General features: G+C 34.0%; 10 protein-coding genes and 6 long non-coding RNA genes across 46 annotated transcripts in view; 6 read left to right on the plus strand and 10 right to left on the minus strand.

Moving 5' to 3' along the window:
* Positions 1 to 1,313: 1,313 nt before the first annotated feature.
* Positions 1,314 to 6,286, minus strand: LOC128559522 (adhesion G protein-coupled receptor E5-like). The gene is made up of 2 exons (XM_053551422.1): positions 5,957 to 6,286; positions 1,314 to 5,611 (listed from the first exon to the last, which is right to left on the minus strand). The coding sequence occupies exons 1-2, from the start codon at positions 6,137 to 6,139 to the stop codon at positions 3,941 to 3,943; spliced, it is 1,854 nt and encodes a 617-aa protein (XP_053407397.1). The 5' UTR covers positions 6,140 to 6,286; the 3' UTR covers positions 1,314 to 3,940.
* Positions 6,287 to 14,200: 7,914 nt separating this feature from the next.
* On the minus strand, positions 14,201 to 36,531 carry LOC123547160 (zinc finger protein 583-like). Its single transcript, XM_045334056.2, has 5 exons — positions 36,409 to 36,531; positions 31,975 to 32,082; positions 28,562 to 28,696; positions 25,648 to 26,956; positions 14,201 to 14,694 (listed from the first exon to the last, which is right to left on the minus strand). Exons 2-5 carry the CDS (start codon positions 32,069 to 32,071, stop codon positions 14,394 to 14,396), a joined length of 1,842 nt encoding a protein of 613 aa, XP_045189991.2. The 5' UTR covers positions 32,072 to 32,082; positions 36,409 to 36,531; the 3' UTR covers positions 14,201 to 14,393.
* A 764-nt stretch (positions 36,532 to 37,295) lies between these two features.
* Positions 37,296 to 38,267, minus strand: LOC128559693 (uncharacterized). Its single transcript, XR_008372540.1, has 2 exons — positions 37,705 to 38,267; positions 37,296 to 37,428 (listed from the first exon to the last, which is right to left on the minus strand). It is a non-coding gene; the product is annotated as an uncharacterized LOC128559693 (long non-coding RNA).
* A 10,167-nt stretch (positions 38,268 to 48,434) lies between these two features.
* Positions 48,435 to 76,329, plus strand: LOC123547159 (histone acetyltransferase KAT7-like). The gene is made up of 12 exons (XM_053550569.1): positions 48,435 to 48,597; positions 52,571 to 52,655; positions 53,665 to 54,279; positions 55,928 to 56,010; positions 56,658 to 56,744; positions 57,602 to 57,808; positions 59,411 to 59,608; positions 60,250 to 60,339; positions 61,375 to 61,515; positions 62,331 to 62,424; positions 66,212 to 66,318; positions 72,410 to 76,329. Exons 1-12 carry the CDS (start codon positions 48,583 to 48,585, stop codon positions 72,533 to 72,535), a joined length of 1,848 nt encoding a protein of 615 aa, XP_053406544.1. The 5' UTR covers positions 48,435 to 48,582; the 3' UTR covers positions 72,536 to 76,329.
* Positions 76,330 to 78,302: 1,973 nt separating this feature from the next.
* LOC123547158 (cholinesterase 1-like) lies at positions 78,303 to 81,312 on the minus strand. The gene is made up of 2 exons (XM_045334054.2): positions 79,695 to 81,312; positions 78,303 to 78,824 (listed from the first exon to the last, which is right to left on the minus strand). The coding sequence occupies exons 1-2, from the start codon at positions 81,260 to 81,262 to the stop codon at positions 78,632 to 78,634; spliced, it is 1,761 nt and encodes a 586-aa protein (XP_045189989.2). The 5' UTR covers positions 81,263 to 81,312; the 3' UTR covers positions 78,303 to 78,631.
* A 14,517-nt stretch (positions 81,313 to 95,829) lies between these two features.
* On the plus strand, positions 95,830 to 97,930 carry LOC128559523 (uncharacterized). The gene is made up of 2 exons (XR_008372431.1): positions 95,830 to 96,274; positions 97,224 to 97,930. It is a non-coding gene; the product is annotated as an uncharacterized LOC128559523 (long non-coding RNA).
* Positions 97,931 to 104,559: 6,629 nt separating this feature from the next.
* Positions 104,560 to 106,771, plus strand: LOC128559524 (uncharacterized). The gene is made up of 3 exons (XR_008372432.1): positions 104,560 to 104,640; positions 104,741 to 104,797; positions 106,091 to 106,771. It is a non-coding gene; the product is annotated as an uncharacterized LOC128559524 (long non-coding RNA).
* A 6,126-nt stretch (positions 106,772 to 112,897) lies between these two features.
* Positions 112,898 to 115,325, plus strand: LOC128559525 (uncharacterized). Its single transcript, XR_008372433.1, has 2 exons — positions 112,898 to 113,608; positions 114,613 to 115,325. It is a non-coding gene; the product is annotated as an uncharacterized LOC128559525 (long non-coding RNA).
* Positions 115,326 to 283,863: 168,538 nt separating this feature from the next.
* On the minus strand, positions 283,864 to 832,835 carry LOC123547155 (Kv channel-interacting protein 4-like). 20 transcript variants are annotated; one of them, XM_053551424.1, is made up of 9 exons: positions 832,805 to 832,835; positions 660,848 to 660,955; positions 455,576 to 455,599; positions 297,596 to 297,720; positions 294,941 to 295,010; positions 294,054 to 294,124; positions 287,886 to 288,098; positions 287,436 to 287,498; positions 283,864 to 287,083 (listed from the first exon to the last, which is right to left on the minus strand). In XM_053551424.1, exons 1-9 carry the CDS (start codon positions 832,818 to 832,820, stop codon positions 287,036 to 287,038), a joined length of 738 nt encoding a protein of 245 aa, XP_053407399.1. In that variant the 5' UTR covers positions 832,821 to 832,835; the 3' UTR covers positions 283,864 to 287,035. The 20 variants fall into 20 exon arrangements, with proteins under 20 accessions (XP_053407399.1, XP_053407404.1, XP_053407405.1 ...); XM_053551429.1 differs by lacking the exon at positions 832,805 to 832,835 and adding an exon at positions 732,115 to 732,133; XM_053551430.1 differs by lacking the exon at positions 832,805 to 832,835 and adding an exon at positions 715,814 to 715,832.
* LOC123561092 (uncharacterized) lies at positions 771,364 to 775,669 on the plus strand. Its single transcript, XR_008372434.1, has 3 exons — positions 771,364 to 771,497; positions 774,983 to 775,158; positions 775,565 to 775,669. It is a non-coding gene; the product is annotated as an uncharacterized LOC123561092 (long non-coding RNA).
* A 154,745-nt stretch (positions 832,836 to 987,580) lies between the features above and the next one.
* On the minus strand, positions 987,581 to 1,029,544 carry LOC123547151 (prominin-1-A-like). Of its 11 annotated transcripts, none has more exons than XM_045334023.2 (28): positions 1,029,371 to 1,029,540; positions 1,028,996 to 1,029,174; positions 1,023,002 to 1,023,347; positions 1,020,884 to 1,020,942; positions 1,012,640 to 1,012,848; positions 1,011,635 to 1,011,755; positions 1,011,026 to 1,011,092; positions 1,009,510 to 1,009,605; positions 1,008,500 to 1,008,699; positions 1,006,938 to 1,007,012; positions 1,006,110 to 1,006,173; positions 1,005,553 to 1,005,629; positions 1,004,457 to 1,004,548; positions 1,003,832 to 1,003,984; positions 1,002,453 to 1,002,579; positions 1,001,400 to 1,001,506; positions 1,000,970 to 1,001,054; positions 1,000,312 to 1,000,449; positions 999,709 to 999,801; positions 998,975 to 999,049; positions 998,592 to 998,645; positions 997,983 to 998,063; positions 997,523 to 997,591; positions 996,975 to 997,067; positions 996,498 to 996,691; positions 994,444 to 994,482; positions 992,921 to 992,959; positions 987,581 to 989,729 (listed from the first exon to the last, which is right to left on the minus strand). In XM_045334023.2, the coding sequence occupies exons 3-28, from the start codon at positions 1,023,288 to 1,023,290 to the stop codon at positions 988,928 to 988,930; spliced, it is 3,498 nt and encodes a 1,165-aa protein (XP_045189958.2). In that variant the 5' UTR covers positions 1,023,291 to 1,023,347; positions 1,028,996 to 1,029,174; positions 1,029,371 to 1,029,540; the 3' UTR covers positions 987,581 to 988,927. The 11 variants fall into 11 exon arrangements, 10 of the variants coding, with proteins under 10 accessions (XP_045189958.2, XP_045189956.2, XP_045189964.2 ...); XM_045334031.2 differs by lacking the exon at positions 1,028,996 to 1,029,174 and adding an exon at positions 990,947 to 990,979 and having other exon boundaries at positions 989,645 to 989,729; positions 1,029,371 to 1,029,544; XM_045334021.2 differs by lacking the exon at positions 1,028,996 to 1,029,174.
* A 10,339-nt stretch (positions 1,029,545 to 1,039,883) lies between these two features.
* Positions 1,039,884 to 1,088,318, minus strand: LOC123547154 (prominin-1-like). 2 transcript variants are annotated; one of them, XM_053551444.1, is made up of 28 exons: positions 1,087,878 to 1,088,318; positions 1,077,324 to 1,077,670; positions 1,075,185 to 1,075,243; positions 1,070,691 to 1,070,894; positions 1,069,688 to 1,069,808; positions 1,067,661 to 1,067,727; positions 1,066,549 to 1,066,644; positions 1,064,487 to 1,064,686; positions 1,062,874 to 1,062,948; positions 1,062,047 to 1,062,110; positions 1,061,484 to 1,061,560; positions 1,060,516 to 1,060,607; positions 1,058,153 to 1,058,305; positions 1,056,855 to 1,056,981; positions 1,056,183 to 1,056,289; positions 1,055,730 to 1,055,814; positions 1,055,365 to 1,055,502; positions 1,054,482 to 1,054,571; positions 1,053,784 to 1,053,858; positions 1,052,292 to 1,052,345; positions 1,051,472 to 1,051,552; positions 1,051,025 to 1,051,093; positions 1,050,252 to 1,050,344; positions 1,049,779 to 1,049,969; positions 1,047,824 to 1,047,862; positions 1,045,415 to 1,045,453; positions 1,043,370 to 1,043,402; positions 1,042,005 to 1,042,141 (listed from the first exon to the last, which is right to left on the minus strand). In XM_053551444.1, coding segments are annotated over exons 3-27 (2,376 nt in total). In that variant the 5' UTR covers positions 1,075,223 to 1,075,243; positions 1,077,324 to 1,077,670; positions 1,087,878 to 1,088,318; the 3' UTR covers positions 1,042,005 to 1,042,141; positions 1,043,370 to 1,043,401. The 2 variants fall into 2 exon arrangements, with proteins under 2 accessions (XP_053407418.1, XP_053407419.1); XM_053551443.1 differs by lacking the exon at positions 1,043,370 to 1,043,402 and having other exon boundaries at positions 1,039,884 to 1,042,141.
* A 21,189-nt stretch (positions 1,088,319 to 1,109,507) lies between these two features.
* On the plus strand, positions 1,109,508 to 1,112,952 carry LOC123547997 (uncharacterized). Its single transcript, XR_008372541.1, has 3 exons — positions 1,109,508 to 1,110,929; positions 1,111,533 to 1,111,593; positions 1,112,155 to 1,112,952. It is a non-coding gene; the product is annotated as an uncharacterized LOC123547997 (long non-coding RNA).
* An 11,017-nt stretch (positions 1,112,953 to 1,123,969) lies between these two features.
* LOC128559694 (uncharacterized) lies at positions 1,123,970 to 1,125,128 on the minus strand. The gene is made up of 2 exons (XM_053552048.1): positions 1,124,739 to 1,125,128; positions 1,123,970 to 1,124,269 (listed from the first exon to the last, which is right to left on the minus strand). The coding sequence occupies exons 1-2, from the start codon at positions 1,125,090 to 1,125,092 to the stop codon at positions 1,124,084 to 1,124,086; spliced, it is 540 nt and encodes a 179-aa protein (XP_053408023.1). The 5' UTR covers positions 1,125,093 to 1,125,128; the 3' UTR covers positions 1,123,970 to 1,124,083.
* Positions 1,125,129 to 1,133,382: 8,254 nt separating this feature from the next.
* LOC128559695 (uncharacterized) lies at positions 1,133,383 to 1,135,359 on the minus strand. Its single transcript, XM_053552049.1, has 2 exons — positions 1,134,992 to 1,135,359; positions 1,133,383 to 1,133,653 (listed from the first exon to the last, which is right to left on the minus strand). The coding sequence occupies exons 1-2, from the start codon at positions 1,135,325 to 1,135,327 to the stop codon at positions 1,133,453 to 1,133,455; spliced, it is 537 nt and encodes a 178-aa protein (XP_053408024.1). The 5' UTR covers positions 1,135,328 to 1,135,359; the 3' UTR covers positions 1,133,383 to 1,133,452.
* A 10,231-nt stretch (positions 1,135,360 to 1,145,590) lies between these two features.
* The window catches only part of LOC123547150 (uncharacterized), an 8,103-nt gene continuing 260 nt past the window's right edge, over positions 1,145,591 to 1,153,433 (minus strand). Inside the window, exon 2 of the mRNA XM_045334020.2 lies at positions 1,145,591 to 1,148,209. Within this exon, the coding sequence (XP_045189955.2) occupies positions 1,145,993 to 1,148,200 (2,208 nt within the window). The 5' untranslated portion in view covers positions 1,148,201 to 1,148,209 and the 3' untranslated portion in view covers positions 1,145,591 to 1,145,992. The remainder of the gene's footprint in view (positions 1,148,210 to 1,153,433) is intronic.

Raw genomic sequence — 1,153,433 nt, forward strand, 5'->3', positions numbered from 1 at the left:
AATATTATCTCGATAGCTACCTAGCTATCTTGAGGCAGAAATATGCCACCATATTGAAATTTTGATATTTAGGTAAATACATATGAAAATAGAATGGAGAAAACCTGGTTAATTTAAGCAACTGTGTCATCAGCATAAACAAATAAAATAAATACTACATTACAACAACTAAAATATTTTGCAAATGATAACAAATACTTATGAATGGTGAGTTATGTGCATGATGAATGATACAAAAGAAAGGGCATAAAAGTCGTCAGAAATATTTATGATTTATTTCAGAGGCAACAAAGAAGCTCTAAAAATGAAATACTGATAGTTTTAGACTTAAAACAAGTGTGATATATTTGTGACGTAACGCATTTTTCACGTTGTCTACATAATCTAGGGCTGTCATCGATAGAAACGATATCGATGTATCAACTGTATTTTTTGGTCGATCGATTATCGATTCCCATTTTCAAAAATCGGTATTTTACAGAGAGAAAAAACAACTGTCTAGATAAACACTCAGACCCTCTAAAACAACTTTTTCTGCCTGCAAAAATGTGCCGAAAGTAACGGAAGTTGTCAAAAAAGGTCATGTCTAAACTTGTACCGTAGCAGTCTTTTCCCACTAGCCGGCACTACCTATATGGGTAGAAGTAAAAAGGGCTCAACTTCAGAATCTATTTGCAAAAAGTTACGTTGTCCTGTCTTGAAAGGTCGCTTCGTTGTTTGTGCATGTAAAAACATAGAGTATATATACTGTTTCTACGTCAATCTTGGCTTTTTACTTGTTCGCGTATAGCTGATCACTCAGTAAAAGGTACAGAATTTATCTAGTGTCCGTAACAATAGCAATCAAAGATGGCCGAAGAGGAAGCCGTCGCCGGCTTAAATAGTGGAAAAACAGTCAAAAGACGGAATGAAAAGCTTTGTTTGGGTTCGTAGAAACACAGGTTGTTGCTTAAACATGCCTTTCAGTACAACAAACAAACAGTCAAACACTACAAATTTGAGGCCCATTGAAAACTTGGGCAGAAGTTAAAAAAGAAAACAAAAAAAAAAAAAAACACGCGGTGCCAGTACCTAATCCGAATGTAAACTTGTGCAAGGTAAAAATTAAGACAGGGTATGAAACAGGCTAAAAATAAATAAAAACATTGTAAATAAATAAATTAATTAATTTAATAAATAAATAAATATCTGTGGAAGAGAAGTGCAGAATTTTAGCTGTTTGAACCCCAACTCCAGTGCCTGAAATTATAGTTTACTAGGTTGTAAAGTAGGATAAATGCAAAAGAGGAGTGAAGGCACAATGCAGATCTATAAAAGATTTCATTAATTTTCATTTATTTTATTTATTTCATAGATACAAATACAACACAATCAAACAGTAATATAAAAAGTAGGCAAAAAAAAAAAGACATAACATTAACGAGAAGGTATATAGCATGCCCATAAACAAAGAGATTGTTAATCTAACTTAATAATCGATATATCGATGTATCGTCGATATTTGTCTTCCGATATATCGGTATCGTCGATATGCAAAAGACCCAATCAATGACAGCCCTAACATAATCCGAAGTGACTGTTCTGTGCCCGAGACCGAGAGACCCGGGATTATGCAGATGCTAGAACAGGGAACACCCGATATGAAATTTGAACGTCACTATGGAAAAATATTGACGCTTCAGTTTCCATTGAAACTTAAGGTAGTTATGCACGTTTGATAAACCGGAAGTGATGACGTAATGTCCTTTATCTGGAAAAAGTAGAATAAAGCCTGGATTCGGAGTACGGATTGAAAATCATTTTATGAATTAATGTCAACCCGTGAGTATTTTTTTACAATGGCACTATTACTATATTTCTAAAGTTAAAATATTATATTAAAACATCTGACACGCTATATAATTCAAAATAATGTCTTAAAATTAGCTTGAAATGTGCGGTTCATTTGAATCATTGTTAAATATCTCAATAAGCACACGAACCTATACATTTTATTTCACCACAATATAGACAATATGTTTATCTACGACTGTGGGAAGTTTCATTAAAATCTACATTGTAAAAAAAATGTTGTTACGAAAGTAGTGATTTTCCCATACGATGACTCCCATTTGGTAAATTGAATGAGGTCCAAATTTTTCAAATCAGTCTAGCAAAAAATAAATTAAGCACACGACCCTATCTTTTTTATTTGACGTAGATCTATATTCTGAAGTTTTGAAAAGGGTTTAATCAAATTCTACATTGTAGAAAAAATTTCGATCCGTACGTGCAAAACTACCGTAACGGAGTTATTAAATGAGTATGTAATAAAAATTATGTATTGTTTTTCTATTATTGCTGTTATTGTTTATTGTCTATCAACCCCATATTTCAAATATCCTTATACATTTCCAATACATTCATTCATCTGTCATTTTCATTTTCATATTGATTAACCACGGTGACGGGCCTCAATAGGGCCTATTTGAGGTTATAACACACTAAATAGTTGTTGTTCTTTATTCTATATAAAATTGACCTATTTCCAATGGCCGCAGCACACATCAGGACCCATTTTAAATGTCTGTAACCTACATTTTCTTGAAGAATATTGTCAGTGCTAAATAAAAATCAAAAGAAAAGTGGGGGTCATGTTTGATGCAAGAAAAATAATTTCAGTCAAACACACAAACTGCAAAATCAGCTAAAAAATGAGACCCCAAATTATACTGGTAGTGTATGATCTAAGTTTCCATGAACAATTTTGTCATGTTGTTATTTCATTATGAAAATGCTACCTACATGTCAAGCAAAGATCTGTCATGTGATTTTAGCCAAAAAATGCAAAGAAAATAAGGAAAATAGCTCTACAGAGCAAAAAACCTGAGGACTATTTGTATCCGCCATTATGCGACTACCATTTTTTTTCGCGCCATTTTTCTATTTAGTGTCTGTATGCCTTGACTATCCCACACTCCAATGTCACGCATGCGCACTTCAGTAAAAAGAGAATAATTGTGGTTCGCGTCATTTTCTTCTTCTTGTCTTGCGACAATTTATTAGTGTATTTTGAGTGCCTTTACAGGCAGAAGACCTTTTTCCGCGGGACATGTAACCTTCTATATTTGGCTCCATGCACGCGCCATGAAAAAGAGCTCCGCTATTTCATTTACTTATTTACACAAAAGACATGCACGAATTGATATAATATATAGCAGAACCATGTTTTGATATATGATACGACTCGGTTAAGCGCCGCGGGTATAATTCACTTAGGCTACGTCATCGTGAAATTCTACAGACGTATAAAGTATTCGTGTTGTTTCGATATGTTAAAACATGGTTTTTATGTATATTATTTCTTAAATACAATACAATAACAGCACAATACAATACAGTGCGATGTAATACAATACAATTTATACAATAATTTGATTTTATAAAACCGTTTAAAATGTTTATACTAAAATGCTTATAACAATATTGACACTCAATATATGGAAAAAAGAAGTTTACATGTATTTTCTTATAAACAATGTTTGAGTAGTAATCTCAGGGATATTTTACATAAAAATCTGGAACAGCTAGACTAAGCAAATAAATGTTTACCAGTATGTCTTAGGAGCTTTTGTATTTAAAGGCTATACTTCTGCATTAACCGATCATTCCATTAAAGCTATTAAATAATCGTGGACTACAAACATTATTATTCAAGAACATCAGCTAAATATTTTCAAAACATTCCCGTTCGCAAATTGTCTCTTGTCAGGCTAACGCAAAAGATGATTGACAAACATTACTCATTTAATATACAGTAAGCCGGACAAAAGTCATTGCACATAACGTTATAATTGTCACTTAACACCTCACATAATCAAACGATTCAGAAAGAGTCTCTACCCAAAATGAAATCCTTAATAATATTCTGTTCGCACTATTTCGGTTGAAAGCATACCCATTACGATTTGTCCGACATTTTGATGGAAGTTTTGGATGTCGGACGCCTACTCTCTGAAGACGTAACGGTCAGTCCTAAAACCTGACATCTAAACAGGTCATAGACTCGCTTGTTTATTACAAACGCAAGCATGATGAACAGTCCTTGACTAGCGTTTAAAACAATAAACATGTAGGACAACGCTGCAGAACTTGTCCACATGTATAGAAACCCAAAAACCCAGGTCGCGCCAGTGATGGTCGATAATTTAGCGAACACAATTATGTCATTGCGCTCATTTTGAACATTCTTTTGAACCGAAGGTGACCGCTTGATTTTAATGATAACAAATGTAAACATAAAGAGATTAGAAAGTACGACAAAAGCTGCAGGAATACCAAACGTATATATAATCATCTGCTGCGAAGAAATGTAGCAAGTTTCAGTACCATAACCAAAATCACCGCTCATGAAGTATGATACGCCGATATTTATAGAAACAGATATGGCGGCCATTGACTGCGCGTAAACATGATATATTACCAATCTTTTTGTGCCCGATGATTGAGACATAACCTTTGTTCTGGCAAGAACGCGGAACATATGAAAAGTGCAAATATTCATCCAAAACAATGCTACTAACCAGGCCAAATGAATCAATATACCAAAGAGAAGACATTCAGTTGAATTCCGTTTGAAATCACTGAAGCTCCCAGTTAAGTATAAAGTCTGAGCGAGCAATAAGGTAAATACCAATGACATGTTGTTTTTGCCCGGTATTGTCCCTCTAAGTTTTGAAAAGAAGCAATATACGAAAAAGGTAAAAGAAAGAGCTAAAATAGATACAGCTGAACATGCAATAGATATTATAGATTCTACTGAGAGAGACGTATCCCTTTCTTCTTGTGGTATCTGGGTCAAGTAATGTTTGTACTTGTCTGCACATACCATTATGTGATCCTCGTCAATGAAATAATATTCATTACTTTTAAGGACATAGTTTCCAACTTGAAAAGTAATACCGTTCTCGCCTTCCTTCCAAGGTACGTCAGATGCATGTACCTCTATTTTTGGACAGGTTGTGATCTCTATAATATTATAATCTTGTTTTCTAAATGCACAAGTGCCTTCATAGTTGTTAGCTATAAGATTTGGCAATAGTACGAAGTCATAGCCGTCCAAAGAAGTCTCTGAATCGTTGTTTTTATCATTTGACTGCGACAGAAAAGATACTGCATCAAATTTTTCAGGATGGTCGTCCTTGACTTGAAACTTAAATATGACAGGATCGTTCCTGTTATTCATCCTGAACGTTTGGTTTGAGTCATGAAGGTGCATTAGTTTTGCTAAGATTTGATTTGGATCGTGACGTTTGGATATATAAAACCACACTCTTGCATCGAAATAAAGTAAATTTGAATTTTCAACAAAAGAAAGATCAGTTTCACTTAAAGACACATTAGGTTTGTATATGATCTGCATGCCGCATAATTCACTTCCATCCAGAAACTCTTCCATGTGCGCAATCACGTGATCTGCGACGATATGCGCATCTTTAACTGACAAAGGATTGACTGGTTTTAAGCGAAGAAATGCAGTATAAGTGATCTTTTCCAGGTTTGTAAACAAATCGACACACGTTCCAGACTTGAGTACAGTAATTGCTGAACACACCATATTTTTGCATGAATCCTGAAAAAAAAAACACGAAAGAATACAAGAGTTCATAACTGTACGAAATTATACACAAAAAAAAAAATGCAAAACAAATGCATGAACGAAAACAAATAGTACCTGCCTTATTTAATATTTCTGACGTTGAAAACACAATACAAATAAGCGGTTAATACAGATAAATTATCCAGCAGAACGAATTGATTTTTTTTCAGAAACGTATGCAAAATTTGTATTTTTGGAAAATTTAAACCCACAAATTTAATATGCTTTATCGGAAGATAAATAAATTTTCAATAAATATCTGGACTGAACATGAAAGCTAAATACTACATGCAATAATAAAAAATATTTGCGACTTACCAATATCTTGTCATATAGCTGATCTTCTAAGCATTTATCAATATCTCTATTACTACTTCTAATATCAAGAACAGCATCCACTTTATCAAGCTTCAGCAATCCAGAAAATGCAAAAGTGTGTGCTACATGTATTCTGCTTCCAAGTGGACAGGTTAAGGATCTTGGTAAAACTCCATTACACATACTGCAGAAAATGTTTTGAAAAACCTGCTCGTCAATAGAGATAACTGATCTGTACGTAGAACATGCAGTTTCTTCGAATGTGCCAGTTACACTACAGCCGGACACTGATGTGAAACAATAATTTAGTTTATGCTCCGTCGAGAACTCAATATCAGCCCGCCCGCTTAGCTCAGTAGGTAAGAGCGTTGGTCTACGGATCTCGGGGTCGCGAGTTCGATCCTCGGGCGGGGCGTATGTTCTCCGTGACTATTTGATAAACGACATTGTGTCTGAAATCATTAGTCCTCCACCTCTGATTCATGTGGGGAAGTTGGCAGTTACTTGCGGAGAACAGGTTTGTACTGGTACAGAATCCAGGAATACTGGTTAAGTTAACTGCCCGCCGTTACATGACTGAAATACTGTTGAAAAACGGCGTTAAACCCAAAACAGAGAGAGAGAGAACTCAATATCGCATTTCCCCTCAACAAGAACAGCGTTTAAGATGTCTGTATCAGTAGTAATGTAAGATGCTACCTCGCACATTAGTTCTGCATCTAATCTTTCAAAGTTGTACATAGATACACCATTACAAACCGCGCAATACTTATTTCTGTACAATTCATTGGTCTCTCTACTAATGATGGGTACCGTCTCCACTAATTCTGACATATCATCGGCGTTATATGACCGTGTGCAGTTTATGTGAAGTTCCGTCTCTGTACCAATAGGACAAGTGGCGTAACCGTATGCGCTTGTTTTGCCAGTGTTAAAGGACTTTGACAGATACAGATAAATGCAGTCCTTCTGTACTTTTTGTTCTTCAAGAAATTTTGGTAATTCACGGGTAACGGAAGTTTCACTGAATCCATTGGCATGACGGAATAATATATCAGGGCAGCAATTTTTGTCATTGACACATGTCGGAAAATTGCAGCTACAAGGCTTGCAACAAGCCATCCAGGAATTCGGGAAGTTAAATGAAAATCCACATAACTTGTTGAAAGGGCAGTACTTCAACTGATTTCTGATTACATCACGCTGATAACCAGGTTGGAATGTAGACAAAAACTCCAAAGTATCATTCCGAAATAAATACAGTTCAACACCGTCTGGTGCTAAGTTTTCCAACGCATCTTGGTAAGCATTGGTTTGGTAATCGTCGTCATTGTCATTACCCATCGGTGTTGAAACAGTGTATTCTCCTGTAGAATTGTAATCCACGTAGGTGCTATTGACAAAATCTGAGGCCAATGGCGTAGAAATACTGTATTCTTCTGTAATAGTAGGGTCTGTTTGACTATTATGAATTTCATCTGCATTGTTACAGCTTTGAAAAATGATGCAAATAGCTAAAATAAGATTTTTGATCCTTACCATTTTTCGTTTAGTTCAGATAGTCATTCATTCACATATTCGCATACAATTTCCTTATTTTCCTTTACAACATATTATCCTACGAATAGGCAGTGTTTCGGGCGGAATATAAGTAGAACAAGTAAATTACGAATTATTCATATACACAAATACTGCGCAAAAATAATTCTGATAAATGTTACTTTTGCATGCCTAAATGTCATTCTACTGTCTCTAATTGAATAAACTAAAAGCGATTAATTTTTCATGACATTTGATATTTCTGCCATAATATCATATAACCCTCATGAAGCTTGGTGTAAATATGGATTTTATCCAGTGCTAATGTCCAAAATAAAACCAAAGTTAGAGTATTTCCTCCGGAAACACGGACTTATGTCTATACAGATGGAACAGCCAGATGCGCCATCAAAGATGGAGGAGTAGGATTTTTCATTCTTTACCCATCTGGCAAGAGAGAAACACTACATGCAGCCACAGGAAAACAATGCAGCAATTACAAGGCGGAGACTGAAGCACTCGTGAAGGCCGTCTCAATGATTGAAGACTCACCAACCTGTCCGGGCGGTGAGGAAGATCAGACTACGGAGCATATACTCCAGAAATGTAAAAGACATGACCAGGAGCGAGCTGCGACTTGGCCGATAGATACCAGCATATACTCCAGAAATGTAAAAGACATGACCAGGAGCGAGCTGCAACTTGGCCGATAGATACCCCAATCCACCAGAAACTGTATGGAGGCATTCAATATTTACATTTGCATGAAAGCAACATATATAACCAAACAGTTTAACTTTACAATTAATCACAAAGCATCTTTTACTCGTTCAATGAAAACCGCTGTCATAAAAAAAAACAAGAGGGCCAAGATGGCCCTAGGTCGCTCAGCTAAGAAACACACCATAAAAGTGTAAAACATGTTTGACCTAGTGATTTCATGGAAACAAATATTCTGACCAATTTTCATTAAGATTGGACCAAAAAATTGGTCTCTTGCGATAAAACAAGCATTTTCTTAGATATGACCTAGTTTTTGACCCTAGATGACCCATGTTCAAATTCGACCTAGATTTTATCAAGGCAATCATTCTGACCAAAATTCATGAAGATCAATTGAAAAATACAGCCTCTATCACATACACAAGTTTTTTCTTTGATTTGATCAAGTGACCTAGTTTTTGACCTCATATTCAAATTCGACCTAGATTTCATTAAGGCAATCATCCTGACAAAATTTCATAAAAATCAATTGAAAAAAACAGTCTCTATCGCATACACAAGATTTTTCTTAAATTTGACCTAGTGACCTAGTTTTTGACCTCAGAGAACCCATATTCAAACTCGACCTAGATTTCATCAAGGCAATCACTCTGGCCAAATTTCATGAAGATCAATTGAAAAATACATCCTCTATTACAAACACAATGTTTTTTCTTCAATTTGACCTAGTGACCTAGTTTTTGACCCCAGATAACCCATTTTCAAACTCGGCCTAGATTTTATCAAGATAATCATTCTGGCTAAATTTCATGAAGATCAGTTGAAAAATACAGCCTCTATTGCATACACAAGGTTTTTCTTTGATTTGACCTAGTGACCTAGTTTTTGACCCCAGATGACCCATTTTCGAACTTGGCCTAAATTTCATCAAGGTAATCATTCTGACCAAAATTCATGAAGATCAATTGAAAAATACAGCCTCTATCGTATACACAAGGTTTTTCCCTGATTTGACCTAGTGACCTAGTTCTTGACCCCAGATAACCCATTTTCGAACTCGGCCTAGATTTTATCAAGGTTGTCATTCTGACCAAAATTTATGAAGATCAATTGAAAAATACCGCCTCTATCGCATACACAAAGTTTTTCTTTGATTTGACCTAGTGACCTAGTTTTTGACCCGAGATGATCCATTTTCAAACTCGGCCTAGATTTCATCAAGGTAATCATTCTGACCAAAATTCATGAAGATCAATTGAAAAATCGGCCTCTATCCCATACACAAGGTTTTTCTTTGATTTGATCTAGTGACCTAGTTTTTGACCCGAGATGACCCATTTCCGAACTCGGCCTAGATTTCATCAAGGTTATTATTCAGACCAATACTCATGAAGAATAATTGAAAAATACAGCCTCTATCGCATACACAAGGTTTTTCTTTGATTTTATCTAGTGACCTAGTTTTTGACCCCAGATGACCCATTTTCGAACTCGGCCTAGATGTTATCAAGGTTATCATTCTGACCAATATTCATGAAGATTAATTGAAAAATACCGCCTCTATCGCATACAAAAGGTTTTTCTTTGATTTGACCTAGTGACCTAGTTTTTGACCCGAGATAACCCATTTTCGAACTCAGCCTAGATTTCATCAAGGCAATTATTCTGACCAATACTCATGAAGAATAATTGAAAAATACAGCCTCTATCGCATACACAAGGTTTTTCTTTGATTTTATCTAGTGACCTAGTTTTTGACCCCAGATGACCCATTTTCGAACTCGGCCTAGATGTTATCAAGGTTATCATTCTGACCAAAATTCATGAAGATTATTTGAAAAATACAGCCTCTATTGCATACACAAGGTTCTTCTTTGATTTGACCTAGTGACCTAGTTTTTGATCTCAGATGACCCATTTTCGAACTCGGCCTAGATTTCATCAGGGTAATCATTCTGACCAAAATTCATGAAGATTAATTGAAAAATACAGCCTCTATCGCATACACAAGGTTTTTCTTTGATTTGATCTAGTGACCTAGTTTTTGACCCCAGATGACCCATTTTCAAACTCGGCCTAGATTTCATCAAGGTAATCATTCTGATCAAATTTCATGAAGATCAGTTGAAAAATACAGCCTCTATCGCATACACAAGCTAAATGTTGACGGACAGACGACAGACAGACAGACGCCGGACATCGAGTGATAGAAAAACTCACCTGAGCATTGCTCAGGTTGGTTAAAAATACAGCCACTATTGCATACACAAGGTTTTTCTTTGATTTGACCTAGTTACCTAGTTTTTGACCTCAGATGACCCATATTCAAAGTCGACTAGATTTCATCAAGGCAATCATTCTGACCAAATTTCATGAAGACCTGTTGAAAAATACTGCCTCTATCGCATACACAAGGTTTTTCTTTGATTTGATCTAGTGACCTACTTTTTGATCCCAAATGACCCATATTCAAACTCGAACCTAGATTTCATCAAGGCAATCATTCTGACTAAATTTCATGAAGATCAATTGAAAAATACAGCCTCTATCGCATACAAGGTTTTTCTTTGATTTGACCTAGTGACCTAGTTTTTGAACTCACATGACCGATATTCAAACTCGATCTAGATTTCATCAAGGCAATCATTCTGATACAATTTCATGAAAATCAATTAAAAAAGACAGCCTCTATCGCATACACAAGATAAATGTTGACAGACAGACAGACGACGGACATCGAGCTATCACAATAACTCACCTGAGCATTGCTTGGTCTTCTTTTGGTATGTTGAAAAACCCTACTGAGTTTGATGCCAGTAGGTAAAAAGGTCAAGGTCAAAGCAGACTGAAAGGCAACGAGAGGGTCATTGACTCTAAAGCGCTCACCTGTGTACAAGGCTTCAAGTGTGCTTGTATAAGTACAGAGTTAGGTTTCTTATAAAGGGAAAAGTGACCACATAAAAATACTGTGAAAACTTGCTTTCAATTCTTCTTTTAACAAAAAATATATGAAACTGTTATGTTATGTATATAAGGGAGTGTTAAGTTGATATTCAACAAGAGCTGTCACAGGAGACAGAAAACAATATATGATTTAACTGTTGATCACAGGTAATCAAACTTCAACACACAAAAATGGAAGAACCAAACCTTGATAGAAATCCAAAAGCTTTTCCAGACTTTTAGTTTAATACTTAAATGAAAATAACTGGTGTTTAAATGTAGACTCTGACTAAATAATCTGAAAAGCATCATTCAATAGATATAAACGTTAACCTTTAGCCTACTGGCGGCAAGTGATTCTGCCTTTGCGACCAGTGCAGACCAAGATCGGCCTCCACGGATCATGGTCTGCACTGTTCCCTATTCAGTCAGTAAAAATTCTGTGAACACCCCTTGGAGTAATAAACGGTAATGCCCGAATTGAATGATGGACCAGTCCATTTTAGAAATTTAGCAGGCTAAGGGTTAACATACAACAACTAAAGCTTATATACTATGACATAAACAGATCAGTAAAATGATCCTTTTACCAAAGCTGGGGCAAAAGCTCTGATAATTAATGCTTATTTCATTATTAAACAGTCACATTTAAGCAACATTTTATTACACCTTTTCAGTTTACATATATTATGTAAGAGATTTATTTAAGGAACAAAAACCTACATATGGCCTATAATATGGTGAAATAAAATGTATAGGTACATGTGCTTTTTTGAGATATTTTCTTGTGATTAAAGAGATCTGCACATTTCAAGCTGATTTTAAGACATTATTTGGAATTATTTAACGTGTAAGATGTTCAGATATCATATTTTAACTTTTGACCATTGTAGGGATTGTTTGTGACCGAGACCGAAGGTCGAGGCCACAAACATATCCAAAGGGCTTTTGCAGACGTTAAAACACAAAACAAACGTGTATTGTAGATATTCTTACATAAAAAAACACGTTACACGTTTTCATATGTGATGACTTGACGATTCCGGTATATTTTTTATTTACCATTCTCTGTTGTTCTTGGAAACGGTAAACATGTTTTAAATATCCGTATCCAGGGCCCAGAAACAAACAACACTATCAAAAGCACATCCTAAAGGTTTTTAAACGATTTTTTTTTATCTCTCGTTATTACAAACATAAAATTACCAATAATTATTCATATCATTCACAATTTGGTGCACTCGAGCATAATTTCAAGAATAATAACTTTACATTCGAGTTATATTGAGTACGGACACAGTTGGAGTACGGATGAGTACAAACGTAGTGTCAAGCTTCAAAGCTGTTTATATAAATTATTCGCGAAATTAGATAAAAAACATACAGACTGATACTTACCAAAATTATAAATATGATTCCTAAAAACAAAGAATCGCACAGGTTACATGCGATTCTTACATTCACGGCTGTCTACAAAATCTGAATCGACGCCGAATTCTAAAAGGGGAGTAAACAAGGGAAGAAACGAGTACGAACATTGTTGGGGGCAGCGCATTTGACGTTAGTTACCGATACAGCAAAACATTCTATGGTTTAGATTGCATCTTTTATGCTTTAAAAAGAGGTTTTTATGAAAGAAACCAGACGCAGATACCAGATGTCAATCTGCGCAGAAATACATTTACGTCCCTGGGAAAGCATTTCAAAAATAACAAGAGCTGTCCGTAAGACAGCCCAGCTCGACTATTCGAAATATTGTCACAGAAGCAGGAAATTATTACCCAAAATGTTAAATATCAAAAGAGTTTTAAGTTCGAAAGGGGACATAATTTGACCAAAATACATATCAGAGTTATGGGACTTGATGTTATCAACTAGTTTTATAACCCCGAAGAAACATTGTTAAGTTTCAATTCAATATCTGCATTAGTTTTGGGGATAGTAACTTGCATGTTAAACTTTAACCAGAATTTTCTAAGTCCGAAAGGGGGCATAATTTGCTCAAAATACATGTTAAGAGTTATGGAACTTGACCCAGTGAGGTTGGTAATTGACCTTGAAAAAGAATAAATAAGTTTCAAAGCTATATGCCTTTTGGTAATAGCTGTATGTACTTGCACGCAAAACTATAACCAGGATTTTCTAAGTCCAAAAGGGGGCATAATTTGCCCAAAATACATGTCAGAGTTATGGGACTTGGTGCTATCAACTAGTTTTATAACCCCAAAGACACATGTGAAGTTTCAATTTAATATCTGTAGTAGTTTTGGAGATAGTTACTTGCATGTAAAACTTTAACCAGAATTTTCTAAGTCCAAAAGGGGGTATAATTTGCCCAAAATACGTGTCAGAGTTATGGGACTTGACCCAGTGAGGTAGGTAATTGACCTAGAAAAAGAAAAAATAAGTTTCAAATCTATATGCCTTTTAGTAATAGCTGTATGTACTTGCACGCAAAACTTAACCAGAATTTTCTAAGTCCAAAAGGGGGTATAATTTGGCCAAAATACATGTCAGAGTTATGGGGCTTGACCCAGTGAGGTAGTTAATTGATCTAGAAAAAGAAAAATTAAGTTTCAAATCTATATGCCTTTTAGTAATAGCTGTATGTACTTGCACGCAAAACTTTAACCAGAATTTTCTAAGTCCAAAAGGGGGCATAATTTGGCCAAAATGAAGGTCAGAGTTATGGGACTTGGTGCTATCAACTAGTTTTATAATCCCGAAGACACATGTGAGGTTTCAATTCAATATCTGCATTAGTTTTGGAGATAGTAACTTGCATGTAAAACTTTAACCAAAATTTTCTAAGTCCAAAAGGGGGCATAATTTGCTCAAAATACATGTCAGAGTTATGGGACTTGACCCAGACTTGACCGACGCCGACGCCAGGGTGAGTAGAATAGCTAGACTATTCTTTGAATAGTCGAGCTAAAAATCGGGTATTAACAGCACATGAATTGCCTTGTTTGCACACGATTTTTCTCCCGTTAATACATGGGCGGATCTAGTGAAAAAAAAGTCATTTTTATGCAAGAATAATTCATAAAATGATTTTAATTTTCATAACCAAATCCAGGTTTTATTATATGTTATCCAGAAAAATGACATTACACCATTACATCCGCTTTATCAAAGAACTACCTTAAAAGTTTATTAATTAATGACAAAGTTGTTTCATTAGAAGATTGGTCTTTGTCGTAGTTTAACAACCCAGGGACCAGCTTCCTAATCAATCCGATTCCAATAAAACACCAATTTCAGGAGCAATGTCATTCAACTCCGCTCCTTGTTCCATTTGTTCAACTACGAGTTTAGGTCTTCTATGTTTCTGTTTATGTATAGCTAACTGGTTTCCAGTGAAACTGCTGTAGTCACAATCTTGGCAGTGGTGAGCACGAATTCCATTGTGTATGTTCATGTGATCTTTCAGCTTGCCTTCAAAATAAAACCCTTTATTGCAGACTTTACAGAAGAACCTTTTCAGTTTCGAGTGGAACATCTTCTTGTGGGACGATAGCTGGTGGGTATACCTGAAAGTTTAATTCAGTAAGTTATCAACTGTTGCTAGTTCCGGTAGTTAATTGCATTTGGTTTGTTTCATTTTTGTTTGGTTTAACATCACAAAGACATAATAATAGGTCAAAATAAATTAAGCTTTTGACGGCAGAGGACAAGACCAGGATGTGCTCCTCCAGTCATGAACAGACATCTAGTTTCAACCTCTGACTTTCTTCAAGCCAGCTGAATTGCTTACCCTCATGATGAAATTTAACACACCGAGAAAGGCATGCAAGCAAGAGCTGTCAAAGGAGACAGCGCGCTCCACTATTTCGATGCTGGATAGTGAAATTTGGCACATATGAGGAAGCTGGAGCTGTCATTGGAGTGTTTAATGACTCCAATGTGGAAGAAGATATCGAACAATAGCTTGAGCCTGTGTCAAAAGTATAACGTAATATGACAGATAAAGATAAACCATATCAAAACATTTTAGTATAATTCTAAGCAAAAAGGGGGCAAAATTCATAAAATATTGGAGCAAGAGTGATGCACCTTGTGTCATATGATGTAACTGTGTCATATGATGTGGGTGATGATGTGGAACAACTACAAGTTTGAATAAAATCCATTCGGTAATAACTCAGATTACAGTGAAAATGCATCAAAATTAACCTTAAATTCTAAGTAAAAGGGGGGCATAATTCAGGAAACGTTGGTGCCAGAGTTATGGACCTTGTGTTATATGATGTGGTAGGTAATGTGTAACAACTACTTTCAGTTTGAATCAAATCCATTAAGTAATAACTGAGACAGAGTGAAAGTGAATCAAAACCTATTACCCTGCTTTAACCTTAAATTCTAAGTAAAAAGGGGAGATAATTCATGAATATTGGCGCAAGTTATAAATGGCCCTTGTGTCATATGATGCGAGTGATAAAGTTGAACAACTATTTTACGACTGACTCAAATCAATCCATTTCGTAATAACTGAGATAGAGTGAAAGAGCATCAAAACTTAAACCTGAAACTCTAAGTAAAATGGGGAACTCATGAAATATTGGTACCAGAGTTATGGACCTTGTGTCATATGATGTGGTAGTTAATGTGGAACAACAACTTTCAGTTTGAATCAAATCCATTAAGTAACTAGAGATGCTTTTGAGAAAAGCGCATGTCTCCCACAACTGCCCCTATGAAAAATGTCTAGTTTCTCTAGATGGTTTAGACGAGTGGATCCAATTAGATGGTCTGGATGAGTGGATCCAATCAGTAATTTAAGGGCCATAATTCAAAAGTGCCTGGGCGGATTTGGCTAGTTATCGAACTTGGCTAAGGTCTTATGGCCAAACACATTTTGTTCAAGTTTGGTGAAGATCGGATGAGAAATGTTCGACTTAGAGAGCGGACAAGAGTAAAAAGGCGGATTTTTTGGTAATTCATGGGCCGTAACTTCAAAATGCCTGGACCGATTTGGCTAGCTAACGAACTTGGCCGAGGTCTCATGGTCAAGGACATTTTGTTTAAGTTTGATGAAGATTTGATTAGAAACATTCGAATTAGAGTGCAGACAAGAGTAAAAAGGTCGATTTTTGGTAATTCAAGGGCCATAACTCCAAGACGCCTGGACCGATTTGGCTAGTTATAGAACTTTGCCGAGGTTTTATGGTCAAACACATTTTATTTAAGTTTGGTGAAAATCGGATGAGAATTGTTCGACTTAGAGTGCGGACAAGCTTTGTGACAGACAGACACACACAGCCTGGCGTAAATCAATGTCTCCCACACCACTGCGTGGTGGGAGACATAATAACTGAGACAGAGCGCAATGATTCAAAACTTTAACCTGAAATTCAGTTATTCTAAATAAAAAGGGGGAATATTTCATGAAGTATTGGTGTGGGTGTTATGGCCCTTGTGCCATATGATGTGGGTGATGATGAGAAATAAATATTTCAAGTTTGAAACAAGTCCATCAAGTAATTACAGAGATAAAGAGAAAGTGCATCAAACCTTTCATCAAGGTGCGAACGAGGAAGGACGCCGACGCAGGGTCGAGTAGGACAGCTCATCATACTTCATAAAGTTGAGCTAAAAACTGCTCCATGTATGTCAGCGTTATAATCCGGTCAAACTGAAAAATCAGTATGCATGCACTAACACACATTAACAATTCTGAGGACTATGTCTAGCTCCTCACAAGCTGGCTTGACAAAAAGAAAATCAACTATCTAGCTAGTTAAGAGATCAGCAAAATGCAATTTAATTGGATCCAGTGGGTGTTTAAAAAATACTGCAAAAACTTGCTTTCATTTCTTCTTCTACCATCAAAAATGTATGAAACTTTTTATTATGTAATGTATTTAAGGGAGTGTTAAGTTCATATTCAGGAATCATTTTCACTTTAGGCTAATAATTAATACTAGTAGACCTTGTAGCATCATCTGGCCCAATTTCCATGATTTTGTCTCTTTTCCTAGTTCGTGTTTGCTAAAACATTATTTGTCACAAGAGTGATGCACCTTTTTTCCAAGCATAGGCTTATTTTTTACATCAGTTATGTCCACCATAAAGTTTAATGTGAAGTCACCAGAATGTTGAGTAGGCATATTGCCTTGTCCAAATTCCACTGCCTGATAACTGTTGTTGAAGAGAGATCAATGATAACATTTTGTGACTGAATCGCAAATTGCAGGAAAAGACAACTGCTTTGCTGCAAAAGGCTGAAAGGCAATTCCTAAAGGAAATAGTATTTTTTCTGCCGTACAGGATATCAAAACAAGAGGACCATGATGGTCCTGAATCGCTCACCTGTCCCCACATGACCCAGTTTTGAACCGAGCATGACATCGTTTTTTTCTATTATTTGACATACTGACCTAGTTTCTTTAGCTCATGTGACCCAGTTTTGAACTTGATATCATCAAGATAAAAATTCTGACCAATTTTCATGAAGTTCCATTGAAAAATATTGCCTCCAGAGAGGTCACAAGGTATTTCTATTATTTGACCTAATGACCTAGTTTTTGAAGGCACGTGACCCAGTTTTGAACTAGAACTACATATCATCAAGGTGAATATTCAGACCAATTTTCATGAAGATCCATTGAAAAATATGGCCTCTAGAGAGGTCAAAAAGTTTTTCTATTTTTAGACCTACTGACCTAGTTTTTGACCGCAGTTTACCCAGTTTCAAACTTGACCTAGACATCATCAAGATAAACATTCAGACCAATTTTCATACAGATCCCGTGAAAAATATGGCCTCTAGAGAGGTCACAAGGTGTTTTTATTATTTGACCTACTGACCTAGTTTTTGACAGGACGTGACCCAGTTTCGAATCTGACCTAGATATCATCAAGGTAAACATTCTGACTAATTTTCTTGAAGATCCATTGAAAAGTATGGCCTCTAGAGTGGTCACAAGGTTTTTCTATTTTTAGACCTACTGACCTAGTTTTTGACCGCAGTTGATCCAGTTTCGAACTTAAACTAGATATCATCAAGATGAACATTCAGACCAACTTTCATAAAGATCCCATGAAAAATATGGCCTCTAAAGAGGTCACAAGGTTTTTTTTATTTGACCTACTGACCTAGTTTTTGATGGCACGTGACCCAGTTTCGAAGCTGACCTAGATATCATCAAGGTGAACATTCTGACTAACTTTCATGAAGATCCATTGAAAAGTATGGCCTCTAGAGAGGTCACAAGGTTTTTCTATCTTTAGACCTACTGACCTAGTTTTTGAAGACACGTGACCCAGTTTCGTTCTTGACCTAGATATCATCAAGATGAACATTCTGGCCGACTTTCATAAAGATCCCATGAAAAATGTGACCTCTTGAGTGGTCACAAGCAAAAGTTTACGGATGGACGGATGACGGACGCTGCGCGATCACAAAAGCTCACCTTGTCACTTTGTGACATGTCAGCTAACAAGAGCACCGCCTTGCATATCCGACTTTTTGAAAAAAAAAGAATTATTGTCATCACTTGATTGTCGTCAGCGTCGGCGTTGCCTGGTAAAGTTTTTTGTTTAGGTCAGCTTTTCTCCTAAACTATCAAAGCTATTGCTTTAAAACTTGCAACACTTGTTCACAATCAATAGCTAACCCTTTACAGCAAATAAACATAACTCCATCCTGCTTTCTGCAAGAATTATGGCCCCTTTTAGACTTTGAAAATTAGACTTCTTGGTTCAGTTTTATATTTAGGTCAACTTTTCCTCTAAACTATTAAATCTATTGCTTTAAAACTTGCAACAATTGTTCATCATCAAAAGCTGACTCTTTACAGCAAGAAATATAACTCCATCCTGCTTTTTGCAAGAATTATGGCCCCTTTTGGACTTAGAAAATATCAGATTTCTTGTTTAAGTTTTGCATTTAGGTCAACTTTTCTCAAGTTAACGGTCAAAGCTATTGATTTAAACCTTAGAGCAGTTATTCGCCATTAACAGTTGACTTTAAACAGCACGTACCGTACTTCTACATTGCTTTTTTGCAAGAATTATGGCCCCTTTTGGACATAGAAAATCAGGGTTATGACAATAGATCTATTATTCAGAGACAAAAATATTAGACGAGTATTTGCACCCACAAGATGGTGCTCTTATATGTAAGGAAGTGTCAAGTTGATATTCAAGAATCATTTTCACTTTAGACCAATAATTAATACTAGTGGCCTTTGTAACATCATCTGGCCCAATTTCCATGATTTTGTCTCTTTTCCTATTTCGTGTTTGCTAAACATTACTTGTCACTTTTTTTCCAAGAATGGGCTAATTTTTTACATCAGTTATGTCCACCATAAAATTAAATATGAAGTCACCAGAATGTTGAGTAGGCATATTGCCTTGTCCAAATTCCACTGCCTGATAACTGGTGTTGAAGAGAGATCAATGATAACATTTTGTGACTGAATCGCAAATTGCAGGAAAAGACTTTGCTGCAAAAGACTGAAGGGCAATTCCTAAAGAAAATAGTGTTTTTTCTGTCGTACAGGATATTAAACAGTCAGGGCAGTTTCGCCAACAGCTTGCATAGTCATTAATGGCCAGTCACATTTTGAAAATCAAGGACCTCATTCACAGTTCAGTGTCTAATTTTGTCGATACTACAGATAATGAGATATAATATATAATTGTAAATTTACAATATTAATTTTGTTAGTAGAAAATACGTTTTAGCTTTTGTTTCATTATGATGGCATTATAATGACATTTTGTAGCTTTAGTGACTGGGAAGGGTAAATAAATGATGTAAATATTCTGTAATTTGAAAGGTCCTAAGATATCAAGTTTTTTAATTTCCCCTAAACAGGGCCAGTGTTTCAGATAAAAAGATTTTAGAGAACACTTCTACATATTTTTAACACCACTTAATACATGATGCAAAGGAAGGCATATATACTGAGAACACTACTTTATTACATGTTTGACGTCGGGGGAGTGAAATAAAGCCAATAAATAACAAGAGCTGTCACAGGATACAGCGCACTCTACTATTTTTCGATGCTGGATAGTGAAACTGGGCACATCTGAGGAAATTGAAGCTGTCACTGGAGTGTTCAATGATTCCAATGGTGAAAGAAGATATTGCACAATAGCTCGAGTCTGTCAAAAATATTAAGTAATAAGAGAGGTAAAGATAAAGTGTATCAAAAAACTATAAAGGTATAATTCTAAGCAAAAAGGGGGCATAATTCAAACAATATTGGTGCAAGAGTAATGAACCTTAAATCATATGATGTCGGTGATGATTTGGAACAACTACTTCAAGTTTGAATCAAAGGCATTTCTAAATAACTGAGATGCAGTGAAAATTAATCAAAATTAACCTTAAATTAAGTAAAAGGGGACATAATTCATGACAAATTGGTGCCAGAGTTATGCACCTTGTATCATATGAGGTGGGTGATAAGGTGAACAAAGCAGTCTGAAAGACAGCTAAATCCCCCACCACTGCTATGGATAGTGAAAGGGTAAAACCTTTGATTTTAGCTGTGACCTTGACCTTGAACTGACATGGCTGACTCATGAATTCTGCACAACATCTTGATGAGGTGATCATTTGACCAAAGTTTCATGAAAATCCTTCAAGGGGTTTAGGAGATACAGAGCTGAAACCTTTGACCTTCAGTTGTAACCTTGACCTTGAGTTGACATGGCTGACTCAGGAGTTCTTGATGAGGTGATCATTTGACCCAAGTTTGATGAAAATCCTTCAAGGGGTTAAGGAGATACAGAGTGGACACCAAATGGAAGGCTCAAACCTTCGACCCTTAGTTGTGACCTTGACCTTGAGCTGGCATGGTTGACTCATAATTTCTGCACATCGTTCTGATGAGGTTATCATTTGACTTAAGTTTTATAAAATTCCTTCAAGGGGTTTAGGAGATATAGAGCGGACACAAAATGGAAGGCTCAAACCTTTGACCTTCAGTTGTGACCTTGACCATGAGCCGACATGGCTGACTCATAAGTTCTGCACATCGCCTTGACGAGGTGATCGTTTGACCCAAGTTTGATGAAAATCCTTCAAAGAGTTTAGGAGATATAGAGCAGACACAAAATGGAAGGTTCAAACCTTTGACCCTAAGTTGTGACCTTGACCCTGAGCCGGCATGACTGACTCATGGGTTCTGCACATCGTCTTGATGAGGTGATTATTTGACCCAAGTTTTATAAAATTCCTTCAAGGGATTTAAGAGATATAGAGCGGACACCAAATGGAAGGTTCAAAACTTTGTCCTTGAGTTGTGACCTTGACCTTGAGCCGACATGGCTGACTCATGGGTTCTGCACATCGTCTTGATGAGGTGATCATTTGACCCAAGTTTTATAAAATTCCTTCAAGGGGTTTAGGAGATATAGAGCGGACACAAAATGGCAGGCTCAAACCTTTGACCTTGAGTTGTGACCTTGACCTTGAACCGACAAGGCTGACTCATGAGTTCTGCACATCATCTTGATGAGGTGATCATTTGACCCAAGTTTCATGAAAATCCTTCAAGAGGTTTAGGAGATATGGACCGGACACAATTTTGTTACGGACGGAAGGACAGACGGAAGGAAGGACGGATGGAAGGACGGACGCAGACCATTCCTATAATCCCTCTGCCACGGTGGGGGATTAAAAAACTATAATATTAAGTTTGAATCAAATCCATTTAGTAATTATACGAGATAAAGTGAAAGTGTATCAAAACATTAATCTGAAATTCTAAGTAAAAAGGGGGTTTATTCATGAAAAATTTGTGCCAGAGTTATGGCTCTTGTGCCATACGATGTGAGTGATAATGCTGAACACCTAATTTAAGTTTAAATCAAATCCAATTAAAAATAAAGTGCACCAAAACTTTAACCTGAAAATCTAAGTAAAAGAGGGGATAATTCATATATTGGTAATAGAGTTATGGACCTTGTGTCATATGATGTGAGAGATGATGTGGAACAACTACTTTCAGTTTGAATCTAATCCATTCAGAAATCACAGAGATATAGTAAAAGTGCATCAAAACTTTAACCTGAAATTCTAAGTAAAAAGGGGGGCTAATTCAGGAATATTGGTGTGAGAGTTATGGCCCTTGTACAATATGATGTGGGTGATGTTGAGGAATAACTCTTTTAAGTTTAAAGCAAATCCATCAAGAACCGTATTTTCCCCAAGTGTTGGGACAGCATAAAACAACTATCGTTTTCACTGTCCCAAGACTTATTTCCTGAAAAATAATTTTGGAAAGTGTCCCAAAAATATGGACACAATAATCGTCGTTGGTTAACATTCCCCACCCACCCGTGTTGAAAGCGAAAAAAAACATTAACAATTATCGGTAATTATTCTGTTGATAAACTAAGTAATTGGCCTTGTTTTCTTCATCAATTAACACCCCCTCAAAGAGCTAAAAGTAGTGTGTCGGTATCATGACATTTGATGTGGAGATCAAAGCGGTATAGTTTCCCCGAGGTTTTCATGGCATTACGTCATGTTTTCGTGCCGTGTGGCACATCACTGTTTGATCGTACCGCCTCGGTTCTTAAAAGGGCTGAGAAGTAGATCTAGTGTTGTAAAAATCAATAAAAAAAAAGCTTCTTTTTAATTTGTTAAAGCGAATGTGCAATATCCCATATAAAGTGACAGGTAAACGTGTCAAACTATAATAGCGGATATCCTACCTCTGTGACCTATTTGCCCTTAAGGAAACTGCAATGTAAGGTAATGTTTACGGAGATAAGAAGAAAAAAGAGAATGTGTAAAACAAGAGCTGTCACAGGAGACAGCGCGCTCGACTATTTCGATGCTGGATAGTGAAACTGGGCACATCTGAGGAAACTAGAGCTGTCACTGGAGTGTTTAATAACTCCAATTGTGGATGAAGATATTGCACAATAGCCTGAGTCTATGTCAAAAACATCAACTTAAAGTAATAAGAGAGGTAAAGATAAAATGTATCAAAACACTATATAAGTATATCCTAAGCAAAAAGGGGCATAATTCATTAAATATTGGTGCCAGAGTTATGCAGCTTGTGTCATATAGTGTGGGTGATGATGTTGAACAACTATTTTAAGTTTGAATCAAATCCATTCAGTAATAACACAGACATCAAAACCTTCACCTGAAGTTCTAAGTAAAAAGGGGGAATAATTAATGAAAAATTGGTGCCAGAGTTATGCACCTTGCGTCATATGGTGTGGGTGATGATGTTGAACAACTATTTTAAGTTTGAATCAAATCCATTCTGTAATAACAGAGACAGAGTGAAAGTGCATCAAAACTTTAACCTAAACTTCTAAGTAAAAAGGGAAATAATTCTTGAAAAATTGGTGCCAGCGTTATGCACCTTGTGTCATATGATAAGGGTAATGATGTTGAACAATTGTTTAAGTCTGAATCAGATCCATTCAGTAATAACAGAGATAGAGTGAAAGTGCATAAAACTTTAACCTGAAATTCTAAGTAAAAAGGGGAATAATTCATGAAAAATTGTGCCAGAGTTATGCATCTTGTGTCATATGATGTGGGTGATGATGCTGAACAACTATATTAAGTTTGAATCAAATCCATTCAGTAATAACAGAGATAGAGTGAAAGTGCATAAAACTTTAACCTGAAATTCTAAGTAAAAAGGGGAATAATTCATGAAAAATTGTGCCAGAGTTATGCATCTTGTGTCATACGATGTGGGTGATGATGCTGAACAACTATTTTAAGTCTGAATCAAATCCATTCAGTAATAACAGAGGTAGAGTGAAAGTGCACCAAAACTTTAACCTGAAATTCTAAGTAAAAAGGGGGAATAATTCATGAAAAAATGGTGCCAGAGTTATGCACCTTGTGTCATATGATGTGGGTGATGATGTTGAACAACTATTTTAAGTTTGAATCAAATCCATTCAGTAATAACAGAGATAGAGTGAAAGTGCATCAAAACTTTAACCTGAAAATCTAAGTGAAAAGGGGGGATAATTCATGAAATATTGGTGCCAGAGTTATGGCCCTTATGTCAGATGATGTGGATGATGATGAGGAATAAGTATTTCAAGTTTGAATCAAATCCATTAAGTAACTAGAGATGCTTTTGAGAAAAGCGCATGTCTCCCACAACTGCCCCTATGAAAAATGTTAGTTTCTCTAGATGTTTTAGACGAGTGGATCCAATTAGATTTGGCTAGTTATCAAACTTGGGTAAGGTCTTATGGCCAAACACATTTTGTTCAAGTTTGGTGAAGATCGGATGAGAAATGTTCGACTTAGAGAGTGGACAAGAGTAAACAGACGGATTTTTTCAGTAATTCAAGGGCCGTAACTCTAAAATGCCTGGACCGATTTGGCTAGTTATAGAACTTGGCCGAGGTCTCATGGTCAAACACATTTTGTTTAAGTTTGGTGAAGATCGGATGAGAAATGTTCCACTTAGAGTGCGGACAAGAGAAAAAAGGCCAATTTTTCAATAATTCAAGGGCCGTAACTCCAAAATGCCAGGACCGATTTAGCTAGTTATCGAACTTGGCCGAGGTCTCATGGTCAAACACATTTTGTTCAAGTTTGGTGAAGGTCGGATGAGAAATGTTTGATTAAGAGTGCGGACATGAGTAAAAAGGCCAATTTTTCGATAATTCAAGGGCCGTAACTCCAAAATGCCTGGACCGATTTGGCTAGTTATCGAACTTGGCCGAGGTCTCATGGTCAAACACATTTTGTTTAAGTTTGGTGAAGATTGGATGAGAAATATTCAAATTAAGAGTGAAGACAAGAGTAAAAAGACCGATTTTTGGTAATTCAAGGGCCATAACTGAAAGACGCCTGGACCAATTTGGCTAGTTATCGAACTTGGCCGAGGTCTTATGGTCAAACACATTTTGTTCAAGTTTGGTGAAAATCGGATGAGAAATGTTCGAATTAGTGTGCGGACAAGCTTTGAGACAGACACACAGACAGACTGGAGTAAATCAATATGTCTCCCACACCACTGTGTGGTGGGAGACATAATTACAGAGATAAGTTGAAAAAAGAGAAAGTGCACCAAAACTTTAACCAAGGTGGGGACGCAGAAAGATGCGGACGCCGACGCTGGGGCGAGTAGGATAGCTCTCCTTATACTTCGTATAGTCGAGCTAAAAACTTTAACCAAGATAGGCACGCGGAAAGGCGTCAATAAAGTAATAAAGCTTTGACGTTGACAAAGTTTATAGTATTGGAGACGTTGGTCAAATTGACTTGTTTATAACAGTTAAAGAAAGTAGAATTTTCTATGTTTCCACAGGAAAAGTTAACATGTGACAAAAAGAATATTACATTTTGTGACTTTCCACATTGAATTTACTAAACTCTTTGAATGAAATCGATATTAAATTTTGCCAAAAAAAAACAAACATATAGAGCCTCACATTTTATTATTTTATTAAACTTGTTTAATAAATTCAATATGAAAAGACACTCACTGACATGTAATATCCTCTATGTAAGTCATACTTACTTGTAGTATTTACCACAAACATCACACTGGTATGGACGTTCATCAGAATGGGTTCTCATATGACTCTTTACACAGCGTTCTGTTTTGAACTTCTTTCCACATATCTCACAAATGCAGTTTCGAACTTTCATATGCGTCACTTTTTTATGAAATTCTAAATAGCTTACATCACTAAAGTATTTATTGCATATATTACAGTGGGGCTTTTTACCTTCCACTTGATGTCTATGTTTTCTCAGATGAATGTACAGATTGTTATACATGAAGAAAGCTTTGCCACAAAAATCACAAACAAAACTCCTTTCAGAGTCGTGAAAATGCATATGTATGTTCAATTCGTTCTGTTCATAGAAACGCTTTTTACAAATTTTGCAACGGAAACGTTCCACATTTAGTTCATGCTTATAAAATACATGCTTTCTAATAGTATTTCTCGTTAATACTTTGTCACAATATTTACACTGACAGTTACATCTACCATCCACGAAATGTGCAAGATATTTCCGCTTGTATGAGTACATTGTCTTACAAACCTCACATTTATATGAACCTAAACCTGCATTTTCATCCTTTTTCTGTTTCCTCCTAACTGGACCCTGACAAACACCATTTTCGAAATGACTGATGTAATTACGTTTGAACTTGTATGTTTTTTTACAACTTTCACAGAAGTAAGATCCTCTCCCACTTTTTCCATCTAAATTTTTCTTCTTTATTTGACACCTTTTCCTTTTTGGCAGCCGGCCAATTCTGTCACCATAATGATAATCTGGATCTGTTTCTTCTTTTTTACCCTCATCTTCTGATTCATTTGCTTCAGCATCACTTGGAACGTACTCATCATCATCATCACCATCATTGTCACCCCCTAAGTTACATGTATCTTCATCATCAGACTCATTGTCTTTGTAATTGGGAACTTCACCAGACTTATCAACTCTTTTCCTGTCATATTCCATCATATTGGCCAAATCAAGTTTCATTTTAACTTCTTCTTTACCTTCAAACGTAACATTCTTCTCCTTAAATTCTAATTCTTTTACATTTTTATCCCCCGTATTACAGTCTAATGTATTACTAAGTTTTACGACAGGGACAGCTAATTTTAATTGTTTTCCACTGCAGTTAATTTTTGGCCTTCCTCTTTTCCTAATATTGAAAATTCCATCCTCGTCTTTAGTATGGATTCTTTCAAGCTTAACTGTACAGTCCTTGAAACCTAGTTTATCTTGTTCTGAGCCTGAATGTGTTGCATGACTGACCACTGATAGTTCATTCTCTGGTCCTATGGTGTTGAGTGGGTTCAACTCTTAAACAGAAGAAAATAATAAATTTCAGAATCCATAAAATAATGTCCAGCTTTGTTCAGGAAACTACTGGAAATACACATATACTGCACATAAATATTTTTTTTAAACAAGGGGGCCATGAAGGCCCTGTATCGCTCACCTGACCTATTGACCTAAAGATCATCAAGATTAACATTCTGACCAAGTTTCATCAAGATATGTTCATAAATGTGGCCTCTACAGTGTTAACTAGCTTTTCTTTTGATTTGACCCCATGACCTAGTTTTTGACCCAACATGACCCAGATTCGAACTTGACCTAAAGATCATCAAGTTTAACATTCTGACTAAGTTTCATGAAGATACAGTCGTAAATGTGGCCTCTAGAGTGTTAACAAGCTTTTCCTTTGATTTAACCTAGTGACCTAGTTTTTGAACCAAGCTGACCCAGATTTAAACTTGACCTAAAGAGCATCAAGATAAACATTCTGACCAAGTTTCATTAAAATATGGTCATAAATGTGGCCTCTACAGTGTTAACTAGCTTTTCCTTTGATTTGACCAGGTAACCTAGCTTTTAATCCTACATGACCCAGATTCAAACTGGACCTTAAGATCATCAATATTAACATTCTGACCAAGTTTCATGAAGATATAGTCTTAAATGCGGCCTCTACAGTGTTAACAAGCTTTTCCTTTGATTTGACCTGTTGACCCAGTTTTTGACCCCAGGTGACCCAATATCGAACTCGTCCAAGATTTTATTAAGGGTAACATTCTGACTAAGTTTCATGAAGATTGGGCCAAAAATGTGACCTCTAGAGTGTTAACAAGCTTTTCCTTTGATTTGACCTGGTGACCTAGTTTTTGACCGCAGATGACCCAATATCGAACTCGTCCAAGACTTTATGGCGGGTAACATTCTGACCAAGTTTCATTAAGATTGGGTCAAAATTGTGACCTCTAGAGTGTTAACAAGCTTTTCCTTTGATTTGACCTGGTGACCTAGTTTTTGATCCCAGATGACCCAATATCGAACTCGACCAAGATTTTATGGAGGGTAAGATTCTGACCAAGTTTCATTAAGATTGGGCCAAAAATGTGACCTCTAGAGTGTTAACAGTCAAATTGTTGACGACGGACAGACGGACGACGGACGCCGGTGATCACTAAAGCTCACCTTTGAGCACTTCGTGCTCAGGTGAGCTAAAAATGTTATATAATGGGCTTGATAAATGAAGACAAAATTTAAAACGTGTACTTTTCCAAGCATCTTACACACAAATCTTTTGAAGCAGATGAAACATCCATTGGATACCCTAACTGTAAGTATAACAGTACCATGAAATATCAGACTGATGCATATATGAGAGTACTCCTCTTTGACTGAACATTACTTCAACATCCCACTGCAGTGACATAGACAAAAATAAACACTGAGGCAGAATGTGTACCATGATGAGTACAGTGCGTATTTCTGTAAAAATTTTTGCTTTCCTTTTTTAATTGTTTCTAACAAAAACATCAAGACAGTTGCCTCTTTGTGCTTCACATAGCTATACCACTGAAATTGCACCTTATGCAGAGTTATCAATCTTCAATAAAGATCAAACATATTTTTAATACCAATCAGTCTTCCATGCCGAGTTGTATATATGTTGCAATCTTTGAAGTCAGAGATTGTGCGAATCTTTGAAGAACTGTCACCCAAACAATCATACTCAACAACAATCTTCTTTGGAGCATTCCGATGGGCTGAATCTGTAAAACGAGAAATGTGATTTTCAATGTAATTAAACAATCTTGGTAGAGGATCACACTAGGACCAAATAATCTAAAATTGGGCCAGCAGTTTCACACATTTCTTTAATTTCTTTTTTAGGGACCAAATCCCCTAACAACCATGTTTTTTGATGAATCAGTATAATTTGAACAATCTTGGTAGCAGGTCACACAGGGACCATTAAATTTGTGTAAAAATATTCTAAAATTGGGACAGCAGTTTCACAAAAGAAGATTTTTAAAGTTTCCACTATATACATATAGGGAAAAGAGATCACAGCCCCTGGTGGCCACGTTTTTTAACGAATCAGTATAATTTGAATATTCTTGGTAGAGGGTCACACAAGGACCATTTGTGTGAAATTATTTTAAAATCGGGCCAGCAGTTTCAGACAAGATTTTTTTCAATTTCCACTATATACATATAGGGAAAAGTGACCGCGCCTCATGGGGGCCATGTTTTTTTGACACGGTATAATTTGAAAAATCTTGGTAGAGGGTGACATAAGGAATGTTTGTGTGAAATTATCTAAAAATTGGACCATCAGTCTAGGAGATCTCGTTCGAAGATTTTTCTATTTTTAGCTCTGGTGACCCCTATGTGCAACCAGGCAGAACCGTTTGAAAAAATTTGGTAGTCTACCGTAGACGACCATCCAAGGAACATCCATGCCAAGTTTCATCAAAATTCATTCAGTGGTTTTGGAGGAGATGTCTTTTAAACACAGTTGTTGATGACAGACAGACGGACGCACGCACGGCGGACACAGCATGATCACAATAGCTCACCATGAGCATTGTTCATGTGAGCTAAAAAAAAAACATGGCTTGTAATGCTTTTTAAGTAATGAACAGAATCATGTCAATGTTCTAAACTGGTTTTAAAAACAAGAGGACCATGATGGTCCTGAATCGCTCACCTCTTCCCACATGACCCAGTTTTGAGTATGACATCGTTTTTTCTATTATTTGACATAGTGACCTAGTTTTTGAGCTCATGTGACCCAGTTTTGAACTTGACCTAGATATTATCAAGATAAAAATTTCTGACCAATTTTCATGAAGATCCATTGAAAAATATGGTCTCTAGAGAGGTCACAAGGTTTTTCTATTATTTGACCTATTGACCTAGTTTTTGAAGGTACGTGACCCTGTTTTGAACTTGACCTAGATATCATCAAGATGAGCATTCTCACTAATTTTCATGAAGATCTCATGAAAAATATGGCCTCTAGAGATGTCACAAGGTTTTTCTATTTTTATACCTACTGGCCTAGTTTTTGACCGCATGTGACCCAGTTTCGAAACTGACCTAGATATCATCAATGGGAACATTCAGATCAATTTTCATGAAGATCCATTGAAAAATATGGCCTCTAGAGAGGTCAAAAGATTTTAATAATTTTAGACCTACTGACCTAGTTTTTGACCGCAGTTGACCCAGTTTCAAACTTGACCTAGACATCATCAAGATGAACATTCAGACCAACTTTCATACAGATCCCATGAAAAGTATGGCCTCTAGAGAGGTCACAAGGTTTTTTTATTATTTGACCTACTGACCTAGATTTTTATGGCACGTGGCTCAGTCTCGAACTTGACCTAGATATCATCAAGGTGAACATTCTGACCAATTTTCATGAAGATCCATTCAAGGGTATTGGCTCTAGAGAGGTCACAACGTTTTTTCATTATTTGACCTACTGACCTACTTTTTGAAGGCACGTGACCTAGATATCATCAAGATGAACATTCTGATCATTTTTTATGGAGATCCATTCACAAGTATGGCCTCTAGAGAGGTCACAAGGTTTTTTTATTTTTAGACCTACTGACCTAGTTTTTGACTGCACATGACCCTGTTTCTAACTTGACCTAGATATCATCAAGATGAACATTCAGACCAACTTTCAAACAGATCCCATGAAAAATATGGCCTTTAGAGGGGTCACAAGGTTTTTCTATTATTTGACCTACTGACCTAGTTTTTGACGGCACGTGACCCATTTTCGAAACTGACCTAGATATCAACAAAATGAACATTCAGACCAATTTTCATACAGATCCCATGAAAAATATGGCCTCTAGAGAGGTCACAAGGTTTTTCTATTATTTGACCTACTGACCTAGTTTTTGATGGCACGTGACCCATTTTCTAACTTGACCTAGATATCAACAAGATGAACATTCAGACCAACTATCATACAGATCCCATGAAAAATATGGCCTCTAGAGAGGTCACAAGGTTTTTCTATTATTTGACCTACTGACCTAGTTTTTGAGGGCACGTGACCCATTTTCGAACATGACCTAGATATCATCAAGCTGAACATTCTGACTAATTTTCATGAAGATATCATGAAATATATGGCCTCTAGAGAGGTCACAACGCTTTTCTGTTTTTAGACCTACTGACCTAGTTTTTGACCGCACGTGACAAAGTTTCGAACTTGACCTAGATATCATCAAGATGAACATTCAGACAACTTTTATACAGATCCCATGAAAAATATGGATTTAGAGAGGTCACAAAGTTTTTCTATTATTTGACCTACTGACCTAGTTTTTGATGACACGTGACCCAGTTTCGAACTTGACCTAGATATCATCATGGTGAAAGTTCTGACCAATTTTCATGAAGATCTTATGAAATATATGGCCTCTAGAGAGGTCACAAAGTTTTTCTATTTTTAGACCTACTGACCTAGTTTTTGACCGCAGGTGACCCAGTTTCGAACTTGACCTAGATATCATCAAGGTGAACATTCTGACCAATTTTCATGAAGATCTTGTGAAATATATGGCCTCTAGAGAGGTCACAAGGTTTTTCTATTTTTAGACCTACTGACCTAGTTTTTGATGGCACGTGACCCAGTTTCAAACCTGACCTAGATATCATCAAGATGAACATTCTGACCAACATTCATAATCATCCCACAAAAAATGTGACCTCTAGAGTGGTCACAAGCAAAAGTTTACTGATGGACGACGGACGCTGCGTGATCATAAAAGCTCACCTGGTCATTATGTGACAGGTGAGCTAAAAATTTAATATCTAATATTAACCCTTACACTGCTAAATTTCTAAAATGGACTGGTCCATCATTCAATTTGGGCAACACCATTTATTATCTGAGGGGTTTTAAATGAAAATTTACTGACTGGATAGCGAACAGAGCAGTATATACTATTTTTATAGCAACCTCTGTGGAAATGAAGATTTTTTTTAGCCTACTGTTACTGTCTCAATATTTTACCTGATTTACAAAACAGCCATTGTTTCTCAGCAAACAACAGCTCAATGGCATGCTGCTGTTCTTTGGTCACATACAGCAGCAATAGGTAGACATCCATTTTAAGCAAGACTGAAAATATAAAATAAGAAATTAAAATTTTCAAACAATAGAGCCATGATGGCCCTAGATAGCTCACCTGATTTACACTGCTTATTAATAAACAGTTTTTGGTAGACAGTTTGCGAAAAAAAATGTCTGTGAATAATTTTTGATTTTATTTTTATTCTCAGACCGCATCTGGATTAAGAAACGGCAGACCACATCAACATTTTCCGGCCATGTCCGTTGGACCGACAACTTTCCAGAAATCTGCCAATAACTCTACATGACTGTGTAATGTGATTTATCCTCCATTATTTCGGTTCTTCGAAGTTTTGACTGTTAAGATTGCCTGTCACAAATATAAAACTAGAATGTGTCTGTAGGACACAGGGTGTGCCCCCCACTGGTACATTTGTCACAAATAAGGGGCAATAATTCAAATGTTTACAGTCTTAATGGGGTATAGCCTCAACAAACATTTTATGAAAAGGATTCATTATAATTCTAGGCCCTATACTTTTTGAGCTATGAGCATCACAAACAAAAAATCCACTATTTTGGCTATTTCAAGGGCCAAAACTCTGTAATAAGAGCTAAGATTGGAGAAAAAGTGCATTTTTTTACTATTTCAGGGGCCATAACTTTAAAATAGGAGGTGCAGCCTGCCAAAAAATTAGAGGTGTGCAAGTTTATATCATGGTAAAGACTTATGCAAGTTTTCAACCACTTATATTAAATACTTTTTGAGCTAGGTGCATCACAAGGTGAAAATGTACATTTTTGACTATTTCAGGGGCCATAACTCTAAAAATATAGGGGCAGACCCAAATGAAAAAATAGGAGATGCGCAAGTTCATTTCATGATTAAGACTCATGCAAGGTTTCATGAATCTATATCAAATACTGTTTGAGCTAGGCATGTCACAAGGTGAAAATGTGCATTTTTGACTATTTCAGGGGCCATAACTCTGAAAATAGGGGGCAGACTCAAATGAAAAATAGGAGGTGCGCAAGTTCATATTATGATTAAGACTGATGCAAGGTTTCATGAATCTATATCAAATACTGTTTGAGCTAGGCATGTCACAAGGTGAAAATGTGCATTTTTGATTATTTCAGGGGCCATAACTCTGAAAATAGGGGGCGGAGCCAGATGAAAAATAGGAGGTGCGCAAGTACATATCATGATTACGACTCAAACAAGGTTTCATGAATCTATATCAAATACTTTTTGAGCTAGGCATGTCACAAGGTAAAAATGTGCATTTTTGACTATTTCTGGGGCCATAACTCTGAAAATAGGGGGCGGAGCCAGATGAAAGATAGGAGGTGCGCAAGTTCATATTATGATTAAGACTCATGCAAGGTTTCATGAATCTATATCAAATACTGTTTGAGCTAGGCATGTCACAAGGTAAAAATGTGCATTTTTGACTATTTCTGGGGCCATAACTCTGAAAATAGGGGGCCGAGCCAGACGAAAAATAGGAGGTGCGCAAGTTCATATCATGATAAAGACTCATGCAAGGTTTCATCAATTTATATCAAATACTTTTCGAGCTAGGCGCGTCACGAACTTCAGACGGACGGACAAGACCAAATCTATATGCCCCCACCACTCATTGGGGGGGCACAACAATCTGACCGTGCTCATTGTTGCAGGGGCAAAAAAAATTGATTGACTATTTGGTATTTTTTTCCTCCGAAAACATTATCACCGGCGCTATAACAAGTTATGCAAGCACCTTAACAAAGTTCTGTTTAAGTTACATCCATGCGAAATCTGGCACCACAGTGATTCACTGATAGGCAGTGACAGCACGGACCAGATAGACGGAACCAGACCTCCGACCAAATCATGAACACGACTTTGCCAGTAGCATTGCAGATGCCTTCCATAATCTGTTTTATTACATTTAAGACTAATAAATGTCCTTTTAAGGACAATAAAAGTCCTTCTAAGGACTACAACATACACCAAGAAGAACCTCTCATACTGCCATTCTGTTGTATGCAAACATTTTTCATATAGGACCTTTCATATACCAAAGATACATCTATTTATTAATGTCTCAGACATACACTTATAATAAAATTTCGTAATAAAAAATGAGTAACAAATAGAAAACATTATAATGCACAATGCATAGTTCGGTGCTCATCTAATAATAGAGCAAGATGACAACGACACAGTCATCTGCTTTTATTCGTTTCATCATTACTGATTTTTGCAAACTTCTGTTTTATCTGCTGAAAGGCAGTAAATTTCTAGAGAAGATTAAAAATACACTTTGGTATGTATTCAAACAAATTTCTGTTTGCAGATAGGTATAATTGAGTAAATTAAAACTGCTTAATTACCAAGTGTGCCTTTTAGATAAAAATGCCTATAAATTTATGTTGTAGGATTAGATCCTAGGAATTTCACTGCATATATAACCGATTATTTTGACTTTAATACACTGAATAGATAAAGTAGTTGTCTGTCTGTTTGTCTATTTGTCTCTATAAACTTGGAAATTAAATAAAGGTTAACAGTTTACCTTTGTTTCAATATCAGTATGATTTAACCAAAGAGAAATAATACATTGAAATGGTATAACACACATAAGTACCATCAAAATATTAAATGTTTCTCAGGTGTGTCGAAAAAGGGGCATAATTTTGAAAAAGAATGCAAAGCAGAGTTATAGGACCTGCTTAGTGCATGTCAGCTCATGACAGTGAACAAGTGTGTGAAGTTCCAATCCAATCCCATTTGTGGATACTGAGATACCAGCTTACATACAAAAACTTAACCAAAAACTTCTAAGTAAAAAAAGGGGCATAATTTTGAAATAAAAATGCAAAGTAGAGTTATGGGACCTGCTAAATGCATGTCAGATAATGACAGTGAACAAGTGTATGAAGTTCCAATCCATTCCCTTTAGTCTAGGTAGCCGGAACTGGTTTTGGCTACCTTAGCCACTGCCAAAAAGATTTCCTAAGTTGTGTTTTAAAGTCATAATTGTCCTCAGAAACTAAGTCAAAGTAATATTGGATATATAATAGATATTTCTGAGGGTTCGAAATGTCTTAGGGTTGAAATGTGTTTGGGGTCGAAATGTCCAAGAAAATTCAATTTTGGGGTCGAAGTGTCTTGGGGTTGCAGGGTTGTTTTTTCGGCCTTCATTTGGCTATATTCCCAATGCCAAAAGTATGTTTTTTCCCCAAAATGAGTGCAAAAAATCCCAATCTACATCCTGAAAAGAATTTCATCAAAATTGGACAATCATTGACCAAATTATGGACAATTTTGTAATGGAAGTATGTTAAAGAGGTTGTACAAGTGTGAAACAAGTGTATGAGAAAGTGCTTAAACACATTCTTTACTATATCCTATGGGACTAAATATTTCCCAATTTGGAACATTTACGCGTCAAAATTCCCAATTTTGGGGGTATACTGTAGGCTATGTCAAAATAGCTAGAAAAATGGGCAGAGGCTATCCGCACGACGGTTGTGCCGATAATTTTCCTTATCCGCACGACTGTCGTGCCGATTATTTTCGTTATTTGCACGATGATCATGACTGAAAGTTATGTCAATTATTTTCGTTACTGATACAACTGAAAATACTGTATACATATGTGAAATTTAGTTTATCTTTTCTGAAGTTTTCCGTTTATTCCTTGGAGATTTTTTTTGAACAACTCTTTAACAAAAAGTTGCAAAACTGCACTTTTATGCTTCAAACATGGTCAGTGATGTTAGAAATCAACTTGCTGATGTCTCTTAAAAATAATTTTAAAAAATCGGACGTACCTACCCTATTTTTTTTAGCATGCTACCGGGAACAATTTTTTAAAGACTTATCAGAGCTCCATAAAGTACAATTTTTGCATGCACCTGCCATCATTATGTTGAATCACTTGCACACCATTTATTTAATTAAAAACATAATATGAAAAGTAAAATAACGGCATAAAGGTATGCGAACTAATTGTTATTAATTATGCAAGAAAATGTGTTCTTCGCATTCTTTTGACTTATTTGCAATTGATGAATTAATCATGATGCTATAACAGCTAGTATTTTTAGCTAAGATATACCTTACGCCAAAAATAGAAACGCTCCTGAATTTGAAACACCCATCGTGCGGATAGGAATACTAATCGGCACGACCGTCGTGCGAATAAGAAAAATAATCGGCACGACGGTCGTGCCGATAGACACTTCCAGAAAAATGTCTTCGGTCGAAATGCCTAGCATTCGCTCAAAGTATGATAACGGACAAATGTTATTCTATTTTCATTCAATTCATGAATGATGTACTCTCCATCTTAAAATATCTTTACATATCATAAATATTACCAGAAAGCTATAAGCTCATCACGATTCAGCGGTTTTGCACAAAATTATACAAAGAAAACCACTGCAAATGGTGTAAATAAACAAAGGGGAGTAACTTGGACAATGATCCGGTACTTTCCGTACAAAATAATAGCAACGTGTTTTTATATTGTTCTAGTTCCGCAACAAATACAGCTGACATAGAATATTAGACCTCCTAAAAACATAGATCTATACATAGAGCTCTGAATTCGGCTATCCCTACCGGGCCTCAGTCAAACGGCAGCATATGTGTATGCGATCAGCTGTTTAGACGGCAGAAACTATGAGTACTAAAAACATAGATTGTCTAGACAAATTCATCCGCGTATCTCATAGGCTAAAGGTCAGTAGACCCGGAGTCTTCGAGTCACTTGTTGTAGAATAGTTTTATTACTTTCGTAGAATAAATCTGACTTATAATATGACACTATATACATAAATGTGTATCTATCTGTACGCAATTCCATGCCCAATAAAAAGAAATCGGGTAGAATAAAAATACAGGAAATGTGTAACTAGTGATCAAAAGATAAAAACAGGGGTGAAAAGTAAGGATATGGCGAAGCAAGTTCGATGTTGTTACAACAACATTGAACTGCTTAGGGATAGGTAGGAAATAGACTATACTATAGTCCTAGGGGTAACCCAGTAGGCATTTGACGTCGGTTAGACGTCGTATAGACGTCGGACCCCGACGTCGGATTAACGTTGGATTTTGGTTGGATTTGCAAACCGTTTAGACGTCGGATCCTGACGTTGGCTAGACGTCGCAATCCGACCATTTTCCAACATAAATCTAACCACATTTCAACCAAAATCTGACCAAATTTTCAACGTAATTTGCAATCAAACAAGTAATCAACACATGTATTTTATCATCTTTATTTCATATTATGGCGACGTAAGTCTAATACAATAAGTCCAAAAAGTAATGCAGTAATTGAAACTTTCAAGTTTCGTCATTTTTGTATGATTCTTCAACTCCGCCAACATTTCCACCTGAAATGTATAAAATTTGACAGTTTCATTATTTAACATATACAAATATACTAGTGCTATTACTAAGAGCATAATTAATACGTGCCAAACAAATATGTAATATTTTAAATTCTATGAAAAAAAAAAAATTCTATAATTAACTTCGTAAAATGTATTTAAATGAAATTGCTTTTTAAAGTAACAAACAAAAATAAGTCATTTTTTTAAAAAAAAATACGGAATATAAATCAGTATAACTTTTAAAATAAGTATAGTTTTTAAAAATCTGTTACTCACGTTGCGGATCCTTCCCTTTGTGTAAAGTATTTATAAACTTGCTCTATCTTATCCCAGTAAATATCAAATTACAGGAAGACTGTGTAAACCGATGCAGGTTTATCTCGCGAATGTGTGACTAATAGACAACATGTGTAGAAGAGAAGATCTATGTGAATTTAGAATAATTTATACATGTGTACTGAATGCATTTTTATCTTGAACAGTTTAAAGTTCGTGAAAAAATCCGTCTCTGAAAATAGACAATCTCATGCGATATTGTAACATAATTAATATAATGTTTGTTGTGAGAATGAACTATTATTAATAAGGGCATGTCCAGGCCTTTATGAAAACCAGTAAGTATCTTTAAACTATACTAGCAAAATTATACCAGTTAGTTTTATAACTAAAAACATTTATCAGACTTTCTATCCAACCTAATTCCAACGTCTTCTAGACGTCTAAGTCTGGCGTCTATTAGACGTCGTGGATATGACGTTGGTTAGACGTTGGATTCAGGTCGCCGACGTCGCGACCAAAATCCAACGTCTAACCAACGTCTGTACGACGTCAGGTGTTTACTGGGAAATGAGTACATGTATTTTATCTTTTGTAATAGACAGCTAGTGGTGGTAATGAGTAACTTGTTGGACAATGGGTGATAATGGCGTTATAAATATCTTTGATAGGAGGATGAGATGATCTTCAGTGAGAATTGCAACCACTGCGGGTGATTTGAAATTCTATACAAAATAGAAAGTCAGGAATCTATGCGCCCTAGTTCTAACCTACTGCACCATTTTAGACTGTACATGTATTGCATTCCAATAACACTGGAATTGCGGCCAAACTCGGACATATCCTAACGCGCTCTCCGTTTTTGAACCACTTCTGTTTGGTCTATTTGAGTTTGTGTGTACCGAGACCAGGCTTAAATTCATGCAGAGCTATATTCCAGTTTTGGTCCTATGAAAGCCTGATTATGCAATGGACATAAGGGGTTTTGAGTCGACCTTTATATTCTTGCAAAAATTCCAAACCTGTCATGAGAATTTCAAAAACGAACTGAGAAGAATATTCCAAAAGTAATAGACAGTGACATAACCATTGTTACAGACAGAGAGAAGGGAATCATAAATGCATTTAAAACACGACTGAAAAACTCTGCAGTTCTCGTATGTTGGAATCATATTTTAAATGATGTAAAATTTGGGTAACAAAGCATGGGGGACAGTCAGATGACAAAAAAGTGTACGATAATCATATTAAAGCTTTATTGCAGTGTGAAAGCCAATTATTATTTGAACAAGACTTAGTTCTAAACGAAACGACAGCTTTGGAGCGTAGCCTTTTTTAAATTATTTTAACACAAATTTAAGAAAATATATAATCAACCACGCAGCAAGATGGATTTTAGAAGAAAGAGACATTTACAACCCTTATTCCGTTATCACAAACAACGTTAGTGAGCGTTTAAACGCAAAATTAAAGAGACTTATAGAATACAATGAAAGGGCTCTAGGTGAAAATGTATTATACCTTTATTACTCTCAGGGAAATGAATTGAGTGATTTGACGCGGGCGTTCTGTGGAGAAAGTGAATGAACATTAAAAAATAATTCTAAATATGCCACTCTAGATCCTGAAACCGTCAAGGTACCAAGAAAAAAAAACGTATGCCATCTAGACAAACTTGTTAAATTAATAAAAGGAGAAGTTCTGACTTTGAACAGATATGAGCAAATAAAAAACCCGGAAAAAACAAAAATAACAGACCCGATAAAAAGTCAATATGCGCTTGCAGAACACGTCATCGAAGAAGATGGGATTGTTTTTATTCCAAAAATGTCAGCATTCATGTTTAAAGATGCCAGGAATAAGAAGTATCCGGTTTCTCTTTTTCCCAGCGAAAAGTGCTATCGTCCCGCAACTAGTCGGTGCTATCACATAATTCCGGCCATGAAAATCATGGAAATGAAAATACCAGAAGAGAAAAAGTATTTAATTTAGCACAGCTCCGAAGAAACTGCCGTCCTAAAACAATGAGAAAGTGTGGTACAAAAAAAGGACGCAAAGGGGATAACGACATATCTATCACTGCAGCTCCTGACTCAGTATTTAAAACTGAAAATTCTCAAATATGCGTAACTCCAAAGTCCATTGACATTGAGTCAACACTATTTTCAGCGACATCAACACCAAGGTTTATCTTAAAGAGCACAGCGACTCCAAAATCAGAAAATAAAAGAAAGTTACAATTTGAAAATGATTTCAGCAATAAAATACTTAGTACCAAAACTTGAACCCTTATGTTTCATAGATGAACATGACAGTTTAATAGATTTAAATATCAGTAGAGATGACAACGCGGTAACTGTAGGAATGTGGAAAAGTGACTTAGGTCTAAGTATGGATGAAAAAAAATGCATATTATATTATAAAAAAAACTGAACTCTTATCACATGGAAGCTGTAAACAAACTGTTACGAAAACAAGTTGGAAACAAAATAGCATGATTACAATTAACTGAGCTTGTCCCCACTTCTAGTGATGTAGAAGAAAGATGGCATTACAACAAATCTATGGTACCTACTCCATCACCAACATTCCAGATACACCATACACATAAAGACCACAAGGTAAAATTTATTTGATAGTCTAGGAAATGATAGAGAAAGCGACAGAATAATACCCGATGGATTAAAAATTCAACTTTCAAAAATATACAGCAAAGACTTTAATAGTATAAACATTATAGTGTCCCGTGTCATAAAACAAACCAACAATACTGACTGTGGTCTTTCTGCTATATTCATTTTTGTAGAAGATAGAAATCTAGTTAATTATGATATTTCTACTTTTCCGTGTACTTTCTCTCATTTTTGTTTACATGTAAACCAAAAGTACATCCTATTTCATGCAACCAAAAAATGAAGATATTAAAAAATTTGAGAAGGTGTCTTACTGTTAGACACTTGATTTGTTAATAGGGAAGAATGCAGAATGATACAGATGTACATAAAAGTTACATATACTTAAAAGATAATAATAAAACGTTTCAAACTGGGCATATTTTCATGTTACTTTTACCAAGTCTGATTTTTAACATTTTTATGAATAGATGCCTACACCATTTTCACAGGAAACTGAACAAAAGACACAACAACAAAACAAAGACGATATACTACAACAGTAAAAACAAATACCGCTGATTGTGTCAATTTATAATATAAATAGACAAGTAAGGACAAAAAACATACAAAAAAAAACATGTAAAAAGGAGACAAAATCAGTAAGAGTCTGCTGCAAGGCTCATTAACAAGATAAAAAAAAAGAGCCTTCAACAAAGTGACAGCAAATAGCAGACTAAATACTGGAGAAAACATTTCAGTGCTGGGAAAAGAAGACCTCTAAATATGTAGTTAATCTTCAGTTACAAGTAAAGAAACATATTCACTCCATTTTCTCTGAAATTATTTAATTTGTTCTCTTTTTGGCATTAAACATCCCTGTCTTCAATAAAATTTCTACTTGGGTTTTTAACATTAATATATTTGGAAATATATTGCTCATTTTACATTTAAAAACTGTATATTTAACCACTAAAATTAGATTTGTTGTAGCTTTACTGAATTTGTCATTTCCCAAGATAACATCCACTATACACCAGTTTGTACTTATATTAGCACATTTGTCTCTGAGCCATCCTTTTACATCATCCCAAAAAGCAGCAGTAATTTGACAATCCCATAGCAAATGTATTATATTTTCACTTTGTATCTTACAAAAACTGCACAAGCTATTTATTTAATGCCAATTTTTTTCTAACAAAATGTTTGTACCTAGTATTCTACGATTTATTCTGTATTGGAACTACTGTGTGACAATAAATTGAAATCTATATATAGATTCATTTAGGTTTAGTTCGTGACACCATTTCCTATTGGAACATTAAAAATTATTAGATTTTAACAAACAACCTTTTCGTGTACTATTGACAATTTTGACTGACAAAGGTTGTATCACGGTGGCGATACCTTGGGTATGCAGGGGTGCAAATTTTTTTTTCATGATAACTTTGTTAATACGTAACCAATTTAAACGAAATAAGGACGAGTGCCCGCTCATAAGAAAACTACAGCCTCGATGGTTAGGCTTGGGCACACGAATTTCGTATTTTTTTTTAAAAGTGCAAACAGTTGGATTTGTTTCATCACAATGCGCCGTTGCACTTTTCACACAAGATATGAAACCCTGATGACCAAGCCCTACAACTGAGGCTGTAGTTTTCGTATGGGCGGGCACTCGTCTTTATTTAATTAAAATTGGTTAAGTATTAATAAAGTTACCATGGAAAAAGGTTAAATATTGCACCCCTGCTTACCCAAGGTATCGCCACCGTGTGTATAGGACTGTCTTCTTTTTTGCATCATCATGAATTCTCTAACTACGTGTACTACGAAAACTTCTCATGGATTCTACAATATTTTGATATTGTTGAAAATTTGTATTTATGTTATGCATGTTAATAAAGTCATTAAAACACAAGAAATTTTCATTTCTGTCTAAGAAATCATTAACTCAGATAACTCCATTTCTTACAAATCTTGGAAAAACAATACATTAAACATATTGTTGTGTCAGACAGTTAGGTAAGGAGCAGAATTCACTCCGTGAGTTTGGACATTGCATGCTTAATTGTATGAAACCCATGAACATGTTTGTTACAGTATCTATTTTATTTAAAAAAAATCATTTCCAAATTTTGTCAAATCTTCTAGGAAAGGATATGTATCTTTTACTAGATTAAGATATTTAATATTGTAATTCAGGTATCTTCTAAAATAGAGAAAAGTGAAAACTTCACAGGTCGCTCAACACGACAAAAATGAAAAAGTTGCAGGCTCGGTTGGATTGAGCCTGTTCATGGACGTTAGTGGAAATGCATGCTACCGTCCACGCCCTCAAGCCAAGGGTTGAGCAGAACTCAACATTAACACATGCTAAAAGTACAAAAAAAAAAAACAATTTAGAGACATCCGCAGATGTATTCAAACGGCAGTGAACATGGAACCTTCAATGATACACGTGTTGAGGCGTGTAATTCCATGAAGAGCGGCGTTTTCCTAAGATAAAGTAAAGGGTTTGCCCCGAACGAGAAAACAATGGGCAGAAATAAACAAACTGGAATTTAGGAAGGGGATCTGAGGTTATGGAGCCTGCGTTTCACAGGAACTGTCAAAAGACAAAATTAAAAAGCAGGCACCATATCCGAGGGGTGATTAAACAATACCCAAGGCTATGAAAGCGGGAGTATTGGAACCACCCAGGCCGAAATGGTCATGTTGAGAATATAAACAGTACCAATAACACGACATAAAAGTCCTGCTGAACGATCTGAGAAGATCGAAATATAACAGCACTGATTGAATGTACGGGGAGACTTTTTACGGCCGCCACACGGCATAAAAGCCATGTTATCATTAAAGCTGACATGAAAACCTCCAGATTTACCATTCGGTGTCCTCCATAATCATAAGGTTGAGTTATAGTATTGCGTTTCATTTTTTCCGGGCCCGAAGACTACAAAACTTGAAGAAAATATTTTGTCTTAACAACTTCAGCACTGGGGTTTGGTAGACTCGTAATAAGTTGGTTTATTTTTGGTAGTGCTAAAGTCTTAATCACCACATTTTTGCCAGTTGGGGTGACTTTTCTTTTTGACCATTGAATAAATAGTTTTTTAATTTCTTCAATTTTCAACAAATAGTTAGCTCCAATGATATTATTCAGATTAATAGTGAAAGTAACACCAAGTAACTTGAAGGATTCGGACTCCCACTGTAAATTGAGTTCAGGGCAAGTGCTTATGTTGCTATTTTTCATTGAACAAATTCATATTGCTTTGGGTTTTTTTTTCAATATTAATTTTCAAACCTGAAAGTTTAGCATAAACATTTAAAGTTTGCATGGTATTTTTCAAAGACTTCAGTTCCATCTAACATTTTAGTTGTGTCATCAACATATTGGGATAGTAAACATTCAATGTTGTTTAATCTGATTCCTTTACTTTTTTCATTCTACTTAATTAAAATTGCCAATATCTCAGCACAAAATATGAAAATATTAAGGGAAACAGTTCTAGGACAAGGGGTAGCTGGAGAATCAATTTTGATTTGGAACTTTCAGGCTTGTTGTCTTGTCAGCGTGATGTCCCATTCAGAATCAGATAATGTGAATTAATGGCACTGACCAATTTGATAAGCTTTGAATCTGTTCTAATGTTGGTTTGAGAATTTTGGAACATGTCTAATGATTGTAAAACTTTAGTCAATGTTAATTTTTTTGTCTCACAACAAGAATAAATGTGAGAACTCAATAGTAGTTTTATTCTGATATGTGTTTTATTAAAAATCTTTATTGAAACGGTTTTACAAAATGAAGTTAAGAATAAACAGTGTAATCATTTTATATTATAACGTGTGATAAAATATAATTTACATTGTAATTGGCAATGTTTTATAATACTATAATATGAATGCAACTTGGAATCACAAGACCTAAAGCTTGAAATTTATAATTCAGGGGTGTAGTTAGGCTAAAATGGAATTGTAGGCCACTGTCCAAGGAGGGTATGGCATGCGCTTCCACAGAAAATGTTCACATTATAGATGCAAAATGTGCTTATTGGTTTATATCTGGACCTTTATGTTTTTCATTCGTCAAAATGAAGTGTAGACCCGGGATAGCTATTATACAATTTAGAATGCACACCAGTATCAAAGGCGTAGCTGAAGCGTAATGGAAGTAGAAGTCACTGTTCTAAGGGTGATAGGGGGATGTCTCCCCAGAAAAAATACATTCTAGATAAACATGATGCGTTTTAGTGAAATTCATATTCAATTTATATTTTAACATTATGTACAATAAGTAAATATTTAAAGGTCTTTCGAATTTACTTACAGAATTTTACTTTTTGTTGATTCTACCTGACAATAATTCATAATACCTATGCTCTTAAGTCAATGATTACGATCTTAAGTCAGAATGCCTGAGAGACCTTCAGTCAGATTGTCTGACCTTTATTCAGAATAACTGTGACTAATAATTTAAGAATGTCTATACCCTTAAGTCAAAATGACTGCGATCACAAGTCAGAATAACCGTGACCTTTATTCAGAATATCTTTGAGTCAAGTTCAGAATGCCTTTGCCCTTAAGTTAAAATGACTGTGATCACAAGTCAGAATAACTGTGACCTTTATTCAGAATGCCCTTGAATCAAATTCAGAATGTCTTTGCCCTTAAGTCAAAATGACTGCGATCACAAGTCAGAATAACCGTGACCTTTATTCATAATGTCTTTGAATCAAGTTCAGAATACCTATGCCCTTAAGTCAAAATGACTGCGATCACAAGTCAGAATAACCGTAACCTTTATTCAAAATGTCTTTGAATCAAGTTCAGAATGCCTATGCCCTTAAGTTAAAATGACTGCGATCACAAGTCAGAATAACTGAGACCTTTATTCAGAAAGTCTTTGAATCAAATTCAGAATGTATTTGCTCTTAAGTCAAAATGACTGCGATTACAAGTCAGAATAACTGTGACCTTTATTCAGAATGTCTTTGAATCAAGTTAAGAATGCTAATGCCCTTAAGTCAAAATGACTGCAATCACAAGTTAGAATAACTGTGACCTTTATTCAGAATGTCTTTGAATCAAATTCAGAATGTCTTTGCCCTTAAGTCAAAATGACTGCGATCACAAGTCAGAATAACTGTGACCTTTATTCATAATGTCTTTGAATCAAGTTCAGAATGCCTATGCCCTTAAGTCAAAATGACTGTGATCACAAGTAAGAATAACCGTGACCTTTATTCAAAATGTCTTTGAATCAAGTTCAGAATGTCTATGCCCTTAAGTTAAAATGACTGCGATCACAAGTAAGAATAACTGAGACCTTTATTCAGAATGTCTTTGAATCAAATTCAGAATGTCTTTGCTCTTAAGTCAAAATGACTGCGATTACAAGTCAGAAAAACTGTGACCTTTATTCAGAATGTCTTTGAATCAAGTTCAGAATGCCTATGCCCTTAAGTCAAAATGACTGCGATCACAAGTTAGAATAACTGTGACCTTTATTCAGAATGTCTTTAAATCAAGTTTAGAATGCCTATGCCCTTGAGTCAAAATGACTGCGATCACAAGTCAGAATAACTGTGACCTTTATTCAGAATGTCTTTGAATCAATTTCAGAATGCCTAGGTATGCCCTTAAGTCAAAATGACTGCGATTACAAGTCAGAAAAACTGTGACCTTTATTCAGAATGTCCTTGAATCAAGTTCAGAATGCCTATGCCCTTAAGTCAAAATGATTGCGATCACAAGTCAGAAATCTGTCCTTTATTCTGAATGTCTTTGAATCAAATTCAGAATGTCTATGCCCTTAAGTCAAAATGACTGCGATCACAAGTCAGAATAACTATGACCTTTATTCAGAATGTCTTTGAATCAAATTTAGAATGCCTATGCCCTTAAGTCAAAATGACTGCGATCACATGTCAGAATAACTGTGACCTTTATTCAGAATGTCTTTGAATCAAATTCAGATGTCTATGCCCTTAAGTCAAAATGACTGCGATCACAAGTTAGAATAACCGTGACCTTTATTCAGACTGCTTTGAATCAAGTTCAGAATGCCTATGCCCTTTAGTCAAAATGACTGCGATCACAAGTCAGAATAACTGTGACCTTTATTCAGAATGACTTTGAATCAAGTAACTACAATGATAGTGACATTAATTCAGAATTAATCCAGAATGACTATAACAGTTTTTCAGAAAAACCTACCTTAACTCAGAATGACTTTCATGGATGACTGATAAAAATGAGAGTTATTTTCACTGCAAAGAAAAACTCTTATGTGAAGTTTGGTAAATAAAAGTATGTCGACCATACAATGACGAAGTGTGTAGCAGTTGTCCGTCTGAAGATGAGAAGACAGTGCAAACTGCTTTCAGTGCAAGGAATAACTGTCAGCTAAGTGTAGTAAATGATATTTACTTCCACAAACATGTAAATTCAAAGGAATAATTCAAGAAATCAGACACTGAACTTGTTGAAAAAGAGCCCTGTGATTTTCATTTATTATAAAAACAAATCAATGCTTTTGCTTTTACATTGTGAACATAGTTGAGATGCGACACACATTTTTGATAGCAAAAATGTATCTCACTGCATTTTATACATTAATAAAATTATGCAACATTGAAACATTGAGACTAGAAATTGAAAGCTAAGCCATCAAAACTGTGGACTTAAAAGAGTTTGTGCTGTTGCCATATACATGTGTAGTTTTTTGTTTTACACATTCCTTCTTATCATTTCACACATTGTCCAGATTTGACCACTGTCGTAATCTATATCCCCATTGCTGAGTGTTAATGTCCATTTTATTGACTTGGGGGTTAATATTAATTACATGCATCATCTTAGCAATATCTAGGAGAAATTCCCTCTCTACCCTTGGCCTATAACTGACATGGAAAGGGGATCTCCCTGACGGCAACCACGTTGGACCCTGAACCAAACTGATAGATGCCCATTAAAGGTTACACTTGATAGAATGCCATTATAAAATAATATAATCCATTTTATAAAGTTTTCTCCAAAATCTAAGGACTTTGTGCATAAATTTCCATGAAATTGAGTCAAAGACCGTTGAGAAATCAATTAACAATAGCATTCCTGGTAACTGGTGTTCTTCTGTATATTGCATAACATCATATACTAGTACTACGCTTATGTTATCTCCTATATACCTTCCTGATAAAAGGCCATTTAGATCTTCACTTATGAGTTTACTTAATACCGTTTTCAAACGTAGAGCAATGCTGTTTGAAGCAATTTTATAGGATACCTTTAGTAAGGAAATAGGCCGCCAGTCTTTTATAAATCGTTTATCCTTATCACCTTCGGGTATGCAAGTTGTGACCCCTTGTTTGAGAGGAACAGACAATTCTCCAGTATCCAGAGATTGATTAATAGACCTTACCAGAAAATGACCTATATCTTTCCAGATTTTTTTTTTAAAAAATTGAAGTATAGTTCCTATTTTCTAAATTACAGAAATATTAAATTGGCTTCATTTTGCTATTGATCTTTTCTTCTAAATACTACACTCCCTCATAATAATGAAGATTATGTGTAGGCGCTGGTGAATTTAAAATAACTAAAAATATAATGTTTGTACATACGGAAATTATAGTACAAGAGCTAAAAGTTTTGTTTTTTTTCTTTTACAAAATTAGAATAAAATGGCTGTGCACAGTGACGATTGTCTTAAACGTGCCAATTGTGGCTGCTTCATGAGCTGTAATAGGCAACATGTTCCACTGGCTAACAGTCCTTGGATAGAATGAAAATTTATAGGAGTGCTTGGATGTTCCAATGTGCCTGAATGTGTATATGCTACCATACCTTGTTCTTAAGCCTGTATGGACTCTTATAAAGACCCCTTGCATTTTCTTTGATCTTTTAAAAGTCAGTCAACTCGGCTTGTTTTGCCACCAATAAATTTTAATCAATGTTGTGTTGCTTCTCTAATTGGCTTATTTCACTTAATAGAATTTCCTGTTTTCTATTCTCCTGTTTCTTTTTGATAATAAACTTTGTAACTACCAGCAGCTTTGTAGCAGCTCATGAAACGGGCACCGGGATATAGCGCGTCCAAATTTAACAATGGCCGAAAGAGGGCGCTTGAAACAGGAAAGCGGAAGTAACCTTTTAAACCGGTCAAAATAATCGATTTTGCGCCTTAACCTTAATTTACCAAATTCTGAATCGTTGATTCATAATCTGTTAATCGATATAATCCAGTGTGTTTCATTTCACCATGGTGAAAAGAAAGGTAACATATTTGAAATAGTATAGAAGATTCCGAGGAGAAACTGAAAATTCCCCCCACCCGCCATGACTGTTTTCCGATTTCTGAAATATTTTGTGAATATTTGTTTCGTTTCTGTTGTTTATGCTATAGTTGGAGAGAAAAATATGTGTAGTTTATGGTTTTGTCAATTTCTCCTGCTTCGTGAGTCTGATACAATCAGAACATAACCCAAAATAAGATAATGATGGGAAGTGGCTATTCGTGCGGATATCCCGAGTGACTGAGTCCCGTACAAACAGTGAAATAGCCATGAGGGGTTTGACATTATCGGAAGATAGATATATAGCCCGCAGGTGGAGTGACTATTCGTACGGCAGTTTTGTATTACATTGTACTGAAGTCATGCAACTGATATATTTTCAAACCGATTTCTTTACTTTCTTTATTTTTTAGCTTCCATATTTTGTTAAGACGTTCAGCCATTTTGTTGTCGCAGTTACAGTATTTGCATGAAGTTTTGCCTGATAATGTTAAATGTATAAGACTCATCCTCCATAACAATCTATGTTACATGTAGGCCTAAATTCAATTATTTCATTCAGAAATGCTTACGCTTTTTGTTATTTGTATAAAATCACATGACAATATTTTGATGTATGTGTATATGTAAGTGTTACATGCACAGATTTCAAATTCCACGCAATGAAAATGTCTCCTGAGGGTGAAATCGTGCACAGAAAGATAAAAAAGACATCATTTTCCTTAATCAATTTTCCTTAATATCTCCATCTTATAGTTATACCTTTGTTGTGGTCACCAATTAAAATTTATTATATTTATTTAATTCCGATGCAAGTTGACAGTTTACTTTCTGTTTTGATTCATTTTTGAAACCCGGATGCATGACGTAGTGGACTTGTACTAAAACTCGATAATTCGGTATCAGTAATGCGCTTTTGATGTCATATGTTCATCTGCAACAAAATGGCGCAGCCAAAAAATTCTTACATGTTTGGAACTGCGGTTGGAAATGTCTTAAGATGTTAACTTAAGTCTGAAACACTTGAAATGACCTCTCTTTCATCGAAGTCTCGTCAGTGATGTCAAACACTTCTTATTACACATTATAATATAAACAGCAAATAATATAATACTTAGAAAATTGTTTATTATTTTTATTTGAGCAGTTAAACTTTGTCATCCCCATTTTTCATGTTTCCCCCCCAATTTTGTTTGATAGGAGGTGAAAACACCCCTGGTCAAAAAATGTAGTGGGAACACTGGGTGATGATGACAATGAAACATGCTACCAAAGGCAACATGTTTGACACCTTGACTATTAACATCGTCATATATTGAAATAAGAGTGTACGTGAGTTTGTGGTTGCTCATAGTCATATTCAGCATGTCGTTTTTCCCTTTCTGAATGAAGACATCTATGTAGCAGCTGATGCAATCTTCTGCAATGATATGTAATCACATTGGTCATCATATTTTTTCTCTAAACTTGTTTTGGTTGTGTAACTTTTTTATTTTTTTTAAATATTGTAGATTTTTGTCATTTTGACAGCTCTTCTTTTACTTTAATTTTGCAAATTTTGCATTGTTTTTAAATGTACATTGTTCATAACACTTTCGACTCCTGGAGTACCTGGAAAAATATGTTAGACACACAATGACAATAATCATGAAAATAAGGACAAAATACTTTCGGAAATAAACTTGATGTATCCTACAAAATAGAACGTGACCAGTCAAAGTACATGTGATAAAGGACAAATTTGTTGTTAAATACAGAATGACATGCCCTGAAAGTTTTTTCTACCTGTTATGAATAGTTTGTTATATTCTTTATGATAAATCAAGGCATATGTGGCATAAAAAGCTACAAGAAAAATTCACCCGAGGGGAGGTTTCAAAAGACTTTACAAGAACCTTAAATACTTCTGTTTCGATTCACCAATACATAAAGCCACGAAAAAAAACGGAAGTAAATTTTAAGTTATCTTCACATTATAGTATCCTCCCATCAAATACCATAATTATGCAGTATTAATAATGATTATCTGACCTCTAGACGGCCCAATATGGGTTGTCTAGGAGTCCGGTTACTAGACCCCTAGCCAGTAGCCACTGCCATAAAATTACTTGCTGCCAAATCGATGTATGAACAACATTCTATTGACAGGTACACAGTTTAAAAAAGCAGTATTTCCTGACATATTTCGATTTTTATCAAGTTAACATACAGTGACTGCTTATCTGATGCTCTGTATAACTTTTACACAAATTTATCTTTAGTCAGTGTATAGAAACTGTCATTCTCATCTACCAGAGGTTTGTCAAAATCCTGAGATTAACCTCTGGTTTATTTCTTTCGTTTATTTGGTGAGCATGCGTACTAGTAATTTCTACTGGTTCCAGCCAATTAATGCAGCGATTTTTTTCCTTCTTTATAAAGGTCCCCTAAAAGGACCTTTTCCCAATTGAAAAATGCAATCTTTTTTCCCAGTTATCATCCAAAAATTCTCCAAATGACCAAATTAAGTTTGCATTTTGATGATTGCAGAAGGAAAACTTAGTTACATTGACATTCATCATAATTTAACCATTTAAACAGTTTATTTGATGCTATTTACATGGAATTAAAGGAAGAAGCATTCTAAATAATGTTATTAATTAACTATATGCCGAATTTGAATCTTCAAACAACATCTACATTGTAAAAATAGTACTTGCTAACAATGAATAAAGATCATACTGCATGATACTGATGGATAAAAATTTATTCCTTTAAACGGATGTTCAGAAATTTACCTGAAAATAATAATGTTTCTGGTAATAAGGCTGTCGGAAAGGACACAGTCATGCTTTTCATGGCCGGTTTTGATTGGTTTGTGAAGATTTGTCGTAAAATGTGGCTAATTAGCTGAAACATTTTACCCATAATGTAACCAAAATAAATATAGGCGAAAGGTGCCAGAGGTTCAACCAGGGAACCATGGTGGACCTCTGGTATGCGAGAATGAGGTCCTGTAGGCTAGGCACCTAGGCAGTTCAAAGACATGCAGCATGTTGGGCTGTGTCCAACTTTGACTGCACTTCCAGTATTGATGACATGCTATACAGTATGTTAAGGAAACTGTTAAATCTCCTGCGTATAGACGCCTGACTTGTCTTATGTATAAAATCTCAGATGATCTGGTTACAGTCCCCATGGAAGATTATCTCATCCCCTGTACAAGGCTGTCCTGCATAATCATCCAGTGTTTTACAGGTTAATCTCTGCAACCACTGACTTATTATAATTATTCTTTTTTTTTTCCAAGGCAGAGGTGTAAAATTCCACTCGCCCACTCACATTGGCGAGCTAAAGTTTTGTTAGGACGAGTGAAACTTTCTATATACTCGACCGACTGGGCGAGTGCTTTTTCTAAATTTCATCTAAATATGCTCTGAATTATCTGGCGAAAACTGATAATATTATATATGAAAATAATGAAGTCGGTAAACACTTAAAATTCAGTTGTGCAATGAGCATGATTAACAGATGTATGCAAGTTTGCAGGGACAGACACTAACCATTTTGGGCCACTGGTCCAAAGAGCAGTTTCCGCTAAATTTTTAAATGAAACAGTTACTGGTTCTCCAAATATTTTACTGGTCCTTGTTGCTTTTCACTGGCCTCGGACCAGCGGACCAGTGTTACTGTCGAGCCCTGGTTTTTCGGTTAAGATAAGACTGTGATTGATTCACTTTATAAGACACGCAAGCCAGTCTGGAAATGAAGATATTTTATCAGCGGTGGTGTTATTATATTCACCATTTTATATTTCGTAGTAGTAATGTGTCACATTTGATATTAGTAGAGACCCAGCAGATCAGCTGACGAAAAGAGGCATTTTCTCTTAAAAAAGGGTATACTTATTATTGTAAAAATTGCTACAATGTGTGAATGGGTTTTGATTACAAATGAAACGTTTTCTAATTTTAGCGTGGTGGAAACAATAGTTCAGCTGAAGAAAGTGATGGGTCTGAAGAAGAGAGTACGCCCATGAGAGTGACCCGTAGATCTTCAGGTATTGTTTATAGAAATAATCATTTGTTGCAGTTAGATACTCTTGACAAAAATGAACCATTGTAATTTGTTAGGTGTTTATTATGGAGTGGAAATGAATTTCAGGTTGCGGCCAAATTGTTTAGGTGGTTTACTTGAAACTTTTACCACTCACCGCTACATGTAGGTTCAAGCCCTTGATTGGTTTACAGATATGGTGTGGATCTACCTATGTGCCAGTCAGTTGTCTGAAATATTACCAGAAGGGGTATCAGGGGTCTTCCTCAGCCGTTAAAAGTAGAAAAGTCACTGTAATACTATGACTCAAAATGTGTCAGTGAAACCAGAAGCCCAACAGAACAGTCAAATTTCAAATGATGTTATGATAATATTTAAAAAATTGTATTCATGAGTCTTTCATTAGCTGTGTTATATAGTGACACAGCAAGACGTGTCTGTCAATGTAATCTTATTTAGCAATATTTCTTTGGTTGTTACAGTGACTGTAGCAGAAGCATTATAACTGCCAGTATAGATATATTTCTAGTCATACTTTCATATTCTAAAAGAGAAGGGGAATGGGTTATTGTTAAAATGAGATTATTTTTATGCTTGGTACCAACATGAAATTTATAGGTTTATTGGTGTGTCCTTAAATTAAATTTAAATTAAGTTTAGCCTTTCTGCGTAATACTGTTTTGTCATTAGTGCATTTTTTTTGTTAACATGTTTAAATTACTTATTAGAGCAGCTTTCAATACATCACCCTTTAGCCTGCTGGTGGCATGTTATTCTGCCTTTGTGACCAATGCAGACCAAGATCAGCCTGCACATCCCAGCAGGCTGATCATGGGCTGCACTGTTCCCTATTCAGTCAGTAAATTTTCACTGACTTCCATTTGCATAATAAATGGTACTGCCTAAATTGAATAAAAGAGCTGTTCATTTTAAAAATTTGGCAGGTAAAGGTTTATAATATGAAAACTAAAATCTGAAATGAATCTATCTAATTCAAAATCATAAATTTTCAGTAAATCCAGTAAATCCTCCACCAAGCCACAGTGCAGGAACACCAAAAGCAAAGAAGAGACGATTGTCTGGCGGTTCTTCAGTTGCCGATACAGCAGAGCCAACTCCAGATGCACACTTGGAATCAGATTCCGAGTCTGAATCATCAGTAGTAACTCCACGCACAACACGTTCAAAGGCTAAAGAGTCTCCGGTAACAGAGTCCAAACCGAAAGAAAAAAACAGCGGAATCTCAGTGGCAAAAAATAAGAACAAAGAAAATGCAGAAGAATCAGAAAAGACTGAAAAATCTTCTAAAGGGAAAGGTTTGTCAAAAGACAAAGACACAAATTCCGAAAGTGGGGAAACGGGTGATGAAAATAAAGTTAAAATAAGCAAAGACACAAACTCAGAAAGTGGTGATGCCATTGAAAAAGTTAAAGGGAAAACAAATAAGTCTAAACCTGGAAAAACTGGTAAAGCTGGGAAAGGGAAAATTAAGACCAAGTCAGTTCCTGCCAAGGGAGACAATATAGATGATTCCTTGATGGCAGAGTGGGCGGAAAAGCGTCCAACACCGTCCATGGACTATAATGAAACAAATGCCAAATGTCCATTACCAGGATGTGATTCAAAAGGTAAAAATTGCATACCACATGTACATTTATTTACTGTTAGTAAATACTTTAGTTAGTAGCTAATGCTGTTAGTATTGATAGTTCTTTCTGAAATACCGTAAGCAAAATTAAGGTTCAGGTTCATCGTTGATAGTTTTCTGGTACTACTTTAGTATAGAAAACATGTCTTACTGTATCTCTGAGCTCGCCCTCTTAGCTAAATATAGAGAGAGCACCGATCTGTGGATCGCAGGGTCGTGAGTTTGATCCCCTGGCGGGGCATATGTTCTCCATGATGATTTGATAAAAGACATTGTGTCTGAAATCATTCGTCCTCCACCTCTGATTGATTCATGTGGGGAGGTAACACATTGGCAGTTACTTGCGGAGAACAGGTTTGTTCTGGTACAGAATCCAGGAACACTGGTTAGGTAAACTGCCTGCCATTACATGACTGAAATATTGTTAAAAAAACAGTGTTAAGCCCAAAACAAACAAACAAATACTTATCTCCTTAAATGTAAAAAATGTGCTACTGCAAGTTCATGACTTTGCCTAATACAGAATGAAAATCAGATTTTCCATGATAGATTAGCCAAATCCTATATACATGTCAATAATGTTGGAAGAAGAAAATCAAATTACAGAGACTGCTAGCAAGTTCACAATTCATTCTGCATTTATGTTTGTAAACAGGACAGAAATATGCACATAAATACTTCAGGTAATTTATAATTATATAATAAGGAAGTTTTTCATGTCTTTAGTCTTCCTGTACATTGACTTGTCTGATATTTTCTCTTCAAGTTCAATAGAAGGAAAGAAAATTTCCTTATACATGCATTTGAATAAATGATTTTTTCCCCAGTTTAAAATTGGTACGGTTTAGAGAAATGTGGTTAAGTTAAGGTACATAATTATATCTAGGCAACATTGTAATTTGTAGTTGTTTTTTCATTAATTTAAAATGGTAACTAAAACATATTGGACACTTTATACATGGAAGTAAGTGTCTATAAGTAAGCAAAGACAGGTTCGTCATTTGGCACTGCTAAGTTCATAATCCTGATTTGAGTTAGAAGTTTGGAGTTTTAGCCTGCAAATATAGTCTGACATATTTTGTATCATTCTTTTTCTTTCACAAAATTGTCAGTGAATTTGATTATATATATACATGTAGGAACTCAGTGAATGACGATCTAGATTAACCTTTAGCACGCTAGATAAATTGTCGTCTGCTGGAAATTTCGTCTGCTAAAATTGTAAAGTTCATTCAATTTGCTCCAAAATTGGAAGAAATATTGTAAGAGTAGCAAACAGCTTGGAACCTGGTCAGACGCCGATTTAATCGGCGTCTGATCTGGTTCCAAGCTGTTTGCAAAGGCTGTTAAATTCGCCTGCAGCAGGCTAAGGGTTAATGATGCATTCTTATATGGTGTTTTTTTCTTGACAAAGTAACCAACCACTTCCCAGTCTGGAGTCTGGAATTTCAGATATAATGCCCAAAAGAGCATTTAGGCTCTTTCTTGACCCTGAAAGCCGAGTGTAACTGTATTGGTGTTGCTTAAAACTCAGCACACAGAAAACAGGAAGAAATCTGCACATTTCAAAATGGAACAATGTATTTGAACAGTCCTTCAAATTAGGATATGCTTGTTTGCTGTTGTAGGTCACCTAACGGGAAAACATGAGTCACATCGGACACTGTCAGCATGTCCACTGTACCACAACACAACAGCACAGGAATGTAAGGTAAACAGACATTGTGTTTCACTAATTTCCATAAAGGTATTGGACCGGTAATGAATATTGGTTATTTCCATGCGATTGCATGTTCTCCGTATGGGATTTCGGCATTCTCCGTCTGGTTGCTCATACAAACTACGGTACATTAGCAGCCAGGAAAATGCCGAAGTAGTATCGGGATATTATGTAATATAACATATATTGCCGATTGTCATTATGGATCCATTACCTTAAACCAGCTTGCAAATATTTGCCTTTTTTCATGAGAAAGTCTTTTATATTTTTATAAATACATGTAGCATTTCTGCATTTAAATCATTAGTTTCATCACACTTGGGCAAAATAGATTAAGCATGCTGATATTACCTCATTTTCCTATATTTTCATTTGAGAAAGGTCTGCTATTGGGATCTCTGCTAAATTTAAAGGTAAAAAAGATGCTTACTTACATTTTCTAGTTCACTTTCATTTTGATTGTTTCCATTTCCATTTTTCCATGCTTACAAGGTGTGATATATATTGGTATTATAGCTGGACAGTTTTTATTTAATAATCAAATTTTTGGGTCTTTGGCAAATGTATAAGTTTGTCTCGAATATCTTCTTTGATAGAACAATGAGCATTATAATTTATAATCTGTGTATTCCTTACAGGATCGTTATGATGAAAGACAGAAGACAGCCGACGAGCGACAGATTTTCATTAATTCACTCACAGATAGAAAAGGTCTACGAAAACAGGTAATGAGTTTATCAGAATCCTTACTGTGTGACTAGTTCTATCAGCCGGTGGAATTAGCTGTCTGTATAGAGACAGAAAGATATTAGTCTGTCTAAAAAAGAGACTTTTCCGCATTTCCAATGAAGTCTTTTTCTGCAAATGAGAAGTGAACTGTTAAACGCGTTTTCTGGATGAAATTATTTGTACTGATAACATTTTTCCATTATTGCTGAAATACATTTGTGTACTACTGTGTACACATGTTAAGCCAGATTTGCTTCAGCAGTTTTTATTAAGCCGGAAGAAATAGTTACCTTGAAAAAGGTACTGTAAGTTATCAGGGCTTATCTTCCTTAATTTGGGAAGATGTCCTAACCTTTAATTGTGGAAAATTTAAAGTCCTCCTTTCTGCGAATTTGAGAATTTTGAAAAAAAAATGTATTTTGATAGTTAAATTGTTACATTTCACAAGAAATTATTTCAGTAATCATTTATTTGAGCACATGACCTTGTGTTTCGAATACTTAAACGGTTACTGAAAATATGAACGGCCCTCAACACTTCCATTAGCAGTTTACTGAATTTCTTAAAATTCCACTAACATCAGCTCATTCAGCTGTATTAACCCTTTTTTGCTGGACATGACTGATTCTGCCGTTGCGACCAGTGCAGATCATGATCAGCCTGCACATCCGTGCAGTCTCATAATGACCTGCACTGTTCGCCATTCAGTCAGTATCATTTTGGTATGCACCCCTTTTAACAGTTAATGGTACTGTCCAAATTGAAAGATGGACAAGTTCATTATATAAATTTAGCATGTTCATTATAAATTTAGCATGGTAAGGGTTAAACTTTGCGCCTTTTCTGTCCACAGCATGCCAATGATGAACAAAAAGCAAAATTAGAAATTATACAGAAAAACAGGAAGAATGTGCCTGAGCTTACTGACGAGATAAAGAAGGCACATAAAGAACATTTGGACAAGTATGAGAAGTCACGGCAGCCATTGTTGAATGGTCTGGCTTCAGAACATGATCTGAAACTGTTCTATGATGCGCAGGCAAGAGCATGTGAACAAAGGGTGAGTTAAAAGCCCAATGACCATCTGAGTATTAACCAAAACACATACGTTTTTATCAAGGTCCAACAATGTATTTTTGCCGCGGCGGGGATCGCCGCGTGAGCGTTAGGGCAGAGGTTTCTCAGTCTGTCGTGGATGGTTGCACAGGGTTATACATGTGCGATTTGCAAGATTTTGAATAAACCATTTAAAATCATACAAATTATAAGAATCATTGTTGATTTTCTTAGAAAATGATTAATCTTTTCCATATTTAAAAGGTGAAATGAAAAGGTCTGACGCAATACTACACAAGTATGAGTTTTACATTTTACAGCATATATATGTCTGAAAATAGACTCCAAGGAGATGGGTTTACATAAGCTTTCTGTGAAAGGTGGTTTTCAAATCCTTAGAAATACAATTGTGATTATATGTGATTGTTTGTTTAAATGCACATGTTGATGAAAATTGAAATAAATACTGTTTAACGGTCAGGGGTGTAACTGATATAAGTTATGTAACCTATTTCAGTTACTTTTTCAAGCATTTTATAACCTGTATTAGTTATAAAATATAGATAACCCAGGTAAGTTATTAAAAAAAAAGCCTTTCTGCTGTTCTCTCAAAGTGACCTTTAAAATGTAATTAGTAGCAAACTGTGGTTAACCAAATTCTTTATCATCCTTGCGTAAAAAAATTTACTGCATAGCTGGAAAGATAAAAGGCCAAGGATTCAGGAAATGATTGCATTAGTCACATTCAAAATGAGGAATTGACACAGGAGGGCTTTGTAATATTTTATGATAACTGAAACAAGTTACGAAAGTAAACGCAATAACTCAAATGGGTTATAAACTGTGATAATTTGAAACAGTTACACCCCTGACTGTTTAAGCTAAAAGTGCAATGTAAGGTTGGATAAGAGTCGCATATAAAATTTTTGGAATTATAAATATTTCTTTGAATTTCAAGATTTTACGGTGTGACCGATTCTGTAATGATTCAATGAGAATGCATCTGAAAAAAGGATCAAAACTTAATTTACATCAAATTCATAAGAATAGGAATTACCAAGAATGAATAAGATCTTGCAGAATAGTGTAATTAGAGGTAGTAAAATGTAAATTATATGCTAACAGAAAATCTTTAACCTTTAGCCTGCTGGCGGCAAGTGATTCTGTCTTTGAAACCAGTGCAGACCAAGATCAGCCTGCACATCCGTTCAGTCTAATCATGGTCTGCACAGTTCGCTATTCAGTCAGTAAATTTTCAGAAAACACCCCTTCAACTGATAAATAGTACTGCCCAAATTGAAAGATGGACCAGTCCATTTTAGAAATTCAGCAGGCTAAAGGTTAAATGTAAATTATCAATATTTCAGATTACAGCCTTCTTTATTATACGCTTTAGTCTGGGAAGAAATTTATAGCTATATTCACTGTATTTTGACACTTATACATGAAATAGAAAACAAGATAGAAAAAAAATGCCTACTTACCAACTTTGTTTCTTTTTTGTCTCTCTCTCTCTTAGTCAAGTAACAGTAAACACAGGTTTTTTAACAGCATAATATAATCTGCATGCAACTTGTTAAGAAGATGATGTTGTTCAATGTTTTAGGAACATGAGATGAGTGTACACTACCAGAGATTTGATAACCAGGAATATCGTATTAAAAAACTGGAGATAGGACAGTACGAGATGTCCACATGGTATTCCAGTCCATATCCTGACGAGTATGCAAGGTTACCCAAGATCTACCTGTGTGAATTTTGTTTGAAATACATGAAAACAGCAACTATACTAAGACGACATGTGGTACGAACATTATATGAGTTGGCCATGGGAAAACCAACATAGTGGGTTTGCGACCAGCATGGATCCAGACCAGCCTGCGCATCCGCGCAGTCTGGTCAGGATCCATGCTGTTCGCTTTTAAAGCCTATTGGAATTGGAGAAACTGTTAGCGAACAGCATGGATCCTGACCAGACTGCGCGGATGCCCAGGCTGGTCTGGATCCATGCTGGTCGCAAACCCACTATGTTGGTTTTCTCATGGCATGGCTCATATTATTCAAAAACATTACGCTTTTAAGGTCATTGCAGAGTGGTTCTGTTATTGACTGGCTGTTGATAGAAATGTTGAGAGTTTTAGATGCATACATGTATGTTTATGCTTACATGTAAAAATGGTGTCTACATCTAGCAGTATACTTTTAAGCATCTACATTATCGACTTGCTACCTACTCATCAATTCACATGTTGGCGGTTCGGTTTTGTATGTTAAATAATTTTTTAATAAGACTGAATTTTCTGAAAATTGAAATTGAAAATTCTGACACAGAATCAAATTCTTTATACATGTACAAGAAAAATATGAACTATTATATTTGAATGTTAAGAGATAATTGGTTGATTGCATCATATTGAATGTTAAGAGATAATTGGTTGATTGCAGGCTAAATGTGTCTGGAGACATCCACCAGGGGATGAGATTTACAGAAAACATAACATCTCCATGTTTGAAGTAGATGGAAAGAAAAATAAGGTAAAATATCATATTTAAATTTGCTGGCAGTAACTTGGAGTTTTTGATTATCTCTATAATGAGACAAAGGTAGATGGAAAGTCTAGATAAACAAAAGAGAAAATGACAGGCAGTTGACAAATGAGCCGCGTCATTAGAAAACCAACATAGTGCTTTTGCAACCAGCATGGATCCAGACCAGCCTGCGCAGTCTGGTCAGGATCCATGCTGTTCGCTTTCAAAGCCTATTGCAATTAGAAAAACTGTTAGCGAACAGCATGGATCCTGACCAGACTGCGCGGATGCGCAAGCTGGTCTGGATCCATGCTGGTCTCAAATGCACTATGTTGGTTTTCAAATACATTGATGTAGTTATAATACCGGCTAAGTTGGAATGTGAACTAATGAAATATGTAAGGAAATCCTTTGGAAGAGTAGAAGCTTAAGTGGAACTCTGGTACACTGGTATTGAACCATCCTCTTTATCCCAAACGACCAGAAAATATAACAACACTTATAACTAATACACAAGGTTTCTAAAAGGAATAAGTATTCTCTAGCATCTAAGGGAGTGGTCAATGTTGTTGACACCGAATCACTTGCCTTTCACCACTGTGGGTTTGAAACCCCTGGTGGGATGTAGAATTCCTTAAGTGAGGAGCTTTTCAAGCTGGAAAATGGTTTTGCATTGTTCCGTCCATAACTGAAGTTAATCAGTCTGGCTGGTAGTTTTACTTGGGTGTCATCTGTAACTGGAAGTAATTATGCTGGGGGATGGCTTGAGCTAGGTGTTTCCCATAACTGAAAGTAAACAGTCTGGTTGTGGTTTTATCTAGGTGCCCATTTGTGACCGAAAGGGCAATGGGGGTCATCCTTCATCATTAAAACTGGAAAATTATCTAATGACCTTAATTTTGTCATTTACAAAACAAATGGACTTAATGTAAAGTATTTAATCTTGCTGTCTTGCAAAAGTAGGGTTAGGTTATTTTAGTCATTAAATAATAAAAATTAGATCAAGAACAGATATCTGTTATCCGGTGTTTCTTATTTCAGGTATATTGTCAGAACCTGTGCTTGCTGGCCAAGCTGTTCCTGGATCATAAGACACTGTATTTTGATGTGGAGCCATTCCTTTTCTATGTAATGACTGAAAATGATACACATGGTTGTCATATACTTGGTTACTTCTCTAAGGTAAGTCAAATGAATATCGTATATTACATGAATGTCTTTTTCATATTGAATTTATTAAATGAGTTGGATTAAATATTAAAATCCGAGGCTCTGCCGAGCATTTTGTCAATTATATTCAACAAGTTTAATAAATTCAGTGTGGAAAGATGTAAATGTAATATTGGTTTTTTCACTTGTAAGATTTTACTGCTGAAACATCAAAAATTCTTCTTTCTTTAGTTGATATAGAGCAAGTCAATTCAACCAACGTCTTCTATACTTAGAACAATGTCAAGGTCAAAACTTTATTACACTTCTGTAATACCAAATTATGTAATGGTTTTAATTCACTTACATAACATCAAACATGTGATAAATGATTATTGTAGCATAGACGACTTTTATTTTGTAACTATTGACATTCGGTTAAGGGGCTTGAATGGTTATGGTTGCTGAATTCAGATATTTTGCTCCTGACCACATGTTTTTGAATAGGCATGTGTGATATAGAATTGCCAGGAAACTTTCTGGCTGACTTGCAAAATATTGTTGGTACATTGTTGAGACTGAAAAAGCTGGGAAAAGAACAGACTTGTTGGAATTATCTGGCGTAACATGTTGTTTTAACGGAAAGGATGAAAACCAAGCACGTTAGAGCACACCTTTTAGTGTTGAAAATTAATGCATACCATGTTTATTGAGCTGCAAGTTAAAAATAGGCACATTTTAAGAGGATAATGGATTTAATGATTATTGGGAATAACTAATTTATTACTCTTATATCATACATTCTGTACTTCATGTTACATTATCACCATAAATTGATTATTTTACAGGAGAAGAATTCTTTTTTGAACTACAACGTGTCCTGTATCCTGACGTTACCTCAGTACATGAGGAAAGGCTTTGGAAAAATGTTAATAGATTTTAGTAAGTGTTTTTTGACATAATTGTTGATATATATCTGTTTTCCTACCCAAACAATGATAAGATTGCATCATTCTGTAGGAGTTCTTGCCTTGATGTAAATATTATTGTAATGCTGCAGTACTTGCATTTTGTTATTCTATAATGAGACAACAGGTAGATGGTAAGCTATAGATAAACAATAAAGACAATGACATGCAAGTTGACAAATGAGCGCGTCATAGAAAACCAACATAGTGCTTTGTGACCAGCATGGATCCAGACCAGCCTGCGCATCACGGTCGCAGATCCATGCTGTTCGCATTCAAAGCCTATTGCAATTAGAAAACTTAGCGAACAGCATGGATCTGACACTGCGCGGATGCGCAAGCTGGTCTGGATCCATGCTGGTTCAAATGCACTATGTTGGTTTTCATACATGATGTAGTTCATAATACGCTAATTGAAATGTGAACTATGAATATGTAAGAAATCCTTTGGAAGAGACAAGGTGAATGAACTCTGTACACTGGTATTGAACCATCCTTTTCAACGACCAAAAATATAACAACATTATAACTATACACAAGTTTAAAGATAAGTATTCTCTAGCATAAGAGTGGTCAAGTGTGACACCGATCACTGCCTTCCCACTGGTTGAAACCCCTTGTGGGATGAGAATTCCTTAATGGAGCTTTCAAGTGGAAATGGTTTTGCATTGTTCCGTCCATAATGAAGTTAATCAGTCTGGCTGTAGTTTTAACTTGGGTGTCATCTGTAACTGAAGTATTAGCTGGGGAGGCTTGAGCTAGGTTTTCCAAACTGAAAGTAACAGTCATGGTTGTGGTTTATCTAGGTGCCCTTTTGACCGTAAGGCAATGGTCACCTTCTCATTAAAATCGCCTTTTTTTGTAAATTTGGGAGGTACCAGGTCCTTTGGAGGGGAATTTCGTCGCGAAACATTGTTTGAGAATATATTGCTGAAAAGTTGTAAAACAGGACGAAACAAAACTAATTTCATTTTTTTTGCATGGGGAATTTTGGCCATGTGGAAAAAAGTATACCTTTTAGCATGGGGAATGGGGCGAAATTCGGCCTAAAATACGCATAAAAAGGCCTAACTGGAAAATTATCTAATACCTTAATTGTGTATTTACAAACAAGGACTCTATGGTAAGTATTTAATTTACTTCTTGCAAAGTGGTTAGGTTATTTTAGTCATTAAATAAACAAATAGATCAAGACGACTCTGTTGACCGGTGTTTCTTATTTCAGGTTATGGAATGTTCCCGGAGTACCTGAGTCTTGCTGGCCAAGTTTCCTGGATCATAAGTCACTGTATTTTATGTGGACCATTCCTTTACTATGTAATAACTGAAAAGATACACATGGTTTTCCATATACTTGTTACTTCTCTAAGTAATCATGATATGTATTACATGAAGTCTTTCATGATGAATTTATTAAAATTAGATAAAATAGTAATCTCTGGCTCGTCCGAGTATTGTTTGTAGTCACTGTCACAGTTATGAATTCAGTGTGAAGATGTTGTAATTGATTTTCGTCCACTTGAGTTTTCCTGCTGACGTCACACATTTCTTTTCTCTTTAGCTGATAAAGGCAGTTCATTAACAACTTTCTATACTTTAGAACAAATGTCAAGTCAAACTTTATACACTTTGTAATCACCAATAAGTAATGGTTTTATCTTAACTGCACATCCATATGGTTTAAGATTATTGTAGCATAACGACTTTATTTTGTAACTATTGACATCGGTTAGGCTTGATGTTATGGTTTGAATTAGATATTTTGCTCCTGACACATGTTGAAAGCATGTGTATACCATGAATTGCCAGGTACCTTTCTGGCTGGACTGCAAAGATTGTACTATTTTGAGATGGCACAAAAACATGGGCAAAAATACATTGACCTGTTGAAATACATTATTGAATTGTTTTAATCGAAACTGAGAAAACTATGCACGTTAGAGACATCATTCTTATGTTGAACCGCAACCTTAATGCATACCAGTTTATGAGCTCAAGTAAAATAGGGCAAAATTAAGAGTATTTTGACGATTTTGCAATAGCTTATTTATTATTTGATTCTAATCCAAACTTGACACAACATAATATTTTTTTCACGAGAAGACTTGTTCCTTTTTGAACTCAAATTCCTATCTGGTTACCAGTCATGAGGCCAAAGGTCGAAAAATTGCTAATTTTTGGTTTTGCATGCCTATAGAGATATTACATGGTTTTATTTAACAAACAATCAAAATTACATTCATCGAGGATCTTATCTTAGTCTGCAAATCATATCATGTAGGCTTGCCAGGTTATTTTAGGTTTGTACATAACCCATAATTGTAAATCAACATGTCAGGGATTATGCCGCAAGGTACTATAGGAACTGAATTGAAATTTCCTAATGTGACCAATAGTGGTTTGACAGACAATCGGATCAGAAAGCTTGATCCGCGCAGTTTGGTCAGATCCATGCTGTTCGTTTCAAACTATTGATATTGAGAAACTGAATGAAAGCATGGATCCTGAAGACTGCGATGCCTGGCTGTCAGATCATGTGGTTGCAACCACTATGTTGGTTTCCTCATGCACGCAAATGATGTTTTTTTTCTAAATTGTCACCATACTCCTTAAACGAATTTAACGAGTAACTGCATTGATATTTGTTTCTTTTGTTAGGTTATTTTATTATTAGCCGTAGAGAACAATAGATCCCGAGACCCTCTGTCTACTGGGTTGCAGTTACAGAAGTTATGAGGATGGTTCTCCTAATGTACGTGCAGAAATTCATCCGGTCCAGGTTGTATGCAAAGTAATGTCTTTTCAGATGCTTTAGCTAAGTAATTACATAAGGAACATAGTATTTACCAGTTCCTTTGACTTGCAATACTTTTTACTGAAGTCGCTGATACTTCTTCATTGCACAATGACATCAGATATCACGTGTCGTCATAGGCTGTCTTTTTGCTTTTGTTTGGTTTAACGTCGCACCAACACAATCATAGGTCATATGGCGACTTTCCAGCTTTGACGGTGAAGGAAGAACCCAGGTGTCCCTCCTGCATTATTTCATCATGGGCGGGCACCTGGGTACAACCACTGACCTTCTGTAAGACAGCTGGATGGCTTCCCCACATGAAGAATTCAGTGCCCCAAGTGCGGCTCCACATTAGTGAGGAGCAAGTGATTTTAAGTTAGCGACCTTAACCACTCGGCAAAGGAGGCCCGTATCTTCTGTCAGATTGTCATAGAACACATTCTTCAGGCTTTATGACCTCTTGATTTGGAGCCCTTTGCTCTCCCTACTGAGTTTAGTACAACTTGGGATGGCTTAAAAGGTAAAAATAGAGGACATATCTTAACTGTATAGACTAGGTGAGGTTTTCTGAATATGGAAATTGCCAGAAAACTGTTGATTAAATTCTACCTTTATGATCTGTTCTGACGTTAAATGATAAGTGTACTTTAAAACATGCATCAGTTCACAATCTGTCGCAGATAGTCACACAGTCATGTACTGTACTGGAAAGAATTTTAATTTTGAGCCTTATTTCAAATTTATTTGGAACAGACCCATTATGAACAAGCTTTCATGCTGTGGAGGCTCCCATGTCAAGTTGACTGTTTCTTGTTTGTATTTAAAAAGCTTATCAGATGCAGACGTTTAACAGGGTCCAGACCTATCTATTTACATGTGTGAGAAAGGAATATATAGGACAATTTCTTTTATTAATCAAACTATTGATACAACTTAATAATCTTTGATGGAATAACTGTTTCAGATGTGAGCCAGGAAACAGCAATCAATGCGAATGATATTGTAAGCACTTTACAGGCCCTCGGTATGCTGAAATATTGGAAAGGAAAACATCTTGTGCTGAAGAGACAGGTAAATAAATATGTTTATATATTCTGGTTTTACAAATGCTTATAAATGCATAAGTTCACATCTGTGAAAACTTTAAACTGCCGTTGATTCTCGTCAATACAAAATGAAACTTCGATGTTCCAGTTTCAGTTGATTCCAGTTGCACTAAGGGTAAGGTAGAGATAATTATAACTCGACTATTGAAATAATTGTGTTTTTAAGCTCGACTATTTGAAGAATAGTCTAGGTATTCTACGCACCCTGGCGTCAGTGTCGATGTCTGTGTCACACCTTGATTAAAGTTTCGTGTGGAAGTACATATGGCTATCATTTAAAGGCATTTACCTTTGAAACTTATTTTTTCTTTTTCTAGGTCAATTACCAACCTCACTGGGTCAAGTCCCATAACTCTGACATGCATTTTGGTCAAATTATGCCCCCTTTTGGACTTAGAAAATCCTGGTTGAAGAGAAAATCCTGATTAAAGTTTTACATGCAAGTTACTATCTCCAAAACTAATGCAGATATTGAATTGAAACTTCACATGTGTCTTCGGGGTTATGAAACTAGGTGATAGCATCAAGTCCCATAACTCTGATAGCATTTTGGTCAAATTATGCCCCCTTTTGTACTTAGAAAATCCTGGTTAAAGTTTTGCGTACAAGTACATATGGCTATCATTTAATAGCATATAGCTTTGAATCTTATTTTTTTCTTTTTCTGGGTCAATTACCAACCTCACTGCGTCAAGTCCCATAATTCTGACATGTATTTTGGCCAAATTATGCTCATTTTTGGACAGTTTTGTGTGCAAGTTACTAGTATCTCCAATACAAATGCAGATATTGAATTGAAACTTCACATGTGTCTTTTGGGTTATAAAACTAAATGATAACATCAAGACCCATAACTCTGACATGCATTTTGGCCAAATTATGCCCCCATTTGGACTTAGAAAATCCTGGTTAAAGTTTTTGCATGCAAGTACATATAGCTATTACTTAAAGGCATATAGATTTGAAACTCATTTTTTTTTTTTAATCATTACCAGTCTGACAGGGTCAAGTCATGAACCATCATTTGGCCAAATTATTGTCCTTGAACTAAAAACTTCGGTTGTTCTGTGCATGCAGTACCTCATTCCAAACATGCAGATTACTCGATCGTAAACTTTATAGATATTTAGCATTTAGAGGTACATTCTGCTTCTTACATGGATCTTAATAGTCGAACGCTGTCGTACAGAAGCTGTTATTTAGAATATTGAGTTACATTTTAACACGGACACTGGCCTGCAAGATGAACAAGTTGATCTAGTTAAGTATACAACATAAAAATAAAAAAAAAACCTGCTTGGACCTCTATGTAGTGAGCCTTGGATTTTTAAAATCACTGATGCTGAATACAATATGTCAATTATTCACCATTGAGCAGTACATTCTATGAGACATTCATCTTAACATTTTGACGCACATCAGAAAACCGTTACTAAAAAGAAAACCTTCAGCTACTTTAAAGCGTAAGTTTTCATTTTCAGTATTTAGCTTCATTTGAAAATAAATCTAGCTATGTCTCACCTTATTATTGCCTCGGTCATAGTTAGCGTAAGTAGGGTACAACATGCCTTGCAAACTATAGTAGTCTAAAAGTTGTAGAAACTGGTAGTGTCACCTAGTTGAGAGGTCCAGGTATATTTCACCGTCAGTGAAATATTTGGTCTGCACTTGCACCCATGTATATCTGGTCAAGTAGAAATGATACACTTACATGCCACAAAAAGTCAGACTCGTGGTAACTGAAGAACTTAAAAAAACTATGTTCTGACTCTTAAGGGCATGTGCTTTCATGAAAGGGATCTTGTAAACGTTCGGTGCGCTGATAACATGTTCATCTTGCATAGATATTAGGTAAGTTCGAACGAAGTAATTGCTGGTTTGGCATGCGAACGAAATAAATGCGAGTAAAGTAGTTGTAAATATAGACTAATCTGCACTATTTATACTCCTCTGCTCGAAGTTCTGCATAATACAATGATGACTATGAATCTTTTCATCAACATACATAGTCAGTAAGAACTATGTGCTACCTATGGTTCATGCGAGTAATAACTCAAAATTTCGGCTGCTTACCATGCGGCCATGCACTCAACTACATTCGCTTATAAAATCATTTTGATCAAATTATTACGAAAACAAACTAGGGCCTTGCTTTTTAGTTTATCAGGCTATAACTGATCAGTTTTTATAATTAATCGCTAATAATCGTTATTGTCATCCGATTACGTTTTCAATTTCAAGATGGCGCGACTTCTGCATCGGGCTGAATGTGCTTCGTATACAAATCAGACATCGGCTCGATTTAATAATTTGGTATCATATCAAAGTTAAACGTTATTATATTTTAAATGATTCGTAGGAATAAAAACTTGTAGAAAAATGATATAAATATTTTGATCTGTCAATTTTCATGGTGGTCTGCGAATCGCAATCTTAATATTCTAGTATTTAAACAGGCTAATTAGCGCATCGAAAAATGTGCGATAATCAATCTACATTTAAATAGATACAACCTTTAATAATTATCGTTAATGACGTTCATCATACTTCCGTAAAAGCTAGTGATTGCTTCACGTCGATGCTAAAAATCAACAAATTTTCACTACTTCCGAATAACTATCATAAACAGTAATGATAGCATTAAATCTGGTCATTCTTATGTCATTCAACGTATGCAACGTAGTCGACCGTGTCACAGGCTAATAGAGTAACAAATACACGGAACTCAAGGCCCGATATGGCTTTCCAGGACTGGTTTGAAAGGCATTGTCAAATAATACAGTTCATAGATAAGGGCACGTGGCGCAAGGCGGTTGAAGCACTGGGGCACTTCAACGGCAGGGCTGGCATGTAAAAAGGTCTGAGGTAACACTTAAAAAAATGGGGTTTGATTTAGTGGGTAGAGATAGGCATATTATATTGCTTGCAATGAGTACTTATAAGCGAATGGTAGACGTGTCTACCTTGTGAGAGGTCGGGGTCATTATGTTAAGGCTGAGTTTTCAGTCTGTCACATAAGTTATTTGTTTAGGTCCATTGTTCCTCAAAAATAAGAATAACTTTGAGCCTTCTAAGGCATATATTTTGAGACACACATGTAAAACCAAAGATAAGCCACCCACATTCCCCTTAGATAAAATTGCAATTTTGCAGAATATTGGTGTCATCTACTTACTGACTGAAATATTCAGTTATTGAAAAATGACATTCCAATATCTTTTCTCAAGGTCTGAGATGACCATATTGAGAAGTGTCCAAGGTCCAACCATATGAAATGATTGTCCGAAGCCATCTGAAGTGACCCAATAAGTCAAGTCAAAACGGGTCACATGACATAAAACCAGCATAGTGACGCATAGTGTGATTTTACAAAAACGTGTCATGACGACAATACTTGGGATGTCTGAATAAGTTGTGGATGGCAATGTTGACTATCAGAACAATACTTGAAATCCCAGTGCAGTAATTTTAAACAGTGTTAACAGGAGTCATTAGCACTCTGCTCCAATTCCGCTATGATAAACTCAGGCAATTACATATGCTCAGATATGTTACTCCTTTATGACATAAAACAATTCTTTGTTATTGGACACGAGATGCAAGAATTATTTTTAAACACAATATGCAAACTTTGATATTAATTTAACTGTTTTTTTTTATGAATTAATCAGAGTTCAAAAAAACAGTTATTACTCTTTGTACATATTTTCTGATATAGGCGACCACTTTTTTATTCAGAATGTTTTATGCTTTTTTTCTCTCATTTCAATGGAGAGTGTGAAGATATTTCAGAACGATATCAAGGATACGAACACTTTGTTTGAATTTTCGTAAATCTGACTTAAGTTCACAATTGGAATTACGACAAGATTAACTTTTGAATGAAATATTAATAACTTTGAACGTTGTTACGATTCAGCAAGTTAGCAAAAGTAGAAATCAATTGTACATGATATGCATTTTATTATGACCTTTTTTTATTTTAATCATGATAAGGTCTTGATTCGTGAATGTTGAAATATTTTTGAAGATCAATGATGTCTCTGTTACACCTGTCCATGCTTTAAACTGGTCAACATACTGTCAAGTACTGCTAGAATTCTAATTTTCAGCTCAAATGACATTAATCAACATCAGATCCGTTTGGTTAATTTCCTTATATCCTTCAAAAAGTGTAGAATAGTATTGACTCTTCGTTCCAGTGTCAAATTGTGAACAGATACGTTAAAAGTACATATTCTTGATAAACTATTTACAGCTTTTAATTTCATTGCATCATACCATTCATCCAGTATGAGGTCACAGTAGGATCTGGAGCATACCCTAGAGATTGTTGCTGAATTTGACGATTTGATAGAATCATGATTTAGATATATTTCCGCAATCCATTAATTTTACAAGTGTGAAGATTGACAACGTTTTGTTTCCTTAATTGCAGATGCTGCTAAAGCTCTCCCTCGCCATTTATACCTGGAGGTAATAACTTCCATCTAGGATTTTTCTTTATGCCGCCTAAAAAAGAATTTACGTTAGAAAGTGGCCCTTTGGGTAAATAATTGCCCATTCAATATTTGACAGCAAATTTTTGACCGATGAACAGGCTTATGAAATTTCAACACCTTTCACCCTCTCTAACAGTGATAGGAAAGATCAGAAAAATATCAAAATTTTTCACTGATTTGGCCCCGTTTTACTTAATCTTTTTATACTTATTTTTACCTAGTATCATATTTTACTAAAGTGTTGACATATGCTTTAACTTTTACTTTTTAGTATAATAGTCTCTATCTGTAGGAAATAACTCTGCCGTCTATTTGGCTGAATTATTGTCCTTTTGGACTTTGAAATTGCCTCATAAAATTGCCATTTAGTGCAAGACTTATCGAAATCAAAGTAATACAGGAACATTGTTTGTCTAATCTATTTATTTCTTTAGTCTGAATATCCGTGGAAATATTTTGACCCCATTCTTCAATCAATTCTTCGAATAGTCGAGCGCGCTGTCATCAGACAGCTCTTGTTAAGAATATTGAGTTACATTTTAACACCAGACACTTGAGGCTGCAAGATGAACAGAATGTTTTTGTATTCTGTAGTTTAGAGTAATACAAACATAAGAAATAAAAAAAAAACCTGCCTTGGACCTTCTATTGTTGAGTGAGCTTGGATTTTTAAACCACTGATGCTCGAACTAGCAAAATTTCAATTTATTATCCATCTGAAGCAGTATCATTCTTATTGATGACTTTCATCTTAACATTTTGAGCACACCAGAATAACCTTTACTAGACAAGACCAGTTCAGCTAATTATGAAAGCGTAAAGTTTTCATTTTCATGTATTTGTAGCTTGCCCGATTTTGAAAAAAAATCTCTTGAGCTATTGTCATCACTTTATCTATTGCCTCGGTATTAATCTAGCTGGGTAGAGTGTAAGGGTACAATTACATTGCCTTGCTATATGAGCTAGCTGTTGTAGCAACATGGTAGAGTGTCCACCTTAGGTATGAGAGGTCCCAGGGATGATTCCCGGTCAGGGTTGAAATATTTTCAGTCTGCCGCATTGGCACCCAATGTAAATAACTTGCAAGTAGATATGAATAAACACCTTACAATGTCCCACAGAAGTTCAGACTCGTGGAACTTGAAGAAGAACTCTTAAAAAAATGGAGGGGGTGTATTTAGTGGGGTAGAGTATAAGGATGCACTTATATTGCCTTGCTATATGAGGTAGCTTTTATAGCGACATGGTAGAGTGTCTACCTTAGGCGTGAGAGATCCGGGTTTCGATTACTGTTAAGTGCTTGAAGTATTTTCAGTCTGTCGCATTGGTTTTTTGTTTAGGTCCATTTTTCCTCAAAAACTAAGAGCTATATCTTTGAAGCTTATCAAGTGTGTAAATTGACACAACTGTAAAACCCACAAGAATAAGCCCCGCCCCACCATTCCCCCTTAGATAAAATTGATTTTGCAGAATTATTTTGGTCTGTGATATCTACTTAGCTGACTGAAATTTAGTTTATTGAAAAATGACATTCCTATATCTTTTCTCTACAAGGATCTGATTGACGATTATCTGGAGAAGGTGTCCAAGCGTCCAGCCGATATGAAGATGATTGATCCGAGCCATCTGAAGTGGACCCCACATAACAAACGAACGTCACAGAATACAACGCAAGCATAGTGACGCCGGCAGTGATGTTGGTGATTTGTTACAAACATCGTTCAAGACGGACAATATCTTGCGGATTGTCTTGAATAAGTTGTGGATGTGCAATGTTGACTACACTCGAACAAAATACTTTGAAATCCAGTGCAGTAATTTTAAACAGTGTTTAAACAGGAGATCATATAAGGCAGCTCTGCCTCCAATTCGCTACGGATAAAATGGAGGCTAATTACATATAGCTTCATGAATGCTTATCCTATAATGACGTTAAATACAAGATTCTTCTGTTATTGGACACGAGTATGCTAGAATTTGTTTTAACACAGATATACAAACTTTGATTATTACATTTTTAACTGTTTTTTTTTTTATGAATTACAATCTAAGTTTACACACAAAAAAACATGTTGATTATATTTGTACATATTTCTTCATGATATATGGCTGACCACTATTTTTATTCATGTAATGTTTTATGCTTTTTTTTTCTTCATTTCAATGGAGATGTTGGTGGAAGAAATTTCAGAAAGAATTATAAGGATACAAACAGACTTTTTTTGAATTTTCTTGTTAAATCTGACTTAAGAGTTCACAATGGAATATACCGAACAAGAATTAACTTTTGAATGAAATATTAATACTTTGAACGTTTGAAGATGTCAGCAAGGTTAGCCATAAAAGTAGAAAGTTCATTTGTACATGTATATCGCATTTTTATTGACTATTTTTATATATTTTTCATCAGATAAGGTCTTGTATTCTGTGATAGTGTTGAAATATTTTTATAGAAGGATCAAATTGATGTCTCTGTCTACACCTGTCCCTCTGGCTTTAAACATGGTCAAACATTACTGTCAAAAGTAGCTGCTAGAAGTTCTAATTTCTTCAGCTCTCAAATCTGAATTATCAACAGTCAGAATCACAATTTGGTTAATATTTTCTTATATCACAGTTCCACACAAGTGTAGAATTTAGCTAACTTGAACTCTTCTTTCAGCTGTCAAATGGCTGAACAGTATACAGTAAAAGTACATATTCATTGATAAACTATTTACAGTCAGTTTTAATTTCATTTTGCATCATAGCCAGTTCATTCAGTATGGAGGTCACAGGTTATGGATTCTGGAGCTGGTCCCCTTAGGAGGAATGTGTTCTATTTGACGATTTGATAGAAGACATGATATTCAGATATCATTCATCCGCAATCCCTGATTTATGTGGTGATGTTGGCACATACAGGTTCTTTTCCTTATATTGCAGATGCTGCTAAATGGCGTCTTCCCCTCGCTGATTTTTATCCCTTGTGGGTAAAATTCCACTTGCTAGGCATTTTTCCTTTTCCGCTAAAAAAAAGTAAAATTTTCGTAGAAAGTGGCCCTTTTGGGGGAAAAACATGCCCAATTCACATATTTGACAGCAAATTTTTGACCGTTGGTAACGGTTTATGGAAGTAGGTTTATCAACCTCACATCTTCTAAAAGTGAAGAAAATGATCAGAAAAATATGCAAAAATTGTTTCACTTATTTGGACAAAAATCAAGCGTAAGATTTACATATATTCTTTTCATACTTGCAGTTTTATAATACTGATATATCATCATGTACATAAACTGGTAGTTGCATTTTTCATTTTAATGTTTTTGTACATAACGGTATAATTTATCATCTTGTTATATGAATTGAACTGTAACAGGTACATGTATATAACATGTGTTCTGTATATGAAAGATTAAGATCTATATGATATTGTTAAGCTTGTCTGATTGGCTCAGATGGTAGAGTGCAAGACCATATATTGAGAGGTTGGAGTGGCTGGTTCCCTGGCAAAGTGAATACCCACAATGATTTGGATGAAATTATATCTTGTTATATGTCTTCATCCTCCAGTACATGATGTGAAGTTGCCAATTGTTTGGATAGAACTGACATGGAATCCAGGAACCTATGATAAAGCTTCCAGATTGCCATTACTCAGCTAAAATATGGTTGAAATGTGTCATTAACCCTTAGCCTGCTGGCGGCAAGTTATTCAGCCTTTGCAACCAGTGCAGACCAAGATCAGCCTGCACATCCGTGCAGTCTGATCATGGTCTGCACTGTTTGCTATTCAGTAAGTTTTCATTGAACACTCCTTCAAATAATAAATGGTACTGTCCAAATTAAATGATGGACCAGTCCATTTTAGGAATTGAGCAGGGTAAGGGTTAAATACAGAAGGGAGCCCAGCAGTTATTGATCACCAGAAATTCTCCCTTGACCATGTTTTTAAAACAACATGAAGACATGTCTGTATTATTTCCCTTGCATTGTAATGAAGATATGAGATAACTGGATTTGAACAAAGTTGTGTATTTAAGTTTTTTAAATTTTCATACTTGCACTTAATACTTCCACTTGCCTGTACTTAAATTATTACTTTCTATGCATATCCTTAAGTTAAGACATTACCTTGCCTGAACTTAAGTTATAACTTTCAATGATTGTACTTAAGTTAATTCATTTCATTGCCTGTACGTCAGCTGTATTTCCCTGCCTGTACTTAGTTAGCAGATTTAATGCCAATACTAAGTCAAAGGTAATTATATTTCCATACCTGTACTTAAGTTACTACTTTTCTACAGTTTTATAATATTGATTAATGTTTTGTTTTGTCAGTTTAGATATTTGGATGAACACAGTTGAAATAGGGCAATGAATATATATTTATTCAGAATTTTCATATTGATAGAGTTTTTTTCTAATAACTAAAACTTCCTTATTTCATAAGTTTCTGTACTATATTTCTAAAGGTTGAAGCTATAAATGATTTATTGCTTTTCATGTTAAATCTTTTATATCAAGTGTCATGTTTGAATTACTTTGACACTCGGTTTACTAGGAAATTTTGGTATTAAAAGAAAAAAGTTAACTTGGTTATTCACATAGAAGTTATAGTAAAACTTCCAAACCCATGTTGTGGTTTTATGTTCTAACTTGATTTTTTGCTTAAATGAGCCTCGGATACCATATTGCAGTTGTATTTATTGTTTTTCGCTTGCTTCCTTTATCAAGATAATATATATATATATATATATATTTAGGCTCCTAAGTTGTTTAATGTGGGTTCAGAGAACAATCTGCACTTACCATTGGTCAATTCCAAAATTGTGCTTAGAAACAACCAGTCAAATGCTTAAAATTTAGCCTGCTGGCGACAAGTGATTCTGCATTTGCAAACAGTGCAGACCAAGGTAAGCCTGCACATCCGTGCAGCCTGATCATGGTCTGCACTGTTTGCCATTCACTTAGTATCCTTTTTGGTCAGCACCCCTTTTAACAGTTAATGGTACTGTCCAGATTGAAAGATGGACAAGTTCATTATAGAAATTTAGCAGGGTAAGGGTTAAGTTTCAAAACTGGACTCTGATTGGCTGTTTCTGAGAATCAATGGCAAGTTTGCATTCTGAGACTTGTCTCTAACCTAGGAACCAGACCCAGATTTATATCAAGAGTAACATATTACTGAGATATTGACATGGATGATAAAAATACACAGTTGACCTTAAAAGGGTATGAAATACATGTCATTGTTCATGTTCGTTGAAGTACGAATGCTTTGAGAGCAGGCTGTAAACCAGTTCCTATATTCCTGTACTCGAGCTTCACACAGTTTAGGACTTGAGAGTTGGTAAGCATCATGTATTGATACAAAATTATGTGTCATTATTGTTGAAGATATGCATTTGTTGTCTTAAATCATGAAACATTTGTAAATCAGTATCATTTGTGTTACATTTTCATGTTAAAGAAATAAAAACTATCTCTCAGAATGTTATGCTTTTTAGCTTGTCTGAGGTTTGAAAAAAATCTGCGAGGTATTGTCATCACTTGATTGTCGACGTCAGCATTGGTTAAATTTCTTGTTCCAGTCCACCTTTTCTCAAAAACTACCGTTGTAGGAGCTACAGCTTTGAAACTTTGTACGCTTGTTTATCATCATTAGGTTACTATGTAGGCCCATAACCATAACTCAATATGCATTTTGTCAGAATTATGGCCCTTTTTGTACTTAGAAAATTTGAGTTTCTTGGTTGAATTTTTTGTTTAGGTCCACTTTTACCCCAAAACTATAAGAGCTACAGCTTTGAAACTTTGCACACATGTTTATCATCATTAGATGAGAAAGTAGACCAAGAACCGTAAGTCTGACCTGCATTTTATCAGAATTATGGCCCTTTTTGTACTGAAACTATAACTCTATGTTGTCCAGCATTTGCAGACGAGCGATGGCACCCGCAGGCGGTGCTCTTGTTTTCTTTTTATTTCACTCCGCTCTGATGAAGAGGGGAATTTATTGTAAAGCTCATGGATGTCCATCACTCAGTAGACAGTTTGGTAGCCTATCAAATACTAGAGAACGCTTTTGCCTATGATGATGAATCTTGCTTTTTGGCAGAATATACCCCCTATTGTTTGGGAGGTCAGTGTGACTGAAAATTGTTTCTGGTCAATATCACGAGAATGCATAGGCCTACAGTACGTAAACTGAATAGGACGATTGCCTGTAGTCACATGATGAACACTATTGCATTTGGGTCAGCCGTAACTTTAGAGACTAAATAATTTGTTTTGCTCTTGCACCATTATTTTATGAAAATATTGACCCCTTTGCACTCGAAATTTCAGGTAATATTTGATGCACGTTCACTATATCTTTGATATTACTGTCCAGCTGGCCTACGGAAGGTCAGTGGTTCTACCCAGATACCGGCTTGTGATGAAATCATGCACGGAGGGGCACCTTGGGTCTTCCACCACCATCAAAGCTGGAAAGTCGCCATGTGACCTATAATTGTGACGTTAAACCCAAACAAAAAAAAAATAATAAAATAAAACGGTTCTTCCACATCATTGTCATCATATGACACAAGGTCCATAACTCTGACACACATATTTAGTAAATAATGTCTCCTTTTTACTTAGAATTTTAGTTTAATTTTGATGCTTTTTCACCATAATTATTTCTGTTGTTTCTAAATGGATTTGATTCAAATTTAAAATGGTTGTTCCACATCTTCTGACACTAGGTGCATAAATCAGGCATCAATATTTTATGAATAATGTCCACTTATTACTTAGAATTTCAGGTGAAATTGTGATGCACATTAATTTACTCTATCTCAATTAGTACTAAACTGATTTGATCCAAACTTGAAAAAGATATTTGGTCAAACATTCTGACAAGGTTTCTTGAAGATCGGATGGACAATATGGCTTCTACAGTGCTAACAAGGTTGATTCAAGTACCTTGTTTTTGATCAGAATGATGGTCAAATTTCAAATTTAACGAAGAACTTTCCGACCAGGCTTTAGACAGAAAATGTGAATTGAGATAATTTTTTACCGTAGATAAACCGTACAGTTTGAGATACGATCGAAATTTTATTAAGAAACATCCTGACTAAGTTTCATCAAGATCATTTACAAATTAGGCCTCTAGTGTATTTAACAAGGTTTTCCTAATATGTCACCTAAGGGGCCTCCTCGGCCGAGGAGTGGAGGTCGCTGACTTCAAATCACCTGCCCTTCACCTATGTGGGTGTGAGCCTCGCTCGGGTTCCAGCTGGTTTTGTGGAAGGTTGGTGGTTCCACTCGGGTGCCTGCCCGTGATGAAATAATACCCGGAAGGACAAAATTGTTGCCTCTAGAATGTTAGACAACTGCGATCACAATAGCTCACTTTGAACACTACAGCTCATCGTGAACACTTTGTTCTCAGGTGAGGTAAAATTTGAACCCTTGTACCACGCATATAGCCGAGCTAAAAAGAATTCGCATTGTCTCGCGTTATTGGCTGGATTTTACAAATTAATTCACTTTGTCAGGGACTTAATCTTCCACCAATGCAAGCAGCAGACACTTAACTTTAATGCCTTTATTCTACTCGTTTGATTAATTATAAATGAGATAGAAAGTATAGCTGAGAATCAAACATAAAAATGAAAAAAAAAAAAAAAAAAAAAAAAAAAAAAAAGCGCGCAGTTTAGAAGAGTGCGCTACAGACTTTTGAAGATTGAGATAACGATGTGCAGTAACATATCAACAGCAAAGAATATGTACGTATACATGAGGTCAATGTTTAGACGCTTTTTGCATGGCTGGGAGAACAGTGTTCCAGAAATGGTCCGCACGTGACGCCAGCCTTGTTTTCATTGACTGTGGGTTCATGTTAAATGAAATGTCAAGGTAATTCTGATGTTTTACGTCGTACGGCTGCCATTCAACATCATAAAGTGACTTCACATTCATTGGTTTGTTTGGATTTCTGAAAAACAAGTAGAACTATAGTTAATACAAAATAGTTAAAAAGGCATTTCTATATTCATCCCCGAATAAGGCAATCATTATTGACATCATTTCGTAATACATATACGGCGTTCTTTCGCTTCAAAGATCATCAGCTCTTCGCCCGCTGTTCCGAGGTTTCAAAGGACCCCCGTGGCGGAGTGCTTGAAGTCACTGACCTCAAACCACTTGCCCCTCACCGTTGCAGGTTGAAAACCTCGCAAGGGGCGTAGAATTATTTCCTATGAGCCATCCAACTGGGTTACGGAAGGTCGATGGTTAATCCCAGGTGCCCGCTAGTGCCGGGGGATCATCCTTTTCCATCTAAAGCTGGAGGTTGGCCATTTGATCAAAACTGTATCGACGTTAAGTCTAGCCCAACAAAAACAAAACAAATCGGAGCTTTCGTGTGAGGAAGGTATCCTGAGGTCAGTAATTCTACATTGATATCTACAAATAAGATGCTCATACTAGATGTCGAAATATGATGAATACATGTGATCTTTTATCCTATCTAGTGTATCATAAGGAGCTGATAAGCAGGCTGAGAATCAACTGATTCAATGAAACACTGAGAGAAAAAAAACTATCAATATTTCAGAAAAATTATAATTTAGTGTTTTGCGTATGCGCAGAATGACCTTTATAGAGAGATCTCGCTGTACAATTCAATCGATTCACTGTTTTCTTACAAAAGTGCTATTGGCATTAAAGAAATTCAGTAAGACTTCAAATACGTTGAACATTTGAATTTCAGGTGTACGGATTAGAAATTGTTTTGAATGGTTGCTTTCGACTGCCAAAAATTTTCAGCGTCCACTTTTTTAGTCCGACGAAAAAATAGACTTACCCAGACTTAGCGAAGTTCGACCACATGGTCATTAACGCTTTCGACAGTTTTATTTGATCCGATGACGGCTTCGGTGCCTTCGCAGGATTCGGGTAAAATAAGTCAGTATATAGATCATTGAAGCCAAACAGGAAGAATATGTCGTCTGCATGATTAGAATTCCCCGCCAAATCTAAAGATGGCGGCAATGGTAAAAGTCTCGTAGGTGGCGCTGCGTGAAATCTATACACATACGTATTAGACATGTCATTTGCATGGGAGTTGGCAGTAAGAACTGTAGGAGCATAATAACTGCAGTCAGTGGCCATTGTAACCAGACGCTCGAGCCTTACAGTGTCGTCATCCGGATGGTCCCAGTCTGTGTATTCCTGGATAATTGCATCCCGCACTAAATTCGTAGCTGTCTCCTTAAGAATCAACTCCGCGAGTCTTGGCATGAACACATACTTAAACTGAGCTTGTGAAACTCTATAATCTTTAGGAGACGTTATATTAAACTGAGACATCCAGAAAGGCAAAAACAATGCCCCATCATAATTATTCATACCTATTAATAGACCGATGTTATGATAGGAGGAAAATGCGGGTGAACTTTTCGACGCCTCCCTCAAAATGTTCTGTGTCTCGCTCACTACAAAGTCATTGTCATATACAGGAACCCAGTTTGGATGCACTTCATCATAGTTTTTGGGCATGAACACTTGTACGGCTTTCTTGATCTCATCGCTAGATTTATGTCTCATACATGAGACGACTGTTGAATGATTAGGGCCACTGCAGCCAACGGAAGCTGCAAACTCTATTGACTTTTTATAGACAGTGTTACCGTGAGAAACAGACGGACCCGCTGCTGTTCCACTTTCGGATATAGCTCGTTGGAAGACATCACGATTTCCGGGATACAACGTCTGAAACACGACACTAGCTCCGCCGGCAGATTCTCCAAATATTGTTATATTCTCGACGTCACCGCCAAAAGACGCTATGTTGCCTTTAACCCACTGGAAAGCTAAGTGTTGGTCCCACATTCCATAGTTTCCGAGCGCTTCATTGTCCTTTGTGGTAAAGAATCCAAGCGGTCCAAGGCGATAATTTATGGTCACCACAACAACATCGCTAAATGCGCTAAGCACTTCCGCTTTGAATCTGTTAGCAGACCCAGCGTAAAATCCGCCACCATGAATCCATATCATCACCGGTTTCGGGAGCACACCCGCCCCATGCCTAGTTGGAACAAATACATTCAGAAACAGACAATCTTCAGACTGGGGCACACTTTTATCCAAAGCATCCTGCGGGCAAATTGGTCCGTAGGCGGATGCTTTGAATGGCGTAGGAAAATTTAGTTTTGGTACGGGTTTACGAAACCGGAAATTACCGATTGGCGGCTCGGCGTATGGAATACCTAGAAACGTTTTCACTTGGTATTGCATCCCATCGAATGTGGCACTAGAAAGTTGGCCATGTATTTCCCCATATTGTGTATGAACGATTTGTAATCCATCCGGTACAAGAAATGTACTTGCAAACTGCACAAATAAGAGCAGAACGACACTCACAGATATCATTTTTAGAATGACGGCTCGAAAGAAGGCAAAATATGGGAAAACTACAATATGGTACGGACCGTGGCATTTCAAAATATAGGCGGAAAGATAACAAAATAAGTCCAAATTTCTTCAAAAGTGTAGCTGACATTTGCTTTACTGATAAGTGTAGAAAAGTATGATACACACAAACCTAATGTCTAGACATCCTGCTTCTTAAAGTACACTGCACAGTGAATTAGAATATGGAAGGCCTTACGTCGTTATATTGTATAATTCTTTTTCTTGTTTATCCTTTTGCATTCGTTTTGTAAAATTATATGCTGTGTTTGTTGTTTTTATTCATATTGTTTAATTTTGTTCGTTAATTTTATTGTATCTTTTTATATTCATGAGCTTAGTTAAACAACCAGTGTGCAAAAACGATAACAACATTATGATTTTTAACACAATTTATGTATAATTTGACAACACGTTAAGTTTAGTTTGAAAAAGAAAACGAGTTATACAATATAGCAAACGTTTTGCCTGCCATATTAGGAGGATGACCGTATTTTTAAGAGATGAAAAAGGACACAGAAAATGCCTGCTTGTATTGAAACACACTGATAAGACTTTTAACACAATATTTATTCGTGACTTGTCAAGCGTTATAGGATAAAGTCAGCGCCAGTAATTTTAGTTTCTTTTAAGCGTCGGCTGATTTAAAGTTATTCATGGCGTTATACATGTAACAAGTTGATTTTCTATCACCGTCTCCTAGATTATGATATATAAGTAAACAGATTATCACAACTATTTGAAAATACTAATGTTGTTCGTAATTCAAAGCATTCCGGAACATAGATACTGTAAAATCATTTTTATTCGCGTACTAGGACGAATTTTCGCGTATTTCGCGCTAGGACCGATGCGCGAATTCAAGACCGCGCTATTATTATTTCTTTTTATTGTATTTTTCCCTTTCTTTTGCAAATGCGCGAATTTAAGCCCGGGTGAAACAGTCCTTCTTCATGTTTGCGCGAAATTTCATGCCAGCGAATTTAAATGATTTCACAGTATGCAGCTTCCCAAAAGGAGTTCCCGTGTCACTCTGACGAAACGAACGGGATGTGCTCTGCGCAAGAATATGTCACAAAAATAATATGTCATAAAATGAATAAGACCTTTACAATATCAATATATACATACCTAATAGATTTTGAAAATTTTTTTTCACTTTATTTCGAAAATCTGAGAATGTTTGACTGTAAAGCCCATAAGCGTTTATTGGAAACGATAGTAAATTAAAACTTGACGCCAAGTAGTCTTATTATACAGTTTAGCTACAAGGGAATTGAAATAAGAAGTTTTTAATATTTTGAACATGGCTCCAAGACACTTAAATTTAAATGTTATTATCAGAAACAAGACTAGTTAATAGACGTTTTTTTTTTTTTGTGGCACTTCCAAAAAACACAGAAATCAAATTAAACGGTCTTTCATCAATCTTCTCCAGTTGGACGTCCCTTTATATACGCACCTCAGTAAAATCGTGTATAGGTTTCAATTAACGTTATGAAAAGATCCTTCGGAAGGACAGAAATAATAAAAAAATAATAGCAGACTCGATGTCTCTTCATGAAAAGTAAATGAAATAAGCAGCATCATGGAATTGTTATATTGTACGAGGAAACCACGTTTGAGCCGTGCCATGAGAAAACCAACATAGTGGCTTTGCGACCAGCATGGATCCAGACCAACCTGCGCATCCGCGCAGTCTGGTCAGGATCCATGCTGTTCGCTTTCAAAGCCTATTGTAATTAGAGAAACCGTTAGCGAACAGCATGGATCCTGACCAGACTGCGCGGTCTGGATCCATGCTGGTCGCAAAGCCACTATGTTGGTTTTCCCATGGCACGACTCATTTAATTCCGTGTTTGATGAATATGTAATATCATTTCTTTGGCTTCTTCCTTATACAATAGTGTTAAAGTTCTTATCATAGGGTTGATAAGATGCCTTGATCAGCGATTTCATTGCACGTGTTTAAGGAAGTTGTTGTAAAATGATCTTGTTTTTCATGTACACTCTACAGAATCACAGACAAACCGATATTACTAAATTTACTAATACTTCCATGAAATTGTTTACGTTACCGTACATTTTCGGTGAACTCTCTTTCAAAATGTCACTTTTGGACTGATTTCCGTGACTCTTATCAGAAGGTGTAATCTGAACGTAGCAAAAATCTGGAGTTTGAAACTGTTTTCAACATAGTACATTCAACAAAGTGTATGAACCGCTTTAATGACAAAGAGGTATACAGGCGACCAAGCAGGATTTATATACAAGTAAGAAAAAGATGATGAGCCGTATGTGTGCGTTTTTTTACCTGATTCAAAAGGAGAATGACAAACATTTACGAAGGCTACCGAACATTTGGTTAGACTTCAGTGAAAACAGACACCAACTAAGTTATCCTTTAGCCTGCTTAATTTCTAAAATGGACTGGTCTATCATTCAGTTTGGGTAATACCATTTATTATTCGAAGGGGTGTTTAACGTCACTGAAAATTTACTGACTGGATAGCGAACAGTGCAGACTATGATCAGACTGCATGGACGTGCATGCTGATCTTGGTCTGCACTGGTCGCAAAGGTAGGATCACTTGCCATCAGCAGGCTAAAGGTTATTTTCTTGCTGGAAAACAAAAATTATCATATGACGAATTAGACTAGCCACTACGCTGATAATAAAGACTTTGTCACAAATTTCATGTTTTTTTTTTTCATTTTTCTTTTATTCTATGTAATAGTGATAAATACCAGTCTGTTTTCAGATTTTCTCAGAGAACTGATTGCATTATAATCATTGGACCCAGTATATAGTCTGGCTGTATTCACAACAGTAAAAGTTGAAATAAAAACTTACATCATAATTTAGGAGCTACTCTCAAGATGAATAACTGACTAGAATAAAAGGAAAACAAAGAACAACCGTAAAAATACTAGCAAGTGAAAACATAGTCTGTCAGACTATATTCTGTTGACACTGACGAGCAATAACGTTTCAAGGATTTTACCATTACTTAATGAAAATGGTAATGAATATTTATTTCACGAATTGTGTTCCTACCATTAAAGAACGTCCAGCAAATATATCAGTAGGCTATTCTGTTACATAGAGTATTGTAGGTCACATAGTTTCATTATTATCACATTTGAGCCGCACCATGAGAAAACCAACATAGTGCGTTTGCGACCAGCATGGATCCAGACCAGCCTGCGCATCCGCGCAGTCTGGTCAGGATCCATGCTGTTCGCTTTCAAAGCCTATTGCAATTGGAGAAACTGTTAGCGAACAGCATGGATCCTGTCCAGACTGCGCGGATGCGCAGGTTGGTCTGGATCCATGCCGGTCGCAAATGCACTATGTTGTATTACTCATGGCGCGGCTCATTTATATTTACTAGTGAGACATACTTTAACGTTGTCTTCAAATATCTGTAAGTGCATTTTCCCAGCGAGGAAAATATATTGAATGGCTACGGGTCGTCAAATGACAAAATCAATATCTGGGAAGGCAATCTCGGAAAACAAAAACATGATATCTTTTGTTACGGAGAAATAACTGAAAATCGTCACATTCTCAGAAGACGGAAATATATGGAATTTGGCAAGAGTCGCATCTAAATTATGTTTTATCTCAGAATTCTTTTTTGATAATGTATTATAATTATCTAGTATGGTATCTTTCGACCGCTGCAGACGATAGAATGTAGCTGTACGCCGCCAGGCAGAATAACACAAACTGTCAACATTTGCACTTTACTATTACTCCATGAAACAGCGAATGGGACATATCTTAAGCCCCGTAGATCTCGCCGATAAGCCCAGTTTGCGCAAGGTACAGAACGTTCCTTTTAGTGAAAGCTTATAGCTGGTGGTAGGGTGACTTCGTCCAAGAAAGTCCACTATTTCTAGGGGCAATCCAGATCCAATTTTTAACAAGGCATGTTATATACCGAAATGTTCGTAAAAGTTTGTAGATTCTGAAAGTGCCAGCATAGATTGGCATAAATGGTGGCGAGCTGAGAAATCCAAGATGGCATCCAAGATGGCCGCCATAAAATGAAAAATGTGCTTTTTGTAAAAAATAAGGTTTTCTTCATTCACTTTTGATGAAATAAACTGCTGTCATGCATTGTTTTGTAGAATTATTGCAACACACCTGTCATGAATTGTAAAACATTTAAATTGTAAATTTAAAGGTAAAATTATGTCAAAAGATAAAATTCCAGCTAAAAATACAAATTTTACCCATTCAAGATCACTAATTTGTAGTTTTGAAAATTAGAACTTATAAATCCTTTTGAAAGAATTCAAAGAATGGCACAGAAAAGATACAAAGAAAAGCAATTATTTATGTTTTACAGTAAAAGTACTCATATTAACTTTATATGCGCATTACAAGCAGGTAAGCAGAACAGTACTTGAAGGAGTTGATACATACTGATACATGTGTCTATTTTTCATCACTTGCTAGTACTCCTCAAGTTATGCTGGTATGAAAAACAAATGTTGTGATCAGTTTCTAGTTATATTTTATGTTTTGTATTCCCCCAAGGATAGGTATTTTTATCCATTATGAGGTCAGAACAACCGAATAGCTACATATTTGGTTCATTTACGGTAATTGTTTTATAAGTCTGTATATTAGTACATTTATTTATATTTGTTTCCATGGACACGGATAATGTCGTATTATCCATAGACAGGTTTTCAATGCTTTTCAATTATTATGCGCATATTACCTCAATACAAAAATAGAGTATATTTTTGCATAACTTGAACTATATGCACTTTGATAGAACATTATAAAACGTTTTTAAAACGTTTCGACGAAGTCACTGAAATAATTAAAAGTCTTATAAATTAGTTTTACAGGAGCTGAAAAAAATAACCATCGTCATATTTTCCAAAAAAAATTATATAATCATATTCGGTTTTAAATGTCAAAACTGAAAACAAACTGACACTATTACCCTGCTTAAACGTAAGAAAAATGCCATATATAAACTATTTCTTCAAACCCCTTGTTTAATAGTTGACCGATAACCTATCCCAAAATGGGATATGGTAGGTTGGCAAAAATGTTTATGAAAAACGAAAAAGTAGGTTGACAAAAATGTCACCCCTTTTTCGTTAGGGAAAGAGGCGTCGATCCTGTTATGTGGTCGCACGGTCGCATTTTTTTTGCGACGGTGTACCTTTTTTGTGTGGTGAGAAATGTTCTGTGGGAAGGACTCTAAGTGTACTGGGGTTACAATTTCTCAGTGATCACTGCTAATGATCAGTGTGGAGGGATCACAGGTCTGAGTAATTTTCACAGAACATTGATCATCACAGAACATTGATAATCTAGTAGTGTTCACGGCACTGTGAGTACTACTTACTGGGTAGTGTTCTCGGTACTGTACTGTCAGTATTGCTCACTGGGTAGTGTTCACGGCACCGTGAGTACTGCTCACTGAGTACTGTTCACGGCACTGTGAGTACTGCTCACTGAGTAGTGTTCACATTACCGTGAGTACTGCTCACTGAGTAGTAGTCACGGTACAGCGAGTACTGCTCAATGAGTAGTGTTCACATTACCGTGAGTACTGCTCACTGAGTAGTATTCAGGGTACTTTGAGTACTGCTCACTGAGTAGTGTTAACGGCACTGTGAGTACTGCTCACTGAGTAGTGTTCACATTACCGTGACTACTGCTCACTGAGCAGTATTCACGGCACCGTGAGTACTGCTCTCTGAGTAATGTTTAAGGCACTGTGAGCACTGCTCACTGAGTAGTGTTCACATTACCGTGAGTACTGCTCACTAAGTAGTGTTCACATTACCGTGAGTACTGCTCACTGAGGTGAGTACTGAAAATATTGACGTTTTAAGGTTAGTTGAATTTTAACGGAGTTTATAAATGAATATGTAATAAATAAATAATATTGGTTTTCATTTCTTGCGTTTTCCCGTCATCACACATTTGGCGTCGTGGTTTTAAAATAATGCCATGTGATATTTTTGACAATGACACCGTTTCAAGAAGTAGTTATTCTCTGTTTGATGGTGAATATCGATGAAGTGTTAAGTGAAATACCTGCAATAAATGGCATACTACGATAAAGGAAACATGGAAATATCATTTCATTCATTTTTTTACTAGATCTAATATCATTATGGAAAGACATTTAAGATCTCCAGTATTAGTTATCAGGTATACAATTTATATGAAACTTATATAAAAACTCTCTCATGTGTCTCCCTAACTCTTAATGAATGCCTTTAAGCAAGACCAATGAGTTATTGACTTTACAAACGCAACAACAGAATGTCGCCGCCATAAAATGAATAATGTGCTTTTTGTAAAAAATAAGGTTTTCTTCATTCACTTTTGATGAAATAAACTGCTGTCATGCATTGTTTTGTAGAATTATTGCAACACACCTGTCATGAATTGTAAAACATTTAAATTGTAAATTTAAAGGTAAAATTATGTCAAAAGATAAAATTCCAGCTAAAAATACAAATTTTACCCATTCAAGATCACTAATTTGTAGTTTTGAAAATTAGAACTTATAAATCCTTTTGAAAGAATTCAAAGAATGGCACAGAAAAGATACAAAGAAAAGCAATTATTTATGTTTTACAGTAAAAGTACTCATATTAACTTTATATGCGCATTACAAGCAGGTAAGCAGAACAGTACTTGAAGGAGTTGATACATACTGATACATGTGTCTATTTTTCATCACTTGCTAGTACTCCTCAAGTTATGCTGGTATGAAAAACAAATGTTGTGATCAGTTTCTAGTTATATTTTATGTTTTGTATTCCCCCAAGGATAGGTATTTTTATCCATTATGAGCAGAACAACCGAATAGCTACATATTTGGTTCATTTACGGTAATTGTTTTATAAGTCTGTATATTAGTACATTTATTTATATTTGTTTCCATGGACACGGATAATGTCGTATTATCCATAGACAGGTTTTCAATGCTTTTCAATTATTATGCGCATATTACCTCAATACAAAAATAGAGTATATTTTTGCATAACTTGAAATATATGCACTTTGATAGAACATTATAAAACGTTTTTAAAACGTTTCGACGAAGTCACTGAAATAATTAAAAGTCTTATAAATTAGTTTTACAGGAGCTGAAAAAAATAACCATCGTCATATTTTCCAAAAAAAATTATATAATCATATTCGGTTTTAAATGTCAAAACTGAAAACAAACTGACACTATTACCCTGCTTAAACGTAAGAAAAATGCCATATATAAACTATTTCTTCAAACCCCTTGTTTAATAGTTGACCGATAACCTATCTCAAAATGGGATATGGTAGGTTGACAAAAATGTTAATGAAAAAACGAAAAAGTAGGTTGACAAAATGTCGCCTCTTTTACGTTAGGGAAAGAGGCGTCGATCCTGTTATGTGGCCGCAAGGTCGAATTTTTTTTGCGACGGTGTACCTTTTTTGTGTGGTGAGAAATGTTCTGTGGGAAGTACTCTAAGTGTGCTGGGGTTACAATTTCTCAGTGATCACTGCTAATGATCAGTGTGGAGGGATCACAGGTCTGAGTAATTTTCACAGAACATTGATCATCACAGAACATTGATAATCTAGTAGTGTTCACGGCACTGTGAGTACTACTTACTGGGTAGTGTTCTCGGTACTGTACTGTCAGTATTGCTCACTGGGTAGTGTTCACGGCACCATGAGTACTGCTCACTGAGTACTGTTCACGGCACTGTGAGTACTGCTCACTGAGTAGTGTTCACATTACCGTGAGTACTGCTCACTGAGTAGTAGTCACGGTACAGCGAGTACTGCTCAATGAGTAGTGTTCACATTACCGTGAGTACTGCTCACTGAGTAGTATTCAGGGTACTTTGAGTACTGCTCACTGAGTAGTGTTCACGGCACTGTGAGTACTGCTCACTGAGTAGTGTTCACATTACCGTGAGTACTGCTCACTGAGCAGTATTCACGGCACCGTGAGTACTGCTCTCTGAGTAATGTTTAAGGCACTGTGAGCACTGCTCACTGAGTAGTGTTCACATTACCGTGAGTACTGCTCACTAAGTAATGTTCACATTACCGTGAGTACTGCTCACTGAGGCGAGTACTGAAAATATTGACGTTTTAGGTTCAGTTGAATTTTAACGGAGTTTATAAATGAGTATGTATATAAAAAGTAATATTGGTTTTCATTTCTTGCGTTTTCACGTCATCACACATTTGGCGTCGTGGTTTTAAAATAATGCCATGTGATATTTTTGACAATGACACCGTTTCAAGAAGTAGTTATTCTCTGTTTGATGGTGAATATCGATGAAGTGTTAAGTGAAATACCTGCAATAAATGGCATACTACGATAAAGGAAACATGGAAATATCATTTCATTCATTTTTTTACTAGATCTAATATCATTATGAAAAGACATTTAAGATCTCCAGTATTAGTTATCAGGTATACAATTGATATGAAACTTATATAAAACTCTCTCATGTGTCTCCCTAACTCTTAATGAATGCCTTTAAGCAAGACCAATGAGTTATTGACTTTACAAACGCAACAACAGAATGTCGAACGAGTTATTGACTGTACACATGCAATAAAAAGTGGTGCATACCGACAAAACAACCACCAGATGTAATGAGGCATTATCAGAATGACACTGCAATTACGTGAAAAACGATGTCTCCTTTCAAGAATAGCTTTTTGCTTTAATAGCAGTTCGAAAATATATATGATGAATTTGAATTTAGCACATATAAATATGCTTTTTATTAGGAATTAACACTATAGAATTAAACAAACACACGTGACACCTATCAAAGTTTAACCAAATTAACGTACAAGGTTACAACACACAAAATAACTGTTCTTTATTATTCTATATAAAATTGGCATATTTCCGGTGGCTGTAGCACACATAAGAACCCATTTTAAATGTCCTTGAAGAATATTGTCAACTGGTGCTGAATAAAAAGAAAAGTGGGGGTCATGTTACTAAAAACTTAATTTACACTATCTTAAATATGTCGGTAATAGGAGAGGGGATGTCGATATTAAGACAAATTGAAAATTTCAAAGAACTTGACTGCATTTGTTATAATAGTTCTCACTGGTCAATGTGCAAAGATATTGAAGTTGCACAATCAATTTTTTAACCAATGAAATACGGTTTTATTAAATGATAAATTTCAATTGCAAACTCCACAATGTTCGTTCGTGCTAAAGGTGTTGATAATAGGGCAGTTTACTCTAATAAAAAGGTTATTAGATTTGCATCGAGAAGTATGCACTCGTTCTTTCGCGGAATAATATTGCGCTCCAAAAGTCGCGTAATATTTCCGCTGCAGAACTCGTGCATATTTCGCGATACAAATCTTATACCGTTAACCTATAATTCTCAAACAGCAAGCGCTGATTTTGTTGTTCATTTTAAACGCGTCTCAGAATCTATCCGCCGGCAAAAACATTTTCCTTACATACTTTGTAGGATATATATGCCAACAATCTTGATCTGTACAATTTACCAATTAATGTAAATGGCTGTAATGACAAGCGGCTATTAACGTTCTATCACGTATTCTCTTACGCCATTCAACATGATTCGGTCGTTCATGTCACTGGTACGAGCGGATGGCTTTCCGTTACAGGTCCACTGCTTTAGAGCAATTTTGAGCGGTGTTCATTTTATTAATAAAAATATGCAAATATATGCAAGCTTCCCAGAAGAAATTGTATGACAAAACGTTAATATGGCCATTTCTTACTGTCTAAATGTAGTATGTCAACAAAGATACCGACACATATATGCATGTAACTATGTGTACAATTTTATAAATAGAAACTTGCCTTATAGAAAAGATAGCCTAACTAAATATATACACACTTTGGTATGCGTTTACTTTATGCTGGTATTCTCGACATATTTTCATGATGCTTTCACTGAATATCTCAACCACCTCCAACTGTTTACATTGACCTAAAATCAAAGTGCTGGAATGCTGAACGCATCAGTTTACGGAATCCTGTTAGTGCCATGTGAAATGTCGTCCGTCGCCCCTCAAAGGCGATGCACGACATTGCGAAACGACATCGCGACAATGCGATACGACGCAAGACAATGCGATACGACGCGCGACAATGCGATATGACACACGACAATGCGATACGACGCGCGACAATGCGATATGGCATTCGTCAAAATGTCGCGATGTCGCTTCGCAATGTCGTGCGTCGAGTTACTAGTAATCATTTTCTGATACCTGTCCTGAGCTCTGATGGCATGATATGGACTTGTAAGTAGCTTAAATGTAAAGCCAAGTCATCTACAAACATATTCATATATATATATATATATATATATATATATATATATATATATATATATATATATATATATATATATATATATATATATATATATAGTATAGGTAGGTACCTGGGGTGCTGAGACTCGAACAAGGGTCAAAATCTAACATAGTGTCATTATCAACTGAAATTCAGTATAAATTACAATAATAATAATAAAAAAAATAGGACAGGTATCAGGAAATGATCAAACTTGTTAAATGCGGTAGGGTGCTGGCCAAGACTAAGCGGGTCCGACCCGGGGAGCCGTGAAAATTGCTCCAATGGTGTCAGTGAAGGTAGTGCTTGGGTTTTCAGGACTGTCTTGACTGCTCTGACAAGTTCATATTTTGAGAATATTACCGGAATTTGACCTATGACCTTGACCCCTAGCCGACCGGGTTCAAACCTGACGCGGCCTCTTTTCTCTAGGTACTGACTTGCCCTTTGCAACAAGGTATCATTTATTAAAATCAGACATCAGGTTATGAAGATATGGCTCCTCAGACAAGGACCACCCCTCTATTTAATATATGAAGAAGTATGCATATTTTCACGAAAAATGATACATTTTGAGACGGTCCGACGACGAAACCGTCGGCGGTAAAATTATACAAGTTACATATCCGTTTAGACAATGTTTAAATTTAATTTATAACAGTTATTTCATTAAAATATCTTGTGTTTGGAATATTCTACAATTATTTGAAGTTAATGAAAAACACGGACATTTTCCGTACGGAAAAGTACGGAAATACAGCTTTTATCTTTAATAACGTACAGACGGACGAACAAATGTTGTCACTTTTGTCACAAACATTCAGATTTTGTCATTTTCTTTCAAAACAAGTTTTTATTTGCAGTTATATACCCAAAATAAATATTTTATAAGCACTTTTTCCTTATTTTACTGCTAATATTTTAAGCCAAAAATGGCAAAGTTTAGCAAATGTTCCCGACGGCGTGCCCGTCGGGGAAGAACATTGTTTTAAATATTCGATTAGGCAATACTACCTATTAAAAGAAATTTCACTTTGATACCTTACTTTTATCGCTTTTAGTGATAAAATGAAATTGATGAATTGTTCGAAAAAATGCGACCAAGATTAACCGGTATTTATTCAAGTGAACACCGGTCGACGCACGACAATGCGATACGACATCGCGACAATGTCGTTTGAGAATGTCGTTTGTCGTATCGCATTGTCGTGCGTCATATCGCATTATCGCGATGTCGTATCGCACTGTCGTGTGTCGTATCGCGATGTCGTGCGTCGTGCTACTGGCGCATAGGCGACACACGACAATGCGACGCGACATCGCGACATATCGTGCCAAAATTGCCAACTCGACGCACGACATTGCAAGCGACATGGCGACATTTTGACGAATGTCATATCGCATTGTCGCGCGTCGTGTCGCATTGTCGCGCGTCGTATCGCATTGTCGCACGTCGTATTGCATTGTCGCGATATCGTATTGCAATGTCGTGCGTCGCATTTGAGGGGCGACGGACGACATTTCACATGGCACTAACAGGATTCCGTATCAGATAGTACAATTTACTGACTCAAACTTGACATAAAATTTTACAAAATCTTTGACAGGGTGATAAGAGTCAGTGCATACTTTCAGGCGTACAGTTTTCATTTGTAGCTAGAATGCCATTATTTTGGATAGAAAGGAAGAACTATCCTACCTAACATCAGAACGTACATGCCTGCCACGTATATACGAAACCTGTGGATGAAATGTTAAATAAACGTATAATCTTGAAAAATCTTTAGTAATAAATTTCAAGAAGCTGTTCATAAAACATGTTTACACACTGTATCCTTTTGTCTATATTTGATGTAACGTTATAATTCACACAGTTATTGTGTTGTACTGGTATAAAACTTTTCTCACCGTTTCGTGGCATCATGTGATATTTCAAATATGTATCGTATAATGAAAAATAACATTTTCAAGTTGAGATTTCGTCAGAAAGAGATTCCATATAACAGAAGGTATTATACTAATTATGTTATAATAATAATAAAAACATAGCGTAGTTGTTGATATATTTCGACGGCATCTAGAACCAAATATTACACAAAATCTTGATTGGACAATCTTTTAGAATGCTGTTTAAGGTCTTCTGAAATATAATACATATAATTTAGTTACCTATAAGGCCATTGAAAAAAACTGTAAACACCAATAAAAAGCAATTATGAAGAAAAAACATATTTATCTCACTGTGAATTGGTTATCAGATACTGTAATATCGTATGACTTGTACCGGGTGTCAAACCTTGGCAATACGCGTAGGATTTAACTAGGTGTAATTATTTGATTTCTTTAATATTTTATTTTCTACAACACTGGGACCATGGAATAATTGATAATTTCATACATTTAAGTACAATTATAAGATATATCTACGATATCTGAAAATAACGAAATGATTATTATGAGTGACAAATTACGTCTGCAGTCATACACAAATTGTCCAATTCAAGCTTTTAGCCTTGAAAATGTCTCTTTGCTGATTGATCAACCAACACTTTATCAATTTTTGACATTGTATTTTAATTTTATTATAGAAATTTGACTCTTTAAACCGTTAGCATATGAATGTAACATTCCACATGGTCATGAATATTACAAAATAAGCAATCAAATAGTAGGATAATGACAGTACCTAAATTGTTATAAAACTACAAGGACAATTATTGGTGGATTTCAATGCACGTTAAATCAACAAATTATATAAACCAGTTTGCTAATACACAATGCAGTATAAAATGCGCGTTGTACTTTCAAAAGAATGCGTTGCCCTTGTCGCCGTATGCAATGTACACGTCACCCCTGATAACATGTCCTGTGTTAACTTTTACAACAAGGGTCGTGCCATTGTTTCTGAAATACAATGTACTTACCATTAACAAAGGTACGGCGCACAAATGTACGGGAAATACATGACGTGGATTATACACATTTCATTTTTACATTATCTATTACAGTAATGTGTATGTTTCTCGTTGTGTTAACATTTTTTTCATACCAGAGTTTCGTCTGTTATTCCCTCAGAAAATACAAATTAAAATAAAGAATATATCGCGCCTGTCATAAAATAATAGTCTATAGCTACATTTCCCCAGATAGGAAAATACTCTAAACTTACACAGGTTACCAATAACACATTTGATATTTATGATAAATGAAATATTATTTGACAAGTAAACCTTATAAATAGGCCAACACTAGGTAAGAGAAAAAGCCACACAATAATACGGCAATACCAAAATAAAAGCTCACTTGTCTAGGTTGACCTTCTCGTATCTGCAACCTCGCGATCGGTTGGTCATCTCTTATTATTGGTGTTATTGGGCGGGCGCTCTTTAACCGTTAGAGGGGGCCTTGTACCATGTGGTCGGCCATTCATCTGGTCCATGGATTGACTGTGTCTTATATAAACAGGGTTGTTCAATTTATCGGCCATACGATTATTAGTGATCAGTCGAAAGTTGCATTTGTTATATGTACGTGTAGGTCCGTACATATTTTTATAATTTGTGGATCACTTTGCTACAAACCTCTAACACATGGGTTATGTTGAAGCAGACATGTAAATCCCCCCTGTTTTCTTACGTTTTCAGTCTGCTGGTTAGCTCAGTCAATCGCTTGGATGGATTATATTATTATTGTAGCATAGTTTGCTATAACCATTCCCTCACACCGGTCCGTTTGTTCATATATTACATTGAAACAATTTTTTCATTTTTCAATATTTTAATATTTTTGTGCGTTTGTTTGCTGAAGACTTTATTGACTTACATCAGATTTTATTGTGATCTTGGTGTTATGTTTCATTTCGCATTTACTTAATCTAGGAAGAATATTTTTGTTTATATATCATCTCATGTCATAGAGATCTCCGAGAGCATCTTTGCCTCGTTTCTCATTAGTGCGAAGTACTAGAACCTACAATTTCCTATTAGGTCTGGTATGTTCTGCGCTTATTTTCATAGTTTTCTGCACCTTCGCGCTGCTATGTTGCTTCCAGGCATTTTAGCTGGAGCTTTGTCTTTCACATTTTCTCATCATTTTCATATATACCATGCTATATATTTACAATATGCCATAATTTTCATTTGAAAATTTACAATAAAGTCACGGCCTTATCCCATATAATTTTGTTTTGTTTTTGCTATATTACTTGGTACATTCACCTTTGTCTTAGAACTGATGAACTCCCTTATGCAGTCAGACCCGTACTGTAGACAGCCTCCAAAAAATATAACCTGCTTACTATGGTCACACGTCACCTGTCTTGAGAAAATATATGTTTTCACAAATACCGGCATTTTTCAGTCCCCAAGGGAGGTTCTGCAGCCGGGTTTGACTGTATATATATATAAATACCCTAGCACCCACCCATAAATTAAACGTATCAACGTTACATTGTTTATCAATTGTTAATCTGTAGACACTTATAAAAGACTTACTGCAGCATAACAGGCAATTAAAAGGCAAATTATATAACGCTGTGAATAGAGTTTGACAATATTTAAGCATTGATTTTCAGTACTGTGGTTTTATTGGATCGGTTTGGAGAATTAAACTAGGTACAAGTAAGCGTATTTTAAAGTTACTTTCCATATAATATTGTTTTTTATTTAATTTTTCATGAGATATTTCTTATGGAATGTATCTACTTGTATTCCGTTTTAGTTTCTGCTAGAAGTCACAAATTAAGTTCGGCTTTGACAGGAAATAAGTAAGTGACTTAAATTTTAATATTTGAAAATGTTTGTCTTGTTTAGTTATATCAGGTATCAAAATTATTAATGTAGGAATAAACTTTCCTTTTGGTTTTTATGAATTCGCAGTAGATTTTATTTTTGGAATGTATTCTATAAAGCACTTTTAAACGTTATCTGAATTAATTTGATTTCAAGCTTAAGAATACATTCATGATATTTTACGTTGGCAATTTTTACAAAAGTTGACATGATGCAAGATATTATTATTGTGAGTTAAGAAATAATATTCAAAGCATGCATAATACCGCATAATTGCTTTGAGTAGCAAGATTTCGTGTCTTCCAGCCTAGCAGTGTCACTATATTTCGTCATAAAAGTCAGGTCAATCCACATCCAACAGAAACAGTACTTTTTACAGAATATTACAACACATTATAAACATCACAGTTTTAACCACTGAATCATGCGGGCAGATACTTGCAGAGAACAATTTATTCAAGTAATATTAGTTAAGTAAACTGATAGCCATTATAATAAATGTGCTGGAAAACATGGTGTTTGACTTGTATCTACCTAATAAGCAAAATTAATTGAACATTATCCTATCTTTCACTGCCGTCCCTTTTAGTTTTACGGGCATCATATGTCTATGAAATATTTCTCTGTTGCTTCGCCATAGTCAATATTATTATGTTCCGTTAGTGTACAAGTAAAGCCATGGCAATGCTTGTTTATTTCTTTCATTTTGTTTATAGTGTATTGGATCTGTTTTGATCCTATCACTTAACTATGCGTTCAATTCCTGTCTTCATTTCAGATTTGGTGCGGTCGAGAATTATGGCTGTTCAAATACGCCTTGCGTATATTGTCATCCTACTTACCATTTTGAATCTCACGCTGTGCCTACCTTTTAGTCATGTTGGTCCTCGCGGTTCTCCTATTGGTCTTCAAAGTAACTTGGTTTCCTCAAAGGAAGAAATGTTTCTTACACGTGTGCGCAGGCATCTACACAAAGATGCAAGCCAGCAGATGAATGTGGTTCTGCAGACGACAGAATAATGAAGAACATATTTCAACGAAGGCTAACAAGACATTCTAGATAACTAACAAGTAGACATGTAAAGAGTTTAGCTGCAACCCTGAAGAAATATTAAACATTGACAAATATACATTCATAAAGTGTATTGAGAGCGATCGTGAACACTGACAAATATACATTCAATAAATACATTGAACGTGATCGTGGTATGTGTTTTAACAAATATAGTAGTATGTATCGTCATTTCAAAATAATCATGACTGTTCTCTGTACATTCAAAAAGTTCTATTTAACTGTTTTAAACAAAGATTAACAACTAAACTATTTTAAACTTTTGCAGTAGTTTACCTGTCAATATTATCATACTTTTTGTAATTTGACATTCCACTTCTTCAGTTTGGAACAGGCTTTTGTCTTAAACTAACTGTATATACATGCTATAACAGTTTAGCCATATAATTCTGTTGAATAAAGTTAGCAAGAAGTGTTTATTTGTTTTAAAACATGGGCTATAAGTCAAACAAACACAGTTTAGGTATCCGAAAAACGACAAGAAATCACAAAATGGTATCAAAATAACATATGTTGTGCATGTTCTTTTAAATTTGATGTAGGCTATAAATTATGAGGGTTTTATTGGTAATACCACAAAATTTTAGCATGTCAAAATTTCAATCCATATACTTAGAGCCTCAGAGTAGAAAAATGAATAGAAATGCAAAGCAAAACGTAGGCAAAATCGAAATTTAGTGTTGTTTCAAAACTTACTATTCGTATTTTGAAACAATGAAATAAACGGGATTCACAAAAACTTAACAAATCATCACTTCTGTTCCAGTTTAAATTTTGGTGCCACAGACAATAATGAGTACTCACTCAAATTGCCACTTTATTATCCATCTCGAATCTACCATTGTGCAGACCCGCTAAGGGTCAACAAGATCATATTTCTTCTCTGGTCGTCAAGCTTACTTGGTTCCTGCTGTAAAACTGAGATGCCTTCTTCACACAGGATATTAATGTCGTAGAGCAGGCGGCAAAGTAGTGAAGAATGTGCTACTTTGAAGGTTATAATAAATCATATATAACTAAGAACGTGGATTATGAGAATTTTAGAAATATTCAACATCGTTTTATAAATCACGAATAAGAAAGCAGATAAAGTACTGTAGAGAATAGAATATCATTTGTTTTAATTATTATAGTATTATTTTGTATATCATCTAAAGACTACAAAATTTCATAAAACACCAAAGGCTGCGGAACACAACTTTACCATTTTAAATTGTCTTTGAGACGATGTTTGCTGTGTGTGATGGAGATCATTGTCAATGCAAACAAATCAGCCAAACAACAGTCATAACTGTTTTCTACATGATCGATCTTCAGAAACGAATCCATTAGATTTTGTGTTGGTAGGCCTTCAAAAGTTTCTTTCTAATCATCAAGAAGACATCAAAGAAACAAAATGTATTGCCTGTGCTGGGACATTCAAAGGAAGCGTATCAATTGAACAGTAACGAAATGAAAATGCCTTATAAATAGATTAGGATATTGTCATTCCATTGTTTAAAAACAAAAGAACCGCCACTTAAGGAACAAAAAAGTTTGACGTTCCTGTAAAATTGATCCCTGAATATGATTGAAGCGCTCGACCACTAAGGCTCAAGAATGTAAAAGGGGGATATGTGGTATTCGATCGGGGGAGGAGTAGCGATGTGGATTGTTGCAATCCTCGAAAATAAAGTGATTTTGTGTGTGTTGTTGTTGTTATAGTGGAAGCATTTTTTAAAAATGATTATTGAGTTATGCTCTTGACAAAAATATGAATGAGAGAAATGACCATCCTCTGACATTGACCTTTAACCTACTGACCTGGTTTATGCGCATTGCACGTCGTCTCATCACCACCTACCTATACGCCAAGATTGAAGTCAATACATTGAATGGTTATTAAATCATGCTCCGGAGACGTTATAGGAATGACAAATTTGAATTCTGAGCTGGTCTTTGACCTACAGACCTGATCTATACAATTTACATGTATCGCTACCTACCTATATGTCAAATTTAAAGTCAATACATTGAATTGTTATTAAGTTCTGTTTCGGACACGAAACATAATGGACAATTCGACGCATGCGCCATCACGTAATACGTCAGTTTTTGTATAAAAAGGAAACCTAGAGATGTGTACACTAATGTACTACTCTATGCTATTGCTTAATTTGTAACTTATTTTGCAACTTACTTTGAAATAAATATTATAGCCGAGATTTAGATATTTCTAAACTGACATTAACAAGAAACACACATCTATTCCTAGAACAGATTCTCAATAGTATTAATCACCTACTGTAGGAATGATGAACCCATGAGATAAGAAACAGACCAAAACTCGACATAGAATCTAAAATCCGGGAATTATATCCTCAACGGACACGCTATCATTGCTCTTATATCATTTGTTGATGCTGCCACACACAAAGGCTTCATGTAATTCGTTAGAACTTCATGGTAATAAACAATTTCATAGACTGCTCCTGTCCGTCCAAGCAAACCAAAGTTTGATAGTTTTGTAAAGTGGGTGGGAGGAGGGGCGGGAATACAGGAATACAAGATACCACTTTCTTTCCGTTGCAGAGTTAATCACTGTATAAATTAATGGCTCAGTTTGCAATGTAGATCAGTTCTATACTTTGCGGTGGATGTTATGTCTCCTAGATTTTACACTCTCAGTCTGATAGATTGTTGTGTCCCGGTAATCCACTGTCAACTCCGTAATGACTGCTAAGTGATGTTAAATACACATGACGCCCCAGTAATACACAGTAAGTTGCTTTATCACTAACCTGTTTCATGAAAAATTCTAAAAATAAAATGTTCGTAGAAAGAATCGGTGCAAGAAACATGGAGGTTTGTTTGTTTACACAAATACTCACAGTCGGGGAAGCTGTACGCAGAAAAAATGCCAAAATGTGAACTCCGTTACAGTCAGCTCCGTTACGAAGTATTTCGTTGACAAATTCGTAACGGAGTTGACTTTTTAAACGTTTTATTTCATTTTTCCTTTGTAGTATTCTTTTAGCAATATGTTTTCATATTTTACTTCATACACACAATTAATACAATGTCCGTAACTGGAAAACTGTGAGTAGAAAACATTTCGATGTTCAGAATTTATTAATAATTAACGCGCCAGACAAAAATCTTTATGCTGCCGGATTCCATCATGACACATCGAATAAATAAATGTAAATATAAAGCTTTTGAGGTTTTTGTTTTCGAATAAGATGTATTAAATATGGGTATTACATTCCCAATCGGATCCCGTATTGAATATAACTGCAATAGGTAGTTGTTCAACATACATTTGCCAAAATGCATTCAATGATCTGAAGAAAAGTGTGTTAAGGACCCGTTTACAACTTTGAGTTCTGTTTGCGATAACTGGCCGTTCTTGCTCTTTCCTTAGCCACTGTTTGTTGTTTTTTTCCACCTATTAGGTTCGCAATAATATACCCGTGTCTCGTCTCCTGTGAGAAGTTCGTCAAACCTCCTTTCAACTGCAATTTTATAGATTTGTACAAGTTTCTTGCAACATTGCACACATTGGGCTTTCCGCATTTTTTGTCAAATGAAGGGGTAACCAACTTGCACACACTTTCGATAATTCAAAGTGTTTGGTCAGAATGTCATGAACGCTTCCCGATGAAATGCTCACTGATGAAACTATTTGGCAAACTGTATTTCTTGAGTCTTGCTACAGTAGCAATATTATGAGAGGATGCTGACGGTTTAGAACGCCCTACCCAAGGTAGATCTTGGACTCCGGATTCTCCCTTATCAAATACCCTTACCCGCCTGTATGAAGTGTCTTTGGAAGAGTTTTAAGTTCAACGCATCTTTATGTAGGACATAATTTTCTTTATAACTGGAGCCTAAAGCAACACCAGTGTGTACGAGTCTGGTGTAATAAAACGGTGACAAAACAAATTGTGTTGAAATTTTTAATGTACTTGACTATTGAAATCTCCTAGAAGTCAATAAAAATCATGTTTGTATGTATAAAAGATTCTAGGGAACCGCGTTAGTCTCAAAATTTTCTGAATTCCCATCGTATCTTAAGTAAGGCAGAAATTTAACTCCTAGACAATGTTGGTTTAATATTTATTTATTCAATATTTAGATTATAAAAGATAAAATGTAAGGGTAGATTTCCCGGAAGCACAGAGCACCCCAAACAGAGACATAGAGCCATGCATCGCAAAGTAGGCCCACAACAAAAGAAGCTATAACGGGAAAATATTGTAGACGGGTTGCTTCAAAAATCCAACAACATGTACATCATAAATATATACAAAATACAGAAAAATGGGGGTGGGGTGTTAAGGGGTAGATAAAAGAGTCGGATGTTGGGATATAACCATTCATTTTGGAATAACTGTCTCTGAATTCACATTGTCTTGTTGATGACAATGGATCATTTGTTGTAATCTTTCTGGATCAGGTTAATCGCTATGACTATGAAAGGTATCTAGACTGTTAACATACTAAATCAGCTGCAACAATACTAAACAAAATGTCAATACGTTAAGTGGTTAAAAAGTGAAGCAGCGTGTCTGATGTTATGAAAACAATATTCTACAATCATTTCTGTTTATCTGGCAGTCCTATGATAAAATTCTCTATGATACTAAATGCATATATATTGCATCAGCACTGTTTGTAAACACAGACCGTGAAAAACGCTTAAATAGCAGAAGCATTGATACTATAGTTGCTGTATGTAGAGAAATTGAAAACTATAAAATTGTCGCCAATTTAAATCCTATGTAACAGAAATGCGATAATCAATTATTAATGGAAAACATGCATTACCATGTCATTATAGAGAGAACAACACGTTACAGACTTAAAAATCCTCAGTAAAACCTTTATTACAATTTAATTGTTCCTCAATGAGTAAACCTTAACAGTCGATGCCTAAAAGAATTGTAATTATGTTTTGGCGGAATAATAGGGTTATCATAACAGTAGCCCGACCTTCGGCTCGAGTGGATTTTTGCCAGATCGGATCTCACGAGAACTTACCTAGTAAATGTAATACACGTTACGTTTAAGAGCACAGGACAAAATATTGCACCGTAAATAAAGACTTACCTGGCAAAAAATGATATCTTTAATTGTGTGCAGTGATATTTCTATCGATAAGATGTTTTTAGTGGTGTTTGTCTTTATTACCTCTTGACTTGCTATAATGACTACTGTATTGTATATATACGTAACTTTGACCATATTTGTTTTAAAAAATACTTTGAAATTCTTTAACCAGTAGTGAATACTGTTGAAACTTGATGTATCGAACTCGCTTATCCCAATGTTCCGGCTATCTCGAAGACATTTTCAGGTACCATCCCAAAAACCCAAAAATATCATCTTATGCCGAATTTCGGTTATGTCGAAGTATAACACTTGATCCCTTGGAATTCGAGTCATCGAGTTTCAGCAGTACTAAGAACAAATCTAATATGACTGAATACATTGTCTAATCTACAATTTTGCCAGACGACCGTTCAGTTGGGGCAATTCGCTAAATTTTCACAATCCTTTTCAATCTATGAAAACATAACCTCAAAATAAGAAAATTTCACTGTTTTTCTATTTATGTTGTACCAAAAGTGTGCGATCATGGCGAATCGTTTCAAATAATGTTCATGAAAACTTTCCACGTACACTCTCTTAGTTTATAAACAGATAAAACCAGTTTTACTCTCTTCTAAGTGGTGTCATCTTAGTCTGACATAGCCGTTGTTATGTATAGATCAATTAAAAAGGCAGTATGCTGTTCGTCTAAAGAGGAACTAAGTTCTTATTGACATGCCTTCATAAGGCCTAAAAAGTATTTGTTTTGGGTATCCCGACCTACCCTAAAAATTTACCGCGACCTTAAATGTTTTTATGGCGTTGGAAAAAATCGATATTTTCGCTATTTGTTATACTGTTCGCTTTGTGTTGCTCTTTCTTCTTTGTAAAAAAATATAAAAGCACCTTTCTACCTACCCTTTTATTGGGTGGGGTGGGGGGAGTGGCATGTTACGTGGTACGAAATTGCCATGAGAAAGTAAACGTATAACGGATTTGAAAGAAGTCCAAGGGCATAAAAATTACAACAGCAAATTTTACGTCATTAAACATGCACGTTTGCATATACAGGTAATTTATTGTGTTTCCGAAACTATGCAATCGTCGAATACGTCATATACGCGGACGAAAAACAAAAATATCCTAGGCTTGCCTCGGAGAATTATGTTTTGGTCTGCGCGAAAAGAACAGCAAGATGACACTTTCGAAGCAAACATTGTACCATATCAAATGCATATTTGACAAAGATCGAATGATTTAGCCATTTGATACTTCAGCCATTACAATTTGCCTAACTGAGTGCCCTGGCCGACATTGAAACTTTGTAACTGTTAGACATTAGCCTAAAACTGGAGCATGTCATGCCCTACTTTGTGCACGTTATGTATGTACGTTACTCTTTTAAAACGTCCTAAATTTAAGGCGGGTATGATAATATTACAAACACACTTTTTTATAAACCCAGTTAATACCACCAGAAGTGTCACGTTGAGGAAAGCATGCAGTTAATGGCGTGGCCTTGATGGTTTTGTATGTGCTTTTGTCATACAAGGTATGAAACTACATATTATTATAATAATCGATACATATCACTTAGTGTTTTAGTTGGGTATTTTTGTAAAAAAGACACTCGCCCCGTTACCCACTTCCCCCTCCCCCACCATAACCCACTAACAAAATGTAGGGGAAATATCGGATATAAACATCGCCGCTGGATGTTGCAACGAAACAGAAATATCAATAAAATGTGTGTATAACCTGAGGGAGGTATGTCATTCTGATAATTACTACACACAGTTGCAGCAATTATTTCATTAAAATGTATTTTGTCCGGTCTAACTAAACATGCATGACCTGCGCACCTATTTCTCAACGTTACATTGTATATCAATTGTTAATCTGTAGACACTTATAAAAGACTTACTGGAGCATAACATGCAATTGAAAGGCAAGTTATACAACGCTGTGAATAGAATTTGACAATATTTTAGCATTTAATTTCAGTACTGTGGTTTTATTGGATCGGTTTGGAGGATAAGACTAGATACAAGTAAGCGTATTTTAAAGTTACTTTCCATATAAGCTTGATTTTTATTTAATTTTCCTTGACATATTTCTTATGAAATGTATCTACTTGTATTCATTTTTAGTTTCTGCTAGAAGTCTGTTAGAAGTCACAAATTAAGTTCGGCTTTGACAGGAAATAAGTAAGTCACTTAATTTTTAATAAGTATGTGAAAATGTTTGTCTTGTTTAGTTATATCTACATTTTTATATCAGAATTATTAATGTAGGAATGAAGTTTCCTTTTGCTTCTTATGAATTCACAGTAGATTTTGTTTTTGAAATGTATTCCATAAAACACTTTTAAACGTTATCTGAATTAATTAAGAAAGGAAATGTATCTTTTCGGTGTTCATGCGAAATGAACGACAGAATAGGATTGACAAATCGCTAGCGCGATTCATGTTTAATTTATCGATCCTATTCTGTCGTTCATTTCGCATGAACATCGAAAAATACATTTCATTTCTTATATTTACATTATATTTCCTTTCCATTTGTAAACTAGATTATATTACAAATTCAACACATTTTGTGGAATTTAACATTAAAATCAGCTTTCCGGCAATTCTGTTCACCAGACGACGGAACAACCGCGACGACATCTAAAGAACGTTCTCCCTGACTATACGCGGACGTCGTCAAAACAGCGACCCGTTATCACTAAGCAGCGTTGACGTAACTTTCGCGCCTTTCATTTTGCTGTTCATACGAAATGAACGTCAATTTTTTCAATGGAGAAGAATAGGGCGAATGTAAATATTTTGATTTTTAACTTAAGAATATATTCATGATATTTTACGTTGGCAATTTTTATAAGTGGATAGAAGTATATTTTTCAAAATTGTCAAAAGTTGACATGATGCAATATACATTTGTATTATTATTGTGAGTTAAGAAATAATTTTCAAGCATGCATAATACCGCATAATTGCTTTGAGTAGCAAAATGTCGTGTCTTCCAGTCTAGCTGTTTCACTATATTTCGTCGTAAAAGTCAGGTCAATCCACATCCAACAGAAACAGTACTTTTTACAGAAAATTACAACACATTATAAACATCACAGTTTTAACCTCTGAATCATGCGGGCAGATACTTACAGAGAACAATTTATTCAAGTAATATTAGTTAAGTAAACTGATAGCCATTATAATAACTGTGCTGGAAAACATGGTGTTTGACTTGTATCTACCTAATAAGCAAAATAAATTGAACATTATCCTATCCTTCACTGTCGTCCTCTTTAGTTTAACCGTCATCATATGTCTATGAAATATTTCTCTGTTGCTTCGCAATAGTCAATATTACTATGTTCCGTTAGTGTACGAGTAAAGCCATGACAATGCTGGTTCACTTCTTTCATTTTGTTTACAATGTATTAAATCTGTTCCGATCCTATCACTTAACTATGCATTCAATGCCTGTCTCCATTTCAGATTTGGTGCGGTCGGGAATTATGGCTGTTCAAATACGCCTTACTTATATTGTCATCCTACTTACCATTTTGAATCTCACGCTGTGCTTTCCTCATCCTATTCCTCATGGTCCTCGAAGTAACTTGGTTTCCTCAAAGGAAGAAATGTTTCTTACACGTTTGCACAGGCATCTACACAAAGATACAAGCCAGCAGATGAATGTGGTTCTGCAGACGGTAGAATAATGAAGAACATCTTTCAACGAAGGCTGAGAAGATCTAGATAACTAACAAGTTGACATGTAAAGAGTTTAGCTGCAACCCTGAAGAAATATTAAACACTGACAAATATACATTCATAAAGTGTATTGAGAGCGATCGTGAACACTAACAAATATACATTCAATAAATACATTGAACGTGATCGTGGTATGTGTTTTAACAAATATAGTAGTATGTATCGTCATTACAAAATAATCATGACTGTTCTCTGTAAAAAAGTTCTAATTAACTGTTTTAAACAAAGATTAACAACTAAAGTATTATAAACATCTGCATAGTTTACCTGTAAATATTATCATACTTTTTGTAGTTTGACATTCCACTTCTTCAGTCTGGAACAGGTTTTTGTCTTAAACTAACTGTATATACATGCTATAACAGTTTAGCCATATAATTCTGCTGAATAAAGTTAGCAAGAAGTGTTTATTTGTTTTAAAACATGGGCTATAAGCCAAACAAACACAGTTTAGGTATCCGAAAAACGACAAGAACCATAAAATGGTATCAAAATAACAAATATTATAGCCGAGATTTAAATATTTCTAAACTGACATTAACAAGAAACACACATCTATTCCTAGAACAGATTCTCAATAGTATTAATCACATAATGATGAACCCATCAGATAAAACATCAAACCCAAACTCTACATAGAATCTAAAATCCGGGAATTGTATCTTCAAGGGCCACGCTATCATTGCTCTAATGTCATTTGTTGATATTGCCACACACAAAGGCTTCATGTAATTCGTTAGAACTTAATGGTAATAAATAGATCCATAGACTACTCCTGTCCGTTCAAGCAAACCAAAGTTTGATAGTTTTGTAAAGTGTGTGTGTGTGAAGTGGGGGTGGGTGGGGGGATACAGGAATACAGGATACCGCTTTCCTTTCGTTGCAAAGTTAATCACAGTATAAACTGGTGTGTCCCGGTAATCCACTGTCGAGTCCGTTATGACTGCTAAATGATTGAAAATACACATTACGCCCCATTAATACACAGTAATTTGCTTTTATACTAACCTGTTTCATGAAAAATTCTAAAAATAAAATGTTCGTAAAAGGAATCGGTGCAAGAAACATTGAGGTTTGTTTGTTTACACAAATATTCACAGTCGGAGAAGCTGTACGCAGATAATATGCCAAAAAGTGAACTCCGTTACAATCAGCTCCGTTACGAGGTATTCCGATGACAAATTCGTAACGGAGTTGACTTATTAGACGTCTTATGTCATTTTTCCTTTGTAGTCTTCTTTAAGCAAATATGTTTTCATATTTTACTTCATACACACAATTAATACAATGTCCGTAACTGGAAAACTGTGAGTAGAAAACATTTCGATGTTCAGAATTTATTAATAATTAATGCGCCAGACTAAAATCTGTGTGCTGCCGGATACCATCATGCCATATCGAATAAATAAATGTAAATATAAAGCTTTTGAGGTTTTTGTTTCCGAATAAGATGTATTAAATATGGGTATTACATTCCTAATCGGATCTCTTATTGAATATAACTAGTTGTTCAACATACATTTGCCAAAATGCATTCAGTGATCTGAAGAAAATTGTGTAAAGGACCCGTTTACAACTTTGAGTTCCGTTTGCGATAACTGGCCGTTCTTGCTCTTTCCTTAGCCACTGTTTGTTGTTTTTCCACATATGTTTGCAATAATATACCGATGTCTCATCTCCTGTGAGCCTGTTAGATGTTCGTCAAATCTCCTTTCCAACTGCAGTTTTATAGATTTTTATAAGTTTCTTTCAACATTGCACACATTGGGCTTTCCGCCTTTTGTCAAATGAAGTGGTACCCCACTTGCACACACTTTCGATAATTCAAAGTGTTTGGTCAGAATGATATGAACGCTTCCCGATGAAATGCTCACTGATGAAACTATTTGGCAAACTGTATTTCTTGAGTCTTGCTACAGTAGCAATATTATGAGAGGAGGCTGACGGTTTAGAACGCCCTACACCAAGGTAGATCTTGGACTCTGGATTCTCCCTTATCAAATACCCTTACCCGCCTGTATGAAGTGTCTTTGGAAGAGTTTTAAATTCAACGCATCTTTATGTAGGAAATAATTTTCTTTATAACTGGAGCCTAAAGCAACACCAGTGTGTACACATTCCATGGAATGGGCATAATTGCAACATTTACACCAAAGGGCAACAAAAGACGAGTTGTGCCCAGGATACAAGTAACAAATGAAGAGCTTGTCAAAATTGGGAAAATCAATATAAAATATTATAAACAAAATGACAATGTCCTTGAAAATGTCATATTTGAGAAGCTGTTGGATATAGATTGTGAGGATCCTATACCTGGAAACTTCGAGTTTCTTGTTAAAATTACACGCCCACTAAGTCCAATGACACCAAGCTGGTCTGGAATCATGCAAACTGTTCAGAAGGGTGAACATCCAGGAGCGTCCAAAGTCCAGTTCCTTCCCATGATAGACATGAACCCAATGGATATGTCCTGCATATATTCCACCTTGACATACGTTGCACAGCAAGCCCGTTTGATGAACATTGACCCTGTCATAACATTTGACCAACCACTGTATTGGAAGGCCATGACTATCATAACAAACGAACCAGATTCTAGTGAGCTGAAGAGAGCTGTAATCAGACTTGGTGCCTTTCATATGGAAATGAGTTTCTTGGGATGTATAGGGAAGATTATGGAAAATAGCGGTCTTTCAGAACTACTAAGCACTGTATATGCTCCAAACACTGTTTGCCATATGCTAAGCGGAAAGGCGGTTCAGAGGGCAATTAGAGGTCATTTCTTGGCCAGTGATGCACTTGACCAGCTCATTATGGAGAAGACATTTCATGAGTTAATGGAAACGCAGTATATAGATGAGAATAACAATCATGCTGAAACAGGGAGAAGCAATGATGAAGCCTACTCACCTGAACAGAGAAAATTAGTCACAATTTTTGAAAGTGTACTCGAGCAGAAAATTGATGAACGGCTACTAGTAACTGAAGACAATGTAAATCGAAAAGAAATGGTTGACAAAGTTGAAAGTACTAAGCATACATTGAAAAGTTCTAGAACTGCAAAATTATGGCTACAATACTTAGAAATGATCAACCTACTGAAACAGTTTATCGCAGCTGAAAGGATTAGGAATTGGCGATGTCACCTCAAGAGTTTGAAAAACATGCTTCCTTTTTTTGCAGCTGCAGGACATAATCTGTACACGAAATCAAGCTACATGTACCTTCAGCAAATGAACTGTCTTCATATAACACATCCTGAAGTTTGCCAAGCATTTGAAAAGGGATTGCATGTGGTCCGAAGGTCAAACAGAATGTGCGGTGGTCTTTCTACCGATCTGGTTATTGAACAAGTACTTATGCGCAGTGTCGAGTCTGTAGGTGGACTGACAAGAGGCAGAGGATTGTCAGAGTTACAACGAACGCAGTGGATTTTGTCTATGCCAGCCTGTGCAGAAATAAATTTTGCAATGCAAGAATATACTAACAAGAAATACAATACAAGTGATCAGCACAAGGATATTGCAAAATCTCGAATCGACAGGGATGAGAAAGATCGGCAAGTGTTTTTAGAGTTTCTCCGGGAGCGAAACCCATTTTCAGATGAAGCAAACCTGAGAAATATTGAAACGGGAAGTTTAGCAGACGCAAATGTAAACGTGGACTCGGCAAGAAATGTAGGGGAGAAAATACTGAAGAACATGGAAGGGAAAAAGGTTCTTGAACATTCGTTTAAACGTAACGATCAAGCTGTCCAAAACAAATATCGAAGTTGGTGGAGAAGAGTTCCATGTAGACCCTCAGCTACTGTTCCAAAGAATTATGGCAGTTGCGGACAACTATACTGATGATCCTGAGGAGATATTTAAGCAAGAATTGTCAGCAAATCCATCAGCACTTTTTGACAATTCAGGATTAATGAGAGAAGCACAGAAGCCTCAAATCGCTAACACTATATGGGACTTGGGACAATGTGATGCAACATATATACCACCCTTGACCGTGTGTCATATTGTTTTGGATGGTGGATCTCTACTTCAACGAATCCCTTGGGATTATGGTACCTCATTTGGAGCAGTATGTAGTAATTATTGTAGATTTGTCGAAACAAACTATAAAAATGCACATATTGTATTTGACGGGTATGAAAATGGGCCTTCTACAAAAGACACAACACACGTACGAAGGACGAAAGGCAGAATAGGAGCAAAAATCTCTTGATAGTGAAAACAGCAGTGGAATTATCAGACGAAAAACCGACGGTGGTTATTGGTGAAGAAACAGACCTTTTAGTTTTACTGTGTCATCACGCGGAAGAAGGCAGGGAAAAGATATTTTTTAAGTCTGACTCTGGTTCAAAGAAAAAGAAAATTTGGGATATTTCTAAGACAAAGAATGTACTAACTGAAGGCATATGCAGTGTTTTACCTGTTGTCCACGCATTCTGCGGTTGTGACACTACATCGAGGATATACGGAATAGGAAAAGGAATTGCTCTAAAAAAGCCATGGTCGACACAGATTTCCATGCAAATGCAAAGATATTTCTGAAAGAGTCCACTCACGAAGAGTTCGAAAGAGCAGGAGAGCAAATGATGTGTACGTTGTTCAATGGCAGGAAAATTGAAGGTTTAGATAGGCTAAGATACAGAAAGTTTTTTTCAGCGTGTCAGTACAGGCACAACAGTTGTACAAGTACAGAGTTTACCACCAACTTCTCAATTGGCCAAATATCACAGCTACAGGGTGTACCTACAAGTTCGGACATGGCTTGAAAGAATACTACAACCACGGGAATGGGGCTGGTATGAAAAAGATGGCAGGCTTACCCCACTGAAATGTGATTTACCTGCTGCGCCAGAGAGACTGAAAATCATAAGATGCAACTGCAAACAAAATTGCGACTCTCGAAGATGCACTTGCCGTAAGCATGGTCTGTCTTGTTCTACTGCCTGTGGGGAATGCAATGGAATCGGTTGTAGCAATGTTCAATCAGTAGAAGATGAACTAGAAAATTAGATTATGTGCATGAAGGGATACTGAAGCTTAATGATAATATTTGCTTGCCCCTCAGTCTCAAATGTTTCTTTGTTGATACTGGTCAACATGAAAAGTACTTGTCAGTATAACATTCTCTGCAAATGTATCTACTAAGCCTGTTGTATACTTCATTACATTTGAAGGCAGGTTATTTTGTATCATAGTTATTTAAAAACGTAGTATTAGAAATGAGTTATAATTATTACCATATAATTTATATTACTATGTTTCAGTTGGTCAGTACATGCTTGTTGCTTTTTAAAATACTCTGCTAATCAAAGTATTTTGTCATATTACTATAGATTATTAACAAACGATTATGTTGTAGTCACACGGAATGTATATTCACCGATGTATATAAGTTTCTTAGATCTCACAATTTATTATACAGTGATATTGTACATATAATGGGAATAACAGTAGAAATTTGATAACAGTGCAAACATATTATTGTTACTACAGCCGAACATGTTCTGTAAAAACCACAAATAGGAAGAACAAAAACTTACCTTTGTTGACTGGTGGTCTCTATTAACAGGTGAAATATCCATTAATAATGGTCTCATGGTAATAAAAACTGGTGCCGTTTGGCATTGCATCAGTGTTTTTGTTAAGGTGGTCTTATCTACAGGAGGTCTTCAACATAGGTTTGACTGTATATGGATTCTAGATATTACATGATATGTACCTATGTATTAAAGTGGGTGGGGTACAGATCAGGACTTCAATCACATACTATTATGAATTTAGCATGTATTGTATGTATCAGTTTTGCAAACAATATGTATTTTGACATAACTGTTTTATTGTTTTACTATTTATATTCAAGATAGATATCTCTAATAGGGCTGAAGTGTATGTTTAATTAAATTTGATGAAGTCATTGTAAATATGAACACATATATGAATAAATCTATTATTGCACTACATGTGTTTGAAAAAAAACATATTGTTAAAATACTTATACCAGAAAATTGTAATACATGTAATGTGCAGCATTTTATTTATATTCATTTTTCCAGTAAGTAATTGCTTGTTACTTATAAACAAAAGTTCTGCTTTATAATGTGCCATCTCGATATTTACTGAGGTTGTTAGTTTAAGTGATACTTTACACAGATAAATATATTTATAAGATCTCATAATTCTTTGTAAAATAAAATTGTATATAATAATGCTATATACACATCATTGTTACTAAATGGAAACTACCTGTTAATTCATATGATTATCTTTATAATGTAGTGGGTGGGGTACAGCTCGGGTCTTTATACACATAAAATGTGATTATTTACATGTTTAGTATGTATTCGAAGCATGTTTAGTATGTACTCGAAGCAATAAATATCTGTTTTAATAAAACTGTTTTATTTTTTCTATCAGTATTCAAGATGTCCATGTTTTAGAGTTGAAACAAATAATACAATCTATCTTCTTGACTTCCGTGAAGAAAAAAATCGAGGGACTTGCAGAAAAATAGTAGGGTATAAAAGACATATATTTTTTCATGATTGGACACAAATATTTCTGAGGACTTTTGTAAATTGTTAGTGCAGATATTATAGTGTATGAAAATTAAAATAATTATTGTGAAGGAATTTGTTTGAGGCTACCCATCTATTTAGGCTATAATGCCTTGACTAAAAACCTTTATTACAATTTAATTGTTCCTCAGTGGGACAAGAAATGCCTTTATGAATATGTTAAAGCAAACAGTAATGATATTGTAGTATGAGTAAACCTTAACAGTCGATGGCTAAAGAATTTGAATTAGCTCGATCTTCGGCTCGTTTGGATTTTTGCCAGATCGGATCTCACGAGAAATAACCTAGTAAATGTAAAATACACGTTACGTTTAAGAGCACAGGACAAAATACTGCACTGTAAATAAACACTTACCTAGCAAAAAATTATATCTTTAATTGTGTGCATTGATTTTTCCATTGGTAATATGTTTTAGTGGTGTTTGTCTTTATTACCTCTTGACTTGCAATAAGGACTACTGTATTGTCTATATACGTATCAACGTTACATTGTATATCAATTGTTATACTGTAGACAATTATAAAAGACTAACTGCAGCATAACATGCAATTAAAAGGCAAAATATATAACGCTGTGAATAGAATTTGACAATATTTAAGCATTGATTTTCAGTACTGCAGTTTTATTGGATCGGTTTGGAGGATTAGACTAGGAACAAGTAAACGTATATTAAAGTTACTTTCCATATAATATTGTTTTTTATTTATTTTTTCATGAGATATTTCTTATGGAATGTATCTACTTGTATTTCGTTTTAGTTTCTGCTAGAAGTCACAAATTAAGTTCGGCTTTGACAGGAAATAAGTAAGTGACTTAAATTTTAATACATGTATGTGAAAATGTTTGGTTGTTTAGTTATATCTATATTTTTATATTAAAATTATTAATGTAGGAATAAACTTTCCTTCTGGTTTTTATGAATTCGCAGTAGATTTTATTTTTGAAATGTATTCTATAAAGCACTTTTAAAGGTTATCTGAATTAATTTTATTTTAAGCTTAAGAATATATTCATGATATTTTACGTTGGCATTTTTTATAAGTGGATAGAAGTATATATTTTTCAAAATTGTCAAAAGTTGACATGATGCAAGATATTATTATTGTGAGTTAAGACATAATATTCAAAGCATGCATAATACCGCGTAATTGCTTTGAGTAGCAAGATTTCGTGTCTTCCAGCCTAGCAGTGTCACTATATTTTGTCATAAAAGTCATAAAAGTCAGGTCAATCAACATACAACAGAAACAGTACTTTTTACGGAATATTACAACACATTATAAACATCACAGTTTTAACCTCTGAATCATGCGGGCAGATACTTGCAGAGAACAATTTATTCAAGTAATATTAGTTAAGTAAACTGATAGCCATTATAATAAATGTGCTGGAAAACATGGTGTTTGACTTGTATCTACCTAATAAGCAAAATTAATTGAACATTATCCTATCTTTCACTGCAGTCCCCTTTAGTTTTACGGTCATCATATGTCTATGAAATATTTCTCTGTTGCTTCGCCATAGTCAATATCATTATGTTCCGTTAGTGTACAAGTAAAGCCATGGCAATGCTTGTTTATTTCTTTCATTTTGTTTAGAGTGTATTGGATCTGTTTTGATCCCATCACTTAACTATGCGTTCAATTCCTGTCTTCATTTCAGATTTGGTGCGGTCGAGAATTATGGCTGTTCAAATACGCCTTGCGTATATTGTCATCCTACTTACCATTTTGAATCTCACGCTGTGCCTACCTCTTGGTCCTGTTGGTCCTCGCGGTCCTCCTATTGGTCTTCAAAGTAACTTGGTTTCCTCAAAGGAAGAAATGTTTCTTACACGTGTGCGCAGGCATCTACACAAAGATGCAATTCAGCAGATGAATGTGGTTCTGCAGACGACAGAATAATGAAGAACATATTTCAACGAAGGCTAACAAGACATTCTAGACAACTAACAAGTTGACATGTAAAGATTTTAGCTGCAACCCTGAAGAAATATTAAACACTGACAAATATACATTCATAAAGTGTATTGAGAGCGATCGTGAACACTAACAAATATACATTCAATAAATACATTGAACGTGATCGATCGTGGTATGTGTTTTAACAAATATAGTAGTTTGTATCGTCATTTCAAAATAATCATGACTGTTCTCTGTACATTCAAAAAGTTCTATTTAACTGTTTTAAACAAAGATTAACAACTAAACTATTTTAAACTTTGGCAGTAGTTTACCTGTCAATATTATCATACTTTTTGTAATTTGACATTCCATTTCTCAAGTTTGGAACAGGCTTTTGTCTTAAACTAACTGTATATACATGCTACAACAGTTTACCCATATAATTCTGTTGAATAAAGTTAGCAAGAAGTGTTTATTTGTTTTAAAACATGGGCTATTAGTCAAACAAACACAGTTTAGGTATCCGAAAAACGACAAGAAACCACAAAATGGTATCAAAATAACATATGTTGTGCATGTTCTTTTAAATTTGATATAGGCTATGAATTATGAGGGTTTTATTGGCAATACGACAAAATTTTAGCATGTCAAAATTTCAATCCATATTCTTAGAGCCTCAGAGTAGAAAAAATGAATAGAAATACAAAGCAAAACGTAGGCAAAATCGAAATTTAGTGTTGTTTCAAAACTAACTATTCATATTTTGAAACAATGAAATAAACGCGATTCACAAAAACTTAACAAATCATCACTTCTGTTCCAGTTTAAATTTTGGTGCCACAGATAATAATGAGTACTCACTCAATTTGCCACCCTGTTAACCATCTCGAATCTTCCATTGTGCAGACCCGCTAAGGGTCAACAAGATCATATTTCTCCTCTGGTCGTCAAGCTTACTTGGTTCCTGCTGTAAAATTGAGATGCCTTGTTCGGTATCTAATGAAAGAGCTCAGGATATTAACGGCAAAGTAGTGAAGAATGTGCTACTTTGAAGGTTATAATACATCATTTATAACTAAGAACGTGGATTATGAGAATTTTAGAAATATTCAACATCGTTTTATAAATCACGAATAAGAAAGCAGATAAAGTACTGTAGAGAATAGAATATCATTTGTTTTAATTATCATAGTATTATTTTGTATCACCTATTGACTAAAAATTTTATAAAACACCAAAGGCTGCGGAACACTACTTTACCATTTCAAATTGTCGTTGAGACGATGTTTGCTGTGTGTGTGTGTGTGTGTGTGTGTGTGTGTGTGTGTGATGGAGATCATTGTCAATGCAAACAAATCAGCCAAACATCAGTCATAATTGTTTTCTACATGATCGATCTTTAGAAACGAATCCACTAAATTTTGTGTTGGTACGCCTTCAAAAGTTTCTTTCTAATCATCAAGCAGACATCAAAGAAACAAAATGTATTGCTTGTTTTGTGCTGGGACATTCAAAGGAAGCGTAGCAATTGAACAGTAACAAAATGAAAAGGCATTATAAATAGATTAGGACATTGTCATTCCATTGTTTGAAAACAAAACCATCTCGAATCTACCATTGTGCAGACCCGTTAAGGGTCAACAAGGTCATATTTCTCCTCTGGTCGTCAAGCTTACTTGGTTCCTGCTGTAAAACTGAGATGCCTTCTTCGGTATCTAATGACCTACAGACCTGATCCATACAATCTACATGTACACATTGCTTTATCGCTTCCTACCTATATGTCAAGTTTAAAGTCAATACATTGAATTGTTATTAAGTACTGCTTCGGATACGAAACATAATGAACAATTGGACGCATGCACCATCACGTAATACGTCAGTTTTTGTATAAAAAGGAAATCTGGCGATATGTACACTAAGGTACTACTCTATGCTATTGCCTAATTTGTAACATACTTTGCAATAAATATTATAGCCGAGATTTAAATATTTCTAAACTGACATTAACAAGAAACACACATCTATTCCTAGAACAGATTCTCAATAATATTAATCACCTAATGATGAACCCATGAGATAAAACAACAAACCCAAACTCGACATAGAACCTAAAATCCGGGAACGATATCCTCAAGGGACACGTTATCGTTGCTCTAATGTCATTTGTTGATATTGCCACACACAAAGGCTTCATGTAATTCGTTAGAACTTAATGGTAATAAATAGTTTCATAGACTACTCCTGTCCGTCCAAGCTAACCAAAGTTTGATAGTTTTGTAAAGTGTGTGTGTGTGTGTGTTTGTGTGTGTGTGTGTGTGTGTGTGTGTGTGTGTGGGACGGGGGGGGGGGGGGGGGGGGGGGGGGGGAGGGGGTATAAATTAATGGCTCAGTTTGCGATGTAGATTAATTCTATATTTTGCGGTGGATGTTATGTCCCCACTATTTTACACTCACAGTCTGATAGATTGGTGTGTCCCGGAAATCCACTGTCAAGACCGTTACGACTGCTAAATGATTGAAAATACACATTATGCCCAATTAATACACAGTAAGTTTTTCACTAACCTAATAAAATGTTCATAAAAGGAATCGGTGCAAGAAACATGGAGGTTTCTTTGTTTACACAAATACTCGTAGTCGGGGAAGCTGTACGCAGATAATATGCCAAAAAGTAAACTCCGTTAGAGGCAGCTCCGTTACGAGGTATTTCGTCGACAAATTCGTAACGGAGTTGACTTTTTAGACGTCTTATGTCATTTTTCCTTTGTAGTCTTCCTTAAGCAAATATGTTTTCATATTTTATTTCATACACACAATTAATACAAGTCCGTAACTGGAAAACTGGGAGTAGAAAACATTTCGATGTTCCAAATTAATAAATAATTAATGCGCCAGACTAAAAACTGTGTGCTGCCGGATTCCATCATGCCACATCGAATAAATAAATGTAAATATAAAGCTTTTGAGGTTTTTGTTTTCGAATAAAATATATTAAATATGGGTATTACATTTCCAGTCGGATCCCTTATTGAATATAACTTTTTGTCCAGTACTCAATAGGTAGTTGTTCAACATACATTTGACAAAATGCATTCAATGACCTGAAGAAAATTGTGTTAAGAACCCGTTTACAACTTTGAGTTCTGTTTGCGATAACTGGTCGTTCTTGCTCTTTCCTTAGCCACTGTTTGTTGTTTTTCCACCTAGTAGGTTCGTAATAGAATACCCATGTCTCATCCCCTGTGAGAAGTTCGTCAAACCTCCTTTCAGTTGCAATTTTATAGACTTTTAGAAGTTTCTTGCAACATTGCACACATTGGGCTTTCTGCTTTTTTTGTCAGATGAAGGGGTACGCCACTTGCACACACTTTCGATAAATCAGTGTTTGGTCAGAATTTCATGAATGCTTCCCGATGAAATGCTCACTGATGAAACTATTTGGCAAACTGTATTTCTTGAGTCTTCTGCTACAATGACTGCTACAGTAGCAATGTTATGAGAGGATGCTGACCTTTTAGAGCGCCCTTCCCAAGGTAGATCTTGGGCTACGGAATCTTCCTTATCAAATACCCTTACCCGTCTGTATGAAGTGTCTTTGGAAGAGTTTAAATTCTTGCAGGCTCTGATTGGCTGGTATATTCGGAGGACAACGCATCTTTATGTTGGACATAATTTCCTTCAAACACAGAGCCTAAAATAACAACAGTGTATACGAGTCTGGTGTACAATGTAATAAAACGGTGACAAAACTAATTGTGTTGAAATTGTTAATGTACATGGCTATTGAAACCTCCTAGAAATCTATAAAAATCATATTTGCATATGTAAAAGATTCTACGGAATCGCGTTAGTCTAAAAGATTTCTGAATTCCCTTTGTATCTTAAGGAAGGCAGAAATTTAACTCCTATAGACAATGTTGGTTTAATTCTTATTTATTCAATATTTATATCATAAAAGATAAAAGGTAAGGGTAGATTTCCCGGAAGCACAGAGCACCCAAAACACAGCTATGGAGCCATGCATCGCAAAGTAGGCCCGCAACAACAGAAGCTGTAACGGAAAAAATATATTGTAGACGGGTTGCTTCAAAAATCCAACAACAAGTACATCGTAAATATATACAAAATAAAGAAAAATGGGAGTGGGGTCGTAAGGGGTAGATAAAACCATTCATTTTGAATGTCTCTGACTTGACATTGTCCTGTTGATGACAATGGATCACTGGTTGTAATCTTTCTGGATCAGGTCAATCGCTATGACTATGAAAGGTATCTATTATTAATGTAAAAGTCTGTTAAATTGTCTGTTCTATTGATATAATATGTTGGGTACTCCAAACATATAAGTTATCAATTTGTATATCTCTTTTTGTTTTTCAAATTTATTTACCCAATTTGTTGATACATGAACACAATTTACCAATATTTGTTTTAGTGTACCATCAATTAAAATCCAATGTAACTCATACTGAATGAATAACAATAAACAAAACCAAAATGTACATAAATTAGCAAGCATACAGCAAACAACATCTTAACACCCTGAAAATAAAACACACCAAAATTCACTTTAAAAGCCAATTTTTCCATCATTTAAAATGCAACATAACGAATACTGAATAAAACACAATCTAAAAACGGAAATTTTAAAATAGATTTGTATAGACCAGCACGTTAACGTTTTGACTAAACACAAAAATTCTCTTAGACTCTAACAATCCAACTGTAAACAACTGAACTACACAAAATATAGATTCGATTACAAGTTCAAAACCTATTTCTCTAAACCAACTTTGTAAAGTTACATACAATATACCACGAAAAACACGTGGAAGACGTCTGCATTATCATTCTATTGTCAAATTTATATCAATACAACACAAATACTGTCATCCTACAAAACCATGCATTATTATTATGCGCGAAAACCTCTCAACATTTATTTATCTTCTATACATATATAGTAAGTATACATTAAAAAGCTATCATTTTTTGTCGCAATGCTAGCGAGCTAATATTTCACGTTTCTTAACATAATGTCACTTTTACTTATAAACATCTCTTGCCTATTTCAAGCAAGAGTCTCGCAAAATTAGCCCGAATTTAAAATAGAGCAATTCACCAAAAACATAAAACATAAAATAAAATGTACTTTGAACTGATAATGTTCTATCCAATATAAACCAATATTTACTCATCAAAAGTACGTTAATATCTCCAATTGCAGTCTTGCAATTTCTTTTCGTGCAAGAACTGCAGTGTTTGGAACTTTGTTTCGATCGGAATAACTAGCATCTTGCCTTTACATGTATTATTACGATTTTTAAATTAAAAAGTTATCAATATTGAACGTCTACGTAGCTTTAGTCAAACGAAAATTTCTAGATTTAAATACACAATTGTAAGTAAGTAAAGGGACCACACGCGGTGCGTTACAATATAAGGGAGTGAACTCATAGCACCATCTCATCATGCTTGCTGGAGTAATTATCCATTTTGTACCCATATATCCGCTATAACATGTGGTTTTTTAAACACCTCTAGGATCTATTTACAGTATATAAATAGCCCAATAAACCATAGGTACCGACACTTTATCTGAGACAACGTATCACATATTCGCATCTGTAAAGATCAAAATCTTTAGTTATTTGACTTATTTCCCATATTAAGCAGTTAATTTTGAACGGAGATGACCAAATAATGAATCGGATATTAAACATGGACTCTCTATTGTACATATGCAACTTTACACGTCCTTCACTACTTAGTTTAAATTTTGTAATTTATTCACGTTCCATTCTCTCCTCGTCGGAGGGGTGGATCCGCCCTATTGCAGCAAAATACTTTAATCCAAGACTGGCGGCTAAACTACGGATATTAACCACATATCAGCCTCCTTAAACATGGAAAGTCACGACACAAATAAAAAGCGCCATCCAGTCACACCTTTCTTATAAATCACTTACGTATACATGCACAACCTGTTACAGTCAGAATTTTCATTCGAACATACATATCTTCTCAACTTTTGCCTCTACTCCTTCTAATCTCTGGAAACATACACCCACATCCTGGACCCAACAGTACAATTTCATCCGACAACTCATCATTATCAGCATATAGTGAAATATTGCAAAGTGTACTTTCTGTTATTCATCTAAATATTCAGTCTCCGGCCTAAAATTGACATTCTCGAAATAGAAGCACAGCCTTATGATATTCTTATCTTCACAGAATTCTGGCTATCTCCTGCAATATCGAATGATGATCTTCTCATACCTAATTTTCAAACAACGTTTCGCTGTGATCTTAATGCTCGCACAGGTGGAGACGTCACTATCTATATTTGAGATGGCCTTCTCGCCTTCTCGCCTTCTCGCCAAACATCGTGATGACCTTTCTGTTGCTGGATTAGAGGCTCTCTGGCTTGAAATAAATTTCAGACATCGTGTCATCCTTGTAGGTGTCTATCGTACTCCAGATTCAAATAATCAACAATGGCTTCTTCTGGAACAGTCCATAGACCAAACTTTAAACCAACCTTGTGATAATATCCTAGTTGCTGGTAACTTTAACATCAATATCCTAAACACTAAGACAAACAATATATCAAATAGCATTTCCTCTTACCAGGCAGAACAACTAATATCATCACCAACCCATTTTACAAAAAACGCATCCTCTCTTATTCATCTCATTTTTGTTAAAAATAAAAATCACGTACTAACAAGTTTTGTTGCCGATCCATTCATTCCTGACATGGCTCGATTCCACTGCCCTATTGTCGCTGTTCTTAAACTAGACAAGCCTATAAACACTACATTCAAAAGAAAAGTATGGTTGTACGACAATGGTAACTATGATCAATACAATACAATACTGCACAATACTAACTGGGACACAATAACAATTACCTTAACAAAGCCACTCGGGACATCATACACGCAATTTTAACTGCAGCACAACAATCAATTCCAAATAAAACAGTCACAATAACGCCAATAGACATTCCTTGGCTAAATGATACAATAAGAAAGGCTATTATAATTATTATTATACCAGATTTATATAGCGCCCTTTTCATGATAAACACGTTCAAAGGCGCTTTACATATAGCAAACGCAGCCCCACAGGGCGCGAAATTCATCCTCTTCTAGTACAGACACAGAGCGATCTGACCAGAGGGACAGAGTGAGATAAAGCCCCCAGAACAGACAGAGAGAACAGAGAGAGATACAGGCCTGTCCGGCCAACTTAGCCTAGCTCTTTGAGAATAGACAGTCTGGTTCTTTAACGTGCCCGGTGTATAGCACCGATACACGCGAAGCCATCTTTCCTTGGAAGAACCAGTACAGGCCTCTTAGTCAGGTGGGAGGCACTCAAGAGCATCTCAGAAATTTCCAGTTCCTGGACCGGGATTCGAACCCCGGACTTCTGAATTGGCAGTCAGGCATGTTACCACTAGACCACCTAAGAAGCGCAAGAAGTTACATAAAACAGCAAAGCGACTTAACACTGAACAAGCTTGGACAAACTTAAAAACAATACGCAGCGAGGTTACAAAACAAATACGAATAGCAAAACAAAACTACCAAAATAAACCCATTGAACAAGTAAACTCAAACACAGTAACAGCGAAACTCTGGTTCAAAACTGCTAAAAAACTTACAAACAAAACAACAGCTCAGACAATTCCAACACTACAAGACCAAAATACACAAGCATCTACAGACCAAGAAAAGACAGAACTTCCTAACCGTTTCTTTTGCTCACAATCCACCACAGATGACACTAACGAAACTTTGGCACCATGCCCATCCTCTACTACAGCTACCCTATCAAATATTCTTATAACACCAACAGACGTCTCTGAAGCTATATCCCTCATTGATCCATCTAAATCATGTGGTCCTGATCTCATCAGCCCTAAACGTCTTCGAGAAGGTAAAGCAAAACTTTCTGAACCTCTTTCACAGTTCTTCAACAAGTTATTGACGCATGCATTCTTCCCTTCGTCCTGGAAACTAGTAAATGTTACTCCAGTTTAAAAAAAAACAGACCCCTCTAAACCTTCGAACCATCGACCAATCTCCCTTCTTAGCTGTATAGGCAAACTTATGGAACGGTGTATTCGCAAATATCTTTACAACTATCTCACTCAAAACAATCTCCTTACTTCTCTTCAGTCAGGCTCTATCAAAGGTGACTCTACAGTGAACCAACTGGTCTATCTTCACAACGAAATCTGCAATGCCCTCGATCACGGCAAGGAAGTTCGAGGCTTTTTTTGTGACGTTTCGAAGGCCTTCGACAGGGTGTGGCATCGCGGACTTTTTTATAAGCTATCTTCTCTAGGTATCAAGGACTTACTTCTGAACTGGCTATCCTCATACCTTTCCTCGCGTAAGCAGCGAGTTGTGTACGCAAATGCATCCTCTTGTAGGGCCTTTGTTATTCCTAACTTACATTAACGACATTGGTTCAAATATCGGTTCTAAAATTCGTCTTTTTGCAGATGATACCAGTCTTTATATCATCGCAGATGATCCAGCTTTAGCTAGTACCACTTTGAACTCTGATCTTGAAACCATCCACTCTTGGTCCAAAGCATGGCTTGTTACATTCAATCCATCAAAAACAGAATCCACGATCTTTTCAAGAAAACTCTCCAAACCGAATCATCCCCAAATATGTATGAACAATATACCAATCACTGAAGTGACTGAACACAAATATCTTGGTTTCACCTTCTCCTCGGATCTAAAATGGTCCTCACATATATCTATAACTTTGAAAAAAGCTTGGCAACGAATTGGAATAATGAGATATCTTAAATTTCTACTGAATCGACATAGTATCGAACGAATATACTTTCCATTTATTCGTGCAATCGTGTCAGAAATAAGGAATTATTGAACTCACAGCCAAAAGATAAGAAATTTTTAACTTTATGTGCATAGTGCATGGATTTTCTGTATGAATTAATTTGAAACCGGATTAAATTAATTTGTGCAAGATGGATGGATCTCAGTGGTATTCCAACCACCACATGGCTCCAACTGTACAATGCACAGAGCTAGAGGAAATCCAACAGGATGATACTGAGGCTATTATGAGTTCACATCATATGCTTTGCTAGACTGGGATCATAAACCTCAGGACTAAGGGCGGAGAAAGAAAGGCAATTGGGGTCAGTAAGACACCTACACAAAAAACCTTTTCTCACATTCTATCTGAAGTCGTGGAGAAAAACATTGGAATAATAAAAGTTGCTGCTGCATTTTCTGACAAAGGAAATACGAGTGGTATTTTAAATGAAAAAATGGAACCGTTTCGGTTTAATGTGAGAATTGACACTTGATCACGAAATTGTCAGCTAAGGAGATAGTGACAATGTATTTGACAGAGTGCTCAATGCAATGGCAAGCTGGAGGAACACACAGGAGATACGGGATATGGTCACAACTCCTCAGGCCAGCTAACTGGTCATAATACCTCAGGCAAGGGGGAAAGGAATGGTAAATTGGGCGTCAGGGAAGACACCGCCAATGAAAAACGTCACAGCTGTCCGAACTGTGGGAAAAACATGGAATAACTCAGTTCTGCCCTGCAAAAGGGAAACAGTGTTTTAAATGTAAAAAATGGAACCGTTTCGGATTAATGTGTAGATCTAATGATCACGAAATCTGTGAGGACAGCGCAGATAGTGAAAATGTATTTGTTGATAGTGTTGAATCCAAAGTGACAAATGGGCAGGTATTTGAAGAGATAGAGATTGGTCCTACTAAACGGTGTGTGAAATTCAAAATTGATACCGGTAGTCGGGTAAATATCTTACCATTTACTGTATTTCAGAGTCTAGACATCAAGTCAGTCCTTGAAAAGTCATACACAAGGTTATCCGCATACAATGGGATTGAGCTGGAGTTAAGGGGATGTTTAACACTGCTGTGCGTACACCCAGGGTTAGGGCATAAGGGGAATGTTCTTTTCCATGTAGTAGATACTATGTCACCTCCATTGTTTAGGCTCCAGTCCAGCATCGACTTTGGTCTAATAGAGCTTATTATTCAGTAGAATCCAAGACCCATCAAGTACCTCTCACAAAAAAAGTTAGTACTGGAAGAGCATTCAGAGGTTTTCCAGGGTATAGGACTCTTCCCTGGAGAATGCACTATCCATATTGACCACTCCGTAACACCAGTAGTCCACCCACCCCGTAAAGTCCTCGTAGCATGACAAGATAGAATCAAACAGGAGTTGGACAGAATGGAAAGTTTAGGTGTTGTTGCCAAGGTTAACCAACCTAAAGACTGGGTAAGCTCCATGGTTGTGGCAGAGAAACGCCAGGGACATATAAGAATATGCCTTGACCCGACGGACCTGAACAAAGCCATCCTCCGTCCTCATTATCCTACGAGAACCCTAGATGACATTCTGCCGCAACTAGCAGGGGCCAAATATTTTTCAAAGCTCAGGTTATTGGGCATTAAAACTCACTGAGCAATCATCCCTTCTTACTACTTTCAATACTATGTTTGGCAGATATCGTTACCTAAGACTTCCATTCGGGTTGCGCTCTTTTGGGGATGAATTCATTCGTAAAATTGATGAATGCTACCAAGGGTTAAGTTGGGTAGTGGCCATAGTGGACGACATTCTGGTGTATGGGAAAACGAGAGAAGAACATGACAGAAACCTTAAGCTAGTTTTGCAGAGATCTGTAGAAAAAGGTGTTAGGTTCAATGAAGATAAGCTGGAAGTAGGGGTTACCCAGGTCGACTATTTTGGCCATTTAATAACTTCAGAGGGGCACAAACCTGACCCATCCAAGGAAATGCAACCCCCACGCAACAGGGCGGAAATTGAAACTATCCTAGATCAGGTCAACTACCTGTCACGGTTTGCACCAAATTTATCTGAAGTCATAGCCCCAATAAGACAGCTACTGTCTAAAGATGTTGAATTCTGTTGGGAAAAGCCCCAAATGGATGCGTTTCAATTGATTAAAGATATAATCACAGAACCAGGTCAGGTCTTAGCTTATTACGATCATAGCAAAACACATATGCATCTAAGTCTCTCACCCCTGCCGAAATGAATTATGCACAAATAGAGAAGGAAATGTTTGCAATTTAATTTGGGTGTAGGCGCTTCCACCATTTCACTTATGGTCGGAAGGTTGATGTGCAAACTGATCATTTGCCATTGATTTCAATTTTTAAGAAACTCTTGTTTGCGGCCCCAGCTCGCTTCCAGCGCATGCTCCTTCAGTTACAGAGGTATGACATTGTGCTTAAACATTTTCCTAGCAAGGAAGTTCCTGTTGCAGATACCTTAAGTAGGAAGTCTCTTGAGGGCACATACCCAGAACTGTCAGAGGGTATGGACTTGCAGGTGAACATGGTAATTTCAAGTTTACCAGTCTCTGATAGAAAAATGCAAGAAATAAAGTCCTTAACTAATCAAGACAGCCAGTTGACCCTATTGAGTTCTGTTATGCTTCAGGGTTGGCCAAAAGCCAAAAAATCGTTGCCCACCACAAATTCAGGCTTATTGAACTACAGAGATGAGTTAGCTGTAGTTGATGGCTTAATCATGAAGGGCAATAAGATTATCATGCCCAAAGTAATGAGGTCAAAGATGTTAGAGTTAGTACACTCAGGTCATATAGGGGTAGAAAAATGTCGTAGGAGGGCAGCTGATGTGATGTTTTGGCCAGGTATTTCTGCAGACATAACAAACATGGTACTTAATTGTAGCATCTGTCTGCAGCATAGGAATTCAAATCCTAGAGAGCCTTTGATCCCTACAGAAGTGTCTGATTACCCGTGGCAGATCATAGGTACAGATCTATTCACCTGGGAAAATAAAAGCTATTTGATTGTAGTTGATTAATACAGCAGGTATTTTGAGGTCAAAGAGATCCCAGACATGAAAAGCCATAAAATCATTAACAGAATGAAAGCTATAATGGCCAGATGGGGAGTAAGTGAAAAGGTTATATCTGACAATGTTTTAGCTCACAGGAGTTTGCAGATTTTGCAAGGAAATGGGACTTTTAAGCATGGCACCTGTAGCCCATACCATAATCAGTCAAACGGTCTAGCTGAAAAATATGTCTCTATTTGCAAGAAAATTCTGACAAAAGCTAAGGCAAGTAAAGGGGATCCACTAATAGGAATTTTAGAGTAAAGAACAACCCCTCTAGAATCAGGTCTCTCCCCTGCTCAATTGCTTATGGGAAGACAATTAAGGTCTGTACTACCTACCTCAAGAGATAATCTCACTCCCAAAATTCTCTCTCCAAATCTGGTCAAGGAAAAAATTAAAATTAGCAAAGGGAAGGGGAAATCTTACTATGACAGGCAGACTAAATCCCTAGAGCCTCTTAGTATACAGGTCAAACAGCTCGGATACAACAGCTGAATAAAACTTGGCAACCAGCAGTTGTAACTGAAAAGCACAATGACAGGTCTTATTCAGTTTGCACTCCAGATGGTGCTATTTATAGACGCAATAGAAGGGATCTGCTCAAAACTAATGAACCCAGTCCGGAAACAGGTGCTCTAGATTCTGAAATACAAACACCCTCTTATACAGAGGAAACACCTTTGATGCCTGAAATCAAAGAGGCAAGTGTTTCACAGGTCCCTGCTAATACCTCTCAAAGTATGGATTCAAACAGATATGTTACCAGATCCGGAAGAACAGTGATACCAAGGATAATTGAATCAATGTAATAGAACACTCTGTCAGAAATTGATAGCCAGGTGATAATGACTATGAAGAACTTAATGATCTTTAATTTACTACCAAAGTTCATGGTCAGTGGTAACTACAGGATAAGGGTCATTTGAGAAAGGAAATAAGGACTATTTAATCTTGGAGAAAATTTGTTTCTAACTGCATGGTCATTACAGATCAATGGACCTATCAGCCTGAATAGCTGTATAATGGATCTTATTGATAGAAGTGTGTCACAAAATTTTGCATTATTTGTTATGAATAATTATATATGTATATGTTGTTTACTAAAAGAGGAGAGATGTAATAGTATGTATATAGTAACCTGATCCAGCAAGCCTGGAAGAGTTGTGTGCCCTTCACCTATATAATGTAATGCATGTTTTATCTGGGTCTCACTTGAGTTTAGCAAGGAACTACTACACATGAAATATAGTTAAATCACAATCGTTGTCGTTATTACTCCATCATAGTAACGTAACAGTGATGAACATATATCATATCAACATATTTCCCTATTCACTGACGTACAACGATTTATCATCACATCAAATAGATTCAATACATGAGCTGCGACACCCCACACTTCCCCTCTCCAATCCCCAAACGACGACGAGAGACAATAGCATAAACATGCTCGTTAATTCTTTCACTCCTCAGTCCAAAAGAAAAAACAATCAAAAAGCTTCGTATTATACATTTACTTGTTTACATTCATATTCCGATGCAAACAACACGACACACATACTTATACAGCCTAGTTATTATTCTTCATTTAACTTCTGTTCTTCTTATGGAGCGGAATTCATATAAGTTTTAAGTAGCTTGTTTTCCAATCCATTCGATTAATATTTTCTTTGTTTGTTTGTACTATTTTGATTGATGTATGTTTTTTTATCAAACTTTGTTAACTTAAATGTACTACTATTTTACTCGTGTTTGTAAATATAATTGTGGAAATAAATACAGTTTAAACCAAAGGTATCTAGACTGTTAACATACTAAACCAGTTTCAACAATACTAAACAAAATGTCAATATGTCAAGTGGTTTAAAAGTGAAGCAGCGTGCCTGATGCATTCATTTCTATGTTTATCTGGCAGTCCTATGATAAAATTCTCTATGATACTAAGTGCATATGTATTGCATCAGCACTGTTTGTAAACGCAGACCGCGAAAAAGCTTAAATAGCAGAAGCATTAATACTGGAACTGCTGTATGTAGAGAAAATGAAAACTATAAAATTGTCGCCAGTTTAAATCCTATGTAACAGGAATGGGATAATCAATTATTGATGGAAAACATGCATTACCATGTCATTATAGTGAGACCAATTTATTACAGACTTAAAAATCCTCAGTAAACCTTTATTACAATATGATTGTTCCTCAGTGGGACAAGAAATGCCTTCAGGAATATGTTCAAGCAAACAGGAATGATATTGTAGAATGAGTAAACATTAACTATCGGTGCCTAAAAGAATTTTGATTATGTATTGGCGGAATAGGTAAATATTATAGAAAGAGAATTCACATGCAGGTTTTCCTTCAAGGTTAAGTAAGTATCACAGCTGCCTGATCAACTCACTAAACCGCCTTTAAGTGTTGTTAAAAACCTCTTCTCACTCGCTGGGTCAAATCATGACCCTTTGTATGCACAGGGCTTTAGAAGCGAATGACACACGGCCGGTGTGACAACCCAATTTTCCCCCAGTCAGTTTTTTCCCTCTTACTTTTTTGTGCGCAAAAAATGAGAAAAAAATACTAGCCGGTTGTTTTTTTTTTCTCCCACCCCTCCAGCTTGTGTTTCCCCTTACTTTTTTTGAACACAGAAAAGGGAGAAAAATTAACCAGTTGGTTTTATCCCCCCCCCACCAGCCCCACTTCCTAGTTGTCCGCCCCCCCCCCCCTAGTTAAAGGGAAAAAAAGTATTTGGTTCGTTTCCCCCCCCCCCCCCCCCCCGCTTATTCCCTGCACATACCCTTTCCAGTTAAAGGGGAAAAGCTAACCAGTAGGTTTTTTTCTCCCCACTCTGGTTATTTAACCCACTTCCCACATCCCCAGTGCAAAAATGAAGAAAACAACTAACCAGTTGTTTTTTTGCCCTCCCCCCCCATGGTTATTTTTTCCCCTTGATTAGTTTTAAGCCCTTACTTTTTGTTCACCAAAAAGAAAATATGTTAGCTGTTACAGTAGCAATCTCATCAGTTATACTGAAAAACAAAAGTGCTGAACAAAGGGCAACATGTTAGAACTAAAACTTTAGTGTAGAAAGAACCAACTAATCATTCAGGTATGTAGGTGTATACATGGTAGGAGGGAAAGAACCAACCTTTAACAAGCTACTGCTCTGACATGCAGATACATCCATACTAGGGGAGGGGGGAAGAACCAACTAGTCAGTTTCTTTTCTCTTCACCATGTTTTATTCAGGCATGCAGACACATACAGGGTACACTAGGGAGTGAGGAGGGGGAGTGGGAGTGGGAGTGGGGGAAAGAACCAACCAGTCAGTTTCTTCCCCCTTTCACTGTGTGTTATTCAGAAATGCAGATACATACTAAGATACTAGGGGGAAAGAACCAACAAGTCAGTTTCGTCCCCTTCGCCATGTATTATTCAGACAATGCAGATACGTACATACCAGGAGGGAAAGATTTAGAAGCAACTAGTCAGTTTCATCCCCATTCACTGTGTATTATTCAGACATGCAGATACATACATACTAGGGAGAAAGAACCAACTAGTCAGTTCTTCCCCTTTCACATTCTATTATCATTCAGGTATGTAGATATATACATACTAGGGGTGAATGAACAAATAGTCAGTGTCTTCCCGCTTCATGGTCTATTAAATTCAGACAAGCAGATACATACATAACTAAAAGAGTTGAGGAAGAACCAACTAGTCAGTTTCTTCTCTCTTATTTTTGTACAAAATCTAAGGTGGAAACAACTAACCAGGGGGCAGAAAAAAAACAACTGTTTTTTTCCTTTATTTACAAAAGTTATGGCGGAAAAAGCTAACCAAGGGGGAGATAAACAGGCTGGTTTGTTTTTTCTCCCTTTTTGTGGAAAGAAAACTAGAATGTGTCTGTAGGACACAGGGTGTGCCCCCCACGGGAACATTTTTCACAAATAAGGGGCAATAATTCAAATGTCTGCAATCTTAAGGGGATATAGCCTTAACAAACAATTTATATAAAGGATTCATTATTTTAGGTCATATACTTTTTGAGCAATGAGCATCACAATCAAAAACTCCACTATTTTGATTATTTCAAGGGCCGTAACTCTGTAATTAGCGCTAAAATCTCAAGAAGAATGCCAAGTGTGCAAGTTAACATCATGATAAAGACTCATGCAAGATTTTATGACTTTACATAAAAAACTTCTTCAGCTAGACAAGTCTTTAGGTGAACATTTGCATTTTTGACTACCGGTATTTCAGGGGCCACAACTTTGGAAATAGGGGGTGAGGCCAGACATAAAAATAGGAGGTGCGCAAGTTTATATCATGAGAAAGACTATTGCAAGTTTTCATCAATTTATATCAAGTACTTTTTGAACTAGGTGCGTCACAAGTTGAAAATGTGCATTTTTGACTATTTCAAGGGCCATAATTCTAGAAATAGGGGGCGGAGACAGACGAAAAATTAAAGATGCACAAGTTCATATCATGTTAAAAATTCATGCAAGGTTTCATTAATTTAAATGAAATGCTTTTTGAGCTAGGCGTGTCACAAAGTGAAAATGTGCCTTTTTTTGCCATTTCAGGGGCCATAACTCTGGAGATAGGGGCAGAGCCAGACGAAATATAGGATTTGCACAAGTTCCTATCATGATTAAGACTCATGCAATGTTTCATCAATTATATCAAATACTGTTTGAGCTAGGCGCGTCACAAACTTTTTACGAACGGACGGACGGACGCACGGAAGGATGGACGGACGGACGCACGGACAAGACCAAATCTAGTTTCATGAGGCTGAGAAAAAAATGTGGTCAGTTGCAGAATGAAATGCTCATACTTCGTAAATAACGGATTATATTTTACTTAACTTTGATTTTAGCGTATATGTCAGCACAGTCCCTGTGACATTGGCCTGTATTTTATTATTAGAAATAAGTATAATTGAAAAGCTTTATTGAAATTTTTGAGATTTTCCGAAAAAATATATAACTGAAATACAAATATAAAAAAGACTGCTTTAATATGTTTAGTAAAATCCACTTAACAAACCAGCAACGACTCACTTCTTTACCTTATTTATTTAGTTCAAGATGTTTTGGGATCATTAGTTTAAGAAAGAAAGTGTTTTTCATTAGATAACGTTCATGGTTAACAATTTGATTTATAGTATAAATTGCGCTATGTTTTTGCGCCAACCAATCTGTAAGAGCTGTCGGGATGCTCCTAAAATATAAAGCTACTGCATGTATGTGAAGCGTGATGAACTTAGAGAAATGAATTGGAATTAGACATTGAATAGTTGGATTAATTTTCCGCGGAAATGTCCAGCTGGGAGTATATTGGCTTCAAGGTGTTTAAACGAAAATTTTATTTATACAAAATTAATGGTGTTTTCTGTAAAATGTGTAGAAATGCTATCTACGTTGTTACATTTAATATTGAATAACATAAGCAGTACTGTTAATCGTGCTGCTTAATTTAGTTTATACAAATCTATTTTAGCTCGATTGTGACGAAAGCTTTAGACAGATACCTTAACCGCTAGACCGCCGCTACTCTTATCATGCTCCTCCTCGGTTATCATGCTCGTTAAATATAAATCTAAATAAAATATACATATTTTATAGTTTATATTTTTTAAGCGCGCGCGTGTAGTTGCTGCTTAGTCAATTTAAATTAAATGTTTAGAAACAAATAAGTCGAATTATTATTTGATAGAGTTTCTGATAGAATACTTTTCACAGTAGCTACACTGAGCTTCTCATAACATAATCATAAGCCTACAGGTTTTAAGACCATTTGAGGTGAGCGTAAATTAGAACTAGCAAGATCGGGGCCATTGTTTATAATTGATCTTCGTGTATAAAGAAACAAATGCTGTTGAAAACAGCGTTTAAATGTTTTTTATTTTGTTGGGAACCAACAAAATTTAGGTCATGTGATGCATTTTTAGCTTTTTATGGTGGAGAAATACCTTCACAAGCAAAATCAGAATTAACATCTGTTAGGGGCAAGTGGTCTAAAGTCAGCGACTTGGCCAACTCGGCCATATACGCCCCTGATACAATAATATAATTCTATACGTTTATAAATGACGAGCATACGTACAACTTTGGTGCTTTTAAAGAGTGAAACTTTGGTGCTTTTAAAGAGTGAATACAAATATTAGCACAGCCCTGCTCAAATCAACGGATAGATTGTTCAGGTGACAACATATATATGTCACTAATGTTCCTTAAGTTTACCACATTCCGCATATGTGGGTCGTTCAAAACGTACGTAGACTTATAGCATACTATTGAATAGAAACATCTTAATTTGTATCATTTTGGAGGATAATGTATCTGCTATAAGCGTATGAAATCTGAAATTGCTACCATTCATTTATTTGTTTCATGGCCATTTGTTAAACTGAAGGCCCGTATGCACGGCGGCCCTTGGCATTGATACCTTCATGTCGTTACCCTTTGTTTGATACTCAGGTACCTGTAAACAGGTATGTATTGGTGTATTCAGCCTAATTAAGTGATTTCTAGTTTGGCTAACGTTTTCTCACATTTCTAGATGTTTTTGTGACGTCATTTTATGTGGGACCACAGAAGAGTACGCAAGATAATACGTTGTTTATTTCAGCTAGAGAATGACCATTTGATGTTAAATATTAAAGATATTTCAGTTTCATATTATAAAATATTATGATGCTTCTTGCAGGAATGTATGCAGTTTTATTTGCCGCTATTGATGATTTTACATTTAAGACGTCAAAACGTCGACTGAACCGCTAGATCGTCACTATGGCTATTAATTTAATTAAATAACATCTAATTTTGTAGTGTGTGATGTCATACTGTCCACATAAGTATTGCTGCTAGCAGACATGTTACTGGTTTTAATGGTACCAATTAACATTAAATTGCACATGGCGGGAACAAAAGTTGTAATGCCAGTCTAGGTATTTATTGAACACACCTCGTATTACATGCTACATTTTCTATGACGTATTTATTCTTCTGACGAATATAAATGTACATGACGATGGAGGGCCAGATCCAAATAAAATAAAATCCAAATAATTATCCAAACATTAATGGTTGTCAAAAATGGCATGTTTAAAGGTGGTTAATCAGATTTTGGCTAGCTGATGGGTTTGATTAAAACTTAACAATCTGATCATGTTCTTCTTTCTTAATACATGTCAGATTTTCACTGGAAGTATTTTCAAAATTTGATTTTCCTATCCTGGTTGCCCAACCAAAATCTAGCGTTATTTAAGCGTAAGTATGAATTTAATAAACCTATTTTGCCTATGGGATAATATGAATATGAGCACTATTGTAATAAAGTTGTCAAAGATTTGATTGAAAAATACATGTATTGCCAAAATTAATTAGAAATGCAAGTTTATAAAATTACCATTACCTCCCTTTGTATATCTCGGTTGCGCAACGGAGATAAATTGAAAATAGATGAATTTCGAAGCTTCACGTTGTTTGAAAACTTGCCTTTTGTTTCAGGTAGTTGAAATATTCCAATATTTATCAAATGCAAATGTAAAGCTAGGAATTACATTGAAATCAAAAGAATTAGACCACTTTTTAAATACTTTATATTAAAGGGAGGTAATTACAAAATTTCAAAAAAAGTGAAAAAATATATGTTTCCAATTTGGATCTGACTCTATGTAATGAGTCTTTTTGTTTATTAAATAAATCTCTAACAGAATATATGAAAACTGAAAAATGTTATAAAGTGTTGCCCAAATATAATTGACCACCTTCAAATGTGTTAAATCATTATTCGTCATGCACGTATAAATAACACGTAATATATACAAACCTAATACCGAAAAATAAAAGATGAATAAAAGTCTTAAGTTACTTTTTTGACCTGACTATTTGCGCCGAAAAAGCTAAATTCAAACCAGTCCTGAATAATAAACAACTGCATGCGTAAATTATCATCAGCTTCAAATTGCAAATACTCAACGACACTATAAACTTGTTGCGGACAACTGCACACAGTAATTTCAATGTCTGAATTGCTATGCACTTTTACTCTTTGATACTCAGCGACACTACAAAGTGTCGCGGACAACACTTGTACACAGTAATTTTATCAATGTCTCAATTGCTATGCACTTTTACTCTTTGGTCAGCAAGTCCTTCATCATGACAATATTTCAGTCTCAAAGCAGTTTGATAATGAATAATGATTACATATAACAAGTGCACTTCTGTTGTCTGAAGTGGTGTGAGAAAATAATATCGACCGTATTGCAACGAATTTAACTGAAAATGTAAACCTGTCTATCACTTTTCCGATATCATATTAAGCAGGCAAAAATTTTCACTTAGTCGAGCATTTCTTGATCTAAGAAATTGCTCCCTTTGTAACAAGACTTTTTGTTGGTTCGTTAAAAATGAAAATAGACCGGATGTATTGCGACTGCCGATGCCGCCATGGCAAGAATGGATGACAAACGGTCTACCACGAGTCATTGAAAAGCTGTGTTGCAAAGGAGAGATTTAGAAGGATAAAAATAAGACTCCTATCTAATCTTTTTGAGGTAACTTGTATACAGACACCAGATGACACCAGGTGCTAGGGGGCGTGGGCAGTGTTGCATTTTCCATTACTGCTCATGAACAGACTCAATCAAACCGAGTCTGCAATTTTCACTGTTTGCATTGTTTTCGGTGCTTCCGAGGGATCTACTTTCCAGATTTTATTAACTATTTGCTACTTTACCACTTTCATTCTTTTACTTATTCACAAGTTTAGTCACGTGATATATATGACGGTCAAGTTTATCATCAAAATTACTCTTATCTAAACAGATGATTGATTCCGTCTCGTCCGCAGCAGGACATGCGTCCCGAGAGAAATGTCAGGTGCATTTCTAAATACCAATCTGAAGCAAATGTCTTTTTGTCTGCCCCCCAGATTTATAAGCACACCAAGGTTATGAACTTTAACCCTTATCCTGCTAGATTTCTATAGTAATCTTGTCCATCTTTCAATTTGAACCTTACTATTAACTGTTAAAAGGGATGCTAACTAAAAAGATATTGACTGAATGGCGAACAGTGCAGATCATGATCAGACTGCACGGATGCGCAGGCTGATCATTATCTACACTGGTCGCAAAGGCAGAATCAATCGTGTCCAGCATGATAACAATTAAGTACGTGCAGAAATTCTTATTGTCCAGTTGGGAAAGATACCTTCTTCTGGATTTGAGTGGAACTAAAATGGTTTTGAGTGGAACTAAAATACATTGTACCATATCTATTATCGCTTATTCCCTTATGCATTGTTAGAATGTAATCTTTAAAAAAACTGGTTTTGAAATACATATATTACACAATTTAATATAAACATATTCAATGCAATTGGTAAGAATATATTCCTTAAAGTTATTTTGTGTCATGTTACTTCGAACAAATTGCATTTTATTAAATGCAACAATTATCAATCATAAAACATTATCTTTTGTGCAGCATTCACAGTGTACTTCTCATTCACAAACATATCACACTTTTGCCAGACAGTAGATGTCATGCGACGCCATGTAAGTGTTTATGATTTTCCCTGCCTGTGGCATTGTCATATGGATAGTTTTAGACAATAGAAGTTAACTTCATCTAAATTATAGTATTTTTAGACTCTATGGACAAAACACAACAACAACACATGGTCTGAAGCCACTCCCCACACTGTCCAATTCTCGGTTCTGCAATTTGTTGTGCTTTATTTAACAACATAAGCACAGTTTATGAAAAATTGAGGTATTTAAGTATTTTTGTTCGTCAATGCTGATAGACAACGTTCAAACAGAGACAGTTCTCATATGTGGATATTTTTCTGTAAGGGTAAATGACAAATCAAAGTCTGTAATTAGCGTCGTATTCAGACATTCGTATAATCAAAGAACATTTTTATTTTTAGCACGTTGATGGATTAAAACATACGTCTCCAACAAGGAAAGGCTGGTTATATTTCTCTACAAATTTTAGACGTTTTACTTTGAGTCTTATATCTGCTTTCCTCAAACAGACAGGCATCTAGGGTCGTGTCCTCATTGAAAGAAGAAGCAATGAAAATAAACCCTAGAATACCACAGAAAAGTAAAACATACAGATAACGGGGAACACAACGAAAAAAAGGAACACAGTAGTGCTCCGCATTGGAACTGACAGCGACAATAGCACCTCTGGGGAGTTTAAACCGGGAGCACATGTAAGTCTAGAAGAATTGTGACACCGTAATGCATGCTGCAGTGCTTTTGTATGCAGAGCATACTTCTGCAAGGGGGAAACCTTTATCCCGTTTGGCTAGGGATACCAGTTCACTGAATTTGCTTGTTTATTCATAATGTAGAGTCTGTTCACGAAAAGATGTTGAAATGTACATAAAGTCTCAAGCCCCTATCACCGGATTTAACGGATGACTATTCTGAAATAACTTAAAATTGGCTAAATGATCCCAATGGACCATGATAAGTATTTCATGATGATGATTCTTACTGATGTGTAAACAAAATGCCATATTGAATTTGGAACCCGTTTTGAATACTGATATCCATATTCAATATGATATATTTTTGTAAAGACACTAACCTAAAAATATTTCAAATGTTATTCTGAACTATTGCTACCTGATAGCAATTTTCTTTGACGGTGAATGTGCTGAATTACATGTATGACTCTGTAGTAAAATATTATTTAGACTGCTTTTTGTTATTTCAGAATAATAAATTAAAAAATAAATGCATTTATGTATCTTTTACACGGTAAGTGTGGCTTGAGTCTTCATGCACCTCTAATGATTACAAAACATTGACTGCATTCCTTATGATCAAATTTGTCATTTGACGACCTAGCGTCTGTTAAATGTATTCTCCTGATTACTGATATTTTACGACAATGGAAAGCTGTATTTCATTAATCATTATATTTGTATTAATTATGGGATCAAAAATATTTTAAAATTCTCTAGCGACTTCCCTTGTTGTTCCATAAAATGTGTTGTACATTTGTTAATGATAGGTATACTTTATTTTTTTATTCACCAGTGTCCACAGACGGCATCCTAACAGCGATAACTTGTCACTTGCGAATACACATTTCCTGATTTTATTTCCCGTTTGAGACAGTTATTGCGCTATCTGATTGATTCGCCATTCCTGTAATAGACAATTGTTTTAGTTTTGCTTTCTTTTCAGCAACTGTTACAGCAGAGTAAGTTTGTAAGATTTTGTAAAATAGAGAGAGTCCGTCGAAAATATTTTTTTGGGGGGCGGGTTATTTAGTTTACGAAGAGAAGCTTTGCTTGAGTCAAAATTTCTCGGAGGGGTAAATACAGATTTTTTTGAAACAATCGTACTTGTAGTAAATATCTTAGTTAGGTAAATAGATACAGAAACGCAAAGTTGCAATTTAACGTATTGTAATATATTTTTGTTTACAAGAATTAAGGTTTTGTCCTCAAAAATGAATTGCACTTTACTTCTGATAACATTTATAAGTGTCAAATATTTTACAGGTATGACTTAACCCTTTTGATCGTGAAATGCACACCATGATTAAAACAGCTGATTTTTGAGTAAAGTTAAACAAAGGACCAAACATTCTGCTCTTTTAATTAATTTTGACAACAGTGCTCTAGGCTTAAACGAAAAGTTTCGTAAATTAGATAGTAAACAAACCTCTTGTCATTTTATTATCATTTGTTTTCTGTTACTGTGTCATATAATCATCATTTAATCGATTGTGTTCTGAACAAGCATTTCAATGCAATGATTTTGATGAATTATGTAAACATTCTACTTCATATTTATCCTTTTTATCCAGACATATCAATAAATAAAACTAAGTTTTCAAACAGTTTTAGGCGAAAATAGTTTTTGTATCAGTGTTTAGAGACCATTTGACTTAATTTTTGTCCTTCGGTATCGGACTGACAATTTGTTAGAGGTCGATTAGTCGTCCCCGTTGCCTCTGGAAATGGTTTTAACGTTCTCCAAACGCACATCAAATAACTGTTTAATGCGAAACGTAAGGGAGAAATACACATAAAAACTGCTCACTCTTTCAACAAACATGTAATTCATGCACTCAATAAAACGTTATTCTCTCATTTCGGTACTCTTCTGCTCAAAATTTTGTATCGCTTCGAGAAGCTTGTCTACAAAATGTTTCAAAGACGTATGATTTCGCCTTTGTGCATATTTTCTCTTTTTATTGCTGTAAGCGTATGATGTGCCAAAATACAAAACACTGCGAATGTCATATTCGTTGAAAATGTTCTTGTTAAATGTAAATCTGAAATCTTATTTAAACGTGTAAATTTACATGTGGCTGGTAACTCAATTAAATTCGTTGGATAAACTTTCACAGGAAATATAAAAAGAGAAATCATCTAATGCAAGATATTTGATATCAGACAACAAGTCAATGACTCACTCACGACATAAATTCAGGAAATAATACATCAACAAGGGATCCACTAACTCACAAATGGCACACAAATGCCTTTAATGATCAAATTTGTATTAAATTATAATGGTGATGATTGTTTATGCGTGTAGTTCATGTACTGCAAATGTTGTATTCGTGTTTTTGCGTTATCAAGCATTTTAGTACAGTCATATTAATCCGTTTGTATTACATGTTGTAATAAGTAAATATTGTATCTATTTATTTTATTTTGTTGGGTTTAACGTCGCACCGACACAATTATAGGTCATATGGCGACTTTCCAGCTTTGATGGTTGGGGAAGATCCCAGGTTCCCCTTCGTTTATTTATTAGCATAAGAGTAAAAGGGAAGCTAGCAAAAGTTGCCTGCTAGCAAGCAGTTAGATTAAAGAGACTATTGACATCTAGAGACTGGGATTATATGCAGATGATGTCTGAGTGCACGTAGCTACGAAAGTTTTTATAATTGCTCTGTGTATTTAGGTACTGTAAATACAATTGCAGGAATGCTGCGATACTATTCAAATGTTACCTCTGTCTTGCTTCTTCTATGTTTTCAACAAGAAAGAAGCACAGTAAAAGCCAGACAATAAAGTGTTATATTTAGAATGGGTTGCCAAGCAATACTTTTGAGGCAGTTTTACTTTTTCAATTACATTCGTTATTACATCTATTAGACGAACGAACATTTCTTACACCACTTCAGACAACAGAATGGCACTTGACAAACGTAAACTTTCAAAGACAAAAAATTCAGAAACCAATTTATGAGACGAGTGTAATATTATTGAATAATAAATTTACGTTCTTTCATAGCAGTAGACTTGTTGACCAAACCGTGAAAATGCATACCAATTGAGATATTGACAAATTGCTATAGATTGTATATTGCCTGTTTGTGACACTATCATAACAGAAACAATATTCAAATCCTTATAATCAAAGCTGTTATATTTCAATGTCTTCAGAGCGTTCAGCACAAGATTTATGTTGTGTAAGTGTCTTGCTTGAAGAAATGCATTTGTCAATACCAAACTGAAGCAAATGTCTCAGAATTATAAGCACACCAAGGGTATGAACTTCAACACTTATCCTGCTAGATTTCTATATTGAACTTGTCGATCTTTCAATTTGAACCTAACCATTAACTGTTAAAGGGGTGCTAACCAAAAAGATATTGACTGAATGGCGAACAGTGCAGATCATGATCAAAATGCACGGATGTGCAGGCTGATCATGATCTACACTGGTCGCAAAGGCAGTATCAATCGTGTCCAGCATGATAACAATTAAGTACGTGCAGAAATTCTTATTGCCAGGCTGGGAATGATACCTTCTTCTGGATTAGAGTGAAACTAAATATACATTGTACCATATCTATTATCGCTTATTCTCCTCATGCCTTGTTAAAATGTCATCTTTTAATAAAACTGGTTTTGAAATACATATATTACACAATTTAACATAAACATTGGTAAGAGCATATTCCTTAAAGTTATTTTGTGTCTGGGATTATATGGCAGATGATGTCTAAGTGCACGTAGCTACGAAAGTTTTTATAATTGCTCTTTGTATTTTCGTACTGTAAATAAAATTGCAGGAATGCTGCGATACTATTCAAATGTTACCTCTGTCTTGCTTATTCCATGTTTTCAGCAAGAAAGAAGCACAGTAAAAGCCAGACAATAAAGTATTACATTAAGAATGGGTTGCCAAGCATTGCCAAGCAATATTTTTGAGGCGGTTTTACTTTTTCAATAACATTCGTTACTACATCTATTAGACGAACGAACATTTCTTACACCACTTCAGACAACAGAATGGCACTTGACAAACATAAACTTTCAAAGACAAATGATTCAGAAACTAATTTATAAGACGAGTGTAATATTATTGAATAATAAATATTTATGTTCTTTCATAGCAGTAGACTTGTTGGCCAAACCGTGAAAATGCATAACAATTGAGATATTGACAAATTGCTATAGATTGTATATTGCCTGTCTGTGACACTATCATAACAGAAACAATATTCAAGTCCTTATTATCAAAGCTGTTATATTTCAATGTCTTCAGAGCGTTCAGCACAACATGTCTTGCTTGAAGAAATGCATTTGTCAATACCAAACTGAAGCAAATGTCTCAGAATTATAAGCACACCAAGGGTATGAACTTTAACACTTATGCTGCTAGATTTCTATAGTGAACTTGTCCATCTTTCAATTTGAAACTTCAAATCTTTCAATTTGAAAAGGGATGCTAACCAAAAAGATATTGACTGAATGGCGAACAGTGCAGATCATGATCAGAATGCACGGATGTGCAGGCTGATCATGATCTGCACTGGACGCAAAGGCAGTATCAATCGTGTCCAGCATGATAACAATTAAGTACGTGCAGAAATTCTTATTGCCAGGTTGGAAATGATACCTTCTTGTGGATTTGAGTGAAACTAAAATACATTGTACCATATCTATTATCGATTATTCTCCTCATGCATTGTTAAAATGTCATCTTTTAATAAAATTGGTTTTATTACACTGGTCGCGAAGGCAGTATCAATCGTGTCCAGCATGATAACGATTAAGTACGTGCAGAAATTCTTATTGCAAGGCTGGGAATGATACCTTCTTCTGGATTAGAGTGAAACTAAGTATACATTGTACTCATGCATTGTTAAAATGTCATCTTTTAATGAAACTGGTTTTGAAATACATAATTTATATTAAACATAAACATATTCAATGCATTTGGTAAGAGCGTATTCCTTAAAGTTTTTTTGTGTCATGTTACTTCGAACTAATTTCATTTGATTAAATGCAACAATTATCAATCATTAAACATTATCTTTTGTGCAGCATTCGCAATGTACTTCTCATTCACAAACATATCTCACTTTTATCAGACAGTAGATGTCATGTGACGCCACGTAAGTGTTTATGATTTCCCTGCCTGTGACATTGGCATATGGATTATTTTAGACAATAGAAGTTAACTTCATCTGAATTATAGTATTTTTAGACTCTATGGACAAAACACAACAACAACACATTGTATGAAGCCACTCCCCACACTGTCCAAATCTCAGTTCTGCCATTTGTTGTGCTTTATTTAACAACATAAGTACAGTTTATGAAAAATTGAGGTCTTTAAGTGTTTTTGTTCATCAGTGCTGATAGACAACTATCAAACAGAGACAGTTCTCATATGTGGATATTTTTCTGTTAGCTAAATGACAAATCAACGTGTGTAATTAGCGTCTTATTCAGGCATTCGTGTAATCAAAGAACATTTTTATTTTTAGCACGAATATAGATTAAAACATACATTTCCAACGAGGAAAGGCTGGTTATATTTCTCTACAAATTTTGAATTTTTTACTTTGAGTCTTATATCTGCTTTTCCCAAACAGATCTAGGACCGTGTCCTCATTGAAAGAAGAATCAATGAAAATAAACCCTAGAATACCACAGAAAAGTAAAACATACAGTAAACGGGGAACACAACGAAAAAAGAAAGGGACACAGTAGGGCATTGCATTGGTACGGACAGCGAAAATAGCATCTCTGTGGAGTTTAAACCGTGAGCACATGTAAGCCTAGAAGAATTGTGACGCAATAATGCATGCTGCAGTGCTTTTTGTATGCAGAGCATACTTCTGCAAGGGTGAAATCTTTATCCCGTTTGGTTGGGGAAACCTGTTCACTGAATTTGCTTGTTTATTCGTCATGGAAAGTCTGTTCACGAGAAAGGATGAAATGTACATAAAGTCTCAAGCCCCTAGCACCGGATTTAACGGATAATTAAAAATGGGCTAAATGATCCAAAAGGACCATGATAAGCGTTGTATGATGATGATTCTTACTGATGTTTTGTCAAAATGTCATATTGAATGTGGAACCCGTTTTTAATAGTGATATCCATCTTCAACGTATTTTTGTAAAAAAAATTAACCTAAAAATATTTCAAATGTTATTCTGAACAGGAATTTTCTTTGACGATGAATGTGCTGAATTACATGTACATGTATGCTTTTTGTTATTTCAGAATAATGCATTTATGACAGTATCTTTGACACGGTAAGTGTGGTTTGAGTCTTCATGCACCTCTAATGATAACAAAACATTGATTGCATCCTTATGATCAAATTTGTCATTTCACGACCTTGTGTCTGTTAAATGTATTTTCCTAATTACTGATATTTTACGACAATGGAAAGCTGTATTTCATCAATCATTACATTTGTATAAATTATGGAATCAAAAATATTTTAAAATTCTCTAGCCACTTCCCTTGTAGTTCCATAAAATGTGTTGTACATTTGTTTATGATAGGTATACTTTAAAACAAAACATAAAATCTGATGTTGCCATTCAGTTTTTCATTTCATTATTCACCAGTGTCCGCATAGGGCATCCTAGCAGTGATATCTTGTCCCTTGCGATTACACATTCCTTGATTTTATATCCCGTTTCAGACATTTATTGTGCTATCTGATTGATTCATCATTCCAGTAATAGATAACTGTTTTAGTTTTGCTTTCTTCCCGGCAACAGAAGATTAAGTTTTTAAGATCTGTGTAAAATAAAGAAATAGTCCGTTGAAAATATTTTTATAACGGCGGTTTATTTAGCTTATGAAGAAAAAGAAGCTTGCTTGAGTCAAAATTTCTCCGAGGGGCAAATATATATATTTTTTCAAACAATCGTACTTGTAGTAAATATCTTAGTTTACTCAATAGGTACCGAAACACAAAGTTGCACACCATAATTAAAACATCTGAATTTTTGTGTAAAGTTAAACAAAGAACCAAACGTTTTGATACTTTAATTAATTTTGACAACAGTGCTCTAGACTTAAACAAAAAATTTGGTAAATTAGATAATAAACAAACTCCTTGTCATTTTATCATCATTTGTTTTCTGTTACGGTGTCAATTAATCAACATTTAATCGATTGTGGTCAGAACAAGCCTTTCAGTGCACTTATTACGATGACTTATGTAAACATTCTACTTCCTATTTCTCCTTTTTATCCAGACATATCAATAAATAAAACTAATTTATCAAACAGTTTCAGGCAAAAATATTTTATAGCATTGCTTGGAGACCATTTGACTTAACTTTTGTCGCTGTGTATCGTACTGTTAATTTGTCAGTGGCCGATAAGCAGTCTGGAAATGTTTTAAACGTTCCCCGAACGCCCATCAAATAATTGTTTAATGCTAAACGTAAGGGAGCAATACACATAAACACTGCTCACTCTGTCAACAAACATGTAACTCGTGTACTCCATAAAAACGTTATTCTCTCATTTCTGACCAGCTTAATATTTTGCATCGCTCCGAGTAGCTTGTCTACAAAATGGTTCGTATAGTTTCGCGTATGTGCATATTTGCCTTTTTCATTGCAGTAAGCGTATGATGTGCCAAAATTCAGAACAATTTGAATTTCTTACAATTAAGACATATATGTTGAAACTGTTCTTGTAAAATTAAAATCTGAAATCTTATTTATACGTGTAAATTTACACGCGGCCGGTAACGATTAAATCCGTCGGACAAAATTGATATAAATAAGACATTGCTACCTCTCTGTTTAGCAGAATATCAGAGGAGCTATAGCGTTAGTAGCTACGTTTCAATAATAGTGCACCCATGCAAATATTGCAAAGTTCTTTGTCATATTCCCAATGATTTAGGAGAAACTGTTTCAACTATTTTAACAAAATGATTGAAACTGGTGATGCAATGATCAAATGTTCAAATGAAACATGCATCAATATTGGCCATGCATGGTATTATGTGAAAGGCATTTGATTAGAGTGAGGCAAAAGTGCCTAATATTCAAACAAAAATGGAATTGATGGTAATTTCAATGAATTCAAATTATAAGTGTTTGTACGATCTTCTTTCTCTTATATGAAATATTTTTCAGCTGGTGTTCCTCACGGCACTATATTTGGGCCTTGTTTCTTTTTCATCTATGTGAATTTGCTGATGGCTGCTCTTTAGCTGTTGCATCTTAGGACATAAATTTCATACAAAATATTGTGAATCTGATCTTATAAATTAGAATAGTTACTGGTTCTTCGACAAAGACCCGATAAATTTAACTCCAATGAAACTAAAGTAGTATTTTACTTAAAGGTCAGAACGCAAACCGTAGTTGGCATGTAATAAGGTCTGTATCGACCTTGTTGAAAGTCACAAAAATTTAGATTTAGAGTTACATTTAGATTAAATGGAAATATGGCATGATTAACATCATCTCATATTGGGTCTATGCAAGCATTAAAGTTTAAATTAAATCGCATTTCTCTAAATCAGTTAAACATTTTATATATGAGATCGTTGCAGGGATACACATCTTTTGTATGGTACGGGTGCGCCGAATCTGAGAAACAATCTCTAGAAAAAACTGCAGTGCAAAGCTGCGCGAGTCATGACGATACTAAACCGGTTAGTCTCAATTGAACAATTAATGACAGTAATAGGATGGGGTTCACTAAAAGGCAGGCGTACTATTCAAAAAGTAACTTCCCCATACAACATTGTACAAAGTAATACAAAAAAGTCGCCGGATTATTAAGCAGATGACTTGTTATATAATTTCAAATTTCAATTTCTTAACTACAATATGACATCCCACCTCTCTTTCTCTCTGTCTCTGTCTCACTCTCTCCTCCTCCTCCTCTTCATCCTTCATTGCTAATACTACAACTTCTCATATTTACAAAATTTTGTTTTCCGTTTTTACTTTGGTAACATTTAAGTATCGTTTACTTATGTTGCAAAAAAAAAAAAACCCCGTGACCCTACCCGTTTTCTTGTTTATTGTGTGTACACTTGCAACTGATGTTAAATAATATTCTTGAATGTAACAAAACTGTAAAAGTAATTTGTTTGTAGGATTTATTCATATTAATTTGCCGAATAAGTTATAGTAAATGTTTTAAATATAGTTTGTTTTCAGAGCAATATTTTGCTAGTTTTATGCCAGTGTTAAAAGAACTGACTGCCAGAACCTGCTCACGTCAGATGTTTCTATTTCAGATCGTTAGTTTATAAAGGTGATTATAAGAACCCGTTCGCGTCAAAATGTTTCCGTTTCAGAGCGTATGTTCATGACAGTTTTAGAAGTGCTGATTGCCAGAATCCGTTCACGTCAGATGTATTTGTTTCAGAACGTATGTTCATGACAGTTTTAAAAGTGCTGACTGCCAGAATCCGTTCACGTCAGATGTATCTGTTTCAGAAAGTATTTTCATGAAATGTTTTAAAAGGTGATTGCTAGAACCCGTTCACGTCAGATGTATCTGTTTCAGAGCGTATGTCCAGCATTGCAGTTTTACAAAAGGTGATTGCCAGAACCCGTTCAAATAAGATGTATCTGTTTCGGAGCGTATGTCCAGCATTGCAGTTTTACAAAAGGTGATTGCCAGAACCCGTTCAAATAAGATGTATCTGTTTCAGAGCGTATGTCCAGCATTGCAGTTTTACAAAAGGAGATTGCCACAGCCAGTTCAAGTCAGATGTATCTGTTTCAGAGCGTATATTCAGCATGGCAGTTTTACAAAAAGTGATTGCTAGAACCCATTCACGTCAGATGTAGCTGTGACATGATAAGTCACGTCGGTTTTGTTACAAAATCTACATTACAGACTGTTGTTACAGAAATGCATTTTATCAACTTGTTTTCACATATTTCTATATCACAAAACATACCAAGTGATCAGGACTGCGTTCCTAGATATTTCTTTTCCTCCTCGAAAAGGCCGTACTAGATATTTAATGACAATGAAAAGTAACATTTCATCAATCACTGTACTTTAAGCATAGCGGAAACGCATTTACTAGAATGGTGTTTGTATCTGAAAGACCTATTTTGTAATAACAATTTCAATGCATTTAGTTCTACGTTCCTTAAAGCAGCATGCCTCCAGATTTGGCTAAAAATAATCTTTCTTTCAAATTGAAGTTTGATCATATTATGCACATTAGAATATGAATTTTTGTTTCTAACATATTTTAAAAGTTCCAGATCAAGAAAAAAAGATAAACGCGTCGGGAATCGAACCCCGGACCGCCGCGGCAATAAAGACATTTTCCCGTCGTCGTAACCAATAGCGCTATAGCTGAAGTAGTGAATAATGACTTCAAAATATAGATATTTTTAATCGAGACAGTTTACCTGGAGTAAAAGCGTGACAAACGCTTTTCAAGTTTCATAGTAAAATGTAATAAAAACAGCAAATTCTCAAGTGTTTCCGTAAGTTTGTCAGTAATTAAGTTTTAAAGCATTCTTAAGAAATATAGCATTATTGTTATCGAACGATCTGGAGGCATGCTGCTTTAATGATAGAAATGCTATCAACGAAATAATAAATAATAAAAAAAACTTGTCAGTACCATCATTAATGACGAGATACCTGCAGCGCTTATATTCCGACAACGATAACGTATTTCTCATTTAAGTCTAACAAATTGGTTAGTAAATGTATTGTGGCTTTTTATAAAAACCGTACAAGCACGCATGTCATCGTCGTTTTCCTTCTTCCGTATATATTTTGTTGACTGCCTTATTTGGGAAAAAGAACTTCTATGAAATGTGCGGTTTAGAAAAACATGGCGGCCACAAGTAATTCTTTTGTCAGAAAGTGTACAAATTAAGAATTAATACAAATTCACCTGACTGTGCAGACAGTACAAGAGCTACATTATACAGCATAACGTTTTTACAATATACAAGGTACAATGAACTCATTGGTCAAGGATCCTATTCGGTGTATATGTCCATCTGGCATATATTCTTTTATAACAAGTAAATATTGTAGGTCACTATATCATCATATTTCGGTCACATGAGAAACTTCTATAATTTTTTAGTCAAATCTAACATTGCAATTTTAGATAGGATTTGCTGAGGTAGTCAACATAAATGTAACTAAACAAACAAACTTTGAAACAGACTGTATCATGGCTATTTATGTCTGCTGTCAATATGACAATTTCCAGCTGAATACAGTTTTTGCTTAGGGTTATAAATACCAACGGTAGTTGACTGAAAACCTTCCTTTATTAGGTTTTATGGTTTTATAAGAGTACAAGGAAAAGCTATCAAAAGTCGCCTGCTAGCAAGCAGTTAGATTAAAGAGACTATTGGCAAGTAGACACTGGGATTATATTGTAAATGATGTCTAGGAGCACGTAGCTACTAAAGTTTTAATAAGTGCTCTGTGTATTTAGGTACTGTAAATAAAAGTGCAGGAATGCTGCAATACTATTCAAATGTTACCTCTTTCTTGTTTCTTCTATGTTTTCAGCAAGAAAGAAACACAGTAAAAATCAGACAATAAAGTATTACATTTAGAATGGGTTTCCAAGCAGTACTTTGAAGCAGTTCTACTTTTTCAATTACATTCGTTACAACATCCATTAGGCGACCGAGCCTTTCTTACACCACTTCAGACAACAGAAGGACACTAGAAAAACGTAAACATTCCAAATACAAACGATTCGGAAACTAATTTACGTTCTTTCATAGCAGTAGACTTGTTGACCAAACCGTGAAAATGCATAGCAACTGAGATATTGACAAGTTGATCTAGATAGTATATTGCCTGTCTGCAACGCAGTCATTACAAAAGCAATAATTACGTCTTTACCTACTCTCATTTTCTAGCTGGTGATACCTTTTAATATGAGCCATGCCATGAGAAAACCAACATAGTGGGTTTGCGGCCAGCATGGATCCAGACCAGCCTGCGCATCCGCGCAGTCTGGTCAGGCTCCATGCTGTTCGCTTTTAAAGCCTATTGGAATTGGAGAAACTGCTAGCGAACAGCATGGATCCTGACCAGACTGCGCGGATGCGCAGGCTGGTCTGGATCCTTGCTGGTCGCAAACCCATTATGTTGGTTTTCTCATGGCACGGCTCATATAACGTTTCATTATAATCAAAAACTAAAAATACAAGACTATCTTGAATATGCGAGCTGCTCATTTCGCGAGTGTTAGCGGGTCCAAGAAAATACGGTCCAATATGTGTCAAAACAATACCGCGTTCTTTTGTTCCTCTTGATTGATATTTTGAAAATAACATCATGCCTGCTTATCTAGATAACTTGCTTTACTTACTTTCATGGATGTCGTGGTGTCTTTAATTTTATTTTGTCAATGCCGTTACTCTGTCGTTATTCAATCTTCACATTTGTTGTAGATATATTGCCAGATAATTGATAAAGCATGTACCCCTCAAATCATTACCACTGTTAGAATGGACAATTTAGAGCTAATCATGAGTAATAATTTAAGTAATATTACAGAATTCTTACATGTTATTCATGTTCAGATCTTGTTGTCATATAATTATTCTGCAAAAGATTAATGATGACTTCTAAGAAATTTTGACATCAGTTAGGTTAAGAACGTGTAGAACTTATAATGCTTAATCACGATGATTATAGTGGCACAATTCGTCTGTTACTTGAATAAGTCAACGCACTTGTGATTTTTTTTTACGAAATTTTACATTATATGAGCCGCGCCATGAGAAAACCAACATAGTGGCTTTGCGACCAGCATGGATCCTGACCAGCCTGCGCATCTGCGCAGTCTGGTCAGGATCCATGCTGTTCGCTTTCAAAGCCTATTGCAATTAGAGAAACCGTTAGCGAATAGCATGGATCCTGACCAGACTGCGCGGATGCGCAGGTTGGTCTGGATCCATGCCGGTCGCAAAGCCATTATGTTGGTTTTTTCATGGCACGGCTCATATGTTATTTTCAATACGGTTGCTTATGATTTGTTTCTTCTTATACAAGAACAGTTGGTGAGATTTAGCAACTCTGATAAATTCAATTGCTGGCATTCAGTAAAATGTGACAGGCTTTTATTGATAATATATATGTAGAAAGAAGGGATTTTGACCCGACTTCAGGACCCAGACGTTTAGCTTGCAATCAAAGCCAGGGTGAACCCATATGACCAGGCATTTACCTTAATACGAAATAGCAATACCAAGCCCCAACCAAGGGTCTTTACTGTTACGGATGTCAATATTTTTCGGGTAAATTCCATCCGTGCTTGTATATTTCTTTACACGCATGGCGTTCTCCTGCGACTTATAATTGGTAGATTTGAAAGGTGTCATGTTGTAGTTTGGCATATGTACTTTCCAACGACACTAACCCCTTTGAAATGTGCCTTTCAGCCGATGAACAGCGGTACATTAAATACAGAGCCAAAAACGGACATTTCTTGTACTTAATTATATACATATCTAGGTAGAAAGTAGGGATTTTGACTCAGTCAACAAAACCTCCGTTAATACTGCATTATTTTGCTTCTCTAAACGACGTCTAGTTAACTGACGTCTTGTTTCATTTGTATATATGTATCTACAATATATTTGGCATTTCTAAATCTGTTTAGTTTAGGTAGTGGACCTGTAATGACAATTGCCATTTTCCGTCCGATTACGTATAATCCGTGTGTGAGTTCGGCATTTTCCGGGTATCACCGAATCTATTGCTTAGAACGAGCTAAGTTGATGTCCGGAAAAGTCCGAAGAGAGAGGCGAGAATACGAAATCACTCGGAAATTGCCGAATGTCATTACGGGTTCACTTCCTTAACAAATTGAGAGCAGAGTGAAAAGGGGTCTTCAAAATTAATCACCACAGAGCACTTTATTTTCAAAACAAATGTTTCACTAAATGAATACACCTTTTATGGAAAGTATACTTTGTTAATAAAGTAAAATAAGTTCCGTTAAAAAATCAAAAAGTGTAAATTTTCTTTTGTTTTATTAGTTCACTTTGCCGTATGCCCATTCCGTAAAACATAAAACATGAATAAATATAATAAATACAGTTCTAAGGAAAGTTCCAAAACCGGCAATGTCGCATTTTGTTAAAGGTTTTCTGAATTTCTATTCTACAATTAATGCTTCTTTTTCGAGCGCCAAAACCTTGGTGAAATCTACAAGTTAATTAAATAACAAATATATTCTGCATTTAGCATTTGAAACTGCAGTAATTATTCCATTGCGACAAAAACTATTCTTTATTAAGCTTAATTACTAAATGGTTATATTAAATAAGAACTTATTTTCGACATACTGCATGAATTATTAAGCTGCTGTCTGCATGTTGGAACAATGTGGGGTTCTGGTTAAAACGTTTATACTTTCTAAATTGTTTTGCTATATTTACGTTGTTTAGAAAAGGAAAGCAAAACGTTCGTAAATGGCCTGAAAGACGTAAATAGAAACAAATAGAAAATGCCTGAGGTAATATGTTTTCAAATACCGGGCAAAGTAGATAAAATAAAAAGTACAAAGTACAAGATGAGATCGACACAATATTTTATGCAACCCATCCAGGCACATTTCATATCAGCTTTATGACGTCACCGAGATTATAGTACAGTCTGTTTGTCGAGTGACTACTATGAAGTCTTTTGGAAGTTCTTACCTGTAATGTTTTTGTCTTTATTTTGAGAAGATCTATGCCATATATCAATAAAAATGTGCAATTGAGTTTACCTTCTTTACGATATGTTCACCGACTGTCAAATTTTGATCGATTAGCGTGCTGGAGTGGAAACATTGACTCAAAATTGAATAAGATTTAATGAAATCATAAACACAAAGGAACCAAAAGGTGGCAAAGACATGTATAATTCTTTAAATGTAAAAATCATGCGTTTATATCATGATTATGATTAGGTGCGAATTAGACAATGTAAAACTGCTGCTTTGTTATGACATGATAAGTAAGTAAGCTCTTCATATCGTTGCCGATGCATTTCCGGCAAGAAAAATAAATGCTACAGTACTATGTTGTAATCACTATAAGAGAATGAAATCTGAAGCAGTAATAAATACTTGTCAAACAACACATTTGCAATAATAATGTAGGGATAACATACGTCTTTACGTGTTACAATATATGCGGACTCCCGAGGGATTTGTTGGTGAGCAAGCACGGCAGGGCGTTGGTCCAACTTTTCACTAGGGATTCTGCTGATGTTACATGAAACAAACATGCGTTAATGCTATTGTAGCGCTATTGTAGCGTACAAGACGTAAAAAGCTAACATTTACACTGCTTAATTTCTAAAATGGAATGGTCTATCATTCAATTTGGGCATCATCACTTATTATTCAAAGGGGTGTTCAGCCATGATCAGCCTGCACGGACGATCTTGGTCTGCACTGGTCGCATAGGCAGAATTACTTGCCGCCGGCAGACTAAAGGTTACATATTGAGCATTCTGTCAACCAACATCATTAAATGTTGATTAATGTGCGCGAGAATGCCAGCGTTGTTTGATCACATTAACGGTATTTCCTTTTGAATTTGAATTATAGGTTTCAGGGACGTAATACGTTTATGCTAGGGCGTATGAGGGGGTTGCACATTTCATTATCAATCGCAATCAAACCGATGTTGCTTGGTTGCGTTATTTGTAAAATATCTTTTCGCTAGGGAATGCGCATATGTAAAAGGTGTTTTAAAAGCACGTGAACGCGAAAACATCTTTGTTAATACACGTTTACTCTCCTGTTGAAACACCTTAACAACAGTTTTATGCTAAAATACTGTATTAGAATGTTGAAAAACGAACCATGTTAACCATCAATAAACTAGAACTGTTTATCAAGACATTGTCAGTGACCACGTTTTAATAAGACGAAATAATTGCTTCAAGTATGAACATGTTTAACCAAACTGCTTACAATTATGACCGACAACACTCCTTAACTCAATATTCTTCAGGACAGTCGAAAGAGATACAGTAGAAACAGAAAACAAAGACGATCTATTTTTTGTCAATCTAACTAAGTAGATTTGGGAGTCATGTCATTGAGATAAAAGAATATAAAGAAAATAAAGGCTATATTGATCACGTTTTACGCCCTCGGGAAAGACGACCCATAGCTTAAATAAGACATATCTCGTAAATCACTACACACTTTATAGGACTTCCATAAAACTACTTCAGGTTATCTCATTATAAACTCCTTTCATAAAATTAGTTGTTACTTTATTAGCTAAACCTTAAAGTTTTATTTATGAACAGGCTCAATGAAACTAGACCTGAAACTCTTTCATTTTTGTCGTGTTGGAAATCTAAATAGAAATATATTGAATAAATACAAATGCAAATACTTGAAAAAAGCCCCTACTTTTTCACTGGATCCGACCTTGCTTAAACGGAATTAACAAGGCAATTCACGTTCTGTTAATGTTTGATTTTTATTTTTAAAATGCTGTGTCAGGGCCGGATATGTATTCTTGCGTCACTGTTTACTCTGTTAGGAAGTGAGCGTTAGGAAACAGTCCGTCAATAACAGTGAATGTATTGAATCGCATGTTAATATGTGAATTGTAATTTTAGGAATTATACTAATGATTTGTGGAAATGTATATCTGTATGTTTTTATTTGATATCTCACAGAATTTACAGTTCTTATTTAAAATAATTTGTATGTATAATAATTATTATTCTAGAAATTGTGTTCCCGTTTACTGAAATCTTAACGATAATCAGAAGTGTGTTTATCTCATGTTTTCTAATAACAAAAAACAAAAAAAAATCGTTTAAACCTTGAATACATGCTTTTGGTAGTATAATTGATTTATGTGCCCCGGTTATGGATATTTAAAACATGTTGACAACAGAATGGTAACAAAATGTTGTACCGGAATCGTAAAGCAACAATTTATAAAAACAATACATTTAGCCTCCTGGTCATGTCTTTTATATAAGAATAGCGACAATACACGTTTGTTTTGTTATTTACGTCTGCAGAAACCCTTGGGATATCCTACAAGGATTATCAAATCCAACGGGCTTCTGCAGATGTCAATACACGATAAAACGTGTATTATCCCTATACTAATATATCATACACTAAGGATACTCATTTTGAATAGTCGTCATATGTTAAAATAGCAAGTGTATTTCAACTTGTAAACTCAGTTTGACCATTAAGAAAATCAGAAAATGATATTCTGAGCTGAAACGTTAATTCTGATATACATTCAAAATTTATATAAAATTCAGGTACAATACATCATTTATGTGCTCAAACTGGAAATCGTCTTATATATTTAACATATTTTTTATGAAAATCATATGAAGCCCAGCGAAATATCAAATGTTTGCTGATTGACAAACATGGTACTAGTATAATGTAGATAAAGGTATCATATGACTTTGTTTATTCTAGATATCATACACTTATTGGCAGGCAGGCGACATCAGGAGTTTTATTTTCAAATTGTTGACATTTCAGTTTAGTAAACATGTTGTTGAATATAAAGGGTCGTACAACACAAATGTTGGAACGGCGATTTATACAATGAATTGTGTAGTAATTGATTTCAGCTGAAATGGAATATATCTCACCGAAAAATGAGACAAATCCTATATTTTTATGAGCACGTTACGTTAGTGAAAATTTGATTTTTTTAAACTTTGAGCTAATGAATATTCCATATTGACGAAAAATAAACAAAATCGTTTATTTTTTTATTTTTATCTATGCTGAAATACCCATTTTGTTCCATATATTCATCTCAGCGCGGGAAAGAGGTATGCGTAAACGAAAATGTCTTTTATTATTGGCAGTACACTGTTGTAAAATTCTCGTCAAGTAACGTTGTTTGAGCCAAAATACTACAAAGAACAAAGCGCGAATACAATTTCCATCCTGTTTACACGAAAAATGAGAAAATAATACATTATGTACATGAAAATTTGAAAAGCTTTAGCACTAGCAATGAGTGATACAAATGTATGCAGTGAGTTATATGGGTTGTACTCAGCATTTCATTAAAAAGCATAAAATTGTGTTTTGACACAATTATTCCTCGAACTTACTATACCATTTTGATAATTTCTAAATATAAAAGTATCAGTCAGATGATTTGCTGCTTCAGTATTTTCTTCTCTTGATCAGTCTAAGATTCTCTTGAGAGTCACGAGAGACATGCAGACAGAAATTTTTTTTATATCTCCTACACTGTAGAAATAACATTATGTTACAGTGTCTGCAATAATCGGTAACAATATCGTCGATGTATTAAATCACTAGAAGAAAAGTCGTCTGCAAGCTAACGGAACTGTAATGGTACATATATTACACAACTTAAATGTTAATATTTGCGGACCAGCAACTAGGTAACGAATGAAGAGGTGATTACCTGAAATACACAAGACATATTAGCAATTGCTGTCGCTTTTATTTTTAGATTTGGATTTTCCAGACTGTTCCATTTATTAAATAAGGGTTTGAAAGATATTTGACTTATTTAAAACTATCAATATATTTCAAATACTGAGCAGATTGAAATTGCATTGATAGCTCAGTTGGTAGAACTGAAGCTAGCGATTTGACTTTTGCGATTAGGAGGCTATGGGTTCGAATCCCACACAGGGTGAATTGTTTTATGATTGAGTTTGTTTTATTTATATTTTTCATGTTTTTTTTTATTTCATTTTATTTCATTATTTCAATTTCATTTTTATTTTAATTCATACAATTTCAATACATTCAATACATTTCAAACACACGCGCCCAATGGAGCATCCTCACACACGCTGGCGGCGTCGATTTCCTCTGAATAAGTGTCATCAGCTAGTTGAATGACCAAATTGTCAAGAGCTATGTCAACCATGTTGAATAATTCACAATCAAAAAGGTATTTGAAAAACCTATGTTATATGCGAAAATAGCAAAATGATACAAGTAATGCAATTCAAAAACATCTTTAACATTATTATAATTTTAAATTTATGTTACCAAAATATAAAATGAAATAAAAATATAAAATTAAAAAAAATATTGATCTCCGTTGGAATTGGAACTCACAAAAGTTAGATTCTAGAGCCGTCACGCTTACCACTGCACCACGGCGTTTAATTGTCGAAGAGGCAGTCATTTAATAAATATTTATTATAAAAATAAGTTATAAAAAGGTAGGGTACCCCTTTACTGAAGTGGTTTATTCCAGTAACCTTTCAAATCTATTAATAAAAGCGACAGGTCACTCCTAAATGTTAGTACAGTCTAATTATTACTAACTTTGTTCCATTTAGCAATTTGACAATATCTATTACTCTATGAATGTCAGTTATCACAAATTAGCGCGAATTAAATGGGATATTTAATGCATAGATATTAGATATGTTTTATTTACAAGCATAAACTACTATAGACCTCCAAGGCTAGGATACCAGCTTGTACAAGGCAAGAAGTCTGTCGTTGTATTTCGTAGATTTCTTCTTATGTCTAAATCACGGTCAGCAAGTTGGCTTCTGATTTCTTGTATGCCAAAATATTTCTTATAGGAGGAATCCATTTGTTTTTATTAAACATCTTTTTTATATGTATTTATTTTTAACTTTTCATCACATGGTTATTACCGTAGCAAATGATATAGCTGTTGTTACTTGTTTAATTCCGGAACCTTATTTACTGATCTATGCCTTTTTTAACAACTTGTAAAATTGTCTTCTTTTGCATAGGCACAAGACCACAGTTATTTGCCCTTGGTCGACCACAATAAGGAAGTGGTTACGCGGAAAATAGTTCCACTGTTTGATGGTGAATATTGGTGAATTTTTGAGTGAAAGACCTGCAGTAAATGGCATAATTTAACAGAGGAGATATGAAATAGTAGGTACATGTACAATTTGACAGAATGAGAATGTCAGAATATGCATAACATGACTTTTTGATAGGGCCTGTTTTGCCTGTTTGCGGCTATCTAGAGAGTATTCTTCATACGAATGTGATTTGGTTCAAAATGGTGGAAAAAAAGAGCCGGTCAACCCCATGTTTATTTTTTCTCTTGAATAGTTCTGTTGAGTTCAGGTAATTTTAGGGGGGTTGGAATGCATGCAAAATTGCAATAGTGTCCAGCGCCTACATAGAACATATAGTAAAAATAACTGTGGTCTTAGGCTGCAACCGTTATCAAAAAGTTTGAAATGAGTGTATATTTCTAGTCTTTAACGATGACGATATTGCAAAACTATTGAGTGAGCAAGCTATGCTGATTTCATTCGGACCCAATAATTTGTTGATCTGCAAGTCACTTCATTAGTAATTCAGACATCATACGTTGTAGAGTATGTCCTTGTTCACCTCAATAAAATATGATCAGATATAATATTAAGACTGTTCTTTAAATGCTCCGATATGTGCAAAGATATCTTTCTAACCATGCAGCCTGCAAAATATACCTAATACACCGAATACAACTAATTCATATGCATCTTTAATTTCGTTGAGTGCCGTGTTTATGTATTTCCAGTTTTGAACTAATTTACATAATTTTAGGTGGACACTATATCCCAGATCAAGCTTCTGTTATACAATAACCATATTTTATCACAAACAGTTTCTTGTACAAAGTAGGAACTATATTGATAGAAAGAATCCGTTATTGGAGAGGTCTATCAATACCTCTCCATAGTGTTGGCTTTCAAACTAGGAGAATTCAGACTAATCTACTAATTTTACGGCGTTAGATTTCACTTTCTAGCGCAAATTACGGTGAGCCAGTTTAATATGGTACAATGCGCTTGCGCACAAGTAAGTTTTAAAATCCTCTAAGACGAAATTAACTGTTCGTTTAAAATAAAGAAATATGGTGTAATACTTTTGTTGTAAATGTTGGAAACGGTTCAGTTATTAACAAAACAAATATAGTGATATATATTAACTATTTTTGTTCACAGTATTCAAAGATGTGCATATGAATTGAATCACATTAAAATGTATTTCGTTCAATTAAATGAACTTATTGTTTAACTGGCGGGTTCGTTTGCCCCATTCGGAAGATCTACCGGAATAAGAAGAGTTCTTCGGAGCTTCTGTGTATTCCACCCGATAGTCGGAGATGTTAATCACGTGATCAAAACAAGGTGGCAATTCGACATATATACCTTACAAACTGAGTTATAAACTAGAACAAATAAAGTGTTTGGAATTTCTTTTTCAAATAGCACATTAACAATAAAAATCTCTGAAAAAATACATTTAAAAAAAGAACGATATATTTTTTCACTTTCGGCAGACGTCTGTTCGATTGGGATTTTCTTCTATTCTTTTCTAAAGCTTCCCGGAAGCTATTGTCTTAGGCCCAAACGAACGGGGCAGTTGACAAACAAGCCTGTCAGGTGAGGTTCTCGCATAAATGGTAAGATGCCTATTTGGCAGCTTTCACCAGGGCCAAGTTCAGTGTACATTTGTTGCAGTGGTAGCTTTTGAACATTTTTAAATGAAATTCAGTATTAACTAGGCAATGCTTGGGCCCCTAATAGGTCACAGTGACCTGCAGCAGGGAAACTCGTCTATAGCACAACCTATCATATAACCAGAGACAACTATGTGTCTGATATAACTTTAAAAGGAGCAACACTGGACCTCTCATAGGTTTCTTTTTTAAAAGAAGCCTACTTGTAATGTTAATAGGTATTAATAATCTGACAGCATGGGAGTATAAATTACATATTTATTTCTTGATATCACCACAGTTCGACTGATATAGGATAATGATTAGAAGATTATCAGCACATGGGAAAATTAAAAGAAATAAATATCATTTAACCCTTTCAATGTTCAAGTAATCACGTTGCATTTGCAGGTAAACAATTATTTGCACGTCAATAGCTTATAAAGTATATTAATGAAATAGATTTAGTATTGTTTGCAATCAGTACACAGGTCTTCCTGCAGAATCTGAAAAAAAAACCCGACAACACGGCTACAATTATGTTAGAAAAAGTTCTGAATAACTATGATTCGCTGGAGAATGAAGGCTAAATTCATTTATTTCTTCTAGGCTGAATGTCGTTTCTTCAAGCAGAGTAAAGCTACATGTATTAACACAATGTCTAATACCAATTTAGTTCTCTAACTCAATCAAAGCTGGATCACAAAAAGGCTTTAATTTTCTAAGAATATCACATTCAAAAGACATGATAAATCTTGTTTCAGCAAATTTAAAGTCGCATTTAATACTTGCAGAAGTCACAGTGCTTGAAAAAAATTCTCTGACACAGTTAGTGTATCAAACAAACTACATGTAATTACATCATTGAATTAAATTATTATGAGAAGGAAACACGGATTGTCATCTTAAACTGTCTCATGATATAAATAAGTCAAGTGTAGACGATACAGAAAAAATAAAACTTGGCTGAAACATATTCCATTACATATTGCTTATATATTTCAAGTTTACCTGTTTCCATATGGGGTGCTGTATGGGTGGCTGTGTTATTTGAATGTGGGTGTTCAAGTTGGACTTCTGTCCATGCTCTATTGTTTATATACTAACACATTGCAGTTTACTATTATACAACCCGCCCGCTTAGCTCAGTAGGTAAGAGCGTTGGTCTACGGATCTCGGGGTCGCGAGTTCGATCCTCGGGCGGGGCGTATGTTCTCCGTGACAATTTGATAGACGACATTGTGTCTGATATCATTAGTCCTCCACCTCTGATTCATGTGGGGAAGTCGGCAGTTACTTGCGGAGAACAGGTTTGTACTGGTACAGAATCCAGGAACACTAGTTAGGTTAACTGCCCGCCGTTACATGACTGAAATACTGTTGAGAAAACGGCGTTAAACCTAAATCAAATCAAAATCAAAAGTTTACTATTATAACGGACTTAGTCACTAATATGTTTGAAAAATGGAAAAAGCAATACTTATTCGACAAACAGATGTACTGCACGATCAATATGGGACACAAACATGCCAAAAGGAATTTTTTTTTAAAGATTACAATTTCCGTATCAGTTTGAAATCATGACATTACTTAAAGTGATTTTCTGTAACATTTTTCTATTCCCTTTGCAGATATCAGCTACCATTCAACCTGTCCTACTTTAAACAGCAAAAATCATTGGGTATCGTTTAAAGCGGTACTTCATAGCTGCGTTGATATTCCGTTTTTAAAAATATGAAATATCATACACTAGCCAAGTTGTTTATTACGTAAGTCTTGAAATTTGGTTAATCAGTCAAATAATTTCAAAATAACACAAAAATACCCGGGTATCAATAACTGCGCTTATACAACTAGATTTTATACAAATTAGTTTTGCTTCGGTTTATTAATCGGGCTCAGCTACAACAAAATGTGCAGAAGAGAGAAAAAGCCACTGGCATAAATGAATAATATTAAGGTTTGATCAGTCTTGTAACGATACACCTAATAGTAGTTTGATATACTTTCATATAACACTATTTTGCATATTTACCTGTGCGTGTGTAAACTCTTTGGTTTTTGATGTGCTGAAAAGTCTCAGTTTCGTTAATATTTACACATTTTCAATAACATACCAGCAAGTGCATGCATCATAAACATTTGATTGCTTCATGATTATAATTTAAATTAAACTATAAAGTATTGCTTTAAATATGCTGCAATTGTCATTTCAATTACTGTGCGTGTAACAGAAAACCATGTGGCGAATATATCCGATTAAAATTTCATTTTCCCATCCACTAGACCTTTAAGTATATCTAACGTACATTTTCATTAGGTTCAGCCGTGCAATTATTCGTCACAATATTAAATTTGTGCCCCATCCTTTAGATTGGCAGAATGGGAATGTGTGTCTGTTGTAACTTTAGTCTGTATACTGTCGTATAATGCAATCTGACGTTACAATTACCAGTAAGATATCTCATGTGCTACCAAATTGGTATTTTACTTTGAAGTGATGAATATATGTGTGCTGCACATTTAGACCTTTGAAACTATTATAAGAAGAAACAACATTGAATCACATTAACAACAAACGCGAAAATCTATCCTCACTTGAGCCAATGAGACAAGTCATAATCTATTAAGAATACTTAAGGTTTCGATAAACTGTAGTATAAGATTTTAATAAAGAGGGCTTACTGTAGAGGTTCTGATGGCTGAGAAGTTTAAAGTCGGTGACTTCAAATCACTTGTCCGTTACTGCTCTGGGCTCGAGATTTCGCTTGGTATGTAGAGTTCTTTCATGTAAGGCAGCTGGATTACGGTGGGTTGATGGTTTTATACAGATATCCACCCATGATGACAATGCCTGGAGGGCACCTAGGTAATTCAACCATCATAAAAAAACTGGAAATCACCATATCAGCTATAATTGTGTCGGTGTGACAATTAAACCCGACCTAAAAGCAATTACTAACTAGTTATCCAACATTGCATCTGTCTGAGTTCCTTTGTTTTTTCATGACTGACCATTGCGTCCTTCGCCGTATATGTTTTTGCAAGAGGACAATAGCTGCTCTACATTGACAAGCATATCGACGGAAGTAGTGCAGTTGCACTGTATCAATTTGTTTAAGACCAAGACAAAACAGCAGAGGTACAATTAATTGAACAAATTTACAATTTCTGTCAAACACAGCGTACTAAATGTAGATTAAGCTTGTTATTACTCATGGAGTCATACAAAAAAAAAAAGAATGGACAAGATGGAGTAGTTGACCGCACCATATGATTTCTTCCATATGCGTAGTTTATTAGATAATGTAATCCTGAGTTGTAAAGACAGAAAAATACACAACTAGAACTCGTTACCTCTCGAAAACGGCTCGTTAATCCTTATTTTGATTCCAGACGATATAAAGTTTTTATTGTGCATTGGGTGAATGAACAGTTTATTCACATTGTAAGAATAGAGCGACAGTAAATAACGCGGATTAATCGAAGCGTCTTATACGAGAAAAGAAAGTGCATTCAAGTTCATACGCTGTATTTGCGTGACATTTTCTTTCAAGCTGACACGAAAATAATTCAATGTCTTGGTGCAAAAAAGGTGCATATGACAATTTTTCACAAAATTACGTTTTTGTATACAGTCTGGACGCTTGTTATACAAATGTAAGAGCAAATTCAAGCGTTTACAGATCCATGATGAAATGCTGAAATTATTTTGTCAATTTTGTTGTGAAAACTTTAATTGTTGAGCAAGTAGCGGGAGTTATCCTCCTGTAAGTGTGACAGGAAAGGCCGTACCGGCGACAGTAACCATCAAAACAAATCAACACCCTTTACAATATTTACAAATTTATTTACATAAGATGATTATTAACAATGCATAGATGATATGAAAAAAAAACTGATTATAAGAAAGAAAAAAAATCAAAGTTCAGTATCTCCGGATACAAAAGATTTTACAGTTCCATTCTAAAGTGACGTGTCACAGTTCTTTAATTTAATTGCGAACTTTAAGTAGCACAAACAAGATCAAAACGTATCTTGAAATAAAGTCCTTTTAAACCGTGAATACGTTGATTCCGTATTGGCTCCCTATGGTGGTAGGTGATTGCATCCCTGAGCTGACTTCAGAGGATAACAAAAATCAGCGTCTTTGCGGTTTACGGCACATCCATGGGACGAAAGCTCTGCGCTGGGAATATCACATCCAGGCGAGTGAAGACAAGTGAACCTCGGGCATTGTACTTCCGGGTTATGACATCACCAGGAAAATCGTCTGGCGGAAGAAGGTAAAATATATAACATATGGTAAGCACCATAGCAAAACAAATAAGTCAGGGTATAAAACTGCTCCTTTGGGTACACCATACCTCCGTAGACTCCCATAAATGATACGTGCTACTTATACAAAACATATGTGCTACTAAGTTCATACGTCACGTGATTAAAATACGTCACTAATTACTTCCATTATTACAAAACTTACTTACTTAAAAGACTAAAGTCAAAGTATGAAAAGATATGAAAAGCTTATGATGAAAAAATATTATAGATACGGACATGATAAACTGCAGCTATTATTTACAACTACAAATTAACAAAATTCAATATAAATCAAACGTTATATCATAGTTGGTATCGATATAATATCTAATGCCATACACTACAACGGACATTAATTAGATGTGCTATAGACTGGCACACAATTACAAATTACAATAATATATTACATACATGGTACTAGACTTGACATATAGATTTATACATAACAGTACAATGCAGAAATGGCGTTCCATAATTAACAAAATGTTTGACATAAGTTTTTGAAACAGTGCTTTACAATTATCACGATACAAATTTCAGTATAAATCTAACATCTTATATAAACGAAACGTTTAGACTCCTCTTTCTAAATAATTTACAAAAGTCTGAAAAATTTAATAAATTATCCTGACATACCGAAACTAGCCAAAATCTTGTGCCGAAAAGTAAATGTTACAGAATTCTGTAGAATGAACAAAAATTTACCAGATAAAAATCGTAATGCAAAAATCATACAAAAATCTAACAAATAAATTTCTTACCTCGATCGAGCATAAATTTCTAGCAAGAAAAATTAATCAGACATAGATTCGTCTATAATGTCGGAAGGTGGTGTGCGCAAGGCATGTCTAGTCCGGTCTATTTAAAGGGTAATGTCCCGCCAAATACTAAATTTCATGGGATTCACGGCCTATGCGTAAACTCTTGACTATTTGTATATAGCCGAGAAATCTGACTACTTTGGCGCGGATTGAAATTGACAATTTGAGGCCCATTATGGTGGTTTTGGGGATAAAAACATGAATTACTGAAGTTTATAAAATATCAACTTTCTTGTTACTGAACCGAATTTAATGAAATTTACATGGAAATTTAAGTTATGAAATACAGAAAAACATTAGAGGTATTTTATACGTAAAATCAGACATTTACCTCAATAACTCAAAAATTTGCAAAAAGATGATGCAATACCTGCATTTACACTACAGATAAAATAAGGCCCGTATGTCAATTTGTGACACACGTCCCCCCTTAAAAAGAAAATTTATAATTTTCTTAAATGAAAACAAAATGACATACAGAAAATAACAAACACACAAAAAAAAACACTGTCTCTATCTGTACACCATATAATATAGCAACCTGTCTACACTCTACTCAAATAATCTGCGCCTACATTTTCTCTACCAGGAATTGCTCTTATCCAGATCCTATATGGCTGTAATGCCAATGCCCATCTCATCAGCCTGGAGTTGCTAAGTTTCGCTTTATTCAAATAAGTGAGCGGCTGATGATCTGTTTCTAATACAAAGTCTTTACCGAACAAATACCGGTGAAACTTAGCTACTGCCCATACTATCGCTAAACACTCCTTCTCTATCACTGAGTACTTTTGCTCCCTAGGTAGCAATTTCCTACTAGCATACGCTACAGGTAATTTCTCTCCATCACTTTCCTGAAGTAATACTGAGCCTAAACCTACATCTGAAGCATCTACTCTCAATATAAAAGTCTGATCTAAATCTGGCAACTTCAAATAGGCGGACCCATTAAGCTAGCCTTCAAAGTCTGGAAAGCCCTTTCTTGACTTTCACCCCACTCTACAAGATTTGGCTGACCCTTTTTCGTCAAATCTTTGAGGGGAATTGCAATGGCGCCGAAATTTGAGATAAACTTAAAAAATATCAATAAAAATACACAAACAAAATAAATATATGTCAATATATTTGAGAAATTGTCTAACATATCTACTACTTCCTGTTTACATGCTACTGGTAACTCTGGATTTACCTCCACATCTTTGTACGTTTCTGTACCCTGCTTTATAGGACACAAAACTATATCCTCTTCTACTCTACTCGAAAACTCATTACTACTTTCATTCGGATTTAATCTGTCATAATCTCTCTGATCCTCCTCTACAATAGCTGCTCCAACCTTACTTAATATACCCTTATCTGGTATAGACTTACTTCTGTGTGACGTAAACTGCGATCCACAATCGGTAAGCATTTCCTCTGGCACTCCTAATCTACTATACATATCTACTAATGCCTCTGCTACTCTCTCAGTTTCAATACTAGGTAGTGCTATGGCTTCCGGATATCTAGTAGCATAATCTACCATAGTCAATATGTATCTGTTTTTCCTATCAGTCATAGGTTCGATCGGACCAACGATATCGACGGCAACTCTCTTAAACGGAGTATCAATCAAAGGCATTTTTTCCTAACGGAACTTTACTTACTCTACCCTTAGCTATAGTACGTTGACAAATACTACATAACTGACAGTACCTCCTAACCTCTGCCATTACTCCTGGCCAGTAAAATTCGCCTAATACCTTATCACTAGTTTTCCTTACACCTAAATGGCCTGACAGTAACGAATCATGTGCAACTTTCATCACAGTTTCTCTAAGACATTTAGGTACAATCAACTGTCTACTTTTGTCTAAATTCTGGGCGGTATACTCTCTATATAACAATCTATTCCTAATCTCAAACCTAACTGAACCTCCTTTACCTCTACACTGCCTAATCGTACCTTCCTCAGCCTTCTTCCTACACACATCTAAAGTGCTATCTTTCTGTTGCTTTTCTAAGAATTCCTCTCTAGATACATCTAAAATCTTAGACGGCACTTTAAGCTTTACTTGCTTCTTAACTTTGGCTTGCGCCCTAGTTTCTACTGCTGACGCTAAGCTACTAAACTGAGGTTCTACAGCTCCCTCTACATTACCAATTATAACATCATTGGTAGGATTATCTACCACCAACGCCTCTACTGTACCCTTGAAATACGGACAATCAATATATATTCTAGCTACATCTAGCCTACGTGTTTTCTCTAAAAACTGACTTGCTTCTACTAAGTCCCGTTTCACTATCACACATGTACAACCTGTATCTCGCATAGCGATTACATCCCTACCATTACAAGTACCGGGTTTTGTAGGACATGTACTTACACTAAGCATACCTAACTCCTCTACATCACTTAGTTCTATAATACTATTTCCACCCTCTGACCTACTTGACTTACTCCTATCTCTATCTCTGTTTCTTCCTCTACCTCTACTCCTAGATCGGTCACGGCCTCTACCTCTATTTCTATTTTCCTTACTATTTCTATTCTCCCCTTTACTAATTTCCTGTTCCTGCTCTACTTCTAACTCTGCTGCTGCATTAGCACTATTACCGCCGTATTTTCCACTCCTACAGTAATATGAGCTATGCCCTATTCGACCACACTTATTAAACTTCAGTACACCAAAGGGTTGATAACCTCTACCTCTATTAGCAACATTGCCACTACCTCTATTCTTAGTGCCTACATTACGACTACTAGGATACTGTCTCTGAGGTATTTCATATGATTTATGGCTTCAGTCCTTATTGGTTCGATTCACGACATACTTGGGACCTCCACAAGTCTTTGCAAACAAATCTGCATCTTCTGCTACATCCTTAGCTTTAACTAACCTCTTACTACTCAAATTCTGGTATAGTTCTCTATTGCATACATCTAAAAATTGGTCCCTAAGTATAAAATCTAATAATCCTTCGTACGTTTTCTCTACCTTACTCAATCTAAGCCAACCATCTAAATATCTACTTATTCTGGCTAGAAACATCACAAAGGTCTCATTATCACGAGGCCTTTCTGTTCTAAACTTTTTCTTATAGCCATCGTCAGTGAGTTCAAACTGACGTAGCAAAGCGGCTTTCAATTTATCATAATCCTTCCTATCTTCCAACGGAAGCCTATCAAAAACCTCTCTTGCCGTACCCTTTAGAAGGAACGGTAAGTTAAGTGACCATATCTCTTTATCCCAATCCTGCGCAGCAGCGTACGTTTCGTACACATTCAAGTACGCATCCATGGAATCAATTTTCTCATCAAAGGGAGACATCTTAACCTTTACCTTTTTCTTACTCATCTTTTCTAAGTCTGTCTTAAACTTATGCTCTGTTTCTAATTTCCTACTTTCTGCTTCCTCCTTCTCTGTTTCTAACTTCCTAGCTAACATTAACTTCTCCTTTTCCATTTCTAACTTATCTAGTTCTAACTTACGTTCTAACTCTAACTTTTCCTTATCAGCCTCTTAGCTACTACGTCGTTCATATTCTATCTTTTCCTTCTGCAACCTAACTTCTAACTCTAATCTTTCCCTATCTGCTTCTAATCTATTCTTTTCTGCTTCTACTCTTAATCTCTCTGCTTCTAAACTACTTTGTTTTTCATATTCTATCTTTTCTTTCTGCAATCTAGCTTCTAACTCTAACCTTTCCTTCTCTGCTTCTACTCGTAATTTCTCTGCTTCTAATCTATCTTTCTCTGCTTCTAATCTACTATGTCTTTCCTCACGTTCCCTAGCCTGCTCTTCCTTAACAAAATTACGTAACTCCTCTCCTTCATAACCTAACTCCTGACCTACCTTCGTTAACTCTACTACACTAGTCATGTTTAAATGAGTACACTATGTTAACACTATATAACACTACAGTACAACAGCTACTATAACAACCTGAGACACTAGTTAAACAATCGTGAGGGAATACTAGACTACACTAGTTTACACTAAAGCTCTACAGTTACCACTGAAGCCAAAAAAAAATACTGTACTCTACATATATACTACACAAAACGTCCTCACTAAAATGATAATACACAATGTTGCGCAACAGTACTATGTGTCAATCAAGGTTGCATAGGCAACAATCAACAATGTATAGTGACAGTAGGCTGGAACAATATCCTAGCCTTATCAAATATCAATTAACTGTAACTAGTGTTAACACTTTAGTGTAACAAATAAAACAAATATAAATCAAAGTGTTTTATCCTAAGATAAAGTATAGGTATAACACAACTGTGTAGCACTAAAACACAAACGTAGGTTAAAAGTATTTGCAAGTAAGCAAGCTTGCTAACACACACAAATTAAAAAAAAATACTGTATCTGGTATGTATACAGTACACTAATACAAAATAGGATCACTGGGAGAAGTAGGGCGACGCACAATTAAGAGTGAGTAGGATAACTCTCCTTGTCAAGGGCGGTCACTCTCAGCACAGATATATGGTGGCTTAATCATAGAGTGACACAAAATAAACCCAAAAGAAAAATAAAAGGAACGAACTCACCCCAGAATCCAAATGTCGTTTGCAACTGTCTGTCAGTCTGTGACCACAAAAGCTGGTTAGCTGAAGCTATGGATCTGTCTTGTCTTGTCTGAGGTAAGACGTCACTCTGAAAAATGAATAAAATTGTTATATGTGTACCAATAGAACAAAACAAGAGGAATCTTTACAAATTATTGCTGCAGTTAAATGGGTGTTAATAATGTTCGAATAGCTACTGTGTCTGGTCGACCAATCCCACTTCTGACAGCATTGTGACAGGAAAGGCCGTACCGGCGACAGTAACCATCAAAACAAATCAACACCCTTTACAATATTTACAAATTTATTTACATAAGATGATTATTAACAATGCATAGATGATATGAAAAAAAAAACTGCTTATAAGAAAGAAAAAAAAATCAAAGTTCAGTATCTCCGAACACAAAAGATCTTACAGTTCCATTCTAAAGTGATGTGTCACAGTTCTTTAATTTAATTGCGAACTTTAAGTAGCACAACAATATCAAAACGTATCTTGAAATCAAGTCCCTTTAAAACCGTGAATACGTTGATTCCGTATTGGCTCCCTATGGTGGTAGGTGATTGCATCCCTGAGCTGACTTCAGAGGTTAACAAAATCAGCGTCTTTGCGGTTACGGCACAACCATGGGACGAAAGCTCTGCGCTGGGAATATCACATCCAGGCGAGTGAAGACAAGTGAACCTCGGGCATTGTACTTCCGGGTTATGACATCACCAGGAAAATCGTCTGTCGGAAGAAGGTAAAATATATAACATATGGTAAGCACCATAGCAAAACAAATAAGTCAGGGCATAAAACTGCTCCTTTGGGTACACCATACCTCCGTAGGTCCCATAAATAATACGAGCTACTTATACAAAACATATGTGCTACTAAGTTCATACGTCACGTGATTAAAATACGTCACTAATTACTTCCATTATTACAAAACTTACTTACTTAAAAGACTAAAGTCAAAGTATGAAAAGATTTGAAAAGCTTATGATGAAAAAATATTATAGATACGGACATGATAAACTGCAGCTATTATTTACAACTACAAATTAACAAAATTCAATATAAATCAAACGTTATATCATAGTTGGTATCGATATAATATCTAATGCCATACACTACAACGGACATTAATTAGATGTGCTATAGACTGGCACACAATTACAAATTACACTAATATATTACATACATGGTACTAGACTTGCCATATAGATTTATACATAACAATACAATGCAGTAATGGCGTTCCATAATTAACAAGATTTTGAAACAGTGCTTTACAATTATCACGATACAAATTTCAGTATAAAATCTAACATCTTATAAAAACGAAACGTTTAGACTCCTCTTTCTAAATAATTTACAAAAGTCTGAAAAATTTAATAAATTATCCTGACATACCGAAACTAGCCAAAATCATGTGCCGAAAAGTAAATGTTACAGAATTCTGTAGAATGAACAAAAATTTACCATAAAAATCGTAATGCAAAAATCATACAAAAATCTAAAAAATAAATTTCTTACCTCGATCGAGCATAAATTTCTAGCAAGAAAAATTAATCAGACATAGATTCGTCTATAATGTCGGAAGGTGGTGTGCGCAAGGCATATCTAGCGGGTAAGATATGGAACAAAAAATGGCAAAGATGTTCCCGTTTGTGAAGAAAGCACCAAATTTTGCATGAAATTACTTTAAGGTATCCCAAATCCTACAAGAGGAGGAGACACGCTATATCTGCCCCGGAACCTCCTTTTAAATCAGTTTAAAAAAGGGAGGTAAAAATGTCTTGAAAAAATATTTTTTTCCTTTAAATTGAAATTTATCTATAAAGTAATGTTTCATATGATCTAAACATGGATAGCATATCACTAGCATAGACAAACAACCATTTGGTATTGACAAATATACAAAGTTTACTACAAAATACTCTTATTTTTCAAGATATATACTAAAAAGGGAGGTAATCAGATTTTACAGTATGTTTAATTTCAAAACTGCGTGTGAAAAGATGTTTCTTATGAAGAAAGCATGAAAGTTTGTATTTAAGTATTATAAAGTATACTGGATCAGAAATGGACTACATATACGATTTGTTGGCTTGAATAGACCAAAACATGAGGCCCCAAAGGGGAACTACCTTTTATTTATTTCAATTAAATATATCTAGAACAATTTCAAAAATGTTAATTCATTACCTTAACCAATTATAACCCTTGAAACAAAATTTATTCAATTAGAATTTATACGCATTCAATATACATGACTCAGGAAATATAGTACGAGGTCCTTCAAGGGAAAATTTAAAAAAAATATCACATTTTAAGGGCAAGTTATTGTTTCATTCGTTAAAATATCATATAACTGAACTTAACATAAGTAAAGAAACAGAATTCATGGATCTTTTATATAAAATATCAAAAAAGTAAAAAAAAAAATCATCACATGTGCTAACCTATATATCTGGATTTATTAGGGCAATAGATTTATACAAAAAAGAGAGGCCTTTCAATGGACCATTTTTTTATGTTACAGAACAGTATATGAAATATCATGTTTTCAAATCAAATGACTCATCCAAAAACCCATGAAATAAAAGAAACTTATATTTACACCCATTCAATAGATATCTAAGAATTGTAATAAGTTTTCCAGTACCTTTCTAATACATTTGTTTGACAAATTTATATTTACATGAATGTGTTATTGCACTGGCATTTGATTGGTTTTATGAAGTGTACGTAGTAATGAAAGTCAAGTCATTACTGGTCAATCCATATTCAACAGAATTAAGCAATGCAACGGTCTCAAATAACGTATACAGAAACTAGATAGAAAATTGGCGCGAAAAAATAATCATGGTAGTCGCAAAATGGCGCATTCAAAAAGTCCTCCTACATTGCCCTGTAGAGCTTTTTTCCTTCCTTTTTTACATTTTTTTTTTGCTGAAATCACATAATAGATCTATCATTGACATAATAGGAAGCATTTTTGCAATAGTATGATAGCATAACAGATTAATTATGGAAATGTAGGTCATACAATTTGGGGTATCATTTTTAGTTGATATTGTAGTTATTTTATTTGACTGAAGTACATGAGCCCCAATTTTCTTTTGATGTTTTTTTTTCAACACTGACAATATTCCTTAAGAAAATGTAAAAATGTAAGCTATAAACATTTAAAACGGGTCCTGCTCTGTGCTGTAGCCATTTGAAATTTGTCAATTTTATCTCGAATAAAGAAGGCCGGCTATTTAGTATGTTCATACTTAAATGTCTCTCCCCAAACATGGTTTCGTATATAAATATTAGAAATGTGAACATCAGGTAATTCAGATGTGTTCATGCTGTCTATTTCCTTTTGGAACTTAAATGGTATCTGGCACCATTTACTGACTTACAGCTTGATATCTTTGTTTATAACATGACCATGTATTGTTCCAAAAGTTTGAAGTCACAACATGTGGTGCACTAACTGGTATGCGTGCGACATGGTACACATTTGTTTGCCGCAGATGCATAAAAACAAAACCACAAGGGGATAATCTTACGAGCAACCAACACTGATACACACTGGTATTTTCTATAGTAAAACATTTTGCTAGTTGTAAGCAGTAGCTATATTTGGCTGTTCCAAATACTTCTAGTACATGCTGACTAATTCCGTAGCAAGCAGTCTTTTTGGCATAAAAACAAGGACAAAAATCCAACAGGAAAAGACACATCCAAGAACACAGACTTACAGCTAACATTCTTTATAATGCATTATCTTGTTGTGATACTGTCTCAATACGTTTGCAAGGCATAGGATATCTTTACTTATGGTTATGCCGTTTTAAGGTTTCGATGGAGGACTTGAGAAACAAAAATCAAACAACACCAAATCATAGAAAGAAAGAGTTGTTTGACATGAAAATTGAACAGCATGTAAAACATGTATATTACTTTACGAAACAAGTGTCAGTATACTGATATAAACATTGAATTCCGGAAAAGGGCTGCCTAAAGGGGCTCCACTTCCGGACAGTTAAACGCCTTTAAAAACTATAGCATACATTGACATTGCTAATCCTGTCAACTGGAAATGGTCAAGAGAACTGGTACTTGGCTTTGATTATGCAATAATGCTTCATAAATAGCTGCTATAAGTTGGAGGAAACTCACCAATGTAACTACAAGAATACATACAAAGTCAGATATAAATGTATGAAGCCAAACCTGTGTACTTCGACATTTTGAAGACATGTGTGCTAGAGAGTGAAATACTGGCAAATTACAGTTTTAGTTAAATATTGAAGGGGTTGTTACGCATAAAATTAAAAGTTGTTTGTTTAGGGTAATCTGATTGTAACTTTTTTTAAACTTTTGTAAGTTTATCAGATACATGATATTATTATATGGGCCAATTTGGAACCTAAGACAGAAAATACACTATTTTGTTATTTATTAAAAGGCTTGATATGCAAGATAACTGTAGCTCAGTATATTTTTAAGGAGTCATTGTTTATAAACTAATCGATTAATCTTTACCTTAAAAAAATAAAACTAAACCCTATTTGGTATGACTTTCTTTATTTCTGTATCATATTTTTATATGTAACTATTTGCGTTCTTGGGGTGTCTGCAGGAAATCACTGCTCTGTTGAGTGGTTCAGTGAGAGAGACCGTCTAGTAGTAGAGGTGTTGTCAGATCAATAGGAAGGTCGTTGGTTCAAACTGTACAAAGGTTAATCTATCATACAATAACAGTGCTTTTTTTAAGAATGCGGAATCTACACTGATTCTAAAACTTGAAATCTTAATCAAATTCAAATAAATTAGTATCATTGAATATAGTATAAATTAGCAATAATAAAGTACAACAATACATTTAGCTCACATACCATTTTCTTTTGTTGTAAAGAAAGCATAAGGATGATCGTATGCTTTAGCTTGAAGTCATTAATTGTCTTGAAAAACATAGAAATTATGTTTTGTATAATACGTTTTACATGAATTTACATTAGTTATTGAATTTACAAGAAAAACACAAAATAACCCCTTCTTTAGCTACATTTTTGAATGCTTAATAATGATATTCATAGGGAAATCGAACTATCGGTACTCCATGTAAAGTATAAGTACTGTAAAGTTGATTACATGAATTACAGTATATACCTATATGTGAACTTGTTTTATAAAATACCCTTAATGAACCTCAAAATGTAAAGAATGTTTAAATAATATTTTGTATTATTAAATACTAAAATTTGTTTACCTGAGTGATATAATATTCACACTTAAAAATAAAGTCATCCTGTAAATGAAATTTTTAAACAATTTTCCCCCTTTTAGGGCCTAATCTATGTCATTTGTCAGTGTCCTATATATCAAATGTGTATAAAATGTAACTAAATAAATATTATGTCAATAATAGTTACTTATCTAGGTTATAAATTAACCTTTTGGACATTGCTTACAAAAAATATATGATTAAAATAAATAGAATATAGGTCCCTTTTTGGGGCCTCATTTTAAGCTAATTGAGGTTAGAGAACAGCGTGTCTCCTCCTTTTTTTGGATTCAGCATACTTCAAAATAGTTACATACAAAGTTTGGTGCTTTCTTCACAAAAGGAAACATCCTTTTCCTATAATCTACTCACTAATCTAGTCCGGTCTATTTAAAGGGTAATGTTCCGCCAAATACTAAATTTCATGGGATTCACGGCCTATGCGTAAACTCTTGACTATTTGTATTTCCACGGGATTCACGATATAGCCGGGAAATCTGACTACTTTGGCGTGGATTGAAATTGACAATTTGAGGCCCATTATAGTGGTTTTGGGGATAAAAACATGAATTACTGAAGTTTATAAAATATCAACTTTCTTGTTACTGAACCGAATTTAATGAAATTTACATGGAAATTTAAGTTATGAAATACAGAAAAACATTAGAGGTCTTTTATGCATGAAATCTGACATTTACCTCAATAACTCAAAAATTTACAAAAAGATGATGCAATACCTGCATTTACACTACAGATAAAATAAGGCCCGTATGTCAATTTGTGACAGTAAGTATCAACCTTTTTGATCTCAAAGAAGAAATTAATTGTATTGAATGATACGATAATTGTGTCAATTATGCAGGGGATTTTTGCTCTTTAATTTGTTTTGTTGGCCAAAGAGTTATAAAAATAAATAAATCGTCAACTTGAAAGGCATATAGAGCAAATCTCGCCAAAATCTCGCGGCTGCAAACGAGATCTCGTTGCCGGAAGTTCTCCACGCGCCATTTTGTATGCGAAGGAATAACACTGTCAATTATCACCGTATGACCACGCTATTTTTGATAGAAAGAAACGTGTATTTTGTGCTTAAGACTATTTCATATTAAACAAATGTTGTTTTAGAAGCTAACATGTATTTTACATGTAGTTTTAAAGGTACAAATTGCAACTCCATGCTCGCTTCACTAAGATAACGCCGAATCACGCTCGGACGCGAGATCACGCGAAACTACAGCCAGTTGCCATTCTGTGTATTTTATACTTCTTTGTGTAGGCCTATTAATCGACTTTATTGAACATAGAAAATTATGACAGTTTGCAATCATTCTTCAAAACATCATAGAAATTGATTCCTTTTGGTCTTTTGTTGAAATCATTTGATAATTTATTTCATTGTATTAATGATTTCATTCATGTTTGTTCATTTTAATAATGTTGTTTAATATTTATTTATTGAAAAACAAAATTATTGAACACAGTATTTGTCTTTCCTTTATAGAAAGCTGGCTTGATGAGCACATCCTACAGTTGAGAAAATATGGTAAAAACTTTGTCTGAAATAACATAACAGTATGGATTCTGATCAGCCTATTCAGCCTAAGATTTAGGCCTCTTTAGTCCAGATGAGCCTGTCCGTCATACTCTGTATACAATGTATATATGTATATAATGACCAAAAAACAAATTCAGTCAGTAATATTCAGTATGTATCTAGACAACTAATTACAATCTACATGTACATAATTGACCCAAAACATGGATTAAGATCAAACTCCACATCCAAATCAAACATACATGTATAAATGAGGGATTTTAAGTATGACACTACATGGTTATATCTAGAAACATCATTATGACCTCATAGTACAATGGTTGTTGACCGGTCAGTAACACGAAATCTCAAATTCACTATTAATGCCAGACCACTATTTAGGCCACTTTTGGTCAGACCGCTAGGTGCCCTTAATAGAGATAATCTACTGTATTTGGATTCAGCATGTTGAACACACATTCTCCAAAGAAAAAATAATTTATTACATAATTTCTTATTAGCAAATATGTCTATCTGAATCTTATCAAATTTGTTGAAAGGTCAATCTGCACTTGGTCTTGTTTTGCATTATAATCTGACTTATCTCTACAAGTCTATCTGCACTTCGTCTTACTGATAATGCTAATGATAATGATAATGCTAATGGTAGACTTACCAGTTAACTGTTTAATAATTACAGGAATGTAAGTTCCAGCGGAATAGGAAACATACAGTACTGTAGTTTACTTATTTAATATAAATAGACTTAAGACCAAAATATAAGCTTATATTTTAGTAATCTGTTAATATAATCTGACTGAGTAAGTAAAAGTAACAGTATCATATTTTGCCTTTCACAAAGCGCATGAAGTTTTTTTTCAACTCTTACTCTGATAGAAAGCTTGTCAGTTGAGCATTAGATATATTATCTTATATACTTTTGCAATGCTGAAGTACTCCCCAATCGTCATATTCTCATTCATATGAATATTACAATGGTGTTTTAATAAAATCTGTAAAAAAGATCCCTTGGAAGCATAGACTGCAGCCAAAAAAGAATAATAGCAGACTCGGTTTGATTGAGTCTGTTCATGAGAGGTAATAAAATGTGCAACACCTCTCACGTCCCCTAGCACCGGTTTAGGCAGAACTCTATGACACATCTATTAAATGGACTTCATGATCCTAAAGAGCAGAAAATATAACAACACTGAATCCAAGTACATTTGCATTTGTTTTATAGTGTGCATAAGACACGTGATCAAGAAGAAGGTAAAATTGATATACTGTTTTCCGAATGACATAAATATTGAGTATATTATTCAAAAAATGGCATTAAGGAGGAAATATATGTAAAATATTACGACCTTTTCAAAATAAAAGCTCAATATTTCTATGCGACAAAATTCACGATCATTGCTCTTTTGGAGAAAAAAATATCAATAATATAACTTCATTAAGAAACAACGCACGCGGTTTTAAGCTTGTGTTAACTTTATACCTTATATCATTCGCCTGGATTAAGGTATATCATAAAAATGTACAGTACTCCTAGTCATACGTGCACATCTAGCATCAAGGTCTAAGGACATCTATCATATTTTTAAGAAGTGAAAGTATAGCAAGTGCAACAGACAAAATAACAATACTTTTTATAACTGCGCACTTTCCAATAATTCCAGCCAGACATTTTCAGTCATATTTCAATCCCCAACGGAATCACCGCAGGCACAAAGACAAATCAACAGAAACATCACCGTTATTGCCAGAATAATAACAATAATTTAGTTTTTCCTGCGGAATTATTTGTGCTACAGTCGACAATGTATATCAAGTCTTAAATGCTGGCCATCTGTTTCAGCTTCAGTGTTGTCAATTTCATATTACAATCAACAATACTGTTTTATGCTATGTTACAAAAAGTCAGACCATCATTTATATTCCGTCGGTCAATTTTAGTTTCCAGTCACTTTCAGTTAATAGAGTTTCATTTATTTCTTCAGGGGTGCGGAAGTGGTTTGTCCTGTGTTGTTAGCATGACCAGTGTATGGCCTTTGACTAACACAAATATATGCATTAAGTGCTTAAAAGTTTATGTCGTATATATCTCAAACAGAATTTGACATTTATTTTATGATTATAAATTGTACGTTGTAACTTGATTTAAATCATTGTCTTAGTATTTGAATACATTTATGTAAAAATACCGTATTGTATGCCGAATATAATCACCAGTTACACCGATAAAAATGTCACGGCAATATAGACAATATGTATTTGAAGATTTCGAACACTATCGTATCATTCACCCACATCTCACAACATGAATGCCACTGAATTGTGATGACATATTTAGATACTCAACATGTAGAGGCAAACATCATTTCTTGCTGACAGCATCACTGGAACTCATAGAAGAAACAGGAAATCAGGTAGCTTTTCCATGCATGTACAAATAACAGTTCACGTACATGAACGCATTTGAATATCGAGAGAATCATAAATACATGAATCTTCATTCCATTCTTATATCTCAAATAAGACGTTTTATGTTAACAGTGACAACAAATGACAATAAGACAGACATAGTTAATGGTATTGAACTAGATATTCGTGACAAAATTATAGATACATCATTAGCAGTAAGTTCAATAACGTGAGGAGATGTTTTTTGTTTCTCCCAGTGATAGAAGATCCTTTACATAGTGCATACCAGATTTAAAATTAGCAGTTTAGTGACAGCAGTAATAGACAGCATGATATATAGAGGATATTTGTTTGTTTCGGTTTCAAGTAGAGATATCTATCACCAATTGAACAGCAGATGAAATATGTTTACGACCTAAATTGTAAAATATCGGATGGTCATGAGTGAAAAATATTTCGATCATATATGTAATGAAATCAATCTTAAAATTATTTCTTGTACTTTCTTTGCTTTTACTATATTTTACTTGTGTCGTAGTTATGTACATGTAAAACTAAATTGATATTTACACCGTGATATTACCAATTTATACCACTGTTCAATTCTAATCATCTGCTAAAAGGAGATATTTGTATGATGGACTACGCAATCCTTCACCAAACAAACATTTGCTCTTCCAACTTTGGGGTGCTTTTGGTGTTCAAAATTTGTATTCAGTGAATCAGAAGCTAAGACTTCTCTCTAATCAAATAAAAACAAGCTTATTGAAGTACATGACAAAGCAGATGTAATAAAATTAACGTTTTTACTGGTATCATCCGGCTAACCAAACCCTATATCTTGGGGGGTTGGAAAAGGAAAATTTGACCTCATTCGCACAGTAGTGGGTCAAGCTCACCTGGATGCAAGCATATATCTTTCGCCACAATAAAAATTAAATACTGTGGACACATAATGAGTAAAATGAAACAAATAAGAAAAATGTCGCAGATACACAATGCCGCATTCTAGTTTAGTTTAAACATTTTTATTCACAAGAGTACATAAGAGTACAACAACAACAATAACAAGTTAACATGATATTTAGGAAAGGATGAGAATGAAAGACATGTCTTATAAAACTATTTTCCTTGCCACATTTTAAAAGCCTTAGGCACATAAAAAGGAATATGCATGCGATACTTTTGGGAAGGTAGTTTTGCAACAGACATTTCAAAAGGAGCAGTGGACGAAACGATATGATGTATATTTATTGCTTTAGCGGAAACATCAGTAGTAGTTTTCAATATAACTTGTGAACGACAATGTTTTGGTTGTTTTTACATTCTGCATTAAAGAAGTGCATTATTGTCTTAACATAAACCTAGGGACAGTAAGATTGGGACATTAAAACAATCGTATGACGTTAAAATTAACATACATAATACATTACTGTATATTTGGATGAACATAAACGTATGAGAGAATACGTTATAGGTACAAAAAATATAATATAATTTAGAAATATTTTGAAATATATTGCCGAAAGGAAGGAAGCTTTATAGCATATTTAACTTAATTAAATAGAAATCTATTCATGGCTTTATATATTAAAAAAAATACGTGTAGCCAAATCTAATAATTCTTCTATGAAAACTGTATTGCTGTGTTTACGAGGATCCTGCAAAAAGTTCTGTCACTAAAAGGCTTCCGTAGTTTTATCTCAGGTATTTTTTAAAACGCTTCATGGCACTTGAATGGCGTGTCCAATAGCTAACTATATCCGTTTATTTCGTGCAAACTGCTTTTCAAATAACCGAGTTATTTCAAATTGAAATACATGCAGTCATATACACTGACCAATTTACTTGTCACATTGTAAAATGGACAAAAAGACTGAAATTCGTAGCTATATTAAAAGCCATATTAGGCTTGATATAGATTCAAAGCAGATATTTGATAAATTGTGTGGTGTATGTGGACTTCAGGCCATTACAATGCGCACAGGTTTTAGGTGGGTTCAAGCTTTTAAAGCTGGGAAATTATCTGTCGAAGATGATACCCGTTCTGGTAGGCCTAAAACCTATGTTACCAAGGCAAACATCGCTGCTGTAAACGCTGTGGTCGAACAGGATGCGCGATTGTCGGTGAAAGATATAGCCAGTTCTGGCATATCAGAAGGCAGTGTGCAAACAATTCTGAAAAAGCATTTGGACCTGAGAAAGGTTTGCGCTAGGTGGTTACCTCATTTGCTCACTGAAACAACGAATTAAAAGTGCTGTGATAGTCGGGTTATTTCTAACTTGCTAACAGGTGAAGAAACCTTCGTGCACATGTTTGAGCCACAGAGAATGGCTGATAATAAGCAATGGAAGCGAAAATAAAATATCAAAAACGCCCCTGTATAGCCAAGAGAATCATAAGTTCGAAAAAGATGTTGTACGCAACTTTCTTCAATTCTAGTCTGCCAGTCATTTCAAGTGCCTTGTCCAGCTAGTCATACAGTCACTGGATGATTCAACAAGAACTCTGTACTGAAGAAAGTGAAAACATTTTACAATAAGAAGCGTGCAAGCAAAGGATGGTCAGGAGTTCATCTTATACACGACAACGCCTCCTCTCACAAGTGCGAGGTTGTTAAGCCCTTTTCATTGGCTTCTGAAAAGGCGAAAATTGTAAACCATCCGCCTTATTCACCTAACCTGAGTCCCTGTGACTTTTTTATGTCCAAGGCTTAAGAAAATGCTTTCTGGAAAGAAAGTCCAGAAGTTCTCTTGGCAGCGCCATTTATAAGTGTCTCAAACAGATACTAAAAGAAGACTATCTGCTTTTCACGATCGGGTAAAAAGGTTACAAAAAATGTGTTTCGGTAAAGGGGGAATACTTTAAAGGTTTGTAATAAAAATAATGTTGATAAAACGTAGCACTTAAGAAATCCAAACCCTGTGACAGAACTTTTTGCAGGACCCTCGTATGTAAGAAAACATTCTAACTAATAATTGAAATGCTAGGGAATGTAAGCTTAACTCAACTTTCTCTTACAGAGAAAGGTATTTTTACAAGGAATGCATTTGATGTCTAATACAATTTATTTCTTCAAGTCCATCAAAGCATACAGACTTCAATTCCCAATGAGTATCATCACAGTCCTGACTGATTTGGTCGGCGCTCAATAAATGTCACAATTGATACATCTAGTAACCGCGTAGCACCAAACACAGTTATTAGTTTATCAAACGAATGAGAGCATCATAAAATGGAAAACATATGCAAGACACGGCTATGTTTTGTGTTATGTAGCGTCGGTATTTGTTTGCCACGTTCATTTTAATACATCGTTAACATTCGCAAAAACAGGTTTTCATATAGCTAAAATAAAAATAAAGAAGAACTTAGTTCTCTTACCCGAATTGCCGATATATTCTACAAAAGTATATAAATATTTGCCATTTTAATGAATGAATATTGCTCCATCCATGTAGACGCAAAGTGTAATTGAAACTTGGTATCTCGAATAACAAGTTTCCAATACTAACCGGACTTCGACTAAAATGAAGACTGGCGAAGTTGTTCTTGTCTTTGTATATGTGCATTCACAAAAACATAGAATTTAAATAACAGAATTTGGAATTCCCTTCGATATAACCAGGTGGCAGTATGTCGAATTTACTTAAGCGAATTCAAGATATATGACCTTTTAAAATTGTGAGGGAAATTCGAAATTTTCTTGACGTAACGAAGATATCAAGCGAGTTCGAGATACCGAGTTTCAGCCGTATTATATCACAATAACAAACCTAGATATATTACAAAAATGAATATTTGTAAATCAAGATAAGCTACTAATTTAGTCGGATGCAAATTGATAATTCCAAAATCAAATTTTACTAGAAAATTGTTATTTAATGTTTGATGTTTGTTTTGTTTATATATACATGTACTAACATATTAGCTTTCAATCAGTTTCAGACATAGTAATGTCACACGTGAATGTGCGATCATGGCTATGTAAAATGCAGAAGGTCGAATCCAAATTTTAAACGTCACTGTCTTATCGAATCAGTTTGAAATCATGACATTATTTAAAGTGATTTGCTGTGATTTTCCTCTGTTTCCTTTGTCAGTAAGGTCCATTTAGTCATGCATCATCCTGTACTTAGCGTTTACACTAACTTATTTATTCTTACTGGTCTGGTTGAATACAGCTGGTGATTTAACAACGGGCTGGACTATGGTATCGTTGATTTTTCATCCGCGATGCCCTTGAATAGAACTATTAATACCAAAGTAATATCCTTTACGCTACTTTTGTTTATATTCGGTTCTTCCAAGTGTCCGATACTTAGTCTTCGAGGTAACCGAAGTTCGACCTAATTAGTAATAGTAATTGTATTATCCATACTTTAGGGCTGATCATCTGATGCTGTCCCAAATTGACTAATTATTGCAATTCAACGAACAATCACACTGATGCGTACTTTGCTTCATTTCTTGACCAATAGTCAAGTTTTTGAGTAAACCAACTTGTACAGATTCATCTAAAAAGCAGGAACTGAATCCGACTAACTTCATGAACAATAAAGATGGTTCTACATTTATCCCAGGGTAATAAGGTCGTATATTTCTGTGCGTAATGTTTTATAGTAAATTACAGTTCTAAAGAAACCACAGGACGTCAGGACAGACATTTTTTATTCCTGATCTCGAATCTTTTTTTAGAAAACTTAATTTGAACTTGATGATTAGCGTCACTTATCATTACTACACAAATGACTAAGTTCAAGATAAAGGCTACAACTATGCATAAATGATTTCCTTTCCAGAAGAAGGTTAATATCTACAGTTATATATCAGTTAGCTACGTGCCTGCAGTATGTTACTAAATTACAAGCTTATCTTTGTACAAAAAATACTAGTATGCGGCCCGTTGTCGATTCAATTTCGTGAAATAGTTACTTTAACATATTTTAAACCTTTAGAGAGTTCTTTCAAATATAATTTTATTATATGAAGATTTGCTTAATTTTATAAGAAATATTTATTGACGCTCATCGATTACAACATGTCAGACCGCTGGTCCCCTTTACATGTTTAATCAGCATGAAAATAGTATATTGGATCATGTTTCCGATACAAAATTACTATATTTTTCACGAATTAATTTAAGGTGAATCCTGCAAAAAAATTCTACAAATTTAGACATCAGTCTCCACATCTCATTCATGCGAGATTACGAGTTTGAAAAAAGAGCCTGTTCTATCCGCATAATGCTGAGCATATTATGAGAGAAACTGGTACCAATTTTCATATCCTTGGTACGCGACCAGGGATCGAATCCGCGACCTTCCGCACCGGAGGCGGACGCTCTACCATTAAACAAACTAACTTCACCGAAAGGCGAATCGTGTGTCATGATAGCTCAGTGGTACAGCGTTCACCCCCGGATCGAGAGCTTCGGAGTTTGAGCCCCATCGGGAAAGAGAGAGAGAGACAGACAGACAGACAGAGAGACAGAGAGACAGTGCGACAAAGAGACAGAGACAGAGAGGTCACAGTTAGGCAGAATAGCTGGTCCAGCGAAGATACTTTATTTCTGAAAGATAGATCTTCAGATGACGATAAAGCATTGCAGCTGGTCCGACGCAGAGAATTTATTCTTGAGAGAGTGTCTTCATATTACAATTAAGCACTGCTGCTGGTCCAATGCAAAGAATTTATTCCTTGGCAGGAACCTTTTAATCAAGTCTCTTTTCTTCACAAGCGATATTTCGGAATTTATCGTAGAATTTCATATAAAATTCCTATCGCAATATCGCCCAGCCGCGGCGGGCCGAACTTAATATGATGGGATATGCTAACGTTCCCCGAAATTCAACATACATGTTGTTCTATTACAGAGTGTTTGATTTGTTCATTATTAAATAGATGGTGCCCACTGTACATATATTTTGAATGCTTATGTTGGGTTCGTCTTGGCATAGATTATAGTTATACAATTAGTGAATCAAGTTTTATGAATTTCTGAAACAAAGGGCCATATAGTTTTAGACCAATAACTGTCAGTTACACAGATTGTAAGTATTCCTCAGGAAAAAGAACTTTATCGGACAGTGTCTAAGTTAAGCTTTCTAAACATGTCCTGTTTCCAAATGCAATTTAGTTGCATGTCATATTTGTAGATTTGGCGCTTTCCAGTCTATGTAGTTTCTAATAAAATAAATTGAATGGAATAACAGATCAACTGCATATCTGTATGATTTGTTAACAACAAATCTAAAAAAGACCAGAAATCCAACAAAATGTTATCAAGCGTTTTCTTATTGTAACATTTCGGATGTCTGCAGGCTAGTAATTACAAATAGGAAGGAAACGTTTGGGCATATACTACAGTTGTTACTGCGCGAACATTTGCACAGATACCAGTCCTTTACTTTTAGATTCTCATTAAGGTTAAACAGACAGCTGAATATTTTTCGGACGTTGTCGGATTAGTTTTCTTTTGTATGTTGGGTTAAACGTCACATATACACAATAGGTCATATGGTGACTTTCCATCTTTTAATGGTTTAGGAAGATCCCAGGTGTTCCTCTTAGCATTATTTTATCACGAGCGGGCACCTTGGTAGAACCATCGACCTCCCGTATGCCACATAGATGACTTCCTCACATGAAGAATTCTACGACTCACGTGAGGCTCGAACCCACATCGATGAGGGGTAATTGATTTGAAGTCAGTAACCTTAAACACTTGGCGACGAAGGCCCCGCGTTTACTAGTGGTGAAAATATTTTTGTCAGTAAAAAGCTATCTGAAGGAACAAAAGGCTATTGCTATGAAAAAGAGCTGCCTATTTACAATTAAGAAGGCGGAGTGTACAGAGAATGCAGTTTTGATAGTGTAGGCTTGAATGAATACCTTTCAGACATTTTTTTTGAATTAGGATCCGTGTTCAAGCATTCCATAAGGAAAATGTTGTAATGGCGATTTCGTTTCTGAACCAAACATCCCGGGATGAAACAAAGCAATTAATGAATGAATGAGTTGGGTTTTACGGCGAATCGACACAAAAAGGTCATATATCGCCGAGAAAAAAAAAATGGATTACGTTAATTGCAAAGCATATATAAAACTATTAAAGTAAAAGCGTATATACATATATAGTGTAAAAATTCAAATGCAAACATTAAAAAAGTGGTGAATAAAAATCAAATAAGGTTCAGATTTTATGATATATACCTATTTGTTTCAAAAACTGCAAAATTTTGTCGGCTGAAATTTGCTCGAACAGCTCTTTAAGCGATTCAACATTATAGTATGAATTGCGTTGTGAATCGAAGTCTATACAGTCTATTAAAATATGTTTAATAGTAAGCGGTATTTGACATGGTATACATTCAGGTTGATCTTCATTGTTCAGCAGATACGAATGAGTCGACCGAGTATGACCTATTCGACAACGAGAAAGAACAACTTCCTCCCTGCGAACAGATCTATTGCCTTGGTGCCATTCACCTAAAGTAGGTTTAATTTCACGAAGTTTATTGAACGAAGCATTGTTTCATAAGGACTGCCATTTAGTTAAAATGTATCTGTTGATATTTGATCTAAAATCAGTATATGGTAATTTCAATTTAGATTGATTTAATGAAAGTGATTTCTTTGCTGCAGTATCAGCATCTTCATTTCCATAAATACCAACATGACTAGGAATCCAACAGAATATGATGGATTTTTTAAAAGATAGTTCATGAACCCTGAGAAGAATGTTTTAATGAGATGATTTTCTGTATTACGGTTGTGTATTGATTGTAATACAGAAAGTGAGTCGGAAAAGATGATAAACTTTTCTTCATTATATTCTGAAATAAAATTAAGGGCCAAATCAATAGCTTTTGCTTCTGCTGAAAAAATAGTAGCGTTATTTGGCAAACGTAACCTTGATTGATGTAGATGGCTAACGGCGGCACATCCAACCTTTGAATCATCTTTTGAACCATCTGTATAAATTGGAAAATGATCTTTGTAAGTCGACTTGATTTCGTTATATTTAGACTTGAATATTTCTGGGTTTGTTTCAGACTTTTTCAAGAAGGTTTTCATATCAAAAAGAACTGTTGGAGAATTTAGAGTCCATGGTGGTGTATTCAGAACTAAATTTTCTTTTACATCATCAAATTCAAAATCAGTTTCCGTCATAGAATTATTAATGCGAAATCCAAAAGGTTTAATTTGTTTAGGTTTTCTGTCATACGAATCGTGGTACTTGGGTTTAAATATGATTTTATGAGCAGGATTAGATTTGTTGGCAGCTACCCTCAGAGCATATTGCAATGACAGTTTTTCACGTCTCTTGTAAAGGGAGGGTTCGTTTGCTTCAACATACAAGCTTTCAACAGGCGATGTTCTAAATGCGCCAAGAGCAAAACGAAGACCTTGATTATGGATAGTATCCAACATTTGTAAATACGATTTTCTGGCCGAACCATATACAACACAACCGTAATCTAGCTTGGACCTAATCAAAGCTCTATAAAGTCTTAACAAAACCTTGCGATCTGCTCCCCAATCAGTATTTGAAATTACCTTTAAAAGATTCAACTATTTCAAACATTTGGCTTTCAGATATTTTATGTGTGGTATAAAAGAAAGCTTTTTATCAAAAATAACACCAAGAAATTTTGCTTCGTCAACAACGGGTATTTTTGTACCATTTAGAAAAAGCTCAGGGTCACAATGTGCAAGTGTAAATTAAAGCTGCGGTATCTGGTAATAATGAACCTAAATCGGAGAACAATGTAAATATCGCAACAAAAGCATGGATGCCCAGGATATTTATTATTTATGATAGAAGCTACTTATACAGATAAACAGAAAGAAAATTGTTCACTGAGAAAAATATTACGAAAATGTGCATCATTATCATAAGGTCTGTATGACCCCATAGTGGGCACATGAGTCTGAAAAGAAACAAAGAAAAAAAACCTTTACTTACACAGTTTAAATGTTCATTACCAAGTTAGTAAAGAAAATCTCATAAGGTACACTGGTCTATAAACGCGTAACATTTTACGTGAAGTATACTTTTGCAAAATTTGCCAGGTGGGCGGGGCCTATAGAAAAACCTCATCTGTCAGATGATCGGAACTGTCAACATAAAAACATTGAATTTATTTCTAAAAACACAAATTTTGGAAGTGATATTTTGAGAATAGTGAAAACATGTAAAAATGTAACAATATGTAAGTTTTTATCATTTACTTACCGTTTTAATTTCCATTTCTCTTCAAAATTACCAGAATGACATTTGTACGGCGTTTGTAAACAAAAGCGTGCGCGTGGGAAACCGGAAGGGGCGTGTTTTCCAGGAAAACTAAAACATAACCGGGGCCGGCCGAATAAAATATACTAGTAACTAGTTTGCTTCCGTCCATGTTTGCCATATTGGATACCAATTTTATTTATCAAGCACGGATACTGTCCCGCCATAAAATCGGGCTTTATCTTATGATTTTTTAAATGAATTTTTAAAATTGACTAATTATATATTCAAACACAGAAAGTATAAATATTTCTATACACGAAAAGTGTCTTCGGTGGTCTGGACCACAGGCACCAGATAAGAAAAAATGCCATTGTGCACGTTATACCCTAGGGAAATTTGTTCGTGTTTCTCGAAGACATGAATTAAGCGGAGTGTCTATGTGATAAGTAATACTGAAAAATTGTGGCTGGAAGACAAATTACCAGTTGTGCAGCATGCAAAGTACACATTTGCCGATCTGCATGTTTAAGGTGAGAAATGCGCCATTAAAATGTCCTCGTATATTTTTCCGTTGCATATCATGTTTCTCATATTGTATAAAGAGGTAGAGTAAAACATGGACGATGACAGTGTTCTGGACTGCATTTATTTTAAAATCAAGTTTTGATAATTCTATTTTTGATATTTTATCAAGGAATGTTTCGTTAACGAAGACTCTAGTCGGTCTGAATACGTGAACTTATACTGATATGGAAAATTTTCATGAAAATTACTGTGCTTATTCTAATCGTTGATAGTGGGCCACTTCTAACAGAAGACTAAAATTAAAAAACCACACACATTTAATAGCATATACAATAAGTAAATAAATCTATGTATGGTTATAACGCGTAACCGTTTACGTGAAGTTATTAATTTAATCGGGGCCATAAACCTTCTTCAGATGATCGAACGTCACTTAATAAGCATCGATTTGATTTCAAAACATTGAATGATTTTTTGAATAGTGAAATGTAAAATGTCGCTGATGTAAATTTTATGATTGGACCGTTTAATTTCTTTTCTTAATACCGATGAATTTGGTCCTTTAAAGCGTTAAAACGACAGGCTTTTTCGATGAAACACTAAAACATAACCGGCGAATAATTGTTAATAACTGTTTGTTGTCCATTTTGCATAAGGACCATTTTATTTAGTGCAAACATTGTCATAAAATCGCTTTATTTATGTTTTTTAAATGAATAGTAAATTAGACGCCATTTAATCAATCTAGAACGAAATAAATAACTCTATACAAATGTACTTCTGTCTGACCACACCGATAAGAAAAATGAACATTTTCACCTTTCCGGGACTTTTCGTGTTTTAACATGGGGATTTTTGATAAGTTCCAAAAATGTTGGGAAATGTTTGTGCAGATGCAGTTATTTTTTTTTTAAGTGAAAACGTTAATGTCCTGTATATTGTTTACCTCATATTTTTCTCATTGTAAAAAAGGTAGAGTTACAAACATGGACAGACATTTGTGCTGCTTTGAAATTTAACAATCAAGTTTCTGATAAATCAAATATGATATTATATCAAGTACCGGACCCCCTCTGGAAAATCTTTAAAAAAGGAAAGAAGACAAGAAGGAAAGAAAATGTTTTTCTAGAAAAGAGCGGATCTATTAGGACTGCATGTAAAGTATATGCGGCTCTGCTACATACGACCCCGACATAATTCGTATTATTTATCTTAAAGAAACTAAGAATTTTACCTCCAATAAAGCTTGATTTTATTATTTTCCCAAATTTAACAGGTAAGTCCATAAAACTGTCCCAGAATGCAAAAAATGCAAAAAAAAGCTAAATTTCAAAATTTCCAGGGCGGGAGGGGGGGGGGGGGGGCAGGGGATCGGACCCCCTCTGAGAAAATTGGCTGTGTCCGTGCATGGTCACTATACCTGTCCAGTACTGGACATTATGGTAAACGCTTCTTTCCTGCATAAATGACAATTTCGCAACTTCTGTCCGGTTTGTACAAATTTCTGGCCGCGATAAACCATTTGACTTGTTATTCTATTGAATAGTGACTTTTCCGTCACGGTAATGGTTTGAACGTTCCCTTGATAATAAACAGTACTATATTTGATCAAAGAGATAAATGACAGAACGGTTAAAATGTCATTGCTATCTCTTGAGATATTTGGTGTACTACTGTCATCTAACTTTAATGCTCTTTCTTCAAGGGAAATAGCATTTTTTCCCGAGTGAAGGTATTAGCTAAAGAGGCAAGGTCGATTTTCTCCGTCACTTTCCCTTGTGCATGACATACTGTCAGTTTATATAAATTGCCCCTGCGTAAAGATACTGCGTTTCCGGGCTGTAAATGTTTTAAGTGAAAAGATTTGAATAATGGAAATATCTTTTTTTCCATATCATTACTTACAGTTTTGCCTTTAAATGTTGAAGAAATTGAATATTTGTAGTTGATGATAAAATTGTAACAGGGAATTATCTGAAGTCAGAATATGGTTTTTTAAATAAGAAAACGGGTGTTTTCATAATTATATGATTTTTTCTGTGGCGTAATGTATATATTTCATCTACGCTTGTCATAAAAAGGAAAATATACCGATCACTGTATTTGTTTCCATTTTCCTGCGAGACATTCTCACACAGTATATTCTTATTTGTTTTCCATCAACAAGGTACATGATGAGTCATGTCTGCATGACTCACTTCCAGAGACATACTGAGACATCCACGGATGACTCATTTGAAACGACTACTATGTAGATGAGACATCTATGAATGACTCACATTCAGAGTTGATCCATCCACGGATGGCTCACCTCAGTTTATTGTAATTTAACTGGGTCATCCACGGATGACACTTCCACATCCAACGATATGTAGCTGAGCCATCCACGGATGACTCACTTTCAAGGTTGACATTCACAGAAAACTCATTCTACGCAACAAAAACCTGTATCCCTTTGTTGAATGGTGACCTATCTCAGCTTTAAGACATTTGAACGCCACCAATTGATCCCTCCTTATTCTTATAATATATTGTATGGAAATGTTTGTAATGTTACACCAATTTTAAGATCTTATATAAAATCGTTCAAATCCTTTGGCGCAAATGTAGGACATCCAACACTGACTTCTCGCTTTGACAGCTAAATTGAGTCAAGTTGGTCTAAATCTCAGTCAGGAGTTCTGCCTATTATGACTATTAGAGACCATTAAAGGGGGTTTCACGATTTTCTCACGCTAAAATGCATGTACCATCAAGTTAAAATTGCGCAATGTGGCGTGTGCATATTTAATTTTCAATTTAGCCTCAAAACAAAATTAAAATAATACATAGAGGATATTACAAGAGTGTCTTTTCATATTGAGTTTATTAAATGAGTTGAATAAAATAATAAAATGCGAGGCTCTGCCAAGCATTTTATCAATTCTATTCAACGAGTTTAATAAATGCAATGTGGAAAGGCACTTATGTAATACTAGTATTCTTTTTATTCTATGTAAGCTTTTCCAGATGAAACATCAAAATTTCTTCTATCTTTACCTATTATAGACCAAGTAAATTCACCCAACGTCTCCAGTAAATAAACGACGTCAACGTCAATGCTTTATTACACTAGTGTATTATCAAACTTATGTATTACATAAATATATTATTCTATTTATCAGACTAGGAAGCGGGTTCTTATTAAAAGAAATTTTCTAAGTAAATATATATGTGATATACTGTAACTCTTTTTGAATATTTTTCTTTAAAATTTCCTGTTTCCATCGCATCCTAAAGCTGGAATACCTTCAGTTTTATAAAACACTTGCATTGATATTTTTCTGTGAATAAATTTAAATCAAAACATGCAATTATAAAGTTTATTTGAATTTTAATACACAATCAAATCACAACCATAATATTGAAATGGACCTTTGTAAACTTCGAATATGTAAAGTGGCACGAGAATATATAAAAAAAAACAAGTATAAACATCAAGTCTGCAATGTTACTTCTTGAATGTATCCAATTCAGAAATAATTAATGCAACACCGAAATTATAGCTCATGTGAAAAACTTTTTTCATACTTTTTTCTCCGTATTATTATTGTACCTAATTCCGTGCGGAGACATTTCTCACTGGAAAACATTAAGTGTTCAGTCTCAAATGTGTGAAAAGAATGACGTTAGTAATGAAGTCCAACGATGACAATCCAAAAACCTGCACTGTCCTTCTGAATAGAATATTCATTTCCCAGTTATATGTTCGTTCAGATCCATTAAAATTTCAGAGCAAATATACTATGAGTGGTCGAAGAAATAAATGTCTGGACGAGTGTTGTATCTACTTTAGCATGTATACTTTGAAGCAAGAAAAATACATTCCAAACATCATAGAAACATAGTTACATACATAGCGTTCAACAGCAAAAACATGCAAGTAGTAAAATGTAAAAATAATACTTCTGAAAATAATCAACGACTCTATATCTAAATATATGAGCCATGCCATGGGAAAACCAACATAGTGGCTTTGCGACCAGCATGGATCCAGACCAACCTGCGCATCCGCGCAGTCTGGTCAGGATCCATGCTGTTCGCTAACAGTTTCTCTAATAGCAATAGGCTTTGAAGCGAACAGCATGGATCCTTACCAGACTGCGCGGATGCTGGTCGCAAAGCCACTATGTTGGTTTTCACATGGCGCGGCTCATATTATGCAATGTGATTTGCATTATTATACGAATTTAATACATTTACAAATATAAGCGGTATAACAGTATTTTGAATAGTACTTATCAAAAAAGGCTTACAACGTTTTATATTATCGAGCTTACATGTACATACATCAAAAATTCAAAGACGCCTAATGTATGTCATTAACCAAATAGCAGGTTCAGACAAAACAAGTTGCGTGACAAACATTGTGCCTGGCATATCTTTAACCATTACTGACAAAACACATGTCTCCGGGAAGTACCATACACAACTGTTTACAACTTACTATTTCTAGATAGTAAATTGTCTGGGAGAGACATATTTGCATTACAACAAAAAGACAAAATTAGCTAATGATCCTGTGAAAAACTATAGATACACAATCATAATGAAAAAGAATATTGTATAGCTGTGTCTGTGATTCAATTTCCGGATCAAAGGAATGAAACAAATCGCGTCAACGTCAACTCTAATTTTTCTTTTGTTACATGACTCTAAAGGCACATCAACGTAAATAAACGCTATAGTACGTGTGTTGAAACACCCACTTCCAGCAAGCCTAGCCATACGTGATGTTGAGATGCAGCACATAACGCGGTTTTCATGACGTTGTAGTTCTTCTGCCGGTTTCTAAAAATGCAAAAGTATATTGAAGTAATATTAATAAAATGCAAATTATCCAAACTGACCAACGCGTAAAAACGAAATTTTTGTGTCGCTTTGGTGCGAAATATAAAACAGGAAGATACATAAAGCGACAGAACGAAATATAATATTCCTTTGCGTTTCGTCTTGTCGCACAAGCCAATGCTCCAACACGCGTCACGGAAAAATATGATGCTTAAAATGTTTCTTTCAGGCGCACTGATGAAGGTTTTTTTCGCGTTGAAGAAATTCAAGAAGTTTCGTATTGGCGCGCACAACGGCGGCACAACTGTGCTGCATAAATTGCGCGCACGCCGAAGCGACATAACGATATGTCCTAAATAAGTCACCATAAATGGGGGATGCATATGTGACTCAGTTCTTAAAAAACATTACTGTTGAAGCAAAACAAACTCTTTTTTTCCGCCAACATGTTGCGCTGAAATGTATAGGAATATGAAACTTCAACTCAGTGCACTCAAAACTGACATCACATTTATTTCACAACAGAAATGTTTGTTTCGAAGATAATATATGGGTATTTCGAAGCACATCTGTTGTTACTACCCTATTATCCTGTTTTACTCGCAAAGAGAAGATAAAAAGAAATCATTAATTTTATCTATCGAGATATATCTACCATTACAAACACATTTACAACACAATAAAGTATACAGCATGATTGTGCTAAAATGACAAAATACAGAGTGTTAAGGGACAACGCACATTTTATACTTTAATACGCGACATCATGTTAAACGTAAATGTTTACATTTGCATATTCTTTCAAATCAGTATATAGTTGCGAAAGACTGAGAAAAGAAATAGACTGCCGGAGGACTAAATGCATTATTAAGATTGCCTCATGTGAGGTCCACATATACAGCGTTATTTGACTCGCGTGTGTTTATCGCTTTCGAAGAATAAAAACAGCATATTGGCCAATATCGTCGGCCGGAAGTAGATTATCACTAGGTTCAAGAAGTTAATTTGTACCTTATAAAATGAAACATCTCACACTGAAAGTAGTTCAAAACAAGAGACGCACCACATCATGTAAACTGTAGACATCCTGTAGTAATACATAAAATAAATGCGAACACACATTTTATACTAAAAGTGCAAAATGCCCACACTATAATATCTACTATTATGACATTAAAACACACCGACTGATACTTACCAAAATCATTAATACAATTCCTAAAAACAAATAATAATCCCACAAGTTACATGCGATTCTTAAACATTCGCGGTTATCTACAAAAACTGAATCGACAGGGGAGTAAACAAGGGAAGAAGCGAGTACGAACATTGTAGGGGCAGTGCATTTGGCGTTGGTAACTGATACAACAAAACATTCTCTTTTAAACTACAAGAAGAGGTTATTATGAAAGAAACAAGACGAAGATACCAGATGTCAATCTGCACAGAAATACATATACGTCCCTGGGAAAGCATTTAAAAAAATGTATTAACAGCATGTGAATTGCCTTGTTTGCATACGATTTTTCTCCCATTAATTAATTGTTATCACGGAAAGAAATGGTGTTCTTCATGAAAATTTAAAAAAAGTGCACTACCCGCCTGAGCCTGAGATTAAGCGTTGTATCTTCACACCTTACAATTAACTATAATATCTATATTTCTTGTCAATAGGTCTTATTATAGGTACTTTAAAAATCCTAAGAATTACAAATGAATAGTATTAGTAGTTCTGAATATTTTCAAAGTGTAGTATTTAAAACATATGTTTTTACAATACTTTACTGAAAAAATACTGACTGGCGTATAGATAATTTGTGTTCTCTCAAGTGCCCTTATCCCATCTGCTAATATAAGAAAATGTGGAATTCTGACCTCTTTTTTCAAAGTTTAACTGACTGATCATTACCTTACCATTTTCCTAATTCAAAGTATTTAGTACTGTGGTTATTCAGAAAGAATGTTTTTCTCATGAAATTACAGGAACGTGAAGTCATTTGTCTTCTCCACTAAATCATGTGGGGAAATTGACATTTTATGCAAAGAACATGTCAGCTTTTGGAACAAAATCTGAATCAATCAGTTTGTGTAGTTTTTACTAGTAAATTACTGTGTTTTGAGTGTGTTTTGAAATTTTCCTAGCGATAACTTTTTAAGAGATTAAACCTCCTTTAAATATATAAACGTGGTAAACTATCAATACTATTTTATGTTTAATCAAAGCAGAAACGAAGAAAAATCATCCTCATTTGTTTTAATAATATTGTAGTAATATATGATAATATAGACTACCACAGAGATGTGTTACAACTATGTTTCACAGAAATTTCTTTGTGAAATCACAAAGTTAGTCTGTGCAGCATAGTGTAATTTTGTGTTACAGCCATACTGAACTAACTACACAAAATGTGATATTCGGCAACAATTCAAGTAAGGAACATTTTGCGCTGAACCTTCGTTTATAATTGTTTTAGAACGATGTAGATACCTATATATTTAGTGTAGCAAATCAAATTTTATTTAATACATATGTACCTAATCCCAAATGTTTTAATTTATAGCGCCTTGGAAGGACATATGGTAAAGGTCATAAATACGCAGAAGTTACGTTTGAAATATTATACAAGTGTCAACAAATGTGGTTTTGAAGTCTTTAATGTCGGCGTCTTGATTTAGTTTGGTTATTGTGAAAAGTGTTCTGTTACCTTACATAATACGTGCGTCTTTTGCGACATTTACGTAACTTCACACAATTGACGTATGGGCTGTTCCACGGCAAAACCTGTATTAGTGACAAAAAATCAGAATTAAGATAACAAAATATTCATGAAAAATATTATTTTACCTTTGAAATTCTAAACTTTGAAGAAATTATCTTCACTATTTCAAAACTTACAATGCTTTATACTTCCCCTCCAGATTCGATGCGTCCGATTACATTTTGTACTATTATAAGCGATGGAAATAAAGTTCACGTTAATTCACATTGAATGATATTTTCTCGAAAGAAATTCTCATCAAAATACCCTATAGCAATACCCTTTCAAAGCATCGAACGCAACAAAATATATTAATCTATACAATTTGCAGATTCTTATTTAGCCTGTAAATGAACAGTAATGAAAATGTGCTTCAGCGGACTTCTATTACACAGTATAATTAGATTGACTTGTACGATCATAATTGAAAACGCTGTGTCTAATGTACACATGTCATAAAACGGAAATGATATAAATAATTTGATTTTCTACTTTATCCTCCGAGGCATTAACTTTTAAATGTTCATAATATCGATATCCGGAGAAAACCATCTCGTCGTTCTGGAACTATTTATAAGGAAGATAGTCCATACGTGTACATTTCAATATACATGTCTTACATCGATGTTGTACTGTGTTCTAGTAATAGTTTACATTTTCACCTAAAATTATGTCTTCGTATGAGGCTGCCTTTGTTGTCAAAGACTGGTGAAATCCTTGCAGATGCATAAAACCCGTTTTACAAAGACAATGCATAATTCTACCGACTTGCTATCTTACCAATGAATTATTGATGTCTCTACTGATGCTCACTAAACATAATATGAGCCGCGCCATGGGAAAACCAACATAGTGGGTTTACGACCAGCATGGATCCAGACCAGCCTGCGCATCCGCGCAGTCTGGTCAGGCTCCATGCTGTTCGCTTTTAAAGCCTATTGGAATTGGAGAAACTGTTAGCGAACAGCATGGATCCTGACCAGACTGCGCGGATGCGCAGGCTGGTCTGGATCCATGCTGGTCGCACACCCACTACGTTGGTTTTCCCATGGCGCGGCTCATATAACTTACATGTAACATTGCATTGCAAGCTGATAGTTCTACAACGACAGAGCTCCATTTCCCCCGAAAAAGTAAAATATTGTTGTACAAACTTATTTGTTATTCTAACTTAATAATTGTTACATTTCCCGCTATGTATTGCAGTTGATTTAGTAAGACATAAAGGAATGCTGATGGCAAGTTTATGCTTGCGGTCTCTGATATTGAAAACCAGATGCAAACGTAATAAATTCATGCACTTTGCAGTGACTTTGAAATAAGAAGGCATGTGTTTTATGTTATAATCACTGCTGTAAAACTGCGATTTGTAGTGTGAATGATAAGTTTTTATTTATATTTCATACGCCTGTCATGCTAGCGTACCCGACATAAGTCGAATATGTCTTTAATAAACTAAATGTGAAAATTTTAAATCATAGTCTACATAATCTACTGACGTTGAACTATTATATTTTTGTACCTGCACAAGGATTTGTATTGACTTTTATAAGTAAATGTTTGCAGGACTACACACAATACATGCGTATTGTATGTAATGTAAATATGTCGTATGTAACAGTAACAAACGTTTTCCAAATGCGAAGTAGGACCACAAAGACGATTCATCTTGTATGAAGTGAGCAAAATTACGATACCATCTGAACCGCTATAATCGGGAGGCTTCAACTGCCGACTGGTTAAGGTCACAAAGTCGCTTGCCTCTCTTTTATCTAAGGAAACCATTCAGCTGGTGTACGTAAGGGTTTGTGGTTTTTCCTAGGTGCATCCATGCATGAGACAAGATTCGGATGTTAGCACCGAATAAGCACCATATGATTATGAACAGTGTCAGTGTAACGTTTACCCCAATTCAGTTAAACAAACCGACTTCTCAGATGAGATTTATCTCTATTGTACGACGCGAACTATTGATTTTCAGAAAAGTAAAGCCATTCTTGTTAGGACAGCAGCGTCAAATTGCATGGTATATTTAAATAGCATGCTACTCTAAATGGTGATTGAAATGCAAAGGTATATTCGTCTGAAAATAATGGAATCTCCCCTCGGTAATGTAATAACAAAATGCACGACACGACATCAGACTCTGAAATAATATCTTATTTTGTAGATAACACAAATATAGTGACAGAATATACTTGTTGATTTATAAGACTTCGAAAAAATGTTCATCTTTAAGAGAATTGTTACGTACATTTATATAGCCAATCACGATTTCATTTTAGAGAGAATACTAACATTCAATAATAAATGTAATGAGATACCAGGAACAGTTTTCAAAACTATAAAATCAATAAAATTAACGATAAACAAAAACGTTTTTCCATTAGTTTGTAACTGCACGATAATTACAAAGTTATGTTGTGGAGCAGTTGTTCCCAAGACTAAATTTGTTTCGTAAGTAAAATTGTTAAATTGCTTTTAAGACAATTGAAACGTCTCTATTGTCAACAAAGTTAAATATTAACTATTGATTCTGTTTTAACTGTAGCAGGACAGATCCACTCATTCACCAATTATGTCTCTTCGTGAAATGAAAATATCACGTAACGTCGTTTCCTGAAAATGTTAAATTAATTTTATCAATATACATCTAGAAAATCAAAATTTATTAATTTACCAAACGATGAAGTACATTTTCTTTTAGTTGCACACTGATTCTGTCAAGATTAGAAAACAATTCACCAGACTGTCTATACTTTTATGAAACATTATTATAATGGATATGGAAAGTTAGATTAAGCTTGGAGTGAAAATAAGTATTCATTTAGAACCGTATATGTAGAGTGATGTTGCAGTCACCGATATTCCAGAGTCAGAAACAGCTGAAAAGAGTAGAAACAGATCAAAAATGAAAACTACAAACGCCAACAAAGTCCATGAGTCTCCAACCGAGATACGTCCATCATAAAACAACAACCGCTCCTGAGGGAATTGAACTTTTACAATATCAATTGTGAAATCGGTTAAATGATACAATAACTTTTTTCAGTATATCAAGTTAAATGTATGCAATCCATTATTCTGTTTTTTCTAACGTTTTTAATAATCTCCCTTTTTCTCGGAAGATATATCATAAAGATCTGAAGGATATTAACTCACTGGCAAACTGCATACTAGGATAATGGATTTTAAAGGGAAGACCACAACCACTTTTAAATTTACACCTTGTCTTATCCTACTTATCATAACGATTACTCCAGAAATGTTAACGGGGCTTCTTTTTATGCATTTATTGTTTGTTATCATGTTTTTCTGGAACAATACTGAAACTTATACGCCGTTTTTCATTCAATCGCATTCTTTGTGTCACTGGAGGTTCCATGTACATCGTCTTAGGAACACATCTGCGAATGTTTCGAAAATGCTTTTTCTTTACATGCGCAAATGTTGACTTCTGCTCTGCCTGAGGCTGGTAGCGTGGAAAAAAGCATGTATTTCTCCTTCCGTGAACTGACTAAAACCGCCCCTTGGATATGATATCAGCTTTTTTATTATGTCTTTTGGCAGTTTATGTGATATGCAGGCGGCTCCATAACCTCAGATGCCTTCTCTAAATTCCAATTCTTCCCATGTTTTTCTCATTTAAGATAAGGTCACTATTTTAACAGGTGTATGATTGAAGATTTCATCTACATCGTCGTAGCAATACATGTTAAGATGTTTCTAACTTGTTTTTGGTACATGTAATGTGTGCCAATGTCGAGTTCTGCTTAACTTTGAACGAGAGGGCGTGAAGGTATCAGACCCAAGGAATTAGACCCAAATTCAAGACCTAGGAGCTTAGCTTGCAATTAATGCTAGGGTAAAGTATTTTACCTAATTCACGAAATAGCAATACTAAGCTCCAACCGAGGGCCCTACCCCTTTCAGGTGTCAAATTTCATTCGTGCATGTATATTTCTTTACGCGCATGCATAAAGTATATTTATGAAATAGATTTTGTATTGTTTGCAATTAGTACACACGTCTTCCTGCAGAATCTGAAAAAAAACCGACAACACGGCTACAATTATGTTAGAAAAAGTTCTGAATAACTATGACTCGCTGGAGAATGAAGGCTAAATTCATTTATTTCTTCTAGGATGAATGTCGTTTTTTCAAGCAGAGTAAAGCTATTAATACAATGTCTAATACAATTTTAGTTCTCTAACTCAATCAAAGCTGCTTCACGAAAAGGCTTTAATTTTCTAAGAATATCACATTCAAAAGACATGATATTTTTTTTGAGCAAATTTAAAGTCGCAGTAATACTCACAGAAGTCGCAGTGCTTGGACGTTTTTCTGTGACACAGTTAGTGTATCAAACAAACTAATTACATCAGTGAATGAAATTATTATGACAAGAAAACATGGATTGTCATCTAAGACTGTCTAATGATATATTTGCTAAATAGGTCAGGTGTCAACGATACAGAAAAAAATAAAACTTGGCTGAAACATATTCCATTACATATTGCTTACATATTTCCAGTTTACCTGTTTCCATACGGGATGTTGTATGGGTGGGTATGTGACTTTTCAAGTTGGACTTTTGAGCTTGCTCTATTGTTTATATACTAACACATTGCAGTTTTCTCTAACGGACTCCTTACTCGTATGTTTGAAAACTGGGAAAGCAATACTTATTCGACAAACAGATGAAATGTACAATCATAGCAATATGGGACACGAACATGCCAAAAAGGAATGTAAAACATATTTCAATTTCCGTATCAGTTTGAAATCATGACATTACTTAAAGTGATTTTCTGTAATATTTTTCTATTCCCTTTAGAGATATCACACATTTAGCTACCATTCAACCTGACCTACTATAAACAGCAAATACCATTGGGTATCGTTATAAGCGGTACCTCATAGCTGCGTTGATATTCCGTTTTTTAAAATATTATATACCATACACCTGCCAAGTTATATATTACGCAAGTCTTAAAATTGGTTTTAAATCAATCGAATAATTGCAAACTAATACAAAAATCAATACCTGTGCTTATACAACTAGATTTTATGCAAATAAGTTTTGCTTTGGTTTATAAATCGGGCTCAGCTACAACAAAATGTGCAGAAGAGAGGAAAAGCAACTAACATAAATGAAAAATATTGAGGTTTAATCAGTCTTATACCGATGCATCTACTAGTGGTTTTGATATACTTTCATATAACCCTATTTTGTATATTTACATGGGCGTGTGTAAACTGTTTGGTTATGGATATGCTAAAACGTCTCAGTTTCGTTAATATTTACACGTTTTCAACAATATAAAATGCTTCTGGTTCAACATATTTGCAGCAAGTGCATGTTTCATAAACATTCGATTGCTGCATGATTATAATTGAATTAAACTATAAAGAGTTGCTTTAAATATGCTGCAATTATCATTGCAATTACTGTGCGTGTAACTGAAAGCCACGTGGCGAATATGTCTGATAGGAATTTCGTTTTTCCATCCACTAGATTAAGAATAAGAATACTTAACGTACATTTTCATTAGGTTTAGCCTTGCAATTATTCCTCACAATATGAAATTTGCGAACCATCCTTAGATTAGCAAAATGGGAATGTGTGTCAGTTGTAACTTTAGACTGTCGTATAATGTAAACTGACGATACAATTACCAGTAAGAAATCTCATGTGCTACCAAATTGGTATTTTACTTTGAAGTAATTAATATAATTATATGTGTTGCACATGTAGTCCTTTGAAATTATTATAAGAAGGAGCACCATTGAATAATATTAACAAGAAACGTGAAAATCTATCCTCACTTTAGCTAATGAGACAAGTCATAATTAGTTAAGAAGACTTAAGCTGTATGAGATTTTTATAATGAGGCCTACTTGCAAATGAAGCATATGGGGAACCATGTAGCTGGCTTACGAAGGGTCGATGATTTTATACAGATATCCACCACTGATGACAATGCCTTGAGGGCACCTAGGTAGGTCACCCATCATAAAATACTGGAATTCACCACATCAGCTATAGCTATAATTGTGTCGATGTGACAATTAAACCCGACCTAGCTATCCAACATTGCATCTGTCGGAGTTACTTTGCTTTTTGCATAGCTAGTCATTGCGTCCTTGGTCGTATAAAATGAAGGCAATAGCTGGTCTACATTGACAAGCATATCGACGGAAGAAGTGCAGTTGCACTGTATCAAAATTGTATAAGACCAAGAAAACAACAACACCACCAACAGATCAACAATTAATTGAACAAACTTCTAGCCGCAGCTCGCCCTCTGTGTTAGTTCTGTCAAACACAGCATACTAAATGTGGTTTAAGCTTGTAATTACTCATGGTGTCACAAAAGAAACAATGGAGAAGATGTCTTTGTTGACCACACCATATGACTTCTTTCACAAGCGTAGTTTTTTAGATGTTTGTAATCCTGAGTTGTGAAGACAGGAAAATACACAACTAGAACTCGTTATCTCTCGAAAACAGCTTGTTAATCATTATTTTGATTCCAGACGATATAAAGTTTTTACTGTGCATTGGGGGAATGAACATTTTATTCACATTGTAAGAAATGAACGACAATAAATAGCACGGATTAATCGAAGCGTCTTATACGAGAAAAGAAAGTGCATTCAAGTTCATGCGCTGTATTCACGTGACACATTCTTTCAAGCTGAGACGAAACTAATTCGATGGCTTGGCACAAAAAAAAATGTCCATTCGACAATTTTTTACAAAATTACGTTTTTACATATTTGGATTCAGCATGAAGAGACTGACACACAGTCTCCAAAAGAAAATTGTGAAACAGATCTCAATAATCTATTACATAATTTCTTATTAGCAAATATGTCTGTCTGAATCTTATCAAATTTGTTCATAGGTCTATCTGCACTTGGTCTTTTTCGCATTATAATCTGACATATCTTTACAAGTCTATCTGCACTTGGTCTTGTTTTGCATTATAATCTGACTTGTATCTAAATGTCTATCTACACTTAGACCTGTCCTAGACTAAAGACCAAAAAATAAATTTATATATTATTAACCTGTAAATATAACCTGACTGAGTAAGTTAAAGTAACAGTATCATATTTTGCCTTTCATAAAGCATATGAAGTGTTTTGTTCAACTCTTACTCTGATAGAAAGCTTGTCAGCTGTTAGCATTATATGTTACCTTCTTATCAGATTTAATTTCTCAAATACAAGCCTGCAAGCAGATTAGATTAAATTGCAGGTGAAAAATGTTCATTTCAGACATAATGCTTATTATATGCTCTACAGGAGCATGCATGCTTTAATATTTTCTATATTGTAAGGCTGAGTTATAACTAGTACCTCCAAGTTTGACTGTGCAAAATGGCATCAGATAAGTTAAGAATTGATTTATTGTTCTTTTAATACATATTCTGAACGCTGACAAAACAAATAGAAATATACTTTTACAACAGTTATCAATATGACTTTTGAAAAAATTACGGGTTTCCTTTATTTTCTTAACCTTTGGCCCGCTGGCAGCAAGTGATTCTGCCTTTTGGACCAGGGCAGACCAAGATCAGCCTGCACGTCTTAGCAGGCTGATGATAGTATGCACCGTTCGCTATCAAGTCAATAAACTTTTAGTGAACATCTCACTGAATAATTGTTGGTACTGCCCAAATTGAATGATGGACCATTCCATTTTAGAAATTTAGCAGGCTAGTTAAGAAAAACAAAACAAAGAAAATGCTTACAATAGACCATTTTGATAATAATTTAATATATATTAAACTTTTATTATATTTATAACTTATATTTATTATTTATGAATACTGTTTACTGGCAACTATACTTTTCATGGACTATAGATCTTTCTTTTTTTTTGTTATAAAAATAGAAAACCACAAATTTAAACGTTTCAGTATTGAACTTATTAGTGCAAAAAGACGATAACGTCATAAAAGATATGCCAATTGGCGCATAAACGGACTCCGATGATCTCACAATCTCATAAATGAAATGAAATAAAGATAAAATTATTCATAAATTTTATCTCCATTATTTTGCTAACCTTCGAAACAAAGTCCCACGAAATTTACAGCTAATTATCAAATTTCAAGATTTTTTACGTTTTCCAATAGTTCATACAATCGTGATCAAACATGCATTTTATTGTCGTAAACTTTGATATAATGGAGTAAACAGCCAAAACGCTACAAAAGTCATGAACAATAGATGGAAATAATAGTTATATGCAATAATTTTGCAATGTAGAAGTACTCGGCACTCATCATATTTTCATTCATTGACAAATGAATATTACACAGGTGTTTCAAAATACATTTACATTTGTTTTACATTATGCATAAGACACGTGATCAAGAAGAAGGTAAAATTGATAAAATGTTTTCCAATTGACATAAATATTGAATATATTATTCCAACATTGCATCAAGGAGGAATTTTTTCAAAATAAAAACTCAATATTTCTATGTGACAAAAAGTCTCGATTGCTATTTGGGGAAAAAAGGACCAATTTAACATCATTAAGAAACAATGCACACATTTTTAAGCTTGTGTTTATAACTTATCTCATTCGTCTGGATTAAGGTATATGTAAATCATAAAAATGTACCGTAACAGTACTCCTAGTCATACATGCACATCTAGCATCAAGTTCTAAGGACATCTATCATATCTTTAAGAAGTGAAAGTATAGTGCAACAGACAAAATAACATTATATGTTACAATAATTCCAACCAGACATTTTCAGTCATACTTCAATCCCGATCGGAATCACCGCAGACACAAAGACAAATCAACAGATACATCAACGTTATTGCCAGAATAATAACAATAATTTAGTTTTTCCTGCGGAATTATTTGTGCTACAGTTGACAATGCATATTAAGTCTTAAATGCTGGCCATCTGTTTCTGCTTCAGTGTTTTCAATTTCATATTACAATCAACAATCATTAATACAGTGTATCAGACAATGTTTTTCAATATCATGATAAATCAGTCGTATGCATCGGTTTATTCTATGTTACACAAAATCAGACCATCATTTATATTGTGTCTGTCAATTTTTGTTTCAAGTCACTTTCAGTTAATACAGTTTCATTTATTTCTCCAGGGGTGCGGACGTGTTTTGTCCTATGGTGTTTTTATGTGAAAGAAATGATTTTTGCAGTTAACATTGGCAATATCTGTTTACTCTTTGACATACCAAAGTATACATTTTTATTGGAAAATGCGTTTATTATTTACGAATTTTCAAACGATAACGCCCAGTTGGTGGTCATATAAATTTTCCTCTGACATGTTAATCTTTGATTGTTAATAAAATAATTATTGAAGGTACTGTGCCAGTTCAAACTGATGACTAACTGGTAACCATGCATGAAAATGCGATTTCTGTATACAACAAACACCTTTTGGGAGAGCTATAAATCTGATCTGGTACATACCAATATGCTTCAATTGAAAATTTATGTACACTACTTCAAGCCATATATTTGTTGTTTTATATTCTATGCACGGCATTTTTGTTGTATGACTGCTCTAACTAAATGAACGTTATATATATAAGCAATACAGTTTTATGCAATATATATCTAAAAAGTTGTAAAGTAAAAGAAAAACTTTACATTGTTACATGCTAAAGTTCAAAGAAATAAGTTCTTTGGTCATATTTTAATTTTCTCTCAAATGTTAAATGAATTTCACTTTGTGCCTCCAAAATATTTCCGAGAGGAGGCACTTAAATTTATGTATACTTAAAGGAATTAAATTCAGAATGTGAAGTTGTACGCCTATGATTTCTTTTGAAATTTTAGTCAGCATGACCAGTTTTATGGTCCTTGACTAACACAGAAATATGCATTAAGGACCTAAAAGTTTGTGTTGTTTACATCTCAAACAGTAGTTGACAGGGAGCCATGAAACGTTATAGAAATGATGTTCAGTAGGTGAGGTTGTATACCTGGGGTTTCATTTGAAAATTATTCCCCACCCCTTACTCTCCTGTCCCAACGCTTTCCTCTCCAAGACAAATTGTTAATTAAAAACTGTTTACTCTTTTAATGCCTTTTATCGTGTGTCCCTTTCCAGCGTGTTGTTGTATCCATACCACATGGCTTTATGACTCACACATAAACACTAGGTAACATGACTGTTTCCTTAGTCTTTCATTGTCAATAAGTAGCATAAGACCTTACAGTTAAAGAAAGGGGCACCAGTAGTGTATGAATACATATCTAGTTGTTTTTGCATGATTCTCAAACTTAAATAAGACAAGAACAAGAATAAAACCTCCTTTGGAAGCATAAAATGCAACTAAGCAAAATAATCGTAGACTCGCTTCGAATGAGTCTGTTCATAAGAGATAATGAAATGTGCATCACCCCTCACGCCCTCTAGCACCAGCGTAAGCGGTCTTTTATTACATAGATATTGAGTGAACTCCGTGATCCAAAAGAACCAGACAATATAACAACACTGAATCGAAGTGCGGGGAGACTTTTTACGGCCGCTACACAGCACTTAAAGATTGTTGTTGTGATAGTTAATAAAATCTATAAGAAGATCCTTTGCAAGCATGCATCATTTCGTAAGCATTGTTGCCAAACCTCCCCAAACCCTACATGTCATGCTTTTCATATTATGCATGCGTATAACTCGTACCGTGGCTATTAAGCTTGTCTGTAGTCTATAAAAGGTTTGTGTTTTTACTCAGACGCCACTATTTTACCGTAAATAACAATTATTCTCTAAATAAGCTACGTTACAAAGCTACAAATTACTAAGATGTTGCAATTACTGTTATTAATTCAGGGTACATATTCCTTGTTAGATCGGAATTACTGTGAAATCATTTTCGCGTAGGACGAATTTTCGGGTATTTCGCGCTAGGACCGATGCGCGAATTTAAGACCGCCCTGTTATTATTTTTTATTATATTTTTCATTGCTAAAATTGAAAATGCGCGAATTAAAGCCCGCGCGAAACTGTCCTTCCTCACGTTTGCGCGAAATTTCATGCCAGCTAATTTAAATGATTTCACAGTATACTATAGCTTAAGGATGTTTACCGAAGAATATTTTTTCTAACTATGAATTATTTTAAAATAATATGAATTTATAATTATGTTATATAAGTTCTTGAAAAAAAAAAAAAAAACGTTTTTCATCACGGAATTTAGTTTTATTTTCAAATTAGATTCTTCAATATTGTTCGACCACTTGACTAAAAGGCAATTACTTTCAATGTTTCATTTTAAAAACTACCACACTCCCCTCTCCGACATTTAAATATGGTTTTCGCATTGTGACTCGTTCAAATATATCTCCATAAAGTACATAACTATCAATTATTGTTATGTTAAAGTAACTAAATATCAAATTGTATAATTATATGAAATATGTACAGACAACGTAAATGAGTCATATACATAACAAGGAAAATATGTTATCTTTTGAGTAGGATGCATATGCCGTTTCAAAGACGCTTCAAATGCTTGCTCTGTAGATAAAATCAAATATATTCAACTTTCCATTAAAATTGTTTAGCTCACATTGAGACGTAACAGAGTTAATACAATACCACTACAATTCCAACATTCATGTATCTAAACATCCACACTTTCATTCCCGTTTACACACTAAAACTTAAAATTTGTTCAAATGTTACAGATTTTCTGAGAGATAAAATGTTGAAATTGCAAAAGAATTTGCAACTAAAGTTTCTTCATCGTTTTGAATTCTTAGTTTATCAAAATGTCGTTGATAGCAATATTTTTTTGCAGTTTATATCTTTGTCCGTGGAAAATGTTAGGCTTTAAAATGATTCATTTATTATAATAAATAAACTGAAAGAAAACATTCCAACCATTTAACTAAACGAACTTCAGTTAGTTTTCTTAATCTGCTATTTACCATTCTGACATTCAGTAACTATGTAAATGACATTTTCCTTGTTATGTATATGACTCATTTAGGTTGTCTGTACAAATTATGATTAATACTGACATTAGTTAGTTTTGGTTTGAAACCGATTCCCCTAGCCGCGTAGACGTCATGTTTGTTTTGCAATTAATTGCTGTTTCAATATTAGTTAAGAAAGAAAGTATATTTAACTGATTGCATGCTTAATAGACAAGTTTCTACTAATACCGGTATATGAGTACGAATAATGGGTCATCTTTTCAAGTCTGTGTGTTGTATATCATGTTTATCGACAGGACAAAGGACATGGGACGCTAGTAAATCCATGATTTATACTATCATTCTGTGTGAAGCCTTATTTTGAAAAGAAAAACTTAGTTCACAATTAAGTGAATAAGTGAAAGTTGATATCATATCCAAAATTACTAAGGACTACAATACCAAGGGGGTGTTGACCTACATAATTTATGTAGTAAAGTTTCTACGCATAAACCTGCTGCCAGCCTTCACAGTTCTACGTAAACTGGACAACATGTAATTACATTTATTTTATGATTATAAATTGTACATTGTAACTTGATTTAAATCATTGTCTAGTATTTGAATACATTTATATAAAAATGCTGTATTGTATGCCCAATATAATCAACAGCTACATGGATAAAATGTCATTATCGTATCATTCACCCCATCTCAACATGAATGTCACTGAATTGTGATGATATATGTAGATACTCAACATGTAGAGGCAAACATCACATCACTGGAACTCGTAGAAAAAACAGTACATCAGGTATCTTTCCCATGCATGTACAAATAACAGTTCACGTACATGAACGCATTTGAATATCGAGAGAATCATAAATACATGAATCTTCATTCCATTCTTATATCTCAAATAAGACTTTTTACATTAATAGTGGCAACAAATGACAAGAAGACAGACACAGTTAATGGTATTGAGCTAGATATTCGTGACAAAATTATAGATACACCATTAGCAGTAAGTTCAATAACGTGAGGAGATATGTTTTGTTTTTCCCAGTGTTAGATTGAAGATCCTTTACATAGTGCATACCAGATTTAGTAATTTAGTTTGTAAATCTACAGACAGCAGTAATAGACAACATGATGTATAGAGGATATTTGTTTGTGTCGGTTTCAGGTATACGTATCTAACACCAATTGAACTGCAGATGAAATACGTTTACGACCCAAACTGTAAAATATCGGATGGTCATGAGTGAAAAATATATCCATCATACGTGTATTAAAATCAATCTTAAGATTATTTCTTGTACTTTCTTTGCTTTTTCTATATTTTACTTGTGTCGTAGGTATGTACATGTAAAACAAAATTGATATTTACACCGTGATATTACTAAATTTATACCACTGTGCAATTATAATCATCTGCTAAAAGGAGATACTTGTAAGATGGACTACGCAATCCTTCACCAAACAAACGTTTGCTCTTCGAACTTTGGGGTGCTTTTAATGTTCATAATTTTATGTAGTGAATCACAACTAAGACTTCATTTTAATCAAAGAAAAACAAGCATATTGAAGTATATGACAAAGCAGAATGTGATAAAATTAAAAAAACAATACCGATATCATACAGCGAACCAAACTGAAACCCTGTATAAGGAAATTCTATCTCATTCGGACAGAAGTGGGTAAAGCACACCCGGTTGCAAACATGTATCTTTAGTCACAATAAAAATACAATTCTGTGTACACGTAATGAGTAAAATTAAACAAATAAGTAAACAATCGCAGATACATAATGCCGCATTCTCGTTTAGTTGAAACATTTTTATTTACAAGAGTACACAAGAATACAGTTGCAACAACAAGATATTAAGGAAAAGATGAGAATGAAAGACGAGTCATATAGAATTCATTTCCTTGCCACATTCTTAAAGCCTTAGGCACATAAAACTATCTTTTCGCCTCTTTCGTGGTAATTTTGGTATGCCCAAGCAATATAAATAGCAAGATTAGTATTTCATTTTGATCATCCCATGACTTCAGTGTTGTTATTATCTTTGGTCCTTTGGGACAATGGTGTTGGGTTGAACTACAATATAACCATGATAACATTGCGCGTTATACTGACCAATATTGAACATTTCATTACCTCTGATCAGAGACTAAAATCGAGTCTGCTACATGTATTACATTACTGGTTGCTTTACTTTATTCACTATCATCACTGCACTGTTGTATATATGAAAGAAAACATTCTAAGTAACTATTAAAATGCTATGGAGTGTAAGCTTAACTCAATTTTCTCTTACAGAAATGGGGTATTTTGACAAGAAATTAATTCAATGTCTAATCCAATTTATTTCTTCACGTCCATCAAAGCATACATACTTAAATTCCAAATGAGTATCATCAAACACCTGACTGATTTGGTCGGCGCTAAATAAATGTCACAATTGATACATCTAGGAGCCGCATATCACTAGAACACATTTGTTAGGTTATCAAACGAATGCGGGCATCATTAAAAGATGTTTGTGTTATGTAGCATCGGTATTTGTTCCCCATGTTTATTTTAATACATTGTAATCATTCGCAAAAAAAATGCTTTCCATATGGCTAGATAGAAAGTAAAGAAGCATTTTGTTCTCTTACTCGAATTGCCGATGAATTCTGTAAATCCTTGCCATTTTAATAAATGAATATTGCTCCGTTCATGTAGACGCAAAGTGTAATTGAAACTCGGTAGCTCGAATTCCAAGTTTCAAATACTAACCGGAATTCGACAAAAATGAAGCTTGACGCATGCATATGTGCATTCAGAAAAGCATAGAATTTAAATGACAGAATTTGGAATTCCTTCCGATATAACCGGGTTACCGTATGTTGAATTTATCAAGTGAGTTCGAGATACCGAGTTTCAGCCGTTTTCTATCATAACATCAAACCTAGATATATTACAAAAATGCATATTTGTAAACCAAGATAAGCTGCTAATTTACTCTGATGCAAATTGATAATTCCAAAATCAATTTTTTCGAGAACTTAATTTTTCAAGTTTGTTTTGTTTATATGTACTATCATATTAATTTCTACTATAAAGCTTTGAATCAGTTTCAAACATAACAATGTGCAATCATGGTTATGTAAAATGCAAAAAGGTCGAATCCAAATTTTAAACGTCATTGTCTTATCGAATCAGGTTGAAATCATGACATTATTTAAAGTGATTTGCTGTGATTTCATTCTCTTTCCGTTGTCAGTAAGGTCAATTTAGTCATGCATCATCCTGTACTTAGCGTTTACCTTAACTTATTTATTTAATCTGGTGATTTAACAAACGGGCTTTTCTTGAATCGAACTATTAATATCAAAGTTATATCATTTAAGCTACTTTTGTTTATATTCAGTACTTCGAGTAATTGTATTATCCTAACTTTAGGGCTGAACATCTGATGCTGTCCCAAATTCACTAATTATTGCAATGCAAGGACTAATTACATTGATGCGCACTTTGTTTAATTTCTTGACCAAAAGTCAAGTTTTTGAGTAAACCAAATTTTACCATAAACCTCACCTCTAAGTACAGATTTATCTAAAAAGCAGGAAATGAATCCGACTAACTTCATGAATAATAAAGATGGTTCTACATTTATCCCAGGGTAATAAGGTCGTATATTTCTGTGCGTAATGTTTTATAGTTGTAAAGAAACCACAGGACGTCAGGACAGACCTTTTGTATTCCTGGTCTCAAATCATTTTTTTTTTGGAAAAACTTAATTTGAACTTGATGATTAACGTCATTTATCATTACTACAAAAATGACTAAGTTCAAGATAAAGGCTACAACTATGCATAAATGATTTCCTTCACACTACGAAGGTTAATATCTATAGTTATATATCAGTTAGCTACGTGCCTGCAGTATGTTACTAAATTACAAGCTTATCTTTGTACAAAAAACTAGTATGCGGCCCGTTGTCGGTTCAATTTCGTGAAATAGTTACTTTAACATGTTTTAAACATTTAGAGAGTTCTTTCAAATATAATTTTGTTATATGAGGATTTGCTTAATTTTATCAGAAATCTTTATTGACGCTCATCGATAACAACATGTCAGACGGTCGCTCCCCTTTACATGTATAATCAGCACAAAACTAGTATATTGGATCCTACAACAAATTCTACAAATTTAGACGTCAGTTTCCACATCTCGTTCATGCGAGATTACGAGTTTGAGAAAAGAGCCTGTTCTATCCGCATAATGCTGAGCATATTAAGGGAGAAACTAGTACCATTTTTCATATCCTTGGTACGCGACCGGGGATCGAATCCGCACCGGAGGCGGACGCTCTACCATTAGACAAACTTACTTCATTGAAAGTGGAATCGTGTGCTATGATAGCTCAGTGGTAGAGCGTTCGCCTCCGGATCGAGAAATTCGAGTTTGAGTCCCACCGGGGGAGAGCGAGAGAGAGAGAGAGACAGAGAGACAGAGCGACAGTGAGACAAAGACACAGAGACAGAGAGGTCACAGTTAGGCAGAGTAGCTGGTCCAGCGAAGATACTTTATTTCTGAAAGATAGATCTTCAGATGACGATAAGGCATTGCAGCTGCGCCGACGCAGAGGATTTATTCTTGGGAGAGTGTCTTCATATTACAATTAAGCACTGCTGCTGGTCCAATGCAAAGCATTTATTCCTTGGCGGGAACCTTTTAATCAGGTCTCTTTTCTCCACAACCGATATTTACGGACTTTATCGTAAAATTTCATATCACATTCCTATCGCAATATCGCCCATCGCCGGCCGAGGCGGACCGAACTTAACATGATGGGGTATGCTAACGTTCCCCTAAATTCAATGTACATGCTGTTCTATTACAGAGTATTTGATTTGTTCATTATTAAATAGGTGGTGCCCACTGTACCTATATTTGAATGCTTATGTTGCGTTATAGTTATACAACTAGTGAATCAAGTTTTATGAATTTCTGAAACAAAGGGCCGTATAGTATTAGACCAATAACTGTCAGTTACACAAATTGTAAGTATTCTTCAGGAAAAAGTACTTTATCGGACAGTCTCTAAGTTAAGCTTTCTAAACATGGCCTGTTTCCAAATGCAGTTTAGTTGCATGTCATATTTGTAGAGTTGGCGCTTTCCAGTCTATGTAGTTTCTCATAAAATAAATTGAATGGAATAACAGATCAACTGCATATCTGTATGATTTATTACAAAAAATCTGAAAAAGGCCAGAAATCCAACAAAATGTTATCAAGCGTTTTCTTATTGTAACATTTCGGATGTCCGCAGGCTAGTAATTACAAATAGGAAGGAAACGTTTGGGCATATACTACAGTTGTTACTGCGCGAACATTTGCACAGGTACCAGTCCTTTACTTTTAGATTCTCATTAAGGTTAAACAAAAAGCTGAATATTTTTCGGACGTTATCGGACGCGTTTTCTTTTGTATGTTGGGTTAAACGTCACACATACACAATAGGTCATATGGTGACTTTCCATCTTTTAATGATTTAGGAAGATCCCAGGTGTTCCTCTTAGCATTATTTCATTACGAGCGGGCACCTCGGTAGAACCATCGACCTCCCGTATGCCACAAAGATGACTTCCTCACGAGAAGAATTCTACGACTCACGTGAGGCTCGAACCCACATCGGTGAGGGGTAATTGATTTGAAGTCAGTGACCTTAAACACTTGGCCACGGAGGCCCCGCGTTTACTAGTGGTGAAAATATTTTTTCAGTAAAAAGCTATCTGAAGCAACAAAAGGCTATTGCAATGAAAAAGAGCTATCTATTTACAATGAAGATGATAGAGTGTAACGAAAATACAGTTTTATTAGTGTAGGCATGAATAAATACAATTCAGACGTTTCTTTTTAAATTTGGATCTGTGTTTTCGCATTCCATAAGGAACGTGTGGTAATGACGATATATTTTCTGAACCAAACACCCCGGGATGAAACAAAGGAAGGGGAAAGTAGAGCTACGGTATCTGATAATAATGAACCTGAATCGGAGAACAATGTTAATATCGTAACAAAAGCATGGGTGCCCAGGATATTTATGATTTCATTATGCTGTATATGATATAAGCTACTTATACAGTGAAACAGAAAGAAAATTGTTCACTGAGAAAAATATTACAAAAATGTGCAAGTTTTATTTAATTTGTAGTATACGTGAATTGTTTTCTTCGAAAACAAAATTATAAAACAAACATGAAATGTGAATTTTGGAATTCATATAATGATTTGTATCAATTATTAATTTTATATACTGAAGTAAACAGTCACGTATGAAAATCTGATCAATTTGCCATGAAATATACTAGTAAGTAGTTTGCTTCCGTCCATGTTTGCCATATTGAATACCAATTTTATTTATCAAGCACGGATACTGTCCCGCCAAAAATCGGGGTTTATCTTATGATTTTTTAAATGAATTTTTAAGATTAACGTATTTATATATTCAAACACAGAAAGTATAAATATTTCTATACACGAAAAGTGTCTTCGATGGTCGGGACCATTGGTACCAGATAAGAAAAAAATGCCATTGTGCACGTTATACCTTAGGGAAATTTATTCGAGTTTCCCGAAGACATGAATTAAGCGGAATGTCTATGTGATAAGTAATATTGAGAAATTGTGGCTGGTGCACAATGGAAGACAAATTAGCAGTTGTTCATCATGTATAGTACACATTTGCCAGTCTGCATGTTTAAGGTGAGAAATGCGCCATTAAAATATGCGCTCGTATATTTTCCCGTTGCGGATCATGTTTCTCATAGTATATAAAGAGGTAGAGTGAAACATGGATGATGACATTTTCTTTCTTTTCGGTTCTGGACTGCATTTGTTTTAAAATCAAGTTTTGATAATTCTGTTTTTGATATTTTATCAAGGAATGTTTCGTTAGCAAGGACTCTAGTCGGTCTGAATCATTGATCATTGGGATTTTGGACGAAAATAGGTTATTGCTATCGTATAAGTGCGCTCCTTTATACAGAAAACTAATATTTAAAACACCACCAATTGAATATCAGATAAAATAAAGCAATAAGTATATCGTATTGAGTTTAAAGTAACTGCAACCTTTACAGAGTTTTTTTTTTAATTTAATCTACACATAAATTTCTTAGCAGCACGACTTTATTACAGCCACGTTCACTTCCAACATCATTATTTTCTTGAATAGTGACTTTTTCCGTCACGGTAACTGTTTAAACGTTTGGAAATGGTTTGAATGTTCCCTTGATAATAAACAGTGCCATATTTGATCAAATAGATAAATGACAGGACGGTTTAAATGTCATTGTTATCTCATGAGATATTTGGTGTACTACTGTCATCTAACTTTAATGCTATTTCTTCAAGAGAAATAGCAGTTTCTCCTGAATGAAAGTATTAGCTAAATGGGCAAGGTCGATCTTAAGGGGCAAGGTCGATTTCCTCCCTCACTTTCCTTGTGAACGACATACTGTCAGTTTATATAAATTACCCCTGCGTAAAGATACAGCGTTTCAGGGCTGTGAATGTTTTAAGTGACTTTTTCGCCGTCGTTCTTATCATTTTCATGCACCCTGTATCACATACAGTCACAAATGCAAATGATATAGCAAGATAAGCCATTGTCCTGATGAAGTAGATAATAGATGTTCAACGTTAAGTGTATTACTCCATTATGTTAAGTGCAGAATGCCTTTTGTCCTTCGAGACATCATACACATGAAAACCAGTCAACTCTATAAATGTTAAATGAAGTTTACAGAGACTTGTGTTATTATATAAATAGTCTCAGAATAAAGAACAAAACGTGATTTTGTTTTTGTCGTATATGGATGAGGCGTATGTCTCATAATTGTTAATTAATGAATGTTATTTCTCCATTTTTGTTTGCAGAAACAGAAATATATAAACACTTTTGTTTTTCAATTTTTTACTACTACCGACACCCTCGGCTATTATGAAATTGGACGCTGATTTATTTTGACTTTAACGTCCTTATTAATTAAAGAGAATATTGGAAGCATTGTGCGTACCAAATACAACCAGAGCAAAGCTCTGCAAAATAGGTCATCCGCATATTTAAACTGATACAGGAAGGTAGAGCAGTTGGAGTGCTTTATGTACCCATCACCAAGACATGTTTTTATAAGGAAATCAATAAAAATAAAGAGAAACACGAACACTTAAGAGACATTTTACGCGTGATTGACATGCGTACCTCACACACTTTCTTGACTTGGTGAATGATACCGTGTACAAAATAATTGTACTGAGCTATGCTCTTACGTTAGTGATCAAGTAAGCAGCTGTACACAAATTAACATGCAAACGAGGTCATAAGGAGTATTATTATAACAGCTAATCGTTAATAGCTCAAAGAGTGTTCAACTAGACAAGATGTAAGACAAAAACCAACTTCCTTCGTCCGGGATGGATGTATATAAAAAAATAAAAAGTGGAAACTCCACAGGTCGCTCAACACGACAAAAATAAAAATGTTGCAGAATCGATTTGATTGGAAAAAAAAACAAGGATAAATATCAAACAGGGAATGAGCCTGTTCATGGACTCATGTGCACACTCATATCGCTCCATCACATAGTAGGTGATAACCCGAGACAGTAGGTTAGAAACATCTGATGTGCTTTTCGATTCTCTCTTGATAAACTTTTAACTGTTTTGAAAAATAGAACGTATTTGATTAAAAATGATCGTATGTTGATTTTCCGTATTTGATATATTACATGAGCTTACAAAACCAAAACGATCTTGTCTTGTATGTTAGTTTTTTAAAGGCTCATAATGCCTTTGTTTAAAATGTGGCTGCCACTATTTCCGATATGAACATAAAATGTATTAATTTCGTGTAATGCTATTTTCCTTAGTTTTTTCTTTAATATTTGTCAAACGTTTTGAATATTGATTAACAAAGTAGAAAGTTTTATTGAATCTATTGTTTTTTATTATCCTCCTTTATGACTAACTGTAAAAGTGCATGTGCTGTTTCAAAGTAGCGCTTTCCTAACAATATAATTATGCATAAAATCTATTTGAATAGCTGTTTCATCTGTTTTTACCATGATAATATTTAAATCCTTATGGAACTTTGAGTGTAAGTGTTTACAACGTAGCAAAGGCCTTCATTTGTTTACGAATAATTTAGTATGATGACTTATATACGTTTGGTTTTCTTTTTATTTCTATCTAAATAACAAACTAAGGTCTAGGCTTGTCTTCACACATTATCCAAACATGAACAGAAATATTAGTTACTGCCATTGCAAGACCTTACATTCCTTTAAAGCGATTTAAGAACAAAATTATCATGGTATTTTGGAACGATGAGTTTTTTCTTAACATTTTTCCATTTAATATGGTGTATATAAACAGGAGAAGAAACAAGTATTTACTAAAATTCAAATTAGACTTTACAAGTTTTTCAGTGTCAAATGATAGCTAAGTGCACCAATTTACTAAAAATGTTGATGCTTTTTTCTCTCTCCCTGAAAAACCAGAAATATTTGATATTTAAAAAATGACTATCTAAAATATCTGAAGTAAAATGGACAACTGGTGTTCTGACAGATTTCCATTCGTTTGGAACCTTCTATATCAAAAGTCTCCACAGGTGAACAAATTCAATAGAGTATAGTATTAGTTTAGTATGATTTCAATACTTTGAAAAAAAACTATATTGAACTTTTTTTTGTCTTTTTGTGAATTCAAAATCCAAGTCCAGCCAAGAGTTTAAAACGTTTAAAATAAATTTCGGTGAAAGAGAATCACATAATATCTTACCAAAACTCAGTAGTTAACCTGAAAGAAGTTATTAAAGATTTTATAATGTAAGCAAACCCGTACAACATTTTATCAATATCAATATATTACAATTCACGAATACACTCAATACAGGTAATAATTGTTACAATGGTCTTTATATAAAGCTAAACGAGATGCCACCACAGACAATCATTTTTCAAGTTGTGTAAATAGTTTCAGTTGTAATTTGGTGTGAATTTTTCAAGTTATTAGTTTAATAGTTTGAAACAATAAATAAGACATCTTACAATTTATTTAAGGTTGTAGGTTCGTAGTGTAAATCTGCTATTTACGTATTCTCCGTATGATTCTTTTCAGCATTTTCGGCTTTTAGGGAAAGCAATGATGCGTTTAGCTAAAGTTACGTCCTAAGAATACTGATGAAAAGAATTGATGAATTTAACAGCATTCTACATTATGTGATACTATTTTTAATTGTTTTTTTTTTGTAATTTCTCATTGTTGGATATTCGTTTCACATTTCGTATCAAAATTATGTGTAAACCAAAACAGTTTACTTAAATATTTGCAGTAATGATTCTTAAAATAAAAGAAGTGGAAAACCACATGACATAAATTAAAATGTTGTAGGTTTGGTTTGTTTGAGTCTGTTTATAAATTCATATGTAATGCTCTTTCTTGATGACGTTAATTCGACATTTTATAAAATGTTGGATTTTTGAACATAAATACTTATATTTACTGTCCTCTAGTGAAAAAGATTAAGGGAGGTTAGTTTTTATTTAAGAAAACAAAGCTTCATTAACTACAAATATTTGAATTTGCATTCCTTTTCGCTTATTTTGGGATCTCTTTTCGGTATTTGAAATGCTTATGCCTACTTGTGCATTAACATGTGATAGGAACAAACATATATTGATAGACTGCTGCACATACAAACTGAAAGTCAGTTATTAATAAGTAAAATGAATAAAATGCTGTTGAGAAAGAGTATGAGGAAAAATTAGGACATAATATTTGGACTACTTGTGTAGACCTGCGTAAATTTATATTTGATTTGCAGATTGATTCGCCATCACATAACCTAGTCCTCCCTAGGTTTTGTGCTTACTCGCATAGGGCATCAGGAACTCATTTTCTATAAAAAGATACATTTTGTCTTTGTGCGATGTTTCATGGAAGAATGATTGTTTCATTTGTGCTTTTTCTTTTGCAGAATACATCGATATATTTTAGTGACCTTTGTCATGAGACAATACATCGAGCTTCGGAAGACACTAACACACACATGTGTATTATCCCAGCATTAAATCATATTAGGTGTGTCAAACTTTAAGCTATCGAACAGTTTCCATATTCCTTTAATTGCAATGGTTCTGTTAATATTCATAATTTGTTTTACCATTTTTACCAATATGAAATGTAATAAAAGTTTCTTCATAAACCTTTACACAAAAAGTGGTCAAACAGTTTTATATTAAAGAAGCGACGAATGTCATTATAAATACCTAGGAATGCGATATATGTATGCCATGACAATGTAACAAACAGTATATTCACAGTCAAAGACAGCTTTTCAAATGTGCGCTAAAAATATTAATGAACAATGTGTAGAGACTTACCCTAAGCCCTCTTTAAACAAGGGAAACAATCTGTTTATAGAGTGAAATTAATGAGTGAACACGTTTGTCAATCTTAATCCTGTCCATGTTATATCATTGCAATGGAAAAGTAAGCTATGTATGTTACCTGCTATACTGGATAACACAGACATGCATCTAACAATCCTAAAAATGTCTTCGTTGATTTTCTCATATTTCTAGATATTTTCCCGATACTTTGACGTATATATATATATATATATTGGTAGCAGGGATTGTTCTCTTCTCAGCAATAGCTTTCATAACCTATTTTACTTTGTGAAATTTTGTGGGTTTTAACTTTTAAAAAATCGTCTGTTTGTTGACAAATTTCGCCGCAAAAATGTCATACTTTCCCTAGGGCATTAAATGATTTGATCTTTACATAATTTTCTATACAAAGTGCTGACCGTTACAGTAACTATGCATAATTTTTACATGCTTAGAGGTTAAAAGTGCATGATTTGCAAGAGCTACTTTATACACAGTCACCTAAACCTACAGTAAAGTTTTAGCGGATTTGTCTTCATTTTTTTCTCCAAATATTTTAACCAGGGTCATTTTTTCAGCTCAAATAACTCTTTTTCAGAAAATCATATTTCAAATATTTTGTGACTTTAGTGAGGAAACTGTATGGCACATACTAAGAAATATTCCATAAATCAGTTCAATATCTATACCGTGTGTTGACTGCACTCGTAAAGAAAAAGTTATATATTGATTTTGAAGAACAATAAAAATCATTTGACACATTTTTGAGACAGCGTTTTTTTCAACCGATGTATACAATGTATAGTCCTCTTAAGGATAGGTATTAGCAAATGTTATAGGAGTACGTGCATCATTTTGTACATGTACCTTTGGCTTACCAAACATTGATGATCAATTTACTGTGTAATAAGAAAAAGAAGGAAAAAAGAAAAAAAAGACAATAAAATGTTTTATTTTATGCTCATACTTTTGTAACACTTCCACCTAGACATTATCGGTCATATTTAGATCCTCACGGGAATCATCGTAGGTACCAATACAAATAATCAAATACATCATCGTTAAACAAACAATTTCTTCCTAGTATTACCCAATAGCAATTTGTCTCTTAGAGTCGACAAGAAAATAAACTGTAAGCTATCTGTTGAATAGTTCATATAAAAATAGTGAAGTCAATTTAAATTTTAGTTAGTTTAATCCAATGTGGCAGATAGTTTTCTTAAAATAACTTTCGAAAGCATTTGTCGACATGAGTTTACATTAGTTTAATGAAAACTTCTGGAGACCTATCACAGTTTTTCAGGACTTAATTTATATTCCGTCAGTCGACTATAGTTCCTAGTCACTTTCAATCTTTACATGTCAGTTCTTGTTTATACAAAATTTATTTGGTTAGTATGCAGTTGCACAATACTAATGATATACTAGGCTACATACACATGTAACAGAGTTACAAATACAAGATTTGGTCCAAAGGTAACGTCACCGGACTCAAAAAAGGTAATTCCTACCCAAGTACCTTAATTTATCTGCAATAGTTTTCGAAAGTATCATAAAAAATTGTTGCTTACTTTTCGGGATATCAACATGCACAGAAAGCGTTGTATCGAAAATCTGCGTACATTACTGACGTTATTGACGTTATTCGATAAACAATAACCAGCCTTAGCAAGTTAAATACTGTTTAAGAAAGAAACGCTATTTCCGCGTGCGGCGAGTGTCTTCAGGGTGAACTTGTATATTTAAAACGAAACAACCATTGAAAATAATATTTATTCATGTAATCATAACTGAATAATATCTTGATCTAATTTCTACAATAATACAACGATGAATAAATACGCAATACGGACGAACTGACATAACATCTGGATCCAAACTCGTAATAGGGGAGACCGAATCTATATATACATGTAAAAGATGATTGTTCTGTATATGATGGGCCACTTGTTCGTTTTTCGTTGTTCGTTTGTATATTTGTTCTCGTACAGTGTGAACGATAAATCTTTAAAAGTTCTAATACTTTAAGCGACAGACTATCTGATATAAAATTTTCCTCATTTTTGTTAATACAGTTCAAGAATTGTTCAGAATGGCATTGCCCAAAAGTCTCTCTTCCGGTAGGTAAGATTTTGACAATTATTTGAATGTATCTTCAGACTGGTTATTTCACTTTAACATGAATTCTTGTAGTTGCTCCATAATGACACTCCGCAATTTTCAAGTGATTACATACTCTCGTCAGGAAATTCGGCATTCTTCCGATGTATAGATAGCCTAACGTTCACATCTCAATATGGCCTAAATGGCATACGTAATTTGACGATTGGCGACATGGGGTATCCATTTTAATGTTACATGTATCATTTGTTCATTATATATGTTCAAAACCGTTTAAGAGCGACATCGGTCATTTTTTCTGCTAAAGTAGCAATGATACAGGCATCAATAAAATATTCAGCTTTCTTTAATGTAAAACAGTAGTTTAATATAATAAAAGTCAACATATAATAATAATTCAACAGAACTTGTCTTGCATGAAACTTTTTACAAGTATGACTCTAAAAAGGTCAAGACACTTTCTATTTTTCTCGGTTATCTTCAGTTTGAATGTATTATCGGTTACTTAATATATAAATTACGTACAAACTACAGGATTTAGCGAGTTTTTAGTTTACCGTCCCCAGACTGCCTACCAGACTGTTTGATGGTTGTGGGTTATTTTGGTCTGTAAAAGGAACTATCATGAGTAGCAGGACATAGGTCAATGTATCTTATGATATATTCTTTTGGCATGCAGGATGTAAACTTGAAATATGGTTGATTATTTTCGATTCTAAATGTCAAAGTCTCTTTTAATATTATATTTCTTAGTGATGAAATATTATTCCGTAACACGTGTTCAAAACAATTGCCTTCTGTGCTATCAAATTATTATATATTTGCAACCAAATTAAAAATTACAAATTAAAAATTAAGATGTCCTTCACTGTTTTCAGAACAAAAAGGAAGTAGAATTTGATTTAGCTTTACACTGCATAATAGAAAACAACACAATTCCAGGATTTCACGAAGTAATGTTTCAAAGAAATAACAAGTACATACACATTATAGGAATAATTTACATGCTGCAAAACATATTCCATTGCTTAACATCTGTGCTTAATTCTTAAGGTCGTTTGTAGCTAACGTTTTTCAGTATCTTTGCCCTCAAAAAAAGAAACACTGAAATAAAAAAATCCAGACAAAATACTACCACTCCCCGTAGCTTTTAAATGTCATTAAATGGATTTTTTCTTGATTATATACATAAATCAATTAGATGCGCTGTACATATTATGATTAATACAGACTTTAGTCATTACATTTAAACCATTAGCCTTGCGATTTTAACACCATTAATGCCTTGCAGCTAATTGCTTATTGTCTACCACTTAAGCAAGAACTTGTGTTTAACAAGATTCATAAATTATTAACTAATGTCTACATACTAACGATGCGTGAGCACGAGATAATAAGGTCATAAATTTAAGTTTGTGCGTTATCCATCAGTGGGACAGAAAACGTGGAACGTTATCACAACCGTCTTTTATTCACCATTTTGTGTCGATTTGCTGTAAAACCCAACTCACTCATTTTACGCTGTCAAATCAACCGTGTTTTATACATAATCCAATAGGACGCATAATTTTGTGAAAATGAAAGTTTGGTGTACGATACTAACGGAAAGATAATTAAGTAAATTGATGTATTTCTAATTATATATACTAGTAGTAATATCTAAGAATACTAATCACTTAAATGGCATAGCCTCTAAGGTGTTGATAATAATATGTATATGTATTGATTTGTTTGTTACCTAAGAGGTGATCAGATATAACTGGACAATATTCATTCATACGAGTTTTATCCATATTAAATTGCAAGACGATCAGACGTTAAAATTTAGTATTAGCTGATGTACTAGTATGTACACATGAAAGCAGAATGTGATACTAAGAGGAACATAAATTATATTACTCAAAACATCACTAGAAGAAAACGAATAAGCAGCAAAATTACAGATTTATATACACATTGCTAATATCATGTTTAATATGATAAAGGGAAGAATTATCCTATCAGCTTCACTTGTATTTTATTCAAGGTATAACCCCTTCGAATCGCAAATAGAGAATACAATTGATGCAATGTGATTCTTTCACTAATCACATTTTAGGACGCAATTCACGCCTGGTGTATATATTACTCCGTTTTTCTCAACCCGCCCGCTTAGCTCAATAGGAAGAGCGCAGATCTACGGATCGTGGGGTCGCGAGTTCGATCCCAGGGCAGGGCATATATTCTCCGTGACGATTTGATAAAAGACAGTGTGTCTGAAACCATTGTTCCTCCATCTCTGATTCATGTAGGGAAGTCGAACAGGTTTGTACAGGTACATAATCTATGACCGCTGTTTAGGTTAACTGCCCGCCGTTACATAACTGAAATACTGTTGAACAACGGTGTTAAACACAAAACAAAGAAACAAATATACGATTTTTAATTCATAAGAACAAAATGCATGCATCAAGTTATATTCTCATCTTAAAATGAAAGAAAAAACATATGTCTTCTGTACGATACCTGAGGATTTTGTCATATATTTTCTTTTGTCTCTTAAGTAAGCACTGGATTTTGTGAAGAAAAATGTCAAGTCAAGTAAAATGGGACGAAAGAACAACCAGCCATCCATACAACATAACTGTTGCATACCATGAAACCTGGCGTCGGATTTTAAGCTTAACAGATATCGTTCATAAATTAAAAGAAAATTTAGCTTCATTAAAAATCGAACGTTATCAGAGCGACACATTATAATTTCAAACAACACATACCTGACAAAAATTTATCATGGAGAAGTACATAATAAATGTATGCATAATTATGTATGCATAAAAGTATGTTTAGTAAGACACACACTACAAAAGTGAAATACACAAAATGACACAAAATAGATTGATATAGGGCCGTCCGCCTGATATGCCTATCAAACCGCGAGCATTTTTTGCCTATTGAAAATTCTAAATGTCAAAACAATCCATTGTTTAGAAAAGTAGACATTACCCATGTCTACATGTTTTAAAGTATCGACAGTTAATACAGAATAGATTGTATAACTATTTACCTTGCATTTCACATTGAATTTATCGCAGACCAAAAATCTTGATATAACCCCAAAATTATTTACACAGTGTTTACGCATGAATTACTTGAAAATAAGTAAAATATCAGAAATCCTACGTGACGAGTTTCTGTTGATTTTATTATTAAAAATATTGCTTCAAATTTACACAATCTTTTTGGCTAAAATGTCACAATTTTGGCGTTTTTAAAACTGTTTAGTAAAAAAACATAATCAATAAAAGTTTTCTTTTGTGTAGGGTGGGTGTGGGAGTAGAGGAAGGGTCAGCCACAGACGATAAGAGAACAGATATAAGACGGATCGTATGAAAGCAAGTCGATAATAAATACACTAAGAATGGTAAATTACCTCAAACTTGGGAGTTAATAGAGATCATTGAATGCTAATCCTACACTAGCCCTAAATGAAACTTGATAGATGGAGCATCGCAAAACAACTGTAAGCTAAGCTGTGACATCATAAGTACACAATCAAATTTAAAATAGTTTCTGGTTTTGAACAGTGTGGTTGATCATTTTCTTAAAATAACTTTCTCTTAGGTACTTTAATCAACTTAGAAGGTAACATGAAACTTTTAGTAGTATTTCAGGACTTCAGTTCCTAATCACTTTCCATTCTTAAACTTTACACTTCTGTTCTTATGCAACTGCTCAATACAGAAGAACAGTTTTGCGAGTAATAAGTTCATTGGACATGACACACGCTGTTTACTCAGAACATGTATAACCTATATGCAATATATTTGGTGTTCTAATGCTTAATATCCCGCCTAATTATTCTTAACTGCAATGATTGTTGAAATAGGCTTCAATAATTCTAAGATTCTAAGCAATTATTTGTCATTTATTTTGCAAATGCTTAAATAAGTTTGGTTAAACTAAAATGTTGTCCCCGTCATATTCCAATTTTGAACTTGTACAGTCAATTACTTTTATCTAGATATAGTTTAGACTGTGTTTTCTCGATTACATGACATTGATAGTTTCAATGTACTACAAAGGTTACTGGACAGTATATCAAATATCAATTGTATTATAACATTCCATTACCAGCAGCATGGTAGAAGCAAGTTATGTCTGTCACTGGAATACAGGTTTTGGATGTAGGTTTGAATGATAATTGTCTTTTTATTTTTAAGTTTGCGTTTCAATTTTAAGTTTACATTTGAGGTCAAGCCTATCACAATTTGAGCCGCGCCATGAGAAAACCAGCATAGTGGGTTTGCGACCAGCATGGATCCAGACCAGCCTGCGCATCCGCGCAGTCTGGTCAGGCTCCATGCTGTTCGCTTTTAAAGCCTATTGGAATTGAAGAAACTGTTAGCGAACAGCATGGATCCTGACCAGACTGCGCGGATGCGCAGGCTGGTCTGGATCCATGCTGGTCGCACACCCACTATGTTGGTTTTCTCATGGCAAGGCTCATTTATAATTAACGAAACATTCTCTGTAGTCTGTTGAGACAATACGATTGGGTTTCTGTAAAAACTACATTGTTTATAAAACAGATTAAAGACCAAATAACAAGAAAGCGATGTTCTCGGGGTAAAAGAATCTTGAGGCTAAGACAGAACTTTGAAATAAAATAAAATATTGCCATGGTTACAATATTTATATTATTTATATCTCACGTTTCAGATAAAGAATAAGTTACTAATATATTCAAAGAAGTTAATTATCTGCAAATCTCTTGATGATAACATATTTACACCTGATATTAATCAGATCTGATAACACGCATTCAAGTTATATTAACACTTCAATGGTATATTGTTTTTGGCAATTATGTTTTGTCCCTAAAATATAGTTAGTTTGAAATATGCTCAAAAATATTTCAACGGAATACCAACATTATCCCCATCTAAATAATTTACGTTTCTTTTCAAACGATTATAAAAGAGAATAGGGAGCTTTCCATTTTGCCTTTATAACTTTCATATGGCACTAACGCTCCCAACTGTTATTAACTCCCGAGAAATGTTTACGTGGACCTTTCCTAATTTTGTACATTAATCATTTAGATCCGATACGCTCTTGATTATTTATACAAACTCTAGTTATTTTATACAGGTCTGTATTCAAACCGATTAACCTATGTTTGGTTGTTTCGCAGTTATTTACTTATTGTCTACCAAGTGAGCAAGAAGAATCTTTAGCCGGAGGCATAAATACTAAGCAAGTATCTACATGCTCAAGATGCATGGATTCGTATTTTTCTGATATGTATGTTTAATATCAGGCTGTGAAGAAAATGGTAGCCAATCCAACACTAATACTATGAAATGTTCATTTTGTCATTATAACAATTATTGTATTTGTATAATCTTATCCTTATAAACATTTCAGAGCAAATATACTATGAGTGGCCGACGAAATAAATTTCTGGACGAGGGTTGTATCTACTTTAGCATGTATAATTTGAAGCATGAAAATTACATTCCAAACATCGAAGGAACATGGTTACATACATAGCATACTATAGCGAAAACTGGCAAGTAGTAAAATGGCAGATAAAAGATAAAATTTATATATATATATATATACTTGACAATGGAAAGACTTGGCACAAGATGGAAGTCTACAAATTAAATAAATAAAATGACTTCACATGCCTTTCCAACAGTATTTAATTACAAAAATACAAACTAGTTTTGCCTATCGGCTCATCAGTGTACATTTGTATTTAATATGTTTCATATATTAAAGAACAGCACGTATATGTGTCAACAGAATCTGAATCTTTATAAGAAGTGTTAAATAAACTTAGAGACCATGTGCTAATTAACGCTGCAATAGAAGCATCTATTGATTCCGCTGTCATTATGTTTTAAAACTACAGTAAAAGAACGATCAAACCAGTTGTGAAATTAATACTTCTGAAATTAATTAACGACTCTTGAAGATATCTAAATATATTATGGAATGTGATATGCATTATTATACAAATTTGCTACATTTACATTTATAAGTGGTGTAACAGTATCGTGAATAGTAATAATCAAAAAAAGGCTTGCAACGTTTTATATTATCGAGTATACATGTATGTACATCAATAATTCAAATACGCCTAATGTATGTCATTAACCAAATAGCAGGTTCAGACAAAACAAGTTGCCTGACAAACATTTTGACTGGCATATCTTTAACCGTTACTGACAATTCACATGTCTCCGGGAAGTACCATACACAACTGTTTACAACTTACTATTTCTAGATAGTAAATTGTCTGGGAGAGACATATTTGCATTACAACAAAAGACAAAATTAGCTAATGGTCCTGTGAAAAACTATAGATACACAATCATAATGAAAAACAAATATTATGTTAGCTGTGTCTGTGATTCAATTTCCGGATCAAAGGAGTCAAACAAATCGCGTCAACGTCAACTCTGATTTTTCTTTTGTTACATGACTGTAAAGGCACATCGACGGAAATAAAAACTGTAATATGTGTATTGAAACACCCACTTCCAGCAAGCCTAACCACACGTGACTGCACATAACGCGGTTTTCTGCCGGTTTCTAAAAACGCAAAAGTATATTGAAGTAATATTAATAAAATTCAAATTTTCCAAACTGACAGCAACACGTCAAAACGAATTTTTGTGTCACTTTGGTGCGAAATATAAAACAGGAAGATACATAAAACGCGACAGAACGAAATATAATATTCCTTTGCGTTGGCGTGCACGCCATTAACAAAGAGTTCATGTTGTCAAGCTGGAGCGCGCACCTACGCGAGACAACGTGAATTAGTTTCGTCTTGGCGCACATGCCAACGCGCCAACACGCGACTATATATGGGCATTTTGAAGCACATCTGTTGTTATTCCCCTATTGCCCTGTTTCCGCCTCAAAGAGAAAATAAGACGAAACCATTTCATTTATACACCTCTATATTCTAATGGTGCAAGGATGCTTTGGAATTACGTTTGCCATGACAACACAAATAACAATAACATTTATTTGTAAAAGATGGTAGAATTTGATTTGTCCTCTTTATTAGATAACTGAATTACAATATACTTCTATTACACAGTATAATTGATTTGACTAGTACAATCATGATTGCAAAAGGTGTGTCTAATGTTCACATGTCATTAAACAGAAATGATATCAATAATTTTATTTTCTACTTTATCCTCTGAGGTATTAACTTTTAAATGTTCATTCATGTATCTCCAGAGAAAACTATCTCGTCGTTCTGGAACTATTCATAAGGAGGATAGTCTATACGTGTTCATTTCAATATACATGTCTTACATCAATGATGTACTGTATTCTTGTAATATTTTACATTTTCACCTAATACAAGTCTTCGTATAAGGCTGTCTCTTTGTTGTCAAAGACAGATACATAAAACCCGTGTTACAAGGACAATGCATAATTCTACCGAGACACATTTACACAGACTTCCTATCATTCCAATGAATTATTGATGTCTCTACTAATGCTCACTAAACATAATGCAACTTACGTGTAACATTGCATTGCAAGCTGATATTTCTACTACGACAGAGCTCAATTTTCCCCCAAAAAGTAAAATATTGTTGTACAAACTTATTTGTTATTCTAACGTAATAATTGCCACAATTCCCGCCAGGTACTGCAGTTGATTTAGTAAGACATAAAAGAATGCTGATGGCAAATTTATGCTTGCAGTCTCTGATATTGAAAACCAGATGCAAACTTAAAAATGCCATGCACTTTGCGGTGACTTCGATATAAGAAAGCATTTGTTTTATTGTCACTGCTGTAAAACGGGGATCTGTAGTTGAGAAATTGATGTGTTTATTTTTTATTTCATATGCCTGTTATCCTAGCGTATCCGGCATGAGGCGAATATGTCTTTAGTAAATTAAATATGAAAGGTCAGATCAAAGAAAAAATCTCAGAAGTCTACTGCTGTTGAACTTTTATATATTTTTGTACTTGCACAAGGATTTTTATTGACATTTATAAATAAATGTTTACAAGACTACACTCAATACATGCGTTTGGTATCCAATATGTAACAGTAATCATCTTATATTAAGTGAGCAGATTACGATACTATCTGAACCGTTTTAATCGAGATATTGGTTAAAGTCACTTGCCTCTCTTTTATCTAAGGAAACCATTCAGCTGGTGTACGTAAATGTCTGTGGTTTTACCTAGGTACATCCGTGCATGAAACAAGATTCGGGGGTTAGCACCTGGGCACTACCATATGATTATGAATAGTGTCAGTGTAACGTTAAATCCATTAAAACAAACTAACTTCTCAGATGAGACTTAAGTCGGTGCTAGGGGTTGTGAGAGGTGTTGCACATTTCATTACCTATCATGAACAGACTCAATCAAACTGAGTCTGCTATTATTCTTCTTGTTACATTCTTTGCTTCCAAAGGACGTTTTTACAGAAATCTGATTCTATTATCTCTATTGCACAACGCGAACTACTGATTTTCAGAAAAGTAAAGCCATTCTTGTTAGGGAAGCAGCGTCAAATTCCACGGTATATTTAAATAGCACGCTACCCCAAATGGTGATTAAAATGCAAAGGTACATTCGTCTGAAAATAATGGAATCTCCCCTCGTTAATATAATAACAAAATGCTCTTTGTGACACGACATCAGACTCTGAAATAATATCTTATTTCGTAGATAACATAAATATAGCGACAGAATACAATCTCTTTTACACTGACAGCTTGTTGATTTACAAAACTTTGTCGAAAAATGTTCATCTTTAAGAGAATTGTTACGTACAATTATATAGCCAATCACAATTTCATTTCAGAGAGAATACTAACATTCAATAATAAATGTAATGAGTTACCAGCAACAGATTTCAAAACTATAAAATTAACGATAAACAAAAATGTAACTGCCGGCATTTTGTACCTCTGCAAACTATTTCTTATTAAAAGATAATTGCAAAGTAATGCTGTGGAGCAATTGTTCCCAAGACTAAATTTGCTGCGTAAGTAAAATTAAACTGCTTTTAAGACAGTCGAATTGTCTCTACTGTCAACAAAGTTAAATATTAACTATTGATTGACTTTTAACAAGAGCAGGGCAGATCCACTCGTTCACCAATTACGTTTCTTTTTGAAATGAAAATATCACGTAACGTAATTTCCTGAAATTCTAAAATACTTTTTACCAGTAAGCATCAAGAAAATCAACATCACCGAAAGATGAAGGACATTTTCTTTTAGTTGCACACTGATTCTGCAAAGATTAGAAAACATATCACCACACCGTATATACTTTTATGAAACATTAATAGATATGGAAAGTTAGATTAAGCTTGGGATGGAAATAAGCATTTATAGGACCGTATATGAAGAGTGATGATGCAGTCACCGATATTCCACAGTCACTACCAGTTAAGAAGGGTAGAAACAGATTAAAAATGAAGACTTAAAACGCCAACAAAGTCCATGAGTCTTCAACCGAGATAAGTCCATCTAAAAACAACAACCACTCCTGTAACTTTTTAGGGGATTTTGAACAGAATGCGGTAACTTTCATAATATCATTATTGTGAAATCGGTTATAAGATACAATAATTTTTGTCAGTATATCAAAGTAACCAATGTATCATGTCAGGCAATTACGATACATTTTGTGCTTGTAATTCTACAGTGTAACTTGCAACAGATCCACTTAATTTCGAGATGCATTTGCCAAGACTTAACTTAAGATACGTTAAACTCAAAATACCTCGTTTATTTACAGTTTGAAATTTCTCGAGTATTTTCAAACATATACCATTCACAATTATAATAAATTTGAATCTGACATGCGAAAGAATTGGCCATGAAATAATCTTTAAAAAAGTAAAAAGAATTTGAAAATGCTGAGGGTATTTATTCAACCTGCAAACTAACATCGATAACGTTATGGGAAAGTTAAATGTACGCAAACTTTTACTCTATTTTGCTAACTTTTTTTAATTATCTACCCATTTCTGGAATATATATCATAAAGATCTGAAGGAAATTAACTCACTGACAGACTGCATACTAGGATAGGGACATTAAAGGGAAGAACACAACTACTTTTAAATTTACATCTTATCTTATTATACTTATCAAAGAGTACTCCAGAAATTTTAAAGGAGCTTCTTTTTATGAATTCATTGTTTGTTATGATGTTTGTCTCGAACATAACTGAAACTTATACGCCAGTTTTCATTTAATTGCACTCTGTGTGTCGTACATTCTCGTAGACAAACATCTACGAAGGTCTTGAAAATGCATTTTTTACATGTGCAAATGTTGACTTCGGTTCAGCCTGAGGCTGGTGGCGAGGAAGGAAGCATGCATTTCCCCTTCCATGGAATAATTAAAATCACCTCTTGTATATGATGCCTGCTTTTTTGATGCTGTCCTTTGACGGTTTATGCAGGCTCCATAACCTCAGATTTCTTCTCTAAATTCCAGTATGTTTAGTTCTTTCCGTTCGTTGTTTTCTCATTTAGGACGAGCACATTATTTTTCTTGGGGGTCACATGCCGTGCTCATTGAATTATATATGGAAGTATCAGCGAAGGTTTCATGTTCACCCTAGTAAGAACACATATGCAGGTTTTTCTAAATTGTTTTTGGTACATGTAACATGTACCATTGTCGAGTTCTGCTTTACTATGGCCGATAGGGCGAGTACGATAGCATGTATGTCCACAAATATGCTCAATAAAACCGAACCTGCAACATTTTTATTTTTCTCTTGTTTTGACATGTGGAGTTTCCGCTTATTCTATTTTATATTCCAAGAATTAAGTTAAATGTTTGCACAATGAGGGAGATACAATGTTACGCAGTAAAGGAACTGCAAGTATCTCTTTACAATAGTATCTGGCCCATCTTGATGCATGTTGGTAATGAAATGTCTTGTACGGGCCATATTTATGCACAACGACATAAGAAAATTAATTGCGTTTTAAGTAACATGTTTCTCCGAGTACTGATGTTCTAGTTTACTGCTGAATAAGTGATTTAAATAAAGTTGTGAGTATTTATAAAGTATAACAGTACTCAGAGCAACAAAACGATAGCAGGAAACAGAACTCGCTTGATGTGTCTTTACTAATACAATTTTATACTGACCGTATGCAGTTTTGCCCTACATCTGGACAGTTACTCTGAAAAGCATTAAATAGGTTTCTAACTGCTATGTTATGATGACAATATATCGTTCAACATTTTCCTTTATCTAATGCAATTCAAAACACATCTTAATATATTCCATACTGAGCGCTAACCTCCATTATTAATTTCTATTTACTTAGATTTGGTCTAATTCGGTCTGCAAAATTTGCAATATCATGTTTTTTATTCCCACTAATAATCATCTAAAAGGTCTTATGTGCATATCTCGATAATCTGGAATAGAAAATGAGTGGACTATTTCCATTTTAACAAACAATAATCCTGGACGATAGATATTTACATATATGCATTTTCTACACAAAAAAGTATTTAAAGTTATAATGCGAAACCTTTGAGGTTCAGTAAATCGTTACCACAAGGCTATGTTACCTATGTTAGCACAGTCAGACACATTTGCATTGAGGTCACAATGTAACAGTTACAATATTACATTTCACCATGATAGTACAGATCATCTCACGCGGAAAACACATGCATAGCGAGAAATTCCTCCGAGTACTGTTTTATTCTGACTCGGAGTACCGATAATTATAGTTTTATTACTTATGCGGAATTTCGTCGAGTCACTCAGAGAAATTCCTTGACGGAACTCCAGGTCGAAATTATACAGGTAACACTATAATGATTTCCGGTATTTTATACTCCGAGTCTGTAATAAACAACTAATCGGTCATTTCGAGTGACGCGAGATGATTTCTTGAAACTCCGAGGAAGTATTCCCTTACCTTGATGGATTTTTATATAATTAGCTTGCTCATTTTACTGTTTAAAATTTGTGAATTTTGATATTGAAATAGTTTCTGACCATACAAATTAGATAAAGCAGCATATTTATGTAAAATGGATTTAATTATTAAATCAATACATATAAATTAAATCAACTTTCAAGAAAAGTGATTTGTTAAATTTTGATACTGAAATAATTTCTGACTTTTTAAATTAAAATTAGAAATAAAGTTATGTCAATTGCACTAAATTAAGCATGATTTATAATTTGATAAAATAACAACAGCTAAAAAGATCATTGTTTAGTATGGTACTGAAATATTTTCTGACTATACCATTTAAATAAGAAATAAATTATGTAAAATGGACTAAATTTAAGAATTATATAATTTAAACTAAACAAACTTTCAAATAACTGGCGTTAAAGGATAGTGAGTTGTTAAATATCATCAGTGCAAATTAAATTCAGAAACAGATTTATGTACATTGAACTAAATTCAGAAAGATAAGCTTGAAGATAATGGCCGTTAAAAAATAGTGATTTTTTTACTGAAAATTATAGAAGAAATGATTAATTTTCATTATGAAAATGTTCTTTCATAATTGCATATGGAAGGAATCATAAAAAGTGAAAATAATTGCTGCCTTATCCACTCAAAAAGTCATAAAATGTCATAAATGTAACATAGAAAGATACTAAAGGATTACAATTATTCATTGATTACTTTTGTTTTCGCGTATCACTACGTAAAATATAATCATCTTGCTCCATGTAATCTGAAATCTGTCCTCGAAGGTACTCGAAGACCCAGTTAAATTTGTATAGGTAATTATTTGTTCGTCTCGGAGTCACTCGAAGTAATTCCGTCAAGTGACTCGGGAACAAAAGAAACCGATACAGGTGTGTATTCCGCTAATTGGATTTCATCTCGAGTCACTCCGATGATTTCCTTCGAGTGACTTCGCATAAATCCTCGGAGTCAGACAGCGAAATTCATTGACGGAAACTTCCCGACTCAAAGAAACTTCGAGTCGGAGCTTTGGACGTGGCCATCCTCCGAGGATCGAGAAGAATGGGTTTTCCGCGTGAGCTGATCTGTATATTGTGAATATCATCGAATCACAGGGAAAGCATGTCATTGATCGAGGCCGCGATCATATTGAATAGGACAAGTATTTGCACGCTGGGGAAAATATTTCATGATGGACCTGTCAATTCTTTACTTATGGGTGAAACAGGTCTCATAAGCGTAAATACGACTAGCTTCTACTGATTATAAAAACATACCGTACGATTTGTTGTGAATTAACTATTGTTGTACTTTTAGTAGTTCAACCGCCACCCTTGTTTAAGAGCAACATTTAAAAAACACGTTTTGTTTTCATCCTCAAGTAATAAGTAAGTAGATTCGCCCAGTTTAATCAATCTAGACGCATAATCTAACTATACGAGCGTCTATTTCACCCGATTTACATTCGGAACATTTTCACGCGTTTCGGGCTTTATCGTATGTTTAACATGGGACTTTTGAACCGTCCAAAGATGTTGGAAATGTTTGTCTCATTGTTTATTCTTTTTAATAAAACTGTTACTGCTTTCATTGTTTACCACTTTTTTTCAACCCTTGCCCGAAAAAACAGTAATGAGTTTGTACACTGTTCAGACAACTGTGCTCTGTTGAAATTTAACCAAACACAAGTTTACCTGCATAAACAGAAAGCATGATATGTCGCCATGCGCGGGTCAAGAGGGGGGGGGGGGGGTACCAGGGGTCCGGACCCCCGCTGGAAAATCTTTAAAAAAGGAAAGAAGACAAGAAGGAAAGTAAATGTTTTTCGAAAAAGGCAACATTAGGACTGCATGTAAAGTATATGCGGCTGCTGCTACATACGACCCCGACATAATTCATATTATTTATCTAAAAGAAACTAAGAATTTTACCTTCAAGAAAGCTTGATTTTATCATCTTCCCAAATTTAACAAGTTAGTCCATAAAACTGTCCCAGAATGCAAAAAATGAAGTGCTAAATTTCAAAATGTCCAGGGTGGTGGGGGGGGGGCAGGGGATCGGCCCCCCTCTGGGAAAATTGGCTGTGTCCGTGCATGGTCACTATACCTGTCCAGTACTGGACATTACGGTAAACGCTTCTTTCCTGCACAAATGACAATTTTGCAACTTCTGTCCGGTTTGTACAAATTTCTGGCCGCGATAAACCATTTGACTTGTTACAAACTTGAATCCAACGCCTTTCCTACTGATATTAAGTGTTTTAAATGTTACGTCTTTCTGTAGTTGTTTTCGTTTTAATGCGGGGATCAACGTGTATTTCTATTTTTGCTATATTATACATGTAGCGAGTTTTCAGTAAATAGCAATGAAAAGTTCTGTTTCAGTTACAAAATGAAATGATACTGCACAAACATTATTACAGTCTTTAAATATACATGGTAACTACGGCTTCCCTAATTTGTGTTGGAATTGAAAATTTACAAACTATTCTAGTCTGTTTGAATGCCTGGCAATATTTCTGCTCTAGAGATTTGCATTGCTTTTCCATTTTGCAGTAAGATACATTCATTTATCATTTAACAAAATAAAAAAAAACTACATCGTTCGTTTCCTGAATTTTACAATGACATTTTCCAGGTACTAATAAAAACCTGTTTTCCACAAGTAACTGCTATCTTATCCGCATGAATCCGAAGTGGAGGACAAAATGACTGCAGACAAAGTGTCTCTTATCAAATCGTCACGTAGAACATACACCTCGCCCGAGGATTGACTCCAGTGATCCGTAGATCTGCAATCGCCCTATTGAGCTATGAGAGTGAGCTTCCTGTTTGTGACATTATATTCTCATTTATTAAGGAAACAAAAGGACTCATTACATAGAGTTAGATCCCTTAAAGAGATTAGCGTTTTATTACTGTTTATGAAATTTAATAAATACCGGTTTTTAATGTGGAGCATTTAAAAAAGGGAAACTATTTTTGGTTTCAATACAATTTCAAGTTTTACATTTGAATCTGAAAGAAGACATTTTGTGCGTGTAGCTACCAAATTTATTATTCTCCAATCTATTTCGGTAACGCAACCAAGATAGGCAAAAATGGGGGTAATAATACATTTACACACCTGCATTTCTAAGAACTTCGGCTAAACACAATAATTGTCAATGCCAATCTTTGACATATCATTGTATAATATAATAGTTGTTATATTCAAAAAAAATTTAGGCAAAGTATGTTTATCAAATTATACAAATGCAAAAACAACTCTGTCTAGGTTTGGCAACCAGGATAGGAAAATCAAGTTGTTGAATTCCTCCGTTAGAAATCAAACACATTTTAAGCAGTCGGTTAAGGCAAATCAGTTGTTAAAAGTTTCCAACAATTCTATTACGTGACCAAAATATAATTAATTATTTCTAAAGTTAAATCAGTTTTAACTAAGGTAATTTTCGTCATTGTAATTAAAAGAGTTTAATTTCAAAAGGGTGGGAACAAATTACCTTGCATTTCCATTCAATAAACATCTGGCTTAGTACTGAAGACAGCAAGAAGCCTCTCAACGTATTTCAGGAATTCATTTGTTTTCAGTAAGATAATTTCCATTCCTAATTACTTTCTCTTTTTTTTCAAGTTACACAGTTAAAACTAGGCTTTTCTTGGATTTAAGACCGTCGTATTAAATTAAATTTCATTCATCGTGTCAGACGGAAGAATTAAACTTTAAAAGAACGAAACTGTGATTAATTAGAAACAGACCCTTCAAATATTTTTTCAGATGATTACTCAAGGCGAGCTCTTTCTTGTAAAATCACTGCCGGCTCGGTTTGATCGAGCCTGTTCATGGACGGTAGTGGAAATGCAAGCTACCGTCCATGCCCTCTAGCCCTGGGTTGAGCAGAATTCAACATTTACACATGTTAGAAGTACCAGACTATAATTTAGAGACATCCACAGATGTATTCATACGGCGGTGCACATGTAACCTTTAATAATGCACAGAATGCAATTCTATGAACAGCGGAGTATGGTCCCCATTTAAAATAATGGCTTTGCCCTAAACGAGAAAACAATGAGCAGAACAAAACAAACTGGAATTTAGAGAGGGGATCTGAGGTTATGGAGTCTACATATCACTGAAACTGCCAAAAGACAAAATGAAAAAACAGGCACCATATCCAAAGGGTGATTAAACAATACCCAAAGATATTTAAGAGGCAGTATTGGAACCACCCAAGCCGAAATATAAACGTCGCGCTGAACGATCTGACGAGATCGAACCATCAAAACCTGTTCTGGACCATCAAAAATGTACAGCAACAATTTGTGAGAAGAAACATGTTCGAGGCAAACATAACAAAAAGGCACTAACCCCATTTTCTCATACAGGAAATGTCTTTTTACACCGATAGTGACGCTGTTTATGCATGGTCTTATTGGAATTTATCTATCAAGCTCGCAAAAGGATTTCCTCGCCATCAATATTGCAACAATTATACAAAAATATTCTAGGAAATAAGAAAAGATTCAAAGCAAGCGATTGATGGCCTAACACAAATTTCTCCTTATATGTTTTTGTTCATTTTAAATGCAAGGTGTAACTGCAGTTTTTCATTTAGCTCCATTAAAGTTTCAAAAGCAGACTTCAGTTTTTCTCAACAATCATCACACACCGGACAGATCATGGCATCGTTAAATGAATTCCATAGAAACAATTGCGCCTGAAACTATCGACTTCAAAGTATCAACGGACCAGTTTGAATTCATTAAAAAGCTTCTCTCTCCAAACTGTCATTAAAATGCACTCAATTATAGTTTTCATCCTCTTTCAAAACGAAAATATCACGTAGCGTCTTTCCCTGACTTTTGAATGACATTTCTATTAAATTAAATTTGAAACTTTAAAGGCATGCGAATGAGAACACTCCAAAAACAAGAGAAGGGTTTTCATAGTGGTGTAATCAATCAAATACAGTAAAGTACACCAAGAAGAGCTTAAAGTATTTATCCATTAACTAATAATTTATACATGTACTAATTATGTTAAATTATGAATATATCGTACATAAATAATAGAAAAAAAGAGGGATAAATACACTGAGACCGCATCTATAGAGACTACAGATGAACATAACACTGTATGATATAATGTAATGTTACAAAAGTATGACAACGTTAACGTAAATGATAATTAAAAAATGTTATCAACTTTCTGTAAAATCAGTCAGTCAGATAAATACATCCGAAAGTAATCACTGAAACACCCAAGGTGCTGTGAATGTGTGAGATCACAGCATTAGATAGGAAATAGTATTACTAAAATAGTTGACGTTATTTTCCAAATGTTTCCATGTTGCATCTTGTTTATGCTTTCGAGATGCATTTGCCAAGACGTAATATTTGTAACAGAAGAAGCCCGAATGTCACACATTTCATAAAGTAGTTAAATGAAAGATCGCACACATGCGGTTGAGTTTGGAAAACAAAACTTTTAATTAATTATTATAAATTACATTCAGTTATAGGCATACAGACACTAAATAGGAAAAGGGCGTGAAAAAATGGCGGATTCAAATAATCCCAAGTTTTTTGCTCTGTAGAGCTATTTTCTTTATTTTCTTTGCAATTGTTTTCAAATTGCTGAAATCACATGACAGATCTATGCTTGACATGTAGGTAGCTTTTTGTTTAAGAAATAATAACATGACAGAATTTGTCATGCAAACACCATCACTACAATCTGGGGTCTTATTTTCTTAGCTGATTTTGCAGTTTGTGTGTTTTGACTGAACATATTGTTCTTGCATCGAAATGACCCACATTTTTCTTTTGATTTTTCTTCAGCACTGACAATATTCTTCAAGAAAAAGTAACTGTTACAGACATTTAAAATGGGTCCTAATGTGTGTTGCAGCCATTGGAAATATGTCAATTTTATATAGAATAAAGATGAACAGCTATTTAGTGTGTCTTAACCTATAAGATGAGTAATGTCTGAATGCTAACTATTTATTTGAAGTTTGCCTTACCAAAATGTTAATTCAAGGGTTGGTCAGAAACATTAAATAGATTAAAAACAACAACGTGTTGATAGACATATTCTTAACAGCGACCAACCAGCATAACAAACAGCTGGTGAAATTTCCAAATCATAGTGATAGATAGAAAAAAGAAAATGCTTTGTGTAGCTTTGGTTCATAACTTCTGCAGATAATAATGTGAAATTGGACACAATGTCTAATAATAAGTTTTTTGTTACACATTACTTAGAAAAAAATAATAAAATTATTAGAGATCATTTATCTCGCAAGCGTTACAGGTTATGATGACAGGAAAGTATATTTGACCACTAAACTGACACAGAACGTATTTTATTTTCATTAGATATCGGTTTTGAATTAATGTAAGAACGATACTTCCATATACATATGTTATGTTGCGCATGATCAGCTTTCATTTCCAATGACACAGAGCCTAAAAATTCATGGGGGTGGGGGGCGGGTGTGAGTGTGTGTTTGTGTGTGTGTGTGTGGGGGGGGGGGTGCATCTGTAGACGTCTAAACCGTTTGCACATCCAACCAAAATTAAATGTTTAATCGACGTTGGGATCCAACATCTATATAACATCTAACCGACGTCAAGTGCTGTATAGAACATTGATAGAGCCAAGTGTATACGAGTTATGGCTTACTCCAGTCCGTCATAAGATGAGTTTTATGGATATAACTTGATTCCGTATTGTTATGTTTTCTGGTCCTTTGGGATCACGGAGTCCATTCAATATATGTGTATTAGAGTTCCGCTTAAGCCGGTGCTGGAGGTGGGGGGGGGGGGGGGGGGGGGGGCGTGAGAGGTTTTGCATATTTCATTACCTCTCATGAACAGACTCAGTCAAACCAAGTCTGCTATTATACCGCTTGGTTGCATTCTATGCTTCCAAAGGATCTTTTTACAGATGTTATTAAATCTAAATTGGTTTTCTGGAAGCCATCTCAAACTTACCTTAATAGATAATTTAATCAATATCAATGTGTATGAATTCCTGAATATTTCTATAAAAGCGTCTAATTCGGGTAATAATAAGGGGAGTGGTGAGTCAGTGGTTAGAGTGTCGGCCGCTTAGCCCGTGGGTCTAGCATACGAACCCCACTTGGGTGTGTTTTTAAGTATGAACATGCAGCTAAACCAAACCGACAATAATTTGTGCGATTACGTATCAACTTAAAACAAAACGATGCAATCACTATCAAAAATAATCAATTTTATCGCTTGTACGACACGTTGTTTAATGAAAGCATTCTATGGTATTTTCTGTCTAATAATTATACAATATAACAAAAATCGTGCTAAACATCAACGTGCGCTGTAATTTGTTTGTATTTTGCCATGTGTAATTTTTCAAAGGAAAAGTAGAATCCTTTGGAGCATGAGACTTTATGATACAATGAGAGCCACGTACAGTAAATTGAGCTATTTTAAAACAGCTTATAGCGGGAAAATTAGTTACCGAAATATGTCTTAGAGCAGAAAAGCAATAAAACTGAAATATACTTTTGAAGACTGTATTTCCTAAGAACTTCATTGTGGAAAAACGCACACACAGAGAACTTGATCTTGTACGGGCATTGCTCGCATAAAAATCTTTCTTTAAGAAGAAAATGTCGAACGGTGTCTGAATAATATATGATTTCTACCAAACGACAAGCGTTGAGCTGTTGAGTGCTCAACACTTACTTTATTGTCATTCATTTTATTTATGATTCATCTTTACGGACACAGTTTCTTTCGGGATTTTGTTATACTTTATAACAGAATAAAACATGACCTCTTTTCATTATATGAAAGAGTTACATTTTGTGCAATCAAAAATAAAGTTGTATCAGTCCCAGACGTTTTTTATCATTGGGATCGTCAGCACTCTAGACTATTACTAAGCAAGAATTAAAACTATATTTGATCCAAACTACATCATAGTATGTATGCTAAGATGTAATTAACATGTTTGTACGTTCAAACAATACAGTGTAACATATTTAAAATAGTAAAGACCTAATAAATCTATAGTTAAACACAGCTTCCTGGTAAAATATCAATATTCATATGACAAACTTGTTTTACATTGTAAGTAAAGTTCTAACACCTTGCTGTTTTGAATGAAGTTATGCCGGTCTTGCATGTAATTATCAATCAATCTTTGTTTAAATATATTAGGGAATGTTTTATAATCTATCTTATCTCGTATAAAACAGTCAGAAAATTCATACGTGTCTAACAATCTTTTGACATGAATAGTCCAAATTCTGTCCTGATCAAATTTAATCCAATCCAAATATTTCACACAGACTCGATACTGAATTTAGTATATCAAAATATATCAAAACCCTCTCTTTAAAGATAAATATTTAAGTCCACAATGTTACTGTAAATTCTATTAACACTCTATTGTTTTATAACTAGGAAAGGCTTTACAGTAAAAACAATGAGCAATCAATATGAAAAAAATAATAAAGGTGAGCATAATGGGAAATGACATGTACATAACAACTGGATATATCAAACATACCGATAAATGACATTGTATATTTACGACTCGTATGCCACTAAGCTGTGCGTGTGTGTGTTCAGGTTTAACGTCTCTTTCAACAATTTTACAGTCTGCCTTTAGCAGCGAGCACAATCTTGTAATTTTTAGTGCTGCCATACTGAAATATCACACCGGAGACACGTGATACCCCACCCAGTCACACCATACTGATCACTAAGCTAAGTGTAAGACTTTGGTATAAAATGACATAGTATTCATCGAAAGTGCCTGTGAATAAAATAGTTTTAAATTGTTAAAAAAGAAGTTCTAACTTGTTGAACTACTTTATTGTAAACTTAAATAATTATATATTCATATAAAGTCAAACCAAATATATACCACTAAAGATATGAAAAAGGCCATGATTTATAACGTATTTTGGGCTAATGATTGTATTTTGTTTTATTTTTTTGAGTCAATAAAACTTCTTATGCTGAGGAAATTTTTGAAATGGAAATTACAAAATCTGTCAGGTCAAGCCCTTTTTTTTAGTTTTGTCAGTATAAAAACTGCGTCTTATTTGGAACAGAAGACCCAGTGGTACTGTATTTACGACTAACACATATATTTACTTCATTGAAAACATTATAACAAACCAAAAACTCATTGAAAACCAATGTTGTGTCACAATGTCTACCGCCGACAGCTTAAGCATTCAGCACTGGAGCCTTATCAAGTTCTCTATTAGTTCATGATAATTTTTGTTGATTAAGATTTCTACAACTGAATATCACGCAGACTTTTGCTTGCATCCTGTTATGAGAAAACAATGTTGCGCAATGCAGTTGATCAATATTGCCCCCTACGGATACTGCACACATTATTCTAAATTGTTTAATATGGTGGAATGTCTGATTGAAAGGACAATTTTTTGTTTTGGTTAGAGCTGTACTGATCAATCAAACAAATTATTCAAACTAATCAGATTGTCTGCAAGAGGTTCTTTATATCGTGATTTTATAATTGAAGAATGTCAGGATCTGTAAGTGTTATTTGTTAGCAGCAGATATCTTTCAGAGGCAACAATTTACATAATGGCTTCATAAATCTAAACCCACTTGCAATTAGAGTTGCGTTGTAAATTAAGTGTGTCTTGATATGTCACGCAATGGTCGCGTACAGGTGGACATATTTAACTGAATTTATTTTTATATAGTTCAATGCGTACACAAGAAAAACTTGGTGAACTATTTGACTTCTATGTGTGAAATCGGCCTTTAATGTATAAGGTAGAAGTTTATTCATGCAGTCAACACTTTTTTTACTGACAGTAGGCATTGATGCTACGTTATTATATAACTAGATCATACATGAGAAAGATAACTCGACCGGACACGATTTTCGGAGAGGACAAATAGACATTCAAACGGTTGGAAAGGGGGTCCAATATAAAGTGTCCTTTGATCATTACATGGGCATAAAATGTGTTTAGGATTATAAAAGAATAAAAGGTTAAGGTAGATTTCTCGGAAGCACAGAGCACCCCAAACACAGCCAAAGCAATGCAATTAAAACTGACCGAAATGAAAATTCCAGAATCTCATTATTATATAATTGATTTAGATCTATGATATTAAAAATCCTAATGTTCTGTTCTCTTTCAGAAGCTTATGGTCATTTCCAATTATCTCATTGAAACAATCTTGTATAAAATAGCTCACTAATCGCGAAGTCCTAACTCAATTTCATACATATGGAAATGTCCTTTTTACACTGAAAATGTAGCTATTAACACAAAGCCTAATTCTGATTATCCTCTCTAACTTCATCAAAACGTAAGAACATCAATTTCCTTCGGCTATTACCGTAAACCAGACTAATTTGTATGGTGGGAAATTAATGACGTAAAATCTCTTAATTACAAACCTTGCGGAAATGTAGCGTTTTTTCCATTTTACATTATCACTCTGTTATTGAATTTAACAAGAATATCAAGTGGATGAATACATTTTTCTACTTTGATCAAAACTAGGTGTGTAAGCTGTTGATAATGCAGTACTTTGTCACGAAAAAAAAATCATCTCCGCCAATGATATTTGTTACCATCCTATTTTGCATTCTGTCAGTAAGATATAATAAATCAGTTTATCCTCGTTCAAAATGCAAATATCACGGCGTGTGTTAATGAAAGCATTTCCATTAATATTTAAGAACTTAACTGCGAATGCATCACTAAAACACCATTAAAGACGCCACACAAGAAGAATCGAGCTAATCGAACAAACTACATCGAGTCTTCATTGTCTTTTCCATTAACTATGTTTTACAACGAGTTATGGCTTGCTCCTGTCCATCATAAGGGGAGTTTTATGGATATCAAACGTAACGTTAAAAACAAGTAAATTTGGTTTGTTTTCAGTTTAAATTTGTTTTCTGAAAGTCACTCTAAAACTAACCTTTTAAAACTTTCTTCCTTTCAAATTCACATATATGATAGGAAAATTTGTGTTAAAAAATGAACAAATAAAAACAATGGGTCACCAGGCTTGTTTTTGTTAAAAATTGTTTTGAACATACTCACTGGTGCTGAAATTCCTAGCCTTCTTTTTAACATTTTCATAATTTTCTGCTTTTTCTATAAATACCAACAAAACATGAATCAAGGCAGCACATTAGGGTATATTCTTTTTACCGATTTTATCATATACTTATTTTATATCATAGTCATATTTGTAATACTATATCATTACAATGACTGGTACAAATGAAAACAAATCTTGTTTCATATTCACTTTTGTGAACTTTCTTCAATGAAAAATACTCATAGTAAAGAATATATTTTTAAATTGCGAAAAAAATGTTTCATAGATTTTTTTCCTCTTTTCCTTGTTTATAGATAATTGTATTGTGAACATAAAAATGGCAAAAATGTATGGGTCACCAGGCTAAATTGTATTTTAAGACCACTTGAATACAACACCTGTTCGGACGAAAAAATTGGCCTGAACCTGATCAAATTGATTATCTCTGCTAGAAGTTTAAAAATTCTGAATCCTTTCTGTAATTGGATGCTAAATGATCTGAAAGTAGATATTGTCTTATCAATACAAAGTTAATTGTCTAACATTATAGGAACAATACAGTCTTTGTACTAAAATGTGCTGTCAAAACACGGCCACAAATTGCAAGTTGCATGATACTGTCAGACATGATTCATGTCAAAACAATATAAACCAGTATCAACATTTGATTACTGATAAAACTTATTGAAAAATGTTATTTTATACAATATTCTTCATATCTAAGATTGTCTGTCACATGTTTCAACAAATGTTGACTTCACTTCAATTTTCCATACAGAGTATCGACTGCGCAGAAAGATGCGCATAAAAAACTATAGGAATTCCCTTTAACTGATAATTTACTAAAGGAAGGAAGTTTACGGTGATTTTTATATCTATACCTCTGCTGCAGCCATAATTACTACCTCACTATTTCCTATTATTGCACTACTGTATCGTTCTGGCAACACAGAAAAAGAGAAAATGATAGTTAAAAGTACGCTTGCAGCCTAAATTACGTCCCATCAACACACTTTTATTATGATTCCTATGAGAATACCAGCGGGCACATAAACAAAACAACAACTCATAATATTGATACTTGATGTATCCTTTAAGTAATTTTTACCCGGTAGCATTACGCTATCATAAGGAAGAAGAGAAAAATTATATTTTATGGTATGGCTGCTGTACAAGTGTATTCCAGTTGGAGTATATTCCAATTTTGGTTGAAAAGATATGGCATTTCCATGACAACCATATTAAGAGTTTCTTTCTCAAGACAACCAGAGTATTTTTGTCGTATTTCAGGCATCAATTATATATCCAGTAATTATAGTCTTAATCATTTTAAATTCTACATCTGTCTTTAAAATTCTGGATTTAATGCTGCCATTTAATCCTATTGTTTCAAGCGAACATTGTAGTATAATTGTATTACAAAGCAAAAATAATAATTATGATAGAAATGTTATGTTTTTAAGCCTCAATGGCTTATATATTGTTATTATTATAAATAATTTATAGAATGCATGAAGCTGCACGATTAAACTTTAATTTAATATTCAATAATATAAGTCATTGAACTGGATACTAACGTTATCAAATATTTGCAAATAAAATAGATTAAATATCACAAGCAGATATTTGCTGCCATTCACAGTATTAGGAGCAGTGATGGTTCATTTGAAAATTTCACAGGAACGTGTAGATACCAGAAAAATCATAAATAAGGCAAAGATAAGCAATGGCAAAGTAGGGGTGTGGGATTGGAGATGGGAGTAGAGTGAATGTATAATATAAACAATTGCTTTCCATTCGAATTCTATGTCATTTCAGCTTGCCAATTCAGCCGTTTTTAATATATAACAGTAAAACTTTAATGTCGGATACTACAATCAAAAGCCAAAATGGCCCATATTGCTCGCTATGTGAGATCTGTGCCGTATCATCAATAAATAGTGTGTTTAGATTTTGTTTGCATAAAACTAGACGTGAACAACGATAGTGAGAAAAGTTTAAGAAATGAGCTATATCAAAATGGATAGATGATCATCCCCATTAAGTGTGTTCCCCGACACCCTAGGTAGTAGTGAACAGTGTCTCATAACCGTGTGCCTTTTTCACAAACCTAAGGTGGATGACCATTCCCGTTTCTGAGGAGCAAAGAAATTCTTTTTAAGCATTTATTTTATACAACAAATACTCATCAGGGGAAAGCTTCAGTTCCATAATCACCATACATCACTTCAATATATATGCCTATACAATTAAATACAGCTGCTTAATTTACTCAGAAAACACGCCCTAGTCACAACACGAAGCTGTCCCCAGCCGCGTATTAAGTTTCATTAATAAATAATGTTAACTTTCAATGAAAAGGTAATGAAAATATATTACATTTGCGTATCTGATCATTTCCAGCAGACCGAAATCGAACGAAATGATATTATCATCTGACTAAACAAAGCTATTAGCAAACGATTTAATAATGTAAAGTTTTCGATGTTTGCGGATATCGTCTTGTGATGAATTGTGAAATTGCATGCCAGCCGAAGTACGTCGTGTAGATTTCACTGATCAAATGATTTATTCTCCATGAATAGATTGTACCCTAATTATAATGATCAGAAATTGCAGTGCATTGGCGGAATGAAATAACTACTAATCCCCAATGATAACGTGATTCCCGCCGAAACGCGAGGGCGAATCCATTTTATGAAACCTGATAAAAAAATCATAATACTTGCACATTTATACTAGACAAGTAAATATTAGTATTTGTTTCATTTCAACTACATACTTAGTACACTGCAACATAGTTCAGTTTGGTAAAATACAGGTAACAATTGGATATAAGCAAATCGTTTTGTGATTTCGAATCCACATGCGGATTTTTTCATATTATTTTTGTGCATGCATTTAATTTGATATGATGCTAATCCTCTCATCTGCCATATTGGCTTTAGATATGTCTCTGTCGCGTTGTCACAGTGCACATGAAGGAATCTAAATTTTTTGTGCGAAAGTGAAATAAAAATTAAATGTCGATGCTGAGTTTTGAACCCACACGTCAAAAGATCTGTTTAACATGGACAGTATGCTTTACCTCTGAGCTAATTTGTAATTGGTACTAAAACTAGAAATATTTAGATTTTAACATGTTAGAAAAATGTTGAATTCCCTATGTTCCATTTTAGTCTATTTATAGTCATGTTTGTAAATATCAAGTTATCGTTGGGGCATAGTATCCGTCACATTTTTAGACACACTGCATATCTAGCGTTAGTTAGCCAATAAGCTTTTGTCTTTGACTGTGTGGTTTAAACGTTTGATCTTAATACATAGTGTGTCTGTTTGACATTACTGTGTTTTGAAATTTATTAATTTGTATTTACGATTATGTATATACTTAATTCAGATCACTCGGTGTGCACTTGTATATGTTAACACATCAACAATACCTAGTGTTGAACTACAACCAAAATATTCTATATCTTATTATTGTAATCTTACGACAAAAAAACAATTGATTTCCAGTTGAACAGTAAAGTTGACAATCAAAACTGTTTCGTTACAGCATTTATAAATGCTTCAGCATTTCTAATATCAATGAAAAAATACTTCATCTGTTTACTTTGCTATACTGCTTTTGCAGTAGATGAGTAAATTCAAGTTAATATATCAATGTGTATGAATTCCTGAACATTTCTATAAAAGTCTCTTATTCAAGTAATCACAAGGGGAGTTGTGAGTCAGTGGTTAAAGTGTCGGCCGATTAGCACGTGGATCTAGCATACGAATCCCACTTCGGTGGGTCTTTAAATATGAAAATGAGAAATAGGTTAGGTAGATAAATCAAACCGATGATAATTTGAGCAATAATTTATATATAGCAACTTTAAACATAACAATGCAATTTACACTACCAGAAATAGCACGTATTTTAATGAAAGCATTCTATGGTATTTTCTGGCTAATAATTATACAATATAACAAAAATCGTGCTAAACATCAACATGCGCTGTAATTTGTTTGTATTTTGCCATGTGTAATTTTTCAAAGGAAAAGTAGAATCCTCTGGAGCACGCGACTGTGATACAATGAGATCCATGAACAGTAAATAGAGCTATTTTAAAACAGCTTACAGCAAGAAAATTAGTTACCGAAATAAGTCTTAGAGCAGAAAAGAAATAAAACTGAATTATACTTTAGAAGACTGTATTTCCTAAGAACTTCATTGTGGAAAAACGCACAAACAGAAAACTTGATCTTGTACGGAAATTGCTCACATAGAAATCTTTCTTTGAGAAGACTATGTCGAACGGTTTTTGAATAATAGATGATTTCTACCAAACGACATGCGTTGAACTGTTGAGTGCTCAACACTACTTTTATTGTCGTTTGTTTTATTTATGATTCATCTTTACGGACACACTTTCTTTCGGGACTTTGTTATACTTTATAACAAACTAAAACATGACCTCTTTTCATTGTATAAAAGATGTACATTTTGTGCAATCAGAAATAAAGTTGTACCAGTCCCAGACGTTTTCTTTTTATCATTGTGATCATAAGCACTCTAGATTATTACTGAGCAAAACATTAAAACTATGTTTGACCCAAACTACTTCATAGTATGTATGTTCAGATGTAATTAACATGTTTGTACGTTCAAACAATACAGTGTAACATATTTAAAATAGTAAAGACCTAATGAATCTATAGTTAAACACTGAAAGTAGATATGTGTACTACCACTAACAACAGAAGAATAATTTTTAACAAAGGGCTGTTATACATGACATTTAATTGCAAAATATATCTCTATAAACACAGTTAACATATGTTGTGAAGTTTCATTTATTAGAAGAGGATATTCTTCATTTAAACTCATTATATCAAAATATAATATTTTAGTGAAAAATGTGCATTGGTATTGCGTCTGATGGAGGCAATTGCTTTTTCTTAAAACACTAAAGGTTACAGAAAAACAAACCAGTCAGCAACTATTATCAATATCTGAATTTATTTTCAAAAGCAACAATTCAAATAACTTAAAAATATTAACTGGCCGTAAAGTCCAATTCTTTTATGCAAGAGTAGTCCAAATACTAAATCCTATCCTGGTCAAATTCAAATCCAATCAGTATTTTCTCCACATAGAATGGAAAGAGCGAACAAAATAGTTCTAACTTGTTGAAAAGGGAGGTCTAACTTGTTGAAAAGGGAGTTTTGACTTGTTGAAAAGAGAGGTCTAACTTGTTGAAAAGAGAGATTTAACATGTTGGAAAGGGAGTTCTAACTTTTTTATTTATTTTTTACATATACAATGCAATACACAATATTCTAAATTTCAGTATTGTAACTTGTTGAAAAGAGAGTTCTAACTTGTTGAACTATTTTACTGAGAATTGATTTAGTTCTGTATCCATATAGAGCCAAACCAGAAATATATCTCTAAACATATGAAAAAGTGCGTGATTTATTAGGTGATTTGAGCTTAGAATATGTATTTATTTAAAACATCTCTCAGCCAGTAAAATTTCTTATATTTAGGAAATTGTTATAATGAAAATTAAAAAGATTGTCACGAGTAAAATATCCAGTCATATGTTTTATTTCAGTTCTGTCAGTTTTGATCATACGTCTTCTGTGGAACAGGACCTAAATGGTACGGTATTTTCAGCTAACACATATCTCTATTTCATTGAAAACTTTATAACAAAACAAACACATTGCAAACCTAATGTGGTGTCACAATCTCTACCGCTGACAGCTTCATCATTCAGCTCTGGAGACTTAACAAGTTCTCTATCAGTTAATAATAATTTTTGTTGATTAAGATCTCTACAACAGAATATCACGCAGATTCTTGCATCGTGTTATTGGAAGAGATATTGTTGCGCAATTGATCAATATTACCCACTACGGAAACTGCACACATTATTCTAAATTGTTTAATAAGGTGGAATTTGATTGAAAAGACAATGGTTTGTTTTGGTTAGAGCTATAATAATCAATCAAACAAATTATTCAAACTAATCAGATTGTCTGCAAGAGGTTCTTTTTATCGTGATTTTATAATTGAGAAATGTCAGGATCAGTCTGAAATGGTTTTCAATTGTTATATCTTAGCAGGGGATATCTTTCAGAGACAACAATTTGCATAATGGCTTCATAAAATTAATATCACTTGCAATTAGAATTGTTTTGCAAATTCAGTGTGTCGTGATTCTTCACGCGATAGTCGCGTTCAAATGTAAATATTTAAATTAACTTTTTAATATTTTTCAATGCGCATACAAGTTACAGATAGGGAAAGGAAAACAGGGTGAAATATTTGACTTTAAGGTAACCGTACAAGATATAAGTTTATTGATGCAGAGAACACTTTTTCTACTGACTGTAGTCATTTGTGCTACGTTAGTATATAATTAGATCATACCTGAGAAAGATATCTCGACCGGACACGATTTTCCGAACGGACACACAGACACTCAAACAGTTGGAAATGGGAAACAATATAAAATCTACAGTAGATTTCCCGGAAGCACAGAACACTCAAAACACAGACAAAGAGCAATGAATCGCAATTAAAACTGACCGAAATGAAATTCCAGAATCTCATTAATTGATTTTAGGTCTATATTAAAATTCTAATGTTCTGTTTTCATTCACCACATTTCTTTAAGAAGCTTATGAAGATCTCCAGCTGTCTCACTGAAAGAATTTGGTATAAAACTAACTCACTAATCGCGAAGTCCTAGCGCAATTTCATACATATGAAAATGTCCCTTTTACACTTAAAATGTAGCTATTAACGCAAAGCCTAATTCTAGTTTCCACTCTAACTTTATCAAAACGTAAGAACAATTTTCTTCGTCTATTAAGCACAAACCAGACCAATTTGTATGGCGTGAAATTAATGACGTAAAATCTATCAATTACAAATCTTGTGGAAATATAGCGTTTCTCCATTTTAAATTATCACCATGTTATTGAATTTTACAAGAATATCAAGTGGACGACTACATTTTTCCGCTTTTATCAAAACTAGGTGTGTAATCTATTAATAATGCAATACCTTGTCACGAAAAAAAATCATCTCCGCAAATGATATTTGTTACCTTCCTATTTTGTATTCTGTCAGTTTTATCCTCGTTCAAAATGCAAATATCACGGCGTGTCTTTTCCTGAACTTATTAATGAAAGCATTTCCATTAATATTTAATATCTTAAATCGAATGCATCACCAAAACGCCATTAAAGACGCCGCACAAGAAGAATCGAGCTAACCGTACAAACTACATCGAGTCTGTAATCATGTCTTTTCCATTAACTGTGTTTTACATTGAGTTTTTCCAGTTATGCTACTACTATGATGATATTCATCTATATTTTTGAAACTATGCTGAAAAAGAGATTGACTGAATAAGTTTGAAGATGAAGTTGTCAAAACACATTTATTCAGGAAGGGCCTGAATTGTCCACCTGAAGACTTGTAGTATAGCTGTATATTACCTGTATTATAAGAATGATTTTCATGAAGTTTTTGTGGGTGAAAAAAGTAGGTCACTAGGTCGTGGTGGGTCTTTTAAGACATTAAACACATTGTCTTGGCCTAATACTGTAGAATCTGGTAAATAAGCGTATACGCTTATAATAATTTTAGTGACACTTTTGTGCGCCAATTTTTGGTATGCACTTATACTTAAGCCCAAAACTATGCGCTTATAGACAAGCCGTTTGCCGTGTTATACTCCTCGCATGTATTGTATTGACTCCAACATCTTTTGTAAAAGTCAACAATTTCTAATTTCTTTTCCCTAAACTGAAACTGAAACCTAGAATAAATTTGCGTTTACGAGGTGTTTTATCCATAATTGTTCACAGATTTATACAAGTATGACAAACTGTAATGACAACGCCTTTAGTCGCGTGCAAGTGGAAATATTTTAATTAATTTATTTTAATATATTTCAATGCGTACACAAGTACGAAATATTTGAATTCTATATGTGACATCGACCTTTAGGTAGACATTAGGGGTTTATTCATGCAGACAACACTTTTTCTACTGACAGTATTGTTCTATTTTATTGAACTGTCAAATGCATATTGATTACATGGTCGGTGCACAGAATATTTTAATCTTCGGTTGATTTTCGGTACATTCCGTACAGTGTACGGAAAGCAACCAGCAATTAAAATGGTTTATATTTAAAGCGTGTATACGCAAGTCACGATAGCTCAGTGGTCAGTGTCAATAGTTTGAAACCTGTCGGTCGTAAGATCGAAAAACCGTTCAGTGTCTCTGTTTTTTTTTTTTCTGAAATGTTTTCCTCTTTTGTAGGTTGTCTGAAAAGGTAATCATAAACGTCCATTACTATTTGTTTGGTCTTGGACCCAAGATTTCCTAGATAACTTTTCTCAGACATTTCGACATGCCCAATAATCGAATTGCAATGACCGGGCGGCAATGCTTTGGTCATTACGAAACACTTTTTATCGTGAAGCCCGTGAATTTCAGTTTTCACGAGTCCATTTGTAATTTAAAACATATTAATCAATAAACAATAATTAAAAATAAAAAATAAAATGTTCTTGCTCATGGGCTTGAACTAGCGATTTCCCGCATACAAGCCAAGTGCTATAACCACTGAGCCACCGATACGAACGACAAGTACATGTTTCACTTACAATATTAATAATGATATTTAGACACTTAACCAAAATATCTTTCCGTATAACATACGGATAGCACTGAAGTTGGGCTGAATGATATAATATCGAATGCACAGAGCGTATAATATATGCACATTTGACAGGTTAAAAAATAGCACAATAGTCAGTAAGATCTCGACTGGACAGAATTTTCCGAATGGACACACGAAGGGGAAACAATATAAAGTCTCCATTCATCATTACATGGGCACAAAAGGTGTTTAGGATTATAAAAAATAAAAGGTTACGGTAAATTCTCCGGAAGCACAGAACACCCCAAACACAGTCAAAAGAGCACAAATAGCGCATTTCATGGATACGCAAGAATTCTCGAAATCGTTTATACCCGTCTGAACGTACATAAAAAACATTTAATCCTTTAATAACTGCAAAACGCCGTTTCAAAATGGATCATCGCATACTATAATACAAAAATTGCGATTGTTTCCAGTCTCAGACATACTGTTACTAGAATGTTTCCTAGGAAATGAACGAAGAGAATAAGCATTCCCGGTTCCGAAGCAGAATCTTAAAATAAAATCATTGTTAGAAACGTATAACTAATGCGATGTTAGTTAAGCATTTAAAACAATGTACAATGAAAGGCTACTAATTAATCGTTTGTTTTTTTAACAATCTTTTACGACAAAATCAATGTGACACGATAGTTTCTTATACAACAAAAATCAATACTTCTCAGATAAGCATGACACGATATTCAACTTCAAAATATAGAAAAATATTTTTATTAAGACTTTGGTGGCATATTTCTGCCGATGATATTGCAGATTTACCAGAAAATGTGTGCATTTTTCTAAAATCATTTCAGCAATAAATAATAGTTTCTAGATATTTTTATTTATTTCCTGAAAATGTTTTACCGGAAAATTTCACACTTAATACTTGTCGCAATATAATGTAAATAGTTTGTTACAGATTATGTTATTTTTATTTCCAACACACATTGGGCTAGAGATAACTTTTCAGAAAAGTTCGAAATATCAAGATTATATCTAAATGTATCGAGATAGCTATCTAATAAATGACAGACAAAAGGTATAGAGATGATAATATAAATACTCGTAATAATATTTCCAGGAAGTCCTTGACTTTTGAGATAATCCTTTCAGAAAAAAATCGCTATATCAAGATAAATTTTGAAGTATCGTGATAGCATCCTAGCTAACTCTTGGCTGAAATATGCCACCATATAGGACCATCCTTAGGAGAGGCAAAACGTGATTTTTAATGGCAGGTGGTCTTTATTCTCAGACTAAAATACGCTGTAAATATTAGAATAGGAAACCAATAGCTGTCCTTATAGACAAGTGGTCTCTGTTCAGAGATGGTCGTTTGCACAGGTTCCAGTGTAGTTGTATTTGAATTGACAGCTTGTCAATACATTTACTTTTACCACACTGAAAAGCGAAAATAAAAAATGAGGGACAGTATCTAATTATTTGCAAATGTTTGAACAAGTGTAAAACCAATGCAAATTCTAATATTATTATATCTTTTCCAGCTGCTTTAAAATCATTTGGAGCAAATCAGTGGAAAATAAACCCATAAAACAGTAAAGAATATAATTTACGTTTTGGTTTTAACATCTGAATTTTCAACGGAAGTATGCGTGGGAACATACAATCACCATAAATGCAAAAGAATACTACTGGAAAATTTGAGTAGAAATTTAATAGTTAAATGTCTCCCATAAAATCTTTTAGATCGAAACGCCACTGAAACATTTTCTCAAAGTTGTTTTTGAGCGTAGGTGTAGGTTGTTAAGGACGTTATAATAATTTTCAGACAGTTCTGTGGTATATTTTTAGCTTATTTAAAGTCGCCAACAGAAGACACAGCAGGACAAAGAAGACGATCCAAATACAGAAGTTCTAGTGTGCAGTTTGAAATTGTGTTGTCAGAGTTTTCGAGTTCTGCAAAATTAATCCTTTTAAACAAACGTGTTTTCTTATATCCGCCGTAATGTGGAAAGGCTTATTTTTTAATTTTTAAAAGTTATTTTAGTTGTAACAATAGTTTTTGTTATGAGCAGCATTGATCAATAAATTAAGTTAAAAACTTTGCTGTCTTGTCTGTGTAAGGCGGACAAACAATGATATGCAATAATCCTCGCATTTTGTTGACAAAATATGCAAATGAAAATCATTTCAAACATAGTTACTGTAGCAATTTATTATAATCGCCAGTTTAGAAGATTGGAAGCAGAAAGGTAAAAGTGAGTGTAACATTGAAATAAAGATAGAAATATGTTGCATGCATATGCACATTCATGTATTCGTAGAATTTTAAAAACAAGGTAACTTTGATACATGTTGAAAACAAAAGAAGCTGACCCAAGTTTCGACGATTTGTTTGGTTTTCTTCCATTTCGCTTGCATGAAGTAAGTTTGTAACCATTTCATGGTCTCTCCATTGTTACAGAATTAAACATGCGAACAAATTTCATCTGTTACAGAGGGCAGACATAATGGCAGTTTTTAACACACATGAAAACCACGCCATGGATAACAAAGTGGATCCCCGCTCTACGAAAGGAAGAGATATTACACGTTGGTTCCGTGCATATTTTGACTGATGGGACGTTGTTTTTTTCCTGCTGTAACTTTTATTACATTAATGTTTCATGTCATGTAAATATACTTTTTTTCTAAATCTTAATGTATCAGTTCTGCCATCCTTACTCAACAATAGTTCTGTGTAGACATGTATATTTAGGAGTATCTGTTTGCTGTTAATGTTTGAGTTTTTTCGAAATTAAAAGAATAGGATTCCGTTTCATTATTATGTACGACACTTGTTTCGGTTTATATCATGCAGAACATAATATACTTAACAGCTCCCTGGAGTATGTTAAAGCGTTTCATGTCATAGAAATTGTACACATTGAAACGAGTTGTTTTGTAACGCAATACGTAACTCACGCTGTTTAAATCATTTGTATATTGGGGTTATATGTCATTATGACGTTGTTGCTAGAGACTCTGATAAAATATGCATTCGTCAACAATGGAAAGGAACACAGCAGATTTTATCCGCACGTATAGCATATTCAACTACGCAGAATTCATTGAAATATAATAATGTACATGTAAAGCTGACGGAATAAAAGAAATGTAAGTATCTTATTTTTCATCTTAAACCACATTTTGTAACAGAAATATGTCTCACAAATACACGATATGTTCCACGTCATCTACTTAGAGCACAGCGTATGTTTTTGCCTGTTTTATGCAGCAAGTTGAAATCCTCATTTCGAGGAATCCGTTTGCTGGGTTATAGTTTGAAAATTCCTCAAGTCTGACACGTGGTGGCATAAGTCGAAGTTATATAATGGAGAGGGTTCGGGAAATATGTGATGCACGTGTGTGTGTTTTTAGATTTTCGAAAACAATGACAACTATAACAACGTTTCGTTAAAATGATTTTATGTATGTTCTAGAATAAAAGAGAAAATACTTCTATCACACATTATTTAAAAGAAGTCAGTCATATGATTGCAACAGAAATCCTTCTCCTTTTAACAGCATGGATTTCTTAGAATTCATCATCAAAATTCTAATTTCATGCTGTTGCTTCTATCGTTGAATTATTGCACGTGTCGGAGGTAGATTATCAACATTAAAACGCATATTTAATAATAATAGTATACGCATGCGACGTTTTTATATATTAATAAAGCCAATATACACTTAGAAATTCCGCGTTCTTTTATTTATTTTTCTTCTGCAGTGTCTGAACTCTTTCAACTTTAAATGCTAAGTAAACGTTTTTGCTCTGATTCTACGTCAGTTTTAAAAGGCATTCATTTATTGAAAAAGAAATTAGTCGGCCGCTTATATCCGTCTCTTTATTCAAGAGTGACAACTATGTAAATTTCATTAAAGGGATATAATAATAAAACCAACAATGTCGTGTCAAAATGCCTCCGTTGCTAGCTTAATCAAACAATTTTTCAGTCTTTACATGTTTTATATCAGCTGCTAATAACTTTTATTGATTATGAGCTATATATTTCAATATAACGCAGGTTCTGGCATCTGTTATTGGAGAGAATTGTATGCTCACTGTTTTGCCAAAACCAAAAGAATAATTCACACGTTAATCTAAATAGTGAACATGCTGAATAAATAACATTCCTACCTTTGAAATGCTCCATACAGACGAATAGAAATTAATTCATTAAATAGTTATTAGAAAGTATGAAAGAGTTGGTATGTCCCTTTAGAAACTAATATATTATCACATTTTGTTTTCAAACAGATCAAAAGTTCTCTGCTACCACTATGAAAATATTTCTTTTACATTTCATATGGATATGTGCAATACATGTATGTTTGCATACACTGCTATATATCTATCATAAATTCCACTGAAAAAAACAATCTTTACAAAACATTAGCAGAAACAATCAACTCTGAAGGAATTCACGTTGTACTTTTTAACGTTTAATGCGTTCAGGAGATATCGTACATGTTTTCATGTTTAATTGATGTTTACTTAGATGCCTTAATATGTAAAATTATCAATCAAAATAAGTCACAACTGTAGATTTAGTATTAATTCTTCTGAGGACCTCTTTCTTAATAATTACTGTTATTGTCAGATTTCATAAGTTAACCTTCAAATAAAATTCAGAGTCGAGTGATGATCTAAGGGCAACAGTTGCAGTAAATGTTGTTTTAACAACACCTACATATTCAAGAAGCGAACTATGCGCAATGTTCATGTGCTCTGATTTTAAACAGATATTTTTCTGTTATTTTATGTATTTCGCCTACATATCGAGGGCTCAGAGCGAAACTAGTCTATCTGCTTCTATTTCTATATACACTTACGCTAGTTTCGCTCTGAGCCCTCGATATACAACGAACTGTTACGTATACTTTAACTGATACTTTTACAACGGCACAGCTAAATGGGTATGTCAAACTACATTTAACGCTTGAGACAGTAATTAAACAGTTTTAATTCATACAACTTATGCTCTCGCATAATTAGATGTTATATGAAACAGTCCTGTGTCCTAATATTCATATAGCCCTTTTTATTATCAACATTTTTCGAGATAAGTGATACCGATGATGATTTTCTACTATCAAAACTGTAACACTAGGTAACTAGAACAAGGTAACATGTGCATCCTTACATTAATTTCTCATTAAGCAAAATGTCCTTTTCATGGACAGCTTAGCTATTAATGAAAGGTCTAATACCAGTTTATGTCTTAACTCCGTCAAAGCTTTAAACAGAGACTCGTAATGTCCGTAAATATCACAATCCGGACAGATTACAACAGCGAGAATACTGAAAGAGTTCTGCTAATAATGAAGGTATAAGCATCAGTATAATAATCAAGATTTTTTTTCTGAGTAATGTGATATGCATGCATCAACTATTTTCTATTTCACCTTAAACGATATTTCCAAAGAATATTTCCAATTAAGTACATAATATTCTATAGAATGTGTACAGAATGAATACATTGAATATAGCGTAAGTGTTTGATAACGTGTTTTTTTTTTAGTTCTGTCAGACTTAATAATGCGTCTTATTTGGAACATAAAACGCAGTGGTATTGTATTTCCGACTTACACATATATTTACTTCATTGAAGCAAAAACACCTTGGAAACCAATCTTGTGTCACAATGCCTACCGCTGACAGCTTAATCATTCAGCTCTGGGGCCTTTACAAGTTCTCTATTAGTTCATAATAATTTTTGTTGATTAAGATCTCTACAACTGAATATCTCGCAGACTCTTGCATCATGTTATTGGAAGAGAAATTGTTGCGCAATTGATCAGTATTTCCAAAATCACTACCGATGTTGCACACATTATTCTAAATTGTTTAATAGGGTGGAATTTCTGATTAAAAGGACAATGGTTTGTTTTGATTAGAGCTATATTGATCAATCAAATAAATTGTTCAAACTAATCAGATTGTCTGCAAAAGGCTCTTTATATTGTGATTTTATAATTGAGGAATATCTTTATATCTTAGCAGGGGATATCTTTCAGAGACAACAATTTACATAATGGCTTCATAAATTTAAAACCACTTGCAATTACAGTTGCATTGCAGATTCTGTGTGTCTTGATATTTCACGCGATAGTCGCGTACAAGTGGAAATATCTAAATTAATTTATTTTTAAATTAATATATTCCAATGCGTATACAAAATACAGATAGGGAAAGAAAAACAGGGTGAAACATTTGAATTCTGTATGTGGCATCGGCCTTCATGTAGAAGATAGAAGTTTATTCATGCAGTCAACACTTTTTCCACTGATACTAGTCATTTGTAGTCATTTGTGCTAGATCATACATGAGAAAGATCTCGACCGGACACGATTTTCCGAATGGACACACAGACACTCAAATAGTTACGAAGGGGAAACAATATAAAATCTCCATTGATCATTACATGGGCACAAAATGTGTTTAGGATTATAAAAGAATAAAAGGTTAAGGTAGATTTTCCGGAAGCACAGAGCACCCCAAACACAGCCAAAGAGCAATGCATCGCAATTAAAACTGACCGAAATGAAAATTCCAGAATCTCATTAATTGATTTTAGATCTATATTAAAAACTCCTAATGTTCTGTTCTCAGTCATCACATTTCTTTAAGAAGCTTATGGTGACTTTCCACCATCTATTTGAAAGAATTTGATATATTAAATGGTATACAAATAGCTCACTAAAAGTCCTAACTCAAGTTCATACATATGGAAATGTCATTTTTACACTGAAAATGTAGCTATTAACGCAAAGCCTTATTCCAATTTTCCTCTCTAACTTCATCAAAACGTAAGAACATTAATTTTCTTCGGCTATTAGCGCAAACCAGATGAATTTGTATGGCGTGAAATTAATGACGTAAAATCTCTTAATTACAAACCTTGAGGAAAAATTGCTTTTCTCCATTTTTAATTATCACTATATTTTACAAGAATATCAAGTGGACGAATACATTTTTCTACTTTGATCAAAACTAGTTGTGTAATCTGTTGATACTGCAATACCTTGTCACGAAAAAAAATCATATCCGCAAATGATATTTATTACCTTCCTCGTTTCTATTCTGTCAGGAAGATACATTAAATCGGCATTTTATCCTCGTTCAAAATGCAAATATCACGGCGTGTCGTTTCCTTAACTTTTACATGAAAGCATTTCCATTAGTATTTAAGATCGTAAATGCGAATGCATCACTAAAACGCCATTAAAGACATCGCACTAGAAGAATCAAGCAAATCGAACAAACTACATCGAGTCTTTAAATGTCTTTTTTCATTAACAATGCTTTACTTTTAGTTTTTCCACTTATCTACTATATACATTAAAGAAATGAAAATTGGAATGGTGATGATATAAATACATGACTGTAACAGGTGAAAATCCTATGAATAGTGATACTTTATTTGTGTATTTTTGTGTGAATGATATGACCCCTGTTTACATCCTTGGCATGGCGGAAATAAACATTACATACTGTTTTTTTTTCAATACGCACCAATTGTTGTAAATATTGTCAAAATGTGTATCAAAATATTCTAAACGCACTAAATGGCTCAGTTTCCTAAAATAAATCACTTCGGGATCATCGATTTCAACTCATTTAGATTTGAGGAATGAATTCTGCTTAAGCCGGTGCTAGGGGGCGTGGGCAGTGTTGCATTTTCCATTACTGCTCATGAACTCAATAAAACCGAGTCTGCAATTTTCACTGTTTGCTTTGTTCTCGGTGCTTCCGAGGGATCTACTTTCCAGATTTTATTTACTTCACAACAGCGGGTGTTAAGTGCTGTGTGGCGGCCGTAAAAAGTCACCCCGACTTCATCTCAGTGTTGTTATATTTTCTGGTCCTTCGGGATCATCGATTTCAACTCATTTAGATTTGAGGATTGAATTCTGCTTAAGCCGGTGCTAGGGGGCGTGGGCAGTGTTTCATTTTCCATTACTGCTCATGAACAGACTCAATAAAACCGAGTCTGCAATTTTCACTGTTTGCTTTGTTCTCGGTGCTTCCGAGGGATCTACTTTCAAGATTTTATTTGGGTTTGCTTGCAATACTGACTAATCAGAATGGGCTAAACATAACATTTACGATTAGCTTATTTTCGGTATGTTCCCTGTACTTTTTTGAATGGCGGTTTTTGACCTAATTATAAGAAATTCTTATAAGTATTATTTCTTATGCTTTCATGAAAATCACATATTATTGTATTTTATCTGTAGTTATTAGAGGTGTAGTACTGTAGTGTACCCATTTGATGAAATATATTGAAGGTTCAGACTATACGTTTATAATTTTAATTGTTATATATGCTAAAGATCTGACGCATACTTTGTTTACCTAATATATTTATTTTGTCATACACTTCAGTCTATGACCAGTTTTTTTGTGAAGAAAGGCGGCACAGACTACGTTTTCAACTGTAAGTATTGCCGCCTGAAACTTTGTTACAGCCAGACATTATCTACCATACTTAGATTCCTATGGGAATTACAGTATTCACAAAAACAAAACAACAATCTGTTATAGGTTGATTAAAACCATTTCGTTTACACGTTTCCATTTTACCGGTAAACGTGACCTTCTAAAAACTAGGATGATACACGTCAGAATCTAAAAATGCCAACTTTCATTGCAGATAAAAAGGCTTAAGTATTTAAAAAGTATTTGTTACTAGTATATATGTAATACATATTTAGGAAATTAATTCATATCTTCAATTATTATTATATATTTATTTCTAAAACGATTTCTTTAAACTTAAGATATTGAGATAACGTTTCAGAAACGTTCGAAATATCGATATTATTTCGAAAAGTATCGAGATAGATATCTAGCTAATAAATGGCACTTGTGGGCACTTACACAGGAGGTATAGAGATGATAATGTAAATTATCGCAATAATATTTCCAGGAAATCTTTGACTTTTGAGATAATCTTTTCAGAAAACTTCGCTTTTTCACGATAACTTGTTAAGCATCGTGATAGCTACCTAGCTATCTTGTGGCAGAAATATGCCACCATATAAGGTCACCCTTAGGGGAGGCAAAATTTGTTCTTTATTGGTAGATGGTCGTTATTCACAGAGGCTAAAATGCATTGTAAATGTTAAAACAAGAAACAAATAGCTGTAATTAGAGACGGGTGATCTCTGTTAGCACAGGTTCCAATTTAGTTGTATATGATTCGATAGCTTGTCCATACATTCACTTTACCACACTGAGAGCGAAAATAAGATATGGGGGTGGGGGTAGTATCTAATTATTTGCAAATTTGTAAAACCAATGCAAACTTATCTCATATCATTATATCTTCTCCAGTTTCTTTAAAATTACTGGGAGCAAATCAGTGGAAAACAAACAAATAAAACATATTATTTTATGTCTTGGTTTTGACATTTCAACGGAAGTATACGTGGGAGCATACAATGTTATTAATGCAAAAGAATACTACTGGAAAATTCGAATGGAAATTTAATATTTAGATGACTCCCATAAAATCTTTAGGATAGAAATGCCAAACGAAACATTTTCTCGAATTGGTTTTTCCCCGTAGGTATATGTTGTTAAGGACGTTAATACTTCTGTGTCTATAATATATTTTAGCTTATTAACAGTCACCATCGGAAGATAGTGCAAGAAAAAGAAGATGTTCCAATTACAGAAGCTTTAGTGTTCAGTTTGCAATTCTGTTCTCAGGGCTTTCGAGTGCAAGTCCTTTTAAATAAATGTGTTTTCTAATATCAGCCGTAAAGTGGAAAGGCTTACTTTTTAATTTCTAAAAGTTTTTTTTAATTGTAACAATAGATTATGTTATGAACAGCACTGATCAACAAATTAAGTTTGTAGTTGTTTTTATGTCTTTGCAAGGCGGACTTACAATGATATGCAATAATTCGCATTTTGTTGACAAAATATTCAAATGAAAACCGTTTGGAATATAGTTGCAATTTATCTTAATTGCAATTTCTGAGATGAGATAAATTCATTTGAGTCACAACCTACGGCAAACGTCTTAGGCAGAGATTCAACACGTTTTGAGTATGCCAAAATATACAGAGACTGAGTAGCAAGGGAAGTAATAATCAATGGCAAAATGAAGAGGTACCAAACACGCATAGATTTTAAAAGAGCTATACCATTTTTACACCTAATTTCTTTCAATACAGATTCTTATCCAAGTGGTATATTGCATTTGCTCTATCAAAACTCCTAAATAAAAAAAATGTACGATGTATATAAACCTAAACTTCTTGAAAGTAGTTTTATCTAAAAGGATGTTGAACTTCGTCAGCTGATAGAAAAGTAGACAAAATTGTTACAGACAAGTACAAGTTTGTGACCGAACCTGCTTGAACTATAAGCTTTCAGCAATAATACTTCAGCTAGATTGAACTGGGAATAAAATCGTCCTTAAAACGTGGACAGTAAAAAGTAATTCAGTAGATAATCCTTCACAAGCTTGTAAGGGCCCTCCAAACAGGCTCGATTGAAAACGTAAGTAACAAAACCGTCATGGAACTGCCTGAGATAGTCATAACCTTCTGTACCTCCAACAGTTTTGCCAGTTTAGAAGATGGAAGCTGAAAGCTGAAAGTGAGTGTAACATTGATATAAAGATATAAATTTGTTGCATGCATTTCGTTGTATATTCAAAATACCCCTGATTACTATTAAAAACAAAAGAAGGTGACCTAAGTTTCGACATTTTATTTGGTTTGCATTTATTTCGCTTTGTAAACATTTCATGGTTTCTCCATTGTTATAGAATTAAACATGCGAACAAATTACATCTATTACAGAGGGCAGACACAGAGGCAGTTTGTAACACACATGAAAACGACGCCATGGATAACAAAGTGAATCTACGAAAGGAAGACATTACACGTTGGTTCCGTGCATATTTTAACTGAAGGGACGTTGCTTTTTTCTGCTGTAACTTTTATTACATTAATGTTTCATGTCATGTAAATATATTTTTTCTAAATCTTTATTGTATCAGTTCTGCCACCTTTGCTCAACAATAGTTCTGTGTAGACATGTATATTTAGGAGTATATGTTTGCTGTTAATGTTTGAGTTATTTCGAAATTAAAGTAAATAGAATAGGATTCCGTTCATTATTATATATGACACTTGATTTGGTTAATATCGTGCAGAACATAATACTTAACAGCTCCCTAGAGTATGTTAAAGCGTTTCATGTCACATTGTAACGAGTTGTTTTATAACGCAATAGGTAACCCACGCTGTTTAAATCATTCGTATATTGGAGTTATATGTCATTATGACGTTGTTGCTAGCGACTCTGATAAAACATGCATTCGTCAACAATACAGATTAACACAACAGATTTTATCTGCATGTGTAGCATATTCAGTTACGCAATATTCATTAAATACAGATTTATAGAAAAATGAATATATTTATGCAAGTACGGGACGGTACGGGTTTTAATATCATTCAATTGCGGAGCACGAAAAGCTTACGCGCAAATTATCAAGAACTTCAAAATTGTCAATAGAAGAGGTTCTAGCACGTACAGTTCCGATGTCTTACTACAATTTGATGTCCAACGCAATGTAATGTTATGCTGCAGACATCGCCGTAGTGTACAACTCGGGACAATCGTATTTGTATGGTTTTAATTTTCTTTATTCGTACTCGGTCATTTTCGACCCAGTAATATAGTTTACTTGGCGCTAGAGATGTCTTTGCTGTTCATGAGAGATTCTCATAGAGCTCATTTTGTGGGGTATATTTATAAACTGCAAAGATATGATATATTTAATATTGATTCGGCAATTGACGTGAAGTTCTATGGAATTAGTGGCGGTTGTTTAACAAACTCGAACCATGCCCTGTTCTTTTCTGCATGTTAGAGGGTGTAACACAACACATGAGTAAGCTGTTGATGAATAAATGATACACTCACTTTCTTCGGATGGGGTTATTGCTAATAACTTAATAAATGAAATCCATTTATTATGTTTTTGCAAAAGGTGGCATAAAGGTTAGATCCCCACCTTTGATGATGCATATCAACTGTTAATTTTTGTCTTTTCTTGATAAAATTAGTCACCTATCACATATTATGTATGATGCTGTAACAGAACCATTTATTGTTAATTGTGTTTTCAAATTCGTCATTTAGATATTAAATGACAGATTTCAATCAAAGATACGTGTTGGTTTTTGATTTGATTTATTACATCATCAAACAGAGCTCATAAAGTGAGTGTAAGATATATACCTTGGTTATATGGAGCTAATGCTACGGAGCTTGCATAAATACAGATTTATAGAAAAATAAATATATTTATGCAAGTACGGGACGGTACGGGTTTTAATATTATTCAATTGCGGAGCACGAAAAGCTTACGCGCAAATTATCAAGAACTTCAAACCCTCCCTCCCATCCCTAGTATGCTTAGTATACCAATAGTTGTAGATAGTTCAACATGTGCCAGTCATTTTTGTTGTCTTCATAGATATGTCATTACAGTTTCATTGTAAAAATGATGTTCAACATATGCTAGTCATTGTTATAATAGATACTTCTCATACTTATTAATTGTTAGAATGACATTCAACATACATTTATAAATGCTGTATTGATACTTCACATGTAAATATATATATATATATATATATATATATATATATATATATATATATATATATATATATATATATATATATATATATGTTGATATCATTACTTTTAACTATAAGGCTGACATTCATCGTACTATTATTATAATGCTAGTCATTGTGCCATTACTTCTTGACTATAAGACTGACATTCAACATAATATTATACTGATCATTGTTAATTAATGAATATGTATTTCAGTATTTTCCTAGATGTAAGACTATCATTCATTGCTTATTGGCATAAAGGTTAGATCCCCACCTTTGATGATGCATATCAACTGTTAATTTTTGTCTTTTCTTGATAAAATTAGTCACCTATCACATATTATGTATGATGCTGTAACAGAACCATTTATTGTTAATTGTGTTTTCAAATTCGTCATTTAGATATTAAATGACAGATTTCAATCAAAGATACGTGTTGGTTTTTGATTTGATTTACTACATCATCAAACAGAGCTCATAAAGTGAGTGTAAGATATATACCTTGGTTATATGGAGCTAATGCTACGGAGCTTGCATAAAATATAATAATGTTTATGTAAGGCTGACGGAAAAAGGAAATGTAAGTAACTTATTTTTATAGAGCTGAGCGTATGTTTTTGCCTATTTCATGCAGCAAGTAGAAAATACTCATTTCGATGAATCCGTTCGCTTGGTTGTAGCTTGAAAATTCCTCAAGTCAGGATCAAGAAGCATGGCACGTGGTGGCATAAGTCGAAGTTATACAACGGAGAGGGTTGGTGAAATTTAGAAATCGGTGCATTTTACGTCACGGAAAATAAACAAGACTGCCAGTGATTTTGTGATTTGCGTGTGTGTCTCTAAAGTTTTGAAAACAATGACAACTATTACAACTATGGGAGTTCATGTGGGTTTCACCGTTGTCCGAAAATGCTTGAAGAAAACATAAAAACTTTGTACAGAGAGCTGTTATACAAATCGTTTCTGTTAAAATGATTTTTATGTATTTTCTAGAATAAAAGAGAAAATACTTCTATCACACATTATTTTAAAGAAGTCACATGATTGCAACAACAATTAAAACCATGGATTTCTTAGAACCCATCATCAAAATTCTATTTTTATGCTGTTGCTTCTGTCGTTAAATTATTGCACGTGTCGGAGGTAGATTTATGCCCCACGTATGTCAAAATGCTTTCTTTCGGCCGAAATATGCCTAGGAATATTTTTTCCCGGATACAGTTTACATCATTATAGGGGCCCTTGGACATTACTTGCAGGCTTATTTTGAGGACATGCTTCCTGCTAGCACATGTAAATTGATGCAGTGGTAAATTTAACCGCCTCGGTAGCCTAGTGGTAGAGCGTCCGCTTCGAGGGCGGGAGGTCGTGGGTTCGATCCCCGGCCGCGTCATACCAAAGACGTAAAAAAATGGTACTAGTAGCTTCCTCACTTGGCGCTCAGCATTAAGAGGGTAGTGCTAGGACCGGTCAGCCCGGTTTCAGTATAATGTGACTGGGTGGTGTATCATGTCACGTGTCTACGGCGTGATATTCCAGTGAGGCAGCACTATAAAATTGGGCATTGTGCTCACTGCTACAAGTAGACACCGTCGTTTATATGACTGAAAAAATTGTTGAAAAAGACGTTAAACTTGAACACACATACACACACACACACAAACACAGAGTGGTAAATTTAAAAATGTTTTAAAATTCCACGTTCTTTTATTGTTTTCTTCTGCAGTGTCTGAACTCGTTCAAATGTAAATGCTAAGTAAACGTTTTTGCTCTAGTTTTGCGTCAGTTTTGAAAGGCCTTCATCTATTGACAAAGAAATTAATCTGCCGGATATTTCCGGCTCTTTATCTTAGAGTGACAACTATGTAGATTTCATTAAAGGGAAATAATAACAAAACCGAAATCAATGTCGTGTCAAAATGCCTCCCGTTGTTAGCTTAATCAAACATTGTGTCAGTCGTTACATGTTTTTTATCAGCTCCTAATAACGTTTATTGATTATGAGCCATATTTTAATTTAACGCAGGTTCTGGCATCCTGTTATTGGACAGAAGTGTGTGCTCACTGTTTTGCCCAAACCAAAAGAATACTTCACACGTTATTCTAAATAGTGAAAATGCAGACTAAATAACATTACTACCTTTGAAATGCTCAATTAGACGAATAGGAATTAATTCATTAAATAATTATTAAAAAGTATGAAAGAGTTGGTTTGTCCCTTTAGACGCTAATATATTCTCAAACATTTTTTCTAAACAGATCAAAAGTTCTTCCGCTACAACTTTGAAAATATTGCTTTTACATTTCATACGGATATGTGCAAAACATGTATGTTTGCATACACTGCTATATATCTATCATAGATTCCACTGAAAAAAAAATGTCTTGTTTCTAATATGTATACAAAAACATAAGCAGAAACAATCAACTCTGAAGGAATTCACATTGAACTATTTAACGTAAACGAATGCTTTCTGGAGATATCATACATTCACATGCATGTTTTCATGTTTAATTGATGTTTAATTAGATGCCTTGAAATGTAAAATTATAAATCAAAATAAGTCACAACTGTAGATTTAGTATTAATTGTTCTGAAAATCTCTTTCTTAATACTAATTTACTACTAATCATTATTGTCAGATTTCATAAAACAACCTTCAAATATAATTCAGAGTCGAGTGTTCTAAGGGCAACAGTTGCATTACATGTTGTTTTAACAACACCTACATATTCAAGAAGCGCACAATGCGCAATGTTCATGTGTTCTGAATTTAAACTGATATTTTTCTGTTATTTTATGTATTTCGACTACATATCGAGGGCTCAGAGCGAAACTAGTCTATCTGCTTCTATTTCTATATACACTTACGCTAGTTTCGCTCTGAGCCCTCGATATACAAGGAACTGTTACGTATATTTAAACTGATACTTTTACAACGGCACAGCTAAACGGGTATTTCAAACTATTTAACATTAAACGCTTGAGACAGTAATCAAAAAGTTTTTATTCATACAAGTTATGTTGTCGCATAACTAAATATCATACGAAACAGGTCTGGGTCCATATATTCATTATAGCCCTTTTTCATTATAAACTTTTTTCGAGATACGAGATACCGATAGTGATTTTCTACTATCAAAACTGTAACAATTATTAAACAATCTACTGGTACGTATTAAGAACACGGTAACACCGTACTTTAATTTCTCATTAAGTAAAATGTACTTTTCATGGACAGCTTATCTGTTAATAAAAGGTCTAATACCAGTTTATGTATGTAATTCCATCAAAGCTTCAAATAGAGACTCGAAATGTCCATCAATATCACAATCCTGACAAATTACTACGGTGTGAAATTAATGCTAAAAGAGATCTGATAATGATGAAGGTATAAACATCAGTATAATTATCAAGAACATCTTTTCAGAGTTAGCGAAAGAGCTTATGTGTTTGGGTTTAGAGTTAACGAAGCCGAAAGATGTGATATGCATATATTAAGTATATTTTCTGTTTAACCTTAAACAATATTTCCAGAATACTTAATTAAGTTCATTTATTCTAAAGAATGTTTACAGGATGAATACAACGAATATAGAGTAAAGTGTTTAATTACGTGTTAAGTAGTATCAAAACAAAAAGGAGATGAAATGTGGACCAGAAAAAAATGCACTGCACCAGTAGACTTTGTTCGTTTGTTTATTTTGTTTTGTTGGTTTTAGAATAACACCGATACAAGGTTAGATAGCATCTTACCAGCTTTTGGTAACGGAGGAAGACCAATGTGTCCTCGTAATGTGCGAGCATCTGGGAAGAACCACCGAGCTTCCATAACCCAGCTTGATGGTTTCCCGACATGCAGAATTCTACATTACAAGTTAGGTTTCGAAATCATAAGTCTAATCGGAAGAAGACAAAACCATATATATTTCAACTAGTGCGCAGAATGCTTGATGTCGAGGTAGGCTCGAAATAACGTCGTTAGATAATTCCAGTGTGCATCTTGTTAATAAAAAGTTTCTAAAGGCGTGATATTTGTAATAAACGAGTATGAAACTCGAAACAACTCGTTGTAGTAACATTATGTTTACGAAAAACTACTCGTTTCATAAAATCCAGCTTATTCATGGAAGGTTTCAAACAGGCGAATTAATTTGGTAGACATCATAAAAGATTAAATGAATGGTCAAGGAAAAGGGAAACCCGTCCAATTCTAGCAAACGCTAGGTCAAAAACCATTTCTGTCTATACATTAATACCGCTAAATGTAGCCAATTTAAAAACTTTTCGATTCCAATGCGAATAAAATGATAAGAGTTTGATATCAAATATTTAGAAGAGTGAACCAAAATGATCGAACATGCATAGCACATATTAAATATTGTATGTGTGTATTTTTTTGCAAATGAAGCCGGTAGATCAAGTATGGATGTAAACGAAAGTAATCTAAATGTTTTAACACTACCTTGTACGAGTAGAATGGCCAAAATGATTCATGTATATTAAAGATTGATATGCAAATGAATGGCTTTATTTCATATAGTATGATGCTACCTGGGCAAGTGCTGCCAGAATTGAAACTTTCCCAAGGGCGTCAAGAACACTGCCCTCAAAAAAGCAAGCTATGTATACGTCGGTACGTGCAGACTGATAATGACATAAATTGAAGGGCTATGTATGTTTAATCCTTTTATTATCCTGTTTGGAATAACATCTATTTACACTATCCTGTAATTTTGGAACTGTGTACGCGCCATTAACTGGTTTAAGCTCCTACGTGGTGTTCAAGACGGTGCCCTACTGTCTTTGGTTTTGCTGCCTAATTATTATACATTGACTTTGTGTTATGTGTGTATGTTTATCGTTCCTTGGATCGTTGTCGTTGTTGGTATACCAAAGCGAGAACAATTATAATAATGTTTTGGATTTTCAGAGAAGAGTAGGGCAGTGATGTATTATGCTGCAATTCTGCCATGTCATTCGTGTTTTGCAATGAAAATGAGTTATATATAACTTTAATATACCGTATTTTAAGACTTTGAAAATGACCCCAAACAATTCCATACGAATTGCAAATGCCTACTCTTAAACGGTTGGGAATGTTATTTAGATTCCGCCAGGCGCTCTTAAACGGTTGGGAATGTTATTTAGATGCCGCCAGGCGCTCTTAAACGGTTGGGAATGTTATTTAGATGCCGCCAGGCGTAGGCTAGGATAATGCAGTCTCATAACTGTTACAGCATTTGTAACCTTAACCCTTAACCTGCTATATTTCTATAATGGACTGGTCCATCTTTCAATTTGGACAGTACCACTTATTACTCAAAGGGGTTTTCACTGAAAATTTACTGACTGAATAGCGAACAGTGCAGACCATGATCAGACTGCAAGGATGTGCAGGCTGATCTTGGTCTGCACTGGTCGCAAAGGCAGAATCAACTGCCGCCAGCAGGCTAAGGGTTAAGCAGATAAACCGAATGACACTTTCCCGGTCTGCATTCCAAAAAGAAAGGTACAAATTTATACATTATAGCCTCAATTATCACTACAAAAGATAGAAAACTAGATTCATGCATCAATAAATAATTTCCTTAGCATGACCCTTTGCCAGAAATGTTAAAATCAGTTCAATGCTACATAGCAATGCCGTAGTAGTCCAAGCTTAACAAACTGTCAAGCAACATGGCCATTTTATTGGTCCATATTAAAATGATGCTGTTAAACAAGAGACATATGATGGCAATAGCGTAAATTACCTAACAATCGGGCGAACGGTTTCAGACGGGGAGATTTTTTAAACTTTTCTGTAAAGCCGTAAAGTGAAAAAAAGCATCGTCCCTGGAAGCCAAAAATAGCGTCGGCCATAATTTTTGTTAATGAAATAGAATGGTTTGAAGGTTTTAGCTGAGGATCACTTAATGAACACTGAGAAACTACTTTGAAATTGGGAGAGACGTTTAGAGAAGACTAGTCCTGGTCCCTGTTTGTAACGAAACAAAATGATTTGAAGGTATCTGGTAGAGGGTCACATCAGAAACGCTACTGCGAAATTATTTTAAAATGGGTCAGCAGTCTCAGAAAAGATTTCAAAGTTTTCAATTAAAGCAAACAGGCAAAACTAGCCCTGCCCCCTTACGGTAATGTTGTTTTAATAAAACAGAATTATCTAAAGGAAATGGGTAGAGGGTCGCTAAAAACACTATAATTATGAAAACATTTTACAATCTGGTGTGCATTTAAAGAGAGTTTTTCATATTGGTATATAAGGAAAACTAGCCTTGGCCCTGGCGGCCATGTTTTCTTACCAAAAAAGAATAATTTTAACAGTTTTTTTTAAAATTACCCAAGGAATATCTCTGTGAAATGATTTCTAAATCGGGCCTGTAGTGTCTCAGAAGAAACATTTAAAGTGTTTCCTCTTGGTTACAATGGCAACCAAAACTCTGCAAAGATAAATCTGAAACGGAACCACCCAAGTAACATTCTTGTGAATGGGGGGGGGGGGGGGGGGGGGGTAGGAGGATATGTTGTTTAAAGAAATTGTGGACCACGGACGAGCTAATAGGACGGTCAAGGTGGCATTAAATCGATCATCTAGGTGAACATTTTATTTTGAGGGTAACACACGGAAAATATACGTTAAACTATTTTGAAATTGGGCCAGTATTGAGTGAGTGAGTTGGGTTTTACGGCGAATCGACATAAAATGGTCATATATCGCCGGGACCGGTGTTATTTTTAAAGTCTCCATTACATGAATATAGGAAAAACTGTATACATACACGAAACAATGACTAACCCTCTTTGCCATGTTTGAGACAGACTGGAATAATTGAACAAACTTGGTATAGGGTCATTGTAAAAAACATTTCTCTGATATTTTTCAAAGTAAATTTTGTAAATTTTGCTTTTTGAAAAAAGAAGGGTTTGCAAACTCGGACTAGGCTTTTCCATGTGGTTTTGTGGAACACTTTGAAAGTCTGCAGAAAAGTGCAAAAACATTTCTCGGATAATCTCTACAATGTTACCGGTTTGAGCTCAGGTGAGCAATGTATTGTGGTTATGGCCATTTTGTTTACATAGGTATTTTATTTTTATGATTTTTAATGACATATATCTAAAGTTATGTGCCTTTAAACTGTAAAGAATGCAGATGTTCATAAAGCAGGCAGCCATCTTGGAATTCGGTTATCGATGAAATTTAAATTGTCTGGAAACATCCACAATTAATTTGATAAAAGTGAATGGACAAAGTTGAAAGTTTCATATTTTTGTTGTGGTTTATTTAATTATCAAGGTATTTGTGTTGATAATCGGCTGATTTATCACATTGAAGTGTTTATATGTACAGGAATTAAGTAACTCGTGGGTAAACACCAATGCATCTGAAAGAGGGTACTTGGAAAATTAGGTGACAGACCACAAAAAGACCATGTCTTTTTATTCCAACAGGATCATTAAAACTTTATGATTACAAATCTAATTTGCTAAATTCATGCGAGTTGTAATGAACGGGACGTCATGCCGTATTTAGACGTCAAAACTGACGTAATAATGTCCCCTCAAAGGTGTCAGAATAATTTTATATTTAATATATTGATAATGTAACACATAAGCACAGATAGTGCTTGACTCCCTTTTCATGTTGTCATTGCTATAATTATTGTTGAATTGCTGTAGTTAATAGAATTTGGGTCATTTGTCGCTGATTTGGGTTCATTATATAGATAGCTGGATCCCAGCATCACACAATATGTCATATACAAAAATTAAAGGGAACCAGATATTTGATAGAGCAGGTACTTGTTGTAAGACACAATGTATAAATTTGGACCAATCAGAAACAAGTTCTAAAAATAGCACGTCTGCTGGGGTATAACTAGGTAGATGAATGATAGAGAGCTCATTCGGTATCCAGCGGTTGAAAAAGACACATCGAGGATTCAACTAATAATTTATCCCAGTACCTTGATAAGGAGACTATTGCAGTAACCCTGTCAGGGCGGATAAATTATTAAAAAGAAGACTTTGGAAGTTTATAGACTAACGAAGAGTTGCAGAATTTCAATAAGGTTTCGAGCTATAGGGCCAGCGCATAGGAGTTTTACCTTAAGGGTAGTTGAATGCTATAGACGATAGCATATATAGGCTGAGCATCAGGAAGCTGAGACAGAGACCCAGAGATTGGTAATCTACTGAGATAGTAGAAAAGTTCCAGCTTATAGACGGTTCAGCATTATTGGCGAAGTACAGCCAAGGCATCGGGGATAATACCTATATGGTAGTTGAATGCTATATATGATAGCATATAGGCGCTGAGCATCCAGGAATCAGGGCATTCATATAGAGTTGAGAGGACAGAGGCCGAGCATCTATGCGATAGGACTCGTATGTTGTTGATTCAAAGACATTGTCTGACGGGAACTTCAACAAGAAGACCAGTCAAGTATAGAGTCTCCAGCCTATAGGAGTTTGAGCTAATTGAAAATTGTTAGTTTGAAACATTTAGTGATTTGCCTGATCTCTGAAATTGTCTAGCTCATAATTAAAATCATTTACGAATCATTGGTACACGAATCATTTAGGCAAGGTAGCCAGAGGAAAATTCTATATCTGAGATATTTGGTCTCACCAGCTTTACGTTTTAACAAAGGACATTCTACATCGTTTGTCAGCTAGTCTAAGACATAGTCACCTTAGTGACTGGACCCAAACCATTGTTCAAGATACTAAAGGCGTAGGCACTTCCCTGGGTCATATAACCAGTATCCTGACAATTTGGGGGCTCGTCCGGGATCTATATCCAAGGAGGTACAGAGACTAGTGGTTTTAACGTTCTGTTGGTGTTCCAGAAGGCGCTGTGACTGAAGGTAGTCTGGGTCACATATAGTTGAATTTTAGAGTTAGTTCCAGCCTAAAGCTTAAAGATGAACTACGATAAATGGGTTGAGATGGGTGAACGTATGGGTCTCTCAGGTTCAGAGCTCATAGAGTTTGTGGATAGGAAAGAGGAGGAGTACACGAAACGCGAGGAACGTATGCTTAGACGAGATGAAGAAAGGCGACGTCATGATGATGAACAACGTAGGTTTGAGGCTCAAGAAGCTAAGGAAAAACGACTTTTTGAGCTTGAACAGGCCGAGAAGTTACGGCATTATGAGGAACAACAGGCAGAAAAGAAAAGATTGTTTGAGATGGAACGTTTAGAGAAAGAACGGATTGTGAAAGAGCATGAGTTGGAAATACTACGGATAAAGGCTGATGCCGGAGCTTTGGGATCTGATAAAAGCACAGAGCACCTGAGTAGTAAGACACTACGACCGAGACTCCCAAAGTTCGAGGAAAGTAAGGATGATATGGATGCATACCTCGAGCGATTTGAGCGGTTTGCAAAAAGCCAGGGATGGAAAGAAGAGACATGGGCTGTGAGCCTCAGTTCATTACTTACAGGAAAAGGTCTGGACGTATACACAAGCATGCCTCCAGACCAAGCCAATGACTATACGGCATTGAAGAAAGCAGTTCTGAAGCGTTATCAGTTAACAGAAGAAGGTTTTAGATTGAAGTTCAGGGAATGTAAGCCAGAGCGTGGTGAAACTGTTTTCCAGTTTATGGCAAGGCTGGACAGGTATTTCAGTCGATGGACAGAAATGGCAGAAGTTGACAATACGTTTGAAATGCTGAAAGACCTTATGATCAGAGAACAGTTCATCCAAACATGTTCCACAGACCTTGCTTTGTTTTTAAAGGAAAGAGTTGCAAAATCGAGAGCTGAGATCACGCAGTTAGCAGAACAGTACATTGAAGCGCATGGTGGTACTATAACCTCGAACAGGGTTTTGAAAAATAATTCCTCATCCAATAGGCCACCACAACGTATAAGTATGACACCTTCATCTCAGCCCCAACAAAGAGAAAGGCCAGCTTTTAAAAAGCCTGTATGTTTTATATGCAACAAGGAAGGTCATATAGCTAGAGAATGCAGAGACCCATCCAAGAGAAAAATAAGTGGTGCTGCTTTAGCTAGTAGGGGATCCTATGAGGAAAGACAGAGAAATAGGCATGGCATGCAAGATTCTACACCCACAGACTGGAGAAAGGAAGGCCAAGCGCAGAAAGACAGACAGTCGGATGACAGAAAAGTTGCAGCCTCAGTTATAGCAATATCATTAGATGACGAACGGTTAAAAGACTGCATAGAAGATGGACGACTTATGTTAGCACATGGAAAATCTATTTCGGTCATAGCAAGCACCTGTACCATTGATTCAACAAACGGTGAAAGGAACTTGATATTGAAGAAAGGATATATAGATGATAAAGAAGTTCAGGTGTTGAGAGATACAGGGTGTGAGCTGGCGGCTGTCAGGAAAGATTTTGTATCAGAGAATCAAATGTTAGATAAGAAGTATCTTATGGTTGCAATTGATGGGCGTACAAGGATAGTTCCTTCAGCAAGGATACAGGTTGATACACCATATTTTACAGGAGAAGTTGAAGCCATGGTTTTAACAACTTTGATCTGCGACTTAGTTATAGGAAATATAAAAGGGGCTTCTGATAGACCAGACATTAACTGGAGTAATAGGGACGGAAAACAGTCTCCGTCAAAAGAAAATATTGTTGCAGCTGTGGTAACGAGAGCACAGGCTGAGAAAGAAAAACAGCCAATAAAACCTTTGAAGGTCACAGAACCTAAACAGGATGAACTTGATGTCGAGCAATTAAAAAAAGCTCAGAAGGAGGACAATACCTTAGGAAAGCTGTGGACGTATGCTTCTGATAAAAAGAAAATGAAGACAAAGAGTGGGTTTACATTTATGTACGAAGTTAAGAAGGATGTATTGTATAGAACCTTCGAAGAAAAGAGAGGCTGTATTATCAAAGAGATAAAGCAGATTGTAGTTCCAACTCAATGCAGAAAAAGGGTTATGTCTTTAGCTCATGAATCAATAGTTGGAGGACACCTATCAATAAGAAAGACAGTTGATAGGATACAAACAAGTTTTTACTGGCCTGGGTTAACTAGTGATGTCACAAGGTTTTGTAGGTCGTGTGATATATGTCAGAAAATGATCCCAAAAGGAAAAGTTAGAAAGGTTCCATTGGGAGATATGCCAATAATGGAGACACCATTTCATCGGGTGGCTGTGGATTTAATAGGACTTATTGCTCCTATTTCAGAGAAAGGAAATCGGTATATTCTTACCGTGGTCGACTATGCCACAAGATATCCTGAGGCAGTTGCATTACCTAGGATAGAGACAGAACGGGTGGCTGAAGCTTTGCTAGATATATTTTCCAGAGTAGGATTTCCATCCGAAATCTTGAGTAACAGAGGAAGTCAGTTTACCTCACAGCTGATGGAAAAAGTATGTAGGCTGATCAGCCTGAAACAAATGTTCACAACTCCGTATAACCAAAAGTGCAATGGTTTTTGTGAGCGTATGAATGGTATTTTAAAGAGTATGTTGAAAAAGATGTGTCAAGAAAAACCAAAAGACTGGGATAGATATTTGTCAGCCGTATTGTTTGCATATCGAGAGGTTCCACAGGCAAGTACAGGATTCTCACCATTTGAACTTCTCTATGGCAGGACAGTCAGAGGACCTATGCAAATACTTATAGAACTTTGGACTGAAGCTGAAACACCAGAAACGAGAAACACATATGAGTATGTATTAGACTTACGGAATAGGCTGGAGGAAACATGTAAGGTAGCTAGAGAAAGTTTTCATGCAGCACAAGAAACGTACAAACACCATTATGACAAGAGTGCCAGAAACAGAAATTTGAAGATCGGTGATAAAGTTCTATTACTTTTACCAACTCATCACAATAAGCTGATGCTCCAGTGGAAAGGACCTTATGAAGTAGTAGATGTAGCCAATAAAATGGATTATAAAGTAAAGGTCGGTGACAAAATAGGACTTTACCATATCAATTTACTCAGAAAGTACAAAGAAAGACAAGATATTTTTGCAGGAAGTGTCGCCGTGATCGAGGCCGATGTTAGCACAGAGACTGGGGTAGTTGATGACGAAAATTTGCTCGACCTTGTCAGAATAGGAGGGTCAGAAACATATGAAAATGTACAAATTAATCCTCATTTGTCTAAAAGCCAAATTACTGAAATTAAGTCGCTTATAAAACAATATCAAGACATTTTCACAGAAAGTCCTGGAACGACGAATCTTGTAGAACATAAGGTCGAACTCACAACCACAGAACCTGTTAGAGTCAAACAATACCCCATACCATATGCGAAACGTAATGAGGTTAACCAAGAGGTTCAACACATGTTAAACGCTGGAATCATTGAACCTGCTACCTCTGCATACAACTCTCCAATCGTTATGGTGAAAAAGAAAGATAATACAAACAGATTTTGTATTGATTTTAGGCGGTTGAATTCTATAACGAAATTTGATACGGAGCCTATGGGAAACGATGAAGATATTCGGTCAAAACTTCATGGGGATAAATTCCTGACAAAATTAGACCTCAGCAAAGGTTACTGGCAGATTCCTGTCGAGGAGCAATCCAGGCACTTGACAGCCTTCACAACATCTGAGGGAAGTTTCCAGTTCCGAAAAATGCCATTTGGTATGATAAATTCTGGTGCTACATTTAATAAAATGATGCGAAAATTATTGACAGGATGCAAACATGCTGACAATTATGTGGACGATATTTTAGGTCACACCATAACGTGGGACACACATGTCTCAGTGTTACAAAATATTTTTAAGAGGGTTAGAGACATTAAAACCATCAAAGTGTCTCATAGGATATGATAATGTTTCATTCACTGGGCATAAGGTCGGAAATGATCAGCTGGAGATGGAAGATGATAAATTAGAGCGTATAAAGAATGCAGAAGAACCTAAGACTAAGAGACAAGTGCGGAGTTTCCTTGACCTAACTGGTTTTTATAGAAAATTTATAGCATCATACTCCGAAGTTGCAGCACCACTGACCGACTTAATCAAGAAAGGGAAACCTAATACTGTAGTATGGGAAGAACAACATGCCAAAGCTTTTTATACTTTGAAAACCTTGCTTACACAAGCACCTATTTTACGGTTACCAGACTTTTCACGACCTTTTATATTACAGTGTGATGCTTCAGATACTGGGGTTGGAGCAGCACTTCTTCAGAGGTATGAAGATGGACAATTTCCCATAGCATATGCCAGTAAAAAATTGCTCCAAAGAGAGAGGAACTATTCGGTAATTGAAAGGGAATGTTTGTCAATAGTTTTTGGTGTTAAGAAATTTCAGAAGTATTTGTACGGCAGTGAGTTCATCCTACAGACTGATCATGCCCCATTGAGTTACATACAGAAATGTAAAGTAGAAAGCTCAAGAATTATGAGATGGGCATTGTTTTTGCAGTGTTACAGATTCAAATAGAATCTATCAAAGGAACAGAAAAGTATGTGCTGATTATTTAAGCAGACAATAATGGGTTATATACGTTAGGTGTAACAGATCTTTAAAAAAAATCAATCAAGAAATAGTAAAAAGAAAAAGAGATTTGTTTACAAATTATTCTTCATGTTTATGAAAAACTGAAAGTATTTTCTTGAGAAGGGGGCTATTTGTCAGAATAATTTGTATATTTAATATATTGATAACGTAACACATAAGCACAGATAGTGCTTGACTCCCTTTTCATGTTGTCATTGCTATAATTATTGTTGAATAGCTGAAGTTAATAGAATTTGGGGTCATTTGTCGCTGATTTGGGTTCATTATATAGATAGCTGGATCCAAGCATCACACAATATGTCATATACAAAAATTAAAGGGAACCAGATATTTGATAGAGCAGGTACTTGTTGTAAGACACAATGTATAAATTTGGACCAATCAGAAACAAGTTCTAAAAATAGCACGTCTGCTGGGGTATAAATAGGTAGATGAATGATAGAGAGCTCATTCGGTATCCAGCGGTTGAAAAAGACACATCAAGGATTCAACTAATAATTTATCCCAGTACCTTGATAAGGAGACTATTGCAGTAACCCTGTCAGGGCGGATAAATTATTAAAAAGAAGACTTTGGAAGTTTATAGACTAACGAAGAGTTGCAGAATTTCAATAAGGTTTCGAGCTATAGGGCCAGCGCATAGGAGTTTTACCTTAAGGGTAGTTGAATGCTTTAGACGATAGCATATATAGGCTGAGCATCAGGAAGCTGAGACAGAGACCCAGAGATTGGTAATCTACTGAGATAGTAGAAGAGTTCCAGCTTATAGACGGTTCAGCATTATTGGCGAAGTACAGCCAAGACATCGGGGATAATACCTATATGGTAGTTGAATGCTATATATGATAGCATATAGGCGCTGAGCATCCAGGAATCAGGGCAATCATATAGAGTTGAGAGGACAGAGGCCGAGCATCTATGCGATAGGACTCGTATGTTGTTGATTCAAAGACATTGTCTGACGGGAACTTCAACAAAAAGACCAGTCAAGTATAGAGTCTCCAGCCTATAGGAGTTTGAGCTAATTGAAAATTGTTAGTTTGAAACATTTAGTGATTTGCCTGATCCCTGAAATTGTCTAGCTCATAATTAAAATCATTTACGAATCATTGGTACACGAATCATTTAGGCAAGGTAGCCAGAGGAAAATTCTATATCTGAGATATTTGGTCTCACCAGCTTTACGTTTTAACAAAGGACATTCTACATCGTTTGTCAGCTAGTCTAAGACATAGTCACCTTAGTGATTGGACCCAAACCATTGTTCAAGATACTAAAGGCGTATCCTGACAACAGGTCCCCGCGTCATTTCATTGTAACGAAACGACACTTAAACGCGAAGATATATCCGGATTATAAATAGTTTGATATTTCGTTACAAAACTGTAGAAGTATATAACGTATTACTATTCGCTTCAGCGGATAAGGATGTGAAACAAATCAAAACATCTCAAAGAATTATTTAACTTTTCCAGGATGGACGTTGTGGCGTCAAAAAAAAATTTACGTGTGACATTGCCCTATGCCCATGACTTTGCACGGGTAAAACAGGAATTTTCTGGAAGGAAACATTGACGAGACATGGAATTAATAGGAAATGTGTTTGTTTTAGTTTTTAAGATTGAACTGTTTTTCTGTTATTTTAATTTTCTCGAAATGTTGCGATATTTCATGTGCATTTCTCTTTTAATAAAGATACCAAATTTTCCAAGACTGCATTCCTAGATATCGATTTTGTCATTTGACGACCCGTTGCTATTTAATGTATTTCCATCGCTGGGGAAATACAGATATTGTATGGCAGCAGACTATTATGTGTCACCCCTGATTATATTTCATATATAAAAATTATGCATACTACAATGCTCTATTTGTTGAATGTCATTAACGACAGAAAACACGTACAATGTAATTAACACCTATTGATTTTACCATAACGTAATGACGTTTTAGCTCGTCAGGACAAACATATCTTTCTAGACATAACTGATACCATTGATAATGTATTTTAATAGTTCTAAAGTCTTTTCTATTCATGTCGCTTCACAGTTAAGCAGTTGTTTGCTTTAAATGCTTCCAATTAAGGGGTGATTATTTAAATAACTTAATACCATTCTATGATATGTTTTTTTTTTGTAGTTGAAACGTCATCTTTCTCTCAAATAGTGTGATCACTCTTTAGTATCTATTGATAAACTATGTGAATGTATGAAATTGTAAAAAGCATGTATGTGTCCGTATGAAATAATCATGTTTTGTAAAACTGTGTTTTGTAAAACTGCGACTGTCATTTTATGTTGTAAAGATTTGTATGCTTCAGCCAAAATAAAACGTTTACTCTGTTCGGTTCTGTTCTGCTTTGTCTTGTTCGGTTCTGTCTCTTTGAAGGTACCACTGTTGGCCAGAAGCTTGTCTACGATCTATTTTACATAGCGGTCTCCGAGCGGTGCTGAAGCCGACTAACACGAGCACTTAGAGTAGGAAAAAGACGTTTTACTGATTTGTAAGACATAAATATGTCCTCAAAACTAAATATGCCCTCAAGATATATCATTCAATATCATTTAACGCAGCAATCAGTTAGGTCGTTAAAATGCGAAACCTTTGTTGTGCTCTTGGTGTTGCAGAATAGACCAACTCAGTTTTTAAAACAACTAATGTGTGTTGTTAATGTTTTTGAGACATTTGGTGTTCCGACTGTAACAATATGTAAATGGTTCCTACTTATACATTATTTTTACCTTCTGAGCGAATTTTCTGAATATAATTATGCTATCTTTAAATGTTTCCTTGAACAAACGAAACTCCCGGCATGGCATAGAAATTTAACCGGCTGAAATTCCACGTGATACATTGAATATTCATATTGGCATTCAAGTGGATTTGTCATCATCTGTAGAAAATGACGTTTTTTTTTACATTGAACTATGTAATTGTCGAGGTTGTCTAGCCATTTCCGCATTTCTGTGAGAAAGAGGTTTTCGATTTATAATTTTATATCACAGGGGTAGTCCTTTTTAATTTTAATAATCTTTTCTGTAACAACGTTTCGGCCCCCGAGAGTCACAGAGAAGATAATAACATTAAAATATTAAGTAAACAAGCGCTGTCAGAAGAAACAGTGCGCTCCACTCTCTCGATGCTGGCTATTCAAATTGGGCAAATCTGAGGAAACAAGAGCTATCAATGGAGCAATTAATGCCCCAGATGTGAATGTTGATGTTGAGCAAGAGAGTCAACTAGCAGTAATCTCAGAGAGAGTGAAAGTGTATATAAATAACTAAAATCCCTAAGTATAAAAGGGACTTAATTAATGTAAACTCTGTCGGTGTGATACCCGCCTGCTTAGCTCAGTAGGTAGAGCGTTGGTCTACGGATCGCGGGGTCGCGAGTTCGATCCTCGGGCGGGGCATATGTTCTCCGTGACTATTCGATAAATGACATTGTGTCTGAAATCATTAGTCCTCCACCACTGATACATGTGGGGAAGTTGGCAGTTACTTGCGAAGAACAGGTTTGTACTGGTACAGAATCCAGGAAGACTGGTTAGATTAACTGCCCGCCGATATATGACTGAAATACTGTTGAAAAACGGCGTTAAACCCAAATCAAACAATCAAAAAAAAAACTGTCGGTGTGATGTCCCGTATGATGTCGTTGATGATGTGGAACAATTATTAGTATAATTCATGAAACATAGCAGATGGAGCTATGGACACTTTGTCATATATTATGGGTGATGATATGGAACAGATGTTTTAACTTTGAATCAAATCCATTCAGAATCCACAGAGATGAAGTGACAGTACGGCAAAATTGAATGAAAAATTTAAGTAAAAAGAGAGTATAATTTTACTAAATATTGGTATTAGAGTTATGGTCTTCGTACCATATGATGTGGTGTGGTGATGAGGACAAAGTCTGAAGTCAATCCATCAAGTTATAGCAGAGAAAAAATGAAATTACATCAAAACTTTGAGAAAGGTATGGACACGGACGCGGACGCCGACGTATCGAGTAGGATAGCTCCTCATACACATTTTATAGAGTCGAGCTAGATGAAAGTTATCCTTTTTAGATCGGAGCAACACCGTTATTTAAGCAAGATTTAGTACTAGTTTTTTAAGTCATTTAACATGTCGAAGTCGAAATGATGATATCAAATGACAAAACGGTTGATTATGCGACATAAATACCATGATAATATCAAATAACGACTGAGCGGTTATCAATTTTAGATTAAGACTCTTTGATCGGTTTGAGTTCATTTGAAACAAGAGATCACAGAGTGATCTTGGTGCCCACCAATGTGCCATTTTTGCGTGTTCCAAATTTCAAGACTTATTGACTAGCTCAAGGTCAAATTTTCATTTCCGTACAAAACACTGTGCATGTGGTCCAAATTCGAATACTGTAGCTTGAGAAATGTGAAAGTAGGTCACTAGGTCAATTTCAAGGACGAAGTTCTTTGTACACAAAACTATGTTGTGCATCAAGTTTGAAGGCTGTAGTTTGAGAAATCTGAAAGGTCACTAGGTCAGTCTTAAGGCCAAAGTTTATTTCGGTACACAAAACTATGCAAGTGGTCCAAATTTGAAGGCTGTAGCTTGAGAAATGTGAAAGTAGGTTACTAGGTCAAAATCAAGGTCCAATTTCACTTCAGAACACGAATCTATGCATGTGGTCCAAATTTGAAGCCTGTACCTTCAAAAATTTGAAAGTAGGTCACTAGGTCAATGTCAAGGTCAAGGTTTGTTGCGGTACACAATCCTATGCATCTGGTCTAAATTTGAAGCCTGTAGCTACAGAAATGTGAAAGTAGGTCACTAGGTCAATCTTAAGGTCAAAGTTCATTTCGGTACACAAAACTATGCAAGTGGTCCAAATTTGAAGGCTGTAGCTTGAGAAATGTGAAAGTAAGGCACAAAGTCAAAATCAAGGTCAAATTTTATCTCGGAACACAGAACTATGCTTGTGGTCCAAATTTGAAGCCTGTACCTTCAAAAATGTGAAAGTAGGTCACTAGGTCAATGTAAAGGTCAAAGTTTGTTTCGGTACACAAAACTATGCATGTGGTCCAAATTTGAAGGCTGTAGCTCGAGAAATGTGAAAGTAGATCACTAGGTCAAACTCATGGTCAAATTTCATTTCGGAACACAAAACTATGCATGTGGTCCAAATTTGACGCCTGTACCTTCAAAAATGTGAAAGAAGGTCACTAGGTCAATGTCAATGTCAAAGTTTTTTTTCAGTGCACAAAACTATGCATGTGGTCCAAATTTGAAGGCTGTAGCTACAGAAATGTGAAAGTTGGTCACTAGGTCAAAATCAAGGTCAACTCATGTTAAGGTTCATCTTGCCACTCAAAAATATACATGTGGTCCAAATTTGAATGTTGTAGTTATTGACAAGAAGATTTTAAAAGCTTTTCCCTATATAAGTCTATATGAACCATGTGACCCACGGGGCGGGGCCATATTTGACCCTAGGGGGATAATTTGAACAAACTTGGAAACAGGAAATGAAATAAAACCAGAAAATAGGAAATGAAATAAAACCAGAAAAAAGACAATTAGGAAAATGTAACAATTTATTATCTGTTCCAATAACATTTATACAAAACACATACACTTTTTTAACAGAAACAAGAATTTTTATAATCATAAGCCTGCAGCATTGTTTAAAGTAACAAGGATTTACAAACTGCAGTCATAAATTATCGTTAGTAAACTGACAAATACATTTTTAAAACTCATTATTTGCAATATATTTGCTCAGGTTTAGTAAGTTAGATGATTTTAAAGAGACATCAAACGTAAATCATTAAAGATAATACGTGTATGATATATTCAAATATTTAAGTGGAACATACAGTATTTCAAACCATTTTCATTTAAACAGAGATTTGTTAAATACTACAAATTGCGTAAACAATACGAAAATTGGACTACAATGCGAAACCATTTAAATGTTATATCTATGACACTACATGAAAAGCCTGTACTAGTGACAAGATATGAGCCGTGCCATGAGAAAACCAACATAGTGGGTGTGCGACCAGCATGGATCCAGACCAGCCTGCGCATCCGCGCAGTCTGGTCAGGATCCATGCTGTTCGCTAACAGTTTCTCCCATTCCAATAGGCTTTAAAAGCGAACAGCATGGAGCCTGACCAGACTGCGCGGATGCGCAGGCTGGTCTGAATCCATGCTGGTCGCAAACCCACTATGTTGGTTTTCTCATGGCACGGCTCATATAATGTTTGCGAAATACTGCAAAATCATTGTTTTCTCTTGACTGTGCAAAATACTAGAAATTAGTTAAAGTTTTTTTTTTCAGTTTATTGTAATTCAGTTATTTACGACAGTTCAAATTCTATCAAATTTTACGGTCAGAAAAATGTTATTTGTGTTGCCATCCAAAATTCAAAAACACCCATGTGAAGACTAGAGAATTTCTAATATAAAAGGCACGTGATGTAACCAAAAAGACACTGTCAAGTCTTTCAGTATTTTTTTTTCAAAGTGTCACTCAGTATTCTAATGTATAATGTCATAGGCAATGTCAATAGCGATATACATAATTTGTCGAAATATACACGTCATATATGACGACGTCATACTGCTTTCACGACGTTGTAGACGTCACGTCTTTTTAACGAATCTTGTGACTTATCTAAAAGAACTCTTGTAACTCTTGAAATGCAGACAATAATTTCTTCAAATGTTCAGATTAGCAGAATTGCAATTTTTGATGTTCTTTTTTTATCTCATTCTATCACTTATACAGGCTTTGCCAAGGAATGTCCATATCTGTTTTTTAGTTATTAGGTCATGTCCAAATACATTTACTGCAAAATAATACTGTGTGCAAGTTAATGTAGGCTTTTGATCCAATATTTACGTTATATTATAACAATTGAATTAACAATTATGTATCAAGCGAGAATATTCAAACTCTATGCAGATCAACATAGTGTTTTTGCAATAAAAAATCCACGCGATATCAGTTTGACTTTAACTTTAAAAATAGCATTCAGTCCGTGCCATTTTTTTACTGGAAACATTCAAACATAAGTGGCTAAATCTTATTGGTCATAAAGTAGATGAGAACAGATACACCATCTTCGTTATGTGAATCACGCATCGGTAAAATATCAAACAAATGAGCCGTGCCATGAGTAAACAAACATAGTGGCTTTGCAACAAGCATGGATCCAGACCAGCCTGCGCATCCGCGCAGTCTGGTCATCATCCACGCTGGTCGCAAAGCCGCTATGTTGGTTTTCCCATGGTGCGGTTCAAATCATATTTCATTATATATAGAAGTGGTAAACCAGAACTATTTACAATATATGACATGGTAGGACGTGCGTTACTTTGGGAATCATAAACTAATTACAACCGAGCTAATTTTTTGTTGGGTTTAACGTCGCACTGACACAATATTATATGTCATATGGCTGATGGTGGATGAAGACCCTAGATGCCTCTCCGTGCATTATTTCATCAAGGACGGGCACCTGGGTAGAACCACCGACCTTTCGTAAGCCAGCTGGATGGTCTCCTCACATGAAGAATTCAACACCCCGAGAAAGGCTCGAACCCACATCGGTAAGAGGAAAGTGATTTGAAATCGGCGACTTTAACCATTCTGCTACGGATGCCCCTACAACCGAGCTATACTGCACTATACCAAAAAAGTGAATAATAATATTACTGTATTTCAATAAATCTTTTTTCTAATATGAATGAATAAACTTCAAACTTTCTACAAGTATTTCTCTTTGATTAGAAAATTAAAAGTATATAAAACAGAACGGCAAAGTAGTATCTGAGTTTAAAGTTTAACAAACAATGGATTAATATTTACGCTTAGTTCTCATTCGCTTAGATTCCCAAAGAACGAGTACATGTAAAATATAAATAATATATAATTCTGAAAGTGGCATGTTCAAGATGTAAAACATGTATAATATTTACAGTATGGTATGCAATATGAGAAAGAAATAATGCGATATAAACAACACTGTTCATATGAAAGTTATTCGTTTCAAAATGTAGCATATTGAGACAGCTGTTAGCGCACTTAGCAAATATAATCCAGTGGACAATTCTAAATGACAAACTTGTTTTACTTGATAACTTTTTAAAACATTCAATATTTTTATTAACACACACTGTGGTGCAAATCTTATAAAACGATAATAAACTCCAAAAGCTAAGGCATCTGAGGCCTTATTACCTTTTTAAACATCGTTTATAAAAATGAACATGTTATTCTGAAGAACGCATATTACAGTAGCAGTTCGCAGAGTCTATAATACTTAATTTACCCGTGTTCAACTGTAATGGTAAGTGTCACTAGAGTGGCAGTGTGTATATCTATTTTGCCTTTCTGATAATGTGCATAACCTAACCAAACTATTTCAACGATCATCCATAAACTTTTAGTACTGAATGTGCGAAGTATTTCCAGCAGAATAATAAATTTCTACCTAAATTAGGCAGCATTAAAGAGAAAAAAAGTTCATTAGTGCATTAATTACTTCACACTTTGTCCCTTGAATTTCCTCGTGTATAAAACTGTCCATCTCACTGCTTGGTGCAAGTAGTACAAATAGCTAGGTTTAATATACAGATCATTGAGGTCCTTGGTAGACAGCGTGGAAGTAGATATCAACATGTGGAAATTTCTCGAATGTGGGTGAAGTGTGTAGTAGAACGATGATAATGGACAAAATGCTAGAGCACAGTATCGAATAATGTCATTCCTCGAACTATGTTCTCGTCCTGAAATAAAACGAACGATGTTTTCTTTTTACCTTGGTAGTAACTTCATATTTTTAAATGCTTTAAGCAATATGTTCTTCTAAGCCTGAAGTAACCAAACTATGCAGTCATACAACACTATTGTTACTTTAAAGTTATCTTATAAATTTAAAACACTTGTTAACTGTATAGCAAATTACATATAGTTGTATTGCAAATAACATATAATTGTACCGCAAATTACATAGTGTTGTATCGCAAATTACATAGAGTTGTATCGCAAATTACATAGAAAACAGCTGAAACGATCAATCAGTCAATCATGACTTATGCGCACATTACGAATTATACGAATTGAGAAACAGTAACCTACCATCCGACAAGAATCCATAAATTCTTCAAATGATATCACACCGTCTTTGTTTAGGTCCATTTTCTGCAATACAATTCATTAAAATATGTTAACATGTTTAATGTAGTTTATTACAAATACCATTACTCCCTTAGTAATATAGTTCATAGGAATCAGTTGCTATCCGTGAAAAGTGATCTTAGTTTTATTGATTGGATAGAAATGATCATCTGAAATCTGTAATTTTAGGTCTAAAAAAGATTTTAACCATTTAAATATTGAAGGAAAACAGATTTATCTCTAATTCTATGCCAGATGTTACTATATGAAGACATTTTCCGTGTCTGTGTGTATAATTTTAGATAACCGTGCCTATGTTTAATACATCAAGTTATGACAGTAAATGAACACACTTGACAACTGTTAATGATTTTAGATTGAAACAAAATCGAAATTCAAATATTAGTTTACCGAAAACACTTTATCTACATGTTCACGCGCGCTATATTCTTCAACAACAGGTAGGGTAAATCTGCCCATCATTTCATATATGGCTCCCACTATATCTGTCATCTCATCTTTGGTTATGATTCCATCTCCATTTATGTCATATAGATTAAAAGCCCACTGTAACCGCTCTGGTAGACTTCCACGTGCAAGAACTGATAATCCCATTACGAATTCCTGTAATAAATACATTTAAATTGAAAATTTGAAATGGGTCCATTTAACCTTTACCCTGCTAAATTTCTAGAATGGACTGTTCCAGCATTCAATTTGGGCAATACCATCTATTATTCTAAGGGGATTTCACTAAAAATTCAGTGACGGAATATCGAACAGTGCAGACCATGATCAGCTGGTCATGGTCTGCACTCGTCGCAGAGACAAACTCACTTGCTGCCAGCAAGCTAAAGGTTAAACATGTACGTATTTAGTGTGGTATCCGATTCACAAAAAAAAACAAAACATTTTGATGCCTGGTGACCCCATGATTTTGGTAGCATTTAAACCAGCTTTGTCTGCTGAACAAGAATTAGTAAATACGCTGACCATAATAATACTACAGTCATGTTTTTTTTCTACTGCGAAATGATAAATCTTAAACTGTAATACGAAAGACCCGTGGTGACATTTCAACTTCATTATTTCACGATTTCTGCTTCATTATTTCACAATTTCCACTTCATGAATTCACGAATTCACGATTTCTGCTTCTTGATTTCACGATTTCCACTTCATGAATTCACAATTTCACGATTTCCACTTCATGAATTCACGATTTCACGATTTCACGAAAAAACTTCACGATTTCTTGATTTCACGATTTCATGATTTCACGATTTCTGCTTCCTGAATTCAATTCACATTTCCACCTCACGAATTCACGATTTCACTTCATGAATCCGATTTCACATTCAATCATGAATTCACGATTTCACGATTTCAAACTTCAGAATTCACGATTTCACTTCCGAATTCACGATTTCACAATTTCACTTCAGAATTCACGATTTCACGATTTCCTCTTCATGAATTGACGAATTCACGATTTCACGAAAATTCACGATTTCTATTTCACGATTTCCATCTGATTCCGATTCTGCGTCTGAATTCAGATTCTCTCCGATTCAATTCACGATTTCCACTTCATGAATCACGATTTCCACTTCACGAATTCCGATTTCACAATTTCCACTTCATGAATTCACGATTTCACGATTTCCACCTCACAAATTCACGATTTCCACTTCATGAATTCACGATTTCACAATTTCCACTTCATGAATTCACGATTTCACGATTTCCACTTCACGAATTCACGATTTCCACTTCACGAATTCACGATTTCACAATTTCCACTTCATGAATTCACGATTTCACGATTTCCACTTCACGAATTCACGATTTCCACTTTATGAATTCACGATTTCACAATTTCCACTTCATGAATTCACGAATTCACGATCTCACTCGATTTCACATTTCACTTCGAATCACGATTTCACAATTTCAACTTCATGAATTCACGATTTCATCATTGTGAATCGTGAATTCGGAGGATTCCTGAATTCATGAAGTGTGAATCGTGAAATCGAGAATTCGTGAAGTGGAAATCGTGAATTCATGAAGTGGAAATCGTGAATTCAGGAAGCAGAAATCGTGAATTCATGAAGTGGAAATCGTGAATTCATGAAGTGGAAATCGTGATTTCAGGAAGCAGAAATCGTGAATTCATGAAGTGGAATTCGTGAAATCAAGAAATCTTGAAATCAAGAAATCGTGAAGTTCTTTCGTGAAATCGTGAATTCATGAAGTGGAAATCATGAATTCATGAAGTGGAAATCGTGAAATCAGGAAGCAGAAATCGTGAATTCGTGAATTCATTAAGTGGAAATCGTGAAATCAGGAAGCAGAAATCGTGAAATAATGAAGTTGAAATGTCACCACGGGTCTTTCGTACTGTAATAACGGAATTTCTGTTGAAGTATCGTTGTAAACTATTAAGTAAAAACATAAAAATTCTTTAACATTTATTTGTCATGTAATTTATATTTTCTTTTTCATAAGACAATATACTTTGAAATGATACCAAACCAGGCATCAATGTTTGGTATATTTTAATAGCACTCTTATATAGAACTTGCTTATTTGCGGACCGGATACCTTAAGAATTATGTAAATTTTGCAAAGCTAACTCGTAATCATCATATGTTTTTCCTCAGATTTAAGCTATTTAAAGGAAATTTTAACAATGATCGAAGCAAAGGAATACTTGCTGGACCGTTCTTTCTACATATTTAGAATATTGCTTTATACATAATTTAAAAAAGCAAGGTCGATATAAAATCTGAGAAAAGTATAAAACCTGGCAACACAAAATGTTCTACAGATCTCAACGACTAGTAATGATTATGTAATTCTTAAATGGTTTCTGTCAGTTCTATTCAAAAGGATACACAATGTAATAAAATGCAAACAGTTGTTTTATTCAGCAACGTACATTAACTGATAAAACGTTGTTTTTTTCATCGTCAAGAGATTTAAACAAGTTTCAATTAATGAAAAAATATTCAACATCTAAACGGTTTACACTTTCCCGTGTTTTTAGGACATGGTGGAGGTAAGGGTGAGGCTGGGTGCACACCATAAACCGGTTTAAGCTCCCCAGTTGTGTTTTGGCTACTGACCGTTCCAAGGCGGTGCCCCACTGTGTTCCATTATTTGTTCGTTTTGTTCTCGTGTGAGTGTGTGTACTGGTAGTGTGCGGGTCTGCGTGATGTGAGTTTCGTTTTTGGAACATGGCATTTCCTGTTTGATATTATTCCTTGTTTTTGTAATGAAAAATAAACGGCCAAAGTAAATACCCAGATATAGACAATGTTACAAAATTATTCTGGAACACACTTTCCTATTCATAACATAACACGCATTGTGTATATTATATCCGTTTGACTTCTTAAATATAAACTAGAGCACTGCAATGCGGAGCAATATACGCCCGAAGGTATGACCCTAAAATCCTTAAGCAGGTCCGGAGTCACAGAGCGGACACAAAACAAAGTCATATGACCTTTGACCTCTAAAATGTGACATTGACCTTGAAGCGAGCCATCCAAAACATGCGCTCTGCCCGTCCTCTCGATGTGGTGAACATTTTTGTCAAATTTCTTCGAAATCATTCAAGGGGTTCAAGAGTTAAAGAGCGGACAGATATGACCTAAATGTGACCTTGAAGTGAGCCATTCGAAACATGCGTTCTGCATGTGTCTTGATGTGGTGAACATTTGTGCTAAGTTTCTTTAAAAGCCTTCAAGCAGTTCAAGAGTTACAGAGCGGACACGAAACAAAAGTCATATGGTCTTTGAATCTAAGTGTGACCTTCACCACGAAGCGAGCGATCCAAAACATGCGAAGTACACGTGGTGAACATTTGTGTTAAGTTTCTTCGAAATCATTCAAGGGGTTCAAGAGTTACAGAGCGGACAGATATGACCTAAATGTGACCTTGAAGTGAGCCATTCGAAACATGCGTTCTGCATGTGTCTTGATGTGGTGAACATTTGTGCTAAGTTTCTTTAAAAGCCTTCAAGCAGTTCAAGAGTTACAGAGCGGACACGAAACAAAAGTCATATGGTCTTTGAATCTAAGTGTGACCTTCACCACGAAGCGAGCGATCCAAAACATGCGAAGTACACGTGGTGAACATTTGTGTTAAGTTTCTTCGAAATCCTTCAAGGGGTTCAAGAGTTACAGAGCGGACACGAAATTGCTAACGGACGGGCGGACAGACAGACATACGGACGGACGGATGGACAGACGGACACCGGCGTCTTAACATAGTACTTCGTTTCGGGCGTATAAGAAGCGCAACAATCAAAAGTAACTGCGTACTGATTTTCAAATGCAAACATTATACCAAGGAGGAAATCGACATTTACAAGTATTCATCATTGATTTCTTCGTTGTAACGTTATTAGATACACATGTAATTAGGATTCCATCAGGCGTAAAATCACAGCATAATGTCTTTCACGTGAAATAATTCATTTACTTCTGACAGTCATTTCATTAGCTGAATATCACGGGAGGTGACCTAGTTTCAGTTTCAATGAGACCCAGTCTTAAGGCAGTTAACGTGATTTAATCTGAGTCCAATTTATCTAACATACTGTTTATCGATCTGTTAAGAAAATTACATTTTAATTTGTATAAATTTTGTTGAACATTTCCGTTCAATTTACATTTTAGAATAATTGATGTTTTTAAGTTATCGTTGAAGGTAGATATTAACCCTTAGCATACTGGACACGATTGATCCTGTCTTTGCGACCAGTGTAGATCTTGATCAGCCTGCACATCCGTGCAGTCTGACCAAGATCTGCACTGTTCGCCATTCAGTCAGTATCGTTTTGATAAGCATCCCTTTTAACAGTCAATGATACAGTCTAAATTGAAAAGCTCATTGTAGAAATTTAGCAGAGTGTGGAATAAGTACAACTAATTGAAACACTGCTGTTCACTACCCTAAACTACTAAAGGGAATACAATGCTGAAATATACAGATAATTACAGAAACAAGAGGATCATATTGATCCTATACCGCTCACAAGAGTTTCACTACTCAATTAATAGAACAAGAAAAAATAATGCCAAAATATTTTGAAAATTATCTGCAGAATCAGGGGATATTTTTCGAGGTTTTCCAAAGAGACATGTAGGAGAAGCTAGACCCATCCCGGCGGAAACGTTTTTTTTCTCTACAAATAAGTCTTGACACCTTTAATAGAAGGTAACACTGTATATTTTAGAAATTATTTCAAAACTGGGTTAAAATTGATTTTCTATTTTAGCAATGGCGGCCATGTTTTTATTAAGAATCAAAATAGTTTGAACACTCTTAGTAAAGGGTTACAAAAGAAGCATCTTGTTTTGTAATCGAATCAGCGGTATTGTTTCCATTACATGCATTTAAAGCCGCCCTCTCTGACAGCATTGCTTTAGACTGTTATCACCCAACGGTCATTCGTGGGAAATTATTTTGAAATCAAGTAGGGAGCAGATACACATCTGTACATTATGATGATATGAGCCGTGCCATGAGAAAACCAACATAGTGGCTTTGCGACCAGCATGGATCCAGACCAGCCTGCGCATCCGCGCAGTCTGGTCAGGATCCATGCTGTTCGCTAACGGTTTCTCTAATTACAATAGGCTTTGAAAGCGAACAGCATGGATCCTGACCAGACTGCGCGGATGCGCAGGCTGGTCTGGGTCCATGCTGGTCGCAAACCCACTATGTTGGTTTTCTCATGGTACGGCTCATATACATACTGTACAGTGGCCACATATTCTGGTGGCCATTTGTGTTTACAAATAAGAATTTAATAGAGGGTTACCCATGATCATACATGAGTATACATCAGGCATGCAGTTTCTAACTAAAATATTTTTTTTTTAAAAAGTGTCCACTATAAAGGGGGAAATGAGAATGCTCTCTGGTGTCAATTATTTGACAAACAAGAAAAAAAAACTGAACAAAGGTAAAGGGTCATCATAGGGCCATTTGTGTGAGATTACGTGCACGTGATAGTTCTGACAGAAAGATGTTTAAACATTAAACTATTTACATCAGGAAAAATAACCACGCGTCTTGCGGCCACGTTTTTTGACGAATCGGAATTAGTTGAACAATTTAAGTAGAATGTCACACAAGTATTATTGTGTGAAATTCCTTCAAAATAGAGACAGCAATTGCTAACAAGAAGACTGTTGCCTTTGTAAACATCAAGGGAAAAGGGGACCACGACACCTTGCGATTATGCATGTCGACGAATCGGAATGATCTGAACAGATTTTGAACGATCACCAACTGTATATGTGTATGAAATATTATTAAAATAGGATGAGGCGTATTTAGAAGAATTTCTGCTTTTAGCTCTGGCTGCGCTGACGAGTAACCAAGCAAGACCATTTGAATATTTTGACAGAGGGCCACTAGGTTAAGTTTCATTAGTTTTCAAAGAGATGCCATGACGGAAAGACGACGGACGAATGGACGGACAGTGGGTGATCACATCAGCTCACCTTGAGCATGATATTCTCTAATGAGCTAAATATATAAATATATATATATACCTCGAAACTGATGGAGCCGTTCCGATCGTGGTCAAATGTCATAAATACATAGTGAGCATAAGTGCTGGAATCTGTAACAGAACATTAGGTAAAGATCTTTGACATAATACAGTTCATGTGCGAGTTTCATTTTAATCTAAGAACTTTGACATAAAATAGTTCATGTACGAGATTTATTTTCATCTAAGAACTTTGATATAAAATAGTTCATGTACGAGATTTATTTTCATCTAAGAACTTTGACATGATATAGTTCATGTACGAGTTTTATTTTAATGTAAGAACTTTGACATGATATAGTTCATGTACGAGTTTTATTTTAATCTAAGAACTTTGACATGATATAGTTCATGTACGAGTTTTATTTTCATCTAATAACTTTGATATAAAAAAGTTCATGTACGAGATTTATTTTCATCTAAGAACTTTGACATGATATAGTTCATGTACGAGTTTTATTTTCATCTAATAACTTTGACATAATATAGTTCATGTGCGCGATTTATTTTAATCTAAGCATAATATAGTTCATGTTATTTTAATCTAAGAACTTTGACATAACATAGTTCATGTACGAGTTTTATTTTCATCTAATAACTTTGACATAACATAGTTCATGTACGAGTTTTTATTTTAATCTAACAAAAGCATGCAATTCCAGAATCTGTATTTTAAACATCTATAATCACTAATCACTACATTTTCATACATATTTATCTTAAAGAAATAATAACCCACGAGTGCGATCCTATAGTCAACATATCAATGAAATTGCATTTTTTTAAGTGTCTGAAATTTAAAGCATAATGCTTACTTATTCCCCAACGCAATATAAAAAAGATGATATAGTATGCTAAGAGATCCAATAATTTAATAGAACTACTTACCACCCTGTGGGAAAAATTGAGCGTAGATTTCTTTAAAAGTCTCTTCGTTTACAATACCCGTCGGGCATTCCTAAAAATGAAAAATCAAATTTAGTTCCTGTTTGAAACTAGGTTATGTACCCTCAGCTGACACTGATGCCCCTTTTTCCTGCCGCTGTGTGCATATTTTTGACCAAGTCAAGAGCCATAACTCTGGTTTGGCTGTGTTAAACCCGAATTAAAACACCAGATGCTCAACTTCAAATGCTGAATAACAATCCTGTTGGTAAAATACTGTTTGAGATATGCACATCACGAATGGACGACGCACGGACAAGGACAAGTATAACTGCCCCCAAAACACCATGAACATTTTGGGAACACAAAAAAATCTAAGTAAAATGAGAAAAATGGTCATAAATCGACATTGTGTTTTGAAAGTACATGAAACGTACAATTCAATACGTTTGTTGTATGAAATGACATTGTCATTATTAAAACGTTTTGATTATTTTGTTAACATTACACAAGTAAACAAAATTTGGATAGTACTACTGCCTATGCCAAGTACTTTTTAACTAAGATATATCGAATAACTAAAGTAGATCAAACGGCTACTTCTAAGAAAAAGTAAAATTCATTTGTTGCTTGTATATAACATATGAGTATTTACATGAAATAACTGTCTACTCTAGTTATCGTTGATATATGACCCTTTTACGCGGAATCGCTTTAAAATCAAACTGATTCATTTTGAACCTATACAATTCATATTTTGTAGCAGTATTAACTTGATTTTTCTTTGTCTGTGACCTGCTTAGTATCAACTTCGATTCGAAAATGGAATAATGTATATCTATGCGCATTTAAAACAACTATTTATCTCATCAAATATCTATGGGTTCACATTTCAAACATTTAAACTATGTGTTGATTTTTATGATCGGTGCGTTCATGAATTTTTTTGTAACTGTCAAGACTTTTCCGTGTGTTTGCTTATATTTAAAACTACCAGATCTTGTCTTAGACTGAATTAACATTTAGCCCGCTGGCGGCAAGTGATATTGCCTTTGCGACCAGTGCAGAACAAGATCAGCCTGCACATCCGTGAGACTGGTCATGGTCTGCACCGGTCGCTATTCAGTAAGTAAATTTTCAGTAAATGTCCAAATTGAATGATGGACCAGTCCATTTTAGAAATTTAGCAGGATAAGGGTTAAGCAACATGCAAAAAAAAACACATTAATCAAACGAAACTGACTTTCAGACCAGTATTCCATTTGAATGTATTTGTCGAAATGTTACCATTATACTTGTACAGAAGCAAAGGGTCAGGTGCAAATACTATTTCACTTAAGATTTTACTTCTATAATTAGATTTCTGCGAGGTAAACGTGTCAGCCTGACAGCACAGAAAAGAAAATAACGTATTAACTTCTGAAACTCGCTGCTGCCAGACACTTTGATTCCTATGGGGATAGAAGTATTCACAAAAGTTAAACAACAGTCTGCGAATTCTCCTAGTACAGATAATATAATAAGTGGGTACTTTTCTTTTGCACTTTAATAATTTTACTGGTAAAAAAGTCTAAATAGTTTATTAGAATTAGAAATGACAGATATACCTCTTGTTTGTACTAAATTTTGAGCAACTAAATGAATTACGTTTGATAAAAGTCAATCCGATTGCCGTCAAAACAGATTTTAGTTAGAAAATGGACCAAAGCTTTATACATCATATGAACTGATCCATCTTCGTACAGCATTGCATATCATCCAACATGATTTTATATAGAAAACATCTTGCAACATCGGACTGACTGAGCATAAATGAATTACAAGAGACTACCCGATTCCAAAGCAAAAACAAAAAACCTTCAAACTAGTACGATTTTAGCTTTGTATTGTTTATAAACGCACATAAGACACTCATTAAAGGTTATCAATTTTGTTAATTGTGCTACACATTAGCATATTCCTTTGATCATGTCATACTATGATAAACTTTAAAGTTTAAAAAAAAACAGCTTATAATGACTTACAAAGTCTTTTTGTACTAAATAAAATTTATTCAAAATATGGATAGGAAAGACATAAACTGATACAGACACAGGCGGTTAAAAATCTTAATAGTGGCAAATACATGAACAAAAATAAAAAAAAAACAAAAAAACACTGAATATTTCTCTAATACCAATATATCTTTTCGTGCTGCCGTTAGATTTGGAATAAATCAGCAGAAACACTGACATAAAACAGACGAAGAAGGTAATATTTATTTCAGTTTTGACAACTGAACATTAAACAAATGTCTGCGTGGGAGCATAAGAACAACGTCAATGCAAAATAATATTATTGGGAAGTAAGAGTAGGAATTTAATGACCACCCTGGGAATATTTCGGGCAGACCTTAAATCACTCCCACAAAATCTCAACGATAGAAATTCCTCTAAAGGGAGGCACATGTAAATGTGTTCTACGTATTAAGAAATATAACTCTACTTCCCGGCATTATGCTATTATTCGAGAATGTTTCGAAATTGTAACATGACTTTGGTTTTTTTCATTGATAAATCCATTTCCAAAATGAAACAAAATCACGTGTCAATCGAAAATTCACAGGAAAAGTAATACTATTGAAACAAAACATAATTTTACAAAAAAATGTATATATACCTGTTTGAATCCCCTGTACATGATCTGTAATTCTTTCCTGGTAAACTTGGTGTTTTTACATAGAATATCTAGACCCTCTGGTTTATACCGGACCACCTGCATCTCCAAATCATCGATATCATGATCTGAAAAGATTAAGATAATCCACTTAACAATGATGAATCAATAAATAAGTTTATTAATTAATATATTATAATCAATCATATTAAAATTGTAACCCAAACTGTCACCGTATCTTCATTAAATATGAAACTGTTAAGATATTCAGATTTCGGTCTCAGCTGAGTTTGAGTATTAAATCAGCAAGTCCCGGGATTCGAGATTAAGTTCCAGCTGAGACTGACCATCAATAATATTAATGTAACATGCAATTTAGACATAAATGACAAAGGAAGTTTTATCATCATTTGTTGGGTTTAACGTCGCACCGACACATCAATCAAACTCAGTCAAGATGTTTAGAGGACATAAGACCAGTTCGAACAAACCATGCCGGCTGTGACCATTAGTAAAATAGTTTAAGATAACTACATACAGCATATAATGTCACTTGTATATTATTTATCTAGAGTAGTAAAATAATACATTTTTTAATCATGAAAATGTAAAATTAGTTTCCGAATGATGGTCTGAGTACTGAAAAAGTAGATTCTATTATAAACAGGTAAAACTAGTATTCTATAAGTAGAGCATATAATGTACAAGGAGGCTTTCAATACAATGTCTCATCGATGTTAATTCAGTAAGTTTTCTTTATAATAAGGAATTTAAAGTTTCCGAATTGCTACATGGTGCAATAATGACACTGTGCGATGTTTATTAGATATAAAACGCATCACTGAATCATCCTGGATCGTTGCGGATATCACCATTCATCGTTAGTCACAATATTATATTGGCATGATGAAAATAACTTGTGAACATGTTCACTTTAATTAATACGGATGAAAAGTATATATTGTGTTTATATATTTAATAAACAACGAACATTATATTTGTTCTCGAAAGTGACACCCGTCAATTAATACATTCATGACGGCATTTTGCATGTTTGTGATTTGTACAACCAGAGTTAAAATCATGATGTAGTACATAACGCTTGATAGATGGATAAACAAGAGCCATGTCAGACATGGCTAATCCCCCCACCGGGCAGCTGTATTTGCGAATGGAATGTTAATTTTGTGGTTGTTTAGTAATCATTGTAAGTCTTTTGTTTTTTAAAGTCCACAAAAAAACTCCTTACTAGGTAGAGATACCTTATATATAATAAAATTAATAAAATACACCTAAAACTGGAGAGTAACATCTATGCTGTACCACAGAAAAGTGGTCTTGTTTTTTCCCTAGGGTCAATTATAAAAATGTTACAATATAAGTTATTTATAGTAACAACTAAGGGAAGTTAATCTTTAAAAAAAAAAAAAAAAAAAAAAAAAAAAAAATTGCAAGTCCACACAAAAATCTTTATCAGGAAGAGACTGGTCAAAATACACCTCAAAATTGGATTTAGCATGTTTGTTGTACTACAGAAAAGTGGTCTCGATTTTTCCCTACGACTAGTAATGAAAAAGTTACAATAAAAGCTTTTAAAGTAACAACAAAGGGAAGTAATTCTAAAGAAGGGAACTGCGCATGACACTTCGTCTCATGATGGTGTATAATTGTGCCAAGTTACATCAAAATCCCTCTATGCATGAAGAAGAAATGCTTCGGACAAAGTCATTCTTGTATCTGACCTTTGGCCTCTAAGTGTGACCTTGACCTTAGGCCTAGTGACCTGGATCTTGCGCATGACACTCCGTCTCGTGGTGGTGAACATTTGTGCCAAGTTATATCAAAATCCCTCAATGCATGAAGAAGAAATGCTCCGGACAAGGTTTTAATTCTTGTATCCTTTGACCTCTAAGTGTGACCTTGACCTTAGACCTAGGGACCTGGTTCCTGCGTATGACACTCCGCCTTGTGGTGGTAAACATTTGTGCCAAGATATATCAAAATCCCTCCATGCATGAAGAAGATATGCTCCGGACAAATTTTTTTAAGAAAATATGATAAAGGGGAATAACTCAAAAAATAGGCAAGGTAGAGTTATTGTTCTTGCACACTGCACTTCCTCCCAATGTGTTCTATCAGTGTATGAAGTTTGAAGAAAATCCCTCCAGTACTTTTGGGGTTATGCTCCGGACAAAATGTTTTAAGAAAATATGATAAAGGGGAATAACTCAAAAAATAGGCAAGGTAGAGTTATTGTTCTTGCACACTGCACTTCCTCCCAATGTGTTCTATCAGTGTATGAAGTTTGAAGAAAATCCCTCCAGTACTTTTGGAGTTATGCTCCGGACAAAATTTTTTAAGAAAATAAAATAAAGGGGAATAACTCAAAAAATAGGCAAGGTAGAGTTATTGTTCTTGCACACTGCACTTCCTCCCAATGTGTTCTATCAGTGTATGAAGTTTGAAGAAAATCCCTCAAGTACTTTTGGAGTTATGGTCCGGACAAAGATCGTTGCGGACGCACGGACGGACGGACGGACGGACGGAGAGCATTTCTAATATCCCCTTCACCTTTGGTGGGGGGGATAAATATATAGACCTTTACGCAATTTGCTCTAAACTTCAACTTGACCTTTGTTTTTGGGTGAAGGTCTCATAAATTAGCACCATTTCATATAGATAATGATATGCATTCCCTATCTAAATCGGCTACAGCTAAAACAAATGTCATTTATTCATTTTGTTTATGCCAGGAAAATATATTGTTTCATTCACACGATTCTGACGTGTTTGCAAGGACAGAATTTCTCTAAACATCATGTGAGAAATGCTTACAACATTGCAGGATACGAAGCGGTGTCTTCTAAAATTAGCTTCAATTAAAACACTGTTGGTATAGTCCACAAGAAAAACAATACTTTTAATCGGAAAACGTTCACTGGAGGACTCTTTGTGGCAACACAAACATAAATCTTGGAATTTTAATGGAAATTCTTCCCATTAAAATCTGTTTTGAACGACGAGGACTAATTGTTTCTAAATAATAGATGACTTCTACAAGCACGAGAACATGTTGAACATAAAAATTATTTTGATGTCATACACCTACAGCCTGAATCGTATATTTCAGGACGTATGCTAATATTACATTATTCTTAGAAACTAAAACGGTTCTAATACGACAATTTAATGATTTAAAATGTATTGGTTGGTTCATATGCAGGAAAACTATATAGTTACACTGGGCTGCATGTTGGGCCCCTGCTACTACAACTAAATTTAGAAAGTCTTTCTGATGATCCTTTCTATCGGGGTTTCTTGTAGTCTTTAAACATCGAGCGTTTTAGTCTGGAAATATTGCGTGTTTTGTATATTGCGCTAAAGTATAAAACCTCCAAATGACTTAGCAATTTTCTGGTGTCTCTCGCTTGGGCAACTAGCGATTACTGTAAATAAACTGAGGCGACTTTAGTTATTTAAGGCACCAGTTTTAAATAAATCTGCGACTGTTACACTATAGGTATAACAGTATATACCAGTGTTGTTATCAGTTGAAGGAACAATAACAAATAAGTTATTATGTCGTCCTTTGTCAATATTAATCATGCATAGGCATGCATGTCTGAGTACGCAGCCTGTTCAAATTCATTCAATTAATTGCAAGTCAAACAAAACAGAACTAAAGTCAAAAGAATACTTTTCCATTGCATGAGGCACTTTACCAACGACTGTCGCATACGAATATATAATACTTAATAGGTCCCTGGTGGATGTTACAGTGTTTCATGCTCACTGTAACGTTCGCTGTGTTAATCATTAACAACTGCAACGCTATTCTGTGTAAATTATTAACAAAACCGTACGGATTGTATAACGGAGCCCAATGTTGTTGTTAGAGACTGTCTTAATGAGGAAGCCGTTGTAACTGAAGAACCTTTTTTTCCGATGGAAATATTCAGCTCTAATTGAACGCCGCTAAACCTTAATCGGTCTGTATATCCCCCGCTCGTAATCCTAGGCTGACAAGTATGTTTATTTCATTAAAGGGAAATAATAACAAAGGAACAGACCTTTGAAATCAATGTTGTGCCATAATAATGACTCCGGGTGTCAGCTTAATCAAACAACCTTCAAAGCTTAATAATTTTTCTACGAGTTTTCAATAACATCTATTGATTACTAATTTTCATTTTGATACTGCGCAGATTATTGCATCCAGGAAAGAAATGTTTGCACAATTTATCAATTGCGTCAAAACTCTTTGGGAAGTTCACATATTAATCTAAATTGTTCAATAACGTGACAATGCTGATTAAAATGACAATGGCTACAATAAACTCAATACAGATCAATCAAACACTGTTCATGAACTAATGCGAATGTCTGTAAAAGGTAACATGCATCCTGAAACACTATTTTGAGGAAAATGTAAGCTGAGTTTTAGAGAATTCGCAAGCGTTATTTCATTAAAAGTGAACTGTTAAAGTGTATCCAGTGTTTATTCTAATGTTTTGATATTTACTACTTGCTATTTGTATTGGTTTGTTTATTTACAGCAAGATATATTATCAATTGCACTTATGCCAGATCTGCGTTTGGCAATGGCGGGAACCATTAACTATTGCCCAATGTATTCTCGTATACGATAATATGCTTTTAGTCACGATACATGTATATCTTGTAAATATAAAAAAAGGAAATCAGTCTGAAAAAGTTTCAAATCTAAGGTAAGTACCTTTGATATCAGTTTTCTGTTTAATATACAGCACTATACAGAAATCTGAAATATCCTTCTATCGTATTACGAATAAATGATCGGCTAATAGGTGGTATTGAAACTGCCCTTAATCACGAACGTAAAGCATAACTGACACGGCAATGTTCCTTAATTGAACCGAAGGCGCTTTTCATTTCTGAGAAAAGCTTTGTTTTATATTTAATTCTTATGAGGAAACTCCACAGGTCGCTCAACACGGCAAAAAAAATGAAAATGTTGCAGTCGGTTTGATTGAGCCTGTTCATGGGCGGTAGTGGAAATACATGATACCGTCCAGACCCTCTACAGAAACTACATGTCTAAGCTTAACTGAAACTAAAACGCTAATTGCAAAAATACCTTTTCTGTTCGTACGTGTCATGTGTGCTATAAAAATCGAATTGTTCTTAATCTTCAGCTCATTTTTATCTGGAAACTAATGATCATTTTCTACTATCGAACATTTTCTAATATCTTATGAAAAAAAGTGTTAAGTAACTAGAACACGCTCACGCGTGGGCGTGGGGGCTTTATTCAATTTTCTCTTTTAAGTGAAACGTCATTCTTTAACAAGAGATTAAAGCTATTAATGCAAGGTCTAATACCAATTTATTCCTGTAACTTCATCAAACTCCAATTATCCACGACTATCATTGCAAATCTGACAGGTCAGGAATGCGTGAAATAAATGCTGTAAATAATACTTAATTACAAACTGCGAAAATGTAGCGCTTCGCCTCCTGGCGCCATTGGTATGTCAACAAAAGCAGCAATGCATGGAAGCAGAACTGTTACTAATGATTCGATTGTATACCCTAGACCTACAAACCGTTTTAAATACCTTGTATATGAATATATAATAAAGATACATATTAGTTTCAGATCAAATGTGTTTGTTTGTTTGTTTTGGGTTTAACGCCGTTTTTCAACAGTATTTCAAATATGTAACGGCGGGCATTTAATCTAACCAGAGTTCCTGGATTCTGCACCAGTACAAACCTGTTCTCCGCAAGTAACTGCCAACTCCCCTACATGGATCAGAGGTAGAGGACGAATGATTTCAGACACAACGTCTTTTATCAAATCGTCAAGGAGAACATATGGCCCGCCCGTTCAGATCAAATTAAGCTTTTAATATGTGGATTACTTCGGACCAGCTTTTACATTTCTTATTTCTCCTGTCAATCAGATTCATAATATTATCGTTTTATCCAATTTCAATATAAACTAACACAGATTATGGTTTCATCATGTTTTCAATAGGCCCCTAATAGCTTTTCCCTTAATATGAGGAATAAGAAAGAACAGTCTCTCGAAGATGCACGAGAATAATCGACCAAATCTAGCAAAGTACATTAGCCACGCACAAAAGTACATTTCCGTTTGGCTACACACTAAGAACGACAAAGGTAGGAAAACGCATAATTATTTTGAATATATAATGTAGAGAGAGTGTTCAATCACCTGTATAAATACCCATATGAACCAGAAAATAACCACTGAACCAGTAATAACCACATAATGAGCTGTCAAAGCCAATATCAACAGATTCCATTGACAACACGGGTGAGAAAACAGTTGAATTAAAACAGAGATAGAAACCAAAAAGGAAAAGTCAAAATGCAACAACGTCTAGTTAAGTAAAAACAAACACAAAAGAAACATTGTGGACAGTTTTGGCGAATATGTAGCCTCGTTAAATAAAGTCTTTATTATTATTATTATTATTATTATTATTATTATTACAGTCTGTGGCAAATCACCCCGGTGGGTTTAGCCAGTCAGATCACAGTGTAAATCACTGTCACACACGTAATGAAAACAAAGGGCACGGTATATTAACAGTAGAAATTCTGGTGTATTTGACATTGTTTTGCACATTTACGTACATTTAGGGATCAACCTAACATGCCAGAAGAACTCCACTGTTAGTCCTAATGGGCTGATTATGAAGGTAATCCAAAAATGCACATCATTCGTAAATCTCCTTTTAAAACATATTAAAGTACTAAGTAAAGACACATTTTAGGTTTAGCTGCCTTCTGTTTTGTGTTTTGCCCCAGTTTTCTCAACATAAATATCAAATCCAACAGATTTATTGAAAGGTTTACCTTGGAGGACAGAAAAAAATACAATAAATCACTAGAACTAATGAAAACAACTGTCGGAGAACATGAAACAGTATCCAAGTCTTGCACATTCAAACATCTTAAGACATTTCGTCCCAATTTGAACAATTGTGTCCGCTTAGTCTACCTATATGGGTAAGATTCTTTTCAGCCCAATGTCGAGCTCTAGATTTGTTTGTTCCCAAATACACTGCAAATATGAACAAACTTAAAACCAACACAACATGTTTTACCCTTTCAACATGTTCAAAGAACAAGTAAACTGTTCATTAATAAAACAGAAATTGTATTTTCTTGGGAGTCTGTGTAAATCAGATGCTACGTCCATACATTAAAGTGTTCATAGTATTCATTCATTATAAATTATAGTGTAAAAATGAGTGAGATCAGTGGCTATGGATTTCCATTTAATATTAATCCGCAAGTTACCAGAAACTGCACCAAATATGATACCTCTCTTTTAGCTTCTGATACATTTCCACTGCAATAAACACTAATAAAAACTATAACAGCCTAGTCATTTGTGTATATTTGATATCTTGACATATCGAATCCTCGTATTGTTGGCCAGCTGCATTTCACGTAGGAACAAAACAAAACTACTTACAAAAGGCAAAATTGATTACTGTGTAGTTATTGTGTTACCGTGAACATTATGTATTGTAATTTGATGCAGCATCAGAAGCGACATATAATGTTTCTTCGCATCATGTTTGCTTTATTGTCCCACATTTATCAATTTAATTATTCACATTATGACTTTTGTATGCTTGTTCATTGAATCATTTGAACATAAAAGTTCGACGTATTAATCACGTATCAATGGAAATGAAAAGAATTACAAAAAATGAATTTACAGCATTTAATTATGTTAAGGAAAAAAATTAGACATCAATTCAATATGCTATTGCAAACTGATTGTAACGTTCCATTGTCCCATGTTTCTTCGGTTTTTCTATGATATATATATCTATGGGTTTTCTTGTTTTCGAACTTAGTTGTTTGGGTAAATAGAAGAAAATGACAAAATCAAAGATGCAAATGAAAAATCATCACCAAAGGATCAGAATATTTTGTAGCTCTATTTCATTTTGTGATTTTTTTTGGGGCATCCGAGTGTATATATATATATATATATATATATATTAACGACAAGTAATTTGTTTGTTTTGGGTTTAATACCGTTTTTGTTCAACCGTATTTCAGTTATGTATCGGTGGGCAGTTAACCTAACCAGTGTTCCTGGATTCTGTACCAGCACAAACCTGTTCCTCGCAAGTAACTGCCAACTTCCCCACATGATCCAGAGGTTGAGGATGAATGATTTCAGACACAATGTTTTTTACCAAATCGTCAAAGAGAACATACGCCCTAACCACAGGTAAGTTGGCGTGTAAAGCATTTAAAGCTGGTCATATGACCTTATATTAAACTAACCGTAAACAAAACAAAACACACACACAAAAACTATAGCCGTAATCTTTCTCCTATCATTACAAGACGATTCTAGAAAACATAAAACTCCAAGAAAAAATAGAAAACACTGAATCCGTAACAGTCCGTTAATGATAAGATTTGGTTTTGTAAATAAAGACAGTGTAATTTACGCCCAGACTGGATATGTGGACCTAATTCAAAGGAAACTTTTCAAATATTAATTTTTTTACTGTTTCGGTCAGAAAAGGTTTTGACTATTGACCGACAAACCATTCAAAATGTGCTTTATTTCGGGACATCAGAAATAAATTTTCACAGTAATATTTTTAAAAAGTTTACTTATTAGCCCAATAAACTTGCGTTGAATATAGACCGATCAATTATAGCACAAACTATGGACCGGTGATTTAAATAGAGAGTCATGTAAAAAAAAGTGGTTATGTGATACTCTATGAAAAGATAAATATTCTTGTAAATTTTGTTTGCCAAACAAAAGTTGATTAAATAAATATGAAGAGTTCAGAAACAACAAAACAACTGTTACCGACACAATAATACAAAACCATCATGACACAAATTAGTATTATTTCACTACTGCCCTACATATGCTATTTTATCACATTAACATGCATGAAATATGTCTGAAATATAACAGTATTATGTAAATGAATACATACCATTATCGTGAACTTTGTCAACAATAGCGCCCATATTTATTAAATAATTGTCATGTTTATTATTATTGTTACACCATATCTAACATTTATAATTTCCAAACGCACGTGTATTGGGTATATGTATTTCGAAACAGTGGCTTTGAAGGCTCCTACTATGAGGCAAATGAAAGCGATCAATGAGGTATAAATTGAATTTTATTCTTTAACTCGATTTAAGTGGTTGTTAATCAAACAGTTCATGCCGCTATAGTGCATGGCACATGAATCAAACTCTCCATAAATTATTCATTCAAATCCAATGGCAATCTCTCCCTTTTTACACGCAATGTCCAAGGAAAAAAGTGAACACCATCAATCATTCAAATTCATATCATGTAGTCAAGAACCACTCTGAATTATAGTCCTGATTTGCCTACAGATCAATACAATCAAACGGTAATAATCACTGTATAATCCCAGATCGATGATGATTTCCTTCTTTCATGTTTGCCGGTAATAATTCTAGTATGGTAATGTTTAGATTTAAGCGTTTGTCACCCAGAGTCGTATGAATCGATCGGGAGCGACAAGGCAGAGCTTATTGGAGAATAGCAAAATTACCGCCTTCCTCTCTCTTTCTCTATCCCCCATTGCTCTCCTTTTTACTCATAAAACATCTGTTGTTATTTTATCGTTTTTGTTATATTTACCTTCTCTACGGCTTAACTACCATAAGCTTCACTGATTTCTAGACACATTCCCTTGCATTAGAGGATTAACGGGTAGTCTTTGCGTAGTGTTTCCGGTTCAACAGTAGTGGCAGCAGTAACTGTACCGGAGTTTCGCAGATGGGAGATGGGAGAACGATCTCTAGTTGAACCAAACAGAACATCTAAGGATGATGTTAAGTTTGTACAAGGTAACTATGTTAACTCACATAATAGACAGAAACCTTTCTGGTAAAATTCTGTTAAAGTTATCATGTATAATGGAAATAAAGTCCGTATTAGAAACTTTTGAAAGAACAATTAGACGAACCTAAATGTTAAAACAGATGTAAAAGAATAATAAAATACAATTTGTATGAAAGCTCATTTATAAACGCGATGCAATACATCAATCCGTTCTTGCTGCTGTTAGAAAAATATGTTGCGCGGTGCGGTATCTCGGTGGATATAAAAGCGAAACCGGAAACAAACTTTGCAATTGTTACTAAATCGTTTCATACTGAAACAAGCTTGTGAGAACTAAAGTATATTCAACATTGTTTTAGTAACAAATTAGACACATGTTTTTTTTTTGTAGATTTAGTTGAGTTTGATAGGTCTTAAGTTACACTCAGTAACAGTAAAGGATGTGTGTAAACGTTTAAATATGTTCTAGAGTAATATACAAGCTCAGTAAAACACCCAGTTCGTGTAAAATACAGGATAACTTCGTATCAGAGCACAGGGATACCATTTCACCTTTAGCCTGCTGGCGGCAACTGATTCTGCCTTAAAGTTTGCGACCAGCGCAGACCAGGCTGATCATGATATGTACTGTTCGCTATTCAGTCAATAACTTTTTGGTATGCACCACTTCTAACAGTTAATGGTACTGTCCAAATTGAAAGATGGACAAGTTCATTATAGAAATTTAGCAGGGTAAAGGTTCAGTTAACAGCTAATGCTGCAAAATACGTTATTTTTTTTTCTTGAAACGCATAAATTATATATTATCTTTGAACAAGTCGCTTCTAGAGAAAGAAGGACTAAGAATTTCATATAAAGTGTTATTTGTTTGCCTGTCAAAATAAAAGATGAAACACGCTTGGCTAACAACTCATTGTCTGACATCTACATTATCTCAAACGGTTTGTTTTTCTCCAAAACAAAACCAGGAAAATATTGATGGTCGATAAAGCTCTGTCAAGAAAGAGGATTGTTATCCTACGGAGTATCTAAGAAAGAAATAACGATTAGCAATTATTACTTGTAGCTGTCATTTCCAAGTGTAAGGTCTCAATATTAGTTGCCTGCACTAATGCGTTCTGTCAACAGTATTTTGTTGATGCAGAAAAAAAAAGATTTTGTTTATCTTGTTACATCTTGAATGTTAACTATTGAACATACGTAACTTGTTTTTAGTTATTTATAGTTTCGCATGCCCTATATACATTTGGCCTTTCATTTTTTTATCCCTGTGTCGTTTCTCCGAGTTCCGTCACGTGTCCCCTTCGGTTCTCCAGTCATGTTTGTACCATGTCTCGTCATTTTCTATCTTCTTCCCTGTCATATCTTATCCTTTTTCATATCATCTACTTCAGTGCTGTTTCCCATATGTTTCATGCCCTTCCTGTTCAGTCCTTTTCAGTTACTTTAGCATGTCAGATTTGTCAGATCTCTTCTGCACCTGGCATGTCCTAACCTATGTTTTGTCTGGTTCGGTGCACTGTTTAGTCATATTCTATCCTTTGTCTCGCCATGTTCTGTGTTCTTCCAGTTATCCTTTTTGAAATACCCTGATCAATTATTTTTCCAATAAGTGACCATTTTCTTATCGTAGAGATAAAGCAGAGAGAAAATAATAAATGAGAAAAAGGTAAAAATGTCACCTCAGGGTCATCGTTAAAATCTGTACAATTAGATTCTCAGGCAATTGACAATGTTTTTTGTTTTCATTGTTGACATCATGTTTCCAAGCCCTTTATACTCGTATGGGAATAAATAGAAAATATAAACGAATTTCACGAACGCAAAATCCCTCATAATCAAATCTTATTCACGGAAGAAGATTCTATCTAGGCAATTAAGGATTTCTTCCGGGCAACTTCAGAAAAAAAAGAAAATAATTTTGATTCATGTTTCCATAGTGTTTTGCTTTTCCTTGTTATTTTGTTAATCTTTCTGTGCAGATCTTGACAAATGCCAAAACGGCGCTATTTAGAGGTAATTATAGCACTGAATATTGACGTCTAACATCATTATGTATCTGATTAAACAGTCATATAGCAAGTATCAAACTGTTTTGCGAATGGTTTATGATTCAATATGTAGACGATATATACAAACTGAAGCAAAAACTTCATGTAAGATTTCAGATATTACAACGAGATTGAAATAACATAAGCTAAACGGGCTTGATAAACAATAAGCTGGTAAAGTACGGGATGCTCCAGCAATCCTGAAGCCAATGAACCAGTATGACGGGAGAAAGTTTGATTACACATAATAAACAAGTTATTTCTAAATAGAATAGTGTGCAATTTTATGTGAATGGAAGAGTGTGCATAACGTTTTAACGAAGTGTATATTAAGAAGACCATCAAAGCAATACAAAGCATAATAGAAGAGCTATTTGTTATTATTATGAAATAGTTTGAGGTCTTTTATCTTACCGTAAATATTCAGCTACAGAAGGAATAGATGAAATTAGAAATAAAATTTTAAATTGTCTGTTGTTCAGGCCAAAACTTGAAAAAATGTAAAAAAAAATGTACGTGAATATTACAAAATTTCATTTGCGTAAGAAATTATACACCAAAATATTTGTCAGTTTTTCACGTCCATTGCAATGTGACCATTTGTGTTTCCTTTCAGAAGAAACTATCCTTGATTACATAATCATACATCCTTGTTAATTCTATCATTTGTAAGGTAACTGCAATATATCTTCCTGTTAAAATGAATGTAAAAAAAGATTCAGTTATTTCAAAATGTAATCTATGAGCAAAGAGTTAACTTAAGCAAAGACATTCAGCAATGCTAAGAAGGTTTCTATTTAACGTTTTTCTGTAGAAATAATTAGTAATTATTCACCTAATTGCCACTTCATTCCCTGAAAATACGTTGTGTTTACAGACATTATATTTTTTCCTTCATGAGACTGGTGAGGTCTAAACTATACTGATTGCATGCCTAAGGCCTGTTTCTTCCTGCTGATAATAGGAGGTTTAATCACTAGAACATAAAAACAAGCTAGATATCGGTTTAAGGAAATGTAACAAGGACAATTCAGAATTCATACCCTCATCTGTTTATTAAGATAATCACAGGTAAATCAGTCTATCATTTAACTACCTGATCAGAGCGTAGTTTGGTGAACGCATTTCTCTTTAAAAAAATATTTAGCTCATTTTTAAATGATTCAAATACTAATCAATCTGTCTGTGTGAAGATACTTTTGAGGTTTGGAATCATAATAATATCTTTAAGAGCACAATAAACAACTTTTTAGATGTAATTTACAAAGAAATCTCCATATTCATTTCGACCATCATTTCAAGCAATGACAAGCACCTCGATATATAACTTCTGCATGAAAGTCAGGAGTTCGAATTAAGGCAAGACTCATAGTACTAGTGGTATGGTGAATGCATTGAAAAGTATGACACATGTTGACAATATTTGCATGAAACTGAATATAAACACTCATTGAAATCATATGTTAGAAAGAGTGTTAAAATTTACAACGTTCCTTGCATTTTTTAAAACAAATCTAAAACATATTTAATTTGCTTCTTCATTGTTACATCCTAAATAATAGAATCGTTTTATTTTTAGGTGTGTTAAAAGCATGATAACTGTTTCGATCCGGCAGCAGGAGGAACATGCTTGTTTTCTTGTATGTGGTGATTTTATTTACAAGAGCGAATGACAATTTCCTTTTGAAAGGAGAACATAAACATAAAACAGCTACAGAAGGCCCATAATGAGAGTTGAGTTGACGTTTAACACTATTGTATGACCTAATTCCATCCCATGTGTATAAAATGTCTCCGTTAATCAGTAATTCCGTCCTACAGCGAACTTCACTGTCATCCAATTTGTGAAAGATGCTCATGAACTCGTTGCATTAAAACTATTGGCATGTTCTAATCTCTGGCCTGGCCATGGCCTGGCCAGATGAGCCCATTTATTTTACTAGGCCGGACTAGGCCAGCCCGACCAGATCTGATTTTGAGGAAAAAAAATAACATATACATATCCATATTTCATTCCCCGAAAAACTATGTACCTGTACTAAAATATAAACTGAATATAAACCACTCATACTTCAGACATTTCAGGGTAAATGATAGCATTTGTCCACTCTACAGATAAATGGCAATTACTTAACCCATCTGCTGTCAGTGAATCCCTCTGGAATCGGTCAATATTGGTATAAATATTAAGAATCAGACTTACTCCCAAAAGTGAAATTCTAGATCTGACAGACATTTTTGAATAAGACAGGTCTAAATGCCACACTAGTGCAGACACTGAATTCAGTTTCTTTAAAACATTAAATTTTGAACATTGGAACTATAGCCTCTTTTGGCCTGCCTTGGCATAGAAGGGTCGAAAATTTCGCTCATCGGGCCAGGCCAGGCCAGGCTAGTCCAGGCCAGAGATTAGCACGTGCCAAAGCTACTCACTCAATGGAGTACATTGTCGAATTGTTGGGACAAAAATACATCCGTTGCACTTTGATGAAAAAAGTGTCTTTCATATTTTATTGACAGACAAAGTAAAGACAATCGACCCCTTAAGCTATAGAAAAGGAGAAATGAAATGAACGAAACAGGGCCTCATACATCACATCGTTTACTCTACTTCTCGCAAAATCAACCTGGTTGGTAAAGCAAATGACATACTTTTTGCAAACACTGATTAATTTCCTGTTGATTGTTTCGCTTTGCCTCTGTGCCCCGATCTTACAAGAGCTTGAGATCAGGGATAATGAACAATTTTAGATTTGAAAGAAAGGGAATATCGGAATTTCAGATGATAAGAAGTAGATGACTGGGTTTTTATAATGCTGGAGTATATTACAAAACCTGTTGTGCCGGCCAACCCACGTCCCCTTCCCCCGCTGCTTATAGTCTCATATATCCTTTACGTGAAGCCTTAAGATTTGTACTGTAAAAATATATTGATTCGTGTCCGTATTACTAGTAGTATAAAAGTGATGTCGTTCATAACATCCTATGGAAAATAAAAAATAAAATACCTGATGCCTGTCCATAGGAAGCTCGTGCTCAAACTTCCGTCACTGCATGTGTACTTTGGACTTAGTAAGGGGGCATAACTCCGGCCTGGCTGTGTGATATCCCAATTAAAACACTAGGTGCAAAGCTTCACATGGTGAATAACAATCATGTGAGGTTTGGTGACTCTGAGTGAAATATTTTTTGAGATGCACATGACAAAAAAAATCGAAAGAACGGACGGACAGACGGACGGACAAAAGCTCTAGTATGAAATATTTCTACAAGGAAAATGTCTGTTTCGTTTTATGTAAACACGTAGACTAGCCACTAGACTGATAATAACTATATTTCTTTATTTTTCCCTTTTTTGACGAATTCAATTTCATAGAGACAAAAGCCAGTCTATTTTAGAGATTTTGACACAAGACTGATGTTGAAATTAGCCACTAGACTGATAATAACTATATTTCTTTATTTTTCCCTTTTTTGACAAATTCAATTTCATAGAGACAAAAGCCAGTCTATTTTAGAGATTTTCACCCAGGACTGATGTTGAAATTATCAGTCTAGTACAATCCGAAATGCTCTCAGAGAGATGATTGGCACCTGTGGCTATTAGATTACCCGTGGATAATTTGGTACATCGTGCTAGTGGTCAAGTGTTACACTGCTGATCATAAATCTGTTTACCTAACTGATTTTTAATGGAGATAACTGAAGAACCATTCTCATCTAGAATAAACCATTCTGCTACTTTTGAAATCTTGCAAATGTATTTATTAACAATAACATGTTTATATTATTTAAAGGATTATTCTAATCATTAAAATTCTGAAACTGAAGAATGGATTTTAAAAGTTTCTTACAGCATGTCATTGTCAAAAGCACATTTTAAAAGATATGTTGAGTTCAAGTTTATTCAAACGATAAAGAAACTGCTTGGTATATTATGTGGCAAAGAGGAAGATTATGATTGCTACCATATAAAACTTTTCAAAGGTGTTAATGAAACCGAGACTTGTTGTCCCACTGGAAAGCCAGCAGATATAGACAAAATTATAAGAAAGCTGTACCAAAATTAAAAGAAACAAATGTCAGCAAAAATGATTTCTATTCAGTGACCAAGCACCGTACTGCAGTCACTGCAGCACCAAACAAAAAAAGAAGTTTTATTTTCTTAACAAAGACTGATAAATAACAAAACTATTGAAGGCCGATGCATATATGGAAGGCTGGTGCCCCATTCTTATTGCCAGATATCTAATTTGATAGCTAAATACAATATTCTTGCTCTCATAATAAATGCGAAAATTTCAAATATCTGATGTCTATAATGCTGAAAGATAATTCTAACTGTCCTTTGATTTTATGAAATAAAGATCTGCATTATGTCTTATGAGTCTGATCTGAAAAATGTTCTACCATGTCGTGCCAACATCGGACAATGCATGTTAGTATTCAGCTTTGTATGGAGGGCCTGTGCGCCATGCTAATTGCCGAATGTCAGTTTTAATGCTAAATACCAATAACTTTATGCTAAATTCATATTATTTAATGCTAAATGTTATTTTTTATTTAATTATTTGTCATGTAGCATTTGGAAATTAGCATGTCGCACTGTCCTTCCACAGTATTGTTTTGCTATCGCATTTGACAATTATGACTCAATGTTTAAGATTTAGCATATGGCATTAAATATTTTGCATTTGGCATGTGACATTTTTCAAATGAAAGGGCGGAGTTATAATGTTAACTTCCTAATGCTATATTTTTTTATGCGAAATATCAAATGCTTACTTGTACTTAGAGTATTAAACATTTTTGACGTTAAAATGAAGTATTTGGTAAACTGTACAAGCCTTCCATGAATAAAACTATACTATTGTCAACTAAAAACACAAAAAAAAACATTTTGAAACCAAATGTCTCTATTTAACATTATATTTTTCACAAATCAATTAATTTTATTTTAAACATTTGGCTCTGCTAATCTTTACGAAAGAGGATCAAGTATGGGGTTTTCTTGATTTGTAAAGCATTAGATAACTAACTGGAGTTAACTGAAGAATATAGTATGCTAAATGCGAAATTTGCACAAATAAGAAACATACAAGAATTATAAGCTTAAATGTATTTCTAACTTTGAGACTTTTCTATCGCCTGCAGAAATACCAATTTTGATGTAAAAATATGCTTTCATGTATTTACATACACATTTTTAAAGCTAAAAATCTTTCAGAAAAGCCATAGACCTTTTAACTAACAGAATACAGGACAACAAGAAATGAAAGCATTCTGTCCGAATATTCTCAGAGCAAGATTGCAGATTTATATGCCCGGTGTACTTGTGTTTCACTGTCCTTCAAATACAACACTTCAATATGCATTATTCAGCCCCTGAACCCTGATATTCATTAATGCACCACAGTGACTATATTATTGAATTTGTGCATTCTGTCTATTAACGTTCAAGGTTTTAACACAAATATCGCAAAAGCTAACTTTTCCCGCTACCAGTTCGGGGGAAAAACACATCTGTTCTACTCCTTTATTGTCCAATTATAGTTTAATTCCTTATGTCCATTTAATGACAAGCCATAGGAAGTGTATCTTTCAGATTTTCAAATCTAACTGCAAGTACCAATACAGAGAAATGAAAATTCATTTCTGATAAAATTTCAACTCAGCTGACCCCTGCCTTAAAATGTAAACCTTAAGCTACCAGATGGTCTCAATGAATTGCATAAACATATGGCAGTAAACCACTGATCTCTATCAGTTAGGCTGTGGTCAGTTCTTGACACTGATTGATAACAAACCTAAAAAGAGGTTTGTGAATTTTCGGATTGTACTAGACTATGATATTGGACATAGGATATAGACTGGCTCAGTTCACTACATTCGATCATAAAAATGTAAAAAGGTATATCATACTCTAGGAGCTAGTCTAGTAAACACGATATCCAGCGAGTGATATCTCTCATTTTATTTCAGAGATCTGCAGACGCAAATGTAGTTGCATGTTTGTTCAAGATAGTCCGTTATTTGGAAAAAAATCTGTGCATGGCAAATTTCATATACAAGGTATACCATTAATCTAAATGTCACATGACTGGTTCTGTTACATTTTTAGTCATTAATGTTTCTTAATGTATGGTCGTGAGATATTATACTCAGTCATGTAAGCAAAAGAGTTATTGGTTTCCTGATTTAACATTTGTCTCTGATACACAATGACAGGATTTGGTTTTCAATGAGTTGTAATTATTCCTCTTAAATACAGACTTATTTATAGAAAAGGAACGGTCGTTAACAATGTAAGTACAGATCAAGTTACTTCTCGTGAACCAATATCTATTGGATCTCTTGTTTCTTGAAAATTTCTCTCTGTTTCATCAACGAAGTACAGCGCGAGACAAACCATTCTTAGACTAGTTCATGGTTCATTCAGCTGCCAAAATTAACGAAGGTGTTGCAGCAAAAAGGCATTACTCTGTTAATACAAAAATACTAGTATTTCTAAAAAAAAGCAATACAGAAAGCTGTAAACCATCTTCTTATTTATTACGTACTCATTTTTGGCAAAATATTTACTTTGATCGTGCCGCATTTAAAAGCAAATGAACATAACGGCAAAGGAGAAATACAATCTTTTCAACGATTTTGGTACAGAACTAATCAATAAGCTCTCGTATTACGCACCATCAACTGCTTGCCAATAGCACAACAGGAAACTGAAAATTACAGACATTGAAATTATTAGCTCAAACCGTATCGTACAATTACATAATTTGTAAAGAACAATACAACGTAACATAAATGCTTATTAAACATTAACGTTTTCGCATTTTCGCATTTTCGCATAACTCTTTAGTTCTCGCTAATTTCTCTTATGTTTCCGTTATTGACATTTACTTATCAATTTGTATGCGTGTTACTCAAAATGTTTGGTAACTTCCTTTGATGTAAGCGCAGCATGGATAAATATTTTTGTTCAGAAAATTGATAATCAATTTGTCTATTAGTAGACTACAGTCATATCAACAGTCCGATCAGCACAAATAGCGACGTTCCAACAGTAATTGAGATGGCAGATCTTATTCGCCAACCCAGACATTATTTGAGGATAAGGGATGACACCAGAAATATAAACTATGACTTTTCCGAACAATCTGGATTGTGAGCCTTGCCAGACTCACACCAACAACGGTGAGAAGAAAATGCAAGACTCCGTTAATAAAAGCACCATTATTTACTCACATGTAGCTAGAATAACTTATAGTTAGTGCGTTAGTGATTTAGTGTAGTGTTCAAAACTGATACAATACAAGTTCCATTAAAATGTCACCAACAGATACATTTGTTTTGTTTTGACAGCTTGAATAAATTATTTGTACTTTCTTAGAATGTTATGGAATTATTTTAGAAATGTTACTAATTGTAATATAAAATTATCGACTAGCGACCATTCTACTTACTGAGTTTAATCCTGTGGGCATAAACCGGGTAAAAAGAACTACTACATCGTGTTCTCCCTTTTCACCATCACAGCTTAACTTCAATTTGAGTGGGCACAAGATCTCATGTTAAAATCTACTCAATAACGCATTTTTCAATACAGAAGAAGGCGTTTGAATTAGATTTCATTATTCAGCTTTATCCGATCTGATTTAGATTCTGAAGTATAGTCACTCTCTCATTTCAGCTCCACTTATCGTCTCATATGCACTTCAGCCTAAAGGCTTGTGGTGTCGTAGATAAATTAATTTGTGTCCATACTTCTAAATACGCAGTGTCGTTGCCATTCTCCCGTGGGAAATATAAACCGAAGTACCGCTTGTCCATTGGGACAATGTACAATATAATGTTTTGTCTACACAAGCCAATATGATTCTCGGAAAGTGAGTTTCCCAGTTCTAGAGATCGTCTGTTTGATTCATCTATTTTATAATTAGATTTATTTTATGCACATGCCGAAGGCCTGGTCTTCGATACTTGAAACTTCAAATAAGGGAAAAATGTATAGTTGCTTTAAAGATAGCATATCCTTTGAGGAATATTTTACTTTACTTCCGAATTCCCTTAGACTCCCAGTTATGCATTTCCGTACAGGCAACCATAGATTCCCAATAGAAACAGGCCGGTGGAGCCAGTCATTTATTCCACACGAGGAGCGTAAATGTGTTCTGTGCCCTTTAAATGACTTGGGAGACGAAGTTCATTACTTATTTGTATGCCCATTCTTTAAAGAAAAGCAAACTAAACTTATCCCTAGAAAAAATTCTATACAAGACCTAATATCCCGAAATTCAAGGAACTGCTTGCCACTAGAAATCCGAAACAGCTGACGAATCTTGCAAAATACGTTCTGTTTATCACGAATGCCTTTAGCCGTCCACAAGTTTAAATTTATCGTGACAGTATTCATTTAATATTTATGCCCGTTTTATAGTTACAGTATTTATCTATGTCTAATCATAAGTTTAAATTTATAATTACAGTATTCAACTATGTCCGCTCACAGATTTTTCTTTGTTTCAGTATTTATCTATGATGTCCTTCTTATTACAGTATTCATCTTGGTCTGTTCATAAGTTTGAATATAATAGTTACAGTATTGATCTATGTCCGTTCACAACTTTATGTTTTTCTTCGTTTCAGTATTCGTCTATGTTCGTTTTATACTGACAGTATTCATCTAGGTCCGTTCACAAGTTTAGATTTACAGTTATAGTATTAATCTATGCCCGTTCACAATTTTAAATTTAAAGTTACAGTACAACTTTAATGTTTTTAATCTCAGAATTCATCTTTGTTCGGTTTATAGATACAGTACTGATCTATGTCCGTTCACGTGTTTTAATTTATAGCTTCAGTATTCAAGTATGCCCGTTTACAAGTTTAATTCTATATTTACAGACTATTCATCTACGCCTTTTCACAACTTTAATTTTTTAGTTTTAGTATTCATCTATGCCCGTCTTATAGTTACAGTATTCATCAACGTCCGTTCACAATTTTAAAATTTAAAGTTACAGTATTCACCTAAGTCCATTTTAAAGGTACTGTAACAGTACTCGTCTATGTCCGTCCATAAGTTTAAATTTATAGTTACAGTATCTATCTATGTATAATCCATTGTTATATTTTTTGTGTAGTTGTTAATGTTGTTTTTATTAAGGAAAACAAATTAAACAAACATAAATGGCTGTGACAATCGGCGATTACTGCCCCTGCCCTTGTATACAAACTACTAGCATTCTTATCGTACGTTTCATGCAATATAAGAAATTTAGATAAAACAAAAGAAAAAGATTAACCATTTTCCCCACAAACATAAAATGTATATATCACCAATACCAATACCCGTTTGTGAATTATTTGTATATATGTTTTGCGCACATGTTATTGCAAAATGTTAATTTGTAATCTGTGCTTCTTCAATAAAGTTATGTTCTGTTCTGTTCTATTCTGTTCTATGAGTAAATGCCACCTGGCTGGTCCTGTCACATTTCCCATCTTAAGAATATTACAGTATTTATAAAGGTTATGATAGAATACAACGAAGTGAAACAAGACGTCGTATCCTCATGTTCAGTTAAAACCTAATGTGTTTAAGAAAGAAATGGACATTATTCACACAAAAGCATACGTAAACGACACAATCCTGTACATACAAGGGCATGTATGTTTGGTTATAAATAAAATATGAACTGTCTAATTCATGACAGTTTTAGTGGAATAGATGAATATAAGGTTATGTGGACGACGACAGGAGTCATTTGTTATACTACATTTCTTGTGCGCAGAGAAATCAACCAAAGCAAATATGAAAATAACAAATTACACAGCGGTTAGATTTTGTTTGATTTTGTTCGTGATCCGGCATCGCTAGCTGTCTCAAATTCTTCTCGTATTTTCTCATATTTATCAGTATTACGAGATCTGAGGTCAGCAGATTGTCTCCAAGTATTGATCAACGCTTGTCGGTAATTGACAACAACATTGCCTTGGCAACACATGGATTAAGTAAACCTCAGAGCCTCTTTTTATAATATGTTTAATGCTAGCATTACCATACAAGATGAGAATATGAACGATAACCTTGAGGCATTCAATTAAGCCGGGAAATTTTATCATATGGAGGCTCTGTCAACATAGGCAAGAAAATGTGGAATTGCTTTTTGATAAGTAACACATAATTATGATTTTCATTTAGTATTAAGTAAACATAAAAAAGTTAAATATATGAATATTGTCAGCAATAATTTAAAATACTGAAATTAACAAGTTAAAACGATGACAACTGGGTGCATTTTAGCGTTAAGATATTGCCAAAGTGCCTAATAAACGAAGTTGATATCAAAATATAATAATTATAGTACAATTTGTTTTTTTATTTAGAACAAACAAATGTGAAATGTAATAAACTAGTATAAACAATGAGATGAGCAATAAAACTGGGATTGCCAAACAAGAAGAAAAAAGCGCAAAAGATGCATAACTGCTATGTTATATTGGTAAAAATACTGTTTAAATGACTGTTTAAATGACTCTTATTTTTTGAACCAGGGTACAAAAAATAAAGATTGTCACACAAAAAGCGCTGTTCAGTATATTAAACGAATTCAAATTATGGTTTAACAGTTTCATTTCATTATACGCCACATGACAGCATGCAATTTTTTCAGTCGCGTATATCAATTGCAAGTTATTTGATAAAGCGTATTTAGGTCTTGCAGAAAAACATATCTTAAACATTATCTTAAATTAGCATTACATCCTCGAGCATCAAACTGCTATTGCATAAACTTCCAGTCAAACTTAATGTAAAAAGATCCGATCATTTCAAACAACTTTAAAAAACACTAAAATTATCATATTGTGCCTTAATATTTTCCCAGTAAAAATGACGAGGCCTTCTCAACAATTACCTGTCGTAAGCCCATTTTCTCCTTGTTATAAGAGGTTTAGTGACTCGAACAGAACCACAGCGTTAGATCTAATTTAATCAAATCTATCATAAGATCTTCTAAAAGAAAAAAAAACACAACCTAGCAAAGGAATAACAGACCCAATTTGATTAACCTTTAGTCTGCTGGCGGGAAGTGATTCTGCCTTTGCGACCAGTGCAGACAAAGATCAGTCTGCACATCCGTGTAGGCTGATCATGGTCTGCACTGTTCGCTGTTCAGTCAGTAAATTTTCAGTGAAACCCCCTTTGAATAATAAATGGTATTGCCCAAATTGGTTGACTGACCAGTCCATTTTAGAAATTTAGCAGACCCAGTTTGACTAAGACTGTTCAAGCCAGCCTCACCCCAAGACAATTTGAATACTGAAAACTTTTACTGAGCGGTTACAATATAAGTAACTTTTTCAATGTCTATGTATTGTTGGTTTCTACACGATTGTATAAAATGTCAAGCAGGAGGCTTCAGTTCTCTTTTGTGCTGCATAGTCTGACCAGGAGACTATAAAATGGAAAAACCACTCGAAGCGCCAACATTTTGTAACTTTTTAATCTACCCTCGTCTGTGTTAGACACAAAAGGCTGATCACTGCAATGGGGATAATAAGAACAGAGTTACCTCTGGTTATCTCCACAGGGGGCGCTGGTGAAATAAAGGGTAAACATTATCCCGCCTGACCTTAGATTTACTATAGAATGTAGTAGAGATTCTGCATAATAAACACTAATTAATTTGTAATTTCCTAGGTATTTGACCTTAAACACTAATTAATTTGCAATTTCCTTGGTATTTGACCCAGAACAAAATAAAAATTTTTAAAATAGTCAAATAAGTACTTAAATACATTGATTTAAAGGATTTTTGAGTAGTTCATAGATGAAACGAATAAAAAAAATTTGATTATGGTTCAGTATTGTTGTGTACCACTATGTAAGGGTTATGGAGGAATTCATTTTCCAAAAGAACAACATTTAAAGGATTTATGGAGAGTAGCAGTAAAAATAGCAGATCCTGGGAATAAGACAAAACTGTGGCAACCCAGTAAACACGATAATGTTTCAAAATATTAAGATCTTGAACTTGCCAAAAACAAAACTTAATCAAGGATTACATTCGTGTACTTCAACATAGCTAATTTCGGTAGATGTATTTTTGGTAAACTTGCATAACTATTATTGTTTTGTGCAGAAATACCAAGAAATATGAACTATTGATGCTGGACTGTTATATATTTATTTCAATTACAAACAATTATTTATCAAATGCATAATAGCATTTCATAGACTGAACATCATATTGTACTGCAAATGTCTACATTAATCATCATCAATGTTATTTCACAAATGTTCAGCTATATATTTCCACAGATACATTTTGTAGAACAGTTCTAGCTTTGGTAAAATGGTGTGTTTACAGTACTCATGATCTAGTTCAACTTTTTGTACAAACATATCCTTGAATGTATACACAACGAAAAAGCAATATATATATACATCTTTCACTGTATCTGATAATAGTAGTTTGAAGTTTTCTTTAGCTCCATTTTTTCGTCCCTATAATCCAAGTATGGAAAAAAATTTCAAGGTTGGATAATTGCCTCTTTCCCAGCATATGGACATTTCACCTCAACTATTGTTTGTTCATTGATGACTCCGTCGGGTGTTGCAGCCAGATATGGACTTTCTCTACATGTGAATAAACCGCAGTTGTTGACACTATATTCCGTATGCTTTTCAAATTTCTTAATTGCTGTTTTTTTTTCATATTGCTTCCCAATTTAAGGAAGTGGATCCTATGGTCTGCTTGCAGTTGATGAAACCCTTCAGTGGACCAATTTGAATCCTGAGGTTCTGGTAGGAGAATAGGTTCATTCTGAAGTCTTGATTTCTGTCATATGCTTCAAGTCTGAAAGTTAGAAAAAGAAAGACACCATACATTCCTCAAACAAGATATAGTGCTAGCATAAATCATTAACCTGTAAAATGTTAACCAAAGGCTACTCCCAGTATTATTGCTTTATATAAGCAACACTAGATCTAAATCTACAAATAATGAGATGCAATAAAGATAGCACCAATAAAACTTGCAATGCACACCATGGCCTACATGTATTTAATATAAGACATAATAATTTGCCTCTGTGTACTGGTTTCTCAAGGTTTAAATGGATTAATACTATTTGTCTGAGAATTATTTAATTATAACAACATAAAAATATACCTTGTTAACAAATCTTCCTTTCTGCCTTTGATTGATGCCCTTCTTTTTATTAATTCTCTCTGTAATTGTATAACTTTCCATCCAAAATATTTTGATTTCCTCTAAGAATCCATTTGAGATAAGAATCTGGGTCAGCATTGTTTACCCCTTATTTTACTAGCGCCACCTAGCGAGTAGCTGGCTTATTATCCCCATTCATTTGTTCTTTACAACCTCGTAATGTATAAACGTGAAATATCGTTATCCGATGCTAGTAAAACAACGAAATTGCTGCTTATTGGGTTAAAATTTGACTTAGATAAAGTATAAACGGTATAAATGGCTGGGTTCAGTTTTCAAAGATATGTAATTACACGCTTTTCATGCAGATATATGTATAGGCATAGACAATTAATGATGTTTACAATAAAATCCTAGACTGAACTATTTCTTGAGAGCTAATCTTCACTCTTTCTTTCGGGAAATAAAGCAAGCTGTTTATTTTGCTGCCAAAATGTATTAACAAAAAGCAGAAACATTCTATGTAAATAAATAAATACCCATTAAGCTGTTCGCTTTTTGCTGGTTAGGAAAACACATATAAAGTACTCAAATTATTTTACAGTAAAAGTTTTTTGCTTTTTAAATCAAATAAACATTAATACGAGGGTTATTAGACAAAAAAAAGAAATCTATTATCTCTTAACTGGTTAAATACACTTTTCCGTTCAAAGCCAAACATTAAACTCTCGTATTCCTTACCGTTAGGTAATTGTCATTAATATTATTCATACGTGTGGAAAGAGACAATTATAGATATTTGTTTTCAAACATTGGAGAGTATGTATTGATCAGTAAAGTACTTCACATGATACTGTTAGCCAAATAAATTCTCTCAACAAAGCACAAAATGCAACAAAAGGCACCATATATATAACGAAAACTACTGTTCGCAAAAATATATAATAGAAAAAGAGGTCCTAAAGAAACCATATATTCAATATCACTGTCATTTTGCAGGAGGCAGAGCGACAAGCGGTCCAACCAAAACAGAACAAAATACAAGCACACCAAAGTCGTCTTACTCCCAGTTTAGCTCTAGGAGTAAAACACCTGTCCCGTCTGATGCTTCAAAGAAAGTGTGTATTTTCCCACTGCGAAGGGGTTGAACACTTTACCTTAACCATACTGGACACGACTGATTCTGCCTTTGCAGTCTGATCGTGACCTGCACTGTTTGCCATTCAGTCAGTATCTTTCTGGTAAGCATCCCTTTTAACAGTTAATGATACTGTCCAAACTGAAAGATGGACGAGTTCATTATAGAAATTTAGCAGGGTAATGGTTTAAAACAAAACTGGAATTACTACATTAACTACGCGATATAATCTGCTGATTTTTTATTTAGTAAAATATTTCTGTTATAGTTCATTTGAACAAACGTAGTTTCAAGGGTGGAAGCAGTTTAAAGATTTTGTTTGTTGTACTTGTAGCGTTAAATTGTTACAAAATTCATTAGAAAATACAAATAAGATTCTAGAACTTTCCCTGAAAAATGTGAAACAAGCACAGACACATTTGTTATATTTTGACATCTTGAATCATAAAAAATAGTACCCATTTAGAATTCTGTGAAATGAACTTGGAAACACTACTTGAAAGATAATAACATTACCGATATATTGACAAGTATTTTTTTGTGTACGTAGTAATTTTATTTATACAAGAGAATGGCAAGTTTTCCGCCCAAGACGAACATAAAAAACAACAGGACGGTCTATAACGAGACCAGGGTTGATCTTTAACATTACTTTACGATCTAATTTCATCCCATGGGAATAAAACATCTCAATATATCAGTAATTCTGTCCGACATCTAACTTCACTGTCATCCAAATTCTGAGAAATGCTCATGAACTAGTAACATTAAAGCTACATTTCCTTAATTCAATATCTTCCAGGCAGATTTACAAGTCATATAGTCGAAAAGTGGGCGACAATAAGAAACTGCTTTTACAGGGAAAGTAAGGCTTTTGTACTTCAAGTTTGATCTTGAAATTGGACGTTGCATTCTCTGTATGCCGTTTTGATTATGGTAACAGTTGACGCTAGTTTTATGAGAGAAAAAAATCCATTGGTTAGGAAGATACAGGGTGGACACATTTTTAAACTATGTGACATGTGATACCTAAGTGTGTTACCTTGGCCTTAATAACCTTGGTTGTAAGACACTGCATGTTGTCTAGATGTGGTCAACAATTCATGCTAATTTTATACAAAAGGCTTTCTAGTGTTTTAGAAAATATGGATTGGAAATGAAGTTAAGCTTTATGACCTTTCTCCTCTAAGTGTGACCTTGACTTTGGACTTTGTGACCAGGGTGAGTCGTCTAGATGATGGTAACAATTGACGCTAATTTATGAAGCTATTTACAGTGATTAAGACGATATGGTACAGGCACGCATTAAAGTTGATTCAGCTTTGAACTTAGTGTGACCTTGACATTTGAGCTTTAGCGCCATAGAAAATGCCGGAAACTACAGTCCGGTATACGTTTCTGTTTTAAATCAGCTGTAACGTCCCTTTCGATCTGCAAATATATTAACAGACAAATTTGATATAAATACAAAAACATATATAATTTTTTCTGATTACTAACACACAGCTTGTAGTTCTTAATATTATCTGGATCCATTTGTCCTAGAAAATGTTTTACTCTTTTGGGGAAATACTAAGCAAGGATAAAATCAGTATATCGAACGGTTTTATTTGATTAATCTATTTCAAATTTGAACACAGGAGGAAACGTTTTCCAATAATGTATTAGGGTTGTTTTCAATTGCGTTTTGCACTTTTATCAGACCTAAATAACGTTCAAATCAATATTACTTTTTAAATCAAATGTACTTTAAATGTACTACACATTACTTTATATCTATGATAACAGATTAAAAGTAGAAAACTTCTCGTAAAGATAAACAGTTTTGCTTATTTAAATATCTCTTTCATCCGTCATAAACTTCTAAAATTTATTACTTCTCTGGTAAGACTATGTGTGCTCCATGGCTCATCTTACAAGTGCTTGTGGTCAGATATAGAGATTTTTTTTTTGGATTTGAAACGGGACACCACACAAGGGATTTTACCGGAATTATTAGATTTCTTTCTCAATTTCAGCCTAATACGAAAGCTGTGCTAAATCGTAACAGCGTCATAAATACCTCTGCCTCAAGTCTTTCAATATCGCTGATAAATTCATTAGTGCCAATATGTCTACGAAATAAGTCCCGTTGTCATTGTCCCGTGGGAAATAAAAACAAACACAGTCTCTCTCAAGAGAAATTTCTACTATGGAATAAAGTTATGTTTCCACTCAAGCTTGTGATTTTCCTAAGCAAAGACAATTCTCAGAAAGCGCCTTTTCATCATTTGCAAGATTAGGAAGTACATGTATATGGTTCTCTGTTGGTTTTGAGTTTCTTCCTACTTAACCGGGTTCTTTGTATACCTGGAGCAATAAGAGGTCTTCAATTTTCATCTGAACACTTTTCAAACATTTTTGTAATGTTCAATGATCTGTTTTTCATTGCAAGAAATAGTTGATTGGCTACAATAATGAATCATGAATCTGCAAGTCTTAGGCCAACACGGAAAATGTGTTTTATTAGTTTTTAAGGCCGGTTTCTTCCATTTGTCATAAAAGTTTATCTTAAAACATTGTAGGGTTTTTATAGTTCACGATTCCACACTCAGACTTCAGTCTCCCGTAGTGCGAGTTATGCCCCAGTAATTAGTTCTTTAACATGCCCTGGAAACAATATTGCGGCTGTGTTAGTAAATAAGTGTTTAAGACATGGAAGACGTGACTTGTACATCCATATCCAGTTCAAAGAGAGAGAGAGAGTTTTGTATAATTCGGGACCTTGTCTTGTGATAGAATAACAACACTTTTATCTTAATCTACCCATTGATCATGTCTACAACTAAACGCTTGTGTATAAGTACGATATTTGACATAAGTAGGCTCCAGAAATAACTGTTCGGACGTGTAAATATCTGTCAATGACAGTAAATCTATAGTTAAGATAAATGAATTGTCTCAAACACGTTAAACAGAATGTTGCGAGGTCATGTGACGACAACAAAAGTCGTTTGCTATTACAACACTTGTACGCAAAAGCAATCAACCAAAGCAAATATGAAAACAGCAAATCACACGGCGGTTAGATTTCGTGATTTTGGCATTGCTTGCTGTCTCAAATTCTTCTCGTATTTTCTCGTATTTATCATTATTACGAGATCTGAGGTCAGCAGATTGTCTCCGAGTATTGATCAACGCTGGTCGGTAACTGACGACAACATTGCCTTGGCAACACATGGATTAATAAATCTCGAGGCGTCTTTCTCTAATGTACTTATGCTAGCATTACCGCATAAGATGAGGATATCAGCGCTAACCTTGAGACATTCAATTTGCCGTAAGAGATATTATGTTTCTGTGGATATTTCAGCAGGAAAACACATCTCTGTCTGTCGGAATCGGGTTGTAAATCGTAGATAAGAAAATTGGGTATTGTCTATAATGGTGCAATAATATCGTTTTCACAGATAATACAAACAAGAAAAAATAGCGTAAAAATGTGGTTGGTACTACCTTCTATCACTTGGAAATCTCGACACGATGGTAATATTTATAATATATAAATATTTGTTGTTTTTTTTTTTCGCAGCTGTATTGCGTTAAAGTGCCTTTGATTAGAATCTTTAAACAAACATAATTAAGACAAACTTACATGACTTAAAAAGAAATACACCTTGCAAAATGTAGTAGAAAAATGAGCAATACTCATTGAGATGGCCACGGCAAAAAAACCGGCTTATCTACCAGAACGTGGATAATTTGATAATCATCTGACGTTTCCGATACAGAAATAAAAAGAAAGAAAAGGAATTGAAATTAACTTAAAACACAATATTTACGAGAAAACTGGTAGTTAATTTCAACTTCTTAAAGGCTTCTTTCTAATTTCAACTCTTCCAAGAAAAGTATAACAAGATCTAGTTTTGGCTGACAGTAATCAGTATGTTTTCAACTTGCATGCTAATGTGTACAAATTTCATACTTGCTGCTTTGAATATTGGGCGAAAAGCTCAAAGGGAGAGTAATATGGTACAGAATTTCACGTAATGTTGAAACTAGTTATTTCCCTTGAATAAATGCAGACTCAGTTTGATGATAAAAAATGTTTATAGCCAATACACGTGCAACAGCTGTCATTGATGATTTGTATGATACAACATAAATACACTAATATCATGGCCTATTTATTATGTCTTTTTTCTTGTAGACCTGTTTCTTTTTATATACTTATTATTTATATTAAATAGATGAATACGAAATAAACCATAAAACACAGCATTAGCAATAAAATGTTTTGCATAAATAAATTGATAAGAGTACATAAACATGTGTAACGTTTTAGTGCCACACAAATCCCGTCGGTGAAAAGCTAGCTCATCACCAAAGGTGATTTGTTGCACATATATACTGTCATTATACTCCAATGACAATTGACAGGTTTACAAATTTGCATATTAGTGGAATTACTTCCCTTTATGCTTTCAGTAATCGTTACATTACTTTCCCCTCCGAGAAATCTCGTCCCGAGATTTGGCCTAGGAAATACATGGGTAAGGCAACTCCAGTCCGGCAGTTGACTTCATCCCACCGCTGCCACCATTTGTAACGTTTCAGTGCCACACAAATCCCGTCAGTGAAAAGCTAGCTCATCACCAAAGGTGATTTAATGTGCATATATACTGTCATTTTACTCCAATGACAATTGACAGGTTTTACAAATTTGCATATTAATGCAATTACTTCCCTTTATGCATTCAGTAATCGTTACATTACTTTCCCCTCCGAGAAATCTCGTCCCGAGATTTGGCCTAGGAAATTCGTGGGTAAGGCAACTCCAGTCCGGCAGTTGACTTCATCCCACCGCTGCCACCATTTGTAACGTTTCAGTGCCACACAAATCCCGTCGGTGAAAAGCTAGCTCATCACCAAAGGTGATTTGTTGCACATATATACTGTCATTATACTCCAATGACAATTGACAGGTTTACAAATTTGCATATTAGTGGAATTACTTCCCTTTATGCTTTCAGTAATCGTTACACATGTTGCATCGTAACATAGTTTACACATTTTATAAAAAGCTAGGCTTGCGGGGAATACTTTTATTTACAATGTCCCGTGACTTTGGAACATGGTGGGGGTATAAGAGTGAGGTTGGGTGCGCACCATAAACCGGTGTAAGCTCCCCAGTGGTGCTTTTTGCCACTGACCGTTCCAAGGCGGTGCCTCACTGTGTTTCTTTATTTGTTTGTTTTGTCCTCGTGTGTTTGCTTTGTATGTGAGTGTGTGTGTTAAAAATGTGCACATCTGCGTGCTGTGGGTTTCAATTTGGGGAGGCTGCGTTTTTGGAACGTGGCATTCCCTGTTTGATATTTATCCTTGTGTTTTACTTTTAGCTTGTTTAATATAAATAAATATGACAATTTAGAGCACAAAGAAGAGTTGATAACTAACAAAAATATTAAAAGACATTTGAAAAGATTAGCGCAATAAGTTCCAGAGTATTCCTAATAGGAACTAGAGCTCGAGGGGTTACAAAACAAAGTGTGCATTGCAGTCTCAGAAAGCAGCCTTACCATTGGTCAATTCAAAGATCATATGTAGATGCTGTAGGTTTGAGAGTATTCTCCCAAATCATTTGACTACCCTTTGACCATTTGACCTAAAAGTATGTATCAGGACTCGCCAAGTGAACACCGAAATATCGTAACTGAATAATTACAAAAATGTCGTTGTAAGTCCTGAGCATGTTTAATATATTTCTAATTGTGTACATAGTGTCATTTAGAAAGATACCGTACATGAATATTAATAATTCAAACAGACTTTTTTGCATTTCTATTTTATCATTACCACCGCCTATGTTGTTATATTATTGAATTATTGGTCATCTTTTAACAGCTTATTTACAACATAAAATACTCTTGAGCCGCTCTCGAATTTTCTTCCGGATATTATAAACAAGTCTGTCTAAATCCTAATGTGAACTTAAGGACGTATGCTAGAATTTGATGCGAAAATTTTCCCAATAACAGAATTTCTTCAAACTTTGGATATTGAAGGACAATCATCTAAAAAACAAAAAAAATGCAATAAAAATCATAGGTCACCGGTATCAAAAAAGAGTTATCTGCTCTTGAAAACGGCATTTCCCCCAAAAATGACGTTTTCAAGGGCAGATAACTCTTTTTCGAATCCGGTGACCTATGATTTTTTATTGCATTTTTTTTTTTGTTTCTTAGATGATTGTCCTTCAATATCAAAAGTTTAAAGAAATTCTGTTATTGGGAAAATTTTCGCCCATCTCATATACAGGGAATTCTAGCATACGTCTTTAACCATTCGTGAAAGCATTCAGTCTCCTTATCTGGCTCATTAGACATTGTAGTTTATGTATCATAATTTCGTTGTGGTAGCATCTGTGTAGATTAAATTAGATTGTGTTTCTCAATCTCTACTTAACAAACGTCTAGACGGACTTAATATGAAATTATGGAGTCAAAAATAAATAAATGAATATTGATGAGACAGGTAGTTACAGATTACAGACGATTACATTTCAGTCAAATACGCTTGTTTGAAGTCGTAACAGTTCAACTGATTTCAAGATTTCGGGTCGACGTTTACGTCATTTGCTTGGGATATTTACGAATTTGTGTGGCTCACTTTACGCTTGTTTTGCCACCAAGTTTTCATTTTGAATATTAAACAAATCTCCTATAATAGATCAAATGATAGAACTTCTCAAAAATACACTAAACTATTAAAGATAGAGAATCCTCTAGTAATTATGTAATACATCTAGTTTATAACAACTAAATTACATTATGTATGATACAGACATTAAAAATGTGATACATTAAAAACATAGAAGTGACATATTTTAAAAGCTGCATTTAAAAATGACAACTTTTCTAAACATAATTATTTCTTCTCTAACGTACCAGTGTCATTGCGAGTTTGTAAATAAAAACTATAAAAAAAACTCTATTTATTCTTCAAAGAGATGTACTCAAACGGATGCTATTTTCTGTGTCATAGCAAAAAATACATGTCATTACTAACGAGAAGTACGTGCACATTTTACTGATTTCCATTCGAATAAGATACGTGTATTAAAGTACAGAAATATCATACTGAAATAAAATAAAATAAAATACATTTCAGCCGTACCATGAGAAAACGAACATAGTGCGTTTGCGACCGGGCATGGATCCAGACCTAGCGCTTGGGCGCATCTGTCGTCTTCAAGGCCATGCATTGCCTTGCGAACATATATTCTGAGAGACCGTGCGGATGCGTAGGCTGGTCTGGATCCATGCTGGTCGCAAAGGCACTATGTTGGTTTTCTCATGGCGCGGCTCATTTCCTCGGGTAGTCTCTGAATAACAGTTGCAATATATCAAGAACTTTATCCTTTAAAATAATATTATCATAATCCGGTTAAAATTACAGTTAGAAGTACTTTAGGTTGGAAAAATACCAAAGCACTTGTTTGCTTTATTGTAATTATTTTGTACTTCATAAACATCATTATATTTGTGTTTAAAAGCTTCTTTAAGTAGACCCCTGATGTTAAAATCACATTTTATTGAAAACTTCGAATCGTTATAATTTACCAAAACGTCAGAGCTACGATCTACGATCTTTTTTCAGTCTGAAGATGATTTTGTGAAGTTATTTGCAGGAAGATAAACAAGAGTCTATTATTAAGCATCATATAATGCTAAGATAGCGCAGACATGCACTTCTAAACCAAAACCCATCACAGCCATGGCGGTAGTCTTTGTTCATATCTTGTGTTTTGTTCATAGGAGATAACTCCTGAGGCCATTCAAAATTTGTGTAATTATGTCCCTTTTCTTCTTAAAACACTGGATAATCGTAAAAGTTTTTTAAAAAAAAGAAAAGATTATACAGTCGGTAGCCAGACTACCATGATGGCAACATCAATTTTGACATTGATATCTAGCTGAATTTTGATCTTTAAAAAATAAAACATTATTCACTATATTCAATTCTATTTCCAGATTGGGTTCGGGGTCAAGGTAACAAAACGTCTGGCCATGGATAGGCGAAGAGAGATTGAGAAGATGTATTACTTTTTCCCATTTCAATTACTTTTATCTAAGATTTATAACTGACTTGAGAAGGGTTAGATTTATTTACGATAGACTGAAAGATAAAGAAACAAGACAAAGAATCTATGCAAGACCCCTGTCTGTTTATTATACAGTTGTCAAGAACAAATGAGAAAACACGAATAAGGCACATAAATAAAGCAATTTCGTTTCATAAACATTGACTTCACAGACGTCTCTTATATAAATAAATGCATTCTAAACATCAAAATGATCGACATAAAACAAGCAAATATCATGATTTATGCTGCAATGATTTATGCTGCAAGCAATATTGCTTCAAACAAAGCCTAGTGCTTGTAAATAACATCCGTGTTTCGAGCTAAAGAAAACCATCTGGTATATATATTAAACGTTTTTGTAAGAAATTAGATTTTTAATGCATTACGTCATTGAAATAATCTATTGCAAGACAAATTAATAAACTATAATTGCAACATCAAAGACAACCATTGAACATAAACTGCTATAGTGCAAATACACCGGAAAATGTTACAAACAAATTTATAGTAATATCAAGAAAGTGATGTGTTTTTCTTTTGTCTTTTCCATGAATGTCATTATTTGTCACGCCATGAATTTAGAATTCCTACATCAGACAACTTCAAAGAGAAATGTGTCCGATAGATCTGCTTAAAGCTCCGTATGTTGCTAGAAAAAGGACTCCCGGGTAAAAAATATCAAAATTTATATAAAATGGTTTAGATAAAAAAATCACAATACAGCCTGTTACAGATCTTGAAGCTACCCAATGTGGTTTGACGTTCTTTGCGTTATGCAGCGGGCTGTGCATAGAGCGGGCCACATGGAACACACGCCTATCACTTAGGACAGACGGTCACCACGTAAATTTAATCGCCAAAGACAGGTTGCCACCAGAGCAGGTTATTTGTGTACGCTAAATAGCCGTTGTGTGCACTGAATTTGTTCCTAGTACAGTCTGTATCATTATCAAAGTGCTTTTTTATGTCATCAAAACGCCAAGTCGGATTATTTTACAGAAATACATTTTGTCTGGGAAACCCGAGAATTCCTAGTAGACATAAATCTTACAGTCCGTGTCAGACATAAAATGTTAGAATTTTATGCATTTTGTTCCAGACATGAATCAATCTTGTAACAAACATTGATGGAAGCAAATGGTTTATTGAGAAGCGAATACTACGGAATGTGCTTGAAAACGTGTCTGGATATATATGCATAGAGAGACAAGATAGAAAAGACAGAAATTAACGTCTTCCATATTCGGAGAACGTTAAAGTCTTGTTTTATATTTTGTACTTTGGTGTCAGCGAAAAGTTAAATTACTTAAGGTGACGAACTCGTATAATTTGGTGAACACTGACGCCCATATGCTGATATTGACCCAACGTTTTAAGCCCGAAGGTTCAGTTTCGGGGTATTACGTAAAGTAGCTTTTCAGGAGCGTTTTATAAAATTCCACACTATAGAACGACAAAAGGTCTATTTCAAGACCGGATAAACTAAACAAATATTCGATAGTATGCAGTTTTAGATATATAGTAAACAAAATGCTTTTTTACTTAAGAGCTATAAACTTTGTGCCTACATGTACACATTAGTGTACGCATGCGTATAAATATACTCTTAACCCTTATCATGCTGGACACGGTTGATTTTGCCTTTGCGACCAGTGCAGATCATGATCAGCCGGCATATCCGTTCAGTCTGATCAAGATCTGCACTGTTCGCCAATCAGTCAATATCTTTTTGATGTGCCCCCACCCTTTTAACAGTTAATGGTACTGTCCAAACTGAAGAATGGACAAGTTCATTATAGAAATTTAGCTGGGTAAGGGTTAATGAAGTGTAATTTTGATAACTTATACCAGTAATGATGTAGAGATTTACTCTCAAACAAAATATTTAATCTAATTATTAGCCCATACAAATAAAAAGTTAAGTTACAGAATATTTCCTTGACTTTATGACTTTACATCATTCTAGAATCTAGTGTTCTGTAGTAGCAAAATAGTTTTATTTATTGACTACGTCAAAGCATTATTTATTGAACTACATCACCACTGGATTAAAGGTAGTTAGATTCAATCTGACTTTGGTCAAGTAATTACTAGTACAAACCATCTGATCATTTAAACTCATTTACGGTCAATGTGTGCTTATCCCTACCACTATTGATACATTAACATTCTCCTCAAGTGACAAGCAACATCAAGTGGGGGATAAAAACATATAAGACATTGCCTTCAGACCTAAAATTTATGAAACGCGTCTTTTCTTATTACAATTCGAAATATTAACAACTGACACAAACATGAAACATGATTTAAAGCTTTGCGCCACTAAACTTACTTCTCAGCAATAATCCATGAATTATTTTCCAGGAAATTTAATTTGATTTTCTAAATGATTAACGATGAAGGGAACTTCAATGTGTTTATACCGATTTTACGGTTATTTTCACAACTTGAAGGAGAGTAATGCAATCTAATTAACAAATGGCAAATCAATTTTCATGTAAAGTGCATTCACACTTCAAAGGCAGACCTGCAATTTATGGAAAACTTGCAACAGCTTGGAAGTATCTGATAAAAGAATAAAACATTTGTGTCGAGTTTTAGCGTTGAAGCTAAAGTAATGGAAATGTAATATGTTGCCAAGTTTGTGTCATGTCATACGGTTTCTGTTTGCTGAAACAGCTGAGGAGGACACACAGTTAGTTTTCACAAGGAACAGACTGTCCAAATCTACTCCAAACCTTTAGCCCAAGTCGTGTTGGACGGCTTTTGTTTTGAATTTGCCAATTTTAACCACTCGGCAATGTACCACTGATCTATACATAGCACAAAAATTAAGACTAGCTCCTAGACTATGATATATCATTTTTTTTTACATTTTTATGATTAAATGTAGTGAACTGAGCCAGTCTATATTCTATGTCCAATATCATATAATTTCAACATCAGTCCTCTGTGAAAATCTCTAAAATAGACTGGCTTTTGTCTCTATGAAATTAAATTCACCAAAAGAGGAAAAATGTAGAAATACATGTATATTATTTTCAGTCTAGTGGCTAGTCTACACAAAAATGTTAGCAGGTAGAAAGGCAACTACGTTAAATAATGTCAATTAGTTCGTTTCTTTCAGCTGTCCTTAAATATAAGTACAGTTCGTTCATTCAGAAAGGTGCTAATGAGGCCGAAAGGGGACATACATACCAGCTGATTTGCATATTCCTAACACTATTTTGGTGTGTTGTAACAGGAATATGGTTATATTGGATTTTGTGTTCTCCGCAAGTAGCTGCCCAATTCTCCACATGAATCAGACGTGGAGGACAAAAGATTTAAGACACAAAATCTTTTATAAAATCGACACGGAGAAGGGACCAAACTCACGACCCTGCGATTCATAGATCTGCGCTCTTCCTATTGAGCTAAGCGGGTGGGCTCTGGGTGCAATGGATAAGTAAGAATGTCTGTAGAACGTTTAATATTTGAGTCGCGCCATAAGAAAACCAACATAGTGGCTTTGCGACCAGCATGGATCCAGACCAGCCTGCGCATCCGCGCAGTCTGGTCAGGATCCATGCTGTTCGCTTTCAAAGCCTATAGCAATTAGAGAAACCGTCAGTGAACAGCATGGATCCTGACAAGACTGCGCGGATGCGCAGGCTGGACTGGATCCATGCTGCTCGCAAAGCCACTATGTTGGTTTTCCCATGGCACGGCTCATTTATAAATATGGATCGAATATCCATATAAAGCGACATTCAGCGTTTCCGCGTTTTGATAAGTCTCTGTAGACAGAATTGTAAGATTCCACATGATCCGACTTTGTGACATTTTGCAGAGTATTATCAAGGGATTTTGTATTGAAGGTTCATGTGCAATACAGGCTTGACACAAGAATTAATTACTAATAGATGAAATGAATGCATGCAGTCTAGTAAATTTAAATGAATTGCAGCTCTTGAGGGGGGAATTCAAAAGTTTAAATGAAAGTAGTATTAATCTATCATGCATATTTCGGATGTTTTATTTGTGAGTTCTAAAAGCAAATTATCACAAAGTGTAGCCGGGATCCTAGTTTATTAAACTGAAATAAGAGGCATGCCGAATTAAACTGGTATCTCTACTGGTTGTTTTAGACCACAACATTGAAATTAAACTGTAACATTTTCGGAAAGGCTGTAACAGTGTAACATGTGTCAGATGGCAGAGATGTAACAGACGGTGTTGCAATACTGTCATGCATTTTGAAATAGAACATCAAACAAAAATCCTGTTTGTAATATTTACGTTTCGCCTTTTAGTTCCAGTCCTCTGATACAGTTAGAATAGGCACGAATGCTGTAACACACGTTCTTTACACCTTATCTCCTAAGCCAATCAAAAATATACGACAATTTGTAGTGTAATGCTCAGGTGTTTTGTATTTTATTTCGGGTATTTCTTTCAGAAGTTTAAGATTTTAAAAATTGTAGAAGATGAAAACTGTACATTTCATAAATTTACAAGTCAGACAAGATTTGACAATCTTCAGTAGCTTAAGACTTGTTGAACTTGTAGGTATCCTTAAGTGATCGGAAAATTAGATAATGTGTCTGCTGTGTTTTCCTGTATAATCCTTTATAAACTCAACACACTCTGTGATCAGGGGAGAGGCTGCCCAAGTTGCGGGCTAAGGGACTTGTTCCCGCTCTCATGAGCTGAAACTTAATAAGCATTGTTAAGAGCTAGGCTGAAGTACATTTATAATTAAGAACATCTGTTTATAGAGTTGTTAACATAACTGTTTTATAAGTCTCATTGAACTTTGAATATATCTGTGAAATTAGACTGAACATTCATAAGTAACTGTGCATTGCTGTCGTAGAAAATAAATGTTAGAACTGTCGTAATGTGTTGTGTTCAAGACAAGCTTCAGGTACACAGACCCAGTGCTACGTTACAATATCATATTTAATGGAAGACGCTACTTGAAACAACAAACACTACATGTACTCCCAATAAAATCGATCACATTCGCGTGTTTCAAACTGTAAACTGTATTTTCTTCTTGTACAAAGGTGTTGAACAATTCTTATTGAAGAGACTGGTTTGCCTCGTGGGAAATACTTGTTTTATTCTATCATGCAACAAAGAAACAGTTGTAAACCAGTCAGTCGAAAACTGGAGTGAAGTGTTTTTGTTCTAAAATACAAATTATGACTAACAACAAAAAAAATCGGTATTTTTCGTTTTCTGTAATGCCTATATATATCATTGTAATAATGAAAGAAATTATTTTGGTTTACCAGTTAATATAGTTAAAGTTCCTGTAATTATAATATAACACACCCTTACTTAATTTAATTTTAAAAGGTGCCTTTTCGGCCGCATAAAATACTTTCGTACAAAGCATTTTGAAAGCGACGTACCACTTTCCCGAAAAGAACATTTTATTGTTTAACAAGTTTTAGACACAATAATGCAGATATCTTTTCTGCCCACACCTGTCAAGTCTGAAAAGTCTGCAATTCTCATACAATAACAGAATGTATGGGCTTTTTACTTCTGGCATTTGGTTTATTTGTGGTAATTCATATTTTTTTATATCTCCTTAATGGTCATAATTGTTTTATATTCGTGCTTAGATGATATACTCAAGATGCCAAGGCCACATATAGGATAATAAATGGTTTACAACATTTACTCCTGAAATGCTCGAGACCACGCGAGGACTTGGAACTTCCTTTATAGACCGCATGAGGTGTCTGAAAACGTTGAAAATGTATTTTTGTTACCGAAACATTAAATTCATATCCACTTGATACAAGAGGTAGTTTTGTCAGTCTGGTGTTATAAGACAATATTCCAACATATACGTATGGCTATTGAGAAGGTCTAAATGGCTCGTCATTCTCACCTTTAATACAACATCATTTTATTCCTGTATTTTGTTACCTAACTGACGGTTACAAAAACGATTTCCATGCTCTTTTTTTTAAAGAAAATATATATACTGGGATACATTTTGTATGGAAATGGAATTCTCCCAATATATAAAGAAACTAAACGTCTCCAGAACCAGGAATCAATATAATGTTGCCTAGAATGTTACTGAAAATATATGTTTGATCTCGGCTCAGTATTTGAATCAAAAGTTTACTTCGCTGAACGTAATTGATACGAAAAGTGATTTAGTCCGCCTGGCGTGTCTGAAATGGTTGCCAAGACAAATTCCAACAAATACGTTTGATTAATAGGCAATCTGATTACGCATGTTTTAACTGGCTCTTTGTTTTTCCTTTTAATCAAAATAGTTGGAAAACTAGCCAAACTTAACATTGCATGAAACTGCGTATTTCAATGTTTGCTACGCGGAAGCATCTACCACCAAAAATACGAAAGGTGCACTCCGTGTCCGATAGTTAAACACAGAAGATTATTTACTTATCATTTTTCTTTGTAAATAATATATCTGTAAGTATCTCTTTGTAAACACTTTATCAACAAAGGTTAACAGGCTCCGCTGGTATTCTAAGCCCAGTGTAAGACTTTAAGACTTAATTTACAAACACACTTACAAACGAAGCGACTTAATGAAGCCTACATTGTTAGAGCATGATAATAATGTAATTGAGCCGCGTCATGGGAAAACCAACATAGTGGCTTTGCGACCAGCATGGATCCAGACCAGCTTGCGCATCCGCGCAGTCTGGTCAGGATCCATGTTGTTCGCTTTCAAAGCCTATAGTAATTAGAGAAACTGTTAGCGAACAGCATGGATCCTGACCAGACTGCGCGGATGCGCAGGCTGGTCTGGATCCATGCTGGTCGCAAACCCACTATGTTGGTTTTCTCATGGCGCGGCTCAATCATGTTGTGAATAGATATCTCATAATACCGCACAAAGTAGAGATCTTGAACATACCAGTATAATTACTGATCTCATTAACTGTTTATATATTAATAAACGGTATGCAAGAAAGTCATTATATAAAATTGATATTTCAGAAGTGCAAGCGACAAATAAACAACCGATATGCCTTATACAAATTGTATCCTGCGGTAATGCCAGTAGAAATTATGAATTATCGAGCTTATATGGAATTCCTCTAGACACGTTTCTGTAAAATCGCAAATAGAAGGATTAATCTCTCTTCATCATGATAAATCTATCATCCGTCGTCGGCACAAAGCTTGGATGATGGACAATTTGCTTTGAAGTAAGAATTCTATTTCAGGAAAATATAAAATGAATGCAACAAACCACGGGTACAAAGTTAACTTAACTTGGTGTATATACGGCAATCTTATGCATGGTCAATGATGCTATCACTTCATATTGCTCAGCTTAAAGTCAACAACTGTTTGATAACTAAAATCGGTGGTATATAGTGAACATTCCATAGAATGATTTTTGTAGACAAAAATAACCGCGAATATCAAAATATGAAAAAGGTAAAACGTATGATTCAGAAAATGATTTTACCTTTATGTTCATATACAATACCAAATACCTATAAATCGATTATATATCATAATGGTGCAATCACTGGATATTGGAATATAGCATTATGAGATAAAGTCAAATTATCGTGTTCCATCTATACTTGCTATTATGTATTCTACTTTGATAAAATTATATACATACACTCTTTTAGCCAACACTGTAAATATTATACTGGTACCGCAATGGGTGTTGCAGTTTCTACCAAATTTTCTATATTTAGAACTTCCACATATTGTAAACCATTTAATTTCTTCGCAGAATATCAAATTTACGTTTGATAATTGATTCTAGCGCAGTGTTTAATGAGCGGAATACAGTAACTGTTGTAATAAGTATTACACACGTGCGTGTTCCAGTAAATCAGTAATTAAACAGTCTATTTTGCAACATGGACAAATTGATCGGTTCGTTAGTACTTATCCACCTGTACTTCTTTATTTAGTAACTGTTGTTCCCGCCTTTTCAATATTTATATTCACAAAAGTACAGAAAGTCGTTATTCAGCATTTATTTCGCTCTTAAATCGTCTCGACTCAAAAATATGGTACAGGAATAATGTCAACGATCGATCGCTGTATCTTGTCTTCCCAAATAAAAACTTGAGTCTTATTACAGAAATAGCTCCCAAGATACATGCACAGTCGTAAAGCTCAACAACTATTACATATCGTTTGTGTCCGCTTTCCTTCAGGTCAAAAATTAACCGCCAAAATAACCGCTCCAACAGAAATATATTCTCAGAAATTGCTGTGTATGAACATTACTCAACATCCAACAGGTTTGCCGACACGAATCTTCGGACTAATGTAACACAAGGACTTGAGCATTTCTAAATAACATATGTACTTGTTGTTACTTGTAGCTTTTAAGTCAAGCCGGCACAAAAAAGTTAAAGGATATGGGGACCACCAGAAGAGCACTTATGTCCATCAAGGCATTCACAGGCATTTAAGGGCACCTGTTAGAACTGCCTACAATTCTCAAGCCGGCTCGATGGCTTTCTTAAGCAGGGCTTGGTACCAACATTGGTAAGAATTAACTTATTTGAAGTCTGGAACCTAAACAATTTTGTCCGTAAGACCCTTAATATATGTTATAACGTGCTAACTTCAAAACAGGAAGTAATAAAAAGATGTTCTCTCCAAGCAGAGATACCACTTCATTATACCAAGAACTATTTTGTACTTGTCTCAATTAGGATGTCCTTTCGCGGCTAATTATTGTCTGGGAAAGAAATGTCAAAGGCTAAAATAAATATAAACGAGTGACAGGTTTAGATGAATGCCAGTGGCTATAATTGACGGGTGTTAAAAGACGGTTGCCCGTAACTGGCAGGAGCTAGACCTAGTCTGTGTTTAGACCCTGTTTTGTTCATAGGAGATAACTCCTGAGGCTGTACAAATTTTGTATCATTATGTCCCTTTTATTCTCAAAACAGAGCCAAGACGGATATATATAAAGGAATCATTTTTAAAAAAAGTAAAAGATTATCTAGTCGGTAGCCAGACTAGAGCTAGACCCAGGAATAACCAATTTGCACTACATTTTGTACTACCATCAAATACTGCTTTAAAGGTCATATCTATATATGAAAGTTATTCTGAGAAACAGATTTAAATCATGTTGTGGTTTATTTGCATTTGAACTATTGCGTAATAATATTTACTGATAAAAAAAATTCTATAGTTTAAACAACAAATAATTTGAAATTCTAGCACCCTTGCCACCTATCGTGTGGAAATTGCATTTCTTTAACTGTGTCGCCTTTTATTTGGTGACATTAAACATGTTAAATATCTTTTTTGCTAATTATTTCGCATATAATGGATATCAAATAACACGCGTAACATCGTATAAAAATAAAGACATTTTGTGCATCATTTTTCCCCCTGAATTTCATTTGGGCAATTACTTGTATGTTCCTCTAAATTAGGATTTCTCTAAATGGAGTAACAAAATTAATGTCTCAGATAACGGTTTCCGGCGAAGTTGTTATTCAGACACCAAGAAAATTACGACGGAGAAAAGTTTGGAAATACAGCTTAAGAATTTTGTGACAAAAAAGTGAGGACTTACGTGTCTCCTTTGTCAGTAGCAGGTGCTTCCGTAAAGGCGGGAAAAGGCGGTATAAGATCATTCGAAACATCCAGCTTCTCGTGCACGAGGAATATGACAACAAGAATTCGTTTGACTCTATTCCAGTGTAAAGTAAATATATGGTAAATTATTTTTTTAAATCAAAACAGAGCACTTCAAATATGATAAAACTATATCCTTTAACATAAGCAGACGGTGAACTCTTTTCAAACTACCAGGACGGGCGCCAGTTTTTTCGAGAAAAGAAAACTCCAGTCTGATGATACTGCATTTTACCATCTTAAGTACTTTTTTCCTAATCCAATACGGATATATCGGAATCTTTTAAATAATTCCGTTCGAATGCACTTTATCACGTTCTACAACTATACCACAATCGGAAATATCAAAATATATTCATTCACAAAAAAAAAGAAAGCGTCATAAGGCAAGATGTTAGTTTCTTGTATAAATTAATTCCTCATCAGCCTTTACCGCATAAACAAAAACATAAAAACGTTAATTATCCATAGACACCTGTAAGTCAACAGCTGTATGCAGCCGGATGTATCTTTACATGAATGATTAATCACGTGGAAATCAATAACAATGCCGCGAGTTCATAGAATGTATACTAACAGGCATGTTATAGAATTAACCTTATGATCTTAAGCAACAGATTATTCCTTTATTATCCACAGCTCAACTGATTTTGCTAACTGCATCAATTCTTTCTACTGCGAATAACACTTTATCCAGCGATAACGAGTCTTGAAGAATCATACAGCAGAAAAAAAATGTTATTTCGCGTCTCAAGCAGCGAGTTGTATGCAATTCAAATGTTAGAATATTTCATGTTCAATATTAAACGATAGCAGATCGGTGGCATCACATCCAGTTAATCGATCGTTTAGTTACACTGGTCTGGCGGCCGTCTACTAATTCGATAAACAACGATTGGATAGACGTGAATCCATATTGTACTTGCAAATGTATAAACAAAATTATTCTTCTTTAGCAAATTAGCTTAATCTATACTGTACGTCGAGATTTCTTGGGCACGTGACTGTTCTGTCACTGTGTCTAAACATACATGGAAATTTTTACTCGATGATGTTTTTTGAGTTAGGACAATTTTATTATAAAAGAGATTCTGACACATATTAAATATCAACTTAGCATGTTTCTATTTATGTTTTCCGACAGTTTAAAGACACCGATATATTGTTTTAAGTGTCTTAAATGTTTAATATCCAGATGTCCAATCTGGAGTTATATCCCTTTATTTACGCACATTTTCCCCATTACTACATGAATAGAATTAGTTTAAGAAGTACAACTTTTTTGGCGCAAAACATTTTTTTCCTTCGAGTACCAATAAACACATACAAAATAGTGTAGCTATATGTTCAGTCAATAAATAAATATATAGGATGGAACAGTTACAAAACAAATAGCATGTATGCAAATTATGTTACCGAGTAATGTAGGGCCTTAGATATAAAAACAAGAGCTGTCTCCATAGGATGACACATGCCCCCGATGGCACTTTGAATGAATATATAGTTATGGCCGATGTTAGAGTTTAGGACCTTTGACCTATGGAACTGGGTCTTGCGCGCGACACGTTGTCTTACTGTGTCACACATTCATGCGTAGTTATTTGAAAATCCATGCATGAATGACAAAGATATGGACCGGACACACCCATCAATGCACTATCATGAAAAATGACCTTTAACGTCTAAGTGTGACCTTGACCTTTGAGCTACGGACCTGGGTCTTGCGTGCGACACGTCGTCTTACTGTGGTACACACATTCATGCCAAGTTATTTGAAAATCCATCCATGGATGACAAAGATATGGACCGGACACGCCCATCAATGCACTATCTTTTAACGTCTAAGTGTGACCTTGACCTTTGAGCTACGGAACTGGGTCTTGCGCGCGACACGTCGTCTTACTGTGGTACACATTCATGCCAAGTTATTTGAAAATCCATCCATCGATGACAAAGATATGGACCGGACACGCCCATCAATGCACTATCCTTTAATGTCTAAGTGTGACCTTGACCTTTGAGCTACGGACCTGGGTCTTGCGCGCGACACGTCGTCTTACTGTGGTACACATTCATGCCAAGTTATTTGAAAATCCATCCATCGATGACAAAGATATGGATCGGACACGCCCATCAATGCACTATCCTTTAATGTCTCAGTGTGACCTTGACCTTTGAGCTACGGACCTGGGTCTTGCGCACGACACGTCGTGTTACTGTGGTACACATTCATGCCAAGTTATTTAAAAATCCATCCATCGATGACAAAGATATGGACCGGACACGAAAATTGCGGACAGACTGACAGACCGACAGACGGACAGACGGTTCAAAAACTATATGCCTCCCTTCGCGGGCATAAAAATACAATATAAAATTTTATGAACATATGTAGTTTTTACATTATTCTAGAGACACTTAAATTTACTACTTTTGAAATATTCTACCAACGTTCGGATTTATAAAGCATTGACATTTAACTCACGCCAAATAACATCAAATATGACATATTCCTTCTTCCTTTTATGTTTTATATAGAAGTTCTTTGACATAAGTTTCTGTATTGAATATATATATATATATATTAATCAATATAAATAATTTCACGCGGCGTCAGCGTCTATTTAAGATTCTTATTTCTGACCACTAACGAAGTCACGTTACATTTGCATATTATCAATACAGCGAAATATAATGTTATAAACAAGTTAATAAGGGCGGTTAATTGAACTATTCCCAGTCGTATTCTTGCGCGCATACAAACTAGGTCAATCAAAGCGAGCAATTGTTCTGAGAACCAACGGCATGATTGACAAGAACACTACAGAGAAATCATATCTTCAGTGGCGGAATGTGATTTCTGAAAAAGTTTTCCCACTTTATGACATGTTATTGATTGTGTAACTAACTACCCAGCTGGCGTAATAGTACACCGAAGGCAGCAGTAAAAGCGTGTCCACTGACCTTAAAATGTTTCATTAGCTTATTAAACAACTTATCAAAACCATTGAAAAAAAAGCATTAATACTTTTATTACTGTTTTCTAAATATAAAATGGTCTATCGTCTAATATACCACTGTTAACAGTTAGAATGCGAAAAAATGTGTAATTATTAGGACTTTCATCTAAACTGTGAACTGTAGTTTATTAGAAAATAAACCACAAGAAAGGTTATGTTCACTTTAACATGCTTATAAACCTATGTGCGTGATAATGAACAAAACTTTGACGCGCGTCAAAGGCGTTATGAAACATTAAGTCAACTTTTATTTTTCAAAGACTGCACATGCTATATTAACCTTTAGCCTGCTGGCGGCAAGTGATTCTACCTTTGCGACCAGTGCAGACCAAGATCAGCCTGCACATCTGTGCAGGCTGATCATGGTCTGCACTGTTCGCTGTTCAGTCAGTAAATTGTCAGTGAACACCCCTTGAATAATAAGTGCCCAGATTAAATGATGGATCAGTCTATTTTAGAAATTTAGCAGGCTAAAGGCTAAAACCGAATTTCTTCCATGATACATTACATATCATAATTGCTGTACCTTACCTTGAAAAATAAAATCAAGATACTGTGATATTATTTCGCCTCATATCGAACAAGATAAAAATGAATAAAATCGTCCTCTGAAACATTACAAATATTGCGTGTTACACATCAGCCTAATGCTATATAAGAACATATACTTTATTCGATTTGTACAGAGTACATCATCAGTATATTAACAAATTATGTTTCAGCTTATATAGTAATCACGTGGTACATTACATCTATACGCTATAAGATACATACAGATGTATATATGTACATTAATGCTAGCCTCGTGCATTAAGCACCATAAAATGTCAATGGAAAAATAATCAAAAACCAATAATTATATCATTTATTATTCATTAAGCTCGATTTATTACGTCATGTCTAAACAAGAGACGTTGCAGCCAACACAGTGTCTGCATAGAGCAACAAAACTTCTATAAATGTTCACGAAATATTCGTGCAAATTGTTATTTTTTTACTTTTTGGGCATACAGAAAGAGTAATTACAAACATGTAATAGAATTTCATCATTAACTGTGTCTGTTTAATTGTAGCAAAGACATCATCAGTGCTTAAAACTATTTACGAAATAAATTGGGAATACTGAAACATATAGCAAATGCTACTTCAATTCATTTGTTGTTATATAAAATGCGCATGTGCAGCTGCACAGTGTTCCCTGTATTCTGTACCACTGTGATTAACCGTCAAAATGAAACCATCCTCGAATTAAAACCTTTAATGTATACGATTATGTATGGCATGTCAAACGTTGCTAAATTATATATGTATGTTATTATTATTGTATGTTTGTAACTGTTATTCAATGTCGTGTCATTCATATTCTAAAATTTGCTACTGTTATTGTATATGTCGTTATTCTTATTGTATGTTCGATATTCTTATAGTAAAAGTCATTATTGTTATTCTATGTTTCGTTATTGTTATTGTATCTTTGATATTGTTATTCAATGTCGTGTCATTCATATTCTAAGTCTTACCATTGTTATTGTATATGTCGTTATTCTTATTGTATGTTCGATATTCTTATGGTAAAAGTCATTATTGTTATTCTATATTTCGTTATTCTTATTGTATCTTTGATATTGTTATTCAATGTCGTGTCATTCATATTCAAAGTGTTACCACTGTTATTCTATATGTCGTTATTCTTATTGTATGTTCGATATTCTTATTGTAAAAGACGCTATTGTTGTTGTATATTCATCATTGTTTTTGTAAGCTTGATATTCTTATTGTATGTGCGATTTCCTGCGATATAAATAGCACAGCGACGCTATACAAATACAATCACATAACATAGAATAAGAATGACACGTTTGAAAATAACTATGGCATGTCAAACGTTGCTAAATTATATATGTATGTTATTATTATTGTATGTTTGTTATTGTTATTCAATGTCTTGTCATTCATATTCTAAAAGTCATTATTGTTATTCTATATTTCGTTATTGTTATTGTATCTTTGATATTGTTATTCAATGTCGTGTCATTCATATTCTAAGTCTTACCATTGTTATTGTATATGTCGTTATTCTTATTGTATGTTCGATATTCTTATGGTAAAAGTCATTATTGTTATTCTATATTTAGTTATTCTTATTGTATCTTTGATATTGTTATTCAATGTCTTGTCATTCATATTCTAAGTGTTACCATTGTTATTGTATATGTCGTTATTCTTATTGTATGCTCGATATTCTTATGGTAAAAGTCATCATTGTTGTTCAATATCTGACGATTCTATTAACAAAACGTGTCATTCTTATTCTGTGTTATGTGATTGTATTTGTATAGCGTCGCTGTGCTATTTATATCGCGGGAAATCGCACATACAATAAGAATATCAAGCTTACAAAAACAATAATGAATATACAACAACAATAACGTCTTTTACAATAAGAATATCGAACATACAATAAGAATAACGACATATAGAATAACAATGATAAGACTTAGAATATGAATGACACGACATTGAATAACAATATCAAAGATACAATAACAATAACGAAATATAGTATAACAATTATGACTTTTACCATAAGAATATCGAACATACAATAAGAATAACGACATATACAATAACAATGGTAAGGCTTAGAATATGAATGACACGATATTGAATAACAATATCAAAGATACAATAGCAATAGCGAAACATAGAATAACAATAATGACTTTTACCATAAGAATATCGAACATACCATAAGATAACGACATATACAGTAACAATAGCAAATTTTAGAATATGAATGACACGACACTGAATAACAATAACAAACATACAATAATAATAACATACATATATAATTTAGCAACGTTTGACATGCCATATACGACAGCATAAAAGGAGCGTCTGAACTTTCTAAAAGCGTAAGAATGACCTTGACGTAAGAAATGAATTGTCATGATACTTACTGGGTTGTCTTGTAGTGTCTAGGTTACATGTTTACTCACTCAAGAGGATGACCGCTTTAATTACTGATATAATTTGTTACATATATTTCTCTTAACATATATGTGACGTCATCAGTAAGGAAGCTGGCTCACAGAATATTGGTGGTGATACTCGAGTGTCCGCTTCTGCCTAAAATAATGCACGAAGCGACACCTAGGGTCTTTCTCTACCATTAAAAGCTGGAAAAGTCGCCATATGAACTGCGTTGTGACAGTTTGATTCTAAAGCCAAAACAAGCAAAAAAAAAAAAATAAATAAAATAATTAAAAAAAGAAACAACGAGACCAAACGCAGAAAATAGCCTAAAATACATTTTACAGACTTTATAAATGTCTGTCCTCAAACTCACTGAATACATCCTTATTTATAGCTACATACCAATTAAAGTACTCCCTGAACTTCGGAAGAAAATATACATACATCTGAAGGAGTTCCCCTTCAATGTATCTATTACTATAATTACATTTACAAAAACGGCTTCTAATTAAAGTTCTAAAGCCTGATTGCATGCACAAGCTGCTCTGCACATCCGGCCTTCAAAATAATTCGATACATTTGCCTCTACAATTTATCGAGAGAAAAATGCACCTTATTTTGGTCTGCATGCAATTTTGCTAGATCAAATCAATGTAACAGGCGATGCTGCTAAGAAATAATTCAATCGGTAATTTATTGTGATACAGGAAATGAAATGTACCTGTGAATTATATGTGGCAATATCATAATGAAAAGTAATTCTTTCATGGGAACGAGATTACTCTGTTCAAAACGCGAAAGAAGACAAAGATGTGCATTATTTCTGACATGAACATATTTTAATATGTAAGCACCTTCGTATTTCAATAAAACACTAATTTATAAATGGTATACATTTTAAAACGTTTTCCAACTTAGTGACGTACTTACGTTGCGCGGCGAAATATACTAAAACAGGTTTGTCCGCGTTGTTGCTAAGCCGGTCACGAAACCTTTAATTTTTTCTTAACTTCATCATATACTGGACGAAAACAGGACTGGTTTATTACTGGCCCGGCAACTCGGGATAGCGTTTGCTTTAAAGGCTACACAAATTACAGGCAGCGGCAGGAGAACTGATATTTATGTTCTTGCAGATATAAACCAAAATATGGAAATGCATGATAACGATGGTCTAGGTCTTTTCACAATCAGTCTTGTGTGGCGCCCATATAACCTGTACTGTGTTGGTGTGCCGTAAAACCCAGAAAGCAGAAGACAAATATTCTAACAAGAGCATGGAACTATATTTTTTACATGTAATATAACTTCCCATTCGGTGTTAGTAGTCCTCTATGGGGAACTATACATTGGATTCATGTCAATATGACTAACATATATTGTAATAGTATGTAAGTAACATCATATTTTGCTGTTTGGTATTACTCGTTCCCGCGGCATCCCGCCATACAGTGTCCAAGAATACCACAATCTATGACTGCAACATGTGTACGTAGGAACAACGAAGTATTTGGCAGATACATCAAAGTATAGGTAATATACACAATCATCTTGGTCAGAATATTCATGTCGGTATCAACAGGTTTGTGAAAGATGGCTGCTTTTATGTAACAGCCTATTTTCTTAACCTGAGGCATTGGTAAGAGATCATTTCCAAGCTATACCTCCATAAATCAAAGATGGAGTCTTCTAATAAATTTGACTGATTTACGAGTGTCACAAAGACAACTTCGAGATACACTATACCAATTATATAAAAATCTAATGCATTAGAAGCAATAAAAAAGAACACACGCCTAGAATCTGGTATAAACATTCTAGCTATAAAGGAAAGTATATATAATAGAAAGCCTGAAGAAATAAAAAAAAGGAGAAATAATTGTTCCAAACAATCGGAACGCCAATGTATCAGTTTTGACGTCATGAACAACCCTGACTCTACAACGGTATTGATATTTAGAGTCAAATGAACTAAAAATGTAAAACATATATGAGCCGCGCCATGAGAAAACCAACATAGTGGCTTTGCGACCAGCATGGATCCAGACCAGCCTGCGCATCCCATGCTGTTCGCTTTCAAAGCCTATTGTAATTAGAGAAATTGTTAGCGAACAGCATGGATCCTGACCAGACTGCGCGTATGCGCAGGCTGGTCTGGATCCATGCTGGTCGCAAAGCCACTATGTTGGTTTTCCCATGGCACGGCTCATATGATCTTTACTTCGTTACAAGTTAATTAATCGTCATATTTACCTTTGTGATTTTCAAGTAGGAAATGGATAAAAACAGATTGTTTACTACGTGCGAGTACCAGCGTCTACACAAGGAAGCAATTACACATAAGGGCAAAAATCAATAGACAATTATACTAAGTGTCTTGAATAAAATCAAATTTGTATGCAGAGGAATTTGTTTGCTAGCTTACTGCATAAATAGAATCGTTTTCATCTGATGCTGTACTAACTAGTCTGAATATATTGCAAAGCCAGTAGTCGACAAATTACACAATTTGGCGTATTCTTCGCGCAAATACCTCGTTAAATATTTCAAAAACAGTACACATAAATACAATAAAAGTGTCGCTGAAGCTTGACTGAATTATAACAATTTTCAGTGATGCAATAAGCTCAAAGCTATGACACCATATTTTAGCTATGGTGCTTATGAAAATGAATGCTGATGTACATTAATTCCAATGAAACTGCTACTCACTCACGGACCTAGCATGCGATCTCGTCAATTAATGGCAACGAAACTAAGACCAAATACACACCAGACCAAAACAACAGCAGCAAAATAACCCAAATATCGTTGAATAGTGTTCTTTGATTTAAAGCTTGATTACTATCAAAATGAATGTACCTGTCACATTTGAATACAAAAGGCATAGTTTACAGCACGTGCACTATATCATACTGAACAGAAAACCTGGATGTTATTCAGGTAATATTACATTCCCCACCCACTTCTCTATCATAAAATAAACGAACGTTTAATTGGGAATTAGCTTATCATATTGTCAGCTTAAGCAAAAATTCATCATGTGTGTAAATGTGTAAACCAATGAAACAAAGAATTTTTACCTGAACATCAAAAGGTTTTTTTGTTGATGTTTTTTTTTTAATCCAGAAACACGCGCACAGTCCGTTTGCTACCAGTAACACAAATGAGAGCAGTACTAACGGCAGTTTTCTACTCAGGAAAATTATGTCATTAATTATGAAGAGAAACACGGAGAACCTATTTTGCCATTTAGTACTGCTAATTGAATTTGCCTACGCGAGACCAAAAACTGCACCCCAGAGCCGAACGTATATCCTTGGAGATGGTGTAATTTGTTTTATTCCTTTATCAGGACCGGTTTTTATTCCTATTTTATATCTTATAAATGACATGTAAGTTAATAATTGATTTATCACCAAATACAAATGTACTATAATGGACTGTAAATTGACATTTCTCCTTGGTAAGCTTCCAGATTTAATCATGATAAAAGCACTAACTTTCTCAGTAGCTATTAAGGTAAACTCTGCATGTCTGATAAACCGGAAGTAATGGCGTTACATTATTTGTCCGAAAATAACATGAAATAAAAACCTGGACCCGTCATATGGAATCGGAAACAAGTCTACGAAATATTGGCAAGTCATATGTGAATTCGTGATGTCCTGTAAATAATAAAGGTTAAGACAAATTCTACATCGAATTTGTTCCGAATGTGCTGATCATTCCAAAAATACTATATCAGTTTTATACATTTGAACTGGAACATAACCATGCACGGAGCAGAGAATATTGCTTGTTGATATAAGTTTTGACTGAAATGCATAAATACGAAAATTCAGAAATAAAAGAGGATCTACAGACTTTATACCGGGCCAATTTATAAACTGCCTTAAATTTTCAAATGAGATTGTAATATTTCGTATATTCAACAGTATAGTCAACCGAAATATATTTGATAACTCTAGGATTCTGCTTATGGTAGGAACTAAAACGTTCACAAAAAAATATGGAACACTTGTCATAAAATAACTCATTTGAAAAATGTGTGCTAAAGGACTTGATCTCGACAATATTGAAAGTACCATTTTTATGAAAACGGTATTCTGTCAAAAAAGGAAAAGCAGACACAAAACGGGCAACACAGGGGCGAATTGTGTTGTTTTCTATATCTCAAATAGAAATACGAGTGATTCCTGATAAATCTTATGTTGTGGTTAGCGGGGTCATTTTATGTACGATATAAAACGAACAAGAATATAATTACTTAATTAAATAATTTCGTAGATCTTTGTCTCATATTACTACGAATGCCATGGTCACTTTTGTTTTGTCACACAAGCAACACCTAATGTAATTGTAATAATGTCAGTTGTTTTCTTTATTTATGAATATCGTCACAAATCAAGTTGTTTTCGTTGACCGATATATAGTATAAAACTGTGTCATTAGTTCGGTATTTCGATCCTTTCATTACTCTTACAACAGTTATTCAGTCTACTATACCTTTAACACTATAATATGGGTGAAGAACAAACAATTTCCGGGGAAAATATTATATTTGTGGACACTGATGACTTTACACTTTCCTAAAAGCTTCGTTCAATAAAACGAGATCATAACCGTGGTTGTGGAACATAAACGCATGTTTACAGTACGCTATTCTCAATTCCTTTGATCTTTACGCTATTATGAAGGTGTAAATTCCTGCAATATCTGTAAGACAAGGTGGTTATGTTTATCGACATTCTGCATGCTGTATGACATATAGATGATGGATACCTATGTGTCGGACTAATTTACTTTGCGTTCCAATGTACAGAGGTGAAGGTCAAAGAATATTGGCTAATCGGTATACGATAAAGTTATAGACATAACAGGTGATTTGTACATCGATAATGATAAAAACAACAACAATAACATTAAAATATTACTTTTACTTTTACAACCGGTACTATTGATAATTAAAAAAATAATAATGAAAATAATAGTAAGAATAAAAGGTTCTTTCAATTCTTTTTTAAAAACCTGACAATAATGATATTAATAATAGTAGCCATGATGATAATAACAATAATGATACTAATATTATGAATATATAATTGCCATTATTGTAGTCGATATTATTATCATTAATAATAGCAGTAGTAGTATCATTATTATTACCATCATAATTATTATTATTATCATTAGTAGTACTACTACTGCTAGTAGTAGTAGTGGTAGTAATAGTATTATCATTATTATTCGTAGTAGTAGTAGTAGCAACAGTAGTAGTGTTAGTAGTTGTAGTAGTAGTGGTAGTAGTAGCCGTAGTAGTAGTAGCAACAGTAGTAATGTAATATTAGAGTAGTAGTAGTAGCAGCAGTATCAGCAGTAGTAGTAGTTGTAGTCGTAGTGATATTAGAGTAGTTAGCAGCAGCAGTACATCAGTAGTAGTAGTTAGTAGTGTAGTTGATATTAGTAGTAGTAGCAGCAGTAGCATCAGCAGTAGTAGTAGTAGTCGTAGTGATATTAGAGTAGTAGCAGCAGCAGTATCAGCAGTTAGTGTAGTAGTAGTAGTAGTAGTAGTAGTAGCAGCAGTAGCATCAGCAGTAGTAGTAGTAGTGATATTAGTAGTAGTAGCAGCAGTAGCATCAGCAGTAGTAGTAGTAGTCGTAGTGATATTAGGAGTAGTAGCAGCAGCAGTATCAGCAGTAGTAGTAGTTGTAGTAGTAGTAGTAGTGATATTAGTAGTAGTAGCAGCAGTAGCATCAGCAGTAGTAGTAGTAGTAGTAGTAGTAGTAGTGATATTAGTAGTAGTAGCAGCAGTAGCATCAGCAGCAGTAGTAGTAGTAGTAGTAGTGATATTAGTAGTAGTAGCAGCAGTAGCATCAGCAGTAGTAGTAGTAGTAGTAGTAGTGATATTAGTAGTAGCAGCAGCAGCAGCATCAGCAGTAGTAGTAGTAGTGATATTAGTAGTAGTAGCAGCAGTAGCATCAGCAGCAGTAGTAGTAGTAGTAGTAGTAGTAGTAGTGTAGTATTAGTAGTAGCAGCAGCAGCAGCATCAGCAGTAGTAGTAGTAGTGATATTAGTAGTAGTAGCAGCAGTAGCATCAGCAGCAGTAGTAGTAGTAGTAGTAGTAGTAGTAGTGATATTAGTAGTAGCAGCAGCAGCAGCATCAGCAGTAGTAGTAGTTGTAGTAGTAGTAGTAGTAGTAGTAGTGATATTAGTAGTAGTAGCAGCAGTAGCATCAGCAGTAGTAGTAGTAGTAGTAGTAGTGATATTAGTAGTAGTAGCAGCAGCAGCAGCAGCAGCATCAGCAGCAGTAGTAGTAGTAGTAGTAGTAGTAGTGATATTAGTAGTAGTAGCAGCAGCAGCAGCAGCAGCATCAGCAGTAGTAGTAGTAGTAGTAGTGATATTAGTAGTAGTAGCAGCAAAAGCATCAGCAGTAGCAGTAGTAGTGATATTAGTAGTAGTAGCAGCAGCAGCAGCAGTAGCATCAGCAGTAGTAGTAGTAGTAGTAGAAGTGATATTAGTAGTAGTAGCAGCAGCAGCAGCAGCAGCATCAGCAGTAGTAGTAGTAGTAGTAGTAGTAGTGATATTAGTAGTAGCAGCAGCAGCAGCAGCAGCAGCATCAGCAGTAGTAGTAGTAGTAGTGATATTAGTAGTAGTAGCAGCAGTAGCATCAGCAGTAGCAGTAGTAGTGATATTAGTAGTAGCAGCAGCAGCAGCATCAGCAGTAGTAGTAGTAGTAGTAGTGATATTAGTAGTAGTAGCAGCAGTAGCATTAGCAGTAGTAGTAGTAGTGATATTAGTAGTAGCAGCAGCAGCAGCATCAGCAGTAGTAGTAGTAGTAGTAGTAGTGATATTAGTAGTAGCAGCAGCAGCAGCATCAGCAGTAGTAGTAGTAGTAGTAGTAGTAGTGATATTAGTAGTAGTAGCAGCAGTAGCATCAGCAGCAGTAGTAGTAGTAGTAGTAGTGATATTAGTAGTAGCAGCAGCAGCAGCATCAGCAGTAGTAGTAGTAGTAGTAGTAGTGATATTAGTAGTAGCAGCAGCAGCAGCATCAGCAGTAGTAGTAGTAGTAGTAGTAGTGATATTAGTAGTAGCAGCAGCAGCAGCATCAGCAGTAGTAGTAGTAGTAGTAGTAGTAGTAGTGATATTAGTAGTAGCAGCAGCAGCAGCATCAGCAGTAGTAGTAGTAGTAGTAGTAGTAGTAGTGATATTAGTAGTAGTAGCAGCAGCAGCATCAGCAGTAGTAGTAGTAGTAGTAGTAGTGATATTAGAAGTAGCATCAGCAGCAGTAGTAGTAGTAGTAGTAGTGATAGTGATATTAGAAGCAGCATCAGCAGTAGTAGTAGTAGTAGTAGTAGTAGTAGTAGTAGTAGTGATATTAGTAGTAGTAGCAGCAGCAGCATCAGCAGTAGTAGTAGTAGTAGTGATATTAGTAGTAGTAGCAGCAGCAGTAGTAGTAGTAGTAGTAGTGATATTAGTAGTAGTAGCAGCAGTAGCATCAGCAGTAGTAGTAGTAGTAGTAGTAGTGATATTATAGAAGAGCTAGCAGCATCAGCAGTAGTAGTAGTAGTAGTAGTATAGTTAGTAGTAGTAGCAGCAGAGCAGCAGTAGTAGTAGTAGTAGTAGTGATATTAGTAGTAGTAGCAGCAGCAGCATCAGCAGTAGTAGTAGTAGTAGTGATATTAGTAGTAGTAGCAGCAGCAGTAGTAGTAGTAGTAGTAGTAGTGATATTAGTAGTAGTAGCAGCAGTAGCATCAGCAGTAGTAGTAGTAGTAGTGATATTAGTAGTAGTAGCAGCAGCAGCATCAGCAGTAGTAGTAGTAGTAGTAGTAGTAGTAGTAGTGATATTAGTAGTAGTAGCAGCAGCAGCATCAGCAGTAGTAGTAGTAGTAGTAGTAGTGATATTAGAAGTAGCATCAGCAGCAGTAGTAGTAGTAGTAGTAGTAGTGATATTAGAAGCAGCATCAGCAGTAGTAGTAGTAGTAGTAGTAGTAGTGATATTAGTAGTAGTAGCAGCAGCAGCATCAGCAGTAGTAGTAGTAGTAGTAGTAGTAGTGATATTAGTAGTAGCATCAGCAGCAGTAGTAGTAGTAGTAGTAGTGATATTAGTAGTAGCAGCAGCAGCAGCATCAGCAGTAGTAGTAGTAGTAGTAGTAGTAGTAGTGATATTAGTAGTAGTGTTAGTAATATTGATAATGTAGGAGGTAGAAGAATGCGTAGTAGCAGTAGTAGTAGTAGACGAAGTAGTAGTGTTAGTAGTAGTATTAATAGTAGTGTTAGTGATGATAATAATGTAGCAGGTAGTAGAAGTAGTAGTAGTTATTATAGTAGAATTAGTAGTAGTAGTAATAGTAGTAATATTACCGCTAGAATTAGTACTACTGTTAGAAGTAGTACTTATGTTAGTAGTAGTAGTAGTAGTATAAATAGAAGTGTCAGTAGTGTTAATAGTGTTTGTAGTAGTAGTAGTCATGGTAGAAGTAGTGTTAGTTGTAGAAGTATTAGTTGAATTAGTAGTCGTAGTAGTAGTAGAAGTAGTAGAAGTAGTGGCTGTAGTGGTAGGAGTGGAAATATAACATTTATAAAATTTCATCAACTGTACTTATAAAAAAAGGAATTACACGAATAAAAAGAATTAAATAAGACTTTTATTATATGCTCTTATTATACTTTTTTTCAAAATTCTCAGAAAAGATAACAAAAAATCATTTCAAGTCGAAATCACCCACTTACAGACAGCTACTGAAATATTCATACCGCTATAATTCTATTATCCTATCAAGCAACTGTTATGACAAACTCTGGAGAGCAAAAATCCAGTTTTGCCATTTACAGATAATAAATTATTTAGTGCGATTACACTCATTCTAATTTTACAGTGGGTTGAGGGCATTAAAATTTGTTCACGACATATACATTCTTCACGACACCTCTAGCTTTTCGCTATTCTGCCATTTATTATGCTAGGAACTTCAAGGCAATCAGTTAGCATTAATATAGGAGAATATAAATTAAGTAATAATGCAATAATATAATCTTCAAAAAGATATTTTATTTTCTGATAAAACCATTTTCACGTTTACCATCAGCATACTTAATTCAAAATTGAACATAAAAAGCACTCCACTCAAAGAAACGCATTTATACTTTGTGTAAAATGTTAAGCTGCTGTAAATAAATGTCACAGATCGTACACGAATAAAACGTCAAAAATTCGAGTACTAGTATATACAGAGGCATTTCTGGTCATTCTAGTACCCTCATCTTTTATATACGACTACAAAATATGAATCATCTCAATATATGTATAAACAATACGTCATAATCGGCACGACGCGGTCAATCGATTTGCGTATGAATATTTAAAGTTGTTGTTACAATGAATAACAAATAAGAGACCAGACAGAAGGCAATGATTGTATCTTTTGATATAATGTTATTATACAGTTATAGGGCATAACTTATAGCAAGAAGTATCAACCTAGGTATTGATGTTTATACTACATTGTAAATATTTCAACACTTCTTGTTAGGAGTATATTTATTGTTTTCTTGTTTTTTAACAGTTATATTTGGTTGAGTACTTAACTGAAACCGCACAATAATACGGGGGTGGGTGGGGGCGTATATCTAAAACAAAATGTGGACAGTCTGGTGCCTCTTCTCTTTGAAGTCCAATATGTAACGCGCAGACAGTCACTGGAATGACAAACCATGGCTGCAAAAGGCAGACAGCCTGTTAAGACATGGGAATAAGAATAAAATGAAATTCGGAAAGTTGTTATTTGGCTGCTTCAGACATATAAATCATTTCGCTGAAATACTTAACAGTTTAATTACATACATAGTAATCCTTATTGTTTACAGTTTTACAAGAGGCATGTTACTTTGGCAATGGGCTAATGGTTAAAAGTCAAGTGCGTTATCAAGTTGGCACCAAGACCCACAGTATTGATCTCCTGATCATCAAAGTCTTGTTGTACTGACAGACACTGAATTATTACGTATTCCCATCAAATTTCCTTCCAGAATAGATAATATAATATGCAATATAGACTGATATGTTTATTGCATGTGCAGATCATACAGTATCCACTTTAACCGAGTTCTATAATGGACTGGTCCATCTTCAAATTCGGGCAGTACCATTTATTATTCAAAGGGGTGTTCACTGAAAACTTACTGATTGAATAGCGAACAGTGCAGACCATGATCAGCCTGCACGGTCGCAAAGACAGAATCACTTGCCGAAAGCAGGCTAAAGTTAAGATCTGCAATAGAACTGGTAATACTTCAGGATATAATAAAATGAAGAAAAGGAGCATGGAAAACTATTTCATGTATCATTCTAAAATTATGTTAAAAAACCGGTTTTGTATCTTTCACATTGACAACTATTGTTTGTGTGACTTATATATATATATTTTAGTATGCTTTCATTTATTTAAGATACGACGTTTTCACAAAGCCGATGGGACTTTTCATGATTTACAGCTTAACATTTAGTGCGTACTTGTATTTTAACAAGTTGTGAATCGCCCATAAGGAAAGTCTGGAATAGACAACGAGTTTTACGTGTGAACCGACATGAGAAGACAGTAACAGTCACAGTTATAAATAAAAATAAAATCATAGTCATACATTATCATGATCGTAGAATTATCGTAACCAGACAGATAATATAAATACATAGCATACTTTAGGAAGGTAAAGGTAATTCCTTCCGCGCAGATCAATATCACTTGGGACTTTTTTTTTAAGGAGGCTGCCGGTCATAAGAGTCCGGTTCTTTTCAACAATGAATAACATAGCCTCATATGTTAGAATGAAAATAAATAAGGCACTATTGTGGCTTATCGGCTGTTTTACAACCGTTCATCCATCAGATGCTTAAATATTTAACCACTCGTGGTAATGCATTCGCGCATCAAAATTCTGAACCGTATATAAACATTGCGAAGATTATTTGACAATTATATAGTTTTAAATGCTGAATGGCGATATTCCCGATGATCACTAACTTACAGAAAGCTGCTGAAATATTCATAACTCAAATCTATAATTCTATTACGCAACTGTTATATGAAGCTATTGGGAACATAAATCCAATTTAGCCGTTTACAGATAATACATAATAAATAAACATACTGCTCTTATGCTCGATTGCAAACATGAGACTTTTATGATGTATGAATGATATAATACATATACATTTCAATGTAATGATAATACGTTTTGTATAATATATTTACACGTCCGTGCTTCGAGTTTGTTTCGAATGCTAATAACATTAAAAATACACATACTTAGCATATGGCTATTATTACAATATTTTAACGTTTTTGATCAACATGATCAATTCCACGTTTTGGCAAAAGAATGCATTCCACATCAATGTGCCTTTTGGAAAGCCAGACTAAATAATTGTTACAAAAATGTAAACGAATTGCTTTTAGCTACTACTAAGGAAACTTTCATTGTTTATATTCTAGTTGTGCCATCTGATTGTCATCACCGAGGATACACCAATAAAAAATCAGAATCCGAGCAAACAACGCCTATTCCAAGGTCAATCTAGGGCTCTCATTCATTCTAGAAGACAAGAAAATATTGAACCCTATCCCGAAACTCAAAAAAAAAAAAAAGGAAACAACAACAACAAAAATAATACATGTTAACCGTACTTTTGACGGCACTATTCTTTGGAACGAGGGGAATGGTTTGTCGCGGTCAACACATTTGCAAATAAATATTAACTGACCAAACGGAAAGCAAAGATTGTGCATCATTACACGTAATATAATTTGATTAAACTTGTATCATCAACCACTTACCTAGTAGATAATTAAGTTTTTCTTGTTATGACTACATTTATTGCTTTCTTGACGAGAATAATTATATTTTGGCTAACTAAAACGTCAGACGCTGCATGCCAAGGCTGATGTCGATGTAAAGAAAATGTAAAACAGCTCGCTGCTTCCTCTTGTGAAGTCCAAAATGTATTAAACAGCCAGTCAAGGGAACTATAACGCGACAGGCGAGTAGCTGTGTAAGACAGATGAAAATAAGAACGAAATGTAAATCAGACGTTAACCAACTGGCCGCTTCAGGCAAATGCTTAACCTTTAGCCTGCTAATTTTCTATAATGGACTGGTCCATCATTCAATTTGGTCAGTACCATTTATCATTTGAAGGGGTGTTTACTGAAAATTTACTGACTGAATAGCGAACAGTGCAGACCATGATCAGACTGCACGGATGTGCAGGCTGATCTTGGTCTGCACTGGTCGCAGCGGCAAAACTACTTGCCGCCAGTAGGCTAAAGGTTAATACAGGTGCCCACAGGTTTATATGATAAATCGTTTTCGTTATAATACTTTACATTTTAATCACGTACGTACTTAGCCTTACTGATTACAATTTTGTTAATTTTTTTTCAGTTTATTTTTATGTCATTTCCTTTGATATCCGCGCTTGGAAACTGCAAAGAACAGTAATAATACATAATTCATTATTATCTAACACTCCCTGCTATTTATGAAACAAACTATGTAATTTTGACATACTGATTAGCATTCAATATTTTAACTTTTTTTGTGTGCAGACAGGTACAAAGTACTTAACTATGAACTAGCTGCTGAGGAAAATGGAAAACATCAGCGTTAATGGTCTGCAATCATGCTGTTTAATAGTCTACACGTTGTAAGCAAACTCATTATACGCAGATAGTTTGTCATAATTTTACTTGTTCGTATTTGTGGTCAATATACGATCCTCGTTCTCGCCAATCTAGAGGACAAAAAATCATATTCACCTTCTAAATATAGACATAAACAATACGTCATAATCGTATATACGTGACAAAACTCAGCAACACAAAGCGGGAGATTGGCGCGGTCAATCGATGGCGTATGAATTCTTATAAGTCGAGGGCTGAGCGCGAAACTATTGTATCTTGTTCTTTATTTATATACAGTTACAATAGTTTCGCGCTCAGCCCGTGATTAGTGTTTTATAATGAATAACAAAATATGAGACTTTGGGAAGTATGACATATTACATAATAAGATACTGACTTTTCTCGTTTAAAATACGATAGGTGAAGTAATATAATTCATGATATTGCTTATGATAAGGACAACGTTAATTAATTGTTTGTGTGAAGTCATAAATTTGGCTGAGTACGAGAATCAGATTAACAATTTGAGCCGCGCCAATAGAAAACCAACATAGTGCGTTTGCGACCAGCATGGATCCGAACCAGCCTGCGCATTCGCGCAGTCTGGTCAAGATCCATGCTGTTCGCTTTCAAAAGCTATTGCAACTAGAGAAACCGTTAGCGAACAGCATGGATCCTGACCAGACTTCGCGGATTTCCAGGCTGGTCTGGATCCATGCTGGTCGCAAACGCACTATGTTGGCTTTCTCTTGGCGCGGCTCATTTATATAATACAGCATTCCACCTCTTCTATTTGATCCACCTCATCATGAACAGTGTTTTGTTCATTTTGCTACCTTCAGGAATGAACAAAAGTGTAAAGGTCTACGAGAGGGATATCGGGATTTGATTAATTTTAAAAAATACATTTTAGAATGTCAAATGTATGGCAAAGAAAAATGTATCTTTTCCATTGTAAGAATTTGGTTAATATATTAAAATATAGGAATTTGCTTTTAGAAATTTTAAACCTTATTTGAAGGGAATTTTGCTTTTATGCTAGGTATAAATATCTTGAAACATTTAGAAATAAATCTAAGCTTTAGATTGAAAAAAAAAAATGGTGTCCAAAATGGCCGAAATTTTTAACGGAAAATAAACCGCCAAAGTTGATTTTTGATGTTAAATTCAAAAATATTTAATTTTCAGATGTATTATGTCAATAGCATTGTCTTACAGTTAACGAGAAATCAAGATAAAACCTCTGTTACGGAAAGAAGTCAATGAAATAAAAAAAATTGGAAAACTTTTTTTTGGTGTGATAACAGTCTCGTTTGCTTTTAACCCTTACCCTGCTAAATTTCATTTTAGTTAAGTTGGTCTGCAGTTCGCAGTTCGCAGTTCGCGTTTCGAATTGCGAACTGCAAACTGGTCTGCAGTTCGCAGTTCGCAGTTCGCGATTCGAATTGCGAACTGCAAACTGGTCTGCAGTTCGCGATTCGAATTGCGAACTGTAAACTGGTCTGCACTTTACGATTCAAATGTCAACGTGCAGTCTGATCAACAATGTCCTGCACATTGCAGACAAGAATGCATTTCACAGTTGGTCTGCAGTTCTCGTTTCGAATTGCGAACTGCAAACTGGTCAAACAGATGTGCAGGCTGATCTAGGTCTGCATTGGTCGCAAAGGCAAAATCATTTGCCACCAGCGGGCTAAGGGTTAAACTGTAAGTATTTCATTGATTGTGTATTTATAATTTGGAAGAGTTGGCTATTTATAAAGTCAATAAAACATCTAAAAGCAAATTTGTTTCCGTGTCTAAGACTAAGGTTTATGACTTTTGATTTTTTAAGATATTACTAATATTATAAATTAAAGCGAAAATCTGAAGAAAAAAAGCAGTAAAAGCGATATATATTAAACACAAGGAAAAAACAGATTGCAAATAATAAACTGCGATTATGTTTTAATGGCTGATGGAAATTCCGAAGTTGTCTTAATTTTCTCTAACCGCTTAGCTCAATAGGGAGAGCGCAGATATAGGGAGAGCGAGGTCGTGCGTTCGAGCCCAGGGCGAGGCGTATGTTCTCCGTGACGATTTGATAAAAACATTGTGTCTGATATCATTCGTCCTCCGCCTCTGATTCATGTGGGATAGTTGGCAGTTACTTGCGGAGAACAGGTTTGTACTGGTACAGAATCCAGGAACACCAGTTAGGTTAACTGCCCGCCGTTACATAACTGAAATACTGTTGAAAAACGGTATTAAACAAAAAAATAATAATAATAATAAAAAAAAAAAAAAAAAAAAAAAAAACACACACACACAAACAAACAAACAAAACCTATCTTCACATCTTTATTATTAACACCATTAATCGTATTTAGAAAGGGCAATTGTCAATTAAGGGAAGTAGGAAAGTGGACGTATGATGGAACTGACATAGAAACTGTGGACTCATTTAATTATTTAGGATTCGTTTTAAGCAGTAATGGTTCATTAAGACGCGGCATTAACGCGCTGTCTAGCAAGGCCATAAAAACAATTCACTATTAACACTCATGAAAGACATCAATACGCCGATAAATATTAAATTTAACTTGTTCGATGCATATGTCGCATCCAACCTCTGCTACAGTTCTGAGGTAATGGGCTTCTCGTCGGCCGAAGTGGTGGAACGTGTGCACCGTAAATTCATTAAACGAACCCTGAACGTCAGGACAGCTAAAAGCAATCATGGCATATATGGAGAATCCGGAAGGCACCCACTGATTATTTACAGAAAATGTAAGATTATAAAATACTGGTTCAAACTTGTTAACACTGATCAAAATGACTATATTATGTCACACATGTATCAATTGTTACTAAAAGGCGTCGAAAATGGAACTATAAACTGGCTTTATAAAGTTAAAACGTTGTTAAATGAAAGTGGTTTCGGAGAAGTATGGATGTACCCCAACTCAGTTAACGTTAAACACTTCATGGTTACATTTAAAAACAGGATTAAAGACATGTATATTGCCGAATGGCGACACAGCTTAAACAATAGCCCTTCACTGATGCTGTTCAAAGAATTGAAAGACTCATTTCAATTATCTGAGTACCTATTATTAGTTGAAAACTGTAAATACAGGCATATTTTAACAAAGCTGCGTTAGTCATCTCACTGTTTGGAAATAGAAAAAGGCAGATATAGGAATATAAATAGAAATGAACGTCTATGCACATTATGTAACAAACAATCAATTGAAGATGAATTCCATTTTACTTTGGAGTGCCCAGTCTGTAGTGATTTTCGTGTACAATTGATACCATTTAGATATAGGAACAGACCTAGCATGTTTAAATTCATTGAACTATTAACATCCAAGAATAGAGTGATACTTTATAGACTAGCTTTATTTTTGCTGAAATCGTTTGATAAACCGTAAGACATTGTTAAATGCTGCAGTTCCTTGACAAATTTATATCAAGTCGATCATGATGTATTATGTGTTAATCTCATCTATCATTCTCTCTATGACATAGCAGATGGTGTATATCCCCGCGCTTGTGATTATTATTAATATAAATGTACTCTTATAATGTCATGTACTCTTTGTACCATGTGTCTTATTTGTACAATCGATATGCTATATGCAAAAAGATTTATTCAATAAACTATGTTATGTTATGTTATATTAACAACTTGAACTATAATTTAGAAAAGTACATTTGGATGTGTATTCTCTTCTTATTTTCAATACTGATTTCTTGTAAAAGTCTAACACTGCAGTGTCAATCAATTGTACTAGACTACGATCCTACAAGAATCAATAGCCTTAAGATTAATTCAAGGGATGTCAGGCTGTTTTTTGTTTTATCATTTTACGTTGACATAGTTACCACCCTTGAGAAAGACGAAACGCGGTAACGTATGTATCTGAGTCTCTGCTCTATTCGTAACTCATGTCATTTTTTTTATTTGAATAGGGAGTAAATGTAAAGTGTAAAGATTAGGGAAACTGCAGCAATGTTGTTGTGAAAGCCTTTTACGTTGGGCAAATAAACATCCTCTAATTTAATTATAACCTCATTAGGTAATACATTTAATACATAATCGATACCATTTTACAAAACTGACTGTAAAATTATTTGTAAATCTTTTCCGATGTTGAATAACAGTTGTACTCTCTATCGTGATCAATAATCAGAGGCATTGTTGCATGTTCCAATGTTTCACGAAAACTTCGTGCAAGATCACCTAATCGAAATTTGTTTAGTATGTCAAGGCTAAGATTAGAAAACTGGCATACACACAGTCTGCACTAGGAAATGCTGATAAGATACGATTTTGAAAGTTTTCATAGCTTGCTATATTAGTAGAAGAACCATGACAAAAGTGAATACAGACTTGTCGAAATTGCCATTGGGTATTGTGGGTGTTGGGGTCTCAAAACTTTTTTTGTGTGACTGCATAGTCGTCTTATTAGACACATATATGTTATTGGGCAGTATAAAACTGAGCCGATACAAGATGTATAACTTGGGTTTCTTAAACAGAAACAGAAAAATCTGCAATTTATATTTTCTACTTCTATAGTCCTATCTTTTTAATTTCCAAACTGAAATTGTTTTGCTTGCGTTGTTAATTGAATGTATTTACCTTGTATTCACAATCAATGTAATTAGAAAATTACTTAGAAAAATCTAGCAACATCGATCTTTTGAAAAGTTAGAATGTCTCGTATTACTCTATATAAAATTGTAGTGTTTTGCATGTAATGGCTCATAATCTAAGATCTGATCTTGTCCCAAGACAAGACTACTGCAATTTTCCTTAAACTCTGCCATTTAGAGTTTGATTTTCCTATCTCCCGCTGAGAGGAAATATGTCTGTAGGATGGCAGTAATAGGTTCAATTCATCCTATCTAGAAAATATTAATTGACCTGTGGAACTCTTTTCTAGTTATAATGGGAAATTTTCTGCACGGTATATCTTTGGATGTTGTGAAGATATCGATCGTAATCAAGTACAGCTACAAAGTACATTTTTTAAAGGTTTTGTTTTGTCAGAGAATAATATATCAATAAATTTTCCAAAGTGATTTGTAGAGATACAACGGATGTTTTGGTATCATCTCTAAAAGATTGCGGATGAATATGCTAAGCCAGCCAATAATTTGTGCAAAGCGAAAACAGAATTTACTGCATTATCAGTCATTCGAACAAAGAACTTGGATCGTTCATCCAATCAATTTCACCAAAAAATTGCTTAGAAAAGGAAAGAGGAAACTATATGCCCAGATAAATTATTACTGTCTGGCTTACGGAAAAAAATATGGTCAGCACTACACGAGTATTGACCAAAATTAAAAATATTCAATTAATTTCTTTGTCGCAGTTTCAAGAAATACGATTGAAGTGCAACTTCCTAATGCTCATAAATATCACACAACCTCACTTGGGTTTCGAGATCTACAATAAGAAGTGCATAAAACAATAATTAAGCAATAAGACCATGCAAAGGTGACTTTTATACGGCGCACATACCTCATCAAACAGGTATACGTACCCCGAGAACCGACAAGAAGAAAGGATTATGAGGTGTAGACACAATAATTAGATATACAAAAGACACCTGCCGGCAATCTATTTCATAGAAATTGACCGTTTGACTTGGCAACCAAGCATTTGATAGGTCGATACTATTGCAATATTGAAATACAATTATGCTGACGCTCATCTTTTTATGGTATCTGACTCGAACAGATCGGAACTGGACAAGACATAAGAAAGTAATCAAACTACATGTATTTTACAATGTTACTAGAAGTTACAATGTAGACGAAAAAAGAATTCAATACACTTGTTTAATAGACTCGTTGTTTTATTAAGTCTTGTTTTAACAACGCCGTTATTTTAACCCTTTCACTTCAATTTAACCACACCTTTATTTCAACAACACCTTTTTTAAAACATTCCTAGCTATCTGATACTCAAATGAACATTACTCAACTGTGGTTTATTCCGTAAAAATAGTAACAAAGCTATTGCTATCAATGGAATATGATGACAAGTCTAAAAATATTCAACACTACACATGTATTATGCTATTTTTTTCTACTGTGACATAACACAACTACTGCAAATGCATTTATTACAAACAGGTCTCTTTAATTTATTTTTGAAATCCGGACTTTAAAATAACAATCATTGTTATTCAAACCCTCATATCTCGATAGTTTTTGTTTCTTATGAATGGTAATATCTCGCCTGTTTGGCATTTCTTTCGTCTAAGGACTAAGCAAAACGATATTCCGTCCTAGCTAAAGCAGAATATCTACATTTTGCTCTGGGGAATATGTATAATATTTAAAACATAACTGTTCTTTCACATATTTCGTTATATAGTACAATTCACTAGTCTGGATATTCCAAATGATGATTAATACAAAAATGGAGTCAAACTTGATACTTTACATCTGCTCCCCATATTAACAGCGAACAATCATTTATAGGAAATTTGCATGGAATGTTTGAAATTACATGCGATAAGAAAACTAACTACCATAGTAGTTACTATCTGCGTTGAATATCTGACTCCCTGGAATATAGAACTTATTTAATCATCATTTAATTATACAATACAAACGGAATATTATATCAGTCACATGATCTAAGTGATTTTATTATTAAAGCTGTTAGCAGGCGAGACGGAGGACCAAGTTCAACATACGGACTTGAGAAAAAAAAGAAATGAGCCGCACCATGAGAAAACCAACATAGTGCATTTGCGACCAGCATGGATCCAGACCAGTCTGGTCAGGATCCATGCTGTTCATCGACAGTTTCTCTAATTGCAATAGGCTTTTAAAGCGAACAGCGCGGATGCGCAGGCTGGTCTGGATACATGCTGGTCGCAAATGCACTAAGTTGGTTTTCTCATGACGCGGCTCAAATATTCCCTCTCTCTAAAGCAGTAAAAAGCTTATTGCATGAAATCACCCATTATTCTAGTTAGAAAATGCGTAGATTAATTTTGTACACTTATATATATAACATGTTTAGAGATACGTGACAACATTTTTCTCTTTCAAATTATTGAAAAACAAAATCTCCTAAAAAATCCACATAGATACTGCTAGGGACAACATCATTTAACATATACTCTTTTTGCGCATGAACACCATGTAGCATACATTCTACGAAATAGAGACATAAATATTATCCAATCCTTAAACATTTCAAAGAATACTCTCTATTGAATTATTAAATTATCAAATTATGCTTTACTAAATCATAGAAACTTAACGAAGTTTACTGAAATAACACTACATGCATGCGTTATAATAAAACAAATTGGTTGAAGAATTTGGCAAGGATCTTTAAATGCATGCTCGGCAGGATATCAAAGATATTCCAAATTTTCTGGATCATTGTTTAATACTTGGTTCAACGTGTACCAAGTACAAGTGCCCTTCAAAATTAAAAAAAAAAAAAGTTTCCGTCATAAAATTGAGACAAAAATTATATATAGCCAAAAAAAGCGGTAAAAGAGTCTCGTTGAAGAACTGAAAATGTGACACAATTGCCACCATGTCAATTAATAGCCCTGCTTCAGGTTTTTCATTTCTATCTTTTCTGGTTTACTGGCACAGGCATGCATGGGAATAGATATAAAACTACCAAACAGACTCATGCGATTCATATCAGCACAGATTTCAACGCCGTCGAAATATAATAATTTGGTCAGAAGATTCAATGATTTGGCAAATTTTCAGAAAATTTACAAAACTCCATAAATCAAAAAGCCAGCACTGAAAATCTAGGGAAGGTTCATGTAAGCACATGTAATAAAGTATTATGATCTCAAATGTTAGAAACAAAGCTATCAGACACAGTAGACAACATTAGTTATGCCATGTAAGATTCACATTATCATTAGAGACAATACCAACATCAATCATTAATAGTATATGAGCCATGCCATGATAAAACCAACATAGTGGGTTTGTGACCAGCATGGATCCAGACCAGCCTGCGCATCCGCGCAGTCTGATCAGGATCCATGCTGTTCGCTTTTAAAGCCTATTAGAATTGGAGAAACTGTAAGCGACCAGCATGGATCCTGACCAGACTGCGCGGATGCGCAGGCTGGTCTGGATCCATGCTGGTCGCAAACCCACTATGTTGGTTTTCTCATGGCACGGCTCATATGTTTCTTTTTACAGACTTTCGAAAAGCATATCGATTTTTACTCTGAAAAAGGAAACATTATTTTTTCAACAGTAGCATGTAAACATTGCATCTATTCCAGTCACGATCGCTGTCTAAGTAGATCCAAAGTAATTTTCAGTAAGATGTGTAATCTGGAAAAGGCCGTTTTAGTATCTATACATTGTGACAGGCATGCATTTAGGACTATATAACTAATAATGTTCTTCTATATTTACATAGTTTGATGTATATTTATTAGCTATGTTGCTTGTACAATGAGATTTAACCACATCTGCTGGCAATTTTACTGATATTAAAATCAACAAAAGTATGTACTTAGTGGTTTTAAAGAGTTTCTCGAGGACTGCAGGGAAAGACTGTCAGTAAATGAATTTATTACCACAATATGTATATAACATATTTGAAAAAAAAAACGTTTCAAACAAATATCAAAAATATAACATTAAAAAAAGATAAAGTCAACCTTACCGACGACGTCAAAAACGTATCTGTCCACCGCTTTCGAAATCCAGCCTTTTAAAACCATATAGAATCTTTCCATATCTTACAAACTGTTATCGGGACACTTTTAAAAGAAAATCCCCACATAGATTATACATTTATGCGATATACTGAAAACTCCTATTCCGACATATGGAATCATTTTATCCATAACAAATGACAACGTAGTCAAGGTAACCACAATTTGTCTTTTCTTCTGAATCAATCCGTTAAAGTTTCCCATCATTTTCACAATCCAAAGGTAATTTATATGCTATCTACGTGTTCAACAATAGATATTTCTGAGTAACAACAGATACAATTCACCTTTGACTGCAAATCAAGAGACGTAATTAGGCTAATAATTCATATAACAATAACTTAATTAAAAAATATGCTTAATTTAACAAAATAGGCTGATTTAAAATAAATTCCAGTTCTTTTTCGATACCTGCTAAGCGAAGTCAGCAACAAGTTGTACGGAAGATAGTCCTGTTGTATTTCCCCCATATTAGCGTTTATTTATAAACTTTTTAAACTGTTTAACAAGACAAACATTTGTTTAAGAGACAGTTAAATCCAAGCTCTTATGAATAAATCCTATCAATGTGTTTTAAAATCAAAATCGCTTTTATTAGTAACAATTAGTTTATTTCATGCTAGATATGCGAAATCAAAGAACAAAAATGACTTATTTATGAACGGAACTTCAATTAATACCAGTTGAATGCTTTTAACCAGAAAATAACAACATATTGATTGAAATCAACGTAATGCAAGCTTTTAAATGCTTGGAAATATAACTAGGATGCTTTATTCCAGACATCATGGAATCGATTAAAATGCATCATGACTGAAAATGCATTTTATCGGAAGTCATAAAAATGTGTAATTGTTAATAATGCAAACTGAGCTGTTAGAGAAATAAATGCGGGGTGTTATAAGATGTTTTTTTATTATTTTAATTTTGTAAGCTAAGTGAAACATAATTCAAAGTGTTTTTTTTTTGTTTTTTTGTATGACTGTCGTTTCTCAGTTTTTGCTAATTTCGGTTATTTTGTGTAGTCAAACAAGTTTCACTACTTGCTGTAACAGTCACGTCATGCCCCCTCCCCTCTCTGCCCCTGTAAAATTTCAGCTTTTAAAACACACTGAGCATTATCATGACTCACTCATTAAATATGTTTTGTTACAAAGTCAACATGATTTGAAAAATATCATTTACTTTCACTGCAATTAAATACATTACCGTATCAACTGTTTTACATATAGAAAAAAATACCCAAGAGTCGTATGTGAAACAGAATTGATAATTGAGCCGCGCCATGGGAAAACCAACATAGTGGCTTTGCGACCAGCATGGATCCAGACCAGCCTGCGCTACCGCGCAGTCTGGTCAGGATCCATGCTGTTCGCTAACAGTTTCTGTATTTGCAATAGGTTTTGGTCGCAAAGCCACTATGTTGGTGTTCTCATGGCGCGGCTCATATGTGTATTAGCTTTAAAATACTGTAACATATGTAGTAAGGTTGAAATAACAAAATGGAATTGTAAATGGATAGGCCTAGATAGGGACTCTTGGCGATAACAGTCACGGTGTAACTTCGCAAGCTTCATATACGATATTTTGAAGTGCGAATACGAAATCAGTTCTTTTTATTATACTTCAAATGTCTGCTTATTATACATGCTCTCTTTATAATAATGTTAGAAATTAACTATGTGAAAGCAATTGTGTCTTAAGGTATACAAACAGGTAGTTCACATAATTTTCTTTGAAATAAGTCTTCATTCAAATGATTACATGTCAACGAGGAGACAAATTTGTCAGTTACGTACAGTCTACGAAAAATGACATTTAGCTGTTAAATAAGAACATGGAAACAGGTCAAATAGGTCGTGATATGTATTTTTCGTTTAAGGCAATGGCTAAAATATGCTGAATGATGACGCTTGTAATATTATAGCCTGTCATGTATATATACAAAGGAACTCGATGTAGCAAAATCAATGTTCTTTAAAAATTCTCTTTGAAATCGTAAAGTGAATGTATGCCAGATAAGTTAATGTTACACATTAGTTTTGATCCAATTAAAATACAAATAGTGACAAAAAGTATAAGAACAAAATGTCTTTAAGAAAGGTTCCCATGATTATCGATGCATTCTTTAAAATATTGACAGAAATTGACTCCATTTGTGTCATCTAAATTGACCCAGAAGCTTCGTAGCAACAGCGTATGCAACATTGCTGAAAGGGCATCAGTTACGTTATAATATTCCGTTCTATTTGAAGTTTTCATATTAATATAAAATACACGGATGTGTTTATAAGTGTGTTGATGCTTAAGATAAAATATCATATTTTTAATTAGAGGATTTTAAATACAAAAATATACAAGAAGCAATACACTGTCAAAATGTGTAATACAGTACCTGAATAATTGTTATATAAACCTTAATATTGATAGTTTGCAGATTAATAAACTAGCCTCACCTACGGCATGAAAAACGTATCTGTCCAAAGCTTTTAATATCCAGCCTTTTAAAATCACATAAAACCTGTCCATTTCTTAAAACAATAATAGTATCACGACGCAGAAAATCTCTAATCACACACTACCTTTATACAATATATTGACAACCCTAACTCCGACATATGGAATTTTTTTTATCTATATCAAATTACAACCAAATCGTGGTAATATCTCACAATATTTATTTTCTTGTAAAACAATCTATTAAATCTCCCCATTATTTTCATAATCCTATGCCAATTATAAGAAAACAATTATTAAGGAGTTCAGCAGTGGAGTACTAGTATATTTTTTCTACGTAACAGCCAATAAAATGGAACCATATCTGCAAATAACGGATTAAGAGTTTATAAATAAGAACAATTGTGTTTATATCATCAAAATAGACTGACGTCAAATACTTTTTCTGCTAAAGCGTCTGCTTCAGCAGGGTATCTGTCACGGGACTTTTATAACAGATTGTACTAAGTACTGCATCATTGAATTTAGAAATGTTTACCAAAGAAATATGTGTCTTTGCTAAAATCCAAATCGTCAATAAACGATTCAAATTACAATCCTAGTTCTTTGAAATAACTTGATTGTTTAAGTTTATAAAGCTTTTATTTCATCCTCGTCATTATCAGAATTCATTATTTATTAAATGCATCTCTGTTTGACAATGGCATGCTTTTAACCGGGAAATAACGTCATATTAATTGAAATCCGCAATTACGCAAATGATGTGTTGCTGTAATGGCCGTCCATAAAAGGGTTATGATGCGTAAATCTACACAAAATGCATTTAAACCCTAAGTTCGGAAAAGCTGAGTAACTGTAAATACTGGCAGGGGAGTGATAACGGAACTTTATGTTGAATGTTAAATAATCTATTAAAAAGAAAGTCTTTATTTTTAAAGAATGAGCGTTCTTGTTTGTGAAACATAGAAAAGAAATGTATCTAGAGTTGCTGAATAGCTACATGCGTAACTGAGTTGCATGAAGATATCATAGTACCGTTGAAACGTTTCCATAGACTACAGAATATATAAATCTTTAGCATTTAAAAATATACCGGTCAACATCATCAATACCGTGGATATTAAATTGTATGACATCACTCAATATTACGTTGTTGTATTCCATTTCATAATTTATATATCAACGTGAACATAAATAAAACATGCAGCATACACAATTTACATTGTATTAGAAATCTACAAATATGTTCGCTTCAGATTATCACAGTTCTAAACAAACCAAAAATACACAACATCAGGTGTGCATAACATGAGCAATCAGCTTTGTGGCTGGAAATTAATGAATGTATTATTGTCTATAATAACATTTGACCTGCAAAAGAATAAAGAGGAACCTGTTGCAGTATATTGTGATTTTATTCAGTACTTGACAGTACAATTAGTTGACTGGTTAACGAAAACACGAGTTTGATAGATAATCTTGCTGAGAAAAACGTGATTTAAAAATGCAATTACTAATTCCTTAAAAGGTTGGAGGAGGGTTTTTTTGTCGCATAGTAGAGAGTCTCTGTATATAGCCAAAATAAGCGGCATTTTTCACCTACCACTAAAATGATGTGTTATGAAATTCATGTAACCTTGACCAAAACATAAAATAGACCGAATATCTGCGAAGAAATAAATGTGACTAATGCAAGATGGAAGATAAATTACCAGTTCTTCAAATGTCAAATAAGCTTTTGCATATCATGAAACATTATACTTAATATGAATATTGCGTTCCTTCTTGAAACGTCGTAACTGCCGACAGTGCATTTTTTTTGCAGAACACGGGGTATTGAATTCAAAATGCAAGATCAGTCAACTCTTTTTGAAAAGAAAAACGTATGTTTATACATAACTGCATTTATCTTGCTAGTCTTCTTTGTGTTTGATAAATATTAACTCCGCTTGATTGCAATCGACTTAATAGTTAGTAGAACGTAGACATCTGCCTAACACAGTATCTTTAATAATACCGAGATTGACGTAACAAAAAGAAATTATCTAATTTCAAGACACACAAAGCGATGTCTCTTCCTTTGATGCTCAGTCGTATCTTGCAGAGATTAACTGTCTAATAATTATTCTGCAGTAGTATCTCCACATGAGGACAGTGTGCATCGTCCGTCATACTTCCGACATTTTGCTGTACTTCAGACAGTCAGATGTTTGTCAAACAACCTTTTGCTGCCTGTTCTCCTACTATCTTCGCCAATCAGACCTGTATAGACGTTCTAGGTTGTTAAAGCAGCATAGATTCAAAATGATTTTTTTTTTTTGTTCTTAAAAAGTTTGAATAACTATATGTGCAAAACATCGAGTTTTTTTTTCTTGGATATTTTTATCATGTAAACCAAAGTGCTCATTGTAAGCTTTTATGGTCGTTCGATATCTGCCGTTCGTCCCCGTGTCCGTCCGTCGTCCACAAACACTTTATCCAACATCTCCTAACGGCTAAGGCAATTTTAAGCAAATCCCATATAACGTTTTTTTTTTGTTGGTCCATATTCAAATGATCATATTTAAGGTTCTTTTTTCTTTCCTGTGTACGGGTGTGTCACGTGATGTAAGCGGTAATGGTCGTCTTTTAAAAAACTGATAGAGAAAATTGATAATTTGGATATTTTAGTGTTAATATAAGTTATTATCAGTGAAAAAGAAGTCGGAATAATAAGCATTATGTTAGTGCACTTATTAATATGACTAAAAAGACAAATAAGAAACGAAAAGAAAGGAATAGTAGTGATGGCGAAGCGAACAATAGCAAAATACCTAAACAAAGAGGCCCGTCTGTGGAGCAGGAGGTATGCGTTTCTGTAAGTGAGATTTTAGGGAAAACTAACACAGTGTTATATGGGGAAGACAGTGTAAGTCATTTACAAGAGGGTGATTGTGCTAGTGCTAGTGCTAGTGCTAGTACTTGTGCGGACATAAGTGTATTCGAGGACTCTGGGAATAATCCTACTCCACACAACACCAACAAAATGGAGGAAAGTAATAAAGAGCCTACTAACGCTGACATTGTCAAAATTCTTGAAAACATTAATAATAAATTAGGAGCTGTTGAGCAAAAACTTGATGGACTTGATAAGTTAGAGAAACGGATGGATACGTTTGAAAAAGATATGAGGAGCCTGTGGGTCGCGATAGACGAGAGGGGCAAGCGGGTGGACGAGCGTGTGGCCAAGGTGGAAGACAAGGTGGACGGGATGGATATCGGGGCGGGGCTGATGGCTAACCGGATTTCGGATCTTGAAAAGGAGAGGGACTCTTTAAGGGACGATGTTGTTTATTTGAAGTCGCAATCAATGCGCAACAATCTTGTATTTACAGGGATACCGGAAGACGGGGGCCATGAGTCATTCGAGGTAACGGAGAGAAAACTACGGGACCACCTTCATACGGTGATGAAGGTTGCTAAGGAAACCGCTCAAGGTATCCGGTTTGAGCGGGTCCATCGCTCCCCGAGCGCGCCGACTCCGGGAAAGACCAGATCTATTGTGGCCAAGTTCACTTATTTTCAGGATAGGGAGCTTGTGCGTAGGCAGTATAAGGAACTTATAAATACTAAGTATAATGTATTTGAACAGTTTCCCCCGGAAGTGGTTGCAAAACGACGGAGGCTACTTCCGAAGATGAAAGAAGCACGGAGGCAAGACAAGAAGGCGTGGATTGCGTATGATACGCTCTACATCGATGGTGTGGCCGTGAAGGAATAGGGACACGTTGAGGGTGAGCTATCTGTGCTTTCTTGGAATGTACAGGGACTTTCTGCTCATAAACAGCAGTGTGCCAATTTTGTAAATATTATTTCATCCCATGATATTTGTTTTCTCTTTGAAACCTGGTCTTGTTCTAAAAGTAATATCAACCTAAATGGTTACATTTCACATAATATGTATAGAAAGTTTCAGCATAGAAATGCCCGTAGAAATAGTGGTGGTGTTTTAATTTGTTATAAAGAACATTTAAAAGATGGTATAACAATTGTTAAAAATGATTTTGACACCATTATTTGGCTTAAGTTAGACAAAAATTTCTTTCATATTGAAAATGATATATACCTGTGTGGTGCTTATATTTGGGGTGAGGATTCCCCCGCATACAATACCTTCAATGTTGATCTATTTGATTTGTTGGAAACTGATATATCTACTTTTGAAGAACTTGGGAAAGTACTTGTTTTTGGTGATTTAAATAGTCGTGTTGGCAATAAGCGCGATTTTATAATGCATGATAATTTTAATTCTTTAACTGATGATGCAGATTATGAGCCAGATATTTCCTCTGTCAGGGCCTCAGTAGACACTAGATTAAATAATCATGGTATTAAATTACTAGATATTTGTAAATCTGCATGTTTACGTATTGTGAATGGTCGAGTAGGTAATACTGATAAATACACTTATTTTTCCCATAACGGATCATCGGTTATTGACTACCTATTAGCGCATGAGCGCAGTTTTTCATTGTTAAAATATTTTACAATCGGGTCATTTAATGAGTGGAGTGATCACGCTCCGTTACATTTTTCATTATATTGTAATAATAAAACACCTGACCCGTATAGTTATTCTGAAGTCAAATATAAATGGGATAATAATTTTAAAGCCCAATTTAGGGCTGGAATTATATCTATGTTACCACATTTTAATACTATTGTAAATGATATTGATTGTACTAATAAAGAATCCGTTAACGAGGTTGTAAATTCTTTTACAAATATTGTACGCAATGTAGCGGACCCTTTATTCTCTAAACATTGTACTTTTAAAGATGTACCCATATTTGACAATGATTCTTGTATAAAAAATGCTGAGTGGTTTGATGCAGATTGTGCTAATGCTCGAACTCATTATTTAGATGCCTTGAATTTATATAATGTTTGCAAAAATGACAATAGTCGTACTGAGTTATGCCATAAGAAAAAAGTGTATAAGGATTTAGTACGCAAAAAGAAAAATCAACGTTATAGAATTAAAATGCAGGAAATTGAAAATCTTAGAAAGCAGAAACCAAAAGATTTCTGGAAATATTTTAAATCAAAAACAAAAACTGTAAAAAATGATATTTCACTAGATGAGTTTAAACTGTTTTTTGAAAATATTAGTAACAATATTGTTGACTGTACCAATGATGAGGCTGAATCATTTTGTGATAATAACGACTTTAGTCAGCCTAATACTGTATATCCTGAATTAGATAATCCGATTAGTATCGATGAGGTGAGACATGCTATTAAGTCATTAAAGCGTGGCAAAACAATTGGAAATGATTGTATGTTGAATGAATATTTTATTGAATGTGCAGATATTTTAACTTCACATATTTGTGATGTATTTAATTGTATTTTGAACTCTGGATATTACCCTGATAAATGGACAGAAGGCATTATTGTACCTCTGCATAAAAAAGGCTGTGCGAATGATGTTAACAATTATAGGGGGATTACTTTAGTTAGCTGTTTTTCAAAATTGTTCACGACTATATTAAATAGACGCATCGAGCTTATATGTGAGAGTAATAATATTATTTCGGACGCCCAATTCGGATTTAGAAAGGGTCGTTCAACAGTTGACGCTATATTTTTATTGATGTCATTGGTTCAAAAACATATAAACGAAAATAAAAGATTGTATGTTGTGTACGTCGATATGATGAAATGTTTTGATACTATTTATAGAAATGCGCTATATTTAAAGTTGTATAAATCTGGTATTCAAGGTAAAATATTAAGTATTATTAAAGATATGTACCAAAATGTCAAATCATGTGTGAAACAATGTTCATCATACTCTGATTATTTCCGATATGCTATTGGCCTACGTCAAGGGGAGGTAATGTCCCCGATATTGTTTTCTCTATTTGTCGAAGACCTAGAACTGTATTTACAAGATAGCTTAAATTCCGGTTTAAATATAGATGATATAATTTTTATAATGATGTTATTTGCCGATGATATGGCCATCATAGGAAAGTCACCTGCAGAAGTACAAAATCATTTGGACCTGCTTTATTCTTACTGCAATACTTGGGGACTTAAAGTTAACACAGAAAAAACTAAAATCATGGTTTTTCGTAAGCGAGGGCGTTTGTTGCCTAATGAAAAGTGGACCTATGATGGACAGCATATCGAGGTTGTAGATGATTTTAATTATTTGGGCACAGTGTTTAATTACACTGGTAATTATGCACTAAACCAAGAATATTTAGTCGGTAGAGCACTTAAAGCTTTAAATACATTGTTAAATAAGTGTAAAGATTACGATCTTAAACCACACATTATGTGCCAATTATTTGATGCCTTTGTAGGTTCTATATTATGTTACTCATGTGAAGTATGGGGCTATACAAAATCAAAAGAAATAGAACGAATACATCTGAAATTTTGCAAACGGTTATTACAAGTTAAAATTAACACGTGCTCAGCTTTTGTATATGGGGAACTCGGTAGATATCCTTTATATATTAATAGATATGTACGGATAATAAAGTACTGGTTAAAATTATCAAGAACAAATAATATATTGTTAAAAGTTGCGTATATGCAAGCACTTGAAGATAGTAATAAAGGATATTGTAATTGGGTTACTAATGTTAGAAAACTTTTAACTGATTATGGATTTGCAGATATCTTTAACGATGCACAAAATGTAAACATTAATGTATTTGTGCAAGTATTTAAATGTAGAGTTATAGATACATTTAAACAGGAATGGTTTGCATCCTTAAGCAATAGTACTGTTCTTGATATGTATAAAATATTTAAAAACGAATTTCAGTACGAAAACTATTTGAACATGTTACCAAAGAAGAATCGTATATATTTTTGTAAGCTGCGTATGTCTGCCCATCCTTTAAGGATCCAAACAGGCAGATATGCAAGAAACAATACCCCACGTAATGAACGTTACTGTATATTTTGTAACCAACTTGATATTGAAGACGAGTATCATTTTGTTTGTATATGCCCATGTTATACTCTTATTAGACAAAAATACATTAAGCGTTATTACTATATTCACCCATCTGTGTTCAAATACCATCAACTTTTAAACTCTGATAATAAGTTTGAATTGATAAAGCTGTGTAATTATGTCAAGGAAGCATTATGTATTCGTAATGCTATTTTAAATAATTCTGCTTAATATGTTCATCCTCTGTTACCATATCATATACTTCTAGCTTCATATTATTATCATAAGTATGTACATGTTCAATCCATATTTCCTCTATCATATTACTAAATGTTTCATTTGTATGTTACACTATTACCATGTATATACACGTGACATGTTAAAAATGTTTAAAGATGTGTTTAGACGATGTACTTATGTATAAGTCTTAATAAAAGTCTGTTCTGTTCTGTTCTGTTCTTCAAATCTCGGTCACGTATGCAGAATTCTGGCTACCACTGCAAACAAAAGGAGCGCTTTATCGCATTTTTTTTATCATGCGTAAAATAGCTCATTTAAGAATTTCTAGAATTTGTATTATTTACGGTTTCTCAAGAAATGAATAATGAATCTGAGGCATTTACTAAATTTCGGGATGAATTATAAGGATGACTCACATACCTGTTGCTAATGTAAGCTGATTGTTGAGCAAAGCTGCATGGAATATGTACGATAGATGTTTCTCACAGACTCATTCTTTTGTTTGATTATTCTAACAGGAAGATAATATTAATAGTCTGATAACGGATATTTACATTAGGGTATTTTCAGGGTATTGCAACAATGAACAAAATATAACAAAACATAGTCTGCGTTTTATTTATGTTTCACTTCATATGCAAAGTCCGGGCGACTTATTGAAAACTTAAAAACGTTTGTGTAACAGCTCTTTGTCGTAGGAAATACCTACTAAATTCGTACATGAAAACACTTTCGCACGCAGTTTTGTGACACAGGCCGCTAAGGTGTTACTATATACCACCGATTTATATGGGCAGATACAGTAGAGCTATTATAAAAAATCAGTATTTTGATCTGCAATGTTGTATTCGGCTAGAGTGGATTTTGTCTGGCCAGGATCCAACAAGGCGCTTGGCAAGAGTGTGATCCAACGAGCCAAAAGAATCATTGCACATCTTGGTACTGTTTTAATGACCCTTTTAATATATACATATACCTATTTCAGTCTAAATTGACTATAACTGAGATAAATAAGACTGAAATCTCGTTTGAAACGGTGAAAGTTTGGTTGACGCATGGAACGTTGAGAAGCAATTATTACGTCATTTCCGGTTGAATATATTTCTGTATCCAATGGGAGTAGAATACAGTGTTTTAATCCGTTAGTGAAATACATACTGTATTTGCGACTGAAAAATCGTAGGTATGCAATAAATATAAAGGCAATGTTATTATGACTTGAATAATGTCATTCCCGAAATTATCAAAAAAGTTCTGTAAATCTTAACTTTAATGATAATAGTTTGGCTATAGCTGTGTTACTTACTTAATTGTTCCCCTAGACAAAAATCAGGGCATTGGAGTGCTGCAAACAATATATACACTGAACAACTTGTCTTGTCAGGAAGCAACAGTACTGTTGTAATGCATCAATTTACTTAGTTTTCATATAAATAGGAAATATATGAGAGCGCGTAAAGTGTGTGGAGACTCATATGAGCCGTGCCATGGGAAAACCAACATAGTGGGTGTGCGACCAGCATGGATCCAGACCAGCCTGCGCATCCACGCAGTCTGGTCAGGCTCCATGCTGTTCGCTTTTAAAGCCTATTGGAATTGGAGAAACTGTTAGCGAACAGCATGGATCCTGACCAGACTGCGCGGATGCGCAGGCTGGTCTGGATCCATGCTGGTCGCAAAGCCACTATGTTGGTTTTCTCATGGCGCGGCTCATATACCGATAAGACTGATGATGGTTTGTAGTTTCCATTTAAATACGAATTACATGAGCACGTGGCTCCTGACCATATCTGTTGTTTTCATCTTAATATGAAATCATGAGCGCGTGTAGTGTGTAGATGCTAAAGTTTAAACATGAATCGCGATTTGAGGAATTGTCACTGGGTATAAATTACATTTTTGAAATAATAGTATGTGTACATACTTTAATCACATGCCTACATGAAAATAGCAGAATAGCTGTTCCTTCAATGAGCTACGGATATTGAAAACTGCATCATTATGACCTCTTATAACATATAAATTGCGAACTTTACGAAAACATATCATGCTTTCTTTACGGAGAACAATTGATAAACAATAATTGTCATTGTTTGAATTATTAAATGTGTTTGTTGAACGCTTATGCCAACCCTCATAGTGTACTTGAATACAAAAATGATCATTTGAAGGAACAAAGTTCACTATAACACTTATAATTTAATCTTACCTATATCAAACACGTCTCTTCCCATTATCCTTGAAATCCAATCTTTTAGAACAATGATCATTTTATTCATGCCTTTATACTATCGTACCGGCGACTGTATCTCGACTTTGTTATATTCTTGATTCTTTTTTGGCATTTCTGCTGTCTAAAGACTTTAACTTCAAACAAAATATTGTTATTTATACTACCTAAGGCATATTATTTACATTTTGAACGAATCATTCAGTACTTTTTACACATTTCATTATAATTATATCCACGGTAACAAACTGTGAAACTTCCTAATGCTGACTGATACAAAACTGAAGCCAAATTTTATAATTTGCAATGGCTCCCATGTTAAACAACGAATCGCAATTGAAAGATGCACTTAGAGCTAATGGCTTAGAATGTTTTAAACTGTTTATGATAACGGAATAGTCCTAAAACGTAATTATCTGTATTGGATATATGTCGGCCCATGAAAATAAACTGCCGCAAACATAAATCTGATTTAAGCAACATTTAATTACATATACTAAATGACGACTGATTATTATGATTGTACTGTAAAGAATTAGGTCATGCAGGCTCGACATTCATTAAGAATAAATAATAGTGTGGGTAATACATTTAATATTACACACCTACCAACAGAACAACAACGAGGTCCGTTATATAATTAATTCGTTTCTGATGTAGTTGAACTACTTCTAGATACCCTTCGTATTTCGGTAAGATAGGATATATAGCTTCGACATGCGTGTGATACATGTATATTGTTTGGACATTAGTAACCTAGTGATTCTTTTTCATTTTCAAATAAGTAAAAAAAAGAAAATAAAGGAATTTTAGACATCATTTTCAGGAAACAATGGACCTATCAATATTAAACATACATAGACATAATGAATTAAATATTAATAAATAATGATTGATAAATGATAAAAATTCTCGAAGGTACGAATTCATTCCATACGAGATACGTGTTTGATTTTTGTTTGTTTTAAATTATCAATAGTCAACACCTGCGAAGTGCAAATGCACTCTTCTCAGAAAATTACGACTCATGACAATAGAGGTTTGCTGGAACATTAATTTTTTTTTTCCATTCTCGTTCATAAAACTTTCAATATTTCATACAATAAGTAAATTAATAATTGTCCTACACTCTGAATAAGCAATGTGTCTTATTTTGACGAGAATAGATGGTAAGGGACAAATGTATACAAATGAAATATCATATGAAGATTGTGAATCAATATGGTCTTATTTCTAATACACGTGCACCTACAAAGACCCGCTAACTATAACCCATGTGGACGGCTATTTATCATAACTTTCGTATTTAAGAGCTAATATCTGTTACAACATAATTCAAATGTAGAAATAGGGTAATATCAGACACCGAATATAGAATTATACCAATTTAGTTTCTAATAATCATTTTTACCAATACTAACAAGAACCATTAGTAATATATTATTCTCACAGAGACAAGTAAGCTAACAGGTTTTTAAAGGTATATTGATTTTACTAGGAAAAGGAAATAACTCCTAGCAGTAGCAAGATAGATAAAAACACCAAATCTGTCAAATACATGTTCAATGAAATCAAAGCTTGTAAGCAGTTTACTTTAAGAAAAAAAACTTGATACAGAAAAAGCGTTATGTCAGTAGATACTTAAACAAGTTGTTTTATCCCTATGTCATATTAAACAGAGTGTCGAAAGTGTTTTTTTACACCCAAACCATATCTTTTTATCATATATGTAAATAGTGTGGTGTGTTTCAATTCAACGATATGTAATTCAAGAAATATTGAGGCTGACAAACGACTATCAAGGAAGAGGATCTTGCAGAGACACAGGTTATTATCGAATCCTTCTTGATTTGTGTGGTCAACATCACATCTGCTTCTCCCATATTTAACACACGAGACATATTATCGAGATGCATATGCAAATTTACGAATACGTAGGTCAGACGATATCACGTGATTTGAGTTCTGGAGTAAGAAAAGGCTTAATAATCATTCTGACTTTTGCTTAATACATTTATTGTCTTAATATATACCTAACATAGAAAACAAATTATTTTAGAATTATGCCAACATTTTACAGACTTACCTATAACGTCAAACACATATCTATCTACTACTCTGGAAATCCATTGCTTCAGAATCACATAGAACCTTTCCATTTCTTAAAAAAAACCTGTCCATCAGAACACTAAACACAAAGTATCCATTTACATTATACCTTTATGCGATATATTGACAACACTTATTCCGGCATACGGAATCATTTTATCCACAACAAATGACAACGTAGCCAAGGTAACCACAATTTGTCTTTTCTTCTGAAATAATCCATTAAAGCTTCCCATTATTTTCATAATCCAAGGCAAATTATATGATATCTAGCAGCTCAGCAGTAGGGGTATTTTTCTTCCAGTAACAGCAACATAACTGAACTATTTTCACTAATCATTTAATGTTACAGTAGTGTTTTTAAGCAAATTTATATAAATTAAATAAGGATTATGTTTAATTAAGCAAAATTGACTGGTTCGATATTTGCTTTTGCAGTGTACCTGACATGCGAAATCAACAACAGGTTATACTTTGCACTGACGTGCTTCCTCATATAAACGGATTATTACAAAATCGTTTAACCAGACAATCATTTGCTAGAGAGTTTGTTTTAGGTGTGGTAAAATACAAAACGTAAACTGAAAGCTCTTACAAATAAACGCATCGGATTATTTTTCGGTTAATTAGTGTGAAAATCCTCGTTTTCCTTTTCAATTTCAGTAATAATTATGTACCAACATGATTTGAAATAGGGAATAACATGATCGCATGATGATTGAAATCCTTAACTCAATTAATGAACGCTTTTTAACTACTTGGAAATAACATTCTCAAGAAAGTGATGAAGCGTTATGCTAGGCAATATGAAATCGACTAAATGCATGGTTGAAAATATATTATATTTGAATTTAAGAAAACTTGCACAATGGTATAAACTGACACGTGGGAATAATTACAAAGAAATCAAATTGGAACGTTATAGTTTAAGATGAATTCTAATTTGTGAGAGAAGTAAAAAACAATAACACAATGTAGTGATGTTGTGTAGATAGCCGTGGTGTAACCGATGGCTTTTGTCAAAGCTTCCTCTATGATATTTCGGATGATATATTACTCTATCAACCAGAACATATAGCAGAAATGAACAGCATGGCAAACGTTATGGATAAACATTCAACGTCTGTCATTAAAGCACTGTAGATTTAAACAAGCATCAACAGGCAATCAAAACGTGTGCGATCACTTCAGTGTTTGAACGGATTTTGATGTCGCTGCAAATAAAAAACAACATCAAAGGGATTTTAAAACGATCGGTATATTTTCAGTTCCACAAAGTACATTCAGATTCCATAAAATTTCAATCAAACGACTAATCTATGGAAACACGAGTCAGTAAATCAGTGTTTAAACATAATGTTACCAAGGAAACCTGAGCTAAGGCAGCAATTCCAATACAAAATTAGTCGTATGTCGCATGTAATCTCGCCCTATAAATAGTTAAAATTGGTGTGACCTTTTCACCTGCCATTAAAATGGCATGGCATGAAATAGAAATGCAGAGATTTACTGACACAGAACACTTAAGTCTTATATTGAAACAATTATTCTCACCATTGCAGGAATTAAATGGAAATGAAGACGCAGCACTTTTGGAATTTTATGTTTAAGGAAGCAAAAACTTTAAGTTAATAGCATACCAATATGCTAGCTGGTCTGTATAGAAATCAATAAATTCTGAAACCTGGATCGCATTAACAGTTACTTGACTTACAATTTTGTTTAAGTACTATTAAAGGATGAAACAGGTATCCAGAGGATATTGAACTGTGAGCTGATTTTACCAAAATTGGCACTGATATTAGGAGATGTAGCCACAAAATACCGAATGCCAAAAAGGGAGAAAACAATAAAAACTAAGATAACCACGTTCATATTCCAATTTCAATTTAGCATGTCTCGAAAATTTATACAGTTGTGATTTCTAATGTCTTAAAATGTCGTATTCAAAAGCTACGTGTGCACCTAAGCGCGCCGGTCTATTTCTATATTTGTAAAGTCAAGAGTGTTGAAGACACAAGAAACTGACACCCGCCGTTAGACTATTTCATAGAAATATTCCACCCTGCTAAGAAAACAAAGCATTTGATATGTAAATGATACTGCACTGCACAGAAAAATAAATACAATAATCCTGACGCAGCATCTTTTATAATATCGGAAAAACAATACCGAAGAAAGAACGTAATTAATTTCAACGAAGTATTTTGCAATTCAACCTGGCGGCACCAATATAGGGCGGTACTGATTCAATTTGGCAACTGCTGTCTTGTAATGAATTTTAGTAGTTTCCACCCGGAAAACGGTATTCAGTCCCATGAATATAGATCCATTACGAAAAAAACATTCTGGGTCTAATTGTTTCATTTGGTGATTCCCCAGAGGAAAACAATTACGAACCGTCGAGTAGCAGCGAAGTTAGAAATATTGCAGCAAGTGCCCATTAACTGGGCATATGTTTAACCACAATACTACAGTATTGCATGAATTTACTTACGTATGGAATGGATCACAGTTTGTATTTCAGTCATCTAGATATGAAATAAATGGTCGTGCTTACTGAACATTTAACATACGAGTATACGAATCATAACGAGTAGGTTATACATTTGTGATATGAATTGCGTTATGCTCAAGTGTGCATACATTAACACGTGTGGTGTGCAATTCCTCTCTATAAAATCCGGATTTCTTCCTCTAACTGACTAATATATTCAAAAGTAATCAAAAACCTCATCATTTTAACCGGAAATATTCTTTTTTGTAATATTTTTTGGCGTATTACGCATTTAGCAATATCAGCAAGAATTTTACAATATACATAGATTATATAGCAATGTTTATGGAACAAATACTGTAAATTTCAAAAAATCATAATCCTGTTTTCTTAATGTAAAAAATAAATGATGGTAAACAAGTGTCATTGTTTAGATTATGTCCTGTGTCTATTATTCGAATACTGACCTACCTTTGTCTAGACCTAAATGTACTGTTCGTTACAGAAAACACTACAAAACTGAAATTCCTTGTTTTCCTTTTCAATTTCAGTAATATATATGTCTACTTAGCCTCAATTATGTACCAACATGATTTGAAATAGGAAATAACATGATCGCATTGATTGAAATACTTAAATTTACGTAATGTATGCTTTTAACTACTTGGAAATAACAATCAAAAAAGTGATGATGCGTTATTGTAGACAATATGAAATCAAGGCATGGTTGAAAATATATTTTATCTGGTTTTAAGAAAAGGTATAATACCGACACGTGGTTTTATGAAAACTTGCGCAATGGTATATACCGGCACGTGGGAATTATTATAAAGAAATCAAATTGGAATGTTATTGTTTAAGATGAATTCAAATTTGTGAGAGAAGTAAAAACAATAAAAAAGAGGATTCTGTACGGCTTAAAATACGCTGTATAACTGTTGTATCCTAATGCTCGCAAATTTGCATTCATTTTCTTCAGCTGAAAAAAAATTGTTATAACATATATTGAAATCATGTGACATTGACAAAATAAATTGTATTAACTTCACTGGAACATTAGTTGTAACACAAAGTAGTAAGGCTGCAACATAAGAAAGTGTAACTTGCAGAAATTGTTTATGTAGATAGCTATGATGGTGTAACCGGCTTCCTATATGATATTTCGGAAGCGTATTGATAATACATTACTCTATCAACCATAACATATAGCAGAAATGAACCGCATGGCAAACATTATAGATAAACATTCAACGTCTGTCGTCTGTCATTAAATTAAAAGGACTGTTGATTTAAATATGCATCAACAGGCAATCAAAACGTGTGCGATCATTTCAGTGTTTGAAATTTGATGTCGCTGCAAATAAACAACAACATCAGAGGGATGTTATTATTTAATTTAATAAAATAAATAACAACATCAGAGGGATGTTAAAACAATCAGTATATTTTTAGTTCTATAAAGTACATTCAGATTCCATAAAATTTCAATCAAACGACAAATCTACGGAAGCACGAGTCAGTAAATCAGTGTTTATACTTATTGTTACCAAGGAAACCTGAGCTAAGGCCGCAATTCCGATATGTCAAATGCTAGTTTCGCTCTTACTCTTTATAGTTAAAATTGGTGACATTTTCACCTGTCATTAAAATGGCGTGCCATGAAATAGAAGTGCAGAGATTTACTAGCACAGAACACTTAAGTCTTATTTTGAAACAATTATTCTCATCATTGCAGGAATTTAAATGGCAATAAAGACGCAGCACTTTTGGAATTTTATGTTTAAGGAAGCAAAAATTTTAAGGTCATAGCATACAAATCTGTTGATTAGCCTGTGCAGAATTAATAATCGCATTAACAAATCCTTAACTTACAATTTTGTTAACCCTTAGCCTGCTGTCGGCAAGTGATTCTGCCTTTCCAGTCTGATCATGGTCTGCACTGTTCGCTATCTAGTCAGTAAATTTTCAGTGCACACCCCTTCGAATATTAAATGGTATTGCCCAAATTGAATGATGGACCAGTCCTTTTCAGAAATATAGCAGGAAAAAGGTTAAATTAGAGGTTATACACGACAGAGCCGGGCCGGGAGGTGATAACCGGCCCACAAAATGAATAATGGCCCGAGGGCCATTATGAATTCCGGGTCGATAATAATCAGTGCGTGAAAGCAATAACCTACTGAAAACACATTCATTTTTGTTACTTTATATAGTAGCATATGTATTAAGTACTATTAAAGGATGAAACATATATCCAAAGGATAGTCATAAAACTGTCATTTGATTTTACCAAAATTGGCACGGACAATTAGGAGATGTAGCCGCTAAATACCGAATGCGAAAAAGGAAGAAAACGATACAAACTAAAAGTATCCACGTTCATATTCCAATTTCAATTTAGCATGTCTCGAAAATTGATAAAGTTGTGATTTCTAAGGTCTTCAAATACCGCACTCAGAAGAGAATGTTTTCTAAAGACTTTGTAAAAGACTGAAAGACACGATAAAAACCATATTCTTGTCCAAAATATCAATAGCTACGTGAACACCTCAGCGCGCCGGTCTATTTCGTTAATTTTTGTACAGTACAGAAACAAAAATACAATATTCCTGACGCAGCATCTTTTATAATATCGGAATGAAACAAAGAAATGTAATAAATTTCAACGAAGTATTTTGCAATTCAACCTGGCGGCTGCCATGTAGGGCGGTACAAATTCAGTTTGGCAACTGCTGCCTTGTAATGAATTTTAGCAGTTTCCACCCGGAAAACGTTATTCAATCCCATGAATATAGATCCATTACGAAAATAACATTCTGTGTCTTATTGTTTCATTTGGTGATTCCCCAGGAAAACAATAATGAGGCGTCGAGTAGCAACGCAGTTAGAAATATTGCAGCAAGTACCCATTAACTGGGCATATGGCTAACCACAATGCATAATACAGATGCAAATACATTTATATAGCGCAAAAAGTACAAAAATATTCTTTTGCGCTTTACAATAACCTTAAAATGTATAACTTAATTTCATTTTGTTTTTAAATAATTAATTTAAGATAAATTAATTACAAATATTAAATACAATTTATTTACATTATTTGCATATCATTAGATGGTCATAATCAAAAAAGGCTTTGTCATAATATTATAACAATTACAAATTATACTACAGTATTGCATCAATTTACTTACTTATGGAATGGATCGCAGATTGTATTCAGTCGTCTGTATATTAAATAAATGGTCGTGCTTACTGAACATTTAGCATACGAGAATATGAATCATTTTAACCGGAAATATTATTTTCTGTTAAAAATGTGTGCGTATTACGCATTTAGCAATATCGGGAAGAATTTTACAACATACATAAATTATAGCAATGTTTGTTATGAAGTAAAAGTCAATTATGTACTAACATGATCTGAAATAGGAAATAACATGATCGCATTGATTGAAATCAGTTTAGCAGGGTAAGGGATAAATTACTATTAAAGGACGAAACAGATATCCAGAGGATATTCATAACTGTCATTTGATTTTACCAAAATTGGCACGGACAATTAGGAGATGTAGCCGCAAAATACCGAATGCGAAAAAAGGAAAAACCAATAAAAGCTAAAGATATCCACGTTCACTATCTAATTTCAATTTAGCATGTCTCGAAAATTTATAAAGTTGTGATTTTTAAGGTCTTCAAATACTGCATTCAGAAGATTATGTTTACTGAAGAATTTGTAAAAGACTGAAAGATGCGATAAAAATCCACATTCTTGTCCAAAATATCAATAGCTAAGTGTGCACCTAAGCGCACCGGTCTATTTTGTTTATTTTTATAAAGTCGTGCCGAGTGTGGAGGACGAAAATAAAAGCGGACACCTGCCGTCAGACTATTTCAAAGAAATATTCCTCTCTGCTTAGAAAACAAAGCATTTGCTATGTAAATGATATTGCATTGAACAATAACAAAAATACAATAATCCTGACGCAGCATCTTTTATAATATCGGAATTAAACAATAACGAAGAAAGAACGTAATTAATTTCAAGCAAGTATTTTGCGGCTCAACCTGAGGGCACCCATGTAGGGCGGTACAGATTCAATTTGGCAATTGCTATCTTGTAATGAATTTTAGCAGTTTCCACCCGGAAAAAGTTATTCCATTGAATAATACTATTCCCATGAATATAGATTCATTATGAACGTAGCGTTCTGGGTCTATTTGTTTCATTTTGTTATTCCCCAGGACAACAATAACGAAGTGTCGAGTAGTAACGCAGTTTGAAATATTGCAGCAAGTATCCATTAACTCATTCTCATCCATCAGATGTTCGTCAAAATCCCGAGACGGGGAACCACGGTAGACCTCTGGTATGCGAGAATGCCATTAACTGAGCAATATCTCTAACCACAATGCAACAGTTCTGCGATCTTGCATCAATTTACTTACTTATGGTTTGGATCACAGTTTGTATTTCAGTCGTCTAGACATGAAATAAATGGGCATGCTTAAAGTGTTTCAAAGACTGAATATTTGACATAATCATGATTTGAGTAAATGAATTGCGTTACGTTCAAGTGTGCGTACATTAACAGGTGCGGTGTGCAATTCGTAATAAAATGTAAACTGACAGATAAAAGTCTGGTATAATATCTGGTATAATATAATATATTCAAAAGTAATTGAAAACATCATTAAAACTCTCAATTTTCTCTAAAAAAAAGAGGCGCGGATTAAGCTTTCAGCCATTTCCAGAAGCATTTTACAACATATATATCATTAAATTAGAGCAATGTTCGTGGAAAATATATATGAATGCTTTCTTAATGTAGAAAATAAATGTCGGTAAACATGTATCATTATTTAGATTATGACCTGTGTCTGTTAATTGATTACTGACCCCCACTCTGTCTAGACCTACATGTACTGTTCGTTATAGATGATATTTCTTACATGTATCAAACACATCTCTTCCCATTGTCTTTGAAATCCAGCCTTTTAAAGCAATAATCAGTTTATTCATAATTAAATTGTTTTTGCAACGTATTGTCACCTTAACTGCGTAGTATTTTGTCGATATAATGCTTAGTTTAAGGCATATTGTTTGTACATATATTATAAAGCTAAGTCAACGCATATTTTTTTTGTCGATATAAAGCTTATAGCTTTATTTAAAGCTAGCGCATATGATTTTTCGATATAAAGCTAAGCTAACGCATATTATATATACTTTTGCAGAGGAAAATAAGTCTCAGTAAGGACATCGTTACATCAATTTTGAATTAGTAAATCCGCGGATACGACAGTGCAAAGCTTAATTTTAATTGGCACTAAAACGAAGCTCCGTTATTAACACTTAATATATTGCAGTTACAGAAAATCGCTGCCTATATAATGCTTTTATGCGTTTTATGACATGCGTTAATATTCTGTCCATATCCATTATCAACCGAACTATACGGTTGCCATTTTTTTTCTTCTTCTTAAATTTCCCATTATAGCGTCCAATTACTTTCGTAACACGAGACAAATTATATGACATTCAGGAACAGAACTGTCTGAGTAACAGCAATAAAATTGAAATATTTCTGCAAATCAATAAAAGAAGAGTCATTACGCAAATTTATATATTAATACCTAGAGCTATACCTAGAGCTATCACTAAAGACTAGAAATACCCCCAGACGCAGCCTTGATACAGGGAAAGTGAAATGTTGTGATCATTACGTTCGTGTGACCGTGACCTTGTACACAGGGAAGATACGAAGCCAGCAAAAATATTAACTTTTTGATCTTTGACCTCTAAGTGTGTATTTGACTTTGGAATTTATGACCTTGGCTGCACACGGCGCATTTCTTCAACAGCCTTGTCGTAAATGCTATCACCACAGTCGTGGTATACAATTATTATACATTTTTCAATCCCTGTATTAATTTTGCTGACAGCAAAAGTAACGTAGCTGAATGTGTTTGACGTTCCCCACTTCCTTGATTGTAAAATTTATTTGCATATTGCAACTGTAAAAAGTGCAACTTTACCAGCTGCTGATGTAAATATATGGCCAGTGTAACAACTGCCACTGTCACACGCTTTGCACTGTGACGTCATTCAATTTCGTAGGCATGAAATTTTGTGTTTTGTTTTCTTTCACGTCGGCTGTTCAATTCAAGTTATCGCTGATCTTAGTAAACCCCAAATGAAAATACTGTATGCATGCACGTACAACATCAGGTAAGCAAAACATGTGCAATCAGGAAAATTAGTTTTTAAAATTAATTTAGTATTCTCTGTGAGCAGCTTGAATAACGACATCAGAGAGAAATGACGCAATAAACTGCTATTTTTTTTAATTCCCGAAAGTACAATCAGCTTCAATAAAACTTCAATCTAACCACTAATCAACGGAAACATGAGTCAATAAATGAGTGTTTATAAGTAATTGTTGCCATGGAAACATTAGATAAGGATGCAATACCGATATAAAATATAACTATTATGTGACGAGCTGGTCTCTATGTACATGTATAGTGCAAGTTAACGAACTTTCACCAGTCATCAAAATATGAAATCGGGAAATATACGTTCAGGCATTATTGGGTTTTGAGAATACTTACTGACTATTTCTAACATAATTGAGCCGCACCATGAGAAAACCAACATAGTGCATTTGCGACCTGCATGGATCCAGACCAGCCTGCGCATCCGTGCAGTCTGGTCAGGATCCATATTGTTCGCTAACGGTTTCTCTAATTGCGATAGGGTTTGAAAGCGAACAGTATGGATCCTGACTAGACTGCGCGGACGCTCAGGCTGTTCTGGATCCATGCTGGTCGCAAATGCACTATGTTGGTTTTCTCATGGTGCGGCTCATATTATTTCCTCCTTTGCAGGAATTAATTGGTAATTATGACGTAGCACTTTTGCCATTTCATACGTAATGAGGAAGCCACTTTTGATCACAGCATACCAATTTGCTCGCTATTCTATAGAAATTAATACATTTGTACAGAGTAGTCTTCAGCGTAAACATTACAGACTATTTTTCAATTTTGTTCTTATTGGAAAACTATACCAGCGCGCAACAGTTGCCTTGAACTCTTTGATGAAACAGATATCTTATTTTTACCAAACTCAGCAACAGAAATCCCAACAGAAAGCCAGTAAACATCTATAATATAGAAACAGTAAAAATAATTCAAAATTGAAAATGTTCAAGATCTTTCTGAAATTTCATCTTTTGGTTATGCATGATGCCGCGCCGTCACAAACATGTTTGTCCTGGGTTCTCCGCATGTCGTATTCGAAAAGTGTGTTGCTATGGACTAACATATACCTAATATCATTTTATACAACAGAACCAAACTATGTTTATGCATGTCTGCATTTGCGTGTTTTAAAAAGTATTAGCCCTTGCTCAGTGTTAGACATACTAATAAATAGATAAGTTGACACCTATCGTCTGAGTGTTACATAGAGATACTCCACTTTGCTTGGTACCAAGCATTTAATATGTCAATATTATTCTATATCAATTTTATTTATCCAATCGTGAACGTTCATTTGCAACACGTGACCGTAAAATATATTACCTTACTGGACGCACGTGCGTACAAAAAACCTGTATTTTTTCCGTACTTGGACGGTTAAAAATAGCCCCATGTTAAACATACGATAAAGCCCAAAACGTGTGAACATGTTCCGAATGTAAATCGGGTGAAGTAGGCGCTCTATGTACAGAGTTTGATTATGCGTCTTGAAATCAGAAAAGGCAGAAATACATATTCAGCGAATCATTTTTAATTTATACTAAAATAAGATAGACATAGAATAAAAAGGTTATTTAACATTGAACTGTACACAATACGAGATATATTTGGACTCGTACCCAACTGGGAAAACCATATTGGACGAGCCGCTATGGTTTTCTTAGCGGCTCGTCCAATATGGTTTTCTCAGCTTGGTACTCGTCCAAATATATCTACGTATTGTACAGAACAATGTTAAATAACCTGATAATATTTCACCGAACAGAAATACAATAATCCTCACACAGCATCTTTTTTAATGACATTAGGACTGAACAGTTAATATCTTATTTCAACAAAATTTTTGAAACGCAACGTAGAACAATACAGACAGTTGTTGTGTATATTATGACATAACTATTATAACTATGGTGTTAATTTGTAGGCACAGCCGAATAATATGGTTGAATATTTTTCATTATGCAGCATGATCTTTAATAGCTTCCACTGTGAAAACTATGTTCCATATAGATATGGCCGTAATTGTCTTTTATGGAAAATAATTGAGGTTTAATATAATATTGATTCCTCTTGGAAAATGAGTTATGATTTTGATTATTTATTCCCATGGTTATAAAGATGTTCAATAAATCATTAACAGAGAAAATATGCTGAGTCTAATTGTATCACTTTGCTATTCCCTAAGAGAAAAAAGCATGAAAATTTAAGGCAAGTGGCAAGCAAAACATCTGCAGTAATCCATTATTCCATTAACCGAAAAGCAACAGTTTTGTAGTAACGCATCATTTTACTAATGACATGTATTTTATTTCAGTATGACATTGTAATACAGGAGACATGAACCTCGGTTTTCGTAATTTCTGTTTCATGCTTTCGCAAAACATACACAAATATTCCACTGAACGAATATAAATTGTACATGGGCATACTTAACGCAAATTATCACATGTTTGACGTCGCGGGAGTGTAATAAAGCCATTAAATAAAAATGATAATACACTAGTGTAATAAAGCTTTGACGTCGACGTCATTTACAGTATAGGAGACGTTGGTCAAATTGACTTGTTTATATAGTAAAAGAAAGTAGATTTGTTGACGTTTCGACAGGAAAGGATAACATGTGATAAAAAGAATATTACATTTGTGACTTTCCAGATTGAATTTATTAAACTCGTTGAATAAAATTGATAAAATGCTCGACAGAGCCTCGCATTTTATCATTTTATTCAACTCGTTTAATAAATTCAGTATGAAAAGGCACTCATGTAGTATCCTCTATTTATTTCATACACCTTTAAAGTTTCCAAATGCAAATAAAACTCTCATTTAGTTGCCGCTACCGTTATACAGTACATAAACAAAGATAAACTTTTCACAGAAAATCAATTTACAATTCTAATAAATCATATCGTGCTTTATTTATTGTCATCATCATCATAACATTCGTTGTTCATTGTAATCAAATCGTGCTTTATTTTTTGTGCTTTATTTAATTTCATCACAGCATGCATTATCTATTTCCACCAGTTCTTGATAGTACCAGTTTACATTCTATATTCTTACCTACATTAAACACGTTTCTTCCAGTTATCTTTGAAATCCAGCTTTTAAAAACAACAATAATTTTATTCATGCCTGTTAAACGGCTGTCACTCAACTGTGTTCTTTTATAAAACATTCATATTATATAGAGCATAATTACAATTTCAAAACATTCAATATATCCACGGTAACGAATAGGCAGAAACTGCACTGTCTAGATATTCCGAATGTTGATTGATATAGTTAATAGTTTCTGTTAACTAGTTTACATCGGCTTCCGTGTTAACAGCGTGTAATGATTGAATGGTGCACGTGCAGCAAATACCAAAATTCAAAACTTGAAAATCTGACGGATTTCTACATATAGTTAACCCTTACCCTGCTAAATTTCTATAACGAACTTGTCCATCTTTCAATTTGAACAGTACCATTAACTGTTATAAGGGGTTTTTTTTTTCAAAAAGAAACTTAAAATTAGCAAGTATATTGCATTAACTGTACTATGCTTTAGGTCTAAACAGTTCACACTGCATACATGTATAGCTTAACACAAAATAAATGTGCTCTATCACTACAGAACTGGAAGTGTTTAATAATCGGCTTTTACTACGTCATATTTAATAATGAATGTAGCTGTACATGCACAATAAATTTGTTTATGCAGTTATTTTGAATTATACATTGGATGAAAATTTTCAACATTAATTTTGAAGAAAACATCTAACAATTAAAAAATTGTGAAAGATAGGCAGAGGATATCTTTAAATTGTTAATGAGGAATTATTGTATATGTGTTGAATATCATAGCGACCTTGAGAATTAATAGCATTTTATAACACGGTTGAAATGGAACACTAAACCAACTGTGTTAAGTGTATGGTCATAGCATGCGAGAAGGAAGATTGATGTTAAAATAACGAACAAAAGGCATTATCATATTTTAGAGAAATATCCATAGGCCATCAGAGATTTATTTTGAGTTATAACCTAATTCATTTTCAAAGTAGCTTTACCGACAATCGTCCAGGATACTGATTTTAGACGCTGACATAGAAATTTTCGTGAAGAATTTTCATGCAAACATTTTAGTTTATTAGCTAGCTAAGGACAGATTTACGGTAAAACAAAACAATGGGCTGCTTGGATGATGTTAGTTATTGAGTCAGTTCATTCAATCACATAGTTAATAGTTAAATAGAGAACTTCAGTAGTAAACATCAAATATCTAACTCGCAAATGTAATAGCGATTTATATAAAATCTAAAAACAAAATTATACGAGGCAAATAAAAAGAAAAGAAAATTTATTTCAGTTTAGTTTCACGTAGTCCTTCTAAACAGTTCCAACAGCAAAACAACTAGTATATGTTTCTTCTCGACGAGACAGCTTCTTAAAGCATATTGATTTTTGCATTAACATCTAGCAGTAACAAGATAGTTCGAAAAAATACAATGATGCTACAGTTGGAGCCTGCAAGCAGATCTCCTTCAAGAAAAACTAGGATACTGAGAAAGCAATATAAATATTTAAATACAATATTGGAAATGCACTTAGGCCATTAGCTTATATTTCCACTACTTATACACAAGTGCGTAGTATTTTAGCTCGCAATTCAGGAAATACAGAGGTTCCTAAGTGAGCATCTAGGTTAAAGGAATTACTGATGCTTTTGAGGATCTGACAGAGATACTGGTGGTTATCGAACTCAAGGTTTTCTGCTTGAGTGAGACCTATCTATGCGTGTGGACCTTAACTTAATGCATTTACTTTTACCATTTATATAACAGTATTGAAATAATTATCAAAGAATGCCAAAATTTTACTGATGGATAATAAGCAACCCTCACCTACGATGTCAAACACGTATCTGTCTACAACTTTTGAAATCCAGTCTTTTAAAACAACATAGAACCTGTCCATATCTTCGAAACCGTTTACTTGAACATTTAAGCACATAAAATCTCCAACTACAGTATACTTGCATTAGCTTTATCGGCAGCTCTTATTCCGACATACGGAATTATTTTATCCACATCAAATGATAATGTATCCAAAGTAACCACAATTTGTATTTTCTTCTGAAACAATCCATTATTTATAATCCAAGGCAACAGAACTCAGCAACAGAGGTTTTGGAGCTGCAGCTGGTAAAAACTAAAATATGTTCGCAAATCAAATTGATCTGTTTAGTAAATAGCGAAACAGAGTGATTTTAAATCCCAGATCTGTTTCAACATCTGATTCAATAACGTTTATATTAGCCGTCGGAAGTAAACAACGTGTCGTTACTGCCGCATATTAGCAGATATAATAAACTTATTTCATGTCATATTACAAATTTGTTCTTATTTGATGGTAAAATCCAAACTCTCATGCATACAAGAGAACACTGATCTTTGGCAAGAAAAGATTTGCTTTAATTAAAAATTTTGTTCTTAATTTTCAGTAGCCTTTGTTAAATTCTGACCATGCAAAATCACAAACAATATTGTCGTATTTATGTTGTACACTTCAATTTATATGATTTTCATGCCTTTAAACAGGAAATGACATTATATTGATTGTTATACTGAACGCATGCTGTTAAATTCCTGGACCTTCTAGAAAACTTTATGACGCGTAATTCCAGACAATATGAAATCAATAAATAGCCATGGTGAAAATTGAAAATGCATTTTATCTGATGTTACGAGAACTAATGGCAGGGGAGTATGTGGAATGTTAAGTGATTTTAAATAAATTATAAAATTTAAGAGTGAGTGATTTGATAAGTAAGAGGTTTCGAAAAAAAAAAACGGACAAAATATTAAAAAATTGCTTCATATGTCTACCGTTACGCAATTGATTTACATGAACATATTGTTTAACCAAGAATCCTATTCTTAATAAAAAAACAATGGTTTATGAAATAGATATAGTCTTTTTTACTTATATCGTGGCATCGTCATTCTGTTACGATCGATAGAATTAACAATAGTTGAGTTAACTGTTTCTGATAAGGACAACAGTAAAATACGCAGAATATACAATGAGCAGAGTCAGTCTTCAAGTTGACAAATTTTATCTAAAGAGGACATCTAAAGGTATAAAAAAGAACGAGCGAGAAATGCCGACTATATGTACAATTAGGTTTCAAAGTATTACCAATTACTCTCATTTAAATCCAGCCAGTGGTTTTTAATGGTTTCATATATTATATTTGTAGAACGCAGTAACTAGATCTGTATATCGTTTAAATGTAGACTATAGATATTTCCCTTATAAAAATATTAAAAGTTAATCGTATGCATTTTTGGTAAAGTCAAAATAAACCATTAATATCCTTTGATGTAAATTCAAAATCAAATTGTGAAAAAGAGCCATAGTCACGCTTATAATTGTAAAGAACGTACAATCTGTTGAAACTGTCATAAATTTTTAAATTTAAATTTGAAATAAATTTGCTTAAAGCAGGAGAACTGTTATACTGCATCTTTAAAATTTCTAACTAACAACTCGAAAACTTATAATCTGTCATGTAGATATGCAATGTAATGTATCAAAGTCAATGTTACATTGGTGCCGATTTCCCCTAATACTGAGCAAGCGAACATAGTGTTTCGCATAAATATTTCTTCATTTCTTGATCAAAGTGAACATTTGTTAGGAAGGAAGCGCGCGGCAAAATGTTCAGTGTCATTTAAATATTTTCTCTTTAAAACTATGTTTCGGCACGTACATCCAAATGTCCGTAAGTCTGCGCATGCAACTTGCATATGAAAATGAGGGTAGTTAGCTTAATGTTTAAAATCGTTCCATCTAGAACACATTACCGCTGTAACAATGATTTTTTTTTTTACTTACAAATTGATAATAAAGTAAAATGGACCTGTTGATTCAGAAGATAACTTTGACTGTGTTCAATTCAAGAAAGTATGATAAGTTTCAATAAACGTAATGAAACGACTTATCAACGGTAAATTAGTGTTTACAACAACTGTTACCAAGGATACACGAAGGATGTAAACTGTAAATCCAATACTCATATATAATCAACATTGACTACCTTTCGACTCTTCATTAAAATGGCGTGTCATGAATTACACTTGCGCAAATATTAGGTTTTAAAAACTACAAACTATCTTATATCGCATAGAAAATGTTGCGGGAATGAAAAGGCTATTTTAAGCTCCCTCAATATATCTTTCAGGTTTGGCTGTTCAGTAAAAAATATTTAGATATACTTAGAGCTACTAGCTCTGTGGTAGTCTACTTTCAGACTAAATTTTATTTTTTTTGTTGTATTTCACTAATAAAAAAAAAATAAAAGAAAAATAATGGAAAAAAATAATAATAAAATAAAAATGATAAAAGCGAGACCGCACATGAGAATCAAATAAAAAGATGGTTATTGTCTGAATTTCTCTGAAGCAAAATGAAATAGATAGAAGAAAAAGAAATTATTCAATATGTTTTACGAATTTACGGAAAAGGCAAGTAAAGTTATCCTAAAAATCATTGTTCCCATGGTTACTAAATTCTTACGAACGAATACCATGTTAAGTGTTTGATATTCTGCTCATAAATGAACTTTGATATTCCATTTAGGTCGTAAAGAAAATGCGTTATCACGAAAACACGGGACTCGTGACATTTATGTTTTAAGATTTCATGCAAAATAAAATTATCAACTACACAGACTAGAAGAAAGGTCCTTAATGTCCATATCTTCTGTATTTTTCAATATAATATACCGTCATAGGGTTATATACTTCAAATCTGGCAAGAAATACGAGATATTAGCAGTTTAAACATTAAAGTAAATGCAGGAAGTAAATGCACTGAATCTAGTCTTCCGACAAGTGTACTACATCCTTAACATCGTTTTAAGTACACCTGTAGCTCAGTGGATAGCTTAGCAACAGAGTTGGTATTTTGTTGCCCCGGGTTCGATTCTCGGGTCATATCAAGCTCATAGCTAAAATTTATTACTATATTATGGCCACCGGCCACGGTACGAATAATCTATACAGAATGTACAGTCAAACATTAAACAGTTTAGCATCAATTTTAAACGGCAGCTTAAATTAAACAAATTAAACATTTACGTTTCTCAGATGCATATTAAATGTGCATTGCCATATTTCTAATCACGTATTCATCTCTACTAGCCTTAGTTGTTTAGAATTTGGTCAATGTTGGATTATTGACATACTTCTGTAGTAGATAATTACATTTTAATTCAACATAATATGGACAAACATTTAGCAAGTTTACATGAAAGACAAAAAATTCTATCTATATTCCTGTAACGACCTCTTCCATTTCAAGAATATGAGCAGATGCTCTAAAACATACATATAAGCGCTTCTAAACTTTCGCTGTCGCTTTTCAATCAAACGTTGTTTTTTTCTCGCTGAATAGCTGTTTTAATGAATTTAACGTCGTTTCACTGTAGTATTTCATGTATATACTATACTTTTGGAAGATTTATATGTTATTGCCAAATTGTATAAATGTATAAATATATATGTAAGGTTCCTTTTTTTTGCATAACAGAATATTAAAAATATAGAAGTTCATTAAGATCTACATAATTCTAAATAATTTCTGAGTCTGAAGTCGAGGCGGCTACCACCAATGCTACCAATTTCAACGTTATGTCTTTTTCTTTTTTTGCGAAATGTGGCTCGATTCGCATTTCAAACTACGTTTGCTACCAATCGCATAATTATAATCATTCGACGTAATCTCATTTTTAGTTATATTATAAAAAAAAAATCGAAAATATAGTTTTTTTTATAGTTAAAATCTTACTATTACAGAAATTTGATTCTGATTTTAATTTCTGATTTTATTTCCCAATCATAGCTATATATCTATACCAAACGTCATGTTATTAAAGACTTTCAAATTTCTGTCAGGAATTAGCGGGTAGCTTTAAGACCTGACATATGGAGGTAAAACGTACTACTTTTACTCACCGATATCAAATACATATTTATCCACTATTTGACAGAACCAACGCCTTAGATACACAATCACTTGATTCATAGCTTGTGACAGTGTATCTGTTTGTCACAATTTTACATCAGACCTCAGTACCAGTCTATTAATTTAAGCCAATATTATGAATATACTTGTATTTCTGATATTTATCCACCTAATAGTATGAAAACCAGCGTCTCCGTAAAGCAATTATTTTGTAGTGTTTTCAATGTGTTCAGATTTCACACTGTTACCTTGGTTAAGCTGGTCATGTGACGCAAATGTTTATTTTCTTGGTAACAAGTTAGCATTTTAAATGGCATACCAAGTAAATAAATTTTAAGGCGTCTTTTGTACATAGCTTTATGCTGATATATTTGGAATGCAAATAGTCATAAATATGACGCATAAAAAGAAGACCTGAGTATAGTCTTTTTCTAGTAATACTGCAATGGTTTAAAGTAAGAAGACAATCAGAAATTCCTTCTTTTGCAAGAATGAGACAGATTTTCGAACAAAAAATGTAGGGAAAATGCCTGAATTGTTAATTTTCATAAATTATTTATTTTGATGTCCGTCCACCATAGCTCTCGGAATCAGTCAGTAAATATCCGAAATGACAGCTGTTAGGTTATCATAAAATTCCGCATGGATACGGCTATCAAGAGAGCATAGTATTTGTTGTGTTTAACGTTGCACCGTCACAATTATTGGTCATATTGCGACTTTCTAGTTTTTATGGTGGAGGAAGACCCCAGATGCATCTACGTGCATTATTTCATCACGAGCAGGCACCTGGGCAGAACCACTGACCTTCCGATAGCCAGCTGGATGGCTTCCTCACATGAAGAATTCAGTGCCCCGAGTGAAGCTCGAACCCACATCAGTGAGGGGCAAGTGATTTTAAGTAAGCAACCTTAACCAATCGTCCACGGAGGCCCCTAGAGCGTAGTGTTTCAAGCCAAATTTGAGTGTACATACCGTAACTGAGAGCCAACAGTTTTCTCCCTTCTATTCTGTTGTTGTAATTGTAAAGGTTGACGCGCCTATTGATTAGGTCATAAAAATTACGAAATTCTGGAGAAGAAGTTGGCGATCCTGATCCTTTGACTTTATCATAATTATGTGGACTGCACTACCCATTAATACATTTACATTGACTATATAAATAAAATGGAGATACATATCTTTTTTTAAGAATTGGCGTCCGTTAACATTATACTTAACAGGTAAAAGCATCAAGAAAGGATTTTCCTCTCTTCATTGGTAAAGTAAACATAGTTTTACATCATGAACCTCAGAAACAATTTAGAATTTGTAAATTTTGCATGTCAGCAAAATCTGACAGCAAGATATTCAATATAGATTAATAACAACCTGCAAGCTAGTCAGTTTTAACGTGGAATGAATAAGAAGGCTTATTAAGACGATATTGAATTTCAAAACGTTAAGTCTGAAATAACAGTCATTTATTGCTCGCTTTTGACATTATAAAAGCTGGGTTATTCTAAGCAGACATAACATGATAATGTCAGATGTCGCATGAAAGTCATATGAGCCGCGCCATGAGAAAACCAACATAGTGGGTTTGCGACCAGCATGGATCCAGACCAGCCTGCGCATCCGCGCAGTCTGGTCAGGATCCATGCTGTTCGCTTTCAAAGCCTATAGTAATTAGAGAAACTGTTAGCGAACAGCATGGATCCTGATGCGCAGGCTGGTCTGGATCCATGCTGGTCGCAAACCCACTATGTTGGTTTTCTCATGGCACGGCTCATATGTGGGCACACAGGTCTGTTTAGATTGAAGTAACAAGGTTCTTTGAGTTCAATTAATTCACTTTTTTTTCTGAAACTAGAACTAAAGCCAGATCAAAAGCCATTGTTGAGCCATAAATTTCACAGAAATGAATTCTTCAAAGAAAATCATACTAATACACCATACATTTGCGAAATTTATGTTCTACACCATTACCCCTAGTGAAGCAAAAGCATCTACTTTTCAAAACAAAAATGCTATTAACGAACGTCACACGTACATACAGAACGATGAGAAATATAACAAAATATAACATCATACTTAAATCATTACACAACACCACAGAACGGAACACTCGGGGCGTTGAAATATTCATGTGAGGAAGCCATCCAGCTTGCTTACGGGAGGTCGGTGGTTCTATCCAGCTGCCGCTCGTGATGAAATAATGCACGGAGGGGCATCTGTGTTCCTCCTCCACCATCAAAGCTGGAACGTCGCCATGTGACCTATAATTGTGTTGGTGCGAAGTTAAACCCAACAAATACAAAAACAGAACGGAACAGAACGAAACGAAACAGAACAGATCCGAAAAAAATAGAATAGAGTAGAAATGATGTCTATTTCTGATACTTGCAACATTGCAAACTTTTTACTTTCTTATCATCCCTTCATGCATTGTAGTACGCATGCTTCTCCAGAATATGTATAGTTTTTTTTTAATCGCGTGGCATTTCAGAAACTAAAAAGGAAGGCATTGTCCTCCTAAATGAAATGCGGTTGTATATTATCAGAGAGTCGATATTTGTAAAGGGTAGGGTAGGGGAGGGGCAGTTATAGTGAAAAACCCACATTTTTTCTAGCGTACTGTTCTACCGTGGTGCAGAACTTAAGTGAAGAATTCATGTTTGTAAAGTTTACGATTCAACAAGTCTTAGTCGAAATAAAAAAGCAAATCATATTTGCAAATCAGCAGTCATGGACGTTTGGCAAAACAAATTATACATATATCGAGGGCTCAGCTGCTTCTATTTCTATATACACTTAGACTAGTTTCGCTCACAGCCCTCGATATGGTAAACAAAAAAACGTACAAAACTATTGCAATAACACCCCAGCAATTTTCTTCTTTTAGGGCGTCTTTATAGTTTTATATTTAATATATTTAAATATAGAATTTCACACAACTTTGATATGTCCCTCTATATATATACAAACTCGGTAATCCATGTTAATTACATGATATTGTCCGAACAAATATTGAAGAAAGAATAGAAAACAAAAGCAACAACAAAACAAACATTTTGTAAATCTTTACCTTTGGTGTATATTTTCATTCTTTTTCAACTTAGTAATTCCTTTTCAAGGACCGTTTTGCAATTCAAATCCGGAAATTCTTACTATGAAACGTTTAAAATGCAAACATTTGCACTGCATGTATAATTTGTCTAAGAAAACTCTCAGAAATAGAAATTTCGATCAGTGTAACCTAATTGAGACCATGTGACTTGATTGTAAATCTTCAAATTCAATAGTGGTTAAATTTTCCAGGAGAACTCTGCACTAATGCAGAAGTTTTAAAGACAAAAACGTATAAAAACAAACAATCCAAAATACATGACCTAATACTTTTTAATGTAATAAAAACTGAAATATCATAGAATTAATTTTATGTATGATACAACATATGCCTACACTATGGTCCGTGTATAATTTAACACTTATAAAATCACATATTCTGTCTGACACTTTCTCTGATTATACCTCATTCTGTAAATAGAATTTTACACCAGTCGGAAGCATTCCAATTTTGGTAGCTGTAATTTCAACTGTATTACAATAATACTCGCAGCCAAACACTTTTTAATTGTTTGACGATAATAAGTATGAAGATTAGTTTTCCGTTTTAAGGCATTATTGACTTAAGCTCTTGGTCGAAAGAAGAAAGAAAATCTTGGTTTCACGACAGCGGCAGCATCTTACAAAAAGTTGCTTTTCGCTCAATTTAGTGAGAATTTAAATATATGCAATGCCAGTCTTTCATACAAATATTTTACCTTTACATAATACTGCAGAAAATTCTAATCAACTGTGTTTGATTCGAGTAAATATAAAGATTAACTGTGTATGTAGAACTTTTCGGCTACATAAATAAATGACTGGTACTTACAGGGCTTTGTTATAAAAAGTTCCGATGTTTTAGTGGTAATACACACTTTAACTGTACTCAGCTATCCAATTATATATGCAATATTTTAAACACTCTTGTTAATTTTATATAAACTATAGATAGTAACAGTTCTTTTTTTTTTCAAATGTGGAATAAATCTAGGCCTTGTCTAGCTTATATAAATTTATATATATATATTTATAATCAGTATATAATCCGCCTGCAAGAAAACCAGCTGTATTACATACTCTTTTTAATTAAACGTCTAATATTAAAACATTTACAGTACTGTAATGCTGAAACTTATAAAAATGCCTGTATAACATATGTATGATAATATACAGAAATATTGTTTTCATTGCGAAAACAAAGCCGGAGTTCTTTTCAAAGAACACCCGCCATTTACCTTATTCCATATTTTTGACCTTTCCACTCAAAAAAAACCTTTCCTATTTTTTCGATATCTTTGTTTTACATTTTGAATTCATGAAATGAAAAAAAAAAACACAACTAAATGCTATTAACTTGAATAAAAAAATCTAAATTGTGCGTTTCTATCTTTGCCTTGCAAAAAAAATAGTACAAGGAGTCTTAGACTACCAAACCATTATTAGCTTTCACATGTTCTTAAGTCAAAAGTAACAAATAAAATACTGCAATATATACAGGCTTACGTAGATCGTTTGCCGTAAGGAATGTTTTACATTTGTTTGGCGAAATCTTCTTATATCTAAAACAAACCTTGTATTTTCAGATGCTAAGGACCCGAAGCGTAGTCAATATCGTTATCTGCGATATTGCTCTAACTGTAAAATATTAGTTCAACATTTAATGTATTACTTTTCTAATTAAAGCCCTTACGACAACAACCGAACAAAATGAAATATATCTCTTGCAAGGATTTAATAGGGTAATTCGTCATCCAGAGATTCCTTCCAGTTTATAAAACATGTCCGATAACATCAACTGGTTTTGATAAATGGAAATAAGTCATATCAATTGTTTAAAGAATCAATACAACTGTAATTAGCAGATGCAAATAATACCTCTACAAACATCAAACAAAAGTTCATTTCCAGTGGAAGAAAGGTTATATTGAAAAATCTATCAAGTCGAGTGCTTCAAACCACGCAATCGGCTTACGACACAGCTGAGCTAATAGCATCTGAAGTATGGCTTGTTTCTGATAAATAGTTCTATTCCACTGAGATACAAACACTCAATACAATACCAGTGACAGAACATCTGTTACATTCGAGAATGATTTAATGAATTGTTGTATATAAAATTGATATATAAACGTTAATTGACGACCAAAATGAATTTCTTTAAATCAACGTTAGGACAAGTATGTGTTGTTTTTTTTTAAAATAAAATAAATAAATAACAAAATAAAAAAAGCAGTAGGTAGATGCATTGGTCTGATTGAGTGGTGCTATTCATAATGTGAATTTCTTTATTGCTTAACAACATTATTTTAATGATCCGGTGGCAAATTTAGAGGAGCATTACATTTCTGACAATTGTTTAAATTTGTATGATATATCTAATATACAAATAATATACATAAGGAGATCCCTTATATAATACATGTACATTGTAACAAATAAATACATTTGTGTATATACAAAAAGCTTAGAATTTCAAGACCAAATTCATTTTTTGCCATAGAACAACAGAAATATATTTTAAAAATGCCATTACCGTACTTTATCCCTATTATAATACCAATAAGAAGTTTAAGCATCCGCGCACATTTCACTTGAAACATTATCTTATTATCTTATTGCTTTCATTGCTGTCTTAACAACTCAAGCTGGCCTTCTTTACTGTCTTCTCGGATGATATACCATAAAATGTTTTCTTTCAAGCAATGCAGTTTACATTCCACCTATGCTTAAACTAAATCAGGCAACGACGCAAGAAGTCTGCAGGAGGCAAACGCCTTTCGGGGTTGTATAGAGCACGCAAGACTATCAACTTTATTTTTATTTTTTAATATGCATTTTACGCGATGTCGAAATAAACAATAGCTGTAAGAAATGAGCCATCTTAAATGCATGCTCAATAAATCTCTTTTTGTTATATAGACTCAGTTCATTGTTGTCAAAGATTCTCCTTTATTTCCAAGCAAGTTTGTAAAAGAAATTCCCATCTATATCCATCAAAACAGTGGCAATGACTTTTGCAAAACATGTATACGTACAAAAATTAATGAAAACCATTTGTATTGTATTTCGTAAAAATTTGAAATAAACATTTATAAGCTAATGGTATTTCCAAACAAGTATACCATATGGTAGAAAAACTTAATTACATGCGCATGGTTTTCAAGATGAGAATATCCTAACGATCTCTTGAATTCTATATTTAGTCTGCATGCAATTATCAGGCAGATCTAAATGCGTAATTTAGAGAAGTCTATGAAAAATTCAAGCTGCCTGTCTACTGTTTACAGAACACAATACTTAATCGATTAGTTTTCTCCTTAACCCTCTTGTCTTGATGTTTTCAAGTTTAGTATGTGCTTAAGATATTAGACTTTTTTCTATCTAGATTATAGGTTGTGCAAACGTTTCTGTCTTTCTCTGCTGTCATAAAACTTTGCTAATGGAATGACACGGGAAACACTTCGAGTTTACAATACTGTAAATGCATTCAGACCCCTTGTTTCCATTAACCTTAATTCATGTTATGGACCCTTCTTATTTGTTTTATTTTATGACAATCGGCAAAATGGATATTAACCAAGTACATTTCTGGCATTCTCAAGTTTGCACGCAAAGTCATATGCGTGTTGAGCTACATTTACGTTCCGAGAATGCCAAATGCTTAGGAGCAAGAAGCAGGAACACATAATGCCGAGTGTTAATACGGGTTCACTACCCTAATTCATACTTTTCACATCATTATTCTTTGAATCCTATATTTGTATAAACTTCATGTAAACCCATATAAAAATGTGTCTGCTATTAAGATTAATTAATGTCTTTATTTATATTTTGATAATAAAAATAGTACTGTAACAATAACAGTTTTTATTTCCCATGTTCATTGTGCAGATAGATAAAAGCTACAGTTAGCCTACAGAGAATCTGAAAATCAGCCAATACCTCGTTCCTAGCATGCAGACAATAACACAGCCAATAAAGTAACGTGACGAATAGTTTATGTGAAAACATGTGAGATATTTATTACTTTTACATGCAACCGGTTTCTATTATCGAGCCAAAGCAGACTAGCCATTCTTTTTTAAAAGCTAGTATGACATACGAGAAAGAATACCTGCTTTGACCGTAAAGATATTTTGATCAATATTAGTCTGGAAACCTAATTTGGAACAGTTCATCATCACGCAAACCGTTATTCATCCTGTCGGTTTACATTATGTACAGTACATATGGCGTATGACCTTTTCTTTTTACCAATACGTTATCTTTTTTTAAGCATGCACCACCCATTAACATACAAGGAAGAAAAGACCGACTCTCTGCTATTGCCGTGAAACTTAATCCTAATAACCAATATGAAAGAGTTTTAACAGCGACGCATTAATAATTATTCGGCACTGACCAGCATTAAAAAAGAATAAAAAACGAGTATTAATGGCACGTGAATATCCTTGTTAATATACAATTATCCTCCCGGTAATGCATAGGCGAATTCAATGAATAAAGTGGTTTAATGCAAGAATACTTGTAAATAAATATTTTACATAACAGAAAATGACAGTTTTTTTCTCGTTATCTCTTTTATCTCAAGTTCCTTTTAAGTCTGCATGCAGCACTCTGAGATTTCTAACTGCCCCATAAAATGCAAGACACCAGTCTGTTGTTTACAAAACAAATGCATATATCGATTGATGGCGTTCTTATTCAACTTGATGTGGATACTGTTTACAGTTTGCACTTACAGTCAAAGTTGTTTTGCTTCTCAAACTGGCTGTTGCTACTGCTGATGGTGCAAAGTCAACTGCCCGCATTGAAACTTCTAGCATATAACTCAGGATTATGAGAATACTAGTCAAGATAAAGTTATGGTTCTTTAACCATATTAAAGCCGACGAATATAACAAAAAATGATATGTCATATGAATATGATACACATTTATCGGCGCAGCCATATAAGGCTCGTTTTCTTGACCAACCATGACCTATACACAAGTTGGCAAATCAGATTGCTTGATAAGAAATGAAAGGTATTTTTTTGTATACGAAAGATTAATTGAGCCGTGCCATGGGAAAACCAACATAGTGGGTATGCGACCAGCATGGATCCAGACCAGCCTGCGCATCCGCGCAGTCTGGTCAGGATCCATGCTGTTCGCTAATAGTTTCTCCAATTCCAATAGGCTTTACAAGCGAACAGCATGGAGCCTGACCAGACTGCGCGGATGCGCAGGCTGGTCTGGATCCATGCTGGTCACATACCCACTATGTTGGTTTCCTCATGGCACGGCTCAATTAAACATTCTAGATAATTAGGTAAGTGTTCAATTTCTTTTACTCTGTGTCTTGTGCAACACTGAGTGAGATGACAAACATTCATCTTTAATGACACTGTTTACGGGTTTTACAGATCTGTGCCGGTCAGTTTATTTAGCAAGTACAGTACACTTTTATGTCTACATAAGTCTAATAAGTATGTCTAATAAATACAACAAAAATCCCGTTAAGATACGTATTTTCAACAAATTTCAGAAAGAGTCGTGTACGGTCATACAACATGCTGTATTAACAAGTGTGATTTTCAGGCGCAATTAATTTAAGTCTACCAAATGGAGAAAGACTGTGTCAAAAATCTTTGTTTGTAATAAACAATATCCATTTTCATAAACAATTTTTGTCTCGTTTGATGATTTAGCTATAGAAAGGAACCACTTCAAATGATTTAAATCACAAATACAGTATTCTAGCAACAGCTCTTAATATAAAGATATGACCAAAGGAAAGTAGGTAACCCATGTTTGGTTTATTTGTAGAAGAATTTTCTTTTTACATTCATTCCTTTCATAGTATGAGACCTTCAAATTCAAGTTTTTTCTTTAAGATCAAACACTTACTAAATTTATCTATAATCTATTTTCCAATTATATCGCGTCGACCATCTTTTTTTATTATATTTCTTATTTGACATATACGACATTCTGAGTATTGTCAATCTAGTAACTTAATCTGCAATAAATCTCACAAAATTTTCCTTAAAATGTCTAATAATACAAAACAGAACAGAATTGATTCAGGACTTAAATCAAATGTTTCTTATCCATTCAACATTCAGCAAGACTTATTTCGTTTGTGTTCTTTATATGAATTAAGTCCTCTTCACACTTTCGACACTTCTGGACAGCATCATTTTTTAAATTTTTAAAAATTAAACATAAATTTTACTTATTTTTGTATTCATTTATCTAACATATGCCATGAATTATACACTTTAGTATCGCTGGAATAACCGATCAATGACCATATTCACAGTACAACAAATGTATGAAATAATGATATGAAAAAACTGGAGTCATATTGTGTTTAAAATACAAAATACGTTTGGCCCGTTTGCTCTAGCTAGACAGAAATGAAGTGGTTTTGTAGCTTTCAAACGGCGTGCTTGGAAGTAAGAAATTATATAATTATGATTTAAAGTACAACTTAAGAAGCTCAGAGGCGCCTTGATATTCAGTTTCGATGAAAAAGTAGATCGATGTTGTGTTATATATATGGTATTTGTAAAACATTTTTTTTAAAATCGTCGTGATAACGAAAAATAGTCCAAAAAGAGAACGACCGAAGACAAAATAAGAAAGGTTCACTTTGGGGGACTGTTTGTGATGTTAAAAGCAATTTGTGAGATCAAAAGTTACGTAATTTGCTTACTGTCATTTCGAGATATTTACTTTAAATGGTACCCGTTACACTTAAAATCTTTTAACCTCGTGACATGTACGCATTAGCATCATAATAAGACTTCAGGTATTGTCTGATATTACATGAGACCAGTCTGTTGACGAGACAATAATCGCAGCCTCAGCCATGTTATTACATAGTAGAAGAAAGCAATACAGTGTGTTACTACCTTATAATTTTTCTGTAGGTCTTTTCTTATATAACATTTAGAGATACGTACAAAATCAATTTTCCTTAGCAGGTCATACATCCACTATTTTGTTAAGCTTTAAAACTGCAAAAAGACCTATCGTTCGACCTAACATATACCTATTGTACCTAATTCACGAGGCAGGACAATATTGAAATTATCATATAGACAGTGCTAGAATACCTTAATTTAAAGGTATGGTATTTATAATGAAATTTATACATATCAAATAGACATAATACATACGCTACGTCTTTAAAAGTCACAAGAGTACATACAAACCTGAAAAAAGCAGAATTTCAATGCAGTAGATATCTTCGAATTTAGAAGCATTTTCTAGAGAATTTTGTCACAGCTACGTTACTTAGAACATTACTACAAGGTTAAAATGATCTAGAGCTGAAGAGCAATCAGATTACACTTATCTCATTACACTTTTATTATCTGACAGACGTACTATACTAATAAGAGCTTGATTTATTTTAATATCTATCATTGAATTTCAAATTATTCAGATTATGCTTTCAAACTGGCATTTTCTAATTTAATCCGAACCTACCGGGCTATAAGCTGTGCCAGACGGTACTTTCTAACACGTACTGAATCTCATGTTGCCTGCACACATTGCCCTCATTTCCGGATGTTGTAAAAGTGTTTGCCGTCATTGTGACATTGAATATTATTTTAAATAATTAGTATACATTGTCATTTATTGAAAAATACGATTTAGTCGTGTCATTTAAAACAGCTTTATTCAAAAGTAAACTAATACAAATACTTGACCAGTTTGTAAATATGGTGGTTTAGATGTACGAACAACTTTAACAGCTTCATAACGTATAATATGGCATGGCGTCTGGTACATTTAGAGGCGTAACATAATCCAGGATTTGTTAAGACTTACGCTGGTATTAGCGTTCAATGGAAATGAAATTATCAGCTGTATTGTAACAGTATGGTCGGTCTTGTTTCAGCTTAATGCTGATGAATGGATGTTTAGATATAGGTCATCCGAGACAAGACGAGGTTTACGTTAAGCTCAAAACTGCTTCGCTTTACCAGGATTCTCGTCTTTGATAACGGTTACGCAGATAAAGGTCACATTTCAAAAATGTTATTAATTGTTCTTATTCTTAAAAGTAGTCAGAAGATAAGCATCGTTGGACAACTAGGTACAACCATCGGCCTTTCTCAAGTCAACTAGACATCTTTCTAACATGAACGAATCCAGTAGGTGTACACTACACATGATTGGAGATTTAACATTTCTGAAGATAAAGATCAATTAAAGCAATCAAGGACAAAAGCCCAACAAGAAAAGCCACATTCAAAGAACGCAGCCGTCCATATAGCAGTCTACTTCGAAAAAATGGGTATGTGTAACTGTATACATGTGCATGGTGCACACTGATTGAGCCGATACCCCGTTTTAAAGTTATGAGCAGCTTTATTTATTTCTGTCTCCGCATTCAACATACGGAGCATAAAAGTACACAATGCCATTTTAGTGCAACTGTCACAAAAAGTCTTGTTCGTGTTATGATGTAATAAAAAGAAGTAAGAAATAAGCAATACGCTCTGTCTCAACCTCGCAATTATTCCGCGCAATGTCCTTTTTATTATCAAACTAAGGGATACAATTATTTCAGACATATTTTTCTCTAGCATGTCATATATTTTTCTGCTTTAAAGTACGACCCTTTGGGGTTCAATGAATATAAATGATTTTAAGTACAAACAATGTACTAGATAAAAGACGTCTGAGCAAACCACAGTAAAGAAATATAGCTCTTTAGGTAATATTATGTTATATGAGCCATGCCATGAGAAAACCAACATAGTGCATTTGCGACCAGCATGGATCCAGACCAGTCTGCACATCCGAGCAGTCTGGTCAGGATCCATGCTGTTCGCTAACGGTTTCTCTAATTGCAATAGGCTTTGAAAGAGAACAGCATAGATTCTGACCAGACTGCGCGGACGCGCAGGCTGGTCTGGAACCATGCTGGTCGCAAGTGCATGTTGGTTTTCTCATGGCGCGGCTCATTTTATTTTTTTTAAATTAATTTGGGATGTTTACCCTTTACTTCCATTTTATGACCGAATATCTCCCCCACCCCATAATGGCAGGCGTCACGACGGCATCAAACACGAAGATCGTCAAAATAATAAAAATACTAACGTCTGTCATTACTACGCTAGGTGAGCTTTTCTAGTTGTAAGACAGGCAGGTATTTGTTTCTATTAGCGGATTTAATTGTCAAGTTGCGTGTCATATTTCATTTGTATAATTATGGCCATTTTTCTTTAAAATCTGTTTTTTTTTCTGATGTAGTTGTTAATTTCTGGTATAGATTTTCCTCCTATTACCTTATATCAAATAAAAGTAACATCTTCACTGTAAAATATTGACGTAGAATATATTAAACACATCATCACTTTCCTCTCATTTGTGCAAGGGATATCAATGCTTTGAAGTACCTAATTATATCTTCATCTGAGGCAAGAGTTGTCATTCTTTGCGAACACAGATCAAAATAAAATCTCAAAATTTCAGTTATTGACATAAAACAAAACTTTCATCAAATTCCCATTTGTCAAATATTTTCTTTTCTTATTTGAAGGTTTCTGGACTTTTATTTAATGTGTTTCCACCATTCAAATTTTGGGTTTTTATCTCTATTTTTTGACTTAATATACACAGAGCATTTTAGAATTCCTTGTATAAAACTTCTGTTATGATACAGTTCTGGTTCAATATATGGAAATAATTATAGAAAAAGTTATTGTACATTTCCGTAGAATAGTAGTTTAGCAGTATTTCTGTGTAATAAGTACTAAAATAGATTGTTTCCCTTTTGTATGAACTTTGTTGGAGATTACGCTATGCCATTCAATTTAGTTCGATTGCAGAGTTCATTATATTTAAGAATTTTCAAGTATAACCAATAAAAAAGGCAACACTCTATAACAATATTTCTGCCTTAAATTAGATTTACAACGTAGCCAAAACACGTTTCAACTCTTAACGTATAGGCTGAGCAATAAATACCATATACACGAGAAACACGCTAACCCTACTGGAATAAAAGCGACATTTGTCCATACTTTGTAAAGACTTTGCTGCTAAATTTTTTGTGCTGGCCCTTTTTTTAAATCTTGACACCCCAACGTCCACTTTCCTGCTCTAATGAGAGAAGAAGACCAGTTATTAAAGACCCATAATTACAGGCTTGGATGAGCATCTAGATAGAAGATCACAACCGCTTAACTGTTTAATTATGGCTGTTAATATTATATAATTTGATCATACACGCAATAAATTCCCGCTTTTATTACACACTTGATAATCTGCTGTTGCCTTACGTGTGGTGTACAGAAAGAGTATATACAAAGGAAAGAACAAGTGGCATGGTGATTTCTAAGTCAATGATAATTCTACAACTCTCTTTTATCATTTCTATACTAAAAATATAGGTCAGTTTTCTCTAGCAAAACAGACATGAAGGAAGTCTTTTGTCTGGCTAGGAAACGACATTCCTGGGTTAAATAAATATAATAATGATTTAAAGTACCAACGCAATAGCACTGTGGCGCCAGAACCTTCTGTTTTCAAAGAAACATAGATCAATTGTTACAGTAGATTAACATAATAAAGACATTTTCTCGCACTTTTCTTTTATAATCGAATCATTCCATATTTCCCTTAAAAGGCGGACAAGAAGAAAAGAGTGTGGCTATCGGATACATTACATAAGAACTGTTGGCGATTCGAATCTGCAAAAACTGGTTTGAGGCATCTATTTTACTTGCGCCTTTTGATGTTAAAACACGTACTTTCTAAAAATGTTTATGTCGGAAAAAAAGATACAATTTATGTTTTACAACATTTGTAAAAGCGTGTTCACAATTGTTTGCAGTTGATACATTTATTTCAATATAAGAGCATTCTAAATCTAGTCATTGGCGTATTACGTGCTCATCCCCGCTGCGGTCCGTGCCATTACACCCCCTCTCTAGTTAGAAAGCATTTGGCGCTTTAATAACTTTGAACGATAAGAATAATTGGTCTTTTCCATGTATCAAAAACTCGAAAACAGCCATATGACATTAACTGTGATTTAAGGAAATTGCAACAACAACAAAAACAAACAAAACAATAAACAAACAGCATCGACAGATCATTCGATATAACATTAAATATATTTTACTAAACTAAACGAAATAACAGACAAGCACAAAAATATATTATTTGCTTCAAAAGAAATAAATGAATTCTTGATAATGACTTCGTCCTCTATAAAAGCAAACACGTACGCTTAACTCGAACAGGTCAGTAATTTGATCGAATAGATATCATTCGATTTAGAGCAAATGTCCATTTGCTCTTGTTTAAGCTTCTCTGAAATCGTCATTGCAGGCAAACAAAAAAGAAACAAAAAAGCAATAAACGATGAACTTTGGACGCTATGATAAAAATTAGGCATTTGCTTTTATATCAGTATCAAGGTCAAAGGTCAAGGTCAATGTCACATGCTGGAACCATCATACCTTATACTAATGCCTATCAATCATATGCGATCTGCCAAAAGAGGCAAGTGGTGGAGATGTCTTTGTGCAGCATTTGCACATGTCAAAAATATAAGGTTATTCAACTATACATCCTTTCAAGAAATTGTGCATCAGTATATGACATTATATAAATACCATATGGCAACGTGTGTGACATTGATATTGTCAACCCGAGGGCAGAATGTCACCCGAGGCGAAAGCCGAGTGGTGACATTCTGTTCGAGGGTTGACAATATCAATGCCACACACGCTGCCATATGATATTTATTTTATTATACCGAACAAAATTAAGACATAAAAAATAATAAAAGTTTTTGAATCATTTAATTCAACAGTTTTCATTTTGCGCTAATCGTTGTTACACATTAAAGTGACGTCATACTAACTTGTGTACAAGGAGGCAATCATAATGGCTAAAAACTGAAGCAGTTATTTGCCCTTATATGACATTCAAAATATCAGCGCGGTCACATGACCTGACAGTCACTTTCGCTTGGTCACGTGTCGAAAAGGTTGAAAATGTTTCTGATAGTCAAAATATCTCTTTTTCGGGTAATGGGATTTTACCATTGTAGACAAAAGTGAGGTATAATAATATATAAATATCATATGGCAACGTGTGTGACATTGATATTGTCAACCCGAGGGCAGAATGTCACCCGAGACGAAAGCCGAGTGGTGACATTCTGTTTCGAGGGTTGACAATATCAATGTCACACACGCTGCCATATGATATTTATTTTATTATACCGAACAAAATTAAGTACATAAAAAAGTAAAAAAAAAAGTTTTTAATTCATTTAATTCAACTGTTTTAATTTTTGTCTGAATCGTCTGTTTACACATTAAACAGTGACGACACTTCTATATGTGTACAAGGGAGGCAATCATTTCATGATTTGGCTGAAAACATTGAAGCAGTTATTTGCCCTTATATGACATTCAAAATATCAGCGCGGTCACATGACCTGACAGTCACTTTCGCTCGGTCACGTGGCAAAAAGTTTGAAAATGTGTTTGATAGTCATAATATCTCTTTTATGGGTAATGGGATTTTATCATTGTAGACAAAAGTGAGGTATAATAAGTTAAACTATCTGATTGACAATTCTGCAAACCGAATAGGTCATTAAATTGTCTGTATCATCCCAGTGTTCTCTCGTTAATCACATGATTTGTTACAGCCAATTATTCCTTTGATCATTCACTTCCGCATTTATAGGGATAATTCAACTACGCCCCATTGTGCAGACAATGGAAATGATAATTAAATTAAAAAACGTAAGCATGAAGGAATCTGAAGATAAATAACTTATCCAGTAGGAGTTACAAGCATTTAAACAAACTTAGTATGAGCGAGTAAGAAAGGCAACAAAATGGGTGTGTGTGTGTGGGGGGGGGGGGGGGGGGGGGGGGCGTTAAAAGCGTTAAAATTTCATCAAAATTCACTAATTTGTGTAATGCTAAATGTTCATGTGCAAGAAAGATTACAGTTCTTTAGAGCATAAATCATTATTATAGTAAATAAGATCGCTGTTTATTCCATTGATGTTCATATTACTACTAGGTAATAACTGTCTGGAATTGAAGATAAGGCATGTTATTATTACATCTTAACACTTCTATTATCTTGTAGCAACGTGCTCTGGAAATAAATGTTTCACTTGATTTAATACCTATTCTTCACTGCGTAAAAGACATGATTAGATATACTTAGTATAGAGGTACAGGTATGATGCCGTAGAAAAGTTGTTGTATTATTCAACAAAAAATGGAAAAAAAGGATTCATATTTAAGAAACAAAGCAAAATTGACCAATAAGCCACATATTCTCCTAATGAAGCCTTTCTGTACCTCTGGTCAAAATAACAGTTGTACTATGAAATAATGACCTGCTAATTCTTCGGAACCTTAACCTGGCTTTGATACTTTTCATGATGAATTGAGAAGCAATTGTACCAGCAGAAACTGTATACTGTAACAGCCAAATATTACATTATAATTACATATATTTGAAATGATGCTAGTTACATAAAGCCATTTTCATAGTGGTTTAAACAAATAACACACAAGCAGTAATATGACACTGGAATTCGAATACATGTTTAATGAATGGAAAAAAAAACAAGGTCTTTATATCCAAATGATTGATCACAATGAAAATTAAAACAGATCATATTTTCTTTCGTTAAGAATAATAATCATTAGACAGATCTGCAGTAAGGTACAGTCATGCCTAGTTGCAAGCTACAAAGCTTAAATAAAATAGTTTTGTAGTAATAAAGTAACTAAACTAAATTGTTTGAAATAAACTATCCAATGTTATGAGTAACATGCTAATCTAAAACATATTGTTAAATCAAATCCATGTGTAAATACTTGCCGCAAACCTTATCATTAAATTAATGTTGCCCACGTAATTATATAAGGTCATAACCACTGTTCATAACATGAATTTGCAACAGCACTTCGCGCTTAGATACCCTCGGATAAACACTACTGAGAAAAATATCAAGTTTGTTATATGAGCCGTGCCATGAGAAAACCAACATAGTGGGTTTGCGACCAGCATGGATCCAGACCAGCCTGCGCATCCGCGCAGTCTGGTCAGGATCCATGCTGTTCGCTTTCAAAGCCTATTGGAATTGGAGAAACTGTTAGCGAACATAATGGATCCTGACCAGACTGCGCGGATGCTGGTCTGGATCCATGCTGGTCGCAAACCCACTATGTTGGTTTTCTCATGGCACGGCTCAATTATATGCATTAGATTCGGGCATTATTATGTAAGACTTGTGAAGAAACGAGGTATTGTTCGCTACGTCATATCGTCTCCAGAGAATAAATTTTGCTATTAATACCAATGTACTTTATGCATCCACTACACTCACTTCAAAGAATTACGAAAATTCAATCAGTACGTCATTAGTCGGGAACAAAAAATGCTGTAGGTCTATTTACAGCATTTTGTGTTTTACCGTCTAGACATTGAATTACCCTTGTCATGAAAAGTAATTTAGAAGCAAGTAAAACAGCAAGGATGTCAAGACATATTTTCATTATTTGCACGTTATGGGATTTATTATTATCTGACTGTCACTAAGTCTTTCAAATGTGTTTAACGTTTGTTTGATCACCTATCACCATACTGACTTATTACATTAGCTCATGTGATACGGAAGCTCAAGAAAAATATAGAACGAATGATGCTATCTCAAATACATAATGCTGAGAAGTAAGTGATGTCAATAGATGTATTACTAAATTATATGCGTTTTAACCCTTAAACTGGGCACGATTGATTCTGGCTTTGCGACCAGTACAGATCATGATCAACCTACACATCCGTGCAGCCTGATCATGACCTACACTGTTTGTCATTCAGTCAGTATATTTTTGGTATGCACCCCTTTTAACAATTAAATTAATGGTACTGTTCAAACTGAAAGATGGACAAGTTCATTATAGAAATTTAGCAGGGTACGGGTTATAAGTGAAAACATACGATGCAACTACAAGATTCAGTTTTGCTGGGCCTATCCTTTATCCTTCTTTTGAATCCTGTATAGTGCATGCATATTTTCACTTCAAATCAAGCATTTGTGCATTACAGTGATAGATGACGTCAAAGTTTTTACAACAATGTACAATTATATCTGTTTGCTGTCCTTATCAGAAGTTCAAGAACTGTCGTCTTTTGTCATTTCGTCTTATAGATTGGGCATGAATCGGCGACGTTCGCTACTTGGGATACATCTGTAAACACTTAATAAGGCTCAATATGTTCTCCTGTTTTCTCTTAGTTTGTTTGTACAATAGCGACATTATCATAAATTCGGATTGGACAATAGTTTCAACCATCTGTCTTAGACGACAACACATTTTCAAGTCTTGTTGACAATGCTAATGCTGTTGCAACATCCTCTGGGTCTGATAATAACGGCATATGTTCAGTAACATCAAGTCCTAGCTCTGAAATTGTGTTTATTCAAAACGTCTTTAACAGTTCTTCTATCATAATTTATCATGAAATCGTGATAGAGATTCATATGGTGACCATTTGTGTCAACGGAAAAAAAAAACATATAACTACAAATAAACACTGCTCGATCGGATGTCGATGCCTCGAGTAACCTGATTTGCTTCAGCCTAGCCGTTTTATTTTTATATTTGAATCACACGAAATCTTTAATAACTTTAGCATTTTGCTCAATTCATTGCGAACTTCAGCGAACGGTGTTTTCCTATAGAAATAACTGTGGAGGTATATTTTCATACCTGCAGGTATGCTGTACGAAGTATAGCTGCGTGTATAATTTTACATTATGCACGTTTTGAGTTTTATTAAATGCAGTTCCACAATGCATTTTATTGAACATCATAAAAAGGGCAGTAGCCCGCCCGCTTAGCTCAGTAGGTAAGAGCGTTGGTCTACGGATCGCGGGGTCGTGAGTTCGATCCTCGGGCGGGGCGTATGTTTCCGTGACTATTTGATAAACGACATTGTGTTGAAATCATTAGTCCTCCACCTCTGATTCATGTGGGGAAGTTGGCAGTTACTTGCGGAGAACAGGTTTGTACTGGTACAGAATCCAGGAACACTGGTTAGGTTAACTGCCCGCCGTTACATGACTGAAATACTGTTGAAAAACGGCGTTAAACCCAAAACAAACAAACAAACAAATAAAAAGGGCAGTGGCGTACGATATGCAATTCACAATGTACACAATGTTGGAACATTACATTAACATGAGCTACATGAAAATAGACGGTGTGGTTGTAACTGTAATATGGAATTCTTAAACATAATATAAATCAAGCCTCTAACATGATGTTGAAAATTAAACATATGTTAAGTGTTTCAGAAATAGAAACAAAAGCATTGTTTCTTCAAGTACTGGACGTCAACTAACATATGATTTGTGCTACGTTAATAGACAGAAATGTCAAAAGGTGTCTTCAGAAAGTGCCTACGTCTATTCCATTGATATGTTCCCGACGACTGATTAAAACGATACTGTTCTGACATTAAAGTGTTGAAAAATGTAGGAAAAGTAAACTTAAGCGGAAAGGGCGGGACAGTTTGTTGTTTTATCAACACTGAGACAAGAGCAGTGTGTATCATAAGACAATCCTGATGAAATTAACAGACAACGTACGGGATGTATAAACAATAACGGGTTTTTTGGTATGCTGTTGCGAACTGGGTAACCTGTTCTGCATGTAAACGATAAGATTATTATTTCAGCTTGCCAGTAAATATTCCATTGCGTCTGTCTAGCGACTATACAATCCTTTTTTTTGAATTCTTTAAAACATTATGTTTACTTAATAATTTCTTTTCAGGAAAATTCTGTCTTAGCTTTGATTTTGTTTTGAGACGAAAAGAGACATAGTTGCACAAAGTGACATTGTTGCATACAATTTGCATAGCATTAGGATATATTTCTTACCAACAAATCATTGGGTCTGAATAACAGACAAGGGTTTTGCCACACATGTTTAAGTTAATACACAAATATAAAGTAGCTGTCCTTTTCAGACTTTATATGCTATAAAATAATCTATAGAATAATTAAATGCAAGAATCCGTGACAAAGCCAAGTAACTAGAGCAACACTGATGTGTATCGAAGACGGTTGTAACTATAGGTAGTTTATTCATTGGTAATGAAATATCAAAACTTGTCAGCTTGTTGTTTAGCCATGTCACACAAAACCTTCTGGGGTTGACTATTTATTCGTCTCTAAAATTGATTCCAACTGTCTTTATTTCCGTTAAACATCATTATTTCTAGAATCACGCTGAGACACAAAGCTAGAGCTAAATCCACATTTTTAGGAAAGTAAAGTAAACAAGAAAGTGACGACCTGTAAAATGTTCAATTAAATGGCTATGTTCTTATATATCTAAAAGCGTCTCAGACTTTTACGTCGTCTTTAAAAACAGTTTACATTTACTGTAAATGAATGATTTTAACTATTAATATTAATAGGAAATTATACAAAAGGTTTCTTTTACAAAAAGACAAAAAAATCATGACTTAATTGCTTTTTGGAGAAGATCACAAATTACTTACCAAATCGATGGACATACTAAGTTTCTGTTCTATTTCTATTTGAACTGTAAACGTCATTATTGTACATGGTAATAATGTAGAAGTCTAAGGCTTTATGTCTAGGGAGAACAGAAAATAGGTATATAGATTTAAATTCCATACTTCCTTTCTCCAAATATCTCCTAAAACGGATCTTTTTAAAAGTATTATGTCATGTTAAAGATTTCCTTAGATGCATTATTTGCAATGGTAAACGCTCATTAGCTTCTAAAATTTATTTAAATGTATTCAAATTAAAACAGAAAACATCTTAGGATTAGCTGTAATAGTGGAACTGAGGATGTTTAAAATACTGACTGCAAATGGCAATGATGTACACAATTATCCTGTAGTCAGTAGTAACAAACAACCATGTTTGCACCAACTTTATGTCAAATTGCATGTGGTCACTGAATATCAATTAAAGGAATAAGTGTGAGACTGGATATTAATCATCCATTTTCAACTCAATCGTATTATAAAGTAAAATATGTATCCATCAGTTATATGAGCTGTGCCCGATAATATACCAATATCAATCGTCTAGTTTTTTACGTTTTAGCCTGCTAAAGAGCCAAGGATAAACTTAAACTTAGCATGTGAGTTAGAATTCTATATAATCATTACATAAGCTGCGTCCCAATCAACTTGATCATCCAAATCATCCTGATTATGAGTTATTATAAAATTTATCAAATGCTTTTAAATTCGATTTACATTTCCGATTATTATTCGTTTTACATTATTATAATAAATCATTTGAATAAAAATTTAAAGTTTTCTACAATTATCAGTGCCATCAATACACATTTAGTCTATGCACTTACCTCTAGAATAAAAACATAAAAGTAGCCTTTTTATTACGCAACATTTTAAGCATCGCGCCTGGATCCTTTCTAAAAAGGATAGTTCAATCATCCCAAGATCCTCTGTCTCCTCGTAACTCGGAATCCCGTCATACATATTTGAAAATTAAACTATTAAAAGAACAGTAGATACTACAGAACGTTTCATGATGTGGTATTATTGCTGACTCTGTGCAATAGATTAGGATCAGCTGTTCTGATAAATTATTCAGTCATCTTTGCACATTTTAAGCTAGTAACGTCTTCATGACATCTTCATTATCACCTTCGTGATCCGAGTTATTAAGCGGCAGTGACTCTTGATTTAAATGCAAAGAAAACAAAAGTATTAGAACAAATAACCTTCTTATTTTGTTTTATTTTGACTCCATTTACGCAACTCGGTTCCATTACCCTTCAAACATAAACGAATTTGATGCGCGATTGTTCTAAATCAGTCAGTGTTTTCAACCTGCTTCACATAAAAATACATAGATGCTGAGTACATTCATTGTTAAAACAAATCATTTTTATGTTCACGGTTATCGATATGGATTCTGGTAACTTGCTCTATCATCTAAACTTATATTAAACTGAAATATGTCATATTCTGTGTATCAGCCAATGTATAATATACATATATGAATATTCGCCGACTACTTTTCGTATATAGCACTTAGCACACTTTTTTCCAGCAACATTTCAAGCGAAATCCTATTGTGGACGTTAAGCTTGAATACCACTGACAAATGAACGCACCGCTCTTTCAGTATAAAATGACTAAACGCTTCAAATTAAAACGATTCCCAATAACTTTTTCTAGAAGAAAAAACAATTGGTGAAACAATTATTTCCTTTCACTATTTTAAAATCATTTAATCTCACATAAAAACAATTTTCCCGTTATATCTACTGAGATCTAAATTATGTTAATTTAAGAAAGACATTGTTTAACTGAAAGGCAATTATACGAGGCATTAGCCTGTCGAGCTATTTCCTTGGCAATGTGTATCATCTAGTGAAAAGAGGTCACTAATTGATACCTAGTTGCACAGTACTTCAGTACTAAAAATTGCCCTCAATTATCGTCCAAACGCAATGTTGTTAATGGTTTTAACAGTGCTAGTTTAGTTTGTCTTAACCTTTAGCCTGCTTTTCTAAAATGGACTGGTCTATCATTCAATTTGGACAATACCATTTATTATTTGAAGGGGTGTTCACTGAAAATCTCCTGACTGAATAGCGAACAGTGCAGACCATGATGGACGTGCAGGCTGATCTTCGTCTGCACTGGCCGAAAAGGCAATATCTCTTGCCGCCAGCAGGCTAAAGGTTGATGGACCCGTTAAATAAGGCATTGGGTAAGCGCGTATGTTTATATCGTTTGTACCGTGGTCCGTCCTGATGTCTTGGTCTTTTACTCTCCATTAAATCATCACGCTACTTACTAGATATTGATGACATGGTCCAGATAATAGACTTCAAACGCTTCATTAAGCAAATGTTCGTTATGGGGTCAACTACATAAGAACATCAGTAAAACAACCACTTGGAAGAAACATCGATATATTAAATGTATCTGTTTTTCCACTGGTGACTTTAAAGAATAACTGGTATTTCGCTGACGATTCTACCATTAAATCTACTTTTTGAGCCTTAACGCAAGTAAACATTGCACAAGACTAAGAATCTCAATCATACAAAAAGCAATGCTGTGGTCCAGTGCGAGTTTTAATGCCAGTCTTGCATGTTTTGTTTACATAAACTGCAACAAACTGTTCCCCATATCCCTCGTGAAAAGATATACACTGTAACAGACCGGACCGGAACAGGTATTTAAAAATCTAGTACGGCTTTATGTGACATTGAACCGCACAATTATGCAGTAACTTCTACTCCAATAACATGTCTGTCAATAACGGCAGTTAATTTGTATCATTCTTATAATCCATGCTGACAATGAATAGACTTATAGCCTTTTTTCTTCGCTGAACAAGACAATTACTGCTTAGTATGTGGCTTCTTTACTCATTTTTGTCTTCCGCATAGTGATATTCCTGGTTTGCCTGTGGAGGACGACACTAGGATTTCCAAAAACAAGAAAAATATTAAGCCTGTATCCTCTTCCAACTAGGTAATTTGAGCAACCTGCTTCGTCTCCGCCTACCCTCCTCCTCCTCGGAACATCCATAATTCGATTTACGAAAATCAACACCAATGTTACTTTTTACACTGTTAGAATATTTCTGTGCATTATTATCGGGGGACCATTATGCCCTATAAATATCATTATCATGTTCGCAAGGCCCTATACACAAACATAAATATCATTCAGGTCAGTGCGTTCTAAATTAGTCACGTTATCCGTACTGTAAATATAGTTATCACCAGAAAATTGCGTTTTCTCAACCAGTTCCAAAACAATTGTTTTTTCCCGGGTACAGATATTGATTTACTTGAATCAAAAAGCCGCAATCGGATATTCTTGCCTTTTAGATAGGCAATGAATTCCGATTAGAGACACTTTAATCTGAATTTATCTTAAACTGTCCAGCCACGTGTTATTTCTTATTTATAATCCAGTTGCGTATCTATTACTTACATGTATCACAAAGCTAATATAATTTTATGATGAAAATTGTCGTCCAAGAAAATCAGTGTCAGGAAATATTCATCATAAAACTCTTTAAACAATATTTTGTCTGTATGTTTGAATTATAGTTGTTATAAAATATAGAAATTTCGAATGTATTCCGTTAAGCTTACAAGCCAAAACGTTTCCGTATAAATATCATACTGCATGCCCGAATCTAACACAACTAACTCCACAATGCTTAAGCAACCCGACATGATGGATTGGTCATTTCCAAACTCTATTACGGGTATTTTTATGGAGGTTTAACATATTGAGCATCGCGTGTAATAATTAACCAGTACCTTGTGACCTAACGTAACACAACTGTAATTTAAATATCCTAGGATGATACACAATTCTCCTCGATGAACAACATAATTACCTTCATGGTGTCACTATCACTGTTGCCTAAATCTAAGTCATTTGATTTTTTTTAAAAGAATATGTTCTCAGGTATATCTCTGAAATATTTCTAGTTACCTCTGAAATATTTCTAGCAGGTAACAGGAACATATTTATCGATGACAGTCGTACGTATGTTTTAAAAAGCTTTTAATATGGATACAGTTAAGATAGTAGAGTTTTTTTGTTTTGTCAGTTTGTTGTGGGTTTAGCGCCGTGTTCCAACAGTATTTCAGTTATGTAATGGCGGGCAGTTAATCTAACCAGTGTTCCTGGATTCTGAACCAGTACAAACCTGTTCTCTGCAAGTAACTACCAACTTGCCCACATGAATCAGAGGTGGAGAACGAATGATTTCATGCACAATGTCTTTTATCAAATCGTCACGAAAAACAAACACCTCATAAGAATATTTCCTGACAATAAGTATAAGGTTAATATGTTGCATTGCAATTGGGGTAGAGTGAGGTATATCGTTGTTATATTCCAGAACTATCTTTAGACATACCTCAATGTATGACACATTAATCTTGATTTAAAAATTGCTTACATATTGCGGTAATTTAAAACGAAATCATCTCAGCAATGTTTTACGACAAAACACTAAATATATTGCGATTACAAATGTACAACACCGAACTTAATTATTCCAAAGAAACAAATATTGACAAAATCGTTATGGCATGTCAACATTCCGGAAGACAGATATATTGACAAAATCGCTATGACATGTCAAGTATTTCCCGAGATAACTGTTTAACAGTATTTGAAACAAGGACATCTTGTTTGACTTTCAAACGTCTGTAAAGACACGCAAACAAAAACAAAAGTTAATGTAATGACAAGCTCTAACAATTTCGCAGGGAAAACTGAAGGCTTGTTTAATGCAAAACTTCTCCACGTGAATGATCATCCCCTTCTTAAACGTGCCAATAGCTAGGTAAGAGGCTGTTTCACTTTTAAACATATTGAATCATTGCCACAGTTCACATTTACACCAACCGCAGAGTATAATGCCAAAGAATTTGTGATAGGTATGGTAGAATAATTATATACTTTCAATACATATCACTATCTATAATGATTCTTAAGCCAGATACGACAAATACAATTTAAGTGCAGTTCCGAGAGGTAATGATAGTGCAGTTCCGAGAGGTAATGATACACAATAACATGTACAGGTTTGTTAAACATTTTATGTAAAAGTTTTGAAGCATACACAAAGTGCTCTTTATACCTACCTTACAAAATATTAGTGTTTGCATATGACAAAGATTACAACGAGTTAGAACATTTGTAGACCAACTACTTTAAAGAGCTGGTACATATACAGCTTAGACACATTTTTGGGAGAACAAAAACAGTCCAGTGCTAGTATATTCACGGAAGTTCCAATGACAAAAATAATCTATGAAATAAAATGACATCAAGACCACACCTTCTTAAAAACGTATTTCACAAGTACTCCAGGAGGTGGACTCGATAAAAGGGGGCAACAGCCGCATTTCTTCATATAGCAATTAAGGTGAGCTCGATAACCATTGGACGAAGCATACGTAAACAGAAGAAACCTTAAAAGTATTATAAAACACGTTTAATGATGCAGCCAAGCGTTTATCATCTTTTATATATTTCAATTTATTACTGCTTATGATTTTGATTGAAAAATGTTAAAAAAAAACAATTTATGAATAAGACATACATGTACTAGTCAGTAATTATTAAATACGTGTGTTTATATCTCAGGCGATCCTACATCATGTTAGATTACAGCATTAAACCTCTTAACCTTTCTTTTCTTTTCGACAAACATTTGAAGATTCTATGAAGGTGGAATGTAGCTTAAACAAATGTAACTGAATAAATAATTCTGAATAAACGTTTATAGATATTGGTTAATATATTAATTACATTTTAATTTTGAATTAGAAATTAACTGCTTTTATTACAATTACATGCACAATATTTATTTAAGTAGTTCACGCACCTCTTGAACAAAACGATAACATTATCCGTTCTATAAAGGAATATTTTAAGCAACGCGATTGTATCTTCCCTAACACGGACATTTCAGCGACCTGCCTTCCCTCCTTCCCGGAACTCGAAATCGCATTACACATGACTTGATGAGCTGAAACCTAACACCTAACTAGGTTTTAATAAAGTCAGCTTATTCTGTACAGTTATTTTGGATCAGCAGTTCTTGTCAGTTATATAGCAAGTTTTTAACGGCGTTTGCTAATAATTTGTACAAATGGCTCTTTATTGTCACCTTTGTGTACTGTATCAAACATTAGCCTATCCAGCCATATCATAAAGTGCAAAATAGTCACTAATGATAACTCATTGTCGCAGTCGTAAAGGCAGAGGAAGTGGCCGAGAATATTATCGTTCAATCTCATTGCTGTTATAGACTTTAATATCTTCAGTTTGGTCTGCAATTCCTTAATCACATAATATACTAACTAATTAAATCGTTATGCAAGTGCATTCGACACTATAGAGATATTAGTATATAAGGTTTGTTTCATCGACCCCATGTCATATATCTTCAAGATGAAAAACATCAATTACTAGAGAATGATAAAGGTCTATAAATTCCTAGTTAAATATGGATCACAACAGGATCGATTGCAATCAGGTCAGGACATAACTCTTTATAGTATTACGCATATCAAAGCGTAATGTATAAGCTGTGACGCTAAATAAGCATTTTTGAACCAACCCTTTAATATAGTCACAAGTATGTAGGATATTCAGTACAAAAAAGGAACAATTTACCTGGTTAAATGAATAACTGCATCTATAAATAACACATTTTCGTACAATATCAATCAATGATAATTTTACATGGTCTTTTAACAGGTGGACATAGTCAAAATAGAACGGGTCTGCAATTCATTTTTCACCAAACAGTGGAAATTAAGACAGGCTTTTCTTTGTATTAGTAACGCCAAAATCTTTAGACATAAATACTGTCAATAGAAGTAATTTGTACCAGGAGAGTTCAAACATGTAAGCAAAGATGACTAACAATGATCTGATGAAAGTACAACAACTTAGTCATAAATAATTGGGGTATCAAGTAAAAAGGTTGATGTATACATAAACGATTTCTTTGAAACGTAATCGGTAAAGAAGTCGGTGTCTTTCAGGAAAACCGAAAATAGTCATTTGCTTTACATTTCATTTCTCTTTCATTGAAACAAGTATGTACAAAGGCTTTTACATGCTAAAGAGTTTGCAAGATAATTGTAGGCATTTCCTAGGAGGATGCTCGGTAGGTTTTCACAATTGTTTCTAAGTAGAAGAAAAACTGTAATGACACGCTCCAAAGTTTTTACAGAAAAATCTTGAATACTGAAAATGGTCTTGAAATACAAAATCATCAGGAAGTTGTATGTATCAATAAGTTACAGGCGATGCCTCCTTACATTCATTCAGATGTAATCAAGTAGACATCTATTGATCACCCAGATATCAAGCTATGGATAATGAAAACAGGGAATAATGCATGTATAATGTATATCCTGAATTAGACCTACATATATATCCTTCATTCACATGTAATCAAGTAGACATCTATTGATCACCCGGATATCAAGCCAATGGGTAATGAAAACAGGGAATAATGCATGTATAATGTATATCCTGAATTAGACCTACAAATATATCCTTCATTCACATGTAATCAAGTAGACATCTATTGATCACCCGGATATCAAGCCAATGAATAATGAAAACAGGGAATAATGCATGTATAATGTATATCCTGAATTAGACCTATATATATATCCTTCATTCAGATGTAATCAAGTAGACATCTATTGATCACCCGGATATCAAGCCAATGGGTAATGAAAACAGGGAATAATGCATGTATAATGTATATCCTGAATACGTCCTACATATATATCATTCATTCACATGTAATCAAGTAGGCATCTATTGATCACCCGGAATATCAAGCCAATGGGTAATGAAAACAGGGAATAATGCATGTATAATGTATTTCCTGAATTAGACCTACATATATATCCTTCATTCACATGTAATCAAGTAGACATCTATATCTAATATCAAGCCAATGTGTAATGAAAACATGGAATAATGCATGTATAATGTATTTCCTGAATTAGACCTACATACATTGTATCTATCCTTCACTAATTGCAATGGCTGTATACTGAATTAAGGAGACAAATTAGATATATATTCTTGTGAACATATGGATAACTGATACGGCAGACACGTTAAACATATATTAGAAAAAGGGTAAAAATTGTATGTTACGAACAGAAAATTGTGGAACTGTTTAAAATTATGGTAAAGCTTTTAAAACGATTTATATCAAGTTGGAAGCTGAAGTGCTTAAGATATTTTGGTGTAAAAAATACTGTTGTAATTTTATACAGAATTTAAATGTTGTCTTATTTTTCCCCTTAGAGTATTTCATAGCCGAGAATCTCTGCTACTTTCTGCAGAATGCTGGGGTCAGCTAGAGTCAATGTGTATTTCAACATGTAGCTCAATAAATCTCTAGCGTCTAGGCTACCTAGCTGACAGGGCTAATACTATAATTTATGAGTTAGCATTCCATATTTGGGTGATAGCTTTCAATATTTTGTAGCTGGTAAAAAATGGAAAGGGGTTGTTTTCTTGTTTTCGGGTGTGTGTGTGTGGGGGGGGGGGGGTGCAGATTAGAGAGTGTTTGTTTTTTTAGGGGCCTTGCTAATGCCGCTGACTTCAAATCACTTGCCCCTCATCGATGTGGGTTCGAGCCTCATTCGGGGCGTTGAATTCTTCATGTGAGGAAGCCATCCAGCTGGCTTACGGAAGGTCGGTGGTTCTACCCAGGTGCCCGCTCGTGATGAAATAATGCACGGAGGGGCACCCGGGGTCTTCCTCCACCATCAAAGCTGGAAAGTCGCCATATGACATATAATTGTGTCGGTGCGACGTTAAACCCAACAAGATGGAGAGTTTTTGAGGTGAAGAAGTCACAAATATGTGAGAGATAGAGAACTTATCGTTTTGAAACAGCTGCTGTACATATTCGTTATAAAATGACTAGTGTAGATTAAAACTATAAACGGAGTTGAACTGTGTGTGTTGTGTATATATATATACAGAAATTTACTTACAATACCACACACGAGACAGAATTTCTCTTGCTTTGCAGGTATATTGTCATAATATTACGAACAGTTTAACAAATACACACTGACACAGTTGTATGAATTTCTGTCCGTTCCAGTAAGTTAAACTTGTGTGTCTAGAAATCAACCCGAGGCTATAGTATAAACTTTATAATGGCAATATCTTTTTAATAGATATCACTAGTATTTGGAATCATTTATTCGAACAAAATACAAGACACTGATTTTACCACCGGTTAGCTATAATTGAGGGGGAAAGTGACATAATCACATAAAATTATAATTGCTTCAAGAGCTATATCTCATGAAAAAGACAAATCGAAATGTTTGTTTATCAGTGAAACAAGAAATAATCTGATAAATTCAGTGTGACTAACGGAGGTCCAAACAGCTAAATATTTAGAGAATAATTCGATATTTTAACAATATTAAACAACGCCAACGATTGGTCGTTTCATAGCTGTATTAAAATATTTTACATCTAAAATAATACATAACAAAAGGAAAGAGGTCGCTCGAATATTCGCTGATGATATACCAGTACGTTGACGTTCACTCAACAAAATAAAATATTCAGTCGTCGATTAATCAGATCCCTACATATTACTTTGATTATCATTCTCATAACGACTTTCTTATTCAGTGCACTTGAACCACCATACAATCCTGTCATTAAGCATCGCGCCTGTATCTCCTCTATCAAACACATTTTAACCAAAGGTCCGTCTTTCCCGTAAGGTTTCGGAAATTTGCCATACAAGATTCAATACGTCCACTCGACTTTTTTTATTATTTTGCTGCTACATTGTGGCTTAGCGCAGCAATTTCAGATTATCCGTTTTACTAACCTTTACCCTGCTAAATTTCTAAAATGAACTGGTCCATCGTTCAATTTGGGCAATACCATTTATTATTAAAAGGGGTGTTCACTGAAAATTTACTGACTGAATAGCGAACAGTTCAGACCATGATCAGCCTGCACGGATCTTGGTCTGTACTGGTCGCAAAGGCAGAATAACTCGCCGCTAGCTGGCTAAAGTTTAAATATTTAAGTATTTAGAAGTTTTTGCATAAAAACGCTAGTTCACAGAACTTCTACACTTTTGCCGTTATGTCCTGTGTTACTGAGCGAGTATACGGCAAAACCAGACTTAAACGTTGCTTCTTTTGAAAACTGTTTAAAAATCAGTAGAACCTATCAGCGTCATTCAATTCAGGATGAATAACGTTGCCTATTGCAAATATTTACTGTTTATATTAATCAGACAGACGCTCATACGTGTCATCTGTTTTCAAAAATATAGTTGCTATCACAATGCATACTATGTAGACCTTTTTGTCAAACAAATTGCAAAACAATTCAATATTCTTAATTAACCATATTGATTTCTCTACATTAAGATGCCGCACTGGGACATCTTTTTTCTTTCAGTTAGTTGATTCTGGTCTGTTGCACTATAATTTGAATTTAGAGCAAACTGTCCAGCCACTTATCATTTCAGTTTTATCAATCAACCAGTGCACCTTTGAATTTATTCTCGGATACACACTTCACAATCAACGATAAAGTAACTTAGTCAAAGTAAGGAATAGCTTAACAACAAGTTCTCAAGGTTGCTATGCCGAGTACAGTAAATAAGGACTCGTGTAATACTCAGTCTGGTAATCAAAGTTAATCCCAGCTATATTTTCCATGAGAAGAATAATCCCAACGGGCTGAATCTGTCAGTAGATATTCACTCTTTTTTTCTCTTCAGTATTTCTTGTTTACTTTTATTAGATATTACCTCTTGAGACTTATAATTCCGGCTGTTAACCCTTACACTACTAAAATTCTTTAACGAACGTGTCCATTTTCAGTACCATTAACTGTTAAAAGGGGTGCTTACCAAATGATACTGACTAAACGGCACGGATGTGCAAGCTGAGCATGATCTACACCGGTCGCAAAGGCTCTAGCATGATAAGGGCTAACTTCAAAAGGATATGCGTCTTAATTTAACGCAAATGCTAGGAGGTATCTGCCTGTGCTAACACGAAATGTATAAATACGGCAGAACAATCACTACTTATACAGTATTGTCGAGATATTGGCCTTAAATAATCGTCAAATGTCGCCGATGTTTATGACTGAATTAAAGCCAGTTGCGTCCTAAGAGTCGTTAATCACTAAGATATATCTGCAAAGGCACACAGTACAATGAAAATTTATTATAGTTCTGTCATCGATCTTCTGTTCACGAAGTGCGATACATGGTATTGTTAATGGCACTTATATGCTTCATTAAACACTGACTGCTATGGAAAGCGTTGAAACAGACTATAGTATGGAAGCCCTGGAGGGACAATTGATTTCCGTACTTCCCACTTCTGACTTCAAACTTTTGCACTTCTCACTTCCAACTTCTTGACTTCCTACTTCCTATTTCTAACTTCCACTCTTTCGACTTCTGACTTCCGCACTTCTGACTTCCAACTTCCCGACTTTCGACTTCCGACTTCTTGACTTCTTACTTCCGCGCTTCTAACTTTCGCACTTTTGACTTCTAACTTCCGCACTTCTGACTTCCAACTTCCTAATTTCTTACTTCCGTCTTCCAACTTCCACACTTCTTACTTCCGACTTCCATAAAAGGAGAGTTGGAAGTCAGAAGTGCGGAAGTTGGAAGTCGGAAGTCAGGAAGATAAAAGTCAGAAGTGTGGAAGTTAGAAGTCAGAAGTGTGGAAGTTAGAAGAGGGAAGTAAAAAGTCAAGAAGTCGGAAGTAAGAAGTGTGGAAGTTGGAAATCAGAAGTCGAAAGTCACGAAGTTAGAAGTTAGAAGGGTGGAAGTTAGAAGTCAGAAGTGCGGAAGTTAGAAGAGGGAAGTAAGAAGTCAACAAGAGCTGTCTCCGTAGGATGACACATGCCCCCGATGGCACTTTGAATGAATAGGTATGGCCGATGTTAGAGTTTAGGACCTTTGACCTACGGAGCTGGGTCTTGCGCGCGACACATCGTCTTACTGTGTCACACATTCATGCATAGTTATTTTAAAATCCATGCATGAATGACAAAGATATGGACCGGACATGCCCATCAATGCACTATCATGAAAAATGATCTTTAACGTCTAAGTGTGACCTTGACCTTTGCGTTACGGACCTGGGTCTTGCGTGTGACACGTCGCCTTATTGTGGTACACATTCATGCCAAGTTATTTGAAAATCCATCCACCGATGACAAAGATATGGACCGGACATGCCCATCAATGCACTATCCTTTAACGTCTAAGTGTGACCTTGACCTTTGAGCTACGGACCTGGGTCTTTGCGCACTGCACGTCGTCTTACTGTGGTACACATTCATGCCAAGTTATTTGAAAATCCATCTATCGATGACAAAGATATGGACCGGACATGCCCATCAATGCACTATCCTTTAACGTCTAAGTGTGACCTTGACCTTTGAGCTACGGACCTGGGTCTTTGCGCACTGCACGTCGGCTTACTGTGGTACACATTCATGCCAAGTTATTTGAAAATCCATCCATCGATGACAAAGATATGGACCGGACACGCCCATCAAAGCACTATCCTTTAACGTCTAAGTGTGACCTTGACCTTTGAGCTACGGACCTGGGTCTTGCGCACTGCACGTCGTCTTACTGTGGTATACATTCATGCCAAGTTATTTGAAAATCCATCCATCGATGACAAAGATATGGACCGGACACGAAAATTGCGGACAGACTGACAGAGCGACAGACGGTTCAAAAACTATATGCCTCCCTTCGGGGGCATAAAAAGTCGGAAGTAAGAAGTGTGGAAGTTGGAAATCAGAAGTCGAAAGTCAGGAAGTTGGAAGTTAGAAGTGCTGAAGACAGAAGTCAGAAGTGCGGAAGTTAGAAGAAGGAAGTAAAAAGTCAAGAAGTCGGAAGTTAGAAGTCAAAAGTGCGGAATTTAGAAGTAGGAAGTAGGAAGTCAAGAAGTTGGAAGTGAGAAGTGCAAAAGTTAGAAGTCAGAAGTGGGAAGTACGGCAATCAATTGTCCCTCCAGGGCTTCCATAGTATAGAGATGTTTGTACTGAAAAAGGAGGATATTAAACATATATAGAATCATTTAAGTGTTTTGTTTACTAAACGACCGCAATTTAAACACCATGACACGGATGGCGACGACAATCTTATTCACAAAGGGAGGGTACGTTCAATTCTATTGATAGTTAAGTTGTTTTAAAGAAATCAAAATATATTTTGAATAGATGTTAATGGACTTAAATAATTACAATGTCAGAATTTATACGTATGCTAAAAGTAACACCACTAGCTGATAACTGAGAAGAATAGTGAGCAAGATTTATCAAGAAAAAAGCACTTTTTTTACCTTTTATGTAATATCATATACATTTATATTTCTATATGTTTTATAAACCTGTAGTGATACAAACATGTTATTGTTGAATACACTGTGAAACAAAAAGCACTAGGCTCAATAATGTTTTATTTACAAGGCTGAAACACATAACACAGCTTGTAGTAAAGGTAGTTATCAGCACATGTACAATTCGGATTTACGTGACAGATAAGGTAGCAAATCACTTAGACTTTTCTCTGAATTACTTAAAATTAAACCCAAAACCACACTTTTGCAGGCCTGAATCATCAGAATGAATAAATACTTGTCCCATGATTGTATGTTTATGACTATGAGCAAATTAGAGCTTTTCTAGATACAGAAGGTTTTAAATTGCCGTCATATCTACTTAATGTTGATGGGGTTATACAAACAAACAAAGTGAAAACATTTTAAACGTCTTGATTATTATGTTAAATAAATCAAACTCTAGCTGTGGATGCACTTTTTTAAAAAGAAATGATAAAAAATTAAACTATAGTACCAGTTTTTGTAAAGTCACATTTGTTCTTTTAGCAACTGTGTACAGTGATACAAAAAGGCAAATGCTTAAAATTAAGACTGAACCACGCTTAGAGCTCTTTAGCATTATATAGCATTGAGCGATATACCTGCTTGTGATACAAAATGTATCATCGTAATCAATTATATTGATGTATGTTGCATACTATTTCGATCACTTAAAACGAAGTTATGAGGTTAGCCGTCTCTTGCATAATATAATAAGAACTTGGCGACAGTACAGAAATATTGACACAATTCGTCTTAAATTGAAGAAACATGAAAATGTAAAAGTATCTAAAGATAATACAAGCTTCAGGCACAAATATGTTACAGAAAATTGAAATTTGTATGTTTGTTACTTCATAATTTGATGTGGATAATCTTTAAAACTCGTATATCACTGCTAGTATAATTGACATACATCTTGTCGTCCCTACTTACCTCTTGTAGTAAAACACAATATTATCCATTCTATATGTTAGAGTTTAAGCATCGCGCTTGTATCCTCTCTAAGAAGGCCAATTCAACCATTTGCTCCTCCTTCTTCCCATCGTCAAAAGAACTACCGTTATACATGATTTGATTGACGAAAGATAAACACTCGAATAACTTTAAATAATATTCAGTAAGGACATTCGGCATAAGATATAACATCTATTTTTTACATTTGTAATGGGTGTTGCACCAAGTGTACACACGACTGTTTATTACCACCTTAAAAAGTTCATGATCATCGTTGTTGAGCGTCAATGTCATTTGAGATCAGCATATCATTTGAAGATCCTACGAGCTATTATCAACGAACGAAATAAGTTTTCCGGAAAACCATTTCTATAACAATTATCATGCTCCATAAACGTCATTCAATTTTAATATCAATTACGTTGTCCGTATTGTAAACACAACTACTGGCAGAAATGTCACGATAAAACACTCTTTTCTTTATGTTCCTCATACCGCTTTTCATTAAAATGCATAGATGGTGAGTAGATTTTCCGGTTTATAAAAAGTCAGAAAGAAAAGATAGAACCAAACAAAAAAACATTTATTAGAACGGGGTTTCCTCTAGAAAAAACCTTTGATATTATTGATTTTCTTGAGAGGGAACGAATTTCCATATCAAAGTCTGGTAACAAGTCAGTTTCTATTGATGAACAGCCATATCTCTAAATTAGCACCGAATTTGCACTTTGTTAACAAGATGAATAACAGCTAGTTCATGATAGCATTTACTTTAAAATCCAATCAAAATTAAAGAATTACACAATGCTTCATGATTGTAGCAACAGTAAGTACAAAATTTGCCAAAGACTATTCCCAATAATGTTTGTTCAAGTGGTTTAGAAAAATGATCAAAATTGCTTGACTCGCTGAACTTCTTTTGTTTCCTTCTCTATATTTTCGACGGATGGTGAAGATTTGAAGAAATATGAAATAGCATATCCCAAGGAACTTTGAAGTTCGATTAACAATGACCTGAAGGTTGGGAAGATGTTCTTTAAACATCTGTGAACGACGGACGGACAACGTGCCTCAAAAGATCCTAAAAGCTCGCCATGAAATTTTGCCCAGAAAACAGTCTCTTTTACCCTATACAAGACATTCAAAAGAAATGATATAATTATGTCTTTATTTAAAAAAGGCAAGGCAAATAGTACACATTATTGTCAAACAATTACTTGTGGTTTTGAGAGTTGACGGTCTTCATGTTTGAATGACGCTGAGAATCATGCAAATTTGAAACAGAAGTGTCATGTCTGGCCAACAAAAAATCTAAATACTTTAATTTATCACAATGACTCGATTTTGGTTTTCATGAAATTATCAAATGTATGAAAAGTATCCAGAAATGATTTTTCAGATGCTGGTCGAAGCAATACATACACAACTGTAAGACGTCTTTAATTATCTGAAGTAACCCGACCAATTTCACATAAAAAATGTCTGATAGATTATTCCGATATCATTCCCTGGGGGTTATTCTTTTTTACATGTTGTGATAACAAGGAATGCGACAAACAAGAGGGCCAAGATGGCCCTAGGTCGCTCACCTGAGAAACACACCATAACATTGTAAACATTCTTGACCTAGTGATTTTATGGAAACAAATATTCTGACCAATTTTCATTAAGATTGGACCACAAATGTGGTCTCTTAAGTGTGTACAAGTATTTTTCTTCAATTTGACCTAGTGAGCTAGTTTTTGAGCCAAGATGACCTCGATCGAAATTGAACTAAATTTGATCAAGGCAATCATGTCCTAGCGACCTAGTTTTTTAACCCAGATGACCCATATTCAAAGTTAACCTTCATTTCATCAAGGCTATCATTCTGACTAAATTTCATGAAGATCAATTGAAAAATACAGTCTCTATCGCATACACAAGTTTTTTCTTTGATTTGACCTAATGGCCTAGGTTTTGGCTACAGATAACCCATATTTGAACTGGACCTACATTTTATCAACGCAATCATTCTGACTAAATTTTTTGAACATCCGATGTAAAATGCAGCCCCTCTTGTATACATAAGGTTTTTCTTTGATTTGACCTAGTGACCTAGCTTCTTACCCCAGATGACCCATTTTCAAACTTGGCCTAGATTTTATCATGGTAATTATTCTGACAAAATTTTATGAAGATCAATTGAAAAATTCAGCCCCTACCGCATACACAAGGGTTTTCTTTGATTTGACCTAGTGACCTAGTTTTTTACCCCAGATGACCCATTTTTGAACTTGGCCTAGATTTTATCAAGGTAATCATTCTGACCAAAATTCATGAAGATCAGTTGAAAAAAAGCAGTCTGTATCGCATACATAAGGGGTTTCTTTGATTTGACCCAGTGACCTATTTTTTGAGCCCATATAACCCATTTTTTAACTTGGTCTAGATTTCACCAAGATAATTATTCTGACAAAATTTCATGAAGATCAGTTGAAAAATACAGCCTCTATCGCATACACAAGCTAAATGTTGACAGACGACAGACGACGGACGCCGGACATCGATCGATCACAATAACTCACCTGAGCATCGCTCATGTGAGCTAAAAAGGAAAATAAGTAATATCTAAGATAAAATGGAAGATTACCGACGTTCAGCAAAATTTTGAAGAAAGTCATGGTGTATACTCTTTGTCAAAAGATGCCCGGAATCCATGTGTCAGAACACAAGCGTTTGATCGATCGTTGTCCCGTTAATGGAACGGTCTTAAATTAAACTAAACAATGCCATTATGTAGAAAGATCAATTGATCATTTATCTACCAGTTCCATGACGTTAATTTTGTTCAATATTTACCGTTAATTCTTTTCTTCTCTTTAAATATCTCGAGCATACTTCATCTTTTATTGATATCTCCGAGATATTAATATACTGTTCCGGGTTTTAATGGTACAATGTAATTGACAATGCATTTCCTGCAATAAATGCAATGCTATATTCGTCATTCAATCTATGATGTCATAAACATTGCCCGTATTGTCAACATAACTACTTGAGTTTTACTTGATATAAGTCTTCCTAATTTTCTAGGCGTGCATGACATAAAATTGCATAGATGCTGAGTCTGAAACAATGGCCGGGATCATTCACCAAACTTAATTATCACGGGTATCTATATTGATTTTCTTATATTAAAAGACGCCTTGGGACATCCTTGACATTTCATGTGGTAACAAACTCTGATAGTTTCCAAGTCTATAACAAACTGTCCAGGAACTTGTCATTTCCTGTTTATCAACGGTCGTCTCAATGAATTATCACCAATTTACACTTCATTGACAACACCTAGTTCCTGTTAGTATCTCCTTTAAAGCCTCAATACACATCTAAAATGTTTGGCTATGATGTCAGATGAAAGCAAATTAATTGCATAATCAAATAACGGTCTAAATTAAAACCATTCCTATCAAGTTGTCCCAGGATAATTATCCTGATAAATTGAATCGCTGGTGAATCGCTGGAAAACATTATTTGTTTTCATTTCCATGTATAAAAGCACTTCTCAAGATTCAGATTTCGTTTTCCTTAGACAGGCTGCCGCTCAATTGAACAGCATTCGTACGGGACATTAGCCTATCGAGCGATTCCATAAGACAACAAGAGCAAAGCAATTAATAACAAATAATAACTAAATGTTCTAATCATTAAACAGAAAAAATGCCTGCTACTATCGCCCAAGTTCGTTCTGATAATGAGTTTAATAATGGCTGAAATGTCTTAGATAGTGACTGATCGCTTAAGACTAATCGATTATCTTTGCAAAGGTACCGTATACTATACTCAGATGATGTTTGTCACCGATGACTTATCTCCTACTGTTCATACTAAATACGCCTGTAACAAGATAATTGTGACATGGTATAATTGATAAGCGGCAAATGCTTCTGAAAACTTGGATCAATTGCAATTAGAAGGTTCCGGGCACGTTCGTCAAACTTAAACATGACTCCAATCCGTCAAGATCAGACATGGAGTTTTTAGTGTACTAAGTGCCTGAAACTCGTTGTAAGCCTGTTTCTCTTACCTAATCTGATGTCCATTATAAAGTTTCTTTTCAATGTTAGCGGGGTTGTATTTATTCATTTATTATCCAAAGTTGGTCAACAAAAGGACACTCTTAATTACGCATACTACCCTCAAACAGGGATATTTTTGTCAAACCCTGGTTACTAATATTATCAGTTAAACCTGGAAAAATAAAACACAAGTTCTACTCTCCGAAAAGTACTAGTATGCTTTTTACATAATAAAATTTCTAAGATATTAGATATACCGTTGACTGAGTAAAATGCAAAATGTAATTCTATACTAAGTAAGCGTTTCGTGGAGAACTATGTAATCACATTTCAACACATATGTAAACTACGACAGAACAATGCAGTGCATACTTTATGAGAATAATTTCGCAATGTTTGCGTGACTGACTGATGAAAGAACTTTCAATTATAAAAACACTGAAAATACTGCCGCCATATCTGGGCAAAAGAGATGAAAGTGATTCTATATAACATTATAGAAGGAATAAAATCCAACCAGAACTAGACTTTTCAAAGAATACGACCTCAGGTCGTTAAATATACGGAATAAACTTAATGTTCACTTTAATGCATTTCATCGACGTCTATTACCAGCTGCCGTAAAATGGCAAAAAGAAAGTCTGATTAAATCAGTCAAATGGAGATGCAGAACACCTGGGATCTTCCTCCGCCATTAAAAGCTTAAAGTTCACCAAATGATCTGAATTGTGTCTTTGAAAGTAATATGCCGGGATAATATGCTTAGGTGGCGATCAAGAGGGATACACAGAAAAAAGGCAAACAAATAAACAAAAAGATACTTATAATTTTCCTTGAATATTGCATCTGATAAAAGTGAACGCACGTGTTAATATTATTGTTATTCAAAACTGAATTGGCATCAAATGTACAGAAAATTATGCAGAAGGAGAAATATCCCATTTATCTTCACATTTCGTGACCATAGTTTTGCTGAACACAGACTAGTAATACTATTGATTCCTAAAAACGGTATTCAAATTAGCCAGATATCTTGTACATATTTATGTTTTGTTGGTATAATTTGTATTATCTGATACATATTTGGTACGTGCATTGATGAATATTTTATCAGATTATCGCTTTGTCTTTCAGAAGTCAGGGTAAGACAAAATATATTGACGTTACAACATATTGTTTCCCATGTTAACCGATTCCAGACTGGGACAGTTATAGTAACTTCCTGAAGTTGGAGTCTGAAAATTTAACTTGTACGAAGCACTAAGTGAACACAGAGTGTAAATGATCAGATGTTAAAGTTTCGTACAAATCCATTACTTTTCAAAACAAATCAGATTAACCACTTCAAGCTAACTTGTCCTATTTACATATTGGAAATATTAAATAAAAATTCTGCCGAGGAGCCGGGCATCATTAAGTAATATTATGTACATGTAGATTCTTACAGAATGCTAACAGGATCCTAAATGTGTCATCATAATGCGAGTCTAGTTATGATCTGGAACCAACAACCGCCTGAATATTAGCACGGCACAGGTATATCCTTTAATACAGGGTGAATTTTATAATGCTTTACGTAAGAAACGTAAGGAATTTCTTAATAATACGTCCTGTTAACTGATATTCATTGAAAACGAATCCTAACCTTTTGAGCATAAGTTATCGATTGGTGTGACGGGCGGTGTCAAAATAACGCCAGGCAAAGTAATTTCAGCTGAATGCTTAAGAATTTTAGTCGATCTTTTTGTTAAAAGTTCCTGAAGTAACGCGAAGATCCGCAATAAATGCAATTTTCAGTTGTATTGATGACCCTCCTTCTTTATCAAGAATAAATTTGTGCTCTTTTTTTTTCATTTCCGTTTAAAAAGATTCTTCGGTTTGTACATACTCACAGATTTTGCTGATATGGTGCAATTATGATTTATCAGGCAAATCGAAAGGCAGCACGGGATTTCTGAACGGTGAATGATTAATCCAGTTTATATGGTGGCTGATTTCTGCCATTTCGCGTTTTCGCCCCGCGACCCCGCCAAGCGAAATCACGAGAATTAACAAGTTAAAATGGCGGGGACGTGGGGCGAAAACTCTCTATTTAGCGGGGGCGCGGAGCGAATACACGATAATTAGCGGGGTCGCGAGGCGAGAGTTAGTAACTGGTATGTCGGGGGGCGTGGCGAAAACACGATAATTAGCGCTGCTTAAACGCCGAGTTTCGCACCGCACCCCCGACATTCCAGTTCCTAAATCTCGCCCCTCGACACCGCTAATTATCGTGTTTTCGCTTCGCGCCCCTCCTAAATAGCGAGTTTTCGCCCCGCGACCCCACCGAGCCAAAACACGAAAATAAACAAGATAAAATGGCGGGGCGCCAGGCGAAAACTCGCTATTTAGCGGGGGCGCGAAGCGAAAACACGATAATTAGCGGGGGACGCGGGGCGAGATTTAGTAACTGGAAGTCGTGGCGCGGTGCGAAAACTCGACGTTTAAGCAGCGCTAATTATCGTGTTTTCGTCTCGCGCCCCCGACATACCAGTTACTAAATCTCGCCCCGCGACCCCGCTAAACAGCGAGTTTTCGCTCCGCGCGCACGCTAAATAGCGAGTTTTCGCCCCGCGCCCCCGCCAGTTTAACTTGTTAATTCTCGTGTTTTCGCTCGGCGGGGTCGCGGGGCGAAAACGCGAAATGGCAGAAATCAGCCACCATAAGTTTACCTGATTGGCGTTACTCAGACAAAGCAGCTCGGAAAGTCAACTTGAGCTCAGCATACACATACACTGTTATGGTTCTGGGTTTAAACCAAGGTTTTCGTAGATCTGCTTCTAACAATGAATCTGAGCTTTAAAAGGTGACCAATTGTGTGCTCTGTATAAATATTAAAAATACAACTTGTGTTAACTACTGTCAACTACATAAATTATGCCATTTAAATATCGTTCAGTGACACTTTTAACTACTCCTAATTATATATATTATATATTTTCGCCGTTAGAATAAACGGTGTCAACTTATATCTACAAATACCAGCTAATTAAGTCCACCTTCTGCTCATCTTACAAAAATAAAAGTAAAACCTAAAAACTAACGGGAAAGTCAACTCAAGTTTAAAAACTGATTAAAGTTTAAACCCTGTTTTAGCAACGAGTAAGCGTCCTTTAGTTCTAAGTTTTGTATATCAATATTTCATACAATTAATTAAACAGTGAATTTATTTAAATAATTTTACAAATCATATACAAAGCTCACAATTTTATTGAAACGCCTGTGTTATAGGTAATATCACTTCTAGCACGCTGGCAGCCGTTTAACAGAAAGCTTTAATTACCCGGAGCAAACTATGTTTGCTGTATACCCCAGTAAACACAGTTCAGACAGATTAATACCGGTAAATTACACTGTTTCCGTGTGGCAAAATAAAAACATGAAAAAAAAACAAAAACAAAAAACGAAACACTTGTTCTCGATATTGTACGAAATATCATATTGCAGAAGAGTTATCCTTAACTTCTTAATACACCATTCTCATGATGTGAAGGCTATGTGTTATTAAAGAAAAGAGGTAATGGCGAAATATGCAGCTGAAAAAAAGCTTTGAAGTTCGTTATTACATAGGCTACAGGTTTAGATTATGAACAAATTGATGGCATACTGTATATAAAGGTTACTTTATTGGTGTGAGTGCACAGGTAGTGTTTATTTTTACAAAGCTACTTGGTGATACAAAAATGAAATTATCATTCCAAATTTATCTTTCAAAGTAGCTAGGTTGTCTTTTTCCAAAATAAGCATGTTTGGCAAATCAGTTTAATACCACAGTCATATATGCCATTCGAGGTATTAATACTGCAATTTATATTCTAATTATGACATAAAGGATAACCCAAGTGAACTGGACAGGATCGAAAATATAATGAATGCATAATATAAGAAGAGGATATTTACAAAACATACATTTTTGATGGGAGTCGTTGTCTAGAAATAGCTTGCTTTTGATTCGATAGTTAATGTACGTTTTCATTTGTATTAATTAGCGGTATTTTCTTTTTTGTTTTGTTTTAGATATATCTTGGGCGACTCTACCATTGACAAAACATAACATTTTACTTTGAACTACATATTTCAAATATTTTAAACAAATTGTCTGCGTAAAGTTATTAGTGTCAAATTGTCTGCAAGAAATAGCCTGCAGGAAATTATGTTTTATAATAGTCTATTCTAGTAAAATAAAAGATATGAAAATATATATCATCTCTTGTTATGTTTTGGATAAACTGAAGAATCGAAAGTTTAAAAGTCATTAGGGTAATAAAATCATCTTGTCAGTCTATGTACCTCTTTGTCCAAAATTAGTTTGAAACCCTTTCTACTGTATAAATAACTGAGAGTTAACATCTTCGTTGATAATCTGATTTTGAGTATTGCTTCTATAACACACATAAGCCAATGTCATAAATTATGCAACAAAGCAATAACGTTTAAATATCTTCGGTTTCTTTTAAGATCATTGTCACCGTTTTGTGCAGTCCAGCCTCTTATGCCAACAGGTTTCACCTAGGAAGACCACAGACTCTTCAGAAGTAACGGCGTTTTTCCACTACGCCTACTGCATACCTTCATATAGACCTTCTTGGAACATGCCCTTTGTATTTGTAAAGTTTCCAGCTGTTTAACCTTGCATTTTCGTTACTTCGTTCCCAAAATGTTAAAATTTAAACGCTTTACAGTTCTGAAAGAAATTTCCAGTGATGCTACATCTTTCTGCATGTAGGTGGGTTAAATTTTGAGACCATACGAGCGACGAACTTAGTATCCGCAGGTGGTCCCGATGTAGGACATTTTCGCACTGCAGGTCGTTTCGGGAACTTTCGCAGGTGGTCCCGATGTAGGACATTTTCGCACTGCAGGTCGTTTTCGGGAACTTTCATGCATTCCACAAACGCTACCATTTATTGTGCTGTAACCAAATTTCCTAAATAATGTTCCATAAAGCCCAAAGGAATAATATATCAAAACCCTAATCAAGACGTCCTCGACTTTGTCATTTATTTTCGCGCGTAAATTTTGATTTTTTTCCGAAACAAAATAAATATATCAATAAGATATTGTAATGAAAAAACACAGTGCTATGCAAAATTTTCAAAATCAGCATGCGTCTCACAGACATTTATATTTTATACTGGTCATACGTTGAACACCTCAAATACAGCATACCTGGCTTCTTACCCTTACCTTTAAAGTTTCTTTAATGGATCTTTAATAGATCAAGTTCATTAAGCGATTTTGTATTAGCTAAATATATCTCACCCTGGTCACAGCAGAAACAATAACAGCAATACCACAAATATTAGTGATCACTGCATTAAAAAATAAAACATTATTGTGAAAACAGACGTCTTAAAAACAGTTCTATTTCTGTTAAGAAAAATTCTCACATGACTTAAGAACAAAACTGTATAACTTATGAAAAGACAATAGCACTTGAATGTAATAACTATCTCAAGTAATTTCTTAGGTAAAATGGAAAGTTTGCCTAATGCAAACGTAAATACGAACACACTACATGCTATGAGGATACATTTCATTGTCGAATTATACAATTACTGTAGTAAACGAGCATGAAGCAAGCGGACTAGAGCTAAATCTGGTAGAACAATCAAAACATGTATCCGAATGGAATTTAAAGCTATATATCTATCAGTAGTGCGAGTGCTGAGAAATAAACACTGTATAACAAATTACACAATACAGGTACGCTAGACATTATACGTGGGGCTGGAAAATAAATCTAAAGAGCAAACATGCAGTGCTACCTCTAATTAAAAGTTAATTATTACTTATTTGCTATATATAGTCTAACGTCATTATAATTATCTTTCAGTTTACTAAATTACAACAAACGTAAGATTAAAAAAATGTTACAGACACAATAATTCATAACGATTCTACAAAAACCTGTATGATGTCGTACAGATGCATTGTACCATTAATACCTACTTCAAGTATAATTCTTATATGAGTTTTGTATCCTATTATGTGATTTGTTTGTTTATGTATATTTTTTTTCTAAAAGTGACAGCACTTTTGCATAATGTAACATGTTTTTTTGTAGTCTAACTAAGTGTTATTGCTCATAAATTTATACAGAATAAAATGTTATCTTAACGATCAATATCTTTGCTGTGCAATCTTTTAAAACTAGCATAATTATCAATGAATATATTTTTTTTTGCCAAAAAATATATTACGTAACTTTTCAGGTATGATTCAGGAAATTATGAAATTTCCTTTATAAATACGGTTATGTTCTGACGATATTTCGATTAAAATGACAGCCAATTTATTGTGTTCGATTCGAATTCTTTTTATTTTACAAGTGATTGTGATTTTGATAAAACAATGGTTACATAATAATAATTTGTTTGTAAGTTTCGTAATCTTTATATGAGCCGCGCCATGAGAAAACCAACGTAGTGGGTGTGCGACCAGCATGGATCCAGACCAGCCTGCGCATCCGCGCAGTCTGGTCAGGCTCCATGCTGTTCGCTTTTAAAGCCTATTGGAATTGGGAAACTGTTAGCGAACAGCATGGAGCCTGACCAGACTGCGCGGATGCGCGGGCTGGTCTGGACCCATGCTGGTCGCAAAGCCACTATGTTGGTTTTCTCATGGCTCGGCTCATATACATTTCCTGTAATCGTAGATGTTACCCCATGTACTTACCCCTTGAAGTAAAACACAATATAATCCATTCTATAAGGGAAAATTTTAAGCATCGCGCTTGTATCCTCTCTAACAAGGACATTTCAACCACTTGTCTCTCCTCCTCCCCCTCCTCGTCGGAACTTGGAATTTCATCATACATGATTTGATAAACGAACAATAATCACCGACATAACTTTGAACAATATCAGCGTGCACCTAATTATATTACAGTAAGTTTGGATCAGCCTTTCTATTCCAGCGGGCAACGTCAGGTGGAGTATTCAGGACCGATTTCAAATTTATAAACGAGATGACTTTTCCAGAAAACCAGTTCAACAAAATTAGTACACTCTATTAACGACAACCAGTTTTAATTAACATTTTAATTGTACGTGCTTAAACACACATTTTCCAATCCGCTTGATATCAAAATGCGTGCACGGCGAGCAGACAAGTCTGAAATAACGTTTAAATAAGTCAGGATCAGGCGACAAACTCAATTACCACGGGTACCCGTATTGATTTTCCTCAATAAAAAGACGCATTGGGACATTCTTGACATTGTAGAGGTGACGATTCAGATATAATCCAAGTTTATAGTAAACTGTCCAGCCACATGTCATTTCTTATTTAATCAACATCCGCATCCATGAATTATCACAGAATTTACACTGAGGATACCACATTAATCACACCTAATTTCTGTTAGCATTTGCTTTAAAACCAATATTCAAGGAAACCAGTAGTCAATGATTCAAGATTTAAGCAACAGTTGTTAGCACAGACTCTTTCAACACAAATTCCCAATAATATTACTATCCTAATGGGTTGAATCGGTAGAGTTGTTCTTCTATTCATTGTTTCTGGTTTTCTTGTATTTCACGAAATTCCTCATCGGATTTATATTTATTTTTTCTTACTTAGAATGTCGCTCAGTTGGAGGCAATAGCCTGCCGGGCATATTCCTCGGTAAAGCTTAACACTCACAAATAATGGGCAAATGTCCAAGGCAAAAAAGAAAGGCCGGAATAATCTTTCAATGCGGCTATTGTTATGTATACGTTGCAAGTTGAATCTTTAAAATATTCCTTTGATCACTATGACATATGCAATAAATGATTTGTTATATAATTACATTTTGTACTATTTATATAGATCATGTTTTTGTCTCTAATCTACTTGCTCACGGTCTATAAACCACTTTCTGGTTGCAAAGCTTCGGTTCAAAACCGGTCTTAAATTGAGCTGACTTTCCCGTAACCAGATTTTTGTATCTAACTTCACTCTCCTGTTTAATTTTTACAATTACGTAAGGCGTACTTACAATACCATTTATCCGGTTAAATGGAATACCATTTATCCGTTTAAGTTTAGAGCCAGGGAAGAAACAGGTAGGTATAGAATAGTAATTCAGCATTCAATATGGCGTTTGAACTATACAAACAGGTTTTTTTTTTTCGATAATTAGCTTGAATTGTTAGAGGCGTGATGGACGTCAAAAAAGTCTGATTAATAGAAAATATTGCTATAACCGGAATTTATTTATTCTTGATGCCAGTATTTTTCCAGTCGCACGTATGTCTAAGGTATGACGAAAAAGCATCGTTTTTAAAATACTTACATTCGCCCTACTCTTTTCAGTTGAAAAGTATTACGTTCATTTTGAATCAACAGCAAAAGGAAAGTTACAGCGCTGCTTAGTGATAACGGGCCGCTGTTTTGACAAAGTCCACGTATAGTCAGGGAGAACGCTCCTTAGATAACGTCGCAGTTGTTCCATCTGGTGAACAGAATGGCCGGGAAGCAGATTTTAATGTTAAATACAATAAACTGTATGCAATTAATAATACAACATAGTTTAAAAATGGAAAGCTAATATAATGTAATGAAAGAAATGATTTTTTTTCGGAGTTCATGAAATATTTCATTTCTTAATTAAGTTAGTACACTCCTAAATTCCAAAAATGAATGAGTATTTGAAAGTTTAATGCTTAATGCTATGTTGTGCGTCTAAAGATACGGCAGAATTTAATACGATTAATATGCTAATGTTAGTTCGAGGCATTCGTCAGAATTGCACTCTTCTTTCGCGAGGACATATTTTTTAAACACGAAGCTACATACTTAATATTGCATGGCTCCATGACTTGATAATTAAATGCTATTTCCATAGGTTCAGCTTAAAAATGTCCATTATCTGCCGCATCATTAGGAACTGTCTGCATCGTAAACACAAGGCTATTCTAAGGCGAAAATAGAATTTATCTTTTGGTATCTAATCAAATACCGGGCGGGCAAAGTAGTTCCATTTATAAGATTACTTCTGTATGTAAGAAATTAAGACGAATAAAAGAAAGACAATATGTGGGCTTAACCTAGTATCATACAAAACATTTAAAAAGGTATTATGCTCTTCCAACAACACTTCTCATTAAATGCGTCTTTCACCTTCATCAACGCCGCCCCCGCTCCCCCACCCCCCATCTTTTGTATAAAAAAGTAATTCTGCGGTTGTAGTATAGATTTTATTCAAAAAGTTCTCCCGTTTATTACAGAACATGAACATTTTAAATTCTAACAATGTGGGTATAATTGTTTCTTTACGACTTGTCTTTTAAACAGTCGTTCAAAATATGCTGCGATTCGAAAGACCACTGTTCACAGTGATAGCTCGGTTGCATTTAACGGTCAATAGTATGCTTCCGGGTTCAATCCAGGTTTACATATGGTCAAACAATTACTCAGGGCAAGTTTCAGAAAGTGGCAATACGTAACACACATAAACCACAAAAGTAACACATATATGTGTTAGGCGGTAAATGTTTAAGCAAGCAATAATGCATTTATCCAATATTTCAACGGAACTCAAAACCGTTAGATAAATGCAGGCCTTTCTTTGCCTTACAATTTGCTGGTAGTCTGATTACCTTATTTAGGCTGCCTTTTTGCATTAAGGAGGTAGGTTACCTTAATATTTGTATGTACGCATGCTCAACCGGAAGCTAACGTGACGTTTTACAACGACGTTTACGACAAACAAAATGTGTTTGTATATCCATTCTTCTGGAAAAAAATCATGAACCTGCCTCTGATCTGATGCTTAATGGTTTAAAAATGCAGAAATGGTGAATAAATTCAAAACATTGTTTTAACATTGTCATTAACGTCATGACGTTACGTGTCAGTTACTGCGCAAAAATAATAGGTTTTATTTTGAAAGTACGTAATTCTGTGCATTTTCTTTATGTAAACAGCCATTATTTGCTGAAATATTTTTTTATGAGTATTTCGCTCTGAATAATGATCAATATGTTGCTTCTTTTATGTAGTTATATTGAAATGTTATAATAATAATAATAATAATAACTTTATTTAAAGAGGATAACATATTTGGCTATAGCCAGTCTAAAATATGGTCCTCTAACATTATAATGTAAAAATTCATCCTAATATATACAGTGAAGTGAAAGACATGAATATAAATAATGTATTATGAACAATTTAATTCTTAGTGGCATAAACAGTATGTAGTACAATAAACAGAGATTAAAATAAGATAAAATTATATACAAGTGATCAATTTATTAATGTATTGCGGTGTCATATTATTAAGTGATTTATAAGTTAACAGACATGTGATTGACAGCCACCCCAAGTCCCCGAACATGTCCGCCGAGGGTGTCATAATGTCAGCTTTAAGGATTATCCCAGCAGCACGTTTTTGAAGTTTGGACAATCTGTCTATGTTGTAGGCAGAAGTACCACCCCAAACGACACAACCATAATCAAATAGAGGAAGAATGTATGAATTATAATATACAGTTAAAGATTCTTTTGGAACATATTTAGAGAGTAATTTGAGTAATGTTATCTTACGTGAAACATTGATGCACAGTTGATATATCTGTTTATTCTATGTTAATTTGTTATCAAATGAATATAGATTCCTATATGAGGTAATATTTTATCATCATATGAAATATCAATTTGTGGTGTTATTATGGTTTTTTTTGTACAGTAAACTCATGACCACCATATTGTTTTCACTGCATCATTTATTGAATTCATATGCACTATTTTGTAAGTTTGTTGCGATAACTTTATTATGGGTGTGTATCGTTGTGTCATCAGCAAACATATCTGTATAACAATTATTCATAACAAGAGGACCATGATGGTCCTGAATCGCTCACCTCTTCCACATGACCCGGTTGATAAACATTCAGACCAACTTTCATACAGATCCCATGAAAAATATGGCCTCTAGAGAGGTCACAACATTTTTTCATTATTTGACCTACTGACCTACTTTTTGAAGGCACGTGACCCACTTTCGAACTTGACCTAGATATCATCAAGATGAACATTCTGACCAACTTTTATGAAGATCCATTCACAAATATGGCCTCTAGAGATGTCACAAGGTTTTCCTATTTTTAGACCTACTGACCTAGTTTTTGACCGCACATGTCCCTGTTTCGAACTTGACCTAGATATCATCAAGATGAACATTCAGACCAACTTTCATACAGATCCCATGAAAAATTTGGCCTTTAGAGAGGTCACAAGGTTTTTCTATTATTTGACCTACTGACCTAGTTTTTGAAGGCACGTGACCCAGTTTCAAACTTGACCTAGATATCATCAAGGTAAACGTTCTGACCAATTTTCATGAAGATCTTGTAAAATTTATGACCTCTAGAGAGGTCACAAGGTTTTTCTATTTTTAGAACTGCTGACCTAGTTTTTGACGGCACGTAACCCAGTTTCGAACTTGACCTAGATATCATCAAGGTGAACGTTCTGACCAATTTTTGAAGCTTTGTGGAAATAATGGCATCTAGGAGGTCACGTTGTGTCTCATATTTTAACACTTATCATAATGTTATTTATAGCAACGTGAAGTTAATTACCAGATTTCATAGATAAACATTTGACAACTTATGAGTGATCTATTCACAGCAATTTAGACACCGAGGACACACGTAATAAATTTGTATTGTGACATTTCGTATAATTAAGCAATCGAACATATTGAAACACTGCGTTCATCTAAATAAGATTTGAAAAGAAGCAATGAATTATGACTTATAATAATAATAATTAAATTTTTCAATTAAAATTTCATGATCAACCAGATCGAACGCCTTTCTTAAATCAAAGAATATAGCACCAATTATCTCTCCGTCATTTATGTTTGTGAGCCAATTATCTATGAGTTTAACTAGCGCAGTTTGACAGGAATGGTTTTGTCTGAAGCCTGAGTGCGATGTCTGTATCAAGTTATATTTGTTGAGATAAGCAAATAAGTGTTTAGTGACATGTCTTTCAAATATCTTTGAAATAGTAGACAGTATAGAAATAGGTCTGTAATTATTTGGATCAGATGTATTACCAGCCTTATGAACAGGAAATACTTTAGCTGTCTTGACAGGCATTTCGGGAATTCATTGTTGAGTATTGCTACATTGATTAGATCCGTTATGGTCGGAGCTATGACGTTTGATGCTAATTTAAGTACTTTTTGACTGAGACCATCAATACCTGTTGCTTTCTTCGAATCTAGATCATTGATAAGTTTCCTTTACAAGTGGTATCTGAAATTTATACATTCGGGGGAACTTTATCTTCTACAAATTGAGAGAGTTTTTCAAAATTTCGGTTATCAGAATGAGTTTTTTCTCTTAAGTTTGAACTCATATTAGTAAAGAAATTGTTAAAAGTGTTGATAATACTTTCTAGGTGTTCATTCTTGCACCCATCAATATCAATACTTTGTGGAACAGAATTTTGACTGCCTTTTCCATTGATATCATTTATATGAATGTAAGAAAATGGATGATGGTAACTGATGTTATTGGGAATATAGCTGGGTGAAAGGTTGTTTATTACGGCCATTTTCAAATAAAAATTGGGCAGTTTGATTTGTAATACCTATTGTCCAGTTTCCGTTGTTACTTATATACTAAAACTAAGCTCTAAAATTGTTCAAATTTCAGTAGAAAAATGTGGTTTCTTGAATTAAATTGATGTTACCATGGAAACGAAGCCCGTAACCTATATATCTAAATGTAAAATTCAAAAGCGTTGACACTGGTCTATTTAAGGAACACAGCTTCGGCTTTTTATTTGCATTTCAACAATATCCATGAGAATAATAGCAGCATGCAGAACGATTTTTCCTTAAAAGATGTCAGACGAGGGGTACTGCTGTAAGTATTTTAAGCTGTGAAATTTGTTTAAATAAATGCAAATAACACGAAAGTATTACTTACGTTAAAAATAAGATGTTTTAAAGCAACATTAACAAGAAAGATAATCTTATTTAATATTTTTATAAGAAATTACGATAAAAAGCAAGATATAAGCTATTTTAAACATCTCTGTTGCAATGGTTACTTTAAAATTTAAGAAAAATAGGGTGCCATGTACAGTGCTTGGTATTTTGCTAATTATATTACCGAAATATTCCATGTTGGTCATTAACAGAATGGCACTGAAGCCGTCGAAAACCCCCTTTTCATACATAGTTGTTTAAAGATGAGACAAAATGCGTTACCGTGGAAACACGAGCTCCGCGACATATACATTTTAAGCTTATATTAGACAGCTAACGCGCATACTAGTAAAATTATCAATTATGCAGACATCTACGGATAGCAATGAAACCAAAATGCACTGAAAAGTGTTAAATATCCGTATTTTCCTTCTTCTTTCAATATAAAATACCTTTGGAGGGTCATGTACTTCAAAACCTGGATAAAACTTATACTTGAAGGGACAGAGATAAAGAATTGGGATTGTAGCAGTTAAAACATTAAATTACACAAAATACAAAAAATTGCCGCGGCGGTTCAACTAATTTGAATTTATCCTGGTAACAAGGTAACCTACATCCTTAATTTCACATGTCCAACAGTTTGGATGAAAAGTACCTACATATCTGCAGTACCTACAAAACACGTTTACGTCTCCAAAGCAGTATTCTGTTACAAAGACAAACTTGACTCTCACTTTGAAATTATAACTCCAGTATTTCTTTAATTCTAAAACGTCAGACATTAGCCCTGGAATTAGTTTTACCCACAGACGTCCAAGTAATAAAACTTATTTGAAACCTTACTAAAGAAATGAAGTTTGTGCTTTTATCGTTCATTGTACGGAGTGATATTTACTGTTTCGAGATATCATAATCCAATAATTGGCAAAGTTACAAGGGGAGTTAATACAACACTGGATTTGACATCATGAAAGTTTTGATCGTTTCCCTTGCCAAGCAACGTCCTAATGACTAGGAACGCAGTTATCTTATAGTATTGTTTTCAGCCGCGGATATCATGTATGTTTTTGCTGTCGTTCTCTCGTAAGGGGTTATAAAGACTGATCAGCTATATTTCTACTTCCTTCAAAGATATTGCTTAAAACCATTGTAACTATTCAAACTCGCTGACATGACATTTAGTGGTTTTGCAAAAAAAAAAAAACCCGGCTTTTGCATGGGATTTGGAAGTCATGGATATCTAATTAACGGGAATTATATTTGTTCGCTGGGATGTAATTTCCTGAAATGACGCAACCAGGAAATTTACAAAAATGAGTCCTCCGAGAAAATTAATGATTTCAAGTATTTTGTTAAAGGATATACAGTCTTGAGCGTATCGGCTTTACTGTGTAACATTGATTTAAGTATAGAGATGCAAATGTGTATGCTAATTACCGACCAAAGCATATTTGATGTTTAAGACTTCGACCAAATGCATAAACAAGTGATACATGATACGAAATTCTGACATATTCATGTCAGAGAATAATGCACGCTACCGCATTGCATTAACTTTTTAATAAAGTGTAATTGGTGATTTTTAAAGCATCGCTTGCGGTTGGAAAATCGTTTGGAATTGTGAGTTATTGATTGTGGGTCTGTATTCATCTCATGGCCTACGTGTTAAGTCACTTTGAACGTTATACTCAGATTTAAAGTCTCGAATTTAAAACTCAAAACTGCCGTTACAACGTTTGCAGTATTTTGTATTGCTGAAACTTTCTACAGCTTTCTGTTGTAGCATATGCCATACTCATTAAAATACAAGTCATACAAGATTTATATAGTAGATGGACCTTGCCAATAACAAAGTTTCAATTTCAAAGTCTAAGTCAATATTTTAGAGTTGATAAAAACTCTCAACTCTTCAGAAACAACGTATTTGAACACATACAACAAAACATGCTTTAGAGAACCGATCAAATACTTACACGCAAATAACTATGTTCACCGATACAGTATAACAATGTAAAAGCTTTTCACGAGTAAACAGTCGTCTCCCCGACCGTCAATTTAAGGTCATTACACATTTGTTGTAGATGAAACTAGTCTGACATTCTGTTTATCAATATTTTTTTATGTGTATCGCTTTTTTTAACTATTCGAGAAATATAGTATTCATATGACACAATCATCACATAATAGTTATATATTCCTTATTATTTAAGGTCTAAATATAACAAAACTGGAGCAGCTTCTCACTAAATAAATATCTCTAAAACAAAACAGTAAGTCTTTCATTCACTGTTTGTTCTACATACATTGTAGGTCATACAGTGAATGGGAATGGAATCGGCATTGGTGTCTGTCTTAACACACGGCAAGCCCTACTTTCAGAGAAAATGAAGATACAGTGACGGTGGGGTAAATATACTTGGACTTATTAAACATACGTAATACTAGCTTAAGACCACACCATGCTGATCGTGAATTCTTAGGTTCTATGTATAGGACCTGTTAAGTCAATATGTGACTTAGTTCTTAGTAGTTTGCCACCAGTATGGCCAAAATATATACAAGATACAGAAAATATCTTCTTTTCTTCGATTAGCCTCCTTAGTTTTAAGAACACGACTGGAGAAAAAAGCAAAATTCTGATCGGCTTGGTATGGCCTTATTTTAATAAACATTGACTTACCCATCGTATCTGTCTGAGCCTTACCTGAAAATAGAGACAAACATTATTATTATTATATTAATAAAACAGTATATTAAGAGACAACTAGTTTCACTGGTATTAACACGTAAAGCTCAATCCACCAGTATTCAAAAATGCAAAGTTGGACACAGAAATTCATAAATCTATAACTATTTCAACTGAGCCACGATGAGAAAATCTGGGCAAATATGGAAAAAAAGACCAGTGCGAGAAAACATGGACCAGTACGGGGTTCAAGCACGTTGACTGGTCAAACGGAGGGACACACAGAGTTGAATAATGAACTGATCATTAAACATGTGATTTCATTTTGGCCTTGGGCAACTGCGACCTACCTAGTAAAAATAACAAGGCCAGTATGACATCGTTAATAACATTATTATATAGAATTTGTAAAAATATTTCAATATATCACTAAGTTGCCAATACATCCGTGGTTTTAAAGCCCCACTTGGGAAGTAGAATTGTTTTCAATATCTTAGGTCGATAGTTCTATATGAATGAAAAGGGTCGCAGATATAAGTCTTGTTACATCATCAGAAACTTGAAGCAACAATATTCCATCTGAAGTGTGTTTGTTTGACGTATTACCGAACAAACATAAAAAATAAATAAGATTATTAAGGGAAACAATAAAACCTGAATGATTTCTCCAAAAGAACGTTAAAATAAATAAAAAGTTTATCAAGGGAAACAATCCAAACATGAAAGATTTTAAGACCATCTACTGTATTAACTCCCTTCGTAATTCGTGCGCGAGTATCCAATTATTGACACGACTACATTTTGTGTATATCGATAAAATTTTCTTTTATATATATATATATATATATGTTCCCAAGTGTGATATCTTAAAACAATAAAACATCACTTCGTATATTAAGATTAATGAAACGAGCACTGGATATAAAATACACATTCTTCATTTCTGTTCAAATCGAAGTTCTTTGCGCTGAGTGTGACTTTGGAAGGGCGAGCATAGTCGGTGTTATTGTTTTTGTTGAAACTTGTGGCGATGTTTAATTTTTGACAAAAATTTAATTATGTGGTTCCAGTGATGAAAATTACTAATTATTACATTTTAAATTATAAATGTTTTTTTTTTTTTTATTTTTGTAAGTCGCCGGTCCATATTTTGTGCTATTGACCAGATGCTTTAAGTTAAAGTCAAATTTTGAGTAAAAAAACTTGAAATTTATTTTTGATGTCGTATTATAATAAACTTATTTGACTGCTTGCCGGCTAATAGTCAAAGCTATTACCCCCAGTCATTCAGAAAAGGAGAGCAAAGTTTAAGCTTTTGATCGACAAACCATTCAATAATATATTATGTGTATATAACATTTGAATTGAATTCAAAGTTCCAGTTGCCACGCTGGTGGAAGACGCAAGCTGTAAAATGGGGTTAATTACGAAATATAGTGCTAACACACTTGTAGTTAAATAAACCTTCCTAGAAAATTAATTGTTGGTTAAACGTCACAACGACACACTCATAGGTCACATGTCCACTTCATAGCTTTTCGTGGTAGAGGAAAACCTAAGGTGCCCCTCTGAACATTATTTCAAGCACATGTGTACACTCAGGTTCACTTGTACCTGAGTGAACCCATTGACCTTCCACAAGCCTGCTGGGTGGCTTCCTCTTATGAAAGAATTCTATATCTCAAGCAAAACTGTGAGGGGTAACTGATTCGAAGAGGCCCCAATCAACCATTTGGTGAACATGGACGAGACCTTAAAGTGGAACTATTTTTTCCTTGGATAACCTAGAACGGAAAATGATCATCAATCATTTTTGTAGATGGAGTGGAAAGGGAAATTTGATCTAAAAAAAAATCAAACACGTAACTTTTAGGTCACAACAAATTAGTAAAGGAATATAAATACTTGATATAAAGTTTTTACTTTTTTTCACGACTTATTGATTTATTGTACAAAAGTCAAAATTTCAAAGTGACTTCTTGCTGTAAGAAGTGAATTTACCTCTGAAACAGAAGGGGGCAGAGTTGGACATCTTTAAAAATACTGAGTTACATGTGGTAAAAGTTCTCTATTTTGCCTTTACTCTTAAGATTACATATTGTGGAAGAAATGTAGGTAGGTTTTACTTCTGCCCCAAGGTTATTTTTGAATGAAGTGAACAGGACTCCACCTTAATTTTTCAATGTTGGAGTTAGAATTCTGTCTCAAATCCTTTTACTTGAAGCACACTAGAAAAAAATGATATTCACAGTTTTATTTTGTGTTTTATAATTGTTTACCAATAGTTTGACGTTTCTTTTATCAAAATTAATGGTATAATGAATTCTCTGCAAACGTTTTGGACAGTGGCCATCATTTTGAAATTTGTCTTTACTTGAGCTTCAGAAAATATCATTAATTATACAAAATTTATATAAAATGGCACGGTAAAAAAGTTGTTTAAATTTTGCATACAAGTCTCTCACTGGATACAGTATATCGCTGCAAAATTGTTTTGAACATTTGAAATATTCACAATTACGTTGGCCATAACTTAAACGCGAGATTATAATTTAATATCTTGAACTTCGTTCCATATAACAAACGGGGTATTTTTCATTAGTGTTGCAAGATTAAATTGACCGTACTAGAAATGGGCAAAAACCTCCCGTGGGAAATTCTGAAATTGTTACTTGCAGAATTATTATGCTACATACAGTCAAGCGCGAACATTGTGAAATACACATCAAAGAGTAACGATTTTGTTAAACATTAATGAAAATCTTAATCGAAGCAGCGGATACTCCCGAAAATGCTAATGCGATACGTCATCAATTTACAATATTTAGGAAGAGAACTCAATGTGAATTAAATAATACAAGTTATTCCTCTACTTGTTAAGTAGGATAGCTTCCGTGTATTAATATGTTAGTACCAACATTAACAGAACACTCTTGTCTAAAACATTTGGAAAGCTGAATTAATGAAAATATTTTTTGTTAAATATGACGAAACAAAAAGTATGCTTTACACCTATGTAGAAGATGGCAAAATGCTCGAAAAAAAATGCATTTACTTTCCCTTGAAAGAAACCGACTGTATGAATGTTTATTTTTCAAATTTTATGTACAAAAATCCCTCATGCCTCCTGTTTATTCGTAAGATTTGCCGTGTTCTAAGACGTTCATTTTGCAGGAGAATCAAACTAAATCTAGAGACTGTTTGAAACATCGCATATCTCTATTGATCCAACTCAAGAAGTAATGATATAATAAGAAAAACAAATGTGTTTAAAGTAGCAGAATTGTTTGGTACCGTTGCTAACAATATTTAAATTGTTCATTACTGCTAGCATATGGTTACTTTTTAGATAAGGTATTCCCATGGACGAGTATTTTTTTGTCTAGAAATCGATGTTTTAATGAAAGTGTGGCGTTTTTCGGCGTTTAACCAATTTCTCTGGCATGCTCATATATTTTAGTTGTACAGATCGTTTAAAACTCCCTGTTATCTGTAATGGATAGTGCTAAATTACGAAGGAAGGCAGGAATATCTCATCAGATATTCTATAATGACAGGTTTGGTAATACACTTTCATCTCTTAACAATAAATTTCCATCCTGAGGGTTTCTTAATCAATAAACGATCCATATTACCGCTTGTTATGTTTTCTGTGCCGGAATTAAATTGATGTTTTGTTTTAGCCAAAAACACTAGCACCAGTTGGGCTAAGAAATCGACTTGAAGTGTCTTGTTAAGAATAATGTATCGTCCGCACACCCGGAGTCTTATACAAGTTTTATGCATGTATATATCTGGAGATTTATGACAGTTAACATTTGTAAAACGTTTTTCAATCAATACCAAAAAGTAATGGAAAATACATCATTTCACCTAATTTATCAAAAGCGGCAGAAAAGCATAGGACGACAGGTAATATCGAGAACGAAAATGTGTGACTTCTCCGCCATATTGATATTTACAATTCAAATATCTGACTAGATATGTTCCCGTATGACAATGTGCCCCACTTTCTGCAACTGTCTGATCATATGTTAATCTGAGGTGCAAGGTGGAGTACGGGTATAGATACTACAAAATATAATCAAGAAACACAAAATAAAAGAAACTGAAATAGTAAAAACAATCTTTCTTAATTATTTCTTCATGGGGAGGTATTAGAAGGGGTTAAATTCAAACTATAACCCAAAGTGCACAACTTCATATGCTGACCAACATTCACATGTTTCACGTCGAACACTATTACAGATACATGTGATACGAACTTAAATGCCCTTAATGCATTCTTTTGATTAAGCCAAGAGCCATAACTATGATCATGTGGATTGAAATCCAAAACAACACCCCAGCTGCACAAATTCACAATCATGCTTAATATTATTCCTGTTTGGATTATAGGTCAAATACGTTTTGGAATTTTTATGGCCTATATGAATATCTTTTATAAACTTTTGGACCAAAAATATGATCTGGCAGAGTAAAATCCGAAACAGAACATCAGGTAAACACCATATGCTATATAACAATCCCCAAATATTTCATGACTATGTCAAATACTTTTTGGAATATGTGCTCTTTAAATATATTTCGGACCCTAACCTGTTCTGGCTGGGTAAAATTCCAAATAAAAACCCATGTGCACCTTTTAGGCCTTTTTATGCATAGTTGGACATAACTCCAGTCCAACTGAGCAAAATTCCAAACAAAACCCCAAGTGCACAAATGCACATGGTAATGGTTTCACGACTAAATACTTTCTAATATATGCACGATATAAATTCGGACGAAAGACAAGACATCCGGACGGACGGACAAGGGCTAATCTACGTCAGTAATAATTTATTCTAAAGTTACATAGCCTAACTACATAACGTTCTAAACCGTTGCGACTGTACTAAACAGCATACAGTTCTATGACATATTCCGAATCCTCCTAAGTGATATAGAAACAATTTGGTATTTCGTTGGATATCTGATCCTTTTAAAATGTCCATGTCACAAGCTGTCATCTGCTAGAAATACTGGTCATACATCGCTATTGTCAGACTTTCTTATTGGAACCAATTTTGCAACATTGCCCATCAGCAGGTGACCCATATAATGAACAACTTTTTCCGAAATTACGAGGAATAAAGAACTGATCAATATGGTGCTAATCAAACTATCGTGCGTCTATTTCCGTTGAATGACCTACATGAACAGAACATCGTAAACAATGATATTTTTTTCGCAAATTTTTTAATGAAAACGTGTTAAATCTTGTTTTACAGGCTGTTCCAAGATTACCTACATTTTATTTTTATCCTAACAAATTTGACCTGCCACACTGCATTATCTGACCGTTATATATTATCTGGGTTTTAAACAAAAGAACGTACCTTAATAGATGTTCTCTCGGCACTAAAACAAACTTTTATGGCCAACGTTAAGCAAACAATTAACCTTCCATTAATGATAACACAGAATGCATTTATTCCTGATAAACGCTAAGCTATAAAAGAAAGTATTCATAGAAAGAAAGCAAAGTGTAGGACCTTGCCAATAACAACTATCATAAATATTATATAAAAGACGCGAATTAATGTATTAGATAGCGCGGAGTTTAAATATTTTCATTTTATATTATGTGGGTGCCAGATTTAATAGCTATTAAATTAAGTGTACTTTCATCTCGTTTTGAAGACGAACCTTGTGATCAGTTCTTTCGTTCAGTTTTTATATATACAGTCGAACAACGTTCACTCGACCTTGGATAATTTGAACGCCACCCTTCGCTCGACCTCATTGTCAGGTACTGGTGAAATCCTAAAATAATGTAAAATTTTCGATGGCTCGAACTACCGATAACTCAAACACATTTTGGCTGTCCTGTCGAGTTCGAGAGAATGAAGTTCGACTTTAATGTAATTCCGCGTACGCCAGTGCCACTGCAATGAGAGGTGTTGCACTTATCAGTATTACTACCTCCCATGAACAGATTCAGTCAAACCGAGTCTGCTATTATTTTGCTCGGCTGCGTTCTTAGTTGCTTCCAAATAATCATATTTCGCCCGTCTCGATAGGATTTTTGTTAAGAAACAATGAAAAAGACCGACGCTTCCGAATCCCATGGAGGTTTTGTTTACCATGCTTTCTGGGTGAGCAATAGCAAATGTATTTGTAAGCCGATAACCAGCTATTGCAATATATAAACCCAAAGAGATTTATTTTTCATTTTTATGTGACTGGTCTGGTATACCAGTATATTTACTTCACAGATCTTTCAGTCTCGACTATGTTGAACATTTGCATAATAAACGGACCGCTGGCTAGCTTTAACAAAACCTAACCTGGTCTCAGATTTTATAACATCACCTCCGCATTGAGATAGTTAAGGTTTTCTCGCACTATTTTATGTTAACCGGCGCCCAGATGCCGCCTCGTTGCTAATAAAAGAGTTCAGTACAAAACGGTGAAATTTTCGGATAAGCCGATAGGCCAGACAAATATGTTTTTTTTTTCTGAAGAGTACGGGTCAAATATACCCCTTATAGTGCCTGTCAGGAAAATCTTGTTGTTTATGCAAAAATGTTCACTGTAAAAATGAACCAAAGTACTGATAGTACAGATAGGGTGACGACAGAAGACTGTGCGGGAAAGATGTTTGCAACATTTGAAACATTATGGGTTTTCCGTATCAAACTGAGGCGAGCATAGGGTAATGTTGAGAAAAATGTTCTTAATACACTTATGTGAGGATATGTAAGAATATTACATGTTATGGATGTTGAAAAATAGCACGTTAGGTTTGCTTCGTTGCGGATAGAAAAACAGCAAGAAATTCTCACTTTAGTTTGTACTTTTTGCCCAGATTTCAGAGAAATTGATAATTATGATCAGTGGCAATGCCTCACCTAACTTTGACCTAAGAAACAACTGCATGGCTATCCTATCTGCAGAAATAAGACTGACCAGATACATGATTTTATAATTTATTTATTCACTAGTTGATAAATTCCAACAATGATACACATTTGCTTTCCAGTCTGTTGAGTACAGAATGCATGAAATATATATAAATTTAAATAGTTTTTGATTTTTTTTATTCCTTATGAACACAGCACTGTTTTTAAAAGTAATCTTAACATCATAAATTTATCTTAAGGCAGCATAAAGTTACTGGAATTATAGCTGTAAAAAATATAAGAAAAGGTTTAAAGGATAAAAACTTTGAGTGCATGGTATAAAGTTTTAAGGTACATCCAACTTCATTTGCACGAACTCTGGACGATCGAGTAGCCTGCTTCGCTTGAACTCCGCCTTTGGTCCTTATAAAATCCCTATCTTCAAATGGTTTACAATTAATGTGATTGTTTTGAATAAGCATAAAACTGTATTTTATATATGCAGTACGTCATGTTTCTCCAGTAAGTCTTACCTAGACTAGCCACTGGACTGATAATAAAGATTTTTGTATTTTTTCTTCTATTTTATGTGATAGTGACAAATGCAAAAGTCTATTTTAGAGATTTTCGCAGAGAACTTGTTGTAATATTATCGATATTGGACATAGGATATAGACTGGTTACTTTGACAATCTTAAAAATAAAAATTTAAAAGATATTTCATAGTCTAGGAGCTAGTCTAAGTATTACCTTATTATATTTGAAATTTAGTTGGTTCGAACTACCTATGGCTCGAATAAATATCCATGGGCCGAGCAAGTTGGAGCACTTGAACAAAGTTGGACTGTACTATATTTCGCTGAACAATTATTAAATTATAAATAAATATTTATTGGTACATCTCAATATCAAAACCTTCAAAACAGCAACATCTAAATTAAAGATGCATGTTTTTTTCTTTAAAATCAGGTAAACTATACGTAAATGATGTGAATCGTAAGCATCTTTCATTCTAAATTTTAACAGAAGTCGCTCATCTGACTTTGACTGTTGACCTTGAATATAATTATGTATGACACGCTAGATCATGAATGGTTACATTTGTGTTAAGTATAAACTAGTGGCCCCTAAAAGGGACCAAGAGCCACCATTTGGACAAATTTGGGAGAAGATCCTACCAACTTTACAATAATGCCACAGACCAAGTTTGATGAAGGTCCTTAAAGGGGTTCACGAGAAGAATTTCTTTCAAGGTACATGTATTTCTAATTTTAACTCTAGTGGCCGCTGAAAGGGGCCAACATCCCTATTTTGAACATACTTTAGAGAGGACATACAGAGCAAGTTTGATGGAGATCCATCAAGCAGTTCAAGAGAAAATGGAGTTTAAAGGTAATTCTATACTTAGCTCTAGCGGCCCCTAAAATGGGATGAGTGCCACCATTTGAATTACTTTTGCAGAAGGCCTTATAATAATGCTTCAAACCAAGCTTGATGTAGATCCATCAGGCAAATTTTGAGAAGAAGTTGTTTAAAAGTATTTCTATTTTTAGCTCAAGTGACATGTACAAGGGGCCGAGCTCCCAAATTTGTACAAGTTATGATTGTGCTACAGAACAGGCTTGATGAAGATCAATGAAGAGGTTCATGAGAAGAAATTGTATAAAGATCTTCCTATTTTTATCCATAACTGCCCCTAAAAGCAGCCAAGTAGACCCATTTGAATTCTCTTGAAAAAGGAACTTGCAAAAGTGCTATAGACCATGTTTAGTGTAATTCTGGCCTAGTTTCAAAGAAGATGTTTATGAAACTTCTGGACGATAGACTACAGGTCATGAACGCGGGACCATCCACCTATACTAATAACTCCACCTGACCCTCGGTTCGGATGAGCTAAGAAATGATTTAAACCCTTGCCCTGCTAAATTTCTATAATGAACTTTTCCGTCTTTCAATTTGGACAGTACCATTAACTGTTAAAAGGGGTGCTTACCAAAAAGATACTGACTGATTAGCGAACAGTGCAGATCTTGATCAGGCTCTACGGAAACACATAAGAATTAGTTGTTTTTACTGATTTTTCAATTCAAAATTGAAAAGCGTTTGAAATGGGGAATCTTAGGTAAACTGTCTTAAGTATAAAACTTTATATTAGTATTTAATGACCGTTATGTATTTATTCCAGTCCGTAGTGTATTGGTCAAGACTGCAAGAAAATATTCATTGCCCGGGTTCGATACCAGACTCGAGCTTGTCTTTTTTCTTTTCTTGATTTGGCATTTTAAGTTAGTTAAGAAACAAAAACTCTTGTTCTAATGTTCATAATATCACCAAACTTCAATTTTAAAGATTGATCATTTTTAGCTAAATTCTGAAGGTCAATGCCTTTAATACAGTTTTAATAAATGAACCAGAAACACTGTTAAAATTAGAATGGCTTTCTCAAAGAGACTGGGCTCCAGAATTTGGGCTAAAAATGATTTTTGTTTAAATCTGAAGGTTTTTTCAAATTATGAACATTGTAACATGAATGTTTATTTCTATTTTTAAAAATTCCACATGATGCTGTATGCATGATCTTGATCATGCAGTTTAATTAGGAAATAGAATTTGGAAATTCATGTAAATAGTATTCTTTATATTTTCAGATGATACTGAATATCAAACTCGGTGCTTTGTTAGAAAATATAAAATGCATAAGATATATAATAATTTTACTTGAAGTTTTCATTTGCCACAGTTTTGAAAATATAAACAACCACTTCTTTTTGAAATAAATTTGCACTATGTTGAATTAAAAACAACAACTTCTTTTTGTAATAGATTCAAGCTGTAACAATACATGTACAGATCAAAGTGATCCAGATACAAATACATCACAAAATATCACTATTGCGATGACCTGTGGCCCCATAACTCTACAGGGGCCAGGAATTTTACTGCTATGATGATAAGGTTAATTGTTTCACAAGTAAGCAGGAGCCCTAGTAGTTTCTACTAGGAAAACTAGGCAAAAAGAACATACTGACTTGGGAATCGCAAAAAGTCAATAATTAATATCTAACACGAAAAAGCAGGATCGATCCAAGAACGCAGACCCTTCAAACTTCAAGCCCATAGCAGTGTAGACGAAATCAAATATGTAGACAACGAGGACTAAATAAATAATAGCAGAAATACAGTCGCAATTGCAAATCGCAGATCTGATGGGAAAAAAGGTAAATAATATCATGTAAAGTCAATGGGATTGTTGTTTCAACTATACTTTGAAGTAAGTTTTTGTTTTGATAATACAGTTAAAACAAAACATCAGGTGTATGTTACAGTCTAGCTCCGGAATAAAAACGGCTATGTAAATGATAAGGTAACGATTATGTGTGGGACAAATTTAATTACCAATATCTAACGTAGACAAGTATATGCTTGATGTACATATGACTTGCTTTTAAAAAGCTGTGCAGTGCTTTAGCGGTAGTAAGTAGGTAAACATAATTCCGTTCCATGATGCTAAAGGAACAGAAACAGTTACAACACTGAGCCCAACAAAGTATAGAAAGCAAATATCCAACGAGAAAAGTTACCTTTCAAAAATGCTTTCTCTCCTAACTGCAACCCACAGTAGTACATGCATGGGCGTGCACACGCACGCATGCACGCACAAATGAACGCACGCACGCATAGAATACATAGACAATGTAACCAAAAAGAGCATAACACTATAGAAGTTATACAGGCATTAAAACAGGATACATGTACTACGTTGGTATTTATAAATGTCATCTTTGGTCAATAAATAATAATTCGTGTGGGTGATTATTTTGTCAGGAACCGTTAGCTATACGTTTTATGACCCACGTCAAGCAAACAATTAACCTCCCATTAAAGATAACACGGAATGTTTTTGTTCCCGATAATTGTTAAGCTATAAAAGAGACAACTTCATGGAAACTTCCCACAAAAAGTAGAAAATGTAGTGTAGGACATTGATAGTAACGCTTACGATATATAAACGGCGAGAGGTTATGTACTATATTGCATGGAATAACATGTACTAATTATATGGGCACAATGTAATTTCCATCAGGTTAAATTGAGGATATCTTTATCTCATAATTTAGGCTGGCCTTGGGATAATAGATTCCATGCATATTATCTGTATAATAAGTTCCGCATGATCTAGCGTTAGGTCTCTTGAGTTTTGTTTCTCATGTCATTAACCTTAAGCCTGCTGGCGGCAAGTGATTTTGCCTTTCCGACCAGTGCAGACCAAGATCAGCCTGCACATCCATGGTCTGCACTGTTCGCTATTCAGTCAGTAAATTTTCAGTGAACATCCCTTTGAATGATAAGCGGTACTGCCCAAATGGAATGATGGACCAGTCCATTTTAGAAATTTAGCAGGGTAATGGTTAAAGTATTTTTCATAAACAAACCGAGTAGATTTTCAATTTGCTTGTTTGCGTTGTTATATAAACTTTTCATAGAGACATTCAAAGTTTCCCCGCAGCTCTTATGTCAATGAACGCTCAAATGAAGTATTGTTGTTTGGTAAAAGCTCCTATGTGATTAGCGATGTGGAAAAAACATTTTGCTACAATTTGACTGAAGCATAACACGGTATAACAATAACGGAGCATAAAATGATATACAGAAAACATACTATCAACCGCGATGTTGTATACACCACTCCAAAGTTCTTTCGAGATGATGTTAAAATCAATTATACTTTTAAATAAAATGGAAGTTAAACATGGAAACCGTATGAAAAATGTTCATCTCGTGCAGCATTTCAATAATATCAAATGCAGCCTACACCTAGTCTGACATACATACTATTTGTTTAAATGATATTTTTCATGTTGCTCTCTCCTTAACAATGTTAATATATTTAAATTGTGTCAGTACAATAAAGCGAGATATCTGGACAAACTGATAGGTCATTCAAATATATTTTGATGATGGGTACGAGTCGAAATATATTCCGCTTAAGGTGATGATGTTGGTGATGGGCGGTATTCTATCCTTAAGTTACCATTCCTCTTGAAATATATGAATCGAACTACTTTCTTTAGTGGTTCAAATGGAGTGGAAGCATTCCTTCGTGTGAATAAGAACATAACATCAAATTTATTACTGTTTTGAGGTTCTTTATATTGCATTACCCGTCAGATCTAGTCTGATTTTATGTAATACTGTAAAGTTGTAGTTTTCAATAGCTGACAGGCGATATTTACGTCGTGTAAAAGCGACTCTGAGGTGTAAATGACAAAACAACTTATATTGTCACTTTTGTAGATATTATGAAATGGCGCGTGACGACTAAGGCATATTTATTCGCTTTCTAGGTCTATGTATCCCGATAAACCCAAAAGAAGGAAAGCACGCTCTCACATTGATAAATCTGTAAATCGATAGCAAATCTGGAATATTTTGGTTTTGTTTTAAGGAATAAGACGTTAACTTTTAGCTAAACTCGTACCTCTATATGTATACATTTCTTGCCTTAACCAGAAGAAAAGTTGAACCATAAAGAATCAAATCAATCTGGAGTATGGCCAATGGTTTCAGTACGACTGCGTTTTATTCTTCAAAGATGTCTTCGTATACATTTAATCAACTAACACAAGAGAAGGTTTGAAATGTCTTGTGGAGGCCGTATAAAGCCTCCCTGTACTTAGACTCAGCGTTGTTGTATTGTTTGGTTCTTTCAGGCCATTTATGTATCTCTATTGTATTATTCTGTTATGCTAGTACCAGGCGTCTTGAAGGGGCTTGCCCATTTCACTACCTCTCATGAACAGACTTTGCGGTTGCGTTTCAACGAATCCGCATAGTGATTTCATTAACGAATCAGCATGGACATCCAAAACAATCGTAAAAATTGCTGTAAAAATATGTGCGATGTTAACATTGTTACTGTTTCTACATCGACTTGATTTGGGCACAAACTTTACTTAAAACTCTCAAAGTACTTTTTAGTTCATTGCATGGTGGTTTCCCAGTCTTTCATTTAAATTTTGTCTACATGCTTTGTTGAAAATCAATACTTGGAAAGGCTATTTTCCCTTGTCTTCTTAAATAATGCATTATTCTTTATACCAGAAATCACATTTACTATTTCAGCGTCTGAAAAGTGAACATAATTTTTAAAAAAACTGTGATGCTTACTGGTTTTCATTTCTTTCGATGGTTAAATTTTCGTAAAAATGAAGTAAAGACGTCTATTTCATTATAGCCTTGTTGTTAAACTAGTCCTATCCACTAGATTGTTTTTCATCCGTAAACACGCTAAATTTACTAAATCATGCTCACATTGCTAAGAATTCACGAGAAATTTGTGAAAATATATTGCAATCGTTCGACAAATCATTGAGCGTCTTCGACGCCGGGTATCGCTTCGGCTAAATGACAATTGTTTAAGTCATAAAATACTCAGATTCAAAACGACTGAGAAGCACACAAGCAAATATCTTATAACAGTAAATGAATACCTTGAAAATTAGGTTGATCCCAAAGTAGGTATGTGAGAGTTATATTATAATTAATCGGAGAACGAATCTAATAAGTTTAAAGAAAATGAAACTGTCATAAAATATTTACCTACTTTTCTCGAGGTCAAACAATTTTTTTAACAACTCTAAAGACTCCATAGTTATTTTCCGTAGCATATGGAACCTTATTTTTAAAAAACAATACTAACCAACCACTCGAAAGAAACAATTCTTGTATGGTGATTTACAAAAGAGCGTCAGCTGCTTGTCTTGAAAACGGAATTAATTATGTATCTATATTTAGCTCATCCTGACGACAAAGTTTCACGGCTTGCAAAACTCGAGTATTAATTTCCAATAGTTTTAAGTCAACTCTGTCGAAAGTTTGACAAAATCTCCACGCAATTGTGTGAGATTTCAGTGAAAAGGTTTCAAAAATATAAGAAGAAATGTAAATTTTGGGATTTTTTTTCCAAGTGAAAAGGGCAGATAAGTTTGTTTAAACAAAAGTCAGAGTTATGGGACCTGGTATATGAACTTGTCCTATGATCCTGCAAATATAGTGTATGCTTCAGTATGGGACCTGGTATATGAACTTGTCCTATGATCCTGCAAATATAGTGTATGCTTCAACTACATACTTATACTAGTTCACTAGAAGGGACGGGACGGAGGCACAAAAGTGATTACTATATAGTCCCCATCCCTTCCTCCCCAAGTTTGGTTGTGTAAAAAAAAGCGCAACGTGTATCGAGCGCCGGGGAAACATTTCTATTTTAGTACATTTAAACTTTACTGCTAATGACAAACTCCCGTAAATCTTTGAATACTCTTACTATACTAAATTAAAAATATGAATGTACTATAATCACATGGCTGCGACATGAGTTATTGCCGTTTTTATAAGAAATATATTACTAACTAGAAGGTGTTTTTGTCACAAAAACATATGTCTCCCCCCCTATGTATACCTTTAGCTCTGGCGGCCATTTTGTGCAGCGAAGCGGAATGTGTCGGCAATATGCACAACTAGGCTTGGTACAGATCACTCCTGTGAAGTTTCGGCGAAAGCTGTCCAGCAGTTTGACCTGTGAAAGTCGGACAATATTTTTCTATTTTTAGCTCTGGTGGCCATTTTGTGCAGCGAAGCGGAACGTGCTAGCATATGCACAACTAGGCTTGGTACTGATCACTCCTGTGAAGTTTCGCCGAAATCCAGTCAGCAGTTTGACCTGTGAAAGCCGAACAATATTTTTCTATTTTTAGCTATGGTGGCCATTTTGTGCAGCAAAGCGGAGCATGCCGGCGATATGCACAAATAGGCTTGGTACTGATCACTCCTGTGAAGTTTCGTCGAAATCCAGCCAGCAGTTTGACCTGTGAAAGCCGGACAAGATTTTTCTACCTTTAGCTCTGGCGGCCATTTTGTGCAGCAAAGCGGAACATGCCGGTGGTATGCTTAACTAGGCTTGGTACTGATCACTCCTGTGAAGTTTCGTTGAAATCCAGCCAGCAGTTTGACCTACGAAAGCCGGACAAGATTTTTCTGTTTTTAGCTCTGGCGGCCATTTTGTGCAGCGAAGCGGAACGTGCCGATGATATTCATAACTACGCTTGGTACTGATCACTCCTGTGAAGTTTCGCCGAAATCCAGCCAGCAGTTTGATCTGTGAAAACCGGACAATATTTTTCTATTTTTAGCTCTGGCGGCCATTTTGTGAAGCGAAGCAGAACGTGCCGGCGACATGCACAACTAGGATTGGTACTGATCACTCCTGGGAAGTTTCGTCGAATTTTGACCTGTGAAAGCCGGACAAGCTTAATGCGGACGGACAGACGGACGAACGACAAAGGCAAAAACAATGTCTCCCCCAGGTATATGGGGGACATAACTTAATAACTGTCAGTGCAAGGAGGGTTTGTTAGTATGCATGTCCTCATTATATGCATTAAGTGTATATGTAATATATATGATACGGCTGAAAATCTAACGTTATCAAAAAATCTAAGTAAGCCTTGAACGTATAGCTTTAAAATCTTATGAAATAAATTCCATTTCCATCGCCTTGAATGTTTGTTAAGCCTCTGGTTCAAAATCAGGACATTATTCAGCCTTTCGCAGAGACATGGTTTTAATTATGACAACTGCTAAAATTGGTTAAGGGTTTAATATTTCAAAGTTGAGTAATGAAAAAAAAAAAAAAAAAAAAAAACGAGAAAAACCCTGTCTTTGCGTCTGGCATTTGACTGCGGAGATCACATTTTAACATTACTACTTAAGTTGTGTCTCTGTTTGACTATTACATAATAATAAAAATTAAAAAAAAAGTGTTTAACCGTGCAGTTCCAGATATTGATGTCAAAATTATGTACTAAGAGATTCAAGTTTCCAGCCTATTACAAATCATATTACAATTTTAACAACTAACAGGTTTTGGCAGTTTCTGTGATATGCAGGTCCCACACCTTCAGATTACCTCTCTATATTCCAGTTTGTGTAGTTCTGCGAATTGTTTTCTCGTTTAGGGTAAGCCAATTATTTTAACTGGGGACCATGTGCAGCTCTTCATGGAACTTCACTCCATGAACAGCTCCGTATGAAAACATCTGCGGATGATACTTACAACATGTGCAAATGCTCAGTTCTGCTCAACCCGGAGCAAGGGGACGTGGACGGTAGCATGTATTTCCACTATTATCCACGAACAGGTTCGCTTGCGTTAAGAGGGATTAAGGTAAATTTCTACACTATGTTCAATTTTCACTATTATATTTTATCGTTTGATGGTAACTTATATGCAGAAATTCCTCATCAAAATTAATGTATTAAACTTGTTTACAGAGAATTTAGAAATTTATGCATTGCACTGTTTCTTCCATATCATAAACTGTCATTTTTTGTTTTGTTTTGAAAATTCAAAATTGTAAACGCAAAAATAATTGAAAAATAAGAGGGCATAGTGTTTGGTGTTTGAGCACTTGTAACAAAACAATTGATAAGCTGCCTCTCATAAAGATTTCTTTTGGGCTCAATAGGAGAACATCGTATAAATTTGTGTAACGGTGCAGTAAAAGTGGTACTGAGGGAATGCAAAAATCGTTCCAAAAACGCCTTAAAACACCACCCACGTTTATTGTGTCCAGCCCTCATAATCATCTTAAAATTCAATTAACCAACAAAAATCAGATAGAGCGAAGTTCAGAACTTCGAAACTTTTTAACCATTTTCAGAATTTTGGCGCAACGTTAAAAATGCCATCCTTATAAGCTTCATGCTGTAGAAATAAACAGACGTAGGACGCGTTACTGGAAGCTGTATAGAAATGTGTGTGTTGGGATATGAAAAACAATCTTTATAAGCTTCATAAACAGACATAGAAAACAAAGAAAAATATCAAACAGGGAATGCCACGCACCAAAAACGTAGCCTCCTCAAAACGAAACCCCCAGCACGCAGACGGTCGCGTTACAGGAGGCTGTACAGAAATTTGTGTGTTGGGATATGAAAAACAATCTTTATAAGCTTCATAAACAGACATCGGTCGCGTTACAGGAGGCTGTACAGAAATTTGTGTGTTGGGATATGAAAAACAATCTTTATAAGCTTCATAAACAGACATAGGTCGCGTTACAGGAGGCTGTACAGAAATGTGTGTGTTGGGATATGAAAAACAATCTTTATAAGCTTCATAAACAGACAGACATAGGTCGCGTTACAGGAGGCTGTACAGAAATGTGTGTGTTGGGATATGAAAAACAATCTTTATAAGCTTCATAAACAGACATAGGTCGCGTTACAGGAGGCTGTACAGAAATGTGTGTGTTGGGATATGAAAAACAATCTTTATAAGCTTCATAAACAGACAGACATAGGTCGCGTTACAGGAGGCTGTACAGAAACTTGTGTGTTGGGATAGGAAAAACAATCTTTATAAGCTTCATCAACAGACATAGGTCGCGTTACAGGAGGCTGTACAGAAATGTGTGTGTTGGGATATGAAAAACAATCTTTATAAGCTTCATAAACAGACATAGGTCGCGTTACAGGAGGCTGTACAGAAATGTGTGTGTTGGGATATGAAAAACAATCTTTATAAGCTTCATAAACAGACATAGGTCGCGTTACAGGGGGCTGTACAGAAATGTGTGTGTTGGGATATGAAAAACAATCTTTATAAGCTTCATAAACAGACATAGGTCGCGTTACAGGAGGCTATACAGAAATTTGTGCCATGGGATATGAAAAAAAAAACTTCATTACTTGTGTTGAGGCTATGCTCGACTTAGATAGAACCTAGGTTTAGGCGTAGGAGGTTGTTACATAACTGAAGATCGTTAAGCGTGATTTAGTTTGCTGCTGTATTTATAGCTTGAGCTAGTTCTCGTTTAGGAGCAAGACTAAGACTCAAATTCCGTACAAAGAAACCGTAGTTACTTCTTAATTCTATACATGTATCAAAAGGATTTTTGGACAATTTTAGACAATTTTAGACAAAATGCGGAAAGCCTGTTTCGAGAATAATTGGATTAACTAAGGCAAATATAGCCGTGCATCTAAAATACATTGTGCTATCTAAAAGTAAGAAAGTCAAATTTAGAATTCTTAAAGAGTAAGTTCATAGCCTATACATGAACTACAGTAAATGGGAATCATTTAGAGATGGCTTAAGAAGCAACTAAATACCCCAAAAGACTTAAACCAGACCTTAAGCATAGGTGGAGAACTTAAACCAAACAACTGTACGGTTAATTCGCCGATGAACACGTCTGGTAGATACTTTGTAGTAATATTCGTTTCATCAAATATTATGTTTGCATACTTAACCAGAACTATGCAGTACATCCACTCCGGTAAGTTTCAAATTAATCCAAGACAAACCAAAAATGAGACTGATCACCTCAACTTAAGTTATTTAAAGAATGTGGCAAATCGAATAAATATCAGGACAACAAACATGAATTTTTAAGTGTAACGGAAAGTCTTGACTGTTGTCCAGATCTAAAAGTAATTTAACAGATATAGAAATATATATCGCATTTAAACTTGAAACATTTGCACATGCAGCATACTTCTAGATAAAAATTTAATATGAACTGCTTAAGACGCTATTATCATAGTTATATTTATATCGTCTCCACATTGAATGCTACTTAACCATGTGCATTTGTGCACTCAATAACATTTTTTTTGCAACACAGTGAGAAGTGATGCCTTCTTTCATTGTCATTGAAACATCACTTCAGATGGCTTTTGGTCATTTCCTCTCTGGTATCCGATCTTAGTCTAAATAATGCCAGGAGTGCCAAATAGGTCTTACAACTTAGGTGAAATGATAATAAGCTAATGGAAAAATGAAACGGATAGTACAACATCAAAATAGAATGGACTTACTTCTCCCAGCTTCAAACAATTTTTTGAACACTTCAAAAGATTCCATATATATTTCGTTAACAAATTAATTCACGAACACGAATGCGTATATTTATTCACAGATTGGTTAAACAATACACCACTTTACAGCGACGACTTTATTAAAGCCATGCGAAGTATTTTATGTTGGACAAATCCCGTAATCATATTGCCTTTGTTTTCTCAATAGCTTTCCAACGATTTGCTCTATATTGCACTACCGGCTATAAAAAAGACAATAGTTACCAATAATCTGTGCTGAGAGATATACTGGCTCCACTGGTTACTTAGCTCGGATTTGTTACATAACTGTGCTAAAGAATATCACCAGAAATGCTTTCAGAGCCTTTCAGACTTTAAGAATATTTCCCTTAATTGATCTTTAAAAGTAATATCAGCTAAGCTAGACCAATTGTAAAGTGGAAATTTTGACGAGAAACAACAAAAAAGATTCTTCTTCTTGCTTTTCATAACAGTGTACATGTACCGCTGTCTGGCTTTTTTGTTTTTAGACTGCTATTAAAACAACCTTTTAATATCAATTATTGTGACAACTATGTGCATTTGTCACTACATCAAAAATATGACACTGATTCCTTTACAGCTGATTATGACTTTTGCAGCTGAGGCGTCGTTTTACAATCGACCAGCAAAATAAATATTTCGTATATTAGTAAAATTTTACGTCATATAATTATCTTCGTTGGGGTGCCCTTAAGGATAAGAAATATAACGTTGAGAAAGCGTTATACGTTACTTCTCATGACATTCTAACGACTTATAATCCATATTATATATAATTACTTTTCAACCAATATATTTCAGGTCGGCATATAACTTATATTACAGCTTCTATTAAAAAACTACCGACACCTCATTCCCGATTTTTTAACGCATCGAGAGTACGACAGGGTAAAGAAACCAAATTTCCTATCAATGTTAAGCAACAAAAAAAAAAAAAAAGAATGGAATTACTGACACCAACTCCTTAAGTCTTTGATATGACGATATATTGTAGCAACGCCACGATTCTACGCTCAAATCGGGCGCTCAGACACTAGCCGACAACGGTGGTATTGAAAATGGTAGGTAGTCTAATCCTTTATAAATTTTAATTCACAGTTTAACTCCTTGATTTCTATGCCCCAAAAAAAACAAAGGCGACCTCAAAAGCACATATACCCTAAACGCAAATAACTGTATCGAATTTAAGTGCATGATAAGAATTTCATGCTGAGTAACTTTGTCGATTGCTTTATGTTGAAAACGATTGCAATTTTTCGTATGTATATATACTCTTACCATCGGACTGAAACCTGAGCAAGTTACTCTACTGTATTTTCCTTTTTAGAGTTTAATGAGTACTACCGTGGATTCGAACGACGTGTAATTGTAGTTAACACTTCTAAGGGATGCATTATTGACTGATTGACTGAAAAAAAAATAAGCCATTCTAATCTTAACAAGAAATATCTTTAACAAGAAATATCTTTAAAAATGATGGTCGGCGAATTGTAATAAGGAAAGAAGTTTATGAATTTTTCATCTAACATTCATCTTTCATCTAACATTTTTCAGATTGCAAAACTAAACACCGCACTTTAACAATTTAAATGGTTCTCTTTTAATTTTTCGCAAAGGTTTCGTAGGGTTGCAATTTTGTTTCGTTTATCCTTAGACGAATAATTACAGCAGTAGTTTGATGAAGATTCATGAAGAGAGGTCATTAATCGTGTTTATATTTTTAGCTAAATTGGTCCCTATCCCCATTTGTAACAAAATAGCAGGATACCTTACGATATTGTTACACATCGAGTTTGATAAAAATCCATTACATTTTAGTGGTTAATGCGAAGAAAGGCATATCTACTTTTAGCTATAGTGGTCCCTAATAGGGCCCAAGTTCCTATATAAATAAATTTGGAAGAGGACCTTATAATGATGCTCCAGACCAAGTATGACAAAGATCCACCAAGCTGTTCATGAGACGCTGTATAAAGGCATTTCTAGTTTTAGCTCTAGCAGCACCTAAAAGGGGTTAAATGTCCCAGCTGAACAAAGTTGGCTGCGGGCCTAAACAATTCATGAATCTTTGGACAATGACGTCACACCTATAAAAAAGTGAAGGTCAAGCAAAACATACAATTGTAATTATTTCAATATTTCTGTTTCATAAGCAAAGTTTGACCGTAGTCATATCACATAGATAAACTGTATGCAGCGTACCTTCATTTCAGAGTAATGAGATTCAGTCATTATATAGCATATATATAATAAAACAGATTTCAACTGAGTTCAATATTTGCATACCATACTAAAGAAAAATATTCATATTATAATAAATCAGTTAAATAATTTATAACAAATATATCAAAGCAAACAAGTACTCATTTTAATATGCAATCTGAATAGGTCACAAAAGCAAGAATTCTTTTCATATACAGACGACAATTTTATCAAGGAAAATCTTTTAAAAAGCACTTCTCTACATAAAAGACTCTTATCACACCCTTATTCATGTGATACGCAGACCGTATTCAGCTCTTTCTTTAATTTGATATTATATGTTGTTATTTGAACAGGTTTTTATCATATTTATTAAACTTACTTATCATTTTGAGATATATCAATATTCTTGCTAAATATACTGAGCCAAAGTTAGCTTTAAAACTGTGGACAGCGTCGTTTAGGATAAACGCTTTGTCTACATTTCACTCAGCGTAGCACAATCAACAGAGTGAAAGAAATTGACACTCTCGTCCAATCAGGCAGAGTGTTGCATAAATCTTTCATTTTGATAAATTATCTATAATGCGTTATCAAGTAGTTTGATTTGCAAACTGAAGTCACGTGGCATAGGTTTCGAAAACGAATTTAGACGGCGTCGCCGAAAAATGATGGTTGGCGAATTGTAATAAGGAAAGAAGTAAATGAATTTTTCATCTAACATTAATCTTTCATCTAGCATTTTTCAAACTGCAAAACTAAACACCGCACTTTAACAATTTAAATGGTTCTCTTTTAATTTTTCGCAAAGGTTTGGTAGGGTTGCAATTTTGTTTTGTTTATCCTTAGACGAATAATTACAGCAGTAGTTTGATGAAGATTCATGAAGCGGTTCATGAGAAAAGATCATTAAACGTGTTTATATTTTTAGATAAATTGGTCCCTATCCCCATTTGTAACGAAATAGCAGGATACCTTACGATATTGTTACACATCGAGTTTGATAAAAATCCATTACATTTTAGTGGTTAATGCGAAGAAAGGCATATCTACTTTTAGCTATAGTGGTCCCTAATAGGGCCCAAGTTCCTGTATAAATAAATTTGGAAGAGGACCTTATAATGATGCTCCAGACCAAGTATGACAAAGACCCACCAAGCTGTTCATAAGACGCTGTATAAAGGCATTTCTAGTTTTAGCTCTAGCAGCCCCTAAAAGGGGTCAAATGTCCCAGCTGAACAAAGTTGGCTGCGGGCCAAATAAAGATGCTACAAATCAAGTTGATTAGAATACATGAGAAAAAATCAATTAAAGCATTTTTTTATTTATTTATTTCTAAAATAGGCCAACTGATCCCGCTTTAACAAATGCATAATCGCTATTCATGAATCTTTGGACAATGACGTCACACCTATAAAAGAGTGAAGGTCAAGCAAAACGTACAAATGTTATTATTTTAATATTTCTGTTTCATAAGCAAAGTTTAACCGTAGTCATATCAGATAGATAAACTGTATGCAGCGTACCTTCATTTCAGTGTAATGAGATTCGTCATTATATAGCATATATATAATAAAACAGATTTCAACCGAGTTCAATATTTGCATACCATACTAAAGAAAAATATTCATGTATAATAAATCAGTTAAAAAATTTATAACAAATATATCAAAGCAAACATGTACTCATTTTAATATGCAATCTGAATAAGTCACAAAAGCAAGAATTCTTTTCATATACAGACGAAAATTGTAACAAGGAAACTCTTTTAAAAAGCACTTCTCTACATAAAAGACTCTTATCACACCCTTATTCATGTGATACGCAGACCGTATTCAGCTCTTTCTTTAATTTGATATATGTTGGTATTTGAACAGGTTTTTATCATATTTATTAAACTTACTTATCATTTTGAGATATATCAATATTCTTGCTAAATATACTGAGCCAAAGTTAGCTTTAAAACTGTGAACAGCGTCGTTTAGGATAAACGCTTTGTCTACATTTCACTCAGCGTAGCACAATCAACAAAGTGAAAGAAATTGACACTCTCGTCCAATCAGGCAGAGTGTTGCATAAATCTTCCATTTTGATAAATTATCTATAATGCGTTATCAAGTAGTTTGATTTGCAAACTGAAGTCACGTGGCATAGGTAACGAATTCGTTCTTAGACGGCGTTCGATGAAAAACAAAAAGTCAAGTTTAATACGTGTGCAAATTATTCTAAGAGAACATTTGTTACTGGTTACAGAAATACGGCGAAAATGTTAACTTAAAATAGATGTATGAGAAATGACTTGATGGTGTTATTCCAGAAAGGTAGGCGAAGTACTGACCTTCTGTGACATTCAAGCGAAAGGTAAGTGTGGCAACTTATAGAATGACCTTCGACTACATCATTTGGTATTATATAATTCAGTTTGACAATTTCGAAAAAAAAGCCCATTAAATGTATTTAGCAAATGATATCGAAAATCTAATTACAGTGTTTTGTTCTGAAATTTTAGTTTCCCTCTGAAAGACATCTGCCTGCTGTTACAATAAATAAGCAATAAAAAACCACTGTACAAAGACAAACTTTTAATATATGACTACTGCTAGTATAAGTTTAAGATTTGATATTTCAGGATCTATTTAAAAAAAATTCTATATAGCCTGTCTTTAGAATTGGCATATATCTGCATAAATAGCCTATTTTCATCAATTTTCTAGTCGCATTAACCATTGCCGTAATTATCTACTAATCGTGTTCATCGATATTATCAGATGTTTGTAGTAATTTACAAGTCATCTATTCAAATGTTTCGGTTTAAATTGTCGCCTTGAAACCGAGTTAAGAGACAGAATACCGGAAAGAATTATGTGTATATTATTGTTGGTATCACGTGTTTGACATCCTAAGAGTATACAAGCGCCATATTATATTGCTATCATTACAACAGTGTAGTAACATTTGGACGCTGGCATCCGTTAAATATATAGAAGAAAAAAATCGAACTGACTTTGTCTGTAACCGGTAACGTAAGAAAGCATTTAGGTATTTAAGCAGTAAAAGCTAATATGCGATAAAAGGTATCTCACAATGTCTTTCCACATTGTATCTATTAAATTTGAAAATCACAATTTTGGTAACATTTTGGCAAATAGATCTTTTTTCTACTAAGTAGATTTTAATGAAATTTATCACAGTCGTAAATAAGCATACGGCCTATAATATGGTGAAACAAAATGTGTTGGTCCGTGTGCTCGTTTTCGAGATATTTGCCAATGATTAAAGAGATCCAAGCATTTCGAGCTGATTATAAGATTTTTTTTTGAATTATTTAACATGTTAGATGTTTTAATATCATATTTTAAGTTTAGGAAGGAAGTACCGTTTACTCACCTGTTGCCATTAATTCATAAAATGATTTTCATTACCGTGTCCCGAATCCAGGCTTTATTCTACTTTTTCCGGATAAATGACGTTACGTCATTACTTCCTGTTTATCAAATGTGGAGAACTACCTTAATGAATGTTCAGATCTGTACAGTGTAAGTGCACTAGTGATGATAAAAAAACGTTGTTTTATGTAATAAAAGAAAATTTGATAAAAAAAAAAGAATAATCGAGGAAAAACACATTTCATTATCATTTTGTGTGAAAACGTAATATTCTTTTACGTGACTCTCTATCACAAAGCTGACATTATTTGTAAGTTAAACAATATCATTCCGATATTTTCCCTGTACGCCTTACGGTTCTTTTTCTCTCTAAATAACAATTTGATTTACTATTACGCAGGTCTGCATGCTTGATAAATCGGACATACTTGCGTTACGTCATTTTTTCCGTTAAATGTAGAAAAAACTGTAGAAAAAATATGGTAATGATAAAATATAAATCAGTGATTTTAGCCATTATGCGAATTCATTTAAAATACAACAATGTAATATCATAATTGCAAAGATATAGATTTCCTTATTCGTATTTAGAACCAACATTCTTCTTCAGTAAGTAAGTAACGTGTTTTTCATAACATATGGTACTGACCCTGCATGAATGAACTCTTCTGTACGATAAATTGATTAAACCAACATCCATGTAGACAATATTTTTTTCGACATCTCATACCCCGTTGTAGGTCCAAACCTAACTTTATTGTGTAAAATCTGTTCCATCAAAATTGCAAAGATATAAATCTCTTAATTTGTATTTAGAACAAGCGTTCTCCTGCAGTAAGTAACTTCCACCTCATGACATGTGATCAACGAATTCCTCTATAAGATCAACATTTCTACCACGCTTTTTGCCTCTCAATTTTCAGCGCATCGGTAAGTCGGTTTAGTAGAAACCTAAATTATCATCAACTAATTCGTCAATTTGTCATTATTTTATTTCTTAAATGATCTCATTGAGCTTGTTTCAGCTTTAAACTAAGACAAAGGGTATTGACCAAAATAATTTATTCAATACAGGAAATTAGGTACTATTTCTTTCATATTACATTAGATTAAGATGGCATGTGTGCTAAAATTTTACGTTTATATATTAGCACTTTGTTCCCTTGTATTTTGGTATTCGTCTGATTTTCAATTTACATAAAAGCACTGCAAAACACCTTCGCGATTTAAACAAAAACATAATTTTTTACAGCTTTATAGAGTGCATGACTAGAGAGACATATATTATGCAAGATTTAGATACAGGGCTAATAGGAACAGAAGACGATATGCGTGCTAAACTATAAAATCGATGTAGTTCCTTCCTAAAAATACAAATTGTTACAGTGGAGAAAGCGACACGGAGGTGCCCTTAACTTTTTTAAAAAAAGGCGTTTTGTATTTTCGGAATAAATGAATTTGAATCATAAATATATTCATACAAACAAGAATGTTAAACTCAATGCAAATGTTGAAAATGGGTAATAAACTTGTCAGCTATTCAATTTGCTTAGTATTGCTTCTATTGTAATGCCTATTTTGCCAGCATAGTTGAAGATTTTCACGTTGTTTCTACATAATTCTATTACTTTTTAGTAAAGTCAAAGTAAAATCACCTGATGCGTGCGAAGTCAGATATTTTTTTTTTGTGCTCGGCTGCTATTCTTTGAAAATGCACTCCTTGAAAATGCTATATTTACATCCGCATTATTGCATTGCTCATTCGAGAAAGTTGGTTCAAAACACGTTTAATCCGAGAAATACACCATGTCTATTGTGTGATCTTAGTACTTCTAACTTCTCCATATGAGTCCAACACGTCGCCTTATTTCCACGATGCCGTGACTAGCTTTTTGATAGTTTTGGCTAAAGACGTTTAAAGGTTTGAGTGTCAATGACTTTACACTACTTACAACCTCGTTGATCTAAAATTCAACCTGGAAGCCGCCATATGACCTATCATGTGTCGGTGCGACGTTAAATCCAACACACACACAAAACAAAATTCAACCTTTTTATGTTAAATCCACGAGGCCACAAATTCACAATAAAGACAAATCTTATGACGATAAGATCTCAGTTTTGCCAAAAATTGACTTTACGTCGTTGTGGAAATAAATCGACGAATTGCAAACACGGTCATGTTCAAACGAACGTAGACAACAATTAACAACATAAAAATATGCTGAACTTACTTTTACCAGCTCAGAATTATTTCTTCAACACTTCAAAATATTCCCCATTTCCTTCACAAAAATCACATATAGGGAAGTATATATTATATGTTTATACATTTGCCATAAGTGTAAATATTACAGCAGTAATTGCTGTATGAAAATCCTTGCATAAAGCCCGTTTTGCATGGGATTTCTCAACAGTTTTCCGAGGATGTGCTTCATTGCTCTTTACTACAAAAGATATGTGGTGAAAGATATTATGACTCCATTAGTTACATAGCTGGGATATGTAACATTATTGTGCTAAGAACCGTTAACAGAAACACTGGGAAAACGCTTCAGCGAATTGAACCGCACTAAAACCACACTAGAAAGCGTCTACTATTTAAACATAAAATCGTCTTAAAAAGTTTTGGATTTAATGAGGAAATCACTGGAGGCTTCCAGCGTCAGTTATGTTTGTGCGGTCTTATGTATTATCGCTTTGTTCTTGCATAGGCAAGGTTCATTCATGCAAAGCAAACAAGCCTACTTCATAAAAGCAGTCTTCATGTGCGATGTGATACCCGTGTCATTCGCCATTGTTTTCTTGTCCTTTGGACCATTTTGAAAATCTATGGTAAAAGTTCTACTGATGCCTATGCTAGGGGATGCGATAGGAGCAAACCGAATCTATTATTGAATTGTTTGGTTGCGTTCTATGATTCGAAAGATGCATGTGCTTTGTTCCACGTTACTTCTTATTATTATGTCTTTATTAATAAGAAATAGGATAGGAAACAGTTGAAAGCATGAAAAGAAAGGGAACGCTACCCATGCATATGGTAATCAAAATGATTTTGGAAATATATAGTTTTTCAGTGTTTTCAAGAACTGAAAAAAAGAATCTGTTACTTCGGCACAAATCAATCTGTTACTTCGGGACAAATCAGTCTTATTGATACGATTATGGTAACGAAAAGGTATTGCAGGGCATCTCTTGTTTCATTTTTCTACGAAAAGCAATTTTCTCTTTTGTCGCTCAGTCAAACGCCCGGCGGCAATATGATCAATTGTTTTAATTGGTTTAGACTTCAGAAAACAAATCTGAAAAAGGCAAGTGTGTCAGAATGGAAAGGTTACAAACAATATTTGGAATGATGATATGAACGGTGAGCAAAGATAAAGCTGACTTTTATGGAAATAGTTTATATGGAACGACAAATTGTATACCATAGCTCAGTACTGAAGAAAAACAGCAAACATTACACATAAATGAGGCCGCGCAAGGGGAAACAAAATAAAAGGAATAATGTTCCCTCCTGTTTAGGAAACAGGTACATCATTTTACTGAGATATAAGATCCAAAACATTCAGGAATTGCTTAATCAGAATCAAAATATGGGTCAAGAAAAGATGAATTTGTAAAATTGTGACGAATGTTTTCCTTTAGGAATGTGTAAATATTCAATACATTTCATGACGGCTTAACATTACCAATGCGTTGCAAAGTATTTATAAGTTTGTTTGTTTAAAAGAGTTAACAGAAGTTTTATAACATACTAGTGCTTGTTTGTTTTCAAAAATTGACCTGCGCTAGTCGCAAAGACAGAATCAGTCATGTCCAGCATGATCAGGGTTAAACAAAGTATTGATTCTTTATGACTGAAGTTCGAATAACTTTCGGTGAAAGCTTTACTGTGACATTTCACAAATTAATGGCGATTAGTAGTGACAGAATGTAGTCCGTCAGTACCTGGTGTGTAAAGGCTAACAAATTAGTATAAACCAAAGAGTGGGTGATATGTAAAGTCAACATCTACACTGCACACCCATGTGAGCAAAATAACGGTGTAGTAGCAGGTTAAAATACATTTCAGTTTATACAGAAAATTTAGTTATGAAGTGTATAGTTTGGTATAAGCCAATCAATTTAATTGTGTTAAGACCATAGCAATTTGAATATCAGCCGAAAAATCCATTTTCTTCAGGGTTTTCTTCAGGATCAGCCTTTTTTATTACAAAAATTCAAACTGCCGCTAGTGTTATCTTTATAACTGTATTGACGGTAGCAAAGTATACCAGCGATTTCCTCAGTAACAACTAAATGGATTGAGAATATGTCTACTGACATCATTTATTTAAAACTAAGAGAAATTTATTTTTTTTTTTCTAGACGGATGCATAGGAAAATACACATTGAAGCGTTTTCAATCATCTTACTTTCCACATGCAGTTTGATCAATAACGTAAAATCTAATGACATTAGAAATAACTTATTCACAGTTTGCTTTTAGACGATCTGAAAATCTCTAAATGGCAAATACAATTACTTATTGATTTCAGCTCTGTATCAAAATATTTCAAATTGGTCTGCACTTAGAAATGTTCAATTATCTTTAACCTCCACGAGGGTTTCATACCAGTTCAATTTAGATGCCAGACAGACTGGAAATGACATCTTAGTTGTAAATTCACTGTTTTATAGCAAAACTTCACACTTCATCACATCTGAAATTATGATATATTCAAAGTGATGCTGAATTAATTACTTAAGTTTGCATGAGTACAATGTCCGATGCATATCTGAATCTTGTGGTAGTACATCAGTTCTGTAGCTAATCTGGCTAATGTTGAGCGTCTCGATATTCATGATAACAGGTTTGAAATGTCCTTAGAGATGTTTTTTAAGCTTTTACGGATCTCTGAGCTGAAACCAGTCCTGTATTGAAACCTTGCCAGAAATTGGAGCCTCCGTGGCCAACTGGTTACGGTCAATGGCTTCGAATCACTTGCCCCTCACCGAAGTGGGCTCGAGCATCTCTCGAGGCGTTGAATTCTTCATGTGAGGAAGCTATCCAGCTGGCTTACGGAAGATGCCCGCCCATCATTAAATAATGCACGAAGGGGTACCTGGTTTCTTCCTCCATCATCAAAGCTGGAAAGTCGCCATATGACCAATAATTGTGCCGGTGCAACGTGTAACCCAACAAAAACGAAACAAAGAGATCGTGCCAGAAGTCTGTCACGCTATAATTTCATCAAATGAAATACCATGTACTCACCTTTTACTTTAAAATATTTCTAATCCATTTTTCTTTTGATCTGGCATAAAATAAATCATGCAACGTAATCTGAACAAAAGATAAACACAAAAGTCTCCAATGAGTACTGCTGTCTGCAATATTTTGACCACCATTGCAGTTGTGATCTGATCAGGGTACTCTTTATTTTGAAAACAAACTGGCGGTAAAGAACCGTTATTTATTGACATTTTCTGTGAATGTGCAATGAAATTAAACGGTAGTGATACAGTCATGCGTTAGTTAATTAGTCCTAAGTATTATTGTTAAATCCATTTGATAAATGAAGTTAATATGTTTTAATAGTCTTTGAAATCAACCGCATGTCTTTCTGTTTGACGGAGATTCTCATAAGCGTTTACCATATATAAAATGAATAATTGAATACTTTCAACAGCCGATGTTATCTTATGCCACAACTACGTCTGATCTGTGAGCCACGGTTTTAGGTTGATTTTTGCATCGCTGGTCACAATTAATGAACTTTTTATTACAATGTTTACATTAATCAAATTCCAATACAAGAATCATATAATTAACTAGCTTGTCATTTTCAATTTGACTGAACTTTATCAAGGCACTTTAGACAGACTATGAGATATATAATTTTTATATATAAAACGTAACTTTAATTAGGGAGTTGTGCTTAAATTATTCAAATGTATTGTCAGCTGGTTACCTGTAGGGGTTCGGCGACTAGCTCATTTTGTTTTGGGTAGGACGACTGTTTTTGATTTTCTCACTGATTAGACTCAAAAACACGACGGAACAAGACACACACACACTAAAGTTGTATTTGCTGCATTTATGATACACGAATATTTGCGTTAACGTTATGGCGGTAACTGTAGGTAACTGTTATAATAATGCTAATTTATATTCATTTTCAGCGACAAATCGTGTTATCATCTGCATGAACACGCAACAAAACAATAACATGTAGCTTTTCAGGGAAAAGTAATCAGAACTAAGTGTATTCTTACTGTTTCTTTAATGATCTATTAAAAATTACATTCGTAGTAGATTACATTTAGCTCGACCCCGTATCGACATCAAAGCATCGGCAAAAGCAAACTAACATGTGACAATACCAGATCGCATCTATTGTATACCGTTCGTGTTATTTCCTGCTTTCTAGGTAAGTATAGCCATATTTCAGAAATATATGTACAATGTCCAAGAGCATTTTGACTAATAAGTATACCTTTAAGGTAGTTCTGCACGTTTGGATCGATTTTTTTTCTACAATGTAGAATTTGATAAAACTCTGATTTTTCAAAACTTCAGATTATACCTAGAAAATTCAGCAAATAAAAAAGATAGGGTCGTGTGGTTGATTTTTTGCTAGACTGATTTGAAAAATTTGAACCTCACGCAATATTTCTTAATGGGAGTCTATGGGAAAATCATTACTTTCATAACATTTTCGCGATTATAAATTTTTCTACAATGTAGATTTTGATGAAACTTCTCATAGTTGTAAATAAACACATGGCCTATAATTTGGTGAAATAAAATGTAGAGGTCCGTGTGCTTAATTTTGAGATATTAGAACATGATTAAAGTGAACCGGACATTTCACGCTATTTTAAGACATTATTTCAAACATTCTAACGTGTTATATGTTTTAATATCATATTTTGACTTTAGAAATATAGCAGCAGTGCCATTGTAATAAATTTACTCACATCTTTCAATTAATTCATAAAATGATTTTCATTTCCGTACGCCGAATCCTGGCTTTATTCTACGTTTTCCGGATAAACCGGAAGTGATGGCGTAACGTCATTTATCCGGAAAACGTGGAATAAAGCCTGGATTCGGCGTACGGAAATGAAAATCATTTAATTAATCAATAGCAGCCTATGAGTAAATTTATTACAATGGCACTGTTAATGTCTTTCTAAAGTTAAAATTTGATATTAAAACATCTGACACGTTAAAAATTCAAAATAATATCTTAACATTAGCGTGAAAAGTGTGGTTCACTTTAATCATCGTCAGATATCTCAAAATTAAGCACACGGACCTATACATTTTATTTCACCACATTATAGGCCATATGTTTATAATCGCGAAAATGTTATGAAAGTAATGATTTTCCCATAGACTCCCATTAAGAAATATTGCGTGAGGTTCAAATTTTTCAAATCAGTCTAGCAAAAAATCAACCACACGACCCTATCTTTTTTATTTGCTGAATTTTCTAGGTATAATCTGAAGTTTTGAAAAATCAGAGTTTTATCAAATTCTACATTGTAGAAAAAAAAATCGATCCAAACGTGCAGAACTACCTTAACTACAAAAAAAAAAAAGAACGTGAAGAAGAATGCAAGAAAGTATTATATTATCCACTCATAACGCCATTGAATTAGAGACCGGTCAATGAACCATGTAAAAAGTAATTCACATAACTCCTGTTGTTATTATGTACATACTACAAACATATTACACGCGTATTTGCGAAACACATGTTGGTACTCCTGGATGTTGTATTCAATATTGTATTGTTAGAGGTTCTTACACAGCTTACAAAGGAAAAGTCCGCGAATATACAATGTATCACTGTGCGACTTTATTTTCTAAGCATGCTGTCCTCTGCAAATAGGAAACTTTTCCTTGGAGCTCGGCAATAATATAGAATAGATAATAAATTCTATGTTTGTATCAAGTCCTCTAAAACCAACGCTCACTTCACCAGCGTGCCACATTCCATAATGATGACGACTATGTAAGATTGCAGTTAAAATGTTTTTATAAGCTAACCACCGTTGTAAAAACGTATTTAGTCATTATTTTAATCTCTTCATTGAATGGTTTTAAGTTTCTTTACATAACTAGTTCCTATTCGACTAATGACAAGTTTCAAAACGTTGTTTTCATTTTTACTAATCATGCAGATTAAAGTGTACATACTAAACCGTTCCTTGTCCACCCGCTTAGCTCAGTAGAGGGAGCAAAAGTATATGGATCGCGGGAGTCTGAACCCCGGTGAGTCTTACGTTATCCATGACAATTTTATAAATTCATCCTCTACCTCTGATTCATGTGGAGAATTTGGCAGTAACATGCGGACAACAGGTTTGTACTGGTACAGGATCTAGGAACACTGGTTAGGTTATCTTCCCGCCGTTACATAACTGAAATACTGTTGAAAAACTGTGTTAAACACCAAAACAAAAAAATAAAGCTTTAAGTAAGAAAAGTGTGAAGTTTATTTTATAACATTTCAGGGATATATATTTTTTTCAATGGAAGCTGCATATACAAACTTTACCGTTATCCCTCCAAAACATAATTCAAAGACATAAATAAAAACAAGAGGGCCATGATGGCCCTATATCGCTCACCTGTTATCATTGCACTTGAGGACAAGAAGGTCCTCAGAAAAATTATCTAAGTCCAAAGGACAGTAACAACAAAGGGAAGAAATTTAACCAAAAAGAAAAAAAAAATTCTTACAAGGTACAGATATGTCAAAATACACCTACAAATTGGGGGTACCATCCATGTTGTACCACAGAAAAGTGGTCTCGGTTTTTCCCTACGGCCAATAATAAAAAAGTTACTAAATATAAGCTATTTATAGTAACGTAAAAGGGAAGTAATTAAGAAAAAAAATTATTGTAAGTGAAGAAAAGAAGGATCTGCCAAATAAATCTATTGACATAAATGAAATTTCAGATCAGTATCTTCATTAGTTACAGAGATATACCCATTTTAATTTGAAATAAAGGGAGGTAATTTGACATAAAATAAGTTCATAGTTATCTACCCTGATTGTCTCAGTCCAACTAATAACAATAATAAAATTTCAAATAAGTCCTATAAGTACTTACCGATATAAATCCATTTTGATTACAATCAGGGGAGGTAATCAGATATAAAATAACTCTGAACCTATGCTTGGATCTGATTTGTCATGGAATCCAAGAATTATTGTTGTTGAAGTTATTTTGGAAGTTTGTATCAAATAAAACCATAAATGAAGTCTCTATATGGCTGCAAAAGCAAAAATAGCCAATTTTGGACCTTAAAGGGGCCATAACTCTGGAACCCATGAAGAAATCTGGCCAGTTCAAGAAAGGAACCAAGATCTTGTGGTGATACAAGTTGTGTGCAAGTTTGGTTAAAATCGAATCATAAATGAAGCTGCTATTGTGCAGACAAGGTCAAAATAGCTAATTTTGGCCCTTTCAGGGGCCATAACTCTGGAACCCATTATGGAATCTCGCCAGTTCAAGAAAGGAACCAAGATCTTATGGTGATACAAGTTGTGTGCCAGTTTGGTAAAAATCAAATGATAAATAAAGCTGCTACTGTGCAGACAAGGTCAAAATAGCTAATATTGGCCCTTTCAGGGGCCATAACTCTGGAACCCATAATGGAATCTCGCCAGTTCAAGAAAGGAACCAAGATCTTATGGTGATACAAGTTGTATGCCAGTTTGGTTAAAATCAAATCATAAATGAAGCTGCTATTGTGCAGACAAGGTCAAAATAACTAATTTTGGCCCTTTCAGGAGCCATAACTCTGGAACCCATAATGGAATCTCGCCAGTTCAAGAAAGGAACCAAGATCTTATGGTGATACAAGTTGTGTGCCAGTTTGGTAAAAATCAAATCATAAATAAAGCTGCTACTGTGCAGACAAGGTCAAAATAGCTAATTTTGGCCCTTTCAGGGGCCATAACTCTGGAACCCATAATGGAGTCTGGCCAGTTCAATAAAGGAACCGAGATCTTATGGTGATACAAGTTGTATACAAGTTTGGTAAAAATCAAATCATAAATAAAGTTGCTATTGTGCAGACAAGGTAAAAATAGCTAATTTTGGCCCTTTCAGGGGCCATAACTCTGGAACCCATAATGGGATCTGGCCAGTTCAAGAAAGGAACCGAGATCTTATGGTGATACAAGTTGTGTGCAAGTTTGGTTAAAATAAAATCATAAATGAAACCTCTATCGTGCAGACAAGAAATTGTGGACGGACGACGGACGACGGACGAAGGGCGATCACAAAAGCTCACCCAGTCACTATGTGACAGGTGAGCTAAAACAAAAAACAATTTGAGATACATTCAAAGAGATACTAGATGATAATTTATAAAATACTTGACAGGATGGTCCGTTTTTACTCTGACAATTCACATATTTTTACTATCTTTATATCAATTTTCTTACGCAATTTGATGTTGCAGAAAAAGAAGTACATTTGCAAGAAGTTGAATGCTTTTCAGCAAACACTTTGCAGAGAATATATCTGCGGATTTAAGCATTGATATATAAAAACTCGCTTATGGCTGTTCTGGTCTATGGTTGGTCGTAATAATGGTGACTATGAAATCAAAATATGTTAAAGATTCCAATGTTTTATAATCTTACAGGAAAAATAAAACACTCAATAATTTTCAGGCTTAGGATTCAATAGTATATTTGTATATTTATTGCCAACGGAAAACACAATGTTTTAAGGAAATTGCATCGGTAGGCAAATGGTTGTCAATCTGGTTATTAACCCTTATCATGCTGGACTGAGTCTGTCTTTGCGACCAGTGTAGATCATGATCTGCACTGTTCGCTATTCGGTAAGTATCTTTTTGTAAGCATCCTTTTAAACAGTTAATGGTACTGTCAAAATGGAACGATGGACAAGTTCATTATAGAAATTTAGCAGGGTATGGGTTAACAGTTTCTACTGTCTGGTTTGTTTTATATTGGCATTTTCTTTTCTAGAAACAGTTGTGACGACAGAATGAAAGCTTTGCAAATTCTGCCAACCGCGGATCACCATAACTTAAAAAAACGAAATTGATTAAAACATTTTCCACTCGACTCGTATTTATTCACTTGAAACTAAACAAAGTTTTTTTAACGTATGCGACGGGAGATAAAAAATGAAGCGTTTTCAATTATCCAACATTTCGCATGCAGTTTGATCAATAGCGTAAAGTCTAATGATAATTGAAATAACTTATTCACAGTTTGCTTTTAGACGATCTGAAAATCTCTAAATGGCAAGTACAATTACTTATTGATTTAAGCCCTAATCAAAATATTCCAGTTGTTCTGCACTTAGAATTGTCCAATTATCTTTCACCTCTGTGGAAATTGATACCAGTTCAGTGTGCTAGCCAGGCAGAGGGAAAATAAAATCAGTTAATTCTATGTTTAATAGCAAAACACTTTTTGAACGTTTTAAACGGACTCAAGGCTTTCAACTCAACTCTCTTTGCAAATGATATGTATATCAACTCTGTATTTGAAAATACGAAAATAAATAATGTTTGAACTTGACGTTGAATAAATTTGCAACCACGAATTTCTGACAGTTTCTTATGTATACACCACAAACATGAAAGCTTTTCAAGCTCACACACGTTTGTTTCATTTTTAGAACATCTATAAATAATTTATTGAGTTACTGTCAAAAACCGACAGTCAGATAACTCTAAAGTAGGAGACCTGTCCCAATTTGTATTCCAGACATTGTACATTTCATTGATTTTTCTGGATCACTTACTTTATATGTATGACACCTTTAATATTATTATATAAGAGCTCGTTACAAAATTTATTAAATTCCTACACAACAAGTACATGGTTACACTGGCCGTTCTATTGTCTTTGATGTCGTTTAGTGTGAGATACATGTATAAATGTGATGTATGTTATCGCAAAACTACTTTAAGTTGTGTACTGTGGGTGTTCTTGTTTAGGAGTAACAGTAAGGCAGTTAGTCCACTTGGTACGACAATGATCTTCGTTTTGTAACTGAGAAGACACTCAAACAAATCAAATTAAAACCACACAAATAACCGGTTTATACTTTCCACATGTATAACATACGTAAATATTTGCCTTAACTTCCAGCTGCTAACAAAGCTTCAGCCAAGGATTAAACACCTGTCAAATTAATATCTCCCGATCTTGATTTATAATCACATGATGTATTCAGAAATTATGTTTCATAACTTTGAATATATTGTTGTATGCATAGAACAAACTTAGCAAATACTGAGCTGTTGAGATTTTAATGATATAACACTCGTGATTTCCTGTCAAATCATATCATTTATTTCATATATGGGCAACAGAAAAATATGTTGCCTTATACAAATAACCATACACTTGTGCTCCATAAAAGATGCAATGAAAAAAGTGTTCTTACCAATTAAAAATATTTTGTTTAGAAACATATTTGCAGAACAGATACTAATCTTGGATGTAAGGTTCAATTTGTGTTGTTAGATGTTAATATATAGAATTGCACGAAAATACAAATTCAGCGCCTTGAAATAACACAGACGAGCTATTCGCCGATCAATCAGAAAAAGTAACGCAACTGATATTGTATCTAGGTTTCCGAAACTGGAGTCATTAGATGACATTAACCTTTAGCCTGCTGGCGGCAGGTGACCAGTGTAGACCAAGATCAGCCTGCACATCCATGCAGGCGGATCATGGTCTGCACTGTTCGCTATTTAGTCAGTAAATTTTCAATGAACACCCCTTCGAATAATAAGTGGTAATGCCCAAACTGAATGATAGACCAGTCCATTGTAGGAATTTAGCAGGGTAAATGCTAAGCTGAGCCTGATAACCCAAAATAGCATTCTTCAGTCTGGTAAACACATACAATCCCATACTGTATCGACTTTAATGATGCATACGTGACAACCTCTTGGGCATTTGCAGGAAGAGAAACCACTGTTCAACAAATATGATTCAATTATTATATCAGAGAATGTATCTAATAATATTTTGAAATGAGGCTAATTCATTTTCTGTGTTAAATTATTATGAAGATGAAACCGATGAAGTATAGCAAAACGGTGTTGCAATAATTAATTTATTTTTAATAATATTAAGGACAGTTTTGATGGACATAAAACTATGATGTGTAAACTTTAATCATGATTATTTTAAGAATCAAATCAATTTCAGCGAAAATAATTCAGACCCAAATAAAGTTGGTATTTTGCAAATCAACCACAAACGTCAAAGCTCTCTAATCGGAGGTCGTTACAAAATTTATTAAATTCCTACACAGGTCGTTCTATTGTCTTTCATATCATTTAATGTGAGATACATGTTTAAATGTAATATATATGCTAGTCCACATGGTAGAACAATGATCTTCATTTTCTAACTGAGCAAACACCCACACAAATCAAGTTAAAACCTCACAAAGAACCGGTATATACTTTCCACATGTATAACATACGTAAATATTTGTGTTAACTTTCAGCTGCTTACAAAGCTTCAGCCATTGATTAAGTACCTGTCAAATTGATAATTCCACACCTTGATTTATAATCATGTTATTTATTTAGAAACTACATTTCATAACTTTGAACATATCGTTGTATTCTTAAAACAAACTTAGCAAATACTGAGCTCGTGATTTCCTGTCAAATCATTTCATTTTTATTTCATATATGGGCAACAGAAACAGATGTTGCCTTATTCAAATAACCACACACTTTTGCTCCATTAAAGATGCAGTGTAAACATGTTGTACAATTTAAAAATATTTTGTTAAGAAACATATATATAACGCAGGACAGCTTTGCATCAATTTAAATATAAATATATACCTATATCTTTACAAGATTTCCTTGTTTTTATTGTCATCCTTGCAAACATATTCATTTATTCTGCTACATTAGATACGTGATCATATTATCGCTGTAGTCAAGTTTTTGCCAATCCTTAAAGTATGTAATTTATTAATTCGCCAGTTTACTTTAATAATGACAAGAAATCAAGCAATTACTCCCTTGATACTGTTATAATACAAAAGAAATATCATCAGCTGACAGGTGTACAATGAGGCATCCTTTCATAATATGTTTTTTTCATAGAATGTATCTAATAATATTTTGACATGAGGATAATTCATTGTCTACCTGTGTTACATTATTATATGATGATGAAACCGATAAAGTATAGCAACACGGTGTTGCAATAATTAATTTATTTTCAATAATGTTAATGACACTTTTGATGGACATTTAACTATGATGTGTGAACTTTAATCATACATGTAGTTATTTTAAGAATCAAATCAATTTCAGCGAAAATAATTCAGACACAAATATAGTTTGTATTTTGAAAATCATCCACAACAGTCACAGCTCTCTAGTCGGAGGTAGAAATGGTAATGATTGTTCTTTTATTTTGCAATCTATAAATAAATTATTGAATACTGTCAACAGCTGTTGTAATCAGTACTGATCGCGTCATATGTCAGAAAGTTCAAAAGCGGAAGACTTTCATCTGCTTTATGTGCCAGACAATAGGAAGTATTTTCATTGATTTTTGGAGCACAGTTCATAGGCACTGAACGTTTTGTGATATTTGTCATAGCTCTTAAGACAATTTATTAAATTCCAATACGCCAATCATATAGTTACACACTTTGCTCTATATAAGTAGAATGGACGTTTTTGAGACCCATTTAGCGCAAAATATAAATGTGGAAAAATGCTTTCACAAAACGTAACGTTAACGTGGAATGACGGGATGGTAGTTATCTGAATTTTATTAAGTTTGATAACCATATTGATTTTCTTATTGGGATGACACCGAACAAAAAATGACATTTAAGGCAGAAATGAAAATCTCCTGCATTTACTGCGATGATTAGAGGAAGGAATATTATGTTTATGTTTGTTTGTTTTGGGTTTAACGCCGTTTTTCAACAGTATTTCAGTCATGTAACGGCGGGCAGTTAACCTAACCAGTGTTCCTGGATTCTGTACCAGTACAAACCTGGTCTCCGCAAGTAACTGCCAACTTCCCAACATGAATCAGAGGTGCAGGACTAATGATTTCAGACAAAATGTCGTTTATCAAATAGTCACGGAGAACATACGCCCCGCCCGAGGATCGAACTCACGACCCTGCGATCCGTATACCAACGCTCTTACCTACTGAGATAAGCGGCCTATATTTATGTTAACATTTTGCCATTATTTATATGAAGTCTGCTTCGACTGAGCTTTGTTCGAGAATCTTGTACTTGTTCAATTCATAAGTTAACCAAGTTCATGATTTATTGTTTGAATTAATGTATAATTCACAAACGACTTGATGCACGCGTTAAAAATCTGAACACACAAACATAGATAAGTCCATCACAGACAGTAAGTGATATAAAATTAATGATATGTATTAAGACATTACGTTTTACTTACTTTCCATTCATCAAAGTTGTATTAATAATCTTCATCTTTCAACATTTTTGACAAAAATTTATCCATTACCCTGTCGTCTGTTTCGCATTTTTTCCTCGAAATAGGAGCTTACACAAAATAAGTATACAATGAAAAAAATGAACTGTTATTATCTGAGTGTGGTATTTATATATTCTGTGAAATATTCCATCGAAGGCAAAAATATTGTCTGTGTCGCAGTCGTTAAGTAATCGGCAAATACAATAATACAGACGTTTGCCATAATTGCGGTAAACAGTTAATGATCCATTGCGATTCACTTTTCCCAATGTGAGTGTCGCTAACATTATTTTTTGATACCATTATGATAAAATAAATAATTCATTGCAATGCTACATTAACACCGTATACAGGAAACAACCACCATCAATTGTGTCTCATTATGTCGATATGAATTTCTGATTATAATAACAGTGAAATTTCCTTTCTTCCTCAAAACAAACATCTTTAGTAAAAACGTCAAATTAAACAAATGTATTTACTATTGCTTTGTGCTACAATTCTTGTGACATTGCATTTACTCATTATACAGAAGTTAAAAGTAGCATACAACATCGCAATATCAGTTAGAAATGACGGTTTCAGCGAGACCACGACAGTTCTGCATAAAAATAAAACAAATCATTTTCAACGCAAGACGTAATTACTGCATAATTTTCAGGAATTTCGGAAAAAGCATGTTGTTCTTCTAACATGACACTTGTAGATTTTGCAGGTATACAAGAATCTGCGAAAGCTTTACAATTGTTGGTGAAACACTGCATAAGAGACGAGCCATTCACCATATGCTTAGTAACATATATATGAGCCGTGCCATGAGAAAATCAACATAGTAGGTTTGCGACCAGCATGGATCCAGACCAGCCTGCGCATCCGCGCAGTCTGGTCAGGCTCCATGCTGTTCGCTTTTAAAGCCTATTGGAATTGGAGAAACTGTTAGCGAACAGCATGGAGCCTGACCAGACTGCGCGGATGCGCAGGCTGGTCTGGATCCATGCTGGTCGCAAAGCCACTATGTTGGTTTTCTCATGGCACGGCTCATATTACATTACTGTTATATATAACTTTCTGTTATGACAACGTACAATTTACAATCATAATACAAGAAAGCATGCTGCGCACGTGTGTGGTTACTCTTAAAACTGTATTTTTTAAGGTCCCTACGCTGACACATGTAGCAAACAAAAAGTATCATAAAAAGCAGTGTGCAACTCCAAGTGTAACTGAAAACTTTTCAGTGATAGAAAATGATACAAGTCAGATAACAAAAATTCAACGTTTATGTATCAAGGAGTCTAAAAACAAGATTTTCCTTTCTACAGTGCCAAGATCATGAAGATTGTGTAAGATTGCGTTGAGCCAGATAACCAAAAAGAACGCCTCGTAATCTGATAAACACAGAGATTCTAACATTATGTCAGAGTTAATGAAACTCTGCAAGATGAAGAAATAGAAATTTTAATACTGAAGTCAAATTCATTTGTCAAGTGTACAACTTGTTCAAAACGTTAATTAAATTTCACAATTAACTGAAGAGTGAGCTAGAAACTAAACAGTTTTAAAGTTGTTTTTTACGTATGCGACGGAAAATACAAAGTGAAGCGTTTTCAATTATCCAAAATTTCGCATATTGTTTGATTAATATCGTAAAGTCTAACGATATTAGAAATAACTAATTCACTGTGGTTTTAGACGATCTGAAAATCTCTAAATGGCAAGACTTAGTACGATTACTTTTTGATTTCAGCCCTAATCAAAATATTTCAGTTGGTTCTGCACTTAAAACTGTCAAATTATCTTTCACCTCTTTGGGAATTGATACCAGTTTAGTGTGTTACCTAGGCAGAGGGAAAATAACGGAAAATAACATGCAAGTAGTAAAATCAGTTAATTCAATGTTTAATAGCGAAACACTTTTTGAACATTTATTGCACACTGAACGTCATGCAACGTTTACAGAGCGAGTTTTTAAACGAGCTCAAGGCTTTCAACTCATTCCTCATTGCAAATGATATGTATAGCAACACTGTATTTGCAAATACGAAAATAAATAAATAATGTTTGAACTTGATGTTAAATAAATTTGCAGCCAAGAATTGGTGACAGTTTCTTATGTATACATCACAAATATGAAAGCTTTCCAAGCTCACACACATTTGTTTTATTTTTAGAATATCTATACAGTAAATAATTTATTGAGTTACTGTCAACAACCGACAGTCAGATTATTCCAAAGTAGGAGACCTGTCCCATTTTGTATTCCTGACATTATATATTTCATTGATTTTTCTGGATCTCTTTGCTTTATATGTATGACACCTTTAATATTATTATATAAGAGCTCGTTACAAGATTTATTAAATTCCTACACAGGTCGTTCTATTGTTGTTGTATTTTCTAGTCGTTCGGGATCATTGATTTCAACTCATTTAGATTTGAAGATTGAATACTGCTTAAGCCGGTGCTAGGGGCGTGGGCGTGTTGCTTTTTCCATTACTGCCCATGAACAGACTCAATCAAACCGAGTCTGCAATTTTCACTATTTGCCTTGTTCTCGGTGCTTCCGAGAGATCTACTTTCCAGATTTTATTTCATATCATTTAATGTGAGATACATGTTTAAATGTAATATATATGCTATCGCAAAACTACTTTTAGCAGTGTAGGAGTAACAGTGTTACAGTGGCAGCTAGTCCACCTGGTAGGACAATGATCTTCATTTTCTAACTGAGCAAACACCCACCCGCTAACAAAGCTTCAGCCATTGATTAAGTACCTGTCAAACTGATAATTCCATATCTTGATTTATAATCACGTGATTTATTTAGAAACTACGTTTATAACTTTGAACATATCGTTGTATGCTTAAAACAAACTTAGCAAATACTGAGCTCGTGATTTCCTGTCAAATCATTACATTTTTATTTCATATATGGGCAACAGAAACAGATGTTGCCTTATTCAAATAACCACACACTTTTGCTCCATTAAAGATGCAGTGCAAACATGTTGTACAACTTAAAAATATTTTGTTAAGAAACATATTTAACGCATGACAGCTTTGCATAAATTTAAATATGAATATAACCTATATCTTTATACAAGATTTCCTTGTTTTTACTGTCATCCTTGCAAACATATTCATTTATTCTGCTACATTAGATACGTGATCATATTATCGCTGTAGTAAAGTTTTTGCCAATCCTTAAAGTATGTAATTTATGCATTCACCAGTTTACTTTTAAATTAATAATGACAAGAAATCGAGCAATTACTCCTTTGATACTGTTATAATACAAAAGAAATACCATCAGCTGACAGGTGTACAATGAGGCATCCTTTCATAATATGTTTTTTTCATAGAATGTATCTAATAATATTTTGACATGAGGATAATTCACCTGTGTAACATTAAGATATGATGAAACCGATAAAGTATAGCAACACGGTGTTGCAATAACTATTTATTTGTAGTTATTTTAAGAATCAAATCAATGTCAGCGAAAATAATTCAGACCCAAATATAGTTGGTATTTTGAAAATCATCAACAACAGTCAAAGCTCTCTAATCGGAGGTAGAAATGGTAACGATTGTTCTTTCATTTTACAATCTATAAATAAAGAATACTGTCAACAGCCGTTGTAATCAGTACTAATCACGTCATATGTCAGAAAGTTCTAAAGCGGATGACTTTCATTTGCTTTATGTGCCAGACAATAGGAAGTATTTGCATTGATTTTTGGACACTGAACGTTTTGTTATATTTGTCATAGCTCTTTAGACAATTTATTAAATTCCAATACGCCAGTCATATAGTTACACATTTTGCTCTATATTAGTAGAATGGACGTTTTTGAGACCCAATTAGTGTACAATATAAATATGGACAAAAAATGCTTTCACAAAACGTAACGTTCAAACATTATGTTCATTTTAATGTTAAAGAATGACGGGGTGGTGGATATCTTATTAAGTTAGACAACCATATTGATTTTCTTATCGAGAAGACACCAAAGCAAAAATGATATTTCGGGCAGAAAAAATAAAGATCTCTTGCATTTACTGCGACGATTAGAGGAATATATGTTTATATTAACATTTTGTCATTATTTATATCAAGTCTGCTTCAATTGAGCTTTCTTCGAAAATCTTTTACTTGTTAAATTCATAACTAAGTTCATGATTTATTGTTTGAATTAGTACATAATTTCTCAAACGACATGATGCACGTGTTTAAAATGTGAACACACAAACATAAATAATTCCATCGCAGATAGTAAGTAATATAAAAATAATAATATATATTAAGACAAAAGTTTTACATAATTTCCATTCATCAAAGTTGTATTAAATGTCTTCATCTTTCCATATTTTTGACATTATTTATTCCTTACTCAGCCGTCTGTTTCGCATTTTGTCCTTGAAATATTTTTATCTGGAAAGCAGCTTACACAAAATAAGTATACAATGAAAAACAAAAATGAACTGTTATTATCTGAATGTGGTATTTATATATTCTGTGAAATATTCCATTGAAGGCAAATATGTTTTCTGTGTCGCCGTTGTTAAGGAATCAGCAAATACAACTATACAAACGTTTGCCTTAATTGCTGTAACAGTTAATGATCCATTGCGATTCACTTTTCCCCAGGTGAGTATCGTAAACATTATTTTTGTGATACTCTTATGATGTTATAATACCAGCAGCTGACAGTTGAACGCTGTGTTTTCAAAATTCATAAGCAAATAAATAATTCATTGCAAAGCTACATTAACACCGTATAAAGGAAACAACCATCATCAATTGTGTCTCACTATGTCGATGTAAATTTCTGATTGTAATAACAATTAAAATTCTTTTACTTATCACACTTCTTTCTCAAAACAAACTTATATTGTCCTGACTCTTTAGTAACAAGAGTTCTCTCCATAGGATGACACATGCCCCCGATGGCACTTTGAAGGAACAGTTATGGCCGATGTTAGAGTTTAGGACCTTTGACCTACGGACCTGGGTCTTGCGCGCGACACGTCGTCTTACTGTGGTACACATTCATGCCCAATAATTTTAAAATCCATGCATGAATGACAAAGATATGGACCGGACATGCCCATCAATGCACTATCATGAAATATGACCTTTAACGTCTAAGTGTGACCTTGACCTTTGAGTTACGGACCTGGGTCTTGCGTGCGACACGTCATCTTACTGTAGTACACATTCATGCCAAGTTATTTGAAAATCCATCCATGGATGACAAAGATATGGACCGGACACGAATGCACATCATGAAAAATGACCTTTAACGTCTAAGTGTGACCTTGACCTTTGAGCTACGGACCCGAGTCTTTCGCGCGACACGTCGTCTTACTGTGGTACACATTCATGCCAAGTTATTTGAAAATCCATCCATCGATGACAAAGATGTGGACCGGACACGAATGCACATCATGAAAAAATGACCTTTAACGTCTAAGTGTGACCTTGACCTTTGAGCTACGGACCTGGGTCTTTCGCGCGACACGTCGTCTTACTGTGGTACACATTCATGCCAAGTTATTTGAAAATCCATCCATCGATGACAAAGATATGGACCGGACACGAAAATTGCGACACACCGGCAGACTGACAGACCGACAGACCGACAGACGGTCAGACGGTTCAAAAACTATATGCCTCCCTTCGGGGGCATAAAAACGTCAAAATTAAACAAATGTATTTATTAAAGAACAACTAAGTTGCCAAGTTATTTGAAAATCCATCCATCGATGACAAAGATATGGACCGGACACGAAAATTGCGGACACACCGGCAGACTGACAGACCGACAGACCGACAGACGGACAGACGGTTCAAAAACTATATGCCTCCCTTCGGGGGCATAAAAACGTCAAATTAAACAAATGTATTTATTAAAGAACAACTACTATTCTTTTGTGCTACAATATATTATTGTGACATTGCATTAACTCATTATATATAGAAGTTAAAAGTAGCATACACCATCACAATATCAGTTAGAAATGACGGCTTCAGCGAGACCATGATAATGCTGCACGAGAATGAAACAAATTATTTTCTACGCACGTCGTAATTATTGCATAATTTTCAGGCATTTCGGAATAAGCATGTTGTTCTTCAAACCTGACAATGGTAGATTTTTCAGGTATACAAGAATCTGCGTAGAGTTAAAATTGTAGGGGAGACACTACGTAAGAGACATGCTTAGTAATATAATTATATTACATTACTGTTATATATAACTTTCTATTACGACAACGTACATATTACAATCATATACAATCAAGTGTGTTGAGTACGTTGTAAATGCACTGTGTGATGTTACTCTCAACGCAGTACTGTTCGAGGGTATGTAATAAACACAAAGTATTTTACAAAGCAGTGTGCAACTCCTGTAGCTGAAAACTGTTCAGTGATAGAAAATTACACAGGTCAGATAACAGACACTCAATGTTTATGTATCAAGGAGTCTAAAAACAAGAATGTCTTTTCTACAGTGCCAAGATCATGAAGATTGTGTAAGATTGCGTTGAGGCAGATAATCAAAAATACCGCCTTGTAATCTGATAAACACAGAGAATCTAACATTATGTCAGATTTAATGAAACTCTGCAAGACAGAATGTAGAAATAGAAATTTTAGTACTGAAGTCAAATTCATTTGTCAATTGTACAATTTGTTCAAAGCGTTCATTTAATTTCACAATTAATTGAAGAGTGAGCTAGAAGGGGATGGTAAAATATACCTGTGGTGACCGGTCCGGCAATATCTATACAGGTATTGGCAACACGATCTGATTTTAAGGTGGCATGAAGCTCAAGAGTGAAACAGAAAGTTTCAAGCTTACTGATTATCATGAGATGACACTAAATAAACAGAGTACTTTTGATATCTGATCACTACCATAAAATAGTACGGACGTTTAATATTTAAAAAAGATGTAAAAACTTTACACAGTCTGAAGAAAAATATACGAAGAAAAAAACGTCAGAGTCACAAACAAATACCAGTTATTTTGCGAAACTTAGGGGTCTCGAACCAGCGAAGGTAGCATTGGTGTAAATGAATTGAAGTAGTTACATCACGACAAATATAGTTTGCAGTTAGGGTTTTATTGATTTTTCCACTTTCAAAGTGTTTTCTTATAAGTAATAAGTATTCCATGGACGATCATTGTGCCGTAGACAGGTTTAAAATCTGAGGCATTTGTGAATTAAAATGGTACGTAGCCTTTAGACAATTATACAATAATGTTTGATGAGAAAAATAAGAAGGCACTGGATTGAATGAATATAAAATAAGAAGGTACTGGATTGAAAGATTATAAAAGGGTTGCGAATGAAAATATAATAACATAATTACTCACACCACACCATAAACCGCAATCTGACTACGTCATCCGGTAAAGGACGAGGAAGAAGAATATTAACGTACTAGTATGCCGGTAGTGACTAAACTTTTATAGTTGAAAATATTGGCTGATTGCGATTTTATCTTGGCAAACATAACGTACCAAAGATTTTAGTAGATTTGCTTGCCCACCGAACAGCTGTTGAAGAGAATGTATTTCTTGCATATCGAACAGGAATTTCTGGTTTTTTCACTGGTGCTAGAAAAAACTCGTCTTACACACAGGGGGTAAGAAAGTACGCAGAGGATTAAGTTATTTGTCGAGCTGTAAATAATGTAATTAAATAATTAACAAATGCGTCAACGGATATGCTGTTCTACTACAAGGAAAAGGGTTTCAAAGGCATCTGTTTAACGTTATTTAATTTAATTGATATTTAAAATACTGTAAGAGAAAGAATCCGTCACTGGTTGTATGTACAGATTGTAAAATCAGGCTCTTTGACGAACTCGGCAGAGCCTCGTCACTACCCTCGAGCCGGATATTCTGATCTGCACCTACTACCAGTGTACGATTTTCAAATGTGACCCGAAGTTAACCTGCTAATGAGATAATGAGAGTTCACCGTAGTTAACGTATAGTATTAATTAGTATTAATTAGTTAGTTATTTATAATTGACTAATAGCATAAACGCTTTATTTCATTTTACTGACAAGTAAACGATGTTGATTCTCCATATACATTAATTTAAACAGTTTTACTTTCGTCCTGTTGTGTGACATACTAATTTTAAGATATACTTTAGCTCTTGCACTTGCTAGCAAAATCTGCTCTCGTAATGATTTAAAGACATGTGTATCAAATGGTCATTTTTCTGAGTCTTAAATGTACGTTGTCAAATAGAGACAGTAACAGCGGACGATGGTTTTTCACAGACATAATAAGGTAAGTACGTGTTACTTTGTGTTGAAATAATAAATAAACTGGTTTTGTTATTTTCTTTCATATATTTTACAAATTAAACTTGATATTATCTCTTACTTAACTGTCTGTAATTCGTCTAAATCATCGCATAATTTGTACTACTTCATGACTATTTAAAAAGTAACAAAATTCATTTTCTGCAGGAAAAAAAATATCATGAAAATAAGAGAGTCATCTATACCAAGCCACTGCGCAACTGCGCGAGGTGAAGGTCAAGGTCAAATAACTAAATTAAGATTTGACAACCGAAGAAAAATTTATGTATGATGGCCATAAGCATGTGTGGATTTTCTCATTGACATTACTCACCAGACGTATATATCTATATTATTTAACTTTTCATTTTTTTCATATTTCATATCTCCAACTGATTTTGGTACTTAATTCTTAACGTTGCACATTGTGTTACATGTTTTCGCGATATTGTAAACTTCGTTCGATAAAACTGAAAACTATCTTCCTTAATTGTCTTTCTACTACCAATGTAAACACTAACCGTAGAGAAGAATCATTCGTATATTAATGTAATATAGTACAGCCTTTTAATTTGATATTCCTATAAACAAAGTGGCTCAGTGAGTTTTGGACAGTGTTTATTTTATAAATACACATTCATAAAAAATTTCTGTGTGATAAAGTCTATAAGATGATCATTCCGAAGTATAGAACACATCCAAAGAAAACATGGCAGACACGGTTTGATTTAGACTAGCTCCAGTACTATGATATATCTTTTTACATTTTTATAATTGAATATAGTGAACTGAGCCAGTCTATATCCTATGTCCAATATCATATGATGATTTTAATATCATTCCTCTGTGAAAATCTCTAAAATATACTGGCTTTTCTCTCTATGAAATGGAATAAGATAAAATGGGGGGAGGGGTTGAGGGCGGTGGGGGGATGTAGAAATATGTTTATAAGTCTAGTGGCTAATCTAGGTTTGATTCAGTCTGTTCGTGAGAGGTAACGAAATGTGCAATATACAAACATTTTCAATGTACTCCACGATCACGAGTGACTGTTGATGTGATAGTTAATAACATCGTTTAAAAGATACTTTCATAGCATAGAAGGCAACCGATAAAATAATAGCAGAGTATGTTAATGAGTGGTATAAACAATAACAACAACAAGAAATTGTTATGCAAGGAAACATTCTGGATTCATAAGTTACAAACACTAAATCCAGAGGGACTTAATTCAGAAACATTGTAAATGTGTAATGAATTTTGCATGATTATGATTGTGTATGTTTAGTACTATTACGTTTTTTCCTATTTATAGTTTTTATATATAATGCTATAGGAAATTCAGTGTTCTTATATCCGTATCGTACTAAACTTGTTATCTGTTATTTACATGTGACATGTATTAAGTATACATTCAATTAATTTAGGTATACTTAAAAACACTATACGTTTTTCCGCCATTCAACGTAACGTTAACTTCATGACGTCACTTCCGTTGTTTTATTGTGTATTTATCCTGATAAAGGCGTACAGTTCGTTTTCGTAAACATCATGTTTGTAAATATAAAAGATTGCGTTTTGTAACCTTAACCCAGGGTTCCATATTTTAATGTGTCTTGTATAAGAAAAACGTGAGCTCAAGCTAAAACAAAACATAATCAAATAGTAGAAAGGTCATTTTGCAAGTAGAGAAAATTTGGTTTGAAAACGTGTAAACACGTATGACCTAGTAACCGAACTGTAAGCGCCGAAACGTTGATAAAAGATAAATATTCACGTGTTGTTGAATTTTACCATCGTATAATGAATGGTATAGACATTTGCAAAGCCTCTTTCTCCCCCTAGTACCAGATTATGAAGTATTTTATTATACAGAAACCTTAAATGGACTTTACTCCTGATCCAAAAATAATCCCTAATAATCAGAAATTATAGCAGGTCATCAAACAATGTAATCAAATAGAAGAAATTTACCAATACTACAAAAACACGCACAATTATCATAAGTAATGATTCAAAATTTGATTGATACTGTAATGTACACCTTTAAGCATGTCCTTCTGAATGAATACAAATACATGATAAAATTCTTAGACACGCCATTTTGCATTATATATATATTATAACAGTGAGCACAATTACAGTAAATAAACCTATTATATTATGTCAACTTTCATGTTTTCTTAGCTTTTTAATTCTGCAAACTGTGTTTCAGGAAAGGTTAACAGTTTCACTACATACTTGTCTGAAATGACGATCCTTGGGAAATGAAACAGTGGTCCTTACTGACAAGTGGTCTCAACAGAGGCAGAATGATACTATCAATGGATTAATTGGAAGAGAAAGGATTGCCTAGTAAAGTATGCAGATTTTATAGAGTGGCATTATTTTGGAGGTGGTCTTTAGCACAGATTCAACTGTACTACACTCCAAGTTCATTTAGTTTATTTGAAATTTTTGTCTCATTTCTATATTGTATGACGCTCAACCATTTTCATCCACCTTAACCATAATTTGCTTAAGTTAAATACAAAAGAAATATAGTAAAAGTCTTACCAATCCTAGGTGCTGACTATTTTAATAAAATCCAAAAGAAAACACCACAAGTATCCGAAATAAGGTTACACTTTAGCACAATACAGACTAATCACATCTGCGAAACAGTATAAGAAACACACACAGGACATATATGAAATATACACAATAACATATGAAGACAGTTCTTAGATCATTCTATCGCATCACTCGAACAATTATATAACAAGTGGCAGCAGATATTTTTGGCACTAGGTTGATGATATATCGCGGGCAAATGCAATTATTCGTAACGGATTATTATTCTAATGCTAACAACGTGGATGAATAAGTGCCTTAGTTAATTACAGCCATACCTGCTCGCTATTGCTCGTATTTATCATGATTACCATCTGAATTTTTATGATCAAGTACGTAAAAATTGTTTTTTTATCTCAAAAAAAAAAGGTAGGTACGAATGTATGTCAAGTTCATTTTGCAATAGCGTGACATGTATTTACGTCTTTCTTTTACGAGACAGTTTATTGTTGTGTGAAATTAAACAGTAAGCAAAAGGAATTAGTAACCACGATACATGGAAAATGTTTACATTAATTGTTATTTTACTGAAGAAGAATATATTTCCTAATTAGATTCCATTCAGTTTCCATTACACTTTTTGCTCTATGTTGTACGACGAAAGTACTTGTATGCACGGATAACAGAAATATCTTAAATGCTGGACCCCTTAAATTGCACTAAACTATCAAAATCTAATATTACGATATTTCTAGCATTTGGAATGCTTTCAATTACTTTCAAACAAATGCAAAACGCTCAAGATCAGACAAAATGTAATGAATTTACGGTCATGTTAATTCATTCCCATGGCTGTATCTCCGAGTATTGATCCATTAATAGCGTAAATAGCTAAGACCGAAAAATAACAGTTTAACAGTACCATGTGATGCTTGAACAACAGTTACGTAATTTAATCCATTTCTTTTCTTTTTCCCAAATTAAAGTGTTTTCTAAGAACAGTTCTCTCAGCATGAGATGTTTCTGAAAACCACGTTTTCCGTTTCATGAGTGCACAATCAATAGACGTATTTTTTACTTGTATGACTGCAGTATTGTCTAAATTATTCGGCTGCGAGACAAATATAACCCTGCGGTATCGTCATATATTATTTAGTGTTCGCCTGATAGTTTGTTCTGTTTTATCCGTCCTTAATAAGTATTTCAGTTATTTTGGGTGTTCAGAACTTTCCGTGATCAGTCCTTACTTGTTTAACGCAAAAGGAAAGACAAAGTCGCGACATAAGTGGTTTGTAAAAGACGAAAGACATGATGTCTTCTGTAAGATAATTATGGATCTCATTCGCTCCCTTCGCGTAGAAAACTTACGCCGTTTTATAGTCTTCTGTCTCCGCCATAGAGCAAATCGAACAATCAGTAGGTATCTGATTAATAAAATACTTCCTTAGGTCTTTTATAGAATAAAAATATGACTCTAATATATTAATTTGGCGAAAAGATTGGTTTAACCAATGTTGTCACTGATCTTTCGGTAAAAGTAACGCCGGTGTGAGAAAAATTAAAAATTTCAAGCCTTAGTTACCTTCTCAACATTTCTTTTAAAATGCCTCTACCTATTTTCGCTACGAAAGTGAATACAACTACATATCATAGCATGAAATCACAGCGATCTTCTTAGTCGCCGAATTTTCTGTAGTCTAAAGAGTATGTCGAATAAGGAACGAAAGGCTATAATATTATATAATGCAGTATATAGCGATACTGAAAACGGGCAACAGGTCATTGAAAAAAAATTGAAACACATAGTAATTTATGTCATCCCAAATTGACGAAACAATGAATAAACGACATCAAATGGTATTTTTTAGAATATATACGGGGAATACCAAGTTGGACATACATGATTATTTTATACAGACGGACGAATGGACAGATGGAGAAATTGGGCTGGAGAATCATAGCGAATACACAGACTGCTGAGAAATTACGACATGAAAACATTACTGCGTTTCTTTCTAAAAAGCCAAGTTCTGATTAGTGATATTGTTATATATCATCACAAGCAGACGTAGATTTCAGTTCCAGCGTTTCTGTATTTGTCATGAGACATAACTAATTTGTCTGAACACAAAACTTACCTCCCAAATGTTATATCGTTAATGTCTTGCAGCCGCGACAACAACTAGAATACATACAATTTTATCAAATGCATGTTGGGATGCGACCATCCAGCAACAGTGACCAACAAGATTTCTATGACTTGTCATTTAAATGTTTGTACTTTTCTTCGGTCTATGTAACCTAGTTCAGACGCGCAGTAAACTTGTCTACCAGTGATTCTATTGTATGTGCCTACACATGACCGTTGCCCAATTAAAATTTGTGAAAAATTAAGAAAACTGCCTTGTATTTTTCGAACGCGGTTTCGGCATTTGCCGGTTGGTTCAAAGAATGATTTTCTGTTATGGCCGAAGAACGCCGAAATCACAATACGGTGGTACGTAATCACACGGAAATTGTCGATTGTCATTACGGGTCAATTCTCTTAATTGTTTGCTTGTTTGGTTGCTTATATACTACTATTTGTCGCATGTTTATACTACGTAACTCCTGCATTATATTGGCTATACATAACACAGCTGTTTTATACATTAAAAGCATTCTCAATTAAAAAATGACACTGATTTGGATGCGTTTCCTCCTGATTAAATCAACTTCAAGTGTGGCCTGGAAAAAATCAAATGGTCTCATTTTAAGTTTAAACAAAATCGTATTGATGGTTTAGAAACAATAGGAATGCAGTAAAACATGGCAGATCAAAACCAAGAAATTATTTCATTATATTGAAATAAATGTGAAGTTTTAATCTATAGTTCTGAACTTGATTTTATTTTTTACAGACAGAAGGGTCGGTAGTTACAACCAGGTACCTAAACGTGTCTAAAAACCCAAACTTCGAAAGTATTCGAGTTCCTCCTCTGTTTATTATATTTTAAGTCACAGTATAACAATTATAGCTGCTGTGGGGAGTAAACGGGCAACGCATTAAAAAATTGTATATCTAACCGTCAATCTTGCGGCTATGAGCTCGACACCTTCACCAACAACAGCAAGCTTAACTCATCATATTTGTGACGAGCTGCCAAAAAGCATTATGCATTTTCTCCCATTTTCATCTTTCCTGTGGTTTTGGTAGTCTTAAATGTTCTGCCAGCGTGATCAATAGCAGTTTTTCTATTTACGGAACATAAACTCTAATTTGTCTGTCAGACAAATTCTAACAATACTCTATTTAGGTGACGTACGCATTATTTACACGGAGGTGTTTGCTTTACGTGTGTTTTCTTATTGATCAGAAAGTAGTTACTGTGTATTTGCAGAAATAGCAAAAATGATAAGTAGATGGAGAGTTAAATGGTTTTTTTTTTATATTATGTAATAATGGAATGCTGGTCTATTCACGTAGCCCGTCATTAGCGCGTCTGACTACTAAACAGGAGACCATGAGTTCGATCCCCAGTCGGGCCAGTCCTGATATGACCTTCGGGGTGAAATGAACGTTTACTTACTAATATATTATGTTGATATGCTAAAATCATCAGGAATACACTTCTTTTAGACGGACACATATTATGGCGTTTACGTTATAATATTGAAATGCCAACCCTAACTTCGTTGAAAAAAAATTGAGCATTAATTTATTTATATATAAAGGGTATCTTGTATTTAAACGCCGTCAGATTCGTGAATTCTGTGTAATTTCTACACGCCTTCCTATCTGTTTAGTTTAAGTTAACGACAAGTTTTTCGTATTTATTTTACTGGCATATTAAAAAAATTTCGGACACAGGTGATTCAACATTAAAATCAAGTAGGCAGAACCTGTATTTCATACCAAATAGTGAATAAATAGCTAACGCCAGGAAATAAATTGTATGCCGATTTAAAGATTTTAATTTAAAATCCAACACAAAAATGTATTCCAAAAAAAGCTTTTTCTGGTTTACCGAAAACAATTGAAAAAGGAAGCAGCACAAAAAAAGGATCAGGATGCTTTCCTAATTGGTACTGTGGGCTTTCTTTAAGCTTGAATTTTTACAAATATATATTTGATGTGTAACAAAAATATAGCGAACACTGCATTCATAAGAAAGAAAAGGGAGTGTTAATCTAACTCAACTATCTAAGAAAACACATTATTATTCGCGAAAATCTCTTATTTAAATAAACATAGCATTAAAATATTTTAGATATTAGTATGAAAACGTGATACTAAGTGGCTAGTTGTTTTTTTTTTTTTTCTTATCTTTAATCTTTAGCATGCTGGCGGCAAGTAATTTTGTCTTTGCGACCAGTGCAGACCAAGATCAGCCTGCACGTCCGTGCATGGTCTGCACTGTTCGCTATTCTGTCAGTAAAATTTCAGTGAACACCCCTTTGAATAATAAGTGGTTCTGCTCAAATTGAATAATGGACCAGTTCATTTTAGAAGTTTTGCGGGTTAAAGGTTAAAATCTAATGTAAATGACCTCTTTCGCTGTAATCATTTTTATGAAATAAAAAAAGAAATTAATTAGTATCATGCCTCGTTCTGAAACCACTACTGTTTCATCCACCAAATCCGTAACAAGGTTTTTCGTGAATATTCGGCCATAGTTTGAACTGATCCAGAAAGTATCCAAGTGGATCTTGAAACTCCATGAAGTTTACAATTTAATGTATCTCTAATTACCTTCGAGTTTTATAGTCCAATGTATAATATGAATAGTTGTGTCTGATAATCAAAAAGAAATCAAGAAAAATCTTGCTACGGAAAAGCTGGAAGAAACAGTAGTTTAAGCCTTAAAACAAAATTATTGTGGTCGTTAAACCAAGACTTACTTTTTTTTCAAATATAAAAGATTAAGCGTTGTTGATTCGTACTGAACAGAATTATAGTCGACGTAATCATGTAATTTGTTTTCCTGTATAGATTTACATCTTTCATCTTCCTTGTTTAAGGATTATTCTACATTACTGTGCTAAAATTATTATACGCCTTTCATGCATTTTCGGCAAAACACGAGATTTATGTCACTACTGAAGTAATGTTTACTTTTTGTAAAAATATTCATCAAATACCCCCCCCCCCCCCCACCTCCCCCCACACACACTAAACTACCTGCAATGTGTAAAAACAGCCATCGATTCGGCTCTTAAAATGAATATGTTACTTCTTGAAATCAGTCAGGCTACCCGAGAACTAGCCTACATTCTCCATTTCTTTAATAAAATGTAAAACTTAACTGACAATAATTCACAGACTTCAGGAAAATTTACACTGTTCAATATATTTTATAAGATAAAAGATATCGATTACCCGCGCAATAAAGTTTCATTTAAAAGCGAATTCTAAAGTATCATAAATAATTACAAATGAAACATCTGAAGAAAAATATGAACGTACTTGCCGAGCCTGTTGATGTGGATGACTGTAACCGTCGCCGGGAGGATCCTCTCCTTAAATGCAGCTTCTTATCGCGCACGCTCCACAAGCCTCGGACACGCCCCAACAGTTGACCCACTGTAAATGGTTGCATCGTAAAATATTTAAGGACTTAATATCGTTAGCAAAAATTTATGGAGTGGAATAGGCTTTGCCATAATTTTAAACGCAATACTCATTAGTTATTGATTCTGTGATCGATTTAATTAGAAACGTAGAATGGAAGAGAACTTGCATTTGGTTTTGATAAGCCATGCGAAAAGAGCTCTTAAGAGACTTTTAAAGAGATTTGCTCTACTGTGCGATTACTAGTTTAGTTTTAAATTGTTTCTATAGCAAATGGTGTGATACAAAATTTCTGTTTAATATCCTGTCATACTGTTTTAATGTGTATACAATGAGCAAACAAATAATTTCTGGGTACTACAATTTACATTTGACAGTTCATGGTTTACATGGTACATTTTGCCGTGACTACTCAAATCAAAATTCTGTATTTGAGCCGTGCCCTGAGAAAACCAACGTAGTGGGTTTGCGACCAGCATGGATCCAGACCAGTCTGCGCATCCGCGCCGTCTGGTCAGGATCCATGCTGTTCGCTTTTAAAGTCTACTGCAATTAGAGAAACCGTTAGCGAACAGCATGGATCCTGACCAGACTGCGCGGATGCGCAGGCTGGTCTGGATCCATGCTGGTCGCAAAGCCACTATGTTGGTTTTCCCATGGCACGGCTCATTTATATTTTAGATGGACTTTCATATAAGATGCGATTGCTGTTTGCACGTGTCTTTGTATACGCTAGGGGAACAAGGGAAGTAAAACTCACAGGCAGCACGCGTTTTCTTGTCAAAGTATTTTCCCTTGGCATATGCCAACAATGTGATATACGTGCCATGAAGTTTCTCCAGAATGGTGCGCTACTTACTTATATGTCTAAAGTCCCTTACATGTAATTTGTACAGCGAAAGTATCTAGAAGGATCCTATACGAGTGCATACGTTCGTTCTTTGTGAAAGCGCAGTTTAGCTGAAAGTTATAATTTGATCATTTCTGCGTAATTATATAATGTATAAAAATTACCTAGACTAGCTCCTAGACTATGATGTATCTTTTTTACATTTTTATGATTAAATGTAGTGAACTGAGCCAGTCTATATTCTATGTCCAATATCATGATAATTTCAACATCATTCCTCTGAGAAAAGCTCTAAAGTAGACTGGCTTTTGTCTCTATGAAATTAAATTCGTCAAAAAAGGAAAAATGTAGAAATATATTATTATCAGTCTAGTGGCTAGTCTAAAAAATTACCGTAAGTGGACATGATTTCGCTGTATGCATCCAGGAGCAACGTGAATATCCTAGTGTTTTTTCACGTATGTATATGGTGAAGAAATATCCTGATCCAGGTTTGCGAAATTATAAATGTCTACAAATCTAGTGGTATATTCAGTAAGAAGGAACATATTCACAACACTGAGTAACTGTAATGTTATTATTTATCATAAAGCTATAAGAACGGTAATTATGGTAATTTTATCAGAAACATAATACACCATGGATGCTCTAATTATAGTGTTTACGGTAATAGATGGGAAGAAAGCGTGTGCCTCTAATGAAATCAAGTGATTCATTTCTTTTTATAGTACTCGTGCAATATTTCCATTTTTTTTTTAGAAATATAGAGTTTTGCTTCAGACAATCCATAACTTAAATTTCTTATGAATATAGCTGATATTTCCGGAAAACAACCATGTTTAACAAACAGTGAACGAGATGAAACTCTATAAAATTTGGCCAGTAAATTCTTGCGATTACAACCATAAAAATGCAAAGATGTTCCATTTTCCAGATACATGTAAACAAATCTTTTATTACGATTGAGAATCCCTTTATTTTCCTACTACGAGGTAACAGGATCAAAATTAATGATTGTCAGAGGAAACCATACATTAAGGATGACTACAGTGTTCGTTTCAACATTTTTATTTTGTAAACTCAACATTCAAACGGCCAGCCATCCGTCATTTTTTCAATGGAGTTTACAAGTCCCAATGTCCAGCAGTATTTTTGGCGTACCGGTGGAGTTACGATCGAAACCAGTGGCAGGCGAACAGAACCGCATTTATTTTAACTATATCGTAATTTCAGACATTTAATGTCGCTCAAGTGTTATTCGCAAATAACTTTTAGCTTTCACAGGAGACATTAAATCTCAATTTTAAGACGGATAAGGAAGAGTGGTAATACATACTTTTATAAATTAAAAAAAAAAATCAGTAATTTCATAGTAAGGAAAGATGAAAGTGGTTACAATTTTATAACAATTCAATATTCATTTGACGTCATTCAGCTAACAAATCGAGATTTTTGTTATGTTTATGAATTATTATTTGAGTATTCTTTATTGGGCTGTTGGTTTACAGTTGTACAATATTTTTCATTAATAAGTATATGATTGCATCCAGCTGCTTTAGTCTGACTTGAAGACTTTCATATCGTAGACTTGGTTAAATTGAAGACAGAACAGAACAGAACAGAACAGAACAGAACGAATCTTTTACTTTTTTACACTTGAGCTTATGCTCCTCATCCTTAAACAAATAAATATATATATATCAAGGTCACACATATACATATGTATATATATCAAACATAAATACAATACAGACAATTGATTAAACGAGAGTGACATTATGATAATCAAAGAAAATATCAGTTGTGTGTATATCAAAGTACACAAACAATTATGAAAGCTAAAACTTTATATATATATATCAAAAGATAGATAGATAGACTCGCGGTTGTGATTCATACATACAGGAGTCTGAATATATTTTGAACCGTAATGGATATAATTTAAAGAACTTCACAATATGTTACTTCTTATTTTTAAAGCACAGTTTATAAAACATGAGAGTTCAGCTTTATAGTGTTAATTTACTATTGATGTGCTCCATTAAATCATTCAGCTATAACAAGATGCTGTTCATCGATTTTCTGGGGAAAATTCTCCAGACATTATGTTAAGATCGCTCCAGGTGCCGGATTAAAAACTCTGTTTAAGGCTTATTATTTTAATTAGCATATACATTGTACGAACAAACACTTCGCTTAATTAACAGAAAATAATTAGAAATGATAAGTGACTTTTGTAGATCACGCAATATATTGCTGAAAGCTACACTGAATAAATTATGAATTTCAGTATGAATGGCAGTTTTATAACCATAGCACGTTATTTGTTCTTTCCCAAGACATTTGACTGCAATATCTGTATCTAGTTTTGCATAATCAATTTCATGGTTGGTGTCTTAAATATACATGTGTACGAGACTCGAAATTAGATGGAATTTATGGAAGATATCTTCTTTATCGGTCAGGATAAAACGTTTCTTTCAAAATTGTTTCTACTTAAGTTTAACTTAGAACTTATAAAACTTAAGTTTAAAATAAGAAGATAATAAAAATACGTTTTTTATTGGTTTTGATGCAGTCTAAGTAAATCGCATGTTTAGAGGTGATGTGTCTAATTGAAAAATGTATGATGAGCCGCGCCATGAGAAAACCAACATAGTGCGTTTGCGACCAGCATGGATCCGCCTGCGCATCCGCGCAGTCTGGTCAGGATCCATGCTGTTCGCTAACAGTTTCTCTAATTGCAAAAGGTGCGCAGGCTGGTCTGGATCCATGCTGGTCGCAAATGCACTATGTTGGTTTTCTCGTGGTGCGGCTCATATTATTTTCTGTTTAAAAGGTAATAATGTACAGTGAAACGTGTTCTTAAGTCCACCTTTGCACAAAGCACAGATACAAGCGGTATTCAGCTGGATTCCTGATATAAACCTTTGCAAATTTATTTGACCTATAACTAAATACCACCAACACTACATTTTATAATCAAATAATAATAATAATAATAATAATAATAATTATTATTATTATTATTGTTGTTGTTGTTATATATATAATTACATTTTAGGTCTCCCAATCGTGTTTGACCGTACAAATGTACAATGACTATCGATTGATATTGTGTCATCAGGACAATATACGTCCATGACATCATTGTATATAAAGTAAGTTACTGACATCACTAGAAATATTTCATTTTATTATAAAAATCTCAATTAATTGTACTTTCCTCTGTCTAAACACTGTAACATGATAAGTGATAAAAAGTCATATTTATTCGGGGGCAGAACAAAAAAACTAATACTGACCTACAGCAGTGACGTCATACTGTTGTGACGTCATTACGTTGTGACATTAAAAATGTGACGCCCTATATAACGTTAGACTATAACATATAACATCGTATAGACGTCACTAAATAGGCAATAATTGTATATCTATAGTCTACAATGCTTTCTAAATATATCAGAAATGGTGGATGATTTACATATTTTAAGATCAAATACAAAGCCTCGTAAAATGGTGGCAAATCTGTTTCTTTTTTATGTAATAATTTCCCGAAAGTTAAGGTCGAGGATAAAAAAGTGCAGCTGAACTTTCGTAGTACAAAACTATTGCCCGCTGATGATGTAGTATAAAACCGAGGTCCAATAGGTAAAGCCACGTTCCACGAAAGCAACCAACCATTAACTATTGGGTTTGTTTGTGACCTCAATCGAAATATCTGGGGTTAATGATTGGGGCCGGGGTTCAGGATGGGGCGAGGCCTTATCAGACTTTGTTCATATAGCTACACAAATTAAACCAAAAGAAGAACTTACTGTACCTTAAGTTGTAAAAGCAAAACTTGTTTACTTCTGCACATTTTACACTACTTGATATGCACAATGGCGCAACTTTATAGACCATACAACTTATTTATCGCATAGTGCGGCAATTTTCCTTTGATCTTTGCAGCATGTTATACATAGTAACACACATTATTACTACAAAACTGTGCTGATATCTTACAAAACTGTTGCGATATATATCAACACGGAAATCTCTATGGAGTTTCATAAGAAAAAAAGTGTTCCGATATATATCAGCACAGTAAAACTGTTCCGATATATATCGGAACACTTTTTCTCTATTGAGGTCCTATCAAGGGAGTATAATTTTTTCCTTTCAAAGAAAAGATGATTTTAGCTCCAATTTACAGTTCACAGAGAAAGAATTGTCACAAACACCTACATTTATAAAGTAAAAGAATAAATAAACTAGAATATTTCAAAAACTTGATAGTTATTGCCAAATTCAGAAATACATGAAATATATGAAATTCTGAGATTTCTCAAATGTTTCTTTTTCTTTGATTTTTTTACAAACAAAACAACAAGTTTTCCAATATGTCTGGCCAATGAAATACAAAGATTTAAAACCAATGCAGAAATTTGTTGGGTACTTTTATCTGGGGAACATATTTTCTAAAACAGAAGTTTTAGTGTTTCAGTCAGCGAGGCGCAGAAAGGGAATCAAAATAGTAAAAATAATAATAAACAAATTTAAATGAAAATAATATATAAATTTTAATGATAAACTATGCGATAAAACAGTTATAATATGTAGTGCTCGTGTGTTACCAGGCTATATCAGAGCTAGGGGTACATCTCGTTATTTTTCTCTTCACATATCTGTCTCGGCCTACCAGCCTCGACGATATGTGCAGAGAAAAATACCCTCGATGTACCCCTAGCTCTGATATATCCTGATAACACACTCTCACACATACTATAACTATTACATATGTGTCGGTCTGTGTTACTGAACTGAGACAAATTCTCACTATCGTGCAAAACTAACATCAATTAAGTCCCACGTCATGCCCACAATATACATTACTATATATTGATCAGACATCAAATAAGAATTTTTCCCAAAGGAAAGATTGTGTTTTTATGGATTGTAACTGTTAATAGTTCTGGGCAACTTACATAGATATATATTACCCAATCCCTGGCGCAAGGAACGTATTTTGTATTTTTATAGTCTTAGTTGAGCAAACTTTTTACACTTAATTTACAAACTGTTGGTGTAGATGATTTTTATGACGGGACGCAATTAATTAGTAAAAATTAATACTTATTTGCTCTTTCAATTGTTGGTATTATGGAAATGCACAAGACATAAAAAATATGTAACTATTATGCAACGGTCTTTAAATGTGGTGGTCTTTTGGAGACGCTATAACGCCCTTCGATGGCACATGGTATGAATAACATCTATGTTATACAATGAAACAAACCAGAGAACACTTTTGGCGGCATCAACGTTTTGACGGTCAGGAAAAAATAGAAATAAATTTAAAACATAAAAGCATAAACAGTCGGGGAAATAACGAATCGAATACGGGACAATAATCCTGCGTCAGCCTGTTTGTATATCTGTATACACTCAATTGCTTTGAGACATATAACACTTTATATGTGTGTCGGCTGATATACTAGAAAAAAAAATCAACAAACTTCTAAAGATCTGATCACATCATCAATATATGAATAATATTTCTATTGCTTCCTACAAGCGAATAATAGTTACAATAATTACTTGAAATGGGATTTCATTTCAAACTTATTCTTGAACTAATGTGTGGTTATAATTCATTTTGTTTCAAACATTTGTACAAGAAAGACAGAAAAAAAAACATAAAGCAATTTGTCTGTTATGACGTAGACACATAAAACAGTCAATACAAATACTAAATGAATTAAGAAATTGTGTACCAGGTGTTTCTTTCAACTCTAAAAATAGAAGCGTTTGCCGTCAAATGAATTACAGAGCATATAAAGCTCTGTAATATTGCTGGTACTCGTACAACATTTTGTTTTCATTTATATAGTACCACTTTTCATATAATCCATAACTTACCGTTATTGTAAATAAAGATTTTATTCGTGAAGTAAAACGACATTTTGTAGGCAAGGATATCTTACCGTCGAATGTGCAGAGCAAGACGTTCCTACTTAAAAATTGTTGTTTTTTTTTTTTGGCTATTTAGATGTGGAATTTTAAGCGATCAGCCACATTAATACAACGATGTTAATTGATCAGATTTGAAATAAATAACTACATGTAAATATCGCTTCAGTTTCTACTTTTGGGAACATGTTAGCTCTGTATTTTAATGAGGATATGCCATTATATATTTCAGTTTATTAGCAGAGAATTAAGTCAATATAATATATTGCTGAAATCTACATATAGACAATAATGAGTTTCGGAATGTGTCATAGTTTTAAACTGGATAGCGCGTTATGACTTACTTCTCAAACCATTTGTGTTTCATTTTACACAATTAAAGCACGTTTTGAGTCTTAGATATATGAGACTCGAAATTAGTATGAAGGAGGCAACTTAATGCTTCAAGGTCTGATAAAGTATGTATTAAACATTTAAAAACTGTGGTCACAACTAAATCATTGTTGAACAAGTAACAGAGCAAATTAATAGAACAGCATTTACATAATGACTCCCTTAGAACAGCGCCAAAAGAATAAGTTTGAACTCCTCACATATATAATAACGATCACTTGTCGAAAAAGTCCTATCATACCGGATCATCAATGCATTCTATGATCATACACGAAGCTTTTTGTGAAATAATCAGCTGTTTTCTCCCATATCTTACGTGTACCCGTTTGAGGCTTCTACAAATGACTGAAAAAAAATTTCAAATTGAAAAAAATGCACGGAGAAACGAATATTTGCCCTTTCTGTAAATATGAGCTGTCAATCATTGTATGAAGTCAGAAATGTTCCATCAGGGAATCGGGAAAACATAATCTCTTTGAGTTATTCAGTTTTCCCACTATCATATAAGAACGTCACTTATTCCTGTAGGCCCGCTTTTGTCAAAAAGGACCATTTTCATTACACATTATTCCTCTGGCTGCAGAGATTATATATGTTAAGAGTACTTTTGATATTTTCTGTTTTGCAGTGAAATAGATCAGTGAACAGTAACTTGACGCGCTATAACAATTACTGCATCTGACAAATACAAGAAGACACAAATGAGCCGTGCCATGAGAAAATCAACATAGTGGGTTTGCGACCAGCATGGATCCAGACCAGCCTGCGCATCCGCGCAGTCTGGTCAGGATCCATGCTGTTCGCTAATGGTTTCTCTAATTGCAGTAGGCTTTAAAAGCGAACAGCATGGATACTGACCAGACTGCGCGGATGCGCAGGCTGGTCTGGATCCATGCTGGTCGCACACCCACTATGTTGGTTTTCTCATGGCGCGGCTCAAATCGATTCAGACAGAAAAATGGTGATATTGCTACAGATGCTTTTTTAAAATAGGTTGTTACAAATGCATTTTAATAAACAGATGTGTAACAGTTATAGTATGTGTGAGAGTGTGTTACCAGGATATATCAGAGCTAGGGGTACATCGAGGGTATATTTCTCTGCACATATCGTCGAGGCCTGTAGGCCGAGACAGATAGGTGCAGAGAAAAATACCGAGATGTACCCCTAGCTCTGATATATCCTGGTAACACATGAGCATTACATATTATAACTGTTTTATCGCATAGTTTATCATTAAAATTTATACATTATTTTCATTTAAATTTGTTTATTATTATTTTTAGTCTTTTGATTCCCTTTCTGCGCCTCGCTGACTGAAACACTAAAAATTTCTGCATTGGTTTTAAATCTTTGCATTTCATTGGCCAAACATATTGTAAAACTTGTTGTTTTGTTTACCACATATTCTTCCCATGGGAAAGTTATTTTCCCATAGGAAAGTGAATTTCCCATGGGAAAAGACCGCATTCCTATGGGAAAATAGCATTTTCCACGGGAAAGTTTAGTTTTTAATGTTGATTGCTGCTTTGTTGGGGGCATAAAATCAGATTTAAAAGTATGGCGCGCATGAGAATTTGAAGTACTTTACTTTTGCGAAAGAAGTTTTAAGATAGCGTGTACAGAAGTACTTGCTGTTTTTGCCACATATTGGCGTGGCAAATTAAAATTGGCGGCCATTTTGTAAAAAAAAAACCCAAAGAAAAAGAAACATTTGAGAAATCTCAGAATTTCATATATTTCATGTATTTCTGATTTTGGCAATAACTATCAAGTTTTTGAAATATTCTAGTTTATTTATTCTTTTACTTTATAAATGTAGGTGTTTGTGACAATTCTTTCTCTGTGAATAGTAAATTAAAGCTAAAATCATCTTTTCTTTGAAAGGAAAAAAAATATACTCCCTTGATAGGACCTCAATAGAGAAAAAGTGTTGCGATATATATCGGAAGAGTTTTACTGTGCTGATATATATCGCAACAGTTTTTTTTTATGAAACTCTATAGCGATTTCTGTGCTGATATATATCGTAACAGTTTTGTAAAATACCAGCACAGATTTTGTAGTATTAATGTGTGTTGCCATGTTTAACATACTGCAAAGATCAAAGGAAAACTACCGCACTATGCGATAACAACAAATATTTCAGTTAATTAACAAAAATTAAAGTCAATATCACGTATCACGCAGTATATTGCTGAAAACGAAACTGAATAATGAAGATGGATAGTACGTTTTTGTTCATTCCCAAGGCATTTTAGCGCAACGTCTGTAACTTTTTTTTACATAATCAATTACACACTTCGTGTCTGAGAATTAGATGGAATGTACTAAAACGAAATTTTACACAATGATCCCAATTATTCGTATATCATTTTGAATTTGAAAATGACTTTACATTGACAGTTATGGCAAGGTAAATGTTACCTTTCAACAGACTGATCAGATAGTATCTAGCTGAACAAATAACGTAACTAATGAACAGATCATTCAGCAATTTGTTCCATTGATTTAAATAACTCAACTACATAAAGTGAATAAAACTGTAATAATTGCTGGCTGAAACTATCCGACAATTATACCCGAAATCAAGGTCCATTGACGCATTCAACGATCATATATACAAGGCATCGCGGGATAAAAGTTGCAACGAATACATGTGAAAGATGCATCTTTAGGTAATTGAAAGCATTTCAAAAAGAAACCAAATAGTTATGGATAAAGGAAAGTTCGGCCTTTCTGTAAAAATGAATAATATGCCTCTGTATGAAATCTGAAGCGAGAACTCTCCCTCTGATGAGTCTGAAAGCAAATTCCGAATCTGTATTGATTTTGTGCTTCATTGTTTAATAAAGGAAAATTATATTAAATTTCAACTGCGATTTGACAGTCATATTACAGTTTTGTTTTATATATATATATAAAACTGTGCATGTAATAATGTCAAGGCATATTTTTTTTATATAAAATGGCGTTATAAAATAACGTAACAACATTTTTGTTTAGAATAAGGAAAAAAGGAGCATTATTTAGAGAGCCTGTAGAGAACACTACAATTAAAATTCTCCCAACGACAACATGAATTTATACAGTTGACAACAATACATATTGCAAATCTCCTCTGTTTTTCTACATAGGATAGAAAGTCATATGACATTGTTGTTGAACATTTCAGTTTAGGGTTTTACTGATTTGTGTCATTCTAAAATCTTTACCTGACAGTCAAATACATTATCATTAAAAGTAGTAAAATAATATTATGGATGATTTTTTGTACACAAGATGTTGCTATATTACATGCTTAGAACAATGTTTTGCTTTATTTTCATATAAAAAAAACAACAACAAATAAAAACACACACACACACACACACACAAATCAAAACAACAAGAAAATTCGCATTTAGAACTGAATTAAAGCTGGAACTAAATAATTCAAAGTATTGTAAACAATACCAGTTTCCCCAACTTCCTATATGATAAATCCTTTTTTTTCTTCCATTTCTTGGACAAAAGTTACAACAGTCCCTGGACTGTTAGTTTAATTTGATGACAGTATATCACAAACTACCAATTTATTTTTTTACTTTGGTTTGATGGTGTTTCTTTTCAAAAAAGAATTTCAGTTAAATGCGGTTATCATATAAGCCTACTTTAGCTCCTACATTCATTTTAACTTGGGATAATATTCATCAATAACTTGTATTATTTTACATTATTTTAAAATGTTAAATTTTCATTTTGCACTGTTCTTGCTTAATGAGCACAAAACTGAGACTTCATTCTGTAGCAACATTTTGTACAGAAAGCTACTCTTGTTAATTTGATCCTTCTTTGGAATATCAATATTACATTACTTGAAATCAACAAGAAGCATGGAAAACATCAGTTCATATCATTGACAAGTAACTCCATTTATCTTTCCCTACGAAATAGACAAACCATTTTCTCACTATCGGTTTACTGTATTCCGTGTTTGACGGACATCAACTGAAGCTGCAGTTGTCCGTTCACGTCAAATTTCCAGCACACGGTGCTATATTAATCAGACATCAATTTTTTTTTGTCCCTGAGGAAAAACAGTATTACACTGGTTTCTCAGATGCATTTGTCCAAGATCTTAGACAAAGTATTACATGAAAAATTTTGCTTTACACACCCGTATGTTGGACAATTTTGATACAACATTAATTCATATTCATCGAAAATCTAAAAGACAAATAATTTATAATATTTGAGTGATTTTACATAATCAACTTTTAAAAGTTAGCTAAAACGGACAAGTCTCGTCATAGGTAATGTTGAAATGCAAAATTAAAACTGTGATTGCAACTTCAAATGTGGCAAATGTACAGCGTGACAAAAAAGAAAAAAGAAAAAATAAACCGTTAAGATACGTTTTGTACAGTATGAGAACAAATGGCAGATAATAACGTATGCAGTGAAAATATTACATTATCAACAGAAAATTTGTGATCACAAAATATAATTTTGCCAAAGCATTTTTTCTTCAGTTTCGCCTGACAAGATAATGAGAGCCGAAACAGTCCAATAAACAATAGACGCAAATTTCCAGAAATCTTATAAGAAATAGTACTAGAACCGAGGAACAATTCGTAACGTCACTCAGACGCTCGCAATAAAGCTAGAAACGTGCCGAATTTCATAGGTCTATTCACATCATTACACAAAGTGTTTGGTAATGTTTTGATAAGCAAGTTTACATTATATATAAGATGCTTGAACTGAATGTATGTGTAATGTGGCTTTCTGCAGTAAGAACTGTATGACTGATGTAATAAAAACATGATAACGGTACGAACTTAATCTAATGTTTCAACCAAGACCTTACTATCCTTCATTTATAGCGTAATATTTTTGTTTCCTACTTTTTAAAAGTTCTTCACTGTATCATGACAAAAATACTATTACTTGTACGTTCTCTTTGTTCAATCTGTTTCAGTTCAGATAGTTTGTTTTGATTAATATCAGTATATTATCTTTCTTCCTGACTGAAAAGTTTCAGCCTGAAAATATAATAAATTTGGATCAGTATGTGTCATATTATCCCGACTTCTGTACACTAAGTATTACTGGGCAGTGAAAACTTCTCGTTCTCGTTTTGCTACATTTCGTGCAAGAGTGCCATCAGTTAATTCAGCAGTGGTCCTTTCATGTCATATTCCCGGCATACGCCACTATATTGATCAAACATCAGAAACAAATTGCTTCCAATCGGAGAAACGAATTTTTCCTAATTATAGTTAACCAACACGTCCTACTTTATAGTATGTCCAAAATGTGGGACATCCAACATTACACATTAGTAAACGTACATGAACTTAAGTTTTTTCCCAAAAAATATATATCTCATTCTATATTACAGGTGTGCTTGCATGTGCAGACATTGTGACTGGTCATTTTGTTCAAATATGAAGTTTGGATGAAACTAAAAAGAACTAGTGGAAAAACGAAAAATATGGTCACCTGATGGGATCAAATTCGTTACATCTGCCAAATGTTATTTTAACAATGGCCCTTATCGCTGGCGCGAGCATGCCACATGTGTCATCTCTTCTGCTTCCACAGAGACAGTAGTTCCGTTTGAAAATCAGTGCTGAAACGGAAAACAACTTCACACTTCCTTTGCAAGTAAAGAGTGAATATTGTAAAAAGACGTTTTAACTTAAATAGCAAAGATCCATGACAGGAATAAATACAACAAGCAAAATATTTTCCTATATGATTGAGTTTTTTTCTTCTTAGACCCGGACAAAGCTAATGTATTCCATATTCTATTTGTTAGAACAAGCATCCCAAATATCCTTATTACGTGCGAATGGAAGCTTGACATATTATGGTAGTACCAGTTACACAAACTAAATACATTTTTCTACTTTGTTTCTTTAGATATTTGTGGGTGTATGGTAGACATATAACCAAACAAACCTTTCCCATCTGTTACATTTATCGAAACGAAAATATAGTGTTGATTTCTATATTTCCTAAAGACGGTATAAGACGATATCTTAATCTAATAATTCCACCAACATGTTTTTACGAGCAGCTTTAAATCAAACAAGCACTGACGCACGTATCGCTTCTTTGTAAAATTAATCAAGACAAAAACAGCAAACAGGTCTTACTGAGTTTGTTCAAACTCATTTACTTTCATTTCATTAATTATCATCCTGTAATATATTGAGTTATAAAAACATTAAACAATGAATAATAAATTGCGATGCAGCTATATTAACACCAGGTGCATACAGCAATAAAAGCAATGGTTGGCAATTGTATAACCATAAATGACAGTGTGTCTGGCACTCTAAATTAGATTTATAAATCAATAAAAGTTCTCTATTATTCGAAGAAACGTAAATGTCGCAGACTAAATAAAACATGTCGAGCCGTTGTTTCATCCCTTCTCATCGCCATCACCTAGTGAGCTTATCTGCAAAAAGATCCAAGGTGTCTTTAGCAGACATGAGCACCTGTGTAAAGCCATTGATATTTTGCATGTTTTCATTACGTTTGGAGCATACTGTTTTGAGTAAATGATTCAAAATCAGATACATCAAATCATTGACCATTAAGCTATTATTATTATTATTATTATTATTATTATACCAGATTTATATAGTGCCCTTTTCGTGATAAACACGTTCAAAGGCGCTTTACATATAGCAAACGCAGCCACACAGGGCGCGAAATTCATCCTCTACACAGACACAGAGCGATCTGACCAGATGGACAGAGTGAGATAAAGCCCCCAGAACAGATAGAGAGAAATCCTTTTTAGATACAGACTTGTCCGGCTAACTTAGCCTAGCTCTTTGCGAATAGACAGTCTGGTTCTTAACGTGCCCGGTGTATAGCACCGATACCCGCGGAGCCGTCTTTCCTGGGAAGAACCAGTACAGGCCTCTAAGTATTTGAAAGCTAACAAATACCATTCGGGTTCTCTGCCTAATGTAAAATTATCTACAGCCATATGCATCTATAAAACAGAATCAAGATTGGAAAAGCTTAACTATGTATATTAAGCTTACCTATGTATATTAACCTTTAGCCTGATGGCGGCTAGTGATTCAGTCCAGACCAAGATCAGCCTGCACGTCCGTGCAGGCTGATGATGGTCTACACTGTTCGTCATTTAGTCAGTAAATTTTCAGTGAACACCCTTCGAAAAATAAATGGTAATGACAAAATTGAATGATGGACCAGTCCATTATAGAAATTTATCAGGGTGAGGGTTAGGTAACATTATTGTTTTTGAAAAATAAATTATTCAATTACCCTTAATGGTATATACTGTACATGTAAAATGTACTGTATTTGATGAACAGTATATGAGGACTAAGTTTATTGACTAACAATACTTATTCAGATAATTCATATTAATATTTTCTTTTATAAGAAACTACATCTTTGATTCAAACTGGTTGCTACATCTAGTACGTAGTGGAGTGTTCAGCGAGCATTTCTTTGAAAACTCTGCATGCTGATTTATGTTGTCACCTTAGTAACATTTTACTTTTTGCAAAATGGTGATTATCATATTACAGGAAGAGCTATGACTGATATTCCTTTCAGATAATTTAATCATCTTCATAAAATAATAAAAAAAATTAAACTAAATGCATTTAACTAAGTGACTATTTTCGCGTTCCATACTATTTATAAAACTAATAAAAAATGTGATACAAATGCATTAATGTGACTTTTTCGCGTTCCATTACTTTTTTCTCGCAATACAATGCCTTGATCAAAATTATGGATAGTGTTATATAATATGAATATATGTTAAATTTTGTCAATAAGTCTGTTTTATAACTCGTTTCAAATCTTGAAATATCTAAATAGAACAATTTCTTTAACCATTACTTTTTAAATGATACCAAAAGTGATCCTGAGAAAAGCAAATTAAAAGTATTCCATCATATATATGACTGTGTTTGTTTTAAGGTCGCACACAGGAAAATATTATTCCTTATATATTCTATATAAAACTGACATTTTTTTAAAGAGCTAACAAACGTAGCTAGACCCATTTCAGAGAACAAATCCTTACCTCATTTTAACGAGTTATGATAAAACTGATATAAAATGAAGAGAAAAGTAGGGGTCATGTATCTTCTAAGAGAGATTTCTCTTGTCGCATTTGCTTGCTGTAAAATCACATCAAAATCACACTGCTGTGACCTGGAAGTACTACTCATACTAAAATTGAGTTTCACTTCACCAAATACAACCTCCTCTCCCATTTTTTCTACCAAAATGTCAAAATACATCCACAATGACATTTAAACAGAAACCAGCTTTAATTTAGACCTCTGTGACCATGCCGAGTGAAACAGTAGTGTCCAAAAACCTGTCCGCCATTACGCGACTAGACCAGATGGCTCCCACGCTGGTTCCTTTACTATAGTTAGGCCTTAATAGATCTTACGAAAAATGCCTGCCAGGTCAGAAAACCGCTTGTTAAGCGTAATCTCACTTAACAAGATGTAATGCCGAAATAGTTGTTTTGGATGAAAAACATACAAAATTACACAAGTAATCCGTACATTACGTATATTACGTATACCATGCATATACGGGACAAGTCCGTAGCTATATATATATATATATAAAACAGTTCCGTATATTCCCCGTATGTGACAAAAGTACGGGATCCGTATACTGAGTATATCATACGTATACAGAAAAAATCCGAAGCCCGTATATTAGAAAATACAGGTCCGTATATCCCCCGTATATTAGATGCAAACGCAGTCCGTATATGACAAAAATAAGGGATCCGTATACTACGTATATCATGCGTATACAGTTCCGTATTCCCGTTCCGTATATTCCAGATATACAGGAAATACGGTTCCCGTATACATCAGAAATACTCATCCGTATATGTGTCGTATATATCCGTATACGGGATATAGACCAAGGCTGTATTTTAGGATATACGGGTTCCGCTTACTACGTATTTCCCGAATATACAGGCTCGTATACTTGTTCCGTATATTCTAAAATATGGTAAGTATACGGGGAAAAAGTCATAGAACCTTCGAATACATGAAAATAAAATATTTATGTTAAAGCAGGACACGAATAAACACAATTTCTATGGAAATGTTTTGAAAACTCGTATATTTCAAATATACGGGAAATATACATATATGTATATTCGACGTAATTACTATACGGGATCCCGTATATGTTTGAAAAATATACGGACTTCCTGTATACTATATGTTCCGAATACGGAATCGTATACTAGGTCCGTTTATTTGTTATCCCGTATTTCGCAGTGAAACTTTCCTCTTTCACATAATACATCGTCCGAAATAATATACTTCTTTTATTACTCCATTGTATATTTCTACGTCAAAAATTAATGAAACAAAAAGTTATAATCAAATAGAAAATGTATTTTTTCTGTCTGTTCTGAGGCTCTGTAAAGGTTTTTTTTTAAGGTTTTACTAATTTTAGAAAAGATCTGTAGATCGTAGTTCTGTTTTCCTTTGAAATAGACATTTTAATACCAAAATGATCTATCTAAGATATTTCACTTACGCAACAGCAATTCATAGACCAGCTGAATTCCTGTTAATCAAGTGCGGTATAATAAATAATCAAATGGGCGATTTCAAGAAATAGCAGCATCTATGATAATATACAGGAATATTTTTTTCAGTAAACACAGATTATTAGAAGTCTGAAAATAACCAATATTCCTGCAGAAAATAGTTTGCAGATTTCACAAAACAGTATTCTTATTAATGCGCTCCTGTATGTCTTCATTTCGCACAAGGCAGACATTAATCAAGCTGCATGGGTTTTTCAGGTGAAATTACCGATAAATGCTATTATATTGATCGAACACGTGAAATAAATGAAACCTTGCAGAGATACATATGTTTCTTAAGTGGAATACAAATGTTAAATGCAATGTTAAGTTATATTTTAGGGCATACCTGTGGCTCCATATGTGTTGATATGTATTATTCCTGAACAAGATTCTGCCACCTTTTGTCTGCAAGTATATGCTAAAATATGGAGTGTAAAATGTGTTGAAACGAAATGTGGTTTCCACCTTTCTGTTTAGTCCACTTTTTCTGTCATAAAGTTTTTACCTGATCACCCTTTGGATATACGACAATTCAATATGCTAAAATTCCTAACTTTAATTTTTGGTTGCGGGGTTATCCCGCTACCAAAGTTACAAGTGTATTTCTGACAATCATATAGCATCTTTATTTGATTCCAAATCACATCCAAAGGATGTTCATGTTCTACACAAAATAGTCCCATTCATGAACAATGCGGATGAATTATCAATGATCAAGTAGTTCTTAATATTCAACCTGTATCCTTTCACACTGGCCACGTAGATTATACAAGATTTATCAATGATATGGTATTCCAGCCCATGGTTACATCATTTCCAGCTGGCAATTTAGATAACTTCGTGTTAAGTCAGGCAGAGTTCATCTTAGATATGAGGCACATTTGTATTTGTTTCTCATACAAGTATTGGCATTTAAATAGACAAGAGGACCATGATGGTCCTGAATCGCTCACCTCTTCCCACATGACCCAGTTTTGAGTATGACGTCGTTTTTTCTATTATTTGACATAGTGACCTAGTTTTTGAGCTCATGTGACCCAGTTTTGAACTTGACCTAGATATTATCAAGATAAAAATTCTGACCAATTTTCATGAAGATCAATTGAAAAATATGGTCTCTAGAGAGGTCACAAAGTTTTTCTATTATTTGACCTATGGACCTAGTTTTCGAAGGTACGTGACCCTGTTTTGAACTTTACCTAGATATCATCAAGGTGAACATTCTCACTAATTTTCATGAAGATCTCATGAAAAATATGGCCTCTAGAGAGGTCACAAGGTTTTTTTCATTTTTTTATCTACTGACCTAGTTTTTGGCCGCACGTGACCCAGTTTCGAAACTGATCTAGATATCATCAGGGTGAACATTCAGATTAATTTTCATGAAGATCCATTGAAAGATATGGCCTCCAGAGAAGTCAAAAGATTTTAATTATTTTAGACCTACTGACCTAGTTTTTGACCGCAGTTGACCCAGTTTCAAACTTGACCTAGACATCATCAAGATGAACATTCAGACCAATTTTCATAAAGATCCCATGAAAAGTTTGGCCTCTAGAGAGGTCACAAGGTTTTTTATTATTTGACCTACTGACCTAGTTTTTTAAGGCACGTGACCCAGTTTCAAACTTGACCTAGATATCATCAAGGTGAACATTCTGACCAATTTTCATGAAGATCCATTCAAGAGTATGGCCTCTAGAGAGGTCACAAGGTTTTTCTATTTTAAGACCTACTGACCTAGTTTTTGATTGCAGTTGACCCAGTTTCAAATTTGACCTATATATCATTAAGATAAATATTCAGACCAATATTCATACAGATCCCATGAAAAATATGGCCTCTAATGTGGTCACAACGTTTTTTCATTATTTGACCTACTGACCTACTTTTTGAAGGCACGTTACCCACTTTCAAACTTGATCTAGATATCATTAAGATGAACATTCAGACCAACTTTCATACAGATCCCATGAAAAATATGGCCTCTAGAGAGGTCACAAGGTTTTTCTATTATTTGACCTATTGACCTAGTTTTTGATGGCACGTGACCAACTTTCGAACTTGACCTAGATATCATCAAGGTGAACATTCTGACCAATTTTCATAAGATCTCATGAAATATATGGCCTCTAGAGAGGTCACAAGGTTTTTCTATTTTTAGACCTACTGACCTAGTTTTTGACCGCACGTGACCCAGTTTCAAACTTGACCTAGATATCATCAAGATGAACATTCAGACCAACTTTCATACAGATCCCATGAAAAATATGGCCTCTAGAGAGGTCACAAGGTTTTTCTATTTTTAGACCTACTGACCTAGTTTTTGAAGACACGTAACCCAGTTTCGAACTTGACCTAGATATCATCAAGGTAAACATTCTGACCAATTTTCATGAAGATCTTAGGAAATATATGGCCTCTAGAGAGGTCACAAGTTTTTTCTATTTTTAGACCTCCTGACCTAGTTTTTGAAGACACGTGACCCAGTTTCAAACCTGACCTAGATATCATGAAGATGAATATTCTGACCAACTTTCATAAAGATCCCATGAAAAATGTGACCTCTAGAGTGGTCACAAGCAAAAGTTTACGGACGCACGCACGCACGGACGGACGACGGACACACAGCGCGATCACAAAAGCTCACCTTGTCACTTTGTGACAGGTGAGCAAAAAATAAATCTACCTAAACCCGCAACCACCAGACGTCTCAATGCTTTGATTTATTAAGGCAATCATATCAAATTATTAAAACAAGTAATTTTAAAAAACAGAATATATATATTTAAGTGTCCAGAGTGTAGCTTTTTTACGATTAACAATCAATCTTTTATCACATTACTATTTTTTAAGTTAGTCATGCATGTCTGAAGCACCGGAAATGATGGCTGAACGACATTTATATATACACTTTAAACTAAATCCGAGATTCGGCATACGGAAATGTAAATCAGCCGAAGAAAAAAATGTAAACGTTTGAATTAATTGATAAAACCGGTAACATTTCTTTTTTAAAATTAAGTATATGACTGAAACTTCTTAGGCGTAGAAAAACAATAAGTGTATGAAATCAACGGGTCTCTTAAGTCATTGGCATTCATCATTTAAATCAAATAAAGACAATATGCCAGTTTACAACTCGAGAAAATTTCATTAAAACCATTGTCTAATGTTTCCTATACTCGAAGACGTCCCTAAAATTATAATTTCCCCATAAACTCCAATTATCTTTTTCTTCAAATCAGTCTAGCAAAAAAGTGAAAAGCAACATTATCTTTTTTATATGCCGCATTTTCTAAGTATATTCAGAAGTTTAAAATAAACAATATTTAATCATGTTCTATGTTGTAGAAATTGTTCCGAACGTGCAGAACTAAATTAAAAACGGAACTATTATCACCATCATCATCATCAACTGAGTCATTTGACCAAAATATTCTTTCGATGTACCTTCATTGGAAGAGAGAAAACGATACTCATTAGTTAATTGATTGATACAACCTCCACTTAAGCTCAGCTCGTCCGGAATCTATTCCGGTAAAAACGCTATAACACAGATTTATATTGTATTGTACCGTTTTTATTGTCAGGACTTCCTGTTTCCGCGACAAACATCAGCCAATCAACCTTTCAGAGCAATACATTAAATATGTACTTCATGATAACAAATCTCTTTAATGGCTCGATTCAACCTTTCTGTTTTACTAAAATACCAGTAAGTAATTCTAAGAAGCTTCCGGCTCCTGATATTTCATTCCATTTATATTAAAGACAAAATTTATTTTGATCCGTAGTATTTGTGCCGAAAATATCCCATCTCTGTTAATATGTATGTTGAATAACAAAGAATCATGAACGGAGTTGTACATCCTGAAACCGTTTCCCTATCAATGCAGACGAATATTCCCTTTATTTTCCGCCGAACCATAAAATCATTCTTCATATAAAGCAGCTGAAACTTACATGCATTAATTCATGAGGGTTTGAAGACATGTTTGCGTCACGTTCATGATTTTATGCTGTCATAAACGCGAGTTGTTCAGCTGTATATATTGGTACATTATTATTGGCATTTTTACAATATAGGAGAATCAGTTAAATATGATGAATAATGGTTACATTTGTGGTTATCCGAATGTCCGAACAGACATCCAGTATCTTTGGTACGAAGTTGTTTGTCTAATGCATATTAGTAATCACTTAATGGTTTCCAATTGTAGCTGTTCTTATAGATGAAGTTGTTCTTGTAAATAAATGTAAACCAAAAATAGCAAATATATAGAAAGCTAATGTATTTACTATGCACGGGTATAGTCGTCATAAACGAAAACATCGTTGAATATAAATCATGTCCGACAATTTTATTTGAGCCGCGCCATGAGAAAACTAACATAGTGGCTTTGCGACCATCATGGATCCAGACCAGCCTGCGCATCCGCGCAGTCTGGTCAGGATCCATGCTGTTCGCTAACAGTTTCTCTAATTGCAATAGGCTCTGAAAGCGAACAGCATGGATCCTGACCAGACTGCGCGGATGCGCAGGCTGGTCTGGATCCATACTGGTCGCAAAGCCACTATGTTGGTTTTTTCATGGCGCGACTCATTTCATTAAACAAAGCCATTCGGCAAATTATCCGTTAATTCTATGGGCAAAAATATTAATAAAAGTTATGGAAATACTGGGATTTAGGAATGTATAAAGTGCATAATCTGCATTTGTAGTCCTCTATATGTAACTCAGGTGGTAACAATAAGAGAATCTTAATAGTTTTCTGTCAATTTACTGTAATTAAATTAACACAAGATGCTTTCAGAGGAGAACGGTTGACGTCAAAAGCGTACACGAATCAATTACATAATCTGTTATACAATTGTCATTCGTACGAGTATATTATATTGTGTTGCTTTGAACAGCAGAGCGTTTTATATTACTCCGACGCCCCATTCTATGGCATATATCAGCCAGCGAACACATTATATTGCTGCTTTTTCTGATTTCTAGCTAGCCCCAAATATAACAAAATACATAGGCGTGTTGGAATAGAATATTACTTTTCAAATTGTACCGAAAGCAATTTTGGAAACGTTTAAGAATTTTCCCGGATTGAAGTGTGATTTCACTATTACCGCAAAGGAATTAACAAAAAGACAATACACATTGCTCTTTCAAAATTAGGAGAAAACGCCCCTATAACCACGTGACCGGAACGAAATTGTTTAAACAAAATTCAGTGTTTCTTACAATGCAAGTAAAGTATATTTTTTCTTTGTTTTACTTTCAGAAGAAATTTTTTTACCAACAATTTTTGTTAAAGTGTAAGCCTCTGAATAACTTTAGCTGACACGGATTATGTGATGAAATTGCTCTTAAAATTCTACCGATGTGACCCTTTATATATTTTCAAATTTGCAACATCTGTTTTTATTTTATAAGATAAATTAATTAAATTCCTGCCCACGTATACAAGACGTATGATGATTTACATTGCGGTGTTCAGAAATTGCATCCTCTTTAAATGCATGACACACGTTCAAAATTCTATTATTCAAATTTAGTAATGTTTCCCAAACTAATGAATATTTATCACCGAGAAAAGTAGGTAACAAACAATCTAACAAGTCCTAATTTCCCTTCAAGTTGTCAGTCTCAATTAACAGCTGCAATTATGAGTATTTCAGACCATAGGTGAAGAAAAGAACATGAAGCTCGGGATATAATTAAGACTCATACATACACAATGGCGTTCTGTAGGAAAGACGTCATTGAACAATTACTAGACTTATATCAAGAAAGAAAAGACCTATACAAAATATTCTAAATAATACGAATAAAAGAGAGGAGAATTTGAGCCAAAACATATGTGGAAGAAATGCTAATTGTCTTGACACTTTAACCTCTAGTGCATCAATTACCAAACTTGCATCTAAGAAAAATGACTGAGCTTCTTACATGTAAAATCTTTAAAAATAGAATTTTCTTCGTGTTTCATTGGCTTAACATGGATTATTAAATACATAAACATAAAGAGGTGTTTCAAAGAACGGAAAAGTCAATATAAAAGCGTGTCCAAATTTTGTTTAAGTATTCTTAAAATACCGTGTAAATGTCTTCGTTTCAGTGCATTCGCATTTTGATACATTCTAAGATTAAATCATTTGATAAATTAATCCCATACATGAATATTTCTTCAGTGATATAATTATAACAGTTGGAGCAGATGTAGATCAACTTCAGTTCTGATCCACTGTTTAATTGAGTTTATTCAGGTTTTATCAATGAAACTAAATTTAAATTAAAATCTCCTTATTTTGTCAAGTAATAAATCGCCATGTTCAATGAAAACGCATGAATAGCCCCGACGTTTCAGATCTAATGGTAAAACTGTCTATTCAATATATACGTTTTCGCATTGAAATCATAAAGAAAAGGAGTAAATTGACGTCACACACTTTTTGATGTCGCAAACTTACTCTTTTTTAACAAGGAACTTTTACTGAGGAAGATATATACTAGTAATGGGACATCTGTTTTCCATAATAAGTTCTAACTTTACACGGGGTTTTACGGGAACATGCTGAATTTAAACGTAAATTGTAAAATTCACATTTCTCACTTCTCATTTTTTAATTTCTATATGTTTCATAGTGTATAATGATTTGTTGATTTGTGGGCCCCTGTAAAAATTATTTAGCACATGCTGACTGTTTCCAAGAACAACAGAATTGTAATAAAAGTTGTACCGGAATCGTAAATTCATCACATATGAAAGCAATACCTTAAGTCTTCGTGTAATGTTTTTAAGCAAAAATAGCGACAATACACGTTTGTCTTGCGTATTAACATCTGCATAAGTCCTTGGGATATGTTTATAACCTCGACATCGGTCTCGGTCACAAACATTCCCGCGGGCTTCTGCAGAAGTCAATACACAACAACGTGTATGATACCTTTATTGAATAGTCGGATATTCCATTCAAAGTCCCAAACATTTTAACGGGAAGAGAGAAAACTATATTTATTATTTAATTGATTGATGTCGCCGCCTCTTGTAATAATATCTTCCGGAAACGCTGCCAATAAAACTGGGATACATTGATTTATAAAGTGTTGACGTTATAACGTCATAGCTTTTTTATTGTTAGGACTTCCTGTTTAAGCAAAAATATCAGCCAGTGAAACATTCAAAGCAAATGATTAAAGTTACTGTGTGTTTTGAGTCAACAAATCTGGTTGTATTAAATCGCATTTACAATGTACCGTATATAGATTTTCTACGAAAGCCCGGTGTCGACTTCACGTTCAACTGTTCTCATGTCTTATTAGACACTAATCTATGAAACATAGAACCTATAAAATGAGAAAATTTAATGTAAAATTCACATTTCTCAATTCACACTTCCTAATTTGTGTATAAGAACGGGAATGGAGAACTGTGGAATGTGAAATTCACATTTTTCACTTCTCATTTCATAGTTTTCTATATGTTTCATGAAATTCACATTTCTTACTTCAGACCTCTCAATTTTTGTATGATCGAAAACTGGAAATGAGAACTGTGAAATGTAAAATTCACATTTGTCACTTTACACTTACCAACTTTTATATCGAAGACGAGACGTGTGAAGCGAGAAATGTGAAATTAACATTTCACACCTCTGATTTCATAGTTTCTATATGTTTCATAGCATGTTATAAGAAATGAGAAATATGAAATTGGAATAGTGAAACATGAAGTTACCACCGGGCTTTAGTAATTTTCCCTCGGTTACAATAATGAAGTTCTGAAAAGTTTTCGGTTTTCGTTTACACAAGAAAGTGGGGAAGATAGCCAATGACTATAGTGATATTCATTATAATTGCAGAAAATGCAGCAAGCTTTGAGTATTTAATGGATAACTGAGAATCATAGAATCAAATATTTAACCGTGATAGCATTTCTATAAGTCGTTTTGCAGTTAAATGAAATGGCTAATAACTATTATGAGACAAAATATAGTTTCTGTTATTAGAAAACATATATTATGGGTTTTTTGGTTTTCAGAAATAACAAAATCTATTTCAAATTCCCAGTTAACTAAGGCAAATCAAATTTTACCATTATTTAAAAAAAAATGTAATTTGTGTTGTTATGGCAACCGAAGTACCAAAGCACCTATGCACTATGAGAATATAGAAGTATACAGATAATAGACTCGTGATGAACCAGAAATAGACGGTTAAGTTGTTTTTATCAACCTGTTTCTAAATTTTCAAATGTATGATGATACGCTTAAACTGTCGGGTAAATGACATACAATTCATGGCGACGTCATACTGCTTTCATAACGTTCTTAACGTTACGTCTTTAAATGCTTTTGGTGACTTACTTAAAAGCAATGTAAGTCAGGCAGTAGAGAAGATATTATTTTATCTTCAAATTGTCAGATTTGAAAGGTAAAAACTGTTCTTCATGAATTTTCTGTTATATATTAACTCAGGTTCTGTCATAAAACGGCTCATTTATAAAATATAATTTGTCCAAAACAGAGTGGTTAAATTCCATATATTTATTGGCAAGACGTTGTGATTAAACATGTCAGAGTCTGTAAACTTTTGTCCAGCAAGTATATTCTTGAACAATGAATGAGCAGATGCACTTTAATCAAAAGATAACAGAATTTCCTGTTCAAGATGTTTTTAGAACATACTCCGTATTTCTTCCCCCACCCTATACAAAGGTTTCGAGCGAAACGATTTTAAACTATAAATGCAGTAAAGATGAACCACAACCAAATATGTATGTATGTTATATGCGACAGATACAGAATATACTCAGTTCCAAAAGAAAGTGTGCACTTTTTAAGTTTAAATATTTCAAAAAATCCCCCGACGTTTTTGTTTCATTTTTTCTTACACTAACTCTCAGGTATAACTCAAAATCTAAAATGCACACCAATTTGTTTGCCAACTGATTTAAATTTTGGTACCAAACATTATAAGTTTTCATGAAAATAACCGAGAAAAAATAACAGAAAACTAATGTACACTTTCTTTTGGAACTGAGTGTATACACACACACTATATTTGGTTAATTCAACATGAGATGTATGTGTTTAATATATTAATATGTGTCGCGCCATGAGATTTTTGGCCCGAATGCGGCGTTACGTCATTCGAGAAAAACCCGATTAAAGTTTCGTCACAAGATGAGTGGAGTTCAACACGTTTTCGCGTCAATTAATGCATTTTATCAATTAACACTATATTATTGGGACGATAAATGAATGAAGAGACAAACGTCATATATCAAGCAGGTATTTAACAGTTCCGTGTTTTGACATTTCGTTTCATTATCAAATAATTGACAATTTATCGCCCTTTGTATCAACACGCCATTTGTAAACATGAAAGGTCGTGTGAAAGGAAATTTTTAAACAGTAATTTGACGATTGATTTAAAAGGGATAATGAATATCATTGAGCGATTTACTGTTAAGTAGTAATATTTACACAATATGTAGAGTTTTAAAATATTAATTAAATCCAGATTGACCGTTTTGTCCTTCAAAAATATCCCGGAATTGTCATCTGGGCTTTAATTCTAGCTAAAAATATTCAGTTCAGAGATGTTTATTTGCTGTTACGGATCTCTGATGGTAATGGGAAATAATCAGAAAATTACAACAGCGTCAGTTAAATTATTTCAGCCAGAACACCCGCAGTTTTTCAAAAAAGGAAATCACCCCCTCCCGGAAACATTTTACCCCCCTTCTCCATTCCACAACTTGGTTACCTCAAATCACCCCCCTTCCCATCAACTTCCTCCAAATACCTCCCTTCTCTTTCCCACCCATTGTCATATGAAATACACCCTTCCTCAGCTTGAGAACTGCTTCCACACTACATTTATAAACTAAATACACCCCCTCTCCCCCCTCCTCCGTTCCTTTTAACTGTAAATTACCCCCCCCCCCTCCTATATCCTCCAAATAAGGGGGGGGGGGGCGGGCATTCAGGAAGCTTACTTTTTTCCACAACAGTTTTCACTCTTATTTCTGATCAGTGTGTCAGTATGAAAGACCAGTATGTCAAAAGTCACAGCCTTATCCATATTTATGTAGTGACTTACAGGAACAGTTGTCAGTTTAAATAAATTATTTCTTATTCATGTCAAACTCACTTCAATTAAAAAAGTATAAAGAATAGCTGTTTGTTTTTATTTTGTATAAAACAGATGCTCAATAGCTTTTCATGTAAGTTTGCATTCAGTTCACTTGGCTATGATTGTTGGATTCCTCACCACTACATAATGTTCTTTACAAGTTACAAACAACTTCTACACATTAAATGAATATTTTTTAAACTTTAAAGACATTTTGTAAAGAAAGTCATGCTTTTGATTGAAACATATTACACTCATAGTCTAAATCTTTGTGTTCTGTGTCCTGATGTAACTAGCTAGGCCATCTTTATCTCACATTTCAGCTTTTTTTTAAAGTATTTTTTAATTTTACAGATCAATTATTGATGAACTACTGAGAAACATCTGGCATATTGCTATGACCTTAAACAAAAAAAGGAATTCTCAAAGCATGCCTACATACCACATGTTGGAAGAGTTTGTGGATTTGTAATTTTCTGCATTTTTGCAGTTTTTCTATTGTAAGAAAGATAAATACATCTTAAGAATATATACAAAAAATAAATTCCTCTTAAAATAAGTACAAGTAGATTTATCTAAGTTAAATAAATCTTAAAATATCATACACATAAATGACCTGATTGTATTAATAGCATTTTGAAAGAAATCATTACTAGTCTAATAGATTCATTCAACAAACATATCTAGCATAAAAAGAGGAGAGTGGGTAAATATGCATAATGATTGAATATCATCATACATGTATTTTCCTAAGAAACTGTTGCAGTATTTGAGTATTCATTTAGTTAGACTGAACGAATTAATTCTTTTAAGTGTATGTCTACTAGTATGTCAGAAGATTAGCTAGTTTTTTGTATTCTTGAAAATTATGAGATTGATAGATGGATGGGTACTTAGTAGTCATGCTTTTATGTAGATTACACAAAAGATACTTTTATTTTTAAAAAATGCTTCACAGTATTCTATTCTGTAACTTTCTACTTAAAGGTATTAATACTAATGTATTTTTGATTTGCAGAATGGCTGAAGGAAGAAAGAATTTCCAGCCAGAAAAATAAAATTCTTTATGAATTTGTGAATGGAAATGAAACCCAAGGAACTTATATATTTGCTTACCATCCAGTTGAAAGTATGCCAATGGAATAAAGTGCAACTGTCAAAGAAGTGCACAAAATAAGGTCATGTTTTCTGCAAAAGTTCACCAAGCTGATTCAAACTACAAATGGGAGTCAAGAAAAAAGTAAAACTAACTGAACTGCCACAGTTCAACTGTGAGAAATGTTTGGTAAAAGTATGTTTTGTTGTCAGAACAGCAGTGAAGTGGTTAGAGTAAAACTGTCTTCATTGTTTAAGCAATACAGATTTTTTTTAAAAAAAACATACTCCATGCATAATATATCTTGAGTGCTCTTCTTTAGCTCACCTGTCACAAAGTGACAAGGTGAGCTTTTGTGATCGCGCGGTGTCCGTCGTCCGTCCGTGCGTCCGTCCGTGCGTCCGTCCGTAAACTTTTGCTTGTGACCACTCTAGAGGTCACATTTTTCACGGGATCTTTATGAAAGCTGGTCAGAATGTTTATCTTGATGATATCTAGGTCAAGTTCGAAACTGGGTCACGTGCCGTCAAAAACTAGGTCAGTAGGTCTAAAAATAGAAAAACCTTGTGACCTCTCTAGAGGCCATAAATTTCAAAGATCTTCATGAAACTTGGTCAGAATGTTCATCTCGATGATATCTAGGTCAAGTTCGAAACTGGGTCATGTGCCATCAAAAACTAGGTCAGTAGGTCTAAAAATAGAAAAACCTTGTGACCTCTCTAGAGGCCATATATTTCAAAAGATCTTCATGAAAATTGGTCAGAACGGTCACCTTGATGATATCTAGGTTAAGTTTGAAACTGGGTCACGTGCCATCAAAAACTAGGTCAGTAGGTCAAATAATAGAAAAACCTTGTGACCTCTTTAGAGGCCATATTTTTCATGGGATCTGTATGAAAGTTAGTCAGAATGTTCATCTTGATAATATCTAGGTCAAGTTCGAAACTGGGTCATGTGCAATCAAAAACTAGGTCAGTAGGTCTAAAAATAGAAAAACCTTGTGACCTCTCTAGAGGCCATATATTTCATGAGATCTTCATGAAAATTGGTCAGAATGTTCACCTTGATGATATCTAGGTCAAGTTCGAAACTGGGTCACGTGCGGTCAAAAACAGGTCAGTAGGTCAAATAATAGAAAACCCTTGTGACCTCTCTAAAGGCCATATTTTTCATGGGATCTGTATGAAAATTGGTCTGAATGTTCATCTTGATGATATATAGGTCAAGTTTGAAAGTGGGTCACGTGCCATCAAAACTAGGTCAGTAGGTCAAATAATAGAAAAACCTTGTGACCTCTCTAAAGGCCATATTTTTCATGGGATCTGTATGAAAATTGGTCTGAATGTTCATCTTGATGATATCTAGGTCAAGTTCGAAACAGGGTCATGAACGGTCAAAAACTAGGTCATTAGGTCTAAAAATAGAAAAACCCTGTGACCTCTCTAGAGACCATACTTGTGAATGGGTCTCCATAAGAATTGGTCAGAATGTTCACCTTGATGATATCTAGGTCAAGTTTGAAACTGGGTCACGTGCCTTAAAAAACTAGGTCAGTAGGTCAAATAATAAGAAAACCTTGTGACCTCTCTAGAGGCCATACTTTTCATGGGATCTGTATGAAAGTTGGTCTGAATGTTCATCTTGATGATATCTAGGTCAAGTTTGAAACTTGGTCAACTGCGGTCAAAAACTAGGTCAGTAGGTCTAAAATTATTAAAATCTTTTGACCTCTCTAGAGACCACATATTTCAATGGATCTTCATGAAAATTGGTCAGAATTTTTATCTTGATAATATCTAGGTCAAGTTCAAAACTGGGTCACATGAGCTCAAAAACTAGGTCACTATGTCAAATAATAGAAAAACACGATGTCATACTCAAAATTGTGTCATGTGGGAAGAGGTGAGCGATTCAGGACCATCATGGTCCTCTTGTTTATTTAAATAATCATACAGTTTCAAGAAATTTGACAATAAATGCTATCTTTAATTTTATAAGAAAAAAGTGCATTGTTGCCATGGTATTAAACATTAATCTGACTATAAATTATTGTAAAACATCTTTCATGTTTATATGTTCTATTTGTTAAAAAAAATAATGTAAGGTCATATTCTTTTCTAAGTAGTAACTGCATCAACAAAACATTAAGTTATCTTTGAATCTGCCTTAAACTAGCAAGAGTTGTGTCGTGTGTATCAGAAAATTATGTATATCCAAAACAGTGTCACATCAATTTACATGAAATGAGGTTTTCTTACTTTTGAATATGAAATTAGGCAGCTTTCAATGTATATATTATTTTGAAAAACACTTTAACATATTCAATTATTTCAAGAACTTGATAGAAATGGTACTTTTGGTAAGAAAATACATCATGGTTGCTATGGTAACGAGTCACTGATCAGTGTGACATCTGTACAACTACTTTAAGCAAAATCAGTTTTAATATTTCTAATAATTATATCTTTTTGCCTGATTTTCTGTCTAACAGTTACAAAGAAATATGTCAATGTGTCAAGTGTTCTAACAACAAGGTTAATTTGTCATAGTTTTGTCATGTTATCTAACCCGTAATCCAGTAAATCTATTTTTGTACAAAAGAAAGCCATATTAAGATTTTTGCAAAAAAACTGTTATCTTCAAACTCTGTCTGTACACTGAAAAATGTTGACGGTATATTAACTTCACTTTCTTGATGTAAATTTTGGCTGGATTTATCAAGGAACTATTCAAATTGGATTTAACAACTGTGTTGCCATGGAAACGATTTTAAGGGGAAAATAATATGTGCTTATATAAAAAAAATGAAACAGAAAGAAATAAATTTAATTAACTGTATGTTATGTTTGATATTTCATTATGTATTTTTTTTCATACTATTTTAAGAAGGAGTCTGAATAAAGATATTCTGCCTCTATTTTGATACAGTTAGACGAAAATATGGTGTCCGAAAGGCGGTAATTTCTCCATAACAACGGCTGATTTCTGTTGTCTAATAGCAGATTTTTACTTGGAACATGACAATCTGTCAGATTACCTGAAAACCCCATTTTCGACCAAAATCGCATTTGGGCCAAAAATCTCATGGCCTGACACATATACGTATTTAAGAAGTAGACAAACATAAATATTATCATTGAATATAAGAAAATTTAAAAGAAAAACAATTTAAAGACTTTGAGATGCAACGCTGTTATCCGGTACTGCAAATAATGTGGATAAATTTCTACTCCATTATACTGAAATAACAGTGATAGGATTAGGTTCACTCAACGATTTTCTTCTTCATGTATCAACATTTAGGTCCCGCGAGAACATGTAAAGAGGGCTTAAAGTAATTGTCTTCAGGATACTAGACATAATACAATCCATAAAATTTTATTACCGCGAGCATAAACGACCTCGCAAAATAATAACAGACTCGGCAAGATCGAGACATGTTTGCATTCTATTGAAGATTACATGTGGTTAGTTTCTTTTCTTTCTCAAAACAAAGAATAAAAAGAACAATTAAAAACACTAAAAACTAAATCATTATGCATTAACTATGATTTGGGAAAAGGCTCTTTATTCAAGTATAGATTTTCCGATTCCATCTTGTCTGTTTACACTTAAATTGTTTGTTGACTTAACTGTCTAACAAACACAGATCCTTAAGTTTATACTACAGTAATAAATGTTATGCCCTTTGCAACACATACAGAATAAACTTCTGGATGTCGATATAGAAGGCTGACAGCTCTATGACGTTTATATTACTTAATTTAGAGCAATCTAACTGTAAAATGGACAGTTTGATTTGTACTATCAAGTAACTTAGAGCTAAGTTAATGATAAATAAATACTGTTAATTTAGATTCTATGACACAAATTTTTTTTATGCACTTAGGACGAAGGTGTCCGTGTATAATCTCTAGTTCTTTAAGGCAATGATACTGAACTGCATTTGCGTAAATAGCATAGTAACATTTTTCAATAATAAAAGTCCTTTAAATGTATAATGTTTTGTAACAGTCTACACCAGCAATACATAATGAGCAAACCATTTAACTCTTGGAATAATGTCAATTGAAGACTTATTTGAAAACGATAAAATTCGCAATTCTCTTAACTTTTCCAGTAAGCACGTGTCTTATATTCTTAATTAGATTCTAGTTAGATCGATTCGGAATTCGTGATATTTACGAAACTGGTATTTAGCTGTAAGACTTCCAGCTTTAATACTTTCGTTCTCTGTAATTACATCGGATCTACATTATCTCAATAATGTCTTAAGTTCTTAACATTTTGCAAAATCCGTGAGCATCATATGACTTCATTTTTTTTTTGAAGATCAAAATAAACAAGCAACTGCTTAAGATAGTTTTAAAATATCTTTTAGTATATTAATTTCACTCGGAGGAATAATCATTAATAATTGTTTTGTAAAACAGATCCGTAACGCTTCTGTATTAAGAACAAATAGTTTTATTTCATATAGTAAGCGCCTTAAACAAAAAATAGTGTTACATGGAAATTTGGAATTTCTGTCGTTGATTAAGCACTGCTAATCTCTTTGAATAGGGGCAAATTTGGTTTTATCCACAAAGTCGGTCCTTTGACACAGTATATAAGTGTATAAATTATTACCTTTTTTTTTGTAATAACATACTGAATTTAGACATGCATTTAGGCCAGTCAAAATGTTTGGTTTTGAATCACCTTAAATAAATAAAAAATTTGAAACCTTAGGCTGTTGATAGGAGGAGCCAAATTGCGAATGCATAACAAACGGTAAAATATCTGTATTCTACAATGTCTAGACTATTGAAACGCCAGGTGTTTAATCTATTGAATGATTATAAAAGAATCAGACATTTTGTAATGTGTCTACGTTTAAGATTTTATTTGAAATTTAAGTGTTTCATACATTTAGAGATGTATAAATTGACTTTATTTGTCAAATATTCACCCCTGGACATCACTGAACATAATGAGATGTTAGGGCGTTCAAAGCCTTTAATTGGTTAGAATTTGAAAGCCATTTTCCAGCTCTGTGAAGTAATTGAAACAATTTTAGAACAAGATGGAAGAAGAATGCACGTGCGTCTCAGTCACAGTCTGCAGATGGATTTCCCGTGCCCCTTAATTGGCTGATTTGTACGCCATAAAGTTTATGACTTCAAATTGTACTTATGAAGCCTATATTAGCCAAACGTAAAATGTTTATAGAAATGTAGAATGCACCGACAGTACAAACATCGTTTTCAGGCGCTAAAGTATTAAGAAAGACGGGTCACCATATCAAACATTTCTATATTTAGGCAGAAGCAGCATTGTTACAACCACATTTGTAATAAATACTTTAGATACTGGAGATCGTGGTCATATTGTTATTGTAATGAATTCACAACATGGTTCAATCGAAAATTTGAAAGACTTAGTTCACTTTACTTATAGACACAATTTTTTGACTGGTCTCATTGCAATATTTAATTGTGCTATTATAATTGTACTGGAATTGATGATAAACAGTTTTGTTGAAAACATTCATTCAAATCATTTACCTTGTCTAATTGTTGTTATTTATCGCTGTTAGAAACTGTTAGACACGTGAAGCTTATTTCGAAATATTAATAAGTTAACACAGTTGTACCTGTTTGTATGAAATTGCTGAAATCTGATAGTGAAATATGCAAAATATACACATGTTTATAGTAATCTGACAGCGAATTTAACACTTTATTTGTGAAAGTAAAACTACAATTAAAAGCGGATAAAATTTTGTTTATCAATTACATGAAAATGAAAGCAGTAGATCAAAACAGCTTTCACTCAACAGCTTTTCACTCGTGGCTACGCAATTGACATCCTGAAAATGAATATCGCGTATTGTCTTAGACAGTGAACGATGATTCAATTTTGACAAGAAGTAAACTTAACAATAACAAACAAAATCCTTTGCACACTTTATTTGATTTACGAATTTACACGAATTTAATCAAGCACAAAACATATTACAATGTTTATAGCCAATACGCTAATATTATATTATAAAGTGACATAAAATGAGGTCAGATATTCCTTGCAAAGTGAAAAATACGTTCATATGAACAGACAAAAGCGAAACGCATTATTAAATCTCGTCTGTAATCGATTCCGGCATTTATTTATGTCAGTGTAGGCCGTACCTTTATAGCATTTTTATTACCCTGACTTCCTGCTTTTGCAATTTATCTCGCGCTAATATACCATTCAGAGCAGTTCATTAAACTTGTATTTGTGACTGAATATAACAAATCAATCAGTTCTACGGTTCGTCAAATGTTACATAATCTTGTAGCTTGAGTTATATGGAAAATGTTGCAAGTTTTTATTGTAACCTTATATTCTGAGGAAATGTTCAGTTTCAATAACCTGAACACATCAGCAAAGATGACAATATCTAAAATGATATTTTTGCTAACACATGAACACAGGAAATGCAACAACGTGCTCTGAATATTTTTTTGGGCAACTGAGAATCATGGACGAATTTATGTAACTGGAACCTTGTCAAGCTTAACATAACATTCACTGCATCTACTTTTTTCCTTTTTTAAAAACACGCTTGTGTTACGATGATTAAAATAAATTGGAAACGTGTTCATTTAAGAGCGAACATATCTATACGCATTTAGCATCATGCATGTTCTGCAATAGTTCACTGTTTTCGGCCCGCCTCGGTGGGAATTTTATATGAAAATCTACGATAAAGTTGTGGAGAAAAGAAACTTGATTAAAATGTTCCCGCCAAGGACTAAATTCTTTGCATTGGACCATCAGTAGTCTGTGTTCAGACCTAATGTTTTGTTCAAAGGAGAGAACTCTTGAGACTATTCAAATTTTGTGTAATTATGTCCCTTTTCTTCTCAAAATAATCAGAGCCAGGACTGATGAAGTTGGAATTATTTACAGATTTTTTTTCTAAAAAAAAAAAGGATTATCTAGTCGGTAGCCAGACTAGACCAGCAGCCGTGCTTTATTGTTTTATGAAGACACTCTCTCAAGAATAAATTCTCTGCGTATGACCAGCTGTAATGCTTTATCGTCATCTGAAGATCTATCTTTCAGGAATAAAGCCTCTTCGCTGGACCAGCTACTCGGACTAACTATGACCTTTCTGTCTCTTTATCTTTGTCTCTCTGTCTCTCTCTCCGGTGGGGCTCACACCCCGGTGCTCTCCATCCGGAGGCGAACGTTCTACCACTGAGCTATCATGGCCCACGATTCCACTTTCAGTTAAGTAATTTTGTCTGATGGTAGAGTGTCCGCCCCCGGTGCGGAAGGTCGCGGATTCCATCCCCGGTCGCGTACCAAGGATGTGAAAAATAGAACCAGTTGCTTCCTTAATATGCTCAGCTATAGCTTTAAATTAAGTACCATTTGAGGAAGATCCCCATTTTTGTTTTGGTCGTTGGCTCACAGGTCAAATACACATGGATCTTTATTTACTCTCTGTTAAGTTTCTTTATATTAGATCTTAGTACGCCTCATCCTCATCCTGCACTCCCTCCCCCATCTCCTCCACACACCTCAAAATTAATTGCTATTTTAATGTGCATTTTACTGCCCTGTCCGATTCTGCTTGCAAATGGGCGTATTATGCCCCATTAGATGAAGCTCTTGTTAAAAAGAGTGACAATTACTATTAAAAAGATAAATATTTTCTTTAAGCACAAATTAATAAAAATATGGAAAAAAACCTAGACTTTTGCTGTAAAGAACTATACTATATATCATCCAGTCGAGATAATTTCTTGCTTCTATTATACAAACTTTTGAGCAAGACAGATATCAATTATTCTGCAGTCAATTCCCAGTAAACGCTATTATATTGATCAAACACAAGAAACAAATTAGCTGTCAACGGTAACACCTATGTTTCCGAAACTGGACACAGATGTTAAACCTAGAAGCTATATAGTAAAAGACACTATTTCACCAAATCATAAACACCTTATATATTCTTCTGACATATTTTAAGAAGGCCATTTAGAAATACAGACCGCAACCAAGCAAAATAATATCTGATTCTAATGAGCTTGTTCATGTGAAGTAATGAAATGCGCCACACCCATCATGTACACATGCCCCATTATTCCGTTCTCTTTTCCAGAACAGTATATGAAAAAAATGCGGCGGGTATAATGACATTGACAAATATTTGAAAATGAAATGATCAGTAGATAATACATGATATTTAACCTATACTTTAAGTGTTTCCTTTTGCTTTCTTTTGCGTATATTTTTCTTGTCAGTTTCGACGTGTTTCTTAGAGAATTTTTGTATTAAAACAATGAAAAAAGACCAAAGCTTTCGAAATCCACAATAATTTTTGTTGGTTTCGCTTTCTGTGCAATACGCAACTGGCACACTGAGAACATCTAGCCATACATTGCCAGTCGCAACTGGCCCAAAGACTCTTTCGAAATGAAAGTTGTTTGTCATGGATGGTATGCCGCGATATATGTACAAAACTCTGTTTTTCGACATAGAGTATATTATTAAATAGAAGGCATTGAAAGTCTAAATCTAAATCAGACTAGACCTGTGAAAAATATAGGAAAAGCGCTTGTTGAAGAAGACTATCTAAATCTAAGCCAAGATTAAAAATGGGTAAAATCGTTACTATAAAAACACCATTTGAAAGACAGGTTGGTATTTATTACTTGACAGAACAAACGGTTACTGTATATTGTATTGTATTTTGTGTTAAATAATTTTCGCGCACATTTTTTTTTATAGAAGTTAAACAACCTATATGTCACTGGTTCTTTGAGGAAATAATCTTGGATTCATTTTCATTTCTTAGCATTATATTTTTTTTATTATACTTAATCAAGGCCTTCTAAAGGTTTAATTGATCACGGTTCAGAATTTACATGCTCAGGAATTGAACCACGAGGGCATTTGCCCGAGAGATAAAATATCGTTCCAGCTGAACGATTAGACGGCAAACCACAAAAAATCTTGATTGCTTTCATTCTTCTTTCATGTTCATTTATATATTTTGATAAAACTATGATGGGATTCAGTTATTCGAGTAGTAATGAACCGGACGTCATGCAGCAATTTGACGTCATAATTGACACATGAGGCTCTCCAGTCCGCACCTCAATCGTTGTTTATCGCACAATACACAACGTTTGTCCTTCTTCTTGGTTTACATGGCAATCAAAACGAACCGTGTTAGTATAAATTTAAGTCACCAGGAATACTTAAAGATAACGTTATTGAACTGATATGAATGATGCTGTTTTTTGGCTGAAGAGTTCACTGTAAACGAGAAAAAAATGTATTTATCTAATTACATCATTTCTTCTAGGATTGTTAATTAAATTTCCCTTAGATCGATGGGAACTTCTGGATATCTACAAAACCTAATATTGTACTGTTAGAATACTGGCGTATTTTTTCATGATGTTTACCACATTCATTGGCCATCTTTCTAGCGTCTGTTTTCTGGAGCCGTTTACTATCTCAGATCCTTTCAAATATTTATTGCATTTGAAAATAGTCTGAAACGACATAAGAAACGACACATGACGTACGCTCATGGAAAATAAATCGTGTTAGTTTATACATTAAGTTAGATATAAATAAAATGAGTCTCTATAGATGTTGATTAAGATTATATTAATGCAATCGTAGTCGTTCCATATAACTGGCCCTTCTTACAAACATGTTAAGCCTTTAAATGGACTTTGACTACAATTTACAACAAATAACATATAACATTATCTAAATATGGTTTTTTTTTTTTTATAAAAAGATCATGTGGAAGTGTAGAAGTAAAAGCAGACTAAATTTGACTGGGTATGATCTTGAGGGGTAACGAAACTTTGACATTAATCACCATAAGCTCTTAATGAAATGTTTATAATGTGATAAAAATGGAAAAGTCGCATATTCCATAATAAGTGCCAGATATATCCATAAGAAAGTGTAAAGGCGAAACTTATTTTTATGTTGATTGGTGTCACCTTCTCTTCACCTTCCTCGTCCGGAATCGATTTGGTAAAAATATCGAAGATTGATTTATACTGACATTGTGTATACATTGTAACTTTATAATGTTTTTGTCAATGTTTCCTGTTTCTGTTAAATACACCAGTAAATGAACCATTCTGATCAATGACTGAAACTTAATGTGTGCCTTTTGTAAAACAAATCTGTTTTATGGCACGTTACAAATGTATTATATTATTGTAGCTTGAATTACCTGCATAGAAACTACATGTACCATACTGATCAGATAATAACAGTGATGGTTTTCGCGTTCTTATTTTTAAGTCCAAGTACATGAAAAGACACAACTAAAATGATATGTTTTTAACAATAATAGCCGCCGGTTTCTTTTTGCCACGCCGGTATTTGGCAAATTCAGCCCATATTTATACGCGCTTTACAAAAATGAAAAGTGTCTTAAATTGTTACATTAACTTACCTATTTCAAAGTTAGTATGTTATGATTAAATATAATTACCAGTTTTTTGTAAGAAAGTAAGAGAAAATTGCATTTGCCATGGCATAATTGCAAAATTGCCATGGCAGAACCTTGCCATTGCAAAATTGCCATGGCAAGATTTGGCCATGGCAATTTTGCAATGGCAACTTTTTGCCATGGCAAAATAAAAAAAAACCGAGATACTAATATGAAACATCATATTTTTACCTAAACATTCGTTTAGAAATAGTTAAAATCCATTTTAAAGAAAAATGAAAAAAAAGTTGCCATGGCAATTTTGCCATGGCAAAATGACGATTTTTCTTGCCAAGGCAAAATTATTTTGCCATGGCAATGCATTTTGCCATGGCAAAAGACCGCTTTGCCATGGCAAAATCAGTTTTGCCATGGCAAATGCAATTTTCTCTTACTTTCTTACAAAAAACTGGTAATTATATTTAATCAAAACATACTAACTTTGAAATAGGTAAGTTAATGTAAAAATTTAAGACACTTTTCATTTTTGTAAAGCGCGTATAAATATGGGCTGAATTTGCCAAATACCGGCGTGGCAAGAAACCGGCGGCTATTCAATGTACTACTAGAGACGCCACAGTATATACTTTGACAACCCCTTTTTTAACTGGGGACCATATGCCGCTTTTCATGGAATTACACGCTAGTGCATCATTGAAGGTTCCTTGTGCACCGCCGTATGAACACATCTGCGAATGTCTCTAAATTGTTTTTTTGTACTTGTAGCATGTGTAAATGTTGAGTTCTGCTTAACCCGTGGCTAGAGGGCGTGGGCGGTAGCATGCATTTCCGCTACCGTCCACGAACAAACTCAATCAAACCGAGCCTGCAACATTTTCGTTTTTGTCGTGTTGAGTGACCTGTGGAATTTCCACTTGTTTATTTTACTAAGAGAACAATTGAGAGTAAATGACGGAATTATGAAACTAAAACCAAAATGCCACAATGTTTATCTACTTTCTTACTCGTGACACTCAAACGTCTGTTACCGTAATTCTGTTAATGATTGTATCAACTACAGGATAAAAACGTAAACGTGAACAGGTTGTATTTATGATGTATGTTGTGAACATGAATTCATTGACACTTTTAAACATTTGATTGAGAGTTACAATACGGGTAAATCGGTTACATGTGGCAAGCTAGTGTATATTTGACCTTCCAAATCACTGGACACACACAAAGCCCTTTGGTGAAAAAATATGTGTTCTATCAGTATATCTTTTTAGTAGCCACTACAGTACATTGTCTCTGAAATAGTTTCCTGATGTAAACGATAACCTGTCATGAACTGGAAATGCCGTGCAGTAACAATAATAGAGTATTTAAGTGTTCGAACAGATTGCTCAAAAACACAAAATTATGTCTAACACGATTATATCATAAAATAAAATGGTTTACACAATTATCCAATAACTTTATGGAAAAGAATAGTACCAGGTGATATAGCAATAGCGTTTTTTTTGGCAATGTAAAAATTCACGCATTGGCCAAAAACGCAATGAAAGCAATGCAAGTTAAATGGTTTTCTGTCTGTAACGCAAGTACTAAAATAATATGATATTAGAAGGAGATTGATAGACGTAAAACATCAAAATAAATGTATAGTGATAATTCTCACGGGGAATGTTTCATAGCATGAAACCTTTTTACAGAAAGATGTAAGTAAGAGTTTTCTTCTAAAGCGATACCGTGACTAGAAAAGAGTTTACAGGAAATATACAAATAGACAAACTGGGGAAGTATGACTAGAAAAAATTAGCAAGTTTATGTGTATAAACAGTACTATGCATTAGGTTTAAAATAGTACACACTGTATACAAGTATAGATAAACACAGGAAATATACAATAGACGAACTGGGGAAGTATGACTAGAAAAAATTAACAAGTTTATGTGTATAAACAGTACTATGCATTAGGTTTAAAATAGTACACACTGTATACAAGTATAGATAAACACAGGAAATATACAAATAGACGAACTGGGGAAGTATGACTAGAAAAAATTAACAAGTTTATGTGTATAAACAGTACTATGCATTATGTTTAAAATAGTACACACATTTCATATAAGTATAGATAAACACAGGAAATATACAAGTAGACGAACTGGGGAAGTATGACTAGAAAAAATTAACAAGTTTATGTGTATAAACAGTACCATGCATTAGGTTTAAAATAGTACACACTGTATACATGTATAGATAAACACAGTATGAATGTGTAATACCACTAAAATACTGGGTTTTTTTTAACAATCATCTGTTACTGCATGACATTTGATTATGGATTTAGTTTTATATGCAAGCTTGATTTATATATTTAGTAAAGTTAGATACATTTAATGAGGATTTTATACATTTGAAATAAATACCTTAAGATGAAATATTTTAGTGAAAGATTGGCCATTGGATATTTTTAATTATAACAACATATAATTATTTATGTATATTGTATACTGTTTCTCAAACTTCAGCAAGAGTTTAAACATTTTTCTGCAAGATTATCTATAATTTTGAAAATGTGTTATTTTATCATTAATGGACTTCGTCTCTGTTAAACAATGTAATTATGCTCCTCTAATATTACAATATACAAGTAATTTGAAAAATGAAAAAAAAGAGCAAAAAACGCATTCATATGAAGCAATGGCATTTAAAATAAAAAGATACTGAGCAAGGAGTCAGAGCCAATTAACATTTCATTATAATTGTTTAACAGGGTACAGTAGAAAATGCGCGTCTTTTAGTTGTTCCTTCTGTCTAATATCTTGACGCAAGATGACTGAGAAAAAAAAAGAAACGATTTATAGCAACATACACCGACTTGCGTTAGTTTAAACATATTCCATTCCAGTATTATAAATATTTGATTTTGACTTAAAGACACCAAAAATGATAATTTTAATAATGCTAATTATTTCGTTGATTCTCTAAAAAATCAACGGTTACTGCGTGAAAAAAAAAATCAACAGGTAAAGTGCCTTTAACTTTAACTATATTAAAGTTATGTTTTAAAACGTTACAACGATATGCAAGCACGGTCATGTAAGGACAGTTTAAGATTAATTTTTTTGAAAGTTTACAGATCCTCCTGCTCTTGTAAGCTCAGACGTATCCTGTAACATATCTCTCTGTTTAACTGTACCGCTTATCTTTATATTCTGATAAACGGCTATATCAACTCAAATCCAATTACTCAGTCAATATTGATCTCAGTATCTTACTTAACACGCTAGGTATAATTAAGGTTGAATTGCAAAAGTGATGTTAACGTGATTCCATATGAAACTCTAAAGCCACTTGTAGGAAAAGTAAGAGGAATCTGGACTAACAGTATTATTTTCTAAATCTAATTCCGGCCGATGGATGGGTCTTCCTATCTATAAAATGTAAGAAAATGACTAGCTGAAAAGATAGACCGGACTGTATATTGCTTGAAACTGTCTGATTTAGTTAATCAGAATCTGGTTTTGCATCTAAGTGAAAAGGTCGGCCGTCTACTATTATAGTATGTACCAAATACAAAATTAATGTTCCTTGATTTTAACTAACATTGACAGGCATTACAAGGTCAATACTACAAACGCAACAGGAAAGAAAACATGACGAACTTAAATTTGATACAATAAACCACATTTCAGGCACAACTGCATTATCTATAATAAGTAAGAAACTAAGACATGTACATTGCCTTTATATCAAGATAATTTTAACGGCCAATTCTGCCATAATTATGTTTCAATTTTAGCTAGCTGAATAGACGAACACATGCTACTTATATAAAACGCATGTGCCTACCTTCAGTAGTTCTTTGAGTTTAGAGAGGAAATATCATTCCTAAATGCTACAGCTTAAAATGTCGTAAATGTCGATTTCAACAGGCGTTTCAACTACTGAATGGTGAACAGATCGCGTACTATTAACGTTTTCAAATAATATGCGTATATGCGCGTTCTATGGCGAAACGCCCCGGTATAACGGCCCTTAAAAGCATAATTAAAACAAGTTTAAGAGACTATGTCATAGCATCTGAATAATCCTACTAGATACAAGTATAGTAAAAAGAACCAGTCTGAGAAAACCTTTCACCGTTTAGTTGGTACGTGCATGGTATTATTTATTCAAGTGTGTTTGAGACACGATGTTTTGTCTGAAAAGAAATCATGATAACATAACGTTCATAGCGTGTCACCATTCCAATTAAAACTTAATTAATAATTATCTTATTTACAAATTAAACATCTGCGTCTGTTTATGTTAAACAACAATTGTATGCACTACAGATGATAAGATAAATTCTAGTTTTACAATGTTCGGTTAACATTATTGTACTGTACTGTACTGATACTGATTGCACTGATGTCTTATGTTTCTAGTATTCAGTAGGATTCATTGAACTGTTCTCAATATGCTTTTGTTTTACTGTCTCAGTGTTAATAAATGATAAAACCGATGAATGAATGGCAAAAGAAAAACAAGAGCTGTCTCCATAGGATGACACATGCCCCCGATGGCACTTTGAATGAACAGTTATGGCCGATGTTAGAGTTTAGAACCTTTGACCTACGGACCTGGGTCTTGCGCGCGACACATCGTCTTACTGTGGTACACATTCATGCCCAATAATTTTAAAATCCATGCATGAATGACAAAGATATGGACCGGACACGCCCATCAATGCACTATCATGAAATATGACATTTAACGTCTAAGTGTGACCTTGACCTTTGAGCTACGGACCTGGGTCTTGCGCCCGACACGTCGTCTTACTGTGGTACACATTCATGCCAAGTCATTTGAAAATCCATCCATGGATGACAAAAATATGGACCGGACACGAATGCACTATCATGAAATATGACCTTTAACGTCTAAGTGTGACCTCGACCTTTGAGCTACGGACCTGGGTCTTGCGCGCGAAACGTCGTCTTACTGTGTGCAATCATGCAAGTTATTTGAAAAGTCATCCATGGAACAAAGATATGGACCGGACCGAAGTACTATCATGAAAATGACTTTAGTCAGGACCTTGACTTGAGCAGGATGTCTTGCGCGCGACACTGTTACTGGTCAATCATGCAGTATTGAAAATCTAGGATACAAATATGACGACATGAAATTGCGGACAGCTGACAGCCGACAGCTGACAGACGTTCAAACTATATGCCTCCCTTCGGGGGAATAAACAAAGGAACATACATCGAGATGTCACAACAACTTGTCAATTTACGACCTTTATAAAAGAACGTCTAAAGTCTGAAACTTAAGAGACAAAGAAAAAAAGACAGGAACATATTAAAGTGTTTATAGCACATAAAATTATGTACCTATGAAAGTTTGCAAATTCCCGCTACAATATGCACTTGGTTTGACTTAACCCTATTCATGGACGTTAGTGTAAATGCATTCTACCGTCGATGTCCTCTAGGAAATCGACTTTAGCAAATGTATAAGTACCAAAACAATTTAAACACATTCGCAGACGTGTACATACGGCAATGTACACGAAACTTTCAGTAATATACAGAGTGCAATATAATTATATTCCATGAAAAATAGAGTATGGTCCACAGTTAAAATAGTGGACTAGGCATAAACGAGAAGAAAAACAACGGGCAAAAGGAATCTGAGGTTATGGAACCTGCATCTCACGGAAACTGTCAAAAGACAAAATTAAAAAGCAAGCAGAATATCTAAGGGGAGGTTTAACAATGGCCAATACTACGAAAGTGGCGAGCCGAAATGCAGTCAATGTCTTAATTCTGATGATTACAGACGCACAAGCTACCTGGTATGAATGGAAACAGAAACACACCACAAAAGATGCAGAAGAGATAAGCTCAAATGATATTGTCAGAAAATAATCTTTAGAAAATAATTCTGTTCACATTTTAAGTTAATATAAGCATCTAATTCCCATCTGGTAAATGAAATGATAGCGAGCCTGTTATGAACCACTATAAAATTGGTAATAAATAGCGGAAAGAGGCTGAGACTGCAAGATTGGTTGGCACAAAAGCAAACAATTGTAAAATATCGAGATTATAATTAATGTACTGTGCCAGAAAATTCTTAAAGGCATAATAAAGGTAGTTTAAGTATCCAATGAGAAGAACTGGACGCAATTTTGATAAAAGCATTTTATATCAAAAAAGCAAAGTCTAAAACAAAAGATGTTCAGCATAGCATAATTTATCGTTTAAAAATTGCCTACTGTTTTAAGGCGGGTGCTCTTTAACATTAGAGACGATGATATTTCTGACCTGAAAGAAACCCTTGCATACATTTTGTGTAGCATCAGCGTATCTTAAAAACTATCCAAATCAAATGTTGTATTTTACCCATTAATATTTATAGTTTTGTGAACACGTATTTGGATTGTATAACAAGTTCGTATTTAATGACGTGTAAGTATCCACTTTCTATAATATTTCTGGTTCCGGATTTCGACACCAAAATAAAATATTTTCACATACGCACACCCGTGCACAGACATGTTTGAAATCTTTATCTCTATTTAGGAAGTTTTGTGTTATATATATCTAAGGCACATAAATTAAACAACAAATTACGGGAAACATGAAAATGTGTCTACAATATTCTGGAAATCAAAAAGCCTTACTTCCGAATTTAAGTTGAGCTAAAGTAGCCTGCAGTAGTACGTTTTAAGAATCCGCATGTGAAGGCATTAAAAGCACTGTATTTTTTACTAGTACAGAGTAAATTGATGGAATTCATTCATTTAGACAAGAAAGCATACGTGTTTAATCATTAATTGTTCTGTATATAAATACATTTTTACAATACATGGTCAGTATATGGCAAACACGATAGTAACGTATGTGACACAGCTAAATATATGGACTTCTTTATAGCACTGGCAAGTGAGAAAAAACTTCACGGTAGCTTTTTTCCATGTAAGTTTTTGCCTGATTGTGTACATATTTTATAGGAAGTGTGAAACTTTACCTGAAATAGGGACTGTTTCGTTATTTCAATTTTTCAAATCTTAAATGAACCCATTAAATTTTTTTTAGCTGAAACTTTTTTTTCAATCAAATAACTAGCATCTATGTTAAATACAGGATAGATAATATACCGGCAAACGTCTGAAAAGTTTACATTAATAATACAAATGGCAGGTGCGCTACTTACCTATTTAATAACTAACAGGCTGAAAACAAGTAATATACATATACGTTAACGCCAGATTACAAAGCGTCAACACCTAAAATAAATCACTTTTTTTGCATAAGATTTCTTATTGGCCATATTTTGTAGCTAGTAATTGTCATTTATGTTCATGATCAGGAATGCTTTCTAAAATTTATAAACTGAATTAATTGTCGTGCGGTTATTTAGAATGAGGCAAAAACCGAGGGCTCAGAAAAGTTATGTTAATGTTGCAAGTTCTCTTTCATTCACATTAAATGATCATAAACAATATAGCAAAAAAATGACGACATAACTTTACAAAGAGAATTCACATGAATTTCATTATATTAATTAATCTAAGGTCGCTGCATCCTGTTGTAAGGAAAATAAAAAAGCGTTGCAAGGGAATGTAGGTATTTTGTAATTAAGACTGGAAAGTGTCTGAAGGATTTGCATTTCATAAAAGGGTTTCCATCCGATTCCTTCAACTCCCTTTGTAACATTTCATTCAATAGTCTATCTGGCTTAACCGTCATTTAGCTCTCTTTCATGAAAAAAAGCATTAAAGGATAAGAGTTGTATGTTGCTAAAGACAATTATACTGAAATTGGAATAGCGACTTTAAATAAACAATAGCTTCTAAAACCATTTACTTAATGGACTTAATGTCATAGACATTTCTGTGTTGCAGGTCATCCAAAAGTCACTAAGTAATCATATAAATTTTAACAGTATTACAGAGAAAATAACGGAAGTATTAGTAAATATAAAGGTAAGGGGATAGTGTACCAGTGTGTAAAATCTACAAAGTAATAAATAAATACTCATTTTTTATGTACGCAGATTACTGAGAAAGCCTATATTTAAAACAATATTTTCCCCTTTATACTATTTGACGGAATTTAATTATCCAGCTTAAATATTAACAATAGTTCACCCACTATTTAACAACCAAAATATCTCCATTATTTCATCCAGTTACATCGGGCTACATCTTATACAGGTTAGTTATCACATGCTGATCTATTAATATAGGAAGAAAAACATCACATATCCAGTTATTATCTGGCAAGTGGCAAAATTGCGTGTTATCCAGATAATCTAGGACAAACTGCCTGTTAGTGCCCACTTCTACCATCCGCATATTCACATAAATAAGTGGTCATTGTGAAAATTTTCATGATATCCAGTTAATATTCGTACCCAAATTGGCGATTAACGGTTAGACTTTTCGTCCCCTATGCTGAATGAATGAGTGTATATCCACGTCGTCCCCAATGTTTGTGCAACTGATAGATATGATTTATAACATTCAGAAGGAATGATAAATTTGCATATTTATTATGCCCCTTTATGTATTTTCATTCATTCCACATCTGACTAAGTGACAAAAATCAAGGTACCTAGTTAACGTAAGTGAATTTGTGGATGGCAGTAATGGGCATCAACAGGCAGTTTCGTCCTGTTAAGATACGTATGTGGATAACACGCAGTTTTGTCACTTGCCAGATAATAACTGAATTAGTGACATTTTTACGGAAAATTTCGGGATAAATAAGTGGATATGTGGTTGGCAGAAATATGCCACCATACATTAATCTAAAAGGTTTATTTGCTCACTTAAAACGTAAAACATTTTCTAAACCTGACAACTGTATAAAAACACAGAAAAACAAGTCAAAACAGCTGACACTTACCCTTTTAACGATCTATTGGAATTCAAATCTTATTCAAGGAAAAATATGGATCGTTTATTTCAATGACTTTTTGTCGCTGTCTTTGAGATTAAAATAAACTTGATTTGATTGTCTGGGTTTTCTCTTCAGAAAGGAGGACCTGCACTTTATCACAGACGATCGTATATTGATCAGTTTTATTAACTCGTTTTTGCGTTTTAAACGGGAGCAGATAGATAATGTATTCAAGGAATGGTTACAAGAAAATGTTAAGATCATGAGGACAAAAAGATTTTCTAAACTTGTTTACTATTTCTAAATTACATGAATTTTAATCAGGCTGATGAATAAAAATATAACGCCGTAAAATGAAGAACAGTATTAGTTTACAATAATTAATAGTCCTGTGCAGGAATTACTTCAAGTGTAATTGAAGTATAAATATATACAATCGGCAGTTCGAATATGTTTATCTAAAACCTGTTCCTAATTGAATATCTCATAACTGAAGATGAAATAATGATCAACTTATATCCTCGGCACATAGGTTAAAATGAAAATATTTTTTCAAGGTGGCTGAGATGCATCAGGAGTATATCTAATTAACTAGCAAAGAAAGCAAAACATTTCCATGATTGTTTCGACGAAACTGAAAGTATGGAATAGCCCTACGTAATTTAAATTTAGATAGCGACTCCCGATTGCCTACCCTGAACCGAAATACTTAAAACAACAACAACAAAATCGGCCGTTTTTTCCGCTATTTTTTTCTCAGTCTAATTATCATTATCAATTGAGTTGAAATCTCATCTGATTTTTTCTCAAGATTCCTGCACTGGCACAATTTAGTCTCTTGGTGCTGAAAGTCATTTTCATTGCTCCGAGATCGGTCAAATTTATATTGCTATAACTTCCCTGGGAGCAAATACTGACTCAAACCATGTTGTTTCTATAGAAGAGCAAAGTTTTCATTACATTTTAAAAAAATGTGGACATTACATCACAAGAATAAGTCTTTAGAAAACACTTATCAGATCATATGAGACGTGTTGTGCATTGTTTTAAATGTTCTCACTTGTATGTTTCCTAGTATTACATTAACAGAATAAAAACATTTAAAATTTCATGAAGATCACCTGAAAAATACAGCCTCTATCGCATACACATTGTTTTTTCTTTGATTAAAATCTAGTGACCTAGCTTTTGACCCAAGATAATCCATATCCAAACTTGACCTAGATTTCTTCATGGCAATCATTCTGACCATAATTCATGAAGATCAGTTGAAAAATACAGCCTTTATCGCATACACAAGGTTTTTCTTTGATTTGACCTAGTGACCTAGTTTTTGAACCAAGATGACCCATTTTCGAACTTGACCTAGATTTCATCAAAGTAATTATTCTGACCAAAAGTCCTGAAGATCAATTGAAAAATACTCTATGCCTCTATCGCATATACAAATTAAATGTTGGCGGACGATAGACACCAGACGACAGACAGACGACGGACGCCGGACATCGAGCGATCAGAAAAACTCACCTAAGCTCAGGTGAGCTAAAAAGGGCCATCATACTAGTAGTCACTTTTCCTTATGTACATAACGGGAGAAAGATCTTGGAGAGGTATAAGATTTTACTCCTTGGTTTCTTTAACGTGCCCGGTGTGTAGGGCCGATACATGCGAAACCGTTTTTCCAGGGAAGAACCAGAACTGACCCCCGGTTATAATTAGGTGAGAAACACTCAAGAGTATCTCAGAAATGTCCAGTTCGAACACCAGACCTCTGGACTGACAGTCAGGTGTGTCCCCACTAGACCACCGGGCTACACAAATGTTCTTGGATTCCCTTTAACCTGTAACAAGCTAGTTCAAATCATTTCTTTATATATCTTCGAGTCACAAGCTGCTGGCTAGATTTGGATATAATTATGTTTTTTTTGGTTTACTCTGTACAGAGAATATTCAAACTATCCCATTTGTAAAAACACATGTCAACAAATGCTATATTAGAAATAAATTTACGCAATACATCTTCAACTTGTCCGATATTTGAAAACTGTCACAGAAATGTTCCTTCATTGAACTGTTACCATTTATGTTCAAATTTAATATTCCAACTGAAATCTTCAAAAGGCATCTCCTAATTTACTGATTTCAGACTGAATTCAATTTTACTTAATATAATATCAATGAAACATCTGTGTCAGCTAACTTTTAAGAAAAGTTTCATATATTTCGGATAATATAAATAAATATCATTTGTTTAGCATTTTTAAAGATTTTTAAGCATTGATTTAGTATTGATTAATAAATGGTAATGCTTGGTTCAAATGTGGGTAAAGACAACCAGCTAAAAACACAGCACCTGTTACAGTGAATTTGAGATCTAACGACAACTTGTTATATGGATACGATAAAAGAAATTCACTTTATACATGCATGTGCCGAAACACGGAAATGAAAATGAAACACAACGCAAGCGATTTCGACCCGTATTTTCTTAGAAGAAATATTTTGAAATATCTCTCTTAACGTTTTCAGTGAATGTAAATATTTTGATTCCATCTGGTTAATAACATGATAAAGAACGATCTTAAAATGCGTAATAAAGAAATAAGAGATGGAGATCGCAAGTTGAGTTGGCATGAAAACAGATAGAAACTAATTGAGATCACAATCAATGTGATGTGCCAGACAAGGCTTTTATAAACATAAAGTAATTGTTTTAAGTATCCAATTAGAAGACTAGATGCAATATTGATACAGTAGTAAACATGATAGCTAAACACTCCCAAACCTACACTGCAAAATCAGGCTCAGTTTGCTACGATTTATGATTAAGGTATAAAAAGATACTCCCCTCCATATAAAGCTATAAAATGGCTGATGAAGAAGAGCAACAACCAGGAAATGACTGCTCAGTCGGAGGAATCCTCATTATAGCTTAGGACAGCAAATCAACTTCGGGTAACCTTCATTAAATCTGCATTGATTTTACATCATTAGCGAAGGGAAGGTTCCGATATCCTTTTCACTGTCTACGGTTATGTTAATTATACAGAAATTTCCCCTGTATTTGGTATAACAAAATTAGCCTTAAGGAAACAATTACGGTAAATCAAAAGTTCTGTGGATAAACAGAAATATGAGCTCTTACTTAAACGACCGTGTTTCTACCAATATATTGCTCTGTTTTCGTTCTCTTCGGTGGTCTGGTACAGAACCAATACAGTTGTAATTATGGATAGTTTACACTTACAAAACTAAACATTAGAACAAGGAAGGATATCAAACAGGGTAAGCCACGTTCTAAAAACGCAGCCTCCCCAAACGCGCACACGATCAACACACACACACACGCACTCACACAAATACAAGGACAAAACAAACAAATAAAGGGACACAGTTGGGCACCTCTGGGGAGCTTAAACCGGTTAACAATACTGAAAACGGTGCTTGGTTAACATTGAGGTAGGCGGTTTTGGAACGTGGCAACGTGACTTCTTTCCCTGTTGGATATTTATACTTGCTTTTTGTTTTCTTTTTAGGGGTGGTGGGGGTGTCTATCGCAGTTATAAAAATCGAAGCACAGCAATATTAATATTTTGCATAGCCTACTATTGACAAAAAAACGCGACGAAGTCAAGTAAGAGTCTTCAAACAGAAGTACGCGTATATCAAAAGATGTTGGCTTATAAAACGCCGAGAACTATAGAGATAAAAATACTTCAAAACGTACAGATAAATCTGATATGAAGAGACCAGTGTAGTTTGTAGACAGCGTGGCAGTTTTCAAAATTAATGCAGATTTCATTTACTTTATTACCATCAACACAATATATCAATAAAAGGTTTTGTTGAATTGTGTTTATGCATAAAATTACAATTTTGAAAGATACTCAACAGTTGTCTTAATATTTTTAATTGAAAAATTGTACATGTGCAGAAAAAGACGTATTTGATCACGTCCAACTATCCGGAAAAGGAAGGACTCAGACTAGTAGTTAACATGTATGTTATTATATTTAAATTCTCTTTAAGTGCTTTGATTCCCGCCCTCGCGGGATATTTTACTTTCTTTGTCTTAAACTCTTCATAGACTATGATTGTTCATAATATATATACATACTGAATTGTTTAGAAGAAGCAGGAAATAATATCTACAGAAAGGAGATAATTCAACAGTTGAAAGTTATATAAAAGGTCATTAGATGTGAATAAAGACCACACAGAAAAATCAGCAGTTCCTAGTAGGAAATCTACATCCAATAACACAGAAAAAATAATGATGCAGAACACAGTCAAGCTATGACAGATTAGTTCGAAGCCAAACATTTGAAACGAAAACTTGAACGCAAATGGAGAAAAACAAATCTGACAGTGGATCATGGGATATACAGAAATCACTGTGCTTCTGTGAATAAACTGCTGAAACAAACACGTGTAAATTTCTAATCTGAAAAGATAGAGTCCTGCGGACGAGATCAGAAAAAAACTTTATTCAAAGTGACAAAGAATCTTCTTGGCAGAGTCGAGGAGGCCGTGCTGCCAACATCTTCCTCTTCCAAAGAACTAGCGCAAACTTTCAGCGATTTCTTCATCGATAAAATTGACGGAATAAGAAATAAAATTAGGTCAGAAACAGAATTACAAACCGGTGTTACCACCGAGGAAATTTCGAACACGCAAATGGATAAACTTGATGAATTCACTCCAGTCTCACAGGATGAAGTGAAAAAAGTTATTTCAAAATCTGCAAGTAAATCGTGTGAGCTAGATCCACTTCCAACATGGCTTTTGAAAGAATGCTTAGAAGAACTGCTACAATTTCTCACTAAAATAATCAATTATTCTTTGGAGAAAGCATATGTACCGAAAGACTTCAAAAGTTCGTTGATCAGACCACTCATCAAAAAGTCAGATCTAGATGCAAATGTTCTGAAGAACTACAGACCTGTATCTAATTTACCGTACGTGTCTAAAATACTTGAAAAGGTAGTCGATGCTCGTTTGGAAAGCCACTTGTCATTGAACAGTCTCCACGAAGAACACGAGTCTGCATACAGAAAATTTCACTCCACTGAGACTGCATTACTGAAGGTTCAAAATGACATTCTCAACTCCCTTGACCAAAATGATGTAACAATGTTAGTGATGCTTGACCTTTCAGCTGCTTTCGATACCATCGGCCACAAGACACTCTTGCACCGCCTTAACGACCACTTTAGTATCGCAGGGAAACCACTTGAATGGATAACTTCATATCTGAGCGACCGCTACCAAACAGTGACCATAGATAGTGAATTGTCAAAACCGGTGCAAATGACATACAGTGTCCAACAGGGGTCCGTTCTCGGTCCAAAATGTTTCACAATGTACACTAAACCAGTTGGTACAATATGCAAGAAACATGGACTAAATCATCATTTTTACACCGACGATGGGCAGCTTTATTTATCTTTCAAACCAACAAATCCGGTTTCTCAAAAGGATGCTTTACGCAGTGTTGAAAGCTGTCTCGTAGAAATCGTATCTTGGATGAACAGCAACATGTTGAAAATCAATGCCGATAAAACTGAAGTCATTCTATTTACCTCTCAAAGAAACGAAAAACATATTGAATCGGTTACTGTGAAAATTGAAGAGACCATTAAACCATCTAAATGTGTAAAGAATCTTGGTGCTTTTCTACACTCCAAAATGAGCATGAAAAAACATATAAACTCAGTTTGTAGATCGGGGTACGGACAGCTACGTTAAATAGGCCACATCAGGAAATATCTAAATACAGATGCTACAAAATCTCTAGTAAATTCACTCGTCACTTCACGCCTTGATTATTGCAATGCGCTCTTGTATGGTGTTCCGAAGGTCTTGCTAAATAGACTTCAAAGTCTTCAGAACACTGCAGCTCGAATTATAACGAGAATATCGCGTTATGATCACATTACGCCGGTATTAAAAGAACTGCATTGGATACCAGTTACTCATAGAGTGGACTTTACGATTCTAGTTCACACATACAAAGCATTGCATGACCAATCACCGATCTATATTAAAGACTTGCTGGAAATCTATCAGCCAGCAAGAAATTTGAGATCCAAGAACAACTCAAAACAACTAGTTGTTCCAAAAAGCAAAACTGTGAGGTACGGTGATCGTAGTTTGTCATCAGCTGCACCAAAGTTAAGGAATGCTCTTCCGGCTACCATTAGAGAGTCTAAAAGCTTGGATGCTTTCAAACGATCATTGAAAACACACTTTTTCTTCAAGATCTATTGAAACTCACTTTGCACTGGAAAACAAGCTTTGCAATGGAAATTATTTCCTATTGTTAATTGTTCTTTAAAATATCTAGGACAATTAAAATGTAGAGTAAAACCTGATACAGGCTAAATACCTTTTTTGTTGATATATTTTTTTTGTGTTGTATTGTATGTCCATATCATTCTGTGATATGTAGTTTGTACAGCGCTTTTGAACGTTTATTTTATAGATGAAAAGAGCGCTATAAAAATCTGGTAAATAATAATAATAATAAAATGCTAAAAAATACTTATATTTTATGCCATAAGAAGACCCCGGCATACGTATTTTCGTAGGGATTGTATATCGGAATAACCCATTATAATATATTGGTATAGCCTTACATAATTTGTTAATAACAGTTTAAGTGCAATGGGAGATATCATCGTAAAATGAAATGTTTTTGATTTGGTTCCTATCAATGTAATTTACATCACTTCAGAGAAATAAAATCTTTCTGCGACGTGTAATTTTCATATGTTTATTTTATGTTCATTTATTTGTTGGAAGAGAAAAAGTAGCAGCAAGTGTTATCAATACATTATGCAAAACTGAGAAATATGCGTATTGTACTGAACTCTAACATATTCAATCGTTTAGTGTTCCCGTTGATCTGTGGTTTCGTTTGGAAGTATTATGACAACATTAAACCTTCCTGAGAATATCAGGCAGTTGTGACAAAAACCACTGTAGATTAGATTCAGAAGTATAAAACTGTGTAAAATTAATTTTGCAGTGGTTAATACTTCTCTAATTCATGAAGACCAGATGCACTTCTCTGTACACTTCTCGTTAATTTGAGGTTAGTAATATAAAATCATTTAGCATTTGGACAGCCTTGCAAATGCATGTGAACGATGATATGTAAGAGTTCGTTGAAAATGGTGAGAATATAAACGCATTTCACTTCCCAGAGGTTTTACTCCTTTATGCAGTATTTTATTATATTCAAATCATTCACCTATATATTGACAATCGCTGTGTACATGTAGCATTATATAAATATTTTACATGTTGCTCAATATTCAGGTAAAAAAAGCTTTGTTCATTCTATGATTTTATGATGCCTATGTCATGGTAATGACAGCCATGGTCATGGACAGCCAATTCATGGTCAGGTTGTAAAAATCTATCTAAACGTTAAACACAGATTCCCAATGTGTTTAATTCTGATTGTTTAGTTTGTGACTGAATACAAACGTCTTTGGTTTCCTTCACTTCCATCACTGCTATTGTAAATGGATTTGATAGTAATTCGCTGTTTGTTCTAACAATTACGTATACTGAGAAAGAATTCAGAAATATTTGAAGAACATGAGTAAAATCATTTACCTGCTTACAGTTATTATCTATTCTGTTTTGTCTTGCGATATCTTTAATGAAAATTTCGCTTTTATTGCGATATGCAATTTAGACAATAAAGATTGTTAATGTAAGCTGTCTTATTTTGCTAGGGTAAGTTATTTTATTTGAGAAATAATTTAGAATAACAAAATTTACTGCCCGTTGTTTCTTGTTATTGCGTGATATCAGCCTTTAAGAGGCTTATCAAAATAACAGATTCAAGATATTTAAAATAATTTATTGACCCAATACTTCTACACATTTTCTTTTAAGATTCAATGATCATAAGTATTTTCTAAAACTAGACACGTGTATCATAGCCTTATATCGAAAGAATGTAATATCATGCGTGATAAAAGTGACATTTTATATGAATATCATTTTAAAGTCATTTGTCATGTTTCTAGGCATGCTAGGGCAAGCTATTAATTATACAACATGCATATGAAGACCGACAGCAATGTTTATGATACTATGAATATTCTTGCAGGATTGTAATTATTTTGTCAAACGCTCAGTTAAAACGGCATATTGGTGGATCGTGTTAATGGAAATATCTGATCATTTTTTGACTGACGGCTTCACTTTTCCCAGTTAATTGATATCCTACTAGAAGTAGGTCACAGAAACACATTTAATGCCCCATTTTGGTAAACCCGTTTATTCCTTTACATACATAAACATTCATATACCCCCACATTCGTAATCTAGTTTCATAATAAACAATACAACAAGGCGTAATAGCTCATGTATATCAAAACAAATTAGTAATACGTACAATTTTCAGTTACATATAATTATATAGATAATATGAACATACAAGTGAATTTGATTTAATATGAATATGGCTCGATGAAAGAAGAACGGAAAACAGCAATATGTAAGGGCTGAAAATACGGAATTGTTTCGTTTTTCTTAAAGAAATGTAGTACAATTCGTTGTATATCTAAAGTGCAAATTTAAGGAATGGCTTCAAGTCACTTAAAACAACCATTGGATTAATGCTTTCAAAGAGCTATATCTCGTTTTGCAGGTAAATACGCAAATATATACTGTAAGGATTATTTTAAGATTAATGAGTGATTGAAATGAAAAGGTTCCATGTTTGGTAATCACCATGAGAACATTTTAACATGAGAACAGTTGCGTTTTGCAACGTAAAAATCAACTTAACCGAAGATCATTTAGAAAAACTCATCAATTTATTAATCTTTAAACGGTGTAACGACAGAAAAAAGATACTCGACATTCTTTTCCAACTACGACAACAACCGAATCTCTAAGACAAAGCCAATCTGAATACGAGCTTCATAAGCGGTAATCATGCTTCGTTTTACTTTAATACCCTTATTTATTACGCATAGTTCATAAATAAAATTTAATGCATTTCAGAAAAAATCTTGTTAAAAACGCAAAGATCGGGAGTCCTAAAAATCCTTTGGTGTATTAATTTGTAATAATAAAATGAGTTTAATGCTTCTAATATCCACCGAGGTTGATTAATTCATTCTATTTAAAGTAAAATATTTGATTAAAATGTTATTTTAAGAACTAGAAATCAGGATCTTGAGTAAACCCAATTTAAGATGATAGCAGTCTCCTGTTAACACATAGATGCAGAGATATCCATTTAATTATTCTATCATAATTTTATTATGAGTGATATGTTCTTTTCCCAGCTACAAGAGAAAGCATCACTTGTCTATTTCTTTTATTAATAAGTCATCAAAGATCATTTGTAGAAAATAAGGTAACAAAGGCAAAACTTAGACACAGTTAATACGTGATAATCTGGTTAAAAATTTTGTACCATTTAATTACACGAGAAGCACATAATGTTGTTTTTTTCGAAAGCTAATTTAATGTATGTTTAGACTCTAGGATATAAGCAATTATCAAAAATTAAAAAAAAACTTACTTTTTCCAAGATAAATATTATTCATTAATTTTACTTTTTGTTGTGGGCCTACTTTGCAAATGCGTGGCTCTGTGGCTGTGTTTGTGGTGCTCTGTGCTTCCGAAAAATCTACCCTTATCTTTTATCTTTTGTCATCTATGTATATCTCAAACAAAATCATAATGAACTGCCAAAATATTTGTTGATTAACATTAACTAAGAGTATATTTCGGAGCCATTTTATTGCTCTGTTTTAGTTTTGCATGGCACCGGAACAACCTGAATTATGGAAACATAAATTTACTTTAACAAACCAATACATACACATTTTAAGTGCAAACAAAATTTTGTCAAATAAATGTAGATATACAAATACTCATAATAAACACGGAGAGAGTCAAGATTTCTTGATATGTAAACATGAAAATAGCCAAAAACGATTGTATTAGTTCATAACGCTACAGTTATTAAAGTGAAGACGGCATTTAGTTTTCTTACTCCACGATATATAATTTAACAAAAAAGTAAATGTGGAATGTTCCTACGAATAAAATTAAATTGGAATCACTGTTGTCTAAAGTACATGTTTACAGATACATTCCATTTAGTTCTGTATACACCATACGATATAATTTTAACAAAAATAGCCGTACTCATACATTAATCATCAATGTGGACATCCTACGTAAGCTAGCAGAATGCCTTCCCAAAACATGATATAAACCAAGTTACGCATCCCTTGTACGTCAAGTATAAGATCATTAATTGTGAATGAAGACAGCAATTACCGGTCAAAAGTCTTCATATTCCTTAAATTTATGCAAAATGACTCAAGCTCTGACATATCAGTTCATAGTCTATGAATTGATTTATATAATGACCTTTCAAGCTCCAACCCAAATCTATCGAAAATGTATCAGCGCATACTTTTGGTTAATACTGTTACAGAGAAATATCTCATCCATTTCGTCAGTAACTTCGTATACAAAAATGTTAGTTGAATTGTGGAAACATTGTCGTGAAATTAACGGTTAGGTATAGGTAAAGCATCTCGATCTTCATTGCTGTTCAAAGTTCACTTAGTTTAATCCTTTGGCTCCCGTCGGCCGCGTTATAGCGATTGTACAGTGTCCTGATTTATACTTCAATGATAATCAAAGCCGGCCAATAACAATGAAGTTTCAGAATATTTATTAGCTGTTAGATTACTTGCGTCCGACACATTTTCTAAACGTACAGTTATACTGAATATATATCTAAATTCCAGATGTTATACACTGTATGTACTGTAAAAGACGTACAAGAGTCTTATATAGATTTAATGTTTAGCCTGCCACTATACTTTACACCAACCCACTATAAAGATTAGAAGAAGCGCCGGTCGTTGTACTGAGAAATAACTGGTCATGGATTTATTACTGATGGCCAGACAAACGAATGCCTGGGAGAACGAGATTATATGTCGACTGAATTTCAAGAGCTGGAATGAAATGATAAAATGAAAAATAGTTTGCATAACATGACGATGAAATAAATCAAGAAATAAAAAATTGTGCAGTCGGTGGAAATGTCTACAACACTATTTGTCGCAACTACAGCGTATGGAAATATTAGCTAGTTTATTTAGAATTATTGACACAAACATCATCATTGGTAAATGAATTCGATCTATGTTTTTATAGTGTTATGGTGTCGTATAAAGTATTTGGAGACCCTATTAAGACAACTTATCATGTAAAATATTCAAACAGGATTTCGATCGTTTTGCCACGAGCTTGGTTTACGAGAATATTTTCCCCAGTCCAGTCACAAAGTCTATACTATATTTAGAACGCGCAATGGTTGGTCTTAATGGAAATTTCTGAACATTATTCAGTAAAACAAGACTGAAAGCAGCACTTAAAGTCCAAATACATAGTCTTATAAAACTATAGACAGTTACTATAGGATAAATGAGTCATTTTTTAATTAGTGCGCCAGCCACGCAGCAAGTCGTCTTTACTTCGCAGTTAATGAGTTTAAAAAACAAAGCAATCAAATTAACTAAATGTCTCAAGGCGAGCTGATTAATTATCTAAATAAATACCAAGTATAACTTTATGCAAACTAAACAGATCAAACATCTGCTGCCAATAATTTACCACTGGTAACTTGGGGAAACTGCGTTTCGTAAAACGTTGCCTAAAGCAGACAATTATCCATAGCCTAGGTGCACAAGATAAAAGCAATACAAGAATACCGAGGAACCATATTACTGAGGTCTTAAGCGACCTTGAAATAAAAACTTGCAGAACAAATCGTGATTATTAATTTAAATTCAATATCAGCCAAATCCATTTATCTAATGCATTAAAGTGCCATCACTCTTTATCTGTTGTGCATCATTCGAGGACACTGATTAATTATATTAAATTATTTAACAGTATCTCAGAGAAAACGAAAGTAATTTCAATGATGTTTAGGAAAAAGCTTCCTGGTCTGATGACGTTCGAGAAAATTAAAATCGATGGTTTAATGATCTAAAACAGAATACATACTCACTGCATGTTTATCAAAATCGAAGAGATAGGTTTGAACAATGTTTCTCTAATTTTTATCTAATCATCCAGCATCATGCAAATTGTGGTAATTACACACACGGCCAACTCTTTTATTTCATACACACCATGATACCATTTATATACTTTTATTTATAACTAACATCTTACTGTAATCGTCTAAGGTAGATTCCTGTTCTAATCTATCAAATTGAATGCAAGATGACAGCTATGAGAAGGAACCATCCAGACGTAATAGGAAAAAAAATATGCAACAGTGTACGTGCAATACATAATACGCATTTGTGCCAACATGTATTATGTTGAGGAAGCCATGGATTTTGTTCAACTGCCCTTGATAGACTGATTGAAAATCGGTTCAGATATACTAAATACAAAATATAAGGTTTTGATCACATGTATTTTGAAAAACACTGTTAATGAAACAGAGCCTTTTAAAATACTCAGAGGAGGGAGTTTCAAATAAGCTTTCAGCTTCCTACTCAATCCTGTATGCCTTTTTGATATATGTACATGTTGTAAATGAATTGTGATTACTAAAATACTGTTTAAACCAAATACTCATATGGAATGTTAGATAATAGATCCATACGCAAATAGAGTTTATTAATCTGTGACGTTACAAGTTTGCAAAATACCTGTATGTGTTTGACGAAAGAACATCCACACATCTACTTTCAGGTTACCCTGGGTGAGTCAGATAATCAACAAATGAGCCGCGCCATGAGAAAACCAGCAAAGTGCGTTTGCGACCAGCATGGATCCAGACTAACAGTGAACGTTGCCGAATGTTTTACAGTTCTCATTCTAACATACTATGACTTTGATGCGCAGTAAATTTAATTTTTCTAGTATTTGAATTTGATATGTTATTTCCTTCGAATATTTCTATGGAATCTCTTTTGCAAAGTGAATGATATCGCTGATTTTGAGTCACTTGCCCCTCATCACTGCGGTTTCAAAAACTCATTTGAAATGTTGAATTCTACATGCGGGAAAGCCATCCAAATAGCTAACGGATGATTGGTGGATTTACCCACTTTGAAACAATGCCGGGAGGGAACCTGGGTTCTTCTTCCATCACCTTAAGCTCGAAAAGTTTGCGAAATATTCTAAATTCTATCCATGTGAGCCTGAACCCTATAAAACCAACAAACTGAGTATTTCTAACATCAAATGAAGTTCTCTAGCTACAATGTATTTTTCACGGTTTATTTGACAATTATTGATTTGTATCTTTTGCGATTTATGGCATCTCCTTGAATAAATAATTTGAATTAGCATTTGCACCAGTTGCCGTGGCATATCATTAGGTACACATATGAAAAAAAATCGGACTTTTCTCTGGGAACATTTGTCAGCCATTTGTCAGCCATGGCTACCATCGAACACATATCTTTTTAAATACATCAGCAGTATTAAGTTACAGCCTTGTTACTTATACATATTACAGTTTTATTGTTAGATAAATAATTCAATTAACAGAGTAAAGTACAGAAGAAACGACAATAACTAAACAAAGACGAAGAAGTCACATATAGAAAATGTTACTGTTTGTAAGCTGTCTGCACATTTCTCACTTATATCAGGTCAAAATAATCTCATAGACTATAAGGATCAATTTGGAACTAAATATCCCTCAGACTTGTACCGTTACATGATTTGGCTGAAGATACCGCGGTTCTTACATGTGACAACATTTGTTGAATATTTGTGTGTTAGCAATCTAATATATTTTCTCAAAGAGACTTTATGAAAAAAAAATAAATGAATTATCAACAAACGAAGACGGAATAGCAAGTAAGTAGAAAGGGCTTGATTACTCAAATTCGTTGCATAAACGCTTTATATTTCTGTTTGTGTGTAAATTTAACAGTGTCATAGTCCATGAATACATTTTCCTTCTTGTAAGTGAATCCAATTCAATATTTCTTAAAACATCAAACGGCCGATGCTTTTAGGTAAATTTCAATAAAATCTACATTGTCATTTAGCATTTGTATGAATTTCACAGATAAAATTGCACAATAAAACCAGTTCACAGCTGAAGATTGAAAAGCCAGTTTTGGAGTAAGTTGTTAAAGTGTAACGAAGCATAACTTCTATCATTTCTGCGAAGCATTTTGTATTTCATGTAAAAATGTTGTTAGTACATATGCATTTGCCTGCTTTTCAATAAAACATATGAACATACATTTTACATGGTACTGCAGAGATGAAATATTATAAAGAATTGCATTTAACGAGAAATCAAAATAATTCACATATATCTAGTAATCAGACTTGTTGATTTTATACGTACAGTCATTACAATATATTATTAATTGAGAGAAGTTAATGATTTCTAATGTTTTTTGTAATATACTGTGTTGAATTGTACAACAGAATTATTATACGGTAGCCATTGGATGTTAATAACGACCACATTCTATCAAATTCTATAAAACAGTGTCCGGTTCGCTACTGGTAAATGTTCAGGTTTAAACATGCCAGTAGAGTTGAACGTGTAAAATTGTTTGCTATATTTTGGATTTTGACAACTCATGTGCTTACTTGTATAATGAAATGAATTTTTTTCACGTACCCGTACCTGCAGAACATATCTTTTATTAAAAAAGAACGTACATGTACACCGGAGGCTTTCAGATTTATATATCTAACATGCCTCACATCTGTGTACGGAAAGGCTATCATACCGAGGCTGCTTTTATTTGCCTTTGCATCCAAAGATTCTTCTTACAAATTCTATTGGTTATCAAACTGAGAAGAAATAATAAGACTGACAGCTGCATAAACCCCTGTCAAACTAAAGGCAAAGAATTATCATTTCATTCCAATTTGATCGTTCGTTTTCCACATCTTAAAATCGATGTATACCCAGTGCATTGCCAGAATATTACTTTGTTTGGAAAACGTATATTCAAAACCTCATTCGGAATGCGTGAATTAGCAAGTGTTCTATTTTCTGTTGTCACGTTACAACTTAATATTTCTATGCACATATCGACAACGGCACATGGTAGTTTTTGCACTTACCTTATTATCGCAGAAAACAGATCTATGACTGATCTATTCATTATGATCTCTTGACTGTTTAAATGCAGATTCTATTATTTGCTATAATTTGCGTACGCGTTATTGGGCATATTTCTCTAAATAAAATAATACTATTTTGGTGTCAAACATGGTGGGTGGAGAAGGGGAGGGAATTAAATAAGTTATTATAACATCTTTGATACACTAATATATGAAAATCTACCCCATAGTAAAAACGCACTGATTATTTGTGAAGATCAACTGATGTCTTTGAAACAAGAACTATCTGTTTACTAGGTAGTATTTGTTTATCCAGCACAAAAGAATACTGTCCAATCATATAAACTTCTATGTTTTCGTCTGAAGTGGGATATAAATTCGTTGATTTCCACTTATCCTGACAAAAGAGTGCCAGTTTTGCTTGTTCGTTTGGATTTAATATCGTGTATTGGCACAACTATCAAATCTATGAAAATGAGTCCCCCATGACTATTTATCATTTTATCGTTTACACTTCACAAGCCACTGTTACGCTGATATTATTACCTCCAGAGTGTTATTCATATATACTCCAAGCAATATTTTTATCCTATCATTTTAACTAGAAGCATAATGCATTTAAGGTATATACTGGAAAGATCAAGCAAAGTATAGCTAGATATGATTTGTAGTAATTAAAGATGATATCCTAATGCATTAATAAGGCATAATGAAATTCATGTTTGACTGAACAAATATCAATTATACTTTAGCAAATAAACCTTAACAGGAACATATCGAACATCAGTCACTTTAACAATGCAATCACGACATACACTGTTATTCACTTTACGATCTCGGTCCATTTCAAAAATGCCACCAGTTTTGTAAACTAACGAATTTGATTATTGGCAAAAGGGCATTGTTACCAAGAACACATTTCAATTGATGTCTTACATTTCAGTAAACTCAATCTGACAGTTGAAGAAAACGACACAAAGACTAACAGACGGACATAGAGGTGGGAACACTGTATCCCTTGAACTGGAGCGGGATCCAGAAATGAAAATTATTAGGACGAAACTTGTAATGATTTATCAGCCCAATGAATAAACTGGACATTCATTTTACTGTTAAACGCTTCATATTATTCGACAGTAACTGTCCCCATTACATAACATACAAAATTGTTATTTACTGATTTTTAAACATCGGGAAAGTTCCTCCAACCATTATTTGTCCGAGATGGCAGCACAGTTGATTTGATTATCCTGGTTTTCTATTTTTGGATGAAGAAGTAAGTAAAACATAACTAAATGGTCATGTGTCCGAACAATTGGATTAACTTGTTTCTTCTCATTTTTATAAACTTAATTTAAAGGAAACTCCGTTACAGTAAACAAATTAACCAGCCAGACGGAATAATATACAGGAAAGACGTTCTTCTGCGTAAAACTGGGAATGTAAAGATGTCATTGAATTCTATCTACTTCGCGCACATTCTAATTCAGCTCAACTGAGCCTATAGACTCGGGTATGAATAACAGTTCTGTTGTTTCTGTTTCAATGATATGAAGGTGGCCCAGTGGTCTAATGGTAACACGCTTGGCTGTATAAAGATAATAAAGTACCGGACAACCTATAGTTTATTTATTCGGGCAAGCAATTTATGAAGCATGTCATGTTAAGCGTTCGGAACAGAGAACTACGTACATTTGATAAACCGGTGACAAGTATGTCGAGTTGCATCTTCATATGTCTGGGATTATCGCTTTTCACCTGCTTTTATATTCGTGTAGTTACAAATATCAGTAACAATTGTTCAAAAGTAGCTGTGTGTAAACATTTAAAATGCACAAACTATTAAAAAGTCATACGAATCTGAACAAAAATCAAACCCATGAAGACACTACTGTAACAAAACAGATTTTTAGCTTATACTAATCCATTTAAGCTCGAGTGTGCTTAAAGCATATTAGAACCATCCTTGAGTCTGCTTCATGGAAAAGCTAGTACTGGTGTCATATGAGAAGTCATGGTCGTGAGCAAATTGGGGTCGAACCTACGACCTCCGGATTGAGATTTTAATGAGGTACAATTCATTCTTATTTTAAGTCGTTCTAACTTCCAAACATCAGTTGTTTTTAAATGACCTTTAAACCATTTCTAGCAGTTACTAACGATGGCAACTATCCCATGAGACATATCAAGACTATTTTTAAATACATCTTACATTGCCTTTCAGAATGGATACTAGTTCGATTCTATGACATGTACACATATTTGTTTATACTAATTCATACATGCCTTCGAATTCAATAGTCAGAACTGATTATGACGATTCTTCCACCACCCTCCCCTCCCTCATGCCCCGCTTATTCCATCCTGTCAATCGACAAAATATCTCATCTACAAATTTGCAATGCCTCTTAGTGCGGATACATTTCTTTTCGAACTATCTTTATATGTTTCATTTTCTCTTCTGCGGACTGTATCACTTTGGAAAAATTATCAATGAAATTGCTCAATTTTTTCTAGTGTATGAATTTTTATTAGGAAAATTAGAAAATTCCGAAAATATTGCCAAAATGTATGACGTGCGATATCAATGAAGATACCAATTTGTAAGAGACGTGTCGGTATTTGGTTGATTAATTCTTTTTTTAAAGTTATTTTCTTGAATGTTTTCTTGGAAGTAAATGCATTCTCCGCTCGCATTTGAGTGGATGTTCGAATTATTGCAGCCGTTTTAAAATCCTAGAAAGTGACGAAATAATCTTCATATTGGGGCAATATTTACTGTGAATATTTAAAGGAAAACATTTCTACATATTCACAAAAAAATGTCTGTTTTGACAATACTTAATTCACAAGAGTGATACATATCTTACACAACTGTTAAATTATCCATAACGAGCTTTTGATTTTGCCACGAGAATTACTGAAAAAATCCTGGGCGTGTATGACTCAAACAAATGACATGTTGTACAGAATGCTTTTAAAGGCAGCATCGGTTATATAATTTTGACGTAAAACTTTGTTGTAATACAACCTATATATTATGTGAAGCCTGGAAAGACGTGTTCATGATTAAGTCAATATATCATGTAAATATTCTTGTAGTATTTCGATTATTCTGTCAAGCGCTTGATTGATATTCACCGCAGTCAAAATGTCTAGCCTCTATTTATAAATGCTGATATTTGATCTAGATGGAATATACTTTTTATGAATATGTTAAAATGATTCAAAGACTATCAGCTAAGATATTCCTTATTTTTTCCTTAAAGATGGAAAAAGGAAGTGTACATACAGTTAATTTAGAAAAAATTATCTGAGGGTGGTAATTAATCCAAAATAATAATTTTGTTATGGCATATTTATTTGAATGTGTGCATGTGTATACCGTAACTAGATAATTGTTCCTGTACAGCTGTAGTTCTTCAGCTGAGATATTCTTATTTTTTCCTTAAGATGGAAAAAGGAAGTGTACATACAGTTAATTTAGAAAAAATTATCTGAGGGTGGTAATTAATCCAAAATAATAATTTTGTTATGGCATATTTATTTGAATGTGTGCATGTGTTATCTACCGTTAACTAGATAATTTGTTTCCTCGTTACACGCTGTAGTTCTTCTTCTTCAGTTGCATACGTTTTGTCACTAGGTTTGGAAATATTTCACGTCACGCATGTATTTAGAATGATAATAAGCAGTGTGCAAAGAATGTTGTGTAGCAGATTTAAAAGCAAATTCTCCAATTTACATTGTATTGTTGTTTTTTAAAAACAAAGCAAAACAATTATATTTACTAAATGCGTGCCCGTGTAGAAATTGAATGTGCCAATAAACTATTAAAAAGTTTAAGTAGTGATTATACGTAAATATCTAAATATTTCTCCCTTGACATCGCTTTTTCGGACAGAAGAGACGGTACTGTGTATAATATCGTAATTCTGGAAGCATTTTCAGAACATGTTACCAATTCTAATACAAAAAAAGATGTTGGAATTGTTGTTTTTATGATATTGGAAAATAAATGTCTTCTCGACTGAAAGATCACGAACATCACAGGCTTTATGCAATTCCATTTGAGATGAGTGATAAACATTTTGGACTTCATGGGCACTGAATATAAAATACAACAAATTGGCATTGATTTCAGTGAAAGATCTAAATATCTTTTATGGAGAGAATACCAAATGCTTTATTTCACAAACTACACAGCCACGAATAAAATACGACATTGTGTTCAGGAGTGAAATGTATTTTGATCTTACATCTACAACAAACACATTTTCTTTATATTGTATATCCTTTCATGAATTTCAACCTAATTGAAGACATTCTATTGTATAGGTTCGTATCAAAGAAAGCTTATTCATTTATTCTTGTGCAAAATATATTTTGATAATTCACTGTCAACATTTTATAAACGATTGTATCAATTTCTCATAGCTAACACGATTTCATGACGTGGGGCCTCCGTGATAGAATGGTTAAAGTCGCTGACTTCGAATCTCTTGCCGTTTGAAACATCGCTAGGGGTGTAAAAATCTTCATGTGAGAAATAAAATCTGGAAAGTAGATCCCTCGGAAGCACCGAAAATAATGCAAACAGTGAAAATTGCAGACTCGGTTTGATTGAGTCTGTTCATGAGCAGTAATGGAAAATGCAACACTGCCCACGCCCCCTAGCACCGGCTTAAGCAGTATTAGTCACCAAGCTTGCTTACAGGAGGTCGATAGTTCTACCTAGGTGCCCGCCCATGCCCGAAATGGGCCTCAAAAATATACTATTTATATTTAAGACGAACAAGAACAAATGTTAACTACAATTTGCGTGCAGCGGGACGCCATTTTCAGAATAGAAAATGATGAAAACATTTATCGTGGAGGATTTCGATTATTATGTCAAGCGCTTGATTTATATTCTCCTCAGATGTAAAGTCTGACATCTTTTTTTGTTTGCACGTACTATGATAATCTAAATGGAAATTTAGGAATATTCTTCAACAATAATATCACTCTCGGTTGCACAATTAACTACTGAATGCTTAGTCAAAGTAATAAACATGCAAGTTTGGGAGTTATTTCAAGTGAGAGGTTTTGACGTGATATTTCAGTGAAAAACACTTGGTCATACCGATCTGTTCCGATACAAGAAACACTGCATTTACATTCTGATACAGAATTGTATGTGCATATATAACAGATAACAAAGCAAGTTCTCTTTCATTCACTATGTTTTACGCAATGTAATATCATTTATTAAATATATACATATAGACCAGTAATGAATAATTTGACTTAAACGCTAATCGCTAGAAGCTGCAATGTCTGATATCAATTCCTTCTATAACCGATAACCTGAATGATTCAGGTACATGGATATAAGTGTTTACAATGTTTTAGTGATATACACTTTGGTAAAAAATGTTAACGCTTGTCGAGAAATGCATTTATAATCAAGAAGATGTTATCTACCATCGTTCTTTATCTGAACCTCCCTTACCAAGGAATTAATTAATTTAATTAAATTGCAAAAAATCATTAACAGTATTTCAGACAAAATAAATGCGCGCCTTGTGATAAACGTGCTTTCCTGCTTAGAAAATTTCTTTGTGGCCTTATGATGTATTGGAAAATTACAATCGATGGTGCAACAGTGTATGAAAATCTACAACAGAATAGATACTCACTAGATTTGTATAAAGATGGCTGAGACAACTTGTATTTGAAATGATATTTCCCTATGTCTAGTTGATATTTATTTATCCAACACACATGATCACAATAACTGACCAACTATTACACATAGGACATAACTCCACTATATCTGTATGCTCTGCTCCACACTTTATATCCTCATATCTGTAACTAAAAACCATATTCCTTCATTCTTAGGTATGGTTCCTATAAAATGTGTTGTCGATCTGTTAATATTGGAAGAAATCGGTGCATCAAAGCTCAGTTCAATAAAGTACTACTAAGTATAGACTGGGTACAATATTGTATATACTTCTATCGAAAAATCACGTTTACTTTATATTCGAATATTCTTTGAAAAAAGCGCCGATACTGAAAATGCCAAAAAATGTGCACAGGAAGGAAAACATCATTTGGATTTTTTTTCATTGCATATACCGTTTATGAGGATAACATACGCCAACATGAAGAATAACTTCCGCCACTGTAATAGACTAATCAGTCATATAAAATCCAAAATCCTACATCAACATGTGTAAAATAACTTCCGCCACTGTAATAGACTAATCAGTCATATAAAATCCAAAATCCTACATCAACATGTGTAAAATAACTTCCGCCACTGTAATAGACTAATCAGTCACATAAAATTTAAAATCCTGCATCAACATGTGTAAAATAACTTCCGCTTATGTATTGGACTAGCTCAAATCCTTCACAAACATGCAGAATAACCACCGCTATTACATTAGACAAATCAGTTATATGAAAACTCAAAATTTACTCAAGCATGTAGAATAATTTCCTCTGCTGCAATAGACTATTAAATCTTATATGTATAAAAACTAAAATCCTTCATACGAACATTTGGAACAATTTTTACTGCTGTATTGGATCGGTCACATAAACAGTCAAATCTTACATAAACATGTAGAAAAACGTCCATTACTGTATTACAGTAATCTGCCATATAAAAATTCAAATGATATATGAATATGACGAATAACGTCCGTCAATGTATTAGAGTAAACAGTCATTTAAAATCCAAAACCCTACATCAACAGGCAGAATAAGTTATCAATTGTATTACACTACTAAGTCGTGTAAAAACTCAAATCGTACATTATAGTCGAAAACTGGTTGAAGAGTAAAATCAACAAGAAAACTTTCTTTTCTGGGCTTTATCCCTAAGACATTGAATCTACATGTTTTCGACTGCAGTGTAAAAAAAATCTTCTTAAAAAGCTGAGTGTTTACATGACTGAGTAGTGTAATACGGTTGAGAAATTAATATACCTGCTGATGCAGGGTTTTGGATTTTAATTGACAGTTTAATCTAATACTGTGACGGACATAATTCGTTATGATTATATATGAGCCGTGCCATGGGAAAACCAATATAGTGGGTGTGCGACCAGTATGGATCCAGACCAGCCTGCGCATCCGCGCAGTCTGGTCAGGATCCATGCTGTTCGCTTTTAAAGCCTATTGGAATTGGAGAAACTGTTAGTGAACAGCATGGATCCTGACCAGAATGCGCGGATGCGCAGGCTGGTCTGGATCCATGCTGGTCGCATACCCACTATGTTGGTTTTCCCATGGCACGGCTCATATGTACTATTACATTTGAATTTTTATATGACATATTATTCAAATACAGTAACGGAAGATTTTCTACATTCCTGAGACCTCGAATCTGCTTGTGTTCAACTGCATTTTTTGAGAGAAAAAAACTTCTTAAAATTTAAAGCTTTCTCTATGTATCATCCCATGGCATGTCAAAATTGCACGGTTACATTGGCTTATCCTGAAATCATCTTTTAAAATTGTGTTGCCCGTTAAAATGTCGGCGTTGAGTGATACTTTATAGTTTTGGATGGAAATATATCATTATTTACATCCCTGGAGATGAATAAACCACCTTTAATGACAAACAATAACGTATCATAATACGCATATACCATAATCAGAAAAAATACTCCCACCTGCGTGCCCTATAGTCTTATACAGTGATGAATTTGATGTCTTAAATTCCGTGTGATTTTACTTCGAGGTAACAAAACATGATTAAAGCGAGTTGTCGTAGCACCATATAAGTGTACATGTTCACACGACTCATTTACATACGCTTTGTACAATGTCATATTCGTTTTACCAAAAAGACAAAATGAATACTGTTTTTTTCAATTTTGGAAAGATAAAGTAGATCATTTAATAAACAGTTACCTAGATGGTAATATCTCTAATAACCATGATTAACCTTTTCTTTCTGTTCTGAAACATTACTTTGATAGGATAAATCTAGTCTGAGAAATGTGTCTTTTAACATGCATACCGGACGAAGTAACAGACGAAAATGACAGTCAATCGGTTCATTCTGGGAAATATCTGGATTTTCATGTTCGCAAAATACTTTCAAAGGAACATTTTATGGTTACGCTGATATTTTATATTCAGATAGTATAGTATAAGCATATACGTATATTTCTACGTTTCAATAAAAAAACTTTGCAGCTTGTTTAAACTACTTAGGCCATTGGTTAATGCAAAGGTAAAGGTATTGTATGTCAGACGTAGAAAACAAACTGACCGTATTAAGTCCAATGTAGCTCTGCCTCTCAATGGTTTAATGATAGCAGCAAGAAATGATTAAGAACCCAATATTTTATCAATTTTGCACTAACTTGTAACTGCAGTTTATGAAATGCTACAAACCATAATTTGAAGAATATTTATAAACTAGTAAATTTACAACTTGCAAAGCAAATGTTAAGGAAGTACCGAATCAAAAAAAAAAAAAAAAAAAAGGAACACTGAAATTATTTTTCGACCCAGCGTTATGATAGGAGCTTCTGTATCACATATTTTCATCGCATAATGTATAAGTTGTTTTCCTTTGTTGATACTTTTGAAACTATAACTGTGAGTTGAAACTCCTGCATCTAAATGATTAAAGCGAAACCATTTCTGGGACATTACCATTTGTAACAACACACAAACACACACACTTCATTACTAATTTTCTGGGATAAAGTTTTGTAACAAAATAATTTAATGTGTTAGAAGTGATAGATGTTGTTTCCTGTCTAAATTGTTTCGACAGTCAGACACAAATTACACTTATTTGACATTCAATACCGAAGTAGCTGTTACAAGAAGTACCAAAAACGAACCCGCGAGAAATATAACGAATGTCTTGAATTATGTAAACTAGACGAAATTCAATGTTTTTAAATTTGTAAAATGTCAATGACTGGCTTAGCATTATATATTGAAAATGATTTCTAAAATTGTATGCAGCCCTAGCTAGCTTATTTATAGATATTAACTTACTATTCGTGTGTAATAGCACATTGTTTTAATTTCTGTTGAAATTCCAAAAGGTCTGACCGATTACAGAATGTCAAGTAGTCTTCCTGACCCATGCCGTTCAGTCACCACCACGTAAATTGACATATCATAAAAATAAAATAGTAGGTGTCTGAAGCCTGCATACAGTTATTATCTAAATATTTTGGTTAATTCAACATTCATTTGCATCAGCTGATCAGAACTGTAACTTAAATAGAGTGTTGCAAATTTCGTTGCCTTCTATAACTAGACGCAGTCAAACGGAACCTGCTATTATTTTGCATGCTTGCTTTCAAAATGTTCTCCTTTCAGATTTTTATAACTGGCATGCCTAGGTCTTTAAGTGCTGTGTGGCAATGGTAAAAAGGCTCCCTTACGTTGACTTTCTGTTCTTATGTTATCTGGTCATTTTGAGATCAGGGATTCCATTCAGTACTTGTGTAATAGAGTTTCGATACTAAGAGGTATTTGGCTTAGAGCACAGAACTGTACCTATAATGGACAGATTATATCAAATCGAGAATGTTATTGTTTTGTCTGGTTGTGTTATATGTTTCCAAAGTTATATGAGCCGCGCCATGAGGAAACCAACATGTGCATTTGCGACCAGCATGGATCCAGACCAGCCTGCGCATCCGCGCAGTCTGGCCAGGATCCATGCTGTTCGCTTTCAAAGTCTATTGCAATTAGAAAAACTGTTAGCGAACAGCGTGGATCCTGACCAGACTGCGCGGATGCACAGGCTGGTCTGGATCCATGCTGGTCGCAAACGCACTATGTTGGTTTTCTCATGGCGCGGCTCATATATTGTATTCACTTAATTCGTACCAATACTTTTATATATTTGCTGTTCTTATTCACGTTAACTGTTTATCGGTTAACCTGCAGATATGCTTAGCGCACTTGTCACTAAAATATTGTAATACTTATTAATTTTAAAGGTAGAAAATCCGATTTAATGTAACAACACATCTAAATATAAAAAAACTAAAAAGTAAAGCTGCTTTTTCAAATTATTGCTATGCAGTAACATTCGTTTGTTAAAACAACTGCTTTTTATGTGTAGAACAAATTCATACTGTGGCTATGTACACATTTCTAGAATGTGTACTACATTTAATATGACATGCAATAGTGTTTATATACAAAAACATGTTTAGTTCTTGTATATGTAAGTGCACTGTAGAAATTATTGAAACTTCATGTTTTAACATGTGAAATCTAGACGTAAGTTCCGTTTAAAAGAGTTGCTTATACAATCGTTTGAAAGAAAGTTCAAGAAAAATACACGATCCACGTGCGTATTATATAATATATTAATTTAAAAATAACATTTTATATGGCAAGCATTATATATTCTCTAAGAATGAAGTATAACAAAAAATTGGCACAAGGCATATGTGCCAAGCAGAAGCTATTTTGTTTCTTGTAGGCGCTCCATTATTATGTTAAGCTCTTGATTTATTTACTTGTAGGCCGTTAAGTCGAGAATCTATTAATAAACGCATGCTGTGTTACCTAAATGGAAATTTCTGACGATTGTTCACTTACAATAAGACTGACAGCTGCACTATTCCCTCTTGAATTCTAATCAAGTTCAGAAATTAAGACTTGAGGAGTTATTTAAAATGAATTGTTGGAAGATGGTGATGCATTAAAAATACTTATGACTTATATTTGCAGTTTTGTATTCGTGCTATAACTGGACAGACATTAATGTGGCCATAGCTGTTTTTTTCCATGACATGAAACCCTTTTGTTGAATTCTAAGACAGCAAGTTATGTCTATTTGACAAAATAAACCCACGAAGACCGAGGAAGTTATGGTAAATAGCAAGTTCTCTTCCATTAACACTATATATGTGTAAATGCATTTAATTAAGCTGCGTGTGTGCATACAATAACGAATAATTCAATTAATGAGCAAGTTAATAAAAAAATGATTGAACGCTATTTGATAAAGCATTTCAATTTGTCGCCATTACATCCATTTTACGGAAGGAGAACAATAAGCTATTGTTATTAGACAGTATTCACAAAAAACCTAGTTGACAATGTTGGTATCTTACTGATCAGACGGTTTATGATAAAAATAATACATTCTACCTTAATTTACGTAATATATCAAAGTGTCGTCACTTCTTATCTGTATTACACTAACACAGAAAGCAAAGTAACAGTAAATGAGCCGCGCCATGAGAAAACCAACATAGTGGGTTTGCGACCAGCATGGATCCAGACCAGCCTGCGCATCCGCGCAGTATGGTCAGGATCCATGCTGTTCGCTTTCAAAGTCTATTGCCATTAGAGAAACTGTTAGCGAATAGCATAGGTCCTGACCAGACTGCGCGGATGCGCAGGCTGGTCTGGATCCATGCTGGTCGCAAAGCCACTATGTTGATTTTCTCATGGCACGGCTCAAATGAAAAATGCAGTTCTTGTGATGAATGCACTTTCCTGCTTAGAAAATTGCTTTTCTGGCCTAGATCTATGATGAATTGGATGGTTATAATCGATTTGCGAAACAGTGTGTTGAACAATCTATAGCATAATAAATACTTACTAGATATGTATGAAGAAATGATGATAAATCTTGTATTTAAAACAATATGTTCCCTTTTATAGTCGATATTTATATATATATCCAGCATAAATGTTCACAATGATTTAATTAATATTATACAACTGATAAAACTCCATTATTTCATATACACACTTTATAATAATTTACATCCAATTATTTGAACTGCATAGTACTGCCTTTAGCAAAAGTATGTTCCCTTTCTGGTATGTTGATCTGCTAATATTAGAAAACATTGTTGCAAACAGAATGTAACATTAAAACTCAATACGAAATCTTGTTTCATACCGTACTGTATAGTTCAGTACACCGCTCGTACTTCTATCGACTTTTATTTGTAGGACACAAGAGAATAATTTCCTTCAAATGCAATGCTATCGGCGTTGGATTTCGTTCAATTAGTATAATAAATATACTAGGTATAACATTTTACACTCTGTTTACATTTACTTTATAAAACGTCGATACTTAAATATACTAAATCTAATGGAAGTTTATTTAATATATCAATATAAAATATGGCTGCTGGAAGCTGTTTGTAAAGTTTCGCTATGATCTTGCTAGACAACACTTATAATACACGTTATTTTTATATATCTTCGTATATTTTGCTTTATATGCATATTAAAAGCATAATTTATGGTATCTATTGTTTCTTAAAAGTTACAGTTACTTTAAGCAATGAAGAATTCTGAAATATTGTATGCATTTCAAATTTAATAAGATCTATAACATTTGTGCAAAGATTTAAAGTGAATATATAGTACAAGGAAATGCATCCTGCTTCATTAAGAAAGTTTAACATTCAATTTGTTCACTTGTTCCAAGTGGTATCAGTATTATGAAACGGACAGATGTAGCGAAAGACTTAAAGGGCAATGAAAGCCTGAAAGTAAGTTCATTTTATGTGAAAGCTGACTACCAGTCGTATTTAGAAAACGAAAATAAACGTTATCTTCTTAAAGGAATTTACAATTTAACGTACTAGGTGGGTGTTTCTGGCTGTAATAAGTGTGGATATAAGGATTAAATGCTATTTTTATGAATATAGACGAGAATAGACCATATAAGGACTTCTTGTCAATCAGCTAAAATTAGCTAGACAAAGTGCGATTCGTGTATTAGAAGGAAGTTTCAATATGGTTTATACACGTCTAAACGCACAAATCTCGTTGTTAATTTTGAATCAAACCGTCATTTAATTTACCTCACACATTCAATAATTTATGTCACAAATAAAATCTATAAGAATATTCGTTAGAACGTAGAATACAACTACCTTTTTGTAGAATCGGTTTGACAGTCTTTAAATATGTTCTCGCTGTTAATTTTGAATCAAACAGTCATTTAATTTACCTCCCACATTCAATAATTTATGTCACAAATAAAATCTATAAGTATATTCGTTAGAACGTAGAATACAACTACCTTTTTGTAGAATCGGTTTGACAGTCTTTAAATATGTTCTCGCTGTTAATTTTGAATCAAACAGTCATTTAATTTACCTCCCACATTCAATAATTTATGTCACAAATAAAATCTATAAGTATATTCGTTAGAACGTAGAATACAACTACCTTTTTGTAGAATCGGTTTGACAGAGTCTTTAAATATGTTCTCGCTGTTAATTTAGAATCAAACCGTCATTTAATTTACCTCCCACATTCAATAATTTATGTCACAAATAAAATCTATAAGAATATTCGTTAGAACGTAGAATACAACTAACTTTTGTAGAATCGGTTTGACAGAGTCTTTAAATATGTTCTCGCTGTTAATTTAGAATCAAACCGTCATTTAATTTACCTCCACATCAATAATTTATGTCACAATAAAATCTATAAGAATATCGTTAGACGTAGAATACCAACACCTTTTGTAGAACCGGTTTGACAGGTCCTTTAAATAGTTTCTCGCTGTAATTTAGAATCAAACCGCATTAATGTACCTCCCGCATTCAATAATTTTATGTCACAAATAAAATCTATAGTATATTCGTTAGAACGTAGAATACAACTACCTTTTTGTAGAATCGGTTTGACAGATCTTTAAATATGTTTCCGCTGTAATTTTGAATCAAACCGTCATTTAATTTACTCCACATTCAATAATTTATGTCACAATAAAATCTATAAGTAATATTCGTATAGAACGTAGAATACAACTAACTATTTGAGAATCGTTTGACAGAGTCTTTAAATATGTTCTCGCTGTTAATTTTGAATCAAACCGTCATTTAATTTACCTCCAATCAAAATTTATGTCACAATAAAATCTATAAGAATATTCGTATGAACTTTAGATACACAACTACTTTGTAGAATCGGTTTGACAGAGTCTTTAAATAGTTCTCGCTGTTAATTTTGAATCAAACCGTCATTTAATTTACCTCACATTCAATAATTTATGTCACAAATAAATCTATAAGAATATTCGTTAGAACGTAGAATACTACTAACTTTTGTAAATCGGTTTTTGACAAGTCTTTAATATTTTCGCTGTTAATTTGAATCAAACCGTCATTAATTTACGTCCCACATTCAATAATTTATGTCACAAATAAAATCTAAAGAATATTCGTTAGAACGTAGAATCAACTACCTTTTTGTAGAATCGGTTGTACAGAGTTCTTTAAATATGTTTCGCTGTTAATTTAGAATCAAACCGTCATTAATTTACCTCACACATTCAATAATTTATGTCACAAATAAAATCTATAGAATATTCGTTAGAACGTAGAATACAACTAACTTTTGTAGAATCGGTTTAACAGAGTCTTTAATATGTTTCTCGCTGTTAATATTAAGATAAACGTCATTTAATTTACCCACATTCCAATAATTTATGTCACAAATAAAATACTAAGAATATTCGTTAGAATTAGAAAACAACTAATTTTGTAGAATCGGTTGACAGAGTCTTAAATATGTTCTCGCTGTTAATTTAGAATCAAACCGTCATTTAATTTACCTCCCACATTCAATAATTTATGTCACAAATAAAATCTATAAGTATATTCGTTAGAACGTAGAATACAACTAACTTTTGTAGAATCGGTTTAACAGAGTCTTTAAATATTAGGTTATGAAATATGCAACACCAACACGTTCTTCTGTACCGACGTAAGCGAAACTCTACACTGACTTCACTCAACTAATTCAAATGGGTGATATTCTATTGCTTTTGATGCTTGACTGTCCACGCTCGATTTCAACGTATATGTTTCCTGAACACACATATCATTATCATTATTATCATAATACCAGATTTATAAAGCGCCCTTTTCATGATCAATTTCACGTTCAAAGGCGCTTTACATAGTTCAAATGCAGCCACACAGGGCGCATAATTCATCCTCTACTAGTACAGACACAGAGCGATCTGACCAGAGGGACAGAGTGAGACAAAGCCCCAACGACAGGGAGATCAGAAATCAGATACAGTCTTGTCCGGCTAACATAGCCTAGCTCGTTGCGAATAGACAGCCTGGTTCTTTAACGTGCCCAGTGTATAGCACTGATACACGCAAGGATTGCCTGGGTTCCTGACCAGTACACCTCTAGTTGGGTGGGAAACACTGAAAAGGTTTCTGAAAATTCCCGAGTAGCCGCCGGGGATCCCCCGACCTCAGGATTGGAAGGCCAGTGTGCACACCACTGCGCTATCCGTCCACCCATACATATAGTAATTTTAATCAGTTGATATTTTCAAAGGTATGATAAACAGAATATAGAGTGGCAGAATCAAGGCAAGACAAAGACTACTTAATAACCTTAATGTTCGTTTCCCCATAAGATGATAGATTATGGCTCTTCCCATAAGATGATAGGTTAAGGCTCTTCCCATATGATGATAGGTTATGACTCTTAACGAGGTTAAGTGGAATAGGTCTAGATACTTTATTTGTGCCTTCTCGGTATTTAGCAAAATAGTCTACAGAAAAATAATCACAGAAGATTGTGAGTGTAAGCGCATAAATTGTACGCTATCGTTTACAGAGAAGGTAATGCTATTGGACTGCCGTAAAACGTCTTACTTGCACTCTGCCTCATGTAGTTCTGGGACGTCTGTGTATGAAAAGAATTGGAACCATTGCCTTACCCTTGCATGATCGTAAGAGGCGACTAGTAGGGTGTTAACACTTGGTTTTGCAGAAACTCTGTGATTCCAGCAGGTGTGCAAATTTTGATTCCATACCTCATGTTTTTATTTCGATGTAAATGAGACGTGGAAGCAAAATTTGTAGTCCTGTTTGGCGCCATATAACCTATACCGTGTTGGTGCGCCGTAAAACCCAAATAAATAAATAAATAATACTTGCACTCTGTTTTGTTATGAATCTGTATAACACCAATGCTAGGCCTCAGTCAAATTTCACGCCAAAAAAAATTACGTAATTGCTTAGCTAAGTATGTCATTTCATATGCTTGTTTATGCCCTTTATGCGGCTTTAGTGTTGACTTTTTCATCTATATCAGAACTGCATATGACTATTATATAGATCAAAACACAGCAATTCTAAATTTTACAGAAAAAAAGTATAGAAATAAGAAAAATATATTTAAGCAAAATGACTGAAATAAGTACTGCAGACAAATACTACTAACCATAGTGTAACATTGTTATAGAAAAGAAAATCCACATTAAATAACAATAACGTTAGCAATACCATGATTTTAAAATAACAGCCTTAACTAAGTAATTACTTAAGTTTTTTTTCGTGAAATTGGGGCCAAAAAGCTACTTTGTTTGGACTTCTGCGACTTCCATTTACACATAAAGTAAGGAATTCTGATGCTTGCAAATGTCATTAAGCTTATCCAAGACGCGTTAGAATGAAACACTTCAGCACTGGAGTGAAATTAAATCCACTGGGAATAACATAACATATTTAACGATATGTAGTGTAATAGAAGGTTAAAGTGTGGTTCAGTAATTTGTTTAAAGAAGAGAAAATACAATAAACGCAGTTTTGCCTTAAGTATGGCAGAACTAGCTGACACTAAACATTCCAAACATTTCCAGTTGATCAGTATTAATTTTTCAATTGGAAGTTTTAGGACCTTCTGAAACTTTCAGGTGGTAATAATTAATTATGTTATTTAAACAGAGCTAAATAGTTATAACAAACAATAACACAGTGGTGTTTATTGTTTCCCAATGCAGACTTACCAATTTTCTTACGTAAATAAGATAAAGGTGTCGTTATTATTTGAGACTAAAATATAATTATTCAAGGAAATGAGGGGAATTATTTTATAACTGGCGTACACACGTACATACGTTCAAACGTGCCTAGTCGAAAAACATTGTCTCCTAGGAATTGGGCAATATGGAAATGAAGAACTTTCCGGATGAAAAATATTAAAGAAAATAGAAGTGATCTATCAGCTGGTTAACATTTCCCCATTAGAGGATTGGTAAACAATATTAGGCCCAGCTAATGTTTGTTCAGCCGTCACTGGCTCGATTGTAACTATCAGGGAAACGAAGACTTAAATCTGTGTTGCTCATGTACTCTATATACGTATATTCGTTACTCCGAAAAAGCAATACTTCAGATGATTGTGACAGTCCTTGTTTTCTATATAGGACAGCAAACCGTTTTAACTATATTACTTTGGGAGCAATATAAATGAAGACTGAGTAGAATTACCTTGTTTTCTTAATCATTACACATGAAAGAAGACAATTTTATTATCAAAAGATGGGAGGTATCGAGATGTTTCGTGTTCAATTTCCAGTTAAAGAACGTTTAATAAGATGTCCTTAAGACACTAGGTACATTTTATGCATCCTCGCATGGCATACTTATGTTTTTTGACAACATAGAAAGTGATGTCAGACGATCTTCAGCCTTTCCAAGAAGTACTGAGGCTCAACTTCAAAAGAACGTCTTCATTTTATTGATCTTCACCCAGCGATCACGCGGAGAGTGCAATATTTTGAAAAGAATGTGTGTGCTTTTTCATCTTTATTCCAATAGGGAGTTAATTTTGGTCCTTTCTTACGATTTAAAAGCACGACAAGCTAGCTTTTCATCTATGAAAATGTTTTGCATGCGTTATACATTGAAGGTGCAGAGCCCAGAGTTGGCAATATCTTTAAAAGGGTACATGGATATTGTTTGAGCCTCGTCAAATTGTTCTTAAAGAGTTGCTGACATTTCAGTTATAATTTTAAAAAGAATGTTGATTTTACGGAAGCGTAAAAGGGCCATCACTCGCTATTACATTTTGGTACGTAAAGGATATAAAATCGCAATTATGACATGCATTTATTCCTTTCTTACAAACATAGTGATAAAATAAAAAAAAAGTGTGATAAAAAACTCTTGTCATCAGTTTAACAATTTATTGCAAATCGTCTGGCTGATAACGTCAACCGCAAAATCTATCAGAGCATGGAATACAACCGAGCAAAATACAACAGACTCAGTTTAATCAAGTCTGGTCATGAAAAGATATGGAAAGTGCAACACCCTCATGTTCACGTTCCCTGGAACCAGCTAAAGCGGAATTCTATTACTCTGATATTGAATGGTCCCAATCACTCAGAAAATATAACAACACATCGATGTTCATCAGTTTTCTTTCCACCCCGTCAAACGATATATTATCAGGAACAGGATTTCAATACACTGAAACACGTATTTCGTGTAAACATATTTATCATCAAAACAAATTTGGTTTATTTCAAATACTCCTCTGTAAAAATGCTTCGCGTTCTGTCAGCGTGCAAATTTGAATTGAAAGAATATTGATGTAATATGGACTCATCTGCATGTGGTTTTAGGTTTCAAATGAAAACAAAAAATGAAATATTAGAACTTCCTGCCAGTTGTATGTTTACATGCGACAGTTTGAGTTACGATACATTATCGCAATTCAACGTTTGTTTCAATTCCATGATCAAAAAATAAAGAAACTTTGAGAAGGATAGGTGGCTTTCAAACAAATGAAGCGAATTCATGACACATACTGCTTTTCCTATAATTATTTCTAGCTGTTGCGTTTTCCTGTGTATTATAATGAAAATAAGTCTGATTCATAGTCAACAAACATCTGCATCATAAATAGTTATACAGAAAACACCAAATAGCTTTCTGAATAAGTGTTTGCTTTATGTTAAAAGTGCAACACAATTTTCTCCTGCATAATATTATCATTTAATACGATTGTTATCTATTTACGTTTGCATTATCAGAGACAGGGAAGAACTGTGTTTGAAAGTACATAACAAGAACCACACATACGTGTTATTTCGGTAGCATATGATACTAATGTAGTAAACTCATGATGCCTTTCGGCAATTTCCGTGTGATTACGATTTCACATAAGGCAATTCGGTATTCTTCGGACGTAACTATAGCTCAATGCCCACGTGGCTTTCCGTAGTAAACGGAAAATGCCGAGAAAGCTTATGGAGAATACGTAATTTGCAGATTGCCTCTACAGGTCCGCGACATTAACCCTAACCCTGTTAAATACGTATAATGAACTTGTCCATCTTTCAATTTGGACAGTACCATTCATTGTTAAAAGGGGTGCTTACCAAAAAGATACTGTCTGAATGGCGAACAGTGCAGATCATGATCAGACTGCAGTGATGTGCAGGCTGATCATGATCTACACTGGTCGCAAAAGCAGAATCAATCGTGTCCAGATGATAAGGGTTAAACAAATTTTAAGACGGAGTGTAACACAATTTAATGTAAAACCTATCTGTGGCAGTCGTGATTATTTTTAGGACAGATATGCTTCATCTTGCAGCATTTCGATTATTACGTCAAGCGCTTGATATATATTCTCTTCAGCTTTAAAGTCTGAGGTCTATTTTGAGACACACATAGGAAATAATCTAAATAGAAACTTCTGAATTTTCTTCAGGAATAATAAAACTGACAGCTGCACTATTCCCGATTGAATTCCTAACAGATCACAACAACGTCATAAACTTGGAAGGCAATTATCTGAAGTTTACGAAGATTATTAAACCATTTATATCTAGCATTTTTTCTTCTGTGACAGTATGTCTGTAGTTATACCATGGAATCGAATACAGTGCTTGCATTCTAAGACGAATTGTTGCTGGAACGAATGTATTAATAAAATAAAGAGATCGTGTTTACGTAGCAAGCTCTCTTTCATTCACAAGTGCAGGTGAAATACATAACAATTAATGTAACAAAATGTGCACATTTATAAAGAATAGTTTAACACAATGTTCAAACAGATATTCTAACACGATCCGCAGCAGTTGCTATATAAACATATAGCGCAATCGCCTATACATGAATCTACGATAAAATATAGCTCTTCCATTCCACCCTACGATTGTAACACGACCGTGAGATTCTACTCTGCTTCTGTTATATACCGACTAAATACTCGACTTTTTCAGTGCTATGTAGTAGTTATAAAAAATAATCAAATTTTCTGAAACAAACAATTTCTAACTGATGAATTTATTTGTTTATATTTTTACCGTAAGAAAATGTTTCAGCCCGGAAAGTTTCAACTTCAACACCAGTGCATCTATGTCTGGTCGTGTGTTTACAATTTCTGCGTTGTAGGCACCACAAATGTCAACTAGATTCTACTTTGACAGTGAATAAATTATAATTCATGTTCCAGTCTTCCAGACTCAAGTGTTAACGTGTTTATACAAACTCCAACGCAGTGATCTCCCGTGCCGCAATGTTCTGGCGTGTATGTTTCAGTGCCATCATGTAGGTGACGTGCACTATTTTTAAAAACTGCATATATAAACCTTGAATGAAGTATTTACTTCAGATTTCTATATCCGACCTTAGATGTTATTGAAAATAACATTTTTACAGCAGTAACTACTTAATACTTTAATTAAAATTTGCTGAATATCGGAAAATTCCGTTTTTATGTAACGCTTCCCATTCGTGGGGAGGTTTTTATAATAGCATATGGATATGGTCAGCCGAATGCCATATCGAATGTCATATCGAGCGAAAATGTAGTGCAGTAAAATGCGAAGAATTTGCGTGGTTAGAATCGAAATAATAAATATGTTCCAATAATTTTATCGGTTAATAAAATATGGGATACACACTCGTGATTTGATTATTACGCATCCGAACTCCTGCCCATATTTTATTAACTGATAAAATATAGGCACATATTTATTATTTCTTAATCAAAGGTTTCGCAACCATCTGTGTACAGTGTATGACTCCCGCTTTTACGTAAAGTAGAGACGGTGCAGTAGATATAGTTTATTTCTTGCACAAAGTCAAAGTTCGAAATGGCAAACGCTCTGGATTTTTTAATTTTATTTTGTGAAAAGATGCCTATTTCAGAAAATACATGTTTTATGACATATGTGTTTTCCTGCATAGATAATTGCTTTCTGGCCTAATGTATTGGTGTATTTGATAAAAACAGTCAAATCTGCTATCTACAACAGAATAAATTCCTACTGGATTTGTAAGAGGACTGGTAAAAATATTCTCAATAATTTACCCACTATTACACATCTCAGGCAACTCCATTACTTCGTATCACAATTATATCCCATTAAACGCAACTAAAAGGGTAGTGCTTTTATCTTAGCTATGTTATCCTCAGGTTATTTATCGTATGGTGATCTCTTAGTTTAATGACTTCAAGAAATTGTTGCGAAGAGAATTTAACATTAAAATCGATACGAATCTCGTTTCATAAAGTACTGTATATTAAATCATATTTCTGTAGGAACAGTCTATATCTTTTATCAAGTTAAAACATCAGTATCGGAAGTCGTGCAATTAAAGACTGTTTACAATAACTCTGTAAATTAATTAAAAATGTGAGTTACTTGAATACACTCCAATAGAACTACGTTCCGACGTAAGTCATGTCTCAACGATATCATGTGACATATCTCAACGATATCGTTGCGGTGTCGCTCCGTATGACCTTGTTGATTCATTTAATATTATGTGCAAGTTTGTGAAAATCCATTATGTGATGGGTGAATGCGAAACCCATGCAACTGTTGTAAAATAGTTATTTTGCTCTTATACATTATAGAAGACTTGTTTCATAAAAGCCACTTGTAAAATATTTGATTTTACGAATGATTAATCATTTCCTTGAAGTTTCAATTATAAACAGGTGCGCGTGGCACTTGCTTGAGTTCAAGGTTGTGTTTCCATGCAATGAATATAATTATTGTTAATTTTACAAGGAAAACATGAACAAACGAACAATATTTGTAGACCGACGGGCAAATTACATTCTCACACTATAAAGGCGCAAAATTTTTGTGTTTTGTTTTGAGTGAACGCTGCATATTATATACAGTTACTATCTGGAGGTTATGTAGACAAACTAAAATCTATTTGATTATTTCTGTTTTGCATTTCAAAACATGGAACATTTCTGAATACGACGGGAGCGCTGTAGCATAGGTGATCGTATACTGAACAATTTTATTTGCTTGATAGTATGCTCTCTTGTATTGACAATCGGCGATTTCGGTGCGATTTCACATTTTCATCCATCATTTCGGCCTTTTTTGCCACAAATGTAACTCATGAAAGCAAAATTTTCCCTATCAAACGGAGAATGTCGAAATCACGTACCGTTACGGAGGAAATTTAAACGAACCACCAGTCCACTATATTGACTGTATTAAGCTAAGGCTTGATCCTACCTCAAAATATTAAAAACAAATTTAAAACATATAGAAGCCGAATATATATAAAATCTACATTTGGCAGCTAATACCATCATAGAAACACTTGTATGAGTTCGATTGATATGTCATTCTCTTGATTTATTTTCTCGTCTATCGTAAAATCAAGCATTATTTTATAAACGCATGTTGAATGATCTAAATGTAAATTTCTAAAGATTCTTCAACAATAATAAAAACAGACAACTCCATTCCCTGTTGAGTCATAAATATGCAAGACTTGGGGGAATTATTTCAAGGGAATATTTTGAACAATGTTATTCATCCAAAAATATTTACGACATATTTTGCGCATCAATTTGGTATTCATGCTAAATTGCGAATTGCGACGACTATAAATCTATATACCAGTTCTGTGATGCAAGCTACCGTCCGCGATTTTATACCCTAGTATTAGTAAAATCATATTGCCTTTATTTAAAGTTTACAACATACAGTATATGCATCATAATGATCATAAGACTTATTTACAAACCTAAAACAGTTTTTACTCCATCCGCTTTTATAGAAGTAAATGTACTGAAATTATTGTACAAATTTAGGAATGACTGGCGATTTGCAGTAAGGAAAAGTTTGAAGTGTCCTAATTCATTTTATATGTTAGTATTCATAGCGATAACCTACGTTTGTTAAAATAATTCAGGACAATAATTGAAATTAATGAATCATATTGAAGTACGGCTAGTTTTGCGATAACTTGTTTTGGATTCTAAAACACTTGATGGCGTGTGCATTAACAAAGGGAAATAATCAATTACATAAAAACATTTTACAGTATTTCAGAGAAAATAAATTCCTGTTTTGTGATAAATGTGCTTTTCTGCTTAGAAAATTGCGTTCTGGCTTAATGATGTACTGAAAATTTACAACTGTGTACAAATTTACAATTGACAGATAAATTCTCGCTGGATATGTGTAAGATATCGGTAACAAAAGTTTTCCTTTTATAGTCAAAACGTAATACAATTATCATTTAGCCGTAATATTCTCAATACTTCACCCACAGCAATAACTTCATTATTTTGTACACACCAAAAATAAGATTTCATAACCTAGTATTAGTAAAATCATACTACTTTTATTTAAAGTGTACACCATACAGGGTATGCACCATAAGCCGACCTGTATAGTAGACGAAATTGTTGCAAAGATAATTCAGTAAGAACGTTTGGTTCACACCGCATTGTATTGTGCAATTCATCACACGTATTTACATTTACTTTGTAGGAAATGACAACATTTTTCCTTTCAACAGCTTGTATTGACTTTTAGAACATATGTGTTATATATCAGATAGATAATACACAAGATATGAAATATAATAGTTAGATTGTATTTTCTCTGCAAAATGCCAGTTATGAACATAAAATAAAATCTGAAAATTAGAAGACTAGAAAGTTATATTATTAAGAAGTAAAAGGTAATGTAGAGTCTCTGAAAGCATTGAGATTCCCTATATCTTCTATATAAAACTGACTTTTTTCAAAGAGCTAGCAAACATAGCTAGACCCATTTCAGAGAACAAATCCTTTCCTCATTTTAAAGAGTTATGATAAAACTGATATAAAATGAAGAGAAAAGTAGGGGTCATGTATCGTCTAAGAGAGATTTCTCTGGTCACATTACTGTAAACTGACATCAAAATCACACTTCTGTGACCCGGAAGTACTACTCATACTAAAATTGAGCGTGACTTCACCGAATACAACCTGCTCTCCCACGTTTCCTACCAAAATGTCAACAATACATCCACAGTGAAATTTAAACAAAAACTAGCCTCAATTTAGACCTCTGTTAAGCGAAAAATTACTATTCAAATACTTGACAGCCATTACGCGACTAGACCAGATGGCTCACACGCTGGTTCCTTTTAGTTTAGTTAGGCCGGGAGATAACACGAAAACAAAAGCTATACGCGTGCGTTATAAAGAAACTCTAGTATAAAACCCATTCGAAAGAAAATGTATAATATAATTACGTACTGCTGACCAGTCATTTTGCTTTAATCATTTCTATACTTATGTATAACGCGTTAACGCGCTGTTTAAAATCAATAAATATATAGCTTTGAGTAGACGCAAAGCGATACGGGTCTTAACCTGTCAGGTGTATTGGAAAAACGTTACCGCTTGTCAAAATACTGCATTCCGATTGGCTGATGGTAGTGATGTGTTATATACTGGAGTTCTACAGGTAATATCATTCGATTAGAGGATCTAGTAAAGCGCACATCACGGTTTATGCTGTATGAACGATTAAATTAGGTGCTTGTATTTCATTTTCGTATCGGGTTTATTAAAGACATTTTGCTTTAATCATTTCTATAATTATGTATGAAGCGTTAACGGCGCTCTTTAAAATCAATATATATAGCGTGGAGTAGACGTAAAGCGATACGGGTCTTAACCTGTCAGGTGTATTGGGAAAATGTTACCGCTTGTCAAAATACTGCATTCCGATTGGCTGTTGGTAGTGAAACGATATTTCTATTCAACCATCTAAAGATTTGATTCATTAGGCGAATTTATCCGGACAGATAAGTTGTATGAACGATTAAATTAGGTATTTCTGTTTCTTTTTCGTATCGGGTAAATTCATGACATTTTGCTATAATCATTTCTATAATTATGTATAAAGCGTTAACGGCGCTGTTTAAAATCAATATATGTGTAGCGTGGAGTAGACGTAAAGCGATACGTGTCTCAACCTGTCAGGTGTATTGGAAAAACGTTACCGCTTGTCAAAATAATGCATTCCGATCGGCTGTTGGTAGTGAAACGATATTTCTATTCATCCATTGATTCATTAGGCGAATTTATCCGGACTGGTAAGTTGTATGAATAATTTAGTTAATTATTTCTATTGTATTTCGTATCGGGTTTATTAAAGAAACTGTAATCATTATATTAATGCGCTCATAAATCGCGCTATGTAAAATTATCGTATTTGTACGTTATAGTACGGATTTAAGCCTGTCAAAATAGTTTATTCTCTGATCAGTATTCAGACTTACCGTTGTCATTTGCAGAAGAGAACGCCTGATCCCCGCAAAATTCGTCTGCGCCGGTGAAAGTGTTAACGGTAAAGTTTTCCATGTCACCCGTATGAATTCCAATGGATGACGGCTGTGCACTCTCTTATATACGATTCGCTTTCTGAATTCGCGATGTCATTCGTTAATAATATTGAGCGTCGATTGGTTAAAATTTCGACGTTTTCATTGGTCAAAACGACTTTATTGGAGACGTTTTATTGGTTCGTTTCCCTGACTTCTGATTGGCTATTTTATGTTTAGAAACGAAGGTATTAATCTGTATTCTAAAAGTGTTGGTTCATTTTAGCGTGGGATATCGACGGGTTTACATCCGTTGAGTGCGTAATAGTTGTCTTTTAATTTCATTTTATAAATAGGTATTCTCGTATAGTTTTAATGACTGGTCAGCAGTACGTAATTATATTATACATTTTCTTTCGAATGGGTTTTATACTAGAGTTTCTTTATAACGCACGCGTATAGCTTTTGTTTTCGTGTTATCTCCCGGCCTAACTAAACTAAAAGGAACCAGCGTGTGAGCCATCTGGTCTAGTCGCGTAATGGCTGTCAAGTATTTGAATAGTAATTTTTCACTTAAAAGAGGTCTAAATTGAGGCTAGTTTTTGTTTAAATTTCACTGTGGATGTATTGTTGACATTTTGGTAGGAAACGTGGGAGAGCAGGTTGTATTCGGTGAAGTCACGCTCAATTTTAGTATGAGTAGTACTTCCGGGTCACAGAAGTGTGATTTTGATGTCAGTTTACAGTAATGTGACCAGAGAAATCTCTCTTAGACGATACATGACCCCTACCTTTCTCTTCATTTTATATCAGTTTTATCATAACTCTTTAAAATGAGGAAAGGATTTGTTCTCTGAAATGGGTCTAGCTATGTTTGCTAGCTCTTTGAAAAAAGTCAGTTTTATATAGAAGATATAGGGAAAACTATTTAGGCTATTGTGACCTGTAGGGCTGACCCTCGATATGCGCGAACACGCCCTAGATAAGTATACAAGACATTCCTAAACATTTTCATAAATACGTCATTAGAATTCAAAATGGCCGCCGCACACGCGCACTTATTATGAATTCTTATATGCAAATGAGTTACTAATTATAGTAACTAGGTCATCCAAGATGGCGCCCGTTTGTTTGCCCCCAAAGTGGCCCCTATACTACTTATATTTATTAAGCTAAATTGAGTCGTTTATGTAGGCTGCAGGACCAAAGACGTCATTTATTAAGGTTTTAAGTTTAAAGGTGAAGGTCGTATGATGTTTAAGGTCATCTATATTTAGGTCAGTATAGTAGGTCTTGTCACAAGGACTGAAGATTGTGTGTATGAACTAATCAGGCCATTCCTGTGGGCTGTAGCCAAAAGGGTTTAATCGGACGGACGGGCAGTTCAATCGCTATATGCCCGTGGGTGGGAGGGGAATAAAAAGGTAATGAAATTCATGTACTGCATCATATTAAAGAAAGTAATTCTGAAGAAATAACTCCAACATATTTGTTGTGTCTATAGTACATGTGCGTTTATTATGTTGAATATCTACACAAAGTTATTTAATACCCATGCATAGATGACAAAGCTACAATCCATAAAAGAAACGTGTCAATGTGTCTACATGAAGAAGAAAAAGCAAAACAAAACATTTAAACAAAACCTTCAAAATTTTGTCTTTCTGCGATGTTATTACGTATACAAGTAAAAGTCCGTGACCTCACAGTATACGTGGAACTCATACCCGAGGCATACGTTCCTGACCCCGCAGTATTCCTGACACTTATTCCCGAGGCGTACGTCCGTGAACTCTGAGTGTACGTGACACTCGTGTACACAAGGCGCACGTCCCCGTCCTCAGGGTGTATGTGGCGCTCATACCCGAGGCATACCTCCATAACGAGTATTCCTGATTTATTCGTGAAGTAGATACTACGCAGTGTTCCGTATCGGACAATTATCACAGTCAGTGTTTTTGGCAAAGACGTAGAAATGGGATAAGAAATTGGTCCCAAATTTTCACAAATTTCAAAAGTTAACGAAAACATGACAACTATCTCGCCTTTGGTGTACACATTATCGCCATTTTTAAAGGGATATGTTGCCTTAGATATTTTTTCACTTTTCAATAATTACGTTCACCGTATCTATATTAAATAATTTGAGACTAAGGGCTTCAATTAAAACGAAGTTTGAAATTGAAACTTTCAAGTCTGTTCTTTTTTTTGTAAATACTATAGCAAACATATCAATACCTGACGTTATATAACTGTAACTTACGTTTTCATTTTGTATCAAATCAGACATAAACCTAATAAAATTAAATTATTTTTGATGCAGGCATTTTTCTCTGAAAATTTGGGACTATTTTCCTATGTTATTTCCATTAACCAATTTCAAACCGAACAAGCTTCAATATCGTTTTGAATTGCCTTTAATATTTAATCCATACTTTGTTATAAGGTGATGAATTAAACATATTTAAAGAAACAACACAGTCGTTGAAAATACCAGTGCTTATGGGTTTTCTGTTTTATATCTTGTCATTTAAGCGCAAGAATAATGAAAAAAAAATTCCTTCATTTTCCTAAATTATAGTTCCCGACCTATTTTCTTAACAATTTTGTATTATATGCATATATGTAAAAATCAAAATGCCTACCTTATATTGACATTTTTATAACAAATCCCTAAGAGGAATCCGAACGTCGTTTCACTTGTTCGAGCAAACTAAACTAAGATGAAACCTAGTCTTACGCTATATAATCACATTGTTTTTTATAAGTCCATCACATGAAGGATAATTACAATGTTGATCATAAAAATGCCATACTCCTAAAACACTAAGAAGGGAAGGAATAGTAAAAACACAATATAATTATCCTACTGCTTGTTGCTAATTAAGAGTAATTACGAAAGAAAAAAAGACTCTCAATCCACGGGTCAAGAGTTCGACCACCAGCGAGGAAAATGTTCAACGCACGTGTTATGTGTATCAACAGAACTGTGTGTTTAAAATGGTACACAGACTGGTATATATTTATAGCTTAACACAGATAGTATTAATGTCCACTACCGCTGGAACAGGCAGTATTTTTTATAACAAACAACTGCGGCTGCATGATATCTAAATTGTCAATGTACATACGCGGTTATTTATACATTTAGTAAAGTTAAATACCATAGATGGGGAATGTCTACCTTTAAAGGTAATATTTGAATATATCTGGTGGCGGTTGTCAAGACTTCCATGTTGTTCCAAATTCTTGACATGTGGCGGTTAGGTCAGCCTCCACCAGTATATCTTAACGCTGTGTAATAAAAAGTTTGTTTGTTTCAAGTATACTGTATTAGGCCTTGTTCCCAGGGCCCCGACATTTGCATTTTAACCATATACTTTATATCATATGTATTTGTATATTGACATTTATGTGAAGCTGTGACCAATCTCTGCCAAACATTAATCAAAACGAAATTAGATATTAATTGCTATAGTACTTTGTTAATAGTAAAAATAATGTAATCATACAACTGTCTTGAGTTGATCTTTTATAGTATTATTATTGCTCTGTGCTAAGCTATCTTCAGTAAATAAAATTGGCATTAAATAGCTTTTATACATTTAATTAATGTGAGGATATTGCCAATATGTGTATTCTCGCACTTTGCATTAAGTTCCGTTACATGTTTGAGGCTTTAGCGATTATACAATTTTCCTTAATTTAAAAGTAATCAGCTTCATCAAAAATGGCTTCTGCAGCTGTAAGAGACCAGTGTATTACATGTCTTCTAGTGAAAATATGAAATATAATCGTATAATATCGTATTATACATCTGGTAAATTCAAAACAAAAACTATTAAATAAACAATTGTGAATGTACGCATAATCGAGTATTATTTGTTTAAATACATTGGAAATTGGAGAGAAATATGTGCATCCTTCACAAGATCGATCAAAATTAAGTGGTGAAAGTAATAAATTCGATGCTCCATCTATGAACAAATTACTGTATAAAACTGAAATTAATATCCTCTATTTCATCATTAATCTTTCTGGACGAAGCACTCTACCGCTGCGATTTAGATCAACGTTTAATTAATAGCCAACTTGTTATGAATGAAAATATCTTAAGGACATATATTGACCTGAATTATAATAATGAACATTGATTTTGTCGTGCGCATTTTCTTTAACCAATAAGTAATATAGAATGTGCGACGCGTGTAACAACCACATTTGTAATAAAAACCAGATTTGTAATAATTATAACAATTCTCGTTTTTATTACAAAGTGGTTGCAAAGGTTCAACCACATTTGTAATAACCAGATTTGTAATAAAAATCGCAAACTTTTTTTTCGGGAGATGTGTTTTCCCACGTGATATTCAAGCTTAGGCATGCGTTATTTAGCACGTGCAGGTCGAATTAAACTGTCCTTGGTCATTTAAGACTCCAAATGTTTTACCCGAAATCCTTGTTCATGGACATATTTTACTTTAGAAAATTATTACATTTCTCGTTTTTATTACAAAAGTGGTTGCAAAGGTTCAACCACATTTGTAATAACCAGATTTGTAATAAAATCGCAAACACTTTTTTTCGGGAGATGTGTTTTCCCACGTGATATTCAAGCTTAGGCATGCGTTATTAAGCACGTGCAGGTCGAATTAAACTGTCCTGGGTCATTTAAGACTCCAAATGTTTTACCCGAAATCCTTGTTCATGGACATATTTTACACTAGAAAATTATTACATTTCTCGTTTTTATTACAAAAGTGGTTGCAAAGATTCAACCACATTTGTAATAACCAGATTTGTAATTAAATCGCAAAAACTTTTTTTCGGGAGATGTGTTTTCCCACGTGATATTCAAGCTTAGACATGCGTTATTAGGCACGTGCAGGTCGAATTAGACTGTCCTGGGTCATTTAAGACTCCAAATGTTTTACCCGAAATCCTTGTTCATGGATATATTTTACTTTAGCAAATTATTACATTTCTCGTTTTTATTACAAAAGTGGTTGCAAAGGTTCAACCACATTTGTAATAACCAGAATTGTAATAAAATACGCACACTTTTTTTTTTCGGGAGATGTGTTTTCCCACGTGATATTCAAGCTTAGGCATGTGTTATTAGGCACGTGTAGGTCGAATTAAACTGTCCTGGGTCATTCAAGACTCCAATTGTTTTACCCGAAATCCTTGTTCATTGATATTTTACTTTAAAAAGTTATTACATTTCTCGTTTTTATTATAAAAGTGGTTGCAAAGGTTCAACCACATTTGTAATAACCAGATTTGTAATAAAAATCGCAAACACTTTTTTTCGGGAGATGTGTATTTCCACGTGATATTCAAGCTTATGCATGTGTTATTAAGCACGTGCAGGTCGAATTAGACTGTCCCGGGTCAATTAAGACTCCAAATGTTTTACCTGAAATCCTTGTTCATGGACATATTTTACTTTAAAAAAATATTACATTTCTCGCTTTTATTACAAAAGTGATTGCAAAGGTTCAATCACACTTGTAATAACCAGATTAGTAATAAAAATCGCAAACACTTTTTTTCGGGAGATGTGTTTTCCCACTTGATTTTCAAGCTTAGGCATGCTTAGGAATTAAACTGTCATGGGTCATTTAAGACTCCAAATGTTTTACCCGAAATCCTTGTTCATGGACATATTTTACTTTAGAAAATTATTACATTTCTCGTTTTTATTACAAAAGTGGTTGCAAAGGTTCAACCACATTTGTAATAACCAGATTTGTAATAAAAATCGCAAATTGTTTTTTTGCGAGATGTGTTTTCGCACGTGATATTCAAGCTAATGCATGTGTTATTAAGCACGTGCAGGTCGAATTAAACTGTCCTGGTTCATTTAAGACTCCAAATATTTTACCTGAAATCCTTGTTCATGGACATATTGTACTTTATAAAAGTATTACATTTCTCGTCGGTTACTAACATAAAGAGACTGTTGTACTGATTTTAATATCATTGACATTTTTATCATCATTATAAACATTATCATAATAATAATAGTAATAATAATAATCCTCATCATCTTGGGCTGGTCCGTTCTAGGATCAATGGTAAGATTAATTGTCCTAAACTGTATTACCTAAATACTGTTGAAAGCAGGTTCTCTGAATCCAACAAACAAATATAATATTCATCAAAACCATTATACAGATTGCCAAAATTCGAGACGTTTGCAGTAATAGGTGTAATATGACCACTACAGATTGACAATAAATGGTGGTTATTTGTACCAAAGTATTTGGAAATCTGACTAAAGCGAGTTATGATTCGGGCACAAACATTATATATTACACAAAATAACAAAACAAATCTAAGTTCAAAGCTGTGACCTTGATCTTGGGAGATAGCAACAAGGATCATGATCGCAACACACCTTCTATCCATGCTGGTTATTTGTTCCAAATAATTTGAAATTTCTAACTATGCATTGGCAAGTTATACACAAATCACACAAACTCCGCTGTTTCACGGCGATATTATAATAAAAGAAGGCCTGTTAACTCATAGGCGGGCTCAATGAGGTGAGGATAATTAGAAAATAAGGTGTATATTCTTAGAATCTCATAGACATTAGTTCGCAGCACAAGATCGGGCCCTCCTAGACTTAAGGTTGACAAGTTGTACATAATTTGTACCATGACATAGCAACGTCCTGTCTGTCAACCAACTTGAAACAGCTCTGGATGACGAAAGATAGCTACAAATGTATGTCGCCACCGGGTTTGAACCAGTGACCTGAACTTGTAGATAAACATTTCAGCTAGTCGAGGTAACAGTAGAAGTAGCTGAAGTTGTAATCATATTAAAGTGGAGTTTGTGTGTTCGTGCAGTTATATATACATGTATAAGTTTTTGTCCTTGGTATAACTTGCCAATGCATAGTTAGAAATTTCAAATTATTTGGAACAAATAACCAGCATGGATAGAAGGTGTGTTGCGATCATGATCCTTGTTGCTATCTCCAAGATCAAGGTCACAGCTTTGAACTTAGATTTGTTTTGTTATTTTGTGTAATATATAATGTTTGTGCCCGAATCATAACTCGCTTTAGTCAGATTTCCAAATACTTTGGTACAAATAACCACCATTTATTGTCAATCTGTAGTGGTCATATTACACCTATTACTGCAAACGTCTCGAATTTTGGCAATCTGTATAATGGTTTTGATGAATATTATATTTGTTTGTTGGATTCAGAGAGCCTGCTTTCAACAGTATTTAGGTAATACAGTTTAGGGCAATTAATCTTACCACTGATCCTAGAACGGACCAGCCAAAGATGATGAGGGTTATTATTATTACTATTATTATTATGATAATGTTTATAATGATGATAAGAATGTCAATGATATTAAAATCAGTACAACAGTATCTTTATGTTAGTAACCGACGAGAAATGTAATACTTTTATCAAGTATAATATGTCCATGAACAAGGATTTCAGGTAAAACATTTAGAGTCTTAAATGACCCAGGACAGTTCAATTTGACCTGCACGTGCTTAATAACGCATGCATTAGCTTAAATATCACGTGGGAAAACACATCTCTAAAAAAAAAACAATTTGCGATTTTTATTACAAATCTGGTTATTACAAATGTGGTTGAACCTTTGCAACCACTTTTGTAATAAAAACGAGCAATGTAATAATTTTCTAAAGTAAAATATGTCAATGTTCGGGTAAAACATTTGGAGTCTTAAATGACCCATGACAGTTTAATTCGACCTACACGTGCTTAATAACGCATGCCTAAGCTTGAATATCACGTGGGAAAACACATCTCCCGAAAAAAAGTGTTTGCGATTTTTATTACAAATCTGGTTATTACAAATGTGGTTGAACCTTTGCAACCACTTTTGTAATAAAAACGAGCAATGTAATAATTTTTTAAAGTAAAATATGTCCATGAACAAGGATTTCGGGTAAAACATTTGGAGTCTTAAATGACCCAAGACAGTCTAATTCGACCTGCACGTGCTTAATAACGCATGCCTAAGCTTGAATATCACGTGGGAAAACACATCTACCGAAAAAAGTGTTTGCGATTTTTATTATAAATCTGGTTGTTACAAATGTGGTTGAACCTTTGCAACCACTTTTGTAATAAAAACGAGAAATGTAATAATTTTTTAAAGTTAAATATGTCCATGAACAAGGATTTCAGGTAAAACATTTGGAGTCTTAAATGATCCGAGACAGTCTAATTCGACCTGCACGTGCTTAATAACGCATGCCTAAGCTTGAATATCACGTGGGAAAACACATCTACCGAAAAAAGTGTTTGCGATTTTTATTATAAATCTGGTTATTACAAATGTGGTTGAACCTTTGCAACCACTTTTGTAAGAAAAACGAGAAATGTAATAACTTTTTAAAGTCAAATATATCCATGAACAAGGATTTCGGGTAAAACAATTGGAGTCTTAAATGACCCAGGACAGTTTTATTCGATCTGCACGTGCTTAATAACGCATGCCTAAGCTTGAATATCACGTGGGAAAACATATCTCCCGTAAAAAAGTGTATGCGATTTTTATTACAAATGTGGTTATTACAAATGTGGTTGAACCTTTGCAACCACTTTTGTAATAAAAACGAGAAATGTAATAACTTTTTAAAGTAAAATATATCCATGAACAATGATTTCGGGTAAAACAATTGGAGTCTAAAACGACCCAGGACAGTTTAATTCGACCTGCACGTGCCTAATAACGCTCTCCTAAGGTTGAATATCACGTGGGAAAACACATCTTCCGAAAAAGAAAGTTTGCGTTTTTTATTACAATTCTGGTTATTACAAATGTGGTTGAACCTTTGCAACCACTTTTGTAATAAAAACGAGAAATGTAATAATTTTATAAAGTAAAATATGTCCATGAACAAGGATTTCGGGTAAAATATTTGGAATCTTAAATGACCCAGGACAGTCTAATTCGACCTGCACGTGCTTAATAACACATGCCTAAGCTTGAATATCACATGGGAAAACACATCTCCCGAAAAAAAGTGTTTGCGATTTTTATTACAAATCTGGTTATTAAAAATGTGGTTGAACCTTTGCAACCACTTTTGTAATAAAAACGAGAAATGTAATAACTTTTTAAAGTAAAATATATCCATGAAAAAGGATTTCGGATGACACATTTGGAGACTTAAATGACCTAGGACAGTTTTATTCGACCTGCACGTGCTTAATAACGCATGCCTAAGCTTGAATATCACGTGGGAAAACACATCTCCCGAAAAAAATGTGTTTGCCATTTTTATTACAAATGTGGTTGAACCTTTGTAACCACTTTTGTAATAAAAACGAGAAATGTAATAATTTTTTAAAGTAAAATATGTCCATGAACAAGGATTTTGGGAAAAACATTTGGAGTCTTAAATGGCGCATGACGGTATAATTCGACCTGCACGTGCTTAATAACGCTTGCCTAAGCTTGAATATCACGTGGGGAAACACATCTCCCGAAAAAAGTGTTTGTGATTTTTATTACAAATCTGGTTATTACAAATGTGGTTGAACCTTTGCAACCACTTTTGTAATAAAAACGAGAAATGTAATGATTTTCTAAAGTATAATATATCCATGAACAAGGATTTCAGATAAAACATTCAGAGTCTTAAATGACCCAGAACAGTTCAATTCGACCTGCACGTGCTTAATAACGCATGCCTAAGCTTGAATATCACGTGGGTAAACACATCTCCCGAAAAAAAAAGTGTTTGCCATTTTTATTACAAATGTGGTTATTACAAATGTGGTTGAACCTTTGCAACCACGGTTGTAATAAAAACGAGAAATGTAATAATTTTTTAAAGTAAAATATGTCCATGAACAAGGATTTTGAGAAAAACATTTGGAGTCTTAAATGGCCCATGACAGTATAGTTCGACCTGCACGTGCTTAATAACGCATGCCTAAGCTTGAATATCACGTGGGGAAACATATCTCCCGAAAAAAAAGTTTGCGATTTTTTTTTACAAATCTGGTTATTACAAATATGGTTGAACATTTGCAACCACTTTTGTAATAAAAACGAGAATTGTTATAATTATTACAAATCTGGTTTTTATTACAAATGTGGTTGTAACAGACGCGTCACATATTTGAGGGATCTGAATTTAAAGTTAATTTCAAGCAACATGTATAGTATGAAACCAAATTTTTGAAAATCAATGTATATAAAAACAAAAAACGGTTTTCTTTAAGAGAAGAATAAATGCAAGATGAACATACATTCACTCTCTTAATGTATCCATATTCTTTTATTTTTCGCCACATTCATGCGCATAACAGAATACAATATGTTTTAAGTTCTGAGAAACAACTTGAGAGTAATACTGCTATTTTTTGTTATAAATGTTGGGATGAACAAAACATCAACAGTTCCATTGTTATAACACCAGGAAGCTAGATTATCATCCTTTCTACCATCAACAGCTAGACTTTTATTAGATGATGTAACAACTACACTACTCTTATCTTTCTTCAATCTTCCCGTACAGACGCCTAGAACCTTGTTCGTAAAATAATAAAAGAATACTGATATAGTTAAACATGACATTCATATTCCTTCACTTAGAATAACTAGCACGACAAAACAATTGTTTATCTTGATCGATGAAGAGTAGTGCCATCATAGCTTGTAATGCGCACACCTGTGAGTGTTTTAGTTGCAATGTCATAATATAATAATCCTGACTTTGATGGCACTACGTCATTCTTTACCGTTTATTTAACTGTTTGCTGTTATATATTTTGCCTTTAACCGGGTGAAAGAAGCGAGTAGCAAGCACGTATGTATAATCTTTCCTTCATGGAGGAAACACACAGAGCAATTAAAACCTGATCAGACTTTGAAGGTGACAAGAATTCTTCAGAAGTGACGACCAAAACGAAATAAAAGAAATAAAATTTGACCTAAAACAGATTTAATATGAAATAATTGTAAATAATCGCTATTACTATATTAAGGAAATTATATGACAAACTGTGTTTATATAAATTTATTATTTACATGTAATATATATTACTAAATATCTCTAACAGTGTCTGTAGCAGAACAAATAATCTCTGAGTACATTTTATCTCAAATATTATTGGAAAAGATGTTCAACACAAGCCTTGTTTTTGCTTTTTGTTGGATTTGAAGTCACTTCGATTCAGTTTATGTTGTATGACGATTTTCCAGTTTTATTGGTGGAAGACCTCATGTGCCCCTACGTACATTACTTCATCACAGGCGGACACCTGGGTAGAACCACCAACAGTCCGTAAGCCAGCTTACAGGATAGCTTCCTCACATGAAAATTTAAACGCTCCTAGTGAGGTTCGAACCCATATCGGTGAGGGACAAGTTGTTCGAAGTCAGTGATCTAAATTATTCGGCCACGGAAGCCTCTTCTGTTGCAATAAACACTGTTCTTGCACATATTGACCTGTAACGTATTTCTATCAAACTACAAATTTAAATAAGCAGCTTATTACAGACAAAACATAAAGACTACAAGTCCATCATCAAGTGCATTTCCCTGTTACACGAACATAAAACGTCTTAACTAATTTTCAGAATACCTTTTAACACAAGCAAGAGCATAAAAATACGTAGGCCTCCAATTATCGATGTGTGCTTCTAGTAATCAATAAGGTAATACATTTCCGACTTGCAATGCCTGGTATGTTCATGTGAAATTTTCTTGGCACTGAATGATTATCTGCACGCAAATGAATGATTTACATGAAGCAAAAATTTATTAATTAATACATGTATGAGACTTAAAAGGAACAGCATAAACCGTCTGAATCAGTCTAAAAGGCATATAAACTAGTAAGGACATACACTTATATCAAATTATAAAGATGAAAAGAAATATTTATCAGATGTTTTTCGCTTTCAGACAAATATGTTTCCATATGAAGTATGATCAATAACTTCTCTTATCTAAAAAGACCCCCCTCGTTCTCTGTGAGCGACATTGGTAATATCATCGGAGAAAAGTAAATTAAGTATATGTATACACCATTTCTGTGCATTACATCACAATGACAGAAATTACTGTATAAAAATAATTCATTGGTTACTGGTCATGCGAGTAACTTTACTATATTGTGATTATTTTCACTATACTAACATGTTATTCAAATAAAAGTGGAGCCAAGCCCAGAGACTTCAGTAAAGTAACATAATTACGGGATCAGTATTTATAGTACTGGTATGTGTATTTCTTCAATTTTATTCATCACTTTTATAAAAGAGATATATTTTAACGATCATGTACTGGAAATTGAAACATTACTCCGGGAATCTTACTTCTTACTTAAGAAAAGATTATTTTATCAGTTGAGAATAATTTGTACATTTCACAATAAAACTGTAAAAATACTGTTTGATAAATAGTAATCGTAGGCTGTAAGACAGGTCATGTATTAAAACATTTTTGAAGACCTTAGACAAGAAAAGGAAATGCAACTTTTCAAAATAATTCTATTGTAATAGTAATCATGAACAGTTATAAAAAATCAATCGATTAAAAAAAAATGTTGCTTTTAAATATCATTTCATTCCAGAACCGACTAATAGTATGTCATGTCGAATCTCTCAGTTACGTCATACTTTTTTTTTGAAAAAAAAAAACAACTATAAGGACCTGGTGATGTTACTCGGTAACTTATAAATGTTCACTGTAACGCAATATCAACACAAGAAACGACAGTGAAAGTGGAAACTAAAACAGTTTAAAACCAGATAGACTAGAGTACCTTATGAACGCCAGTTTGTATTGCGATATTTAGTGACTCTATTTTAGAAATACAACGGTAGTACATAGAGTAACAGCTTGAAATTAAATTTACCCTAATGCATGTCTTTTTGCCCTTGTGTTAAAACTGATGTCTTTTCCCTTGTATTTTTCTTTAAGCGTATAGTACCTGGTGACATGGATCGAAATGCCTTCGACTTATAGTTACTTATCAATCTCCCATATAAATGGTTGGGTACGGTTGTTTGTTTTAGTAGAAACAATATAAACACTACTTTCCGTTCTTAGCACGTAGTGACCGGTATATATGAATATGACAAATGTTGCTTAATTATAAACATCAGGAGCAATCTGATGTTTTACCTTTCACTAGTAAATAAGCAAGTTCTCTTCATTCTTCATTGGAAAGATTTATCTGAGCAATTCAAATTAAATAATGCTGTACGTAAATACCAAATTAAACTTATGTCTTAATCGGATTTATATAACACTACATATAACTAAAGGATAATTAAAATAAATCTAAAAAATATTCTGTTGCATGCGTAAATGTAATAAACAGTCAAAATCAAACCAAACTAACATTCGTTTGATAACACTTTTCAATGACAAAGTTGTATGATTTAAAAACTGTTTGAGGACAGCGTGTTCCAACACAAGGGTTCACGTTTTATTTACTGTTCTAGAAATAAGTTAATTTCTAGTTTGGTCAAGATAATTTCATTAAAAAATAAAATTGTCATAATGACGTATAAGACATTTCATATTGATAATGGCGCAACAATATGTCTAACCCTACAACACAATAAATACTCACTGTTTATTTATGAAGACCGACCTGTTACTTGTATTAATTAATTTCCCTCTGTACAGGTAGCACCATCCAGAACAACTGTACATAAACTATAACTCACAGACATTCACAACAATTATACACTAAGGAATATCTTTATATCCTATTATTTGTAATTGGAAACATATTGCCTTTATCTAAGGCATGTACCGAGCAGGTTATCTATCTACTCTTTGTTTACTGATATTAGTAAGTGCGACATATTTAGCAATGTAAGCAATAATGAGCCGTGCCATGAGAAAACCAACATAGTGGGTTTGCGACCAGCATGGATCCAGACCAGCCTGCGCACCCGCTCTCTGGTCAGGATCCATGCTGTTCGCTAACGGTTTCTCTAATTGCAGTAGACTTTTAAAGCGAACAGCATGGAGCCTGACCAGACTGCGCGGAGCAGGCTGGTCTGGATCCATGCTGGTCGCAAATCCACTATGCTGGTTTTCTCATGGCACGGCTCAAATAGTTTTTGCCTCGAACAAGAAGCGTAATACAGTATATCACATGTGTTTCAATAGACTTTACTTTTACATGACAAGTACAATGCCCCGAAGGGACCTTTTAAAATCTCCGAACATTTGAACTGTAGACTGTAACGCTGTATTTACAATTACTCTACGAACAATTCAATACCGACATGTAACAAAAACTGTTTCAAATAGACAAATAGAAAGTTTAGATAATATGTCAATATCGTGTAATGTTTTCAAAGTTTCATTTATATGCTGAATAAAAGCTGATCCGATCATTTGTTATAAAAGTATTCAGTTATTTAGATGTTGTTACGCTTGTTCATCGTTGGTTTCCACTGTTTCACTTTCAGTTTGCCATGCTTTTGATTTCAAATTTCAATAAAAAACGTCAACTTTTGTCTTTAAAATTTCAAACGTTTTTTAATAAATTTATATATGCATTAGCAACAATGCTCACTTTCAGTAAATCGATTGCGATTTTATTTCTTCACAAGGCAAAAATAAACATGCTCCTCAGATTTTAAATGATATTTCAAAAATAAAAATGCAATTTTATAGTTCAAGAAGTGCCGCGAGTGTATAATTATGTTAGTTCTGCTGTTTCCGATTTTAACATATGTTGATATCAGTTATAAAATTGTGTTAATTGCATTTCTTTCTTCGATTAAAGCATAGGTAAACCGTCATAAGCTTCGGCTCGTAATTAGTTGTTATTCGAAATCGAGGAAAAGGACGTCTCACACCTGTTTTTAGCTCACCTGTCACATAGTGACAAGGTGAGCTTTTGTGACCACCCTTCGTCCGTCGTCCGTCGTCAGTCCGTGCGTCCGTGCGTGCGTCCGTCCGTGCGTCAACAATTTCTTCTGCACGATAGTGGTTTCATTTATGATTTTATTTTAACCAAACTTGCACACAACTTGTATCACCATAAGATCACGGTTCCTTTCTTGAACTGGCCAGATCCCATTATGGGTTCCAGAGTTATGGCCCCTGAAAGGGCCAAAATTAGCTATGATTTGATTTTTACCAAATTGGCACACAACTTTATCACCATAAGATCTTGGTTCCTTTCTTGAACTGGCCAGATTCCATTATGGGTTCCAGAGTTATGGCCCCTGAAAGGGCCAGAATTAGCTATTTTGACCTTGTCTGCACAATAGCAGCTTCATTTATGATTTGAATTTAATCAAACTTGCACAAAACTTCTGTCACCATAAGATCTCGGTTCCTTTCTTGAACCGGCCAGATTCCTTAATGAGTTCCAGAGTTATGGCCCCTGAAAGGGCCAAGATTAGCTATTTTGACCTTGTCTGAACAATAGCAGCTTCTTTTATGATTTGATTTTAACCAAACTTGCACACAACTTGTATCACGACAAGATATTGCTTCCTTTCTTCAACTGGCCAGATTCCTTCAGGGTTCCAGAGTTATGGCCTCTTAAAGGTCCAAAATCGGCTATTTTGGCTTTTGCAGCCATATAGAGACTTCATTTATGGTTTTATTTGATACAAACTTCCAAAATATCTTCAACAACAATAAATCTTGGATTCCATGACAAATCAGGTCCTTGTCTGCACAATAACAGCTTCATTTATGATATGATTTTAACCAAACTTGCACACAACTTGTATCACTACAAGATCTTGCTTCCTTTCTTCAACTGGCCAGATTCCGTCTTATGTTCCGGAGTTATGGCCCCTTAAAGGTCCAAAATCGGCTATTTTGGCTTTTGCAGCCATATAGAGACTTCATTTATGGTTTTATTTGAAACAAACTTCCAAAATATCTTCAGCAACAATAAATCTTCGATTCCATAACAAATCAGATCCAATCATATGTTCCAGAGTTATTTTATATCTGATTATCTCCCCTGATTGTAATCAAAATGGATTTATAACAGTAAGTACTTACAGGACTTATTTGAAATTTCATTATTGTTATTAGTTGGACTGAGCCAATCAGGGTAGATAACTATGGACTGATTTTATGTCAAATTGCCTCCCTTTATTTCAAATTTAAATTGTTATATCTCCATAACTTATGAAGATACTGATATGAAATTTCATTTATGTCAACAGATTTATTTGGCAGATCCTTCTTTTGTCCACTTACAATATTTGTTTTTTTAATTACTTCCTTTTACCTTACTATAAATAGCTTTTTTTAGTAACTTTTTTATTATTGGCCGTAGGGAAAATACGAGACTAGTTTTCTGTGGTACAACATGGATGGTACCTCCAGTTTTTAGGTGTATTTTAACATATCTATACCTTGTAAGATTTTTTTTTTCTTTTTGGTTAAATTCCTTCCCTTTGTTGTTCCTGTCCTTTGGACTTAGATATTTTTTCTGAGGACCTTCTTGTCCTCAAGTGCAATGATAACAGGTAAGCGATATAAGGCCATCATGGCCCTCTTGTATCAGTAAGTACTTATAGGACTTATTTGAAATTTCATTATTGTTATTAGTTGGACTGAGACAATCAGGGTAGATAACTAACTATGGACTGATTTATGTCAAATCACCTCCCTTTATTTCAAATTAAAATGGGTATATCTCCGTAACTAATGAAGATTCTGATCTGAAATTTCATTTATGTTAACAGATTTATTTGGCAGATCCTTCTTGTGTTCACTTACAATATTTTTTTTATTATTATTACTTCCCTTTTACGTTACTATAAATAGCTTATTTTTAGTAACTTTTTAATTATTGGCCGTAGGGAAAAACCAAGACCACTTTTCTGTGGTACAACTTGGATGGTACCTCCAATTTTTAGGTGTATTTTGACATATCTATACCTTGTAAGATTTTTTTTCTTTTTGGCTAAATTTCTTCCATGTTGTTCCGGTCCTTTGGACTTAGATATTTTTTCTGAGGGCCTTCTTGTCCTCAAGAGCAATGATAACAGGTGAGCGATATAGGGCCATATGGCCCTCTTGTTCATTCAAGATGTTCATATCCCGGTCATCCAAGTATCTGACAACAATGGGATCATCCTGACGTAGAAAAACATACAAACAGATAAAAGGAGAAAACAAACAATAAAAAATGAAATAGGACAATTGTCTGTTAATCTCATTAAATACAGCTAATGTTTATTGTCATATTTCTTATAGATGTTGTAATCTTGAGACAAAATGTTACAGAAATCTTTATATCAATAAAGATGCAAGATATTGTTTGTACTTCTTAATGGGGTTTGCTACCAGATAAATAACAACACTGAATCTATCGAAACACGCGATAAGAACCATTTTTGTCTGATTTTTAAAAGCTGAGAATATTTCTGCATTGCTTTATGACATATTCAAAACTGGAAATAGATGGAGCGATAGTGTATAAATTTACGACAGAATAAATACTATATAATTATGATATTCAATAAATTGAATCAGAAACAACATTTCCTATTAAAATGTGATATATCAATCCAGCGCTATTGAATACTGTAAGTGTACTTATATTAGCGCGGTTAAATTTTAGCGCAAACGCCTTAAATTGAATAATTTCGACTTATTAGCGCGTACTTGTATTAGCGCAACATCAGCAGCGCTAAAATAGCCAATTGGCGGTATCTGAAACACCAACTTCCGATGGTATACGGAATGGCCCGAACATGACCGTTGTATCAAGCAGTTCTGCTCGGGACTATATATACACGTTTCGTCTTTAAAAATATATTACTTAATAACGTTTGTATACGCATTAAGTCATTTTTTAATAAAATGCAATATATATATAATGCATGTTAATCTCTTTTCTTTTTCTCTCTTCTCTTACTGTGTAAAAATCTCGTATTAAATAAATGTTATTATCTCCATTTTATTTTCTTTACACTTTATTTGACGCGATCAATATCTTACGGTATTTTGCCTTTCAGGCAAATATCTAAAATCATTTAAATGCATGTAAAACTTTGTGCTTTGTAGAATGGGTGAGTGAGATGTATACTTGAACACCTTCTCAGTATATTGTCTGCAATGTAATGTACCAACTGTTACACATCCTACAAAATCACCTATCTATATCTAATATCCTATTTTTGTAGCTAGCTGAAAGCATATTGTATACATCCACAATCTCTACCGACAGATCTATCAGTACAAAAAGCTGTGGCAAAATATTTAGATTCAAACAGGTTAAAGGTCACATGTTTCATATCAAAATGGGTTTCAATAGACTTTCCCGTCATAAGACACATCCGAGTTTAATAAGCAGCAATTAGTCCGTTTGAACATTAAAATCATAAACATAATATTAAATATGCATAAGAATGAATAAAAAATATCAATATGTGTTGGTGATAAAACAGACTACTACCTGTTAGAAAATACTAATTTTAGAATCTCTTGCTATAAGCTAAAGATATATTACAAACACCAGACCAACTTCATTTTTAAGAGTATCTGAATAATCTTGGAAAAATCCTTTACTCAGGCTTGTCTTCTTCGACAGATGTGCACAGTAACACCTGTATTTAGGCTCTTACACGTAATGACCTCTGATATAACCTTGAGATATTTTATATGCACTGTGATGACACTAGATATATCGTCGCCTGACTGGAGCATTGCTCTATCTACTATTTTTTTAACATTTTGAGAAAATCAATCACAATATTTGATATCAGCTTATTTCCATCAGTGTGAAAACGTTAAAACAATATCTATATATTACTGATATATTGTAGACTGTCCATGTACGACCTTTAAAACCTTTTATTTTATATTTCTTGTAATTCAGGTTTTAGTCTGGAGATTGAGAACATTTGTAAACAAATACAAAACTGTAAGAAGTGTAATTCTCTGTCGAAAAACATATTATGACAAAGCTGCATCTTTTTCAATTTCTTTACAAAACCTTACCAATCGCATGATGCAGTTTAGGTGAATGATTAAACGATATTATGTCTTCAGTTTTTGTTACATTTTCTGGACGTTTGGGATAATGAAGTACATTCATTTTAATTATGATAATATTCTGCTTAAGCCGGTGCTAGGGGTCGTGAGGGGTGTTGTACATTTCATTACCTCTTATGAACATATTCAATCAATCCGAGTCTGCTATAATGTTGCTTGGTTACATTCTACGCTTACAAAGAATCTTTTCACATATTGTACTATTCATTTATTTTACTCTTTACATGTTCTATGTCCTGGAGATAAAGCAATAAAATTGTTATCGACCGACAGTTTCAAATAGTGGACACTGGGTAAATCATTATGTGAAATCGTCTCCAATTACGTCACAAGTTATGTTTGTTTGCTGCTGACGATATTTAGACGCAAATGCACATTTCATTACCTCTCGTGCACATTTTATTACCTGTCGTGCACATCTCATTACCTCTCGTGATTATGCACAATCAAACCGAATCAGCTATCATTTTGCTTTGTTGCATTCTATGCTTCGAATGGGTGTTTTTTTATATTTTATCTGAGACTATCGCAACAGCATTTTAAGTGCCTTGCTGTGGCTGTACTTGGACTCAGTGGTAATATATTTTTTGGTCCTTTGGGATCATGGAGTACATTGAATTTTACTATGACAGAACTCCGCTCCAGCCGGAGCTAGAGGGTGGAGAGAGGTGTACAGTTGCAAGTTTCATTACTTCTCGGGAAAAGAATCAATTAAACCAAATCTGCAATTATTTTGCTCCGTTGCATTCTATGCTTCCAAAGGATCTTCTTATAGATTTTATTATAATACTTGATATTTTACCCTTCCGCATTTAATAGATAAATGAGTGCTCCTAAATATTCACCAGACTGGCACCTCACGTCTGAATCTGATTCTTATTGGAAATAAAGATATATGTAAATTGAAAGATGGCCTTCGTGGACAAGTGATAGATGTCGCTGACTCCGAATCACTCGGCTCTCGCCGATGTGGATTGGAAACATGCATCGCTTGGGATGTAAAATTCTGTGAGGAAGCCATCCAGCTGGCTTATGGAAGGTCGGTGGTTCTAACCAGATGCCCACGTGTGATGAAACAATGCCCGGCAGGACACCTCGGGTCACCAACAAAAGCTAGAAATGCGCCAAACTTTTCGGGGAGAGGTTAAACACTTAAATGTTTAAAAAAATGTCAACGTAGCTGGAAAAATTGACAAATGTTTACACAAAGAAAATGGAATTACCAATCACACATAAAACACATTATTATATTCAGTTTGAAGGTTTTACTTTCTTTGTTTAATATTTAACGTATATTCACTTGCAAATATTTCAGAGAGACAACCGACGAAAACAGTGTTCATTTGCCAGCGGATCAAATATCACATATTATGAATATCTGAAATGATCGCCATATGTGTCAAAGGTTTAATATATTCAAATTAATCTTTAATAGAACGTCATTAAGCGTCCCTATCAATTCATATGATTAAATTTCAAGATGCCTTCTTTAACAATCAAGGGACTTAAGAAGAGAAAGACATAAATTTTAACCTTAATAAAGCTCCTCCAACAGATGCGTTTTCGAATGCACTATTATATGATTAATATACACACATATTTAACTGTTTACCAACAGGCAGATGTAATGAATATGTGGTTATTATATATTCATTGCATCAAACACTGGACGATTCTTTATAAAAAGGCGCATGATATTGTAGGTTTATGGTAAACGGTTTGTGATGATATATCTGCAAATATTGGCGTTAATTGAAATGTATGTATACATTGAAATTCAGAATTTACACTCAAAGCATAATTTCGTACCTGCTTGAAACTGTGAATTTGCCAAATCCCTCCTTTTATTCCAATAGACTAGTCTTTAATTATTTTTTAAACTGTTACTGATGTCCTTTATTACGTTCACCCATTTCGAATGCCTTTGTATGATAAAAAAAGCTGCGACACAAGGATTTGGAAGTAATTAATCAGCCAAAGGAATTGTCTCGCCTACTTGCACATGACATTTTACTTTCCCCATTGGAACATAGGTAAACCATCATAAACAACTTCTAGTAATTAGTTTCAACTCTTAATTGATCGAGAAAGAAAGAATACCATCTGGTGTTCACCTAAAATGCTAATATCCCTGTCAATCAGGTTAGTGACACAACTATGTTTGGTTTAACGCCGTTTTTCGGCAGTATTTCGGTTGTGTAACGGCGGGCAGTTAACCTAATTAGTGTTTTTGGATTTTGTACCAGTACAAACCTGTTCTCCGCAAGGAACTGCCAATTTCCCCAACTCGTCCGGGATCCGAGAACTGCGCTCTCCCTACTGAGCTAAGCGGACAGGCTGACAACTACGAAAGCATACTAATATGGTATAAAAGCCAAACAAATGAAATAAAAAAAAAATAAAGAAAAAGTTGATTAAGCGCCAACACAAGTGAAATAGCTCTCATCATGTGCAGCCATGTTCATGTTTATTGTAGTATTAATTCTTAAGACACAAAAACTTCGTCACGTTTGGTGGAAAAGTATCAGTGGAGAGGGAAAATGGTGTAAGCAACTTTAAATGTGTGTTTGCCTCAGGATAAGACATATAACTTTATAGAAATACCACAAATATGAGCAGTAGGCTTATTTAGGGATTCTTTTTTCTGTTTTTAGGGAGCTTTCCTACAATAACTAAAGAATGTTCGAGTATAAAAATCAACACGATGTAATGATCATTTTAAGCTTACAGTTCAGCTCAAAACTTATTGTGCTCGCATTACATCTAACACTTTCACAAAATTGTATCTAATTTTAACAAAAGGGACAGATGCCTCGACTATGTTATTTTTCTTCAAATATTTATTTTTTGGAGGAAAATAAACATTTAACATTGCTTAAATCGAGGAGAACTTTAAATTTAGTTGCGGATATTTAGGCAATAAATAGCAGTATATTTTCAAACTTTGAACAATGAGAAACAGTGAGCAAAAGTGGTGTATCAGGTTAAATAGCAGTTATCTTCCGTTCTCAATTAATTGCTTTTATATGCATTTAACCGGTATATTCAATAATCAAATTTATCAAAAGTGTAAAGTATGTAGACAATCACTTGGTACTAACTGAAAAATAGTCTGAATCTACATTTGTGACATCTCCCTCTACATTAATATCTTTTACTACAGGAAGAACAGACGGTTTAGTCATTGACAGATCCCCAAGGAGGTAGGATCGTGTCATTTGAAACTTTATGATTTTATTTACGCAAATGTGTTTGTATAATAATCGATAGATTTTGAAAACATCTCTCAAATGTTTTTTATTTATATTTGTACGAAACACTTTAATATTTTACCATTACAGTTGTACATAGTTTATAGAAACTAATACAACACATACGTAACAAAAATTCAGTAAATTATCAAGTTTTATTTCGGACCTTAGAACGTTGGGCCTCCGTGGCCGAGTGGTTAAGGTCACTAACTTTAAATCACTTGCCTCTCATCGATATGGGTGTGAGCTTAACTCGGGGCGTTGAATTCTTCATGTGAGGTAGCAATCCAGCTGGCTTACGGAAGGTCGGCGGTTCTACCCAGGTGCCCGCTCGTGATGAAATAATGCACGGAAGTGCACCTGGGGTCATCCTCCATCATCAAAGCTCGAAAGTCGCCATATGACCAATAACTGTGTCGGCGCGACGTTAAATCCAACAAAAACAAAACAAAAAAGGGATTAGAACGTATTAGAAAATTAAAATTCTTAAAAGAAACTACAGCAAAAAATATATTCTAAGTGTTTAGTCTGTAATACTGGAGCTATAAGTAATATTGTATCCACAAAATCGAAAATATTGTTTCAAACATGCTTTATTACACGGTCTTGTATCTGTGGATACAAAGGTATAAGTTATAGCTCCAGTATTACAGAATAAACTTACACTATATCAACCAGATTTTACACAGACGGTATACCTCCACTGTTTCAAGTTATTGTAATTTTTAGCCGAAGGCTTATTGCGTTTATTCTGGGAATCTTCTGCAGATCTTCTTATATCAAAAAACATGAAGCAATCACAGCTAAAAGATAATGTCTTGCTGGTTAGAAGCGTATTGCAATTTACGGCATATATTTAAATCAATGAACAACAAATATTTCTCGTAAAGGTTAGGAGCTTCTACGATACCATGTTTTTTATGTATCGTTAGAAAATATGTGTATTTTGTAATTCTTTGTTTAGATTTACGCTGAAGAATAGATTATGATGATGTTACAAAAATGTTCAAAAATAGATAATTAAGTAGTAACGCAACAGTCTCGTGCTATTTCCAGAGGCTGCTGCAAGGTTTTTTTCCAGACTACTGCGGATAATGATTATGACTTAAAACACTTCAGTTGTTTACATCTGTTCTGTTTCACCTTTTATGCATTTTGAAAGGAAGAAATAAGGTATTTCGTTTCCACATGTTTCTTCCTATCTGTCACAGATGAAATGTATCATTTAGTTTTCATTACAAAACAATATGCAATGTCGCGTTACATTTGCATCAATCTAATGTAAATACTTTCGCAAGACAATTGATTACGCTTAGTATAGTTCTAAGGCATTTAAACTCTTTCAATCATAAATCAATCAATTGTGAAAACTGGCAGAAGTAAAGTTTTCATACCAATAACATTTGTATAACAAAACTTTCGTTTTTACTACAAGAGTTTGCTTAATAATAAACGACACTTATACAAACAGAAAGTTTTATTAATTTTCTGTATTGTCAAGTCAGCTGGACCGCGAAAAGGCTCGGCAATTTCCGGCGACTGCGTTTTCTTCGTTCGCTATTTAGCATCATTCGTTATAAACGGAAAATTTCCTTCCCATAACAAACAAAGAATACAAACATGGCATACGGAAAATACGTCATCAAACGGAAAAATGTTGAATTGAGCCGCGCCATGAGAAAACCAACATAGTGGATTTGCGACCAGCATGGATCCAGACCAGCCTGCGCATCCGCGCAGTCTGGTCAGGATCCATGCTATTCGCTAACAGTTTGTCCAGTTCCTATAGGCTTTAAAAGCGATCAGCATGGATCCATGCTTGTTGCAAACCCACTTTGTTGGTTTTCCTATGGCACGGCTCAATTTGATTACAGCTTCACTACCTTAAGCAACATCCTTTGCACTGTAATGTCATAAACAAATCTGTACCTTAAGAAGTTTTTATGAGTAATACATGTATATTCCTCGCACAATCTAAGTCACATAGTTTAATTCTCCGATATTTTAAAGGAAAGAAATCGGATTTCTTCAAATTTTAAAATTTATTTCAAAGACAGTTGTAGCATTTTCTGGACTCAGAAATATTTTCTCAAGGTCATCAATTCCATTGTTTATTGGGCTACTGAATTAAAATTAATACAACGCTAGTAACAATTCTAATACCACTCAGGTTTTGCCCCCGTTAACTTTACTAACGCGTTTAAGCACGTGGTTATAACATCACTCACAGAATCAAAATAATTCCAATGCTTATCAACATTTTTCTGAAATGCAAAGAAAATTGTTTCCATGAAAATGTAAACCGATGGAGAAATAGGGTGTCAAAAGCTACAACAGTTTTGTTTTAACTATTCATTATTTATTTATTATCATCATTATAATATCGATGATCAATTTAATTTCAAGTGCAAATGTGAATGTTTTATAAGTACGTGAATCAGATGCAAGTTCTCTTATTCCTCATTACCACTGAAATCAATTTAAGTTTGGAAATGAATAAGCCAACCTATGTGTAAATGAATAAGGCGACAAAAACGCTGAACATAATTCAAACATCATTTAAGTCCGTCTTCTTAAACACAGACCAGTATGGAAGCCCTCGAGGGACAATTGATTTCCGTACTTCCCACTTCTCACTTCTAACTTTTGCACTTCTCACTTCCAACTTCTTGACTTCCTACTTCTTACTTCTAACTTCCACACTTCTGACTTCTAACTTCCGCACTTCTGACTTCCAACTTCCTGACTTTCGACTTCTGATTTCCAACTTCCACACTTCTTACTTCCGACTTCTTCACTTCTTACTTCCTTCTTCTAACTTCCTGACTTCCGACTTCCAACTTCCGCACTTCTGACTTCCAACTTCCTGACTTCTTACTTCCGACTTCCAACTTCCACACTTCTTACTTCCGACTTCCAAAGACGGAAAGTTGGAAGTCAGAAGTGCGGAAGTTGGAAGTCGGAAGTCAGGAAATTAGAAGTCAGAAGTGTAGAAGTTAGAAGTCAGAAGTGCGGAAGTTAGAAGAGGGAAGTAAGAAGTCGGAAGTAAGAAGTGTGGAAGCTGGAAATCAGAAGTCGAAAGTCAGGAAGTTAGAAGTAAGAAGTGTGGAAGTCGGAAGTAAGAAGTCAGGAAGTTGGAAGTCGGAAGTGAGGAAGTTGGAAGTCGGAAGAAAGAAGTCAGGAAGTTGGAAGTCAGAAGTGCGGAAGTTGGAAATCGGAAGTCAGGAAGTTAGAAGAAGGAAGTAAGAAGTCAAGAAGTCGGAAGTAAGAAGTGTGGAAGTTGGAAATTAGAAGTCGAAAGTCAGGAAGTTGGAAGTCAGAAGTGCGGAAGTTAGAAGTCAGAAGTGTGCAAGTTAGAAGTAGGAAGTAGGAAGTCAAGAAGCAGGAAGTGAGAAGTGCAAAAGTTAGAAGTGAGAAGTGGGAAGTACGGAAATCAATTGTCCCTCCAGGGCTTCCATAGACCAGAGAGTACAACAGACACATTGTTTTGCTGGAATTACAACATTTTCTCCAATATATTATCTATTATAGATAACACAAGTACTCCAAATTATCCCCATGATATCGTTTAAAATCACGTTACGACAATATCACCGTGTCCAACGTATACGTCGTATTTACGGCGAGTACGCTGCATACATGGTATATTGTACGCTCCATTACCGGCATTTCCTGTTGATTTTGTCAACATCCCGTATAGTGAGGTAAGAAAAACTACTTATTTTCATTAAAGTTCAATGTGTTCAAAGAAGCGATATACAATGTATTCAGTGCGAGCTGCAGATCATTCAAGCTCCCCATGGTAATGTGATTTTGGTCAGTAATTCTCTAGTTTCTTCAAACATTCGAGTAAACTGACGTGTGAAGTCGGTTTTGAACTCGGATGTTCACTTTCAGGTTCATTTTCTGTCTTAAAGTCATTCTGTTGACTTTTCATTGGTTTAACGCGAGAATAGTATCACAAGCTACAATTTGAAATATATATCATGGCGTAAATTCATGTTTAAAGGGAGCATTATGCCAAAATTAGCGATGTACGCCCTATAAAACGGCGCGTCTACAGAAGTACGCCACATAAAAAGGCCGTTATCTTTATCTAAAATGCAACAGTTACTGTCATTATTGTAAGGAATTTCCGGGGAGGATAACTAAACCCCACCTCTGCGTACTATGATAAATTCCTAGCAAAAAATCCCTTTAAAATATTAATTTTAATGCCGAATGTTAACAAATAAACTTGACTAAAGACATGAAATAACTGTGTTTGTAGAGTTACATTCACTATTAGATATCACGTATAATAATATTCAGTCAGTTGTCCATAAGCATTTACCTGGCACTCACTAATCTTCGCCAATATTTTCGGGCGTTTACGTTAGCTTACGAAAAAATCGTATCCTGAAAATAATTACATATGTAGAAAACACATTACACGACGGCGTAGTGGTTACGCAATGTTATTGGCATTGATTTTATTCTTATATTATTTCACGTGCATGTAACATATTTTACGAATTTTAATTGTTTTCATTTGTAGATTTGAGCCGCAACATCAGAAAACAAACATGCAGTGGCTTTGCGACATACAGACAGCCTGCGCATGCGCGCATTCTGGTCAGGATCCATGCTATTCGCTTATGGTTTCTCTAATTGCAATAGGCTTTGAAAGCGAGCAGCATGGATTCTGACCAGACTGCGCGGATATGCAAGCTGGTCTGGATCCATGCTGAAAGCCAATATGTTGGTTTTCTCATAGCGAGGCTCATTTTTACTTTCTGGATTCACTTACAACAGGAAATATGTCTTTCTTTCTTCTTAGATACTTTAAAAGAAAAATCGACAATTTCGTCCACGGTTATCTTGGAAACAAGTGTTTTTCATTCAGGAAATGAACAAGAAATGATGATTATTAGTTTGATCAGATAAGTAGGGGAGAACGCTGTTGAATGTGCCACGGGTTGGTTGTGCCACACGTGACTTATAATATTTATTGAAGAGCTTAGACGTCATTTGCAAATATCTTAAAAACGCCATTTTTTCAAATACTCTTCTTGGAAACACAAGCATTGTAAACAAAAGGACAACGAACCTGTGTTTGAAATACCAATTTGGACCGCTATAAGTAATTTTTGACGTATTACACATTTGTGTTCTGACAGTTCGTTATCATGTATATATATCGACATAAGATATATTATGAAATTCAGCATTTCCCTAAGGTTAAATGCCATGTACTTTCATACTGCTATACCATACTGAAAGGTAAGGGTGTACCCCACACAGTGTACCTCGCATACTGTCACAACCTACCCCAGACGCGGGGCATGTTGTGAAGTTACAGGCCATGTTCACACTAGCAGTATTCGTTTTGTCCGCACTCTACCTAAAATACGACATTATGTTACTTGTGAAATACATTTTCAGTTTTTAATTCGTTTTAGGTTCCGACACCGAAGATTACTTTACGAAAATTTATGGAATGTTCATGATTCCCAAGTAAAAACTTTAACGGGCAATTCTATACCGGACTGTTTATACAAAACAAGCATGTTTATTTTATCTTTCGAATAATTAATATTACTGTTATTACATTATGTAATTCCAAAACCGTTTATAATTGTTAAAAAGTGTAAATAAAATGAAAGAATAAATGCGAGTGAAGACATACGTAATCAGTTGCTATAAATATAACGGCCTTTTTATGTGGCGTACTTCTGTAGACGCGCCGTTATATGGGGCGTACATCGCTAATTTTGGCATAATGCTCCCCTAAAACATGAATTTACGCCATGATATATATTTTTATTTGTAACTTGTTATACTATTCTCGCGTTAAACAGATGAAAAATCAACAGAATGATTTTAAGAGACAGAAAATGAACCTGAAAGTGAACATCCGAGTTCGAAACCGACTTCACACGTCAGTTTACTCGAATGTTTGAAGAAACTAGAGAATTACTGACCAAAATCACATTACCATGGGGAGCTTGAATGATCTGCAGCTCGCACTGAACATATCGCTTCTTTGAACACGTTGAATTTCGATGAAAATGAGTAGTTTTTCTTACCGCACCACATAGGATGTTGACAAAATCAACAGGAAATGCCGGTAAATTAATGGAGCGTACAATATACCATGTATGTAGCGTACTCGCCGTAAATGCAACGTATACGTTGGACACGCTGGATATTGTTAGGAGTATTTGCAAATAAACTTATAAATTTCAATGTCTACATGGTAATATAATTTTATTTTATGAATGCAAATATTACTGAGACAAATAAAAGTAAAATTTAAGATTTATTTGATAATGTTTCTTTTTATTTGCTTCCCAAAGCATAGTTAGAATAAAATTATTTTCTATTTTGACAAACACAATTGTAGGGACCATGATTCTTTGATGCTGCACCAGTGTATGGAAATCTATATTGCAATAAATACTTACTTTTTAATCAATAACTTGAATTTGTTTAAAAGTAATTTCCTTTTTTTTTGTATTATTTATGTATCCGGCACATACGACTAGACATACAATATACTGCACACACTAATACCCTACTATATTGTATAATTATACAACAATGAATATTTTTGTATCTTATTATTTATAATTCAGAGCCTATTGCCTTGTACCGAGCAGGTTGTTTATCACCACCTGTAGGTCTATTAATATTAGAAGAAGCATCGTAAATCAGCGGGACTTTTATTGTCCCAACAAGAAGCAAGTCTTTTACAATAGACTTTCGCATGTCAAGTGTTTTTACAATGCCATGCCATGACAGGACCTTTAGAAAAATATTAATATAAACTACAACGCTTTATTTACATTTACTCTACAATAACGAAAATGTATCAAAGGCGTATAGAACGTTTTGTTAATAATAGATCTAGTATGTCTATTGAACCAGTTAAAACATTGTAAAGCTTATTCGCATACTTAATTTTTGAATTATTTAGAAGTTATTGATTTCATACTTTCACTTTTAAATAATAACTGTGTAACTATATGTTGTTTGTTTCGACTTCGTCTGGCATTTTATTACAAGCCTCCATTATATGCACTGTGTGCATATGTTTGTTTTTATTAGTAACTAAAATAGTATAATATCGATAAGAATTTCTACATATTCATTACTGGTTTTCTACTGCATCAAGTATAGTTCAATACCTACTAATATATTACGATATTCCCATTGTCCACCTTTTTTTCTATAACCGTATAAAAACATGTTAAAAGTTATTTATGAATTATGTCTACAAGCCGATTAATGTACTTTCGAGTTCAACTTAAATTACGATATAAAAAGGAGTGAATCGAGAAAATCCACGGAATAATCTATTTGTAGAAACCGTCTGTCCCATTTGTATATCAGAATCACAAGTGACAGAGACTTTTCCCATTAGAACATAGGTAAACCCACATCTACTTCGACTAATGAATGGTTTCTTTTTGTTACAGAGAAAGCGAAGACTCACATGTGTTGTTCGTTTACGATGATGAAGATTTATAGTGTACATAATGCTTAGAATTGTATAGTTCACCTAAGACAATCCCATAACTGACAATGATGAAGACATATTGACACGAATAAAACAGACTAACAAGTAAGGGCAGATAAATACAGTTCAGATTTCTTTCGATAAAACGATGAATCACCCATGACCTGTTTATGTCGTCATAATCTCGAGAGTGATTGCATTTCACTAGACATTGTGTTTTTCTTTTTCTGAAAAGAAATGGAACATTTTAGTATACAGGGGTGTGTCACTTTTTCCAAGACAGCTTCATTTCTAACTTGTTAAACAAAAATTAACAGAAGCATTTTTGGTTGCGGGATTTATCCCGCTACCAAAGTTAAGTGTATTTCTGACAATCATGTAGTATCTTTATTTGATTCCAAATCACATCCAAAGGAAGGATGTTCATGTGCTATACAAAGTAGTCCCATTCATGGACAATGCGGATGAATCATCAATCATCAAGTAGTTCTTATTCATCCTCTATCCATTCACACTGGCCATTTAGATTATATGACATATGTCAATGATTAGGTATTCCAGCCCCTGGTTATATCTCTGACTTCCAGCTGTTCATGTAAGGTCAGGCAGAGTTTATCTTAGATATGAGGCACATTAGTATTTGTTTCTTATACATGTATATTTATAGATTTGCATTTTAAATGAAAATAATTCTAGCAAAACCCGCAACCACCAGACATCTCAAGGCTTTGATTGTGTATTGTAAAGCAAGCTGTTACTCTTAACATACATAATTTTGTACTTTATGTCATAAAAAATGAAGAAAAATATAAACATAAAACACACTTTATTCAGGAAAAAAATATATTGATATTCACGTGCCTTTCCAATTCATAAAAACATCTTTGGCAACAGCTTAGCTTGATTAATGTACAACTTTACTTTGTATGTACAGTAACGTCATACTAGCCTTAAAAGATTATTTGCACCGAACTCAATGAACCGTTATTTTTTCAAATACACACCGCGTCACTTGGAGTTAAAAATTAGCGTTGTTACATTTTTACTTGAAGTAACTTTTTATGCGTTTGATATTTGCATTAATATTACCACATGTTTTGTGAGATTTAGATATAATTGATGTACGTTTTAAAGAAGGTAAGTTTTATAAATTGTGATATTTTGATAAAGTTGTCTTTACATTTAAAGTTCTTAAATCATGTATTTCAATTTTACAAAATTACTCGTACAGAACAAGAAAACAACATGTTTAAAAATGCATATACAGTCTTGATTTGCTGAAAATATATAACACTTATCCATAGTTTCCTTAAAGTTTATTCCTGTCAAACTCTCATAGTTATCGCTGTGAATTATGATTTTCCTCCTTTTCTTTTTGTTGCCGCAAATTTCTGTTTTGAACTCATTTCCGTCTATGCACGTGTCAATGCCAGAAGTGTATTTAAAACGTTTTTTGTGTGTGTCATTTTCATCCTATGATCGCATAATAACTCGTACCGCTTGATATCGTCTGTTAAATGGGGCCTCCGTGGCCGAGTGGTTAAGGTCGCTGACTTCAAATCACTTGCCCCTCACCAATATGGGTTTGAGCCTCGTACGGGGTGTTAAATTCTTTATGTGATGAAGCCATCCAACTGGCTTACGGTAGGTTGGTGGTTTTACCCAGGTGCCCGCTCGTAATGAAATAATACACGGAGTGGCCCCGTGGCCTTCCGCTACCAGCAAAAGGTGGAAAGTGACCACATGACCTATAATTGTCTCGGTGAGACAAACCCAACAAAACGTAAATAAACTTCTGTTACATCTCTCACCGTGTTTTTCTGTTGTCGCAAACCCATTAACGTTTTCTCTGAGCCGCATTCTACGCAAGCGTTTATAAAGAATGTTACAATTTCAAAGAAAATTAAATGATATTTAATACGGAATAAAATAGTATATAACTTATGACCATTCAACAATACACACTGTCTTTTATTCCCAACATAACCTCGAAATTGCCGTTAGCCTCAAGAAGTAACGCGATGGCAATGTACACTGCAATTGCCGTTTAAAGGAATAAATGCAGAAATTGGACACGTTAGAGAAAAGACAAAGTCGATTTTTTTGGACTGCAACAGATTTACAAAATGCAAACGTGTGAAAGTAAATGGTGATTCACTGTATGCTATATACAATTTTCTAAACTTGTTACTAAAATGGGTTTCCATTTCACTGAATATGCATAATGGAAAATTGTGACGAATGATACAATTCATCCTCCAATTTTCAGAACTGTTTGCGACTGGCGAGTCGCGGAGGTAAGAAGGACAAAGGATGAGAAAAAGGGGCATGAAAAAGGAGAACATCTAATGAGAAGAATTGAATGGAAGTAACACAACCAATATTCAAAATAATATACATAAAATTAAATAAAACGACGTAGAAAAATCAAGATGATAATAAGGGCACCACATAGGAATGGTCATTAACCCATATAAAGGAAAGGTCTCACATTTAACCATTTAACAACTAGTTAGACAAGACAGTGTAAATAAACAACTCCGAGAAAAAACTCTTTCATTATTGAGACAATACCAGAATTTACTACATAAAGTAAAACATATGACACGTGAATTAGGCTAAGTCTCGTTCAGTTTAAAATATTAGCCTAATGGATCGTTAATGTGGAAATCTCCCTTTATACAGCTATAAATGATCTCCTCCCGTAAGTCCTTCCCGCGATCACTTACTCGAAAAACAATTAGAAATGAGCCATTTCCTGGTAGGAAGTGTGGACATAAAATAGAAGAACGACAATCATGAGACCATAATGTTGCAACACATAGTCAAGCTCTAATAGATAATGTTACGTTATAAAGCAGTGCAGGACGGAATGTGTAACGTTCACATCAATACCTTTCAAGCTCCTTTAATTAATTAATCTGTTGACATATCTAATTTATAAATGTAGGTCTAAAATAAGGTATGCCTTTCAAGCTAAGTATAACATTTTAAGAAGTAATTATGTCTTAGTAGAAGCATAAATCATTATACAATTTTGCAAAAAGGGTGGAGACAAGACACAGTGTTAGGTAACATGAATTTCAATTCCGGGCAAATCTTAAAAAAACATGTTCAACAACTGTTCCTTACCTGATATAATAATTGTACAGCAAATGTAGAACGAAAGGAAATAGGCAGAGTACAGAGATCCAACACTGATTACTTATTTCGTGATACATTTATGTGATATATATGTGCTATAGCAGCAAGTGAGGAGGTGATTACCGTGATTGGTTTACATGCACACCAAACTCATCTAATCGTACAGAGGTACTGATACCTTTGTGAGTTTCTTTAATAATGATGTGCCTTGTAACTGCACTTCGTTCCTAATACGTTAACGTTATGGCTATGAAATGCATCAATTATGGGACATTTTTTAATATTTAATTTAGTTCTTTGTAATGTAATGAGAGTTATGACTTAAGTAAAAATCAAAATCAAGTCTCCTTGTATTAAAGGAAGTTTCTAAAATTAACGATTGAATTTCTTATAAAACGTTTAAGTAGCAAGTTCTCTTCCATGTATATTTAAATGATTTTATACATTAAACAAATAGTTTAAAAACTCTAAATTGGTACTGAAAAAAAACTTCGCTTGCAGTTGATATGATTTTCAATGTAATAGTTTTTACAACAGCCATATCCAATTTGTAAATTTTAGGGTGTAGAGAACACTTGGCAGAGCTAAATTATTCAAAATTAAATAAACTGTGTTTCAATGAAAACAAATGTTTTCTCTTGCACAATTAAAGAGTTAACTTCTAGTTAATATGAGGTATTAGAAAATGCAAATTGATATAGCAATAGTGTGTAAAAAGCGACAAGGGAATAAATACTCACTATTTATATAGATCTTTCAATATCTTCTGTCTGAAACAATATTCCTTTTCTAGCGATAGCTTTTATTTATCCAGTACAATTTATATACACTCTTATTCACCCACTGTTACACATCCGATATAACTCCATTGTTGCAAAAATACCGAGCTATATTTCATATCCTATTATTTGTAACTGAAAGCATACTGTATTAATCTAATATATCTTTATGCTATTCATCTCTAGAACATCTACGAAGACAATAAGAAACTGTGGCAAAATATCTAGCATCAAACGCTGTAGGAAATAACTTGACTGTTCATATCAACACGTACTATAATCGACTTTTGCCTTATAGGACAAATCCATGCTAGTAGCACTTCGACTGTTAAATAATGACCTACATTACGCAGCCAGTTTTCATTAAGAATGATTTATATTTGCAGGCAAATAGAGTTAAAAGCGATTTGCTTTTTCTATAGTAAATGATGTACAAAACATCACTTAGACTATCAATAACAGTTAACTCAAAACTGCCTACTGCAAAATGCACTGACAACATGTTTTTTTTCCCGATAAATCAGATTTACTGAAAATTATGTATATCTTTGTGAGGTAAAGATTTCCGTTAGCGTTTCCATTAATCGTTTTTATCAATTACATATTTCAGGGTACTCTCTCGAACAAGCAAGAGTATTAAAACTTGCAGCATTCTAAACGGCGATGTGTGCCTAAGAAGTTAATATGGAAAACATTTAAAACTAGACCACTGCATTAACTCATTATTGGATACATTTGTGCCAAGCAATACTAAAATCCCTTCAAGAAGGACCGGACAGAAAAACAACAACACTATTTCCTTTGACCTCTGAGTGTGACATTGACCATTGAACTAGGGATCTGGGTATTGCGCAAACTCATTGTCTGATCGTGGTAAACGTTTGTAAAAAGTAAAAAAAAAATACTACAGTACTGATGTTTGACCTCCAAGTGTAAAATTGACCTTTACGTTAGATTTCTAGGTGTTGCGCATGACACATTGTCTGATTGTGGGAAACATTTCAACCAAGTAATATTAAAATCCCTTCACTGATGGTTGAGTTACAGACTTGACAGGAAAAAGCCCTGTTGATCTTTGACCTCCAAATGTGACTTTGATCTTTGAGCTAGGGACACAGATTTTGCTCATGACAAATTGCCTTGTTATAGGACATATTTGTGCAAAGTAATATTAAAATTTCTTGATGGATGACAAAGTAACAGACCGAGCACGAGTTCGGAAATAACGAACGGACTGATAGACGGATACTGCAATTACTATATGCCGCTCCCGAGTGGGGGCATAAAAACGTATTTTATAGTTAAAGTTTTCAAATACAGATAATTGATAGAATGTTGAAATAAAATGAATAGTATGCTTACTTTTACAAGAAAACAGGTACAGTAAATGTTGGTCTCAAGATGTTAAATTGTTGAACTCCCTTCGAAATCAATAGCGAAGCTTGCATTAGTAATGATAGATCAATTCAGACACACGAACGATCACGCAGAAAAGAACGAATAAATAAAGTCACAGCTCAGTATAGTTCTATGAAAACAAAATTATCTTACATGCATTGACTGAATTTATGAAGACATACGCCTAACGTTCGTTCATTGTATTTACTTTCTGCAATAACATCAAGACGAAAATAAACCATATTATGGTTTTCTAATACAAAACAGCACATTTATAAAGACAACGGTAACATTGTTACATAGACGCCATATTCCATGAAAATAAAAGTAAAGATGTATGTGTTCTCGTTTGAATTTAATTACTAGGCAAACTGAAACAGTTAAACGTAGTATATTATATTCAAGGGAATTATCACAGGAAGGAACTATAGAACAGGAACGCGTGTGTGTGGAAATGTTACGTCAATAGATAAATCGAAGCCTTATTTCCACAATGCCTTAACCAACTTTTTGGCAGTTTTGGGAAACGACGTTTGAAGATTTGAGTGTCAGTTTAGCCCGTTTGTGTTCGTTCTACAAGGCCACAAATTCACCATCATAGAGACATGCTTAATGACACTAAAATCTCAATTTTGCCAAAAATGGACTTACAACATTGTGGAAATAAGGCGACAGGGAAGAGAATTGTATATGTATTCATTCATTAGCTTGGCACTTGATTATTTGAAAACAGAATTATAAAAGCATGCTATTAGACTTGTATAATTTGTATATAATAACATGTGTAGGATTCGTTATCAATTTTTTAAACCAGATTTCTATCTATAGGTTTTCCTTAAATTATTTTTATGTCTTAACCTTTCAATGCCATGAGGCAAAGGTCTTTTCCAGACAGTATACAAATGTATTAACTTTACTAAAGTAACAGGAACATTAGGTTGATTTCATTATCTTTGAATTATACTTACAGTTGTCCCGTTTATAAAGACAACTGATACCCTGTTACGTAGGTGTTGTAATACAGAACAAGAAAATGAGTGTACATGTATATGAGTGTACATGTGTTATCCGTTAGACGTGATTACAATGCACAAAGGACATTTAAACTTAACATATTGTTTTCAAGAGAAACATTCCAAGAATGAAATATAATAAAGAGATGACATGAAAAGAAAATAATACATCGTCTTTTTTGCTTTACTTTAAATTTAATAAAAAAGATAATTATAACAGTACCTAGATCTGAAATGTTTTTATTCAGCTACAGTGGATTCTACGAGGAACGCATTCCTACTTGTAGTGTTTATCGTTAGATAAATAAAACAGAAACGTGTTTGAAACGATGAACATATTGACGCATGTAATGATGAAACGCCATCATTACGTCATTTCTGACGTGATATTTGACGTCACAAATAAAGTAAGTAGTCTCACTTAATATTTTTCTTAACCATGCTCAACCATTTATATTTCAGAAGTATTAGGCAAATACAGAATGAATAGCAATAGAAAGGAGACATACACTGTCTTCATTGTCTGCGCACATGGATCCTGAATGTAATTATACAGATATGTACGTGTTATGATAACAGATGAGATGGTGATTGCTGAAATAAACATACTCTCGACGTTGCATGACCACCAATTAGATACGAGAGTGGGAATAAAATAGCTGCCGATATATCTTAAAAATATTTCATTACATGAAGTGATGTTACTGTTTTAAGTTGATTCCTTTCTTTTTTATTACCATAATGTTCGACGGTATTTCATATAAGGTTATTGGGTAAAACAATTGTTTGAATGGAAAACATACTGTTATTTTAGTAACGTCATGAACCATGAAAATACGTGACAATATGAACTTTGAATAATTAAATATGATTACTGTATCTATAAGAAGACGCAGCGGAAGTACAAAACACAATTAATCAATATATTTACAGCAGACTCGGATTAATTGAGTGTGTTAATGAGAGATAATGAGCAGTGTAACACACATGACACCGCCTAGAGTCGACATAAATAGAGCTCTAATTAAGAAATGAATTCTTTTTCGGAGTTAATGCGAAATGAACGACAGAATAAGATCGGCAAATCCATGAATCGCGCTAGCGATGCATTTTTAATTTGCCGATTCTTTTATGTCGTTCATTTAGAATGAACTAAAAAATAATTCATTTCTAATATTTACATTATATTTTCTCTCCATTTGTAAGCAAGATTATATCATAAATTGCTCACATTTTGTCGCATAAAACATTAAAGTCAGCTTCCCGTTCACCAGACGGAACAACTTCGACGTCATTTAAGGAACATTCTACCTGGCAATAATGACAATAATAACAAATATGATCTCAAAGAACCATCAGAGATTAAAACATAGAGTCAAATAATTTGAATGTGTTAAAGTAAGTAACTAAAAGGCACATCGGTATATTGTAAATATGGAGACATATAGCCCTTTTCATTGTTTGAAATTATTCACGACTTGGTCGCGATTCTCGATAATTATAACAACTTCCTGAAATACATTCCTGTCAACCATAAGATCTAGCATGTAATCATATCATACAATGTTTCTACATGGGCTATACTGGTGGTTGTTTAATTCTGATAGTACTTGCACCCAAAATAAGCATTAAAGATATGTTAACACGTGAACAGTCTCATACACAACAAAACACAAAACTATATTTGATTTAACAATTAGCAGGATACAAAACAAGCGTTGCTGTATGCAACTGAGAGCAGATCATTTGTTCTCGCGTCAATTTCCCTTGCATTACAGAATGTTTTATATAGCTTTTATTAACTATCACAACAGCAATTTTTAAGTTTCCCCGTACCTGGATTCAGTGTTATTATTTTTTCTGGTCCTTTGGGATCATGGAATCCATTCAATATTTATGTAATAGAGTTCCGCTTAAACCGGTGCTAGAGAGCGCGAGGGGTGTTGCACTTTCCACTGCCTCTCATGAACAGACTTAATGCAATTAAGTCTACTATTATTTTGCTTGGTTGCAATCTATGCTTCCAAAAGATCGTCATATACTAGATTTTTCTAAGACTCTACGATTGATATTTATATAAAACATGAGCATAAGAGAAAAGCAGAGAGCATATAAAGGGAGCAGCAAGTGCTCTTCAATATTATGCAACATACAAATGCAATTTAATTACAGTTTTGTTTTCTTGTAAATTCCCCCTTGCATTTAGTGTAATGGAGATGTCCTAAATAATACTGTACTGAATTTTATATAAAACGGATAGATTAAGATTATGTATAAGATACTGACGCTACTAGAGAGGGTTTCCCGCTGAGATGGAAGAATTTGGGCCCAACTCGTTTGTTATTTTGTATCTCGTTTCTCTGTGTAGTAATAACATGTATATAGCAAGAAATGATGAAACCATTTACATTAATGTTAGTGTCAATTTTAATCATTTTCCGAAAACTTCTTTTTAATTAAATAGCTTTTTTTCAATGCAGCCATATTCAGAGCCTTAAAGTATATCTTAAATTGTAAAGGATTGTGGCGAACTACATTTTATGGGAAATATTCTTGCTGTCTTCCTTAGGGAATTTTTACCGTGACTTATGACGTATTTAAAATCAAAATCGATAGAGCAACAGAGTCAGAATAAATACTCAGTATATTTGTATGAAGCTCTGTCAATAAAATGTATCTGAAACAATGCTTCCTTTCTATCGGTAGCGTTTAATTACCCAGCATTAGTGAATATTACACACTGTAATTCACCCAACTATTACACATCCCATATAACTCCATTGTTGTAAACTTATAGGACTACATTTCGTAACTGCGAGTATATTGTTTTTACATCCTAGAAGACATTGCAATACAAGAAGAATCAGTGGCAAAATACATAACACCTAACAGAAAATTACTTGCTAATACACACAAGAAGTGTCTCAATAGTTTTCCGTCGCAGGACAAATCGACTTTTTCTTTAAGGTTTAGCAACATACCACCATACCAAATAAATATTTGGTAAACGAACAACGTCTTACCAACAACCTACTAACAGCCTACTTGTCATATGCCTGTTTTACATTAATGTCCCTTGCCAAAGGATACTTAAAATATTTTCGGAAAGTTGATACACGCTTCCCCCCCCCCCCCCCCCCCCCCCCCCCCCCCCCCAAACCCACCGCACACACACTTTAAGTCAGAATGTCATTTGTAAAGAAATAAACAGTACAACTGATGATAATCGAAACGAAGAAATGGTTTTAAAGGCGTTGGAACTTCGAAAGGATTGGCCCTTTAAGTTGTCTTTTTCCGGAATTCAATGAATATATCAGTAAATTTACATCCGTCTGTTAGAGTAATATACCGTTTAATTTCCACTAAAAGTAATTCATTCTATAATTTGATATTGCTTTTACCTTTTTAAAACGTGCACCTGCCCGTTCAAATGACTTGTGAGGACTTGTAGAAAAAAACTCTCAGCTTCTTTCCGATGTTATACCTGGCCAGAAATGTTTTAAAATGCTTTGCTTACGGTGATACTACAAATACTTGATATAAATACTTTGTGCTTATGGTGAAAATAAACGAATGAGAAGCACGCACATACAAATTGATCAATGACGTTTTCTGGTGTTAAACTGTATAAGTTTACCTAACTAACAATGTTAGAAACGAAGGCGCATTTTTAAACAAATATCGTATTGTACCTCGTCAGCAAGGTATTTTATTCATTTGTAAACTTATTTAAGCAAGATCAAGAATTTTGAAAAATATGCAACGAACAACGTTTATTTCATTATTGACTAATTTTTTGAAAAACTATAAACTCATGTGGGATCTTTTTTATTATCGCTCTAAGATTACTTTGCAGTATTATGGCCGTGATGTTCATAGACAGATACATGCTGATTCACACATTTCTTCCTGAAAGTGTTCAATTATTTACACTTCGTTGCGTTTATGTTTCGCTGTATAGGCATAATGAAAGACGCAATGCCCTTTTGTTTCTGAAAAGTCACTTACATCAGATAACTACTGCATTGAAGCATGAAAATATTCATTTGTATTGTTGTTGCAAAATAACTATTTAATGTCATGTCATGTGTCCAAAGTTATTTATAATCTTACAGAAATATGTTCAATGTTCTCACGAAGGTATGCAGTCAAAAAAATTGTCATTTCTAAGATGATTTGACATCTAGTGATATAGGTGCAATCGAAGCAGACAAATTCAGGCTGATGGCATTAAAAAACTTCGTAATATTTCCATTTTGTACCGTATTTCGCTTTAATATATAGACGGTTGCAGGTTTACGCTACTAACTAAGAAGTACAATCAATTTGTGCTAGAGAATACTTATTGCAAATCAAAGCTTTTAGTTTGCATTTCCGGCTTAAAGGTTGGTACTATTATTGACATCTGAATTTAGAACACCTATAAATACACACCCTTTCTATCCCAAATGTGTACCTTATTGGCAAGTTTCACAGATAATAATTAACTTTTATTTTTAGTTGTTAGCTTTTAATAATAATAACAAATGTACTTTCTGGACAGTACGTATTTATACAATTTGTTAAATGTGTAGAAGTGCTCTTTAGTACATTTAGTATCAACGTGACTACAATTTTTATTCAAACTAACAAATGAAAAACATATTTGACACGTATTCCAATGCATTATACTTGAGTAAACTTCAACAGAAAGTATGGAATCAGCACGGGAAGTTATATTCACAATAATTTATTTGTCAATAAATATTAGGCCGATGTAACTGGTCAAATAAGATTTTTCTCAAGACGTTTGAAAAGGCTAACGTTATTATCAATGACCTTTCTGTCACATGCCAGTATTTTATCATACATGCAAATATCATTTGCCTAGATAAGACATAAAATGCAGTAATTTTATGAGTACGACTTTATGAAGTTTCCTTTCTGAATTATTCAATCAATCTTTTTTTTCGTAATCAATCTTTTCGTCTGTCTAGGGAATTTCCGGTATAGTTTATTTTTGTTTTGTTTTCCGGTTTTGTAGAAATACGACAGTTGAAAGAAATCAATTATTTAGACAGTTTTTTTTTTGGTCAGGTTTAAAAAAATAACGGTCACAAAATTATTCATCTCTTATGCAAGTAATGTAACCAAGGTTGAATAATCGCCCTCTTCGTGCCAGCTTGGTAGTTTCCTGACATGGATAATGCTATATTCTGATGTCCAAGACAGCTTCATAACTTCATAACTCGCCCGTGGATGCCGTTGTAATATTATAACAAGAGCACCGCCTTGCGGGTGCTGACGCTCATCTGATTTTTTTTGTAGAATAGAAATATTGTCCTACCCATGATTTTCTAAGTCTAAAAAGGGCCATCATTCTTGCAAAAAGCAGGATAGAGTTATGTTTCTTGATGTACAGTGTCCACTTATGATTGTGAAAAACTGTTGCAAGTTTTAAAGCAATAGCTTTGATAGTTTATGAGAAAAGTTGCCTTAAACATAATACTCAACCAAGAAAATGATTTTCTAAGTCCAAAAGGGGAAATAATTATTGCAAAAAGCAGGATGGAGTTATGTTGCTTGCTATACAGGGTCAGCTTATGATGGTGAACAAGTGTTGCAAGTTTCAAAGCAATAGCTTTGATAGTTTAAGAGAAAAAGTTGACCTAAACATAAAACTTAACCAAGAAATCTGATATTTTCTAAGTCCAAAAGGGGCCATAAATCTTGCAAAAAGCAGGATGGAGTTATGTCTCTTGCTGGACAAGGTCAGCTTATGATGGTGAACAAGTGTTGCAAGTTTTAAAGCAATAGCTTTGATAGTTTAGGATAAAAGCTGACCTAAACATAAAACTTAACCAAGAAAACTGATTTTCTAAGTCCAAAAGGGGCAATAATTCTTGCAAAATGCAAGATGGAGTTATGTTTCTTGATGTACAGGGTCTGCTTATGATGGTGAACAAGTATTCCAAGTTTCAAAGCAATAGCTTTGATAGTTTAGGAGAAAAGTTGACCTGAACATAAAACTTAACCAAGAAATCTGATATTTTCTAAGTACAAAAGGGGCCATAAATCTTGCAAAAAGCAAGATGCAGTTATGTTTCTTGCTATACAGGGTCAGCTTATGATAGTGAACAAGTCTTCCAAGTTTCAAAGCAATAGCTTTGATAGTTAAGGAGAAAAGCTGACCTAAACATAAAACTTAACCAGGCAACGCCGACGCAGACGCCGACGCCGACGCCGACACCGACGCCGACGCCGACAACCGCTCAAGTGATGACAATAACTCATCATTTTTTTTCAAAAAATCAGATGAGCTAAAAACTACTTGTGTATACATAGTAAGGGTGGATATACCTCACCTATCCAAAACTAGAAAAGATAAAAATGGTAACAATTGGTCTTCATCTTTAATATTGTTTAAACAAGTCCACTTGTCATAAACCATTTAATTAGAAAAACAGACCAGCTGGCGATTTAGATCAGTACATTTTCAACTTGTTAGAATTGGTTTGAATTTTTGCTTTAAGTAAAATCCTTAGAACAAGAAACAAAAGCAGACCGATGGTAAATTCTGAGACTCCAATATATCCAAGAATCTTTTTTGTCGAACACTGGATTAAATGACGTTAACTTTGAAATACTAAATCTATCTTCCGTTTGCAAAATGTGAAAATGCCTGCTAAACAGCTTCCCCGTAATTCCCCAGTTGTATTAAATATTTTGATGGGATCTAGGATCCATTAAAGCTTTCAGTGCGTAACTTGTAAAAATGTCTTGAGAAAATGATGAATAAAAACCTAGACACGATTTTCTGATCGGCAGGTTGTTTACCTTTACCATTATTGTTATGGGATAACGATGAATATAACTGATTACAGTAAAGCATTACATTTGTTGAGTAGGCGGACCTTAAAGTCCAGTACTCTCGTCACAAATGCTCCATTAGGGGAGGAAAAATGACTATGTGCGTTTCGATCCCTCACTGTTTCTTCAACGTTTTGTTGATTTTAATGCCGCTGATATCAATTACATCAGATACCTGTATTATAAATGTAGCTCGAAGTATCTGTCACCAAGTGAATGCTTGAAGCAACATTTTCATGAAAGGTGCAGTCATGGATCTGGTGTTCACGAGTCTTAATCGATTAAAGATATCCAAAGGATGTGCAGGCTGGTCTGGATCCATGCTGGTCACAAAGCCACTACGTTGGTTTTCTCATGGCGCGGTTAAAATTATGTTTGCATATGGAGCAACTTTTGTAATTAAATATCATGTTGTAACTGTTGATTGTTAAAAAGACAGCAATTTATTTATATAAATATTGAAAAAAAGGTTTCAGAGTGATATATAATCTTTAATATTGCTTATGTTTTGGCGTCGTTTACATTGTGTTTATCAAGTTTCAAACATGATATAAAAGTGAAAGTAAGATATACAATACAACAACAAGCAAGTTGTATTTGTGCATGTTTCCTTTTCATTTTCATACAAAAACTTTTATTGTTTTCGTTATGAGTAGTTGTTGTTTTATTATTATCATCACGTTACAACTTCATTTTGTCTTATTTTTTATTTCCTCCGTTACAAAGAGAGGAATCATTCAGTAAGAGCGCTAAAAGTACAGTATGTATAAAAAACGAAAGGACTTTTTTACAATTAATATATCAAACGTGATACTAACAGAAGTAACGTCATTTTTACATGATCATAATGGGACTGTTTATAATATGCCTGCCACAGTTTCAGTTACGAACATACAATTTATAAATTTCTTGTTCAATCCAATTTCTATAATAATTGTTCTTCTTATAAATTGATTACATTGATATGAAACTTTAATTAACATAGCAAAGAACATTATGCGCGTACCAAACAAGCTGTGAATAATTTCTTTTTCAATTACTATCATGCTGAAATATCTAGAAAGTAAAATATTCAAAATATGCACGAAATTTATATGACTACCAGGGTTGCGTTCCATAGAGAGCCTTAAGTCTTGAAACAGTATTAAGTGCAAACCAATTCCATCCTAACTTTGGTCCTAGGTCCTAGGACTTCGGACTAACTTAAGACTCTCCATGAAACGCGGACCTGAAGTACAATATAGTAAATATGTGAGATTATTAGTTATAATGATTATATTTCTGGCACAAAGTCGTAACAACAGCTTTGAATTTCTGTTATGTAAGAAGCAAGGAAACAAATACTTGTCTGCCTTGTCAGTACCGTAGAAAGGAAAAAATGTATTACCATCGATCTCTAATTGCTCAAGGCAGATATACACTGAACAGATGAAGAAGACAGAACAACTTGATAAGCAAATGAACCTCTGTCGCAGGCACACATTATCTATCAAATTAAAAAGCTTAATTTGGCTTGATAAAACCTAAATTGTATACGCTTTTACTAGCCTGTTTTCTTGGAGTTGCTTTTATTAGATTATTTACTTACCTCCAGCAATCAATCTTTTGATCTCTCAAGGGACTATGTGTGGTTTTATATCTCTTGGCTTTTAACATAGTAAGTTCCGAGAAAGAAAGGAGACATTTTTTTTGCAATACAGGAAAATACGTACATCATGCCCAAATTACTCTGGAATAAACAAATACTTAGTCCAATGTTACTATATGCTACTTGATTAATCTACACATTTGAATTTACACAGAATGTCAATAATCTACACAATAACACTGAAAAGTAATGCAATGCAAATTAAAATAACAAATCCCATAACAACATACAGAGGGAAGAACCACATGGAATTCAACGCATAGCAATGAGATAAAAATGGTAATCAAGGACACGTTCAATGATGATGATGAAAAAGAACCGTGATAGTGCATTTACCGCAAGAAGCATAACTTGGATGTGCGCTGAACATGTGACAAATTGACCGCATGGAGTTGGATGACAATAGATAACGCAAAGACATTTATTTCCAAAGTTTTTGTTAACAAGCCAGTTTCGTGACAGATAGATCACATAGACAAAAGAATGGAGAAACAATCATTGGTGTATCCATTAACTAGTCTAAACAATCTTAAAGATGAAGACCAATTGTTACTATTTTGTGTTTCTCGAACCGTGCCAGACGATGTCGTTAAGATACAAAAAAAAATATGTTTTGTACACAAAAGCATAATCGCAACGTCAGTGTTTTCCTGGGCTTCGACAATCGCATTAAATAATTGTATCCATGTTCAAATTCCTCTACAAAATCGTAATAAAAATTGGTATAAGACACGTACAAGCAGATTGGAACTGCCTTTCCTCTTTGCCAGAGATTAGTGAATACTGAAATATGTCATGGTAGTGGAATCCAGATGGTTTCGTTTTACACTACTTCATAATAATTTTCAACGCCGTTTGTATAAACATGCATTGTATTGATCTGGAATGTCTATCGAAAACTACCAACATGCAATATAAAAATAAACATGGAGACCTTTGACAACCTCATGAATCAAAAAAAAAAAAAAAAAAAAAAAAAAAAAAAAAAAAAAAAAAATACATGATTGCCAGATTCTCATGCGTTTTATTAGTTTCATTTGCCTGATAAATATTTCATTAACAGCTGTTGAAGCAATGATCATGCCAACATAGTTCGAAATGAACACGTAATAAACAAAGAGGAGACATTGCGTACGTGTAAAATATACTTTTAACAATAAATGAACCGCACCGTGAGAAAACCAACGTAGTGCATTTTCGACCAGCATGGATCCAGACCAGCCTGCGCATCCGAGCAGTCTGATCAGGATCCATGCTGTTCGCTCATGGTTTCTTCCCAACAATAGAGCATGTATTTGATTCATGTGTATTGCCTAAATATAGACTAACATTACGATACTCGATTTCTTCAGGTAATATTGTATGTTGAGTGATTTGATAAAATATTTCGCGGATGAGGTAATAATATTAACTAATAAAAACACATCTAAAGTATAATTTGGTATTGTATATCTGCTCGTACTAGTAAGGTTGAGAAAGACGTACCATTTTTCATAACATGCACGCTGACATATGAAGAAAGTATTATATTTCACGACATTTTTGTATTGCATAAACTTGCCATATAGTATGAGCAGTTACTATGTTACTAGTATAAGCGAGTGCTAGTTACAAAGCTGGCATGATTTCTGGCAAAATATTTCTTTATCACCTATAAGCGTGTTTACAGCTTTGAGATTCTCGTTCTGAAGATTTCCTATTTATATCCATTTATACTGGTGAAACCAACTTGATTAGCAAATTTACCTAGTACGTCGGGGACACATATTGGATTAGCTGTCTTCATTAGCCTGAACCGGTACGCGAAACGAATCTGTTTTTGACGTAATCGATTATGTAGTTATTTGAATGATATTAGTGAAACATTGATATATGTTTGCATTAAATTTTTACGAAGTTGCGCTTTTTGCAGTTATGTACTTAGAGATGACAAACGAAATAAGATATAGATTGCCAAGATAAAAGCTATTAATTAAAATATTCTAAATTGCGTTCAAAATGATGTTTAGTTCCCTAGAAATCTGCACAGGTGCAATCAACTTAAAATTATAGCACGAAATGTCAAATTTTATGTTTTAAGTCAGATCTAGGTGATAACGCAAAACATTCAATACTCAATTTAATTGTGATGAAATATTTTCATTTATTTCGTAGTTGAATCAGAAGAAAAAATGGTTTCAATTTTAAGCTAAACAATATGATATAACTGCTTCAAACCGTGTCTGTTCTGTTTAAGTTTCTTGCATCGTGCCAGATGATGACTTAAAGACTGTATTTTATGTAAGCCAGTAGCGGAAATATGGAAGCACTATTTCATGGCGCATGTTTTGGCACTAAATATTGTAGTATTTCCGATTTATAAATTATTTCTGTAGGAGATAAGACCCATACAAAAATTCCTTTGAGAAGACTGAAATAGCAATATCGTCATGAAAAACATGTGTAGGGTGTTTGTAATTCCATTGTCAGTAATTATGTAATATTTACATACATTATGCAGTATCAAGATAGAGCATGTTCGAAGGTGTCGCTTTACGTGATCATGTATTTGATCCTTACTTTTTGGCCTAGATTTTACATTTTCAACACGAAAGATACAAAGTTCAACTGAGAATATATTTTCATGCAATTGTTAGTATAGAACAGAACAGATAATTGCTGACAAGCAATTCAATTTGTTAACAGAACGTCGTACAAATGTTTTATTCAGTTTGTTAATAGAACGTCGTACAAATGTTTTATTCAGTCTGTTAACAGAACGTCGTACAAATGTTTTGTTCAGTCTGTTAATAGAACGTCGTACAAATGTTTTATTCAGTTTGTTAACAGAACGTCGTACAAATGTTTCATTCAGTCTGTTAACAGAACGTCGTACAAATGTTATATTTCGCATTAAGCTGTTCAAGAGCTGTCACATAACAAAGTTTTTGTTTCATTAACCTAATGACATTGAATGAACGGCTTGCAAAAATAAAGTGTTTTAACCATATTATCTCTACCATAGTATCTATTGACAAGCAATCTTTGTCGAATGTTAGTTTACGTTCAACGAACGTGCCGAATTGCGTTGCTGACATGTTATCATTAAGCATTATCAAATATAAAGATTAATTATATTTAATTGTTAGAACATTGGTCAAAGTATTTATGATACTTCTATTATATTGATCATGTGAAATGAAACTGAAGAAATGTTTGCTCTCCAATACTCTTGATGGACGTATTGGTTTTGTGATGTATCTGCAATCAGAAACAGATTATTTGAACATATAACCAACTGAAATCATATTCCATCTTTTTTGTTTGATGCATGGTCCATGCAAACATACTGCCTGTACAAAATCTGATATACATTTGTCTTATAAAATTGAAAATAGCGTAATTAATAGGCAAAATGATTGGACAAACATTTCCCATTACTATTATACAAAATTACTCCTCGTCTTATTTCAATATGAATAAATTCCCTCCTGCTAATCAAACAAGACGTACAAAACACATTCGGTTTAGAAAGTGTTGAACAAAACCGCTTTCACACAGCATTAGAACTTGAATTGTTAATGAATGGAATTCTGTCCACATCTGAATATCATGATGGGGACTTTCCACTTGGAGGGGAATTAATCGCCTTAATATTTGCAAGGAATGGGTTATGTAATTTCCATAAAATCAACGAGAGGAGTTTCGTCCTCTTCGTTAGATACTAGAAAGGTTCCTTATGAGGACGTGTTATTATGGTTACTAAGTGTGAAATCATGTTTGAAATTAATAAAAAAAATATATATAATATTAATGACGCTAGATGCAAAATATAAAATTTAAACAGAATGTCTTGTTTATTAATAACATAATCTAAAGATACATGACTGGATGCTCAAAATACAATTCCTTTTTCATTCCAAAGCATTCCGTTTGTAAAGTTATTCAGAGTTAACTCAAGCTAAAACGACTACAAAATGACTGTACACTAAATTTCATTATTAATCATGGTATGCAGAAGAACGTCAAGACAGTCTTTTTTTTATATCAACCAGGATGTTTCTTCGTTTATTAACATGCTCTGTAAATGCATACGAAAATAGCTTAATGAAATTACAACAGGCAATTGCGCAGCAACAATCCTCATAACATAATTTCCGCATAGCTGATCATCAAATTTATTATTTAAACAGATAGATCTGAACTTAGAAATTTTAAATAGTTAGAAGAATAGTATAAACTCTTTGCACTTCCTGATAATTGACGACTGGGGAGCATTAAAGATCTTAAACTAGCACCGACTTCGAAAATCAATAGTAAGTTTACAGGTCTAAGAAAAAGCAGCTATTACATGTAGTTATTGTTGGATGAGACATAATTTCATAATGTCAAGGCAACGGTTGAATATCAGGACAAATGCATATTCACAGCGGCATCATTTTAAAGACAAAACATCTAGACTAGTATTACATCAGTTTCACAATTTTATGGTTATGTTACTTTCTTGCTAATAGCAAATCGAGGAATATATGGATGTGACAAAACTGAAGTAGGTATTGTTTGTAATGTTAACACTGACATGGTGTAAAACTATCTACTCATAATTATCATAACTGTTTTATAAATTCAGAAGTCATTTTTTCTTTTAAGGAGAGTATTTATGATGAAACTAGAATAAAAGATAAAAATCTTCACATTGAAAATACCATATTCCAATAACGCTTAAAGCAAATCAAGCAGCATTATTTCTATATTGTTGTGAGCATTATACATATGTACACAGATACCTGAAATAAGTAAAGCAAACATACAATATAAACCAATCAAACGGTCAACACCTTGAAATTGTCAGTTTCATAAACACCACTTGGGATGAAAATGTAGAAAAAGTGCGGAGAAGCTGAGCATAAGAGAGTGTATTCCTATCCGCACAGTCCCGCAGGTTGTTAAAACATCCATGAGACACAAATGAATATGTAACATATCACTTATTGTGCCTAAAACTGCAAAATTTTAGAATCACGCGTGTAGTTTATAACTTTATAATTATGACGTGACAATGTGCTCTTGAAGCGTATCTAATCCCTAGAGAAATGATAAGGGACTATTACCGAGATAGCATAGTACTTTCCGCTTGGCAGGCAGGAGTAATGTACACTGTGTCATATCTTTACACATTAATATGTGACTTGTCTGAAATAATTACCTTAAACCAAATCAGATATAACACATAGAAGGTATGGTTAGACTTCTCGGAAGCACAGAGCACCCCAAACAAAGCAAGAGAGCCATGCATCGCAAAGTAGGCCTGCAACAAAAAGAAAGTGTAGCGGACAAATATAGCAGATACAAATCATTTTTAATTCCATTGATAGAACGGTAACTAAATGCTTCTTCTCTCAGCTCCAGTTGCGTGCTAAATGTGTTATTCACTTTAATTTTCAGCCTGCTGGCGGCAAGTAATTCTGCCTTTGCGACCACTGCAGACCAAGATCAGCTTGCATATCCGTGCAGGCTGATCATGATCTGCACTGTTCGCTCTTTAGTAAGTAAATTTTCAGTAAACACTCCTTTGAACAATAATAATTACTGCCAAAATTGAATGATAGACCAGTAGCACGGTAAATGTGAAGGATAACAACATAAATATTAAATCCATGCAAATAAACTGACACTAGTGCACAACGTGTTATGTATGTAGTACCCTGAACTCCCGAAAATAAGCCGGTTTTGAAAATAAGCAAGTCTCGAAAATAAGCCACCATTTCACTACAGGCAAAAATGGCTCGTAAATTAGCCGCACTCAAAAATAAGCCGTACAATTTCTTTTGTATCAGTAATAGTAACAATGACTTTGTCAGAACACCATATCAAAGATATAAGATAGCAAAAGTTACCAACGTATACATAGCAGATTTATTTCCAAATGTAATAGCAATAAAAATACTTTGGAATAAAAAAGAACTTAAAACAATGCAAGTTGTGCTGATTTTTAAAACCCTGAACGGATTGAAACTTTAAAAGCAATAAAATTCCTGTCTCAAACACTTTTTTGTCACGACAGTTCTATGAATTATATCCTATCGTTTTCAAGGTTGTTTACATGTAATGTTGTTTTACAAAGACTGTTCGCCCTCAAAAGATGTGTTTATAATATTTCGACCGTAACTGATAATGGTTCGCACAGATTAAGCGTTCAGTTTATTGTTGTTGTTTTTTTTTTTGGGGGGGGGGGGGGGGGGGGGGGGGGGGGGGCGTTGACGCCGTTTTTCAACAGTATTTCAGTCATGTAAAGGCAGGCAGTTAACCTAACCAGTGTTCCTGGATTCTGTACCAGTACAAACCTGTTCTCCGCAAGTAACTGCCAACTTCCCCACCCACATGAATCAGAGGTGGAGGACTAATGATTTCAGACACAATGTCGTTTATCAAATAGTCACGGAGAACATACGCCCCGCCCGAGGATCAAACTCACGACCCCGCGATCCGTAGACCGACGCTCTACCTACTGAGCTAAGCGGGCTGATTCAGTTTATTGGAAGTAAAGTTTAACAGCATTTAAACAACGACAGAACTTTCGGTCTAAAATTCTCTCTAAAGCCTCCATTGTTTAAATAATTACTACATTTGACCTGAGAGTTCATGTGCAATCTGTGTAACAATAAATAGTAACATCATTAAGTCACGTTAAATGTTTAAAAAGAATATAAAAGGATTTTTGTTCTGATTTCGGAATAAACGCACGATGTAACTAAGATGATTTTGACCACAGCATGTTTTCCAAGTCCATAAAAATGGTAAGGCCGAAAGTGAAAATATTATATTCTTCTTGTATTACTTTGAATGAAACAAGTATCCAGATCATGGTGCTCTATAGCATAGCTGACGTCCAATTAACATTCTTTGACTTAGTACGGTCGTATCGAGTAATATGTATTCCGTGTTATCGGCGTGAAGCATTTTTAATATCTCAATACTTCGAACAGGGCAGTAAAATCAATATGAACATTCTGTTTTCATGGGAATTTCGTTCAATGTTGTTTATATGTCCATACGAATGTCCCAAACTGTGTACAGAGTTTTTTGCTGAATATGTCTGTTTGTTTACGTGCAAAATCAGCTAGTCTATAATTCCCGTCACACTGATATTCCTTAGGGCTTCTTCATGTTTAATGCCTTCTGCGTATACTTGAGCACAATTTACCGATAAAATACAAGCGTGTTAGGATTCGGCCGTTATCGTTAGATACATCTTTACAAAACAGACGGATCAAAAAATGCTTTTCCATATGGTGACCTTGTTTTATTGACTTTGGGAGTCCTCAATACTAAGCAAACACTAGTACAATAATTTTGACTTTGTAGTTGTGTAGTATTCAGTGCAATATGATTTATTAAAAGTAAGAAAGTGGTGAATTTTATAGAATTGCGGATAATTTCTTCAAATATCGTTACCAAAGAAGTCTAGTCACTTTAAAATTCATTCAATCAATCATGTCCTTCAACATATTCTTGCAGCGAACTATCCAAAAAAAAAAATCTGCCTAATTGCTATTTTGAAAATATTGTAAAGAATTGTGTTTCCGAATTATGTTTTAAAAGTGTTAGGGTTAAATAAATGGATGCTCATACATACGGAATTCCGTTAGGGCCATCGCCTTTGAATGTATTGATCTGAAACGCGATACTCGATAGTACGATGATGAAAACGCGAAATCACGAAACCACGATAACGAAAACGCGACAGCACGATGATGATAACGCGATACTACGATAACGAAAACGCGATAATACGATAGTACGATGATGATAATGCGATACACTATCGCGTTTTCATCATCGTACTGTCGCGTTTTCACCATCGTACTATCGTATTATCGCATTTTCGTTATTGTAGTATCGTGATTTCGCAATATCATTATCGTACTATCGCGTTATCACCATCGTACTGTCGCGTTATCATCATCGTACTGTCGCATTATCGTCATCGTACTGTCGCGTTATCACCATCGTACTGTCGCGTTATCACCATAGTACTATCGCGTTATCATCATCGTACTATCGCCTTCCGGTGCCCATGCGCACAGAAGAATTTCCTTTCCAGTGTTCGGGTTTCTATTTATCTTGTTATTTAAGCTCTGTTGAAATTAAAAATGATTTCTATTGCTTGCTAATGGGTTGTAAAAAGTTTTTTCAGCTAAAACCAAATATGTACTTAGGCAAAAACTCTGCAGGTCAATCGATTTGAGTTTTCTATATAGTATATGATAACAAGAAAAAAAAGAATGTTATATTGTACCATGATCAGGGCGTTTTTTGTTTGTTTTTATTTTGGTCTGACATGAATATTTTCACAAATATGATGATGAATATTTTCACAAATATGATGGTTTATATTTCAACACTGAAAAGCAAATGCATGTGTTGTAAAGCTCAGGTCATTGATGTTGAATTCCGTAAGACGCATAACAACACTGAAATCGGAGCATCGCAAATATTCGAAGAATATTGTTTGCAGTTTTCATGGCACATAGTTTCTTTTAATGCATCAAAGTCTGGCAATTTTCTGCAAAAATAAAATAAAAAGTAAAGCAGTTTACAACCAAAAGTGAGTTAACGCCCCCTTACTCAGACATTTTATTTATGATTTTACAGGAATGAGAAATGCAGTAAAATTATATCTCCACAGCATTCTGAACCTGTTCATATCCAACACGCTTTGTCTCTCTAAATTCATTTTCTGTAAATGACTCTTAAATTGACGAAAGCTAAAAAAAAACATGGAAAAATGTTAATTATTTTTTGCTTTTGACTAACTAGCAGCTGTAGCTATAGGAGGATCATCAATACAAATCAAGATTTTCACACACTAGCACCCGCGTTCGAATCTGCATATCGCCCTATCGCTAGAGCAGGAGTGTAGTTCTAAAAGTATAACTTCTAATCTTCTCATTTTTAGCATGCACATGCGCACCGGAAGGCGATGATGCGATAATGATAACGCGACAGTACGATGGTGATAACGCGACAATACGATGGTGATAACGCGACAGTACGATGATGATAACGCGACAGTACGATGGTGATAACGCGACAGTACGATGGTGATAACGCGATAGTACGATAATGATATTGCGAAATCACGATACTACGATAACGAAAACGCGATAATACGACAGTACGATGGTGAAAACGCGACAGTACGATGGTGAAAACGCGATAGTTTATCGCATTATCATCATCGTACTATCGTATTATCGCGTTTTCGTTATCGTAGTATCGCGTTATCATCATCGTGTTGTCGCGTTTTCGTTATCGTAGTTTCGTGATTTCGCGTTTTAATCATCGTACTATCGAGTATCGCGTTTCAGATCATTTTAATGAACTACGACGCTACATTATACAGAATGAATGCACGCAAAACTTCCTAAAAACAAAGATACACTAACATGTTCTATGACAAACACAGTAGGAAGAACATTATTTTTTTATAACGACTAGAAAATATTTTCTGTCATTCAAACTCCAAAATAATTGGATATATTTTATATATAACGTTAAAAGTGGAAGGTTTTAGATACGGATAAATTTAAGCAGCGACAACTCTCAACATTTTTAGGTTAACACGCCGTGTTTCGGGAGTTATCTTTTCTTCCACGTTAGATTAACCCAAACACAACTGCATACTCATATTCTATAAATCAATAACAAAACACAATTATGGTAATTATCAAGGCACTACATTTGCACTTGAAACAAATGCAATGTATACATTGCAGATTGGGCGTTCAAATTGAAAGTGTAAAATCTGTTATAGTCGAAAACATATTGCGGAAAGTCTGTTTTATTGTCTAAAGAAACACATAATTATAAAACTGATTTTTATTTTCTACACATATACATATTTTCTGCATTAAATCCTTTGAAGCTTAGACTGAACGATTTTTGCTCGGAAAGAACGTCACAATATATCGTATATTTAGGCGTTTTACAGGCAATGTTTCATATCTATTATTACACAATCAGTATAAAACCATGTTTAAGAAAATGCCATGAAATCACACAGTCATGCAGCTTTATCGATTTTGTGTTTATACAGATCCAATGTCAATGTAAGGTAGCAAAATGGATTAGATATCACCAGATTAACCATAAAAGCTTGAATCTGATTTTATTTTCGCGCCACTTCAATGACGTTTACTGACCTTTGTCACGAAGAGGATTCAAGAGTGCTTCAAGCCATTTGCACATTTTCTGCATATCCAAGCTTTAGTGGTTAGTGTGAATAAGACAAAATCAATAGGATTTCCTCAGATGTTTGTATCCTCTGTCAAAGACCACGACAAGAGCAATACAACAGCAATGGTAGCAAAAGACAAACATTGTATAATAAAATAATTATAATCATTAAAATGTCACTGTATAATATAAAAAGTTAAATGTTGCATTAAAGTAATGGATCAGTTGATAAAATAGATTGAGAAAGTATTACCACAAGGTGAATTAATATCATTTTAAATATAAATCAATACACAGTTCAAAATCAAAACATCAGTATAAAGTTCTTTGAACATACCATAGCATGTCAGTTTAAAGACTTGATCGATGATACCAAAGGTTCATTAGAGTTCTTCCAAGATGCAATCTTCTATGGGGAAATAAACATGTAAATGCACATCATACAGTGTATGTGCTTTTATTCTCCCCCTACTTATAGCTAGATGTGTTGCTTTGGCTTCCTGTGACTTTACGGCTATATGTTTTTGTTGACACTGCATGACTCCTTTGCATTACTTTGCATTAGGGTGTAAGTTCTCCTCTGTGTGGGACGGTGCCGATGTTAATACTTTTAAACATCATCAGTAAACATAAGATAAAAGAGACTGATAGACTGATAGACTAAAATCAATACTTTTGTAAGAGGGAGCAAACCCCATTTGACACCCTTGGTACAAAACTTGCCACGATAAACAACACTCCTACAAATGTTCATAACTTTAGTTCAATTATTTTGTTCAGATAAATGCATTAAAATCGTCCAATTTACATAAGTTGACTGTCAAATGTAAACTCTGGTCTTTCTTTTTATGAAAATCCCAAAATGAAATCACAGATGCCCACCTTTACATGTTGAATAACAATCCTATGAAGTTCCATTTCTTCAGATCTAATGTTTTTTTGTGATATGCACCTAAATTTTTGGCGGACGGATATCCGGACGTGCGGACAAGGGAAAATTTTAGTTATCCAAAAAATATGGGGGAAGGTGGGGGCACAAGAATGATTAAAATAAATGAAAACATCATGTTGATTATTGATATCATTCACAAGTAACAATAACTATTAAAGGTTTGTTTTGGGACCTTTACTTTAAAAATTTACAAACTCCCCATGAACTATGGGTATATTAAATGTACATTAGCTGTAGCAGCTATTTATTGTCGAACTGAATTACGACTATGCAGTTAAGTGGTTTGTAGCCACATCAGCACAAATTAGGCCATATGGCAGCTTCTGATAGTGAAGGCCACTAGTACCCCCTCCAGAATAGATTTAATGATGACTCAAAGATTCACCAGTTTGGTGTTTCACGTCTTTGACAAATACTCAGGATCAATAATATATATATGATATTTAATACTGAAACAATAAAATAAGATAGCAGGTGCAAGTTAAGCTTTAAAACAATATTTGGAGTCATAATATAAAAGGGATGGCTTTTGAGGGTGATATTTGCAAATTTTGCGATACGTTTTGCGACTTACGCCGTATCGCAGCTTGCAGCCAACTAGACATTCATATGGCTTCCCGACACTGCCCGTGTATATCCGATATTTTTTATACATATGTATAAAATCGGATAAACATTTATTAAGGTAGACACTTTTGACAAAAAATACTTCGCTGACCTATTCAGAACAAATTTAGATATATTTAGTAATACTTGCAGCTCAAATGCCCGTCATACGCTTGAGCTTTTGTTTATTCAATAACCTGCGAGACATGTTTCTTGTCGTTTACGTGACTTGTCTGAAACGAAATGGCGTATTGACATGTGCCTGTAATACACATATATAATGTTGCAGTTATGTCAACTGGTGCTTGAAATGGCAAAGTATTATGTTATAACAAAGGCAACATCAGACTCTATCAGCAAGATGATATATCCATAAAAATAATTATATATCGTCACCCAGTGTAGCCAACAAATAGAGACAAAACATATTCGTCACTTTTGCAATTTTCTGATCTATAATGTATTTTTCTTGCAAATAGCAATTTGGAAAAATATGAATCAGACAAACCTGGTTAATGTAAATTCTGTATATTAATAACAATTTCATGTTTTTACCAAGACCTAATAATAAGAGTGTATCTACTCTCTGATATTTTCATTTATTTCAACCTCCAAGAAAGATACTTACTTCAAAGTCCGACATTTGGTATTTTAAAAAATATTATTTCATTCTGTGTTCAGACATCAACAAGAGGGTTTAAACAACAGAAAAAAAATTGAATGAAAAGAGCATGTACTATTCTTAAGGACAAGGAACATGCGAAATCCGTGCTCATATGCGAGCATTTTTGAGGCAGGACTTGAAACGGATAATCGTGATGACTGAAACTTAACTCCAATTTAAATTTGAAACATGCAGAACAATGTCATATGTATTACCTTAGTCATGCAAAATTGCATGTTCATCTATATCGTACACTACCTGCGAAAAATATCACTTAAAGCAAATGTTCATTTATGTTTATCATTTGTTTGTATTGATAACGAAATAAAGTACACAACGCAGGGAGCTCCGTGGCCCAGTGGTTAAGATAACACGCATCACACCGACTTGGATTCGAAACCTCGTTTCCAGAGTAGAAATTTACATGTGAGGAAAAGATCCAGTTGGTTGGTCGCTGTTTCTACTCTGGTTTTACATTTGTATCATCTTAACTCTGTCGGTGTGATGTTAAGGTATTGGACCCCTAATAGTAATGTTTAAAAATTGCGTTTGCTTGGTATATTCTTAAAGTTTACCGTGTTTCGCACTGTTATGCATTTTTTAAACAATATTTACCGTGCCGTTTTTTTTTATAAATTTTGTATAATTTATGGTATTTCCTCAAGCTCAAGTAGTGAAAAATTTCAAAGTGATGGCCACTGTCCAAAACGTTTGCAGATAATTGATTTTACCATTAATTTTGATATTAAAAGAAACTATTGGTAAATAATGATAAAACTGTCAATATCATTTTTCTAGGGTGCCTCAAGTAAACGGGTTTATTGAGACAGAGCTCCAACATTGAAAAATTATGGTTGAGTCCTGTCCTGTGGGACTGTTTTAAATTTTGCTCAATTCATTCAAAAGTAACCTTGGGGTAGAAGTAAAACCTACCTACATTTCTTCCACAATATGTAATCTAAAGAGTAAAGGCAAAATACAGAACTTTTACTGCATGTAACTCAGAATTTGTAAATATGTCTAACTCTGCCTCCTTCTGTTTCAGAGGTAAATTCACTTTGAACCGCAAAAAAATCGCTTATCAAATGAAAAATCTCCACTCTTGTACAATAAAACAATAATGAGTCTTGAAAAAAGTAAAAACTTACTAGAAAAAAACATAAAAAAGGAAAAACAATTTTGGTCCCAGTGGGGCTTGAACCTACGCCCCCTGAAATATTTCAGTCAAAGTAGGTTTATGGTAGGAGCTAAATGCTCTTCAAAAGGAGGTACTCTATTACGTTAAAACACAACAGAGACGATAAACGAAGTCCCAGTGCAATCAGTTGTCTCAAATACATAGGACACGACATTTTCATTGTATATGTGGCAGGTTCGAATACACAACAAACGCTCATTTTCATGTGAGGTAAGATGAAAAAAGAATATGTGATAATTATACAAATAATGATCATCTTTATGTTCATAGGGTGTATGCAATGGTTAGCATACAACATTCACTGGGGAAATTTAGTACTGCGTGCAAGTGTAAAATCAATAATTTTCTTCATTATTTGGATTCATAAAAAAGTATCTGGTGAACAAATATCAGCTTGATACATAGAACATTTACAAACACAAAACAGTAATAATTCATTCATATCAGACGCAGTTGTCATAAACAACACAGCTTCTTTACCTGTTACATGCAAGAGACATCACCCATTATGGTAACGCAACTAAATCATTTTATGTCTGTTCTAGTCAAATTAAATTACAGACTTTGTTTATAAACAATCTATGCAAATCATGATATATATGTAACATGTAATGTAAAAGGTATACGGGGATATCTAACAAAATAAACTAGCTAAAACATTAATGGCGGTAAACATTGGTCAAATGTTTTCATTACATTAATTTTATGCAGCACGCCTATTGGTGTAATGAAATACACTTTTGGGTCAGTTATTTCCATGTGTAAAAGACGAAACAAAAAGTCAATAAAATTACAGACAGACTACTTATGAACACGTTGTGAGCTTAGCACTGTAAAGACAAATATATATAATGACATTCTGTGAACGTTTGTCTTCTTCCCACATTGCGTAAAAAATATGGGGAAGGCCACATTGAGGTTTAAGAACACAAGTATGTTGATTTACTTCCTTTTTGCTAATTTGTTTTTTTACAGTACAGATGTTGTATTTATCGAATTAAATATATATATATATATATTTTTTTTTTTTTTTTTTTTTTAAAAATTATGTGTTTTAATCAAATAATGCTTTTGTTTATTATTTTTTAATTTTTTTATTATTTTTTAATTTTTATTTTTTAATTTGACGTGTCATTAACTACGTGTATCAAAGAAACTATATCTTTTTAAGTAAAACTAAGTATAATGAATAAACCATATTTCTGTATCAGCAATATGTAAACATATTATCGTTTTACATGACTGACACATTAAATATATATTACTTTTCTTGTTGCTATGTTGGCTTTTCCAACGATGCATTAATGTCCTCACATCCACAATGTTATACAAAAATGCAAGTGAAACCGAGTCCAACAAATACATGGGCCAAACCATGAAGTCAAAGCACTTTCTTCACTACCTTTATTTCATACTCAGACGCAATTGTACCCCAGGTGTCTTAACGTGTACAATTATTCGATAAAACAAAACAAAAAATGTAGTATTACCGGTATATAGCAAACTAATGACTTTTAAGAGTCGCAACATTAATTACGGACATGTGTTTCAACGCGTCTTGTTTACGAAACACCCGCCATCATACCGTATTACAGACGAACGTAGTAAATAAAAAACAACCGAATTTGCTGTGTCTTTATCTGTAACAACAAGCAACTAGTACACGTAAGGCTTTCTTGTGTCTCCATGAGGTGTCTTGAGACATGCGAGCTGTTACATTTCTTATTTTCTCCCGGCTAATATCATCGATTGAACATATAAGTGTCTATCTCAGTGACGTTTGACTGGGAATTATATCAAAATGCGCTAACTGATATAGACAAACGAGACACTCGTATTGCACTTTGTGACATTTAGAAACTAGTAAGCAAGCGCAGGAGGAAAGACAAAGAAAACCCAAATGAACCATTTAATATGTAAATATATCGCATGTAAATGAAGAATGTCCAGTTTTTTTTTCAGTTTCGTAAGGACTACACAATATAAATCATTGGTTTTAAAAATGTGCGTGTGTTTGATTGCATGGCATCTTTCTGTACTTAACTGACATTTACAGATTCTGAAATTGAAGACATTATCGGTCAAATTACTGTATAGAATTAGGGTTGAATTTGGTTACTAGAAATCAGGGCCACACTTAATTGTCCAGTTGTTTCAAGAGCAAATGAAACGGAGTCTCAAAGCCATGAACACACACAACTATTTCTTAAATTCATGCCTTATATATTAACATGTATGACGGCACTGTCTCCATTTCTTCACAGACGTCACTATGACTGATGACTGGGTAAACCTTATTCATTATGCCGTTGCGAATTTATTTCATTTTAAATCTGAATATACTGCCGATTTCAATATCATCTCAAGCAGGTAAATATATATATTCCCAAAACAAAACCCTCTAGATGCTTGGTTTAAGCTTTGAGGAGAGGGTCAGGATTCCTGCAAGAAATAAGAATGAAGCTACTCGCAGTGTATGGGTGGCTAAATTTTAAACACATAACAGAGCTCAGGAAGAAATTAAAGTGACATATTTATGAAAATAATATGCAAATCATGAAACGAGAAATAAGTAGGGCCCCTATGTTTGTGAAAAGACTTCAAGGACCAGCATTTAATGAAATACAAAAATATAAACATAGTTCATACCCTGAATTGACACACATAAAACATAGCTATGTAACACTCACGAAACAATGCGGACATGCAGCAATACCACTTACCTTTAGTTTTCTTCCCAATTTTCTTGTTCACTGCGGTTTTGATTTCTTTTGTTGAGGGCATAGACATGAGCATCTTAAGCCCAACCTCAAAACTAGAGCCGCCTCCTTCTGTAAATAAAAAGAAGGCAATTTATATCATTCTATAAAAACACATAAAATCGTACGTTTAAATTAATTTGATTTTTATCTAAAATACAAATAATCTAATTCATCTTATTTTCTTATGAGAAAAACTTGGATTCGTTTGTCGTTGTAAAAGCTTTTTTCCACACATTTTGTGTATTATAATATTAGACAGAGCAAACATTAAACCAAATTGTATATTTTGCAGCTGGTCGCAATAACATTGGAAGTAACTATGCCTACTTTTAAGGCTATAGTAGCCTTATAAGTTGCTTCCCCTGAAATAGGTTTACTGCTCTGTTGTGAACAAAAAAGTCTCCCCGTAGCTATTGTGTTTCGATCTTTTCAGATCGTTCAGCACGACGTTTATGTTGTGTTATTGGTATAGTTTAGTTTTTCAGCTTGAATATTCCGGCTTGGGTGGTTTAAATACTCTCGCTTTCAAAGATTTGAGTATTGTAGAATCACCCTTTGGATATGGTGCCTGCTTTTTCTTTTTTCTTTTGGTAGTTTCTGTGATAGGTTGGCTCCGTAACCTTTCTAAATTCCAGTTTGTTTAGTTCTACCATGCTTTTCTCGTTTAGGGCGAGCCCATTATTTTAACTGGCCGCTTTTCATAGAATTACACACGAGTGCATCATTGATGGTTCCATTGCACCGCCGTATGGACACATCTACGGCTGTCTCAAAATTGTTTTTGATATTTGTAACATGTGTAAATGTTGATTTCTGCTCAACCCGGGGCTGCAGGGCGTAGACTTTAGCATGCAATTCCACTACCGTCCATGGACAGGCTCAATCAAACCGAGCCTGCAACATTTTCATTTTTGTCGTGTTGAGCGACATGTGAAGTTTCCAAGTTTTCTATTATAATGGTTAAACAATGAAAAGATGACCCATTATCTCATTATCTACGTCAACAAATTAAAAATCATAACACCAAACACTGAGGATACAGCATTTTTTGTCTCTAATAATGTAGCCGTCTGATAAAAGCATGAATGCCGAGCATGACGTTAAAGACCTTATACATGTTCCAGCAAAATTGGTAATACTTTTTTCTACATTTACATCTTCAAATGTTCTAATGATCACTTCTTTTAGCACAGTAGAAAAATACTTATTTCTAAGAAGGATCATCAAGAGCGCTTCGATTATTGTGATTAGTTAATGCATCACTGCCACCAATAAAATCTTTTCTTTCGATAAGTAGTCTCAAAATGAAATTTGTGAATACTTTAAAAATCCACTTTTTCAAGAGCATCAAAAAAGAAACCAAAAGTAAAAAAATCCAGTATGATAGTAGCAGTAAGAGTCTTCTGTATTTTTCAGAAGAAAAAGCAGAAACATGCGATGTCTTTAAGATGTCATTCAAGATCATTGGAAAGACATAATACCGCTGCTCAATACAATAATTGCTACTCACTACATTTCTGAGTGTGGGTGTCAGATGTATTCATTTATTTAATACGTATGTAATAATTTAAATGAATCTAGGGTTAATAAGTTTATTAAGTATTTTCAATTAAAGACTTAGAGCGATGATGTCTACATCGCTGAAAAGACAATATATTACAGTGTATTGATATCTCAATAATAGGAAGTCTTGCTATTTAATGACAGCTTTGTTTTAATTCAACTCCGATAACAGCGCTGTTTTATTAGTTATATTGCATTAACAGGATGAATTATTTATAACTTCCAGAAATGAATCCTATTTTATGTGAAGGGTTTTCTTACTTGAGAAAAGGCTGCGGAGTGATAGAAAAAGTTATGATAAAAGGATAGAGTAACCAATGTTATATTACAAGATCTACATAGATGTAGCGCCGGTTAAACCGATTTGTGTCCACTGCTGTGGTCACACAGTGTCCGCGAGTCAGTGAACATTTCTTTTTGTACTTTGTCTTCCAGCTAAACGTATGGTTTAATATCTTAGTCACATTCTAGCTCTATCAGAATTTATTTTATTTAACATATGGGCCAAGTTTTTCCCAAACTAAAGTGACACCACTCAAGTCAGATGGTCTTACTATAGGCAACATACAGGCCATCCGAACTAAAGTTAATCAGCGTAAACGGTCAGTATGACTCCACCTGCCCGCCCGAACAACGCCGTACCCTATTCAAATAACAAGGAATATCTTGAAACCTGGTTAAAACAGCAGACAAGATGAATAATATGTAAACACGACTGATTAAGTGACGGCGCAAACAAAAGATACTTTGTGCTAAAGAAAACAGTTCGATCTCACAGATTTATGAATTGTGACAACCTTCAATTTTATGAATTCACGGCCTGTTAACATATGAACATATTAATTTACAGTCCAAATAAACACTCTCCCTTTAAAGTAATGAGAAATATTTTTAGAAGAATTTTGATAAAAATTTTAGAAGAATTTTGAAGAATCACTTTTTTATCGATTGAATTTAGACTATAGTTAGGAATCTTCGCAACAACTTAATAGCACGAAATAATGCTTTTCCTCACTTCAGATTAGACAAGTGTAAATTAACCTCGCGAGAAAAAAAAGTCAGGTGAAATATAGCCGTGATATATCTCCTGGTGATACAGTGATAAGAAATCTGATAATTGACACAGCAAAATCTGTGATAACATAGTCACAATATTCTTGAAACATTTTCTAGATTAGTGATCGCAAAACGACATATACTTGTCCTAAGTTTCCATTAAGTATAAATTACCAGTGGAATACAGACCAAAAATTCACTCTCTACAAAGAGTCTTTGTCAAATAATATAATGAATATTTCGTTTTTATATTTCTGCTACCTCTCACCAACTTGACAAAACATGCTCCATGATCGGAGTATGTATTAAAAAAATAAAATAAAAAAATGTTGAACAAGTTACCATATTAACAGGAGATTAGTACATGACTGGACATGACCTCTTTATTAATTCTGCACTTTTTATCGTGGGCTATGGCCAACGGTTCATTTATAAAGCATAGTTAATCATGCGTATTTATTTTGTATAAACAAGTGAAGGATATTTACCAGATTACAGTATGGCTGAATTCGTAAGGATATAGAATGATCAATTTTGCATATTGTATTGTTGCAGATCGCTATGATCCCTATCTCTATTTCTTTGTCTTAATGCTAACAATTTCACTTCATAGCATTTATCCTAAACGTGGAGACTGATGAATATTCTAATATTGATACAAAGTACGAATTTCAAATCGCGCTGAAAATAAATATTATCACATATGCACAAGTTTTGCAATAAATCGTGGTATAGATGAAAAGATTACCACCACAATACACCAGACCATTTACTGCAAAGTGCTTAGTAGAACTGACGAGATGCATACTAGGATTCTACAAGGAAATTCATTGATGCAAGCATCCAAGACGCCGCCAAGTGTTGTGTCTGAAGTACATTTATTGCAATAATCATTACTACAAATTATCAACATTAGCACATAAAACAATATATGTTATAAATTGTTTAAAACATGAAGAATAAAATGATAGAAAAGTATTACCATGCAATACAAATCCCCTACTTGCAATGACATTGACATTGCGAGTAGGTTGTCCCTTTACATACAAAATTAAAGTAATTATTTCACTAAGGTCAGCACCTGTGAAAAGTTCTGATATGCAGGAGCGTGTGTATGAACTTTCACAGAAATGCAGTTTGTTGGGAAATGAGGAAATGTTAAAAGATAATTATTTCAAAGTTGTGGTTCACAGAAACCATTATTTTTATTATCATGTAATGTAATGAGTGTTTTCTTTTCACTGATGAAGTTTCATGGACCTTAGTCACCTATATTATAGATTTCAGAATGCAGATTATACACAGCATTTTACTGTTTCCGTTGCCAGAACAACCAAATATTTTGTCTCCAAGAAAAGAATGATGTAACATGAATAATCCCTATATTGCCCATATTCACAAAGCATGAATCTTTCTTATACATTTTTGGAATATCATAGAACTCAATTAATTTTCGGACGAACGATTAACTTGAAGTCCTCGTTGAACCGTAAGTTTACTAGGAATATGTCAGTGTCTATATTCAAATCTAATATTACAAGAAATTTAGCAAGCATAATAACCCACTACCAAAGTGTAGAAAATGTTTTAATGAAAATGTTTTTTATTTTTAAGTCAAGAATGGACAGATACAAAAATAAACTATCTATACAAGTAAAAAAAAAATAGAAAAAAAGATACAAGTATCAAGATATAATACAACCAGAGCTACTGACTAGTCATATTAAATCAATGAAAATATAAATTCAACAAGGAAATCTTTTTGAAAGTCACTGATGCTTTGATAAGTTATGGTCCCATGGCTTTTAATATTTCGATCTAACCACATTTAAAGAAGAATTAACTTGTCACTGACAAATTCAGCCAAATGACGGTTCTTTATTGCACACCTTGGTTGACAGTGAATATCTGTAAAAATGTGCGCATTCTGAAATAACATCACTGTACCTATCAACAAAGAAAATAAGACAAAAGGTTAAAAATAAGTTCATTTCAACATATATATGCTTATTGATTCCTTTATTTAATTTGTTAAATTTAAATACGTTTTTTTTTCAAGGACTTTTATGCAGGCAAGGTGTAATTTTCCGTATTTTTATTTTTAATATTCTCTTCGAAGTTTACTGAAAGGTTATTGTAAAATACATGAATGCTCACTTGTCCGCAATTCACGCGTTGCAGTATGGTATATCTGCGGTGTGTTCTATTAATAGAAAATGAGATAGGTAAGTAGGCCATGCTAAGATCAGAAATAGACAATTTGACTTACAAAGTAATCTCCCTAATCAATAAATCGGATCTACATTTTGACGAAATTGTAAATAAAACAATATTTTCTGCTCTACAAATAAGGAGAGGAAATACAGATAACATTGTTTTATATCACATAATAAGTTGCATTACATACATTTTTTATGTTTTCTTTTTGCCATTATTTTGTTTATTCACTAAAATCTATTGTGCAATATCGTTGGTCCTTTTACAAACTATTCATTACGTTCAGTTTATCACTCTGAAACTATTCATTACCATCTTTACAGGGTCCGAAATAAAAGTGTATCCCATATACTCGACGCCGCCTCCTGGGCGGCGTCGAATAACAAAACCATCGATTTCAGTGCTGCTTCATAAACATGTTGGAAAAGCGCTACACATAGGAAGTATTTCAAGCTATGAATACATACTCACTCTCTAGTATCATGTCAAACTAATCAGTAGACTCCATGCATTCAAATAAATTTGAAGACTGGACACGAAAAATGTACACTCATGACTGAGTTTAGTGGTCAGTATTTTGTAGTATTGTGCAAGGAGCACATTGCCTCCCTATGTTGAAGTTTTTTTTTAATTTAAATATCTATGCATGCATTTATAAGTTCTAGATTTGTCAAGAAGTAAATTTTCTAAAATATTTTATCTCTAAGTGTGACCTTGACCCTCAAACCAGAGACATGTTTCTTTTAACTGGTGTTTATTTGTGCAAAGAATTTTTTTATATACACCCGCACGTGAACACAGTCAGGGGTATACCTTTTGCAAAATCCGCCCTTTTTTAATGACCGGGGCATAAAGTACATAACCCTTAAAGACCGTATAAGAAACTAATTCGATGTAAACTAATTGACATATGATTTTTTCTGAGAAACCGTATATTAAAGCATTTAAATTGATGAAACAAATCACATGTCTTCAGTTGGATAAGATATTGATTTCGCTTCTCCTCTTACGTGATATCTGATGCACATCTTATGTAACATTTGAAGTAATTCAATGCTTAAGCTGCAAAGTCATTAAATATTACTTGTGAAAAGAAGCAATAAGCAACTGAATGGTGATAATGTAATAAAAGTGACAAGCGAAAGCTCTTGGTTGTATAAAAGTCCCACTGGTGTGTAGAAGTGTCTACTTTTAACAGTAATTCAGGGAACTCAGACAAAAAGTATCTTTATATTTTCCTTCAATTCGTTTAAGGTTGTTGTCACACAAGCATACAACTACCACAGCTGTCTACGTTGAGCAAGAGGTGATGTTGTTTATGTGTGTGTGGGGATGGGTGGTGGGGAGCTAAATGCATTTTATATATTAGTATTTAATCCTGATAAAAGTAACATGTAGATTGGTTACGAAAATCGTATTGTTTCTTTTACCTAAAGCAGGTGTTATTTCATTCCAACAGTTTCTTTTAGATAGCTGCTTACATGGCATTGCTGTATATTATATCGCGACCCAAACAAAAGTAAGCACATACATTTTTAAAGATTCAAAGTCAGTATTCTTTAATCGTGCTAATGTTGATAAGTAATAAGGGCTTACTCTGTCACATTTATATAAGCAAACAGTTTTGTAATTATGTTATATATCATGTAGATATAACATACACTGGGCTGTTTAAGGAAGTGTGTGGTAGCCGAACGCCTTCAATGGTACTTTGCCAAATGTATTTTACGAATCTGTTGCGATTATATTTTGTAAAAGGAAACGTAACCGTATTTTTCAGCTTTGGTTTATAATAATATTTATATTCTGGACATGACGGCTTATTTCAACACCTTGCATACGAGCCTCTAATGCTACATTTGTATTTATTTAGAGCAACGTTACCGTTCCCATTAATCTTCAAAACTTGCACGTTAATATACTTTTGTGAAAGATAATAAAACAAATATGACATAACTGACACGAAGTAAGGTAAAAATAACTACTTTGTAATCGATAGAGTTATATATTAACAAGCTAAAATACGAATTTCACATTTTCCCAGGGTTCTATGTTTTATCATTGCACAAATTCCACTTTCTACAGAAACACAACAAAAACTTTACAGATTGCAATTGATACGAGTGCAATAACTCATAATTTTCCTGACAGATTTATTCCGTAGAGATAAGATGTGTCTTGCTAACAAGACATGTTAGTTTCTATCTGTTTTTTTGCACAAAATGTTTCAGAACAGAACAGAACAGATATTTTGTTAACGTATACAAAACATGTATCTTGTTAATACAACATGAGATTATACATATAATACAGTACACTTGATAGGCAAAATGACTCTAAGTATCTGCAGAGAATGAACAGATCTGATTTTAACCATTGGGCTGTTACAAAAATAATACAAACTATGTCAATCTTGCTATACTAGTATACAGAAATTAATGCACACAAATAATCTGCATTAATTTTACGAATTCAAGAAGTATAGGTTATATACTACATGGTGATCAACTGTTATATAATTAATGTTAACACATATCAGACATTGCTTTTGTTGTTACCGAACTCAACGTTAAAGAATTACTGTCAAATTATCAAATTAAAGTTAATGCCTAACCACTGCTGCATTGTTGTTTCGCTTTTACATCGTATAATAATCATGACCTTAATATTATAGTATTAATATTTCGCTCTGCGTTAGTTTGCAAAAGTTCTGTATGTCCAACCAAAGAGCTATAAATATAAATGTATTTTATACTTCTTTGGTCCAACTGCATGATTGAACCTGTAAGAAGCGTTTATCTTCCATTTGATCAACATATCATTTGTCAAAATAAAAGTAAATTAGAGGATGTTTTTGGGGAAAAACGCATGTCTCCCAAGAAGGCTTAACATAAATGGAACTATAAAATGAATTTGATAAAATAATGATATTTGTTCAAAGCAAAATGCTATCTTTTATTTAGATTTCAACTGGTAAAGAGATATAACCTGTCACAAAAATTAGCGAGTGAGCTAAATTAAGAAACTTGACTATAGGCATAAGAAAACTGAAATGTGAAAAGATATTAATATCATAAATCACCGTAAACAGAGATCGATAACCAATTTCACATAAAATCACCAATTTCAGATAAAATGTGAAAATATGTTCAAACAAAGTGATAAAAATTTCCCATTTTTTCACACGTTGTCATCCCATAATCTATTAATTCTGGATTCTTTACGTACAACAGTTACTTCAGTCAAAACGTTTCTTGAAAAATATTCAATCTAATCAATCAGGCGACTACTACGATTTGTCTCTAAACCAAGTCCAGTATTCAAAATATAATTACCACGGCATTAATTTGAGCACTGTTTCGTGTCTTCATGCAATTTAGGGGCACAATACATAAAATGCTAGGACTAAAAAAGAATTTTACCGTTACGGTAGAAAAGAAACGCCTTTACGTTTGCTCTTTTAAAGTTTTGAAGCAGTTATGAATAATATTTTTCCGTATAAATTTCATTTATCAACATTGAATGATTCGCAAAGTCCGTATAATAATTATATAAAACAAAACAACAGTTATCGCAATATCACTGGACAGGTCATATACTCTGCTTGATAGGTATTAATGCTACAAACCTCCAAATACATACGGAAAAGTCCCTATCAAAAATGATACTTCTGTAAAAAGATATCTATAGTTTTTATTCTTCCTATGTCATACAATACTATATCTTAAGGACCACAATGGACATAAGAGTTTATTTTAACTCTTTTTTTGTATTATCCTTAACATATAATGTTGATTGACATGGCTATATTAATTCATACATGTTTGTTTATTGTTTGATTGTATGTTTTAATTATAAGTCGCCATGTAAATTGTACATTTTATGTTGAAATGAATCTATCTATCTATCTCCCTTTCAGCTGTTGATCAGTGTAATACGGCATTGTCCTACTTTGTAGGGATAATACACTTTTTGTGTATTAACACCTTCGGTCTCGATCACAAACAATCCCGCGGGCTTCTGCAGACGTTAATACATAAAACAAACGTGTATTGTCGCTATTCTTGCATAAAAAACATTACACGACGACTGAATGCATTGTTTTCATATGTGATGACTTTACGATTCCAGTACATTTTTAGTTACCATTCGGTTGTTCTTGGAAACGGTAAACATGTTTTAAATATCCATAACCGGGGCACAGATATCAACAACACTACCAAAAGCGTGATTTGAAGGTTTTTGAGCATTTTATTTCTATTTCTAGTTATTACAAACGCTACATTACCCAGAATTGTGCATATAACTTAAAAATCTGATTAAGAGGAACACAAATTTAAGGATAATAACTTTACATTCGAATTATTTTGAGTACGTACACATTTACAGTACGGATGAGTACGAACGTAGTGACAAGCTTTCAAATGTTTTATCCGAATTCTTCGCGAAATTAGATAAAAACAATCCGACTGATACTTACAAAAATCATTAAAATGATTCCTAAAAACAAACAATTGCGCAAGTTACATGCAGTTCTTACAGATTCACGGTTATCAACAAAAAATGAATCGACTCCGACTTCTAAAATGGGTGTAAACAAGGGGTGGAGCGAGTACGTACATTTTTGGGGGTAGTGCGTTTGGTTTTGGTAACTGATACAGCAAAACATAAAATGGATTAGATTGCATCTTTTATGCTACAAGAAGAGAATATTATGGAAGAATCAAGACGCAGATACCAGATGTCAATCTGCGCAGAAATACATATATACATCCCTGAGAAAGCATTTCAAAAATAAAAATCATGTATTAACCGCACGTGAAAAGCCTTGTTTGCAAACGATTTTTCTCCCGTTAATACATGGGCGGATCAAGTAAAAAAAAGTAGTTTTTATGCAAGAATACATGATGACACTTTTTCCGATATATACAAAACGTCTGTTTATGCGCTTATCAAATTTTTAATATGAATATTTTGTTTTTGGACACATTTTCCTTAGCCTTCTATTGAGATTCTGGTCTAGTGACTTTCTTTTACCAAACTGGCGTGATCAAATCCATTTATATCTCACGCAATGCACTTATACGCACATATACTTGTTTAAAGGTTTACAATTGTCATCTAATGCATATTTAAGTTAGGAAATAACTATGAGTGTTTCGGCTGTAAACAATTTAAAGTATTTCATGTGTATAATATCTCGTGTGGTTTCCAATCTTCCACCACTGTCTTAGGCTATATTCTGTATTACAAACGCTTTAAAACAGACTGGACCCTTGAGTACAATACAGACAAATATGCCTTTGCGCAGCTTGAATTTAGATGTTGCCTAGTTCTAAAGTACAGATGAGCCGCACTATGAGAAAACCAACATAGTGCGTTTGCGACCAGCATAGATCCAGACAGCCTGCACATCCGCGCAGTCTGGTCAGGATCCATGCTGTTCGCCTTCAAAACCTATTGCAATTACAGAAACCGTTAGCGAACAGCATGGATCCTGAACAGACTGCGCGGATGCGCAGGCTGGTCTGGATCCATGCTCGTCGCAAATGTACTATGTTGGTTTTCTCATGACGTGGCTCAAATGAGCTCTTTATGAAGTACTGGAACTCATTAGAGAAACCGTTAGCGAACAGCATGGATCCTGACCAGATTGCGCGGATGCGCAGGCTGGTCTGGATTCATGCTGGTCGCAAAGCATTATATTGGTTTTCTCATGGTGCGGATCATATAACAACCGGTATTCAGGGAATGCAAACAACCAATCGGATTCTTGTCTTCTGTCTTGTTTTAAAGTCTGATTCCCATTACTTCATACCTATAAAAATCACATCCAAGTAAATGATTTAGATTTCATTTTCTATTTGTACGCCAATATGTAACTGATTGTCTTCTCAGTCAAATTAGTCGAATAATTTTGTATTGGGTTGGTAGAAATTGAGAAATGTTCCGATAATACTGATATAGTACATAAAACGCCTTTATAAAGAAAACCGATTAAATTTGCAAGTTTTAAGTTATTCAGTTTATCGGTCTACCTAATTAAATGAAATAAATAACACAACAGGTCTGAATGAAATATAAAATTGTTATTTACCTACTTTCTCAAAGATCAAATAGTGCATCTCATAAAAATCAGTAGGAAAAAAAATCATAATTTTGATCACTCAGTGTAAGGTTATTGTCTAGGTCTAATAACAGTTTGCAACAAGGGAATTAACACCATGAAATTCAAATTAGATGAACATTTCTTAATCTGATTTGGCAGTAAATCTTTGTAAAGATAATTTAGCTGCAGTGCGAGAAAGTAATTTCCTGCTTATACGCACTGATATAATGCATGATTAGGTTTTGGAGGGGTCTGTCTACAGATCAGCAATTCTGAACAATTCTGAGAATTACATTTAGGCTTATATAATAAAACTGGATCTCCCATATTGTCGTTAAAACCGTATTATTGTAAAAACCGTTGCAGACATAATAGTTTTTTTCTCAGCTTACGGCATATATAGGTATCATTCACTTAGCAATAAGTTCAACACGTGTGCTACATAGCATTGATTTGCTTCAAAGGGATATTAAAGTATTTTCAGGATTTATTTATTGTGTTGTAATTAAATTTAATAAAGGAAACAGAAAGAGTCTATTTTGAAAAAAGAAAGCAAAAAAAAAAAAAAAAAGAATAAAAAAATTCTTCATTGTTTGAACAAAGTGAAAATAGTAGCGGAAATGTCCTTCCAAATGAACGCTCTAGATCACTCTATTGAAACAAACACATAGTATGAATACTGTATTTAATATATCAATGTTATACGTAGACTGTCGTTAGAGTACCTTACAGATTGTTGTTCTCTTTGTTCACCTACATGCCCGATTGTATGCAGAGATTTCTTTACACTTAATTAATTTTATGTTTTGATATAAACTAGTCAAAATAACTTGACAAATGGATATTTTAATGCGTTATCGTGGTTTAAATTTGTTTACAATTTATGGCGTCTTCAAGTCAGATTACTTAACGTATTTCCTAGTTTCTTAGTCATGTTAGTTACAAGCTGGATAAAATTAGAATACTACAAGTGAACGTTTCTGCTTTTCGTCACTATAAAATGTGCTTTCAGTATCACTCAACAGCAGGGAAAGCAAGAGAATCAAATGTTGCTGCTTGAAAGTTGCCCGTCTAGCTAAGTATCTGCAATCATAACACCTTAACACCTGAGCGATATCCTCATTGCACTCGTTTTCATTTAAACCTACATGATATACGGACAAGATGTGAAACAGACTAATTGGACGAATATTTGGAGAAACGTTCTTCAGTATATTTTAGCGTTCTTTATCTTTCCAACCAAATTCACAATGCTGTATAAAACTAGACACTATATAAACTTCCATTTAACCGTTAATATAAAGATACAATTGAAAGAAACCACGCAAAACGTTAATTACATTTTGAAATATCCTTTTAAAGTCAACATTGTTCGCCGTATCTTAAGAATGAAATATTGATAACACACACATGGAGTGAATGTGTTTACTTACAATGAAATAGATATACAAACTCTAATATTTTGACATGCATTTGAATAAAAAGTCCGCTGCATAAGTTATAATCCTATTGATACATGCATTTTCGTTACATATAATCACTGAAAATCAAAAATGTATATTTTTAAAGTGCTATAGTCCCGTATTTGTAATTACGAAAACAAGCAATATACTTGCTTTTTTTTATCGTGCAATTGAAGACACTGTATTAAAAAAAGTCTCTCGAGCTGAGAACGAGTATTTTATCTTGAGCAGTTCTTTTGTACATTGCAATACAAAGCCCGGAAGTGAGTTAAATATTGAATGCTGAAAATTTAATGAAATGGACAAGTGAAAAAAGTATGGTATTTATCATTCCTGGTGATGTATAAAGATTTATTAGAGGTTATGACTTAACTATTTAGACGCACGTCATGTCTGTTGTCACACCCTTTTTACAGTTGTACTCTACAACTGTTACGGGTTTGACTTACATTGTACATAATTATATAATACTATATTTACATTATCAGTTTTTGTTATATTTTACTTAACATGCCTCTAGTTAGCCACACGTATGTACAAGATTCATCAGGCAGGGATAACGTTAATTCATGCTGTCCTGTAACTGCGGAATAAAGAGGGGGTTTGTGCGGAATTCGAAAATTTTAGCTCCCACAGTGGTGTTTTGTCACTGAGCAAGTCAAAATGGTGTCCCACTGGTTTGTTAGTGTGTTTGATTTTTCCTGGTTATCTCTTTATTTTACTTAGTATATGATTTACGTGTACATGTTACTTTATCGTTAAAACTTTATAAATACATACATACTGTGAACTGGGGTCTTTTGTTTGAAGACAACTCTATGGGAACGTTCCTCTTTGACAGTTGTACTTCTTATCGAAGGAGAATGAGAATGTTTTTATTAACTGTTCACTGGAGCAATATCAATTTAATAGCAAAACCCATGAAAGCATAGAATGCAACAAAACAAAATAAAAACACATTTGCTTTGATTGTGGTAATGAAATGGGCAACACCCCTCATGCCACTTATCACTGGCTTAACTGGAACTTTTAAAACATTTATAATCATTACATAAATCATTCTTATTTTCGTTTCGGTAAAATTATTCTTTCTTTGTACAAACCAGACGGTATCATATTTCAATTTATTCAGCAATTTCTTCAGGCTTGCTCCAGACACGTGGTTCATACAATATAGATTGTAGGTCTCTGCCTAAATTAAGAAAGCCATATAATATTATACCAATTTTGAAAAGAATTTAAGTAATTCCAGAAACAATGTAAAGGCTGGTAATGAAATACGGCTTTCTTTACTACGTTGATTTCTATTCTAATCACATTTTTTTTTATTTCTATTTTAATGACGTGTTATTTCAATCGATTTCTTTACCTTTGTTTTGGAACAATGCTTAAGCCTGTAAAATCTGAACGATTATCTATTGACAGTACTCAGATCTGAGTTATTAGTCGTTTTGGTTAAGACAGTTTAAAGTTATTCAACACGACATCATATTTCATTATATACCTTGCTATAAAAAGGTACGAAAGTATTCATAAAATGCAATTTATAAAATCTTTTTTGTTCTTGTAGGATAATAAAGAGACTATATAAATAGTAATTCAATTGACGAAATGCTTAATCTTTCAGAGGCATAATATTTGAACACTCTCTACAGCCAAAAAACAACAAAATCAGTTATGGTAGCAACTGATCCTGTGCAATTACTCAAGATTTTCCTGACAGTTTAATTCCAGTGCATGAGATATGTGTCTTGCTAACCAGGCAATTTGGTTTCTGTCTGATTACACACAAAAAGTGATGTTGCAGACACTGCTTTTATTGAAATCGAAGACAGCGTTAACGATATTTTGTAAAATTGTTTTTTTTTTCCGAAATACTGATGTTTAGTTTAATCTTTGCAGTAATCTTATAAATAAATAATACCAAAAGTCTCGGAAAAAAGCTTGCGCAGGGGAAAATATGACTTTGTGGAATGGGAATAAATTGTTTCCTATATCAGGAACTTGTCTCAGATTGATAAAAATGACCGCATGTTTAAAACCTTCAGTAAGTCTGTTGAGACCTATCTTTATTCTTCTACAGCAATACATGTATCAGATCCTTGTAAATGACTTCCTCTGGTTTTGCTGGATTTATGGGGGCAAGGGACAGTCCATTTGAAAATTCTGTAAACTTTGAAATCCGAACTATTCAAATTTTTGGTGTTTTGGAAAATTTAAGCTGAAGTTTTAGCAAGCAGTCAAATAGATCTTCGAAAGTAAATTAATGGCATATAAGTATTTCTACATATTTCAAAAGATAGCCACTTGCTGATACCAGGGAATAATTTAAAAAAAAATATTTCTATGAAAAAGTATGATACAAAAAGAGCATTTTTGGACAAAATGATATGACAATGTTCTTTTCAGCACAAAACATTTCCAAGTCTGGTAACATTTTCTTCAGTATTGAAAAACATTCTGTTAGCAGTTGCAATAAATAAAAGTCGATTTTCAAAACGCTAAAATTGTCAAGGGCATTTTGATATTTTAAAGACACTTTTACATAATTCTTTATTTTTTGCATAAATCATAAAAAACAACACATATCCATATTAGCTATTTTGCTTACAAATGTAATTTTCTACAGATCAGCGAAATATCAGGAAACTTCATGAATTGACATAAAGAAAAGAAAACTAAAGAAATCGTCGTTAAGCGAAATTCAAAAGTCAGACTTTTCGTGTATCCTGTTTGAAATTACTCAAGAAACAAAAATTATATTACATACAGTTATATCTCTGTAAGAGTGTACGTTTAAAAGTTTATTGACTTTGATATAAATTTTGAAATGTACATATATCGGAAAATTGCGTGTTTCTTTTGATTTCAATATAATTTATAGTTTCTTTACATTTAATTCCGTTTGACAGTTATCGAGATATTTTTACAATTCGAACCAAAAGCAAATCTTTGTACAGCACGTAAGTTTGGATCTACTTAATTGCCAGTGCAACCACACAGAATGGGGTAATATTATTATTAAAAATTCGCATTTCTAATGAATCTTGGTTAAACATATGACTGATTATGTAACTCATATGTTGACAAATGTAATATATTAAGTATCATATTTGTATTATTTCATCAGTAAAATATTGATTATAAAGTGAGTTTATAATTGTGAAAAAAAAGTCAATCATTGTAGTGTAACATACATAAAATTCTTTGTGAACACAAATAAGTGTATACAGTCAGATTTAATCCATTGCTAGATAATAATCGGATATATCCCCTTTATCAATCTGGAAAGTTTCTAAACTCACCTAATCTGGTAATTAGATTCATTTATGATATTATCAGTCTTAAGTATGTTCTTGATAAACGACTTTGTCCATTTAATAAATGATTAAGTATGCAGAAACAATACCTTTAATTCTTTTGTAATATTTCTTTATCATTAGGTGCAACTTGGACTGCCTATATAATAACTAAATTACTAATAAACGTTGATAATGTGGCAGTTGAGTCCAATAAGTCCAGAGGTGTTCAAAGATAATCCGTCATAGATCTATTGTAAAGCAAATATTGGATTTACCTGTATTGGAAAATAAACAGTGTCGATTGTATTGAGGTCAACTGCCACATTATCAAAGAGAATTAATACTTTACTTACAGTGGCTAAATAGTAAACTGCTGTCGTCGCAAATCACCCTGCCGTATATTTAGGGATGGTAAAGCCTAGGTGAAAATATGTGCATTTATAATTAAACACAACTTTGAGAAATTTTGTACCAAAGAGACTAGAAAACTTTCGTAAAGGAATGTGGGCACATTGAATAAAACGTACAGATAATTTATTAAGTACAGCTTTAGCATTGTCAGATTTTGTGTTTAAATGTTTTTCCTCTGATCCATTCACGTGCATGCTTTTATTATACAACAGGAGCAACAATATTCAATCCAATCAATCAGGCGACTACTGAGCTCTGTTTTATGTCTCTAAATCAAGTCCAATATTCTAAACACAATTACTATAACAGTAATTCGTGCACTGTTTCGTATCTTTCAGCAGTTATGAGGCACGATAGATATAAGGCAAGAGAAGGTATATTGTGTACCAGCAGTTTTTTGCTAAAGACGTTAGCTCGACACTTGACTAAATGTATCTATAAATATACATGTAGATACATGTATGAGTATATACATGCATTATAAAAAAATACTTCCCTACTCATTATTTCAACTTTTGCCCATTAAACAGTACAGAAAGTGCATGAGAAAATCAAAAATCAAAAGTGGATGGGTAGAGAATGGGAGAAGGTGCCAAATAACCGACATTTTGTTATTGTAGTAGAGCATAATATGCAGTTCATCCTTGCAGCCTTCGTGTAAATCTAACCCAATTTAACGTTTTGAATTAATTTAAGAGAGTGGGTTTCTCAGGCTTGATACAATATATGATCGATGTGGTCTGAATTTTAGGCATTCAAACATGTATGTTTGCTAGGTTCTGATTTTTATTTTATTTAACCTTCGTGGTCTTTCTTAATAATAAAGAAGTATGTGACATAATATTATACTAATCCTACTATATAATGTAGCTTAATATCACATTTTAATCAATTTCAGCGCAAAGAAAAACGACTTCTCCTGTGCATTGGTAATGACAGTATAGGAGATATGCAGTGTACCTAATGTTTGATTCAAATTGCCACATGTAATACTTATGTTGCAATCAGTTACTGATTCATGGCTACACAGTTCTGGGCGATGTAATCCAATAATTTCGTTTGATGTTTTTATTTATTCCTCCCTCAATTGAAATCAGTTATTTATCATCTATTGTTAAAAAAATTTGTAAACGTACCCTTATATTGGAACTAATAAAATGATATAAGTAGTTTAGTTTTAGATGAAAACTTTAAGCAGCTTATTTGTTCCATTTAGGAAACACCAGTACTGCTGTAATATGAGTGTGGTCGTAACTCCAGTGGGGACTCGAACCTAAGAGCCTCGGGTTGAGCGACCTAATATTCATAATTTTACTACATCTTTGTAAAACTCTGTTTATTTCCGACCCTGAGAAAACTCCTTAACCTCTAGACCACTTCCAAAAAGAACGAAACAGCTGATGCCTGCTTTTAGGTTCCTTCATTCGAATCTCACTAACTTTACTAATTCACCTACTTCGACTACGGCATTTATATCCAGTTAAATCTTTATCCATGTTTTCACAAATTGCGTGTTTCCCAAATTTACACCCAGCAAAAATAACAAACTGTTAGAGTTTTGATGCTTGGCCTCAAAGCCGGCATAAATAATTTGATTAGAATCAAATAACTTGATATCATATTTCTCTCTTTAACATCCGCTAAAACGTATTTCAAGATGTGGAAACGTCAGTATCCAACAACAGTAAACAACAGAGCTACCTCTTTCAGAAGTATACGGTAAATCGCTCTGTCGCAACTTCCGAGCTAGTACATGTCGCGATAAAAGAACGTCAACAAAGGTGAGTGTCAGCATATTTTGTGTATTTTTACAAACATTGTATCGAGTATCAAAAATCGGGGAATGGTAGGCGATGTAGATTTGATTTAACTTTACATTCGCTAATCTATTCTCGATTTGTGGTCGTGGCGATGTTTACCAGCAAGCTGATTTAGCGATGACCTGGGTCGTTTCGTCAAAAAGGTCCAGTTCACCACTTAATCAGCTTGCTGGTAAATATTGCCACGACCACAAATCGAGAATAAATTAGTGAACTTTAAGTTCTCTGTAAAGTTAAATCAAAGCTACGTCGCCTACCATTCCCCGATTTTTGCTATTCGATACAATGCTTGTTAAAATACAAAAATATGATGACACTCACCTTTGTTGACTTTCTTTTATCGCGACATGTACTAGCTCGGAAGTTGCGACAGTAGCTCTGTTGTTGACCAGGCGTGTAAACGGAACTGTTGGAAAAGGACAAAATGAATTCACAACTGTGTAAGCAAATGCATGTCTGTGGATTTTAGAGTTTATATGGAGTAAATACGGAAACTGTTTAATACCACGTAACCTTTATGATACGGGAAGAGTTGTAATTTCTTAGCAAGTGATATTTGATTAATAGTACAGTAAAATGGTGTAAAAATACTTCAGAAAATGGGAAAAGCATGAAACTTGGTACATAACTACTTTAGGGCAAAGTACTAAAAATGAGCATGAGACCCACTCCGAAAAATCCAATATGGCCGAAAAATCCAAGATGGCCGCCATATATGTATATATTTTCAAAAATACATATTATATATAAAATTTCTATTGACACTTACAGTCATCAGTATAATAAGCTAAAACCACCTGCCTGAATAAATCCAAACATATTATATTAACAAAAATACCACTCTTCCAACAAAAATGAAAAAAGTTGTCTCCCTTGAATAAAATGTGCTATTAAGCAGAAGAAAAGTCATAATGCATTTATATGAATCAAAATTAAGTATATAATGGTAACTGGCATACCAAGAATGTTTAAAATGGCAACAGTCCTGTGCAGTACTTTACAACAATTGTAAATTAATTAATTATAAATACATTCGAACTTCGGTAACTAGAACCCACCAGGACCGACTAAATTTATTCGAATTATCGGTAGAATGAGTGATCGAAAAATATATTATAAAGGAATTTGTTTGGGACCTGACGATAGATTAATTGAAGAATGGTGTTCGAATTATCAGAGTTTGAGCAAACAAAGTTTTAGTCTGTAATGTGTATTAGTGAATAAATGACATGTGTTTCACTTTGTCATTTAGTTTTCGTGACTCAGAATTTGTAAGTGTTGCTGTATTCATTTCAATTTATTTAAACTAAGAGAACTAATGACACTTAATAAAACTATATAATTCATTAATTATGTTAGTGTGATAGACCATGTGAACATCCCTGGCCTGTCAGATCATCATGATTTCTTTGGGAAAAAGTCATTGCCGGTTGATCAGCGTAATCAAATTTACATTTGCATGTCCGTGTACTATTCTGTTTTTGTAAATTGTAGCACATTGTGCCATAACAATGGTTTTATAGTTAAATGTCATAAGCATATAATGTACAGTCACTAATGCCCTGACCACTCTCAGGCAAAGACCATGAAGATCATACTGCTTCCTGAAAATTTTGACGCGGTGGGGACGGGGATCAAACTCGAAAAATGTGCAGTTCTAAAGTTCATACTGCGCGCTTTTAACATCCTTGCCAGGTTCTCACGGCGTCTAACACGTTCACACTAATTTTCTTAACACGCGCTTCTTCACGTCCAGTGTGTTCTTACTACATTCTTAGTACGACCAGTCAGATTGCAACTCTCGCTTACCATGCTTTAACCATATGCTTATCACCTTTTCACTGCATTCGTCGGCTACTTATAAATACTACGCCATGCGCCTCTTTTTTTTTCATTCCTTCTTCAAGTTATATTGACATAATTGTGTCCGCATCTACACTCAACAACCATAAATTACAATAAACGACGACCCCCCCACCCCACCCCAACGCCCCAATGAAGAAAAAAGAGCAGTCTTATAGAGAGACTGCGGTGGAATAAGCAAAAGCAGTGTGAAGGATAAACGGAGGTCCAAAAGTCCACTACAAGCTGCCAGTGCTGCTGAGTCCATGATTATGTGGCAATTCCTGATGATGTTCGATATCCATTGCTGATTGAAAACGAAGTGATTGGGAATTGGATCCAGTATTCATACTAAATTTTCAGAATCTGAACCAATCATGGTGAGAACCTGCTGCAAACGTGACATAGATGTGTTAAGAACCGAAAGAACGTACTAATAACCTTATGCGGTATACTACAATGTGGCATGCACGTAGCATGGTCATAGCACACAAGCGTAGATAAGTTGTAGTAAGAACTCCATGACGTAGCAAGAACGCAATGATAACCCAATGACAGCGCAGTGAGCACGCCATGCGCCTTTCCCGTCCGCACCACGCTTGTACTATGTCCTATTAGGTTTTAGTTAATCATTACTACGTCCTTCCTGCTTCCTGATTAGACCGCGTTCTCACTACATTTGTTTTGAACATGTCCAAAATTCGACCGCGTTCTCTACACTCATGGAGACCATAATTATTTATTATCATGTTCTTATCGGAGTCTACTGTATTTCTTCTACATTGTACAAGTTCTTACTGCGTCCTGCTAGTTTTTACGACGTAGTTGGAACGTGGCTGAGTGTAACGGGGGTATAAATTAAGAGCAGAATCTATCATTTCTACAAGAAAAATGTGCTCTAATATCTATTTCTGGACATTTTACTGAAATTAAAATTAAATTAATTGTGAGTACTTGAGGATTTTTCTAATGAGCACAGGTACATTCGAAACACAATTTTAATACCAATTTAAATTACTAGATTTAAGACGACAGATATTATCTATTTACCATTTGTACTTCCAGTTAAGCAGTCCAATGTAAGAATAACACTGTCTTGTCAAACAAAACTAACCAGTACAGCTCGCGCTTACCCGTGAATCAAGCTTTTAAATGCATTTTCTACATCTTCCTACAAGCAAACTGTTCGTATTATATTTCTGGGGTATAAATGGAGGCTTTCGATACTCTTCTTTACAGCAAAACATGTCAAGTAGCTTGATCAACCATCTGTTCACATATAGATTAGGACTATAATGTGCATTCCTGCATCGTCTGCTACACCTCTTGAACATACTAAAAAGGCTGCCCATTAGGTCGGGCACATATGGGTGTCGGGTGTTGTATCACTTTCCTAAAATTCCTAGTCAAGATAAATAAGGCTGACCAGAGAGATCTTTGATATATTGGAACCTTTCCAATAGTTTTTGTCTCAAATACCCGAGTCTCGTACCAATAGCTCCTCAAGTGCATTTGCAACCTCGATAAAGTCTGTCGAGGAAGACGTAATTTGTCAAACGTGCTGAAATGCTCTGCACTGCCTTATGCAAGTTAACTAAAGTTGTCGACAATCTCGTGCGTGTGTGTACTGACAAGAGTATCTGACATGTACCTTATTTCAGATTTCAGTTCACTGTTCAGAGTAATATATTTCACAGAATAGTTACTAAATGTTGTCCATGAAAGCAACTTTTATATTTTTAGCCTTACTCGTCTTTGTTACACAGTTAGCAATTTATTACGCAGACATTGTGACTGCGGGTGCATAATAAGGAACATTGTTTCATTTGATCCTACTAGCCCATCGCTATAATCTATTCTTGCATTTCGAAGTCCCAGACTGAAAGGGGTAGTTGTCGTACTTTGTGTCAAAGAAACTACAATTTTATATAGCAACTAAGTTAATTGACCTTCACATTCTCCATATTACTTACCATCTATAAACAAGGTTTCATAAAGAAGTCTTTAGAATTTGCAATTTTGAAGTTATTGAAGAATCCGCCATTTGCAAATGATGGACCGACATACAGACGGACAAAATGATGTACAAGAGGAGAAAATAAAATAGCAAGCATGTTCTCAATTTGTCCCTCTGTCTATGTAAAATTTCTCAAGAAACAATCTATCCTTGTTTTGAAGAAATGCAGGATGACACTTTGTGTCATATTCGTGCACTATTTGTTGCCATAGCAACAAAATTTGTTGCCATAGGAACAAATTTAAATGACACTGGCATTTTCTGCATTGCCATCTATCCATGTACCACGTATCATGAAACATTCTGCTGTAGTTTCAAAGTTATTGCAGTATCCCACTCTGCATGGCTGACGTATTGACATGCATACAGGGGCAACCCATAAGCCCCATCTGGCTAAATACTGGTAAGGGAATAACAACAATGTTTCAATATGCTGCTGTGGAGGGAATTCAAGTGAAATAATATAAATTACATATATTAAAACAAAATATTCTTTAAAATATGAAAACTACACAATGATAATATTAAACTAAGTTTTAAAGGTTAGATTTTTGCCGTTACCATGGAAACAGAAAGAAACTAACATCATTTGAATTGTTATTTTTGCATTTGATGCAAATTTAGGATTTATTTTATTATATACATTTATATTTAGTGCATTTTGGGGGTGAATGTAAATATAATGACCTTTCATTAGAATCTTCTAAGGTAAATATTGAGTTTTGGCGGCCATTTTGGAAAATGGCCGCCATATCGGCCATCTTGACAGATATCAAATGGGTCCCCTGAAAAAAATGTTTTAATGCTTTAATAAATAGCTGTGCTAATTTTGGTGCTTTTCCCATTTTCTGAAGTATTTTGGCATTTTCTGTTACGAATTGATCGCACTATAACAGCTCAGTTCATGCACACAGATACATACTCTTGAACCATATTATTTCATCAGGCGGAATTTCGAAAAAAACAAAAACCACACACACACACACACACACACACACACACACACAAATAACATGTTTTCTAAAAATACCTATCTAAGATATTTCAATATTTAAAAATATTTTAAATTTTCTGTGTTTTGCTTTTTTCCGTCAGTGTCAATTTCATTTATACACCTGAATTAATCTATATATTTGACAATTTACGCAATATTATATTGCTATTCAATTCGTCTGTGACAAAAGAGCTCCCGAAAGTTGCTGGTTTTATAGATTTATAGTATTGTATTGAAAATAAAATCTGTCTAGTTTACAATCTTTAGACAGTTTAAAACAGACAGGACCCATGAGAACAATAAAGTCAGATATGTTTAAGTGCATCATGTATAATTTAGATACAGCCTTTGAGCTCTTCATAAAAATAGTTTATAGCTTTAATCTTAACTTGAGTTGTAAAGAGGGTTGTTTCTAGTCACACATTCCCATGAGTTGAGACGTTTATTCATAAAAGGAACAAAATGTTCATGATTTTACTATATCTTTGTAAACATAGCATTTGTCTGTGTGTCTATTTCCAACTCGGAGAAACCTAACACAGAAAATTGTAGTTATCTAATTTCCATTGTTTGCCACTGATCCCTATAACAGTGAAAGTATAAGAAATTGTACTAAACCGTCCAACAATTCTGACTGCAACCCTTGAATATATCTAAACGAAGAAAATTGTGGATACCTTTCTAAACGTACGACGGAAATTGTGGATACTTTTCAGACGTACGGCGGACGGACGGGGAGTGGTCATACATAATACATGTAGCTCAAATTGAGCACTTTGTTCTTAAAAATGTAAGATACACTTTTCGTGATTGAGATGATCTATTTCTTTTTCAGTTTCTCGGTTTTTAAGTAACTTCTCATACTCTATTATCACATAACTGATTATCTGGTTTCCAAGCTTTCGACAATAAAGTTAACAGCATTGTGATGAGATGATGCCATTGAGTAGAAAACTGATAATTGCTTTCCTCGTTTAAAATGATGCTCTTAATAATATTCAACAGAATTGGGAAAATCTTCGTCCTTTTAATCGAAACCTAGTATTTTATCCGGCAATAATACCGTGTTCACACTAGCCGAACGGTTTTATTTTTATTAGGCACTAATTGGCTATAATTGGTATTTGACATTCAAAACCCATCAAAATATAATCCAGTTTGCGTCCACACTAGGCAAAGAAATGTGGTTTAAATATATACATGCAATGTTGGAAGTTAACAGATATCTTGCAATAAGCAAAAAAGGTTACAAAGAATTGAAGCTAACAGAAACAAGAAGGGGTCATCAATATTAAACTTCTGTGTTCATCTAAGAATTTCTGTTCATTCCATCTATTGTCCATTTTGAGCGTCAGCATGACTCCATATCGCAATTTAATGTTTTTGTTTCAACAACAGTCCAATTAATTTTGCCAGCCACAGCATCAATTGTTTGATACAAAAGAGAAACACATGGTATTCTTCCTCCGAAAGGTAAGATCTGTGGATTTGGGATTGTAAAACCAGTTATAACCCACATTTGCGTTCACATTTGTAAAATAATGTAGCATTACTTTTTAATGTAGTATTAAAACCACCTCCTGAGGTAGTTTTAATGCTACATTACAGAAACCACTTGACCTTTACAAAATTCACGTTTTACACCACATATAGTGTGGACGCAAACTAGTTTAAAAAATAAACCCAAGTTAATGTAGGATTAAAAACGTAGTCTGAACACGGTATAAGACACTATGTATAAAACTGCTCTTCCTGATAATGGGAATTTGTTAGAATTTTCTCGCTGAATAACGTGTACTAAATAGAACGATCTTCGTGATATTGTTATCATTGTTATAAAAAATCACTTTGGTCAATTGAAACATCTATGTTTCGTTGTATTCTGGACAATTATGTCGTTCTAGTACTTTGATTGTTTTGAACAATAGTTATAACGCTCGTGACAGTTACTTCGAATTGCTTAAACAGAATGGCAGTTATATCAGCCGCGTGATAATTCATCACTAAACTGAACTTACTTCGATCTGTTATCATCATTAGGAAGACGAATCACGATTAATGTTTATGATTACGCCTTGAACAATATATAAATAGTAGATGATAGATAGGTAGTCGTCTTTTATCAACAAATCATTTAAATAGACATTTTACTGGCAATCGAAATTTCCCAGTAGTATTTATCTTTATCTCAAGCTGTATCACTACAGAAACAATTCCCATAAGGAGCTATTACAACCAGCATTCAACAAACAGCTTGAATTGTTAACAGACAATTTCTGTACTATATATCATACACTTCTGATAGAATGTTAAAATTTTTAAAGGACGTAGGGTAAATTGTTTTGATTTTATATCAGCTAGTCATTAAAAATGTTATGTTAAATACTACAACAAAATTTTGTTTTAATTAACGAATTTCTTTCAAATTTTCACCCAAACCCAGTAAATAATTGTTGAAAACAGGCCGATCATAAAACAAAAACTACCGATATGTTAATAAATTGATCTTCCATTTAAACATCTAGGCCTATGTAATGTTTATATATGTACGTTTTTTTACCATATTCTTATGTACATTATTTATCATATACTTAAATATTTGTTTTATAAACTAGCCCTTATTATATCCTTCAACAATTATATTCTTAGAATGAGACAACAAAACTCAAAGAATGATATTTTTATCGTCTGAATCAAAGTTCAACCTTCCTTACGCGTAGATATTAAAATTAAACAGCAGCTGTCATAAAATCCTCCGTTCCACTATTATAATGTTCAGACTATTACAATACTTGTCTATGTGTTGCCTATTACAATACTTGTCTATGTGTTGCAATATATTAATGAATAATACAGACTATGACTGCCTCTGTTATATGATCAACTATAAATGATACCTTACTTAATAAATATTCATTTTTGAAATTATGTAGTAACTATTCGCAGGTATTGTTCTTGAAATAATGTGTTATATGACGTGTGCAAAAACAAACTGTTAAATTAAAATGTAAACTTCATACAGTGACCATCTATCCTAATTTAGCCTTACCAGTGAGAGTAGAACCAACGCAATTCGTCAAACATATGTTGCATGACTTTTTGAGAAATTCTATTCAGAGATAACTTTCATAATACATTTTTTAAGCTAATGTTGACTTTATTACTAGTATACATGCTTTCACGAAGTTCCAAATGATAGACCATGAGCAATTCTGAGATAAAATGCACACCGTGATAATGTTCAATTTTAAATAATGAACAATTGTAATAAACAGAAACAAATTTTGTTGATATGAACACAAACGTGTACGAGTACGTTTCATTCATTGATATGTGCATTTGTAAATGAGTTTTTCAGTGTTGCTATATTTCCTTGTCCATGAAGTCCATTCATGTTTACTATTATAATAGAATTTTGCCTAAGCTAGTGCAAGGGGGCCAGTAGGGTGCTGTACATTTAATGTGTAATGAGTTTTTCAGTGTTGCTATCCTTGTCCATGAAGTCCATTCAGGTTTACTATTATAACAGAATTTTGCTTAAGCTACTGCAAGGGGGCCAGTAAGGTGCTGTACATTTAATGTGTTTGCTTGGTTATGTGATATGCTTCCATGGGATCTTTAAGCAGTTTAAGAATTTAATATTTATTCAACACTTGGTTTACCTTAATTTTGGGTATTACAAGGAACGCGGCATTCGTCAGTGAAGTTGCCGTTGACGTGCATGCTTTGCACAATTTATTCATGATTTGTCAAGGACTTCATTAGTTCCATAAGTATATATAACTAATATCTTCACTATAATTACAACGTTGACAATTCATCTTTTCTAACGTAAAGTACGCACAAAAAACCAAAACATTCACAGGATCTTAACGCCTATAATCTCAAAAATCGAGCCTTTTTCAGGGTTTGAGCCTTTTCGTCGATGACAATGTAAAGGACTTTTTAATGTTGGCTCTCAAGCAGCTAAATGTTTTCACATGAATGATTTGAACATAAAACGCAGAAACACAAAGAATAGCGTCTACCTTGCAATGTTCGATAATGCGAAAGAAAAAAAAAACGAGAAAAATCATCGTCGTCGGCGATTTAAATTGGACTGGGAAAACATGGAATACATTACTCAAATTCAATTTCAACTGAACAATTTTTATCCGAATTCGAACACATTCTCCCAGATATTCATTGCAAACTATGAAGGCAATAAAAGAAAGAAACTGCTTTTTTGTCTCTTAAGACAAAAAACTTTCTTCTAATTTGGTAAATGTCATCGTGAGTGTCGCCATGAATGCAAACACATTTTGCTTTGCTTTTAAATCTTTCAAAACATGAGCTCTTTGAAATACTGTTAGTAAACATGTATTACTTTGATTTTTTTTTTGCTGTCCGATAGATAGACTTATCATATTTTCATATCTATGAAATGTATGTGACGCGCGGTAACTTTAATCTACATAGAGAAGATAATATCTAATTCAGTCTCAGTACTGATCTACATAATTATGATGTAACTGTGTTAAACTGTTTATCTTTACAAATCAAGTTATTCAAGTCTAGCGTCCGTAACGTCATGCCAATTGATCACGCAAAATCAACATACTGGATTGAGTTATCATATCTATACTTTTTTTACTGAGTTAGGACTGAGCCAGAAGTCTTACATATGGTGGCCGGTAGCGTCCATTTTAAAGCCGCGAGAAATTTTACCGTCAGTCTATAAAATGTCGCGGGCAACTTTCAATTCCGCGAGATTTTATGTCGAAATTTTATAACATATCGCGGCCAAGAGAAACTCTCGAATTTTTCTGTCACACTTCTGTCGCAAAAAGTCGCGAATTACGAACGAAACCGCGACATTTTCTATCTACATAGTAGATTAAGCCACGCAAACCTATTATTATTTTAGGTAGCCGATTGCGGCCATTTTAATCCGCGATATTTTGTTTTGATGCGTACCTTATAAAAAGTCGATTTTAAACATCTAAGCCTCGAGTTTTTATGCAGTAGCAGTAGCAGCAGAAACAGCAATAGCAGTAGCATCAGTAGCAGTAGTAGGAGTAAAAGCAACAACAGCAGCATTAGCAGAATTAGCACGGCAGCAGTAGCAGAAGGAACAGGAGCAGCACTAGCATCAGTAGCAGTTGTAGCAGTAGCAGAAGCAATTGCAGCGGTAGCAGCAGCAGTAATCGCAGTATCAGCAAAAGCAGTAAAAGTAATAGCAATAGTAGCAGAAGTAATAGCATATGTTTTTGCTACTACTACTGCTGCTTTTGCTACTGCCTGTTTCACCAACTGCTGCTACAGCTACTACTGCTACTGCCAACTTCACTTTTCTGCTACCGCTCCTACTTCTACTGCTGCTACAGTTACTATAACTGCTATTGCTGTTATTGCTGCTGCTACTGCCACTGCTACTACTACAGTAACTACTGCTGCTGCTGTTACTCCTTCTGCAGCTACTGCGATTGGTGCTACTGCTGCAGCGGCCTTTTTCATGCTTTTGCTACCTTTGATACTGCTTTTGCTGCTGCTGCTACTGCTTCTACTACTGCTGCTTGGATACTGCTACTGCTGCTACTGATACTGATACTACAGCTTCTGCAACAGCTGCTATTGCTATTATTGCTTCTGCTACTACCGCTGCTACTACTGCTGCTGCTGCTACTGGCACTGCTGCTACTGCTTTTGCTACTACTACTGTTACTACAGATCCTGCAACTTTTACTGCTGATGCAACAGCTGCTACTGCTAATGCTGCTACTACTACCGTTACTTCTGCTGCTGCTACTGTCGCTACTCCTGCTGCTGCTGCTACTGCTAATGCTACTTCTGCAACTGCTATTGCTACTAGTGCTACTGCTGCAACATTTATTGATACTACTGCTACTGCTACTACTGCTATTTCTACTGCTGCTACTGCTGCTACTGCTTATGTCATGATTTTGCTAGTGCTACTACTGCTACTGCTACTGCTACTACTGCTACTGTCAATTTCACGTTCTTCCTACTGCTGCTACTTCTGCTGCAGATTTCACAGTCGTGCTACTGCTACTGATACTACTGCTGCTGCTAGTTTTACGCTTTTGCTGCTACTGATATTGTCAACTTGAATTCAATTTTGAAAAAGAACAGGTGTATTCAAATCACTCCGTCTACGTAAAATATCGCGGCTAAAATACTTGCTTTTTCGTCGCGACATTTTAATGGACCATTATAGAGAAAGAAAAAGTCGCGGCTTAATTTTAACCCTCGACTTTTTGTTAAATTTCTACTAAAATTGCAAGAAGTGTCGCGGATTTTTTTTCTGTTTCTCGACTTTTTATAGACTGTCATGGGATAAAATGTTGAGTCAAACAATGGACGCTACCGGCCACCGAAGTCAAATTTTTCCTTGCTGTTTCCAACCACTATTATAAAATATCGCGGTTTATATGTTCCTCGCGACATTTTGTACGATTTTGACAGAAAATCTCGCGGATTTGTAAGTTGCCCGCGACATTTTATACACAGACGATAAAATTTGTCGCGGGTTTAAAATGGCCGCAACCGACCACCATACTTACAAGCATTGATATGAGCGCATGTCCTCACATAACAACACACCATATTGCATTTACGCCAAAACTTGACACATGTATATGTCACATATATAAGTCTTCATAAAAGCTTTGCAAAGCAATATACCCGGTATCCCTTTTAATATCAGTCTGGCTTCGATATAAAATCTGATTACCGGTACATTAGTTAGCAGTCAAACATAGAAATACACATTAAGAATAGAACTAACAAGAAATGACTGATTTAGACAAGAACGAAATGCACTTTATAGAGATACAGGAAAATCAATATAATATTCCTACTTTTTTTGTGATGCATGGATGAGCTTGGGGAATATATGATTTGATTTACGAATCATATCCTAGAAAACCTCAAAAACATATAACATCGCTGCAAGTATTGATTGATAAATATTTGTTAAAATAATTCATATGTTCGAGAACTAAACAGCTACAATCAAAAGTTAAAAATGTCGACAATCTCTAGCGAATATGAATATTTTCAAGAAACCCTGTAATTGTTAAAGGTATTAAACGAATTATTTAATTCTTGATATCTGAGGATAATATAAATGAATATACAATATATACATATGAATAAAAAACTTCACGCTGGCACATTAAAGCATATATTTTTAAACACTAACAAAATATTAAATGATATAACAAAATGTTAAACAATTTATCTGAAATTAGTCGAATGCCAGCGAATTCTTATCTCGTCTTTATATGTATTCATATGTTATTTTATATGTACGTGGGTTTGTTTAGCCAAAAATATAACTTTGTGGGTTATTGAACTATCGTCCGTCCATATTCCTTAACAACATGTTATTTTGATCATCAACTATTTAAACTTTATTATCAGACTCGAGTCTCCGTGGCCGAGTAGTTACAATCAATGACATCAAAGCTCTTCCCCTCACCGATATGGGCTCAAGCCTCACTCGTAAAATTCTTCATGGTAGGATGACATCCAACTTGCTTACAGAAGTTCGGTGGTTCTTCCCAGGGGCCCGCCTGTGATAACATAATGCCTGTGGGCACTTAGCGTCTTCCACTAGCATAAAATGTGGAAACCGGCCATATGACATATAATTGTATCGATGTGAACAAACTAAACAAAAAAAAAAAAATATTTTCAGACTCATTTTACAAAAACACATAATTGTCCTCGGTTTCAAGTCTGCATTTTGAGATTCCATTTACACTAATTTTAAACATATTGTTCTCTACAAAAATCAAATGAGAATGAAATGTGATTTAACTTTGACACTTACATCTGAGAACTAGAAATGTATACAAGGGACGTTGATTCCCCTGCGGTGTAATGTTAGGACACATAAAGATGCGTCCCGCCAGTAACGGCACTTTGACAAAATAGTTCCACAAAAGTTTTGGGCTAGAAAAAATGAATCTTAAAATGATTCAGAACTACATGATCTTCTTGTGGGAAAGTTTGTACTAAAATATTGAAACATTCTTCTATTCATATAAACGTTTTAGGCCACACAAGAACACTTATATGAAATATTTTACCTATGTGTGATCTTGAAATTTGATTTACGGTACATTGTCTTATTATGGTAAATGTTTATGCTACATTATTTAAGCAACCACTAATGAGTCCACACAAAGTACAGCTAAACACCAAGCAATACTGTTTATTTCTAATTTTTGACATCTATAACTGGCCAATTTATATCAATTTTTAGGCATTCATACTAGACGTACAATATTTGGCTTCTACTTGTGATCTTGAACTTTAAGCCAGACGCTTAGATCTTATACACAATTCTGTCTAGTTAAGTTGCCTAGCTACTTGAATATCCTTTCATTCACACAAACGTTACAGACAGGAGATGAAAAATGATGTAAAATTTGTTACCTCTAAGTGCCACATTGACCTTTTAGGTAGAAATATGGGCCTTAAACGTTACACTTCGTCTTGTCATAGGGAATGTTTGCTGCTAGGTTATTTGAATATCCATGAACGCAACAAAATGTTTTACAGAGGACAAAAACATGACAATAAATATTTGATATGTACGTTAGACCTTGATCTAAGGTAGAGTTCTGGGTCTTGAACGCGACAAGTCTTCTGTTAATGTGAATGTTTGTGCCAGATCATTTGAATATCTATGCTTGCATAAAAAAGGTTATAGAGCAGAGAACGAAATCGGCCTTAAATTGTATACCTCTAAGTATGAAATGGATGACACATGCAACGCGTTACTAGGTTATTTCTCCTGTAAATAAGAAAGCCTTTGCATGTACAAACATGTAAACACATATCATTAATACGAATGTTAGCTGCCTTAACAAATTTCTTGTTCTTCTAACTGGTTTTCAGTTTGTTTAATGTTGAGGTTTTTTTTGTTTTACACATTGTTAGGACAATTTGTAATTTTATCCTGCAAATATCCGTTGAATATCGCTCACATATTTTGATAAAAAGGAGCATAATTTAAAGCTTACTGACCTTTGAGGAAAAAAAGCTATTAATGACGGTACTGTGTAAAAAGCTATACTGTATAAGAGAAGTGCGAACCTCAATTTCTATCCCTTGGCATTAATTTGACTTAAATCGAATGATATACTCTTTTATGTTGTCTTTATCCATTGCAGTTTGTTTGTAAGATGGAACGCTTAATAACATTAAACTTTGACCTATTACAAATATTGAAGAATTTTTACACTTTTTCATCGGCCAATTATCGAAAAGCTACACAGATTGCATGAAACCATTGAAACAGTGTACTTCAAGCATTCGCAAATGGCACACATATTTCAAATGTGACGAGCATTTTGCTTGATCCAAATATGTTTCGGTGGAACACAGTACAAAGAATTGGCAATCTTGTTGGTTGCTTTCTGAGCTTTTAAAGGATTTTTTCACAGATTTCATTGGTCACGAAGATTTTTTTCACACTATATTATGATTTGAGGAAGTTTCTTCTAAGGAATTATACTTCATTGTGTTTGGACAGTTTTGTAAGGAATCTTTAAATAAATATTTATCGTGATGGCAAAAATCAAAACTATAACACGACTACGACTTAGAAATGTTTGACCATTTCTAATGTATAAATCATCAACTATTATAAAACCGCGCTTAAAGCAAGCGCTGGATAAAATTTGACATCTAATTTAACATTTTTTTTTTTTGCAGAATCGGGGATATTTCTAGTGTTTCAAGTTGATCTAATCAAATTTTATATCGGAATCTAATTGCTTCACTGGTTCATGTCTTCACGCAGATCCATGCGATAAAATCAAATTAATTAGGGGGAACAGCTAGTCTCTCAACCGTTTTAAATTCACGTAAAAAATAACAATTTCATCATAGGTACATGTTCTAAAGAATATTGATTTGTTGCTCGGCGTTGAACGCGCTGTTCGCACTGGTTAATGACATTGTTTTAAGAATTTCAAGCACAACACTTGTATAAAAATTTGAATATACAAAAATTTACACTTGTTGATTGTTTAATACTCTATAAATTAAATAAAAACATAAAGAAATGTATTTAATTTCAATTTTGATAACATATCATGTAAAAATTTGCGGACAAATATCATAAAAAATGTAAGAAATCATCATATAAAAGGGAAGTAATTCTGAAAAAAAACCAAAAAAAACATTTATTTTCAACTGGGTCCATGAGCATGAGCTTATATTTTACAGACTTGACAACAAAAGACACAAAACAGACATGCCATTTAAACATCTTACCACCAAATGTGACATTGAACTTTTAGCTAGGGGTCTAAAAGAAGTGTATCGCATATCGTCTTATTATGAGGTACATTTGTGCCAAGTTATATTAAAATTTCTTCATGGATTGTTGAGTAACTGACCGTAAGCCCTGTTGACATTTGACCTCCATGTTCAACTTCGTTCTCTGAGCTAAATGACTGGGTTTTGCACATGACACGTCGTCTCATGCAGGAGATTATTTGTACCAACTAATATTAAAATCTTTTGATGATTGACAAAATTATGAACCGAACAGGAAAAGCCTCTACTGACCGATCTCCAAGTGTGACTTTGACCTTTAAGCTAGGGTTCTAGCTTTGCACATGACATATCGTCTGATTATAGGAACATTTATGCCAAGCAAAGTTCTGGATCGAACACCAAACAGACTCTGTATATGCCATATTAACATTTGACCGCCAAGTGCGACCTTGTCCTTAAAAGAAGTGCATGGCACATCGCCGTATTACGGGGTACATTTTTGCCAAGTAATATCAAAATCTCTTCATAGATTGTTCAATTGGACTGAGGGAAAAAGAGCCCTGATGACTTTTGACCTCCAAGTGAGACCTTGACAACTGAGCTAGGGGCCTGGGTTTGAGCATTCCACGTCGTCTCATCATGGGAAACATGTGTGCCGAGTAATATTAAAATCACTTGATGAATGCCATAGTTATGGTCAGGACACGAAACTGTGGACGGACGGACTGACGGAATGAAGGACGGAAAAGCGCAATCCAGAAACTGGTTTTTAACCAGTAGGGGACTAATTAGTAATCAAAAGTCAATACGTTGTGTCTATTTTCCACCAATACGTGTATTTTTGTACATATATGATTTATTTCTTTTGTTTGTTCAATACCAGGTTGAAAAGAAAGGAGTTATATGCCGGCTGTCAAGCTACTAGTGAGAGTAAGACAGTTATATAACAAATCTTAACGAAGTTGTATACATTAAACAGTTTGACAGTCAGCAATGCTAGTAATAAATAGTATGGATATAATACTTATCAAAGTACCTAAATGCCAAAATAAAAAACTATAATTTAATACATAATGTTACTGTGTCATAACAGTACAGTAAAAGGTCAAACGAGTTTTATCACATCTTCAATGCGTGTCCGCAGTATGTGTCAGTTCTTGACTCATCAAACTTGAGAACTTGAAAATAATTCACATATCACGGTATAAAACTATAAAACAAATGTATCAGAGTTCCTGAACACGGAACGGTTTTCAGAGGGACCTTGTTTGTCTCTAAATCTTGTTACACATTCATATCAACCGGTGTCATTTTCATACGACTACTAGATAACTCGCAAATCTCAAATGCAGTATTCTTCTTCCAAACGCTTTTTCTTAAAATGAAAATAATAATTAAGGATGGATACAACATTTTCTCTGGACAAACCATTTTTACTAAAATGCTCTGAATCATTAAGCTAGCGGGGAAATATAAAATCAATTACCAGGATATTGCTGGGAATGCTATAAATTATAGTAGGTGTGACAGTTTTATTTCTTGGACATTAAACTGGTGTCTCGCTAACGATATCATTTGACGTCTTGTCTTGTGCACAATGATGCTGTGCGAAAATATTTGTTTATTTTCTTTTAAAAACAGGATTTGATATTATATTGAATTTTATGAAACTGTACAAGAATGAAATTGAAAAGACATCACAAGAGGTTATCGATCCAATACGCGTTCCTATTATGAATACAATATTCCTAAACTCATATACGCAGTGTTTGAAGCCTTCAAGGCAGAGATGTCTCTTACAAAGATATATCATAACAAGTCATATGAACAAAAGATTACAAATCAATACCCTATTCTATTTTGCTTGTATTTCTGGACATATTTTAAAAAAACTACAATTGAACCCAATGTTTGTATTACATTACAAATATATGAGTAAATTAAGGACGTCGCTAGTTTCGTAATTTGTTTTCTCATAATAGATTTGAAAATGTTTGTACGAAAAGTCTGTTAATTTGAAATGAATAAATGCTAGGGAACAGCTGTTTATTTAATTTGGTGAAATGTCTCTTTAAACATAAAATTTGTATAAAATATATTTCGTTAAGTATTATCATTGACAAGTACGGAAACTTATTTATTTGCTCAGAGACGAACATTTAAATGGAACTGTCAAATTTTTGCATATTCAATAAGTGTAACTTTGAATTATAATTTCTAAAAGATTTATACTGTAAATTTTGGAGTAAATGTATAAAAAGACATTATAGACCAATTATTTGCCAATACGGAAGGGTTAGCGGAATATTCCTGTTGTGGTGAATATTATTTTTGAGAAAGACTGAATAAATGGCATGATTTAATAAGGGATTTAAAGTAGGTACATGTGCAATTTGACAGATGAAAATTCAGAATTTAACAAACTATTTTGATAGGGCGTTTAGCCTGTTGACCAATTGAGAGTATATCTTATTACGATGTATTTGGTTCAAAATTGAAAAAAGACGTAAGAATTTTTGTAGCTGGATATTTCTTCCTTGGATAGTTTTTATTCATTTTTATGTAATGCATGCAAATTCATAGTGTCATTGTGCCATATGACATTAGAAAATATAACGGGTCTAGGCCTGATGCTACATCGAAACCAAATTGGCACGGTGTTTGGGTAAATATCGACCCGTTCGGAAAAACTGTAGCGAGTGCCTTTAAATCTGAAACAATTTATTTCAATTGGCTCCAGTACACTGATTGCTTCTGTTAGATATATAGTAGATATTAAACTTTATAAGTCTGAAAGTATTATGATAACCTATGGAACTTTATATTTGTTTTCTTGCAGTTTAACAAATTTGGACTGATTCAGAAATAAGCTGAAAACCACTTCATTGAAATTAAAATATATGATTCTATTTTTGCTATGATATCTTATAATATAATCTATTAATAAACAAGACATTGTAGCGCTTAAGTACAAAAAAAAAACCGTAACATAGGCATATCACATTAGTGTATAACGTGAAAGGCTTCGTTCCTGATTAGCCGACGTCAAGATGTATCATCACATTTTCTGATTTTCCTCATACAAATAGCACCAAAACAATTAATCTTTCGGTGCTATTTAACTAGAACAGAAATTCCAGAAATTGAATCTTAAATTTCAATTTACAGAGTCTAATACTAGTAATTGAATCTCCTACATTAAGACTTGCCTTGTATTTCCTACCAAGCGCAATTTTCAAGATTAATTATGTTTCTTTTTATTCATGCTAGATGTTTCGAATTGACAAAATAGAGCATAGCCCTAAATAAATGCTTTAAGGCAGAAACGTTCAAACAAGCATATATCAATTTGACAATAAATTATTTGGATGTTGCTTTAAAACGTTTAAGGATTTGAGACGTTCGGTGGTTCAAGTAATTTCTATTATACCAATAATGGCAGATTTTGAAACAATAAAATGTAGTGTATCACGAATGTCTTTAATTACAATATGTGTGTTTCAGAGCAATGCCATAGAATTAGGTTGAAATTTATACTACGGAGGGCATACAGCATACAGTAGTTTCTTTTCTTGTGTCATCAAAACGTCTCGATATGTAACCAGATCTATGTTAAGACCTTTTTCTTCTGCATCTGACTTTAAATGGAACTATCTTATTCGCACAACAATATCCGTTTTTATATTTTTGCTATAATAAAATGTATTTGAATGAAGTGGCATTTTGAAAGTACATTTATTTTCTTTAGTGATGTCGACAGCTATGCTTTCGAAAGACATGTCTTAAGGGAGATATTATTAAACCACTTTCTGTAAAATTTCATTTCTGTTACACATTGACATCTTATTATAAAAGTATTTCATTGAAAACAAAATGGTGGTTAGAATAAGTTATATACATGAGCCGTGCCATGAGAAAACCAACATAGTGGCTTTGCGACCATACATTGATCATAAGGATTTTTCGCATGTGATGTTAACAATCGTCGTCAAGTGCATGTTGGTTTAGGAGTCAAATTAATAACATTATGTAATTTCTGAACAGTTAGTCTTACATTTAGTAATAGGTTTGATGCTGAATAGCATGATTGACCCAGATTAGTGACGAATGAAAGCCATCTACATGATTAAGGTATTTCTTTGGACGATCACAATATGTCTGTTTGAACTGATTCTATCAGCGTATTTCGTTTGAGTAGACTAATTTATATAGAAATATTTGTGATAGACAACATTTCGTTTTTTTGTTTCATAGATAAATTCGTGATTAGAACATTTCCAAAGCGAGCATTTATTGAACTAGTATGCATTGTCTTTGTTATTTTCTAGTATATTTTCGGACATGACTGTATTTTAATTTTGCGAATAAATATTTTAAACTCACTTTCTCTATTATTATTCTGCAACGACAATGTGTCTTAGTCTAGTAGAAACCCTTGTATCTTTAAAAAATAGGAAGTAATAGCGTTATCAACAACAGTATATTCTGGCTTAGCAAATCACAACTTGAACTAGCTTGAACTGATGTGAAGGATTTGTCTGCAATAAGTGAAAAATGTGTTTAAACAAATGATCGTCCGTCACAGCGGCATGTTGGTTTTGTAAGACTCGTCAAATTATAAATAACATTAATGTTAATTTCTGACACTAGCTTAAGAAATAACTAACATACATTGTTTATGAATAAAAATAGTGATTTGCCGCCATTGAATAAAGTCATTGTTTGAGCAATTATACGAGGAATGCCATTCTACCATGATATCAAGACTTATCTATGTCCTTGACGACATCTACCAAATATTTCCTGTTTTGAATGGGTTTCTTTTCTAGCGCGCTACTTTGTCGTTTGACGCTAGGACGTAATAATTATGACGTACGAAAATGATTTTGATGCATAAAAAACACACATTTTCAGTCTTTTTTGTTTAATAGGAAAATAAATTCGGTCGTATTAGACAGCGAATTTCCAAAAGGCGGACGCCATAATAAATTAAGATACAAATGCTCTTTGCAATCATACGTACTGACGTTGTACTTTACAGAATTCTCGGTACATGTTGTACTCTTTCGTTTTTTTCCGCAAAAATATTTTAAACATCCTTGTTCTCCTGATTATTAAATGCAACGTCAAGTGTCCTTAGCAACCTATGGTAAGAGAATTCCCACGATTTGATAAAGCGTTAATTACATATGGAAGTTAATAGGTGTCGTTATTTCTGCAACAACAGTAATTAGGATTCTTTTATGCGCGTTATGTTCTCAAGGGTGTCATCATTTCAGACAAAATGAATTTAGTAGTGAAACTAAACGGATTCCGTTATGGGTAATGTTGTATAATAGCGTGGCATTATGGTAAGCTATTCTTTTAAAAATTTTACTATTGTGCTGCGAATACTGTGTGAGATTGTTCACATTGGAATGTGGCTGAAATTTAACGCGTTTTCTCGTTGATTTAGTACTTCCTATGGATATGATATTCTAGATGGATTTTTACACGACACGTACAAAAATGGAAATACTGACCATCGGTAACTTTGATATCAGGAAGGATTTTCAAACAATTTGTAACTACAACCTACACTGTCACTTTCTTACCACTGAATCTTTCTGCAAAACATAACTGCAAATGCACTGCTTAATATACAGACAGGGTGTTGTTTCCGTTATAAACAATAGTGTCACTTAATAGATATATAAACATTTGTAATGACATTGAGAACTACGCACATCTTTTTTGACTAGAAAATGTCACTCATCCTAACACCTCAACGAGAATACATAATAAGAACGCCCTCGTACTGAACATATTACACCCGAAACAAGCTGGCAAAAACACAGATCACAGATCCAAACATTCCAAAATCTTGATCAGAAACTAAATTGCAAACAGATAGACGGGCGCTGCTACAATCACATCATACGACAGCATGCTTCTGACCATTATGACTTCAAATTAAACAGGGTCTATCGTTTAAGGGTTATTGTTGTATTAAAGGTCCTTGCGATCATTAATGGTCATGCACTGTCCTTGAGCAATGTGCCTCCCAAATTGAGGGGTTTAGGTCTTGTCGTTCCCAAAACTAATTTTGTACTAACATTATCTGTGATCTTGGCCTGTAACTCACTGACTTCTTATAAGTACAAGAGATTTACAAGATATGAAGAATATATCTGCCTCTGAGGATGGACGGTCAAAGCGCTCTCATGATATAAGTGAGAACGGTTTTTATACTTACAATCAAAATAAGTAGGGGTAAACCCTAACCCTAACCCTAAAAGATTACAACTGACTTTCACTTTCTTCAAAAATTTTACAATGCATTTACACTGTGACACAATAAAATGACAAGTAACTAGTAAGTAAAACTGACTCCATACAGAATGAAAATGCTTTAGGAAAACAGGCATACAAGTTGAGAGATATTAAATACAATTCATTTCCTCTGAATGATTCATATCATACCTTCCATGGTGTAATAAATGTATATTTTATACCAAATTTGTATTTTATGGACGCTATCATATAAAGTGTCTGATAAACATATATGTCTAATATTTCTATTATTCTACATAAACTGTTTTTATTGAACTTGATAGAAGTGGACAAGTGGTAATGCCCGCCTTACTCGTATCGATTACATATATAAAGAGATGTGAAACGCTGACTTTACCCTGAAAGTAGAATGACTTATTCATGAACTGGAGAAACAATAATAAGATTTTCACAAGAACTTGAAACTAAGTGAATCGACAAAAAGGGAACTATCTATTTCAAAATCTTTGTGTGAGTTATACATTTTTGTATTAAAACGTTGTTTCTGCATCTACATACTCGTGTGTGAACAATTCCATAATAATACTGCATTTTAACGTTACCCATCGTTAGAAAATATAGACGTGACGTGACGCGACGTTAAAGCATTCGCTATACCAACAAGAATGTAAAGAAAATATATAAATTGTGGTTTAGTCATTTCTATTTGACTATAAAATACATCATAAAATGCATGCTTGAATTAAAGTACTCATGCAGGTCTACATACACTTCACACGTCCATGTACTTGTAGAACTAAATATGAAATATTTCATAGCTCTTTATTTCTTATGCATATCTATCAGTTTTCTTCCTAGCCTAATTAATATACATCCGTGCCGGTAATATGTCTAACGACTTAAAAGTTAGATGTTTTTACTTAAAGTAACCTCTATCACATTTTCTTAGTAATGAAACATTGTATTTCTGTAAATAGATCTATTTATTTTGATGTTTAATGTACACAGCATCCCTGTCTTTGCATTTCAAGTACAATTCTTTAACACCTATAGACTATTTAGCGTTGCCAATTAGAAATTACTAAACCACAATTCATATATATATATTATTTGCTTTACATTCTTGTTGGTATAGCGAACACTTTAACGTCGTGTCACGTCTGTATTTTCTATGGGTAATACTTCATCGATATTGACTCAGCTTTGAAGCATTGTTACCTTTGATAATCGTAGCTTTTGTTGTTGTTCAATTCTGAGGATTAAATTTAAAATGCATATGCCAAGTGACTGTTCTTACATGATACATATGTGTTACTGATTGTAGAGTAAATAGTTGTCAGGGATTAGGTTTACAAAGGGGCCTCTGTGTCCGAGTGTTTAAGGTCACTTTGTTCTCTCCGCCATGGGTTCAAAGCCTCGCAAGGCGGCTCTACGAAGAGACAGGTTTGGTCATTCTGCACCGTATCCGAAGAACAAGCATTAGCTTCAAGAAATGTATAAATACAAATGTAAATTCGATATGCCTAATATGATAATAACAATTTATACTACAACAATTTTAAAGTCAAGCTATCTCTGTCAAAACGGCAAAGTTTTGTTTACTACAAAGGTAAGTAAAAGTGAATTAAAACGATTTTAATACATACTTGTATATTCAGAAAGACTCGCACGGAGCACTTCAAACGTCAAAAATGGCGTTACGTATTTCATGGTATTCTCCTGCTGACGTGTTCTCACGAAGGTATCTGTATCATGCCAATTCCGACCTAGACACTTTTATCCGAACAGTCATCTTGAGTTTTTGCAATAATTCAAACTTCATTCTTGGCAGGAGGGGGCTGCATCGAAGACCATAGGTTTGAGATCAGGATTATATGGAGACTGATTAAAATTAAAATTATCAGCATGTCCTCGGCAAGATGGCTTTGTGGACGATATAATTATCTATTTGGAGAACCTTATGCGTGCGTGTCAGTATTGTTCTTATCAGAACACAGAACTTAATGACGGCATGTTGCAACTTGCGTTTCGACGTCTGGTTGTTTCGAATCAGATCTGATTTTGTAGTACCTGTTTCCATTACTGACATCTTAATCATTCTTCTATAATGCATTAAAATTTAATTTTCATTTGGACGTCTAGAACACATTAAGCTTACATCGTAAAAAATAGTGTGACTGTTTCGTATCAGATTAAGAAAATATGTACTTTCGAAATAAAAAACCAAAGCATTGATTAATGTATTTTCCATAGTGCTCCGTGACGCTCCAAAGCCGTTACCATTGTATCGGATTACAACGTAATGACTCAGTACAAAGTCAAGAAATCATGCATGGTTTTTACTCTGATGTGATTAAATATAAATACCGTAATTTAATGCCTTCCACCGTTCATTTGAAAAGTCGCCCAATCTGACTAAAGTACTTGATCTTCTAAACGAAGATCTGAGAACGACCCATTCACATTCGTCTTCTGTATATTTTGGATTTCCATTATTGCTATTTTTATGTTATCCAATCAGCGACTTGTTCGATGTCAAAGGTAAGAAAATATGCAGTTTTCAGATCGAACCCGGGACCCTCGCTTACAAGCAATGGCCTACCGACTGAGTAACGGCTACTGATACATTACGACATAAGAATTGTAATATCAAAAGTCAATGCTTGTGGTAGATTTGCAAGATGTGTAAGCTAGCTCGATTGGCTAGTGAAAGGGCCGTCAGAACGAGGCAATGAATAGGTCGTTTTCAGATCCTATGCGTAGCGTAATAGGAGATGTACTTTAGTCAGATTGAAAAGTCGCCATATGGTCAATAATTGTGTCAGAAAGGAACTTAAACGTAATATAAACGAAACTAATTTTGACAACGCAGAAAGCATTCAAAGAACCTGACACAGTTAGGCTGCTTAGTTTTAGTTATTAAGTAGTATGAAATAACTCTCTGATGCATAACACCACCCAGTAAGAAGATATCAATGAAAAATAAAGTAGGCATATACCTTGCTGAAGGAGTGGTTTCAGATTATTTTTCAACTGAATCTTAATAAAGACAATAAATCATGTAATATATTATGGGAGGTGTGTCACTTCTGTAGAACTTTCTTAGTAATATATTTATTACGTTTATTGAAATCGTTAACATGCATTTTACACAATATGTGTCACTTCTGTAGAACTTTCTTAGTAATATATTTATTACGTTTATTGAAATCGTTAACATGCATTTTACACAATTGGAAATGTTCTTTGTGAACATACATAGTGACGCTTTCGGTACATGTTTATTTCACCTTCAAACCACCGCAATCTTTTTGTGGTGAAAATTTGTGCTATTCATGTAAAAGTAATAGTTGTAGATCTCACAAGGAACAATACATGATGTCTTTGACCTTTGTTTGTGATCTTGAAGTTGTGATTTAATGGCCTTTCAGTTTACACATTGTCTTACTATGGTGATTGTTTGTGTTATAATTCTATGAGTACAAAAATAAAAGAGATACACAGCAAAGAAGAAAGATTTTTAATTTTTGACCTGTAGGTACAACCTCGACCTTATAGTAAAGGGTCTAAATCTTTACGTGCGACACAGCACCTTGTAACGGTAAATTTTCTTGCCAATTGTATTAATATTCAGCCATTCATACAAAAGTGATAGACATACAATGTATGGCCTCTAAGGATGACAATGACCTTTAGGCTTGAGGTTTTGTTTAGACCTTGCACACAAGACATTGTCTAGATATGGGGAATATCTGTGCTCGGCTACTTAAATATCCCTCCATTGACAAAAGTTATAGACCGGACACAAAAAAAGATATTATATAAAATTTGTTACTTCTATGTCCTTGACATTTCAGATAGAAGTATGGGTCAAACGTGGCAAATCGTTTTGTCAATGTGATTATTTTCTGCAAAGTTATTTGAATATCCGTGCATGCAAAATAATGCACAATTGAACGTGTTTGTTACTTCTAAGTGTGACCTTGACCTTTCAAAAGAAGTATGGGTCTTAAACGTAGAAACTCTTTTGGGCATGGTGAATATTTGCTTTGCTACAAAGTTATTTGAATATCCTTGCATGCATGAACATATTTAACAGTTGGCAAATAAAACATGATTCTAAGATCGGGTTTGACCTCCAGGTAGAAGTTAGCATATTATTTTGTCGTGATGAATCTTTACTGCTAAGGTATTAAAATATTCCTGCATGCATAAAAATGTTTTACAGTTGACAAAAACGTACATCTTTGACATGTTAATGTGACCTTGACCTTTAGAGTACGGTTCTGCATCGTGAACACGCCACGTCTTCCTGCTATTGGGGAAGTTTTTAAAGTCATTTGTTTACCCATGCTGACATAAAAGGTTATAGAGCGGAACCGAGCAACAAGGTTTCAAAGCTTTCTTTATATGTTGGTCCTTTTACCGTGAAAGCCTTACATGCATAAACATGTATACACGAATTTCATTGTCTTGGACGAATTCTATTATTCTCGTAGATAGTTTTCGGTTTGTTTTATGAGGTTTCCTGTTCAACACATAGGCAATAGCATTTTAGATATAAGAACATTGTTGCTATATTTTTTAAAAAGGCTTTTACAGATAATATGGTATAGAAACGCGTAAATATTTGTCGTTTTTACTAATTGTTCAAGTAAATATTTATCAAGACTGTTAAAATCAATGTTTAATTTAAGTAAAAATTGTTTCGTTTATTCCTATTTTGATATTATATAATGTGTATAATTTTAAATCACCATCTGTTATAAAACAACACTGCAAATAAATCGCTGGATAAAACTCTGAATGTTCCTACGCAATATCTAGTGTAACATTTTGTGCAGTATCGGGATATAATTATAGTGTTTCAACTAATCAAACCTTTTATCGGAAAACAATTGTGCAGCAATTCATCATCCACTGTTTTATATTTAACACAGTTCCGTGTGATGAAACCAAATTAATTAGCAGGGTAGCTAGTCTATTCAGCAAGGAATAAACATTTAGGTCATAGGTAAATGTTCTTAAACATTGTGGTTGAAGTTCGGCTTTTCAGGTTCTCATTTTTCATGACATTGTTTTAAGAATGACGTGTAGTAGCATTGACCATTTACTTAATTAGCATTTAGAAGGAAGCACACAGCAATACGTCATGCTCTTTTTACTGGGATATATTGTTGAACACATTTGAATAATTCCTTTTTCTTTTTGTTCAATATCCCGTTGAAAAGAAAGAAGGAATCATATGTCGGCTGTCAAGCTATTAGTGCAGCTATTAGTGAGAGAAAGACAATTATATATCTTAATAAAGTTGTGTAAACTAAACAGTTGACAGTCCGCGATGCTAGTTACTTAAACAGTATGGATGTAGTATTTGTAGTATGAATGCAGTATGGATGACGTACCTTCAATCTCGATATCTTCAGATTGTTCCGCACGACATTTATGTTGTGCCAGTGTGCTGTTTAATTATTCAGCTTGAACAATTCAGCCTGGGTGGTTCAAATACTCCCGCTTTAAAAGCTATGAGTTAGTTTAGTCACCTCTTGGATACGGTGCCTGCTTTTTAATTTTGTCTTTTGGCAGTTTCTGTGATATGCAGGCTCCATAACCACATATCACCTCTCTAAATTCCAGTTGTTTAGTTCCGCCCATTGTTTTCTCGTTTAAATCAAACCATTATTTTTTCTGGGGACCATACGCCGCTTTTTATGGAGCTCCACTCATTGAAGGTTTCATGTGCACCCAGTGTGACTCGAATCCACGACCCCTGGAATGAGTGGCCGATACCTTAACCACTAGACCACCGCTACCCTTATTAAGGCTTGTTTGACCTTTAATGTGAGCATACACATCAAAGATGAATACATCTGCGTATGGCTCTAAATTTTATTCTGTTACTTATAACATGTGTGAATGTTGAGTTTTGCTCAACCCAGGGCTAGAGGGCGTGGACGGTATTCCACTTCCATCAATGAACGGGCTCAATCAAACCCAAAGCGAGCCTGTAACATTTTCGTTTATGTTGTGTTGGGCGACCCGTGGGTTTCCACTTTTATATTCAATGTAACTAAGGCCAAATCACCCAAATACTTAACGAATATCTAGTTATCTATATGAGCAGTCACAAACTAAACGTAGTATATAGCTCCATGTAGTCACATTAAGGTAAAAGCCTTAATAAGGGTAGCGGTGGTCTAGTGGTTAAGGTATCGGCCACTCATTCCGGGGGGTGGGGGGTGAGGGAATCGTGGATTCAAACCCCACTGGGATCATGACCACGCCTTCTCATATGATACCAGTACTTGCTCTTCAAGGAGGCGGACCAGAGAGTGGTTCAAATAAGCTTGAAGCTTTCATTTCAATCAAAGCTTTCATTTCAATTAAATTAAATTAGTATAAACTAAACAAGCCTTTCCTTATTTTCAAAGTGTGACCGCATTATGCTAGCATGTTTAAACAGACCTTTTAGACTTGTCAAACATAAGAGCTTGAATATACATGTAATTCGGATATCACGGCATAAAACTCTAGAGGTTATGTGTCAGAGGTCCTGAACGATATTCGAGGGACCTCGTTTGTCTCCAACACATTCATGTCAACTGGTGACATTTTCTTATAACTGTTAGATAACTCGCAATTCTCAAATTTAGTATCTCATCCAAATGGTATTTCTTAAAAAGAAAACTAATAAATAATGTAGAATGGATACTACATTTTCTCTGGACACACAATTTTTACTAAAATGCTCTGAATAATTAAGCCACCAAGGAACAATAGAATCAATTACTCCCGATATTGAAAACGTAGTAAATTACAACGGGTGTGACGGATTTATTTCTTGGACATTAAATAAGTGTCTCGCTAATGATATCTTCTGACGCATTCCCTTCTTGTTTGCAATGATGCTGTGCAAAAATATTTGTCTGTAGAATAGTGTTTATTTTCTTTAAAAACAGGATTTGATATTACATGAAATTTTATGAAACTGAACAAGAATATCATGAATTTGAAATGACACCACATGAGGTTATCGATCCGACACACGTTCCTGTTGTGAATATAATTTTCTTAAACGCATATACGCAGTCTTTCCAGCCTTCAAGGCAGAAAAGATTGGTTCTCTTTACAAAGAAATACATCAAAACAAGAATATGAAATCAAAATATTTACAGATCAATAACCTTATTCAAATGCTCTGCTTGATGTGTCTAGGGATAGTTTTCAAAAATCTAATTACAGAACCCCGAGGCGTCTGCATGCATCACAAATATAAATGAGTAAATTTCCTTGCACTAAAGTCTGAAACAATTAAGATAAATTTCAACCGGTTCCAATATACTGATTGCTTCTGTTAGATACATAGTAAATGTTCAATTTTATAAGTCTGAAGGTATTATGATAACTCATTGAACTTTATATTTGTTAGCTTGCAGCTGAACAAATGTGAACCGACTGAGAAATAAGCTCAAAACCACGTCTTTGAAATTAAAAGATATAATTCTTTTTTTACCATAGTATATAAATATATCATCTATTTCATCTATTAATATATTGAAATTCAGCAGCGTTTATGCAGTTGTGAGTATGAACTAAAGCTAAAAATAGCTGCATATTATAATAGATTATAACGAATAAATTAAATGCTTTTTTCATGATTAGCAGACGTCGAGATGTATCATCATATTTTCCGATTTTCCTCATACAAACAGTTCAACTACAACACGAATTCCAGTAATTAAATCTTAAATTTCAATCTACAGAACCTAATTATTGAATCTCCTACGTTAAGACTTGCGTTACACTTCCTACCAAGCACAATTCTAAAATTAATTACGTTTGTTTTTTTATTCGTGTAAATGTCTAGAATTTAAAAAAAAAAACTTGATTTTTGTTAATAGAAATTGTTCTAAATAACTGCTTTAACATATATCATGCTGGACACGATTGATTCTGCTTTTGATACAGTGCAGATCATAATCAGCCTGAGCATCCGTGCAGTCTGATCAAGAATTGCACCGTTCCTAATTCAGTCAGTATTTTTTGGTAGGCACCCCTTTTAAAAATGAATAGTACTGTCCAAATTGAAAGATGGACAAGTTCACTATATAAATTGAGCAGGTTAAGAATTAAGGCAGAAACATGGAAACAAATTGACAATAAATCAATGGTTTGTTGTTTTTATACGTTTAAGGATGTAAGCCTACTCCTGGTTTATAATCAGTGATTTCATGAAAGTAAGGAGCATAATGCAAATAGTGAATGGAAAAACGCTCTCCTCCGAGACAATCCCTGAACATCGCCTTAATACCATACGAGCGTAATGACTGAGAAATGTGATTCAAAAGATTGAAATGTGCATTAATTATTCAAGGAAAAACACTAGGATAAATATCAAACAGGGAATGCCAAGTCTCCCCTAAACGAAATCCATAGCACGCAGATATGCACACTTCTAACACACACACTCACATACAAAGCAAACACACAAGGACAACACAAACAATTAAAGGAAATTAGTGAAGCACCGCCTTGGAACGGTCAGTGGCAAAAACACCACTGGGGAGCTTAAAGTGGTGCGCACCCAACCTCACTCTTACCTCCACCATGTTCCAAAGTCACGGGACAGTGTAAATAAACGTAATCCCCGCCAGGTGAATCTCTAACACACGCAATGGAAACAAAAGACCTTGCATGTAAAACACAAAAATGATCCTGTATAATTACATAAAAAGCAAACCTTAAGAACAAAAAACGTATGTACTCAATGCCTTTGCAGAAGTTAGAGCATCAAAAGAAACGACGAAACAGGCCAGAAGACAGAAATCAACAGGTAAGTCCAGATGGGATTTAAGAACGCCTTCCCCTCTTCCACCATTTTTTGGCGGATTTTGAATATTGATTTAATTTCATCTGCAGTCTCATAAATGTTTGGAAATAAATATTAAAGTTGAATGGATCAATTAAAATCTACAATGACATGTTGGCACGTTTCTGAATTGACACAAAATGTAGAGATATGGGTAACGTCTATTAGAGTTTATTGTGTTGATAAGCAAATTGAAAAAAAAGGAATACATGTAAGCCTTCTGTAATGAGTAATACAAAGTATATTTTTGTCAGGAACGTTGATAGATCATGACCGAAAACTATTATCATGCTCTTGTTGAAAACAAATCACGACCAATCTAATGTAGTACTTTATCGCTATGGTTCAAAAGAACGCTGACAAATATGAAACTGAAAGCTCTTTAAAACAACACTTACCAGTATTGGTATTGTGTTTATTTTATTTATCCAGATTCAGATGCTTTCTTCAACACTGGTCATTTTTAGACGAACAGAACATGGAACAATTTATTTCATGTGAATAAATTTATCTTTCCGACTGTTTTATACATGTAGAAGATGAAAACTTTATAAGTTGTTATCGCTACACTGTGTGTGCAGACATAAAATATTAAGCTTGACTGATAAATGCTAGTTGAAATACTGGTCCGGTATATTAATTTCAATTTATTATTAAAATACGATTTCTTTGATTTACTATCATCTGTAAAACCGCACACATTTGATTTCCTTTCATTCAATCCAACAATTACAATGTTGATCAGCTAAAATGCTAACGTATACGCATCTCTGAATTCTTCAATTTTACATTGTTGAAGAAGCAAACGACTAGCTACACTCACTTTACTGTTTCATGAGGATATAGGTACAATATTTATAATGCTGTCAACTAATAGGCTATTTTGTTGCGGTTTAAGCGCCGTTTTAAAACAGAATTTGAATCATGTAACGGCGGGCATTTAACCTTACTAGTGTCCCTGGATTCTGTACCATTACTAATCTGTTCTCCGGAAGTAACGGCTCACCAACGAAGAAAAAGAGAAAATAGTTTCAGAAATATTATAGATAAGGTAAGCAAACTAAATAATCTTGAAATTCGGCCCTTATAGTAATGGTGGTACAGACATACAGCAAAACTTGTATTAAGCAGCTAGCCAGGTTAAACTTTATACTAAGAGACACGGAGATGTTGTATAATTACAAAAAATAGAATTATTGGTATGTCGTTAAGCCATGAAAGGCACCATATCCTATTCCCTGGGTTGAAGTGTTGAATTGATTAAATAACCAATTCTTTGCAGACAATGATTTAAAGAGAAGTGTGAGATGTTTAGTGATTCAGGTAATTACTATTATACCAATTACGGCAGATTTTAGAACGATGATATGTAGTGTATCACGAATGACTTACAAATGTGTGTTTCAATGCATATCGAATGTATTAGGTTTAAGTTTATGTTATGGAAGGCATACAGCGAACATGTAGCTTCTGTTTTCACTTGTGTCATCAAAATGTCTCTATACGCTCTAATCTATGATAAGACCTTTTTCTTCTGAAACTGACTGAAAAGGGAACTATCGAATATTCGCATAACAATATCCATTATTACATTTTGCTATAAAATACAATGTATTTGAAACAAATTAAGTGGCATTTTAAAAGGAAATTTTATTTTCAGTGGTGAAACGCAAGTGTCTTTAACAACCTGCGGTAAGAGAATTCCCACGATTTGCTATATGGAAGTTTATAGGCGTCGTAATTCTTGCAACATCAGTAATTAGGATTTGTTAATGCTCATTGTTTTCTCCAGGGTATCATCATTTCCGACAAAAGAATTTAGTAGGGAAACTAAGAGGATTACATTATGGGTAATGTTGTATACAGGCGCTACGTTTATGAAGTGGTAAAATGTTCTTTTAAAAATATTACCACTGTGCTATGACTACTGGGAGAGATTCTTCACATTGAAATGTGGCTGAAATTTAACGCGTTTCCTTGTTGATATTTTAGTACTTCCTTGAGAAATTCTTGACGGATTTACGCACGTAAAATATGGGTATACTGACCATCGGTAACTTTGATACTAGGACGGATTTTCAAACAATTTGTAGTTACAACCCACACTGTCAATAAAAAATATCTTTCCACTGAATCTTTCTAAAAACATTGCAAATGCACAGGTATACAGGCAGGTAATTCTTTTCTTTATAAACAATAGTGTCACTAAAGCTTGGATGCTTTCAAACGATCATTGAAAACACACTTTTTCTTCAAGGTCTATTGAAACGCACTTTGCACTGAAAAACAAGCTTTACAATGGAAATTATTTCCTATTGTCTATTGTTCTTTACAATATCTAGTACAATTAAAATGTAGAGTAAAACCTGATTCAGGCTAAAAATACCTTTTATTGTTGATATATTTTTTGTGTTGTATGGTATGTCCATATCATTCTGTGAAATGTAGTTTGTACAGCGCTTTTGAACGTTTATTTTATAGATGAAAAGAGCGCTATAAAAATCTGGTAAATAATAATATTAATAATAATAAATAAATACATAAACATTTGTAATGACTTTGAGAAATACGCATCTCCTGTGACTTAAAAATGTCACTTATGCTAACGCTTCGACGAGAATACACAACAAGAACGCCATCGTACTGGGAAAGTACACCCAAAATAGCGTAGCTAAACAATAGAGGATCACCGATCCAAAGAGTCCGAGACCTTTGAGCGGAAACTAAAAAAGCAAACAGACGGACGGGCGACCAGCACGTCTGTATAATACGACCCGTCTAATTACTTAGCAGCTTGTGACTGTTATTATCTTTACTGGGAAACTTCAAATCAAACAGGGTCTATGGTGAAAGTTGTTCTTGTATAAAAGGTCTCTGCGATATCATTAGTGGTCATGCACTGCCCATGAGCAATGAGCAAGTACTTGGCAAATTGAGGGTTGTTGGTCAAGTCATTCTCAAACTAATCTTATACTAATATTGTCTGTGACCTTGACATTTAATCCACTGACATCTAAATTAGTACAGAAGAGTTACAATCAGTGAACAATGTGTCTGCCTCCGAGGATCGTATGTCAAGGCGCTCTAAAAATATTTAGTTGAAACTTTTTTTTTTACTTACATACATGTACAGTCAAATAGGGGCCAATCACTATGGACTACAATTGCAAAAAACATTATTTAAACTCTATTAAAAGTACAACAATACAAATACAAATTTAAAAGTGTATGTACATGTCAATAATACATCATCTGAGTGAAAAATTAAACCACTCAAGATAAAAGTGAACAGATAGATGTTCATAAGGATAATACACATTTTGTCCGGCATTCACGTTCAAACACTGTTAAAACTAACAATATTTGTGTCCACACGAAATGAGGTATTCTAGAACTTATAGAAGTGTCCATACATCCGTAGATGCTCTGACTTCGCATTCTTCTAGACGTTTGTAATGCATTTGCACTGTGATATCTGTAAATTAGTTGACAACAGAATAGAAATATTTTAAGAAAACAGGCACACAAATTGAGGCCTATAAAATGCAATTCATTTCCTCTAAATTATTCATATCATTCCTTCCATGATGATATAAATGTATATTTTATACGAAAATGTTATTTTATGAACGCTGTCTTATAAGTGGCTCGTAAACTTATATGTCTAGTATTTCTATTATTCTTTATAAAGTTTTAACGGTTTTTATTGAACTTAATAGAAGTGGACATATGGTAATGCTCGCCTAACTCGTATCGATTACATATAGAGATGAGAGATGCTAAGTTCACTCTGAATGTAGAATGACTTATTCATGAACTGAAAAAAACAAACAATAACGAGATTTTCACAAGAACCGGAAAATAAACGAATCAACGTAATTGGAAACTATCTCTTTTAAACCAGTTTTGTGAGTGCAAAGTCACGGTATCTTTACATTGATTTTGCATATACATAACTCGTGTGTCAAGAATTCTCAGACGATATTTTGCATTTTAGCAGAGCGTTAGCCACGGCACATTATACGTGACTGGACGTTAGAACGTTTGCATTTTCAACAAGAATATACAGAAAAGGTGTAAATCGTGGTTTAGTCATTTCTGTGGGGCTATGCAATACACTGTGAAATACATGGTTGTGTTTCAATGATGCATGAAGGTCTATATACACTTCAACGTCCATGTACTTTTTTATATCACTTAATATGAACTTCGTCATCGCTTCTTTTCTAACTTATATTTTATCTCCATAGCACAGTTAGTATACCTCCGTGATGGTCATAGGCTTAACGACTTAAAATTAGATTCCTTTTACCCCAAACAAAAGTCCTTCAATGTAGATGTATAAGCTTCCAGGGCACATTTTGTTATAACATATAATGTTCCTGTATCTTAATCTAATATGTACCCACTAAAGTATATATATCCCAATCTTTGTCTTTCAAATACACTTCTTTAACACTTTTATACTACTTAGATTGTCGTGACAATGAACATTTGCAACCGATATTGACTCAGGTTTGAAGCATTTAAAGTTGATTAACATAGTTTTTGTTATTGTTCTATATTTCTTCGGGGATAAATATCATCTCATACGTCAAGTGACTGTTCTTACATGATAAAGATACATGTACGTAATTGTTTGTAGACTAAATATTTGTTAATGTTAATTCTGATGAAATAATCTTCCTGGTCGGGTAGTTAACCAGTGTGTTCGAAGCCTCGCTTAGGGTGTAGAATTCATTCCCGTGAAGAAGACATCCTGCCAACCTAAGAAAGATCGGTGGCATTACACCGGTGCCCTCCCTTACACAGTACATGCAATTATGTTGACTTCCTCCGCCATATACAAGGGGGAGTCATTAAGTTTCAGGACTTTCTTTTACTATACTCCTTATGTTTAAAATATAACCATTCATAATAAAACATCTTTAAGTTGAGGCTCTGTGGGGCAAAATCGTGATTACTACTTGTAAAGGTTAGTAAAAGTCAGTAAAACAATTTTCAGTCTGTATACAGTAAGACACGCAAGGAGCACTTCAAACGCAAAATAAGGACAATACGTTTTTAAAGTATCCCTGGTCTGACTGAACGCAATTTCTGTGGTGCTTGAACATTATTTGTATCATGCAAAGTCCCACTGACTATTCGAACACGCATCTGTAACACTCATAGTGATTCAACTTGATTCCGCGCAGATGAGTGTTCAGTCTCTAGTGAGTCCATAGGCTCGAGGCACGTTCAACGTTAAAAAAAGCCAAAATGATAACAACTCAAGTCTCGTCAGTATATCCTTAGCACGATGGCTTGGTGGAAGGTACAATTCTCTACCTAGAGAGGCTTACGTGTGCGTCTCGGTACTTTGTACTATCAAAACACAGAACATGATGACGCGGCACGCTGCACCTTGCGTTTCGACCTCTGCCTTTTATGAATCACTTTTGGATTCGTGGTACCTGTTTCAATTGCTTACTAATGAAATGTTTCTGCATGACGTCAAAATTTCGTTTGGACGTCTAGCGCATATTGAGATTACATCACCAGACATAATGTGACTGTTTTGAGCCAGATAAAGAAAGTAACTACTTTTGATTCATAAATAAAAAAGCAAAATATTGTCAAATGTTTTTTTCCCAAAGTGATCCATGACGTTCAACCGTCGATGCCATTGTAACGAATTACAACGTAATGGTTTGGTAAAAATTCAGGAGATCTTCAGGATTACACTCTGGTGTTGTTGAATATACACTCGGGAATTTAATGATCTAAAAAGTCGCCAAATAACTGTATCGGAATGACCTTCAACGCTGTACAAACGAAACTAATTTTTACAACACAGTGAACAACTCGGTACAAACTTTATAATTACCATTCCCATGAAAAGCAAAATTGAGATACACCTTGCCGAAAAAAAAATTTAATAAAGTTTCTCCACCGGATCTGAATAAAGACTGATATCTACACAACGTTCTGTTCTGGTAATTGATTTATTATTACTTTTTTTGCATCTTACACTGTTTTTACACTCAGTGGGATCCAAAATTCAGTGCAGTATTGTGAAAAGTTTGGCAAAAGTCATTAATATTGTAATACTACATAGTCTTGAAAGTTTAAAAGCATTTTTATTTAAAAAAGTCATCATTGTAATTTGTCACACCCGACAAAATGATCAGTTATAACATATGGCTTTTTAAGTTGTCAATACTGCACACATATTTTGTTCTTTTTATCACTGTTCTTAGATTATCTGGTCGAAAATCAAATTGATAGTTACTTTATTTTCTCGAAGGACCTGGAGTAAAATTCACGAAAGGGGTAAACTTACCTCGTAATGTTTTAATGAAACAAGCATTATGTCACGAAGAATTACTGAAGCTAGCTACAAAATTATGAATACTTTCAGGCAATGTTCTTACTATATTTTTCATTTTTAGTTCACACATTATATACCCAGGTATAACATAATGAGCAGGTACAGTTAACCAAACATAACCCCTCTTTGGTTTAGTTATGTATATGTCAATGTAAATACATTTGTATATAGAAAATATATATAAATCTTGTAAAATAAAATAAATCATGTACAATAATAATAAAGAAAAAATCTGTTAACAAAGTTAGAAATTTAAATTCAGATTTAATTTAAGATTAAATAAGAACGTTTTGTTCGTTGTTTTATTCTTATCGCTACTTACCCATCTTTTAATTCCGTTTCGTGATTTCCCAATGAATGATATATAAAAGGATAAAAGTACAAGCACTGCATACACTACTGCTTTGAACAAGTCAAATGATTTTATCATTGAACGGACTCTGCAAAATATCCAATACTATACACTCTACAATTTCACATAGGGCAAGTTTCTCCCAAATTGTTAACCAAAAGTTAATACTTATTGTATTTACAATTCACATCTCTCCACTTTTCAGAAATATCAATAGCAATTCTAATACTTAGATGCTATATTTCATAAGACAAGATACACACTGTGACGCTTTTGACACATTTGCTATATTTGTTCTTAATAATATGTATCTGACTGCATATATAATTTCTCTTCCTCTGTTTGACTTAGGTTTCTGGTATTCATTAGCTATTCTGTCAGGAGTCTTAAAGTGTTCTGTCGGGGTTGTAAATTGTAACCAATGTTTGGACTCAGTGTTGTTATACTTTTCGGTATATCAATAGTGTTCCGCACAAGCCGATACTAGTCGGGATATCACGGATTTCGTGACCTCTTATGAAAAGACTCAAGCAAGGCTTATGTTTTATTTTAAGTTTGGGTCGCCTTTTGTGCTTCATACAATATTACTACATGTCCATGTAATTGGACCCGGTGTTGCTATATACATGTATTCCTATCTTTTGGGATCATAATGTTAATGTATTTAATGACTTTTAGTACACCGTTAGTGGACGCTTGTGAAATTACAGAAACGTTTGCGCACGCTGTTTTATATCTTAAATAGTATAATTGTCAGACGTTGAAGTTAAATAAAACCAGTCGTTCAGAAAGGTTATAGTGCACTCAATTTTATACATAAACAGGACAAAGTCTTGACTGAATTGAAAAACAATAAAGAAACAATCAACTACGCTAGATTTAAAACCACCAAAAGCACCATACTTACAACATCTAACTGCAAAATAGTTTAACCTATACAATGTAGGCTATAATTATTTTGTCTTGTTGTGTTTCCTCTTCGTAGTATTATATGTTCAGGTAATCATTCATTTCAAAGTAGAGGAAATATTGTGAAATAGTAACGTATATATAGCCGTAAAACTACACCGTCTCCCTATTTCTATCCCTCAATTAATCTAAATCTTACAATTGATCTAGAATAATTATGTGGTAATTATTTTTTTTTTAATCGGGCAATTATTCCAACCTATTGTTTAGTTTCAGTAGATTTCTCTCTAAATTGCCTTATACATAATAAAAATAATACTAAAAAACAATTTGAATTTTAACGTATCATTACACCTTTTCATAGTCATGCACATAAGAACTGTTTAGAATCTCATTTTTCTTAATTTCAGCTGAAATAAGTCAAATTATCTTTTATATTAAACCGACGTTGTTCTCTTCTAGAACTTTTCAGTTTCCAACGAGAACAGCATAACCTATTTTCAGAAGAACCAAACATGTCATGTAACTGCAAAATCACATTATCGTTGTCTGACCGGCACCCCAAGCTGATCTATGTGAAAGCTAGATTAACGAATAATTGATGAAAAACACGTTATGCACGTTTTACAATGGTTGACACAAGCGTTTCTCATGCATTATTCAATACGGCTTTATTGTAGTTGATGGCTCGATGTTCAGTTTGACTTAATAAAACTTTTGTATGCAAAAGATGAAACAATATTATGTAGAAAATTCTCTTTATTATAACTCGGTACATTTCCATTAGCAGCGTTTTTAATATCCTCTTGTGTGCATTTACCATTCTTAGTTTCACTGACAGGTTCTTAAACATTTAAAACATCAGCAGATGATTTTCCAGTGATGAAAACAAACTTTAATTGAATCACATATATGACTCTGGTGCTGTTCACTGACCTCCAGATCGTAGACAATAATAAAAAGGAACAATATTTAGATATCAGAAAATTATTGCTGTATTTCTTAAAAAGGCTTTGAAACTTACAGGTTACTGACAGATTATGTGTCATGGAAACACATAAGAATTAGTTTGTTTTTTTTTTTGCAAATGTTTCCATTCAAAATTTATAAACGTTTGTAACGGTGTACTTGAGGTAAATTACCTTAATTATAAGGCGTTAAATTAAACGACCTTTAAGTACGTAGTCCTCCATGAGGTATGGTCAGGAACGCAAGAAAAATGTTATTTTCGCGGCGGCCTAGGTTCAATTCCCTTGTGGAAAAGTTGGTAGTTACTTGTGGAAAACAGGTATGTACTGGTATTGAATCAAGGAACATCGCCAGGTTTACTGCCTGCCGTTACATAAAGGAAATTATACTGCTGGATGTGAAATGGCGCTTAAACCTAAACAAAACAAAAACAAACATAATTTGGACAGTAAACACTTTCAAATCGCCGTAGAAACAAATTTTTTTGTCAATGCAACATGTTTCGTCATCGTCTACACAGACCTCGATGTAAGCACTGTACATTGACTATATTACAAGTATAAGTGCAAATCAGGTTGAGAAACGAACATGTAAAAGGGCGGCTTTGAACACAAATTTTTAAAGTTTGCAACGTGGGATATTGTCGGCCCAGGCATATCGATCATTTTAACTAGATTTGACTCCAGTCCCATTTGTATGTAGACCTGCACTGTTAAATGAGGTTTAAACCACGCACTGCATTTCCTACTTTTATGTTTGGTATTGATACGAAATTGGGGGCAGCAGGTTCATAACAAATTATGTCTACATTCATCACACACTAAGTCTTTTGTAGCCCTGTGTCCCAAGAATTTACGGGTACATACACAAATCTTTCTGACTAGAGTAAGGTACAGTTTATGCATACCGCTGCTATTGCAAAATATTACACTTTTTCCAGTCGCATTGAATAAAATGGTATTAGAGATTACATGCTGACATATTTAACCGCCGTGATTTTATCTTTAAAACTGATAATGTTCTGTAACATAACGCTAAACGACCTTTTGTTTTCTGAGAGGCAATAAACTTGTAGTTTGAAGTATCGACGATGGAAGACAAAACCGTAGTAAAATATGTCTTTGAATTGTTATCAAAGCGCACTGATTCAAAGCAAATATATATTTTTATACAATATGGAGACAGTTTAACACTTGAGTTTTAGACATATTCAGGCAAATGATGTTGGAGATGACGCGATAAATCGCATGCCTTTTAAGTAATTGCAAGCGTTTGTCTTCACCTACGGTATGAAACATTTTTATTAAATACTTTCTTTAAAAACTCAAATCCGTTGCTATTTTCATGTTGTTGGCAAGTGGTTGGAGTGGTTGGATATTTATTCGTATCCTCCTGCATATTGTCTTTATGTCTAAATTTATTTGACTCTTGCTACTTTTATAAATTAAGGTTTCTGCTGCAAATCTTTCTAACTATAAACGTCGACCTCACGAATAACGACTGTTGTCTTGTGCCTTGTAAATTAATTGAGACTGTCTAGAAGAGGTAAAGACGTGTACAGTCTAGGAGAGGTAATGAAGTGTACAGTCTAGGAGAGGTAATGAAGTATACAGTCTAGGGGAGGTAATGAAGTGTACAGTCTAGGAGAGGTAATGAAGTGTACAGTCTAGGAGAGGTAAAGAAGTGTACAGGCTAGGAGAGGTAATGAAGTGTACAGTCTAGGAGAGGTAATGAAGTGTACAGTCTAGGAGAGGTAATGAAGTGTACAGTCTAGGAGAGGTAAAGACGTGTACAGTCTAGGAGAGGTAAAGACGTGTACAGTCTAGGAGAGGTAATGAAGTGTACAGTCTAGGAGAGGTAATGAAGTGTACTGTCTAGGAGAGGTAATGAAGTGTACAGTCTAGGAGAGGTAGTGAAGTGTACAGCAACCATCAAACCACCCATAACCCCTATTACATGCGCAAGCGGAACTTTATAACAATGTATTATTGAATAACTCCAATTGTATAGAAATTGTAAGAACACTTAATCCATCTTGAAATTGACATTTAAATCACAAAATCATTTAATACATTTAGTACTTCAGTTAATGCATTTAAAATGATAGCATTAATTATTCATATTACTTTTAAATCACAGAGTTGTCGTTCATAGTTCCAGCTTTTGATTTTGAATGTTTCGCAGATAAAACACTAAATAACATTTAGTTATGTGCCGCTTGAGATGCGAAAACTGATCGACGGGAAAAATATGATAACGCTTTTATCACCTTCAAACATGTCAGTTCCCGGTCTAGTACGAGAAGTGTGATATTCGAAGTCTATATGATATATCAAAAACTTCCACAACTTCTATTAGTATAGCAGTATTAATTACCAAAGGCTGTTGAATATTTCAATGACACTTGAGGTTATATAGATTTATGATATTAGGACGTTCTTTTATGCTTCAATTATGTCCTTACATCTTACTTTACAGCATACGAATCATAGACAGGATATTTGTGTTTGTCTGTTGGAATAGGTTTCCATAAACTAACAGTAAATTCCATGCACATAAAAAGGCGGCTCTGTCATTTACTGATAGGGAATAAGGAATACATGCACGAAAGGCAGATCTGGAAAGATGGATGAACGAAAACAGACAAAACCAGACAATGTTCTATCTATCTTGATTTTGAGATTGACTCCAAACCTATTTTTTGAACATAAATTGAAAATGACAGATAAATATAACACATACTCGAAAAGTGTTTATATATTTAATTTAAGGGCTGCAAACTAAGAGCTCTTCAGTTTCATCATGTTTGCATGGGAGTTCGTCATGTCTGCTTAAGTCTAAAAGCTGTATATTAGAGAGAAATACAAACATCAAAAATCAACAACATATTTATCACTGCTATGGCGTATGTGCTACTTAAAACGTGAAATCTGATCGCCATAGAAAACATGCTAATGCTTTTATCATCTATACTGAGTGTCATGTCAGTCACCGGTTTGTATTAGAACAGCTTAGTTACCATTGGGGAAAAAAGTAAATATGGAGAGAACATGTATCGTTCTCCTATCCGAGTATAATTTCCGCAGATTAAAAGAAAGTGGTTTAATGATTTAATGCCTATCACACTTAACCGCAATTGGTTTGATATATATTAACAATGAGTCAATCTGTAAAAACAATTGTCTTCTAGAACTGTACCAATAAAATCTATAAGTAGATCAGTTGGAAGCAGAGAACGCAACCAAACAAACATGATAGCACACTCGGTTTGACTGAGTCATGAGAGGTAATAAAATGCTCAACATCCCTCATGCGCCCTTACACTGGCTTAAGCGGAACTCTATTATTCATTATTCTAACACGATCCGATTCATTTTCCTATTAAACAAAGAAGACTGGAAACAGTGAATTAATATACGACAATTCACTGTTCTGACGTCACAATATTACGTCATAGCGTTAAACGGCATATAGCGGCGCGCTGGAAAAGAAATCAATTGAAAACGGGCAAATATTTAATAAATGCCGTCAAGGATGTACTTTAAAGTCCTTGGTAACGTGTTAGAATCGATATAATATATCTCATTTAGTGATTTGCTCTTGAATAAATCATTGTTTGTCGTTCAGATGCGTATTATTATATCACTCGGGCTACGCCCTCGTGATATATTTCCTTCGCATCTGAACTCCAAACAATGATTTATTCAAGAGCAAATCACTTGATGAGATATATTATTTCTTAAGTAGTTGAACAATTTAGCAAGGCAGTGACTGGATATTGGTCGGACTAATAGTACACAGCATTTCAAAGCAGTCGTCTGTAGTATTAAATCATATACTGAAGAAAACAGCTAGTCCGCTATTTGCTATTTAGCCAGAGTCACTAAAAGTACTTTGTTTTGAAATTCAGCACACAATCTGACCAACAGTTTGTTAATAGTATCAAAACTACCAAAATATCAAGTTACGCAGAAATATAATTTCATTAATTTTATTACCACATCCTATTATTTTAGAGTCACAAAATGCACAAAAAAAGCTGTTTTTATGAAACGAATGAATACAATTCATAAGAAGTCCGAGATATCGATTTTGCGTTTTAGCATTTTTATCCAATATATACTATGCAGATTTAGGATAAAATAACCAAACACACAAAGGGATATATATAATTTACTGGGTACATGATAGATTAAGATACAGAAATATTATATGTTATAACAAAATGTGCCCTGGAAGCTTATACATCTGCATTGAAGGACTTTTGTTTGGGGTAAAAGGAGTCAAATTATAAGAACGTTATACTGAAAGATTCGGCAATAAGTAAAACCATCTGAATTGTATGTCGTTAAGCATGTGTCCATCACGGAGGTATACTGTGTTATGAAGATAAAATATAATTCAGAAAAAAGTGATGAAGAAGTTCATATTAAGTACATGGACGTCGAAATGTATATAGACCTTCATGCATCATTGAAACACAACCATGTATTTCACAGTGTATTGCATAGCCACACAGAAATGACTACACCACGATTTATTTCTTTTCTGTATATTATTGTTGATAAAGCAAACGTTCTAACGTCGAGTCACGTATATTTTGCCGTGGCTAATGCTTAGAGTAAATGCAAAAATATCGTCTGAGAATTCTTGACAAACGAGTTATGTATATGCAAAAGCAATGTAAAGATACCGTGACTTTGCACTCGTAAAACTGGTTTAAAACAGATAGCTCCCTATTACGTTGATTCTTTTATTTTCCGGGACTTGTGAAAATCTCGTTATTGCTTTTTTTCAGTTCATGAATAAGTTATTCTACTTTCAGGTAAATTTAGCGTCTCTCATCCCTATATGTAACCGATACGAGTTAGGCGAGCATTACCATTTGTCCGCTTCTATCAAAAACCGCTTATGTAGAATAGTAGAAATAATAGACAAGTATATTTACGAGGCACTTTATAAGACAGCGTTCATAAAATAACATTTTCGTATAAAATATACATTTGTATCATCATTGAAGGAATGATATGAATAATTTAGAGGAAATGAATTGCATTGTATAGGTCTCAACTCGTGTGCCAGTTTTCTTAAACATTTCTATTTTGTATGAAGTCAACTAATTTACAGATACTGCATTATAAACGTCTAGAACAAGGTGAACTCATAGCATCTACGGATTTTTAGACACTTCTTTAAGTTGTACCTCATTTCGTGTGGACACAATTATTGTTAGTTTTAACAGTGTTTCAACGTGAATGCCGGACAAAATGTGTATTAATCTTATGAATATCTATCTGTTCACTTTTAACTTGAGTGATTTAAGTATTCATTCAGATGATGTATTATTCACATGTACATTCACTTTGAAGTGTGTGTTTATATTGTAGTATTTTCTAATCGAGTTTAAATAATGCTTCTTGCAATGTTAGTCCATAGTGATTGATCCCTATTGATTTTTATTGTACATGTAAGTAAAAAAAAGGTTTCAACTTAATATTTTGAGAGTGCCTTGACATACGATCCTCAGAGGCAAACACATTTTTCACTGCTTGTAACTCTTCTTTAGATGTCAGTGGTTAGAGGTCAAGATCACAGACAATGTTAGTATAAAATTAGTTTGAGAATGACTTGACCCACAACCCTCTATTTGGCAAGTACTTGCCCATTGCTCATGGACAGTGCATGACCGCTAATGTTATCGCAAGGACCTTTTGTACAAGAACATATACCCTGTTTAATTTGAAGTTTCACAGTAAAGATGATAACGGTCACAAGCATGCTAAATATTCAGACGGGTCGTATTATATAGAGGTGCTGGTCGCCCGTCCGTCTGTTTGCTTTTTTAGTTTCCGCTCAAAAATCTCGAAATGTTTGGATCAATTATCCTCTAGTGTTTAGCTACCTTATTAAGGGTGTATTTATTCATTTATTCAGTATGATGACGTTCTTTTGTGTATTCTCATTGAAGCGTTATCATAAGTCACATTTTTAAGTCACAGGATATGCGTATTCCTCAACGTCATTACAAATGTTTATGTATTTTTTCAGTGACACTATTGTTTATAACGAAAAGAATTACCTGCCTGTATACCTGTGCATTTGCAATTACGTTTTTAGAAAGATTCAGTGGTAAAAACATCTTTTATTGACAGTGTAGGTTGTAATTACCAATTACCTAAGGTTTATTTGGTCCGTAATACTATTTTATCACGATTACTGTTATATATTTCATCTCTCATCGTGACAACCCCTGGTGAACAAAATAGAAGATTGAAAAATGATTGGATTTTTTCTCAATTTTCTCTTTATCAATCCGTTACAAAAGTAAAGAAGAAGCTTATAACTAAAGATAAAATATTAACACATATTGACCAGTTAAGTACCAAAACCAGATTGCGAAGTATTACTAGACAAAACCCATGTTTCATTTCTAAACATAAAACCACAGTGTAACTCCCTCACTGAGTGTTTATTCTTTGACTAAAATTAACTGCGAACATTTTAATACAAATATTACATTTTTATTCGACGACTGCTGAACAGTTTTTATGTCCTGATCAAAGGACAATAAAATTTTTATAGAAACAATCTGCTAGAGTGTCTGCTAACTATTAAATCTCCAGTAATTTTTAATTTATCTCCACCAGTTTAAACCATTATACTTCTTATTAACTAATTTAGCTTTTAGAATTATTAAACAACTTAAAAATGCCATACATGGACAAATAATGCATTTTATAAAACGGAAGTAGAATATATAAACACAAGCAAAATGTTTTAAAAAATCATTAATGATTTATCAGATATTTTTTTATCTGTATCACATGTTTTACCTGACACAATGGAGCATAAACAAGGTTTTAGATAAAACTTTAATGACGTATGGCAAAATGAAATATAACCCTCACACTTGCATATTAACTGGCCATGCCCATCAGTTGTAAATAATTCAATAATATACTAACGTCTTATAATAATACAACTATCATTTTGGTCACAGTTTGGATATCTGAGAAACAGAACAAAACACTTACCATAGAGTGTCATTTAAATGCGCTGATAAAAGTTATAGTGCCAGTTTATATAATCAAAACATGTGTAATTATTCGTTCTCATAAAGGTTTGATCTTTAACTGAATGATGGTCGAAAATGTTCGCCGGCAGTGTATCATTTTTATGTCAGCTGATACCGACATTGTTCCAGAGTAAAATACAAAAATGTACATCAATACCATCGAATACTGGCTAGTACTGTAGATAATAAGTCTTATTCAGACCAGATGTGTATTATATCGTATGAGACTGTTTGTGGCTCTTAACATGAAACATCCTTGCAAGTTTTGAAATCAGGATGCACAAGTGGAGCTTTCCTACACCTTAATATTAAAGCTGGAAAATTGCTATTTCATTCAACTTGACTTAGGATCCAATGACGCAAAAAAATTAAACAAGCTTTTATTTATATCTGATTTTACACTTTTTGTTACAGCAAAGTCGTTTGGAATGCATAAACAGTCGCATGCGTTTTGCTCTTATGGGGTAAACATTTTAAGCATAGTTACAATCTAAACACATAGATCTTGAAATTAACTGCCAGAAATGGGTTTATGATATCTGATACAGTGTCTTGAAATCCGGGACACTTGTATCAAATCTTAAGGGATAGAATATCGTTTCTTGTAATGACGTACACTTATTCCAGATTTACCGCAAGAATATTTTACTTTTTTGTTTACATATAAAATACCGTTGACAAAGCATTGACATCTTCGCACTTATTAAACTTGGATATCATGATAAATGTAGTAAATTTGATTAGAGATGTTTAAGTACTCAGTCCAGCGAACGAAAGTCGTTAAAACAACACATAATTATTCTTAAGTCATCAACCTTGTGGCTTCCTTTGATCCATATATTTTTTGTTTTGATATCAAAACAGTGATACTTTATGAAATGTCTCTCAGTTATACAAATCTATTGTTTTCATTATTCTACGTAAAGCGTTTTTATTGAATGTGATAGAGGCTGACAAGTGGCAATGCTCGCGTTACTTGTATTGATTACATTATACAGATGTGAGACGCTACATTTACCCTGAAAATAGAATCATAACTAATTCATGAACAGAAGCAAAAACTACATTGTCTTGTCTGAGGACGTTGAGAAAAAAAAACAGACTAGAGGGAAAGAGAAAAATGTATTACAAAACAGTTTTAGTGTAAATGGTATACAAAAATGTACGTTTCTGCCATTTGCTAGGAGGTTACTTTGAGAGTCGATAGCATCATAATCCTTGGATTTGCGTTTTACATTCTGAGTTATATCCAAAACATTATTCTTCTTCATATATCTTATTTGTTATAGTATATTGTCCATGAACATTAACTTCATTATACATTTTTAGATCCCTAAATCAAGTTTGCCTACATAATACACTTTATATTTTGTTTTACACTACAAGCATGTCTTTAATTTATGCTAGTGTTTTATTTTCCGACTGAATAGCGTTATACAAAGGCGGTTCCCTAAGCCTTCAAGTGGTTAAGCTGTTAAGCAATGGTTGCTAATGAATTTATAGTTTATTTTTGATGTTTCCTCTGTTTATAATATGTTGCAATGTTAAGTTTAGTTTAACGGATCATATTTCCTGTTCAGTGTTCGATGCATTTTTTTTACCTAAACCAGAGACAACAAATTTTGGGCTACCATTTATGATATGATATGACAAGCTTATCGTACACTGGCTGACCGATAAGTCTAATTCTGAGATAATAAAGCGGCATCTTATTTAATGGCTAAAAGAAACAATGTAAAAACAGTCCAAACATTTAGTCTTGTAGCGTGTAGTGACACTGCAAATGATCTTTCAAAATTAGCAGTGTTATCGATCAAGTCCTGTTTTTTTGTTCGACACTAGATATCCGGCAATCCCGACGCCCGATGGACAAATAATCCTGATGGAAAATAACACCGATGTAAATTGGTAGGTTTACTATTTCATTCATTTCTATTGTTAAGAAACCAATCCTTGCAAATCCACTTAATAGTTATTTTGAAGAACGGGCATGGCTTACATATACAACTTGTGGACAGAAAACGATCTTTAGTCTGAGAAACCGAACAAAAAGTAACGGTTTAAAGCAAATGTTTTTGTTAACGAACAATCTGTGAAAATACTAATCATTTGGTTTAATAGATGTGTTTTTCGGAGCATCTAGGTACAACTTCCGAATTCTACGTACTTTTTGAAAAACAAAGTTAGCCATTAAACAGACAAAGGTGCAAACATATGACTGTCGAAAACGGCCGGTAGTATTTACATCAGACAGTCATTGAAGTTGAATGTTGGCTTTCGTGAATTCAGGTAAATGCATGCATGTAACACTGTCTTGTAGTCATTGCATGCGCCTGTGTTCTCGATACCTAACTATCACTAAACTCAGATGCTCTGGGATGACTCGTTTGCTGAACCAAAAGACTAAATATTTCAGATTGTTCATTAAGAAGGTATTTTACCTTGTCACCAGGGTCTAGTCAAATTAATTGAACCATAGCAATTTATTGTATTTCGTGAAATTTAATGTTTTAGCTGCTACAATCTCAATTTCTTTTATCTCTTTCCTTTCAAGAACAATTTTATCCAAGTTTGAAGCACATGACCTTCTAAAGGTATTATATTGAAAAAAAAAAAAGAAAATACGAATATTGAATACTTTAAAGTGTATTTCGGTTTCATTGTTATCCGTCGAAATTTGCGAAGTTGATGATTCTATTCTAAGACGGGAAAAAATCTGATCATTATTAAAATCGAAAGAATCATAAACATGTTTCGGTAAATAAATACCGTTCAAAGAATGCTCAGAAATTACGTACTTTGAAGATTAAAGCTATCATTTTTTCGCAGTAACTGACGCGTAACGTCATGACGTCATTTTATTTGACGTCCATGACGTCATTTTAACGCAATAATGTTTTGTAGCGTATCTACGGTAATTTATCCATATTTCAGCATCATTAAACTATTAATCATCGTATCAGAGACATTTTAAGGATTTTATCTCAGAAGAATGTATATACAAACATATTCAGTTTGTTGTAAACATTGTCGTACATCCTCACGATAGCTTCCGGTTGGGCATGCGCATAAACAAATGATAAGGCATACTACTTCCTTAACAATGACGTTTGTGTAAAACTTTGAACTTTTGTTCAATTTGTCAGATTGAAGAAATTGTTATGATATTTCTAAAACATATCGATCGTTTACAGAATAGCAGTTGTAATTGTTAGCAATGTCAGTTCCCTACAAAACAAAAGTTGATTTGCAAGAACTGGAAAAACTGAAACTACTTATTTACATCTGCGTTTTTTTTTTTTTCGTATGGCGTCGGGATTACCGGTTAAACCATGTTTCGAATTGAGCAGTATTTTACTTTTGCGTCAGACTTCTGTTAAGTATACACTGAACATATTCTTCACACTTAGTTTGATACAGTACGTATCATACAATACAATTTTATTTGTATTGTAAAAACATGATGTGAGTAATACAATGGATCTAAATATGCCCGGAATGATACCAAAAATATGCGTGTAGAAGATTAGACTACATTTCTTTTAAAAATGTGTTTTAACTTTTTCAGAACTGAGGCATTAACGTACTTTAAAGAAGAGTTGATACAGGAAAAACAAGATACTGTGAGTTAGTTATACGGTTACGATGATAAAAAACGAGTTGTTTCGATGTTTCCTGATATTTTGCTGGATCTTGTTTTTAAATGAAATTATACCTGTCTTTAAGTGAAAAGAACAACAAAAAATATTCCCAAATGATCACATTCACAGATCATTGCTTAAACGAATCATTACAGATATTAAATCAAGCAAGCTATAATAAAATAAGACAGCCCGTCATGAAAAAGGACGATACATTTACTCCCAAACAATTATACCATCGATCTACTCGGGGAAACGTTCACACACAGAAAAAATATCCACTCTCCAGTAACTTTCTAACGCAGCTGATAAAATCATTGTCTAAGATAGTGGCAAAGGTGTACCGAAAATAGTTGGCAATGAAAGGAAACAGTGATTAGCATATATCATAGGACAGAAGACATTTTGCGAGTTAGATGTATAGTGTGATCAACACAATTCTATAAGGCTGGTATTATTTTGCTTGGTTGCATTTCATGCTTCCAAAGGATCTTCATTTAGATTGTATAAACTATCACAACAACAATCTATAAGTACCGTGTTGCGGCTATAAAAAGTCTCCCCGTACTTGGATTCAGTGTTGTTATATTTTCTGGTCCTTTGGTATCATGGGGTCCATTGAATATCACTGTAATATCACTGTAATAGAGTTCCGCTTAAGCCGGTGCTAGTGGGCGTGAGAGGTATTGCACATTCCAGTACCTCTCATGAACAGACTCAATCAAACCGAGTCTGCTGTAATTTTGCTTGGTCGCATTCTATGCTTCCAAAGGATCTTCATATTGATTTTGTTGGATAAATAATGCAAGATGTATACATTTGCGTCCTTCTATTAAGATTTTCCGTCCGTTCATTCTTACATTGGAGACAGTACCAATGGCCATCTTAACTTAAAGTTAAAAGCCATTAATCGAGAAAAAAACACCTACTGAACACACTTTAGGTCTGCTAGTCGTGTGCATGGGCTGTGGGTTAGCTGCGATTTGGAAAGAATGCGTTTTAGAACATGCCATTTGACTTTCTCTGTTCATCCTTGTTTTTTACACAATGTAATTATGATTGTACACGTCCACGCTTTAACCATTTCGATCAACTGGATGTATAGGTCGTGTCCATTTGAAATATTACATTTTCTTGTTCTAGCAAGAAATCACACGTATAAATGAAAATGTCATTTAACAATACGAGGGAGATTACGTGTTTTCTAAAATTTCAATATTGATTATAATGTTACATATCTTAAAACTGGCAGTACATAAAGATGTAAATAAATTCTAAAGTCAGAGAACTGCATAAAATCAAATTACTCTTTAAGAGTAATTGTTTATAAAATATTACAATATCTTTTTTTAACGTCAGTGATCTATCAGGGTTCTTTTTACCATTGCCTTCTGAACAATGATATATAACTCTTATTTAAGAAAAGCTGGTATAGAGTTAATGACACATAGATTATATAGATAAGCCAGGAGCATGAATTGAGTCCATATAGAACCAGCATCAATATGGTGACATCTCCTAGCAACATTCACCTTACTTATTGTGTTACCATGACAATCCCACAAAATGTCATCGATGATAGATGTAAATTTGACGAGTAAACAGTGACACTATGTGCCATTGGAGAGGCTAAGCAATATTAGTAAACTGACAATATAACAAATGTTATACAGGTTACCATAGATTTATGACTTGACAATGTTTTGGAAGTCGTTCAGGACAAGATCGCATTGCAACTTTTTCAATAGATATCAGTTATAAGTTAAATTAATCATATCATTATAAATATGTTTTCCGTAGTAATCTACAATATTATCTTGTAACCAGCCACATTACTATTAAGCATAATTTTTCAATTTCATATTCTAATGTGTGTATTTTATATTTTGGACATCGCTTGTTCGAAACAATTCTGTTTGCTTAGGATAGAATAATGAAACTTCTTTAAGATTTGAATCTGTTAGCCAATAAAAGTAAAACTCGGATAAAGCAAGCTCATTTAGACTTTGGAAATTTGTTCCTCATAACCGAGTTCGTAATATACGGATTGGTGTTGATATTTTTGTTTAATAGCGTTTCAATATTTTTTTTGAGAAACTTCTCCTTTTGAGAAGAATAGAAGTCAATACTGATTTAAACGAATTGATATTGGGAAATTTTGATAAAAATAATGTTGTTCATGAGTTTGTTATCGACTTCAGCTTGTAATAACATCTACTTTTCATAATTTTGTATAACGTGAATTACAGCACGGGCTTCACGTGCACAAGCGACAACTGTGAGGCTTCAAGTATCACAGAAGAAACCACCATATCGGGTCAGATTTAATGAGTAATAATAAGTGAATATAGAAATGCTTGAATACATGTTGCAAGAATGAAACAGTTGCCATATATGGATGAGGCGTTTTTAAAGTCCTTCTGGTGTTTGGTACAAACATTGCAGTCAAGTTTATTTTCTAAAATAAAATATCCGATTCTTATTATTGATACAGGCATGCCAAAATAGATTTATTTTGATGAATTTACGTAAAATGAACACATTATCACGCATCTGAAACTGTTTGTTATAAGCATTTACTTTTGCGTTTAATGCTTTCAAATTTCAACATGAGTTTCTTATAACCGAGTTTCACACAACCGAGTTCACCGTATCCGAAGATTGTTATATGAAATAAAGAATTTTAAAGCAACAAAATTGAGAACAAAACAATATTCGTTGTATTCGAGTTTTTGCTATTTCTATGTTCGCTGTATCTGAATTTTACTGTACTAAAACCTGCTAACGATGACAGCAAATACAAGCAAAAAAAAAAAAAAAAAAAAAAAAAAACAGTTGTAAAGTTATAATAAATGTAGGTACATTTTGTAAAAAATCTTATTTATTTAGTTTTTTTTTCCGTTTAGTTTTCAAACAATGTGTGCATGTATTAAAGTGTAACTTGAACAAAAATTAATATAACTTTAAAGCCTCTAAACAGTGTTAAAGACTAAGTTTCAATAAGCTGTTAAAGTACACGATATTTTAGCAACATTTCATCAATTGGATAAATTATCATAAAGTAGCCATTCATCGTATATGAAACAAACATTTACTGGGACTAGGCCGAAGTATATTTTATTTTATTTTTGTTGAAAAATGCTAACGAAACAAGTGCAAAAAACGGAGGCAGTCATATGTTTTTACTGATGACCTGAATACACACAAAGTACCTTATATATAGATAAAATGTCGTGCGCACGAGATAAGATGTCGAGATAAGATGTCGTGCGCTCGAGATAAGATATCGTGCGCTCGAGATAAGATGTCGTGCGCACGAGATAATTTAAATTAATCTTTAAAAAAGTCAATGCATGTCCTAAACATACCCCATAGAACGATCAGTGTTATATCAATGTAATTTTTAAATTTCTTTGACATTTAATTTTTGTTTTCTCTCTTCTTCTTATTTGTATATGAGATAGACATATATGTCCAATTACCGATACCTAGTTATTTTTTCCAGCTGTTTTGCAATTAATCGACCATTTTTGCTAATATATTAGAAAATAAATAAGTTGTCATTGCTAGTTTATAGTATTTTGTATTTGCCTATAATACAAAACATCAGCGCAACAATAAAGTGCCGCTACAAAAAAAAATTTTGAACTTGCTTATCAGTTGCTATTTCCACTTACCCATAGTTGAATTCCGTTCTGTATAGTCCCCAAAAATGACAAATGAAATTATATATAAAACTGCACACAGTATTCAAAAGAATTTTATTACTATAGTGATTCAGCAAATATCCAATACAGTCTACACTTTCACACAGGGCAAATACTCCCAAATTATTTCCGTAGAAGGCAAAAACAAACGTTGAATAGGTTAATATATATTCTATTCGCCTAACGCCAGAAAATATCGATACCAATTCTATGATTTAAATGCTGTATAGTAATGCGTTTTGACTAAATATATATGATTTGATGTAAATCTTGTGTTTGCTTCTCTTTTCACTGTAAATTTTTTTGGTACAAATAATAACTGAGCTAGCACAGTAAAGTGTATTCTATGTTATAGGTTTATAAGAAAAAAGAACAAGAAAGTCATGATGATCCCATATCGCTCACCTGATTTTAGTTGCCTGCTTGAAAAAAATTCTTTGCTAACGCTTCAAAAACAAAAAAACTAGATGAGTAGGTGATGGTAATGATTATTCAAGATAACTAATGAAATTTGTTTAAAAAATATCAAATCTCTTTGCTGTAGATTAAAAAACAAGAAAGTAGGTCAGTAGGTCACTGTTACGAATATTGATATTGATGAGTATTGAAATCTGTATCAAAAGTTTTAAACGTTGTCCAAATGTCTATGCTATACTTTTAAAAACAAGAAAGTAGGTCAGTAGGTCTTATTGAAGACTATTCAAGAAGAGTATTGAAATCTGTATCAAAAATTATATATGTGGTCCAAATTTTTACGCTGTAACTTCAAACATGAGAAAGTAGGTCAGTGGGTCATGATTTAGACTATTCAAGATGAGTATTGAAATTAGTAACAAACACTATATTTGTTGTCCAATTTTCTTTGCCATTGCCTTTCAAAAACAAAGGACCATCTGGGTATGGCCTACATTGACCCCAGGGTCATGACTTTAACAATATTGCTAGGGAACCACTAGAGCATGCCACATACCAAATTTATAAATTGACACCGGTAGGCCCTGTGGTTTATGACAAGAACAGTTTTAAAGTTTTTCCCTATATAAATCTATATAAGTCATGTTACCCTACCCCAGGGCGGGACCATATTTGGCCCTAGGGGGATAGTTTGAACAATCATGGTAGAGGACCCCTAAATGATGCTTCATACTAGATATCAAAGCCCTAAGCCCTGCAGTTTTGGACAATAATTTTTTTAAATGTTTTTCTTTTCGTTTGCCATGTAAGAAATTCAATTCTTTGAAAAAAAATATTAGGAAGACCATCGAAGGAACATTCCTGTGAAGTTTCATCAAAATTGGCCTCGTGGAGGAGGAGATGTTGTTTAAAGGAAAATGTTGAAGGATGACGCAAGACGCACGACGGACAACCACTGACTACAATAGCTCACCCTTGAGCACTTCGCGGTCAGGTGAGCTAAACAATGATTCTAGATATTTGACAAATGGAATGTCTTGAAAAACCATTACAATAATGAGTTTTATCTGCAATGATTTGTCGACGTACAAAGAGTTCAAATCCGTTTCGGAACACGTTCCAGCTTATTACATTTTCCAACATTTAAAGCCTACAAAAGTTTGCATGTTATTTGCAAACACACAAACCATGTAATATATTTTGTACAAATATGTTAGCTTTAGATTTGTCACAAAGCGACACAAAGATATAACACGAATATTTCAATTAGACAACGGTGAAACCAGTACTGATCCCGTTAATCAGGAAAAGATGTATCAAGATATTTTGTAAGACTAACAAGACAATATGATAATAAAGTTTATATTCATTGTATCTTTTTTGTATTGTTTAAAGGTATTGCAAGCAACTTCTTGAAAAAAAGAAAACAAAAATTGTCAGTTGTATGTTCCATGATAATGAAATAAGCCTGTATTTTCGTCTTTTAGCATAACACAAGACTCGACGTAAACATAGTGAATTATTTTTGCAGAAATTAAACATGTCAATGCAAAACGCAAAAGTCCCATTCTTCTTCCAGCCCAACACTTTAGGCTGATCTATGTGACAGTTTGAGTAATGAATAATTGAGGAAAAACACTTGATGCACGTTAAAATGTTGATGGCACAATCCCTCCTCATGTATAATGCAAAACGGCTTTATTTTGATAGACATACCGGTGTTATATCTTACTTGTTGATACACTTTTATTATACCTTAGTTGAAACAGTATCAGCAACAGCTCCACACAATCGTTTTAGATCATCGAAGGACGAAGTAAAATGTAAAGATTTCTTGTGTGTTTGTTTGAGAAGGGAGGGTTAACGCGGCAGTGGGATGGGGAGAGGGATTGTGTGGCGGCGGATACGGGATACTAGGGCAAAAGAAGCTAAAAAAGATTTTTATATGTTCTGCACATCGCTTTATCACCACCTAAACATGTACCTATATACCAAGTTTGAAGTCAATAAATTGAGACCAATTTGGTATGGCTGTGACTCAGGCTTTTGACCTATCGATACGGTGCATGCAATTAACACATCATCTTATTTTCACCTAGCTGCACGCCAAATTTGAAGTCAATACCTTGATTTTGTTTTGTTATCAAATCTCGTTTTGTACACAAAATAGGAGGGAAAAAAACGGATTCTTGAGCTCCATCTACGCATTGACTTTTGACATATGATGCACTGTACCGTGTATATTATGGCATCACCTGTCTATTTGTAAGGTTTAAGATACTACCTTGAATAGTTGGTTGTTTCTTCAGACCTCTGACCTACTGGCTCGGTATATGCGCTATATTGCCTATTGAAAAGTCTACATATTGCCTATATTAATTGAATTGATTACAAGATAAGGCTTTTCGACGTAAACATCAATAGCGTGGTTTTAAATTCTGATTATTGGTCCTCTGTGATAAACGTCCATATATATTCAAGCTAGAATCGGAAAGAGGACCTATATCAATTGTACTCTGACAGTTTCTCCCCATATGTGAAGTGATGTCACAAAAGATCGTATTTTACTTCTTCGCACACACATGCAAAAATAGTTCGTAAATCAAGCTTATAACTAATCGTCATAGGGTATCTTTTTCCAATTCTGCTTAAAAACTGTACGAAATATGACGACGATGCAGGTGTTCGATTTAACGTAAGTATGTAGTATATATTTAATTTTGTGGAAGTACGAAAGAAACAGAGAGACAAGTGGATAGTATAAGCATGCCATGCTGCCATACAGAAACTTTGATCAGTGATTAATTATTTCATCGCTTGTCTGACAACTTCGACCAAGAGTTTTTTTCTGGTTAATTCATGACATGCGATCAAGTAGGGTTTGAAATAACGGGTTCAAAAGGTACATCTCAATATTATGCAGGTTAGCGAGAATAATCAGGTAGAGGTATTCAAACATAACCGGCAGTACAGTTTTTCCGGCTTGAAAACAAATATAATCCATTGAAATGTCGGTTCGAAAATAGGACGGATATTGATAAAAGCAAATTAAAATATTGCTACAGGAGGCATGGAGTTGCCGCATCTCCCTTACAAGTAAATATACGGTAGCAGTCAATCTTACTAAAGTTCTCGATCTTCCTAAACGTTAGATCTGAAGACAGCCTATTCAAATTCATCTTTCTGTATAATATGATTTCCAATATTGCTATTTTTATTTCCACCAATCTATTTTTATTTGAACCAATCAAACGACTCGTTACAAAAAGCGTTTGGCTAAAAGGGACTGTACAATATTTTTTCTTTAGAATAAAACTTTTGCCAAATTATGAACATAAGAACATGAGATTTTGTTTCTTAACATCAAAAATCACGCCTGGTCGGGAACGCTGCAGCAATAAATAGTTTCCTGCTTACTTGACCAATAAACCACAAAGGAACACGCAATTACCGGTGGTTGACAACAGAAATGTGCAGTGTTACAACGTATATCTAATCGAGTCAACATCGAAACAGATTTTCCGCAAAAGCATTTATTTGTGAAGAAAGCTAGTAAGTCCTGGTCCTAAATTAATTATGATTAACATCAAAAAAATGTGCAGTCTCACCTAACTGAATAAATTTTGATCAAAGTACCATGCTTTCAAATTATTAGTCACTATGTTTAGGTCGTAACTGAATCTATTCTTAAGCTGTTTTGCAAATTAATCATACATTCTGTACGCATTTTCCTGTGTCTCGATTTGCAGTCTTTACTTGAAAAGCGCCAGGCTAAATCAGCCACATTTTCCCATTTGTTGAGCAATGCAAGGCTATTTGAAAGTGACGTACCTTATCAAAATTTCATTGTTTAGTTATTTATATCTTTTCGTAATAACATGAAGTTCCTTTAATATACCAAGTTTTATTTTAGCAGAAGCTCTTCTACAGCCTATGTAATAGGTTAAGCTGAGCTTTCTGCTCTAGCGATGTCGCCTTTTTATGCAAAAACCTGTAATGTGTTTGCATGTTCCAGTCCCCAATGAATTGTAAATAAAAAGGTAAATGTAGCAGAAAACTAAAACTGAACCTAATCTAAATGTCCTCATGAGTTCTGTAAAATATTGATGAAACCTCTTGATCTTGTCCATACAATATGAATATTGAACATTTGCATTAGCAGGTCTAAACAAATAAGATAAAGCCGTTTTGCATTATGCATGGCACATTTTGATATCAGTTTGGAATTTGTATTAAGTGTTTTCGTCAATTATTTATAAATCAAACAGCCACACAGTGTACACTCGAAGCTTCTTGAAAGGCAGATCTAATGTAATTTTGGATTATGCTTGGAACATAAAATTTCTCCAAAAATATTTATATGTTATAAGATAGAAAAAGTGGAAAACAACAGGTCGCCCAACACGACATAAACGAAAATGTTGCCGGTTAGGTTCATGGACGGTAGTGGAAATGCAAGCTACCGTCCACGCCTTTTAGCCAGCTTGAGATGGTCAAGGTGGCAAGATGGGGTTGCACATTTCATTACCTCGTACGAACAACCTCTGCCAAAAAGAGTTTCCTAAGACGTTTCTTGATTAAGTTCTGTGCTTCCTAAGGACCGTAATTCTTAATTATATAATTTACGCCTATTAACTATCAAAACAGTTATCTTTAACCTGTAGCCTACTGGCGGCAAGTGATTCTGCCTTTGCGACCAGTGCAGACCAAGATCAGCCTGCACATCCGGGCAGTCTGATCATGGTCTGCACTATTTGCTATTCAGTCAGTAACTTTTCAGTAAACACTCCTTCGAATAACAAATGGTATTGCCCAAATTGAATGATGGCCCAGTCAATTTTAGAAATTTAGCAGGGTAAGGGTTAAAAAGGCTTGCAGCGGCCGAAAAATGTCCATGTACTTGATCTCAGGGTTGTTATGTTTTCTGATCCATTTGGAGTATGGAAAATAAGGAAACAAGAAAAACATTTCAGTGTACAAAGTCAATGGATAATTAAATGTCATTATATATCTATTAAAAGTCCTCGTTATCCGAACAAATGTAGATTTGCTGCATCTAAATGCCATGATTTATGGACAATCCTCACAAGCAAACAAAAACATTTGAATAATCCCCCAACAACGGATTCATCTATCATAATAAATTTCGCACTATTTAGATATTAAATGTATAACTGGAAATGGCTATTGTTTCCATTTACTGATATATTATACCTTTATGATTATAGATCAGTTAATATTAATTAAAATCAATCTCTTCTTTTGGGAAATTTTAATCGTCACAAGAACAAAATTGAGCCGTGCCATGAGAAAACCAACATAGTGGGTATGCGACCAGCATGGATCCAGACCAGCCTGCGCATCCGCGCAGTTTGGTCAGGCTCCATGCTGTTCGCTTTTAAAACCTATTGGAATTGGAGAAACTGTTAGCGAACAGCATGGATCCTGACCAGACTGCGCGGATGCGCAGGCTGGTCTGGATCCATGCTGGTCGCAAACCCACTATGTTGGTTTTCCCATGGCATGGCTCAATTAGCTCGTTTACTGGCCTGTAGTGTTCTTAGACTAAGATTGGCTGTCCTTGTTCAAATCATTAAATAGCAGAAGGAATTTTGCCATCATTCTGAAAACTGTGAATAGAAAAAGTGGAAACTCCACAGGTCGCTCAACACAACAAAAACGAAAATGTTGCAGGCTCGGTTTGATTGAGCCTGTTCATGGACGGTAGTGGAAAGTCAATTATGATCATTGCATTTACTTCATATCTAACTTGAATTCGTTCATAATTGTTTTTTAAACTTTACAACAATCGTTTACAAATGTTTAACAATGAAATTGTGACATCATCAACAAATTTGCTGAAATAAATTGATCATTTCTTGGATTTTTAATGGTGCATTATATTTAAAGAGAATTTTAGGAAAATTCGTACTATGGAAACGATTTTCAACTTGCAAGCACTTCAATTGTACACTCTACAAAATCATAACTAACTAAATATTTTGCAGTATCGTCAGGAAATATAATACCATAACTGTTCAAGATCAACAGAGAAACATGAAAATGTTTTTATCGCCTAGCTGCATACTTCTATCATGTCATGGCGAGCTGCGTGTGAGACATGAAGTAATACAATAGCTACACAAATGTTGATATGTAAATCAATTTATAAACAGATGGTTCATCAAAAATATCCTCTTTGCAATATCTTGCTCCACAGGGTTGGTAAATAGAGAGAATATTGCTTTCAGATCAGAATGATGTGAACTTCAAATGAGCACCGATGACAGCATTACTTATGAATTACGGGAGTAGATGTCTAGTCACTGGATAGTTTTGTTACCTAACCGGAGGCTTATTAATTAAAAAATACAAGATATTAGTATATATTTTTTAGTCAGTTTGAACTGCACTGCGAATGAACACCCATTACGAAACAATCAAACCAGAGATTATATATTTATATGAACATCAACAACTCAAGGACATGTCGAGCTGCTAGATACAATATATATTCTTACTTAGCAACGGACAGGATAAAGTTTTCGGCCCTTTTGACCTAACAATAAATGAACACTCTTGCGGATACAGATTCTTCCAACGGTATGCCTACAAGAATATACATGTGACTACTGAATATTTTGTCCTGCACCAAAAGCTTTTCATTCCCAACATAGTTAACCGATATAAGTAAAGAGTTGGTGCTCTTAAAACGGCTAACATTCTAACGGCAACATTTAAATACACTATCAGAACGAAATAAGCAAACTTATTTTAACAGAAGGAAAGGAAGATTTTGTATGATAAAATTATCCGTTTGAAATGAATGATTTAATTACAGCTGTTTCATGCTCAATGTATGGCAATACATTTGCAGATATAAGACAACTGTTATAATGATTGAACTGGTTTTTCTGTATGTTGATGCTGTGTTAATGAGCAGGTTTATGAATTAAAATAGCTTCACAAGAAACAAGTTTTATATTTATTTTGTAAGTGTGGATCTACACTTGGGAATGTTTGTTCATTTTTGACGAAAATAAGAATAAAGTCTGCTTCTCAGGTAAAATACGATTAACAACATATCTATCTTTAATCAACGTTTTCTGTACAATAAAAATGTGGCAAAACAATTCGTAATATAATGATGACTTTAGGTAGGTTTACTTATTCTTGAGCGTCTTTTGCCACACGTAAAGAGCGCATGCGCATTAAAATCAAAACATCCGGTAAAACATCAGGGCAAATAATAGCGTTGTAAATCCGTCTATAAGAATACTTCTATTATGTGTACTCTCTATAATTACTTTGTTTGCAGTGCGTAAAATAATACAAGTACATTTGTACTCCTGTGGGGTAGGTGTGTTTGAACCGAAGTGCTATACATCTTATGGCTACAAAACGTTTGTAATAATTGTCTTTTCCATAGTTTTTAATGCATTCAGTTAAATACATAGTTTTCATTTCAAAGATAGCATAAATAATTCAGTGGACGTACACGTATAATGACTGTATCATAAGTAATGACAATACATGTGAACATGCAAACAAGCAACTTCAATATATATATGTCTGTGGACGGTCAAATCGTGTAAGTATGTACTTGGGCAATCATTTAGCCAAACAGATTAACGATATCTATTTTATAGACAAAAATATCTAAGTATTATTGATACTGTTTTGTGAGCAACCTTTACCAAATTGAATGAACTGCCTTGTGTAGGCGTTCTGAGTCGTAATGCCACAAGTAATTGTGAGATATGATTGTTACTGTAATAATGATGTTTTTGTAATAACACTGGCCTAACTATGGAAGGAGTGTGCTTATTTAAGACACTTGTTATTAATGGATGATTGCAATATTGAAGAGAAATAAGGTTACTAAAGATAATTCTAATTCCTGATGTACTACTAGTTTGTAAGCTGCGGAAAAATACATATATGCGGTGTTCTTCGCTCTGCCATTGTACTATTTAATTAGTTGATGCGAAGACTTGTTAAAAACCTGTCGAACATATATATTCCTATTAGGTGTTCCAAATTCAATTAACGTGTCGTGTTTCTTAATATTTTGTTACATTTTCTATTTGATTTAAATACTAGTGCAATTATGAGCTGTGTTACTCCAATATATTGCGTCTGTTTACGAAGACTGTTCCCTTTATTTATTGCCAAACATTAAATAAATATACTTTATGATTTAAACTGCATGGATTTTTCATGGCAAACCGAACTCAGGAATTCTGAATAATTGTATAGATATACATAGCTGTATAGTTTTGTAATAATTAACATATGTGTGCCTAATCCCATTATGGTTTTATAACAGCTTTAAGAAACGAAAGATAAAATTTTTAACTGAAACAAATAATAAATTAAAAGTTCAAAAAGGTTGCCATAAAACAGCAATTAAAAACAGTTACACCTGTCGAGAATAGATTAAGATAAACAGAACATGACATTCCAGGAATAGTAGTATTGGTACCAAATGTACTGTATTGAAATGTCCTGATGGAAATGTTGAATTGATATCAGCAATATATAATCATAAATGATTGTAAAGAAACTGCTATCTAGTTGATATGTGTATGGAAGTATGTCTATATCGGAAAAAAACTGATCGCTAATAACGATAGAATAACGTTGTAGTCCAATTGAACTTGGATATCTTTGCTCAAAATAAATTGGATACAAAAACTGTAACAGAAGATAAAAGGTAAGGGTAGATTTCTCGGAAGCACAGAGCACAACAAACACAGCCATAGAGCCACGTATTTGCTATGTAGGCCCACAACAAAAAGAAGCTGTCACGAAAAAATATTAAAGACGGGTTGCTTCAAAAATCCAACAAGAAAACTCCCTCAGATTTTAAAGTAAACTATTGTCCTAACTGATTAATATGTAAACATTTAAAAGCTTTTTTTATAAGTTAATGGGAACCAAAAACTATTAACATGTGCTGTCAATGAATGGTCAAAAGCCATTAACAAAGAAACAACACGCGAATTTGGCAGCATAACTAATCATTTGTACATTCATGGCGCCGTATGCAAGTCACCACAACAAGCAGTAGAGCTGTGAAATGTAACACCTCAGTATAAATGTCAACATAATAGATATCAGCTAACTTTCACTACTAAATTCTTACCATTAGGAGTCATAATTAGACGCTTTAGAAAACAATAGGCACAAATGAATCCTAATGACTAGTGTAAGAGGAATAATGGCACCTATTTAACATTTCCCCTGTGGCATTAGATCTTATTCCGAAAGGAAAACATACATTTTATTGCTCTAAATATGTACTTATTACGTCCTAGGTTCAAGAAATCAAGCAAATCAAGATACAATGAAATAGCATACAAAATCACAAACCACTATGCTCAGTTATTTGTTAATACTACAAGTAATAGTCAATAGTATTGACATGTGTCAGTTATCTCTTTCTCGATAGTCCGACGCTATTTTAATGTATTTACAGGGTTTCTTAATTTATATGATTCTTTTGTTGCGTCCATCACTACATACTCATGTGAAGTTTAGAAATGTTAGAATATGTACAACACAGAAACATTATTGCAAAATTTATTTTTTCATCACGTCAGCTAAATTTAGAAACAGAACGACACGGAAACATAGCAAGAAATGACACGGAATGTAATTGTGCGAAACAAATGACATAGAAGGTAAATACGATTTTGTCATGATTTGTCAAGCATATGGACTATCAAGAGTTCATTAAATTCCTCAGTACTATTATACACCCCCAAATATAATAAAAATTGTAGATCGTTCAAAATGTCGCAATGCCAAAAAGTTAAACATACTGGCAGTGTTCTGTATCAAAGCTTTTAAACAGACTGGATGCACTGAACTATTTACGTATATTGAACCTAGTTTTAAGGCGTATTAAATGTATTTCTGTTTACGTCTTGTAAATATATAATAAATTTAGTATTATAACCGTACAGATATATGCATATTAGTGTATTCGCAAATACACCTATGTATATATATTCATACTAGTATATAGTGATTAATTGATAACTTAAATATCTTCAATCATTGTAATAGCACTCTCGCTATTTTTACATGCATTTATATGTATTTACCGGTATGTAATGCTATAACAATGAACCACTGTGTTCAAGTCCACTTTGGAATAAACTTCTGTTTTGTTCAGTTCATAACTCTTTTCATTGAATAAGCTTCAACATATAGAAAAGCCAGTTTTGCGCACATTTAACGTTTCACCAAATCGCGCTTATATATCTCGATAATAAAAATGACCACTGCGCGTGATTGTAAAAATTCAAAAAAGAATTAATTGCGAATATTATTATGCCAAATTATTCAACCTGTTATTTACATCAAATATGAATTTTCCCACAACGGTCATTTAAACTAAGGGGTGCATGATGTTTATTTATGTGTATAAATATAACCGCTAACCGGAAGAACGTGAAAATATAAATATTATATAATATATAAACACTGTTAAATTTACTGTTCGGCAAAAGCAAAAAAATGGTAATAATTTCAGTGTAAATACCAGGGGATCGACAGTGTATTTCATAAAACCAGTACCTGATGTTCTAAAGACTACCTTAAAGTCTTTACAAACGGCAATTGGTGCTTGAAATTATAATAGCAGTTTTCATATATTCTGAACGTTTTAGTCTATTTTTAAATTATTCAATTCAATAAACAAGATCTTAACAGTTTGTAGTACAGAATATTGAAACAACTGCGACATTTCTATTAACTGTCTGTACCTGGGCTTCACCAATTATAATTTTGAAAGCTTCAACAATTGTGTGTTTTCATTCGTAAAGTCAGTCTTTAAAACTAGTTCAAGATCTCTCTTTTAAAACAAGTTTGAATATTTTGTTTTCATAGTGTATGTGAAATATGCTGGAAGAAAAGCTTTCGACGCATGACGTAGCATTGTAGGCATACCGTCGGCAGAAACAGTATCCTTAAGAGCGTTTATCTAGTTACAGGCTGAAAAGGACCGGAAAACGCTATCCTGTCTATTGCGAAGTGAACATATTTTGCATATCTAGCAGCTGGACTTGGCTTGCGTTAGGTTCACATCCTACTAATCTGAAAGCAATATCCTGTCTATATACAAACCCTGTGGAGTAAGACATTACAATAAGGATACATTTGTTGGAGCATCTGTTTATAACTTGATTTATATTAACAATCAAAGCTGGTATTACTTCATTTCTCACACGCAGCTCGCCATGACATGATAAAGTATGTAGGCGATAAAAGCATTTTTATGTTTCTCTGTTGACTTTGAACGCTTATGGTATATATTTCCAGACGATACTGCAAAGTGTAGAGTCAGTTACGATTCTTTGTAGAGTGTCCGAGTAATGTGCCTACGAATTGATTAATCATTTCCACAGCATGGGTTTTCCTAAAATTCTCTTTTAATACAATGAACCATTAAAAATCCGTTTAACTTGTTGTATTCCAAAACAGAATTCACCAATGACTTTACAGGTAATGACAAAAAGGAACGATGAAATTACCTTTAGCAAAATGTTGGTGATTTCTCAAAATTCCATCGTTACACATTCTAAAATAGGTGTTGGGAAGTTTTAAATATACGACACATGACAATTTATGAGAGTATGAACGAATTAAAATTAGATGTTAAGTAACTGCTTTCACATGCTTCAGATTTATGGCAACATTCCTAATGACATCAAATGATTAAACAATAATATCTGATCATAAAACACATTGTTTTAGTTAAAGAAAACAACAAACTTAAATGTATCTTACGACTTATTACAGTTTCCAGAGGATATAGATTCATTTTAATTTGAAAATTACTGATCCGTAATCGTAAAGAGATAAGATATCTGTAATTGAAAATAGTATCCATTGTTTTGGGATTTTTCTTCTTTTTTTGCTGATTGACACACGCTTGTGGTGACTGTCTGGAGATGATGGCATTTAGAGGCAGTCGAACTACATTTTTGGGATAACAAGGACTTCTTGCATGTACTTATATCTATTTACTCTGCACTTTTCCTTGTTTCCTGTTTTCCAAATTCCGAAAATATAAAAACACCGAGATCAAATACAGGGAAATTTTGCCCTCTTGCATAGGCTCAAGCGGACTTATATCATATGCACAGTTTTCCAGATGTATAATCCAAAATCACATCACATTTAGATTTCTCTTTCCGGAAGCTTCGGGTTGAGTGTACTGTGTGAGGGTTCAACGGTTTATGCATAATTGACGGAATCATTAATTACACATTTCAAATTGATAATACAATTTGCCATGCATAATGCAAAACGGATTTTTCTAAACGGCAAATCGATATTTTATCTTATTTGTTTAGGCCTGCTATGCAAATGTATCATGAATATTTTACAGAAATCGTGAGGACATTTTAATCAGTTAGAACTTTAGTTTCATGCTACATTTACCTTTTATTTATAATTCCTTGGAGTTTGGAACATGCAAACAGGTACATTATAAGTTTAGCATACAATTGCGACATTGCGAATCGCTAGACCTGAAAGCTCAGATTAATCTATTACATAGGTTGTAGAAAAGCTACTGCTAATTTAAAGAAAAACTTTTTTAAGGATAGATAACTCAAAAAAGGTTCGTCACATTCAAATAACCTTAGATATATTCATTTCTTGTAATCAATATATTCTACGGATTTATCACTTACTTAAAAATAAATGCACATTTCTTCGCGTATATATTACAAAGATTATCTGTAAATTCATGGAGACGAAATATCACAAAATTAATATTGCTGACATTACATCTCATGTGAACACAAATATATATATGTATGCATCGTCTTTTCCTTGCAATGACTGAAAGAATAAATTGATAATTATCTGTTTTAAATCCTTATCATTAGGTAAAGAGACGACGGGAAATGGTTTACACAACTGTTTTAGTATCGCCGTATTAAATGTACCACTCAGATATAAGTTATAATTAGCCACATCACTGGCATACCTGGCGATAAATGATATTACAAAGCCATGTTGAAACAGAAAATGGATAAATGATCCAGATAAATTTTCTGTTGCAATATACTGTACCTAATAAAAACGAACTGACAAGAATCGAATTCCGCATTGCATTATGAAATATATTCATTATTCAGAATAAAATTCAAAGTTTCTTGATCTAGAGGACATTAATTCCATTTTAAATCCGATGAAAATCAAGAAAGATCGAGGAACATAGTAACAAGAAATGTCTTTAGAAAGACAACTGAATTCTTCATGTGAGGAAGCCATCCAGCTGGCTTACGGAAGGTTTTTCCCAGGTGCCCGCTCGTGATGAAATAATGCACGGAGGGGCACCTGGGGTCTTCCTCCACCATTAAAGCTGGAAAGTCGCCATATGACCTATCATGTGTCGGTGCGACGTTAAATCCAACAACAACAAAACAAAAGGACAAACGGCGTAGAGGTTAAAATGTTTGGCGCATGGAAAAAAAAACAGAATTAAACAAGATGTGGAGAAAAGATTTGGATATGCATCTATGAACACATGATTTATTTGCAAAGTAAGCAGCGAATTTAAATGATCAACAGGTATCCTTTCAGTGATAGAAGGTCAATATGAGTAAACGTCCTGTGTTGATTCTAAAATGATTTCGTGTTGGGTCAGAATCCCCAATAAGTAACCCACTAGAACAATATCTCGCCCCGCATACAAGTAGTTTTTACTTTGGCGACTGCTGCATCTAAATCTCTAAATCGTCCTTACTGCGCTTTTATCTTGAAGGAGAAATACATGCAAGGAATAAAACACATGAAACGATATTTAAAAGCAGTTCTTAAGGTGAAAGCCAGGTACTAAAACCCTGTTTTACACCTAAAGGCAGAAAAGGCTAAAGCAGCTGAATACCTGAAATAAAAATAAAACCCTGGAAGCTTTTGATTCACTAGTGACCCAGACAACTCTATTTACTCGATTTAGTTCTTAGTTTGTATAAAACTTAAAGCAAAAAAGCATTATGATATGAAAGTCAGTTGAACATTTGCAGGTTGGGAGAACTTCAGTAACTTGATTATTCTAATTGGGTAAAGTAATAGGTAAATACTTACATTTATGATAGAATAGTAATTTCTCAATTCAATTTGAACATTATTGCTGTTTGCATAGTCAATATTTTCATGAAGTTTAAGAGTTTGCACCTGACCTACTGGCCTCCATTTGTGTTGTTATTGTTTTCGTCTGCACTTGCCAGATCGAGGATCGAGTGGGGAACAACGGCTGGTGTCAAATATGTAAGGAATACCTCAGGTGCATGCAATAATAACAAAGCATTGTTAAATTTTCTACTTTATTTTCACTAAGAACATGAATTTGCCGGATGTATGAAACCACGTACAGTACGACACCGGGTACACAGACTACAGTTACTACCAGCCAGAGATGCATCTGTAAGCGAGGTACGCAACGGGGGAAGAAGTTTACATTCGATTTGTTTTGTGATCATAAATTATTAAAGACTTTAAAAGTCGAATAAATCGTTTAAGTTTTGGGTAATAAAACTACTGAATATCCTCTGTTAACTATATGCTTTCTGATATTCAATACTATCTAAGACTTAGTAATAAATAGTTTATCTTTCAGCGTGCTCCTGTTCTGTGCCCCGATTACTATAGAATGTAGATCAAAATCCATGTTATACAGGCTGAGCTACGCCGAAAAACAACTTGAATTATTCATTTAAACCATTAATCTGACCTTCAGGATAATGTTTTAATTAGAAGTACATTGTATAAATGTTTTCTTTTGACTAGCTGTGTATGGTGGGCTATTCATTCCGCCTTTAAAGTATTATAACAATACATGGACACCAATAATTTGATTAAAATGCAAACTGAATTCATTCTGTTTCGTTTTGTTTTTGCATTTATTGTCAGTAAACAATTAAACTTCAGCCCTGTTGTAATAACGACTGCATTCTGTCGGATATTATACTGGCAATAAACATGTGTTACCTTGAGATCCCGACATATAACGACAGATCTACGATCTATTATTAGGTCATTATGAAAACAATTCTCTTCTTTAAATCATTAACCAAAAAATAATCAAGTAATTACTCATGATTGAAAATAACAGACCATCTGTTTCACGGGTCTGTCAAATAATAAAATATAATATAATTGTAATAAAATAATGTGAATAAATTTATGTTAAATGTAATGGTCATGTTATAGACTGTTTTGTGTTTGTCGTATTATCTCGCTACGTCTAATCTCTATAACATGTCAGGTAATAATCACGCTGGTATTATGCTAGAGTGACCGTAATAGAGCCTCCTTTTGTAACAAAGTAACAAAGTCAATGTATAGGCTACAGCGATGGTAACAGGTCCAATCTATTCTATCATGTTATTACATTTTTTGTGTGTGTTCGATAGATACAGACATGCCAACTTCGACTGGATTGAATGTCAAACTGTCCGACACAGACGTTGATTAGAGATTAATTATTTAATCGCATGTCTGACAACTTCGACCGTGATTTTTATCTTTCTTCTTAATTCTCTTCAATAACATCACGAAATACGACCATTGACTCTCAATGGGGATTTCAAATGAAGGAGAGATTGTTTACAAAGACGGTATATTGTAATGTCAGTTGAAAATTGGGGGCAGATGTTGATGAAACAAACTGCAATATTAAGGTACATCGAGTGCATTTAGGTTAGATGTATTTGATTATTAGTTCTATTTACAGACTGGTCGTACATAGTCTTTACAGTTTCATCAAAGAACTGGTTTCAAAAAAGCGTATTAAAACAGGAACATTAATGCATATAGATGCAATCAGTATGGCAGTTTCAGATCAAACTGCAAACGAAAGTAATAAAAAACGAGATTGTATAAATATATGAGCGACTACAAGGTATATGTGTGCATGCTAAACAATAATATGGCTGTACAGGCATTCTAGTACCCAAGTACTAAAGATAAAGAAACACACTTAAGGGCCCGACAAAATAGGCCAGAAGACAGAAATCAAAATAGTTCAGTCCTGGTGGGATTTAAAAACTGCTTATCACAGAGTCTCAAAACAGTTGGGTCATAACCTCTTTTAATAAAACATTTTATAATTTTACCAGATACAGCTGGAAAATTACCATGACCCAAAATCTTATGATGCTTGAAAACCACATGGTTTTGAAATGCTAAGTTAAACTTGTTTTACTTCTAATCAGTAATAAAGAAATATTATAACTTTAATACTTTTTGGTTGCAGTATGTAAAATATTTTGGGTGTACAAATCCTCCAAACAGTTTGTCTGGAGAGAGGAATAAAATCTGGATACAATAAATTAGACTGTTACACTAGTAGTTCAGCCTGATAAATACATTTTATCTTCTTCCTGTTTTCTTGTTTGGACATTAGTGACTTTTAAGCAGAGATGAAAAAAAAATGGCCAAGTCATCTAGTCATTCTAGAAGCCTATCATGGTACTTTTGAAGGTTATGTTTTAATTTTGATAAAATCCGATCATACGTTACCTGCGTAAATAAAACATATTTTCTTTACGATATACTGAATAGTTCATGAACAATTAGAATGCTAGTTAATTAATTTAATTAAAACTGATTTCATGTATATGACTGGACTTGAATTTGGATGTTATTTGATTATCTGCGTTTGTCGGGTAAGTTAAACTTCTGTTCGGATAGCTAAGTTCAAATAGTAAAACTTGTTACATTATAAGTTCTATTTTTCAAGATTGATGTTTGTGCTGGATTCATTATTAGGAAATTTAAAGGTATATACTTAACTTGTAACGTATTAAATGAAATATGCCGTCTATGATTTCATTTAAAGGGATGCTAAGGTACTTCATCAAGAAATAAATTCACGATTTTAAAATTCTGTTTTTAAAAGTTATTAAATAATTAAGTTGAAGAAACATAGAGGTTGTTTTCTCTTAATTGAAATTTCCTGTTATAACCGTTATGTGACAAAATGTGAAATCGCGAAGGCATATGACGAATCGCCGTCTTGTCAAAATTAAAACTATCCTACCTTGTCCGTTTCCTTAAATGGGTAATTTTAAAACAAGAGGAAGTAGAACTGTTACATTTTATAGCTATTTTCAGGTGTTGTCCTAACCTGTCTTGCCTAGGTGAGATCAGCGAAAATATGAAAATTGCGCACCCACATTATCAAAGTATACAATCTATCTAATGAAGTTATGCATGCCAGTAAAATCTGAGAAACATCGACTCTACAATGACTCAAAGGATATGTACCCGCAGCAAACACACAGCAGAATTTGATTCATTATACCGCCTGTGATTCATGTACAGCAATCATGAGAGAAAGCAACATTTGAAAACTGATTTTATACAAATAGAGTAATAAACTATGGAGTAGTGTACCCAATGAAATTTTATGCATATTTACAAAATACATGTAAGAATCCGAAGTTTACCTGTCACTCAGAAATATACAATTCAATTACAAATAGCCACATCTTCCCTAGACAATACGAAACAATAGTTGAACCAATTACCGTGACGTTAACTGAGAACATCATCGCTCATCGTAGTAACTTTAATGAGGGAGACATAAAATAAATGTCTCGTTAATCGAAACAGACAAATTCGTAAAGCTAGACTAGTTTTCGGGAAAAGTGCAAACTACCATCGCTATACAAAACTGTTTCTATGAGAAATGAATAAAAAATATAAGAAATTGTATATATATTGTGGAGGCAATTGTTATCTCCATACATAAACACGTACCACTAAAAGAATAAAATATAAATTATGTAGGTTACATATCATATTCTATACTAAGACCCTTGGTAGGAACCCCGCAAGCTGCTCATATATAAATATATATATATGTTATTCCGTTTGTCAAACCTTTTTAAAATAACTAGATCAAGCACGCAATTTTGCTAAGATTTTTATAACGAAAACAGTAAAAACTTGAAAATAAACAAAATAGTCTGATCACAATTGTTCCACCAAGTCAGACAAACAAGTTATACAGTATGCACTTAAATATACACTTATCGTTCCATGAAAGAAATAGACTTTGTAGGTTTTCAGCTTTTCTTTACTGACTTGTCCTTAGCTACCAAATCTATCAAATATTTTTTTCAGATAACATAAAATTCAATGTATTTCTGGAAACGTAAAAATGTTTAACCTTACTGTTGCAGATATTTTCTTCAAATTATGTTTCTCATGCAAAATGTGTCCGTTTAAATGGATTAGGAACTACATACATGTACTATAAAGTGTGGCAAGAAAATGTAAGTTTAACATAGAACACCTAAACATCTATGTCAAGACCAAAAGAGCAGTGTTACTGTATTGAGTTGCCTGTTCTGTCTTCTGCAATCATTATCTGTATCATCAACACTAATAAGATCTTGCACATTTGTTTAACCCTTACCTTGCTAAATTTGTATAATGAACTTGACAATGTCCATCTTTCAATTTGGACAGTACCGTTAACTGTTAAAATGGGTGCTTACCAAAAAGATACTGACTTAACGGCGAACAGTGCACTGGTCGCAAAGGCAGAATCACTTACCGTCAGCAGGCTAAGGGTTAAGCATATTTGGGTACAATATTTGTTGACTATAGATATAAAATTTATTATTCAAGGATCAAATATTATCACCTTTCTGTATCAATAAAAGACCAATCATCTCCAAACTGAACAGAGCGTGCGAAGTGATGAATGTGTAGATCAACTAAACGCTCTGGAAAACATTTAACATTTACTTACAGCACACGGTATGCGTTTTACTTAAATTCTAATTCTATGTTTCCGTCTATGTAGTTATTATTTGTTAACATTTTGACATAAATTGAAGTCTACATGTTAAAACAGACATCCCAATTAAACGATGGCAGAGCACAACTATATCAAGTAATACAACTAACCTGATTTCTTCAGTAACTGTTCAGTAGAAAACAATATCATCGTGGCATCTACCAGTTTCTCTACAGCCTTACGTAACAATTACTTTTAAAATTATTGATATCGTGAGCAAAAAGTGGTTTGTCTCACTTGGAAGAATTAAAATCACCAGCAGTTAAACATTTGTTTTTTGTTTTAATATCGGCAACTGGCAAATATACAGTTCATCTAAAATAGTCAATCTTTCTGATGAGAATTCAAACTTAAGTTTCAAAATAGGTGGTTTATCATACAAATCACCAAAGTTTCTTTATCGCTCACTAATTTCCATTCGGTAATTCAATCATTATTTCGACACTGGTTTATTAAACCATTTAGCATCAGAGACAGGTTTATGTAATTGTCTAAAAGAATGAATACAAAACACATTTAGTTTGTCGCAAATGTTCACTTGCGCTGGACAAGCTTCTTCCTTAATTCAGAAACATTACTTCAGTATGCACTTGAGAAACAGATTTTGTGATTATATGTACATAGAAATACTGAAGAAAATGCCAAGATAGAGTTTCTGGTCATTACTACAGATATCGATAAAAAACAACAATTCATTGCTTCTTTGTTGAAACTGTCAAGTTGAACACAGTTGCAATTGATAGAGGTTTATAATTGGACAACATATTGTGTGCTTAAGCTCGTTACGATACTGTTAAAACTCTTAAATTAAAGACGAAACGTGAAGGTGGTAACTGAAATATAAATGAAACAAACTTTCAAATAATCGGTCAAAAATAATTGTACTCCAGTCAGGCATAGATATAAGTAAATATGACAGGAATTAAGGGTCACCTCTTCCATCTGTAGTTTCATAGGACAGTTCTATCGGTTTTAACTCATAAAAGGGATGTTTAGTTTCGATTGTTTGTATATCGGCCAAGTACTATCGTCAACACCCGTAAAGCGATGTTGAGCCTTATTGTGGTAACAAGTTATGTGTAGATAAAATAGTATGTTTATATTGGCTAATAAAAATTGTCTTAATGTTTGGGTGGAATAATGTTGTTTTCCAGATGTAGCCTTAATATACTTCTTTGAAATATATCGCTCACACGACTAGTACAAAACCTCAGATAATATTAAAGCAAACAATTGAAATAAGTTATGATATAACCATCAACACTTTCTCATTGAAAATTTTCAATTAACGCTTAACAAAATATTTAACACCCTTTTGCAGTCACTGAATGAGGAAAAGCTCTTTACAAATTAACAACAAGCGCATTCGTCAGCATTTCTAATTATTTATCATTCATTGCGCCGAACACAACCGATAATTCACAATTTCAAGCAACAGAACTGTGATATGTAACACTTTTGTATAAAATCAACACCACTTTCACTACTAACTTCTTATTAGAAGACATTATGCGACGATGGAACCTTTTCTTCAATAAGTTTCGAAATGCTGTAACAGTTGTTGTTATGAATATTCAGTTTTTTTAACTCGTACATGCATCTATATCATTATCCAGAATTACAATGTCATTGTTATGCATTATGAATCATACTCTATGTTGTGGCGAAGTTACTAATACGATATGGAGTATGCGGGATAAACTATGTACCGCTTTTCAATGCAAACAAAAAGCAAACTTAATGAAGTTATTAGGAGACAAATTTCATCCTTGCTACTTAAATTAATATATTAACCTTATTTTCGCGTGCGCCCATCTATTATCCGTACAAGTCTATCATCCGTCAACATAATTATATATCCATTCTGCAGTTGCGTCTCATACTAGCGATATAACTCGTATCGCACTTAGTTGTGGCATTCAGATTTTGTCACTTAACTCCTTAATTCTACGTTTCTTGAACAGAAAAGATATCATTTACTGATACACTTTCTGTCTATAGAAACGACATCGTTCATCAATTTGACTAGATAATTTCCCAAGTACATTGTCTGATTTGGACGCAGACAGAAATATGTTTTATCGGTGTTGGATTGGAAAACAGAACAGAATAGGATTTTTATTACAGACTTGTACATGGTACATCGTCATAGGTGCTAGTTTGCATAAAGTCGTTATTTATGAAATACCATTTTTTTACAGTCTGCAGGTTCATTGATGTTTACATTATGACACTGTAATTTACGAGTGAAAAAAAAAAACACCTTCATTTGAAATAAATGTGCGATTTAAAATTTACGATGTAAAACTGTCATGTGAAAATACCTGATGCAGAGGAGAAACTTAGCGGAAACTCCATAACTATGATCATGGTGATACCTTTGAGTATCTAATAACACATTGCAAATATATACTACGGAATAAAATTACAAACACTGGATCTAACAAAATGTGGTCAAACTTGTGGAAAACCTGTTGCAGTTTTGACATGTTTCAACTACACGATATTCCTAAATATACATTATACAAAATTTGTTTACTATTTATTAGTGTTAAAACCTAAACTGATTTGTGATTATAATTCCATGAAATCACACATGATACTAGGGTAGGTACGTGGACAGGGCCGGGATATCAATCAAGCTGCAAAATACTAGCAGCGGGATGCATGAGTGTCTCATGACGGGTTTGGAAGCAATGTGCGAATAAATGCCTCAGTATCATGTTTGACTTCGTTGATTTATAATCATACTTTTCGTTAACTTATTATTTCCGTTTCTTCACCAGTGATTGCGATTTCCTGTGAAATTTAGAGAACATCCAGTTGAGCAATTAGTGCAGTACATTTCATAGTTATAAACATAAGTATTAAAAGCTTTTTCTTTACAAAAGAAGTGGAATACCACGTTTTAAAGCATTTTTATGTGTTATCCTAACTTGGCATACGTATGCCAAGTTAATATGCTCAGCCGATGATAGAAATAATCTGTTGATCACTAAGTATGCCAATAAAAAAGTGAGGAATATAGGTTTTATAATAAGTAAAATGATTTTATTCCTTCATCTTCTATAATGTTATCTGTGTGCATTGCTTTAATTTGTCCATCACAATGTTCCTTCGAAAGATTGTTACCAGGTTTCAGGTTAACCGTTTCATTATAATATACAAACTAAATTCCATCAATTTGACATACTATGGTAAGAAACAACTTTTGCACAAAGCATTGATATTTTTATAAGAAAAACATTCCAAAAAGTATTATAATACATGTTATAATACCAAATATATATCAAATGTAATGCATTTATCATAAAGATGTCCCTCATTTGAAGCAATTCAATACTCTCTATTAGTTATAAATGAACATAATTCTCTTTTTAGCAAAAGCACAGAGAAAGTGAAAAGAAGACTCGTTAATAAAAAAGGTAGTTTGTAATGAAAAGACTCAACCATTTTTAAAAATCTAATGTCATTGACCAAATGAAACCTGGTATATCACTTACTGGACTTAATATACTTTTCGTGTAATAATACAAACATGTATAACATACTAACAGATTAAGATACGAGTTAACCACTTCGGCATAGTTTTGTATGACTCAAATATTTAAAGACAAATGGTTAAACTAACCAGTGTTCCTGGATTCTGTACCGGTACTTACATGTTCTATACATGACTAAGAGGTGGGAATAAACACTTCAGACACAAAGTTTCGTCTGTGAGAACACAAGCCTAGTCCGGGCTTCGAAGTAACGATCATACACTCTATTTAATTCTTCTTCATAATGTATCTGTCAATGAAACTATTTTAGAAGCAAATGTTTCTAGTCGTTTAGGGGACAAATAGGAAAGTTTTACTTTGCATTCATTGATTTTACTACTTACCCATCTTTTAATTCCGTTTTGTAAATCCCTCGTAAAGTTATATAATATATTTAAGAAAAAGCACTTATGTTATTATACGTAAACAAACTCTATGAACAATTAGATGACTTTAGTCAGGAAATGGACCCGGCAAAATATCCAATACAGTCTACACTTCACATAAGGAAAGTTCTCCCAAATTATTTACTTGGAAGGCGAAGCCAAACGTAACATGGGTTAATGCATATTTCATTCACCAATCGCATGTTTTCAGAAACATCGATACCAGTTCTAGAAATAAAATATTAAATCACATGTTTGACGTCGTAGGAGTGAAATGAAACCGTTACATAATTTCATTACACTAGTATAGGAGACGTTGGTTGAATTGATTCAATCTATAATGGGTAAAGAAAGAACAAGATTTGATATTTATGCAGGACAAGCTAACATTTGATCAAATAAGATTATATTTGTATCATACCATATTGAATTTATTAAACACGTTGAACAACTTTCAAATTGATAGAATGTTCGACATAGCCTTGGATTTTATCATTTCATTGAACTCGTTTAATGAATTAAATATGAAAATATCGCTTAACACCAGACAAACAAAATCAAACGGTACATCTGTGAAGCATAACATTTCTGGTCCTTTGGGTCAATGCAACATATGTGCAGTAGAGTTCCGCTTAAGCGCCGGTGCTTGAGATGGAGAGTGGGGGGGGGGGGGGGGGGGGGGCGGCGTGAGAGGTGTTGCACATTTCATTCCTCTCATGAACATACTCAATCAAACCGAGTCTGAAGAATTTATTCGTCTTGGTTGCATTCTTTGCTTCCAAAGAATCTTTTTACAGATTTTATTAACTATCACAACAGCAATCTTTACGTTCCACTAGGCGGCTGTAAAATGTCTCCCCGTACTTGGATTCAGTGTTGTTATATTTTCTGGTCGTTTGGGATCATGGAGTCCATTCAACATACGTATAATAGCGTTCCGCTTATGCCAGTGCTAGGGGGCGTGAGAGGTGTTGCACATTTCATTACCTCTCATGAACGGACTAAATCAAACCGTGTTTGTTATTATTATTCTTGGTTGCTTTCTTTGCTTCCAAAGGATCATTTTACAGATTTTATTCATATGACGTCGCCATTACAATAACCATTACAAATGCACTACTAAACTCATTTCAACAGAAGTCATAAGACCTTTGAAAAAATATAACGCACGATAAAATTCCAATTACCAATGTATTACAGTAGAAACAAGACATATCACTAATGGTGATGAATACCCCTAGACAGCAGCTTATAGTCAGAGGAACAGGGGTATTGAAACAATTTGATACATTGCATTATTAGTATATTGTACACGGAGAAAATGTACAAAGATGCACAAAATTGTTGTGCAAAACTGTATAAGATCTCCAAATTTCATTGCTGTACCTTAAAAAAGGAAAATTGGCCATCAGGTCAAAATCAAGGTCACTAAAAGTCAGTTTTGAAATGTGTGTTAAAAACTGTACAAGTGGTCAAAATTTTATGGCAATATCTTAAAAATGAAGAAATTAGGTCAGTAGGTCAAGATCATGGTCAAGGGACCATTTAATCACTAAAGGTCATCAACTAGTTATACTTAACAGCATATGAAATATGTTAGAAAATTATTGAAGTTTTTTCCAATGTAACTCTATTCATGTTTGCATCAAATATTGGGCTATAACTTCGTGAAAAATCATCAAATGGAACGTGCTTCGCACATTCACAAATACACTTAGTACCGATGATAACAATAAGGTGTGGCATACAAAGACAGAGAAATAGCGCGGTCAAATTTTTTCTGTATACATATGAAGACAAAATTAATAAAGGGCCATAACTATGTGGAAAATCATCTAAGACAGACGGACGGACGGACGGACTGAAGGACGGACCGGAATCTAGTATAATAATGTCACATAATTAATTATGACACAGCTATGGTATTAAAATTATTGGTCTAAATCTGCACATTTCATTTGATAAATCTAAATATGACACACTTTTATCGCATAATAATAAATGTTCTCTATAATGAGAAAACGTGCCTTGCGCAAGTCCCAGACCACTAGCTCCAAGGTCAAGGTCACACATACAGGTCAAAGGTTAACAAGGACTGTTTCTTGTCTGGTCCATAACTCTGCCATTCATTAAGGGATATTGAAATAACATGCCATAAATGTTTACCATAATAAGAAGATATGTCATGCGCAAGACCCTGACCCCTAGCTGCAAGGTCAAGGTCAGACTTAGAAGTTAAAGGTTAACATGGTCTGTTTTGTTTCCGGTTTATAACACTGCCATTCATCAAGAGATTTTAAATTACTTTGCATAAATGTTTTCTATAATGCGATGACGTGTCATGCGCAAGACCCAGACCCCTAGCTCCAAGGTCAAGGTCACACTTAGAAGCCAAAGGTTAATATGGTCAGTTTCTTGTCTGGTCCATAACTCTTCCATTTGTCAAGGGCTTTGAAAATAATTTGAGACAAATTTTAACCATATTGATTGTGTCGCGCTTATGTCCCGGGTCTCTCAGGTTGAGGTGAAGGTCACAAATTGATTCACCTAAACTATTCTGGCATATTTTGCGCAAACAACTGTAGCATTCTTGGCTTCTTTTTGGGGGTGAGTGTGTGTGTGGGGGGGGGGGGGGGGTGCATTTGTCTGATAGTGACAGCTCTTGTTTACATATAAGCTCTGATTTTCTCACACAGACTCAGCTAAAATTGGTATTTTAAACGTTGAGCGTTGCTAAATAATTGTCGCGAACGTATATGTTTTGGCGCAATACGCAGACTAATCAGTAACAATATGTTGAACGTGTATTCATGTACATATACTCATACTTGTTATTTACTATAAAGATCTGGTTGACTTTTTCACCTAATATTCGTTCATTTACAGTCTGGTTCTATGTAATCCGAGAGTAATATCCTGCCTACATTGCAAACTAAAAAAAATCAGCACAGCCTGTCGCCAGACAATATTCCTGTAATTGTAATTCATATAATCTGTGATTGAAACTGATTCTTCGTTAGTGCTCATTTCCAGTCTGTTGCCCACTGGCCTGAAAGCAATATCCTGTCTTTATTTCAATCGTAAGGAACAAAGTATTGTATTAGAATACGTTAGCAAGAAAAGCATACCCATCTAGGGCATGCCACAAATAAAGTGTATTTTTTAATATTTACATGAATTTTTGTCCAGACATTTGGTAATTGATGCATTTATATTATCAATAATTGTGAATGCGATAATATCATTTGGAATTTTTACAAAATTACTGGAAACTGATGCTAATAAACGCAATATGAGAGCTTTGTATCAATTAGTTATACTTAAATCAAAAACTATATCAAACGCTTTTTAGTCAGATGTGCCTAAAATTAACAATGAAAATTTTCTATGAAATTATTTTAAAGACAAATATACTGCGAAAATCTAAAAAGTTAATTCTAATTAACACGTCAGCTGGGGTTACATAAGATAAACTGTATAGTCTCATATTTGAAAAGAAAACTAGAAGAGTTGTGGAAGAACATTATTGTGAATTTACACTGTGCATTTTTGTTTGCAGAAATGTTACATGTTCTGTCCAGATTAATGCAATATTCTCATATTTTAGGATAATTCTATTAGATATTTTTATTCTTATACGACATGTCCAGTTTATCGAAATGAATGTATCAAATATACCAAGAATACTTACAAATTCTTGTGTTATAGATGTTTCACGTATATGTCAGGAGTTATATTTAAAACTGAACACTTCGATCTTTAACCTTCTGGTGGACATGCACGAACATTTTGACATTTGCGCATTGTACTGATTTCAGCGTAACAATAACTTATAGTGACTTGCAATTTGCTTCGATTTTCTTACATTTACCCGTGAAAATACGTGACAAATTATAAAGCACAACAGTCGGTGGAATTCAAGACATTCAAGACACATTCCAAAAATGACCTTCTTCAGCAACACCTATAGCTTTACTGCTCGTATGATCCCACAAGTTTATTATGAAGAGATGTAAGTCAAGTAAACAATTTCTCTTAAAATGTTCAAGATTGTTTTATTCTAAACTTAGGCAGCAAAGCTGCGAGAAAGTGCATTGTACATCAGGTCAACGCTGCACATCTTAATAAACAGTGGCACGTTTACTGGAAACGTTTTAAGAAAGTGTGCAATCCGATATACAAAAACCTGTTATTTTCAATATCGTAATTTTCTTTTTACAAACAATTCATTGAACATATCATTACATTGTGAAGTCTTAAACAAACTGTGGACACCTCTCCAATATTTCAGAGATCTAGTTAATAGTGTAGTCTGCATCTAGACTGCGTGTCTTAAATGTGTCGCTTTTCACTCTCGGCACCTCATTCCTGATGAAATCCATCGACACGAGGGTATGAGTGAAGAGAAGCCAGTTTCCCTTTTAATACTGAGCGTCAAGCAAGGGAGCTACTGGTACCATTTTTCACGTCTTTGGTATGACGCGGCCGGAGATTGAACCCGCGACCTCCCGCACTCGAAGCGGACGCTCTACCGCTAGGCTATCGAGGCGGTTGCCAATATAAGTTGTAGAACTTGCTTCACACAAGACCCTATGTATCGCTTTTAACTTCTTATGTGACTTTTAACAAATTAAAAAGCAACACCGTGTGGATAAAAAAACAAGGCCGGGGTGAAGAACAATCATCTTGCTTGGTTTGAAAAAATATTATACCCTGTTTGCAGCTATTTTCGCGGTACTAAGTGAATAAATGAATAAAGGAAAGAAAAACAATATATTGCTATTATTTCCTATAAACTTCTAAAACCTTTTCTTTTCCACTATTATTTCAAGTAGAAAATCATTTTCTAATCTTTGTTTACATTTAAACCCATCATGTTTCCGGTGCATGTGACTTTCACTTTCGCCAAGGGAGTTAATTCTAATTTCTCGGTACGGCATCCGACTTGATAAAGCGCTTCTTGTGAAAGTGTAAAATGTATAGGACCCCTAAATTTTCAAAAAAAAAAATCGTGAGTAAGGCATTAAAAATTATTGTAATGTAAAATTAACACAGTGGAAGGGTAATTCCGTCAAATATATGGACAACACACAATTCATTACCGATTTTACTTAGTCAAATGATCGACGAGGGCATTTAAAAATAATTGACCTACGTTTACAAAAAAAGGGTGTGAAACGTAATTAGCTTTCAAAGTAGGTCAAATTTGTTTACTGTAGAGAGCGCTACAAATTGTTGTTCTCTCAAAAATCAAATACCGCGAGACCAGATGTAACGCGAAAATAGCAGCAAGTGGTATACATGTAGATAGAGTAAAAGCTTTAAAACTGAGTATTACTAAATGATTCACTGATTGTTCTAGTGTGCACGCCACATATAGATAATACCAAATTTGTGTCTCAAAAGCTTCAAACTATACAATAACTATTCACATTCATACAGTTTTCATTAGAGTTATAAAACGGGCGTCAGAAGTGGTAATATTAGTATCGATAGCACGCAAAGACTTGGAAACGCGTAACCTGGCCCCGTGTTCACAAAATATTTTCAGTCTCAGCTGAGTTTGATAATGAAACTTTATGTGTCTTTTATATCTAAATAGCATGTTTAAAACTAATTTATAAGTTAATAACTATTTTCAAGTGGCTATTCGGTACTAAAAGTCAGTCTCAGTTGGAATTTAACCTTGAAGTTAAAGTAAAACTGATATTAAAATTTCAAACTCAAAACTCCGAAAATTGTTTTGTGAACATGTGGCCTGACTACTGCTTGTTTTGAATCACATATATGCTGGGATGCCCTTAAAATAAGCAAATGCTATTTAAAAGTGGGAAAAATAAGTAAAAACAAGAGCTGTCCGTAAGACAGCCAAGCTCGACTATTCGAAATATTGTCCCAGAAGCAGGAAAATATTACCCCAAAAGGTTAAATATCGAAAGAGTTTTAAGTTCAAAAGGGGGCATAATTTGACCAAAATGCATATCAGTTATGGGACTTGCTTCTATCAACTAGTTTTATAACCCCGAAGGCACATGTGAAGTTTCAATTCAATATCTGCATTAGTTTTGGAGATAGAAACTCGCATATAAGACTTTAACCAGAATTTTCAAAGTCCAAAAGGGGGCATAATTTGCCCAAAATACATGCCAGAGTTATGGGACTTGACCCAGTGAGGTTGGTAATTGATCTAGAAAAAGAAAAAATAAGTTTCAAATCTATATGACTTTTAGTAATTGCCGTATGTACTTGCACGCAAAACTTTAACCAGGATTTTCTAAGTCCAAAAAGGGGAATAATTTGCTCAAAATACATGTAAGAGTTATGGGACTTGATCCAGTGAGGTTAGTAATTGATCTAGAAAAAGAAAAAATAAGTTTCAAATATGTATGCCTTTTAGAAATAGCTGTATGTACTTGCACGCAAAACTTTAACCAGAATTTTCTAAGTCCAAAAGGGGGCATAATTTGGCCAAAATGAAGGTTAGAGTTATGGGACTTGTTGCTATCAACTAGTTTTATAACCCCGAAGACACATGTGAAGTTTCAAATCAATATCTGCATTAGTTTTGGAGATAATAACTTGCATGTAAAACATTAACCAAAATTTTCTAAGTCTAAAAGGGGGCATAATTTGCTCAAAATACATGTCAGAGTTATGGGACTTGACCCAGTGAGGTTGGTAATTGATCTAGAAAAGAAAAAATAAGTTTCAAATCTATATGTCTTTTAGAAATAGCTGTATGTACTTGCACGCAAAACTTTAACAAGAATTTTCTAAGTCCAAAAGGGGGCATAATTTGGCCAAAATGAAGGTCAGAGTTATGGGACTTGCTGCTATCAACTAGTGTTATAACCCCGAAGACACATGTGAAGTTTCAATTCAATATCTGCATTAGTTTTGGAGATAGCAACTTGCATGTAAAACTTTAACCAAAATATGCTGGGATGCCCTTAAAATAAGCAAATGCTATTTAAAAGTGGGAAAAATAAGTAAAAACAAGAGCTGTCCGTAAGACAGCCAAGCTCGACTATTCGAAATATTGTCCCAGAAGCAGGAAAATATTACCCAAAAAGGTTAAATATCAAAAGAGTGTTAAGTTCAAAAGGGGGCATAATTTGGCCAAAATGCATATCAGTTAGGTGCACCATAAACCGGTTTAAACTCCCCAGTGGTGTTTTTGCCACTGACCATTCCAAGGCGGTGCCCCACTGTGTTCCTTTGTTTGTTCGTTTCGTCTTATGTGTTGGCTTTGTGTGCGTGTGTGTTGTTCGTTTTGTCCTTATGTGTTGGCTCTGTGTGTGTGTGTGTGTGTGTGTGTGTGTGTGTGTTTAGGGCACGCGTCTGCGTGCTAGGGGTTTCGTTTTGAGGAGGCTACGTTTTTGGTGCGTGGCATTCCCTGTTTGATATTTTTCTTTGTTTTTTTTTCTGGGAAATAAAGCACATTTCCTACAATATCAACAACACAGTAATCGGGACTATTTGGCAGCTAAATTCGTCTAATCAGAAGTAATAATGAGACCTTTGAGAAAACAATGCACGTAACAGAAGCACAATAACCAAGTACAATGACACCTATTTAACTTTCCTACTGCTACATAAACTCTTTAACTGTTTATCGATCTGAACGTTCGTCTATAAAACCCTATATTCGCGAAACATAGCACTTCCAGAACTAAATGTTTTGTGGAACAATAATAAAATCTATTTTTAATGCCAGGCACCAGGCAGGTAGGCAATTGGTAACCATTATTTAACTAGCTGTTGGCTCAACAACCGCTCTCTCTCTCTTCAAAACCCGCCTCTAACAGTGCTCGAACCTTTGACCTCCCGACTGCGGGGCAGGTGCCTTATCCATCTGGCCACTGCAGCTCGGATACGTTTTGCTTCTTGGTATAACTAATCCTACCCTGCTTAATTTCTGTAATGAAGTTGTCCATCTTTCAATTTGTACAGCACCATTGAATGTTAAAAGGAGTGCTTACCAAAATGACACTGAATGAATTGCGAACAGTGAAGATCTTGATTCAGACTGTAAGGATGTGCAGGCTGATCAAGGTCTACACTGGTCGCAAAGTCAGAATCAATCGTGTCCAGCATGATACGGGTTATGTTTGCCCTACTAATAAGTAAGTCAGTAAAGTAAGTAAATAATTCTTTTATTATAGTGATCCATGCATAATGATTTACATGTAACATACAATAAATACAGTTGGCCCAATGCGCCTTTAAGTTACTTTTAAACATAAAGCTACTGATAATTTCACATGGCGATGGTACAATTAAAGACATTAAAGCCATTAAATATATGTTGAACAAAATTCTGTTCAGAATGATGTCGGTGTAAATATGAAAACATTGAACGTTTATATATTGACTTACGTTAATCTTAAAATCTATGAAAACCAGTTAAGCTTATTCAGCAATGATACATGTTTCCCTTCTTGGTATAATAAAGTCATATCTACTAATATGTTAAACAAAATTCAACAAAATTTGAAATGTAACCTGCCATATTCTACTCTAAAGTTAGATATGCATTTGATCTTTGTGTGGCAGGTATATTTAGGAAATATGACGTGCAGATAAGAGTTAACAAACTTTTGAGAAACATGCTCTGCAAATTATGGATGGTGCTAGTTTAGATTTATATGTGATGTATAAAATCAAAGGGTCATACATGTAAGTATGCCAATAAAAAAGTTAGGAATGTAGGTTTTATAATAAGTAAAATGATTTTATTCCTTCATCTTCTATAATGTTATCTGTGTGCATTGCTTTAATTTGTCCATCGCAATGTTCCTTCGAAAGATTGTTACCAGGTTTCAGGTTAACCGTTTCATTATAATATACAAACTAAATTCCATCAATTTGACATACTATGGTAAGAAACAAAACGACTTTTGCACAAAGCATTGGTATTTTTATAAGAAAAACATTCCAAAAAGTATTATAATACATGTTATAATACCAAATATATATCGAATGTAATGCATTTATCATAAAAGATGTCCCTCATTTGAAGCAATTCAGTACTCTCTATTAGTTATAAATGAACATAATTCTCTTTTTAGCAAAAGCACAGAGAAAGTGAAAGAAGACTCGTTAATAAAAAAAAAGGAAGTTTGTAATGAAAAGACTCAACAATTTTTAAAAGTCTAATGTCATTGAGCAAATGAAACCTGTTATATCACTTACTGGACTTAATATACTTTTCGTGTAATAATACAAATATGTATAACATAATAACAGATTAAGATACGAGTTAACCACTTCGGAATAGTTTTGTATGACTCAAATATTTAAAGACAAATGGTTAAACTAACCAGTGTTCCTGGATTCTGTACCGGTACTTACATGTTCTACACATGACTAAGAGGTGGGAATAAACACTTCAGACACAAAGTTTCGTCTGTGAGAACACAAGCCTAGTCCGGGCTTCGAAGTAACGATCATACACCCTATTTAATTCTTCTTCATAATGTATCTGTCAAGGAAACTATTTTAGAAGCAAATGTTTCTAGTCGTTTAGGGGACAAATAGGAAAGTTTTACTTTGCATTCATTGATTTTACTACTTACCCATCTTTTAATTCCGTTTTGTAAATCCCTCGTAAAGTTATATAATATATTTAAGAAAAAGCACTTATGTTATTATACGTAAACAAACTCTATGAACAATTAGATGACTTTAGTCAGGAAATGGACCCGGCAAAATATCCAATACAGTCTACACTTCACATAAGGAAAATTCTCCCAAATTATTTTCTTGGAAGGCGAAGCCAAACGTAACATGGGTTAATGCATATTTTATTCACCAATCGCATGTTTTCAGAAACATCGATACCAGTTCTAGAAATAAAATATTAAATCACATGTTTGACGTCGTAGGAGTGAAATGAAACCGTTACATAATTTCATTACACTAGTATAAGAGACGTTGGTTGAATTGATTCAATCTATAATGGGTAAAGAAAGAACAAGATTTGATATTTCTGCAGGACAAGCTAACATTTGATCAAATAAGATTATATTTGTATCATACCATATTGAATTTATTAAACACGTTGAACAACTTTCAAATTGATAGAATGTTCGACATAGCCTTGGATTTTATCATTTCATTGAACTCGTTTAATGAATTAAATATGAAAATATCGCTTAACACCAGATAAACAAAATCAAACGGTACATCTGTGAAGCATAACATTTCTGGTCCTTTGGGTCAATTCAACATATGTGCAGTAGAGTTCCGCTTAAGCGTCGGTGCTTGAGATGAGATGAAGTGTGTGGGGGGGGGGGGGGGGGGGGGAAGAGTGAGAGGTGTTGCACATTTCATTACCTCTCATGAACGGACTAAATCAAACCGTGTTTGTTATTACTCTTCTTGGTTGCTTTCTTTGCTTCCAAAGGATCTTTTTACAGATTTTATTCATATGACGTCGCCATTACAATAACCATTACAAATGCACTACTAAACTCATTTCAACAGAAGTCATAAGACCTTTGAAAAAATATAACGCACGATGAAATTCCAATTACCAATGTATTACAGTAGAAACAAGACATATCACTAATGGTGATGAATACCCCTAGACAGCAGCTTATTGTCAGAGAAACACGGGTATTGAAAAAAATTGATACATTGCATTATTAGTATATTGTACACGGAGAAAATGTACAAAGATGCACAAAATTGTTGTGCAAAACTGTATAAGATCTCCAAATTTCATTGCTGTACCTTAAAAAAGGAAAATTGGCCATCAGATCAAAATCAAGGCCACTAAAAGTCAGTTTTGAAATGTGTGTTAAAAACTGTACAAGTGGTCAAAATTTTATGGCAGTATCTTAAAAATGAAGAAATTAGGTCAGTAGGTCAAGATCATGGTCAAGGGACCATTTAATCACTAAAGGTCATCAACTAGTTATACTTAACAGCATATGAAATATGTTAGAAAATTATTGAAGTTTTTTCCAGTGTAACTCTATTCATGTTTGCATCAAATATTGGGCTATAACTTCGTGAAAAATCATCAAATGGAACGTGCTTCGCACATGCACAAATACACTTAGTACCGATGATAACAATAAGGTGTGGCATACAAAGACAGAGAAATAGCGCGGTCAAATTTTTTCTGTATACATATGAAGACAAAATTAATAAAGGGCCACAACTATGTGGAAAATCATCTAAGACGGACGGACGGACGGACGGACTGAAGGACGGACCGGAATCTAGTATAATAATGTCACATAATTAATTATGACACAGCTATGGTATTAAAATGATTGGTCCAAATCTGCACATTTCATTTGATAAATCTAAATATGACACACTTTTATCGCATAATAATAAATGTTCTCTATAATGAGAAAACGTGCCTTGCGCAAGTCCCAGACCACTAGCTCCAAGGTCAAGGTCACACATACAGGTCAAAGGTTAACATGGACTGTTTCTTGTCTGGTCCATAACTCTGCCATTCATTAAGGGATATTGAAATAACATGCCATAAATGTTTACCATAATAAGAAGATATGTCATGCGCAAGACCCTGACCCCTAGCTGCAAGGTCAAGGTCAGACTTAGAAGTTAAAGGTTAACATGGTCTCTTTTGTGTCCGGTTTATAACTCTGCCATTCATCAAGAGATTTTAAATTACTTTGCATAAATGTTTTCTATAATGCGATGACGTGTCATGCGCAAGACTCAGACCCCTAGCTCCAAGGTCAAGGTCACACTTAGAAGCCAAATGTTAATATGGTCAGTTTCTTGTCTGGTCCATAACACTTCCATTTGTCAAGGGATTTGAAAATAATTTGAGACAAATTTTAACCATATTGATTGTGTCGCGCTTATGTCCCGGGTCTCTCAGGTCGAGGTGAAGGTCACAAATTGAATCACCTAAACTATTCTGGCATATTTTGCGCAAACAACTGTAGCATTCTTGGCTTCTTTTGGGGGGGGGGGGGGGGGGGTGGGGGGGGGGGGGTGCATTTGTCTGATAGTGACAGCTCTTGTTTACATATAAGCTCAGATTTTCTCACACAGACTCAGCTAAAATTGGTATTTTAAACGTTGAGCGTTGCTAAATAATTGTCGCGAACGTATATTTTTTGGCGCAATACGCAGACTAATCAGTAACAATATGTTGAACGTGTATTCATGTACATATACTCATACTTGTTATTTACTATAAAGATCTGGTTGACTTTTTCACCTAATATTCGTTCATTTACAGTCTGGATCTATGTAATCCGAGAGTAATATCCTGTCTACATTGCAAACTAAAAAAAATCAGCACAGCCTGTCGCCAGACAATATTCCTGTAATTGTAATTCATATAATCTGTGATTGAAACTGATTCTTCGTTAGTGCTCATTTCCAGTTTGGTGCCCACTGGCCTGAAAGCAATATCCTGTCTTTATTTCAATCGTAAGGAACAAAGTATTGTATTAGAATACGCAAGCAAGACAAGCATACCCATCTAGGGCATGCCACAAATAAAGTGTATTTTTTAATATTTACATGAATTTTTGTCCAAACATTTGGTAATTGATGCATTTATATTATCAATAATTGTGAATGCGATAATATCATTTGGAATTTTCACAAAATTACTGGAAACTGATGCTAATAAACGCAATATGAGAGCTTTGTATCAATTAGTTATACTTAAATCAAAAACTATATCAAACGCTTTTTGGTCAGATGTGCCTAAAATTAACAATGGAAATTTTCTATGAAAATATTTTAAAGACAAATATGCTGTGAAAATCTAGAAAGTTAGTTCTAATTAACACGTCAACTGGGGTTACATAAGATAAACTGTATAGTCTCATATTTGAAAAGAAAACTAGAAGAGTTGCGGAAGAACATTATTTTGAATTTACACTGTGCATTTTTGTTTGCAGAAATGTTACATGTTCTGTCCAGATTAATGCAATATTCTCATATTTTAGGATAATTCTATTAGATATTTTTATTCTTATACGACCTGTCCAGTTTATCGAAATGAATGTATCAAATATACCAAGAATACTTACAAATTCTTGTGTTATAGATGTTTCACATATATGTCAGGAGTTATATTTAAAACTGAACACTTCGATCTTTAACCTTCTGGTGGACATGCACGAACATTTTGACATTTTCGCATTGTACTGATTTCAGCGTAACAATTACTTATAGTAACTTGCAATTTGCTTCGATTTTCTTACATTTACCCGTGAAAATACGTGACAAATTATAAAGCACAACAGTCGGTGGAATTCAAGACATTCAAGACACATTCCAAAAATGACCTTCTACAGCAACACCTATAGCTTTACTGCTCGTATGATCCCACAAGTTTATTATGAAGAGATGTAAATCAAAAAAACAATTTCTCTTAAAAGGTCTAAGATTGTTTTATTCTAAACTTAGGCAGCAAAGCTGTGAGAAAGAAACATTGTACATCAGGTCAACGCTGCACATCTTAATAAACAGTGGCACGTTTACTGGAAACGTTTTAAGAAAGTGTGCAATCCGATATACAAAAACCTGTTATTTTAAATATCGTAATTTTCTTTTTACAAACAATTCATTGAAGATATTATTACATTGTGAAGTCTTAAACAAACTGTGGACACCTCCCAACATTTCAGAGTTCTAGTTATTTAATAATAATCGTGTAGTCTGCATCTAGACTGCGTATCTTAAATGTGTCGCTCTTCACTCTCGGCACCTCATTCCTGATGGAATCCATCGACACGAGGGTTTGAGTGAAGAGAAGTTTCCCTTTTAATACTGAGCGTCAAGCAAGGGAGCTACTGGTACCATTTTTCACGTCTTTGGTATGACGCGGCCGGAGATCGAACCCACGACCTCCCGCACTCGAAGCGGACGCTCTACCGCTAGGCTATCGAGGCGGTTGCCAGTATAAGTTGTAGAACTTGCTTCACTCAAGACCTAAAAATAAATTATGTATAAACTAAATGTGTCGCTTTCAACTTCTTATGTGACTTTTAACAAATTAAAAAGCAACACCGTGTGGATAAAAAAACAAGGCCGGGGTGAAGACTAATCATCTTGCTTGGTTTGAAAAAATATTATACCCTGTCTGCAGCTATTTTCGCGGTACTAAGTGAATAAATGAATAAAGGAAAGAAAAACAATATTATATTGCTATTATTTCCTATAAACTTCTTAAACCTTTTTTCCCACTATTATTTCAAGAAGAAAATCATTTTCTAGTCCTTGTTTACATTTAAACCCATCATGTTTCCGGTGCATGTGACTTTCACTTTCGCTAAGGGAGTTAATTCTAATTTCTCGGTACGGCATCCGACTTGATAAAGCGCTTCTTGTGAAAGTGTAAAATGTATAACCAGCAAACACACAACGTTAAGACAACGTTGTGTTTTAGTTGTATGTTAGTTGTGTTATTTTACAACGTTGTGACAACGTTGTAACAACGTTGAGAACTATTCAGAGTAGTGATTTGAAATGTATAGGAGAAAGCCCTATGCAAGCAATGCGTGAATGTACTGAAAAGACCCTATAAAAAGACACACTGAGTTTTTATCTGAATCTTGTAAAATCTACAACGTTAGTACAACGTTGTGCAAACGTTGGGCTACAATGTTGTGTACGTAACAGTGCTGTAACGTTGTCACAACGTTGTTAAGTAACGTTGTCACAACGTTTTACCCAAGTTTGAATCACAACGTTGTTAAGATAACGTTATATTAACGTTTTTACAATGTTGCCAATTTTCAGTGAAAGAGTAATTATGAAAGTATATATTGAAAACTGACAGTTGCCTAGAAAATCCTGCCTACTAGTGGAGCTACCGAGGTCGCCTGCTCAGCAGCTGTCAACTGCCTCATACACGAACTGCATTGCTACTCCCTTATATACTAATTTTTTTTTCGCTCGATTGTGAAGAATAAAGCTTTGAGTCCGAATCCGGGAAAACCTTCGGTGGAATGGCGTTTAATGAGGACGTTAACTGTCATGACCCATTATTAGGGTTCAAACCCACGTCTCCGTGGTATTAGCAGCCGACACCTTGTCTCCAACACCACCACTCCCCTTCTGCCGCAAAACATTGCCAATTATGTAGGTAATTTCTACAGCATATGCTGTATGCAGGTCTAGAATTTTCTCCTTTTTTATGGATATTCTGTAATATATGTACAATCCATATAAATCTGAAGTCCAGAAGATTTTTCAGTATAAATTTATATAGACTGGTTGTATGAGATCTGTTAAAATTACAATTTAAATCATAACTGCAAGTTAAAATGAAATTTTTGACTCTTTACATTAAGCATGTAGATCTAGATCTAGATTAAAAAGATAGAAATTATTTTATACAGATGGACCACTTTATTTTTATCACATTTTCCAAAAATTCAAAGTTGTCAATATTGACAGAAAATCACACAAAGAAATCTTCATATGCATTCTAAGTTTAACCCTGCAGTTTTGACTAAACTGTAATTCAGATACATGAATTCACCAAATCTTTAATTAAATTTATTGACCGAAAGATGTTTAAATTTTCGGATAGAATTGAGCTACTTCTAAAGAGCAGTTCAGTTCAAAGTAAAAATATACTGTGCAAGTTCCCGAATATTACTGCGAGTGTCAATTTTTAGAAGGAAAATATGCCCCCGGCCCCCCACCCCACCCCCGCCCTATCATACCTGGGACCTACGCTTATGCAAATTATGTATTAATGAGGGTACATCAGAAATACTGATGACCTGAACTTCAAACTTCTGAAAAATAAGCTTGTTTCTTGAAATAAATTAAGTTATTTTAGTGTCAATATTTTGTTGTTGTTGTTGTTGTAGTATTTCATTATGTAAAGCTGACTTCGTAGCGATAGGTTCGAATCTATATTTTGCCATTATAATTTCGTTTATTTCAATTTAAGTTGTCGAATATACTGTAATATCATTGAACTTAAATATGTTTTCGTAAATTTACTTTGAGTATCTCCTTCTTAAAAAGAATTAAACGTTGATTCGGATGTACTGATACCTGAATATCTGCATGCGCGCCGATGTTTACAAAGGAATGTCCAGTATTTTTGGTGTCTTTCGGTGATACTGATACACATTAGAACAACTGAATAAAATCTCCTTTCAATTAATTATCGATATATCTGGTGTTTTACGTAAGACTGAGGTAAGTACATATAAATTATAATACTTATACTCTGATCTATCTTGATAATTCTTAAATTCATTTTGGCGCAAATTTAAGTTATCCCAAGATTTGGGCCAAGTCAAGATTTTGTTGCAGATCAAAATAACCTACATATGCGTTCGTAAACAGCAACATGAAATTTATTCAGTAAAAACCCAAAAGTCTAGTTTCTGTAAAGAAAAAAAAAAGAATGCAAATTGCTGCCATACCCCACCGACTTCTGTTAAACAAGAAACTTCCCATATAATATTCAGCACTGGTAAAGGTAAGTTTTATTTACCGTCGCTTGGTGAAACAATTAACATAAGCTCTCTAGAGCTTTTCTGCGACCCTATATTAAGAACAGTTAAAACCAATTATACCTCACCCCTGCAATTTGCTGGTACCCATTTACAGCTTGGTCGACAGAGGCAATCGTGATAAAAGTGCCTTGCCCAAGGACACACCGCAGTGGGAGTAGCCAGGATTCGAACCAGGGGCCTTCACCTCCGTAGGAAAGCGTCTTAGCCCTTTCGACCAATGCATCCTTAACTATTTAATTTCTGTTTCGCAGTCTTTCAGTGCTTTCACGGGATCTACTTTTCAGATTATATTTACAGCACAACAGCGGGTGTTAAGTGCTGTGTGGCGGCCATAAAAAGTTGCCCCAACTTCATCTCAGTGTTGATATATTTTCAGGTCCTTCGGGATCATTGATTTCAACTCATTTACTGATTTAGATTTGAAGATTGAATACTGCTTAAGCCGGTGATAGGGGGCGTGGGCAGTGTTGCATTATCCATAACTGCTCATGAACAGAGTCAATCAAACCGAGTCTGCAATTTTCACTGTTTGTTAAAATTGTTTTTTTCTCGGTGCTTTCAAGGGATCTACTTTCCAGATTATATTTATTTTTTTAACTATATAAGTATTAAATCAGAGCTTCAGATAAGATGCGTACTTATGAAAATAAATTTTCAGAAAACCTGACTGAATTAATAAAATTAACACAAGGATGTGTCTAGCCGTCTGGGTTTCCGAATGCCTAGTCTGAGATTTAGCCGATCTGAGATCCCTTTACCAGACGGCTAGCAAATCCTCAAGGATTTTCTAACCATCCGGTAATAGATTTCCTAATGAATGTTATTTACTGAAAAAATATAGATGTCGATACTCGTCTGCAAACAAAACTTTGTGTGAATACATACATATTTACTTTTAATCGTGCATGTAGATACGAAGCCTTGCATGTCAGTACTAAGGTCATATTATAAACTCATTCTAGTGTGAAAGCTAAGTCAGGTTTCTTTGTAAATCTTCAGGCCTTTTTACATGGAGAGGTGGCGAATACCTTAAATGGTATGATCCTCATGCCAAGTGGGACAGGAGAGGTCATACAAATGCATGTAAATACCGAAACTTGCATGTCAGTTCTAGGTGCATCAAACATAGTAAACTAATTCAAGTCTGAAAGCTATCTCATGTTCCTTTGTCAATCCTCAGACCTGTTTACATGGAGAGGTGGCAGATACCTTAAATGGTTCGATCCTCATGCCAAGTAGGACAGGAGAGGTGGTACATATGCATGTAGATACCAATACTTGCATAATGTAAATACCTAAGTACGTCATACATATTAAAACGAATTCAAATCTGGAAGATATCTCGTGTTTCTTTGTCAATCCTCAAGCCTGTTTACATGGAGAGGTGGTGAATACCTTAATTGGTCCAATCCTCATGCCAAGTAGGACAGGAGAGGTGGTACAAATGCATGTAGATACCAAGATTTGCATGTCACTACTTAGTATGTCATTGTAAACTAAATTCAAGTCTGAAAGCTACAGTAAAACCAATTCAAATCTGGAAGATATCTCGTGTTTCTTTGTCAATCCTCAGGCCTGTTTACATGGAGAGGTGGCGAATACCTTAATTGGTCCGATCCTCATGCCAAGTAGAACAGGAGAGGTGGTACAAATGCATGTAGATACCAACATTTGCATGTCACTACTTAGTATATCATAGTAAACTAATTCAAGTCTGAAGGCTATAGTAAAACCAATTCAAATCTGGAAGATATCTCATGTTTCTTTGTCAATCCTCAGGCCTGTTTACATGGAGAGGTGGCGAATACCTTAATTGGTCCGATCCTCATGCCAAGTAGGACAGGAGAGGTGGTACAAATGCATGTAGATACTAAGATTTGCATGTCGCTACTTAGTATGTCATAGTAAACTAATTCAAGTCTGAAAGCTATTACATGTTTCTTTTGTCAATCCTCGGGCCTGTTTACATGGAGAGGTGGCGAATACAATGTACCGTAAATGGTATGATCCTTGTGCAAAGTAGGACTGAGAAGAGGTGGTACAAATGCATGTAGATACCAAGACTTGCATGATGTAAATACTTAAGTACTTCATACAATATAGTAAAACTAATTAATTTATTTAGGTTTTACGGCACACCAACACAGTATAGGTTAAAAATACCAATTCAATTCAAATCTGAAAGCTATTTCATGTTTCTTTGTCAATCCTCAGGCCTGTTTACATGGAGAGGTGGCAAATACCTTAAATGGTTCGATCCTCATGCCAAGTAGGACAGGAGAGGTGGTATAAATGCATGTAGATACCAAGACTTGCAGGATGTAAATACAGTTTGTCATATGTCGTAAAAACCAATTCAGATCTGAAAGATATCTTGTGTTTCTTTGTCAATCCTCAGGCCTGTTTACATGGAGAGGTGGCGAATACCTTAAATGTTACGATCCTCATGCCAAGTAGGATAGATTAGGAGAGGTGGTACAAATGCATGTAGATACCAAGTCTTGCATGATGTAAATATTTAAGTATGTCATACATAGTAAAACCAATTCAAATCTGAAAGCTATCTCATGTTTCTTTGTCAATCTTCAGGCCTGTTGACACGGAGAGGTGGCGAATACCTTAATTGATATGATCCTCATGTCAGGTGAGACATGAGAGATGGTATAAATGCATGTAGATACCAAGCTTTGCATGATGTAAATTCTTAAGTACGTCATACCTGGAGATCTAGTATCATGGCTATATATGGGAGTCACATCAGTCTGTCCATCTACAGTTAGGTCTCCTAAACTGCTCTCTAAATTTTCAAATAATTTTACATGCACATCACCATCATAAGCGCAAGGAACACGTGCATTTACATGTAACTTTGACCTTCACCTTGACTTGAGATACTTTTTAAAGTCAGTGTCTTCACAAATTTAGGTGCCGTACGATATGAAGGTATTCATCACCTTCAGTGATAGCTCTAGTTATTTAAATTTTAAAGATTTAATGACTGAAATTGATTCATTTGATACCATTAATGGTATAAAAAGTTTATTCAATGAGTACTGTCTTGTTCTTATAATGCGATCTACTTTTGTCAATACGATTGCTGTAGAACTGATTGGACCTACATATTTACAACAGTTTAACTGTTGTTTTGTTTCCTTTTTACAGTCCCAATATTATTGCAATTCGGTAGCAAAGATGTTGACACCACATGTCGTCTGATGATGAGTTTTACGGGATCGAATAAGGTTTGGTCATTGTATTCCCTGAAAGGAACAAGAGGAGAAAAGAAACTGGAAGACCTGGCTATCCGCAGGCCAATGCTGGCTGCAGGTCAATATTGAGTAAGTTCTTTATACTGTTACAGTGTTGAGTAAATTTGTTTTTAACATGTCCAGAGAAAGAGGATAGGTAGCTTGGTAATTAAAAAAAAGCATGTTTAGAATATTGATAACATAAATCATCATCATTGACAGGTATTTTTTTGAGGACAATTCAGAAAAGAAAAAACTCAGCTGGGCCTCATGTTCTCAAACCATTTTTCAGTCTCATTTGTTGTTTTATCTAAAACATCATAATCAGTCGGGAATCAATTTAAATAGCTGTTTTAAATCTCATTTGTTGTTTCATTAAAAGAATATAAGATTTAAATAACATACATGTGAGCATGGCGCCTAATGTGGATGCCTTTTTTGTGATAACGGCAATTTGATTACAACTTTTATACCACTGAAATGATTTTTTTTTCAGATGCTCTTATGAAAACTCATAAGACAATAACAAAAAAAGAAGCTGAGGATGCTGTTTTTAAGACATGTTCCATTCAAAAAAGGTGGATTGAAATTTAAAGGTAGGCTTATAGATTCTATTGCTTTTCTATTGTTCAGTGTTGATGCTTTTTGGATAAGTCAGAAAATTTACAACATTAAAACAGCACTTGCTTTGAAGGGCAAACTGACTTAGGTTACAGTTAAATGTATCTAAAGATCAGTGTAACTTGAGCTCTTGATAATCTTCAGCTTTACTTCTTTATTTTTGGTGTTGCACTAAAAAGGCGAGCATAATTTGATTCAGATTTTACTGCAGGATTCAGGATGGTTGAACTGATATGATATTAAAGAACCAAATCTTCATCCTTAAAGTTTGCTTAAAACATAAATTTAAGTTTCAGAAACAATTTAAACAAATAATGTGTCTTTGCTCCAGAAGTATTCTATCATTGACATTGTTTTACACAAGTACTTAATATTAATGTATTATATTAAAACAAAAACTTTAAATATTATTACAGAAAGATGTGACGTGTGCGGCTACTGCAGGCAGGGAGGATTTGACGGTCAGCCAGAGGATTTGTAGATATACTGTAATGTCTTTAATGTGGACTTGCGTGTGATTTAAGTTTTCACAAGGGTTTTAGTGTATGTGAAAGTATGTCAGTTTTCAAAATTGAGCTATGACAATTTGCTCAAACTACTTAACTCAAAGAACTTTGAAGCGGTCTTGTTGACGTCATGAGCTTTTGTTTAATACCAGTATTGGTGATATAGGCACATGATTTTATACTGTAGAAAGTGAACAAGTTCACTGCTCGATACAGCTAATCATATGGCCTGATCTCTGAATGATATTTATGAACCAAAAGAAGGCATAAAATAAAAACATACTGCAGTGATTTAAATTATTGATATTATTAAACTAGATCTGGGCCTGTATTTGTAAAGGATCTTAGTAAAAAAAATTATCTATAACTTAATATTCTTCAATTAAGTAAAAAACTTTTCACGCTCTTTAAATATTTCACAGCATGACTACAAACTTGTATATTATACCAAAGAAAAATAGATTGGCAACTTGAAAGGCGTATAGAGCAAATCTCGCCAACATCACATGACAACTGAATGAGATCTCCTTTTAGTAAGCATATTTGATCACAATTGATCGTCAGCAAATGCTTTGAAATAAGAAAACTTGATCGTTTGTGTATAATGCTAATGGTACTTTTTAAATAATGTTATCAGTATTTTCTACACAGGAAAGCAATGAATTTTTGATTGGAAATCTGAGAAATCAACAGTTGTTGTAAAATGGGCTCGATTCGGTTTATTACGCGCCAGTGTAACATTAAATACTGACCACGTTAAAAATTGACCCCATAGATCCTTTACAACGTTGAGAATTGACCCCATCAACATTTCAACATCAAATTTTGATCAAAGGGTCATTTTTTCAACGTTGAGAATTGACCCCGTCAACATTTCAACATTAAATTTTGATCAATTGGGTCAATATTTAATGTTACACCGGCTGTACTGCCAGTTGAATACTTCAGTAAGCATCTGTTGATTTGATCACGACTGATCAAATCGGCAAACACTTTGAAATAATATAATTTATTGTGATGACCCAGTTTGTTAGACAAGAGGAGGTAACTCTATCAAGGATCATTTTCTAAGAATTATTGCCCTTTTTATACGCCCGTTTGAAAAATTGGACGTATTATGGGAACGCCCCTGGCGGGCCGGCAGGTGACGTCCAGAGCATATCTTCTTCATGCATGGAGGGATTTTGATGAAACTTGGCACGGTTGCTCACCATTATGAGACGGAGTGTCATGCGCAAGAACCAGGTCACTAGGGCTGTTCAGAGTATGTGCATCCGTGCGTGTGTCCGGATTTGATTGTCCGGACTGTAACTTTGACATGCATGGAGTAATCTCATTTATATTTGGCATGGATGTTAACCTCAGTGAGACGGAGTCATGTGCAAACCACAGGTTCCTATCTCAAAGGTCAAGGTCACACTTAGAGGTCAAAGGTTAGATTCAATAATGACTATCCGGAGCATTTCTTCTTCATGCATGGATGTTTTGATGAAACTTGGCACAATTGTTCACCATCATGAGACGGAAAGTCATGCGCAAGAACCAGGTCCCTAGGTCTAAGGTCAAGGTCACAATTAGAGGTTAAAGGATACAAGAATGAAAACTTCGTTCGGAGCATTTCTTTTTCATGCATGGAGGGATTTTGATATTACTTGGCACAAATGTTAACCGCCACGAAACAGAGTGTCATGCGCAAGAACCAGGTCCCTAGGTCTAAGGTCAAGGTCATACTTAGAGGCTAAAGTTCAGATACAAGAATAACATTGTCCGAAACTTTACTTCTTCATGCATAGAGGGATTTTGATGTAACTTGGCACACAATTGTACACCATCATGAGACGGAGTGTTATGCGCAGGTCCCTTATTTAGAATTACCTTCCTTTGTTGTTACTATAAATAGTTTAGGCAAAAAAAAGTCTTTGTTTCCGGTAACATGCTCAAAAAAATCAGGGTGGGTAGGTCGGAAAATATTTTTTTTTTTGGAATTTTTTTTATTAAGGGAGACTTTTCGGAAATTATTTTTGTTTTAAAAAAATGGATACAAATAAGGAGGTTATGACTTTAGAGCATCAGTAAGTTGTTTTCTAACATCACTGGCCATGTTTTAAACATAAAAATTGCAGTTTTTCAATTTTTTTGTCAAAAAGTTGAAAAAAATATTCTCAAAGGCCATAAAAACATTTAGGGTCGGGCCAAAAATTTAGGGTAGGTCGGGATACTGGAAACAATTTTTTTACGCCTTATATTGCAACTTTTTCATTACTAGTTGTAGGGAAAAATGGAGATCACTTTTCTGTAGTGCAACATGTATGATACATCCAATTCTGAGATGTATTTTGACCTGTCTCTACCTGGTAAGATTTTTGTGTGGACTTGCAATTTTTTTTTTTTTTTTGGGGGGGGGGGGGGGGTTTTTTTTTAAAGATTAACTTCCCTTAGTTGTTACTATAAATAACTTACATTGTAACTTTTTTGTAATTGACCATATGGAAAAACCAAGACCACCTTTTTGTGGTACAGCATAGATGTTTTTTTCAATCAGTAACTTGAGAACCACTTTACCTAGAATGTTAAAACATAATAGGATGATTTCACATGCAGAGTTTATGACCCCTATTTATTTTGGGGGTCACTGGACCTGAACATGAGAAACAATTTCCATTTCATAACTTAAGAACCACTAAGTCCAGAATTTTGAAACTTAGTCGGATGATTGGACATGCCAAGTAGATGATCCCTTTTGCAGCCAACCATCATTGTCTCTTTGACTTTTGCTCCTGTCCCATATTGACTTCTTGCCTATACGACTATGCATTTGGGGAGACATGCATTTTTCTTCAAAATCATCTTCTAGTTCACCTTTGTCGATCTTGCAGCTCATGAAGTCTGTATTTACCTTGTTCCTGTGGGCATGTCATTGTATTAGATTTTGTTATCGTTAAACTACATAAGCTTTTTGTATTTAATTAAATTGAATTATCGTTATCGTTAAACTACATAATCTTTTTATAATTTTGGACTTGAATTATCATATATTGTTAAACTACATAAGTTTTTTGTATTTGATGGATTTAAATAATTGTTACGTATGCTTTAAACTATATTGTATTATCAGGGGATGCGGTATTCCCATATACTGCTTAAGGGATTTCGTTGTTTCTGAACTTTAACAAATATTTTAGTAAATTTTATAATTAGATCTTGAATTAAAATATGTAATTGAAATTTTGTTTTGCTTATTTATTTAAACATGAGCTGTCAAAAGTAGGTTGTATTTTGGTGGTTTCACAACGTTAACCAACAACGTTGTCACAACGTTGATACGACTCCACATTTTTACGTTGTCACAACGTTGTATCTGACCGCAACACAACCTTATGCCACAACGTTGTCGCAACGTGACACGACTCCACACTTTTACGTTGTCACAACGTTGTCACAACGTACAGCACAACGTTGTAACAACGTTGTCACAACGTTACTGTGCTTCCTGGGATAGGACCCCTAAATTTTCATAAAAAATTCGTGAGTAAGACATTAAAAATTATTGTAATATAAAATTAACACAGTGGAAGGGTAATTCCGTCAAATATATGGACAACACACAATTCATTACTGATTTTACTTACTAGTCAAATGATCGACGAGGGCATTTAAAAATAATTGACCTACGTTTACAAAAATAGGCTGTGAAACGTAATTAGCTTTCAAAGTAGGTCAAATTTGTTTACTGTAGAGAGCGCTACAAATTGTTGTTCTCTCAAAAATCAAATACCGCGAGACCAGATGTAACGCGAAAATAGCAGCAAGTGGTATACATGTAGATAGAGTAAAAGCTTTAAAACTGAGTATTACTAAATGATTCACTGATTGTTCTAGTGTGCACGCCACATATAGATAGTACCAAATTTGTGTCTCAAAAGCTTCAAACTATACAATAACTATTCACATTCATACAGTTTTCATCAGAGTTATAAAACGGGCGTCAGAAGTGGTAATATTAGTATCGATAGCACGCAAAGACTTGGAAACGCGTAACCTGGCCCCGTGTTCACAAAATATTTTCAGTCTCAGCTGAGTTTGATAATGAAACTTTATGTGTCTTTTATATCTAAATAGCATGTTTAAAACTAATTTATAAGTTAATAACTATTTTCAAGTGGCTATTCGGTACTAAAAGTCAGTCTCAGTTGGAATTTAACCTTGAAGTTTAAGTAAAACTGATATTAAAATTTCAAACTCAAAACTCCGAAAATTGTTTTGTGAACATGTGGCCAGACTACTGCTTGTTTTGAATCACATATATGCTGGGATGCCCTTAAAATAAGCAAATGCTTTTTTAAAGGGGGAAAAATAAGTAACAATAAGAACATCGACATGCATGTTCACTTTATACATATTAGGAAATACATAGAAACGGTTAATATTAAATTTATTCATACATCGGACCAGTTGTTTTAAATGCAGTGTTACAATTATTTTTTTCCAGTGTCTATATCATAATTTAATGTACAGTTTTCCAGTTGTATTAGATGATAACGTGGCAAATTTATGAGTCTTTGTAAACGTGTCCAGTGCAAAACAAGTAGTCAATATGTTGACAAAGAATGCAATCAATTTGGTTTGCTTCCTTGATATTCATATTTCCTGTTCTGTTTACGAAACATTTATATACTCATCAGATCTGTCTGACCCAAAGAATTATGAGTTTTTTGTTTTATATAAAACGTAATTGTCTGCTTATCGTAGACTGACATAATTAAAACAAGTGTTAAGTCTTTCGTAATCCAGCGGCGGTCAATAACCCTGGGTCAATGGCAGCAGACACCATGTAATTAGTTTCAGACTTGTATTGACGTAACACGATATATAAGGCAAATGATCTTAGACTGTGTTATTAATCAAGATATTTTGTCTTACAAGTGTCATGTCTTTGATGCTGTTGTTAAGCAGTAAATTGAAGTTTGTTTTTGCATGGTTACGGTAACAATGTTCTAGTTGTCGAAAAACTTGGTGAAGGAAAAATCCTAAATTTTGAAAAGAATTACTATTTTACTTTGAAATTAATATTTTACATTTACTACGACTTATAATACTGCTTAATGCATGTTTATTTTCTAATTTCAATTCTAACATGCTTGTATATGTATCTAATGACAATGCCTGTGCACAAGTAGGATGGTAATAACTGGTTTACGTTTACGTTGATACTGCTGTAGGTCTATCAGTCTGACAAGGCTGTTAGTGCTATAGTTAGGCAGTTACAGATATATGGAAAATAAGTTACTGTTATAAATACAAAATTTAAAAAGTTATGTTTGGATGACATGTTGTAATAATCAAGAAACTTATGAGATCCAAGGATTATAGGACCGATTTTAAAGGGGAAAGTACACCTTTACCGTTTTAAAATCCCCAGAAGTGTTTTGTGACTGACCTTTCCAGTGCCGTACCCCTTTTCGGTCCTTTAATTGCCCCCGTTATCTATTATATTTTCCTCATTATATTTATTTTGGTGATTACACCAGTCGTGTAAATATCTAAACATGCGGTTACTGTTTTAGGGGAGAGCGTTCATGGAGCGTGAGTTTTAATACTAAAACAAAGCTTGTTTTTTTTCTATTGGAAATTCATTCTCGTTTTATCTATTATATATGATCTCGGTACTGACTGAATGATCCCAACGCCTTCTTTTGAAGTTTGTGTACATGTGATACAGATATATCCAAATATACAACAATAAAGACATCCGTTTACCAAATAAAGATTTAATTTGCCCTCTCTTAATATGTTCCTTAACTTTATGTGACCTTACAATTTACTTAACATGTGGAAATGTTGGGGTGTTAATCAAAGCAATGCCCAAATCTCATTAACGCCCTGCTTTATAGTTCAATCTCAAATGTCTTTACACAATTCTAGGCGAAGCTATTCAATCAAGAAGTTTAGTTGGAATACTGGTACTATCTTTCCACTTTATCTATGGCAAACGAATGTAAACTTAATGAACATGTAATATGATAGCAGTGTCTAGTGTCATTTCTGAATAAGCTTGATCTTCATATATGAATTTTTCATGATTTGTTTCGGAAGTATTACTATGAAGCTTTCCTTCAATATTTGGTTGGAAATTTGATACTAAAATTTCACGACCGTCACGTTAGATATATTTGTTTCCTGTGGACTAACACAATAATATGAAAACGATAGCTCACATTATCGCATCATTACATACGCACTGTGCTGTCGCAGATTAGTTAATTCGTATTAGTCACATCATCCGAGTCAATGTTTAGCATCAAATCATTAAATAACCTCCATTTGCATTATTCACGTATAGTTCAAATGATAGTTAACCGCCTCTGATTTTATGTGCATTTGGCTATTCAAGTATGTAACACGATATGCGAGTGATATCCTAATATGTTTTGTTTTAAATCTTAAGTTGATTTTATAAAAAAAAAACATGTTATCAGCAAAACTGAGTTACGATTTTTCCCTTTTTTTTACGGATGAATATTTCGGGTCAAGAAATGTTGAATTTTGTCGTTGTAACTTCATCAAAATCATAATGCCTTCTCTGATGTCATACGGAGCTTCAGCTATCAATTTTGCTATACTGCTTGTAGTGTCAACCATGTATTATAATCATGAGTGGCAACAACCCATTTAAATGTTTTCGACTATCCGAACAGATCAGTAAATGCAAGGAAAATGTACCAACATGCAATAATGTGCATTTTATTTACTACAAAGTGAGTATCGACTGTTTGCTCTTTACCGTGTGACAAATAATTCAATTATACAAAATACATCTTCCCTAGACAATATATTTTCCTTAAACAATTACCCATGATCTTCAAATTACCAAGAACCAATTAAGCCAATTACCCTGACATTTGGTGGGAACGTCATTACTCACTGTAGTAATGACAACTTTGATAATACATTTCGCTTAAGACTCATTCTTGATATTTGTCTATGTTGTCACTACTACTTTATTATATGTATCGCATTGGAAGTAATAGTTTTCTTCCTTTGAAACGTATAGTCTATACAATGAATCAATATAATAATGCATTCAATTAGAGCAAACTAAAATATTACTATCTCCCAAGGTACGGGTAATGCAGCAAATCGTCAAACAATCCAGTCAGCATTCAGACCATACCCTATATTCTCAGCACTAGAACGCCTCAGGCTATGTCAGAAAGCTTTTGAAATATAGGCTTGAAATGGCGGCCTCTGGTGCATTTTGCGCATATGCTCTCTAGTTAACCTATTGCTGATAACATTTAACATTACTGGCAATAATCAACAAAAAGTCAAATTGTAAGCAAATGAAACTGTAGTTGGAACTGAATAGCATATACGTTGAATGACTTATTTCAGTTGGCCATTTGATATTGCAGTCATCCTGCTATAAATAGATAACTGTTGCGTACAGTTTGAGATAGTGAGTGTAATAAGTTCAACATTTATTTCAAATGTCATTCAGGTCGGCCACCTAAATAGTATTAAGCTTTAATTTTGATTTGAATATTGTTATACTAGAATGTTTATGTTTCCAGATGTTTGTCTGAAGAATAACACGCTTACCATAAGTTTAACAGACCTCTGTTTTGATTTTGTTTTTTTTCTGTCTTTAAAACGAGGTCAATTGTTAAATACAAATAGGCATATTCAAAGAACGTTACTTCCTAAAAACAAAACGCAGCAGTGACTGAATAGATGTGAAAAAGATTGACATAAAATACATAAACAAAATCAGAATATTAGAAATCGATCAATTACAAAACAGACGAATACAGGAACACGGTTTTGAACCGACTTGAAATAGTCAGTGGGTGAAAAACCAATGTGTAGTTAAACGTGGTAAATGTTGCGCAAACCTACTCTTGAAACGACCGCTTAACTTGAATAGTTGCTCGTAGATATGTTTGTATAGCAATTGAATCATCACACTAGTGTCCCAATTTTATATCGTACAACAATCATCTTTTCAACGAATAGATAAAATCGCGTTAAGTACTTCATCAGGGGCAAAAACGCTCTGCAGAGAAACAGCATATATTCTGCAGCATAGCTAATCACTTGCCTTTATATTCTGCTTAACCGGAGAGATAATTAACTCACAGTATCAAACAGGAGTTCTGGGAAATAAAGCACAATTCCTACAATATCAACAACTTTTTACAGTGTAATCGGGACTATTTTGCAGCTAAATTCGTCTAATCAGAAGTAATAATGAGACCTTTGAGAAAACAATGCACGTAACAGAAGCACAATTACCAAGTACAATGACACCTATTTAACTTTCCTACTGCTACATAAACTCTTTAACTGTTTATCGATCTGAACATACGTCTTTAAAACCCTATATTCACGAAACATAGCGCTTCCAGAACTCAATGTTTTGTAGAACAATAATAAAATCTATTTTTAATGCCAGGCACCAGGCAGGTAGGCATTGGTAACCATTATTTAACTAACTGTTGGCTCAACAACCGCTCTCTCTCTCTCTTCAAAACCCGCCTCTAACAGTGCTCGAACCTTTGACCTCCCGACTGCGGGGCATGTGCCTTATCCTTTGGCCACAGCAGCTCGGATACCTGTTTTACTTCTTGGTATAATTAAGTTCTCCCTACTAATAACTAAGTAGGTAAAGTAAACAAATAATTCTTTTATCATAGTGATCCATGCATAATGATTTACATGTAACATACAATAAATACACCTGACTCAATGCGCCTTTAAGTCACTTTCAAACTTAAGCTTAATTATAATTTCCATGACAAAGGTACTAATTAAAGACATTGAAGCCATTAAATATGTTGAACAAAAATTTGTTCAGAATGATGTCGGTGTAAATAATGAAAATTTTGAACGTATTAAAGTTTATGAAAACCAGTTAAGCTTATTCAGCAATACATGTAATGATGTCCGTTTCCTGTTTTAGACCTGTCTTTCTTTTAGACCATATTATATTTTTTCCTTTACAGAAGGCCAAATTCCATCATTTACAACAATATTGCAGTTTTCAGTTTACGGCCATGATTATAAGAGCGTTATACCCATGAGACTCTCCTGGCCTTTTACCTACACTTTGCGCCAAATCAAATATGTGTCCGTTTAGCTGTTCCTATGGTCTTTCCAACGATACCTTTCACATTAAATTGCACATCTGCACGCGTAAGCAGTGTCACATTGTGAACATAGTGTATTTTGGCCCGAGTACGTTTTCGGAAAAAAAAGAAAAGATTTATGTACATTACAGACATTTATATTCAATGGGTTATTAAGATGTTCATGGACCTTAATGAATATCTCTATTAATGATGTTTGTTGCCTGTTTTAGGCCTGTCTTTCTTTTAGGTCATATTATATTTTATTTTACAGAAGGTCGAATTCCATCATTTACAACATTGCAGTTTTCAGTTTACGGCCATGATGATGAGAGAGTTATGGAATACATGTTTCCTTTCTTGGTATAATAAAGTCATCTCTACTAATATGTTTCACAAAATTTAACAAAATTTGAAATGTAACATACCATATTCTACTCTAAAATTAGATATGCACTTGATCTTGGTATGGCGGGTAAATGTTAACATATTTCCGAGAAACATACTCTACAAATTATGGATGGTGCTAGTTTAGATTTTTTTTTAATGTGATGTATAAAATCAAAGGGTTATAACTCAGTAAATTTTTTCAACCGTAAAACCTATAATATATGAATATAGGAGTGAACATTCCTGTGAAGTTTTATTCAAATCACACTAACTGTGTAGATGGAGTAGTCCGCATAGATTTAATCAAAATGGCATTTCGATGACATGATTCATTTGTAAAAAAAATTAAAATTTGAAATGCAACAGAACTGCACAGCCTGGCATCAACTTTTTTTATAGTTTCAATGAAATTTGCTTAACAGGCGTGGCCAAAAATATGTGCCATACATTTTACATTTTATGCATAGTATTCAAAGTGTCAGAACTCAATGAAAACTCATTCATCGATACAACCAAAGATATACATGTATGTGTACTCATTTGGCATAGGAATGTGTCACCTAAATACCATCAAAATTATAGAAGGTGTAATCTGGACATATTTTATTCAACAATGACTTTTGAGGGACGTTTATTCTGCCAAACATAAATCAAGGTGGAACTGCCGCTGAAAAGCAAACCTAGGTTACATACGCTGTAGTGAAGAAGCAAAGACAAGCCAAAAGCAGGTTGGACAGACAGACGGACGGTCGAATATCCAGTCAAAAAATCTGTCTGCCATGAAACTGGGACATAATTGTGACTCATTAAAACATAAAGCACACATATATAAGCCTTATCACAGCGATTCTTGCCATTTCTTATCCAGTCAAATAAAATGTCCATTAATTCATTATCGATATGGACGCATAACTAAATATGAGCCGTGCCATGAGAAAACCAACATAGTGGGTATGCGACCAGCATGGATCCAGACCAGCCTGCGCATCCGCGCAGTCTGGTCAGGATCCATGCTGTTCGCTAATAGTTTCTCCAATTCCAATAGGCTTTAAAAGCGAACAGCATGGAGCCTGACCAGACTGCACGGATGCGCAGGCTGGTCTGGATCCATGCTGGTCGCATACCCACTATGTTGGTTTTCCCATGGCACGGCTCATATATTTAAAATGCAATGGATTCTGTGTTGTCTGTTGTTGATGAACTTTGTTTATAAGAGAAAAATTAACATCCACATTAAATTATGCTGAAATTTTTTAGACAACAACAGAAAACCTATAAACATGAAATAACATTCAGGTATTCTTCTAACGCTAAAATCTTAAAAAGCGTTTTTCAGTATGGACACCTTTCAATCATGTTTTTACGATATTTCGAAGCAAACCTAATACCAGTTTTGTTGGGTACGTCTGTCAGCAATGTATTGGCAATAAATTATATTTCCAGTAGTACATTCATCGGTTCATTGCAACTTTATCAACAACTATATAAACATTTGCTATTTTTGCACATAGGTATTTATGGAAAGTAAATTGAAATAACAGTGTTCGTATTCTTCTAATATTACCCGGTTTATATTGATTTGTATTATTTGCATTTAGTACGTAACACAGTAGCAATTTAAAGCGCTAAACATTCAAGTAATCGCAACCTGTTCATTTCCATTCCTGAGCATTTATTTTGCAACTTTGCATTCGTAAAATTATTTTCGAACTTTAACATAATAATTGTCAATAACATGGTAAAAGATTAAAGTGTTTTTTCTGTAGATGTACTACTTGTTGTATATGTTTAGGGTTGCAATCGTACGCTGATAAAATATGAAGAGTATAATGGTGATTTAGCAATAATGATTCTACGAAGATGATGATAGATATCTAGAAACTAAGTCATCAGTAAAACTGTTTTCACATTCAGTCCAAATAAAACTGTAATTTTTGACCAATTGATTTTACCCGCACATTCGTGTTCTCGTGCTTTGGGAATGCAATTTACATATCAATTGGGACATGATTTACTATAATTGTATAATTCTTTCAGTGGATCTCATACATTGCTTTCAGAAGGTTTTGTGTATTTTTTTTAGGTGCCTACTCTTAACATCTGGGTGGTTGTGTGTGTGGGGGGGGGGGGGGTACCTTAGTATACTTCCCCTTTAAAGCTAAAGTCGCAATTAACTGTTAAGTCGTGGCATTGACATAAAACCTACAATAGATCTGTACTGAGTTCACGATAAATCAGTTTAATGATTACTACACTGCCTTCTATATTTTAATTTGAGCAATTTAAAAACATATTAATTGTAAATGACTGCTTAAAACCAACTCTACATATCAAAGTATCATCGGGAATATATCGCCTTGAATAAAACCGTTAGTGTTCCGTATCAATAAACGACAGACAGCATTAAGCATTCCCGTCCTGTCTGATCAGATATTTAGCAACCGATGAATGAAGCTGTTACAGTAATATGTGGATGGTGAATGACGCATGCTTGTAGAGAATGTCCAGAGGCGATGGCACATTCAACGCAGTGTTTCACTTTAATGATCACCAATTACTTCTAAAAATACTCTGAGACTGTGTCTGTCGGCATTTATTACTAAAATGATGTGATTATATGCCTACAGGTACACTTTGCTCATTTTACGTAGCACTACGTCGGATCATCTTTAGAAGCACACCTTATTATATTGATCTGTCTGAAATACGTTTTGAGATGAAACACATATTGTGACGTAGTCTGGTGTAGACGAAACATCCGAGACAGTTTCAATACATGTATAAGATACGGATATAAATGCATAACATATCTATAAAAGAGACTAATCTTTTATATAAGGAAGAAATCAGTTTCCATAAATAAACAGAATATATCATATAATATATATGTAGCTTCTACATCGAATGATATATAAAAAGAAAAAAACCTGCTTTATACATCTGTTGACGCAGTTAAATTATAGATTTCCTTATGCAAAGTTTTTTAGTAATTCACTTAAGTTCAGAACCCACCATAGTCCGCGGAAACAATTACAATTGCTCATCAATAAAGTCATGCAAAGATGATGCACTTGACTGCCTTTACAAACAAGTTCAATTCGGGCACAAACATTATTAAGATTCAGCCGGGAACTTTTGTCATGCAAGTTCGCGTTCGTACAAGATATGTTATCATAATTGACAATATTTTAGTTATAAATAGATGTTGAATGATAATGCTTGACACAACTACTTTGGGGGGATAACAATCATTCTTTCATCAGACTATCATTTATAATCGATACCAAAATAGTACTTAATAGACGCTATCTCTCAAAGTGTCTCATAAATATACACTTCCATTATTTACATTTTCTACGCAAATGATTTTCAAAGGATTCGATAGAACCCAACAAGTGTTAGTGACACTAAAGCCAGTATTGATTACGTATAAAGACATGAGGCGTTACAGTAACTCCGAGGGAAATTACTTATTCATGAATTGACTTTCATAATATCGTCGAACAAAAATGCAAATGTACAAAATAGAGCATTTGTTGAAGGTGGACAAAGAGGCTTTTGTTACCCATACTTGAGACAAACCTTGTTAGATCTGTCGGTTGTGGGAAACGTTCTTACTTACCAGACATGTTAAAGGATAATTATTTTGATCTGTTATAGTCTACATACTACGCACATCTTTCACTACATTATTTTGTCACATGATTTTAACTTTCAGTGAAAGCACAACCCATATGTAGTAACAATAATTAGTCAAATCACTGACAATTTGTACAACCATTCATTCATTCATTCATTAAGTGCATACTGTTCTTACCACATAATGTTGTTTTTAAAACCCATGTAATAATCACATTGGATTTGTTTACTTTTTCTTTGATACTGTTGTGCTTTTTTCACACTGAATTTTACATTTATTTTAGCAGCTAGGACGTATAACAATCCAGCGCAAAGTCTGATTTAAATGATATTGCTACAAAAATATAGAGTAGTTAGTTTTAAATTTTGCAATACTAACCAGAGTTTTGTTTGACTGTGTCTTTAAATGGAGCTCAAATTGCTTGTAATCCATAAATTTCAGTATTGATTCAAGCGTCTGAGTAACCAAAAGCATGTTTAGCTCAGTTTGTAGAGCACCTGACTTTCACTCAGAGCGTTGTGGGTTCGTGTCCTATACTAGGCAGATGTGTTTTCAAAAAATACTACAGCACTGTAAACGAGTACGGCTAAAAAGCCAGGTTATTTAGACCTTGTGTTTTGCAGGGGTCCTTAATTATACTCTGTTGGAAGCTGACCAACTGATGCCTTGTTTTCCGATTCCACTGTAAAGGAAGATAAGATTGCCGTTTTCGTAGAGCATGCGGTATTTGCAGGATGTACATACTATTAAAAACTGAACAGTTAAGGCCCCGTCCTGCCATTCCCCGATAAGGTAAAGCCTTTAAAATTAAAGTGAGAAATGTAATGATTTGAGGCTTCTGAATATTCATCCTTGCTCCACCTCCACCCCCCACCAAACTCCCGACCGTTTTATCTACCCTTAACCCCTCCCCCATTCTTTCTGTATTTTGTATACCGGTATATTTAAAATGTACGTCTACCATATTTTTCCGTTACAACTTCTTTTTGTTGTGGGCCTGCATTCCGATGCACGGCTCTATGGCTGCGTTTGGGCTGCTCTGTGCTTCCGGGGAATATACCCTTACCTTTTATCTTTCTGAGAAACCATAAGCCCGGTAAGCTCAGTTCGTAGAGCACCTGACTTGCTACAAGGGGCTTGCGTTTGCGTCAAACACTAGGAAAATAATTTTCTAACTAAATTACATCATCGCTATATATCCAAGAATGATCGCATTCATAGCTTTTTTTTGTTCAATAATCACTACTTGTATTTAATCAAACAAGTTGTTCATCAGATAAGACAGTGACTGTCTTCCATAACACAAAATAGTATGAATGATCTCCAAACAGTCTATAATCAGGCCGAAGGAGAAAACACTCTAGTTTACAAACATCTTTGACAACAAAGTCTCTAAAACAGAGGATAAACTCGAAACTACAAAAAATTGCATGAAAAGTAAACATTAATTTATCTCTCCTAGCATTACGCAAGTCCCAAATGAAGGATGGTGAGTTGTTCAATGAGAAATTAAACATGCCACGTAAAACAAAGTTCCATTATTGATGACAGATACCTTCAGGGTGATCAATTTGAAAGTTTGATTTTTGAATAATTTATGAAAACAATTGATGCACTTTTAAAGGTTGATGACACAAGAACTCCCCATACTTAACGCATTGATAGGCATTCCGATGTTTTAGAACATTGTCCGTGCCGATAATTTATACTTAGATTTTTCCAAATTTCTGACACTTCTGTCAGGTAAATTTTCAGTTTTAAATAATATGTAACTTCTAGCGTCACGGTTCCATCACAATGGAACCGCAATATTTTAAACTATTCTGACAATATATATTTGGCTTACCACAGATAATTTGTGATCGGGAGTCATCAGATCAATTTAAAGATATCCGACACAATAATATAGTGTGTATTTTTGTTTTTATACTTACCATGTACACAGCCATAGAGCTTCACCTATTGAGTATCTTCACTATTTTTCTAATATATATATGAACTTACATCATAATAACAAATGTTGCGATGTGTTAACATAATATTATTATATTCTGTAATATATGGCATGTGTTTGCCTGATGACACTCATTCATTCTAAGGTTTAATTTTCTTCCTGTGCATTATGCTACCTATCAATTCATTTGACGTGTTGAAATTAATCAAGCCACAACCTAAATCCAATTGCCCAGTAGTTTAATAGTTCATCCGTCATATCTTAATGCTGTTCAGTGTGAAGATATTCAGTTAATTCGTAGTAGTGTACCATCTTTTAATCTAGTCAACGGCAAACCATTTTCAAAAACTTACGATCTGAATTAATGAAAAATGTAATTTTACCACAGAAGTGTGCGATAAATTTAGATTGCATCCCATGTTTTAGTGATCCTGGGATTTTGTTTTGGGACGTAACAGTGTGCTGCACTCCTCCAACATTTGCAGTCATTTCATGAAAAAATAACATAATTCGATATCTGTTCTGAAGTTTTAAGTCGTTACTTTGTTAGTTAACGTTATCTTTTTTCTATCTTAACCACAATTTTGAAGATGTCCAATATTTATTTAATGTTCGGTACGTGCACGGCTAGGCAGGAAAAGTAACTATCTGTTGAACCATAAATGTCACGGAAATGAAATAGTGTGAATTTTAACACATTCGTTACAAATACGGTCGATCTCAAATCAGAAATGTAGCATACACGTTTATTCTTTTCTTGCACTATAACTCGCAAATATATTTTAACAATCTGCTTACATCATATAGTTTTACGGATATTTTGTAGATCTGGTATATTAACATTGTAGCGGCCACAAAACTATGCAATCTCTGACAACTTTAAGGAAGTACGTACATGACCAAAAGATTGTTTTCAGCCATGTGTACTAGTTGTCATGGTCATACAGGTTTATCCAGAGTTACAGTCCTTGATTAACTAAAGATTCGACCGCTTATCTTAAAATTCCGGGTATTATTTTCTAGTTCCGTCCCCAAAACACTTGCATAGAATATCATTTAAGTCAACTTTCGGTTATCTCGAAGTAAAATGTTCTATCATTTGGAATTCGAGATACCGAGTTTCAACTGTAGTTACCACGTAAACGAACATCAGTAGAATCCATCGCTGACCTATATCTCTTAAGGATGTACGAGCGAATTTTTTCTAACGTTAAGAATTTTTTCATACCTTGTGAGCTTGAAGAACATTAGTTTCTAAGACAAACAAGTGCAGAAAAAACATAGGTCACCGAACTCGGTTTAATTTTATAGGGTATTTTCTTCACCCACTGTTTAGCATAATTGAAAAAATGTTGGTACTTTATAAAACATATAACATCCTACTTAATCTTATAGGGATTTCAGGTCTTACAGGTTAATATGAATATATGGTGATGTCAGTATTATATAAGCATAAATGTCACTAACAAATCTCTTTAGTTTTAACATGTTGACATAATTACCCCACCCACTTTATTTTCAATGGAAAAAAATGTATTGAGATCTACAAAAAAAGTTCTGACGTTAAGATTTTCAAAATATTTTGCAGCATTAATGACACACAACAATGCTTCAAAATGGAAAGAAAAAATGTTGGGGTCACCGTGCATCTAAGAGATTTATTAAGAAAAAACTGTTAAAAAGTGGTGAATTTTGATATTTTTTGTTCTTTTTGTTTTAATTTATATTTTCTAGATAATATAAAGTGCTATCTTGAAAACTTTTATTTTAGTTATATATAGCTTAACATTATATGTATCAGTCAGAAAAATGTCAAAACCAAACCTGATTTACTTTAATAGATATTTGAAATTACATACCCCTTACCCATTGTAAATCTTTCGTCAATTTCAGGCAAATGCCAGCCAAAAATAAGGGTAAAAAATTTTTTTTCGCAAAAAGCATAATATATTTGATTAAATGGTACATCATTAGCCATATTTTAATTATCTAGCATTAATTTTTGGCAAAACGTTTGTTAGAAGCAATATTTGAAGAAACGATTTTCAAAATGGTGGATATCCTGGAAAAAAAAACGCTCGTACATCAAAGCGTACTCGTGCTTTCATGGAATTTAAATGTTTACAAAAGACTAGCAAATTTCAAGAGAAAGAATGAAACGAAAACTACGCAGTATTTTTAAAAAGAGACAATTTGATGTTTTCCTGGGCTTTAAAAATGACCTGTGTACCGTTTTACTAAAAAACATGCAAACTTTAACTAGCGCAAAAAACGTTGAATAAAAAAACCCTACATTCTCAATATAAATTTGTGATTTATCTGTTACTGTAAAAATACTTACTGATGCGATATTTATTGTATAGTAGGTTTACTTTCCCTAATCAATTGTTAACTGTCAAAAAATTACAATGGTTTTATTATTTGACTGAGTTTGATATGTGCGTAAGTATTTTAGTTTAGCAGTACCTTATTCCATCAAGGAATGAACTAATTGTTAGTTGTTTTAACAAGCCCACTGATGGTACATTGTAATAAGAAAAAGTAAAGTCGGCCGCTTACAGCGCATATACATCTTGTCTTGAATATTGTGCTTTGATATTTGGACAAATCCAACTTTTAATGGGATCTGCTGATGTAGACTTTTGACGAAGTTATGCTTTAGACACGTATATGTGTGGACAGACTGATAAGTTAATAAAATTCGACTATCACAGCTCGCACTACATAGTGTCTCATCTGTACATATTGTGCACCAGCTCATCCGAAATGTCATGTCAGTTCCAAAGAGCGACATGCACTATTAGCAGACAATAATTTCTCATTGTACGTGCCGGAAGACAAAATGCCGAGTTCAGAGGCTTTCGAAAATTACATGTTTTACTGTTTCACTGTGCTAAAATTTTGGAAACTCAGACTTAATTAATTTGGAATGGATGCAAAAACAGATCTGTACTCGCATGTGAATGCTTCTGTACACTTTGACTATGACTACTGGCTACTAAATAAAGCTCAATATCTATTTCAGTGCATCTTTAGAATTAAATTTGCCTAAAACCGGCAAAGTCGGGCATTCAATTTAAGTTTATGAATGTATCGTAAATAACATAAATCTATATAGTGTTTAAATCAGTGTTGACACGACGTTTAAAAGTTTTTGAATGGTCTAGCTAATTCTGAGCTCTCGTTTGGCAAAATAGTTCTAAACATTAAATACATATAAAAAGCTAGATACATTGTCGATAGGAAGTACCACAGGAAGTGAATAAATCACCTTGTAAACACCATTTGACTCCTAAAATTATATAGCGTTCTATAATCGCTCTGTTTCCATCAACCTACAAAAAAGAAAATACAAAGTACAAATGTATTGCATTTTACAGTCTAAATGTGACACCTGCTTGTCAAATATGGACCTAGTCTTGCCTGTGACTTCCCGTCTCCTCTTGAGTATCATTGGCATCAAACTATTTCAAACATTTCTAACCTATAACTTCCAAATGCGCTCTTGACATTTCAATCATTGAACGCATTATGTGTTTGAACGTGATCATTTGCACCAAAGTAGTGTACAGTCTTTAAGGAAGAAGGCATTGGACACCGGACAAGCCGTAATCTATATTTCCTGTAATCTCCTCTTATGACATTGGCCTGTCAGCGCGCAACACCTTGTCTCACCACGAGGACAATTCCAGGTATGATGACTACAGTTGCCAACACCGCTACTGGATATTTGTGCAACACCATTATATCTTCGCGTTTCACCGTTGCACTACCGTGCAACGCCATCGATTCTTTGCACATTAATTTTGCGTTTCGTCACTGCATCTTTGTGCAACACCATCGAATCTTCGCATATTTCGTTTCGCCACTGCACAATTAAATATCGTCATAGCAGTTTTTCGTGGAACTTCGATCTTCTAAACATTAGTCAAATCACTAAAGCATGATAAATGAACATGAATGCATACTGAACGCATAGTGGCAGCAGAAGAACATGATTCAAAACCTCAAAGTTATTCCCTGCTTTGCCTTTAAGAGATATACAAAATGCCGTATCAAGGACGAATGGGGCTATGGTTGAGATGGACCTAGCGTTTTCAATGTGTGTTCTCGGTGATTTGAAAAGAATATATACGTTAATTTCGCTGTTCATGCAATTTATTTTAACTTAATTAAATATAAATCACATTTTGCAGACGAATGAATAAAACAGTCAAATCTATTTCAAATACGAAGAAGTATTCGATTCGTTGTTGAAGAAAAACTCGACATTGGAGGATTCGAACTATAAATCTGAACAGTAAGATGATAAAAAATCTATAACATTTCAACATTAAACGTTAAATTGCAGCCATCATGCCCCTTCTATAACCTATTGAATATACCTACTACACCACGGTCGATCTTAGTACAGTACGGATGACGAAAAGGGGTTATGCATAATTACTGTCCTCTCCTCTACCCAAAACAAATATTGACATTCTGATTATAAACAACCACTCTTCATTCTTAAGGATAAATCCTGGTTTCCTAATAAGTACATGTAGCAGCGGTGAACTTTTCACTGAGTAAAAGTAATCAAATTATATATACTACATCTTCCCTTGACAATACGTATATGTGTCCTTAACAATTACAGACAATACTGAGACTAGCAAAAAACAATGGAAACAATTTCCATAACATTTACTGAGAGAGCAATTACTCATTACATTAGCGATAGTTTTAATGATGAAACAAGAAATAAATGTTTCACTAATGACACAATCTCATCGGAAAGGTTATTGTTTCGTACTATAATAGTATTCTGGGAAGGAATTTCTTAATCCTTAAAAAGACAAAAGACAACCAGATTGGTTGTATTGTTGAACAAGCAAATTCAGTGAACTGGTACCACCTCCTCACCTTGAACCATTGAAGAAGCATTGAATTTCTTTGAAAATTACTCATTTCCTACTAAATTATTGATTGAAAACATTTTTTTATCAAGTAACAATAACATTGACACAAACTACCTAGAAAATAATACATAAGTTTGTACAAAAGCTTTTTACTAGGTTTGGACGGCACACCACATTTCTTACTGGTGGTATTTTGAGAAAATCATTTTCCTATGTTAACTAACAATGATCCTGATCAAAGCAACCCAACATACATCTTAATACAGGGTCTCCATGCAAGCTTCCTGAATCCGAGTTTGATCGGAATACTCTCCTATTCCTTTCTGGAGTTATTCAGGAGAAACAATTTTCTATTTTAGTAACAGCGACCTTGACCTTTAGCCCAATAACCAGAATCCTTCAAACCATACTTGAGATATGACTCCGGACGGACAGAAAATTAAAGCATTATTTATGTAATAAACCTTTAACCGTAAATTAAAAACAGCAGATCTAATTAGTAAAACCCCCAATCACATTTTGAAGATATTTCCTCGCAGCAATTATTTCCCGCAGAAGTATTTTCTTTTGGAAGTTTCTTCGATCCAATAGAGAGTATCATTCATCAAAGAGCTTTGGTATTCAAAATAAGGAAACAAAACTCGATGAAGCAGATAAATAGAAAACACAGACATTAACAGTTAGACAGGTACTGTTGTTACGTGCCTGCCCAATTCTTCCGCAAGCCCGCGCCTAGTAGTGCAGGTGCAGTGTTTTTGTTTAGTTATTCAGAATGTACGATTCTGTTCATCACTTACGCAATGAAATTGTAATTTTGGATTGCAGTGTTTTTATAAAGATGTTTGACAGTATGCCGGCCGTTTGTCCCTATTTACATTATGCGACAGGAATTGAATTTAGTATGAAATACGTATATATAACGAATATTGATGACCCCACCACATATGTAACGATTATGTTCTTCGATACACCCGGAAGCAAAATAAGTAATTTGTTATATATGCTTTCATTACTCTAGATGAAATATATTTAAGGTATATGCAAAACAAACTTTTAAGTACTTTATGTTATTTTTCTATAAGTCAAGAACCAAAAAAGTATCCCAAAAGCCTAGCTACACCAGAAAATGCCATATAAACACTATTAAGGACGGTTGCGGCAGTTTTGGGTAAAACACTTTCCAATAACAGATTTTTTTCAAGCCTTGTATATGAACACAGTGTCATGTTAGAAACAGACTTAGGAAAAAAAGATCGAAGGTCAGCATGCTTGTGCAGGAGTTATCTGCCCTTGAATATGCAAATTTGAGGAAAATTCCAGATTTAAGGGCAGATAACTCCTAAACAAGCACGGTGATTTATAATTGTTTTTGCATGTTTCTGTTTCTAACATAAAACTGTGTTCATATACAAAGTTTGAACAAATTCTATTATTGGGAAATTTTTGCCCCATCTCTCATGCAAGAAACTGCAGCAAGTGTCTTTAAGTAATTAAACTTATAGAGATAGTACCCAAGTTTTTCAAATCATAGGTTTGAAGTTAAAAAGCTTTGAAATGTAGACAAATGTCCATATATTTCTCAAAAACAGAAATATAGACAATATTTTAACCAGAAGTGTGGAGTTATGAGCATTTAATATTTTCATGTTAACGAAACTTTTGTGATCAAGGAAATGTAACTCTTCTTGAACATGGAGAGCATAAACATCAAAGGGACATAATATAGTCAATATTTTCTAATTGGGTGTATTTGATTTAACATTCAACTTTGATCTGGATTGCTAAATAATGATCCATGATACTGTGTGCTAAAAATTTAAAACATCTGGAACAGTCTATTAACAGCAAAACTATGCTTTAGCAGAACCGAAATAGTTAAGCTCTATCTGGGACTCGAACCCAGGACTTCTCACACATTAGGCAGACACTCTTCCACTTCCCTGTAGCAATTTTTGTGTAAAAAAAATATATTCTAATGCTGTCAACGTCATAATCGGTCAAATCTACCCAAATTTCTCTGACGTGTTGTTCAGAGTATGAGCTTTCTAACTGGTAGTACCAGTGAAATATTACTTACACTGAATCTTGTATATTTGCCCTTTTTGCAGCTGTCGAACGGCAGAGACGGTGAGTTTTGTTCAAATATAAGTAATTATTTTACCAGTTTTGAGAGGATTTCAATTGATGGGAAATTACAGTTACAAACTAAATACCTTTCTGCAACACTTGGAGTCATTAGCATTCACTGTCAATCAGTATTATGACTAAGATCGACTGTCATTCATTCATTTCAACGTTTCGTAAACAGAGTCCGTTGTTTACATTTTTATCGTAACCGGTGCACTTGTAAAAATCACTTTAGTTTGAAAAATCAAAGTATGCGAAGAGCTATGCTACGGTCTCTAAAACTTAGCATGAATACACATCTGAAATGGAGATGAACAAATCAGTTATAATGAAACTATGACTGTGTGTTAAGATGACATAATTAATCAGACATTTTTCCTAGCAATGTCAACCTGGAACTAGTGATGTGCCCTTTATGCGTCGTCTAGCGCTGTATACTAGTAGCCCACAAATTCAATATCAGTAATTCTCCTAGGGTTGCGCACCTGAGGATATTTTCGTCATATTATGCTATATATTTTGTAGAATATTCTTCACCCTTTGCAGCGGCCATGCGTGCTACATACGTGTTAGTTAGGAATTGAAAAACTATTTTACATAACGGCCGCTTAACGAGTATAAGAACAACTGGTAGACACTCTTGCATAGAACGGTGTACATATATGTAACCTAATAGAAATGTAACTTGAGCAAGTGAATAATAAACACGAAGAAACATTTTTTATTTATAGACATATCTGTTCATCTCATTATAGTCAAGGTCAGTTATCAGTTGTCCATTGGCAGCTATCATTTTTAACTATATGTTTAAACTTGTCAGCTAACATCACATTTTTAACGTTTTAATAAGGAGTACAACTCGCTCAGCAGATAGACAACACTTTTCTTTTCCGCTTTACTCAAGAGACAAGTCATCGCATTAAACAGCAGTTCGATAATACTACGCTACATCTAAGTTACAAACATAACCTCACTACTAAATTCTTATCATTTGAAGTCTTAATCAGATATCTGAGAAAACAATGAGCACACAAACCTTCCAAGGGAAATGATTACACCTATATTTGTCCAAATGTGAAAATTATGCTATGGAAACATATTTAAATCCTACTGTCATGAAATATAGCAACTGAAGATACAAGAAAATTCAAATAGCAGTAAATGTTGTAGGTGTCTCACGTTTACAATTTGTACAATTAAATTCAAGCAAACAGCAAACGAAAATATTTAAACGTTTCTGTTGAACAGTAATTACTATCATAATTAGACCTTACATACACTAATTCTGCGCATGATCAATTTTATTTTGTGTGATAAAGATTACCATTCATAAAACGAATTCCACTAATCATTTCCGTCATCTTACAGTAAGCCATTTGTCTGGGGGATCAGTTTATAATAGTATATACTTTAGATATAGAATGGTATGAAACACGTGTATGTAGATGCTAATTGCTATTTCGTCTCAATTCAAGAAAACGAACTAAAAATATATTGTGGTCAACAACAATGATATCGCAACAAAATAACTGATGAAGAATCTTACTGCTGGAAATATAAACTGTGCAGCAGAAAAGAAAAGAAATAAATGAAAATGTATTATACTGAAATCAGTTTCCACTCTCTTTCTGCATTCTGTAGTATATGGTTAATAAATGGATTGGCGATAAATAGTATTTGCACGAGGTCCGAAAGACCAAATGCTAGAGACTGTCAAACCGTTCAATAAGTGCTATATTGCATTGCATTTGATATCAGTTTCATGATCAGAAGTAATATATAGTCTATATTTGTCTGTACAATATACATCGTTCAATTGGACTGATGGACTGCAAAAATTCACTGCACGATTTGGACGCAGACGCAAATATCAAAGATGATTGACTGCATACATTGTCAGTATTTATGAGATAGTTGCTTTTCGGCCTGTTGGTTATTTATGCTCATTTTGAAAGAGAAAAAACATTCATTTCAAGTCACCAAGGGGATAGTGTTATGCAAGATAACACATTCGTTTCTAATAACATGAATACTTGCTGCTGATAATCAAATTACAAAATAACCCTCTACCTATCAAGCCAAAATATCAACAAATATTTATCATTGAAGTGACCGACATATTAAGAGAAGACATTTTACACATCAAGGTCTTGATAGTTTTAACCAGTCCGGGATTTGACTTGTTTTAATATTTTTCAGATATCCCGAAGCACATTTAATACCGGTTATGTTTGGTACGTTTATCAGCGATTCATTTATATTTAATAGCATTTGCATGCGTACTTTTCTAGGTTCATTGTCGCTGTACCACCACAGAGGTAAACGCTTGCTAATTTGCAAACAGGTAAAGTATATTGAAAAGGAACTTTTCTAATATATATATTGAATTTATACACCGTATACGAGATGTACTGAGCACGAAAACGTTAAATAAATTCTGCAGCATTCTGTTTTTTTCTTTGTGGCCTTTCTTATTAGATAGAAATACCACACACTTCAAGTGAAACCCAAGTCTTGCGAAAAACACACACACAGAACGTCATAACCCTTTAAATGTGACATGATGAAATAAAAGCTGGATTGTCAATTTAGTTAATTACATGATGAATTGTACAGTTAAGAGATCTTCGTCAAAATCAACAACGAGCAACTGCAAAATGTCCAAAACACAGCTGCACGTCTTATTACGAAAACAACCCGTTTTGAACATATAACACCAATCCTTAAAGATCTTCATTTGCTTCAAATACAAGATAGAATCAAATACAAAATTCTCATTCAAACGTTCAAGGCCTTGCATGGACAGTCGCCGGTGTATATGAGAGACTTACTGGAGGTGTACGTGCTAACTAGAAATCTGAGGTCAGCAAGTGCAGCAACAACCCTTGTGCCACAAAAAAGTAGACTGGTTACCTACGGGGATAGAAGTTTTAGGATGGCCCCTGCAAAACTATGGAACTCTCTCCCTGACAATCTCAGAAAAGATTCATCACTTAATTCATTCAAAAGAGCTCTCAAAACACACCTTTTCAAAATTTTCTACAACACATAGATACCAAATGTGACTGTTTCTACCCATAATAAATATGCCATTGTTATTTTTGTAATACAGAACTACGGCAAGTCATTCGTCGCTGACGAAGATCTCTTAACTGTACAATTCATCATGTAATTAACTAAATTGACAATCCAGCTTTTATTTCATCATGTCACATTTTAAGGGTTATGACGTTCTATGTGTGTGTTTTTCGCAAGACTTGGGTTTCACTTGAAGTGTGTGGTATTTCTATCTAATACAGTACATGATGGCACCATTTACCGGGAGGTTGAACCACTATATGCAGCCCGTCTGAGCGTACCAGATGTTTAAAGCACTGGTATTGGCAATAGGGGTAAAACGACCTCAAGGGTTGGGGTGCGGTCATGGCTGTTTGTTACAATAAGGCTGTAAATATTATCATTGTTCATTTATGATATTTTTGTAATAACTATTATTTTTTATTATTATGTACAACGCCATTGAATATATCATTTATAAAAAAGGCGTTTAATCAAATTGTTCAGTTTCAGTTTTGTGATTGCATATGTCATGTTTTGTTATTTTCCTACATATCAGCGATGTGTCACATGTTTAATTGTCAAGCGCCTTTGAACGTATATTCCATATGAAAAGGGCGCTCAACAAATCTGGTATAATAAATAAATAAATAAATTATTGTTTTCCATTGTGCATAATATTATCTAATATTAATGAATGCACTACACATATTAGCCAACAGCTACACTACAGTATCATTCACAGTAAAATCTACAAGAAAACTATATGGAAGCATTGAAAGCCACCAAAAAAGGGGTAAAGATATATGCAACACCTCTATTGACCCTTAGCATAGAATTAAGAGGAATTATGTAGTACATACATGTAGACTTTAAATGGACACCGGAAATCTGAATGATCAGAAAAAAGCAGTAATGAGTCAAAGTATATAATGTATGGAGAGACTTTGTATGGCCGCCAAATGGTATTTAAAGGTCATTCTTGTGATAGATGATAAAACCTGTAAGAATATCCATTTTAAGCAAAGGCCGCAATTTATTAAAATGATAGCAGACTCGATTAGATAATGTATCATCATCAGTATTACATTTATAGCCTAGTTCTGACTAAACCATAATCAATGTTATGACTAATTCGAACTGAAAACTTAGTCCAGTTATCTTATGAGTTGTCATCTATTTCAGTTGTCGGAAATGATATATTCTTTACTTGAACCGGTTGCCTGTTTCAAGTCTATTCATGTAAAGCTTCCACTTAAAACAACATCCTGTCTATTCTTGACTCCTTAGACTATACATTGCATTTACAATATGCAAGCAAAATTGGCACACATATCTTCGTTGTGTCACAGATTTGATAGTTTGAATACTTATCCTAGAGTTTGTTAACGGTGATATTAACACTGCTTTTGTGAAAACGTTTTATTATCAGGGTCAAGAAATGTATTGTGTCCCAAACAAAACTCGTCAATGTTTAGGTGATAAAAGCATTTTCATGTTTTGTCTGTGCGTCATTTATGGTATTTATTTCGGGCTACTATAAATTGCCAGAAATACGTGTCACTGTTTACATGTTTTGAACTCCGATGCATTAGCAAGGGAAGGAAATATGCTAGTTTTATTATGGATATGTGAATTCAAATATAACAATATCCGACTATCAGAGTGTAATAATGATTAGCACGATAGTATACAGTTACAGAGGAACATGTGAGCCGTGCCATGGGAAAACCAACATAGTGGCTTTGCGACCAGCATGGATCCAGATCCGCGCAGTCTGGTCAGGATTCATGCTGTTCGCTAACGGTTTCTCTAATTTCAGTAGGCTTTAAAAGCGAACAGCATGGATCCTGACCAGACTGCGCGGATGCGCAGGCTGGTCTGGATCCATGCTGGTCGCAAAGCCACTATGTTGGTTTTCTCATGGCACGGCTCATGCATTTTTATGACATTAAGGCATTTTGTCCATTTTCTATTGTTTATAGAATATGGTAAATAAGGTAATACATGTACGTGAATGTGGTACTTATTAATGGTGTTAAACTTAATTAACATTATAAGAAAAATATCTTGTCTTTTTCGATTTTTTTTTTCAGTTTTGGCTTGACGCGTTGATTCAAAAAGGCCATTAATTTTATAACCTTAAATATAAAATAAAAATACATAACGTTTCAAGCAAGTCGATGCTGTATCCTAGAGTCTAGGTATTTTCGATATTTTTTTAACATTCCACCTTACATAGAACTTAACTAACTGCAGCTCGTGTCTGTTCCTCCAATTGATTTTATTGCTGATTAACTCTACAAAATGTTGGAGTATACTTAAAATATTTTGATAAATGCTTAGCGTTTTTTAACTCATGCAAAATAGGAATATCCTCAAATAAGATATAAAGCAATAAGTACAATCACTGAATTCACAGTTCATCAGTTCCATTTTGCATTTTATATAAAAATTGTTGATTTTGCAAACTCATCTTGTTTCGAAGACAACAACATCGAAAGCATTTAGTTCCCTACGTATTTAGGCCGGTTATATTACTGGAAAAATTTCAGAACCTTAACTAATTCCAACATAGGGTTTTGTTAATGATTTATAATCTTTAATTACTTATGCAATACAGGAAAAAGTCCTCAAATGAAATCTAAGTCAAACTCTGAAAATAAGGTGATATATAAGGGCAGCTTCCTTAAGATTTGCTGTAACTGTTTAAGTATTTCGAGAAAATATTGCACATCTGAAGTAACATTGTGAATACAGTTTTGTTTTTACATATCCCCTATGAATGTTGTTTTCTTGTGTCAGACTTTGAGGTAAACATGTTTGGTGTTCAACAACGTTTATCACCAATTCTAGAAATATTTATGTATATATTTGCATAGAAATTCTATGTTTTGAAATTTGACACTTACGTTCTGAATTTGACACCGACGCTTTTCCACAAAGATACTAAACGTAGCCTACTAGTATTTGCTAGAAATTTTAAAATATCTTTTTCTGTTATTTTAGCTTCAGTATACCAATAGTAGAACAATACAGCATATGGTTCACAGTAACGGTCACAATACGTGTTGGAGACGTAACAATACTTCAGAATTCCAGATGCAATATCTCAACATTTTGAGGATTTTTCATTTCTTTGCATTCTACTTTAAGTTAGTTGAAATAAGTCCAACCCCAGAAGTTAAAATGACAGTGTAATTGTATTTTCACAGATGATAATTTTGCTTATATAAACCATTTTAAACCTCAATTAAGTAATACGTATAAATAAATATCTAAACATGCGTTACTTGAATAAGTACCCATTTCCGTTTTCAATTATTTATTAAGTGCTTAAAGTCTCTGGTCAAATATATAATAAATGAGCCGTGCCATGAGAAATCCAACATAGTGGGTTTGCGACCAGCATGGATCCAGACCAGCCTGCGCATCCGCGCAGTCTGGTCAGAATCCATACTGTTCGCTAACAGTTTCTCTAATTCCAATAGGCTTTGAAAGCGAACAGCATGGATCCTGACCAGACTGCGCGGATGCGCAGGCTGGTCTGGATCCATGCTGGTCGCAAACCCACTATGTTGGTTTTCTCATGGCACGGCTCATATAAACATCTACGGTTGAGATCATTCATACGTAGTGGGGAATGCCTCAAAGTTGTCCGTATGTTGCTCTCATCCTTGTCTTTTGTAAGACCATAAACTTTATACCATGACAAAAATACATCAGAAAATATTAAGAGGACATACATTTACAAAACATTCAATTATATATTAACTCCGACAAGTAACACCATTTTAATAACATTTTCCTTTCCTTGATAACTGAAATCAAAATTATAATTGTATTTCAGGGAAACAGAATGACACAGTGTTTTGCAAATACACAACATGAATAATATCACTTCGAAATCATGTAAACACAGGTTTATAAACAATTTAAATCAAGATAGGGAAATAGGGAATTGTTTGCGAGTTTTCAGTTTTAGAGTGCTTGTTTGATTATGTGTTTCAACAACACGTTCCGAGATATGTAAATCTTTTAAATCTGTTGAAGTCAAAATGTAACACATTTACGTTGATAATTTTACAAAGCTGCTTACATTTAATCTTTATGTAAACGTAATAGTGACACAAACACACCAACTAAATAGAATCCTGTCAATAAAAGACGTCATCTGGCTGGCTTATAGTAAGTTGGTTATTCAAACAAGGTATCACCTTGCACCTGAACTAATTCATGTACAAGGGGACACATGTGATGTAATATTTGAAGTTGGAAATCACCAGTAGACCTAAACACGAGAGGAAAAGTACATACGTTTATTCAATTATTTATTCAACTATCCTAGAGTATAAACTTATCGAAGCAGTAAAATAAATATATTAATCAGATATGTCGACATCTCATTGTCTGGACCGAACATTGGTAGATGAATGAATGTTTTCTGCAAGGTATATAGTTGTCTAATTTAAACCTTACTGAATGTGCCTAGATTCTAGATTCAGATACATTGGTGTTCACTAACTAAGCTTGTTTTCGTACAAACAAGGCTTCAATTATACCAACTATGTTGTGTCTTATCTTCCTTCTTGCAATACTATTTTAAGTAAATTTATTTCTGGAAAATATATGCAAGATCTGTTTTCTATCAAGAGCTTTTAATATATTTATATATATTTATATTGCAAGATTCTCGTAATACTGGTATCTGTAAACAAGTATGAATAATACTTGGTCCCTTTGAGCGATTTGCTATCATAGAACATCACATTACCATAGCAGATCTTCTATTTAGTAGTCTAGAAAATAAAGTTACAATAATGATCAGTGATAATTGTTATGTCTAATACATTTTATCCATATATTTTGCACGGCAAGGGTAAATATATGTGAATATCTCAATGGATGATGTGTCAATAATTATACGGTTTTACTTTATTTTGTTTAGTTGTTTGATAACTAAATATAAGTCGGATAGCGTTATTGTCAATTTGGTTTGTATCAAAGGAGAACAAATCTAGTTTCGAATCTCGTGTTAAAAGAAAATTGTAATTTGATATTTAATATATCTCTTAGGTAAGCCATGTAATTTAACCTTTTTGCTCGCAATTCTTGGTTTTTTAAATGAACAAACAAATTGTTCAACATAAGACAGCCCTTTCAAATCTTGGATAATGTTCTACCTCCTGGACACTTGTAACATCGATTCGTTAAAAAAAAGAGACAAGATAAGCGTTATACACTTGTCAAATACGCAGCTAAAGCAGACAATGAAATCGAATAATCATTGCAACGTGAATGTCTAAACTAAAAGTAACATCTAATTTCTGTGTAGAAAATGTCTGACGGGACATGTTTATAAAGCAGATCTTATACCTTTGGAAAAGATTACAGTGCATATCTTCTTTTCTGTTCTATAAATTTTACAGGGACACTCGAAAATGGGGCGGGGTTAAGAAATAGATCCATGGTTTATTTATGTTTCTTTGACTCAGGAGGAGGGGTGTTTTAAGAAATAGATACATGGTTTATTTATGTTTCTTTGACTCAGGAGGAGGGGTTGTTTTAAGAAATAGATCCATGATTTATCTATGTTTCTTTGACTCGGGAGGAGGGTGTGTTGTAAGAAATAGATCCATGGTTTATTTATGCTACTTCGTCCAGTTAATCAAAACAAACCGAAGCAGGTTATCAAATTAAATTTTAATTGATAGTCGCAAGACTAAATACGAAACCGAAAACATGCGAATAACTTGTACAAACTGCATAGTAAAAAAAAATTGTCTTAAGAAACATTGCCCTTTCTCATTTTAATCATTATCCCACGCCGATGAAATGGGGATGGGCGTATTGAAATGGCGTTGTCCGTCCGTCCGTACGCAGCCATTTCTCAGTAACTAGCAGGTAGAATTTCATAAAACATGAAATAAACATGAACCAACATACTGCGATGATGCCCGTCAATTTTTTTTTTTTTGGATTGGTAAATTTCACTTAGAGTTATTGCCCTTGATTTAAAATTCCATGTCCGGAACCATATCTAGGATGTGGTTGGGTATATTTAAATAAAACTTCAAAAACGTGTTCACCACTATAAGGTTATGCGGTCTGTCAAGTTTCAATCAGTTTGCCCAAGTAACACCAGAGTTATGGCCCTTAGAAGTTTCTTGTGTTAACTATATTGGGTACTATAAATATGGCAATATCTGCTTCGTAACTTGTGATATATTTGACCTAGAACTATGAAACTTAAATTAAATTTAGATCACCATAATGTGGTTGAGCACACACACTTACGTCCGGAACTCTTTACTAACTTTAAAGTTATTTCCCTTTAATTGTTTTAAAATCCACAGATTTGTACATAACAAACCAACCAATTGGTAGAATTTCATTAAACTTCTTTCACTCTTTTGCATGAACATTTATTATAAACACTGTGTACCCAAACCTGGTCACTACCTTGCCTTGGTCACACCCACTCCCGCTCCCACTCACCCCCCCCCCCCAAAAAAAAAACCCATCCTTTTTAAAAAAAATTTTCAAACCTTCCATGAATATTTATCAACATGCAAAGTTGTACCGTTCCCACACCTCACTCCTCCCCTTGTTATGCCCACCACCCCGATCATGCATCCCCCCACCATCCCACTTTTTTATTATTATTTTTAATTTTCCATCAATATCTATAATCAACATGACTGTGAAGTTTTGTACCCTCACCCGGTCATCCCCGCTGCCGCCCCCGTCCCCCTCCCCCCCTTCTTCCAAAACACATTCATTTTTCTGTTTAAACTGATTTTGACAAATGAAATTATTTGCTTCTTAGTAACATCCTTAACATTTTACCGGATATATTTTTTTGCCATTCCTAACCACAAATATTTCGGCGGGGGATACCAATTAATCGAATTTGCTTGTTTACCTAGTAACATTTCTACGTTAATCTTGATGAATGAAGCCGTACTCCTTGTGTAGGTTATTAATACATTTTGGTGAATGACGGAATGTTCATCGTTTCATATAGAGATCCGTAGAAACATATTACCTATTATAGTGGATGTAGATATACATGAGTATATTAATTAATCTACTCGTAGATACCATTCTGTCCATTTTCTTTATCCTCTACCATGTACAATTAACACATGTATTTTAAGTACTTTGAGGACTACGTATCTTGTGTGGGCATTACAAAATATACAGTTTAATTGTACATTCTATATTCTACTCTGATTACCTATTAAAACAATACACAATGCAACAGTTCTGACATGAGTATAAATATGGCATAAACCTAAACGCTTTTGAAATTAAAAGAAATATAAAGTTGAATGTCGCCAAGAATTAAACACATTCAAAGGAACTTTGAAAAAAAACTTTCATAAATTATTTATTCAACAATGATATCTAGAAACACAATATTACTAGGTTAATTATACAAGTCATATGAAACAACTTATTGCGTTCTAGCTAGTTTTCAAAAGTTGAGTAATAATATCATCATTAATCAAGTAATTTCATGTTGGCCTTGTTATTTGTCCGCGGGTTGTCGTATTGGCCCAAGGCCGAAGGCCGCGGGCCAATACTACTGCCCTAAGACGAATAACAAGGTCAATATGAAATCACTTCATAAATAACATTATAATACTAAACTGTGCGTCAAGGAAATAATAAAGGAAAATGAAAACATTTGCACATCGGAAACATCCGTGACATCTAACAAGAACACATTATAAAACACAAATACCGGTATGCTAAAGAAGCAATATAAATAGATCAAACCCACGAAACAGAAAGCGTACGTACTCAATGATTTTGCAGACAACAAGACAAACACCGTCAAGAGCAAGCATCCAAGGGTACTTTAGAGTTGACTGCAATGGCGCAGTAATAAAATGTTAACATATTTTTTCAAACGGTGCTGCGCTATATCACATTGTGTTTAGATCGATGAATATCTCTAACAAACAACTTACTCTGATACGAGAAACGCTTGAAATTCGATTTGTCTTTTTTTTCTATCAGGCTAAATGTAATGTAAAATGGCGCCAAATTTAAAACATGTCTACATTGACAAGAATGTAACACAAATCTTTAAAACATAAAATCTATCTCTATGAGGCACTTGCGGTGGAACAGACATGTACTATTTACCATTCAAAGCTAAAGAATGGATTGACGGAATTTAAATAGGAACAAACTTCATCAAAAGTATACAAATACCATTTTGACGTGCTCAGGAGATACCGGCACATGTGACAATTACATAATATTGGCATACTTCCGGTCCCCATTTCCGTTGATGTAATAACATAATGAATTTAATAAAATGGTCAATAAACGTTCTGGCCAAAATTGCACACCAAGTTTCAAAATAGCCCTCGGGTCATTATTGCATATGGTAGGCAATTATGACCAGAAGGCACACCGCATGTGTTTATAAACCCCTTACTTTTGCACATCTCATCTATAATATACTAAACATCGATTTGTTTGATACTTTAGAAAATGATGTTTTTACATATGATAATTTGGGTGTTGTTTATCTTTTAGGGGATTTTAATAGCAGAGTAGGGAATAAAAATGATTTTATTATCCATAATAAATTTAATACTGCCATTGATGACTCAGATTATCAACCAGATATTACCCCTGTCCGGGCCACTATTGACTGTAAACATAATAGCCACGGTATTAAATTGTTAGACCTTTGTAAGTCATCATGTTTACGTATTGTTAACGGTCGTATAGGGGATACTAATCAATATACGTATGTTTCACATAACGGTACGTCTGTCATTGACTATTTATAATTATGTAGTGAACGCAATTTTTCATTGATCAATGATTTTAGTATCAGATCATTTAATGAATGGATCGACCATGCCCCGTTACACCTGTCGTTATTGTGCAATAATAAACAAGATAAAAATGTTAGCTATTATGAGGTTAAGTACAGAATGATGCCTTTAAGCAACAATTTCGTTCAGGGATTATTGCTAATCTGCCTTTATTGAATAACATTGTTAATACATTAGATTGTAGAAGTAGACAGTCTGTCAATAATGGACTCAATAGTTTTGCAGATGTATTACGCAGTGTCGCTGATCCCTTATTTTCAAAAAAAAATGTAAATTTAAGAATGTTCATTATTTTGAAGCAGAAACATCGATAAATCATGCCGATTGGTTTGATAAGGATTGTGTTGAAGCAAGAAATGTATATTTAGAGTCACTGAGATTGTTTAATTGCAATAAAACTGATGAAGATAGAATACCATTGTGTGATCATAAATCTTATTAATATAAAAATGTCTTACGTAAAAAGAAAAATATTCATTATAGAAAGAAAATGTTTGAAATAGAAAATTTAAAGAAAAGTAAACTAAGAGATTTTTGGAAATTGTTTAAAAAAAGTTCGGTCAAGCTCAGAAATAAAATACCATTAGAACAATTCAGAGAATATTTCTCTAACATAAGCAATGAACTGTTTGATTGTTACAATGATGAGGCTGAAGATTTTTGTGAGAATAATGATTTTAGTAATCCAAATGTATCATTCCCTGAATTAGACCAGCCGATTACTGTTGGCGAGATTTTATCAGCTGTGAAGTTATTGAAGCGTAGTAAAGCTTATGGTAGTGACTGTCTTTTAAATGAATATTTCATTGAAAGTGTAGATATTTTATCCTCTCATTTAAGTGATTATTTAATTGTATTTTGAATTCGGGATATTTTCCCGATAAGTGGACTGAAGGCATTATAATTCCTTTACATAAGAAAGGTAGTCAGTCAGATGTTAATAATTATAGAGGTATAACACTTGTTAGCTGTTTGTCAAAACTGTTTACTACTATTATCAATACACGGATTGAGAAATTTTGTAATGAACATAACACAATTTCGGATGCCCAGTTCGGATTTCGTAAAGGAAGGTCTACTGTAGACGCTATATTTATACTTACATCACTAGTTCAAAAATATTTAAATGAAAATAAAAGACTATATGTTATATTTGTTGATATGATGAAATGTTTTGATACTATCTATAGAAATGGATTATGGTTGAAAATGTATAAATGTGGAATACAAGGTAGATTACTTATAATAGAATAATACGTGATATGTACGAAAAAGTTAAGTCTTGTGTTAAATCATGTTCTAACTATTCTGATTATTTTCAATATGTTGTCGGCTTACGTCAAGGGGAGGTAATGTCTCCTCTATTATTTTCTCTTTTTGTAGAGGATCTTGAGTTATATCTACAAAATAATGCTGAGTCCGGTCTGCTTTTAGATGATATAGTCCTAATACTTCTTTCGTTTGCAGATGATATGGCCATTATTGGTAAAACCCCAGAAGAAACACAAGAACTTTTAGATCTTCTTTATTTATACTGTAATAACTGGGGTCTTAAAGTAAACACGTCGAAAACGAAAATTATGGTTTTTCGTAAAAGAGGTGGACTATTAGCCACTAAGCATTGGACCTATAATGGCCAAGTAATCGAAGTAGTTAATGATTTTAATTATCTTGGTACTATATTTAATTACACGGGTAAAATTTATATCAAATCATGAGCATTTGATCGGTAAAGCTTTAAAGGCCATGAATGTGCTTTTGTATAAATGTAAGGAATCTGATCCCAGTCCCAAAACATTATGTCAGCTATTTGATGCTTTTGTATCATCTATACTGAATTATTCATGTGAAATTTGGGGCTATTCTAAGTCCAAAGAAATTGAAAGAATACATCTAAAATTTTGCAAAAAGTTACTGAAAGTGAGACCAAATACATGTAATGCCAGTGTCTATGGTGAACTGGGAAGATATCCTTTATATGTACAAAGATATGTAAGAATAATAAAGTATTGGTTGAAAATTGTTGATACTGATAATATAATATTAAAAACAGTGTATAATTTAGCATTGGATGATAGCAATAATGGTCTTAAAAACTGGATATCAAACGTTAAAAAGCTTTTGAACGATTATGGATTTTCATATATGTTTGGTAATTCTAGCGGTATAAATACGAATATGTTTTTGTGCGATTTTAAATGTCACATTATTGACTCTATTAAACAAGAATGGCATGCTAATTTGGAAAACAGCTCTGTTTTGTATATGTATAAAATGTTAAATGTTCTTTTGAATATGAACGTTATTTAGATATTCTGCCAAGATGTTTTAGATTTTATTTCTGTAGACTTAGGATGAGTGGTCTGCCCCTCAGAATACAGACTGGCAGATATAACAGAAATCGAATTCCTCGTGAGGAAAGACACTGCTTATGTTGTAATACTTTGGATATTGAGGATGAATACCACTTTGTTTGTATATGTAGATATTACGCTGATATCAGAATGAAATATTTAAAAGCTTTTTATTATAGACATCCATCAGTATGTAAATTTATACAACTTTTAAATACAACTAATAAAGCAGAACTTATTCACCTATCCAGATATGTTAAAGAAGCTCTTACTATTAGAAATGCACTTTTAAATGTTGAAGTCTAAATTTTCGTATTCATTCTCCATCAGATTATCATTATATTTGTTTAATTATATTTATTTTGTATCTGTTGTTTGTAACTTGTCCTTTATTTCATGTTTATTTTCACGTTAACAGTATATATGTGAACTATGTGAATTAGACGATGTACTACGTACAAGTCTGAATAAAATATCTGTTCTGTTCTGTTCTGTTCTGTTCATATCCAATTAATAATCAAGCCCTGGTTGTGTGCTCGATTATCTATTAAAAGGGAGCGTTATGTATTCGTGGTCTAGTTTATTTTTGATGGCCTGAAAACATTAAAGAGGTCTTATTCGGATAAATATGTATTTACCATTGTACTAAAAAATCTTAATTTATAATACTGTATCTATAGGACTATTCTCCTGTATCATTCCCGAAGGAATCATCATAACATATGACACGTAAATGTAAAAACAAGAAATATCTGCATGTTTAGCATTTGCAGGCGAACGCTGAATTAACGAATAATTGATGGAAAAAAGAAAATGCGTGCTGCACACTTTCCAATTAATGAAAGAACATTTCTTATAGTATTACATAATGCATATAAATGTAGTTTTCAATAAAAGGTGTTCCATCATGTCGTTTGCATGATGTTGGGCAATATTATAAATATTTGATATGTTCGTTTTATACAGATCTCAGTAAATTTGGCTTAGATTCTGTTTTATTTATATAGTGAGTCATGCTATATTCACTTTAAAATGTATGATTATTTATTAAAAATATTAGGAACAGTTTTAAACTTTTGAATTTGGTTTTACAGTTAGTAGTCGCCTGTGCTAAACAGGTTTGCTAATATCCCATGTTGAATTTTAGTTTTTTAAATTCAACTTGTCTTAATTTAACTCTTAGCCTGCTGGCAGCAAGATATTCTGCTTTTGCGACCACTGCAGACCAAGATCAAGGTCTGCACTGTTAGCTATTCAGTCAGTAAATTTTCAGTGAACACCCCTTCTAATAATAAATGGTATTGCCCAAACTGAATGATGGACCAGTCCATTATAGAAAATTTAGGAGGCTAAAGATTAAGTAGTCAGACTGTGCCGCTGCCTTTTATTGATAGCCTATTACTCACACAGAGCATTAGGGGGTGTTGTGGCTCATTTAACATTTACTTAGGCAATCGATTCATAATAATTTTACTTCTGATTTATTATTTTTTTTCAATCCTGAACTGCGCAAAAATCTCAACTACAGCTCTGAAATGTATTTCATTGTTACCGCTGAGAAACCGGTTAACAATTGACATGATAATAAATGATGTTACAGAGCGATGCAAAAAGGACAAACTTTAAAGTCAAGTATGTAGATGTTATTTCTAGGTACTTTCTCACAACATTATTGTGAAATTTGTTAGATGTTAATGCTTCAATCTTGCTTTCAAATTGATAATCATATAACAGAAACGTTTCTTCTCTGAAACTCATTATTTTGCATTCTATATCTCAGAACTAATGAACCTTTCAGGAGTTGTGAATGAAATGTTCCATTTCCTAACAGATAAGTAAATGAGCTTACACTTTATGCTTTAGAACATTGTTTTCTAAGAATCTAGCGAGAAATTTGTATAAAGGTCAATAAAATATTTGTTACCATTCTAGATTTTAACAGCCAGCTGATTACAATGAAATGGTATAAGCAATTTCTTCTCTCAGAAGCGTCAGTTAGGATTATGAAAGACTGAGAGTGCTAAATAAAACATGAAGCTGATAATTAGGCAGAAATGATACTTAGGAAGGTGATGACATGAGAATATTAAGAGGCCAATCTTTAAATGTTTCTCTTTTAATATTTAAGTTTCACGTTATATTCTAAAACACATTAAAAACTTGTTATTTGTGAAAATGAAAAATATACATTTCTTACAGAATTTGTAATGACAACAGACTCGTCACATTCTTGAGATATCCAGCACGTCCTTCGACAAAAGATGTCTCGGAAATACATGGCCTACTGTACAATCTTACATGCAGAGAAAATTTTAGTTAAAAAGTCCATTTGTCAAGTAATTATCTGTAGTTAATTTCTCTTGGACTCCTAAAATTAAGATAAGTAGGGATACATGTTTCACTAAATTAAATGAAAGGTAGTTTTCAATAGTGATGGAGAGAAAGAAACATTTCTAGGGAGTTTCTTTCATCTAAAGTTGTTTTAGGTCAGTCATCGAAACGGAAACTTTGATAAAGTATTTGACATTTCTGTTCTGTTTATATGCTGCTTAAGTGTATATCTATGCTAACTACATTTAATGCCTCACTTGTAAGTAGTTGTAAGTAAACTTAACAACACTGATTTATTTTTAGTGCATAACCAGTTTCTAAAAACTCCAAAATTAATAATAAGTAATGAGACAAGCAGAGCGGTATTCGAACCATTGGCTAACATATCTAGTTTGTATGCTATGTGATTTTTCTTGAATACGTACTGAGCTATAAAACGGTTTCCTTCAGATGATGAAATTTTAAGGATGATATTTTTTTTTATAAATGTGTAAATTAAGTACACTTACTTATGTTACAAAACAACAATATAACTATGATTATTCTATATTTATTCTATATTTTAAAGTGCAGTCACGGCTCAGTGACGAACTACAGCGCGCAGTATCGTTTGTATGCATATTCAATGTTTCTGTTTAAGGTATTAGACCCGTAATAGAGTACCTCCTTTTGGAGAGTATTCAAGTGAATTTATCTCTGAAACAGAATGGGACATAGTTAGACATCTCTAAAAATACCGAGTTAAATGCGGTAAAAGTTCTCTATTTTGCCTTTACTTTTTAGATTACATACTGTGAAAGAAATGTTGGTAGGTTTTACTTCTGCCCCAATGTTATTTTTGGAATGAAGTGAGCAAAATTTAAAACAGTCCCAGAAATACAGTATTGTACGGGCTTAATCTTATGTTAATCTTTTGTTAATTTAGATTTCAAAACGCCTTAAAACTGTGCGATACCTGTAAGACAGATAGTGCTTAGTGAAATACAGTATCTACATGTACATCTACAATATGTTTACCTAATAATTTACGCCATGTTGAAAAATAAATTCAATCTATTTCAGTAAAAAGAGATGTCATGGATTTTCAATTGTAATAATTAAAAAACAGTTTTTCTACATCACTCTTCTTTTGAGGGGTAAACGCCTTTTTAATCACAAAGCATGTTCAAAATCTAAAAAATAGCAGTCACATGCATGATGATAGAAAAAATATCTGAATTAATATTATAAAAAAAAACATGCAATGCACGTAAGATATACAAAAACCTCACTTTAAAATAAACATGTAATTAAGAAAATCTTAGACTAAAATAATTTCTCATTAAAAGCTTACATTTTTACTAAGAAAGCTAATCAAATAACAACAAAAATATAGAAAAAATAGGAGGCTCAAGAAACGCACAAAATGTGTGCCTTACAAAGACTAATGACGTCAAAACATTAACCAACCAATACAAAGGCAATGGTTTAACTGAAAACACGTTTTAGTATAATTACAATTTCAATAATAATCTTTAAGGGTGTTACTGATTTTGTTGTACATTTGTTATTGCAACATTGTTGCAAAAATGTTTCGTGTTTAAGAAAATAAACAATTTTCATATCTAATAATTAATATTTCAACCTTTATATATATATATACTTAATTGTAAAGACTCCTGTACTCTAGCAAACGAGTTTCGTCCGTCAAAAATCACCCTTAGACTACCGATTTCGGGCTGTTTGTCTGTACATAAATTATAGAAATATTCGAGCAAGGTCATCATGTTAAAAAATTCAAAAAGTGAGAAACTAACTGAAATAGACTGAAATTAATATTTATTAAGATGGAACCGAAAAAATATATTTAAAACAAAAGATATATACAAATAAGAAACATATCTGAGATAATATTTTCTTCTTGATAAATCATAAACTTCATTTAATTATGATATGGGCATATTTCCAACCCCTATTTCATTCGAGTTAGCTTTTCAGTTTTTAATATTGTTAAACTTCCTTTATAATTACAAAACAAATTAAATTTTAAACTAGATAAAATTGACAGATGGCTTGTGCCCTTAAGAATAGTACAGACATTCACATCAATATTTCATCCTGGAAAAAGCAATATATTGTTGAATTTTTCTGAGGGTAAAAGAGAACGAACTACACACGACCATGCAGTTTTTTTTAAATAAACAGCCTGAGGTTAAAACTTAGGTATACTTTATTGGTAGTGAGATGTACATTTGTAACTGTAGATGGCTTTAACGTATCAACAAATTAAATGCATAAATGCACCATGTAAATTAAATCATATTTTTATCATTTACCACGAACTAATATTTTATTTACATGTGTTTATACAATTTTACAGTATTTTTTCTGGCAATAAAACGAAATATCCAGAAATGAAAATACAACGTATGATGCATTATAAAATGTTCTTATATAGTTGTTGTTGCAGCAGCCCTGTCCGTATTCAATCAGAAAAGTCTCGTGAAGGACAAATTGAGAAATCCCTACAAAATAAGTTATTTTTACCTTCTGAGAAAATGTTTTTTATTTGCTGTTTCATTATTACATTGAAACGGTTTGTGTTTAGCTAATTTAAGTTATAGAAATTATAAAAAAGACATCGCGAATTTGTTTGTCATTTATGGTGAGGGCAAACGTATCATTCATTGTTCTACTGTACCCTATATAAGAACATAATTATTGTGCTTAAAAGGCGCTGAATATGAAATAACCACAAGCGTTGCCAAACAACAACGCGTATCTTTTAATTAGTCATTCTGATGATGATATCGTACAATAATGCGAATTTCTAACAAGACAATGTTCTGAATATTTCAGTGAAAATTTACTATTATAAATCTAAGAAACTTAACAGAAAAGAAACGAAAACAGAAAAGAGAATTCTTAAATGTATGTGGATATTTTCTTCTAACGGAAAGTCATCTTCGAGTGTATCCATAGCTTTGAGACTATAAACTGTAAGTTAACATAAACCTTTGGGAAGACACATTGTGTCATTCCAAGCTGCATGAGCGACATTTTTGTGATGACAACTTGAAAACCTTCTCAAATATGTTTTTCTTAATTGCATGCACCATTAGAAAACACTGGAAATGTAACGGAATAATATTGACTGTAATTTTACATATATAAGATATTCTCGGAAACAATTACGAGCACAACATGTAATTCATCTTCACCACAAAATTTATAAACTGGCCAATGTTATTGTCGTCCCAACTTGTCATTGAATGCAGTAATTAAGTGTTGGACAACATAAGGGGTTTTTATTATAATTACAAAAAAAAAAAACAAAAAAACTTCCTATCAAACAAAATTGTTGAAGAAGCAATAAAAAGCAAAACTATGTAACTTTCAAACCTAGCAATCTATCAGAAATAGTAGTTTACCAAGTAGTGATATGCAAAAAGGAAACACAAACATAATATGATTTTAAGCAAGTCAAGATAACCAAGAGTGTATCCAGTAGTTTTTCGTACAAATTTAAAAACAAATGACATACTACTAGACTAAGTATTGTTACAAAAAGTTGACATAATATATATATAAAATGGCGTACACCCACATTCTATGTTATGATTGTTTTCTTTTGTTACGTTATTTCTATTCATATTTCTAACATAAAGAAACTACAAATGTTCTGATTTTGCAAACATCTACAGATTGAACTGAGCTGATGAAAAGGCCAGACGTGGTATAATATGGTCTAATATTGTTATGGCATTAATCAGTTAAAAGCTGTTATTAGCGTAATAATAAAGCTCATTGTTTACTTTCCTGGGAGATCATGCTGTGATCAAAGACTTGAACAAGATTTCCGTCATTATTCTTTATATAACTTCAACAAAGGGTAAATCAGTGATAAAGCTGTTACACAATACTCCTGCGAATACGTTGTTCAGACTATAATTATATTCTTTTGAATTTCTAGACAGTCTACTTATTTCTTAGAACCGACTTTAGGCACTTACAGGTTCTTTGCACTTAAGTAAAAAAAAATGGCTTAAAAAGGACTAAGCCACACATTTAAAGCGAAAAATAATTCTCCCAAAAATCCACAAAAAAATGAGTACTCTGAAAGTGACTAGTGGTACAGTCTTATTGACATACGATTTTTGCAAGATATTTTTATCAATAACCAGAAATATTGTGCAGAAGGTAGTAAACCGTTGCAGTTCTTTTGAAATAATGCAGAAAATTACATTATTCTTGAATTTTTGCCAATTCTTTTCACCAACTTTATCATTTTACCAGTGTCATATATATATTCTATGCCAAACTTAGTGGAATTAAACATGCTGAAAAAATTCACCGAAACTGTGGGCGAGTAGCTCTAAGTGTAATGCATTTATAGTGAACTCACAATACTAGTGCATTTTTGGAAGGAAAGTATCAATATCAATACGTGGCCATCTTTTTGCTGTTATTGTGAGAATGTACATTGAGGTGAAATTTTATCCCATCTGTGCTTTCTTTGAAGAACAACTTGATAACTTCATGGGCGAAATATGTTTTCTTTAAGATCTCAGCACATGCAACTATACCGCTTACAAAAATTGTTGAAAAGGTCTGCTTTAGACTAGACTGTTAAACTGATGGAAAAAATAATGGATAGATCTACCAGCATACCTAAGGCAGATAAGCGAATAACCAAACTATCGTTATAAGCACCTGCTCTTTCCAAGCATGAAACAAACATGGGCTAATTCTGTACATTTGAAGTTGAGGATAATAAAAGGCAACTTTGCGAGTTTTGTCGGTTCTTCTGTATGTACTGGTAAATGGACTTCCATTCGTTTAACTGTTACCCTGTTAATGGTGATATAGGGAAAGGACAACCGTTAGTTAATTAGCTTTCTGTCCAATTCCCTTATCACATTTGCTGTATATTATTCATGTAATGACTTGAACAAATAAAATATGTTTAAACCAATGGTGACATTTTGTATAGTTATTCCGTGAATGCATATAGTCCTCTTTGTCACTTCTCATTAAATATATCCAGGAAGTATCATAACTGTGGCAAAACAATAAACAACTCTCACATTTGACAGCTGCCGTGAAAGCCGTTCAAATTACATGCTTAAATAAGTATTAGTGTCCCAATATACTCTAATAATCTAATAATTCCTTAAATGTCTGTAACGTTGTTCTCCTATATCTTTGAGCCATACCCAAGGGGAGCATCTTTACTTATTTTAGGATAATGGAAACATGGCACGTAAATATAAAATCAAATTATTGTATGTCCGGTATCTTACGCTGATATATTTGAATGCTGAATTTGTTATGAAATTATTGATGAATAAAAGGTACTGCACATTTAACATTAAAGACGAGCATTTATTGTACGTTATGAACTGAAAATATTATTAAGTTTATTCTATTACCAAGGAAATGGAATCTTAACCCGACCAATATGACAGTGTCTGTGCAAGTACATAAAATATGCATGATTCTCCTACCTGCATATTATTAAACAAAAATATTAAGCAAACGCTCTGTTGAAGGTTATTTTCCACCAACACATTCCGAGTGTATGACGAATGGTTGCAAATGCACGATTTTATGGTTCAAAAGCTGTTCAAGTCTGGAAAGGAGTCTTATGATGGACTTTTATGCCTGACATTGTGATATCATTAGTGATGTCGTAAGTAACACAGTTAATCGTAGGCAATATGAAAAAGATAGGGAATACCCCGAAGAATGAAAAGGTAGTGATACCTCAAAACTGATTATGAATATGACATAGCCTCTTCATGTACTAGGCCCAACTGTTGCAATTATACTTCATGCCAGTATTTATATAATTAAAAATTAATTCTATTTAAGGCATCTGTGTTGATTATCCATCAGATAATGTCAATCATGCAACAATGAACTGAATCTGAATCTTGACAGAATCTGTCAATACAGTGATGAATAGCGTCAATTGTCCCTAGTGTGACACTCAGTTCCTGATAACGGAGATCAGATATGATGTCAACAGCATCGCAATGCAATTAAATAATTATGCAGCGCATTGTCAGTGCAAAGATTAAAGTTGTTTCATATGTTTCTGTCATTAATTATTGTGTAGTCTAAAACAACTGTAAAATAAATGCGTAAGGGCTGATTATTACTGCTGCAGTTGCTTTACTAATAATTGTTAAAGTTGTTTTTACCCTGGTTGAAATAATCGTATTAAAATGTATTATTCAACTTATCTACTATATACTTGGAGTTCATTAAAACAACTTACCGATTTCAAATAAAAAGAGCGAAGGAAAGCTGTCAATATTCATACAACACCGTAATACTGCTAAATGAAATTATCTATTCAGTTACCAAAGGTATTAAACTAGGTCTACCGGATATTTCAGAAATGTTGTAACGTTTGAACAACCCGAAATGATTTTTTCATACTTTTACTCTGATTAACGACAAAAAACATAAGAGTCGCAGAGAGCATAGCTACGAAGCATTTATCGCCACTGTGACTGCAGCAAAAATAACTTCAATTTAATATAGAACCAACTACCTTAAGTGTCAGGGTAAATATACAACATATTTTTTTCAGCAATAGCGTGAAACAACAATGCAGATTTCTGGAGAAAACAATAAACATTTTTGTACTTGTATTACATAATATTTCGTTTCGACAGCTTTGTGAGCAATTTGTGTTTGTACAGTTCTGAGAATGTATGCACATACAATGTTTGCCCAGTTTGACCTAAGATAGTTGTGTATGTCCCTACAAACCACTAAATCCAGTGAGAACTGTTATTATTTCGATTTCTACTTGCCCGTGTTTACGTTAATATGACACTTTAAAATAGTAAAGCTTCTGGTTTCCTTTAATCATTTTAGGCGGATCCAGGATGATTTAATCGGAGAACATTGTAAATCAATTATTTTTAGTATAAGAATACATTTTATCGTTTACAGACAAAATTCACACTTAGATACGTTGGTAATTTTATTGGTAGTTGCAGTATAAAAATATACTATTTAGTTTTTTACTCGCCTATTGAAGAAGAACAAATATGAGACAAGATTTAATTTCACGGCTACATGCCTGGACAGAAACTCTGTTTAATTTGTAAAACGCACTTAATAAAGTTTGTAATTGCAAACCTTCTGATGCTAAGGTGAATATCGAATTTTCTGGACCTATTAAAGATGGTATCCCCTGAAACCGTGAAGTTCAAATGTGTAACTTAAAATAAACTCTCTCTAGTTAATGCCAAAAATATGTATAGTTACATAGTCTGGGTTATCATTGAAGTTTGGTACAGTACTATCCTTTCTTGGTTAACAGACCCTAGTGGTATATTCACAACTGTACGTTACGGCGACGCTATTTTGTCCTTGTTGTTTAGTTCATCTCTATGTTATGCCAATCATTTACCCATCAAGTTATTAAACAAAACGATAGAGAATCTTGAAGATTAAATGATTTAATAAAGAGTAATGTTAAGAACAGTGATGACGATCTGATTATTTCTGCTACTTTGAATTCGTTAGTTTTTATCTAAAATGTAGTAGACTTTCAAGAAAATTCATAGACGAATTCCAAAGAAATTGGAGCTGAAGAAACACATTATCATATACATATACTAGTAATTAAAATATCAAATTCACAAAGAAACAAGAAAGTTGTCATTTCCAACTATAAAAATGTTGATAACTGGACAAACGTGTTCAACAGTGTCCTAATAATGGCGTGCACAACTGAAAACAAAATCAGAAACATTCTTTTCAATTTTAATGTGAAAATAATTAACGTATATGACATATGTAATCTGACTTAACCACAAACACAAAACTCATTTATTTAGCAATGAGCATATATCTTCAGTCTCGTATTACAATACAAATTGAATTTAGTTCCACTGAAGGCACGTTAAGACGAGGATATCAATATTTCATCCTGGGAAAGCAAAATATAAATATACTGGTGCAAGGTGATCTACGTACATTACATTCATCTTCAGAAAATTTTAAACGTAAGGATGCTGGTACATGTCTATGTTATGTAGTTCCTACTGTAGAGATTGGTGAAGAGATCTGTCAAGATATCTTTAAAGTTTTCAGTGTTTTGTTATATTGTCCGATCCTTTGCGGTCATGGAGTCCATTCAATTTCTATGCAATGCAGTCCTGCTTAAGCCGGTGCTAGTGGGCGTGAGAAGTGTTGCATTTTCCGATATCACTCATGTTCAGACTCAATCAAACCGAGTCTTCTATTATTTAGGTTCGTTGCATTCTATGCTTCCAAAGGATATTCAAAAATATGAACACCTTATATCATTTTGTACAAAGTTTAATTTACGTTAAGTATACATGTTAACACACCACAATGTGATATGAAATTATATCATGAGGTAATATAGGCTGAGACTGAGTTGGTTATCCAAACATCTCCCTCAAATTTTTTGTTGGACATACATTTTGAAAGGACCTATTTGCACATTTTTACCCAGCATGCATATACATACTAAAATATATCTAACAGTAAGCTTATTCTTATCGATATTACTACATATTACAGTGTAAGTATTTAAAAGCATAGTAGTCTGCAAAAATATTCCCGTACTCAGACCCTGTTTTGATATGTTTTCCTGTTGTTGTTTTGTTTTTTTGAATGTTTTGTTTTGTTTTGGTTGTTTTTGTTTATTGCTTTTTGTCTGTTTGTCGCTTAACCGCGGGGGTTCTTTCACATTCCATTATCTTTGATGAACTGGCTTAATCAAACCGAGTCTGCTACTAATTCGCTTGGATGCATTCTATCCTAGTCTCATTGTCCTTAAGAAAAAAAAAAGTTACTATTTTGTAAATATTAGGGAAACAAACCATGAACCATTGGTCTGAATTAGAGGATTACCATTTGTTTCTGTGTCTCTGTTTAATAACACTTTCTAAACCAAATATTTCCTCCGTGTCAGGCATGGTTAAAATTCCTCTTTGGGACATGTAATGGATGGTTTAGAGTAACCATACAATTTCTCCCGCGGTCATCATTCTTTGTCTTTATTCTTTATTAACTGTTAGGGAAAACTACGGTATGATTTATCGATCCTAGGTAAATGAAATACGTTCTGGTGCATTGAGTGAAATAGTAATTGTGGGAAATGCAGACACCATGATTGAGAAGGTTCGTTATATATTAGCAGACAATGTGACATTGATGTTGGTTTTTTATCTATCAATCCATACTCTGTGGCCAAGTGGTTCAGACTATTGACTTGCTCGTCGCAGCTGAGGATTCCAGAACTCACTTAGATTAGAGTCAAAAAGCAATCTAGCTGACTTAACGGAAGGTGTTGACTCTACCCAGATGCTCGCTCGAGCCTGAAATATTGTCCGTATGGGCACATGTGATGTCTCTCCAACATCAAAAGCTGGAAAGCCGCCATATGAACTAAATTGTGCCGGTGTGGCTAAAATCCGAACAAAGTTCTTACTGACTTATTCTTGACCTTAATATGATTAAATTGTATGTTATATCTTGTCACAGAGATCACAGGAGGAGGATGTAAATGTATAGATTTGTGTGGGGGAGGGGAGGGGTGGGCGAGGGGGGGGGGGGGGGGGGGGGGAAGATGGGGATGTAATGCGACACTGGGTTGGGGTATTGAATACCAAGAAACTGGACGTGATTTTTTTTATTTCTCGTCTTTTTATGGTTGGGATGAGGAGGCGGAAGTAATGTGGACAGTTGTACTTCTCAAATCGTCTCATCACAACCCATCTTTTTCCAGTTTTAAAGTCAACACCTTAAATAGGTATGAAGTTGTTCTCCGGACAAAAATACGACGGATAGATCTGAACTCAACATTTGACCTTGACCTTTGACTTACCGACCATATTCATGCGTTGAGTACATCGTCTCATTGCCACCGACCTATGAGCCGAGCTCGTGATCAATACCTGGAGTTTTATAATAATTATTGTGTTATGCTGTAGACTAAAATATGAATATTTGACCTTGCTGTAACCTTGACCTTTGACCTACCAATCTGGTTCATATGCTCGAAGGTGCCCGTCCGTGATGTTATAATACACGAAGGAAACCTGGGGTCTTCCTCCACCATAAAAGCTCGAATTTTGCCATATGACCTATAATTGTGTCGGTGCGACGTTAAATCCAACAAAACGAAAAACGTCGTGCGCTCGAATACTTAGGCATAAAAGAGTGATTATATTTGTATATTTGGTGAAGAAAGAGAAGGGATGAGTACTATGGATTGTTGTATGGTTATAAAGATATGCTCCAGATACGAAATATGAAGCGTAAACTTGGTTTTTAGCTCTATTCGTGACCTTGATCTTTTATCTACCGACCTGGTTCATTTGTTCTGTACAACGTCTTATCGCAACCTACCTATATGCCAAGCCAAGACCTTGAATAGTTATCAAGTTATACTCTGGACACGAAATACGAGTGTCAAATTTGAACTTTCATCTCCATCTGTGACACTGACCTTTGATTTACCCGCCTTGTTCCTACAAATTGTTTTGTCGCCATCTACCTATATGCCAAGTTAAAAGACAACGATATTGCTCACTGCAGACCTTGAGCAATCTTCTGTACATGTCCTGAAGTGATTATCAAATCATAGCGTGCACGGCGACAATACGCAAATTATTCATGTCCGCACGCATTCAGTGTATAATATGTATAATATACTGACTATAGGTTAGGGTTAGGATTACCATGGTTACACAATATATGCATTAAAGATACTTATCATTCAAATCGCTTGAATCCGGTATATACTTGAGTTTTTAATTTATCACAGGAGCTTCAGGTCTTTTTAGTCACAGTCAAAAGACATTACCTTGAATGGATATTGAGTTATGCCCAAAACACGAAATATGACGGAAGGACAGACAATCGGACGTGTGCACAATCACTTAAATGATGAATCATCTCTGTACCACTGTCGGAAAGATAAGTATTTTAAACGCTTATTGCCTATTAGCAATCGTTTTTCTTTTTCTGTGATACATATCTTTCAAGTATAAAATGCAAAACGACTTTTCAGTGTATATTCTGTAAATCAGAAAATAAATTACACAGTATAGTATATCACATGCGTTGATAAAGGATCTAAGACGGTTGGACTAAGTAAAATGCTATCAGGTGCCATAATTACTAAAACAAGAGAAAATGTTATCATTTTTTATCTGTCACAATGATAGTTCTATTGAAACAGAAAAGTTGTTTTATGAACCATTACGTAGTAAGGCATGTCGGTCCTTTTTAGTTTCCTTGTGTAATAGACATTGGTTTAGACTGCCCGTAATTAGAATACAGCATGTCTCAAAAGAGGGTAATTGATTGACTTTTCAACTGAACTTAAGATTTAGAAAATGATGAATATAATGAAAAATGGGACAGACTTCGAGTTCGTAGGCTGTTTCATTTGAAATAAATGCTAAAAGTAGAAGATATTTCTTTCCGAATGAATTATTTATCATAAAGTTGGCGTCAGTTTATACATTTTACGTTTTACAGCTAGTATAAACCTTAAACTTCATTTGTTTAAATACATCTGGCATACGACATATCCTCTCATAAGATTGTTATGGATTTTTTTCATCAGATTCTTAAACTGACAAAAGCAAATAACATATTTAGAAAAGACGATTGTTTTCACATCTCCAGAGGCATATTAGCAGAATACCAACCTTTCATCCTGAAGTTGATGACAGAATTTTTTTTTTAAAGTGTCAGTATCTTGCTGGTACCAGTTTATCATATATATATATATATATATATATATATATATATATATATATTTAGAAGTTTGTCCCGAATTGTGCTAATGATAACATTATGTATGGTTATTCCCTGCATGTAACATATCATGAAAACACTTAAACCAACGGTACATTTTGCCTTAAAAGCTTAACTGAATAATCAAGTTCTGTTCTGTTTCATAAAATGTCTGTTGGATTGTTCTCCTCTATCTTTAGATTATTCCCAAAGGACGCATCATGCATTATTTTAGGATAAACCAAACATGGCACGTTAATATAAAATCTGATTATTTCTGCATGTCCGGCGCCTCCAGGCTGATCTATGCGGACGCCGAATTTACGAATAATTAATGAGAAACACTTCCTTCATGATTTCCGAGAGATCACTACATGATGCATTATTTTGTTATTTCCATATACTTTTTTATGTTTGATTGTGCGTGTAGAAATTTACAGTAGCATCTTTTCTGCGCAGAATGTTAGAAAGCAATATAAATATTTATGTTCTTATACTACACATCTATTAATCAGCTTCTGGTAACTCGGGCGGCCGAAGGTTCGAGACATTCACCCCTTCTCATATGACAGAATTTCCCGACTCGTGAATAATTCAATTAAGCTTCAAGTTTTCATCACAGTCGAACTTAAATATAGACATAGAATAATCAGCATGTTTTTTTTTTTTGTTTTTTTATTTCTGTCTTGATTTGCAAGATATCCGATGTAAGATACATTTACAACAACGTTGCTGAGATCAGTTCAAAGCATGCCTATATTTTCAACAGAAACGTAACCTTTTACATGCTTAAGATATCTAATGGAATATATACCCTAAACATACTGTAGAATTTTTTAAGAGCCCAATGTGTTAGATTCAACATCGTTAAAGTATTGAATATACATGTCAAGGCTCTACAGTTCTAAAGGATAACAATCTAGTCTCTAGACAACACTTCCTGCTGTGCTTTTGTTAAAACACACTCATCATATTATCTTTATGGCAATAGGTTTATTAGAATCTATATATTGCATTATGGACTTGATAACTGACAGCATATTTTACCTCATACACGAATATCAAGGAATAAGATTAATATATTTCGGTTTTAAAATGCACTTAAGACTGGGAAACCATTTCTCAATGTTATAATCAGAAGGAAGTAAGATGTTTTAGCAGATGTTATTTTTATAATAGCAAAATTGGAAGGCCCTCGCTATGTTCTGTTAGGACACTAAACTGTGAGTCCTGTGTGTAATTGAATTTTGACAACAGAACATGTATACTGAAGTTATGGGCTTGTACAGAAATATGACCATATAATAAGCCGCACCATGAGAAAACCAACATAGTGCATTTGCATCCAGCATGGATCCAGACAAGCCTGCGCATCCGCGCAGTCTGGTCAGGATCCATTGCTGTTTGCTAATGGTTTCTCTAATTACAATAGGCTTTGAAAGCGAATAGCAAGGATCCTGACCAGACTGCGCAGATGCGCAGGCTAGTCTGGATACATGCTGGTCGCAAATGCACTATGTTTGTTTTCTCATGGTGCGGCTTATATATTTATTTCACCTTTAAATAATTAAACGCTACAACAGAAAATAACATATTTAGAGAAAAACAACAACATTGTTTTCACATCCCCAGAGACATATTAGTGAATACCAACTTTTCGTCATGAGGCATCTGCTCTTCCAGTCAATCTTATAAAAATTTAAACTTGATGGCAGAAGCTATCCGAAAGTATGTATGTGCTGTTACCACAGTACCAATTTATCAAAAAATATTTTTGTTTAGAAGTTTGTCTCAAATTGTGCTAATGATAACATTATGTATGGTTAACAGTTTGGATATCACAAACCACTTTCAACAGCTCATACTTTGCGAAGTAAATTTTGCCTTAAAAGCTAAACTGAATAATCAAATTATGTTTCAAAAAATGTCTGTAGGACTGTTCCTCTCTATCTTTAGATTATTCCCAAAGGAAACATCATGCATTATTTTAGGATAAACCAAACATGGCACGTTAATATAAAGTCAGATTATTTCTGCATGACTGTCCGGCGCCTCCAGGCTGAACTATACGGTCGCTGAATTTACGAAAAATTGATGGGAAACACTCATGATTTCCAAAAGATCACTACATGATACATTTTCGTTATTTCGATATTCTTTTTTATGCTTGATCGTGTTGTAGAAATTTGCTGTAGCATCTTTTGTGCGCAGAATATTAGAAAGCAATAGGATTTAACTAAAAAGTAACTTAACCGTGTATTTTTTGTTTCGTCACTAGCCTTTTACCTATACATTTCTTTATTCTTATGGTGCATTGGGTGCCTTGAAAGCTTTGTTGCCATGACAACCCAAATAATATTTATCGTAAGATATGGTAGTATTTGATTTATCCTTAAATTAGATAACTCAATAACAATGTACTAGTTTCTAGTTCCTATATGAACACTAGAAAAAACACAGATTTTCCAGTATTCTTTACTATCTATTGTGCAATAATTAAATCATGTCACTAATACAGGCCCATACATTTTAAACACTGCAGAATTCTTTTGAAGTGCCCACTGTGATAGATTCTCCATCGTTAAACTGTTGAATATACATACCAAGTTTGACATTACAGTTCAAAGTAATAACAATCTAGATGTTAATATATCTTTATTGAGAGAAAACACTTCCTGCTGTGCTCTAAATATGTTTAAAACACACGCAGCATGTTATCTTCATGACAATATTTCTATATAATAGACTTGTAAACCAACAGAATATTTTACTTCATACATGAATATCAAAGAATAAAATCAATACATTTCGTTTTTAAAATGCACTTAGACTGGGAATCCATTGCAATGTAAGGGAGATGTATTAGCAGATTCGCCTTGATTTTGTAACGCTTCCTTGTTACTTTGGAACATATATAGGGGATGAACGGAGAGGGTTTGCGCGTGGTTAACCCGTTAAAACTCCCATGTGGCGTACTGCCATCGACAGCGCTGTCGGTAAAATATTGGCCAGTTAGTGTTGTATTTAACTGTTGAATTTGAGGTAGGTTGGTATCATGAGTATCAGAGCTGGTATAAACTATTGTTACTGATGTACTAGTTGTACTGGTACGTAAGATGTTTCAAAGTTTTCTGATAACGGCATGCTAAGGCATGCCATACATATACCTTAACCAGTTATGTCATTTAGATTTAATTCATGAAAAAAGTAGAACTTTCCATTCTTACATTTACATTTTCGTGTCACTTTTTTTTTTAAAATTTAGATGTTTAAGAATTCAAGCAAATTTTCTAGTAAATTACATATATATATACCAAACTGTTCATTTTATCACACACAAAAAACCGCGGGATGATAACTTATTCATATAAAGTATAAACTGTAATTTGATTTTTCTCAATACACAATCTCTATCAAGAAGTCCGAGAAACGCCCAATCATCAATTACAGCATAATTGTATTCCAATATTATCGTCATATATTGCAGACATGAAGGAAAAGTTAAGTGTTCATATAATGACAAAAATATAACAAGGCGATTCCTAACGGACCAAATGACCGCAGTACTACAGTTTTTTTCTCTCTCTCTCTATCTCTCTCTGTAGCGTAATTGGACTGAACCGTTTATTATAAGACGCGATCTAGAAAACTGGTGGATAATCACTGTGCTGTTCAGAGAAATACATCATGAACTGAAATGCTAAAGTAATTCTCAAGGATGACCTATAATTCAAAAAATGTAATATGTTTAACTAATTACATTACGGTTTATTAAAAAAGACAAGATTTTCAAAATATACAATCCGCTTTGATCGACATACGCTGAGCGCATGTAAAGCTTGCTGGCCGTCAAGGTGCAAAATCAGTTTTCTAAAAATAATTTGAATTATTCCTATCTTTTTTTTTTAATATTATTTATTATATAGCAAACACAGTTCATGTGCAGCAACAGCATAATTCCGACTGACCAACTTGCTACATTTCTTATATTATCATGCTAATTCTAAGTCTAACCCGATCATAATGACAATGTGCGAGTGTAACCACATTCATAATGATTATTCCAGCTGAAAAATCTAGACAAACACAGTTATTAAAGTACTGAAAAAACACGATATATTTCCATGCACGGCGAACATACCGCAATGATTTTCAACTTCATTTTATAATATATTCATGCAGTTTGTATATTTTCCTGACTTGACTTATTCACGTGTACATTTGTTGAAAGCTCGTACATTTTAACTGAAAGCTGAAAAACAAACTTCTGACGTACATCACTGAAACGATCTTTTAGTTACACTATGAGACTTTCAAGGATTTACCTTCATGATATGTTTTGTAAAGAAAGGAATCAAACATCTATAATTTTCGTATAACACAACTGATGCATAAATATCAAGAGTGGCCCTTTTCGCGACACTGCACGTGCGACTGGACGTCATTCACAAAAAAAAACGAACAAAACGGCGTCTTTCAAAATGTCTTCGAAACAGGACACAAGAACTTCACAAAGAACTGTTTTTACATTGATTTCAGGCTGAATCCTGTTTTCTGACGAAAAAAACTGTAAAACTCAATCAAGAGAAAATATCAATCATACTGCATTTGCGAATATTCCAAATAAAAATCAGACACTGTGTCTAGTCAGAAGATGAAATATAATTTAATTTTAAATGTTAAAAAGACCAATAGCCTGGCATTTATTTTGATTTTCTGGAACTGACGGAAAGAAAACAATTTATAGTTGTAGCAAACTTATAGTTGTAGCAAGAAACTGTATAAACGGACATTTCAGGACTTGATTGTTATTTTCGTGCGTTTAGACAGGTATAAACCACACTGGGACTTCTTGCCAATCATGCAAGAATCGCTAAATTTTTAGACTCGTACTCTATATACCTCCTAAGCTTATCACGCTGGCATCGATTAATGCATGGTATGAATTAATCGATTTATATCTAAACCTCTTCTTCACAAAGAGTATCATTTATAATTTATATTAGTCTGACATAGAATGTATGCTTTTCTTTTACACTCATTCTTTTGGTAGTATGTATTACCTGATATCTTCCAACATGTATTCAAAAATACATTTATGTCACAAAATGCGCTGTCATAAATAACATTCATGAAATGTTCAGCTTACGTACGTACTTTTGCATTTTGCTATAAAAAGACTGTTTAGAGTGTAATCTTTAAACTTATGTATGTCTGTAACTAGAAACACACTGGTGTGAATACTCAATAAATAGCGAGTTATTTTGGTTTAAACAGTATTTGAGCCGTGCCATGGGAAAACCAACATAGTGGGTGTGCGACCAGCATGGATCCAGACCAGCCTGCGCATCCGCGCAGTCTGGTCAGCATCCATGCTGTTCGCTAACAGTTTCTCCAATTCCAATAGGCTTTAAAAGCGAACAGCATGGAGCCTGACCAGACTGCGCGGATGCGCAGGCTGGTCTGGATCCATGCTGGTCGCACACCCACTATGTTGGTTTTCCCATGGCACGGCTCATTTATTGATATTGTTACAATTATTACAGTTTTACAAATAAACAAACATAGAGGATTGAGTAGGAAGCTATAAGCTTTTTCTAGAAACTCTCTCCCTGATTTTAAACTCCTTGCTAAATATGTAGGTTTTTATCTATCTATTTTCCTCTTCCAATCGGTGATTTGCATTTCAATCATATTTTAGTACTCGATTCATTATATTTCGCACCGTAAGATTCAATAAACTTTATTCAATTTTCCATCATGTAACTAAATGATAAAAAAACAATAAAAGTATCCGCATGGTTTACAACATCAAAAAACGCTTGACGCGGTTTACAAGATGATATCATGTCCGTCTAGTTGTTTTTCTTATATTTACTAAGCAAAATACGAATAGAATAAAAAGAGGTTAATTAAAATGTCTTGTACAATCTTACAACACCACTGTCTGGACAAGCATCCAACATATTTTTTTTCGAATGGGTACTCGTTCAACGCCGATATTTTAATCTTAAATAACCTGATGCTATTGCATTCTGCCAAAGTAATGTTTCAGATTAAAAACAAGAGTACAGAAACATACCTTGTCTGAAACTCATTATTCCAGCTTTCTAAATCCCAAAACTAATGAACCTTACAGAAGTTGGCGATGAAATGTTTCTTTTTCTGACAGATTTAACACTTTCCGCTGTTAATCGGCTTTTTTTTTCAATGTAATACCTGTTTAGAGTATTTTCTCTCCGTTGCGACAGCGAGTAACGTTTGCAATTGTTAATTAATCACTTGTTAATTTACAAAGAAATAAGTACTGAAGTTTTAATTCTCACAAATACCGTCCTTATACCAACGTAACAACTGCCTCGTAGTTATGTAACGTGTGTCAATACTATTAATTTTACTATTAACATGCAATTGATTTTTATATCATAAGGCTTAGACCAGACTTTTGTACGGGTATGAGTATGTGTAGGATTATTTTCTTTAAATAGTGCAGTTTTACACATTTGTCCGTTTTCTTACGAAACATTTTAGACTTATATTTAAAGTTTAACGTGTTGCGAACAACTCAATTAAAGATTTTCGAACGATTTTCAACAAAAGTCGTGAAACATACACCAATGTGAAAAGAAATGACTGAATGTTTCAATTAGATATAACTGTTTACTTTGTATTGAAATAACCAATACGCGGATGCTTGCGGAATAAATAATGTTAGAATGATCTAATATCAGCTGGTAATTTGGAAAAAAAAAGCATTCCTAAGCAACCGGGCATCTGATATTCAATGGTAGCCGTTTACTACATTAATTATCATTTGTGTTATTTTATAAAAAATATTGCATCTTCTGTCGATAAAACATTACATAATTATAAATTTGATACTAGAACGAGATATCAATAGCCGTTAAAATTCTTGAAATAAAAGAGGCGATGTAGCTCATACGTTGAAACTCCAATAAATATCAAAGTACAAATGAAAAGCTATTTGAGGCAGACATATTTTTACATTTTGTTCAGTCTGAAATATAGCATACACGTATATGTCTAGAATTACATCTTGTGAGACAATGTCAGTTTGCTAATATTAAAAATAAAAGAAACTGTCAAGAATGTCAACATAATGATGGATGACGCCAATATTCCCAAGTGCAATACACAATACCGAGTCCTGATTTGTTAAATGTCAAAGCCATCACAACGCAGAAGTCTCATTAGTAAACATTGCATTCACTTCCACTTCATAGATTAAAGTTATTTCCAGCTGCCAGCCTTTCATAAATGCTAGGAAGCTCTTTACTACATATACGTAAGTATAACAGTCGTTTTCCTTGCCTGTTTACTCTGAAAAATAAATTGAAATTATCCACTGTTGCATTTTAATTGGAATATCAATATCTGCTTGCACTAATAGTTTTCTTTGAACAAAATAAGATGTCAACCGGTTCTGTTTAAAACTTGTTCCTGTTAAACATGTTTGAATCCAATCATGTCATTCATAAGTACAGATATAACAAACATGGATGTGTCTTTGTAATATGTAATTCCTCACTTTCGTCATTAGTTTGACCTTGGCCCTATGGCAGAGTAAATGCAACAGTGACTTGTTCATTCAACATTATAAATGGTACTAGACCTACGCTTTAGCCCACTGCACCAAAGTGGAACTTTCAAAGTGTTCAGATTGATCATGTTATTCAGCGGAAACAATTTTCTATTTTAAGTAACAATGAGCTTAACCCGACTGGCATCCCAAATATATTCCAACCACTGCCTTTGATAAAAAGTTACATTAACACAAACAATGTCTGGCAACTAAAGAAATTGAGCATAAACCATTTTGTTCGTTTATTTTAATTGTTTTGTTTTTTTATATAAGCTTGTTAAACATCAAGTTTGGTGACCATAAGCCAGTCCTAACTAAAGTTATAAACTGGAAACCATCTTTTTGATGATAACAGATGAAAACAATCCATTTGTATTAGCTGTGACCATAACCTTGACATAATGGCATTAAAATGAGTTTTTATCATAATAAAAAGTTAAGTTAGTTGCTTGGTGGTATTTGAACCGCAACTAATCCGTTCCACAGCACTGCGCCACGCTAGAATTCTCTAAAAATACTTATTAAATCAGTTATACTGACCTTAAACCTGACCCCGCTGACAAAATATACAATCCCAACCTTGTTTTTTCCATCAGCTATTTATATGCCAAGTTTAATTTAAATCCATTAATCCAAACATAAGTTACTGAGCTGAAATTGGTGTCTGATACTTCAAGTAGAAGTGACCTTGACTGCATTTTCACTAATCCCAACTCATTCCCAACCTTGATCGTACTATAAGCTACCTATAGGCCAAGTTTCATTTCAATATCTCGACCTGAACCAGAGTTATTGAACGGTAACAAACCGAATCTTGACGCCTCCCAGTATGTGATACTAAATGCACGTCAAGAAACTTGTCATCAATTCAGTGCGACGAAAGAATATTATGAAATCATATACTTTGATATTCCTTTATGTAGATATTTTTGCTATTTAAATTTGAAATAACTCAAAAATGCGCTATTTTCATTATAAATATAAGTGAAAAAGATAGCATTTTGTAATTACGTGTATTTTCTAAAAAGATAGTACAACTGCTGCGACATGAATTAATCAAAGTCATAAATAATTTTGAACAATATTGTTATTGTAATCTAAAACAAAATTATCTACTTTGTTTTCTTTTCGATTTTTATCCCGACTTACCCATCTTCTTCTATTTTGTATTTAGATTATTCCGATAAGCGTAAATACAGTTTTATAAATCATTCAAATGACTTGTTATATCTAATATAGTTTACAAATTTCTTATAGAACCAAATACTTCCAATTTATATCCTTAGGTGTTTGGGGGTAACACACAATGAATTTCTTAAAGATATCAGGAAAATATTGATTTCAGGCGAAAAAAAAATGCAGTTGAACTGTAAACTTTTAAGTGATTAAAGTTTTGGGGGTAACATACAATGAATTTCTAAAAAAGAGTAGGAAAAATCAATATTGATTTCTTCAGGCGAAAAATATCATATTGTCATCGCCTGTCTCGTTTTTGCTATCTTGTGAATAACCTTTACACTATAAAATTCAATGTACTCTCGAGATACTGGTGACGGTTCACATAAACCACGTAACCAGTGAACTGTTACGTTTTTAAATATTTTTCTACTTGCCTTTCATCATTTGAATTAAAACTTGATAGAACTAGTGCTGTAGTATTAATTCAAACTTTCCTGATATATTGTCTTGTCGCCGCTGAGACGGTTAAAATGTGTTTCTTTCCCGAATGTTTATTCTTTCAAATATACCTAACCTTTAAACAAACTTATCTTGAAAATAAAATAGTATGTGTCTCTTTGACAGTGCTGTAGCACTTATACAAACAAAAGCACAATAAGCGAAAAAGCCAATTTAAAGCATGTGCTGTAAATACAAAATAATCACATTTTCAGAGTAATCTTGCTCCTTTGGGATTTTCAATGCCGTAACTTGCTTTATGATGGACTGATAAAACAAGTAATTGTGACAGAAAGATTTCCCTGTGCATATTGCAGAACGATTATTCCTTGATAGATAGATGCACGCTTTGACTGACTTATAACTGATTTCTCTTGCAGATTCAGAAAAGTTTAAGAGTTTTATGTTCGTAGCCTCTCGTGTAAAATCTGATAAAACAGGTACTTTACAAAAAAGATAATAAGCAACAGCAACAGTTTTTTTAACATCACGAAAATGTAAATATTTTATCTAACTGCATGCACTATCTTGCAGTTTATTTATTACTCAAAGAACTCGTTTACAGGTATGTGAATATTATTTCCATATTATTTGGACCCAGTTGTCTACCATAACCCAAACTGCCATATATTTTGCACTAAACAAATTGAACCTTTGGTCAAAATATTTTGTAGTCGGTCCTTGCCGGTGCTCACATCTAAAATATTCTCATGCGTTCCATATACGGCAAAACTTTGCTTTTTAAACAATATGACTCGGTATAGAAAGCAATCTTTGTGGTAGGAAACAATACACCAACTTTATAGTTAAATATCCATTTGCACAATTTTCATTTCGTACATGCTATGCAAAGCTGGGTGAAATTATCCTTTAAACTGAAAGAAAAGGGAAAAGTATCATTCCGAAATCATATGGGGAAAAGTACGTCAACAATACAACAAAACTTCTGAATATATTTGTATTTAAAGAAAAATGAAGATTTTGTGGCGTCAAGACGAAACAAACGATTAACATTATTAATGAAGCTTTAAACCCTCGATATAGATAACCAGTTCCCCTAACTGTAACAATTCATTTCAAAAATTAATATTATCAGATATAAGGACGAAACCGAGAGCTTTTAAGACATGTATCTAAACACTGATAAACGACAAATACGGTTTATTTTCGAAACGCAAATTGTCAGCCGCTTGCAGTGTTTTTTTTTCAGGTTGAACTTAGTTATTAACTTTTGGGCAAAATTTAGGTTTATTTATAGAGAGACAAATTAAAATTTATATCATGAATGTCTGCTATTAAAATAATAATATTGGCATAGGCGGGTACAAAGTTTGGAACTATTGGGTTGCTGGTTTTATACTTGAAAAGCTTTTCTGTTTTGTTTCTCCGGAACGTATTAGGCCTAAAAATGGTTTGTTTCCAGTATCCCGACCTATTGTTAAGGCCTTAAGCAGAAATACGTCAACGGTGCACTTTGGTTAATAGATCTGCATGATTAAAATTGACGTATCAGCTGCTCTAATATATTATATCGGGTATGTAAGAAACATTTCAAAATAAACATATTAGTCAATTCAGCCAAATCGAATTGGGCAGCGTCAAAAACAAAATGCAAAAGGAAGTGTACATTTCAAAGTCTAAAAAAACTTTTGTAATACACCCAGACTTAGCTTTTAGAAAAAATATATAGATGCAAATATAGATTAAAACTAAATTGGAACATTTTTTTCTTACATTGCGGGGTTAAAAACCTAAAAAAAAGTCAATTTTGCATTTTAAATTCAAATCCTATTACATTAATGGCCTCATATTAAGTTAATGTTAGAAGATAATTTGAGCCGTGCCATGAGAAAACCAACATAGTGGTTTTGCGACCAGCATGGATCCAGACCAGTCTGCGCATCCCCACAGTCTGGTCAGAATCCATGCTGTTCGCTAACAGTTTCTCTAATTGCAATAGGCTTTGAAAGCGAACAGCATGGATCCTGTCCAGCCTGTTGCGGATCCAAATTGGTCGCAAAGCCACTATGTTGGTTTTCTCATGGCGCGGCTCGTTTCGTTTATTAGCTAAATAAACCAATTCTGTGTTTACATTCTTGAGAGATTTTGTAATCATACAAGTTTTTATTTGATTTTCATACATTTTCGTTCAGTTCTCCTGCGAATAAGATTGACAGAATACAGAGAAACAATATAATGTTGTAACCTTTAGGACTACCTATAGCTTTAAACTATGTATATATATATCAACACCGACTGGGTCCGAACTTGTAACGGTGACATATGAGAGACAGACAGAATCCATAACGACTCTATTATGTAAATGTTGTAAGATATTATAAGAAACAAATTACTTATAGAAAACAAATTAAATTTAACTTAATCGAAAGCACAGACACGACTTTAGAATGTGAGCATTTCTCCAACCAGCAGGGTCAATGCAAATGCAATTATCAAGCTCTGAGCAACATTCAAGACTTAGTATATTTATTACCAAATAAATTGAATTTAGGTTCCCCTGAAGAAATTTACAGACAGATACATCAATGTATCATCATGGGAAAACAAAATATATTGGTGTGTAGTGATAACAAAACAAAGGCTCACACAAGACTATAAGAGTTAAACTACAATTCTTGCATGAAAACTACTTTTTTCACTTGATCCACCACTATATTAACGGGAGAAAAATCGTGTACAAGTCAAACAAAGCAATTCACGTGTTGTTAAAACATGATTTTTATTTTTGAAATGCTTTCCCAGGGACGTATATGTATTTCTGCGCAGACTCACGTCTGGTATCTGCGTCTTGCTTCTGTCATACAAGATGCAATCTAATCCATAGAATGTTTTGCTTTATCAGTTACCAACGAAAAATGCACTGCCCCCAACAATATTCGTACTTATTTCTCCCCTTCTACTACAAAAAGAAGGATAAATATCAAACACTAAGTTTTAGAAATCAGCGTCGGTCTAGTTTGTACGGTGGCATAGAGGGGACATAGAAAATATTTTATTTATCACGTGCACACGTGTAAGCTAACACGTTCGCACGTGATAGCTATCACGTTTGCACAGGAAATATTTTATTTATCACGTGCGCACATGATAGCTATCACGTTCACATAGGAAATATTTTATCTATCACGTGCGCACGTGGTAGCTAACACGTGCGAACGTGATAGCGCACGTGATAAATAAAATATTTCCTATGTCCCCTCTATGCCACCGTAAGTTTGTGTAGATAACGTGACTATTTAAGAATCGCGTGTAACCTGTGCGATTTTTTTGTTTTTCGGAATCATATTAATGATTTTGGTATCAGTCGGTATATTTTTATTTAATTTCTCGAGGAATTTATATAAAAACGTTTGAAAGCTTGTTACTACATTCGTACTCACCCTTACTCGATATGTGTTCGTACTCAAAATAAGTCGAATGTAAAGTTATTATTGTTGAAATTGTGCTCCTGTTTAACAATTTTATAAGAAATGAAAAATTATTGGTAATGTCATGTTTGTAATAACGAGATATTTAAAAAAATCGTTTAAAAACCTTCAGTATGTGCTTTTGATAGTGTTGTTGATTTCTGGGCCCTGGTTATGGATTACCGTTTCCAAGAACAACAGAATGGTAATTAAAATGATATGAAATCAATACATTTAGTCGTCGTGTAATGTTTTTCATGCAAGAACAGCGACAATACACGTTTGTTTTGTGTATAAATACACATTTTGTTTTGTGTATTTCCTTTTGCAGAAGCCCGCGGGAATGTTTGTGACCGAGATATTCCCGCAGGCTTCTGCAAAAGGAAATACACTAAACAAACGTGTATTTTCCCTACAATGTAGCTTAGCACGCTGTGGTTTTGGAAAGCATTGGGAAATGCATGGCCGAAGAATTTCAAATGAAATGTCTTAAACACTAGTACTGTAATAGTTAAGCTAGAACTTTAAATATATATTCACGTGTTTCTCTATTATATTTTCAGGTAGATTGAATTTAAATACTTAAAATTTAGTTTTCCTAACGTCCGGCTAAGTATGTTAAAACTAAGGATTTCAATGAAATCAAAAATATTAAGCGAAGTAAAACGAATAATGCAGAATTACATCTTTGTACCAAACTACATGAAAAGTTAGTACTATTAGAAACCGTGATTTTGAAATAAACGAATATTCTAATTTAAAGATTACTTATGATTTGATAATTCATAATGATTTTTTCCAGTAATCATAACTTGAAATTGCTAATGAAACCGTTTTATGCGATTTGCAATACTAACAATTTTTTTTCTATATTATTACACAAGCTTCTGAATTTTGCGAAACTAGTATAAGTTTCTGTATTATTAGAATATATAGGCCTAGAGCTGGAAGGTGAAACCCCCCCCCCCCCCCCCCCCCCTAGGGATTTTTGTAGACCCCATTATTTTTGAAGCCCCTTGTATGTAGATCATATTTTTGAATTCTGCCATCTGGCGAGTTACAGCCTGTTATCTACGTTACCTTAACAATTATTTAATAAATGATACAACTGGAATGTGGTGATTTATATGATTGAAGCAACCAAAATGATCAGCAAGTGGGTTTAGTAATATGCAAAATATGCTGTTGTCAATGTTCCGGCTTAGTTTTGTTCTCTAAATCGTTCATTTCTTTTTGTAATTTACGTTACCATTCTGTTTTATAAAAATACGCGTATCAATTAATTCAATGGGTTTAATTGTCATAAAATATCAGATATGTCTAAAGTGTAGTATTTTCAGATACACATTCCGTTAGTATTTAAGAATGATCGTTTAACAGTTTTAAGAACAAGTACGTTACCATCATTATATACTTATATACGTTACTAAAATTCGCGATATATTATTTTCATTTCTCAGTCAATAAATTGTTTATGTTATTCTTATAATGATGTTCAAACTTAGATAATGCAAGTATCTTATCAAGTTCAAACTAGTTTGATATAAAAATACATATAGCCCAGCACTGACATTGTAACCTACGTTACGATACGTTAGTGAATGTATATTTTAGTAATTGAAAAATACACGCTTACAACCACTTATCTGTTTAACCAAATAAATTCACATAAACCAAAATTGAGAAACAAGTAAGTTGCGGGATTAAGTCACCTAAGTCATTATAATGACTGTCTGTTTCGTATATGCTGTCAATTATGTTGGTCATCTCTACTTCTTCATTATCATCGTCAGAGTCACATGTTGCTGTTGTGTCACAAATAATTTCAGCTAGTTCTTGAAGTACTATATTATCTGAACACCAGTCATATGCCAAAAAAATTTCTGATCCAAATTTCTATCCACTTTCATCTACTATCTGTTATGTGCATTCTAAGTGACATGGCACAGTGGAAATAGACTCATGTCCATACCATTATATGTACTCGGGACATTGCCAGCACGTACTTGATACTTTGCAAAAAAACATGTCATATATAAGTTTGTTGATGTAATTGTATTCTTCAATCCATAGATTGCGCAAACAATATTTTTGATGCTGTTAAAGAGGTCATCAGATCAGTGATGTGTATGAACTACTTCTGCTAATGCTGCAACATACATCTGTTTTTTCTCTACTAATTTGAGCGGTGCTACTTTCCCTATTCGAGCACCGATTATGTCAACCAGGCAGATGGCGTATTGCAGGCAAAATTGAGCAGATTCTTTGCCCTCTGCTTATAAAGATGTTGTGAGCATTTAAATGGCGTCTTTTATTGCCTGTTCCAGTGTAAAATAAAACAGTATTTTGTGTTTTTGAAGATATCACCAATAACACAAACGCGTCTATCTGGGGATCTAACTTTGATTGAGCTTGAACTTTGTTCCCATCTTCACTTGTGAGTAAATAACACTTTTCACCATTAACAAAATGCAGTTGTCTTCTCTTCATCTTTAGTGCATATGAATCACATTTTCCTTGTTCGAAAATTAGTCTGATCACTGTGTTTTGTTTTCACCATTTGATATAAATGCTTTTCAGTCATGATGACTGTAAGTGTCAGTTACAAAATCGACTTGAGCTATCTTAGGTAGTTTACTGAACACAGCTTCGGCTCCGTCGTGGAATGTTGCAGGGATGATTACTAAGTTTTGCAGCAGGGGCGTTACTATCAATCAACAAAACAATGTCATCTTTTTGAATAGCTGCAGCCATAGTGAAGTAGTTTTGACGAGTCTGTTTTCATTGCCATTCCAGTTGCAGTAGCTATAACTGCCAGGTGACAGGTCCTACAGGAAAAGAAAGTGTCAATTCTAGATCTATGTTGTGCTGAACAGCCAAAGGTACCAACTGTTCATATATTTTACGTTCTGCTCTTATCTGTTACAGTAGTATTTTGTTTTGAGAAGTGGTTACTTTTCTTTTTACTTCAGCTGTGGAAAATATTTTAAGTTTTCTTCTCTTCGTGGGGTCTTGAAAAGGAACTGATTTTTCAATCAATTTCATCTTTGTTGTTGTTTTTTTTCAGCCTGGAATGGGTTTGTAAAAGATTCTATGCCATCATAACCCTGTTAACTTCCTCTTCACTCTTGCCTTCCTGAGCAGGTTATACTTCTTTGTGGTTGGAATGTCTTCTCTATGTATGTCTGCATTCTGAAGTGTTGCTTCAACATACCTTGCTCTGTAATGACGAGTCATGCGCCAGTGGAATTATACAGCATAGTTTCTACTGAAACCAAGTGTGCCAACATCAGACTTTTCATGTCTGTTAATTGTCTGCTCTGTAGTAATATCTACAGCATTTCTCAATGCCGGTATAGAAGACCTAGATAAACTTAAATCATTACTTCGGGGTAGCTCTTTTGCACTTGGATCAATATTCATCAATGTCAACAGGTAAACAAAGGGGTAGCGAGCATAATTATTGTGGTCAAATGCGAAGAACAAACAGCACAGTTTGTACAGAGATGCTATATGTAAATCAAGAGCATTGATCTGTGTTGCTTTGATGAGCATCAATATCATGTGAATTAGGTCTACATGCATTGACCAAAATTGAGCAGTTTGGTCACTTTTACCCTTTCTGATTTCTGATTTGAACTGCTCATGCCTATTGAAATACTCTTCAAAGTCAGGAGATTTATTATTTCAAACACCTTTTCTTTGCATTGACTTTCAGTCCATTTCTTTAATATTAGTGCCTTCTGAAATGCTTTCCTTGCGGGGTTCTGTCTCTTCAAACTCGCATAGAAGCAAACACTCAAGAGCTTCCATGACAGTCCTGTGTTCATTTAGGGCATGGGTGTAGCGTTTACCTGGTAATACTGTATCAAGTGAACCACTAGGACAAATTCCTGATTCTATTACAAAATCTGCAAGACCATAGCCCTTCATTAATTTTCCTACTGGCCCAAATGTAGAGCAGATTGAATGTGTGAAATACACCCATTCTAACAATTATGTTACCGAATCCATCTCTAGACTGCAGAACCAAAAAATATGCCTTCTTAGCAACAGCCGAGTCACCTGTCACTATAGTATATTTCTGACCAACTTCATTACTTGCATCTAATAATGTTTTTAACTTAGGCTGGACTATAACATTATAATGGATTGAATAAGTCGAAGGTGCCATATAGATTAAAAAAGTTTGAGCACTCACTCTCTGCAAATCAGTTCACACATTTGTAATTTATTTCATTTTAAAATCTTTTCATTTCCTTTCATTTTCAACTCAATGAAATCAGTTTCATTTCACATGAAAAATGTTTTTTGTTGTTGTTGTTTTTTTTTTTGTGTGTGTGTTTTTTTTTTGTTAATCTTGATGGTGACTTCATCTTGAAGAAAATTATATATAATGATTAGTAATTTTCGATTTATAACTTGTGATATATTTATGTTTTAAAATATATAATAACATTTATAAAATTTGTACATGTCACATATCTGTTTAAACAAAATATTTTACCACATCCCAAATATTTTTCGACTTTTTTAAAAATAATAATTACTATAAATTTCAAACTCATATTGTCAACATTATATTATTTCATCTTCTTTGCTATACATTACTGCTTATTTTTCCTTAAAAATTAAAAATATTTAACAATCGATATAATTATGTCAAGCTCTTATCTGTTATAACCACTACCTCTTTTTATAACACTTTAGAAATAGACACTTTAAATAAAATAGAACATCACGTAGTCATATTTTCTATTTTCATTATAATTTTGGTAACGTACATTTGATAACGTAAAGCACATGCTTATAAGTATCAATTTTACCTGCAAAATATATATATCTGTATATTCTGTCTTTATATATTGATATATTGTGAGCTAGTAAACCATTTATGGCTAACTGTAGTGCCAGTCAGTATTTTCAAGAAATGATTAATGGTAACGTATAAAGTGGGCTGTAACGTAAAAAGAACCCGACTGCCACGTGACAGAATTTCTGGAATGATAGCTCATATTATATGCTTTAAGAAAATCATAGCGTAGAAATATCCTTAGAGGGGGGGGGGGGGGGGATGGGGGGTTATTGTCAGCTCAAGGTCAAATATGTTACTCTATGCATGTCGAAAACGATTTATTATTCATATAATTAAACACATGGGGCACAAGTTATATATGTTGTAACTGTTTTGGTACTTACTTTAGATACGTGCGAACAATTTTTAAACAATAAAATGTTGTTAAATGAAAAGGAATGATGTTATTCGTCAGTATAACAGTCATTTCATACATCTTTAAGTGCAAAACGCTCCATCTCATAATAAAATGTTATCGTAATTATATAGCCACAATGACGGAAAACTATCAACATGTTTATTATTGCGTGTATGTTTCTGCAGAAAGAATACTGACTGCAGTTAATATGACACTGTAAACACATTTTGTAAACTGAAACAAAATAGTATATTTTGCAAATTGTATTTCATTTCTTAGACAACCTTTTAAAGTTCTACAGTCGTCACTGTCAAATTTAAAAGTTAGAGTAACTAAGTATGATAGGCAGGTAACAAGTCAAAATACATTTTTGTGTCAATATATCAATAATAAGCTTTTTATTTTTTTATTTACTATGCCTACTTATATATATATATATATATATATATATATATGTTTACTCATTTATCTAACTCTTTTATACTTGTTTCAGTTATATACAGAGAATAACAGGCTACTGTCTTTTGATATAAATTGTATATGGGCTGGAAGCGTGAGGTTCCGTTGATACATGTATGAGCTAGTCAAATCATATTATCAGATCATCTACTTGATAAGAAAAAGTATCAACCAAAAGTTATATGGCCGTTTGTTTGATAAAAAGGTTAGAAACATTATATCAAAATGTACCAGGAAATGTAATGATTTGAGACATGATGATTAATGATGTCCATATTTCCAAGTGTAACTCGCAGTTCCGGACAAGAGATGGAAATGTAAAATGTCAACAACATCCAGCGAAAGACAAAAAATAGTTCCACAGGGCTCCAGATAAGATGCGTGTTAGCGTAAATTACGTATAGAAATAATGCAAATACGCATGTCTAATAATTTCTAAGCGTATAAAAACGTATATAAAATTACAGAAACGCACACAATGCTTTTTCAAAAACAAAATCTGAATCGTCTGGATGCGTTAGGTAACATAGCCGATCAGCCTTAATTCTCCCACATTGAACGTAAACACGCATCGTATGATTTCTATAAACTTTGCGTGGGTTGAATTTTGCAGTCAGTAAACGGATAAATTATCGGAAGAAGAAGCTCTAACTGGTTTGTTTAGTTACTACTGATATTAAAAATGATTTTAATTCTTATTGTTCGAGAAATAAACAAATCGGCGAAACATTAAATTGTATTTTCTTGTAGTTTTTGAAATCGAAAGTAGATCGTCTATGTTTGGCTGCTTTCACGAAACGAAACAACTTTTTTATGAAAAGATTTAAATAAGAGGTAATTTAACCATAAACTTCAATGTCAGATACTGCCAATTGCTGCTAAATGTCTTCGTATCATCACAATTTGTAAAATATATTGTTGAAACTGGAAAAGTGTAATCGTATCCGGATATAATATTTAGGGTAAATATCGAGCTGTGTTATGAAATTTTAAGAAAAAAACTAAAAACAAACTGAAACTGGTAGACTATACTGTCAGTACATCAAACATTAGCCGACTCAGGCCCTTCAGGCCTTTGATTTCATTAGCTATTTAACTTAGCTTAAATCATATTTTATAAAATCATTTGTATTGTGCCATTTTCATCAAATATCAATTTACTTTTCTAGGTATATCCGTACTTACTCATTTTGTTTTAAATGTCCCGCTTTTTATTTTACACAAATGGTTAATATGTCAGAAAATGCCAGTCTTTTAACCATTTTTAAATACCATATACTTGTCTGGCAACAATGTACCTATATTATATAGGTCCATTACACACAGTTTATTTCCTTATACTTTTTTCGTGTTAATTCACAATATATGATCGAAACAAATCAATAGAGACTCGAAGAGTCAAGTAAGATATGTTTTACTTATCTTTGAACTACGAATATATTCTATGCCAGTTTACACAAAAATGTTTGCTAATGATGTATACAGTTAATGTTTGCTCAATTTAACTTCAATGCTTTTGATCTGCTAAAGAAATAAATACGTACAGGTTTCACGAACCATTTATTTACAAACGCATCTAATTTCTTCGAATTACTATACCATACCAAAATGTGGCACTTGACTTTCTTTAATAAAATATATCATATATCAATCCGAATACTATTTACATTTTATGACACATAAGACATGGTTCTGTTCCATTTTACCTTTATCCCCGGCGACGGCAGCATCATCTTCAGCTACTTTAGAATAAACTTCATATATCAACCACTTATACTCATACAGCTGTAAGCGATATTTATATACATCACCCTGACATGTACACCTTCTCCAACATCAACTTTCAGACGCACTAGTCTAAGAGAACAAGCGTCTTGTCGTCTAAAGGTGATACTAAATAGCGATAAATATAACAGAAACAAGATTCCAATGTAGAGTCGTAAAATTTCTTGTACCAACTTAGACTATAATATTGAAATGCACATCGCTTTTTAGAGGGCTTTCATATATCTAATTGCGTTTGGGAAATGATAAAACTAGAATATTGTTAATCGTATTTGTTGAGGTTTCAAACCGTGTTTTACATGGCTATACTACACCAGTCGCATAGAGAAATGACGTTAACTAAAAAAAAACGAATAGGTTATATATATCACTCAAGAATGTTACATACTGAAATACTGTTGAAAAACGGCGTTAAACCCAAAACAAACAAACAAACAAACAAGAATGTTACAATTTTACTATTCTATTTCAAATGTGAAATTTCAACAACACTTCATATGTTTCATTAGGGAATAATTTAAGGAATAAAAGACTAACTACAAATAGATCTAATTAGATTTTTGTTAAAGAGTATAGTTTAATGTTTTTTGTCTAAAGTTCCGTAATTACTTCCTCCACCTCTCACCTCGTAGTTTTTCTAGGTTAAATCAGGATTTGTGAATAGCTACATGTAATAGTGTACTTTATTATGAACGTTAGCCTAATCTATCTCAAACCCATGTGTAATATGATTCTTTATTAGACAGTTGTATGTCTAATCAGACTTTTAGATTAAATATATGGTCTCTTGCAGGTATATAATATTACACAGTTTATGTTTATGCTAAAAACATTTACAGCAGACTGAGTATCATTCATATTTCACTAATATTGTCATACATAGAAATGTAGTGACTTTTAGAAACTATTGCATAACTGTCACAGTATTTGTCTTCTTTTATGGGTGTTGATGAATTTACTTTGTCGGCCCTAGACAACTGGATCTTGAAGTACTGCATACTTATATTGTTGGTAAACCTTATTATCCTATAAGGTTAATCTGTGCCACCAATTGTTTTGATTTTAATTTTGTACATGTCATCGGTATCATTTAGTAAATAAAACGAAAATTCACAACCGTTACGGCTTATCATTTTTAGGTTATGAAAGAGCACTTCGAATGCATAGTTTAAATTAGTTCTTTTTGATAAAATGACATTTTCTAACATCACTTCAAGTATTTATTCTTCCGTTGAAACATAAAATTTATTAAATATCGATTAATATCGTTCCTGAAATGATTGAGGACACTAATTCGTTTATATTTCCATGGCTAGTGGCCACACTAGTAGGCACTAATCCGCAACGATCGATGTTCTCCGCTGATATAGAAGATATTAAAAAGCGAAAAAGTAATACAATGAGGGTCAATTGAATTTGAAATACGGGTAGCCTTTTTTTAGGTAGCTTGCTACTTGAAATATGTCACATGTATGTCAACAGGAAGAGCTTCCAAACAAAAACAATTACGCCTTATGCGTGTGGTTTATGATATACTTTGATAAAGACGTATGACTGATTGTAATCGCACTGTGAGCCATTGTTTCAACTCAGTGTAGTTACTTTTAAAGACAAAACATATTCAAAAAGGACATGTTATTTACAGTAATTTTAAAACTTTGTTTTATAGCCTGAAGTATTGGCAACTAATGATTTGCATGGTAAAACTGCAGCTTGTAACGAAGAAGTTGCAAACCAAAAACATTAGCGTCAATGAGAGCTAAATGCATAAAAGAAAAATTAAATCACCAGACATGTTTTGCCATTCATAAAAATAATGCTTGATTCAATTATGCATGTAGCTCTCCTGCGCTCATCTTACGAAAGCTACCACTAGCTAACATTATTTGGAATTGCAGTTGGATTCCTGAACTTTATTGCATGTTTTTCATCGAATTATCAAATTATTAGTGTGAAATACAGCTTTTACTTTCGCAGTAAATTATGTAATTTATCAAATATATATTTTTCACAGGTAAGACACTATAACAAGGTTAAAGGCTTTAGTCAAAACACGAAATAACAAGCAAATTTGTCTGCTTTAAATGTAGGATCAAAATACATGTAACTTACACTCATGACCACCATATCTTATATTTTCACTCGTGGCTATGCCATTCGTGAAAATATTGCACCTGGAGTTCACGAGTGAAAAATATTTCGATCTTACACTGTAGATTTTAATTTTGCACACGTCATCGGTATCATTTAGTGAATAAAACGAAAATACACTACAGCTCATTATATTAAAGGTTTCGAATAAGGACTTCGAATGCACAGCTTAATTTAAAAATAGTTCCTTTTGATAAAATGATATTTTCTAATATCACTTCAAATGAAAATACATATTTTATTATTCCATTGTTACATAAAAGATAATAAATATCGATTCAGTTATAGCCTTCCTTAAAATAACTGAGGACACTAACTCGTTCATATTTCCGTGGCTAGTGGCCAAACTATATATAGCAGGCACCTAATCCGCAACGATGTTCTACTATCCGCTAGTATAAAAAACACGGTGTGTCTCGAGGAACAAGATATTAAAAAGCGACAAAGTAACATAATGATGGTCAGTTGAATTAGAAAGTGTTATCTGCCCTTGAAAACAGCATTTTAAGGGAAAATGACGTTTTCAAGGGCAGATATCTCTTTTTCAATACCGGTGAACTATGATTTTTATTGCAGATTTTTGTTTCTTAGATGATTGTCCTTCAATATCCAAAGTTTGAAGAAATTCTGTTATTGGGAAAATTTTTCGCCCCAAATTCTAGCATACGTCCTTAAGATATGTCACATGTATACGTTTATGTGTTATTGAAATTCAAGATGCCTGGAAACATATTACAATATGATTGATAAAAATATTTCGTTTGATGATGCGGGCGTCTAGGTCGGGAAATGTGCTGGCCAAACGCCAAGAACAAGATTAAGATTCGTGCTTAATAATAAATCTAGAAACAATTTATATGTCTGACGCTTTTCTTTATCCTCTAATATTTACAACTGCACTGCCGCATCTGTATGAAATAAGCAACCTGTTAAGAGTTAATGACAACAGTAAGAGATTTCCAACTGAGTAAAGACGCCCTACGCGTGCGGTTTATAATAATTATACAAATGTACGTTGCTGAAGACGCATGACTGATTGTAATTACACCACTTTATGAAAATCGAAAAGCGTTTGCAAAGTTTTACTCGATGTACATGTAAACTGCCTTAATTATGTATTATAATATCTATATCAGTAACGCGATGTACACTTATTTCCTGTGTGGTGGTATTGGTAAAGATGGCGGAAAAGTTTTATTGCCGTGGCGGCCCGGATTCGATTCCCGACGCAAGTATCTTTTTTTTTTTTTTATTGATTTGGCATTTTCAAGATAGTTTAGAGACAAAAACTCATATTCTAATGTTCATGATATGACCAAACTTCAATTTGAAAGAAAAATCATTTTAGCGAAAATCTGGAGGTCATCGCCTTTAAACCAATAAACTTGAAAACCCCGGTTTGGAAGAATGCCAAAAAATATTCCCGATTCCGTGCCTAATCAATATGAAAATAACTTGTGTTTCTTCTTGTAAACATCCATTTTTCTGTTATTCATTCTTTGATTTTTCAACTTTATGCCATAGGTAAACTTCTAAAATCGTTTACAAACGTAAGAAGTAATAGGTGTTCCAGTTCCATCAAAAAAAAGTGTAAATATACATTTCAATGCGTGCTGTAAAAACATTGCAACTACTTTGGATATCATAATCTCTGTATAAAACCTCAGTTCTTTGTGACAGAAATATACTGTCCTCTCCTATTTTGTATTTGTTCCCGGCGGCAGCACGCCAGCTAAAAATATATAAATACAACCTAACATTAACGAAGCCACTTAGCCAGCTGCAGTTGATCCATCTGGAAACTACAATCGGCAAAAATAAATTACCACAGATACATTTTTTCTAGGAAAATAATAAAATAATACCATCACTTACAGCTGCAACGTAAGGCTCCAACAACATCAGCAATAGCAGCTGCGAAGATGTATTTATATTATGCTAGTCTCAGATTAGTCAAATGTGATATCAAACTGCGATACAAAGTATTCGTATTAAGTTTCCAATGAGCAGTTTTATATTTACAATATCTTGTTCTGCAAGAAAATAGCGTATCCGGTTTTTGAAGATATGTCGTGTTTGGACCTTTTCAAAAAATTTATTAGGTTTATATTATACAATTATCGACTTTTTCATAGGTTGATATCAGGATTTATCAACCCGAAAAGAGTTCGGCTCGGTGAATATAACTTTTTGAGGGTTGATAAATCTTGATATCAACCTATGAAAAAGTCGATAATTGTTTTATTACATGAATAAATGTAAAGTCAGTCTTGTTATTACAATTGTAACTTTGATAAAGAAATAAGGAATAAATTTAGACCAAATCAGGTTGATATTGGTTTTCCAAGCACCTACATCAATCTGTTTTTATTTTCGTATTATTTATAACCCAAGGTAAGTTGATATGATATGTACTCATTAGTTTTCGAACCGTTTTCAGCCAATCAGAGAAACAATAGAATACAGTCATGTAATAAATATCATTTAAAAGTAAAGAATGTAAACGCAAATTTAAGACATATTTTTAGCTTTCTCCGAAAAGCAAATATTTTTTGCTACTATTTCCGATGGTAAAAACAATAATGTAAACTAAAACAAAATGCGTTTTATGTTCCTTTTATACGAGTTTATATGAAGTTGATTTTAATGTTTATGTCAGATTATTTAAAGTACAATATGTAAATATTCAAAGCTTGATATGTGACATTGGTACAGATAAGAATTCTTACAGATCTATAATTGACCGAACCCTGATTAACATTTAAATCCCAACAAACATTGAAACCAAAACATATATAAATAAAATTCATCGCACTATATCTATTGAAGATTAAAAATTACAACTAATCTGTTCTCAACTACAAATCGAAACCCTCTCCTAATATTCGTATACAAAGCGATTAAAGTGATGTAAACCTGAAATTCATCCTAGATAAGTGATTAACAATCTGGCATCAGTGTATAAATTTCATTAAACATTCCTTTCATTACAGGAACTTAACTTACTAATAATGTATTAAATAACACCAATTCTTACATAGAATTGTTAAATGGTGCAAATAATTGTAAAATTACATAAAAACATACCTTCTCTGAAACTCATTTTCTCTATTAATTAAATCCCTTGATTATACACCTCTACGTAAAGTGTAAATTCCAGAGACGAAATGATTGGAAACTAGCTATTGTAGAGCTATGCTTAAATGTTGTGATTTTAGATATTGCCTGTCATTGACCAGATTTGTGCAGCTATCACCTCTGAATCAATAATATTCAAGTTGCTGGAGAAGCAGAATCAATGACAATTAGAAACGTTTTATATCTAATACGTCACGAAAGAAGAGATGTTTGAAGTATCATTTTGAAACGTCAAAGTCAATGTTTTGAAAATAGCACGATCGATTTTACTTACTGTAAAAGCTGTTGTTTCAATTCAGCTTAGAGGCTTAAGAGATAAAACATCTTTGGAGGGCGACCTGTAATTTAATTTTCAAAACCTCTTAATATACTGTTAAGCTGGAGAAAAAAAGTATTGGTTGGCCTGAGTGTACTTCAGTTTGTAAGGAATTATAATTATAATAATAATGGAACAGAACTACAGCACCTCAGATGAATAAATACAAACGCATAAATAATTTCTCTGTGAGTTTTTAGTTAATTGTAAAAATAGTGATTGACAAAGTTATACATGTGTATCTCCTCTTCTCATCTCATCAGAGCTGCCAACTGATATAATGTGAATGCGCACAAAGATTAATAAACTGTAGTTTTCTGTGATACGCATTTTGCCTGATGCTTATTCACGAAGAATAAGTGCATTTACGTAGCTTTAAATTTGTGTGTGTAGGGTTGTAAACTTCACGTCCATGAGAATTTACAGTTTGTTTTTCGTTTCTCCTCTTTAACTTTTCTATCTATCTGTATAGACATATACACATTCAGTCTCACACGATAAGTGATGCAGATCAAAAATTAAAAATGGATTTTAGCGTATTTTCTTCAGAGTTACTTCCCTTTAATATGTTAAAGTATTTTATTGTTTTTTTTTTCAAATTTTCCAACAAATTATGAATAAATATTTTTGATGAGCTTTTTATACTAATAAATATAATTTCCAACTGTTTATTTTCAGAAAAGCAATTTTAAATCCAAATATTTGCGAAAAAAAATATATACATGTAGCTAAATATTGAATGCATAAATAGTAACAGTGTCAGCCTACGAAACCAGAGGTCGCGAGTTCGAGCCCCTGCTCCCCCAGCTAAAAATACTGCATTCATCTATTTGGTATAAGAGTTCCGTGTATGGGTGCTTTACACCGGGCACGCTAAATAACCATAAAATCTTCTTCTGTATAATGCACCGTACTCCCACTTACGTTACTTATAGTCTTTTGGAGGAGTTATACCTGATCATAAGGTTATTCTAAAGTTACGATAATAAGTCACCTTCCAGAAGGGAACATGTTGAACCATGAATCGCTGTAATATTTACAAATATATTCGATATTATTCTATTGTAATTTGGGCTGCTTTTTTTTTCTTTTTTTTTTTTTTTTTTTTTGCTGCGGAAATACGATAGTGTAATTATTGTAAAATTATCTATTATATTTATATTTATTTATACTTTTAAGATACCCTAGAAACCTAGCTGACCAATTCTGAAAGTAAAGTAGTGCGTCATGTTTATGTTCTCAGATTTGTATCTGTCATCTCTTTTGAATAATCAGATAAAATGGTGCGGAAATAAAGCAAATAAAGCGTTTTAAGCGCTACTCTATATATGAAAAGATATCAAGATGACTTAATACTCATTGTCGAGCTAACAAGCAAACCTACCCTACCAATAGTCAGACCAACCACATAACGATTCCGACAATTTAAAAGTCAATACTATCAAATATAATTGAACACACACCCTGTCAATGCAGAGATTTTCTGTTTCACATAGTCATCTTTGATTTTCACGGCTTAGTGTAATAACTAAATGTTAAAGGATCTCAGAGAGAATTCAAAGACATTTATGTACTATTTACAATTATGATATAGTTAATAGTATTACTCATAGCATTATTATTATAATTATCATGCCACATTAACATAACACTTTTTTTCATGTATATATGCACGTCCAATGGAGTATTTTGGGTAGACATTCAAAAACTAGAACAAGCGAATACAAATCAAGAACATTGCAAGATAAATTTAATTCTGGACACAAAATATGAAAAGATGATGAAATTTGATACTGAAGGTGTATGAACATAAACAATTACATGTTGCAAATTGCAAATATTTATTTTAAAACGGCAAGGATAGTAGGAGTGCGTGTGTTGGATTGAGGGCGAGTTAACGGGACTGGGTATCTGATAAACATTAGAATATCACAGTTTTCAAGATATGGCCCAGCAAATGAAGTATTTAGAACCATAAAGATTATAATATAAATTTTATTTACATTTCCTGCTTTGCTATATTATATATGTACGGCATGATTTACGCTTTAAAGATCAGAATACACATGTGCTTATAATGTAAATACTGTCCGTTACTCACTAAATAACTTTATATCTACTGTCAGTTAAGAATTGATACTGCATGAAAATACTTTCTAGGTATAAATACTCTATTGCCATTAATCTGATGGCGTGTCCGTTTTATTTTGTAACCATCAATAAATAACACAACAGTACTCCTGGCTGTTTATTATTTGTACGTAATCGCCAGCAAATATTGCAAGGTTTTACTTTTATCCTTACTTACCCATATTTTGATATATTCCGTTTAGTATATTCCACGAACGGTAAATAAATTACAATATTCTATTGTTTCAACCAATTCCTAGACACAATGCAAACGTTTTTTCCACTAAACTTGCTATCAGAAATATCCAATACTGACTACTTATTCCAAATAGAACCAAACACTGCAAAATTATTTCCTTACAAGGCAAAGCTTAAAATTCTTTAGCATAACATAAATGCACAATACACAATAAACATATATGGATGTAAAGATAATTTCTGCAAAGATAGCAGAAAACGAGGGATGGGGAATCGTTAGAAACCCTTATAAATGTACCTTACAAAATAAAAGAAGTATGTAAATGATTTATACCGTGACAACTGTTCCTCATATCGTCTTCCGTTAACGATTTTGAGATTTTCCCATAACAACCACCGATTTTGATGCAAAATATCATAAATCTTATCTGTTGTACTTGACTCTACCATTTCAAAAGGTAAAATATGTAAATAGCATTTCCGGTTTAAGTAAGTGTTTCTTAAAATAATTGACGTTACTTTATTTAAAATCTGCCAAAATTCTTCTAGTATGTAAACTTTGTATGCGTACGATTTATAATGTGTTCTATTTTATAGCACATTTACTTTTTTATTGTGTACAGCTCTGTAAGACGAGTCTACAAATAATCAGCGGACGAATACCTATCGCAAAGCCCGCCCGCTTAGCTCAATAGGGAGAGCGCAGATCTAGGGATTGCGGGGTTGTGAGATCGATCCCTTGGCGGGTCGTATGTTCTCCGAGACGATTTATTAAAGACATTTTGTCTGAAATCGGTCGTCCTCAACCTCTGATTCATGCGGGGAAGCTGGCATTTACATGCGGAGAACAGGTTTGTACTGCCTTTGCATGACTGAAATACTGTTGAATAACGGCGTTAAACCCAAACCAAACAACCAAACAGACTTCTCACATATTCCTGACGTTTTAAAAACAACGTTACTTTTATGTTGTCTTCAATTACTCATGGCTTTATAAAACAACAAACTTACATCATATTCCTTGACGAGAAAAGGTTCATTTTTGCTGCAATTACTGCAAGAATCAATAAATCTTACAACAATTTCATTTCCCATATCATACCGCAATAAGGAGATTTTTTTCCTAAGAGAATTGTTTGAATATTGTAGAAACACCAGTTACAGCTGGGAAAACCGCCGTCGTTAACATAAACAGTTCCGTTGTCTCTTTGTCTGTAAGTGATACACAATCATAAGAATTTGCATGTCAAAACAATTGGATTTATCAGTGTGTTCAAATGACCTCTTTCAATATATTTTGAACATAGACTCAAACGCGCTTTCTGAATTTATTATACTTAGGGTTTGGAGATGCTATTATCCGAAAATGTTTTATCTATATGTTTAATTATGTTAAATATATGATATTTTTATTTGGGTTTAGTCATTGTAAGTCGTTACTATGGTGATAGGTCAGAGATACGATAATACGTCAACTAACCTAAACCAGTCAAAACCACTCGTCGACGAGGCTACATCAAATGCATTCCGTTTATCTACAGGTGTTTGAAATATAAGGACATATACCTTTATGTTATAGCATGAAATATGTGTTCAGTCTTTTTATCTGATTAGAAAACGTGTTGTATCTTGATTAGGCTTGAAGTATATTTGTAGTCAGAGCGTTACATAATTTCAAGTGAACTATTGGAACATACGTAACAGTTAATGAAAATACACTGAAAATCACACGTAAGATTAAGAAATTTCATTTTAAATATTTAATGGTACTTGTTTTAAAAATTCGCATGTCCGTGCAGGCAAAAGACAATTCTAAACATGCAAAAAGAGAACACGCTGCATTGCAAAGTCAAAGGTGCCGAGGAAGATAAGCATCCGAAGTTGTATTGATATGTATTTCAAACAATACTAAGTCAATACTGGACAATCTGTGCATGTACATTTCAAGATACACTCTAGCTATTAGAACACTTTATCTTTCAAGCGTTCTGAAGGGCAGAAAACAACTAAAGAAAAAAAAAACAAAAAAAACAAAAAAACGTTACGTACGTTGGGGTACAGATTAACTTTGGGCTAACCATAAAAAGCTAAAATCTGAACTTAAAATGATCAATGACAACTGATCTAATGCTACCATGCTTTCTTTTAGAGAATTATTGTGTTATTCTTTGTCTGTATCAACAAAAATGGACAGTTATTTTGTGAAGAAATTACGTTACAAGGTAGAAGACCGAATGATAACACAATACCCATCAGAACGACAATAGTGATTTTATTCAAGAAAATAATCACTGTTGATGTGAACTTTCAAAATGGATGTTTGATCTGCTTTATTTTTCTATGTACATATTCACCGAGAGGTAAAGTGGATTTGGAAGTAATAAATGAATCGTTTTGAAAAGCTACAAAAGCAAAACAGTAATTCAATTTCACGGATTCAGTATGGAGTGCAGGCATTCCGTTATTTTATGACGTTTTGGACTATAATAATGTACATGCATCTGTATTTTTTGCGTATGACCAAATACATGTAATACTATGATTTGTGTACCGATCTCAACTTGAACATGTAGTTTTACAATCAAAGACCTGTGCTGTCACAGCTCTGTCTTCGAATATTTTTTAATGTATCAATGTATGTCCAACATTTCAAGCCTTATTAAAACTACTTTCCTACAAAAACACGAATGCTATGTAATATCAGATGTATTAATGAAACGTACTTTGGCAAGGTGTCAGGAAATACATTTGAATTCATACCTTATCATGAAATCTGGAAACAGTTGTTAGTGTAAACTTTCGTTCTTCTATATTCATTATCAACTCCCGCACCTCCCCGATGTAGGTGAAGTGTGAAAAAGTTTATTAAAAATTATTGACATGAAATGGTGTAATAGTTCCAGTTCAATTAAATTATCTTCTTTTATTTTTATCTTAAAATATAAAAAATGTGAAATTGTAATGTGAATCGCTTCATATTTTATATGATAAATCAACGTTTATATTTTACTTTTTTCTGTTAAATGGGGTGCTGTTTGAATAAAAACGCATAATTACCAATCTGCTTTCAATGGTTATATATTTTAATGGTTATATCAATTTCTCAAAGTTAAGTTATATATTAATAATTATATATATTATACCAGATTTATATAGCGCCCTTTTCATTATGAACACGTTCAAAGGCGCTTTACTTAGTGCAAAAGCAGTAAGATGGAGTAAGACAAATCCCCAAGGACAGAGAGAGAGAGAGAGGAATCCTTTTAGATACAGAGCTGTCCGGTTAACTTAGCCTTTGCGAATAGACAGTCTGGTTCTTTAACATGGCCAGTGTATAGCACCGATACACGCGGAGCCGTCTTTCCTGGGGGAGATCAAGTACTAGCCTCTTAGTTAGGTGGGAGACACTCAAGAACATCTCAGAAATTTCAAGTGCCTGGACTGGGATTCGAAACCCGGACCTCTGGACTGACAGGCAAGCGCGTTACTACTAGACCATTGAATAAAACATGCAGTTATAGTAAATATAGACAACATTAAGGCAATACTAAGTCAGCACTTCTTTATAGTTCCAGACGTTCATTAGAAGACTTCTATGCTTACTATCTCCGATTCTTATATAAACCGAACATTCATCATACATCATACCAAAAACGGAGCCTTAGATGCCGAGACAATTATTATCAGAAAGTATAAATCATTCAGCTTTTTTTTATTTCCCCTATCATCCAGTAAATTATGAAGACTTTTTTCTTTGGAGAATTGTTTAAACATCAGCTACAGCTTAGACGTTTGCTTTCATTATCGTTAACACCGGCAGACGCAGGCGATCAGTTCCATTCATCAGAATTCATGTCTCTTTGTTTATAGATGATATTGCAAAACGATAAATATTGCAAGATTTTATCATCACATAAAGTTGGAAATTGTACATATTTCTATTCCAAACATAAGTTGATAGGTTTTACGCAATATTTTACACTGACGTATCTAAGACAAGATAAATAATATTTGCTTTGGATCACAAATATATATTTTTTTCCTAAAAGGCAAATGCAATCTGGGACTCGTAATCTGTTCCCGAATACTACACGAGTTGTCGTTTATATTTGTTGGAGAGGTTTAAGACCATATGACATGAAGATATACCATGCCGGTCACTTACGAATTAAGGCAAACAAACATAATTCAATAATTCAATCCATTCAAGAAGTTCAAAAATAGTAATCGTTAAAGCATTAAGACCCTTATATTAGTAACACCATTATTTATTATTGGGTGTGTTAGTGACCCTCCACGGATATATGTGGGTTCAGTATTATAATTGGAGGATATGCGTTATCTGAGTCCCCATATATGTCATACTGACTCCAACATATTTCCGTGGTTGGTCACTAACAAACCCTATAATTGATGTGTTTTATAGACCACTTATTTTTAACCTAGAACGACATCTACTGACCCTCCAAAGAAATATAATGGTCATCACGTGACAACCTTTTAACCAATGAAAAGCTACAATCTTAGGGAGGTAAAACAATCATGTTTCCTGGTATCTGCTCATAGACGGAATTCTATCTTAAAGCTAAATTAATCTAATTTACCCTATAAGCACCAATTGCCAAGAGGATGCGAGTTCAAGTACGGGGTCTATGTACGTTTGTTGTGTCTGCACAAAAGCAACACATTACAAAATAAGCAAACCAATATAATCTATGAAGATTTAAAATCAGGTTTATTGCATATTTCGTATTGGGTTGTTTTTCCATTGCAGTGTTTGAGCCTTCATAATTATGGTAACGGGAATCTTGCAAGAAGGCATACGTGAGGGTCAACTTATCTACTGTAATTTCACAATTATTATCATAAAGATTGCTTAATATTTTCCGCAACACGAGGAAAACAGTTCTCTGACAAAACTAGCCTTACAAACATCTTCATCTGATGAAAGGATCAAAGTTTGTAATTTTGATGGATTTTAAAAAAACGTTTTAAAGATAAAACAGGTACTTTGCTTAAGAATAAAGAATCAGACTCCCGTTTTTATTTATTTATAAAAGTGTTATTACATTTTATATAAAATTCTTTTCTCACTTTGTTACATCTGAAAATGCATACAGTTTTTTTTCAATATTTTGTATGTTGCCCAATATATTACATGGAAGTAAATTTGTTTTCTTGCGTTCTTCATATCATGTTCTTTTTTGTACAGCTAGCCTAATGTATGGTATTGATACCATAATTTTCCTGCGTTGCATTATTTGATTCAAATATGGTTTTATTCACACCTTCATAACATCTCGTCACCGAGTGTAAGATTAGGTTTTGCTATTCCCTCGTTTGAATATGACTTTGACTTTAATGACGTTGTTTACGGAACAATTTATGCATGATAACTCAGGATTGTTCTTAAATTATTCATTTTGTGTCAATCAAGCAGTCAGGTATGTGAGTAATAACGCCAATATTTTATGTATTCTAATACAGAAAGTAAAGTGTAGTGGTGTCTATATTACAGAGTAATATGAAACACATAAAACCTCTGACTTGTACAAATATCTATATTGAACACATAAATGTAACGAAAAAACACCTTCTCTGAAACTCATTTTTCCTGACTAAATATGTTAAGTAATACACCAACTGCTGGAAGAACTTATCTGACTGCTAAATAGTTTTCAAATTCGTGCGTATTATATGACATCAGACAATATTGAAGTTTAACAAGATGAATTCAGACCCATTTTTAAGCTGAAATTTAGATATAATAATATGTGTACCATATCACCCATTAACTTATATAAAAACCAACCAAACACATGTACTTCGCATGCAACACACCATCGCATCACGCTGATCGCCTGAGTGTGTTACATATTTAAATCCATTCATAAAGGACAAAGTAGTACACCGGACACGAATTCTGTTTGGACGCAAGGACGAACGGATGCTGCCGCCGCCCACAAGAAGCGCATAAAAAGTCATGACGTTGCATTATCTTTATTTATTATTTATAGAATACTTATCATTTTTATTTTACAAATGTCTGTATTTTGGTAATGCGTTGTCAATATCTACTATTATAGAACAGACCTTGAATCTTTTATGTATTGTTTTAAATCAATGTCAATGAGCTGTACTGTCAGAGGTAAGCCTTTTAGCATTTCATAAATGTTTAAACGTGCATGCCATATGGTTAGGAATGTTTTCAATATGAGATGAATTGTCGAGCAAAAAAGAAAAACAATATGATATAACATATGTTTATTGCGGGTGTCTTGGAACAATTATCTTTGGCATTATGTCAGGAAAAAGGTCAGAATTCTTGTCTAATTACAGAATCTGAAATTATTTGATGTGTGCTAGTGTAAACATTCGTTTTCATTGAATTCGTTATTCTAGCTCGAACTTTATACTACAGGTAAACTCTAACAACACTAATTACATACAGGAACTTAACGTGTACCATTGCCATTAAAATAGCCGTCTTTCTGTTTGATATGCTATAAAAGAAATAGTTTATAATCAGCTGTAATTTTTTTGCTGCAACATGAAGAAAACAGTTCTCTAACCTAGCTAGCCTTAAAACATCTTCATCTGATGAAAGGATCAAAGTTTGTAATTTTGATGGATTTTATCACACGCACTTAAATTAAAAATTCCAAAATTGTTTGCCTTAAAAAGGCTTTAAAAATAGAAAATGTGTACGTTGCCTAAGAATTAAAGAATCTGACTCCCCTTTTTATTGATTAAATGACACTTCAGGACCGATGTCTTAAACAAGCGATATTTTACGGATCTTTGGAAAAGTGTTATTACATTTCGTATAATTTTCTTCTCTCTCACTTTGCTACATCTGTAAATGCATCTAGATGTTTTTACAATATTTTGTATATTGTCTAATCTATCAACGGGAAGTATATTCGTTTTCTTACGTTCGTCATATTGATTATGTTCTTTTTGTACACTGTCAGCTACACTGTAGCATAATGTATGGCACTGATTTAAGCGGATACATTGATACCTCAACTTTCCTGCAATGCATATTTTGATTCAGCTATGTTTTTGTTTAAACGTTCATAACATCTCGAAAGACATCGTTTTTGCTATTCTCTCGTTTGAATATGAGTTTGACTTTAATGACGTTGTTCATGGATCAAATTATACATGAAAACACAAGATGTCATTTTTTTCACTTACTCATTTTGTGTCAATCAAGTAGTCAGGTATGTGAGTAATAACGCTAATATTTTAACAAATGAAAGCAAGATGTATTTAAATACAACTAGTAATTTGTATAATGAAATAACAACAAAATGTCTTTCTGGCTACTAACTTATTGTAGAAAATATCTATATTGAAATAAATGTAATAAAAACATACCTTCTCTGAAATTCATTTTTCCTGCCTACTAGTATCAAATCGCTTGTTATTCAAAGTTTTTTATTGCCAAAAACAAACTTGCAACTGAATTGCCTAGTCTAAACGTAAGCGGATAGAATAATTCTGATCCAGAAAAGATTTGTGCAGAACTGATTAACATCAAATAAGGAATATTCAACCAAGTATTTTATTTCAAATTAGAATTCGATGCCGCGCTGACATTTTATTTTATCTAGCTTACTGCTTGTGTAATCGTTGTATAATATAAATGTATAACAAAATTTAGGAAAACAATGTTCCAGGAATTTCAAGAAATGTTAATTGATATTCTTTCTTAAAAGGAATTATTGATACTGACCCGCTGATGCCAAAATATTACAAGTTTTTCATTCGCAGCTAAACACGAAAGAGTCTCAAATGATAGACGAGCTTTACAGATAATGTAAGCGGCTGTAATGTTTTCTAAGTGATTTCACAAATTATTTGTTCATCTATTCAAAGATATTTCTCCCCTGTAGCCATCTCTTACATAAATGATTAATCAGCTACACGCTTTACCGTCCCATTTAGCTCAACAGGCAGAATACAATATTTACAGTCAGGAAGCAAATATAAAGTACGTTATCTCTAAACACTGAATGAAATACGACTAATGTCGTTCTTTTTCAAATTCTGGTTCATGCAGGAAAGTTGCACTTTACATGTGGAGTACATGTTGATGCTAGTAAGGAACAGAAGTTGTCAAAATACACGAACAAGAAATTATTATATATTGTTACTCTTAAAACACTGGTACGCGTTGATATCACGTAATTTGGCGCCTTACATGCGACATGACATCTTACATATTTTATCTACTTGAAAACCAACTGAAAATAAACGTAGCAGGACCGTGTAACAATCCGAATCGGCGTCGCGTGCGTATAACCTCTTAATGTTAAAACATGTTCATGTTTAATTATGCTTTTGTTATAATTAAAAAAATATATAATAAAATTTTGACTTTTATGTGTTCCCCCATCAGCTTATTTTGAATGACATTTATACACGAAGAGTTGACAGTTGTTCGAAGATTACACTGACTTCCATCTTACCTCATAGTTCATAAATGTGTATCATATCTATTTAATGGTTTCAGACAGCATATAAATGATATGAGCCGTGCCATGAGAAAACCAACATAGTGGGTTTGCGACCAGCATGGATCCAGACCAGCCTGCGCATCCGCGCAGTCTGGTCAGGCTCCATGCTGTTCGCTTTTAAAGCCTATTGGAATTGGAGAAACTGTTAGCGAACAGCATGGATCCTGACCAGACTGCGCGGATGCGCAGGCTGGTCTGGATCCATGCTGGTCGCAAAGCCACTATGTTGGTTTTCCCATGGCACGGCTCATATATACTTTGCAGTAAAAGCCATATTGAAACATAAGTTGAACAGCTTATAACTTTACACAAATGTATGCAATTGTTAAATTTTAAACATTGAGCGCTAACATAACAAATCAGATTTTCGATTATAGATAATGTTCATAGTTAGTCTAAGTAAATTTGAAAAAAAAAAAAAGATGGTTAACGATATCAGTTATACTGTCAACTTTTTCTTGAAGATTTAAAGTAACTACATCGTGACTCATATTCCTTCTTTCTTGGACTGCTAAATTCTATATTATACTGAATTACCAGTCCGGTCTGCTTTGCAATTTATCTGGATAAATGAATCAAGCTAGATATATATTTTATTTCTCTATTTTGGCACAAAGGAATACAAATTTACATAACATAATTGCCTGTTTTGTGACGAGTCAAAATTGGCCCCTGAGAACCATAATGAATTGCAGAGGTAGAATTTTAGTTCACTTCTGATGTATTTAGGATTTATCGGCTATTTGACTACTTACAAGTATAACGTATGCATGACAGATTGTTAAAACACTCTTTTCCCGAACCAAATGAAGGAACTACTTGTATCCCTTATAGACTTATATCAATAGTTCTTATAATGTTTGATCCAAGGTATTGAAAATATATATAACAAAATGAAAAATCTAGCTCTTTACAAATGTTCTGGAAAAGTACAGACATACAAACTTTTACCAAATAGATTTTAAATAAAATGTTAGTTATGTGTTCTACGGTATTTACTAATCATTAAGGTTTGCAAACCAGTTAAAATACAGGACATGACAAGCTAGTTTTAACTTATCATTTCCCCGATAACATGGAATAAATGCTGTTGTTTCTTTCACATCAAATTCAAATGTTATAATTATCCAACTGTTCGTTATTACAATAAAAGTCAAGTCAGATACACATCAATACAATTAAATGTTAGCTCTTGCAATTGTTTCATACTACAAAATAAATGTAATTTCAAATGTATCTGGAAAAATAAATAAACAAAGACACAATATACGTATCAAAATTCTAAAGTTTGAAAATGTACATGAAGAGAGACGAATATAATATTAATATAAGTTTATTTATATACGTCTGATTGATTCATGCTTAAATGTTTTTGATTCTATTCACAAACACTTCTTTACCCTTGTCCGCCTCTGCCAACTTTGTGCTAATATGTTTTAGCATTATAACACATACTGAGCATAGGCGACGATCATAAACGGGTTTTGTTAAAATTTCAGCATGTTTTAAAACATGCACTTTTTACGATCAATTTTATTTAAAGTAAAAATGGGCATCTGTGAAATTGACTCAAGGAAAAAGTAGTCGATTGAGCTTTCAAATAAACTTTATCTATGAATCCCTGGTTTGTAAGTATTCTGTCAAATGACACCGGTCGTGACAACTGACATTCAGGTTCCGACGAGAAATCGATAACTATCATAAATTGATCAATTTTACTTGTATTGAACACTTCCCTCCGAAGTGAAATTGCTTATTACTGCGCAAATAGTAGTCGGGTACCAGTATTGGACTATTATCTTAGGAAGTGATTATCCCGTTTGATTAACCGTAAGCGTATTGTTTTCTGGTATCCGATTTATAACACGCACGATACAAAGCGGGGCTTCCGGCGCAAGGAGGTGTTCCCACTGTAAAGTTTCACAGATACTCATATTTACTTTTAAAGTGCTTTCATGGTAAAAAAGTACATTTTCAAAATATTGGCAAACAGTTGGCAGGGGTTATAATTCCACAAATAAAATATTGGCAAACAGTTGGCAGGGGCGGAGGAGGGTAGGGGGTCCTGACCCGCAAGTGTCAGTGATTCTATTCCCTGTGATATACGATTGTGGGAGGAAACAGCAGCTTTTACACCGATCCAGACAAATCAGTATGTTTGTATTTCGTCGGCTTAAACACAAATATTGATTAAAGATTAATGATTGATTAAAGCTTAATGATCATATCGCATGTCGGAATTTCATTTCCTGCATTGATATTATACATGCACCATACTATTGTGCACGACGCCGTGAGTTCAACAGCTAAAATAGGACTGTAGTTTAATAACATCTACTAATAAAAAAGCTATTGTGCTCTCAAAAATACTGACCTTTGCAAATATAACTGCATATTATTTGAGACAAATGCCTTTTTAATTGTTCATAACTAATAAGTTAAAAGCCTCATCATATGTATTCATATATGAAACTAAGTGAGCTTTTAGACAACATTTATGATCCTAACAGTGAAATATGATATTAAGGTAAAGCGCATTTAAATATTCAAATAATAAATCGTGCGAGACACAGAGTTAGAAAAAAACGAAAATAAGAAAACTCTATATATTAAATGAATATTTACACAAACATATGTGATAACCAATTATCTGTATAAATGCTTATTTATATCTAGACACGTAAGTATAATGTTTGAAATTTTCAATGCAGCAATAACGGTTTGGTAAGCCCTTAAATTCTGTTTCTTGTCTAATTTCATAAAATGTATATATGGTTGAAAAACAAACATAAAGGCAATGACGGAATAGAGGTTTGTGTTTTATAAAGAAATCTAAAACATTGTAATGCGTCTCAATTTGTATTAAATTCTATGTGCGTATAAAATATATCATATGGAACAACTCCAATAGCAACGTTTAAACGTTTAACAATTTATTTTCTTACATGTCTCGGCTTGTATCAAAAATTTAAATTCAGTTAGAAATTACTAAGTAAATAGACGTAAATCGTAACTAAACCGGAGTTACAATTTGGAAATGACGTGAGAGTCTGGGCAATACTCTCATATTAGAGATTTAAAAAGTGAAACACTAGAATTTTATGCTCCCGAAGGGGTGGGGGCGGATATTAAAATCGCACTGTCCGTCCGTGTGTGCGTCCGTCCGTCTGTGTAAATTCTTGTCCGGGCTGTAACTCTGTCATCTATAAAGGGATTTTAAAATAACTTGGCATAGTTGTTCACCATAATGAGACGACGGGTCCTGCGCAAGACAAAGACCCATAGCTCCAAGGTCTAGACCACACTTAGAGGTCAAATGTTAACAGCATCTGTTTCGTGTCCGGTCCATAACTCTTCCATCCACGAAGGGATTTTAAAATAGCTTGTCATAAATGTTGACCATAATAAGACATTGTGTCCTGCGCAAGGCCCAGACCCCTAGCTTATAGGTCAAGGTCACACTTAGAAGTCAAAGGTTAACAGGGTCTATTTCGTGTCCGGTACATCACTCTGCTATCCATCAATTGATTTTGAAATTACTTGGCACAAATGTTCCCCATTATGAGACGATGTGTCATGCGCAAGATCCAGACCCCTAGCTCTAAGGTCACACTTAAAGGTTAATAGGTTAACACAGTCTGTTTCTTGTCCGGTCCATAACTCTGCCATCGATGAAGGGATTTTAAAATGACTTTGCATAAATGTTCCCCTATAATAAGATGACGTGTCAAGCGCAAAACCAAGACCCCTAGCTTCAGGGTCAAGGTCACACTTAGAAGTCAAAAGTTAGCATGGACTGTTTTTTGTCTGCTTCATAACTGCCATTTATGAAGGGATATGAAAATCATTTGACACAAATGTTAACCATATTGAGAAGGTGTGTCACGATTATTACACGGGTCTCTTAGGCCAAGGTCAATGTCACAAAATGATTTATACCTAAACTATTCTGGCATTTTTTTGCGCAGACAACTGTAGCATTCTTGGGTACTCTTCGGGGGCATTTGTCACTAATAGTGACAGCTCTTGTTTTTACAATTGCTAATATATTTAGCGTAAATTGAACTTCAAGGTTTACATAGAAAGAAATTAAAATCAAAATCTGGATATTTTAGAATTTATCAGAACGGAGCTATATCCAGTATATAAGGACTATTTTTCTAATGACATATTGGTTGATATCCGAAATATTGTAAGTAATTTCAGATGCAATCATATAATCAGTTATTATTTGTATCTATTTTTCATTAGTCTTATCAAATTGGCAGATATTTCCAATCTGAAACCTCAATTATCTGTATGTTACACTAGGTAACGTAAGGACGCACATGATGTTGAAAAGAATGCTGGTCATTTGTCCATAGGAGGTCAACAACAGACTTTTAGTTATTAAGTAAACAGATACATGTAAGTAAACTAACAACAGTTACTGCTCCACTCTTTTAACATAGGGCGGTTAAGCGTGTTTAGTTTTCTCAAATTTTCAATCATATAAACGACGGTGTCTACTTGTAACAGTGAGTACAATGCTCAACATTACAGTGCAACCTCACTGGAAAAAGAAGGTGTAGACGTGTCGAGTCACAGTAAACAGACACCGGACTGACCAGTCCTAGAACTATCCTCTTAATGCTGAGCACCTAGCAAGGAAGCTACTTGTACCATTTTTGTTCAGCGGCAGAAATCTAATCTTGTATTTTCTTACATGATAAAAATGATAACATAAAAGAACGAATAATAACACAATACCCATCGGAACGACAATACTGATTTTATTCAAGAAAATAATCACTGTTGATGTGAACTTTGATCTGCTTTATTTTTCTATGTACATATTCACCGACAGGTAAAGCGGATTTGGAAGTAACGGAAAATAAATTTATCATTTTGGAAAGCTACAAAAGCAAAATAGTAAATTAAATTCAAATTGCACGGATTCCGTCTGGAGTGCAGGCACTCCATTATTCTATGACGTTTTTAAGCATAATAATGTACATGCATCTGTATTTGTTGCATATGACCAAACACTTCAATATGTGATACATGTACTATGATTTTTGTACAGATCTCAACTTGAACATGTAGTTTTACAATCAAAGACCTGTGCTGTCACAACTCTGCCTTCGAATATTTTCTTAAGTATAAAAACCAAGATTTTAAGCCTTATTGAAACTCTACTTTCCTACAAAAACACGATATCAAATATATTAATGAAACGCACTTTGGCGTGGTGTCAGGAAAGACATTTGAATTCATACCGTATCCTGAAATCTGGAAACATTTGAGGTTTCTTAGTATAAACTTTCGTTCTTCTGTAATTCATTATCAACTCTTGCACCTTCCCGATGTAGATCTAGGTTAAGTGTAAAAGAGTTTATTAAAAATATCGACATGAAAAGGTGTAGCAGTTCCAGTTCAATTAAAATATCTTCTTTTATTTTTATCCTAAAATATAAAAAATTAAATTTCTGTAATGTGAATCGCTTAATGTTTTATATGATTAATCAAAGTTTATATTTTACTTTTTTCTGTTAACTCAGAAAAAATCAATCTTACCTTCAGCTATAAATCGGGTGCTGTATGAATAAAAACGCAAACTTATTAAATTTTCGCTCAAAAGCCATTCAAAGATACATACACAATACACTCATTTTCAAAACATTTGTAAGTTCTTAAGCTACAATTACCAAGCTGCTTTCAATGGTTATATATTTCAGTGGTTATATCAATTTCTCAAAGTTAAATTATATATCATTATATATATTATACCAGATTTATATAGCGCCCGTTTCATGATAAACACGTACAAAAGCGCTTTACATAGCGCAAAGGCAGCCACTCAGGGTGCCAAATTCATCCATCCTCTACTAGTACAGACACAGAGCAATCTGACCAGAGGGATAAAGTAAGACAAAGTCACATGAACAGAGAGAGAGGGAGAGAGAGAAATATTATTTTAGATACTGTCCGACTTACTTAGCCTTTGCGATAAGATAGTCTGGTTCTTTAACATGGCCTGTGTATAGCACCGATACACGCGAAGCCGTCTTTCCTGGAGAGAACCAGTACTAGCCTCTTAGTTAGGTGGGAGACACTCAAGAACATCTAAGAAATTTCAAGTGTCTGGACAGGGATTCGAAACCCGGACCTCTGGACTGGAAATCAAGCATGTTACTACTAGACCATCGAGTCATGTGCAAATTAATAGCAATCTTTATAGACTATTGAATAAAAGATGCAATTATAGCAAATATATCTTATTCAAACTTTGTCCGAAACAAGTCGTTGTAAGTATTTATTCTACACGAAGTGTTTATTCTAGGAAAATTTGAATAAGCAAAATCTATTTATATTGTACAGCCTAGTTTAAACATCAGCGAATGGAATATTTTCCTATCAAAGGAAATACTTGCATATCAACTTCAAATAAATCTAAAGAGAATTTGATGCTGCTTCAAGAAATGAGAGCTTCATTAAATATACAATTTATTCCACGGCTACACGGAACAGCTATTCGTTCTCAATTCCAGTTCCATTTGTTTCTCAGCAAACATTTGCAAAGCCATAAATGATCAAACAGCATATTTCCCACGAGAAGCTTCATTCATAACCTAGTTAAGATGGTTACAAATCTAACGAAGGATAATAACCTCGTGCCTGCAGACTATTCTAAATCTACTTTCACATCTATTCCAACGCTGAATATAACTTCCCCCTTCCGAAGTACTCGATTTGAATATATCTTTAGGTTTTAGAACAGTTGGACTGCTCTGCCAAGCAGATTATACAATTATCGAAAAGGCTGTCGTTAATATACAATTTACTCAAATATTGTTGCATGTTGTGCAGTCAAATGTTTACTAGGTCATAGATCTTGACCGTGGGTGAAGGAAATTCCGGCTTCACACGTAACATAGCATTATTAGGTTTGGTGTGATCTGCTGCTCACATCTTTATTTTATAATATTTACTAACGTATTATGATTTAAAATTAAGTTGTATCAAATTAGAAAAGAATCAGGAAATATGTGAGTTTTCAAAAACTGTTTAATGGGTTCATGGGTTCAGCTGTAATTTTCGTCATTTAAAATTGCTCTACTCATTAAATATATAATTTATAACAAATATCGAAAATATAAGACAAATTGACAACTAAGTTATATTTCCTTAGACATACAGTACACTGCAAAAACATAATTTCATCAAAATGAACTGACGTTGACACACAAAATCACATTATTATACCGTATTTTGTTTCAATTAATATCTTTGGGATAGATTATTAAGGTAAAAACATTGGACTAAGTGTAAATAATAAAAAATAATTAAGGCTTTACCCACAAAGATATTTGAACTGTAGATATTTGAACTGTATTGTATAATATAGAACAAGCAAATCTACCGAAACAAAATGAACTAGACACTGTTTGAGAGATAAAATATAATTTTCAACATGATCAAAGGCATTCAAATCACGAGTGCACTGCATAATTCCAATCAATTTAGAGAAAAAGGTAATGTTTTATTCGGCTGATATGCTTTCGACTTTTATGAGTTAACATCATACACAAATGTCAAACGGTGTCAGACAGAGTTCAGGGTGAACAGTAATATGGATAAGTAATTGTTATATGTTACAACACTGGACAGATTTTATATAACAATGTGTATTTAAGGTTAATAACGGTACAAAAGCCACAGCTATTATATAATTTAAGTATAATTGTGGTTATAATACCACTTTTAAACAGAAACAAATGTTCATATGCAGTCATATGTAGAGAAAATTTATACGGACAATTCACCACCACAATATACCAGTCTGTGACCAATTACGGCAAGGCGCCCAGCAGCAGAAACAAGCGTGCACATTTCACAACAAGTCCACTTACCCAGTAAGATTAGTTTCGATGTTGCTTATTATTCACACCTGGATTGTACTACACATTCGTACTAGTTCAATATTTGCATATATACTCATATCTCTGTTATCATGTCTCATAAATCAGCGTTGACATTTTAATCTTGTGAAACTAGATGTGGTAAGCGGGAATACCAACAAACATAATTAGACAGATGATTTTACATTACCAAATACATGGAACAATGCTATCAAATCAACACAATAGATATATAGTTTTAAAATGATGTATTGTTCGTATTTATAAAATGCATAAATCAATATTGTTTGCGTCACTATAATTTCTGTGAATCAAACATGCAAACTACAGTGTTTCACGAGCATATTACTTTATTAGACAAAAACCACTATTTCTTGTGGACATCAAGTCCTTTTCATAAATATTCGCTTCAAGCAGACCGGCCACCAGATTAACTCAAAACTCATATTCTTCAAAACAGATGACACAGTAAATGAAGTATTTAGAATAAGAATTCAGTATTATCTAAGTTGATACTTGAAGATGAGATACTTATTTATAATACAGCTTAATATCCTTATTTACTGAATTAACATTCATTTGCATGACTTACGCATTCGAGAACTTTTCAACGGCAAGCTTTTTTTATAAATTTATACTGTCCAGAACTCAACGGGTTATCGTGTATTGACCTCCAATATACAATTACAAGCACATGCACGTACTGCCTAAACCTCAAAATAATTGCCACTCTTCTTCAGGCATACTCCTTTACTTTTCTTGCAATTATTAGAGGATTTAATTTGCTTTTAGATTTATATCCCTGCTCACCCATTGCTTGATATATTCCGTTAAGTATATCCCACAAGTGGTAAACCTTTTTTATGCCCCCCCCCCCCCCCCCCCCCCCCCCCCTTCGAAGAAGGAGGGGTATATTGTTTTGCAGATGTCGGTCGGTCGTTCGGTAGGTCGGTCGGTCGGTCGGAATGTAGACCAATCCGTTTCCGGATGATAACTCAAGAACGCTGAAGCCTAGGATCACGAAAATTGATAGGGAGGTTGGTCATGACCAGCAAATGATCCTTATTGATTTTGAGTTCGGTATGTCAAAGGTCAAGGTCACAGTGACCAGGAACAGTAAAATGGTTTCCAGGCAATAACTCAAGAACGCTCGGGTCTAGTGTCAGGAAAATTGATAGTTAGGTTGGCCATGACCAGCAGATGATCCCTATTGATTTTGTGGTCAAAGGTCAAGGTCACATTGGCCAGGAACAGTTAAACGGTTTCTGATTTTCTTGTCCACAACCATAGGGCCTAGGGCTTTGATATTTGGTATGTAGCAAAATCTAGTGGTCCTCTACTAAGATCGTTCAGATTATTTCCCTGGGGTCAAATATGGCCCCACCCCGGGGGTCACATGGTTTATATAGACTTATATAGGGAAAAACTTTGAAAATCTTTTTGTCCAAACCACAAAGACTATGGCTTTGATATTTTGTAATGTAGCATCATTTAGTGGTTCTCTACCAAGTTTGTTCAAATTATCCCTCTAGGGTCAAATATGACCTCGCCCCAGGGGTCATATGCTTCATATTGACTTATATAGGGAAAAACTTAGAATCTTCATATCCATAACTTACATCATTCAAATTTGGACCACATGTATAGTTTTGAATGGCAAGATGAACCTTGACATGAGTTGACCTTGATCTTGACCTAGTGATCTACTTTAACATTTCTGTAGCTACAGCCTTCAAATTTAAACCACATGCATAGTTTGTGTACCGAAAAAAACTTTGACCTTGTTATTGACCTAGTGACCTACTTTCACATTTTTGCAGGTACAGGCTTCAAATTTGGAACCCATGCATAGTTTTTTGTTCAAAAATAAAACTTGACCTTGATTTTGACCTAGTGACCTATTTTCACATTTCTCAAGGTACAGCCTTCAAATTTGAACCAAAAGCATAGTTTTGTGTACTGAAATGAACTTTGATCTTGAGATTGATCTAGTAACCTACTTTCATATTTCTGAAGGTACAGGCTTCAAATTTGGACCACTTGCATAGTTTTGTGTTCTGAAATAAAATTTGACCTTGATTTTGACCTAGTGACCTACTTTCACATTTCTCAAGCTACAGCCTTCAAATTTGAACCACATGCATAGTTTTGTGTACCGAAATGAACTTTGATCTTGAGATTGACCTAGTGACCTACTTTCTCATTTCTGAAGCTACAGGCTTCAAATTTGGACGGCATGCACATTTTTGTGTTCTGAATTGAAATTTGACATTGATTTTTACCTATTACCTACTTTCACATTTCTCAAGCTACAAACTCCAAATTTGAAGCACATGCATAGTTCTGTCTACCAAAATGAACTTTGACCTTGAAATTGATCTAGTGACCTGCTTTCACATTTCTCAAGCCACCACTTTCAAATTCGGACCACATACACATTGTTTTGTACCAAAATGAAATTTGACCTTGATTTTGACCTTGAGCTAGTTTTAAAATTTGGAACATTCAAAAACGGCTCAGTGGATGGCGCCAAGATCACTCTGTAATCTCTTGTTAGGTTAAAGGTCAAGGTCAGATTAAACCAGAATGGTAGAACTTTTGTTTACAGTGAGCATATAATTTCTGTTCCTTGTGCAATTACTGAATGCATCAAGGGAGGCATTTCGTGTTCGACGAGCTCTTGTTTAATATGCTATTGTTTAAACCTGATCCTAGACACGATTGAAAAGCTTACACAATTTATACTATAAATGTAATAACTGACTCTCTGAAATAGCCGATACAGACTGTTTATTTCATATAGGGCCATTCTCTACGTTATTTCCTTAGAAGGCAAAATTGAAAGTTCCTAATGTCTATTCCATCTTTTCAAATAAAAAAGCATGCTGAAAAACCAGTGTAGAGTTAAGATATGAAATATAATATATACATAATATAATACTAGAGATGCGTAATAAATTGCAAAAAATATGCTCAAAGTTAAACTATATAAATCAAATATTTTGTTATAATTTGCACGCATTTAGACAGAAGCCTACTTGGTCTATAAATGCATCTATCATTTAAACACAAATTCGAATTAATTAGAGATAAATGAGGGAAAAGGGAAAACTTAACAACAATGCTTTTGTTGCTCCATAACTAACTTTCTGTTGTAAAATACATTGTGTGTTCATACTAGCAATAGAACGTTACTATGATTTGTGGTAAGTGTAAGACAATAGAGTCGTTCATAGTTTCTATCAAACGTAGAAAGCAAGGCAGGTAAAGTGCGATATCAAAACTTGCTAAGCCGAGTTTAATTATAAATCATCGCTTAATAAATTCTAAAGACAATATATTTATAAAGCTCGATTCTGCATGATTTGATAGAAGTTTTCATGTCTGCAATATTAATGAAAATCGAAACATACCAATAAAAGAGTTCGTATTAGTTCAAAACAAATACGTGTATAAAATGTTTCAGATCAATTTGAGTGTTATGCAATTTTCTAATTTTAGACCGTCTATAACAACTACGAAGAAATTAAGTAAGATAACTAATTCAGGTGTGATATTTCATGCGAACATGCAAACATGGCCAAATACATTCATCTGTCACTGACATTGATTACTGAGAGTATATACAGATGACATAAATTTTAGTTTATCCTAGAGGACTTATACTGAGGTGAATGATTTCAGTTTCCGTTATTTGTAACTAAAAGCCTGATGTTCTGGTTTGTTATAGAATGAAACGATATAGATTTCATTCATTGCCTTAAATTATGCAAGACAATTTTCATTCTTTTGTTTTGTTATTGAATGCATCATGCACTTGCAAGATGAATATCCTTGCATGAGGCCATATAAAATAATAAATTATCTTTGACAATATGTCCTGCAGTTGCAGCCTTCTATTGCAGTTCGACCCAAATTGCAAAAGCTCACAAATTGTTTGACGAAACAAAAAGCCTCGGTAAGATCATATATTTAACATCATTCTCATATACACAGGTTAGACAACATTAAGGCAATACTAAGTCAGCACTTCTTTATAGTTCCAGACGTTCATTAGAAGATTTCTATACTTACTATCTCCGATTCTTACATAAACCGAACATTCATCAAATATCATACCACAAATGGAGCCTTAGATGCCGAGACAAATATTACCAGAAAGCATAAATCATTCGGCTTTTTTTATTTCCCCTATCATCCAGCAAACTATGAAGTCTGTTTTCCTTAGAGAACTGTTTCAACATCAGCTACAACTTATACGTTTGCTTTCATTATCATCAACACTGGCAGACGCAGACGATCAGTTCCATTCATCAGAATTCATGTTTCTCAGTTTATAGATGATATTGCGAAACGATAAATATTGCAAAATGTTTTCATCACATAAAGTGGGAAATTGTGTATATTTCTATTCCAAAGAGAAGTTGATAAGTTTTATGCAATATTTTACACTGACATATCTAATACAAGATAAATAATATTAAATTTTGCTTTTGTTCACAAATATATATATTTTCCTAAAAAGCAAATGCATTCCGGGACTCGTAATCTGTTCCCGAATACTACATGAGTTGTCGTTTATATTTGTCGGAGAGGTTTAAGACCGTAGGTCATGAAAATATACTAAACGTTAGAGGTAGTGCTCGACTAATATTTTTGATTGATGAAAAACAAGTTTATATATGAGTATATTAATATAACAGTCTTGTTTTAATTGTTTTAAGTTCGTTGTGTATGCTCCTTTAATTGTAATGTTGATATCTTGCAAATTGATCTATACATGAAGCAACTGATAAATATGTTTACCCCAACTGCTGGAAGAACTTTTCTGACAGCTAAACAGTCTTCAAATTCGTGCGTATTATATATGACAACAGAAGATAGTGAAGTTTAACAAGATAAATTCAGACCCTTTGTTTAAGCTGAAATTTAGATATGATAAGATGTGTACTATATCGCCCATTAACTATTATATAAAAACCAACAAAACTCTTGTTCTTTGCATGCAACACACCATCGTATCACACTGATCATCTGTGTTCTATTTTTAAATCCATCCATAAACTACAAAGTAATAGATAGAACATGAATTCTAGTTCGACGCACGGGCAAACGGATGCTTCAATTACTACATGACACCCAAAAGAAGCGCATAAAAATCTATGTTTCAACCTGGAGTTCAAACGTTGCATTCTCTGTATTGACAAATTGTATAATACCCATAATTTCTTTTCCAAATGTCTGTATTGGGGAATGCGTTGTCAATATCTACTATTACAGAACATACCTTGAATCTTTTATGAATGAACTGTACTGTCAGAGGTCAGCCTTATAGCATGGCTTATATGTTTAAACGTGCATGCCATATGGTTTGGAATTATTTCAAGATCAGATTAATTGTCGAACAAAAAAAAAAGATAACCAATATGATATAACATATGTTTATGAAGTATTGTGGGTGTCTTGAAAAATTATCTTTGGCATTATGTCAGGAAATAGGTCAGAATTCGTGTCTAATTATGGAACCTGAAATTATTTGATGTGTGCTACACACATTCGTTTTCATTGAATTCGTTATTCTAGCTCGTACTTCATACTACAGGTAAACTCTTAACAACGCAAATTACAAACAGGAACTTAACGTGTACCATTGTTATTAAAATAACCGTCTTTCTGTTTGATATGCTGTAAAAGAAATAGTTTAAGCTGTAAATCTTTTCTGCAACATGAAGAACAGAGTTCTCTAACCAAACTAGCCTTAAAACATCTTCATCTGATGAAAGGATCAAAGTTCATAATTTTGATGGATTTTATCATACGTGCTTAAATCAAAATTTCCAAAACTATTTGAAAATATGTACGTTGCCTAAGCATCAAAGAATCTGACTCCCCTTTTTATTAATTTATATTAAAATTTTGTTTTTGTAAAAATGATTAAATGACTCTTCAGGAATGATTTATACACCGATGTCTAAAACAAGCGATATTTTACGGATCTTTGGAAAAGTGTTATTATATTTTATAAAAATTCTTTTCTCACTTTGTTACATCTGAAAATGCATGCAGATATTTTTTTCAATATTTTGTATATTGTCTAATCTATCACCGGGAAGTATATTTGTTTTCTTGCGTTATTCATAAAAAAATCTTTCCGGCTACAGACTTATTGTAGAAAATATTTATATTGAAAATAAATGTAACAAATACACCTTCTCTGAAACTCATTTGTCCTGCCTACTAGTATTAAATCGCTTTTTTCAAAGTATTTATTACCGAAAAAAAAACTTGCAACTGAATGGCCTGGTCTAAACGTAAGCGGATATAATAGTTCTGATCCAGAAAAAAATTGACAATGTGCAGCTATCAATTCTGAATCAATAGCAAAAATGTATGGATAAGAACCGATTTACATCAAATGCGGAATATTCAACCAAGTATTTTATTTCAAATTTGAATTCGATGCCGCGCTGACATTTTATCTAGCTTACTCATGTTCAATCGCTGTATAACATAAATGTATAACATAATTTAGGAAAAATAGTTCCAGGAATTTCAAGAAATGTTAATTGCTATTCTTTCAGAAAATGAATAATTGATACTGACCTGCTAAAACTACAGCTTTTAATAATACAGTAACTGTTGATGCCAAAATATTACAAGTTTTTCATAAACACGAAAGAGTCTAGTTGTCTGTGCTGAAATGATAGACAAGCTTTACAGACAATTTAAGCGGTTGTAATATTTTCTAAGTGGCTTCACAAATTATTTGTTGATCTATTTAAAGATATTTCTGCCCTATAGCCATCTCTTACATATTATTAGATTAAATTCACTAATAATTCATCAGCTATACACTTTACCCTCCCGTTTAGCTCAACAGACAGAGCGCAATATTTACAACAGGAAGAAAATGTATAAAAAAAAATATCTTTAATGACGACTAATGCCATTCTTTTTCAAATGATGATCCGCATAGGACAGTTGCACTTTACTTGTGGATTACAGGTTAATGCTGGTAAGGAAATAGAGGTCACCGGTACGTCTGTACGTAACAGAAATTGTCATTTACCGCAACAAAACAAACAAACAAACACGAAATTATTACTGTTACGTTTGACCTGCTATATTTGCGTCTTACAAGCAACATGAATGACAGCTTCCTTATTTTTATCTACTTGAATACCAACTGAAACTAGGACCGTGTTCAAACACTTCGAATCAGTTATACGTCGTGCGCGTATTATCTCTTAACGTTCGTGTTAAATTAAGTTTAACTAAATAGTTGTTATAATATTACACTTATACATTCTAGATTGAACAGGCACGATATTCCCTTTTCTGCAAGAAAGTTACTTAGTCTACTCCACAAAATTTGAACATGATTACATTCCCAAAATAGATTTTCTATACTTCCACTTGCATGTTACAAAAATTACATAAGTTTGTTCTAGACAATTTCATTTTGTACAAGTATTTATTTGTTGGAACTATTCGCATTAAAAATTTATACTGGAAGTTTCTAATTTTTGTGTCTATCGTTGCCTTAAAATTTGTCCATAAATTTTATTCCATTTTATGTTATTGTTTTCAACAGTAGATCCCCATTTCTTTTCTGATTTTATTTCTGGTTTAAGGTTTACATTTAATTGTTTGGTGTATAGTAATTTGTTTGGTGCTTTTGCTGCTTGAATTTTATTAAGCAGGTTGTCTGTAGTATTGTAAATAATGTTTTCTTTTTTAAGTGATTCTTTTAGATCCGGCTTAATGCTGGTGATAATTTGATAATATTTTAGGAATTCATTATCTTCTAGACTGTATAAATACTTGAATTGTTCAAAAGAGTAAAAATCTTTTGTCCTGTAATCAAAAAAGTGTTCTGAATATTTTATTCCTTTTTCATACCACTCTTTGTAATACAATGTTTTATTCCCATTCCTTATGTCATAGTTGTTCCAGATTATCTGTTTTCCACTTATGTCATTTAATTCAACCTTCTTAATGGTATGCCATGCAATAAGAACATCTTTGAGAAATATGTTGTTTTTACATATGTTTTCAATGTCTTTATCATTTAAATTACATTCAAATACTAACTTTACCCCTGCTGGTTTTAGAATTGTATTATAGAAAGTACCCCAAATTACACTTTCACTGTTACACATAAATCGTTTTATCCAACAGGCTTTTATCGAGTTCAAAAAACACTTAATATTTATCATTTTTAGTCCTCCTTTCTCGTAATCAATTATTATTATATACCACATTTATATAGCACTCTTTTCATATAAAAATACGTTCAAAAGTGCGTTACATAAAAAATTTATATAATGTTCAATAAAAAAAATGGCAATTGAACTATTGTAGAACTTAAAATTACATTACGGTAATAAGATACCAAGCATTTTAAATTGGAAGGTAGCAGATCTAAATATGAAACAAAAATACAATATCGTAAAACATTAACTGACCTATCAAAGACACAGGCCAGAGCAGAATAGAACAGAAGTTATCTTACATTATGACCAGACAGAATTAACCGGTATGATGTCTGCGAAATGTATCACAACATGCAAACCGTCCCTGATGATTGGGTCAATCCCCACCTAAACGGTCCGGAGAACATCCGTGATACATCCCACAGAAAAAAACACCGCCAACATTATTCTGTCACACTAGAGCTCTTAATTCAAGTAATTGATTGGCCGTACATTATTTATTATAAATCAGGTAATCAGTGAGATATTAGTTCCCAAAGAATTGTATGAAATAATGCGTCTTTAGCGCTTTTTTGAAACTTTGCAAGGTCTTGCACTCTCTTATGCTAGATGGGAAGGCATTCCATAACATTGCAGCTGCTGTCTGAAAGCTCCTGTCACCAACTCGCATTGTTCGACATTTGGGCACCACTAGTTTTAATGCATTATTCTGCGATCTCAGATTTCTGGATGGTGTATATATTTCTAGCATGTTCACTACATAAGCTGGTGATTAATCTTTGAGTGCCTTATATGTATGTGTTATAATTTTGTATTCTGCCCTACATTGCACAGGAAGCCAATGGAGTTCACGCAGCACAGGCGTTATATGGTCGTATCTGGATGTTCTGGTTACGTTTCTAGCTGCCGTATTTTGGACATATTGCAGTTTGTTCATTGAATGTTTTGGAATTCCATATAGAAGAGAGTTGCAATAATCCAAACGTGATGTAACAAGAGAATTGATTAGAGATTTGGTTGCGTTTGCGGTTATATATTGTCTGATGTGACTGATTTGCCACAACTGTGTATAGAAATTCCTACACACACTATTCACATGTTGCTCCATCCTCATGTTCGAATCCAGGAAAGCACCGAGGTTCCTGACACTGCCTGATTGTTTGATTTCAGAGCCGTCCACTTTCACAGGTATGTTTGAAACAGATTGTGTCTTGTGTTCAGATAAAATTATGATTAATTCTGTTTTCTCAGCATTGCGTTTCAACATGTTAGTATTCATCCAACTTACTATATACTTTAAACAACTTTCAACGCGATAAATGGTCTCACCAATAGACATTTTGTTTATTGGTTTGAAGGATTGATATAACTGCGAATCGTCCGCATAGAAATGATTGTTCAGTCCGTGCTTTCTGCAGATAGCTCCGACTGGTTTTGTGTACATTGTGTAGTTCTATGGCCCCAGGACAGACCCCTGGGGTACACTGTAATTTATTAGCACTGGTTGTGATAGCTCGCGATCTATGCATACGGTCTGGTAGCGGCCACTAAGGTATGACATCATCTATGCGAGTGGCTTGTCTGTAATACCAAAGTGACGTTCAAGGCGATGAATCAACGTCCCGTGGTCAATGGTGTCAAATGCTGCAGAGAGATCAAGCCTCACAAGAATAGTCACATTGTTCTTATCCAACGATTGAAGAACGTCATTTTGGACTTTTAATAGGGCGGATTCGGTTGAGTGGAATTTCTTATAAGCAGATTGATTAACTTCATGGAGTTCATTGTTCCTCAGAAGATTTTCAATTCGAACATCTACCACTTTTTCTAAGATTTTAGACAGAAACGCCAAGTTTGACACAGGTCTATAGTTTTTAAGGACATTAGAATCTAAGCTTGGCTTTTAGAAGAAGTCTTATTCGTGAATGTTTGAACGCTTTGGGCACATACGCAGCATCTAGAGATGAATTCATAATTTTTGGTATCACCGGTGTTAGTTCGTCAAGACATTCTTTTAATAACCTTGTTGGAATAGGATCTAGTTCACATGATTTGTTCGCTGACTTTTTGATAATTGATTTCACTTCGTCTTCTGAGGTTTGAGTAAACTCAACATTACTGACACCTGTGTATTCAGTTTCTATGTCATTTAAGTCAGGTACAGATTGTGTTGCGATGCTATATCGTTTTTGATTGCTTCGATCTTTCCAATAAAGAAGTCACTGAAATCTTGTGCGAGATGCTGTGGAGATGGTAAAATCACCTCATTTGTATCGCCAAGAAGATTTTTGGTAATCTTTGATAAACTCTTATGATCACTGCCACATGAGTCAATTTTGCCTGTATAGTATTCAACACGAGCTTGTTTTAGCATCTTATTCACTTCAGCATACTGTGTTCGGTAAATTTGGTGATCGATTGTGAGCTTACTTTCACGCCATTTCCGTTCTAATTTTCGTTTCTGATGTTTTGCTTCGTGGAGTTGCTCGGTATACCAAGGACATGAAGGTCTTAACACAATAGTCTTGGTAGTCAAAGGGGCGTGTTTGTCTGCTATAGAAATTAACTGATTTGAATATTCCTCCACAAATTCATCGATATCAGTATCAGATGGAGTGCACTGTGTGTTAAAGAAATCTATTCTTCGTACATGTATGTCTTCTCGAAATGAGTCAATGCCGATCGAACGTAATATCTTGTACGACACAGTTTTTCGTATCGGGGGCGGTTTGGAATATCACAGCAAAATGATCACGTGACATCTTTCCATTTGAATCAGAGAGTCCAGGATCTGTGACCTCGATATTTGAAACCCTGACATCATTATCTCTGGTTATCACTACATCCAACGTATGCCCAGCTATATATGTTGGTTCTTGTTCACATGTTGACGTATGCCACATGACGCATGCCACATGCATCTAGACTGCTTATAAACTTTTTTGTGTCACTATTTTCCGGCAAATCAAGATGGAAGTTAAGGTCCCCTATAATAATGGTGGTCTTGTCAATTGTAGCATATTTAGTAAAGAATTTGGGCCATTCTTGCTCTAGGAAAATATTTTTGTTTAAACCGTTTTCTTTGGAAGGGGGTAGCCGGTATATAATGGCAAGCCGTAGGCCTATTGAGTGTCCGCCTGTAACTACATTGCAATCCATATACTCAAATTGGAAAAGTTCGTTGTCTTTGCTTGATGTGACAATGTTCACTTGTATGGCTCTCTTGTGAATGATCGCTACGCCCCCGCCGCGCCTACCACTACGAGGGACATGTTTCATTTTGTAACCGTCGGGCACGAGTTCGCCGATGCACGCTTTGCCAACAGAGCTACTGTGTTGTTTCAGTTATGGCACAAATGTCGAATTCATTTTAAATTTTAAACACAGAGCTCTAACATAACAAATAAAGTATGTGTTTTTCGATCAAAAATAGTATTCATTGTAAGTCGACGTAAATTTGGAAAGAAGAGATGACATCAGTTTAATAGTCAATCTCTTATTGAAGATTTAAATCTCATATTCCTTCTTTCTTGGACTATATTCTATATTATACTGAATTACCAGTCCAGTCTGCTTAAAGTTTGCAATTTATCTGGATAAATGAACCAAGATATATATATTTTTTATTCCTCTATTTCTGGCAACAAAGGAATACAAATTCACATAACAAAATTACCCATATTGTGAAAAGCCCGCAGTGGCCACTGAGAAGTATATCATCATCACAAACATAAATTGCTGACGTCGAATTCAAGTTCACTGCTGATTTATTTTGGGTATAATAGTGGAGCTCTGTTTATAATGCATAACCGTCGTCATACGGATGTGTAATGATTTAGATTTTATAAGATGGCAGATTGTTTTCATCATTATGAAAAAAAGATCTCTTTTCCGACTATCATAAATCGATCAATTTTACCTATATTGAACACTTCCCTGCAAATCGTTCCCTGCGTTGTACTGCGCATATCATAATCGGGTACCAAAATTGGACTTTTATCATAAAGTGATGATCTGGTTTAATATAGAGGTAAGCGTATTAATTTTGGCACCTGATTTATGGCACGCACAATACAAAGCTGGGGGTCCGATGCAATGAGGTATTCCCAGTGTCTGTTTCAGAGAGGTCTACCTTTACTTTTAAAGAGCATTCATGGTAAAAAAAGCACATTTTTTAAACATGCTGAAAATTAAACAAAACCCGTTTTATGTGTGATTCTATTCCCTTGGATAAACGATTGTGGGAGGAAACAACAGCTTATACTCTTATCCAAACAGATCAGTGTGTTTGTATTTAGCCGGCTCAACACAAGTATTGATTAAAGATTAATGATTGATTAAGGTTTAATCATCATATCGCATGTCTGAAAACTTCGATCGGGATTTCATCTCTTGTATTGATATTATACATGCACCCTTCTATTTTGCATGACGTATTCTTATATGAAAGTAAGTGAGCTTTTAGACAACCAGTGAAATATGATATTAATGTAAAATAAGTAAAATATTCAAATAATAAATCGTGCGAGATGCTTATTAATAACTAAACACATAAGTATAATAAATTTTATTAAGGCGATATCGGAAGCTGACCTCACATATATGCTTATTGTAACAGAAATACATTGATATCAATTCTAGTATACCAACAAAACTACAAAGATGATTAAATAAGAAAAGAAGATTTCTATTCCAAAGCATGAAGCAAAATAAATATTTGGAAAACCAAACTCCTATCTGTAGACTTATATGCCATTTAAGAGGTGTCGCATCATGATGCTGCACTTAAAATATTAACAGGAGAGACCTAATAACTATAATCTTAGATATCAGTGTTTTGTGTAGTGATGCAACATGATGTCGGTTCATCCATTACATGGATTACATTAACAAAATCTTACAGCTGTGGTATTGGGATTTTACTCAGCGGCACATGCAATAGACGTAGATGCATGTTAACAATGATATATGCGAGATGTGTTTAAACAATCATTCTTCAGCGGCAAAAATCTAATCTTGTATTTATTTACATTATAAAAATGATATTAACGTACATATTTTTTCTTCTGTGCTCGCCCAGGCAACGAATATAATTATATCAATTAAATTCGCCCCAGGGATAATAGAATAATGTTTAATATCATTATGTCGAGACAGTACAATGCAGATGGTAAAAGTTTAATCATGACTGTTTGTTACATTAATTTGAAATGATTCAAGATTCAGAGGTAATATAATATGATCATGATATTCAAGTAACCAATATCAGATCAGTATGTCAGAACAAATGCATGCTATGGAAGCATTACATGAATCAAGATTCAAGCAACACATCGTTCAAATGGAAGCTTCACTTATTATAATAAACCAATTGATACAGATGTTCCAAATTTGTTGATTTGTCGGAATATTTTAAATCTTCTTTTATATTTTAAATACATTAACGAAATCTTTATCAAAGAATTAAATGTGTGAATACATGTAAACAAACGGTTACTGCATGTCACATTATGGAAAAAAATGTAAATCAATCGGAACCCGATACCAGGATCCCTCGCTAACATGGTGAGTGTTAACCGGATGCCCATATAAATTCTTCTAGTGATCAATTACTACAACGCGACACACTACTCTGCCATTCTGAAATTAGTCCGTGAATTTCTAGTGACTCCGAGAGTAACATATCCATAGTCGCGACTCCACGTTAGGCACCAAATTTTACAAGGTATGAAATATGTGTCATAGTGAGTGTTCTAACGACCTTGCTAACCACCTTGCTAACGACCTTGCTAACCACCTGTGTACACATACTCTACTCTTTAACGTTTTCAATTAAAAATACGAAATGAAAATATTTTACAACATATGATGACATATTTTTTTGGATAAAAAGATGAGAAAGTAAACGTTTATTATCGGTATTCGCGTTTCAATGCAGTAGGTCAATAAGTATATTTTGCAAAACCGTTTGCCTACTTTGTAGAAAGCTAAAACGGTTATTGTAACAGTTTCAAAAAGATACCACTAAATGAAGTTTCATTCATACGATATCTTTGTTCAATACAGTTCTGTCTTTATACATTTGAAGTGTGATGACTTTCACTAAATTTCAATCAACGTTAGCAAGTAAAGAACGTTAACTCACATAAACGTCAAGAAAGTCACAACTATAGAAATTGAACCACGGGTTGATACACCATGTGAAATAGGTAATGATCGATATCGCATAAAATTCGCTAATTAACGTTATACAGACTGCACAAATGTTATGAAAAACGCCCGATGAATTATTTCTTACGAGACAAAATAGTTCAATCAAAGATTCTCCGGTACCTGCTATATATTTTCTCGTTGATAATTACAGTTAAGTTAGGAAAATCAGTAGTATAATTGACATACCTTCTTTGAAACTCATTTTTCCTCAGTTTTATTTCCCGTTTCAATGACTTCCACACAATATTTTCTCAGAAATGAATTAAACGATCATCAATAACTTCACGCTTTTTGCTGATCCACGGTATTTGCTAAACACAAGTTGCTCACAATATCACCGATCAGTGCTGATGGAGCATTACATAACTATCACCCCCGCAACAATCAATTTATGAAATTTTACAGCATACTTATTAGAATAACATGTTGACTTCAAGACGAGTCTAGCTAGCAATCGTTAGCAAAACACCAAACGAAAAACCTATTAAATGAAGGAATAACAAATCGCCATAAGAATGTAGTTAATCACAGCATAAATGAAAATTCAAAACATCAAATCTGAAAGATGATTGGTCAATATGGTAGTGCTATTTGTTTTGCAATACTGTCAAATCTTTATTTAATATGTTATTGCCATAATTGGGTTCACTTTGACTCACCTAATGAAATATCAAGTCATAATACAAACCAGTAACAAAACAAATGGGCAGCAAAAAAATCTTAGCACCTGCCTATACTTAAGTGAAAATGACTGTCTTAATAAAGTAAAATCTAAAAGCACCATATTTGGAAACTGCAAGGTTCTCCATTAGTCTTTCTAGATATCTTTGAAAACAGTTGTTACATAAAAATGTCTCTACCCTGTACGCACCAATTCAGCAAGTATACATTAGCCGAATTCTCTCTGGAAGTTATGACCCGTTTTACATACTAGTAATCGAATTTGAAAGGAAAATGTAGATAAAAGATAATTAAGTCTTTTATTCTTCAACTGTTGTACCGTATATAAAAACGAAATGACAAATAGTTACTTCCACCCATTAAAAGAAGAAAAGAAAGCCAATAAATACAATGTATATTGGTATTCAAGAATGTCAGTAAATAAATCAAAAATGTATCTGTTTACTCCCCCGCTGAAGACTTATCACTTGAATGCAAAAATCTGAAATTTAACCCCAAATACTTGACACTTGATGCGAGATTTTTGTTTGCAAATTGATATTATGTGGAACAAATAAATAGAATAAAGGTGTCTTGGTCCAGATAACGTCTTTAAAAGTCTCATTCAGCAAAATGTTTATAAACAGACAATTTCTATAGCAATCTATAGGTGCGTCGCAAGAAAGTTTTATATTATTTTATACTGTTTGCTACATTCATAATTGATCTTGGATGACATAATTCAACTTAACATGCGATTGATGAATTAAAACGAACAGTTGTTCTTTCTAGACTTGACTGACTGACTAGTGTTCGTTTACCAAAGGTTTGTGGAATTTCTAGCTGTTCTTTGCTTATTTCGTAAGAATCGACACTAAATTAGTAATATACACATGTATAGAGTGAACGTCGAAATCGACATGGATTATATTTTAGAGTAGTTTATGTAATTTTTCGGAATTTTTGCTGTTTTAGGGACTTCAGTGAAGTTAAAAATGACACAAAGAGGTTACAGTGATCTGGTCGCTTCTTTTTGTCAGCATGACTTGTTTAGCTCTACTGGGGACACTTATAAAATGTATTATTGTTCGTAATTGTTCTTCAACAATTACACCACAATATACCAGGCCAATAAAGCAAATCAACCAACCCGATAAAGTTGGTTTCAATGTTGCGTTACATACACACTGGAACTGGTTCGACACTTCCAAAAATACAGAAATCTCTGTTGTCATATCCTAAAATCAGCAATGAAATTTAAGTCTATTCCATTGATTTGGATCAGAGAAGCTATGAATTATTTTTCTGGAGATTAATTGGATCACGAAGATGTAGCGAATATATATATATATATATATATATATATATTTATATGCATTTAAGCAAATAAGTAAATTTGTATCAGGTAGCTTTCCCCATATCTGTGATGCACAAAGAAGCAAGTCCGTAAAATAAATCATCACAGATAAAAATAATTTATTCGCAGGCCAATTACGACAAAAGCATCTAGCAGCACAAGTAATATACTATACATGTTTTTAAACGTTAGAAAAAAAGATTAAAAAGTGCACGAAGGGGCGCATTGGGTACTGGTAGTAGTTACAAATTCGCCATGTCACCCACATTGTGTCCACGTTAATTAAAACCAAACTAGACTGATTATTAAATAGTGGAAACTTAAAGATGAGTCACGTGAAATTCACATTTTTTTCTCAAGATGAAACAAATTTCGCCTTTTAAAATGATCCGATGAGATTTGACGAACGAGAGCATTGTTAATAATTCATATCAAACTGCTGGTCCGACCAGTTTAAATGAATTCCAGAAAGCTCATTCTGAAGTTAGAAATTAAGTTTTCTTGAAATATAATTAAAGTAGGAGGTTTCAACGACACCAATTTGAAGTTTTTTGTTAAAACGCGGGCAATATTCGCAAATGGAATTTTAAATGCCAAAGCACTACTAGTAATTGTTTCAATTTTCTAAAGCATTTCCCTATGCATTTAAGGTTGAGGGTAGATTGATAGAAAAACAGTTTATAGTTGTAATTCAATATTAATAAGGGCGACATCTACATCTAGGTTCTAAGACTAATCATCTTAGAGCCATATAAGAATAATCACAACGACTGTAAGCAACTTCGAATTATAACTGAGATAAGGATGACGATTAAAGTGCCATGTAATATGACTGTGAAATTCCCACTAACAATAATTGTATCTGTATATTTATGGATTTAAATGGAAATATTTGTACAACGTATCTGAATGTACACATTATTGCTTCACATATGTATCCAGTACATGTATTAATTGTCTTTGTAATGCAAATCGTCATATTAAACCAATATTGAACATAAATGTTACAGTACGTGACATTGAGCAAAATAAAAATAAATCTTTGATTTACTTCTAATCTAACCTGGTAATAAACGCTAAATAAATATTCTCAAAAATCAGAATATCAATTAACTTATCACTGTTGCCATGAACAATAACACAATAAACTGCTAATGAAGTTACTCTCCGGAGAAACGATTAACGCGCTGAAACTTTCTATAGTAAGCCTTTGGATAATTTGATAAGCATATTGATGATATACCAATTAGTAATATCTCTGTTGGGATTACACAATTTAGGTCAAATATGGACGTTCCAGCTTTCATGGAAGAGGAAGACATAATGTGCCCTTCCGTGCATTTTTTCCCCATCGGCGGGCTCCTACGTAAAACCACCCGTTAGGGGCAAGTGATTTGAAGTCAAGGAGGCCCCTGCTGAAATAGTAAATTTCGAAAGAACCAATCATATCAAAATCGTGCTTTTTCGGAAATTATATTGTCTCAGTTTTTTACAGGAATATTCCTATCATAGTAAGAGAAAATAGTAGTACTTTGACAATGGTTGTCTCAGTATAATATCATTTGCCAGCTGTTCCAAAGCAGCGTAATAGGTAGAAATCGAAAAACCCTACAAATTGTCCTCTTAAAGCGAAATGGACCTTGCTCATGCATTTGCGTGACTGTTTCTTTCTTTATTTTCTGGTCAAACGAAGCATAGCTAAAATATAAGCAAAATATCACACTCAAACATTTACAATGATTTCGTACGGGCTAGGCTCTAGTGGTAATTAGAAACGGATAAGCTTCTCCTTTTGCAGCTTTAATATAATAAGGACACCGTCAGAATATATTAAACGTACATCAATAATATTTATGGTGCAAACACAATGTGCACAAATGTGTGTATAGATATGCGAGAAGTATTCAAACACATTATGAATTAGCGGCAGCATGCGTCTCCTAAAGCATTGTGTTACATTATTGAGCGGATTTTTGTATTCACATCTCCATCCTGTTTTACCAAGGCAGCAAGCATACATAAATGTATTTCCCCAAGGGATAAAAGACATAACGTTTACATAATTTGGTTTAGAGGAAAAAGGCTACATCAAAATCGTCTACATTGCACATAAGCAGATTTCTGTTGGCATTTTCCATAAAAAAAAACTGGCACATAATTAAGTCAATCTACATTTTTATATGGTAATGGATTAAGTTAAAGATAAGGATGTAATATATGATAGTAGTACTTTTAATAACCACTTGCAAATGCAAAAACCGTATCGTATTAATGATCTACTGAAAGCCTCATTGAAATTGGTTTTAGTCTCTAAGTAATGTGTCTTGTTTTATCTTTTACTCTGCTATATTACTAAAATGGACTGATCTACATTTTTGTACATGTATATCATTCAATTTGGGCAGTACCATTTATTATTCGAAGAGATGTTCTTTGAAAGTTTACTGAGACTGATCTTGGTCTGTACTGATCGCAAAGGCAAAATCACTTTCCGTCAGCAGGTTAAAGGTTAGATCGTTGTCTTCTTTATCTCCGAATAAGGTTGTTGATATCAATCTTTCAAATGTGTTGAATGCATGTATAATTACAAATGTTTGTTTGAAATAATCCGCTGGAAAAGTTAGTTAAGGAACTACATGGAATATTGCTTGTCAATATTAGATCTGAAGTTGTTCCATCTTTTCTGACTTTTCCGGTTGTCTCAGCAATATAATTGAACAATAGAATGTAACAATGTGATTAGATTTTAATTGCTTAATAAAATTATGTCGATGAAAGTAAACATGCAATGAGATACTGAAAGTGCAGGAGAAAGGTGCCTACATATTTCAGCAAATATGATGAACTTCTCGTTTTAAGGAAAACGAGTGAGTACAACATATCGTTGTATATTAACGTATCTCTCGAATAATTCAATATCTATTATTATAGATTATAACATTTTGTTTTATATCAAGAAATAATTATGTGTTCTACGTATAGGTTAATAAATGGGAGAGCGGTGCAAGGTGATAATAGCCCGAAAAAGTAAAAAAATGGTTTGCACAATAGATCACTTACTGCTAAACTAAATATTCAACAAGTTTGCCTAATAAGTTATTGTGGTTTTTTCCCGTTTGATACTACACTTACTTTAGTATCAGAAAGAACAAAAAACATGCTTCTCTAAAACTCGTATTTCCTATGTCAAAGAATTCCAAAAACGTTCTCTCATAGGAAAGAATTAAACAACCATTAACAACTTTACTGGGTTTTTTTTTTTGCTGACCACTGACCAACGGTCCGTGTCTAACACAAGGTGCTCAGTGAGCAGGTATAACATTCAGAGCCTCCGATATAAGAAAAATCAAAAAGTGCATTCTCTCCGTCAACGGGAACTTCAAGATGTGTATAATTTAAAACTCATGTTTGAAGTTTATGCCTGCTGTTTATAGTTTTCATAAATCATATCAAAACATCGCTTACTTTGAATGGCCTTTTTAAAAATAAGGATTAACATTTAACAGGGACAGTCATGTTAAAAAATCTGAGACTCCCAAAACCGCAACTCACAGCACACAAACGTACACATGACTGGTGTTAATAAGAGTAACCACCGAGAGATGAATCCCCATCACACGCGATGGCACGCAGAAGACATTGTACGTAAAACATCAAAATGCTATTGCAAATTTATGTAAAAAGCAAACATTAAGGACAAAACCGCAATGCCTTTGCAGACGACAGAACATCAAGAGAAACACCTTTAATATTCTAAGACGCTTTCACATAAAAATGTATTTATGATGCATTATTAGTAAAAGTAATTAATATTACATATATTTGTCCACTAGTTTTCAAGCATGAAGACAACTGTGCGGAGTAGGAAACAGTGATGAAAATGGTGATATAATTCTGTCTGATTTTACAAGCAATGTGTACAAATGATATAAAAGTATGGTGATTTGTGCGGATACGTCATTTGTTAGGATATCTCAAATTTTCAATGACGCAATAGAAATTAAATTGTGGCATTCAGCAGCTTGGTTTTCATTTGCCAAACATTGTCAGTTAGATATAGTTTTCATCATCATTTGATACTTATTTCATGATTTTATATAAGATTCTTATTTTGTCATTGTTGTAAACTTATGTTCGGTTCCAAAAACCATTGCTATAAATTGTATGAAATTTATGCAGAAAACTGTAAAGACCCTGAATCAATTTAAAACTTATGATACATCACCAATAAACTTCAGCAAATACGTCTCAGTCAATCTATCACACAGCTTATCTGAACTTACCAAGCTGCCCATATTTAAGATAAATGACTTTTTTGTATATTATTTGCTTCGGCTGAATGGTTCATGACTCGATTTAGATTATGCTTTCAGAAGAAATAGTGTTACAGACGGCATACAGATGTCGTAAATCCTGTTTATGTAGCTTTGTATGTAGGATGTAAAGACATATGTGGCCGAAAATGGGTTATTTAGTGCTACAAGCAATATTCCTAACAAGTGTTTTGTCACTACGTTAGATTTAGTTCGATTGTCCTGTACAAGAACATTTAGGGTTTCCGTTTGAAGTGTAAGCACATTGAAAAATTATAACCGATCTGTACACTATGATTCGTATGTAGTTCAAAGACAAATGCACGTCAAAATCTTTAAAAAGATCGAATAAAGCCATGCAATTCCATTAAGTGTTTCTTACATAACTCTCTATAATAAAACCATCTTAGTTTCCAAGGTAACTCAAACAGAAACCCACCGTTAGTTGGGATTAATCTGGTTTCAATAATTTGAACATTGGCAACAATAATAATATGTAGCAGCATACGTTTTCGTCTTGATCACATTTTAGAGAGTATTTGAAAGGAAAGTTGTGTTTATTTACATGTACTGCTTATATAACAAAAAGATTTATGTATCATCGTACAATTGTTACACTAGATATAAGTACGATTTCTTTACGCACGCTGCTTTGTAATTTCTTGATGTTGCTTAGAAAGTATAACAATTAATTTAATAATTAGTGCAAACATGTACATTTAGCAAAACATCTTAAAACAAACGCATTAATAAGTAATGTGTCTCTACTCGAGTTTCATTCACACAGAGTTCATTTTGCATGCCGATCATCAAGAGAAATTCACACGAAGCTGTCTTAACCAACCACTATCAAAGTTAGAGCAGATGTTGTAACACTTTTGTTGTATCTCATGAGATAATCACGTGTCAGCGGAATATGAATAGGTCGGTCGATGTATTCTTTTCGTATAATCATTATATCCCTAATGCCCCTAACTTTTAAAGTTCGACTGCTCATTAATTGTGTGAAGGTTTATATTTTAAAGACACATCACAGAAAGATGTTGTTCTTTCAATCACTAAGAATCTATGATCTTCATAAAAAATGAATTGAGACAAAAATTGCTTCAAACTATAAATGTGATCAATGTGTCAGATGGGCATGCAAACAAAAGATCATAAATATAGACCGCTGATGAAAACAACATACACTTCAAGTCGGTAAAACCTAAAAAAAATAATAAAATGAATTCCTTTTAGGCGAAAACCACATTTCCGATACGTTTTACAAATCGTCTTGTGACCCAATACAAATGTGTGGACCAGTGACGAAGAAACAAGCGATTAATCCTATGAAACAGAATATTTTGACAAATCACGACATTTGCGCTTTTATGTGCTACTGTCTTGTTGCTTTGGTAAGTTATTAGAACACTAAACATACCTTCTCTAAAACTCATGTTTCCACGGATCGTATCTCCTTTGTCAATAATTTCCACAAAAACCTCTTTCTCAGAGAAGAATTAAACGATCTCTAATAAGTTTACGCCTTGTGCTGATCAACAGTCTTTACTGAACATGAAGTGCGTAGACTATTAGCAGTCAGCAAAGACAGAGAGCTATGCAATTATCAGTTCCAGAACACAAAACTTATGAAAAGGTAATTGATTAAAATAAATATGCATTTAAGATGTTACTCCAGCAAAGAGGGATCTACTTTTCAGATTTTATTTACTTCACAACAGCGGGTGTTAAGTGCTGTGTGGCGGCCGTAAAAAGTCGCCCCGACTTCATCTCAGTGTTGTTATATTTTCTGGTCCTTCGGGATCATTGATTTCAACTCATTTAGATTTGAAGATTGAATACTGCTTAAGCCGGTGCTAGGGGGCGTGGGCAGTGTTGCATTTTCCATTACTGCTATCAAACCGTATACATTATATTACCACAAAAAAAGCTGCACAAAATTTTAATAAATCTTAAACAGTAAGTACGAAGTTTATTTTCAAAATGTTGAATGCAGTTATGTCACATAATACAAAACAGCCTTACACAAATCAAAGACTGAATGCGGGTACCGGTTATTGTGGCCAAGGTACAAGACTGAGATATGGTTTTTATCTTATTAACTCATCTAAAATTGTTGTATTAGTGTATCAATTAATAAGTCAGTCACTCATCATATGTAATCTAGAAACACGAGTTTTGAATTACTAACAAAAGGAAAAGCAACACTTGCAACACTTATTAAATTTGTGCAAAAATAATGGCCTTATTACTATTTGCCTATTTCCGCAGTTCATGACATACGTTATGTTCAAATAATTTAAAATGCGAACAAAATAACAATCTTGCCAAGCATTGCAATCTTCTTATCACAAATGAACACAACATTACAAAATGTACGAAAGCGTATCAAATCTGTTTAAGATTTTAACTTTTAAACCGCCCTACACAAGGTACTATGACTTGTTAAAGACCTGCTACAGTCCTACCTTTTAACCTTAAATTGTCACTGAAAAAGCATGAAAATCCTGACTATGAACAGTGACGCCTGTCAAAAAAGTGTCTATTTTATATAAAATTCTATATAAAATACCTATGGTTTGGCGTGCTAAAGTGTGGAGCGTGGCCGTTAACTGTTACCTATTGTAATCATGGGTTGCATACACACAAATTAATTTGAATAGCCGCGGAGCAGGGCTTTAATGATGCTAAACCATGTATAATTATTTCCTATGCAAATCATGCATTGTTGGTCAGTGAGCGTATGGAACGGAACCTTTTACCGGTAAACTTGATATCGGTTTCATATGAAAGTTCATGTTACCTTGCCCGGATTTTGGTCAATGTTTCGGTGACTTATTCTCTTTTTGTCCTTTTACAGTTGATTCTTTCGGATTCCGTTGCAAAGAAAGGTCAGAAAAGATCATGCGTTCGTTATCTGGAATTTGTGGGAAAGTCCTTATAAGTGGATCCTCTTGATTATATTTTATTACACTTTATTATAGACAACATTGAAGACTTCACTATCAGTAAGGTTTTTACTCATGCAAATGATTAAGCTTCCTATGAAAATGTATTTTAACACCTTGTTTTCTCAATTAAATTTCCATTTTTGTAGTTATTCCTTTGCTGCCGATAAGTAAATATTTCCATTTATAAATAAAAACCATCTTTTGAGAAAAAGAAACCGCGACAAATCAAACAGGTACACATTCTTATTGTCTGCAACAAGATTCATGATTCTTTCATCAACGTCATCGATATGAGTTTTGATATAATGATTCATTATCTGTCATACAAGTATAAAAATCTTAAATGCTTGTGTTTTCCCAGCCAAAAATCAGCAGTGACTGCTAAACAAATCGAGAGCTAGCGAGGTTTCTTTCCACGCTGTCAAAAGGGTTGTTAAAGGCTGATAAATATTTGACACAGGCAGACATGTAAAACCATTTTACTTGCCTACCATTGCAGTTTTAAAGATACAGTAAATGATAAAACAGCGCATTTGGTTTAAGACGTCATATTGATGCGTGCACCCGACATGTCTTTTTAATAGTGAATAAATAAGATTATGTACTATCGTGGTATTCTTGTCTGTCCCCGCCATGTTGGCAAAAATCGACAGAGCACATACAAATTAAAAAAACAGAATCAATCTTTTTTAATTTTCTTTAATATTAATATATTTGATATGCATCAGCCATTTAGATTTAGTAAAATATTAAATATTTTCAGAGAAGTTAATGCAGTTTAGTTGAATCTCTATTCATTAGATCTTTTACTAATGCTATCTGAAAACATTTATTCACTTAGTTGACAAGTTTCTACACATGCTATGTTTTTCGGGTTAGTACAATATAGTTAATGGTACACTCGCTGAAATATGTGCATCGGCATGTTTTATGAGAACACGAGTACTGACACGCCTAGAAAACAGCATGCATCTACAATAAATGTTGTTTTTTTAATTGAAATCAGCTTAGTAGACGTGTTATAATATTTCAATGTAGTCAATCATGCTTCATCTCATTTGTACCGCCTCAGTAGCTTGGTGGTACAACGCACACTTCTAGTGCAGGAGGTCCTGGGTTCGCTTTCTGGCCGCGTCATGGATAACGTAAAAATGATACCGGTTGCTTCCTCGTTTTGCACTGAATTAAGAGAACAGTACCAGGTCACTTAGGTTTCAGTATCGTGTGACTAGGTGAGGACTGGCATTGCACTCACTGAATTCGTCGTGTATTAGACTGAAAAGTTTTATTCCAAAAGACTATAATCCCGCCCCGTCCCATCCCCCCCCCCCCCCCTCCCCGCCCTCCCTTTCACCCTTACACATTTATCGCATTTGAAACAAAATTGTAATTGAGCTTCATTACGCATGTACATGCATGCTCATTATGAAACGAAAAACAACTGAAAACATTTATAAGAAATTTCAATTAATCTGCTCCATAGGCGTCATATTAACAATCGAACGTACACAACAGATGCGAAAGAGCTCAACCAAGTTAGCTGTAAAAGTGCACATAAAGCATAAATATATTAATAGTTCAGGAAATTTAATTAAAGCAGGTTCAATAAATGTTCCACGATGAACTGATAGCCTTGTAAGCTTTCAGATTAATTGAATATTTGCCGCAGTAATAGACAGATAATTTGTTGTTTATTAGATTTTCTTTGCAACTGATAACATTATGTATATCAATTACGCGCGTTTGCAATAAATCACTTCAGTCTCTTGTAAATGGAATTTTGATAAACCTGCGGATGTTCTAAATGCTTTTGTCGGGTTTAAAGTCATATCGACACAACTGTAGGTCATATAGCGACTTTCCAGCTTGGAAGGTGGAGGAAAACGCCAGGTACCCCTCCACGCATTATTTCATCACGGGTGGCACCACGACAGAACAACCGACCTACCGTAAAGCAGATGGATGGCTTCCTCACATGAAGAATTCAAAGCCTAAAGTGAGGCTTGAACACACATCGGTAATGGGCAAGTGATTCGAAGACCATAACCACTCGGCTTTTGAGCTAGGGGTCTGGGTATTGCGTAACAATAAGAACAGGAAAGTCACCTGAAAAGACTTTACCAAAAATAACAAACAAACAGTTATATTGCAAAATAAATATTTTTCTAATATCAATATTTTTTGTATCCATTTTCTTACATAGATTCTTCCTGTTCCATCTTAATGGTTTCAAAGCAGAGTTTAAGAAGAAATAGATTTTCATTGTTTTGCCATCTATCTAACCATATTTAGTATAGATTGAACACTTGGAAAGAATATCATTTTTATTACGGATGTCGTGGATTAGAACACTCATTGAATGGTTTGTTGATCAAAAGACAAACCTGTTTGACTTTCGTCCTTATGGTATACATGTAGGGGTAATTGTTTTCATCACAGAAATTTAACCCGTTTATTAAGTGTGTAATATTGCTAATCAACAATAACATGGGGCGTGTGCTTAAAACGTGTTTAAACCGAAATCTATTTCTTTCGAGTACTCTTACATAATTATGTTCAATATTTGGTGAAGGAGAAGAATGTTGTACATGAATGTTTGGTTTAAGGTTATAATTTATATCAGGTATGTCTTTTCCTGCAAAATTTAGTGACTCTGGGTTACCGATTTATTGTCCTAGTTTTCATTTTAGTATCGTTAAAATGCAAAACATCTCTTCAAAACTTAAGACAACATTTTAATTCTTCGATCGTAGAGGAAAAATAAACAGAAGACAACGAGTAAACTGCATCAAAATCACACACATTATCATGCAGTTGATATCAGTTGCGTTTTAAAGCGACTAACACACACTGTGAATTGTGATTTTTTAAAAAAAATTCATCACCGCAAGGCAAAATGCCGCCATTATTTCATATATTTTACATGAAACATAATGGTTTAACAGTTTATAGTTTCCAGAATTACGGGAGCATTCGAGTTCATAAACCGTTGCAACGCTTTATTTTCGTAAACACTGATAAATATAAAACGAGACGCGACAGTATTTTTAGATTTTATCCTCACGTGGGCAGCAAACCAAAACTGCGCATGCAGTTTGAGGGTTCAATTTATAGATTCGTCTGCTGATTAGGGAAATCGGCATGATTTACTTTGCCTTATTTAGGTAGGAATCACATTGAATTTTCAGAAACGCTTTTCAGTGTTTCCCACCCAACTAGAGGTGTACTGGTCAGGAACCCAGACAATCCTTGCGTGTATCAGTGCTATACACTGGGCACGTTAAAGAACCAGGCTTTCTATTCGCAACGAGCTACGCTAAGTTAGCCTGACAAGCCTGTATCTGATTTCTGATCTCTCTATCGTGGGGGCTTTGTCTCACTCTGTCTCTCTGATCAGATCGCTCTGTGTCTGTACTAGTAGAGGATGAATTATGCGCCCTGTGTGGCTGCATTTGAACGTATATGAGCAGCGTGAGGCCGATATTAGTTTCCGGGTGAGCTGGTGTGCCTGATCAGGCGCACTTCCGGCCATATCAGGCTCACTTCCGGCTGCGCAAAACATCCATATTTTATGCTTCTACTGACATAATATCAAGTATATACAAACTAACATTTATTTTACAAAAGAATGCAAGGTATATTAACATAATTTCGTTAGCTTCCTCTTATCGTTGTTGAATAAGGTTGACAAAGAAACTACGGCCCTAGAATGCATGAATTTAAAACAAATGACAACGTTGACGTTCCCGCGCATTACATGAACATTCAATAACGATGTGCAACATTAAATTATTTTAATCTCGTATTCACTTTACTAGTAGAACATACGCAATTAAAAGGTTATTAAACAAGGCTGGTGTGCCTTAAGACGATATTGGCACACTAGACCGGTATATCCCCTCGGGCTAAAACCCTCGGACCAATACCTCTCCTAGTATGCTAATATCACCTTAAGGCATACCAGCCCTGTATATTTACCTTTAATTACCACATGTCCACACGATAAATATTTTAAATATGTTTGATGCACCGGTACCGTCATTATGAAACTGGCACAATGGCTACAAAGGAGTGTAATTATTTTCTCCACTTTTTATTGTTGATTTTATTGTTATTTTATTTTGATCTGTTGTTGTTTGGCTAAGAGTCATACCAACAAAATTTAGGTCATACAGCGGCTTTTCTAGCTATTGATCGTTGGAGAAGACCTAAGCTACATGTCCAGGCACGGATGGGCACTGAGGACCACTGACCTCGAAATACATAAACCTCAGTTATGTTACATATATTGAAAACAGATCTTCTCTAAAACCTATTACATTCCTTTAAGTAAGGTCCCTGCTTAAATGAAATGTACATAAATGTTGCACATGAAAGATTGTGTTGTCAAATGTATTGATATGATATAAAGCAGCTTCATAAGTGTGATGTTTAACAGCACTGACTGAGAGAGTGATTCACTTTGCAAAAGCGACCGTTAAATTAAACAGTAGAACTGTTTTAGCTTTCTACTTGGAAAAACGAATTATTTACAATCTATCTGCATTAATCGGAAATGAAAAGTCTCAGGGAAGTTAAGCTAATAAAGAAATGTAAATCAATCGTACAACAACACACTTGGTCTCTTATTTATATTTCTCAGCAACATAAATTTCTACAAAATCGAGACTTCTTGGAAAATATATTTGTGATTATGTAATTTGAGGATGGTGGCATGATATCTGTACAAGTACTTTCAAAGGATATTTACTGTTACACCGGTAACTTTTACTGCTACACACTGATATTTCTATAGATATCTGATAATTGCTGACTATTTAAAATGTCTGTTTATTGTCAGGTATTATGCAATGTGCATACAAATATTTAGGGCAAAACATGTTGTCTGAACCGACCATTCAGTATACCAAATTGTTAACAACAACTAAGCGTTTCACCGATAAAAAGAGTAAGACAATAACTGTCACTGGTTCTGCCAGATTTGTATAACAGAAACACTTACTTGCAACTTAAACAAAATGCTGAAAGGAAACTTGACCTCTGTGTTCTTGTTGTCTCTTGTCCTTTGGGAGCATTGTTCTGTTATGAGTTCCGCTCAAGCAAAGGGCGTGAGTGATGTCGCACTTTGAGTAAACTCAAACCATTTCTAGTATTATTTTGTTTGATTACATTATATGCTTGTATTATTAAGATCCTAATATATATTTCTATGTATTAACATCAAATATTTCCAAATATATCTTGCATAAAATTGTAAATTCGTAACAAATATTTGCAACAAAACATGCCTCTGAATCCAGGAAATAGATACAGTTACTGTTTTTTTCTTTTAGTCAAATACAATGTATGTAGACACCATAAACGTTTCATTTGTTTTCAGGATACTGGTAAACAATTATATCTTGACTTTTTCGTGTTTAAGAAATTCCAAGATTACATATGTAGCTTATTTCACATTACATCGAGAATTTCAAACGATGATTTCGAAAACAACGGTGCTCTGACAAGAGGTACGGTACGAGAAAATATAGAATACATTTTCGTCTCATATCTTTTACATTTATTTGAAAATGAGGAGCAATCCTCCCTTTCATAAATACATGTTTATATGGTTTTGAAACAAACGAGATATTATGACAAAAGCGGAACTACCACCTGGTGTTTGACAGACTAGACAAAACCAAGAAATGATATTCAGACACAAAGTGTTCAATGAACAGGCGTAAAGCATTTTTCAGTCAGCGTTATTCTACATGTTCTAATCATTTCTAAAACTATCTAGCAGTAATACTGTTACATAAATATTTCTCGCATCATGTCACAAAATCAGCGGGCGTACATAAATTGAATTCTCTTAGGAATTAAATGATTGGAAAATTTAAGTAAAATGGAATAAGCGGATATTTCATCCACACAGAGTATTGTTGTATACAGGAATAACGCAGTGCCAAATTACCATAATCAGATTCATTTAAAATTACTAGTATATAATTAATAAACGAAAAAGCTGTTAGGATCAATTTCAAATATATTAAGTGAAAGTTTGTCAATGTCCATTTGTTAAACGTCTTGCATACAGTTAACAATTTTCTATTTACCTAAAGTACCTGTGTTAGAATTACATTTATGTTTCTTTGAGTGCTTTCGCTTTTTTTCTAAATATTACACACTCACTGTGATATTTGAAAAAAAAATGTTAATCATTCATATTTTTACCGTCTATGAATATGTATGGACAATATATGTCTTGTGAAGGCATGCCTCTACGTTTTGATTTCTTTCCATGATTTTGTCCTTTTTATACTTTTGCCAAATAAAATCTGACTGTCCATGTGTACAATATCACGAGCTAAGTTCCCAACGACAAATGTCAATAATCTCAAAAATATTCAAGGAAAAGAAGATAAGCGCATGTTTAAAATGTTTTACGTTGGAAATGGATATAATCATTTTAATACCGGATGCGCTGAACTGCTTTAATTTCCCGTAACTCAGTTTGCGCCAAACTCTGAAAAATTGGGCATGTTTGTAAACATTATCACTTCATAAATTAACGAAAGATTATGGTAAAATTCCTGAAAATACAGAGCACTGCAAACATAGCCAGAAAGCCATGCATAGCAAAGTAGGTCCGCAACAATAAGAAACTGTAGCAGAAAGGTTGCTGCTAAAAACCAACAAGAAGCACATTTTAATTATATGCAAAATACAAAAATGGATATAGGGTATAGGGTTGGGGTGTTGGGGGAAGTAGAATAATACAAAGATGAATATTCAACAGGGAAACGCTGTCTCCCTACACCGCAAACCACAGCAGCGCTAACAAGGACGTGCACATACACAAGGCAAACAAACGGACAAGCATAAAATACACAGTGGGTCACCGCTCAGGGACGACCGGTGGCCAAAAATATGGAGAAAACCTAACCTCACTCATAGTAAATGGAAAGGGGGCGTAAATGCAAATTAGCAATGGAGTGAAGGGGCGGGAATAAGGAAAACCACCACCACAACCACTTTATTAGTCATCGTACCCTCAAAGAAGAAAGCGTAGCGACTTACTGTAGAGGAGTCAGTGACCAATGATTCACTGTCCTTTAAAATTTTCACGTTGTATCCTCTTTACACATTTTGAAAATAATGGTTAAAATAAGCATAATAATTAATTTTCCTCAGTTTGTGATCGACACCATTATAGTTTACGGGGTGTGTAAGGCCACGTTTTTAGAAGTGTTTTGTTGTTTGTGTAATATTTCTTCAAATGTTTGGACGATCAGTAGTAAATTTTGTAAAAACCTTCCGTAGTTTATAATATCGGTAACCCTGTTGTAATAACTGTTTTTGGATATATGAAATTTGTATTATTAAAATCCTCTACCTTTGAGCAAGCTCTTGCAAACCGAATCAGTTCTGACATAAAACGCTGTATGTCTATCGAAGAACATCCCCATCCAGGTGGGGGTTATGAAAATTAAAACCGTCTCTTTTATCATATGTTTTTGTTTCTTTATTACTATTTACATTTGATAAATTTCAAGTCCAAAAGTGACGCTGTGTCACACTGTGTCACAGACGTAGCAGAATATCATAGGCGTCTGACGAAAACAACATATTGCTTTCAACCCCAAACGCTAAAGAAATTCGCGTAATATCTTTATACCGTACGAAGACATACCGTTGTCTTACACACTGTTATATTTTTATAAACAAATGATAAAACGAACTGCCGATAATTCCTTTCCCGCTGGACTGTTAATTGTGACAAATGACCAGATGTGAGCTAGGTAGATAATGATTTGTCTACGCCCGTTGCTCTAGCACTGAAAACCGTAATTGTGTTTTATCAGTTATAGTCTCCATTGATGATAAAACTTATTTTCAATATTCATTGACGAAATCCATATACAATTAGGTTATCATTTTTATACATATTTTATTATTACAAGATCGTAATAAAGACACATGCTTTGTTGGTGAACATTTGCTTTTTCTAATTATAACCTCCTTCAGATATGAAAGTTCAGCAGTGGCAGTTTGCGGGTTCAATTCACAGGCTAGTGTTGCCGTTGTAACTACTAATCACCCCTTTCCCATAGAAGAGCTGAACTCTAAATTCTGAGACTCTGGCCTATAAATGAGGTGCGCAAATACGGGTTTTCTTATTGTTAGGGCTAGGGATATTTCATTGATGGGAGTAATTATATTAGCGTGACAGCCTACAATACCTTCGAGATTTTCAGCTGAGGTCCTCGTGAGATTGTTTATTTAATGCCGCTCGAATTTGTTCAAAGCGAAGCTAGAATAAATGATTTCACGAAAACTGATCAGAGGAAACTTTTTTTTTAATACAGTAGCGATAAAAAGCTTATGCAAGCTTCATTGAAAACGCAAAAGGAATGACTTGTCAAGAAGTTAATGACCGCTCAATTAAAATTCGACGAGAGTGCCTCCGTTTTCGCATCATACGTGATACATTTTATATATAAAATAAGTGGCAGAGCGAGAAAATCTGCAGAAAAAAAATCTGCATCTAACTAAAAGGTTACTTATCTTTCGGATGTTTAATAAATATAGACGAGACATGGATCATTTTCAGTGGCATATTGGAAATAAATCTGAGCAGCTCTCCTGTAATCATAGTTAGAACTATAAAAGTAATTGATAGTTTTAGCAAAACATGTTACAAAGAAGCCAGTTGATTATTAAGAATTAACTTAAATCTTGGTTAACAACAAGCAAATAAAGCGATGAAATGAATCATCGCTTTATTTGCTTGTTGTTAACCAAGATTTAGTTTGATAATATGCAGATAATTTCTATCAAAGACCATTTCTGGTGTATGAAAATATTTTTTCTCTTTGATGGGTGCAAAAATGTCATGTTGTTTTTCTGTCTTCGTTATTCATTTGTAATGTCACTGAACCTTTGTGCCAATGTGCTTGTAAATCAGAAAACGCGGACTTGGCGGCTAATATTAAAGGCGGTCTAAAGCGCTAAACGATCTAGGAAAACGGATATAAAGTGGTGACGAGAGAGCAGAGTTATTCCTCAAAACATTTTTTGGTCATGTGCGGGGAAATTGGGAGAAACATCGACCTTCCGCAAAGAAGACAGAAAGCTTTCTTGCATTATGTGGCGTAAGGAATGCTATATCAAGGCAGAAAATTTTGGAATCCAAAGAGCAGTGAAGTTAAAATGATTCACTTTATGAAAAGCTGAGTAGAAATGACCTTCCGCAAGGCACTCAGACGGTTTTCTTGCATGATGTGACGTTAGTTCCCGGAAGCAAGGTTTAGGCTCCTCAGCGCGCAAAGTGAAAATGATTCAGTTTATGTGACATTGATTGCAAATGTTGTATACAAAAAAAGTGTTTACTCAGACTAATTATCGTTTTATTGTTCCGTTGCCTTCTGTTGCAGACAGGACTGTTATCAGCTTTTCGCAGGAATACTAACCACTTATTGGTAAATGGAATTCTGGACAAAGTTAACATAATGTATCGTGACAGTTATAATATTATGAATCATTACAAAGATAAAAAGTAAAAGTATAAGCAATGCATGTTTCTTCAAAGTTTCATACTAAGGCATGTTTGAAAGATATCCGCGACCCTGCAACTTGCTGTTGTCGTTCTTAACAACTTATCATGCTATTTCAAGTATACAAATACCATGAAATTATAGGCAATAATGGTAATTACTATGTCGTGTGTCTGTATCTTCTAACATGACCTGTTATACAAAACAAATACGGACTCGTTACCACTGCAACGTAACTTCCGTTCTGCAAATATGACATTAAAAATGTTCCTTCTGACTAGGGCTTCAGAACTTGTGACGTAACTGCGACCTTTTAATTAAAGTCAATGTTATCTACATGAGCGTTTTTGTCAGACGTTAAGTCAACTCAACCCCCACCGCCCGCATGCATCCTTTTCCCTACCCCTTTCCTATTTTTGTGTTTTGCATAAAATTAGAATGTATTTGTTGGATTTTCAAAGCAATATTTCTGCTATTTTTTCACTACAGTTATTTTTTTTTTGTTGCGTTTCTACTTTCCGATTCATGGCTCTCTGTCTGTGCTTTGGGTGCTCCGGGTAAATCTACCACAACTTTTTCTGAAAATGCTAGCGTAAATTCTTTGTTATTATTGAAACAGTTTTGAAACGATTTTAATTTGAACATAAAAATATATGCCAACTGCCTTTAAACCAGTAATGCGTGAAAACGATAACTCAATTAAATTTCTGAGCAGAGGACACAATTAATCATAATTATCTTGTTTAAAACTTGATTGAACCGTAGCGTACTTTCTAAGATAAAATATTTACAGATGTATTTCCTCAGTGGAAGAAAAAGAAAATTGCCTCTAGGTGATATTTTGTTTTAGTCTTTCCTAACACGTATAAATATGCATTTATGTCAGTAGTTCATACAATGTATCACAATTGAAATCGTATGAATACCTTACGGGTGCTGATCACAAAAAAAGGCAATTTAAGTGGCTATATGTGTAAACACTAAAATCTATTCAAATAGACATATAATAGCAATAATAATTGAATGGTATTGAATGTAAAACAAAAAGATGTATGTACACTTGTCTAGTGATAAAATACCCATATTAAATTTAGATGTTGAAACGTTTAATAGATCGTTTAAGGTTACTGATGTGTTCCTTCTTCATCGATTTTTAAATATCAGGAGCTCCTTGCATAAATACATAAACGAGTCTTTCTTGTAGTAAAAATATCGATATTCTATTATCCGCTTTATGATTTTACCTTACATAATCCTAGAAGGAAAAAAGAATCACTCAGGCGTTTGATTGATATTGCGAAAGAACCATATCACCTAATGGACAATATTCAATCGGTTCCTCTTTGATAAAATCCAGACAGTTGCCAATTAGGTAGTTGATGAACAAAACAATTCAGGCACAAACATTGTATATGAAAATGGTTTTTCCTCTGTCAATGTATCTTGAGGACTTACTGTCGCTAGGTACAACATGTAGTATTATTTTACATTCTTGTACCTATAACTGTCTACTGGGAAAACCTTGTGAGAAGCGGTAGCCGATAACAGCAGTCATTTAAAGACAAACCTATTATAAAAGATTGATCTACATTAAAATATAAACAATTGTATCGAGACAGAACTCGTCACAGCCAGTAAAATTTACAAAATAGAGAACACTGCTCTCCTTTTGACTCAAGGACACTCTGAGAAATACATGCTACAGCATATATGTCCAAAAATATCAGGAAATGCTAGTTAAATGCAAATTCTGTTGTTTTATCAGTGTGACTCAAATATGTCTACAAGTAGGAATAGTTCTTACACAGGACAAAATAAGAAAACTTTACGAAAATCTTCTCGTTACATTAATGTTTCTGAATCATCTATTACTCCTGTGACTGCAGATGGTTGATATCACAGAAATATTTATTGATAATATGAATATATTAAACTATCTATCTGACAATTTAACTGTTTATCGTAACTGAACTCTAAATTTAGAGCCTCTGGCCTATAAATGAGGGGATGGGGTGCAAATACGGGTCTTCTTATTGTTAGGGCTAGGGATACTTCATTGATGGGAGTAATTATATTAGCGTGACGGCCTGCCATACCTTCGAGATTTTCAGCTGAGCTCCTCGTTAAGTGAGTTTGTTTATTTAATGTCGCTCAAATTTGTGCATAGCGAAGCTAGAATAAATGATTACACGAAATATGATCAGAGGAAACCTTTTTTCAATACAGTAACGATAAAAAGCTTTTGCAAGCAGTACGAAATCTATTCATTGACAACGCACAAGGAATTACTTGTTAAGAAGTTAATGACCGCTCAATTAAAATTCGACGCAAGTGCCTTCGTTTTAGCATAATGCATGATACATTTTATGTATAAAATTAGTAGCAGGGCGAAAAAAGCTTTAGAAGAAAAATTTGTCTCTTACTAAAAGGTTGCTTATATTACTGTTACGGTTGTCAAAACTTTTACTACGCTGACTATTTATATTGGGGGAAATGTTAAAAGTTTATATTGTTAGTACAATGTATGTGAAACCAATAATTATACTTCGAAAATATCTATTTTCAATTTCTTATTTTTGCCTTCCACCGCACACATATATAAAGTATATGGATAAATCCCCATTTTTCATGAGATCAAATATGTCAAACTTGCTGTTATAGATGAATTGATATGTATAATTTACGTTTGATAAGCGCAGGTCACCGGTTTGAATTCCGATGTAGCGTTTGACTGTTCGGAAGAAGTGTTCCATTTTGTGCCTTGCTTTGTTTGTTTCATTCACGTTTTCTACGGGTTTTATCTGGTCAATGTGTTTGTGTTTGCTTTTATATTTCAATTTCAGTGGATGTCCGGAGGGGATTGCTACCTTGGAAGATGGTTGTGTCAACCGGCTTTTTGTCTTTGTTTTTATAGTAAGAATCAATCAATAGAACATGTGCGGGGAAATTGGTAAAACATCGACCTTCAACAAAAACGAAAGAAACCCATTATTTTAACTGGGGACCATTTTCATGGAATTACACGCTAGTGTATCATTGAAGGTTCCATGTGCAACGCCGTGTGAATACATCTGCGGATGTTTCTTAATTGATTTTTGTACTTGTAGCATGTGTAAATGTTGAGTTCTGCTCAACCCGTGTCTAGAGGGCGTGGACAGTAGCATGCATTTCCACTACCGTCCATGAACAGGCTCAGTCAAACCGAGCCTGCAACATTTTCGTTTTTGTCGTGTTGGGCGACCTTTGGAGTTTCCACGTTTTCTTGCATTAAGAAATGCTTCTTCCAGGAAGAGAGTTTTGGAGCCAATCCAAAGAGAAGTGAAGTAAAAATAATTCACTTGAGACATTGACAAGAATCGACCTTCCGCAAGACAGTCAGACAGTTTTCTTGCATGAAGTGACGCTATTTTCCAGAAGCGAGGTTTGGACTCCTAAAACGATTCAGTTTATGTGACACTGCAAATGTTGTATACTAAAAATGGGGTTAGCCGGACTAATTACCGTTTTATTGTTCCATTGCCTTCTGTTGCAGACAGGACTATTATCATCTTTTAGCAGGGATACTAACCACTTATTGGTAAATAGAATTCCGGACACTGTTAACATAATGTGGCAGGTATAAAATTATGAATCATTACAAAGATAACCTTTCAAAGTAAAAGTATAAGCATTGCATGTTGCTTCAAAGTTTCATACTAAGGCGTGTTTGAAAGATATGCGCGACCCTGACACTGGCTGTTGTCGTTCTAAACAATTTATCACGATATTTTAAGGATACGAAGACCATGGAAAGAGTGATAGTTACTATTGTGTATCTGTTTCTTCTAACATGACTTCATTATTGGAGTGCAAACCAATAACTGTTATACAAAACAAATACGGACTCGTTACCCATGCAACGTAACTTCCGTTCTGCAAAATTAATATGACATTAGAAATATTCCTTCTGACTAGGGCTTCAGAACTTGTAACATAACAGCAACCTTTTAATTAAGGTCAATGTTTTTGTCAGACGTTGAGTCAATTTCCGCTAACCAACACACACACACACACACATGCATGCATCCTTTTTTCTTTACCCCTTTCTTATTGTTGTGTTTTGCATAAAATTAGAATGTACATGGATTTTCAAAGCAACCTATCTGCTATTTTCTAACTACAGTTTCTTTGTTCGGGTCTACTTTGCGATGCATGGCTCTCTGCCTGTGTTTGGGGTGCTGTTAGGAAATCTACCATTACTGTTTTCTGTAAATACTAGCGATATTGAAACAGACTAAGTGTGTTTACAAAAACGATTTTAATTTGAAAATAAAAAAAATGCATGCCAACTGCCTTTAAACCAGCAATGTGAAAACAATACCTCAATTAAGTTTCTGAGCATACTATGGATTTAAAACACTGTCGACACTCACCTCCCTCCACTGTGTGTTACAATGGAATTCAAATGATTGCTGAAAACTGTCTTTTTCACATTCCGCCTGCTCAGATATGGGACATTTTGTGCAATTCAACATAACTGAAGTTAAGAAAACTGATTAAAATCACATTTGTGTTGATATTCGTCCTTCGGTGGCTGAGGACACAATTAAATCATAATTATCTTGAATGTTTGAAACTTGTTTCTCTCTAAGATAAATAATTGACAGATGTACTTCATCAGTGAAAGAAAAAGCAAATTGCCTCTAGGTGATACATTGTATTTTGTTTTAGTCGACCCTAACAAGTATAAGACATCAACTGATTCTTATGTATAATGACAATTTCACTGGCTATGTGTTACAAACACTAAAGTCTATTCACATAGACATATAATGGCAATAATATTATTAATGGTATTGAACGTAAAATAAAACGAGACATATACTTATATCAAGTAATAAAATACCCATATTAAATTTAGATATTGAGAAATTTAATAGATCGTTTACGGTGGCTGAATTGTTCTTTTTCATCGACTTTCAAAAATCAGGAGCTCTTTGCATAAATACATAAATGTGTATCTCCTGTAGCAAAGATATCGAAGTTTTATTATCTTCTATATAACCTTTACCCAGCTAAATTTCAATAATGAACTTGTCCATCTTTCAATTTGGACAATACTATTAACTGTTAAAAGGGGTGCTTACCAAAAAGATACTGACTGAATGGCGAACAGTGCAGATCATGATCGCAAAGGCACAATCAGTCGTGTCCACCATGATAAGGGCTAAATGAATTTTACCGTATAATCCTAAAATGAAAAAAAAAAAGAATAACTCAGGCGTTTGATTAATATTGTGCAATGCTGGAAATTGCCATATCACTTAATAGACAATATCCAATCGGTTCCTCTTCTGTAAAATCCAGACAGTTGTCAATTAGGTAGATGATGAACAAAACAATTTAGGCACAAACATTGTGTATGAAAATGGTTTATTCGATAGAAATATTCCTCTGTCAATTTATCTTGAGGACTTACTGTCGCTAGATACAACATGTAGTATTATTTTACATTCCTGTGCCTACAACTGTCTACTGGGAAAAGCTTGTGAGAAAAAATTGGTGATAGCAGCAATCGTTTAAAGACAAGCCTATTACAAAAGATTGATCTACATTAAAATATAAACAATTGTAAGAAGACAGAACCCGTCAGCCAGTAAAATTTACAAGATAGAGAACAACACTGTTCTCCTTTTGACTCAAGGACACTGAGAAATACAAGCTACAGCATATATGTTGAAAATATCAGGAAATGCTAGTTATCTACTTTTCAGATTGTATTTACTTCACAACAGCGGGCGTTAAGTTCTGTTTGGTGCCGTAAAAATGTCGCCTCGACTTCATATCAGTGTTGTTATATTTTCTGGTCCTTCGGGATCATTGATTTCAACTCATTTAGATTTGAAGATTGAGTACTGCTTAAGCCGGTGCTAGGGGGCGTGGGCAGTGTTGCATTTTCCATTACTGCTCATTAACAGACTCAATCAAACCGAGTCTGCAATTTTCATTGTTTGCCTTGTTCTCGGTGCTTTCGAGGGATCTACTTTTCAGATTGTATTTACTTCACAACAGCGGGTGTTAAGTGCTGTGTGGCGACCGTAAAAAGTCGCCTCGACTTTATCTCAGTGTTGTTATATTTTCTGGTCCTACGAAATCATTGATTTCAACTCATTTAGATTTGAAGATGAATACTGCTTAAGCTAGTGCTAGGGAGCGTGGGTAGTGTTGCATTTTACATTACTGCTCATGAACAGACTCAATCAAACCGAGTCTGTAATTTTCACTGTTTGCCTTGTTCTCGGTGCTTCCGAGGGATCTACTTTTCAGATTTTACATACCGGCTTTAGAAAACCGGACGAAAATCAGTTAACCATGCAGACAAATGCAAGAAAATCTGTGGTCAGTGACGCCAATAATATTACCGCAGTTGAAATAGCCGTCCACATGCTAAACATGCAAGCCGCACTTCTTGTACTTTTGGCTCAGGCGATTTTATTAGATGAATTTCAAAGGCAAAATTTATTTTACAGTTATATTTGGAAATATTCCTTTGCATGAGTAAACTGTTGAGTCAATGGAATTGCGAATCGAGATTATTAGCTCCGTAGACATTGTCTTGGCTTAAACATTTAACTTAATTCCTGATACTAGTGGTCGGTTCAAATGAACACACAATCGTCAGCTAATACTTGCAAAAAGAAAAACTGCAAAGGCGACACGTGATCTTAAAGCACAATGAAAGGGAACAGAAACAAAAGAGAATATAGAGCCCCTGTATATGGAACGTCGCACCTGTGTTATGTCGGGAAATTGTATGTTATCATGACAGAACGTGAGGTTAACTTGTCAAAATGGTGTCTTATTGTGTTAAAAAGTTCTGTTATAATGTAAAATGGTGGTGTTAACTTGTCGAAACGGTGTTCTATTATATTAATAAGCCATGTTATCGTGTCAATGCGTGGTGTTTACCTTTTGACAAAGCGTTTTATTATGTTGAAAAGCTATGTTATCGTGTCAAGTTGTGATGTTAACTTGTCCAGATAGTGTCTTATTATGTTAACTGGCCATGTTATCATGTCAAAGTATGATCTTGTTTGCAGAGTGTTTTATTATGTTACAAAGCTATGCTATCTTGTTATCTGTGATGTTGTCTACAGAGCGTGTTATTATGTTAAAAAATTATGTTATCTTGTTAAAATACCGTGTGATTTTGTCTACCGAGCGTGCTATTATGTTAAAAAAGCTATGTTAACTTGTCAAAGTGTGGTGTTAACTTGTTGTATATTTTTGAAAGAATTTCCTGTAATTCATATTTATTTTGCGTTGAAGTGTTATTCCACACAATGAAAAATATAAACCAAAATCTTAGTGATTGAAATAGTGAAAGGTTCACATTAACCTACCGTTATCTTTCAGTAATCCACTGAAAAACATTCAATAAATATTTAAATTTGCAAACACTTTTTAGTGTACTTGCCGTCATTTCCTAAAATCTTGCTGTATGTTATGTTTCACAGTTCTGCAAAAATAATTCTTAGATAAGGCTGTATGGTCTCAATAACAGAGAAATATGTTAGCCAGTTTACATCACAAAATCAGGAATTATTTATGAAGCATGTAATCACTAGATTATAGTACACCAATGTCTTTATAATAATAAACACGACAAAGCAAATTAATAGCAGGCACAGCTTTTATCATAAAAGTGCAATGACTCTCAACGCTTAACATCAGTTTTTTTTTTTGATAAGCAGAATGATTTATAAAGAAACATCCTGGTGAATAAGTTTCGGTCTGTTTATTTTGTAAAACAATTTCAAATGCAAACAACACAGATTGAATATGTTAAGAGGAAATGTGATATAATGGTCATTTCTTCCGGACGTTCTTCAAAGCAACACTCAAGCAAGCAAAATGCAAATCCACTTTTTGTGATACTTTATGTATGACCTTGCAGCTCGGGTTTTAATTCCTGTTACTGCCGCTCATGAACATTATTCACTTGAATTTTATTCGCATAAGCCGTCGGTAAGGAATACGGATCTTCCATAAAAGTCGTGACTCCTTGATTTACAAATCTATTAAGATGTCAACTCATAAAATGTTTGAGTTGCTTTTTACTTTGCCAAACGCCTTAGACAGTGATTTGCGTAATTGAAAATGTTGACTCGAGTATTCTTACTGGTACTTCACTGTTCCGAAATAACTGATGCTGATTGGTCTTGTGGCGTGATAAGGCTTCAAATGAAAATTTTGAAAACTGCCTTTTTTGGACATGAATAGACGCCGAATTTGCTGAATGTTTGAAAATTTGGACAGTTTTGAATTATGTGGTTCGCGAGTTTGAAATCAATTAACTCTGTGCAAAAATATCATTTGGAAGCATAGAACACAAGGAAGCAACAAAACAGCAGACCTAGTTTGACCGAGTCATTATAGAATGTGCAACACCCCTCACGCCTCCTAGCACCGGCTTTACCTGAATTCTAATAGTAAAATTGAATGTACTCCATTTTCTTAAAGGACGGACCAGAATGTACAAAACCCCTTGGGCCAAGTACTCTCAGACTTTTTACAACCGCCACGAGCCACGAGATCTCCTCCCCCGCCCCCCTTTGGGGGAGACATATTGTTTTTGCCCTGTCCGTCCGTCATTCCGTCCGTCCGTCCGTCCGTACGTCACACTTCGTTTCCGAGCAATAACTGGAGAACCATTTGACCTAGAACCTTCAAACTTCATAGGGTTGTAGGGCTGCTGGAGTAGACAACTTCTATTGTTTTTAGGGTCACTCCGTCAAAGGTCAAGGTCACAGGGGCCTGAACATTGAAAACCATTTCCGACCAATAACTAGAGAACCACTTGATCCAGAATGTTGAAACTTCATAGGATGATTGATCATGAAAAGTAGATGACCTCTATCGATTATAGGGTCACTCTGTTAAAGGTCAAGGTCACAGGGGCCTGAACATTGAAAACAATTTCCGATCAATAACTAGAGAACCATTTGACCCAGAAAGTTGAAACTTTATAGAATGATTGGTCATGAAGAGTAAATGACCCCGATTGATTTTGGGGTCACTCCGTCAAAGGTCAAGGTCACAGGGACCTGAACATTGAAAACAATTTCCGATTAATAACTAGAGAACCACTTGACCCAGAATGTTGGAACTTCATAGGATGATTGGTCATGAAGTGTAGACGGTCCCTATCGATTTTGGGGTCACTCCATTAAAGGTCAAGGTCACAGGGGCCTGAACATTGAAAACCATTTCTGATCAATAACTAGAGAACCACTTGACCCAGAACGTTGAAACTTCATAGGATGACTGTACGTGCAAAGCAGATGACCCTTATCGATTTTGGGTCACTCTGTTAAAGGTCAAGGTCACAAGGGCCTGAACATTGAAAACCATTTCCGGTCAGTAACTTGAGAACCACTTGACCCAGAACGTTGAAACTTAATAGGATGATTGGTCATGCAGAGTAGATGACCCCCTAACGATTTTGGGATCACTCTATTAAAGGTCAAGGTCACAGGGGCCCGAGCATTGAAAACCATTTCCGGTCAGTAACTAGAGAACCACTTGACCCAGAATGATGAAACTTCATAAGATGATTGGTCATGCAGAGTAGATGACTCCTAACGATTTTGTGGTCACTCTGTTAAAGGTCAAGGTCACAGGGGCCTGAACATGGAAAACCATTTCCAATCAATAACTTAAGAACCTGTCAACCCAGAATGTTGAAACTTCATATGATGATTGTTCATGCAGAGTAAATGACCCCTATTGTTTTTTGGGTCACCCTGTTAAAGGTCAAAGTCACAGGGGCCTGAACATTGATAACCAGTTCCAATCAATAACTTGAGAACCACTTGACCTAGAATGTTGAAACTTGATAGGATGATTGGACATGCAGAGTAGATGACCCCTATTTATTTTGAGGTCACTTGATCAAAGGTCACATGAGCCTGAACAGTGACTTGAGAACCACTAGGCCAAGAGTGTTGAAATTTAGCGGGATGACTGGACATACCAAGTAGATGATCCCTATTGCAGCCAACCATCAGTGTCTCTTTGACTTTCACTCCTGACTCCTATTGACTTCTTGCCTATAGGACTTTGCATTGGTGGAAACATGCGCTTTTTACAAAAGCATTTTCTAGTTAACATTTGAGATTTTAAATACATGCTACTGATTATGTATTTATATGAATTGCAACTAGCTCCACATGCTGGCACTTTGTAGATTTCTTACGTTTTCTTTAACTTTAAGCCTTTTCATTTTTCATTTCATTGAATTATACAAAAGACCACGTTATAAAATTATATTTCCGGTAATCAAGGGTTTCATAACTACTTAAAACTATTTGTTTAAGTGTTAGGTTACAGGAACTACAGGAACTACATGAACATATATTCTACAGAGCATGTTCCCTTTTATTTACTTGGTTACGCAATTACCTTTACTACAAATTGTTTCTCAAGGGTAGTGATGGGAATGTTTAACGTCGTTCAAGAAAAGGAGTCTAGACATTTTTCCTAATTACTTTTAACCGTTAAGATACAAGATAAGTGAGAAAATCCAATTAACATCCACTTTTCTGACCGTAAGTGCTTACAGCTTTTAAACTCTCTGACGTCATACGTTTTAAATGAACATTAATTGAACCTGTTTTCATAACGACAACAAAATAAACAGTGAAAATGTAACCGATATCACAATTATCCCGAATTAATGGTAGGTAGGTTAAGCAAAAATTGTTATCCATTGCATTCGAATACATAATAAATTCATTCATCATAATATAGGAGAAGATCTCTACAAGTATAGCTGTTAAAAAATCTAGAAAGCGGCTCGCTTAGCTCTTGTTATGAGAGGGCAGGGACGGAGCCCAAAGTGATATGCCAATGAAAAAGGGTCTATAACGTTTATAGTAACACCTCAATATTTAAGAAGTGTCCATATAGTGCCCATGCAAATTTTGCCATCTATCATTATTACCACCAAAGAAGCAAACATTCTGCCTAAAAATGAATATAAACATTTATCCAGTCACTGAAATATTTCCAGTGTTAAGATCCTAATGGCATTTGGTTCAAGTACGCAAGCTTCCCAATGCTCAACTGGCTTAATTACCCACCCAAAATTTCCCTAACATCAAACCTCATTTCTGCTATTAGGGTGAAGCAATTGATGCTATAATTCTACTTGCGATAGACTGGTCCTTTGCGTGTCATTGAGCTCTTTTCGTTCATTAATGATGGCCGCGGCCTTATAGGGCGCTATGGCTATTGTAAGCCAGCTTTCGATTGATCACTTTTCATAAACGAACCGACATTTTGTTTTTGGTTGCTGGCTTGCTCTTTGTAATTGAAGGAAAAAGCTGGAAGCCAGGAACTGTAGATGTTCGGCGTTTTAGGTAATCCTATCATAATACTGTCTTGAAGTGGCGAGCCAACATCAGATATCGCCTTGATTCCTGTTCCTACTCTGTGCTGAGTTCCTATGTTTTGTTCACAGGATATAACTCCTGCTTCTATGCAATTTTTGTATTATTATGTCCCTTTTTACTCAAAACATTAATACATGTTTTGAGTCAAGTAAGATCGGACTGAATATATTAAGAGTAATGAATGAAAACAATGGAAAAAAAGATTATCTAGCCGGTAGCCATCCTATCCTATTTTATACATATATCTATAATGAAACACGCTGTCAAATTCAAAATTTACTTAAGTTCCAACGTTTCAGCTACATGCCTTCATCAGGGAATAATAATAATAAACAACGGAAATAACGTCATACATAGTACGTTACGTTACGCTAAAATAGCGGGAAACAGACGACAGTTAAAATATGACGGACGTGCTTACATAGTGCTTACAGCTTTTAAACACTCTGACTTTATACGTATTAAATGAACATTATTTGAGCCTGTTTTCATAACGACAACAAAATAAATAGTGAAAATGTAACCGATATCACAATCATCCCTTATTCATGGTAGGTCGGTTAAGGCAAAAATTGTGCTCCATTGCATTCGATTATATAATACCATAATAAGCATATATCTATGAAATATGAGTTGTATGTATTGCAAACATCATTTGGAGTAAACCATGTTTAATACAAAATGTATATCAGATAATGACTATAATTCCAAATTGTATGACCTAATGATTTCGTATATGGTCAGTTTTATACTTCATTAAGTATGAATATAATACGTGGTCATTGTCTTAGTAACGTACTTTCAGTTTTGATTAATGTGACTTTGGACACGTTATGTGAGACTACATTTTAGTTCGTATCAACGTTACCAAGCGTCAAAGTGAAAGTAAAGTTTAACTCATGTTTTCAGGGCCAACGTATCCATCACTGGATAGCTACACAACACCTATATATGGTCGATTGTAATTGCTGACAACCTTAACCTTTAGCCTGCTAAATTTCTAAAATGAACTGGTCTATCATTCAATTTGGGCAGTACCATTTATTACTTGAAGTAGTGTTTACTGAAAATTTTCTGACTGAATAGCGAACATTGCAGTCCATGTGCAGGCTGATCTTGGTCTGCACTGGTCGCAAAGGCAGAATCACTTGCCGAAGCTAAAGATTAAATAACATAATATCGGATCAAGACTGTCACAATCAATTGTTGACAAACGTCAAGAAACAAAAACTATAACTTGAGGTATTTCGTACTAAAGGCATCGTTTCAAACGCATTTTGCTGGTACGCAATACTAATTACTACTCACTGGACATATGTTAGGATATATTGTTCAAGAATAATTACTGTTCGTCGACTCGTCACTTCCTCCCTTTAAAATGCATTGTATTAAATTAATTTACACTAAGTTGAGTGGAAAGCATTTGAATTAATTGTTTTCGTTGTCGTATAATATTTTTGCAAATACACTTAAGCCGCATTTCGGTATGGGCATTTTATCAGTTTATTGTTTGTAAGTTTAATTCCTTGAGTGCATTATGCAATGTTAACAAAAGACAAACCTGAAAACAATGTAATGTCAAACAGAACAATCATATTATTAATATGATGTAGCAATAATACATAGAAAGAAAGCGGTAAGCTATTTTCTGATATTGTACAATTAAAATTTTAAGTTATAATTATTGATAAGATGTATGCAAAATATAATGCATTTAGAATCGATACTACTTGATGAAAACAATTATATAGTTGGCATATTGATAATAATTGTAATTAAAACGTACGAACGTACCTTGCCTGAAACTCATCTTTTCTCAATCTTCCGTTATTATAAAATGAAATCCAATTATGTTCTTGCAAAAAGTTAAGAGACAAAAACGATGTTTTTCAACTGCTTTCCTGCGATTCAGTACACAGTATTTTCTAAATACAACCTGGTTCTTGTATTCCCAGTCAGCGACGACAGCGAGTTTGTGCAACTACCAATTTCGCAGCATTCAAGATTAAAAACAGATTAAAATCAAATATGCATTAAACATTTGTCTGGGTCAGAGAAAAACTTTGAACATTAAGTATTCTTGTGAACAACTTGTTTGAAGCAAAATACAAATCGTCAGGAAAATCAATTTACAGACGTGCTTCACAAGTGGAAGTAGAAGAACATAATTGTTCATCAACGTCGTTTGCCTCTTGGTTACAATTTGCGTAATTTGTCCATAACAAGTGTTATACGCCTATTGATTGTCCTGCTCATGTATTTGGTCATAAACTTAACTTCCTCTCAGGCATTAAAACATACGAATATTTAAGAAAAGCACGGATACATTTCATCAGACTGAGTCATAAACACAAATTGTATTAAATGTATTTATTTATTTATAAAACCCTTTAAATATGTTTGTAAATCAAAGAAATGACGACAGAGCATTCTTCTGGAGTGGGTAAACCAGAGACAGAGTGTAAAGTAAGATATCTTACAAAATGCCGGCATGTATGTCTGACATAGGGCTACATAATATTTAAATTTGAAATTATAACTTCATCTCATGAATTTTTAAATTGCACAATTGCACGCAATCAGGTACAATCTTGGGCAATATTTGTAACTGCATCTGAAACACTTTAATGAACTGTTCAAATTACACAATGAATGAAATAAAGAAGACAAGATTAAATTTCACTCTATTTGCATGCATTTTAAAACTAGCGTCTGATAGCTCCATATAACATACTGAAACTGTTATGCTTTTTCATGAAATACTGGTTGTTCGTGAAAATATTGCATATGGTGTTCGCCAAATGAAATATATTTCAGTCTTAGACTAAAACATTCAAAGAGCGCAGATCTTCAGATAGCGGGGGTCGTGCATTCGATCCCTGTGCGAGGAGTATGCTCTCCGTGACAATTTGATTCAATTAGAGAACAGGTTTGTACTGGCATAGAATCCAGGAACTGTGGTTAGGTTAACTGCCTGCTGTTACATAACTGAAATACTGTTGAGAAACGACGTAAATATTCAAATATCCTCCATACAACATACGTAATTCAAAGTATCATTAATAATATAAGAGTAATTATGAAATCTAAATCTTTAGTTTTAAGTCAGCTTAATAACCTAGTAGATGTTTTTTTTAATTATTACGTTGACTACTTTTAAGTCAGTATTTAGTTAGTATTTATTAGTATTTATTTTTTCGAAATTCGTGCTAATAAGTGAAAGATAAAATATAGTAATCCTGCACTTAGAATGCATAAATTATTATCTCTTTAAAATATTTTGTAAACAAAGTAGCCTTAGGAATTATTTGGGCTACATTTTTCATACAGTAGAACCTCAATAAAGCGGACACACTTCGGACCAAAGAAAACGCTCTGTTTAGTGGGTCGGTCGTGAAGGGTTTTGTCACTAGGAACTTATTTTGAAATAAAGTTTGAAGCAAATATGCAATAAATGATGTAAACACATTATTAAACTGTTTACTTGCGTTTCATTCTTCGGTAGATAACATGATAAACTGTGATTTTGTTTCAATTATTTCATTCACTAAGCATTTAATCGTGAACACTGCACCCCTCATCGAAAAACACTGCATTATTAGTTTCGCATAGACTCAGTCCATAGTTGTTAGCGACGGGAGATTCTATAACATGAACCACTCTATCAGGAAAAATCTGTAATGCCGTTACATTGACGTCTTTTTAAATTCTAGGTGTGCAGGTTTTGTTTGTTTGTTTGTTTTGGGTTTAACGCCGTTTTTCAACAGTATTTCAGTCATGTAACTGCGGGCAGTTAGCCTAACCAGTGTTCCTGGATTCTGTACCAGTACAAACCTGTTCTCCGCAAGTAACTGCCAACTTCCCCACATGAATCAGAGGTGGAGGACTAATGATTTCAGACACAATGTCGTTTATCAAATAGTCACGGAGAACATATGCCCCGCCTGAGGATCGAACTCGCGACCCCGAGATCCGTAGACCAACGCTCTTACCTACTGAGCTAGGTGTGCAGGTATCCGATTCCTTAGACTACTGAGTTGCAATTGATATGTCTTGATTGAATGTGCACTCCGAGAGAGAATCATGCTAAACATATGTTTTACTGGCAGGCATCACAGTAGAAGATGCGAAACGAATGAATACATGTGAAGCATTTCTATATACGGAAAATTGGTTTGGAATATCCAAGTACACTTACTTTAGTGTAACACTTTTAAACGATTTAGAGTGAAGTATAACTGATAATAATTCGCGGATGAAAATATTATATGTCATTTGGTATGTGAGTCAAATTATATTGGAATTTGCAAGGAATATTGATAATCATAAAGGATATATAACGACATAACTAACCCACTACTTACTACTAACCTATTACTTACTAGCTAGACCAGCACTAAGTTAAGATTTAGTAAACGATTACTAATCTATCACCAACCCTTTACTAACATGATACTAACCTAGTAATTACCTATTACTAGCCTATAACTTACCAATTACTAACCTGTTACTGACCTATTACAGTAATTTGTTGTTAATAAAGCATGTGTTGACGTATGTGTTACAGTTTTTTCATTAGATAAGAATTTAGGGTCCTTGTAATTTGTTTGGTATAAGTGATTATACCCGACTTGATAATAAATTTTGAATACATGATTCATGATACAATTACAGTTCATATTTTCGTGAAAGAGTAATTCTACGATAATAAAGTAACAGATACATAACAACACAGAAATGGTCCGAGAGCTCACGGACTTTTATTGCAACAATTGAGGCCAAAAGAAGTTTATACATTTTTGGAAACAATATTTCATATCCTCCATGAAAACCCATTTCTTAAGTGTCAAAGCCGTGCCTATCTATATTTTGTTCACTTATGTTTGTGATAGGGGAGGTAAAACTCACTTGTAAAAAATTAGGGGGTAGGGTAAAGTTTACGTCCACCAGTTTTTTCACTGTTTAATTACAGTAGCTATATGATTGTCAGTAAATGTATATATGTCAACCAATGTCAGCAAAAAGAAATTCATCAAAAAGGAATGAAGGGCAAACTTGATATTTAAGGTCAAAGGTCAAACTTATGTATAAATCACATAAATTGGCATATTTGAAATTTATTTTTATTCTTAAAAATTAGTTTGTTATCATAAGTCACTCAGCTTTATATATGTAATGTGTATATATCAGTCAAAGTCAGAAATGCAAATCTTATTGCAAAACGTCAAGGTCAACTTTGACAACTGAAGGTCAAAGTTCATTTTCATGCAAAAATATGAAAAATGGTACATTTACTTTTTCTAACGTTTTTAATTTGTATTCACATTGTTAGTCACTGAAGTTAATTCGTTTTAATGTCTGTATGTCAGGTAAAGCCAGCAATGCAAAGGTAACCCCAAAACTGTCAAGGGTAAAGCTTATATCAAAGGTCAAAGGTCAAATTTTTGTGAAAAATTGCATGAATAGTTTCCTTTTTGAAATATAACAGCTATTTCTGATCATTATTTGTAATTGCTCGTAATTTATTTTATTGTATATTTGTCCGACAATATCAGTAATAAAAATATCGTCTAAAATCAGTCAAGTTCAAATGTGATATTAAAGGTCAAATTCATTTTCAAGTAAAAGAATGAAAAAATAGCCCTTTAACTTTTCTTTTTGTTTATGATATTTTGTCGATATTAATCAACAATATCAGTTCATTTTAATGTATAAAATGTAGGCGATATCTGGTATGCACATATTGTTTCAAAACATTTAAGGTCAACCATAATTTCAAAGGTCAAAGGTCAAAAAAGTGAATAAAATGTGCAATAATATTACCTGTTTGAAAAGATTTTATTGTTTAAAAGTATTTGTTTTGTCATTTTAGTAACTGATCGGTTTTTTTCATTTTACTGTATATATGTCAGATGATGTCATGGAAGAGAAAATAAGTCAAGGTCGAACCTGGTATTAAAGGTCAGGGGTCATTTTTGTGTAAAAGATCAAATTGTAGCCTACTTACTCATTACTTTGTTCAAAAGTAATAGCTCTTGTTAGAATTTTCTGTTAGCAATTTATTTTAATGTATACATGTCAAGCAAGGTCAGAAATGTAGGTTTTATCCAAATAAGGCAAAGCCAATCCTATTATCAAAGATCAAAGGTCAAAGGTCAAATCTGCGTGAAAATTAGCCAAAAATCTAGTATTTTTGCAATGATTTTTCATTATTTTTTGAGGGTATTTAAAAACTATTACCTAATTATTATTCATTTTAAAGTATATATAACAGATGATATCATTCTTGAAATAAAAGCGAAAAATTAGTCAAGGTCAAATCTGACATTAAAGGTCAAAGGAGAGGGCCTTCAAAAAATTCGCCATTATGAAAAGAAAACTGGCTGGAACAAGTTGGGGAGTAAATGCAAAGATCCTCTGCAAGTCTACACAGGCAACGTGCGGTACATAGCAGAGTACGCATCAACTTCATTGGTACCTGCTTCCAAAACCAGTAAAGATAAACTGGGCAAGGTTAAATTTCAAGTCTGAGGATAATCCCGGGGCAATGAAAACAACTCAAATAAAATAAATCGAAAAGAGAGCCAACCCTGAACCATTAGAGACAAGACGAGAGTACAAAGCTTTTGTCCATGCAGAGAAGGCAAAGAGACTACCATCCACCCACTCCGCTCAAAATTCGAGAGCAGAACCAAGAACATACTGAAAAGACAGGGTCTTAACCACATCGTCAAAAAAATGCAAAAAATAGAAAGCAGCAGCACTGGACACAGAGGCAGAGCCGCTGGGCCCAATGAATGGGTTCCCAGACAATGTGCTCCCAAAATAAAATTGAAGGTGCCAAGAGTAGAAGAAAAGGGAAAGCAACATCAGGCTTACCAACAGTCTCTTACGCTAGAAATGATCAATAACCGCTATCCAGCACACTCTTGGATCCAAGAATATACCAATGGATCAGTGGAAAAGGCAGTTCAGAAAGCTTGGGGTGGTGCCTACATCAAGTATTCAGACAGCCCCTCCTTCATACTCTCTCATACAGTCGGCAAGAGATGCTCCAACTACAAATCCAAATGCAAGCCCACACATCGGCAACACTCGAACAGTATGGGCGAGGAGAAAAGGGACACTATATTCTTAACAGACCCCAAATCAGTTCTTCAGTCTCTCTCAGCAGGTCCATCAGACAACTTAATCAGACAGCTGTTGAAAAACATCAATCTCCTGCCTATGAACAACAATGTAGTATTTCGATAGATTCCTGCACATGTGGGCATAGCTGGAAATGAAGCTGCGCACAATCTTGCAAAGACAGCAACCAGGCAAATACAGACCCAACCTCCAACTTCATACAGAGAAGCTCAGACTCTGCGGAAGAACAGCTTTGCGTCAGACTGGAAGAACATAAATGGAGGTTACCTGCCAATCAGGACTGTCTACACAAGCTAAACTGAAGACTATGGCCTGAGAAAACATATGAAGAAGCTGGGAGTTGCAGAGAAAGCTAAATGTCAGTGCGGATCAGAGGAACAAACACAGTTTCACATTCTTCAGAGCTGTTCCTGTCTGGATGAAGCACGCCAGGAAGTTTGGCCAACAGACATCCCATTTGAGACCAAGCCGTGGTGAGATATCAGCGACCTGCAGAATACGATGCAGTTCATTGCCGCATCTAATCATAAAATATAAAACGGCCTTAAGAAGATGGAAGGCAGAAAGGAAGTAAGTAAGTAAAGGCTAACATTAAAATAAATTAACAGCAAGTTACAACAAGATATGTTTGAACAAAGAAATAAAATAACAGTGCTATCTTTTGAATTTATTACCCGAAAATGAATTTTAAACTTTAACATCAGGGCTGATCTAGTCCCATGTCTTATGATATTTCCATTGTTGATATTGATCCATATATATACATGTATGAAACCTCAAGGAATAACCATAAGATATTAATAATGACAAAATACCTTTAAACAATGAAAAGTATTGCAAAAATGCTATTTTTTGCGGTCTTTCACGCAAATTTCACCTTTTACCTTTGATATTAGTTTTACCAATCACTGTTTTTGAAATTAGATCTGCATTGCTGACATTGATTTACAAATAAACGTAAGACAGAATTATTTTAAATGAACAAAATGACAAGATAATTTGTAACGAAGAAAAATTTAAAAATGCTGTACACTGAATTTTTACACGAAAATGGCATTTGACCTTTAATGTCAGGTTTGACCTTGACTTATTTTTCATTATTATTTCAACAGTGATATTGTCAGTTGTATATACTTTAAAATGAATACTAATCAGTTTTACTAATAGTGACAGAAATAACCTACACAATAAAGAATCAAAGCCTTGAAATGCCTGATGGTTGCGGGTTTTTGGTAGATTTAGTTTCTCTTTAAATGCCAGTCTATGAATGTACATGAATGAGAAACAAATACAAATTTAATGTACCTCATATCTAAGATGAACTCTGCCTCACCCAGCTTGTGATGTAACCATGGGCTGGAATATCTTATTATTAATAGATCTTATATAATCTAAATGATCAGTGTGAGTGGATACAGGTTGAATAAGAACTGCTTGTTCATTGATAATTCATCCGCACTGTTCATGAATGGGACTATTTTGTGCAGCACATGAACATCTTTTGGCTGTGATTCGGAATAAGATAAAGATGCTTTGATTGTCAGAAATACACTTTAACTTTGGTAGCGGGATAAACCCGCAACCAAAAATCAGTGCAAAATTCTTGTTATTTTGCGAATTCTTACACAAATTTGACCTTTGACCTTTGATAATAGGTTTGCCTTTGACATATAATGATAAGACCTACATTGCTGACCTTGCTTGACAAGTATACATTAAAGTAAATTGCTAACAGTGAATTATAACAACAAGCTATTTTTGATCAAAGTAATCAGTAAGTATGGAAAAGGTTGTGATTTTTTATACAAAAGTGACTCCTGACCTCCAATACCAGGTTTGACCTTGACCTATTTTCTCTTCCATGACATCGTCTGACATATATACACTAAAATGAACAACGATCAGTTACTAAAATGACAAAACAAATACTTTTAAACAATAAAAATTATTACCAACTGGTGATATTTTTGCAACATTTTACTCACTTTTTTGACCTTTGACCTTTGAAATTATGGTTGACCTTGAATGTTTTGAAATAATATGTGCATACCAGACATCGCCTACTTTTTATACATTAAAATGAACTGATATTGTTGATTAATATCGACAAAATATCACTAACAAGAAGAAAAGTTAAAGAGCTATTTTTTCAATCATTTACTTGAAAATGACCTTTGACCCTCAATATCACATTTGAACTTGTCTGATTGAAAACGATATCTTTATTACTGACATTGTCGGACATATATACATTAAAATAAATTACAAGCAATTACAAATAATGATCAGAAATAGCTGTGATATTTCAAACAGGATACTATTCATGCAATTTTTCACAAAAAAAATGACCTTTGACCTTTGATATAAGGCTTTACTCTTGGCAGTTTTGGGGTTACCTTTGCACTGCTGGCTTTACCTGACATACAGACATTAAAACGAATTAACTTCAGTGACTAACAATGTGAATACATATTAAAAACGTTAGAAAAAGTAAATGTAACATTTTTCATATTTTTGCATGAAAATGAACTTTGACCTTCAATTATCAGGGTTGACCTTGACGTTTTGCAATAAGATTTGCATTTCTGACTTTGACTGATATATACACATTACATATATAAAGCTGAGTGACTTATGATTACAAACAAATTTTTAAGAATAAAAATAAATTTCAAATATGCCAATTTATGTGATTTATACATAAGTTTGACCTTTGACCTTAAATATCAAGTTTGCCCTTCATTCCTTTTGATGAATTTCTTTTTGCTGACATTGGTTGACATATATACATTTACTGACAATCATATAGCTACTGTAATTAAACAGTGATAACAATGGTAGACGTAAACTTTACCTTACCCCCTAAATTTTTACAAGTGAGTTTTACCTCCCCTATCACAAACATAAGTGAACAAAATATAGATAGGCACGGCTTTGACACTTAAGAAATGGGGTTTCATGGAGGATATGAAATATTGTTTCCAAAAATGTATAAACTTCTTTTGGCCTCAATTGTTGCAATAAAAGTCCGTGAGCTCTCGGACCAAAACTGTTCTTCTAAACATTTTCTAATATATACGTTGTCTGTATTATCATATTGTTTACGAACTGTATTTTAGACTAGGATATGTTACGTTATTACTTTCATATATGCTATACTTTAAAGGCGTATGCTAGAATTCCCTGTATATGAGATGGGCGAAAATTTTCCCAATAACAGAATTTCTTTAAACTTTGGATATTGAAGGACAATTATCTAAGAAACAAAAAATGCAATAAATCATAGGTCACCGGATTCGAAAAAGAGTTATCTGCCCTTGAAAACGTCATTTTTGGGGGAAATTCCGTTTTCAAGGGCAGATAACTCTTTTTCGAATCCGGTGACCTATGGTTTTTATTGCATTTTTTTGTTTCTTAGATTATTGTCCTTCAATATCCAAAGTTTGAAGAAATTCTGTTATTGGGAAAATTTTCGCACCAAATTCTAGCATACGTCCTTAAAATGATTATGACCAGTAAAAGTAACGGATTCTGTTACTGGCCCAGAAAATTCCGTAAGTAAACATCAACCGACTTTTTGTCAGCGGTATATATTACTTAGTTTATTAACCCTTACCCTGCTAAATTTCTGAAATGGACTGGTCCATCATTCATTTCGGGCAATACCATTTATTATTCGAAGGGATGTTCGCTGAAATTTTACTGACTGAATAGCGAATAGTGCAGGCACGAATGTGCAGGCTGATCTTGCTCTGCACTGGTCGCAAAGGCATAATCAATTGCCGCTATCAGGCTAAAGGTTAAAATACTAGTACCAAGTTTCTGGACATGTTCTTATGTTTACATTAAAACATCTAAAACATCGTTTGGATTAGGATTGAAATTTGTGGTTCAATTACTTAACCGGTGTTTCTTGCAATTGACCGCGCCAAGACAGTGTCCATCTCTTTCGTTTTTTATGTGTACTTGGTGTCTATCTATCTAACTTTGTCATTACATACACCGCTCTAGGCCATCTTTTCGATAGGTTGCGTTCTTCATTCGTTCTTGATTGTCAAAACGGGAAAACTGTTTTATACAGAAAAGTCCACGAAATATTCTTTTAAAACATCATTGTTACTGACACGTGGATTTGCGCATAATTTTATAACATTCATATTCATCAGGCAAGCATACGATTTGGTAATAGTGTGCAGTAACTCGAAAAATTGTAGTTTTTCTCATGCAGAATGCCGTCTATACATGTTCTAAGTCGACGAAATCGTTGACTAGTAAACGAATGCATTTAGGTTTCAAACTATATATTGAATAGGAGCTTGCTAAATTAATACGTTTTGACTGCGTAGGAGTCGGCTTGATTTATTAGATGATTACATGTATTGACATATTCCGGTGCCTCTGGTCTAACGATTGAAAAATGGCAACTTTCAATTGAACAACATCATTTATTGCACCTAATATTAATTGATATGGTTGAATGTGCACTCCGAGAGAAAATCATTATTTGAGCCGCGCCATGAGAAAACCAACATAGTGGGTTTGCGACCAGCATGGATCCTAACCAGACTGCGCGGATGCGCTAAAGGTTTCTCTAATTGCAATAGGCTTTGAAAGCGAACAGCATGGATCTTGACCAGACTGCGCGGATGCGCAGGCTGGTCTGGATCCATGCTGGTCGCAAACCCACTATGTTGGGTTTCTCATGGCACGGCTCATTAACTGAATAATTGGGATATTTTCAATACCATTAAGTCTACAATTAAATTAATCAAAATATCACTCTTGTCAGATTTTTAATATTTTTCGTGTTTACATGTATTTAGACTGCAGATGTTGAAATTACAAATTACATGTTACACTATTGCTTGCACACTTTCAGTTGCATTTGGTATGTTTCCGTGTACTCTATGTATCTACACAAGACGATTTTACCTTAGAACCTTAAAAATTCACAAACTGACTTTATGCAAAATGATATGTTCGAATACCAATATTCGCAACCTTCTAAAATCAAGAGTTTGCACTTCGTAAAGTGTTTTCCGGTTATTATAAATGCTTTAATTAAGAAAGATTAACTTTATCAATTAAGTATATATTATATTACTTTGCAAGCATAGAAATCAACAAAGCAAAATTATAATCATGATTGACGCCATATAAGTGTAGAACACCTCCCAAGCTCCATAGCATCAGCTTATTATTTCAACACCCTTTGCTAATATTAGAACATGTTGTTGTACGCTCATAGTGATCAAGTTCGCGCCGGAGAACATGCAATTCCAAACCCTCGTGATTTAGCTCTAACACGTGATGTCCATACCTTTCTTAAAGTGTGGCGATATATCTAGATATGAACATTGTAAAGTAAGTTATGTTTAATTATTGAAACTTATGCTTCTCGGTAACGGTTTCATCCAAAATACCTTACTAAAACTAATTTAATCGTTACATAAGCATGGATGTCTGTAAGGAACGATACTTGAAACTTATTTGCTAAACAGAATCGTAGTGATGTCATATTTAACATATTTTAGCCGCACAATGAGAAAACCAACATAGTGTATTTGCGACCAGCATGGATCCAGACCAGCCTGCGTATCTGCGCAGTCTAGTCAGGATCCATGCTATTCGCTAACAGTTTCTCTAACTGCAATATGCTTTGAAAGCGAACAGCATGGATCCTGACCAGACTGCGCGGATGCAGTTGATTTAGTTCCAGATTATGTAGGACTGAGAGAAGATAACTTGAAATAAACGATAATGCTAGCATTGAATTATTTTTGTTGTTGTGTTTTTAACAAGATCAGGGAACGTTAAAATGTTTTACAGCGAAAAGAATAAAGATTATTCTAATATGACAAGACAATGCTTAAATCATCATAACAATATTATGTTGACGTCACGTCGACGTGATATTTAGCGCCATGTACGCATCGAGAAATAGCGCTTTCAAATTTGATCAAATATTTTACTTACAAAACACGTTTGAAACGAAAATGAACGTGGCAAGAACTATATAGATTAATTTAAACACACAATGAGTGCAGAATAATTTTAACTATTCCGAAAGACGTATTACCATTTCCAGTCCAGGTGTGTATAAACAATGGAGTGTGACGACTATCATCTGGTGCCATACATCCGCGAAGAAACAGTTCTATCACATTTGATCTAAATTGTGCAATAAATGTCGTGTTAGAATCGGAATAGTTTATAGCAAAACCATGTTTTAACACTACTTGTAAACTCCGGGTCTTATATGTCGTACGAAATAATTCACTCTGGCTACGCCCTCGTGAAATTAATTACGCTCGATGTATAACCGCCCATCGTGTATATATAGTGTGAAAATATGGTTTTGCTATAAACTATGTCTGTATTATTATAAATTATTTCTTAAATACAATACTGGTATGGTTTGCTTTAAATAAGCATGAGCTGCGTTGAAATAATATTTAATTTTCTGTGTCCATCATGTTTACTCCTGGTCAGCAATGAGTATTTAAGAAGCTCTATCCAATGTGTATGTATGTATAGCGATGGTCTCAGTTCAGGCAGCCGTTTTTAAAGTTCCACTACTAACGCCCGAACGATCAACAACATTGTATACTATCCGACCAGGGATACCTGACAGTGACGTCGTATTGTGTTTACATTCCAACGTTTATCTTCTATATTGATCATTAGATTATCATTATGTTTCTTTACCTATAGCCTGCATGAATACGTAGCCCAGAGGATAACGACACTGTCGTAGTAATTGAAAGGTACGGAGTTCGAACCCGGTTAGCGGAACCTTTTCCCAGCAAGGTAATTGTTTTTTTACATTTTTTTTACAACAAAAAAACAACATTTTTCCCAAAAAAAAGATAGCAAATGTAACAGGTCTTTCCAACCATTTTATAATTTTTGCTACCAAAATAAATACAGAAATATACTTCGTTTACCACCAGGTTCGAACTAGCATTGCCTGCGTGACAAGCAGCCAACACATCCACTGGGCCGTTACTTACTTGGAATGTCTCAATATGCCCTGATAAGGACATATTTTTATCTATTATAACTATGCATCCGTTGGGGATGTATTATGCTTATTTAAGTTTGTTGACAACATGACGTCACTCTCAAAAATTCTCTGTGGATTAGGTACCTACAGCTGAATTTTAAAATCACCTGATCCCGAAGAATTTCCGACCAATTACAGAAAAGCGACAAACAAGAAAGTACGACAAAATGACCACCCATGTTAGTCTAAGGAAATACAAAACAAAAACATTCGTTTCTCTGCACATGTTTTGACAGCTATCGTAATGTTTTAGTAGTATATTTCAAAATGTGTAGTCTTTTATAAGACTCTGAACGGAAATTTGTGTTTATTTAGCACCTTTAATAGTGTTCTCATTTTGAAGTAAATACAATATGGTAATGTAGAATGTTTTTAGTGTATCATGTAAACAGTAAGACTCATCTTTTCCCCATGTCTTCTGTTTAAATAATTAAACATAATCCTACACCTGTAGAATGACATATAACGTATATATGTATTTTACACAATACAGAAAATATCACGAAAAATTAGAGATCAAACATTAACTATATACACTCAAGTTTTAACTTATTGGGTAAAGCTAAAATTAATTTGGCACGGAGAATTACAGCGAAGTCAGATTCTTTTGTTTGGACAGATAATTAATATACAGATACTTACATGTACATTCTATTAAAGAGGTGTATCAGAAAAATAAATTAAGTATCTACTGAAAACATATATACTCTGCAGATATAGCGTAAGGTATAGGAAACGATTTTTGACAATGAACATGTAAGACCTACTATTCCTAATCTAAACAATCTGAATTGAGTTATTGAAAGTCTTCCTTCGATATTTACTTCTATTACCATCAAGGGTAAGTGACAGTTAAAGGTTGTAAGGTTCGCCTTGAGAATTCTGAGTCATGCGTAGTAAGATTTTGATAAGAAAAACATTTCCCTACACATCTCGCGGGAATACATCCTCTTTTGTTGATTTCTGGTACAAAGCCTTTTATAAGTGATGCTAGTTAAGATGTTATTTCCCAAAAGCACCTTGTGGCTGTGTGTTAGAACTAGAGATACAATGGTGCCGGTAACTCTTGTATTTATTATTTAAAACTATGAATGTTCCTCGAGAATTATATTACAAAGGAACTAAACGATCGATGTTGATTTGATTAACTAAAGGATACTGTAAACGTATTGATATTAGAGCATAAAATATTTAGTGTTCTGTCTAAACAAAACTTATAAGCGCAGACACAAATTAGGATGAAATATTCTGTAGGTTTTTACAAACTGGTCTGGGCCTGTTAAAAGTCACACTACATACTTGACGTTCATCCCGTCTATAAATGGACGCTACGTTTTGCTGCTCGATTATGTCTAACTGGGCAGGTCGCTTTGCTTTCGCGTTCCTTTGTATGTTTGTATCGTCTATGTTACCGCCATGTTAACTCTACTTAGGTAGTTCTATGTGTATATTATTATTATATTATTATTATATTATACATACTGAAAACTAAAACTTTTTACTTGTGCACGTTCACGTTCTCCATAAAAATACCTAATTACTATGTGTTGTGTCTATAAGTAAATCATGAAACAAGATCAGGTATCTGCGTATAAAATGAGGACTAAGATGCAATCATATTGAATAACAAACAAGAAAGTTAAGTACAAAGCAGGAAGCGCCGCTAAAAAAGCCCTAGGAAGCATTCTTAAATACAAACATTGCCAATAAAAAAATGACCGTAAAATACAAACTTTTTGTGAGCACTACTTACTTTAGATATATTTTGTATTTATCTGCATCAAAGTCCAGATCTAAAAAGAATCATTAAAGGACCAGTCTTTGAAAAATAGTTATTTGTACCGAAATAAAAAGATCCTGGGCATAAAATTTGAAAAGAAACAATGGAGACAACTCCGCTAAAAACTCATTGTAGGCTGGGGTGACTAAGTACTTTTCATACAATTTATCCTGCAAACTATACACTGTTTGTTTCTAGGCCTGGTAAATGCATGCATAACTACTACCAGCGGATTTATGCAGACACTTAGTGATTAGAAGAGAAGAATATTTCATCTGTTGAAGTTGCGAATGGAAATAGCTGACTCCAGGGCAAATGTCTAGTCGGTAACAATGCTCTATTGAGTTACCACAGAACAGTTACCCGAGATCCAGATACTTCCATCCGAACCTTCAACTAGTTATAGGATCTTTTTGCATACTGTATTAGTGGGGTATGAATGTACGTATTCATTCAAGAATTATAGCACGTGAGTCACCTTACACCCAGGTTTGTATTTACAGCACCAGAAAAAAAACACGGTAAGTCCTGTCCGGCATGCAAGAAAATAAGAAGTAAATAAAGATCAAATCAAGAAATACCCTGGAAAATTGTGACATTTTCTGAAGTGGACGTATTCATTTTTTAAAGTTAAAACCCATAAAATTTCACAACATAGAATATGTTGATACAGCTACTGACGTCTACGGATCGCGGGGTCGCGAGTTCGATCCCCGGGCGGGACGTGACGATTTGATAAAAGACATTGTGTCTGAAATCATTCGTCCTCCACCTCTGATAATTCATTTGGGGAAGTTGGCACTTACTTGCGGAGAACAGGTTTGTACAGGTACAGAATCTAGGAACACTGGTGAGGTTAACTGCCCGCCGTTACATGACGAAATTCTGTTGAAAAGCAGCGTTAAACCCAAAACAAATAAAAACAGCTTCTGACTGAAGGAATAGAATGACATGTGCAGCATACTTATATCCGTCATAGTATGAGTATAATATTTTGAAAATTGAGTTAGAAAAGAAAACAAAATGAGGACAGTTAGGTGCATGACTGTATAAACTTGTATTGCAGGTAACATAAACATATTACCTTTCCGTTGCATTAAAGTAACATGTATTGAATAAAATCATGATTAAAAAACGGTGTTCATTCAATAATTTGCATCTATAAACATTTGTTTCATTTGAGTAAAACGGGTTCAGTGCATGTCTGTAAATTACCAGTAACTCACTTCAACAAAACGTCCATTCTACAGATAAAGGAGCAACTTGGACAGTAAAAATGTACCCACATCTGATGTTCCCAAATAGAATCAGATTTGTTTTTATTTAGCTGTTTCATGCCTTTGGAGTACACAAATTAAATATTTTAGTTAACTACGGACAAGTTTTCCTTATTTCATTGATTTTGCAAAGATAGCTGTAAATCAGCGACAGATACCTTACACTGCGAATTTTCATTCAAAAAAATATTTTAACATAACACATAACAATATTTGTGTCCGTTATTTACCTGTTTGGACTAAATACTCTTTATAGTTTAATAAAAAAATGAAGTTATTTACATGTTATGATTGATAAAATAAATCAAATTGTATGGAAAAAATAACGGACTTTACACAAATATCAGTTGTCATAAAACGCACTTCATATTGGATTATGAAATAAGATCTATATCATCATGTTGATTAATGTAGGTTAACGTACTTGAATTGATTAGGGAAATATTCTATATGAACAATATTACTGTTGGTTCTTAGATATATCCGAAAATACAGTCTTTTTGGTGAAAACTGTCTACCCATTTCGTATAAACGTATCTGTGGCATTTTTAAATTGATTAATTGGCGTTACATTTGCTTTATATTTCATACATTTTGATATGATTCTATTTGAAAATAAGGAAATAAAACACAAAATGTTTAATATGTTTTGTATAGAAAAACTTTAATTTGAACATCTAACATAAAAAAAAAAAGAAATTGTAACGTATCTGTTTTATTCAATATTTATGATGTCTTATTAACTTCAGATATCAATAATGAAAAGGCCATCAACTTTTTTCTAAAACTTTAAGTGAGTGAGTTGGGTTTTGCGGCGAACCGACACAAAGTGGTCATATATCGCCGAGCTAAAACCTTAAGTTAAGGTGACGATTATTCAAACAATTCAAACATTTTTACACATTTATACATGTAGCACAGTCATATAAAGTATCTGTTGTTTGTAACGTATCTGTTTTTAATATGTTTTCTCAAGTGAAAAATATCAAATCTGAACTAAAAGTTAAATACTTTAACTCGGATACAAAGTTAAACACGTGTTCTACTACACTGTCTAGTTACATTGCTAGATAAATGCAATATAAATGGTTGCTGAATGAAACACTTCGTATCTGTTAAAAACAAATTGAAACACTGTGGCAGTTGAACATCATCTTGTTTTATTTTCTACAATATGTTTACTTCGTTAATAAATAATTATTTTTTTGATAATCATATCATTAAAATTCAAGCTGTCAATAGTCGTTCTGGAACATGCATTACGCACCTGAGTATTTGAAGTGAATAAATGTTGTAACGTATCTGTTGTCCAAATTGCCGACAAAAAAGGTACGCGGTCAATATACAAATGATTGACACAGATTGAAAAAGGCAATGTTTTGTTCAAGATGTATATCATTAACTAATCATTTGAGCATAACAGTTTAGTAATTGTCCCGATTTTTAAATTTCAGTACAATGCAATTTAATTTAACCCTAGATCGCCGACATAGATTTTTGATCTCATGTGCATGTCTTAAAGGTCTGATTTTGAAAATTAGTTATTTCTAGTGGACATGTCAATGCGATTTCAGACAGTATAAAACATGTTTCCTTCATTTTGAAAGCAAAATAATGATACTACCAAAAGGTATAGAAAGTTGAACTGTGCCGACATGTTTAAATTGGAGTTGCTCCTCTATCTGTAGAATGAACGGAAAGAGGATGTATTCTCGGGAGACTTGCAAAGAGTTTGTTTTTCTTATCATCTATTACAGAACCTTATTACAAGTGATAAAAATCTGTGAGGAGGCAAATTTGTTGCCTCTAAACATCAATGTAGAAGCAATTACCCTTCAAATATTACAACGATAGTATCAGATAATTAACCAGGGAGGCATTTTATGAACCAGATATAAATGCATTTGCAATCAGTCACTACACTTTACCACTTGTTAGAACGAGGACACTGTAGGCTTCAAGGAAATAGTTATATCTTTAGCATATAAATTACATACTGTAAAATCATTTAATTTCGTGGTGATGAAATCTCGTGATTTTGGTCAAAACGGCAATTTCGTGGGGATATGAATTCGTGGATTTCAATGTTTTAACATAAAATGAATGGGAATTTTACCTGTTCGTTGGGATTAAATTTCGTGTATTGACTCAACCACGAAGTCCACGAAAATTAGTCCTCCACGAATGTTAATGATTTCACAGTACTATATCCATATCCTACTAGTACTTTTATTTATGTCAGATGTCTTTATTTAACATTTATATACAGTTGTTTAGTCTATGAAAAATCTTGTATTTACAGTTACTATGTATTTCTGTTGGATAATGATGTTACCGAAGGCCTTGTCGTTACAATTCTAAGATATCATTTACATTATTTAAGTAAGTTCTTTCAAACAAGACATCTCAGCGCCCCTTGCACTAAATACGTTTCCAGAAGGCACAGACGTGGATCAGCTAGTAAATGCATATTCAAAAGAATTATCCTTACTGATAGATAAACATGCTCCCTTACGTACAAAAACTATCGTTCTTCGACCTAGCTGTCCGTGGTTTACATACGAACTTCTTCATGAAGCAAAACACTTAAAACACAAGCTTGAGCGGAAATGGCGTAAATCTAAACTAAGAATCGACCATCAACTTTATAGGGACCAATGTGCTACCGTGAATAAACTTCTAATTCAGGCCCGAACCGACTACTTGTCTGAAAAGATGAACTCGCGTGGCACTGACCACAAAAGTTTGGCCAAGATAACCAAACATCTACTAGGAGACAGCCATGATGCTTCCCGTCTCTCTAACTCATCAATCACTAAACTTGCGTAGCAGTTTAGTGACTTTTTCATCGAGAAAATTAAAAAAAAAATAGGAATGACATTATTTCGCATAGCCAAACTGATTGTGATTCAGTAGACTTGCATTGTTCAGAACACCAGAAAGTAGCAAACTGTCTTATTGATTTGGCTTCTGCAACGATAGAAGAGGTAAAACAAATCATACAAAAATCTCCAAACAAATCCTGTGAACTTGACCCTTTAACAACATGGCTTTTGACAAAATGTCTTGATGAGCTCTTGCCGTTGATAACAAACATCATAAATACATCAATGGAATTAGGTTATGTACCGAAAGAGTTTAAAAGTGCTAGGATAAGACCCCTGCTTAAGAAACCAGGTCTTGAACCAAACATTCTCAAAAACTACAGGCCCGTGTCTAACCTCCCTTTCATTTCAAAAATCTTAGAAAAGGTAGTAGATGCGCGTCTTGAGCGGCACTTGAGTGAAAATAAGCTACACGAGGGACTGCAGTCTGCTTACAGAAAGTTTTATTCAACTGAGTCGGCTCTGATAAAGTTACAGAATGACATTCTCACATCTCACGACCAAAAGTCTGTAACAGTCCTCGTGCTACTCGATCTGTACAATATTTCGTTAACTGACCGATGCATTGATGTTTTTCTTTCTTCTTCATAAAACAGCGTAGAACAGTATTTTATCCTAGGGTCACTTAAATACTTTTAAATATGTATGTATGTTTGTCTTGTTTTATCTATATGTTTTACATTCATGATTTTTGTTAATGTGGAATGCATTATTTTTGTATCCGTATTTGTTTGTATTGTTTGCAATTTTTCTGTAAAGCACTTTTGAACTTGTACATGTGCATGAAAAAAGTGCTATATAAATGTGGTATAATAATAATAAGAAGAAGAAGGCTGATGCTGTAGATACATGTATTTATTTCAGATAATGCTTTCTGTTTTTCGTATGTATATAACTTTAGTGATTGTGCGTTTTATTAAGACCGTATTTTTATCATCTTCTTATCAAAGCCATAGTTCTTGCATGTGTTTTCTTTAATTACATTATACTATAACTATGCCATGAAATGGTATTGCTGGTGTGAAATGATGCAAGTTTTCATTTTCATTTCAGGGAAAAGAGTAATTAAATTAGAAAAAAGACATAACATTTTACTATAACATGAAAACATTACTTGGATATTTTATTGCAGCATTTCAGAATGCTATTTTTTTAACATTACAGTTCCTTGGGAGCAGCAGAATGTGATCGTTTTAACCGGAGTTTGTTATTATGTTTGAAAGCAAATCTTTGCCTGCGGGAAAATTTAATGATTGGTTCCATCGTTTGCCAATGAGTTGTGACTGAAGGACAATCACAGATCGTGATAATTAGATAATGATCTTGCTTTAGAAAATGATTTGCGTATTAATCTTTTAAAAAATAAAATGTAAGGGTAGATTTTCCGGAAGCACATATTACCCCAAACTCAGCCATAGAGCCATGCATCGCAAAATCCAACAATAAGTACATATATATATATGTGTGTGTGTGTGTGTGTGTGTGTGTCTGTGTGTCTGTGTCTGTGTCTGTGTGTGCGTGTGTGTGTGTGCGTGTGTGTGTCTGTGTGTGTCTGTGTGTGTGTGTGTGTGCAAAATACAGAAAAATGGGGGTGGGGTGGTAAGGGTAGACAAGGATGAAGGTGGAGCAAGGATGAATATTCAACAGGGAAAGCCATGTTCCTTAAACGCAGTACTCCTACAAGGTCGCAGACACGCACGTACAAAACACACACCCACAACTAACATACACAGATAAAAACAACCCAGAAAAGTTTACATCAAACAACTTCTTGAATTATTTATTCTAATCCCAATGTCATTAAATTCTGGTAAAACAGTTTTATAAAGTGTCGCAACTTCAAAGCTGGATGTAAAAACTACAAAACTTGAGTACTAACCTTATAACGAAAAACGCTTTAACATCACGGCATTCTTAGTCTTTTTGCAAAAGATCCATAGTGGAACGAATCGTCACCAGATGATATTAGTTAATTTTGATGGTCCCTTTGTACTTACTAGTACAGGGAATTTGCAAAAAAAACTGGACTTTTATTCTAGTCAAATGGGTGTGTGGTTTTAAGAAATTACACTGTACAAGAACCATATTAATACCACTTCTTTAATGTCACCCCTTTGTTAAATTTACTTGTCCGAAGTATAACACTTCAAGTGCTGAAAGTGGTACAAGAACCAAACCTCTAGCAGAGGTTTAATAAGTATTGTAACGTTGGTGACCATCGCAACACTTTTTTATGAACCTAGCTTGAATACTTTTCGAGTAATTGCAGGATCCAGATTTGACTGACGGAGGGCTTTTCTGTAAACCGGTAGGGGATTAACAATTAAGATACATGTAATTTAATGTTTGCTTTAAACTTAATAAGTTTTCAACATTTCATACAAAAACAATCTAGGACAGGTCAATTAAGTCTTATCCGTCATCTCTGCTATCTTATGTTAATAAAATGGCGGCATTGGAAATACAGTTCAGTACAACTTGACAGTTACTTATCCTACCTGTCAGGTATAACAACACCTGTTCATAAATGTGACATTTTGATACATGCAAAACTGTATTATCTTTCCTTTGAAATAGTAAGTGATATTTAGTTTTATTATCGGCTTATAAAAAGTGTTTTTTTTTCACCATTAATAAACTGACAAAACATGTGAAGCTGTTTTAAGGTATATCTTTCACATATGAATATATCCTAACTGTCTTTGTTGTAAAACAATTTACGATATTGTGTCTAAAACCCTTTTCATTTTCCACCCGGTTGCAAGGCAAGTAAACTAATTTATATGAGTACTTGTAAGTATTATTATAATTTGCACGTACTTAAAATTAAAACATTTTACTTGTGCTCCTTCACGTTTTCCATGCAAATACCTAATTACTATATGATGTGTCTCAAGCATGATTTACATGTAGATCTTTAAGCAAATACAAATTTACGTCAGGGAAAAAGTCCATCCATTATCAAGAAAAAAAGAAAGCGAAAGAGGACGGAAAGTATTATCCGGTTAAACGCACTGTTAAAGCCTTTTCCTTGTTATTATTATGATTTGCACGTGCTAAAATTTAAAACTTTTTACTTGTGCACCTGCACGTTTTCCATACAAATAATTTATTACTATGTGTTGTCTAAAGCATGACTTACATGTAGATATATAAAAACATACAATTTTACGTCATGAAACAAGATCAATTATCTTTTGCCGTGTATAAAATAAGGACTGAGATGGAATCATATTGAATAACAAACAAGAAAGTTAAAGACAAATCAGGAAGTGACGCTAATAAAAAGCCCTAAGAATCATTCTAAAATACAAGCATTGACAAATTGAATGAGAAATGACCGTTACACAGTAACTAAAAATAAAAACTTCCTATGACCACTACTTACATTAGATATGTTTGTATTTACCTGCATCAAAGTTCAAAATCTAAAAAGAACCATTAAAGGACCAGTCTCTGAAAAATAAATATTTGTGCCGAAAACAAACTGATCCTGAGCAAAATATTTAAAAAGAAACAATGGAGACAGCTCCGCTAAAACTTTATTGTAGGCTGGGGTGACTAAGTTCTTTCCAAACAATTTATCAGGCAAACCATACACTGCTTGCTTCTCTAGGCATGGAAAAAGCATGCATAACTACTATCGAAGAATATTTCATTAGTTGAAGGTGCGGATGAAAATATCTGGTTCAAGGGTAACTATCTTGGCGTAAAGAGGCCCAGTTATGCGAGATTCAGATATTACCATCCGGACCTTCAACTAGTGATAGGTTCTTTTTTGCATACCGTATTCCTCAATTAATAGAAGAAATTGAATAAAATAAAAATAAATGCTTTTTATACGAGTGGCGTATGAATTTACGTATTCATTCATGAATTATAGCACGTGAGTCGTCTTTTTTCCAGCACCAGAAAAAAACCAGTATGCAAGAAAATTAATAATAAGTACAGACGAAATCAAGAATTACCCTGAGGAAGTGTAACATTTTCTAAAGTAAAAGTTAACAAACAGACTTATTCATATTTTTAAAGTTAAAACCCATAGAATTTCATAACATAGAATAGTTTGATAAAGCTACTGATGGAAGAAATAGAATGACGTGTGCAGCATACTTATATGCGTCATAGTATGAGTTGGGAATAAATTTAATAGCAGTTTGAAGTTGTTCTTCCATTTTCTATTATATCATAGTATGAGTGTAATATAAACATTACCTTTCCGTTGCATTAAAGTAACATAGATAAGATTATGATTAAAAACGGTGTTCATTCAATAATTTGCATCTATAAAATGTTATTTCATTTGAGTAAAACGGGTTCAGCGTATGTCTCTAAATTACCAGTTATGCCTTCAACAAAAGAGGATGTATTCTCGGGAGACTTGCAAATAATTTGTTTCTCTTATCATCGATTACAGAATCTTATTACAAGTGATAAGAATCTGCGAAGAAGCGAAATTGTTGCCTCTAAACGTCAATGTAGAAGCAATTACCCCTCAAATATCATAGCAATAATATCAAATAATTAACCAAGGAGGCATTTTATGAACCAAAAATAAATGCATTTGCAATCAGTCGATGTACTGTATCACTTGTTAGAATGAGAACACCATACTATAGGCTCAAAGGAAATAGTTATATCTTTCGCATATAAATTACAACGGTTGAAATGGATATATAGTCATACTATATCTATATGCTGCTAGTGCTTTTATTTTCCTCAGTTGTCTTCATTGTATTTTTGTCAGCAGTCTTTATTGAACAATTATATGCAGTTGTTTAAAGTAGACTATAGTAAGAAAACTGTTGTATTTACAGATAGTGTGTACTTCTGTTGACTAGGATAAAGATCTTGCCGAAGGCTTAGCCTATAGAGTAATGTTTTAGGTTATCATTTACATTACGGCTGATATATTACTTACATACATGTAAATCTATTTCAGATAATGCATTTTTCATATGTTACATATTTCTGATGATAAAACAGATTGAAAATCAGTGGACGTTTGTTTGTTTCGCTTGAATTTAGACCCAATATGAACTTCTTATAAAATTATCTGATATGAACGATATTCCTTCGAAATATATCAAAAATATCTGAAATATGTTTCGCTGAACTGGCCTCTGATTAAAGCAAAAAAAAAAAGCCATGAAACAAAATGATAAAACGGCACTAGACTAATAGTGAACTAAACACTACATGCATGCACATGCTAGACTTCAAGATATAAAAGCGGTTCTTCTATTTTCAATTAGGGTAATGATTTTCCCTCAATTCAATTAGGTTAACGATTTTCCCTCAAACTGCTTATTCAGTTATGTCAAATGATATTAGAGGGAATAAAAGCTGGTATAGTTTAGTAATTGTGTTAGAACATGCGTCAACAACAATGTCAATGCACGGAATTACCTAATAAATCAGTGCTGATATATTTATAGATAACAATTCACCTCCTACGCAACTGTTTTCTTGCCATGAACTTGTATAAACCCAATTTATGATATTTTGAATATTCTCATAAAATTGTGTGATAAATTTCAAAAAGCGTAACATTAGTTAACAGTGAATCTTGCATTCTGTACCATTGTGAGTGTAGAATATAATCTATCTGCGGCATAACTTAAGTATCCGAAAATGTCATCAAAGTTCAGCTGCTTATCACTTTAGCAAAATTTTGAGTGAAGAATTTTATTCATATCTATTGGTATTATATGCTTTGAAAAATAACAGTAAAGCTGTAAGGACTGTTTTAAAGTGCATTTTCTGTATGTCAGTTTATTCATGGACAGTATGATTGTCATATTTGTTAATCGTGGTAATAAATGTTTTATTTAGCTTTTAAGTATTTTTTTCAATATTAAATGCCCTCCTTGGAAAATCCTTTTATCATTTGATCAAGTATTCAGACTATATTCTTTAAATAAGGATCAGTATAGACAGTATATATTCCTCAAGTTACAATTTAATCGGAAAGATCTGCATACACAGCTGAATGCAATGAGGTCTTGAAAAATATAGAAATTATAATAATAATTACTGTAAAACGTTAAAATATATGCCCTTGTGATAAGATTTCCCTTCAAATTTCCATCAGCCCAGTTAATTATTACAGCTGTTTTCTCATATATTTTATGAAAATATCATCCATAGAGGCATAAATGATCTCTATTGACAAATTAATATATCTCGTGTTAATTTTAATTTTATTGTGCTGCCTCTTTAACTTTCAGTCAATTCAAATTCGCAGCAACTTGCCCACATAAAGTGAAATACAAATTCCAATAAAATGGTCATTGGTTCAATCTCAAATTTTTGTCGAGCCTAAAGCATCGCCTCTAGAGATAACACCCCAACAATTAGTTGAAATGTTTTTAATCAACAAAAAAAACTGACACGTTTGTTTCTTAACTATAGAAAACAAAGTAGAAATATCACAAGAATGTCAAAATATGAATTTTTACATATTATAAAAACACCCGGAGGATTTTAATATACAGACCACAAATTTGTAGAGCTTTGGAAATAAAAGAAACAAAAACAAATGTGAGACCTATTAGACATTATGTCAAATCAGTGTTAAAAGTATTAAGAAACCTTATTATACACATTACCTTAACATCAGACTGTCCAATATGTAACACCCACGTGGGAGCAAGAAGTGTTAAGTCTGCTTCTTTAACCCCCTAGAGTTAACAGTACACATGGCATGCACAGTTTTATGATAACAACCAGTATATGCAGCCAGTGGATAGGAACTTTTATGCAAACTGAATATATCCAGAGAAATCATTGTCTATGTGAAACAAAGCATCCATACAGGGGTAAATTTAGCAATATTTTCAACTAGCAAAATTAGCTAACCCCGCTTTGCTCACAAATTAAATAGAAATGTGACTCGCTTAAAAATAAATGCTACGACACTATTTCAGTTATATATTTGAAGTGAGGCTATAAATTTCATGTTAAAAACAGAAGAAACAGCTATCTAAATAGATGATATTGATAAATAACATGATTCTATCTTTTTAAATAATTGAATCACTTTTTTAACACTATGATAAAAGCCGACAGTGCACCGCATGACAGGACCTATTCGCGCGTAGCGACACCTGTTAAAACATTTGGGAAGATAACTCGCCGAATGCTGCTATTGGCAATGGTGTGCATATGTTTTCATTTTAAATATAATTACGGTGCAAAACTATTTTAAAATAGCTCAGTTTCATAAATTATTTGCTCTTAAAAGGCGTCTATTAAAACGTAATGTTAAATTAGTCCTGACGAACAAAATTGACTCTTTCATTGGAAAAACAGCCATTCATTTTTGTATGAATCAATACCAGTTTTCGATGACCTCTGACTAGAAGTATTGATAAACAACAAATTATATAAACCTAAAAGAAGATGTAAGTTACCTTTCTTTGTTTTTTAGTATTTAGTTGTTGTTGTATTATTTAGGCCGGGAATTGCAATTGAATGTGACAGAACGCGGCCCCAATTTTATTCAATGAAATTAGCTCATTGTTAAATGTGCGCATTAAACTTAGAAGTTTGGCAATGACAAATCATTGTAACACAAAAATTAGCATTCCCATAGTAATGATTGGCTGTTTTTGATTCCATTTCTGCCAGTTTCAGACTTTAGATATGGTGGTAATGGACTGCTGGTTCCAGAGTTCTGCACCGTTATTATTCCAATGATGATTGATGATCTAGCTCCAATTCTGTTGCTGCGGGCATTGCCTCTTTCCTTATAATGAATGTTATTATTGGGGTCGCTGCAAAAAATTAAGACAGTTTAATTCTCTAATTCGAGTACAAGTAGAAAGTTGTGATGGATAGGTTCTCAAACGCTGTGCGTAACATATCATAAATAGAAAAAAAAGTTTAAATTCAGCTAACATTAAGCGAACGTCCTAGTCATTAAACTGTCGCAGAATTAGCATTTTGTATTTCAGTAAGAGGTAAGAAGTGATGTATGAGCACTTTTCTCCTACACCAAACATGTAGTCGCATTTTTTACAAAATACATATATACCTCAGCACCTGCTTCTTCTTGATAAAAGCCAACAGAATAAAAGTCCCATAAAAAGCGAGTTTAATTCGAGAATGAAACAATGATTTTTGTAATAAGCATTCCAATCTGTTTGGGCTTTTTTTTACTAAAGTCTAGGGATAGCATTCCAATCTGTTTGGGCTTTTTGTACTAAAGTCCACGGATAACAGTTTTAAAATTTATTTACTCCCTCGAAGGAACGAAACGTAATTACCAAATATGCTTGGAAACATATTTAAACGTGAATTTCCCAGCTGGATAGTTTCATTATTGGAAAAGTTCAGAATAAATTCCAAGTTCCATGAACAAGTGCATGACAAAAATGCGACACAAATAAACATGAAACGGATATCAAATCATAAAATACTACATTCTAAACATGATGATACTGAAACTGTTCTTCCACTTACAATTAAGTTGTTTTTCCCTAAAGTCTTTTTCCTCCAGTAACGCCATGGTATTATTAAAAGTAATGAAAGTTGCTACCCCTGAGTAATTACGTTATAGCAAGAGACAGACCTCAACATCATGTAATCAATAATCTAATGAATTAGTGTTGATATAATCTAAATGAGCCATGCCATGGGAAAACCAACATAGTGGGTATGCGACCAGCATGGATCCAGACCAGCCTGCGCATCCGCGCAGTCTGGTCAGGCTCCATGCTGTTCGCTAACAGTTTCTCCAATTCAAATAGGCTTTAAAAGCGAACAGCATGGAGCCTGACCAGACTGCGCGGATGCGCAGGCTGGTCTGGAGCCATGCTGGTCGCATACCCACTATGTTGGTTTTCCCATGGCATGGCTCAAATGGTGACCTCCTACGCAATCTCAACATGACGTGAAAGCTTTACATTTCGACCTTCAGAATAGTTTCATACAGCGTTACTATTACATCTTACATGTAATTTATTTACACTTTCTAAAGTAAAAAAAAAACCACGTCATTTTACGCCACTGCTGCGAAAGACGTTAGAAATATATATTTTTTAACTTCTAAAAAATTCAGCGGAAAGCACACGTAAAGAGCCCATCTTCACTTTTAATAACTTTGACTTACATATGATTTGTACACACTCGGTGATAAAACTGTATTGTATCACTCTTCAAAGGTGGGCTTTTGTAGTGTTGACTTCTGTTTGAAATTAACATGTAAACTATTATAATAAGTGAAAATGACATATCTATATCAACGAGCTATCACAGATTTTCCTGTTTTCAGAGTTGGAAAGAAATATGATGACCTTGTGATTTGATATTGTGTCGTTTTTTCATCTGTATTTCAATCATGCAACAGCTCTCTATTTACTGTACAAAAAGTACTGAATTTTCTTTGCACATTGCACAGTTTGCACAATTTATCCACTTTAATGAGAGATGGAGGAGCCCCATGTGGTTCTGGGACGATCTGTGTATGAAAAGAATTGGAACCACTGCTTTACCCTTGCATGATCGTAAGAGGCGACTTATAGGGTCTTAACACTTGGTTTTGCTGTAACTCTGTGATTCCAGCAGGTATGCAAATTTTGGTTCCGTACCTCATGTTTTTAGATTTGAAGATTGAATACTGCTTAAGGGGCGGTGCTAGGGGGCGTGAGCAGTGTTGCATATTCCATTACTGCTCATGAACAGACTCAATAAAACCGAGTCTGCAATTTTCGCTGTTTGCTTTGTTCTCGGTGCTTCCGAGGGATCTACTTTCCAGATTTTATTTATTTCGATGTAAATGAGATCTGAAACCAAACTTTGTAGTCCTGTTTGGTGTCATATAACCTATACTGTGTTGGTGCGCCGTCAAACCCAAATAAAACAAGAGCTGTCTCCGTAGGATGACACATGCCCCCGATGGCACTTTGAATGAATAGTTATGGCCGATGTTAGAGTTTAGGACCTTTGACCTATGGAGCTGGGTCTTGCTCGCGACACATCGTCTTACTGTGTCACACATTCATGCATAGTTATTTTAAAATCCATGCATGAATGACAAAGATATGGACCGGACATGCCCATCAATGCACTATCATGAAAAATGATCTTTAACGTCTAAGTGTGACCTTGACCTTTGAGCTACGGACCTGGGTCTTGCGTGTGACACGTCGTCTTACTGTGGTACACATTCATGCCAAGTTATTTGAAAATCCATCCATCGATGACAAAGATATGGACCGGACACGCCCATCAATGCACTATCCTTTAACGTCTAAGTGTGACCTTGACCTTTGAGCTACGGACCTGGGTCTTGCGCACTGCACATCGTCTTACTGTGGTACACATTCATGCCAAGTTATTTGAAAATCCATCCATCGATGACAAAGATATGGACCGGACACACCCATCAATGCACTATCCTTTAACGTCTAAGTGTGACCTTGACCTTTGAGCTACGGACCTGGGTCTTGCGCACTGCACATCGTCTTACTGATGTACACATTCATGCCAAGTTATTTGAAAATCCATCCATCGATGACAAAGGTATGGACCGGACACGCCCATCAATGCACTATCCTTTAACGTCTAAATGTGACCTTGACCTTTGAGCTACGGACCTGGGTCTTGCGCACTGCACGTCGCCTTACTGTGGTACACATTCATGCCAAGTTATTTGAAAATCCATCCATCGATGACAAAGATATGGACCAGACTCGAAAATTGCGGACAGACCGACAGACCGACAGACGGTTCAAAAACTATATGCCTCCCTTCGGGGGCATAAAAAGAGATGGAGGAAGAATGACTTTTCAAAGCATCTTTCAGATTCCGCTGTACTCTTATCGTCAATGATAAATTAACTGGAAATTTGATTAAAACTATTAAAGTGACACGAAATACTCCGAAGTGTGTAATGAATGTCTGTTACAATTGTAATAAATGTCTGAAACATTTAATCAATCAAGCGGCTAATTAGTAAAGAGTAACGATTGAACAAATACTGCCACAAGGAGAAACTTCATTTGATCTGTTTTAAACTTTCTACAACTAGTGACATAGGAAATTGGATAATGTGTGCTGAACGTTATGGAATGAACTCCACAGGGTTTATTATAATAAAATCTTGTCAGTGAACTAAGATACCTATTATCTTTTCATAGTCGGCATGCAAAAGATAAAATAGGAAGTTTTATATCACATTGCGTATCGTTAGAATGTTGAATAAATATCCATTCTAAGACTTTTAAGATTTTCTTTTATATAAACAAATAAGGATTTTACCGTGTATTGTCTTGTCGATTAGAACACGTTTCGCAAAAATGACCTACATTTTGCTATTCCGGTTTACTACCTCGTATTTAAAACCGCATTATATTCCAGATTAATATCCCTTCCTGGTGTAATTCGAACGTGTTAGAAGGGAAATAGATTTTAGTTTTGCGTGCTTTGTTGGCAAATAAAACACGTTTTTTCGTTCGTGATTAATTACGACGCATCTGAACGAAAATCGTGTTTTATTTGCCAGCAAAGCACGCATAACAAAAATCTATTTCCCAAGTAAAAAGTTACCAATCTTCCACTATTTTGTATCAATAAAGAATGCATATGAAGCCACTAAGTTCTGGAGCGAATATAGATTGTGTAAAACAAAAAATAGAAACTAGATGTTGTAAAAAAAACTTATTCTGTAGCTTTTCATATTGTGCGGTTGGACATTTCAAAGAACTAGATGTGTGCCAACTGTTTTTATCTAAGTCTTAAGCAAGGTGGACACTGAAAATAGACTTTCGTCCTTTCCCTTTTACATGTATGATCCCGCCTGACTGATCGTAGAAATGAAATTGACAGGTCCTTAGATAAGCTGAGCCGCGCCATGGGAAAACCAACATAGCGCGTATGCGACCAGCATGGATCCAGACCAGCCTGCGCATCCGCGCAGTCTGGTCAGGATCCATGCTGTTCGCTAATAGTTTCTCCAATTCCAATAGGTTTTAAAAGCGAACAGCATGGAGCCTGACCAGACTGCGCGGATGCGCAGGCTGGTCTGGATCCATGCAGGTCGCAAAGCCACTATGTTGGTTTTCTCATGGCACGGCTCAACTATTAAACGTGATGCCTTTAATAAGTCGTTACTATGCTCAGACTCCAGCATAATGAATTTTTGAGGAGAAAAACAAATTAATCAAACTAGTTGTGATGTCCTTAAGACAGACATTCACATTACCGTTGAATGTTAATTGTTTGAAGTTGTCCAATTAAAGTACTGTGAAAGATATAAAATGAGCAATACCCCTTTTGTGCAGAATCAGTACTTAGTCATATCAAGAGGTACTGTGAAGTTAATAGAAAAAAATATTTCATAATATATTATACAATTAGGTCTTGTTTTACAGATTCTCCAGCACTAATTCAGTCTCTTTGAAAGTGCATTCCAAACGGTGTCCCCATAGGTCGTGTTTTCTCAAACTAATTTCACGTCCGAGTCTTTTCGTAATTAAGAATTTTCGTTGTGTGATTTCAAATTTGTTGAAAGCTGGGGTAAACGGAGACCGACATGCAACACCTACTAATACTTTCCCAGAAAGAAATTCATTTTAAACATTGACCATAGACTTCGTATAAATGTTTACCAGTGCATCTTAATGCTCTCTTAGATAGGCTTTTCCCTTTTGTTCCGACCCTCTCCCCCCTCTCCTCCCCCCCCCCCCCCCCCCCCCCCCCCCCCCCCCCCCCACACACACACACTCAAAGAACGTAAACATAACGTACTAGCAAACAACAGAATTGTACTTATTTCGGTGTTCTTGACATAATCTCGTAAGAAATGCTCAACATATGCGCTTTGCATAATCTATGATGAAGCACATAATTTGATATTCATTGAATTGAAATAAGCAAACAGAAATTCAGTAAGCATGAACATTGTTCATTCATTGTATCCTTCTACGGTCATATTATAAAACAATTTAAATTCAAATTTCCCTGTCACGAAAAGTACTGGGAGCAGTGAATATTACATATTTACGACAACAGATAAAGTTCCATCGAATTTTAATTTCTATTTACGCTTTAAGGAGGTAGGTTACCTTTATATTTGTATGTGCGCATGTCCAACCGGAAGCTAACGTGACGATTTACGACGACGTTTACGACAAACTAAATGTGTTTGTATATTCATTCTTCTGAAAACAAATCATAGACCTGTCTTCGATCTGACTCTTTATGGTTTAATAATGCAGAAATAATGAATAAATTGCCGCAGAAACGCTTCAAAACAATGTTGCCTTAAAATGACGTCATTGACGTCATGACGTTACGTGTCAGTTACCGCGCAAAATTAATAGCTTTTATCTTGAAAGTACGTAATTCTGTGCATTTTCTTTATTCAAACTATTTTCAAATAACCATTATTTGCTGAAATATTTTTTATGAGTCTTTTGCTCTGAATAATAATCAATATTTTGCTTCTTTTATGTAGTTATATTGAAATGTTATGCCGAATGTAAGAAAATAGATGATGGTAACCAATGTTATTTGGAATATAGTTGGGTGAGAGGTTACTTGTTACGGCCATTTTCAAATAAAAAATCTAGAAGTTTGATTTGTAATACCTATTTTTCAGGTTCCGTTGATAATTTGTTACTTATATACTAAAACTAAGATCTAAAATTGTTCAAATTTCAGTAGAAAATTGTGGTTTCTTGAATTGAATTGATGTTACCATGGAAACGAAGCCCGTGACCTATGTATCTAAATGTAAAATTCAAAAGCGTTGACACTAATCTATTTAAGAAACACAGCTTCGGCTTTTTATTTTCATTTCAACAATATCCATGAGAATAATAGTAGCATGCTGAACGATTTTTCCATGAAAAATGCCAGACGAGGGGTACTGCTGTAAGTATTCTAAGCTTAGAAATTTGTTTGAATAAATGCAGATAACACGAAAATATAACTTACGTTAGAAATAATATGTTTTAAAGCTACATCAACTAGAAAGATAATCTTATTCAATATTATTTTATAAGAAATTGCGACAAAAAGCAAGATATAAGCCATTTTAAACATCTCTGTTGCCATGGTTACTTTAAACTTTAAGAAAAATAGGGTACCTTGTATAGTGCTTGGTATTTTGCTAATAATATTACCCAAATATTCCATGTTGGTCATTAACAGAATGGCACTGAAGCCGTCGAAAACCCCTATTTTTATACATAGTTGTTTAAAAATGAGAGAAAATGCGTTACCATGGAAACACGAGCCCCGCGACATATACATTTTCAGCTTATATTAGAAAGCTAACGTGCATACTAGTAAAATTATAGATTATGCTGACTTCTACGGATATCAACGAAACTAAAATACACTGAAAAGTGTTAAATATCCGTATTTTCCTTCTTCTTCCAATATGAAATACCTTTGGAGGGTCATGTTCTTCAAACCTGGATAAAAATTGAACTTGAAGGAACAGAGACAAACGAAACTGAGATTATTACAGTTAAGACTTCATATTACACGAAATACGAAAAGACGCTGCGGTTCAACTAATTTGAATTTACCCTTGTAACAAGGTAACCTACCTCCTTAAATTGAATTACGTCATTGTTAAATTTACCATAACAGTGTTGACGAAATCAGGCGAATGACAACAGGAGCCAAGACAGACAGACAGACAGATGGACTATAACATCACGTATCAATACTTTTGTTTTGCAAAGCAGCTTTATTAATATAACTAGCAAAGATTTAGATAAGATGAAGTCAAACATAAAATCAACAACTGGAAAACAAGTGGTTTCATAATATCATATTTCATCTGTATAGTCATCTCATGTACGTTTTGGATTGATGTTTTGTCTTACATTGTAACTGCAACACAGATTAACGAGTTAATCACGTTTTAAATAAAGTACATATTGTCGAATGTCAATTTTCGCAATATTATTCTATGAGCATTAAATTTGTTAACATTTATTTGCTTCGGGTTGTCAGTACCTTGATCTGGGTAAACAAAATGTATTTTGTATTATATTTTTGTCATCGCACACGGGGTCTCAAGACAATCTGTTTTAAAATGCTACGCGTACAGATAATGTTTGTCGCATATATATTGAATTCTTCTAGTTTTTCGAACTGTGGACACAAGAATTGTCAAATAAATGCAAACACGTTGAAAGCCATCATAATTTAGTAAAAAGCAATTCAACATAGAACTAAAAGAATGTTATGTCTCATTGTAGCACCAAATTGCACCAACCTCTAATAGTTTAGGGACTTCAATAACACACGTTATTACCATTGATTTTGTCATAACATTTTTGAAATTTAATTTGAGTACAGAGCCCGTCTTTTAAATTGTTAGAAGTCAACACATTACAAAAATATGTTGAATAAGGAAGTGTTTTTAAACGTCATAAGCCTAGAGCTGGAAGCTGAAACTCTCTCCCCCCCCCCCCCCCCACCTCCCCCTCCCCCTAGAGATTTTTGTAGACCCCATTATTTTTGAAGTTCCTTGTCTGTAGATCATATTTCTGAATTCTGCCATCTGGCAAGTGGGTTCTCTATGAATTACAGAATGTTATTTACGTTACCTTAACAATTGTTTAATAAATGATAGATGATTTATGTAGTAGAAACAACCAAATTCATTAGCAAGTGTGTTCAGTGATATGCAAAATATGTTGTTGGCAATGTTCCCCGCTTAGTTACCATTTGTTTTATAAAAACACTCATATCAATTATTTCAATAGGTTTAATTGTCAGAAAATATCTGATATGTCTGAAATATATTATTTTCATATACATATTTCTATTCAAGAATTTATCGTTCAACAGTTTTAAGAAAAAGTACGTTACCATTATTATATACGTTACTAAAATTCACGATATAACTTTTCATTTTTCAGTCAATAGATTGTTTATGTAATCCTTATAATGAGCTTCAACTTAGACTATGTGAGTATCTTATCAAGTTTGCACTAGTTTCATATAAAAATGCATGTAGCACAGCACTAACATTGTAACCTACGTAACGATACGTTACTGAATTTGTATTTTAGTAACGGAAAAATACATGCTTACAACTGCTTATCTGCTTAACCAAATCAATTCACATGAATCAGAAATGAGAAACAATTAAGTTGTAGCATTAATCATTCTTCTGCTACCTTGTAATAAGCAATTTAGTATTAACTGCTATTAACAGTTCTTTTCAGTTTGAACGTTAAACCCGAACACATACATATTTCAGTTTGATTTTCAGTCACCTTAGTTGTCATAATCACTGTCTCGTATATTATGGAACTCTGTTTCGTATATTATGGTGTCAATTATATTGGTCATCTCTACTTCTTCATAGTCATCGTCAGAGTCATCCTCGTCACATGTTGCTGGTGTGTCACAAAGAATTTCAGCTAGGTCTTGAGGTACTGTCGGAACACCAGTCATATTGCAACAAATTTTCTGATCCAAATTTCCATCCACTTTCATATCCTTGTGGTAGAATTGGGTAGTTCTCATGAGTATGAATTCAAAGAACAATTGATAGTTCACACGTTTCATGTGCAGTTTAAGTAGCAATGGCACAGTGGCAATAGATTAATGTCCAAATCATTATATGTGCTCAGGACATTGCCAGCACGTACTTGATACTTTTCAAGAAACATGTCATATATTTGTTGATGTTTTTGAAGTCTTTGTATCCATAGTTTGCACAGACAATATTTTCGATGCCGTAGAAGAGGTCATCAGAACAGTGATGTGTATGACTTACTTCCGCTAATGTTCCAACATACCCCTGTTTTTTCTCTACTAATTTGAATGGTGCTACTTTCCCTGTACGAATAAAAGCACTTGTTGTGTCAACCAGTCAGACAGTGTTGCAGACAAAATTGAGCAGGTTCTTTCTCCATTGCTTTTACAGATGTTGTGAGCATTTAAAAAGCGTCTAACTTTGATTGTCGTCTTTCGTGTAGTGCTAGTAATACTGATGTCTAAGCAGTGAAATTTATTCGTGTCTGCTTCTTCCTGAGTAGAGTACAGTGGTACATACAGTTGAGCTTGAACATTATTCCTAACTTCATTTGTGAGTAAATAACACTTTTCACCATTGACAAAATACAATAGTATTCCCTTCAACTTGGTGCATAGGAATCACATTTTCAATGTTCAAAAATTAGATTGATCAACTGTGTTTTGTTTTCACTATTTGACATGAATGCTTTCCAGTCACATGGTGTTTTGGTTTTGCCTCCTGACAGTAAGAATTTTGGAGAAGATCCACGTCATCGACGCTCATATGATCCGATCAACTGAGGACTTAAGTGTCAGTTACAAAATCGACACTTCGAGCTGTCTTTGGTAGTTGACTGAACACAGTTTTGGCTACGTCTTAGAATGTTGCAGGAATGGTTACTACGCTTTGCAGTAGGTTGTTACCGTTAAACAACAAAACAACGTCATCTCTTTGGACGGCTGGTTAGCCTCTACATCGTGAAGTAGTTTTGACTTGTCTGTTTTCACTGGCATTCCATATGCAGTAGCTATAACAGCCAGAGGATAGGTCCTAGAGGAAACAAAAGTGTCAATTCTAGATCTGTGTCATGCTCAACAGCCAAAAGTACCAATTGTTCATACACGTTATGTTCTGCTCTTCTCTGTGGTATTTTGTTTTGAATATTGGTTACTTTCCTTGTATTTCAGCTGTGGCAAATGTTTTAAGTTTGCTTTTCTTTATGGGGTCATGGAAAGGAACTGATTTTTCGATCAATCTTCTTTTGATAAATTTATCCATTGTCTTTTCACCTATTTCAGTTTCCTTAAGGTCATGAGTGACTTCTGCTTTCAACACACGGTAAACTTCATATTAGATTGTTTAGCCTGGAATGGGTTCGTGAAGGATTCTATGCCATTATAACCTTGTTAACTTCTTCTTCAACATAGCTGGCTCTGTAATGACGGGTCATGCACCAGCGGAAGTATGCAGAACAGTTTCTACTGAAACCAATTATGCCACCCTCAGCATTTCTCGATGCCGGTACAGAGGACCTAAATACACTAAAATCATTACTTCTGCAGCTGGATCAATATTCATCAATGTCATTAGTGTTTACCTGGTAATACTTTATCAAGTGAACCACTGGCACAAATTCCTGATTCTATCACAAGTTCTCCAAGACCATTGCCCTTCATTAATTTTCCTACAGTCCCAGATATAGAGTAGATTGTGTGAAACACACCCATTCTAACAATGATGTTACCAAGTTCATCTCTAGACTGCAGAACTAAGTCACATGTCACTATAATATATTTCTGGCCATTCATTCATTATTTGCATCTGCCGACGTTTGTAAGATATGCTTGATTACTAGTATAACATGATCATTGATTGAATAATTCAAAGGTGCCATATATATGAAGCAAGTTTGAACTCTCTCTCTCTCTCTCTCTCTCTCTCTTTCTCTCTCTCTCTCTCTCTCAGCAAATCATTTTACATATTTGTAATTTATTTATTTATTTGTTTATTTATTTATTTATTTATTTCATTTTCCACTCAATGAAATCAGTTTCAGTTTACATGAAAATGACTTGTCTGTTAATCTTGGTGAAGAAAATTACGGTACATGTAATTTATGTAATTATCAATTTTCGTTATTAGATATATAAACTGTAATATAGATCTATATTTTGTTAATATTTATATGTTATAGAATATACGATACATATTTATAGAATTTGTACATGTTATATATCTGTTTAAACAAAATATTTTAACATATCCCAATTACTTTTTTACCTTTTAAAAAATATTATAGATTTGAAACTCAAATTGTCAATAATATATTATTTTACCGTCTTTACTATACATTACCGTTTATTTTTTGTAATAATAGAATGATTTTACAACTGATGTATGAGAAGCTCTTATCTATTATAACCACAACTTCTTTTTGTAACACTTTGACATAGACACTTCAAATGAAATATAAAATCGCAAAGTTATATTTTCTATTTTATTTTTAATTTTTGGTAACGTAAATTTGATAACGTAAAGCACATACCTATAAGTGTCACTTTTACCTACAAAATGTAAAGCTGTATATTCTGTCTTTATATATTGACATATTGTGTAGGTAGCAAACCATTTATGGCTAACTGTAGTGCCAGTCAGTATTTTCTAAAAAATATTAATGGTAAAGTATTAAGTAGGCTGTAACGTAAAAAGAACCCGACTGCCAGATGGCAGAATTTCTGGAATGATAGCTCATATCATCTGCTTTAAGAAAATCACAGTGTAGAAATATCCCTAGAGGTGGGGGGAGGGGGGTATTGTCAGCTCAAGGTCTATCAATAAATGGTTTTGTGTTGTTGTTATTTTTTTCTGAAAAAAAAGAAACATTTGAGGAAAAGTAAACATGTTATTTTTTAATCCATTCTTTTTTGTGTACGCTTTCAAAAGTCCTTAGAGAGAAACTTGCTCCTACACAGTAACAAAATGGTTGTTGCCAAACACCATTTGAAGACATCGCAGATTCCGGCTAAAAAGCTTTTTACTGCATGTACTGTAAAAAATCCTACTTCAATGAGCGGGCGTATAAAGAAAATGACTTAAATTAACACGAAGCAGTAAGGTAATTAAACAACCACCAGTAATATAATTACAAAACATTATAGGATTCCTAGATTAGACCGAAGTGTTAATTCTACACTCAATTATGTAATGGAGATTTCCTTAATGTTCTGTTCCAATTAATTAATGTTAAGTAGTATTGAAAATTTAAAAATGACAGACATTTTTAAAGTAATTAGTGAAAACAAGAGCAACGCACAGTATCAGTGCACGCAATTGTAATGTAAAGCTAGGCGTATATATATCGTGTTACCTCTAAACGTGATTTCTTGACATGTACTTGTAATTGAAAAACTTGTATATTTTACGACTTTTAGAGTACTTTCATTAATCACGCCACATGCTCTCTAATATGGGCTTCAGTGGAATTATGTTAAGTCACTTTGTTGTGTGTTTTTTTTTTTTTTTTGTATTTGTTTTGAAACCATAGTTATCTCCATATCTTCTAAACCTGTGTTGAACCCTTCCATCTAGATGTCTATAAATGCCAATAACGGTGTATTCATTAATTGAATATGATCATTCTTCTTAATGGAATCCAGTGAAATTGATATGTCATTAACGCTGAGAATATTCAGATGTGGAATATAATTAAAAAGTCGGCATATATTTTATGGACGTTTCCACATCTCAGTAGACTGCATTTTTATATGCTCCGAATGTCTGAAGCACTATAGCTCGAATTCTCTTTTATCCCCCCCCCCCCTCACACCCCACCCACCCACTGTCTCCTAGTCAAAGTTGCTGACTAAGTCTTTTGACAATTTTATGTACATTTGCCAGGTACACTAAGCACACTCCCAGCAGCTACTTTCTCCCCTAGCGGTACATTTATCACTGTCGTAAAAAAATATCACATGAGCACGAAACTGAAATGACCCTCTGCTGATTGTGCAACGCTGAGTGAAATGTCAGACAAAGCATTCATCCTAAATGACGCTGTTTACGGTTTTAAAGCTACGTTTTGTAGTATGAATATTTATATATCTAAAATGAGAAGTAAGTTGAATAAATATAATAAAAACCTATTCAAGTACCAATATATGTCAATTTACAGAAAGAATTGAATACGATCTGCGTATCACCTGAATAAGGTTGTGATTAGCCGATCGATTAAAGTCTTCTGGGCAGAGAAGTGCCTTTCACATTAATGCTGTCATTCGTAGTAGAATAAACTAAAAAAAATTGCCCACCTACGGCACCTTTTTGAAAAATTAAAAGAGAACCATTTAAATTCTTAAATTGTGGTGTTTAATTTTGTTATTTGCAAAATGTTAGATAGATGACAGAATAACACAAATGATATGAAAACCTCACAAACTTCTTGTCTTATGACAAGTCGCCGACCATCTGTTTTAAAGATATTTCTTGTTAACATTTTATCACCCACATTAGACTTAAATCATTTCAATAGCTATAATTTAATGTCAAATAATGGAAAAAAACGCATTGGAAATGGGCGCTTAGGATGATTTTTGCAGAGAAAGAACTTACTGAAGGCTTTTTATGAAATTCTCTTTATGACTCCCTGTACAATAATATTTGCACGCTTATAATACGTCTGCCTGCGTCAAAGCAATCTTGTAGGGCTAGATTTCGTCGATTGTGTGGTAAAATGTAGTGCGAGAATGTTACTCCGCTGAGCAAATACAACACATGCCCGTAATTGTACCTGCGTGTTTATACGGTATCATTTTTCATTTGTAAAGACATAATTATGATATAATACATATGTGTGAATACAAAGTTCACGTTGCGCACATTTTCCATGAATGCTCTTTCTTCGCTTATCTTTGCTTTGAATAATTTGTATTGCCATCAGCTTAAAAAGATTGTAACAATAGCTTTCCTGGGAATACATATATTCCCATGTAATGAGACACTCCTCCTTATAGTAACTTAGATTGCTATAATTATTATGACACGCTTTGAGCTATGTCTCTCCTCAAATTATTCTTTATTATAATGTGGTGAAACTCTTCTACCATGTGGTCTTACTACACTTTAGGCAATTATATCGTAAATGTAATGACCACTTTTCATTTGACAGCAGCTTAGTCAATGTAGCGAAAGGTTTTGTGTGTATCAGTACAATTACACTGTCTTTTAAGTTAGTTTGCAGTTCTCAGATTGCCAAAGATACCTTTACTTGAAATGGCAATACTGTTTTCCAGCTGACATGAAATACTTCGAAGTTTATCATAAATGTATTTTATGATTTATTTAATCAAAAAACTAATGAGTAACGAGAACTTGTTTCTCCCATGGGACATAATGGTCCAGTCACGCTTGTGGTTCTCTGTATTATATACCATCTTTCCAAATATTATCCAATGTCATAAAAACTAACATTAATATAATGGGTATATTTGGTATTTTATATACAATAAGTTGAGTAATCTCGTTAAATATTCTGTCGTTTATAGTTTCAGCAATTATAAAATATTCAACAATTCTATGTCGCACAATCTCAAACCCGGATATAGGTGATACAGATCAACATAATTACACGTTTAACAATGTCACCTGTTATACAGTTAGTTCATAATTTCGTGGCAAGTAAAAATCTAGTATCTTCACCACAAATACTAGGTGATGCATCACTTTATCGTCGAATTGTTAAAGGCTACATTTTATGAAATACGTTGAGACAAACAAATGTAGCAGTAAAGCAAATGCAAACGGACGTATGTTTTATTTGTCTTTTCTGGTGAACAAAATGATACATGTCTATAGTTGTTTTTATATTTTCCACTCAACTGTGACGGTGCAAGAGAAGTAAGATGGTACATGTAGATATCATAGATAGCTATGCTTATAAGGACATTGCACCTATTTTTTATACCTAGTTGTGGCAAGAGTTGCCCTTTTCTGAGAATACAGTTATATCAAGAAAAAGTGTCTTACTTAAATTAGATACATGTTTTATTTGTGTTTTCTGGTGAACAAAATGATACATGTCTATAGTTGTTTTTATATTTTCCACTCAATTGTGACGGTGCAAGAGAAGTAAGATGGTAGATATCATAGATAGCTATGCTTATAAGTACATGCACCTATTTATACCTACTTGTGGCAAGAGTTGTCCTTTTCTGAGAATACAGTTATATCAAGAAAAAGTGTCTTCCTTAAATTAGATATATAAACAAAACTTGATTTTTTTTGTTATTTAAAGGACTTGGGTATAAAGTTCTACACTATAATCAGTGCGTTTCTCTCTTTAAAAAATATGAGGGTCTTTTCTCTATCATATCGTTTTCCACTAAAATCGAGCCTATTCTACTTGTTCTCTGCAAGCATCTCTCAATTGCCGGAACAAGAATCAGAGGTGAAGGACGGATGACTGTAAAAACGACATTTAGCCCGCCCGCTTAGCTCAGTAGGTAAGAGCGTTGGTCTACGGATCGCGGGGTCGCGAGTTCGATCCTCGGGCGGGGCGTATGTTCTCCGTGACTATTTGATAAACGACATTGTGTCTGAAATCATCAGTCCTCCACCTCTGATAATTCATGTGGGGAAGTTGGCAGTTACTTGCGGAGAACAGGTTTGTACTGGTACAGAATCCAGGAACACTGGTTAGGTTAACTGCCCGCCGTTACATGACTGAAATACTGTTGAAAAACGGCGTTAAAACAAAACAAAAACAAAAACAAAGACAAAAACGACATTTATATTCAATTGCTCTCTTATTTTCAAAGATAAATTTATTTGAAATTTAATTACAATTATTCAATTGACCTGCAATTCACTCCAAGTGTATAATAAATGTCTGTTACAATTTATCTAGTTAGCCAACCAATGAGTAATAATTGGACAAAATTCCACACATGGGACGTATGTTTTGTAGAAAATCAGATATTTCACTTGATGTATTTATACGCGTCTGCAAAATGTTCATGTTAACTGACATTTTGTTCTAATTTCACTTGTCTATAAAGCAGCGTCCTGCTTTAAATATCTAGAATATACCATTCCTTTTGCTGGCTGTTTGATAAAGGTTTGATTGCATTTAATAATTTGGTCTTGCATCTTACGTTCAGGAAACCTATAAATTTCTTTTACTATATAAACTTCCGTATTGTACATATAATAAAATGTGCGATTAGCAAAGTGGAAATAGTATCTCCATATCTGTTTACTGTGTTTGCTTCAAGACTACACATTAACATTTAAATAGTCGATTACTGATCAACGATATTGAATGATCTCCAGTTGGTTCAAGACCATCATAAACACTACGTACATGAAATGTAGGCATGCAATAGAAACAGGAGCCTAGATATTTCCCTTCATTTACCGATTTTCTGAGTACTTATACATATTGCAAATGTCCAAGGTCATGCTGCTTTTACCGTTGTTTAAGAATTCACTAACAGAAACAATAAATGATACTGATGTTTTTGTCGGAGAAAAACAGAGCTATATTTTTACATTTTTACGTCGTTGTACATTGTAAGATTGGCTAAAATCATTGTATGATCCATGTTGGTTATGAAGGTTGAACAAAGAAAGTCTACTAATTGTCAACAGACGAGCGAAGTTAACACAGTGTCTCTCTAAAGCACGGAATATGGTAGTAAGCGTGTTTTTTATTTCCTACGACCGAATCACTTACATAACTATAAATTGTTGCTAGAAGCAATACACAGCCCCTTTCTCAGACAGGACAATGGTCTGTAACTTAGATTTCTTAAATATTTCAACTTGATCGTCTTCTCATTTTAAATGATAAAGTACATACATTAATGAGTTTAATCTAAAATCGTTATTCTCTATAGAATAGCACGAGCATGTACTTACGTTGGAACTGTACGAAAATAACATAATTATGATGAAATAGGACGTGATAGGAATCTTCAACAATAAAATTGCTTTTTAAACCTTTGTTCCTTTATGCGTTACAAAGACGGATCAGATAATTAAAATAGCAATGTGTTTAACCTTTACCATGCTGAATTTCTAAAATGGACTGGTCCATCATTCAATTTGGGAAGTACCATTTATTATTCAAAGGGGTGTTCACTAAAAAATTACTGTCTGAATAGCGAACAGTGCAGACCATGATCACCCTGCATGGGTGTAATTTTCCCATAGGAGTCAATAAAAATGAATTGAGTACAAATATTTTCAAAAACTGAATTTTCTTTGGATACAATGATGCTTTGAAAAAGAATGGTTAGATAAAATTCTGTATTGTGGTACAATATTTGTTTCAAACGCGGTGAATTATTTAAAAAAAAAAAACTAACTCAGAATCACTTGGCATCCGCCTTTTTTTTGGTTCGCTGGGAATGTAGAATGTTTTCATAGGGGAATTTATCCCATCCAACCGGCTTATGACAAGTCGATGGTTCTACCCATGTGCCTGTTTATATGAGAGAGCCTATCTGTGCCTGCCCGTTTGTGTATGTGCTTGAAAAAAAAATCTGAAGGGCATCGTCCTTTACGATAAAAGAAAGAAAAGGTCATTATGATCTAAATAGGGTCAGTGTGAAAATCCAACAAAAAATAAGCTTGTGCATTAAATATGAGTTAAACAGTCTGTCGGAGTTTCACAGTTCTTCAAAATAACTTTGAAAACTGGCCTGTAGAATAGAATGAGTTCCTAAAGTATTCGATATATAAAACCATATAAGAAAAACTAGACTCGCCCCGACTATTTTGGACGAATCAGAATGAATTTAAAAAGTTTGGTAGTGAGTCTTTTAAGGAATCAGACAAGTTGTCTGACAGCATTTCAAGATTGTTCAGTTTTAAGCTGGGTTAATTTGCTGTTCTTGTTTTGATAATATGAACATGAACAAGCTGTTTAAGGGTCACTAAAATAACTAAGTAATTCTGGTTTAAAGTCAGGTCAGCAGTTTCAGACAAGATTTTGATATTTCCTGAATGTACATTTATGAAAATGTGATCACGCCTTCTGACAGCCATAATTTTGGAACATCCGTTAAATATCTGCTTCTGATAGTCAAGCAACTTTTTAAATCGCATCAGAAGATGTCCTTTGAAGATTTTCGACTTTCTTTTTGTTCCTCAATGTTCAACGTAGAGCAACATAGTGGAACCGTCTGAAAAAAATTTGAAGGGATCCATCTGAGACATATCCAGACCAAATTTCTTCAATTTCCATGAAATGGTTTAAAAACAAATTTCTTTTGAAGTGTTTACGGACGGATGAAAGGACGCTGACGACAAAGACATCATTTACACATTTATATATCAATGTTGTTATTGTTTTTTAGTTCCAAAACGTGATTTCTTTTTTCATTTTGACAGTACTGAAACTAATTAATTGCGCAGCTTTAAGTAATTCCAAAAAGCGTCATGAAGTGTAAAACTAGTTCTAATGTGCAAAACAATGGATCCACGCAATAACTGTTCAGTGCATTAACAGGAAAGTCAATATTTCCTTTCCCACGATCTCATTACGGAACGCAGAAAATAAAGTATAAAAATCGCCACATTATTTGGAAAGAGACGCTGGAGTAGTTACAATTGATCGTAAAACTGCTTTAAAACAAAAGGAGACATTAACAGAATTTTTTAAGAAGCTGTTTAATTTTTTCACGAAATGCACAATTTGTACGATATTTTATGTTTCATGGGTATAGCATATTTATGGCGTTCGTGCTTTCATAAAAATACTGTTTTGCAAGCTCTTCTAAGGATAAGAAAGTAGTAAACACAGTATCTATCAAATTATCTATAATTAATACCTATGTTACTATATAAAGTAACGAAAATGGTGCACTTCCCTCAATGTGAATAATGACCTTAGGACTGTAGCACTTTTTTTGGCCAAATACCATAACAGTGCAAAGTATTAAGCTTTAGTTATAATCTTAGTGACGGAGACACGACACAAAATTGCTGTTTGACAGGTTATCCTGTAAAGTATACTTCTTTTCATCAACAGGTTCTAGTTTAGTCAATTATTTTGAAATTTTAAATTAGAAGATTTCTCAGCCTACGGAAATACAACCTTGTTACTGCTTTTTTTTCAATTCGGAGGATTCGCTGGAGAGTGTTGCATAACTTCATAGATGAAATACACAATTTTGAACTATGTATTAAGTTCACATACAATACTTTTGTTCACTTACAATACATATAAAAATTAAGGCCTCGTTTCTTGATACAATTATAAGGAAGGACTAGTTTTTAGATAATATAGCTGATGTTTATATGAAGGTAGCATATGTCTGTTTCCCTGGTAACTCGGACGTCGGAGTGATATGGCCCTGCCAGGCGGCTTATGGTATGTTCAAAGATACAGACCTAAAAATAGAAAGAATGTAAATGACTGTTTACATCGGAATTAAGAAATAAGTAAAGTCCAAAGTAAACTTCCTAAGGTAGTTCTGCACGTTCGTATCAAAACTTTTTCTAAAATGTAGACTTTGATTAAACCATGACTTTTCAAAACTTCAGAATACACTAAGAAAATCAGCAAATAAAAAGATAGGGTCGTGTGCTTGATTATTTGCTAGACTGATCTAAAACGCAAGTTTCATTTTGGGAGTCTATGGGAAAACCAAAATTTTTATAAGATTTTTTTTTCTACAATGTAGATTTTAATAAAACTTCTCACAGTCGTAAAAAACATATGACCTATAATATGGTGTAATAAAATGTTTAGGTCCGTTTGCTTATTTTTGAGATATCTGCCCAAGATTAAAGTGATCCGCACATTTCTATCTGGTTTTAAGTCATTATTTTAAATTATTTAACGTGTCAGATGTTTTAATACCATATTTTAGCTTTAGAAAGATAGTTACGTTGTCATTGTAATATATTTACTCACGGGTTGTCATTAATTCATAAAATGATTTTCATTCCATACGCCGAATCCAGGGTTTATACTACATTACACGGATAAATGATGTTACGCGATCACTTCCGGTTTATCAAACGTGCAGAACGACCTTAAAAAGCATAATATTCTTCAGTACAGAAACCACCTGACAGAGAACTTCAACCCTCAAAGATACATTATATTAGCCATTTGCCCTAGTGACCTTAAAAAGTTAGGGTGAAAGATAGAAGCAAATGGCCACTTTCATTCCGCACTCAGCTTCAAGTATAGCTAAAGTGGCAGGGGCCAGTTTCGCATTTGGCCCGGGTACGTTTTTTAAATAAAACAGACGGATGCACTTTAAAGGCATTTATATTTAACTGGTTATTTATGATGTTTATAGAACTGAGGATTCCTGCGTACGAGTAGTTATTGTGTAAAGTATATGTACTTGAATCGATTTTCCTAGCTCCGTGTAGACGGCCGGTGTAGCGTGATTATCACACGGTCGTGACCAGGTCCACGGTTTATATATGTTTTTTCAAAACCTGCCCAAATGCTTATTCTTTGTCCAATATTTGCAAAATTTTGCATATTAAATTCTCAAAGATAGCTTTTGTAACTTACATAATTTAATTTTGATTTTATATAAAAATAATTCCTGAAATTTAAATATATTGATTTGAATATGCCAAATTTGACGTATTTTACCGGCTTTTATGGTGCTTCAGAAAAAATTTGCAGAACACAGTAACTTATCTTTTTCACGAATCAGATTGTCTTAAAACTTGCTAGAGGTGTTAAATATTGTGCATGGGACTGTTGTTTGTGAATAGCTACTCAAAATAATAAGATTTACACGCTCTGAAAATGACCTTTTTGTCTAAAAATCTACAAAAAAAACATGGCCGCGGTGTGCAAATAATGAGTTGCTTATTTCAAAACTGTCCTATTATTCTTCAGTAAACTTCTTGTTAATTTAAGACTCTAATAACTTGCTTGACATACCCATAGGCAAATATCTGTTTATTGGTGTAATTACACGTTTGGAGAAAAGCGTGATTCGCACGTTTTAATTTCATCATTCGCCGCCTGAAGAGACAAGATGGCGGAACTTGCGAAATCGAAAGTAAGTAGATCTGCACTTTTGAAATAAAATGTTGTAGATTCTAGATCTTTCTGATTGACAGTCACTTGTTTATCTTATTTATCTGTTTCCACATATAATATGGATCTAGTAGATTACATACAACCAGTTTAAAATAATCACCTACTGGTACTGATGATAAACCCAGACAGATGATAAAGTCGAACTCCTTGGAAATATTCGATTGCAATCGGTTATTTATAAAATTGAACACACCATCTAATAGTTTCCACTAACAACACCAACTGGTGTAAACAAAAACAAAATTGGTAAATATTCTGTATGAATAAATGACTTACATAAATTTGTATAAAAAATATTTATCCAAAATTACTGGGGAAGAGGGTGTTTTTTGCGCATGCTCACTTTCGAAACATGAAGGCCTGACATTTGTTAACTTTTCATTACTTGATCAGGAATGACTGTTGCAGCTTTTTGGGGAAAGTTTCAATATAATAATACCAAAGAAAATTTTGTAAATGACACAGGGTTCGAATTTATCATCAGTCAACGTTCATAAAGTCCCCTTTTTACATACTCCTTTCAGGCCCTCACTTCGTGTGAGTTTGCTTACTAAATATAAATTTGAATTATGTAAAGTTTTCAGCAAAGGTTAAGCTTTATTTTGATACCGACCATTGATTTCAATTTGCAGAAATAAAAAAGTTACAGGTAAAAAACCTCATTTTCTGTCCGGGTTTATCATCAGTACCAGTAGTGTGCGGATGCTCTTAAGACTTCTTGAAGTTCTTCAGCCAAAGCCTGGCCAGAGTGACATAATTTTACAATATAGCAGCTGTAATTGTGATTTATTAGCTGTTTTCACCTACTGAAATTAGAAAAAATTGATTCGTAATTAGATGTTCAGTTGGAATGTAATCCAAAAATTTAAAACGGGATCCATATCATATGGAACAGAGGAGATACTGAGATATTTTATGTGATATACTGTATGGGCAATGTCCCAACTTGTGTTAAACACTCGTAAGACCAATATATTGGAAGCAGTTTCTGATAAAATTTTCATCGCTGCTGACCCTTTAAATTCTATAGGTTTAAATGCTGATTGTGTCACAATTTTGAAATTAATTTTAAAAAAAAACATATATTTATCAAAAGGGGTTTCGGTTAAAGGTAAATTTTATCTAACGTCGCTTTGTGAAACAATGAACATAAGCTTTGTAGAGCTTTCGAACGACCCTTTTCTAAGAACAGTTAAAACCAATTATACCTTACCCCCAGCAATGTGCGAGTATATATCATTTACAACTGGGCCTACTGAGGCAATCGTGATAAAGTGCCTTACCCAAGGTCACACCGCAATGGGAGTTGCCAGGAATCGAACCTGGGGCCTTCACCTCTGTAGGACAGCATAATAGCCAATGCGTCCGCACGAGTTCCTCATTAGTTTATGTTAAATTATGTAGTATGTAAGTTGTCGGGTCTAAAGTATTACCTGAGGTAACGGAATTCAGACGAAATGGAAACGGTCATTCATCCATCCAGATTCAGCTCAAAATAGCGGAAAAAGTAAACGGTTATGAGACACTTTGCTTCCCACCATTATTTTCGTCTGGCCACATGCTTTAAAAATATGCATGTGTTTAAGGTCAGCCATTTGCAGATAATACGGTACAGGTCGCGCAAGGTGTGCATTTTGGGCCATTTTTGCCTCAAAATTTAGTGTCATGAAACCTGCGTTTTACTCGTTTTTATCACAGAAGCAACAGCATCGGCAGGCTGAAAATGTCACACAATGAAGTGCTATGTCTATGCCATACATTTGCTCAACACTTGCCTTGAATTTATCAAAATTGGATTTTTCATGATTTTTTTTTCGCACTGGCATCAGTGCAGATTTGTGGAATTTTCAAATTAACTGTCCCTTGCCCCCTAACAATACCTGTCAACCGTTAACTTTTTTCAGTGAGGCCTGTTTGACATTTGAATGTTCACGTAAAGCTGAATGCTGATAAGGATAATATACGTTTTTCAAGCAGTTATAAGAAAATAATGCAATCAAGCTTACATTCGCATCTGATCTGCCAGTATTTTTGTAAAACGTCATACTTAAACCTGATTTTAACTCTAATGTAAGGTTTTATCTCTAATGTAAGATTTTGACGCTAACCATTCGAATCTGTGGCTACCAGCTACCAACTGCGTCCAGAAAGTACCAACATTCACAGATATTTAGAATAATCTTCTTGTCACCCTAAACAAAAGCATACCTTTTAGTCAGGCAAAACATTACAGGCGTATAATCTCAGATGAAACATGTAATGACTCGTATTCTTCTTTAAGATCATAAAAACAATCCTACAACAGTTTTAGATCTGTTTCCTCAACGTCTAAAGAAGAAGCAGTGATACTTACTGAAAGGAGCGATAACTGTTGTAAATGTGTCGTACACACTTCACTGTCATTTACAAGAAACGTTTACATATTGGGGACTGTTAAGACTGTCTACCAATAACGGTGTAAAACATACGTATGATATGAAATGAATAATTACAAATAATCGCCTGTACAATTTATTGGATTTCCTCATTCGTTCAGGGTATTGCAAAGAATATGCACATAATGTTGCCAAGTATTACAGTCTGTAAAACTATCGTTGAAGGTAGTAACTTTACTGATACCGTTAAACTCGGGAAATACTTAATGTATGTTTCTACGGTGACTGTGCTAAAGAGGTTATTTATTTTATTCATAATTGTGAAAAATGTTTATATTCAGTTTGTTGAACAAACTAATTTAAACGTCTCCAAAGGGATGAATACTTCAAAAAATTGATATTAGAATGTCACGTATCATCTTATTGGTCAAACGTTGTTTCGCATTATAATAATCAAGATCATAGCATGAAAGACTTCTCATTTATGACCATACATAATGAAACTGGTGGCTTTCATCGCTTATGTAAAGAGACTCTTTGGTGTCATAACTTGCCTAACGGTTTAAATTCAAAAAATGTGTTCGGTGTTTTGATGACTACCAGTAATATATTTATTTCCAATTATGTGTTGTTATATATTTTTATGTTGGACATTGCCTGTTGGCAGATGGTTTCTCTTGTTACGGGGGTCAGTTAGTCCCAGGTCTAGGTAAAAGTGACCTTGCGACTGAAGAAAGTTTCAGCTCATTAACTAAAAAATGCTTTGGCCAATATTCCAAATATTGTTTAGAATTGTTGCATGCGGCTAGTAAAGGAACATTATCATTTATCGTTCTGGCGTGTTGGCGTCCTTCAAATGTGCCAACCTGGCCGAACGAAATGATAGACTCCAGCCATCATATAATAAAACAAAGAAGTCAATAATCCTTTTATTTTATTGGTACATGTTTTATACGATATCGGCAGATTGTTATGACCTTTGTGTAGGACAATATCTCAAAACAGACTATATGATTAGACGTAATTAGATATTTCATAACAATAATCTGTACAATGTGCTCTTATTACCAAAATGTAGGTCAACAATAACGGGACTAACAGACAGAAATCAATAGCAATATCGTGTATTTAGTATTTTATTCACCTAAATGTATCATCAAACGAGTTCATTACGAAACAATTGTATCCCGCAGATGATTTGATAACAAAAGCCATTTCTTACTATCATGTTACTTCAATTCCACCCCCTCTCCCCGCGACCATTACTTTATATGGTTTGAAATATCTTGAATAAGCCTGATATCAGTCGGAAGGATATCATAACCCCACCCACTGTCTGTTAAAGTTCAGGTTATGGTATTTACCTTGTTAAACGTATACAAAAACGACGTCTAAATTAATGTTTCTTCCTTATGGCTAAACATTGTCAAATAAAAGTCTTTTTAATAATTGCAGTCTTTTTATTTTGTTCTCGAAAATCTGCAAATAAAAAAAAAGTACTCAAAATTGGTAACACGTTTCCATTAAAAGAATAACAGTACCACGGTTATTTCTCTTAGGCATGCAAACAAGTATCATATGGAACAATATGCTACTCCCCGTTTTAAAACTGCAATTTCCTGCATCATGAACTATTTGTAACTATGCTAACAACGTTAAAATACGGGAAGTAACACGTCCCGCGGAATAACTTAGGAATGCGCACTGTAGATGTCTAGTGAGTTATTCTGTTTGCCTAATAATTAATTCATTGCGTGTAAATTAAATGTAACACGTCTTTCACATGAAATAGATCAAATGTATAATACGTATATAGTAGAATTCTTTTTCGGCGCCTGTAATATGTCGACGTGACCTCAAAGTGAACGAAAATTCAAGCATACAACTGCCGTTCCTGTCATTTTTCGGGGGTATTTTGAAGAGAAAACGTGTGTTAACAGAGAGATACTCGCGCTCACGTGCTATTAAAACACTATTTAATATATGCGCATTCCGTGGCTGAGCGTAAACGTATTACGGCCGCAAAACGGATAACTCAAAAGGAAATGACGTCAAATTTGTAAGTGACAAAACAGCGCAGATATCCACGCGCATTTCATAGAATGACGTTCAGGGATTAAATATTCATTTATTAGTATTTACATGTTTTTTACGCTAGAATAGCGTTAGCGCATGTTCATTTCGTATTATAACATCATACTAGAATCCCTCGGGATACGTTGCTACCCTCGCTCTACCGGGCTCGAGCACCAACCAATCCCTCGGGATTTTGCAGATGTTATAACACAAAAAATATGCGTTATCCCAATATTCGCATGGATTTTTCATAATATATATATATGTATTACATATTGCTTCGCCGACGGATTTTCAGCCGGCGACATATGACCAAAGAAGGCCTGATTACAAAATTTGCACAACAATAAACAGCTTAAATGTTTACAGAATCATGTTGGTTCATATCTAACACGATTTTTGTACTAATAATTGTTGCGAAATCAACCATTTCGGTCGTTACAGATCAGCATACAGAATCGGATCAAAATTTGTATATGAACAAAGTGTCACGTTAGGAACAGAATTATGAAACAAACAATCATATGTCACCATGCTTGTTCAGGCTTGCCCTTGAATATGCAAATTTGAAGAAAAATCCGGTTTTAAGGGCAGACTACTCCCAAAAATGCACGGTGATCTATGATTGTTTTTGCATTTATCTCTTTCTAACATGACCCGGCTCCAATAGGTAGAGCGTCGGTCTACGGATCGCGAGGTCGTGAGTTCGATCCTTGGGCTGGGCGTATGTCTTCCGTGACGATTTGATAAAAGACATTGTGTCTGAAATCATTCGTCCTCCACCTCTGATTCATGCGGGGAAGTTGGCAGTTTTGTACTGGTACAGAATCCAGGAACACTGGTTAGGTTAACTGCCCGCCGTGACATGACTGAAATATTGTTGAAAAACGGCGTTAAACCCAAAACAAACAAACAAACAAACTTTCTAACATGAAACTGTTTCCTTATACAACGTTAAAAAACTTTGTAAAAATTCTATTATAGGGAAGATTTTACCCCATCTCTCATAAAAGAAATTGCAACGAGTGTCTTTAAATGGTACAATCTAGTGCATTCTCGAAATATACGGTACCGGGTGATTACTTTGAGCTTTCACAAAAATTATCCGTATAGGGCTCAACGTAAATGAGGACCTCACACGATATTAATGCCTTAGTAATTCATGCTATAAGATATATGTCACTAGTTTTTTTTTTCAGCTTTCACAAAACGCATCCGTATACGACTCAACGCAGGAACGAAAATCGCATTACAAGCCTGTTTTAATCTCGGGCTACACTGACGTATGTGTTTGTCCCTCCCTGTCGATGAATGTATATCTTTAAAGTTAAAATTGTGATCTACAATTTGAGTTGTTACATTGCCTATTCGGGGCATAGGTTAGGGCAGGGTGACGGTATCAATTCGGAGTAAAATTATATATTTACAGAGTAAATGTTTCTATACGTTGCATATAAAAAATATATGGTACCGGGTGATTACTTTGAGCTTTCACAAAAATTATCCGTATAGGGCTCAACGTAAATGAGAACCTCACACGATATTAATGCCTTAGTAATTCATGCTACTGTGACCTAAGATACATGTCACTAGTTTTTTTTTCAGCTTTCACAAAACGCATCCGTATACGACTCAACGCAGGAACGAAAATTGCATTACAAGCCTGTTTTAATCTCGGGCTACAGGTGACGTATGTGTTTGTCCCTCCCTGTCATTGAAGGTATATCTTTAAAGTTAAGATGGTGATCTACAATTTGAGGAGTTACATTGCCGATTCGATGAATTGTTTAGGGCAGGGTGACATTATCAATTTGGAGAAAACTTATATATTTACTAATCAAATGTGTTCTATACGTTGCATATGAAAAAAAAAAATGGTACCGGGTGATTACTTTGAGCTTTCACCAAACTTATCCGTATAGGTCGCAACGTAAATGAGGACCTCACACGATATTAAAAACCTTAGTAATTCATGCTACTGTGACCGAAAATATATGTCACTAGTTAATTTTTTTCAGCTTTCACAAAACGCATCTGTATACGACTCAACGCAGGAACGAAAATCGCATTACAAGCCTGTAATCTCGGGCTACAGTGACTTCTGCGTTTATCCCTCCCTGTCACAGAACTGCCTTAAATGGGGGATGAATATATAAATAAAAGCTATGTCTATATGGCCACAGTAAATGGAGGATAAATATATACTGAAGCTTTCGCTACACCGTCCAGTATGGCCGCAATAAATGGGGGGAAAATATATACAATTGCCTTCCCAAATTAATATTTACAGAGTAAATGTTACTATAGGTTGCATAATTGTATTTTATCATAACTTATAATTCCATTTTTGATAACTGCTTGCAAGGTCATTGTCATTTTCGATTTTAAACCCAGATATTTCCGGTTAATATAATTGTATCCTATTATAGTTTCACAATTTTCGCAAATGTAGCATTGGACAAAAAATCAGTTCTTTTCTACAGTAATTCAATAAATTGATACGTGATTTATAACTTTGTTGGCGGTATTTTATAACACTTGGGTAAGATAATATCTCATAACAGAAGAATAGTTAGAGTAATTCAATATTTCTGAACTTATCTACTCAGATTACCAACATGTAGGTCAACATGACAAACACAACTCAAATAATCAGTTACAATAAACCACATTTTAGGCAGGGGTGCCATTTATTGAGTTCGTTACGGAGGTTATTCCTGGCAGTTTTCTGCTAAGACAATATACTCTCTGATCCATCACGTCTCTTTACTACAAACAATGACAAACATCATTTAGTAATAGGCCGATTGGCATCGCCATTCGTTTTCATACTGGACTAACTTACTTTATATTAGGTATAAAACAAATTTTGAGGTTGTTTCATTAACTTTTTAAAAAAATTAATACATGCGAAATTCACATAATATTTCGTTTCAGATACACGTGTCAAAACATTACTGAAATACAATATTCTGGGTGAGTTAAAACACCAGACTGTATACAACACGTTATTTCAGCTTTTTTGTTGTTCTTACCTGTTCGCATGAAAGGACAAGACTAGTGCTAAAATAATCAGTATGTTATAAACAAATAAAAGAAAACAAAACTGAAATTTCCTGCAGTAACGGAAATCATCTACATAATTGTAATTCTTTATCGATTTTCTGACAATATCTAGTTTTAGATATAAAATAGCTGGTTCCATAGTTCTGCCACGCACACTGAAGTATAAGGATTATTGTTATTACAGCACTAGCCTCAGGTAGCCTTTCCTCTTTTAGTCTAAAAACCAAGTCAATATCATAAGTTTATATACAAGTAATTTGCTTGAATATCTAATTACAAAGGGTGGATTTAAAAATGAAACACTAAACATTAGTTTCCAGATGTAAACAGCGTCACTCCTGCACAATAATGTAAATTAAGTTAGTTGAACTGTCATTTTGGACTTTGATTAAAACTGCTTAGCTAAATACTACACAAGAACGCAGAAATTAAAACGTTATCTGAATATATAACATTTAACAAACCGAGAGTAAGGGCATAAAAAAGTTTACAATAATAATGTCACAAACAGATATCCTGGCTATTTCAAGCAAAGGAAAATTACAAGGAGCAATCAAAGCTGTACAAATTAATATGCAAGTCGACTAACCATACCTACTTCCAAGCTTAAATTTTACAAAGCCTGAAAGTACACATGTGCACAAATATAACAGGTTAAAACTTTGTTTCTTGCAACATGACATATCGGGTGTTTCTTTTGCATGTGCAGAAAGTAAGCGTTGTATCTCATTTTCTTATAATCCAGTTATATTCCAAACACTTATTCATTCAAAAGCCAGATAATTTTGTGAAGAACTTCATGAAAGCTCTATAGACCGCGAATGTAGGAATGGGGCATTTTGTTTTATGTTACGGCAGAACAGTAACCCGAGAGCCAGATATGAGCCGCACCATGAGAAAACCAACATAGTGGGTTTGCGACTAGCATGGATCCAGACCAGCCTGCGCATCCGCGCAGTCTGGTCAGGATCCATGCTGTTCGCTAACAGTTTCTTCAATTCCAATAGGCTTTAAAAGGGAACAGCATGGATCCTGACCAGACTGCGCGGATGCGCAGGCTGGTCTGGATCCATGCTGGTCGCAAACCCACTATGTTGGTTTTCTCATGGCACGGCTCATATATCCATCTGCACGTTTATCTTGTGATAGATTTTTTCTTGCATGCCGCATTTTTCAGTTAATAGAAGAAATGAAAAAAAACCTAATGCTTTTCTTTAAGTACTATTTTGTTAAAGTTACTGTAGCATGTGAAATTGCGCATTCATTCATAAGCACGTGAGTCATCTTACACCCTGGGATGCAAGAGGAGTATTTCCAGTGCCGGCAAAAAATACAACGTGACAGGTTTCTAAAAGACATGATGTTACAGCATTACTAGTCAGTTTTCTATTACATTTGGAAACTGATTTCTAAAGAAATAATCAGTATTGATTATTGAGCTATATGTAAAATTTGATTCGTGTCACTAAGTCTGCCTGCTGATTATATTTAACTCATGCTTCAAATTAGTTCCTTTGAAAGAAAGCACAATGTAATGTATGATTCTTGCCTCAACAGGTCACTGACTAGAACATTCAGCACTGCTGGCATGCCTATTTATGTTCCGTTCTCGTGCGAAAATGAAAGTTTTTGCATTGTCCGGGTTCCTAAATAATTTGATAATTCTTAGTCTAATGTGTTTATACCATACATGTACAATGCGCCATGCTATGCGGAAACAATATCTTCATATTTAAAATCATGTTTTTTTGTAGACTTTTCATTGCATAAATTTTAATGGCAAGTTGAGTATTATCCTATAGTGTATATGAATGACTTTGCATAAACATATCTGTAGTCAGGTTATTAATAAACGTAACGTGTGTATTCCATAATTATGCAATAATTCTTTACGGTTAACAGTTTACATGTAGGACATATGATAAGCTGATAGTTCAAGTTTGGTATGTAATATATATTATATGGCTAAAGTTTATTTCACAGACGTTGTTCAGGGATATTTTGTGTTTTGTTTTATTTTGTTTATTTATGTACTGTTTTTTAATCTTGCTTTTTTCCACTTTCCCAAACACCTCAACTATTCTATCTACTCCTTATCCATTATTGTACTTTGCATATAATTAAAATGTACTTGTTGTTGGAATTTTGAAGAAACTAGTCTGCCACATTTTCCGTAACAGTTTCTTTTTGTTGTGGGCCTACTTTGCGATGCATGGTTCTCCGGCTGTGATTGGAGTGCTCTGTGATTCCGGGAACTCTGTCCGTGTCTTTTATTAACGAATTGCATAATTACGAATACAGCTACACATCATAAGCACACAGGTCACGTATGTAAGCTAGAAATAACTGTTTCCGTATACAACTGATCAGTCGGGATAACTATAGGCTGCCTTCGAATGCATTGAGTTGACATAGCTTGACATTCTATCAGACACTGATGGAAGAGAATGTATTGTGGTAATCATCCCTTGTGTATAGAAGCAGAAAACACAAAATAACGAATTATGGACACGGGAATTAAAGATAGATATAGAGTGATAAGGATAAAGGCAAGAGACAACACTGTGAATGGACGTATGCCCCTGAAGTAACGGTTATCGCCAACGACAAATATTCCAACATATATTATAAAATGACCATAAATTTTGTTAAAACCAAATACCGATTGGTTACAACAAATAACAAGACTGTTAATTTTCACGGATAGCACAAACTAAAACATATTAAAGCAATCATTTAAAACTATTATAATAATTCATCTAAAATAGCTCTCGGAAGTATTAAAGAATAGTTTAAGCAATATTACAAACAACACCTGGTTGTTTTCATTTTGGTTTAGTAACAACGAACTCAAACTTTATCCTCAGCGGCCACACATGCGTTCCAAACAATAATTTTAAGCTACCTGCTTACCAAGTTGTATCGAAATATCCCAGTCCTATCTAAAGTTAATGAGCGGACAGCCCCCGTATACCCTGGTAGCCCAAATGAAACCATGGTATATAAATAATAGTTATCGAATAAGTATGCAATTTTGTTGCATATAAATAACACTTATGGCATATCAATAACAAATTATAGAATATAAATAGAAAATATAGCATATCAATAATTTTTATTGAATATTGAATACTTTACGAAAATATAAAACCCGTTTCTAATCATTTTGTTATTTTTAGTTTCAGACCGGTGTAAAGGAAGTTAAGTTTCCTCCAGAGCTTTGAACGAGCTTCGAACGAAGTTATAAAATCTGGAAAGTTGATCCCTCGGAAACACCGAGAACAAGGCAAACAGTGAAAATTGCAGACTCGGTTTGATTGAGTCTGTTTATGAGCAGTAATGGAAAATGCAACACTGCCCACGCCCCCTAGCACCTGCTTAAGCAGTATTCAATCTTCAAATCTATATGAATTGAAATCAATGATCCCGAAGGACCAGAAAATATAATACATGTAATTGAGGCAAGAAGATTCCTGGCATTTTCTGAACAATTACATGTTCGGAGATCGTTAATAAGCATGTTCGTGAATTGTCAAATAACGCAGATTTACCTAATTTGGCATTTGGCTTGTAATATGCTTATTTAATCATCGGAACATGTAGAACAAACTACGAAATTCTGAACAATAAATATAATATAACGAAATGACATATTAAAAAAGAGGTATTTGTACTAGTCGAGTTTTAGACACCTTTTTTTTTTTTTTTTTTTTTTTTTGCCACAACGAATTTAAGGTATTTCTCTAGAGGTGATAACTTATATTAACAATTTCTTATACTTTTGGAACGTGGTGAGGATTTTAGATTAACCTTATGGATCCAAGACAGTGCACTACTGAGTTCCTTGTTCTGTCTATGTTGTCTTAATGTTTCACTTTGTCAGTGTGTTTATGTGTCCATGTCTATATGTATCTATTTTATAGAAGGGTTTCAATATGATGTGGAAGCGCTTTCAGAACGTAGCTTGCCCTATAAGACCTTAGTTAATTTTATCTTAAACTGTCTTATATACACGTAAGTGTGCACCATTCACACCGTATTTTTAAATCGCAATTAAACTGTTTGCCAGTTAAACATATACTACAATAGCGCAAGGCTTTTACGAGATTTCCAACAATATGCGGCTACTATTAAATATAAAACTGTAAATTATTGAGTCAAAAAGGTAATTGTAATTGCCTGATACTTGCAGTTTTAGAACTGTAATTTTACTATGAAATGATTTCTTGTTTTTAATGATACTTTAAAGACATACTCCAGTAACATCTATACACCACTGTGATATTTGTTAACACAGTTGAAAGTTGACACGTGACAAAGCCAATAACACATTTTTCTTACTGAACCAGGTGAGACGATTACACTTTCCGCCGACAATAATAATTTATCAAGATGTCAGTATAAATTTTATGAGACACTGATGGACGAGTTGGCTTAAGTGATCACCATTTGAAAGCAGAACACTCAAAACTAACCAATAATGCGTAAAAAAACTAGAATAAAAAGTGGGTATACGGCATCAGGAAAATATATGTTTACGCAGACTCACACTTCAGATAATGTTTCTTGAAAATCTATTAATTGACAGTCTAACTTTATTGTGTTCTCATAGCAATCATAATTAATTTTCTTTTTTTTTATAAAAAATGCCTTCGCTCTTAGTTTCGAAACACAAAGGGGCACTTCATATAAAAAGTATGTAAATTTTCTCAAGACTTATTCTATAGATAATACATCTATGCAACAGAAAACTTTTTGAGTGAGAAATATTTACATTTATTTAATTCATTCGCCTTCCAATATATAGGATTATAACAACTTTTTAATTAATTCAACACTGGGTACGTGTTTCATTGTATAGTCATAATATGATGTTAGCTGTGATAAAACAATATTTCGGTACTTGTAAAAACAGTGCCTGATCGAAGCGACCAATGGAAGTTTAATAGAATGACTTGGTAATTGACATCCCTTAGCTTCTAAGAATACGAGATATCGTGTTTCTCATACAGTGCACATAAAGAGAAACATGTATTTTATCATATTATTGCATTTCTGATAACCTGTGTGCAATGTCATTGTCATTTTCGATTTTCAGCCCAGATATTTAATAATTACACAGTTTTCGCGAACGTAGCGTTGGACAACAATCAGTTATCCAGGAGCCTCCATGGCCGAATGGTTAAGGTCGCTAACTTCAAATCACTTGCCCCTCACCGAAGTGGGTTCGAGCCTCACTCGGGGCGTTGAATTCTTCATGTGAGGAAGCCATCCAGCTGGCTTACGGAAGGTATGTGGTTCTACCTAGGTTCCCACTCGTGATGACATTATGCACGGAGGGACACGTTGGATCCTCCTCCACCATAAAAGCTAGAAAGTCACCATATGACCTATAATTGTGTCGTTGCCCCCACCAAATAAAAAAAAGAAACAGTTTTTATTTAGAGTAATTCAGAAAATTGGTACGTGATTTATAACTTCGTAGACGGTATTTGATAACCTTTGGGTAAGGTAATATCTCATAACAGAAGAGTGGTTAGACGTAATTAAATATACTCAGATTACCAACATTTAGGTCAACATGACAAACACGAAACACATTATCAGTTAGAATAAACCACATTTTAGGTAGGGGTGCCATTTATTGATCTCGTTACAGAAACTGAAATCGTAATAATATTCCTAGTAGTTTACAGTTATTAATAAGGCAATTTGCTCTATGACCTACCATGTCTTTAACCAACAAACAATGGCAAATTTCTTAAAGTAATAGGCCAATTAACCCCGCCAAAAGATCGCGAAACCTTATGGGTAGTTAGATAATGTAATGACAATAAATGTGATCAAAAACGTCTATGAAAAGATCCTTTTGAAGCATAGAAGGCAACAACTCAACATAAATCAGACTAGATCGGATTATGTCTGTTCATGAGAGGTTATGAAATGTGCAGCACTACTCATGCTGCTATCAACGGCTTAAGTGGAACTCTGTTACATTGTAAATGAGTGAAGTCCATGATCCCGAAGGACAACACTGAGTTCTACTCTGTTCTAAAAAAAAACAACATCTGCACAAATAAAAAAACATAGACAGACAGGGACAAGCAGACAACAAGAACAACAAAACAAATAAAGGTAGAAAGTGATATACCATCTCGGAACGGAACGGTCAAAACACCACTGATTTTGTCAAGTTTTCACTGATTACTACTACTATAATATTAACTTAATATTCATAAGGTGGATGTTAGTGCACTGACATAAGCACATGATTCGGATCTTTATAAGAATAATTTAAGAAATCAGTGAAGTATAAATTTTACAAGAAGAATTCATACGAACTTAGTATACGTTTATTCTCTCATTACCGATTTTAAATCTAATACCTTTAAAAATATTTCATAAAAAAATCTTTAAGGTTGTTTCACTGAAATTCAAAAAATATCTACATGACATGATATTTCCTTTCAGATACACATAACAAAACATTACTGAAATACAATATTTTGGGTGAGTGAAAACACCAAACTGTATACAGTACGTTATTTCAGCTTTTTGTCGTTCTTAACTGTTCGCATGAAAGGATTAGTGCTAAAATCTTCAGCATGTTATAACAGATAAAAAACTAAATGTAAACAAAAAATGAAATTTCCTGCGATAACGGAAGTGGTCTAATATCGTAATTGATTTTCTGACAATATCTAGTTTAGATATAAATGTGATAGACAGCTGGTTCCATAGTTCTGCCACGCACACAGTAGTATTATGATTATTGTTGTTAGTACACTAGCATTTAGTCTACAAAGCAATTGCATATTGATTGCATCCCGTATTTTCGAAATATATAAATTATTCAAATCCCGTATTTCCAGCATATACGGGAAATATACGGAGCTGTATACAAAGAATATACGGGAAAAATAAGTCCCGTATTTTCAAAATATACAAATCATTTAAATCCCGTATTTCTGGCATATACGAGAATAATACGGAGTTGTATACCAAGCATATACGGGACATATACGTCCCGTATTTTTGAAATATACAAATTATTTAAATCCCGTATTTCCGGCATATACGGGAAATATACAGAGTTGTATACGAAGAATATACGGGAAATTTAATCCCTGTATTTTCGAAATATACAAACTATACATATCCCGTATATCCTGAATATACGGGAAATATACGGGGTTGTATATGAAACATATACGGGAAATATACGTCCCGTATTTTCGTAATATACGGATTTATGTATTCCCGCACACAAGACATATACGGGAATATACGTGTTGTATACGATCAGAATAACCCTTTTTAGAATTTCCCGTATTTCAATAATATACGGGGTATCGTATACTAAGAATTCCGTATTTCATAGTATACGGAAATCCGTATTTTATTAGTATACGGACTTTTAAATATACAAGCCCCGTACACGCCCGTATTTTAGTTTTCCCGTATTTCTTCCCGTATATGGGTAATATATGGGATCCCGTACACTACCGTATATTAACTCTTTTTTCGCAGTGCAAATCAGTATCATTAGTATATATACCTGTAATTTACTTTAAAATCTATTAGTTTATTACAAACGGTGTATTTATAGATGAAACACCAATCATTAGTTTCCAGATGTAAAACGTGTCACTCCCGCGTAATAGTGTAATTTAAATTATTTGAATTGAAGCATTCTAGCAGAATAAACAATGATCCTTTGGAACTTTGGTTAAAACGTCTTAGCTAAATACACGACAAGAACGGAGAAATTTAAAAGTTTTCAGAAAATAACATACAACAAACAAGGGCATAAAATCAGTTTACAAACTACTTGGCAATTTCAAGGACAGAAAAAGTACAAAGAGCAATCAAAAATGTACATATTGTTTAAGTCTGCTTCTAAACTTAATGTTTACAAAGCCTTAATGTACACATGCGCACAAATACCAATTTATAACAGGAACATGACATCTCAAATGTTTCTAGTGCATGTGTAAAAAGTACGCACTGCATCACATCATATTACTCATTGAGCCATTTATATTAAAACACTTCTTCATTCGAAAGCCAGATAATTTTGCGAAGAACTTTATATTCATGTCGTTAGATAGCACTATAGACCGCGAATGTAGCAAGCGAAAACATTGTGTTTTTATTATCATGACAAATCAGTTACCCGAGAGCCAGCTATACCCATGTGCCCCTTCAACTAGTGATAGATTCTTTTTCTTGCAATGTCATGCTGTATTTTGCAGTTAATAGAAGAAATAAAATAAAACTAGTGCTTTTCTCTTAAGCACTATTTTGTTATAGTAGCATGTGAATTTACGCATTCGTTTATAGATTGCAGCACGTGGGTCCCAAGTAATGAGTTTTTCCAGTGCAGGCAAAAACTAAAAAGTTAGCAAGATTACATAACCAAAGGCTATGGTTAACAGCTTGCATAGTCTTAAAATTGATTTAACACTTTCAATATTGGGTTACTGTTCCTATTGTGTTATTGTCAATATACAAATGAATGCAGAACGAAATTGAAATAATTATCTGTGGTAGCAGAAATAATTTATTGCTTGTAATTGAATTTCTGACAATTTCTGACTTAAGAAATAGAATATACAGACAACTGGCTCCACAGCTCTGCGACGGAAAATACAACATGATCGATTGTTTAAAACAGTCTGTAACAGCATTACCGAACAGTGCTTTTCTATTATTTGGAAAACTGTATGCAAAGTTTGATTCCGTATGTGATTATAAGCAGATGATGTGTAAATGAAATATTAGATATACTATGTATGTCATTCTCTTCAATAATTTATCATCAACTCTTTTTTTAATATTTGAAGAATCTAAGTTATTAATAACATATGATATGAAATTCCTGTCGAAATGATCTAACCGCACACGGCTCATTAGAATGGCACAGATGGTATAGTTAAGCATTTGTATTATATTTGTTAATTTACAATTAATATATAGCTAAACAGAGCAAAGAAACATTTCATAGTCCCTTGATCATAAACTTTTAAACCCTATGATCGGACAATACCGTTACCAGATAGATTTAAATAATCGAATCATATACAGAAGCAATATCCCAGACAATGTGAAGTCTACCAAAAAACTACTTTTCCAACTTTAGTATCGTTATGGCAAACGCTACCAATATTTACGCTGCGTTAACTCTGTCGGCAGTACATGCCATTTCTACTGTCAAAGTGCCTGTACTCGGCTAATTTTATTCATCTACTAGAATAAATATTTGGTCATCTAGTATTTTCTATTTGAAGCTGTTTCAGTTTTCATGAATGGAATTACAATGTATCATTAGTTTATTCTATTGTCAAAAAGTGTCAAACAAGAGCAAAGAGTAAAGAGTAGAGATTGTTTTATTTTTGTACCACAGTTATTGTATGTTTAATGGATCAGCTGCGAAACTAGAATTGTTTGATTACCTCAGAATTTAACTGTAGGTGCTAAGAAGTACCATGTGCCTGTTCAAACGTCCGCACCACAGAACAGACTATAGTGGCATAGCATATCAGCTTTTGAGACGATGAAATAATGAATAATGCCAAAGAAAATGTTTCATGTGTTGTCCGATAGAACATCCTTCAAGTTAATCATTATTACTTTTAATGTCACCAAAGGAAATCTTTTAATATTTTAATGATATACATTATATTATATTTCTGCATTGAGTATTGGTATTTTATTAGTATACAAGGAGTCGCTTTTCTAGCACTTAATAGCCCAGATTGTTTGGGAGAATAAGTCGCAAAGATTCTCTTACTTCTATGACTAGTAAGCCTACTGCTCGACACTGCTGACAGAGTTTGCCGGCTATTCAGTATTCCGCTGCTAAGGATTAAGGATTATATCATAGGATCATAATAACATAATCTCCTCCCTCTCCAGATGATAACAGACTATTCAACAACCAAACCATGCTTGAATAATGTTGATTCCTTGCGCTTGAAATTTAATTTATTGCATTGTTCGAATTTCATCCGTTCTCTACCAAATGCGAATTGTGCGCTTACCTATGCGGAAACTGAATTTCCATATCTATGAGATTTCTTTCCAGACGTAACGACTGCATTGAATTGCAAGAAAAAGGTTTAGAAATTATACTATTATGTAATGAATGAATTTCCTTTAACTGTGCTATGGTATGGGGAAAAATACAATGTGTATTCTGCATGCCAGAACATTGTTTACAAGCAGGACATGCCATGACTGCATCTGGCTAATAAGATACAATTAGAGAAATATACCCACATTGGACATTTTGTATCTTTATGTGAAATACAATACATGTATGTATATTCCAAACTCTGAGGTCTATTTCAAACACTTCAAAGCTACATTAACGGAGAAGTGATCGACCTTATCTATGATTAATATAGCGTCAACCAAACCCTTACCCTTCTAAATTTCTATTATGAACTTGTCCATCTTTCAATTTTGACAGTGCTTAATAAAATATACTGACTGAATGGCGAACAGTGCATATCTTGATTAGACTGCACGGATGTGCAGGCTGATCATGATCTACTCTGTTCGCAAAGGCAGAATCAGTCGTGTCCAGCATGATAGGGTTAAATAACACTAAGTTAACTTAAACTTATTTTTCGTGAATGGGTTTTTCGTATGGCAGTACTTTGGTTCAATCTTAAGTAGCAATCAAGTTCACAGAGATATGTTCACACTTTGAGAAAAATGAAATCCTCTAAAAGTATGAATCAAATCTTTAACTTTTACTCTGCTAAATTGCTACGATAATGGACTGGTCCATCATTCAACTTGGGCAATACCATTTTATTATTTGAAGGTCTGTTTACTGAAAATTTACTAACTAAATAGCGAACAGTGCAGTTATCCGGATCTTGGTCTGCACTGGTCACAAAGGCACAATCATTTGCCGGCAGCAGGCTAAAGGTTAAGGGGACGCATATTGCTACATTCACAGTTCATACAGAAATGAGGAAGGGGTGGATATTTAAGAAATCGATGGTGGGAAGATAAAAAACGTATTCCTAAACTGATATAATACTGATGGACACCTGTAATATTCAGTACTTTGTGGATAAGGATGTGGTACTATGAATGTAAAAGGAAAACAGAGGTCTTTGTGAAAGTACATTCAACCAAAATATTAAGCCTTTGTATAAGGAAAAAACAGGTTTTTTACAATAAGTGTTACAAAAAAATATTGAAGGGATGAAATTTTCTTTCTAACAAACCAGGTTTGCTTAAACATGTAAAAATTTCAGCTCGGGATGGACGCCATATTTCTCACTGATAAAAAATGTAAACAAAAAATCAGAGTGGGATTAGCATTGCAAGGGCATAACATGACATTCTACACAATGAATACCTTAGAACAGATATCTAAGATGCTACAAAGGTCAGGCGGGTTAAATGCATAATGTCGATCACTTGAAATTCATCTTGAAAATGTAGTTAATTTTAGTTTATTTACATGGTTTTTAATTTTCCCACGACTTCTCGGCGATTCACTGCAAAAAGTATTACTGCGCCGTACGAAAGGTAACTCTAATAAACAACGGGAGACAACTTAGGTGTCAGCACGTGTATGATTTTTAAAAAAACATGTCGATGATTATAATTTCTTATCAAATAATGAATCCTATTCAGATATTCGTCTTTAATATCAGAAAATTATTAATTTCTGTGGACATTTATCAAAAAATATTACTTACAGTGGACTACTTTGCGCATCAAACTGGTTTCCGCTTCAGTTGTGAGGCACTTCCGTTATACTTTTTGACAACAATAACAAAACACAAAATGAATCAATAAAGTCACTTATAAACCGACTGCTACTTACATCAGTGTAAGTATAGTTGTTGTTACAACATTATACTTGTTCATTACGTTATGAGATGAAGTTTATCTTGAACTGCATAATCCATTAATTACGTTTAGATGATATTGCATTACAACTTCTCTGACCCCGTTTTTTTACGTGAATGACAGCATTCTCGTGCAGCTCGTGCAAACAGAGTTATGAAAAGTATGGTGGAGAATTCAAGGTGAAGTTATAAATGACATTAAAGTGAGGGTAACTGTATATTCGTCCAGTTTTGATCATTGGCATTCCTGCTGTGTATTAGTAAGTTTTGTGAACAAGATTAGAATGTTACTTTTGCACATATACACATTGATTGGAGCTCTCAAACAAATTTCATACCTTATTTATTGGATTTTTAAGACAATACATTTTCAAAAGTTTGTTGAATGTGTTTTGATATTTAAGTGTATTGTAGTTCATGAATACCAAGTTGAAATTAATAATGGCAACATTTCTAGGCCCTTATTTTAAGCCACTCGACTTCGGTAACGATAAATGTTTAATGTATTAAGGGGAATATACTCTTTTAGTTTTGGAATGTGGCATTCCTTTACCACCGTATCTTTTCTTATGCACTACTTTGTAAACAAACTAAATAATGTGTTTTAGCTTACATATGCAAAATGAAAAGCAAGACAGTGAACTTATTTCACTTTTTTCTTTAAATTAGAATCTGTAGGAGATTGATAAATGTTTGGACAAGGTGAAGCACTACTATTTTCGCACAAAAAAGTATTAATTGTTAACTTTGAATGTACACAATAAGTCTTATGTAATTCAACAATAACTTGCTTGTTTCAGTTTTTCTCATTTTATTTTAGTGAGCAATCCTTTGTGTACTTATAACAGTTGAAACAGTATCCATTTCATGTGCCAAAACCTTGTACTTTTGCAGGTAAATTTTATCATACCCCACCCACTTTTTTCTAATTTCAAAGTATGCGTCCCCTTAAATACGACTTTTTTGAAAATATAGCAAATGAGCATATTAATTGCAGAAATGGTTAGAATTTGCAACATTGTTCATACCTCCTAAAATCCGCTTAAGATGAGTGAGATAATAACAAGAATGTACTCTACGGTAAATAATAACAATATTGTAAAACTTGTATTTGCTAGATGTGGCTGGTCATGACATATCAATTTTAGACAGGAAACTAATGTAGAACTTCAGTCCAAATTACACATAGTTCAAGGTAACAGGCGATATACGTACGTGCATTATAATTTAAAAATCTCTAAAAGATATATACGGCATTTCATTACATCTGAAACCGTATAGTAACTGGTACTCTTTCACTAACGACGTCGGTGTCTGTTGGCAAAGGCTTTTCCTTTTCCTTTATCTCGTCATGATCCTGTTTAATTATTAGGGAACATCATATTCCTAAGCTAATATTATCAAAATATATCTGAAAAACTTCGAAGCAAAATAAACCAGTCGTTTTGCAGTTATCAGGTTTGTTTGTTTGTTCTTGTTTTTTTCTCTTTCTCAATAAAACGCTATGTACAATTTAATGGTTTTTATAGCCATCATTAATACGTTACTTCCAAACTTTCAGAGGTCAAATACTTCCGCAATATCTTACACCGCCGTCATATATATGAAAAACGTGGATGTATCAAACCTTGCCCGTGGCAAATAATTAAACGTCAGAATGTTCTCTCTTCCAGCTTTCCATTAATAGAGGATTTTAAAAAAGAAAGAAAAAAAAAAAGAACCCTAATAATTTCAAAGGATTCTTAAAGTGAAAATAAATTGAAACAGTAGGATGCTGGCTGCTTTAGAAATTTTAATTTGATTACAATTTAGTTCAACGAATTTCTCACTCAAGTAGAGGTAGCCAACAAGCCATATTTGGGAAGAACGTTTATGCCGTGTGGTATACGAAATAATAGTGTTTTTGTATAGAACCGATTTAAACGAGATTACCGCTGGACGTCTATAATAATTCATCAATTTGACGTTGGTATAAATTTTATCAGACACTGATGGAAGAGTTTGAACTGTAGTGATTATCCCTTGTGTATTGTAAGCAGAACACTGAAAATAACGGATAATGGACAAAGGATATAAACTAGGATATACAAATGGCACAAAGGTTAATCACTAAAGGACACAAACTCATTAGGAAGAAAAACTACTGAATGTCAACTCATTTGTAAACTTTGGAAATGAAACAGTGATAACTTGCGTCAGGTTTGACTGTAATTGCAGTGCTGCGTAAAACATGAAAATGGAATTCAGAACTCTTCTAGCGGAACAAACTGCGGCAGTTTATTCTTTTAATCATTTATCCAAAGGCTAGGAAAGAGAGGAGTAACTGATTTGTTTTCGACAAATGGACCTGAATGCTACATATAGCAGAGTCAGAATTCAAAGATAAAAGCGCCACGTTTTTGGCTTTCGTCCGATTGCAAAAAAAAAAGCAATTAAAGGGATGCAATGCTGCCTGGGCAAGATATTCTGCTAGCAGAAGTTTATTACCCCTATACAAATAATTGTCTGCTAAAACAAGCAACTGTTACAAATATGACTGTATACTGAATACACTTAAACATCTATCCCTCCTTCTGGTAGTATAACAAGTGTACCAAACCAATATGAGCACTGAATATATTCTGAACTAATACTGGTAATTATTATTTCCTAAGAACAAATACAAATGATAAGTCATTCGAAAGGTTTCTTCTTGTAGTAATTGGAACTTTCTGTCATTGTTTATAGCTACACAATGTTCTATTCTCCAATCAGTTACTATCATACTGATATGAGTAATTAATGATTGGATCTATTGATATTCTGACCGCATCAGCATTGGACATTTTTTAAACAATTATGTAGATAAATCAATATAATGTTTAGATTAATCAATATATATTGATACAAAGCTGGAGAGGTAGAATTACTTTCATACTGTTTAAAGGTTTTAGGTTTCCTTCATGTCTGTGACCTAAATTGACCGTGTACTAGCACTTAGGCCATGAGTATATATACATATATTGAAGAGTCGTTTTACATTATCTTCCCGCAAATTTGTTCCAAATACAAAAATGCCAAACGGATTTCTTATCAATATTGGGCCCCACTGGGTCACGACCACACCTTCTCATATGACACATATACTGGTTTTTCCAGGAAACGGACTTAGCGAAGTTAGTTTGAACTTTTTGTCACAATAACTTATTAACCTTCGAGACAGAAATATTGATATGTACTATGTTTATGGTTACATCTGGAGATTTGCGTTTACATACGAATCGTGGGTTTCAGCCTGGATGATTTCATTGACTTAAAATTGGGACTTTTTAAGTTCGGAGGAAATGAAAACAAAATCGATCATATATTATTTTGCCATTACACTATGTACTGGCTGGGATGGAAAGAAGCTATGTTGATAAATATAGTTTATATGATAATTTGACCCTATTGTTTTAGAATATAGAGCCTACATGTTGACTAAATAGTATCATGTATTAGTGCTTTATTCATATAAAATATGAAATACACACAGAAGTAATTAACTAATTTTATTGCAACACAAAGCATATATACAACAATCAAATTAAATTATTGCAAAATATATTGAGGACCGGCCTCATATTAGAATTGTTAAACACATAAAATGGAATGGGCAAAGTATATCACATTCACTGTTAAATTGGTTTAAGAAAAGTCGCACATGTGACTACATTGTAAGACCACAGTATAGTCATATATGCCATGAATAACAGTTATTTTACATGTACTTTCGTACCTCATTGGTCGTCTATTGTATCAGAAAGCATTTACGTCATGAATCATGTTTGAGTTGATTATATTATGCAATAATGATTATCTTATATATCATATAAACTGTAGCATAATTATAATACATAACATTAACACCTTCAAAAATCATATTTAATCTAAACATATTGTAAATAAAAATTAAATAAACGATTTTCAGTGTGTGTACAATGTGCAAACACTCTTGATAAAATCACTGTAGTACAATAAGTAAACAACGCTAATTTTGACAGGAATTAATAACAACTCTTTTTTTTTAATTGTGAAAGCAACAACTTACAAAGCAACATACCTGCGAATAATATTATACGATCAAGCAGTAAATACAGATAAAAATATTCCGTTTAGTACGACCTGTGCATTACAGATTAGCTTTTTACTTGTAAATTGCATTTATTAATAAAAAAATCTCTGCATTTTTTTATTTGCTCTAATTTTGAAAATGTTTATGATTAAACGAATATTTATATGTTTTTGCAATATCAGAAGTTTACAAATCCTAAATTCAGGACTTTGGTCAATGAAATGATTTTATTTCATTTCCGTTACATTGACAATTAATGATAAATCATGGAATAAAAAACTAACAATTGAGTAGTTAACAAAAACTGCTTAGACGATGAATAATACTTAGTATTGGAATAACAAAGCTTATGTTTTATAGGGAATGTCTATGTTTTTGTATAAACGACAGGATTTGAATTGTATTTGTAAATAACTCTGAATTGGTATCATTTCTGTAAGTTACAATTCGCGTTTATTTTTGAATTAAATAATTCTTACATTACTTTATAATCGTATGCTAATTTGGAATGTATTCTGTAAAGCACTTTTGACTGTATGTATATACATGATAAAATGCATTATAAATGTGGTATGATAACAAAAACAATTGTAATAATGATAATACAAATATAAACTTTTTGTATTAAAATAAACTAACCTTTAAAAAAACCCATGTCATGAACTGTATAACTATCTATTTATCAGCAGTTTATATTCAAACACAATTTCAAACCTTTAATCAATGAAGTTTATGAAATTTGTCATTTTTTTCTACAATTCCTTAATTTAGTTACCCTACTGGAGTCAGTGTTGACTCTTCTCTACATGTTGCAGATAAAGTTTCTCCTGATCCTTGCAAGGTTTCGCCATTGTCCAATAAAGCTTGAGGACTAGGAGAGAGAACGGCTTTATCGATGGTTTCTTCTGGAAAACCCTGTTCGCGTGTATCTTCTTTATCAAGTTCTTGGATAGAAGAAGTTTGTTTTTCTGTTTCCTCTGGAACAGAGTGAACTTGCTGTTCAACAGAGATGTTTTGGGAATCGCTGTCAGCTTTTGGTTGTACTAATATGTGACTTTCTTTATTATTTTGTATCGGGGGTATAGGGTCACTATCTATTTCATTCTCAGTAACAGGAGAGATGTCATTCTTGGAGTCTGTCGTCGGAGGTTCTTTGTGATCACCATCTAAACTCGAAGGGGTCTTTGCTTCCAGATCTTCCGAAGATGTCATATCACTTGACTTGGGCTTTGCTTCGTGTTGTTCAAAGTCGGATAAATTTGATGTTTCACCAACTGTTATGTTGATTATATCATTATCTGCATCAATATGAGTACTCGCCTCTTCTGGTGCACTGAGTTTTGCATAATCATTGACCAGCGATTTACTGTCATTACACACTTCTTCCTCACAAGAACTGCCTGGATGAGAGGAAGCTTGATTTACGCAGTTAGATGTGCTCGGGCTAAATGTTACTGGATGGGAACTACTCCCCATGTCATTAAAAGACCTAGCTTCATATAAATTTGACGGTACCTGCTCAAGACAGTCACGTGATTCTTTTGATGGGAAAGGTGGAATGGGTGATGATGCGCTGAAATAATGTGGATTCGTATATATTGGACATTGTTTCATTTTTCTTTATATTAATCACTTATTTAGTGAATCAAATACATATTAATGTATCTATTTATTTTTCAGAATAGATTCAGTAATTGTTTTAAACGCGCGTCAAGACATTAGTATCCCACTACCATTGCAATTATATATGATTTCCTTGATCAAGGCTAAATTTAGTTTAAAATTATACATAATGTTCAAATGTTATAAATATTTTCCGAGAGTGAATATATACCATCCTGTAAAGCGGATTCTTTACATGCTGTCCGCTGACAAAACTGAAAACTATTTTATAAAATGTAGGACGTACTAATACCTTTTATAAAGTTACTCTAATCATCTTTGAAATGAAAATATAGTTTGTATGATATAACGTAGTTTCTTATCGAACTTACGTATTCATTCACAAGAGAAATCAATCCGAAATTACAGTCAAAGAAATGTGCATGCTGTATACAATATTTAAATGACACTTATAGTAAAACAAAGAATATGAGTTTTCTGATTTTTTGATTGACATAAATATACGAAATATATGAAAGCAAAACAGAAGATCGAAATCGAAAAAGAAAAAGCCGTATCTAAAGAGGCGCACATATATAATGTTCCAATATGATTGTTTGAAAAAATAGAAATTTACGGTTATGAATGAATATCAAAATATCTAAAAACTACAAATATAAAAAGTAGAACAAAAAGGCCCACAGTCGCTCACCTTACCTTCTTTAGTTTGGTGGCCCCTACATGTAAAAGGAGCTTTTCTAAATTGAAAGAGTTCTAGTATAAAGAGATGCTACGGACCACTTTAAGGTACCAAGAAGAGCCATTGAGCAAACCTGATAGAGGTCCCTACAGTGATACCACGTATTCAAGTTTGGTGGAAATTCATCAAGTGACTGATGAGGAGAGGTTGTTGAAATGTTACCTTTTCTTCTTTTAGCTATGGTGGCAGCTAAGAAGGTTCAAACAGAATCTTAAGCGAAGACGTTATATAAATGTTTCAGGTTGCATTTGGTGTAATTCTAGCTAGCTGCTTCTTCAGATGAGATGATGTTGAAAGAAACACGATGATGATAGACGCCAACCACAAGATAATGGATGCCGGACTATCAGCCATTACGAGCAGCTCACTCTGAACCTTTGGTTCACGTGAGCTAAAAAAAGAACTTAATGGGTTGTAATCACATTTACAGTTAGAATGAAACGTTAACGCCCGTTACAAATCTGAAAAGCATTGACATCTAAAGATAACATTGATTTTTTAAAATCAAGAAAGGAAAAATAGTGAAAAAGTCCATATCATCAGTACTAAACCATTAAACATAGGGTTTTGTCACCAACTTATGTGGCAATATTACAATACTAAATATCAACACAGAAACAAAAACGTTTATTTATTGTTTGTAAAAGAAAAGTTTTCTTTTTATTTCCATTACTTTTTTATTTCAGATAAGATTCTAGAATGTTCTCCAGGTCTATGTTAAGTTTCGCAGAATATCCCTATGTAATGTGGTTTTGCATTGTGTAAAAGGTTGAAATGTCGTTTGTGAAAGTTTGTTTGAGGCAATAAAGCATCCAGTGGTGAAGTGAAGGAAAGCACTTAAACAACTGACACACAAAGCACATCGTGAGTTACTACACAGTCTTAAGACAATCTACTATTTTAGAGCCTTTAAAAGTCAAACTTTTAGCATAAAATCGTTCTTAAATATCATGTGAATTAAACATATAATGGTGTGAAATATCAATTTGAGAAGTAGCCATTATGCAACATTTGTTTAGTTATTTTATGTTGTGAATACACTAAACTTACTATCTCCTTATAAAATATATGTTCTTGTATCCTTAACTGTTTCTTTATATCAGTACAGTTTATCACTTTTAGCTCTGAGGTGACGATATGTTTGTATCAAATACAAAATGTGAATGCAATATGCAATATAAATATATATAAATACGTGATAAAATATTCTCATCTGTCATTAACAATTTTAAACCTAAAACAAAATACTATTTTTGACAAGTGTTGAAAAGATATTTAAATAACAACATGGTGAAACACTCTCACGTGTCTTACATTACTGAATGTCGAAGTATGACTTTATATGAATGCAAGTCAATGAAGCATGTTTTGGTTTTGTTTGTAAATTAACTGGAAAATAACCAAACGTCTCCGTTACTTAATTCTAGCCAAAAGATGACTTAATGACTTAGCTGCCAACGAAAACTAAACTTGAAGTAATACCATGTATATTCCAAAATATTGTAAACTCCTTCACTCCTTGTATGAGTATTTACACACTGATAAAATAGACAATAAATCACATGACAATGGTATATATATATTGCAAGCAAAACAAAAAAAAGCAACAAAAGTCAAAAAAGAGTAAAAATTTAGAAAAAGAATGAAGGTATATCAATATTTGGTAATTAATCTTTCGGGACGGCATTATTAAACTATGTATGAAATTGCTAAAAGCAAAGCAATAACACGGCATCTACGTCTAATATCCATCGACAAAAAGTACCACACAGCACTTGCTTCTAGCAGTGGAAAGAGCATTGCTGCATGTTACAGGCCGTGGGAAAAGGTAAGGTGACATTCAACTCGACCAGCCTCCAACTTTTATCGTACCGCAGTTGATCTTCTCGATAAATGTCCAATAACAAAAGCATAAATTTTAGAGAAGACTATAAGGGTTTCCTCCCTTGCTTTGCTATTATACATATTTTCAGCGTAATATATTTTCTTAAACTTGCTTTAGAGGCTACCTGCATTAAGTAGCAATTTGCAATAAGCGACCAGCCAGCTAATTTTACAAAATGCCACGTTCCTCTAACCTTCACCTGATTAAAGCAGCCATCTGCCTTAAGGAGACAATTTTGTCACACCCTTGACTGACTGATTAATACACGTCAATAAGTTGTTCGTAAGTAACAGATGTTACTCTTATAGCTTAAAACTACGTCATAAAATACATTAGGTCAATGATTCAAATAAAACTAAAATATAATACTAGAAGTGGAAAACTTAAAACAAAAACTAAATACAAATATCACAGATAGAAAATGTCACAGCATAAAATAAATACAGTACAAAAATTGCGATGGATAAAAAGAAGCTGGCAACAGAAAGGTTGAGCTTTGGGAAAAGTCTAATCCTACCAATCATCAACGTTGTCTCTGTGAGAAACCCTGTTGTTCCTGAAATAAATATGTTGACGTGTATTATATTTTACATAAATAACTGCTATATACAATGTATTAACAGATGAATGGCAGAGTAAAATCGCAATATACATGTTTTTTTTCAATAAAGTTCTGAAAGGACGTTTGTAGACTACTGAATTTAGACTACGTTTAAAACCGCAAAAATCCGTAGAAAGGCATGAGTGAATTGAAGATTTTTTTCAACAATGTCATATTTATTAGCATAATTTTATTTCTTTTTAATTTTACAGAGATTTTTTGCATAGAAATATTTTTCGCAGTGATTACGGATGTTGTTTCTTTCTGGTTGTACAATATCATCATAGCCCTAACGGATAGGTTTCACCAGTGTATCCCGAGAGATACATTGACTTTTTCAGATGTTAAAACAGGAAACAAACACGTGTTGACGTTATCACAGCATACAATAAGTATTCAGCTAAATAAATGACTATGCAATTACATGTTTTGTTTTGTTTTGTTATGCATTATCGGACATTACTTCGCAATGGAACGCGCATATATCACAAGGTGTCTTAACAGCACGTGCTCTCAAATCATTGAACACTTAATGTCTCATTTATCACCGCTCAATGATCAACCTTTGGAAGTAAAAAAAACTATTTGGCAAAGCTGTTTCAACAGCACAACAGATCTAAATTTCTATCACAAATAATGTCCAAAATGAAATGAAAGAAAAACCGTTTTGTGTTAAATGAAGACTGAAATTTTCAATGGAATAATAACCTGTCAAAATCGATCTTTAAAGATAAATTCGTATTTTGAAAAATCAAAACGTTCCACTCAAAACCCTTGAAGTTCTTTTGAATGCCATATGACATGGACGGAATGGTCTAATGTTTAAAGGAAGAAAGCAATATGACATGGACGGAATGGTCTAATGTTTAAAGGAAGAATGCCATATGACATGGACGGAATGGTCCAATGTTTAAAGGAAGAATGCAATATGACATAGGCGGAATGGTCTAATGTTTAAAGGAAGAATGCCATATGCAATATGACATGGACGGAATGGTCTAATGTTTAAAGGAAGAATGCCATATGACATGGACAGAATGGTCTAATGTTTAAAGGAAGAATGCAATATGACATGGACGGAATGGTCTAATGTTTAAAGGAAAATGAAGGAAAAAGCTTGTTAGGGAAAAACGTGGATCTAAAAAGTTATCATTATCAACGACAGGAAAGTCACTTATTTAAAATAGCGCGAAACTATTGTACCTTGTGATTTATATACAGTTACAATAGTTTCGCACTGAGCCCTCGATACGCCCTGAGAAACTAAGAAGCATTTCAGGTATTGGCATTTTAAGACAGTGTCACGTTGACACCGCTAAATACTCTAGATACTACCGATCAATATTACAGGAAGTGTCTGTGATCTAGGCTTTCGAAATTACATATTTATGAACACCTTAACTATCTTTACGTCTTTAAATGATTAATTTGAAACAAACCTCATCCAAAACTTTGCCTTTGACGGCATATCTTGTGACCTGAAATTAAAATTAGGAAAATATTTCAGTTAAAACTAGTACTAAAGAAAACCAATATTACAAGAACATATGCATTAGATACAATATACTTTAATATTTGCACGGATATGTTGTTTAAAAATATGTTTACATGATAAACTCTTTACTGAATTCTTTATAATGGTTTTAAAAACATTCAGAATCATGGTTTCAGTATTCAAATAAATATCTTCTCGAAGGTTAGTTATAAATGATAGACCTTTCTTGAAAGTGAATTATAAATAAACTTGTACTAACACATATTAATTAAGCCAAAGAGCTAAACCACTATGATTAAATAAATACAATTCCAACCAAACCTTTACCTGATACTGGCGATTTAAGACGTTTGAACTCTGATTAAAGGAATTAAACTGAAAATAACATTAATTTACGCCCAGTGTTGTATGACACCATATAATTATTACAAACAAGGGTACCATAGACACAAAATACGCCCGTCGAGAGCTTGTCAGAAGAAAAGTTTTTGCTACAGAACTGCACATATGATTCAAATATCATGACAAAATACGAAAACAAAGGCTATCGTTAACAACGATGGATGCTGCCCGAAGTGCATATTTGTCAGTGGATGTATAGCTAAGAATTTTAGTCATAGTAAGTCTCAAGTCTAGATACCCTTCGTAGGTCAAGGCATAGGCGAGTTTTGAGAAAAAGTTGAAAAATCCCCATGCATGAAGAAGAAATGCTCCGGACAAAGTTGTCATTCTTGTATCTGATCTTTGACCTCTAAATGTGCCTTGACCTTAGACCTAGCGACCTGGTTCTTGCGCATGACACTCTGTCTCATGATGGTGAACAACTGTGCCAGGTTACATCAAATTCCCTCCATGCATGAAGAAGAGATGTTCCGGACAAATTGTGAACACTGATGCATAGCAATCATAATTATATCCATTGCTGATGACAGTTACTAGATAGTGTAAAACAAAAAATGCAGGGATACCATTGCTGTAATTTTGCCAAAACAATGCTCTTCAATATCTCAAAGGAGAGACACCATTTGACTAACCGGAAGTGACGCTATAACATCATTTATTCGAAAAAAACTTAGAATTATGCCTAGTCGTCGTAATACGAGCAGCATAAATGATGCCAGTAATCTGTCATATTCCATTATTCACTGTGAAACAGAGGCGCGACTAGATAATAGATAAGTTTCGATTTAAAGTAATTCTAAAATGATAATACAGAATAAGCAAAAATATAAGGACTGCAACTGATAGTTGGCAAATTGTGAAAATAAGACCGATACACTTTTTATAAGTATGTCCATGTGATTAAAAACAGTTAAATCTACAACGGTGACCGTAACAAGTGTCATCAAAAGTGCGATTTTTCCGTAGAAGCACATTTTGATAAATGAACCAGTGGACCAATAATTTTTCAAGTCGGTTTAACAAGAAATCAAGCACATGACCCATCTTTCTTATCAGCTAAATTTCCTTCAGATACAGTACCTGAATTTCTTTCGCATTCAATAAAGCTGTATCATTCACTGCTAAACTACCTTAATCAAAGAACTTCGTACTAGATTCCCCCAATTTAACAAGTTGAACGTTCTGTACATTTATTGTACATTATCCCAAATGTATGCGTAATTTACTCCAAAGATGCTTAAAAATGCATAGTTTCCTTTTTATACACGAGTTGTAAAACGACCATGGGTTTAACTCAATAAAAAGACAATTAAGACGGCTGAATCAAGTGATTTTTTACTTTATCTTCGTATTTTACTCCATTTCGTCTAAACAGATTCAAAATAATACGAGTTTCATGATCGCTGGGTTAATGGGAGTGATGGAGTTTTGACTACACATAATGCATATATCATCAAGGAAATGTCATATAAGGAGGAACAAACTTCATTCTGTAACTTTTTTATATCAAAGAGACAATGAAACCAGAGCTGAAACGACTTACTTAAACGAACAAGTTTTTTTTCTTACAAAGGATATCTGCAAAACAAAACTTACACAGGATCTTGTCCTAACCCTGCATTAGGGTTCTTTCCACCGTTTGCTGAATATGGTGGTGGAGGTGTGTCCGAGTCTAACAGACTCTCATCTGCCCGGTCCATTTGTCTGAAATATTTGGCTAGCTTCACAGAAAAGATAACAGACGGCATGAAGAAGAAGATGACCCATCCTAGTGAAAACCAGAATCCATTCTGTAAAAAAATTTAAAAAAAAATAACTAGCTACATAAAATTTTACCAGACAAGCCGAGTGTGTATATTTTATGGATAATATGATAAATGCCTAAAAAAAAAGGTGCACAAAAACATCCAGTTATCACCTAAACTATTCATTGCAATATGGAAATTACGATACATGAGACAAAGCAATCTAGCTTAAAATTCATTTTAGAAACTTAGAATCTTCCTATCCATCTTCTGAGCAAATTTCTTTTAATTTCTTACAGCTTACGTAACGACATTAGAGACCACTCACGAAGCAATCCATAAAATTATAGCAAAATGTGTACACAAGCAGGGAATTGTAAATGTTCCAAACAGGCTCACATGATCCCAACTGGTTCTTGACCTGAAAAAAATAAAACAATTGAACTATTATAATGATATTTCCTTTCGAATTACCGGCAGTACGTGAAAATATATTGTTTGGGCCATTATCAAGTTGAAAATTTATTACTTTATATTAATTTAATTATCTTAAAACGGTCGTATCACACCCACATTTAACCAGGTTCCAACTAAAGCTTCTGTTGAGGTGGGTGGGGTAAATATTTTACGGCGTAATGAATATGCATCGAGCTGGAATTCAATCTTTCCAAGGAACTGGAGATTCACAGAAAGGGGGAGTGATTTTGAAATAAGCGTGATTATTTTTTTATCATTCTTTAAAGGAAGATTTTAACAAAACAACTCGTAACATTGCTAGAGGCAGACGAGAAGTATCAATTCATGCAAATTCCAGTCATGTGTGTACTGGGGATATTAAAATTATCTCGTGAATTCTGCAAAACATCAAGAACTTACCGCATCATCTGTGAATGCTACATACGAATCTATTATACCAAGCAGACGATTGACGTAGGTATTCAAAATCTGAAGAAAAAAAAGATTTCATTACAAATGTAGAAAAAAATATGAATACACAAGATCTTGTACGTGTCTGATAGAATCGACCCGGAAATGTTCTGTCGTAAACTGTCACAATTTCTAGTTACATGTATAATAGTGTTAGTTTTTTATTATTTTCATCGCAACTACCTTGACCTTTGTACATTACTTTCAGCTTCTCTGATTTGAGAAGAAAAGGGACATAATTATACGAAATTTAAATAGCCTCAGGAGTTATCTCCTGTGAACAAAACACAGGTAGTGCCGATGGAAAATATCCAGCTCTCGGATGACTGTTTTTGTGGTAACGCTTTGATTATCCTCTAGCAGGATCTTTCCATTTACATTGCATCAATACAATAATATCAATACCTACCGATCTCACTACGTCACTTCCGTTATTTTGAATATAATTATCCGCAGTTTGAAGTCCATAGTCTAAATTGTCCACCAAAGTCTGTAATTAAAAAATGGAAACATTATATTCATGTGTATTGCTTCTCTTCAGTGTGTATTGCTTCTCTTTAAAAAAAATACCGTTAAATGATAACATATCTATGTATTTCAAACTCCATGAAAGCAACGAAATAACATTGAAAAATGTCTTGTGTATTAACAACTGACTCGCGTTCTATATGATTCTTATCAATTAAGAGAAAAATATATAGCTTTTTCATTAATGTGGTGCATACTTCAAATGGTGTTTCCGTTTATCAACAGCAGCTGTTCAGTATGTATAAACCCGTAATTGCCTTTATATATCTAATAAACATAATGTACGACATATACAACTGAATTCGATATCTCCAATTCGCTTATCTCAAAATTCCAGCTATCTCGAAGATATTTTTCAGTCCCGTCCCGAGACAAGTGCACAAATATCGTTTTTAAGTCTAATTTCGGTTATCTCGAAGTGAAACGGTCGATCCCTTGGAATTCGAGATGCCGAGTTTCAACTATACATAAGTTAGGCGGGAGCACCTACCGGAATATTAGAAACAACAGCGTCCATTTCAGCTACAGATGTATTCAAGGCCGTCTGAAAAAGAAAAGTCATGATGAAAAAGATCAACATAAAATGCCAACGTTTCAGTATTCATGTATCTTGCTGTGTGATTTCTGAAGATTTTTTGTTTTGTTATTTACATAGAAACTTTGTAAATCAATTGCGATATAGTTTTAGACGCAACCACATGGAGTATTGCATGCATGCCTTTTTTTCATTTTGTAGACCCACGGTAAAGTTGACCGTGATAAGTGATAACTTATTTTTACTACGTTGTAAAAGTATAATTCAATGTCTTCATTTCTGTTTATTTTTAAAGTTTTATAATAAAGATGTCATATCAGAGAGATATTTATTCTTACCACATTACTTTCAACATAGGCATACTCTTCCGCCTCAATTGTTCGCAATTTATTTGCTTCAGCTTTGATATCAGCCTGTAAGAAATTTATATTATGATTATACCAGTATATGCTCTTTATATCTAAAGCCACATTATCCCTTATCATGCTGGACACGATTGACTCTGCCTTTGCGACCAGTGTAGATCATGATCAGCCTGCACATCCGCGCAGTCTGGTCATGATCTGCACTGTTCGCCATTCATTCAGTATAATTTTGGTAAGCATCCCTTTTAACAGTTAATGGTACTGTCAAAATCAAAAGATGTTCATTACAGAAATTTAGCAGGGTAAGGCATTTCGCTTATACAATCTAGTCATATGTAAATGTTCTTAATACTAAAACTAAATGTTCTAATTAAGAAATACTTCGTATGCATGTTTTAAATACTCGTTTATACTTCTTATTTCACGGTATATATACATATACAATTGAAACTCGATATCTGGAACTCGCTTATCTCAAATTTCCAGCTATCTCGAAAACTTTTAAGTCACGTTCAGAAAACACATTCACAAAATATCATTTTAAGTCGAATTTTGGTTATCTTGAAGTAAAACGATCCCTTCGAATTCGAGATATCGAGCTGCACACTTACGATATATATGCATGTATATGGTTGTTCTGTTTGTTGATGTATTTCTTACAACATTTCACTTATTCTGTGACTGAGAAGCATTAACATGCAACTTACTTTTTGTGTTGGGGAACCGGGTATCGTATCAGCATAAGCATCCAAATCATCAGCTAGGCTGCTCAAATTTACTGTTGTTATATTTGAATCCAGCTGAAACAAAGAATCATTTAGTTTTCTTCTGCAAATGATATTTCATCTACAATAAAAATGACGTCCAATGCCGAGTTAGAGATCCTGTGTTCCATAAAAGTCCATCATACAAAATATAAAGATGAAAGGCCACAAATGTAAAGCTGGAACATCGATATTCCCTAGTACATCATGTACGGTTCCTTTTCAAAACAAAACAAAATAAACACACTTTTATTTATAAACCAACCCAAAGATATTTCAGTCAATATTACAGATTTAAGCGTTAAAGAGCTGATCTTCTAACTCGAACATGCTTCTTACCTCTAGACTGACATTCTCTGAATGCCAGCTGATACCTTTTTCTTTGGAAATGATATAAATACGAAACACTCCCACATTTAAGCTTCACACTGAATGCGTAGTAATATTGTTCGATTCAACAGAACACAGTTACACACTAAAGGCAAATGTATAGCGAAAATGCCACCATTATTAAGTGCTCAATCGTATGATAATTTGTACATTTACCTCAGTATAGAAGTCCGTAAAACTGATATTCACTGCGTCTTTTAGGTCACTTAATTGTGTCTGAAGACTGGATGAGTAAATTTTTACAGATGAAAGGTTGACGTTGATGGCATCGACTTCAGCCTGTACATCTAGTGTCTGTCAATATATGTATAAGTTGATAGAATTTAATCAAAAGACCAAATTTATTGCCATATCCATAATAAATTGTTTCAAACACTGTATTGTCAAAGAGGCAGTGTACCTAAGTAGCATAGGCACAAATCATTAGATGACATGAAACTTTTTAAAACAGACATCGAATTTATATAGCATCTTTTTCATGATAAACACGTCTACAAGACTTAGTGCATTATGTACCAACGCAGTTTCCCGTGTCACAAAGTTTAAGCCCGGTCAGTATAGGTTCAAAGCGGTCTGACCAGACGGACAGAGCGAGAGAAAGCGCGAAAACATTTTAGATACAGACATTAGACTAATTCTTTCCGACTAGACAGCCGGGTTTTTCAACATGGCTGACTTGTAGAGCACCGATGCACGATAAGACAAAATGTAGTCAAGAAACTATGTTTGGAATTTCAGAAAAAGTGACAAAACCTTAGTCAATGATTAATGTTTGCGAGAATTCAAAGAACAGAAATATGATAGCCAAGTTTACCTTGGAGTAATTTAGCATATCTGTCAAGTCGAATCTGTTGTCTAGTTTGAATGCAGTGAATGCACCTTGTCCGTCCTTGCAATTCCTGTAATAATAGTGATTAGAGTTAACAGGAAGGGAAAGAGATTTGTTTTCCTTATCATCAACGACTGTACTGTGAATAACAATGAACCATTTGGGATCAATCAAACCGTGAAACGCAAAAGAAAAAAAAAAATTAAAAAGCCCTTGATTAAATTAATTGCGCAACTTTCTGTCCGGAAATGTTGTATTCGGCAAACGAATGACAAGGACTATTGTTTAAATGATATTCAATGGGACAAAGACATATAAATTTCGCTTCCATGGGTTAGGTTATTATATACATGGATAATTATTATATAACATATATTTCCAGATAGAAACTGAATAGTATACTAGAATAAATTACTTTAATGCGTCTGTGACTGTCAGAGGTATTGTGTCGTTACCAAGTACAATATCTGCAAAGAAATATTTGCCTTCTCCAACTTGCTGGTCGTTGTAAATTGTCAGATACTGAAAAAATATTATTACAAAAGTTGAGATTTCAATATACACACGCATACGTGTAGCAAATTCCTTCAAACAGTGCTTCTCCAAAAGTAAAATGCGAACAGCTGACAGAACTGTATCGACTGGCTAAATGATATACCTCATAATAACTGCAAATATTTCAGTTACCAATTTTTAGTGACCTCTTCGAGCAAAATCATAATTGTATCTAAGGATGTGTTTCTGAGTCAATTTGTCAGATTTGTCGGATTCACTTTATGAACTCTAGGAACATTTATTGACTATCGATAAACAAATGTTAACACTGTTGCGTTTAATGGAATCATTCTTTTTACATGGAATAAAATGAAGGAGATACATGCGTGTGTTTAATTATGCTCTGATAACGATAATATTAACAACAGTGTAATTGTCCTTCTAAGGAACAATTTTTTCTCTCATGCAACAGGTTTTAGTACTAAACAAATTTGAAATATTTTGATATTTTGAAATAACTTTTAAAATGATGTATATAACCACAGGCGCTTGAAGCTCTATCAATAGATATATGCATTATCATATCCCACCCACCTAATAAACTATGAAGAGATCTAACCTGCATATACTTTTTTATTGAATGAGTTTCAAACACCTGTGATATAACACTATAAATACATCTTTTCCTCAACCGATCCGCTCACTGGCTGATCAGTTAACGTTGAAATCAATATACCTTTGGACAGGCATCTTTTATTTTCTGGAGCACCGTCTTTACTATGTAATAATTTCTTCAATACTCATCCGATTTTAAATACTTTAGTATCAAAATGACAATAATTAATTTACCTTTAAAACTGTGTATTATAATATAAGTGATGATTTTGCTGTCTTGGTAAAAAACAAGTTACACCACTGTTGCGTTTTCAAATTTCGTTCGTATACTGCATTTTATGTATATGTATTCTCTTACCCTTTCCAGCTCCTCTAGGTCTGTCACTGGTTCACAAAAGACTTTGTGGATTGGAGCTCCAGGTATAAAGGTTAAGAATGTCAGCAACATCAATAAGGCCGAAAATATGAAGATCAAAGCCGCAGAGCTGGTAAATAGAGAAATATCAATCAACATTTTAAATAAATGAACTTTCCGTCGGCGCAACAGGCCCCCTCAAGTTGACAATAGTGCATAAAATGAATTAAAAAATTAGTTATAGGTAGCTATCACAAGCTGTAAGCCTCGTTGAAAAACTAATAATCGGCAAGACATTGACCTATATAAACTCTTTGACCCGTTTTCATTTATTCGTTTAGAGTTTTAAAAGACCTTTCTAAACAATGTATAGATTTATATACTTACTAATAACAATACGCACTTTTGATGATTTAGCCGTATAAAATTTCATAAAACGTCATATGCCACCTAAAAACCCTGAATATTGCAGATGTGGCAATACATTTGGAACAGAGACAACTTTATTAGAAGTCATAATTCCATTTCGATTTAAAACCTTCGTTTCTTATAGGAATCTTCTGCAAAAAGTGTGTGTAAGCAAGTGCTGGGTCAATTTAAATACAATATAAACTATGAATCTATGCTAACAACAGCTGCAAACGGTTAACAGCTCTGAAAAGTACGAAAGACCCGTGGTGACATTTCAACTTCATTATTTCACGCTTTCTGCTTCATGATTTCACGATTTCCACTTCATGAATTCACGAATTCACGATTTCTGCTTCCTGATTTCACAATTTCCACTTCACGAAGTCAATGAAATCGTAAAACGGCAGATATTTTCTTTCCACAAAATTCTTACTTATCAAATTAGTCTTTTTAGAAAAAAGAAACACAGCAAAGACTTATAGACAAATTCCAAGCTGTGTCCGCTCTACAGAGCAAAACCCTGTGTACAACATTTCATGCACTGTTGGCTTTAGAGAGATTGCTTTGAACTTAGAACTGGAAGAAATTCAAACGAGTTTAGTGATTTGAGACAATGAGAACCACTAATTATTTAAATTTCTTTAAACATGTTAAAGCCAAAAGTATATATTTTATTTTATTTTGTTGCGTTTAACGTCGCACCGACACAATTATAGGTCATATGGCGACTTTCCAGCTTTGATGGTGGAGGAAGACCCCAGGTGCCCCTCCGTGCATTATTTCATCACGAGCGGGCACCTGGGTAGGACCACCGACCCTCCGTAAGTCAGCTGAATGGCTTCCTCACATAAAGAATTCAACGTCCCGAGTGAGACTCGAACTCACATCAATGAGGGGTTAATGATTTGAAGTCTGCGACCTTAACCACTCGGCCACGGAGGCACCTAAGATTATAATAAAAATAGACTTACACCATAAGCATTATTCCACCACAGTTTGAGATACACCCTCGCTGATCTGGTGGTGTGCTTGTACTCGTTCCAAAGATTCCGAAAAGCAGTCCAAATATGGCGAATACAATAACCAGCAAGCATATAGAAGCCAGACCTACTCCGCCATACCACCTTAAAAATGAAACGCATTATATACATTTTCATAAATTAATACATGAACTTTTAGATAATACCATAAAACCAGCTTGAAATTAGCGGATTTCTGTAATAAGTTGCGGATATCTCAAAAAACAAGTGCACTGACTTGTACATTTCATCTAACCATATGACTGCGGGGGTGAGCAGTTTCATTAAAATCTAAATTATAGAAGTCTTCTTTTGTTCGAAAAAATATCATCAAAAAGCGATTTTCAAACTACTCCCTTATTGAAAACTTTCTTGAGGTCTAAACATTTTAAATCAATCTAGCAAAAGAATTGAGTCCATGGCCCTATCTTTCTCTGCTGCATGATTGTTATAAGAATATCATAATGCTTTGGTGAAAAAAATCAGGTTTAAATCGGATTTAACATTACTGGAAAACAATGACACGAAGACATAAAACTACCATAAATCAAAATAACGCCTCATCTTATTTCCATACCTGTATTTGTCATATGTCTCTAACATCTCTTTGTAGTCCTTTATATCAAGTATCAGTTTATCAAGGTCAATAGTAGCATTCTCCCCGCTTATCTGATAAACAGTAAAACACATACAGTTTCAGCTTATGTCAGTACTCAAGTAAACCGACTCAAGCCGATAAATGACAACACAAATGGAATGTAAAAATATTTTTATCTTTTGAATAGGTTATCACACTTATGCCTTATGCTAAAGTCAAGTCTGTGCTATGTAGAAATATCCCATCTACCTGACAAACAATAAAACATATATAATTCACAATTTTTTAATGTTACCATGTATTATGTTAGTACTTTAATAATTAGTAATATGATTCGAGCTAAAATAATTAATTACGATCTTTTACTTCCAAATAGATTTTTTTATTTGCAGGAATGTTGTATGTCGTCTAATATGCTTAAAACGTCTTTTATCTTAACCCTTACCCTGATAAATTTCTATACGAACTTGTCAATTTTTCAGTTTGGACAGTGCCATTATCTGTTAAAATGGGTGCATACCAAAAAGATACTGACTGAATGGCGAACAGTGCAGATCATGATCAGACAGCACGGATGTGCAAGCTGATCGTGATCTGCTCTGGTCGCAAAAGTAGAATCAATCGTGTCCAGCATAATAAGGGTTAAAACCTGGCGTTTGCATTTTCATGCGAAATACATTTATTCCGTTGTTAGTGTTTTAAGAATTATATAATTAAATGTATATGGCTGCCTCTTATCAATCATTGTATAGTATGACAATTCTATTACTTTAGTTTTTTTATCTAGAATGTTCGACTTTTTCATTGGCAAGACTCAAATAAAGAGTAAATACATTGTATGTAATTTAAGCGAACGTATAACTTCTATTTTTATCACTGTGTTAGTACAGGTAAGCTGCTTATAAAATGCAATCTATGAAATACCTTTGTTCCGTTCATGTTGATACCTTGGTATTGTTACCTTGATAGACCGCCGTATGCAACGTAAATACTGCTTTGCTAAACGGCGTTGAAACAAAACGGATCTGTAATGTCGCCAGTAACCATGCATATTGTTACAAATGCAAAAACTTACCCGATTATTAACATCCGAGATTTGATCAACAATATCCTCCAAATCGTCACTTAGATCTGATATAGTCGTCTTTAAATCTGCAAAAAGTATTTTGAATATTCTTTTGAAAATTCTTGAAGAAATACAGCAAAAAATGTGTAAATCCTGTTAATAAACGACCGCGACAATATACTGAAACTGATCAAGTTTCGTCGTATGCCATGTATTGTCAATATTGCTTTAAGCAGCCAAGGGGGCGCCACAGTCTGACTGCCTGAGACAGTAGGCTGTTTAAGACAAGTTGAAATTAGAACAAAAATCAATTTGGAATGTTAGGTGACTGGTTTCTGTTTAACACGGGTTGTCGCTCAGGCAAATTGAAATGTATATGCCTGTATGTTCAGAAGTACAACAGTGTGTAATAGCACGTTAGGTCACTGTTGTAAAGTTTGGACCAAGTGAAATCTTTATACAAATTATTCTAACGGCCAGACAAAAATACTTGCTGTAGCTTATCTAAGCAAAATGCACATGCGTAAGAAAGGGCAAATTGTCGTGAAGTTGTGAAGAATACCAACCTTCTCGTGTCGTGTTAGAATCACGGGCTACTCTGTCTGGTATATCATCAACTTCTGCTTCTCCCTACAATGTATAAGGAATAATGCTTAACACTTTGAAAACGCGCATCTTTTCTGATAGGCATTTGCTTCTTTATACACATTTATGAATTACTTAACTAATATAATTCCTGCATATTTAGTTTATGCAATTAATTAGTGTCGTCACGTTACAGTTGCAATCTTGAAGGATATCACTTTTTTGAGACGATAAAGTTGTCTTGAAATTAACCTTGCGAGATATTCTCTCCCTTTGGTCCTATTAATTACATTCTTGCGTGACGTGATCCTTTCTTCTGTTTAACGAATGATAAAATCTATAAGAAGAGTCTTTGGAAACATGGAACACAACCTAGTAAAATACAAATGTAAGACTCGGCTTGATCGAGTCTGTTCATGAGTGTTACATAGAAAACTATTAATACGTGTATTCAATTCCATACACAGATGAAAAAAAGATATGAGCCGCGCCATGAGAAAACCAACATAGTGGCTTTGCGACCAGCGTGGATCCAGACCAGCCTGCGCATCAGGATCCATGCTGGTCGCTAACGGTTTCTCTATTTGCAATAGGCTTTGAAAGCAAACAGCATGGATCCTGACCAGACGGCGCAGATGCTGGTCGCAAAGCCACTATGTTGGTTTTCTCATGGCGCGGCTCAATTATGTTTTTGTTCATAAACAAAAAAGATAATAATATTACAATCATTTATAAAACATTTCCTTATCTTTGTGAGAGATACTTATAAATCACATCGTCACCCACTGGAAGCGTTGAGCTTAACTTACATTAACAATCTCCTCTGTAAGATTAGTTCCTTTTGCGTCGTCCATACTTGTTCGGGCGTCGCTCAGATCTGGAAACTGAAATTTAATTGATCCGTGAAGATAAAATGTTCCGAAATAGTAGAATAATACTTGCGGTGCTTCAAAGATATTTTGATATTACACGTCCGACACATGTTTTTGTCTGTTCAACATGTCAGTGCCTTGTAATTGTCTAGTTTGTGATCTGATCCTCTTGAACTTAAGTTTGACGGTAGAACAAAGGAAGTTAAAAGTACTTAATGTCGTAACAATATGCTTCAAGTACAGATAACTCGCCAATAGCGGATCACTATCTACACTTTTAGCATGTAGTGAAGAATGTTTAGATTTTCATGATATCTAAACTTACTAACACTTTGAAGTATTGCTCGCATTCATATAAATGTTTGATTAATTTGCATCGATTTTTTATGTCTGAAGTTATGGAGAAATATTTAAACCTGTCCGATTCACCAATAGGCGGGCACTTTTGCCAATAGGGGATCGCCTAGTTTATCATATTTTCTATCCATTTAAGAATAGATTTTTTTTTCTGACAAAACATGACTGTGGTATTAGAAATAAACATTTCAAGGCAGAATATAATGAGAATCAGTACGTTTACATTTCAAACAGGAGATACTAGGTAAAAGATATAGCGCCAGTTTTCACAGTTCTATTTCTATGCATAAATAGCACCAACTATATTTAAAACTAAAATCAAAATACTGATCAACAGAACCTTATTCATTTATCTAAAATTGCAAGTTCAAACCATTACAACATCAAATCAAGTATTGATTTGTATTTTTAAGCAGAATAAACAACCTTTTGATTATCCCTGAAATTGGTGATCCTCTATTGGTTGAATGGCCGCCCCTGCTTGATGGCACTTTTTTTTTCATCAAAGTCAAACAAAAATTCAGCATCACATTATTCCTATGAAAGTGAGTGTTTCACTCTTCAAAATGGTACCAAATTTGTGTGGTTTTATCTAAGAAACTGTGAGGAATGCTCAAAATTATCCTACTTTGAAGAATTCTAATGCTAAAATCCAAGTCAGAAACATGGGTTCCAAGAGTTATTTACTCATGGAACTCAAACTCATTAGATTAGATTAGATCCATCTTCTTTTGTCTAAGAATTGCTAATAACTGGATACTTAAATATTGTATACTCTCCTACGTTTAAGAGAGATTCACATTTTATTTTCAAGGGATCCGCTATTGGCAGTTCTGCATTGCAATCGAAGTGGACTTTGATTACTGATTACAGTCGATTATTTGACAAAATGTATTTGATTACAATCGATTACCATTACTGATTACGATTACACCATGTCTGTTCTGCAAAAATACAAATAAATATAATATTTTACCATATCAAACTTGTATGTAAAAGAAAAAATATTTTCTTCAATAACAGATTAAAAGGCCGATTATTTGAACTTATTCGAACAACTAAATTTCTAAACAATCTAGCTTCGTGAGAAGGTCTTAACAATAAACTTCAAGTTTTCTAGTATATGTTTTTATAACACTTACAGCACTTGTGTCTATGTCCGGTGAAGTTCCGTTGTAATCCGGTCTTCCTCCGGCAGGACAGCTTGCACCACAATTTGCAAATACAGTATTAAGGGTGTTAGTGACGTTCGTCAGTGCAGTTTGAAGGTCAGTGATCGCTGTCTCCATAGCTGTTTTGTTCGACTCAATCGCTGACAGCGCTGCATCTGCATTGTCTAAACCTGAATCGTATAAAAACATAAAGTTTTTTTGTATGGTATGGTATGGTATGGTTGGTATGACATGGCATGGCATGTAAGTATGTATGTATGTATGTAATCTGACATTTTATCATTTATCTAGTATAACAATTTTTATGAAGTCTATGATCTAATATGTATTTCATAATAATAAGATATCACCTGTAACCATGGTAACAAATAAACGTAATGCTCAAAAGAACAAGAAACATCATATGAAAATGCCATGTCTGTTGATTTATACATTATAAATAATACCAGGTTGATGTAACATACTTTTAACAGTTTAAAGTTCCATGAAGGCCCTAGATTACTCTGTTTTGAACATGACCTAGATTTCATTAGAACAAACTTTCCGATGTGCAGCAGCTGCTTTTATATAGATCAGGTAGAAAATGTGACATCCAAGTGTTAAAAAGAGATCCCTATAATATGTCATGGTGACCTAGTTTTACACCCAAGATGGCCAAGTATTTATCTGCACACTTACCTTTTGACAGCTCAGTTTCAAACTAGATCTAGATTTCTTAAAGAAAAACATTCTAGCTCAAACATGTTTCATGTAGATCAGGGCGAAAATGAAGACTTAGTAGCATTAACATTCTTTTCTATTATTTGACTATGTTGGCCTACCTTCAGGTACCGTGTGAAAGATCCTGCTGCTTCAGGACCTTATCAGTGTATTTTGCAATATCTGCAGAATACACCTACTGTACTTTACAAAAATGTCATCTAATGACGCCTATTTCAGATCTAAGAAAAACACAGTATAGAATTTCAAAATGACATTACTGTCTGCCAAAGAATAAGCGGACGTCAGAGTGTTGGTGATATTTGTATTGTCCTCTATATCGGTCTTCAGTGTCAGGCCAACCAGGAACGCAATATCTGCAATATCATAATGAATAACATAATTGATTTCAACTGATAGACTTAGACAATTACAACGCTTCAATACAAAAACATAATTAATCAATTATCTAGTTAGGCAAAGATTAAACTTTTAAATGTAATTTAGAGTTGATGTCACAACTAAAACCATTTGGTTTATGCAAAAGTACGGTGCCCCTAAAGTGACATGTTACGCACTTATTTCCACTTAGGTAATGTGAGACTTTTTTTATTTCGTTTAAACGAAATCATTTCGTTTTAACGAAATAACTATTTCGTTTAAACGAAATCATTTCGTTTAAACGAATTAACTATTTAAATAAAATGATTTCGTTTAAACGAATTAATTATTTCGTTTAAACGAATTAGTTATTTCGTTTAAACGAAATAGTCATTTCGTTAAAACGAAATCATTTCGTTTTAACGAAATAACTATTTCGTTTAAACGAAATCATTTCGTTTAAACGAAATAAAAAAAGCCTCACATTACCTAAGTGGAAAAAAAGTGTGTAACATGTCACTTTAGGGGCACCGTACAAAAGCGTATAAACGCTAGCCTAAATAGAAGACAATGTTGGCATGCATGCATTGTCACGTACAGCTATATATTGGATGTATAAAACTATTTTATAAATCAAGATGACTCATTTTTGTAATATTTAATAGTATGATTTTTATCCTGCTGTACGCATATACATTGAAATAAGTTGCAATTCAGTGGCAATTTCAGCCAAAAACTTTGCATTTACGCAGCATTGTGAATGGCAAGTATCAATTTAAAGGTCAAAGAAGCAACATGTTATCGTGAATTGAACAAGTTTGTACATAAATGTTAAAAACAACAGTCTTTTGAGATTTCAAAATGTTACAAAGATGCGACTCAAAAAGTTCCAATGAACAGCTGTGAAATTACTGTTGACAGTTTGGTCGACATTTAATTACCGTGTTCATTTCTAGTAAATGAAATAATTGATTAAACCCTAGCTTAATTAAATGCTTAATTATATGTAGCTTGTGTAGAATTGAGGCGACCGGCATTGTAAATAGTCTTATGTTATTTGGCTCAAGCCATTTTAGGGTCGATCCTTTCATGCGGGTCATGCTTCCATCCGGCTGTGTTAGTCGGTAATTTGACCCAGACTGATACCAGTGCCTAGCTTATGTTAAAAGTGGGGAGTGGGTGGGGTTTTCGATATTTAAAGTTGGAAAGCCGTCATAAACCACAACAATATACATTGAGTAGAAGCCATGCAAATATTGAAGGATTCGTGCCTTATTACGCATTTATTACGTGATCCAACTAAACAAGGAATAACTTTTGTAATAATACATTTATCATGTTTTTTTTCTTTTATCTTCAGGTGAGGTTAAGGGCTTCTGACGGACATTTTTTTTAAATATTTGAAACTTTACTTACTATCAAGGTCCCTAAACAAAGCTGTCTGTACAAACTGGAAATTTTCTGTCACTATATGTGTTGCTTCCTGCAAAAAAGAAACAGTATGCTTACTTCTGTTCAAAACAGTTTTATTTGTCAACTTTTAACAAAAAAAATTATAGTAAACAACAAGTTAAACATTTGTATTCATATTCAATTCATATGATACCAACATTTATACGGACCACATTCATTTGGTTTTTTACTCTATTTACAAATATAACTTATATGGAAAATTTAACAACCAAAATTGTAGATTTTTTTTTACTTCAACTGCAATGTTACTTTTATCACTTAACGTCAATAGTCTTACGTTGATCACAGGCGCTTGAAGTTCTATGCATTATCATATCCCACCCACATAATATACTATGTTCATTGAACTTCAAACACCTGTGCGCTGATACATATAGCGGCGTGGCATCGGACGGCGTATTACAAAGTCTATTGAGACCAAGTAATCTGTAATAAAATTTATTTCTTTCGTCATTACTGACATTGATAAATTTATTTTAAAGGACATAAATGACCGATGCCAGTCTACGGACGGCGTTGAAAGGCGGGCACTGAAAATGAAATTCTACTCACATTGACGGTATTGTTGACAAATGTTCTGACGTCATTGAGATTATCTTCTGCTGTATCTGGTATATTGTTTAGCGTGGTCGTCATGTTTTCATTATTAATGTAGATACATATCGTTCCGACCCTGAATAAAGAAATGGGTGTACAATAAATAGATATTTATTTGTTTCAGAGTAAGATTGAAATGTCTTTCACGACTGAACACCCGATGCAATATATTCACGAGTGTCATAGCTAGGAGTGAAAATGTAAGATACGGTGTTCATGAGTGAAAGATATTTTGGTCTTACATGTTTACCAAACACATTTTCTTTTTATTTAATGTTTTGACTAAATTTATGCTACGAGTGAAAAATGTATTTGATATTTTTCAATGTGAAAATACCAGATATATTTCACTCTTATATTTCGATAATTCACTGAAAAAAATGTAATAAGAAGTTGAGCCGCGCCATGAGAAAACCAACATAGTGGCTTTGCGACCAGTAAATGCTGTTCGCTGTCAATGCCTATTGCAACTGAGAAACTGTCCGCGAACAGCATGGATCCTGCCCAGACTGCGCGGATGCGCAGGCTGGTCTGGATTCATGCTGGTCGCAAAGCCACTATGTTGGTTTTCTCATGGCACGGCTCAGTTATCTTCATTGGCGTTCGGCAAATTCCGTTGGTTTACGTATTCTGTGTATGCTTTTCCGGCATTCTCTGGTTGTTATGAAAAATAATAATCTCTTATGACCGAAGGATGCCGAAATCGCAAACGGAAGATGTGTAATTGCATGGAAATTACCGACAATCCTTACGGGCCCATTACCTTAAGATCATAAGTGTATATTGTTAACATTATGCTTATTAATAAGCAAGATTATTCCGCTTCATGTGTATAAGTAGTTTTAATTATATACGTTACCTTAGGTACATGTGTAAGACGCTATAAACTAACACTCAAGTCTGCATTATTCATATGGTTACTCTAAAACTAAAGGTACAGGTTATAAAAATGAAGCTTACATTACAAATACGGTTGACACGAAAAGAATGCCGGCGAATGTGTATTTTCTGCAGACACTGTCAGCATTTTTCTGCAACTGTTGCCTTTTCCCGCCACAATTCCCACACAAACGACAGCAGCAGAAACAGCAGGCGACAATAGGGAAAATGAGCAAAAACAGCACTCCGACAGCGACGCATATTCCAAAGCCGATGAAATATGAAATATACTGTAAAACAAAGGAGAAAACAAATATTAGGATTAAGGCACGGTTTGTATTTAAAGCATTGGGGATAAATTCGCATATTATTCATATTTCTGTGTATATTACATCGCACATATATACAATTATACTCAGTTTTATTTCACCTTTAAAATATGAGTTATTCTTATGAGATGCAATGATAACTAGGGTACCAATACATCATTCTGACAAAGTTTGGTCAAAATCCCCCCAGTAGTTTCTGAGGAGATGCGATAACGAGAAATTGTTAACGGAAGGACGGAAGGACGACGGACCACGGACGCAGAGTGATTTGAATAGCCCACCATCTGATGATGGTGGGCTAATTATGAAAGACCAGAGATGACAGAATTATGACTTTTTTGGCCAGACAGACGGTACGAACGAAGCGTAAACAGTCACATTGTCCGTCTTCTTGTATCTATATGAAGCGAATTAGATCTACATTTATTTATCCTCTAATATTGACAAATTCAATGTTTATAAAATGAGTATAATATCATCATAACTGATTTTATACGGGCCTTAACGCTGCTTTATTTCGTTTTGAGCTTCGATTATTTTATAGAAAGCAAGAAAACACTCAGCTGATAGAAAATGTGGGAACTGTTCAAATAGCAATTTCCACTATTTTAATTCCATAATGATTTTTACTGCTCTCCTCAATCATTGTTATAGTCCTGTTCAATAAGGTTGTTACTTCCCTTGCGTGAGTTGTCGTTATTGATAAAAACTACTTCCGGTGAGCAAATAAAATCAGAAAATGGCGACGAACGAAAGAATTGATGAATCGATTGTCTTTGACAAACATTCAGTGCGTGAATAGAGGGTCTATTGAAGAGATAGAGGTACACATGTGCCAGGAAATATGCCATAATTAATAAAACGTGCTAAAGAACATGTTAAATTAGGTACGAGGCCACTTTGTGAAATACATATCGAGAACGATCAACGCTACAAACAACGTCAATTAGAACTTTTTAAATTTGTACTCCTCTTTGAGAGAAAATGCCCGAGCCCAAGACTTCTTTGTATAGACTTTGAAAGGGCATTCTGTTGAAAGGATCTAATTTGCGTTTGGAATGAAATGCTGCCAAAATTAAATTTCATTCTATAAAGTAGTATTCATTCAAGAGTGGTTTTCAGAGCGGGTATTACGGGGAAAATCTTTGTATTAAAGTTGAAACTTGATTCAAGAGTGGTTTTCAGAGCGGGTATTACGGGGAAAATCTTTGTATTAAAGTTGAAAAAGACTGAATACTTGTCAACAACCACTAACATGTAAATGTTAAATTTCATCATGTCTTTCTGTAAACAATGTTTCAGTGGCTTGTTACTAAATACTTAACTGTCTAACTTTTGAACTATAGATTTCTATGTGAATAATTAAATGTCATAAAGTAGGTTGTATTTTTAGCTCACCTGTCACATAGTGACAAGGTGAGCTTTTGTGTTCACCCGTCGTCCGTCGTCAGTCCGTCAGTGCGTCAACAATTTCTTGTCTGCACGATAGTGGTTTCATTTATGATTTTATTTTAACCAAACTTGCACACAACTTGTATCATCATAAGATCTCGGTTTCCTTTCTTGAACTGGCCAGATCCCATTATGGGTTCCAGAGTTATGGCCCCTGAAAGGGTCAAAATTAGCTATTTTGACCTTGTCTGCACAATAGCAGCTTTATTTATAACTTGATTTTTACAAAACTGGCACACAACTTGTATCACCATAAGATCTTGTTTCCTTTTTTGAACTGGCAAGATTCCGATATGGGTTCCAGAGTTATGGTCCCTGAAAGGGCCAAAATTAGCTATTTTGACCTTGTCTGCACAATAGCAGCTTCATTTATGATTTGATTTTAACCAAACTTGCACACAACTTGTATCACCATATGATCTTGATTCCCTTCTTCAACTGGCTAAATTCCATTATGGGTTCCAGAGTTATGGCCCCTGAAAGGGCCAGAATTAGCTATTTTGACCTTGTCTGCACAATAGCAGCTTCATTTATGATTTGAATTTAATCAAACTTGCACAAAACTTGTGTCACCATAAGATCTCGGTTCCTTTTTTGAACCGGCCAGATCCCTTAATGGGTTCCAGAGTTATGGCCCCTGAAAGGGCCAAAATTAGCTATTTTGACCTTGTCTGCACAATTGCAGCTTCATTTATGATTTGATTTTAACCAAACTTGTACACAACTTGTATTACCACAAGATCTTGGTTCCTTTCTTGAACTGGTCAGATTCTATCATGGGTTCCAGAGTTATGGCCCCTTAAAGGTCCAAAATGTGCTATTTTGGCTTTTGCAGCCATATAGATACTTCATTTATGGTTTTATTTGATACAAACTTCCAAAATATCTTCAACAACAATAAATCTTGGATTCCATGACAAATCAGATCCAATCGTAGGTTCCAGAGTTATTTTATATCTGATTACCTCCCCTGATTGTAATCAAAATAGATTTATATCATTAAGTCCTTATAGGACTTATTTGAAATTTCATTATTGTCATAAGTTGGACTGAGCCAATCAGGGTAGATAACTATGGACTGATTTTATGTCAAATTACCTCCCTTTGTTTCAAATTAAAATGGGTATATCTCCGTAACTAATGAAGATACTGATCTGAAATTTCATTTATGTCAACAGATTTATTTGGCAGATCCTTCTTTTGTTCACTTACAATATTTTTTTTTAATTACTTCCCTTTTACATTACTATAAATAGCTTATTTTTAGTAACTTTTTTATTATTGGCCGTAGGGAAAAACCGAGACCACTTTTCTGTGGTACAACATGGTACCTCTAATTTTTAGGTGAATTTTGACATATCTGTACCTTGTAAGATTTTTTTTTCTTTTTGGTTAAATTTCTTCCCTTTGTTGTTCCTGTCCTTTGGACTTAGATATTTTTTCTGAGAACCTTCTTGTCCTCAAGTGCAATGATAACAGGTGAGCGATATAGGGCCATCATGGCCCTCTTGTTAGATCATTTTCGCAGCTTCTTCGTCCTAAAATGGAACTTACCTACATACTAATCAAGAAGAGCTGTTCCGTCCCTTAAATAGTTTAAATATTTCGCCGAACACAATATCACATATTATTTTCCTTATATTTTTTCACAACTATAGCTGACCTTTTTCGTGAATTTTAGATTATTCCTGAAATAGTTTTTAACTTTTTAAAACAAAACCCAACAATCGTCAAATGGGAGTAATTTCAATATCACTCAGATGGCATAATGACTGGAGGGTTAACTCATGATCAGTTAGCTGTCAAAAATGGCCTGAAAAGGACTATCAATTAACTAAGCGATTTTTTGTCACTTTGGAAAAGGTCCGGTACCGACTAAATTGGGAAGAACTGCGGCATATATAAAGAAGGAAAACAATCGCTGAAATTAATATTTCATTATGGAATAAAACTTTGTTTCCCCTCCTGCTACCTACTACTTAAAATGCTACAGTCTAAAATGTTTTGGCGAGCAGGACTAAATCCTTTTCTAAACTTATTAGATGTTCAAAGTTCAAAGGTAGTGACTGGTTTAAAATATATACCTACAGTCGAATAAGTAACTTTTAAAAGGACAGTACGTCTTTAGGTCAAAGTGATAAACGTGGCTGTTTAAATGAGGTTCAAACTATCATGAAATTGAACACTGGAAACTGATTGCTTTAACCAGGTTCACTTTAGGGAACAAAGGTCTTCCTGCAGATTAACAATCTTTAATTCTGTTGAACAATTTCTTTAATGACATGTAACTGCAACCAGCAGGGTGTGCGAAGGGGCATATTTTTCATTGTTCAAAAATCTTTAATAACAAACATACTCTATTTCTTAAATTAAACATCTAAAGCATTTATTCAGTGAATCAACAAAATATTTACACATATTTTTTTTATATATACATATGAAAACTTTCGTACCTTTAATTATTTCTAATAACTTTACATTTTTTCAAAGCGATTTATTCATAATTTTAGGTGAAATTTAATTCACATGTGGACACCAGAATTTACATGCTGTCTCGTAGAAATATTACGTATGATGTTCCAATCTGTGAAATGTATTTCAATTTTAAACTGAAACAATCAAGTATCCGCTCTTTAAGCTAGCTGTAATACTTTTGAAATATTTAAGATGAAATCCTCACTAGCTTCACTTTTTAACAATGTTTGGCATTTATTTCAACTTCTTTAAAAATGGCTTTTCTCAATATCAGCTATACATGTAGTTAATGAAATTTTGTTTCGAACAAAATCAGTAAGGCTTAGAATTTTGTTTCAGATCTTGCATAAAACTTGGATATCAGGACACTCATGATTTCAGTTATTTAATATTACTGTCAAAGTAACAGAATTTCTCACATAATTGATAATTCAAGATTAGACCAGATGACACGTGTTTATACTTTAATCAATTATTATATAAACATGATAAATATTCAATATCTGTCAACAGATTGTTATCAGCAATTTGTTTATGCAAATTCGGTTAATCATGTTTGCTCCCCAATATTTTGAATGTATGCTGATCTTATCTTTTAGCACTGAAGAGTTCACAAGGGGAGTAATAAATCAGGGTAGATAACAACCCTTATTGAACAGGACTATAGATAAGCGATTCGCGTTGTGCATTCTACGACAAATTCGAATCTAATACGGTGAGCGTTGTTTTATGGTGACTGCATGATATAATATTATCTGAATTTGTCTATTGTGAAAAATAGATGAAACATAGGTCTATACTTCGACATAAATTCCCGATTGTTAAAGATGCCATCAAATAGAAACAGATTAATCTTTTTTGGTCCAGCAGTAAACTGACTTTGTTTATTTATTAGACTAGCTCATAGACTTTGATATATTTTGTTTACATTTTTATGGTTTAATGTAGTGAACTGAGCCAGTCTAATATCCTATGTCCAATATCATATCGTTCTCTAAAATAGACTGGTTTTTGTCTCTACGAAATGGAATTAAGACAAAAAAAAAGGAGAATGTAGAAATATCTTTATTATCAGTCTGTGGCTAGTCTATTTATTTATTTATTTATTTTTTTTTATCTATTTACGTATTTACGTAATCATTTATTTATTCATTTATTTTATTTTGTTTAAATTAAGAAAACCCGGTTTAGTGTCTATCGTTTTCTCTCAAGTTCAAATTCCTGGTTCTCTAATTGACTGTCAAAGCGAAACCTTTAAATGATCATAACTCATCCCTCACCCCTCCCAATACAGATAATAGGAACATCAACATAAGAAAGGCCGAAACACAGTATCAATTTTTTAGACATCTTTTGATTTCCTATCCACTATTTTTTTTTCTGCGAAAGTATGATAAAACAACGGAAGTTTAAATTGTTTGGCCTTTCTTCTAAACATTTAAGCTATTTAAAAGAACAAAACATGAATTATAAATGAAAGCAATCACGCAGCTCGCTTAAAGTTTATGCTTAACAACACGGAAACTCGGTCACGGCGGCATCGTTTTTCCTTATTGATTCACAAACATAAAAAGGAAAAGTTTACTTCCTCTCATGCCGTAAGGAAAAAACGAAACAACAGATTTAAAAATAACTTCCTTCAACACTCACGCAAGGGTCCGCAATCAAACGTTACAACGCAACTTATAAATGTACTAAAATACTCTATAAATGTGGTAGCAGACTCAAAATTATTTAAAAAGGGGCGAATTTGTCATTGAATTTATCAGAATAAGTGACAACATTTAGAGTGATCAGTATTGCACTATTATAAAATACTGTTATTTTTCAAACCTTCCTCATTGAAAAGATGAACACTGTTACCCCTGCATCGAGGCAGGGTTGACTGGCTCCTAGCTTGTAATGGTAATGCAAAGTAAGCAGAGAAAGGGCAGGTGATCGGTAGGCTGTTTTATAGATTGGAGTAAATTATCTTTGCATGACAGTCTTCACTATCTGAAAATGGCTCTGTAACATTTGTGATGTTCAAATTAGAGACAATAACTAACAATACGCAATCACAATTATAGACTTTTGAGACTTTGCGGAAAAAGAAACGTCAACGGATATCTTTCTCAATATGCATTCACAATCTAAGAATTTGAGTCTTCCTGGGGTAAACCCAGAGGTGCAATGGATATATGCATTTTGAGTCTTCCCGGGGTAAACCCGGCGGGGCAACGGATATCTTCTTAATTATAGAATTTGAGTCTCCGAGGGAAAAACATGAGGGGCATTAATAATGTAATAATTTATTCTTTGATTAACATAGCGTCGAATGTTTACTTTGGTAACATCAAAATAAATTTTAAGTATCACACACCGTCATACATCATTAAACTATTACAGTGAATTTTCATTGCGTGGAGATAATATCTGCTTTCGACTATAAAGTAAACCTTGCTGTTATAAAAATATAAATAAATACGGAAGCCACGCACAGAGATAGTGGGTAAGATTTAAAACATGGCCATAATTTCTACTCTGTGGTGTGTGTGATACTTCAAAATTTATTTTGATGTTACCAAAGTAAACATTTGACGCTATGTTAATCAAAGAATAAATAATTTTATTATTGATAGAGGTCACAACCTTTTGTTATCGTTAGACACGTACATAATCCTGTAATAAATAATTATACTGCTGTGCTTAGCAAATTTTGCGTTTTATTGCATAAAAATACAACAATGGGATTTCCTGAAAGGTCAAAAGTTTTATAATCTATATCATATGTACCTGTTAAACTCTTAAACAGCATTAAACAAAATAAGAATTCTTTTTATGATTTTTATATTTTATTGACCTAGAAATAAGTCAAATGACAGTGCTTCCCCACAAAACGGTAAAGAGAAATATCTAAGTTTTTGTCTAATTTGGGGAAAATGGCTTGTATTTATTTTATGAATATGCTACGCATTAGAAAATTATATAAAGCAAAAGAATGAAATATTTTTTTAAAAAACGCAACAGTTGGAAAACAATTTAATTCATTTAAACACGACGTAGAAGTTAACCGTTTGAAGCAAATTGAATTTCACAACGGTTAAGCCCGAATGAAATTTTACGACTTTGCAGCAAGCAGCCTATTTGGGGGGGGGGGGGGGGGGGGGGGGGGGGGGGGGGGATAGTAATCATAAGTGATCTATGTCGATTGTTGAACTCTCACCTTGATAATTCAGTCACCACAAAGAATCATCTTTTTTTATAATTTACGTGTCGTATTTAAGACAAAATCTATGTTTAGTTCAGTTATCAAATTAATCGTCCTAGTAAGGGCACTGAAATTTCATTGAAACGTACGCTGACAGTTTCACAAATGAAATTTGGAAAGGTCTGATGATTGTTTGTGGTGAATTTAGGAACCCTCTGATCCTATTTGATGGTAGATCTCTTTATAGAATCTCTCTCAGCGTTCCCGCTGTTCCATCAGTTCAAAAGATCAATGAAACCGAATCTATATACATTACTTCTAGACATATCTAATAAGTTTGCTATACTTAATGCATATAGAAAATTTTATTGTACGAGCTTTCATTGCCTTTCACATATAAATCATTCGAGCCATGCCATGGGAAAACCAACATAGTGGGTTTGCGACCAGCATGGATCCAGACCAGCCTGCGCATCCGCGCAGTCTGGTCAGGATCCATGCTGTTCGCTAACAGTTTCTCTAATTACTATAGGCTTTGAAAGCGAACAGCATGGATCCTGACCAGACTGCGCGGATGCGCAGGCTGGTCTGGATCCATGCTGGTCGCAAACCCACTATGTTGGTTTTCCCATGGCACGGCTCATTTATAACAATCAGACACTGCAACGGAGTTACAGCAGGCTCAGCACATGTACGGACACTGAAAGCTGATTGTAAGTTCACATACGCATGCGCGGTACTGCATGTACTATGCAACCCGCAAAATGGTTGGACAACGAGAGAATATGAAAACTCAATACATGAACACATAATGATATAATAACTATATGTAGTAAAACGCCCATATAACAGCTCACACAGAAGCAAAAAATTACTTACGGACTGGTAACTACTGACGATTGAATCAAAGTCACCTTCCAGACCCTTTTCAATTAAATCTGAAATATAGATTGATAGTTTTGCAAAGAAACCATTTATCAAGTTCAGGGAGGTAGACAAATGTTCTAAATACAGACAAAAGTTTCTTAATCAACAAAGAAATACAGGGAGGTATTGAACGTCATTTTCCATACAACATGTACAAAGGAAACTTGAAATTATGAGCTTGGAGTTGTTTAAATCATATACAGTTAAACCTGCACTAAAGACCACCTCCGGTTAAAGGATACTACCATAAACCCCTCTAATAAAGACCACTATATTTTCTTCCCGTCCCGTGTAAACATTAACAGACAGGTTTCACTGTATTCTTAATCCTTACCCTGTTAAATTGCTATAATGAACTTGTACATCTTTCAGTTTGGACGGTACCATTAACTTTTAAAAGGGGTGCATACCAAAATGGTACTGACTGAATGGCGAACAGTGCAGGTCATGATCAGACTGCAAGGATGTGCAGGCTGATCAAGATTTGCACCGGTCACAAAGGCAGAATCAGTCGTGTCAAGCATGATAAGGGTTAAGATAATATTCTGTTACAGTCTATCACGGCTAAACTAAAAACGTGGCTCTCATAATTTTTCAAACTAGTGTCATTTTTATCATGTTTTCCTTGTGAAACATTAACAATTTGAAATTTAACATTATAGCCTTGATCTTGTAAATTTAACATTAACCTTATGGAACTTTCTATTCCCCTACTTAAGCAGTATACGGAAATTTTCAAGTGAATGCATGAATCACGTCTACATGCTTATGACTTCCTTGTAATACGTATTAACAAGGAAAAAAAAATTATTTTTTCTACTGAAATAAATGTAAAAAGTTACTCGGTGTATAACAGGGACCACAGTTATAGTTTCAATTTCGTTTCAGACTGGAAGATGACGGCTTCAAAGTAAGAAGTATGCTTTTACACAATTTCATATCGAACTATCCGTACTAAATGCCACTGTTGATAAGCCTTATTTGAATACGACAAACGGTAGCGACGTATTCACTCTTTACATTGCTTTAAACGGCTACACGCTCTCAAATACAGTTTTGCATAAAATGCATACCTTGCAAGTAGTTTTGATTGCCACTTAACAAAATATGCAGAATAGGCCATTTTGGAACATTAACGAATATAGGATGAATTGAATTCTTTATTTCCTATTTAGAACGAAACTTGAGAGGGGGGATAAATATTTTCAATTTCCGATTAAAATTTGAAAAAAAGAAATATTTAAACTGTTCTGTTCTGTTCTGTATTTGTTATATGATATTTTAATTATTCAGTATCTATTGAAAATTTCTTAATATGGAAGCCGAATGATTTTGGCTTATTCTCTCATGAATAGAAATAAGAAGTTCTTTCCATTTTGCATAGTTAAAAAATAATTAATGGCCTGGAACAAGGAATAAGGAACAAGTTAACTCTTTGTTTTTGTCTGCATAACTAAAAAGCTCAAATTACAGGTGCTCATTTAGTCATTGTGTCTATAATATACGCTTCACAACCTTCCACCTCCACGGACGCATGCACGCACACACAATCATGTCACTGCTTAAACGAACATGAAAACAAACTTTATCCTACTCGTGATTGTTTTACTAGCATTATAACCAGTGTTTTGTGGGGTTTTCTTATTTATTTAGTTACCGAGGAAGGTCGTTGGCGTTGAGGAATATGTGTACCTGAAATCTTAAATGAAACGTGTCAACTTTCATATATGCAGGGGTGATTTGAAAAACTCTTGTCATTAAGTTTACGTTGAAGGACATTTGGCAAAATGCATTTTGTTTCTCGTTTTAGATCATTTCACTTAAAACAAATGCTAGACACGAGCTGCTTTAACCGTTAACCTGCTGGCGGCAAGTGATTCTGCCTTTGCGACCAGTGAAGACCAAGATCAGCCTGCACATCCATGCAATCATGGCCTGCACTGTTCGCTATAGAATCAGTAAATTTTCAGTGAACACCCCTTTGAATAAAAAGTGGTACTGCCCAAACTGAATGATGGACCAGTCCATTTATGAAATTTAGTAGGGTAAAGGTTAAAATAGCTTCCTTACCATCTGGAAATCCTTTCATAAACACTGAATTTATGAAGCTGTGAACAAAGTCATAGTAGGCTTTTAAGCCTTCACTGACTCTCGACGGACTGCCGGCTGTAAACGACTTCCCAGCTGGCAGACTAGCCCACGTGATCGTCGATGAGTTGTCCGCATTGTTTCCACTCGTGTCTGTGAGCGTTTGCGGCGAGTAGATGGGATCAGCACCATAAATGTTGGAAACCAGTGCAAAGATAATGATGAGCAACGTTGTAAAATGTCCTTGACAGGATGTTAGCAAGTACGACATTTTTAGAAATGTTTTGTGGTAAAACAATATCGTAGAATTTTGCAGTAAGGTTTACATCTGAAAATTTAATAAAAACGTTAAGTTTTTATATAACATTTTATTTTTAAGTTAATTATGACTTTAAAGGGAAGATTATCAAGTCCATTGAATTTTGCCTTAAAAAAAAGCCAGTAATTTTAAGGAATTTTTCAACTACAGTCCTAACTTTGTTATTCGCGTTTTATGCATGGATGTAACTGCTCGTATGTTTAAAATTGATGATAACATTTTTTCTCTAAATACAGCATACGTTCTCAACGATATGCTGTTAATAAAGTTTTACATTTTCAACAAAATCACTATGCCATCATTTGAGCCGAGCCATGAGAAAACCAACATAGTGGCTTTGCGACCAGCATGGATCCAGACCAGCCTGCGCATCCGCGCAGTCTGGTCAGGATCCATGCTGTTCGCTTTCAAAGCCTATTGTAATTAGAGAAACCGTTAGCGAACAGCATGGATCCTGACCAGACTGCTCGGATGCGCAGGCTGGTCTGGATCCATGCTAGTCGCAAAGCCACTATGTTGGTTTTCCCATGGCCCGGCTCATTTAAATGTTATGATGTCAACCCATTTTTGAAAAGTCACAAACATACACTAAAATGATTACAATTAAAATAGTAGCCAAAAAACTTTAGTTAGAAAGAAAATGACAACAAATGCAAAATAACGTCGTCATCGTGCTTACCCTATAAAAATGTAGCAGTTAATATTTGTATGATCTTTACACATTTTCCATTTAAATGTCAAAATTCGCACCTCTTTATTCCTATAAAAAGTATTCATTTGTTGTTGTTGTTTTTTTTTTTTTTTTTTTTTTAAAACGAGGCTTTCAAGTGTATATTCAGTGTAAACTTTTTATGATAGAATGCAGTAGTAAATTGAATAAAATCATAACGTTGCGTGATTCAGAAGTTTCGACATTTTGATATAAATGCTGTTAATAGCATTAATAAAATATTGATGAAATTATTGCTCAATTTAAATAAAGTAGTTCAAGGATTTTTGTGAAATAGCGTGTTAGCTGTTTTGATCAGTATAGTCAGTCAGATCTGTACGTCAGTAAGTTGATGATAACAAAACTGCTTTTAAACATGGCTGATTATACATCACTTGATAAAGTGTCAGGAATTAAATCATAAAGTCGTGGGTTCGAACCACACCAGGATCATGCTTCTCTCTATGATACAAGAATTTGTTTGTCCAGTGAACGGACTCAAACGAGTTTCTAAAAAAAATAGAATCTAATTCATTTACCACTTAATGTTTAAAAATTAATGCAAAATCATAAAAATACAATTAGACAGACTAAAAAGTCAAGAAACAACTTGCCCAGCCGTTAGTTTAGTCCTTCCGCAATATGTCGCATAAGTGCATTTTACTAAAATCCGATCATTTAACAAATTTTGCCAAGCAAAAAAAAATAAAATAGACAGTCGTTGTTTTCGGTACTCAGGTTTCACAAAATACAAGCAAAATAAAGGGATATTCATAGGATATTCATGGGAATTTGATATTCTATTGTTGAACAATCACTAAACTGTTTACATGAAAACAAACTGTATTGATTTTGCATTTTGTATGAAATATTTACTATTATAATGAATGTAACCTGAATACAATCACAACATCTTATCAAGATTATTCCATCACATTTAAAGGTTTTTCCTTTTACATTACTGTCATGAGATTGAAAACTTTTAAAAATGTCACGTATATTCTCATAAAATTGTTCTACTTCCTTTTAATTCCAGTGATGTTATTTTTTTTTTCTTAATCACAAACATGGTACATTTTATCCATAAAGAAACTACATTAAACACAGATGTAATCATATACCAGCGTACAACCAATAACTCCAGCGTTCGTCGCTTCAATTTTTAAGGTATTTTAACACGAAACAAATAATACCGTCACTGTTACAGGCTTAAAAGGGCATCCATCAGGCAATAAAAACCATTAGAAAAAAACACACACGTGTTGTATTCAAATGTGTATGTAGTTTTCCTAACGGACAACAAACAGTGATGAAATGTCCTGGAAAAGATAAATATCCGTAACGAAACCGAATCACAATTTTACCTTTGAGATTTAAAAAAAAATAAGTGCGCTTAGTTAATTGTCACTAAATATACCTCCATGACTAAAAGGATATAATAATATATGATCAAAGTAATTTATACATATATACATAATACATAAATGTTATTATTTAACACTGATCGATGACATCGTGTTTCAGGTATTACAACAGGTGTATCGGCGGCAAGTATTGATCCGCTGTCAAGGAAATACAATAAATTCTATCTGGTGCGTAATTGAAGCTCAGCATCATTTATCTATTTTTGTATCACGTTGTTTAAATCTGACACTGTGCCGTAACGTACCGTGTGACTTGTGCTTAAATCTGTCACTGTGCCGTAACGTACCGAGTGACGTGTGCACATGTATTCGATGCTATTCGACAGATGGAGACCAGCGAAAGAAAAAGAGAAAAACATTCAGATAAAATTTATTATCATGATAACGGAAAAGTACTTAAACTGTCTCAAAAGCACACAAGATTGAAACGATACCTACATGGAGTTTTCGTGCACTCAGCATTTCTTTAGATTACGGGAAACACATGACAAAGCACTCTTGGTATCCACGAACGTTTAAAGTACTATCGACGTAATAATAATTTATTTCCAACTGCCAATTACTGAAACAACCTTTTTTTTAAAAAGTCATAAGCTTAACAACGATTGTTTTGCACTGATAAGGATCGCTCAAGAGCCAATCCATTTGCATTACAAAGTTATTTGTTTGAAATGGCAAACTTATGGGATTGTTTTCATGATAAGACATTCGATTACATTGATTTTAACAGCTCCAGCCCAAGTAACAACGTGGCATTTCACATAATATTGAAGATTTCTTATCAATTATTTACATGGGTCAAATAAAACATCAAATAATCAATAGTTTATTAACAGTCTCCTAGGAATTATTTTTATGTATGCGGTGCTGCGTATGAAGTGTAGTGTAAAGGGTTTAGTGACAATGATGCTTAAATTGACTCGGTCGTCAGTAATTTCTTTGAAGATGAAGCAGTATCTGAACCATCAGGGCTGATCTAGTACTGGCGGACAGTTAATAGCACACTCTCGTGTTCTATAAAATGAACATACAGCAGTTATACCATAATGCCATGCTTTATTCAACTGGCCACACAAGCATATTCATTTCATCGTGGATGTGTTGTTAACATTTTTTAGTAGAAGCAAAGAATGGGGAAAGGTCGGTTTTAGCGGCCCTTGCAGTGCCAGTAGGAGTAGCAATGTCAGTTAAAGGCAGTGTCTTTATGGTGTTGTTCCGGGGAGAACTGTTTTCTTTGCAGATCCATGAACCCAACATTTCGTTTCATTTAACCGGGTCAATTTAAATACTATTCATTAAAACAAGGGAATGCCATGCAATGTTATATGGCACAGGCTGTGTTTCACAACCATGCGAATATCGTGCATATTATTTTAAAAATTAACAGGGAATAATATTTATTTACCATTTTAAGTCAAATCAAATCAAATCAAATCAAACCAAATTAAATTTATTCACTCAGTGCATCATACATGATACAAACATGAGGTATATATATATAGTTATACGTTTTAAACAGTTAACAAGTAAACGTTTGAGATGCAATTGTAAATGTGTTTCGAACACGACACTAAATTGACGATCACTTCCTTGTATGAATACTCTGATTTCAAAGTGAAGACTTATAATAAATGTTCTACTTTTCCTAATTTTCGAGTCTGGTTAGTTTAGGTAAAGTGAATTTTGAATATCTAAAAGAACTTCAGAGGACACATTTTTTATTTATTTTTCTTTTTGTGGTGGGACGGGGTGCGGGTAGAGGGGGTGGGGGGGGGGGGGGAAGAGAGAAGGAAAAGCAATGCTTCAATATGTCATATGCTATTTCATGCATTGACTTAAATGTAATAGCAAACTGGCACCTCAAGTGCGAGATGTATGAAGTGCACTATCAGACAATAACACGATGATACCACGTTGTAAAAGTCGAAAGAAGGACGATTAAATTACGAGATAATTTCAACTCTTTTATCATGATAAATTCATTGTCTTCAAATTTTAAATCACCTTTACTTTTTTTTTTGACTACGGTAATTCGTTACAAAGACTTAAGAGTTAATTGTGGTCACAAAAAAAATCTTGCTTTTTTAATACTTCCTTGTTCAACAAACATATCTGGACTTGTTACATTACAGAGTAAAAATTTAATTTACATCGTGTATTATTTGTCTATTTATTATCGGCGGATAAACGAATTACCAGTGCGACATAAATTACTTCATAAATAATTGAATCAAGATTACATCAAGTATAATCTTAGTGTTATTTATTTGTTTACGGCCTATAACGTAATAAACAAAAGTGTATTATGCTGTTGAGACGGAGCGTAACAGAATTCTATTTAGTTTGCGGAGACATAGAAAACATGTGAAAACCTGTAAAATGGTTTATATCGCCGTAACTGTCAAATATTTAGTATGATATATATGCGGAATTTCTGAAAATGATTTTAAATTATATATTAAAGGGGCATAATGCGTTTGTTTAAGACGTGGCTGCCACATATTTGTTTAAAATAATAATAATAAAAAACATTATTCTCTTATTAAGTACTAATTTCGATGATTGTTTCTCACATATTTATCCTAGCTTTGAATATTTCATGAACATAGTAGTGTTGTGTTTTTTTTTTCAATAATTGTATTATGCATATTATATATTTAGATATTTATTATATAAAATTAAAAGCATTATCATGGAACTTTAGCAATCTAGAACTTAAACATTTTTGTAATATAGCGGAACGAAAACAAAACAAAATCTTGTAAAAGTCAGATAAGTTTTTCAATTCGAAAATTATGAGCACCCTTGATAAGCATGCTACCTATAATATACTATGTAAATAATGACACACAACTGATTGTTTAATGATACATACTCATGCCACGTATTCAAGTTTATTGTTGCCCCTCAAACATTATGGCCGCTAAGTTAACTCCTTGAAATCCCGTTTGATATATTTACATGTTTGGACATTTTCCGTGTCCTCAGATTGACTATCCTTTTCTTTAATGGTTTCGGGTACAGTTTTTTTAGTACATGTGTACAGCAACGTGCGTAAATCGAAAATAATTCTAAAGATACTGACGTTTTACATATTATGATATTAGTACGAGATAATTTAATCTAAAAAAAAAAAAATAAATGCACGTTCTAAACACACCACATAATAGCTACATTTTGATTGTTGTTCTTTATTTTCAGTTGTACTTCGCTCAGAAATTTCCTAGATATTTTAACTATTATAGCGCAGTAGATTTTGTATTCTCTTAACACTCCCTGTGACACCCATTCGCCTTTTACTAACAGCTCGTACAGGCCATATCAGTTGAAGTAGACGAGTGTTTTAAGAAACGTAAAAATATTCAGTCATAAGATGTTTCCGCTAAACCGATTTTGCTTACCCAAACAAATAAACATGTAAAATGTATTGATATACAATTTGTTTTTTTTTTTTCATTAATACAATTACTGCCAAAATCAGGAGAGAAAAGAAAAAAAAAACAATAGAATTTTAAAAAACTTACCGATAGATTAAGCTCTTTTTACCAGTACAGCACTCTCGGAAACAAAAGCGGACGTTTCACGTTCTCCAAAAACGTAGATTGAATGTTTTCAGCCAGTAATACGGCTTTGTAGCAAAGGACACAGAATCCATCAGATACCACATTCATTCCTGACTTTCTTTACGTTATCTTGTTTGTAACTGATTGAGTGCCATTAAAGAAATGATAAAAACAGTTTCAACATCCAAGGAAACGATACAAACCTTGCACGTGCATTTTTTTTTAATTTGGTACTCCATACAGTATTATATTTACACTTTTTACAGCGTTTAAACAATTTTTTACAATACGCTAATAATTATAGAAAATGCTATTGATATCGCTGTTATTACTTACATTCTTGCTGCTGAAGTTAATCCAACCAAATATTGCTGACTGACTGCACTAAAAGTTAAAATATCCTACAAATCACTATAGCAGAAACAAACTAAAACCTGTTTTAAAAAAACACTTCAAACTCCCATACGTTGTATCGAATAAATTACACAAACACAATGATAAACAGTTTGTTTAATATTAATCCACTTTAAGCCTATCTCTTTGTTTGCGCGTACGATTAAACCAGGGGATGGCTAACACAATCAGTTCTATATAGTTGTATGTTTAATGCAATAAACTATTTGAATAATACATTTTTACATGATTCCTTAATATACAAATCGCTGGACCATAGTTTTGTGCTATTTGGCCAGCCTATTTTCAACACAAAATCTGGCTGGGCTTGACCAAACCTGAAGTAAAATAATATGAAAAAAATATTTCAGATGCCAAGATATAAAGTAATATTATAATGGATGGCTTGGCCTGCAGGCTATTTTGTTGAGCGTCCAATACAATGTAGATACAATAAAAAAAACAATTGACATGTTCATGTTAAAACAAAACTATATCAAGTTAAAGGTTTATAACAATAAACTCCCTTTCTCTCCCTTATGATATGCAAATAGAGCTATTTGAAAAAACAGTAAAACCAGTACTTCTATATGGAAGTGAAATATGGGGGTATGGAAATGTAGATATATTAGAAAAAGTACAACTTAAGTTTTATAAGTATATATTTAATTTAAAGAAATCGACCCCATCGTACATGATATACGGAGAACTAGAGATTACCCCACTTTCAATTAACATTAAAAACAGAATTATTGCATACTGGGCAAGACTCATTGAAAATATTGAGAGCGACAGAACTACTAAATTAGCAGCAAAAATTTACAATCTTATATACGAACTACACTCACAAAATAGTATTAAGTTACAATGGCTAGACAATGTTAAACACAATTATTATGTAGTCTTGGGTTTTCGGGAATATGGTACAGTCAGAGCTTTATCAATAGTAAATGGCTTATTAGGGCGACTTTTCAAAAACTGAAAGATACGTTTAATCAAAACTGGTTTTCACAAATAAATAATACTTCAGCAACCAACATTTACAAGTATTATAAAACAAGTTTCTCTCGTAGCCCATATATTAGTAAACTATCACCTTATTTCAGTAAAACTTTGGTCAGATTTATAACTAGAAATCATCGTTTACCAATAGAAACTGGTCGGTGGAGAAATATACCACAAAACGAAAGAAAATGTAGAAATTGTCACGAAATAGGAGATGAGTACCATTATCTTTTAATTTGTCCATTGTTTAATACTGATCAAGATAAATATATTGATAGACATATAAGAACAAGACCTAATATGATAAAGTTTATTGACTTGTTTACGACAGATAACCATATCAAACTGAAAAAACTTAGTATAATGTGTGACAAGATAATGAAATATCTAATTAATTTTCAAACATACCTGTGACCAATTGAAATCACACATATATATATCTCACCAGTTAAGTATATATTACTTAGCGCTTTTTAAAAATATACATGTAGAAAATAACTGACTACATCAGCAGTCTAGCCTGACTTTCGATTGTACAGTTAGTCTAAGACTGCTTTCACAGTTGGTCAAGTTATTTCAGACTATTCTCTTGTATTTAACTTTCTTGCTCGTCTAAAGCTTTCGTCTCTTCATTTTTAGGCAGCTAGGAGTTCAATACATATTTATAATAAAACATATTTATAATACAGTAAACATTTAAATAATAATAATAATGATACGCACAACAACAATAATAATAAGAAGAAACACATACGGATTCTTTCTTAGAGAAACAATTATTTTTCATAGAGCAAAGAAGATATTTTACTGTAAAGTATATTATTGTGTTTATATATAAGAAATCAATCATTGTATATAGCCCTATATATGAACAATTTGTAGCCGTTTTCCTTTTTGTCATGTGATATATTACTGAATGTAGGTTTAAGGTTAATTATAGAAATGTATATGCTGATGCTGCCCACATAAAGTGGGACTCATGCTTATTTGTAAATAAACTAAACAAAACTAAACTAAACTAATTTAATCAGCGTGAAATAAAATACGTCTCGCATTGTTTTCAATAAACGCTATTTTACGCCGCTTTTTGCGGCTGATTAAAGGATAATTATTTATCAAATTTAAAAACATTTAACAAATAATTTATCATCTTGAACAATGCAAATAATAAATATTCGGATCCCCGTTTGTTACTGTGATGAAAAAAACAACTTCTTTATTCAATAAAAATCGTGTGTGTGTCACCGTTAAATGTCGCAACGCCTTTAAATGTCGCAACCACCGTTAAATGTCGCAAGGTTGACGTTACACAATCGCTAAATGTCGCAAAACCATATCCCGCTATATGTCGTACCTTTAACGTTAAATGTCGCAAGAATTTCTTCCACCGTTATATGTCGCAGCATCAACGCTAAATGTCGCACAACAAAAGAAGAAAAAATAACTAAGATAAGTTCAACTGTCTTAACAACCTGGATATTACTTTCAATAATTTTTAATCCGATAAATTATGTGAGTGCATGCATGCCTATGCATTGAAAAAAATATGGATTATGGGAAGGCACTGTTCTGAACTACATGTTTGTTTTTCAATCGTGCCGCGCCATACATACGTTATTGATTTGATATTTAAAGGTTTGAGCGTCGACGTGGTAATCACCACAAATTATTTTAGGTCTAAACTACGGAATCCTACGGAGTCCTGTAAAGTTCATGTGACATCAATGTCGCACATCGGGTCGCTCGTTGTTTCGTGTGTCGAACGTCATGTCGCGCGTCGCTTTGCATTGTCGCGTGTTTTATCGCATGTCGACCTACAAAATTAGACGGCCAATACAAAACACAACAATGCAAAACGACACCCAAAACACACGATGCGACGTGCGATAAATCGACACGACATCGCGACATTAATGTTGCGCATTATGTCTCACTGTCGTGCGTTGTGTCTCACTGTCGTTCGTTGTGTCGTATTGTCGTGTCGCATTGTAATCTCTTTTAGGTTGACGCATGACGTGCGATACGACACACGACAATACGATACGGCACACAACACGACGCATGCCATTGATGTCGTATTGTTGCACGTCGTATCGTGTGTCGAGGATCATTCTCGTGCGTGTAAAGCATGACCGATGACATATGGTATTTATTAAATAAGATTCCGTACTAAACACCTTCTCACATAGTTTGGTGTTAGTTTAAAGCAAATTTTATCTACCTGATGAATTAATGTAATTTACAACAAACTGTTTGTTTGTTTTGGGTTTAACGCCGTTTTTCAACAGTATTTCAGTCATGTAACGGCGGGCAGTTAACTTAACCAGTGTGTTTCAGGAGGGAGAGCAGCTCATGGAATCTCTCCTCTTTTAGATACAGTTATACATTTTCAAATGATTAAAACTATATGTCGGTTATGATTTCTATTCTTTCCTTTATATTTATTGTTCACCATCTTATCTGGAGAGCACGACATCTTATCTCGTGCGCTCGACATCTTATCTCGAGCGCACAACTTCTTATCTCGATCGCATTTCATCTTATTTCGAGCTAATGACATCTTATTTCGATCGCATGACATCTAACTTCGATCGCTGGAGATAATTTATTAATTATGATTAAAAATCACAGGTCAGTGCTTGGTGTTCCAGGACCGTCCTAGCATGCAATGCAGGCAAAACATACGGGTGGCCAAAGTCGACCCAAAAGTCGAATTTCTCACAGGTATATCATTTTGTCAAAATGCACATGTTACTTATATTTAAATAAAATGAAGACATTTCATTGTGGGTTGTTTTTTTCGGAAAAATGACTAATTCAATATATATCTTTTATTGACATATTGTGTGTGCTTGTTGCACGTCCTACTTGAAGCAAGTTTTAATTATTACAAACACACTTGACATAGAGGTGAAACAAACAAACTGCACGTAATGGGTGGACCAGGAAGTCAACAGGATATTTTAAAAATCCCCGACGAGTTAATTTTTTCCTTTTTTCATTTCAAAGTTTCAAAGTTTATTTCATTTACCTCTCAGTTTGTACAAATATACAAAAACATGAGACAAATACATTCATTATATACATGAGGGCAACAATAAAAACTTCTTAACACCCACAAAAAAAGAAGATAATACAGATATTGCTATTAGTATTACAGAATAATAATACTACATCCAATGTTGCGGTATTTCTTTGCCTTAATTACTAATCATATCAGTAGAAATTTTAAAAATATGTCGTGTTCCGAGTTGATGCTATGAAGCGTGTTGTGTGACTGATTGACCAATTCCGGCATAAAAGGATGCCACGTGGAAATATTTATGGATTAATAACCTAGTGAATTAATTAATTACTGTATACTGGAGTATGCTTTCCAGGAAAATACATTCAAAATATATGAAATTATGTGTATTCACGGAATTTGTATTCTTGGAATATGGATATAAATTATTTATTTTGTGTGAAATCTAACCATTTATTTTGTGATTTTGGGGAAGTGATATCTTGGTTCATGAAGACCAAATCAAAAACCTGAAACTTATATCTACGTCAGAATGTAAGTATTTTCATTAGCCCTACAGTATTAATGACTAGTGCTAATTTTAAAATATGATTGGCAGGAGCTTGTATTTGCATAAACCTTGTAAAAGGGTTATATTTTTGAAAAACCCTGTCTTCTGCATAGACTCAACTGTATATTATAATGACATTATACTGAATATATATTAGGTAAATGTTGAGTTATAATGTCAAAGACATGAATCTAAAGAGATGTGCTAAACATTTTTTGTGTTATTTTGGTATGGGGGTGTTGGGAGGGTATGGGAGGGGGTTGTAGTGTATGGTATTCTCTTCATAAAAAGTAAATTATTAATGTTGAATCAGTATTTTCTTTTTTGAGTTATAACTAATTAAACATTGTCTCGCTGACATGTAATATATTTATTTCATTCACATGTTTTATGGCACGTTCTATCGTCAATTTCCCGATGATATTGATACAGTCGACATTGTATTAAGGGACCACGCAAGGGACTGCTAAGAAGTGGTCTCTTAATGGAATGGTCTCTTAATGGATTTCAGTCAGATGAAAAGAAAAGATATTTTTAATTATTAATGAATCTGTATTTATTATGAACATACATGTATGGTTTAAAAATCTATTCTAACATCGTGAACACTTTTCCAAGTCCATAAACAGTATAAATTATGGCTAGATTGTTTGTCAGTTCGACTGATACAAAGGTTAATTGCATCCAGTCACGTGCAAAACGTACTCGCTAATTACACAGATGAAGAAATGCCCGGTAGACTTTGGTACCCGGTCGCTTAATAGATACTTTTGTCGAATATTTTACCTGTCGGGACTTCATTAATGTGGTCGCTAGTCGATTAATAAAAAAGTCGTTTAATGGAATAAATGTATGTACTGAAAACGTTCGGGAGGGATTTTGACCAGTCGTTTAATACAAAAATCGCTTAACAGAGGTGGTCGCAAGTACGATGTTGACTGTACATCGTTCGTACTTGATTCACTTTTAATAGTTTTTATTAATTTATTGAGGAACTTAAAAACATGTTTTTAGTAATTTGAGCCATTCAAATAAGAAACATTTGCCACAAAGATAATGGTATTAGCTGATTACGTGGACGCATTGGTCGAGAGGGCTAAGTACTTTCCTACGGAGATGAAGGGCCCGGGTTCTACTCCTGTCTACTCCCATTGCGGTGTGTCCTTGAGCAAGGCACTTTATCACGTGTGCCTCAGTCGACTCAGCTGTAAATGGGTACCAGCAAATTGCTGGGGGTAAGGTTTAATTAATTTTAATTGTTCTTTAAAAAGGGTCACTCTAAAGCTCTACAAAGCTTGCATTCATTGTTTCACAAAGCAACGGTAAATAAAATCATTTACCTCTACCTTTCTAAGTTTATTTTAGTTTTGAGTTACTTTTAAAATCAGTGTTAATAATTTTTAACAGAAATTTTGTCCAGTATTATAATGTTCAGCCACAAAAGAATGAATTACAATTCTGTATTCATTTCTAGTCGGATTTAGCGAACGAAGTACGTAAAACATTCCATAAGATAATGAATTATGATGCATGGTTTTGAACTATCAACAACAACAACAACAAAAAAAACAAAAAAACATGTAGATAATGCAGTCCTTTGGTTCGAGTTATACTTAAGTTGTAACATAAAACTTGTTTTAAATTAAAAAAAGCTACACATAAAGTAGTATTTCATAATTACAGTCGTAAAGTTTCCTATACGTAGACAAAGTTATAACGACCATATTAATTTTTTTAACTCGATCATCATTGCGGTCAAAATCGTGTTTTATACTACTTTATGTGAAGGTATTTTTCAAAGGATTGAAAGAAGTTTTGTGTTACAACTAAAGTATAACTCGAACCAAAGGGCTGTAATATCTACTACATGTATTTTTTTTTACATTTTTGTTTGTTTGTTGTTGTTGTTGTTGCCCAAGTAGATAATATTTATGAATATTCATCAAAATATGGTCTCAAGATAAATGTTGATAAGACTAAAGTGTGTGTTTTTGAGAAACGTAAATCATCCCATAATTTTAACATAACTATAAATGGACAAGTAATAGAAAATGTTGATGATTTTACTTATCTAGGTGTGAAATTTTCTTATACAGGTAGCTTCGTTGAAGCAGCTAAATCTCTCTCAGATCAAGGTCTCAGGGCCTATCACAATCTTTTAGCATTATTTGATAGAGTTAAACTTGATGTTAAAACAAAGTTATACCTTTTTGATACGATGATTGCTCCAATCCTGCTGTATGGATCTGAGGTTTGGGGTATATATAAACTTAAAGACATTGATAAACTTCAGATTAGATTCTATAAATATGTATTAGGTGTTAAAAAACAAACCCCAAATTTTGCAGTTTATGGAGAAGTAGGGAGATTTCCGTTGTCGGTTTTGTGCAAGGAAAGAGCATTAAAGTTTTGGAATAAAATTGTTATGAATCTGCAGTCACCAATTTATGATATATATTTAGACCAATGCATCAATATAATGGTAATGATAAATGTTGGGCCAAATGTATTCATACAGTTATAAGGAATATGGGTTTTCCATATATTTTAAATAGTTTTGTTGTCAATATCAATTATGAAAAGTTATTTAAACAACGACTAAGAGACCAATTTTTACAAGAGTGGCAGGACTGTATTGAAAATATGCCAAAACATGATTATTACAAGAAATTTAAAACACAATTTTGTTTCGAGGAATATCTCAATATTGTTAAGAATGACAACTTACGTAAACAGATGTCTTGCTTTAGATTGTGTTCTCATACTTTAGAAATCGGAACAGGAAGATACACAGGGACGAGCAGAAATGAAAGACTTTGTAAAATGTGTACGCAAAAGAACGTTGAATCGGAATACCACTTTTTATTATGTTGTCCTTTATACTCAGAGCTAAGAAAATCATTTATAAAACTTGCATCTTTTCCAACACTGAATAAGGTTCTGCCATATAATGTCAATGAAAAAAAATAAGGTAAAATATTGAAATTATGTAAATTTATAGATAAAGCATTTGCATTAAGATCTGGTGTTATAGGAACAATTTTAGAATCGTAATATTATATTTACACTGTTGTTTTTTTGCATTATATATATGTGATTTGTATGAATGTCAAATTTCAAGTGTTGTATATATTATGTTTTGTATGTATTGCCAAAGGCAAGGATTTGCCGAAAATTGCAATAAAATTTGAACTTTGAACTTTGTTGTTTAAGTTCAAAACCATGCATCATAATTCATTATCTTATAAAGGTAGAGGTAAATTATATATACTGTGCTTTGTGAAACAATGACTATAAGCTATGTAGAGCTTCTGAGCGGCCCTATTTAAAGACCAATTAAAATTAGTTAAACCTTACCCCAAGCAATTTGCTGGTACCCATTTACAGCTGAATCGACTGATGTACACGTGATAAAATGCCTTGCCCAATGACACACCGCAAATGGAGTAGCCAGGAGTAGAACCCGAGCCCTTCATCTCCGTAGGAAAGTACTTAGCCCTTTCGACCAATGCGTCCACAGCTAATAACATTATCTTTGTGGTAGATGTTTCTTATTTGAATGGCTCAATATATACTTACCTTTTTTAAATCTGAATGCTCGATGCTGTCTTCGGAAAACAGAACACGCCTGTATATCGGAATACTTGCTGGTGTTTCAAACTGTTACACTCTGTCTTTCTTTACATTAAACGCAACGAAATAATCAACCAAACGTGTAATAGAAAGCTAAGAATTAATCTAAATAATCCACTTAATACAAGTAACGAACTAGGTTGTAATGACAGAATAATGTCCAGCCCGAAATTATATAAGTCATTGTCACTGTTGTGATTGGATAATATTTTTGGAGAAAAAAATGCCAAGAACATGAAACTGATTCGATTGGTTGAAAATGTAAACGGCAATGACATGACTATTGTCACCGTTACAACAAGAAATATATAAAAAAATGTTTGGTCAAATTCGTTGTTCTTATTATATATTCAAGTCAATGTTCTAGCGATTTCAGGTCTTACAATTTGTTTCTAATATCAGTATCATATAGGCATAAATGTTACTTACAAATATCTTACATTTTTACATTTTTGCATAATTACCCCACTGGTCTTATTGTTTGAAAGAATTATTCCAAGATTTTTATCAAAATGGCGGATAACCATGAAAAAAAAAAACAACAAAAAACAAAAAAAAAAAAAGAAGAAAAAAAAAAAAAACGCTCGCACATCATTAAGCATGTCATAAATTATTGTTTCTGTTCGAAAGAAGAGAGAATTTGAAATGTATTCCTAACTTGTTTCGGTTAAAACTGATATGACTGCATACAATATGTCAGAAATCATACAAAGGCGTAGTACACTTTAACGTTTTTCTAGTACCACATTTTGGTTTAATGTCCCTCCTCCCTTTCAAAAAAGGAAAACTAATTTACAAATTTTCCGTAATTCTCTGAAATCAAACTTACTTTATAATTATAAAAAGTAGCAGTAGTGTTTTAGATTCTAACAAGATCCGATTCATTTTCTTATTACAAAAAGGAGGCTGAAAACAGTGAATTATAATACAACAATTAACTGTTCTGTCGTCACATTTGTAACGTCATAGCGCCAAACGGCTTACGGCAAATATTTAATGCCGTCAAGCTTTTAGGGTACTTTAAAGTCCTTTGTAACGTGTTAGAATCGAAATAATATATTTCATTTAGTGGTTTTTTCTTGAATAAAATCATTGTCGTTCAGGTGCGTACTATCATAGTAAATAAATGCCAGCTTTTTATTAGTTACCGTGATTAACTGGTGAGAAGACATTCGTTAACGTTGCAAAAAAAATAAAAAAAATTTATAATTTAGAACCTAAACACCTTTTCCTAACTACGCTGCTGCTTGAAACTGTAATAGCCACCTTTCACATTCCTTTGTTTAAATTGAGATTTATTCTTGATATGTTCCTTTACTAGATTTCTCTTCATAAAGTGCGTAATGTTCATTGGTTATAAGATTTGTATCGAGATGTATACATGAGCTCTGCAGCGGAAATATTATTAGTATGCATATTTTTCGATGTTGGTAGTACTTGAAACTTTCTGACATTGTTTATGACTACACAATGTTCTATTCTCCATTCGGCTACTATCAGACAGATATTAGTAATTTAAAAATGACTGACTCTATTGATATTCTGACCGCATCAGCATTGGGAAAAATGCTTCAACCCATTCTGTGGATTATTCAGTATAATGTTTAGATTAATCATTATCTATTAATACAGAGCTGGGGAGGTAGTAGTGCATATCAAAATCATAATAAACTACTTGCATACTGTTTAAAGGTTTTAGGTTTTCTGTCTGTGACCTAAACTGACCGTACTAGTAATTAGGTCAGGAGTATATTATGATATTTTCAAGCTTTTTTTACAGTAAGTTACCTTCCTGCAAATTTGTTCCAAATACAAGAATGCCAAACGGATTTCTTCTCAATATTGCATGGGCCCCACTGAGTCACGACCAAACCTAACATATGACACATGTACTGGTTATCCCAGGAAACGGACTCCAGCGAAGTTCAAGTTAGTTTGAACTTTTCGTCAGTTATTGATATGTACTATGTGGTTACATCTAGAGATCTGCGTCGACATATGAATCGTGGGTTTCAGTCTGGAGGATTTCACTGACGTAAAACTGGGACTTTTTAAGTTCGAAGGAAATAAAAACTTATTATAAAATCGGTTATATATTATTTGCCATTACACTATTTACAGGCTGGGATGGAAAGAAGCTATGTTGATAAATATAGTTTATATGATAATTTGATCCTATACGTTGACTAAATAGTATCGTGTATTAGTGCTTTATTAACATAAAATATGAAATACACACATAATTAATTAACTAATTTTATTGCAACACAAAGAATAAATACAACAATCAGGTTAAATTACTGCAAAATATATTGAGGACCGGCCTCCTATTAGAGTTGTTAAACACATAAAATGGAATGGGCAAAGAATATCACATTCACTGTTAAATTGGTTTAAGAAAACTCGCACATGTGACTATAATGTGGTCAAAGGCTACTCAAATTTAAACGAACTATGCTAGATTTAACTAAAGTACGAACCACTTATTGCTGAGGTTATCTATTATGCACCTTTGTGCTACATTATAAGACCACAGTATAGTCCTATACTAGTATGCCGTGAATAGCAGTTATTTTACATGTACTTTCATACCTCATTGGTTGTCTATTGTATCTGAAAGCATTTACGTCATGAGTCATGTTTGAGTTTATAATATTATGCAATAATGATTATCTTATATATAGCATATAAACTGTAGCATAATTATAATACATAACCTTAACACCTTCAAAAATCATATTTAATCTAAACAAATACGTTGTAAATAAAAATAAAATAAACGAAGTTCAGTGTGTGTACAATGTTCAAACACTATTGATAAAAATCACTGTAGTACAATAAGAAAACAACGCTAATTTTGAAATAAATTAATAACAAGTTATTTTCTTATTGTGCAAGCAACAACTTACAAAGCAACATACTTGCGAATAATATCATACGATCAAGCAGATAAAAAATATTCCGTTTAGTCCGACCTGTGCATTACAGATTAGCTTATTACTTGTAAATTACACTTATTAATAAAAACCTCTGCATTTTTTTAATTGCTCTAATTTTGAAAATGCTTATGATTGAACGAATATGTTTTTTTGCAATAGTAGAAGTTTACAAATCCTGAATTCAGGACTTTGGTCAATGAAATGATTTTATTTCATTTCCGTTACATTTTGACAATTAATGATAAATCATGGAATAAAAAACTAACAATTGAGAAGTTAACAAAAACTGCTTAGACGATGAATAATACTTAGTATCGGAATAACAAAGCTTATGTTTTATAGGGAATGTACATTTTTTGTATAAACGACAGGATTTAAATCGTATTTATCAATAATGCTGAATTGGCATCATTTCTGTAAGTTACAATTCGCGTTTATTTTTGAATTAAATAATTCTTACAAACAACTTTACTTTGTAATCGTATGCTAGTTTGGAATGTATTCTGTAAAGCACTTTTGACTGTATGTATATACATGATAAAATGCATTATAAATGTGGTATGATAACAAAAACAATTGCAATAATGATAATACAAATATAAACGTTTTGTATTAAAAATAAACTAACCTTTTTAAAAAACACAAGTCATGAACTGTATAACTATCTATTTATCAGCAGTTTATATTCAAACACAATTTCAAACCTTTAATCAATGAAGTTTAAGAAATGTGTTATTTTTTCTACAATTTCTTCATTCAGTTACTCTACTGGAGTCAGCGTTGACTCTTCTCTACATGTTGCAGATAAACCTTCTCCTGATCCTTGCAAGGTTTCACCATTGTCCAATAAAGCTTGAGGACTAGGAGAGAGAACTGCTTTATCGATGGTTTCTTCTGGAAAACCCTGTTCGCGTGTATCTTCTTTATCAAGTTCTTGGATAGAAGAAGTTTGTTTTTCTGTTTCCTCTGGAACAGAGTGAACTTGCTGTTCAACAGAGATGTTTTGGGAATCGCTGTCAGCTTTTGGTTGTACTAATATATGACTTTCTTTATTATTTTGTATCGGGGGTATAGGGTCACTACCTATTTCATTCTCAGTCACAGGAGAGATGTCATTCTTGGAGTCTGTCGTCGGAGGTTCTTTGTGATCACCATCTAAACTCGAAGGGGTCTTTGCTTCCAGATCTTCCGAAGATGTCATATCACTTGACTTGGGCTTTGCTTCGTGTTGTTCAAAGTCGGATAAATTTGACGTTTCACCAACTGTTATGTTGATTATATCATTATCTGCATCAATATGAGTACTCGCCTCTTCTGGTGCACTGAGTTTTGCATAATCATTGACTAGCGATTTATTGTCATTACACACTTCTTCCTCACAAGAACTCCCTGGATGAGAGGAAGCTGGATTTACGCAGTTAGATGTGCTCGGGCTAAATGTTACTGGATGGGAACTACTCCCCATGTCATTAAAAGACCTATCTTCATATAAATTTGACGGTACCTGCTCAAGATAGTCACGTGATTCTTTTGATGGGAAAGGTGGAATGGGTGATGATGCGCTGAAATAATGTGGATTCGTAAATATTGGACATTGTTTCATTTTTCTTTATATTAATCACTTATTTAGTGAATCAAATACATATTAATGTATCTATTTATTTTTCAGAATAGATTCAATAATTTTTTTTAAACGCGCGTCAAGACATTAGTATCCCACTACCATTGCAATTATATATGATTTCCTTGATCAAGGCTAAATTTAGTTTAAAATTATACATAATGTTCAAATGTTATATATATTTTCCCAGAGTGAATATATATCATCCTGTAAAGCGGATTCTTTACATACTGTCCGCTGACAAAACTGAAAACCATTTTATAAAATGTAGGACGTACTAATGCCTTTTATAAAGTGACTCTAATCATCTTTGAAATGAAAATATTGTTTGTATGACATAACGTAGTTTCTTATCGAACTTGCGTATTTGTTCATAAGAGTATGTTAAGAGAAAACAATCCGAAATTACAGTCAAAGAAATGTGCATGCTGTATACAATATTTAAATGACACTTTTAGTAAATCAAAGAATATGAGTTTTCTGATTATTTGATTGACATAAATATACGAAATATATGAAAGCAAAACAGAAGATGATGTAAATTGAAAAAGAAGAAGCCATATCTAAAGAGGCACACATATATAATGTTCCAACATGATTGTTTGAAAAAATAGAAATTTACGGTTATGAATGAATATCAAAATATATAAAAACTACAAAAATAAAAAGTAAGACAAAAAGGCCCACAGTCGCTCACCTTACCTTCTTTAGTTTGGTGGCCCCTACATGTAAAAGGAGCTTTTCCAAATTGAAAGAGTTATAGTATAAAAAATGCTACGGACCACTATAAGGAACCAAGTAGAGCCATTAAACAAACCTGATAAGGTCCCTACAGAGATACTACGTTTTCAAGTTTGGTGAAAATTCATCAAGTGATTGATGAGGAGAGGTTGTTGAAATGTTGACTTTTCTTCTTTTAGCTATGGTGGCAGCTAAGAATTTTCAAACAGAATCTTAAGTGAAGACGTTATATAAATGTTTCAGGTTGCATTTGGTGTAATTCTAGCCAGCTGCTTCTTCAGAGGAGATGATGTTGAAAGAAACACGATGATGATAGACGCCACCCACAAGATAATGGATACCGGACCATCATCCATTACGAGCAGCTCACCCTGATCCTTTGGTTCACGTTAGCTAAAAAGAACTTAATGGGTTGTAATCACACTTACAGTTAGAATGAAATGTTAACGCCCGTTACAAATCTGAAAAGCATTGACATCTAAAGATAACATTGATTTTTTTTAAATCACGAAATGAAAAAAAGTGAAAATGTCCATATCAGCAGTACTAAACCATTAAACATAGGGTTATGTCACCAACTTATGTGGCAATATTACAATATTAAATATCAACACAGAAAGAAAAACGTTGATTTCTAGTTTGTAAAAGAAAGGTTTTCTTTTTATTTCCATTTCTTTTTATTTCCATTTCTTTTTTATTTCAGATAAGATTCCAGAATGTTCTCCAAGGCTATGTTAGGTTTCGCAGAATATCCCTATGTAATGTGGTTTTGCATTGTGTATGAAACGTATTGTAAAAGGTTGAAATGTCGTTTGTGAAAGTTTGTTTGAGGCAATAAAGCATTCAGTGGTGAAGTGAAGAAAAGCACTTAAACAACTGACACACAAATTTAAAGCACATCGTGAGTTACTATACAGTCTTAAAGACAATGTACTACTTTAGAGCCTTTAAAAGTCAAAGTTTTAGCGTAAAATCGTTCTTAACTATCATATGAATTAAACATATAATGGTGTAAAATATTAATTTGAGAAGTAGCCATTACGCAACATTTGTTTAGTTATTTTATGTTGTGAATACACTAAACTTACTATCTCCGAATAAAATATATGTTCTGTTTCTTTATATCAATACAGTTTATCACGTTTAGCACTGAGGTGACGATATGTTTGTATCAAATACAAAATTTAAATGCAATATGCAATATAAATATACGAAAATAAGTGATAAAATGTTCTCATCTGTCATTAACAATTTTAAACCTAACAAAATACAATTTTTAACAAGTGTTGAAAAGATATTTGAATAACAATAAGGTGAAACACTCTCACGTGTCTTACATTACTGAATGTCGAAGTTTGACTTTATATGAATGCAAGTCAAAAGCATGTTTAGATTTTCTTTGTAAATTAACTGGAAAATAACCAAACGTCTCTGTTACTTAATTCTAGCCAAAAGATGTCTTAAAGGCTTAGCTACCAATAAAAATAAACTGGAAATAATACCATTTTTATTCCAAAATATTGTAAACTCCTTCACTCCTTGTATAAGTATTTACACACTGATAAAATAGACAATAAATCACATGACAATGGTGTATATATATATATATATATATATATATATATATATATATATATATATACATATATATATATACATATTGCAAGCAAAACAAAAAAAGCAACAAAAGTAAAAGTTTACAAAAGAATGAAGGTATATCAATATTTGGTAATAAATCTTTAGGGACGGCATTATTAAACTATTTATGGAATTGCTAAAAGCACAGCAATAACAAGGCATCTACGTCTAATATCCATCGACAAAAAGTATCACACAGCACTTGCTTCTAGCAGTGGAAAGAGCATTGCTACATGTTACAGGCCGTGGGAAAAGAAAAGGTAAGGTGACATTCAACTCGACAAGCCTCGACTTTTCCCACTTTTATCATACCGCAGTTGATCTTCTCGATAAATGTCCAATAACAAAAGCATAAAATTTAGAGAAGACTATAAGGGTTTCCTCCCTTGCTTTGCTATTATACATATTTTCAGCGTAACATGCTTTAGAGGCTACCTGCATTAAGCAGCAATTTGCAATAAGCGATTAGCCAGCTAATTTTACAAAATGCCACGTTTCTCTAACCTTCACCTGATTAAAGCAGCCATCTGCCTTAAGAAGACGCACTGTGTCACACCCTTAACTGACTGATTAATACACGTCAATAAATTGTTCGTAAGTAACAAATGTTACTCTTATAGCTTAAAACTACGTCTTCAAATACATTAGGTCAATGATTCAAATAAAACTCGTACTAAAATATAATACTAGAAGTGGAAAACTTAAAACAAAAACTAAATACAAATATCACAGATAGAAAATGTCACAGCATAAAATAAAAACAGTACAAAAGTTGCGGTTGATAAAAAGAAGCTGGCAATAGAAAGGTTGAGCTTTGGGAAAAGTCTAATCCTACCAATCATCAACGTTGTCTTTGTGAGAAACCTTGTTGTTCCTGAAATATACATATTGGCTTGTATTACTTTTTACATATTTTTATTACATAACTGATATAATATATTAACATATGAATAGCAGAGTAAAATCTCAATGTGTATATGATTATTTTTTTCAATAAAAAATCTGAAAAGACTTTTGTAGTTCACTGAATTTATACTACTATTAAAACAGCCAAAATCCGTAGAAAGGCATGAGTGAATTTAAGATATTTTTTACAACAATGTCATATTCATTAGCATAATTTTACATAATTCCTACATGTATGTAAAATATTTGTCCATACAAAAATCAATTTCTTTCTAAATTACAGTGAGTTTTTGCATAGAAATGTTTTCGTAGTGAGTACGGATGCTGTTGTTTCTTTCTGGTTGTACAACATCATCATAGTCCTAACGGATAGGTTTCACCAATATATCCCGAGTGATACAGTGACTTTTGCAGATATTAATACAGGAAACAAACACGTGTTAACGTTATCACAGCATAAAATAAGTATTCAGCTAAATGAATGACTATGCCAATACATGTTTCATTTTGTTTTAGTTATGCATTATCGGACATTAACTTCGCAATGGAACGCGCATATATCACAAGGTGTCTTAAAAGCACGTGCTCTCATATCAATGAACACTTAATGTCTAATTTATCACCACTCAATGATCAACCTTTGGAAGTGAAAAAAGCTATTTGGCAAAGCTGTTTCAACAGCACAACAGATCTAAATTTCCCTTCTTTCGAATATCAAATATATTGTAGTTATAAGACATGCATTATGGGGCATGTCGAAGTCACGCGAGATTATGACCTCGCAGCCGAGCAAACTCGTTTTGTATCTTGATCACCAACAGACCATTTGGCTTCTGCAGACATTAATATACAAAACAAACATGTCGCATCGCTATTTTTGCATAAAAAAACACATAAGAAACATTAAATGTATCGTTTTTATACTTGGGTGAGATCTTTACGATTCCGGTACAATGTTTTTTTTTAGTTGAATCAGATGCTTTTTACTTCTATTTATAATTACAGATATTGTTGCATATCGTTCAAAGAATCGGTAAACAGGGGAAGTAAGAGAGGGTCGGGGCGGCTCTGTATGTGATGATGGTATCAAGGTATGTAGGTAATGTAGCAAACCATTGTATGGATTTGACTGTAACTTTTCTGCTACAAGGAGACTTTTATGGAAAAGGACACGTATAAACAAGATATCTTTTGCGCAAAAACAAATGATTCGGCCCTGGTAATGTATTTGAAAAAAAAACAACAACACGTGAAGTGCCTTGTTTACACACGAATGTTCTCCCGTCAACAACATGCCCAGATCAATTTCATGCGCTCCCGTCGACGATATGCCCAGATCAATTTCATACAAGAATAACTGTTGACTTTCTAGCATAACAATTGTGCCGATATCGTCGTTTACAGAGAGTGTAAATGACAATTACAGTAGGTTTTCATGCTAGAATATGCGAAGAAGATCACATTCTGTTAACAACTCTTATATACAGTAAAACGCATACATAATCATTTTATAACGCATGATTAAAACATTAAAAAAGAAATTACTACATTGTAGTTGCCGACAGATTATTCTTTTAAAATAGCTTTTAACTTATTTTATGCTAGAATAGCGTTAACACATATTTGTTTCTTATTAAATCATTTGTAGAATCCACCGAGATACGTTTCCGTCGTCGCCATGACGGGCTTAAGTATTCTGTAAATTTTATGATGCAAAAAAGCTTTATCCCTACACATTGAAATATCCTGTCACTTATATAACAGTCTATCACATATAATGTCCAAAATGAAATGAAAGAAAAAACGTTTTGTGTTAATGAAGACTGAAATTTCTGAATAATAACCTGTCAAAATCGGTCTTTAAAGATAAATTCGTATTTTGAAAAATCAAAACGTTCCACTCAAAACCCTTGAAGTTCTTTTGAACGCCATATGACATGGACGGAATGGTTTAATGTTTAAAGGAGGAATGCCATATGACATGGACGGAAAGGTCTAATGTTTAAAGGAAAATGAAGGAAAGAGCTTGTTAGGGAAAAACGTGGATCTAAAAAGTTATCATTATCAACAGGAAAGTCACTTATTTAAAAGCGCGCGAAACTATTGTACCTTGTGATTTATAAACAGTTACATTAGTTTCGCACTGAGCCCTCGATACGCCCTGAGAAACTAAGAAGCATTTCAGGTATTGGCCTTTTCAGACAGTGTCACGTTGACACCGCTACATACTCTAGATACTACCAGAAGTGTCCGTGATCTAGGCTTTCGAAATCATATATTTATGAACCCCTTAACTATCTTAAAGTTTACGTCTTTAAATAATTGATTTGAAACAAACCTCATCCAAAACTTTGCCTTTGAAGGCATATCTTGTGACCTGAAATTAAATTAGGAAAATATTTCAGTTAAAACTAGTACTAAAGAGTATCATTTTTATAGGAATATATGCTGCATTAGATATAATATACTTTAATAATTTCACGGATATGTTGTTTAACAATATGTTAACATGATAAACTCTTTACTGAATTCTTTATAATGGTTTCAAAACATTCAGAATCATGGTTTCAGTATTCAAATAAATATATTCTCGAAGGTTAGTTATAAATGATAGACCTTTCTTGGAACGTGAATTCTAAATAAACTTGTACTAACACATATTAATTAAGCCAAAGAGCTAAACCACTATGATTAAATAAATACAATTCCAACCAAACCTTTACCTGATACTGGCGATTTAAGACGTTTGAACTCTGATTAAAGGAATTAAACTGAAAATAACATTAATTTACGCCCAGTGTTGTATGACACCATATAATTATCACAAACAAAGGTACCATAGACACATAATACGCCCGTCGAGAGCATGTCAGAAGAAAAGTTTTTGCTACAGAACTGCACATATGATTCAAATATCATGACAGTACTTTCAAAAACACGAAAACAAAGGCTATCGTGTACAACGATGGATGCTGCCCGAAGTGCATATTTGTCAGTGGATGTATAGCTAAGAATTTTAGTCATAGTAAGTCTCAAGTCTAGATACCCTTCGTAGGTCAAGGCATAGGCGAGTTTTGAGAAAAAGTTGAAAGATCTCCATGTATGAAGAAGAAATGCTCGAGACAAAATTGTCATTCTTGTATCTGATCTTTGACCTCTAAATGTGCCTTGACCTTAGACCTAGCGACATGGTGCATGACACTCTGTCTCAATATGGTGAACAATTTTGTTACATCAAAATCCCTCCATGCATGAAGAAGAGATGCTCCGGACAAATTGTCAACACTGATGTATAGCAATCATAATTATATCCATTGCTGATGACAGTTACTGGATAGTGTAAAACAAAAAATGCAGGGATACCATTGCTGAAATTTGGCCAAAACAATGCTTTTTCAATATATCAAAGGAGAGACACCATTTGACTAACCGAAAGTGACTCTATAACATCGTTTATTCGAAAAAAACTTAGAATTATGCCTAGTCGTCGTAATACGAGCAGCATAAATGATGCCAGTAATCTGTCATATTCCATTATTCACTGTGAAACAGAGGCGCGACTAGATAATAGATGGGTTTCGATTTAAAGTAATTATAAAATGATAATACAAAATAAGCAAAAATATAAGGACTGCAACTGATAGTTGGCAAATTGTGAAAATAAGACCGGTACACTTTTTTATAAGTGTGTCCATGTGATTCAAAACAGTTAAATCTACACCGGTTACCGTAGCAAGTGTCATCAAAAGTGCGATTTTTCCGTAGAAGCCAAATTTGACGGACAAAACTAGCTTAATTATAGAACTTCGCACTAGATTCCCCCCTCAACGTTCTGTAAATGTATTTGTACAGTAGCCCAAATGAATACGTAATATACATCAAAGATACTTAATAATACATGTTTTCCCTCTCATACAGGAGTTGTAAATCGACAATTGGTTTGACTTGATAAAAAGACAATTAAGACGGTTGAATCGCGTGATTTTTAATTTTAATATCTTCGTATTTTATTCAACATAATTCGAGTTTCATGAACAGAGAATGCACATCAATGGGTTTATGCGAGTGATTAATGCGAGTAATGAAGTTGTGACAACACAAAATGAATATCATCGAGGAAATGTCAATTGAGGAGGAACAAACGTACTTTTACTTTTACAACTTTTTGGGCCAACTTTTTTACACCAAAGAGACAATGAAACCACCATAGCTGAAACTAAGCCAATAAAAGACTTCAAGTTTTTTTGTGTTTTTTTTTCTTACAAAGGATATTTGCAAAATAAAACAACTTACACAGGTTCTTGACCTAACCCTGCATTAGGGTTCTTTTCACCGTTTGCTGAAGGAGGTGGAGGTGTGTCCGAGTCTAATAGACCATCATCTGCCCTGTCCATTTGTCTGAAATATTTGGCTAGCTTCACAGAAAAGATAACAGATGGCATGAAGAAGAAAATGACCCATCCTAGTGAAAACCAGAATCCATTCTGTAAAAACAAATGAAAACAAATGAAATACCTAGCTACCTAAATTTTACCAGACGAGCGTGTATATTATGGAAAATATGATAAATGTCTCGTAAAAAAGATACACCAAAACACCTAATTACCACCTAAACTATTCATTGCAATTTGGAAATTACGATACATGAGACAAATCAATCTAGCTTAAATTTCATAACAGAATCTTTTAGAATTTTTGTATCCATCTTCTAAGCAAAATCCATTTAATTTCTTACAGCTTACGTAAATTCATTTGAGAACACTCACGAAGCAATCCATAAGATTATAGCAAAATGTGTACACAAGCAGGGAATTGTAAATGTTCCAAACAGGCTCACATGATCCCATCTGGTTTTTGACCTGAAAAAAAAATCAAACAATGGAACCATTATAATGATATTTCCTTTCGAATTATCTGAAGAACGTGAAAATTAATTGTTTGAGCCATTATCACCTTGAAAATTTATTACTTTATATTAATTTGAGCCGTGCCATGAGAAAATCAACACAGTGGCTTTGCGACCAGCATGGATCCAGACCAGCCTGCGCATCCGCGCAGTCTGGTCAGGATCCATGCTGTTCGCTTTTAAAGCCTACTGCAATTAGAGAACCCGTTAGCGAACAGCATGGATCCTGACCAGAATGCGTGGATGCGCAGGCTGGTCTGGATCCATGCGTGTCGCAAACCCACTATGTTGGTTTTCTCATGGCACGGCTCTTTTAATTATCTTAAAACGGTCGTATCACATGAACATTTAACCAGGTTCCAACTAAAGCTTCTGTTGAGGTGGGTTGGGAGAATATTTTACAACGTACTTAATGTGCATCAAGCTAGAATTCAATCTTTCCAAGGAACTGGAGATTCACAGAAAGGGGGAGTGATTTTGAAAAAAAAAACGTGATTTTTTTATCATTCTTTAAAGCAGCTCGTAACGTTGCTAGAGACAGGCGAGAAGTATCAATTCATGCAAATTCCAGTCATGTGTGTACTGGGGACATTAAAATTATCTCGTGAATTCTGCAAAACCTCAAGAACTTACCGCATCATCTGTGAATGCTACATACGAATCTATTATGCCAAGCAGACGATTGGCGTAGGTATTCAAAATCTGAAAAAAAGATTTCAATACACATGTAGAAAAAATATGAATACATCAGATCTTGTACGTGTCTGATAGAATCGAACCGGAAATGTTCTATCGTAAACTGTCACAATTTCTAGTTATAATAGTGTTAGTATTATTATTTATATCGCAACTACCTTGACCTTTGTACACTACTTTCAGCTTCTCTGATTTGAGAAGAAAAGGGACATAATTATACAAAATTTAAATAGCCTCAGGAGTTATCTCCTGTGAACAAAACACAGGTAGTGCCGATGGAAAATATCCAGCTCTCGGATGACTGTTTTTATCGTAACGCTTTGATTATCCTCTAGCAGGATCTTTCCATCTACATTGCATCAATGCAAGTATATCAATACCTACCGATCTCAATACGTCACTTCCGTTATTTTGAATATAATCATCCGCAGTTTGAAGTCCATAGTCTAAATTGTCCACCATAGTCTGTAATTAAACAATGGAAACATTATATTTATGTGTATTGCTTCTCTTCAGTGTGCATTGCTTCTGCTTCTCTTTAAAAATACCGTTAAATGATAACATATCTATGTATTTCATCCTCTACGAAAGCAACGAAGTAACATTGGAAAATGTCTTGTGCATTAACAACTGACTCGCGTTCTAAATGATTCTGATCAATTAAGAGAAAAATATATGAGCCGCACCATGAGAAAACCAACATAGTGCGTTTGCGACCAGCATGGATCCAGACCAGCCTGCGCATCAAAGCCTATTGAAATTAGAGAAACCATTAGCGAACAGCATGGATTCTGACCAGACTGCGCGGATGCGCAGGCTGGTCTGGATCCATGCTGGTCGCAAACGCACTATGTTGGTTTTCTCATGATGCGGCTCATATAGCTTTTTCATTAAATGTGGATCATACTTCAAATGATGTTTCCGTTTATCAACAGCAGCTGTTCAGTATGTATAAACCGGTAATTGATTTTATATAATATATCTAATAAACATAATGTACGACATATACAACTGAAACTCGATATCTTTAATTCGCTTATCTCAAAATTCCAGCTATCTCGAAAATTTTTAAGTCCCATCCCGAGACAAGTGCACAAATATCGTTTTTAGGTCGAATTTTGGTTATCTCGAAGTGAAATGGTCGATCCCTTAGAATTCGAAAAGCCGTGTTTCAACTATACATAAGTTAGGCGGGAGCACCTACCGGGATATTAGAAACAACAGCGTCCATTTCAGCTACAGATGTATTCAAGGCCGTCTGGAAAAAAAAGTCATGATTAAATATATCAACATAAAATGCCAACGTTTCAGTATTCATGTATCTTGCTGTGTGATTTCCGAAGATTTTTGTTTTGTTAATTACATAGAAACTTTGTAAATCAAATGCGATATAGTTTTTGACGCAACCACATAGAGTATTGCATGCATATCTTTTTTTAGCTCACCTGTCACGTAGTGACAAGGTAAGCTTTAAATTTGTGATCGCCCTTCGTCCGTCGTCGTCTGTCCACAATTTCTTGTGAACACGATAGACCATATTTTGCAATCAATTTTAATCAAACTTGCACACAACTTGTATTGGCATAATATCTCAATTCCTTTCGAAAACTGGCCAGATCCCATCATGGGTTCCAGAGTTATGGCCCCTTAAGGGCCAAAATTTGCTATTTTTGGCTTGTGAACACGATAGAGACCACATTTTGCAATTGATTTTAATTAAACTTAAATATAACTTGTATTGGCATAATATCTCGGTTTCTATCGAAAACTGGTCAGATCCCGTTATGGGTTCCAGAGTTATGGCCCCTTAAAGGGCCAAAATTTGCTATTTCTGGCGTGTGAACAAGATAGAGACCACATTTTGCAACTGATGATTATAAAACATGCACACAACTTGTATTGGCATAATATCTCGGTTCCTTTCGAAAACTGGCCAGATCCCATCATGGGTTCCAGAGTAATGGCCCCTTAAAGGCCCAAAAATTGCTATTTTGGTTTTTGCAGTCATATAGAGGCTTAATTTATGGTTTGATTTGATACAAACTTGCAAAGAATGTTTTTCTTGACAATCTATAGGCCAAGATTGAAACTAGGTCATGTGGGGTCAAAAACTAGTTCACCAGGTCAAATCAAAGGAAAAGCTCATTAACACTCTAGAGGCCATGTTTATAACCCTATCTTCTTGAAACTTGGTCAGAGTGTTTATCTTGATGATTCCTATGTCATATTCAAAACTGGGTCATATGGGTCAAAAACTAGGTCACCAGGTCAAATCAAAGGAAAAGCTTGTTAACACTCTTGAGGCCACATTTATGACCATATCTTCATGAAACTTGGTAAGATTGTTTTTCTTGATGATTCCTTTGCCAAATTCGAAACTGGGTCAAAAACTAGGTCACCACTCAAAGAAACAGCTTGTTAACACCGTAGAGTCCACATTTATGATCCTGTCTTCATGAAATTTGGTCAATAAGTTTATCTTGATGATTCCAAGGCCAAGTTTAACAGGTGAGCGATATAGGGTCATCATGACCATCTTGTTTCATTTTGTAGACGCACGGTAAAGTTGACCGTGATAAATAATAACTTATTTTTACTATGTTTTAAAAGTATAATTCAATGTCTTCATTTCTATTTTTTTTTAAAACTTTTGTAATAAAGATGTCATATGATATCAAAGAGATGTTTATTCTTACCACATTACTTTCAACATAGGCATACTCTTCCGCCTCAATTGCTCGCAATTTATTTGCTTCAGCTTTGATACCAGCCTGTAAGAAATTTATGCTATGATTATACCAGTATATACTCTTTATATCTAGAGCCACATTATCCCTTATCATGCTGGACACGATTGATTCTGCCTTTGCGACCAGCAGTCTTCGCCATTCAGTCAGTATCATTTTGGTAACCACCCCTTTTAACAGTTAATGGTACTGTCCAATTTAAAAGATGTTCATTACGGAAATTTCGCAGGGTAAGGGTTATAGGCATTTCGCTTATACAATCTAGTCATATATACATGTTCTAAATACTAGAACTAAATGTTCTAAATAAGAAATTCTTCTTATGCATGTTTTAAGTAATTTTTAATACTTCGTATTTCACAGTATATATGTACAGTTGAAACCCGATATCTGGAACTCGCTTATCTCAAATTTCTGGCTACCTCGAAAACATTTTTAAGTCACGTCCAGAAAACACATTCACAAAATGTCATTTCATGTCGAATTTCGGATATCTTGAAGTAAAATGCACGATCCTTTGGAATTCGAGATATCGAGTTGCACAAATAAGATGATGTTTATGCACGTACGTTGCAACCTGTTTGTACATGAATTTCTTGCAATATTTCACTTGTTCTGTGACTGAGTAGCTTTAATATGCAACATACCTTTGCTGTCGCTTCACCTATTAGATCGGCATAAGCATCCAAATCATCAGCTAGGCTGCTCAAATTTACAATAGTTATATTTGAATCCAGCTGAAACAAAGAATCATTTAGTTTTCTTCTGCAACTGATATTCGAGTTAGGGATCCTGTGTCCATACAAAATGTAAAGATGAAAGGCTACATATGTAAAGCTGGAACATCGATATTAACTAGTACACCGTGTACAGTTCTTTTTCAAAACAGAACTACACAAACACACTTTCATAAACCAACGCAAAGATATGTCAGTCAATATTACAGTTTTAAGCGTTCAAGTGCTGATCTAAATCGAACATGCTTCTTACCTACAGACTGCTAGTTGATTGTAACACTCTTTCTCCTTTCTTCTTTTTTTTGGAAATGATATAAATACGAAGCACTTCCCCATTTAAGTTTGATATTACTCTCTTGACAGTGAATGCGTAGTAATATTGTTCAATTCAATATATTTTATTTGTTTTGGGTTTAACGCCGTTTTTCAAAAGTATTTCAGTTATGTAACGGCGGGCAGTTAACCATATCAGTGTTCCTTGATTCTGTACCAGTACAAACCTGTTATCCGCAAGTAACTGCCAACTTCCCCACATGATTCATCAGAGGTGGCGGACCAATGATTTCAGACACAATGTTTTTTATCAAATCGTCAAGGAGAACATATGCCTCGCCCTGGGATCGAACTCGCGACCCCGCGATCCGTAGACCTACGCTCTCCCTACTGAGCTAAACGGACGGGCTCTCAATTCAAAAGAACACAGTTACTCATTACCACAAATTTAAAAGGCAAATGTATAGCAAAATCGATATCTTTAATAAATGCACAATCTTACAATAATTTGTACATGTACCTCAGTATAGAAGTCCGTAAAACTGATATTCACTGCGTCTTTTAGGTCACTTAATTGTGTCTGAAGACTGGATGAGTAAATTTTCACTGACGAAAGGTTGACGTTGATTGCATCGACTTCAGCCTGTACATCTAGTGTCTGTCAATATATGTATGAATTGAAAGAATTTAATTAAATTACCAAATTTATTGCCATTTCCATAATAAATCGTTTCAAACACTGTAGTGTCAAACAGACAGTGTACCTAAGTAGCATAAGCACAAATCATTTGATGACATAAAACTTTTTTAAAAAGTGACAAAACCTTAGTCAATGATTAATGTTTGCGAGAATTCAAAGAATAGAAATATAATAGCCACGTTTACCTTGGAGTAATTTAGCATATCTGCCAAGTCGAATCTGTTGTCTAGTTTGAATGCAGTGAATGCACCCTGTCCGTCTTTGCAATTCCTGTAATAATTAGAGTTAAAAGGTAGGCAAAGAGATTTGTGAAATTTGTTATGGCCGATTTCTTTTCCTTTTTAAAAAAGACTGCACTGTGAATAACAAGAAACCATTTTAGATAATTTAAAATCAAAACATGATACGTAAAACTGGGGATTTAAAAATGTCCTTGAATAAAATTCACTGCGCAACTTTCTTCCCGGAAATGATATATTCAGAAAACAAATGACAAGAACTATTGTTTAAATGATATTCAAGGGACAAAAACATATAAATGTCGCTTTCATGGGTTAGGTTATTATATACATGGATAATTATTATATAACATATATTTCCTGATAGAAACTGAATAGTATATTAAGTATATAAATTACTTTAATGCGTCTGTGACTGTCAGAGGTATTGTGTCGTTACCAAGTACAATATCTGCAAAGAAATATTTGCCCTCTCCAACTTGCTGGTCGTTGTAAATTGTCAGATACTGAAAAAATATTATTACAAAAGTTATGATTTCAATATATGAAAAAGAACTGTACACGGTGTACTAGTTAATATCGGTGTTCCAGCTTTACATATGTAGCCTTTCATCTTTATATTTTGTATGGACACACGATCCCTAACTCGAATATCAGTTGCATACATATAGCGAATTCCTTCCAACAGTAATACGCTTCTCCAAAAGTAAAATGAGAACAGCTGACAGAACTGTATCAATGGGCTAAATGATATACCTCATAATAAAGACTTAGCTACAAACAAATGCGAACAGTTTACAGAAATTTATCGACGAACTAAATTATATACCACGTTTGCAGACCAAGATCAGCCTGCGTACAGGCTGATCATGGTCAGCACTGTTCGTCGTTCAGTCAGTATCTTTTTTGGTAAGTACCCCTTTTATAGAAATTTAGCATGGTAAGAGTTAAAACTGTATTATGATATAAGTGATGATTTTGCTGTCCTAGTAGAAAATACAAGTTACACCACTATTGCGTCTTCAAATTTCGGAAGTATACTGCTTATTTTATGTATATATATTATCTTACCCTTTCCAATTCCTCTAGGTCTGTCACTGGTTCACAAAAGACTTTGTGGATTGGAGCTCCAGGTATAAAGGTCAAGAATGTCAGCAACATCAAAAAGGCCGAAAATATGAAGATCAAAGCCGCAGAGCTAGTAAATAGAGAAACTTTATTGCGAAAATCAACATATTATATCAAATAAACTTCCCGTCGGCGTAACAGTCCCCTCAAGCTGACAACAGTGCATAAAATGGATTAAAAAGTTTGGTTATACTGGTTACAAAATGTACCATAAGCTGTAAGAGTCGTTGAAAAACTGATAATCTGTAAGACATTGACCTGTATAAGCTCTACGTTCCGTTTCCATTTATTTTTGTAATGGGGGTTGTGGGTGTCCTACCACAGTTGGTGGTTCAAAATGCTTCGTACAGGCCCCGTGCCCAGTTTGGGGATTCTGTGCGAGTTTTCTTCTCACCCCCAGTGTTTTTCGTATGCTTCTGTTTGAACTGTTTAACATTATTTTGTAGTTCAGTTATTTTTCAGAATCTGTATGTATAATTCTTTAAATAAGTGTTAAAGACTGAAATTCGTTTAAATAAGAGTTTCACTTCGATAAATATAGGAGAAAGATTTTATCAGAAAAAGCAATATTTCTGACGCAAAGACCTTTCTAAACAATGTATAGATTTATATACTCACTAGATATAACAACATGCACTTTTGGTGATTTAGCCTTATAAAATTTCATAAAACGTCATACGCCACCTAAAAACCCTGAATATTGCAGATGTGGCAATACATTTGGAACAGAGACAATTTTATCAGAAGTGATAATTCCATTTCATTTTAAAGCGTCTTTTTTATGTATAAGAATCTTCCGCAAAAAGGATGTGTAAGCAAGTGCTGGGTCACTTTAAATACAATATACTAGTAAATGGTAAATCTATGTTAACAACAGCTGAAAACGGTTAGTATCTCAACCAAGGTAGATATTTTCTTTTCACAAAATGTTTACTTATCAAATTAGCCTTTTTAGAAAAAAAATCTGTATAACATTCCAAGCAGTTCCTACACAGCAAAGACTTATATACAAGCTCTACAGTGCAAAACCCTGTGTACAACATTTTATGCTGTGTTAGCTCTGGAGAGATTGCTTTGAACTTAAAACTGAGATAAATTCAAACTAGGTTAGTGATTTGAGACAATGAGATTCATTGCACATATGCCACGGACACGACCCTCTACATCAGAGGTAGTATTTGCAATTCATTTATTCAAATTGTTTCTTTAAAGCCATAAGAATATAATAAAAATAAACTTACACCATAAGCATTATTCCACCGCAGTTTGAAATACACCCTCGCTGATCTGGTGGTGTGCTTGTACTCGTTCCAAAGATTCCGAAAAGCAGTCCAATTGTGTCGAATACAATAACCAGCAAGCATATAGAAGCCAGACCTACTCCTCCATACCATCTTAAAAATTAAACGCATTATTTATATTTTCGTAAATTAATACCTGAGCATTTTTTAAATAATACCATTAAATCAGCTTGAAGTAAAGGAACAACTTGCAGATATCTCAAAAATAAGTACATGGACTTAATTAATATAGTTCGTCCTTCGACTGCGATGATGACCATCTCATCTCTGCGAAGCATGTCGCGTTGGTTTGTTGTTGTGTGTGCGTAGGTGGCGTAGGTGGCTGACTAATCCTATTCGTGCATGAAATACGCGACCGCACTCCGGACAAGATGGGCCAGTTGGTACAGTGACTGATGCTACCCTAGATTTTCGTTGATGCCTTTTCTGTTTAGCTTGACTGACACGGTGATTTTCATATCTGGCTCCCTGCTTGATTTTTGAGCGCCTTAAGGATTTGTTCTCAGCAAGCTCCTCCCAATTGTCTGGATTCTTCTTGTTTTCGACCGCTTAGTGGGAATCCTAGCAAGTCGCGGTAAACTGACCGAGGTGTGTTGAGACAGGCAATGTTTAGGACACCTTTTCTAGTCCCTTCCCCATTCTCCGGAGGTGAGTAGTGCGGTCCTAAAGAGGGCTGCTCAGTCACCCAAGGTGCTGCCGGGAGCTACTGCTGTCTTGGTCAGTGAGCTGACGACCAATATCTTGGGCCGCCTGTGTGGAGGGTCATGACTACAGCTTCCAATGTATCCTCACCTGCTGCTTTGTCATTTTCCAATTGCCACAGGACTTGTGAGTGTGTGGTGCTGTGTAGGTGCTTGCGTGTAGAGAGAGTATGACTTGCGCTGATGACTTTGTTTAAAGTGAAGGTGGACTGCGCGTAACCAACCTCACTCTCTCGTCTAGGTTCAACTGGATCCAGTGGCAAGACATGGTCAAGACGGCTGGAGTTGAAACTAGATGCAGAAGTTGCCGGAGTCTAGACAGAGTTTGACATAGAGAACCGCCTACGGGACTTCACTCCGATATTTCTGTCAGGGTTGTTTCCCTTAGCCTAGTCATCCACAAGGCAGTGGAGCTATTTCACCCATAGCACCTTTAGGGGCAGATCACCTCCAAGTCCTCCGTAGTCTAGCCTGGGGCCGTAAGGTGCCCAGTTGATCCGTGTCGCGGGCGAAGACGCACTACGATAGGGCTTGTTGCGGAGAGGCTATGTACTGGCGCGGGAGAGACTTACAAATACTGCTCCCCACTACAGGAAACCTGCATGCCAGCGGTGAGAGCTGAAAAGCGAGAAGTGACAAGCCCAACCCACCAACCCCACTAACACACTAGGCGCATCACGCAACTATTAGACACACACAGACTTATACCTAACCATATAATATCGGGTAATGAGAAGTTTTATTAAAATACGCATGATAGAAGTCTCTTGTTCGTGAAAATATCATTAAAAAGTGATTTTTAAACTACTCCCATATTGAAAACTGTCTTGAGGTCTAAACTTTTTAAATCAATCTACTATACTAGTAGCAAAAGAACTGAGCACATGACCCTATCTTTCTCTGTTGGCTGATTGTAGTAAGAATATCATACAGGTACTGATGATAAACTTGAACAGGTGATAAAGTCGACCACCTTCAAATTATTCAATTGCAATTGGTTTTTTATATAACTGAACATGCCGTCTAGTAGCAACCACTTACAACACCAACTGGTGTAAACAAAAACAAAATTGGTAAATATTCTGTATAAATAAATGACTTACATTTGTCCGTTTAAAAAATATTTACCCAAAAATACTGGGGAAGAGGATGGTTTTTGGCGCACTGTCAATACATGAAGGCCTGACATTGGGTCACTTTTCATTACTTGATCGGGAATGACTGTTGCATCATTTTTAGGACGGTTTCAATATAATACTATGGAGATTTTTTTAAATGACAAAGTGGTCGAATTTATCATCAGTCGACGTTCGTACAGTCCCCCTTTTACATACTCCTTTCAGGGCCTCACTTCTTGTGAGTCTGCTTGCTAAACATAAATTTAAATTATGTAATTATTAACCAACCATTGATAACAATTTGCAGAAATAAAAAAGTTACAGGTAAAAAACCCCATTTTCTGTCCGAGTTTATCATCAGTACCAGTAATGCTTTGAAAAGAAAATCAGGTTTAAATCGGATTTAACATTACTGGAAAAAATGACACGAAGGCATAAAATGATATTATAAATCAAAATAATGCCTCATTTTTTTTTTCCATACCTGTATTTGTCATATGTCTCTAACATCTCTTTGTAGTCCTTTATATCAAGTATCAGCTTATCAAGGTCAATAGTAGCATTCTCCCCGCTTATCTGAAAAACAACAAATCATATACAGTTTCAGTTCTCTAAAGTGATCTTATGTCAGTACTCAAGTAAACCGACTCAAGCCGATAAATGATAACACAAATGGTATGTAAAAATATTTTTATCTTTTTGCACGAATAGGTTATCACACGTTGTATGTCTTATGTGCTAAAATCAAGTCTGTGCTATGTAGAAATATCCCACCTACCTGACAAACAATAAAACATTATATAATTCACCATTTTTTAATGTGACCATGTATTATGTCAGTACTTTAGTAACATGATTCCAGCTAAAATAATTATTTGAGCTGCGCCATGAGAAAACCAACATAGTGCGTTTGCGACCAGCATGGATCCAGACCTGCCTGCGCATCCAGCGCAGTCTGGCCAGGATCCATGCTGTTCGCTTTCAAAGCCTATTGCAATTAGAGAAACCGTTAGCGAACAGCATGGATCCTGACCAGACTGCGCGAAGGCGCAGGCTGGTCTGGATCCATGCTGGTCACAAAGCCACTATGTTGATTTTCTCATAGCGCAGCTCATTTTAATCACTGTATAGTATGACAATTCTATTACTTTAGATTTTTATCTAGAACGTTCGACTTTTTCGTTGGCAAGACTCAAATAAAGAGTAAATACATTGTATGTAATTTAAGCGAACGTATAACTTCTTTTTTATCACTGTGTTAGTACAGGTAAGCTGCTTATAAAATGCAATCTATGAAATACCTTTGTTCCGTTCATGTTGATACCTTGGTACTGTTACCTTGATCGACCGCCGTATGCAACGTAAATACTGCTTTGCTAAACGGCGTTGAAACAAAACGGATCTGTATTGCCGCCAGTAACCATGCATATTGTTACAAATGTAAAAACATACCCGATTATTAACATCCGAGATTTGATCAACAATATCCTCCAAATCGTCACTTAGATCTGATATAGTCGTCTTTAAGTCTGCAAAAAAAGTATTTTGAATATTCTTTTGAAAAGTCTAGAAGAAATACAGCAAAAATGTGTAAATCCTGTTAATAAACGGCGGCGACATTAATATACTGAAACTGATCAAGTTTCGTCGTATATTCCATGTATTGTCAATACTGCTTTAAGCAGCGAAGGGGGCGCCACAGTCTGACTGCTTGAGACAGTAGGCTGTTTAAGACAAGTTGAAATTAGAACAAAAGTCAATTTGGAATGTTAGCCGACTGGTTTCTGTTTAACACGGGTGGTCGCTCAGGCAAATTGAAATGTATATACCTGTATATTCAGAAGTACAACAGTGTGTAATAGCGCATTAGGTCACTGTTGAAAAGTTTGGACAAAGTGAAATGTTTATACAAGTTATCCTAACGGGCAGACAAAAATACTTGCTGTAGCTTATCTAAGCAAAATGCGCATGCGTAAGAAAGGGCAAATTGTCGTGAAGTTGTGAAGAATACTAACCTTCTCGTGTCGTGTTAGAATCACGGACTACTCTGTCTGGTATATCATCAACTTCTGCTTCTCCCTATAATGTATTAAGGAAAAAATGTCTAACACTTTGAAAACGCGTATCTTTTCTGATAGGCTTTTGCTTCTATGTACAACTTTATGAATTACTTACTAATATAATTACTGCATATTTCGTTTATGCAATTAATTAGTGTCGTCACGTTACAGCTGCAATCTTGAAGGATATCACATTTTGAGACGATAAAGTTTGTCTTGAAATTAACCTTGCGAGATATTCTCTCCCTTTGGTCCTATCAATTACATTCTTGCGTGACGTGATCCTTTCTTCTGTTTAACGAATGATAAAATCAATAAGAAGAGCCTTTGGAAACATGGAACACAACCAAGTAAAATACAAATGTAAGACTCGGCTTGATCGAGTCTGTTCATGAGGGTTACACAGAAAACTATTAATACAGTCATGTATTCAATTCCATACACAGATGAAAAAGATATGAGCCGCGCCATGAAAAAACCAACATAGTGGCTTTGCGACCAGCATGGGTCCAGACCAGCCTGCGCATCCGTGCAGTCCGGTCAGGACCCATGTTGTTCGCTAACGGTTTCTCTATTTGCAATAGGCTTTGAAAGCAAACAGCATGGATCCATGCTGGTCGCAAAGCCGCTATGTTGGTTTTCACATGGCGCGGCTCATATGTTTTTGTTCATAAACAAAAAAGATAATAATATTACAATAATTTATAACACATTTTACTATTTTTGTGAGAGATACTTATACATCACATCGTCACCCACTGGAAGCGTTGAGGTTAACTCACATTAATAATCTCCTCTGTTAGATTAGTTCCTTTTGCGTCGTCCATACTTGTTCGGGCGTCGCTCAAATCTGGAAACTAAAATTTAATTGATCCGTAAGCGTCTCTGAAGATAAAATGTTTCGAAATAGTAGAATAATACTTGCGGTGCTCCAAAGATTTTTTGATATCAAACGTCTGGCACATGTTTGCCTGTGCAACATGGCAATGCCTTGTAATAGTCTAGTTTGTGGTCTGATCCTCTTGAACTTAAGTTTGACGGTAGAACAAAGGAAGTTACAAGTACTTAATGTTGTAACAGTATGCTTCAAATACAGATAACTCGCCAGTAGCGGATCACTATCTACACTTTTAGCATGTAGTGAAGAATGTTTAGATTTTCATGATATCTAAACTTACTAACACTTTGAAGTATTGCTCGCATTCATATAAATGTTTGATTAATTTGCATCGATTTTTTATGTCTGAAGTTATGGAGAAATATTTAAACCTGTCCGATTCACCAATAGGCGGGCACTTTTGCCAATAGGGGATCGCCTAATTTATCATATTTTCTATCCATTTAAGAGTAGATTTTTTTTTTGACAAAACATGACTGTGGTATTAGAAATAAACATTTCAAGGCAGAATATAATAAGAATCAGTACGTTTACATTTCAAACAGGAGTTACTAGGTAAAAGATATAGCGCTAGTTTTCAGTTATAATTCTATGCATAAATAGCACCAACTATATTTAAAACTAAAATCAAAATACTGATGCACAGAACCTTATTCATTTACCTAAATTTGCAAGTTCAAACCATTACAAAATCAAATCAAGTATTGATATCTATTTTAAGCAAAATAAACAACCTTTTGCTAATCCCTGAAATGGGTGATCCTCTATTGGTTTAATGGCCGTCCCTGCTTGATGGCACTTATTTTTATCAAAGTCAATCAAACATTCAAAGTCACATTATTCCTATGAAAGTGCGTGTTTCACTCTTCAAAATGGTACCAGATTTGTGTGGTTTTATCTAAGAAACTGCGAGGTATGCTCAAAAATATTCTACTTTGAAGAATTCGAGAGTGCTAAAATCCAAGTCAGGAAACATGGGTTGCAAGGGTTATCTACTCATGAACTCAAAGTCATTAGATTAGATCCATCTTCTTTTGTCTAAGAATTGCTAATTCATAAGTCTATATAACTGCATACTTAAATATTGTATACTCTCCTACGTTTAAGGGAGATTAACGTTTTATTTTCAAATGATCCGCTATTGGCGTGTTGACTGTATTTTATACACGTTGTGTGCTTTTCATGTCATTATCGCTATTGTTTTCTTTATTTTTTTATAAATACAGTTGCATATAATACGTTCTAATATAATTAACATTATAAACTGCTTTGAAACAAATTGTTAGATAAATATACAGTTCTGCAAAAAAACAACAAATAAATATAATTTTTACCATATCAAACTTGTATGTAAAAGAAAACAAATTCTTCAATATCAGATTTAACATGTATGTTAAAAGGCTGATTATTTGAACTAATTCGGACAACGAACTTTTCTAAACAATCGAGCTTCGTGAGAAGGTCTTAACAATAAACTTCAAGTTTTATAACACTTACTGCACTTGTGTCTATGTCCGGTGAAGATCCATTGTAATCCGGTCTTCCTACGGCAGGACAGTTTGCACCACAAGTTGTAAATACAGCATCAAGGGTGTTAGTGACGTCCGTCAGTGCAGTCTGAAGGTCGGTGACCGCTGTCTCCATAGCTGTTTTGTTCGACTCAATCGCTGACAGCGCTGCATCTGCATTGTCTAAACCTGAATCGTATAAAAATATAAAGTTCTGACATATGTATATAATTTGAAATTGTATCATTAATGTATATCAATTTTTATGAAGTCTATGATATTTCATATTAATAAGATATCACATGTAACTGTAACCATGGTACCAAATAAACGTAAATGCTCAATAGAACAAGAAACACCATGTGATAATGCCATGTCTATTGATTTATACATTAATCAAAGGCCTGAAAGACCTGAGTCGGCTAATGATTGATGTACTGACAGTATAGTCTACCAGTTTCAGTTTGTTTTTAGTTTTTTTTTCTTAAAATTTCATAACACAGCTCGATATTTACCCAAAATATTATATCCGGATACGATTACACTTTTCTCCAGTTTCAACAATATATTTTACAAATTGTGATGATACGGAGACATTTAGCAGCAATTGGCAGTATCTGACATTGAAGTTTACGGTTAAATTACCTCTTATTTAAATCTTTTCATAAAAAAGTTGTTTCGTTTCGTGAAAGCAGCCAAACATAGACGATCTACTTTCGATTTCAAAAACTACAAGAAAATACAATTTAATGTTTCGCCGATTTGTTTATTTCTCGAAAAATAAGAATTAAAATCATTTTTAATGTCAGTAGTAACTAAACAAACCAAAAAGAGCTTCTTCTTCCGATAATTTATCCGTTTACTGACTGCAAAATTCAACCCACGCAAAGTTTATAGAAATCATACGATGCGTGTATACGTTCAATGTGGGAGAATTAAGGCTGATCGGCTATGTTACGTAACGCATCCAGACGATTCAGATTTTGTTTTTAAAAAAGCATTGTGTGCGTTTCTGTAATTTTATATACGTTTTTATACGCTTAGAAATTATTAGACATGCGTATTTGCATTATTTCTATACGTAATTTACGCTAATACGCATCTTATCTGGAGCCCTGTGGAACTATTTTTTGTCTTTCGCTGGATGTTACGCAAGCTTTGTAAGCCTGCGCAATTCTTAAAATGCACATTAATGCTTAATGAGTTACATTCGAGTATTGCACAATTACAAGTTATAAATATGACAGATTACATCGTATATTGGTCATAGCAAAGGGAATTGACACAACTTAACTTCATTCATGCAGTGAACTGTTTGAAATTTGAGAAATCTAATGGAACTACATCCCTTCACGTGTTATTCGGTCCATTTAGAGAATCGCTGAACAGCAAGGACTCGTCAAAAGGCTTTCAGCCTTTAGCCGACTCAAAAAATAATACCAGGCTGATGTAACATACTTTAAACAAAAGTTCCCTGAAGGCCCTGTACGGCAAACCTAAACTTGGTTGTTACCTTAGATGACTCAGTTTTGAACATGACCTAGATTTCATTAAAACAAACATTGCGATCTGCAGCTTTTATGTAGATCAGGCAAAAAATGTAACATCTAAGTGCTAACAATATGTTCCCTATAATATGTCAATTGTGACCTAGTTTTAGACCAAAGGTGGTTACCTTGACAACTCAGTTTCAAACTAGATCTAGACTTCTCAAAGAAAACCATTCCAGCACAAATATGTTTCATGTAGATCAAGACGAAAATAAAGACTTAGAAGTATTACCATTTCTTTTCTATTGTTTGACAATGTTGGCCTAACTTCAGGTACCGTGCGTAAAGATCATATTGAAAAATAACATCTGTAACAAAGACTGTAAACATTATTATTGTAAAGAGTGACATCCTGCTGCTTCAGGACCTTTATATGTAGGTACATCAGTATATTTTGCAATATTTGCAGAGTACACTTACTGTACTTTACATAAATGTCATCTAATGACGCCTATTTCAGATCTAAGAAAGACACAGTATAGAATTTCAAAATGACATTACTGTCTGACAAAGAATAAGCGGACGTCAGAGTGTTGGTGATATTTGTTTTGTCCTCTATATCGGTCTTCAGTGTCAGGCCAACCAGGAACGCAATATCTGCAATATGATATAGAATAACAATTGATTTCAACTGACAGACTTAGATAATTTAAACGCTTCAATACAAAAACATAATTAATCAATTATCTAGTTAGGCAAAGATTAAATTGTTTTAAATGTGATTCAGAGTTGATGTCACAACTAAAACCATTCGGTTTATGCAAAACCGTATAAACGTTAACCTTAATAGAAGACAATGTTGGCATGCATGCATTGTCATGTACAGCTATACATTGATGTATAAAACTATTTTATAAATCAAGATGACTCATTTTTGTATTGTTTAATAGTATGTTTTTTTAATCCTGCTGTACGCATGAACATTGAAATAAGTTGCAATTTAATGGCAATTTCAGCCCAAAACTTTGCATTTACACAACAGTATCAATTTAAAGGTCAAAGAAGCAACATGGTATCGTGAATTGAACACGTTTGTACATAAATGTTAAAAATGACAGTCTTTTGAGATTTCAAAATGTTAAACAGATGCGTCTAAAACGTTCTAAATATGAACAGCTGTGAAATTACTGTTGACAGTTTGGTCGACATTTAATTACAGTGCTCTTTTCTAGTTAGAAATGAAATAATTGATTAAACCCTAGCTTAATTAAATGCTTAATTATGTGTAGTTTGCGTAAACTGAAGCGACTGGCATTGTAGGTAGCCCCGTGTTATTTGGTTCAAGTCATATTAGTATTAGGGTAGATCCTTTCATGCGAGTTATGCTTCCATCCGGCTGTGTTGGTCAGTATAGTGCAATTGTTTAACTGGGCAGGGTTTGAGGTTTTCAATATTTAAAGTCAGAAAAGCCTTCATATGAATCATACATATACATTGAATAGAAGACAAGCAAATGTTGAAGGATTCGTGCAGTATTATGCATTTATTACGTGATCCAACTTAACAAGTTCAGTTGTAATAATAAATTTATCATGTTTTGTTTCTTTTTTCATAAGGTGAGGTTATGGGCTTCTGGCGGACATGATTTTTTAAATATTTGAAACTTTACTTACTATCAAGGTCCCTATACAAAGCTGCCTGTACAAACTGGAAATTTTCTGTCACTATATGTGTTGCTTCCTGCAAAAAAGAAACTGTATGTTTACTTCTGTTCAAAACAGTTTTATTTGTCAACTTTCAACAAAAAAATTATAGTAAACAACAAAGTAAACATTGGTATTCATATTCAATTCATATGATACCAACATTTATACGGATCACATTGGTTTTATACCACTCTATTTACAAATGTAACTTATATGGAAATTTTATCTACCAAAATAGTTCGGAATACAGATTACTTTTTTGTACTTTAACTACAATGCTTATTTTATCGCTTTACGTCAATAGTTACCAACGAATATCCTTGCTCTGATCACAGGCGCTTGATGCTCTATCAATAAATATATATGCATTATCATATCCCACCCACTTAATATACTATTTTGATTGAACTTCAAACACCTGTACGCCTGATACATATAGCGGCGTCGCATCGGACGGCGTAGACTTACAAAGTCTGTTGAGATCAAGTGATCCGTAATTAAAGTTTATTTTTTTCTTCATTACTGACACTGATCAATTTATTTTAAAGGACATTCTTGCACAAAACCTTTGTTTTTTGCCGATTTTGGGCATGCACAAACAGGGAAAAAACGTGTACAAACAAGGAGATTCTCGTGAGCACGCGCTGTTGGTGAACGTTTTGAATATGCTGTTGTGGGTCCAACGTAAGCAAATTATGGATCCCGAATCAATTTTGGCCGAAGTCGAAAGGTCCGAGATTTATGAAATCTTTTCATCTGCATATTTATTAAAAATATCATTTTTCAACCTAACTTTACTTTAACTTGTAATAAGCGCTACCTCTCTTGATACGCGACTGAATTGACGTTCCTTATTATTGTATTATTACGCGTATTAGACTCAAAGTAAGTTTACACGCCGCGATTTAATCCCTGAAAATGATCGGCAAACAACAATTTACAAAACTGCAATTTCGTTTTCCAAATTAATTTGAGTCGAGAAAGTTGACATGCTAACTTTAAATCTTACACTAAAACTTTTAAAAAATGTTTGTGTCTACTTTACACATCTATGCAGTCTACTGATACAGTGATGGTGTGTAATGTAAAGCATAAACATGACGAAGCGTAAAGTTTGAAGGATTTTTCCACAGTTAATGAACATTTGATGAACAGAAGGTATTTATTATATATTTTTCAATTTATTTGTAGATCTCACCAACCATGTTTGAGTTTATAAATCCAATATAAGTTGATTATATCGATGTTGGAAAAATTCAAATTTTTGTGTTTATCAAACTTTCATCGCGATGGGGTGGGGTGCAAAGCAAAATTTTCTAGTTATAGGCCTAGAGATTTCATTCTTAACGACATGAAGAATATAGGTATTGATACCAGTTTCTATTAAACGATAATATTTACATTTAAAAAGCGTAAGGGGCAGACTATTAATTTAAACCAAGCAGAATTGTGTTCTGTCGGCACCTCACCTGCAAATTGTGTAAAGACAGGATGCCGTGTAGGGTTATGCCCTTTTCTCATAATTCCGAGCCTCTAAAGCTAAAGTTCCTACCGATATATCGGAAAAAAGGGAAGTCATGCTTATTTTACATATATTTAATATTAAAGAAATTACCACAACAAGAATGTCCGTTCGACATGTATAAAATACGCACTGTTTCTATATGCCCTGGAAATGCATAAATAAAACATGTGTCCATAACAACCTGAAACGACCGACTTCGATCGGCTAATGTCAGCTGGATAGTCTTGTTTTTTCGATATTTCCAGCACTTAAGTTGTGTTTTATGCAAGAATAGCGATAACGCACGTTTGTTTCGTGAAACAACATCTGCAGAATCCCTCGGGCTATGTTGGTGCACTCGCGCTACGGGCTCGTGCACCAACCAATCCCTTGGGATTCTGCAGATGTTGTTACACAAAAAAACGTGCGTTAACCCTACATTAACGCCAGTCTTCGAACGGCAGGTACTGAAAATGAAAATTCTACTTACATTGACGGTATTGTTGACAAATGTTCTGACGTCATTGAGATTATCTTCTGCTGTATCTGGTATATTGTTAAGCGTGGTCGTCATGTTTTCATTATTAATGAAGATACATATCGTTCCGACCCTGAATAAAGAAATGAATGTACAATAAATAGAGAATATCTGTTTGTTTCAGGATAAGATTGAAATGTCTTTCATGGGTGAACATCAGATGCAATATTTTCACGAGTGGCGTAGCCGCGAGTGAAATTGTAAGATATGATATGGTGTTCATGGGTGAAAGATATTTTGGTCTTACATGTTAACCAAACACATTTTCTTTTATTTAATGTTTTGACTAAATTTACCCCACCAGTGAAAAATGTATTTGATATTTTTCAATGTGAAAATACCAGTTATATTTTACTGTAATATTTCGATAATTCACTGAAAAAACATGTAATAAGAATCTGAGCCGCGCCATGAGAAAACCAACATAGTGGCTTTGCGACTGTTCGCTGTCAATGCCTATTGCAATTAAGAAACTGTTAGCGAATAGCATGGATCCTGACCAGACTGCTCGGATGCGCAGGCTGGTCTGGATCCATGCTGGTCGCAAAGCCACTATGTTGGTTTTCTCATGACATGGCTCAGTTATCTTCATTGGCGTTCGGCAAATTCCGTTGGTTTACGTATTCTGTGTATGCTTTTCCGGCATTCTCTGGTTGATATGAAAAATAATAATCTCTTACGACCGAAGGATGCCCAGATTTCAAACGGAAGATGTGTAATTGCATGGAAATTACCGACAATCATTACGGGCCCATTACCTTAAGATCTTAAGTGTATATTGTTAACATTATGCTTATTAATAAGCAAGATTATTCCGCTTCATGTGTATAAGTAGTTTTAATTATATACGTTACCTTAGGTACATGTGTAAGATACTATAAATTAACACTCAAGTCTGCATTATTCATATGGTTACTCTAAAACTAAAGGTACAGGTTATAAAAATGAAGCTTACATTACAAATACGGTTGATACGAAAAGAATGCCGGAGAATGTGTATTTTCTGCAGACACTGTCAGTATTTTTCTGCAACTGTTGCCTTTTCCCGCCACAATTCCCGCACAAACGACAGCAGCAGAAACAGCAGGCGACAATAGGGAAAATAAGCAAAAACTCCGACAGCGACGCATATTCCAAAGCCAATGAAATATGAAATATACTGTAAAAACAAAAGAGAAAACAAATATTAGGATTAAGGCACGGTTTGTATTTAAAGCATTGGGAATAAATTCGCATATTATTCATATTTCTGTGTATATTACATCGCACATATACAATTACACCCAGTTTTATTTCACCTTTAAAATATGAGTTATTCTTATGAGATTCAATGATAACTAGGGTACCAATACATCATTCTGACAAAGTTTGGTCAAAACCCCCCCCCCCCCCCCACCCAGTAGTTTCTGAGGAGATGCGATAACGAGAAATTGTTAACGGAAGGACGGACGGACGGACGGAACGACGGCGGACCACGGACGCAGAGTGATTTGAATAGCCCACCATCTGATGATGGTTGGCTAATTATGAAAGACCAGAGATGACAGAATTATGACATTTTTAGCCAGACAGACGGTACGAACGAAGAGTAAACAGTCACATTGACCGTCTTCTTGTATCTATATGAAGAGAATTGGATCTACATTTATTTATCCTCTAATATAGACAAATTCAATGTTTATAAAATGAGTATAATATCATCATAACTGATTTTATACGGGCCTTAACGCTGCTTTATTTCGTTTTGAGCTTCGATTATTTTATAGAAAGCAAGAATACACCCAGCTGATAGAAAATGTGGGAACTGTTTAAATAGCAATTTCCACTATTTCAATTCCATAATGACTTTTACTGCTCTCCTCAATCATTGTTAAAGATAAGTGATTCGCGTTGTGCATTCTACGACAAATTAGAATCTAATACAGTGAGCGTTGTTTTATGGTGACTGCATGATATAATACTATCTGAATTTGTCTATTGTGAAAAACAGATGAAACATAGGTCTATACTTCGACATAAATTCCCGATTGTTAAAGATGCCATCAAATAGAAACAGATTAATCTTTTATGGTCCAGCAGTAAACTGACTTTGTTTATTTATTAAACTAGCTCATAGACTTTGATATATTTTGTTTACATTTTTATTGTTTAATGTAGTATACTGAGCCAGTTTAATATCCTATGTCCAATATCATATCGTTCTCTAAAATAGACTGGCTTTTGTCTCTACCAAAATGGAATTAGACAAAAAAAGGGAGAATGTAGAAATATCTTTATTATCAGTCTGTGGCTAGTCTATTTATATATTTATTTATCTATCTATTTACGTATTTACGTAATCATTTATTTATTCATTTATTTTATTTTGTTTAAATTAAGAAAACCCGGTTTAGTGTCTATCGTTTTCTCTCAAGTTCAAATTCCTGGTTCTCTAATTGACTGTCAAAGCGAAACCTTTAAATGGTCATAACACATCCCTCACCCCTCCCAATACAGATAATAGGAACATCAACATAAGAAAGGCCGAAACACAGTATCAATTTTTTATACATCTTTTGATTTCCTATCCACTAATTTTTTTCTGCGAAAGTATGATAAAACAACGGAAGTTTAAATTGTTTGGCCTTTCTTCTAAACATTTGTGCTATTTAAAAGAACAAAACATGAATTATAAATGAAAGGAATCACGCAGCTCGCTTAAAGTTTATGCTTAACAACACGGAAACTTTGTCACGGCGGCATCGTTTTTCCTTATTGATTCACAAACATAAAAAGGAAAAGTTTACTTCCTCTCATGCCGTAAGGAAAAAACGAAACAACAGATTTAAAAATAACTTCCTTCAACGACTCACGCAAGGGTCCGCAATCAAACGTCACAACGCAACTTATAAATGTACTAAAATACTCTATAAATGTGGTAGCAGACTCAAAATTATTTAAAAAGGGGCGAATTTGTCATTGAATTTATCAGAATAAGTGACAACATTTAGAGTGATCAGTATTGCACTATTATAAAATACTGTTATTTTTCAAACCTTCCTTATTGAAAAGATGAACACTGTTACCCCTGCTTCGAGGCAGGGCTGACTGGCTCCTAGCTTGTAATGGTAATGCAAAGTAAGCAGAGAAAGGGTAGGTGATCGGTAGGCTGTTTTACAGATTATAGTAAATTATCTTTGCATGACAGTCTTCACTATCTGAAAATGGCTCTGTAACATTTGTGATGTTCAAATTAGAGACAACAACTAACAATACGCAATCACAATTATAGACTTTTGAGACTTTGCGGAAAAAGAAACGTCAACGGATATCTTTCTCAATATGCATTCACAATCTAAGAATATGAGTCTTCCTGGGGTAATCCCGGAGGGGCAACGGGTATTTTTCTCAATATGCATTCACAATCTATGAATTTGAGTCTTCCTGGGGTAAACCCGGAGGGGCAACGGGTATTTTTCTCAATATGCATTCACAATCTATGAATTTGAGTCTTCCTGGGGTAAACCCGGAGGGGCAATATGCATTCACAATCTATGAATTTGAGTCTTCCTGGGGTAAACCCGGAGGGGCAATATGCATTCACAATTTATGAATTTGAGTCTTCCTGGGGTAAACCCGGAGGGGCAACGGGTATTTTTCTCAATATGCATTCACAATCTATGAATTTGAGTCTTCCTGGGGTAAACCCGGAGGGGCAATATGCATTCACAATCTATGAATTTGAGTCTTCCTGGGGTAAAACCGGAGGGGCAACGGGTATTTTTCTCAATATGCATTCACAATCTATGAATTTGAGTCTTCCTGGGGTAAACCCGGAGGGGCAACGGGTATTTTTCTCAATATGCATTCACAATCTATGAATTTGAGTCTTCCTGGGGTAAACCCGGAGGGGCAATATGCATTCACAATCTATGAATTTGAGTCTTCCTGGGGTAAAACCGGAGGGGCAACGGGTATTTTTCTCAATATACATTCACAATCTATGAATTTGAGTCTTCCTGGTGTAAACCCGGAAGGGCAATATGCATTCACAATCTATGAATTTGAGTCTTCCTGGGGTAAACCCGGAGGGGCAACGGGTATTTTTCTCAATATGCATTCACAATCGAAGAATTTGAGTCTTCCTGGGGTAAACCCGGAGGGGCAACGGGTATTTTTCTCAATATGCATTCGCAATCGAAGAATTTGAGTCTTCCCGGGGTAAACCCGGAGAGGCAATGGATATTCTTCTCAATATGCATATGAGTCTTTCCGGGGTAAACCCGGAGGGGCAACGGATATCTTTTTAATTATAGAATTGGAGTATCCTTCGAGGGAAAAATTGAGAGGCATTAATAATGCAATTATTTATTCTTTGATTAACATAGCGTCAAATATTTACTTTGGTAACATCAAAATAAATTCTGAAGTATCACAAGCCGCCATACATCATTAAACTATTACAGTGAATATTCATTGCGTGGAGATAATGTCTGAGTAAACTTTTTGTTGTAATAAAAATATAAATAAATACGGAAGTGAAATGTTGCCTACAAAAAGGTAAAGAGAAATATCTAAGTTTTTGTCTGATTTTGGGGAAATGGCTTGTATTTATTTTACGAATGTGCTACGCATTAGAGAATAGAATTATATATAGCAAAAGAATGAAATACTAAAAAAAACGCAACAGTTGGGAAACAATTTAATTCATTTAAACACAACGTAGAAGTTAACCGATTGAAGCAAAATGAATTTCACAACAGTAAAGCCCGAGTGAAATTTTACGACTTTGCAGCAAGCAGCTTATTTGGGGGGAGGGGGTGTTCGATTAAAAATATACCTGACAATAACATTCACTGTATAGTAATCATAAGTGATTTTCTCTGCAGAGAGACCTTTGTCTATGTCGATTGTTGAACTCTCACCTTGATTATTCAGTCACCACAAAGAATCATCTTTTTTATAATTACGTGTCGTATTTAAGATAAAGTCTACGTTTAGCTCAAACCCGCCCGCTTAGCTCAGTAGGTAGAGCGTTGGTCTATACGGATCGCGGGGTCGTGGGCTCGATCCTCGGGCTGGGCGTATGTTCTCCGTGACTATTTGATAAACGACATTGTGTCTGAAATCATTAGTCCTCCACCTCCGATTCATGTGGGGAAGTTGGCAGTTACTTGCGGAGAACAAGTTTGTACTGGTACAGAATCCAGGAACACTGGTTAGGTTAACTGCCCGCCGTTACATGACTGAACGGCGTTAAACTCAAAACAAACAAACGTTTAGTTCAGTTATCAAATTAATCGTTCTAGAAAGTGCACTGAAATTTCATTGAAAAATGGTTGGATAACGAGTAAAGTATAAAATGAAAACTCAATACATGAACACATAAAGAGACCTTAATAACGATATAATAACTATATGTAGTAACACGCCCATATAACAGCTCACATAGAAGCACAAAATTACTTACGGACTGGTAACTACTGACGATTGAATCAAAGTCACCATCAAGACACTTTTCAATTAAATCTGAAATATAGATTGGTAGTCTTGCAAAGAAACCATTTATCAAGTTCAGGGAGGTAGACAAATGTTCTAAATACAGACAAAAGTTTCTTAATCAACAAAGAAATACAGGGAGGTATTGAACGTCAATTTCCATACAAAGAAAACTTGAAATTGTGAGCTTGGAGTTGTTTAAATCATATACAGTTAAACCTGCACTAAAGACCACCTCCGGTTAAAGGATACTACCATAAACCCCTCTAATAAAGACCACATTATTTTCTTCCCGTCCCGTGTAAACATTAACAGACAGGCTTCACTGTTTCTTAATCCTTACCCTGTTAAATTGTTATAATGAACTTGTACATCTTTCAATTTGGACAGTACCATTAACTTTTAAAAGGGGTGCATAACAAAAATGTACTGACTGAATGGCGAACAGCGCAGGTCATGATCAGGCTGCAAGGATTTGCAGGCTGATCAAGATCTGCACCGGTCGCAAAGGCAGAATCAGTCGTGTCAAGCATGATAAGGGTTAAGATAATATTCTGTTACAGTCTATCACGGCTAAACTGAAAACGTGGCTCTCATAGTTTTTCAAACAAGTGTCATTTTTATCACGTTTTCCTTGCGAAACATTAACAATTTGAAATTTAACATATATCTTTGACCTTGAAAATTTAACATTAACCTTATGGAACTTTCTATTCCCCTAGTTAAGCAGTATACGGAAATTTTCAAGTGAATGCATGAATCACGTCTACATGCTTATGACTTCCTTGTAATACGTATTAACAAGGAAAAAAAGATTATTTTTTCTACTGAAATAAATGTAAAAAGTTACTCAGTGTATAACGGGGACCACAGTTAGAGTTTCAATTTCGTTTCAGACTGGAAGATGACGGCTTCAAAGTAAGAAGTATGCTTTTACACAATTTCATATCGAACTATCCGTACTAAATGCCACTGTTGATAAGCCTTATTTAAATACGACAAACGGTAGCGACGTATTCACTCTTTACATTGCCTTTAACGGCTACACGCTCTCAAATACAGTTTTGCACAAAATGCATACCTTGCAAGTAGTTTTGATTGCCACTTAACAAAATATGCAGAATAGGCCATTTTGGAACATTAACGAATACAGGATGAATGGAATTCTTTATTTCCTATTTAGAACGAAACTTGAGAGGGGGGATAAATATTTTCAATTTCTGATTAAGAATTTTTCAAATTATTTTCAATTCTCTACTCGAAATTTGAAAAAAAGAAATATTTAAACTGTTCTGTTCTGCATTTGTTATATGACAACGTGATATTTTATTTATTCAGTATCTATTGAAAATTTCTTAATATGGAAGCCGAATGATTTTGGCTTATTCTCCCATGAATACAAATAAGAAGTTCTTTCCCTTTTGCATAGTTAAAAAATAATTAATGGCCTGGAACAAGGAATAAGGAACAAGTTAACTCTTTGTTTTGTCTTCATAACTAAAAAGCTCAAATTGCAGGTGCTCATTCATTCATTGTGTCTATAATATACGCCTCGCAACCTACCATTTCAACGAAAGAAAGCACGCACACACACACACACACACACACACACACACACACAATCAGGTCACTGCTTAAACGAACATGAAAACAAACTTTATCCTACTCGTAATTGTTTTACTAACATTATAACCAGTGTTTTGTGGGGTTTTCTTATTTATCTAGTTTTCGAGGAACCTGAAATCTTAAATGAAACGTGCCAACTTTCATATATGCAGAAAAACTCTTGCCATTAAGTTTTCGTTGAAGGACATTTGGCAAAATGCATTTTGTTTCTCGTTTTAGATCATTTCACTTAAAACAAATGCTAGGCACGAACTGCTTTAACCTTTAACCTGCAGGCGGCAAGTGATTCTGTCTTTGCGACCAGTGCAAACCAAGATTAGCCTGCACATCCACGCAGTCTGATCATGGTCTGCACTGTTCGCTATTGAATCAGTAAATTTTCAGTGAACACCCCTTTGAATAAGAAGTGGTACTGCCCAAATTGAATGATGGACCAGTCCATTTTTGAAACTTTGTAGGGTAAAGGTTAAAATAGCTTCCTTACCATCTGGAAATCCTTTCATAAACACTGAATTTATGAAGCTGTGTACAAAATCATAGTAGGCTTTTAAGCCTTCACTGACCCTCGACGGACTGCCGGCTGTAAACGACTCCCCAGCTGGCAGACTAGCCCACGTGATGGTCGATGAACTGTCCGCAGTGTTTCCACTCGTGTCTGTGAGCGTTTGCGGCGAGTAGATGGGATCAGCACCATAAATGTTGGAAACCAGTGCCAAAATAATGATGAGCAACGTTGTAAAATGTCCTTGGCAGGATGTTAGCACGTCCGACATTTTTAGAAATGTTTTGTCGTAAAACAATATCGTAGAATTTTTGCAGGAAGGTTTACATCTGAAAATTTAATAAAAACATTAAGTTTTTATATAACATTTTATTTTAAAGTTAATTATGACTTTAAAGGGAAGATTATAAAGTCCATTAAATTTTGCCTTTGAAAAAGCCAGTACTTTTAAGGAATTATTCAACTATAGTCCTTACTTTGTTTTACGTGTTTTATGCATGGATGTAACTACTCGTATGTTAAAATTGATGATAATATTTTTTTCTCTAAATACAGCATACGTTCTCAACGATATGCTGTCGATAAAGTTTTACATTTTCAACAAAATCACAATGCCATCATTTGAGCCGTGCCATGAGAAAACCAACATAGTGGCTTTGCGACCAGCATGGATCCAGACCAGCCTGCGCATCCGCGCAGTCTGGTCAGGATCCATGATGTTCGCTTTCAAAGCCTATTGTAAGCTATTAGAGAAACCGTTAGCGAACAGCATGGATCCTGACCAGACTCCGCGGATGCGCAGGCTGGTCTGGATCCATGCTGGTCGCAAAGCCACTATGTTGGTTTTCCCATGGCACGGCTCATTTAAATTTTATGATGTCAACCCATTTTTGAAAAGTCACAAACATACACTAAAATGATTACAATTAACATAGTAGACAAAAAACTTTAGTTAGAAAGAAAATGACAACAAATGCAAAATAACGTCGTCATTGTGCTTACCCTATAAAAATGTAGCAGTTAATATTTATATGTTCTTTACACATTTTCCGTTTAAATGTCGAAATTTGCACCTCTTTTTTCCTATAATAAGTATTAATTTTTTTTCTGTTTTCCTTTTTTCTTTTTTTTTTAAACACGGCTTTCAAGTCTATATTTGTAAACCTTTTAAAATAGAATGCAGTAGTAAAATAAATGAAATAATATCGTTGCGAGATTCAGAAGTTTCGACATTTTGATATACATACTATTAATAGCATTAATAACATATTGATGAAAATTATTGCTTAACTGAAGAAAAGTAGTTCCAGGATTTTTGCGAAATAACGTGTTAGCTGTTTTGATCAGTATATTCAGTCACATCTGTACGTCGGTAAGTTGATGATAACAAAACTGTTTTTAAACATGGCTGATTATACATCACTTGATAAGGTGTCAGGAATTGAATCATAAAAGGTCAAAGGTCATACAATGGCACACAGTCATGAATTTGAAATGTGCTTATAAAATAGAAATAAAACCTGAAAATGCTGGATTAATGTGAAAGTTTTTATATACATTCTTGGATATTGGTAATAGTATTAGTATATCTGAAAGAAACTGATCAAAAGCATGATTTATATTGGGTAAAATCGGGAATTTTGTGGCGAGTCGTGAACACAATGGACACAAAGGACTACCTGATCAGCTGTTTTATCAATATTTTGGATGTATAAAGATATTTGAAAATAGTGATTAGTATATGGACTTATATAGGATTTGTAGAGTTGTTATATTTTGGATTTAATCTGGAATTAATGGAATGGCAAGTGAAAATAACATAAATACGGAGAAGAAAAGAAAAGCAAGTGACAGTACAGTGAATAATAATGTGGAAAGTAAATCTGGACGTTTTACACGAACACCAGAAGGAATTGCTGTAAGTAATATTTTACAAGAAACAAATTCTATTCTGTTTGACGAAAATGATGGAAATACAGTTCTGAACTTGAACAGTCTCTTTAACCAGGATCTGGATGACTCTGTGACTATTACTAGTGTATCTTCGAGTTGTACTGTTACTGAAAATATGAGTAAATCTACAGAAAACAGCCCTACAAATGCAGACTTGATGAAGTTTTTAGAGAAAATAGATAACCGTTTGGGTGTTGTCGAAGAAAATGTAGGAACATTAAAATCTCTTGAAGAAAAAGTAGTTAACTTTGAGAAGGAAATGTCAAAACTATGGACACTTACGCATGATGAAAAAATCAAAACTGGAAATAGACTTACTTCAGTGGAAGAAAGGGTCGAAAGTGCTGATTTTAATTTAGGCATTATAACATCAAAAGTACAAGAATTAGAAGTAAAAAATAATCAATTGAATGACGAGCTAGTCTACGTCCAATCTCAATCCATGAGAAATAATCTAGTGTTTGGAAACATTGAGGAGGCCCATACGGGGGTTACGGAAAATGCCGAAGCGGTTGTCCGTGACTTCCTAGTCAACAAAATGAAAATTGCTAGTGACTTAGTGGCGGATATGAAATTTGAGAGAGTACACAGAATGGGCGAAAATGTCGGCCTATTGTCGCCAGGTTTAACCTATTTAAGGAACGCGAACTTGTGAGGAAGGCAGGGAGTGCTCTGAAGGGAAAACCTTACTTTATTCATGAACAGTTCCCTAAGGAAGTGTCTGATAAAAGAAGGAGACTTGTTCCTAAAATGAAGGAGGCGCGTAGCAAGGGGTCGAGGGCTTGGATCTCGTATGACACCTTGTTTATTGATGGTAAGCCATACAAGGGTGATGAGAATTAGCGTTACGCGGAGGGTGACCTGAGTTTGTTATCGTGGAATGTGAATGGTCTGACTGTGGATAAGAAGACTAACGAAGAATTTCTTAAAGTTATAAGTGAATATAACATAATATTTTATATGAAACCTGGGCAAATCAAAATAGTAACATTGATATAAATGGTTATGGATCTTTTAATTTTTATAGAAAGTTTCAGCATCGTAACGCGAGAAGATCTAGTGGTGGCGTTGCTGTATATTATAAAGAATCTTTAAAAGATGGGATAAAAAATATACGTAATCATTATGACACTGTATTGTGGTTAAAATTAGATAAAGAGTTCTTTAATTTTGAATCAGACGTTTATATTGGTGGTGTATATTTATGGTGTGGTGATTCCCCTGCGTACACAGTTTGTAATGTAGATCTGTTTGATATTATTCAAAATGATATTTTTGACTTTGATAAAGATGGCGATATATACTTAGTTGGGGACTGGAATAGTCGTGTTGGTGTGAGAAATGATTACATTGTATTTGATTCGATCATTGATGATCTAGATTCTGATGATTATTTACCGGATGAACCCTTAGCACGGGCCTCAAGTGATAATACCTGTAATGCATTTGGTTGTCGATTGCTTGATTTATGTAAAAGCGCGGGAGTTCGCATAGCTAACGGTCGGTTATATCATGATCATATGATCGGCAATTATACGTTTTTCTCGAGGCTAGGGTCGTCTGTTTTTGACTATTTGTTGACAAAATCTTGTAATTTTTCTAAGCTGAGTGATTTTATGGTTCATGATTTTAATGAATGGAGTGACCACTGTCCTATTTCTTTTAATTTGTATTGCAACACGTTTATTGAATGTAATTCTTATGAAAATGAAACGTATGTTAATTATAAAAGAAGGGGCCTCCGTGGCCGAGTGGTTAAGGTCGCTGACTTCAAATCACTTGCCCCTCATCGATGTGGGTTCGAGCCTCACTCGGGGCGTTGAATTCTTCATGTGAGGAAGCCATCCAGCTGGCTTACGGAAGGTCGGTGGTTCTACCCAGGTGCCCGCTCGTGATGAAATAATGCACGGAGGGGCACCTGGGGTCTTCCTCCACCATTAAAGCTGGAAAGTCGCCATATGACCATGTGTCGGTGCGACGTTAAATCCAACAAAAAAAAAAAAAAAATAATTATAAATGGTCGCCAGAGCTTAAAAACGATTTCAGATCTAGGCTTATAGCAAAGCTACCTGATTTAAATAACTTGACAAGAAATGTTGATTTAAATAGTAGAATATCAATTGATAATATGTTGACCGACTTTACGTCAGTTTTGCATGATGTTGCGGATCCTTTGTTTCGGAAGGATACTACAGTAAATAAAAATGTTTCATTTAGTGATACAAATATTGTAAAACATAAACCATGGTTTGATCATGAATGTGAACGCTCTAGGCAGCTGTATATTGAGGCTTTGTCTAATTATAACACTTACAAATCTACAACGCATAGGGAGATACTATGCTTGTTAAAGTCTAGATACAAAACTATGGTTAAGAAAAAGCGTAGATGTTATAACTTTAAGCAAGTAAAAGAAATTAAAAACTTGAGACTTTCTAAGCCAAAGGAGTTCTGGAAATACTTTAAGAGGAAAAGTACTATCAAAAATAGCCTTTCTATTGAATCTTTTTTCAAATATTTTTCCGAGCTAGGAAATGATATTTTTCAGAATGTGAATATGGAGTCTGAAGATTTTTCTTCTACTCATGATTTTGATTGTACTGATAATGCTGATGAAATTTTAGATCAACCAATATCTGTTAATGAAATTGTAGATGCTGTGAAATTACTGAAAAGAAGTAAGGCATTTGGAAATGACTTTTTATTAAATGAATATTTTATCGAGTCAGTAGACATTTTGTCGTCTCATTTATGTGATATATTTAATAAAATACTTGATAGCGGTTATTTTCCAGAAAATTGGTGTGAAGGAGTAATCGTTCCTCTTCACAAAAAGGGAGATAAAAACAAAGTAAATAACTATCGGGGAATAACTTTTAAATTAGTAAGTTGTCTATCAAAGATTTTTACTTCTATTGTGAATAAGAGAATAAGTAATTATTGTGAAGAAAATTGTATTTTATCTGATGCTCAATTTGGATTTAGAAAAGGGAGATCTACTATTGATGCTTTATTTATTCTTTCGTCAATTGTGCAGAATTACATTAATGATAATAAGCGTTTATATTGTGTATCTGTTGACTTTAAAAGGGCCTTTGATTGTGTATATAGAAATGCCCTTTGGCTGAAATTATATAAAACTAGTATCAGAGGTAAACTATTACGTATTGTTAGGGATATGTATAATATAGTCAAGTCTTGTATTAAATTATGTAATAAATATTCGGATTTCTTCGAATATGCAGTAGGCTTACGACAAGGGGAGGTAATCTCGCCGATATTATTTTCTCTGTTTATAGATGACCTTGAGCTGTTTTTACAACAGGATACTACTTGTGGTTTAGAATTAAATGACATTATATTGATACTACTGCTTTTTGCAGATGATATGGTTATACTAGGAAATTCACCTGATGAAATAAACAGAAGTTTAGATTTATTATATAGTTATTGCAACAAATGGAGTCTTGATGTTAATATAGATAAAACTAAAGTAGTTGTTTTTAGAAAAAGAGGCGGTTTATTGCGCTCTGAGGAGTTTTTGTATAACGGTAAGAAAATAGAAGTTGTTAATGACTTTAACTATTTAGGAACTGTTTTTAATTATACGGGTAATTTTGCATTAAACCAAGAACAACTAGTTCGTAAAGTCTTGAAAGCTTTAAATGTTTTATTAATCAATTGTAACAAATATAAATTGAAACCAAAATTACTTTGCCAGCTGTTCCATTCCTTTGTAGGGTCTATTTTAAGTTATACAGCCGAGATTTGGGGCCACAGTAAATCTAAAGAAATTGAAAGGGTGCACTTGAAATTTTGTAAAAAGATATTAAATGTAAATATAAGAACTTCAAATGCAGCCGTTTACGGCGAACTAGGGCGTTATCCATTGTATATTGCAAGATATGTTAAGATAATTAAGTACTGGTTTCGTCTACTAGAAACAGATAACATAATTCTCAAAGAAGTGTATAATATGTGCCTAAATGATTGTAATAATGGTAAAAATAACTGGTTAACTAAGGTTAAGAATTTGTTATGTCAGTACGGTTTTAACTATGTTTGGAATGATCCAGATGTTGTAAATAGTAAATCATTTTTACTTCTTCTTAAACAGAGAATTGTAGATTCATTCATTCAAACTTGGCACGTTGACAAGGAAAATAACGGTGTTTTAACCTTGTATACAAGCCTTAAAGCCTCATTTGCATATAAAGCATATCTAGATATACTACCTAGTAACTTAAGAGTCTTTGTCAGTAAAATGAGAATGTCTTCTCACTCTCTACGTATTCATACTGGTAGATATGGTATAAATAGTGTTGTTAGGAATGAACGTTATTGTACTTACTGTAATACACATGATTTGGAAGACGAATATCATTTCATACTTATATGTCCTTGTTATAATGATATTAGAAAAAAATACATTAAACGATTCTATTATGTAAGACCAAGCGTTAGTAAATTTATAGATCTTTGAATACTATGAATAAGAATACATTAAAAAACTTAGCATGTTATATAAAATTTGCATTATCTCATAGAACTGCAATTACTTATAATTAATTACAGTTCATCCTCTCAATAGTATCTGTAGGAATATCTTAATATTGCCATTGTGACTTTGTATATATTTGTATTATTTATGTAATTTGTGATGATGTACTTATTGTACAAATCGGAAATAAATGTATGTTCTGTTCTGTTCTGTTCTGTTCATAAAGTCGTGGTTCGAACCACGCCAGGATCATGCTTCTCTCTATGACGCAAGAATTTGTTTGTCCAGTGAACTGACTCAAACGAGTTTCTAAAAAAAATATAATCTAATTCATTCACCACTTAATGTTTAAAGAATAATGCAAAATCATATAAATATAATTAGACAGACTGAAAAACAAGAAACAACTTGCCAAGCCGTTAGTTTAGTCCTTCCGCAATATGTCGCATAACAAGTGCATTTTTTCTAAAATCCGATCATTTAACAATACTCCTACGTGATTTGGCCCAGGAAAATAAAATAAAATAGACAGTCGTTGTTTTCGGTACTCAGGTTTCACAAAATACAAGCAAAATAAAGGGATATTCATAGAAATTTGATATTCTATTGCTGAACAATCACTAAACTGTTTACATGAAAGCAAACTGTATTGATTTTGCATTTTGCATATTATATGAATGTAACCTGAATACAATCACAATATCTTATCGAGATTATTCCATCACATTTAAAGATGTTTTCTTTTACATAACTGTCATGAGATTGTAAACTTTTAAAAATGTCACGTATATTCTCATAAAATTGTTTTACTTCCTTTTAATTCCAGTGATGTTAATTTTTTTTCTTAATCACAAACATGGTACATTTTATCCATAAAGAAACTACATTAAACACAGATATAATCATATACCAGCGTACAACCAATAACTCCAGCGTTCGTCGCTTCAATTTTTAAGGTATTTTAACACGAAACAAATAATACCGTCACTGTTATAGGCTTAAAAGGGCATCCATCAGGCAATAAAAACCATTAGAAACAAACACACACATGTGTTGTATTCAAATGTGTATGTATTTTTCCTAACGGACAACAAACAATGATGAAATGTCCTGGAATAGATAAATATCCTTAAGGAAACCGAATCACAATTTTACCTTTGAGATTTAAAAAAACATAAGTGCGCTTAGTTAATTGTCACTAAATATACCTCCATGACTAAAAGGATATAATAATATATGATCAAAGTAATTTATACATATATACAAAATACATAAATGTTATTATTTAACACTGATCGATAACATCGTGTTTCAGGTATTACAACAGGTGTATCGGCGGCAAGTACTGATCCGCTGTCAAGGAAATACAATAAATTCTATCTGGTGCGCAATCGAAGTTCAGCATCATTTATCTATTTTTGTATCACGTTGTTTAAATCTGTCACTGTGCCGTAACGTACCGTGTGACTTGTGCTTAAATCTGTCACTGTGCCGTAACGTACCGAGTGACTTGTGCACACATGTATTCGATGCTATTCGACAGATGGAGACCAGCGAAAGAAAAAGAGAAAAACATTCAGATAAAATTTATTATCATGATAACGGAAAAGTACTTAAACTGTCTCAAAAGCACACAAGATTGAAACGATACTTACATGGAGTTTTCGTGCACTCAGCATTTCTTTAGATTACGGGAAACACATGACAAAGCACTCTTGGTATCCACGAACGTTTAAAGTATTATCGACGTAATAATTTCCAACTGCCACTTACTGAAACAACCTTTTTTTGAAAAAAAGTCATAAGCTTAACAACGATTGTTTTGCACTGATAAGGATCGCTCAAGAGCCAATCCATTTGCATTACAAAGTTATTTGTTTGAAATGGCAAACTTATGGGATTGTTTTCATGATAAGACATTCGATTACATTGATTTTAACAGCTCCAGCCCAAGTAACAACGTGGCATTTCACATAATATTGAAGATTTCTTATCAATTATTTACATGGGTCAAATAAAACATCAAATAATCAATAGTTTATTAACAGTCTCCTAGGAATTATTTTTATGTATGCGGTGCTGCGTATGAAGTGTAGTGTAAAGGGTTTAGTGACAATGATGCTAAAATTGACTCGGTCGTCAGTAATTTCTTTGAAGATGAAGCAGTATCTGAACCATCAGGGCTGATCTAGTACTGGCGGACAGTTAATAGCACACTCTCGTGTTCTATAAATAGAACATACAGCAGTTATACCATAATGCCATGCTTTATTCAGCTGACCACATAAGCATATTTATTTCATCGTGGATGTGTTGTTAACATTTTTTAGTAGAAGCAAAGAAGGGGAAAGGTCGGTTTTAGCGGCCCTTGCAGTGCCAGTAGGAGTAGCAATGTCAGTTAAAGGCAGTGTCTTTATGGTGTTGTTCCGGTGAGAACTGTTTTCTTTGCAGATCCATGAACCCAACATTTCGTTTCATTTAACCGGGTCAATTTAAATACTATTCATTAAAACAAGGGAATGCCATGCAATGTTATATGGCACAGGCTGTGTTTCACAACCATGCGAATATCGTGCATTTTATTTTGAAAATTAACAGGGAATATTTATTTACCATTTTTAAGTCAAATCAAATCAAATCAAATCAAACCAAATTAAATATATTCACTCAGTGCATCATACATGATACAAACATGAGGTGTATATATATAGTTATACGTTTTAAACAGTTAACAAGTTAACGTTTGAGATGCAATTGTAAATGTGTTTCGAACACGACACTAAATTGACGATCACTTTCTTGTATGAATACTCTGATTTCAAAGTGAAGACTTATAATAAATGTTCTACTTTTCCTAATTTTCGAGTCTGGTTAGTTTAGGTAAAGTGAATTTTGAATATCTAAAAGAACTTCAGAGGACACATTTTTTATTTTTTATATTTTTGTGGTGGGGGCGGTGTGGGGAGGAGGTGGGGGGAGAGAGAAGGAAAAGCAATGCTTCAATATGTCATATGCTATTTCATGCATTGACTTAAATGTAATAGCAAACTGGCACCTCAAGTGCGAGATGTATGAAGTGCACTATCAGACAATAACACGATGATACCACGTTGTAAAAGTCGAAAGAAGGACGATTAAATTACGAGATAATTTCAACTCTTTTATCATGATAAATTCATTGTCTTCAAATTTTAAATCACCTTTACTTTTTTTGTTTGACTACGGTAATTCGTTACAAAGACTTAAGAGTTAATTGTGGTCACAAAAAAAATCTTCCTTTTTTAATACTTCCTTGTTCAACAAACATATCTGAACCTGTTACATTACAGAGTAAAAATTTAATTTACACCGTGTATTATTTGTCTATTTATTATCAGCGGGTAAACGCATTACCAGTGCGACATTATACTGCTTCATAAATAATTGAATCAAGATTACATCAAGTATAATCGTAGTGTTATTTATTTGTTTACGGCCTATAACGTAATAAACAAAAGTGTATTATGCTGTTGAGACGGAGCATAACACATTTCTATTTAGTTTGCGGAGACATAGAAAACATGTGAAAACCTGTAAAATGGTTTATATCGCCGTAACTGTCAAATATTTAGTATGATATATACGCGGAATTTCTGAAAATGATTTTAATATATTAAAGGGCCATAATGCGTTTGTTTAAGACGTGGCTGCCACATATTTGTTTAAAATAATAATAATAAAAAAAACAACATTATTCTCTTATTAAGTACTAATTTTGATAATTGTTTCTCACATACTTATCCTAGCTTTGAATATTTCATGAACATAGTAGTGTTTTTTTGTGTGTTTTTTTTTTCAATAATTGTATTATGCATATTATCTATTTAGATATTTATTATATAAAATTAAAAGCATTATCATGGAACTTAAAGCAATCTAAAACCTAAACATGTTTGTAATATAGCGGAACTAAAACAAAACAAAATCTTGTAAACGTCAGATAAGTTTTTCAATTCGAAAATTATGAGCACCCTTGATATGCATGCTACCTATAATATACTACGTAAATAATGACACACAACAGATTGTTTTATGATACATACTCATGCCACGTATTCAAGTTTATTGTTGCTCCTCAAACATTATGACCGCTAAGTCAACTCCTTGAAATCTCTTTTGATATATTTACATGTTTGAATATTTTCCGTGTCCTCAAATTGACGATCCTTTTCTTTAATGGTTCCGGGTACAGTTTTTTGTGTACAGCAACATACGTAAATCGAAAATAATTCTAAAGATACTGACGTTTTACATATGATAATAGTACGAGATAATTTAATCCAAAAAAAAGAAAAAATAAATAAATAAAAATAAAATAAAATAAAATAAATGCACGTTCTAAACATACCACATAATAGCTACATTTCGATTGTTGTTCTTTTTTTTCAGTTGTGCGTCAGTCAGAAATTTCCTAGATATTTTAACTATTATAGCGCAGTAGATTTTGTATTCTCTTAACACTCCCTGTGACACCCATTCGCCTTTTACTAACAGCTCGTACAGGCCATATCAGTTGAAGTAGACGAGTGTTTTAAGAAACGTTGTAAAAATATTCAGTCATAAGATGTTTCTATTAAACCGATTTTGCTTACCCGAACAAATAAACATGTAAAATATATTGATATATACATTTTTTTTTCATTAATACAATTACTGCCAAAATCAGGACAGAAAAAAAACATTAGAATTTTAGAAAACATATCGAAACGGTCAAATGTATAGATTAAGATCTTTTTACCAGTACAGGACTCTCGAAAACAAAAGCGGACTTTTCACGTTCTCCAAAAACGTAGATTGAATGTTTTCAGCCAGTAATACGGCTTTGTAGCATCATCAGAAACCACATTCATTCCTGACTTTCTTTACGTTATCTTGTTTGTAATTGACTGAATGCCATTAAAGAAATGATAAAAAAACAAACAAAAAACAAAAACAAAAAAACAGTTTCAACATTCAAGGAAACGATACAAGCCTTGCACGTGCATTTTTTTTTAATTTGGTACTTCATACATATCATATTTACACTTTTTACAGCGCTTAAACAAATTTTTACAATACGCTAATAATTATTAAAATGCTATTGATATCGCTGTTATTACTTACATTCTTGCTGTTGAAGTTAATCCTACCAAATATTGCTGACTGACTGCACTAAAAGTTAAAATACTTGGCTGGGCTTGACCAAACTTGAAGTAAAATAATTTGAAAAAATATTTCAGATGCCAAGATATAAAGTACCTATTATAATATGGAGGCTATTCAATTGAGTGTCCAATACAATGTATAGGTACAATAAAAGGCAATTGTGCAGTTATGCAATTATTGCATGTTATAACAAAACTATATCAAATTAAAGGTTTATAATTCAAACAGCGTGAAATAAAATACTGAAATACGTCTCGCATTGTTTTCAATAAACGATATTTTACGCCGTTTGTTTTTGCGTCTGATTAAAGGATAATTATTTATCAAATTTAAAAACATTTAACAAATAATTTATCATATTGAACAATGTAAATAATAAATATTCGGATCCCCGTTTGTTACTGTGGTGAAAGAAACTTCTGTATAAAAAACTACTTTTTTCACTGGATCCGCCCATGTATAAACGGGAGAAAAATCGTGTGCAAACAAGGCAATTCACGTGCTGTTAATACATGATTTTTATTTTTGAAATGCTTTGCCAGGGACGTATGTATGTATTTCTGCGCAGACTGATATTTGGCATCTGCATCTTTTTTCTTCCATAATAACCTCTTCTTGTAGCAATATAGATACAATATAATCCATAGTATGTTTAGCTGTATCAGTTTCCAACCCCAAACTTACTGCCCCCATCAATGTACGCACTAGCTTCTCTTAGAGTTTACTCCCTTTACAAAGCGTCTGTTCAGTTATTGTAAATAACTGTGAATAAATAAGTATCGCGTGTAACTTGTACTATTGCCCATTTTTAGGTATTATATTAATGATTTTTGTTAGTATCAATCGGTTTGTTTTTACCTGATTTTTCGCAGAATTCATATAATAAACCCCGGAAGCTAGTCACTAGCTTCGTACTCATCCGTACTCTAAGTGTGTTCGTACTCAAAATAAATCAAATGTAAAATTGTTGTTCTTAAAATTGTGTTCCTGTTAATCAAATTTTTAAGATATATGCAAAATTATGTTTAATGTAACGTTTGTAATTACTAAAAGTAAAAATAAGATGCTCAAAAACCTTCAAATCACGCTTTTAGTAGTGTTGTTGTTATGTGAGCCCCGGTTATGGATTATCTAAAACATGTTAACCGTTTCCAAGAACAACCGAATGGTAACTAAAAATTACCGGAATCGTAAAGTCATCACATATGAAAGCAATGCATTCAGTCGTCGTGTAATGTTTTTTTATGCAAGAATAGCAACAATACATGTTTGTTTTGTGTATTAACGCCTGCAAGAAGCCCTTGGGATAGGTTTCTGACCTCGGTCACAAACAATCCCACGGGCTTCTACACAAAAAACGTGTATTATCCCTACAATGTCGCAAGAATTTGTCCCCCTTATTGCCCGCATCAACGTAAAGTCGCACAATAAAGAAGAAAAAATAACAAAGATATTTCAACATCTTAACAACTTAGATATTATTTTAAAAAAATTTTAAACCCAAAACTTATGTGATTGCATGCTGCGTTGTTTTAAAAAAATATGGTTTTGGGAAAAGGCATTTTCTAAAATACTTTTTTTTTTTTCATCGGCCGCCCCAAAACTACGTTATTGATTTGAATTTAAAGGTTTGAGCTTCGACCTGGTACTGCCACAAATTTTTTTGGGTCTAAATACGGAATCCTCGGAGTCCTAAAATTTCATGTGACATTTTTCGCCTCGGGTCCTTTTTTTTCGTGTGTCGAACGTTGTCGCGCGCCCTTTTGCTTGTCGCGTGTTTTATCCTGGAAATCTTCCTTTTTTAATACAGTTATCATTTTCAAATGTTTAAAAAATATATGGGGCTTGATTTCTATTTTTTTCCTTTATATTATGTTCACCATCTTATCGGGAAGAGACATTTTCTTGCCCGACATCTTATCCGAGCGCCAACTTTTTATCTCGATCGCATTTCATCTTATTTCAGCTAAGACCTTTTTTTCGATCGCATACATAATTTTTTAATTATAATTAAAAATCATAGGCGTCTTGGTGTTCCGGGGACCGTCCTAGCATGCAATGCAGGCAAACATAGGGGTGGCCAAATCCCCCAAAGTCAATTTCTCAAGGTTATCTTTTGTCAAAATAAAATGTTTATTTTGAAAAAATAAAACATTTCATTGTGGGTTTTTTTTTTTTTCGGAAAAAGCCCAAATTCAATATATATCTTTTATTGCTTTTGTGTTTCTTTCGCACGTCCACAAACAGTTTTAAAATTTTACAACCCACTTGCAAGAGGGGAAACAAAAAACTAACATAAGGGTGGACCAGGAATCACCAGGATATTTAAAAAAATCCCCCCGATTTGTTTTTTCCTTTTTTCATCATGGTTTCCGTCAAAAAAAGAAAATTTTAAAAATTTTTAAATCAATATTTTTTTTTTTGAGTTATAACAAATTTAAAAACTTTTCTGGCTGACAGTAATAATTTTTTCCTTTCACATTTTTAAAATCGCACGTTCATCCCCAGTTTCCCGATGATTATACATCGTTCTACTTGTTTCACTTTAATAGTTTTTTAATTATGGGGGAATTTTAAAACATTTTTTGAAATTTTGAGCCATTAAAATAAAAAAACATTTGCCACAAAGAAAAGGTTATTAGCTGATTACGGACGCATTGGTCGATGGGCAAGTATTCCAGGGAGATAAAGGGCCCGGGTTCAACTCTGTCATCCCATTGCGGGTGTCCCGGGAAGCACTTTATCCGTGTGCCTCATCACTCACTGTAATGGGTACCAGCAATTTGGGGGGGAAAGGTTTAATTAATTTTAATTGTTTTTTAAATAGGGCCGTAAAAAGTCTACATAGTTTATATTCATTGTTTCACAAAGCAGGGAAATAAAATACTTTCCTCTACCTTTATAAGTTTTTTAGTTTTGGTTACTTTTAAATTCAGCTTTAATAATTTTTAACAAAAATTTTGTCCATATTATAATGTTCACCCCACAAAAAAATGAATTACAATTCTGTATTCATTGTAGGGGGTTTTAGCGAACGAGTACGAAAACATTCCAAAAGATAATAAATTTGATGCTTGTTTTGAACTTAACAACAACAAAAAAAAACAAAAAAACAAAAAAAACATTAATAATGCGCCCTTTTGGGTTCGAGTTAATTTTATTGTAAATAAACTGGTTTAATCACCCTTTAAAAAAAGCACAAAAAGTGTTTTTCAAAATTACAGTCGTAAATTTTCCCATACGTAGACAAAGTTATAACGCCCTTTTTTTTATTTTTTTTAACTCGATACATTGCGGCAAAATCTGTTTTATACTATTTTTGTAAAAGGTATTTTTAAAAGGGATTGAAAGTGTTTTGTGTTACAACAAAGTATAACCGACCAAGGACGTATTACACAGTTTTGTTTTTGTTTTTGTTTTTTTTTTTTTTGTTGTTGTTTTTTTATTTCAAAACCTGCATCATAATTGTATTATCTACATGTATATTTTTTTATTTTATTTTTTTTTTGTTTGTTGTTATAGTATAAAAAAAGGGGGTTTTTCGGGCAAAATTTTTTCATTTTTAATTAGCCACCCTCTTCTAAAAAACCCAAAATGGGCCAAATTTAAAAAAAAAAAAAGATTTGAAAAAATTTTTATTAAAATCTTTTGTTTACCAAAACGAAGAAACATATATTTAAAAAAATCCAAAGGGAAAAATTTAAAGAGTTTCTTTTTTTAAAACCCCAATTAAAATTTTTAAAAAAATTTAAAATTGTTTTTTCTTTACTTTTTGATTGTTAACTTAGTATTTATACAATAATCATACAACGGTACTTTGTTTTGTAACATTTTTTATAAAAAATAAACAATAAAAACCACGGGTTTTATTTGTTTTTTTTGATATTAACATTGTTTACTTTTTTTGGGTAATTTTCCCTTACCCCCCTTTGGGCGGAGGAAGTCCAAAGGGATCAAATAAAAAATATTTAGTAAAAAAACCAATGTGTTCCGGGCCCAAACGGGTGCCCAAATTTAAAATTCCACATTCTTTTTTCGTTTTGTTTTTTGGCAAACCTGGTTCCGAAATTTTTTCACTCTTGGCAATTATTTTACAAAATTTACACCCCTAAAATTTTTAATTTTTAAAAATTTTTTAACCATTGTTCAATTTAAAAGTTAAAATTTGGGTTTTTTTAAAAATTTTTTTTTTTTACTATGAATTCGTCTGTCGGCCCCCTTTGGGGAATCATCTGAAATCCTTTCCATTAAACAAAGATGTAAAAAGGTATTCCTACTAGCAGCCAGCATACCCAAAACCGCCTTTTTGTCTCTGTTTTTGTGTTTTTTAATACTCCAGATCCATAGTTGCTTCTTTGATTGGGTAAATATGGAGATTCATATTTCTCTTACTTAGCTACCAAAACAACCTTTCCCCCCGTAACTTATAACACCGGTACTGGTAACCAAAGGGCCCCGTGCAAGGGCAAATATTTTTGGGTATTTTGTGCCGGAAGTTTTGTTTTTTACAAAACCCTAAAGCTCCAAAAAACCCACCATTTGGCCTTGACGGACTTTTTTTTTTTAAAATTGAAAATTTTAAACCCTTCTTTTTGCCCCGCTTTTTAATTTGTTTAATTTTGTTTTTTTTTGTTAAAAGAAAAGGGAAAATTTCCCCACGAAATTGTTCGTTTTATCTAAAATTTTAGGGATTTTTTATTATAAGTTTTTGCAAATTTTTCTTTTGACCGCTTTAAAATTTTTACTTTAATTCATTAAAATTTGAGACTTTAAAATTTACTTTATATTTTTTTTAATTATTTTATTTCAATTTTTTTTTTTTTAAACAAAAAAATTTTCATTTCCAATTTGTATTTTTTTTTAACTGTTTTTATAAATACAATTGCGTAAACACGAATTCAGCTACTGGTGCGACATTAACTAGCGGTTAATGTAATATCTTAGGACTTTGTTATTATTCCCTTTTTATTTTCCCAATTAAATAAAACAAACCAAAAAAAACTAAAAAAATTTTTGATTTTTTTAACAGACTTCCATAGTCTTTTTTTTGTTTTAAAAATAATTAATTAATCACATATATTTTTGATAACTTTTTTTCTGTTTTGGATAAAAACCCCATTCCCAAACTTCAAAACAGGAGTTAAATGCAATCTCATTTTAGCATTCCCTTAAATTATCTAAAAAATGCGGGTTATTTTGTTGTGAATTATTTTTTGTTAGGTCGTTGAAATTTAAACAAATACATTTTGGGGTTTTTTTATACCATGTTTTTCAAAAGGGTTAATTATTTTGCGCGTATCAGTTTTGGCCCTTTTCCCCCGAAGGTTCCCATTTTGCGTTGTAAATCTTTCAACAACTAGATTAAACCCAAAATTCTTAAAAATTTAAACGGGGAAACCCATAAAATTTAATTTTTTTACAATACTCTCCCGGGGATAACCCCAGATTCAAAAAAATATTATCTCATCCGTCAGCGTAGTGTTATTTAATTTGACTTGGAGGAAAAATTTTAAATTTTCAAAAACCCCAAAAAATGAATATTTTTAAAAGGGAATCTTAGTTTTTCATCTCATTCCCTCTTCGATTAATTTTTTTTCAAATAGTAACCCCCAGATTAAATGGGCATTGTTTCCTATTTCACAAAAACAGTGTATCAAAAAAAGAAAAATTCTTTTTTCCAGTTTTCGCTAACCCTTAGAAAATTTCAACCAAATTCTTTACATTACTTCCTTGTATAAATTTTTAAATCTATACAATTTTCCTTTTGTTTAAAACCACTAACTGATAAATTATTGAAGCTCATTATTAAATTAAAAGAAAATGTTTCCATCAGCAAAAATTTACGCCACGTAAGTTATTAACTTTAAAACTTATTTTCAAAAAAACCCATTAAACAAATCAAAATATTAGCTTATCATTAATTGTAAAGTGATATCCTTTTTTTTGTTTTTTAAAAACCCATTTTTTTCCCAAAACCCAATTTAAAGCTGACAAATTTGAATAGGAGTTAGTTGTTCTTTCACAATATTGTTTTGTTCTAACATGATATTTAAATTAAATTTTATTTTTTATAAATTAATTATTATTACGTTTTTGTCGAGCTAAAGTCCCGACCCTGAAAATATTCATTTTTTCCATTTTAAATCCCTCCTCCTTATTTTTTTTAAAAATGTTATTCTTTTCTTGTAATTCATTAAAAAATTAAATCCCAAAATGCCGGAGTGGTTCTTTTTAATTTTTTTCAAAAATTTTATTGCACTAATTTCCCAACTTCCATTCCAACCTTTTTTTTCCCCACTTCTAGCCGGGGGTTTTTCCCTGCTGTTTCCAGAGGTTTTTCCACTGTGCTAATTGATGATGTTTCCCCACTTAAAAACATTTTGTTAAAGTGTCAAAGAAACCCGGACCATGTATATTTTTTTCCCCCGGCAACTCAACAAAAAAAATTATTCCTTTATTTTTTATAAATTTCTTGACATTATATAAACAAATTCAAATTTAAATTTTCTTTTTAATATTATGTAAATTGTTTCAACCTCATAAAATTAAATTATTCAAACCAAACACTCGAAAATACTTTTTGAATTTTAAATTTTTATTAAATTTTCAGAAAATCCAACCTTTGGGTTCTTTTGAAAAAGGGATAAGCCTTTTTAAAATTGCAGTACTTAAAGCATGAAAATACATGAAATTCCCATAAACAGGAAAATTATCAAAAATAAAAAGAATATAAATTGTATCCAAAGTTTTATATTTGGTTGTGTTCCCCATTCAGTATTTTAAATGCTTTTTATCAAATCCAAGCGATGAAAATTTGACATTCTTAAATCCACATAAATTATTTTTAATTGAAATCAAAATCTTAAAAACTTAAAAAAATTCCAAAACTTATGGAAGCATGTCTGTTTAAAAATTCTAATCATCTTTACTTATTATGTTTCCCTTATGAAATTTTTAATTCTTAACTGTAAGACCTTTTGAAAATTTAAAATATCTTTCCAACCTTACCATTTTTATAACGAATTCTTTTTTACCATTTCCCAAACTAAAATTATATATAGTGTTAATACTATCCAAACCAACGCAAAATTTTTTTTTTTTTATCTAAAATTAAAGAACGACCAATCATTGAAAAATACTCATATTTTTTTTTTATCATTTTAACTGTTTTCAGAACTTAAAAAACCATTTTTTGTTCCATTTATATATTCAAGAAAAAAATTTTTTATATAACTTTTCTGTTTTTTTTGGTAAAAAAATTTTTTCCATTTTTAAAAATTTATCTACCCCCTAATACCCTCTTTTTTAGTTCTTCATTATTATTTCCAGCTCAATTGAACCACAAAAAACCCCAAGTCATTCCCCAATTCTTCTGGATTACATGGACAAAACTTAAAACCCTGTCCCAAATTTACTTTTTAAATTTCATAATCTTTTATTGACGCAACCCGGTTTTTTCTGTTAATTCTTTAAATTTTTTTTCTAAATAATTGAAGTTTTTTTTTTTGGGTTTTTTATATCTTTTTTTAACCCAATCAATTAAATCATTATCTACCGTTTTAATTACTTTTTTCCCAGTTTTTCAACCTTAGAAATTTAAATTTTGTTTTACCTGAAGTTTATTAAGTAATAATTAAATTACCAAAGTCCTTTTGGGTGAAACTTTGTAGGATTTTTATCTTATTCCTGCCCATATGTAGGACCCCAATCAAGAATACCCAGAAACCGACCTTTGTATTTATGAGTTCATCTCGTTCTGTTTTATTCTTTTTTTTCCCTTGCTTATTTGGATTTTTTTTGGATTTGCTTGCTTTTGGCCTTTTAGCTTTTTATATTTTCAGTAACATCACTATTGTCCCTTTAATTTTTTTTTTTTTTTATAGGTTTAGATTCATCGCAGAAAAAAAGTCAAACTTTAGTGGGCTTTGTAATATCCTTTTCTTAAAAAACTCATTACCCATACAGCATCTAAATCTACTGTAGGTTTTTCTTTTTTTTTTTGGTTTTTCCCCTAAATTTTTTTGGCCTTACTCCCCAATTGTTTTTAGACTAATCAACAGATCCTCTCCCCTATATATTGGGGGCATAAAGCAATTTTTTTTTTCTTTTGATAATTTTTATAGTCTTTTCTCCCTTTGTAATATCTGCTGGGGGGGGCCCTGCAGCCATTTCCCCCCCCTTTTCTCTTTCATAATTTCCGGGTTTTTTTTAAACTTTTTCTTGGGTGGGTCTTTGCTTATTTCCTTTATTTTTATATCCTCCTAGTTCTTTAAGTTCTGCTTTTCAGGAGACCAGAAATTTTGGGGTGGTTCTTGGAAAGCTTGGTAAACCTTTTTTTTTGTATGTTTTCATTTCATCCCCTAGAAACGCTAATTGCTTTTTAAATTTCCCAGTAATGCTTTTAACTAAAGAAAATTGTTTTTTTTACTTTCTTTCCCTTTAGAAATTTGGGGGTTTTTTAAAAATTTTCATGTAATTCAATTTGTAGCTTTTTTTTTTTTTTTTCTCTCATTATTTCTTCTCTAAGAGCCCTCTTTTGCCCGTTTAAAGTTTTTCTTATTCTCATTTCTTTAAAGTTTTGTTTGCTTTTAAAATAATTGTAATGTAAAAAAAATGAAAGAAAATGAATATTATTTTTTAAATTTTATTTTAAAAGGGAAAATTCCCAAATTATGAAAAAAAAGTAATAACCAATAACTTTAAACAACTCATCCTTTTATCCCAAATTTCAGTTTTAAAATGAAATATGGGGATCTCTGGATCGGGAAAAACAAAAAATTTAAATGCTTATGATAAAAAAACCCTCTTTTATATTAGAAAATTATACTTGTATGTAAAACCTAGAAAACCAAATTTTCGGTTAAATTTAAAACTTTTAAATGAATTCAGAAAAAATAAAAAAAAACCCAAAAGAAATCCCTGATATTCAGCTGATTTCCAAACCAAATTGAACCCTGTAAAAATCTTGAATCAAAAAAAAAAAAAATGTAGAAAATTTGTGTTTTTGTATGTGAAAAAAAAAGGTTCGAATGAAATAACAAATACTTTTTTTAAGGACGCCAAAAAAACGTTTGTTATTTATTTAAGTCTCTTATTAAAACCAAAAAATTCGGATTAACTGTTCAATTTATTTTATTTAAAAGTCCAAGAAAACAAAAATGATATGATTGTAATGAACAAAATTTTTACCCTAACTTTTTTGCAAAGGCAACAACCCAAAAATTGTTTTCTTATATAATGACAAACAAAGGGACTTTTTAAAAAAAAAATTTACGGGAATTATTGAGGGAGTTTAATGAGTAAACAAATTAATCAACCTGACATATAAGTAAAGTTAAATTGATATTTTTTTAAGTGATAGTACTAAAATCAATTAAAAAAACTTAAAAAAAATGGGAACGTATTTTCCCAAAAAAAAGGGAACTTGTAACACAATGAACAGAGCTTTAAATATGGGGGGAAATACCTTAAAAAACCTGGGAAATCCAGATAACCCACGAGCATTTTAACGATTTATTTTTAAAAATTAAAGGGTGAAAAGTGTTATAACTTAAATATTAAAAGTAAAAACAACATAAGAAACAAAGTAAAGATAGAAGAATTAAAAAAAAGTTTTTAAAAAAAATACATTATTAATTTTAAATTTTAACAAGTAAAATTGAAAAGAAATAAAGCTAGGGTTGTTCTTTAAGAACTTGAAGAAAATCTTTTTGACAGACAAAACATAAAAAAATTTCGGTCAATTTAAACTTTTTTTCACTCAAATTCAAAATTAAAAGATTTTGATTAAACAAGAATTAAAAACGGTTTATCGAAGCCGAAAAAAATTTAAAAAATATGAAAACTTAAAATCGAACAGAAATAAAAAAACAAAAAGGCTTTCAAAAAAAAAAAACCAGTTTTACTCGATACATTTTCAAAAAAAATTTGCAGAATATAAATTAAGGGAAAAGCGCTTCACAAGAGCGACGACATACATCTTTAAAATAACCTTAAAAAAGTTTAAATTTAAAAAATAAATGACTTTAAAAAAAAAATTCGAATTTGGTTTGTACGGGGATAACCGCAAAATTTTAAAGTATGGATTAAGTAATATAAAAAAAAAAAAAGAAATAAAACTTTTAATTTTAAATTTAAAAGAAAAAAAAATAACTGGACCTTGTATTTTGAAAAATCTTTAAAACAAGGAAGCAATTATAAAAATTAAGATCACAAAAAAATTTAAAGAAACAACCCCGGGATTTTGATTTTACTTTTTGGACAACTCAAAATTTTTAAAGTACCGGAATAAACATTTACAGGTTATTACAAAAGTTTTTAAGAATTTAAATGTAAAAAAAAAAAAATAATAAATGATGGGGACTCTGAGTTAAACTATCGCTAAACAAGGAGAACTCACGCTAATACCAAGCAATTTCTATAAGCAGAAAAAATTACAAAAGTAAAAATGTTTTTTTAAACAAGAAAACAAACTAAACAAAAGGTTTTTGTTGAAAATTTGTCTGCTTTGAGGTGCTACAAAAAAACGATTGATGATTTAGAAAGTAATTCTTAAACAAAAAAATGTTTTAAATATAAATCTAAACTAGAAAAAGTAAACGTGAAGTGTTTTTTTTTTAATAAAACAGCGGTTTAAAAAAGAAAAACCAGTTTCCCTTTAAAAAATTTTCATAAAAAATAAAAAGTATTTGATCCCCACGGGTCTGGAAATTCATTATTAAAAATTTAAAATTAGGGGTGGTCAGGGATATTTTAATACTTTTAAATTTGGAAATAAAATCTAGATCAATAGTTTTTATAAACAAAAAGCAAAAATAAAACCTGTCCCGGGATTACATTAAAAATGGTTTTTAGTAAAAAAGCTGAATTTTATAATGTTATTATTTTTTATTAACGTTTTTTGAAACAGACGAAAAAATGTCGAATATCACATTTTCTTTAAGGTGGTGGCAAGGGTTTTAAAGGTATTTCCGGTGGATGAAAATTTAAAACACCGAATAAGGGGAGTTGCCCCCCCCAAATCATTATGAAATTTCAAAAAAAAAATTAAATTTTTTTTTTTTAACGAAAAAACAATTTTGAATTCTCCTTATGACATTCAACATCCACAGAAGTATCATTTCTTTTTTGCGGAAATTTTTATATCAAATTCTACTATTGGAAAATATTAAATTATATGAAAGTAAACTTTTGAAAAAAAAATTTTTTATTATTACTGTTTTTTTATTTAACGGGAAAAATTAAATAAAGGGAATATTAATAATATAAATAAAAAAGTAGGTAAAAAGAAAGACAATAATAAGAAAACCTCCACTGTTTTTAAAATGTTATACCGAGTACGAAGTGGATTATTTTTCAATGGAAAACTGTAAATGCTGTCCTGGTTTATTCAAAATGGTAATAATGTAAGTTAATTTTAATTGCTTTTAATTTTTCTTTTTGATGCAATTAAATTAATAAAGGGGAAACAAAAAACAAATAAAAAAAAAAGAAAAAAAATTTTTCAAAGTTTCATGTAAAAAATAACAGAAAAAAAATGAATCTATTTCTATTAATTTGCTAATAATTTAAAAAGAATGAGTTATTTTTAAATTTAATTCTTTGAACGTTAAAAATTCTTAAAAATTTATGGTTTTTTTTTAAGTAGAAAAATTATGTTTCTCCCAAAAAATCATAAAAAAGAAACTTATGTTTTTTCCCAAAACCGGGGCAAAAATTGAGAATGATGTCCCAAAGAAAAAATTCCCTCGTAAAGATTCCCCAAAAATAAAAAAACAGTTTTTTCTAAAAAGGAAAAATTTTCATCGTAAAGATGTCCTAAAAAAAGAAACTATGTTCTTTCTAAGTGAAAAAAATTACATCGTAAAAATGTCCCCAAAAAAAAAAACTAGTTCTTCCCAAATGGAAAAATTCATCTAAAAAATTCCTAAAAAAGAAAATATTTCTTTTTAAAGTGTAAAGATGTATAAAACTTTAATTTTTTATGTATCGCCAGGGGAGTAACCCGTCCCCGAGGATATATCTTTTATCATCTAACATGTAATGTGTTTTATTTTAAAATAATAAAAAATTTTTTTTTTTGATCTTAAACTTTAAAAATTTTTGCTACTTTTGGTTAGTTTAAAAAAAGTTCTTTTTAATCTTTATGAAAATATTGTCTCTTAACACACCTTTTTGTTCCTTTACATTTTTTTAAAAAAACCTCATTCTCTAATAATTGAATACTTTATTCCGTAATCCAACAAAATCAAATATTGGAATGCCGGCCTTCACTTTAAATTTTCCTATTTCTTTTTTATTATTTCCGAAGTAAAATTTTGAAATTTCTTTCGTAAACACTATTATAAATAATTTTTATCTTTATAAAAATCTTTAACCATCTTTAGTTTTAATTTCTAACACAATAGTCTTGTCAGTAAATAAAAACTTTTCTGATTTTTATACTTTCCTTTAATTAATTTTAAAGGAAAATCAAATTAAATTTTGGGTAAATCAGAAGCACATTCCACGTAAAAAGGTCTATTTTTAAAAACTATCTTTTATTCTAAAATCCCAAAAAAATTTTCTTTAAATTTTTGTTGCACTAATAAATGATGGTTTGGCAAAATTTTTAATAAAAAATTCGTCTGATTAGTTTAAATTAACCCTCTTGAGTAAAATTTCCATCGTCTTACCCAATACAGGTTTTCATCAACTTAAAAAAAATCCTTTTCAAAGAATTTTTTGCTTCAATCTTTTTTTGTTATTTTAAATCATATTTTCTTTTTAACCCGGGGTTTAAACAAAGTGAATACCTATGTTTTTGGGTTTCTTTTAAAAAACCGATTGTGTATAAGTTTTAAGATTTTTAAAATGAACAAAAATTTTTTCCTTTTTCATTAAAGTTGGAACCAAATTCTTACATTGCTTTTTTTTATTTTAAAATTTTTTTTTAATATTTTTACTGTAATTGATAACCATCACTGTATTTTAAATTTTTTTTGGGGCTAAAGGATAATCGCTATGAACAGAATTAAATTTTTCTGGTAGTTAAGACACACTAAAATTAAAGTTAGTTTTTCCTTTTGCAAATTTAAATTTTTTATATTTTTTTTTTGGGGACCCCTTTAAATTCCCCGAGGTAAAGGGGGCGACCTGGGCCCAAACCCTAAAATTGTTGGCGTCGAGGTACATAATGTATATACTTTTTTTTTTTTGGATTGTAAACTTTGTATATTTTTATTTGCTTTTCTATATTGTTTGAAATAACTAATTCCCCCTTAAAACCTTTTTTTAATAAATAAATACTTCATATCAGTTATTTAAAAAATGAATTTTCCGTATTTTAAGCATTTCACCCCGGGTAACCCCGGATACTAAAAAAATGGGACGGATCTAATTTAAATATGATAAAAAACAACCTTTTAAAATTTTCAAACCTGCTAGAAGCAGTACGTCAGTTTTTTTTTAGAGATCGTGGGAATCTCCCATTATTTTTATTTTAAATATTTTCCAGATATTTTTAGCATTTCGTTTCATTATCAGAAATTTAGTTTCATTAAAAGATAAAATTTTTTCTTTTGATGGGAATTTGTTTTTTGAATCTTTTAAGAATCCTTAAAATATGGATAAACACCTTTTGTTTTTTTAAAAAATTGTTTATTTTTAGGAAAATTTTTGGGGTAAAATTTAAAAAAATGGATGTTTTTTTACTAAGTATCCAATGACTGCGACATAAATTTTAAACTGCAATAAAAATTAAATCAGAAAATAAACGCCATGTATTTTTTCCCTATTTGTTTGGGGAAACGTTAATTTCTTTTTTGAATTTCCCCATTTGTTGCATAATAAAGTGGGAACTAACCTCTTAATTATAAAAAAAACGGGAAATTTTTTGTGTTAACAAAAATTTAAAATTGCACCGAAAGAGATTTCCTCTGATTTTTTCCCTTTATAAGTGATCCCGGACCTTTGGTCCGTTTGGAAAAATTTGGTTTTTCATCTCTTTTCTGGTTTTCATTTTTCGTATTTCTTTTCCACAGATAGACAAATGTTTTTTTTTAAATAAAGCTATCTTTTTTTTGACATTTTCAAATCTTTTTTAAAGTTTTTTTAAAATTTCCTTACAATGCCTTTTCCCCGACTTTTTTCTAAAACTTTAAACTCGTTGGGTCCTCGGGAAAACCCGTGTTGGTTTTTAATATTTTGTCGTCAAACAACAAAAAACTTTTTAACCATAGCCCATCTATTTGTTTTTGATACGGTCGGTAAAGAGATTCGGGGATGGAAAAAAATTGAAACTTTCTTTGTTTCGATTCAAAATCAGCAAGAAACAAAGGGGCTTCTAATTTTTTGTGGTAGTTTTTAAATTTTTTTACTACTTTTTTGGTGGCATTTTAAAAAACCCTAAAACCATTGAAAACTAAACAATTTTTCACATTTTTTTAAATTTTTTTTGTGTAAAAAATTTGTAAAAATGTTTTTCAAAAAAAAACTTTTTTTCTTTTTGTTTTGTTTTTTTAAACATTTAAATTTTTAAATCTTTTCCAAACATAAGATGGCCGGGGTCCCTGTGACTTACATCCCATTTTCTTTTTCTTTCTGATTAATAACATATCACGTGTTCTTCGTACTGAAAATTTTGATTGTACAATTTAAAATTCCATAGGGTTTTCATAACCAAATATATTTAAAAGATATTTTATTTAAAATTCTATTTTAGGTATTTTATTTTAAAGTAACAGGGAAACTTTTTTTCCTTATAATCAAGTCTTAAATGTTGTTTATATTTTTGAAAAATCTTTGAGGATTTTTTTTTTAAAAAAAAATTTGTAAGCTAAAAGCACCACTAAAAAAATTCATTTCTCCTTTTTTTATATTATTAAAACCCTTTTTTTGGATTCTGTAATGGGTTTTTGTAATTCTAAATAACTTAAGCAGCAATGGACTATACTTATATCATTTATATAATGAGCATCAACTGACTCTATTCTCCAACCCCTTCCTTCTGAAATCCAATTACCAAATTTTATTTATTATTTCATCAAAAATTACGCAAAGTTTTTTTTTATTTCGTTTGGTTAATTTTTTTCTAAAGCCTTTGATTTAAAAAACTGATTTTTAAAATATTTATCGTTTTATCCATTTTACAAATTTTTTAAAACAACTTTGTTTTTTTCTTTTAAAAATTTTAATTCGGATTTTTGAATACCAATGAGTGTTTATTAAATTTAAAATTTATTCTTTGATTTGTCTATATTCAATTTTTTAATTTCAATTTTTTATAAAATTTTTTTGTGGGTCTCTGATTTCCACTATTATTTTTTAAAAAAAAAATCTTTAAACAAAAAAAGGGTTAAAAAAAAAAATAAAAGGGAAAAAAGTTTAAGAAAAAAAAATTTTAAATTTATCTTTTTCCCTTCTTTTTTATATTCCGCATTTTACCGTTTTTCCCTTCACAACACATTTTTATTAAACCCCGCATTAATCCCCAAAATTTTTTGGACTTTGTAAGTGCTTTTTATGTTTTTTTTTCATTGTATCAAATCGGTTTTCAAACTTTTTTAGGATGTTTCGATAATTATTTGGGCTGGGACAACACATAATCTTTCGGGATTTTTCTTTTCTTAAAAGACAACCACTTCCCTTCAAAAAAATTCCTTTTTAATAAATAGGTCTTAAAAATTTTGTAATTTTCAATGACATGATTTTTAATTTATCGCTAATATTTGATTAAGTTTTGATTTTAAAAACTTTCTTTTTTTTTTGAACTTTTTTATGGAATTTTTTGTCTGGGTTCATTTTTTCTCCTAAATTTCTGGGGAATTTTGACATAATCATTCTTTACTTTTTTATTAACCCTCTTATTAAAAAATACATAGAAAAAAAACTTTAAAAAACACATTAAAGAAAATTTAAAAAAAGGGTAAAATTATTTATCTTTTGAATAGATTTTAAAGTTTTTTTTTCTAAATTGTTATCAACTGTTAAAATTTTAATACCTCTTGAACATTCTTTTAACCCCTTTTTTGGTAAAATGTGTAGCAAAAAATCAAACCACCCGTTTTCTTTTAGTTCTTTTTCTTTTTTGAAGTCTTTGAAAACTATTTTAAGACGGTTTTTAACTAAAAAAGCACAATTTTATTTTTTTAGTATTTAATAACATGTTCAATTAAGAAAAGATTTATACTACCCTTCGGGTCATTTATAACCCGGTCGTATATTGTTTTGTAAAAAAGTTGTTTTTTAGTTAAATAACATCGTTCAAAAAAGAAAAACCATCATTTTTTAGAGAATTTTAAAAATTTTATGTGACTGTTTAAGTTGTATTAAAAGGAAAAATTTTTAAAGGTTCTGGGCAGCAATTCAAAAAAATTTTATGAATTTTCCCCTTGGGTCCAAACATTTTGCCCTTCTGAAATTGGGTTTTGGAATTATTTAAAATTAGGATTAATTCTTTTAATAAAACCCAAAAACGTACTTTTTCTGATGCAAAATTACCTTCAACGATTAAATTTTCTCATTTATATAAAAATATTTTTTAAAAAATCTTTAATTAAATTTAAAATTAATTAATTCTTCTTTTTTTTTTTAAAATTTCCGTTAAGTTTAAATTCCTTTATATATTTTTAAAGGGGTTGAATAGTTTTTTTTTTTCTGCATTTTTTAACATATTGAAAAATATCTTGAAAAAACTTTTTTTTCTTCTTCTTTTCCCGGGTCATTTTCGTTCAACACTAAAGCTGCAATCCGTGTTTTGTTATTAGTTGTTTATTTTGTGATTTTGCTTTTAAAAAAATTTTTTTGTCGCCAAATTTTTTCTTTTTTAAGTATAGTATTATTGATGGGAAACACCCCAACTGCACAAAAATAGGGAAAAGCTGGGAAAAAGTGCTTTCCAGTGAACAACCAAAGATACCCGCTTTAATTGTAAACCTGTATTTTCTCTTCACAAAATTTAAATTTTTCTGTAAACGCAGCTATTTTTTTAAAGGGGAAAATTTAATTGTCTTTTTTTTCTATTCCATTATTAAATCAGATTTTTATATCATTTATATAATATTTTTCAATTAAATTTTTTCCGTTCACTAAACGGGAAACCCAAAATTAAATTTTTCATTGTAAACCTTTTCCCTTTACTAAAAACTTGTTTTTTCTTTTCTCGCGATAACTTTTTTTTATTCTAAAAAATTTTTGTGTAGTAGGGAAAAAATTTTTTTCGTAAAGAACCCGAAATTTTTCATCATTTAAATCTTTTTAGGTTTTTTTTTTTGTTCTGGGATTTGTATTATTAATTCCATGAATTAAAATACTCCTCTGTCCATTTTGGGGAATCCTTTTTTAAAATGTCTTTTACGTTTACTTAAGCGAAACATCACCAAAAATTTTAAATTTTGCTTTTCTCTTGGTATCTTTAAATTACCATATAAGATAAAGTAAAAAGTACCTTTTTTTAAGTTTTACTGGGTTTGGTTGTGTCATTTTTATACTAAGTGTTTTTTTTTGGGGTTTTTTATCAAAAATATCCGCAAATTATCTAAATAATATAATATTATTTTCTGTAAAATATTCCCCATTTTTCTTTTTAAAATTCATTAAATCTTTTGAATTTACTACGGCCTTTCCTTATTAAATTATGATACATGTTTTCTTATTTTATTCAAAATGATTCAAACTTTTTAAATTTTAAAATTCTTTTCCTTATTACCCCTAAATTTTTTGGGAATCCTTGCGCTTCGGAGGCTTTCGTTCCTGAAAATTTTATCTTTTTAAAAAAAATTTTTTTCAAATGCTTCAGTAACAAATTTTCCGGGTTTTTTTCTTTAAAGGAATACCCAAGCTATTTTCGAATATATCAATAACTTAACAAGCACTTTACTCCTTTATTTTTTTTGAAAAAGCTTGCATACAACAAATCGGCAACCAAGTATCATCAATATCAGACAATCACTCGTCTTTTGTAAATTTTCTTTAATTGGTTTTGTAATTTTTTCTGTATTTACACTCCACGTAGCTTGGGACAGTTTTTCGGGGGTGTACTCTACCCCCTTTTTTCCCCTTTTTTGACTTTCGTTTTTTTTAAACCAAGTTTATATTTCGTTTTAATTTTAGGTTTTACAACTTGTTTTTCAATCTTTTTTCCCAAAGTTTTTGTTTATGTTATTTAAGTTGAAAAGCTTTTTTTGTCAATAACCCTTTTTACACCGCTGTCATACAAAGTCGTGGGGCTTACATACTGCGTCCCGTTGTTGACAGGAGGTCCCTTACTAAAAGGGTTTCCCGGTCCACAATGTTTTTAAACCTTGAAATGTTTAAACCCTTTTTTAGGGAATAAAGGTAAACGCTTTATGGTGTCTTAATTACTGCTGTCTGTTTTTTAAAAAAATTTGATTTCTTCTTCCCAAACAAAAATACCATTAATTTTTCTCCCGTTTTTGTTTAACAAATGGGGTTTTAAATTTTCTAAATTTCTTTCTTTCAAACAAAATTTTTTTTTTGAAACTCATCTTAATTTTATGATTTTAAAATTTTAAAACACTAATTCAGACAAAAAGTATCTCTGTGGTAAGTTTATTTTTCATTAAAAAGTTTTCAAGATAAGTACCGTTGTATGATTTTTGTTAGAAAACTAAAGTTAACAATCAAAAAAGAAATGAAAAAACAATTTTTAAAAATTTTTTAAACTATTTTAAGTTGGAGTTTTTTAAAAAAGAAACTCTTAAATTTTTCCTTCTGGATTTTATTTTTAAATATGTTTTCTTCATTTGGGTTTCAAAAAAGATTTTATAAAATTTTTTATTAAAATCTTTTGTTTTTTTTTAATGGCCGATTTGGGTTTTTTAGAAAGGGTGGGAAAAAAGATTGAAAAAATGGCCCGAAACCCCCAGTTTTTTACCTGTTGTTGTTGTTGGGTTTTTTAATTTTAAAACCATCATATAATTCATTTTTATAAAGGGAGAGGTAAAATTTTATAACTGGTTTGTGAAAACAAGAAAATAAGCTATGTAAACTTTTTAGCGGCCCCATTTAAAAAACAATTTAAAATTTAAATTAAAACCCTTTCCCCAAACAAATTTTCTGGTACCCATTACAGCTAATCGATGAGGCACACGTGAAAAAGCTTTGCCCAATGACACACCCAAATGGAGTAGCCAGGGGTAAACCCCAGCCCTTTTCTCCGTAGGACATACTTGCCCTATCGCCAAGCGTCCCCATAATCAAAACTAATAACTCATTTTTGTGGTAGATTTTTTATTTGGGAAGGCTCAAATACAAAAAAAGGTTTTTAGTTCCTAATAAATTTTTGAAACTATTAAAAATGAACAAATAAAAACAGATAAAATCATCGGAAAATTTGGGGATAGAACGGCCCCTAAAACATGTGAAAAGAAATAAATATATTACATGTCAGCCAACAAATTTTTAAATTTATTATAACTCGGAAAAGAAAATATTGATTCAACATTAATAATTTACATTTTTTGAAGAGAACATCATGACGAAACAAGGAAAAACTTAACTCTTCGGGGATTTTTAAAATATTCTGTTGACTTCCTGGTCAATACAAATTCAAAAAAGATATATATGAATTAGTCTTGTGGGGAAAACAACAAAGATAAAGGCTTTTTTATTTGACTAAGGTTACCCTTGGGAAATCGCTTTTTTTATTTTACCACCCGTTTTTTTTTGCCTGCTTCCTCAAGGGGCCTAGAAACCAAGACTGCCCCTTCAAATTAAATACGAAAACGGGTTTGGAAAACTACCCTTAAAACTATTCCCTTTCGCCCCAGGGAGCTACGTGTGAGAAATTTACTTTTGGCCGACTTTGGCCTCCCGGGTTTAGCGCCTCATTCAAAGCAGGACTCCTAGAACACCAACATGAAAAAAAAACAACACATTAGGAACCAAAAAATTTTTCCTTGCACTTTCATTGGGAGACATACTACTGGTAGGGTAATCAGTATATCATCCCCTTTTTCCCCAAATAAAAAATACAGGAACGAGGGTTTAGAGCAGATGGGCCCCAAATTTTTAAAATAATAAAATCGATGACCGTGTTTAAAACGACAGTTTTACAAAATAAACTTTAAAAAACCAAACTTGTCGTTTTTTAAAATAACTTTCTCATATTATTAAAAAAAGGTTTAAAAAAAAAAAGGTCAGGGTTTTTCGCGTTAAAATTCTAATTCAGCCATTTCAGACTCAAAAATTTGCTATTGCAACCCTTGCTTAAGTAACAATTTATAACCTATTTCATTTGTTAATTCATTTAAAATTTTCCCAAAAAAACTGAAGCAAAGGGGTTTTAAAAATGAATTTTGGAAAAAATGAATTATTTGTCTGGCCTTTCTCACGTTAAGAGTGGGCTCCCTTTAAAGCAGGTTTTCGTTTCCCGGGAATATTATGTGGCGCCCCGTCAACATGTGCATGGAAACGAAAGTAGAATTTTTTATCTAGGAAATTTTTGCAACTTTTACCCTTCTACGTTGAAAAATTTTTAGGTAAGTAGATTAAATGCTATTTTGTTGTGTTAAATAACTAGGGAAGTATTCATTCAATTCTATTTCAATGGAAATGGAGCAGAATTATTGACACACAAGTGGCACAACGGTGCAGACTGTTAATGTTATCTGTGACACTAGTTCTATAAATAAACGTCGGACTTCAATATTTTACGATTTTGACATTTCATATAGTCCGACGTTTTATCGAAAGTATAAATTTCCCGGTAGAGCTTTCCGCAAAAGTTCTTGCGGAAGGTTTTACAAGTTCACAGTAGAAGTGACTTGAAAGCGATAGCTAAATACCAACAACGGACAAAGAAACCTAATTTATACATCCATTGAACATACTGTCTTACTGAAGATATTGAAGATCAGTCCGTACTTTGAAAATGAAATTTACATCCATTCACTTTCACAACACAACACCAACTGTCAAATCTTCTTTATTATAAAGATTAATTTTAGACGAAAAAATATTATCACGGTCGGATTTGGAAAAAAATGCGGCCCTTTACTAACCTATAGTCTATGTAGTATGCATATGTTTATAATCGATGGGTGTAATCAGCATTTACTGGCTGTAATTTTATTAAAAGTTACTTAAATTAGTTGTAAAGTCCTATCAAAGCAGTTTAAAAGGCTAGTACACGTGCGTTCGGCGGTACCCATGCGTTAAATAATGGCCGCAGATTTTTTACATGTGTCGTAGGCTAAACGTATTTGTTTTCGTCTAAGCATGTGTAATTGATTCTATATATTTATTCGGTGTTGTATTGTTCGTGATATTTCAATAAATTATGCTAGAAGTTTCTGTGAAATGCGTCGGGGAAGTGATTGGTGGTGCAGTTTTAGTTACGGTAAACCAATGTTTCACGTATTTGAGAGTTTTCCTACATTACACTTCAATAAAGTAAAGTTGTAATCTGTGCTATGCAAATGGCTGACATTCGATTAAACTTGACACAGGGACATGTTGAACGTCCAAATATTAAAAGACGCCCTGTGCAAGTTTAATGTTATTGAACTATCTGTGACACTCACAGTAGGAAGACAAAAAATCTACTGACACAGTGAAAGTGTTTACATTTTGCATTATTTTTCTGATTCAACCTGATGAATGGTGTGTACTCATTGAATACATGTACTGTATATGAAATTAATGAAGCAGTAATTTGACAAATACAAGCAATGAGACATTGTTCATTGATTAAAATATGGAATATTTTTCTGGTGTCCTTCACAAATGAGACAATTTATCCTTGAGATATAAAAGAATGCTTCAAGGTCAACAGAATATGACTGAAATTATAAAGGCTTGTAATGTAGTTTCTTATTATCATTATTATAATATTGACATGTTGTAATGTCTTGCACTAATCAGTGTTTGTTTTGTATTATATTTCAGATATAATAGTATGAATATAGAGATGATTATTTAGTTACCTTCAACTGGTCAGTGGTCAAAAGGTATGTCTTTTTGATAACTGTAAATTTTTCCTTACACACTTTTTCTTATGATAATTATAGGCCTCCCAAGTTAATCTCTACAGTTCTTACCATGTGTCTACTTTGTTTCTACTGAAAGCATAAACACTTTAAAATAACTATTCTGTATTCTGTATATCCAGGGTTTCAGTGTATCACATGATCTTTATAAAATTTCTGTGACCTATATTTTCTAGAGTAAAAGAAAATGTTTGTCATATTTATGCAAGAGTAACACCAGATCAGCTGAAACCCAAAGTATAGTTGTGGTGTGTGACTTACTTGTTCTCATGACACAATGAAAGATCAGCTGCTGTGGAATGCCAGTCATACACATGCACCTGCCAGAATATTACCTTTTAATTTAAGAAAGTTGCTTTAAATCAGTTTTGTGGCTTTATATCAATAAACCTGAGGTCATATTCAAAAAGCTTCTAAGATTATTTTTATCTAAGATATTCAATATTTTGTTAGAAAGATATGAGAAACATTATGAATATGACCCTTGTAATTAAATTAATTGATGAATCACACAATTGTGCAATTGGTTATGTCATAAAATATTATTTGACTTTTTTATTTCAGGGAGTATGTCTGTGTGTCTTGAAGCATTGAATGCCCCCAAAACAACCAGTATGATAAGAAGGTATTTTAGAACTCTTTTCCTAGCCTTTCACAAAATTACAAAACCTGTAACTGAGGAATTTAATTACCTAAGGAAGATCTGATAAATAAAACTTCAAAACATTAATTATGCTCTGATGTACACACAGATTGTACCTTGCATTTTTATTTTTATAGAGATGAGAAGATAGTTCATGTATATATTTGTTTCTGCACATTAAGATTCAGAATCAATTTTCTATCAACTATGACAAAAGTAGACAGATTTCAATGTATGTCATAACAAAATTCAGTATTTCAGAAACTTCATTTCAAAAGGATATATTAAGAATTTATCAGGTTGCTTTATATTACATTACAGGCCAGAGTATATAGTTTCCCAAAATGTTGAAAGACTAAGCTATGGACTTTTAAGTATTTTGAATGTTTGATTTCTCTTTTTAACCTTATAATAATAATGATTGAATATTTCATTTCAATTAGTCATGACACTAAATCCTTTTCTAGTAATTTGCATCTACATTTCAACATGTTTACACTTAATTTTTTAAACAGAAAGATATTTTTATTTCTTTCATTTTAGGTGTACAATCTGGGTTGAAAACAGCCATGGTCAATGAATTTGGAGGTGCATGCTGGAGCATCAGAAATTACATACTTGGAATAAATAATTGCACAATACACATTTACTGAGAGGTGACTAATGTTTATGTTAAAGTGCAATATCCATGTTTGTAACATTTACATGGGGGTAATAGTTACAGTGTTGAAAGAGACTACCAGTGTTACATTTCAAACTAAGTTACAGTGTGGATGCTAATTCTAAATTTTTGATAATTAAGTGTTTTTAATAACTTATGAATACTAATTATTTATCAAACTGTTTAATTTATCACATTCCTACATCATTTTTTATATAAAATGCTTGTAGTTATATAATATATGTCAGGTTAAATGGTAATAAATTTTGTTTCTGTGTAAATATCTTGCTTTTTGAAAAATGAAAATGATACATTCAGTGGCCATCATCTGTCAAAACTTTATTATAAATGCAACAAAACTGATGAAAAGATAGGCAGTTACTTTTCACAAGTTCATGGAATAGCAGAATATACATAACATTGTATAGTTTTCCTAACTTGTATCTGGGGCCATCATAAAATTAATTGCTAGATTAAATTTTCTTCACAAGATTTCAGATCAGATATTTTATTTTTGCTTTAATGAGGTTTTAAAGAGAAAAAATGACATAATTATAATAGTTATTTTTGTCAAATGGATTTGATTAAAAGCAATAATAACTGAAAGTTAATAATTTATAACATTCTTTATAGAAATATTCCATGGATGATCTTTGAAACTAAAAATATTAAGGAGATGCATAAATATAGGGTGAGTGGATGATAATCTAACAATTAATATAGTATGGCCTTACAAATATAAATTAATAAATACTTACTGGCAATAATATTGATTAGGTATGATGCAGCTATATGATAAACATATATTTTTTGAATGGTGATTTGTTATGAGAAAAAAGCTGCATAATTATGATTGGAACTAGCTCCATATTTCCTTTCTTTAACTTTATATAAGATAGCCAAGTATCACAATTATATGAATTCTAATGTCAGTTGTGTACACAACTGAAAATGCATTGCATTCATTTTCTAAAGTAATAGTTAGCATTTGGTCATATCTCATGTTTGGCCTTCAATAACTGGTAAGGGAAGGCAATAAATGGAATTTATGATTACACACAAAATATGGAGAAGACTGAAAGCAGTAACTGATCAAAAATAGCAGAATGCTTTAGCCTATGATTGTCAAAATTCATTGTAGTTTAGTAGATGATCTCTTTCTTTAAAGGGCTGGAAAGTGAAATGTCAATATCACAGTGACCCTAAGACTGAAATATTTTATTATGGAAAACTGAATGATAATTTTGCCCATGGTCATCAGGCTTTAAATCATAACAGATGAATAATTTTGGGTTAGTAGATAAAAGTTAAAGGTCACTGACAATTAGATAAACAACTGATTCAGGTTATATAAGCTTGAGAACACTTTCACTTATTATGATCATCCAGTATTATAGCATGAATGCTTATGTTCAGTAGATGACCACTATAGTGTTTGGCAAATAGGTCAAAGTTCAAATTCAAACCATACTTAAAAAAAATGCAAGTTACATGCCCAGTCACCACTGACAGGCCATCATGGGAGACATATAATTTTGTGCCCCCCATAGACTTGCTCTTGTCCGTCCGTCCTTCCGAGAATGTTGTGTCGCGCCTAGGTCCAAAAGTATTTGACGTAGAGTCACAAAACTTTACAGGAATGTTGGTCAGCATGTGTAGTTGTGCACCTGGGGATTTGCGTCCGGATTCATTCACTCGTGTAGGAGTTATGCCCCCTGACTTTGTAAAAATTTGTCATTTTAGTGTTGTGTCGTGCCCAGCTCCAAAAGTATTTGACGTAGAGTCACAAAACTTCACAGGAATGTTGGTCAGCATGTGCAATTGTGCACCTGGGGTTTCTCGTCTGGGTTCATTCAGTCATGTAGGAGTTATGGCCCCTGACCTAGTACAAAATTGGTCATTTTAATGTTGTCGTGCGTAGCTCCAAATGGATTTGACCTAGAGTCACCAAAGTTTACAGGAATGTAGGTCAGCATGTGCAGTTGTGCATCTGGGGTTTCGCATCCTGATTCATTCAGTCGTGTAGGAGTTATGGCCCCTGACTTAGTTAAAAATTGGTCATTTTAATGTTGTGTCTAGCGTATCTCCAAAAGTATTTGACCTAGTGTCACCAGTTTACAGGAACGTTGGTCAGCATGTGCAGTTGTACACCTGGGGTTTCGCGTCCTGATTCATTCAGTATTGTAGGAGTTATGGCCCCTGACCTAGGAAAAAATTGTCATTTTAATGTTTTGTCGCACTTACCTCCGAAGATATTTACCTACAGTCATTATTTCACTACACAAGACCAGACCTCTTGTCCAGACTTACTCAAAAAAAAGTTTGTGAAACATGTATGTTAAAATGTACTTGACCTAGGATCATAAAACATTACAGGATTGTTTTATAGCCTATGAAGTGTTCTCTTTAGGATTTTACTCATCTAGGCCAGAGTTATAGCCAAATAAGCGAAAAATACACATAAGGTTCTTGAGAGTTTGTGTTGCAAACATCTTAAAACTTGTTTAACCCGAGTCATTAAACCATGTTACAGTGGCAGGAGTGGGGACACCTGTTCCTATGGACACTAATCTAGTTTCTGTTGCCATTGCTATTAGACCAGCTCTTAAATTGGCCCTCTTCGAAACTGTGCAGTCTCTACTTATTTTCCTCCAGTAAACGTACAATATCCTTTGAAACATACATTTTCACTTTTGTTGCCATGGCAATGAAATATTTTTATACTTTTTTTTTTTCGCATGCAAAACAATGTGAGTTAATTAAATCCATTTCATTACTGCTAACAGATTTATCTTTATAATTTTAAAAGTTGTGACAACAAATAATGAAAACTTACTTATCCTAAGGAAACATTATTAAAAAAAATTACCAAATGACCTGTTACCATGGCAACTGAAAGGCTCTTTTCTGCTTTCTTTACATGAGCATTATGAGCTGTCAATTGTAACAGTGATAAGTCCATTAAATATCCAAACATCAAAATATTTAAGTCATAACATGCAAAAAGTTAAAAAATGCTAAATTTTAGCCTTGTTGCCATGGCAACTGAAAGGATCTTTTCTGCTTTCTTTACATGAGCATTATGAAATGTCAACTGTAACAGTGATAAGTCCATTAAATATCCAAACATCAAAATATATAAGTCATAACATGCAAAAAATTAAAAAATGCTAAATTTTATCCTCGTTGCCATGGCAACTGAAAGGCCCTTTTCTGCTTTCTTTACAGGAGCATTATGAAATGTCAATTGTAACAGTGATAAGTCCATTAAATGTACAAACATCAAAGTATTGAGGCTATAACATGCAAAAAGTTAAAAAATGATAAATTTTAGCCTTGTTGCCATGGCAACCAACAGTAAAAGTACACATTTTATACTCATAAATATACCAGGCGAAGAATTGTACCTCTGCACATGATTTTAAATCATACTTCGAAACATTAACAAAATTAAAACAATAAAATATTGATTTTTTAAGAAATTTTTAGTTTCAGGATTCCAAAGAGTTATTTCCCTTAGTTAAGACTGTTTCTATGACAATTCTGTTACCGGCTTATGTATGTTTGAATAGCCACATGTGTTTACATTCATATTTAATCAAACATTTGTAACAGTAATCATTTATTATTTTGTTTTTTTCCAACTTATTGAAGTATACCCCCAAGATACGCTAATGCTTTCTTTCACTACAGCATATAAGGTGAACATTAGATTTTCCATAAACAATTGTCCTTGCAGATTTTAATGTTTATTTTTGGAAAATACATGCATTTTGGTAAAAAACGGCACATATTTTATCATCATTTTGGTGGGGGCCAAAATTGGCCCAAATCCTACGTACCCCTTTTAAACTTTGATTTGCAAACACTAATAGAATACTGACAACAAATCCATTGACTTTTCATTGGGGAAAACATGACACAAATATAATCAGCAGCATCCGTTGTGTTTACATCTAGGAACAAAACAATACTGAATACAGACATATCTCGTTTTGTCTAACAAAAAAACAACAACAACAAAAACAAACAAAAAAACATACTAAGGAGAATTAAAACACCCGTTGTGCTTTTATCTATAGAAAAAAAAAACATTACACAAGAACAAAATATCTATTCATCCAGAGTAAAACAAAAATTAAGGAGAATCAACAAATTCGTTCATCTAGTAAAACAAAAATCAAGGATTAAAAATCAAGGAGAATCAACAAATCCGTTTATCTAGTAAAACAAAAATCAAGGAATAAAAATCAAGGAGAATCAACAAATCCGTTTATCTAGTAAAATTAAAAAAAAAATCCAGGAAAAGTCAAGGAGAATCAACGCATCCGTTTATCTAGTCAAGCAAAAATCAATGAAAAAATCAAGGAGAATCAACACATCCCGGCGTTTGTCTAGTAAAACAAAAACCAAGAAATAAAAGTCAAGCAGTATCACCACAAGAAAAAGCAGAAAAAACGCGAGTTAACACATCTGTTGCATTTTCATCTTGTTGCTTTTCAATCTTCCGCTTTCTCAAAGTTTGCTGAAATTATTTACATGTACACCACATTTCATAAAAGAACATTTCAGAGCTAAAAATAAATAAATCCCCCTATCTCTCCCCGTTGTGGATTGTATAAATAAAAAAAGAACAATGTAGGCACCTCACATTCCAGGTAGTACATAACTAGCCCCCGTGTTTTTATGAACAAATCAGAAGTGCAGTTTTTATGTACAATTGGTGTAAGTATTTCAATAAAGAAAAGAAGTTTCTAAATTCCAATAACTCTATTTCAAGTATGCGACCGTAAGTCGATGTCAGACATGATCGAATCTAGACTGCTGTGGCTTGCTTGTTGCCGTCTTACTACACTTTCAAAGGACCTTTTTGTATAAAAAAAAAATTAAAGAAAATTACCAAAACATTTGATCATATAACACAAATTATCAATTTATTTTTAAATGTATAGTAGACCCCAAAGCAATTGGGATTTATATAAAGCCTTTGGAAACGCATGGCTTTAATTTTTGCTGGACAGGTTATGAATAATATTTATCAGTAATGGAAAATGAATGTTGATCAATGTTTGAAGTTTCAAATGAAATAACATAAAATAGATCTTTATCCAGTTTCGAAGTTTTAAAATAAACAGACGTAACTAAATACCAAACTCCAACACAGAGTTACTTCCCCTTATCGGTACAGTAGACACTGCCACCATGTATAAATTGAGCTGAATTTCAGCCGAGTTATATTTTTCTTTAATTTTAATTTTGTTGTACAAAGTTTTTATCTCAGTAGCTAAATATAATATATTCTGTTTGTTAAATGAGCAACAAATTAAAAAACAACGCAGTACTGGTAATACTAAAATTACTTCTTTTTCTGGTGTTGTGACGTGCACCTGCTAAAAAATGTGAACAATGAATGATTACTTGACGGTATTTTGAGTACAGTAAGAGAATTTGACGAATGGCATGCTGCAAAATATAGATACATTAAATACTTCCATTATGATCTTACAGGTTGTGACATAAATGTCAATTTTACTGTAGATTAACTCCCTGAGGCCGATATCGTAACATACCTGCTGCGGCGGGATAAGAATTACCACCTGACGTCGAAGAACATTATCTAACCTTATCATAATCACACTCGCATACCGTCAGTTGTAATCATGCAGGGAAACATTATTAACTTGGCTGTAAATTAAAATATACTTACAAAATATTCGAAGTTTGAACAAATATTTTTTATAACCAATTTCGTCCGTAGCTTATATCCAAATAGAACAAAATTTTCACTTCGAAATATATCACAATTTTAACACACCTACTGCGTTTAATAGATATTTGAACATTAAATTCTAATAAATAGAAATGCATCATTAACGATGAATATTTACATCAGCGTTACGCGAAATTTACACCCGTTTTTGTGTGAATATCAATGGTTTATTTTGATGTTTAATCTATTTCTAAACATGTACACAAATGTTGTGTCACGCGTTGAGACAGTTAAGTTGTAATATTTACATCCATCTTTGAATAATTATTAAATTTATAAACATGCGTTTATTTACATATATATATATATATATATATATATATATATATATATATATATATATATATATATATATATATATATATATTTGTATTTTATGAAACATGCTTTGTTGTGTTATTTTTTATCAATTTGTATCGTATGTGATGTAAGTGTACCAATATTTCAGCCTTCTAAAACTTAAAATTTTCCGACCATTCATTTGTCTGATAATGGAATCGCATCGTCGGAATCATCATCCGACGGAACTGATATTTCAGAATCAGCATGATAATAAATAAATATTTTCTTCATTTTAAGAAAGATCTCTGGCCGACGACATTATTTTACTCTTTTGAAATACAGTATGAACGAAACACAGCGGAGATCGTCTTTTTATTTCATTTACATTACCGCAGATTTACAGACATTTATTTTAACAAGGGAACTAATTATTGGCACAACTAGTAATTATTACATCAGAGAAATAATAGCCAGTATGCAAAGTAATTTTGCTTTTGTCAACATTATCAAAAGTTAACAAGTACTTATAGCAATCATCATGATCTCGGTGCCGCGACTATACTCGTCAATCGCCGTCCTGGGGAGTACTGATAACGCGCGTATAGTCGCATATCGACGGTACAGGGGTAGAAAATATAACGCCTATAGTCGCATTTCGGCCCCAGGGACAAGCATTTGATTTACCCGGCATTGCCAAGCGCGTCGCCATTTAAGGATCACATGGTTGTACCATCATCACGTGATTTGCTTGAAGGCAGGGATGATTGTTTGACAATATTCCTGCGCGGAGGTTGACTAAATACTTGCAAAAATGACGTGAAAACCAATATGGACCGACTATTGTCTGAACATTAAATTTAAATAGTTCCTATTTTAGCATGGAGTAGAGATGTTAACCCTTGCATTACAATACAAAATAATTAATGTAAAATATTTAAAATAAAACCCACTTCTTTGTACAGCATTTCGTTAACTGACCGATACATTGTTTTTCTTTTCATAAAACAGCGTAGAACAGGTTGTTTTTTTTATCCCAGGGTCACTTAAATACTTTTAAATATGTATGTATGTTTGTCCTGTTTTATCTATATGTTTTACATTCATGATTTTTGCTAAATAGGAATGCATTTTTTGTGTGTTAAATGCGTATTTGTTTGTATTGTTTGCAATTTATTCTGTAAAGCATTTTTGAACTTGTACATGTGCATAAAAAGAGAGCTATATAAATGTGGTATAATAATAATGATAATAATAACCGGTCATAGTGTATATCCTTTTGGTTTAGTTTCTTGTATTCTAAATGTATCATAAAAACTTCCTGTTTGGTTTGAACATGTATATTCAATGTTTTCCATAACCCAACTTTGTTTTCTAATTGACTCAAAGATGGTCTCTGATGACTAACAGACTTTGCTGTATAACAATAGTATCGGCAAGGAGGGCACGAAAAAAAATACTACAATTAAAAATTATCTAATAAAATAAGGCACGGTACATAAAACAAACGATTCTTTTATGGCTTGATCTGAACGCCAGTTGAACAAAGAAGCTCAAACTCTATATATTCTACATTCTAATACGATGCGATTTGTTTTCCTATTAAACAAAGAAGGCTAAAAACCGTGTGTTATTGTGCAGCTATTTATTTTTCTGACGTCATGTAGCGTCAAACGGCAGAGCGGCGCGCTGGAAAAGAAATCAACAGAAAACAGGCAAATATTTGGCGGATGACGTACAGGATGTATAAAATAATCCTTGAAAACGTGTTAGAATCTAAATGATATATCTCATATAGGAATCTGCTCTTGCATAATGTTATTGTTTATCGTTCAAATGTGTATTAGCATATTATATCACTTGGGCTGCGCCCTCGTATTTTTTTCGCATCTGAACTCCAAACAATAATTTTATTCAACGACAAATCCCTAAATGAGATATAATATTTCTTAAATAATCAACGGTTGACACGCGGACCGGTAAGAGAGTATTATGACATCAATAATGACGTCGAATAACTGCATTACGCCCGGTTCATTACTACTCGGATAATTGAAGCCAATTTATTTTTCGAAATATTCAAATAAACATGTAAGAATGAAAAAAAATCAAGGTCTTCTTGTCGCATATCGTCTAATTAACCACGGTTAATCGTTCAATGCTTAGACATTAAACGCCCTCGTGGTTCAATTCTTGCGCATCTAAAATCTGCAGCGACAAACTACTCGAAGGCCTTGATTATTTGCTAATTGGAAGCTAATCTAAATGGAACAATTTAACGATACACAGACCAACACGCCTCAATTTACGTGCAAATCATTATTAGTTTTTCGTAATTAAACATTGTTTCCTTTTTATTTCAAATTGAAACATTCTTCTACAATTCACGAAACTGTCATACACTTCACAAAAATGTAATTTCAAAGATGGGATGTAATGGAATATGAGCTATCCATATCTAGCATAAAAGAAATAAAGTACTATGCTGCAACGATAAAACACATAATTAGATGAATAAAGAAGTCGGACCATGAATGATCGTAAATATAAGTGATTTTTTTTTTCGAAAATATCTTGCGAAGTAATTTATCTCGTGAGTGCATTTCTACTTTGATTGAATGTTTTGCAGTATAACGGTTAATTATGGAAGCCCTGGAGGGACAATTGATTTCCGTACTTCCCACTTCTGAATTCTAACTTTTGCACTTCTCACTTCCAACTACATGGCTTCCTACTTCCTACTTCTAACTTCCGCACTTCTGTCTTTTAACTTCCACACTTCTGACTTCCAACTTCCTGACTTTCGACTTCTGATTACCAACTTCCACACTTCTTACTTCCGACTTCTTACTTACTTCTTCTAACTTTCGCACTTTTGACTTCTAACTTCCGCATTTCTGACTTCCTACTTCCTGACTTCTTACTTCCGACTTCCAACTTCCACACTTCTTACTTTCGACTTTCAAAGAGGAAAAGTTGGAAGTCAGAAGTGCGGAAGTTGGAAGTCAGGAAGTTAGAAGTCAGAAGTGTGGAAGTTAGAAGTAAGAAGTGCGGAAGTTAGAAGAAGGAAGTAAGAAGTCAAGAAGTCGGAAGTAAGAAGTATGGAAGTTGGAAATCAGAAGTCGAAAGTCAGGAAGTTAGAAGACATAAGAGCGGAAGTTAGAAATAAGAAGTGCGGAAGTTAGAAGAGGGAAGTAAGAAGTCAAAAAGTTGGAAGTAAGAAGTGTAGAAGTTGGAAATCAGAAGTCGAAAGTCAGGAAGTTGGAAATTAGATGTACGGAAGTTAGAAGTCAGAAATGTGGAAGTTAGAAGAAGGAAGTAAGAAGTCAAGAAATCGGAAGTAAGAAGTGTGGAAGTTGGAAATCAGAAGTCGAAAGTCAGGAAGTTGGAAGTCAGAAGTGTGGATGTTAGAAGTCAAAAGTGCGGAAGTTAGAAGTAGGAAGTAGGAAGTCATGAAGTTAGAAGTCAGAAGTGGGAAGTACGGAAATCAATTGTCCCTCCAGGGCTTCCATACACCTTAGTCCCGCTCTGTGACTTATCCACTCTCTTTAGTATGGAAGCCCTGGAGGGACAATTGATTTCCGTACTTCCCACTTCTGAATTCTAACTTTTGCACTTCTCACTTCCAACTTCTTGGCTTCCTACTTCCTACTTCTAACTTCCGCACTTCTGTCTTTTAACTTCCACACTTCTGACTTCCAACTTCCTGACTTTCGACTTCTGATTTCCAACTTCCGCACTTCTTATTTCCGACTTCTTGACTTCTTACTTCCTTCTTCCTTCTTCTAACTTCCGCACTTCTGACTTCTAACTTCCACACCTCTAACTTCCAACTTCCTGACTTTCGACTTCTGATTTCCAACTTCCACACCTCTTACTTCCGACTTCATACTTCCCTCTTCTTACTTCCGCACTTCTGACTTCTAACTTCCTGACTTTCGACTTCTGATTTCCAACTTCCACACTTCTTACTTCCGACTTCTTACTTCCCTCTTATAACTTCCGCACTTCTGACTTCAACCTTCCACACTTCTCACTTCCAACTTCTTGACTTCCTACTGCATACTTCTAACTTCCGCACTTCCGACTACTAACTTCCACACTTCTGACTTCCAACTTTCTGACTTTCGACTTCTGATTTCCAACTTCCACACTTATTACTTCCGACTTCTTGACCTCTTACTTCTAACTTCCGCACTTCTGACTTCTAACTTCCGTATTTCTAACTTCCAACTTCCTGACTTTCGACTTCTGATTTCCAACTTCCACACTTCTTACTTCCGACTTCTTGACTTCTTTCTTCCTTCTTCTAACTTCCGCACTTCTGACTTCTAACTTCCACACCTCTACACTTCTTACTTCCGACTTCTTGACTTCTTACTTCCCTCTTCTAACTTCCGCACTTCTGACTTCTAACTTCCACACTTCTGACTATTAACTTCCTGACTTCCGACTTCCAACTTCCGCACTTCTGACTTCCAACTTTCCCTCTTTTGAAGTCCGAAGTAAGAAGTGTGGAAGTTTGAAGTCGGAAGTAAGAAGTCAGGAAGTTGAAAGTCAGAAGTGCGGAAGTTAGAAGTCAGAAGTGCAGAAGTAAGAAGAAGGAAGTTAGAAGTCAAGAAGTCAGAAGTAAGAAGTGTGGAAGTTGGAAATCAGAAGTCGAATGTCAGGAAATTGGAAGTCAGAAGTGTGGAAGTTAGAAGTCAGAAGTGCGGAAGTTAGAAGTAGGAAGTCAAGAAGTTGTAAGTGAGAAGTGCAAAAGTTAGAAGTCAGAAGGGGGAAGTACGGAAATCAATTGTCCCTCCAGGGCTTCCATACTCCAGGGCTTCCATATCAGTCTGTGTACTTGAAACGGTTTCTTGAATAAAGCTCATTTTGGTGCCGCTTAGTGCATAAAGTTTGAAATGTCATCGTGAATGCACAGTGCAAGGCAAATTGTCTTATAGAGATCGATCGTTTTTGGGGAGGATCAGTTAAGGTGTGGGCACACAAAGACTCCAATAGTCCATATTCAAGGGAATCTCAATGCACGAAAGTACCAGGATGACATTATCCAACCCGTACTTAATCCGCACATCCGTGCCAATCGGGGAATGTTTTTAGCCCAGGATAACGCTCCTTGCCGTACTGCTCAGGGTACCCGAGATATGCTCGCACAAAACAACGCAAGAATCCTGCAATTGCCAGCGAAAAGTCCCGACCCCCATAGAACATGTTTGGGACTTACTGAAAAGGAGGGTCAGGGACTTGCCGCAACGGCAAACTCTCGTTGAACTCTCGCGTGACATAACTGTTTGGGCAAATATTATGCAGCGTAATATTCGTAACTGCATTGTATCTATAAGTGTGAGGTCTCTTGTCGTGATTGCTGCAAATGGGGGACACACGCGATACTGAAAACACGGACCCGTCGCTTGTGACTTTTTGTTTTTTAGGGTGAAGATGTTAACCCTACACGTTTTGTTATTAAAGTTTACATGTTTTGTTTTAACTGAAATTTCACTGGCAGTGAAGAGACGTCCGATTTTACATGCATCTGTTTATTTCTTTCTGTTTTATCTTACTGAAAGAAAATTGAATGGTATTTGAATATTTGTATGAAGGTAGTTTTAAAAAATAAAGATAATAAACTGATAATTGCAATAAAAGAAGAACTTAACTGTTCTTTTCTTTTTAAATATTTTATTTGTTCACTTTATAATTTTGACAAAAAAATTTTAATTGGCATTATGTTTGAAGGTAGCGGTCGGTCGGCATGAAAGTTAAAATAAGTGGAAGTCGGCGCCGTGGACGTCGACGTCGACGTCGATCTTGTGGGCATCTATATCACGCCTTTTCATTGATGACCATCTTCTTATAAAACCAAAACAGCCACGCGTCTTTGAGTCGTCTGCTGTCTCTAATTCTTCTTTTTCCCGAATATCTACATTTTTCTGACCGGGTTCTCTCTAGAAAAGTTTTATTAACAGATATGAAATTATTTATTTTGTGACGCCAAATAAATCATTAGCAATTACAAGTAATATAGTTTAAAAAGAACAAAAAGAACGAAACAATGGATGGATTTGATTTGGCTGGTTAGATAGCGACAAAAAAAACAACAGGAGAGAGAGAGAGCTAGAGAGGGAGAGGGAGGGAGAGAGAGGGAGGGGGAGAGGGAGGGAGAGTGGGAGAGAGAGAGAGAGAGTTATGATTAACTGCATAACGTTTAGAATACTACTTAAATAACAACAACGAAATTCAAAGAAGATAAAACAAAGAGACAATGTAATAGTTCTTTAAACAGATCTCAAATGTGCTCTGTTAAAAACAACAACAACAAATGAAAACAATTACCTGAAAATGACACTATTCATATGAATTAATGTAGGACATATGTAAAACTACACCTAGTATACATGGACTTGCTTTAATAACCTTTTTGGTCTTCTTTTTCTTTTTCTTTTCGTTCTTCATCTCATTCGTTGTCACATTAAAACTTCTGGTCACAGAATTTTTGACCTCTTGACCTCCTAGACGGACCAGGAATATATTCATTATTCTATTATTATTTTCTAATGCCGCATTTTCATTGCTGTCGTCTTCTTTGGTACTAGATCTATTTTTGTCAAAGAATGAAGGTATGTGTATCTTTTTTATTCCCTGTGGTTCCTTGACAGCTGTTTTGTTAGCGCGAATAAGTCCGCCGTCATCATATTTTGGGTTTCCATTTTTGTCGAAGAACGAAGGAAATTGTATTTTCTTCGGCTCCGGAGGTTCCCAGCGAGACATTTTCGCTGTGAGTAAATGTCTGCCGTTGACAACCGACGTTTTTATATAATCTCATTGTGACGTTTTCAATTGCGTCATCAACGTCGCCCTAAATAAAAGGCCTGGGGACAATATTACTTTCAGTATCTTCTTGTAATAAGAATGCAACCGTATTAAGGCAGTAAAATACAGTGTAAAATACCTTTTCTTTGTAGCAACCGCAATTGTATCCTGTATCAGTGCTATATTAGGCTGAACACCACTAAATCCGGCTGTTCTTTATTTTATGTAAAATCCACTCACTTTAAAACGGGTTTTCGGCATTTTCTGGCATATCAGATTGTCAGAGACTTATATTCCCATAAAGAACTATATGGTTAGAGACCACCAATTGTTTTCCCATAGACTTACATTGTAACATTATGACGTGTACGGCCTTCCATATATCGAAACATGTATCGCTACTTTAGAAAAACAAACAGAAAAGTGTGGGGGGGGTACTTTTATATAAACAAAACTACAGTTCGTTAAATACAACCCTCTGAATTTACTCCTTTTCGCTTCTTTCAATTTCGCTTTTCAAAACATTAGATTCTTACGCCGCCATTTTTACATAGCATGCGATAGGAACATGCCGATTTCGACAGAATGCTAAGTGATACATACTGAAACACGGTAGGGTAAAAGAAAACACGATGCCATTGAGAAAGGGCGGGAGAAAAGGGAGAAAGATTAGCACTATTTATATTTGAACTACTTGCGATAGACCTGCGGAGGCTTACATTTGATTTGGTAGTGATCTGCCTTTTAGACCAATTCTACGAATATGGACAGCTAACAACTGTTTGAAGCAATTCAAAAGCCTCTGAGTCTGAGTTATTGAGGACAAATGCTGACCAAATTTACATCAAGATAATTTTCTGACATCTTAAATTTTAGTTTTTAATGCAATCGAGCTAAATGCTTATTTGAACTAATAAAATGAACCAATCATGTTGCTTATTCTTCCTTTAAAGTCTGTGAACGGCTTATTCATAGTGCTAATTAATGTTTCATTTTATAATGAAAATTCCTACCTGCTACAATGTACTTACTACGGAAGAATGAACATATTCTCCCACTTCCCTTCTTGTAACTTTGTCCATTGCTCAAGTACTGATATTCTATTCGCTTTTTATATTCTGATTTGCCATTTGTTGTTTTTATCCATACGTCTAAGTACAGTTTTGATTTTAGTGTACGAGGGCCGTTCAAAAACAACGTAGACTTTTGCTGTCAAAAGCCGTCTTTTGTATATGTTCAGGTGTGAGATATATGTAGGACATATAATTCGCAGTCTAAGTGTAATTTCGCAATACATTTTTGTAACGTTTTGCTGACAGGCGAAGCGCGATGCAGTCGCTTTTCAATCTCTTTACATGCAAATACGTAAAAGTGCAGACCTGCGTCACGGCGATATACGCTGAAAGTATGGTGCTATTTTGACTTGGGGGCGAAAATTAAGTGAGTATTGCTGTTTGTAATGTACGTAATACCGTCACCGGCTAGCACAGGTAATTCGACATTTCCTTAGCTCTATAGAAAATTTGGAAAACACCAATCACAACAATATTCGGTCATCTGTGATCAAGACCAAAACAAGACCAATTACTCATGGCGCGCACCCTATATAAGATGCTTGGCATATCTAAGCAAACAACCTCTTATCACTCGTAGAACTATGTGCATTGTATTCTTCGGCGTAACTATTAGACAACGACTGTAAGTACAAGAAGCACGTTTTAAGCATAATAATTATGAGCCGCGCCATGAGAAAACCAACACAGTGCAGTTGTGACCAGCATTGATCCAGACCAGCCTGCGTGGTTCGCTTTCAAAAGCCTATTGCAATTAGAGAAGCCGTTAGCGAACAGCATGGATCCTAACCAGACTGCGCAAATGGTCCTAAATGCACTTTGTTGGTTTTCTCATGGTGCGGCTCATGTAAAGTTTCCTTACCTCGGTATTTGAATGTTCGTTTTTTTCCATAATATCTCATCGATGCATTCGAAAGAACGATAAGTTACGACCCTTCGTTGTTTACAGGCCATATGTAGTCAGAAAGTATTGGTTAAAAGGTACTAAATGCCTCCGCTATTATTTTATACGTATAACAACGATATATAACAAGAAACATCAAAGGGCGCCGTGTAGAAACAAGTTATGTTTCATCTTTTAAAAACAACAGACGAGTAAGAAATTCACAAAATATGTATTAAATCAACGCAATCAATACAGGAAAGCAGGGAAGAACGTTGTAAAGAAATGTAACATTATGCTGTTTTAAAGAATTGTGAAAATTTCAAATCTTGTTTTTACGTTTACTGTAACTAAGAAAAATGTTGCTATGAAAGAGAATTGTAGGTGAAAGTGAGAAAAAAAGTATATTTATTTAAAAGACTTAACAAATCATTAAAATGAACAGTACATTAAAACAGTGCGATACCGAACAGTTTACCCGTTTTGCTTACTTTTTTGCGAAGTAATGACAAAATATTATCTCTGATCTGGAACAACTGATACGTATTAGACCTTCCTGCCCTGATGGTTCATTATAATCGTTCAATATGGTGGAAATGAAAATATTTATGCTGACAGTCTAGTTTAAATATTCATCCAAGTTACTACCTTCTGAGAAATAGACCATTTCATCTGAAGGGCCGAGTCGTTTATTGTTTCTAAATATTGCATAACACCATCAAAACTGTGACACCGGAACTATATTTTAGCATCTATAATGAATACGTAAATGATCATTTCTTGATGAGCCTTTCGAATGAGCTTTTATTTGTAAGTACTAACGAAATAAGTAAAATGTACCGAAAATTAATTGCTCTTTTAAAAAATAATTAAGACATTTCAAAGGCATCTTATGAACTTTTACAGAATACTTCGTTTGTTTCAAATGTATTTACATCTTACTTTCTAGCATTCTCGTATAACTGGGCGGAGAGTTAGCGTAAAACCAAAATTACTGGAGGTAGTCCAGTTTTCTATTGTTGATGATTGGAGGTTGATCCAGCTGAAGGTATTTGAAACTTGTTTGTTTATCAAAGGATTCAGACTTAAACTGACAGTGTGTTTAGTCTGTTATTTACGCAATAGCTTTAGTGCCAAATGTATGTTCTTTATTAGTTACTAACTACAACAGTACACGGTGATGTATATTTCCTAACCAAAATTAGGTACCTGGTGTATCCATCGTGTAGTCCTACAGGGTCATATACGGTAAGAATGACCGAGCAGCGTTTGCAGACTCATAAAAATATCACTATTTAAACAACCATGTTTAAGTCTGGAAAGTCTTCGACCTAGTTCGAGCCCCTATCACCTGGACATACTATAGATGTAAATGAAGGTATATATAATTATATATTATTTCATTGCTGTTCGTGTATCAAAATTAATCTCACCAATTTCCTGGAAAAGGCAGAAAGTAAAAACATGACATTTAACCCTTATCCTGCTAAATTTCTACAATGAAATCGTCTACTATAAAATCAGATAAGCTTAACATTAGAAGTTTAAGAGATTTGTGCCATGACGTAAATGTCATAGTAATAAGGACACAGCCCTCATGCAGCTGCCTCAGTATGCTTGTTAGCATTCACTGCCATATTGCAGTTGTGCCACGGAGGTCTCTGATGTGTTTGCCAGTATTCGCTGTCTTATTGCAACTGTCTTTCTGCTGTCCCAATGTGTTTGTCAAGATTCACTGTCCTATTACAGCTGTCCTGCTGTTGTCTAAATGTGTTTGCCAATATTCACTGCCCTAATACAGCCCAACTAGATTTGCCAGTATTCACTACCTTATTACAACTGTCTTTCTGCTGCCAATAGAGATTTGCCAGTATTCACTACCCTATTGCAGCTGTCTTTCTGCTGCCCAGAGAGATTTGCCAGTATTCACTGCCCTATTGCAGCTGGCCTGTTGCTGCCCAAAAGATTTCCCAGTATTCACTGCCCTATTGCAGCTGCCTTTCTTCTGCCCAAAGAGATTTGCAAATATTCACTATCCTAATGCAGCTCTCCTGCTGCTGTCCCTCATGTGTTTGGTAGGATTTGAAGTCCTATTACAGCCGTCCTGCTGCTGCCCAAATGAATTTCCCAGTAATGACTGCCCTTTTGCAGCTGTCTTTCTACTGCCCAGATAGATTTCCCAGTATTCACTACCCTATTGCAGCTGGCATGCTGCTGCCCAAATAGATTTGCCAGGTTTCACTATAATAATGTAGCTCTCCTGCTGCTGCCCCCATGTGTTTGTCAGGATTCAATGTCCTATTGCAGCTGTCTTGCCCAAATGTGTTTTCTAGTATTAACTGCCTTGTTGCAGCTGTCCTGCTGCTGCCTAATGTTTGTATTCACAGCACCATTGCAGCTTCACTCTGCTGCCCAAAAAATTGGTGATCAGTGTTCACTTTCCTATTGTAGCTGTCATGCTGCTGCTGCCCCCATGTGCTTACCAGTGTTCACTTTCCTATTGTAGCTGTCATGCTGCTGCCCCCAAGTGTTTAACAGTATTCATTTACCTGTTACAACTGTCCTTCTGTTGTCAAAATAGTGGTTGGCCAGTACTCACTGCCCTATTGCAGCTGCCATGCTGCTGCTGCCCCCATGTGTTTACCAGTATTCATTTACCTGTTGCAACTGTCCTTTTGTTGTCCCCACGTGTTTACCAGTATATTCACTTTTCTATTGTAGCTGTCATGCTGCTGCCCCCATGTGTTTACCAGTATTCACTTTCTTATTGTAGCTGTCATGCTGATGCCCCAATGTGTTTAACAGTATTCATTTACCTGTTGCAACTGTCCTTCTGCTGTCAAAATAATGGTTGGCCAGTACTCACTGCCCTATTGCAGCTTTCCTTCTGTTGTCCCCACGTGTTTTCCAGTATTCAACTGTCCTGTGTTGTATTATCAAAATAATAAATGAATGACACAATTAAATTTGGTAAGTCATATAGTATTTTAGAAGATGATAACTTTATTTCAAATTTCTATTGGCAAGCCATGTCAAAAACAGAAACTTATCTTGATTGGTGGGATGATATGAAAAATAAGATTAAAGAATTTTGTATTGAATTTTGTAAGTGTTCAAAAATTAAGGAATTAAGAACTAAATATCAGAAATCAAAACATTTACAAGAAAAGCGTGAAATTTTACCAGAATTAAGGAAAATAGAAAACGAAAATGTACAGGGCTGCCGCAATGTTTTGCAGACGCAATGCGTTTAAAACTGACTTTTTGCATCTGTCCTCCTGCTGCCGCAATATGTTTGCAAATTTACTGTGGAAGCCTCAGTTTATTTGCCTGTACTTGCAGCCAAGGTACAGCTGCCCGAGTTATTGCGTATTATTTTGAAGTAACTTTAAAAGACACTACTGGCATTTCTCATAAAATTCCCAGCCCGCCCGCATAGCTTAATAGGGAGAGCGCAGATCCACGGATTTCGGAATCGTGAGTTCGTTCCCTGCTGGGACGTTTGTTCTCTGTGAAGATATAATAAAATATATTGTGTCTGAAATCATTCATCTTCCACCTCTGATTCGTGTGAGGGAGTTGGCAGTTACTTGCGGAGAACAGGTTTGTACTTGTAAAGAATCCAGGAACACTGTTTAAGTCAACTGCCTGCCGTTACATACCGTAAGTAAAATACTAGTACTGTTGAAAAACGGCGTTAAACCCAAAACAAACAAACAAAACAACTCTTCTCTGTCTGTGGATTATAAATTGTGCTTGTTTTATTTCAGACTATCTAAGACTTGTAAGTCTCTCCAAGAAATACTGGAATAAAAGTTTTGTGAGCAGGAGATGACAATGATTGAGAATAATATAGAAATATATTCTACATAGTAAAAATTTAAAGAACCATAATTGCGGTAAAATAGTCACAGAAAAAAGTTCCTTCTTTTATGGTCATCTACACATCTAGCTTATTCATCTATGAAGGCTTGAAGCAAATTAGGTTAATAATGTGGGTCAAGTTGAACACACGGGATTTCGGGACGTACGGACATACGTACATAAGGACAGCAGCAACGCTATTTATCCCCACATAAATGTTGGAGGCATAAAAACGGATGGAGAATAATATTATGTCATTGACTCTTGTTTTGGAGAACAAGACACATGTTTTCAGTTGCTTTATTCAATCATTCATTATGTTGTTCATTTAGGCCAACATTTTATTATTTTCTGTTTTACTGGAGAGCCGTCTCAACTTTATGGTAAAACATTCAAGATAAAAATAAAAATCAATTTCATTACCATGATTGTTTTCATTTTGTCCATCAAACGTCTGTCATTGTTATTGCCGAAAATGAAAGTTTAATGGTTGTTAGAGGCATTTGGTTAGGGACACGTCACGGCTGAGATAGTTTAGCATTATTGCAATACACAATCGGTATTAAAATTGTGTTTCCAATACATGTAATGTGCTCATTAGATAAATCCTCAATATCTATGTGAAAATAAGGGATGTGTTTTGTATTATTGCAACACTGTGAGTTGCTCTTATTAGTGACAAATGACTGAAACAATAGGAATTCGTACGTGACTTGGATAGACAAAACAACAGTGAGGTAACAATATATTCTTATATTGTTTTTATTCACGAGTTTGTAAGCTATACTATAGAATACCCATTTTTAAGAAAATCAAACTGGAAGTTAGAAATAACAGAAAAAAATTAATTAGGTCATGAGTCATCATATACCTGTCAAAATTTGTCATTAGTATTCACGAGCTGTCAAAATTATTTTTATCTCTCTATTCTGCAAATGCATTGTTTTTGTAAATATCTTGGTTGGATATTGTAGTGTGTAACTTACTTTACATTCCACATTAATATTTGTGCTTGAAATTGCTTTGTTGAGCTCACCGAAGTCACGTATGAATTTTTATTGTTTTAGTTTATTGTCTGTTATAAAGGTACCAAACCTCAATATTAAGATATAAGAATTGTTGCTTTCTGGTAGAGAAAGTAAACTATTCGGTTGAATCATAACATAACGGTTTTTGGAAAGAACTGAATATTCTTTGGTTTTTTAGTATTCACCGGAAATTCAAAACGTGACATCACCTTAAAGTCTGACTGAAACTGCGGCCAATTTGAATCAAAATAATACGTGAAGTTGGATTGAAAAATACACGTTTACAGACAACACCCCTTGTCATGTGTTTACAGAGATAAATGTATTGTACACATGGCTCTACTTAAGGCACAGACCTAAAGGGATTCCAGTGCACAAAAGACCAATAGGCTTACACCCGTGATTCATGTGGAGAAGTTGTGAGTTAGAAATGACATAAGAACAAACACACTGATACAGATTTTAAGATATAATCATATATATTCTTTACACGATTTCACCGTAAAAAATTGCGTCTTGTTAAACATGTAACGCATTTAAATAATTTAGACAAACGCCGAAAAGCAAGACAGACTACCACCATACAACAGTAGACCAGGGCCTGAAAAAATATAGGGAGCTAAGTCACGTGTTCAGAATTGAGCTATATCAAGTAGTTAGAGCTCTTACAAAACTATATTTGATGATCAAACACATGTTTTGAGCGGTTTGATCCTACAAGGAAATTTAGTGGCACTAATTATTGAGCCATGCTGCATCTTATTATGTTTCACAGTTTTAATAATTTGTGAATTAGATATTATCAAATATAAAACTACAAAGAAATAAGTTGTTTGGATTGATATATCTTTTGCAATATTTGCAAACAGCAAAATATCTGATTTTGTTTTGGCATTTTGAGATCGTATAACGTTTCCATATCAGACGACCATCCACTATAACAATGAAGAGAGTTGATGAATGATGATTTTTTTTCGGCATTTCATGATTATTTTTTAGATGATGACAAATCATGGTGATAATGGTGATACTTGTTTAGATAGATGCATCGGTGGATACATTTTCATTCATTGTCACAGTGGAGGCGGTCGATATGGGGAGAGCTTTTGCCTACACGTACCGAGACTTTTTATTTCTTTTCTTTTTTATATTACTGAAACAAAGATTGATTTTCATAATTATATAATATGTATTAACTTATGACATTTCCATGTTAATTTTCTTGATGTTCAAATTCAAGGAGAACATTTTGGAACAAACACAATTCCATATGGTCTTACTTATGCAGCATGGGCAGTAATTAGGGTAGAATACTTTAAAAATGATTTTTGTTTGCATTTAATATTTTGAATATTTTTTATCAATTTATTATTATGATTCTTATTTCTACGATAATGCATTTTCTGTCACGTGACCGACAAAATTTGAATAGGCCTACTGTTTGGAGGTGGCAGTCTTTCGGCATAAAATTTAAAATAGGCGGATGTCGACGTCATTCACGTCGACTTGTATTTGGTGGGCGTTTCCGTCATTGTCAGTTGTTGATCGCGGGTCATAGGTTTTTATCATCACCGATTCACTAAACCTCACGCTCTTTTTCTTTTTCTTTGACTTTGAGAACCATCTTCGGATAAAACCAAAACATTTGGGTGTCTTTGTATCGTCTGCTTTCTGAAATTCAATTATTTCGTCATTCTTATTATTTATTTATTTCGGATCTTCTTCCCTAATACCTTCATTTTTGTGATCTCGTTCTGCCTGGAAAATGTTTGTTTATGGATGAGAGATTTATTTCGAGTTGGCAAATAAATAACTAAAATTTAAAAGTAACAGTGATAATAAAACAGGGTCCTAACTGGTAGTCGTTATGTTTGATCCGACCCAAATCCAGGTATCACTGAAGCATATATATGATTTACTGTATAGCAAGAGTAATGCCTGCCTATTTGCTGATGATTCCATAGTATAATTAACAATCAGCTCACAGACAGACGCACAGACCCTACAAAATGACCTTCACAAACTAGAAGAGTGGAAGTAAGACTGGGCTATTGAGTTTAATCCTGACAAGTGTGAGGTCCTTCGAATAACTAGAAAAAAATTGTTTGGCACCCCTGGCAGAAACATCTTGCTTATAAAGTAGAAAGTGTACAGATAGCTGCGGCCAGGTAAGTATGTAACAATTATGATTTCACGAGCAGTGTTACTCAGATGTTAGAAGAACTACACTGCAAAACATTACATCAAAGAAGGGTCTATAACTCAGTAATAATCCTTTATAAAATACAACACCAGCTGGTTTTTGTTGTTCAAAATCGCCTGACCCAAACTAGAAACCTGAATTTCCTCATACCCCAGTCTCGAACAAAGTACCATCTCAACTCTTTCTTCCCTAGATCTACCCGCTACTGGAATACTCTCCCAGGTCACACCCAAGCTAGTCCAAGCCTCAATATCTTTACAGAGGGGCTGGTGACGGTCAGTCTCTAGTGCATTATCTGCATTTAATATTAATTTTGCACTATTCTTTTTATCTTATTGTCTTTTAACTAATGCACTTAACTGTTTTATTTTAGACTAACACTGTTTTCCTGACTAGCACCTCCCAGTCATAATTTTCGTTGATTGTTGGGGAGTAACCCGTAGAAGTAGAAGTAGCTTTTAAATAATAATAATAAGAAGTAGTAGTAGAAGAAGAAGACGAAACAGAAGTAGAAGAAGATGATAATGAAAAAGAAGAGGAGGATGTGGAGGAGGAGGGAGGAAGAATAGTAATAATAATGACAATTATTGTGATGACGCTAACGATATTCAAAGAAAGGTATCGCAATCACAATTCTACAATCATATTACAAAGAATATTTAAAATCTTAAACAACAAACAAAGAACCTCTGAACAAACAAAAGCATCAATATAGAAATAAAACTATTTAGGCTATATGAAATAATGTCTTATTTCTGATTCTTACTCGAATTATATTCAAAATTAAATCTTGTATATGGACTTACTTTTCTCTCTTTCTTCATTTCCCTTTCCTTTTTCTTTTCCTCCTTCATCTCATTCTCTATCGCAAGGAGAGCTTTGAATTCTTGAGCTGCTAGCCGGGCCATGAAAAACTGCGTTATTCTATTATAAGTTTCTATTTCTTTTGCCGCATTTTCATTTCTGTCGTATTCTTTGGTACGTCTATTTTCCTCAAAGAAGCATGGAAAATGGATCTTTTTTGGTCCCTGTAATTCCTTGCGAGCCTTTTTCGATGCACGAACAGATTTACGGTTATTATATTTGTGGTTTCCACTTTTGTCGAAGAATGGAGGAAAATTTAGAGGATTCCTGCCACCCATTTTTGCTGCGATCAAATATCCGCTGTCGTCAAGTTACTTTTTGACCTATACTTACTGTGACGTTATCAACTGCGTCATTCACGTCGCTCTAAAGGCCTTATGGGAACATTTATGCTACCGTAATAATAACCATCATAAAGTAATTAACGTCATTCAGATGTATTATTGATCTTGAACATACTTTCTTAATCGATTTTCTAATTTTTGTTGATATAGCGGAAATGTCGCGACAATCTCGGGGCTAGCAAATATCGCGAAAAGCTAAGGATTTGACTACATTCATCGGAAATATCGCTGCAAGCTTATAGTTTTGACTTCATATTTTAAAAATACAGCTAACACCTTAGAGTTTTGACTACATATATCGCAATAATCGCGATTTCAGGGGTTTTACCACATATATCAAACGTATCGCTAGCACCTCGGGGTTTTGACTGCATGATATCGCAAATATAGCAAAATCTCAAAGATAAATAGCTTTCGGCCAGAGTTTTGACTACATATATCGAAAATATCGCGAGAACCGCGAGGTTTTTTTACTATATATGCAAGCAAGAGTTTAGACTACATATATCGCGACAAGCTCTAGATTATGTCCACTTTCAAATCTCCGATAATTGTCTGAGTTAGAAATATGAATTTTCAAGTTCTGTCAGTCAGTATCATATCCAGACATGAAGGATATTGCAGTTTGCAGTTGCAGAAGTCTGTAGCTTTCTACACTGCGTATATTTTGTTTTTAGTTTATTTATTTATTTATTTATTTATTTTTATTTTTTTGTAACAGGGAAAGTCAATCAGAATGTGTATACTGTTCAGAAAACAATTCTTATCAAGAGAAAAGAGAAAATACAGTCTGGATGAAAATTACTTTTTGGTACTAATTTCACAGGATCGAACTGAATATAAAGTAATATTCTTTCAAGGATATGCGGATAAGTGATTCTGTTAGATAAGTATAATTTGTATGTAAGTGCTTCCGTGTCTCTATATTTCTGACACTAATGACTGGTTCCTATTTTGTCTCCGAGGCTAGGTGTAGGTATAGTAAAATGTTTTCTTAATTATTGCACTTCTTCTCGCATCTCTCTCGCGAAGGGTAAACATTTAAGGCCCCGTACAGTCTCTGAACCGGAAACAATGTCCAATATCGGCATTGTAGGACCAGAGATCGAACACTTCAAAACAGAACGACTGTTCCTCGACAGATTTTAAACACTCTGAAAACAAATTACATCTTACATTGTAAAAATGTAGGAATCAAATTACTTGTAAAATAAAATTCATAGTCGCAAATTGTCAGTCTAAATAAAAAAATTTGAAATGTGTTCCGCTTTAAACTGTTGTATTTTATAAACTTGTGGCCGGATTATTGCCGCACGTATTGTTGGCCTACTTAACAATATTAGCCTAGTAACTAACAGCAGTGCTCGTGAGTCCATGAAATAAGTCGTATAGTAATATCATTTTGCAATTTTGATTAACCTTTAGTCGGATGGCGGCAAGTCATTCTGTCTTTTCGACAAGGGCAGACCAAGATCAGCCTGCACATACGTGCAGTCAGTTTTTTTTTGTTCCAAAATCCACTTGTTGTTCCGAAAATGTATATCAATTAGTACAATTGTAGTAGTGGTAGATCTGGATTGAACACAACCATGTTGCAGTTTATATCCGTTTATTGGACAGCGTACCCGTATAGTACATAAAGAAAACCTAAAAGCATAAAAGACATGAAACAATACGAATTGTAATGCAACGATACCAAACGTGGAAATACACTAAATACAACTGAACACAGAGTACAGACATGATACAACGGACTACGGAGTACTGATACGACTGCTTTAAGAATATATAAATAAAGACAAGACTGCGCCGATGCGTAGGTTGGTCTGGATCCATGCTGGTCGCAAACGCACTATGTTGGTTTTCTCATGGTGCGGCTCGATTATGTTTTTAGTGATTGAAATTTAGAAAAAAAAAACGCGGGCTGGCATTCGGGAAACACCAACAATAAATGGCAGAGGTTAAAATTCAGTTGTTTAAATAAATTCCAATTTCAGCGAAAATTAAACTCTATATTTCTGAGCATAAATTAAATACTACTAGTGCAGATGGGTAGACTGGCTAATGGACGGACGAACGGACGAATGTATTATAAAACAAATAGACGAACGGACGGACGGATAATCATACAGACGAGCAATAAGATGACAACTTCCCACTACAAAAATAATGATCAGCACTTTTGCATATTTAATGTTATTGTCATATAAACCGTTATAATCCTCTAAATCCACTGTGTACAATGAAACCATTACTCGAGCTGTCCTTCCGAAAGTTAAGATTGAATGGAATTTATGAATATGACTTTCGAACTCACCTCACACTCCCGCAAGGTCTACTCGAGGTCCACTTGAGTGATACTTACCCAAGTTTGAGTCAAGTGTGAGTTTGAGTAACGACTATGAATATAGCCCTAAGACGAAAAAATGCGTCTCTATGTTCTTACGAGGAGAAGAAAGAAGATGAGTATTAGTTGATTACTAATCTTTTTACACTTATTGAATGGCTGCTCAGTCAATAATTAAATTTATCATCCGAGATCCGGAGGATAGCTTTGATTATTGTCTGGCTAGCCATTTAGTAAGTGTTTTATTGCATGACATAAGGAACGATTTTTCAAGGATTTATTTTCTAGTTTTGACTTATTAGTCCAGCAAGCATGACTGTGTTGATTGTAGCACCAGCTATGGACCGGAAGATTATATAAAGAGTTATGTAATGAGTATATGACTTCACTGATTTACCCGGAGGGAAGCTTTTCAAATTCGATAAAACGGATGTTCTATCTTGCACTATCATTCAATTAAAATGATTTAATGCATTACGTTTATTCTCAGTGATCATTATAACTTTAGAGACATATATTGACGACACTGTGTGCTTTGGGAGAAATATCAATCTTATTCCAGAAATTTATTGTGGCTTTAAAATAGTAGCTGAGTAATTTAAATCATGACCAGAGAGCAAGGTCCCCGGACTTTTTTCCCAACAATTAATGCAATTATACGTAAGGCGTCTCTTTTCCTCAGAAAAATATTGTATATTTTATGTAAGTTGTAATAATTAAAATAAGAAATCTAACATATCGTGCATCAATTCGATGACGTCAGAATCTGTGTTGTTCTGCTGAAGGAAGGGATGCGAAACTTTTTGTGAAAGATCACACTTTTATATCACTTATTTAGAGAAACGTGTTAGAAAACTACAGAAGATGTGTTTAGATTGGCATTTGAAAGAAGTCTGGGAATATCAATGAAGTTGCATACAATTTACATATGGAGTAAGCAATCATTAAGACGCTACTTTATAAATATTTCGTGGATATAAAGCGCTGAAGCAATTTCCCCACAGATTTATTAATTCTTTGATGTAACCAATTACAAAGTAATCTGCATTTGTACGGTACAGATTATAAGGTAGTCCCAATCCGTGAGTCTAGTTACCTCCCCTGACGGTCCGTCTTACTTGGGTAAGATTAACGGTACATCGCTATGAAAAACGTTTTGGGTCATTTGATCTGGGTAAATACTGGTTCCCATTTTTTGAGAGGATGAATAAGCACATTGTAATCCGTAAGCTTGACGTGTAATTCCTACTTTGATGTTAATGTTCTTATCTGAGAAGTTAAAATCAAACACATGTGAACATGTAGAGCTAGGCTAAATACGAACATTGGCCCGGGTACGCTGACTCCTAAAATTAAAAGTTTTCTATAAAAGTCATACACCCTTCTTAAACGATTAATTTCCATCATATTAAGCTGAAATCGGCGATAACTTTTGCCCAACTTCTCGTAAATATGTAACTAAAAGTAGTCTCTGTTCGTTTTGTTACTTCTTTAGAGGGAATAAATATTTTTAAAAAAAAGAAAGCTGAAATATGTTTAAGACTGAAGAGTGGAATAGTTCGTGTGTACGTGTGTGCATGTGTGCGTACGCTTGCACGTTTATCATATTGAAAGAATTTCTGCGGTTGGCGGAAACACTGGGCAGTACGCTGTATTCCACTGGTGCCATATTAGGCCTTCTCAGTTGTACAAATTATATAGTAGAATGTTACATGCTCTTACACATGACACTGTGCTATGATGCTAGCCAGGAGAGCGCCACTGAAAATAGGCATTTTGAAAATTTACACGAGCTATTTCTTACAGGTCCCGACCTGGAGAGAAATGGCGATTTTGACGGGTAGCGTTTCTGGCCGTTTCTGTACTTATATTTGAAAGTGTGCTTGGTCTTCTAGGACCATCCTAGCATGAAATGCAAGCAAAAAATCCGGGTGGCCAAAATCAGCCCAAAACTCGAATTTCTTGCAGGTCCCGACCTGGAGAGAAATGGCGATTTTGAAGGGTAGCGTTTCTGGCCGTTTCTGTACTTATATTTGAAAGTGGGCGAGTGCTTGGTCTTCTAGGACCATCCTAGCATGAAATGCAAGCAAAAAATCCGGGTGGCCAAAATCAGCCCAAAACTCGAATTTCTTGCAGGTCCCGACCTGGAGAGAAATGGCGATTTTGAAGGGTAGCGTTTCTGGCCGTTTCTGTACTTATATTTGAAAGTGGGTGAGTGCTTGGTCTTCTAGGACCATCCTAGCATGAAATGCAAGCAAAAAATCCGGGTGGCCAAAATCAGCCCAAAACTCGAATTACTTGCAGGTCCCGACCTGGAGAGAAATGACGATTTTGAAGGGTAGCGTTTCTGGCCGTTTCTGTACTTATATTTGAAAGTGGGCGAGTGCTTGGTCTTCTAGGACCATCCTAGCATGAAATGCAAGCAAAAAATCCGGGTGGCCAAAATCAGCCCAAAACTCGAATTTCTTGCAGGTCCCGACCTGGAGAGAAATGGCGATTTTGAAGGGTAGCGTTTCTGGCCGTTTCTGTACTTATATTTGAAAGTGGGTGAGTGCTTGGTCTTCTAGGACCATCCTAGCATGAAATGCAAGCAAACAATCCGGGTGGCCAAAATCAGCCCAAAACTCGAATTTCTTGCAGGTCCCGACCTGGAGAGAAATGACGATTTTGAAGGGTAGCGTTTCTGGCCGTTTCTGTACTTATATTTGAAAGTGGGCGAGTGCTTGGTCTTCTAGGACCATCCTAGCATGAAATGCAAGCAAAAAATCCGGGTGGCCAAAATCAGCCCAAAACTCGAATTTCTTGCAGGTCCCGACCTGGAGAGAAATGGCGATTTTGAAGGGTAGCGTTTCTGGCCGTTTCTGTACTTATATTTGAAAGTGGGTGAGTGCTTGGTCTTCTAGGACTCAACGCCAATCAGGAACTCATATTACGATGTTACAAGCCTTAGTAATTCGGGCTACTGTGACCTAAGTTTTTGTCCTTGTCTGGCCTTGAAAACATATTTGTGTGGATAATGCTTTTGATCTACCATTTGAGAGGCTTTACTGCCGAATCGGTTTAATATTTAGGGGAGGATGGCGAAGTCAATTTGTAGTAACGAATTGATATTAATAGAGCAAATTTAACTTTAGGTTGCATATGAAATTAATATATCTCTAGTTGTTGTTTTCTTTCAGCTTTCACAAAACGCATCCGTATACGACTCAACGCAGGTAGGAAATGCATGGAAATCGCATTACAAGCCTGTTTTAATCCCGGGCTATTGTGACTTATGTGTTTGTCCCTCTCTATTATTGAAGATATATCTTTGAAATTTATATTGTGATCTACCATTTGAGGGGTCTTACCGCCGATTCGGTTCATTGGTTAGGGCAGGGTGACGGTATCAATTTGAATAAAATTTAATATTTACAGAGAAAATGTTATCTTACGTACGTTGCATGAATATAAAAAATATATGGTACTGGGTGATTTCTTTCAGCTTTCACAAAAGTCATCCGTATAGGACTCAACGCCAATGAGGACCTCATATTACGATGTTACAAGCTTTAGTAATTCGGGTTACTATGACCTAAGTTTTTGTCCTTATCTGGCCTTGGAAGCATGTCTGTGTGAATTAAGCTTTTGATCTGCCATTTGAGGGTCTTTACTGCCGAATTGGCTAAGTGTTTAGGGGAGGATGGCGAAGTCAATTTGGAGTAACAAATTGATATTTACAGAGCAAATGTTACTATAGGTTGCATATGAAATAAATATATCTCTAGTTGTTGTTGTTGTTGTTTTGTTTGGGTTTTTGTCAGCTTTCACAAAACGCATCCGTAAACGACTCAACGCAGGTAGGAACCGTGTGCAAATCGCATTACAAGCCTGTTTTAATCTCGGGCTACTGTGACTTATGTGTTTTTCCCTCTCTATTATTGAAGATATATCTTTGAAATTAATATTGTGATCTACAATATGAGGGGTCTTACCGCCGATTCGGTTTATTGGTTAGGGAGGGCAGGGTGACGGTATCAATTTGAGTAAAATCTAATATTTACAGAGCAAATGTTATCTTACGTACGTTGCATGCATATGCAAAATATATGGTACTGGGTGATTTCTTTCAGCTTTCACAAAAGTCATCCGTATAGGACTGAACGTCAATGATGACCTCATATTACGATGTTACAAGCCTTAGTAATTCGGGCTACTGTGACCTAGGTTTTTGTCCTTATCTGGCCTTGAAACATATCTGTGTGAATTAATTTTTTGATCTACCGAACCGGTTTAGTATTTAGGGGAGGATGGCGAAATCAATCTTGGAGTAACAAATTGATATTTACAGAGCAAATGTTACTATAGGTTGCATATGAAATAAATTTATCTCTAGTTGTCTATTTTCAGCTTTCACAAAACGCATCCGTATACGACTCACTGCAGGTAGGAACCGCGTGCAAATTGCATTACAAGCCTGTTTTAATCCCGAGCTACTGTGACTTATGTGTTTGTCCCTCTCTATTACTGAAGATATATCTTTGAAATTAATATTGATATCTGCCCTTAAAAATCGTCATTTCTCCATTTCTAACCTGTGAGAAATTAGACTTTGTGGTCGACATTGGCCACCCGGATTTGTTTGCGTGCAATTCATGCTAGGACGGTCCTAGAACACTAAGCACTGACCCATCATGAAATATAAGTACGGAAACGGCCAGGAAAACTATTCCCTTTTTTTTTCGCCACAAGTATATACAAAGACCACCATCACACAATAAGAACTTCATTTCTAAAGATGATATGTCGTTTTAACATCTTATTAATTTTAATTTCAAATTCTTCCGAGCTGGTTTCACACAATAACAATACAGTTTCCAGTGTTTAACAACATAAAGTTTAAACATTGTGTAAATATGACATATATGGCTATTTATTTTACAAAGACAAACTCTTTTTAATTAATGTACACTTTGCACGCACCAAGTAGTACATATAACAGATGATTTGTTGCATTATAGCAAAGTAAAATAATGAGCAGACGAAAGACAAATTACCAACCTTCAATAGGCGTTGTCAAGTAACGTGATCATATATATTATTTGCTAACTTTTGTACTTTGTATGCGTGTTCATGATAGATAAATTAACAGAAATGTGTTTGCTAGAACAATCGCACATCAAAGCGTATAAAATGCATTATAAAAATACCGTTACTTTTACAGTCATTCAAAATGTGGTCAATCACATTTAAATTTCATGACATTTTTTAGTATATTCTGTATCATTATGTAGAGTTAGATCCCTATCAGAAATGTATATTCAATTTATTTGTAATATATTTTTGATATCACAAAAGATTTAATGATGTCTTAAATTGTGATTAGTGATATCATTTTATACCCTACATTTTAAGATACTAGTATCTCATTTAATTTAATGATTTTATGTGATACAAAGGATATCACAAAATAAATTTAGGATATAATAAACAGTAAAACAGCATCCTGTAGTTTGTCGCTTCCGAATGCATTTATTTCCAGTCTATCCGGAATGTGCAACCAATATAGGCAATAATCTAACAAGCTTGCATTTCTAATGGATTTCGGCTAAATGTATTTTTGTTAGTGTAAATAGTACAATTGTTCATATATTCATAGCATTCCTTTGGCAAAAGTTGTTTATAAAATCTATACATCTGCTAAAATAATTCTGTCTTCGTTGGGCCACCCAGAACTTTAAAATACAGTTCTGTCACCGTAAATTCAACAGGATTTTTTTAAGTATGCATGTTTGAAGTACTGCAGTCAAATTTCTCCTTGTCAAAATTTGTAAATTGTAGTACACGTTATTAGGATTTTATAGTTAACCAAGTTGACAATTACAAAACAGACATAAATGTCCTAGTCAACAAAAGTTGTCTAAGATAAGACTGAAAACTTCTTTTTGTCGCAAAATTAAATGACAAATCGTTGACAACTAAATTTTAATAATGTTGAACACATGACCAAAGTTATTAAATAAAATATTCAAATATAAATCAAAACTATTACGTTAGTCATTAGGACAGTAATATTTCGTCGTAAATTCGACAATAATTTCTAATTTCCCTTTAACCCTTACGCTGCTAATTTTTTATAATGAACTTGTCCGTCTTCAAATTTGGACAGTACCATTATTTGTTAATAGGGGTGCCTACCAAAAAATACTGAGTGAATGGCGAACAGTGCAGATCATGATCAGACTGCACGGATGTGCAGGATGATCATGATCACACTGTCGCAAAGGCAGAACCAATCGTGATCAGCATGGTAAGGGTTAAATGGACAAAGAAAACAAGAATTATTTTTCGCATAATTGTCCCACTTGTGCAGTACATTGTGATTTATGCATTTTCCTACTTTTGTTTCAATTAATAGAAATATCTTTGTTAATTATAGTTTATCGTTATATACATATACAAAGTGTACCTGTCTAACTTGTTACTTGTCTTATCATACATGCATGATGAATTGATATTACACCAATTTGATATATCTCTTATTTTTAAAGCAAAAGAAAACAGCTTTCATATTGATAGTTCATAACAATAAGTGTTATTTTTTTTTGCAAAGATTTCACAACTTCAGAGCATGAATCAGAGAAAAGAATGGACAGGCATAACGTTTGATGTAACGACGAAACTTAATTAAATTAATCAAACATTTTGACAAAGGTTTCATATCTTTCTTTAACCCTTATCATGCTGGACACGATTGATCCTGCCTTTGCGACCAGTGTAGATCATGATCATAATCTACACTGTTTGCCATTCAGCCAGTATCCTTTTGGTAAGCACCCCTTTCAACAGCAAATGGTACTGTACAAATAAAAAGACGGAAAAGTTCATCATAGAAAACTAGCAGGGTAATTTTGAACAGCTGATCACTCAATGCCAAGTACTCCTTTGAAGTAACGACCAATACCATATTAATTAAAGCGCACATTTTATCATGAAAAAAATCTGATAATGCCACTTTAAGTGCGTGAACGTGTGCTAACACAGGCAGATCAAGTGTTGTTAACATAGATTTTATATCTGCGCTGTCCATTGCAGAAAGCATGTGCATTTTCGCCCTATTATACCCATAAGTATGACAAATTTGAGAAGAATGAGCGCTAATTGACAAGATATTCATTTTTATTATATACCTATACAAATTCTGTAAAAAAAAAATCTGCTTGTGATATTTCACAATTAAATATGAACAGGCAGAAAAAAATCCGTATTGTACCTTCCGTATAGTATGCTGCCGGACTACTTTCATTAATATGCATGACCAGACACAGTTCTATAAATAGCGCACATAAAATTTCAATTAGTTCTATTTTGATATCGATAAACATGGAAGATTTCGTTCAATAACAAAACAAGAAACAAAAAGGAAGAGGTATATAATAAAAGGGTCATTATAACAGTAGCTCGATCTGTCTCTCGTGGATTTTGCAAGGTCGGATCACAATCGGCGCATGCGTGCCTCGTGAGATCCGATCTGGCAAAAATCCACTCGAGCCGAATACAGCATCCCAAATCGAGCTACCGTTATAATAACCGTATTTTATCTCCTCATACGTTTTATGCTAGAATGGAATTAAAGCATGCCTTTTTTTCATCGTACAGCATCTGCAGAAGCCCTCGGAAAGCGTTATTGCCCGAGCCATAACCAACCAATCCATCGGTATTCCTCAGATTTTATAACATATAAAAACTTTTTTCTACCTACTCTGATAGACACTCGGAATTCAGTGTATCTGGCAATACCTTTACGTACTAGTACGTTAACACTACCAAAAGATATACTCTTCATAGCTGAACCAAGCAAACTCCACAAAGAAATGAAAACATGTTTTTTTATTAAAAACTTGCATTGCATGAACAAGCTTTGTTATAATTACAAAAATAAAAATATTGCAAGAATAACGCATTTAATTTGCAAACGGCCGAAATGCCTCTACCTAAAGGAAAGTCTCTATTATTTTATATGAATAATGCAAACTGTTTGTCATTTATACTAGTTACTAGTTACAAAAAAAATGCGTTCACCAATGTACGTATGCACTTATATTGTTATGAACCAGACTGGACGATTGAATGTGGTATACAGCTTCTATATTCGTAACCACATATACAGTACATAAACAATTAAGATAACATGATGCAGTACCCACTTAATGAAAGATTCAGTTGTTATTTCTAACATATATGTATTAAATCATTTCTATAGGCTTATGATGTCAATAATCTTCATTTTCTTCATCATTTTCATTATTGTCACTATTTGTAGAGGATTTATCATCTACGGAAGAATGTCCACCAATAAAACCATCTTCGATATCGTCAGTTGCGTTGTCCGCTTCTCGTGGATTATGTCTAAGTATTATAATATTTCTTGATTGGGCACTATTACCTGGTGATCTAACAGTTAAAACAGTTATTCTTTCGTTATCGGTATTATCACTAGGAACTGGGCGAAAAGGTAAATCACTTTGTTCATTATCACTGACGTGTCTGTTTCGAAACAAATTCATTTTGTCTGCAATATCCATACTTCTTCTTATGTCTGTTATAAGGTTTGCTTTTTGCTCTGTCATATCGCCTGTATTAGTATCTCTCCCAAGTACAAAATTCGGAACACCCGTACGTTGTCTTTGCCGCTGATTACTTCTTGTTCCAACAACTTGAACATTATTTGATATAGGATTGGTATTTCCACCTTGCACTGACTGTTCAACTTGCGGCGCATCACGCTTTAACGCGTTCTCTAAACCAGCTCTGGATATACCAAATATATCACGCAAGGATCCAACGGGACCATTCCTGTTTGTCTGAGCATTATTTACCCGAAAACGTCTTCTGTTGCCATTCTGTTGTGAGTTTCTGAATCCAACATCGTTGGTGGAGGCTCTTGTCTGCCCAAGTCCTCTTTGAAATCCTGTAGCAGGTTGAATGTTTCTATTAAAACGAATTTGTCTCGCCTGTCTTTGATTAAAATTTGTAGTTCCACTATACGTTCGTTCAGACTGCATACCAGGAAAAAATGTTCTTGTATTACCGATCCTTGCTGTATTCCTATCGGCAACATTTGTAGTTCTGTCGGGCCTAAGTCTGCCCTGTACTGGTATATCTAGCTGAAATGTTCTATCGTTTCCAGTAATGCGACCAGTATTTCTACTGACAAAATTTGTAGTTCTATGAGGAAACCTCTGTCGTTGGACTGAGCCAGTAGCAGGCTGAAATGTTCCACTGTTCATGGCTCCGTTTGTATTTCCGTTATCAAAACTTGAAGTTCTATCGGTTAATTGCATGTCTGAACTCCTTCCAAATTGTACTTCAGTTTGAGGTGTTCCAGTATCCAGGCTCCGCCCAATATTTCTTGTGTTGACATTTGTAACTCTATCAGACAGTATTCCTTGCTGTCCTGCTATTTTGGAATTTCTAAAACCTTGATAGCGCAGTGAAAGTGGTTCAAAAGGAAGTGACAATGACTGAACAGGATTGCCAGAAAACCTCTGTCGATCATCATAATTTCTAGAACCAGATATATCGGACTGCGGTGCGCGCATGACAGATGTCCTGTACTGAAATACCTCATTCCGTTCAGTTTGAAGTCTAGGCCTAGTTGCCAATCTTGATGCTGTTAGCTGATACTGGCTAAAATTGTCCCCGTTTGTTGACATTGGAGAATAGTTCCGAATGCCGTCTGCAGCCGATTGGAATCTACGAGGAAAATCAAATCGACCAGAAAATTGGTTTCCATTTGATGATTGATATGATTGCTCGGGGGAAGACGTTACTGATGAGTTATAAGCTGGTCTATAGACACTTGAACGACCCTGGGATAAGGGTATAGTCCCATCCCTTGAACTTGACCGACCATTAAAGGCAAATTCTCTGTTATATGGAGAAAATTGACGCGTGCTACCAGGATTGTTGGCGTGGGAGTTTACGCTTCCACGTGTCGAGTACTGAAACCTTTCATTTGTCATAGTGACCGGAACGACATAAGGTCTTTGGCCATAAACTCTTCCATCTCTGTTGCTAATAGTAGAATATCTAGTTCGATCAAGTAAACGATTGTTCCTAATTGCAGATACAGAAGGCTGTGAATTTCTACCAGCCAGTCCATATCTTTGGTCATAATACTGTGTTTGGGCATTTGGTGCTCGTCCTCTAACATTTTGTCTATTTCTTAAGCGTGAATGGTTGTTTAAATTACCACGATAACCAGAGACAGACGGACGACTATTGTAGTTATCTCTTGCAAATGATTGTCCGCCATTCCATAGCTGAGATGGTCTGTATGCACCGGGTATCTGTTCACGAAACCTTGTTCTTGAAACATCATAGCGTCTACCAGTGAACTGACAATGTCCCGTAAGTAAAAATAAGTGTGTAATATAAACTGTCAGAAGAATGTCTGGTGAATCTTTGATCTTTGGCATGGTATATGTCTGAAACGAGAAAAAAAATAATTAAGGAATATATTAATGTTTGCCATTATATCTTCCCGTAATTTATGAAATGAATAACTGATTATGTATACATGTAATGGAATACCTACAGTAAAAGAAAACATAACTTGTTTGCTTCAGTTTAATAAAAGCAAAATATACAGAATTCTAACACGACCCGATTTGTTTTCCTATTAAAAAAAGAAGGCTGACAATTGTCGGTTATTTTACATTCTAACACGATCCGATTCATTTTCCTATTAAACAAAGAAGGCAGAAAATAGCGAATTATTATACAACAAATAACTGTTCTGACGTCACAATTATTACGTCATGGCGTCAAACGGCATAGCGGCGCGCTGGAAAAGAAACCGATTGGAAACGGGCAAATATTTAATGCATGTCATCAAGGATGTACTTAAAAATCCTTTGTAACGTGTTAGAATCGAAATAATATATCTCATTATTCAACGACAAATCACTGGATGAGATATATTATTTCTTAAACAATTCACTGTTCTGACGTCACAATTATTACGTCATAGCGTCAAACGGCATAACGGCGCGTTGGAAAAGAAACCAACAAAACAGGCAAATATTTTATATACGTCGTCAAGGATATACTTAACAAGAAATATCTTTAAAAATGATGGTCGGCGAATTGTAATAAGGAAAGAAGTTTATGAAGTTATTTTTCATCTAATATTTATTTTTCATCTAACATTTTTCAAATTGCAAAACTAAACACCGCACTTTAACAATTTAAATGGTTCTCTTTTTAATTGTTTGCAAAGGTTTCGTAGGGTTGCAATTTTGTTTCGTTTATCCTTAGACGAATAATTACAGCAGTAGTTTGATGAAGATTCATGAAGCGGTTCATGAGAAGAAGTCATTAAACGTGTTTATATTTTTAGCTTAATTGGTCACTATCCCCATTTGTAACAAAATAGCAGGAGACCTTACGATATTGTTACACATCGAGTTTGATAAAAATCTATTACATTTTAGTGGTTAATGCGAAGAAAGGCATATCTACTTTTAGCTATAGTGGTCCCTAATAGGGCCCAAATTCCTATATAAATAAATTTGGAGGAGGACCTTATAATGATGCTCCAGACCAAGTATGGCAAAGATCCACCAAGCTGTTCATGAGACGCTATATAAAGACATTTCTAGATTTAGCTCTAGCAGCCCCTTAAAGGGGTCACTGAATGTCCCATCTGAACAAAGTTGGCTGTGGGCCTAATAAACACGCTACAAGCCAAGTTTGATTAGAATACATGAGAAAAAATCAATTAAAGGATTTTTATTTATTATTTTTATTTATTTCTAAAATAGGCCAACTGATCCCGCTTTAACAAATAGCATATTCGCTATTCATGAATCTTTGGACAATCACGTCACACCTATAAAAAAGTGAAGGTCAAGCCAAACATACAATTGTAATTATTTCAATACTTCTGTTTCATAAGCAAAGTTTCACCGTAGTCATATCACATAGATAAACTGTCTGCAGCGTACCTTCGTTTCAGTGTAATGAGATTCAGTCATTATATAGCATATATATAATAAAACAGATTTCAACTGAGTTCAATATTTGCATACCATACTAAAGAAAAATATTCATATATAATAAATCAGTTAAATATAACAAATATATCAAAGCAAACAAGTACTCATTTTAATATGCAATCTGAATAAGTCACAAAAGCAAGAAATCTTTTCATATACAGACGACAATTGTAACAAGGAAAATCTTTTAAAAAGCAATTCTCTACATAAAAGACTCATCACATCCTTATTCATGTGATACGCAGACCGTATTCAGCTCTTTCTTTAATTTGATATCTGTTGGTATTTGAACAGGTTTTTATTATATTTATTAAACTTACTTATCATTTTGAGATATATCAATATTCTTTCTAAATATACTGAGCCAAAGTTAGCTTTAAAACTGTGAACAGCGTCGTTTAGGATAAACGGTTTGTCTACATTTCACTCAGCGTAGCACAATCAACAGAGTGAAAGAAATTGACACTCTCGTCCAATCAGGCAGAGTGTTACATAAATCTTCCATTTTGATAAATTATCTATAATGCGTTATCAAGTAGTTTGATTTGCAAACAGAAGTCACGTGGCATAGGTAACGAAAACGAATTTAGACGGCGTTCGCCGAAAAATCCTTGGTAACGTGTTAGAATCGAAATAATATATCTCATATAGTGATTTGCTCTTGAATAAAATCATTGTTTGTCGTTCATCTGCTCCCTCATGATATAGTTCCATCGCATCTGAACTCCAAACACTGATTTTATTCAACGACAAATCACTGGATGATATATATTATTTCTTAAATAGTAAAAACCATGAAATTTACAATTGCTAATGAATAGTAGTAATTAAAATAAAATAGCATTTATATATATTCGGACTAGAACAAGTAAACAAATTTTATTAAATTCTCTCCATTCCTCACCATATAAATCAAAACGTAAGCATAACTTTAAATGAAAGTACAAAGTCATTAAACATTTAATTGGAAAAGACTGTAAATAAAACCAACACAATTCATCAATCAAACCTATACAGCACAAAAACAAAGCCTGTGACATTGATGGACAATAATTAATAAAAACTGTATTTTTTAAATTTACCTTAACTCCCCAATCCTTAAGTTAGCTTTTCATTCCATCATTACAATCTTTAAGTTTGATGCGAGTATTTTTATCGTGTTTTCTACTAATTTTGTGTGATTAAGCAATTACTTTTTTTACACTTATCCTGTAACTTGGAACATGGTTGGTATTTAAGGGCGGGAGTTTTAGCTCGGCTGTTGGTTTTTGCCACTTACTATGCACTAACCCTTCTACGAAAGTGGTTGTGTTCCTTTACTGATTCATTTCGTCAGCGTTGTCTATATGAGCCGTGCCATGAGAAAACCAACATAGTGGCTTTGCGACCAGCATGGATCCAGACCAGCCTGCGCATCCGCGCAGTCTGGTCAGGATCCATGCTGTTCGCTTTCGAAGCCTATTGGAATTAGAAAAACTGTTAGCGAACAGCATGGATCCTGACCAGACTGCGCGGATGCGCAGGCTGGTCTGGATCCATGCTGGTCGCAAAGCAACTATGTTGGTTTTCTCATGGCACGGCTCATATATGTTACTTTATCTATGCATTTTGCACATATCTTCTATATACATATCATACATACATTGCTATGGAGTTTTAATTTTAGGGACTGCTTTCTTGGAACTTAGCAATTCCTAATGCATGTTTGTGCCAGTGTTTATTTATGTTGTCCAAATACCCCACCCGCTGTCATATCTAATGTACACATAAGTTTAATTCTTACCCCACCCGCTCTCATATCTAATGTACACATAAGTTAAATTCTTACCCCACCCGCTCTCATATCTAATGTACACATAAGTTTAATTCTTACCTCACCCGCTCTCATATCTAATGTACACATAAGTTTAATTCTTGTGCAGATTTTCTATGCAAATTTCTCCCAAAACAACATCCCTATCACTATTCCACTGAGTATCAAACAATGGTCTCAAGCTGGTATAGTTGATAACTAGTCTTGGTTGAGATATTTTAGCATTATTGTAAAATACAATTGGTATTCAAACTTTATTTCCAATATATTTGCTTCTTCAATATGTATGTGAAAATAAGGGATCTGTGTTGTCTAACTGCAAAATTGTGAATGTGTCTATTAGTGTCTGGTGTTTATTGATGGTATAACGGTAAAAAAAAACTCGATCTTAATTCCGATGGGTAAGGAAAATCTTAGGTTGAATCAAAACGTCATGAAAGAACTGGATAAACTCTTGACTTTGTCTTTTTTGTCACTCACAGGTAACTATCATAATCAACACAAATTATATAATTTAAATTTTAGACAATCTCTGGGATGCTACCTATCTGATTCATAAGGTCAATGTTTCAACACAAATTGTATACAACAAGACATGTATAACTTGTTTTAAAGGCTATATTTACCAAATGAGTAACTATGCTTATGTTCAATCTTACATATTCTTGTGTTTGTTCCTGGTGCTTGAAAGTCACATGAAAAATCAACACCCAAAGCTTCGAAAAACCTGTTCTCTTGTGAAAAACGTCAGTAATTTGTTATTTGACTGAATATTTGACATGAACAAACAGTAGAAATCGTTACATAGCTGTTTTATACAGCTTTTATGCCTGGGCAATATCTATATATTTAATTTAGCAATAACGTTGATAGGTGAGTTCTTCTAGATATACCTCAAACTATATGCTACTTAATGTTTTAGTGAGCATTTGCGCCCAGTAGTGGACTCGCAATAACAAATTTCGTTCGAACATGTATTTTTCGTATGAGAGTTCGGCATCCTTTGGTTGTTTCTGTTACGGCCAATCGATGCCGAGATTACGTAGTAGCACGTCACTTGCCTCTTGCCATTATAGATAGGTACACTACCTTAAAACCGATGTATCTGTTACCGATTTCAGTATTTAAATATAGTCATATTACAGAACTTTGTCTACGGCTCAATGACCGCCTTTATCTGTCGTTTTTCGATACTGGGTTGAATTTTATAAATATGGAGTCGTCTTGAAATTATATGAGCCGTGCCATGGGAAAACCAACATAGTGGGTTTGCGACCAGCATGGATCCAGACCAGCCTGCGCATCCGCGCAGTCTGGTCAGGATCCATGCTGTTCGCTAAGAGTTTCTCCAATTCCAATAGGCTTTAAAAGCGAACAGCATGGAGCCTGACCAGACTGCGCGGATGCGCAGGCTGGTCTGGATCCATGCTGGTCGCAAACCCACTATGTTGGTTTTCTCATGGCACGGCTCATATAACCTTTTCCTCTATAGCATGAATCTTTATTAATTCATTACCAAAACAGTAGCCTTCTCCGCATTCAGATTTAATATTTTTAAAATGGCAAGCATCGTGAGAAAAATGTTAAGTTTACAATGGATCTCATATTGTTCATTGTTTAAAAAAACGCATGTCTCCCATAAATTATAAAATAGATGTAAAAGTCACATAAAAGAATTATTTTCCCCTTTGATAAACAGTTTATAGACTTATTGTATGTACAGCATAATGTATAGAAGTTTTATTATTATTAATTAAAAATTGCGTAACACCACACTATTTACTTTCTAATATCAAAAATTACCTTTATTACCCCGCTTTTAATTTATTTAAATTGACA

The sequence above is a fragment of the Mercenaria mercenaria genome, chromosome 9 (genome assembly GCF_021730395.1).
Source record: "Mercenaria mercenaria strain notata chromosome 9, MADL_Memer_1, whole genome shotgun sequence".
Taxonomy (NCBI): Eukaryota; Metazoa; Mollusca; class Bivalvia; order Venerida; family Veneridae; genus Mercenaria; species Mercenaria mercenaria.

Excerpts from the sequence above, each read along its gene's own strand:
- LOC128559522 (XM_053551422.1), bottom strand. The coding sequence starts at position 6,139 with ATGTGTAATGGAGTTTTACCAAGATCCTTAACCTGTCCACTTGGAAGC. Across the intron at positions 5,612-5,956 it reads AGCTATATGACAAGATATTG|GATTCATGCAAAAATATGGT; the intron begins GTAAGTCGCAAA and ends TTTTTTTTTCAG.
- LOC123547160 (XM_045334056.2), bottom strand. The coding sequence starts at position 32,071 with ATGGATGTCTACCTATTGCTGCTGTATGTGACCAAAGAACAGCAGCAT. Across the intron at positions 28,697-31,974 it reads ATGGCTGTTTTGTAAATCAG|ATTCAGCCCATCGGAATGCT; the intron begins GTAAAATATTGA and ends CTCGTTTTACAG. Across the intron at positions 14,695-25,647 it reads GTTTGTGGTAAATACTACAA|GTATACCCACCAGCTATCGT; the intron begins GTAAGTATGACT and ends TTAAACTTTCAG.
- LOC123547159 (XM_053550569.1), top strand. Across the intron at positions 52,656-53,664 it reads AGTGACCCGTAGATCTTCAG|TAAATCCAGTAAATCCTCCA; the intron begins GTATTGTTTATA and ends ATAAATTTTCAG. Across the intron at positions 61,516-62,330 it reads TACTTGGTTACTTCTCTAAG|GAGAAGAATTCTTTTTTGAA; the intron begins GTAAGTCAAATG and ends ATTATTTTACAG.
- LOC123547158 (XM_045334054.2), bottom strand. The coding sequence starts at position 81,262 with ATGATATCTGTGAGTGTCGTTCTGCTCTTATTTGTGCAGTTTGCAAGT. Across the intron at positions 78,825-79,694 it reads TCGAACTTCGCTAAGTCTGG|AAATCCAAACAAACCAATGA; the intron begins GTAAGTCTATTT and ends CTTGTTTTTCAG.
- LOC123547155 (XM_053551423.1), bottom strand. The coding sequence starts at position 586,173 with ATGCTGGATATATATATAAATATCGACTATAAAAGGGAACATATTGTT. Across the intron at positions 511,945-586,085 it reads CATTTCTTCATACATATCTA|TGGGTCAACTGTTGGGGCGT; the intron begins GTAAGTATTTAT and ends AACCATTTACAG. Across the intron at positions 287,084-287,435 it reads TTATGGATTCTTGTCGGATG|GACGAGAACATAGTTCGAGG; the intron begins GTAGGTTACTGT and ends GTTTTATTTCAG.
- LOC123547151 (XM_045334021.2), bottom strand. The coding sequence starts at position 1,023,290 with ATGTCGTACTTGCTAACATCCTGTCAAGGACATTTTACAACGTTGCTC. Across the intron at positions 1,005,630-1,006,109 it reads TTCTAACACGACACGAGAAG|ATTTAAAGACGACTATATCA; the intron begins GTTGGTATTCTT and ends TACTTTTTGCAG. Across the intron at positions 1,004,549-1,005,552 it reads TCTCGGATGTTAATAATCGG|ATAAGCGGGGAGAATGCTAC; the intron begins GTAAGTTTTTGC and ends ACTGTTTATCAG.
- LOC123547154 (XM_053551443.1), bottom strand. The coding sequence starts at position 1,075,222 with ATGGTGACTTTGATTCAATCGTCAGTAGTTACCAGTCC. Across the intron at positions 1,061,561-1,062,046 it reads TTCTAACACGACACGAGAAG|ACTTAAAGACGACTATATCA; the intron begins GTTAGTATTCTT and ends CTTTTTTTGCAG. Across the intron at positions 1,051,094-1,051,471 it reads GAAGTGACGTATTGAGATCG|ATTTTGAATACCTACGCCAA; the intron begins GTAGGTATTGAT and ends TCTTTTTTTCAG.
- LOC128559694 (XM_053552048.1), bottom strand. The coding sequence starts at position 1,125,092 with ATGTCTCGCTGGGAACCTCCGGAGCCGAAGAAAATACAATTTCCTTCG. Across the intron at positions 1,124,270-1,124,738 it reads AGAAAAAGAAGACCAAAAAG|AGAGAACCCGGTCAGAAAAA; the intron begins GTTATTAAAGCA and ends AAACTTTTCTAG.
- LOC128559695 (XM_053552049.1), bottom strand. The coding sequence starts at position 1,135,327 with ATGGGTGGCAGGAATCCTCTAAATTTTCCTCCATTCTTCGACAAAAGT. Across the intron at positions 1,133,654-1,134,991 it reads AAATGAAGAAAGAGAGAAAA|AAAGCAGACGATACAAAGAC; the intron begins GTAAGTCCATAT and ends ATTGAATTTCAG.